The sequence below is a fragment of the Catharus ustulatus genome, chromosome 5, assembly GCF_009819885.2.
Source record: "Catharus ustulatus isolate bCatUst1 chromosome 5, bCatUst1.pri.v2, whole genome shotgun sequence".
NCBI lineage: Eukaryota > Metazoa > Chordata > Aves > Passeriformes > Turdidae > Catharus > Catharus ustulatus.
Genome location: NC_046225.1, coordinates 36,871,731 through 38,025,163, shown reverse-complemented (window position 1 = coordinate 38,025,163; position 1,153,433 = coordinate 36,871,731). Strand labels below are relative to the sequence as shown.

At 40.1% G+C, this 1,153,433-nt stretch overlaps 6 protein-coding genes, 1 long non-coding RNA gene and 3 pseudogenes across 12 annotated transcripts; 6 read left to right on the top strand and 4 right to left on the bottom strand.

Moving 5' to 3' along the window:
- The first annotated feature begins 141,631 nt into the window (after positions 1 to 141,631).
- HAND2 (heart and neural crest derivatives expressed 2) lies at positions 141,632 to 143,616 on the top strand. Its single transcript, XM_033060901.2, has 2 exons — positions 141,632 to 142,193; positions 143,136 to 143,616. Exons 1-2 carry the CDS (start codon positions 141,639 to 141,641, stop codon positions 143,232 to 143,234), a joined length of 654 nt encoding a protein of 217 aa, XP_032916792.1. The 5' UTR covers positions 141,632 to 141,638; the 3' UTR covers positions 143,235 to 143,616.
- A 77,361-nt stretch (positions 143,617 to 220,977) lies between these two features.
- On the top strand, positions 220,978 to 228,649 carry SCRG1 (stimulator of chondrogenesis 1). Its single transcript, XM_033060053.1, has 3 exons — positions 220,978 to 221,081; positions 225,570 to 225,835; positions 227,375 to 228,649. The coding sequence occupies exons 2-3, from the start codon at positions 225,597 to 225,599 to the stop codon at positions 227,427 to 227,429; spliced, it is 294 nt and encodes a 97-aa protein (XP_032915944.1). The 5' UTR covers positions 220,978 to 221,081; positions 225,570 to 225,596; the 3' UTR covers positions 227,430 to 228,649.
- Positions 228,650 to 230,486: 1,837 nt separating this feature from the next.
- SAP30 (Sin3A associated protein 30) lies at positions 230,487 to 237,287 on the bottom strand. The gene is made up of 4 exons (XM_033060052.1): positions 236,970 to 237,287; positions 235,697 to 235,819; positions 232,994 to 233,092; positions 230,487 to 230,965 (listed from the first exon to the last, which is right to left on the bottom strand). Exons 1-4 carry the CDS (start codon positions 237,270 to 237,272, stop codon positions 230,843 to 230,845), a joined length of 648 nt encoding a protein of 215 aa, XP_032915943.1. The 5' UTR covers positions 237,273 to 237,287; the 3' UTR covers positions 230,487 to 230,842.
- A 7,765-nt stretch (positions 237,288 to 245,052) lies between these two features.
- LOC116997043 lies at positions 245,053 to 249,471 on the bottom strand. The gene is made up of 2 exons (XR_004418058.1): positions 248,751 to 249,471; positions 245,053 to 247,518 (listed from the first exon to the last, which is right to left on the bottom strand). It is a non-coding gene; the product is annotated as an uncharacterized LOC116997043 (long non-coding RNA).
- A 370-nt stretch (positions 249,472 to 249,841) lies between these two features.
- HMGB2 (high mobility group box 2) lies at positions 249,842 to 252,262 on the top strand. Of its 3 annotated transcripts, none has more exons than XM_033061255.2 (5): positions 249,842 to 250,003; positions 250,517 to 250,687; positions 250,855 to 251,000; positions 251,094 to 251,268; positions 251,721 to 252,262. In XM_033061255.2, the coding sequence occupies exons 1-5, from the start codon at positions 249,923 to 249,925 to the stop codon at positions 251,874 to 251,876; spliced, it is 729 nt and encodes a 242-aa protein (XP_032917146.1). In that variant the 5' UTR covers positions 249,842 to 249,922; the 3' UTR covers positions 251,877 to 252,262. The 3 variants fall into 3 exon arrangements, with proteins under 3 accessions (XP_032917146.1, XP_032917145.1, XP_032917147.1); XM_033061254.1 differs by having other exon boundaries at positions 249,947 to 250,081; XM_033061256.1 differs by lacking the exon at positions 249,842 to 250,003 and adding an exon at positions 250,058 to 250,104.
- A 9,713-nt stretch (positions 252,263 to 261,975) lies between these two features.
- On the bottom strand, positions 261,976 to 363,096 carry GALNT7 (polypeptide N-acetylgalactosaminyltransferase 7). 3 transcript variants are annotated; one of them, XM_033061072.1, is made up of 13 exons: positions 358,405 to 363,096; positions 347,934 to 348,065; positions 302,395 to 302,849; positions 286,606 to 286,772; positions 280,685 to 280,815; positions 280,374 to 280,453; positions 278,338 to 278,520; positions 275,005 to 275,122; positions 272,986 to 273,108; positions 270,868 to 271,086; positions 268,674 to 268,772; positions 267,272 to 267,400; positions 261,976 to 264,219 (listed from the first exon to the last, which is right to left on the bottom strand). In XM_033061072.1, exons 2-13 carry the CDS (start codon positions 348,027 to 348,029, stop codon positions 264,082 to 264,084), a joined length of 1,938 nt encoding a protein of 645 aa, XP_032916963.1. In that variant the 5' UTR covers positions 348,030 to 348,065; positions 358,405 to 363,096; the 3' UTR covers positions 261,976 to 264,081. The 3 variants fall into 3 exon arrangements, with proteins under 3 accessions (XP_032916963.1, XP_032916961.1, XP_032916962.1); XM_033061070.1 differs by lacking the exons at positions 347,934 to 348,065; positions 358,405 to 363,096 and adding an exon at positions 341,534 to 341,667; XM_033061071.1 differs by lacking the exons at positions 278,338 to 278,520; positions 347,934 to 348,065; positions 358,405 to 363,096 and adding exons at positions 278,051 to 278,233; positions 341,534 to 341,667.
- Positions 363,097 to 363,113: 17 nt separating this feature from the next.
- GALNTL6 (polypeptide N-acetylgalactosaminyltransferase like 6) lies at positions 363,114 to 859,876 on the bottom strand. The gene is made up of 12 exons (XM_033061069.2): positions 859,610 to 859,876; positions 673,922 to 674,030; positions 647,963 to 648,101; positions 627,765 to 627,931; positions 453,733 to 453,918; positions 447,453 to 447,636; positions 414,723 to 414,840; positions 406,532 to 406,639; positions 390,102 to 390,323; positions 382,709 to 382,825; positions 376,466 to 376,615; positions 363,114 to 370,707 (listed from the first exon to the last, which is right to left on the bottom strand). Exons 1-12 carry the CDS (start codon positions 859,745 to 859,747, stop codon positions 370,540 to 370,542), a joined length of 1,806 nt encoding a protein of 601 aa, XP_032916960.1. The 5' UTR covers positions 859,748 to 859,876; the 3' UTR covers positions 363,114 to 370,539.
- Positions 859,877 to 1,030,688: 170,812 nt separating this feature from the next.
- LOC116996958 lies at positions 1,030,689 to 1,031,373 on the top strand (annotated as a pseudogene).
- A 916-nt stretch (positions 1,031,374 to 1,032,289) lies between these two features.
- LOC116996957 lies at positions 1,032,290 to 1,038,408 on the top strand (annotated as a pseudogene). The gene has a single exon (XR_004418046.2). The product of XR_004418046.2 is annotated as a cytochrome c oxidase subunit 3-like (transcript).
- LOC116996956 lies at positions 1,037,266 to 1,038,408 on the top strand (annotated as a pseudogene).
- Positions 1,038,409 to 1,153,433: the final 115,025 nt, after the last annotated feature.

The following is a 1,153,433-nucleotide window of genomic DNA, read 5'->3' as shown; positions in this document are numbered from 1 at the left end:
AATTGTGCATGGGAGGCACACAGTTCCTGACATTTGTGTCCTTCAATTTCATAATAGGTTTTTTTGCTGAAATGACTGGAAAGATATTAAAAGATCAAATTTTTTATGCTCAGATATTAAACTTTCAGTCCATATTCTTGAGATTTTCAATTTGGTGGGACTTGTACCAACATTTCATAGGGAACTTCTTCATTTGCTTGTGTTTCCACACTTTGCACCTTTTGTAACCAAGCAATCCAACAGAGATCTGCTTCATTTTGTATCTCTGCTCTGGCCGACCCAAATAGGAATAGAACTCTACACAGAAAAAGAAATTTAATTTGGCCCTTGTCAAAAACCATTCTTTCTATCCCACCACTACAATTAAACACTTGGTCAATATAAAGAGAAGCATGAACCTTCTCCATCTGCTTAATTTGCAGAAATAAAAGCGATGGTGGATTCTGTCAGGTGATGTAAATCAGCACAATTTGCCCTGAGGTATTAGAGCCTCACCAAGGTGACATTAGTAGCAGACAAAGAGCTGGTCCCTGCATTTGCAAGATAGTTTTCAGATTAAATCCACTGGATATAAAAATCTGCATTATCTTTTCTGTTCTTGACTTAATAATTTTCCTGCCATCTGACCACTCCAGCACTGTCAATATGGAAATGTCCCTGCTGGAAACACTGAGAACAAAGGATGTGCTAATTCCAAAAGCTGTCTGTTACCAGAATGTCAAGATGCTTTGTTCTACAATTGCAGCTCTAGGTGGCTGAATCTCTGAAGTCTTTCCAAGAACCCTAAGTTTCTATTTCCATTAATGGAATCAATTGACATGTACCTGAGCTCTCACAGGTAGCTTAGTGTCTCTGTTCATAGCTAAAACAAAAGGCATGTTTTGAACAAAAGGTCTTTCATTGCTATTTACTCACACTGAAACTTGTAGAAAATGTCAGAGTTACTGAGTGAGGTTGGGCAGAATTTCCTTTTCTTTCTAGATTCAACCCCTACAAGGAAAGCTGTTAGAAACAATAGCAGGGGAACTATGCAAAGGATGCATATATCTGTTAACTGTACTTAATTTTATACAAATTCATTTATCTTTATGGATTTATTTCTAGAACACTATGCCAAATATTTTAAGTCATATTTTTAAGAGGAAACTCCTTCAGATTAAATATACCTACTTCATAAGGATTCTCAGCTGACTTAATTTTGGGTTCTATCTAAAAAATTCTTATTTTGTTGGGGATGTGTAAAAGCACCTATTAATTGATTCATGCATCAAAAAATGGAAATTCTGCCTAATTTACAATCACAGAATACAAGCATATCCTGAGTTAGAAAGGACATGTTAGGATCACCAAAGCCCAGCTTCTGGCTCTGCACAGGACTGCCCCAAGAAGCACAGCTTGTGCCTGACAATGCTGATCAAATGTTGCTTAGTGCTGTCGGCCACTTCCCTGGGAATAGAATATTTGTGAGAAAATTCCAAAATTACAGCAGATCCAATGCACCAAAATCCTATTTTAGGTATAAGTGTCCTTTTATGTTTTGCTCCTTATAATAACATTGTTTCATTTTCTAATGTTGCAAGACTTTCTATGTATAGGTTGCATGAAAATTCTGTTCCATGAAAATATTTTAACCTTGAAATAAAGCTAACAAAGTTAAAGTATAGTTTTGTGCATTCTACAAGTGTTTTTATTATAGTTCAGATTACTTGGTTGTAGGTGCTGAATATATGTAAATACATTATTTGTCTAAATTGTTGTAGTTATAACTGCATAAAAATTTTAACTGATGCAAAACCACGTCAAATATCATCTAGACATCTATCCTTGAGAAATCACCATAGATTTCTGTTCTACTGGCAAGAAAAGCCTAGCAATACCACATTTAAGACAGCTACAAGAGGTATGAGATGGATAGTTTTGTAGATCAAGACTTTGATGTTTCTTTAGATTTCCAGTAAAAAGTGGTGGACTTCTGCCTGTAATTATATGAACTTCTGAATGACTTCACATTAGATAAATGCAGAGTTTAGATTCATGATGTACCATTTACATCCTTTATGGATTCAGTTTGTGATCCCTAAGCTCATCTTCAACTGTCCATCCCTTCATAAACATCAGTCTTCAAAGGACTCTCTTTTGAAATGAGGATTATCTGAATTTGGGTTCTGCTTCTGTTCAAGTGAGGGGTCATACTTCGACCTTGCCTACATTTTAGTGAAACTAATTTTCTGGTCTTTCTGAAGAGATAATAATCACATCCTGCTAAGAACAGATCATTTTTTTAGCTTGAAGTAAATAACATGATAATACTGTTTCACTTGGTACAGTCTTCTCTTTCTTTCATTTTAACTCCCATTTATCAATGTCTCGAAGTACTGCAATTCAGTTTATTTGTGTTGTTAGGACTCCTTGCATGTAGATTAGGATAATAAATTTTAGATGATCTGTTTTCAGAAGCAGACATATTGCTGCCTAAATCTAACAGGGAGGAGAGCCCTTGTAAAAAAGAGAAATTTTTGTTTTAAAAAGTCCTTTGTTTTAAGTGCTGGCATAGTTATTAAAAAGGTTGAATTTATGTTCTTTGGATTTCCTTAGATATATTAAAACTTTATAAATTAAGTTCAATGTATTTCCAGGCATTCATCTGTTTGTTTGTTGAGATTATTGTATATCATTCAGCAAAGAAAACATCATTTCTTTCTTAGATGTTAATATGCTTCTGATTTCAGAATTCACAGATTTTAAACTGGTTTGTTTTTACTTTTTTATTATCATTTTAGGCAAGATTAATGTGTGTGCATGCTACAATAATAGTTATTGTATTAATTCTATAGTTGTTAAAACTCTTATTGCCTCATACAGTAGGATATTAGAATACACTTAATACACTTATAGCCACTGTGAGATTTGTGTTTAATTAAATCAAGCTTTGTGTCCTTGAAAAATAATCCTGTAACAGATTTTTTGAGAAAAAAGTTTGCATGGAAAAAAATGTACAAAGGAGATTGTTTGTTCTCTTAACTAATCATCATCTTTCTAAAGAGGAAAACAGTCTCTTCAGCCGAATTTTGAGGAGTGGAAAACTGTTTCTGACCTTTCTCTGACTCTCTTTTAGGTACAAGAAAAGTCTGCTCCTCTGCTGCTCCTCTACCATGGTGGATAAAATGAAGGTAAAGGAACCAAAATAGTTCACTAGTTCTCAGCAAGAAAATTGGAGGTTGTGATGCTCCTGATGGTGGGACAGTGTGTGAGGTACATGTGGTATACATACACATAAAACAGAAAGTCTTCAACTTTCCCTGTCTGAGATAGTTTATATCTACTGATTCCTTTTCCTTTCCAAGGAGCAAAGGCAAGCTGATGTTCCTATGGAACATAAGATCAGAGTACATCCTTTAACCAGAATGTTTTCTCAGCCTTTGGAAATCAAGAAGCTTAATCCAGTTTTTAAATAATTTTCATAAAGTAGCTCTCCCACACAAACTTTTCTTTAGATTTACATCAGTGCTGCATTCATTATGATTAAAATTAAATAGTAATCAGAGGTAGGGCCTTTATCAAGCTTCACACTCTAGCCAAACATATATGCATATTAAATTTCCTCTTCAAGACCCATGGAGACGTTTCCTTATCTGTACTCTCTTCCTGCCATCTTTGTATTCTGTTAGAAATTAATGGATTACCTTGACAACAGCCACCTGAACAGACAAGCTTTTCCTTCTGATTTTTTCTTTTTTTGGTTCAGAATTACAGGTTAGGGTCAAGCCATTCTGAGACCAGAGTAGACTGTAAAGAACATCCCCAATGGATTAGTCCTAATTTATTTGACCCAGGTGTTCCTGTAATTGTGACACACTGAAAAAATTCACAGTGCTTTAATGGCCCTTAAACTTATATTTCCACCTGCTCTTTCTGGCAGTGTGCTATTGCTCACACTCCTTATGCTCCTTTGTTTATTTAGGTGTTTTTCTTTGTTTCTGTATCTAATTTAGCACATTTTAAAGAAGAGGGAATAGTAAAATTTAAAAGGCTGGTAGTGAGAGTTTCTCACATTACCACCACATGCACTACTAACACACAGGTGTTCACCAGAAGAACAGGTAAAGTACAGTGTGAATGATATTCATAATGAATGTTTCCCCAGATACAATTAAACATCTGTTATATATGCTATGTAGCTCATTTCTTTCCTGCATCACTATTAGAATAGGTTAAAACAGCACCCCACAGGGAGTTCCCCAAAATTTGTGTCTATCCACCCATGTCTCTTTTGATGGGGTGAAGGATAGCCTCATTTCACTGAACAACTTTAAATCTGTGAACTTTAGCAGTAAGATCTTTCTAAATCTGATGCTAGAACCTGTGATCTGTGGTCCAGAAGACACTGGTTCTGCCACATTTTGAGGACTGTTTGAGCAGTTCATAATGAGATTGATGTGAACAATGACACTTCTGCCAGGAAAGCACACAAAAAAAACAGACATGAAGAAATTCAGGAAAAGAAGAGGGAAGATGAGGCCTAAAACATTCACATTAGAATGCTTTTCCATAATAGCTAAGAACCAAAGGACCTGGAAGAATCTGCTGGTCAGTGCCTTACTGAATAATGCTGCAAAAAATGTTGCCATGTAGTCCAACAACAGTTTGCAGCTCAAAAATGCTAAAATCTGCTTATTTTTAATGCTCTGTACCTGTAGTTTTCCCAAAATAGTAAAAAAACCAGGAAGAATCAAATACACATCAACTTATCTACTGAATTCGTTATATCTTATCTACTGAATTCGTTATATCTTTTAATCTTCTGTCAGGTCTTTGGGGTGTCATTTTGCTGGTCCTTCTCATTGAGGTCAATTTCTTCCATTAAACCCAATTTTGATATTGTATAATAAACCCTGATCTGACCAGTGCTTGATCCTTCCTTCAAACTGACCTTGGCTGCACTTGTATGTGGTCGTCTTTTGCATTTTATCCTCTCAGTTTTCAGCAGTAGATACTGCCCATGGCATTCTTTCCAGGTGTAACCAGTACTAAACATTGACTTTTAAATCAAATCATACCATTTTGCATCTTTCCTTTTGTGAAAACTGCTTTCCTTCTTCCTTCAGCTGTCTCCAATTCAGCTGCTCACAGTTCCTGAGGAGTGGTTGGCACTCAATGTTGTTATATGTGTGTAAGACTTCACTTACAGCCCCACCACAGCTGCATTTCAACACTGTAACAATTTATTGCTTCACTGATTTTCATCTGCTTTGTCATCTTGGCATTTATGAGTCTGAATTGACCGATGTCCAGTGTAATAAAAGTACCAAGCATGGGTCAAGCATGTGTGACACTTGTACGTTGTTATCAGTGGGCTAAGGAGTTTAGCTCTCGATCATCCAAAGTCATGTCTTCCAATTCATCTAAACTTCTTAGTATCCAGCTCAAGACAACATAGAAAAGTGACCATGATTGCCTTCTTATTTCATACTAAACACTGACCTGAAGCTTTTGTTTAATTTCTGTCACTGTTTGCCATACAGTACACATAACTTCTACTGATGTTATTGTTCCCTGGGTGTTATTGCTGTATGTTTTTTCCTGTTATCCATCATGGGCTCCTCCTAAAGAAGACTCTAAAATTAATGAAAATGTCTTCTAGTCCTATTTCCTTTCTTCTCTCTCTTCCCCTCCACCCTCCCACCCACACCCCCCAGCCCCCCCAATCAGTTTTTGCTGAAGTTCACATTCTGGCTTGTGGCCAGAAATTGTGTTTTTTTCCAACAAGCTCATACCAGTTTGGTCTTTTGATCTTGTAGCTTTCTGAAAGATGTAGTGGAAAAAAACACAGAACGAGACAAAACACATGTATAGATATACAAGATAGATAGACAGATATATAGATATATATATATATATATAAAAATATTCATTTTGGAATTCCTTGCTTATGGTGACTTCCTGTTAACATAACCTCTACCATCACCTACATTTTTATGAATGGAAGTGCAGAAGAGCAGAATCCATCTGGCTAAAAGATGAAATACCAACAGCAGTTGGGCACACCACAGCACAAGGTACAGGCCCAAACTTCTCTTAGCACAAGGATTGGATTGAGGTTTTTTCTCTGGTTTTGCAGTGAGCCAGCATGCACTTATGTGATAGACAGTAAAAGATACTAAGATAGTCATCACATAGCAGGGAGCATGCTGTCTTCAAATTGCACACCTGCTGACCATCCCACAATTTTTTTATGTCAAGGAAGATATGCTGGCAGGAGGGAAGTCTGTGAAAACTACAAGACTGCCTTAAACACCAGTTCTGTTCTCTGTTTTGGAGGACAACTTTAGAGGGGCAGAGACAGGAGATGAGTTTAGGACATATCACCTGGATAGGACTTATGTCCCCTTTTAAGAGATTGAATTTGAGTAGCTTAGCAAGTAACACAACACTGTTGGAGCAAATTTGTAGAGAACAAAAATTGTTACTGAGTGTTTAATGCAACTAATATATGCATTTCAGGATTTTCTACTACTTTATGAAGCTCAGAGCTGATGCCCTTCTCTGCCTACCCCTTTGAAGCAAGGGTGTCTTCCAGAATTCATTTTATCTGAAAGGAACCTAGCTCATGCTGTTCTGAGACCCCTTGCAGACCCTCTGGAAAGTTATGCCGAAATACCCCCTTAATCCACTTTCATACATCAGCAGGGACACCTCCAGGGAAAAGTTAAAGACCCGTCATACAAATCAAAAGAGAAAAGCAAAATATAAAGGCATTAAAGATGGGCAAAAGGAGGATTAGACTGACCAAGGGTCTAGGAATTTATGTATTCCAGATAGTCTAAATTCACAAGGGTCTTTGGTTCACTGGTTGTTCTTTTTTTAGAGGAAATAATTAGATGTCTTGTGAAAGCTCCTTATCTCCTTCTTCTATTTTTATAAGAGAATACATAAACTATGCAGCAGACATGGAAGTGAAAAATCACTTTTAACAGTGGTAATTTCCCCTTTCATTAAAACCTTTCTATATTTCCTCTTGTGAGTCTATTTTTGAGGATGATGGGAAAGAAAGAGAAGAAAATAGAAGGCAGACAAATAAAGATACAGATTTATTTTGAGTTGGGGAAAAAGGAGAGCAAAACAATTTTCTTTAGAAAGAAACAAAGATTTTTTTTTTTCCTTTTAAAATGTTAGCTACTGTCCCTATGTTGAAAAAACTGCTTTCGTATTTTCACCAGTTTAAATGCCTCCAGTTTTTAGACTCCTCCAGTTTTTAGGCTGAGTGTGTTTGCTTGCAGGTGGGTGATGAGAGAAGGGTAAATTATATTTTGCCATTTGTCACAAGTTAATATATTTTTAATTTTTAATATATTTTTATATTTTTGTATTTTTGTGTAAGACAGTACTCAGTGAGCTTACTTTCTATTTAACAGAAAATATTTTTTATTAATAAATTACATGCTGGAAACATTAATTAATTTCAATTATAGCTTCAGCAGTGCTTCAGTACCCTTGGGCATTTTTATTTTTTGTGTAAATATTTTATATTTTTAAAATATTTTCACAATCAGGCTTGCATGTTTTGCTATGCTTAATACCTCAGATTTTTACCCTTTAAAGAGTACAGCCTTCTCTGCCATATCATATCCCATTATTTAAGAGTGTAGGAACCATTTGTTGTCTCATATTTTCAAGGGACAGAGTTAAACAATTTTAGTGTTGAATTCATAAACTTCTGTGTTATAGTGTTTAACACTATAATCACCCTGACAATCCATTTGCTTTTGCTTTAGAATAGCTACATATTCTCACACATAGATAAGTCGGTATCACCTTGTACTCACCTTGTCTCTCTTCTATCTCTGCTGTATTTGCCATCTCTCTGTTAAACGTTGGGGCTGAAGGGATTGAATAATTTCAGAAAAAAATTAACCCCTTGAAAATTTGAATTTTATCTTCTTATCTATGATTTTCTATTCTCAAAATTATACTTTCTTAATGCTCAGGTAGCCAACATTCAGTCCCAGACTAGGAAGCTATTAAATTCAGATAGCTCACAATACTATCAAATTGGAAACGAGGACTTCGTGGGGAAAATAAACCTCATTCTCACAACTCCCAAGGACCACTAGCTCTCCTAGAGCTTTAAATAATTATGTTATTAAGCATAAACAAGTTATCTAAGGTCACTTTTGCAATGTGTCAAAAGTTCTCCCTGCATTATCCTCACGCATGCTGCTGAATGAGTCTGACTTTAGGAATGAGGCAGTAAGGAAAAGGGTTCCTATTTTTAAAAGAAAGGGAATTAATCTATTGCAGTTCTAAAGTTTTGGTATTGTTTCACAAGATCCTCTTTTATATTCTATGAACTTGTATGATATAGTTTTAGCATCGCCAATTTCCAGTTTAGACCAAAGAGCTTCATCCCCTCACAAATTATTATCCATATCTATAATTTGCTTGTACTTGTATCTGGGAGAGATATTATGATATGTGCTTTTTACTTTACAACTCAAAGAAAGAAAAGAGAAGCTCACAGTCCATGCACACAGTTGCAGAGCTTGGCAGAAATTGCCATTATCCCGCGCCATGTATAAAGCTTTCACTAAGAGCTCCCTTCATCCAGTAAATGAAGATGAATGCTTATTAGGAAAAAAGGGCTTGCTGTGATCAACTTCCCAAAAATAATCAGAGTGAGGCACGCAACCTGAACATTAGGGCTCTTAATGGCTTCTTTGGAGTGAACTGAGGAAGGCTAAAGATCCTTGGCTGCTTGCACTGAGTCATAACTTTTTAAACAAGGCTCTAAGTCAGAGCTATCAGTCCTGTAGTGCTGTTTTCCTGGCTCAAGATAAGCCTGTCTCTTTCTATCCCAGGCTAGGGCCTGTGATTTAACATAGCAATGACAGCAATTGCTAGCCCCAAAAACATCCTTAGCCACTCCCATCTAATACAAATCACTTATTCTTTGTGAAAGATGAGTGAGTCATGCAAGTAACAGACGGCACATTAAGAGTACATTGTTAAAGTGTGCTTTAATTAGTTATGTGGCGTATAATGATGTGGGGTCAAATAATAATTTAATTTTTGTACACTATCCTTTTTTTGTACATTACCAGTGGACCACCCTCCATGATGAAGGAACTCTCAATAACATACACAACACTTAACAGGATGCTTACTAGAGAACATGAGGAAATTCTTTATTCTTTAGCCACAATAGCTCTTTCCGTGTTTTTAAAGTGCTTTTCACGTTATATAAGTAGCTTTGAAAGCTGTGGCACAAAATTTTGTAAAATATCTTTGGGAAAAAGAAAACAGATGCAAACCTCATGCCATAAAATTAAATGAGCTTTTTAGACAAAGTATAACATACCACTTAGCTAATAACTTTTACTTCTGCATCATAAAAGCCTAAAGCCAACTCTTTATATATCTCTAGGCATACTGAAGTTGGTTTCTGGAAGAAAAATCTTTGTGGTTTTTTTTTTTTTTTTTTTTCTTTACATTAAATAATGAAATAACACACCGATTAAAAAAATAAACCACACCACCAACAAAAAAAAAACACTGAAGTGGCTCCATGTATAAGATGGATTTACTTTAAATGGTTAGTACAGGAGCACATAAGAAAAGAATTTTTCAAAAAATGAAAATAGTTCATTCATAAAATAAACCAGCAAGTAGAAAAATAAGTAATAAACTCTAAGGTTTTGCTCTTCAGACTTTGAGCTGAAATCCTCTCCATGAACATGGGGTTATTACTTTATAATCAGATCAGAATTATGTATTGGCCCACTGAAATCAGGGGATTCTTTGATGCCAACAACATTAGATCTTCATTTATACTCCTGTTCACATTCACTTTATTCACAACATTTTAACATTTACTAAAGAGCAATGACACAAGAACTTGGAGATAAACCTGCATATATGTTGATTTCAGCTACCATATAAGACAAATTTAAAGGTACAAGCACACATGTACACACCCATGCACTTTGCAGAGTACTGCTTCAGCCCTTACTAGACAGCCATACAGGTGCCATCCCTGTGACCCTAGGGACAAATTGAGACTCAAGCAGAACGCTGCAGAGATGCAAGTAGTCACTCCATGTAGCACCAATTACAGGAACAGGGTCCTGTGAGAAAAGGACAAATCATCATTATTATGTCTCCTTAGGAAGTGAAATCTCACTTTGGTTGTTCTTGCCCGTGGCCACCAGTGGTAGTGGTGGGACTGTGCAGAGATTGGCAAGGTGTCCTCACAAGAGTTCTAATAGATGGAAATTAAGAAATTATAGCAATTCCATGACATGGGGAGCTCTCTTCCCCCAAAGACTATGGCTTCTTTCCAATGCAGTTTTTATTAATCACTTTTCTTTTTCATCTCATTCAATCCTCGAGTTGTCTCTGACCAAAGAAAACATGACTACATTTCAAACTCTCTCTGACATTCATACCCAGGATAGTCATAGTGAAAAGATGGATACTGGCACTGTCAACGTGGAAATCCAACTCCTGCCAGAGAAACCTCACATGTATTTCTCTCATGTACAAAGTTTGCAATTGTCTTCTACACTCTTATCATCCTACTGGACTAGCAGTATAGAGTTGAACATTTTACGAATTATCTTGTATCCTCAAACTGTCACCCTATGTATTTTATTATGTGAAACCAATAAAGAAGCTTCTTACCTCCTACACACTATTCTGTAATTGTTGCCACTGTGCCAACAGATCCATTTTAGAGCATTAATCTTGACACATGGACCACTTCATAACCTAAAATGAAATTATTTGATTGATTTCTCCTTATGTTTCTCCCTAAATGTGATCCTATCAGGATAAAAATTTTCTCTTGATAAGAACTATGAACTCAGGACCAAGACTTTCACATGCTGAACAGTCCTTTTTTAATTCCCACAGTAGTCACTGAGGCAGTTCATTCTCTTTCAAAGACCCAGAAAGAGGATTCTAACACATCTACCTGGTGCCAGCTTAACAAAACTGATTTTTTTTCATTAAAAACTAAGAATTATAATATCATGAAGGTTTCTGAAAAAATTAGTTGACATACAGCTGAGGCTTGAGGGTCAACAATGTTATTTTGTAGCAAGCACAATACTTGAGTAAGAACTTTAAAAGTTCAGTGTTCCAGCATCATCATTAATATTTTTTATCATTGCTGACATGAACTAATGAAGTACTAAACTAGACTTGTACTAATTCATATTCATCAAATTGTCAGTTTGGACTGCTTATCCTCTCTCCCATTTGATTTATAGATCTCATGATTTTCTTCATTCACAAATTAAGACCTATCAGTAGCATATTAAAACAGAGCGAAAAGTCAGTTGGATAAATTCTTTAAAGTATTCTTAGTCATGATGTATTTTGCAATTTTAGTTAAGGAAAAGCCATCTTGAAAGTTTCACTCTGAGCAGTCAAAATTGAGAAATCAGTTTGAATGTTAAGATGGCATTAAGGAGGTTTAGTCCATCCTTCATCCACATATTCCCTCGCTGGTATTAGGAACAAACACCCAGCCTCCCCATCCCTAGAGGCTTGTAGTATAGTCGTGCAGGTCCATTATTGAAAAGTAAATATCATTTAAATCTTCTGATTATTTTATATGACATACATAACAAATAACACCCAAGTAAAGGTTAAGGTTGATATTCATACTAATAACTAGAAATGGCTAATAAGCCTCCATTTTGTCTACAGATGGATATAATATTTTTCCAGATAGTCATTCAAAGCAGAATCCTTGTTTATTGATCCACAGTTAAATAAATATGGAATGAGAATAACTCTGTCCACTGAGTACAAGAGAGGCTGGATTCTTGAACCACACATCTAAAGACAGAATATCTGTTATGTGAAATACTACATAGAGAAAAATAATATCATGGAGAATAAGATCACTTACAAATGGTAGGGGTAAAACTCCTATGAAGTTTGAATTCATGGATGAATGTAGACTCTGGTTTCTCAGTTGAGTATGTTGTAGCTTTGCTATTAATAAATAATTCATTAGTATGTTCCAAACACAGTATTGGTTCTCAACAAGGCTTTTCTAAGTACATTTCCAAAGCATGCAGTCCCAGTGGCACAATTTCAAGTCAATACATCACTCAGGAGTAGTGAAAGAGACCTCTTATTCTATTATTACTCTCAAATTACTCTACTCCAAAAGTTAGTTAATTAGCAGCCAAGTATGACAGTTTCATCCTGTGATGGTTTCCTGTCTGTGAAAGGATATCAGTTTAAGTACGGTTGCTAAGATTTAGTATTGTATATCACAGACGTGGGCTTCAAGGCACTTGCAGATTGTCTTCTGGAGAACTCTAAGTGTTTTGCTGAATGTGTTCCAAAGAGCCTGAGTTTTCAAAAAATGGGAATACTTAACACACACGGCCTTAACACATGCAGTAGTTTTTGTTGCTTCATGATAATTATTTATATTGGTAATAGAAAAGATGGAATACTAAGATCAATATAAAATAAGACTGACACAAGCACAAGACACAAGTAAAATCCAAGGTAGTCTGCTCTTTTTTAGACTGGGAATTCCATCTGTATGTACTGACGGAGAAAGAGCAAGGGAAGGTATAATGAAAGAAGATTTCAGAGAAACAGGCAGAAAAAATAGATTAAATTATTGTAAGGAAAGTAGTAGTTGTGTGACAGAAATGGAAATTAGGTGGCAAGAGATACAGCTTAGGAAAGACAGTGGTAAGGGAGGGTAAATATTTCAGGAAGTTTCTAAATGAAAGTGTAGAATGCTTTTGCCTGCCTGGCTTTGTTGCAAAAATGGCTGCACCGTCATTTGATAGTGAGCCGTAGGTTTTGCACATTGTTAACAATCTAAACAAATACAGTAATTTCACGATTATAAGTCACACCTGATTATAAAACACACTTTCGGGTGTCGGCAACTTTTCATTCTTTGTCCATATATAAGCCGCACCTGATTATAAGCCGCACATTACAATACAGAGTGTGATAAAAGATATCTATCCTATCACCAACTGTTGAGGGTGGCAGCAGTGATCCTTATCTCAACAGCAGATATTCTGCTAACGGGTCATGCATTGAAACCAGGCGGAACATTGTTCTTTACCTTTTCATAACCCATCCTTCCTCCAGCGAGTCATTTTCTGCTAATGGCCCATTGAGTCCCACTGTGGGACTGATAAAATTACTGCATCCCATTGGAAGTTGCTCCAGCCAGGGAGAAGACCCCAACACTTCTTACCAAGAAAAAAACAGAGGTTTTGGGACACTAAGGGAGCCCCTTTCTCCACTGGACTCCAGAGGAAAACCGGATTTCTCCACATCACCACTGGACCTCTGGAGGGAAACTGCACCTTCTACAGGAGCACTGCTTCAACTGAATCACATCTGTCACTGCAGGAGGATGCAGCCACCATTTAATGGGACTGCTACCAACACCCTGCCTGACGGGGTGTCAGGTTGTACTCTGACTCTGTCAGGGTTTGGAGTTTGTTTCTTTGTAGTACTGTATTTCTATATTAATTTCCCTAGAAAAGAACTGTTATTCCTAATTCCCATATCTTTGCCTGAGAGCCCCTTGGTTTCAAAATTATAATAATTTGGAGGGAGGGGGTTTACATTTTCCATTTCAAAGAGAAGTTCCTGCCTTTCTCAGCAGACACCTGTCCTCCAAACTAAAACAGCAACTTTTCATTCTTTGTGCATATATAAGCTGCACCTGATTATAAGTCGCACTTCGGGTTCAGACCAAAATTTTAGTCAAAATGGTTCAGCTTATAATCGTTAAATTACTGTACATATGTATTTTTAACAACGCGAACAAATATATTTTTACATGAATCACTGCTAGATATAGAAGGTCACTAAAAATAAACCGATTGTACTTTGAATAAAACCTTATCAACTACTTCAAATAATAACACTGAGTATTGATTGAGTTTAAGAACCATCACCAAATTCTTTTTGACAGTAAATTTGGAAATTGGAATTATCTTTTAAATAAAGACTAGCTGAACATAAATGATATCTCTTCCCTGCTGTCATCACATTACTACAGGTAGTACAGGTAACACTTCCCGTGTTTTGTTTATTCAATTATGCAATTTACATTTGCAGAAAATTTCGTCCAAAATTCATTGGCTGCATAATAAATTAACTTTCATAGGAGTAATTTAAGCATGACCATTTTTTGCTGCACATTTTACAATATGCAGGTTATAAAGTGTTCTTTTTTTTTTTAAATGATTAACTTAATATAGTTGAAGATGTCTCTTATGTCAGGTTTGTGAATCCTGATAGCTAGAGTTTTATGTACATTCCTGGACAAATAATTTCTTTTTACTTTACTTCTTTTGGTTTCTAAACTGGCTTAGAACCAAAAGTGAAGCTTTGCCAGTGTTATCAATTTCCTTCCAACTTTGACTCAAAGCCGCTAAATACAATTTCCCTATAATCCCATATCCCATAACTTTTAGTAGATTTAGTTTATTTTTCTGGTAATCTCAATTTTTTTGTTTTAACATTGCTAAACTTATTATCATATATTAGATAAAAGAGACTGTATGAATCAGTCTAATTAGAAATGGCTTAAACCACGAGATTTTGAAATCTTTGCAAGGTCTCTTCAGAGTTTTATAATTTGTTTTGCAACAGTCCATCCTCAATTTAGCATCAGTGACCATAAAACAGAAAATCTAAAAAGGTAGACATGAACATGATACTGAAAATGTGGAGTTTTCCCTGTTTACAGGAGAATACTAAAAACAACTTACAGAGTTTGCAAGAATTCACACATTTGTGAAACCTGTTTATTTTTTCGATTTTTTTTTTATAAATAGTGCTAATCTATAGGCACCTGACTGGGTAGATATCAGAGCTGGAAAGTCTGTTTATGCCCTTTTTATCACATGATTGTACTAAATTTTGTTCCTGTTTTTTCAATGGTTGCTCTCAAATCCTAATTTTGATAAAGCTGATTTGATATGTGATTTCGTAACAACTATCATTTAATACCATAACATACTAGCATGTGTCCTACCTCTTCCATTAAGGTAACTTTTACAAAAATCATCAATCTGCTAGGAAGAAGAAAAGGTTTGACAAATACTGGTTGCCCACAATCCTTTGAGTAGGTTTAGCTGTGATCAAATATCCAAGTACAATTATTTTCAATGTAAGCAGATGGGAGCTGAGCTGCGCAACACAAGTGAGTGGGACTGAGCACTGATGTCCTGTTGTGCAGTCAGACCCAAAGGCAAGGGTTGACTCAAAAACCATAAGCCTGATGTGCTCAAGTTGCACACAGCAGTTTTTCACTTTGAATTCACAGATGAATTATGCAGCTGCCTCCATCTTTACCTAGGAGAGTTGAATATCTGAAAGGACATCCAACTCCACTTTTATGATTTATTCTAATGAAGATTACCTAATTAATACTCTTTACCTTTATAACCTTTGGCCTTCATTCAAACTAGTATTTAAGAATACTTGAATCCAGTAGGAACCAGCTGACATTCTGACTGAGAACAGTTTTTCGCTGCCTGGAGTTTTAGACTACTTTGAGACCACAGTATAATAATAAATATAAGTAATAAAATATCATTATTATTTCATCAATCAGTAGCAGCCTGAAGAGCAAACCACTAAAATCTGTTATTCCTGACACCTCTAATTTTTTGTTTCAGTTACAGTTTTTTTAAATATGTCATTCGTCAAGCTACTGGATATTTCCCATTAAAGAAGCAGTCAAATAAGCTAAAAAACTTGTTAGCTAATGTCTGACAATCAGCCGTATGCAAAACCTTACCAAAAGCAAGTGACTTTCATTATTTCCAGTAGAGACTGAAAGTTACAGGATTAGAGAAATTGATTCCATTTATTTAGGATCCCATTCCAAGCACATATAATAAATCAAAGCATGAGTGACATTGGTCTCACTAAAATATAGCAATCGCACCTTTACCGCTAGAGAATATGTGCTTTGCTATTGGCCATTTCTTTTTTGAGGAGGAATTTCAGATAGATGATGGAATTTCAGCTACTTGTAGAAAGTCCTGGCACGTGGTCATAAATAGAATTTTGTGGTGTGTAAACTTCGGATGACTAAGATTTGGTTATAAAATACCATAACACTCTATATTGGGAAATCTTTCTAAAGTTGAGTCGTTCCTTTTATTCTCTATATATCAGCTTCCTAATGGCTTTTCAACAGTTTGAACCATTTTCTAAAATTACCACAGCTGCTTCACATTAGTTATGGGGTTTTGCTGCTAAGAGACCTTCTGCTTGCTAAGTCTCCCTAGATTCCTAAACTAGATGTTTTTGTTGTTGATTGCATATTCACAGCAAACACTAACATTAAACAAGAGTTGGTAAAACTTTTCCTCCCAAACTGGTTCAAAGGGTGCAGAGACTTTCAAACTGCTAATACCAGAGTTGTCTTAGGGAATGCTGCCTCTGCCTATCGACTAAGCAAGTCACTGGTCTGAAGACTTCAGTATGCTCTGTACTTCTTTGGTTTTTTGTTGCATGTTTCACAGAGCTGAATTTTGCATCTGTTTTACTGTTTTGACAATAATCATGTTTTCATTAATAAGGATATTTAAAAGTTCATGTACAGTAATTTCACAACCATAAGGTGCACCGGACTATAAGGCACACCCCGCCCGGGAGTTGGCAAAATTCACAACTTTGTAGATCAGATAAGGCGCACCCGACTATAAGGAGCACTTCCGGGTTCCGGGGAAAATTTTAGTCAAAAGGGTGCGCCTCATAGTCGTGAAATTACTGTATTTCACCAGTTTACAAGGAATGTAAGTAACTTCTACAGGAAGGAAGCAGCACATATCTGAAAACAGAAAGGGCTGCTGGACTCAGTTCACCAATGTTCTGCTCACTGAGCAGTCACTTCCATCCAAGTGGTGAATACAACACATTCTGTGCTACCATTTGGGTCTGACCACTATTCCATTGCTTGAAACATGAGGAAACAAGGTAAAAATCAACAGCAACAAGGACCCAGAAGGAGTAATTAAACAGAATTAACTAGAATAAACATCATGGAAAGTGAAGAGAGAGAAGTGTGCGATGGAAGGAAGTGGATAAGGACTGACAGGAATACTTGCATCAGAAATGTAACCAGGACAGAAATACAGGCTGGAGCAGACCAGTCATGAAAGAGGGAGTGAATCACAATATGTACCTGAGAAACATCCAAATCACCCAAATGATGAACGAGTATTTTCTTTCATGGCAACTCAGACCTCCACCTCAACTGGACAGGATGGTGACTTCCAGCTGAAAAATCAGAAGGTGTGTGACAGCTCTCAGTTCTGTGTGATGGAGAGCAGAGAAGGGTGATCTATGGATGTGTCTGGAGAATTGCTCTCAGGACCGGGAAAGAAACAACTCATGGGGCTTCTCTGGATAACACTTCCCAGAATGAGGAATGGGTTGACAGAATTAGGAATGGTAGGGGCGGGGTTTTATTTCTGGTTTTGAGATCATATCACTGATGTGATTATGGTTGTGGTTCCAGAGACAAAGCACAAAACCATTTCCTTTCCATGTTCCCTTTCTCCTTGACTAAATGACTAGTAACAAGAAATCCATTGTCAGGTAGATGGGGAGCAGTAACATCATCAGCGTACTTGAGAGGAAGGTCCTGATACCTGTCAATAAAGTGGAATAAAAAAGTTAATGTAATGTGGAATAATTTTGTATAGGAAAAATTTGAGGTAATATTTTTATTAGGAAATAAGGTGTTTAGAAATTAAGTACAAAAAGGGAACATCAGTGGTTATTGTGATAAGCAAATTAAGCAGGTCGAACTCTCATACCCATATTTTCAGTTCTGTCCAACAACGTATACCAAAGAATGAGAGATAAAACATTTTTCATATGCAGTTTTAAGATTCCAGAGAGCTGAATCAGCTAGAATTTGACTGTTTTATTTCTAGCTGCTGAAACCTTGTTCTTGGGTAAAAAATTTCAAAGGTTTGGCATGACTGGAAAAGGGAAAAAATAGAGTGTGAAAACAGAATATAATTACTAAAATTTAAAAACAAAGGAAAGAGTTTGGTTAGATATAAAAGAAGACTGTCTGGTGGTAAAGACTATGAAGCATATTCCATAGAGGTGGAGAAGTCTCCACTATTTGAGTTTTCTCAGAATGAGTTTGACAAAAACATGTTGGTGACAGTGGTGCAGTAGATCCTGCCGTACAGGGGAGGAATAGTGTTCTTCAACAACACATGACACTCTTTCAATCCCCTGACAAAATTCCTTACAGTCCAGGAAGAGAAACACTTAGAAGAGACTCTGAAATCGATAGGATTTTTCAGTTCTTACTTACCTGGAAAGGGTGTCACTGCTGGGCTAATCTCAGATGTCACTGTAGAGGTAAACTGTGTGTGTAAGCATAGGAACATGCATGGTAATCAACTTCAGGTACCATGAGCAACTGGATACAGTGGAGGAGGAATTATCAATGTCATTATGTCAGAGCTTATCACAGCCCTTGTGAAAATGGAAGGAGGTATTTGACATCAAGTAGAACTTTTCTGTTTCAATGCTGTATTCATTATGTTAATGGGAAGGAAATTATATAATCTTAATTGCTTACTTGAAAAAAAAATAACTGTGCTGGTTTCAGCGGTAAATAGGGATTCGTGGATTCCTGATTCCTGGATGAATTACATAGTATTTGGCTATGCTATGACATGTAATGTTGAAATATGAACTCAAGATTGGACTAGCCTGGAATAATGTTTCAACCACTAGGGAACATGATACTTTTGTAAAAATAGGCTTGCAATTCAGATAATGATATTTCCACTGTATTATTTATTTGTTATGTCTGACAGTGAGCTTGACCCTTTAGAAGAAAAGCTAAAAACCTTTTCTGCCATGGGACTACACAGTCTTAGGTCCCAGTCTTAGAAAGATTTATGTTTGCATAAGTTGAGCAATCTCACTGGGATTCAAACATAATATTGAATTTACAAAATTGGTGCACATGGCCAATGAGTGGGATTACAGTCCAGAACGTGGAAAGAAGAATGTAACATGGCGTTAGTAGTTTGACCCACATTTTCAGAGTTGTGTGGAGCAAAATGAAAAGTTTGTAGCTCTGCTGCAAGGAACTTGTTTTCAAGACAAATAACCTGGAAGACAAAAAAACAGGGATCACAGTAGAATGACCACTAAAAGAAACTTTGATTTTAACCTTACCAATCATCAGTTAAAATCTCTTAAAACAATGAATGCTTTTATTTATGATCATGTGCCACTCAAGTTCCACGCATGACTGAACTGACTGGTTAGCTCATCGGTCTGGGTGGTGTGAAACTAACTTCTTTGGAGGTTTTTAAGAATTCATGTCCTATTGTATTGCCACAGATTGCCTAAACTGAATATTATCTATCTAGACTTGTCTATAGAAAAAATGTCTGAACTTTCTTTGAACATTGTCAGCATAATAGCAAAATGTTCAACTATACCATGTACATCCAAAAGAGAGTACAAAATACCAGAAATGACACCTTTTTTAAACTTTTATTACTCTTGTCTAACTGAACTTGAAAACTTTTTCTTTTTCATTGATTCTTATGAAAAAAGACTTTTAAAAACTGCATATTATTACTCAAAATATCATTAACCAAAGTAAAATTTTAAAAATTATAAATGAAAAATAATGGTAGCAACCATATTCACATGTATTTGAATTCTGAAGATTTCCTTCATGGTAAACAACACGCACAGCTTAAATGTAATATAAAAGGACTGAAGAGACTTTTTCCACAAACTATTTTATTTCTTCTTCTGGTACCCAGCAGGTGACTGACAATATTGAAATACATCCTTGAAATATTTAGCAGTTAAGATCTGAAATTCCTCTTTTGCAGAACCTGGGTCTCTTTGCTACCAATCAGATCTCCTCAAAACATAAAATTTTGCCTATTATATTTAACAAATTGCTTCAGCAACAAATATTTTCTTTTCCCAGAAGAATTCAGGCACATAGATTGATGCTGGAAATAGTGTCTTCAACCATAATAGGGAAGTTTATTCTTTTCTGTTAGATAAATTTTAAGTCGCTTACACTATTACTATGGACAGAAAAAAAATATAAATGTTCAACGATAAAAATTTCTTAGTAACAGTCTTGTTGTTAGTAAGCAGATAAATTATGCTATTTCTGCATGTGTCTATGGTCTAAATCTCTAACTGCAAAATAAATTTTAAAATTTTTGAAGTTCCTTGTTCCTTTAGTTACAGAAATTACTGTAAGGCATTCAAAGTAAGAGAACCTATTGTCTCATAATTTGTAATGTTTTTGCCTCTATAAAAGGTCAGAGCAAAACTGTTTGTAAATTATTTTGTCCTTCTAGCAATCTTATCTTTCCTTCTTCCTCAAAACTGACATGAACAGCTTTCATTTTTGCACATTTGAGACTGCAGAGAGTTAACAGTACTTCTAACAAAACTGCAATCATTTAGGACTAGGGAATTTTTTGTTTTACAGAAGAATAAAGGAGTGTGAAAGCTCGAAATTGAGAAAGAATTTTTTCCACTCTACAGTAAGTTCTAAACACCAGGAAAACCCCTTGTATAAATTTGAGAATTGATAGAACAAACTTATTTATGGTAAGTCATGCCTACTCACCTTCTAATACTCCATTCACAAAATGTCTTTCTTACCCTGGTTAGTTGAGAAACTGAAGGTTTATAAAGTGAAATTTTTGATCATCTTTTTCAGACAATAGTAAGTATGGTGGCTGGAACTGAAAAGATGGCAAATAATCATAGTAGGTTTTATTATGTGTCGCTGGCTTCCTAAAGACAGGACACAGATTTCACTGTCAGCAGGAGCAGAGTGGGTTTGCCACTTTCTCCAAGGGAGATCTGGAGAGCATCATGAGGATATTTTCACTGTTATGCAATGTAAGCAAGCTTCATTCCCTGTTAGGTTTCAAAGTAAGAAAATTACATGAAATAAATAAAACAAGGATGGAAATGCTGAATTACTAAGCAGCAGTTGTCTTGAAGTAGGAAATTGAGATAAAATATAAGTCAAAATATGTAAAGAGATATCTTTTCATATCTTTATTGCATTCTTGTCCATTTGTCCCTATAAAGACTAAAACTTTCATTTTTGCCAGTGGCATTAAGGGAAAATTAAAAACAGAGTTGTAAAAGCTAAAATTGCAGCCAGATATTTTTAATAGTACCCTTACTATTGTTGTTTACATAGTTTAAGAACTTTCAGCTATTTGCATTCTATTTTAATTGGAGAGAAATCAGAGCAAATCCTGTTTGAGTAGCTTTCATTCTGCATAGAAAGTAACAAGTTAGAATTTTTTTCTAATATGTCATAGTACAGAAACATATATAGTCTCATACAATATTACAGCTGAATGACAAAATAAACCAGAAAAATGTGGATCATATATATTTAGGTTCTTCAGTTTTTAAAAAACCACAAAACTTTCCCTGAGGTTTTGTTTTTGTTTTGAAAGTTAAGTGTCTACAGCAGTATTTCTTTATGTAAATTACTTCTAACCATCACAAAGTTAGTGTTTTCAGACTTTGTGCATTGGTATTTGATAGCAGTACCCAAACATGCCTTCACAGGGCCTTCACAGGGAAGCACTTCCACATGCAGAAAAATGTTTTCTCTTTCCAGTCTGGGTTAATGGACATAAGAGGAGAAGAGATGTATTTTATGCAGAAAGAAAATAGTACAATAACATTGTGTTCTTGGTTTTTCTGTGTAGATCACAAGCACCCAGAATTAACAGGTCTGAAAATAGTGTTACCAACTTTCTCCCTATTCTCCACGTCAAATGGCAATTGGCTTGTAAAAAGGTGGTTCATAGGCTAAAAGCAGGAAAGCTCCTGCTTCCGTACATTTGGCTGGTGAAAGTGATACATGTGTGAGCAGAAGTTTCTTATTTCAAGGAAGCTGAGATTTAACTAGGTTCTCTAGTAAATAGTTCACTACAGCTGGGTTCAGATGAAGGAAAATAACAAAATGGCTCACCCTGAGTTATCAGTACCACAAAATATTTTTACCTCAAAACAAAACCTCAGGAAAAGGTCTTTATCTTATCATAAAACACGAACAGTTTATTGTTCTGATTTGTGTTGTATCTGTAGCAAGATAAGTCTGTATAAAACTAGAACCTTGCCTCTACAATGTGGACCCTGTAAAGCTGGAACAGACAAGAGATATAGCATTTTATTTGAGGGGTTTTTTTCTTCTCTAAATACTATTTTGAGACAACCATTTTTAAATTATTTTCTGGATATGGCATAAAATTATAAGTAAGTATTTATGCAAGACTTAATGATAAAGATGAGCTATGTAAGTAGAATAATTAAGACTGCAAAATTACCAATGAACTCCTCAGAAATATTCTCAAGAGCTGATGGTGGAGGACACTCACCCCACAACAAATTATATTTTGTTGACAGGTAAAAGAGAGATGAACTTGCTTAATAATCCCTCTAAACCTATGACCATGAATCAAGGTCATATTTGAAATCAAAATGATGAAACAATAAAACAAATATAAAATCTTCACAGCACTGTCTTTCCCAAGCAGTCAAAAATATGAACTGAAAGATTTTGGAAGATAATATGAAAATGAAGATGAAGAAGTGGTAGAGAGAAAAATAGTTCAAAATCTGAGAAAATAAATTTTAAGGAATTTCTGCTAAAGACAAGGTAATAAAAATGTTCATTGAATGGTCATTCTACATTCTATGGTTTTTAAATAAACTTCATAATGCAAAGGTGTTAAAGGAGAAAAGTAGGAGATACTTTGGAGGACCCTGAGAAAGTGCTTTCTGTGAGAGACACAAATTGATTACCTGAAAATCTAGCCTACCTTAAAATTAGCCTACTTAAAACCATTTTCTTTCATTCATAAACAGCAGCATATTTAGATTTACAAGATTTTACATATATCTGATCCTTAAATATTACATTTCCCCCCTGTACAATGATCACATCAGTGCACAGTATTTTTTTAGTGCATAGTATTGGTTTTTTTGCAATATTAAATACATATAAGCACTAATGAGTTTTTGAAGAGATTTAGAAGTGTTTGTTTAACTTCTCAGGACTTTTGTACTCCTGAAATGCTTGGGATCCTTTTAAAATGGTACTTAGACTCCTGAGAAGTCTGGACCACAACATTCTTGCTAAGTTGCAAAGAGGTTATAGGGAAAAAATATACCTTTTCTGCGACAGAAATGTTTGTAAAAAAAAGTAGAAAAAATAAAATTATGATCAATCTCCTGTATTTCCTGTTTCATAGAACACTAGAATTTTTTTTTTTTACTTATATTATGATTTGTCAAAGGAAACAGGGAACTTTTTTCTTTAACTTCCAAATCATAATATGATCGCACTAAAGTGGATAGAATGATTCCACCTGAACCTAGCACTGCATCAGGGCTAAAATGATTGAAGGCATTTATGAATCACAATGGTAGAAAAAATAAGGTAAATGGCTGTGACCCCTCAGCTCTCAGACTGTCTTGGACTCATCTGAGATCAGAGCAATCTGTCAGTAGAACTCTCACTAGGCTGTAGAGGGTGGCCAATGCACAAATACTTATTTTTCAGTTATTTGAGATTAATTTGCAACAGAATTAAATCGTTTGAATTAATTTGATAATTGCCATGTAACTTTCAGACACTCATCAGATAAAAATAAACTGTATTTTCAAACTCTGTTTGCAGTAGCTAGTGTCATTAGATGATCTAAGGGAATCAGTAACACTATTGGGTTGGTTGTAAAAGGTTTGACTGAAAGATAATGACAATATTCTGGTCACTTAATAATTCAATTGAACACAAAATTTAGTCATGAAACACAAGAAATTACAAGTTGGGGTTCAACTGTAATGATTAAAGAGTGTTTCATAAATGAATAAGCATGGTGAAAAATATATCATAGTTGCATAATAATCGTATTTCACTGGTGACAAACCCAATATTATAGTTCATTATTATATTCATTATAGTAATAGCTGCAAGTCAACTACCTATTCTTAAAGCCATTTATGGGGAAAAAAATATAGTAATTTCACAATTATAAGCCACACTGAGTATAAGCCGCACTTCTGGGTTTCAGCAACTTTTCATTCTTTGTCCATATATAAGCCGCACCTGATTATAAGCCGCACATTACAATACAGAGTGTGATAAAAGGTATCTATTCTATCATCATCTGTTGAGGATGGCAGCAGTGATCCTCATCTCCGTGGGAGATATTCTGCTAATGAGCCATGCATTGAAATCAGGCAGGGCATTGTTCTTTATCTTTTCACAATCCATCCTTCATGCAGCGAGTCATTTTCTGCTAATGGCCCATTGAGTCCCACTGTGGGACTGATAAAATTACTGCATCCCATTGGAAGTTGCTCCAGCCAGGGAGAAGACCCCAACATTTCTTACCAAGATAAAAACAGAGGTTTTGGGACACTAAGGGAGTCCCTTTCTCCACCGGACTCCAGAGGAAAAACGGATTTCTCCACATCACCACTGGACCTCTGGAGGGAAACTGCACCTTCTGCAGGGCAACTGCGTCAACTGAATCACATCTGTCACTGCAGGAGGATGCAGCCACCATTTAATGGGACTGCTACCAACACCCTGCCTGACGGAGTGTCAGGTTGTACTCTGACTTTGTCAGGGTTTGGAGTTTGTTTCTTTGTAGTACTGTATTTCTATATTAATTTCCCTAGAAAAGAACTGTTATTCCTAATTCCCATATCTTTGCCTGAGAGCCCCTTGGTTTCAAAATTATAATAATTTGGAGGGAGGGGGTTTACATTTTCCATTTCAAAGAGAAGTTCCTGCCTTTCTCAGCAGACACCTGTCCTCCAAACTAAAACAGCAACTTTTTGTTCTTTGTCCGTATATAAGTCACACCTGATTATTAGCCGCACTTTGGGTTTGGACCAAAATTTTAGTCAAAATGGTGTGGTTTATAATGATGAAATCACTGTAAGCAAAAAAAAAAAATAAGGACTGATCTGCCTCCTCAGAGTTGCTCATGGGTGAGATAATAGGTGATGCCAAATATTTTTAGAAACGTGACTAATGGATAACCCAAATCCTTACCCTCGAAACAGTCTGATAGTCTCGAAAAAGTGTTGAATACCCACGTACTAAAAATCACGTTTCTCTGATAAATCTGGTTTATCCTTATCATTTCTTTTTTGAAATTTTAGAATGCTAGAGGCAAAGCAAGTGCGGTATCTTTGAGATAAGACTACCAGTCTCCCTTTAATTCAAGGGTCCAAATGCTGATAGGCCAATTGCAACCTACAGAAGCCAGAAGTGCAAACAATTATATGATTTGTTAAATACTTGCCGTACTCTTTATTTTGTTATTGTACACATCTACCTCTTGACTGCAGCAAGTAAAATTTTTCCATAGCTCTCCTTGCAAATAAAATTGGCAGATCTGCCAGAATGTCATGATTTCCCTAATAATTCATTACCCTAGGATTTAGCTTGAAGTCACGTACAAAATCTTCAATTTCTCCTGTTGAGTGCAGGCATAAATGTTTAAGACTCCCCAAGGATGGTGAGAGACACTGGAAGGAAACACAATCACTATGAAGATGAAGAAAATATTGAAGATCAGCCAACATAGATAATAAATAACATAAAAGAAAGACCCTGTTTTCTAATGTTCCCTGAGAGCTATTCTAAGCACTATTTATGTCAACCAATTGGCTGGGTAGTGGAAAGAGGATTCACATTGGCTGGATGCACCAAGTAAATAAATATTTTCATCCAGGACAGCTACCTTTTCATTGTCATGTTCTGTAGGGAAATTTAATTTCATAACATCCTGATCTCCTCACATTTTGCTTTGGTGCATTTGTAAGCATAAATTAAGCCCCTTTTTTTTCCACTTTCCCTAGCAGCTGCTCTAATATGAAGTACAGGTGGATCTGGCATCTTCAGCTTTAGCAGTCGGCTGGCTAGTAGAGGGCAGGAAAAGCCCGAAGAGACAGGTTGTGGCCATGCTCAGTGAAAGGCAGCTGAGCTTCCAGGCTTCTCCCACCACATTAGACAGAGCAGAATTCAGGCAGAGCAGCAGCAGGGAAATCGAGTCATTCATAAGTCACCAGGGATTGATGTGAATTCTTTCACCCCAAGTATAATGTAGCAAAATAGTTCTCTTTTAATCAATAAGAAAATTCTTATTGAAAGAACATTTTAACATTGGCTTTACTGATTTACAAATATCCTGAGATCTGTTTACTGGTTATTACAGTACATGGGAAGACTTCTACTGTTAAAACAAAAGAGTGTGGAAATTTTAAAAAAATAAATAAATAAAAATTTTAAAAATCCCCACCTAAATTTCACACAAGTTTAAATAAGTCTTCATTGCTTGTGGAAACTGCATTCCTAGTTCTTATATTAATAAAAGAGGGACATGCAAAATTCAAGTTTTTTCTTACAAAATTAATTTCTCTAGAGTGCAGAATCATGAACAAAAGGTATTTTAGCATCCTAAGGAACAGAATCAGCTGACATTTATTCTAGTGACTTTTTAAACAGATCTCTTTAATGAGCAAGTTAAAACTTTGTTTTCCTTGGAAAGCCCGCCTTAATAAAGGTACCTTAACAAACTGCATTTACTTTCATGTTATTCGATTTAGACAATAATATCTTAGCTTTTTTCTTAACTAGCTGACATGATTGCTACTTTGAGAGGGTACACACTAGGGACATACAGAAGTCCCAGATTTTGAGAAAAGGTGAAATGTGTTGGATATGAATAATTTCTGTCAAATTTCTTGCCCCTTGAACATCTCTTAATACTGGTTTACAAGGTCCTGTCTGGGATTGGGTTGACTTGAACTCACATCTACAAAAAGTTCCTTTCGAAAGGACAGTTTAACAGTCTGAATCTCTGTGTGAATGTAGAGATGTGACACTGAGGAATGGTTTGTGCTGTTGGGGTCTCAATGTCCACTGTTACTCAGTGTGACACAATAAATCACACAAGATAAAACACACAAGTTACAGAGTTGTTTTAACACCTTAAAATACCTTTAGCGAAACTTAATTATCTGATTGAGTTTCTGCATGTTCTTTAAACATACAAAGAGAAAGAGAATTGCAGTAATTTCACGATTATAAGCCGCACCATTTTGACTAAAATTTTGGTCCGAACCCAAAGTGCGGCTTATAATCAGGTGCGGCTTATATATGGACAAAGAACAAAAAGTTGCTGTTTAATTTGGAGGACAGGTGTCTGCTAAGAAAGGCAGGAACTTCTCTTTGAAATGGAAAATGTAAACCTCCTCCCTCCAAATTATTATAATTTTGAAACCAAGGGGCTCTCAGGCAAAGATATGGGAATTAGGAATAACAGTTCTTTTCTAGGGAAATTAAAATTGAAATACAGTACTACAAAGAAACAAACTCCAAACCCTGACAAAGCCAGAGTACAACCTGACACCCCGTCAGGCAGTGTCCCAAAACCTCTGTTTTTATCTTGGTAAGAAATGTTGGGGTCTTCTCCCTGGCTGGAGCAACTTCCAATGGGATGCAGTAATTTTATCAGTCCCACAGTGGGACTCAATGGGCCATTAGCAGAAAATGACTCGCTGCATGAAGGATGGATTGTGAAAAGATAAAGAACAATGCCCTGCCTGGTTTCAATGGATGGCCCATTAGCAGAATATCTGCTGTTGAGATAAGGATCACTGCTGCCACCCTCAACAGATGGTGATAGAATAGATACCTTTTATCACACTCTGTATTGTAATGTGCGGCTTATAATCAGGTGCGGCTTATATATGGACAAAGAATGAAAAGTTGCCGACACCCGGAAGTGCGGCTTATAATCAGGTGCGGCTTATAATTGTGAAATTACTGTAGTCAAATTACTTTCTTAAAAATAGGGAGAAAAACTTTTTCATGGAAACTTCATAATTGTTCTGGAGAAGCTTTTTTGTGTGAGGTACTGTGGATTTGTATTTGCTGTGCACCAACCTGTTGTCCCACTGCAGAGTGCCAGATGGGGAAAGAGAAGGTCTTCTGCAGTCACTGATATCTACAGCTCAAACCCCAACCTTACACAAAGTCTTGAGAAAGAATCTGTTAGTGCCAGTTCTATGTTTGTTTATGATATTTATAACTTGAGAAAAAAGTGTATTGTAATTAAAGGTACTAGGGAGAAGGGAAACAAAGAAAGTCTAAGAAGATGAGACCTTTGGAGGCAAGACTATCAAAATATAGCACTCTACAATTTATAGGAAAATAGCCTGAAGGGGAGTATGATTTGGATTCACCAAGTCATTTATGTATTGTGATCTAAGCAGAGAACTGTTATTCAGCTGGTCATTCTGGATAAGAATCAGCAACATCCATGAAACCGGTATAAAGTTGACTTAAAACAGGCAAAAAAAGTTATTATTTTCTCAGCAGGTCAGGAAGTTTTGGAGCCTATTGTCCAAAGGCATTGTGGAGGAAGGCAGTAGAAGATGTTCAATATATTTATTAGAAAAAAACAGGTGTCTGAATGGATTCCAAGATGACTGGGAAGGATGTTCCCTCTAATATCCCAAACGCATCACTCATGAATGCTGGAGAAGACAAGTTAAAAGACTTGCATGAAGTAGTCAGCCTTGCAATCTCTTCTTAAATACCCCCTAATGCTATTTTTGAGGTAGAATACAATGCTGGTTGCACCAGTAGCCTAACACAGTAGAGCACTTCCTACATTCAATGGTCTTTGGGCATGACTGAAAGGGAACAAGTGGTGTGACAAGGGTTTTAAAACTGAACTAAAAGTGGAAAGTAGTTCAGTTTCATAAATAATGTGAAAAGCATTATTTCCAACAATGACAGGGAACTGTTTCTGGAACTGCTTGCCCCTAATCATGGTGTGATTCTTGGTGTATCTCTCCACAGCCCAGGAGCTGGACTCCATGATCTTTCATAGATTGTCCACTGAATCTGTTACTTCTAAAGTAAAATTTTTAGACATGCATATCTTCAATGATTGCTAAACTGTTCAAGAACTTTACATCTTGAGGATTTAAAATCACTAAAAAAAAACCAGCAATACCGAAACAAAAAAAGTGAAAACAAACAAACAAAAAAACCTAAAAACCCACTATGGGATCACTTTGCGGTGGTGAAGGAAGCCTAAAGTTGGCCAGAAGATTTGCATTCCCTGGAGATATTTCATTTTGACAGTTTAGATTTTCACAGAAAATTTCCTGAGACTGTCTGAAAAATGGAAAGAATGTTTATCCATTTCAAGTAATCTTTTTCAGAGAGCTATCTAAGCAAAAACTATGATAAAGCTTGTCTATAGGTGGGATTAGACCGAAGGACTTTCCCAGTTTCAGACCCACATCCATTTCACAAATCTGTGTGTGCAGTTTTGCACTACAGGGAGCAAAAAACTGCTTGCCCCTACAGCATACTGGTGTGGTAAAAACAGCAGAGAAGTATTTCTAATCCCTTTTAAGTTTTAAATATGCTTTTTTCCAAGATAAGGAACATAAGGTTCACAAGTAGTGTAAGACTTTCCAGGCAGGCGCCCTCAGTGTTGGAGCCGAGCAGGATCCTGCCAGGGAGCACAGCTATGCCCAGACCTCCCCTCGTGCTGGATGGATGCTTTGCTCACCCTGAGTATGAAACATGAGAATTAACAGCACCTCTGAGCTTGCAGTTGGACCTGGGCTTGGATGCCAGCATGTATCTGTCGCTGAGGTCTGCAAAACTGTGGCAGACATAGCAACAATACAAATTGTTGCACACAACAAATTATCTAAATGGAATAAGTCTGCAGGATTTTCATGAGCACAGAGCATTTTTAGTCTCTATAATAATTCCACTATTTCTGGAAACAGATGCAGATTTTGCCCAAACTGTACCACTCCAGTTGAATCTCTGAGTTTTCCCCTCAAAACTCTTATTAAAATATTAGGGGTGCCATTCTATTGGGGTTTTGTTTATTTTACATTCATCGTAACATCAGTCAATTAAAGAAACTTAGATAACTTTATCACCAATTCAAAATTCCCTTTACATTCTCCTTTGTGGAACCACTTAGCCTGTGTCTCCAGTATTGTTTCTCTCTGTTCAGCTGGCTTATCCAATCTTGGCTGTTTCCTCTGGTATAATCTTCCATGCTTGTGACTCTTGGGGGAATTGCCTTTCATTTTTACTACCCCACCCACTGGAAAATTCTTTACTCTTTATTTTATTTTAAAGTTTTAAATTTTCAATGGTCTGACTTATTTCCTCTCCATCTCTCAAGTGTTGTGAAAGCAAAAAAATAAGAGAAATCTGTGAAAGAAAGGGTAGTGTATTTATACTGATACTCATGAATTTAGGTCTGCATGGCAAAGAGTTCTGAGCTCCACAATGTACAGAATAAAGGTCTATGGAAAAAGTAATCCACTCCTTTCTTCATCATGGAAATATCAAGTCACTGTACATTCACAAATGGGTTTTACTTCAAAGTTGCATGTCATACAAAATAATGAGTTATTGGCTGTGACATTTAAGAAAAGGATTACTGTGAACTTATTTTAAAAGGTAATCTTATTTCTCTTACTCATGGTGACTCATTGGTTATGACATTTGATTTAGAAACATACCATAAAGAGATAACTGCTCAGGATGTTATTCGTAATCAGTGTCTGACAAACACTGAGTAGCAGGAAACCAAGACAACAGAGGTTGTCTGTTGCGTTTGCTTTGAGGGCACAGGACGAGCGTGCTTGGTTTTAATCTCTGACCGTTCGGTAAAGGATTATGGAACAGGCAACCAGATAAATATTACTTTGGAGCAAAGTTAATAAAAAAAATAGGTTTGGTCTTCCATCAGTAAAGAAATGTTCATACTTAAACCTGTGTGAATTATAGGTTCATTTTGTTTCACAGTAGAAAAAAAATGAGACTTAAAATTTCATGGAAGTCTATCAGACATTTAGTATTTAGAAGAAGGATGATCTTTTTTTTTTAATACTGCCAACTTCTAAACTAATAACTAACTTATAACTCACAACACAATATTTTCTATTTAACTAAAAACTACTACTTAAAACTAAAAAACAAAGAAAAACAAACAAGCAAAAAAACACACTACCCTAAAACATCCATTTTATTCCATACCTATTACTATATTCTAAAACACCAAATTCCAAACTTTTCCCCATATAATATTATGCACTTTTATTCAAACTACACATTAATAATTCCAAATCCATTACTCAATTTTATAAACCTTTTCCAAAGCCTCAAATCAAAACGAATACTCTTAAAAATCAATACCAAAAAAACCAAAAAAATTCAAAATTCCAACAAAAATAGACATGGAGGAGAAAAGAAATAGTCAGTACATGAAGATTAATTTTGTGGGATATGATCTGGGGGAGAAAGACCAGTGCTTCGCTGCATAAAAATGCAATAACTACTAAATGCAAGCTGCTTGTGAGATGTCAAAGGACATCATCCTGATCAACATCACTGAACGTTATGAAGCCTGCATGTGAGTCTTGCAGCAATGTTGTGAAATAGCCAAGGAACAGAGTTATAACAGCAATAATTTGTCAAATGTTTTGGGGTTTTTAATTAACAGGTATATTGTGCTTTCCCACAGAGATATTAGCAACATTTTTGAGCTCAAAGAGGCCTGGCTTGACTAGCCAGATCTCTCTGGACCCTCTCATTAATTCAAATTGAAGTATTGAGAGAAATAAGTTGATCAATCTATCTATATATTTTAAATATATATATATGGCAAACTGCATATTGTGGACATTTAGGCTCAGGAGGAAAGGAAGAAATGCTCCAGACTCTACTAAAACAGAGTAAATTTCTGAGTAAAAAATTGAAGCTCAAGTTTGTCACAACAGTGAGGATGCAGCAGTCCTTCATTTGGACATCAGATAGTACAACAAATGCATCTGAAACACATACTGTGTGGCCAAAAAAACGTTTCTTTCTTTCTTGTGTCAATGCAAATGGAATAAACATTTTTCCATAGTTTTCTAACATCATTGGATTAGAATAGATCTAACTGAAACTATGTATTTTTGTATACGTAAAGAAAAAAGTGATGAATATAAAAATGCTCAATAAGGTATAGTTGTGGCTTCCCTTTTTGGTATCACACTGACTTTTTTGGCTTATAAAATCCTGAATGCATTTTATTATGTCAAAATTTGACAAGTGAATGATGAAATTTTAAGGGCACTGTTTACATGCATTTTAGCTGGAACATATATTTCACTTTTGCTGTGAATTTTCCTTCTTAAGTGCTTACCTATAAAGCTTAAACTAAAGCATAGAGGAACACTATGTTCCATCCATATGTGCCTGTAACATCCACTTGAGGTAAAGCACTGTTTATTTTAGGATCCATTTGCCATTAAACTGTGGAGAGAATGCAATACACTTCTAGACTGAGAAGGGCAGGTGATAATGAACTGTTTATCATCTTTCTTTAATATTTTAGCAAAAGGAAAAATAGACTTTGGAGGTTTCTTATGTGAAATGTCCCTATAAAATATTAGATTGGATGTTATCTGTTATGATAATATTGCTTTCTGGAGCCTCTTTTCAGACAAACAGCAGGAGCATTTTGGCAAAATAATTAACAAAATATTTGACTAAAGATATTAACCCATTTACCAGACATTTGTTATGCCATTTAACATAATAAAAGGGAGACAGTATTTATGGTTTGCTAAGAAAACTCTTTCTAAAACACTTTTATCTAGCAAATAGAGAACACCTACTGATGTCCCCATGGGTTTACGCAGAAAGGAGAACAACCTATTCCATCAAGTGTCCTGAAACAGGGTTACACAATGCAAAGTTTTCTGACCAGGTTACTTGAACATGAAAAGAGAAAGAAACACATTTGGGGTAGCCAAGAGAATGTGTCTTAACTAACCACTTGGTCAACCAGAAAGCACTTTCTCCTCTTAGCCTGCCAGTTTGGACTAGCAGGTTTTTTATAGGTATTCAGACACATATGTGTAGGTATATATAGACCTTATTAGCCTGTAGAGAAGGCAGCCCTGAGCCAGTCCATAGTTGTCATCACAAGCATACTCTGCTCCATTTCGGATAATGAGACCTTCTGTATTTGGAGAGATAAGGAACAAACCACAGATATACATGGATGTGTCTGCCAGGGAAAGCTGTGGCCCAGTACAAACAGTACCAAGAAGGACCTGATAACCCCAAAGGACCTGACTCCCCATGATCAGTTACAGCAGCCCCCATAATATCAAACTCTGCCTCTGCTGCCTATGTTTTCTGCCTATATTGACCTGGGTAATGAAGAATTAATATTGTAATTATCCTCTCATTTTAGGCCGATTACCAATAGAAAAATGTCTTAATGGTAACATTCTAAGGACCTAAAGAATAGATGCAATAACTTCAAAGATTTTCAGTAGCCTGCAAAGCTATGTTAAATAAGCTAAAAACACTTCATAGAGTAAACAAGCTGAACAGGGGCATCTGAGCTTGTGCTACAGGTTTATTGGTCAAGATTCCATGATGACACCTGTACTGTGGAAATGAATAAAGCAGAAAATATAGAAGAGACTGGCATTTGTGAGACCCATCATGTTATCGGTAATATATTTTCTAATGAATTCCGATTCTATCTTCAACTTGAAGAAAATAATTCCAAAATATAATATAATATAATATAATATAATATAATGTAATGTCATGTAATGTAATGTAATGTAATGTAATGTAATGTAATATAATATAATATAATATAATATAATATAAAATGTTATATTATATTATATTATATTATATTATATTATATTATATTATATTATATTATATTATATTATGTAATATAATTAATATAATATAGTATAATATAATATAATGTAATGTAATATAATATAATGTAATGTAATGTAACATAATATAATATACAGTAATTTCACGAATACAAGCCCCACCAATTTGACTAAGATTTTGCTCCTAAACCGGAAATGCGGCTAATAATCAGGAGCGGCTAATACAACCTCAGAAGTGCCTGCCAGAGTGCCGAGCCAAGCAGCTGCAAAGTCGGCATTTTGCGATTGTTACAAATCGCTACTCTGTTGCACCGCGGGTGGAGCCTGGCTCCCTGTAGGCAGCACGGGGGGCGGGGAGAGAGGCGGGAGAGCTCTCTTTCCTCCTCTGCCACAGCCCAGGGGAGAGACGGCGGGGGGGGGGGGCACCGCCATTGCTGCAGCTTGGGGAGGAGGGGGGGACCTGGGCCGCCCCTACCGCGGCCTGGGGAGCGGGGGGGAAGCCCGCGCCGCCATTGCTGCGGCCCGGGGAGGGGGGGGGAAGCGCGCGCCGCCATTGCTGCGGCCCGGGGAGGGGGGGAGAAGCCCGCGCCGCCATTGCTGCAGCCCAGGGAGGGGGGGGGAAGCGCGCGCCGCTATTGCTGCAGCTCGGGGAGCCGACAGGAGCTCCACGCAAGCCATTGCTGTGGCCCAGGGAGCCGACGGGAGCCCCGCGCCGCCATTGCCGTGGCCCGGGGAGGGGGGGAAGCGCGCGCCACCATTGCTGCAGCTCGGGGAGCCGACGGGAGCCCCGCGCTGCCATTGCCGTGGCTCGGGGAGCCGACGGGGTGCTTTGTCCCCGCCCGCCGCCGCCGCGGCAGGAGCGGGGAAACTCCGTCCCTGCCCGCCGCCGGCGCCACGGGCGCGGGAAAACTCCGTCCCCGCCCGCCGCCGCTGCCGTAGGAGCAGGGGAAGCTCCGTCCCTGCCTGCCACCGCAGGGCAGCGCCGACCCGGGGTGACCGAGCCCAGTGGCAGCGGCGGCCGGCCCCGAGCTGCAGCACCGTGCTGGCCCACCTGGCCCCGTCAGCGGCCCCTAGCGGGCCGAGCCTGCACAGCCTTAGCTCAGCCAGTAAACCCCGCCCTCCCGCGGTTCTGTTACTAATTGCACGCGGGTCCTCGCTGCGAACGACAGAGCGGCTTATATTCGTGTGCGGCTTATCTATGGACAAAAACCGAAATATTTACCAAGACCCAGAGATGCGGCTTATAATCAGTGCGGCTTGTATTCATGAATTTACTGTAATATAAACAGCTACAAATTTTCTTTCTTATTTATTGTACCTCCTACAAATATAATTCTATGGAGATTATCAATACTGGGTAACATGTGAGCAACTGGGTAACAGTTGAGCAATTTTGAAGAAGGAATCATCTCATTTCCAGAAGACAGATCAAGCAGTGCTGGCCATGTGGTGGAAAATAGAGACAATCTGGCTGGATGTATTATGTCTATTTAAAGACACAACTGGAAACTAAATGGGAAGTTTGACACTTTCATGCGTCACAAGTGAGAAGGCATAATACTGCCTTATAATACATAAAATTGGGGTCATGGTACTTAGAACTATGGGCAGTATTCTCTCATTACTTGTGCACATTACAGGTATGAGTTGGATCATGTAATTCAACAGATTAGCTGTTCCCTCCCTTTCCTGTGTGCTCAAGAAGTTGGCATGCATTTCATTAACATCTCTAGCCTCTAAATATAACAAGAGTATTCAAGTAAAATGTTTTAATTGTGTGGTAAAAAAGTTATGAAAGAATGAAATATTTTGTTGCACCAGTGTTTGCACTATTCTTCACTTTCAGCTAGCTGAAAAGTTTCAATATGCTACATGTGGTACCTTTCAAAACAAAAGACCAATTAAAAATAACTAAGTGGAATACTGAGAAATTCATGTTCCATGGAACAGCAAATTGTTTCAAAGCGGTGGTACAGAACCGAATTGGCAACATTACAGTTATTAACGCTGCTTTCTCAGTTAATCAGGAGAAACCTCTCCTGGCAGCTTTCTGTGTGTATTTTCATCACTTTTTGTGACACATATATACAATACAGAATATAAAATGTATTAACATGGATATGAAGCAAAGGTGTGAAAACATGTACTTTTTATGAACCACAAGTATTTTCTAAATGCTGAGATTCATTGTGGTCTACAATAATTCCTGTTTTTAATTTGTATTGTAATTTGTTCTTTTCTTCATGTACTTCTAGTGTTTTGACTTTTTTCCCTATGTACAAACTTGGAAAACCTTAATTTGCAAATTTCTGTATTATTTATACCTGTTCAGAACACATGTAGGCTACAGAAACAGTGGAGATGGATACATATTGTGATGGAAAGTGGTGCATGGCTCTACCATACAAAAGTATGCTACTTTGTTACATGACAGCCCAATTTGTACTTTACATGTTTCCAACTCTAACTTAGAAGTTTACTCTAGTGATTTTTGGAAAATCTGTTCGTGTTGTGGTTTGCTCAATATGATTCCAGCATAAAGTCTTCTTTGCAAGAAGTAGAACTTGTCCTAGCTGCTCATAAAATTTTCCCCAGAAGTGTTTATAAAAACTAATAAAAAAGAAAGTGCTCATTATTTTTGATAAGCAGTGAAGGATATGAAATACATATTTCAATAACAGAGCTAAAGCTATTTGGGAGTAGGGAAGGATATATATGCATTTTTAAACTGATAAGTGTTTCTTAAAAACATGAATTTTCATTAGTCACTTACCTCAGAGTTGAAAACTTTAGCTATGGTTAAGTGGAGGGAAAATACACCAAGTCCCAGCCAAGGTCGAATCCAGCTTTAAAATATTGGGATTTAAGGGATGTATAATACTAATAAGTCTAAAACTATTAGGGCTTCCTAGTGAGAATATACAGGACTGGTTTATGTAGTTTTTGACAGAGGACTTAAATTAGCCCTGCAACATGGATGGTGTAACTTTTCCTGCTGCCTGGGAAAGAAATGCTGTCAAGCTCTAAGCTGTGGTGATGGCACTTAGTCTGTATGAGTCTAATAAAAGGGTAGAGTGTACGCATGTTTCTCCAATTTTAGATTTTTTTTCTCTTGGTCAGAACTTTGAAGTCTTTTTAAAGCTTTGTTCTCTTCCTCTTTTCCAGGCTAATAAAAAGAATTATTATTACTACCACATTTGTGTCTCTTGGATTTTATTTTGGCTAATGCAAGCATTTTTACAACATGATCTTGGACAAAGGAGCAATTAGAATTAAGGAGCCTTATCCAACAATTACAGCACTTATTGCAATTATAATAGTAACTTAGTAAGTTGATGACTTACTGAGTTACCCAAATGATAAATTTTTATTTTGTTTTTAAAGTCAGCAAAAGCTTAATGCTAGAGTTTTGTAATGAGCCTGTGGTAACCAGATTTGTAGTCTGAAGCCTTCGTCTGCCACACTGTTAGCCATCAAAAGAGCCCTGTCCTACCAAGCTTTCTATTTTCACAACAGGATATCTGGTTTCTTTTATGAGGATACAGCTATGTTAATTTGGTTTAGTGGTTTGTTGGAGGTAAGCATGCTCTTCGCAGCACAAACACCAAAATCCCCTTAAAGCAGTTCCTTGTTAATAGCTGAGGTCTGATTGGCAGCATTGCATTGTAAAGTGTGATTTGGTTGGATAAATATGTTTAGTCTAGTAAGCACTTTAGTGATTGAGTGTCTGTTAATGGATAAAGGTGGATTATGGCGAAACCTCTACAGGCTGTCATTGAGCACTTAGAGTTGTGAGATGTCATGGGCGGAATGGAAAACAAACAGGCGGAAAAACTCACCAACTATAAAACATTTTAAATATTTGGTGCCATTTCAGTATCTAGGCTTAAAATCATATTTCACTTGAGGAAAACAAAGCAGAGTAGACTGTCCAACTCATTGCCTTTTTGTTTGGCCTTAAAGAAAGCAGACTCATTACATGCATCTGGGCATATTCTGAGAGAGATTTTTGAGGCTCATGACAGTCAAAAACCCGCCAGGTAGTTGGAGGGTAAGTGCAGAGTAGCGATAATTTTTCTTAGGTGTGTACTGTAAATATTTTAATCCATCAAGACGCAATGCAGTTTTATAAAATGGTATGTTTACTTGCAGCTGAACAAACCCATTTCTTTCTTTAACACCTTCTCCAAAACAAGATTTTTGCAATGCCACCCTTCCTCCTTCTCCTTCTAAACACTTAGAGGAAGATCTTTCTTGCTTTTAAAAAAGGTAATCTGATCCTCCATACAAACCACCAACAAATGTCACTTTTTTCCTCTGCTCAGGTGTACACAGCTTTTTTATGAGGTGTTAAATATCAACTTACTTGAGGACTTGAAATGGCCTTAAGGCCAAGTGGCAGATATTCAGGCACATACGTAGAAAGTCTCCATTTCTTGTGGATTTTAAAACATGTGTGTCCATGGTATAGTGATTTGCTAAGTTTGATTATCATACTGCAAAGTATAGCCTAAAGTAGGGGGGGAATCATGCACCCAGACTATTTTAGTGTTAGGTAGACTTTGGACAGAGCTTTGGAATGTCTTTTTAAACTGTTAAGCTAAAAATTTCCTTAGGTTCTTGTGGGAATTTTTTTGGGTGAGCTTGTTATCAAGGAAAAGCCTTGGAATCTTCCTTCTCTCTTCTGGTCTCTTTTATTCTTTTCTTATCAGAGATATCAGACCCATGCCTTGCAGATAATAGATACCATGTGTTAGTATATATTCAAGACCACAAAATTTTTAAAAACTCGAGAAATTTAAAAGCAGAAAACTTATTTCCATTTAGTTTTGGGAGGATTGTCACAGCTTCACTGCAAACCAAAATGTTTCACACACTTTGTTCATCTGGTTAAGACTACCTGCACAGGAGGTTTACCTTTTGGTCAAGTCCAGGTTAGCTGGGAGGTAGGGGCTTTTCCACCAGTTACAATCTTTACTGTAGGTGCTATTCTAAAAGATATATAAAGTCTCAAATGTATTTCATGGACTTGAAAGGAACTTCATGATTAAGTCAGTTTTTTCTATTATGCTTTCCTAAAGAATGGTCTAGATGGTTATAAAAGTTATTTCTGGCTGAGTGGCATCCTGGAGACGAAATCCCTCACTAGGATCCATGCAGCCGCTCCCATACTGCAGAAATTTAACATGGAGAAAAACAGAATAGTAGGAAATCTTTTCCTGTGCTTCTTATCACAACTCCTCTTTTTTGAATGAGATAATAAACCACCATTGTAATAATTGGTTTCATATAGCAAAATTGCCTCAAGTCAGAGAAATTTTGCTCTTGACTGTTAATTGCCACAAAAATAAGATAGAAAAAGGGAAGGACTTTTTAAAATTAATATGTAAAGATACGTCTTATTGGATACATTTCTCTTGATTTAAATACTGCCTATAGCTTATTTGCAATACAGTTTTGAAATTATCAGCAATTTTTACATTTTTAAACTCCAGACTGACAAGACACGAATGAGTCAGGCGATAATAGAGGAGTAATTTAAAGGTAAAAGGAAGGATGGAGAAAGTGAAGAAAAAAGTAAGGTATCTGAAGGAAAAGTACAGTAATTTCACAATTATAAGCTGCACTGAGTATAAGCCGCATTTCCAGGTGCCAGCAACTTTCATTCTTTGTCCATATATAAGCCGCACCTGATTATAAGCCGCACATTACAATACAGAGTGTGATAAAAGGTATCTATTCTATCACCATCTGTTGAGGGTGGCAGCAGTGATCCTTATCTCAACAGTAGATATTCTGCTAATGGGCCATCCATTGAAACCAGGCAGGGCATTGTTCTTTATCTTTTCACAATCCATCCTTCATGCAGCGAGTCATTTTCTGCTAATGGCCCATTGAGTCCCACTGTGGGACTGATAAAATTACTGCATCCCATTGGAAGTTGCCCCAGCCAGGGAGAAGACCCCAACATTTCTTACCAAGATAAAAACAGAGGTTTTGGGACACTAAGGGAGCCCCTTTCTCCACTGGACTCCAGAGGAAAACTGGATTTCTCCACATCACCACTGGACCTCCGGAGGGAAACTGCACATTCTGCAGGAGCACTGCTTCAACTGAATCACATCTGTCTCTCCAAGGGGACTGCAGCCACCATTTAATGGGACTGTTACCAACACCCTGCCTGACAGGGTTGTACCCCGACTTTGTCAGGGTTTGGAATTTGTTTCTTTGTCGTACTGTATTTCTATTTTAATTTCCCTAGTAAAGAACTGTTATTCCTAATTCCCATATTTTTGCCTGAAAGCCCCTTGATTTCCAAATTATAATAATTTGGAGGGAGGGGGGTTTACATTCTCCATTTCAAAGAGAAGCTCCTGCCTTTCTCAGCAGACACCTGTCCTCCAAACTAAAACAGCAACTTTTTGTTCTTTTTCCGTATATAAGCTGCACCTGATTGTAAGTTGCACTTTGGGTTCAGCCTAAAATTTTAGTCAAAATGGTGTGGCTTATAATCGTGAAATTACTGTAATAAGCAAAAGATTCAGTGAGACACAAGAAAAAGCATACTACAGATGTCTTATCAGACAAAGCAAGCATTAAGAAAGCACTGATTCTAGAAACAATCAAATATTTTGCAGTAAATCTTTTTGATTTTGTGTAATGGAGCTGGGAATTAGATAATATATATAACCTCAGGGAGCATTACTTCTATACCATGGATGAGCAATTTACTTTAGAATGTTTTAAAAGAAAATTCAGAAATGTTGGCTGGATGATAAATGTTTAATAATGTTATTAGTCCAATGAGAAATATGAATGTGATTCATGAATTTAGGAATTTTGGGGTCAGTATCTTAAAGCCAATGCCAATGACTATTAGACTAACAAAGCTCTTTTTCTAGAAGTTAGACATAGCTGCAGACTCAGGCTATCTTGGACTTCTTTTGCTAGCATTTCCAGTTTTACTCTTGCATGTTTATTTTTCTGTAAAATTAATCATTTTGATGTTTAAAAGTGTTTTTCTCTCCTAAGGTGCTGCATAGGGCTTTCACGTTAAAGACAGGATGAAAAAACAGACTGACTAAACAGGGGAAACAGTAAAAACTGAACATAGGGAAGTGCTCTAGGTGCATGAACTGATCAAACAAGGGAAAGCAGGCTTTAAAGAGCAGGTAAGGAAGTAATTTAAACTGCTGTAATTTTAAGTAGTAGCATAGCTAAACTGGACATAAAATTTTTGAGCATAAATGGCCCCTTAATATTAAATAAACACATACATCCACAAAATACATACAAAAAATACTAGCTGGGGTTTTTAGTTGGGCAAGTGGGTTTTTAGTTTTGGTCCAAAATCTTGGCAGTAGTTCTCATATCTTGCTCCAGTGTAGTTTTTCTGCTTTGGTTGGCCCAAACCACAACACTATACCTCTGTTCCTGACTTGCAGGTGAAATATGTTCAGGTTTTGCAACCCTTTTTCACAAATACCCAGCAGGCATCCAAACACTTCCAAGCAATAAATAAGACCCCACAAACAAAAGTAAATTAAACCTTCCACTTCTATTCATAAAAATATATATGCAGCTTTATTTAACCAATCAGATGGCTATTTGTGACACATGAAATAACTTGGAGGTCTCAGCCCAACTGCAACTGGACAGCTGTTTGGAACATAAAATTCTCTGCCATAATTGGCTTTAACCAGCATCCTTGTTGATGAAATAGCCAAGTTTTCTGGGGCCACAGAGATTTCCTCATAGCCTAGAGGTGGTTCATCTAGATTAAGCATGTGGGTGGCCTGCTGATAGTTAAAATAAATAAAAAAAAACCAACTTTGTACTGTTGGAACTTTTTTGTACTATGTCTTTAAATTTTTTTTTTACAGCTCAGGATATAATTCTACTCCTGAGATTCTCCTAAATGTTAAATTTATAAAATTTAATGTATATTAATATTGAAAGGTGGTTTTGAAACTGTGAAATAAGTTGTCTTTTGGCAGCCAATAACAAAATTATATAATGATATCAGAATTTAATTCAATACTTAAAGTAATACCTTGTTTTTTCCTTAAACAAGAGAAAGAGAAAGAGAGAGAGAGAGGGAGACAGGGAATTTAGAACCAGACTGGTTTATATTAGTGGAAAAGGAAGTGCTACAATTGCCACCTAGTTAAACCCAGATCTCCAAATTTATCCTGTGCTGGGAACAAATAAATTGTGGAATTGGAATGAAACTCTAGCTAAACATCTGAATAATTAGTGAAGTACTCTAAAAGAAATTTTAGAAATTCTGATCTCAAAACAGAAACTAATGAAGAAGAACATACCTCACCCAGATTGAGAAACTGTTCAGAAACGTTATGGCTAACACCAGCCTGGAATAAACATTGCCTTTTCCTTGACTGATAGAACTATCATGCATAACATACCTCAGAAATATAAATTTATATAAGCCCAAACACAAAATGCCATAGAAAGTATCTGAGATAGCTCCAAACACCGTGAAATGAGAAGAGTGAAATGTATAAATTATTACAAAAACAAGCACCAAATTCTCTAATTCCCTGTAGCATGTGCAATACCTTGGCACCACATATAACATACAACCTGTCTGAAACAGCAAAGATTTACACTCACTTTGCACTAATGTAAATGCCTGTGCAAGGCAGTGGATATCTTGGCCTATAATGTGGGATTGTTTAAGTGGTACAAGGGAAATGTTACTGGAGTATTCGTTTTTGAGAGTCTCCCTACTTTTTTTCTTTCCTTGTTACTGCTTTGTTAAAGAAATGCATGTTTTATTTGCCTTTTATGTTCTGTCTTATGTATGAGCCCTTTTCAAGCTGAGGGGAGAATGCAGATTTCATAACATGCTGTGGGGAAAAAAAGAGATGTTGGATGGAGTTTTTTCATATTAAAAAAAATACAAAAAAAAACCTTAAATCAGATGGGCCCATGCTTTGTAGTGCTCCCAAGGCCTATCAGAAGAGCACTGTACAAAAACAAAGCTTGGTGAAGAGGAAGCAGCTGCAGAAGTGATATAGAGCTCTTTCTTATAAACAAAGAGCACCAACAAATCTGTTTGAGCATGAATATTAGATTTGCTGACTTTTGCTGACTTTTGCTGACATCACCAAGGGAGATAAACATATTACAAGGAGTGGAACATCTTGTTGCTTGAGAGGTTGCCAGATGTGATAAGTGAATGGCAAAGTGGCAAATGAAGACAGGGTGCCCATCCTGACAGTCTCAGCCGAAGCTGAGAGCTGTGACTTGGTGAAGTGTTGCAGTGAGGGTTACTAGGCTGGAACAAGTGGATAAAAATGAACTATGAACCTCCTTTTTTCTAATGGCGAAGAGCTAACAGCTGCTTCCATCTGGGAACTGTGTGAAACTGCCTTACAGCTGTACAATAATAAACAGCTAAAAACTCTGCACAGCCCACTGCTCCATTTACATTCTTTCCCAATCTTTTCCCTCATTAAACAGTAATCTTCCTCCTAATTATATTTCATCAATCTGTTGTTTATGGAACTCTAGATTAAATGGCAAACATATTGAAACAAAAATAAACTTATAATTAGTTGTCTTCTACTCACCCCTCCTGCCTTTGTATTAGCAAGTGCATCATTATCAGGCCCTGGGGGTTTGGTGAGGCAATCAGTTTACATGGTGCACTTTTGGCAGCAAAGAATAAAAAAACATTTGTAGCTGCATAATATGATTTACCAGCCCTAGGGCTCCAGGGTCTACACTTCCATAAATATAAGTGACAAATTATCAATAAATCATTCCCTGGTCTACCATATTGCATAATGTTTATTGAAACCCAGTTCTAATAAATATAAAAGTCACCTTTTTTATCCAAAGCACGAGAAACAAAAATGACAGCGATTACAAACAGAAATGAAAAATGAGAAATAAGTCCCTTCACAAGCAAGAAGTCCTGTATTCCCTAGCATCCTTAGTGCCTGAGTGGTGTTGGCCTCTAAAAACTGCCTTGGAGCAGATACAACTTTCAAATGGTGATTTTACTCTTTGATTATGATAAACATTGTTTTTCCAGGGTTGTTTGTTATGCTTATCATTCTCACATCTGGTTCCCAATCTCTGAAGAAATCAGTCAAGTGCACTCGCAGGACACTGATCAGAAGCGCAACTATAATTGGTAAAGTTCTCCCAATTAGGCCAGTTGTAACAAGTTCAGCACACCCAGGCCTGTGCCCTGGAACTGAGTTTGTTTGGTTCATTGCAAGAAGTTATTTGAAAAGTGAAATAAAATGAATAAGAAAATATTTGCAGGTTAATTGTTTTCCTTCTTCATCTCTGTAAACTGAAAACCACAACTCTAAAGAGTTATACTTGGTTTAGGGGGGGCTTTTACTCTACTTTGTGATGACAAGAACTAGACTAAGTATTGTAAAAGACCCTAAAGAATACCGTTTCAAGAAAATTGCTCATTAAAAAAAATAGATTTTATTACATTTCCCCTCCATGTTAAAAAAAAAAAAAAAGTCATATATTTGCATTTCTTGAAACAAATTTTGGTGATATCTCACCTGCTACAGGTGTTGATTAAACCATGGGATTATTTTATCCTACCACTTTCAAGCAGATCAGCATCTGGAAGTAATTTATACAGAGTAGTCATTAGACTTCTGTAATACTTTAAAAAGTCCACTAAAATCTTAACTGGAATTCTCTGTCCATTTGTATTCTGTAAGACAAACATCAGACACCCAAGTTAAGCTTAACCAGTATGTCATCTTCAGAAAGATTTCATTTTCCACTAATCTTCTGATTTTCTTTTTCACATGAAATCAGAGCTTTGTATAAAAAAAAAAATTCCCCTTACTTAAATTTCTGATAGGTATATTCTGCCCAGTAGGATGTAGGATGAGCCTGATGGCATGATATATATATATAACCTACATGTTCAGAGGCACATTTTCGCTGCTCTAAAGAAGCATGTCCATTTGGGAAAAGATGTTTTTTTCCTTGTAACTTTGATGGAAGTTTTGTTTGTTGAGCCCCGTAGGACTGGACCCAGTAGTTTCCTTTCCAGATTAAGACTGTATTTATTGTGCAGGCTTTCCTCTGCTGCATGATTTTTATTGGTGTCCTTCCATGTATGTCTTGAAAACAACACAGGTCCATGCAGTGGTGTGGCTGTTAGTGGAATATGATGGGGTGAATATGTCTTTCTCAGAAGTTCTTACAGAGTTTTGGAGGAAATTATTAATTTCTTATGATTTGAAGGTCTTATTTTGTTGATCCACTGAAATAATCCTAGAAAATTCATTTGCTCTCTTTCAGTATAGAAGGGTTTACGCATGAGAACCTTAAAAAAAAATTTAAAATAAAGAACACTCCTGACACTTGTAGAACATCAAACAAAACTCCTGTTTTAGAAATGGTTCCTCCTCTGGTATTAATCAGCATGATACATACCAAGCTGGCAGCATCCAGCAGTGTTTATAGCCAGTGTGGCTGCTTGTTACCCTGGCAAACCAATCTAAAATTCTCGCCCATAGGAATCTTCATCCATGGGATCCAGTGAGTCCAACTACACTCTTCTCCCCACTTCATTCATCCATCTCAGCAGTGGTAGCATGTCCTCAAGCTCTGCTGGGGAAGGAGAAGGGGTTCAGCCACTCAGCCTACTGGAGCAGCAGCAGCCTGGATCCATGGCTGAGCAGCCATGAGTTAGAGACTTAATGCCAGCTCAACACCTCACATTCAGTGGTGAGTGAGGAAGTGGAAGAAATTGAGACCACTGAGCTATTTCCATTCACAGAAATGGGATGTAAAGAGAGACCTCAGAAATCTGGGCTTTTAAACAAAGTCAAAATATAAACTGACGTGTAAATCCTGACGTAAAAAATTACATCTGTGAGAGAGTTTGAGCAATCTGCATGAGAGCATCAGACTAACAGATGATTTTCATAGATTTGCATGCCAGAGTTATTGCTCAACATTCATATCTCTCTGATTTCCTATGATATACCCGAATGAGGTCATAGCCTGGTACTAAGTGTAAAAAAAAGGAATTATACTTCAGACTGATCATAATTCCAAATGAATCTGGCTAAAAGCTAGTGTTTCCACAGGGAAAAGTAGACTTGCCTAACCTGTAATAAAGATATTGCAATATCTTGACACAGGTATTCTGCTTCTGCCTTTCAAGGAAAGCCCTGGAAACATTGTTAAAATGCTAAAAGAAGAAAAAAAATAGAACAATTAATCTACCTCTTAGAAGGCCATCTTGCTATAAGTGAAAGAACCCATAAAACACCTGGGCCCTGAGAGTTTTTCAGGTGATTAAATGACTATAGTAGATATGACAGGTGTTTATTTTCTTTCATGGATACCTCAGGTACATTTCCTGACATTTTTCTTTTCTATCATAAGCAAAACTGAACAATACATATTGATGGTTTTTATTGCAAAGGTAAAATTAGAGCTCATACAAAACTCCAAAACTCTTTACATACTAAATTATGAATTAAAGAAAACTCATGCCTAGCAGAGATCTAAGCTGACCCATGTACTATTTGTATTATCCACCACTTCATCATATTTTGCTGGGTTTTTGATGGATTGAACTACATTTAACCCAGAGACTTTGCAGTTTACTGAAGCAGTGGCATTATCTCCTGCTTTTGTGCAATGATCTCAGAGCTGTTACAGAAGTCACCCTATAAAAGTCATTCACTTGATTCTAATATGCTGCACCCTTTCTGATAAGTTATGTGTTAGCTTTAGTAAGACAGCTAACAGATGAATTGTGAATTTCAGAACCAAAAAAGTAAAAGCTATCAAAAAAGATGCATGAAAACAGCATAAAAAATAATTAATCCTCAACTGAAGGCCTAAATCCACTGAAAATTTTCACGAGGAGTTTCATCCCTGCTACCTGATTGGTGGCTTACAGCCCATAAAATCATACTAGGCTTGTTCTGGGTGCTCAGTAATTCATCAAGGGGCTACGTGCAATGGTTACATTTCTAACAATTCCTTTCCCGATTGCACACTGAGATCTCTTTCTCCATTTGGAGCTAATGCCAGGGTATTGTTTACCATTCAGTTGATCATACTGATATGGCACATCTCTTTTAATACTGTCTGTATGTGTATTGATAGCAAGTGCTAGCCCGCCAAGAAACAATTAGGCACCCTGTAGTGTAAGTACCCCAGTCCCATTAACCTCAGTGGATGACATTTGTGTCAGAATGGAAGGAGAGACTTTGGCCCTGAACTTATCAGACAGTTGGAGCGTATTTTTGTCTTTTTTCCACAGTGTCAGTAGACATAACATAGGTTTTGTATGGGGTTGCATAAATCCAGTTGGAAATGAGCACATTACTCTCTACACATAATTTTTTTCCCACATTTTTGGCAACAGAACTACTTTGCAAAAGCAGTGTTCAACTGATATAAGCTGAGAAAGATTTTCAGATTTAGCAGTGCTCCAGACAGGCCTATAGGCACAGGTGGATTCAGCTTGCATACCATGTCTGTTGTCCAGACATGATACCCAGGACAGCAGGAAGCTCTAGATTTGCACAGAGCTCATGGACTCATCCACCATTCATGAACATCACTAATAAACTTTCATGAGGGGAAGGATTGTTGCTAATATGAGAAAAAATTATAACTAGCTCAAACTGATATAGAGGCAGCAAAATATACCTATCCCTGTGATAAACCACATGAAAGCCAGACACAGTATTGAATAATGAATACTTGATAGGATGCAAACTGCCCTTGAATGTACTATAGTCTTGTATTTGAATGCAAATTGTAAAAACAATTTTAAGAGTTCAATCGTTAATGGAAGATTCTTCCCTTTGTCACATTTTGTTGCACTGCAGGTGCCAAAAGTGAAAACTTGTAGGATTGGTTGTTATGGATTTTTACTTCCACTGGTGGCATTGCACTCAGTGAGAGGTGTGAGAAAGGGACTGGAAACTGAGATCTCAGGATGGAGCACCTATTTCCAGGCAGTGGAAAACTTCTGGCAGCTTGACATTTTTTGTTGGAATTTTATTTTCAGATTAAATTCTTTTCTGTATCCATGAGCAGAATTTTTATTGACCCCCAAGACCTAATAGATGATTGTATACATTTGGTCTCAATAATAGTTGGTGAGTATCTTTTTTCCTAACACGTTCTTCATAAATTAGCACAATTTTCCATTGTTATTATTTAGTTATCTCGCTGCTTAAGAACATTAAGCTTAGCCCGCTAGTCTTCTATGCTTTTCTGAAGAAGTAAATAGATGCATATAAATTTTTATTGCATTTTTAAGAGTTACCAGGGAGTTGCATTTATGTTAAAAGATGTGTTTTTAATCAAATCTCCCTTGAAAATAGAGATTCCATGCATGAGGGAAATATGTCAGAAAACTCACAAGATCCATGTTAATTGCCAAGGTATTTAACTCAATTTTCCTGTGTTCACATAGCAACGTTTCCAAGAAAACAAGATGCCTTTCAGATCACTTTATTCCTTGCTTCTTAATGATCTTAAGAAGTTATCTGCTTAAGCACTTTTATTAGATTCATATATGTTTTCCCTCCTATTTATCCTATTGTAACATCTGCATTGAATACAGCCTATGAAAGAACAAAATATATGTTCTTTTTTAAGAAAAACAAAAATATCCTGTATTCCTGTTTAAACTGCTCCAGATACCTGGTTTTATCTGCTGTATGCCAACATTTCAGGGGCACTGCTGAAATAATGATTATCCTGCAGTAATTCTGTTGTCTCAGAGCTCTTAAAATAGAGGATTCACACCTATGACCAAATTGTTGCACCTTAAAGAACTGAACCATATCACAGAAATTAAACATGTGTATATTTATTTAAATTCTGGCAAATACAAGGTAGTCCTGTGCCTACTAGTCCCACTAGGTCTACTGTCCTAAAATAATTCCATGTCACACTTGTTCTTGGCCATCATCCTAACCATTTTAGCAGTGAAGGGATCAACACAGAGCCCTGAGGGAAAATATTCTTAACATTCCTCATGGCAAAAAGATGACCACTTATTCTTACCCTTTGTTTCTTATCATTTGAGCAGTTGTCACTCAGTTGCCACTTCATGACAAGTCCTTCCCTTTTGCTCTGTAAGGGCACAGGAAGTGAAAGTCCAGCTACACTGTACAAACTGGATTTCCCCTTATTCACACGGTATTTCATCATTGTTTCAAAGAACCTAATTGCTCTTGCAAATCATTTCTACATCTACCAAACTTACTAACTCTTCCCCAAAGCCTCATATCCAAGTATCATATCCCAATATGTTCTCTATTAATTTAGCTAACTTTTTTGTTTATGCATCTATGCTTTTTTGTTTAGCATCTGATGGAGTAGCGAAGGTTTGTGTCATAATCTCTTACTATCTGCTCTGGTTCTGCCCGGACAGAGATAATTTTTTTACAGTAGCCAGGTGCAGTGGCACACACCTCTATTCCCAGTGGCCAGGGAGGCTGAGCAGGTCGCTTACACCCAGAGGTTCTGAGCTGCAATGGCTGTGCCAAGTGGGTGTGACCAAGACTTGACTGCTGTTTGATACTGAAACTGGGGGAAAGGGGCTCTCATTTCTCATAAAGGTTTTCCTTTTTCTAGTCAGGACAAAACATGGTGTGATGGTGAAGAGTCAGTTAATGTATGTCCTGGGATTTCTTTATACATAGTTCTTTTGTCTTGTGCCTTTTGTTATTGATATTGTTGCTGCTACTATTCATTTTCTTAACTCACTGCTGTTCCTAGTAAATTATTCTTATCTCAACCTATAATTTTTACCCTTTTGTGCTTTCAATTCTCAGAGCAAGAAAGGGGCAAAGAGGGGGAGACTGGGCAGCATCTGACTTTGGGTCAGTCAGGGAGAGGGACAGCTTTAAATTGAGGAGTGCCATTCCTAAACCCCCGAGGTACAGGATTTTCCTATCTTTGACACTCTCAGAAATACCACTTAGGTACTGAAAAATTTTTCTTCCTTAATTTATCAGAACAGACTTCTCCAATTCGTGCTTCAGCTGGACATAGTTCTTCAGACTCTTCTACAGTAAAGAACAATTTTTGGATATGGTGTTTTGTGTAATGACTACTAGTGCAAGGAATTCACTTTGGTTCTCACAGTGATCAGGATTTTCCTTTTATATCAAGATCATTTGATAGTCCCAGCTTCTTTCTGAAAAGCTTTTTTCTCTGAATTCACTGAAAGGAGTTTTTTATTATTAGCATCTTTTGTTGCAGCTAGTTGCTTAACAATTTTTGGCCTGTCTAATATGGTGTCTAAATGTGGTTTTACATGTAAGACTCTGATTTTACTTTAAAGAGACTAAGAGAAAATATTTGCACATGAAGTTTCTGAAACTGTATATATTTCCATATCAGAAGGGTCAATTTTTATTTCATTTAAGCATGAATTAAGGGAATTTAAAAACTGTGTTAAAATAAGAATTTTTACTTGTCTAGCACATCCGTCTACAGTGTTGGGCATTATAGAAGCATAAGAAATTTGCTGTGTATTTGGAAAGGGATAAAGACACTTGAGATGCAATTGTCAGAACTCACTCAGCCTTGAGGTTTAGACATCTGGAATACAGCCACTCTTCTTCTGGAATAAAGCTGCTCAAGGATGTAATTTGTGTGTCTGTCCTCAGCCTTTCCTGCTTGCTGTGCTTTGAGAAGTTGCACATAAATTCAACCTGTGCATTTATGTCCATTTTCTTTCACTTACACAAAGATGTAGGTTAGTACCTCAATGTGGATTCTGAATTCTGCTTCAAAAATCTTTAAAACATGAAGTTGTAGGTCCTTTTGTCTTTACTAGGTAATTTAATGCTGACAGGTTCTCTCAAAAATAAAAAAAAATATGATTAGACTTTTTCTATTATTGTTCTGACAAAATATTTTTTCTAGGTGATTCTACATACTTTAAAAATAAAGGTTGATCCATAAAACTATTTATTTATGCTTTGTTTAATTATATAAAGAATCAGAATATTACAGGCAACATAAATTGAATTTAAATTTATCTTTTACCTCCATATTTTCTGTACACTCATATCCCTTAAATTTCATTTTGTTAAGTCTTTGTCCTTTAGTAAAAACAAGTGTGTCTTATTCTTTCTCTTGATTTTAATTTATATAAAGTAAATTTCTTTCTAAATCAGTTTTGTTTTTCAGATGGTTTTATTTATGGGTGGGGGTTATGTAGCATCTTGTAACAGCTCTCCTCTCTCAGAGAAAGAGGCATTTTACATTAAAGAATAGTTTCTAATTTATTTATTGTGTAAAGACTTGCAAATGCTTTGGAAGAGGTGGACAGAATCAGCTACTTGCATGGATATTTTCAGCTCTGACTGAGTGGTAGTGGCTGCTGAGGGAAGAACAGCTCAAAAATATAGGCTATTTGAAAGTAAAGAGGAGGTGTCATTTGCATAAGTAGAGAGAGTGGGCTGCACAAAATCAAAGCAGATTTTCAACAGCAAAATTTTCAACAGCACTGTGCCAAAATTCAGCTTTAATTATAAACATTAACTTGGACATAGAACTTCAGTGTTGGCTGTATTTTGCATTCTAATCCCCTTACTACCACTTGCAACACCACTACCAGTCCACTTTAGTTTTCCAAGCAAAAGAAATGGCGGTAATAATATTTAATAATGTCCAGATATTAAGTGGATTAAACACATTTCCTGAGCTCTTCTAGGCTTCTCCAGTGTGCTGCATAAAGAATGGTTTTACAACAGATACAAAGTCTGCTCTAAGATTCAGCCAGAGCTGAGCTTCTTCAGGCAATCCTTAGAGTGAGCAGCCAGATACAGAAGATGTTTCTGACCTCTGTCAGCATCTGCCATATCACTGCACAGCAACAGCTCAATAACAACCACTTTACCAGTAGACCTCTGGAATAAGATCTCCTTTCATCTTAATTTAGTTACTTTCTTGGAAATACTCATAGGTGAATCACCAGCCTTCAGTCACAGTGTCTACAAGTGAATGTCAGAGTTTGCAAGATATTGTACTCTTGCACGATCCAATTATTTTACCTCATAGTACTTGTTTATTTTAAGGCACTAAGTTCTGCAATTACATGGAAAGAGCAAATCTCAGCTTTTTTTTTCCGTCTCTGGGAACAAAACCAAAAATAACAAAGACAGTTGATTTGGGGTTTTTTGCTAGCCCTCTCCCACACTGAAAACCTTAAAATGCAATGCTTAATGTTTCCAAATGGCGCTTCCTACTTTTAAAATGTGGTGCTTTTTTAAACTTGTGATAAAGGAGATGAGGAGAGAGCTTTAATCACAAGTCTTCAATCCTTGGGGTTAGCAGTACGATGTAGCATTTCAACTTTCATTCACTGAAATTCATTGCAAGCACTCTATCAATTTTGGCGCAAGACTGGGGTCAGAGAGAGACACTTTCCTTTACACCTGCCATGGCAGAAGACAGCCCGAGTAAAACTTCTCAACTGATGTCTGATCTTGCTAAAACCGCAAACCTAACTTGATTTTGGCATGAACCAAAGGAATTGCTCACTTCCATTGCTTTCTGTCCCATGTATGTTTTATCTTCTTTATCTAATGCTAACTTGCTTTTTTTCCCCCCAGGTTGAGAGTTAGCTTCACTTGCCATATTTGTTTAACCTCTCTGGTCCATTGTATTTTCTCTGGCTTTACTTTTGGCAAGATCTTTCAGTGCAACATCAACATCAAATCTAGTTAATATGATCTTTATTCCATTTTCCAAACCACTAAGATGTTAATTAAAAACAGTTCTTTCACTGATCCTTCCATTTGCTTGGACAGTCAGATGTTTTGCCACTTAACATTATCCTGTTTTCTAATCTCTCTGGCTCCATTTACATAAAAGGTTGAATTATGTTTTCAAATTATGGACCATGAGATTTTACTAAGTACTTGAGCTAAGATAATGTATGTTAAGCTACTTTATTCCATTTTTCCATTAATTTTGAAATTGTCCTAAAGAGTATTAAAATGTATTGTCAACATTTATTTTTATTCACTCAATATTGCATACTCCGTGTGGGTTTAGGAATAATTTCTATTTAATTTGTCTTTCTTTTCCCCTTTTTTACTTAATATATTTTTTAAAAGCATTAATGATCTTCATATCACACTAAGATGAGTATTTTATCCTGTCCTATAAGTATTGAGGAGGAAATATTCAGTGAATTATCCAAGGGTAGAAGCCAAGACTGGGATGCAGAGGATAGCAGGGATCAGTGGTCATATTACTCGTAATGTATTATAATAGTACTCCTAGGGGCAAATTCACTATTTCATCCTTGGCTTTTTTTTATGTGTTTAATTTTTTTTTATTTAACTTAGAGTTGAAATTAATTGCCAGGTTTTTGCAGCTAGAATCAGCTGTTTTGTTTAAGACACATCAATTTCATTGAGATTGTAGTATTTCTGAAGTTAGGTTATGTGTACCAAAACACATTGCCAGTTTTTGTTCCCAGCATTGTACTGCAAAGTTCTGAGTGTCCAGCTATTAGATCACAAGTTAAAATAAAAAAAGTCTTTCTGAGATTTGTACACCTATAAAAATGGCATTTTGTGTCTGCCTGTCAGGTTCAGTCAATATTGCAAGGAGTCAAGCAGCCAATAACAATTATCCTATAATAGATTCCCTTTCAGGAACAGCCTCTAATGGATACTGTGGAATACATCTTAGGATAGAGTGTCCCACGGGACATGAAGAAAGAGAGGAATGGAGAAATAATTCAAAAAGAAGTGCTCAGTCTTTTCCTCACAGAATTTGCATGAATGGATCTGTTCTTCACAGCTGTTTTCTTTCATCTGCCTTTCTGATGGACTGTGATGTGAAGTGAGCACCTCCTTCCTGACAGTGCTTCCGCTTGGGCTTGCCTTTTTATCCCTCATACGGCTGTTCTCGTGGCAGCAGCTGTGCAAAGAAGCTGTTGATACCATGCAGTCATTAAAATCCTGCCAGTGAATTTCTTGCGCCAGAATTGCGTCACTTCTTGGCACTACGGGCAGCAGTGGTGGGCAGGGTGTTGCTTCCATTACAGTTTCTACTGTTAGGACCAGAGCTGAAATATTATAGGCCGGAACTGCATGTCTGTCTTGTAAGTGAGTGTTTTGCAGAAAACAAGCTTCACTAGCATTAGTAGGGAATTTGTCTACCTATTTTTTTAATTCAGTTTATTAAATTATTTGGAGCTTTTACAACTTTCAAAGATTGGAAATGTATTTCAAGTCTCTTGAAAATTCTCCAGTGGAGAATTGAGCTATATGCATTAGAAGTTAAGGCAGAGCACCAGGTTTTATATGGCTAAATTTGCCATAGTATGTGCTCAACTTACTCGGATACTGGGCAAAATCCAAACTATGTGATTTCCTAACAGTAATGAGATTTTTTAAAGGGAAGAGGGCAAAATAGGAAAAAAATTACAAGAGTTTTCCTTCAGAAGTAGACACTTGAGGCAGTAATAGTGCTCTTAATTTCTTACCCAGGGTGGTCTTAAATATATGTTTGTATTTGGGTACGGTAGTGGGCAAGTAGTACAAGTGACCTCCCAGCAAGGGAGAGAGCAAGGAGCTCACCTTTCCTGTTCTCACCAGCACCGCCTGATGTGGTCCTGCCACAGCTCCACCAGACAAAAGTCCAGTTAATAAAAGTGGCTTCAGTGGGTCACATACATGTTGTTGTGAGTTAGGAACAAATTTAACATCAGGAACTGCTCTGACCTAGTGTACAAAAGAAGCATATCCCTCTCTTTGCTGTAGATTTGTTTAAAAGCATGGAAAAATTTATTTTTAGATAGCTGTCTACAAACTGGACATAGGTAGTGTCAACAAGCTGGATGACATTAAATGGGTTTTTAATTATTAATAAAAAAATGCATACTCAAAATGCGTTAAAACTTTATTAAAAGAACAGGCAAAATACAATACATTTCAAACTGACTGCTAGAATCTTTTATTCCCTTATATTCAATATATTTCTTGTGCTGCTAACCTAGAAAGCATGCATTTGTCTTCTGAAAGAAAAATCACCATAATCAAGAAGCTTAGACTAGGAAAAATAAGGTATTTTTCATATGAGGCCAAAAAGGTGACCTCCAAACACTGTAGTCTAAAGCAAAAGATTACACATTTTAAAAGTCCAAAGTTAAAGAGGGCACATAATTTGCAAATCAGCTGCAATGCTTGTCCTTGACTATCTCCAGATATGCAGTATCTTCATTTCAGTCAAGAGGTCTGTCTATCAGTAAGACCTCCAAGAGCCAATTAGGAAAAATATCCTGACAGTAAGTACAGTAATTTCACAATTATAAGCCGCACCATTTTGACTAAAATTTTTGATCCCAACCCGGAAATGCGGCTTACACTCAGGAGCGGTTAATACATGAAAGAAGTTCTGAAATTTCCAAACCCAGAAGTGCAAGCTGAGGTGCCGAGCCGAGTACCTGCCTGTAAAACCCGGGATTGCACAATTGTTACAAACTGGTTACTCTGTTGCACGGTGGGTGCTGGTGGGGTCCATCCCCGCCTGCCATCACGGGGCAGTGCCGGGCCAGGGTGAGCGAGCCCGGCAGGGGCGGCAGCAGCGGCCGACCCCGAGCAACCCCGCCAAGTGGCAGCGTCGAGCTGGGCCACCTGGCCCCATCGGCAGCCCCAAGCGGGCCGAGCCCACACGGCCCCGAGCTGAGCCAGTAAACCCCACAATCCTGCGATTCTGTCACTAATTGGCAACATTGTTGCACGCGGGTCCTCGCTGCAAATGACAGTGCGGTTTATAATCAGGTGCGGCTTATATATGAACAAAGACCTAAAGGTTGCCGACACCCGGAGCTGCAGCTTATAATCAGGTGCAGCTTGTCATTGTGAAATTACTGTACTTTGGAATATGGTGAAAAGTAAAGAAAAAGCCCCTTAGTTCACCTATGTAACCTAACTACACAGCAGTGTAGATAGTCCTCACAGGGCTCCCTTTTACCATCAACTTTCTGTTAAATGACATTACTTTGCTATGATTTTACTTAAAATGTGACCACAGTGACTGAAACAAGAGTGAGATTCTCGGAGTAGAGAGCCTAGGATTTATACTGAGGGTTGCTATGCTGCTACCATGTCATTATCTTCTATTGTCATTTTTTTCTTTTTTCTGATTCCTCTTACCAGTATGTACTTGCCTATATTTTATCTTTCTATTATGGCAGCAGAAACGGAGCATTTATAAATGTGTGCTTTTTTGCTAGTGGACCAAACTAGTGGTCATTCAATTGTCAATAAATTCAGTGTGTATTGGTGTATTTCAAGGCTTGGTGTACCCATAAACCTGAATAAAAATAAGCTTATCATTTAGATTGTTTGTCAGTTTTTGTTTTCTGGATACATGCACAGTTTAACTAAGATGCTATACTGTAAAACAGATCTTGCATACTCATAGGAGGTGACTATCTCAAGATAGAGACCTCTTTAGGAAATAATTTTATGTGCAATAATTAGGATAGATTAGTAAAAAATGCTTTCATCTTAGCTTCTTGCCTATGTTGCATTTTAAAATAATTAAGAATCCAGATTGTTTCTGTTTTTCACCTTCATTTACTGGCACCCAGCAAAGAGGTCCACACTTTGATTTTAATCATGGCCAGACAGTATAAGACCTTGGTCTTAAAGGTAAGCAGAGCAACAAGCTGAAACCCTGCTGTGTAATTTCAAAGCAATGTACTTCATGCTGCTAACCCTACAGTATGATTTCTGTTCTGCAAATGGCTCCAATAGTAGACAACTTCCAATTTGCACCTCTTGCATAAATCCACATACTGCCAGTAGGTTTAGAAGAAAACCACAAGCTGCCCAGTTCAGCAGTCAGAGCTCTGTTAACAGATCTTTAACTATGATCTATTGTGTAGGAAAGTCTGAAATTATGGATGCAGAGTTTCACTTTATAGAGCTCTCACTTGGCTATGCAGGTTTTCTTGAGATAATTATAAGTGTTTATTTTGGCTTTTAACAAGTTTAATCACATTATTTAGCATGTTCTAATTTTGTCACTGAGGCAACCATTACTCTTGCACACAAGGTTTGCTTAATTGGCAGCAAGACGAGAAAATGGAGTTTAAAGCAACTAATTGCCCTAGACCTCACAGATACCATGATGTAGCTCTTTTAATTAAAACTTTTTACAAGACAGTTTACAAATGTAAAAACACTGTCTCTTGTAGGTACCTAATACAGCATCCTGCTTTCAGTTTTACTGATTAAATATTAAATTTACTGATTAAATATTCTGGAAGTTCAACTAAAGGTCGACTGAAAAAGTATTTCAAAGAACAGAAAACAGAGATTGGGAGTATAAAAGCACAGAGTTCAGTTACGTCCTTCCTCCTTAGTTATCCGAATTCCAATTTATAAATAACCTTGGCTACCCATAGAGAGTAATTCAGTCTGTAAATTTCAGGCCACCATTTAAGTATCATGCTGTGCCAAATTGCATTTGATGGCTTTATAATGGTATGACTACAATATACTAAAATGAGATCTATAAAGGTACCTTCCAGCGGGAATTTCAACCCAGATATCCAGTGGTAAAAATGACATTCATATTTAGCAGATCTTTCCACTGCATCACAGGTATCTCTTACTAATCCATGGTACATAAAACATACATTTTACATTGAAGTTTAGTTTGTGGCTCGTAATTTAAATGGGCTTATAATTTCTAATACATGTTAATTTTTTATTTTTTTTTTTAAATCACAGACTATGCTTCTTGAGGCACTTCATCTTCCTTTTAATCTCTGAAGCAAGGACTACAACTCTATCAAAAGTGACTGAACAAGTAGCATCTGATGGATAATTGTTTCCCCAAAGGGAATATTTCTTGATCTTTGGCATAAAATAACATAGGTAAATGGCACAAAGGTAAATGCTTGCATCAGGATATTGTCTCACAAAAGATTTCTCTGGTCACAGTGGCATTTTCCAGTAAGCAGGACATCTTCACCCCTCCTCCAGTGACCCAACGAAGCTGAATGCCTTTTGGAAGGTTAAGCTCTGTACACAGGGGTCATGGGACAGGGCTGAATCTGGGGGCCTGCTTAATTTCTCCATGTGTTGAACTGTGACGTTCTCTGGGTGTGAACGCAGCTTTCTAGCCTTTGCAAATGATTCCAAGGAAAAGACCTTGCTGTCTAAGATGGGTTTGTTGCTGAACCATTCCAAAAATTCACATCTCTCCAGATGATGCATAGCAACCAAAGAGAATACTCATTTAAACACTGAATTGTGTTTTAAACTCTAGCAATCAGAAGCAAAGCCTTTACTGAAGTAATGGTGCAATTACTCAGATACTTTTTCAAACATATCTTGGGAGGGAAAACCACTCAGAATGTATCCCTCTAGCATCAGCAAGCACCACAGTACTGCAAAGACTTTTCCTTTGTCTGCTCTAATGCCCTGAATTAAACCATGCAAAACAAAGTACCAGGAATGTTTTAAATGTCCTGGCTTATGTCATGATTCCTACATATTGAAACAGTCACACTATGCCTAACTGCTTGGAAGGAGGAGTGTTTTTGTAAAAATTTTAGCTATGTCTTTATTTCTGATTTAACCATTTTTGAGTCCATGTAGGTTAAAATTATCCACAGATTTTAAGTATCAGACAATATAAGTGAGTATCTTCACTTTTAGGAGTCCAGACATGAAGTATCCACATTGAATAGATATTCTCACTCAGTTTCTTCCTTAGACAATTTTGAGGATCTTGGCATATCGTATTTTTATCTCCTTCCAACTCCAAGATATATCCAGTGTATGATTTCAACGCCTTTTTTTTTCTTCTCAAAATCTTCCTGTAAACCAGGGGTTTCTGGACAAATTGTGAGTTTCTGCACTAGGTTAGTGCACCAGATAAGTGTGCAACTTATCTTTACGAAAAGCTTAAAAGTTAGCCTGTGATGTATCCACTTATTTCAGCAGTGATTTAGTTTAGGGTTTTTCCCTGCTTATTTCCCTAGAGAGAAATATTGACTCACATGTGACAACACGCTGTGCCTGAAACTAGATTGAGTTACTTCTGGTTTCAGGTCAGAAAATGTCTTCAAGAAGAGTGTACATCTTCTCCTACAAGTCTGACAGTGTAATATGTCTATCTTTTTTAGTAGTCATAATATTTACAATGTATTATTAATAATGAATTTCATCGTTCTTCTGTTGCTGACCAGACAGTGAACTTAAATAAATCATCAAATGCATATTTTGATAGCTGCAGGAAAATGAGGCATTATAGCATAATGGCCAGCTCCATAGTATTTTGTCAGACTTTTTAATGTTAGACATTGGATTGTACTATATGCATTTCTTCATGGAACTAGTCAGGCTCTTGACTAATTTATGGCACTTGTGTTTGAGTACTAATTAAAATATACCATTAAGGGAAATTTAATAATGTAAAGACATTCAAGACTAATTTAAAAGTTAATTATAAATATTATGAATATTTCATGGCAAGAAAACACAGTGGTGTAAAACTTACTGCAATACCTTTATATTAAGTAGCCTTAGAAAATAAAGATTTTATTTGGATTTTTCCTTGTCTAAGATACACACTTTAGAAAAACATTGTGGAACAAGTGAAGGAGATTCACTGTAAAACAACAAACCACTTTTTCCCACCTCTATTTCACCTGAATTACCTAAAATTTTTGTGTGTCTTACAAAGCTAATGAGAATGTGAACTTGTTCTCTGGTAAGTATCAACATCAAGCCTAAGTATTGACACAGTTCTTCTTTTAGAAATTGCAAAAAAAGACACATAAACTAAGCTGGCATTTCTAGTGTAGAGTTTTTCCCATAAGAACTTGAAAGATCATAATCATTCTAACAATTATGTTAATTTTTGGATAAGATCCATCCATCTGGATAAGTGTCCAGAGTTCATTTCCAGTTATTTGGGGCATCTTGGACATTTAGCATTTTTGTGAGATGTGGAGCATTCAGTGTACCAACCCTGCTAAGGCCAGGAAATCTCATTTGAAAATTTCAGTTGCTTGTTCTTGTAAGGAATTGTTGTCTTTAAGAATAAATTGTTTTTCAAGGGTGACTGAAGTAATTATTTTTTTATAACTCACATATCATTGGAATTTTTCATGTTATGTTAGAGTCTTCTGGAGCAAAACGGGAACTTGAAATAAGTAAAAGGAACCAATTTCATTTCTCTGTTGGTGCCTTCGAATGTGCAAATATTCTCATAATATTTTGGTCCAAATAAATAAATTTTAAAATTCCATCATCATCATCAACCCTATAAGTAAACAAAGTTATATTTGAAAAATCATTTGTATACATATGAGCCTTCCATGGCATGCAGCAATGAGGTGCACATAGCCAAAACTGCAGTATTACATCCTAACAACCTCTTGGAACACACCTGCTAGCACTGAGTTCAAGTAATGGCTGTGGATTTGAATTATTTGTGTTAAACTGACAAAAAGCAAGACATCTGCTGTGTCGGGAGCAAACCATATGTCAGCATACTCATTATCTGTCTTTTTTAAAACTAGCAATAGTCAGACATTTTTAAGATCCATACAGACAGGTTTGGCAGCATGTAAGTGCTCTACCTGAATGAGGAAAAATATCATGGCTTATTAAGCTTTTAGGAAGACATTTGAATACCATGAGCACGAGAGGGTGTTTTCTGGTCTACCTGTCTGTGGCACAGAGAAGGAACAGAAAAACCTAAGCTGCCATTTCTACAAGTTCTGTAAGGTCCTGCAGACTTTGGGTAACTGAAGATTAATGCAGAACTGACTTTTAAAAAGAAATGAGGGGGGGTTTTTTCATCATAATAAACTATTTTACTTTAAACGAAATCTTACCCAACACTGGATATTAAATTTTGATTTTACAAGTAGGAATGTATCTAAACGGCATCCTAAATTTACTTTTGAAAAGTTTCTATTTTGCAGAAGGTGTTTTATTTCCATCCAATTATTCTGACAACAGAACAAAATTTTGACAAACAGAACCAACCAGGTTTTAAGTTAAAAGGAGATTATATTTGTTACAGATATTTCTCATGCTTCTTCCGACCTCATTCTGTTTGTTAGTTGGTTTGTTTTATTTCTTACTTCTTGCCTTAGAAAATGGCCATTCAATAAATAATTGCATAAGGAAAGTTATTGATATTGCATGTGACTATTGCTCAAAGACCAAACCTAATCTTGACCTCCTGAACACAGAGACAGAAGGGACCAGGACTGGCTGAAGGGCTGTGACTGGGACAGGTAATGCAAGGGCAACCAGGGGAAAAGTGGCCACAGTGCAATCCAACTGCAAAACTCCCAGCAACTACAAGACTAAGTCCTCTGTTAAACAGCAGGGTTGAAATGTCCAAAATTTTCAGACAGCATTCTTTCTTGAACTGAGTCAATCCGGAATTAGTGGAATAATTAAGAGAAATAGTGTGAAACAATAAAAATAAACCTGCAGGGGGAAAACGAAAGATAAAAAGAAAACAATGTAGACAATAAAATGCTTTTCCACTGAGTAAATTATTTAGACTGTCTTTATTGGAATGCAAATATTTATTCTTTTGATATTGTATTTTTAGAAAATTAACACTTTGCAAATACAGGAAAAGCCTCACTTAACAATTTTTGACACACCTATTGTAAATAGTCAAAAATGAGAAAGCATTGCAATTCACGAAAAGTCATCACAATCTACTCCCGCTTTCAAACCCCTCATATTTCTAGTTGGTCTGTTATATAAAAGCAATATGCAAAGTCAAAAGAAATTTTATATCCTCGATTTTCTGTCTCAGGTACCTTTTTTTTACTGCAGAAAAAAAATAGATTCTTCATATGGTTTAAAATACGGTTTATCCCCCCCTATTAGCATCAACTGGAGTAGAGCCAGCATTTACTTAATAACTATTTAAAATGTTATAGACAGAAGTGCTCGAGCTGTTTCTATTCACATTATTTGGGAGAGTTCTGAAGCAAAGTTGCAGAAATTTAATAGCTTATTCCAAATTATGGCTGAAAGCAATGACATTTCTCTCAGTAGCAAGCAAGCACACAAAGCTGAAAAAACAGGATTAAAAGTAGTCTCTAGACTATAACTATAAACTAAACATGGGAAAATTTGGGGTGGCTGTGTAATTATGATCAATGTATAACTTTTTCTTAGTGGATTTTCATTTTTCCACAAAAGCACAGGTTGTATGAAGCATACGAAAAAGGGCACCCCGACCCCTTAACGTTCTGCTGTCAATCTCATAAGGATCTTGTCCTTAACAGCTGATGATTGCATAGTATAATTATAGAAACAAGGACAATTGCAACATGCATAGGCAGTAGGGAATCTGCTATTCACCAATAAGGACCTGAGCATGATGGCTCTGCTGACTTCAGCTCTCCATTGATTTCCAAAAGAGTCAAAATTTAGCAGTAGCATTTAAGATAAACCTTTCAACAAGCAGGTGAGATGATACTATAAATTTGACAACCAAATAATTTTGCTTCCACATATCCCTTTGCATTCTGTTTTTTTCACCTCAGCCTCTACTCCAAGTAAGGAATATGTTATGATTTGAACAGGCACATGTAATACAAAAAGACTCGATGTTATGATTGGAACAAAATGTTGAATGAATAAATATGTATGAATAAGTTAAATGCCCATGGTCTTGAAAGAGTTTTATCCACTCTTCTGGGGCTACATATCAAATAAATTAAATAGTCAGCCACATCTGTTCTGTGTTGGGAAAATTGGGCCAAAAAAGAAACTACTAGTATCAAAATGACCAAGGTATCAAAATGAGAAAGTGGTCATACCTGGTGTTAGGGCTTTATTTGATTATAATTAAGAGTGCAATGCATCCAAAATAGCAAAGCACACAAACGAGATGCTGAGGCTCTCATCAGTAACAGCGCCTCTGTCCTGACAGGAGCAGATGTGGAGGGAGACAGAGATGCTGCTCAACAAGCGTCACTCTGGATAGTGTTAGCCTAATTCTGGGACCAAATCCCTGCCAGCTGCTGAAGGTCAGTCATCAGGACTCCTAGGGTGCATCTTCCTGTTTCCAGTTTTACTCCCAGACTACTCCAGAGTGTAAACTGAAGTCCTGTTGAGAGGGGATAAATTTGATTCAAAAGTACACTCCTGATCCAAACTGGATGACAGGTACTTTTGAATAGTGTGCCAAAATAGTCAAATCCTCCTAAAAGTTAGGAAAACGTAACTATCCAAGTCTTTGGAGTGGTCTTGCAAGTGTTATATGGATTTGCCCATAATAGCTTCTCTGTATTAGAATAGTAAATGTGCCTCAATAGCATTTTAAATGATTTTTTACTGTGTGTGTTCAATACTCAGTTGTCCATGCAATTTTGTGTTTCCATAGCGATCCACTATGTTTGGATGAAAAGCCTGTCAGGAGTTAATCTGATTAATGATAGTAAAATTATTTAAACTGAGAAAAGTTTAAATGTTCTTTCCTGTGAAAGCAACTCTTTATCTCACCTGGATGTGGAATAAGTAGGAGAGACTCTGGCATGCATTTAGGGGAGTGCGAGATACAAATCTGAAAGGCATCCAACCTTGAGGAAAGTCTAAAGATAGACTCAGCTGATGTTACCATGAGCACTCTCAGTAAAGCCAGGCCTCAAGAGTAGATGTGTCGTCTTAGAGTCGAAGCAAATAGGGAAGGTCACTGAGGAACATTTAAGGAATCTAATCCTGGAAGAGATAGTCCATCATTTCAGCAGATCCTGACTAACACGTAGTAAAATGTTCAGCAGTAAGAAAGAAAAGAGGAAGCAAGATAGAGCAGAGGGAACAAATACATTGAAGATCTGGTGTAGAACCAACCAAGTGGCTCTTCAGGGTTTTACGCTGAGAGTGGTTCTGACTGGGAGCCAGAGGAAAATGCCTGAATGGCAATGAGGCCATGAAAGTAGAAGTAAATATGCATCAGATGGGAAAAAATCTTGGGGAGAGTAAGTGCTGGAAACTTCATTTTATCAGAAAGGGGAAAGCCAGAGGAAGAATATTATTTTGCTGAAGGTGTATAATTACAATAATACTTTGTGAATATTAATCATTAACAAATTTTGGCTTTCTGCTAAGCGGTTTGCAGCAGAAAAGGGTTACTGTCCAATTAGGTCTAGTAGAAGCAAAAACTAAATAATTTTAAGATCAAGCACATTAATTCATGGAAGAAAAAAAATACAGTATGATTACTGTGATAGCAATCAGCCTGAAATGAAAATTCAGGCCAGTATTTCCATATTCATTAACCTAATGAACTATTAAAATCACCTTAGCTTCCTTTACAAGAGCAGACCAGCTCTTGTCTAAACCAAAACCAAAACTTTAAATGAGCTGATTTGTTCCTGTGGTTATATTGTGTCTCTCAATAAAAACTTCTTTATTTTTAAATTCAAATGAAATTATATATATTTGAATTTAATATCAAATATATTCAAATTTTCTCATTGACTTTTGAAAGAGCCTTTTTCACATTCTAGTAATTCAGAAAACTGTTTTTATCCACTTCTCCTTATGTATGTGAACTAATTCTCATTACATTTTAAACTGAAAAAAATTTAGCAGGGAAAGGATTGGATACAATAGACAGATATGATCGACTTCCAATTATTTTGTTGTTTTGTATAAGCTATTTTTTCCTCACTGGGAACAAAAAATATCCCACAGGCAAAACCAGTATTTCAATATAATTTTCCTTAGAAAAGGAACAAAAAGTTGAAATATCACCATTTTTTTCAAAATGAAATATTGCAAAATAATTCAATTTGGAAATGTCTATGTTTAGTTTTGACTTACTAAATCAAAATGTTTTATTTTCTTGAATTGAACCCAAACACTGTGTTTCAAGTCAATTCAGCATTAAGCTGTTTCATCCTATTGTGCCTCATGGGAATCTGAGCAGTATCCCCCGTTCCAGCAGTTCCCAGGCTTTCATATGGGCCAGGCTTCTTGGCAAACTCTCTCCCATTGCACCACAGCATGTGAGTCTAATGATGAGCCATGTGGCTCGGACAGAGGGGAGCTCATGGTGCACAATGGGACACACACTTTAGGAGAAAGACACTGCATTTTCCCTTAAAAAGCATTTGATGCGATTCCCAGCCCACTTTCTTCAAAAGCCACATTGCTAGAAAGGTTGGAAAACGAGGAGCTGGTTTGAAGGTATACTGCTGAAAATCTTGTGCACATGAAAAGACATGGAGTTCCAAGAGTTAAGAAACAGGACTGCTTTCATGTCTGTTATAACTCCTTTTAGATGGGGAGGAAAGTGGCCCCTACATATCTTGACAACACAGTAGAGAGGACTGCAATCTACAGAAGACAAGGGGAAAAAATGTGATAATAGAACAGATGGGGAATGTGTTCCTATGGTGACTAGATACACTATATTTTCTGTTAAGATATACAAATGAAAAGTAACATGAACTGCAGCAAGGGAAGACTAAACACTGATTTTTCCTAGGTTATAACTATAATTGGGGTGCTGCTAACAGTGGTAGCCATTGTTAAAAGCTATACATCCATTTCTTGTTTAATATGCAGTATACTATGATTACAAAAATCTATGCAAGCAAAATGTTACAGCTTTAACTGCAAAAGTTTTCACTGGATAAACCTTGTCAAATTATGTCTTCCTTGGAAACATCTATTCTGACACTGACAAAATCTAAAAAGCCTTTGGATGAGATCATGCTGCTTTTTCAAAAGATACAAGATCTCTTTTTCATGGATACAGGGTGGCATCTCTGCTTCTCAGGCTTTATTTCAGAAGAGAGAGGGTCGTTCTGTCCTGCTTTGGCATGCACATGCAAAACTAGTTGCACTGAAATTGGTCAGCTAAGGTTCAAGGCTCTCTGAAGAACTGGGTTGCCTTTTCATGTGTATTACATGACTAGTCTTGGCATTGTCTTAATGGCATTAGTGATGTTTTGATATATGATATGCAGTGATATACTTCCCATATAGTAGAAATAATAATGATGATATAATGAAGTGGGGAAAGATCTGTTTGGCAAGTGAAGCTAACTAAAACAATCTTACAATCATTAAGGAGCCTCTGCAGGGTTATAGTGGAAACATGAATAAAATTAAAAGACACACTCAGTGATATTTTCCTGGATGAGTCACTGAGAATGTGTGTGAATAGTAAGGGACTGGGATTATTGGGGGATATCCAGCTATTCATTTTGCCATGAGTCTGAGACAACTCACTTAATGCAAATGAAAGGCATGTTTGCCTCTGTGATGGGCTGTAACTGGCTTGACTTGCAAAAAGTACTATAAATTATGTTGAAGAATGCCAAATGTATAGCTCTGTGATTTCAGTGGTATATGAGGGAAAGAAAGGCAATTTAAAAAAAAAAAAAGCCCTTTTTTTCTGCTTTCAGTGAGACAAGTACAGATGTAGTACACTCTTAAATTCTTCTACTCAGAAATGCAAACTACTTTATCTGACTGCCAAGGAAGGTTCCAATTATCAAGTCAGATTGAAAAAGTCACATTTGCTCTCCCACAACCCCTTATGTTTGCTTTTCTCTAAACCTACCTCAGCTGCACTTGCTGGGTAGTAGTAAAGAAGCTTGTCTGTAATTACAAAGGTGTTAATTTCAGCATTGCGTGTACTTTTTCCTTTTACTAGATTGGCATGAACATTTCACACTCTAATGCGCGCTGTAATTGGAACAAACTGTAACACCTACTACTAAAATGCGAGCTCTTTGTAGCCATTGCTTGTGCCTTCCATTTAAAATTCCCTAGCCACACTTTTGCCTCCCAAGCTGCCTTTGAAGGCAGATTTATGTGTTTTAAGTACAATTCAAGCATATTGCAGGCACAGCAGGAGATTGTAAACAATCAGAAACTGAATTCAGGGAAGTCCTCAGAATCTCAGTGTGGCAGAATCTTAAAAACACCCACAGCTTAAGTGTTTGCAGGTATGTTATGGATGATTCAGCATTGCCAGTAGGTGTTACTGAGGAGCATCAGGCAAAACACAGAGAACAGTATAAGCAGCTGATATGGATGCTCTCCATGTACATGAAACGTCGTTGTTGAACACAGGGCTTGACCAGCTCCCAAAAGATTCATCCACTTCTTTATTATCACCTTTGTTTGGTATGACTGACTTCACAAGAGGATATCTCCAGGTAGCAGGGGAAACCAAACTCTGATTGGATCTAAAATTCAATAATTACATATGTATCTAGAAGGACTCCCACTTGTTAATTCACTATTAAACATCTGTTAGAAAATTACTGGGTATATGTATTATACAAGGCTCATCTCTCTTGGAGTATCAGGTTCAAAATTATACACAGTATGTAACCAGAGACAGGAAAAATATTACCTTTTTCTCACCTCTTTCTGTGCAAAAAGATTGTTTTGTCCTTCTGCATATATCTAGGACCACCCTCCTACTTGAAGAGGACACACTGATGCAAGATCTGGATATATTCTCAGTGTTAGTCGTTGTCTAGACTGAGCACTGTGGACTTCGAACAGCAATAGCCTCAGCAGCATTTACATCTATTTTCCCTTTCACAAATTTTCTTGAGTAATAACACTCTTTAAAGACAAGGACCACTGTCATCAGGTAGCTCCCATTTCAGTGATATGTCCTAAGTATTTGCTCTTCATTTGCTTTCTAATTTATTGCATCTTTGATACAATTCTGCACCAGGCATATGCAATTTTTTTTTGACACTGCAGGCATGACTTTCCCTTTCTCTTGACAGGTGGAAGTCTGGATGTCTTGGACTGGGCAAGGGAGCTGAAATCAAGCCTCCCTCTTCCTGGGAAAGTGCTTTAATCACTAACAGTCACTAATCATGCAAACAGTGAAAGGTTACTCTTTCTGAAATTATTTTACTTAGTGAAAGTGTCTCTGGTGCTCTGCTTTGTGCTGATCCTGCTGCTGCTGACAAAGTGTTTTAGGATTCCTCTGCCAGTGTGTAAGACACCAGGGCTCTCAAGGGACTTCCAAATATCCTAAACTGTTTTAGAGATAGGCTCAATCTGACTAAGGTTATGATCCATGTAGACATGAATAATAGGAAAATGTAGGATGCGTAATGATTAAGGTTGGTTGTTTTGGACATGGAAACCTAATCTCTGCCTAAATTGCATGCTAGACTCAAATACTTTTCATACTCGTAAAGTGAGTTTTTGGCAAATGACTACAACACTATTATTTACAGGGAAACACTGCTGAAGAAAGTCCTGTTTTCACTGAAGTAGCAGAGGGACCCTCATTCAAGACTTGAGGCAGCTGATTAAGCCAGGGGTAAAGTTCCTAATAAGGATTTTTCACCCAAGACAATGCTTCTGTCTGATGGATAGGTCCTTCAGGCTTAACCTAGGCTCATTTTGTAGACCCCGATTTATACGACTGCGATTTTGTCTTTTCCAAATACATGGGTAGATGCAGACTTCCCATCTAGAAACCCAGAGCTAAGGAACAGAATCACTATAACAACTGCTGCTACAGCTGGGTAAGTTTGAGGAGATGAGCCTTTAAATTGCATACATCCCAAGGAAATACAAAGTGCTAAAATCAACCTGGTTTATTTTAAATAATTTTGCCTTAAGAATCATTCAAGAAACAAGACAGCTGATGTCATTCTTGGAGACTTCTAAAAGCTGAACTGTGAAACACAACATTCACGTTTTTAAACAGGGTGTTGCAGAAGTGAACTTGCTCTGTTTATCCTTCCAAATGCCTAGTTGTATCCTCTGAAATCCTTCTGGAAAGCCTGTAGAGAATATCAGGAAATATTGGCTATGCCTGAAACCCTTCTAAAATTCTGCACTATTCCTCTAAATGTTTATCTGGGGCTGTGAGCCTCAGGAAGGTTACTTTAAGTGGTTGAAAATGTATAGTTTCTACAGAAGAGGAAAAACACAGTTTTTCAGCTTGTATATCTCAGAAATGAAACATGTAGAAGATGTGATAGAATGGTCATTAGTCTAAAAGAACTTTTTAAAAAATAAAATAAATTAAATCCAAATATAAATTTAAAGAAAACAAAAATATGTAACAAGAAAAAATTTATTTGTCCTGGATGGCTTAAAAATAGTTCCATATTTCAAGGAGATTAACGAAAATTTGCAAATCTTCTTCAAAAACCTTTGACCCCATTTTAACACTCTACTCCCTAGCAGAAAATATTTGCAAAGTTGAAATTTTCTCTATTATCAAGTCTAATTTTGAAAAGTTACTGCTGGCTTAACTGTTATTTTTCTTCAGAGGCTGAAGGATTGTGTCTTAACGGCAATGAGATTCCTCTCTCTCTGCAGTGGTGGTGTTTCAGAAGGAGCTTTGACACCAGTATTTACATACATCACTGAATGGCAAAGGCTGTGTGCCTTGCAAATGGAAGAAGTTGCTTTATGGCCATTCATAAATGACCTATATGACTGATGTACGTGACAAGCAATAATTGACAGCAGTTTGCTGTTGATATATTTTTCCTGGTTTAACTTTGTTTTAATTTTTCCTCATGATTAAAATTAGATTATGCCAAGCTCACATTCCCATTTAAGATAAAAGGAACCAACAAGAAAAGGGTTTTGTTTTTCCTCCTTAAACTCCCTTAAATCTCATAGGTTAAGTCATGGAAACCTATAAAGCTCTTTTAGTGAAAACATACACACATTGCATGTTGCTGGATTTGTTGAGGTCATTTGATATGATCTATGTTCTGCAATGTGTGACTAGATCTCATATGAAGCTTTCAAACAGTAGGCTCAAATGAACATTTTAAACATTTTAAATGAATGTTTTAAAACATATTAGGCTCCAGAAGCATATATTTATTGCAATCTTTGCCGTTCCAGTTGATATAAGGAACGGATTTTGAGAAAAAGTTAATGTCAAATACTCTGTTCATAACTTCACCATTTATTCCACCTTCATTTTTTACCATTGTGTGGAATTTTGTCATAAAAACACAAGGAAAATCTAGTTTGCTGTATATGTGAGCTAATTAGGTAAATAATAGACAAAATTAGAAGGAATATTTAGCTATACAGAATTGAAAAATAGGGTGAATGCGAATGCTGTCTGGTACTAAATTACCCTCATCATTTAAAAAACACCTGGATGGGTTCAAAAAGTAAAGTAAGGCTGGGCAAAATATGAATTAATGAATAACACATTTCCATGATAGAATGTTTTTGACTACTATATAGACCTATAAATAAAACATGCTATGTGCATAGTTGGCACCCACCAATTGGCTAATGTTAATGTAAGTAGACACAGATTTTTAAAGTCTTTTTATATAAAATGTGGCTAGTTTCTGCTTTCTATGCTATGTTAATGAATGCCAGGGAGACTATCGGCTGTATTTTAACTTTTTGTTTACTTCTTCAGACTCATGCTGAGAGAGCAGTAAGTGCCATTCCCATAGCATAGGGCTTGCCACATGTACTTAAAAGGTCCATACTTACACAATTAATCACATTTTAAAAATTATTTGTTTTCCCACATTGAACACAATAGGCCTTTATTACATTTAACACACAAAAGAAACGCACTAGCTGCTGAAATACTATGATCGCATAGGATTGACTACAGTAAATCGCTCATTTTTAATATGTCTGGACTGCTACAGGCTCCTGATTATCTAAGATGTTAGAGGATAATTTCCTGGAAGAAGAAAGTAGGCATTCTAGCAGCTTATTTTGTGTGGAAAGCTGCTGAGACACTAATCATTGGCAATTGAGAGAACATTATCTCAAATGTTTCAGTATCATCAATAGAAAAATCCTCCACCAAATTAAAACGGCAAAACAATGACAAAAAGCAAGTGGACTGAATTAAGATGTAGAATAGGTCATGTATAGTATCCTGGTTTGGAGGACAGATGTCAGCTAAGAAAGGCAGGAGCCTCTGATTGAAATTGAGATGTAAACCCCCTCCCTCCAAATTATTATAATTTTGAAATTAAGGGGCTTTCAGGCAAAGATATGGGAATAGGAATAACAGTCCTTTACTAGGGAAATTAAAATAGAAATACAGTATTACAAAGAACAAACCACAAACACTGACAGAGTCAGAGTACAACCTGACACCCTGTCAGGCAGGGTGTTGGTAGCAGTCCCATTAAATGGTGGCTGCAGTCCTCTTGCAGTGACAGATGTGATTCAGTTGAAGCAGTGCTCCTGTAGAAGGTGCAGTTTCCCTCCAGAGGTCCAGTGGTGATGTGGAAAGGTTTCCTCTGGGATCCAGGGGAAAAGGCTGACCTGATGTTCCAAATCTCAGTTTTTATCTAGGTAGGAAAGACTTGGCTCCTCCCCCTGGCTGGAGCATCTCCCAGTGGGATGATGTAATTTTATCAGTCATATAGTGGGACTCACTGGCCCATTAGCAGACGATATCCTCCTGGAGGAAGGGTTGTGGAAAAGATGAAGATCACTGCCCCACCTATCAGCAGATGGTGATGGAATACATACTTTTGGTCACATCCTGTATTGTAACCTTAGACACATGGCAATAAATAAATGACAGTTTATCCAGAAGTTTAGGAGTGGATCTGGGATAGAGAACCTGAAGGGGTTTCTGTGCTTGCTAGCATTCAATAGCAGAAGATTAGGACAAGCCTAGGCATTTCCATATTGGTGAAAAGAAGGATCATCCATACCTCTCTTGTTCAAAAGGTAGAGAAGCAGAAGATCATTGCACTATTTCCAGTGTAAGAGAAATGACATTGAGAGAACAAGTAACGTGGTGGAAACAGTAGCTGACATTCTGCACCTGTCTGCCTTTGCTTAGAATAGCAATAAACACTAAAGGTACTCTTCACAAAGCAGCTCCTCTGTGCTTAGCCGAGCCTAGGGAAAGGTTACAATGGAAGAAATTTGATTAAAAGAGTGATAGGTTAGTGAGAAGCTCATAGTAAAATGGTACCACTACAGTAATTTCACGACCATAAGGCGCACCAGACTATAAGGCGCACGTTTTTTTTGCCGCGAAGATCCGTGCCGAGCACAACAAAGTAATGAATTAGTAATGGAATCCCGTGATCATGGAGTTTACTGGCATGTGCTCAAATTGGAAACATTTTAACAGATTGGTATAGCCTTTAAACGCAGCCCCAAGCACCGTCCCCGTGAGTGGGGCCCGGTACTTCCTCCCGCCCCCGGCTGGCGAGGCGAGGCTCACGGCTGCCGCGGTTCAGGGTGGCCACGGCTCACACCTCAGGGTTGCTGCGGTTCAGGGTGGCACTGCCCACTCCCTCTCTCCCTGTGCGGCTCCTACTGGCCGGGGGGTGCCTGCTCCCTCTCTCCCTGTGCGGCTGCCGCTCAGCCCGCGCGGCCGGCAGGGACTGTGAGCAGGGGCTGGACGGTCCCTCTCAGCCTGCACAGCCGGTTGGGACTATGAGCAGGGGCTGGGCAGTCCCTCTCAACCCGTGCGGCCGGCGGGGACTGTGAGCAGGGGCTGGGCGCTCCCTCTCAACCCGTGTAGCCGGTGGGGGCTGGGACGGGGGGCGGGGGGTGCCTCCCAGCCCGCGCAGCCCCACTGGCCAGGGGCTGGCCGCTCACGGCTCGCACTTTTTTTTGCAGCAAGGAGGTGAGCCGTGTGCAAAACGTAATGAATTTCTGGCAGTTTGCAAACATTTTTCACAGACTGGTGTAGCCTTTAAACGCAGCCCCAGGTGCCCTCCTCTTGCCGTGGGCCCCCGCGCTCCTGCCCGTCCCCGGCAGGTGCTGCTCGCATCTCCTGGCTACCACCACACGGTCGCAGGTCCCAGCTTCCCCTGCCCGGCAGCCGCAGCTGCCACGGACCCAGGCACTCCTGCCTGGTGCTGGTTGGCGCAGCTCCTCCTCTGCACCACTCGCGCCGTGCTGGCAGCGATGGCTGCTCTGTGCCTCATTCTCCACACCACCCGCACCGTGCTGGCGGTGGCAGCTGCTCCCTGCCTCCTCCTCTGCAGCGCCCACACCAGGCCAGCGGCGGCGGCTCCCTCCTTCCCCGTGCAGTGGCTGGGGCTGGCTCCCTCCCTCCCAGCTCGGTGCTCCCGCGGCACTGCCCCCCCACTGCGGTTCACACTTCCGGGGTGGCAAATGTAGCAACTTTGTCCATCAGATAAGGTGCACCGGACTATAAGACGCACTTCCGGGTTCGGGCTGAAATTTTAGTCAAAAGGGTGCACCTTATAGTCGTGAAATTACTGTAATCACAAGAAAGAACTCTATGAACCCTCAGAAAAAAAGTCCAGCTATACATAGCAACATGGAGAGAATTTGATTTGCATTCCTGACAAAACATGTTTGTCCTTTTAGATCAAGTATTGGCCCTCTATTAGTGTATACTTTTAATATTATTGTGGAGCTTGTTTTTTCAGATGTTACAGAGGAGTAAGGACATAACTTAATGCAGCAGCTGCTGCTGGATGCTGGAACCTGCTTTTGCCCACTAGAGCTGATATGAGTACAGCATATTCAGTTGTCAGGGCAGACAGCAAAAACGTTGCTATCCAAAGTGTTAAAGTTCCATGTTAATTACGTGAGATATGTGCATGGTTAAAGGAACTTCTGAGATGTCAACTTTAAACTGACCACTGTACTTATTGCTCCAATTTGGAAAAATGTAGGACATTATCACTGATTACTCAAGTATGTTCTTCTAATGTCTTATGTTTTTTGTCAGAACCTATGACAGCAATGTCCCATATAATCAATCCTAGATTTTCAAACAAAAAGGAATGTAATTTCCAGGCTAACAGCCTGTACACAATCTATATCTATGACTGAAATCTTGGGCATGTTCTACTACTAAGCATGTGAAAAGCCAGTCAGATAACACTGCAACTACTCAATTTACCATGGTTGCATAATGTCTGAGCAAAATGAGGGCAGGAATTAGAGATTCCTAAATTGGATTGACAGCAGTTAGTTTTCCCTACAAATAAAAAAATGCTCCAACCTTTTCTCAAAATTTCTATTAACAGATTTGGGTGACCTTCCACATTAGATGAGAATGAGGGAGAATTTGAGCTTAGCTGTTGAGAAAAAGAGAAACAGTAAGGCAGAAGGCAGAGGGCAGACACTACAAGGACTATCAAGGAATACTGGATTAAATTGAATGCAAACTCCTAACCCAACCTGACAGAAAAGTTGTTTTCTGCCTTCTCAAAGTGGCAAGCAATCCATCACACATATTTGGAATCCTGTATAAGAAGATGTGGTGAATATTTGGGTTTGCCTAGGTTTTCTGCTCTGTGTGAGAGGTAAGACTGAACTGCAAAGCAGTGATCTTTGAAGGGTTCCTGTGAATTTACTGTGAAAGCACACTCCAAAGGGTTATGAGAACTTTGGGATCCATTGCAGCATTGTTCACAATGACCCTTTCCATTATTTTATGGAACATATGGACCTCGTTGTCAATTTTAATAGGGACGACGACTTTGTTTAACACAGAAATGTATCTTTAATGGCCAAACCTGTAGCTGTGAGCCTTCTGTAAAAGTTACAGTCAAAGACATTTTTGGAAACACACTTGAATTAAGTTCAAATCCTGGGAAGGATTGAATGTCAAGCAAATTTTAAAATTTATAAACTACCCATGTGCCCACGGATTATAAGATTTCCTGACACCATGAAACAATGGAGTCATAAGAAAGCACAAATGGATTTGGCCAGTATCTGCCAGGAGAAGGCTTTTTTCGCTTTATTTTACTGATTGAAGGATGGGATCAGGAAGCAGGACTTAGTGAATTCTATTTTCAGCTCTGCTGCTCGTGAATTGTGTGACTGCACGAGCCACAGCCAGGTTACTGAGACTCAGTTTTCTCTAGCTGTATTCAATGTAGACCTATGGTAGCACTCTGAAAAGGCTGTGGTCCTGGTACAGCCCAGGAATCAAATGAGCAGATTCAGACTCTGTAGCCAAGCTGGTTCATTCTCCATCCAGCATTCTGTGGTCACCAGGGGAAATATTGCTCTTGGAGTCACAAGAAGCTTCTGTAACTGCAGGTCCCCAGTGGCTTATGGAGTTTTTCTTTTTTAATTTAGTGTGGTCTGGCAGTCATGGAGGCTTCATTCACCTGGGTCAAGCCCTTAATGATGCTGGGAGTAGTACTGGACTGATTAGAAGCCATCGCCCAGAATTCACACCCAGTTTATTGGCAGTGGTGAAGTCCTCAGAGAGTAGTAAACCCGAAGTCTAGTGTGCTGTTTAGGTTCCCCACCAGCTGCATGAAATAGGTCATCAAATTAGTTTGATTTTTTTCCCCCCATCATTTTACAGTGTTTACTTCCCGGAAGGCATTATCTTCAACCGGGTCTACACTAACTATTTTAGATGAGTTTTCATATTTGTTACTTACTGCTCACAGATCCATTTGCATTTAACAGAGAACCACCAATAGGATTTATTAACAGTTCAATAATGTGGGATCAGTATTTTAGTTTACTTTGTTTGTTGTGTGTTTGATTCCTTTATTACACTTTGGTAGTGCTGCAATAAAGAAAGCATCCTGGTGCTTTTTCCATTTGTTTTATTAAATCTCTTTGCTGCAGGGTATTTGGCAGTTGTCATATAAGTTGCCTTTTAATATACCAGCCGTACTTTATGCTTATTCATTTCCTCTATCCTTAACGTTCCTCAATAAACTAGCAAACTACTTATTAGTAGTAACTTAAAATGTAAAATTTGTATGCTCCCTTCAGTGCATTGGAAGCTGCTATAGTTTGGTCTTCTTTCCGATGACAAAATCCCACATTTTAGAAACACTGTAAATGAGTTTTTCAAAACATCAAAATGTACATTGTTACGTATGCAAGTACAGCAGCTACACTTGCTTTTTTGGAGCAGATAGACTAAAATATTTGGCAGTCCTTCACTGGACTGTTCTTTCCTTAATTTCAGCATCATTTACATGTGTTAACTATCAGCATGGCTTCTACATGAATAAGTGTGTATTAAACAGTGTTGAATAGACTTGGATAAATAATTTTTCTCTTGAATTTATTTTCTAGTTGGTGAAAGCTCCTTCTATATGAAACAATTTAGAGTCTACATATCATTTATAATAAAATTATATTTATCCTGAAAATAAATGCAGAATTCCTGTGGTGCAAATTAGTCTGGTCTTTATGTTTGCTCTTTACACAGTACACAAATAGAGTTATTAGGTGGATAAGATACTTGTGAAAATAAAGTAATAATTCCCATTATAATAGTATTTCCTTAATATTTGAGGCCTGTTCTATGAAAGTCTGCCCTCTGCAGAGGCTGAGCTTTAGGCCATAAATACACTGCTGAGGGCCACCTAAGCACCTGCCTCTCCTGTTGAAGTGCACTGAGGTCCCACCTAGAAGCCCTGTGTGCCAACTTTGAACTTCCCCAAATATACTCCCATGGACACTATATAAAGATTCCCCTATTTATTCTAAAAGTCCTTGAAACACTCTGAAAGGCAAGTTGTTTGGTAGTCCTAACAAATACAACCCACAGTTATTTACAAGGAGCATGGCCTGTCTTAAGCTATTTTTGCCATTACCTTCTAACACCTTCTAATAGGATAAGACTTTCCTAAGTCTTTGCCTAAGTCAGCCTGCAACCACTCTGAAGTTGCCCAAAGCACTGGACAAGGTAGCTTTCAAAACTGGTCCCTGGCTCTCAAACTTTTTCATGAAACTCTGCCACCCTAAACTCTTTAAACAAAACAGGAGTGCTCTGATGACTATTCCCACAGGTTAGTTCACTCACTGTTCACCCACCTGACAACAGTTCCAGTTCCTCCATGTTTCATTGCCTTTAGAATACCACTTAAGACCATCCCAAAAACTTCACTATCGTAAATCTATGTATCTACTGCTTGTTCTATTCAATGCCATTAGCAGAAAGAATCAGATTCATATTTCTTGACAGTATTTATTCTTGACAAATCCTTACAAGTTACAGTAATTTCACGAATACAAGCCGCAGCAATTTGACAAAAATTTTGGTGGAAACCCGGAAGTGCGGCTAATAGTCGGGTGCGGCTAATATATTAATAATTTTCTGACATTTACAACCCCAGACGTGCCAACCAGAGTGCCGAGCCAAGCACCGGCCAGTAAAAGCCGGCATTTCGCAATTGTTACAGTGTTACCATGTTGCCCTGGCTCCCTGCAGGCAGCACGGGGGGCGGGGAGAGAGGCGGGAGAGCTCTCTTTCCTCCTCTGCGGCAGCCCAGGGGAGGAGGGGGGGCCGCGCCGCCATTGCCGCAGCCCGGGGAGCCGACGGGGGGGGGCGCCGCCATTGCCGCGGCTCCGGGAGCCGACGGGAGCCCTGCGCAGCCATTGCCGCGGCCCGGGGAGGGGAGGGGAAGTGCGCGCCGCCATTGCCGCGTCCCGGGGAGCCGGCGGGAGCCCCGCGCCGCCATTGCCGCGGCCCGGGGGGGGAAGCGGGGTGCTTTGTCCGCGCCCGCCACCGGCGCCACGGGCGCGGGAAAGCTCTGTCCCCGCCCACCGTTGCTGCCGTGGGAGCGGGGGGGGCTCCGTCCCTGCCTGCCACTGCGGGGCAGCGCCGACCCGGGGTGACCGAGCCCAGGGGCAGCGGCGGCCGGCCCCGAGCGGCAGCACCGGGCTGGGCCACCTGGCCCCGTCAGCGGCCCCTAGCGGGTCGAGCCTGCACAGCCTTAGCTCAGCCAGTAAACCCCGCCCTCCTGCGGTTCTGTTACTAATTGCATGCGGGTCCTCGCTGCGAATGACAGAGCGGCTTATATTCGTGTGCGGCTTATCTATGGACAAAAACCGAAATATTTGCCAACACCCAGAGATGCGGCTTATAATCAGTGCGGCTTGTATTCGTGAATTTACTGTACTTGTTATAATCTTGTACTTTTATTTCTGCTTACAGACATTGTTGAGTCTGGTATTTTCAGGAAATGGAAGTCAGGTTGATTGGTCTATAAGTACATAAAGCCTTATACTTAGAAATTAAAATTAGAAATTAAAAAAGGTAACATTGTGGACATAGGCTCAGTCATTGCAGTGAGCTTCAGTATCCATGAAGACTTGAGATGGACACAGAGTCCTGACACCATAACCCACTGCTGTGATCAAAACCAAGTCTTTTCTCCTCAACCCTCCCCATTCAGCCATACAGACATTCCCTGTGCCTGTTTGCTCCCTCCCCTTTTGACTTCCTCTGCCCTACTCAGAATTCCCCTAAACCTGTTTTAGAGAACATTTATGTAGGATGGTTGAAGGCATTATACAGTCTCCATCCTCCTCAGAAGATTTATTTTTACTTATTAGTTTTTCCCTTCCCTTCCCTTCCCTTCCCTTCCCTTCCCTTCCCTTCCCTTCCCTTCCCTTCCCTTCCCTTCCCTTCCCTTCCCTTCCCTTCCCCTTTTCTCAATTCCTTTTGCTTTGTGGAAGACCAGGATCAGAGAAAGTAGTATTTACATATGAACTGAAAATAATGATTCCCCATGTTGCTCTTCCTTCCTGGAAAAAGGAATTTTGTTGTCTCAGGCAGTCTGCCAGGAAAGACCAAGCTCCACTCTATTGAAAACATCACTATGGATAGAGAAAGCTCAACTGCTGCAGAACTGAGAGGGAGAGCATCAAGGAGAGGCTGCTGCTTTGAGAGGCAAGGTGGCCTCTCCAGCACTTTGGATCCATTTCCTCAAATTATAAAGAAAGAGGGTGACTTTAAATGTTCAGCTGTGTGCCAATGTTCAACTGTGTGCCAATGAAGAAAACTGAAAACTAGGGTGATGTTTGCTACTATCTCTTTTGGTGAGTGGGAAACAGAGGAAAGAGGGAGGCATGGGATTAGGCTGCTGCTGTGCTGGTCACTGTTCATTCTGTGGCCTTGTTTAGGATCTTTTCTTAGGGGAAACTGAAACGCATTTGTTATAAGTATTTACAACTAAGAAGTTGTGGAACAATAATTAATATCCCTGTATATTCATGTTATTAAAAACTAGTATATTTTTTGTTTAACCTCATTGCTCCTCAGTTGCTTCTAGACAGAAACAGGGAACAATGATCAATGAGTTACTTTGCTAATCATTTAATAAACATCCTTAACCTAACCTTAAATGAATAAATGACTAGTGAAATGACTGGAGCAAATGTCATCAATCAATCTCATATACTCAATATGTAAGCTGTTTCAATGGAGAAAAACATATGGTTGTAGTTTAAAAAGAAAATCCTTTGCAAAACTTCATACAACGTTGCTTAAATCGAAGCTAATCTTTGACATAATCCAATATGAAGAGAGTGAGAAAGATTTGTTTCCTTCCAATGTGATTAGAGAGTCTAGCTTTGAAAGAGATACTTTCCAAGTGCTTTGTAAGTCACAGTAAGGTACTTTGGTGGGGAAAATAAGTAACGGGAAAAAAAGTTTAAATAATATGTAACAATTAGAATGGTTAAGAAAATTAATGTGATTGAAAAATTACCTCCTAAGAATAAAGAGCCCATAATATCTGCTATCTAGAGTGTTTGAGGTCTAGGAATACCAGTTATCACTAAAAATATAGACCATCACAATGCAGGGAGTTATATAAAGTTGTGTGGGAAGAATTACCCTGTAGCCTGGGCTGCAGCAGCAGCAGGGAGGCTGACATCAAGACTTTCCATGTCATCACTGCCAGGACAGCAATAGGAATATGTATAAAATACTTTTCACTCTCTCCAAAACTGCTTGTCACCCAGGCAAAGAGAGTCAAGTGCAGCATACTGCACTTACTGGAAAAGACAAGAAAACCATTGGGAGAACACAATTACAAGACCCACACTGGCTTATGAGACAAAACTGGAATAGCATTTTTCCAGGTAGATCATGGTTTTTTCATGCAAAAAAACACTTAATTTTACTTAAAATATTAAGTGAAAGCATCAGTGTAGGGCTTTCCTCAGTTGTGCAGTGGAAAGTATTTTTCATGAGCATCTGAACTCATTTCTGCTCCCTTCTACTCTCAAACTTCATAGCCCAGAAGAGCGATATGTGGGAAACAGTTTTAAATGTAAGTATTTCTTTTGTCTTTGTTTGGAAGTGAAAGGAGACCAAATTAGAAATGAAATATGTAAAAAATGGATATGAAAACTGCAGTTGTATGATTTATGATGTGCTTTGAAAATGACCAATATTTATATGTGCTCTACTGAGAATTATGCATCAAAGTTGATGAGGAAATTTCCTTTACTATCAAAGGGAATGCCTTTTAGGATACAATCTCATAAACTGACTCATGCTTTCTTTTTAAACTGCTATGCTTAATTTTATTATAACATTTCTTGAGTATTTTCCCATCTATATATATCCTATATACTGATAATCTAAACAGCAGACCAATTTAAGTAGTGTAAATAAAAACTTTATTTATAAGAACAGGACATAAGAATTCTACATAATTTAATCACTTCTCTGAAACTATGAAAGCAAAGGTATTTCAACCAAAAATTCCTCTGTGGTGCTCCTGCTTCAAGTCCTCATCTTGCTGTTGACAATGTGTGGTGAATTAAACAGAAAACGGAAAGTTGTCACCAGTGTTAGTTCTGCAAGATTTAGTGCTGCAGTGAAACAAACAGCAAAGCTGATTTGACTAAAAGCAAATGTCACTTCATCATACCAGATAAGTGAAGTCCTAAACAAAAAAATACGAGGTTTAAATCTTAACATTATTACAGGCCAAAGTTTGTTAATTTCCTGCTAAAACTGATTTACCTCCTAAGTAATTTGAAAATAAGATAGTCACATACCTAGACCACTCAGGCTTTATTTATCAAAATCAATCAACATCACTTTTAAAAAATACCTAATTAATTTTTAATCTGGTATTACCTGTCTGGAAAAGTGCCCCATTGTCTCTGCCTTCAAATAGTAAGAAAAAGTAATAGTTTTATTTTAAATAAATCAAACATTCATCATTAGAGCAAACAGACAACTAACATTATAGCAAACAGACAGTTCTTTTAAATAGAGCTACTTTTAAATGTGCAAATTTGAGAAACACAAAATTTAAAAGAAAGATGAAAAAGAAAATGGTCTGTTGCTTCTAAACTCATACAACTGTGAAAAGCAATATAATTCATGTGTTAATTTACAGGTTTCCTTCCTGTCTCACATTGAGCTTGAGACACAAATTCTCAGTTGCTTAGTGTTTCAGATTATAACTTTTCACACAGAAATAGGATTTATAGCTTTCTTACAAACAAGAATAACATGCAAATTGGATTGCTTTAGTGGAATACAAATACTTGTGAAAGTCCTAAATGCTTGAACTTCTTTGGTGAACTTTGGAAAGCTCTGGAAATCATGATTAATGTCTTATCAGAGTCATTGAAAAGGGAAAACTGAAACCCACAGGTTCTATTCAGAACTTTCTGGCATTCCCAAGGTTGGGAATGCCATCGTAATTGTTTCTTGCCTAAGTGAAGAACCTTCTCAGGAGTGTTTGGGAGCAGGGCTGTCTGCCACAGCTAATAACTCACTCAGTATCTACCCCTGCAGAATGGTAATGCTGCGGCCCCAACCGCGCGCCTGCTCTGTATGACAAAGGGGCTGATGAATGGTACGAGCGGGCAGAAAAGGTAATGAGCCCTGGGATCTGGGGGGACACTACCCACCTTATGTGTTGGAAGAATTTATGAAGATAACATGACATACTAATATATTTTTACAGCCCAAACAAGATATTTTATGCCAGCTGTGGGATCCACACATAGTTTATCAATATAACTTCCAAGACCTTTCCCCTTTTTTCCTCTGTGCTTGAATATTATGTTATTATCAAAGCAGGTAAAAACAAGTTGCTAAATAGAAAACTTGCTAGCATTTTGCTTCTTTTTTTTTCTATTTTTTATATCCATTTTGAACAGTCATATAGAAAGTACAATTCTTTTCATGCATAAAAGCCCTTCCTTGTAATTATACTCTCTTTATCCCATATTTCTCTTCTGGTACATTGGTGTGTGCAAAATATTCTGTACAATCATGTTATTCTATGTTGCACAGACTATTCAGCAACTTTTTAAAAATAAACACCATCAGATTCGATTTTTGCTATAAAATTGGCACTGCTAACCAACCTGAAATGCTGTTTGCAAAACTGTAATGCTAATATTAAATTCTTGACAGTCCTTTGCTGCCAATATACCAGCCAACTATCTGAGGACTGTGTGAGACACAACATATTTAATTTAATTTATGCTGATCAATGAGCTCATTTTCAAGTAGCTGACTTCCTGTGTTAATGGTTTACCAGATGTAATAATTTTTTTTAAATAATATTTTTTAAATGCAGAAAAACTATTTGACTACCAGGCATTGAAGTACATAAAAAGTAGTCTGACATTTCTGTAGATTGTTTTCTCTAATTCACAAAACACAGAAGCTATAACTGTGTGACAGTAAGGAATTCCAGATTTCAGAATAATCATCTAGTAACAATGACATAAAAATCCACATCATACTTTAAAATACGGGTTTATTCCAAAACCACGTGCATGCCAAATTTAAAGTCTTCCTAACTCCCTCTTCCCAAACCCCTGATCATTCCACACCTCTGAGACAGACTCAAGGAACTGGGTTACACTGTGTAGGTCAGGGTTTTTTTGGTGTGTTTTGTAGACTTGAGCTCTGGGCAGGAGTCTTCATATTTAAATGTTACACAATCAAATAAAAAGAAAGGGGCTGAGTATAAGAAAAACCCTTCCAAATCTGGTTAATATACTAAATTTATTTAAATATTTATTTCCCTTTTCCTTTCCATTTCCCTTTTCTTCTATCTTCTTTTCTTTTCTATGAGAAAAGAGATAGTAATAAAAAGAGAAAAGAAAACAGAAGTTAATGTTGTTTTTCAGATGGATGACAGTAAACACACAGACTCTTTGTTTGAGTTAGATAGAAAGGACCCAAGATTTTAAAACAAAGGAAATTAGTAATTCAACATGACCAGGAAAAAGGAAACTTTGATACATACCTAATTTTGTTTTTTGGTGCTTTATAATGCATAATCAAATTCCACAACAGTAAAGGTGGATTAAGTCAATGGTGAAAACAGATTGTTAATGAAAATATAATAGGTTTATGCTCATTTCTCATGAGATTACTCCTTCACTGTACAACAGGTTATAAATTTATAGTGATCTAAAGTGAAATTATATTTCTTGGAATTTTCAAAGCCAACAGTGGTATTCAACCCCATATTTAAAGGAAACCATTAGTCATGGTTTGTCATGTGCATCAAGGTTTAGAAGGCAGTGCACTGTTACATCACTGAAGCCCTGCCAGATATCCCAAAAAGAAAGCTGAAGAGCCATACATCTGGCCTGCAACTTTGTCAGATACACTGTCCTGTCTGCAGCCAGGGCAGATATGGTAAAAGGCACACTTGGAACACCTTCACTCACACCCAGGGGTGAGGATGTGATGGCAGAATTATACCAGGGCTCCTACAAATTTCTTCTGGGAAGAATTTCAATTGTAACTGACCATGGCCATGACCTGAATCCCACATCAAGGCTTTACCAGTGCTCAGGAGTGAGGTTACACATTTCTTAGTGTGGGATTAGAGTCCAAATACAAATTGAAATTTGCCCTGTCTTCCTCCATAACCCATATGTTTGAACCATATTGTCAGCATCTGTTTAGACGAATCTAGTGAGTCAGGAATGTTCCAATGTAACCTTGTTTTACTAGAAAGACAGCAATTTATCAAAATTGAAATTTTGTGGCACTGTGCCAGGTTTTGTCGAAGAGCTTTCAGGTCCTTGATTGCTTTGAGATAAAGAACCTGCAGACCTGAAATCTATTCCATGTCACCATATTTACTGTAAACTAGGTTATCATACAACTTTTACTTGGTGGACAAAATCTTCTTTTTAGTTTACAAATTTTATTTAATTGAAGAAGAGTTTGTCTGTTTCTTTGTACATTCTAGACATCTGGTATACTAAAAAAAAAGGGCTCAATAATTCAACTGGGCTGTTGAACATATGAAAATTGTGAGCAAATGACCACTATATGTGAACAAATGAGCTGCTTGAACAGAGATTTCTACCAAAGCATTCCCACAGAAATTTGTGATGCCCAGCGCTGTATGGCAGCATCTAGTATCCATACTCAAATGTGTTGGATTTGGTATCTCTATGCATTGCCTTATTAAACTATAACACTCTTCTCAGAGTAAAGCAACTGCACTTGGATGGATTGAAAAACATATCTTGTTCTCCTCGATACCTGAGACTACCTTATGGGTGCCCCATCCACATCAATGTTTCCAACCTGCAAATTCTGAGGAGCACTTTCCAGGCAATTTTGTGGGAGATGTCTACTGTGAGCATTGCCACAAGGCACACCTGTGAGTTAGGCACACCTACAGTTCTCCTGTATTCACAGCTTATCAAACCTGCTAAGTTCACCCTGCCCTGCTTTCAGCCATAAATACCTACAAACATAATTAATTTCCCTGATGTGGCAAAAGTTCCAAGAGGAAAATATTTTCAACTCCTTCTAGTTAATTCTTTGGCGCAAGAATTATCCATTATGTTCAGCACTGCCAACAACAACAGTCTATAAATTAATAATAAAATAATAACACACAAAATTAAAAAAAAAACTTGAGTCTTATTTCTATAATAAACCACTTAGTAATTTAATATAAACACTAATGAAAGTCTCTAATATCTCAAAAATCTTGAAGTGGGTCCCACTGTGGGATAACTATTTGCGTGAATGAAGATCACTCATTCCTGTTGACCTGTGTTTGGGTTTTTAGTGGTATAAGCTTGTGGGAAAAACAGGTCTCCCAGAAATGGGGAAGTTCACAGATCTGGAGTAGCCTCTTTCTATCTACCAATCCCTGCTAAATCTCTGGCACGTCCAGTTAAGTCCACACAGGTGCGTTGCAATAATATTTTATTGACAAATTTCCAAAGGTGCTGGAGCCCATACTGCCATAAACATCATTCCTGCATTTCCCTGTCGAAATTCCTCAGTGTATCAACAGCTTTAAATAGATATGTGGATTACATCTCTCAGGCAGACAGGAGGAGTGTGTTGCACAGTCATGCCATATGCAATCTCCATTTATTTGCTTCAAAGTTTCTAGTTGAACAAATATTCATATTTCTTCCTAAATGCCTCTTTGATAACTTTGTAATCTAGTTAGCTTTTAGTAATTTTGTGATACTTATTCTACTGAGACCACTGAGTTACTAATATTTCTAAGTTTTAAAATAATAATAATATTATATGCAGATTTTATGTATGCAAGTGTGAGTGAGGGCACTTTAGATCTTTTGTTAGACTGTATGTAGGGGAAAAATGCTGTAGGATGAATAATTATGTGGGAATCAGTTGATAATTGCATGAGGAACTGAGGAATTAGCAAAATTTACCTTCCTGTGATGAACAAGCTTTAGCAGTAAGGATTGGTATGGACCACCGCTAAGAATGTCAAGGCTGACTGACATTATTTATTAAATAACAAGAAAGCACTGTGCTCTAACAGACAATGCAGAGAATTACAAGAGGAGTGTGTAAGATATGGATTCACAGCCTTGATAAGTAGCAGTTAAGTACGGTGGAGTTTTTCTCACAGTATCTCCTCAAATTCAAGAGTCACACCCCCTAGAAACGTGTAGACCACAATGCAGAATATTTTCAAGAAATTTGTAGTGGTGGCACTGTATTAAACACAGTAGAAAATTTATTTTTGTCAGATCCAGATAGGTTTTGCCTTCAGCCTGGACGTGAAATGTGGAAGTCTGTATTATCAGTGTCAGAGAGTGCTCTAGTAGTACTGTCTATTTTTCATGCTTCTTTCACTCTGATCAAAATAAATTTTTGAGCTTTTGAGGCTCCAGTGTTTCTCTGGGTTGGATTGGTGTGGGTTGGATTGTGTGTGTTTCTCTCCCTGGCACTTGGTTTCTGTAGTCTGATTGTGCAATTTCTTGTAGTACTGTGCTTCATTGAAGGGCAGAGACTTCAGTGTAGTGTTGGCACTAAGAGTGCCGTAAAGCCAGGACTGTTTCAAAGGAAATAGTTCTGTGTATATAAATTCTCCACAAAATTGATAACTGGCCATTCAATGAAAAAGTAAAACTGTATTCTAAAGATTTTCAATAATATTGAGATATATTCAAGACAGTTAAGATATCCCATTTGTAGTCCTAGGCCAAGATTTTCAAAGGTCAAGATAATAAAAAAATCACTGCTATCAAAATTGGATATATGTACCATTTTCAAATTTGAGAGGCAGAAATAAATGATTTCTGCAAAGCACCATTTGGGACAAATATCCTTTAACTGGTGCTTTTGAAAGAAATAACTGCTTGTTTTAGTCATTGTTTTCCTAGCATAATATGAGAATGATCTTTCAGGTAATTGTGTCTTTCTCATACAATTCTGGTATATATAGAAATCTTCTGGTCAAATTTATAAACATCTAGGGCCCATGGATCCTATACCTGTCAAAAATTCAATTGTCACATTATTTATTGTGATATTATAATTATTTTACAGTATAATATTAATATTGTATCTTCTCATAGCAATAAATGACAAGTTCTAGTCGTATATATCCACAAAAAAAGTAAAATATAAAACACATACACAAGAAACTTCAAAGGAATAATTCAAGGAAAGTGAAGCACCAGAAGAGAGGAATCATTATAATTCAATTGCCCTATAAAAAATTTTTTTTTGCCTTTTTTATTTTGCCTTTTTTTTGGCTTGTGTATTATTGAATAATTTTAATTATACAGTAAAAACAAAGATTTTCTTCGCAGTATCAGCTCCCAGTGCTGCCCTCTGCACCTTTGCAGTCTATTACACCCAGATGGGTTCTCCTTTTCATTACAGTGAATTTCTTCCTTTTTCTTTATACTGCCTAAGTATGAACGGAAAGAAAATGAGTGAGGTAGTCTCTGCTTCCAGTCCCCATACTCACATTGTCCCACAACAGCCAGATTTTGCAGTTTCAGGGAAAACTGTCACCCTGCCAGCTCTGGCCTGGAGTATACTCAGCTCCAATGAAATACTCAGCAAATTAACTGCTAAACTCTAAGGGGGGATCCCAGCAGATAGAGTTTTTTGATGCTGTTGCTGAAGTGGAAGGTGTTGAATGTGCTTGGCTTGGCCAAGTTTAGGCATATCATTAGAAACCCAGTAAAAGGTACTTTCTTAGCAGCAGATGCAATATTTTTCTTTTCCAAATTTTAAGGCTGCATGGGTTGGAGAGATTTTCAATAAGCTTTTTTTCTTTATTTTCTTTTTTTCTTTTTTTCCCTTTGTTTTTTTTTCTTTGTTTTTTTCTTTTTTTTTTTTTTTAAGAGCTAACTCTCTAAAGAGGTATATTCCACCAGAGATGAAAAATAAACAAAACAAACCAGCAACAAAGAAGAATTCTGTGTGATTAGCTTGGCAAGATCATATTGAAAACAGAATATTCTGTGATTTTACAGTAAAAGAGGAATGAAAATGGAGCTACAGACAGCATTGCCTGTTCTGTTGACAATATTCATGGAGTTAGTTAGGTTTCTACCTCCTGAACTATAACTTTTGAGAGCTTTTGTCGTCCAGTCTCTCATGAAGAAAGTTTTAAGTTCCCTTTGGGATAGTGTATATATATGATCCCAACTGATGTATTTTCAGTCTTGAGGAATGCATAGCCTTTTCTGGTAGCTAAAAATACCTTTATGAAATGAGTTGTTTAAGTTGTGACAGGATCATAAAATCCCCAAAAGCAAATAAAATTTATCTTGAAACAAAAGACACTCATGTTAACACTTTTTAGTTGGATGGATACAGCCAGGTGCCTCTGAATAAAAGAGTAATCTTCGACACCAAAAATTCAAAAATAAAGAAATGTTCCATATGCTGCATGTTAGGAGCTGACTTACTGAGGAAACGTCTACAACAGGATACAACTGCAAAACTGAGTGAAGGAATGTTGGTCAGCACAAGTGCAGAAGGCTGCAAATATGAGAATGAATCACTTTTTCAGAGTGATAAGGCCAAGTTGTCTCATTGACTCCTTCTAGAAGGGTTTGGACTTGGGTTTCTAGCACAGGCTGAGGGCTCAGGTGGCTGCTGGACACTCTTCCAGCGCTTTGCTCTCTCTGCACAAGTGTGCAACCACACTGGCAGCAGTCAGGCTGGCAGTCCTGTGCTCCTCCTCACTCCCGTTCCACAGACAGATTAAGATCAGCACCACCCTGAGGGTGAGGGGTCTACTCCCAGCTGTTTCCCTTTATTTAGGGAAGTAGAAATAAATTACCTCCAAATAGTTCCCAGCTCCTCTGGTACCTCTTAATTCTTCCTCAACAATTATGGAGGTTCATGCATCCTGTCAAATTTCCAGAAGGTAGAAAACACTGAAGGCTAAAAAAACACCCATTGCAGATGAAACTTTTCAGACAATACCAATGTGTATCTCAACGATCTTTTTTTACCTCTGGCATTAGAGACAGGCTCTGCTGCTACCCAGGTCATGGTACCACTAGCCACACAACAAATGAGAGTGAACAGGAGTAGGAAAAGGCTTTGCCTGCCATTGTGTAGCCAGGTCAGGAGTTCACCAGATGTGAATGTACAGCACAGTAAGATGGTGCTGCTCATGTGAGTCCAGCCTGCCAATAACTGGTAGTACATGGCATCCTCTTCATGCTGATCACCAGAAGATGGAAACCCAAGAAAGCTGCCAAACCTTGCTGAAAGTCCTACATGCAGTCTGAACCTGTCTGCTCTCCAACCATTCCACCTTGCTACAGCTAATCAGGCAGAGGTTCAGACTGAAAGCAAAAGTCTTCCAGTGGATGCAGCTTTATGCGCCAATGAGAGCAAAAGAAAAAAGTATTCTGGCACTTGCAACAAGTGCTGATCCCTTGTTCACAATTTGTAAGAATGACTCCACACTGAGACATTCAAAGGCATTAAATTCCATTAAAGTATTCCAGTGCTAAGGGACATTCTGCCAATACTCCTGCAATCTATTGGTGGTTTTCCATAATTTTCAATTGTTAAAATCTAGAAAACAGGTAAAGACTTCCAGAAGACAAAAATAGACATTGGCTCTCTAGCATGAAATGCATGCATTAAAAGTGGCAGGCTCCATTCAAATCCTTTGGGAATAGGACATGCCAAGTTTCATCTGGCACTCAACCACACTTGTCTATTTAGAAAACTGGTGTCAGGGGTTCCTAACCATGGCCTCAACCATGGGTTTTGACACAAATCCATTTATACTACATAAATCATGAATTCATTCCTTCAAATACCAAAGTCAATTTTGAAATCTTATGTTTACAACGGTTCATCTATATTCATCAGTACTATCACCTTAAAAAAAAAAATTAACATTTCCAGTAAGAGTAATTGGAACAGAACACGAGATTTTATTTTTTTTTAAGCTACAAATCTGAAGTGGAAGTGAATGTTAAACGTATGCCTTATACTAAAACTTCATGAAAAATGAAATGCACAAAAAGCTGGATCCTTGCCATGACACCCATTATGGTGAAGTCTGAGACTCTGACCCTTCGTGTTATACTTATTGTGTTTTTGACACATTTAGTCAATTAAAATGGGTGAAGTGTAATTTGTTTTTCTTAAGTTTAATACAGCATGTCAATAGAAGCTAACCAAAATTTATAGTAGGAACACTAAAACTGCCACTTGCACTTAAACAAATGAACACAATTTATCATGGTTGAAATAAAAGGAACATCATGTGCATTTGACTTTATACTTCACATGAGCATGTTGCCAAATATAGGAAAGCATGTTACAGCTGACACTTCCAATGGAAAAGACATTTTACTTCACATTAAATATTGGTGTGAGAAACTTGGACCTTGTCCAATCCTAAGAAGTGTTAACGTTGGCACTTCCACTGTATACTTTTACTGTAAATTGTTGTAACATTTATTTGACATGGAATACCCAAAGGATTGATGAGTAAAGAAAGGAAGACTTTTTATTGTGCCACGTTCCCTTTTTCAGTCATGCATACTAAGCCTTTACATCTTCAGAGTTTAAACAAGTCACCACCTGTACTCAATCGGTGAAAGTTATTTTTCATGCAACTGGAGTTTGCCTTTTTTATAAACCTATAAAAGCACACATTTTCCATTTTATTGGTCAGCAAAGCAATGGTTGATTTAACCATAAAACTTACAAATGTTGTTTCTTTATGGAGATCTATGTTTTTTTAGCCTTTTATAATTCCTTGGAATATAAGCCTCCTTCATTTCGTTTGTTGTCAGAGAGTGAAAACACAAAACAAAGTGGAGTATTTTTTCTTTTCATTAAAAAATTCACCTAACACTACTACCACTTATATTGTTACCCACAGACTACTAAAGATTTAGGAGGAACAAAGTACTGCTGCGTAAAAATTTATCCGCTTCAATTAAGTACCTGCACAAGAATTCTGTGTTCGTATTATGTGAACTATAACTACATTTATCAGCAGTAATGAAGCACTGTAAAATGTTGGCAAAGTGTTGAGGGGCACTTCATATGATTTACTGAACTGATCTCTAGGTTAAGAAAGCAGGCCTAAGACAAGGGAATTACTCTTTTCATCCATATTTTCCAAATTAAGAAAATCCATAGCCTTTTGAATTATAAAATTAAAGTTTAGAGACACAAACATGAAAATGATTGGGGTATTTTAACAATCTTAAATACCCAGTCCAAGACCTTGAGTTTTGATCTATTTAAATACAACACTTCAAGCTTTCTGCATTCAATTACAATTAAAAGAGAAATTTATACATACAAATACTGGGAAAAGAGATATTTTTCAAACTAGACAAGCAATACAGATGTCCTGTACCAGGGAGAAACCTCAACAACCATGGGAAGCAATGAAACAGGAGAATGTAAATAGCAGAGGGCAGGAGCTGGTGCCTAGGGTTACATCTACTGGCACACAGAACATCAGGTATTGGCACCCTCAGACCACTTCTGCAGAGAGGAATAGGTTTATTATTTAAATTTTTTAAGTTCTGAAGTTAATACCTAGCCATTAAATTGGGGGGGGGGGGGGGGGGGGGGGCGGGGAATCTACCGCTTGTGTGTTTTTCAGGCCTACAACTAAAGGTGTGAAAACCAAATCTAAGTGAATGGAAAATCCTGAGAGGGACTTTGAAGAGATGATCCATGTATCAGAAACACACCAAGCCCACCTTCTCCTTTGCTATTTCTAAAATGCAAACATGCCCTTTAGAAAAGAGAAAGGATAGAAGAAATACAGGAGGGTAGAAAGGCTTGGAGTAGAGATAAAATACAATGTTTGGTAGATTTTACAGTACTAACAACTCAGTCAAAAAAGGAATGTCAGCAAAAACAAAGCTAGCTCAGTCTTCTCTCAGCCAGGTATGATCAAGCCTTGTTGCTTCAACATCATCCTCAGTCTTATGAAACTATTTCCTTATGACAATCTCATCACTCTGATTAGCAGTAGGGAAGTCAAAGAGATCACTCCTATCTCCTAACTCATAGTATAAAAAAAAGCCACCCAAAATTACTCCACTGGCCACAGGCAGTCATGTGGTAGGAACATGTTTCCAAAGAGATTGTACAGGCTCCATTCTTGAGTGTTTTCAAGACTCAGCTGGATATAGCCAGAGTAACCTGGCCTGATCTCATGGATGGCACTGCTTTTTCTCCCCATTCTTTCTGCATGAGACTACATTGTATACCTCATCACATTCCTGCCTAACCTATGATGGTAACATTAAATTCCTTGTCTCAACTGAGACAACATGACTTAAAAGATAAATTTTGAAGACAAAACAAGAAAATAAACAGCCATCTATTTGATTGCTAAAGAGTAATATATTATAAAAAGTATTTGTTGTGATGTTCCCAACACAATAGAACCACAATTTCTGCTAGCATGCAGATAAAATATAGGTGGATACTTGTATGAAAGTTTTCTTATTTGGATCTGGTTTCAGGAAAAGAACAACTACAGGTATTTTTTTTTCATACAAAATAGTTATCTTTTCCTTTTGTGTGGATGTAATGTCAAATCTGGACAAAAGGAGGTTGAGTTTGTGCTATTCCAATTTCTAGCTGGAGTTAATGATGAGTGTGCGGGAGGAATACTCCATTTTAAAGTAGCACTACCTTTCCTCCCATGTCATGCTATCATCTTTAATGGCAGCAATAATTCACTTAAGCCAGGAAGACATTTTTTCTGCTTTATCTATAGATCATTAGAGCAGTCTGCCTGCTGCATTAATGCCTGCTAAAATGCCATGCCGCTTCCCACTTTATGGCTCTATGTCAAAAATGTCTCTGATAGCTGGTTACTCACTCCACTTTGTCGGTGTTAAACAACCCATTCCTTATTGGACGAGCCATACTATCATGTGGCAGTTACTTGACTTCCATAATATCCTCTATAGGTGTCAGGTCTCTGGAGAACTCTACGTCCTCAACTCCCACTGAAAGCAAAGGTGGATAGCACCTTACAGATCAGATGTTGTGACTTTCTGAAGAGCTGCTTAAGCTTTTCAGTTAAAACTCAACAGCTGTGCAAAATGCGGGCATTATTTTTAGCCATACATTGCATCTCTCCATTTGTGATAATTTACTACCATGCAAAATATGTTGCTATGATATTGCTCAAGAGATAACAGCAAGGGAGAATTAGTACAAGTATGTAACGAACCAGGGCCAAACACTTCTAAGGACACAGTCCAGGTTTCCTACACTGACTCAGAGTGTTGAGAAATGGGGTTTTATATTCTTTAAGCCTTTGTTTCTATGCAGTATAAATGATATTACAAAGAGTCAGGAAAAGTGTCTTATGGCATTTGGCTTAATCAATTTCAAATTTGTTTGTTCACTTTTATTTGTATACACTTTGGAGGTTGTTCACCCAGAATGGTTACATTTTACACAAATACAGAAGGAGAAAGAAAGAGAGGTAGAAGAAAAATATTAAAAAGTAATGACATAAATTAATGACAGATTGTTATATATACACTGGTGAAATGAAGAAATCTGTTTGCACAAGTACATACAAATGGAACATAGGAGGTTGACGGTTGACGCACTTATAGACTTGGAATACAGTAGATAAATCATCATTCATCATTCTGTTTGGATGCCATAATATTTTACAGATTTTGTTAAGTAATATAATGCACCTAAAGCTTTGCGCAAAAATAGAGACTCTTTATGAATTATATCCAACATATAGATAGATATTTATAAACAAATATAATCTCTTATTGGTCGTCTGTGATCTGCATGAATGAGTCTGCACAAACAGTTGTCTTCTCTGCAAATGTAAGACTCAAAGATCCCATCTCATGCAGACTCCCTAAAAGAGCTTTTAACCATGAGTCTTCCAAAAAACTTTTCTGAAACCAAAATTATAACTTATGCTTTGATTACTCCCCATCTAAGAGGCTTAGAGTGTGCATGGCTTACCTGAGGAACCTGACCTGGTCATGTGCTCCAGTTCTAAGTGTGTTGAGCATAGTACAAACATAAAACAAAGCACCTGATTACTACCTAATTCACTAGCGTGCATTGTACTCGATGCACACAAACAACACTACTCTGAGTAAGACATTGTCACTCAGTTTGTACTCAAGACAGTGATTCTGGATACCATATATGAAAGATCTTGGGTCGTTTTGACAAAGATGAAGAAATTTTGCCCCTTTGCAAGCCAAAATTTTCTTTTTGTTTCTCCAAAATCAGCATCATACAAGGTAGTATTTAGCTGATTGCTTATTGCAGCCGCCTTGGCAATGGCAAATACTTGGTGTGCTATTTTACAGCTCTTTGTAATTTTGGACCTGCCATGAATGAAAAATGTTGACAAATACTCCAAAGCCACCCTTTAGAACCAAAAACATGAGGACTCAGGGGCCTCTCATGCTGAGCACTCTGTATTCCTGAATCTCTTTGTCATTGTTATTATAGTTAGCTTATGGGCCACATTATTCCTTATAATAATCAGGGAGGATAATGCTGATGAAAATGAGAAGTTTACAGTGAATCATACTAAGTCAGTGCTGCCTCTAAGGTTGCAAGCACTTGGGAAACAGTTTGAGGCTTCTCTTTTCAAGTTAGAGGATAGGCCGTTACCTCCCACTTGGACAGGAATGTCTTGGCTCCATTTTGATGTTATATCTGTTAGGTGCAGAGTGATGAGTCTATCTTACTGCTGATTCACACCGGCTGTTCCAGCGGCAACATGTGACTGCGATTCCTCTGTGGCCCAGAGGATATTTTCCATCAGTGGTAACAGATGTTACTAATTCAGAAGGCCAAAAGAAAGAATAAAATTATAAGCACATAATACATATAAACATTTCAGTCATATTATTTTTAACAATAGGACCAATAAATGCAAAAGTTAAAAAGAAATGAATGTTGCTGCTGTTGATATTTTTGTAAGACCTGGATGGTCAGGAAAGAGTCCTGCTGAATGAGGACTGAATGTAGTAAGTTAAATTGCTGATGGAAAGTAGAAAATAAATTGCAATCCTGCTTTTCTGAAGGCCTCAATAGAAATAAATGTAAATCACCTGAAAGAATATATATAAGGAGATGTTATGGTGAGGTGGTGGCAAATCATCTTATTTCTCAGCATACTGGGTGGGAAATAGAAGTGTGTTCCTTGAGGCAGTGATTTCAATGTAATTCTAACAATTTAATGCAAGTCATTAAATTGCAACTAGTGTGTTGCCAATGTAAGACCAATACGATCATAAATTTGCTGATATTCCATCCATTCAAAATAGCACGCACACTGGTGAACTTCTCTAGCAGAAACTACTGGTAGAGATCTCATCCTTTCTCAGTCTTTGACAGTAATTCTGTCACTTCCTGGGGGATCACACCCCATTTAAATACCATTTTCAGCTGGACATTTATTAGTGAAAATTATCCTGCCAAAGTAATCATTATACTTCATGTAATCTATTGATCTACAATGTTTAAAGAAAAAAAAACCCAGCTGTTCAGCTCTACTTCATACCTTTTTCATAATCAGTCACCACTATAGATCATTCCACAGTTGAACTGTGTTGTTTTTGTTCTTGGTAGAAATTATTTGCTCAAAAACAAAAACCTTTTTTTTTTCTTTTTATTTTGTCAGGGGATGTTGGGTTTGGGGGGCTTTTTTTGTTTTGGTAGAGCAATGAATTCTATATAAAAATAAGCTTACATTTTGTGGATTAATCAAAAGAAAATAGCAATCCATTTAGGCAAGGGGAACAAATCACCTCTTTTCATTATACGAACAGGGACTTTGTAAATTTTTCAGGACAAGGATCATGTCTTATTCACTGGATAAACTTTGTCATTATATACACCTATGTTATTTCAAGAAATATGGGTTAAATAAGAAAAAAAGAGTGATCATTTGGAACCAAGCCTGAAACTCACTGAAGTCAATGAAAATATTTCCATTAGCTCCAGTATGAGCTGGACCAGATTCAAGAAGTCCTGTGAACAAAAACATCCATGATAATATAATAAAGACTTCATCACTCAAGAGGACCAACTTAAGATCACGCAGATGACCTAAACTGTTGTATTTCCTCATGGGTTTGAGCACTTGATTTTGCTCCCTTAAAACTTTTAACATAGCTGTTTTGTCTATGTTACTGGTAGTGTCATGTTACACTGCAATGCAAATCAGCAGATGTCTTGCTTTTGAGTTTTTTATCTTTTCCTTTTTTTTTTTCAACAGGCAATAGCCTTTTCTGCAAGTCACAATACAGAGTTATTTTTTTAACAATAAAAGCATTATAGACACATGAAGCAAAGTTCTTCAAAGTCAGATACAATTATCCCTTCTATGAGGTACTTTATGTAATATTTATTTCCATTAATCTTGGAATCTATGTGTATTGTTTATTGAAAAAATGAATGCTATGTCAAATACAGACCTGCAGAGGGGACTACATTGGAATTCTGGAAATTTTCAAACTAATTCAACATTTTTGCCATACATTTATTAGGAACAATCCCAGGTGTAAAACCTAATGTCACTGATGTAAAACTGTCTTCTAAAAGTTTGAAAGTCTGTCATCTTTCTCCATATACTCACTTCATTAAATAGTTTACAGCTTGCAAGGGGATCACAATGTTGGAGTAAGAAAATGACTGTCCTGACAGATTCAGACAATAAAACAACCAGATTGTTATATGAATGTTTTCTCAGAGACTGTTGCTGCAACACATAATAAATACAAATATTGAAACACCTGCATGATAAACATAATACTTTTAACAGATGTTAATCCCCCCTGAATGCGACCAGTGGATTTAGATCACATAAATGCAACTTGCCCCATTCAGGTCTCCCTGGAAAATTGCCAATCATATGGTTGCTTTCTGACCAACTGCTGAAATCTACACGCATGGATTTGCTTCTCAGTTCTCCTAACATGCGCATTTTCAAAACAATACATAAATACAGCAATATACGCACATGACACTGAAGTTCATCTATAATTTAGGTTGCTTGTCTGCTGTCAGCATGAATTGGTTATATTATTTTGAGAAAAAATGTTCCAAGTTAAAAACAAACCTATTTTCTCAAAATCCTGACATTCTGGCAAGCAGGGCAGAATGTTTTTCTCCCTTTGGTGGGACTTGCTCTACCTCAATACTCTCTGATCATATTCAGCTTCTGTTTACTTCAACAAATTTAGTGGAGGTTCAGCATATTTGAAAATTATCTATTAACCCTATCAAAACACAAATGAGGTTTTGATACCCCTAGGGGAGAAGCACACGCTTGCAACCTGTTGGCTTAAGTACCTGCTTATGCACTCTGTTGGAAAAGATCCTGATTTTACAAATGTCTTTTCACCTCCAGAATGTATTTGAATGCCTGTTGTGGCATTCAAATCCAGTTTATACAAAGAGCTCTGCACCCATATGGCCATCTCTGTGTTACCAAAGATGACATTGTGCACTTGTATGGCATTGAGTGGCATTACTCACTGGTGAGCTATCCAGACAGCAGGGTCTGACCTCCTGACGTGTGTGTAACTGAAAATAAGCATCACTGGGAGCAGAAAATAACTGGCAAGTGATTATTCATGGAAACTGAATGGCAAAGGAAAACCTGCACTCGTCATTTCATGCCTCCAATGGCTGCATTAATTCAGAGAAACTGACACAAACAGAGGCACAACAAAGAGAAGTGTAACAGAAAAATATGAATTCTTCATAAAAAAGCAAAATTTTACTCTCAAAATTGATGAGTACACAAAGGAAAAAAAAACATAATTTGTATCAAAATTAACACTATCTCCATTATATTGCCATATCGCCATGCACCACCTAGGAAACCAGAGTTTAAAAAAAAAAGTGGGATGAGTATATCAAAAGATAGAACCTCACCAGGTTTGCCTGGTAAAGAAGTTCCCCAGAGTAGTTTGTGGCTGTAGGTCAGGAGAAACAGATGCAGCTGAATGGGAAGCAATAGAAGTGTTTACCAAATGGCTCTGGTGAATGTCCGAAGTTTCTCTTGGTGACAAAGGAAAACACAATTCTATCTCAGATGCATGTTAAAGAAGAGTAACAACCATAATCAAAAATGAAGACTCAGTTTAATTAAGTTCGGTTGTACTGTTGCTGAAATAACTTGCAGAAAAAAAGATTGTGGTTAGTCATAATTATTAAGAAAAAACACCAAGAAGATGCATTGCTTGGGATATGAGATCTGCTCTAAGACAGACATAGACCAACAAAAGTCTCCAAAATGCTATTATTCAAACATGAATTAATTGATCTATTTGCTTAATAGGCAAAGAACTGCATTTTCCCAACTTCATCTAGTTGATTCTGCAATTAATTGCAATAAGTTGAGGACAAAGAACACAGGAGAAACCTTTTCATTGATTCTAAAGTGAAAAATTCAACTGATTCTTCCACTTTTTAGGACTATTAGCTCATCAAAATTAAAAGAGAAAAAGATGGTATTGCATAAAAATTGTTCCAGCTGAGTCAATGTGATCAAAAAAGTGAATACCCTGCTTGGATTGATGCAGGGTTAGAAGAGAACATGGACTTTCTGAGATAACAATATTCATGATTATGATTGTGGTGTTCAGTGACGGTAGTAACCTGAACAGCCATGTTCAAAACCTTTTTAAAGACTCTTGAAGAACCAGAATGGTTTCATTGACAATTCTAAGTGCTACTATTTGCAAGAAAACTCTCATATAATGAGGAACTGGCAAGATGTTTTGGTTATTAAAATGTAGTAGGTAAATGCTGAAAAAAAATCAATAAGATTAACTAAAAAGATGTTTTGGTCTTGTCTTAAATGATATAATAGCTAGAGAAGGTTCAGTGAAAACAAAAAGTAGCAAATTCGAAGTTGAGGAAGGGATTGCTCTTTTATTCACCCCATACTTAAGACTGAGAAGTAATTCTAAAATTCAAAAATCATTTGGTTTCTTCTATGGTTCACAAGAGTTTCAAGAACTGTTTATAAAGCCCATTGTTTTTCAAAGAAATTTTGCATTCTTTGTTCTTTTATTTTATTTTAATTTTGTTTTTCAGAGTCAGCAGAATAAACTTTCTTCAGTGTGGCTTGTTCTAACCATTTTAAAGAGTTCATCAGATGCGATAATTATTTCCCCTGGCTTCAAAACTAACTTCTGGTTGGCTATGCCTATACCAGACATTTTCATGCTTCTGTATGGTGGTGTCTTGTCCCATGACTGACTTTGCTGCTGTTATCAAAATGCAGAGAATAGAGGAGAAGTCTGGATGCACACATCTCAATTTTTCCAGGACTGTCTCTTCTATATATTATAATGTTACACATTTTACCTGTGAAACTCTGAGCATATTCCAATTTATAGCTACATGAAAATTTTTCAATAAATTAAGAGAAATTCATAGCAATTAAATATTTTTCACAACTGCCTAGTTATAAAGTATTTCTCTTCCTTGTCCCCCTGTATATTTCCTCTTACACATTACGAGCCCAAGCTCCAACCTAATCTGAGCTTGAGGTGCAAGGCAACAAGGCATTAGCATCAAAGTCAGGGGTGGTGGAGGAGTTTTGCCACTGCCATGCCACAGTTTGCCATTGCAGGGAGAGACAGGCATAACCACAACAGGGAGGGGGATAGCTTTGAGGGCTTTCAAAACCAGATCCCATGAGAGGGATATTCCCACTCCCCACAAAAGTTGATCAGAGTAAACTGAATGCAGAACACCTGAGTATTTCAGAGCCCTAAAAATTGCTGACACAAAGATGTCCTGGGTTTGTGCTTTGAAAAATAAATCCTTCTGCCATACACATAGATTTGCTGTAGCTTCTGTTGCTGCAAATCATGCCTTAAGCAGTTTGGGGGGGGTCTCTGCTTAGGGCTGTGCATGGGCTCAGCCCAGTTCGCCTTCTTCCTCCTCTACATTTCACAGCAGCTAAAATATTTACCTGAGGAGATTACAAGTGACCAATATAGGCCAAACAAAAAGCGTCAAACCCTCTGCCCTCAATGGTGGACGATAAATTGCTTAGGCCTTCAATTCTTTGTGTAAGCTCATAAGTAACTGGTCCTTGGGGCTCCTGCTTGCCCAAGGTACTAAGGTTCCCTGAGCCTCTTTAAACACTTGCATTTTAAAATTAAAGCCTTGAAGTCTTTCTAGTGCAGCTCCTCACCCCTGGCAGGATTTCCCTGTTCTCACCTATGTTCTCAGTCTTCTCAATGGTGATTGCAAACTTCATCCCCTTCCACATCCAGGCTCTTCTGGCTGGACATGTGCATTTATCTATTTCCCATCATCTCCTGCACAGGGGTAAAAGCTTTCAGATGCCACTTGAGAGGAAGTGTGCTAGGGCACTCCACTGTGCAACAATGCTCCCAGACAATGTGATTGGAGTAAAACACAACTACTATTAACAACAAGCAAACAGCATGTTAAAAACAACCTTAATGATTCTCATTCTTAAACCTTCTTTTCCCATGATGTTTATGTGCTAAGGTTTCAGCTGAACTTTGGTTATTTAGGCATTTTCTGAAAAGTCTACATTTTAATGGGTTCAAATGACTAAGATGAAAATGAAATTTCAGTAATTAAAGTTCATGTAAGGGGAGGTGTTTCATTTAGTTTTTTGTTTGTTTGCTTTCATCTATAGGCCTCCAGTGTTTTCGTATCTATTCTATAAACAGGATAACATAAAATCATCTAGTTACAGAAGAAATGAAAAGTTGAATGATTCGTTATATTTATATGACCTTAAAACATGTTGCAGAATTGCATTTATTACACACACAAAAAAAAACCAAAACAATAAAACATCTTATTGAGTAGTTGATTATATGGTATTACAAAAATCTGCCTTCCAGTGGAATCCTTTGGCCTGCATATGTACAACACTATAAATCTTGATAAATATTTGTTTCAGAAATTGTCCAGAAGGATGAACAGATTGATTTTCCAGACCTAAATCACTTCAACACCAAATAGTACTCTGGAGAAAACTGTGTTTCTCTTCTTGTTGTTTGCAGACACATTAAGATCACACAGTGAGCTGCAGCAGCTCAGCTTTCTGGTGCTTTTGCTGTTTCATAGCACCAAGATGGAAAAGGCACAGCTTTGAAACTGCCTAAATACAAGGAGTTAATGAAATTCACAGTAAAATTAAGGAATTGTTGAATGCATTTCATTAATTCTGAACTTAGTAACAGACTATATTTCTAGCCTATGAATTTGCATGAATTTGAAAGCTTGAAGAAGTGGATATAGGACTTATTCTCAAAATAGTTTGTAAAGATTTTGGGTTTTTTACAACATACCTTCCTACCTTTTTACAAAAAGTCAGCAAAACATTTATTTTTAGTTAAACTTGTTGAACTGCCAGGTCAATATTATACAAAGGAAAATTTTTCCCTTTGTTTTACATACAGAAAATTTTGACTTGTAAGTTGTTTATAACTTAATACCTCTATTTAATGATGTTATGATTAATTTCCCCAAAGAATTTGCTGTTCCAATTTAAGCTCACTGTTTCAATTTGTATTCCATAGTTGTATTTTTTTAAATGTTCTAAAATGCATTTCCTCAAATAAAAAGAATGTTTTTTCCAAATATGAAGAAGGATATTCCACATCATATACCTTCCTGTAAAAGGCATGTGACCTTAATTAATTAATACTGTGTCTTTAATTTGCTGTGGAAAGCCTGGTGCCATCCTTCTCCATTTGTACTGCAGGTTCCTGCCTGAAACACCATGCTTGCCAAAGACAGTCACAGACCTTTGGTTGTTTTTTTTTTTAATGTGGATATCATCAAAGCCCATCAAAGACTGAAAAGTAAGGAGTGCTTTTTCTCACATATTTTCTAGATATTTACATCCCTTTAAAGCATGCAGCCAGCTAAACTACTTAGTAAAGGGCATTAATGTCTGTTTATATATGGCATTGCTTAGTATAAAGAAATTTCGGTGTGAAACATCTTTTTCTTTACAGAGAAAAAGAAACCTGTGCCTTCACCTGGCAAATAATTTCTCTGTATTCAGTATGTTTTGGGGGTTGTTGGGCTTGGGTTAAGGGAATATTGGTAATAAATGCCTCATTAGAAGTCTCCCTTCAAGCACAGCGTAGAACTGTGAAACCTGTAGAAAACGGAAGAGAGAAATTTCCCAAACACAACCAGAAAAGTCTCGTTTACACTCTAAGCCTTTTTGGATTGCAAAAGACTCCTGCATTTAGTGCCTAATTCTGAAAAAGAATTGAAACATTTCAAAAGATCCTGAAAGCCATGTGGAAAGGTAGACTTTATGTATCTTTTAAAAAAAAGCCTAACACCTATTTGTCAAAACTCTCATTTCCTATTAAGTAAATGAAATTGAACTGGTGTTTAGTGGTGTGGTGAGTTTTTCCTCTGCTAAATGAACACAACCTGCTGAATCCAGCAAATTAATTAAAAATGTACTTTTACAGGATAGAGGGCTTTAAGAGCTGCACAAACCCATCAGACTTTATGAGTTTTCAGACCAGTTCTATGCACAGGGTGCAAGTGAATATTTCCCAATTCCCAGAGAGCCTGCCTTCACAAACAAAAAGAACAGAGGTAACCTGTAAGACATGCAAGGTGAGCATAAAATATAATTAAAACATACTTCCATTTTCAGTCTATTGCAGCTGCTAACCTTACTGATTAGTAGTTCTTCCATCTATGAGTCATCTCAGAGATATTCACAGGGAGTCTGAGACTGAAATCACTCTTGTTTCAAAGGATGACAATGAGCAAATATTCAGATGTAATTCCATGTAGATTGAAGACCAGTAGATCTACAATATGAAGCGATAAGACAAGTGCCACTTAAAAGCTATTATGTTAATTAAATCATTTGCGTATGATGATTACATTACATATACACTCTCTGGGTCAGCAGTGACATTCTTTTCCATGCAGAGGATTCGAAAACTGAGACAAGCAAAACAGGCTGCTAAGCACAGGTTTTCTCCACCTAATATCTGTAAGATACTCCTTGAGGCCAGATTTAGAACATAAAAACCCTGTAAATTCTGTGTGATCACTAATATTGGACAGCTCATCATAATTTTCCTTTCCATCCCAGTTTGCACAAGTGTTAAATATAAGTCCAGCTGGTATTTTATGAACTTTACTCGTAATGATTACAGATTGCGCTGAAACCAAGTCCTCTGTTTGACTCTTCTTTACGCTGCTTTACTTGTACTTCTGAGTTATACATTTGTAGGAAAAGCATGACAAGGTGAAAAACATACCAGGGTAAAAAAGCTCCTAGCCAGAAAATCATAGAAAACATGTGTTTCAATATTCCAAGGATGAACTGAACAAATAGTACAAGATGCTCCTGAATGCTCAAGTTGTTTTCCCACATTTTAACCTGACTTTTCTATATGTATGTACTGTACGAATCTATTGTCCCACATCAAGTCTACCTAAGTGCAGCAGATCCCCAGCCAGTTCCAGGAAAGCTCTTCAAGAATCACTGCCCAAATTGCCCATACCACATGATGATGGGTTCGACAACAGTCACCTCCTTCCACACATTTACCCCACCATCCCAAAATGATAGGCTCTTTCGTCTCTGCTTATGGAGATCTGTAGCAACTGGTCCCCTTCATGTCCTCAGGGTGAGTGTCTCCCATCCTTAGAGAAATGCATCTAGGAAAAAGTTCCTACTCAGCATTGTGAAAGGAGGGGTCACTGACAGAGTTTTCCCCTCTAGAACCATATTTGATGTTTCTTATGTTAAATTGCTGCAAGTCTAAAGCTGTTCTGCGCTTCTTTATGGGCCAGCTCTCGGGGGCAATTGCAGTAAATGCCTAATACAAATGCAACTATATGGGAAATATCATCCACAGGAGTTTGGCTTGTAGTTGGGATCACCTGCTGTTTTGACCTGTCTTGTTTGGAGGAGACAGACTCTCTCTGAAGGATTTTGTGCTGGTGCAGTGTCCTGCCTCCCCAGCAGTTGTGTAGATGCCACATCCCACCACACTGCTATCCAAGGCTACCACCTGCACTTTTCATGCAATAGTCGTCTGGTGACATGGGCATAGCTTTCCCCATGTCTATCCCCAGCTGAAAGACTCTCTGATGGCCTGCCACCCACACTTTCCAGGGATGAGAGATGGGTACAGCTAAGATAGGCACTTCTGTGACAGATTTCTGTGTGGTTTCAAGAAATTTCATCCCAAGTCTTTCTCAGATTGTAAGTATATTTCAGAGGCTCAAAACCTCACAGAAAAGAGAATGTATACAGCCACCAGTCAAGTTAAATAAATGCCAAATGCAGAGCTCTGCACAGGTATTTCTGGGTACTTGTATTTATTTCTTCATGCCAAGAAATGTTGTGCATTCCCAACTCTGCAAGCCATGCCCAGCTATTTGTACGCATAGATATGGTCATGAGGGTCTCCACAACATAAACATTTCTAAAAGGGGCCTTGGACAGTAAAAATTTTTATAGGTGATATCTTCTCTGTCATAAGCTATTTAAGATTTTAAAGTTCATTACTAATTTCTAAATTTTTAACTACTGTATGAATGACTTTACCACTGTAGCAAATGTTTCCAATATTTTTTCAAGCACAAATCCACTAAGCAATCTTTGTATTTAGTATGTTTTCCCTTAATGCATAAATCAAAAGACAGTAACAAGCCTAGTGTCAAAGAAAAATTTTGACACTTCATACATTAAATAAAAGCAACCGATAAACAGTTTAGATGAAATTATGGTTTGAAATGTAGTTCCCAAGAGGAATGCGGTTCATAAATTGATTTTATACTACCTCTGTCGTTGTTGATTTGAGGTATGCACAAGACACCCACAGTCATTACCAGTGCTACCATTACTTTGCCTGCCTTTGCTCTGACTGATATTCAGACACATGGAGACGACTAGCCATCTATTTCTGTGAAAAATGCGTTGTTTGGTTGTCATCACATGTGTAGCATGTTGCCTCCTATTTGAAAGCTTGATGCATAATAAAAAATTTGGAAGAAAATCAACCTTTAAATTTTGACCATGCCTGAATCCCAGAAACTTCTATAGTTACTTTAGGTATTCAAGGGGGAAGTGTCTTCCAATCAGAAAAAATTAGGCAGCATTCAATTGGTAATTGACCTAATGCCATTGAGTCCCAAGGTAAACTATTTCAAGCTCATGAGTTCTTTATTGTAGCCCACCTTTAAAGTCTCCTTGAAAAAGATGCTTCCTTTTTCCTTTTGCACTTCATCTTTTTCTGTAGGTAGATAAACATTACCACAGAAATTACTACTTCAAAGATTCTAGTGTATTAATTGCCAGAATATTTATAATTATTTGGAAATTAATACACCAGTGTTCATTTTAAACATGGGAAATGTGAGATTAATTTGTGTGGAGCAAGCATGTAATATCTCATTCACTTCTGTTGGAAGAAAGTGGTTTTCAAAACATTTGAGATTATGTAATATTGCCTTTCACATTAAGGTCTTGATTTTCAAAATTACGCTCTCCGTTCAAACATTTTCCTCTCATAGGAACAGAACAATTTATTGAGCTGTGCTCTTTCTTATTCACCAATGAGTACTTCAAAACAGAGTTAGTTAAGGGAGAGCTAAGAGTTAACTTAAGGATTCATTGTAGAAATGTTCTAATAACAATGAATTATAAATAAAACAACCATGGATGGACTCATCTAGCAAATGATGTATTTATTAAGTGTACCACTTGGGTTTTTTATAGGTCAAGGTACCCCACCTCTACAGCAAAGGTGGTAAGCTTCTCAAAGTGCCCTTAATCATTATGCTAACTATGTGACGGCACATTTGCTGAAAGTTATACAAATGGAGCATTGTACCTAAATGGCAAATATATGCTTTCAGCACAAACAAAACTAATAGATTTTAAGAGTGACTTTATGCCTTCACTAGCAACTAGTCTTTAAAGAGTACACATCCTTAGCACAAATCCTGATGATAAAGTATGTGCAAGCAGAGCTCTTAAAAAGAGCACATTTGAAAGAGAGTCTACACAGCCCAGCAGATTTCCCATTTGCTGTGCTTTCAGTTTACTCCTCTAACACCTCTACAAAGAGATTTCACAGCAATATGCATTCACTTGAAGAAAAAAGTGGGTCTATACAAAATAAACCATAAATATATTTCCACTGTTCTACTTATGACATTTGTTGCCATTGTTTTGTAGGGAATGGTATAGCTGATTGATGGCACTATTTTTTTCCTCCTGACAATTTTTACTAGTATGTGCCACTGACATTTCAGAAAACCCATAGAAACTGACAGGCAGCTGGTAGGTTAGATTTGTAAAGTGAACCTTAGGCAATGTGTACACACAGTGCTGTGTGTTAAACTGGGAAGTACAAACACCTATTAAGCTCATACAAGACATGAATTTTTCAACAGGGAGAGTCACAAGAAATTGAGTGCATAGGCATAATACATACAATTAACTTATAAAAAAAATTAACCATAATTTAAAAACTCCTAACCTGTGCTATTCATCAGTGAAGGTTAATGCTGCCTTTCTTTTTGTTTGCTTTATTTCCTTATTTAAGTATAATGGAAAGGCTACTGCTTTACTTTCAATGTCATTAAAGCCTGTAATTCATTCCCCTGAAACCACAATGTTTTCCCCTTTTTGTTTTTTTTTTTTTTTCTGAGGGTGTAGATGTAAAACTAATCATCCAGTGAAGGCTTTATCCTTATATAGTACGAGGAGCTGAGCTCACCTTTGGGCTGTGTCCAAAGAAAAAGTCTATGGGGTAGAATGTATTCCTGAGAGGCCATTAAGCTTGCACTAGGCATTAACATTGATAGTATGTTGATATAGCTTCTGTCATCTCTACTGTCCTCGTTAAAGTGACTAAAAACCTTTCCTTCATCTAATCCCACTCCTTTTTACTGAAATCCCTGCTACCTTCAAGATGTGGGAACAAACTCTGATTCTTGAAACTGTGAGCTTCCTGAAACTTCCTTCACTTTTATCCCTCATGGGTGAGTAATAAGCCTTTCCTCACTTTCTCCTCTTTTTTTGCAAAAACAAAAATCAGAGACCAGGTACCAGCCTTTTCCTTCTCAAGAAATCCTCAGCATAAGCACAGGAGTAGAAGAGACATCTGAATGAAACCAATAGCTCTGAGCCACTCTGCTCCTGACCTCTCCAATGTCCCTGTCCTGCCCTGAACTTTCAGGACTGGTTACACTGACCAGGCTGTGCTGTTCCCCCTGACCCCTGCACACTGGCACTGACCTGTCTGGCAATGGCACAGAGATATCCCAGGGGGAGAAAGGATGGCTCTGCATGCACCCAGACAGAATGGAGTTGGCCAGGCTGCTACGTGGCTGCTGGAAAAGCAACAGGAGCTAATCATGGGCAGAGCAGTTCATGGGATCAAGTTAGATGTGGGTGCCATGGGACACCCTTCTCTTGCTTCCAACAAAACTGGACATGTTCCGTCTCTATATTCTTCCCTTAGCTTTGTCATTTTTCTTGCATATTCTGTTACATCCTCAGTGACTTATCCCCCATTTTCTTTCTCTTGTATGGCTTTCTCGGGCAAATCCCAGCTCAAAACTCAAGTCAAATCTTCCCATCTTTCCATGTCACTACCTGAGGTTTTCTCCAAACTTCCAGACCTCATCTCCCTTCACTTTAAAGCAATTCACACTGAAAGTTATTGCCATTGCCCTATCTGATATTCAGCTTGTCCAGGTTGTCCAGGTTGACCAGCATGGCATTTTCTAGGCTGGGTTTCTGAGATCAGGCAAAATAAGCAGAGGATAACCCTGTGCAGGAGTGGAGCTGAACTCCTGCAGCTGACATCATCCTATCATAGATTAGAGCACAGTTTCTCAGCAACAGGAAAAAGGCCTGTAGCAGCCCAGTTGGCTCTTGACTCAAGGTTACAATTCAGTTGTTAAGATGCCTGCTCTGCACACTTAAGGATTAATTATTGCCAATGGGCTAAAATAATATTAGCAACAGAAGAGGTATTCTAGATTGTTTTCTTTTGATGTCAGTTAGTGATTTAATCTTTTCGAGGGCTTATGAGAAATGGACTGCTTATTCTGGAACAGGTATATAAAGTGACTTACTTATATGTGTAACACACAAAAAGAAAAGACTTTTCATACAGTCCAAGTGTGCCTGACCTTCATCTGATGCCCCTCCTGCCTGTTCTTCCTGTGTAAGACTTAGTGTGGCATTACCTACTTTTACTTTTAAGGTTTTGGGGTTTTTAGTAAGAAGAGCAGCTGAGGGATGTAGACACATTCGCAACTAAAAAAAACTCTTTTTATTCTTGACTACTTTAATCCTATCCTCTGAGAGCAGTCCCTTTAGCCAAGGTTTATAGTCAATCACCAAAAAAAGTGGGGGGTCCATTACCTTCCCCTCTTAATTGTAGGGCAGGGGCCTTTAACTTTCTATGAGGCTTTACTAAAATTTCTTTTGGGCAGAATTTCCTTGAACCTGGTAATTAAGACCACAGGATATGTGTTAATTGTCTTTGACATGCAGAATTATCTGCATTTACCCAAACTAATAACATCACGTCAGACATGCTGGTTTTTAAACACTCGCTTTAAAATAATCTATAAATTTAATTACTCTTCACATAATGCAAAGATTGACAAATACTAGAAAAGCTGAAAGAAATTAAGGGAAATGCACAACTAGATCCTTGATTCACTCTGTTCGAATTCCATTTTCTGAAAGACTAATAAGGCTTGGGAAAACACTCCTTTTTACAGTTTCTGTTCTGTTAAGGTACATTTGCACTGGTCAAACATCAGGTTACAGTCTTAATTTTGAATGGGCTTGCGGGCTAAGATCAATAATCTTAATAAAAATAACATTTTAATTACCCTGTACACATTTTTTTCTTATACAAAATGTCAGAAAGGAAAAAAACATAAAAGAAACTCTTTGTAGAAAAGTAAAGGTAGAAATGATTGCGCATAGACGTTCAGAATAAAAGCATCTGCAAGCATCTTAGAGTTTTAATAATTCTTAAGTGTTTGTATTACTTCTACTTTGAAAGAATATCAAAGCTGATAAATCTTAACTAGATGAGAGTAAGTAATAGGTGAAAATAATTTGACACAATTCACTTTAATCTTTTAAATTAATCCACAAAATAGATGTGATTGATTTAAAGAATATTCATTGGTCAAAAATACTTGATTAATATTACAGTAATTTCATTATTACAAGCCGCGCTGTTGTTTGCAGCGAGGACCCGCGTACAACAAAGTAATAAATTAGTAACGGAATCGCAGGATCACGGGGTTTACTGGCTCGGCTCGGGGCCAGGTGGGCTCAGCCCGCTCGGGGCTGCCGACGGGGCCAGGTGGTCCAGCTTGGTGCTGCCATTGCTGCCACAACCGGGCTCACTCACCCTGGCCCAGCGCTGCCCTGCAGTGGCAGGCAGGGACGGAGTCTCCTGCCTCCCCACCGGGTCACGGGGCCAGCAGGAGGGAACCCCCTGCCTCCGCCCGCCGCCCTGGCAGCACAGAGCCCGCCTCCACCCACTGCGCAACAGAGTAACCGATTGGTAACAATCACGCAATCCCGGGTTTTACTGGAAGGTGCTCGGCTCGGCACCCTGGTTGGTACTTCCGGGTTTTGAAATTTCGGATGTTTTTTCATATATTGGTCGCTCCTGAGTGTAAGCCTCATTTCCGGGGTGGGATCAAAATTTTAGTCAAAATGATGCAGCTTATAATCGTGAAATTAATTAATTTTATTTACCAATTACTTAGCTGGTTTTCCACATGTAACATGTAAAACACAAGACTGGAAGTTAGTGTGGTTATGCACCAACCATATTTTTCTGACCAAGCTGTATGATTTTATAAGACTAACAAATCTTGATTTTCTGATTTATTTTAATTTTTTTGCTTAAGATACCTATTTGTCTTTGCTTCATCTTCTCATTCCCTTGCAAACTTTGTCTTGTCTTACACTATTCTTGTGATATGGAGGCATGAATTTTCCATATTTTATACAGGAAAAAAGAGTTCATTTAGCAGCACTACTGTGTTTTATTTGTTCAATAGTAATAATGTGACTTGATAAGGTGATTACAATTTTCTGAATTAATTTATCATGACAGAATTCCATATTCAGTTCTAAAAAGTTGTGAATATTGAATAATTTTCACCTTTAAAAACCACTTTTCAGGAAAAAGCCGCCTTTGTTAGAAAGTCCCCTGGAAAACGGTAATTCAGAGTGGAGGCTGTGTGATGGGTCTGTGTGGAACCATAGCTTCCATGTAATTAAAATTGTGATTTTAAATTTCAGAATTAAAAGTGTGAGGTTTCTTCATGTAAACATCAAAGCAAATAATCATGAAGGGAAAAAATACAATAATTGTTAAACTTTGATAATAATTATGGTGCTGCACTGCCCTATCCAGTGTCTTTTCTCCTGCTCTAAATCAACTGGACAAAGGACAGTACACACTGGCATTTTCTTTCCTGCAGTAATTCTGTGCCTACCATACTGAGTTGTGCCATTTTCTGTGGCAGAAGCTGAAAGCCCAATGAATAACTTTCCAATGTGCAATGAAGATGATTGTATGAAGATGACTGAATACTGTGAAGCTGAATATAACAGGACCATGAATTAAAGCAAAAACAAAGGTTTAGAAGTGAAGTAATTTTTCTGTGATACCTTTTTAATCAGCAAATTCTATTTCTTGCTAAAAATAAGTGGATTGCTAGGTAAGAATGTGAATAGGTTTGGGCACAAAATTTGAGCTTACATAAGAAAGTATGTAAAGTCTTCTAAATATTCTGCTGGGGTTCTGCCCTTGGGTTAATCAGCCTCAGCAGAAGCTGATTTGGCTGGAAATCCATAAGCCCTGGTATGGATGGGTGGCCTATCCTGCCCCATGAGCTTTACATTTGTAGTTCTGTTCTGTGTTCCGATCCTTCCTTGCGTTTAATTCATAACAAAAGCAGACAGAATGCCTTGACATGCCTGCCAGTGTCATTGGTAGAGCCTGCTGGGAAAGAAGAGCGGTGGGAACGGGAACGAGTATGGCCTGACACACTCTGCCCTTGGTCTTCTTCCCTCAATTTTTTTCTTCCTCTTCCATGATGGACCTGCCTAACCTGACAGCTCCACACTTCACAGCCTTCAGATGTCTCTAAACTTTCCTTTGAAGCTGTGAAAATCATGCCATGAATCACCGCAGCAATGAGACATGAGTGCAGACAGACAGAACCAGAAGTCTGATTGCCAGTCCTCTGTAACAAAAGACCCTCCCAGGTCAAAGAGGTGGATATGCTTTTCAGCAATGTAAAACTAATAGGTGAAACCTTCAATTAAAAGCAGAGATAGTCCTTTGGATCACAGTGCTTAGGGTAGTAATCATCTCTCACAGTACTGGCCCCCCTGTCTCCAAAAATTTAGATTTTGGTGTCTAAAGCGACCTCAGCAGAAGGTGACAGTCTTCATTCACTGACAGAAACACAGACTTTACTGCTTTTGTTTTATTCAACTTTCCCTTCAGCTATAATCCTGGGGTTTTATCTATCCTTAAATTTAGAGAATGCAATTAAAAAGTTGTTTTTAAAATGGTCACAAAATCATCTGCATCTTGAAGCTTTTGTTATCTCAGCACACGACCTTGAAAGGGCTGGGTGGGGAGGCCAGGTTTACTGTACCTGAAACCTGCTTGGTTTTATGTACAGTAGGGTATGATTCTGCACTCTGATGAGTAGTAATAAATAGGCAAGTGAATATCCTAAAGACAGTGGAAACAGGGGAACAGGCATTTGCAGAATATATTTCTACACACTAAGTATAGTTTGGGGAACGCACTTCAAACTGCAATTTCCAATATCAATTAGTGGTCTTCATTTGTATCATAAAGTTCAAGGATAAAGCAACTGGAAATAAACCAAGCAATGTTTACATTTTGCCAGAGTTTTATAATCAATTAAACATCTTTGCTGCTATTTACATAGTTGAATGGCCCTACATTTACACCATGCAATTTTGTGTTATTTCTATGTAAATATTTATTTAATGCCAGATGTAAGTTCAGATTAGTTGTGAAAGAAACACTAAAATAAAATAAACTTCCATTTGGGGCTGATCACAAATTACTCTAAAACTGAAGAGCAAGCTTGTTAAAATGCAAAGTGAAAAGCAAACGATATTAAAACAAGCTGAATAAACGAGGAAAAATAACACACAAGGATGCCTTTAAAAAAGTTTGCCTTATTGCAATTGATTTTGAGGATAACAGGTAAATTAAAATTTGATAGAAGTTTTAATTTAAGCAACATGAAATTACACAGGAGTTTAAAATAAAAGGTTGTTGTATACCTATACAAGGTCTGAAATTCCCACTAAAACAACTAAAAGCAGAATTTAGTTCTTCTTCCTCTAATTCTAGTTAAATTGTAAATGGTAATTTCATTCTTCCATCCTGTTTCCTCCTTGAAATCCGCTGCCAAAGCACACACTCCCTCAGAGAAAACCCTGCCAAGTTCTACATCATTTAAAAGCAAACTGTAAAAGAAAGAATGGAAAATTACAATCTCAAAATAACCAACTCACAATCTTCTTTTCCTCCTGTTTGTCTGACATCATGTATCTCTCTCAGATGCAATCTTGTACCTAATTTAGACTGAAAAATCCCCAACAGTAACCACAGGTTTATACCAACTGCATATTTTTCCATTCCACAAATGATGTTACGTACAAATAATTAGCCAAATCTTCCAAGCTCCGTGCAAGTCCTGGGGAACTGCAGGGCTGAGGAATAAAAACTGAGCATGAAAAATCTTCTTCGGTTTGAGCTTTTTACAGAGCATGTCTTCAAACCACTTAATCTGGAAGTTTTCATTAATCATGTGGTAGATGGATGTACATTTCCCTGCATTCCTGACTTTTACATTTCAGTAGCTGGAAAATGGCATCCACAGAATTGTTATCAATAGTTTATTTTGCAAACAGAAAGGTGGATCAAGTGGAATTCTGAAGAGATTAATCCAGGAATTTATTCTTGTCTGTCTTTTATGAATTATCTAAATTGTAAACTGAAGAATATACATACACTTCATGCATGTATTTTACACACAGAAGGTGACATCAAGCTACCAAAAACTCAATGTAGATGGAAGGGCAAGACTGGAATTCAAAATTATCTTGGTAAAGTGAAGACGTGGTTGGGGGAAAAATAGAAAGCAATTACACTTTTCAGAGTAATCAATTGCATACTAAGGTGATACCCCAGACTGGGAAAACCTCTTAGGGAATGATTTACCGGTTATTGGGGAACACAGGCTGAACACAAACCATCACTATCAAATTAATATTTTAAAAAAAGAGCTAGTAGATATTAACAAATATGCAGGCTATAAGACAGTTGAGGTAAAACTCCAGCTCTGGTCAGTGCAAGAGAGGTCTGGTTGCCCTACTGTGTCTAGTCTTAGCTACACTATTTCAAGAAATAAAAGTACAGCTTGGGGTCAGAAAAGCACACTAGACCTTTAAGAAGTGTAATAATAACAATTTTTTTAAAATAAAACATTCATTTTCCTGTGTGCTAATGTAGAGAAAAGAATGCTAAGGAGAAACATGCTAATCAAAAATGTAGAAGGCAAACATAGAGAAGAAAATAGCTAACCATGCTCCATGTTGACAGTAACTAGAACACAAAATGAGCTTCAGTCACAGCAGTGCAAAACTCAGTGAAGATTTGGAAGCAACTATTCCAAGAAAGAAATAAATACTGAAGTAAATGCCCCTAAATACTGAAATAAATGTTCTGTAGAAGAGAGGAATAATTTCTGAAAATTCTGTAAAAATACAAGCTACTGCTAGGAATGCTGTTTTTGACAGATGAAAATATCTTGCAGCAAAAGGTGAAATACTTGTCTCTTCAGATACCATCCAGTCTTCTGTTTTCCCTGACTGCTTTTAGGCTTTACAGTGTAAGCTGAAATGTCTTGTCAAATCTTCTTTAGTATTGGCAACTTTGGAGTCTAATCCTTCTTTCTGAAAATATTTTAGCTTTGTTTCTTTAAAAATAGAAGAGAAGGACTATTTTGTCATGTTGATAGCATAGTCAACATTTTCATAGTAAAGGAAACTAAGTTAGTCATCATTTTCTGACCATACATCCAACACACTTCCTCAGCTACCTTTCAGTCCCTTTATTGGTATGAATTCTGAACAGTCTCTCTGCACAGGATCATCCCCAGCTCAGATGAAATTTCTCCAGCAATAGAAATCACTTGATTTCATTTTATTACTAAGGTACACTCTCACGAAGGTGAGGGGTTAATGACACAGACCAAATTATACAGAAATTTCTTCAAGGAAGAGATTCATCTTAGACCAACAGCTACAGAAAAGAACAACAATGATTGATCTTCTCACCACTCAGCAGCATCGGCAAAGCTACAAACATATATTGTTTTTACTCCTATGGGAGTTATTTATTGAGCAAAGGGAGGGTGAATAGCACTTCCTTTGAAGTCAAACATCTTGCTTGGATAAGGAGATATGTTGCATGAAACGAAAGTAATAAAAAGACAAAATGCTTTATTAAATCTTCTTTATCACAATATTGTGTTCCAATAACATGATCTAATTAAAGACGTATATGAACCTCTTTTCATCTGAAGATTAGTTCAGAGGTCTTAATTTATTCTGAAAAAAACACGCTGTTGAAATGTTTCCAAGATTTCCAGTGATGTATTCTGTCCATTTTCTGTAACAGGTGTTGATGCTTTAACTACCTCTTCAAGATTTGTTGTACAGGGGAAAAAAAGAGACAGCGCTTTTTGAAAGGAAGAGACAAATTATTTCTTTATTATCAAAGCAGCATTGTTTAATCATTTAATACAGAAAAGCTTCATAAATTGAATAGATCTAACAGACGATAGCTCTGAGAGAGGATCTCATTGTTTGCAAGTTCACTTCAGTTCTTTTCTTCATATGCAAGTGATGAAATATCAGATGTTTTAAAGACATCTCACACAAAATGTCTTTTGGAACATTGGGTTCCTGTGGAATTCCCTTAAGATCAGCATGTCTCACAAATAAGATGAATGAAGGACAACATTAATTTCCCTTAGAATGGTACTAGCACAAAATATTTTGCAGGCTACAGCCATTACCTTTGTCTTGAAGCACTCTACTAATTTTCCCTTAAAACTTGCAGCTGGCTTAGCCCTGCAATAATACCTGCATTGAAAAGGTCTTGTTTTACTTACAAAATCAATTTCAATGAAGTTTGTTTCCATTTCACAGTAGTTGGTGTTCTGCCATGTTTGTTATAAAACAAGAAGATAAATCTGATATATCATATTCAACAAAAGATACTTGTAGGAACACTACAAAATATTGCTTAGGGGGAGTATATTTCAAGTCTCTAATAGTAAAAAATTGAATGACAAATAAATACACCCATTGCTACATAGAATTGTACCTACATCTCAGTAATTTTTATGCTATGGAACTATAAAATGTTCATGAGACGCCTGAGTATGTATTCTGTGGTAACAGCTTTGCAAAGTGTTTTAAACATTTGAAAAATGTTCTGTATTGTTCAGAATTTCATTGAACTAGACCTAGACAAAGTTATTCCCTAAGTCAAAACAAATATTTAGTCTCTTTTTTCTTCATTTGTCTTTTTCTCCCCTAAAATATTCTTTTCCATATTGCATACATTGTTCCTCTTAATCAGGAGTTGCTCTTTTTTTGGTTTCTACATTCAGCAGTCGTTTATATTTATGCCTATGAGGGTTCTTCACTGAGAAAATAACTTTGGTGCAGTTTTTGTTTACTTATAGTCACAAGTATAGTCCCAGTTCCCCTTTTAGCCCTTACCAACTGTCATTAATCCTGCCTTAATTCCTTTACTCTTCCTTTGTAATCATGTAGAAAATAACCACAGGGAAAAAAAAAAAAAAAAAAACCTTGTCCTACACAAGCACTTTTATTTTTGTTGATATTAAATATCCATGACCTCTGTTCCTCCCACTAAGCCCTCTCAGTGAATTCCTTATTACTGTACATTCTACTCCTTCTTATAGTCAAACAGAGATCAGATTTTACACACTTAGGATCTCATCCAAGACCATCTGTTCTATCGGGTCTTTTATCCAACCTTGTTAAGTCATTATTTTAAAACAGAAAATGGGGAGGTATTATTAACTTCTGTAGTAGTCTGGAGGAAGACAAAAACATTTTCTGCTTGAAGTGGTATAACATACCCATGTGCTAAGGCAATTGGAGTTACTGTAAACAGCTTTTACATAACACAAATTAAAGCTTACCTACAGAATGTGTGAAGCAAAACAATTTTGAAGAAAAACAGACTAAATGGACATTAGAAGTCAAAGGAAATTGTATATTTTTGGAATGGTGAGTTGGTTATTTGTATTTCAAAAGTGGATTTTGTACTTGTAATAAATAAATAGGCTATGTATTACATTTTTGGGGAGAATTAACTGCAAATAATATCTACATTAGGCTAAGAAATAAGATAATTCTACAAAGGAAAAATAGAAGTATGAGAAGAATAGGTCTTGAATTGTATTTTATGTAGTTCTGCGTATTGCGGAATACAGTAATTTCACGAATACAAGCCGCAGCAATTTGACAAAAATTTTGGTGGAAACCCAGAAGTGCGGCTAATAGTCGGGGGCGGCTAATATGTGAATAATTTTCTGACATTTACAACCCCAGACATGCCAGCCAGGGCGCTGAGCCAAGCACCTGCCAGTAAAATCTGGCATTCCACGATTGTTACAGTGTTACTTTGTTGCCCTGGTTCCCTGCAGCAGCACGGGGGGCGGGGAGAGAGGCGGGAGAGCTCTCTTTCCTGCTCTGCCACGGTTCGGGGAGGACGGGGCGGGGGGGTGCGCCGCCATTGCCGCGGCCCGGGGAGGATGGGGGGGGGGCGCGCCGCCATTGTCGCGGCCCGGGGGGGTGGGGAAGTGCGTGCAGCCATTGCCGCGGCTCGGGGAGGAGGCGGGGTGCTTTGTCCGCGCCCGCCGCCGGCGCCACGGGCGCAGGAAAGCTCCGTCCCTGCCCGCCGCCACTGCCGTAGGAGCGGGGGAAGCTCCGTCCCTGCCTGCCACTGCGGGGCAGCGCTGACCCGGGGTGACTGAGCCCAGTGGCAGCGGCGGCCGGCCCCGAGCGGTAGCACCGGGCTGGGCCACCTGGCCCCGTCAGCGGTCCCTAGCGGGCCGAGCCTGCACAGCCTTAGCTCAGCCAGTAAACCCCACCCTCCCGCGGTTCTGTTACTAATTGCACGCGGGTCCTCGCTGCGAACGACAGAGTGGCTTATATTCGGGTGCGGCTTATTTATGGACAAAAACCGAAATATTTACCAACACCCAGAGATGCGGCTTATACTCAGTGCGGCTTGTATTCGTGAATTTACTGTAACTGCGAAAAAATAAAGCCCAGAAATATTTAGAGTAGTACTGAAACAAATGGCAGATTTATCCATTTAGAGAGCAGAAAGTTACAGAAGTAGCAATTTCACACTCTTAACATTTAAGCAGGTGAAATTACAATAAATCATTTTAAGAACCGGGAGATAGATCCTGAATTATGCACCAAGGTTAGTCTCCAAACTTCTACAGAAGGCTGTTTTCAGGTATTTCATTAATATACTGATTCTTGGTCATCAAGATATGCCATGTAGTCAAACACTGGACAGGTACAGTCATCACTGGGTTAGAAACTGGCTGGATGGCCCAGCCCAGAGAGTGGTGATGAATGGATTCACATCCAGTTGGTGGCCAGTCAGAAGTGTCCTGTTTAATATCTTATTGAGGTTCTTTTTATCTTATTGAGGTTCAATGAGGAAAAATGCCAAGTCCTGCACTTCAGTCACAGCAATCCCAGACACAGTCACAGACTGGGGCAAGAGTGGCACAGCAGAACAGAACCTGGGGGTGCTGGCCAGCAGCTGTCTGAACATCAGCCGGTGTGTGCCCAGGTTGCCAAGAAAACCAATGGCATCCTGACCTGTGTCAGCAATTGTGTGGTCAGCAGGACCAGGGCAGTGATTTTCCCCCTGCACTTGGCACTGGTGAAACCACAGCTTGAATCCTGTGTCCAGTTCTGGGCCCCCCACTGCAAAAAAGACACTGAGGGGCTGGAGTGAGTCCAGAGAAGGACCAAATGAGCTGGTGAAGGGTCTAGAGAGTAAGCCACATGAGGAGCAGTTGAGAGAGCTGGAGTTGCTTAGCCTGGAGAAAAGGAAGCTTAGCGAAGACTTTATCACTCTACAACTCTCTGAAAGGAGGTTTACCAGGTGGGCATTGGACTCTTCTCCCAAGAAACAAGCAACAGGACAAGATGAAACAACCTTGGGCTGTGCTAGAGGATGTTCGGTTTGGACATCAGGAAGAATTTCCTCAGTTAGGTGATCAGACATTGGAACAGACTTCCCAGGGAGGTGGTGAAGTTACCATCCCAGGAAGTGTTCAAGAAATGACTGAACATGACACTTAGTGCCATGGTTTTGCTGGCATATTGGTGATCAGTCAAAGGTTGGGCTCGATGACCTTTGGAGGTCTTTTCCAGCCTTAATGATGTGATTAAAGGACGCTGTACCACATACAGCAATCCTGTCACTTCCTACCAAACTGACATGACTTCACCCAGCTGGCCTGATGAGCCATCTGGATTTTAATAGAATTGTCAATTTATTTCTGAAAATATTTTACTGTTTTCTAATATTAAAACACTGTAAATCTCAGTCAGTGAAACATTAAACAATTACTACCACAGATAAAAGAATTCCCAAATAGTACTGATACACATCAGAATGGCAGGTTCAAAGACATAGGAGAATCTCAGTAACATTTGATCTGTCATATGAGAATAGTACTTCCAGGAAAAATCATCCTAGTAGAATATCATACATTTAGTACAGCCAGTGCCAAATTTACATTGCATTTTACAGATACATGAAGAAAAGCAGTTATTGTCCCAAAGCTGTTCCAACTGTAGAGAAGCAGAGAAATATCTTTCGTCAGGGAAAAAGAAAAGAGAATGACCTAGTCCCAAGGACAGCATAATAACAGACACAAAACTGGCAGCAGATTGAGCACTGGATTAACAAGTTCTGAGCTAAAATGAATGTTGAAAAGAGATTCCTTTGAGTACTTTAAAGACCTCACCAGCATCTACAACAAACCAGGGTAACTCAGATAGTGATTAAAACTCAGGAAAAGTAAATAACCAGTCTATTTGTTGGTAGATAAACATAGCCTAATAACTTCTCATCAGATTTTCATCACTGGGTTCACAAGAGGAGAAGGACAATGGAGAGAACTCAGGTTTATAACTAGCTTAGGAAAAATAAACATAAGCATTTGTGTATGTCTTTGTGTGCTCAGGTCTCAACACATACCTGAAACTCCACTGATATATATGGAAAAAATGGGAAATTTGTATAGACACAAATTCATCACATTTCTAAAAGTTGAAGAAATTAAAGAATTTTCATCATACCACATGAAAAAGACAGTGCACGTTCTCCAAGATCTTCAATTATTTTGAAGAAAATTATTTCCATCAAGACTCTATAAAATGTTCATTTCTCTTTCAGTGAAGGGATGGTTGGTCATCTTACCCAAGAACAGACTAATCTTGTAGCACACCATGTCCTGATGTCTCTTCTTGCTCTCTGGGTGCTGCTGTTTTTCCAGCAGTAAGATGGATGCTGGTCAGTCTGCCTTTACCAAGCTTTCAGATAGTCCACCAGCCCGCTTGCATGCTCTCTTCCCCAGAAACTAGCAGTCAGGAGAGCATAAAAGCAGGGCAACTTCCCAGCCTTTTGGAAAGCAAAGGGAAAACAGCCTTGAACTTCCAGGGAACCCCATTCAAAATGCTTGATGTCACCTTCTGGTCATTAGTGGTTGTTGGAGCAGGTTCAAAGGGCCTTAGAAACTGAAGTGACAGAATCCTACTTCTACGAAAATACAAGCCTAATATAAAACAACTTCCACAGAAAAAGAAAAGGGTTTTTTAAAAGTCCTATTGCAAATTCTGTCCCCTCTTCACCTTAAAACCAAACTTCATGTTAACAAATGAGCTTTTGCTTTACAGAAATTTTCTCATTTAAATGGTTATTTCCTGCATCATTTATTGTGTTCTTTGATCTTGGGCTGCACCTTTAAATCTATGTCATTTTCTTGGGCTGTTTAGATAAATGTAGCTTAATAACTTCACAGTTTTATCTCTAAACACAGATAACTATCACACAGTCAGTTTGCTCTTCAGTTGTGAACAACCACAAGATACTATTTTTAAAACTTCATAAAAGCCCTGCAAACAGCTGAAAGCACTAGCAGGATAATACTAGTGGCTACCACCGCGATTGTGAAAACGATCTATAAACCAATGGGAGACATCCTTTATTCTTTCAAAATCAGATATCAAATAAAACATCATTACTTCATAATGTCTGAGATATTATAACTTAGCATTTCTTGTGCATTCAAATCTCAGATTTTATTAGTCAGACTTCAAGTGACAAATTAGGTCCTTCTGGTATTTATATATATATGTATGACTTCTAAAAACATCTTGACCTGTAAATCTCTTTACAAACAGTAACAAATATCTAAACAGAAGAACTAGTATATAGCCAGGTAATTTTAAAATAATGATGCATTAAGCATTAACTTGAATTGTTTATTTTATAGAAAACAAGTTAGAGAGGTTATAAGTAAACTAAGAGTGAAGATGAAGCACCAGTAGTCTTATACTAGAGATAGGATTTCACAAAGAGGAAAATGTTGGTGGCTTTATTACCTAAAATTTTCTGACATTAATGCACTCCATAAATGTATAAGAATTGAAAAAGAAAGATTAATCAATGCTTAGGTGCTAAACTACAGGTTGGAATATTCTGCTCAGTGTGGTTTTCACACATTCAGTGCCTTACACAAAGCTCTCCCATGCAGACAGGAAAAAGGTTTATTATTTTATCAGTTTGGGTTTTGTTCTGAGCTATTTAAAAATCATGTCTGTGAATGAACAGATTCAGTTAGTTCCAATTAAACAGGGTTAAGGTCATACTTTCCCTAGCATCATTAATCATTCTTCCTGCTACAAATAAGGCTAAATATACCAATCCTGAAATAGATGGTCTCGAGTGACAGCTTAGTTTTGGGTATATATCTGCTGTACTTATACATCATGAGAGATGCCTATTATACAGCATGAGAGATGCCTACACTACCTAGATAATAGGTGTCCTTTCTGACAAAATTAAGGAGGGCTCAATGGTCTCTTCTATATTGTCTGATATTCACAAAATAGCAATCAGCAAGTTGAGTCTACTTTCATTCAGAGTGAAGGATGTTCAGCTGCAGTAAGTAGCAGTACTAGCTGTAAAGCAAAATAAAAACTGAACAGAAATACAAGGCTCCCACCACTTTGTGAGATACTCTTCTTATGTTGCAAGAGTTGAAAGCTGGCATTATGAAGATGAATGATTTTTTGTTTACCTTGGTCACAACAATCATGTAACAAACTGAATGATGATGGTGTTTCCTGGCACCCTCTAAGTTACGTTCTGGGTTCTGGGCGAGAGTGTGCTGGGTAGATCAGCAGCTGAGCAATCAGCAGAAGCACAGGGCAGGTGAAAGAAGAAAAAACATCTCTCAAATTAGCTTAGCCTGATCATTGTATTCAAATTCAATGTATTTCAAGCTGGTGAATCTTACCAGTGAGCATTCAGAAATGAACAGGAGAAGGCAGTACATAGAGAAATAACACGGCCAATGAACATACATCTGTCCAGCAAAGGCCACAAACAGCAAACTGTTTCTCAAACAGGACTGAAGCACAGGATGTTCTGGATGTTGTGGGAAAAAAAGATGATAAGAAGAGAGTTAAACAGTGGGATATGTTGAGCAAAGAGGATGTGCAGTCTATTCTCAAGAGCTTTCAGGTCCAAGTGGACAAAGCCCTGAGCAACCTGTTCTGCCCCCATAGTCCTGCTTTGGGACAGAGCTTGGGCTGCAGACCTCCATTAGTTTTTCAGCCTTGACTATTCAATGATTGCAGATGACTGCAGATAGTAGCAATCAGTAGCATACAGTGATCATGAAGAAATCTCAAGTCATTTCAGACAATTTATAAACTCACTCACATGAGAAGCTAGGAAACAAGTCAGATGTTTCACAGATTTTCCATCACATACCAGCAGCTCACTTGTACATGCAGGAAGAAACAATAATACCCTGAAAAAAAAATTTGGCCCTGAGAGTATTTGTCTCGTTGTTGGCATACTATTCCTTCTGCAATGACTCTACAATTTATTTACTTTCCACAAGACACTAAAATTCCAATTTTTAAAGCATAAACTAGCAGATGTTAGGAGTGCTGTTTGATTTTTAAGTGGAGAATAAGCAAAGGATGAGAAAAGACAGTTAGAAATTATTTTTTTATTGTTACTACTGATAAATGTTTGGCTGCAAAAAGAGGCATTGCACAATGAAAAAAGATTTCAGAAATCCATCAGTCTGTAGTGAAAAAGTCATTTCTCAGTTCTTCTTTTAGCCTCAGCTTTATGGTAGTCATTGTCATATTTCCATTTGCAAGACTGCATCAAAACTACTGGTATGTTTTTCATATCCAAGGGGGAGAATAAATAAAAAGTAAACAGTATCATTTATTTTGGTTAACCAAATGTGAATTTTAAATTTTGCTAATCCTTCACTGAGATTAAGGAATGCTTCTTGACAATCTTTTAGAAAGTTCAAAATATATGGCAATGGAAATATTCCATAATAAATAAATGCATATATGGACACATTATTTTCCATTTGCACACAGATATTTTCCATCATTTTATCATCTTGATAAATAAATAAATCCCTCTGTCTTACTTAAACTATGTTTACTGTTATGAAAAGTGATACTTCTGTATGAGATGCAGATAAGGCCCTTGGTTATGGCTTGCATAACACACAAAATGAGTTTTCAAAGAGTCCATATTAAGTCAGAAATCTATCCCCCCGAGAGCCAATGGAGCTTGGTCACTTGCTACATAGGATTTTTTGAGAACTTGACTCTGTCTGATTAGACATGCAGAAAAGCAGCAGAACTATCAGCTAAACTTACCCCTTGTCTTTAATTTTTTCTCTTGTGTCTAAATCTGAATCTAGGTGGTTTTGCACTCACAAACACACACACACACATATAGGTAGAAATCAGTTAAACTGCGTATTTGAATAGACTCATTTGCTCCACTCACACTGAAAAACCACTGTGGTTATTTTACAGCTTCCAGAAAAGTCACATATCAGGTGTCTGCACACTAATTAATATATTTGTCTCCCTTCCCAGTGTTACTAATTGTTCCTTGGGCTTAACCTTAGACAGTGACTTAGTTAAACGCTATATTGAATTTCACCATTTCCATTTGAACTACCTTTCTGGTAGTTCACTGAAGGGTTTATAGTTATCATGAGTGACCAAAGTACTTGGATGTGCCTACTTAGGTCAGTGTATAGGCCTATACATGTGGGATGGGGGTGAAATCTTTTAAAATAAAACAGCTGCAGAAGAAATGGTCAAGCCATTGAAGGCAATATGATAGCTGCTATTAAATCCCACTTTGAGAAACTTCCTTTAGCTTTGATGATTTTTTTCTTCTCAAAAGTTGCTATCAATTTTTCACTGACCTCAGCTCAACCTCAAAGAATCAACCTAACTTGTAGTCTGCTCACATTTTTCTTATGTGGACACAAAAATAGTAAAACAAAAATAGTAAAATATATTGAAACTGAAAGCGATCAAAATTTGGGATGGTTTGGGTTTTAAAAAATTTCATTAATTTTATTTTTCTTTTGTAAAACAAATACCCTGAGATAGGTCACATCAGGATCCCCTTTTGTCTGAAGGTCAGGAAGGTAAGAATTAGCAGTTTGAGACTTTCTCTTTAATTGTAACCAAACACCACCTTATAAGGGATTGAGGATTCCCATAAAGGTGTTCTCAGCTTTTCAGGAGTTGTTGATACTCTTGAAATAAAAATAATTTGTGTAGTGCCTAATCAGTATAAAATCTGAACGACTCCCAGTCTTTATGTATGTTAGCAGCATTTTTATTAGGCATCCTTGTTATTGTCATGAACCAATATATTCCTATTCAGATGGGAAATTTACCCATAAATGGATCAATGCCAGAGAGCGACACAAATTCTGTATGTCCTATGGCTGCAATGCCTGCCTGGTAGAGGAATCTGCCAGTCTGACTCAGGCACTGAACATTCTTTTCTCAGTGCACATGAAGCACCTTGCAACCAGGTCGACAGAAGCACCGTGAGAGGCAGTGAATTCCTTATGGCACTCGTGCACAGCAGATCTTAAAATATTGGCCCTCATCAAGACTTGAGTGTTTGGCCAGTATAGAAATCCCATATTTCAGCCTGAGAAATCTGTGCAGCGTATGTGCACTCCACCCCATACTTCAGGAAGCAACACGTCCTGTTGCACAGGCAGCATTTCATTGCTGTGCATATTCACAGTAAATCTGACTTACAGAGGCTTTTCTCTGCGTGTTCCCAGGGACTGGGCAGCACATGGGCAGTAGGTCCATTAGACAATCCCCAGAAGTGTAAGTCTTACTGTGCAGGCATGCGGTGACCTCATCACATGTGCATAATAAATATGATGCTCTCTTAAAGTGTTGGTCTGACTATGAGGGTTCTTGCAGTCTTGTGGTTATCACCAGGCTGTGTACAACCTGCTGCAGAGCATCCTGGGCAGAGAACCTGACCTGCCGCAGCTTCCAAACAGCTTGAAATTATAACAAATGTATAAATTTATCAACATCTGCCCAGACAATGTTTCTGGGCTGAAAAAGAGAATGTGTTCAGGAAATCCAACCATTTGGTAGCCTTCAGACTACAAAGGCTGAATTTACTAAGTTGTCCCTGAAGTTCACAGTCTCCTCTTGAGCACTTGCACCTGCACCTCTTTCTTCAGCCTGGGATAAGTGACCCTCTAACTCCATCTCCATGGTTCAAAAACCACCTCAGGTAGTGAAGGAAACTGGCTTTTTTCCTAGTTTGGATGACATTTCTGAAAAAGTTGTGATTTTACAACATCAGTGGAAGGACTGGCAACCATTGCATTCAAATAAATACCTACAGCACTTGTTCAGAGCTCCGACTAATTATAAACAAAGTCTGATTTCCAGGTTGATAAATATTGGCTTGAGGATTTAGGCACTTGTATTTTGGCTTTCCCAAAGTGACACACTTTCCCCAAAATGGCAGAGAGCCTCTGGACCAGAGCTGGAGTGTCCCAAGCTAACAATTTTGTTGCCCCAAAAGACCAAGTCATTTTCATCCTGTTTCCTGTGTGCATTAAACTTTTCACCAGGAGATTTTTAATGCTATTTTGTTTCTAAGGCTACATTTATTAAGGGGTTGTATCAGAAGGAGAATAAAAAGAAGAAAATTGTGTATGTTAGAGCTGGTGAGTTCACCTTTCTGGTGTATTTGTAACTGTGGAACGTTACAAAACTGAAAAACTCACAGGAGTCTCCCGCCTAAGAAAACTCTGCTTCCTCCACAGATTAACTTTCTCATCTTGACAAAAATTATCATCTCAGGTGAAGGACTGAACTTGCTTGGAAGACTGTCTGTGCTGGACTTACAGTCAGTGGTTTTCGCAGTGTCCAGAGTTCTTTGACCATCACTGTGCCCAGGAAGCCAGCGAAGATTGCGTATGGTGTGTAGGAGGCACTGGAGGAGAGACCGCTGGTACTGTTTTATTTCATGTGGGAGATAGCCAGCTCTGTGTAGTTGAAGTGGGACCACTTTCCACAAGATCAGGCAACCAGAAGAAATGTTAAATGCTTACATTGGGCACATTTTTAATAGCTCTGGGACTACTCTGAGCCAACAGCACCAGATATAGTGGATTAACCAAGGACTGAGGAGTTATACCACTGGGATTGGAAAGGGGGTCCACAGAAGGAGCAGCAGTGGTGATTTTTGTGTTTCATCACTGACACTAGTTTCATGGCATCATCAAAAAACCAAAGCTAGACTGTGGATGTGTGGTTCTCAAGTTGGGAATTGCCTTTGGTCACAGTGGTGACTTTATTAGAGCAACCGTAGAAATGATAGAATTTACAGCAAGGGCCAACCAGGTTTCAAATAGGAAAAGCTGCAAAGTAGCTACCATTGAGCTGGAACACAAGTATTCAGGTGGACACAGAGACCGGGGTGTCAGTGCCCTGTGGCAGGCACTGATGTGACCAGGCTTCCCCAAAACATTCCTACTGGGCACGTCCCATGTGGGAGCAGCTTAAGCCTTAGCTTCAGCTCTTCAGTCACTTCCACTACTTCTTCCAGCTTTAACACCATGTCCTCTTCCCATGTTTCAGATCTTATCTAAATTTTTCTTGTCCTTTCCCTGCAGTACTTTTACCTTTCTTCACTCTTCTGTCTTTGTTCTTTTGTCTCTTTATATTTATTTCTTTTTCCTTTTTTTGACTCAGTTTCTGTCTTTGACTCTCTCTTCAAAGTCTTTAATCTCACTACCACTCAACTAATCTATTCTTTCCTGCTCCTTTCAGGTTACACTTTAATTATAAGCTTAGTTTTCACCAAAATTCTTAATCTCTCTCTTTTATATCCTCAGGTCACATTTTTAAAATTCTAAACCGTCACAGTGTACCCAGTCCCAAATGTCACCTTCTTCTCTACCGCCATGGTGTCTGGTCATCTGATGATGCCTCACTCACAACCTGCTCTGCTACTCCATCCCCTCAGTTCTTAAAGTAAAAGAAACAGTATACCATGATAAATTTCTACAAAAAGCTTCAAAGTTGTTATCAAATCTTCTGCAGTTCTCTTCTGTACCTTCCCCACCAGGAAAAATGTATTTGTTGCCTACACTTTCTAATTTGTTGGTAAGCAAGAACTCTTATTACTCAAGAAGTCTAAGACAAGGCAATCTTGTCATGGAAGGGGTTTGATTATCACAGGTATTTTCCACTAGAAATGTACTGGAATAATCATTCTGTTGAAAAATTAACAGTAGACATAGAAGGGGCAATACCGGTATTATTCTGACCAGATTGTATAAACTTAGGAAAACAAAACTTTGAACTATAAATGTGCTTACAAGAAATTATCTATGAACAAATTTCAAGCCTGCAGCATCTCAATTGCATGTCTTTCCATGGAGGATAAGGAAAAACACCTGTTCATACACCTGGTGCTTTGGAGTCCCTCCTCAGAGATGTCATGTAGAGTGCTGATTCTTACACTTCAGTCTATCTGCTGGTTACAACACGACATGCCTCCATGGAAATGTTGCAAGAAACCAAGTATTTGACTCCTCATCCTGATAGAATGTTGAGTGCAATCCTTGATTTCTAAAAATCATTCAATAGATCAGATGTTTTTGACAGTCTTCTGCAAAGCCCTTAAGGAATACCCTTTATCAAGTCTTGTGGGTGAAAAATGTTTATCTGCCTATGTCATGCTCAACCAAAAAACCTTGCCCTTTCTCTGCTCCTTCTCTCTGATATCAAATAATTACCTTGGGCTGCCACACATCTTCTCTAAAACTAGAAATAAGGTTAAAAAAACACTCATCTTTCCTAGATTTCTTGCAATTTGACAAGGAATTATTAGATATGTAAGGACGCCCTTAATCCTTGCTGATTTTTTTTTTTTTTTTTTTTTTGGTGAAAGAAAACTTCAGCAGAGTGTAATTTCTGCAATTCTTGCAAAACAAAGCCTGACCAAGAATTTAAATTCACATTTCTTTTTGAAAAAAATGTTGCCATTTTTGTGCATTCAGACTACTTGTTAGAAATACAAGGACTAGATTTGTCCAGATAGAAGATACACCTGCTTATAGGGGAATGTGAATTTGATGTTTACTTATGCTGCATAAAAATAGCATAATTAGCAATGTAAATATGAATTATACTTTTCTGGCTTGAGTATATAGAGGGTAAAATGAAAACTATATAGTAGGTGAAAGTGTAATTGGATTATGGTTTCAGTGACCATAAGGATGCATTTTATCTAAAAATGTGTGTCAGAAATAACTGCAGAAGCTGCTTACATTATGAGGATTAAGAAAATGCTGGAGTATCAAGAAGGTATTTGCCTATTTGCAGACCAAAAACCAATCATGAGTTACAAATAACAGTTCTCTGCTTGTAAGTGTCTTTCTTCTCTTTCTTTTCCATGCAACCACAAACAGAGTGTGCTCAGGGAATAGCAGGACTGAAAATCGAGGAAGAATGGGGAGAGGTTAGTATTAGGTTGGGATGCATATCCAAGTCTTCTGCTGTTTGCCAGATGGATTTTTCAGGATAGGTCCTTCAGCAAAGAGGAAGACTGGACTCATTGGCACAGACTTCGCTTCCTGCTCAAGAAGCCTGTACACATGCTGTTACAGCAAATCCACCAAACAGACTTGACATAGGATGGTGGGGACTTGGACTAGCAACACAAATGAAAGGCTTCATTGTCTATTCATGGTCTCATAAACTATTAGCTCTCACTTGAATTGTTCCATTAGATTCCATTAGATCTTCAGCTTTATTTTGGTCTTTTCCCTTCGTTTCATCTGATTTTTTGTGCAGGATAGCATTTTAGACATGTAGTATTTTAACCTTAAATGTCTCTTCCACTGGAAATTCAAATAGATTGTACTGTAGGAAAATATCTCACAGCATGCATGTGTTGCCTGCTACAGGGAGTGCAGTGTCTGTCTGAGCCCAAATCATTACTAAAGATTTGTATGGAGCCTAAATACCAGAAAAAATATTTAGGAAAACATTTCTTAGTTCTTATAACATTGATTCTTTGGTAGGCAACTTTCTTACTTTATGAAGTAATTTAGCAAAGTACTCTGTTGTAAATTACAAAGTACAGTACATAACACTCAGGGTAAGGGCAGTTTTGTTATTATGACTGCCCAAGATCTGATAAACTATTATATCAGACTTTATAAACACTTTATTAAATATCACACTATCACAAACCCAGGAACGTTGTATAAAAGCAACTGGAGCAATTTGACATCCACTTTTTGTCATAAAAAAAGAAATATTCTCTTGATTAGTTTCTATGAAGCTTAATATCTGTAAAATAAACAAGATAATCCTTGTGTATACAGCACAGGGTACATAGAGCACAAAAATAGATAGAGGCACAAAGAATTCTTGGCTCTAAAGCCTGAAAGCAAATTTCCTCTTCATTTAATCTAGTTTAATGATAGTTTTAATTGTAGTATTTTCAAGTAATGAAAAAAAACCAAAACTTTTCTAACTTTTTTTTAAATTGTATCTACATTTGGGTTTTTTTTAATTGGATCTATCCTCCTAGGTAGCAACCCCATGACTGCAATGAATCTGTGTGTTCATATGCTACTTTAGACCTGTCCCTAGATTTCAACAGTGGTGTTTTGCCTGGCAACTCTTGTTCTGTTCTTCATATATCAAGGAAGCAAAATGTGAATCACCCATCCTCAGAGTAAGTCTCTAGCTTACAGTTCACTGGCAACACCTCTTAGTCCAGACAAGAAAAGCACACAGTGTGCATAGACATAAATAAAATAAATACTTTTGTCTTATATTCAGCTATTCCCCTTCCATAAGCATTTCCTTCAAGTCAGATACAGCATATGGATTTTACTTTTTTTTTCCTCATTATTGTAATCTACAGTTTTGAAGGCACAAGTAATTTAGATCTCTACAGTGACTGATACATTAAATACTCCATGCAAATATTTCTCAGTGAAACTCCATGAGGCCAGATGGAACAAAGACACTTGCCTCCACAAAACCAATGATCCATGGGAATCCCAAGGAAGCAGAATCAGATGTCTTTCAAGAGCTGTATGGTTTGCAAATATTGCTAATCCTGCCAGATCCCAACATGTCTTTTGAACTAGAACACTGGTTAAGATGTAAATACTGAAAGGAAATGTTTACATCCTGGTTTGGGTTTTCTTCAGATTCCTACATATATGTATGCATGTATGTTTTTGTGTGTTTATCAGCTTGTATAGGATGGAAACAATATTTAAATCCTGGTTTCTTCTTTTAAATGAATAGCATCCACCCTACAAACAGCAGATTTCCTCCTGACAGCAGCCATGGGATTGACAGTCAGGATTTTAAATGGTCTGGAAGGTCTTCCAGACCACTGGAAAAGAACCTGCCTCCATACTCTCTTACACAATATCTAAAGGAAGAAACAATACTTCACAAGGCACAAAAGTATTTGAATCCTTTTTTTAAAGATAGATAGGCATTGAGGTATTTGGGGTCTTTTATGTATTTTATATAACAGATGTTTTATCGAAGTCTCCACTTCCACATAATTTCTGATACACCCAGATTTACCCAGTGGAAGATTTTTAAGGAATCTGAGTAAGAAAAGGACATTATCGGCTATTATTCTGGGTAGCACCATGAACATTCCTATGTCACACAATGCTTTCCTGGTCATGTACCACCTCCATGTAATTTAGGGAGATGTCCTCCCCTGGATTTTCTTCCATTTTTCTTTATTCCCATGTCAATAGAATCGATACTTCCCATTTGCAATCCCCCATTTGGTGTTTTTTCTCTATTTAGAGTCAGCCTGACTAGCAAAAGTGACAAAACACCTCATGGAAATACCACAGTACTTGGTGCAACTCCACCTTTGATATTGGTGGCACTCGCGTCTTTAGCACAGCAATCAATGCTCTGTGTGGTAGCCAATACACATCACTACTCACTCTTAAACAAGCATGCTCATTTCAGCATCGGTGTGAGAAAAGCTGACACAAGTATCGCAAATATTCCCAGTGACTTTTAAGGGGCGTACAAAAGGGAGGAGATTTCTCTCACGTGGCTTTGCAGAGGAATTTCTAACCCACGGTGCCTTTAATCAGGATTAGGCGATAGCATCTGAAACACAGGCAGCTGGGGCTCCATTCTCTGCTCTCCTCAGCTGCAAAACTGTGTCGGTGAACTGATAACAGTCAAGCACTTAAAAACCTATTGCAAGCACAAACTCCTCTCTTCAGGAGCTGTCTTTGGCGAGTTGAGGGTGAACCTTGCCCAGTATGCAGGGCAAGAGAACTCCCATTACCTACAGAGGTATTAGAAAAGTGTTCCCAGATGAAAGCCTTTATCCAATTTCAATTGTCCACTGAACAACAACAACAACATTAAGAGCAACATTGTTCCATTTGCTTCTGTGTCAAACAATACGACGACTGTTTAGCATTACATTTTGTTTCTCTGAGTAGCTGAAACTACTGTGGGAGTTGAGAAGTATTTACATCCAGAAAATCTGCATTCCTCAAAGCAGATGTTTTTAATTTTAATAACATCAGCCTAAAGAAATGAGTATCTGAAATATTCTGGTCACTGAGTGCATGTTGCTGTTTAGGAGTAATGCTCCATCGTAGTGGTTTGCAAAAAACACCAGGAGCAACCGGGAGAAATAAACTGCTACTAACTGAGCTACCCAGAGCAATTCTGCATTTCTTTTTTCTTTGAAAGCCACTCTAAACGTCCTCCTGTGCAGAAGAATGACATTTTCTGCACAGTAGATGTGCTATATTATAGACTCATACTTGGAAAATTGCACATGTAAATTTTTTTGTAGTGTGTGCCTTTACATTTCCACACATGTGGCCCAGATGTGTGCATGCACATATCACACAAAATGGGCATGTACTGTTTTTACAATCTAGGACATATCTTTATGAATAGTGCTCAAATGGAGTGAGGGGAAACCCTTTGTGGACTCCAGGGCATGCAGGGCAGAGTCTCTGTACTCCAGGTAAAAAAAGCTGCATGCTTGTGCAGTACTCACTTTTCCCACTACTCTACTGCATTGCAGGCTAGTGTAGCCGTCCTTGAAGTGACTGCAAAAAAGTGCTTGCAGTCCTTTAGTGCAAAAGAATGGAGCTCAGTCCAGGCTGCTTTTCTCCGTGAAAAACAGTAAAACCAGCCTGCACTGTTCTCTGCCTCCCTTGGTAAGACTGATAATAGTGGATAAGCTAGCTTCACTATGTACATTTTTTTTCCGCCAACAGCAGACACATGCAAATCTTCAATTCATACAAATAGGTGCCACTCTGATTAAAAGTTGGCTTAAGCAGAAACACTTGTACTGATGAGATTTGTATTTGTGAGTTTTTGTGATCTTTTTGGCATGGATGCCTTTTGTAGATGTTGTTACACACGTTATTTGGATTGACATATCTGTACTGATTGCTCTACAGCCTTTCTTAATAAAATCAGGGCTGTGAATCCACTTGCCTGTTTAATCAAAAAAAAGAAAAACAACACACACAGAGGGAAAAAAAGCAATGTGACTTTCATTTAGCTGCATGTGAGGAAAAAAAAATCAACCAAAAGGACTGATTTGAAAAGAATATGTGTAACTGCATATGCTACATGTGCATTCTACTTTCATAGCTGTCAGACTTCTAGCGACCAGTCTCTTAGAGTGCCATACTGCGTGCATGTGTGCAAGCTGAGATAGGAAAAGCTCGGCATTGTGCGATATGAAAAGCAAGACTTCAAAATCTACACTTCCAAGTCACTGCAGCCCAGCAGCAGACCACTGGACATACCAACTATTTCTTGATCTCTAGGTGACTTAACCTGGATCTAGGTGCTCAGGGTAAGCAATATCAGGACTTGGTCATAAGAAAAAAACAAAACAAGGCGTGGAGACAGATAAAAAATATGCTGAGCACCTTAGATGCAAATATGTTTGCATTATACAAAACAGTTTGAGGATGTATGAATGTTTTTGGGGTGGAATATGACTCCGAAAAAACACATTTGATTTAAATCCTCAAAGTGCAGAACCTGCACTTACTTCAGGGAACATTAGACTCTTTACCACTTGGAAATCCTCCCCCTGAAGTACCTATCTTTATTTTATCATGTGAATCATTCCTAAAAAATAATAAATCCCTAGTTTATCTCTATGGATGCATAAATTATCTCAAACTTTAATAGTATTACAGTAACTAGAAAAAAAAAAAGCCTAATGTGCTCTTTCTGAGATGGAAGGAGGAACATTACTCCTGACGAGAAGTTTTGTGTATCAGAAAACTATGAAAGGGTAATGCCAGGGACACCATAAATAATCAAAGCATATCTATGCAGAGGTCAGATTCTTGCGCCAGCATTGCTCCCATGAAAATCTTAGGGAATTTTGCCATTGAACTGAGGGGTACAGGCTTGGATTTCTGTGTTGGAAGGGGGACTGGGAGGGGAAATATGGGTTATTCTTTCTATGTAGGTGTCTTTAGATGTACCTGTATAATACTTGAGTCATAAAACCGTTGAATCCTTGTGTTTTGCTGCTAAAGAGAATCCATAAAAAGAGATTTATTGTCATATTTCCTTTTTGTGCTGCACCTTTCCACTCCATCATAAAATATTCTCGTCGGTTTATAGCAAAGCAAATATAGCAGCTTAGTTCATAAACGCCAAATTCTTCTCTGTTGCACTCCATCTTTCAGACATAATCGAATTAGCTGCGATCTCCGCTGCTGCCGCCGTCCCGAGCCGCAGTGACGAGGCTTGTCGGGAGCTGGTGGGTGCAGAGGGGTCGGCGCGCAGTGCCCGGGGCGGACCCGCACCAGCCCGTCCAAGCAGTCCCAGCTTCTGTTCTTCCTGAAGATTTAAAGCGCCTCTGTACAACAGTCAAACAAGAATAATCAACTGTGGAAAATACAAAAAATCATAAGAGCAGTTTAACAGAGAGAGAGGGAGCGAGTGCCGCAGATCAAACCAAGCTCTCGGACAGCCCTGCTTGGGGACAGGCGGGTCGCCTGCCTTGTCTCTGACCCCGTCATGAAAGGGCAAGGCGTCGTTCGGGGAAATTCCCTTCTGCTGGAAAGTTCGCGGCTTCAGAAAAGACGTTGCAAAAAACGCCAAAAAAAAAAGAAAAAAAAAAAAAAATAAAAGGTCAGGATTTAGCCGGGGAGACTCCGTGTGCAATTTTTTAGTTTTGCTCGAGATCACTCGCTCGGTGGCTCTCTCGGGCGGTCCCGCTCAATTCCCAGCCCAGGGAAAGGTGTCCGCGGGACTGTACGGCAGAGGCGGGAGGGGAGGGCGGCCGGGGGTGGCAGCGGGAACTCGCCCCAGTGTGCAGGTAGCCACAAGCCAGGCTGTAATTACAGAGCAAACAAGGGTGAAATATTGAATCGGCCTCGCCCGTGACAAGATCTGCGCTTTTTGCCGCCAATTTGTTTGTGGAGCTCTATTTAAAGGCGCTTGATTGAGGAAACGTTGAAAATAGCAGCTAGGGTTTCCCTAATGAGACCTCTAGAGGAAAGCAGCGGCATTCAGGGGGCTACAGCAGGAGGAGGGGAAGCGCTTAACCCTTTCCAGCCGCCCCCAGCCCGGCGGGGCTGCTCAGGGGCCGCCCCCGTGAGGTGCGATGGGCAGGGGGCCAGCCCGCCGCTCCCCCCGGCCTTTGGCATTTCCAGCAGCGGCGGGAGGGCTGCCAGCGGCCCCGCCCGGGCAGTGCCGGGGCAGGGCTGAGATTGCCGGCGGCTCCCAGAGGGACGGCCCGTGTCCCCGAGCGTGCGCCCCGACAGGAGAGCAGAGCAGCGCGGGGCTCCAACCCCCCCCTTTGATGTACTGGGTCGGATCGCCGTGTGGCTACGGGCTGATGCTTCAACCCAGTAGCCCAAAAGCGGGAGGAGGAAGGGGGAAAAAAATCTAAACGACCTTTAGGAATCCCGAAAAGGCGCGGAAAATATTGAACTATCAACAAGATGTACCACACCATTAAGCGCTGCGCGGGGGCCTGTGACACTCCTTTCCTCGCATCCACCGCTCCCATTTCTGTTGCTGGGTTAGCCTGTCCCGACACTCGTTCTCGCAACCTCGCGCACGCTACGAGCTCAATTAGCGCCTGTCTGAGCCCCGCGTTACACACGAGTAAGACCTCCGGTAAAAACGTCGACAATATTTTGAAAGGCGCTAATGCCTGTGAGGGAATGTGGATGACAGTCCTCTTCTGCAGGCTGCTTTCTCAAAGTACTAACACTTGAACAATATTGATATCTCCCCGTTCTCGATTTTATAAATCAATTTTATCTCCGAACAACCGGGCTTGACTTTGCAATGAGTTGACTGCAGCGTGTAGGGCCCTGGGATCTCACCTAGAGCATCTGATCGCCCCTCTTCCCGGTCACCGCACCAGCCTGTGCTCACATATGAACCTCAGCCTGTTGATTGTGTGTACATATATATATATATATATATATATATATATGTATATTTACCTGGACGGGGACCAAAATGAACTTTTAGGCAATACCTAATAAAAAGTGAGCATTGTCTCTCCCTAGAGGAAAGAAAAGGTGAGCTGCAGAAAAACACAGTGTTGACTTAGTAAAATAAGTTCTGCAGGGTGATATAAAGTATTTATTTTTGTTGTCGCATTTACACCCACTCGTTTTGGCGGCGGCTCCGTTTCCCTACAGGTCTGGGAAGGTATATGACACTCATTTCTCCACTTTCCGATTTCTTAACTTTCCTGAAAAGAAGAACAAAGACATTTTTTGTCAGTCTAAAGCAAATAAACATTCTGTGTATCCACAAATACGTTGTATCATCTGTACGAATAAATTACGGTACGTGGTCGTGCGTTTCTAGTAAAATCTCCTGTATTCTGTTTACATTATGCCATTTCTGTTTGTAATTATTTTATTTTAATTTTATGTCACTTTTAACACAAGCCAGACCGGTTTTCCCCCCGTGTTTTGTACACAATGCTCTCTTTCTCGATAAGATGTTCTGTCCTATCTTTTCCCTTTTTTTCTTTTAAAAAATGTTTATAGTTCCCCACGAGCAATTCTCCAATATTTCACTCTTGCATTTTAAGGACTTGTCCCTGTCTTGCTTTATTTGTTTGTGTGAAATTTAGTTTGAAAGGAGATCAGAGAGAGCAGGAGGGTTTTGTAATAAGAGAATGACCAAGTGACCTAAAGGCTGATTATATGTCATTAACTGGAGACTTGGTGTATCCAAATTACCAAAAAGACCTCACTCAGCCAGATCAATTACACTGAGATACGCACATAGGAATTACGGTACGGGCTGATGCTTACAACAAGTGTGCAGCCGACGTTGGTAAGACTCAGCTGCTGAATTTTCGGACGAGACCGGGTGCTGCAGCCGACCCCAGACAGGGGGGAGCTGGGCACAGTGCAGCAGGTATACGGCACAGCGGACACCGGCAGGACGACACCGACATTTTGGGGCGTGTAGTTAGGGCCAAATTGCAGCTAATTTTCACTGCTCCAGAGGGATTTTCTCTTAAGCCAAGCGAGGTTACCTTTGATCTATGAAGGCTTCTTAAACCCCAACCTCGTTAAATGGAGACTTTTCATGAAGAATGACAATAGAAGTGTTGATTTTTGTTAACCTAAACACTAAACGATGCCAGTCTAGTCTTCTTCTTCCTCCACCGCCAGAACTTCAGATGTTGGAGGACAAAATATTCGTTAATGAAGACAATTACATTAGCGAGCTATTTCATCAGCGTCGAGCTCAAGAGCAACTTAAGATGTTCTTTCCCGAGAATACAAACAAATATTATGTGGAAAAACAGTGTGTTTGTCTTGTGTTTATACATGGGTGCCTGTATAGGAGATGCATATAACAATTCCAATAAATAGAGACACACTGTTCACTGCAGGATTTTGTAAGGTCTTTATTACCATTTTTCTGACAAAGAAGGGCTTTTGGTTGGAATTCGTTATGTTTTACTTTTTTTCCCCTGATTCGTGTCCAGGGTCTAAATGCAACTCTGGATGCTCAGTCACAAATATAAGCAATCCTCGAATAATTGCTTGCACATGCAGTGGTAAAATGCGTAGGGTCCCGCGCTTACTGCCAATCATTGAGATTTACGAAATGGTCAGTGTCTTGGGTTTTTCTCGTCCCTGATTTTTTTTTCTTTTTTCTTTTTTTTCTTTTTTTCTTTTTTTCTTTTTTTTCTTTTTTCTTTTTTTCTTTTTTTTCTTTTTTTTTTTTTTTTCTTTGTATACACAACGACTGCGAGATTATCATGCCTGAAATATGTGGGGGTTCACTACCGATAATAGTAACGTAAACCAGGGTTCCTCCACCTCCAAGGGCAGCGATTAATTCGGGCCTGCTGGGGCTGGGCCCGATCCCGCCCTCTGCCCTGGGCGTTGAAATACAGGTTGTGTGAGCACAAGAGAGGGTGCTAGCCAGGCCCATTAGGCACAAGTCCTTTTCATTAACCCACACTGACAGGTTGACCTCCAAATCATATTTCTCCGTGCCTCTTTTCAAAAATCCTTTTTCTTGCGTATTTATGCTCTTTTCACGAACTCTTGAGCGATGGCCGAATACAGTATGCATTTCATCCCTGGGACACGGGATGCTCCAGCATCCCCAAATCCATCCGAGAATGGTACCCCTTTCTGATACGTTTGGTGCGGGTCAATGACATCATGCACTCTATAAATCCAAACCCGTCTCGGCTTTTCAAGCCGTGCACCAAGCGGTGGAAAGATGTGGTGCGAGCCGGGAGAAAGGAGAGGGAATCGGTACCCCGGTACTTAGGGAACTGCGGGAAGGAGAGAAGCCCAGGGGGCTGCCTCGAAAGCAAAAGGCGGGGTGTCTTTGGGGTGCTTTCGTGTGTCTGATTATTTCTTTGCTTTAATGAAAATTATGGAGGGAGATCCTGGTGCTTCTGCACGGAGCAGGGATGGGTATGTTTGGCGTCGGTACCGGGCACCTCAGTGGTGACTGCGGCTCCCGCCGCTGCCCTGTCCCTATGATGGTCCCACCGATTTCGGACGCTCCTCAAAAGGAAGGTGCGGTAAAGGAGCAAATGAGCGGGCTGGCTGCCCAGGCACCCGTGAGGCGCCTCTCTGCCCCTGGCCTGTTCCTCACAGGGCCTGGTCCAGCGCAGTGCTCCCAGTCAGCCAGCCCTGGAGACCCCAGCAGATGTGGCTTTCCGACCACCCAGCGTCGGCATCTCTTCCCCGTTTCCATAGGGTTTTCCCCGACTGATTCGGAGAAATTAGCTTAATTTGAAATTGAGCTTAATTCACACAAGCCCGGGGGGAGGAGGGGGGAGCACAGCTCTGTTGTTCTGTTATCCCAACTCCCACCCTACTGCTGGCCCGCAGGAGAGGTGACCTGGCGATAAGAGGCCCGGCGGCGACTGAGCGCCGGGCCAGGGCAGCGGGTGGCCCCGGCGGCGCTGAGCGGGCGCCCGACCCGCCGCCCCCCGCCGCGGGCTCCGGCCCCGCTCCTCGGGCACCCACCGGGGGGCAAAGGCAGCCCCTTTCTCCTGCTCGGACCCGCGGAGAGCTGCGGGGCTGGAGGGGCAGCAACCGCAGGGCACAACCTAGTGATACAGCCCCACACACCGGTTCCCGAAAAAACGAAATAAATTTTAAAAAGTGGGTAGAGGAAGAGAGAAAACCAGCCTCGGCACAGTCTCCAACAAAATTTCTGTATTATAGCAAGCTAGGAGAGTCCTGTTTGGCAGCAGAATCCAGATAAATCGCCGCCTAACATGCAACTCTTTTGGCAGGGAAATAAAGTGACATAAGACTGGGATTTCTTTTTATTTTCTGTTTTTTTCTTCTTTTTTTTTTCCACCATATGATTTGTGCACCAAAAAAAAAAAATTGTAATCAAATCAGTAAGTGTAAGATTGGCAAAATGGTGGTGCTTTTTAGCCGGCTTTGAGCATAGTATTGGGAAAGGTTTGAGCTGCATTGTTTTTCAGTGCGTGGATCAAACAGAAAAGGCTACAACCCATGATCGGAAATCCTGAGTATTTAAGAGCTGAGGGAGGACAAGACAGTTGCATTTGCTCTAAAACTGGCTTTATAAACCCATAAATAACTGCTGGAATAAGAGGAGGGGGGGAAACGTACATATATATATGTATATATGTGTATGTGTGTATATATATGTGTATATATGTGTGTTCGTGTATATATGTGTATATATGTATATATGTGTGTGTGTGTAAATATATATATATAAGATCCTTCTGGGTGCTTTATCTAGAGATCCCCTTTCTCCAAAGTTAATTAAGCAATCATGATGCTAGCTTTGGAGACTGGTGTCCTGATCGATATCTCCTGTATATTTTATTACTTTTTCTCTGTCTCATGTTTTCCGTTTCCTTCATCATTGGCGATGTTATCAGAGGAGCCGTAGTGTCTTGTCACAGACACTATCCCAGTTGCAGTCTCACCTGCAGTGCTGTCGGAAAGCTCGTACACAAGCAGGAGAGCGTGAAGAAACACACGCCCGTTTGAAAACCAATATAACTTTCCGGCTTTGAGAATGTCCACTTCTTCCCATCAAGAATATATCGCAGCAAAACAAAGCTGACGAACCGCTATAGAAACTGGGTGGATTTCCAGGCTGCAGACATCTCATGCCGAGCAGCGGGGGCACGCTGCATGACTGCTCCAGGGCTCTGCCTGCACGGTCTGCCCACGGCCTTCCTTACATTTAAAAATCTACACTGCAGACACACTCTTTCCTTGGGATAACGAAATATATGCACGTCTGCTTGTGCATATATAGATACAGATATCCATCAGCTGGTTACAAGCTTGTGTGTGTACGTATAAGACATATGTGTATACACATCAATTCTACATCTGGACTAGTTTTTCACTTTCGTACTCAGTTTACACCCAGACACTCGCGCATATGTGTATATGCTTATAAAACCCTACGCCTGCATGTCTGTGCTCCGTGCACGTCTCCTCCCCAGATCCGACTGAACACTCCCCGTCCTGCCGAACCGCGGGACCGGCACTCTCCTTCGCCTTTAGTATTACCCGGACGAAGCCAGCTCCCGGCTACTGCAGCAGGCTGCTCCTTGGCGGGCGGCCTCATGCGCGGAGACCGTCCCCTCCCTGCAGGGTATTCCCCGCCGGGAGCCGGCAGACCCACTCGCAAAACCCGCGGGTCCCAGTAAGCAGCCGATATCGTCGGCAGCCGTCTCCACACCGGGACCGCCCGAGCTCAGCCTGCCTCTTCTCCCCGGGCACTGAGCTGATTTTCGTCCTCTTCCCACCACCCAGCGCTTCCCCCGAGGTACTCCCACCGCCTCTGCAGAGGGGCCGAAGCGCGCATTAAGCTGCTGCAGAAATTGGACCACAGTTCTTGCTGTCTTCTTTTGCAGACTCCTCCATGTCTATCTTTCTCTTTCTTTAATTTATGACCTCTCAGTTCCTGCTGACACAGTTTTCCACACTGCCTATATTGTAGAATTGCATTGCAATATACGCCGAATCAGCTTAGGCGTCAGCCAGCACAAATAAGGGTGGTTGTTTGGTATTTCGCAGCTATTTAGTAATGCTCGGCTCCGTTTGAGGATGACAGCAAATGCACCTCTCCTCCGAGTTATCCATGAGTTACAGTCTGAAATCCATTTTTCTTTTGTAATATATTCAGTCTTAATAAAGCAAAGCATCTAAATAGCAATAGGAAATTTCCTCCTTGGCCTGGCCGTTAAGCAAACATTTAACAACTCCCTTTCGATAACTAAACCAGCTTTCCACAGATGCTGGTCTTTTTTTATTGCAGGAGCAGGAATGTTGAGAATTATTTATATATTTGTTAGTAAAAGCTAGAAAATTAGTTCGGAACATGCTGTAAAAAATATTCTGTTACTTACCGATCATACCAGTTCAAGAAGCATGAAACCGATTTCAGGCGCGTGAGTCACTCGGGTGTGCGCTGGTGGAGGTGCATAGGCGCAGGCAGTAAGCTGGAAAAGAACCAGTTAAAGTCGAACTTATTGTTAATGTCTCAAAACAATTCTTTCCAAACCATCCCCGTCCAAGCCCCGAGCGCTCTTCTCCCTCGGTCGGTCAAGCGGGGTGCGCAGCCGGAGCCAGCCCAGGCTAACCTGGGTCGCAAGCCGGGTGACAGGCAAGGCAAGGCAAGCTTCGCCTCCCTCCTCACGGATACTAGTGATCTCGTGGTGTGTATTAACCAGCAATACGAGTACAAGCCGGAGCAATGCTGGGGCATGCCTGGTTCAATCGGGCGTCGATGAAGTGCCCCCCGAAGCCGGTTTTATTTGCTCCTCCACCGGACTGGTACAAAGCATTTTGCCAAAGCAACCTCAGAGCCTATCAAGCTCTCACATACACTTTTGCCAAGAAACTTCTTGGATCCATACTGTACCTGATTTGAGATTATCCGATATTTAAGTTTTAATGAGTTTGTAGGGGAGTTTTTGTTGTTTGGGTTTTTAATTTTTTTTTTTTAATGCAGATTTTACTGTAAGGCATCTGCTAAACACTTGCATTAACCTCTGCCTCCATGATAATTTTTCCCCCCTTGTTTGAATTACATTAGGGATGCGGAGGGGCAGCCAATCCAAAAAGAGGAGCTCGGCAATTAGCAGAGCGAACATCAAAAAGTTTTATTGCGGAGGGCGGCGGACTCCGCCCCCGCCCCGGCCATTGGCGGCCGCCGCTTCTGACGACATATATTAACCCGAGCGGCCCTAAACATGTAGCTGTACATGGAGATCGGGCCGGGGAGCCCTGCCAGTGCCCCGCGCCGCGCCGAGCCCCACCGCCGCCTGCTGCCGCGCCCGGCCGAGCGGCGCGGATGCCGCAGAAGAGCTCAGGGGCGCTGAGCAGCGCGGCGCGGCGGGCAGCGATGCGAGCGCCCGCCCAGCACTGACGGCCCCGCCACCACGCAGGGCAGAGCCAGCGCCGCCCGCCCGCCCGCCCTGAGCAGGGGTTACATGGAGGGGGGCCGCGTGTAAGTACCACCCGGCCGGGCCGCGGCGGACTTGACGAGAGCGGAGGGAAGCAAGAGGCGAGGAAGATCCCAGGCTGGGAAGCCAAGCCATTTTGTTTTGGTCGACATCTCTCCATAGATTTTTTTTTTTTTTTTTTCCCCTCTGTGCGCGCTTCCTCGAAGACCCGGCCCCGGGCGAGGAGGAGAGGAGGTGGAGGCACAACGCATGAGCGACGGCGGCGGCGCCCGGGGAGGGGGGATTGCTCGGGCATCCGCGGGGACTTTGCAGCAGCGCCCTATGGAAAGGCAGCGGGCAGCGGGGCAGTGCTGAGGGGTGAGCGGCGGGCAGCATCTCCCGCCGCTGCGACGGGGGTGGGGGGCGGGCGGGGAGGGGAAACCTTTGTTTTGGGGCCCGGGGGGGCGGGGTGGGGTGCTCTAGGGAGCAGGGATGAGTCTAGTGGGCGGCTTCCCCCACCACCCGGTGGTGCACCATGAGGGCTACCCTTTCGCTGCCGCCGCCGCTGCCGCCGCCGCCGCCGCCACCCGCTGTGGCCACGAGGAGAACCCCTACTTCCACGGCTGGCTCATCAGCAGCCACCCAGAGATGTCCCCCCCCGACTACAGCATGGCTCTGTCCTACAGCCCTGAGTACGCCAACGGGGCGCCGGGCATGGACCACTCCCATTACGGGGGGGTGCCGCCCGGGAACGGCCCGCCCGGGCTCGGGGGGCCCCGGCCGGTGAAACGCAGGGGCACGGCGAACCGCAAGGAGCGGCGCAGGACTCAGAGCATCAACAGCGCCTTCGCGGAGCTGAGGGAGTGCATCCCCAACGTGCCCGCCGACACCAAGCTCTCCAAGATCAAAACCCTCCGTCTGGCCACCAGCTACATCGCCTACCTCATGGACCTGCTGGCGAAGGACGACCAGAACGGGGAGGCGGAGGCTTTCAAGGCAGAGATCAAGAAGACAGACGTGAAGGAAGAGAAGAGGAAGAAAGAGCTGGTCAGTGCTTCGGAACGGGACGGGGTGGGACGGGGCGGGGGAGGCTCGCTGGCGCTGGGCAGAGCCGCCGGGGCATGTCCGTCGGGGACACCGCTCTCTCACCGGTCCCTGGCCGTAGCTGCGGGCCAAAAGCAGGACCGTGCACAGCCACCAGCGGCCGTCAGCGTCCGGATCCGGCCCGGCGGCTGAGAGCAGCCGCGGGGATCAGACTGCCACATTAGGGCCCCCCGGGGAGGTTATTCCCGAGCTGCTGCTTGTCCCGTATCCCAAACCGTGATCTCGCAGGAGCGAACCTCTGCTCTCTTAAACGAAAATCTGGAGGCATGATTACCTGCTAAGCCCAGCCCAGCTTTAAGCCCTCGGCAAGTACGAGATTCGCAGCGAGAGGCTTTCTTTCCTCTGCACTCGGCGCTTCAACTTTTTAGATTTTTAACGGGAGAGTCGGTTTAGGCGAGGCAGCGCAAGCCCGATTTCGTGTAGGCCCCATGGCGTGCTCGCGTGTGATTGATTCCCGCATATGTTAGTGGCCCAGGTCCCATGTTTTGCCCCGGTACGTACCGATGCCTAGTTTCTCCCCACAATCAGGGAGGGGATGGTTTAGGGGGGGACCTTATCGTAATCCCTGCGGATGGCTGGCGCCTCTCAGCCTCGAGCCCCGCGCTCCGGCTGCGGCAGAGCAGGGGGGTGGCACGGAGCGGGAATCGCCTCCGCCGGCGCCCACGGGCGGTCGCGCAAGACGCGAGGCTGCTGCCACGGGCGGCGGCTTCGTCCCCGGCGAGATCCCGTGGTGGTCCCCATTATGTCTCTTGACCGCAGGCCTCGATGAGCTCGGGTCTCATCGTACTTTTCGATCTCGAAGCAGAGCAGATGCGACTTAGGAAGGGGAGGAATATATCTAACCTTTTTTTCTCTCCTCTCTCCCCTCGCATCCTGTCTCCCCAGAACGAAATCTTGAAAAGCACAGTTAGCAGCAACGATAAGAAAACCAAAGGGAGGACTGGCTGGCCGCAGCATGTCTGGGCTTTGGAGCTCAAGCAGTGAGCACGGCAGGACTGGAGGAGCCGTCCTCTTAGTCTCGGTAGTGAGCTCTCCTCTGAGGACTCTTTGTATTTGGAATCATCCAGTTTATTTATGTGCAATTTCTCCCCCAACCCCCCAAAATGTGGATATTTGAAGGAGAGGGAAAAAGCATTCCATATATGAAGAGGAAACTCCAGCTTGGTAAGGGGTAATGTCTCTAAATGTTTTGTGAATGTTATTTGCTCTGTATAGAACACGTGGGAAAAACAGAACCATAGAAAAGGAAAAAAAAAATCCCTCCCTGGCATTAGTGTGTATGTGAAGTGTATCTTTAATACTTGGCCTTTTGGATATAAATATTCATGGGATTATAAAGCTATATTTCAACAGAAGCAGTTGCACCAATGTTTCGATTGACTCGGTATTTAGTGTTGTAATTTTGTCGTGGTCGTTAGATATTTGAAGATGTTTTCAACAGTTATTGGTTATGTGCACTTCTGTCCATAAGGGAAAAAGTGGAATCTAATTAATATTGAAGGTGTAAACGTTGTAAGTACTCAATAAACCACTGTGTGTGTTTTTTACAAAACGAAAGGAAAAAAAAAGAAAAAGGAAAAAAAAAAAAGAAAATCCAAATCTTTTTATGTTTTATACCTCAAAATGTTTTGAATAACAGCGTTGTTTATGGCCTTTTTTTTTCCATAATATTTAAAATATTCGGAAGTAAACTAAATTATAAAGATGGCTCCTAATTTTATTTTTAAACAAGTGACTGAATGAAAGGAGGGGTAGAAGGAGAGATCTCTCAGCCCCCATGAGTGTTGAACAGATACCGGTAGTTCATCTGAATAGGAATTCCTTGTGGTGGTGTTCTCCAGGCAGGAGACCTACTGCGAACGGGAAATGGACAAGGGTGCAAACCCGGCCAGGTCGGGAGCAGCAGAGATGCGCGGTTTTCGTGCCGCCAGAGCCCGGGCGGCGGCGGTGCCAGGCGTGGGCCCGGAGCGGGGGCGGCTTCCCGGAGAGGGGCAGGAGGCGGGCGGGGGAAGCTGGTGAGCTTTGCTCGCAGTGATTATGTAGCAGGTCATTTTATGCCAAGGACGAAAGAGTGAACAAGGCAAGGGATTTGCGGGGGTCTTGAGGGGGGCGAGGGGGGGTGGGGAGGGTGTGCTGTAGGGAATATGTAAGATTTACAATGAGCTACGGTGAACTTAATATTAACTTTGTGGTTCCTAAAACTCTCATGGGTTGCACTTTTCCATCACGCCACAGCGAGTATAATTATTTTTAACCTTTTTTATCCAGCTGCAAACTGCAGCAGCCCACGCTCTGGCTTTCTTTAGTACGTTCATTGCTTCCCCAACAGGATCTCTCTTCCCTTAAACATTTCGCCCCGTCTATCGACTCCTTTACAAGGGTTCTGGTGCTAGTCTGGTAACTCTTCTGCTCCCCAGTACCAGGGCGAGCTACAGAGTTCAATGCCGGGAAACGGGTGGCGTCCTTCTGTATCGTAGGCATGCAAGAAAAAAACATAAGATTTAAAAGGTTTTCACTAAAGTAAGCTGGTCTAGGCATTTTTTATCCATTCCTGATTTAGGGTGATGTTTTCCCCCTTTTCCATAATAAAATTAGGGCTCATATTCTAAACTTTTACATATATCACCTGAACTTAAATCAAGCTGGCTCTTTCTTCAGGTCCAGGGCTGCATACCTGCCGGCCTTCCCGTGCCACAGCGCCTAAGGAAGTGGTTCCCAACGAGACCCAGCAGTAAGTGTAGGTAGATGTGCAATTGCCCATAAAAAGATAAGGGAGCCCCTGCGCCGTTTCGCCGCCCCTCCTGACAGTGGGGAGGTTGCGGGGTTACAACAACCAGACAAAAGTGATGTGCCCTCCCTCCCGTCGGGTCAGGCAGCCCGGCTCTGCTCTCCGGCGTGGGTCTGTGTTTATAACACTTGGAGAAGAAGAATCTGCCCCCTTGTTTGCTTTTCCTTGCGTATTAGTTGCCCAGCTGATGAACTGGAGCTTCTTGCGCTCTGCGTCCCCTGCTCAAACAATTTGAGGTTGTTTTTATAATTTTTTTTTTGTAGTAGCACAGGTAAAAATAGAGGGGATGAGGGGCGGCTGCGGATGCTGCCGTGGGGCACATCATGGGCAGTCTCTCAGCAGTTACTGTCTCCCCTTGACCGAGTAACCGAGCTGGAACTCCCCTGGGGGATGTGCGGTAGGGCTCGCGAGCGGCTCCGATATCCGAACTCCAAATAGCCTGTCCGATATTTGCCCATGAATAATATTCCGGTTTTGTAACGTCAGTTTATCAGAACTGGGAGCCCCTGTGAAACGGCTGAGGAGGATCTCTTTTAATTGCTCACTAACGAGGATGTTGCTATTTTCTTAGGAGCAGCCATTCCCGCAGCTAAATCACAGGAGCCCTAGACAGACCGGAGCCGACAAAAATGTAGGTTTTGACGTTAAAAGCTAAATGGGGAAGCAGAAGGTAAATTGATGGTAGATGGGGATGTCAATGCCTTGGCCTCAGCTCTCCGCCGGCGGAGCCAAGACCTGATAACAGCGGAGCGCTCCGCTCTGCATCCTACCCGTACCCCGGGGCATCGCCATCCCCTCGGTCTGTCCGGTAATTCTTCGAGGCCCAAGACATTTTTAGGAGCTTTTGCCGAGGTTAAAGGCACGTAAGAAGAGGGATAGCAGCTTTTCCCATTCTGCAACTTTTCTCTGTGGGTGCAGGGAGGAAGAGGGAAGGGAGGGCAGGGTGGTGAGCAGACAGATGACTGAAGCCCTGTCCCCTCAGATTGACTCACGGATCCGTGTTTTAGGCTTTTAGCCTCGTTTCGAGAGCTAAGGGAGCGACACCCTCCGCTCCCTCTCCAGAGAGTTTTAATGTTTTTCTCCCGTTGAAAAAGAAAAGCGACAAACCTGCACCGGGTGAGTCCCGCCTCCCCTTCCCTCCCAGGGAGCGGCCCCTCGGCTCCCCGGGGTGCGGGCCCGGCTGCAAGCCCGAAACAGCGCGGTCACCCCCTCGCAGGGAGGCGAGGACCTCCCCAGCGGCTGCGTGTCCCCTGGGGACCCCGAGGCAGACAGCAGCGTGGATTTTTAGAGCTCGCCCGGGTTTTGGAAAGCAGGGTCGCAGCGAGGGGCCGGCTCTCTGCTCCGCTGCTGGCAGCAAGCCTATCAGCCGCAGGCAGAACTGAGTTTTGGAGGACTCTGCAACATGGTGGGACGTCGTGACTATCGGATGTGTATACCATGCCCGCACTCCGGCAAGCAAAAGAGAAAAAAATGTGGCAGGGCATTTTTTTTTCCTTCGTCTTGCTTTTTGTTGTGGTCTGGGGATTTTTTTTTTCCCACACACACACTCCCCCTCTCCCCCGTGGTTCCCAGGAGCTCTTCTTTGCCTCAAAAGATTATTGCAATAATTATTTCTCGTTTGATATCGTTGTCTAAGAGGTGCAACGGGGCCTCTCGGCCAAGCCAGAGCCACCCCCAGAACAAGTGCCGGGAAATACACGGGGTATAAACAGGGCTAGGGAATGCTGTGGAGACCGCATGAACTCGAAAGGTGGGCAGGGAGATGAGAAGGTTAATAATAAAACCTCTAAGCAAAATATCCTCCTTTTGCGCTTGGAAACCTAACCTTAATCCTCCTTTTTCACACGTACTTGCCCAGCGACTCACAAATACCCCCAGAAGTAATCTCCAAGTAGCGATGGGAAGGAAACGCATTCTGCACGCCTACAGACATAATCCCCTCTGCTGTAACGAGGGGCTTATCAATGCTTTATATATTTTTAATTTGGGATTTTTTTTTTTCTGCGGGTCATGAAATATGCGCCTTTGCAAACCAGTTCCGAGCTCTTCTATTTCTAATTGACCAATTACTATTCAGCCGTTTCAGCTTGTCACATACAATGGACAGTAAAGCAGAGTTGTTATCTGAATTATATATTCACATAAATTCTAGCAAAGCCGGGTGACGCGCGAGGCCAGTGGATTTCTCTGAGGTTCCCTGTGCCTCCCTCTTCCCCTTCCAACCCAGCGTGGTGTGTGTCTCCCTCTTCCTCAGATTTCCCTCCCCCCAACCCCGTTTTCCTTTAGAAATACCATTGCTTTGATGATGCGATTTTAGAGCATTGATTACAAATTTATTCTCAGACACTATATAAGTCTTTATATCTGCTATTAGAGACATCTGGGAGTGATTAGAGCTGTCCCTCCCCCGGCTCTGCTCCCTCTATCTTGCAGCTAGGAGCTAGAGACATGTTGACGTCAGATCAGACGGCTCGGAGCCATCCTGCTCTCCACTTGGGTGTAATCACGGCGACGCTTTCCAAGCGCCGGCCCGGCCGCGGCCGCCAGCTGGGATGCGGGTGCCGTGGGACGCGGCACTTCAGCCCCGAGGCTCCTCGGTACAGCCCGGGTTTGAACCCCGAAAGCTCAGGCTCTTCTGAGCTCGCCGCCGAGGTCGTTTGTTTATTTTGTCTGTTTGGGACTTCGAGAAAGCAAAAGTGGTGCATTCTGCGGGCGGGGTTACTCCTCCACCCATCCACTTCCCCCTAGACCCCGGCCCAGAGTTCTCTTTATCTCGGCCCGATTTCTCCCGGCTCATTCGCTGGCAGAGCTGTCTTCCAAAATAAATATCGAGCCAGGCAGATTTCCACCTTATGTTTTGGCAGGGAGAAATGAGCCAAACAAAGTGGAGCGCTTACGTGCGAGCAGTCGCAGGCGCGCCGACACCCCGTTATCCAAAGTGGTAGTCAGGTTGGACGAGCCGGGAGAGTTGGAGGCTGCTGTAAAACAAGACGATTCCCTACCCAAACGGCAGTGCTGCTGGCAAGGAGATGGCTTTGCACCTGCTATTAAATCCTAATGAATTGCCTCTAATTGAGAGTGGGGGCTGGCTGGCGGTAATGCTGAACAGTCAGCGTGGAAGCCTTGGCTCAGCGGCCCTCAAGACCACGTTAGATGCGCTTATTTTGACAAACTTTTTACTTTACTGTTTTTTTATGTTTCGTGTCACTCGATTTTTTCCCCCAAGGAGATAAAAAACCAATAATTGAATAAATACAACTTAAGCCTTCGCTGGCTGTTCACGGTCTTGGACGGCTGACACTTGTCCAACTGTACATTACAATCTGTGCTACTACCAAGAAGGAGAGGCGGGGGAGTGGATGAGAATGCAGTTGATCTCATCTCCAGAGGAAAAAGATAATGTTAGACAATTTATCTGAAGGATTAAATCCTCGCGGTAAAATGCTCTTGCCAGGAGGAGGGAGAAAAGCAAAACAAAGACCTGTGTGACCCTAAAAATAAATTTCAAAATACTTCAATTTCTTTGTTCCAGCAGAATAAAATAAAATAAACCCCCAAAGATACCGCAACCCTCCTCTGTGTCTATCTGTAATCTCGAAAGGAAAAGGAACATTTCCTTTCTGAATCAGTGCAAACGGTATGCTGCGAGCTCGGCTTCCCACCACAGCCACCAACCCAGGGGGTCCGGCGGGAGTAAGTGAATTTTTTAAAAAAAGTTAAAGCATAGAGGGGGAGGAAAAAAAGCTACGAAATAAGCCATAACCAAAAAAAAAAAAATCCCAGCAAAATCCAATTTTTGTCCTTTATGGGAGACCACTGACTGGTGACGGCTCTGTGGCAGGGCTGAGGCTGTCGTCCCGGCACCTCTCCCCGGGGACTCCTGAGGCTGGAGCCGTCTCCCCGCCGACCGAGGATCCTGGCGGAGAGCGGGCCGGGTCCTACGGGCCTGCCTGGGCAGGGCGCGGGCACTGCAAGCGTCGGGCTGGGGGTGAGCTGCGGCTGCCGCCCGGAGCGCCCTTCTGGGAACAGCAGTAATGTGTTAGCGAAACAATGGAGATCAGCGGGCCCGCAGCTCCGAGCCCTTCATTTGCTAACCGTGGAGGCTGTTCAAAGCCTCCGAAACAAGCCCCTCCGTTGCTCAAAGGACTCGAGAGAAAAATGTGCAATTCTATTTTAATGCAGAGCAGTTTCACCGTGCATTGAGCAAACATGTGGGGGTAATAGAAACGCCGACTCTCCTATAGGGGTCTCTATTTGCATGCCGTATGTGGCTATAGGCTGCAACAGCTGCTTATAATGAACTTCTTAAAAAAGATAAATACGTGTGCAAACCCAGAGAAGTTTTTTAAAACTGGCCTAAAAGACAATGAAATATCCTGCCAGAAAATACAGGAGGCGGAAGAGATTAAAAATAACAATAATAATAATAATATGAGGTGATCCCCCCACAAGCCTTCGCAGAGCTGCTGGCAGGGCTGCCCGAAGGAGGACCCCGGCAGCTGGTGGGGGGCAGTGCGGGAGGCCGGGGACTCCCGGGGGTCGGGTGGCGAAGGGGGGAGGTGGTGTCTGGAGCGGTCTGGCAGGGGCCAGCCGAGGCACACGGCTCGGCCTTGACTGCCTCTCTCCCAAATCTGGTTTTCATAGAGACGCGCAGTAATTACCTAAAGCCATAACTGTCTCCGAAATTATTCATTAAAGTCATTCCCGGGAATCTAGCGGTGCGAGAGCCTACATTTATGGCCTTTGCGCCCTCCGAGTATGACATCGTCTCTCGCCTTGCGTCCTCAGCGGCCGAGTGCTCAGCATCGCGGAGAGAAAAGGGGAGGCGGGGTTGCTCTCTCTTGCCTTCCCCTCGGTGTATTCGTTTGCGGGGGCTCAGGTTGCTTTCCCCCTTTTGGCAAAGGAGCGCGATGCAACCCGGCAGATACCTTGGGAGCGAGGAGGGTATTTTGGGGAGTTGCAGTGTTGTGCGGAAGATCATGTCTGTGCCCTGTGGTGCTGTCAGCGGTGACAGATCCCAGATGCAGTCGCTACTGTATGGCAGATTGAGTTTCTCAGCAGAAAACTCTCTCCCTCCCTCCCAAACGTCTTCAAAAACCTTCTCCAGATACTGCGGGTCACTTCGGCTCAAATAGGCAGAGAAAGGGGGGGAAAAAAGGCTTTTCCTCTCTCCTCCCTCTCTCTTCCTCCCACCGGATCTCTCTGGGGTGCGCGAGGGGCCATGACCGGGCCCTTGTGCACCCGGGGGACTGAGACGTCCCCCCTCACCCTCGTCCTGCTGAGAGCCGGCCGCCGAGCGCGGGGACCGTCGTGCAGGTAAGCGGGGGGCATGGGGAGCGGGGCCGGCGGCCGAAGCGATCCCAGAGCCCGTCCCTCCTCCCCCGGTCGGATCTCGCCGCCTGAAAGGAGTTACCCTAAGCTGGGTGGCTAAGATGTCCCCTTGTCGCAGACGAGGGGATGGAGTGGGAATGGGGGGACAAGGCAAGACCCCTCGCTGTGTCCCGCCCGCCGCGGTGGGAGGCAGCAGCCGGGACCCGGTTCCGCCTAAAGCCCCCGGCCCGGGGGTCTCGGTCTGCCGGGGGCGGTAAGGAGGCGGTGTGACTGGGGACTGTAAGCGGCGAGCCGGAGGAAGAGCGGGAGGAGTTGGGAAAGGCTGACTGGCAGGCGCTGGGAGCACACCCGGCCGGCTCGCCGGGAGCCAGGAGGACGGGCTGGCTGCGAATCCACAGGGGCCGGCAGCCGTCTGTCCCGGTAAGCGGAGGAGGTCGGGATATCAGCCCCTCTTCCCTCCTCCCTGCTTTTTTTTCATCTCTTCACGTAAATGCAAGGGACTCGTGTTTTTACAGCTCTGTCTCTCCGATACATATAATGTGTTTCAACATTTCTGTCCTTCCACCTCCGTAAAATATCGATGCCCCCCGAGTGCCCAAATCAGAGACCGATTGGCTGTAGTGTCTCCTGGAGTTCTTCTCCCCCTCCTGCAAAAGGGTCATGCTTGAGGGCTCGCTGTGGACCTTGATTGTGTAGCTCTCTCCTCCCTACCTACCGAGGAGGAAAGCCTGTGCAATGTATGGCACCAGGGAGGACTCCCGTCCGCGGATGAGCCTTCAAAACACTTCTCAGGATCCCGGGGAAGGCCCACTGCTCCCGATGGGCGATTTGGTGTAGCAGTCCTGGAGTCGGAGTAACCCCTCACGAAGCGCCCCGGACCCCATTCCCCCTAATTTCCCTCTGGATGGAAGCAACCTCATTTTGTTCGTGCCTGTTGGAAACGGTTTCAACTAATCCCGCTCTCAGTCCTTCCTTCCCCAAATGAATTGAAAGGTTTTTAATCAACCGTTCGCACACCCCCTCCCCCTCTTTCTTTTTTTTTTTTTTTTTTTTTTTTTTTTTTTTTTTTTTTTTTTTCTGTAGGCAACTCTTGCCTTCAGCAGAAGTATAATTGTGACCCTGCCTGATCCTGATCCACAGAGCCTCCTGTTGGGAGCAGTTAGCTGTGGTTGCATTAGGCCAAAAGACCTCCCAAGTGGCGGTGGCCTGGGTGTCATAGGAAGGGACTCTGCACATTGTCCATTCTTTCCCATCAAAGTCCCAGGCACCGTGGAGCCAACAGTTTGGTGAAGAAGGAAAATAGTAAACAAGCCTTTCCCCTCCCTTCCCAATCCAGCAGCCCCGAGATCTTCCTGGGACGCGGAAAAGGGAACAAACTTTTTCCTAACTTCAGCTCTACGGTGTGATTTACATTTCCGGCTGCTCTGTCAGAGTGGCAGTAATTTACAGCCTGATAAAAAACACTTTTACAACACCAGAACATGTTCAAGTGGTGGCTTACTATACAATTTTTTTTCAATAGGACACAGGCAAGAAAACAAAAAAGTTTTGTTTCCTGCCTTTTTCCACCACGGCCTTCTGAAGAGTAAAATGGGTCGAAGTTGCAGTGTAGGCAAACAAACGACAACAACAACAAAAAAAAAAAACCCAAAAACAAAAACAAAATAACCACACACGAAAAAAAGAAAAGTAAAAGCAGGCTGAAGAAAACAGGCATGAAGTAAATCCTGGGTGTTTGTTTATATGCTGATATGCTGTGTATTATACGTCTACGTCTTTCCTATTTCTCTAAGATTTTCGTTTTACCGATACTTCCATTATTGCGCTCTCGGGTCAAACCCTGCTAGTCTTACCCCAGGGATTGCTTTCATTTGGCCAAGTAGCTATTGTGTTTAGACAATTTCTTTCCTTTAATAACTCATTTCTTCTCCGGAGTCTAAAACCGAGTGGGTCTGGTAGCGTTTATGAAAGGGGAAGCATCTTTTTTTCAGTCCTCAAACTTGGGTATTTGTATTATCCCTTCTTGAGGAGCATCCAGCCTATACCGGGGCAGGGCAGGACGGGTCTGGAAACTAATGTACAACATCCCTATCCTGGTAGGAACGATAAAGTTTAGTAAATTACAAATATGTGAATTTGGCAGACAGTTAGGGATGAAAATGATCAAACGGAAAAAAAAAAAAAAAAGGCAAGCAATGAATAAACCACATGTAGCAGTTGCCGCTTTCATGACTTTGGTAATTATTTACACCTGAATCATAGTTTACTCCAGCCACGGTTTCAAAAGTAAACCTTTAGAGAATTTAATTATTTCCAGTTTTCCACAATAGAGATGAAAAAAAAAAAAAAAGAAAAAGAAAAAAGGAAAAGAAAAAAAAAAACAACCAAAAAGTAGGTTAGTGAGCAACTGCTGTCTCCCGAGCTCTCATAAAAGGCTTTATGTGCATTTCCATCCCAAAGACACAAGCAGCCCTTCTACGTCCTCTCCTGCCATCCATACAGGAGCGCTCACTGTCATCTGTGCGCGTATTTACGGCCTAATGGGAGAGTCCTGAGGGTCGCATGGGACGGTGCCGCTGTGCATATGTATGTATATATATATATATATATATATATATATATACACACACACACACGCACATACATTTGCCTATGTGTGTGCGTTCAGTCAAGACAAAGTATTGAAACACGTGTGGGTGAACTCCCTGGCTCCTTCCTTCAGCTCTATAATAGCTCTGTTATTTTTACTAAACGATCAGGATGGCTCTACATGACCCTTCGTCATTTAAAACCATTTTCGATCATTGCACGTGTGCCGGGGGTGTAGGGGGATGGATGAGGAGGGGGAGGAATCGACAGGTCACTGAGAATAACCGGGAAAGCCTGTGATGCATAGCACGTTTTATCTTTATTTAGGCAACACGTCGTTCGCGGATGGGCTGAGTTTCCATGCGCGACAAGGGCATGAAGCACATCCATCCTCGGGGAAGTGAGGGCAGGCTCTGGGAGCTGCTCTGGCCGGGGGATGTCTGGGCGACCCCAAGGGCAGGGAACCCTCTCGCTCCCCCGCTGCCCTTTCCTGCGTGTGAATTCCACACTTTCCGGGGAAATTGAAAAAAAAAAAAAAAAAAAAAAAAAAAAAAAAAAAAAAAAAAAAAAGAGGCTGTGAGGCTGTTCTCCGTTGCCGGAGCTCCTCTGCCACACTGGCTTGGGCGTGTGCGGCAGCAGGCAGCAACCCAAGAGCTTGGGGTGCAGGCAGCAACCCAAGAGCTGGGACCTCCTGTGACCGCCGAAGCCCCTCCTGCCGTGGGTAGTGCGGTGAGTTGCCAGCTGCGAGTACTTTCAGTATTTCACTGCTCCCCTTCCTCTAATCCACCGCACTTTACGGGTCGGGGCTGCCTTGGCATCCTTCGTACAGCATCCTCGTGTGCACCGTATCCCGGGGCCGGGCTGGGATTTAAAGGGCTCTGAAGAAGGCATTTTGCTTTTAGGAAACCGGTTCTGGCTTGACTCTGGTGGGAGTCCCGCGGCTAAAAGGGAGGAGAAGCAAACCCGTGGTTTGGAGCGCTGGCTTCTGCAGGCGGGGCTGTGCCCCTTCCCTGCACCGGGGCAGGGAGTGCCGGACGGTGTTCTGGCTGGAGCTCCTCGGGCACATCCCATGCACATCCTCCGGCGGGACGAGGCGGTGGCCGGGGATCCCGCGGCTGCCTCCGAGCCCCTTCCCTCTGCACTGCCCGTACCTGGCGCGGCGGCCGTCTGTCCTCACCGAGCTGGGGATGCTAGCGGAATGGAGAAATTATCCCCACACACAGTTTTTAAACTTCCTAGAGCTTCCCAAAACAAGCGGCAACCTCAAATCAATAGATCTGTGAGGATTTTATACGCACTCCCTCACCCAGAGTAACACGCTGCTGGTGCATTAAGCACTAGCTGTAGGAATATGTGGACATAAGCGTATATATGGGGGCATGGATTAAAAATCTGCATCACCTTGGGTTAAGGGCTCACTCCTCAGGGTTTTTTCTGGTCACTGGCTCCTCCTCTGTAAAACAGCTGTTAGAAAATGTGTTCCCCGAAGGACAACGAGTTCGTTGTGTTTTTGGTTGGTTTTTTTTTTTGTTTCCCCTTAATTTATTTCTCCCCCTGCTCTTGGCTGAGAGAAGATAATATCGTACTGGATACAGGGAGGCGAGAAAGGACAGTAACTAACTGTAACTCATTTTCTAGAGGTATATCACCTCAAGCATGTGCTTCATCATGCTTTTTTATTTGTGATGGCCGATCATGGTAATATACGTGCATAATTTTATGTAATTCGCAACGCTATTATTCGCGCGTTTTTCTCATTTTTGAAAACAAAGGTATTTTTTACTTTTCCAACCCCAAGAAGACGTACCCAAACCTAACAATAAAAACGTACATCGTATTAAAGATGGGCGGTGATGGTTGCCACTACGGCATCTCATTAAAACCGACAAGAAAATAGAGATTGAAATATGGTAAGACCATATAATATATTTTGAGTGTAAGATGTATAAGCGTAGAAGGTGTTTAAAACGGTAACATTTTTATTTTGTCTTTTTTATCCCTTTTTTGTTTAAAGCAAAGTGGTTATTTTATTTAATGGTCTATAAATATATCTAGATAGTTGTATGTATTCTTCTCTTGAAGAGAGCTCTGACACCTGTTGCAAGCCCTAAAACAGAAGATCACACCCTAAATTCTTCCTGTGATTTTTTTTTTTTTTTTAATGATAAGCACTCTTCTGGGACAAAACAGCTACGAGAAAACTTTTTTAAGTAAACGTCGAAAATATCTTCGAGGTTGAATTGATTTTATGTTGGCATGAAAGACGTGCCGGTTCGGCCCGTGTTTCCCAAGAAGGACAACTCCGAGGTCAACCTTTCGTTATCTTATTAAAGTCTATGGAAACTAGATACTGAATATGCTTTTTTATGCTGACCTGCTGAGCAGTAGGACGAAAAGCATGTTAAAATTAAAACAGCTCGCAGGGAGAGTCAGAAAAAGTACCATTTTCTCCCTCGCCTAGCTGGGGGCTCTTTCCTGGGGTTATCTGCACGCAGAGCACCGAGTGGCCGCCTGCTGCCTCGCGGCGCTGCCGTGGCACCCGGGTTTGCCCGCGGAGCCCCGCTCACCTCCCGCCCACCCGGCGGCACCCAGGGGACGGGGGCAAGCCGCCGTAATTATTTTCGCCCCAGATGTTGTCTTGGCATTTAAAGGGCTAAATCTCAACTTCCAGGCACGCAGTTGGGGTATGTTGTATCCTATCAATTCATAACAAGGAGGCATTTTGGAAAGACTCGTAAGGATATTTATTTTAAAATGTGTGCTGAAAAGATATATGCTGGGGGGAGGAGGGACAGGGTTGGGCGTCTCGAGTTTTGTTTCTAAGCCAAAAACGGCACAGTTCGAGCTGTGAACAAATGGTTTCCAGAGAATAGTTCTTTTCTCTTTCTTTTCCCTGCAAGAAGTTTGTTTGAAGTTCCCGGAGTTTTTAATGCTAAATAATATTAATACCAAAATGAATAGTTCGGGGCTTCTTGTTTTAATTTTGAAAATCTGGCATGTGTGGGTTTCTTTCTTTTTCTTTCTTTCTTTCTTTCTTTCTTTCTTTCTTTCTTGAATTCTTGCTTTCTCTTGCTTTCTTGTTTTCTTTAAATTTCTTGCTTTCTTCTAAATCTCCCTCTTTATCTCTCGCTTTCTCTCTGTCTTGCTTTCCCACCCTCTTCCTCTCTTCCCTCTCCTTGCTTCTCTTTCTTACTGGCCCTCTCTCCCCCGCCCTAGTTTTCCCCTTGTTTTTGATAACTTCTTCTTTCAACCGGACTGTGTTCGGGATATTCTTGCTGGTAAAAGAAATAAATAACCCAATAAATAAAGCAGGCTCCTGTTATGACAAGTTCCAAGCCAGAGCAACATTTTATGAGTTAAAATAGCCCTTGAGGAAAACCAAACAAAAATAAATAGAGACAAAAGCGTTTAACAGCGGGTGAATTTGTCATTTGCGGAGGCGTGGGACGGGGTGCAGGGCGCACCTCGCCCCCAGCCCCACTGCGGCGCAGCAGTCCGGAATGGGCACCGGGAATGGGCAGCTCGGCAGGGCGCTGTGGTTCCCTCCTCGCCGCCTCTCTTTCTTTCATCTCTGCCAGCGTGTTAAGGCTATTGCGAAAATAGCGAGGGATCACGTCAGTTCTTTGTGGAGGCTGAACGCTGCCTGATCACCTTCCACTCAGCCGGGTGCTGTTCCAGCGGCTCCTGCCGCCCGCCCCTTGGCTGCTGCCTGGGTGGGCAGCGGCGGGAGCCTGGGACCCGTGTCCACCGGGAGCCCTTGTTACCCCGGGCCGGCATCTCTCAACGCGGGGCCAGCGTGCGAACAGCGTCATCCCGCTGGGCACATTCTTCTTTAGAAATGGAGAGGAAAAACAAAGAATTGTTGGTAGGGGGATTGTAGAGAGTCAAAGTCTGGGGCCGGTTTGGTCCCCTGCAGATACTGGGAGGGTTTTCACTCCGGCCGCGGGGAGCCATCCCCAGCAGGGAGTGGAGTGGGTCAGCCTGTCCGGAGAGGGCCGGAGGAAGGGGTTGACAGCCGCGCTAGGAGAGGTCCCTCCCCGGCTAGCGAGAACCCTTCTCCCTTCTAATCGCTTGCATGTTCCTGCTCCCTGAGCAGCCCCGCTCCGAGCAGCGGCAAATACCGTAACAACTCGCGTGTCGTAAATTACAGAGACCTCACCCTGGGGCAGGGAGATGCCGGGGAGGCGTCCGGTTTGTCTGCAGCTCTGGAAGGCGCGGGAGGAACCGGCCTTGCTGCTTCCCTCACTTCCCTTTTCCATCTCTCCCCCTCAGCCGACTCCTTCACCGACGGTGATATCGCAATGACTCATTAGCACGTTTCGGTGTTACGGAGACTTTTTTGTCTCTCACCCCCCCACCCTTTTTTTTTTTTTTTTTGAGTTGTTAACTCCGGTTTGTGATCGAAATGACACTCTCTTCGTTTTGTTTCGTTCTGGCTGCCATTGGTTGGTCTGGGTTTAATCAGAAGGAAAAAAATGCTCGCCACAAATGTAGCTATTGTTTGGCTGGAAAGACAGGGGCCGGAGGAGGAAAGCAGAGAGAACGGGAGACCATGAATGACAGTGACGGTGGGACCAGCCATCCGCCTCATGGAGTCCTGGTCCTGCGCTCAACCCTTCCGAAAAAAGAGCTCCCTCTTTCCCCAGCTTGCCCGCAGCAGTACGCAGGGGAGCCGGGGGCATGTTATCTCAGGAACATAAAGCTAATAAATGTGCTCAGATGTTGGACATTCCCCTTGCCGGTTTTATAGGGTTTCGCTGGTGGTGCTTAATGGGCTGGGTCACCGGGACTGATGCTAGCAAGGTTATTAGGATTAAGTAACCTAATGAATCGTATGACCATTAGCGGGCTTTGAAAGAAGGTAGTTTTCCCTGTAACCTGGTCTCCTGTCTCTTAACAGAGGCAATTATTTTTAACTGTCTCAATCACCGGTAGGAGGGGGGCTTTTTTTCCCTCCAGTTTATTTGTTTAAAACCTTTCTGTGATGCTTAGAAATTGATTTCTCCACAGAAGGAGCCTGTCATTTTATTTCGGGGTTTCTCGGAACCGCTGAGCTAGCCGGACGCTGCGGCCGCTCCCGCTCTGCTCGGGAGGGAACAGCCGCCGCCGGTGGTGCCTTTTCCCTCCGCTGGCCAAGTGCGTCACTCGGGACGCGGCCCCGGGAGTACTTGAGGAGGATTTGCACTTATCTTTCCCAGAGAAAGGTTTTTCATGCTGTGCCTTTTCCCTAAGTCAGGTAAGCGATGCGACGCTCGGTTCCCCCTCCAGCGACTCGCCCCGCACCGCTCCCTCCGGGGAGCTCTTGCAGGTTCCACCGCCCCGCACTCGGTACCGCCACCGGGACCTGCCGTCCCCCACCCGAGGGGCGGCGCTGGGCGAGCGGGGAGGCCGGGCGGCGACAGAGGCAGGCTGGCAGCACCGGAGCCTGCAGCTGCCTTCGCTCCCTGGGGCAGCCGTGGCCAGGGCGAGCGCAGGTTATCAGAAGCTATAGTCTTCTATGGAGAGGAAAAAACAGCCGTTATTATTGCTATTATTATCATCATCATCAATATGATGATAATGATAATTATTATCATTATTCCTTTTTTTATTGCCCCGAGAGTTTAAGATTTTTTTCCCAAACTTCCATGTTTTCACCCCTACCTCCCCACACCGCGAGAAGGTAGAGTTTGAATGTAGACACAGGTTATATCGTAATGCTCCTTCGGGGAGACCGGGCCAGCGGTGTGAATATCCGCTTTAATTAGAGCAAGTGTTAACGGCTGATTCAAATTGATCAGGTCTGAAATACCGTGGTCATTTTCCGGATATTTCACACTTAAAAAAACCCCGGATGTGCTGGTGAAAAATTTCGAAAGGGGATAAAAACCGACTAGAAGTTGCTGGGAGGACAGTCCTTTTGTCCGGGTGCCTCTGAGAGCCCGGGTCTGTCTATGCCGCTGAGCCGCTTGGGATGAAAGAGCGCAGGGGGTTGGGGCCGCGGCGGCTGGAGGAAGAGCAGGGCCCAGCCTCTGCTTCCGGAGCAAAAGAAGATGGGAAGACCTTGCCTGGTGAGGCCAGAGCCCCTTCTGAAGAGCCATCGCCGAGCGGCATTTCCCGCGCCCAGCGACATGGCGCTAGGAGGGTGACAGGGGTGAGCGAGCAGGTTGGTGGCAAAACGCGATGCCGCGTTTTCCACCTATGAAAGCTCACGGTCAAGCTGCGAGAGGCATCGCACCTGCCGGGCTGTCTGGCTCGCAGCCGTCGGGAAGGGGCTGCTCCTCGGGGGCCCCTGCGGCAGGAGCAGCGCAAGGCGTCCGCCAGTAGAGTAGAGGAAAGCTCCAGCTCTCCTGACTTGGAAAGAATCCACTTTCCCACAGCTTTTTCAATCCCCAATACTTTTCACACCCTGTTAGGAGTTAATACCGCCGAAACCGCTAAACGCTTCCATGCCTGAAGGTACGCCCCGCCAGGGGCTGCGCCTGGCGGGCCCCGGGCAGGACGGGCGGCAGCGCAGGGAGCGCCGCCAGCCCGCGGAAAGGGCTCGCTTCCCCGGTGGAAATTCCTCGGATGCTTCGTACTTAGGCTAACACATCGGGCTGACTTTCTTTGACTTTCTTTCTTCGGCGGGCAAGGGAGGGGAAGGATTCCTCAGATACCTTTTGGGCAAGAGCGGGGCGATACTGCCGGAGCAGCTCCAGCTCCCTGGGTAACTTTTCAGATGCCAGTCTCTCGGCGTGGAGAGCTGGCTGCGGGTCAGCTATGCGGCCTGGGCTCTGCAACCAGCACTCCGGGCGGTAGGGAAGCCACACGGGGCTGGGGAGGACGGCTGGGACAGAGGATAGATCTTACCTGTAGGTTTTTTTTGTTTGTTTGGGTTGGTTTTTTTTTTTGGCGTGGGGTAGTTATTTTTCGGGTTTGGTTTCGCCTCGCACCTTTCAGCCACCACCCGCCACGGTCACTGGCAGCCGGTACCGCCCGAGGAGGACCGAAGGAAGCGGCCGCTCCGCTCTGGCGGTAGCTGAGCTCGCCCCAGCGCCTCCGCTCACCCCGCAAGGCCAAGGGCAGGGAGAGGGCCTCATTTTCCCTGAGCTCACAGGGACCATGCGATAACCGAACGCGCACCGCAGGAAAGAGCCGATCGAGGGAGCACTTCCCGTCCTATTTTTCCACTGAAGTAATCCCTGCAAAATGCCGGGTGAGATTTCTTGCCACTCCTTTCCAAACCTGCAAACACCGTTCTCAGGAAAATGGCTCGGCTGGGGTGTCCCCAGCTCTCAGCAAGAGCACTTGTCTCCGAGAAGCACAAAATTCACCCCGAAAACCTAACTGTTAGGTAATGTTAGCGGTCAGGCCAGCTGTGCCCGGTCTTCCAATCAGTGGGACATGTAGGCTGTCATTCAGAGCATGAAGGGATTTATCCGGTGTGTCTGTCTTCACAAAACAAAGGACTTGGCCCCTGAGTAAAGTGAGAGTATCTGTGGAGTCCAGAGTTGCCGTGCTCCCCTCCAACCCTCCAGGCACTGGAGGGCTCTTCTTGCACCCCTCAGCTCATAATGAACCTTTAATTTGCAGTAATACTGGGGAGGGTTGGGACACCAGCTCGGTGGGCACCACGTGTGCAGGATGTGCCTTTAGCTATACCATCCCCAGCCCCCGGCGAACACTCTCAGCCTTGTAAGGCTACCAGCATCCCTCAGCTTCGCGTTTGCTCTCCGTTCAAAACCGTTAAAATCTTGCGGAGGGAAAGGGAAATCCATCGCTAATGTGCACTTGGCGGGACACTGCGCAACTCTGGTTAGGCTTTTTCCCTCACCGCCGGAAAATGCCCGGCGAGCTGGCTGCGGAGTGTTCCGCGCGGGGAGAAACTACGGTGCCACGACTACTCCCGGGGCACAGACTGATTTCCAGGCGGCAGCGAGAGGCTGATTGCCAGGCGGGGGACGCGATTTCCCCGGCTGTCCTATCCCTGCCCGGGACACGCACAACCCCTCAGGCACATCCTGGCCGGCTGCAGCCTCTCCCCGCCGATCCTGGGGCCGGTGGGGCCCTCACCTGGGTTACATCTCCAGGGTTGTGCTCGGCCAGTGGCAGCTCTCCCGCCTCTCCTTGCTTTCCCCCATTGCCCGCTGGTCCCGGTTCTTCCCCGTGTCCACCCTGCCCGATCCAACACTCCACGCTCTCTGCCATCTCAGTAGGGCAGACGTCCGTATAGGATGGGGGAAGCTCCTTCGTCACGCTACTCAGGCCTCGGCAGGCCTCTAAGTCCTGCCAAAACTGAGGGACCAAGCCATGAAGACACCCTCACCACTCAGGTGTAACCACCAAGGATCTCTTCTCCCGGCCTGGGATAGGTGTAAGCTACCCCGACGATGAGTGCGTTTCATCTCGGCGGTACCATTTATTTAAATAATGGACATGGATTCCCAAGCCGAGAGCTGGAAGGACCTTCGGGGAAAGGATGCTCTTTGCAGACAAGGTTGAGAGCATTGGGACCCGAGCACGACAGCGGCGGACACGACAGCCGGGCGGCCAGGAGGGCCTTCCCAGCAGCTGTGACCCGCGGGGAGCTGTCACCGCTCGCCGCCCGCGGCTGCCGACTCCCCGCCCTAGGCGGGCAGGGGGCGGGCGGCCCCAGAGGGATGCAGGCTCCGCATGCCCCGGGTGCCTCCACAGCCCTCGCCCGCAGGGCACATTCCCTTTTCTGTTCCCCTTCCCCGGAGCGGGGTGGGCAGTGTGCTGCCCCCGCACCGCAGAGGCGCAGGCAGGACGGGGAGGAACCGAGCTCGTGTTAAAAGCCGGGCATCGCACCCGAGCAGCAGGGTTGGATCAAACACATCGCTGTCCCCACTCCCTGCTCCAGGTGCTTCCCTGGGCGGAGCGGCTCCTCCCCGCCTGTGCGTACAAGCACATGTATGATTAATCCATGATAAATTATCACAGTCGAATGTATACTAGATGGTTTTAGTTACCTTTCTAAAGAACAGCGAGCTAGTCCCCCATTTTCCCTTCATTTGTTTAATGAGCTTGCGGATCTACAAGCAGCACAAAGTGCGGACTATTTCAATATACGTTTTCAATATACATTTTACATATTAAAAACATAAAATCACACACATACAACAATAACGTAACCACATATCAACATGTATGCATAAATGCAGGTGGGAACTTTGCAGGCATGCTCCGGTTTGCTGATACGGCGGGGTGGGACAAGCGATATGGGGTGACGTGGTGTGATAAGAGTGTCCTTTGGATGTGGAGCTCACGGAGGGGTCTGCCAGGCTCCCCCTCCCAGGGCTGAGCCGTGCACCGCCCTCCGCCCCTGATCCCATGGGAAAGGGACAGGATTTCCCTAGCGCTGCCCCCTGCTCGGGCAAGGTGGGGCAGTGAGACGAGAGTGCCTGGTTTGACAGGCAGCACGGTGTCTCCTCCGGTGCTTCTCGGCAGAAAGCTATCACATTTATCAGAAGATGCAAGAGCTGCCTGGAGTTACGAGCAGATACCAACCCCCACCTCAGGCCCCAAGGAAAAATAAAGAAAAAAAGTTTGAAGGAGCTCCCAGCTGACAGAAGGCAAACAGAATGAGATCTCCCCTCGGTGCACTGTGTAGAGGCGAGGCTGGTTTTCCCTCGTGTTCTTTTTGCAGAACTTACTCAAGTGCCTTAAATTCGTTTTCAAAATTCTCGTGGCACAGCTTTCCAAAACCTTCTTATGAAAGAATAGCCGTTTGCCGAGTTTTTTTCGCTTCTCCTATAGCTGTACATTGCGGTGTATAAAAATCATGGATAAATGCACACGTCCACCCCTCCTTTAATAATATTCAATGAAGTCACTGTGTAGTATATCAGAACAATGATTTCAGACGTGGCTCATCCACTTAATTAAAAGAAAGGATAAAAATGAGGAGGGGAGGGGAGGAGAGGAGAGGAACCCCCACCGTTTTGATTATTAGTATTTTCCCGTCGGTGTCTGCACGAAGAGCCGAGAGCGGACGCAGAGCAAGGCAGAGGGAGCTGCCGAGCCCCTGCAGCCGGGGAGCTGGAAGCTCAGAGCTGGTGAGCAGCGCTTCCTTTCCGCAGGAAGGTGGGGATTGCTTTTCAGCCAGGTGCGAGTAGGTACGAGGCCAGGCAGCGGCCAGGCCGGCTTTCCGCCGGGAATGTCCCCTGGGAAGACAGCAATTTGAGATAGTGCTTCATTCTGGGAGGAAAGAACCGCATTCGCAGCAAGAAACACAGCAAACTCCTAGTCATTAGGAAAAGAAAAAAAAAAAACAAAAGAAAAAGGGAAAAAAATCCCCAAAATTATTAAAAAAAAAAAAAAAAAACAGAAGAAAGAAGATAAAAAGAAGAATAGAAGAAAAAAGAAAAATACAAGAAGGAGGGGGGGAAATGCTAAAAGAAGAAAAATTTAAAAGTGAAATAAAAATAAAAGACAAAAAAAGGAATGAGAAAAAGGGTAAGAAAAAGGAAGAAGAAAACGTAAAAGGCTGCCTTGTGTGCTGGGGGCGGGTCGGATCCTCACCTGGGGCTGTACGGTGCCATCTGTCGTTGCGATGGGTGTGTGGGGCTGGCACCTCCCTTCCCGGGGTAAGGATCGGGCCTCACGCCTTCCCACGAGCCAAACCCGACATCAAAGGGCACGCGATAGACAATGTGGAGCACACATGGGAGGCTCCCAAGGCTTTTCTGTCAAAACGTGTTTCCTGGCGCTTTTCTACCCTATCAGACCTGGCTCCCCAGCACCCTCACGGGACCATAGAGAAGCAGCAGGGACTTATATACATGAGCTGTGAATACATACAGCACACATACAGCTTCTCAAAGTGAGCCCGAAGAGCTGCCAATTTCCTTTTTTTCCTCCATGGGGATGCAGTGACTTGCAGCAAATTAGTAGCCATTGTCATTCAGGGATGGTTTTAATTATCTTTTTGGGTCTCTGCAAATTTAATGAACTTTCTTGTACAAATTAGGTGTCAACCCAAAGTACATTTCCAAACTCATCTCTTGCAATCAATATCTCACCTTCTTTGCATCTACATCCCTCCAGCCAAGATCTAGTTCAGCCAAACACAGCAAATATCTCTACTTCAAGTCCAAGAACCTGATGGATATTCCTTTATCCTTGCTTAATGACTGAATGTGACTTATCCTATGATCAACCAGGGTCTGGAGTCACCCGACATTGCTCGTAATGGGAAATGGAGAAGGACAAAAAAGAAAGAGCAATCTGTTTGTGAGTATTAATTAATATACTACAATATATGCTACATATGTATCTGTGTACTCATTTCTCACTGCCACAACAAATCTAGGGTAAAGCTTTCAGTTTTTGCAGAGATTCCAAGACATAGCATTTAGGAAGAGTCACTGCAATCCTTCATACCGTCTACACCTAGGAAGCTCCTATTACTTAACTGGGACACAAGCCCAGCTCACAAACAGAACAGCACTGGGGATTGGGTGGCAATCTGGTGTTTAAATTTAGACTATCTTTTTCATATCATCATGTCTTTACCAAGTAACTCCCCCGGCACCAGGGAAGCCACAAAGGTGCCTCAAGTTCTGCTCCACACATGCACTGAAGCCTTTTGGTCTTGACAGGGCTAAGTGTGTATCTCGCACCTAATCCCATCAGGATTCACAGACAAAGCGTTGTCTCCTCCCTGAAGGAGCCTGTTCTGGCAGTACACATGTAATCCATGCTCACACAAACAGGGATCTGCATGAAACACAGCGGCACCAGCAGTCCCATTTCTCAGAGCAGGTTGTGAGTCATGCAGGTGTTGAAGGAGCTAGCTGTGTCCATCTTCTTAATCTCTTTGCTTTGGGGAATTCACAGCCACATTTCCCATAACCACAGTGTGTAGCTTACATCGTATCAGGCATCTAAAGGACAGGGATAAGAAATAGTCATCTTTCTCTTGACGCTGCACTAGTTTCCATATCATGATGGATGATTCAGTCCCTCTTCCCTTCTCCTGTGGCAGCACCAGAACATCTACCTAGACATCAGTTACAGAGAGAGAGAAATAGAAGTTTAACACTCCAAAGGAACTGAATAAGGTCCCTAGAGCCTCATATCTATATATTAAAAAAGTACTTTTCTGTTTCTGATTTAAAAGACTTATTTTCCACCACCTCAACGCAAGAGAAGACTAAAAGCCATTGAACTGCACAGACATTCCTGACAGATCTAGGCAATGCTGAGATGTTTGCAGGAAAGCGATGAAAGATTTTGTTCCCAAGGGAAAAAAGAAGGGAGGGTTTTTAAGCCTCTGATATGTCAGTCTGAAGCAGTCAATACTTTGGAAAAGGTCCAAACTGGACTGCTTGATTTGGGTTGCATAAAGTGGCAATGGACTTTGTGGTCCTGGGTAAGGACAGTGCATAGCTGTGCCCATGTGGCTGGAAATGCATATCCTCAAAAGCACCAGAGCAGGATGCCACTTATGGAGGCATCGCTGGCACGAGTTAACTGCAGCTGGAGCGGCCAGGGAGTGCACACACCTGTCCTCAAGGACAAATCCTGCAGGCTCTGTGCAGCCATCTCCTCTGCCATCAACAGATGTTGCTATGTCCTCGCTGTGGCTCCTCATCCTCACTAGGTTCCTTCTTCAGAGCTCATGTTGCCCTTAACATGTGAAAAAAAAAAAAAAGTAGTTTAGTCTGGCCTCCTGTACAGTCCTTGTGGAGCCAGGACAAACTCAGCACAGGTGAGGGGGGCCTTTGAATGTGCATCTGCACTGCTTGGAATGAAGGAACTTGGAGCCCCAAATCCACACACCTAATACCTGTTGAGGCTGCTTGAATAGAGAGTAGAGGATAAGGTCCAAAAAGCAGAACTTTTGAGACATTTGAACCAAATCTTTGAGCCAATCAAATTGAAACCAAATCTTCCTTCTGAACCAAATCCTTCCTTCTGTCACTAAAGCCTGTCAAAAACATTTATTCCAATAAATACTTTTAGAACTCAGGGTTGATTCTAAAACAGAAAATTAAGTGCCTTACACTGCCAATCAAAGCTAGAATTCACATAGCTGATAATGAGGGGAAGTTTTGGGAAGTATGATTTCTGGTAAGGAAAGGAAGCGGAGGAAGGAGGGTTCATGTGCCCAAGGCCTTAATCACCCCCTACCCCACCCCCATAAAAATAACCACATAATTTATAATCATTCATAGCAGTTGGAATTGTCCTGACTTTTAAAATACTTTTTTCATTAGACAATCCTTTATTCCTTGTAAAGCATATTATTGATCTTAATATGCAGAAAATGCCATAGCTAGCAACACAGAATGTCAGTGCCATTTTTACTAAACAATGAGAATTGATGAGGTTTGGCAAGACATTAAAATATTTAACACTATAACTTTGAGAAGTCTTTTATGTGTTTGTACTAATAGGAAAATCTTTTAACAGGAAAAACGTTTTTCTCTGCTCCACTAAAAAGCTCCAGTGAGGGTTGATTCTGTTTGCATTAAACCCAATGGGAGGCTTGTTACTGACTTCAAAGCCAGTTCCAAGAGAAATTCCAGTTTAGAAAATCATGACTAGAAAAAAAAAATCATAGACTTTTAGTTACATGACTAATGCCATTTAAATTAGCACTTAATTACGTGCCCTAACACTTCAGGGTGTCTGGGGAGAGCACATTTGGTCTAGCCCAGAAAAGCTGCACATTACCAGCCTGGATACAGTGGATAGCCCAACTCTTGCAGCATCGTGTCATCTGAGGCATGGGACCAGGACCAGGTGTGGTTCCCAGGGAAGTTACAGGCCTGTATCACTTAGCACTGAATTGACATTCGCCACACGCTTTTCTTTTTTAAAATTATTTTAACTGTCCAGATCTTTTTTCCTATAGAAACCTGGTTTGCACATTTCTGGTTCCTTGGCTGATTTGCTGTCTTCACATCTTTATGTGTACAGTGCAGAGTTTGGGTGAAATAGTACAGGAGGCATCAGGGTCTTTGTATCTAAGATGAAGGAGTAAAATTATTTAGGCTAACTAGACAGTATAAATGAAATTTGTGATGAAAAGGAGATTGTAAACTTCATGCCTATCTTCATCTTTCAGTACTGAGCTTGTGCAAGCGTGTTCTGATCTTGAGCACAAAAATTGTTCTTTCCTGCATTTCTTCTAAAAGCTCTAAGGGCAGAGCTCAGGGTCCTGTTGAGACCTCTTGGACATTTACAAAAAGGCTGATACACTTCATTTTAACCATGAAGCTGATCATCAGGTTTTCCTGAGGTGGGCAATTAAATTATGAGCATCATGTTATTTGCAAAGATCAGAATTTCTTTTGTTCATTTGCAATATTTCATTTAACCCCAGAATGCAACACCTCTTGTAAATGCCATTAGGAAAAGAACAAAATGTAAAATTGGTATCCTGTAATCATATTTATTCTTATACACAACAAGCTAAAATGCTGGGATCTTTTAATAGCTTTTTCCATATTGGACTCTTTGTTTGGATGTGGTTTTCCTGATGTATCCTAGTAACATGTTTAGTTAATTTACATTGTGTCTATGTGTAGACAGATATACACACATCCATATGTATGCACACACATAGTCCTCATTAAGTAAGTGTTAAACCTCCCACAGCAGAGTTGGGTTTGGAGGGCAGTGGGGCTGTGAGTCTACTCCCTCTGCAGAGGGGTAGCACAGACCCTGCTCCAAGGAGGCACACACAGCCCCCACAGGGGTCTGGAGCCCCCGTGCCTCTGCTGTGGAGCTTGCTCTGGCTTGTGCACCCCAGGCAGCACTGGAATCCTTATTTCTCCCTGGGAGCAGAGCTCCATGCTTACAAGCCGTCCCGGGAGGGTGGGCACATCATCCCCACCGTGTCTCACTTGCAGAGGCTGAGTACCTGGCCAGCCCCTTGGTAGCAGAGGGATTGCTGCACTTTCCTTGGTGGTGTGGGGACTCAATCCTGAAATTGTCAGAGTATCTGAGCTGTTGCAAGACAAACTCCAAATGCAAAAACATTTGGCAGATGATGAAGAAAAGAGGGATTCCACATATTGCAGAGTAAAACACAAATATAACCTATTTCTCTGGTGTTAGAAGACTCATCCTTCAAGGATTCAGTCCTGGCCATACCTACCTTTCCTAAAACAAGCAAGTGCTGGTTCCAAGGCTTACAGTATCTACTCTTGGAAAAGCCACACACCCCTTATTCTCTTTCCTTTTTTTTTATTCCAGGCCCACAGGTGGATCAAACCAGTCCTCCGCTGTTGTATTTAGTCTATAGCAAAACTTCCTTTGAGGAAGATTCTGCAGACTTAAGGACTGAGGAGTTAGGACTGGGAGCTAGGGAAAGGACATGAATAACTTCCTTCATAGCTGGTTTTAAAAGGCCAGCTGCTTTCCACAATCAAGCCAAAACTAAATGGAAATGGTCTGAGGTTAAGAAATAAGCAGGAAAATTTTCACACCAAATGTGAAAAATGAGAAATTATTTTAACATATTGTAACTTGTCATAAAGATACATGTTCCTTTCCAGCTTTAAAAGAAGCTTTATAAACTCTACTTTTTTTGATTTGTTAAACCAATTTTTATAGTGATTTTTTAATTCATATGTTCTTAAGAAAGCATAATGAAACACCTGATGTTTCTATTTTCTTGATTAGTGCTTCATTGTATAACGATTTGGTTATTGAAACATATACTAAATATTGCACTGTAAATTTGTATTGTGACTTATTCAATACCTTTTGGAATTAACTGAAAAAATCAGGATTGCAAAAACGATATTTATTTTATTTTGTTTAATAAAGAACTCACTTTACTGCACATTTCTTTGCTTTATTTTCTCATTTATTGTGCATGTATTTGATGAAAAATATCTGTGTCTGTTGCATATCATCTATCTAACTCAAGAAACTGCTGCTGTTCTTAATAAGTTACTGAGAAAAATGAACTAGTTTGCACTTTGATTTCTATCACTCCTGGTGAGTGATTCTTCTGGAATAAACATAGCTCTAACACATGTAAACAACACAGGAAATTAATAACAAAATTCTTTGGATTTCTTTCAGATGCCACATACTTTATGTAAATATATGTGGCTTTCAATTTCAATGATTTTCCAGAAAGTAATAAACTTTGTTCATTAAGCATTCTCTTAAACTAAACATTTATTACTTTATAAGTGTTATTTCAACTAAATCAAGTGGATGTCCATGGTAAATTGATGCAATAGATCTGTTCAACCATAGAAGCAGGATGGCTTCTTTTGAGTTTGGAAAACTGAGTTCCTATTTAAACTTCAAGGGAATGAGATGTAGTATAATATTTTGATTTTTAATGTGAAAAAATGTTGATAACATCTTTTGACTATTAATCTACCTTTACCTCATAATCTCTGTGGTAAAACACGGGAAATATCCCATCAGTTGGATAAAGTTATATATCTGCTCCATGAATCTTGGGTTAGTAGTTTTGCACAGAACTGGGATGCTGGGTTTTTTCACTACCAGCTGTGATTAGTCATTATTTGCCTGGAGGGATGAGGCAGGTATCTTTTCTGAAAACATAGCTATTTTTAGTGTAAAATTTTAAGATCATAAAGACAAAAACATTTTATGTTTTCTGTACCAACAGGGAAAAAAAAATATTAAGAAATACTCTCACGATTGTCATATTGTGTTTGAATTGTCAAGAAGTTGTTGGCACTGGTCTTTTTGGAGACTTTGCACGTTTGGAAAACGCACTCCCAGGAGTCTGGGTGTGCAGCTCCTGATGTGAAAAAGCCCTACCACAAAAAAAAAAAAGTCTGGGTGTGGGATGCAACAGCATCTTCATTGCTCTTCCTTACTTGAGGAATTAGGAGAGGGCTCCTTGGGGGATCAGCTGGGGGGACTGTGGGAAGCAGCCTGTGCTCAACCCAAGCCTCTTGCGCTGGGGCTGGGCTCGGAGCAGCCCCTGTGCCACTGCTGGGTGCCCTCTGCTCACACGGGCATTTGGCTGAGCCAGCTCCTCTTCCAGAGGGGCTGGGAGGAGTGGGCAGTGCATGGCACAGGCACCTCTGCCCCAGGGGTCACCAGCCCACACAAGAGGCTGTGGCTCTGGGGCCCTTGGGAGAGATTTTGGTGCTCTGCCTGTGTCAGATATCAGTGCACAGCCTTGTATTTAACATGAGTGCTTGGCTTCTGGACTTTATCTCTTAATAAGGCACAGGCTAGCCTTGGCGGACACTGGATCAGCACGTTTCCTGAGTGCTAGCTTGCAACCAGCAGCACTTGCCGTTGGGAATGCATTGGGCAGGAGTCTGCATGGGGTGACACTAGCTCTGGCCAGAGCAATCAAACATTAAAACCTCAGATACAGCAGGTTTAGAGTTCTTTTGGTTCTGTTTGGTTGGATTGGATTTGGTTCAGATGTGACTCATTGCCATTTTCTGCATCTCCATGATGGCTCCTTCAGCTGTGGAGCGTGGCTTGCACCTACTTCAAGTGTAATGCATTTTTTATACTGAGGCTTCATCAGAATTAAACATGGCAGGCCTGAGGATATGCAGTACACATCCTTGTTTCTCTTAGTAGACTGAAAAGAGAACTACAAAGAAAAAAATAAAAAGGGAGGAGGAAAAAAAAAAAAAGGAGATAAAAATTTTTAAAACCCACTGGATATATGAAGGAATAAGTTAAATTCCAAAACCTCACAGGAAGCCAAATTTTCCAGGCACAAGAGAAGTGACATTATCCAAACAAAACCCTAAAACAACATGGAAATGTGATGAAGAGTAAGGCTGGTATTTTCAGTAAAGCTATAGACATACATGTAAATACAATGAAATTGGGAACACATTCTAGGGATTAAAGAGATCTGTGTAGCACTAGAAGAAAGGAGCAGCAGATGTAACTGCTAACAACAAAAGAAGGGATTTCTGGCCAAAGTTCAAGATTTTCTTGCATCCAAGATTCATTGTTGCAAATGAATCTGGACGCAGTAAATAATTTGTAGTGACTTGTAGATCCAACTCCTTTTTGTTGTTATTTGTGAGCTAGCTACCATTTACCAACATGCTGACTTTTATAAATGAGCTTCTTCAGAGCTGTTCAGCAAACACGACACAGATGGATTCCCATCTAGGCAGTGTCACTGCTCTCTTAAACTGATCAGCTGCTGTGGCTGTGAGATGGGCAGTGACCAATAAGCATTGATGACTGAAGATGTGCAAGAAGATCTATGTTCTGAACAACAGATTATCAGCAGAAGAGAGGCATGAACTCCCCTGAAGTTGATGTTCAAACTTCAGAGAGGTCCTAGGCATCATGATTTGTAAGCCTGTCTTGATGAAGGAGGGAGGTACATGATAGGAAGGTACATTTAGTGAAGCAATGGTTTGGGAAACAAGACCCTTCAGGATAATCAAAACCTGATTTAAATTTCTTGATATCTGTAGTGAGAGGTGTCTGTACATCTCAACAGTAGGTATTAAGCAAGCTATTGAAATTGGACTGTATAGTTAGATTTTGCCAGGTCAAAGATAGCCACTAAATAAATTGCCTCAATTTCCACACATACATGAGATCATTTTGAACAAGAAGAGTGCTCAGCCAAAATTAAACTGGAAATAAGACCCATTGTGACAAATCTCTTACTTCTACTGGTCATCTGAAAAATATCAACAGTATAAGATTATTAATTTAACACCCCTGCCTGTTAGTTGTGCAGACATGAATTCCCCATGATTTGGGGAATCCCATAGAAATGTTGTATTCAGTGTCCACATATACCTGGCAGATTCTCACAGCAAAGGATGCAGTTTGACAACTTAGAAGTAGATAAATATTAGGAAAGTAAATGCAGATGACAGAACCTTTCTGCCTGAAACAAGAGGATCTTTGTCTTATGTTATTCAGTGGTGCGGTGGAAGACAGAAAGGGCTGCCATGTGGTTCCAGCGGGAGACAAAGAAACAAGCGTCTTCTGACCATTATTACTTTTAAGGGACTGGCAGCAGCAGATCTTCTAGATCTGTGAGGAAAGGAGCTATGAGGTGGTGACAAAGTGGAATTTCTCTGGTTCCCAAGATGTCCCATGCTGCTGCTGTAACCAAGCAAAGCCATGCGCAGGGCCTGCCCTGTGCTGGGTGTCACCGGCAGCCTGGCCACTCTGTGCTGCCCCAGCCCCACGAGGTCACCACCATGAGGACCTGGGTCTGCCACGCCATGGCTGCCATCCCATGGCACTAGGTAACTACTCTGCTCTCTCTTGCTTGCTCTAAGCCACTGTGCCATCTCATACTGAGCCTACACCACAAGCCCAAGCTCTTATCATCTTAACATTGGGCATGGCAGTAGATTAAACAATGAAAAAGTAAGATTAATTTTTCTATTTATTATTCAGACTCAATAATAAACGGACACACAATACCTTTATTTTTGCAAGATCCTGTTCTGTCAAACAAAACAGAAGCAGATAAAATTACTTTATATTATAAATTTACACCGCTTTTCTTTTAAAGTCTTAAAGACTGCATTCAAGCATTGCTATTGATGATCCAGCACACTAAACACTTTTTTACATCTTATTGCAAGAGCTTTTCAGCTTACTTTTAAAAAAATGAAAATCTGGTTTAATATAAGAAGCCTGTAAAATTGCCAACTATAAAAGAACATCATACGCTCTATTTTTTTTTAAATTATTTGAAATGCTTCTGAATTCCCAACATACTTATTGAGATCCAAGATTATGATCTAAGAGAAAAGATATGTTCATTTAATTAAAGAAGCCTTTTACATATTTTAAAAAGTTACTTTTGAAACATTCATATTGCCATTTATGAGCTTTGGGAGTCCCAGAGGCTCTGGGGAATGCTAATGACATACAGATAGCCATGTGTTGCTCTCACCTCCGCTGTTTGCCTGGGACTGATTCTTCGCTGTTTGTGCCATGTGCAAAGTAGTAATAACCTATGTCTGTTTTATGAAGCTTCTCAATCTTTGAAAAGATCATTGCAAAGATCTTTTCAATCTTTGCAAAGCATTTAATGTTACATTGCAGATGGGAAACGGAGGCACAAAAGATGAGCTGATTCATCCTACGGATTACACCGCAGACTAGTGGCAAAGCTTCATTTGAGCAATACCCTCCCAAGTGACCTGTGGAGGGTGTAAAAGCCTATAATCTAAAATTGCTGATTCCTGCACAGCCCATTGCTACTGCAAATGCCAAGGATGAGAAACACGTTCATTGATTTCAGTGATTTCTACTGCATCAAAAAGAAAGTCAGCCCCAGTGCACAGTCAGCATAATTAAAAGAGAGCAATGAGACACCAACTGGTATTTAGTAAGAGATCAGATTGGCAATTTCATCTCAGCTTCAAATAGACAAGTGTCTTCAGAGCAATGTTCTGGTTACTCTTAGGGAACTGTGTAAATGCAGCCACAGCTTGCCAGCCAGCCAGCCAACCCCATCAACACTGATTGCTCTTCTCTGGAATTCCATTTTATACCTACTACATCATCAGAGTAAATGGAAAGCTGAAAAAAAAATCCTGAACTGCACAATAAAATGAAGAAATTCATACAAAAGAATCTCTGGCTTTCGCCAGATAGATGGTGAACCAGTATGATTTTCTTCTCTGCCTCAAAAGTTAAACCATGCTGACCTCCCTCAGAGCCACAGATGTACTTACGAGGTCTAGCTCCATGCCTAATTGCCAGAATACTGTCTATGATGGAGTCTATTTTTAAATAACTTCCCTTCCATCTTTGAAATCAAAGAGGGAATATGTGATGTAAAGAACAGCCTAGGTTGAGATAAAGTTTTAAAACTTATAGGAAGGAAGTAAAGCACGAGCAAAGGAAGAGAAGAATGGCCTAGCAGCCAAGGTAAGGCTCATAAATTCCCCAGGCTTAAGGGCAGAGGAGTTGTCAGAGTGTCATTCTTGCTCATACTCTGGGTCATTACATTTTGCCCTGTCAGGATGCATTGAACTCAGACTGACTATGGCATAATTGGGATTGGTCCTCATTTTATTTTTTCTCAGCTGCAGTGAAAAACTAGCCAAATCCTCATTGTGTTGAAAGAAATTTTTTAGGACTGGGGGTGGAAATAGAGTGAAAGTTAACAAGAAAAGCTTTCATTGGAGCAGTCTGGGATGAGAAGCACATCAGGGTCAAAGCTGGAGGATCAAACATTGTGTCTGTGGTGCCTTGCTCACTAGATCAAGCGGTGTGACAGCTGGAGCAAACATGCCCTCCCCAGCAGTGCAGGGACACTGGCACACCTGGGCCATGCAGGCAGCATGGATGGAGCGAATGCAGGCTCCCCATGCAGAGGGAGCAAGGTGCAGGCTGTGGGCAGTGTGTGCACAACCACAGGCACAGAGCTGCCTTTACTCCTCACACCTGAACTGCATCGCCACCCCAGGAAGTGGCACTCCTCCAAAAAGCCTGGGTCTGTACCAGAATAATCTTTTTGTCTGTGGGGCACCCCAAATTTCACGTCTTCAGATGCCAGGAGCTCTCTTTGTGCTTCCATGCTCTGCTAAGACACGGCGCTGGGAAGAAAAAGCAAAACCAAGGCAGAGGCCTTCCACAATCCATTACTCTGTGAATGTTATCATTGCAACAGTTTGCAGGGAAAAAGCAAGGAATGTATCAGATGGAGGCCAAGCATCAAGGTTAGACTGAAAAGTTAAGACACCTTTTGACTGTGAACTGGTTTGCTTTCTCTCCACAGGCTCTCTCCTATTCTAAGTACAGCACCTGGTGCAAGCCTGGCGTGCAGATGGCCCTGCCACGGTGCACACAGTGCTCAGTCCTCCCAATCTGGCACACAGCTGTTTCACTTTCTTTTTGCCAGGCAGCCAGTTCAGGATTGATTTTACTTTTCTTTCCCCTTTTCTGCTCCCTCTGTACTCAGCCTTCCCCTCTGCAGTGTAAATTGGAAGAGCAGATGTATAATCTGGGAAATTTTCCACATCCATCTTTTAAATAGGAAGGTGGATAAGCTAACTCAGCTCTTTAAGGCCCCATTTCGGAAAAAGCACTTTAGGCACATGCTTAAGTCCTGTTGATTTAGGAAAGGCAAAAAAGGCTGGTGATTTCATAGGTCTTAAACACATGCTTATGTGTCCTTCCTGAAGAGCAATATGCACCTGAACAGTGGCCCAATTATGCCAGTGCAGAAGGCACAAAAACAAGTAATCACTGTAAAATACACAAGCCAAGTAATGTCCTAGTTTAGGTCTTTACAATGGTAACAGTTCCATTGATTTTTTGAGGTCAAAGAAATGTGCTGACCCTAGAGCCTTGTTAGTTTTGAGGAGCTTGGTCAAAAGAAAGTATTTAAATCCTGGTCACCCCCAAATCCTTCAAACCTCTCCTATGCCAATAAACTCTTGCCGCCCTTATCCCTCAATAAAACTTTGACAGCATTACTGGACCAGGCACATTCAGATTTTAGGAAGGAGAAAATGAAAGTCGCAGAAGATTCCTCACTAGGTATGCTTTCCATCAGATGCTGAGATGAAATCTTTTCCTCAGCTGCTGCAATACCAGAGAGATATGTGGTACAGCACAGGCAATTTCACTAGTCAGACAACTGGACTTGGAGACGGGCAGCAAACTGGTGTGAGCTGTGGGAGGACTGAGTAAGCTGCATGCAAAGCAATGGTTGTCCTCTCCAAAAATGTATTTTTGCACATTGTTTTTCCTCCCTCCCACCCCCACATAGAGCCTTGCAATCTGCCCCCAGCAAGACCGTTCTCACTGCTCCTCTGCATTAACAGAGGAGAAGACCCTTTTTCTTTGGGGGACACCCTGAGAGGCTGGGCTCACCTTTCTGCCCCCAGCTACCTGTGCTCACAGCTTCTTGTCCTGTTATCAATGGCTCAGAGCCCCTTGCAGGCTGGGCTGTCTGGAAACACCTTTCATGTCCCACTGGGAAGGACAGGTGGGGAAGCTGTCCCAGCCCAAGGCCCTTCCACCATGGTTCCCACAGCCCTGACACTGGCTGCATCCTTTGGGCTGTCACCCACTGAGCTCCAGGCTCTGTGGCACAGTGTGAGCCCTGCTCTGCACCAGCTGCTGTTAACAAAGCAGGCAGAAATCTCACCTGGGTATTCCTGACGTGGTCTCACCAAATGCGCATCAAACAAAGGAAAGAGGTGAAGCAGCTTCACAGGAGCCAGCTCCTGGGCAATCACCACTGCCATTCAGGGTCCACTCTCCAGGGAAGCAGACTCCCACCCTTCATGAGTGCTGTGCCACAGATCAACAAGCAGAGAGATACAAGTAAAGGGATTTGGCTTTTGTCAGAAGCCTGTTGGCTCATGATTTCTGCCAAGAGATTGCTGTGCAGGTCTCAAGGTATTTGACTTTTGCTTGTTTTCTACTGTCTTTCAGGAAGATCTGAGGAGAGCGGAGAGCCAAGGCTCTCCTGCACGGTCCTGATGCAGTAGGCACAAGTCAAAACAAGGTAGGAAGAAGAAATTTGGCTGCAGAAATTAGTTCAGAGGCAATTTTACTTTGTTTTTTTCCCTTAATCATAGCCTGTGGCAGAGTATTAGAGATCAGCTTACACTGCAGCTGCCTATACTGTACTTGACCTATGCAGTAGGAATTTGGTCCCCAAGCTTGGAAGTCAGGCACCCTTGCCTAGCTCTGATTTCTCTTAAACAATTTTAATTAAACAAGGAAAGAAAAAAAGTGAACTGACAGTTATGAATAATGAAGTGGAAATGGGTTATAAACACAATAAGAACTAATTAAACAGTGAGGGTAAGAACATGTTCATTTTTTTTTTGTCAGACTCTTAAATGAAATACATGTGCATTAAGGAGACATTTAAATCTGTTACACACACTTTCCTTTACAGCACAGCTCATGACAGCTGTTAGTCACATCACTTAATGCACTACTGCATCAGACTTCAGACACCAGTGATCAGTGCAGGGTAGGAACCTGTATGGGACACCATAGGAAGAGATGCTGGAGAAGTTTTATCTTCTGTTAGAGATGTGCTTGCACACGTGTACACTGAACCTGTACAGCAAGTACCATAAAGCCAAATCATTCCCAAATGCTAAGATGCTTCAGCCTGTTCTAATAAAAATATCTGTATTTCCCCAGCATGTTACTACTGAAGATGTGCAAATAACAATAGCAATATATTGCACCGCAACAAAAATGAAATCACCGGCAAGGGACCATCCCACAGACCACCTGCAGATTATATATCATTTCTTTTCAGAGAAGTTGGAGCAGAGGGGAAAGGGGATTATTTTATTCCACAGAAACTGATGGCAGCAAGCTGAAAATGATACAGGCAATATTCATTCCTCATTCCCAAAGGGGGGACCCAGGGCCAGCTCAGAAAATTAAAAGGCTTTACTGAAGATTTTCCTGGAAGATTTCCTCCACAGGCTCCTTACTGCTGGTTTTGAGGCAAAGAACAGCAGGAGCACAGAAAGAAGTGGCTGAGACAGTAGCTGACCAAGGAGCCTCTGCCTCCCCTTGCCCAGCACTGTGAATTCCATCCTGCGTGAGTCTGCACTCATAGACACCCCCTCACATGTGCATGGATGGCTGAGCATCGCCCAAATATTACTGAGGACTGGCTGCCTGCCTCCAAACTTGAGACTGACTCCAGCCTAACCAGATTCTTCAAAGCATCCCTCCAATTCCCTCACCCTGTGCTTGCTGCTTGTCCACACTGTGCTTGAGTTTATAATCTCCAGCAGAAAACTAGCTAGAAAGTCTGGTAACACCCAAACAAGCCCATCTTTTTCCAATTGTCTTATGGAGTGGATTGTGTGATGTGGTTGCTGTGGAGACTGTCAGAGGCCCAGCAGTATATCTGAGAACTAATCACTTCATACATTCCTTGCTTCTTACACATTTCCCTAAATAAGTGCCAAGGACACAGGAGGCAGAAGTAGGGGGATCTGTGACCTGAGCCACCATGATGAGAGCAGTGGACTACACCTCATCCTTGGAAAGTGCCTTTGAGCCTGTGCTCCAGTCTTCTCCCCATACCTTTGCTCAGAGGGACTCATATCCATGAAGAAACCTTGAAAGGCCCTTTGATAACCTGCATTCAGAGTGCCACAAAATAGTTCGGCCCATCTATGCAAAAAATGTCTTTTTCCTCAAAATGGAAGGGCTGTATTTTCATGGAGCTCACTTGTGCACAGAAAGTCTCATTTATGAATCTACTATATGCAGTGAAAATGTGCCCTTTTTGTGAATAAAGCTCCAACTGTCTGCTAACAGTGCTAACACACTGACATCATTCTGCAAACATTTTCACGTAATACAGTCTCTGACAAGCTTTGTTTCCACTCGGGTCAAATTACTTGGAAAAATCACACTTTTCCCATTAAAGAATCATTTTCTTTTAAAGCAGTTCCCAGTGTACTCCACCCCACCAACTTCCAGTTGGAGCAGGCTCACTTTTCTTGGCCCACTTTTTCAATGTCCAGAGCCCACGCAGCTCCCAGTGCCAGGTCAGGTGGGAACCAGGCAGATGCACTCAGTTCAAATATTAATCAAGATTACAGTTGTTTAAGCAATTTCAGCTCTGACCACAGTCTCCAGCCAACAGAGGTTAGAAAGCTCTGCACCTTGCTGAACAAGTAATTTGTGGAGCAAATTTACAAAGCAACACTTTTACTCCCTACATTTACCCAGAGATTTAAAGTCAGATGAGTCTTGCACAAGGGTTATTTGAACAAGTAAAAGCATCCTAAGCTACCAAGTAAGGCCCATCTTTGCTGGTACACTCTGGGTGCTTTATATTTTCTAACAGCGTAAACCCAGTTCACAGAGACGAGTTTGTGACACAAATTGAGAGGAACAATTTTGCTTACAGTAGAAAGTTGTCACAAATATAAATGGACTAGCAGTGGAGGCTTGATGAGTGCTTTGAAGATGAAGAGTGAAGCTTAACTCGTTGCCACCTAAATTATCCATTGGCATATTTTCAGAAGGAGTGAAAGTTCTTTTTATGGCTGTGTGTTGAACTGCACACTAGGCTGCAAAATGGAGCTACAGGAACAAATCAGCTTCTTTCTTCAGTGTATGTCTACTTGAGAGTAGCTGGAAATTCAGAGTTGGAAATCAGGTTCAATTCTCATTTGAGCAAGGCTGTCCAAATTTTGGGAATGCAACTTAACCAAAAACATCTCTGCTCAAAAAAGTTCTGTGGGTAAGAAATTATTCCTTGTGCATCATATTCTCTGCAGGAAAAAAACCTCAATTTCAAGAATTTTGGCACAATTATTTTTGGTGTGGCTAATGACCTCTGCATCGCTTCCTCCATGAAATTTTCACTCTGACACCTTTATACTTAATTCACTTCCTGAATTACTGAATAATGCTAAAGATTTTTGTAAGTGAAAAGGCAAAGTTAAAGCACTGTCTGCATGCAAATTCGTGTCTTCCAAAAAGCTGTAAATGTGAACTCTTCAGTTTCACAAAGATGTATTTTGCTCCTAGAAATAATTTGCTTCTATTAGCTGCTATAATTGGAAGGCTTTTTTTTTTTTAACACCAAAATACAGTAAGTATTTTCATAGGGTCTTTGCCAGCCTTTAAAATTTATTTATTTTTATTACTTTTGTAGAAAGCAAGTACTTTTGTTATGCCCACTCTCCAGATGGGAAAATGTAGCACAGATACTGTGAAGGCACTGGACTGATGGTGAAGCAGGGAGAGAACATATGCCTTCAGAAGCTCAGCACAGTGCTTCAACAAAAACTGAGCTAAGTTGTTCTGCCCAATATTTTTATAGGTCTGATGACAATGTGAGTGGAGTTGAGATCCCTTATGAAGTAATTTCTGTAGTCCATGCATCTATGAAGTGGAAAGAAATATCAACTCGGTATAAAATTCTTCAAGCAAGAAAAATAGCGCTGTAGCAAGAGCTGTAGGCAATTCAAACAATTTATTTATTTTTTAATTTTTTAATTTTTTTTTTACTTTGTCTCCATTCCGTGTCTCCATGCACGTTATTTGCATTTGCATTGCTAGTCACATATCATTCTTCTAAATATCCTCTTAGGGAAAAGGTATGTACTTTCTCTGTTCCTTTTTATGTTACCAATGTGTTCCTTTACCTAAAAATTATTGTTATAGGATTCCTTATATTCAAAAGTTGCTACTATGCTGCAATGTGTTTTATTTCAATAAAAATTGTCTACAAAGATGGATGCAAAGGTTGCTGCATAGGCACATAACTTGCTTCCCTTCAGGAAAAACTGAAGTCATACAGCAGGGATGAATGACATAGATACTGCACAGAACCTCAGGGGAAAGAACCAGACCCATCCTTTATTTATTTTTAATGAAAAAATCAATATATTGTTTTTAATTATTTGAGTCACTTAGAGGCAGTCAGGTGGGAAGAGAAGAAAGAGAGTTGTGAGAGAATAAGGGAAGAAAGTGGGAAGGGAGGAAAGAGGGAAGGAGGAAGGGGAGAGGGCAATAGTTAAAAGTTAGCCACTAAATTGGATCAAGGGACTGGCTTTCTAGGATGCACAGCAGAGATCTAAGGAGACATGAGGAATGTGACTTTGCTGTGGTGTTAAATGGCTTCCAGAACTGACCCTTGTCAAGCAACTACAAGCATGGGCAGAGCAGGCGTGCAACTTCCTGCACACATCCATGGAAACAGGCAGTAAGAATTCTGTACTTGAAGTGAAAAGTTCCTTTGGGTTGTCTAGCTGACTTGTCATTGATGGGCATTTGATCTTGCATTTTCAGCCTATATCCAGGTTTGCACTGAATAATCACATTGCTTTACAGACAATCACAGATTTTCACATGGTGCTTTGCCAGCACACATTGGGAAGTCTTTAGTTAAGCAGCCCTATTAAACTGAGCAACTGCTTCAGGAATAAATTCCCCATGGATTTCATACCCCTCAATGTTATCATCAGCATTTATGTTCAGCACAGCAAGTCAGGAAAAAAAACACATATACAGATATAAGGTAATCAATTAAAGGTCCTTCCTCCTTGGATGCAAACCTCTGTCATCCATTTGTTTGAGTCCTTTTGAGAGAAATAAACTACAGTAATTTCACGACTGTAAGGCGCACCGGATTATAAGGCGCACCCCTGGGAGGGGGCAAATTTAGCAACTTTGTACATTATATAAGGCGCACCGGACTATAAGACGCACTTTTTTTTTTGCAGTGAGGATCTGTGCCGCACGTAACAAAGTAACAAAGTAGTAACGCCTCCCTGCCCACGCTGCTCTCAGTGCCTGGGTCCGCCCGTGGCCGCCCCCCCCATCACTACTCGGCACTCCCATGGCACCGCCCCCGCCTCGCGGCTCTCACTTCCGGGCTGGCAAACTTTGTAACTGTGTACATTATATAAGGCACACCGGACTATAGGGCACACTTCCGGCTTCAGGCCAAAATTTTAGTCAAAAGGGTGCGCCTTATAGTCATGAAATTACTGTACTCCTTAAAAGTGTATATTTCTTTCAAATTGCTCTAAAGTGATTCTAAAAGGATAATTCAGATTTAGAAATTTACATTATAGATGTCTATTGCTGAATGAGAGTCTTAACAGAAGTAGCAAACGTTGTGCTGATAATATCCTTTCTTGATCTGGCTGAGGAGATGTTGGTTAATATTTTGAAGGTCCTGGCTCCTTAAGCTTACCCTCAGCATGCTTATCATCCCCCAGCAGCAGGGAATTGAGCCCAGAAGCTCAGAAGTGTTTGCAGCAGATTGTTTTTTCCTAATGTTCTGCTCAGAGCATGGGGTCTGGAACAGGGCAGTACAGAACCTGGTCTGCCTGCAGCCTGACAGGACTCACCCTCTTACAAGGATCCCAAAACCACCAGGCTAATGGGACACTCACAGCTCTCAGCTAAAACTTGGCAGTTCTGCAGTTTGGGACACCAAACTTCTGCCTAAATTGACAGGAGTGTGCTGGCATCATCAGGATGGTAACCAAGGGGAAAGACAGGTTCCTGTCTGATGTAAAATGAATCCATATACACCACCACAGGGGGAAGGAGTAAGTTTCCTGTCTTCACCAGCTCACAGTTGGACTGAAAAACTTGGCCTCCATTTACCTTTTCTCCCCACTCCTCCTTGATGTGCTTGACATGCTTGGCTGCCCCACCTTTTCTGGCTTGAATTCTTTGCCCAAAGGCAGACACCACAGAGTCCCCTGGGATGTGTCATGCTCAGGAGGTCCACTTCTAGTGAGGCTACACCCCAAATTCACTAAGTTCAGGCAGCCCCAGATTGTACTGTGCTCAGGAATATGAGTCTTGCCTGAGTTTGCCCTCAGTAGACACCAGAGTTAAAGGCATCCTCTCACCTCTCTACTATAACTCTTTCAATATTTTAAGAAGAAACAGAAATCCTTTCTCGGTAAAGAGCTGCAAAAACGTGAGCAACATGATACAGTCCCATGTGAGCAGAATTTCCTGCCTGACATCTGAACATTGCTTAAGAATTGTTTAGCCTTATTTTTCCTTCTGCCATGTAGCATGAAGTTTTCCATTTGTTACTACTCAACAAACAAGTATCATGCCTAATTTGACAAATAACTCCAGCTTGAATACCTCTGCTGGAATTTTTCTTTAAAAACTACATAATTCTGGACTAGCTGTTGGAGAAGGAGAAACAACCTCCTTGACAACAGATAGAAAGGAGCTCTCAGTTCTCATTAGGAATTAAATAGATTTCTTCTATACCTGTATCATGCTTTAATCCTGGCTAGCAACACAGCCACTTGCCCACTCACTGCTGCTGGAATGGGGGAGAGGTGAGAAGGATAAAAGTGAGAAAACTTGTGCACTGAGATAAAGACAGTTTAATAAATAAAGCAAAAGCTGTGCAGACAAGCAAAGCCAAACAAGGAATTTATTCACTCCTTCCCATGGGCAGGCAAGTGTTCAGCCCTCTCCTGCAAAGCTGGGCCCCATCACATGTAAGAGTGATTTGGGAAGACAAATGCCATCATTGCAAATGTCCCTCCCTTCCTCCTTCTTGCCACAGCTTTATCTGCTGAGACACCACATGGTCTGGAATGTCCTCTGGTCAGTGCAGGTCAGCTGTCCTGGCTGCATCCCTTCCCAGTCCTTGTGCACCCCCAACCTCCTCACTGTCACAGCAGGCTGAGGAGCAGAAAAGGCCTTGACTGTGCAAGACCTGCTCAACAATAACTAGCACATCACTGTGTTATTAACACTCTTTCCAGAAAAAAATCCAAAACACAGCTTCCATGAAGAAAATTGACTGTGTCCCAGCCAAAATCAGCACAACCCGTGCCCCTAAAGTTGGCTATACACATGGATGAAATTTTGTCCCCACAGATCACAGAGATCAGTGGGAATTCTAGTTGCCAAAGTGAAAAGGTTGAGAATCAAACTGAGATGAAAATTACGTTTTTCCAGGGGACTTATAAATTATCAATGGAAGAAAGCAAGCCTGAGATTTGTCTTTGAACAGAGACTTTCCTGAAGAATATCCTCTTAATTTTCCTCTAACTATGTATATCAATAATGAATACAAGACTAGCAGTCTAGTCCCATGATACTGAATAAATTACTACCCACTGGACCATAAATCAAGTGTTTGCATAATTTGGCTATTTACAAATCAAGTCTCAGTCCAGAAACCGCTTTTTCCCAATGCAGTCATTGTAGTTAAGCGAATACTTGGAAAACACACAAGATCTCATCTATTTATCAGTTTCTTTTCAAACAGCTGTTCATATCTACAGTAAAACGGAAGATGCAAAATGTTCTTGGACTGTATTCAAAATATGAAAATTATCATAGTAACAGTGGGAACAGCAAAAACCTCATGAAGGGGAACCAGCTTTCTTTTCACTGGCTCTCAGGACACAGATGCCATTGAAATCGGGTCTCTGACGAGGATGCTTTGGTAGCACAAAGCCAGAGTACCTTTTCCTGGCCAAGGGATGGCTGCGTATGAAGCAGCCAGCACATCTGATGGCTCCATATGAAGCAGCCAGCACATCTGATGGCTCGTGCCCAGCTCTGCCCTTACCTCCAAAAAACAGTCCTGGAAGTTGCTCTCCACTTCTGGGAGGGCACTACCAACATATGCTGCTTCCCTCAAATGCAAGTATAATGAAGGGTTTTGCTGCTGCAAAAAACTGTGCTGAGGGATTTAGGGAAACGGGGACAGGACTACTCCAAAGCCAGCACTGACCAGAACTCCCCCAAATGTACCTGTCAGAGGACAGGTGGTGACTCTGGAGAGTTTCTATCTTTCCTTACACTCTGCACAGGAGTTTCACTCTGCTCAGATGTCCAGTTATGGGCCAGAGCCTGCTCAAACTGGGCGTGCACTCCATAGCCAGAGAGTTGCAGTATGCTGCTTTTGCACTCATGTAAATGGCAGGGTAGGGACCAAAGCAAAGAGTCAGCTTGCTTGGAAACCATGCCTCCAACCTCATTCCAAACAGATATGGAGAACCATAATATTGTACTTAGAAATACATCTGAGTTTCCGTGGCCATTTTTAGATGAATAAACTAAAGACAGCCATGAAAGCTGGAACTGGCCACTGTTCTAATTTCCAAGATAAACATCTGAAAATACGTTATGAACAAAATAAAGCAGACCAAGTTGCTAGTAAGGTTTCCAAGTGTAGGTGGCTTGTTTTGAAGGTCTATTAATGTTTTTAAATTTGTTTTGGTGCCAGCCTGCAAACCAAAAATATTCCAAGAGATAACATAAAGGTACATAGTCAAAGAAAGAATAAACCCATTATTCATCTACTTCAAGGCATTTGGCCACAATGAAGTAAGAGATGGAGAATGGAAAGTTGTTGACGTGTCCAGAAGATGGAGATTATTTTGTGGAATGTAGCACAAAGTTTAGTGCTATCTATAAAAAAAAAGAGAGAAAAGATTGCTGGGTTGTGGGAGAAGAAAACCAACTACCCAGAAGACAGAGGAAGCCCCACAGTCACAGCAATGTCATCCTGGGTTAATTTATCCAAATTAACCAGTGAGCAGCCATGCCCTTGGGCAGGATACACAAGATATTTATTTTCTCACACCTGCAAACCTCTTTCTATCTCCTCTGGAACAACCATAAAACCCCCAGTAGAAAAAGAACATACTACAACTGTAAGATACTAGAGGATGAGAATATTCTAATTCTTTAAAAATTCTGTGCGTCAGCAGGCAATCTTCAGCCTAGGAAGTGACCCACAACTTGCACTAACATCAGCAATCCATTAAAACTAACTGAGGAGGAAAAAGAACTGCAAAGCTAAGGCTCAAAATGAAACATGTGAACAGGTTATAGGAGTCCCATTGAGAAAAATACAGCATTACAAAGCTCCTGGGAAAAGAGCAGCTGTCAGTACTTGAATAATACAGCTACTATTTGCAATTCTTACATTCAGCTTTTCTTTAATTTTATTTTTTTTCAAGAATAAAGAATTAACCTACTTAACAAGGAATTTAAATCCAGAATTGCTGGATTATTGACTTATATTTTATAAGTTTTCACAGAAATAAAGAGAACAGAATGTCCGGCTCTTTGGAATCAAATGAGGGCAAAGACATAAAGAAGGGAAAGTTCAAATTTTGTTGAATTGTATCTTGTTTTCCTTAATTATATATATATATATATAAAATAAAATAAATTACATATATGTGTGATTTGTCTATAGCTAAGTCAGCATACTTTATAGCAACATCTAAGAAAAGACTTCTATTCATTAAACTTCTTTCTAATGCTAGTGTTATGAAAAACCACGTTCACTAATTGTGTCAGTCCTGCATGAGTGCCTCACTGAAAAACACACTCTATTATTCTGGCTCACATGTATGGTATTAGACACAATAAACTGACAAATTAAATAATAGCTAACAAGATTTGTCCAAATCTGATTTCACGTTCTGTTTTTGATACTGCTAATTCCCAGCAGCAGCTCCAGCAGAACAGCATTACAGCTGAAGTAGGTGAGAATGCACTCTCAGTTTGCTGGGGAAGCACATCTCCAGTCCCTCCAGAGGTGTTTGCTGGCTCTTGCTGCCTGTTGGGAACAGGCAGACTGCCAAAGGAACCCTTCCACCCACAGACCCTGCAGGGAATACCTGGAGGAAAACAAAAGGAGGGCTCAAGAAGGGGTGTGAAACTCTGACATTTATGCTGAAATGAGTCTGGGAAAAGTCTTCTGATGATAGTAAGTCCTAAACTTTGGCCAACTATAACAAAGCTGAAGGCTCCCTGACTTAAAGCCTGTGCTCTTAGGGAAGCAAAGACTGCTCCAGTGCAGCTACACTGCCTCCCATGAGGTGTACTGCACCACTGCAGTACAATGTAGCAGCTCTCCACAGACTTTCCATCCCCAAAATGTAGTTTAATAAGATAATTTTCAGCTATGTCCTGACAGTGATATGACCCTACATCTAAAACTGCTGAGCATCAGGTGTTAGAAAGAGTTCTAATTTTTGAAACAGTTATTGCTTAACAGTGTTGATAAATAAAATTGTCATGTTAACACAACATTTGGCTGCTGACTCATGAGGTCATAACCCCTCACCTGTGTCTCAGGACTGTCCAATCCATCCAGCTTTCTATGGCTTTGGGGCTGTAGTGCTGGATCCTGGAGGCAGCACCAGATGTATTATCAGATGATGCCTTTCTGCTAACTTTCACTGCCTGAGTCATTTATCATTCTGGGAAGCAGGTCTGAGAGGTTTGTTTTACAGACATGGTGGAAAGCACAGCAGTAGGAGAAGGGACAGCCGGATTTTCAGAGGTTGTTGTTCTGGAGCTGAGAAAGTGCACGAAAGGGCCCAAAAGTGGCACTAAAGATTTAGACTAATCCCTTTGCCCTCCAGTGCCCTGAATGGACCTGCATTTGTCTGTACAGCATGCCTACCAAATTCTCAATTAATTATATATTTGTATTATTAAAATAGTAACACAGATGCTAAAATGACCAGTGAATGTTAATTTCCAAGAACATTTTTTGAGGTGGATCAGTTTATGACTTCCAGTGCATTGTGCTATAAATCCCAATACCTAGCTGAGTTATTGCTGGTTTACACCAGTGTAGCAGAGCAGATTTTGGTTTTGGTCTGGATATAGCCTCATGAGCAGTAATCACATCCTTCTGCTCACATACCACAGACCTCATCACTCCAGCTAAAGGAAAATCTTCATTCATTTTGATTAATGTACGATCCTTGCTCAGGACTAATTTAGACCATGCAATGCTGAAAAGGTTCTAACCTGACCTTTCAAACACACCTAGGGGAAGGCTTTTGGAGAGGAGCAATTTATTTTGTCTGTAGTTAGCACAATTCCAATTTTGTGTAAATTTTGTGTCCTCTAACATACAGTTGAACAGAAAATAAGAATTGGAAAAATGAGGTTTTAGAGGGACTTACCCTAGAAATAGTTCAGCATTTCAAGTTCCCTACCTGAATAGTTTATATCTGCCATGAATGTGTGTTTTAGCATACAGAGAATTATATTTCAAACCTGAACCACAAATTTATCTCCAGTAATCATCAATCTTTGGTAAACTCAAATCTGAACTTCCATCTCATTAAAAAAAAACTGAGCCCAGGTGGAGTTTTGCTTGGTTTTATGTTTCATTGTAAAAACATTGCATGCCCATACTCAGAAATACTCAGTAAACCAGCCTTTAGCGGGCAAGGCTTTTTTCTAGAGGTCAGGGAAATAAATTTCAGCTCAGCAAGGATGACAACTGCACTGGTTTCTTTCCTTCTTCAAAATAATTATCTAAAAAACAGTAAGACTACCAATATTTATTGTTAAAACCAGAATTTTTTACTTATCCTAACAGCTGAAGATATTGTGGTTTCTAAGGTGATACTTGGCTTACAGGTTTTCTCCATCATTTTCTAGATCACGCTTGCAGCTGATAGGCAGGATTTGAGTGCTTGATTCCACTGATCTGCATCTGGTATCTCTGCAGCATAACTGCATTTTCAAAATTCTCTCAGGGTGAGGGTCTTACTATTTGCCTCTGGTACCTTCAGATTCTTCCTAACAAAAATTGCCAGCAATATACTCTGGCACAAGTTAAAAACATTGACACCCTCCCAAGCATAGATACTTGATTTTTCTTACTTCTGCACAAGAAACAGCATTTTGGTTTGTTGGTTTCCATGCAAAAGCTGGGATTTAAAAATTGCTGTCATAATTTTTATTTGAAAGGCCAAAGAAGAGAATTTTCAAAATATTTTAGGATGTTCGGGCATGTATTTTCTTTAATTAATCCAGTTAATTTGGATTGGTGAAAGGTGTTTAAACCAAAGTGGAATATTTGACAGGCTTTGGAATCACAGTCAAAAGTGTGCCCCTCTTCAGTACCAGCTCAGAAGCAAGTTAGAGCAGCAAAATCTGCCTTTGCATTTTAAACACACCGAGAGGTATCCAGACCATACCACTGAAAAAGCAGAAGGATCTATGAAGAGTAAGGCTATATCCTGTGCCCTACATATCTCTTTATATGGTTGTCCATAAGAAGATGCTTCAGGACTTATTATGCTTGTTAATGTGGATTTTCACTGATGCAAAAGTGGAATTTGTCTTCGGCAAAGGGCATGACACTGTCATCTACCTTCTGAGACTGAAGAAGAGAGACAACTAGCTCTTCTCGGAAGAGTTTTCCTTAAGAACAATTACCCAATATCAAATCTCTTGCAGGAGTGACTTTTGCAGTGCTTTCTAGTCTGTGGTATGGCTCTACCCCTCCATATCACAGGCAGTCCATATAATACAGGAAATTTAGTTCTAAATAAGGGCATTATTCAATTAGCTACAGGTTATCAGTGTGTCATTAATGCCAGTGCTATAAACCTGACATCCCACAAAAAGAAACTTCAGTCCTGCTCAGGTTTAAAGGTGTTTTCTGGACTTGCTGTCTGTTTCCTGAAACTGTGGTACACAACTTTTGCTCATGAAGAACAAGATGGAATGAAGAACATTCATGGAATATCTGAACCATTGGCCCAATAATAAGTTTTCTTTGAAAATACTATGTTTGTAACAGTGGTATAGGTTTCATTCTCCGACATTTCACTGGGGCTGTAGCTGCAGCTTTGGCAAACTGATGGTTGTTATTGTTCTGCTCATTGTGCTGGGCCTGTATGGCAGTGAAGTGATGCACAGAGGACACTTCCAACATTTCCCTCCACACTTTAATGTTAAAATTAGATAATTGTGGGCAATGTCAACATAAAGATGTATTAATTATCCTCCCCCCCAAAAAAAGTATTCACTAAAATGCCTTATACTATGGTAGTCCAATTTAAAAGTAGATGATTTAACAAGAAAACACCAATCTACCAAGGCAATTTTTTATCTGTTCTGTACTTACATCGACATTTATTTCCTTTCTTGTTGTCTTAAGAAAAAAACTTCTTTTCTCCAAAGCACAAAGTGTGCTCCAAAAAAAACCTCCAAACTCACTGCAATGAAGAAGTAGCAGTCAGAAAAACACTATAGACCAGATTTGTGGTTTGTACATATTAGTGGGAATGATGAATGGGACCAAGAAGTTCCAAATGACTCAGATGGCCAGAGAGATCTCTCCAGTGCTCTGCCCACCGACTCATAAATATGCAACCCAGTTGCCACAGTGCAGAGATCCAGTATTAGTATGTGGGCCTTATTTATTCACACTGAGGCCTGGGGTTGTGTAAGAAGACAAGCAGCAGTGTTCAGGTGCTTCACTCAGATCACTGATAATACCTTTTGCTTTATCACTCTGAGTGGTAGCACAGTAGCCCAGTTTCCTGAGAGCAGCAGAATCAGGGTGCTCCAGTTTTGCACCCTGGGAGGGTCTGAGTTTCTTCACACTGATATTTTGGGTAAGGCAGCTGAGTGGTTCCACAGCTGCCTCACAGGTAGCACCAAGCTGCCACCTCACAAGGCAAGGAATAGAAAGGGAAATCTGACTGATATCTCAATTTCATCAGACATTGACAACACTGATCCTCGATTAAAAAAAGTAAATCTATGCTTCACAGCCCTTCATAACAAGACAACAGAAATTTCATGACCTCCTGAAAACAACTGATTTTCCATGTTGTACATACCCAGAGCACATGGAGATTTTGTGACAGTAGCATATGACAGAACTGACTCATCATGAATAAATAATTCTGCACCCACCTTCCCATAGTTCCTAAAGCTTCCAATGTGCGAAAGTTTCACTATTCTTAGAGCTTTAGGACAAACTTATCTTCTATTTAATTTTAAATTTCTGTATTTTAGACCATTTACCAAAGAAAAATATTTGAAACTTGTGTGGCTGATAATAGTCTTTGGCTAGGGAGTTTTGGCCATTGTTGCTGACTTCCAGGTCTGACTGCTGAAATCTGGTTTGAGGGGAGGAAAGAAAAGAGGAGACAAAACACGGCAAAAAAAGCCTGGCAAGCATAAATTTTGCTTTCCAGAATGTCTGTGCTTGCAATCAGCAGCCTAAAAAGTTCTGCTATGATCATCAAGAGATGATGTCTATCAATCAGTCTTTAAACACTGCCCATTAGGTTCGCTTGTTGAGGATGTAACTGAATCTGCAATTCCCTGAAGGCTGTTTTCAGTCCATTTTACAGCCAAAGGAGAAATAAGGGAAGTTCTTCTGCTTTCCAATACATTAAATGGTGTGGATCAAAGAGATTAGTAACATGGCCTAAAAAGTTATTTCTTAGAGCTATAATAGAATCTATACTGCTACTTTTTTTCCCCCTACAGAATAGTTTAAGACATAAATCAAGTCACATAGTATTGATCATAGAATATATTTGCAGATGTCACCCCTTAGTATAAAGACTCAATTTCTAAGTGTTTTATTTTCTGGTACTGTAGGATTTTATACATTCATGCAAAATGCATTATATTATTCTCTGAGTTTAGATTTTTTCCAGATGACAGGTGTTACTTTTATGATGCCCTGAATGGAATGACAGAGTAAACTGCCCTGATTTATACTCCACTACAACCAGTGATACTGCTGTCACGACTGCTGCTCTTTCTCACTACACAGCGTCACCCACTCCCTTGCCTAGCAATGAAATAAGTTGCAGCGTTCCCAAATGCCAACCACACGAGTCGATTCCCTTCGTGCTTGCTCATTCACCCTGGGAACTTTTCCATTTCAGACCTTGGTCTACGGCTCCTCTTACGGATGGTTTCCACTCCGTTGCCTTATCTGGGGTATACACGGTATCTCATTCTTCATTTTAGATGTACTGTTTGGAGACAAGCACCAAAACAATAAATCATGGGGCTAGGTTATTTTTAGGCCACATTTCTGAATCAACGTTGAGACTTTTTCTGAAGAACCTGCACAAGGAACTTATTGTGTGCATACACAAATAAATGACACAATTCAATGGTTTAATACTATCTGCCAAGTTAAACTACTGCAGAGCAGCTGTGTACATTTAAAATGATCCCTGGCACTTCTGAAGAGTTCATAAATCAGCAGCAACATACTTTCTTCCAATTAAGAGAGTTAAAGGACAAAAATCAGAAATTAATGTGTCTAGGACATAAATGACATCTCTACACACTTGTGAATGTGAATCTGAAGAAAAAAGAAAGAGGAAAGCACTGCTCTTGGCATTACTAGGATTATAATAATTTTTAAATGCTCATTTTTGTAAGTGTTTCAGTTGTTGTCAGAAGCATTATTTTAAAGAGTCTTGCTTGAAGCAAGTCAGTGATAATAACCCAAATCTATTGAAGAAATGAATGACAGTCATCAACCAAGTCACAGAAGTACTACACCAATGCCTCAAAAGGAGACTCCTTCCAATAAGAGTAATGCAAGAAATACACCCTGTATGGGCAGTCACAAGTAATCTTTCAGAACTCACTCTGAAAGCAATTACTAAAATACTACTTATTGCTCTAAAGAATCACATTGTCTAGTTCCACTATCTAAACTTTCCTGACAACCTGCTGGCATCATTTGAATGTCCAAAGGTGAAGGGCCTTGAGGGGAAGCTGTGTGAGGAGCAGCTGAGGTCACTTGGTCTGTTCAACCTGGAGAAGAGGAGACTGAGGAGAGACCTCATGGCAGTTATGACTTCCTAAGGAAGAGGAGGGACAGACACTGATCTCTGCTCTGTGGTGACCAGTGATAGAACTTGAGGGAATGGCCTGAAGTTGTGTCAGGGGAGATTTTGGCTGGATGTCAGGAAAAGGTTCTTCACCTAGAGGGTGTTTGGGCACTGGAACAGGCTCCCCAGGGAAGAAGTCACAGCACCAGCCTGACAGAGTTCAAGAAGCATTTGGACAAGGTTCTTGGGCACATGGTATAACTCTAGGGGCCGTTTTGTTCAGGGCCAGGAGATGGATTCAATGACCCTTGTGAGTCCTTTCCGACTCAGGATACTCTGTGATTCTGTGGTCAACAGCAACCCCCACGCATTTGCTCAGTGACCATGCCATTGGCTCTTGTGCTCTGCTATAGTAAACACTCTAGAAATGCAAAGGTGATAACAAGCATCACTGGGTCTTTTCCATCTGTGGCAGTGTCTTCTATTTGCACTTCTTACAACTTCTTGCCGTCTCACCATGTTCCTGTCTCTTTTCACAACAGTTACTTGACCTCTTGCTGCAGCTGGATCTTATTCCCAACAGTATTTGACATAGTTCATTTGTCTCTGTGACTACATGCATTAAAAATATATGTTTAGTTCTAGTTTAGACCTCACTAAAGGAGGCAGAAGGAAGAATAAGTGCATCAATAAAAATATTTTTAAAAATTTTTAAACCCTTCCCAAAATGACAATGTTATGCAGAAACCAACACCTATCTGACTAAGTCACCTCCCCTTCCTCTCCAGCACATTGTTCAGGTATATTCCAGAAAACTCCACTTAAAGCAACCTTGCTTCCTCCCTTTCTTCACTGAATGGTGTCAGCAACACACTCCTATTGCTACAGTGCTGCAGGACACACAGCTCTTGCACAGAGGCAATTTGAGGAACACATAGATTGGAAGGGACTTCAGGGGTTCACCTAGAACATTCTACTCAAAGAAGGTTTTTAGAGCAGGTAGTCAACATCATGTCCAACCAGGTTCTCAATATCTCCAAAGACAGGGATTGTACAACCTGCTCCAGGGTCCAACAATTCCTTGTACTGAGTTGGGATTTCCTGTTTTCCAGTTTGTGTCTGTTGCCTGCTGTCCTGTTCTGTACACCCAAGAAGAGGACTCTGTCTTTATAATTTTCTGTTAGGAAGTGATTCCCAGCAGTGGGAATCACAGAAATGAATTTCATTATTACAGTTAATTTACTCAAAACCTAGTATTTCCATTTAAATACTTCCTAGGATTCATAATTGGCTCTCTCCATACTCCAGAGAAGGATATCTCCTTTCACTCAGTGCTCTGGAAGAATCGAGAACTAATATCTGCCGAATTGCCAGAGTGTCTGTAGCAGGCTTGAATCTGCTTCCTGTTAACTAAATCATCATTGCACATTTGAACTACAGAATTGATGTAAAAGTGTGTCTTCTTGTTTTAAGCTTACAGCAATGCAGACCATTTTTGTGGTAAACCAAGTGTGGAATGGATAAGGTTTGGAGGACTGGGAGACTAGTCTGGGTCAGTGCTGCTGCATATTGCCATAATGACTTGTAATATCATTTAGCTGTAACTCTTCAACCAGTGCATAAAAATTTCAGCATAATATGATGCTAATTTAATAAGAAATAAAAGACTGGCTTTAATACAGATTTGTAAAAGGTTTTGCAAAAATGTTGTATCATTTGATTTTTCACGGCATTATTTCCTGTGCCAGCTGTCTCTGGTGACAATGATATGTTTGACAATTCAGAGGAGGCTTTAGGTCTGGAAAACTCTAGGAACTGAACTATGAGACATTTCCAGCTAACAGCATAACCCTCTGGAAAGCTGACAGCCATTCAGGACTGCTATAATACACTTTGCAGGTTATTCACAGCTCACATTCATTTGACAACAAGGAATTCCCATTCTTCAGGTGAAAGTTGATTTATGTATATAACTTGTGGATGTTATGTGGATACACTTCAGGGGGCGAGTCAGGTGAATCACACCCATCAGCTGGGAACATGCCAACACATCAATGTCTCCCTCAGGGCTTCTGTGGAGAGGATGTTGCACATTAAAATAAATCGTTTTCGTGACTAAGGCTCTCTCCCATTGCTGTACTCTTTTCCAGCCTCTGCAGGAGCAGTCAGAGAATTTGTCTCTTCCATGGCTGTGGGGACAGACCAGTCATGATGTACACTACAAGGGATATGAAAATGATTGCTATAATCTTCATGTTTCCCCACCACCTTGAATCTAGCCAACAGAAGATTCCAGAGGGAGCGTCCTGTGACCAGCAAACCAAAATGATGTGAAAGCTAAGGTAGTTGGTAAATTCCACGTCCAGAGAAGAGGAAAGACTCAGCGTATCGCTTGTACAAAAGTAGTACAGACCTGAGACAAGAAATGGGCTTAGACACTTCAGTCACTACTTAAATCTTGTTCTCATCTTCATCTTGCCCAGAAAGCAATACATTAGTACCCTGGTACCCCTACAATTTACCAGGCCAGATCTGAACAACATTGAACTGCTTTGCCTTGCCACAGATAAGCAGGTTTTTACTCAGCTGAGCCTAGCCCCTCCTTAATTCTAGCCAAAATGTCACTGCAATCAGTGGGTAGGTAAGGAAATAGCATGTAAAGTTCAGGTGATACATTGCTATTTATATACAAAACTGTGGTTCTCCAACCTTTGCTGAAGTAAAGGGCTGAGCCCTCTACCATCAAGCTCAACTGTCTTCCTGCTTTTTAAAAATTTTTTACGATTCTCTGGCAGCTACATCTGCCAGAATTGCAGGAGGACTCAGCTGTCTTGTCAGCCAGACAGAGAAACTAGCATCCAGAGAAATTAGTGCCTGGAGAAGATGCCGGTTTTTTGTGTGCAGAAAACACAACCTACTCTGTTGCCAGGCTTTAATTCCTCAAAAGCAACAGTGCAAACTGTCAGATGGTGCTTTCTAGTGCCTCCACAATTACCCACCAGGAGAGTGTTCCTTGGTGTCTTGGGTAGAAAAGAGACTTTTCACTCTTACTGTTGGAGATGTCCCCTGAAGTACCTGTGGGTACCACACAGAGGGGAGCCTCTCCTGCAGCACTGCAGGAGGGAAAATGTTTAGGTGCTCTGTGCCTGGATAGTTCTGTGTAACTCTGACTGTAGGGGCTTCTCTCCTAGGGCAACCCAGCTTTCTCTGTGCACAGCCTGGGAAGATGGAGAGAATGGCAATTGTTCCAGAGAGCAGGCACCTCAAACTCCACCAGCTAGGTCCTCTTCTGGCCCTAAAGCTGAGGAATCAAATTCCCCTTCGGGAACAAAGAAAAAGAACCACCTACAGTTTAATGCAATAAAATGTTTCATACTTTCCAGTAAGTAAATTAGTAGGAAAAGGAAAAATTTCCATTCTGGAAAGTTAAGCAATTGTTATTTGTAAATGCAAGTAATGCCACAGAGTTTAAATTTCTGAGGAAGTCTGTGTTTATCTTGGGGAAGATAGTAGAGCTGATCTGTTTTCTAGATTTTCATTGCCCTGATGAAGTAATATTTTGCAAATGCTGTTTACAGTTTCTGTCTCACAAAGCCATATTATGTATATATGTACGTGTTCCTATATCTCCTTAACTAGACATTCTACAAGGAATTCAAATAGCATGTGAAAAGCTAAAAATGCTTTTGCAGAATATGCATCTTACTTTTCCAGTTAGTATCTGACAGAGATAACAGATTTGTACTATTATTTTTATGGTTATGTTTTTACTTTACTGTCACAGGCACCAGGTTTAAAAGACAAAATTTTAGTTAAAGCACAAAATATGCAGACTTCCACATAAAGTGTAGTATGACAAAACAAAATTCTTTCAAATGATCATAATTTTGCCCAATTTAAAAAAAGGACACACTTCATAGTTGTAAAGCAGCACATGGCTAGATGGAAAGAAAATTCCACCAAGTATTTTATCAGCTGGCTGCCACTCTCTGTATGTGAGCCAATAAAAATGGAGAATTTTATTGAGAAGCAATAATTTTCTCTATATCAACTCTTGCAAGCTCTATTACATCAAACCCCAAATGTGCTCACAGAAACAAAACACCCTTTTAAATGTTTTCCCAAGATATGAGGTAGCCATTCCATCTATCATTTGGACCCCATTTTAAGCAAACGTGCTCATATTGAGCACGCGGAGGTCTAAACTGCAGATAGCACAGCTATGCAAAAGGACTACAAGCTTCATAAGGTTTTCCATAATGTGTTTGTTTGTTTGTTTTTAATTTTGAAGTTCAACATAGTGAGCTATTTTGGATATGCTGTAACACAGCTCTAAAAGGTAATGGCAGGAAGAGCATAATTTTATTGAATAGCTCTTGTTACACAGGGAAGGGATGTGAAAAGCTTTTCAACACAGGAAGCCATAGTCACTCCCTTGACCAGAAGCAACACTTCAAACCAAATTAAACACAAGTTAGCTGACTAGAAGAGCACCTGCATATTCCCAGAACCACTGAGCTATTGGTCTCTGGGATCTGACCATGTGAACCAAAATGGAAGTAAAATAATTTTTGATAACCTCGGAAGGCATTAGAGCTAGCTCACAACCATTTATGCCTTTACTGCAAAGCTTTGCTAATGTGCTGAATTTAAATAATCTCGCATTTTGCAGTTAGCTGAGATGGGTAAGAGGCTGTCTCTTTGACTTTGGTCTCAGCTGGCTGTAATAAATAAATCCACACTTTGTTTATATACATATATATATACATATATTCCATAAAAAACTGCACTAACTCTGCAGGCACTCAAAGGCCTCTGAGACCCTAGTTGAGGAGTTTGGCGGAGGACAAAGCCTGTGCTCACTGGAGCTGACTGAACCCATGGAAACCATGCAATGACCCAAGTCAGTTCAGTGCCTCACAAATGTCCTCTCACCTGAAAAACCTCATTCAGCTCTTGTTCTTGTTCCAACTGTTTACCACCAAACTACACATCAGGAAACAGCCCCAAACCCTGGTTGGGTCCTGGAACTACGTGCCAGTAGCTGCTCAACAGCCAAGGTGGTAGGAAGTCACCCTATATCCTAATAGGAATGTGCTTAGGAAAGAACATTAGGCAATTTACTGCTCCTAAGCTCAAGAATTTACACATTTTGATTAATCAAAGAGTAAACCCTCAGTCAGCATTCTTTCTTTAAAGTCCATAGAGGCAAGGACACAACCTTTTTACAATATTTGTGGCCAAATATCTATCTCCATCAGAAAAAAAACCTCAGACATGGGAAAATATGTAGCAGGAAAATACTGTCCTTCTCTGCCTTTTGGTCAAAAGCTTTAAATGCAGTTGAATCAGGCACCAACAAGTGAACACTGATCATACCAGGAGAAAGAAAACAGCTGTGGACACCAATATGAGCAGCCCTGCTGTGTCACCTCATTTAATGATCCACTGCTTTTGCACTCGATATTTACCACTTTGAATCTGAGTCTCATCCCCAGTGATGCATCTTCCTTTCTTCTTCTTGCAGACTCGATATACATGATAAGATTCATTAGTTAAAGCAAAGTTTTCTCCAGTTCGTCTGCAGCTGACATTCCTATATAACGTGAAATGAAATAAACCATACAGTGGTCCCAAAAGTAAGATTCCAGCAGCACATAAGCAGAATATTTAGTTTTCTCAAGGGTACCTAGCCTGGTAATGGGGACAGGGGCATGAAGCCCTATCACTGAATCCCTGATCTGCCTTTACAAAGGTCCCCAGTGAGGTGATTTTAAGGGGTGCTGGCTATGTTTTAGCTTGACTTTGAGACTCTATTTCGTGATGAAATGGGTGTCAAGGAGCACTGGCAGCCACAGTGCTGTCTCTGCACTGATCATTGTAGGTAACTGCAGTGCCACTGGCAAGAGAGGGCAGAGGGAGTGAGAGGAGCTGCCATCCCATTCTGCCTGAGAAGAGAGAGACAAGAGGAGGAGATGCTCCAAACACTGGACTTGGGTGTTGCTTTCTCTTCCCTTCACTAAATTTAGCCAGATTTAGACACACAGAGCTCTGAAGGAAAAAAGTTAAAAAATCAAAAATTAAAAATGAAAGGAGTTTCTATAGAAAAAAAAGTTGTAATTAAATATTCTGGCTTTTCAAATGTTTTCTTCATGTTCTTGACTGAAAACATTGCTAGGAATTTAACCTAAATCCTCAGATAGTTTCAGTCAATCCAAACCTGCATTTCAGGGAATAGAGATACCTAACATATGTCAGTGCAAGGCTGCTGACCATTTTTCCCAACAGAATACTGGAGCTCTCATATGTCACAGAGAGCTTAGAGTATAACAAATTTCTTTTTGTTTTTAGCAATTTCCTTTCGTGCTCAGTGAATTACCCTGTCACACATTCAACAACTTGTTTTCATATTGCTACAAGGAATTCTGCAGGATGAAATTAATGTAGTAAAGTGTATTCTCAGTTTTTATTAAGCTTGCTTGGCTGAGGAAATATCAATATTTAGTAGGAAGATGGAATGTAAGCACAAAGGCTTCACTTTTCTCTCTTGTATCTAAAAAAATTTAAAATTAAAATAGTTTCATGAATGACAGGTCAATTCAGAAAACTGGTCACATTCTGCTGAGTACCAGTTGCAATCACAAAAATTTCAGGCTTCTTATTCTTTAAAATTAACAGAGCTGACACTACCAGTACTATAAAAAGAGGCAAATAACCTGAAAGAAATGTAAAGGCCAAAAATACTTTTTAATGATGTGACTTTGGAGATGCCTGTGTGAGCAAAGTAATTAAAGCCCAGGCAGAGGCAGCAGGGAGAACAGGAAGAAAACTGAGAAGCAGTAATTAATTTAAAATATTATGATGCTTCTCACTCCAAATTCTGTAGTTTTCACATCACAGCAGAAGCTCAAAGTAGTGCCTTGTCCCTTCAGGATACTGATTTCTGCAGGATATAGACACCTACCCAGTAAAGTATATATAATAGATGAATAAAAGAAACAATTGTTTCTACTTCAGCATGATGGTGTGATGGTGAACTTTGATGGCATCCTAGTAAAACACATAACATTTATTGCTGTGATAAACTGCTCTTGAGGGAGTGATTTCCCTGCCCTCCCAGCTGGAGCTGTCGTACTGCAATGACAGAGTGGGTAAGGAAGGGACGGAACAATAGAGAAGTCAAGGAGCTGGAGCCTGACCTTAACAGAGTGGGTGGTATTTGCTGCAGTCCAGAAAAGCAAATAACTCACTCAAAGGTGATAGATTTTACTGGGGAGTGGAAATAACAAAGCTGAGAAATAAAGTAGAGCAAACATGGTATGAAGGCATATTAAAGTAATTGAAGGAGGGGATTTACTTTTCAATAGATTCAGCTATTCAGGGGAGAGAGAGAGAGGGAAAATGAAAAGAGGGGAACAGAAAAAGGAAAAAAACAGAAAAAAGAAAAGGAAAAAAAGGAGAAGAATAAAAAAGAGGGGAAATGGAAAAAAGAAAAAAAAAAACAAAACCAAGGCTCACAACTGCAAGGTGTTTTTGATTAAATGCATCACTCAGTGACATGTCCAAAACACACCAACCCACTTCATGGAACACCTCGCCTGACAGCAAGGGTGTAATTGAGTAGTTGGTACTGGGAAATTTGTTTCTGTTTTCCCTTTTTGAGACTAGGGACTGCAGGGACCTATGGCCTACAGGACCAACATCCTTCGTGGTCTCTATCTCAGTCAAGAACATGCAGGAGCAAACCTAGGTTTTGAAAGCAGAGAGAAATTGTTTGAAGCTTTTTTTTTTTGCACATAAGTGTGTGTAGAGCAATTACCTGTTTGTTTTATTCATTCTTTCCCATTGCTCTCTTTTCCTGAGCATGAGAAAGGCCAGAGTTCTCACTGATCTAAAAAATTAGGAGTTGCTGTGGTACTAGTGACTTCAATCCAGTTGCATTTGCTGTGTACAGACAAAACAAGATATGGGTTGCAATATAAATGTTGGGAACTTGAAAAGGTGTCCGTTTTACAAAGCTGAAATAAATCAGTGGCTTGACTGACTAAAGAGTGGTATAGGAAAAAGTGATGTGACTGAAAGGAGACATGGAAGTTCCAATAAATTGTAGATATGCAAAGAGAATGAAAGAAAGAAAAAAAGCATCAATGTAGTGAAGTTACAAATTTATCTCGCATAACTGATTTCAAAAGGAAGGTAGGAAAATTGATAAAGTATCCACGTCTATTCTGCAGGGGCTTTTTTCTTAAAATGTGTATAATAAAAGATTCTTTCACTCAATTTGAGGTACTTTATGGCTCCTGTTCATATTGCATTAAAGTGCTTCAAAACAGAAAGGCATTTAATTTTACAATGTACTTTGAGAAGCAGATGTCTCTTTTGCCTCCATCTTACAGAGAGGGGAAAACTCAGAGAAATATCCTGAGTTGATGTCAGATGGGATACATATACTGATAAAGCACGATGAATCTGGATATTTCTGGATAAGAATGTGATTTGCTGGTCATCCTTTCTCCAAGAACAAAAGCAATTGCCTGTTTGAATCCTTTAGTAATTATTACTATTACTACTACTATTACTATTATTTCTACTATTATTATTACTATACAAAGGTGTTGCTGGAGACTACAGATATCCAAATGTCTTTAAACCAGCAGACAGGAAAGAGCTGATGCATGAGACATTGATAAGGCAGCTTATATACTAAGACATATTCATTTCCTAGAGGATAAGGACCATGAAGCAGCTGCTGGCCCCTGCAGAGGCTGTGTAGATTCCAGTGCTTTGCGGCATGGATCAAACCTAAAGATGGACTTGACTGAAGAGAATTAGAAGTAGTGTTACACACTGTGACTGGCAAATTGTCATCATCTTCAGACTGTTCTTTACTTGGGGTGATGAAAACCAGGGGCTGTACTGAAGGGGTCATCAGATTAAAGGTTTCTAAGCACATCAAAAAGTTATGACTTCTTTCTGTCTCTTCTAGACAGAATGGCAGGCTAGGAGAATTACTCATTTAGTCACATAATTAATTATAAGGATATTACCATATACCTCTGGCCGTATACCTCAAACATTTCCATGATCATTATTTCTTCTTAAAGCAGTGTCTCTCAAAAAGCTCAGTGGAAACCAGCAGCTTTTTCATCTCATATGTTGCTCCATGGTCTCCTCTTCCTCTCCAGGCTCTGAGGCATGTAGGGAGAACCCAGTCACCAGGATGCTCTGGAACAGGCTGCAGCACCCCCACCACCAGACCATACCACTGTCTCCATTCCCAGGGGTGGGCTCCCCTTCCCCAGCAGGAAATATCCTGTCTTTAAAGGAGAGAGGGTTGATGTTACTTGGGAAACCGAGTGAAAGCCAAGGCAAACACACCAGAGGTGCTGTTCTGCAGGGCGCCCAGAGGCTCATGGCAAAACTTCTCTCACCCTTGTCTCCATGCTCCTTTTCCCTTACCTGCCAACTCTGAGAATCCCACTTCTCAGAATACTATCCTACCTTTTTTATTGCAATTACCCTGCAGGTCAGCAGCAGGCTCCTTGTCCTCCACTCGAAAACATAGCATGGTATGAACAACCTCTTCTGGAGAAGGAAAAAGAGGAGAGATGATCACAGCAGCACAGAGACATAGATGGGATGTTCAGTTCTGTACACATCTAAGAGGATCATGTTTTCCAGCTGCAGCAAGACAGCATTTGTTTCTGCATCTCTAGATTATATTAATGCATCTTGTGCTGCAGAGGCTGTGCTAGAAAGTTGTGCATTCATTTGTGCAAACTACAGACACTCACCAGGCACAGAGCTCCTGCCAGACTTCTTCCCCTTTGATCCCAACCTCAAATGTGTGCTGCAGTATACTGCATAGCTCTCTAAACAGCACCACTCAGATCTGCACTTTTTCTGCCCAATTAATATAATTTTTTCACACTCTGTTTTAAAAATATATGTGCTAACATATATATATGTATTTATTTATCAGACTAGTTTTAATTAATGAATACAGTAATTTCACGATATAAGCTGCACTGTTTTGACCAAAATTTTGCTCCCATACTGGGAATGCGGCTAATATTCAGGTGCGGCCAATATGTGAATAATTTTCTGACATTTTCAACCCTGGGAGTGCAAACCAAGTCAGTGCAAACTGCAAAGTCGAGCTCCTGCCAGTAAAACCCGGCATTTACGCGGTTGTTACAGATTGGTTACTCTGTTGCGCGGCGGGTGGAGCTGCTCCGTGTAGGCAGCACAGGGGGTGGGGAAGGTGGGGCAGCTCCCTCCTGCTTGGCCCCGCGGCTCGGGGGAAGCAGGGGCTCCCTCCTGCTTGGCCCCGCAGCTCGGGGGAAGCAGGGGCTCTCTCCTGCTTAGCCCTGCAGCTCGGGGGGAAGGCGGGGCAGCTCTCTCCTGCTTAGCCCTGCAGCTCGGGGGAAGCAGGGGCTCTCTCCTGCTGGCCCTGCAGCTCGGGGGAAGCAGGGGCTCTCTCCTGCTTGGCCCCGCGGCTCGGGGTGCTCCCGTCCCCGCGTGCCGCCGCCGCCGCAGGTGCTGGCGGGCTCTGTGGTCCCCCTGCCACCGAGCGGCAGCGCCGAGCTGGGCCACCCAGCCCTGTCGGCAGCCCCGAGTCCTCACAGCCCAAGCCGAGCCAGTAAACCCTGCCCTGCCGCAGTTCTGTTACTATTTGGCAACTTTGTTGCACGCGGGTCCTCGCTGCGAACACAGAGCGGCTTCTACTCGGGTGCGGCTTATTTATGGACAAAAACCAAAATGTTTGCAAACACCCGGCCATGCGGCTTATACTCAGTGCGGCTTGTATTCGTGAATTTACTGTACTTTATGTCTTAAAACTCCCGCAGAGCTGATAATTTGCTAGAAAAATTATAATGGAGGTATCCCATGGAATGCTTTAAAACCAATTTACAATTTGGTTTTTGTCTTTGTGCACAGTCATACAAAGGCTTTGAGTGTGCCAGTTGTTTGAACCAAGTTATTTTCATCTTTTCATCTGTACCAGAACCAAATCTGCACCCAGCCTGAGCTGCACCAATAGCTGTGACCACTTTGGTAAGTCATATAATACCATCTTCTCCAGCAAAAGAAGCACTTCTCTGTGGCAGAGAGACATAAATCTCCCCTGAGAGTGAATTTCAAACCTCTGGCCTGCTGGGTTGCCTGAATGCTTGCTGAAAGCAGACATAAAATAAAGAGTCTGCATTTAGGAATGGCACGGATAGTTAAAGCATTTCCTTCTCCCCTCCCGCTCAGCTTACCCCAGGTATTGTTCAGCCTTGCACACACTGACTATCTTGGGAAACTTGTCCTCTCTGATCTGGGCTGGCAAAGTTGTTCTGGCCTCTGGTCCCTCAGCAGGACCCCCTGGAGCAGAGGGTGCTGCAGGTGAGGTTTCAGTAAGACACAACCCCTCTTTTTCAGCCAGCAACCCACCTGTCTTGCAGGGGAAGGCTCTCCACGGCCAGGGAGTTTTCCCTTCATGGTGGAAAGTGGACACATTTCTCTGTCAGAGCCACTACACTGCAGCCAATTCACTTTTAATATTATTTGTGTGCACATGTTCACCGGTCCCTGTGAATGCCACAGTGAGACTGTGATAGAAAGTATGTATAAACCAAAATACGCAAAATAAGTAATTTTTCATAATTCAATATGACATCCTTCCTTTAATTTAAACCTAATCAGGGAATAAGAAACTAAAACAGCTGTAAGCATTCACATTACATCTCTCCAGGGAAACGTACATAAAGTTAGGATTTGTTTTCTCCCAATGGAAATTTTGTGATTTCACACAGCCACTCTTTTTGTTTAAGCTGCTTCTTTATTACATTTTCCATAACAGAATTTACAGTCTCCACAAAATAAAAAGCAATTCCACAGCATTCTCCTTGCCTTACCTTCTCCCACTCAAAACATGAAAAGATTAAACACAAGTGTTTCTAGTAATCTGGCTACCTCTGCAATAAATTCAACAGGCAGGAAAGATTTTTTTTTTTATCAGTAAGATGTGCCTTGAAACTGTGCATGGCCCAGCATGATGCACACCTTTTTTTTGTTTGTTTGTTTTTTAACAATTCATATGGTAAATAAGCTTTAGGAAACCACATCCAAAGGCGTTTCCAAGCTCTCTTCTCCCACATACACCAATCCTGGCTAGCAGCACAGAATTAAAATGCATAGTGAGCTCAGAAGCTAACACTTCCAAAGCTTAAAATGTTCCACCAAGCATTCCAGTAGGGAGAGCACAAGGGAATGTGAGCCCTCCCAGCACAAAAGGACACAGCCCCCAGACCCTGGCCATCCAACAATTCCTCAGCTGTTGAAGGGGGCAGAGAACAAGCAGAAGCCTGTATCCTCTGCATCCAGCAGGAAGCAATAATCTGATTACAGCCCTCAGTCCCTCTGGAAGTTGGTCACTAATGGAAGTTTTAAGAAAAGTGCCCTGCTGCTGAAGCTCGTTCAAATAAAGTGCACAGTATTTGGGAACAGCGATGTCTCATGAGTCCAAAGTTAATGCCAGCAATAGCCTCTTAACTGTACTCAATAATCAGGCAGAGTGAAAGGCTGACCCAAGGCAAAGTTTAATGATCAAGGCTGGCAATTAGAGCAATTGGTAACAATTAGTTTTTCTGCAAATATGCTTTCCATGGTGGGAAATGCAACTATTAAATTTCCAGACATTTTTAACTACATTTTTAAAAAGGTGGGATTATCATCTATAAATACTGCATGAGACCATTACCTGAAGTTAAATGCAGGAGTAGTGGCGAGATCTTGCAGAAAAAGGTGAGGAAGCAGTTGTGACATTTGGCTACAATCACATAAAACACGAGTGTTTTCTTCTTCACGTATGGGAGGAATTTAGGGGAAAAAAATTTCCCTTACAACAAAAGACTTTGAACATGACCTTGTAGAGGAAGGAAATCCCAATGTTACAAATTGGCATCACCTGAGAGCTGGTTGCCAAGAGTGGTACTGTCCAGGTTTAGCAGAGGACAAACACAGGTCTTGCCAGACTAATCCCCCAAACAAATACCTGCTGAAGTTAAAACAAGCACACAAACAGGGCCCATGTGTTGTACTTTGAAGTGTGGGAGCCCAGGAGCATGACTTCCAATGTCTTTGGTACAAGGCAGGGGGAATTTTACAACCACTTTCAGGGGAGCATCAAACGTGGCTGGGTGCTTCTCTCCATGCCTGGAGGCACTGGCTCCTCAGGGCTTCAGCCAGATTATACCAAGGCTTTGAATTTCTGCCACACTCAAGGGACAGAGTGAGGGATGAAGATGTCCCTTGCACTTGGCAGGACTAACAGCAACCCACTGTCCTATGTCAGCATGATGAAACCCTCCTGGCAGCCACAGGAGCAGCACCGTGTGCCTCTTACTATACACCTGTAATAGTAATGTTGAAACTGAAGTGTTGACATGCTTGTTGGTTGGAGTACAAGAGCCCTTTTTATTTTTTTTAATTTTTTTTTTTACAGTCAGGAATTACATATTTGCTTCTAAAGGAAAATGAAAAGGAAAGAGAAATATGAAATGTTGGCACTCTAAAGCATATTTTCCAAGACCATTAATATATGCCTGATGTATACAGAATAGCAAATTTGGACTTGAGGCAAGAATTCGTGGCCTCCTAAAATACATATTATCATGTCTTAAAGATGTAGTCTGGAAGACTTAGACTTCTAGTCAGCAAAGACAAAGGCATTTTAAAAATTCAGATAGCACAAATGCATTTTTATATGGTAGTGCATAAGCTGGAAAATACCTCTGATCTATATAATCAAATTAAATTATTCTTAAATTAATTTGGAATCAATCTAGGTTCCAGAATTGTTCTTAAGAAAAATATGTACACTAGTACATATGTATAAGATAGGCATATTCTTGTTTATGATATACAAACATTTATAATGCTTTTTAACCACTACTGATAAATCAAAGTAGCTTTTCTCAAAAATGCTAATATCCATGTACCCCATGTAGTTCAAATCAGGACAAGCCAAATCAAACACAGGTACATGCAATTCTTAAAACTAGTTTTATCTATTATTCAGAGATTCCCTCTTGTGTGGGTGATTGTTTTCTCTGTTTGTGTTTTCTCTTTTTTGCCTCTATTTTTTTTTTTTTTAAGCCTGGAAACTGCCACAGAGAAGTCTGGCAGCTATAACCTCCAGCTAACTACTAGCAAATGCTAACATGCTGTAAAGTGGAACATTTATACAAGATCCATCTGGTGCATACAAGTAGGAATCCAAGATTTAAAGCCATTACATTGTGCATGTGCATTTACACCTTCACCAAAGTTGGCAAAAGGAGTAGATTTTACCCCATGACTCCAGTAGTAAAAGGAGTGGTGTGAAACATGTGCTGACCTACACTCCTCCATCCAATTGTAGTTATTATATACTGCTCTTTGGCATGTTACATCCCAGGCTTCATGCCAGGAGTAAATTAGTTCAGTCCTGAACTTGCCTATCAGAAATTAAATAGTACAAGAGTGAAACATGCCTATAAAGGATTAGAGTAGCTGAGCGTTTTCTTTTGATCAGCCTTACAGATTTAAAAAGGCAGCCCAGTGGGTCTGGTAAACCCAGCAATACTCCCATCAAAAGGACGCCTCACTTGACCGTTTTTGCCATAACCCAACAGTAAGGAGGGAAAAAGCTTTGAGCTTTTTGCTGTTCTTTGTGAAGCTCCGACTCCCTCAACCATCCGCCTGAGCTTTTGGTCTTTTCCAGTCGGTACATTCCCATCCTCTCAGGCAGAACAGACCTGGGTTCGTCAGCAATATTTTGCTTCATATTTAAACAAGAGGTATATAAAAGAAATATGCAGAAATTAAAACAAAGCATGCAGAAATCAATGACAAACATAACCATCATCATGCCAAAAGAGAGAGGGGAGAAAGTTTGAAGGGAAAGGCTGCATTTACACTACCAGAGAAACCCAGACTCCCGTGGGAAGCAAGCGCCGATGCTTAAGGCATTCACTCATGCCCTCTGCCGTCTGTCCCGGCGAATTCCGGCGAATTCCAGCGCAAGCTGACCGCCTCTCGGGCAGGAAAGCAAACAAAAGCTCTCGAAGCTCTCTGGGTTCAGCGAGAGTCCTCGTTCCGCATCTCCCCCGGCAGCGCATCCCGCTGGAGCCGCATCCCGGTGTCCTGCCCGGCCCTGCCCCGGTGCGCGCCCGCACCGCGAACCCGCGGGAGCTCCGGCACGGCCACCCTGGCCCGGGCACTTCAACACCAGGTGGCACCAAACAACAAGTTTCGACACTGTGGCCTTTTTTTTTTTGTTTGTTTGTTTGTTGGTTTTTTTGTTTGTTTTAATTGGTGAAAAGGTCCCACAGCATAAAGTACACACACACCAAAAAAAAAAAAAAAAAAAAAAAAAAAAAAAAAAAAAAAAAGCTAAGAGACAAATAAACACCTCCAAGCAAGCAGGCAAACCCAAACCAAACCAAAAATCTAACAAACACAATACCCTAACAAACCTCAGAATGAATCTGAGGTGAGTTCAGGATTGCTCCCCTTTGCAGGATGCAAAGGGGAGCAATCAGAATTTAAATATTCACATATTCCAAAGGACAGAGGCTGCTCATAAATTCATCAGCAGAGACTTAACCCTGAAGCTTTTCCAGGTTCTGACAGCAAAAGAAACTCAAGATGCTGTTAGAGACTTCCAACAGATGAAGCCTGGATATCCCAGCTGAGGGCTGCTCTCCCTCACAATGAAAACACAACCTGTAGTCACCAGCTCTCACAGGATACACATCCCCAGTGCCTCAGGGCAGACCAACAGGCAGGGCTGGGCAGTGGGAGGCAGAATAAAATACACATTATCTCTAAAAATATGGGTGTTAGTACTGTACACAGACCCCATGTATGGCCACTGTGCTATCAGACTAACCCAATGGGCAGATTTACATTTATCCCAATCTAAGTTCTCCAGGAACTTGAAGGTTTAGGTGTGATAATCACTGTCAGAACAAGCAGAGAACCAGCACAAATCACACATGAGCCACCTGTCTGATCAGTGAAAAGGGTTGTGTTCAAGTTAGGCTTTAACTAATAAATATAGTTTTAAAGGGGAATTAATTTTGAATGAAGTCAAACAGCCTGGTTAAAAATGTCAGTAGGGAAAGCCAGATCTAGATTTTAATACTTACCACTGCATTTTGAAGATGAATTTGTTCAAAGTTGATTATATAAACCTCATTCACTGCCTTCTCATGTAGTAATGAGGTACAATTTCTGCAATGTGCTTCCTGTGGTGCCACCTCTTTCCTTTCTTATTTACACTGCTGGGATACAATTTAAATCACACCTATCAGAATCTCTGCAAGCTAGATGTCTTCAGAACATCACCTAGGCCATGAACTTTAATTTTTTTTTTTAAATCTTAATGAGTAATCAGGCAGGAGTCTTGAATTTTGTGTTCTTAAGTGGCAGAACTGGCATCCTTCCCAAATTCAGTAGCATTAGGGGTGTTCTCTCTCTCCACCACTGAAGAGACAAAGTGCCCTGCTGTAACTTCCTTCCTTTAAGCAGAGGTTCAGGAAGGATGGAAGGAATTATGCAATTCTGAAAACTTCAGGCTTAATACCTGCAGGTCAGGGTCGCTGTTCAGGGTGATATTGATGGGTGTAAGAAAATTAACACCAGCCTCACTAAATGATAACTTTTTCTCCTGTGGCAGTTATATCTTTCTGCAGTGGTCATTAATATCTAAAGCAAATCATCATTTAGGTTATATTTTTACTTTTCACAGGGTGAAAAAGTTTAAAGAATCTGTTTTCCTTACTAGCCCAATCTCCCAGTTTCCTACTTTGAAACTGCCTGGCTCACCAACAAACAAATTCTGCTCTTCCTCTGTCCACACATAGTTCCATAAAAGACAAATTAAAATAACTAAACATTGCTTATATGAGTAAAAGGTGGCAAGATTGGACACCAATTGCACAATATGGAGAATTTCGGATCAGATTCCTCTGATAAAAGATCAAGAGCATATCCCTACAAAGCCTGAATTAAAAGTTCAAGCAAATCAAATAAAGAACTTTTCTCAGAGACCTACTAGCATGAATGTGACACGACCACATTCTTGCATATTATGTGAACCTAGATACTTTCAATGACAATGACATTGTGTTTGCCTCCTAGAATAAAAAATTATATTTTACAGAATCTTGCTAAAACTTCTGATTTTTCTTTGTAACCAAACCCAACTAATTTTCAAGAGACAGATGCTTAGTAACATATGCACAAAACTATCTCTGAGAGCCCTGAAAACTCCTGCTATATTTAACCCATAAGATCTCACATGATGGATACAGACTTTATATCTTCCTGAACTGCATAGTTTTTCTTTACCTTTTAATCTTGTGTAGGAACAGTTTCTCCATCATCAAGCAACTGCATTAGACTTTACACTTTATGGACTAATCTTTATTCACAATCCCTTTTTGTTAGAAATCTCATTTCTTCAAGAAAGTTAGCAAGGAAGAAAGTTCCTTAGCATTCTGACCTTCCCTCCTGTGCACGTCTAACATACTTTTAACTGATAACAGGGGCAGACAGTTCCAGGGAGCTGGTATGAGGAAGCATTATCCCCCTCATCCATTAGCCAATCCAAGCAGCACCAAGCCCTGGGGTTTAAATTTAAGACAAATCCCAGTTGCTGGGCAGCCAGTGCCACAACAACCTCTAAATGACACGTATCCTCTTCAAAGCATAAACTGGGAAAATAAAAGCCCAAAGGAGTATGTGATGCCTACCAAAGTGACTTTTTAGAAAAATCATTACCTGCCTAATGATTAAGAGTCACCAGCTAGGGATAAGTTGTGGTCACTCCAATGCTGATTTATTCCTCCTCAGAATGCACCTTTGGTGTGCTGTGTGCTGTGTGATGTTAACAGCCTTCATATTTTTACATTTCGAATGCCTTGGGGGTCTAGGTGCTGTTGTCTGAGCTTTACATGTGATAGGACAGTGATACAGCTGGAATAGTAAATAAAGATAAAAAAATAAGCAAATCAGCTGTGCTTAGATTTGTTTTCTACATTTTTACTACGTTAAATTAGGCTCATCAACAAGTAATATGAGAGCAGAAATGAATCCAACAGGAGAACTTATGAAGTCATTAATTAGGTTAGATCTACCATGTAGAATTTAAGCAAAGAAAGGAGCATTGCAGAAAACACTGCAGGAGTATCCCAACAACTAGAGTCTCCACACTTTTCATCAAATCCAGCTTCATAGAATACAATTAACAACAAATTACTTTCTTATTGGATAACTAAAAACCGTCTAGAACTGGCAGAATGAGGACTAGGATTTAAGTAAGCCTTCCTATGTTTATTAAGTTGGTGAGAAAGCAAACCCAAGAAATTTAATGCAAAGAGCTTTCTAATCATGAATTTCTCATGATGACTTTATAAACACTGAATATTCATCAGCTAGAAGTCAATTTACCACTTTGCACGCCAGTTATTTTTAGGGAGAGGTTTGTCAAACCATACAAGCTCTTTTAGTGACAGTTCATATTTCAAGGTACAAAAACAGTCCCTGAATTGTACATGCTAATGTGCTGGTACTGACAAAAGCAATCTGGTAACACTACTCAAAATTACACAAGTTCAACAGCATTGTCAAGAGGGGTTAAAAGGAAGTATAACTCAAATAATCATTTTCACTTGAGTTGTGAATCCCAGGGAGACAGTCCCATTACAGCACAACAAAACCAATAAAAATATGTAGGAAACAGGAACTGGGTAACCTTTTGAACCTGTTTACCAGCTCTCTCCCTAACAAGCATGCCTCAAGAAATGTGAAGAATGCTCACGCTTGGGTTGTCACCCTATGGACGGGAAGGCTTCTCTGCAATTTTTTTGAGCTATTAAACTAGAAACCATGAACCAAAAAGAGCCACAAATTGTTAATCATCTACTGGGAAATCTGCTGCAAATGTATGTCATACAGGCAATTAAATTTTTATACTAAGATACATACACAAAAGCCAGATGAAACTGTTTCTATAGTTTACTCCCATAGAGATGTCTTACAAACATCATGATGAGATATTTTAAGGAGAAAGGCAATGTGCTCTTGGATGACCCTTCTTGGGCAGGAAAGTTGGACCAGATGAGCCACTGTGGTACCTTTCACCCTCACCCATTCTGTAATCCTCTGTAAAAAATCCTGATTAATTTGATGGTGAACAGGTTTATGGCAATATACAGAAAATGTTAATTTTATATAAACATTTACAGTAATTTCACGACCATAAGGCACACCAGACTATAAGGCGCAGCCCCCGGGAGTCGGCAAAATTCGCAACTTTGTAGATCAGATAAGGTGCACCGGACTATAAGGCGCACTCGTTTTTTTGCAGTGAGGCTCCGCCCCCAGCTCCCTCAGCATGGTTGCTGGATGAGGCCCCGCCTCAACCCGGCAGCCATTGGCCCCCGGGCCCGCCTGTACCCGGCAGGGGCGGTGCCTTGGGCCCCCAGGCCCGCCTGTATCCGGCGGGGCCGGAGCATGGCCGCCACCCCTCCGTGCCGCCTCTCTGGGACCAAGGGGTGCCAGTGTAGGGGCCGTGCCGCCTCCACGGGGCCGAGGGGTGCCTCTGGAGGGGTGGCTCCGCCTCCACAGGGCCGGGGCGTGCCCGCCGCTGCTCCGCCCCGCCTCCACCTGGCAGCCATGGCCCTGCTGGCTCCCCCTGTGGCTCGCAGCTCTCACTTCCGGGTAGGCAAATTTTTTGAACTTTGTCCATCAGATAAGGTGCACCGGACTATAAGGCACACTTCCAGGTTCCGGGGAAAATTTTAGTCAAAAGGGTGCGCCTTATAGTCGTGAAATTACTGTACATAAATACACCCATATCAAATTATTATTTTATTTTCCATGTGTTGGGTATATCTTAAGCTTAATGAGTGCCAAGGTTGCTGAAGACAACAGTAAATTGCTTAATTGCTTTTGCTTTATGCAAAGTTATTCTTTTTCTTGGGCAATGTACTGTCAAAACATGCTGAACTCTTCTAGTTCTGTTTTGAAGAGTTGAAAAATGTTTACCTAACACTCTACTGTTAGTCAATACAATCAATACAGTACAATCAAGAGGCTGTGCAAAGATTATAAAGTAATAACTCAGTTTTAGATATTCTGAACATGATGTGTTTAAGTCTCTGTTGAAGCAGGGAGAGTCTAGAAAGTATTTTTGACAATGCTTTGGATTAAAACCTCAGTCATTCCAGCGACCAAGACTGCATAAGCAGCAGCTGAGGACCTGTAGATAAACATATATTACATACTGCATAAAAGCTACCTTGTAAAGATGTGTATTATTTTCAAACCTTGCAAAATAGAGAACTACTGTAAGATGATGTACACATTTAAATGCAAAGTTAAAAGCTCTGCAAACTATTTACAGTGATAACAAGGAAGATACAACAATGAAGTAGTCACCTAAGTACCTTTGAAGGAGCTACCAAGACTGTTGCCCTTGGAAACCAAAATATACTCTTAATTGACTTGAGGATCACCAAAAGAAGCATATAAAGACTTCATTTATGACTTGTTTTCTTATTGAATTAGCATATATAAATATTGAAAAATAAAATAATATCGTAAAAGTAATACACTTAGCCATAGTGATCAAGGGAAACAATGTAAAAACTATTCATCGCAAGTAGTATAACCCAGTGAGAGAATAATTATAGCCCTGCTCAGCTTCTGCTCAGAAATAAAGATTTATTAGATGAAATTCATTTTTCCACAAATAATATTCTTTGTGGATTTTTCTGGATTATGATGATAGTAAACTACAGCAGTAAGTGGTCTCCTTTAGTAGTTAAAGCTGACTAAAAATCAGCTGCGCTGACATATGTTACAAATAAGACCGTGTTATTTGTCTCTGTTAAGTGTCAAGTCTAATATAATTCAAAAAACGGTTTCATCTGTGATTTGCAGTTCTGTTACCCAAAAGTTTAGGAAGCACTCTTTCTCAATGTCAGTTATGATTGCAATCTGTAGTTTGTGCACATAGAACACTGAAGTTTTATCTTGTTTTGACTGCAGAACAAAAGTTTGAATTTAAAAGTCGTTCCAGTAAAATTCCTCTTCATTCATTACGTTAAAGAAACAGAGTATTTTGCCTAGGGCCCACAGCATACTTAACCCAACACTTCCAGCTGCAAAGCATGCTGTCTCACTTTGGTGAAGAATGCTGCAGACTGTGGAGATGCTCCTCTCTTCATTTCCCTCATCTGATAGAGCCATGTCTGCCTGAGAGCCAAAGATCTATATTTTAAAATATGTTTCAAAGGGCTGCAGAATGCAGTGCCTGCCAGCAGCAGTAATGTTTGGGTGAAACCTCCAAACTCCTTGTGTGGGGCTTCATTTGGGGTACATAATTAATAAGTCTCTAGAATCTCCATCTCATGAGATATGAAATATCACAGATACCATTAGCTCTACTAACACCAGTGGATTTCCTGGCTTTTCTGTATCATCCCCAAAGCTGGTAGCATTTACTATCAGTAGCTGTAGGACTCATAAAGAACTGAAAAAAAAAATAGCTGCAGCTCTGCTTGGGAGCTACAGCCCTTCACAGGTACAAAACCTTTGTAAATCAATTTGAAGCTATCTAGGGACCATGTAATGGAAGCTAAAGCTAATAATTCCTTGGATGAAAGAGCCCAGAGGGACAACTTAACAAAACCAAGGCAAATACTTAAGAAGTGCAACTATTATTCTCTGTTAGTTATTAGACAAACAAATCCTTTTCCTATCAATAAACATCTAAAATGACCTCATTATTACCTACCAACAGATGAAGAGGCTCTGATGAGATTCAAAGGCAAAAGACCTTACAACTTTTATACCCCAAAACTACTCCCAGCAGGTAAAGCAGGTAGAAAAACTTCACTGTGAGATGAACTGTCACTAAGAGCAAAGAGACATTCAACTTCTATCAAAGTATCTGCAGTTTCAGAAAGCTTTTGGCAAAAATCCCTTATCAGGGGCTCCTCAGGAAACTAAATTTTCTATTCATCCTTAATGTTCAGAAACAAACAGTGGCATACACAATCACTTGCCACAACACAGGGAAGTTGCTTTTCTTCCAGGGCATCTGGGCTGTGACCTGACAAAAAGCAATAGGGTCAGATAGCGAGTCTGCAAACAAAAGATTTGCTTTGTAAAACCACAATTACACAAGCTCACTCAAGATGGTGCACTCCTACAGGTGATTACAGTTCAGAGCCTATGCTGCACTGCCAGCTGATTTTCATTTGAATGAGGGGCTGAAATAACAGAGTAGATGAGGTTGCAAGAGAGCTCTGGAGACTGAGCAGTCTAACTGTCCTGCAAGCAGGGTCAGCTACAGCATTTTGGTCTAGCCTGTATTCAGCTGGGGTTTGAGATCACTGAGGAGATCTCGGCAGTCTCTGTGATCACTGTTTTACCTTCCTCACAGGAAAAAGTTACAGTAGTTTCACGAATACAAGCCGCACGGATTATAAGCCGCACCCCCGGTGCCTCGACAATGTTGCTGTCTTTGTCAATAGATAAGCCGCACCCCGAATATTAGCCGCACTTTCGTTCGTCGCGAGAATCCATGCGCAGCTTTCACAAATTGGCCAATTAGTAACAGGATCGCGGCATAGCGGGCTTTACTGGCTCGGGGCGGGGCCAGGAAGGCTCGGCCCGCTCATGGTTGCCGACGGGGCCGGGTGGCCCAGCTCAGCGCCACGGCTCGGCGGGGCTGGCCGGGTGGTGCTGCCGCCGCCGCCGCCGGGCTCGCTGGCCCCCCTCTCCCGTCAGCACCGCCCCGCTGCCGCGTTCGCTCGCCCGGCTGGCAGGGCTGCCGCCGCCGGGCTCGCCGCCCGCCCCGCTGCCGCTTTCGCTCGCCCTGCGCCGCGCCTCGCGAGCGCCGCGCCCGCCCTGCGCCGCTTTCGCGAGCGGCGGCGGCTCGCGGCGGCGGCTCGCGGCGGCGGCTCGCGGCGGCGCTTTCGCGAGCGCCGCTTTCGCGAGCGCCGCTTTCGCTTGCCCCGCCGGCAGGGCTGCCGCCGCCGCCACCAGGCTCGCCGGCCGCCCCCTCCCGTCTGCACCGCCGCCGCGTTTCCTCGCCCTGGCCGGCACTGCAGGCCCCCGCACCGCCGGGCTCCCCCACGCTGCTGGCCCCGATTCTGCTGGGCTTCCCCCGCTGCCAGACAGCCCCACCCGCCGGCCTTCCTGCTTCTGCCATGCTCCCCTGCACTGCTAGCCCCAGTTCTCCCGGGCTCCCCCGCCATGCTGGCTCAGGCTCTGCCGCCCGCCCCCACACTGCTGGCCCCGCCTCTGCCAGGCTTTCCCACCTCTGCCAGGGCCGGCCGGGCTCCAGCTTGGCTTGGGGCTGCCGCGGGCTCTCACTTCCGTGTTGGCAGCTTTTAGAATTTTGTTAATAGATTAGCCGCCCCGGAATATTAGCCGCACTTCCGGGTTTCCACCAAAATTTTGGTCAAATTGGTGCGGCTTGTATTCGTGAAATTACTGTATTTAGATTTTGAAGTGGCATCTCCTGTGTCCTGGCACTGGGCAGGTGCCTCTAAGAAAAGTCTGGCTCCTTCTTTTTTGCCCAACCCACAGCAGTATTTTTAGATAGAGATATACATATGAGATCTCTTCTTGGCTTCCTTTCTCCAGGCTGAAGACTCCCAGCTCTTCCAGACTCTTTGTACAATAAATGCACCAGTCCCTTAACCACCTTTGTGGCCTTTCACTGGTTTCACTCCAGTTCACCCACATCCCTTTCACACTAGTTCACTCAGATCTGGACCCAGCATTCCATGTGTGCCTGACGAGTGAAGAGAAGGATCACCACTCCAGCTTGCTGACAACATTCCTCCTCATGCAGGTCAGGATACTGTTGGCCTTTTTTTCTGCAAGGGTCCACTGCTGGCTCACCAGAACCCTCAGATGCTATTCTCCAAAGTTGTGCTCCAACCAGAGCCTAGTGCATAGGGTCATTCTTCCTCAATACAGGACTTTTTGCCTGCTTTTGTTGAGCAGCATGGTGTTCCTGCCTATTTCTCCAGGCCCTTTAAGTGGTAGCCTGCTGTGCATTAGCTGCACAGTGTCCTCTCTCTACTCCTGATCCTTCTGCAAGTTTCCCAAGGTTACGGCGGCTTCCTCACTCAGTTGTGGGCTGGCACCTTCTTCCTGTCTTGTTCCTTTTCAAAGCTGTCCTTGCTAGGTTGGCCAACCTGGGTGAAGATGCTTTGCCTTACATAGTCACACTTGTAACCTTTCAGGGCTCTGCTGGCTGTACAGTTGGGGTGAAAGTCTGAAGGCTGGACAAGCCTTTATGGTATCACTGCAGCACCCCAGAGTTGAGCACCCAGCAAGCAGCCTTGTGTAGAGTCACAGCTGCCCTGGGACAGGCAAAAGGCGGCAGTGTGGTCAAGGACTTCAAAAGTCACTGCAGCAACCATAATGCTTTTGGTGGTGGTGATTAAAGAAAACTAAGTCAAATCTTATAATCAAGCTTGCAGGTTTTGATTTTGTTTTTTTTTTTTTTAACTAGACAGAAACTAGCAGAGGTGATACAGCCAGAGGTATTTCTTGGTTTTCTCTCAGCCTCCTGGCACCAGGCAACTTCAGCAGCTGCAGGATACTCCACACCCTTGAGGCCAAGTGCCAGGTATTAAGTGTCAATAGCTAATTCCTAGCTAAACAGTAAAAAACCAGGCCTGAACAAAACCCAATAACATCCTGAATCATTAGAGAATCAGAGCAGGCATGGATTTCTAGGTATCAGACAAGCAATATCTGTGATGGCTGGGCACAGTTTCTCAATTTTAAATAATTTTTCAATAATACATTTAGACTCATTTTCTACCTTGAGACACCAAACTTTAAACACACTTAAAACATTGACTCATTTGGCTTGTCTGGAACTGATAGTTCATAACATCAGCACGTTCTGAGTATACTGCATCCTCTCTGCCTTCAGAGAAAAGCCAGCAACAGCCTGAGCATGCCAACAGGCTGTTGATCTGAGGAAATACACTGAAAGATGCCTTTGATTAGCTCACTACTTTGGGTTGCCTATTTTAACCAAGCACAGATTGCAACCTGCAGAAAAAATGAAAACTGACAGTAAAACCAATAAGTCAAAAATCAGAGAGAGGAAACAAAGGGGTTCTGCAGAAAACAGCAGTTGGAAGTAAAGCAGTGCCCAAAAACAAAGGCAAGAAATAGAGGAAATGTTGGATGAACAAGAACTGCTGTAGTGAACAAACAATGAACAGTGTTCCAGAAAACTCAGATTAATCCCCCAGGCTAATACAAGTCCAAGGTATAAAGCAAATTATCAATGCAAAAATTGCAGTAGAGTATTTAACAACACATTTTCTCTAAAAAAGGAAGAAAAATCAAGATAACAAATGAAAAAATTAAAATTGCACAAAATAAAAGCTCAAAAACTGTTTCCAAATACTTTTTTCTGATATCATAAAATATGATGATGAAAAATGTGACACAAGGGGTATAACATAAGATACATTTGTTTTACACTTATGTATATTTGTAAAATAAACACGAGACTTTTATCTTTGCTTAAAAGTCCATTGTGCTGATGACTGAATCCAAGGTCCCTTACCCCACTGTGGTCCCGCAACAAATGATGGCAGCAGCTAATATCTTAGCTCTGCTGGCACTGTCATTACTACCGGCATTATGTCTCCAAGGTCTTTATGCATCCCTACAATACTTACATTCATTTATAATCCTCAAGTACAGCCTTAGACTGCATCATCTGCCAAAATCAGGTTCTGAGGCTCCTTACAGATCTCCTCATAAGAGCTCTACGTATGAATGAGCCAGTTAACTCAAAGGTAAAGTGGTATCTTTTAAAGAGATTTACTGTGAGCAGAGATGCATTGCTATTTCTCACTGTCAGCCTGCAAAGAGCTTAGTGTTGGTATCAAGGATACAAATAAGATGCAAAGTGGTTTTTGTTGAAAGCAAACAGCTAAACCTGTGTGGCTCATGTTAAAAATGCAAAGCACATTTTAGAGTGCACTGGGTACTTAAAAAAAAAAAAAAGAAAAAAAAAGAAAAAATCATTTTCCCAAGGTACATGACACAAATTTAGAATAGAATAATGCTCTATGTCAGAGGCAGTCATGCTTTTGCAGCTGAATTTTAATGCTGCCTTGTCTTTCTTCCGTCTCACCCTACCAGGGGCCATTCTCCTTTGAAAATTACTTCTCTCTTACAGATTGCTGCTGCTACCTTGTCACACCCCCTCCTGCCTCCATCTGCCACTGTCTCCTCATGGGCCATCACTTCTCGCTGACTTCAGCCTGGGGAAGAGGAAAAAAAGCCCCAAAGGAGCTCTACTTTGCATCTTACCTCTCATAATGCCATACCTCTTCAGACAGAAACAGGGATGTGTGTACATCTAAAAGAGTGTCCCTAAATAAAATGAATCAAATGCAGTTCAGGACTAGTCTCTCTACACAGATGAAGTAGAGTGAAAAAGCAAGATTTCCTTATGGTTCTCCTGTAGATCCCAGATGCCACAGTAGGGAACAAAAAGTCTCCTGCAATTTTCAATAGCCCTCTGTCACAGATGGCACCCTGCCAGCCTGTGCCAGACACCGGCTGCTGAGCCCACTGGGGATGTGATGCTGGAGCAGAAAGGCTCAAGGAAACCTAAAATGAAGAAAGGGCCATCAGGGCTGGAGACAAAGAGTGAGACAGTCAGTAGGGAAACAGATATTCAGGGCAGTGAGTCAGGGGCAAAGGAGAAAGGGAAAAGAAAGTGAGATCTGGAAGTACTGCTATGCACTTTGCTTTCTCCCAGTGCAGGCTCCCCAGTGCTTCAATGTCTTTTCCATACCTCACTTTTAACTCCTTAAAGAGTTGTTTTACAGCAGTCTTAGAACTTCTTGTTGGGTTGCATTTCACTGATGAAATTCCTTGAAACTTTTGCTTCTTCCCAATCCCACTTTGCTTTTCCATCTCTTCTCCGTAGCAGCATCACAAGGGAGAAAACTTCATCTTGTTCCTGAAAGTTTTCAGCGACTGAAGACCATCACACATGGAACTCTGAAGAAGAGCAAAAAAAATTCACCAGCCAAACACCATCTTTGTCAGAACTGTCTTTTCTCAAAATGCAGCAAGACATCTCCTGAAGAAAACTATCCCTCACACAGTTTACTCTATATACAGAACTATCAGCTCACTGGACTGCTGTGCAGACAGGGCTCTGAAAATACATATATTCCCTGGAAAACACAAGAAAACTTACACTGAAAGCAAAGGAATAATTGTAATACACTTTTATTTAACCTCCTGATAAAAGCTTGTTCAGACCGAAATTTATTTGCAAGTATCTAAAAAGGCATTCAAATCCAGAGTTTCAGCACACTGTGCTCTCGCTCCCTTCTCCAAGTTTTATCCCTGGTTATATACAGCCAGTCTCTGCTGCAGCACCTCCACAGCAGGCTCACAGCCTGCTCCCTCCTGCCAGGGAGGAGGCTGTCCTGGAACACCGTGTACTCCCAGAGGCATCACCATAATCTCATTTAAGGCACGGAACGCTGTGGGCATGCTCTACACCAGGAAAGAATTTCGCTAGCAAGGCAGAGGGAGCAGCAGGCATTCTGTCACCCTGAAAAGGCAGGGCTGTCCTGTTCTGACAGCCGCTGCCTGCAGCTATCTCCTCCCTCCCCTTTTAAGTTGCTGTGTGTGTGTAACCACATCGGCAGGAAATGTCCTTCCTCACGTTTCTCACCAGGATTAGAGGCATAGGTACAGCCATGCACGCTGTTCCCTCCATCCCAGCTGCCCACCTCCAGCAGGCAGCGGGGAGCACCCTGCTGGATGGGACCAGCGTGAGTAGGCAGGCTCAGTTTCCAGAGGTTTGCTTCTAAGTAACTGTGCCATTTACCCTCTCTCTTTGCTGAGGCAGCAGAACATGGGATATGCACTTTTTACAGAGCTCGCTTCTGGCATACGATAAATCAAACTGAACAAACACCAAGACATCAAATTGTAAACTTGAACCAGCTGAGAAGGGGAACCTTTTTGTACTCCTAACAAATGTCTGTACTGAAAACAGCCCAACAGATAGAGAAAACAAAACTCTTGCAGTTCAACATCAGAATCAAAACAAGGCACACAAGAAAAATATAAGAGTTACAGCTCAATAATTATCCCTCCCTGTTTCCACCATAAAATAGGTCCAGAACTGCCACAGTAGAACAAGAGTCAAATTGCGCAGAAATATGAGGACACATGCTTCACCCTCAAGACTATTTTTCTCATTAGTACATAATTTTTCAATTCCATTAAAGATCTTTGTTTTGTGTTTTTATGGTACCAGATTGTTCGATTAATCTGGAATTAGTCTAAAATAAGCTCCTCTGAAATACTGTTTAATGTAATGCTTTACCTTTTGATTAAAGAGTGTTCAGTAAAGAACTTGATGCTTGGCATCATTGAGCACTAGAAATCTGGTTAAAATAATTACAGATTTTTTTTTATTATGTCAGTTTCAGAAAACTTGAAAGGATCCTAAAGTCAAAAATTAAAGTACTGCATGAGATAGTTGAGTAGGCCTGCTCTTGCCCACCAAATGCAAAATAAGGCACCTGTTTAGAAACCACGTTTTCCTGGCCGTGCAACCCCAGAGAACTGCTCCTTCCCATTTCCCCCAGTCTGCTCACACTCCACAAGCAAGACTCAATTATTCCACAGGACCTTTCCTCCTCTATTTTTCTGGATGTTGCGCTTTGAGGAGACACCTTTGCACCAGATCCTGGATTAGCTAATTGCTTCCTGCAGGAAGGGAATTGTTAAATTTTTGCCCCAAGATGAGGTTGGCAGTGGCTGCAAGAGGAGGCTCCTGAAGCCCATCCTCTGCCCCGCTGCTGGAGAGCAGTGATCGTCACTCACAGGCAGAAGTGAGGACAAACAAAGGGCTGCTTGTACAGCATCTCCATCAGCCCTCCCTCCCTCCTCTCATCCCCACTAGCTCCAGTCTCTCAGGGTACATCTACAAAGATACAGCTGCCAAGAAAGTGGAAAGGAGTGAACCAGAAGATAAAGGTATGTTTTGCTGCTGAAATTATCCTTATATACCTGTTCCTTCTAGTTAGAGGGTACAGAATTAGAAATATATATGGGAATATGCAGAAGAAGATTTGGGAGAAGCTGTTATATTGCAGGCAAGAGGTATTATTCAAGACAGTTGCATGGCTGGGATCCAGATCAAAATAATTCTTTTACTATCTTGGTTTTATTCAAAGTTGGACACTACATATGAACATCTGAAGTCACTAAATATAGTATATTGCCTTCCAGTGCTCAATATAATAGGGAGAGGTGTCTTCACAATGAATTGCTGTATTAAAGAAAACAAAATGGGGTTTAATGGCAACTCAGTTTCTGGAAAGAATCATGGTATTGATGACAATTACAAAGCAGTAATTCACTGAATTTGTCCTCAGTGGAATAGCTACTCTCCTTACAGTGTTCAATCAATATATATATATATATAGGATTTTTTTTAAATGGAAAAAATTCTTCACAATATTATCAGTTATGCAGTTCTTGTATCATGATTTTTAAGTAATGCACTAATAAACCTAACTATCAAGCCCAAAACCACCTAAATACTCAGCATCTTACGGGTGTTTGTGAAAGGCAAACTTGACAAATAAATAAACACAAAAATACATTTCGAGTAAGTGAAACAATTTTAATAAATTTTTGCTTTTTAAGCGCAACTTGCTAACCTGGCACATGCCACTGGACAGACTGGTAAAGAACATACACCAAAAGTGTACCGATTAATGTATTTCTTGTTTCCAACATTAGGCAACTAGAAATATATCCTACTTAAGGGGAAAAGAAGAGTATATTTAATGAAGGATTGATATTTTTAATGGTTGATAGACCAACTTACAAATATTTCTGTTTTCCCAACCATGCGGGATCTCTAGAAGTGTCAAAATACACATTTTGTGCCATTTCTCAGTCTTCTCTATTTCTAACACCTGAGCTCCTACTTGATACTGTGTGACCTTTAAACGACATCACTTCTCATGAACCATTACCCTGTTCTTCTTGGACAAGGAGGCTGAGACTTGGGGTTCTCTCTTCAGTCTGACTACCTCTGCATCTAGCAAATCCAAAGACTAGATGCTGCCAAATTGCCTGGCAAGATAATTCAAACACTCTCTGCTGAACAAGCAGAGACAGCACTAATTCCTGACTCATCATGCATATTCCCAGACTAACCATTTTCCTTTCAGGAAATGCTCCAAACTATTTCAAAGCACTTGTATTCCCAGGTGCATTTGGTCTTAAACCTTACCTACACCACGTCAAAATAATCAATGTAATTAACTGAACAGAACTTACACAAATGCAAGGAGCTCATTTTCGGTATTTGTAGATGGCTTTACTCCTGCTAGAATTTGAAATTATAAAATCTTGATTGAGCAAGCTGGTCAGGCTTAGCATGCCTGGCATTGCTATCTTTTCAGAAGGTTTTATAAAATAAAGAAATATAAGAGGATGCTTGCTGGCAATTAATGAGTTTTTGAGCCACATCAGTGGTGGGATTTGTTCATCTCATTTTCCTGATTTTCTTTGTGAGAAAAGCCTATCTTCTCTGCTATGTAAAAGCAGACAATGCCTTTGACGCTCATTTTGAAATAAAAATGCATATACTAGCTCTTTTCTTTACCGAGGCAATCAGTGACACTCCAACATCTGTTCAACTGCACTCAGGATAAGAAGCTGCAGCAGCTTGTCAGAGATGCTGCATCTGAAAGGTGTGCTGAGTTTACCCACATCGATGCTGTGCAGGGAGCTGATGAAACACTTCAGCTCCTTGGCAATCTTGCATTTGCTAATTGGGACTGTTCTCTCTCCCCCAGGAAAGAAATACCAGTTTGAAGAAAGGTCTTTTGACAAAAAGTTTCTGTCTGGCTTTGATCTGCAAAAAAAGCCCAGAGGAAATATTTAGGTAGAAACAAAATTATAATATTTTTTTCTGAATAATAACAATGTTTATCATTGGTAAGATGCATAGCTGGGCAGAGCAGCTGTCTATCCATAGCTCTCCAGCATGTTGACTTTGCTAATACTGATTTTGGCACTCACCCACAGAAACCCACCTGATGATACATTACAGTAATATCCTATTATTTTTCAAGGCAAGTAGTGAACTACAGAAACACCTTAAAAACTGATTTTCAAATCTCGCATTTTGACAGTGTATAGAGAATGTGTCTCTTTTCAGGACAAATGTGTTTATTTTCCAGGAAGTGAATTCCTACAAATTTTGATGAGATAGGTAGCTGGCGACAGATTCAAACAAGCATTTCAGTTGAACTCCAGGAAGGGAAAGATCACTTAATTATTAAAAATTATTAAAAATTTTAAAAAAGAAAAAAGTTCACAAGAGCAAGGTATCATGAATGTCTCATCCTCAGTAGAACACAGAATAATCTAATCATAGGAAACAAAGGCATAAACGTCCCTGCTTCCTAATTTTCTGTTTCATGGAATTTTTCCTCTATTAAATACTTAATTAAGCTCAACTATTTGAACAGAAAATTAAATTGTAATCCCTGACACTAGCATTTATCTAGGTATAGTATAAACAATTTTCTTCTCTTTAAGCATTAGACTTCTCTGAGCAGAACCCTCATAACTAAAGTGTTTATACTCCTACAAAATAAAACCATAAATATAATAACACAGATTCTTCACTCAAGTCTAAAAAAACCAGGCAAGGTTAGAACAATGTTTACTTTATTTGAGTAGTAGTTTTGAGGTCTAAAACTAATAAAGACAATATGTTATTCAATACTGCACTCTGAGGTAATTAAAAATAGATCCCCAAGGCTCCATTACTAGTAGTTTATAGGAGTCTTCTACTCAAAAGTTCCCATACAAGTTCATGGAAACTAAAAGAAATTATTCAATGAATTTTGCTTCTACAACAGAAGCCAAAAAAACCACAGAAGAACTTATTCTCACTTTACTCATGTTCTTTAATATATTGGCCACTTTTTAATATTTGGCTACTGATGTTAAAAAATCCTCAAGTTTAAATATAAAAATAAATAGCTAAAAAGCTGTGAGGTGTTGTATTTTATCCCTAATATGAATCTAAATTTCCAGATTTTCTTACATGGCATTTTATTCATTGGCTGAAGAAATGGAAGATGAGATAGCTACAGTGGCAAGAAAACTCCCTGAGAAAATTGACTAAAAAAATACTGTAGATTTATATATTAAAGGTTTACTGTTTGTTTTTCAAGGGTGATCTCAAGAATTTTACAAAGTAAGCCATATTATAGTCACATCTACAGATGGCATACCTTACTTTTTTTCCTCATTTAGATAATAGCTCTACCATCTTAACTTCACCTTTGATAGTCTTTGATTAGACATTGCCTTACATCTTGTTTTCATTGGGTTAGCCTATTCTAATCTTCGGCCCCGCATGGAAGATCAGGGCTGGCTCATAACGTCCTGTCAGGGCAGCAATTCCCAAGTGTCAGCAAGATGAAGGACAGCAAAGTCTTCCTTAAGTCTTACACAAGCAAAATATTGAGCACACAGGGAGAGTGCTGGGCAGAGCTGGTCATTCTTTAGGTTCATTTTCGGAGCAGAATTCCTATTTAAATTCAGTTAAGATAAGAGATCCATTTTGTTTGAGCACGAGGAAAGGTAAAAAACCCGCTCTCCTAATACCAATAAAAGCTCAGTCCAAACGTTGTTCAACAGCCTAATTTAATAAGTGAATGCAAGTTCAAGGATCCAAAGCCTTGTGGCAAGGTCAGACTGTGCAAAGCAGCACAGAACAGCAGAGCTCATGTTAAACAAAACCATGGAAAGCCTAGTGGCCAGCAGGAGAGTTCTGCAAGGGATAATTTATCCCACCTTTTTAAAAAACATTTAAACCATAAGGACATCCAGTAGCACGACTTAACTAAGCAGTCTGCAGTACTAAACAAAGCAAATAAAGAAGACTCTCCATAATGCTGTATCATACCAGAGCCCAGGACAGCAGCCCCTGGCAGCACTGCCTCAGTTTCTCACACAGCTCATGACACAGGATTCAATCAGCAAGCAGTTTTCCCACAACTTTGATGGGGACGGATACTATTTTTTTTATGTGACTTTTGTTTTGACAGGCAAAGTGGTCAGGAAGGCAAGAGCACACACCCAGACATTTCCCCCTGGTTTGGTAGCAATTGATACAATCACTTACACCACCAAAAAACACAGCCAGCTCAAAGCAATTTTCTCAAGGTGAGAGGCCACAGAAAAAACAAAATTGCCAGCATCAGAAGCCTCAATTCCCAATGAAAGGATTCTCAAGGTTGTACAGAAAGTAATGAATATCAATTCTGCTGCAATATTATTTACCTCCTAGGAGAGAACACTCTCCAGCACTCAGGCTCAACTGACCAAAGCTTCACAGGAAAGAAAAATGCAAGGCAGAAAGCAAATCAGGGAACGAGGTCTGTTCACAGCAGCAATAGCTGTGTCACATACCTCATTTCTCTTTAGTACCCTGCTGTGGGAAGCTTGGCAAGAATGAAGATGGTCTCGGTGCTGCTGCTGCTGCTGAGCACCCTCCTGGGTATCCCTGCGCTGCCTTCCCAGCGCCCTGCTTGTTACAAGAGGGCCCTCCAGGACCACAGCTGTCACACCATCCCCAAAAACACGGAGAACCTCCGGCACATCGACGATGGGCTGCAAGATCACTTCTGGGAAGGGAAGGGCTGTGAGGTGATCTGTTACTGCAACTTGAATGAACTGCTCTGCTGCCCAAAGTAAGATCTCACTCATTTCATGTGAACTTGTTTAGTTCTTCACAACTGCTCACTGTATTTCCTTCATTTTACCGTTTCCACATGCAGAATGAGCTATCATTTTAAAGAAATCCATCACTTCAGATGATTTGAAATTATATCAAGATATAGCAATTTTTCTGTTACTGTCAGTTTTGAGGATTTGTTTTTCATGGGCTCACCTAAGACTTGCCAAGTATATTTTATAAATCTCCCTGTCCTATTAACACGGCCTTCAGCATTTGAATCACCCAAGTTTTGACTCCTCTGTTTGATCCAAACTAACTACATCAATGTGTCTTCACAGCATTTTGCAATGAAGATATTCTCAGGACCACAAAAAAAAAAAAGCCCATTTGATTTCTGTTCCATAGAAGAGAACTGAATTGCTATTCCAAAGTGCATGCACATATGTCAGTTGAACAAGGAATTCTGTAAACATAGCTGTTAAAACCAGAAAAGCAAAGGAGGGGCACAGGGGTTCACACATACTTGTGTAAGGTGAAGCAAAGATTGAGCACAAGAACGTCAACACCTCCCTGGCTTGCTCACACTGCTGACAAAGTTACAGTGGAATTCTCACTGAACACAGGGTTTTTGTTGCTGTTACATAGAAAGAACATAACTGAGTTAAATAAACACCATCAGCCCATACTGGTTTTAGGTAATAAAATATATTAAGGAGTATTATTTCATTCAGCTTTTCAGCAACATCTTTTCTTCAGTAAATTTGGATTAGAAATATCAACCATTCAAAACTTACTAATATTTCAGAGGCACCAAAATATGATGGCTTTATATCGTCAAGCAAAAATGATTTTTTCATATGTGCTCCTCTTAACACTCATTTCTCAAGTCTGCTAAAATACAATAAAGGAAACTTTTCAGCACTTCTGTAGGGAACTCAAGTTGAATCAAGTGGGCAGGACTTCTAAAAGCTAAAAATCTCATATTCAAACTGAGAGCAGGGTTTAAGTAAGATTTTCATCTTTCACTTTCCCTAAAACCACATATGGTGTCCTCATCCTGAAGCACACTTTGGTTCTCTAGCTTCAACCTTTGAGCAGCATAGTAAAAACTCTTCCTCTGGTACAAATACAAAAGAAAATATTCCTTCCACCATCCTGAGGTACACAGGACCCACTTTGCATCTCTGCTCTCAGGACAAACTCAACTAAAACACTATGTGTGCACATGCCAAAGTCCTTTATTTTGATAATATAATCTATTTGGTTAAGTTTATTTTCTCAAAGTTAAAATACCAGGGTGGAGTTCTGCAACCTGGTCAGCCATTGGAAGTTTTACCATTGCTCTCACAGCAAGTCAGCAGAGGTAGAATCTTCATCCTGCAGTTGCATTTGCATTTGCATTGCATTGCTAGAAGAACATCGCACAAAAACAGTTAATCCCACATATATCATGACACATGCCAAAAAACATCCACAGTGGGAAATGCATGTCATGTTAAAGCTCTAATAAATCAATGATCTAACTGTTTGAATATGTGATCCTATTTTTCAGGGATATTTTCTTTGGACAAAAGATATCATTTGTGATCCCCTGCAACCGTCAATGATTCAAGTCTGCAAGTGAAGATAACAGACATCATTCTATGATCCTGTAACAATGTTTTCAAGTGGAAAAACTACCACCAACAAAAAACCCCCTCCTTTCTAACCACAAGTCACTGCCTCACTTTACACTGTAGAAAGAACTTCCTTTCTATACCTTTATGGAATATCAAATACGTAAGACCTTTTCTTTTTGAATTTGGTAGCTAATTTCCATAAAAACCATTTCCATGGTTTAACAGACTGTAGAAGCTCTTAATGTATCCCAATATACATGTCCCAGCAAAAAGCATAACTTTTCTTACTCAGCACACTAGTGTGGACAAAGAAACTTCAAGCCTAAGCCTTCATGTTGTTAGGAACACGACTCTCAGAGCAACTTACGGCAGTGCAGCTTCCTATTCCATTATTGCCATCACACTTTTAATGCTATTTTAAGTTGAAGCCTGGCACTTCTGAAGAGAGGCTCCCATGTTCTGTTTAGGCATTTTAGAATACATGCACATACAAAAGGCATGCATTTCCATATTTGAAAGGAATAAAAATAATAGTAAAAATTGACATTAACAGTACTAAAGCACACTTATGTCTAACTAGTCACCTGCTTTGACTATGCAATCTTTAACCCTTAAATTGCTTAATCTTAGCATTCAGTATTTAAAAAGATTAGAACAACAGATTTTAAATCAAGCTCTATTTGAAATACAGTACCCCAAAATTAATTTAAAATGCTGGCTTTTTTAGGCTAGTCCTGTAAGGCAATAGCTACAGAAAAAAGAGATAATCATCTTAATACTCAAGAGGTATTGTGACATGAGACAGATACAGAGACATAAATTTTTGAACATTTTTCTGTTATATGGCAATCTATATTGGCAGATGTTGAGAGGTGACCACATAATTTTAAGCAGTAACCTGAACAAGCCATTCTTACAGGCAGCAAACCTGACTTGCTGCCTTACACATATAAACTCTTCAGCTATCAAGTCAGTCACATGGAAAGTGTGCAGTACTGAAGGAGCTGTGCAGTCTTATCAAAAAAAAAAGCATTGTTCACTTAATAATCTTGCACATTGGCTCAAACTGCTGCAACCAGTTTGCTATACCTACTTCATGTGTCACTATGAAATATCACCACGACTGTTTTTCTTCTTGTTAATAAACTGGTTGGATACTGGGTGAGTGGGATGATTACACACAGCCAATAATAAATGTCTCAAGTAAATCTGTGTGCACTATTTTTGCCCTACTGACTGTTAAACAGCTTGTGTCACCAGGCTTTTTTTTGTTTGTGGAATTATTCAAGCAGAGTACTTTGGGATTCCTACCAAATAATCAATTGATAGTAAAATAAGCCCCATAAATCTGGCAACCCAGTGAAAATATCCAAAGTCAGCATCTGCAAACAAAAACTTATGGTATGTGCTCTTGAGTAAAGTCCTCTACAAGCTTCTAGAGCATGTTAACTTCTGTTGTTTGTGCCATCTAGTTTCTACAAGAATGACGTTGCATATGCCTGGCATTCACAGCTTTGCAAAGCAGCCATAGCAAAAAAATTTAAGGCAGATACAAAGGTGGGTACTAAAGTTGGTGGCTTTCAGTTACCTTTCTTCTGTGACTCCTGGAAAATCTACAATTCACTGGAGCAAAAAACTTTGCTGCTTTCCACATGCAGCAAGATAGGGTCACTTAAGCTACTACTTAAAGAGTGACTTTCCACAGAAACTTGCTTTTGTTTCTTTCCCCACTCTCCTTCCCTCACACAGCTTCTTCTACAGGTCCTGCCAGGCCTAGGTGAGAACATTCACACACTCAGGAAAAAAAATAAACACCTCTTTACTCTTTGGATGTTCTATCCATTACTAGGTTCCTTGGCTTTTTATGCAACTCACAGTTTGAAGGCAAGAAGCTTGAATGTGTGCAAAGGACATTTAGTAAACAAATTGGCAGTCCCTGTAGTTAAATGGGCATGAAAACATACCTTCAAAGGAACGCCAATTTTAGCTGTCACTAGCTAGATATCACTGTCTTGAACTTAGGCCAGCACTGCAGAACTGTATTGTGGAAATATATAAAGCGGTACAAGTGAAAGAAATCATGCCACTGAGAGATACTGGAAAGGCAGCCAGTTTGAGGTTAGGGTTTATCATCATTCAGTTCTATGCAAGCATCACAGGTCAAAGTGAAGCATCTTCGTTGTAGTGATGCCAGCAGAGCAGTAACTTTCAAAAAAACTTGAAAGATTAACATCAAGCAGCTTAGATCACAGACACACTGCTTTCTCATTTTTTCCAAATTAAGAAAAAGCTTATCAACATCTGATAAATTTAGGAGTTGCAATGAATGCTAACTGAACAAGCTGAAGCCATGTAGACTGGCACAATAGCTGACAATACAAGTAATTCATAATATCATCATAATAACATCAGAATTTTCTAAGACAATCAATGAAAAGCCTAAGTATTGTTGGATATTATTTTCCATAAGTTACCATAAGTTTGGGGTTTATTGAGAGGGGGTTGTTCTTTTAAACAGGCCTGAGCTATTCCATGCAATGAAAAAGAAACAGCGTGCCTGTTAGAAGAGACTGTATTGACCCCACACAGGCACAACTTCTATTCTCCAATTAAGTTCTTAGCAGCAGTCCATGCAGACAAATGGAGAAGTCAGCAGGTAAAGGATTTCTTACCGAGTTGACAGATTTCTCAGCACAGTAAGCTGCAGTAGTCTCTTCATCTGCACTTACAGCTTTGAAATTCAAGAGCCACATTTTTTTCCATTTTAATATAGGAGCAGGAAGGCCTCAGTGCTTGGGAAGCACGTATCTCAGCAATGACAAAATGAATAAACAAATCAGAAAATCCTCCAATTCTTGTTTCCAAAGGGAAAAAAAAAAAAAGCGCGTTATCCATTTCTGCCCAGCTAAGAACAGAACTGACACTTAAAGCCTTTTACCTTAGGAAAAGGAAGCTATTACCAAGTCTGCTACAGCTTTTTTTTTTTTTAAAAGCCATTGCAACTGAGCACTTGAGGTACATTTATAAATATATCCTTGACACATATTAATTGAAAAATATTTTAATATTATTACATAGTTCATCAAAGTTTAACTATTAGGTACAAGTATTATAGAATCACAGAATATACTGAGCTGGATAGGACCTGTCAGGATCTGGTCCAACCCATTAAAATTACAGACACACCCATTTGAGCAACAATATCAGTGATATTTATTTAAAATACTTTTGCTGAGGCAATTTGTTTCATAAGAGATGGTTTTCAAACAAATCAGCAAGGTTGTGAAAAATAAAACAGACAAACTCTCTCAGGAGAAAAAGTTACAAAGAAAACTTTTGCATATCAACAAAATCTCAGTCTTTTGATTTACAGTCTGAGTCTCAGTCCCAACATTTTCTGCCTAATGAACCCCACTATCCATCTTTAGATCTGGTTTGTTCTTGTCATTCTTCACGGAATAGATGAAGTATGTTAAGGTGTCCTTTTCATTCACTGGAATTGTCCTAAAATGGCAGCCAATTATCTACAAAGGAAGAATGCAAGAAAATTAAATCATCACTAACACGCAAAAACTTAAGATTTAAATTTAAATATACTACATTAAAGCTTAAAAGACAGATTAAGAAGCTTACAAAAAAAGGAAATGTTGCCTCTCTTCAGAAGTCTTTAGTAGTCATAGAACAGTAAATAGGAACCATTTTACTGATAACTGTGAACTAAATGTAGCAGATTGTACCCCTAATTTCCAAATTAAAAAGTTGACCAATTTTTCAGGGAAAAAACCCTTTGAAGGTACCAGAACAATCAGGGGACTATACTTACATCTGTCTAGTTAAAGTTTGAATATAACATGTAATGACTACAGAATATCAACAGTAACAGCACAGTTACGAGAGGCTACTGCTCTCCACTCAGCTTGGGAGGTGGAGTGTGCATCAAATCACATACAGAAACATCTAAGACAACACAAACATTATCAGAGAACTATAACTGAACATTCAGCTCTTCAGAACAGAGCTATCAATAAAAGTTCACCATGCTGTAACCATTGAAATATGACAATCTGTAAGCAGTTTATTGAATCACTTGTCATTTCAGCAGTCTTTCCCTTCACCAAAATGAACACCAGCTTTAAAAGAAAGTTGCAAAATACTGTAACTGAGTCTGCTCCCTGGCTTTTTGCCAGATTGGTAGATCAAAGTTACGAAGTGAAAAATATGGGACTACTCACTTAAGCTCCACAGGATATAAGAATAAATGTTTAGCCTAACTAAAAAGTGAGGAAGATTTCTAAACCCTACCCCAAAAACATTCACAGACAGAAGCAGTTTGACACAGTAATTTGAAGTGAACTTCCAATAACAGCTAGAGCAGTGTCCATGGTATGTTAGGACAGATTACAAGGGATCAAATGTACTGTATATTAAGGAAGCTCTGTGGCTATGGCTCACAAACACCTGCAGGTCAGTCAAATCAAGCATGTGGTAGAAGCAGCTTAGCCCATGCACACCATGCAACATTGGAATAACCTAGTGCAAGTACCATATCCTTTAGGTATCCATGTACCTAAAGTAGACCCTTCAAAACATCAGTTTTGCATAACAAAAACTGCTTGTACTTTTTCAAATCACAGTCCTGCTAATTCAAGAGCTAACCTACATATAAAAAAATGGAAGACTGATTTTGCATTCTTACAGTTAGTGGCAGCAGGACTAATCTTTTACAGCTCAGCCTTGAGATCACCCATACCTTTAAGAGTCTTAAATTCACATACATTAAGGAGAGATGAAAACAGTGTCTGCACTTAAATACAGCTGAATGTATCACTGCACAAAAGTGAAAAATAAGTAGCTATACCTTCCTGCTAAGATCACCAGCTCTTCCACTTATGTACATCAATATGCTGTGACTGCACCTTTGCAGCTTCTAAAGAATTCCTTTAAAATTGCACTCATGTGAAGATGCTAACATACAGCTGTACTGACATGCAGCTTCAGCACTTTTCGAAACAGTAAATTCCACAAAATTACAGTTTTCTGACAGCAGATTCCTGTGGTTTTAACAGATTTGATTACCAACAGAAGTATGTTTTTTCATGTTTCTGTACTTTACATATACAGAAACCTATGGCAGCAGTAACTAGCTTTTTAAAGCAAAGTCTGAACCTTACCAGAAGTTCACTTTCACCTCTCAGTTTCTACTTCTTTTCAGCAGGACATTTCAGGTGAAGCTGTGATTGATGCACAGACAGAATAAATCCATGATTCTAGGATATTCAGGGGCATGGAGATATTACTATTCCAGCTAAATACTACATTTTTAGCAGCACACACTCCTTTTTGAAGTTAAGAGTCCCTCCTCTGGAAAGAGCTTTTACTTTTGATTCACTTGGCTCAGGAGCTGTGGCGAATGAAGGAAGCTAGATAAGCAGCTCCCTTTTGTTCTCCTAAAATCCAGATTATATAGGCACTTTATGCAAGGATCACAGTGCATAGAAAACCACATGCCACAGCAAGTTGCATTTTCTATTATGGGAAACACTCATACATACTTCAACAAGCTGCGCTTTGTTAAGTCCCGGTCTGGTCTGTAGCTTGAAGTGTCTTTTGTACCTTCGAAGTGTGTTTACTTGTAACTGATATAAATCAACCTAGAAGAAAAGAGGGGGAAGGGGAAGAAAATAATCTAATACAAGTGAAAAAAAATTCAGTCATTAATAGTTCACCTCGCAAAAACATTTTGGAGACTGACAGATACACAAGTGTAAACAGTCAGCTCAGCAGATGTCATTTTGACAAAAAACAAACCTTCCAGCAGAAAGGAAAATAGCCCAGCTCAGTTTAAGAGTGTTTTTTGTTCCTGAGCATGCCTCTGCCTCCTTTTAGCTGTGGACAGTGTTTCAAACTCGCTATTGTACTTTCATCCATTCTGGGTTTTTTGTTTGCTTCCCAGTTCCAGTACAATAACACAAAGCTCAATAGCAACTTTCATAAAACATCTATGAAGATGCTGATTCAAAGGAGGTCCCTATATTGTGATTTCAGCCATTGAATCTTATGCAGATTACATACAAGACATAGCACATTTGCACCAGGAAAGAGCACATACTAGAATCAGGACAAAGTCTAGAGCACAAGCGTTCTTGGCTTGAGGTGAGAAAACAACTGCTCTTGCTCTCCACATGCATTCCTGGTACACAAGCAAAATGCAGGAGTTATGTGCATGGCATAAATGCCCAAGAACCGTTCTCAGTGTCAGTCAACAGTTGAGAGAATTACACCAAGTCCTCTCAGGGATACAAATACACAGCCTTAATCCAGTACTCTGTCAGTTTTGAATCCTATGTACTCTGATCAGTCACTTCTCCCAGCAACAGCTTACCCTCCCATCCTCCCTGACAACCTAAGAGAGCTTAATCAGATGACTGAGTGGGAGAGCAAGCTCAGAAAGTAGGCTGAATGAGAAATTCTATTAGGTCAGTTCAATTACAATAGTATTCTCCAAACTCACTGCGTTAAAGATTGATGAAGGCATTCACTTTTGCTTTAAATTCATTTAACAGCCTCACTGCAGAACACTTAAAACAGCAGTGCTACTGCACACTTGGTAATCTGGCCAGACTTGAAGTGAGGCCAGCTTGCATGATAAAGGATGGTATCCTTTGGTGTTTCTAAAGTTTACATGGCATTAAATTCCACTTCCCAAGTCACAGCGGGGATGCCATCCTTGCAGCATCATGCAAAGGAGGAGCAGCAGCTTTTCACCAAGCCCCAGAAACCATCAGTACTGCAGGAGTTTCTTTTCCTCCCGTAGGAATCATTTCCAACCAGTAAAGATGGTTACGACTGAGATGGAAGCAGGAGAGCCTTACAACTCTTTAGAAGAATGATACTTTTTTTCCTTAGCAAACTGAGTAATAATTGAAAACAAAGGTGGTCAAGGGCAAACAAAGTATCTAAGGCATACAGTAATTACAAGGAATGAATGTACTGCCCTTGTCCTAACAGCCAGCTGACACTCCTCAAAAACAGTTCCCAGTTTTCTTTTTCAAAATAATACTGTTAAGGAAAAAAAGCTTGTTTTCTTGTTCTGGAGATACCCATCAGTTGCGACATGTTTTATAATCCTGGCATAAGAAAACAAAACAGTCTTCCAGGAGAGCTGCAATTACACAATGTCAGAGAGCTATCTGAAGTCACTCACAGCACTAGCTTTAGACAGAACTTTCCAAGAAACAATCACAGATATTTAACAGACAGACAACACCACCCAGCATCCAACTACTTTCAATCTCCTAAAATCCTCTTAGCCAGAGCCTTCAGACTGGAGCCTCGTGCCTAAAGGGAGATTCCTGCACAAAGTTTCCTCACTTACTTGCTGTTATCTGCAGATGCTAACCATAAGGATGCCATTAAATTAACACTTACAGAGCAATTTCTGAAGAATGTTTTAACAATCCTTCTCAGAAGGGACCGAAGGCATAACAGCCTCTGCTCAAAATTAACACACTACAGAGCACCTGCTAAGCAACGCTGTAGCAGAAATAACCCAGAGCACGTGTAAGAAAAAGAGAGCCTTATGTTCAAGACCAACCTATTACACTACGAAAAAAAGTTGAACGATGTAGCTCCCTTATTTTAATGGGTCAGATTTCACTGGTGTGTAGTGGAGAAAACAAGTTGAAAAGACAGCATATTTCTCTCCACTCCCTCATAGCAGAGCTCCCCAAATGGCTCTTCCCTCCCCCCCCCACCCCGCCCCAGTGGGGCAGAAACAAAGCTACCATCATTAAATTTTCAGTGTTTAAAGTGACTTAAGTCAATGGATTAATTGCCAAGAGCCATCTGCAATACAAAAAGAAAGGTGTGGAAAGACAGGACAGAGAAGCATTTCTATCCCAAGCACTATGTGCAATTCCTTTCAGGTTGTCAGCTCCTGCAAAAGATAAGAGTTCGATGGTATGTGGCAAAGCACTAAGGAGGAGAGGAAGCTGAAAACAGCAGATTTCTGAGAGAACCATCAGACACTTAAAACCAGAGACTCTTGTTCATTGTACTCAGCACCATTTAATCAGAATACATGCCACAAAATTCAGTTAAATTCTGTTATATTAAGAACAATGCAAATCAAGAATCTTCCCCTACACACATGTAAGGCAAGCTGTAAAAGTGGGAGAGTGGTGTTGGGGCAAACTCGGTATCATTAAGAAGCTTAACACAACAACTCGGAAAAAAAAAATCAACTGCTTAGCTACCTCTGGAGTGTCGATGTCTTGCACTGGTGAGTCACCATCATCATCGCTGCCTTTCCTCTTTCTTCTATTTCTCACACTCTGAATTAAATTTTTGTGGAAGTCACAAATGTACAGATGTCTTGCCTAGAAGAATAAAACGGCGTGTTTCAATCAAACCCACGTAGTGTACCACACAGACTAAAGTGCACGTAGACAGACAACCCTTAAGCGCTCACAGCCACATCAACTGCGTTGAGGAAGCTTTTCTCCTGGCTTCTGAACGGAGAGTGTGCTGCGCTGCAGCTGCGTGCCAGGGACCGGGACCCGGGCTCGCCGAAACGCTCTAAGGGGCTGGTGCAGCAGTGCCAGGCTGCGGGGCCACGCACACAGGCCGCCCTCCCTCCCTCGGCCGCGCCGCACCGGGGCGGCCAGCACGCCAGCAAAACAAGCTGCCAGTTGTTCTCCGCAGGGCTAAGAGACGGCTCTCATTTCCCCAGCTATATCCTCCCCTCCTTGTTTTACTTCCGCTACCCGGCGTGGTCACGCAACACACTTATTTTTACTTTCTTTCTAACAAGTTTCCCTTTCGTGGGGATCTGCGCGCTTTGGGAGATCTCGGCGCGTTCCAGCCCGGAATGCCCAGCTCCGCGTGCTTTGAGGGCAGTCGAGAGCCCGGGGCAGCGTCAGGGCTGCAGAGCCCGGCCGGGGTCCCTGGGGTCTCCGCCGGCAGCCCGCCTTGCCCTCCGCGGGGTGGGGCGCTCTCCCGGCCCCCGCCCTGCTCGGCCGTGCCGAGCCGCGCCGCACGGGGCCCGATGGCTGCCGAGCGGAAGATAAAGCGGCACGGGAGACGTGCGGCGCTGCAACACGAGGCGGGGCGGCGAGCGCGGCCCTCGCTAGCAACACACACAAACTAGCGCGCCGGGAGCCATGCAGGCTCCGCTCCGGCGAGCAGCGGCGCTCCCCAGCCGCGCTCACCCGCTCCGGCTGCAGGGTGCACACGCAGTCGATGCCCAGGCTCTCGGGGCTAGAGGGGACCCCAGGAGCCGGCAGGAAAGGCGGGCGCTGCCCCCCGCCCGCAGGGACTCTCAGGCAGCGCTCCTGCCGCGCCAGCCAAATTCGGCCGTGCTACGGAAAGGAGGTGGGAAGGGGGAACGAACATTTCCCCGCCACCAAACACCCCTCCTCCCCCACTAAACTTGATTAAAAGTCCCCCAAGCAACTAAGACACAGATGCAGCGTCCGACCGGCCGCTTTTGTCCGCCCGCCCCGCCGCGTCCTCCCCTAGCGGACTTACACTCTTGTCCAGCTCGATCTTCACCTTCTTCTGCGAAATGCTCTTCTGGATGCGCTTGCTGAAGCTGGCGTTGCCGGCGGCGCGGCCGCAGCGCTCGCCCTCCTCCCGCAGGCAGCACAGCTGCCCGGCCCCGGGGCCGCCCGCGCACCCGCCGCCCGCCGAGCCCGCGGCGGCGGCCGGACCCAGCCCCGGCGGCGCTGGCGGCGGCGGCACCTCCACGGCGGAGCCCGCGCTGCCCACCACCGGCGTGGCGGCGGGGTCTGCCCCGCGCTGGGGCACCTCCTCGGGGGCGAAGCCGTTCATTCCCGGCGCCACCGCCGCGGCCAGCGGGATCCCGCCCCGCACCAAACTTCCCCGGCGAGGCGCCGCGGCCCGGCGGGGGGCTCCCCCGCTGCCTGCCCGCCTCCCTTCAGCGGCGGCACCGGGGTGCAAGTCCGCCCTCGAGTGCGGTCAGCCCACGCACTGTGGAAAGGACTCTCCCCGCAGCCGAACCCTGCGACTACCGGAGCAGCGGCGGAGCCCCGCGGGCCACCCCGCTTCCTCCTTCCCCCCCTGTCATGTGGAGACTCTTCAGCTGTTTCCTATGTAACAACAGCAACCTGCCCTGCCGCCCCGCCCCGCCCCGCCCGCCGCGCATGCCGGCTGCCGCGCGCGGCCCCACGGGAAGTGCAGTTCCTGCCGCGGCCGCAGCGCCCGGGGCACCGCGCGGCGGTAGGAGCGCGGCCGAGGCTGCGGGAGGCGTTGCGGGAGTCGCTTCTTTTTTTCGCCCCGCGCTCCGCTCCCTTTCCCTCCCGCTTGGAGGCCGGGCCCGTTCTGCGGGAGCAGCGGCTCAGCCCACCTTTAAAAAGCCCCGTGCGTCAGCCTCTCTTTTCCCCCCTTCCCGCGCCTCCCCGGCGGCTCCGGCGTCGGATGTAAAAGGGCGGCCGCGGAGGGTGTCGTGGGTCGGATCTGCCGCTGCACGGCCGAGCGCGTACCCGGCCGCCCCCGCCCGGCTCTCAGCCGCGCTTCAGTATGCCGCAGCAGCTCCCCCTGTTCACTCGTTCTCGCTCCGGTGTTTTAGCCGAAGCCGGCACTGCTCGGGCTGCTCGTTCCGGATAGTCTTATCTCCTGCCTTCCGTCTTGGCCTCTCCCCTCCCTGCCTCGGTGCCTCCTTTCTTTTCCGCTCGCTGTCGGCCATGGCTGGCCGCGGTCCGGGCTGGCTCGGTGCGGGCGCTGCTGCCGCTCCGCCTGCGGGAGGGAGCTCCCCGGGAGCCGCAGCGCAGCCGCCGGCTCTGCGTCTCTCGGCAGAAAACAAACGAGGCTATGGCCTTTGTTAGAGCTGCTCGTACAACACACGTAGTCCTGGCTCTGTCCTGCGTTCCTGTGGCAGAGCCCTCTGAAGACAAAGGCGATTTAACAGTGCGAGTTTTCAGTTTTGTCATTTAAAAGGACTTTTTATTAGTAAAGGTGGCTGTAACAACAGAAAAGACGAGAACGCAGAATTATTTTTGTTGATGATGTACCAAGACCTTGCTGTGCACACGACTAGGTAAAATAGATAGTCTGAAAATACTTGACAAACGCAGGTATTTTTAGTTTTGAGGCTTTACAAAGCTATATAAGAGATGCGTTAGCATTAAATCATTTAACAATTCAGCTGTTGACAGTAGAGTGGCAAAAGCAACAAGCTCTGATCTACTGTCCTTTCAAGCACATTCAAAGGAGCGCAAAGAAGGGAGAGGTTTTGCTTTCCCTTTGAACTACCGCAAGTATTCCTTTAAATCTCAGAAACGGCATCTGAGCTGAGCGTGCTCAAAGCGCAATGATTTAATCGCTGAAATATTTGACCGTATCGCTTGCTGTGCGCTTCCAGCTTGAAGAAGGAGAGGAGTAGCAGGGCGGCTGGTGAATAATTCAAGGAGACACAGATCCTGCGTAAGCCCAAATTCTGCGTGAGCCGAGAACACGATTATAGAGCAGTTTGTGCTGCAGATGGCTCCTTAATCTGATTGCGTAACCTTGCATTAGAGACTAAGGGTAGGTCCCACTGTCGCAATTGAATGAAGGATACAGTAACTGCAGCTGAACTGAGCATAAAGTCAATGCAGTTATCCACGGGGCACGTTTTAGTGATAAGTGAGAGGAATAGGAGTGTTGGAAAAAATACCGAACTCGGCTTTGTTATCAGCCACACCGAAGACTGTGTAATGCTTGTAATGCTAGGTTTAAATCCATGCTCTGCTGATGAGCAATCTCAGGAAGCAAAGGTTTAACTCACTTTTTGAGTTTCTTGTGATTTCAAATTTTAGAAAGCTGTAATCACGTTAAGATAAAAAAGAACAATAAACCCAATAACAATCATAGCAGACCTCAAAATTTGAGAATATAGGAAGCATGATCTGGGAAAAGTGGGACAAGGGTGAGTTCCAGGAATTCTTCAGTGGAAATCTGGGTCATGAATAGCAATTTCTGGACTCTTGGACTATGTCTTTTGAGGTCCCTTTGGGTTTTTTTTCAGATGGATTTGACCTTACTGTGAGCATAAAATATGTCAATCTGGGTCTGGCTGCTGTTTGGTTTGATGGAAAGATCACTTGTGCATTTTAAATGTTTCTGATCCTCTTTGTTTGGGAGCACTTTAAGAGCAGTTAAAAGCCTGATTATGTTACCCAGCCGTGCTTGCCAAGATGCTAATTTGTAAGCGTAATTTCAAGTAAAGCAGTATCATAGTTTCATGATTAGGTCACGATAAGAGAGTCGTGGGACTTAGATAGTTCTGCTTCTGCTGTAAGCTGCTCATTTTCACACCTGTGCCCTGTGCTTCTTCGTGCCCATAAAACATTTCTGTGGCTGCACAGCAAACTCTATCGGGTTACAACTAGACTAGCAAAAAGGAAAATAATTTAGATTTAATCCTGATCTGCATTACCGCTCAGCGCACAGGACCATGTGACTCGGCATGACCACCTCATTTGGTATGAAGGCCTGCTTACAGTAACAAAGAAATCATGTCACTTTTCATCTTGCATCACAAGTGGGATGAAAAATACAAAGAGCTTGCAGCTACATGGGCTTATCAGACAGTATGAAGCTTACTTACTACAAAATAGATCTGCAAACTTTCATAAAGCTTGGGCTACATGAAATAAAAGGAAAAAACATTGTGGAGTATGTTGTCTAAAGTTAAGATTTTTTAACATAAACTCTAGTACTGGCTACCGTAGCATGTATGGGGACATATTTTAAATAAACGTAAAAACATGCAGCACTGCAACCATATATGGAATTAACTTCAAAAATTAAATCAGATCAAAGGAAACAGCAGCTCCAACTACCTTGTACATGACACGTCACTAGTACTCACAGCAGAGCTGAGTAGTACAGAAGGCAGCAGTTATCTATATCCCTTGGGGTGCCAAGAACACAGCATGGATGTCTTGAAAGTGACACGCAGAAAGAGTAGGAACTACAGCATCCCGAAAATTCTGAATTCACAGTTCCCAGGCTCTGAAGTCAGTGGGACTCAGTGTCCCCTCCTGGCACTGAGGCATGCCAGGCACAGGTGGGAACCCAGCAGCTTGTACTTCTCCGAGATGCCATATGTCCCAGCTCCTGTTAGCTTTTGATTGACGTGTTTTGTAATTTGAGAGAGAAGAATGATAATCAGATACATCACCTTGGATGTATTGCAAGCACATTGCAAACCCATTACTAGTAATCAATCCTGGAAGATAAATGTGGCTTGCAACTTCGTATGCATTTCCATGGCATAAAGTTCAGCTGGGGAGGACAATTCCCTTCCCCAGCAGGTACCATTCACTTGAAGTCCAAGGGTACATTTGTGCACTTGTGTTCAGCACCTGAAATTATCCTGTTAGCAAAAGGAATAATAAGGACAACTATTGGTATACATTTTTCTCAGCAAGTACACATTTTGTTATGTATTGTAACTACTTCAGTGAAAAAAGATTCCTTTAAAACACTTAAAAAATTCTGCAAATTCCACCACACACCCTGGTGCTTTTAATAAAAAACCAACTTACTCGATAAGCATTCATGGGCCATGATAAAGAAGAGTGACCAAATCTCTCCTTCCTTACCAGAAACAAGTGCTATTATTTTTATTTTTCCTGATTTTTTTAATATTTCATTTTCCTTTCCCACTCCAGCACTACCTAACCTGCTACTGCCTGTTGCTCTGCTTCCAATTTATTGTCCAGATTTGTTAAAGCATAGACTCAATGCATAGGAATATTGCATACAGACATAGGAACTTGCATACAGACTGCATTTTTTTTACTTCTTTTCATGTTTTAGGCTAGGATAGTTAAAATATAATTTCAGATAATTAATTGTATAACAAAACCTAATCTGTATTAATACACATAGAGCTTATTGTATATGGTTCAAAAAGTGCAGTAATAGGAAAAAAAAAGTAATTTTAACCACAATTATTTCCAGGTCTGAATCCAGCTGAAGCCAGTCTTTCTTTTTTAAGTATTCGGCCTTGTACAATGGAAACTCAAGATGAATGAAAGATTGTATATAACAGAGGCTTTTATTAAAAGATTTAAAGCAGTAAAGAAGGTCCAAAACTACACATTATATATTAAGAATAATTTTGGTTTAAAACTGATAAACCCATGTACTGTAAAATCTTTAATTTTTGTAATACAATCCCTTTAATGGTTTGTGCAAATTTTCTTTCACAATAAGCCATTAGTTACAGGAAGCATCAAAGGGTCTTCTGGTAGAAGGCATCGTTATAATGTGCAAAAATTATGTTGTGTTCTTTGTTAAATGTCCTTGGCAAATTGTTCGTTGCTGGACTTAAACAATGAAGGAGTTAGGAGAGAGAGCTCAAACACAATGACCACACAAAACCAGAGAAGCCAACCTCCAGTTTTGCCTTAGGTACCCCTCAGTTTCAACACCCCTCCACCTCCTCCTCAGAAGCCTCCACTCAGCCCAAGTGTACCTCTATCTGCTTGTTTCACAGTCACTGGTCTCTTGTTCATCCAGGTTGCTTTGATTAACATTTTGTTTCACATTATATGAGATCACACAGTTAGAAAGAGACCCCACTAAATCATCACTTATCTTCAGAAATGTAAAGCAGTTATCTGGAACATATTATGGAAAAGTATCACCCCCAGAGGTTTTGTGTAATGCAATAAAAATTCAACTACTAGTAAAAAGACAAATGTAGTATATTGCTTAAGAATTATTTTTCAATCCATTGAAATTAAATAAAAAACGTGCTCAGATTTTTTTCCCTGTAAGATAAACTGTCATATCTTTTCAGTAAATTTTGCTGGTCTCTAATGCACTCTTGAGACCACAAAAAGCACTGTATACTCTGTGTTACAGTCTTGCATTTTGCAAGTCACCGTTTTCTTGTTACAGAAATTGAGATTTGACAATGGCTTTAACCATTTGCTTTGTATAACACATACTACACCATCTTCACGGTTTTGTCAGAGGATCCTGGAAACTACAGGGCTCTGTTACACCATCATGTCCCCTTCTGATACAGATTAGTTTTACAGAAAGGAAAATAGTAAAGTTCTGTATCCCTAATGCCTCTTTGAGTGCCCTTGTCTTTGCAGTACAATTATAACCATCTCTAGGTCTGACTTAGCTCTTGTTGAAGTTGACAGCAGGTGTAAGTGCCTCTTGGGAGCAGGTGAACACTTCTACCAAACCATCAGTTAGATACTTGGATTCCCTTAGTAAAAACAAAATAGTCTGATAGTAATGCAGACACTTCTATAAAAATAAAATTAATAAGGTTAAACATGCATTTGGGGTTTAAGTGCTTTCCTGACCTCCTGCAGAGCTCCTTCTGGGTAAAAGATACAGATATACTCCAACAAACTCAAGCATAGCAATAGTTCTGAACTGCAGCTGGCTTTTGCTGATATTACTTGACAATAAACGCTTAACTGAGAAATATTATGGGAAGAGGATCAGCTAAAATGTTTTGTAGTTTGTCACACAAATGGCCACCACGTAGAATGTACTATGTTCCTACAGTATCTACTGCTATTATTCACATTCAATACACAATACAGCTGACCAATAGCATTGCTTCTTTATTAGATATTGCTGTTCATCTTAAATGCTCTCAAACCTCAACTTCTTTACTTGAAAGATAATATTAATCTCAGCTTTCATAATGATAAAGCTTCTAGCCCTTACCTTGTGAAGGTATGTCTGACTCTGCTGAAAGACATACCCTAAACTGCAGAACGCTAAAAAGAGACCCTCACCCTCCAGTTTCAACGTTAAAGGTTTTAAACAAATACCACCTTAGAAATCGGTGTTTTGTTTTTTTTCTTTATCCATGTATTTGGTTGTTAATATTTATTTACTTTATAAACACCACAAATGAGACCCAACCTTGCTATTACAGCTATTCACAGGCACTAAAATTACCCCTATCTCTCTCCAGAAGTGACTGCTGGAGCAGGATTTTACATCATCTTGTGAACTATGTTACCTCATAACTTTCACCTCTTTGTTGTTTGATTAACTAATTCTAATTCTAATTCCATCATGAAAACCTGTTCAAAAATGAATCTTATCTTTACAAAGCAAACCTTAACTACTAGAAAATGAGAATAAGTTTTCTGCTTTTAGTATTTGCACATATTACAAGAATTTAAGATCGTATAAATGCAAATTAGTAGTATAAAGTGTAGCAACATAAAAATTTCACAATATGCTCAAGCCTTAGAACTGGAGTCTGTTCATCAAGGTGGATTTTCAAAGACTTACCCTGAAATTGAGAGTTTACAGATACTGATGCTTTTGTTTTTCAACTTTTAAAAACTGGAAGATACATATTTTGGGCTGCTATTTAGTTTCTTCGTAGTTTTGAATAAGCAAACCTATATTTGACAGGGACAACTTGAAATTTCTGTGTTTATTTCTTCAAATGCAGAACTGTGCCACTCCCTGATTCTTTTCCATTTGCAGAAGGCGCTTATCCCTGCCAGTACTTAGGGAGAGCTTCTACTTAACTTCACACACAGCCACACTAAATGATGAGGATTAACCATTGGCCCACAGGTTTATTATCAAACTTCAAGTTTTTGTTTTGGTGGTGTTTTTAATTTTTTTCCTTTTTTTCACAAGAATTGGGGCTCTGGAGTAGGAGCATTAGCTTTTGACTGGTATTACATAAAGACACGTTTTCTAGTAGTATAATAGCTGTGAAACAACCTCCCCTGTTACTGTAAAGTACTTTAGCAGTATAGAGTAGGGTATACAACAGGGTGCTGTAAGGAAACAATACATTTTTATCACCAGTTGCTGGAAAATCCCGTGGGAACCATGACTAAAAATGAGACCGATGATTCAATCAACAATTTCAAAACTTCATGAGCATTTTCTTTCTACTCTCAGATAACCTATGTATCCTGTGGTCATTTGTGACACATCACTAGCTGCCAGAAGTAACAGAATAAATTATTCCCCCAACAATGTCTACATTAACAACGGCACAGGATGCATGCCACACGACCAACACGTGAGACCCATTTAAGGTTAATGAGACCCATTGAAATTAATTTGAGCTTTTCCACTACCTGGATGCAAGACAAAGACCTGTGTGTTGATGAAGATCACAGTGCTTACAGGTACCTGGTTGTTACCAGCCAGACCTGCTTATCTCTGCTGGCTACTTCCTCCTGCAGCCCATGACACAGAGCCTTGTCAACTCCCACTATTCTTTCTCTTTCCCAGGAGACTTTAGAGCTGCAGTGACCTAGGAAACAGATTCTACTATCAGGTTCAGCCTCATTTTAAGTTTCTAGCCCACATGACCACAGAAGGAAACAGTCCCTCAGACTGGACAGAAGCACAAACAAAGCATTCTTTGTTCTGTAGAAATGTTACCAGTATTTGTAAGTCACCACGGGTTGACATGCACTTCATTTTGGCAGCAGCAAGCACCAGCAGCTAGTGTCAAACATGACTATGCAGAAGTTGGACTGTGACTACAGCCTCTTTGGATCTCCTTACTGGATGTCACACCACTAGGGCCAGAGGTAGTCCAGCCCTTTGTCTTACAGCTTAGAAGGAGAAAAAAAGTTTTCAATTCACAAAAGACAGAACAATTTTATTGGCAGTTAAATTCCATTTCTTAAGAGTAAATTGTGTATATGTTTCAGGCAAAGTACCAACGTTCACCAACAGTGGAAGAGTTTAGGAGTGGGGAGAGAAGAACAAACTTTTTTTACCCATTTAAACCATATTCTTACTGTAAATAAGGGCTAGCTGCATTTTAGAGCTCCTCAATGCTGACTGTGAAACTATTTAATACATAAAGATAAACTGCTTTTTTCTCAAAGCTGTAAAAAGGATTAGCAGTATAACGAAACAAAGAAAATTTTAAAATATCTTGAGGGTAAAATGTTGCATGAGTATTATTTTGAATGTAAACAAGAAAGTGAGTGAAAGCCAGGTGAACAGAAAAGCAAAAGTTTTTTAAAAAAAAGTATAAAGCTTATAAATTCAATGCAAAAAATGTTACTGTCAAATTAAGACTGAAAAAGTTCAGGTAAGAATTATTGTGATCAGGAATTGCTATTGTTCCTAATATTATCTGTGTTAGTACCAGAAGAGATTTGTTGTATCTATTTCTTGACATAAGACCACTGCAGTTTCAGCCTTTGCTCTGCAGCTGTCCCAGATAGTGTCTCATGCAGGCTGCCTTTGTTTTAGGTATTGGGTACACAGCACAAAGTCAAATTAAGCTCCTGAGCTTTCAGACTAAACTAGACTGGTGTAACTAACACAGTTGCATTTGCCTATGAGCTGCTTAACTGGTTATGCAGGCTTTACAATGGCCTGCATAATAAACCTCTAATGTTTGAAGGGTAAATATATTTCCTTTTCACAACATACGTATTATTTACATATTATACAACACCAGAAAAACTGGGGAAGTTCTAATACATTATATTAAGTGCAACTCTTTAAGATATTGACAGAAATACGTGTTTTGTAAACTTTTAGGCAGCAGCAGCAGCTATATATGTTTTTATCAAAGTACAAAGAAAAGAACTGCTTATAACTGGAACACCACAACAAAACAAGTTTTGTGTTGAATTTAGGTAAGCAGTAGTTTAAATAGTTTTGATTTTTGCTTTTCATCCTAAAGCTCCCACCATATATCTAGTGAGAGATGCTCACAAAAAATAGGCTTAAAACACTTGCTATCTGTAGACTCTGTAATTCACATTAAAAAGGTTTTCAAAGCAGTGACCTACTTAAATGCCTTTTGTGTCTTGAATTTTAATCTTTTTTTCTGTAACAAAAGGAACTACTAGTTAAAGCTAAATTTGCTTGCTTTCAACATCTTCCATTCCTATTAGCGAAGTTTGGTTTGATTAAAACCAAGAGCAGTTTTACCTCACTTTCATTATTCATCCACTGACTTTTCAGGTCCAGAAGAAGAAATTGCCTATCAATTCAAAAGTAATAACCTTCCAAAGCTGAATTTTACTGCCATTAGGCTACATTAAGGCATATTCCATACAGGATTTTGGCTAGTAGGAGATTTTCTGGAAAGTGACAATACAGGTTCCTCATCCAACTGACTGAATTAAAACTGACAGCATCACTACATAAATACACTTAGACCAGAATGAAAGTCTGGTCAGAGTTAAGGTCATGCAACCGTGTTTGCAATCTCCTCAGCTGATCAGTATCTGTTGTAACAGATCCACTGGTGATTTAATTCAAATAAAAGGCCTTTGTTCCTTTCTTCCCTTGCTTTGTCCACGCTGACAGCACTATCCAGAAAAGCTTTAGAAACAGCCCACAGAAGCCAAGAGATACAGTATGACAGAAAGCAGTATCACTCCCATCACACATTTTTGTTGTCCGTGACATACTTTTCTTTAAATCCATTTCTTGGCTCCATCTGGTCTTTTCTCTACCTTCTATCCAGCATTTCTGGCCTCATTGCTTCTCTCTCTTCACTTGCAGTTTACTGAAGATTATAAACAGAGTTAACAATAGCACCCCAAATTGTGGAGCAGATTAGAAACTCAAAAGGGCTCAAAGCCAGAGAGCTATAAAAACTAAGAGTCATTTCATGAGCAGAATTATTCACACTGAAGTAAACTCCAGGTCCTGAAGTTTATGCTTCTTCCCCACAACTGTCATGCACATGTGGTTAATAAATTAACCACGCATACCGACCAAAGTCAATACTGCATAGATCACTGCTTCAGAAGAGTAACAGTGACTGAATCTCTGGAGACAGAAGTTGTGTTTTTGTCTGAAAAGGAACCGTGTGACTCAATGAAAAACAGTGACAGTTTATTGTGGAAGCAGAGAAGCACTTTTCCAGGCACGAGGGTGCTGGGAGGAAGGCACAGCTTTGGGAACAACAAGTTCCTAACATCAGCATTCTTGTGTGGGGCTTTCAGCATTGGCACTGCTGTGGGAAGCTTCCAGTATCACGTTCAAGCATGGAAAATTCTCAATACTGCCTTCCTTGTTGGAGGACAGACAGATGTTAAGGAGTCCAACTCTTTGGTTTATCTTATGTGCCCTGTGTTGTATGAGATAGCATGATGTAACACTCTATGGATCTAGTAAAATGTACAAAAACAAAATTTCTTTAATTTCTTTCTTAAAACATTTTATTAAATAATTTGAAAGGGAGATCTCATTTTTTCCCATAACAATAATTATACTTTCTCATCCCACCTGCTTTTCTGCAATAATTTTCTTTATATTGTTACAGCAGATAGAAAAACAGATGCAACAGCAGAAGCCTTACTGCAATTACATCATAAAACTTCCAAAGACTGTTCCAAAGTAATTTTTTTTCCATGAACGTGCTATATTAATGTTAAGAGCGAAAAATGTTAATAAACTTACTTAAAGCTTCCCCCACCCCAATAACTGAGAGAGGTCAGTCTAGCAAGCAGGGAAAGCTTTTACACCACAGATACCAGTGGTTGTACTACAATTCACTCAGTACACACCAGTTTTATAAAGTTCTACCATCTTTTACAAAACTGCTTTATTAACTAGAAAATACTTCACAAGAAGCTGTGTTACAGAGGTGATTTATCACAAAGTAAATGAGTGGCCCATCCAGTGGCTTAACTCATCAAACAAAATAACGCTTTCCATGTAAAATATGAAGTAGAGCTGTTTTTAAAGTCGCATGACAAAACAACTCTCTGCCAAGTAGATACACAGACATACACAGAACTCAGTACCACAGAACTGAGAACATTAATTTGCTATGGAGAAGCAGTGGAATACAGTAATAACAAGCCCCAACTGGAACATGAAACATTCCCCATGGAAATGTTTATTTTGGAAGGCAAAGTAGGCTTATGCTTTGTATGCTAAACACTATCAAGAGTAATAGCCACCTAAGTGAACTGATACAACATTTTGGATAACTGGCTTGTGAAGGCATTGACATATGCAGAGTGAATGTATATATGTGGGTTACTCTGTCAATTTACCTCCCAATTACCCTCTTCTGTACTGGATTTTGGCTTTTAGGGTTGCACTTTGGGTAAACAGACAAAGCTTAAAATGAAATAGGGATAAAGCAGATTTACTACCACATTAGTGAATTGCTCCATGTGAACCTGTACTTGTCAGAAGGGAAAGAAGAAAGGCTTGAAGAACTGTACTTGGGAAGTTGTTCTTATACTGAACAACTCTGAATGGGGGAGACTGGAGATCAAAACATTGACCACACTCACACCTGCAACTACTCAGTGCTCTCACATAGCTTAGGGATTTGTTTTTTCTTACCATTGAGGAAGGTTAATATGATTAAAGCTCTACTGAAGGCATCACATCTTCAGTAAACAAAGCTTTTCACCAGGGCTATGGACTACACCTGAAAAAACATGAGTGTTGAGAACTAGAGAATTGGATGAAAATAATTAGACAGAAGAAAACCAACGTCAGCAAAACCAGTATCACGTAGTCTGGGGTCACATCGCAGTGTAAGTGATTATAGAAATTTCAGTTTTCTCCCCAAACCCAAAGGGACAGATTTGCTGCTAGCGGAACACTCGAAAACATTAATGCAAACCGCAGGTATGGTTTGCATTAAAACCTCAGTTCGACCGAGACTGGGTCGCAGCTTTCTTTCCACTGCTGCAGCTGGCACTTTACAGAGAGCGCCAAGCTCGGAGATCCGACACCTTTCCTCCTCAGGGCCGATGCCTGTGTCCCAGGCTGGCTGCGGGACCCCCCTCTCACAGGCAGCCCTGGGCACTTCCAAACCCCTCCAGCCAGGGAGAGGAGCAGGAGCTCTCTCTGCCCAGGGATCGCGACAAACCAGGCACGTCCTTCCGCGGGGCACCCCACACTGGAGACGGGCGCGGGCACCACCGCAGCCCCTTCCCCCGCGGCGGGGCGGGCCGGGCCAGCTCGGCGTACCCAGGAACGGGGCTCGCTTGGGCGCCAAAACCCAACTTTCAGCTCAGTTTTACACCAGTGGCTGCTGCCCGCCAGGCCCCCGCCCCACAGAAGGAAGGACGGAGGGAGAGGGCGGCGCTGCAGCCCCGGCCGCCCCCGAGCTGGGGCAGGCAGAGCCGAGCTGCCCGCCGCACTCCCAGCACACGCTGCCGAGCGCGCCGCCCACCCCGCGCCCTTTGTATTTTTAAACCACGCTGCTGCCCCCGCGCTCCGCCCAATCAGATCGGCCGCAGCCCCGCCGGCCAATGGCGGGCGCCCCCGCGGTTTTTTAAACAGTCCCTCTCCCCCAATCGCCGCCCAGCGCGCTCCGCCCAGCCCCGCCCCCCGCTCTCCTCACCACAACCGGTTCCAACGGGTATGAGCGCCAACGACCCCCTCGCGCTCGACCTAGCCCGGGAGTAGCTTGGCTGTGACGTCAGAGCGGCAGACGGCCAATCCCGTTCGGCCTCTGCGCCAGGGGGCGGAGCTCCGGGCAGTTTGAACCGGCGCGGCAGCCAATGAGGTGCGGCAGGGGGCGGGTTCTCGGCTGCCGCGGGTCGGGTTGCTGTGGCGGGCAGTGCCGCGGAAAACAAGAAGCGGTAAGTGCGCGGCCGGGCATCATTCGGCAGCAGCACCCGAGGGAGCAGAGCCCCGCGCCGCCCGCTCCGCTCAGCCAGGCAAGGCCGCGCTCCCGTGGAGTGTGAGCGCCCCGGGAGGGACGGAGGGAGAGCGGGAAGGAGCGGACGCCAGCGGTGGTCCTGCGCGCAGAGGCAGCGAGGGGCTCCCGCGGCGGGCGGCGCGCCCGGGGCTGAGGGGAGGATTCCTGGCGGGCGGGTGGGGCCGGGAGGGCGGCGGCGGCTCCGGTCCCGGCGAGGATGGCTGGGGCACGGGCGGCGGGGCCGGGCGGGCTGCCCGGCGCAGCCGCCGGGGGGGCGGGGAGAGGCGCTGGAAGGTGCCGCGGCCCCGGCGGGGGGGGCGCGGGCTGAGGGGCTGCGGCGGGGCGGGGCCGGGGCCGGCGCGCTGGGGCGGGAAGGCGCCGGCGGGCGAGAGGCGGGAACCGCCTGAGGGCACGGCCCCGCCTCACGCCGCCTCCCCACCCACCTCCCCCGCAGGGACCCGCCGCCGACCTCACCATGGGCAAAGGCGACCCCAACAAGCCGCGGGGCAAGATGTCCTCGTACGCCTACTTCGTGCAGACGTGCCGCGAGGAGCACAAGAAGAAGCACCCGGACTCGTCCGTCAACTTCGCTGAGTTCTCGCGGAAGTGCTCGGAGCGGTGGAAGGTGAGCGGGGCCGGGCCGAGCCATGCTGAGCCCTTGCCGGGCCAGCCCCCGCCCCTGCTCCGGGCTGCTGGGAAAAGATCCCCGGTAGCAGCTGCTGCTTAGGCGTTAGTGGGTCAGTAGCTGCTTTATCTCATCCAGACTCTTCTTTCTCCTCCGTCTGTCCACAGACAATGTCAAGCAAGGAAAAAGGAAAGTTTGAAGAAATGGCTAAAGGAGACAAAGCTCGTTATGACAGGGAGATGAAAAACTATGTTCCTCCCAAAGGCGAGAAGAAGGGAAAGAAAAAGGATCCCAACGCTCCTAAAAGACCACCGTGAGTGTTTCCATGACTCCCTCCTCCCACACAGAAAAAAGTATTAGTTCTAATAGCTTGATACTTACCTTTAATCACTGTCTCTCAATGTAGATCTGCGTTCTTCCTTTTCTGTTCTGAACATCGTCCGAAAATCAAAAATGATCACCCTGGCTTGTCTATTGGAGATACAGCAAAGAAATTAGGTGAAATGTGGTCCGAACAGTCGGCCAAAGATAAACAGCCATATGAACAGAAGGCTGCAAAACTAAAGGAGAAATATGAAAAGGTACAGTAAAAGTGATGAAGTTGTGGCACTCACTGTAAATATCTGACTTTGGGTGTCTTGCATCTGAACTACATGGGGCTTATAATTCTTAGTGCTTATGTCAAGGTATGGTGGGGCAGGTATCTGGAGCTCTTACAGTGAACCTGGATGTGGGTTTTGCATGTCTAGAGATTTTAGCAGTGAGATGCCTTACTACCAGAAAGCAGGTCACCTGCTTGCTAAAATAAATGTCGTCAGACTCCAAATCACAGTGGTCATACAGTTCTTAAAACTGTCTGCAATGCATGTTCTTTTGCTTAAAGATTAAAGCATGAAAATCCCAAGGTGGAAATTCTGCTTTTCTGCATGCACTGTATCTGATCTGTGCAGTACAGTAGTATTGAAATACCAAAGCACTACAAATTTGTCTTCAGAGTTCTGTTGCTAGCAACTTAACAGTATTTTTCTTGCAGGATATTGCAGCATATCGTGCCAAGAGCAAGAGTGATGTAGGGAAAAAGGGCCCAGGTAGGCCTGCAGGATCTAAGAAGAAAGCAGAACCAGAGGAGGAGGAGGAAGAAGAGGAGGAGGAGGAGGAAGAGGAGGAAGAAGATGAGGATGAAGAATAAATGAATGTCCTGCTGTAAAGATTTATGCTCAGAATCCAATATTTTGCTAAGAATGTGAACTCAAGTGCAGCTCATTGTTAGCTTCAGTATAAAAATCTGTACAGAATTGTGTATAAGTAATGTGGTTCTTTGTAGGGAGCCTTCAGTTTATAATGTAAGTGGTAGCCAAGGGCTGCTACAGTTCGGTTTGGAAAAAAGCAATTGTTGAATGTTTCTACTGTTTCTGCATATTTAATGGTTATATTGAAATTCAGTGACTGATAGCCAGGTGTTTCTTTTTAGCTAAGTAAAACAAAGGTAGCTTAATAGCTGATCCTTACATTTTGTAGTATTTTGTTGCATTGTATTACTTTTTTAACAGTTTTGTAATAAAATGTTGTACATGATTCTTTTTGTATTCATGATGTTTCTGAGAGGCTGGGCACCCGCAGAATGCTGGAATCCTGTGTGGGAACGTGCAGTGTTCTTGAGCTTTTGCTGTTACTGCAAAACTGGCAAGTCCCTTAGGCATTGGCTCCTGGAGCTTTTGCTGCCACTTTAACTCCTTTAACTGATTTCCTCTCCCACATCCACCACCGTAAGTTAAAATTGATGCTTTCCTTGCAGTAGCACTTGCCTGTGTAACCTTGTGGGTGAAAAAACCCTCTTAAGTATTGAAGTTCTTGGGACATTACTCCTGGATTATCTTCTTTCCCTAGACTGCTGAAGCACAGGTCCTTGTTTTGGCATAGTAGCTGATAACGAGTGAATGTTTGGAACCTTCTCTTCCAGAGCTCAATGTCACTGACCTTGGCTATTAGACAGATGTGGTTAGAGACATGTCTTCCCCGATGTTGCTACTCCTTCCCTCTCCCCCTGGCTCCAGTATTAGTGGCTTCTCATAAAATACGCAGCTTGCAGAACAGCATGAAAAATGTTGGAATGTTATCCCCACACATGCCAGTAGATTCCTGCAGAAAGGGAAGGCATTTGTAAAGAGCAAGTGCTCCTGATACATTCCTGTTGTAACAGTGTCAGTTATACTTTTTCCTGGCTTTCACTTTTTATTTTACTTTAGTATATGTAATGGCTTAAATTGTTAGATACCTAACAATATTTTCAATGGGGGAATTTGAGATCCTACAGCTAAACTAAATATCTTAATTTGTTGAGCTAAATACCAGGAAATAACTTTTATTAGCCCTTGAAAGCCCAGCCCTGAAATGTGTAATGTCTAAAAAATTAAGTAATATAATGGGCAGGCTTCCAAGATTTTGTTTAAAATGCCTCCCTATTGTCCATTAGCTTATGAAGTAAGTTTGTGTCCCATCATTGTACTATGTGCAAGATAAAAAGTGTTTTCAGGACTTTACTATGGTAAATGTCACTGGGTAGGTCAAAGATAACACAGCACTTTCTGAAACGAGGCTTAAGAAAAACATTTTGTATATTCTTGTAAGCATGGAAATTAAGTAACTGTAAAGGCAATTCAAACATTTTCATACTGGAGTAAATGTTCTTCTTTGAGATGAAACCCAGAGTTGCTTTTTCCTCCCCACTGTACCCCTGAGATACTTAAGTATCATCAGAAGGATTAGCTGCTGTTTTACAAGTTGGACCTGCCAGAGATAACTTGGCAAAGGTGAGATCAATGGCTCCATTTTCCTGGCTCAGATTTCATGAAGCCACAGGCATAAACTAGAAGTGAGAGGCAGTGGTTCTGTGCACAGCACCTCCAGTGCCCAAGAACATTTTTTGCTGTAGAATTTGCAGTCCTACAGCACCTGTATCCTTAACTCAAAAATTCTTCCATCTAGAGGCAATTCCCTGTTATAGTGTGTACATGCTGAATCTTGTTACCACATCCTATTGAGACTTCCCTGTAGAAATGCACCATCACATCCTCTCACTTCTAACATTCCCTAGGCAGAACAGTGATGCTTTATGAAGTCTTTCTGATGAGATTATTTAAATTTTCTGCACTGGAGGAGTAAAGTCAGAGTAAATTGACTAATTTGATGATTTGAAATACTTGGGTTTTTTTTAAATTGAAACAAAATATAACCCTTCAGGTGTCCTTACAAGTTGCCTGCTGCATCAGGCTGATCTATCAACTGAGAATGATATCATGACTAAAGATAGTTAGCATTTAAAAAAACCTCAAACATATTTTGCCATTTTGCTAAGAAGGATGTTCAATATAAAGGTAAATGGAAAAGAATAAATGAAAATTACTGCTTTCAAATTAAGCTTTTAAAAAGTATGATGTGTCAGGTCAAGGAATTCAAGTAATGCCCATCTATGAGCACTTGCTGGAAAGGACTAATAAGTTATCAAAGTGTAAGGGGGATATTCAGTAAACATAAGGTCATAGAAGAAAAGCTAAATTAGTTTGTCACGTCAGTGTTCAATATGGACAGACTTATGAAATAACTCACTGGAGGTGAACTGGGAGGCCTAAAACCAAAACTAAAAGGGATACCCCAAATGTTTGCAGGCACTGGGGAGAACACTCACACTGCACTAGACGTCCAGCATAAAGACACCCCACACAGCAAAGCAGACCAAAAGACCACCAAAAATAAGTCTGAGGTGGATAAAAACAAAGAATGAGAATAACAAATGTAGGAAAGCAGTTTTTAGAAAGTTCAAGTTATTTCTAAACCAGTAAGCCAAAAAAAAATGGCCGCATATCAACAGGCCAGACACTGCAACATGTAGCAAAGCAAAAGAGTATCAGAGAAACATGAGAAAACAGACTAACAGACTTTCAAACACATCTGTTGTGGTTGAACTCCAACCGGCAACCAAGCCCCACGCAGCTACTCGCTCCCCCCAAACTGTGGGATGGGGGAGAGAATTGAAATGGTGAAAGTAAGTAAACTCATGAAGCAGCTTCAGAACTGAAATAAAGTAATAATAAATGAATAAATTATACTAAAATGGAAAATAACAAAAAGAGAAATAAAGGAAATGATGCAAATGAAAAGCAATGAAGCAATGCCCAGTTTCCAAAGAGTGTCGTTCAGCCAGCTTTCACCCTAGTTACATGCTGACTCTTACGGTATTGAATATCCCTTTAATCACCTGACCAAGCTGTGTCCTCGTCCAGCTTCTTGTGCACCCCCAGCCTCCTCACTGTTAGGGCAGCATGAGAAGCTGAAGAGTCCTTGACTAAGTGTAAACACTGCCTGGTGACAATTAAATCATCAGTGTGTTACCAGCATTATCCTCCCCCTAAATCCAGTACCCAGCACTGTACCAGTTACTAGGAAGAAAATTAACTCACCCAAGGCCTGTGCATTCACAGAAACAAGATGGCTGCAAAACTGTCCTAGGGACAACGGATGCTCAAGATACAGTAGCAATGCCTAGAAAAAAACCCAACCTTTTTTAACCTTGTAGAGGAGTTTCAGACAGTTTTCATGACAAAATTTTTTAATGGAAGAGGCATGGTGAAGCATCTGTCTCAAATCCAAGTGTAAAAGAACTTGAAACAGAATGTCAGGACAGATGGCATTCATCCAAGAGTTCTAAGGAAATTCAAGTGATGAAATGGCTGAACTTTGAACTGTACTTTATATTTTTTTCACTTAAAAGTGTCTTAAGTGCTAGATGAAAGGAAGGTCACAAATACAACACTAATTTTTAGAAAACATTCTGTGGAAACGCAGAGAGCCTCAGATCAGTAATGTCCACCTGACAAGTTGGTAGGAGCCATGGCACAGCTGAGAGTTGCTGGACAAATGGCTAAATACAACTTGTGATTTCACAAGAGGATATCCTGTTCCACAGAGCTGTAAATATTCCTTATAAATATTCTTTGAAGAAATCTTAAGGTAAAGGAGATTGGGTAGTTTTGGTCTACTTGAGCTTTTCTGGTCTACTTCTCATGAAAGAAGTAAGTCACTATGGATCTTGCATGAATAACAAGAGCTAACAGTGAAGATGTGCAAAGCCAGCCTGCAGCCTGAAGTGACAGAATAGTGAAATGTGGTGTTAGTACAAATTGTATTATACATTAATATGTGCTGCCCTATCATATGTGAAGGGGAAAAAGAAGGCCTAATGTTCAAGTTATGGGTAATATGGGGTACAATTACATTAGTCTGGAGGAGATACTGGAGCTGTAACAGACAATTCAGTGAAGACATAATGAATGTTTGCTAGAAAAGCAAATAGCATGTTAGGCATTATCAGGTAAAAGAGTTACAAACAAAACACATAATTCAGTATTGTCTTATTTTCCTAGAGGAAGAGGAATATAAGGTTTCCTTTTTCTTAGGTCATTGAAGAACAAAGCCTATTAATAAAGCTGGCCTTATTTTTCCAAAGCTAAACCTGTGGTACGGAAAATTGTTAATATGCATGTGTGTGTGTGTCTTGATTAGAACAGCCACAGACCTGGGAACTGACTTCAGTATAGATAGGCTTTAAGACTCCTAGAACACTAATAAAGTTGCAAATGTTTGTGGAGAGAAAGTCAGACAAGAAATGAAATACAGTAATTTCATGGCTATAAGGTGCACCCTTTTGACTAAAATTTTCCCCCGAACCTGGAAGTGCGCCTTATAGTCCAGTGAGCCTTATCTGATGCACAAAGTTCAGAAATTTGCCTACCCGGAAGTTAGAGCTGTGAGCTGCGGGGGAAGCCGGCAGGGCCGCGGCTGCCAGGTGGAGGCTGGGCAGAGCGGCGGCAGGCATGCCCCGGCCCCATGCAGGTGGAGCAGTGGCGGGCACGCCCCGGCCCTGTGCAGGGGGGACGCCCCCCCCACAGGCACGCCCCGGCCCCGTGCAGGCAGGGCAGCCCCTCTACAGGCACGCCCCGGCCCCGTGGAGGGGGCATGGAGGGGCGGCGGCCATAGCTCGGCCCTGGAGAGGCGGCACGGAGCAGCAGCGGGCATGCCCCGGCCCCGGAGAGGCGGCACGGAGCAGTGGCGGGCCTGGGGGCCCACGGCACTGCCCCTGCCGGGTACAGGCAGGCCCGGGGGCCCATGGCTGCCAGGTTGAGGTGGGGCCTCGGCCAGCAACCGCATGGGGGGAGCTGGAGGCGGAGCCTCACTGCAAAAAAAATAGTGTGCCCTATAGTCCGGTGTGCCTTATCTGATCTACAAAGTTGTGAATTTTGCCGACTCCCCGGGGGTGCGCCTTATGGTCGTGAAATTACTGTAGTTTTACCTTTGATTAGCCAATGATGTATTGAACTTTTTCAAAACAGTGTATCATAGGCATCTGGTCTATAACACTGGTACATAATCTAGTACATATTGTTCAGTGATGGATTATTTGCTGTGGTGGTGACGGTTGCAGATCCCACTTCAATTGCCTTTGAATATATTTATTTTTCTGTCTGCTTTCCCATTTTGGCTTCTATTTCTTTACACATCCTGAAATATCTTAGTGCTTGGCCAGCAAGCTCTGCATTTCCAAAAATTGCTGGGCCTCTTGTATGAGCTGCATCACGACCCATCTGCTTTTCCATGATCCTATTTGAATCCAGTGTCAAGAATCCCATAACAGAGCCCAGATGCTGAGCTCACTGCTGCGTTCTCCAACGCACACAGCCCTTCAGGGATGCATTAAGTCTCCTAACTGTGTAATAACATAAGATTGAGATCCACCTGATAAAAAAGACAACTCTCTACACAAATTCCTCAAATTACTTAGTTGTCACAGGCCAGCACTAATTAGTAAGTGAACCTGTACACTGCTCTGATTATCCTGACACCCTGAAATCAACTATCTCCCTTAACCTCAGTGCTGGAGAGGCTCATGATGCTCCAGGACTGAATATGAAGTCAATCACCAGAAAAAATCTTTATACCTAGCAGATCCAGTGTTCCACCTGTAAATTGTAGGAAAACCTATTGTCAGTATTTCCTGGCCCAAATATCTAAAGCTAAAGCTTGTACCCATAAATCATTTCTTCAGCAGAGCTGGAGGGATGATGTTTGCATGGACAAGACCACAATATTCTGAAAGGCCCTTTGGAAAATGAGCGGTTGATGATGTTATTGTCAGTGCTGCTACCTTGAAACCAGCTCCTGGCTGGCTGAACTCTGCACTGACCTAGGACTGACTTCTCTTTCAGGAATTAAGACCTTTAACAAGCCTTCATAATTCACCTATATGTCACTGATTAGTCACAGCAGAGGAGTGCACTGCAGAGCCAGCATGCCTCTTCAGAAACCTTAACATTTTTTGCATAAACTAGATGACACGTGACTAAAGCCTGCCTAGATTGAAGAAGCAGTTGGGGAAATTCTATACTATTAAATAGAAATGCCATCTCTAGTCAGGAAGTGCTTGAGTTATATAATGCCAGAAGCAGAGACAAGGTTAGACAAGTATCCTTGCAGCATCCTTTCCCTCTGCCCTGCACTCTTTGACCACACTGATCCTTCTGACCTATGAGTGAAATAGGCTGCTGTGCTACCTGGACTTTTGATCTGAACTCGCATGTGCTTAATGTTTTAATGTTACATTCAGTTCTTATCCTAATTCAAAATATTTTTCAGCTTGCCATGATAATTCTGGAACATGGACTCAATTTTTCTCATAATGACTTGGAAGATAATGGCATAATGTCACAGGGAAAACAACTGTAAATGGCCCATTCAATATTACTTTATCCTCAATAGCTTTTTATAAATAGTAACCAGACCCCACTCTGCTACAGGGTTACAGAATTGTTTTCCTCAGCAACATCCCACACCATCTTACCTTCTGTCCCAGACGACAGGACAGACAGCTTTCCTTTCCATTGCCAGGTTGATTAGCTGTATCTCTAGAGGTTCTTTGGCATCTTCAGGACAGGCAGGACTTCACAGCATTCCTCAGTGCAATCGAAAGAGCAGTGTGGCTAGAAGCCCTTCCAGAGCTGGGCATGCTTTTTCTCCTGGTCAGCTTTTCCCAAATCTCCACTTCTTATGAACTCACAAGAAACATCCAGAAGGCTTCTATTTTCATCCAGTTCTACTTTCTTCCAGTTTCTGCTGTCTCAGAAATAAAAACACAAAAACTGCATTTGTAGCTGTCTGTTGGGCAATTGTGATGGCCTTGAGGGCTCTGGCAAGGTGCTGCAGTCATCCCACACGCTCAGGCTGGCAAAGCTTGCAGTGCCAGGCAGGACTTGGGGTCTCTGTGCAGAATGACGCAGTGGGACAAAGTCCCTGGCCGTTTGGAGGGGTATTTTCATCACTTGCAGTGGGGTGTTTTCAGCACCAGCCCTCAGAAATGCCACTACCAGTCCCTATGGCTCTGGCCCAGCTGTTTCCCAAAAGTGCTAATGCTGTCTCCTGTGGCAGATCTGACTCAGGGAACATGCACCCCCCCCACAAAGATGATTCAGAAGACATTGTACCCAGAGACCTACTCCTGTCTAATGTCAGGGCTTCTAGAAGGATACTGCCCTACCTTATTTTCCTGGGGAAATCCTCCCACAAATTTCAAGGGGAAAGGCTGTAATTTGATTCCTATTTCCACCTCAGTGCCTTCACGTAGTTCAGAAAGCCCATTCCAAGCTGTGCTTCTTCATCTGAAAGCTGTAGTTTAACAGCAGTCTGGGCATGCTGCCTTCTCTAGTTGACACACACTGCCACCAGCAGCCCTTTCCAGGGAAGTAAAATATCATCTCTCCATTCATTTTCCCTTTCCAAGGGACGTTCAACCAGAAGGCTGTTATTGCCATCATGCTCATCTCAGCCATTAGTTTGTTTTTTTATTATGAGTTAGAGGTGTGCTTTTTCTCCCACCTTTCTGTTTCTTCTTTTTTGCGCAGGAGACATTACTCTTGCACAAGAAACATCATGGGGTTGTTTGAATGTTGGATCACTGCAGGCAGATCCACTTTCACACTGAACTGCATTCATGAGAGCTGCTGTACACAACCAGCCCTCAACCCTGCTTTAGCTGCACTCCAGAGAGGACACTGTTCTTGTCACTAAAACAATTTTGTTTCTTCTCTGTGAAGCAGATTAGTAAGAAAAAATAAGGCTCTAACAGGTAAGCAAACCTTTTCACCTTGGTGTTCAGCAGCTTTAACTCCTCCTTACAGACTTGGATGCTTGTCACCTTCATTGCTGTTGACTGAAGGAACACACATTTTTTATCAGTTAGTTGAGATGTATCAGCCACCACAGATCACGACTTTGCTGGAGAGTCCAGAAAAGCCACAGAGCAGTGCAATGAGGTAAAAATCCCAAGAGTTGTGCAGACACAGGCCCCATGTTACCCCATGTTATGTGGTCATGGAGAACAATTCATTAGTTCTTCCAAATAGAGAACGGGTTAGATTTTTAAGACTTTAAAAAACAAAGGTTACTAACCATTACCTGGGTTACTGGGACGTAAAATCCACATGAACACTTCTTCCCACGTTTCTGGGCTCCACAGCTGAGGGTGAGATGAGGGGGAAAGCTCACACCAGTGCACACAGCTGAGGCAGCAGTGAGTGAGGCTCCCCATCACAGGAGGGCCAAACTGGTTTCAGACCTCAGGGCTCAATTATAGTTTATGTTTCAAGTTTTACGCAAAACCCAAGGGAGCCAAAATCACCTACATTTTTTGATAGCCTATCACCTTTTCTAACTAGATTCATTCTACGTAGAGAGTCCTTTTATATAGTGCCAGCCAAGTGACACAATTTACTATTCCAACACTGCAGGAGTTCAGAGTAGGCTTGCAGGCTAAGTAAAGTCAACAGCCAGAGGACCAAATGCTGGCAAACACTTCTGATGTTCCCTGAAAGTACGTATTACCCTGGAAGATAACCACTGACACTTCTCAGAGTCTCATAAAAGTAAGTGGGATAAGATTTCAGAACACAGCAAGACCTAGTATTCTCATGCCTTTCACAGCAGTGAGAACAACCAGAAACAGAAACATTGCCAATTTGCTTTCCCTTGAGTTACTTCTTTTCACCTATTACAATTGATGGATCTAAGCTCACCAGCAGGGAACAAACAATAAATGCTTTTACAGAAACAAAGTTTGTGTTCAATAGCGTAGATAATTCCTTCTTCATGTTTTTAAACTCCCTTTATTACTTTACCTCCATAGATTCTAGCACAGTTTGATGTTTTTTAAAGTAAAAGGAAAATTGTGCTTTATATACAGCAAAATCTACCAAAGCACCTTTTGTGTTTTTATAGGTAGTGGTATGTTTAGCTCTTTCTTGCAAGAAGGCTCACAGATGAAGAGTTAAGCATAAAATTTTAACATCTCTGGCATGGTGTAATAGATTTCAAGTTTCTTGATATAGTTTTAGAGCAGTAAGTTGATGAGTTTTGGCTTTAGGGACTGCAATTTGGAGGTAAATGGTAAGGACGAAGCAGACAGTAGTAGAGGAGATGGACTAGCATTAGGAAAAGAGAATGCACTGATTCTGGGATGCCATCAGTGGGGACAATGTTTTTGATACTGTTCTAAGTGTGATGTAGGTTCTCCTGGTGCCAGCATCTCCAGTAATAAAGCAAGATGTCCCCTCCTTCCTATCGGTCCCTGTTTCCATACATAAAAGGGTATTGCCTACATGAATAGTCTCTGCTATAATTCCAGAGTTTTGTCAAAAGAGCCTTTTGAAACCTGAATACTCAAAAGTGCACTGACAGATATGGGTGGGAAGCAAGAATCCCATTTGTAAAAAAAGTCCTGTAGATTTCAGCACCTAGGTTTGCTCTTAGAACTTGTGTCTTTCATGCCCTGATTTAATTGCATCCTCCTTTTCTAAGGAACCTCAGGAAAAAATAAAGTTTGATTGAAACATGCTTTTTGGTGGAAACATAAATGAAGTAAGACAAGACACAGAAAAAACCACTACAAATTAGACCTGACCTTTGGTTCTATTTTCGAGTTCATTTTCTATGAGCATATTAAATCTACCTAATTATATCATGGCAGGTGATATAAAAATCCAAATATGTCCACAGTTCTCAGTGGGAATTTAAGTTTTCATTTCACTGGAAAAAACCTGAGTTTCCACTGATGCAACGAAAGATACCTAGATAAAACTTAAATTAAACGACATTCAATATTTGTAAGTTTGCAACATTGAGGTTGTCTAGATTTTGAGATATGGGGGTTTCTATAAAGATAATAATCCATTTTTACTCTGTAAAAGTATAGTAAAACGAAAAATTCAAATATTTTATTTACTTCACCTAAAAAACAAGCAACCCGTGAGTAAGATATACATAGGTTTCCCAGATTTATCCCTAATAAATTTTTTAAAGATTTATACAATTTCTACAGAAACATACAGTGTATCAAAATCTGCATAAATCAAATTTATAAAATATGTAGAAATGCATAGTGATATTATCATCAACTTACAAAGCAAGAATATGGGAATTATTTTTTTCCAAGCCGGCTATAGTAGGAAAAAAGTAATTACAGCAACAGCTTCTTATGATTTCATGGTTTGTAAGGTTTCAGTCTCACATACAGATTCATATTCACATACAGCATCAGCTTTCAATGAATTGCACATAATACCCATTTAAAATGCACACCTGCACAATTTATGTGCCACCATTCTTTCTCTTATGCATAGTTGTATGATTAAATTAATCTACCCAACACACAAATGGAGTCAGTTTTCACACGCACAAGGAACAAGTACCGGCACAAAACCTTATTTTCCTTTTTTGTTTGTTTTTTTTCCAGTTTCTCCCTCCTTTATTTTCTATTTTTCATAGCTCTGAAAGGATAGATGAGAAGTTTAAAGAAACTAGGAAAGATCCCAAACTAACAGATCAGTGCTGACAGCCCTATAAAGATCGAACTCTGTCACAAATATGATACATTACCCTTGTTAACATCAATGGAAGCTGCATGCAATGCTATTCTGGACTTCAGGGAAGTATTTAGTCATACTTAATTGCATGATGTGTTAGAGGGATAACAGTTATGGAATCAATACACTGATGTCAACATTTAAATCACAAAATCTGGACAAAGGAAGTGAGGATAAGTCATTTCCCCTCCACCTCTCTATTCGTTCAGGGTAAATATTTATACTCCTAAGGGAGTTCACATCAACTCCTTTCCAGAACATTTTTAAAAACAACTTCTTCACATTCTACTCTGTACACTATAGCACCAAGCAGTTGGTTTTTTGTGTTTGTAATCCCTCTGGAGAAGTTGCAAATGACAGAAATAACAAGAAAATTAGTACAAACAAGTGTGATTTCAGGATTTCCATTTCTCTTTTTGAATCTAAATCTGGCATTCAAACTGGCTGACAGATGTCCTTGTGACAAATTACGCGGATGTGTTAAGTAGCTGGATGTTTTTTCATAATTAAAAGTTTTAGTCCACCTGTAAGTGATTTCCATTCAAAATAGCAGTATAAATTAAGTATTTGATTCTTTACAAGTTTTACATAATTGTGCAGCTTGGTTGTTGTTGTTGATTTTAATTATTTTTATGTAAGGCATGGTTTAAACAAGCAAATTAGTGCTTATAAATTCTTAACTGGATTCATGAGGGTGCTTACCTCCATCATATTGTACCACATTAGCACTAAACTTGACAGTCGTCCTTCCACCATACCAAGCATTGAGTCGAAGCAGAGCAGCCAAACTCGCAATAGAAATTTGTCTTCGTTAGCACAGTAATTACTTAGGGTGGTATGGTTGGTCCCTACCCCTGGTGACACCTCAGAACAACCCATTCTATATTTCCAACAAATGCTTTCCTTGTGAAAGAGAGAAATGAAAGAGGCACTAAATGTGTTGAAATTCATCTTCCAAAAAAGCAGCATGACTGTGAGAGAAGGCCACCCTGGCTAATAACCTGTGGCAGTGCTTAGTAAGATGTAAAATTAAATAAAAATATACAACAGGTTGATAATCACCAAGTTCTATGAAAATCTGATTACTCCAACCTTTTCAAGCGTGTGTAAAAAAACTGCCTTCAGACCCCTGAGTGTAATCCCAAAGAAGACGACAACGCTTTTAACTATGTTCCTATGAACCATAGCTAACAGCACATTAATTTACCAACATCTTGAAACAAAAAGATGTAAACATCTACAGAGTTTAAGGTAAAGCAGTTTTGTAAACATTAACTGCGGATGATAATGTTATTGTAATAATCACAGTTCCTCTATGTCCTTCATCCAAGCCAGGAGGCTCACAGCTGTACAAAGTTAATAACTGCAGCAGTTTTCAGGCTATTTTCAGTCCTGTACAAATGAATGCATCAGTAGGTAGGTTTTGTCTGTCTACACACTAAGGATGTTGTTAATTTCCCATTTTTGTGTTGCTTTACTGGAGTCACACTCTGAAATGAAAACTTGATGAAGGACTTCGGAGCGATCCAAGCACTTCCCTGATGGAATGTGAGTAAATCTGTGCAGATTCTGAAAGACAAAACCACCAGGAAAATGTGTTGGGTTTTTGTGTTGGGTTTATTTTTGTTTGTTTGGGTTTTTTAAAAACATTTTCTTTACATCTGCAATATAGTTATTTACAAAACCAGGTTTCAGCACCCCAAAACAGATCAGTTCTATATTCATTTTACTATTTGTTAAATCTAGTACTTTGCACGCCGTCATTGCCGCGGCCCAGGGAGCCGACGGGGGCCCTGCGCTGCCATTGCTGCGGCCTGCGGAGGAGAGGGGGGGGCCGCGCCGCCATTGCCGCGGCTCGGGGAGCTGATGGGGGCCCTGCGCCGCCATTGCCGCGGCTCGGGGAGGACCGGGGTGGGGGGGCGCGCCGCCATTGCCGCGGCCTGGGGAGGACGGGGGGGTGCTCTGCCCCCGCCCTCCGCCGCCATGGCGGGAGCAGGGGGTGCTCCGTGCCCGGCCGGCGTCATGGCGTGAGCGGGGCGCTCTCTCCGTGCCCAGCCAGCGCCGCGGCGGGAGCAGGGCCAGGGCGAGCGAACCCAGAGGTGGCGGCCAGCCCCAAGCGGCAGCCCCGGGTTGGGCTACCTGGCCCCGTCAGCAGCCCCTAGCGGGCCGAGCCTGCACAGCCTTAGTTGAGCCAGTAAACCCCCTGCCATGCCGCGGTTCTGTTAGTATTTGGCAACTTTGTTGCATGCGGGTCCTCGCTGCAAACGACAGAGCGGCTTATATTCAGGTGCGGCTTATTTATGGACAAAAAACGAAATATTTGCCAACACCCAGAGATGCAGCTTATACTCAGTGCGGCTTGTATTCGTGAATTTACTGTACTAACCTGGTTCCCTGTTTGGCTGGCGGAAGGAAGAGTAAAGAGAATGAGAGTTAAGTCTGGATTCTGGAGCAACAGGAGGCTGCCTGAAGAAGTGCAAAGCTATTGTTCCAGGCACATTCAGATTGACTCTTGCCATCTCCTTCCACACCCACCATGCTCCCATGCTCGAGTATCCTGCCTGTGGCTCCTGTCCTGTTTGCTGACCCTGTGTATCAGAGACAGCCCTAACCCTGACTGGCTGCATCCAGTGTGGAGGGGAAGGAGCCAGAAGCAAGCCCATGGCACTGCAGCTGGGCTGGGCTCTGCAGCCCTGTCCTGTGCATACAGATACCCCCAGCATGGGGACCCTCTCCATCACCCCATACATGTGCACAGCCAAATGTGGGTTCAGATCAATACTTGGCTCCTGCTGTGTGGCCAGATATGGAGATCCTCTAGTTAGAGAGAAAAATGGATGTCTAAACAAAAGCAACAGGCAAACCACCACCAGCCCTGGTCTTCATGTTTGCTTACAGGCACTGAAGCCCTGCTACTGCTTAGTGCTCAAGCAGCACCTGTTAGACTCAGCAAACTGGCACACTGCTTGTTTCAGGGACAGCCAACTGACCAACCTCCTTGCAGCCTTAATTTACACAAGGCCACAACATCTTTCAGCAGCCTGCAAGCGTCTCATTCCTTACGCCTTTGCCATTAGAAGAAACAGTTATACCCTCAGTACTGCACAGCAGTGTGCCCAATTCCTACCATTTGGTTACACACCCTTGGTGGTCCTTTCATCCTCACTGTCCTTTTTTTCCTTCTAGAAGCCAATCAGTGCTTTGTTCTACAGCCCAGACTGTGTTTACTAGGCTTCCTTATAACTTGTGGTAATAAGCAAACAATTATACAACTGGTGCTAGTGTAGAGGAAATGAATCTTGCATAAATGAAATTCTCAGAGAGAAGCCGAGGAACATGCTGGGACATGCTAGAATGGCTGGCTGGAGAGTTAAAAACTGCTACATATTTTCCTGCTGAAATATTAACGCTGAAGTTGGCACCTACCTGCCACTGCTTATTGATTTTTACATTTCAGGTTTAAAGAAATTGGTCTGTCAATCCAGCACAAGGAAGCTGAACTGGATGGAAGTGCCATTATGGTGTCTGATATTTCCTAGCTCTATGCAAACATCAGGAAATGTGGAGTGGCTTAAAGGATAACAAATAGACTTCATTGCACTTAACTGCGCCTGCATCTTTCAGAAAAACAATAAAGAATCCAGGTAATCAGCTAATGAATTATTAAATATGCAATATGCTAGCTATATAAGCTGAAGAAAAATTGACATGTGATAGTTTATTAGATATAGAAACAAGTTATATACAGCTATATCCAAGGATAACATCACCCCTAGACTACTCAGTCTCACTTTTTAAAGAGACAAACAGACATTTTAAAGAGCCAAACTTAAACTTTTTTAAAGTAACACTAACAAAACTTATATGAATAGAGGACTTACAGATGTAAAGACTAAATAGACTGTAGCAGCCCTCACATGTGTATCAGCCAACATTCCAAGTCCTTATTAAAAATTTATAGATTTTGCAATAGCATAATAACAGCACCACACCCAGGATTAAGAACAGAGCATGTTATTGTTACTAGAGCACGGGTAATGAACAGGAAGTGAAAAACTGAAGACAACACAAAAAGGCAGAGTAATCTTATGTTTATCTGCTTCTGTGTAGGCTTAAAAATATCTTCAGTATTTAAACATTTCATTTTAGACTGCCCAAAATGAGACCTAATACTGACCCAAGCTTCTAAATGCATTCCAGCATTTAAGCCATCTTCTCACAGTATATGGGATAAAGAGACTTGATATAAAGCAGAGAGGATGATGGCACTAAAGCTTTTATAAAGTCTGTCACTAGTAGTGGGTATGCTCTTTGCTTCCTCTGAGACACCTCTGCTAGCTAACTCCTAATATTGCTGTGGCAACAAAGGTAGCCTCATGGAGTATTCCTTAAAGGCTTTGCTACAGAAGACAGCAACTAGAACCACCAAATAAAAGGATCTTTCACTAGAGTAAGTTTTCTAGCAAGCATGTATTTCTGAGAATGTGCCATTAACAATTTACTCGATCCCGTTAACCTTGTCACAGATCTTTAATTTCAGATATACGTAAAACAATTTTCAAAGGCGCAAAAAAACCAGTATGAAATCTAAAAATTAATTTTCTTTCACGTATCTGCATACCTTGAAGAATTGCCACTCCTTGAATTCATTCTGATTACAGTGTGTAATCATAATTTTGGATCCATCCGGTCCTTTAGTTAAGCACTGATCGTACTGCATGAGTTGATTGGCTTCGTTGATTCGGAAAAGCTAATGGAAAAGAAAAAGCCATTTTTGTAACAGTGGACTCAACGGGCATTTTAGAAACACTGAAAATAGAATGAAATTGCAACATTCAAAACATTTTCTGCTTTTATTACACCTGTATTTCAAGAGGGTTCTTTATTTTTGCATAACGCACTTTTACCATCGCAATACTAAATTTCATGGTTAACTTTCCTGTAGGACTTAGAAGGCCAAGAAACTTAACCAGAAAGACAAAAATGGTAAAGGATTCCTATTTGGGACACTTCTGAAAGTGTTTGATTAAAAATCTTTGTATGATTTGATGACCAAACAACCCATTACCTTTTAAAAGCCTGGCAGCAAATCCTTGATCCTGGACAGTAACTTCATGAGAAGACATTAAAACTTTGGCATTTTACCCACGGAGGAAATAAATCTAATTCATCCAGATACAAAACGATTATGCTAGGTACTTCTTACAGAATAATTGCTACAAGGTGTTTTGGGTAGCATATGCAGAAAAAGTAGTTTAGGGAACCTTTTCATTAAATATCAGAATAAAAGAGACATTTCCAGGGGCTACTAAGAGCTAATCCATATAGAATTTCTAAAAACATCATCCTAAATACAATTTTATGATTGCCATGACAAAACTGCCTGGTTTAAGTTTACATGAGCTTAAATAAGGACTTAAAATTCTGAAAAATTTTCCAACCAGAGAAGAAGATATAAAGACAGAACAGCCTGTTGTGTGGTAGTTGGCTAGGTTTGTGAAGATATAGGTCAAACACAATAAAAGCTTGGATTGCAACCATCTAATAGTAATTATGTTCTGTCAATTAATTTGTAAATGAAGCAGAGACAAATTTCTGTTAATTTTCTTCTCTCATGTGGTGGAAGATGAGTTACCACACAAAAGTATTTTATTACTTAGACCAAAACAACTTTCTTACATAATTGAGTCAAAATGAGTAAGTTTTTTTTTCCTGAAGGATTAATTATTAAGTAAAGGTAAGTGGTGAATCAGGAGCAATGCTAAGAGCTGAAGCAGTGATACTGTTGCTTCTTCATTTCTGTTTTTCTCTGAAGAACGGATTATGAATTTGCCCTCAATTTCATACCATTTATGTTTGAAATGGTATTTTCAGACTTCTGTATTTTAGTGATGTCAGTATGATTGCAGAAAACCCTAACTTTGTAGCTGGCAACTATTTAATGTACAAGCTTAACAGAAAACCTGCCTGTTATCAATCTACAGAAAGCAATTCTCCTTCAGACTTGCCTCCAAGCTCCTTACCTGATTTCCTCCCATTCTGTGGCATGGTCCAAGCTCAACAAAGCCACCATTGGTGTGCCCCATGCTGTCGATGCAGTAAGAGGTTTCAAAGCCTCTAATCTGCAAAAGAGGTTTTGCACTCCAAGTTAGTCTCAAGGGAAAAGTAAGTGCTAAGGAGTTCAGAAAATTCTCACTTATCTCTCAAACCAGTAAGAGGTATCTGACAGAGAGATTAGACAAAATTGTGTATGAAATTTAAATGCTGGTGTTAACTGTGCCAGGAGATGGAGCTTCAACCTGCTGGTTTGCAGGCTCTTCCATGAGTCAGAGTATGCTGATAAAGCAATTGAGTTGTAATGCTCAATTCCAAATTAATAACACCAAAATATAGGACTTTCAAGTATTTTAATTTATTTAATCTCCTATCAGAGCATGTTCCATCTCCCAGATCTTCATAAATAAGCTCAGGAACTCATGTAAGCTGCTGTCATGTTGTGGATGAAGAGAAACAAGATGCAGAGAAGTTGTGCACAGCAGCAACTACCCACAGCCAGGCACAGCCCACTGACCCAGTTGCTCAGATGGACCTTCTGCAGCAGCAATTACACAGGGAAAAAAAAAAGAAAAATAGGAAGAAATTGATGAGGGGCAGGTACAGGGATAAAGAACAGAAGTCCTGTCACAAAACACGCTCAACTGCTGATTATCTCACTCCCTTCTCAGAAGGGCCATCAAGCAGCCTTACAAAGACTTTACGACACAAATAACAATTTTTACAGACCAATTTTCTCTCCCAGAGCCTCTTTCCTCTTTGTAATAGTATAAAGTCTGGAAGACTTAGACTCTTCCAGGGACTGTTAGGGAAGATTAACCCCATACTTTCATACCCTAGAGTTTGGAAATGCAGTCAGTGTGATGTTACAAATGGGGGGAGGGGGGACAGGATTTCTCAGACATAGGATAACTAACAGCCTGCAAAGAAGAGAAAAACTTCAGAGAAAACTTCAGAGAAGTCTCAACTTCGAATCTTCCTGTTACTCCACCAGGCCCTGCTTTTATCAGGGATGATTTCCTGCAAGGTCACCAGTATTATTTTATGCTCTTCAGATGCTTTCACCTTGGTGAACAGTAATATTTAGTGTACCTTCTAACCCTTTTATGAAGATTCCAGAGGAGCTCCAAGGCTCATATAGTAGCTGATGCTTTGTGCTAGCTTTTAGGTAAGAAATCAAGGTGGCATTGTTCATCTGGTCCCTCAGATAAAAGATTATTTGTACCCCCTTTCACTAAGCACATGCTCTGTATCACTAATTCTAACATTAAGAAATTAGAGGTGACACTTGGTGACAGGAGACAGCACAGATCTCTATTTTCTAATGTGCTTTTGAAGTCACAAAACCATGTATCATATTCATCATATCTTGGGAAAGAAGGTTGCTAAATTTGGTGGGACACAGCTATCAAGAAGATTTGCTGATTTTCCCTCAACAATCTGCAAAAGTGAAATAAATAGGAGAGATGGGGCAAAGATGTAATCAGTAGCAGAGGAGGAAAAAAAATCTGAAAGCTGGCAGGAGACCTGCAGTAAGTGCTCACCAAGGTGTGGGCAAAATGCCAGAATGAGACAGGCAGAGCTTGGTGGGAAGTCCTGCACTCACCTGTGATATGCCAACTCTGTCAACCACTTTAAAGTAACCACATCCTTAATTTAGTGAAGTCATAATTGTACACACTAATGCTGGAAATGATGGTTACAGAATCATATCAAATTATTACATGCAGGTAAGGGACTTGCTGGGGCTGTAAATGTACGAGTACATCCCAGTCTAGCAAACACAGGCAGAACAAACTCCACCTGGATTTCATGATCTCTTCTCTTGGCCTTCATGCAAAAGATATTTTCACCTATTTATCATCATCAGTACTCCTACATGCAGGATTCACATCTTTTCTTTTGAGAAAACTTAAACTCCAATTATGGAAAAAGTTATCCTTCAAGGACCTGTGGAACGAATTTAAAAAAAATCACACCTGCAAAGGTAAATATATTTTTTTCCTGGGCTACATCTTTATAGCTCTCTGGTTAGCATCATATAGTTTAGTATCGAAGTAACAGAATAGCCTGTTCACATGTCAGCTAACAATTGCTTCTTTTTGTATTCACAGTTTCAAAAAAAAGCTCCTAAAATACATAGGTATTATGTGCTGTACCTACCTCTCCCCACTCCACATTTTTGGGTGGTAAGGGATAATATGAAGTTATATCATATGCTATTTCTTCCATAAACCACTTAAAACTTTTGCAGTTGTGATCTTCACGGAATTTTTTCAGCTCAGATATATCTCCATAGGGCAGCGCTTTTGTCTCCGGCCGGCTGGCATAGAAGTAATCCTTGTATTCGTCCCACCACACTTCTACAACTCTGACATAGTTCTGTGAAGGATAGAAACACTGCTGTGACCTCAAAGCACACACAAACAGGCCAGAAGCAACACTCTGTTAATACCAGAAATTTAAGGATTTATTCTCTTAAAAAGTGACAGCACAGTGTTATTATATAGCAGTAACCTTTTGTCACTATCAGTAGACTACACATGAATATTATTTTCAAGGGATAGTTTAGGACTAAAGCTAACAAATTAAGCTGGGCTGTTTAATGAGAGTACAAAGTCTTTTTCTAAGATTAGAGATTGTTTATTTGAAAATAAAGACTTTTCAGTTATGGGTGCAATAAAACGTTGCATTCATCTGCTGCTGTCAGAAGTGCAATTCACGGTTTCCATTCAACTCCTACAATTTTTTAATGAAGAGAATTATACACATTAGTCCACTAACAGGGAAAAAAAAAATCAGTCTTAAATGGGTCAGCTACTGGGAGAAGGGGGAAGATTGGATAGCTCACTTGGCAACAAGCCTTTCCCTCACATCTCTCTTCTCATTCTCTTTGATGGCTCCTGTCTCTATATTACCTGTACACATTCTAGATGCACACCTCACTTCGTCCAATTCTTCTAGTGTTAATGACCTGGTGTTAGAAACAGTCTTTAAAGATCTGACTAAAGGCACAAATTATTGTGACATTTACTTTAATCCATATGTAGAATAAACTGAACAAAGCTATAAAAAAAGGACATTTACTATGAGAATAGGAGGGTGCCTGAAGAGGGGAATAAGCTGTTTCTACATCCTGCATTGTACAGAGAAGCAACTTAGTATTTAAGAACATTCAGCAGTGCTTTTTGTATTTAGTAGGCAGGCCAGCAGACTCATGAAGGTCTTAAGATTATGCAGTAAATATTTTTGATCATCTTTCAAGAAGACTGAAACGATTTTTATCACTTCAGACAAGGCATCTTGCCTGCACTGAGCAACAGACTTACTGTTTGCTATCCTGTTGCCCATTACTCTGTCTCTACCCCCAGATATGTTCCCCTGGGCTCCCTTGTACTGGTCCTAGTCCTTTTCATAAAATGTTAATCAATTCACATTACTAACACAGGACTTTTTTGTGGGGGGGTTGGGGGTGTGGGGGTGTGTATGACTGGAATTTGTAAAGAGCTGGGTCTTTGGGAATGGGACTTACTGATGCCAGAACAGTGCACAAGAGAAAGCTTAAACTGGGCAATAGAAAAACTTAGCAGGAGGGATGTCTCTCTTCCTGCTGGTAGATGAAAACTGATATAAAGAGGGTTTTTTAAAATTTGAATTCTCTCTTCAGATATAGAGCTGGCTCATTTGTTTCTTGGAATTTACGTCTAATTTTAATCTCAGGTCTTGAGTAACACTTCTAGAACCTGCAGTGTACCTGAAGGGTTGCCAACTCTTATGATGTAGGGCAGAGCAAGCTATCTTCTCAGGTATCATTTATTGCTTCTTAACTAACTAACAAATGAAGACACAAAAATCTGAGATGCTACTCTCCAGAATTCTCTAACTTGGCCTAGAATCATACTCATCTTTATCAAGATGAAGGGGGATTTCAAGCCCATGATCTTCATCTCCAGGAGTGCGCTATAGTTACTAGAATTGTTCATACATACTTGGGCACAGAGCAGCAAAGGCTGGAGGTGTAGACATTAGGTAATAGGAAGTGCATTTGTACCTCAAAGATAGTGGAGGAAGGCTTTAGAGCAAGAACATGGGTTCTAGGATTCTCTACTCTTAATAACAGTGGGACCAATACAAAGATTTCTCTCCTGTGGGCATGATTAGCTACTAAATAGCTTTGGATGAAGTGCTCTCTAAATTGTTACTAATAATTTAAACAAATTTATCTAAAACTGTTCTTATCTGAAATCAAAAACCACCTTCAGGGTTGCGTCAAAACTGTACCTTTAATGTAGGAGAAGACCCAACGTACACAGGGGGTGGATTTCCTTGCCAGCCCTGGAGACGATAGATGTGTCCAACACGAGAACAGGGAACAAACAGCAGTTTTCCCCCACACTGCCAGATCTTCAAGATAAAACAAAGGTATTATTAATATATATACACAGGCATTTAAGACAGACAAATAGATAATAAATTATGGAAGAAATGTCAGCTACATTTTTACCATACTATCGTATATTTACATATTTTTTGCTTCAGATGTAAGCATAAAGAAAATAGGTCTTTGAAATGAAAGGTACACTGAATACACTTTCAACTCAGCCAAAAAGTTACTCAACTATAACAATATTTTAAAAAGCTTTCTAAAAAGTTGAGGATCTCATTCCATAACTATTTTAGAACAACAGTAATGAATGAGTGCACAAAATCAGGAACTGGGTAATTTTTTATTATGACAGAATTAATGATATTTTGATTTTATTACAGTAATTCACATCCCATCACTAAGATGGGTTATGGTTAGATGCCCATTCACATGTAAGTTTTTCTTAAATAATGAAGATTGGTAGGAGATAAGGATGTGTTAGGTAACCCGTTGCTCCAAGTAGAAACATATTTATTTGACTATAGTAGCTGAAAATAAAAAAATGGGTAGAATTTATTACCATTCTGAAATGCCCTCACTCCCACATATCTTTGGATAATCCCTTAATGGGGAAAAAAACCCATACTTAAATCAGAATTTAGTTGTTCATAGTTTGGAGAAGTTTAATTGTAGCACCAAACCCTAATTCAAGCTAACTTTGTGAATGTTTCAAATTGATATAAATTCCAGATTAAAAATATGATTTACCAGTATTAGAAAAGATGGATAAAATATCTTACTTTCTTTATTGGATTATGATATTGATTTTCCTAAGTTTCATCAAAAAACCTCCTCATGTATGTGAGGCCATTAATTTTATTAGCTGTCTAGGAGTCAGCACATAAGGCTGATAAATGTTTAGTTCTTCTGAAGATTGGTTGTGATCAACATGAAACCAATTTGGAGGGCTCTACATAATGAGCATTTTAATTACAGAATTACTGTAAGTAATTTCAATCACGATTTTGATCTAAGCAAGATGGAGAATTATATGGATAAAGACCCTGTGTGTAACATCCATAAATACCCTTTGCATATGGATTTACAGCTGAGCAAGTGCACTCAGAGTTTTCCTCTAACTCATGAAGAGCAAGAGCGACTCGGGGAGCTCTGAATGTACTTGTTGTAAAATTCAGCTATGATTTCACAGATTGCTGCTGAGGATATAAGACATTTTCACTTTTGTCTGTTAACTGGGACCAATTCCTGCTGTCTATATTTGTGTCATTACAAATACTGAAGTTACAAGAAGCTAATGATGATCATCTTATGCTTCCTGCAAACTGAAGACATGCATATGCCTAGGACTGAAAATAAAATACTCCTTAGTGATGATGAATTATGCAGTTAGTATTCAATTATGAAGACTTCTCTTGTAAAGAAGTTATTGAAATTCTGAAAAGTATATGAAGTAATTTTTCACTCACAAAAATGGCAGGGAGGAAGCAGATAACTTTGTGTTGCACCATTATATACTTTCCAAGCACACACTCGTAAATTGAGGACTATGAGGACTACTCGAGTCTACAATTGCTTTCATTAGAAACAACATTTTTGTATAATGACTATGAGAACATTCGGTTTGCTGTCTGGAATTGTTTCATATTGGATATTTGGGCACTTAGGGGTGCAATCCCAAACAGTTCACAAAAGCTAGATTATGCATAATTTGGGTTTCAGCATGAAGCCACTTCCCTGAACACTTTTGTTCCAAAGTCCACAAGGACTTGTGTGGAGAGACACATCTCTGTCACATCTCTTCACAACAAAACCTGGGCTTCATGAGGAAGAGGTAGGTCTGTCTAAACTCCAAACAGAAGTATTTACAGCAAAAAAAAAATCTAACTGAATTAGTTTTCAAATATTGATGTTACCTTGTAAGAAATTTCAAAATTTTCACCACCCCAGATTTGAAGCCCTGGATCATAGAGACCCAGTTCAAAGAAGAAATCGCGTTCAATGGCAAACAATCCACCAGCCATTGCAGGGGACCTGAAAGAAGAAGACAGTGTAACTCGTTCTGCCAAAAGGATGCAATAGCAGCCAGAGAAAGCTTTAGCAAAGAAAGCAATTCAGTTTACATAAAGATCAGGTAAATGGCAATACACTGAAAAATCATAAAGCTTTGTCATCAGCTTGCAGCAATTTTCTGAAGAGGTATCTATATAATTTTTAGTGAGGTCACAGTTTTTTATTATGTTGTGGGTTTTCTTCTACAATTAATTTATTTAATTAATGAATTTCATGATAGAAAATCTTGGTCTGAATTTTCCATTCAGCCAGTCAACATCCTTCTATTAAAATAAAACAAGATGAGAATCAGTGTGATGAGATGCTTCTCTCTTAAAAATTTTTCTAGTTTTGAGATAACATGAGACTGCAAACAGGTTTATGTTCTGAGGAGTTGCCACATTGAAACACATTGTCTATTAAACAAATAACAGAGTTTCTCCAGCTTTCTAATCTTCTAGCTCTTTTTGTCTTATTATGAGACTTTACATTACACTCAGTGAAATTTTAAAGAAGGCCTAGATAAAGTAGTACAAAGTTTCCATTTTGGTTTAGTCTTTTTTTTGTTACCCTTTTTCTTTTAACGACTTTGTAAATCCCTTCCCATATGCCATGATTCAATTAGCAAGTTTTAATGCATCAAAAGATGCTGCGTCTGGATTACAGCTTGTACTGGTTTTGGCTGGGGTGGAGATAATTTTCGTCACAGTGGCTGGTATGGGGCTGTTCTGGTTTTGTGCTGAACTCAGGGTTGATAATGGGGAGATGTTTTTGTTATTGCTGAGCAGGGGTTGCAGAAACCCAAGGCCATTTCTGCTTCTCCTAATGCCAGGCTGGGGAGGAGACTGGGCATGCATGGGAGGCTGGGAGGAGACACAACCAGGACACGTGTATCAGACTCAAGCTGACCAAAGGGATATTCCAGACCCTGTGACATTGTGCTCAACATACGAAAATTGCAGGAAGAAGGGGGAATGTTTGGAGTGATGGTGCTTGTCTTCCCAAGTAACCATTACCTGTGATGGGGCCCTGCTCTCCTGGAGATGGCTGAACACCTGCCTGCCCATGTGAATTCATTTCTTGTTTTGCTCTGCCTGTGTGAGTGTGCTGAGTCTAAGCATAATAATTATCAGTTTAGTTACTGTGCAGATCAGGTGATCACATGCCAAGGTACTGCAAGATATCCCTTTCTACTTGCTGCCTACTGTATTGTCCTCCAATGCTGCTGTTGCATCCTGGGGGCTCAAAGGTTAAGGAGCCAGAAGACACAGCAGGGGGAAGCACTTTGCATAGCACAGCTCCGTGGCTTGCCTACACCTTTGGTTTTCCTCAGCACCATAAAGACTTGGCAAGTGTAGAAGTCTCATACTGCAGTTTCAGGCTTGGCCTCCAAGATGCTGTCAAGTGTGTTAACACAGTAAGCTCATAAGCTCAGTAGTTCACTTCAGAGGATACAAAGAGGTAATAGCTGTTACTGAAAGAAGGATTCAGTCCTGGGGCAATTCTGACATTACAAAAATGTTGCCTCGGTGCTTTAAGCTGGTGAGGATCTTTTTGTTTTCTTTTTAAGCTAAGCAATCCTGGCTATGGTTCCAGCAAGACTTTTACTTGGTCTTACTTGCCTTGGTATTGCTGCAAGAAAACGCATGCAGCTCGGACACATTCAGATGCAGGGCATGTCTCTTTTTAAAGGAAGCATTGTAAATCTGAAGGTATTATTAAAAATTAAGTCATCTTTTGAAACATTCTGAGAACATGTGTTCTGTGTTTCTGGGAACAGTTTAAACGATTTTAAGACCTGTTTGGATGGTAAACACAGAACACTACAGCGATGTTTGAAATAGTTTATCCCCCTCTAAGTGAATATTAAAGTTCCAATGTGGACAGCCTCATCAGAAAATGGTATTATTTAAACTGTATACATAACAGATCAAAGCTTCATAACTTGCTTGCATGTGTTGCCATTTTAGCAAAGAACAATCATGGGTGGGGATAGGGAATTACCAACATCAGTTCTTACAATGTTTAAATCATATATACAAGCAATAGAAGACATTAGATTCTGAAGACGTGAAGATTGCTTTCAAATGTAGTTACATGATTAGTTAAGTGTGAAGGGGAAAGTAATAAAAATCCAGCAGAACCACAGTCTCCCAGTATTGAAAAGCCATCCAGAAACCGTAGTTTCTAAGCTAGGGTTTCTAGGCAGTTTTTGTTTTCTGGGAAGAAAACACACCCCACTACAAAGCATAATAAAAAGGCAGAAATTCTGTGAAAATTATTGGAGTTTTCCTACAATAATGCTGTTTTTATCTTCCTTTTTTTTTAATGTTATGTGTATTAAAGTAAAATTCTTAGAAAATATCTAGCCAAGACTCTTAAACAGTATGCTTCTTTGTCAGATGTGACCCATTGTGAAGCAAGTGGGAGAAATACAACAAAAGCAAATTTTTTTTGATACACATGCATAATCCTCCAGCTGTATGCATGCAGCAGGCGGCAGGTTTTATTCATTACCCTCTAATAGAAATACTTCCAGCATGCTCGTTATTTCAAACCAAATGGGTAAAGAAGCACTGTCGTTTCCAACTTCCAGTACTTAAAAAAAAATATCATGGCTAATTAAAGTATTCCTTGGCAATAAAGTTGTACAATATTTTATTTTGCCAAACAGAACCCAGAAATTCTAATGTGCACCCTATTAACCACGTGAGCAGGAATGGAGAGGCAACACAAGGCAGCAAAGATATTTTGAGCAAATAGTCAGTTGTGGTAAACAGGTGTGACTAAACAAAGCAGCTAGTGTGATAGAAACGTGAGGGTGTTCAGGCTAGAAATACATGCAAGATTTAGTGGATCAATATTGACTTCAGAAAAAAAAAAGAAAGGGGTAAGTGATTTAGTGATTACCGATACGGTTCAGTTTTTGTCTTTCTGCTTTCCTTCTCTCTCTTGGTCAAGGGAACCCTCTTCCATAGCATACTCCAATCCCACGCTCCTCTAGCAAACCCATCTTCGTCACCACCCCCTTGTGGCACAATCTTAAAAGTGTTGCCATCTATGACATCTATAAGCGGCACAGTGCATGTGGTTCTGCGGGCCCGCGGGGCGCAGGGGGAGAGAGGGGTGGAGGGAAAAACGACAGGGTTTAGACAATCATTCGTTACGATTCACAGGATGTAAACAGCTCTCTTTACCGATAAGGCTCAGTTTTATGTTTTCGTTTGGACTTTTCCTTGTGGCTTAACGGAATTCGTTTCCATAGCAAACTCCAGTCCCAGGCCCCTCTGGCAAAACCATCTTCATCCCCACCTTGTTGTGGCTCAATGGAATAATCATTCCCATCTATGTAATCTATTAGAGGTACAGTACATGTAGTTCTGAAACATTTATAGAAGGGAAAGAAAGAGCAAAATACAATTTCAGAAGAGTAATCTGTCTAATCTGAAATTTACACCATTAATTAAGTTTATAGAGCAGTGTATACAAAAAGTCGCTTGTAAACATACTATTAAAAAAATGAATCCTCATTAGAAGAGAAAAGAGATGGCCTTTACATTGTTTTAAGACATTCTAAAACCAGAAAAGGTAGGCCTGAGATGCTAATATATAAATTGGTTTATCAGTACATTTTCCTTTATGCGGATTTCTTGATATTAGTCTTCTAATAAAGAACTGCTGCAGGCAACAGAGGAGTCCTCAGAGGGCCAGGGTTCTCACAGTATTATTATTTCCTGTGATTTCTATTCATATCGGGTCTTAGCTGTCAACAAGTATGATAAACAATTAGCTTTTATTAGTGCTAACACGGATTTTCATTATACTGTCCTATTCAAATGCCCTGAAAATCCACCAAGCTCTAAGGATAAAAAAACATTACTAGCGTCTCCGAGAAGCAGCTTTCAGTAGAATTCTTCCTGTTTGATTTACAATACACTCCTCATTGTGATCTATCACACACAGTATTCACCAAGGAAAATACATTATCTTCTTTTTCCCCTCACATTTTTCAAATGAAGTTTCCCAGTGACCCAGGTTGGAGCAATTCCACCTTTTTAAACAAAGCTCCAAGAGACAGAAGAGGCTGGGGGGAAGAGACATGACAACACCATGCTGTTCTTTGAGGCTGAAGCAGCAGCACCCCAGGTACCAGGGCATGGAAGGAGGCTGCCAAGGACTGCCTGCTGCCACCATGTGCCTCAGCACCTCTGGTCCTCCAGCAGCCTTCACCTCTGTGGGTAATGCTGGAGGATGCCTCTAAAACCCCCTCTTCTCACCAGTCTTTCTTGTGTAAAATAGTAACAGACAATCAATGGGAGCACACAAGCATTTCCATCTTCTTTCTAGTATCCTGGCCCAAATAGAGTCTTGGTTGAGTTACAGCCCTCAAAACACACAAAACACAATTCTTCAAGAAAATTCTGGTAGCACAGCAGGTTAACAAATAGTTTTTTAGGATTAAGCAGCTATTTTATGGGATTAAAGAGTTTAAACATGCACATGATTTCCTAAACCACATACCACTGACCGCATAAGCTCACAGTGTGGCACCACACAGCAAAAACAGCATTTCAACAGCTGGAAGAAATGAAAGCCCTGGGGATCTCTCTCCTCTGCCACAGATCACAGAGCTCACAGATCCCCGCTCACAGTGCAGGCAGTTCCACCACAGACTCCCAGCAAGTGCCTGGGGCTGTGGCACAGTCAGGCTCAAGCCTGGCCTTGCTTTGCTACAGACAATGCTCCAAAGCACTTCAGGGGAAACAAATAACACCATACATCAAGACCAAAGATGAGCAAGTTATAAATTCTTGAGATCATGGAGGCTTTAAACTCCCATTAAAGCAAAACATTTATTGCTACTTTTTTCTACCAAAAGCCAAAGGTTTTTTAGTTATTTTGTTCAATCGTGTTCCTTGTCCAGCTAGAATGGAACATTTCTATATTAGTGCCTCAAATCCTTGTAGAAGACAAGAGTTATATCTAATCTACTCTAGACAAAATATTCAGTACGCCTATTAAAATAAACTACCTGGAGATTAATTTCCCTGACTATATTCCTTCCACATTATGTATCTTTTATGCTGCAAGATAATATAATCATCATACGGAAAATATTGATATAGTATGATATAGATATAAAAATATTGACTGTAGTTTGAAAAGTGAAGATTATTACTGTGACTTTTACTTTCTAAAAGGCCAGACACAGGAAATAAGAGGGGAACATTACCTGTCCTTAGATATAGGAGCTATAAGTGGTGCATACCAATTAATTCCCACCTCACAATGGGCATCAAGGTAAACCAAAACCTTTGAAAGAAAAAAAAAAAGTAACTTATATTTCTATCTACAAAATCATTACTCAATTAAGCTTATTTACATTGAGATACATATTATAAACAAGAAAATGAAGATTAAATTAGCAAAATGAATCTCTTCTTAAAACATTATCAATGATTTCAACATGTCTATTGAAGCCACCACAAGCTTTCTCTCCCACAAAAGATAAAAAGACAGACTTGTGAGTGTACTGGCTCCTACCTGTCCAAGTTTAGCCTTCTGGGCTCCAATGCTTCTAGCTTGGATCAAACCTTCTCTCCTCTCATTTCGAAATACCTTTACAAGGCCATTCCACTGCTTTATATAGTCATCCAGCCTCTCTTGTAAGTGTGCTACCAGATAACAAAGAAAAAAGTTGGTGAGGTTTAATAACGAAGAATTTTGTGCTCTTAATGTAAGCCAAACATATCTACAGACATTTACAAGAACCTTTAATTCAACCACTCACAAACACTAAAACTGAGGAGATGAGGACAACTGACCTCATGGCACAGGTTTGTGTCTGGCACATCTGAAGAAATGGCAGCTGAAGTGGTTGGCCACACCACAGGGAGCTGGGTAGACAGCTCACAGTCACTTCAACATACCACACAGTGGCTTGCAGGTCTTTGTCTGTATTCCAAGCAGCCAGAGAAGTTCCTACACTTCAGCACACAGTCTTTACTCATCAGATATGTCACATGTACAGCTGAAGGCACCACTTTTCAGTTAAACATTTCCCTTCACTCACTTTCTGCCTCACAAAATTTTCTGTCAGTCTATTAATAATCTAGAAACCCGAGGCAGAATCTCACCATGCTCAAATTATTGCCCTCCTTCATGAAGACCTGTTCCCTCTTGTGGAGGTCTTACTATAGTCTTCTAATGAAATTAATGAGAATAACTGGAGGGCCAGAAGTGGTCATACTGAGGAGAAAACAAACCTTTAGCCAAACGGACTTCTATCAGAAAAGGACGAGTGACCACACAAGAATCAAGATGAGCTATGCTTCAATGGTTTCAGATGTGTATTAGCAGATCTGTATTTGTCTTGGCCAAACTTCTCTGGAAACCACATTCCTACCACACAATTTGAGAAAAGGATCCTAATGTTGCTTAACATTTTTGCCCAGATGACTCTTTTGAGAAAACTCACAAGGGCAGAAAGGCTTGTAATCAGGCACCTGCTGTTTGTGGCTGTGCTGACTTAGCTATTGGTGCTTGTTTAAAATACATTTTTGTACTCAAAAGCTCAAAAGAATTGCCTACAACTTCAGTTTCTCTCAGTCAGGAACCAAAATAAGCCACCTAACCTACAGCAGAGGCATCCATGCACTGGTTTGCTTTGCAGCAGCTCTGAGGGGCTGATAGATGCCATGCCAGTGCTAAACTAACAGGAGGGGAGACATGCACAGGTGGAAGCAGGAGGATGTCCCTTTCAGCAGCAACATGCCATCAGGCTACTTCAGCAGAAACATTTTCTGCAACCTGAATGAAAATGAAAGAAGTCTGGAAACTTCTGCAACTTATGTTTGGGTATGTTTTATATTCTTGTCAGCAGTATTAAAAAAAAAAAGTTTGAACAGAAGCTACATGTAATTGAAAAGGAAATGGTGTTTCTTGGAAACGACATTTCCAATATTCAAAATTCAGCAATTCTACCAAAGAACAATCTTTTGAAATCACTATCTTTTGATACTCTTATTATCCTTCCTTTCCACCTTTACAAAGGAAAAAGTTTTCTCAACCAAGTTTTATATATTCTCCTTCCCACGCACATTTAAAATTTCTTTAGAAATCCTTGTGCATTAGGAAAACTTCAAGGATACACAAATGTCAAACTAGAAAAAGAACAAATTCATCACATATCCTGTATAGAAGAACATGCCTTGTAATAAATAGAGAATATATGATTTGATAGCTGTGATATAAATTTTTATAGGATAAAATCAACAGAGTTTTGAGGTCATACTGAAGTGGTACTAAGAGAATCTTTATACCACACCATTATTTATACTGCAGATTCCAAGTATGTGTTACAGAAGGACTGTCAGGAATGTTTTACAGATTTAAAACCTGAAGTTATTTCCAGCTCTCCTGCCTATGAGGCCAAATGTTTTACTTATCAAATGTTCAACTATGTAAGGCTCACAGGGAGCTGTAAAAACCTGTCATATTGATTGTGTAAAGCTTTTCTACAGTACAAGGCTCAGGACTTCACAGTCTATTAGCTGAAATCATGCCAGGGTTAGCAGCAAGTGCTATTTCCCACAGGAAAGCTGAACCTTTTCCTCCTTCCCATTCTACAAAGCCTGCATGACAGTAGTGTAAAAAATCCTGGTATTTTTACAGTCAAAAATATTGTCTGGCCAGCATTAAATTTTATTCATGTAGAATATGTATTTATGACATCTCTCAACAGCCTTACAGCAATCTGGTTTTTGTTCAAAAATGTGTATTTTACCTTACAAAATATTATAATCACCAATCTGGCCCTCCCCTGTTTGAGTTCCTCTCTCCTGTCTAAGTGCATGATTAGACCATGAATCAGTGTCTTTTAAAAACACATGGTTTCTCCAAAGGATCTTGGGCACTGCGGATTACAAAGGGGGAGAAGGAGGAAAGCAGCTGTTTTTTACCCCTCCAACTCATGGACAGCAGTCTGAGAACTAGAAAAATGATATCAGGAGTGCTTCCTAGAGCAGCTGCCTCCTGCCTGCAAGCACCCTGCACTTTAATACTGTTAAAGGTGGGGCTCTCAGCTCCAACACAAGCACTGATTACTGCTTCAATTTCTCCATGGCAAGCACCATTACACAGGTTAATAAAAAATAACCTGTGCTGCCTGCCTGTGCTCATTACTTCCCCTTTGGTTATCTCATGGGATGCTGCATCAGTTGGAAGTACAGGTAACAATAAAGAACACATAAGTAAACATAAAAGGTAGACAAAGCCTGTAAATGCTGCTAGGAACACTGGTATTTTTTACCTCACAGCCACCCTTTACAGGTGCACAGCCTACAAAAGCAGTTCCAGAACTTCTGAATGCTTCAGAAAACAAGCAAGCTGGTGCCCAAATACATAGCAAGTACTGGAGACCTAAACACACAACTGTAATTGTAGGAAGTTTTAGAAAATACAGTTTTATGAATTCTCATTGCCCTTCCAGAACAGCTGTTTCCTTCACACAGCTAGCATTCACAGAAGAATAAACTGCTTCTATTGAGAACAGAAGAAAAACTGGTGAGGGGGTGGTGTGTGTGTGAAACCCCCATGTGTAACAGCCTGGCCTCGTTGACACTGCAGTAGAAATTGCTGCAACATTTCTTGGACTCTAGCATGAATTAATACAGAGGTCTCCATAGAAAATGGAGATAGAATCATTCAATTAGCTTGGCAATCTTCTTGTTACTGTTCTCTTTGTGCTCTGACAAAAAAACGCCAGAGTAGAAATCAGCACATATCTCTGCACAGTTCTCCATAGCAAAAGCCTGCTGTTTACCAGAGAGATTAAGAGACTGTCATTCAGCAAAAGTACTGCTCTCAATCGACTTTATACTAGGAATTATAATAAAAAGACATTTTCCAAGCACTGCAACTGTTCCTCCCTGTAAGATATAACGTATAAGCTTCTATGTAGTTGTAACTCCCTTCTGATGAAAGAAGATTTCTCATAAGGGGCTTTTAGGAGCCAGCCTTTAGAAGTGTTTGCAACTGCTGTGCTCCATTTTAATTTCATATCACTCTACAGGATGGCAGCTAAGAAATAAGGACAGTCATACTGAACACGAGCAAACATCTCCCCAGTCCAGCATGTGTCACTCCACCAGGCTCCAAGAGCATAAGGTGCTCTGCTGGGTGGAAAGGCAGACATGAAGTGTTCAGCCTAAATGTAGGTGGGGAAGAAGAAAATCTTGTATCTGGGCTGTCAGCATGACTTTTCTTCGGGCTGAAAAAGAAAAAAGCTACCAGCAGCTCTGCTGTGATTAAGAGTGTTTGTGTTTTGCAGCTCTCCTAACAACTGGAGAGCTCTTCAGACAGCTTGGCACACTTTGGAGTCCATGCTAGGTCATCCTTCTCGCCAGGGAGAAAGAAGTAGAGCAAGATTCTGCTCTCTTGGCCATTTTTAATCTAGAATATAATTTAAATTAATGAAATTAAGTTAATTATATTTACCAAGTAATAGCCTAAAGTAATTTGAAGAATTATTATAGTAAACTAGTGCAACTGTAGCAAGGTGTTTAGAGTAATTCCAGTCCATGTTTGTCTTATCAGTCACCCATACCTGAGAAAACTGCACCTTGATCTTTCTTTACTGAATTTTCTGATTTAAGAAAGTTATCTGGGAAATTAAAGTGTGAGAAATATAGAGTGAAGGATCTGCTGGATCTCAGGCTCACTGTGTCTGCTAGCCATTAATTTATGAGCAGAAAGCAAAAAAAGTTCTGCATTTAACAAAAATCTTTTAAAATACTGCTTTTGTTTAACAAATGTTACGTATTGGAAAAACAGTACAAGTTGTTACGCCAGACAAACTCATTCCATGAACTACATATACATGGCATAGAGTCAGCTACAAGTCATGTGAAACCCAAATATTGAGACCTATCATTAGTAAAAAGTCTGGTAAGTATTCTAGACACAATCAGTGTCACAGTTACTTTATACAGCTAAGTCAGTCCTTGAACAGCTCTGAAGGAAAGCTATGATCCTAGCAGAAAAGAAAAAACACAGCATGTGTCTGCTGACTGAATTATTAAAATGATATCCCTTAGGAGAGAAGATATTTTTGGTTTATAGCATGTATGTATATCTAAGCCAAATTCTCAACAGCTGTTAAAGGATACAGAAGACTATAACTTAGCATTCAGTATCTTTATTAGACTAAGCCAAATGTAGTCAAGTTTATAATATAGGTAACTTGCCCTCTCCTGTTATACCAAACAGAAAATGATACCTACTTATCTACAGGTATGATGCAAAAAATAACACACAACAACTATTTTTAATACTGGCTTATATTCAAAAAAGGCTACCTCAACTATGAGATGAGTTAATTTTTAAAATTTGTAGTGAACACACCCATAGAAAACAACTACCATAAGACTGGAACTGGGAGAAGCCCAGACCACTTAATAGAAAGGAGAGTTTCAGAACAGCCATCTGTTTTCTATGCCACTACACAATGCAGCTATTATGAAAACAAAGATGAGTGTATCCTGTGCCGCTCACCAAACTTGCATTTGCTCAAAACCATCATCAACATTGGCTAGAAGAGACTGTCATCTCACACAGCCAAATTTATGTTTTTATTTTTGTCTTTTTCTCTGTCAACATCTATTCAAGAAACATGCTGCAACAAAATCTTGCAGAACGCGCAGTTTTGATGCACTACTTTGAAATTTGTTTAAAGTTTAAAAACAGTGTGTTTTCCTCTGTCTCAATCACCTTATATCTCTAGGAGACCACTTTTAGTTCCTCTCTGCATTCAGCCTTGTATTGCATTAACACTGACGACACCACCAAAGGAAAAAAAAACCTAACAATGCATGCTTACATTTATCTGACAAGTACAAGTACATGCATTCTGACTATATACCAAGACCAGAATGTTCATTACAAAGGAAGAAGAAAATCTCTGGACTTATGCTGGTACGCAAGACTCAAAGAAAGGCAGAAATTAAAACATATTTAAATTCTTAAAAGCTTCCCCCTTCAATAAGAAATAATAACCAGCTTAAAGTGATGTTTAATTAAAAAAGGATGTTAGAAACGAAAATGATATTGAAAATTAATTAGAATAATTTTATAGCCTAGGTAGATTTTTATTATATCTATTTAAAAAAATAGAACTCTTTATTCCTATATGCAATAAAGGAAGCTTGTTACTCCTAACAGGCTTAACCCCTTGAGACTCTTCAACCTACTTGTTTCCACAAGAGCTAAGAAAGATATTAGCTATCCCACCTTTCTTCTGCATACTATTCAAAAACTGTGGTAGAGAACTCAAAGGACCGTGAAGAAGCAATTTTTTCTCTCATAGTCAACTCAAACCATGGCAGACAATAAATCAAAAGAAAACTATTTCAGGAAAATAAAAAAAATTTCTTTTCTACAAGGAGTGTGTTGTATTCCAAATGTACCTTTGTTGCTAAAATCATCAATCAGAACAATTTCTGCCAAGTATTTTCTTGGTGTTCTCTTGATGACACTGTGGACTGTCCTCATGAGTGTGGACCACCCTTCATTATGGAAGACGATGACAACGCTGGAGGTGAGCAGGTTGTCGTCATAATGCCAGTATTTGCACCTACGAAAAGAGTTGCTTTTGTTAGTTTTCACACTGTGATTTACAGAACTGCTTAACAGCATCCTTGTGCAAATGGAATCTTCCTTGACAGCTACCCTTCAGATTTAAGAGACAGGATATAGAAGGTAATGCAGCTTAAGTGCATCACAGATGCAGATACAAATAAAAATATCAAGAAAAGTAGACTGTCAAGCACAAGTTTCAGACCTGGTGCAATTTCAGGGGGCTCCTCCCTTGAAAGATATGGCATATGGAGAAAAAAATAAATATAAGAAAAGAGAGAGAGATAAAAAACCAAACAAAAATAGTGCAGACAACTCAGGTCTTTTTTTCTGAGCGGCTAGAGATGAATTAGAAACAAGCAATGTGAATATTTCCAATACCTTCCCCACTTTCCAATACCTCTAAATCACATTTATCAACAATGGATTTAATTTGAAATTGTAATTTCCCTAATTGCATCCCTAAGTGAGACTATTCACAATCCCCATACAACCAGTCCAAGTATTTCCTAAACTGGAAGTTTCCCTACCTGATCACTAGCCCCTTTTCCAACTATAATAATATAGCTCCTATCACCAAACATAAAGACAGAGCACTTTTGATTCCAATGGGAAAAATCCTTCAGTTTTTCATTTTTCAGCAAATGAAATCTCTACTAGGAAGATTCTGACTTTTCAAAGACAGCTCTCGTATGAAGAAATTATTAGTGACAAATAAAAACTTCTAAACTTACAGATGCACAAACTTCCCTAGTTATAGTTGTCTTTATACAACAAAAAGTTTATGTGCACAGAAACATTGCTGCTTTTGAAAAGAATTACCTCAACCATCAGAGAGCACTAGAGTTTTTGAAACTACATTCAGTTAAACATGGAAAGAACTCACCTAACAGATCCATAGGTATTTAAAGAGTTTCTCTAATGAAGGATGCATCTAATTTCCCAATACACACTTCTCACTTCACGGAAAAGAAAAGACATTGCTAGAAATATACCATTAATTTTGTTCCCGTGGGAGAAGAAAATTACAGAATCAAAACAGATGCTAGCAAGATTTTATCTAATAAGGCATTTAGCTTCCTAGGCATGCTGTAAACAACCTCTGAAACAGCACAATCTCCAAAACTACAAATTACTAACTAAAACCCCTCAGCTCCATAGTTTTTATGCCTGAAGTAGCTGCAGCTAATCATAGTTACCAAAAAAATACCAGACTGGCTGTTTAAAAGGTTCAGGCCATGAATGCCTTCCTTCCACAGATCCCTCTCAAAGATTCCCACTGATTACAGATTGCAGTACCTTCATTTGTAGCACAAGCGTTTACGCTGTCAACAACATACTCAGCCATCTGCAGAGATAAAATGAACACCCTACCTAGGTGTGTCAAGTAGGCTGCGTAGAAGGAAGATTTAATATGTTTAATAACAGATTTATAACAGAATGGTGTTGCTTCACCCATATATTCCCAGTACTAATTTTGGTGATATGGTTACGTTAAATGTGGAAAACAGGGCGTTACACTTTCAAACAAACCAGCACACCAGCTGAATGCCATTCAAGAGCTCTGTGTAAAAGGCAGCAGAACAGCACCTTTTGTCTCAAAGGAGAAGGCAGGAGCTGATGCAGCTTGCACTGTGTTCCTGACCTGCATTGCTAGGAAATCTTTTTGCTTATTTCTGAATACAAAGAGAGGGACATCTACAACGTTTCAGACTGCCTTCAAGGACAAAAACAAAAAAACCTTGAAAAAGAACTCAAATCTTTTGGTCGCTTATTTCTCCCACTTCCTGCAGTATATAGGTTAGTCATATTTAGGAACCAAATTCTGAAGAGCATAAGAATGAAGGAGAGTAAGTCACTTTGCATAATTTAAAAAAGTCAAACCTATTACAAAAGTCTGAATTGAACAATACATCTACCAACAACTTATAAGCATTTTTTGATCTGTATTTAATACATTTTTGAAACATAAATCCAGAGGTCTAGACAGACTTTTTGCTACACAGTCAACTTAAATCTCCTCAAATCGGGTGCTGCTAAATGTGCCATTTGCAAGCAGTGTTGCACTACACTAATATCTCTAGTAAGATCATGCTTCCAGCTTTTTCCAGACACTTTATTTCACTTATTAGACAGCCCACAGACCGACTCATTAAGCCCATAAACTCCGACAGACTGCAGTAACTTCTGTGCACAGTCTTTTTTCTCATCTTGAATTGAGAATTAGAGGTTTGAAATATAGTAGTTGTTTTAGATATGTGCAATTAATACATGTTTTAATCTCTGTGGCAGGTTTTTTTTTTTTCAATAAATGTGAATGTTGCTCAGATATTTGGGTGACAAAAGCCAGTAGCCTCAGCTCTCATTGGCTTCACATCTACAGGGAAGGAAGCAGGGAAAGCTTTCCTCAGTGGAGCTTTTCCTCAGTGGAGCAGCACTGACATCCAGTGGTTGGCAAACCACACACCAAGAAAAGATAAACGCACTTTCCTTATGTTTGAAGCTGGATTTTACAGTACGGGTTTTCCTGTAGATTTTAGGCACCAAAAAAAAGGCAAAAAATGTGCCTGAATTTCCAGGAATGCTCTACGTTTTTAAAAGACAGGGTAAGGTAGATATGAATACCTTGCAGCTTAGGCAAAAGCTGCAAACTGTTGAAAACACACTGGCACATATTCACAGTACAGAAGGGTCTGTGACAAAGAGGATTTAAATGTTTCAGCCTCTACCTTCATCCCCTGGGTGCTTCACCCCCTGCCCACATTCTAGCACAGTGTCCTTTCAGGTGTAGCCTGCAGGCCAGCTGTGGCAATACACTATGCGCCAAGTTGGTAAACAAAATCACTTAAGAAAGGTATTTTAAATTCTTATTGATAGAGCTGAGAGATGGTACATTGCAGCAGATATGCAGGAATGACAATGCAGCATCCTTAAGCCAGGCTTGTCTCTAGACATTTCACATCACTTTTCCCGAGCCCTGTAAAGAGTTATTGCATGGGGAAAGAGGAACAAGCGTGCACAGATTTACGAAGGGCTGGCAACACCTTCCCCGGGCAGTGCTGCAGGGAAGAGCTGCTCTGTTTATGCTCCCTTTCCTTGGGGATTTCATGGGTGAAAGGAAACAACACCTTCAGATCAGTCCATGAATAAAAACTTTCCATTCCACAATCAGTACTGGTGCTACTGGGGAAAAACAGGACTGACTCATCACTGAAGCAAGATGAAACCCTTCAGAAGGCACAGTTGTGATCTAATTGAGTGAGTAATGTTTTTTCTGTCTATTAGCTTGCATACTTAGGATGTGAATTAGTTCTACTCCCTCTCCACCCTTGGAGGGAACAGCTCTGCTGGAGGCTGTGCCACAACAAGGTCCCTTATCCCTCAATCACAAAGCTGTGCACCAGCCACAGCAGAGAGGAGTGCTTTTACAGGAGACTGTCTGCACAAGAAGCTGAGCATCTTGCCTGGAGTGCTCCTTGGCTTGGGGAAACTTGTGATCTTACAGCTCTGCACTGTATTCATTGGCTTGCTCTTAGGATGTCCTGGTGGCCCACAGTGGTGATTGTGGGTACATGGTCCAAGGCTGGGATGCCTATAAAGACTCCCTGTTAGCTACCACCAAAGATGCAGTTATAGAATCAAATTTCCTCAGGCTGAAAAAAAGCCAGAAGTGGAGTCTGCTTTTCCTGGAAGAGGAACCCAACCACCAAACAAAATGCAACAGCTGAAAAAGGAGAGCACCTCGACAGCAATTTACGGATGAGCCTCATCAGATAGATACCTAGAGGGCAATTTAAGATCTTGAGCCAACAGAAGTGTTTCTCCTGCCATGCTGAACCCCTGACTTTGCCAGCATATCAGCACCTAAGCTTCAGAAGAAGTAAGAAATACCATGACTGTGTATATCACGACTCTCCATCCTCATACTATTTTCCTCTGACTTGCACCTGCACATACCAGGGACACATTGGTACATCAGGACACATCAGTGGATTTTAAAGCACTGTACTTGTGTGCTAAGACCAAAATATACCAGCACAGATTCCTCCAAGAGGGCAGGCAGCTGCCATCACATTTGTGTAATCACTCCAGTAGCCAAAGAAGCTCCTAAAAAGCCGATTAGCTATTGCAAGACGAGGGACCTGAATCAGTACAAAGCTCAAGGTCTCAATTTATTATTTATCCTGAAATCCTAACCAACATAAAAAAATTGAATTTCTCTTCTCCATTAATATAGAACTGTTCACAATTTTAAATTGCATTTTAAACTTTATTTCACGTTTAAAGTGGTATGAAATTCATAGTTGTGTTATCACCTAGTATAACTGCTTTATAGTGCACGCATTTTCTCAACTCTTTAGAAGAGTTCAGCACAAGCAAATCCCAAAAACAAGTTAGGAGATCTGTTTTCATTTCTAGTTTCCTTTTCTATTAAGTCTCCTTGTTCTTATCTTACAAGGAGACAGACATCTAGCTGACAGCATGCTGTGTACATATTTTTAATACTGAATTCAGGGGTCCTTGTTATTTTAGAACACCAATTTATTATGACTACTGCAGTGAACTGAATCTAACCCCTAGGAAGATGGATGGTAATTTTTTCACAAAACATCTTCAAATGTTTGCTCATCTGTATGGTTGACATTACCAAGGTCATAGCTGAGACAAGCTGCTTAACACCTGAGAGTCAGAGGGATCATTGCTAAGTCTAGAGTAGACAGAATAGACAGAAATGGATCACAGTACTGGGAATTTCTTTGTTAGGATACAACTTGGTACATCTAATGCTAATAGTGGATTTGTTACCTGTGAAGTCTTGCAGGGCATTTTTGTGCACCAGCAACATCAAAATGAGATTACAGTAGTGGACTTACAAAACAGGGTTTCTGGAAGAGAAGCAAACAGACAACCCAAGAAGGACAGACTGACCAGCTGAATAATTTTTTTCCCTTCAGCAGACAGCAAAACTTCTATTACACATTACCAAACAGCTTAAACCTATGATGAAACAGCATTTGCTATTTTAAAAATAGCTACAAGCCTTGCTCATTTCCATTCCTGAAGTAACTTGCCAAGCTATGTGACTACATTTTATTATTAGTGCCCTTGGAAGCAAAAGCTATATATCTACTGTACCTCTGAAAGCACCACAAACCAAATCCAGGGCAAGGTTTGCATAGAAACCAAATATTAGGGATAACAAGAGAATGAAAGGAATAACCTTTGCAATTTTTCTAATTACACAATTCTTGCCCATACTATCATTTATCCAACACTGAAAAATTTGAACCAATAAACACCATAGAGTAGGAAAGCTGGGGTACCTAGGTGGCTAAAACAAAATCTTTTCCTTAGGGAAGGAGAAACTCCCATACAGGGAGACGGAGCAAAAGCCCTCTGCTTTCCTGTTTTGGTTTGAAGGGAAGAAGACTCACAGTTCTTGAAGCCTTCTGCAGTCCGGTGACACACTGTGGGTATCGCAGGGAGGCTGTGCCTAATTTTGGATTTATCAAATTTTTACAGGCTTTGCCTAATATAATAGGTAGAAAGAAGCTTGAGGCAGTGAGCTCGGTCCCACAGAAATACTGTATTTCCACCATGCCTCGCTCATCAGATATTGAACCTTGAATTTCCTACCCATGCTCATCTGGACTGCATTATATCTTGTTATCATGCACATTTATTTGAATGCTTTAGCACAGTACAGTCTGGCTAATAGGAACAAGACAGAGCATAAGAAGTGCATTTCATTTTTAGTTACACATTCAGATTATGACTCATTTGATACGATGATTCCTCCATGTGCCCCAGAATTTCTAAGCTGCCAGGTTGGCACCTGGAGGGTTACACGAATAGCTGCAGGAAATCACTCACACTCTTCTCTGCCCTTCCATTGAAGTCAAGGTTTAAGCCAGAATTTAAATATCTATATATATATGTTTTTGTTGAGTAAGAGGTCATGTTCAGAGCTTGGTCATCTCATTTCAGATGACATACAGAAAGGTAAGTAAATCCAGCCACAGGTAACACACCTGGTGCCTGTGTCAACCTCTTGGTACTCTTTAGGTGAATTATTTCTCCCTCAGAACTTAACATTTGCAACACTAAAGGGACAAAGGATCCATTTTCTCTGTAGTTTTCATTACTGGGACCTGAAATGCTAACAGAAAATGCTGGGTTTCACCTTAAGGTGAATGCCTGGAATTTAAATCTTTCCTGACTACATGAGATGCTCTCACAATGCATGCCTAATTACAATTTAAACACTATTTTTTTCCCCTCCAGGAGTCTTGCCAGCAGTAAGGTAGCTGATAGTCTGCAGTGGAGAGCTAGCTTTCCTGATTTAGTGTGACCACTATAATTCACCTGAATCTCAGCTTCAGCACTCACTGAGATGCACAAAAATTTATGTGCACATTATAAAACTACAGTAATTTCACGACTATAAGGCGCACCATTTTGACTAAAATTTTCCCTGGAACCCGGAAGTGCGCCTTATAGTCCGGTGCGCCTTATCTGATCTACAAAGTTCAAAAAAATTGCCTACCCGGAAGTGCGAGCTGCGAGCCACGGGGGGAGCCGGCAGGGCCATGGCTGCCAGGTGGAGGTGGGGCGGAGCAGGGGTGGGCACGCCCCGGGCCTGTGCAGGCAGAGCCGCCCCTCCAGAGGCACGCCCCGGCCCTGTGGAGGCGGAGCCGTCCCTACACAGGCACGCCCCAGCCCCGTGCAGGCGGGATGGCCCCTCTAGAAGCACCCTCCGGCCCCGTGGAGGTGGAGCCGCCCCTCCACAGGCACCCCCCGGCCCCGTGGAGGCGGAGCCGCCCCTCCACAGGCACCCACCGGCCCCGTGGAGGCGGAGCCGCCCCTCCACAGGCACCCCCCGGCCCCGTGGAGGTGGAGCCGCCCCTCCACAGGCACCCCCCGGCCCCGTGCAAGCGGGATGGCCCCTCCACAAGCACCCCCCGGCCCCGTGGAAGTGGAGCCGCTCCTCCACAGGCACCCTCCACCCACCGTGGAGGCGGAGCCGCCCCTACACAGGCACCCACCGGCCCCGTGCAAGCGGGACGGCCCCTCCACAAGCACCCCCCGGCCCCGTGGAGGTGGAGCCGCCCCTCCACAGGCACCCCCCGGCCCCGTGCAAGCGGGACGGCCCCTCCACAAGCACCCCCCGGCCCCGTGGAGGTGGAGCCGCCCCTCCACAGGCACCCCCCGGCCCCGTGCAAGCGGGACGGCCCCTCCACAAGCACCCCCCGGCCCCGTGGAGGTGGAGCCGCCCCTCCACAGGCACCCACCGGCCCCGTGCAAGCGGGACGACCCCTCCACAAGCAGCCCCCGGCCCTGTGGAGGTGGAGCCGCCCCTCCACAGGCACCCCCTGGCCCCGTGGAGGCGGCACGGCCCCTACAGAGACACGCCTGGGCCTCGTGGAGGCAGAGCCGCCCCTCCACAGGCACCCTCCAGCCCCGTGGAGGCGGAGCCGCCCCTCCACAGGCACCCACCGGCCCCGTGGAGGCGGAGCCGCCCCTCCACAGGCACCCCCTGGCCCCGTGGAGGCGGCGCCGCCCCTCCACAGGCACCCACCGGCCCCGTGCAGGCAGCACGGAGGGGCGGCGGCCATAGCCCAGCCCCGGAGAGGCAGCGCGGAGGGGCGGCGGCCATAGCTCGGCCCCGGAGAGGCAGCACGGAGGGGTGGCGGCCATGCCCCGGCCCTGCCGGATGCAGGCGGGCCTGGGGCCCCGCGGCACCGCCCCTGCCAGGTATAGGCGGGCCCGGGGGCCAATGACTGCCGGGTTGAGGCGGGGCCCGGCCAGCAACCGTGCGGAGGGAGCTGGGGGCGGAGCCTCGCTGCAAAAAAAAAGTGCGCCCTATAGTCCGGTGCGCCTTATCTGATCTACAAAGTTGCGAATTTTGCCAACTGCCGGCGGGTGTGCCTTTATAGTCCGGTGCGCCTTATGGTTGTGAAATTACTGTAGTTTTCTTTGTTACAGAACAGTTCCAGTGTATTATGCGGCATTGGAATAAAGGATTTTCCCAAGGTAACATGTGAAATGAAACCAAGTCCCTAATGTTGAGTTTCCAATGATATAGATACCAAAAGTAATTACTGAAATCCTTTTTCTTGTAACAGTATCAAATATGTAATTTGTAAAGTGCTATAATTATGGAACTAATCACACTCCTGAAGAAAGCAGGCTCCACTCCAGAGCCTTTGTATTCAATCTTCTTAGCTACAACAAGATTGACTGCACAAGTAACTACTTACTGTAAGAGAACATATTAAATTCATGTTATTTGCCCAGAGTAATAAGACTGTCCATTTCTAATGAGCAGCCAAGACTCATATGGCTTACTTCATACCCTGAGTAATTAGTTAAAGCTAAAGATTTTGGGATTTTTTTACTCTGGTTTAGCACTAACAATTTTCTATACAATTCAGTATTTTTAATAGCATTTGGACCATAAAAAGCATCCAAGCTGGTACCATCAAACTATGATAGGAAAAGTACCTTTACTAACAGCTCTGCCTTACTATCACATAGCTCTGTATGTATGTATTCTTAGTAAAGTTAGGAGTTTATTCTTGGCAAGAATTCCCTCCATTGTTTATACCAAAAATAGTTGAAAAAACAAACACCCTTCAAAACTACATGTGCAATTTTTACAAACAAGCCAATTCTCATTCCCTTTTGTTCTATAAATGAGCTGCAAAAACAGTTGTCCAAAAATACATTTCTGTATGCATATAACATTGTACTCAAGTAAGGAAGAGCTACCTTTTCAGGTTTTTCAACAAAAGCTCATTGCCAGTTGCTCTGTTTGAAGTCAAAGGTGACCTGTGGCAACAGATCCAATTATTCAAGTACAAATTTGTATGGCCCAGGGGCTATGCCCTGCAATAGCAATAATGTCTTTATAAAGGAAATCCACAGAAGGAAAAAACATTTAAAAATATTTATTCTGCCGCAATCATACTGACAGATGTGTGTGGGTGATGCAGCTGAAATTCTAGCTCACTCTGATGAGTAGACAGCAGCTATTTATTGTCATACCGAAAAAAAAAATCCAGCAAGAGATTAATTTGTCTCATGCCATAAACATTAATGATGCTTCCTTTCCCAGTCAAACTATTTGATAAAATTCCTTCAAAACTTATCAATAGAAGCTGTCAAAAAAAATCTAGCTTAAATAAAGTCATAAGACTAAAACCCTCTGGGTCAGCAAGAATAATTTGTAAGCAAGTCTTCAATGGGTTGGATAACAACAGCATATCAAGCCTGAGCAAAGCATGTTGAGCTCTAATCCTTTCTTTCAGCCAACACAGTTAATTACCCCGGCATGAAATCTGATGAACACTAGAATATCCCTGGCTTAAGGGCTCTACAGGAGTGCAAGTTTGTTAATAGGTGAAACCAGGAGTTTCACACTGCATCACTCAAAATATACCGTAAGAGAATGCTTCTTCACTTCAAAAGTGCAATAAGCATGTCTCAAACCCAGTAAGATATAGCAATGAAAATGGCAGGTGTGGACTGGAGTGTTCTACTGTGAAAGTATACTTCAAAAAGGAAAACCTACATTGATTCTTAGTGCTTCTGAGCTACAAGTATAAAAAGAGGCTACTGCAACTAATGCATCATAGATAAGTATATTTTAGAAATACTGAATAGAGATTCCTTGGAACATCTTGCACTTGCTTTGGTGTTGTGTAACCAAGCGTAGCTCCTGTGAGCCATACACTAACCAGCCTCAGAGCTCTACATCTGTGGTTTTGTCCATCAGACAGCTTTCTCTTTTTGACTCTTCCATGCATTATTTACATGTCTCCTTATATCTGTCATAAGAAGTTAATGGTTTTGGGTGCTAAAACTGTCAAAAAAGGCCCAGGAATGGCATCTTTGAGGACAAGCTCCCCAAAACACAGGAGCCATCCACTCCCACAAGCAGTAGGTCAAACAGGCATGGCAAACAGGCATGGCTGCACTAAGAACTCCGGAACGTAGAGTAGGAAAGGTAGAGGCATGGACTGGCTACCTAGGAGGAGTACAGAAATATTGCCTGAGCCCATTAAGAGAGCACTAAAGGCAAAGCTTTGCAGAGTTGAAATCCATAAGATGGAAAGAGCAACGAGCAGAACTTGTAGACTACAGATAGACTAAAGAAAACATGAGTTTACTGATAAAAGAGATTAAATTTTGTGTAAATGAACAAATAAAAGACCAAGACACTCAACATCTGGTTTGCTGGACTGTTTACCTGCAAAGTTTGCTGTCACACCCCTCAAGTCCCTGAGTCTAGGGGCAGCCTGCAGAAGAGAAAGAATATCCACCATAGAGGTGAGTCAGGGACAGCACCTCTGGATGGAAGAATTGTGATGTGTAGGGAAGAATCAGAGCACCTGACAGGACAGAAGACACAGGCAGGAGACACCTGCTTTTGAAAAGGGGAACTGTGAAGAAGGGAAAGACAGCATGATTAGAAACCAGATGATGTTAGCAGTAAGACATACATTCTTTAAATGCACAGGGTGGTGTCCAAACGAGGGAAACAGAAACGAGCATTACTTGAAGCTAAGTGCATGCAAGTAGTAAAAAAAAAAAACAAAACAAAAAACCTCAAACCCCAAGTTTGAGAAATAGTTTGCTGAAGTATGAAAGCTGCTATTGAAATATTTTTTTCAAACACCAGAAGTAGGATGCCTGCCACAAAGTCTGTTGGGCTGATACATGATCAAAATGAAAACAGATCACTGCAGAAGCAGGAAAGCTAAATGTATTTCTGTTGAACTCCTAGAAGAGAATAAAAATAAGGGCAAGTACACAGTGATACTTCTTGCAAAATAGTCCTATCTTCAGATAATCTGCATGATAGGTTGTTTCTACTGGAATTTTCTGCCATGAATAGCCTCACTGCCTTTTTTTAAAAATAAACTCAGTATTTCCTAAACAATGCAACATGAACTGACAACTGATTGTAGTGCACTGCTGACTCTGGTCTTGTTATCAAATAGAGGAACACACAACACCATTTTTTATCACAGGGTTCTGGGGTTCTAAAGAATTGCAGACCACTAAGTCTGACTCCTGTGTTGAACAGAAGCTAGTAATAAATAACAAAATCAGTAACCACAGACACAACTTTTGCGGAAATGAAGTCATGCCACAGAAAAAATATTATCATCTTTTGAAGAAATCAAAAATCATGTGGACATGAGTGAGGCTATATTTCCAAAACATTTGATGAGGTTCTTTGGTTTCTTTACAGGCACAGTTTTTCATCAAAGTATGGCAGATCTCTTAGGCTGAAGTCCATTCATTCCAAATTTTAAGCAAGTTTTGACTTAGGCAGCATAAACGACTGTGCTGGGAGCTAAGCAGTCCACCTCCTTTTCCAGGTCATTCCTGAACAATAGGAAAGTTCTTGGTAGCTGCAATTAAAATGACTATAAACAGCTGCAGAAAAATTCAAGAACACTATCAAGGAAATGAGCCAGCAGGAGAGCTCAGTACAAGTGCAAATGATTGTGTATGGAGTGTTAGATCAGTCAGTGCTTGTACTCAGTGACAGATCCTAAAGCCTGCTTACCACTGGGGAAAAAACCAAAAAGTTAAAAACATCTTGGAGTCGAATGTGGATAGGTCTTTCAGAATTTTAGTTCAGAGTTAATGAAAAGGGAAATAAAATAGAGGAATAATAAGGATGGAACATGAAACATTTATATAGACACCTCATGGAGCTATCTCTGATATTCCCACATCACAGAGCAGCAGAGTCACAGAGGCACATAACAGTATCTATATCTGGGAGAAGGGGTTAAACAAGCACCACATTCTGCAGTCACTGACTCAGGATGTAATTAATTTCAAGACTATAAACGCATTCAAAAGACAAGTCTGTGCACAGAAAGAGGTCTCTGAAGCATGACAACCCTGTTGCAATTTTTGGCTCCAGTGTCCCAGTGCACTGGTTGCCAGAAATGATGCTTATCCATTCTTGTATGTTTTCTCATCAGCATATGTTTTTGGCCAGAGCCAAAATTGTGAAGAGAAACAATCACTGATCAGACCCAGTACAGATGCATTTTTAAAAATTAAATTTTATTTTAAAATACTCTGAGCAAGTGGATCATTATACTAGTTAAACAATTAAATTCTTGTTATTCCTAGCAGCAATTCTCCACAGTTATCTCTTGACTTTTTTTTTTTTTTTCTGAGAGGACACCTCCTTGTTACCTGACAGCACTCACTCTCAAACCTCGGTCCCTTTTTTATTTCCTTAGTATGGTGTATTTACCTTGGATCCAAACTAATCCAGAAAATGTATCCTATTTTTACTTCAGCTGTACCTCTGTGTAGACTCTTGAATACAAAAAAAATTTAGAATTCAGGGAGCAATTAAATTAATATAATTCTTCCCAAAGGCTAAGATCAATTTTATTGCAGGTCTGCTAGGAAGAAAGGATAATGTCTAAAACATAAATGACTGCTCTTAAGGGGCTGCCATCTATCAGGATGATAAAAATAGATCAAAAAAGGGTAAAAATCACCAAGTTTAAAGAAAAAAATTTCTTCCAGCTACTGTACATAGGTTTAGGCAGGGCCAGTTCCACTTCTTTGCTGTTAGAAATATGGATGCAAACAGGTATTTCTCTACCACAATCCAGTTTATGTTCCCCCTAGCCCTCTTGCAGAGTCTTTCCCTCCTGAAAGACTGCAGTGAGAAGAGCCATCTTCTAAATTTTGTATGCTGACTTTTACACATCCCCATACATTCTTGATTTTTTAAATCAAACTTATGACTTGCTGTATGTCAACACAAGTGCTGGGCATCAACACTGACATATACTGGTTAAAATCCATAAGCCAAGAGTATGTGATACTGGCAAAACAGAAATATTCTAATGTACCTGACAAAAAACTTCAACACATGATCCAGAGTCATTCCTCTCTATGGGATACAGCAAGAATTAAGGCTTTTTACAGCAGCTGAGACTGCACAGAATCACCAGCAAAGTTCCTACTGAATCAATAAAGGTAGCTGGCAAATCATCCTGGCAACATGTCAGACTACAAAGTCAAATCCAAACACAGCAGAATTGAATCTCCCTTTACTGGCATTTCTTTCCTCTCCTCTCTCCAGCAGGGACAAGCCCTGAGGCTACATGGCTTTTAAGCTGAGAGAGACAGTTCTTGCAGCACTGTTTCACTCCTGCTAGCACAGCCTGGGAAAGCATTTGGCATACTTCACTGAACAAACCTGACTGCACAGGGTAACGCCTCAAAATTCTGATGCTTGAAGAAAGAGAGGGCAGAAGGGAGGTCTAGCTATCTAAGAACAAATAATTCAGACTTTACCAGAAAGATCCTCCTCAATTAGCAATGCCAAGATACTATTAACAACAACAACAACAACAAAAGTTGCTCTATATTGCTCTTTCATAGGATTAAAGTGAATGTTGAGTAGCCTTACCAGCCATAAATGTCTTTTTAAACAGACCAATGGGAGGAAAATAAATGGTGCATCCAATGGATAATCTGCTACCTTGTGCTGCCATTCTCTCTGCCATTGGGGAGTGAGCAGGAAAGTGAGCATGTTGGAGCCTGAAAGCATATAGCAGTATCAGCCAATCTCACACTGCTTCCCCTCTCTTCTGTTCCCAGGAGACAGGCAACCTACTTAGGCAATTGCAAGCACCCCAAGTATTCAGTACATAAAATAAGGGATGTAATGTTGTCTGAAAGATACCTTTTATTTGTATTGTTTTTTATGCTGTTTTGTTCGGTTGCTTAGAAGATTAACCATTAAATACCTAACTGATTTGAGCTGCTAGTTTTGACCTCCACAAAGGAAACAGTTTCTAAAATTCATCTTCTCATGGCTGTCCCTCCTCTTACTCAAAGTATTTTATAATTTTTGGGAATATCTATTTATTAATGTCCTTCAGAACAGAAGACAAATTCTGAGATTACGCCAAAAAATACTTCAATTCCACTTACAGGTGTGGAACTATCTGAGAGATACTGTATGCTCTCTGACGCCCTTCACCTTGAGTAAAAATGAAGGGGAGGTAGTACTTGAGTTCTGCTGCCAAAGATATGGCAACTCACGTGGGCAGAGGCAGCCCAGTCCCACCTGCATGTGACACGTTGCCACCTCTGCTTTGCTGTCCTTACAGAGTGAAGAAATGCTTCAGCAGAACACCATTGTCTTGGGAATAACCTCCTAAAAAGAAACTGCTGACCTAGACAGGTTACCCAGAACATTTCTTCCCTTTCAGAAAAATCTCTTTAGTATGAAGGAGTGACTTATGAGCACAGCAAAGAAAGAAAAAGTGAACCCCCAGGACAGGTGGCACTTGCTTGCCACCAACAGCAGACAGACATGGTCCTCTCCTCTGACTGCCAGCAAGTGGAAACCTTTAGTAAGTCACCTGAGGAACACAGCACGAAGAATGAAATGCTGCATTTGTGTGCTTCATGTGCTTTCAGTGAGCGCACACCACATAGTAAATTCAAGCAGCTGCACATGCATGGGTATGAGTCAGACCCACAGCTGGCCAGTTCTCTCCTACATTGCAAAATGAAAAAAACACCCACCATAAAAGCCCAGAGCAGAGCCCCAGTAACCAGTCAATGAACCACCAACAGATTATTTACCACAGCTGGAAACATACAGCCCAGAGATTGGCACCCAGTCCAGTATCAGCATAGCTCCATTGCTGGGGATAAGGACGAAGTGAAATCTGTGAAGTACTTAACATCGTATCTAACTTCATACACTGCCCACAAAACCCCAACCAAAACACTGACTAAAAAATACCCTACCATTAAATCAGCTTGCTCAGAAACCTGTTCCTAGCTGATATTTAATAAGCAAAATTATATAAAATGCAGGTTAACCTGAGAGCAAAACTGGCTTCCACATATATCAGAAGTCAGAATAGACTGTGTAAACCTGCTAGTAATTATTGGGCAAATGTTAGTAACCTTCCAGAATTTTCAAAAACAAACTAGACACCCTTTCAGCAAATAAATGTTTTTTTCTAAGCTTGCTTTCCTCTTTAGGGCAAATGCTGTGAGAAACTGTTGGAAAACTATTCCAATAATTGCTATGGCAGATCCATACTTCCGTTACTGCAGAAAATTAGGCAGTGTTATTTAAAGAGAACAGTATTTCTTTGTTTCTGTTCTCTATGCTCCATTTTAAAGGCACCAGGGTAAATCAAAACTGAATAAACTAACTAGCATAGGGATGTGTCTAGTAAAGACACTTCTTCCTGAAGACAAATCTTAAGAAGTTATGGATCAAGAAAAGATATGGCAATGAAGACTATGGCTAGACACAGAACATGCAAATACATGCAATTAGACACTAAAACACACGACTTCAGAGATAAATCACTACAGCTTAAGTATTCATGGAAGGAATCATTGCAACAGCATTAAGAAGAATATAGGGAAACATGGTATAGTACAGCACTCATGCCTTCAGCACAAGAAGTCTTAAGTGGCCTAATAAATATTACTTTAAGAATCAATTCAGATATATGGAAAACAAATAACTGGGAAAGCAAATAACTGAATCCCATAAAAACAGAACTAAAAGAAACAGAAAATTTGCTTACTCTTCTTGACGCAAGTCATTAACGCTCCGATCTAGTGAGATCATATCACTTGCCACCATATTAAACCCGAACTCTTTAATGCTGGCTTGAACAGATTCTTTGTAATCTGGTCCCAAAACATATGGCTTTGCTTCCTCTCCAGGGCCACCAACAACACCATGAGGCTCAGGCTCTTTGGGTTCAAAATTGCCAAGGACTCCAGGTCGTAACACAGGATCTGGGTATACAAATGCCTGAGGTTTAAATGTGAGATACTGCCTCTGGATGATGTTTTGCTGCTTGTTATCAACACCATGATGATTTAGTTCATTTTTGGCCTTATTTTTCCTTCGAATGGATTCCAAGTCCACTTCCACACCTTCAACATGAGGCCAAGGTACCACAGGTTTGAACTTCTCATTTCCTAATCCATGGTCTCCTTTGTTTGGCAGGAGTCTGTTAGCTTCTTTGTCATCCTATATACACACACAGAGAAACAGTAGACCATATAAATTGATAATCCTTTATTTACATCCAGTAGCATAATGCACTATACACACACAGAGAAACAGTAGACCATATAAATTGATAATCCTTTATTTATTTACATCCAGTAGCATAATGCACTAAGAGTTGGTACTAAATATATGTTGAGCAAGTATGGAGAAGTCTCTGTTGAGGGGCTCTATGAACACTTTTTATTAAAGCTACTGACTGCTGAAGAATTTCACCAGCTGTTGTCTGCACTTACCTTGGTGAGATGGAAACGACTGAATGCCCAAAGCATTCCCAAAGACCAAATACCTACACAGGACATGTTCATCTCAATATAGTTTGAGCTGTAGTTCAAACTGATGTGCAAGGAGCACTGACAGTGTTTTATGAAGGAGAAGGTGACATGGAAGCAAACAGTGCCACAGACCACATCATGGCATCCTTGGTCCCACTGTCAGACAAGGAGTGTTCCTGAGGTTTCTATGGCTCAGACCTCTGCAGGCTCTCAGTGGTGACTGAAAACAGCCTCAGCTGGGAAAGAGTGCTGTATCTGTGAGTAATGGGACGCTCACCTGCGGCAGCTGAAAGCCACATATTATCCATGCCCTCCACACACCTCCCCATCCCCCCAACTCACGCCCACCAAGCTCCTCCCTCTGCTGCAACAGCTTATTTGCAGCTGGGGGTGACACTGATGGCATCGGGGACAGCAGGCAGAAATGAGATCAGCTGCATGGACACAGGCAGACCTGCCTGGGGAGGCAGTGCTGGGGCTGAAGAGAACTGCCACTGGCACCTCCTGCAGCCTAATTCAAAACAATTTTACTGCACTCCTCCCTCTCTCCACACCAAGAGATTTGAAGTTCTCACTGTGAAGAAAGGCTGGCATTTTGAAAACTGCTCAACATTTTCAGTTATCAGTGAGGTTATGGGGCTGGAACAAGGGTTGGTGATTTTGGAAGACGCTAGGCAGAAAGGCTTTGAAGTGTCTGAGTGTGAAATCTCCAGAACACAACAGCACCACCCATGAAAGCACTCCAAAACACACAGTCACAACTTTTTCCAATACTAGTATCCAAGAGTATGACAGGGAAATGTTGCTGAAGGTTCAGATACCCCGCTAAATTTGTTTATTTGTAAGCAGGACAAATGTTAGATCATTCAGAAATCTGCAGGAAACAACACGCATTTTAGCAATGTCTCAGAATCAAACAAAATTTCGAGATTAGGAGGATGTCACCCATTCAAACCTGCTGAAGGCAGGTTCACAGTGAGATGGAGTTTCTCAGAGGCTTGTCCAGTCACACCCCTTTGTTCTTGGGACAACCTGCTCCAATTGCTTGACCCAGGGAAGGTTTTCTCACTCACACCTCAGTAGAAGTTTCTCACATTGCATCTTGTCCTTTCAGTCTGCAACCCTCAGAAGATTTTCTTTCCATTTGCTCTGCAACTTCCCTTTTTAGGGCGAAAATATGCAATTAGATTTTTTCCAGCCAAACCCAGCTTCCCTAGCAGGTCTTTGCTAGGTCCTCTGCATATGTGAACATCTCTCCTGTGTTGGGCAGTGTGGGAGGAGAAACCACACAGAGTGCCAGACAGCTAAGTTCCTTCTAGGGCATCCACCCATTACGCACTCTGCCTTTACTGCAACAAGCGTACAATGCTGACTCATGCACATGTTCAATTAAATCACATAATATAATACTTCCTACTATATCACACTATTTTCCTCACATCATTCTGCATAAAAAACTTCAGAAATTAAGAAAAACACAGTATATAATATTTCTAGGTTAACATGGAAATTATTAATGGAATTGGCTCTAATTCCAAATAAGGAGTTTGTTCAAGAAACTTTCTGAGTTCTCTGTTTGTTATAGTTTGAACAGGGAGGACATACAACATACAGAAATGTTACATTATTCTGTTCTGCCATCATCATTTTTTCAGGACTTTTTTCAAAAGTCAGTGTTAGAAAAGGGAAGTCCAAGGGCATGTGAAAAGGCATATTTTGCAAGAAAGTTGAAGGCTGTCATGGATCTAAATAAAGCCCTGAGAGGGCTTTTGAAGAGAGCATCATCTCACACTTACCCTAGAAATCAAAAGGAAGGCTTTGCCACTAGACTGTCAGAATTGCTGAGCTCTCAGTTCACATCTAATTCCTGCTCTGAGTGCGGAGGCAGCTATAAAAGCCAACAAAACAGTCAGCATCATCAGGAAGGATGCTTAAAGAGAGCATAATTTTGACTACAGTAGTTTCACGAATACAAGCCGCACGGATTATAAGCCGCACCCCCGGTGCCTCGACAATGTTGCTGTCTTTGTCAATAGACAAGCCGCACCCCGAATATTAGCCGCACTTTCGTTCGTCGCGAGAATCCGTGCGCAGCTTTCACAAATTGGCCAATTAGTAACAGGATCGCGGCATAGCGGGCTTTACTGGCTCGGGGCGGGGCCAGGCAGGCTCGGCCCGCTCATGGTTGCTGACGGGGCCGGCCGGGTGGTGCTGCAGCCGCCGCCGGGCTCACTGGCCCCCCTCTCCCGTCAGCACCGCCCCGCCGCTGCGTTCACGTACTCGCCCTGCCGGCGGGCCAGGCGCTGCCGCCGCTGGCAGGCATGCCGGCCGCGTCGCCGCTGCGTTCACGTACTCGCCCTGCCGGCGGGCCAGGCGCTGCCGCCGCTGGTAGGCATGCCGGCCGCGTCGCCGCTGCGTTCACGTACTCGCCCTGCCGGCGGGCCAGCCGCTGCCGCTGCTGCCAGGCTCGCCGGCCGCCCCCTCCCATCTGCACCGCCGCCGCGTTTCCTCGCCCTGGCCGGCACTGCAGGCCCCCGCACCGCCGGGCTCCCCCACGCTGCTGGCCCCGATTCTGCTGGGCTTCCCCCGCTGCCAGGCAGCCCCACCCATCGGCCTTCCTGCTTCTGCCATGCTCCCCTGCACTGCTAGCCCCAGTTCTCCCGGGCTCCCCCGCCCTGCTGGCCCGGGCTCTGCCGCCCCCCTGCCCCGCCCTGCTGGCTCAGGCTCTGCCGCCCGCCCCCCACACTGCTGGCCCCACCTCTGCCAGGCTTTCCCACCTCTGCCGGGGCCGGCCGGGCTCCAGCTTGGCTTGGGGCTGCCGCGGGCTCTCACTTCCGTGTTGGCAGCTTTTAGAATTTTGTTAATGTATTAGTCGCCCCGGAATATTGGCCGCACTTCCGGGTTTCCACCAAAATTTTGGTCAAATTGGTGCGGCTTGTATTCGTGAAATTACTGTACATAAAATTTGATGCATTCATATATTCAGTAATATTATTTCTGGTCTCCACATCTCAAAATGAGTCAGAGAAAGTGCAGAGCAGGGTAACCAAAATCAAGGAGAAGGTAAAGAGGTATCTTGAGATGAAAGAACATAGAGGCCACTCATCTTTCATTTCCAAGACTCTGCAGTTTGGAGATATGATGGCTGAGGGGTATGCAACTGAAATTAAAAAATCATGAAAGTCATGGACAAACCCAATGGAAACCCACTTTTTACTGTGATGGATGGCAGGCCCAGAGGGGGACTGTAAAAGGGCTGTGAGAAACCTTCTGAAAATTTGAATTAAACAGCTCTAGATGCTGAAAGAGTCCAAAGGGAAGGCAGCATAGAAAGCAGCCAGGTTTACTCACTGCCACATGCAGTCACCACCCCGGATCATCGGTCTCAATCAGACAGGAATTTCTTATTCCCCAGGCTTGTGTGGAATTAAATAACCTTTCATCCCACTTCCATTACCTACAAAACAGTTATGAGCTTCCACTTTGCCAATTCTTCAGCTGAAGCATAACTCTTCTGAAACAAATCTGTTTATTTTGCTGCTGTCAGAACTATGACTTATCCTTTATTGCATTTAGCCTCATTATAACTGTTATGCTTAATTTGCATTATAATGCATTTATCTGTAGCTCCCTTCTACATGCCAAATATATTCCATATTTGCTGGCCTGGAAAATATTTCATAAAACAAGGAAATTATACACAAACACACAGACACACTCATTGACCCCACTCCTCCAATATCTATGCACAGAGGAGAAACAAGATAGAAAGAATTTGTTGTGGGTTAACCCCTGCAAACAGCTCAGCATGACACAGCTGCTCAAGGCTTCCTCCCTAACCCTGGGCACAAATCTAAAACACAGCAATTATATGGGATGCTATGAAGAACATTAACTTAATCTCAGCATTTTATGGACATTAAAAATAAAAATAGAAGAGGAACTAGCAGTGTTTAAGTGCATGGTCATTTCTCCACAGATGAATGAGACAAGGATTTTCCAGATACTGTATGGAAAAAAAGCAAAGTCAAACCACAATCAAAGAACTACTTCTATATAAAACACAATGCCTTAGTCAGGAACCTCTATGACTTCCTCTCTCTTATTAATTATGACCCACACCCCATTTAAAGAAAAAAATTAATGACATGCCAAAAATCTGAAAGAATTTTTAATCATTGTTCCTCACTGATTACAAGTTTGGCTCAGGTAAAAGTAGTCACACAACAACAGTTGAACTGGAAGGTATGTGTATAAAAAAAGATAAACCACAACAACCTTTCTAAAGTGGCAAAATAAAACGGTCTGAAAATTATTTTAAAAGCTTTCAAAGAGATGGTAACAGCAATGTGAAGGGAGGGCTCAGAAGAAGTGAGCACAACATACATCTGAATACAGCACTTCCAGGTTGTCCAAAAATGCGGGGAGAGAAGCAAAAACTGCAAATTCTCTCACATTTGAAGACAAATAACAAAACCAACAAAATCTCGTTACATCTTTATAAAAAGGACACAAGACAGAAAAACATTTTTTCCACATACCATTATTTTTTATCATAAGGTTGGACCTAGGATTTCCTGCCAGCTTTCTAGATCCACTTTGGTACGTGCTTCTTTAATTTTTAAATTTTTTTTTCACTCCTTAGGGAAATATGTATGAGTAACTGCAATGAGTGTTTCCGAAATGGTGACGTGATATAAATACACTCACTACCTTATTTGTAAATAAAAAAGGGAGTTATTCACAGTCATTTTACTTCACAAATGAGGTGCCTTATTGCAGAAGTAAGGAATGCAGTTGAAAGTATAGAAAATATAATTGTTTCCCCTTGAAAACATGCCTATAAATTACACAAAGTATAAGGAACGACTGTGAGAGGTCTTAATAAGGCTGCAAGATCAGTCATCTGGTAGGAGGGCTGGAGTTGTAACTGGCAATAAAACTGCCAGTGTTAAAGTTGCATAATCTGCTTTTCTTCAGCAACTAGTTCAAGACTGGTAACTCCCTAAAACCCTCTGTGAAATAATGTCTGAAAAAAACCTGACTTTAGAAAAGTAGATTTCTTCAGAATTTTCATTTGAGAACTTCAGAACAAATAAAATAAGCAACGGTTCCCTCAACACAGTTGTCTGACTCTCAAAGGGTTCCATCCCATAAGACTTCACAGCTCCCAGCCCCACCATGGTACCCTCCATTTGAGCAATTAGAAATTATACCTACTGCAGGACCAGCTGCAGACCAAGGGCCCACACAAATGGAAGAACACCCAGCTTCTCAAACAAGGACGAAGATCTACAGCACTTCTGCTATCACTTAAAAAAATAAATAAAAATAAATCCTTTTCAATCACTACAATTTTTTGCACAAAAATGTCTGTTTTAAGCTCCACATGCAGCACTGCTTCTAAATCATATTTTGCTAAACCTTCCATTAAACAATTTTGTCACAAGATGACCCTGTTGATTCAAATCAAGGCAAGCTGGACCATGAGAGTTCTTGTGAAAGATATGAGCAATGACATTTAAGCCATCTGGCTTGAAAGGGCCATTTGCTGTCACAGTGCCTGGGCAAAACAGCCTCTATCCTGCTATGACTCCTCTCAGTGTATTTCAGAGGCACTCCAAAGGTGATGGAATGCATACTTACATGCTCAGCAGCTCCTACAGTGACTTTTAAAATGTGAAAATTAGAACAGATCATTTATGAGAATTGCAGAAACACAGAGAAAAACACAATTTGACACTAAGTTAGAGAAAACTTTAAAAATCAACATTGTTTGTAAAACTATCAGATTGCTAAATCCCTCTACTGCATGCTTTGTGCAACCCAAGTGAGAAACCATGCTGTTGATGGTGTTCTAGGAAAATATAAATCTGTAAGTTATATTTTTATGTTCACAGTTGCCCTCAATTTGGACACATACTGACAATATGAAAGTCTATTATGCAGTAAGTGCTACCTCTCCGTAGTAGATTTCTGCCCCCTTAGATATCCTAGGGGAAACAGAACAATTTTAAACAAGACCAATTCTTATCTACCATTCTGGAATAAATTTTGGTACACAGAACTACTACAACTGTACAGCTTTGTACCACAAACACATTGCTGTGATGGCGTCTCCAAAGAGCAAGTAATCTAATCCTACAAGACAACAACTATATATGTTATTTTTTGGAGTCTTTATCATGAAACTTGGTCAGAAGCCACTTATGAATCACAAACAACTAAAAAGAATTTTGATGATATAAACAAAGCAAGCATTACACCCTATGCATCTATATACATATATATATATATACATATATATATAAATACATACATACACGTATATATAAGTGTTCTACTCACTAAAAAACACTGAAGTGTACATGAAGTGCAAGGGCCACAAGCAGCTTTGGGGAAATAAGTGTTGAGCAGTACAGTAATTTCACGACCATAAGGCGCACCGGACTATAAGGCTCACCCCTCGGGAGTCGGTAAAATTCGCAACTTTGTAGATCAGATAAGGCGCACCGGACTATAAGGTGCACTTTTTTTTTGCGAGGCTCCGCCCCCAGCTCCCCCCACGCGGTTGCTGGCTGAGGCCCCGCCTCAACCTGGCAACCATTGGCCCCCGGGTCCGCCTCCACCCGGCAGGGGCAGCGCCGCGAGCCACTGGGCCCCCCTGGACCCGGCGTCCATGGGCCCCCAGAACTGCCTGGACCTGGGAGGGGGGTGCCACGGGCCCCCTGGCCCGCCTCCACCCGAGAGGGGCGGTGCCACGGGCCCCTGGGTCCGCCTCCACCCAGCTCCCGTGGCACTGCCAGCTCCTCCCACGGCTCACAGCTCACACTTCCGGTTTGGCAAATTCCGCAACTTTGTACATCAGATAAGGCGCACCGGACTATAAGGCGCACTTCTGGGTTCGAGGGAAAATTTTAGTCAAAAGGGTGCACCTTATAGTCGTGAAATTACTGTACTTTTATATTGATGTGTTTTGTACTCCCACCTATATCTGAGGAATGGCAAATAAAACCTTGTGGGTTGGTTTTTATTTCTTCTGTTTTTGAAATATAATTTTTAAAAAAGCAGGGTAACTTCCTCCTTCACCTGTTTCCTAGATTTCACAGCCTCTATCAAGCTGATTGACATGTGATACAATCCTCATTGACCTGCACCATCTTTTATCCAACTGGTTCTTTTTCTTTTAGATCCCAAGTAGCTCTTTGAGAGGAAACAGTTTTGCCAGGAATAGATACCTGTAATAAAACTGCTAGTCATCAGCATTGAGTGAAATTCCTTTCCCACTCACTCCTTATGTCCTGTGTGATAAGGCAAAACAGGACAATCACTGGCACATATACTTCTACAGTACAGAAGTTACTGAGTTTTCAGTAGGTATCAGCAGACCACAGCCATTAATATTGACTCAGCCCATTGAGAGAATAATAAAGTAGCAGTACTTTTGAGACCTCAGATTACCTGTGCTAGACAAGGTGAAACAATTTAGTGGGGAGTCAGATCAACAATTTTATTCTATTTTAACTGACATTTCTGAGATAGGAGATCATTGCTTGTGGAAAAGTGTCATGTCCAAAAATAAGAAGGGCACATAGTAAAGGAGAGGAATTGTTTGTAGAGATACGAGTTTGCTAACAGCTAAATGTTCTGCTATAATGAAGGAGTTTGACAGAATTTAGCATTCGAGTTCTGAGTGACTTGCATTAATGTACATGAACCACTGTATCACTAATTCCAATTAATGGATAAAAACAACCTCTTGTTATCTAGTAATGAATCTAAAAACTAATTCACTAACATCTGAGGTCACCTCTGCTGGTGCTTGAACCTGTGAGCTCAAGAAAGACACTGAGGAAGATAAGGCTTACTTCATCAACTTTATTTCATTTTTTTAATGGTTGTTCCAAGAGTTCCCTGGGCAAAAAGATGAACTAGCTCTTCCTGTCTTCTTGAATACTATCTACTTTGTCATGCCAGAAGCATTCATCTAGGATAGTGACTTCAGGCTAATGTTGCACACTGCCACAGTCTGCAGCAAGCATTTCACAAGGTCACTCTCAAGGGATAGAAACTGCATTAAGCTATGGCAGTCCTCAGATAACAAATCCTATGGAAGAAGGACAAATACTTATTTTCAGAGAAAACAACCTGATTCCCTGGTTATTTGCCTAACAGAAGGGAATATAATCAATCCCGAGTTTCACCTGTTTACTTCAGAACACCTTGTTTAAAGACATATCCAAACTCGGATGTCAGTATGACACCCATCTAAGCATCCCATTTAAATGAAATTGTTCTGTTGTGATATTATCTCTCACTTGCATGGGGAGCTAATAATACTTCTGTCATCCCCTCTGGTCTTGCTGTGTACATATCATTTAAAACTCATGCAAAGTAATGCAATCCTGCCACAATTGCTCTTTCAAGTTGCACCGCTTTACCCCCCGTCCCTGCTCCTCACTCCCCACTCCCTCTTCCAATGACACTAGAACTTACTGCTGGATATGTCTCTCCTGGAGTCTGGATTTTCTACAAATGCAATTGTCACATTCATATGCTTCTGATTCAGACTGAGAAGTTCTTTTACTTTGGGAAGTTCAGATAACTTCACTGAAAGCAGAGACTACCCGGAGACCTGGTCAGAGTGCTTTGTGCCAGATTCAGTCTCTTACAAGGGATGCCATTGGCCACCCAAAACCTGCAAACTTCACTCTCTCACCTTCAGAGAGATTTAAGAGTACAAAAATGACAGATAGAACATGGCCTGTACCGTACCTATTTTACATGATGCCGCCTTAGGAAAGATGCAAGTACATTCCTCAAATTCCTGTGCGACAAGCAGTTTCACAATTAGACTCTGCCTGACTGAAAGCAAGTAAAAATAAAGACACTGAGTGCTTCAGAACAAATTACTGTAAAAAACAGCAGTCATAATGTCCTCCTTTTCACTAGCACTCAGTGTTTGGGGAATACTCAGCCAGCTCTTGAACCAATCAATCTCCTTCCTCCTCGCTTGAGATCCAAGTCTTACTCAGCTTTTACACATCCCATCCTGCCATTTCTGGTCCTGCCCCACTAACTCTGGTCTCACCTGTAGTTCAACAGTCACAGTGTGTTAAAGAAGCTTTCACAGAGATCCATTTCACTCAAAGTCCCCACTTACGCCCAAGAACTTTGCAGAGTTAACCACAAGCAGTCATAGACTTATAGAATTGTTTGTGTTGAAAGAGGACCTTGAAGACCACCTAGTTCCAATCCCCCTGACATGGGTAGGGGCACTTTCCACTAGACCAGGTTGCCTGGAACTACATCCAACCTGGCCTTGAATACCTCCAGGGATGGGGTGTCCACAACTTCCCTGGACAACCTGTTCCAGTGTCTTACCACCTTCACAGGAAAGATTTTTTTCCTAATATCTGACCTAAACCTACTCTCTTTGTACCTCTCTTTGTACCTCTCCTTGTGGCTATGGAGAATACCATGTAATCTGGATAGTAATTAATGAGATCTAAAATAGAAAGTCTCAGATAAATACCTGAATAAACTGATATCAAATAAATCTGTCCTTGATTTTGTAACTTAAGACTAGTTTTGAAGGAAGCAGAATAGTCTCTTATCATTAAGATTACAATTACTTCCAAGTAACAGCAATATTCTTAAACTGAATTGTAAATGAAGCTGCTGCATTACCTAAGGGGATGTATTTGAGTCTCTCCCCTGCTCTAGAAATGAAAACATGTTGGCACTAGTAACCTGTGCAATAAAAGAACACAAAACTCTATCTGTAGCAGCTTGCTGCAGAGTAACAAAAAAGTTGTTAGAGGACCCTTGACAAGACAGAAGCATGATCCAAAGCTTCTTAAATCCTCTCCTTACAGACAGCACACTAAAGATGACAGAAAAACTTTAAACTCAGAATAGCAAGAATTTATTGCAAGTTTATTACAACTAGACCAATCAACATTTTAGCAGAAGAAAGCTGAATTAATCGTGGAAACACAGAATGGCTTGTGTTGGAAGGAACCTTAAAGATCTCTCATTTCCAACTAGATCAGGTTGCTCAAAGCCCCATCCAGCCTAGCCCTTATCAAGTAGGACAGAACGTAAAGAAGCATAAAAGCAAGTATCTCCCTACATACTGCATGTTTTCAGGTGTGTTTTTTGCTCCTTGCTAATTAAATGGCTTGTTTCGTTGCATACAAGTGCAATTTGTCTGGTCCTCAAGGAACCAGAGACCACAAGAGACCTGCCTGCACTGATCCTGGCCCTCCTCTTGACACAAATTGAGGAAAGATAAATACTGTACATCACACAAGGCAAGTCAGTCTAGGTTAAGCACTTGAGACTGATCTAATAAACCCAGCTGACACAGTGACTGTAGAAAGCCTGCCACCAACAGCTTTTCAAGCATCCATAACCTTCCTTCTTTCTCTGTCCAAAAGATAAATGCATTTCTGCATACTGCAGCCTACTTTGTCATTACCATGTATTTAGCATGGTATTTCAACTTTGAACTTCTGTAGAGTATCACCCACATTAATTCATTCCTAAACAGGGACTGCAGTGACTCAGAGTTCCAAGCCAACAAAAAAGCCCCTGTTAGTTATATTTACCATATGGTAAATATACCATATGGGTTACTACACCACAGATGAGACTCCACACAAATTAAAAAAAAAAAAACCAAACTAATTTGTATGCAAGTTGACTTATCTCATGCTAAATCCAGCCATTTGGCATTTTATTGTATTTTAGTTGTTCAGAATGTTGTTATGGCAACAGCCAAGTCCCATGAAGAGGTCGAAGAGCAGGACAGCACCAAGCACTGGGGTAGAGTTCTTCTACTGCAGCACCAGAGAGAAAATCTGTTCCAGGTAAGCAAAGCCCATCAGACTCTGACCCATATTTCCAAGATAAAGGCTAGTTTCTTGTCTAGTCTTGACAGCAGAGACACTACAGACCCAACCAATTTCAGTTTTCCTTCTTTTCCTGAAGCCACTCTCTACGTCAAGTCTTAGGAGATGTCAAGTTGCATCTATGCACAGAAAGGTCAACATTTATTGCCTAAAAAGTTAAACCTTTTTTTCACTTAAAAAATGTAATGCAAATAATTGCTTTTCAGCTTCTCAACCTGGAGGCTGCCTTGCTGCACAAGAGGATCAGCAAGGTGACTTGCTCCTGAAGCTGATGTGCCAGATGCTGTAGGTATCACAGGGGGAGTAAAGCAGTAGATGAACTATGCATTTCTGAAAAAAAGGTGCATGAAACTGGCTTCTAGGGACACAGCCAACTCCAAAACAATGTTTAAGCAGATGAAGGCTATGGGAAATCTCCATATACAGTAATTTCACGACCATAAAGTGTACTGGATTATAAGGCGCACCTCCAGGAGTTGGCAAAATTTCAATCTTTTCCCATATAAAAGGCACACCGGACTATAAGGCACACTTTTTTTTGCAGCGAGGATCCGTGCCATGTGCAACAAAGTAACAAATTAGTAACGGAGTCACGCAATGGCGGGGTTTACTGGCAGGTGCTTAATTTGCAAACATTTTTCACAGATTGGCGTAGCCTTTAAACGCAGCCCCAAGTGTCCTCCCCGTGCACGGGCTCCGGAACTCCTGCCTGTCCCCGGCTGGTGAGGTGTGGCTTGTAGCGACCGCGGCTCGGGGCCGCTGTGGCACGGCCGCAGTTCGCACTTCTGGGTTGGCTCAGGGCTGCCGCAGCTCGCGCCTTCTGCGGCAGCCCGCTCCCTCCCTCCCTGCGCCGCCCTGGCACTCCGGCAGCTCTGTGAGCTCCGGGAGCCCCATGCCCCCCCGGGCTTTTCCCCTGCACCGGCTCAGCCCCGATGCTGGCGGGCTCACGCCGTGCCAGTGCAGCCCCAATGCCGGCAGGCTCACGCCATGCCAGCGCAGCCCCGACGCTGGCGAGCTCGCCCCGTGCTGGTGCTGCCCCGATGCTGGTGGGCTCGCGCTGTGCCGGCACAGCCCAGATGCTGTAGGCTTTCCCCTGCTGCCCGGGCTGTGCCACCGGTCATTACCCCCCATGCCTGGGCTGCTCTGCCGCCGCCAGGCTCGCCCTGCGCCGGTGCTGCCCCAATGCCGCCGGGCTCGCCCTGTGCCAGCGCTGCCCCGATGCCACTGGGCTCACCCCGCCCCAGCGCTGCCCCGATGCCACCACCGGGCTCGCTCTGCTCGGCACTGTTGTGGGCTCACACCTCCAGGTTGGCAAATTTCCGAACTTTGTCCATATATAAGGCGCACCGGACTATAAGGCGCACTTACGCGTTTGGACCAAAATTTTAGTCAAAAGGGTGCACCTTATACGTGTGAAATTACTGTACTCAGAATTCTGGTGGTCCTAACCAGTATCATCACCACTCATTTCTGTAAACATTTACTGCTATGTACTTAGTTCAAATGCCACCTTCTGTTCTCCTTTTAATTTCTCTCAAATTTCCAGTTTTGTTTACAACATTTTGACGAAGATGATGCCATTACTTACCCTATTTGAGAAGGGCAGAAGGTGAAGGCAAGAAATTTTTCCAACTCTTTCTTCTAGGCATAAGATAAATATCAGGAAATCTCTTCTGAAAAATGGACTGCAGAAATGATGGCACAAAATGCAGGATGTCTTTATCCTGTCTCCCTCCTCCAAGTGATTAAGAGTATCACATTTGCACAGGGCTATGTGGCTTGGAGCAATACAATCAGATTTTGAAAACAATCAGAAGCATACTTGAGCTATAGCAAATTACTTCCCAATACTTTGAATAACTAACACATTTCTGACCTATAATGCAAGTAAAAAAAGGAAACATACCATAATTAGACAACTGTCCACAAGTTTTCTTTATTAAATGGATTTTATGAATGCTTAACTGGAAAAATTATGAGTATTAAGAACAAAATGGAGAGACATCATCTCTATGCTGAGCTGACTGTAAGATATAAAAGGGCCTCTGGATTTCAGGTCTTCATGACTCGTGTAGTATTTCTTATCCTCTTCATTAAAAAAATGCATTGAATTTTTTCACTGTCTTTGCACTGTAATAAGAGGCTAGCAGAAGAGGAGTTTTTTTAGTAATGCAGATATGCAACTTTTCTGATTAATAAAAATTAGGAGGAAAAATAGCCTCAATACCTGAAAATAGTGTTGTATTGATGTCTTAGCAATGTAGTATATGCTGATCCATTTAGTCTAATTCTTTCTACAGTATTATTCTACTACTGCCACATATATACACTGTCAATTGTTGGCAAACAATTCCTGAAGATTTTGCAATCAAATGGAGGGAAGACAAAGCAGACATGAGAACATGAGTTTGCTGCAATATTGACACAATTCAGAACACTAATACCTCTATCACTGGGACGTTTTCTCTGGTAATTTCTCATTTCTCAATTACTCCTGCACTCTGTATCTTCAGCTCCACCACCTCTGTCGTCTGTGCCCAGCAGCCAGTCTCAGCGCTTACCTTACACTCAGTGTTACTGAGTTATACTTACACTTTGCTACAATTTCTAAGAACTTTATTCCACAGCCCTTAATAGCTCAGCAATAACAAACATCTCCTTCCCATCCCAAAAACTTTCTTCATCCTTTTTTTCTTGGTAAGCTGTGCCCTCCAAGGTTAAAAGGCTTAAAACACAGCATCACTCAAGAGTTTCAATACAAGATCTGTTCTCATCACTACATTTCAACATTAAAAGAAGCTTGCGACCTTTCTAGTTGAGTCATTGTTCCTTCCACGTTCTCTTTCACTCTAGGAATATCCTTCACTTTATGCATATGTTTCAATGAGATCTTAAAAATAGAACTCATGTTTATTCATATGGATGTCAGGAATTGTTCAGAACTTCTAAGATGTCCTCTGTCCAGCTTGATTTCCTTACAAAAAGGAAAAATTATTCTCACTTTCCTGCACAGCATTATTACACAACAGACTAGGAAGCAGCAAGGCTTTTAGTTTCACCAACACCAAGTCCATTTTAAGAATGTTCTCTATAAATTGAATAAAGAAATAGAGAAAAAGTGTTTCTTTTAGATAGAAACTATCAAAATTTAAGTAATTCAGTTTTAAGCCATAGAGATAAGCAGGTAAAAACAAGTACAGTAATTTCACGAATACAAGCCGCACCAATTTGACTAAAATTTTGCTCCCACACCGGAAATGCGGCTTATACTCAGGAGCGGCTAATATGTGAATAATTTTCTGACATTTACAACCTCAGAAGTGCCAGTCAGAGTGCCGAGCTGAGCTGCTGCAAAGTCGGCATTTTGCGATTGTTACAAATTGCTACTCTGTTGCACTGCAGGTGGAGCCTGGCTGCCTGCAGGCAGCACGGGGGGCGGGGAGAGAGGCGGGAGAGCTCTTTCCATTCCTCCTCTACCACAGTCCGGGGGAGAGACGGGGGGGCCCTGCGCCGCCCCTGCCGCGGCTTGGGGAGGCGGCGGGGGACCCGGGCTGCCCCGTCACGGCTCGGGGAGGCGGCGGGGGACCCGGGCCAGCCCTGCCGCGGCTCGGGGAGGGGGACCCGCGCGGCCACTGCCGTGGCTCGGGGAGGTGGTAGGGGGACCCGAGCCGCCACTGCTGCGGCTCGGGGAGGCGGCGGGGGGCTCCGTCCCTGCCTGCCGCCGCGGGAGCGGGGGAAGCTCCATCCCTGCCTGCCACCACAGGGCAACGCCGGGCCGTGGTGACCGAGCCCAGTGGCAGCGGCGGCTGGCCCCCAGTGGCCCCGCCGAGCGGCAGCGCCGGGCTGTGCTTCCTGGCCCCGTCAGCAGCCCCTAGCGGGCCGAGTCTGCACAGCCTTAGCTGAGCCAGTAAACCCCGCCCTGCCGCCGCTCTGTTACTATTTGGCAACTTTGTTGCACGCGGGTCCTTGCTGCGAACGACAGAGCGGCTTATATTCAGGTGCGGCTTATTTATGGAAAAAAATGAAATATTTGCCAACACCCAGAGATGCGGTTTATACTCAGTGCGGCTTGTATTCGTGAATTTACTGTAGTTTTCTGACTTTTACCGATCTGATCCTCTCCCTGATCCCACTGGTGGGGGAGTGGGTGAGTGGCTGTGTGGGGTTTGGCTGCTGGCTGGGCACAAACATTCACTTTGAATTAAAAGAGTTACAATTACAATCCATAACTTTACCATAGATAAAATCCAACTTCTATTGCTTTTCAGAAAAAGCCTCAGAAAGGAACAAAACTATAATCAATCATCATGTTCTAAGTGGCTGGCTCTCCAGGCATCAGTTATGAACACTGCCCTGGTTCAAACCTGCAGAGGACCTTCATTCTTGTTTCTCAATCATCTGGGACAGATGGGTGTTTAAGAACCATGCACTTATTTTACATAATGCAGCAAGTTAATGACATTTACAATACAATAAATCCATCACTAATGGACACGCTTGATCACGGGATAAAGTTTTCTGTGCTATATCTTGTCTGCCTCAATTTTTAAAGACAGATATGTCAATCTCATTTCATATTTCTTGCTATTAAGGAGCAAAGTGCATTATTAGATTTTCATTTATCATGAAATATTGTCATTATTCTCAAGTTTTACCAGTCTATTTCTGTGTTCTTTTTTAAATTGCTTTTTAGAAATTTGATCAACCCTACCATTTGGAAAGTTTCTTCAATGGAACAGCCAGCTAAAGCCAAAAACTGCATTTTATGCAAATTATATATACAGTCTAAAACCCGCTTCTGCAAGTTTCATCTGAACTCCCAAAAGATTTCAAAAACTCAAGAGTATTTATGTAATTACCTTGTGTACTGCTTGACTAGACAAGAGAAGGGAAATAACTTGTGATCAATTGTGTTCTCTGTGATTCCTGGTCTTTCCTACACAGGAGAATGTGTGTGGTACTTGCCAATAAATTAGTTACAGTCTACTGAACCATTGAGGTCAGATAAGTTCTTATCTGCACCAAACACTTAAAAAAACCCAAAAAATCAACACAGTACATGCATTTGGAGCATAAAAAGGAAAAGCATAATCTACAGCAACACTAAACTAATAAAAACCAATTTATTGAACAGATAAATCAATCCTGGTAAATAGACTACTCTTTCTGTGACACATACAGCTAGTGATATTGTTTGTTTTGCTGTGGATTATGAATATAAAAATCTATCTTATAGCTTTGCTTTAAAAGCCACATCATGGGTTAGCACAGCTGGGGTATCTGCATCTTTTAGACAGCCAGCAAGAATGCTTGATATAACCCACAAACTTCCTTACATGGGCTCCACTAAACCAACCTGTTCTCCACTGTGCTTGCAGCTTGGCACACTTCTCTGCACTTGCCATGCATCATCTTTTATTTGGAGCACGGAAGCCAGTGTGGGCACCTTGAGACCATGGGGCCAATCAGAAAGGCAGACGCGCTGCACTAGAACTTCAAGTAATGCACCGCCCTGACATTTACTTTGTTAGTGCAGATGATCCATGGTGGTGCCACAACACAAACTTGAAGCTGTATAAGACTAATGATTAAAACATTACTCTCAAAGTCAACACGGGGAACCGACACCCCACTGTTATCTCTTAACATGGCACCAAGGATTAACTTCTAGCCCTGAACATCCTTTCAGGGACCTCCCTACATCTGGCAGATCCTGAAGAGACTTTTAACATGAACTTGTGCTTCCAGTTCAGGTACATTATTGCCCAGATTTCTGACCACACATCTGGGAAGATGCAAGTGAAAACGGCATTCTCCCATCTGCACTGACTCCTCAGCAATGGGACTGGAGCATTCTACTGTTCAAATTAATGGGTGTACAACATACACACAAAAGACACGTGAGGTTCCTTCTTGCTTGGAAAAATGGAAGTCAGTTTTATCAGCACGGTACCTCTGTCTGCAGGATACTCTCACCATCCAGCCAGCACAGCAAAAGGCATTTCTTTCAAGCAGCACAATCTTTTCAACAAATGTTCACTTCTTGTTAGCACTTTTGTTATGAAATCTGAAGTTCTGTCAATTCAGACTCTCCATGTAAATACTGAGAATGGAACATCGGCTAAAAATTGATCTCAAAATGACAGCAGACCTTTCCTCAGGGTATAATCACCCCAGTAATGCTGTTTCCATCTGGAGTGACTTCCACAAGCCCTAGGCATGTGCACCACTTGTGGGTTTCAAACAGGGCTGCTAATAACTGGATTTATGAAAACTTCACTTATTGCATTCTAACATAGAAGAGACATTACAAAGTCTACTTATGGTCCATCCAGTTCATTAAATGGGCATTTAAATTGAAACATAGCTCACTGAATCAAGACCTTTATGTGCTAACCTTGCAATTTAACTTCTAACAAAGACAATTTCATTAAAGCCTGTCAGAAAACTCAATTCAAAAGCCCTCTGCAGTCCTTGGGAAAGAGCAAAATCTGGGCTGCAGTTGGAAAATAAAGAGTCAGTAAGGCAGTTCATACTTTAGTCTGCTGGGGAGTGAGACAGTGCCTCCCAGGAGGAAGAACTGCAAAAGAAGAAAACTGTCAGCATTTCAATCTCCAATATAAGAGAGAAGCTACATATATCAGACATCAAATACCTCAGAAGGATGAACTGGCAAATGTACCAGGACAGGACAGCAAACAATATAGAATTGTTTACTGTACATCAAAACAGAATCAGCAAAAGAAACCAAAATCCACAAGGATGATACTCAATTCAAAATACGCAACACACACAAAAAATCCACTGTGTTTTGCTACTTCAATAACCTGCTAAACTCTTATATTGAAAATGATAAGGAAAAGCAATATAAAAGAGCTTCTTCTCTAAGAGATCCTGCATTCCCATGGTTGTCACCCATGCCAATATTATTGCTGTCAATAATCAGATGCCTTTTGGGATGACGTGCATTCTTTTGAGAAGTTCTTACACACAAATGACAACAGCACAACATAAGAGGTAAATGCCCTGTTTAAAACTGTCATATGCAAGTTATCCAAATCAATATTTTCTCAATACATTACTTTTTATCCCATATAGACTTGGACAAATATTGTAAGTTAAGATGGACAAAACCAGATTGATTCACTGTTGCACTGAACATTTCCAGTAAATGATATAAATAGAGAAAAACAAACAAACAGTGCAAAAATTCCACCAAAACCTGGAATTTTTCACTTTTAATTTCAATTAAAAAAAAAAACAAAACAGCTTATTTTAAGCTACTAGGCTGCTTTCCATTTTTAATAATTTAAACAGAACATGAACAGGATAACTCTAGGCATTTGCTGTTGCCTCAGACACAGTGTTTCACCTGGAAATAGCATATTTTCCTTTTGTTTAGTATAGCACTTCCAGTCCTATAATTCCTGACAGTATGACAACTGCAAATTTGTAAAGGATGTCAGATTTATGTAAGATATGGCAAAGAAAAAAAAAAATATCGCCCATTTTTCCTGCAGAGTGAAGAGACTCAAAGCTAACTTTCCCACTTGATTTAAAAAGAAAAGTTTGGAAGGCTTCTGAATGCCAACACTGATGCATTACAGGGATGTTTATCTTCTCATCACTGCAGATATACTGCAAAACCTGAAGTGGATCTTTTACATTTCTGATGCAATGAGAACTGTGGAACAGCAGAAATATGAATTAGTTCTTGCAGAAGATTTATGAAAACTGTATTTTTTAGCTGCTGCAGATGACTTGCCTTTAAATTTTTGTTTTTGCTAATTTGTTTTGGATTTAAACCTCTGTCTGACAGATGCTGGATATTTCAGGCTGATGTTATGGAGTGGGATGGCTACATTTTTGCAGTCAGTTTACTTCTACACCATGTATTTTTGTTCTGTCTGCATACCAACATGAGCACCTTTACAGCCACACGCTGAGTTGGATCAGGGACTCCCCACAGACAGCTGCATGAGCAAGCCAAATGAATTGGCATCCATAAGCAGGATGGAAACTTCTTATGGGTTAACATAAGGTAAACACCAGTGCTGAGCTAGCTCAAAACATGAGAGGGACAGAGGGGAAGCTGCTGGAAGCGGGGGGTGGTTGAAAAACAGAGTGCCTGGGAGTAGCAAAACACAGAGAACACTGCTGCCTCCCCAGCTGTCTACAACCATCACTTGTGCCCAGGCACACAGAGGGCTCAAGAGCTGCCCTTTCTCAGAGCTCTCAGCACCTCTGAGGGATACCAGGGAGAACAAGGATGTGCAGAATGGCAGAACAGCAGCTGCCTGGCTTCAGAGGATTGGCTTCTTTTGTGCCTTCAAAACAAGACTACACAACTCAACTACAGCACTACACTGAGCCCAGAGGAGGGCCAGAGGGATGGAGCATCTCTCCTATGAAGGCAAGCTGAGACACTTGGGATTGTTCAGCTTGGAAAAGAGAAAGCCTTGGGATGGCCTTAGAGCAGCCTTCCAGTACCTAAAGGAGCATACAGGAGACAGGGAGAGGGACTTATAAGGACAAGGGAATGGGAATTAATTCTTTACTGTGAGGATGGTGAGGCACTGGAACAGGTTGCACAGAGAAGCTGTGGATGCCCCATTTCTGGAAGAGCTGAAGGCCAGGTTGGACAGGGCTTTAACCAAACTGGTCCTGTGCAAGGTGTCCCTTCCCACGGCAGGGAGGTTGGTGCCAGATGATTTTTAAAGTCACTTCAAATCCAAACCATTCTATGGTTCTTGTGAACAAAAACACCAACAAACCTTCCCCACCACGTTCTTCTTAAACATGTCATCTCATTTGGAGGAGACCCACTTGCTGTGCTGAGAAAGCAGAGGCACAAAAGGCAGCACACTTATGTCCCTAATGCATTTAGGGTCAGATACTCATGGTGTATTATAAGCATCAGAAAAAAAGAGACTTGCTCAGTTGTATGGTTTACTGAGCCACCATACCCAGATCCTGTATCAGAAATAATCCAAGTGGAAATAATCCCACTAGGAGAAGGCCACAAGAATAAAACAGATTATTTTGAGTGGTCTGGGTGAGGGGTACTGTTCATCTTCCCCATGAGCCCACGACTGCTCTCCCAGGGATTCCTGTGTTATTATAGTAATGCAGGAACACCATTATGCTCTACACAACAAAGTATGTTCCTGTTAAATATTCTAGGCACTATGAATCCCCCTTTCTTCTTTCAAATCAAATCTACAAAGAATTATAGTAATTTCGCGTGCATAAGGCACACCCTTTTGACTAGAATTTTGGTCCCAACCCGGAAGTGCGCCTTATACTCTGGAGCATCTTACATATGGAAAAAGTTCGGAAATTTGCCAACCTGGAAATGTGAGCTGTGGGCCGAGCCGAGTTCATGAATTGAACACCTGCCAGTAAAAGCCGCGATCATGTGAATGTTACAAATTGGTTACTTTGTTGTGAGAGCATCCTCACTGCGAACGAAAGTGCGCCTTATACACCGGAGCGCCTTATACTCGTGAAATTACTGTATTTTCTTTCTTACTACAGTACTAAGGAGAGAGCTGCATGTTCTTGTATTGATGGAGGAGAGGGAAGATGTGCATAACCAGCAGTTGCCCTCCACCAGGAGAGGGCCCTTCTTGCTTTTCTGGGAAGTTCGGAGAGACAAATAATTTTCACAGCATGGTGATTTGAATACATATTTCTAGGTGTCCAAAGCTACCCTTTCCTTAGAAAGTGCACCCAAATATCAGACAGAGCTCCCTTCCATGTACAGTAATTTCACGACCATAAGGCGCACCGGACTATAAGGCTCACCCCCCGGGAGTCGGCAAAATTTGCAACTTTGTAGATCAGATAAGGCGCACCGGACTATAGGGGGCGCTTTTTTTTTGCAGTGAGGCTCTGCCCCCAGCTCCCCCCGTGCAGTTGCTGGCCGAGGCCCTCCCTCAACCCAGCAGCCATTGGCCCCCAGGCCCGCCTCCACCCAGCAGGGGCAGTGCTGTGAGCCACGGGCCCCTGGGTCTGCCTGGACCCCGGAGGGGCGGCACCGCGGGCCCCCTGGCCCGCATTCACCTGGTAGCCATGTGCCCCCAGGACTGCCTGGACCCGGGAGAGGGGGTGCTGCGGGCCCCCTGGCCCACATTCACCTGGCAGTCATGCGCCCCCGGGACTGCCGGGACCCGGGAGAGGGGGTGCCGCGGGCGGGCCCCCTGGCACGCATTCACCCGGCAGCTATGGGCCCCCGGGACCATCTGGACCCGGGAAGGGCGGCACCACGGGCCCCTGGGCCCGCCTTCACCCGGCAGCCATGGGCCCCCAGGCCTGCCTCCACCTGGCAGGGGAGGTGCCGCGGGCCCCTGGGCCCGCCTCCAACCGGCTGCCGTGGCACTGCCGGCTCCTCCCACGGCTCATGGCTCGCACTTCCGGTTTGGTAAATTGCTCAACTTTGTACAACAGATAAGGCGCACTGGACTATAAGGCGCACTTCCAGGTTCAAGGGAAAATTTTAGTCAAAAGGGTGCGCCTTATAGTTGTGAAATTACTGTACTTTCTCACTCTTGTATCCCATCTTTTATGCCACTACAGCTAGATAAGAAAGGGTATTAAGGAATGTGTCAGCCTAGAGCTGGCATGTCTTCAGTCTGCAGACAAAATAAGTTAAGAAACCAAAACTTTAAAGCAAACACATTAAGGTAAAGGAACATCATGGAGGTTAAACACGCACTGGGATCAAATCAGCACCAGTTATAAAACACTTGAGTTGCCAAAACTGGTCTTTTTAATGTAGTTTAAAGTTTCTTTGAATGCTATAGACCAACCATACAGTATAAAATCAGTTAAGGAACACTGAGGCGTGACAGAATTAATAAATGCATGTAGGGTAGAAAATGGACTTCCTGCAGGAAAGTTGTTGGGGTTTGGTGTTACGCTATGAATAGATCTACTAAATATACACTGCTGAAAAGTTTCCACATGTAAAGCCAAAGTGACTTTCAGAATATCAGAAATCTTAACCTCCTCATCAGTAATACTCAGTTTTAAAATATACGTCCATGCATTTTTGCAAATATATAAAAAATACAATGCTCTGCAATAAAGAAATCTCAGCTTGGAGAGTAAAACAAGTTAAAAACCAAATACAGTAATTTCACGACTATAAGGCACACCCTTTTGACTAAAATTTCCTACCGAACCCAGAAGTGCGCCTTATAGTCCAGTGCGCCTTATCTGATGTACAAAGTTGTGACATTTGCCACCCCGGACGTGTGAGTTGCAATGGGGGGGCGGTGCCGCGGGAGCGCTGAGTCACAAGGCGGGGCGGGAGTGGGTGGCCACAGCCGGCAGGAGCTGCGCAAGGAGGGAGGGAGCTGCCACCGGCCCCAGCGCGGGGAGAACAAGGAGCCACCGGCCGCGGGGGTAGTGAAGAACCGGCGGGCGCCACTGGCCGCGGGGGGAGCGAAGCGCCGCCGGCTGCGGGAAAGCGGTAGCGCAGCCCCTGCGGTTGCGGGAAAGCAGCGGCGGTGCAGCCCCTGCAGCCGCTGCAGGAAAGGGGCAAGAAGCAGCGGCGCCACTGCTGACCGTGGGGAAGGGGCGAGAAGCGGCAGTGCCGCCGAGGCGAGCGGGGAACGGGCGGAGGTGCCGCCGATGCGAGCGGAGGACGAGCGGAGGAGCCACCGAGCCACAAGGGGGACGGGGGAAGGAGCCGCCAAGCTGCAAGGGGGACGGGCGGAGGAGCTGCCGAGCTGCAAGGGGGACGGGCGGAGGAGCTGCCAAGGCGAGTGGGGGACGGGCAGAGGTGCCGCTGATGCGAGCGGGGGACGGGGGAAGGAGCCGCCGAGCCGCAAGGGGGACGGGCAGAGGAGCCGCTGAGCTGTAAGGGGGACAGGCGGAGGTTCCGCAAAGCTGCAAGGGGGATGGGCGGAGGTGCCGCCGAGGCGAGCGGGGGATGGGGGCAGGAGCCGCCGAGCCGAGCCGGGGAACTGCATGGCGGCTCCATGGAGCCGTGATGGGGAAAAGCACCACAGCAGCACGGAGCCGCAAGGGGGAGGCGGCACTGGGGGCAGGTGGGAGTGCCAGGGCCCACTGCACAGGGAGGGCGCTCTGTGTCGTGGCGAGCCCTGACCGCTCTGTGACGCAGTGAGCCCCGACCGCTCTGTGACGCAGTGCGCCGCGCCTGCTTCGTGTTGCGGTGAGCCACATCTGCTCCATGCCGCAGCGAGCCACAACCGCTCCGTGCCACGGCGAGCCACAACCGCTCCGTGCCGCGCCTGCTCCATGCCATGGCGATCCCTGACCGCTCCATGCGGCAAGCCCCGACCGCCCCGAACCGCTCCGAACCACCGCCGCCCCGAGCCCCGCCTCGGCAGCTGGCGCCGGGGGTGCGTAGGAGTGTCGGGCCCCACGCACGGGGAGGGCGCTTGGGACTGCGTTTAAAGGCTACACCAATCTGTTAAAATGTTTCCAATTTGAGCACATGCCAGTAAACTCCACAATTGCAGGATCCCGTTACTGATTTGTTACTTTGTTGCGCGCGGCACGGATCCTCGCTGCAAAAAAAAGGTGCACCTTATAGTCCGGTGTGCCTTATCTGATCTACAAAGTTGCAAAATGTGCCGGTTCCCGAGGGGTGCGCCTTATAGTGCGGTGCACCTTATGGTCATGAAATTACTGTAATTATTTCTGACAGGCAAAAGCATTCTTATTGATGAACATTTTAAGGCATCTGAGCCAAGATTGTTTTGTTATGCTAATAAAATATATTTTTAAAGCATCAACCTAAAAATTATAATTAATTCTGCTTGCAACATCATGCCTTTGGTGACATTAAATAGTACATTATGGTTGGTAGATAAATCAAATTACAGATAAAAGTTCTGTCTGTTTCATAAAAATTAACAGCTGTGAAGCCATTCCTGGAAAATTATGCTTGCTGGGATTAGATTGCAAACAGTATTTTGACAAGCTATCAGTACAGAATAAATTCTTGCAAATATCATACAAGATAAAACCCGTTCAAAAATCTGTTCAATCTGCCCATCCTTTGCAGCAATGCTAACTGGCCAAGTCTACTAGTAAAAATTTTGGTGCTTAATGTTTAAGGCTGTGAAGTCTTCTTTAATCAAAGACATGAATTGTAGAGTTTAAAATGAAAACTTACTTTTCACACAAAACCCTTAGCATGCTATCCTGTGACAAACCCGTTGGAAGATATATTGCCCAAACTATTATAAAGTCAAGAGGAGAAGTCTGACCATTTATCTTTCTTCCTTACTTCCAGATATCTATCACTTAATACCTTAGTGCAAACAAGAAAATTTTTAAGCTGTTGAACAGGGGGTCGTGAGAATAAGCCTATTAACTCCCTAAATTCCCACAAAGAATGAATGATGATAAAAACCAAAATGAGTAGGAGGAAAAGAAATAGAGTAAATGAGGTATTCATCCTTTAGCTGAGGATGAGATTGGAGTAAAAACATGAAACAACCAAGATGCAAGATCAATGCATGTCACTACACTAACATGAGCTTGTGCTGGCTGCAGTCAATCCATGATCACCATCAAGGCTCCTTGCAAGGATCCAACCATACCTTTGTCACCTGATGCAAGTGTGCAGGATTATTTTTTAAAGTTTATTTTAAAGAAGAAAACCACATCATTGTTTCCAGTAAATATAAATGTTAAGAACTGAGAACCAGTGTATCACACACCTCACTGTAAGTCAAGCAGCCTCTCTGTTCTCGGCTTAAGAGCAAAAGCATAACTGGGTACCTCTGATTACCTGCAGTCCCTGTGTGCATTTCATCACACACGTACATGCTAGTCAGCTTTGATTTAGAAATTATGCACCCTTGGGAAATATTATCAAAACAAATGCCTCCCAAAGAGGCACAGGGCATTTCTCAGCCACAAGATCTAGGCATATGGGAATCAGAGAAAAGGGGACATAGGACAGATGAAGTGTGCTCAAGGACAACAAATTTCAAAGAATTCTAATTATTTTTAAAGTAGGCCAACCCCTAGGACATATCCATTTCATCCACAAAAATTAATCCAGCCTGCTCCCTGCCATCCTCTTTTCCCAAGGCCCCTCAGGCATACACAAAGATTAAAAGCTACATGAACTATCCTGGCAGTCTGCTCCCTTTTATCACAACAGCTTGACAACTCCCCTGTCATCACCAGTCGTGGTAGAAGATAATAATGGGAGCAAAACTTGTTAACTCCCTGAGAGGTGACTGATGTGCCTATTCATGCAAAAGGTAAGCCTGCTCTCTAAGACAGAAACTCTGCATCTTGCAGAGATTTCTCCCCCACTGTTTCTCTACACAAAATAATGGTGATGACTTAGACACTTCGGACATCTACTCACTGCTCTGTCAATAAGCACTCAAGGGTCTCACCACTCACTGCCAAAGCTGGGCCAGAGTAACCATTCGCCCCAAGTTTGGCATCAAAGTCTTGTCCCAGACTTGATTCCAGCATCATGGACAGTTGCTTTTCTTGAGGATGGTTTTCAGATGACCCTGAAGGATGACATTATACCTCGACCTGCTCAAAGAACTTCAGCCTCACTGTCAGGTTAACACTTCTTGGCCTTTCTTAGCCCAAACTTTCCTGTAATGTTCACATAAACAAAAAAAAAAAGGCAATTATTTAAGTAAACACAATGAGGGACAGAAGACTCACCAAGATCACGCATATGTATCCAAGAAACTAAATCACAGTTTTGCTTCATACCCCAGGGCTGGAATACCTCTACAGAGAGTACTTGACACCTCTTCACTAACTTGGTAAATCTCATGCTGTAGGAGTACCATACTGAAATCAACTGAAATATCAGAATTCGGAGCTGAAGATCTCCAAAATGCTATCCAAAAGGCAGTAGGAGATTCTTACCACTCACCAACAAGAGCTAAGGCACAGGAAACCCATGAAGCATCCTTCTGTATTTGAGGGCTCTTGGTTAAGAACTCTGCGATTAGAAGTGGGTGATGCATTTACCATGGCTAGAATCTCATATTCCATCAAGAGAAGCAAACAATAAAACCCCACATACTGCACTTTTCTATCTCTGATGTTTACTGAGATACTCTCCTCATGCCATCACTACTGAAGGCCTTGTCTCTGTAGAAGCAGAGGTCCTCATAGAGGGGAGTGAAATAAAGGTAGAAAACATGGAAAAGGTGATTAAAAAACCAATATATTTCATAGCTGTGGTTTAAGACTTCTCATAGACTTTGAAATGATAGAATAACACTGTGGGTGATGGAATAGCAGAGCCAGAGCAGGGGAAGCAGTCCAATAAAAGCAATAAATTACAAGCCTTGAAGAGCTGACTTCAAGGTCTCATTTAACTGAGAGTGTAGGAAAACTTATTTCAAGACTAAAGCATACAGAGAACAATTAATTTTCTCTGAAGAGCCCATTATCTTAATACTGTCTTTCTTGATCCTCTTTCCTCCATAGGAAAAAAAGAGAACTTTTTAAAAGAGGTAGCTTGGTTACTTTTCTAAGGTTTTACTTCAAAATGTTATTACAGACGAGACATTTTCTACAGCAAATTTAAAATGGTAAATACTTTCTCTGCCATAGTCGAATTGTTACTAAATAACTCAAAAGAAAGACAATGTCTCAACATCTCAAAACCATAAAGGCAGAGACTGAGAAATAAAATGGGATGTTATGCCTTGGCCCTTTGTTCATTTATTAATGCTTAAAAAGATAGTGTTTTACTGCAGTGTAAAACCAAAGCAAATTTTAATCCCCAAACTGTGGCAAACATGCTTGATAAAGACTATATTTGATTTCATTTAAAATATTGTACAGTAAATTCACGAATACAAGCCGCACTGAGTATAAGCCGCATCTCTGGGTGTTGGCAAATATTTCGGTTTTTGTCCATAAACAAGCCGCATCCGAATATAAGCCGCTCTGTCATTCGCAGCGAGGACCCGCGTGCAATTAGTAACAGAACCGCGGGAGGGCGGGGTTTACTGGCTGAGCTAAGGCTGTGCAGGCTCGGCCCGCTAGGGGCTGCCGACGGGGCCAGGTGGCCCAGCCCGGCGCTGCCGCTCGGGGCCGGCCGCCGCTCCCACTGGGCTCGGTCACCCCGGGTCGGTGCTGCCCGCGGTGGCAGGCAGGGACGGAGCTTCCCCCGCTCCAACGGCAGCGGCGGCGGGCGGGGACGGAGCTTTCCCGCGCCTGTGGCGCCGGCGGCGGGCGGGGACGGAGCTTTCCTGCGCCCGTGGCGCCGGGCGCGGACAAAGCACCCCGCCTCCTCCCCAAGCTGCGGCAATGGCTGCGCGGGGCTCCTGTCGGCTCCCCGAGCCGCGGTAATGGCGGCGTGCACCTCCCCCCCCCTCCCCGGGCCGCGGCAATGGCGGCACACACTTCCCCCACCCTCCCCAGGCCGCGGCAATGGCGGCGCAGGGCCCCCGTCGGCTCCCCGAGCCGCGGCAACGGCGGCGCTCCCCACCCCGTCCTCCCCGAACCGCAGCAATGGCGGCGCACCCCCCCACCCGTCCTCCCCTGGGCTGCGGCAGAGGAGGAAAGAGAGCTCTCCCGCCTCTCTCCCCGCCCCCCGTGCTGCCTGCAGGGAGCCAGGGCAACACGGTAACACTGTAACAATCGCTGAATGCCGGCTTTTACTGGCAGGTGCTTGGCTCGGCGCCCTGGCTGGCACTTCTGGGGTTGTAAATGTCAGAAAATTATTCACATATTAGCCGCCCCCGACTATTAGCCGCACTTCCGGGTTTCCACCAAAATTTTTGTCAAATTGCTGCGGCTTGTATTTGTGAAATTACTGTATTTTTTTTTTCTAAAACAGTGTTTAAAGTAATACCTTTCTGCCTTATTAAAAAGATAAGTCAGAACAGTTCTTGCTGAGCCATTTTCATTGCCAATTTCTTAAAAGACAACAAAAATAAGTACAAAACTTTGTGGGTTGAGCACCATCTGCTCATGCTGTAATTTCACTAACAATTATATTTTGAGACTGTCACCTGTAAAGCAAGTTTTCCACATGTAAACAGCATGTAAACTAGCATACTGTTTTTACCTTTTACCTTACTTCAATTCTCTCCTGCTGCTCAAAGGTTCACACATCAACGCTGACTGCTGCTATCTGCAACTGAAGGTTCCAGAAGGAAATCAAAGGAAAATACACTGTAGCCTAGGAAAGCAAGAGCAATACTAAAAAATGTTACCACATTCAAGGATTAGAATGAGGGATTCAAGAAGACACAGTAAGAAAAATGTAAAAGAAGTATATGCTACCATAGAGTAGCAAGCAATTAGTTTATTATAATAGAGAGAAAAAATAAAAGAGCAATTTGTTCTCTTGCAAAGAGGTATGCTTATGCAGGGAGAAGCATGCTTAATTCCTGATTAATACAATTCTTTTTAAAGCATCATCTCTTAATTACAAAAGCAGTCATTTTTGTTTCAGGAATAATATCTTTATGCAGCCTGGTAAGAAAAATATTCTATTCCTACATGGAAAATCCATGGGTTTTCAGAAGATAGGAATTTTGTACTAAAAAATGCACCTGGAAGGAAAGCACCAGCCTATCTCAAAAACAGCTCACACTGTTTGGGGTTTTTTCAAATTTCAGACCTGCTAATTCAAATTATATTCCAATAACTAAGCAAATATTTCAGAATTATTTGATCCCAAGCAAGGGGAACACAGTAAGGATGCTTATTTGAAAACCAAAGGTAGAATACAAGTTTCAGCTTTCTCCTCCATATCTTTGTACAGCTGTTAACAACAAAATACTCTTTTTCCACAAAAGCACATATCTTCCCAACAATCTCCTTCACAGAGGAGGAGTCTACAATTAAACTGATAAATCCTAATCTGCCATAAAGCACAATCTTAAACCGTTTAAGTTGATAGAAACCCACTGAGTTTAATTTCTTCACCTACAACCTGTATTAAGTGAAAAGCCAGAAAATCCCTAAATCCGAACCTGAACAGTAGCACAGGTTGTGAGAACATGCATGCTGCTGGCTGCTACCTACTCCCTTTTGTTGAGGACATCCTCCTTCCTCAACACAGTATCTGAGCAATGCACTCAGTAACGGGGTGAACCTCACTCATCAAAACTGTGGCTAACCTAATTCACTGTGAGGCAGAGGTGGACGGCTAAAGACAGATTCAAGCAATATACATTCCCTTTGACTCACAAAAATATTGAAGAAAAGTGATGGGGGAGGTGGCCTTTTGACCAGCATGAGCTCGGTTGGAGTTGAAGTTGATCAGAACTGTGGGGGACAATAAAATTATCTCTTTAAAATACATTGTCAAAAGCCAGTGCAGAAATGACATCAGCCAGTTACAGGATGAGGATGATCACCTCACAGTCAGGGATACCGACAAGGTGGAGATGATTAATGCTTTCTTTGCCTCTGTCTTCAACACTGATGATGGACTACCCTGGCTGTGAAAATGCTAAACTCCCAGCAGATACTGAAGTTCTGAGGAATCTGCTGCTCCAGTTGGATCCATAAAAATTGATGGGGCCTGATGGGATTCATCCAAGAATAACTGAAGACCTGGCTATGTCATCTCAAGGCCTCTCTGGGTGACTTTTGAAAGGTGTTTGGAATCTGCAGATAGCCCACTTGACTGAAAGTTGGTTAACAAAGTTCCAATTTTCAAAAAGGGCAGAAAGGAGGACCCTACAAACTACAGGTCTGTCAGTCTCATTTCAGTGATGGATAAAGTTGTGGAGATTATTCTGGGAGCATTGAAAATGCGTGAAAGACAACACAGTCATTGGTCACAGCCAACACGACTTCATGAGGGCAAACTCTGCTCGCCAAATCTGACTTCCTTTCACGACAAGGTAACGCAAGTAGTTGATTAAGCGAAGCCACTCAATGTACAGTAATTTCACGCATATAAGGCGCACCCTTTTGACTAAAATTTTGGTCCGAACCTGGAAGTGTGCCTTATATCCCGGAGCACCTTATATATAGGCAAAGTTTGGAAATTTGCCAACCCGGAAGGGCGAGCCCGCAGCAGCCCTGAGCCGAACTGAGCCCACCTGGCCCCGGCAGCAGCGCCGAGTTGGGCTGAGCCCGTCCAGCCCCGAGCTGAGCCAGTAAACCCCGCGATCACACGATTGTTACAACAGTAATTTCACAACTATAAGGCGCACCCTTTTGACTAAAATTTTCGCCCAAACCCGGAAGTGTGCCTTACAGTCCAGTGTGCCTTATATAATGTACAAAGTTCGGAAATTTGCCAACACGGAAGTGTGAGCCGTGAGCTGTGGGGGGAGCCAGCATGGCCGTGGCAGCCAGGTGAAGGCGGGGCCGCCGGGGCGTGGTAGCTGAGTGGAGGCAGGCCCGCAGGGCCAGGTTGCCACGGCTGCCGGGTGGAGGCAGGGCCTCGGCCAGCAACCGCGTAGGGGGAGCTGGGGGCGGATCCTCGCTGCAAAAAAAAAGTGCGCCGTATACTCTGGTGCACCTTATACTCATGCAATCACTGTAATCTTTTAGGATTTCACTAAAGCTTTTGATACGATCTCTCAGTGTCCATCTGGACAGAAATTCTATCACACAGCTGGAAAAGCACCTGGGTGGGGCACACCTTGATGTGCCTCCCAGTGTCCGGTCACCTTTTCCCTGGGCTCTTTGTTATACACAGGATCCAAGTTCACAGCCTCTTGCCTCGGGTACCTCTGCCACCCAGAGCCCAATCTGCAGCTCCAACTGCAGCAGCACAGAGCTCCCTGCACCCTATTTATTCCCTAACACTGTCCTGGGGAGCATCAGGCACACCAAGGGCTAGGGAGGGCTCTGCTCTGCGGTGGCCTCACCTTGAATATGGTGTCCAGTTTTGGGCACTGAAACACAAGAAAGATACTAAACTACTAGAGAAAATACAAAGGACAGCCCTAAAGGGTCTTGAGGGGAAGCCGCAAAAGGAGTAGCTGAGGTCACTTGGTCTGTTCAGCCTGGAGGAGACTGAGGGGAGACCTCATTGCAGTTGCAGCTTCCTTGTAAGGGGAAGAGGAGGGGCAGCCACTGATCTCTGCTCTGTGGTGACCAGCGACAAGAACTAAGAGGATGGCCTGATACTGTGCCAGGGGAGATTTTGGTTGGATATCAGGAAAAGGTTCTTCCCCCAGAGGGTGGCTGGGCACTGGAACAGGCTCCCCAGGGAAGAGGTCACAGCACCAACCCGACAGAGTTCAAGAAGAGTTTGGACAATGCTCTCAGGCACATGGTGCGACTGTCAGGGACAGTGCTGCAAGACTCAATCATCCTTGTGTGTCCCTTCCAACTCAGAATACTCTGTGATTCTATGTTGCTAATTTTAAACTAATAGTCCAGAGCAGACATTTGTTTTCCATACTTACAGAGTAAATCTAGTAATTAAATGTAAGTGTTGCCAGACTCAGATGATATGGCCTAGTTACTGTAAAAAGCATCCTCCCAGCCCCCCCAAGGTAGAAGTCAAACCTCTTAATGTTACAGCTTATCGTGCCCTATTTCCACTTAGCAGTCTCCCGTAATGCTGATTTAATATCTGACAAAAATAGGACAAAGATGCTGTCATTTTTCATTAGAGAACGACAGCTCAATACAAGCAATTTTAACTCTGCTGAGCTTGGGTTAGGGAAGGTGAATGCTGCTTGGCGATGTGGAGAAAAACCTACTAATGTATGTCTGGATAACGCTGTCCTCCTGGTGACCCAATGAATCCTTTGCAATAACAAAATTTACTAGCATCAGAATTTCTACTATTTCAGCTTAGCCATCCATATTCGCCAGTTTTATAACCGAGAGTTAACTATTACCTAGAATTTTATTTAAAAGAGGAATTTATTACATGCTATTTTCAATGCCCACTATTTGGCTCCCAAGCAGCACAAATTACCACTTCTGTTTTGTTTTTTTCCCCCAAAACCACAAATTACAGCCTACCCAGACCATGGTGTTGATCCCAATTTCTGTGGTGTTACTCACAAGTTTATTCATTAGGTACTGCAACAGATTAATAGTTTTACCTGTGCGATCTCCAAAACAGACACAACTGCTACGTTTTTGTTGCATTATCTTACCTAAGTGTGTAGAGTGACCTTTCATCCTATGCTGAGGATCCTGCCAAATGTTCCCTGGATAGTCTAGATCACTCTTCTCCTGCAATGGGATTCTTGAAAAGCAAATGGCAGTCTTAGCTTAAGATCTTTGATTTTTCAGCTGTTCAGTTCTTTTACATTATTCACAAATGGCAACACCTGGGGCTAAAATAGGACAAAATGAATCTTGTCACATACATAAAAATGGTGCAAAACTGCCCCTTAAAGAAGAGTAGACTTGAGATAATGAGTTCTTTACCTAACTTGATACAAGACTTTTTGAATGATAAGAGAGTTCAAGAAATTTTTAATATAATGTATGTATATATACTAAATTGCAAGTATCATATAGGCTTTCTTTTTTTCCCCTTTTCTTCACATTATCTGCTCTGTGGTCATTGATTCTGCAATATAACTGGAAGCACTTGTCAAACAATTTCCCTTTTAATATGACAGGGATTGGGGTTTTTATACTCTCCCAAGGGTGATAGATTTTTACAAGCTTTTTCAAAGTAAATTTGGATAAAAGCACATATTAAAAATTTACAGTAATTTCACGATTATAAGCCGCACGTCCGGGAATCAGCAACGTTTAGGTCTTTGTCCATATGTAAGCCGCACCCGATTATAAGCCGCACTTTCATTCGCAGCGAGGATGCTTGCACAACTTTCACAGAGTTGCCAATTAGTAACAGAATCGCAGGATCGCGGAGTTTACTGGCTCGGATCGGGGCCGGGTGGGCTCGGATCGGCCCTGCTTTTCCCCCGCTGGGGCCGGGCGGGCTCTGGCTCGCGGCCATTCAGGCTCGCACTTCCAGGTTGGCAAATTTCTGAACCACATCAATATATTGGCCGCACCTGATTATAAGACGCACTTCCGGGTTCAGACCAAAATTTTAGTCAAAATGGTGTGGCTTATAATCGTGAAATTACTGTACCATTTAATATCTCAAAACATTTTGCTTATTTTTGTTGCTAGCAGCACAAAAGATTACTGTAAGAAGTGATGGTTATTTTCTACAACAGCAATACTTTGGCTATAGCAAGCTCATTATCTCACTGCACACAGTCTTCAAACTTGTTGAGCACAAAAAGTTTGGCAAGGTGTTAATTTCTGGTGAATATCACACTAGCACTTATTTCAGCTCATTGTGTAAGACAGTGTGGCTATGTTTAGCCCTGCACCTGTACAGAGTTTTTCAAACCCAGGTGATGAATGATTGTGTTCAGCCTTCAGATAGTGCCAGAGTAGCAGTGCCCTTTGTCTGGGTGTCACTCAATTACAGAAAGGCAAACCAGTTTAAAAAGTGACCAATGTATAGATAACTATAGAGAGCAATTGGAGAGCAATTTTGTCATTTAATCACTTATGTACCATTGTGCATCACATTTTTAGCAAGTTCAGAAAACTCAAATCCCTCCACTACTGAACATCACTGTCCCTTTTACAGCAGATTTTTTATCTTATTTCAATTCCAGCCTTTCTTCCAGTAATGATATCAACAGTAAATTCCCATGTCTCAGTTTTTGTTCCAAGTACACTTGCTCCTTAAGGGAAAGTGAACAATTTCCTCTGGGATTTCCACACAAAGAATCTAATTTAAACCACAATAACACTTCAAGCTAAGTTTGCAACTTGTCATTAAGATCTCATGGACAATCAAGCCAAAGTATACAGGATATTAGCAGTTCCTAAAGTGAGGGAGAAGGGGTGTCACCAGAAAGCTCTGAAAATGTCCATTCAGCTTTTATTTCTTCTTTTTTTTTTCTAAAGCTTCTGCCTCCACATCGTAAACTCTCCACCTTCTATTGGCCATGTGGGAATTGTAATGTTTAAACTTGGCAGTTGGTGGAGGCCCACAGACCCAGTTGCAAGATCATCATCTGGTTTCCTGAACCAGAGGGATGTGCTAGAATTGTCACTTGACCAGGGCACTCAGCAAAGCCTCCTCTCCCTATCCAAGGGCAACCACTTATCCCTCACTCTGGCACAGCTGCCATGGCATCTGGCAGCAAGGACAGCCAGCTGTCATGGCAGGGAGATGGGAGTATAAATATCTAAGGGTAGGAGACTGACCTCACAAGCTCCTGTTAAGCACATCTGGTACCTGAGACATGCACACTTTCAGAGTTGGTAGGAGGAAAGGGACAGTTGTTGTCCAACTACTCGTGTACACTTTGAAAAAACCCTTGCAACAAAGTCTAGAAGTCTGAGAACTACTGATAAACAAATGAGACCTCAACAATATCCGAGTAAAATCACGTCACTTACAGACACAGAAAATTAAAAAGCTTTCAATATATGGCAAGTCCATTGGTGGCTCAGGTGTAGTAGTGGCTATGAAAAATGCTGAATTTATTGTAATGCTTCAAATCTGAAGAATGAGGTTCCCAGATAAACGAGGCCAGTCTGTGCCAAATTTTCAGGAAGTTCTCCTCACTACACCTGTGAACAGGATAGACTATGGAATTTATTTTTTGGATTTAGCAACCTCATCCCTACATTTCTGCCTTATGCAAGGTCAGGCACACAGTTCCAGCAAATCTTTTACTACCTTACTAAACTCCCTCGGAACCCTAGGAACACACTCTTCCTTACTGTTCTTCAGGAATACAAACAAATGGGGTAACTTGTAATCAGTCAGATTTGGAGAGTTAAAGTTGACCCACAGTACGTTTACTCCTTTAAATAAGCTTTCAACTTTTCAGTAACGAATCTTTCTTTACTGTTTCAGCCCATTGGTTCTGCCTGCTGTACTACCTACTCCTTGACAACAGCAGCTTTAAGGCTGTATCCTCTGAGGCTGATCATTAGCAACACATCTCGCTGGAGAACAACAAATACTGTAGCTGGGATCCCTACAGCAATCTTGTTAGGATGAATGGCCTCAGTGGTGTGATTGGCCCATGGTGTGACTCCTGAGATGTCCTGCGCAGGGCTGGGAGCTGGAATCCATTATCTCGATGGGTCCCTTACAACTCAGCATATTCTATGATTCTATGATTCTCACTCATTTCCTTCTGGCTCCAGAACTGTGACCCCTTGATCCAGAAGACCAGAAGATATCAGAAAACCTCCAAAAGACACAACATGGTAAACAAATCAATGATTCTACCTAATTTTTTCTCACAGCCATAAGCAGAGTCCCCGCCTAAATATTTGGTAGTTTTGCAATCCTTACTATCAAATAACAGGTATCTTTACTTACACAAAAGATGTGCACTTAAGACTGAGAGCAGACCTTAATATGTTTTCCTTGTTGTAATTTGCTTTAGATTGGAAACTGAAACTTCTTAAAGATCAGAGTTATTGTCTTTAGATATTCCTGATAATGCAAATGAATACTTAATCTCTCACTCCAAATTCCACAAGCACTTTTTCCTCAAATGGAGGAAGTCCCAAGTGAGGTTACCCAGAGAACAGCTCTGTGCTCCCAACTTCTGCATATGTGTCAGTCAGAGTCTTCTATTGGAAAGAAAGGCGTTTTCTCCAACTATGTGTGTTACTGCTATTACCACTTTGTTCTCATTTCCTTCCTAAACAGCCACTTCTCCACTTTCATTTTTGTTTTGAAAACTCTCTGTACATTAATCATTTTTACTTTCCTAAAGACCTCTGAAATCTTTTAAATCAGGAAATAAAAGAGGTAACACAATATTTGAAAGGTTATTTTTTTAAAGGTACATATTTATAACACTAAAAAATCTTCTGTATTACCTATTGTCTGCTGCTGTGAGCAGGAAAACATTGAAAGTTATAAACTAAAAAATAATAGCACAGCAAATCTTTTCATCTTTGCATTCTTAATGCTTTGGTATTATTAAGAAGTGCCCAGGGTTATAATAGAGAGAGGAAAAGGGTACTGCCTGAAGCTAGCTAAAAAAAGCTGAATTCTATTTTAAGCTGGTACTCTTTGACAAGGAATTTCATATTTGCTGGTTAGAGCTTTTAGCATGAGAAAAGGGAGGAGGGTGTTGTACAGGAAGATTTATTTATCTGTCATCTTCATCTTAACAAACTTTTGGGCAACTGACAACAGAGAGAACACACACATTTCTATGACTGAACAAAGTGCACACCACTGCATTTCTGAGAAGCAGTTGAGATTAAACTCCTACTTCCCTTATGCTGAAGCTGTACCAAGGCACACACTGTTCCCAGGTGTTGCAGGGAGCACACTCCAAGACACATGCTCAGCTCAGGAGGTCAGCTCTGCCTCTCCTAACACAATGCAGGGTATGCAGGTCCTAACCTCTGGACATATTCCTGGACTCTGACAGCTTCCCAGTAATATGCCAGAGCAATGCTAGTAGGAAACACAGTCATTACTGTTTCATAATTCATATCCCTTACCTGAGCAGCTTCTGAGGTGGAAAGCACTCCAATCCAAAACAAGAATTTTGTAATAACGTTTCTGAGAAAATGATGAAGCAGCATGTGTTACTCTCACATATATCACAAAGGCAAGTAAACAGCTGATGTAGCTAATGAATCAGACACTGTTTAGATTTCATCTTTGACAGTGTTTACTTAATATAATTGTATTTGTTCTCAACAAAGACTGAATTACTTCCTGAGATGGCTGTCATGGATATTTCCTCCTCAGGTCAAGACCAGGTAACCAAGACAGAATGCTGCTTTATCAGGGACAGGACTGTAAAAACTCTTGCAATTCCTTTGCTGGTACACAAACGAGCTAAAAAAGACTTCTGAATTAGACCTCACATGTGAATAAAAACGGACACAAGGGCTCAAAACTCTCTGAAGCAAAAGCCTTTAGGCTCATGAGAAAGGACAGCAAGATGCATTACAGCACTTGAGTAAATTGATACAGCACACGCATGCCAGGGCTACCATACTTCAGTGGTCATCCCAGAATAAGCATCTGAAGATGGTCACTGCCCTACACAGCAATGCAACCACAATTTTTTTTCCCTGAGATTGTCACTTCAAATGTTTGTTCACAGTCCTTTCGTAAGCAGGAAAAGTAATTTGACCAGTTTTGATGCAAAATGTCTACTGCCTGACATTTTGTTCAGAGGTATACAAATACATTCCTGAAGATTTTTCCACACACAGAAAATACACGTTGTGTCTAGAAAAACAGATTACAGAAACTTCACAACTTAATAAACTGCTTATCTTTAAAAAAAAAAAAAAAGCTATAGCCTATTATCTCAGCAGTAACTGCCAAGATACAGCAAACTGTAACAGCTTCAGAAGACAGAGCATCTGCTGAAGGAGTCCAAAGTCATTTCCAGTTTTCAAAAACAAGAGTTCTGTCAACTCACTTGCCTTACACAATTATCCAAAGTAGCTCACTAGAGAGGTCCAAGATCATTAATGAACACATAATAAAAGATCCCTTTCTAAGATAATCACTAGAAAATTTTATGACTTTACCAAGATTATTTTAATCTTGGCTAATCTTACTTCAAGCAGATCTCCTTAAGTCCAGTTATGTCCCTGAGCTCTAAAACATCTGGGGAAAACGGAAGAATTACTTTGACTCCTTCTAAGACCCTGGTGTCAAAGGGTCAGATTATTTTCACCTGACTAATACAAGGCCACGGCAAGACTCATACCATGGATTTGTTCGTCTGACCTCCTGAAGCATCTCTGGGAGTTAGCTGAAGCGCTGCCCACCTCGCGAGTCACCTGTGCTCCCACCATGTCGGCATGGGAAACCTGCACCACCAGCTGGGTGAATCCAGCGCCTTTTGGCTTTCCGCGCGCTGCTCTTAAATTACCTGATCTGCTGCTTCTCCTTGGCCAAACCTGCCCTTGGGCTAGCAAAGCGCCGGGAAGCCGACCCGGGCAGCTAGGTGAGTCGGCGAGGGAACACCTGCACCCTTTGTTGAAGCTCTGGGGGACCTTTGCAGGACACTCAGGCAGGGGAGACCGGCGCGATTATTTAAGGGATGGAAAAGCCCCGAAAGGAAGACAATCCCACACGTTTCGGGTGCCCAGGGCAGGGCGGCGGGGAGGTCCCGGGGCGGGCAGGGCCCCGGCGGGACGCTGCCCGCAGCACCGCGCCGCTGGCGGATACCGGCGGGCGGGGGGGGGGCTGCGGCGGCTCCGAGACGGGCGGGGCGGCGCGGACCGGACCTCGGCCGGGCTCGGCCGCCCGGGCCCCCTCGGAACGCGGCGCCCCCGGGCCCCGCCGCCCGGGCAGGGACGCCGGTTCCGGGGGCCGGATGGGGCCGGCCCCACCGCTCCGCACTCTCCTCTCGGGCCTGCAAGGCTCCGCAGGCCGCAGCCCGGGCAGCCGCCCCCCGCCCGCCCGCAGCCGGTCACATCCCGGGCGGCGGCCCCGCCACCCGCTCCGTCGCGCCCGCCCCAGCGCCCGGCGCGGCCGCGCACTCACCCGCGTCCGTCCCGGGAGATCCGGCTCCTCGGCGCGGGTCGACAGCGAGGACCAGAGCAGCAGCAGCCCCAAGAAGCTGCCCGCCAGCAGCACGGCGCGCAGCAGGAAACCCAGCTTCAGCCGCATCCTCCCGCCCGCCCTCTGCCTCCCGCCGCCGCGCACGCAGCGCCCGGCCCCGCGCACCGGCCGCCTTCCGCCCCCCGCGGCACCGCACGGCGCGGCCCCGTCGCCGCTCCCCCGCCTCCCCCGGCCGCCGCTGCTCTCCAGCAGCCGCCCGCCTGTGGAGGCTGTCCTCTCGCCACCGCCGCACGTACAAACTTTCTTTTTTTCCCTTTTTTTTCCTCCCCCCCTCTTTTTTCCTCTCTTCCCGCGCCGCCCCGGTAGGCTGCGGGCTGCGCGCCTGCCTCCCCGCCGGGCGCAGCGGCCGGGGCGATGCGGAGCAGGAAGTGGCCGCTGCGGGAGCCGCGCGGTTCCACGTGGCCGCCCCGCACCGGGGCGGGAGCGCCTCGCCCCGGGCCGCCGCTCGCCCCTGCCCCCGCCCCGACACCGCGCCGGGCGGGCGCTCCCGTGCACCTGCTCCGCCCGGACCGCGCCTGCGGCCAGCTCCTCCGGGAACGGGGGGAGCAGGAGGACACCCGCCGGCGGGGTCTGCGCTTTCCCAGCTGGGTGGGCAGCGCTCCTTGGGCACCGTTTTGTAAAAATTAAGGTGCAAACGTTTAACTTCAGGGGTTGTCATGTAGGAGCAGGGTAACGCAGGCCCATGAATTTCTACTGGAAAGTCAACAGATTTTTCTTGGGGATAGCAGATTAAGTACAAGATTACAGAGATGCTATCAGCCCCACAGCTTGTGTGCTGTTACTAATTTTCTGCGCTAAAAGTTAGGCATCCTATTTCCTTCTTTGAAGGAATGTCACATGCACACACATACACACACGGAGAAATTGACAATGTAAGCTCTCCAAAAAAACAGTGCATCACTTCCAATATAATAGTACTTTTGTCTTTTCTGTGTATTCAGTACTATCCCCTTGCTCCCATGTTTTTAATTCTATTTCTTGTGTGCACTGGGAGGGTTTCAGATCCATGGATCTTGAACATTAACTTTCAATGATAAGGACTGCAGAAACGAAACAGGATATTACACCTTGAACAGGATAACTTTGGAGGAAAAAACCACCCACACCTAAGTGACCTTTGTAGTTGGACACACCTAGACACAAAAGTCTTTGTTTATTTGTATACCTTATGCTATAGAACTGTGTGATGTCTTTTTTTTTTTCTTCCTCATTCTGTAAGATCAAGGTAGGAGATGTAGACAAATGCAGTGTTTAAGGCATGAGCAACAGCTGTAATCCTTACAAGTGTTTGCACAGCCCTGTGACTTCCACAGGAGCACAGAAATGTTTTCCCCAAAGCCCCCTCCTCGTCTGCAGTTGCAGCAATCACACAAATATCCCAACACAAAGATTGAGGTCACTGTTTTCAGGTAGATAACAACATCTGCACAAGGCTGGGAAGGACTGTTAGGGTTTTTTTGGATGGGAAACACAGAGTTGAGGTGCCTAGCCCTGAACAGATCCCCTGGCTTGCTAAGCCCAGAAGGAAAAGGCAAGTTGAGGCTGTAAACTGTGAAGATCAGTAGACTGTCAAAGTATAGAAGCATCTCCCCAACTCTTCCTTCACTCCTTAGTGGAGATCTTACTACAGCAAGCAGTGCTCTTTTCTTATGTTGTTTCATTCTTCATTTTTGGCATCCCTTTTTAATGTCCTGTTCTGTTGCTCTCAGCACACTCAAGAAAAGTGAGAAGGAAAAGAAGTTACTTATAGCACTACATGGATGGGACAGCCATGGGATGTGACACTGCTCTGCTACTGCTCTTCTGAGCTGAGAGTGGTGGGGACAGAGCCCTTGCATGCAAGTTGGTAGGATGAGAACTCATATTTGTAAGGCTGCCTGCCAAAAGCAGATTTGGGGATTTTTTTCATATGGAGGTGTATGTTCTGCACGAAGCCATAGGCAAAGGTAAACCATGCATCCATCCGTGATTTCATAGAGAGCTATACCCTTGGAAGATGATCGAGAGCTTTGTCGTTTTGGTTTTAGATACCTGAAGTCTTGTTTCGAGTGAACTCCGCAATTAGCTATCCCAGGACACTGGCTTCTGTATCAGTTGCAACCCCCTGCGTTTTATCCCGGAAGAGAAGTAGCTGATGCCCACTGGGAGGCAGTACGGGCCAGTGGACAGGGTGTTCATGCCAGCCAGCCCCTCTCTCTGCCGGAACCACCAAGGACAGCACATGGAAGAAGGCGTCAGGTTTGTGCTTGACCATTATACCTGCCTGCCCTGATTCCTCAACAGCGAGCATCATCTACCTTTTTTCTTCTCACACACAGTCCAACTCCAGAAGTATTAGGCTAATACTGACCTTGGAAGTAGTCTTATTTCAGTTGTATCCTCATTAAGGATGTGCTCAAGTTTCAAATTCTGCACTTACAGTTCCTCCTATGTAGTAAAGTGTCTAAAAGACCTACAGAACATATTTTCACTATTGTTGAGTTTGTATCACCTAAGACAGAAAATTCAAATTAAATTTGGCTTTGGATTGTCTCCAGTACTATTAAAAACCACTTTTCAAAGCCTGGAGAGAAGAAGAGGGAGGGTTAAACACAGGATTTAGTCTCACTCAGTTACAAAACGTAAGTAAATCTACATTTATGTATAAAATATAAATATATATAAAAGTAAAATAAATACAGAGTATATGAATGTATAAATATATATATAAACCATGAGGCTTTTACTGTACAGGCAGTATTAAAACACAATTCTGTTATTAGGGAATCAATCTCTGTTAGGCTGATATTCAGTCATTCAAATCTTTCAAACAGGCTGGCAACTGTCACAATGTTTATATCTGTGTGTGGACATCTACTGCTTGTCACACAGAAATCATACATTCACTTCTCCAGGTATGACTCCAAATAAATATGCAATGGCATTTAAGTCATTAGAAAGCCTTGCTGCTCTTGAACCAGAGACCTATGATGACCTGGAGGTGAGGAATCCAATTACCAATCCCGTAAGCCATGCAGTTGCCTTATTGCTGGGGATTTGGGGGATGGTGTCTGGAGCAGAGTCACTAACCAATGTCAAAACCTCACACTGTTCCTTGCATGGGAGAAGCGTCTGGATGTGGATCTACCCCTTAACTCTTGTCCTGAATATCTGGCCACAAAAAAACACTCTGTTTGTTCAGAACACAATGTCTGAAAAGAAATTCTTACAGACTTGTACCTCTCAAGGTGAAAGTCATGTTATAAAGTTCCATAAACCAACAAGCTGCTATAAAGGCTTCACTCTACATAAAACCTCACATTTTGGTCATTTGAGGGTTTTCTTCCGTCAACACACAATCTTTGTAAAATCTGCAGTTCAGAAACCAAATTTTCTTTCTAGTTAGTGCAGAGAGCACAAAACGCAACTGTGGTTTTTTTTTTTTTGTCATGTTTGAAATTAAATTTTGAAATTTGTTATGGTGTGCTGGTTTTGACTGGGGTAGAATTTATCTTCACAGTAGCTGGTATGGGGCTACATTTTGGGTTTGTGCTGGAAAGGATAACACCAGGATGTTTTGGTTGTTGCTGCACAGGGCTTGCCTCGCCCCATCCCATCAGACAGGAGGCTGGGGGTACACAAGGAATTGGGAGAGGACACAGCTGGGGCAGGTGTCTCCTACTGACCAAAGGGATATTCCAGACCATATGGCACCATGCTCAGTATATGAAGCTGGGGAAAGAAGGAGGAAGGGGATGACATTTGGAGTGATGTTGTTTGTCTTCCCAAGTCATCATTAGGCATGATGGAGCCCAGCTTTCCCAGACATGGCTGAGCACCTGCTTGCCCATAGGAAGGGGTGAATGAGTTCTTTTTTTTTGCTTTGCTTGTATGCATGGCTTTTCCTTTACTTATTTAAATGTCTTTGTCTCAACCCAAAAGTTTTCTCACTTTTATCCTTCCAGTTCTCACCCACATCCTGCTGGGGTGAGTGTGAGAGGTGGTATGTTGCTTAGTTGCCAGCTGGGGTTAAACCATGACAAATAGATTCTAGACCTCAAACAGTTACACTTTCCTTAGATGTCTGCAGACATAACTACCAGCACTTCATTAAATGCAATATTTCCCTACACAATATACTCTAGGCTTTATGTAACAGCAAACTTGGTCATGCTTTGATTAAAGAAAATGCTGGAAAATGCCAGCTGGCAGAAAGTAACTTGCCTTCCTAAATGGAATACTCTCAACACCTTTGCTCTGCTGAAACCTTCCAGCTCCGTTCCCATCCTGACTTTGCACTTAGCCCTCTCTGAACAAAGACTTTGTTGTTTTCTGTGCTGTTACTTTGGATCTAAGGCGAGGTGGCCATTGACACTAATGGAAAGCTCGTGCAGTGTCTTAGTCCTACAGCAGATTTATTCATATTGCATATCAGATACCTGGGGTGTCCTGGTGGAATCCAAGACACACCTTCCCTAGTTTTCATCTGAGAAGGTGGGAACTCAATGAGTGGCTGAAGATACCTGGCCAGGTCTCCCTTACTTTATGTTAAGCTCATATTCCCTTCTGGCACCATCCCCAGCATTGAAGGATTTGAAGAAAGATTCTGGATTAATGAGGTGGTCACTTGTAGCAATAATCCAAAGGGCACAGTTTGGCATACATTATGATGAATAAAAGTTATGCCCTAAATATTTACAATGTGTGTATATTTATCCTCAGAGTTGAGAGAAAGGAACTGAAACACAGGATTTAAAATTCTTCTTAATTTCTGAGATTGTTTTAAAACTACAGTAATTTCATGAATACAAGCCGCACCATTTTGACTAAAATTTTGCTCCCACACCGGAAATGCGGCTTATACTCAGGAGCGACTAATATGTGAATAATTTTCTGACATTTACAACCTCAGAAGTGCCAGCCAGGGTCCCGAGCCGAGCACCTGCCAGTAAAAGCTGGCATTTCGCGATTGTTACAAATTGTTCATCTGTTGCGCTGCGGGTGGAGCCTGGCTCCCTGCAGGCAGCACGGGGGGCAGGGAGAGAGGAGGGAGAGCTCTCTCCTTCCCTCCTCTGCTGCAGCCCGGGGGAGAGACGGGGGGGCCCCGTGCCGCCATTGCCGCAGCCCGGGGGGAAGGCGGGGGCCCCGTGCCGCCATCGCCGCAGCTCGGGGAGGAGGCGGGGTGCTCCGTCCCCTCCCACCTCTGCTGCCACAGGAGCAGGGGGGGCTCCGTCTCTGCCTGCCACCACGGGGCAGCGCTGGGCCAGGGTGAGCGAGCCCAGAGGCGACAGCCGGCCCCGAGCGGCCCTGCCGAGCGGCAGCGCCGGGCTGGGCCACCTGGCCCCGTCGGCAGCCCCAAGTGGGCCAAGCCTGCACAGCCCGAGCCGAGCCAGTAAACCCTGCCGTGCAGCGGTTCTGTTACTAATTGGCAACTTTGTTGCACACAGGTCCTCGCTGCGAATGACAGAGTGGCTTATACTCAGGTGCGGCTTATTTATGGACAAAAAGCAAAATGTTTGCCAACACCCAGAGATGCGGCTTATAGTCCGTGCGGCTTGTATTCGTGAAATTATTGTACTTTAATCAAATAAGTGCCTCTAGGGAATACCAAATGTATGCTTTTGCAACTTAGACTATGATTGCTTAATCTTCACTGTTTTGTGGTCAAGACCTCCAGTCTTTAGTACCATCCTTCCCGTAATTCTCAATTATCCTTCTTTTTTTTTAAGCCAGTAGTTTAGCCATGCATGTCCTACCAAAAATTATCCTTCAGCATTTCAGCATTTGAATAGATGCTTTTGGCAGAGTGCTGTTAGCCTCCTTTGCTTTTCCTGTCACTCTTACGAAGAATGTGTTATGAAGTTCCTGTCATTACATTTAGCCCCCATACTCCTGTCATGCCTACTTAGTCTGTTTTATTCTTGCAGTATCACCTCTAGCTCCTCTTCTCTTTTCCCACACAGCAACAGTAAGCAGGGCTCATTATTTTGTACTGGTCTGGATTCTACCAATGTCCTGAAGATTGGAATGTAAAATGATTTTTTTCCAGCTGCCCTTTCTGATAATGAGTACCAGTCAATATTTATGAACTATGTCGTATTATTAATACTTCTTTTGTCTAAAAAAATTAATTTTTCTTGCACCTACAAGTCCTCAGAATATTCATGCTGATGAGTGTTGACAATCTTTGACAGATTTAGATCTCATTAAAATAGTGGATGGGATAGTCTGTTACGTGGGTGTTTCATTTAAGTATGAGAAGAATTGGAATGATTCTGAGCATGGTTTTGCCATTTAAAAAGTAAAATATATATTTTAAAATACTTTTCAAAGAAACTCTTACCTTTATTTTGAGCAAGACAAAAGTATGAGTAGTGATATACTCAGACCAGTCCGGTCTGGGAAATTTCCTTTTCCAAGGTGCCATATTTCTGAGCATTTCAAACAGAAATTAACTTTGCATCATTTCCTGAATCTAGGGCAGAGAAAATTGAAATAGGTTGCTGCAATTTCTGTTATGCTGAAAAAATGAATGTTGTAAACACCCACAATTCTAGATGCTGAGTTATTTTTCTAAAAGACTTTTCAAGTATAGTAAATTAGTGGAGTTAATTTGATGAAATTGTCAGTCTGAACAAGAACCAGAGTGCCTTTGAAAGAAAAAATGGAAAATTTTACAACTGTAAATTTATTAGATTTCTGTATTTCTTAGGAATTTTGTTATTTAGTGATAAACTGTTGACATCTTAGCTTATAAATGGCAATTTGAGTATTATCAATTCAATATCATTTATCAGCTATAAACCTTCAATATATATGACACAATTCTTTTCAGGATATATTCTGCCATGTTGTTCAAAATTAAACAAAACCTAACTGCTGAAGACATGAAGCATTTGTAAAGCATTAGAAAAGTTAAATAAAGCCAACATGTCAAATCTGCACAAGATAAAGCCTTATGAAGTTTCACAGACAAATAAAGAAAGACACTCAAAATTGGTTACATGGGAAAGTGTGGATGTACAGCAGTTACTAGATGGTAAAAAAAGGATATGTTTTTTGTTCCTTAGCTTAATCACCATTTCAAAAAGAGTGGCCTGTCTCATCTTACATAAATGCATAAAATGTCCATGAATAATTACTGGAAAAGACCAATCAAGTAGACAGATTGATAGACTGCAGAGTTCTGCCATACTCCAATTTTCAAACTGGGGTCTTAGGGAATGCTGTCTGCAACACAGAATGACAGCAAGACTACAGTTGTTAGCCATATAAAGTTTACCACAAATATATCACAAATTGTTAACTGGAAGTTAAGGGTCCTAGTAGCAGTGAATCACAAAAGCATTGCTAGGCAGCTCTGAGCCCTCTTAATTTGCAAGTTTCAAAACTGTAAGCTCAATGTTATTGGTGGTTGGAAACAAACACCACAAAGCTGAGCAGCCTCTTTTCTTAGTAAACTGCCATTTGGAGAGAAATTCTCAAACAGGAGATTATTTCTATTATGTATTGTCTGACACCAAGTCGTATTGATTAGTAATTCAGTGAAATGATTCCCTTATAAGAGGCATGTTTTGTGGGAATTGCAGGCAATAGAAGCTGTTGTATCATAACATTGCACACATTCAAGTCTTCTACTAAATATAACCATAATGAAATAGATTTCATAAGGGCTTTAGTACATCATGTAGATGCAGAATCCTGTGACAGTTTTTCCCTTTTCTCAGGTCCAAAGCTACAGACAGCTGTCCCTACTTGGTACGAATTAAATGGTTTCTAACTTTTATAGCTTTAGCTCAGGTACCAATATAGATAATTCTTTCAATTTTTCTTAGTATGTTTTCCATCTTCTTCACAAGCTGAGAGCTCAACAAAAAACCAGAACAAAACAAAAAAAACCCCACAAACAAACAAAAAAAGCCTACCAAAAAACTCGCAACAAAACCGAACAAACCAAACAAAAAATCCCAAGCAAACCCATCTCTCCAAAAAACCCCAAACCCAACCCACTTAAGAGTAAAAATCATAAGACGTAAAAAAACATTGAAATGAAAGTTATGAATTGTAATAAAGTCATCATCTTGGCAAGCCAAACTCCACTGCTTTTCAGTCACCTGTGACAAGTAAGAGTGATAATGGCAGGATTTCATCCATCTTCAAATACTGCAGGTTTCCAGATCTCTCAGCTCATTGCCACTCATCCCCCTCTTTTTCTAATATTTAACAGTGTGCTGGTTTTAACTGGGGTGGAATTCATCTTCATCGCAGTGGCTGGTATGGGGCTGTTTTGGATTTGTGCTGAACTCAGGGTTGATAATGGGGAGATGTTTTTGTTGTTGCTGAGGAGGGGTTGCTCAGAGCCAGGGCCTTTTGCGCTTTTCTTATGGCCCGGCTGGGGAGGAGACTGGAGGTGCATGGAAAGCTGGGGGGAGACACAACCAGGACAGGGACCCAGACTGACCTCCATTCCATATGACATCACGCTCAGTGTATAAAGTGGGGGAAGAGGGAAAAAGGGAGGCACATTTGGAGTGATGGAGTTTGTCTTCCGAAATCACCATTACCTGTGATGGAGCCCTGCTCTTCTGGAGAAGGCTGAACACCTGCCTGCCGTGGGAAGCAGTGAATTCATTCCTTGTTTTGCTTTGCTTGAGTGCTTGGCTTTTTTCCCTCCCTTAACCAGTTTCTATCTTTTTATTGTTTTGTCCATGAGTTCTCTGGCTTTTACGATTCTGATTCTCTTCCTGATCCCACTGGTGGGGAAGTGAGTGAACAGCTGTGTAGGACTTGGCTGCTGGCTGGGGTAAATCCATGACAAAGTGCAATGACTTAAAAACTAGTTGGCTGAGTAGTTGAATTAAAAACTTTTCTAAATTCCCGGGTGTGTACAATTAGCAAGAAGCAGATCTCTAGACTGTACTCCTATTTTTATTCTGGCTTAAATAAATCTTTGTTCTGAGTAGTTTGATCAAATCAGGGATATCCCTTAGGTTTAGATGATAGAGTTTACAGAATAAGTGGGAAAAGGTTGATTTACAGTTTTGTCCTTAAAAAAAACCCAAAACACTTGTTTCAACTTGAAAAGCATATTTATAGAGCAGAAGACTAATCCAATTAACATTATTTCAAATTAAACTGAAGAATCACTGATTTACCCCTATTCCCATTTACTGATCCTTTGAGTAATGAAAGCTTGTCCTGTAAACCTTAGGTGGAAATGACGTTTATTTCATTCTTGATATACTGTAACAACTCTGACACTTGTATATACCCCAAAATGAACACAGCATCTGTGTAATTGATTGTTTTTTCTTCTTGCCTGCAAATGGTGCTTTGGGAGAAAGCAGAAATGACAGGAAAACTTCATATTCAATTAAAGCATGGTGATTTAGCACAGGACTTCTGTAGAGTGTTGGCCAACTGCTTGAAAAACCTGGATGACTTCTTACTAACCTCCAAGACACAGGAAGTGAACATGTCCTGAAAACATTTTAGATTTAAATGAGCAGACTTATAATATGACTGAAAATGAGTGCAACAATTTGCCTCTCTTTCAGGTTTATATCCAAACAGTCTCTCCAAACTTGCCCTGCTAAGTCTTTGGTGTCAGGGCTGATTAAAAGAAAGCAGGAGATAGAGGCCCTGTTCCTCCCAACATTTAGGTCAGCTCTGATACTCTCTTGTGTGTATCTAGGCCACATCTAATTAATCCCAGAATATTCCATCACTGCTGGATTACCTCTGTCAGCTTGTGCCTCAGAAACCTGGCAGCAAAGATTTTACCTTAGGTGAAGATTTTCCCCTGTCTAAAGGCAAATGGGAGTGGTTTTCTTCATTGTCTAACTATGTGATGTTTATGCAACAACTCACAGAGCCCTTAGGATGTAAAATATTTCGGAGAGGTGAATTCACTTGAAATCGCTGGAATGTTGCCAGATTTAAACGGAGCCAAGATTTCACTCCCAATTGTTTTAAGTATGAAATGACCAGCTTTCTCATTTCAAAGTTTGACGCTGCTATTCAAAAGAATCACATACTTCTTATTTTTCTAAGCCAAATATGAATACAAAGTGCTTAATCAAGCTAAGATCAGGAAAGACAAAAGATCTAAGAAACACAATAAAAATTCCACTTAAAGCCTGCTGGAGATCAGCAATAGTTGAGGAATTAAATTGTATTTTTGTGCTTTAAGTTGCAGCCTGCAATCCACCATGGTCATTACTAGACTTACATAAACAGTTTGCAAAGACATGTAACAGCTCCAGGAGGTGCTTAAAAAGACAAACCAACACTGTGGAGCAGTAGATATGCAACTGGTGGCTGCTGAAAAATAACCCAGAGCATTTGCTGAACTAAGAACACACTGCATCTGTGTTCTGTGCATCATGACAGTGAAGCACAGAATCACACCTCTAAAAACAGACCATTAATTAGCAATGCAAAATTTATGTGCAATTATGCAAGGTGCTGGCTGTCTCAAGCAGTACCACATTTTTATCCCAAGGGTGAAGTACCGTGACTTTTGGAATCAATGCTCTGTAAACATGCATTCATCTATGCAAAAAGGATTTTTAATTATACCTGATGATAAAGTACTACATGACAAGACAACTTACTACTTGCAGAACAAGAAGTACCTGTTATTGGAGATCTATTAATATGCACTTTCAAGCACAGGCAAAAAACAGCCCAGACATTTTTGCAGTGGGTGAGGTATGTTCTTTAACTTCACCCTCCACTTCTCAAATTATGTCCTTGCAATCTCCTTCAGTTAAACATCAAAAAGCTTTCATCACTATTTTTGCCCAATCATTCTTAAGGTCCACAGGCCAGATGCTGAGTATGTATAAATCATGCATGTCAAAATACATCAAAGAAACTATATTCATTTGTCCCAAGATTTGGCTTCTTACTTCTAGTTTTACCAGGCTTTTCTTTAAATAATCTTGTGAATGCCTTAACCACATCCACTTCCTACTGTATTCCTCTCAATCCCTTTCAGTTACCTCCTTCTTCACTTATAACACCCCCTCTTCCAATTATTTCCTTGTAAATCCTTTTAAATCCTAATTTTTCTTCTCCTTTCCTTTTTTTTTTAATTGTGTAATTGTTGGAAGCATTTGTAACTCTTTGAAATTGTACTTCTGAATGCATTTTGGTATGTTGACTCTAAGGCCTAAAGTTTCTAAGCAGCTTTCAGAATAATGAGATTTGTAGGCATGACTCCTTTGCACTGCTATAAAGATTTACTCTTTAGAGTTAAAAGATTTTTAAAAAATTAGTTTCTTTGTGCTGCTAGCTTGTAAACACTGTGCTTTGAGCATAGATCCTTTACAGCAGAGTTAGCCTTTTCTCTTTCAAGTTACTTTCTGTGCTTGAGGATTGAGAACGTCTACCCTTAACTTTATAACCCAAGGGTGTGTCATCCTTAGCAGCAAGTGATACAGGCTGCAGTTTTTGTCCAATTTACCTCCACTCTCCACTTAGCATTTGTGTGCGTACAATATTTGCACGACACATTTCTTTAACAGGCAACCCGTTCTCTTTCTTTGCCTGACCACATTTCCACTGATAAGTGGCAGTAACTTGCAGATATCTTATGGAAAGTCTCAGTCCAAAAATGGCAGACTCATGGGCCACATTTCTCGGGTTAGCAATGCTCAAAATGTTAATCTAAAATGCTTGGTTTTTACAGACAATTGTTCCTGACATTTCATAGTCCCTTATGCTTTCTGTTATTATTTCCCATCAAGTTTCATGACAAGTAAGCCTACCTCACATGTAACTATTGCCTGCAGTATGCCTGACCTGGTGATTTGGGCTGGGCTTGCTTTCGGGTACCTTTGTTTGCCTTAGCAGTGATGCTGTAGCACAGGTGTATCAGCGTGCCAAACAGGGTGAGGTGGCTTCACTGATTGCACCGGCTGGTACTCGAGTGTTTGCATTGCCTGAGGCCAGCCCGGCACTCCCCCACCACACCCGCTGCTCTGTGTGCTCTCCTTGGGTGCTGTGGGACATTTGTCAACTTGAAATCCAACTTCCTGATGCAATCCAGGATGCAGCCACGTATTACCACTTTTTTCCCCTTCCTTCACCTCCCCTGGCACAATGAAACCACATCTCATCCTGCTGTTTTCTTCTGGGCTAGTAAAGCATGTGGTGAAGCCCCCTGCATACCAAAAAAAAATTGCATCTTGTGCTACTGCTTCCTCAAGACATCACCAGATTTTGGGTGTCCCATCAGCAGCTTTTTGCTTAGTGGATACTGTTAATAATCAGCGATGGAAGACATAATTACAAAGAATTGGAGAATAAGAATGCAATGCAAGTCTCATGGAAGGGATGGAAGGAGAAAAAAAAAGCTATCTAATATATGTATATGTTTTCACACATGGTCTCATTTGCCTTCCACTTTCCTCAGGAATTATGTGATAGTCACTTTAGGATGACCCTGTTATAAAGTTATACATATGCTACATATGCCTAAGTAATTTGATAACCAAGGTACTAAGTCTTGTCTGTCATGCTGCCAAAAGCTGCATAAGTATATTGACTTTTCCATAATTAAAATGGCAATATCCATTCATTAGAATTAACTGTTTGCTGAAGAAAAACATAACCAGAAGTGTTAGCTGCAGACTTTTACAGACCCTGGAAAATGTTAAACTTACAAGAATAACAAGCATGGACATGAAAAGCTGAAAGACAGGTAGAAAGGTAAATAATTTAAAAAAGAATTTTAAAAAATTACAAGAATTGTTGAGTATTTCCACACTTTAAAGTGTTTAGAAGGCTTCATTCTTACCTATTTCTTGTACTAGCTGTGGGTTTATACTTATTTTTAAAATCTTTTACCAAGGTATTACTAAGGTAGGTAGGTATCTCAAAATGTTTTCATTTGAAAGAAAGAAGTCTCCTGTATTCAGAATCACCTCCTTGCTTAGCATGCACTAGGAGTAGAGAAGGTTGCAGTACCAAGGATGTATCTGAATCCACAATACATATTCCCATCCATCACGTTTTAGCTTATCCCCTTTAAATACAGGAGATTTGGGGAGAGGTATCGTGGTGGCATTTTTTTTTTTCACTTCGTTTTGCTGCCCAGTGATGTGACTTGGCATGGCTGCTTTAGAGGAGGCAAAGGAAAGGTGATCGGAATCAGGCTTTTGTTGCTTGGCCAGCACAATGTTTCAGGTCAGTGAGCCAGGTTGCCTTTGCTGCTGTGCTTTCACCTTCTTTCCTGTATGAACCACAGTAGCCTTAATACACCTTTTCTTGGGGGAAAAAAAAAAGCTTTTCTTCCCAAAGTATAGTAATTTCATGAATACAAGCTGCACTGAATATAAGCCGCATCTCTGGGTGTTGGCAAATATTTCGTTCTTTGTCCATAAATAAGCCGCACCTGAGTATAAGCCGCTCTGTCGTTCGCAGCGAGGACCCGCGTGCAACAAAGTTGCCAATTAGTAACAGAACCGCGGCAGGGCGGAGTTTACTGGCTCGGCTTGGGCTGTGCAGGCTCGGCCCGCTAGGGGCTGCCGACGGGGCCAGGTGGCCCAGCCTGGCGCTGCCACTCGGCAGGGCTGCTCGGGGCTGGCTGCTGCCTCTGGGCTCGCTCGCCCTGGCCCGGCGCTGCCCCATGGTGGCAGGCAGGGACAGAGCCCCCCCTTCTCCCGCAGAGGCGGGGGGGGACGGAGCACCCCGCCTCCTCCCCGGGCTGCGGCAATGGCAGCACGGGGCTCCTCCGTCTCTCCCCCGGGCTGCAGCAGAGGAGGGAAGGAGAGAGCTCTCCCTCCTCTCTCCCTGCCCCCCGTGCTGCCTGCAGGGAGCCAGGCTCCACCCGCGGCGCAACAGAGTAACAATTTGTAACAATCGCGAAATGCCAGCTTTTACTGGCAGGTGCTCGGCTCGGCACCCTGGCTGGCACTTCTGAGGTTGTAAATGTCAGAAAATTATTCACATATTAGCCGCTCCTGAGTATAAGCCGCATTTCCGGTGTGGGAGCAAAATTTTAGTCAAAATGGTGCGGCTTGTATTCGTGAAATTACTGTAGTTGTTTTCAGGTATAGTTTTTACAGATGAAGCATCATCCAAATGCTTTAAGCATACAAGAGTCAACTCCTAGAATCATACATAGCCTTAAACATGAAAGGATGCTTCAAGAATTGTAACTTTTTAAAAAGCTTTCCACTTACAAGGTGATCCAGCCTGGATCTAGTAAATTGATCCAACTGTTCCTACAAGTCTAGGATGTCACAAGTGGTGGGACCAAGTTGCAGTATCCAGATTAGTACTGTAACAAGCACTCCCTAAAGCAGCATGCTGTGTTTTGTATCTGCTCTGCCAAGTGCTGGACTGGGACAGTGCAGAAAAGAAGCCAAAGGTAATATATTTTCTCCTTTTTGTGCCAGCTCTTGCAACTCCAGGGCTTTTTCCATAAGGCCTCAGTCCTAATAGCTTTGTAAATAAACTCTAGCTGTGGCAACTGAAAAAACCCACAATCTTCCCAGCCTTGTTCCCCAAGCTGTGTCACCCTTCAATCCCACCTAAAACCATGCAGAATGCTGAAATAGCCCTAAAGGCAAAAAAACACATTAAAATATGCTTTATGAGATAAACTGGAAATTTTGTGTGTTCACCATTAACAAACTATTTTGTCTTTTCGGCTTCAGACTTGTGCCTCTTCCTCCTTGAGGATAAAGAGTTTCCCAGGGTTTCTAAAGGACTCTGATGACCTTTTCTGGACTCAGCTGGCTTTTTCAGCAGGCAGCACTTCCGTTGCCATGGCACTGGGAGCCAGGGCCCCAGCTCTAGTCAAAAGGGTTGGGGGATTTCTTCTGAGGCATCACTGCCACAAATAATAGAGCAATTAGGTGAGGATATATAGATGCTGCCTGGGTTATCTGACATGGTGTATTTTGCTACAGATAGGTAGCTATGCCATTTATGGAGCAAATCACTGCTTTCTGAATTTCGTCATGCAAAAGTCCACTTAGGGACCTCTTCTATACTTAACTTCACTGTGGCCTGAGAACATGTGCTTCAAAACAGTGAGTGGTGGTGTACTCTCTAAGGGAAATTACAGCAGCTCTTTCTGTGGAGAAGCCAAGTGCCAATAGGCATTCTCCTTGTAAACCATATTTCATTAACAACTAGGAGACTTCTTGCCCCCTCCACATGAGCAGCTGCTGTTCACAGTCTGAGACACAAACCATCCACAGCCAAGCCATGCAGAACCACAGAACTCCCACTGGGGTTTGGCTTTGAAGATGGGAACATCTCCATGCAAGTAGCTCACATTTGACCCTTGCACACAGCTGTCACCATTACAATCAATAAAGCTTAGAGAGGGGTCTGCAATACAGTTTTGTCACCAGATGCACTCTAAGGACAGCAATACAAAATTCCCTTTTGCCAGCTCACTCAGATCACAGGACACAGAAGGATCAAGGGTCTGCCCCAGGGCTATGCACTGACTGGGCTCTTCCTAGCCATTCTTTGCTCCCTGTTGATATCTCCCCTCACTTCTCCATAATCTTTGGAAAAATAGGTGCTCTGTGGAGGTATTTTCTGATTCTTTTTTTCCCCTCAGGTCAGCTGATGACAGCACATGTTTGGGTTTTTTTGGTGTTGTTGTTGTTTTGGGTTTTTTTCAAGGGAACCAGAGAAAAGAGAAGGGACCAAGATCCATTCTCAGTGAAAATGTTGTTCTTTGCTGAGTATTAACAAATGGTGTAAGACCACTAAACTAACAAAGAGGTCAGGTTTTGTACATTGTTTAAAAGCAGAACACTTATGAGCTTATGTTGGTTCTCCCCAGAAAAAGCAAATAAAGACTATGATCTATTTTAAAACAATTCTAAAAAACATCCACAAGACGCTAAACACATTTTACATGCCATATACTATAAAACTCAGACCTAAAACACTACTGCTTCTCACAGAATATAAATTCAAAGATGCCAGACAAGGTCTAATCATTTTACTCACAGAAAACTACTTATCACACAAATAAAAACTTTTGTTAAAAAGAAAGGTGTAATCTTTAAATGCATACACAAACTGCTGTTAAATAGTTTGTAGTTTGCTGTTCTTCTGGGCAGAGTAAATATTTTGTGATATACTGTTGTCTCTTCATCTGAAATGCAAATTGTTTTCTGTATTACTGATATAATAAAGCTTTTAAAAAAGATGAGCTGCAATATTTATGTATGTCACCACTCAGACAGTGCTCAGATACCAAGTAAAGAATATTCTAGCAGGCAAATAATAGAAAAATATGTAGTTCCCCTTCATCAAACGTGCTTTAGAAGGAAAGTAGTTTTACTTGATGGAAGCTCTCAGGGGAACTGGAAACAGAGATCGTATTCATGACTAGACTTTCCTTAATTTCATCACATATGCATTGACAAGACAGTTCTGAGAATCACCACCGCCCCAGCCTTTAGCTGTAGTCTATCAGAAGATTATCTCAGTAATGGGTCAGGTGAAGACCTAATGCAAGGGAAAGGTTTCTTCCAATGGAACAGAAGTTCAGCAATATTCCCTATACCAAAAGTAGGTAGCATACAGAACATGAAATTTATTGTTGTTGCTTTTCACTTACTGGAAATTAGGATGTGGCAGCTCCTAAACCAACATACACATTTCTTAGCAGAAAAGCTGTGCCTCCCTACCTTCTTCTCCCACAAGCTGCAATCTCAGAAAGAGTTAAACACACAGTTTTTGGTGTCAGGACTACAACTACAAATGACTTCATGAGTTCCCTTCTGATACTGACACTTGACTTGCCAACATCAAGAAGTTTAATCACTGACCTGATTTTTGGCTGGTGTGGTCTCATGTCAGTTGTGTGTCCCAGTCCTTGAAGGGTCAGGGTCATACCTTCTTTAAGAGCTGCAAATGCAGGTTTCTTGTCATGAAAATGGAGAAGGCTCAGCTGGTTGCTAAGGAGGAAGTAAAAACAAGACCCGAGGTCAAACAGCTGAAAAAAACCAACCCTGAGCATGTACTTGTAAAGGCTTTATATAAATCTTTGTCATGGCCTGTGGCTTAGTGGGATTGATGAGGAGATGGCAGTTCCTGCCCCTGATTGTAGTCTCCTGTGCTGGTGGTACCAGAATGGACCCTCCTGGGTTACCTAAAGCACGTGGGGTGGCCTAAGGAGGCACTTCAGGGGAATGTCCAATGATGACTGGTTTCCTGCTCTCCATTGGAGTTCTGGGAAGCACCAAGGAGGTGACAATAACCAAGTAATCCATCTTCTCCTCTAGTTCAGGCAGTAGCTACAGAGCCAACCTCTGTGGCAAAGGGCTGTGAGAGATTAGTTTGCAGGTGCTGCTACTGGGGTTCTTCTGCCTTAGCTGCACTTTCTGAATTCTTCCCACTTCTCTGTTAGGAGACACTATCCTTCTACTTACCAGTTTGCTTCCCCTTGCCAAATAAAAGTTTGTGCTGGAATTTCCTTGAAGTTGAGCTTATCAATTCTAAATTGGGAGGTATGTTTAATTAAAACAGCGGTGAATGTCACTTGAGAATCACTTAGGCAGAAGAAAAAAATATTATTAAAAACTCCTGTGTTTTTTCCCTCATCTTAAAAAAAAACCACTAAAAAAAACCCCCCAAAACAAACAAACCAGCTAGTTAGAGCAATTATCCAAATACAAGCATGCCACCAGACACTCTCTTATGCATCTACTCACTAAGGCTTTCACCTGAAGAAGTCACTACAATTTCCCTTCAAAAACCAGACAACAGATACTGGTGCTGACCAGAAGTGCAGACACATCTCCTTCCCACCTGGCTGGGGCAGCTTGTTGTCCAGACTTCAAATTCTCACTGTGGAGACAGGCAACACTCCTACAACTGGTGTGGGGAATTATCAGTCAGAAAAGCAGGGATGCAAGCACCGCTGCTGAGCAGCTAATGTTCAGAGCTATTGCCCAAGCCGGTGGTACACAGACTTTTCATGGAGGGCATCAAGGGCAGCTGCCCCATACAAGCCCTACGATGTGTCTGTAGGCCGAGCTCTTGTCGCTGACCTCCTGTGTCAGAGAGCTCTGCTACCGCTGCAAGGAGCTGCCCAGGCAGCAGGATCACAAAGTGCACTCACCCTTCCCCATCCACAGACATTGCAGAGGAAGGAGGGAGGCCAGGAGGTAGGAGCCTTGGATTCTCTTCTCGACTAGCTGGAATACATGGCAGCATCTCAGCCTGGAAGCAAGAGTCAAAGCAGAAACTCGCCTAGTCTCCCTGTCACTCTTCCCAAGCTGAGAAGCTGCATTTGGAGATGATAAACATACTCCAGTAAACCTTTTGTAACTAGTGTCTCTCACATTCTTGCAAATAGGGAGAGAACATTCATTTCAATACAAGGTACAGTTCTTTCTCTTCTCCCTACAAGTCTTATTACTCGCCTAATACACTCATACCTGCAAGAGCTCTTTAAGCTTTTTCCTTGAAGGTTTGCACCTGATGTTATCAAGGTAATTAGATAATTGACACACAATTCACAGAAGGCTCTCTGGTTTCTTTATATACAGTATTTTCCTCGGGCTGTGAACTTTAAATGATGCAAATGGGGAAAATTCTCTGTTGTTTTACAGCTTTTAACTTTAGGCTATATTAAAACTAATGCCTAATTGATCTTGATGTATCTAAACCACTTCATTTTTCTTTTAGTAATAATTCTTTGTTCCTAGTTGTTCTCTTGCCAAGGGTCATGCCTGTAATATTAATGTCTCCAGTCTCTTTAGGGACTTGATATTTGTCAAAGCCCCCTGACTTAAAATTAGTTTTGTTGTTATAATCACCATTTCAGTAGGAAGATATTTACCAAGGTTTGTTCAATAGAACTGCCTGTAATAAATTGCTCCCAAACAGTTTAAGTGGAAAGGTTAGATAGAAAATCACATTCTTTTTCCTGATTGAGCTGTCTTCAGTTTGCATTTGACTATGGTATCCTTTACACTCTCTAGACAAGCAGCAGTCACACTTTCAATGCATGTTTATAGTTCTCTCAGTTTTGCTAGTTTTGATGTTCAGAGGTCTTTGGAATCAATGTCAGAAACAAATAAAATTAGATTGTGTCCACTTAAATCCTACCACAACTCTGCCATATGCAGTAGATGTCAGGGATGGATTTAATTAACAATTTTCAATTGGAAGATTTTAGGATAGGTGTACAGCACCAAAGAACTGAAGTGTATGGGCATGCATAAAATTAAGTTATAGGACTTAAAGAGACATAATTTTAAAAAAAACAAAAATAGATCCTTTAAAGATAATAATATGTAATAATCAACTCTTTCTTCCCTAGTCTTTGAAGATGATTGATTGACTAATACTGTTCTTCTATGTAACTTAAACTTTTGCAATTAATCCTCTTTTTGAAGATTATGTTTTTTATGTCTTACCAGTTGTAGGTAGAAGGACTAGCAGTGCTGGGAATTTCTAGGATTTTTTTTCTTGTTGCTTTGTTGGTGTTTTTTGTTTTGGTGTGGAAGTAGGACAAATAAATCTTGACTTACATGACTTTTTACTGGAATCAAGTCCTTACAAACTTTTTCAATGCTTCCTTACTTGTCACTTGAGGACTATTATGTGTATACAACTATTTTGTCCTCACTTCTTTATTTCTCTATTTAGGTGGCCATTCAAGACATGATTTTCAGTATTGTCAGAGCTTACAGTGCTCTTTGTTAAAGGAGAGGACTTTGTTTTCTCCTTCTGGTGATATTACAAGTCTGCCATGGCTGGAGCTGCGGGAACGGGAGCAGCAATACGGCCCTGGGCAACCCTGCAGCTGCTTGGGCTTGCCCAATTCTTCACCCACCTGACACAGCTGATTATTTTAGCAGCAGGAGATGTACAACAAACTGAAAAATTTATGCTGTAGCTTCCGAGAGGTATTTATTCATTCAGATCATGGTAATTTCTTGAAACTGCTGTTCAACAATCCTTTACTTTTTATCCTGTAATGTAATACATCCAAATATAAAATAGGACAGGTGTACAATTTTTATTCCATAGTTCAGCTTCTTAATTACAGTCCAGAAATGTACAGGCATGTGGTCTCTGTAAATCCTTTAAGCATGTCCTGAAAACATTATTTTAATGCACCAGTAAGTTGGTCAGTTTCTACAGCTGTTGTTTAATAACATCTAAGCCAACTATCTCAGACTAGTCAGCACAGAAGAGTATGTTTTCATTTTACTTATTCTAATGTATATATTACCAATTGTAATCTATTGTATAATACTTCAAATGCACACATCTGAAAACATTTCCCCCATTTTTCAGAGAGCTATATTTCCTAAATCACAATAACCAAATATTTTGACCTTGTTTCACAGAAAATTAGACAACTCCATCTTACTTTTAATTGATCTCTACTATAGCTGCCTATCAGCCCAACTCATTTCTGTCTGTCTTGCCTACTGGGACATTGGACAGGGGTTACACAAAGTAGTCTCCAATTCTTCTTGGCCCTTTATATAGTTTATAATAGTAGAATTGCCAGGAAATGTTTTTTCCTGAATGTTGTTTAACAGCAAGTGAAGGCTGTATTTCCAGACTCTCAGAAAAGTGAGAGAAATGGATATTTTGCAGGATACCTGCAGGAAAGTGTGTTTATTCACAGAGATGCCTGAAAAACACTCTGACCATCAGAAAGACTAGTTGATAAGTAGAAGTATCTCAGAGGCTCAGAAGAGACCACATATTTCTATTTTGCTACCTAGCACTTCTTAACCATATGTGCGCGTGTGTGTGTGTGTGTGTGGACTGGACTGCTGTAAGGTGTTGAGAGATGTGCAATGAACCACATTACCTGGAGAGCTGGACAATATCAAGCTACTTCAGCCTACAGTCTGAGGTGGAAAACTGCAGGTCAGGCCAAAGTTGGAAGGAATGTACCCCTTGCCAGAGTAACAACTGTGCAGAACAATCTTCAACCCCAAAGAACAGGTTTATGTAGCCATGCTGCAGATTTGTATGAAAAACTGGCAGCAGAGGCCTGATGCATCAGTGTCCTTCCAGGTGTAGATTACCATGATATGTTTTGATATAGAGCAGTAGCTGCAATTTGGAGGCTATGACAGGAATAAAGGAGAAAAAACTTTAGAATCATAGAGTGGTCTGTGTTTGGAAGGGACCTTGAAGATCATCTCGTTCCAACCCCCTTGCCATGGGCAGGGACACCTTCCATTAGACTAGATTGTTCAAAGCCCCATTCACCTGGCCTTGAACACTTTCAGGGATGGGGCATCCACAGCTTCTCTGGGCAACCAATTCTAGTACTTCGATAGTAAGAATTTAGCCCTCTCTTTTCCAGGCTGGACAATCCCAATTCTCGCAGCCTTTCCTCACGGGAGAGGTGATCCATTCCTCTAATTAAATTGGTGACCCTGCTCTGCACTCGCTCCAACAAGACCATGTCCTTCCTGTGCTGATGACCCCAGAGCTGGATGCAAGCCCCGTAGGTGGGGTCTCACCAGAGCAGAGCAGAGGGGCAGAAATCCCCTCCCTGGCCCTGCTTGACCATGCTGCTTTTGGTGCAGCCCAGGACACGTTTGGCTTTCTGGGCTGTGAGTGCACATGGCAGGTCATGTCCATTTGGGTCTTATTTTTCTTTGTATGAAACCCCTGTTCCTTGGCTGACAATCCTTTGGACAGTGCATTTGTACAGGCTTTACACTGGTACTCCAGTTTCCTAGGAACTTGTTTAGTGAAAGGACAGGTATAACTTTTATCCGTATGTTCTGGTTACAAATAAACTCTCGAGGTGCATAAAGACCTACAGGAAACCAGAGAAAGGATTCTCTTCTAGTAGGAAGGAAAAGGTGATGTTTTACTGTCATGTCTGCAATTGTTGCTTTGACAATGGGAATCATTATACATACTAGATTTGTTGACATGCCGGGGAATAAACTAGAGCCCTGTACATCTTTAAGCAAAGGCTGCTGCACATTGGGCATTCTCTCTCTTGTTATAAATAAAGCCCCTCTGAGTCTCTGCAGCTTGACTAGAGGTTAACCCGTGTCATGTACCCATCACAGACTACACATCCACTTCAGATTTGGAATAATGACTTCAGTTAAAGTTATTATAACCCCTTGGTGGCTTATAAAAAAAACACTTAAAAATAATTCTACTCAGTTTTCTTGTATCCATATTAGCTCAATAAGGATAATCAGAAATTAAAAACTTGAAGACAAGAAGTTCAGCTGCTTCTAAACATTTGTACAAAGTACAATTAAACATTAAACAAAGTATAAAAATTAAACAAAGTATATCCACTGAATAAGATACTTCCGATACTTCTTGTTCTTACATACTCCCCTCTCTGGGCAGCACTGAATTTCAAAAATGGATGAGAAAGTAGATCACCAACGCAATTTTTTTCCCCTCAAAGAAATATAGCTCCTGTCTGTGCTAGGAGCTATAACTCTTCCACTGGCAATATCTGTAGTGAGACTGACCCATAACAACAGAACTTCTCCCATCTCCTCAGGTGTCTTTCTCCTCCCCATCCCTCTGCTAGAACAAGCTAGGTACCTCGAGGCAGAAGGGCTTGAAGCTCTGCCAAGTCAAGATCAAAGCACCTTTAGTTGCTCTTATCTTGAGGAGGGATCTGCAGCAGCAGAAACACAGAGCAGAAAGGTGGGAAGAAAGAGGGACCAGGACTCTGGCAGATAGTGAGTCGGCAGAAGGGAAGAAACACAAAATAGAAAAAAAAAATCCATAAAATAACTGAAATGCATAGAGGAGGTGAATGCTGCAAGGAGCCATGAAGGCAGAGCCACAAGATTCTTTTTTTTTAAGAGCTGTATGAAATGTCTGAAGAGGAAAATTTATCTTGATCCACAAAGGGAGTAGGCAGAGCTACTTCACACTGATCCAAGTTGACATTTTCTAGGGAAATTGAGTTAAACACTTTTCTTCTTTCAAAAATGCCTGAGATAGAGAGAAATATTAAACTAAGTAAAAAGTGGACCATAATGTTCTGCTTCTATGTACTATCTATAAAGTATCCTCAAGAACATACACACATACCTTTGGTGGAAAACTCAGAACAAACTCAGGGTCCTGCAAAGCTTTTCTCTGTTGTGACCATGTATTTCACAATCAATATATTTCAGATTAGGCAGTTCTCCTTATTCTAAATTTAATTCCTTGCAAAAGGGCTTGATTGCCTCTCAGTTCCTGAATATTTGTGATGGAAATAAACATTCAAGTCCTGCTATGAAGAGGTATCCAAAATTATCAGTGGCTGACCCTTGTGGGACATACTTCCTTCGTATATGGAATTAAGCCTGATTCCTACTTTTTCCCTTTTACCACCTATTTCCTCCTCCTTCCTCTCTCAATTAAACTGCCAACTCCTAATCTCAGCATTTGGCCTTTCACCTCCTTGAAAGCTCACAATTCTTGATCTTCTTAATCCAGGATCATTACCATCAATCACTCCTTTAGGCAAATAAAACCTTTTTTTCATAGAGGGATGCCAGAGGCCTAAAGATATTTTGGGCTGATAATATTGTTTTAGTTCTGGTGCCAGTTGGGGTTTTTGACTGAACTGTACCTAATGGTATCTTTTGCTGATAGATGCTCCAGAGTGATCAGCAGAATTTTGCTTGGACTGTGGTCCCTTCCAGGTTGAGTCATTTAGTGGGGAGATCAAGGATTAACTTAATTTAATCAACTAATACTTTGATAGTCTTAGGGAATCCTGCTAAGATTAATGAGGACCAAGTTTTCCTTTCCTATGTCTTAGTATATTTAAGATATTACCACTCACCAGACTTGCCTCACTGCAGCTCCCCTTACATTACGTGCACTGTCCATGATACCAATCTCATCTTATTCATTTGCTTCTCTAAAATGGATCATTCTGAGGTTTTCTACATCTTTTACTGAGTACAAGCTTTTCTGCTGACCCACTTTGTGAGGCTCCTTCTCATTCATTGATTCCCTGAAGCACCTACCAAAGTGGCTGCACAAAATAAACTTATTTTTGTATATAATCAACCTACTGGACAGTGCTATGGTAAATCCACCTTTAGGTAATCACAAATTATTATTGTTTTAACCCATATCCTCTTTGTTCCCCTGTTGCCTGCATTGTTTTCATAAGGCCCACTGAAGCACCTCCTGCACTGTAAGGTCCTGTAAAAAAAAAAAACCTACTAAGGTAACAGAAACCTTAGAAAACAAGGAAAATCTTAAGGCATACCAGATTGCAGTGTTTGAAATGAAATCTTTGCTGAAGCTCTAGGTTTTTTCCCCCTTCTGGCACCATGTTGTCCAAATGCTAGTAACACCAGTTTCAGAAGTCCTGTCCCAGGAGTAGTACCACTGATATTAATGATACACTGAAAGAACAGAAACCACTTCACAGAGCAAATGTATTTTCTGAATGCTGCTGAAGCTTTGGAAATGTGATACATTTCTCTGAATTTCACTAGCTAAACTTTCTCATTATTTGTTTTTACATATGTTTCTTACCTTTCAGAGATTTTTTTCATATGTTTGCATTTTCTTAAATCCAGTGCATTCAGAATTATAACAAGGAAATATGAGGAGAGAAATGTTTCAGGAGACCTAAGACAGATTTATGTATTATGTGGGGTTAAAAAAAACCAAACCTGTCAGCAACGACCACACAAATACACTACATTATTAAAATTAAAAAATCTTAAATAAAAAGCACTACACACTAAAGAGTTAATAACTCTATTACTTATTAATCTAAAATTTTTACAGTTGAAAGATACTATCTTAGCAAACTTTTAACAACGTCTCTTGGTACACTAGACATAATAGGTAGTTTTCTTAGGTTTTTATGTTACCTTTTGGTTTACATTTCCTAATTTTTTTTAAGACTTTTCAAAATTTTCAGACAGGGCAAGATCCTGAAATGTTATGTAAAAGCAACTCTTGAACCCATGTGCTCTTTTAGGAGAATATGGAACATATTTGGGAGGGGGTTAAACAAATGAATAAATTAACATCACTATAAAAAACATTACTTTTGATCACTTTGTGTTGTTTTCAAGGCTTTGAAATTATTTCCCTAACAACCTTGATGGATTAAAAAAGAAAAATCAAACCATTATCATATTCCTTCTTTTTAACATACATGCTGTGTTCTCTTGAAAGGCACTGGGTTATCAACATTACAGATGCTCTTTAAATAGCAAATGGATGCACCCCTGGTGTCAGCCACACTGAAAACTTGCCAGTACTGCCTTCCTAAAATGCTCCATCTCCAATCCATCCAGATAGGCTAAAAGGATCTCCCTCACTCAGTCCCTTGCAGAAGTTATCAGTAAAAATGCAAATGAATTGTGATTATGAATTTTTTTAAACAAAGGTAACACCCACTCCTGCAGAAGTGCCTCCTATCTAATCAGTTTGGTCAAGCTATTTATACACATTTATTCTATGTGGCATAAGATTTCACTAAGGCCACTGGAGACACTGATGCCTGGTAAATCGCCAGTAATCAAAGGTTGTTAAGTGCTTGTCAGCTTCATTTCAAGCTTAGTCTATCTTCATCATGAGACAGACTTAGTTCAGCAGCTATTCATAAATGGATCACACCCAGGAATATCCATACTGCTGCAGAAACATTTGTTCTAAAGCAATCTCATTTTTCTGAAATAAGACTGCGGCCAATGAAAAGTGAAGTCTTGTCATGTCTCCGCAACAAGGCTACTCTCCCATATTTGAAAGACTTTGTTTCCCAGCTCCTCCTCTCTCCTTTGAGCCCTGTCCCCCAAGGCCTCTTTTTAGTTTAGATCCTGGAATATATTCAGGGGAAGATGTCTTGTTTCAGAGTTTTAGTTGCACTTGGAGTTTATTTCAGTTTTTCCAGTTGCTCTCTCCAGTTGTAGCAGTTTGCTGGCCACAAAAAAAAGGTCAGTTAATACTAAATGGAAAACATTTAGGGTAGATGAACTCTTACAGATACAAAGATCTTCTTTTCAGATCTCTTGATTAAAGCCATAAAATAATCAATTGAAAAAAACAGAAGCAAGTAAATAGTTGAGGAAATCAGTATAGCTCCCCTGAAATGATAAGCCCACATTAGTTAATGCCACCTATGTGCTATATTTAAAATGTGTTCAGAACTACCTGGTATTTAAAAAAAATTCTACGAAGAAATTCCATAGTCTTTTGAAGAAACACACGTTAAAGTTAAATACTCCGGGAGAAATATGAGAGGAAGATACAACTCTCCAACCTAAAAAATTGTTCAGAAGTTTATTGGCTGGAAAAGATATGGTTGCAGGAAGAATTAAAGAAATTCTGCATGGCAAATTGGTAATGAAATACTCTTATCAGTGGAAACCTTTGGAGAATACCCAAGACAGACTTGAACTGAAAAGCAGCAATGATCATTTATTATTAATAAAACTTTTGTTGAAGGAGTCCTGTGCAAGGACTGTTCTCTTTCCCCACAATATCTGACTATTAGTCACATAGATTGCTTTCTGGACAAGGACTGCAAGAGTTTACAATTTGTGATCAGCTACAAGTAAGTACAAGGCTTCCTTTGGCAGTGTAAGGTGCTGTGCAATAAGACTCAACAAGGGCTGTAAAAGGCATAGATTTTCTTTGCCCTAGGAGCAGCCTAGTTCCCATTAGACATCTCAAAATCAGACCATTGAGATGCAGTCAGACACTGAATGACATAACCCTACCAATCTGTTCTGGCTTAGCAATCCTCCTTTGCTTCTCTATTTCAGACATACAGTGTCGCTTCCAGGACTGACAGTTTGGGGCCAGTTACAACCAGCAGCTTAAGGGCTGCACTTATATTTGAGGCAGCCATTTTCTTCTTTTCCCAAACCCTCTTTCCTCATGATCAGGCTGCAAATAAATGATGCTGTGACAGCTAAACAAAGTATCCTGGTCATCAATGATGTATCCTCATACTGGAACCTTCTTCTGTTCCTGAGCACACCATATCTTCAAATTAAATTCAAACAATACCTAAACAAGCTCACTTATTTTAAAATCATAAAATGACAACTCTATGGACACATTCCTTTAAATTATTAGAAAGATCTCTCCAATAACTTGCAGCAATTGCTCAATATATTGGAAATTTCACAATTTCCCAAGTGCATGTATCCCTGAAGGCTACAGGACCTCATTCCCCTTTTAAAACTCTCATATGACCTGCAACTACAAAATATTCCTATATAATAGCATATTGGTACTAGAACCATTCTCAATGCAATCAATGCTCTTTGTGCATAAACAGAGTTTAAGGAGAAATAAACAAATGAAGTCACTCCACTCCCTTAAAACAGATTAGATTGCCCATTAGTATTTTGGTTAGTCAGTCACCTCACCAGCAATCACAATTAGCAACTTAATTACAAATGTTATTTTTGGAACCTGAAAGGAGTTACAGCACAGAGGATGTGATCTATCTGAATTTATGATGCTTTCATCTGTAAATTCATCTTTCAAGCAAAAGCTAGGTATTTACCTGATATAAATCTATACTCGTTCTTTCCTTGAACAATCTCAAAGTTATCAGTCATGTTCCACATATCAGTATGAACTGAGAAGAATCATAGACACCCTTTCAAAATGTTTTAGAGGCCTCTCTCTCCAACAGCTTGATACGTCTGAGGGACCCATCGTGATCATCACTGTGATGGAAGTCTGTGTTACCCTGAATAGTGCCTGTGTCTAAAGTACCAAAATACTGCAATGTGTGACTTGCTTGCACTTCTTGTTTCCTCCCTCATGAGGTATCTACAATACCATTCACTTGCTCGCTGTGGAAAGTTCACGATTTCCATCACAGATTTCAAAAACTCTGAAACCACCCAACTGATTTCCTGTCAATTTTTCTCTCCACTCCTCTGTGTCAAGAGCACTGCAAGATCTTTTAAGCTGCACTGCAGGGAGTCAACATGCTTTTAGGTGATGGCAGCATACCAGTATTAATTTGACTAACCTAGTTTAGCATGCAGTATGCAATTATTTTCCACTCTCCTCTGGATTTTTTTCCCCAGCCTATTTTCAATTTAATTTATATGTTGGTAAAGATTCTACCTTTAAAAAAGACAGATAGTCCACAAGCCTTCTGTTATGCTGCAGCTACTGCTGTTATATTTGTCACTAAAAAAAAAATCTCACCTTGTATGACAATGGGATTTGAATCACAACTGCTAAATATATCATATATTTAAATTTGATTGCTTTGCTTTATTTTTCCTGAAGGGAGGAAAATGTGAGGGCAAAACCATACAGTTTATTTCATGCTTCACTATAGTGTAATTCTAGACCCTAAGGTTTCTACCATTCCTATTTTGGTAATGAATGGAATGTAAAAGGGAGGTATTTTAAATTAATTGCAGCAGTTCTGAGGGTTAAACCTGCTTAACCCAACCTTTTATTAAGAGAATGTCAACAGAGCATATATCTTGTCTAGGGAATGCTGGGATATCATTACTCTTCTACCAGCATGTTTAATTCTAAAACCTGGGATTTCTTCAGGTCCCTGTAGGTGTCATGCACTCCATAAACCCATCCCAAATCATAGCATCTGTTCTGAGCTACTCACTATAGCAGGATTTGACCTGAGAAACTCTAGAGTTTTGTTTTACTTTATTAACTTGGAGTACTTTTAAACAGTTTTTAAACAAAGTTTTTCCCTTGACCAGCAAGGGAATTTTCAGCCTGAAGTTCTCAGCAGCATCCGGTGAGGCTCTTGGCCAAGTCCTCCAGATACTGTATATCCACAAGGACAGCCTGCTGGCTCTTGCTGTGGCATTTTCTTAATCCTCAGAACAGATTTCCTGGATCTAGGAAGTTTAATTCCTGACTCCTTTGACCCAGATGCTGGCAAAAATGTAGTCTGCAGTCTGTACGTAAATAGGCGTAAATAGGTGCGTTCATTTTTTCTTTTTTTTTTTTTTTTCCTTCTAGGAACTGGCTTTGCTGTTAAATTTTTCTAAAACAGTCATATTAATGTGTTCAAAAATCCACTGTTGCGTTTCAGATAAAGGATCACATCTGTTCATGAAAATCTTCTTCTCAGCTGGGTTGCAATCTATGCAGCTGCTGCTTACCGGATGGAACAAAGTTTTGTCCTACAGGAATGAAAAAAAAAATAGAATTAAGTAGCAAATGCCAAATCATTGGAAGTATTCTAATTTTACAGAACATGGATTAAAACAGTCCTGTTTGAAATGATTTTGTGGTCTCTGTGCACTAACCCCGTGTAATAACAACAGCTATTATTAGAAAGCTGTACAGAATGAAGTAGTTTCTTCCCTTGGGCTATTATCTTTTACTAAAGTGGAGTTAAGAAAGAGAGAGACATCATTTGGTCTTCGACTAACAATTGCATAATATAATGAAAAAATAGAATGTCTTAATAACTTTGCATACCATGCATTTCCTTGGAGCCCATTTAAATGTCTGAACCTGAAAAATGGATTTGTTTGGGGTTTTTTTAGAGAAGTCTTGTTCTTGACAGTGTTGTGTTTCTTGGCAGGGGGAGCTGTAAAATCTTCAACTTAGTGAAGATGTTAAAAATGAATTATTAACTGAAGTGGTGGACAGGATTGATGTTCTCATCCCATTCAACACCTGTGGCCTCCCAAAGACTAGCCACTGAAATATGCTCTCTCTCCTAATAAGATGGAAATCCTAACACTGATTTAGCTCCATATGGAGATTTTGGGAGGTAAGCATGGATTAAGTTGCTTTAAAAAGCATATTTATGATGACTAGTTTTATTAATTTTGGTTCAAAAAACTGGCATGAATATTAAGTAACCTGATGTGAATCTTTGTGAAAGCAGTCAGTTGAGCAGGTGGCGAGTTGGTAGCTTCAATGTATTTAGTTCATGTGGGCAACTGTTTTGAGAAAGACAGATGTGGGAGTCATTAGATGGTTTGAAAATTTCCAGGGACTATACTGCATCTGTTGAAATAAATTTCAGATTACTCTTGGTAAACCACATTCAGGCTTTTCCCCTCTATGCCAATGACGACCTGACAGTATAATCCAGGATGTGCCTGCATGCCCAGTTTGTGAGAGGGGAAAAAAATCTGCTTGTCAAATTGCGATTAAAAGCTCACACAAGTACTCTGGGTGCTAAGCAGCAATAATAGAAACTTCTCTTTAAAAATACCCCATATTAAAAAGAAAAAAAGTATGAAGACAAACAGAAACAGCAGCTATTTAAAACCACTTTGAATTTTTTTTTTTAATTTAGGAAAGATTAATTGTTTTGTGGTTTGTGAAAAAATAGTAAAGTACAAAGGCTCTTTTAAAAATTAATATATGCAATAAAGAACCAAGCTCTGGTTGAGGGGGATGGTGTTACATCTGCCTTTCACACTGTTTTACCTTCAGCACCAGCCCTTCCCCAACACCAGTGGAAGAACATCCCACCATACCACACTGAAATTCAGAGGGATACCATCAAAGCTGACAGGACCAAAACAAGTAAGTAGAGGCCTTTCTCTCGTGTTCTAAAAGGAACACAGGCAGGATACTCCAGCTTGCAAGAAGGGGGTAACTGTACTGTATACAAAGGGCTACTATGTCCCTCTAGGATGAGGTGGGCCTGCAAGAACTGCCAGGCACCCTATGGGTGGTGCAGGCACACACCTGCACCTTGGCAGCTCCTCCTGTACTAATAACAGCTTGATGGAGTGACATTGCCTGAAATCAGGACACAAAGACAGTGCCATGGCCCCCAGCCTGCTGTGGGACCTTGAAGGAAAGGGACATATGGTTTTCCTTGCAGTATAGCTGGGCATGAGAGCCAGCCAAGCTATTAAGAAGCCAAAGTTAGAATACTAGAAGCTTTAATAAGATAGCTGGTACAAGAAGATAGGAAAAAGCTTCAGCACAAAAAGTTTGCTACAAAAACACTCCAGCCTTTCCAGAAAACTGGCGGTCTTTCTTATAGAAATATCACAGGCAGGCAATTTTTGAATGAAGCATTATTGGTGCTTTTATTTATAGAGTCTGGTTATTAGGAAACAAGCACGTCTTTTAACAATAGGGACAGAGTTACCACTCTGGAAAAACTTCTGGCTGACTTAGCTATATATAAACGTCTATTAATTTATCATCTCAAGCTTATGCTGACTTAAGATCAAAGCCTGGTGGTCTTATCTTCCACTGGATTTCAGTGGAAACAGGTTCAGGACTTCAAGGGGTAACACTTGTATGCATCCCAGAGAAGAACTTTACAAGAGAAATATCTAAATTCCCCTTTACACCACTATTGGGAAAAACAGCAGAGTATCTTTTTTTTCTTTCTGTATGAAGGCAAGCCTGAAGATTATTTGCAGAAGGAGAAACTCCTCCATACAATAATTGGTCTCGACAGCTCATGGGGGATGGTAATGACACACAGAGTCTTTAATTTCTTATAGGTCACTGCTGTAACTATGGCCAATGTCAAGAGCAACTGGAAGTCATTATCAGCTGGTAGCTGCAGTAGTTTATCTGAAACTAGTTGGTAGCTCCAGTGCAGTTTCAGCAGGACTGATGTCCACATGATAAAAGCCACTATCACTATGACATGTCTTCATCTGTCTGAGGGAATAATCTACACATCTCCCACGTGACAAGTCAGCTGAGTCTTACATTTTGTCCCTGCAGCTGTCAGGAGACTATGAGCAAATCCCTGTCTTTTGGGCACAGTTTTTGATGCTGTCAGTCTAGCATTTATCATAATCACTAGGCTCACGGTAGAATTACCATATAACGAAATTGATTTTGCACAATTTCTTTTTAGAGACCTACTAAATCAGCCCTCTCTTGGATACTTCTGCTCTACAAATAGCAGTAGTGGGCCTGTGGCACATAAATTGAATCATACTTTATCAGAATCAGTGCACTATCTCTCAGCCCAGAATGATGCTACACTGAAAACCACACGCATATTCCTTCGTTATGAGGAACAGAAATTTGTAGGCACTGGTATTGGCTCTGGCGTGCTTAGGAATATCAAACAGAGCCAAAGAAATTACTTTAGCTTGGGAAGCTAAAGCCATTCTCCCAAATATCTAATAATTACAGGTTATTTACTTTTATCTATCTAATATCTTACATAGTTCCAATATGGTGCCAATATTTTTTTGTCCTGGCATTACTCACATTTTTCTATTTACGATCCACAGCAATATTTGCAGTACTGCTTGGATTTATTCTGCTCCATTGCTTCTAACAGGGTTTTCTCAAAGGTATACTTGGCTGCAGACCAGCATTTCAGATTGGTCCTAAGAAAATTGATTACTTAATATTGCAGACTTATGAGACTTTCAAATAGCGACCCAGATGTAGTTTAAGCAGTATGGGAATAAGAACAGTTTTTTTGACACATGTTTATTAGTGGTATTTTTGGCTTCATTCATCTGAAAAGAATGTGGCTTGCAAGCTCTGAGGCTGTAATTTTTTTCCAGAGGAGTACTCCTCACCCAAAGTAAAATATTCATGCATTCTACTTGCCACTAAAATATTTAAGCTGTTTTTATTTGCCAGGATCCAAAACCAGGTTGTTACAATTTCTATGCTATAAGAATATGGAATCTGAAAATAGTACCTTGCTTCAAATTGCATTTGCAGCATTTTGTAATCACTTCACAACCAAAACTTTTTATCAGTTGCTCAAGGATGCAAATGATTATAAAAAGAGACTCATCTTTAAATGAATAAAAGTCGCTTATCTTCTAGTTTTATAGAAATAATACGACAGAATGATAAGAAATGCTTCATATTAGGCATCTTACAAGATATTGACAAGCAAGGTCATTTCTCCTAAAGCACGAGAAGAATTTTTGGCAGGATGGATACATGATCATTAGGAAGCTACAGTATCTGTAAGTGGTGCAGAGAACAGAAGAGAATGGCTGACCTCTGCTTTTTAAAAGGAAATACTTATTTCTTAACCACATTATTATTCTTATTTATTTAGGGTGCAGATTCAGTAGCATACTATTCCCTGGGTAAAAGGCTCTAGCACAGATCAGTTTTTGTTTTGTAGGGGGGGGAAAACACTTCAAGTTCTATTGCCAAGATGCTTTCAAAGCTGGAAAAGGATTATATCATATATAAGGTTATTGGAGGTGTAGTTATACTACCAGAAATCTCTAATATAAATCTGCCCTTTATCTGAGGAAAAAGACTATAGGAAACATTAAAAAATACTTACTGTGTAGCAAACTAAAAGTAAACTTAAAGAAAACCATATACATATAGCTCTATTATTCCAATGCAGTTTCTTAACTTGAAGGTTTATGCAAATTGACCAACTTGCTGTCAGGTTGGGATTACAGTTAAGAATGTGTCAGTACTTCCATCATAACAAAACTTTGTGGTGTTTCTTGCTGAGATGGAAATACTTGTCTTGCATTGAGAATTTTTATAGGAGCCCTGTCAGCCTTCTGGAAATTAAAAATGAAGCTGTGCAGAGAATTTAATAAAACTTACACTATGTATTTTTTCCAAATGCCATTTCTTTTGGTACCTGCTATATTCTGTCCTCATCAAAAGTGATGAGCCTTACAGAGGGTAGCTCCAGACCTGCATTTTGTCTTATTGAACAGGCTATATTAAGCAACAATGAAGTGCTAATGCTATGAAAGTTTTTTGATTTGCAGCTTGGGTAGGCAAAAAGATAAATCGGAAGGGTTTTGAAGCAAGAAGGGATTATTATGGCATTATAAAGTCAGATAGGCAGCAATACAACTATCACAATTTATATCCTCTGAATATCTGCCCCATACATTCTAACTTTCTTACCAACAATACCGCAGCTTCAAAGGGATTACATTTCTGGAAAATCTTATGATGGACCTTGATTTGCAACATAAATAAGGTAAAAAGGCACAAGCTAATAAATAGGCACTCAGAAAAAAGCATCAGGAGGAACCTATTTTTAATGGTTCTGAATTAGTTTTGTACTATATATACATATATATATTTTAAACTAGAAAACAGTATTGAGGTTTATCTGGCAAAGAGCAGTTCCTGGTACTTTGGCCTCAGCTTAAACAAGGTGAAGGACAAGGCACAGTGGTCAAAGAAAACTGAAGCATGTGTGAGAGAAATCCTCAGTGCTTCAGAGAAATCCTCATCCTGAATGGAATACAGAGTTTATAAATGAAATCTTTAATCAAGACAACTTGCTGATAAACTATTAAAAAACCCTAACAACAACAACAACAAAAAATCAATAGCATTACCAGGACTTTTTACTGTAACTGAAGCTCTGGCAGTTTCTAGCTTGACCTCCTATTTCCAGTGATTTATAAAAATGGGCTGAAATTCAGCAGATCAAAGTAGTGTCTAAGCTGCTTATTTTTAGTTTATAAACTCCTACCTCCTTTGGGCTTACAGCAGTGCTTTTAATGTTGGATGGGGTTTTTTTTGGTTTTATTGTTTTTTTTGTTTGTTTGTTTTGTTTTTTTTGAGGGAGATTTTTCTGCCACATATAATCTTTAAAATGTAGCAAAGTACTTTAACTCATGAGCAGCATGTCTTGCTGCTGTCACATTGGATGAAAATATTTCCAACAGTTCCTCTGTTAAAATGACACAAGCATCTTGAAGTGCCAGAATGGTAAAACACCTTTCAGGGAACAGATCCAATACAGACACCCTCTGAGCTGGATCAGATCCATTTTCATTTAAATTTGACCTAAATATCTGAATGCTCAAAAGGAACATATTCTAGAGAGATTACCACAGAATTACATTGGAATAGGATGCGTTGGATTTTAAAACAGAGCTTGGGAAAAGATGGGAAACCACAAGCCTGTGCTAAACTGAATACAGGCTCAAGATAGTCTGAACCTCTGAGATGCCCCACAGTGACTCTGACCTTCCTATAGCTCCAGTGCTGGTTCCCCTTCATCCCGTGACAGTCATACAGTGTGACAGGACTACTGTGTGAGATGGCATCAAAGCAGAACTTCCTGGTGTGAAGTGGCTCCCCAGGGCGGATGTCTTCTCTCCAACCAAAGGTGAAGAGCTGGGAAAACAATCAGGCAATACAATGATATATTGTTACTGAAAAATGTTTAAAATAACACACAAGAGCTTAATGCAGGGTTCCCTTTTCACATACCCCAGACACTGGTTGAACAAGGTCCTGCCTGTGTACAACTCAGTGAGGCAACTGCCTTAATTAAAGTGCATCAGTGGCCATGTAGAATATACCCCAGGAAGGCACAATCCTGATGTCAGGGAAGGAAAAAGTCTCCAGTGACACAGTACTGCAGAGAGGAGAGGGGCTATGCTGCACTAAAGCCTTTAGTTACCCCAGTTAAAGCAGCACCTGTATGCAGTAGGATTTCAGCTCCCCAGGACTCAGAAAGCCTATGTCAGTGATGTTCTTTTAGTTCTCATTTGGGTCTGAACAAGCTTCCCAGAGAGCTCTTTCCATCACAGCCTCTTTCCTATGTTTAATGAGCAGTTTCCTTCTGTTTATGGGGGACACTGTTACCATAGCCTCTCTCAACTGTCTTTTTTCCCCAAACAACACATGTTAAATGATCTTCATCTTTCTACTTTGAAATCTGTGAGCTACAGGCAGCTTGTCAAAGCCCTTTTTCTCACTGCCTGAGAGGAGTCATGGAGGGTCACAGTTAATAGAGGAATCCTTCTCAATTAGACACCAGCTGTCTGAAGTGATGCTGTGACACTGCAGTCTTTCAATCATCAGATGAAGGTGACAGGTCTGACAGCATCAAATTTAAAGACGTGGAGTGCGCTTTCCTTTCCATGGAGCAATCCTTGCAGAAAAGAGGTTGCAGGTTGTAAATTACTACCTAGAAGCTCTGACAAGAGCTGTGAGGTTATTTTCTTCTCTTTCTATTTCTTTCTTTTTTTTTTTTTTTTTTTTTTGTGACTGTTATTCAGCTTTCTGCATGACTTTTGATTTACCATAGGAAAAAAAAAAGAAACGTAACACTGAGAAAGTGAAGCTCTCTTTAAATGAGCAAACTTTGCCAGTAGCCACTGTTCAGATGAAATGGTTCATGTGGAACTGCACGCAGGCTCATTATCCAGAGAAGTAGCTCCATGTACTGAGTTCAGCTCCACATACTGAGTTCAGCCCCCCATACTGAATTCAGACTGTCTCCAACGCCTCATCACAGCTTCCTTCTGGCCCTTATCTAGCACCCTGCTCCTCTGTGTACATTCCCTGATAAAACCAGCTATAAATTGAAGCTTAATAAATATCACGTGGGTGTGATCCCGAACAATTATGTAGTGGCTCTCAGTAACCTTTTCATTGCTATAGTCATCATCTTTCCATGGTCTTCCTGAAAAAAACCCTACCTCTTAAAAATACTGCATCTTCAGTGCTGTACCATCCTCTAAATACCATTTGAAAAATGTTACTGTCTCTTTTGGCTTATAGGCCCTAAATACAAAGATATATCTGAATACTTACTTTTTTTTTTACTGTGTCTTATTGTAAGCCCTTGTTCTCTCTCTTAGCTGCTGTTACTCCCTATTTATATCTGCATTATAGGTTTTCTTGAGAGTGTTTTCTTAATCTGTCTCTGTGTCCTGCTTATTTCTTCCATCTCCCAGAGTGCATTTTACATTTATCTGCAGTAAAATGCAGTGGACAGTTTTAACCTCGTTTTCAAAGCAATTTCCGCTTTTCAAAAGGTTAAATCTTTTTCTACTTTTCTTCATGTTTCTTTGAAGCATCATCATGGACTCCCTACAAGAACTTATCGTGTCACCAGCAAAGACAAAACTAAGATTTGGTACAGAAAAATATTGCACTGCTCTTTCTTCAGGAAAAGAGAAGCCTGAGAGAATTTTTCTTTAACAAAAAGCCAACAAAAGCCATTTTCTTTCTCTTATCCTTTACCTTTCTACGGACACATAATAAATCTAGAGTTCAAAGTGATGAATAACAAATACCTAGAGGAATGGTGTGGAACGGTGCTTCTGTGATATTCTCACTCTCATTACTACTACTGCAGAGAGAGATTCTATTTTGGGACCAGCCTCATCTCTCCTAGTGGGTGGCTCACCAAATTTCTCATTCTGTTCATGAGTGGTGAGCTGAGGGGCCAATTCTTGCTGCTCTCTGGACCTTCGCCTGAGGACTATTATGCTACTGAATGCATCAGTACACCTGAAAGAGCTCAAGGCAGCCTTTAAATCAGATCATACTGATCCAGACTATTCCTTTGCTCTTTCCACTCCTGTGTGGATTCTGAAGACTGCCAGGGCTGTGTCCTGTTTGCAAGACAAGACATGGTAACAGCAAGGGGGTTTTATTTCCTTCCAGTGAAAACAAGGATCTATGCAATACTAGATCTCAATGTTTAGACTAGCTTAGATTCTTTTTTCCTTCTTCTTTATCTTCCCATTTCTTAAAAACAGTTTTATTATTAAATCTACAAGTATGTCTTCTTGCTAGTGATACTACTATAAAACCAACCTTTTTAGGGACAGGAACTCAGTTTTAGGACTAAGAGAGAGAAGAGAAAAAAATATCAGAAAAAAGTATACTTCTCTATGCACTCAATTAAGATCTTGTAATTACAGACACAACATGAAGGTGTACAATATTCCCAATCTCATAATTCTAAGATTTCCTCTTTTAAACAGAAATTTTCCTCTAGTTGACACTAAATCTGGCCAATATAAATATTATCTCCCCACTGCACAATGTCCAACAATGCTACATGTTATTAACTGGAGCCTAGAGTATATAATGTTCTGCTTTGTTACCACTTGTCACTTTGGATTTTGTTGTTCCTTTGTTAGGAACAAACTGTCAGATTTTACAAGAAATGGCTGAGCCTTTTTGTACCCTTTTTGTACTTCATTCATTTCTGACTGCATGTTGATTTGAAACAAGGCTGCACGAAATTCCCAGACTCATTATTAACAAACAGTAGGCTGACTCTTCACCTGCAACACATGGGGTTCCTGTTCACTGTTCCCTGCTGGACCCAAGAAACCCTCTGTCCTGGCTCAGTGGATGCTCATTCTCCTCTTTCGCCTTCTCTCATAACAGAGTCTGTAAAACACAGCTCCATCCTCTTCATTTGCAATCAAGCAACCCCTCAGTCCTCATGCTTTGCCTTTTCATGTAGCCAAGCCCTGTCACACAGTAACTGGGAAATACAGCTTTCCAGCTTCATTTATAATTGGCACAGGGCCTGAAGAATGATTGCTTGATAGAGCCATTGGCCTGTGACTGTCTATAGGACAAAGGCCCTTTTGATGCCATTAATGCTTTCCAGCCTGGCAACATCACTCAATTATTCGCTGTCTGGCTGGGGTCTGTCAGCTAGTGCTGTGCTTTGACTGTGCCATTACATATGAGGGGACAACATGTGTCCCCATCCAAAGATGAAATGCCATGTTTCAGAGCTGCACTCTGGCTTGAACTATACCTCCAAGTAGAGAAGAAAGAGCTGGGCACTTGCTGAGCCATGTTAGAGGTGGTGCCTGTCCACCCATTCCCTGGCAAGGCTGGGGAACTTGGTAAGGGACAGTGATACCTGTCATTTTCCTTTACTTTATTTTCATTTACCAACAGTTATCTGTCCAGCATAGACTCAGTTTCCCCCGCAGCTAAAAGCTAGCTTTGGGAAGACAGAGATGGAAGAATGCGTTACCATGACATGTCCTCCTGGCCCTTTTCTTCCCCTCTGGCTCTTAACTTTGGGTAAATTTCTAGAAACCACAGTGACACATCCTCACTCTCTCTTTTCTTTCCAGAAAGCCTGCAAGCGCTCCACAAACCTTTTGACAGCTGCTTGCCCAGTGGGGCTTGCACAGCCCTAAGGTGGAAGGTCATCTTCCTCTCCTGGGGTCTGCTAAAGGGCTGTGCCCCTGGCATGGTGCCTGAGACTGTCAGCTTTTAATTCCTGCCCTGGTAATATGCCATGAATCAAGTGGCACAAAGGATCATCTCTGTCTGGCACTGATGCCTGTTGCACTGGTCACATTAAGCTACTGCAGCTTGCTGGACTCTGTAAATTTATACCAGAAAGCCAGCTCAGTGCCAATCCGTACTATTTGAAACAAGATAATAAAATACTTGATACTTTCACTAATACTGCTAGTTTCTACTGTGTTTGCAGAACTCATGGATACAACAAATTATGTGAGACATAAAGAAGGAAGAGGAGCTCCGTGAGGCTGGCTCGGGGTTTGACACCCCACAGACCAGTGTGACAGCAGCACAGGGCTGGTCCTGAGGGATACTGGCCGTGAGCGGACATGTCCGTTAAGGGGCGCCGGCCCTGAGGGGCGCTGTCTGTGAGGGGCGCTGGCCGTGAGGGGCCCTGAGGGGCGCTGGCCGTGAGGGGCCCTGAGGGGCCCTGAGGGGCGCTGGCCGTGAGGGGTGCTGGCCATGAGGGGCGCCGGCCCTGAGGGGCGCTGTCTGTGAGGGGCGCCGGCCCTGAGGGCGGCTGGATGGTCCCGCGGCGGGCCCGTTCCGCTGGGCCGCGCTGCCCCCTGCCGCCCGCCTGCCGCACCGCACCGCTGCAAGGATGAGGTGCTCCCGGGGAATTTGCCACACTCCCCGGCAATGCCAGAGTATGCGCTGTTCCCCACCAGCCTGGCGGAGACGATTCGTGCTGTCCCTGAGGCACGCACTGTCGAGCACCGAAGTGCTTGAGGCTTCCCAGATCTCGTTCTGGGATCTTAGGAGCTGGCTGGTTGATCTCCCTTCGTGCTAGCTTCACCTACTGATTCTAATGAAGTCAGTTTGTGTCCTTAGCAGAAAGTAAGACCTTCAGATACAGTCTGATCCCAAATGTTGCAGCACCCTGGAGTACACTAAAACGTGGATTCCTCCCTAACATCCTTCTCCTTTCGTGTCATTTCCCGTTTGTTCCAGCCTTTACTCTTTCAAGGATATTTCGTCTCCCTTTTCTCTGCAAACATTGTTTTCCTCTCTCACCTCTTCATCCTTTTTCCTCCTTTCTCGTATCTAGCCACCTCAGCATTCCCCCCTTCTCTTCTTGAGAAGGGTTTTTAGCTTTGCGGATTTAAAACCCAGCGAACACTGTGATGGGTCCAGTCTGGACCATACATCTTCCTTCAATTAACTCCTTGAGTTACTGTATGCCTTTCAGAAACAAAACAGAATAATATTTTGTAGTCTTGGCACCCTATCCCCATGCAGTATCTTTGGTAGCTATCTGAAGAAGTCTTCCTTCAGCAACTTCCTTTTTTCATGTTGGCACTTACCTAAATTGAGATAATTCTTCAGCTTCTCGCTGTCATGCACTTGGCAGCTCTCCTCCTGCATTTCTCAGTATCCTCAGAGCATGCTTTTTTGACCTCAGCACTTCAAATACCCCTCAGAACTCCTCTCTACTGAGTTTTTAAGTTTTTACAAAGTATCATGTGGGACCGCCAGGTCTATTTTTCTCCTCAGCATTAAGAACCTTTTACTAATCTGGGACCTTTTCCTGTGAAAGAGTCGCTCACCAAATTTGCTAATACACAGGTAGGTTGTAATTTTCATCTGGATTCTGCTCACATTGGAAAGACCCACGGCCTGTAAATCATGATCCCTTTCCTATGGCACTCACAATGAGTGAAAATTAGGGCTCTTTTCCTCCATACTCTTGAGAACTAATATTTTTCTACCTAACCAAAAGCTTTTTTTTGAGTCTTTATAACTTCTTGTCTTTTGAAATGCTTTTTTGCTCGCTTTTACCCATTTATCTCACTTATGCCTCAGATTTGTTTAAAATATAACTGCTTGTTGAGATAAAAGCATTAAAACAGACAATGACTGGAGCTGTAAAAGGCCTGGTACTATAGTTAAAATATTTTCAGGTAACTCAACCAAAATCAACATGTTTTCATGACACAATGGGGAGAATAGGGCCTCAAAAAGCTCCCTGGGCATTACGATTGCTTTTGGAAATAGAGACAGTCCAGCTGTTAGAATTTCTGAGTTTATATTAAAGAGTACTTTGTAAAAGCAATTAAGGTCTGTAATAATTCAAAAATTATTTCTGCACTTTGTTTTATCTTAAGAAAAGGGGAAGCCCTCTAAATAAAAGCTGGGAAAGGGAAGCAACAATGTTACCCTGATTTTCACTTTGTACCATTAAAATACCTGTTCATGTGACCATGTTCGTTCTGAGCCGTCCTTCACACAGATGTCCAACCTCAGCTCAGTTCCCGTGGCTCCGTGTTTGCTGTCCACACAGAGGTTGGCTGCCACATTTCGAATCTGCAAGACCAGGTAGCAACATTTCAGATTAAACTGAGCTGCAGAACTGAGCTTTCAGTGTCAGGGGCTCAGGAGTTTAGCTCTGAAGGATTTGAGACTGACCATCAGTTACATAAAACTGATAAGAATTACTTTTTAGAGAGTAGAGAGCTGTGTCCTGGAATGAACTACTCTTTTTAGGAGCAGCTTCAGAAGAAGCAAAGTTTGAAATAGTCTGCTTAACAGACCAAAAAAACCCAAACCTTAATGCAAAAAAAACTAAGAGAAAAAAAGTCTGAGAAGTTCAAAGCTTGTCTGACTGCTTCCTCCATCCTATTACAGCAAGCGAGATCAACAGTATTAGAAAGAACTGGTTTATGTATGAGTCTTTTCCAGGCATGGGAGCAGTAAGTATGCATTAAAAATTCAGGCATGCCCTGTTCCAATCCATGCTCTTACTTTGACACAATAACACCATTGTAGATAAGGTCACACATTACAGTAGTTTCACGAATACAAGCCGCACGGACTATAAGCCGCACCCCCGGTGCCTCGACAATGTTGCTGTCTTTGTCAATAGATAAGCCGCACCCTGAATATTAGCCGCACTTTCGTTCGTAGCGAGAATCCGTGCGCAGCTTTCACAAATTGGCCAATTAGTAACAGGATCGCGGCATAGCGGGATTTACTGGCTCGGGGCGGGGCCAGGAAGGCTCGGCCCATTCATGGTTGCCGACGGGGCTGGGTGGCCCAGCTCAGCGCCACGGCTCGGCGGGGCTGGCCGGGTGGTGCTGCAGCCGCCGCCGGGCTCACTGGCCCCCCTCTCCCGTCAGCACTGCCTCGCTGCCGCGTTTGCTCATCCTGCTGGCGGGCCGGCCCCCGCCGCCGCTGCGAGGCACGCCGGCCGCCCCGCGCCATGTTTGCTCGCCCGGCCGGCAGGGCTGCCGCCGCTGCCAGGCTCTGCTGGCGGGGCGGCCGCCGCCAGGCTCGCCGGCCGCCCCCTCCCGTCTGCACCACCGCCGCGTTTGCTCGCCCTGGCCGGCACTGTAGGCCCCCGCACCGCCGGGCACCCCCACACTGCTGGCCCCGATTCTGCTGGGCTTCCCCCGCTGCCAGACAGCCCCACCCGCCCAGCTTCCTGCTTCTGCCATGCTCCCCTGCACTGCTAGCCCCAGTTCTCCCGGGCTCCCCCGCCCTGCTGGCCCGGGCTCTGCCGCCCCCCCTGCCCCGCCCTGCTGGCTCAGGCTCAGCCGCCCGCCCCCCGAAATGCCTCTGCCAGGCTTTCCCACCTCAGCCGGGGCCGGCCGGGCTCCAGCTTGGCTTGGGGCTGCCGCGGGCTCTCACTTCCGTGTTGGCAGCTTTTAGAATTTTTTTAATGTATTAGCCGCCCTCGAATATTAGCCGCACTTCCGGGTTTCCACCAAACTTTTGGTCAAATTGGTGCGGCTTGTATTCGTGAAATTACTGTACTTCCTGAAGTGCATAAAATTAAAAAGTACTTAACAAATCTGCACTGAAACTTAGGCTTTTAAAAAGTACTTAACAAATCTGTACTGAAACCTAAGGTTACCCATGGAGGTTCCTCCTGCATGCCTGCTGCAAATATTGCACGTAACTTGTTCTTAAAAGGAAAATCTTGCTCTTTAGGCTGAAGCAACTGAGTAATAATTAACTTGTGATTATCAATCATACCAGTTATGTACTACCACTAGCACATAAATTTTCTTTAAAACATTAGGTTGAAAAGTAGATTTGCCCATTGCCACCAAAAAGAGCAAAATCCTAACTTCATGTTGCAAATCCATGCACATTTCTCCTTGAGTACCTTAGATGGGTTAGTTAAAAATCCTTTAGACACGTCCATAATGAAAAGGATTTCTTAAAAAAACTTACTCTCTCAATTAAATAACAGAAACTGAGTAATCAAAGTGCATGGAAACACAAATTCTAAATGTATAATACATAGAAAGCAAGTCCATATTTTGACAGTCTCAATGCTACTTTGATCCTTTTTTAAAAGAAAGCTAGATGCTGGATGGAGATACAACTGAGTAGTCATTTGTGCTTTTTTTATGAAAAATACTTCAGAAGTCACTGCTGTTGCCATAATATGCCAGACAAATGTACACATTGACATTGCATACCTCACACATATCCTAAGGATGGAAAACTTCTCAGCATTGCACAAATACATTGAGAGGAAGGGAGATCCTTGTGCATGCAAGACACATGCCAGAGCTACTCTGCTCTTCTTTTGATTGTGGAGGAGTGGGATTTACACAGATGGGAAAGCAAGAGGTAGTGAGAAAATATAAAAACTGTTGTGCTCAGGAAAGGTTTCAGGGGGTGCATTTGTTTAGCTTAGAAAATTGCAGACTTGGCAAAAGATGGGGGAGCATCAGTTTGAACAACTGCCTTCAGGAACCTTTGATCCTTCACCAGAGCTCAGAGAGGCATTTAAAAAAAATTTTGGACCAGCCCAGTCCTGGGATATTTTTTTCTTTTTTCAATACAATAAAAGTCGCTAAAGATGAGGTAAAATGCTAGCTATTCACACACACAGCCAGATACAGAAATCCAGCACTGGGCAGTTCCACAGTGAAAAAGATGAAAGGTAATTAGTTCTCAACAACCTTCATTTTCATATCACCCAGCAAAAGAGGCATGAAAGAATAATGAAGGGAATAGAATTTAATGTCATATTTTTAAAGTTTCATGTAAAATACCTTCTCCAAGTATAATTTTTTTGGAAAATGTTCAATCATTTCTCAGTGCACTTAAATTTCCATTGTATAGATTAAGATTTCTGGTTTAATAGAAAATTAAATGATACATCAGTTCAGTTCTTACAGCATGCAAGTTAATTAAAATGGAACTGTTAACAATTGCCATTAATAATTGGGTATATTTGTGTGATTCAGAATTGTAAAATGACAGTGAATACACTCCTCATCCAATTAATCCTTATTGCATTAAAAGGCTTGTGTAATTTTGTCTTGATGGCATTGCTCCATCCCAATCTCTGTCATTTGTACTGTGCAGTAAATGTGTTCAGTCCATTTCTGGAAAAGGTTTGAGCTGAAATTAAATTAGTTCCTTCACTGCTGGAATCTGTCTTTTTTTCCTCCCCTCTTCCCTTTGCTCTTGAAAGGTTTGCTTGAGTTAGTTTTTCATCTGTTTTTTTGCAGCTTACATGTTAGCTTGTCCTTTTTTTGTTTCATCCTTTCAGCTGCAGAGGGGTCATGGTTTGTTTTTTTATTTTCTTTTTGTAATATGGCATTTCAGTCAAGTCTGTACTTTTGTTTTCTGGCACTTCTGTGTGGCCTTGGCAGTTGCTAGAAACTGAACTGAGACATCATGCCAGAGTCAGAGCCATGGGGAACATTCTGCCAAGCATCAGCACCACACAGCCTGCAAACCCCCAAGATGCTTCCATAGACAAAGGAAGGAAAGCAGAAGAACAGGGCTTTTTTTTTTTTCCTCATTTATACACCAATATGGTTTTGAACTGCCTTGTCTCCAGTCACAGAGCACAATGGATTTAGGATTTTTGAGGTTATGAGTTACAACTACAAAACAAATAGCTAGTGATCCTAAATATTTCCAACAGTCCTATTTGTGTAATTGTAAGACCAGGGATGAAAAGGAGACAGATTTTATCAGCCATGCAGGTAGGGCATTGAGTTGCTACATACAAAACTTCTTTTGCTCAGCCTTAAATGCCATCATCTGTACATACAGATAAGCATATAGGAAATCATGCTTCCAAAGACTTTGGTGTATGGACTGACAAGGATGGTTAGTGGTGATATTAAAGGCTGTTTTGGAATTAAACAAATTCTGACAAAAGCACAGAACGCTACCTGTAAGTCGTTATACATACTCAGTTCTTGAAATGCCATCCTAACTCACTATGGGCAGTGTAGTCCTTAAAGAAAGCAGATGAGGTGTAGAAGCATAGAGAATACAGCATCCTAGAGCCCAGCAGTTATAATGACCAATATTCTTTGATAATTCTAAAACTCCTCCACTTTTCCCAGGCAAATGAGTTCCTGCAAGACTTGCTGCTGAGGCAGTAGCTGATGTCCTTGCTCCTGCAGCCTTGCCCCACCTGCACTGCAGCCAGACTGTACACTTCAGCCTTCATGGAGCCAGGGAGGGGTGAGCTGGAGTGGGAGAGCCAAACTCCCACGGGTTTTGGGAACAGCCCTGCATGCTCACCATGACATGAAACTGTCTGTGCCAAAAGCAGAAAGAGGGGCAGTGTAGCAATCTGAAGACAACTGTATGTTTAATATGGTAATCTGTGAACGATAACTGTGGAGATGGTGTCAGGACAATCCTTAGGAATAATGCAACAACAGAAACACCTTGTGCTATCAGTTTATATAATGCTCTCCCTATATCTGATTTAATGCCTTAAATATGAAAATGGCTTTAACTCTTAGAAGACATTAGCAATATTAATTTATGTTACTTTTTTTTTATTTTTATTTTATTTTTATTTTTTTTTGTGTATGAGCAGCACTTAGAGCCAGCCAGTTTTAGTGCACTGCTTACATCTTCTGATAACACTAGGGCCATCAATGTCTATGGATCAAAATATGGAAAAATGAGCCACTGCTCCTCTCAACTGATATACAGTAATTTTAGAAGTATTCATCCTTTGTGTGAGCCATAAAACAGAAAAAGTCAAAGGTAAAGAAGTCAAGCACTGCCAAAAACCTCACTGAAGAAACATGGGACTCTTATTCAGTGTGACATTGATCCTGATAAAAGAATTTGAACAGTCCAACTGTGTAGCACTCCGTCAGTGCAGGGTGGGGTTATATTGCTTTTGTACAACAGATGTGTGACACTTGCTGGGCTCAGATTGACACATTAAGGGTAAGAGGATGACACATTTAAAAAAAAGAACAAAAGAGAAATTACTGAGTTTTTAGGCATTCTTCTTTTTTCAAATGTGCCACTTGACTTTATGTGTGACATTTTCATGTCAGTGCTGTAAAGCAGTTCTGAAAAATCCATGAATTTGGGGCTGAGAAAGGAGTACTCTCAGGTTCTACAGCTTAGCACTGCTGCAGTGACTGAGACACTTCCTCATTAAATTATTGAAGTTCATGTAACAGCAAGTGAAACAAAGATTAAATAGTTCCCTTTGAGTAAGTAAAACAACTTCTTTTTGCACCACATTGACTACTGAACTAATGAAATCTAAAATAAAGGCAATGCCTGATATTATATGATTGATTCAATGTAAAACGTTTTCAAAGATACTGGAAGCTTTGATATCTACACAACGTATTCATGCTGGGTCACAGCTTGTAGATTCATGAGTACTTCCTCAGAAAACATCTCATGTCCCATTCACACCTATTGTTTTAGGTAGTAGGACTTCAAATACATATTACAAATATATCAGTCTTAGAGCATGTATTACTGTTTTCAATGGGTATCAGACTTCTCAGTATATTCAAAAGAGTAAGAACAAAACCCAATTGAAAACTTTTCTCTTTTCCACAGTGGAAAAGAGTACAGTTACCTCACTCAAACACAGAACTGACAGTCTCACTAACCTAATCTGTCTGGATTTGCTGTAACATTGCTCTGCTGCACATATTTCAGATGTTACAAGGCAGAACAGATTATCAAGGGTATGTACACCCTGCCAGCTACAAGGACAAAAGGCACAAATACACATAAGAGATAAGACCATGACAAGTGTAGGAAAAAAGATTGCTTTTTGTTTTCCAAATGTCCTTCTTTTCTATTATAAACAGATTATTTCAAGAAATGTAAGAGTCAGATTTTAAATAAATGTGTCTGCAAAAAAAGAGGAGCTGAGCAGAGGCTGTTTATGAGACGTGGGCTTTCACACCACATGTTTTTACTAGCTAGGTATCAAATTCCTTACCTCTCAGTACACATTAATCTCATAAAGAGTGGGTAGCAGGGTCAAAAAGAAGAAACTTTAAAAACAAAGGAATTCATTACTGTCAAAAAGTAGCAAACAGATATAAACTGTTCATATACAAGACATATAAATTGGAGTTTTTTGGAACATCTGTAACTGATAGCTTATAAAGAAGAATTAAGGATTGCTAGTACCAGAGAAAGTTATTTGTAAAATTTCACTATGTGGTAATTTGCCTTTCTAAACAGAAATTCTGGAGAATAGTAGAGGTACTTATGTTTAGAAATCTATAGTCCAGTCTTGAACACTGGAAATATGCAGATTTGTGCCTGATCTTACCAAAAGTTTCAGCTTCATCCTCTGGTTTCAAATATGAAAGTTAATCTCCTGACAGCCCCAAGAACACCTCCCAGAAAATCAGAGAAGGCTGGAACTCACAGTATAGATATTCCTATGTTGTTTCTTTTTAAAGTAGCACAATACACTGGAAGAGTGAAGCCTTCATTATATATCTTAATGAACTGAGAGGAAAAAGCCCTCTCTGCACGCAACCTATCCATGGAGAGAAGCTGCTGTAGTTCTTGGGGGCAAAGGCCACAGCAATTTTTCAGTGCAAGTAAGCAAGTAATTTCCTCTCCTGGCACTCCTTATGTTTTCATTTCTTCTGCACAAAACAAACTGTCAAAGTAAGGTTTGCTACAGCTCTGCTCTTCAGAGAGGTCTGAATGCAGAACATCTTTGATCACAGGTGGAGATTTGCTGTTTGCTCAGCCCCTGCTCTGGAGTGATGCTCAGATATTGGCTTCTTTTGTGTTCTCTCCCTCCCCTCATCCATCAGTGGAGAAATTGTATTTGTCTACTACTGGTACTCAGTGATGACAGCACCTGCTGAATGTAGAGAACAGCTGAGCAAAGTCAGTCGTTTTAAAAGCAAAGTATCCAGATCTTGCTTGCTTGTCACATTTCACGTGTGAGCAACCCTAACTCCAGCTGCACACAATTGTCCTTATAGGGACAGGAGGAGGTATACCAGTAGATATGCAAAAAATCCCTAGCAGTGACTTGAGACCTTTTTACTAAGGTGATTCTCTGAATCTAAAATCTTCTGTGACATGCAGTAATGAGCGCTACATACTTTTTTCTTCATTCTTGTCATTGTGCATACACCCCGTACACACAAAATTGTAATGAGTTGCAAAAGCAACAGTGATAGTTCCAAGACATGACAGTTTCTCATTTTAATGGATAGTTCAGGGGTTGTTTCAGCCACTGGGAACTTCCTTAATAATAACACTACTTATCATTGAGTTGACTATGATTTAATAATTTAATGATTTTTTAATCTAAAATGTTAGATTCATTTAAATTTGATCAATTCCTCACCTCCCCCCAGGCAGCAGGTGGAGGTTCCACAGGAGGGTAATATTTGGGGACATCCCAAGCCACTGCAGCCATGAACCACTTGAAATCTTTACACTTGAGGTGCTTGCGCAGCTCCTTCTGGGCAGAGATATCACCAGTTGAGAGATGCCTATACTCAGGCCGTCGCTGGTAAATGTACTCTGCAAACTCATCCATCCACGTCTCAGCCACTCGCTTCAGGTTCTGCGTGGCACAAAAAAGAGTAAACGTTAATTTCTTCACATTTTGAGTGAATGATATTCATAACAGGGAACCTTTTAAACAAAACAAGACAAAAAATCAGCATTCCACACAATTTTTAAGCTTAGTTGGTCTCATTTCTCAGTTATAAAACCTGGAAAAGCTCCAGTAACCATATACTATCTTCATTACAGTGTTGAGCAAACACTACATAGTATTAAGTACCCTGTTTTCCTGCTGGCTCTGTGAGAGACAGTCTTCTGTCTGTTGAACATCTTACTTTCCTTCACATTCTTTATGCATATTCTTCATATGGGTTTTTGATTAACGATAGATGTTGAACACAAATTTCCTTTCAGCTGCTTACATTGGTTCCTGCTTTTTCCCTGGTAGTTCAGGCCTGCTAATGTGGAAGAATGGTTCAAATTCTTCCTTCTGATGTATTTCACTTTGCGTTTTAAAGGCATTTGAATTTCACTCTGCCATGATACTGCCTAGTCACCAAGCAATTCCTATCTAAATTTTAGGGTCAGGTCTTAAAAGTGAATGTTTGGGGTCAAGCAGCCCTGAAGGGGAGTTGCTCTAAGGAAGAAGACCTCCTGGGATAGGAGCCACAACAACCTGTGGCTTTCTGCACTCACTCATCCTATGAACATATCTAAGACTATTTAAGTTCCATGAAGCCCAGTTCTGGCTGTGTTCCACAAACTTTATTTTTGTTGGTGTTTTATAGGAAATTACCTATTTTGCTACATAAAAATTTATTCAAATTATAATTAATTAAATGAGCTGCCTTAAATGATAAAATAAATACCATTGCAAAGAAAAATTCTGGGTAGAATGAAGAGATCTATTTTATTGTTATCTATCACCAAGGAGGGGGAATTTTTTTTGGTATTTTTGTTCGTTTTAAAAATTCCTCCTGCAACTGAATCCACACAAATTTATATGCAGATGTTGTAGTGGAACATGGGCTTGGTCTATTCTGCCACAGCTGCCCAATAACCTTTTATCCCATCAACAGAGCAACATCTCTCTGGACAACATTGAGACACTAGGGCCTTCTTATTGCTTTGTTTGGAAAAACGAGATAATAGATTTGTATAATATTCTTTTTATGGAATGTTAGCCACAAAATGCTGAGATTCACTCTGTAATAAGTTGGAGGACAACATACATCTGATTATCATCAACACAAGGTAATGTTTCTTTTCAGAATGTTCTCTGCATCTAAGTAAGCCGGATTCATACTCTGACTTGCCTTCAAGATTAACTAGAAAATTATTTTCCTGAATTTTATTAATCCACATAAACTAAATGTCTCTGAACTAGTAGGGCTTATATGAATACAAAGACAGCAATACACAGAGCAAAGGAAGTACTTTTAGCTGACACTGCAAGATAAGTTTCTATGTGCTTTCTCTCTGTGAAGCAAATATGTTGAACCTGCAGGGACAAAGCAAGTAACATTAAAGCAGTGTAAGAATTCACAACACTTATACCCTTATTCAAAAATGGCATGTGCCCCACATAAGTTTGACTTATGTTGTAATTTCATGAAGACCTAAATAACTTTACAAGAAATTAGAATTCAAGAATAGGATCTGGGTAGAACACAGAAAAACAGAAAAAAATCAAGAACCTAATCTAAATGACAATCTCACCTTTCTGGCAAAAAACTGTAACACGGAAATTTCCTGACAAGTAAAAATACTATGTGATGACATTTTGTACAAGAGGCAAAAAAAAAAAAAAAAAAAAAAAAAAAAAAAAAAGAAATTATTAGGAACATTAAACAAAAAGCCAAAATAATGAAAATATGTGTGATTTCTAGCATATCTTTCACTGCATACCTCATTTGCTACAATGGAAATGCAGTTTAGGACTGTTCTATAAAATAGCTTTTTGCAATCACTTCATCTGATAGGCTATTTTCATATTTAAAAACCATACTACAAAAAAGAGCCATACAGTAAAAGTACAGTAAAAAAAATTCTCTTAGGAAAAAAAAAATTCTAGTTAAGTCTTGCACCACCCCACCAATATTAACAGTAGTCTCTGAAGGACTTTTTCTTCAGTTACTTGGCTGCACTTTGCTTTAGATGATTGTTACTGATAAAATGCAAATTCAACAAAAATCTTGATATTACACCTGGTCACTAGCTCAAAATTCTAATTCACCAGTCAAAACCTTTTTGTTTTTCAATAACACCTTTAACTGTTTGGGTTTTGTGTGTGTAAACCCACCAAACACTGTATTAAAAAAAAGAGTCAGTTCTTCCCACCATTCCCCAAGTATCAGGTAGGGCACTTTGGACAAATCTATTTGAAACTTTGCTTCCCTGCTCTTCCAAAACCGTTCTTCTTATCATATGTTAAAAATTGCCATAATGAACTTGTATATTATCCTTACTATGTTTATACATTGATGTCATAAGCCAAACTCTTATGAGGCATCCCTTTGAACAGGTTTGTTTTTAAAAATACAATCTCTTGATTTGCTAGGTCTAAATCTCCATACTACTTATGAACATGACCAAAAGCAACACTGTGTTCTGGAGTAGTGACAAGCTGTTTCTGCATCAAGCAAGCACTCAGCATCTAAACAATTTAGTTTTAAAGAGGTTTGTTGACCTCAGTTAGCCTTGGTTAGCATTTCTTATCCTTATTACCACTACACAAGCTCAGAAATCACCCTACTTCATTTTTACATAGATGTGTCCAGACTAGGAACTCCCCATACTTGAATTGAATTTAATGCAGTCAGGAAGAGCTGCTGTACTGAAAGCTGGTTTGGTGCAACTTTGCACACAAAAGGCAATCATTTACATTCTTATTTAGAATGTGCTAACCCAGCACGTTCCTAGAGCAAAAATACAGGCTGTCCAAGATGAGATAGGTGAACTTGTAAGCTGAAAATCCCCATTCTGTGGCTGTCTAGCAGTACGATAAATTGCAGAGAACCTCTTAGGATCATAACTCTTCTCTGCAAATTATGGCAGGGAGCTGCTGGGCTTTTACTCATCCAACCTGAAGAGCACAACCAAAGCAAGAGCCCTCATCTCTGAGCACTTTAGGCCTACCAATCAAATTACAGTAATTTCACGAATACAAGCCGCAGCAATTTGACAAAAATTTTGGTGGAAACTTGGAAGTGCGGCTAATAGTCGGGGGCGGCTAATCTGTGAATAATTTTCTGACATTTACAACCCCAGACGTGCCAGCCAGGGCGCCGAGCCAAGCACCTGCCAGTAAAAGCCAGCATTCCGCGATTGTTACAGTGTTACTGTGTTGCCCTGGCTCCCTGCAGGCAGCACGGGGGGCGGGGAGAGAGGCGGGAGAGCTCTCTTCTTCCCTCCTCTGCCACAGCCCAGGGGAGGACGGGTGGGGGGCGCGCCACCATTGCCGCGGCTCGGGGAGCCGACGGGGGCCCTGCGCCGCCATTGCCGTGGCTCGGGGAGGAGAGGGGGGGGCCGCGCCGTCATTGCCGCGGCCCGGGGAGGACGGGGGGTGGGCGCGTCACCATTGCCGCGGCCCGGGGAGGTGGGTGGAAGCATGCGCCGCCATTGTCGCGTCTCGGGGAGCCAACAGGAGCCCTGCACAGCCATTGCTGCGGCTCGGAGAGGAGGCAGGGTGCTTTGTCCGCGCCCGCTGCCAGCGCCACGGGCGTGGGAAAGCTCCCACTGCCGCCGTTGCCATAGGAGCGGGGGAAGCTCTGTCCCTGCCTGCCACCGTGGGGTAGCACCGACCCGGGGTGACTGAGCCCAGTGGCAGCGACGGGTGGCCCCGAGCCCAGTGGCAGCGGCGGCCGGCCCCGAGCGGCAGCACCGGGCTGGGCCACCTGGCCCCGTCGGCAGCCCCTAGTGGGCCGAGCCTGCACAACCTTAGCTCAGCCAGTAAACCCCGCCCTCCTGCGGTTCTATTACTAATTGCACGCGGGTCCTCGCTGCGAACGACAGAGCGGCTTATATTCGGGTGCGGCTTATTTATGGACAAAAACCGAAATATTTGCCAACACCCAGAGATGCGGCTTATACTCAGTGCGGTTTGTATTCGTGAATTTACTGTACTTACTGCAAGGTAAGGATGTGATTTCAGCTCCTTTTTACAAGTCTTCCAGAGTTTCCATCCCATAATCTGGCTGGACATCAGACATAGTGGATGGAGGAAAGGGAATGGTCACTTCCTCCTTGCCTGACCCTTAGGTGAGGCTAGATATGATCTGAGTATGTCATATAAGCCCCACAAGTGGGAATGGTTTTGAACAGCTACCCAATCTTGGTAGACTCTAGCTGTAAAAAAGGCTTTAAGCAGTTTGACTTTGATATGATTTTACTCTGTCCATGTACATTGCCACAGAAATTGCATGTAAAAGAACTTCAAGAGCTTACCACATTAGGTTGCATTTGGTGAATGTCTTACAGTATCATTTAATCACTCATTTAATTTCCATCATCATAAGACAGTTATGTTTCACAGCAAAAATAATCTTCAAATAATTTAGAGTCAACAGGAATTAGATTTGAATCTTCTTGATTTCTGTCTCCTGTTACTATTTATGTAATCTTCTACAGAAAACACCTTTAAATGCCAAATGGCATGATATATCACTATAGAAAGAACCAATTTTGGCATGTCTTTGTGGCAGATCGCTCTTGTGATCTTGTGCTATATCATTCAATCTGAAAATCTCATGTAAATGCATGTGGAAAGGAAAAAATGAAAAATAGAATCATAGAATCATTAGATTCGAACTGACCTCAAAGATCATTGAGTCCAACTGTTAACCCAGCACTGCCAAGTCCACCACTAAACCATGTCCCTAAGTGCCACATCTACATGTCTTTTAAATACCTCCAGGGACGGTGACTCAACCACTTCCCCGGGCAGCCTGTTCCAATGCTTGACAACATGTTTCTACAGCTGAAAATGGCGTACCTTAGCTTGGTTGACAAATTCATTGCAAGGCTACAGATGTCCAGATTGGTTACTCTTAATAGGAAAAAAAAAAAAAGGAAAAAAAATTAAATAAAAACAATTAAATGAAGATCAATTAATTATTAATTAGTTACATGAATTGACACACAAAATAAAGAAGTCATAGGGACTCTAAGTGGACATCTGAGGAGTTTCTCAGGACCTATCCAAGAAGACCAATGGCAATTTGTTCTCTCTTATGTAATTTTCAGTGAAAATTTTCTGTATGAGAATAAGTAAGGCCCAGTGGTATTTCAGTAGATGTGTATTTCTATATGTTAGGCTGTAACAGCTGTCACAAAGAAACTGTGAGATGAATACAACAGTGACAGCAACCACACTGAGTCATCAGCTGTCATCAGTTGCTCATTTACGCATTCTTGATATAATTTTAATCACTGTTACAATTTTACTCTCTGGTAAATTCTTTACCACTGGGCTTACATTTAGACAACTTTATATAAGTTTATATGAACTCACACATTTAAGTCTGTGATTTTGCTTTGTATTTTTACTCAACAATAGTCTATAAGACAGTAAGTTACAATGTCACTGATACATGGATGTCAGGGTTTAACCTCAGCTGACAAGTAAGCAAGCATCACATAGTCACTTACTCAGTCCCCCTTAATGGGCTGGGAGAGAGAATCTGAAGAGTGAAAGTGAGAGAACTCAAGAGCTGAGATAACAGGAAAAGGACAAACTGTGCACACAAACAAAGCCATTCACCTCTTCCCATGGGCAGGCAGGTGTTCAGCCATCTCCTGGAAAGCAGGGCTCCATCACACCTAATGATGACTTGGGAGGACAAACACCAGCACTCTAAACACCCCCACTTCCTCTTCTTCCTCAGCTTTATATACTGAGCCTGATGCCACACGGTCTGGAATATCCCTGTGGTCAGCTGGGATCAGCTGTCCTGCCTGTGTCTCTTCCCAGCTCCTCACCCTGCTTGCTGGGGGGGTGGTGGAGCAGAAAAGGCCTTGACCCAGTGCAAGCCCTGCTCAGTAACAAGGAAAATATCTCTACATTAATAACAGTTTCCAGCACTAATCCAAATCACAGCCCCATACTAACTACTCTCAAGAAAATTAACTCTATCCTAGCCAAAGCCAGCATAGTAGACTTTAATAAAATAATTTAAATCAACTTGACTGAAAAAAGAGAGAGACAAATGAGGACTTCTGCATTTGAAAAAAGAAAATTTTTAATGGGCCATTTTGTTCAGCGATTAGGGTAGATACATCTCTCTAATCAAATGACTGTCCCTTTTTTAAGTGTGTAAGATCACCTGTCATTTTCAAGAGACGTGATATTACTCTGTGAGAAGAAAGCAGACACTGGCCATGAGAATGGAACAGCAGGGTGAGACAGGGACATGGCAAAGGACAGGTCCACAAATGTTAGCTTTAAGCCAAGTTTAACTGGATTAGTCCTAATGTGAGAAGGGGTAGTTCCTCATTTTGTCACTGTGGCTAGCGTGCTGGCTTGAGATGACAGCACTTGTAGGAGAGCTTCTGAGCTATACTGAGAGCTAGCACAGCTCCATTCTCTAGGTCCATCTTCTCCAATTAACATTTTAGATGCAGCAGTTGGGCTAATATAAAAATGCAATTCCTGTTCTTAGTTTCTCCAGATGTTCTAAAGATTTTTATTAGGTGTCCCTAAAGGAGTACAATGGTTCTATTGTTTGTTTCATTTCACCTGCATAACCTGTTTTTGCTGCCTTTGTGTCTATCTCACTGCATGAAACTGACCCTGACCTCAATCAATCAACTTTACTTTTGTCAATATTAAACTGGAACATTTGAAACCTGTGATGAGATCCTATTGTCCTGCATTTAATCTGAACATTTTCCAGGAAGCAGGATGTCACTAGCTGCTATTTGTCACACAAGTGTGGTCTTCAAAACCACTTTCAATTATGCTAATAAAATACGAATCACCACAGCATGGCTGTGGCCTGACTGTATTTTGGTTGTGAAATGTAAGAGGGAATATTACTATTTACTTGCCAAGAATAACAAAACAATCTTGGCAACAACTGACATATTAATCTTTTTCTTCCTAGTAAAATTCTAGTGGGATTATTTTCGCCTCACTTACATCATCTTACTAATTTAAATTTTTGTATTTTTGTTTTGTGAAGCACAGTATTGTTGCTACTCCAAAATGAGTACCCTGTTTACCCGCAAAAGCACATGTATTTCACTTGGCTGAAAATAATATAATACACAGTTTGTTTTACAAAAAATGTATTTAAAAAGTGCATTGGGATCTATCCAGTCAAGACAACTCTATAGAATATGGAACCCTCTGGAATATGGGTAGCATAATGTTACAATGAATCATCGCAGAGAAGAGAACGAAGTAGGACTAGAGGAGCTCATCCAACAAGTATGGATTAATACACCAGAAGCAACAGGCTACAAAACTCCACTTTTCACATGGAGAAAAACAATACCCTCAGTTTTGTGCAAAGGTCCTTCTATCAGTATCATAATACAACATTTACACTTCTGTGTATTTCTACAGCAGAAAAACAATAAAACATCTCCTGGACACAAACCACAGTCTTGTGAGGTTCAGGTTTCAATGCTGTAACCTGCCCACATTAGTTAAAGCTCAGGGGGAGTTTCACACTTTTCCTTTCTCCCCTAATTCCCTTTTAATTTACACAATGCTGCTGTTTGTCAATATTTCCCCTTCTTGGGTATCTTATTTTGGTTCTTTACACATAACTGCATTTAAAATTTAACTGGATTTCATATCAGAAATATTTATATAAAAAGCCCCAAGAACCAGTAAAACCCAACCAAATAAAGAGAGGTCTGCAGGCATTTCTTTTATGCCTGGAAGACAGTATTCTAACTAGGTGACAAAGCTGGTGCAGTATATAAATAAATCTTCTACAAGTTAGCACAGCTGGCAGAGAGGCAAGAGCCTATTTATTTTCAGCCAATAGTCTGCAAATACCTAGAACTGAAATTCCACAGACGTCATCTGAAAACAAACAGGATTTAATTCTCCCTTTAAAAGTTTGCACCTCCACCAGGTACACAAAAATAAAAGTTTAAGATCTATGCATTGGAAAATCTATACTTCCTGCTCACATGACGCCAATCTGCAGAGTTTGGGGGCAGGGATGTTTCTGGTCCCAGTGAGGACACTGCCTGCTCTCAGCTCTGTGGCTGTGAGGGAGCTGTGGAACACAGAATGGCACTACAAGAACATCTCCACAAATCTGCTGGCTGCTGTCATGCTTGTGTTACAGACCCCTAGAGACCATAGCCCATCTCTGCAGCTGAGCTTGGAAGAGTTCGGGGGTTTAACTCCACACAGTTTTATTTAGCCTTGTAACTTGGGTTCCAGTGCTAGCCTATGGAGTAAATCCTGACAAGTAGATACCACCACTTTGATGTACAGTAATTTCACAATTACAAGCCACACCTGATTATAAACTGCACCTCCGGGTGTAGGCAACCTTTAGGTCTTTGCCCATATGTAAGCCGCACCTGATTATAAGCCGTACTGTTGTTCGCAGCGAGGACCCGCGTGCAACAAAGTTGCCAATTAGTAACAGAATCATGGGATTGCGGGGTTTACTGGCTTGACTCGGGGCCAGGCGGGCTCGGCCTGCTTGGGGCTGCCGACGGGGCCAGGTGGCCCAGCCCAGCGCTGCCATTCAGCGGGCCGCTCGGGGCCGGCTGCCGCTGCAGCCGCCGCTGCCAGACTCGCTCACCCCGGCCCCACACTGCCCCGTCACGGCAGGCGCACACGGAGCCCCTGCCTCTCCCCTGGGCCATGGGGTCGGCAGGAGGGAGCCCTCTGTCTACCCCCCTGCGCTGCTGGCACGGAGCCCGCCTCTGCCCACCGCACAACAGAGTAACCGATTTGTAACAATTGCGCAATCCTGGGTTTTACTGGCAGGTGCTGGGCTCGGCACCTCGGCTTGCACTTCCAGGTTTGGAAATTTCAGAAATTTTTTCACATATTAGCTGCTCCTGAGTAAGCCGCATTTCCGGGATGGGATCAAAATTTCAGTCAAAATGGTGCAGCTTATAATCATGAAATTACTGTGCTTATTGTGCAAGAATATCTAGTTCTCTACCTTCTTTTTGATCTTTTTGGATCTTTGGAGCTAAGATCTCTATCTCATTGTATTCATTAGCTTAAAAACAAAACTTCTCTTCAGATGGACGAAAACAACAAAAAAAACCCACAAAAAATTGCTTTGCCTTTTTGTGTATTCAAGGATTAGAAGATCAAAGAATCACAGAATGGGTAATGATGGCAGGGACCACAGTGGATCATCTGGTCCAGCCACCCTGCTACATCAGGGTCATCCTAGAGCACATGGCACAGGATCTCCAGTAAGGGAGAATTTACAACCTCCCTGGACAATCTGTTCTGGTGCTTAGTCACCCACACAGTAAAGAAGTTCTTCCTCAAGTTCAGGAAGAACTTTCTGTGCATCAATTTCTGCCCATTGCCTCTTGTCCTATTGCTTGGCACTGAGCAGAACCTGGCTCCATCCTCTTGACACCTCCCATCAGATACTGACAGACATGGATGGTCACCTCTCAGTTGTCCCTTCTCAAGGCTGAACAGGCCCAGCTCCCTCAGCCTTTCCTCATGAGAGAGATGCTCCAATTCCTTAATCATCTTTACTGCTCTCTCCAGGAGCTCCATGTCTCTCTTGTCCTGAGGAGCCCAGAATTGTACACCGCACTGCAGATGTGTCTTCCCCAGTGCAGAGTAGAAGAGCAGGATCACATTCCTTGACCTGCTGGAATGTTCTTCCTGATGCACCCCAGGTCACCATTGGCCTCTTGGCCACAAGGTCACACTGCTGGCTCATAGACAGCTTGGTGTCCACCAGGATTCCCATGTCCGTCTCCACAAGCTGCTTCCCAGCAGATTAGTCCCAGCCTGTCTGGTGCCTGGGGTTTTTCCCTCCCCAGCTGCAGGACGCTGCAGTTGCCTTTGCTGAATTTCAGCTGGTTCCTCTGTGCCCATCTCTCCAACCTCTTGAGGTCCCTCTGAAGGGCTGCACAGCCCTCTGGGGTATTGGCCACTCTTCCCAGCTTTGTGCCATCAGTCAATTGCTGAGGAGGCCTTTGGCCCTTCATTCAAGTAATTTTGAATAAATGAATAAGTTTAATAATACTGGGCCCAGTAACAGTGACAGGCCTCCAACTAGACCCTGTGCTACTGATTACAACCCTCTGGGATCTGTCATTCTTCCTTAGACTGTCCACCCATCTAATCAACTCTTCTTAAGTTTGCCGATGAGGATATCGTGAGAGTGTCAAAAGCCTTGTAAAAGCCAAGGATAATACAGCAATTTGATGACTATAAGGTGCACTGGATTATAAGGTGCTCCTCTGGGTGTTGGCAAACTTCAGAACTTTGTCCATATGTAAGGTGCACCAGACTATGAGGCGCGCTTTTTTTTTTCAGCAAGGATCCACGCGCAACAAAGTAACTAATTAGTAACGGAATTGCACAATCGCGGGGTTTACTGGCAGGTGCTCAATTTGCAAACATTTTTCACAGATTGGCGTAACCTTTAAACGCAGCCCCAGGTGCCCTCCCTGTGCCGTGGGCCCCGGCAATCCCTCCCAGTGCTGGCTGGTGCAGTTCAGCTTGCGGCTTGGTCACTACCTTTCCCCTTGCGCCTGGGCCGCCACCGGGCTTGCCCTGGCCTGGTGCTGTCCCGCCACCGCTGGGCGGGCTCAGCTCAGGGCTACTGTGGGCTCACACTTCTGGGCTGGCAAATTTCCGAACTTTGTGCATATATAAGGCGCACTGGACTATAAGGCGCACTTCCGGGCTCAGACCAAAATTTTAGTAAAAAGGGTGCGCCTTATAGTCGTGAAATTAATGTAATTTAAATATCTTCTTTAAATATTATCTCTGCTTGAGATAATAATTAATTTTTAATGATTAATTTATAAATCTCTCATTGAAAAATATTGCAATGGAAACATAACAGCTATATTGTGTAATAATCACAGTTATCATATATTATAGCAGTGCTGTTCTAAGAAGGTGATTCTTGCTTGAATCCTAAATAATGTGCCTGTTATAAACTGACATTGCACCTGCTTACTGTGGTGGCTAAATCATAACTGACTTTGCTACAGTCTTCTGTGCTACAGAGGCGATTGCAAAAGTGCCAGCAGTGTTCCCTGAACAGCATGCCACACCTATACATTCGCACACCAGTCACAAGAAAATGTAGCCATCACCTAACTGATTGTCCTGATTCTTTTATCTGCCTAGAAAAAGAATATAAAATGTTCATGGACTACTTTAAGAAACTCCCAAATATTGTTTGCAGTTTGCAGGAAAGAAGTAGACCAAACTGTCATTATATTAAAGGAAGCTCTGAAAAAACTGCAAATGTGGCCAGAGCACCAGATGAGACAGTTACAATAATTTTCTTCGAAGATCTCTTTTGGATCCACACAAAAAGGCTGAGACAATAGTTCAGATGGGAATCTGAGCCCACCTTTACCAGCTGAATTCCTGAACCCAAACTCATGCAAGTTCCAATTCAGTGACACCGAGTAATGAGAGAAATGTCACTGGGCTTGTGCCTGATGTGTCAGACGATCACTGTGCTGTGGGATCCTATGTCCTAGCAGCTAGGGAGGAATTCAGCTTAAGGTTATGAATCACTATCCTGCTGGGTTAGCATTCAATTTGAATTTCAGTGGGATTGCCCTTCCTTTCAAAAAGGCCCAATGTGCTAACATTCTGTGGTTAATGCTAAAATGTTGAGTAAAATACCTGCAAGAAAAAGAAATTCTGTAGATGTATTTTGTATTGAGATACACCTAGAATAGAATGCTAAGAATATTTTGAAGTCTAATTTCATAGGTAATTGGCTAAAAGTAAATAATTTAGCTAGAATTGTTTGAAGGGAAGCAACAATCAGAAATACAAAAAGCAACTAAAATAATCCAGTAAAACAATTCAGCAGTTTTTAGGATCTGGGGGTTTGCTTTCTAAACATGCCTTACCTAAAACAAACAGGCCAAATTAGTTATTATTTACTGCAGTTTTGTGCAGAGATTGACAGGTTTCGAATGAATGGTTTTGTGGTGCTTCCAGATTATAAAGTGGAATCAGTGTTGACATCTACATGCCTATTAATATTTCTTTACATGCAATTGCCTGTAAATTTAACACTTATTACTCTTGGCAAGCAGTAATATCTTAAGACATCTTCAGGCAAAAAAATATGTACAGTAGTTTCACGAATACAAGCCGCACGGATTATAAGCCGCACCCCCGGTGCCTCGACAATGTTGCTGTCTTTGTCAATAGATAAGCCGCACCCCGAATATTAGCCGCACTTTCGTTCGTCGCGAGAATCCGTGCGCAGCTTTCACAAATTGGTCAATTAGTAACAGGATCGCGGCATAGCGGGCTTTACTGGCTCGGGGCGGGGCCAGGCAGGCTCGGCCCGCTCATGGTTGCTGACGGGGCCGGCCGGGTGGTGCTGCAGCCGCCGCCGGGCTCACTGGTCCCCCTCTCCCGTCAGCACCGCCCCGCCGCTGCGTTTACGTACTCGCCCTGCCGGCGGGCCAGCCGCTGCCGCCGCTGGCAGGCATGCCGGCCGCGTCGCCGCTGCGTTAACGTAGTCGCCCTGCCGGCGGGCCAGCCTCTGCCGCCGCTGGCAGGCATGCCGGCCGCGTCGCCGCTGCGTTAACGTAGTCGCCCTGCCGGCGGGCCAGCCGCTGCCGCCGCTGGCAGGCATGCCGGCCGCGTCGCCGCTGCATTCACGTACTCGCCCTGCCGGCGGGCCAGGCACTGCCGCCGCTGGCAGGCATGCCGGCTGCGTCGCCGCTGCGTTCACGTACTCGCCCTGCCGGCGGGCCAGCCGCTGCCGCCGCTGCCAGGCTCGCCGGCCGCCCCCTCCCATCTGCACTGCCGCCGCGTTTGCTCGCCCTGGCCGGCACTGCAGGCCCCCGCACCGCCGGGCTCCCCCACGCTGCTGGCCCCGATTCTGCTGGGCTTCCCCCGCTGCCAGGCAGCCCCACCCGCCGGCCTTCCTGCTTCTGCCATGCTCCCCTGCACTGCTAGCCCCAGTTCTCCCGGGCTCCCCCGCCCTGCTGGCCCGGGCTCTGCCGCCCCCCCTGCCCCGCCCTGCTGGCTCAGGCTCTGCCGCCCGCCCCCCACACTGCTGGCCCCGCCTCTGCCAGGCTTTCCCACCTCAGCCGGGGCCGACCGGGCTCCAGCTTGGCTTGGGGCTGCCGCGGGCTCTCACTTCCATGTTGGCAGCTTTTAGAATTTTGTTAATGTATTAGCCGCCCCGGAATATTGGCCGCACTTCCGGGTTTCCACCAAAATTTTGGTCAAATTGGTGCGGCTTGTATTCGTGAAATTACTGTAGTCTTTTTATCTACATTTGATTGTCAGAATCTGTTTATAAATGTACTATGCATGTTTACAGCTTCCTATAATTTTGCTCTGCAGTACCAAACAATATTACTGTTTTATAAGTGTATGCTTTTAAATTTATGTGGGATGTGGCAGCAACCAATATGCATAAGCTTTCCAGATCTTGAGTGACAGATAAGATAGAAAATTTATGTCATGATCCATACTATTGTGTGTGGTACAGTAATGGTTGTAGAGTGGTGGGGAGGTGCAACAAAGTTTTTGACAGGTCCCTGATTGCTTAAAGCATACCTGATCCTCATGCCAGGTTGAGGTTACAGCTCTCAAAACAGATACTAGGATTGGCCAAGTGTTACATAGCTGGTTGAAACTTTGTGTTGAGACTCACTGCTAAAAGATAGAGGTGAAATCCCAAGGAAAGGTGAAATGCTCACTTGAAAAATTATATTTTAAGGGTAAGCATTAGTTGAAACAGCTTGAAAGAAAACCCAGGCCATGATTTGGGCTATGTCTGAATTTGCCTGGAAGCCCTGTTCTCTTCCTGATTCCAGCCCCCAAATCCCTTGTGCTGGTGCTGGGGAATAGGATGGGAAATTTTTTCAATCTTTTATGCAGTATCTGTGCAAGGGGAAATTCCCCCTTGATTAACAAAAGCCTCTTGCAGTCATTTATAGAGGTAGAATTGGGCTTTCTAGGGCTCATTCCTTTGTGAACTGCATCTCTGGCATGCTCCTTTAAACAGCAGAAGGTGGAAAAGGATTTAGTAAAAACTTTTGTGGAAACTTAGTAGTGAAAAGTACTGCTTTTGGGGATAATATTTCCAGATATTCTTGAGTGTGTTATTCATTATATATTTGAACTAGAAGGAAGTTTTAGACAAAAAACTTGTAAGGCTTAGATTATAATCTTTGGATAATATAACATTTGGAGGATAATGCAAAGACAGTTGAAATATCCAGGTCACTCCTGTGCATAGTTGCCTAATATTATTTTGGCCAACAGCTCAATTTGGGGCTGACACACTGAAGATTAATTTGTCCTTGATTTTCTTTTTCTGGTGAGGATGAGCAAAATATTTTTAGATTTAAAATTACACAGAACATGATAGTTCTTCCTTGGCTAGTTATCAAAATAGCCCAAACAGAGGCTCTTGTGTTCTTGTTAGCCTTGATGCAATGCAAAGAATACTGAACTGGAAAGAAGCTGTGAATCTGAGAATTCAAAGTTTCTTTTAGTGGTAACTGGATGTCAGAAATTTACCTAAGCATCATGTTTTGGACTGCCACAACACAGAAAAAGCTATGCAGTTTTTGAATGGAAGGATAAGAACCACCGCTAGATCTTTTCTCACAGGTTAGAGGGTAATCAGTCTGTGCATGGGCAGAGACATCTGTTTTATAACTGGAAATATTTTTCAGTAATATTTCACGAGTGATTCATTGAAATCAAAGCATAAGTAAATAGTACAGGGAGGCTGCAGGCTGTGGCTACCTGATGGTTGTAGGCATTCCCAGTGCCATCATGAAAGCCAGTTCAGTTCTGAATGGTGCAAGATGCCAGTAGTACAAATAGAAATTACTATATTTGGCTCCTACAGATAGTGCATGAGACAGCCTATTGTCTAATGAGATACTATGTGATGCAACAGAAGAAAACAGAGACTGAGGTTTGAATTTCTTATTTCCAGTCATGTGTTATTTTTTTGCAGAGAATATCATAAATGAAGCTGTTTCATTCAGGCAAAAATCTGGATGGGGTAACTGACAGGATGCAGAGCTATGCTTGGGAAAGATATTAATCTCACAATTTAGTCAATAGAGTTTCTGCCCCCACCACTAATCTCATTACTGAATTGTGTGTCACAGTGTCTGCACTGATGCCCTGCTAAGGCAAATTCTTCTTTCTGTCTAGCCAGCTGTCAGGCAGGCAGTCTCGTTTTTCTGCTGCAGTTAATACAGCAAGCCTTGTCCTGTGGTGCTGAAACCAAGGATATCTCCCCCTTAAAGCAAGAAATTCATTCTTTTATTCATACCGCATTTTCATTATTAAGAAAAAACTATGATTCATAAAGTATTACCCTATGGCAATATGCAGACTTTAATATTAATGCCATTTTATATTAAAAAAATCCTATAAACCAGAAAAGATTAAACTCAAGCATGAATAAATACTGGTATCTTCCTGGAAGCTACATTTGTGTCCTTCATCTCCCATCTTTTGACATCCTGTGAACATCTCCAGAAAGTTACAGAACATTTTCTCTTGAGCAAAAAGCCCCCCATGGATATGAATGTGTTCTGTAGTCTTTGAGAAATATCTAGAGCTCTTGTAATTTCTCACTCTCACAGCTCCAAGCTGGCTGTATTCCACAACCAGATTTTACACAATAATCAGACAGTCACCCAAATAATTGTTTCTCAGTCTTTTTGCCTCAGAAAACATCCCTTCCATGAGATTCTGCCTATTCTGCTGACTGATGAGAAAATGTGCATTTAAATTCATCCTGCTTATAAAAACTATGACTGACAACACTGTGCAATTTGAGAACAACAAGCCTTAGGTTATTCCTAGGTTCTTTTGAATCAGCATGAAACATGCTTCTGTGCTGAGATGTCCAACCCTGTAATTTTAAGCTTCCATTTTATTCTTGGCAATCTTATCTCTGAAAGGCAGAATAACTGCAGTAATTGCACATCTCATTTCAGAAAAATAAAGAAACATTCATTTTCCATTTTAATAGTTTACCGGAAACTGGTTCACAAGGAATGAAGAGACTGATAATGAATGAAAATGAAAAACAGCAAGACCCAATTACTCACCCGTGCCAGGCTGGTTCCAGAAGGGACTTTATATGGAACATACTTTCTGTAGATATGTCCAACTCGAGAGCATGGAACATCATACATGCCACCCCCACACATCCACACCTGGAAAGCAGACAGAAAGCAAGTGAAAGAATGACTCCTGGAAACAAATGAGGCAAAAAAGTGCATTTTAACTAATGTGCATGTGAAAATAACATCATTCTGTGCTGACCTCTCCCACAGTTGTGGTGGCCTTCTTGGCATGCTGGTAACTGGGATATGGTAACGTGGCAGACATTCCCACCCAGAATCTCACTGTGCAAAAGCAGAGTATGTTCAAAACAAAACTATAAAAGAAATAGAAATGAATAGTTTGGGTTGGAAGGGAGTTTAAGTTTGGTCACTTTCATTGTGCTTGCCTGTTTGTGTTATAGTGGGTACACCTGCCTGGTCCTGGAACTCAGCCCCTGACTGACAGTCCTCCCCAGGGAGGAAGTTTACTGGTGGATTAGGAATGGAGACTGAAATGAATGCTCTGCCTCCATGCCAAAACAGCTTATTACCACCCAGACCAATATTTCACATAGTCCCGCCATGCAGACATGAGGATGAGTTTCTTTAAAAAAAACATTTTGCAAAATCTGCCTCTAAAATAAACCTTGAAATACTCAAATACTCACCTGTTTCATCTCACTGGAAAACATGCATAAACATAGTAAAATATAAAGGCGAGAGTGTTAAAATAATGTTACTCCCTTTTCTAACAATATTTCCTTTGTATGCTACATCATTTGTTCTGGTTTTAAGTGGAAATTTCCTCTCTATGGCTGTCTTCAAACAATCCAGTGCACCAATTAAAGTGTAGATCTGTGTTTACTATTTGTTCTTGTTTTTTAAACAGAGGTGCCCATACAAACTATTACAATGATTAATCAAGGCTTCTTAGCCTCTGAAGAATGAACAACATACCAGCGTGACTCAAATGTCAGCCCCAGTACAAATTTAAAAGACAAGAAAACAGAAATTATGTATATATATAGAGACCACTTTAACTGAGGCAATGAGAGCTGCAGTAGACATATATTGCATTTCCTCCAAAGCAGTAGGATAACAGTTAAAAAAAACCAAAACAAAACCCCAGTCAGATACGCTGAGGCAATAACAAGTGGGAGGAAATAACACTGTGTTAGGCTTATATTTGATAGATATAAAACCTGAAAATGCTGTGCTGCACCTGAGGTATGCTGTGCAGGGTGATTGAAATGAATCTTGGGCTGCCTCGAAGGACATTTAGCAGCTGTTCCTGTTTATCTTTCAGCTTCAGAATGGTATTGAAAGCATTTTTTATATTTTCTTGAGAAGATCAAGTCTAGCAACTTTGTCTTTAAAATGTGCATTTTTATGTCACATGCACTAAATACAAGAAATTGGAGAATGACTTCTGTGTTAAGTATTACAGACCTCCAGTATACGATCAAAGAAACTCAGGTGGTGTGGGACATTTGGCAAAATTATATCAGAAGCAATGAAACTCTCAGGATCGTTAATGTCCCCTTCTTGCAAAAGCAATGAATCTGGTCTGCAGCTGAGGTATAAAAAACAAAGATGAAATCAAAACAATGCAATTCCAGCTTGGAAAGATCAAAAGAGTAGTTTATGTGTCAACAAGAGACTATCTCACAATTTATCTTTATGTGGCTCCTTCCAACACAATGTTGCAAAACACTTTATAGAGATGATTGAAAGCAAAAAGCAGACATTAACACAAGCTTTAAAAGAAATTAAGCTGTGGTTATGCGGCTTTGTTCCTGAGTGGAGTTTAGATGCCACAGATGTATTTTTTGGCTCTGTTCTACAGCTCCCGTGGGATTTTAGGTGAATCACTCTCCTTTCACATTACTTCTTTGTCTTTTAAATTGAATTCTGCCTTCTCTTGTGGTTTCCCCACCTTATCTCTTTGGTTTATGAGTGATCCAGCCTGAAAACTACCTGGAAAATGTAAATACTGTGCATGCAAGACTGAGACTCCAACCCATATGCTACACTGCAGCCATAATTACTGTAGTAAGTCTCATGATTTTTGAGCACTGGAGGATGTGTTGCTGGGAAAAAGTAACATAAACTTACAGCAAATGATGCCAAGGATTTAGAGGGTACTGAATGGATTTTGGATTAGGATTCAAAACTAATTGAGAAATAGACTGCTGCTGAGAGTCAGTAACAAGACAGACAACAGTGAGAGACATTGAAATGAAGGGAAAATGCAAACAGTAACCTGGTGGAAGAGGAATATAATCATGCAAAGGAAACAACTTGGTGCTCTTCATATTGTGCAAGAGGGATGGATTACAAACAGGAGAAATGTATTACACCAGTGGGGTTAAAAAATTGTAGAAAGTAAGAATATAATAATTTTATGGGATTTTCCAGTCACTCTTGTTGAAATATAAGCCAAAAGAACAGATTTGGCAGTTGTAGAAAAGGAGAAAGAATAATATTTTCCTGTGAATTTTTACATGCAGTGAGAATGTTCTTCTAAATGAAAAAAAAATAATTGAAAAATAGGATCACTGACTGCAAATCTACAGTAAATGGGTTCACAAATTGCAAAACCATTTACTGGAGGTGCAGTGGGATTTCCTGTCAGGAAATATTAAAACTGTACCATGTAAACTGGGAACTGATGACTGTGGGTATTTCAACCATACTCACCAGCACCTCTAAAATCCTGAGAAAACTGGAAATATTCCATATTTGTCAATCCTTCATATAGATTACAACTGCATTGACAAGTGGTAATGTTCCTCCACTCCCTATCTCCTGCCAAGATTGACAGCTGTGGAGGTAATTAATGCTTATGATGATAATCATGAAAAAGAAAGGGATTAATGAACTTGGAGGTATGTTTTGGAAAACAGCAGTAAAGAGAATTTGGAAGATGTACTGGCATGGATAAGGATGAAACAACTGTAGATACAGATGACTACCTTCAAGAGGCTAGGGAATCACCATTAGAATTTTTTTTAAGGTATGGTTTACAATATCTAAGGGATGTCAAGTGCAAAGCATTGCATTGGGTTTGCATGGCCAGGCTTTGGTAGCAGGGGTGGCTTCTGTGAGAAGTTGCCAGAAGCTTCCCTGAGGTTCAATAGGCAATGGCAGCTGGCTCCAGGATGGACATAACCCTGTCCAAGGTCATCAGCAATGGCAGTGGTGCCTCTGGGATAACAGATTTAAGAGGGAAAAGTTACTGTGCAACTTTGGCCAGAGAGAGGAGTGAGAGCACCAGCTCTGCAGACATCAAGGTCAGGGAAGAAGAAGGGGGAGGAGGTGCCCCAGATGCTAGAGCAGAGATTCCCTTGCAGCCTGTGGTGAAAACTGTGGTGAGGCAGCTGTGTCCATGCAGCCCCTGAAAGGGTCACGGTGGAGCAGAGATCACAGAGATCCACCTGCTGCCCCTGGAGGACCTCATGCTGGAGCAGTTGAAGTGTGTGAGGAGTCCTCTCCCTGAGGAGGAATGAGCAGCAGAGACAACATATGATGGACTGACTAGCCCCCATTTCCCATTCACCTGAGAGTGAAGAGGAGGAGAAAATAGTGAATGAAGTTGAGCTTGAGAAGAAGGGAGGGGTGGGGAGGAAGATGTTTTAAAATTTGGATTTATTTCTCGTTGCTCTACTCTGATTTGATTGGTAATAAAATATTTTTTCTTCTGGTCAGTTCAGCTTTGCCCATGGTGACTGGTGAGTGATCTCTCCCTCTTCTTCTCTTGATCCATGAGCCTTTTGTTGTATTTCCTTTCCCTCACTCACATGAGGAGGGGGTGTTAGAGCAGTTTTGGTGGGTACCAGGCATACTGCCAGGTCAATCACAAGGGTCTTCAGGAAACACAGGACATTAGTATCTTTTGCTCTGTGTTGTAGTGATTACTACATAAACTGTGCCTGTCTAACAGATTTAAATGTAGGATTTTCCAAATAGTAGCTTTTCTTGTTATTGTGAAGAGATGCTATTAATCAGGTGAGTGCCAGTGCTTTGCCACCTTTCACAAGTCTAGCACACACCGAAGTGTACTGCCAGCAAGACATCATACACCTTTCTAATTAAAAAAAAAAGATCCTGATGTTGCCAAAAAATAAAATCTTGAACACTTTTTTACATAAAAATTAACCTAAGAAACTCTTTAATGAACAGGTCATATTTTGAGACAGTTTGTAGCTGCATCACCATCCAGAGTACTCAGAATAATTGTTTGCCAAGCAAATTAGTGTAAGATGTGGCATCAACACAGTGCAACCATCTGACAACACTTCTAAAGGTCATAGATATGGATGCTCTAAGAAAGACTAAATAGTCATCTCTAGATTCACTCAAATGAAGCCAAGGGAGCTGAACCAGTCTGGTTGTCTGGCTTTATCACTGACTTTGGAACAGTTTGCAAGTCCAATATCTTACCAAGTTTTGTGAACAGATCTGCTAAATTAAACTAAACTGTCTGGCTAACTTGTCCTCATTTATATAAGTTTTAAGATGACTGAATCTATAGCTACAGTAGAATCTGCTGAAGCAGAAAACTTTTCCAAGCTGATAGTGGTGATTCTGACATCATAAACCCCAGTTCTTCCTGTTTCTCTCTTCCACCTGTGTGATTTTTTTCTAATTTTTTGTTATTCCAAACCAAACAGCAATCTTTTTTTTTTTTTTAAATGTACACCTCCTAAATTCTTCGAATAGGAATTTGGCAGTAATTTCTAAAGACTACTTTTTTCTTCTTTTAACACTAGTAAGAAAGGACAAGGATCCTAAGGTCATTATGTACTAATGAGATAGATGCAGAGATATGACTGCAATAAGACCCAATGTGGCACAGCTGTCTCCAAGAAAAACCCTCTAACTTGAACAAAACACACTGGGACAATCTGGTATCTCAATTTCCAGTTGTGTTACCACGGTTTCTATACAAAATCTGGAGAGAACAACAAATACATTCATTGTGAAGATGAATAAAAGGAATATTTGAAATACGATAATAAAATCATGGGTGATCTTTCAGAGACCATTGTGACAGCTACAAATAACTATTTATATTTGCCTCTGAAACAATCTAAATGGACAGCAGGAAAATCAATATATTCTAAACATATGGTCCAGCTATTGAGTTTCCCCCGCCTTGCTGTTTTATTTTGCTGAGGTATAAAAATGATTTGGAGAAACATGAGAGTTAGCCAGTTAATGCAAAACATTTTGCAGTTCTTGGAACTCCTGTAAAGAAAGCTTGGAAAAGCAGGGCTGGTTAATACTGTACATTTAATTCAATAAAATGGCCTCAGCTCTGTTTCAATTGCAGCTGAAACTGAGATTCAGCAAGATATCTGATATTAGTCATGGCTGACACGCTAAATTTATTTAAAGAGCTTTACAGTGACAGAGTTAGGAAGTAGTCTGGAAAGATCCTGGAGCTAAATTTGAATTGTAATTTCAGTTCGAAGCTTTATCCAAGTATGTGTGACTCAAAATATCTAAGTCATGAAACTCTATCAAGTCCTTGAAAAACTCTGCAAGTAGATGCAAAGGCTTTGCAGGAGGTAAAATTTTTATATCCTTGGATATACTTGAAAGTAAATTCAGTTTTCAAAATTGGACATGTTAGTCCTCAGCAGACTACAGTAATTTCACGACTATAAGGTGCGCCCTTTTGACTAAAATTTTGGTCCAAACATGGAAGTGCACCTTATACTCCGGAGTGCCTTATATATGGACAAAGTTCGGAAGTTTGCCAACCCAGAAGTGCAAGCTGTGAGCCGAACCGCGCGGGTCCGCGGGGCTCAGCACGTGTCCTGGTTTGGAGGACAGGTGTCTGCTAAGAAAGGCAGGAGTCTCTCTTTGAAATGGAGAATGTAAACCCCCTCCCTCCAAATTATTATAATTTTGAAATTAAGGAGCTCTCAGGTAAATATATGGGAATTAGGAATAACAGTTCTTTACTAGGATAATTAAGATAGAAATAAAGTACTACAAAGAAACAAACCCCCAAACACTGACATAGTGTCTTTGGTTACAATACAGGATATGATCAAAGTATCTATTCTATCACCATCTGTTGTGACCAGACGGGGTAGTTATCCTTATCTCTGTGGGAAATATTCTGCTAATGGGAAATCCATTGAAACCAGTAGAGCATTGTTCTTTATCTTTGCACCCCCATTCTTCCTCCAGGGAGTTATCTTCTGCTAATGGCCTATTGAGTCCCACTGTGTGACTGATAAAATTACTTTATCCCATTAAGAGTTGCTCCAGCCAGGGGGAAGAGCCAAGCCTTTCTTACCTAGATAAAAACTGAAATTCTAAGACACCAAGTAGCACTTTCTCTACTGGACTCTAGAAAAAAATTGAGATTTCTCCACATCACTACTAGACCTCTGGAAGGAAACTGCACCTTCTACAAGATCACTGCTTCAACTAAACCACATCTGTCACTGCAAGAAGACTGCAGCCACTATTTAATCAAACTGCTACCAATACCCTTCCTGTAGGGGTGTCAGGTTGTACTGTGACTTTGTCAGGGTTTGGAGTTTGTTTCTTTATAGTACTGTATTTCTATTTTCATTTCCCTAGTAAAGAGCTGTTATTCCTAATTTCCGTATCTTTACCTGAGAGCCTCTTGATTTTAAAATTATAATAATTTGGAGGGAGGGGTTTACATTCTCCATTTCAAAGAGAGGCTCCTGCCATTCTCAGCAGACACCTGTCCTCCAAACTAAGATACAAAGTCAGAGCACAACCTGACACCCCATCAGGATGACACCCGTCAGTCAGGGTGTTGGCAGCAGTCCCATTAAATGGTGGCTACAGTCCTCCTGCAGTGACAGATGTTCAGTTGAAGCAGTGGTCTTATAGAAGGTGCAGCCTCCCTCCAAAGGTCCAGCGATGATATGGAAAAAAAGTCTGGTTTTCCTCTAGAGACCCGGGAAAAGAGGGCAACTTGGTGTCCCAGAATTTCAGTTTTTATCTAGGTAGGAAAGGCGGGGCTCTCCCCTCTGGCTGGAGCAACTCTCAATGGGGTAAAGTAATTTTATCAGTCACACAGTGGGACTCAATGGGCCGTTAGCAGAAGATATCTCCCTGGAGGAAGCATGGTGGGGGGGGGAAGATAAAGAACAATGCCCTACTGGTTTCAGTGGATGGCCCATTAGCAGAGTATCTCCCATGGAGATAAGGATCACTGCCCCATCTGGTCACAACAGAGAGTGATACAATAGAAACTTTGATCATATCCTGTACTGTAACCCAAAACAGTATATCTGGTGTGACTGTTACTAATTCATTACTTTATTGTACATGGATCCTTGCTGCAAAAAAAAAATGTGCCTTATAGTCCAGTGTGCCTTATACACAGCCAAAGTCTGGAAATTTGCCAACTCCTGGAGGTGCGCCTTATAATCTAATGTGCCTTATAATCGTGAAAGTGCAGTAATACAAATGCCTGTTTTACACGTAGAAAGTAACAAGACTTTCTGCTCTATATGTAACTGATTTCAATACAGATGTCCACATACAGGATATGAGTATACTCATACTATAACATGGTATACTGTAATATGGCTGGTTGTGCATAACCTAAGCACTTGCAAACTCCCCATATGTCATTACAAAAATTTAAATGCAATTTTAAAATATCTGCTTTGGAGCAGCTGGCTTGCAGATACCAGCTGAGCTGCTGTAGTGATCCACTGCTATTGAAAGGAGTCTTTCTTCCTAAGACTTTCTCTATTTCCACCCATTTTCTTGAGTTGACTCCGGGGGATCCTATCCCCGGAGATGATTAAACTTGTTGATCTGGACAGAAAAAATTATTCCATTTTCTTTTTTGCTGGATTAGTTCTCTGTTGGCTTGTTGAACTGAGTGCAACATTTGAGCACTAACACAGCATCTGAGCTAAGGTAAGTAGAGAAGTCTTGATAAAAGGAAAAAGGTGGAACTTCATTCTTTGACAGTGGCAAGCTACCACGTTTTCAGAGTGAGCTGCACTTAGTGTGATTTTTGTATACCTTCTGGAACAATTTTTTATGGCACTGTGGAAATTCCTAATGAAAATAAGTATTGTATTAAATTAATTTTAGTTAAAAAAGACAGAAGCCCAGATGAATGAAAGCATAGTGATAATGCCAGCAAGGAAGTATTCTATGAAGTGGTTTGAAGACTTACCTTAAAGGAGATTTCATACTGCTCTCCTCCCCATATTTCTAATCCTGGATCATAGCCTCCTAGCTCCCAAAACCATCTCCGGTTAACAGCAAATAGACCTCCAGCCATTACAGGAGACCTGAAGGATGAATAAAGCAACACAAACAATGATGAAGATGTTTGGATTGTGTGTGTGTGCCTCTGGGTGTGCTTGTATGGGTGTTGTTTGGATTGCAAACTATGAAAGGCATAGATGAACAGCAGTGTAACTAAACAATATTTACCCTTTATTCATCCAAAAAGGGGCTCTAGATGAGAAACAGGAAATGTAGTAGATACAGAGAATGGCAGACAGTCATGTACAAACTCCTTTTTAAAGAAAAGTCCCAACAAAACCAAGCCCAAAAAAACAATAGCTCCCCAAAAGGTCTGCTTGTGCTAAGTAACAATGAAAGAAATGGACTCTGGAAACCTGCCAAAGTACTTAATGAATTTCAGTACTCCATGTGAAGTAATGTGCTTTTGAAAGTGAGCAAAAGTTTTCAATTCATTTCAGTCTCATAGGTGCTGGCTAGAGAAAGGCAGAAAGGTGAAAGAGGATGGGTGAAGAGAAGTTGTTGGGAGTTAAACATCTGCTTTCGTAAGCATTTAAAATTCCTCAAATGTGTCTCATGGTGGTAATGTGATTTATAAGCAAACAATTTGCTATGCTTCCCATGTTTCATTAATATGTGGAATTTTCTTCAATTAACTCAGTCTTTTTCACAGACAACAGAGAAAACAAATGAGATATTTAAAGTTATTGTTAGAGAATAATGACAAAAACATATTTTAAATTTATAAGCAGGATATTTGTACAGGAAAACATGTATTTTCTCTTTTTATTTTCTTTCAGTACCAAGAAGACCATGTTTCTAATGCAGTAAATACATTGACAGCTCTCAGGATTCAAATGTTGCTCTTCAACTGATTCCTTGAAGTTGTGGTGAAAGTGCAATGCAAAGGCATCTGGGAAACAACACACTTAAGAAAGTCCAACCCAACTATGCAATTCCATCAATGCTGATCAAGACTAGCCTTATGAGTTTCAGAGCAAGAGGCCAGAAGGAAACACATTCATGCCGACGGCTGGTCAGAGGGAGAAGAAAACACAAAGCCATAGGAGACCTGGATGGCTTCCAGGCAATGTTTCCTTATCAGAGAGCTGACATGAAACTGGGTCCTATGCCCCGTGTCTTGTAACAGTGAAGCCCCAAGGGAAAATTATTCCATCCTGGGACATTTTTGTTTTGAATTACTGCTGGTACTTTGTTTGGGGCTATGGAAGCAGATGGTATCATCTGGAAGTCATGACTGGAAAATAAAAACTTCCCCCTTTGCCACTGACTTAGGATTTGGCAGTGAACTTGGGACTGGTAAATATTTCAGGAAACCATGCATAAATTAGAAGTTTATTGGAAAGGACATCTTGTTAATGGAACATTCTGCCATATTCTCTTTGTCTTAACACTTTTTAATTCTGCTGTCTTTTATCCAAAACAGTAGAGATGATAAAACAGCAAGCAAACAGTTGAGTGGTCTCTGCCACCATCAAGCAGCTAGTGAATCCCCATGTCTGAATGTTAGAAAATTATCCCCTCATTTGCATTCATGGTAATGAGAAACATTATGGATAATTTTCCTTTCACTTCTATATGGTAGCTTAAAAAAAATTAAATTACCCATTTTCATGACTCTTAAAGACTAATTTCATTTTTCTTTAGAGATTACATTTTTAGAAGCACACAGAAGCTTTGAGAAACAAAGCTTTGTGAAAAAAAATCCAAACTGGCAAGGCTGTGCAGTGTAACATACACTGAATGCTAATACTTTTTTACTTTTAATGACATTTCGTATTTCAAGATTGACTATATTTCCACGTATGAATAAATTCAACAGAGATTTTATTAGAAACCTTCCCCTGAGAATTTTGACTACTACAATACATTTTCAATTCCTTACAAAGCAAATCTAATTACAACATGTCCTTTTTGACTTCATGTTTTAAATAACCAAAACAAAATGTCATTTTATAAAGAAGGACTTACATAGAGAGTGCTTATAACTAAACTGCTACTGACAGAAGAAATGTAGTCCCAGAAATCACTGGGAAAATGCAGGATTTCTCTAAATCTCATAGATACAGTATCTTTCCTAAGCATTTCTCTCAGTACAGTGAATAGCCTATAAAAAAGGCAATTGCCAAAGGTAAATCAGATGGAAGATAAAAAACCCAGAGACTTAATATTCCAAAATAATTGGCAACTACTTATAAATTATATTTCAATCCACAGATTTTTCCAGTGATAAATAATGAGTAACAAAACCCCTTGTTCTTTAGATGTGAAAGTTCGAACATTTACTGCAATTAACAAAACTACCTAAAGACTGGAACAGCAGCAAATTGATATTGTTTGCATTTCCTTAAAAAATAAGAGAAGAAATTGAATGTAATGTTGCCCCATTAATTCCTATTCCACAAGATGTTCTGACATTTGTTGTTTTGTAGAAAGAGCAATGGAGAGGAAAAGCAGGATGGCCTTTTGGTTTTCATTAGAGTGGAATTAGTAATAAACTGTGTGAAACTGAGTGCTTGGCACAGCATGAATTCCACTCCACACCACAAGCAGCTACTGCTGAACAGGCCTTAAATTGTCTCAAAATTATGAAGACAAGACTCCAGTCTTGCAACCATGGCTGATATGAAAAGTCCTTATGTATCAATAGGATCACTTACACAGACAAAAGTATTGCACTGAGCCCAAAGGAGAAGAATTAATCTCTTGTTTAGTGGCTTCTGTATAGAAATGTCAAGTACAAAGCAAGTAATTTCTTCATGCAATGTCCTACTCAGATGCTTAAACAATCAGACTTGAGTTGTTATAGCATAATACCATGTGATTAATTACAGTGGAAAGCTGTCAAGTGTTTATGGTCAAAACATTAAAAAGGACAAATACTCCTAAAACATCAGAAAAGCTGGAAGTGCTCAACTTGAAAACATTTGTAAAAATCCTTCCACATGAGAAGTACTGCACAGAATCATTGAATATACATGAAAGAGCAATATCGGAAGTAAAAGCTAGCTGATTGAAAAATAGCCCAAATGGTCAAAGATTGCTGTCTTGAGACAGAAAAAGAATTTGATTAAGTTACAGTGTAAAACCCAGCCCCTAAACCCCACAAAACTTGCTTCACAAATAAAGACAGACTGAGAAAAAGGCAGGCAAATGCTTCATGTGAAAAGACAGCCTTACAAATACAAAACTGCACTAAAAGAAGTGTAGCAGTAGCTCAAACTGCAGCCAGCAAAGACTTTTGTAACTGCTTGCAATTAGCATGCAGAGGAAGGAAAGATAATCTCACCTATTACTTTTCAAGGTAAGAGAAAAATGACATGAACTTCAAAGGAGTGAGAAGCTACTTGCACTAGAAACAAATGTGGTATGTTGCAAACAAGTGAACTGCATAGCAGGGTTTAGAATCATTACATTGCAAGAGTGATACACACAGTGGAACTAAAGGATTTGTGAAAAGGGAAGAGAAGCTTTGACAGCCTGCAGAATGGAAATGAGAGTAATGAAAATGGGAAAGCACTTGTGCTGGATGATGTGCACAGCAGGTACACTGATAGGAACCACCTGCCCGAAACAGCTGAAATGTGGCCATTACAATGGAATCTGTGTATGACCCAGACTGATTAAAGCTCTGTGCTGAACTACTGAAGGCTGGAGAGAGGAGTCCATCTCATGCAGGATACATCAGACAAACTGAACTTCAGTGCCAAACCTGCTGGCACATTACACAAAAACAAGGCAAACAGCCTGCAACACAAATCAGGACTAGGTCCTACTGACCTCGTGGCATCATGGATGTAATGGAAAAGGAGGAAAGGGGCCATTCTGCTGCTGGCACAGCAGCAGTCCCAGAAATGACTGGTGACCTACTGAATGCAGCTTTGCGACAGGCTTCTGCATTTTTTATAAAATTTCAATGTCTTGTTAAGCAAGAAGTGTTCCTTCACTCTAGTGATACCACATGAAGGCACCTCAGGACGGGGAATAAATTCATTTAGCTTGTTTCACTGGTGACTGCTCCAGGTCCTCTCTGCAGTGATTCCTGATAGTGTATGAAAGATTCTTAAAGCAAATAGCAGAAGCTGACACTAATCCTAGATAAAAGTTCTAAATAACCTGAAAATTAAATTTATGTATGCGTAATGTAAGTGACAGACTTGGCTACTCAGAGGAAGTGAATGCAGAAGTAAACCAAACTGAAATTAAGATGAGTTGATCAGATGGCAAGAAAGTGATGTAGGTTAAGAAAATAAATGACAAAAATAAAAATTTAGTGGTTGCTCCACCTAAAGACAATTTCTATACTGTGCATAGGAAAAGATATCAAAGTAGCTGAAATGAATAAATCTTCCTGAATTTCTCAAGAAGTTAAAAAAAAAGTGGAATATTTTATGTACTTAATTCTCTAATCAAATATAATTAAAATGTACTAAAATGTATTTTTAAATGTACCAGCTCTTTTACACTTAATATTTCCGTAAGGCATTGTTTTATCTTTTATCTATTCTAACAATGACTCATTTCAATGTTTATAAAATCATCATTATTCAGAAAGTAAAACCTCTGTCTGTGACATTACCCTATGACAGTTACTCCTTTCTAACTTTTATTTTTTAACTGTCCCTTTTTTCTGAACAGCTTTTACCCTAGAAAAATGTATGTAAACTACCAGTTCAAATGAGCAGTGTGCTGAAACGTGTAGCAGCCAAGTTGTATTAAACTTAACTACAAGTCTCTCTATCACATTCAATTTTTAAACTTCACTTTTGTTTGGGAAATATTAAGATAAATGCCCTTTCTTCAAATGGTGAGCCAGAAAGCTGTGGAGAGTCAGCTACAAAGAAACCTCTAAAAGTGCTTGACTTTCAGTTTATAGAAGTTTCCACTGTAATTTCATCACACATTCTTATTTTTCTTACCACATGCCTAAACTTCATTAAAAAAATTGCATTGTAAGAAAGCAATGAGTCCTTATGTGGGTGATGAGCCCTTTTAGCTTTTTGTCTCATATTTAGAAAATTAATGAAAAAGAGGTGAGCTGGGTAGAGATGGAAGGCTCTGAAGAAAAGGTTTCCCCTTCTCATAATTACCTCTCATAATCCAAGGGAAATCTGTCTGAATTATTGCTAGAGGAGATCTACAGCATTCAAACTAAGCAGGTGGGTCAGCACAAATGAGCATCCTGAAGCAAAAAGTAAGTGAAAGCTTCTGGAAATGTCCTGCAGGCAATGGTGTTCAGAAGGATTAAACCGAGGAGCAAATTAACAGCTGTAAGTCATACTAAAGAGGCAAATCTAATACACAGTCTCACAAGATTGAGGCCTGAGTGCTGCAAAAGCAAGAAAGCAGAGCTGAGAGCAGCTGAGCCACATTCATGTCACAAGGAGGGATGGATCTTGGAGGTCAACAGCAGAAAAAAAATCCCTCAATCTATTAGAAGGAAGTAAGAACTGCTGGAGAAAACAAAATCAACCTCTAAACACAATTTGAAACAGCTCTGTCAGTTTAGCACCTTTTCATATTAATGGGTATTATCTGCATTCATAGTTTTCCCTTGAAAAGATAAGCTTTGAAAATTAAATGTAGAAATAAAGATAGATTGGACGCAAAATAATATCAACTGTCCCTAAAATAGGAATTTTAGGTTTCCTGGCTTTTGCTGAGCTTTGATTTGATTCTATGTTTCTATGAATAACAACAGTTCATTAAATCACATCACTATCTTTGAGGAAGCTCTCTCAGAACATATGGGGGCAGTATCTGAACAGAATTTCCACCCAATGTTTTCTTCCCCTCTTTGGACAGAGAGATATAAACCAGAGAATTATCTTCCAGGGCTTACTTTTGCTTTATTGAATTAATTAAGCCCAGTATAGCACCACAAGCAAAGTTTAAACTCAAGGAGAAATTTTCAATTTCATTAAAGATAATAAATGATTCCTTTTGCATCATAACCACTGGCTGGAAAATAGGTTGTTTTCAAAAGTCCTTTAATTCAGACTTTGTCCTTCCAAGGCAGATTCCTAGATTACAAATCCAATCAGTTAGGGGTCTGCTGTTAAAAGTTACAGGTGATTTTGACTAAGTTATTTGGATTACTATAGCTATATGTTCTCTGAAACGATATAACATTATGTACTTATTGCAGATTAAAGTAGATTTAAAGACATCACAGCCCACCCAAAATAGCTTTGTACATAAGGTGTACACTCAGAAGCTTGGCTGGTTTTAGGAATGACAGGTGAGGAAAAGAAGCCCTTCTGATGAATATACCATGTGCTAGTGTATATAGCACCATGTGCATATTTGTAGCAGCTGGGAACTATGAAAAAAGACCAACAAGGCAGCTGAATTGCAATCACCACCATAAACTCCACACAAAAGTGAAGCCTTTTCTTGTTCTGGATCTCCTGCAGTATTTCATACAATCTGGTGTCTTGTGCGACCCCAAATTGATTCAGGTGAGCAAATGAGAAGTGTTAGCATTAAAGCACTGCAAGGAAATGGCACCTGGAGTTTCAAAGGTTTTTCTTTTCTGTTCCTTCCACTGTTCACACACTAGATCAGACTCAATAGTTAGTGAAGGTAATTTCCAGAACATTTCTGAGTTGCAAAGATTTTGAGTACAGTAATTTCACGACTATAAGGCGCACCCTTTTGACTAAAATTTTTCCCGAACCCGGACGTGCGCCTTATAGTCCGGTGCGCCTTATAGGATGTACGAAATTCTGACATTTGCCACCCTGGAAGTGAGAGCTGCGATGGGGGGCGGCGCCGCGGGAGCACTGAGTAGTGATGGCGGGGCAGCCGCGGGAAGCCCCAGGCACTGGGAGCAGCGCAGGCAGGAAGGCAGGGGACCGCCCCAGGCACCAGGAGCAGGCGCGGGACTGCGGTCAGCACAGGCCACCAGGGCCACAGCCGATAGGGGCAGGAGGGGCCGCGGTGCGCTGAGCTGAGCAAGGGATGGGCGGCAGGGTGCCTGGGCTGCTGAGCCGAGCGAGGGACACGCGGCAGGGTGGCTGTGCAGCCGAGCCGAGTGAGGGGTGGGTGGCAGGGCTGCTCCGCAGAGCCGTGAGGGGAACAGCATGGCGGCATAACGAAGCCATGAGGGGGAACGGCACAGCAGGAGCGCTGAGCCGAGTGAGGGAATGGCATGGCGGCTCCGCAGAGCCGCGAGGGGGAACAGCACCACAGCAGCACGGAGCCACAAGGGGGAGGCGGCCCCGCAGCTGCGCCGAGCCACGCCTGCCGGCACCGGGGGCGGGCGGGAGTGCCAGGGCCCACTGCACAGGGAGGGCGCCTGGGGCTGCCTTTAAAAGCCTACGCCGATCTGTGCAAAAGGTTTCCAAATTGAGCCCCTGCCAGTAAACTCCATGATCGCGGGTTTCCGTTACTAATTTGTTACTTTGTTGCACGCGGCACGGATCTCTGCGGCAAAAAAAAAGTGCGCCTTATAGTCCGGTGCGCCTTATCTGATCTACAAAGTTGCAAATTTTGCCGACTCCCGGGGAGTGCGCCTTATAGTCCGGTGTGCCTTATGGTCGTGAAATTACTGTAAGTGGAAGTATGGTTACAATAACCTCCTGATTTTTTAGCAAAGTCTCTAAAAATGCTGCTGCCTAGTGTTCTGATGGCATTGGCTTTTCTTCAGGGTCTCACAAATCACCCTTGGTGACTTTGACTCAAGCAGACAGAACTGTCACACTAGGCTAATCAGATGAGACATACAGTTAATGATATGGCTGTGATCTGCCATGGAGCTGAGGATGTTATTCCTTTGATTAGTTCTTCCACAGGACTGTTAGCAAGTGCCCTCACTCTACCCTTATGCACAAGCACTGTTTCAAACACCAGCAAGAAGTGGGGACAAAAGGTAATTTTAATATTTCATTTATATCTGTCGTTGGGGATTAATTCAGAAGCCTGAAAAGATTCCATGCTGACAGGGAGGGAGGCTGGAGCTTGTGTAGCTACAAAAGGTGGCTCATCCATTTGCCAGTGGTCAAAGATTTCCTGAACATTAAGTTTTAAGAGGACAAAAAAATTATGCCTGAAGAGGCTAATATGCAGCCAAAGGTATTCTGGGATCCTGGAAATGTTCTCTTAGATGCATCATTGCCATTTATTAAAGCTCTATCATTTGCTGTGTTACTGTATTATGGAGGGTAATGGGGAGCCAGGTATTAGATTTCTCCCAGTCTGCACCAGAGGTACAAGAATATTTTCTTGTAAAAACTGTGAAGCAGTGAAAACAGTTTTTCAAGTACAGAACAGACAGAAAAAACACTGGAAAGTACTTCTCAATGGTGCATGAAGGAGCTGAAAACTAATGAGGTCGAGCACTTGATTGTCCCATGATAGCATCTACTTCTAATTTCATGTTGTAAAGATGGACAGCTGTGGGAAAAAAAGAGAAAGTTGTGATGATTATTTTAAGAAACATCTCAAGATTTGAAAAAATTGGTTTGGGCAATCAATAATGCCCAAATCATTAAAAAATGTGCTAGAGATAGTCCTATCACTACAGAATCACATTAGAAAACACATTAAAAAGGTGTATCAAATCCTGAACTGGCAGGAAGCTAAACTGAACAGTAATAAGAATTCTTGTAAGTGGTGAGAAGGTCACAGAATCTTCTGGGTTGTAAGGGATCCACAAGTAAATGGCCTGTACAGGGATCAAACCTACAACTTTGGCACTATTTAGCAACATGCTCTAACCAACTGACCTAATATAACCTAGACAGGGTTTATTGCTAAAAGGTTACAAAAAAAACACCCCCAAAACCACCAAAAACCACCACAAAAAACACAACAGAAAAAACAAATACTTAATCATGAACAACTGGAAAAATCTTTGTCAGAAATGGCAGCTACTGACCCCACTGAAACTGTAATTTCACATTGTTGGCCACATTCATCACCTCAAACAAATGGGGTCTATATAATCCAGACAATTACTGGCAGAGAAACTCATTAAGTAGGTGGTATTCATAGGAGGAATTGGTAATACTGTTATCAGTTTAGAGACTACACAAAGAGTGCTCAGTGCTTCTGAGTCAATGGGTTTTGTAGCTCTTCTGAAAAATACAGTAATTTCATGACTATAAGGCGCACCCTTTTGACTAAAATTTTCCCCCAAACCCAGAAGTGTACCTTATAGTCTGGTGCGCCTTATACGATGGACAAAGTTCGGAAATTTGCAAGCCCAGAAGCGAGAACTGCGAGCTGCGGGGGGAACCGGCAAGGCCACGGCTGCTGGGTGGAGGCGGGGCCAAGGGGCTGCGGCTGCCGGATGGAGGCGAGGCTGTGGGGCTGGGGCTGCCAGGTGCCTGCAGGGCTGGGACTGCCGGGTGCCTGTGGGGCCGGGACTGCTGGCTGGAGGCAAGGCCGGAGCTGCTGGCTGGAGGCGGGACCGGGGCTGCCGGCTGCCTGTGGGACCAGGGCTGCTGGGTGCCTGCAGGGCCGGGGCTTCCAGGTGCCTGCGGGACCGGGGCTGCTGGGTGCCTGCAGGATTGAGGCTTCCAAGTGCCTGTGGGGCCGCGGGACTGGGGCTGCTGGGTGCCTGCGGGACTGGGGCTGCTGGGTCCCTGCAGGACCAGGGCTCCTGGCTGGAGGGTCGGGGCTGCCGGGTGGAGGCGGGGCCATGGTGCCACGGCAGCCGGGTTGAGGTGGGGCCTCAGCCAGCAAACGCGCGGGGGGAGCTGGGGGCGGATCCTCGCTGCAAAAAAAAGTGCGCCTTATAGTCCGGTGCGCCTTATATGATCTACAAAGTTGCAGAATTTGCCGACTCCCGGCAGTGCGCCTTATAGTCCGGTGCGCCTTATGGTCGTGAATTTACTATAATTCAAATGCAGATTCAAAGATAACTGAGGGTCCTCTTTAACACCTTGAGCCCTCACTTTTCTCCAGCTTCTCAGTCTCAAAGGTGGAGGCTGTCCTTGGGGTTGCACATTGAATCCCAGTGAGAGGCTGAGGTGCTGCTGTCAACCCTGACTTAGTGTCAGCGCACAGATGGGCTTCAGGCCTCAGATCACCTATTTCCCCTGAGGAGACAAACTGCTCCATCTGTCCAAAAGCTTCTCACCACAGGACATTACTTCAGCCCCACTGATACTTACATTACCTTTGATTATGCTGCAGAAATCTGCCCTTAATCTTTGAGATTATTATCTTTTTTTGGTGGCCAGGGTCAGCACAGATTATGCTGATTAAAATCTGTACACCTCCAAAGGACATAAATATTTTGATTATGTGTGCCTATACTGTCACTATAAACCTTCTTTCTTTTTAATCTCTTGATCTGAGTCTCCTGAATACTTGGCTTTGACACTGTCCCATAGCTCATTCCCCAACTCCCTGCCTAGGAAACTTGGCCAGGTTCCCTGAAACTCTCAGGGGATGCTTCTCTCTGCAGCTGTTGTGAACTGGAGAGCATAGATCTCACCAGCAGGTTTCACCCCTGCCATCTACTTTTGTAAATTAAAATAATCCCTCACTACCAGCTAAACAGAAAGAACTATGTGCCATAAAGACTAAGATAATAAATCTGAATATTTTCCTAGAGAAAACATTTTCAAACCACTCATCTCCAGTTAGCAGAAAATAAGAGAGCCTATAGAAAGTGTAGAGAAGATCAGTAGTTAGGTCGGTCTGACATTTGTTGTCCTGTATTTGTGAAAATATTTTTCTAAAAACTTCAGTGGTACAACAACACAGAACCAAATGTAATACACACAGTAAATTGCTGGCTATCATTACCAGCAATAAGACAGAAGAGTTATGGCAGTACAGCAGCTGCTGTAGCATTTGTAGCATTCAGCCATGTTCTGCTGGCAAGAACAAAACCCAAAAACTAATGAAAGATTTAAAGGAAAAATGTTATGCATGAACCTCCTTAGACATGCAATTAAATACAAATTGCAAAACACAAATAAGTAGATTAGGAAACAGAACTGCAGGTCAAAGATTGAAATCATTAGCATTGATGGAATTGCATTTAAAGCTTTCATTCTGAAGCTATACAAGGGATGCTATCTTCTAAATGCTACGCTTATAAATTAAGATGAAATGAAACAGAACACTGTGAACATTTTCTCCTCATAACTATACTTTAAAAGCAGAACCACACTTCCACCATAATTACACAGGATGTTATTCCATTAACAATTACTATTAGGAGCAAGTGGGAAAGCCAAACAAGCCAAAGGAAAAAAATCTGCTTTCAAGTATTGCTAAAATAACTCCATTCATAACTTAGTTTTTTTTATTAGTGGTGAGGCTTAATCTCTCTGTAGAGGCTGAAAAGTGATATGGCCACAACTAAACGGTGCTCTGGGCTTAGCTGAAGTGGATTCCTGACAACATCTTTCAATCACTTGCAGGTGCAACTATTCCTGGAGGCCAAAACCTGCTCTACCTGGAAGGTACAATTACTTGACAAAGAATAATAGCAAGAAAGAAAGACTAAGTGCATTTTCTTACAAGAAGAATGAGCTTCATAGAGGTCAGCATTTTGTCTTCATTTCTACTCCTTCCAGAACAGGCAGAACAGATTCAAGCAAATCTGACACAGCATGCTCTGCATTAGCAGTTTTCTTCCTCCATACATCACCTTGTCTGTACCAATACCCTTTAGATACTGTCCCATTAATCTAGGAGTGGTTTATATACCTGTGTTTTCCAAGGAGAAAACTCAGCTCCAAATCCCCATGCAGAAGCAACAAACAAAGCAACCTTCCTCTTCCTGCATCACAGGGGAGGGATTCACCTTGAGACTTGATTTCACTTCCTGGGATTTAATTAGTCAGAGAGAAACGGATGCAAGGGATGTACCACCTGTTTGAGTTTTAAAAATTTTTAAAGACACACCCTGTCTGCTGTAGCACACAGACTCTAATTACAGAAAGAATTACAATTACAATTAAAATTAATTAGAATTGCATTCTAATTGCCATCTGAAGTGATGACTAAGAAGAAAATTAGAAGACAGTGAAAAAAGTTTTCCTATTTTTGTTTCAGCAAATTGAACAACTCTGAAATTACACAGCAGATGGGAGCACAAAGTCCATGCATGCATTACTGGTAGTCCTTCAAGATCATCACATTATTTGCTGTGCACTAATAACAAAGATGGGTGCCAGGCAAAACTCCAAATGAATAATGTCATTCTTCACAAACTCCCATTCCCATGAGCAACGGTGTCCACATGATGAACACTGTGCAACCGAGCCAATATTCCTTCACCTCTCTGTGGAATAATGAAGTTCACTCCACTGTCAGGATCCATTCAGAGCATGTGTGTATGCATTTCATTATCAAGACAAAAGCCAACAGCCAAGTATGCAGCAAGAAATATGTATCATATTCTTGACAAATAATGTATGTAATAAAAAGCTTCTGTTTCAGAGAAAGCAATATAATCATGAACATTTTTCTCCTTGCATGAAAGATTTTGAGTTCGCTTTTCCAGCTATGCTTCTATTGATGAAGCACAGCTAATTTGTACTCTAGGTGAAGACTAATGCAAGATCTTTTAAATATATTTTCTAATAAGAAGTCAGCATACAATCTATTGCAGTAAGTAGAAAAACACAGAAATAATCCATTTTCAGGAAGTGCATGGCTAGTCTCCTGATGTAAATAATCCTTTGAAACATCAATTCTTGCAAAAAAGATGTTTGTGTAGAAACTGATACATGAGGAGGGCTTTCCTCAGCCACTAAAACACTCTAGCTGGGCCTCCATACTGACCTATAACACTGAATAAAATATTTTTGGGGCTATTATAAAGGAAGCTACACTTAAAACAATGAATTGAAATATTATTTCACACATGCTCCAAATGTTAACTTTGAATATATTATTTGCGTTTTTCTTTGAATTGCTCTACAGTATTAGAAATCTTGAAATAAAACTTTTCCAAGTTAAATATTCCCTGTTATTGTAAGCCTTGCAAACTGACTTTATCACAAAAGGTTTCATTATTATGTTATGTTTCCCTCTTAGGAAACAAACACATAAATGAAGTACATCAGTGAATTACCAACCTCCTCCCTCCATCTCAGTTACTAAATTAAGTCCCTTGACTGAGCTGGACAGTTCAACAATTACTAAGCACTTTTCTTTGTCTGTGGAAAAGCAATTTTCATAGCAAAAAATTAACTATACACAAGTGAACCACCACTGCTACCAAAGTTTTATACAATCCTCTGTAAAATATTAAGGGTTGATGAACTTCAGCCAAAGTTTTCTCCTTGATCATGTCACAGACTGCCTCTGCCTGATGCAAACTTCAGCAAATAAAAACTGTGAAAAACCTGCCCCAGTCTCTATTGGAACAACTCAACACTCTCCTCTATTTAATGAATTTTTCCATATCAGAAAGATACATTGTCCTCCTTCTCTCAGTCCTCGCTGTTCTGAAGCTCATCTCCAACTTCCAGCAGTCTCCAAATAACTATTCCATGGTTCCCAGACATGGTGGTCAAATCTGGACATGGTGATGTGTCCGTGACAGATCTGCAGACTGGAATAACTGCCTGCAACTTGTATGGATATTAGCACATCACAAGATGAAAATGGAACTTTATTTAACAATATAACACTTTCATCCCTTCCTGTCACAGTGCTGTCTAACTAGCTATTTGCATTCTGCCTTAAATTTCTCTCAGCTGTGGCACTCTTTGCTTTATAGTGCTGAATTTCATGTTATTTCCTTCTAATTATTTCTTCAATTTGCCGGGAGAAACCAATACTGCATTTTGACTATTTTCTCAAAGACTTGTAAGCCCCTGCCAATGCCAGGTTTTAAATATTTATTGTTCAGATAATTAATGAAGACACTCAACTAAGATGTGTGGTTCTTTACAGCCATTTCCCTCAGGGACCTGCATCAATATTTGAGACAATCTCATAGTTCAACATCAAACCATTCAGAGCTACTCTTTGACAGCAACTTCTTCTCAGCCTGTCATGTGGTCATCTGATGAAAAATAAAGACGATAAAGGTGTAGCCACACTCTACCAACTTTAGGAGAAATCAATACTGGCAATACCAAAAGCCTTGGATGGGAGATGAAAATCACTCCCTCCCTATTCTTTTAAATACCAAATTCCTAATACAGCTTAAGGTACCTAATGTCTTGCTGCCCCCAAAGGGAGAGAACTCCCTGCTCATTCCTGTAACACTCCCTGCTATAGTCTGCAGGTGTATGGTCTCATCCCCATGGAACAACAGTTTTATTTTCTTCAAACTGCTAAATTCACTCAAACACTAGAAAACTAGACAATTTTCCTGAGTGTAGCAGGTTTTCTTGAGTTTACATGGCTCCTGGTAGTGGGTATTGTAAAGCATGGGGGGCAGCGCCAAGGCACCAGTGTGACACTGTCCCACAGCAGGGGTATCCTCTCTCTGACTCAGTGGCAGGGAGCTCATTTTATCTCTGTCTAATGGCACCACATCTCCATCAAAGAAGGAAATCACAGTTCTATGACAGGGTCACTCCCTGACAAGCCCATATTAATATTTTTTTATTACATTTTGGATAACTGGAAGTACATTATTTAGTATTTTTTACAAATTTTTGAATCATGATCAAAGAGAGCCTTATTCACTTATTTATGATTACAAAATCACAGAGTCATCAAGTCTGGAAGACATCGTGTAGTCTAACCATTAACCCAATGCCATCATAACTACCCCCTGAATTAGGTGGTTTAAACACAGATTAAGTATTCTATCAATACCATCATAATTTTCTTTTCTCTTCTTCCCTCATCCAGAGTGAGTCAATAAACTTGTCTCTTGCCTGTCCCAAAACTTCTTAGCAAGTGTACATATTCTTGCACACCACGCAAATCCTGCTCCTCACACTAGGTCAGATTTACAAACCACTGGGGTAATCCCTGCATCTGCTGTACCTGGTAGAGTGCTCCTGAGAGCATTCTGGATTTTAGGCTGCTTCTGAGACCCAGAAGAATATGCCCACCCCTTCCAGTCACACTGTACCTAGCAGTATCATTGGCACCTGCAGTGATGCCCCAGATCTGCAGCTTTCTGGGTGCTTGAAATCAGAGCCACACAATCACTCCAGATCAGGCAGAATCTGGAGAAGCCACAGACAGCACAGCCTTCATCTCAAACAACTTTTCCCTGGCTCACCTCCTCTGCTTGTTGTTGCTATCAGAGTGTTACCCTACCTTCAGGGCAGGAAAGCATGTCTGCGAGGTGCACTCAGACTGATGACACACAGTATTTCATGTGGAGAACACCAGCTGGAGTGTCCCTGGAGTGAGCTCTGACATCACTCCTGCACATAACTAATATGGATGGATGGCTAATTTGGCTTTAAGCCTGCCCTCCAGGATGTTGTGCTGAGGCATCAAGCTTACTTCTGACAGTGATAAAACATAAGAACTCCAACAAAACATTTGGCCTTATACTAGCATTTCTGATTCTTCTCATTTATTTGTAATATCACTGACATTTAAATTCAGAAATCTCAAATTCAAAACACTTTCCTAGTTGAAATCAGCTTATTCCTTAGGCTTATAAAATATTTGCATGCACTTTTCTCTAAGCATCTGTGCTACTCAAAATTATGTAATTGATAATATTTTGAAATTTATCTTCAGGGATCAGAAGTTTCATATTTGAACTGTTTTTGTTGTGAGCTTCAGTGTAAATATCCTGTTGGCCATTTCCTGTGAGGAAAAATTCCCATTGGTTTTCCTGTAAGGACCATACACAGAAACCTGAAATGTATTTTCTACCTGTTTGTAGGATAATAAAACTCTGTATCCATCAGCTGAAGACCAAGAGAGATTCTAGTTACCATTAAATATTGGTGAAATTTATTTTTGCGTCGGTCACTTAAATTAGTACACGACAACTACAGTAATTTCACGATTACAAGCCGCACCTGATTATAAACCGCACATCCGGGTGTCGGCAATGTTTAGGTCTTCGTCCATATATAAACCACACCAGATTATAAACTGCACTGTTGTTTGCAGCGAGGATGCTTGCACAACTTTCACAAAGTTGCCAATTAGTAACAGAATTGCGGGATTGTGGAGTTTACTGGCTTGGTTTGGGGCCGTGCCGGCTTGGATTGGCCCCACTTTTCCCCCACCAGGGCCCTGCGGGCTCGGATTGGCCCTGCTTTTTCCCCACTGGAGCTGTGCAGGCTTGGATCAGCCCTGTTGCCCCTCTGCCAGGGCCATGCAAGCTCGGATCGGCCCCGTCGCCTCCCCGCCGGGGCCGTGTGGGCTCGGCTCAGGGCTGGGCAGGCTTGGATTGGCCCCACTTTTCCCCCACAGGGGCCGTGCAGGCTCAGATCGGCCCTGCCTTCTCGCCACTGGGGCTGGGCGGGCTCTGGCTCAGCTCGGGGCCATGCGGGCTTGCACTTTCGGGTTGGCAAATTTCTGAACCTCATCAATATATTGGCCGCACCTGATTATAAGCTGCACTTCTGGGTTCAGACCAAAATTTCAGTCAAAAATTGTGCGGCTTATAATCATGAAATTACTGTATATGTCCAAAAATATTTTAGGAAATGCTTGATTAAAAAAAAAAAAACAAAACAATTTTTTCTGCCAAAGACCTAATGAACTAGTTAATTTAAATTTAGTGAGTTATAAAGCAAGCTAACAGGTGGAGAAAATGGAGGAAGAAGGCATAAGGTAGGGTAGCAAAATTTGGCCTCAAGAGTGTCCTCTGTGGATACTCCTGTTGGAAGGCTCTAGGGTAAGTGGCTTATTCTTTGCTTCATCTATAAAATTCAGTATTAATATCTTCCTACTTCAGTAGGATGCTTTCATAACACTCAAACTTGTGATGCAAATAAAAGCTTTTAAGGAAGACCCTCTTTAAAAGCTCCTTGTGAAAGGTCAAAGAAACAAGAAGTAATTTCTTTTAATTAAGTGCACATGGAATTAAAAAATAATTTTCTCACCTAATTTCTTAAAATTGTGTTTCAATCCCCTTGGCACTGACCAAGGACCAGAAAGCCTATTTCTTCCACATGCCTAAGTCATGGCAAAGACAGAGGTTATGTATTCCCATAGCAACAGTTGCCACACATTAGAGAGTCACAATCATTCTCAAGAAAGACTGTGCTCTCCAAACTAAACCAGCCACTTTTTGTTGAAATGAAAACAACTTGGAATACTCTGAGTAACCATGAGAAAAACATTAAATCACCTAGACACTTAATCAAAAACTTATGAAGTTCCCAACTCTGAAACATCATTCCTTTTTTAGAAAAACATAGCTCCAGCAGTAAAACTAGTAGATCAAACACTAGCCAAATAGTCTCATTATTATCTTGGTAAAAACTAATTTACAGTAATTTCACGACTATAAGGCGCACCGAATTATAAGGTGCACTTCTGGGAGTCAGCAAATTTTGCAACTTTGTACATTATATAAGGCGCACCGGACTATAAGGTGCACTTTTTTTTTTGCAGCGAAGATCTGTGCTGTGCGCAACAAAGTAACAAATTAGTAATGGAGTCCTGCGATCGTGGAGTTTAGTGGCAAGTGTTCAATTTGCAAATATTTTTCACAGATTGGTGTAGCCTTTAAATGCAGCCCCAAGCGTCCTCCCCATGCACAGGCCCTGGCACTCCCGCCCGCCCCTGGCTGGCGAGGTGGGGTTCGGAGCGGCTGCGGCTCGGGGCAGCGTGGGGGCTGCCCGCTCCCTCCCTCCCCATGTGGCTCCTGCTGGCCAGGGGCTGCCCGGTCCCGTCCACTCCGCGCAGCTCCTGCCAGCCGGGAGCTGCCCGCTCCCAACCCCCCCCTCACAGCTTGATGCTCCCATGGCACTGCCCCCCCTCATGGCTTGGCTCATGGCTCGCACTTTCGGGTTGGCAAATTTCACAACTTTGTACATTATATAAGGCGCACGGGACTACAAGGTGCACTTCCAGGTTCGGACCAAAATTTTAGTCAAAAGGGCGCGCCTTATAGTTGTGAAATTACTGTAATTTCAATTTCCAAAAAAGGTAAGGCATGGAAAAAGAACAACCAAAGCATTTAACACATGAAGAAAGGAAGGGATTTTACTTCTGTTTCTCTTAAAATGAGGGAGATGTAGGATAGGCATCAGCATTAGTTTGTGTCTGTCTGTTTCTACATGTCTTGAAAGGTTTAACTTTTGCACTGCTTCATATCATAGGAGTTTTTGCATTAATTTGACTGAGACTAGGGTCTCTTTTACAGAATTTTCCAGCCCTGGCTTGCAGGTCCCTGTGAGCTATAGTTGGCATTTTAAACTGCTATTCAAGTACTCACAAAACAATGAATATATAATTGGGACATTCTTTTTTCCTGTTTTTACCCATTTCTTAGTTAATTATGCTCCAGAGACATTCTCTGGCTAAGCAGCAGCAAGCTGAATAATTCAGAAATAAGGAATATCAATGTGCAGAAAGGCAAGTTGTCATGAAAATCCCCAAGGATCTGTTTTAGCTAACAAATCTGACAGCATGTCAGTGACCAGCCCTGCCTCTGGCACTGTGATGAGCCTCTACTGCTCCAGTTATTGTTTTCATCTACAGATTTTCTGTGTCCCAACAGGTGACTCTCCAAAACACTGTATTTTTCAGACTAAATTACTAACTTTGAAAAATGGATTAAGGACACCTAAGTTTACCTTTCACATTACTATTACATCTCTGCAATGTATAGTGTTAACATTACTCTTACAGGGACAAAACCCAGAGAGACACAAAAAGGCTCAGAAAGGTAGAATTGTCCAACATAAATATTAACAGACACTGCCTTATAGCTAACACCAACTTTATTTACACAAACAGAAAATGTACAAGACACCAGAAATCTCAAGGTGCATTTTGAACATCAAAATGCTAGTCATCCCTGTCAGACTCCCTTGCTAAATTTGCTTGCTAAAATCTTGCTCACCAATAGCATATGCTCATCTATGGGTTTCAGAAATTTCAGAATAATCAGCTGCTAGAGTTTTTCCCTTAAAATGTAGGGTTTTGTCATGCTATTACACATGCAAATCACAATACGAAAATTAATTCCCAAAAGAAAATCAGTGCACTTACATTAGTTTTTTAATAAAAGAGGATCTCTGTTAGGGTAAGGAGATGACACCAAGGACCTCAAATTAGGTTTCAACTAAGATTCACATGGACTGTCTCTCCCGCAGACAAACTAGTTTAGATGTAGAGATGTTAAGTGTTATATTGGGATAGACCAAATAACTCAAAAGGTTCCTCTTCCCAACATACAAGATCTATCAAAAATACTTTGGACTTCTGCCTCCAGCTTTACAATAACTATTCCTAGTGCTATTCCTAGCTACTACTATCAATGATATTGTTGAAAATAAGAAAGGAAACTAAAAAGCTCTGTTAATTTCAGGCTTCATTAGAAATGGAAGTGAAAAAAAAAAGACAATGCTTATTGAATGCAAATGGCTTCAAGTCTTAGAAAAGCAACATTGAAGTTCTCAGGGAATCGTTCAAGTAGATCTCATCTTGCTGCTCTTCCCTACACTTTGAGTCCATTACCACATCAGAGCCACGACTGGATCAATTGAACATTTGCAAGAATAGCTGCCCCAGGTATCCGAGATATGCAAGGTCGGATTGTTCAGGGATGGAGGAAACAAGCAGCAGATACGCTTTGGAAAGGGCAAACACAACTTTAAGATCTATCAGTAAAGATTGTTCCAGCAGATATAGCTTGGGTGCTGAGTATGCAGTATGATGCTGCATGCAAATCTGGCCTGCACTTTTCAAAATGGAGATGTGAAAATAAACTTAGAGCTGTGCCAGAACCACCAGAGTAATACGGAGTCCGTATTTTATGAGGAGCCTGCAAAAGGCCAAGGAAGTGAAAATTGGAACAGGATGTGAGTTCTCTTTAGCAACAGACCAGGAATTATCTGACAGATTAAATATTTTTACACAACCTGACTACTCAGGTATGTTCAATTAATTTCCAAAAAGACCAGCATCATCTCTGCTGCTGTCAAGTTGCAGGAAGCCCTCTAGTCCTGCTGGTGTTCCTGTTTTATGGGTTGAACTCCACATCTTTGTGTTTTGACGCCTTCTCTTGGGGTATTTTCTGGTTTTCTATTATGTCTGGAATGTCAAAACATGCAGAAACTCAGAAATTCATTTAAGTTTCATAATTAATTATTCTATTTAAGTCAAATGAAAGCATTCAAAAATCAGCTATCTTATGAACTACAAAGATTGTCTCACTAGGTAATTAAGGTTTCTGCTGGTGACTATTGTTTACAGATACAAAGCCAAGTGCCTTTCAATTTTCTTCCAGTTATCTCCCACATTTTTGGAAAATTTCTGTTTCACATGGGTAAAATAGCTACTTTTCCATTCAGGACGTGCTCCTATTTTGTGTTATTATTGAAACTATTTGAATAAATTACTCAGAAAAAAAAATTCAAAAGAAACCTTCATCATTTAGCATCTGAATTCTAACACTGCTGTCCTGGTTTACACAAACTTCTGCAGAAAAATATATTTAATTCTAAGTGGTTCATTCTTGTAGACGCACCTGATGTGGTATCTAGATCTAAACAGATCTCCATAAAATTAATGAGATGTGTGTGTGAGTTACTGTTACTCTGCTGCCCAAGCAGCAGATTTCCAGTTTCATCGTGTACTGTACTGTATTTGTTTTTTATATGACTACTAGGAAGATTACGCACTTAAAGCTCCTCACAACAGTTAAGATTTTACCAATGTATTTTTAGTAGGAAGCTTTCTGAAGCCAGATACTTGTTAATTAAATGGAAATTAAGTAGAAATGCCAGTCAAAAGATTTTAAGGTGGTGGTAGAACAGGACATCAGCTTTCACAGGCGAATGCCCCATTACAAGGAATAAGAAAGCAAAATCTTTGGAGGTAACTAAAGCATGAAAGAACATCCTGTGCCCCAATTTTATGTCTATTTAATGTTCTCACCCTCTCCCTCTGGAAATGTGGATGAAGTCGTAGTGTCTCAAAGACAAGAGAAGAATAAACAGAACCCATCTGAGGGTGTGAGATATTATCCTGACTTGTGAGAAAAAGGAGTAAGGTCAGCTGGAATTTGGAAATATTTTGTAACCAGGACCAAAGGCTACAGGCAAAATAAGTTCCAGGGATGCATTTGTCCTTTTCAGCTGTTATCATAGTGGAGAGTCATTGTTATCTACGATCATCAGCTTCTACAAATAGCTTTTCTCTTCCTCTACTGCTACCAATGCATGACACAACTCTGAAAGAAATTCTCATTGCCAGTCCACATTGACTTTGAATTTTTTGTTACCAAATTTCAGCCTGTTCTTTTTTCAAACTTCTAAACTGACACCGGGATTTTTTTCTTTGCCTTCTTTTTCCTTCTGGATGCAGAACTAATACTGATAATCACCTGATGGGTCATCTGAGTGCCCTGCTACAAGACATTTTTCTGTTTGTCTTTTAAAAGATTATTTCTCTTCTGCTATCATTCTTGTTATGATATTAACCTTTATTGAGTTACACAGGAATAACATTCTACAGGTGTGCTGTGTATTTGGCTATTGGATGTACTCATGCATTCCCTCTGAAAGACAGATAGATAGATAGATAGATAGAGATATGTTTTCCAGATTTAAAAATTCCGTCATATTTTCATTATTAAGACTGAAGCTAATACTCATAGGTCAACAAGTTGAAAATCAGTGGCTTCATTGTATAGGTGGCCAAACAACTTTGAACACACCTCACCTGAAAATTGTGGATATAATTTTATAAGAAAAGCTTTTAAGGCAAAAATACTACTTGGATGTCATTTCAACTAATATTTTAAAGGGACTTTGTCGTATCAGCCAGTAGGTGGAGATGTAAGTCCAGTAAAAGCAGAAAACAACTATTTGGCAGACCTTGATACAATTGAAGGTTTGTATAATACAACTTAACCGAGGTTAGATTTCTTAATAAGTATTAGATTAGACAGATGGAATCTGTCTGCAGTTAAAGCCTATCTATCAGCCTTCCTTGTCTTATAGCCTAGGGCCAGCTATTCCTGCAGAGCTTAGGAAACTTTCATATCCAACAAACTATTAATGAAAGTAATCAGGCAAAAAGCTAAATAGGTGACGAAAAACCACAATTTTAATACACAAATATGTATATTCAAATATTTTTAAAAACTTGGTAAGGATCCTGTTATACCACATTAAAAAAAACATGACAGTATGTTTATACAAAAATAGTCTCAGGCATTCAAATACTTACATCTTGATAAGTTTTGAGTCCTTTTATGCCTACAGAACTAATGTTATTACCTTCCAGTACATATACAAATGTTTTTAAAGTATTACAACTTCCATTAAGACAGTCACAATACTCTGTCTTGGCATTAAAAGTTTATTAATCTATTAAATTAGCATTATAGGAACTTATACGGGAAATTGGTTGCAATAGCAATAATATCTTATGATTTACAAAAATCACAATCACATCTCTTAACATCACTTAATATCACTTAATATCCCTATAGGTAGCAGAAATGGAAATGCAAGCAAATGCAGTAAGATAAGTGTAAAAATTAGGCAATATAGTTTATATTAATAATAATAATATTTTCTTTGTTTTGGTTATGCTATTTGGGTTAAAGTCAAATGAAAACACCCCTGAAATAACAGGGCCCATATGATTAAGGTGTATTGACTAATCACATCTATATGACTGACAAAGGACTATTCGTCTCTCCTGAATGCCCTTTGAACAAGTCAGGAACAGAGATTGTGCTTTGAACAATTTTGCTGTTTAAAGTGTCATTCTATCAAAAAAATCGCTACATGACAGGCTAGGCATTAAAACCTCCTGCAAAGCAAAGAGCTGGGGACTTGAAACATTTCCTTTGGACCAAGACCTTAGGGTTTGTTCTCCTTCAGGGTCCTCTGAGAGTCTGTTCCAAATCAATGCCCTGTGCTCCCCAGACACTGGTCTGAAAACACTCCTCATAACTACTTTCTTCCCTGCTGTTTACCTTTCCCCTGGGTATTTTGAGAGGTCCTTCGCATGCTTGCAGTGCTTTGAAAAGGAAAATTATTGTTACTGTTCTCCCACTGTGCTCTTCCTGACTTGTCACCATGTCTCCACTCCCAGTTCATTGCATGCCCACATGTCATTTGTACTCATTGGAAAACAGAGCGGTTGTTTGCCCTAGCAAGAAAATGTCAGGGAAGTTCTGCAGCATCAGCTAAACTTTCTGCTGGAGAACAAGGAGAGTGGAGGGCAATGGGATCTCCTCTCTCCTTGCAGGCATCTCATTCTCTGTAGGAGGCAAATGGACTTCTGTAATTTCATATCTACAGTGCCTCTCCAGCACTGAAAATAACACTGATCCACCATCTTAAAACCAGAAAACATCACAGGGGTTGATTTTCCAAATAATTCACTTGAAGAGACATTTCTGTGCTGTTTCCCCACAAACAAAAAAGGTATTTTTCGAAATGAATAAAGCATATACAAGAATACTGTTCCCTTACCAAGGATACTGTCTTTGGCAGTTTATCAAAGAACTAAAGTCAACTCTTCTGAGTCGCATTTGTTCCTGGTCTATCAAGAGACACGCACAGTATTTTATAAATAAGTAACACAGCAAATTTCAGAGCGTTTATCTTAATTTTCACTTCACAGGTTGCAGGAGGTATTTACCTCTGTTTCTTGACAAAAGCTTTTCTTTCAGCTATAATAATGATATTTTGGTTATTTACATGAAAATGAAACAGATTCTGTTTCTAGTCTGGGGACAATTCAGAATAAGGTGCTCATCAGGTCAATACCAATACTGAACTCTTCTAAGACTGTAAACAAAATATGTATTCACTTTTCTCAATCAAGTCTGAGATAAATAATCTGAATCACAGATAAACTGCCAGGGTTAAAAACTGCAGAAATATGGAAAGTACATAATTGTTGCCACAGAGATGCAAAATCTGCTGATATCTTATAATCCAAAACCAAAATGGAAATTGCCTTGAGATCATCTGCAGACATTGCCCTGTATCTGATTCAGTTCAATGTTGCATTAAAATATGCATGGTGCAATTCAGCAGCTCCATGGAGTGGAGAGCTTTGTGCATAACTGGATCAGATTGGATCATGTGCCCATGAAGTCCTGGGTCTTGATCTCGAGGCTGGAAATGGACCTGAAGTGCAAGTGCTATTGTGCTGTAAATCAGATGCCATCTACGGGATGTGGAGGAACTCTTTGGTACCATTTTATAAAGGTCTGCTTAGCAGGAAGCTGACAAATTTTTAAGGGCCACAGAGCATTTCTTGGAAAGCTAGGGACTTTGTATGTCTCAGTTTCTGGCATGGGCCAAGCAGACATTATTAAAATCAGGATTTGGAACAGAATTTGCCATTTGCACAAACCTCAAGTGAAGCTCAAGTAACATTGCAGTAGGCTGTAAACAACTGGAGGGTTAAGCAGAATAAAAATCTTAGCAAATTGGAGAAGTGAAGTGAAGAAAGGAAAAAAAAAAGATAAAATTCCAAATGTGCAGATACAAAATATCACACTGATCTATGGCTAATGAAGACAGATCACTCTTTTGGACACAGAACTTGAAAGAGATATGAATATAAATGCCTTGCCTTTACACATGTAAAATCTGAATTACAAGAGGAGGATGATGAATACTTGGCTAGATACCACTTCTGCAGAAAATGATGTTGAGGTTATACCAGAGCACAAGCCTGGCATGAATCAACACTGTCAAGGAAATATAAACAGGAACAGAGTCTCTGAGAAAGGCAAAGGTAAGACTTTGACTGGTGCTGTACACTCTCAGGATGGAAACAGTCTGCAGAGGGGCAAAGATAATCATCAGAGATCTAGGAAACATTATTTATTAAGAGAGGCTGAAGGAAAGAATATAATTTATTTGAAAATGAACAATAAACTTATCTGATATGAGTCCTTAATAACTTAAAAGCTCTGCTCTCACTGTACAGCATATGTGATTTAAAATTTGAAGGGGTTAAAGCCGTGGCAGGAAAGCTGCTGATTGGATATTGTAAGAATAGTACTGAAACACTGGCTATATACAAATTTCTTTCCCATCTCCTCCTTTTTCATGCTTCCAGCACACATTACTTTGGCAGTCTAAATTTTTTCCAGAGTGGAAGCTAGAAAAATCTCATTAGCTCAGGGCCACACCAAGATAGCTGAACAGGCAGAATAATTCCACGCAGAGTCAAAAGAATCAGAAGGTATATATTGGCAAGTGAAGCTGCTTCTATGTCATGCTTAGCTGATCATTGCCTCTGAACAAAGAGCCATGGGCATTGAAGGAAGCACTGTGACACTGTGGAGTATCTGAAGACTTCACAGAGCAAGCAGATGACACACATTCCACCCACAGATGCTAAAGACTATTAATATACATGGGCCAATGAGCATGTATGGAACTTGCATCAACGTACAGATCTGAAACAGATTTGGCACAGAGCAATCCCATAAAATTAATTGGCTCAGCCTCTGCGCTTTCTTTTGTTGGAAGCAACTGCAGCAGTAGATTGAGGTTTTAGACAGCAGTAGATCATTCTTTAAATAAACCACAACAATCAAGTAGATGCAGAGGTCGCTCTCAAATTTCTGCTGATAAACACTATAAGATGCAAGAGAAGGGTGTCAGTTTTCCTCTTTCTTAGAACCAATAGAGGTCATCAAATTCTTCATGAAAGTTCTAGAGAAAATGGCTTAATATATATATAAATAAGAATGGAAATAATTGCTTTAAAAAGGTGACTTATTTTTCTTTATGGAAAACTGTTCAGACATGATTTTGCAATTTTGAAAGTGAAGCCATCTGTATCAACAGTATGGTGATAGTTTTAAATAGCTCACCTATACACACTGACCAACATAATTCTGTCTTCTTCTTGGCCACCATCCTAGTCTCTTTTATGTAAAGACTTTTTAAAATCATGCCCAGAAGCTACTTAATTTTCTAATTACTGGTAGTATTCCTGACCCATTCTATGAATCTGCCCCAGCATATCGGCATATAGACTGTCAAGCTCCAAAGTTAATACTTGTGTGAAGTAGCAGGCTAACACCTCTAGAAGCATTATACTCAAGATATTTACATTTTTATGCTAATTATGATGCCCCAAGTATGAAAGAAAATTGGAAAGATGAGTTTAGGCATTAGAAACAAAATTAGTACTCTTTTGTCTTGGGTGGCATTAGTCACTGTTTCAGTCAAAGGCTGTGTATCAAATCTGAATCTACCCAATTCAACTAGCATGTAGAACTTGATTAGTGATTGATTTCCTTGATTGAAAATTAAAATTAAACCAGTAGCAGCTTTTTATCCTTGATTTCTAAATTTTTTTCATTCTGACAGATTACACTCTCTGTAGAGTGCTTTCCTCTGTAGTGGTCCTCATAAAATGTACTGGTTGTACAGAACCCCTACACTGAAATTCTATCAAAGGCAGGAGAAAATGATTCAATATGAGCATATGCATACTCACAAATTCTGTATTAGTGTCAGTATGTCTCACTGAAAAAAATCCTGAGATTTCAAGGGGCCATGGGTAGATGACAGTTTGCAAAAGCTATTTTTATATCCATTATTGTTATCCCCACTAGCAGTCTTTTACAGACCATAGCTTGTCAAAACAATAAATCAAGACTGTAACTTACACAAATTCACACTGGTTGGAGACTGCTTCACTGTAGAATAATGCCCTTGCATAAAACATTCTATTGCACAGTTCAAAACAGTAGATTTTACTCAGGCTTTAAAAAAATAGATGATTGTTTCTGGTTGTGAGAGGTTTTATGAATATGTTTATAGGCAGAAATCAGCCATAAAAGACATAGGCTATAAAGCACTGGGAGATAGAACAGAAATCATTGTCCAAAGCACTTTCTGAACTTCAGGAAACAATAATAAAATTGGAAAAGTACTTGTCAGATTCAAAATGCAGTCTTAGCAAATACTTTCTTTGCACCAACATGTTGTAAAAAATATGTATTTAAATATTGAAAGTAAGGAGATGCAGAAAAAGAGTATTTGAGTGTGTATCAAATTCAAATAAAAGAGCATCCAGATGACACTTTGCAAAATAATAATCTGATTTTAGGTACGCAATTCAACAGAAAATGACAAGTAACCTTCCAATCTTACACATAAATAGCTACATTAGGGTCATAAATTACATTCAAGGTTGAGAGCCTGTCATGCAGGGGGAAAGAAAAATGCACTGATTCACTCGATTTTATCCCTTGAGCATGTCCAAAATTTTACCCAAAAGTACATCCATTAAACTTAAGTGGCTCCTATTACTGTGAGAGCCTTGTGATGGTGGAGTGATTCTATTTCTATATTATAAACAGGAAATTCAGTACAGGAACTAAAATGCTAGATGTTACAAAGTTGCTTCTACTTGCTTGAATAGCTCAAGTATTTGCAAAACCACTGTCCTAGTTCTTTGCTAGAGTTACATGACTCTTCAGCTTGGTGTCCCTTCAGGGAGGTCTGGAGATCACAGCTCTACACTGGAAGGCAAAGAACTCTTGGAGAGTAGGGAGTGGCCACACACCAAAACAATTCTAACTTCCTCAGATAGGTGCTAGGAGTCTTGGCACCCAGTAAGTAGCACAACACTTCTCTCATTGGTTGAATTTTCCATCTTGAGCTGCAATTCAACAGCAATGTTTTTAGGTCTCACTTGCACCTTTCTCTCCTTTTTGCATCATTAAGTTACACCACCATAAGACTGCTCCAAAGAGCTCTGCAGCCTCTTCCAAATAGGTTTTTGAGTTGATGTTTTCTTGTCTGGTTAAAAGTATGTTGCAGCTGGCATGAAACTGACACCAGTTTTAAGATCAGGTATGTGATAACATGAATTGATGTAATGTATGTGCTGCCAGGAAATAAAGAGCAGTCATCCCCAGCAGGCCTGAGCATATCAAACTTCCACTCTGAACTTCCACGGAGCTTTTAGCTCAGACAGGCTATTAAATCATATAAACTGACATGCTGTATATCACAGTCCATTATAGTAACAAGGTTATCCTATTAGTTTAAGTGGCAATTGCTTGGGTTAGGCAAACTCTGCTGGAGACCAGAGTGCCCCATGGAAAGGAACAGCCCAGAGGAGCATGCTCCTATGTCCCAAACCTATGTGTCCTGTAAGAGCAAGCTCTCAAACCTCTGCTGTTACAGAGGAATGAACCAGCAGGAGATAAGCCAGGATGACCCTTGCCACAAAGCAGATAAACATCTGTGATCCTCCCTGTTTATAGCTTAGAATTAAACCTCCCAAATGATCTCCAATTCTACTGAATGACCACTGATGCTGGGATCAAGACAGCGAGCATGATCATGACATGACCATGATTCCACAATTGCCTGACAATTTCCCACCAAGCATCAGAATAACAATTTGAGTTGTTTGCACAACCCCAGATGCAGCAGAGGAAAAGAGCATGAAGCACCCTTCAGAGTATATTCAGGTATTTGTACACAAATTGCAAGACAAAAATCACTACAGTCACTGTGATGATCTGCAACTGGGACAGATCAGTTGAATGGAATATAAACCCTCTGTTGTTTCTGTGGCACATGAAAAAGGGAAATCAAGGTGTTCACAGACTTAGTGTCTGGATGAGGGGACAATCTTATTAGAGAAGTCCAGCTTCCATGGTTACAAGGATTCAGTATATCCTGAAAAATAGTCACACAGTTCTTTCAAAAAAAAATTGCTAATGTTAAAAGCTACATGATATCCATTTATGGAATAGCTGTTAAACTTTCCTATATGCTACAATGAGCATAGAAAAATATCCAATAACTCACATGGGAACTTTTGACTGAAAATACATTTTATATGGCTGCAGTTTGGTTCAGCGAAACCTGTGGGAAATTTGGCATGGCGAATGACAAACTATATGTGAACCAAACTAATAAAATTTGCGCATGAATGCTGCCTGATCCAAGTGCACTTACAAATTTGTCATATTTGTCCCATGTTGGTGCTAGTACATCATCTGTACCTCAATTTGGCACTGGAAGCTTTTGAGAGTATTTTACAGTCTTAAAGTCATAAAAATCAAGCCAAATCTTGATGTAAAGCTACTGGTTGTGAAGACCTGCAGAGGGTCTGACGATAGGCGAGAGTGTACATCAGACAAAGCTGAGAGCTGCAGTGAAGCTACAAGTTCTGTCCTAGCAAAGGATGGAGATGTCACCCCAAGTTGCACTGCAGATATAGGAACAATAAATCATGACTACACTCACACCACAAATGGAAGAGAATGTCTCCTCTTCACAAGAGGGATTTTGACCTGGAAGACCCCGTTGAGATAGATGGCATCCAATGGGAAAGCACGTAGTAAAACTGACCACAGTGGAATACAATTTAAAAAAATTAAAACATGGTAAAATATTAATTCCAGAACACTAGCTGAGCTGGCATTGGAGCTTAGTAAGATTCATGCTCCTGTCATACCAAGAGCCTACCTGTCAGCACTTCAACTGGTTGTGTCAGCTGCAAACACACTGCTGGTGTCTGCTGCAGCAGTGCTTTGATAATGTGCAGACGGAAAGCAAATGTACCATGCAGATAATACAACAACTGCTCTTAAGTCTTGTGTAGTTTGATCTGGTTTTATGTACATTATTTCTTAGGCTGATGTGACCTTTTCTGCTTCATGCATATACTGTGTTGGCATTTTAAGTGAGGGGAAAAACTCATCAGCACACTTTTTGGATCTCCTATACATTATGTGCTGGTGTTTTACTAAAAATGTTGGCAATTTTCCAGTTCATTAGGGACCATCTCAGATCTGACTCTGCTGGCAAGAAATAGAACTATTACGATGCCAACAGTAAAATATTTAACCTAAAAAAAAAATCCCTTACAAAATAGTAACATAATAATTATGGTGCTGGTTGTAGCAATTTTTAGTTTTACTGCACATGTACCTAAAGGAAAACTGTTCTATATATTTTATTCCATGGAAGCTGTCTTGGTCAATTAAGTTACTGATAGGTAAAATGATTTGCAATGTTTACTGTATTTGTTGTAAGCAAGGTATTAAAAACTTGAGGACTCAGCAGAAAAGGCCCTAGGAGAGAAGCAGTACTGACTTCATATCAGAAAATAATCTTTCCCCTAAGCAAAATTCATACTGATTATTTAAAACATATCTATTCCCACTTGCCATTTTAGGCAGAGCATGCTTTTAAGACAGGATATGGTCCTAGCTCAGCCAGCCTTCAGTCCTGCTGGCATGTGTGGGGACAGACATGATGGCTCCTTCTGCAGTGCTACTTTTCCAGCTGCATTGTTCTGGTGCACATCCTGTTAGGGGAAAACAAAGGAAGACTCTCACTGATTTGTGTAAGAACTGGGAAGCCTTTCCACCTGACAACCACTCAGACTACAAGAGATTTATAGGCTGCATTGCACTATATGTTGTTCCTTGAGAAGCCATTAATCTGCCTGTGTCTTACGCTGGCAGGGCAAGATGGGTATCAAGTGCTGCCATGCTGAGTGGAACAGTTCATCAGCCACCACATCTACTCTGCACTGCACAAAACCTCGTCTTACTAGAAAGGTTCCTATCAGAGCTTCCTCTTCAGTCCTCTCTTGTCTTTGCAACAAGGTTCCACAAGATGCGTACTACAAACAGCAAATGTGAAACAGCTGATAAGCAACCCTGCAGCTATGCTGGCAATAGAGAGTTTTACTTATGCAAACTTGGAATGCTGAACCAAATTATACAGTGGTTACTTTCAGTGAGTGCCAAGAAACTACAACTGCTCAGAGGACCAAGAAGACTTAGAGCAATGGAAGATCTAGTAGCTCTGGAGTGTTCTGTGATTGCACTAGCTGCATCCATGTTGTGGAGCAGTGTGGCAGGGCATCTCGCCCCTCAGAAGAGCTTATCTGTGTCTTGTTAGTTGGTGAAATAACTCAGGGTGTCTCACCCTTCATAAGAGCTTGCTAATTGGTGAAATAATCAAAACAACTTGTTTTTGACACCATGAAAAAAAAATGCTTCCAGCTGTCAATAGATACCTTGATGTGGAAGTGAGATCTGTGAAGACAAGCTGGAATTTCTGACTGACAGTTCACTTTATAAAAGCTGCACTAGACTTTCACAAAGCAAAAATCTTCTGCATGTTCCTCGGAAAACTGTGGGACTTTCTCCCCACAGTTGGGATGCCTACTTTATGGTTACTGTGAAAGCACTTGGTCTGCTATCATTATTTTGGTGGTAAATTACATTGACTCCTAATCTATACTAGTTCTTTGCTACCTTTAATATAGACACCCTGATATTGTGCACTGTTTTATGTAATCTACTAGTTCTCTTTGTTCTATACTGTTAATAAAAAGCTCTGTTTAAAGCCTTTTGTCTGCTATCACCTATCTATTCAATAAATAACTCATTTTATAATACCCCTGATCTGCCATCCCTAGAACTTGCAGGCTGGAGCGATTTTAGGTGTGGGCCATACTAAATTTAAACTGCTGCCAAAAATCTGAGGCTTGCCTGAGTCTTCCACCCCATCTGTAACAAGTGGTCACATTGGCACCTAACGTAAAGTATTCATGGGCACTTATGCTAATGCAAGATGAAGACTGAAGGGCATGGATGGAGGTAAGTATAAAGGAACAAGTAGACTAATGAAAATGAGCCCACAAATGTCACACTTACCTACTCCTCCCTGCTGGTCATTCCCTGGATATTAGGGTCAGATACACAGTTCTTCTATTGCTATTGTTTCCAGGTTTTGCTTTGGGAAGGGAAGTGTGCTGCGGTTTTAAACTGCCATAACCTACAGTGCGGAGGTTCAGCCAGGGCTAATGAGTGTCAGAGCCTGCCCCATAGGCACCCCTGCTGGGATGTGCCTGTGTGAGAGACCTGGAGACTTTCTCACATTTGAATCATGGCTGTCTGTCTGTCCTTTCTCTTTTGATAAGGATTAATCCAAGCTGATCCTTACGTAAGAATAATTATACGAAAAGATAAGAAAAAAAGATGTAACTTTGTGAAAAGAAAATAATTTCTGTGAATGAGCTGATCTCTACAATACTGGGATCAGAGGCTGTCTTATCTAAAACTATTTACAAATTATCTTGACACTCTTCAGGTTTGACAACTCTGTATTTAAGTTACATCTCTGCATATACAGCAGCCATATCACCACTTATAAACAAAGTATCTGCTGGTATAACGTGGACTCAACTGCCGATGCATCTATTGCATCAGCCTCCAGCAAATACAACATTACATAAAGTTTCTGAGAAATAAACAAAATACCTGTCATTGCAATCATTTCTTGTCTGATGCCAATACTTAACTATAAGTATGTGCCTGTCTCTTACGTACAGTCACTGAGCCAGGTTGTGTTTCCAGGCACAGCTTGTGAATTCTGCAAATTGTTGCCTTGATATTTTTTCTAGCTTTCAGGTTTTATAAACCTATACAAAGGTTGTTTTCTTGTACTACCTTTCATTAGCAGAAAGCAGTCTACATGGAAATGTCTGGGCTTGGATTCTGCCGCAGTTACATCTTTTGCTTGCCCTTCTTCATGTTCCCCCTCTTCCCTTTATGGTTACTTACTCAAAGGGGTCGCTGGGATCAGCTCTCTGGAGCTCCGGAGGAATTGGGATTCTTTTGTAGTACATTTCCCAGTCAAAAGCTCCTCGCATGGCATCCCCTGCCTGTGCCTCGTAGCCAAAGTGATTGTGGTCAATGACATCGATCATAGGACACACGATGGTTTTGTGGTTAAGTGCAATCTGGTCTGAAAAATGAAAGTAGAAAATAGGAAACAGCATATCCAGTCAAGTCATCTATCTGCAAAGTGAATCCCACAGGATTCTCGTGTTTGAAGATTGTTTGCTTTGTGCCCTGTGGCCCCCCAATAATTTCATTTTTCAAATCTGTATCAAACCTTTATTTAAAGCAGAATTAATGCATTTGGGCAACGATTTGAAGTATTTATGGTTCTTTAAAGGGAAGCACATGCCTGTGAGATTCACAAGAGTCCAGTCATCTGTATCTCTCACATTGCTACTCTGAGCTGTCCTCAATCTGTCAGCTATGGAGCAAGCCAGCAAGCAAATGGTAAAAATACTCCTTCATCTGTGGAGTGCATGTGTGTATGGGAAGCCCCTGCAAGAGAGATTTATTCCTAAATGTGAACCTTGGTTCTTGTAACCGTTCAGTCACTGTTCCTGTGGCTGTAGTGTGCATCAGCTTAGAAATCAAATGCTCCAAATTAAAGGCAAACTCTAACACAAAGAGCAAAGCAGGGCTTGTGTCCTTTTTTTGTGCCAATCTTTGAGCTATAAAGAAGGCTCTACAGTATTATTCTTACCTGCTTTCTGAAGGAGTTTAGTTTTGCTTTAAAAAAAATTAGAACTGTGAGACTAAATCAAATTCTCATCTCTAGCATAAGGTCAGCTGGGCCTGAGTCTGCTTTGGTGAATCCTATTGCTTAATCCTATAGAGCTCCTCTGAAAAGAAAGACAAGTAAAGAAGATAGGCCAACATCAAGAGCTAGGCAGAAGAATAAAGGTTTGAAATGAGGAAGTACAGAGAAAACCTATAGCTGTGTTGACATGAAAGGACAGTAAAAAACTTCCTATGAACCCTCATAAAACCTCTAAAATCTTAAAATTCTAAGTTTAATAAAGCTTTTTCTCTGAATGGCAGCTTAGACCCTTTACATTATTTAGTACATTTCAGGGCCTATGTGGAAAACATTTTTTTAATTATTTTGTTCTGTTGTTTAGATTTCACAGATGCTTGATAATACCCTAACAATAGTCAGAGGGCTGAGTATGGATTGAACACTGAGATAGGAAGGCAGGTAATATTGGTATAATGATTAATAATACAGATTCTACTTCCATGCTTCTGAGGGACTGAAGTTAAGAAAAAAAGATTATTTTCACGAAACATCTGGGTCTTTATATTTATTCTTAGAGGTTTAAGTTTAAAAACACCATCCCGATCAGGGATCAATGCTGCTAGTCAGAAATTACTGTGACTGGAAGTTCAGCAAGTTTTTTACATCCTTATCCTTTAATAGTGAAATTAATTTAGAGCACAGGTTCTCACAAAATTCTAGGAAACTCATCTCAGAGATAATGGCTGCATTACTGTTGCTATTGCCAAATATAATTACATTCACTGGCACACTGTATAGTGTTATCTGTGGTCATTATATAAAGTCACTTTTACATAATCTCTTTCCTGTGATGGCCCTCCTAATAGTTATAGAGCTTATAACAATCTGTCTCTGATCCCCCCTTCTAAATTGATTGGAATAGAGAAACTAAATGGGATTGATTTGTCTGGAGCAGGTCAAAGGTAGACTCATAATGCTCTAGCATCCTTCTCTTCATCTTTAAAAGCTGCTGTCTTTAAATACACCAAAGGATTTGAGTCTCCAAGTCACATGCAGAGATAGTCAGGGAGAAATTCATTTCAGCAATGCTCAAGCTCAATCCCAGTCTTCATTTCTGCAACTCTCTCAAGTATGATTATACTTGCCTGTCTGTTTTAATGTGTTTCTGCAGAACTTACTTCTCAGCCTCCAAAATATTTTAGCGATAAGGAGCCACAGGAAAATCTTTACTTTTTATGAAACCAGGATATTTGTAGTTGTGCACACCAAAAGACAAAGTAACTGAACTTGCAACCTCAATGTTTCCTTCAGTATGCTGAAGGAAACTGAAAGAAAAGTCTGTAGGGCTAACTTACATTTCACAAGTGTGGTACCACAGATCTAGATAGGCAAATATGCTGCTGCCTTTATTAGCCACCGCTCTTTCCTCCCCCTGCTCCTAATGCCAGACACTGAAAGCCACAGCTGAAATGCTTTACAGTTCCTCTTCCATTGCCTCTACTCCTCATCCCCTTACAGATTCCTATTGGTCTGAAAGTATCCATGCATTATTTCACTGCATATATGCTTCAATTAAAGAGAAGAACAAACAGATAAGCGTCACTGTACATGCAAAAATCTTGAACAAGAGGGGACATTGCTCAGAGCTCTCTTCCAAGAAATTTTAACCAATATATACATATATATTTGAATTCAGCACTTTTAGGATCAAGCAGAGTAAGCATATATGCCAACAAACAGAAGTTTTCAATTTTGAATGAGTCACTACCTCAGAAATTTAAGTTTTATCTCTATGAGAAACAGGTCCCCTTTTAATTTCAAGTGCATGTTTCAAATTGGGCTGGATAAACTAACAATGCCAAATTTCAAATAGTCTTATTTTTGCAATTTTTCAATGCAAATATTTTTATTGTCCTACTTAAATACTTTATTACAGATAGCAATAACATTTGAGTGACTCAGTAACTGGGTTGCCATAAGTAGTTGTACCCTCAGTTTCTCCACTGCCAATCAGTACATCATATATATGTTGTGAAGATGGATAGCAAACAGGTGTTTTGATAACTTGCTAAGCATGATATAATTTTAATTCCTGGTCAGGAAAGGAATCTGTTTTAACAAACCTACTTCTGTGTCACCACTGATCTACTGTCCATCTCTCCTCTTACTGCTCCTGCAGTAACATCAGCAGAAGGAAATACATGCCTGCACATTTCTGGTGTGCCACTCAAGTTTCTTACCTGTAATAACTGTGACTTCACACTGCACTAAACTGTCAGCTGCTGGAGCCCAAGTCACATCTTTCCTTCTGCTGAGGAGTGACAACAAACAGCGCTGTTTGCCAGCCTTTTTACATCACTGCCTACTTAGTGATCATCAGTTAAAACTCTCATATCTCAGTGTCTTACCTAAGCTTAAGAGCCCATTTAAGTAAAGAAATAAACTAAATAAAGCTTAAAGAAATTAAAGGCATTTTGTACCCCTTTTTTAAGAAAATAAAACAAAGGACTGCAACTGAAAACAACTGTGGCTCAGCTCCACAAAGCCATTTAGATATCCTAAAAGTACTGAAATAACTCAGTCTTCCTTTGGTCTAAAAGTTGATAGTTGATTCTGAGAATGTAAGTTAGATACTTGAATAGCTCTCAGAACCATCTTTAAGTGATGACTCTTGGTTCCTCATCCCCTTCCCCAGTCTCTAACTTTCAAGGTCTCATTTGGAACAAAACCTGGTTTGGAACAGTGGCAAACGCCGCTCCTCTTAGCAAAGACTGCCAGTCCAGAGCAGAGCTGAACCGTGTATTTGTTGAGGATTTTTCACTACACATGCCAGACACAGTCAGAGATAAACCAGGGCAGCTTCAAAGCAATAAACACCCAACATGTCCTCTGTTGTGGTTTCCCTGAATGATTTTTAGTCACATGCAGTGCTGAGTGAATCACAAAATGTAACTTCTGATAAACACTTGAAAACATACATTAGCTTTACTATTATTAGCAGCCAGGTGTCATCTGATTTCAGTATAGTAAATATTTGCCATCTAAAGATTATAAGAACATTCTCTCATTCCTTCAGAAAAACAGGGCACAGGGAAAATATACTAGATGTGTGTTCATTTTCTATTTGTCTTTTATGTAATGCTCTACTTTTTCATTCAAAATAAAATAGATTTGATTCTGGGCTTCAGTATTCCTCAAGACTCATTTCTAGGTTCTCTGTCTGGTTGGTTATCTACAGGTATTCTACTACCTGTGGAATGAGGAAGATCTCATTCCTCTTGAGAACTGAGGGGCACTGATGCAGTTGCTCTCATCTTTCCAGTTTTCTGATTTGAGGCTGAGGGTTCAATACCCAACTGGAGCCTGGCTGCAATTATGAATCCTTTGTGGCCATTCTATTTATTTTTTGGTTTTCACAAGTTGAAATCCAGCTAGAGATATGGAACAGATTATATCTCTCCTGTGAGATCACACAGGCTAGGGGATCAGGCCCAGCCAGAATGGTTTATGAAAGTCTGGTCCAGCCTAACATGACCTTCTATAAGCAGGTAACCTGCCTAGTGGATGTAGGGAAAGGCTATGGATATTGTCTACACGGACTTCAGTAAAGCCTTTGGTACTGTCCCTCACAGCATCCTCCTGAAGAAGCTGGCAGCTTAGAAAAGTGCACTCTTCACTGGATAAAAAAGTGGCTGGATGGCCAGCCCAGAGAGTGGGGGTGAATGAAGTTAAATGCAGCTGATGGAAGACTGGAAGTGTTGTTCCCCAGGGAGGCAGTACTTTTTAACACCTTTATCAATGATCTAGACAAGGGGATCAAGTGCACCCTCAGTCAGGATGCAGATGACACAGTTGGATGGGAGTGTCAATTGGCTGGAGGGCAGGAAGGATCTGCAGAGGGATCTGGACAGGCTGGATCAAGAACTGAGTCGCTTGGGTTATAACAACCCCATGCAGCACTACAAGCCTACAGATGCACATCTGGGAAGCTGCCCAGAGGAAAAGAGCCTGGGAGTGCTGATTGACAGTGGCTGAACATGAGCCAGCAGTGCCCAGGTGGCCAAGAAGGCCAATGGCATCCTGGCCTGGATCTGCAATACTGTGGGCAGCAGGAGCAGGACAGGGATTGTCTCTCTGTACTCAGCACTGGTGAGACTGCTCATCAAGTGCTGTGTTCAGTTCTGGGCCCCTCAAAACAGGAAGGACATTAGGGTGCTGGAGCATGTCCAGAGAAGGGCAATGGAGCTGGGAAAGGGTCTGGAGCACAAGTACTGTGAAGAGGAACTGAGGGAGCTGGGGTTGTTCAGCCTGGAGAAAAAGAGGCTTATGGAAGACCTTATTGCCCCCTGCAACTACCTAAAAGGAGGTTGTGGTGAGGTGGGGGTCAGTATCCTCTCCTAGTGATAGGACAAGGGGAACTGGCCTCAACTTGGATTTCTCTCTGCTCCTTTATGACATTTGTGCTTCACATGAAGACAAGGAGGTTATTTATAAAAATGCAGATGTTGTGATTGAGGGTAAGGGGGTAACAACGGGAACAACTGTATGCATGATTCAATATGGAAGCTAGGAAGGATAAAAATTTGGAATTTTGTGCATTATCTTATTACTGATCTGAAAAGAAATCAGTTAATAGTATTTTTCTTGGTCTCTACTGATACCTCATTAGAAGCATAGTACATGTTGCTGCAAATGCTTTATCAGCTTACTGTGTGGCCCAAGAGTCCTAACAACAGAATTCAAGGAACAATAACCATTAATTAGTGAATCCATAACCTTCTATGTACTTACAGCATACTTTTTTAATGAATACAAATTTCTTCATTAGGCAACTCAGAAATTTTCTTTGTTTATAGTAGCAAAAAGCACTCACTTTGCAAAGCATATATACTTTGCATGTAATCAGTTGTGTAGAAAAGAGAACATTATTTCCTGAAGTGAAATCCTAGACTACAACAATTGATTCTTTCCATTCCTTTAACTAATGGAGCTTTGCTGGATGCAGCTGGAATCCAGCAAAGCAGTCAATAGCAAATCATTCTTTCTGAGGTTCCTGTTGTGAATACTATTGCTATCGGATTTAACACTGAGGATATATTTACAGTAAAACTGTTTTAATGCAATGTGTAAAACTAGGAAGGAGTACAATACCTTCATAACAAAACTTTTCAGGTGTATAGTAAGGACATGGCATTATACTAGATATAGCAGTGTATTTAGTAGTAGTAATAATAAAATAAATTGTAACTATTATAAGCTAAAGCAATACTGCAAGATTTTACAAATTCTTCAGTCTCAGGAAACAAAATGCAGCTGCTCACATTTCTTCGAGTGCTTTCTCATACTGACACTTCAGACAGATCAGAATTGCAGCAGAACCCCCAACACTTTGATATAGTGTATGTCCTGCTTTCTGTGGGACATCACTTCAGTTGTGGGTTGTATGTTCTGATTTTCATATCTGATGAATGCTCATTCACTTACTAAGCAAGGGTGGCAGCCAATTCACGTTGACTTCGCAGTGGGAATCCAGAAATGTCAAGACTTCTCCTCTAGCCAGCGAGGCTCCCAGCAACCTGGTCCGAATGAGCCCTTCTCGTTTCTTGGTGCGCACAATCCTCACCTTGGCAAAACGCACCATGTACTCCTCCAGCTTCTCTTTTAAATGTTCTAGAAAGAAGGGCAAAAAAAGAGTCAGTGGAGCCAGGCCTGGAGGAGCCAACAGAAGGACAGGTTGCTGTACAACCTGGAAGTTGCTTATCTACTTCCATCTCTAGTCACATCAAGTCCTCCAAACTCTGCCACGAATCCTCCTGAGATGGTTCAGAAAGTGGAAATATTCTCTGTTTTATCACACAGAGGAAGACACTGACACTGCTGCAGTTGCTACTGGCAACGTGCCACCCACAATATAATGGCCAAAACAGCTGCAGGATATTCATCCGTGTCTGGCTACTGCAGCCCAGGGCCATATAAACATTCTGGCTGTGACATTTTATAAACAGCGTTCTTTTCAAGTCACTTTCCCATATTAACTGATTATGAAGAATTAACTGATTATGCATGGAAATAAATTTAAAAAATAAAACTAGCACAATGATGTTGTTTTTGTAATGGGAAGGGAAACAGAAATGAAGAAAGATCTTAATAGTTAGATACCAGCATGAAGCACATAGACAGCTGACTTCCTGATAAAATTAGGCTGCAAATGTAGAGTAATTCATAGGTTCTCTGATCTGCAAAATCTGGTTCTGTTTGTATTGCAAAACACCATTTTTGTGAACATTTTTTTTTCTGACAAGAAGCACACACTCAGAATCATAAAAAAACCCAACAACAAAAAAACACCCTACAGTTTTGCCTCTTCCTAAATACATCTAAAACACAAGTCCTGACCTTTTGTCTTTGCTATAACACCTCTGCTTGCCACTCGTTACTTTGCAAAAAAAAGATACAGTAATTTCACAATTATAAGCCGCACCATTTTGACTAAAATTTTGGTCTGAACCCAAAGTGCGGCTTATAATCAGGTGTGGCTTATATATGGACAAAGAACAAAAAGTTGCTGTTTTAGTTTGGAGGACAGGTGTCTGCGGAGAAAGGCAGGAGCTTCTCTTTGAAATGGAGAATGTAAACCCCCTCCCTCCAAATTATAATTTGGAAATCAAGGGGCTTTCAGGCAAAAATATGGGAATTAGCAATAACAGTTCTTTTCTAGGGAAATTAAAATAGAAATACAGTACTACAAAGAAACAAACTCCAAACCCTGACAAAGTCAGAGTCCAACCTGACACCCCCATCAGGCAGGGTGTTGGTAGCAGTCCCATTAAATGGTGGCTGCATCCTCCTGCAGTGACAGATGTGATTCAGTTGAAGCAGTGCTCCTGCAGAAGGTGCAGTTTCCCTCCGGAGGTCCAGTGGTGATGTCGAGAAATCCAGTTTTCCTCTGGAGTCCAGTGGAGAAAGGGGCTACCTTAGTGTCCCAAAACCTCTGTTTTCATCTTGGTAAGAAATGTTGGGGTCTTCCTCCTGGCTGGAGCAACTCTCAATGGGATGAAGTAATTTTATCAGTCCCACAGTGGGACTCAATGGACCATTAGCAGAAAATGACTCTCTGGAGGTAGGATGGGTTGTGAAAAGATAAAGAACAATGCCCTACTGGCTTCAATGGATGACCCATTAGCAGAATATCTCCCGTGGAGATAAAGATCACTGCCCCCACCCTCAACAGATGGTGATAGAATAGATACTTTTTATCACACTCTGTATTGTAATGTGTGGCTTATAATCAGGTGCAGCTTATATATGGACAAAAAACGAAAAGTTGCTGGCATCCGGAAGTGCAGCTTATACTCAGTGTGGCTTATAATCGTGAAATGACTGTAATTTCATTCATCAGGGGAAAAGGGAGAGAAAACCTTAGTCTCGGATAATTAAAACTGTTGATAAGCTACATTTCGTGATGCTAAGGATTGAAAGCTAAGTTTCATGGAAATGATTTTGTCATGTTGTGCTTGTTTCTGATATTAGCTACTAATTCTTTGGACTTTTATGGACAACCCAGGCCTTGTTCCTGTTCTTACATCATTACAAATTACAAGAAGTTTGCTGTGGACTAGCCCAGAAGATTTCCATTTATCAGTTTCTTGGAGTATATAATGCTGACACACAAATTTAAGGCAATGAGCAAACAAGTCACAGCACAGACAATACAGGATCGTGTGCAAAAATAAAATTAAGCTGCAGTGAAATAGAGTTCCCTCCACATGTTTATTTTCACCTTGTTTTTTTCCTAGCTGACAAACACATATGACTTTCCAAAGCCACCTGCAGATTAGGAAGAAGTAGAACACTGATGTGTATTTAGTGGAAGAGTACTACATAGGATGGTCCTCCATACTGAGGAATCCTGATGCACACTGGCACAGAAGAGGGACCGGGAACATCACACTGCAATGATTACAAAACAGGTTGGGGCTTCTGGGAGGAAAAACTCAAGACTCTGGATACATCCTGTGTCAAGGGAGAGGTTTGTGCTCCTAGTATTGCCTGGGAGAAGTATTAGATCAAGTGAGGAAAGCCAAGTCTGACACAAAAATAACAAAATAACCCCCAAAAAGGGAATGATATTCAGATAAATACAGAAGTTTTTTGTCTTCTACTCTGTGGCTAACGTAGAATACACATCTAAATTCCCAAATTAGAAGGAAAGAAGTATCCCTTTTTCCATCCTGTTTCATTGTAACATACTCAATAAAATCAAACAGTAACATCAAGAGATGTTCTATGTCTTGAATGGTGGATTTTGTATGACCAATCATATTCACAGGGCAAGGTCTGTGTGCTACTCTGACTCATTTTAGCTACCAGCTGCAATTCAGTTTTGTGACTGAACTGAGGTTTATTCAAGTCCTGGATCATTTTGTGCCCACAGGCAAGACTGTTTAAAGTGTTTATTTATTGAACTGTTTTTCTGTTTTTATGAGCTCCATAGAGACTATTCCCATAGCACAGGAATATAGAAGAAGGGAAATAGACCTTAAAAACAAAGATACAAAGACCTTGCAGGTAATATAAGAAAGTCTGTTAGGGCTGTCAGTCTGGATTTTTTTCTGTATTGTAAATTGTATCATCTAATAGCCATGAAAAATGAAAAAGCTCCAAAGTGACAGGTTATTACATATTTCCAAAGTAAGTCAAATCTGATCAGTTAGGTACCATAGGTTCTGTTAGTCCTCAGACACCAGAAATTTCCTGTAGTTCTGGAAGGTCACCTAACCCTTCTCCTTTTCCATCCACAAGTCTTCAGTTTGTTTGCACTGAATAGTGAACAGGGACCCAGCATCAAGAGCAAGACCACATTTCTGCACATTGTTCAGATAAGCACTAAAAACGAATTGGGTTGCTCAGCCAGAACACACCTCTGCAGCCCTGGAAACAAGCCCTAAATGCCTTGGCTATAGTACAAATCCCCATCACCACCTGCCTACCCTCAGAGGTGGATTCATAGATGAGACTCCAGTTGACCAGAGGAGTTGACCAGCTACTGCATAGCTCTGAATCGCATTACATGTCAGACAATTGCATTACTCTCCCCTGCTTCTAGGCAGTTTTCCTCTTTGTAGGTAAAGGCAGCTACCAAGAAAGCGCCTAAATACTCTAAAATGGAGAGAAGCAAGAGCCTTACTTGGACAATCCAAATTGTTTGTGGTGTTGGTAGGCTTTCTGGTGCCTGTAGGCACATGTGAGTTGGCCCTTCACTGGCTGGGTGTCACAAGGGTGAGGGTAAGGCCCTTACAGCAGGCAGTTTGAATATGTCACCACTGATGGTTAAATGAACCAATACAAATGCACTCTTTTTGTGCATTCTGATTGTTATCCCTTGTCTGGAGCCAAATTAATTCACTGAAATTCAGTCTCATACAAAGGAATTAATTTCACTCCTTCCACATCTCTCAGTGAGCAAATTCTGAAAGCTGAGTGCCTATCTTCTCGGGAAAACACTTCAGGGAGAGATGATGTAAACTATCAAATTATGATACATTCTTTTCTGTTCATATATCCATTGCTAAATAACAATAGAGTTGAATAAGATGATTTGTCATTAGTTCTATTGGAGCTTGAAATCTATTAAATCAATTGTAGATCATACTGTTCTTTCACTGCTTCAGATTCCTTACAAACTCAGGAAAAAGGTACAGAAAATTTAAAATATTTTTTTTTCTTTGGCAAGGATAATATTTGAAATTCTGTGGAACAAATAAAAGCTCTGCACCAACTTTCTCCCTCTCTCAGACTGCTCTTCACACATTTAAACAGCATGTCACCTGATTTGTGAAGAACTGCATTAAAACATCCAGCTCATCTTTTGATGCCAGGATAACATACCCCAAAATTATTTTCATCTACTTAATTAGTGTCATGACCAAATGACTTAATTATTTTCTCCTTGTTGCTTAAGGTACAAGTCGCAAAAAAGCAAAAACACACAAATACAATTTACACATCTTGTTTACACAGAATTCTAAATGCATCCTCATTTAGACATATCTGGAAATACTAAAGAAGAAAACAAAAATAATAACTCATGAATTTTATAGAGCTTAGTTAGACAAGTGACATTAAAAGATCAAGTTTACATACAAAACAAAGTATATGCATTAGTAGAGGTACATAAAGTATTTAAATTTAATAAAGCAGTTACATGCTAGTACTAACCAAACAGTAAGTCACAACATAGGCAAATAGAAGCCTGCAACAATACCTACTGTATCTTTAGTTTTGAGACATGGCAAGGAAGGTAGTTTGGGAATTCATTTGGGAAAAAATTCTCAATAACTACAAATAACTATAAAAACATCACAAAGTATTTAAGTTTAACGACCAACTCCAATATAGTTGTGAGAATAAAAATATCTTAAGGTGAAGGAAACAAATTCCCCTTTGGATCAATAAATAACGATTTTTTAAACCTTAAATCATTACAAAAGTGCTCTCAATGCTCTAATTTGTCCTGCAATGACTTGTGGCACTATTTAAAATTTTACCAATCTCTAACAGCAAAAATGAACACAGAGTAACACCAGAGACAGTAGAACAGTAGTAGTTTTAAAGAAAATTGTAGTATTTTCTACTATTTCTATAAATAGTAAAAAACATACCTTTCATTTTCAACCACATTTTTGATTACCAAAAAAATCTCAGCGTTCATGACTACTAACAAATTTAGATTTTTAAATTACAGTAATTTCACGAATACAAGCCGCACGGACTATAAGCCGCATCTCTGGGTGTTGGCAAACATTTCGTTCTTTGTCCATAAATAAGCCACACCTGAGTATAAGCCGCTCTGTAGTTCGCAGTGAGGACCTGCATGCAACAAAGTTGCCAAATAGTAACAGAATCGCGGCAGGGTGGGGCGTTTACTGACTCGGCTTGGGCTGTGCAGGCTCGGCCTGCTAGGGGCTGCTGACGGGGCCAGGTGGTCCAGCTCGGTGCTGCCGCTCGGCAGGGCCGCTCGGGGCCAGCTGCTGTCTCTGGGCTCACTCGCCCTGGCCCGGCGCTGCCCTGTGGTGGCAGGCAGGGACGGAGCCCCCCACCGCTCCTGCGGCGGCGGGCAGGGACGGAGCCTGCCTGCTCCTGCCGCGGCAGGCGGGGACAGGAGCCCCCCGCTTACCCCACGGGCCGTGGGGATGGCAGCACGGAGCCCCCGCCTCCTCCCTGGGCCGCAGGGATGGCGGCACGGGGCTCTGGCCTCCTCCCTGAGCCACGGGGATGGCGGCATGGGGCCCCCGCCTTCCCCCCAGGCCGCGGGGATGGCGGCACGGGGTCCCCCCCGTCTCTTCCCCGGGCTGCGGCAGAGGAGGGAAGGAGAGAGCCCTCCCGCCTCTCTCCCCACCCCCCGTGCTGCCTGCAGGGAGCCAGGCTCCACCCGTGGCACAACACAGTAACAATTTGTAACAATCGTGAAATGCTGGCTTTTACTGGTAGGTGCTTGGCTCGGCACCCTGGCTGGCACTTCTGGGGTTGTAAATGTCAGAAAATTATTCACATATTAGCCGCTCCTGAGTATTAGCCGCATTTCAGGTGTGGGAGCAAAATTTTAGTCAAAGTGGTGCGGCTTGTATTCGTGAAATTACTGTATTTTAAAATTTTACCAAAACTCTTAGAATAAACTTTCCCCCTTTACAGAACTCCATAAATTTTCCTCACAGAAAAGAACACCAAATATTGTATTTCCTATGGTACAGCTGTATTTTCTCACAAATCCCATCTATTTTGTTGCTAATATTATCTCCAGAAGAAGCATCTTACACACAAAACCTGTATGCTACACATATACATTTATGGCTAAGGAAACTCAAATGCACAAGTAAACATGCATGAATCACTGTCAGCACAAAACTGTAATTGTAGAGAAATTATTTGAAAGAAATGATAATTCAGTGTAAATATTATCTATTTAGTAAAGCAGAAAGCAATCTGTAATAAAAAAGACATTTAAATGTCCAGAGGACAACACATTCTGCCCATTCACTACCAAAGGAAATTGTTTGAACAGATTTACCATGACAATAGAAGAGGGAGGTAGGGTGGTTTAAGTCATATTCTCTAGTATTATATAAATTCTGCTTTCAGAATTGGGCATGAAAGAGAAGCCAGTATTTCAATTCAACAGTAAACTATAAATGGTACAGTAATTTCACGATTATAAGCTGCACTGAGTATAAGCTGCACTTCCGGGTGCCAGTAACTTTTTGCTCTTTGTCCATATATAAGCTGCACCTGATTATAAGCCGCACATTACAATACAGAGTGTGATAAAAGGTATCTGTTCTATCACCATCTGTTGAGGGTGGGGGCAGTGATCCTTATCTCAACGGCAGATATTCTGCTAATGGGCCATCCACTGAAACCAGGCAGGGCATTGTTCTTTATCTTTTCACAACCCATCCTTCCTCCAGAGAGTAATTTTCTGCTAATGTTCCATTGAGTCCCACTGTGGGACTGATAAAATTACTTCATCCCATTGGAAGTTGCTCCAGCCAGGGAGAAGACCCCAACATTTCATACCAAGATGAAAACAGAGGTTTTGGGACACTAAGGTAGCCCCTTTCTCCACTGGACTCCAGAGGAAAACTGGATTTCTCGACATCACCACTGGACCTCCGGAGGGAAACTGCACCTTCTGCAGGAGCACTGCTTCAACTGAATCACATCTGTCACTGCAGGAGGATGCAGCCACCATTTAATGGGACTGTTACCAACACCCTGCCTGACGGGGGTGTCAGGTTGGACTCTGACTTTGTCAGGGTTTGGAGTTTGTTTCTTTGTAGTACTGTATTTCTATTTTAATTTCCCTAGAAAAGAACTGTTATTCCTAATTAACATATTATTGCCTGAAAGCCCCTTGATTTCCAAATTATAATAATTTGGAGGGAGGGGGTTTACATTCTCCATTTCAAAGAGAAGCTCCTGACTTTCTCAGCAGACACCTGTCCTCCAAACTAAAACAGCAACTTTTCATTCTCTGTCCATATATAAGCCACACCTGATCATAAGCCGCACTTTGGGTTCGGAGCAAAATTTTAGTCAAAATGGTGCGGCTTATAATTGTGAAATTACTGTAATTTTTGCATATAAAGAAGCCAAAGCCCCTTTCATTAGATATGGGTAGCAAATATCTAATTTGCAATCTAAAAGAGAATATATAATACTTTTCTTTACAGTGCTGATCAAATGAATCCCTGAGTCATAAGTTTGACACATGCCAGGCACCTGCTAGGGCAAGAGGTGGTAGTGACAAATAAAGAATAATGCATGGGCTGGCTGTTTATGGGCTGTCACTGCTCTGACAAGTGATGATAAAGGGAAGCATTATGTTTCTTCTAGCGACTGCCTGTAAACAAATTTTCCATTGTAGTTGCTCTGTATGGGCCTCGTCTGTCTTAATTTAAAGTCTGGAAAAGTATTTCTAAAATAATAGCAGAGTAAAAACTGCTTGGTTATAATAATTAAAGATCTACTCAAGTAGAGTAGCCATTGACCTAATTTAGTGCCCAGAAATAAATTGGGAAACCAGGCTTCTGTCTTTGTCAGGAAAAAAATTGGGTGGTAGTAAAAAACAGAACTGAAATTCTTCTCTCATGTTGGGATGCATACAGGGAGTATTTCATTATCACATTAGTATCCATGTTACTATGTCACAAGAAATGTTCCTCCAAGGTTATTGAGAATGTGTTAAGGGAGATTTAAAAGATTACATGAAAGCTAGAGCTGGTCTTCAGGATGTGCTTGACTGCATTACGGACCATGAAAAAGGAAGAAAAATACAAACAAAAGAAAGCATTTTGTTAAGCCTGCTTCTGTCTGACCAGGCAAGTCCACCCAAATCTTTGCCTGCAACAGAGCCCTTCTCCACATCTGTAGCACTTCCAACTTCTGTTCAAAAGTAATAACAATTATGTTAAGGATCACTGACCAGCAAATTATCAAATAATTAAGAACAGCAACAGTCTGGTAAATGCCTGGATAAACAATTTGAACTAAATCTGTTTATTTCTAACCTGAATTGACTGAGAGGTATGTAATTCCATTCCATGCTCTGCCATTCCCAAGGTGAACCATATGAAAATAGTCCAAAAAAACCTTACAGTAATAGAAACAGTATACTGGCCTCTCCTGTTATCGCAGCACAGGCGTATGGAAGGAAGTAACGTGGCCAAAACTATAGTAGTCTGTGGCCTTAGGTCAGTAAAAGAATACACAAACCACTACTTGTCTTGGCGAAAAATTAAAGCAGTAGAATGGCTATTTTGCCTTGAAACAGCACAATGCCAGCTTCTTTGAGGCCAGCTCAAGAAGATTTTTCTCTATCTTTTTTAGTCTCTGGCCAGCAACAAAGAGCTTTGTGCCAATGTGCACAGACAAACCTGCAAGCACACTTTTGCACCCTCCATGGCTCTCATAGTGAGAAGAACCTCCATCACCTTATTAGGTCCCTTTATGCAAGATGGGATTATATTCCCAGGTAAAATTAGCAAGGATATCCTTCTTTCATTTCCTGAAGCCTTGAGCATACCTTTTTCCCACAACAGCTTAATCTTTTGATGACTACCTTGAGCTTGACACAAAATGCATAAAGGAAATGGAGTGGCCTCTGGTTATCCAGTTATTCCAGTTTTCTGCTGCAAGTAACAAAATAGCCCTCTCCAGTGCATTGTCATTCTTTTTACTTTCACTGCCTGTTTGTCTGCTACCATAAATGCCAATCAGTCTGAATAGAGACTACAAGGTGGGTCTGTGAATTTGGGTACATCATACTCCTTTCTTTTAGTTTCCCTATAAGTTTCTTATTTGAAGAATGTTGGTTGGAAGTGCTGGTTGAGCACAAAATAGTTGCACAGTCTATACAAAGTCAGCTGCCACTTTTCACAGCCGAGTCAAAGTCTAGAAGAAGGACAAGTCCCCTGGTTATAACTCTGGGCAAACTAATTCACTTCTGTACTACCCTTCTTGTGAATAAGACTTCTGTAAAGTCCAAACTGAATCCTCCAAGCTGCATCCTGGGGTTGTTTCTTCTTATTGTACCATCTGCCAGTATCAGGATGAATTTAGTATTGTGATCTCTGCAATTCTCATACCAGTTAGTGTGGGCAGATGTTAGATCACCATTTAGCTGCTGCTTTGCCAGACTACACAAGCCAGGCTTGTCAGTCTCTTATCAAAGGTCACATACTTTTGGCCCATGACAATTCTGGTAGACCTCAGCTAAGCTGACTCCAGCTGTAGTTCTTCAGTTACAGAGCCCAAAATTGGATGCAGGCTTACAGCTTTGTGCAGAATCAATATTGTAAAAAGCATAATTTAGTTTTATCTGCTTACTCTCATCCTAGGATAGCCCAATCCAGCTTGCCTTCCTGGTGATACAAGGTTAACTCTTTCTCCTATTCACTTGGCATCCACTATGACCTTTGCAGGTCCTTACATCACACCAGCCAGCCAGTTTGAATCTTTACTTGTACATGGAGTTATTCACCTAGGTGCAGAGCCTATCATTCCTTGTTGAACTTAATGAGATTTCTTTTGCCTGATCCTTGAGCTTCCTGTATTATTTGATATGTCAATCACTCTCTCCATTTTTGTATCATACACATATTTGCTGAGGGCACACTGTCTCATCAAGCAAGTTACCAGTGACTAACATTGACCTCAGTATTTACCCAAGCTATTCTGCCCATTAGTCCTTACTGAGGAAATCTGGAGGAAGGATGAGGAAGTTTTCTGCCAGACAGATTTTAGCAGATCTGATCCATAGTCATTCAAGACAAGAAGTTCCAGAAGCAGACAGGTACTGTGGAAACTATTGAGGATGGTAAGTTCTCATACAGACTGATAAATAAGATAAAAATTCATAGCTATTTAATAGCAGTTAGCTAAGAGCCATCTTATTTTAGCACTAGATAACCCATTCTTTCCAAAAAGTTTTGCACACCAAAGACTAAGATCACTTGAGATCACCATGTACTTACTGCTGATCTGGAAGTAGCACTGCTTACAGACACACTTGTGCCAAACAATTGGAAACTTGTTTTGGCTGTGATATTAGGGTTAACTGGCTTGAGTCAAGCTAAAATGCAATCTCTTTTTTCTGATATTAATAATGAGTCAAGCTAAAATGCGGTTTCTTTTTCTCATGTTGATTATGACTCAAAAGCCTTGCATGATATACTACAAGGCCATGGAGAGTGTCCTGAATGTGCAATGGTTCTGTTCATTCCTTGCACTTCAGTGAATATGAACTCCCAGACGGCACCCTCATTTTGATGTTCAATTTCAACTAGAGCCTGTTAAAGTAGAAAGAATCTCCAAACTCCACAGTAAATGCACATTCTCTTGCCACAGCCTGAGAAGGTCAGCATTTCTAAGAGCAATAGGCTGAACAGAGCTGATGTATACAGCTTGATTTCATTCAGGAGAGACTTAAGGTAAACTTCTCTGAACAAATCTGTTTTGTTGTGCATGGGCTTTCATATAGTCATGAAAGGAGTGTCGGGGACTGTAGAATCTGTGAGGCAAGCTGGATTTGCTGAGACTTCTCCAGCTATAGCTCCGTTCAATAGAGACATGCAGAGATCCTGGCACCACTTTGTTCCACTCTCTTGAGCCCAGATAATTGTGACTTACCAGTCATTCTGTCACCAGCAGAGAAGTGCCTTTGTCAACAAGATGAGTCTTCAGGTAATTGAACACCTAGATATTAGGTGTGGTGACTGCTTACACAGATGTCACTGACACATCATTAAACTCTTGAGGTACTTTTTCATTCTAGATTTTTGAACAGGAAAAAGCATGAAACACTTCATTTTTAGGTTGCAGTAATGCAGCACAGTAAGTCAAACCACCTCAATAAGCAGTTAGGGCTGGCTTGATTGTTGGAAGTACTGACACAGCTCAAAGTTTTCCTTCCTTATAAAGAAACAGTGAAAGACTTTTTAATGGATTTATTCCAACTGCAAATTGTATGAGGTGGTTCTGGAAACTTTCAGTGGCATTGTAGTATGGTAGCATATCTTTCCTACAGATGATAGCAGGCTCCTTCATTTGCAGAACAGTTTGCTCCCTGGAATTGCTTTATCTCAAGACCAGCATGGATGATGGAATAACCTTCAACCAAACTGGGAAGAATTTCTTCCCAGTATCATCTTGGTAGCTCTGAACGTCATGTGACCATACAAGTGTACTCAGGGACACACTGCCCACCCAGGGGATAAGAAGGAAGGCAGAGAAGGTTGCAAAAGCTTTTTAAATGGACAATTTCCTTACAACAGAGATTTTACTGTGGATGCACACACTTGTTTTGGCACTTTCTTACACCCCTAATTCAATGAGTGTTACTGTGGCTACAGCTCAAACAAGAATGTGGACAACTGGATTACCTATTAGGGAAACTATTTCAGTATACAGTAAGATAATGCAGAAATTTACAGCTGCCTTTATAGGTCATTCTCTGTACACAATTACATAGCACAGACCTGCCAAAAGAGTGACCTTGCTGCATTAAAATTTGTAACAGGCCCGTTACTACAGAGGTTACTACAGAGGTAACTTGTCCCAAAGGGAAGTATATTGACAGGTTTCTTCCAGGTTGCAAGGCCAATTAGAAGGTTATTTGAAAGTGAATCCATGAAAGAGAAACTTTACTTGAGATCAATAAATTACTCACAATTGCTATCCTCTTTCTCTCACAGCCACAATTTTGCATCCTGACAATATTGATTCTTAAAAATTGTAAATGATGACCTGTCAAGCAGCACTTCCTTTTGTAATGTATTTTTAACACTGAAAACAGTCTTGCAGATTTTGAGACCTGTCTTTAGACTGACATTTTCTCTGTTTTGCCTGAAACTATCTTTGACATACTTTTAGTTCTTCCTCCAAACTATAGCACGGACTTTTGCAGTAGATGCTGTCTCCAGAGAACAGTTTTCTCTCATTCCACTCTTCTTAACCTCTCAAATGCCAAGGACAGATTGTATTGCAGAACTGGTGAAACACCACTGTGAGGTTGGCACTGACATTATATTTGCAGAGGACCATAACACTGGTCCTTGGGAGGACTGGAAACGGGAGTCACAGAACACATGTAATTACTTTTTAAGTAGCACCAGATTCTGGTTCAGCTCCCTACATTGAACGTTTATTTCCCAGAGTAATTCCACTGACATTCTAATGTGTTGCAAACCTCAGGCTTGACTAACCTAAAGGTATTGGGATATGGCCATTTACTCACAGAATCTATGAATAACCTCCTGACTAACTGAAAGTGCTGTACTTCTTTAGCTCTTTTCCATTCTATGTGCTAACCATCACAGGTTGATCAGGCTCTAAATAGAGCTTGAATTTAGTCTTTTTCCTCAAGAATTCAATGAGGTTTTTTTCCCCCTGGGGCACAGGACTTTTGAGGTGAAAAAGAGAAGCCCTTGAAATATACTTTGAAACTCAGATTTCAAAACACAAAATAGATCATGGGCAATACCTTATTTATTGTCTTTGAAATTTGGTAATATATCAAGAAGTTGATCTTGTCTTCCAACTCCTGTGTATTATTTTTCTTTCTAAAAATGATCCTCTCTGACAGAGGAACTGGAGTTCTGAGGTAAAGGATCTTTTCTGTGGAGTGATAAATTTACCTATGCTCTACATAGTGCAACAGGATAAAACCTGTAAATGCTCAATGAAGTTTCTCTGACTACTGAAAGAAGCTTCAAATTCCTAGCAGTGCAAATGCTAGAAGTATGGAGCCATAGACTTCTAATTATTCTTCATATCTCCTGAATTTTATTTCCCATAACAAAGCACCTGGTAATGTTAGACTTTTTTTACAGGTGGAATGCAGGGCTTCATAAGCTTCAAGAACACTTATTGATGAAGCATGTATCCATGCTCCTTCTCTCAATTGCTGCATTGCATCATCCAAACATTTTCTTATCTTAGCTGTTATATCAAGATTTTTTTCCTTTTCCAGTTTTGTCCAGAGTGGAAATACAATCCTTCTTCTGATACTTTGAAACAAAAAAGTTTCTGGTTTTTACCAAGCTAGAACTGTAGTTTTCAAAACCGTTTCAATCATTTAACTGTAGAAGTTAGCCCTGTTAGTTGTATAACCTTTGCACTCGCTGCTATGTCAAGGAGCACAGTGAAAGAACATGGAGTTATTATTACTGAAGAGGTTTTCAGAAAGCTGCAGTTCATGGAAATTCTCTGACAACCTACTAGCAAAGGAAAGCAATCAATTTAAGTCATGTGTTTTAGATTAGGTCAGGTACCTTGTTTACCCCATTTCATTATTTGCAACAGTTTGCTTCCGAAATTAGGTCTATTGAAATCTTACAGTGAGAGTTGTTTGGGTTACATACTTTGAAGCATGAGAATTAATTATCAAAGAGGAAACCATTCTCTGTTCACAGACTATCTGCTATGATGATGTTCCTCTACATAACGAGGCAAACACTGATGCATAATTAGGCATCTTCTAACAACACTGTGAGCTATTAATCAAAGAAGAACACCATGTTTTATCATGGATATAGGATCCGCTTTTCACTTTTCATTAAATACAAGAAAAAGAATAAATAAATGAGCCACTACATAAATCAAGCTTTGGAAAGGGAGACATTGAGTTCTTTCCTTTCTTTGTTATGTTTTTCTCTCTTTGTTTTAAACATTGAATCAACCTGTCTTTTCCTATCTCCCTCAGTTGTCACAACTGTTCTCCAGTATCACTAATGCTCTTCACATTCTCTTTAGTCTGGCAGGTTGCCTCATTAAGGGTAAGAAAGACATTGAATATTAAGTGAACACCTAAGACCTAAAGTTTAACTAACTAACTAACTAACTAACTAACTAACTAACTAACTAACTAACTAACTAACTAAGTATTATATTGAATATTAACTAGCAGATCCAAGCTCCAGGCAGCTTTCATATAGTAACAGACTGATTAGGCTCAGACTATGCCCATACAATGCTATACATCTTATTTTGAATATTCCTCCACCACTTCCCCTCATCCAAACAGCTGTCTGTCTTGCCATGTCAAAAGACAGAGAACATAACCTAGTATTTTTTATTTTACATGCAACAAAGTTTATGGTAATATAGTCACTTGTAGGTACAAGGAATAAGGATGGCATAGACTGTTCTTAATCTCTCTGGAAAACTGAGCATTAGGCTTGTTCCATCTTTTATAGACAGCCACACGAGTCCAGATTCGAACACAAGGCTTGTTACATCGGGCTGTACATTTTACTTGTATAAACACAGTACTGTCCTAGTGATCTTTTCAAATCTTTCATAAGTAAAGAATCAGCGGACTGGCCGGTATCAAGTGAGAAATAAATCACTGCCATGAACATGTCTTCTTGCTCTTAGAAACTGCAAAGCTATTTCAAAATGGAATGGTTATACCTGCTTTACAGCATTTTACCCATCCTTAAAGATGGACAAAGTGCTGTAATTCTGAACACAATTTTCACACCCTTATTACTGTTATTACTGTGGATTATGGATTTAATAGAAGACATAACCTTTGTATTTCATATTTCCTTGACATATAAAGAATTACCATTTAAATATACAATAGAAATATCTGAATTTAAGAAATATCTTAATAGAAAAACAAAAGATTGTATAATTTTCGTTTTAAATCACTTTTTACTGAGTATTCAGTAGACTGTCAATATCTTGACTGATCCAAATTCCACTGGTCCTGACCAGAACTATAGGAATCTTCCCCTCACCACCAACTTTTCAATGAACTGGAAGTGTGGTTCACACACTGTGTGTCACTTACACTTCTCCCCAGTTTTGTGCCAGTGTGAGGTTTCTCACTTTTAGCAGATCAAGGTTTTGTTTCTTAAAAAAAAGGAGTAACAAAAGGAATGGGAAATACTGCCTTTCCCTGAACACCTTTTCTAAAAATCTATGTGTCCTTTGCACTCTGAACAGTTGAAAACCAGCCATGCGAAGATTTACTGTGGTAAGCATGCTAAGTGTAATGCAAAAATAAATCGGGGCAGAAAATTTCTCCCTGGAAAAATTTTTCATTGTGTGAATCACATTTCAAGAGATGTACTGTGCTACCGACAGATAACCTCCTCCATCTACTCAGAATTACACAAGCAGCAGTATCTTCCCAAAAATCAACTTACTCATCTCCATGGCAGCTCTAGCAAGGGCTCTCCTGGTAAAAACACAAAACCACATTTTTGCATTTAACTGTAATTTGATTTGTAGAGTTGGTAGGTTTTTCCTATGCAAATGTTGCAATCACATCTCTTTTTTTTTCAGGCTTTGTTTAATTTTTTATAACTTATTACCCAAGTGTTTTCTGCTTCCTGTGAGGGCATAGCTTAGGCCCAAGTAGAACAATTAGGAAATAAGTGGAATAGGTATCAGCAAAAGCACAGACAAGAAAACAGAGAAACTGCCACCATTGATCCATGTACTGGTTTTGTAACTATTCTCATGAATATTTTAGAAATTCATGAAAAATTGGAAAAAAAAAAAAGAAATTTGCCTAAAATTTCTGATTACCTAAGATCTTCCCAGATATATTTATCATCATTTGGAGTGGTAGATGCTTATCAGACTCTGGAATGTGAACTGTGACAGCACTTTTACACCAAGAATTGTATTTAGCTTAATTTTAAAGCTACCTGAGAGCTGGAGCTCTGAATTCTTTCTAGAGTAATGTTTGTGTTCATATTTTCTTGGAAGTAGCTGAAAGGAAGTAAGAGCAACAGAAAAATAACAGGGGAGTTAATAAAACTTACAGTGGGCAAAGCTGAATACAGGAATACTATAAAACACTAACCAGCAGATAACACATAAATAAAAGGTAAAATAAAAATAGCTACCAATATTCTGATATGGATATGACTTCTATTCATACCAGACTATGATTCTGCTGTAGGGTTGGGCTTTTAGCTCTGCTGTAAAGATCACACTGTATTCTAGCAGTACATCTTGTAATTTGGTTCACTTTGCAGCTCGAAGTCAAAGGGGAAATACTTAAAACTCAGACAAAAAAACCCAATTTCCAAAAGAGCAGCTGGAAATGTTCAGAAGAAGGATCCAACATGCTACCTGGTTTCTTTAGCTCAGGTTGCCGTGAGGAAATTCTCTGTAGGATAAGAGAGATAAATTCCCTTAACAGGAAATTTCCCTTGGTATGAAAGTGATGTACTTCATTTATCAAGATTACCAGATAACTTTTTTAAAGCAAGAGTTTTACACAAATGAAAATTTCAGTTCCGAGGGAATTAAGGATTGAAGGACTCATTTATATTGTAGTTCTGTGGACCACTCAGTGTGGCATGGTCAAGTGCTAGCAGTAGACCTCAGTTTTTATTAAAAAAAAAAAATTAAACACATCAGGACATGGGACTTGTGCTGTGTTTTGAAGTTATTCTATCTTGATTTGCAGTATCTGTAAAAATACATAAGTAAGGAACATAGACTATACCTGCAATTTGCTTAAAGAGTTCATGATTATTGCCCAGCTTGCCCTAGTTGTAATACTACAATTACTGGTGGGAAATTGGCTGCGGCTCATTCTGTGTTTCTAAGCTTTAGTTACACTATCAGGTTTATTTATTTATTTTTTTTTTTAGCTGTGTGTAGTTGCATGGTTCTCTCTCTAAAAGGAAATCATAGCATCTACAGGGAAGGATTAAAGAACCTGACTAATCAGCCCTGTGAGGAAGAAACCCTCATCCCCTACTTTGTGCTCCTGATGGCAAAAACTCAACTCAGTGGAGCAACACATAAGGAGGGTGAGCATATCACCATAGAAAAGGGTAGATAATAAGATGCTGGCTAAAACTACTTTAGTAGCATCATTAATAGCAACAAGGAATAATTAGATAATTTACATAAGTGTAAATAGAATTTAAATTGCACTAAGTTAGCTGTGATATCTTGATTAGGCAATTAAAGAATTAGATCAAGAGTACATTTTAATTCTTGGATACAAATGTGTGCTCTTTTGTCTACCAAAATTGTATATAAATTGTATATATGATATAACAGCACACTTACACTATGCTTTTGGAAGAATCTCAGAGAATGTGAGAAAATCAAAAATACTTCAGTTTCCTTTGAACATGTCCTAGAAACTTCTCATAAGATCTTGTTTCAATAACCCTACTGTGTGTTTCGTTTAGCAACCACTCCAGCAAAACTCTGCAGAATACCTTGAAAGCAACTAAGTCAGCAAGGCCAGTATTTCATCTATTCGTCAATGTCAATATTGTTTTTACTTTTAAGGTCCTTTGCAGCCACCAAACACCAGAGCTATCTGTTTCATCAGACAACAGTTTACCATGGGACTTAGGGCTTGTTAATGTAATGAGCCAGTATCTGCCATAAGACTGAGGAAGCTTTACACGCACAAGCAATTGCTTTATACATTTATCATGTTTATGAAAATGCACTTTGTTTTAAGCCAAGATCTTTTGAAAAGGAATTTCATATAACACAATCTGTGAACTGTACAGGGAAAACTTCAGCATATACAAAAGATAAGGAGGTAGATAGAAAACTATAAAGCCATCCCCATATTTGATGGCTCAGATGAGCTTCACTAACCTCAGCCAGCCATGTACAAACTCTGACAGCTGCTGCTCACCAGAGCTGCTTAAGGTACTGTGGGACCCCAGCTGAATCCCTGTCTCATCTCACTTTTCCTGGATCTCATTTTTGGGGAGTGTGAAGGGCTCAAGGTGACTACCAAAAACATCTTTAAGAATTTCTGACAAAGCAGGGAAATTTCTGACTCCAATGAGCCAGGGCAGCCTAAGGACTGCACGGGGCATCACAAAATCTTTAAGACATTGTCCCCAGGTAGCAATACAGACATTCTACCTGTGGGTATATACACATGAGGATGGGAGGTGACAGCAGACAGGAGGTGACAGCTTCACTGTCCGTGAAGCTCCCGTCTCACTCCGGTGACTGGTCAGACAACAAAAGTGAACAAATTTCCATCTCAGGTGGCTAAAGCACAGAACAAATACTTCAGCTCAAACTTAGGGCTATTTATTTTGTAGGAGCCAGTTTAACACTGTGACTGAGTATTTCTGTTCACTTTGGAGTTTTCACGAAGTTAATTGTTAGGCTACAGAAATTTTAATTTGTGTTTTCAGTGAAGCAAAATTTGATTGTTTTTCCCACACTTCACCTATGTTTTGAAGATGTCTTTAGAGAGAGAATAACTGGAACTCTGAATCTATTGTATGCTTCTGATTAATTTAGTCTTGTTCTTTCTATAGGTTTCACATTTCTTCATAGTCACTCTTCCTGAGCAAAAAATGGATTGATTGAAAAAAAAAATAATAGAGAGGCGGATTTTAGATTCAATTAAATACATATTCATACATTGTCATACACTCTACATTAGTGCCATTATAGCTACATTTACATGAAATTGAAGAATAAAATTGGACTGTGGGCATTGTTTTAGGGGAAAAGACAGACAACACTTGTTATTTTTTATTAATATAAGCTACAAGTAATTTAATTTTCATATTTCTGAGTGAAAAGGTGTTTGCCTTAGTGAAAATGGGAGAATGGTGACTATTGGTTACTTTGTGAAACACTTAGTTATTCAGTACTGGAATGACATAATGTATTTCATGTCATGTAAGACTTACTAAAGTGCCTAAACCATAAAGACACTCCAGGACTTTTTTTCCCTTTTAATATTTTACAGTACTGCCACATGCACTTTTAAACACCCAATTAATTTTTATGAGTGCTCTGATTTTTTTCTGAAAACAAACCCAAGGTGAATATATGCATTTTAAAAAATGGTATCTTGCACTGAATTTCTCCTGGAAAACTTCAGCTAATACAGCAAAACACAAATATTCATCTGGTTCACAGCATCATTTCTCTCAGATGTTTCGATCAGTCGTGAAAATTCAGTATAAAGAATGACTTCTTTATTTGTTTTCTTTCTGTTATACATCCCAATTTGAAACAACACAGCATATGGCCAATCATAAATACACGTGTCTAGGCTTTGGATTTTTTTTTCTTTTTATTTAATTTTTTCTGTATCACTGATCCATATTTCCTCATTTTTCATGCCATTTAAATGACTTGCCTTCTACCTGGTTGCTGCATTTTCCCCTGTAATTGCCACAGGAACACCTGCTCTTGAATGCGACCTTTCTGCAGGACAATGTACAGCTGGAAAACTGTGACTGCTGGTACCACAGATCAGTGCTTATAGGAAGCATGGAATGGTATACCCTGTGGCAGCAATTAAATTACTGCCATTTAGAACTGAAAATTTCTCCCCAAGTATAATCTAGATCCTATAAATGTTCCTGTTGAGGGAAAACTGTGAAGACTGCTTTCAAAAAGACCTCACTGAAATATTCATGTTCTTTTTACTTTGCACAATTCATCTGTGCAAGGATAAGTTATGAAGATACGCTTTAGCAACAATTCCTCACATTAAAACCCTCAGACAGCTATGAATTGCACACATTAGGCAGAAAGATTTTTCTACATAATGTAAAATTTTCACAGTTCAGCCACGTGTTTCAGAGCACTAGGAAAAGAGCTGCCATTTATTTAATCTCTAAAGATACCTCTGTCTCTTTATCTGAAGTGAGAGGAATTAATAGTAGTCAGTCAGATGCTTTTAGAAGTTTCATTGCTTACATTTTAAGTCCTCATTAAAAAAAAATACAGCTAAACTAAATGCAGGAAATCTTTTAACAAACAATAACCATGTCAGAGAAACTAATTGTTAAGTAATGGCTAGAATCCTAAAGCTCCTCAAGCATTGAGTGGTCCTTGGTAACAATGAGAGATAAGTATTTAAATACTTCTAAAACTCTCATTAATAACAGAAAAAGTGTAAGAGGTAAGACTATTCTGACCTTACTTCCTGCTATTTTTCTTCAGCAAGTTCATTTGTAAGAGCTACCTGAAAAATGGAATTGGTTATAATTAGAGAGCAGTATTTATCACTGTACAATGGCTTAAAATCAGTATATGAGTACTGACTAACCAAAGCACTGTAATTCAGATAAGGAGGAAAATGGTGAGCAAACCCAGAAGTTTGAGTATTGCTATTAATTTGATTGCCTTATGACATTCTGAATCATCTATGCTTTAGAATTATCTTCCTTTATGAATGAAACATTTTGGTCATTGGTAGTTACTAAAAATCTCATGTTCCTGCACATGCAAACTGTTTTGCAGGTTTGTTTAACTACTTTGTAGATAACAAGTAGAAATAAAGTTTGCACACACATAGCTTCAGGCTATAAAGACCGTGAGGATATATTACCGTCAGAAATGTTCAGTATGTTCAGAAAAGGGCTTTCTAATTTTTCAAGTAAGTTTGCAAATGTTACTGGATAATACAACCCAGTAATACTAATAATATGGAAGCAGTTCATCACAAAAAATAAAAAAAGAGAAATGATCCATGATCTTCACAGATCTTGAAAGAAGAATGTTAATCTGCACATCCCAAACAAAATCTTAAACGACGCTCTTCATTAGAAGTGATAATTATCACTTCATGACTCATGACATTCAGAATTTATCATCAGCTTCCAAGCTAGCTGCATATGTTACTGAGATTATTATCACTCCAACTGACACTGTGATCTTCCTCTGGAACTGTTTACAGATTGTTAAAATACAGCCAGTAAAGCATATTTAGTTGGCACTTATTCAGTGGCAAAAACAGGGGGAAAGAGGTAGAAAATTAACAGAAATACTTCCTTTTTTCTCTTGCTGACCATAACCAAGTTGTTGTGAATAAAAACTATTCAGCAAGTTTTGAGACAAATTTCCACAAAATGGTTATAGCTGCATTTCATATGCCACAGAAAGGATATTTTTATTGCCTCTGATACTTAAAGTGCAGGACTAAACATTTTACCTCTGCTTTAACACATCTTACTGTTAAACTACACATTGTTACATCTACTGAAGAAACTCTCTGATCAGGAATAAGTGTACTGTAAGCAAAGTTGTCTCAATATCTGCACAAATTAACAACCTGATCCAACAGCTTTAACTCTGACAAAGTTCCTATTGATGCACCTAATGTTGTACAAGGCAGTTTAAGCAGCAAAATGACTTCTTGTCATTAGGTACTATTAGAATTGAAAAAGCAGTAAGTTCTACTGGCCAATTTAGCCTTAGCAATTACTGTGTATATCAGCATTTGCGGCTTACTGATACTCAGATTGCTGATAGTCAGATTGTGTGGAGGATGACTCCAGTTCTGGTCTAGCCTACCCTCCTCCCTATTTTGAAGCAGCCTTCTGCAGCTCCTACCTCGGTAGGTGGAAACCAGAGCCCAGACAACAGGAGTTACATGTCCAGGCAGTGAAATCAGGATACAGTCAGCCATGCACTCACGTCTTTATGAGCCTAGGGATGCCTGGAACTCTGAAATGTTTGACACTGGCTGGCTGTGAAGGCTGAGTATAAGATCATACCAAATCTAGCACATTAAACTAGTTTTAGCTAATAAGAAATCCAATGGTTATTACTTCTGAACATGGGTCCAGGAAGAATTCTAAATATCATTATGAATTTGAATTTTTCTTTTCTCATGCTGGGAAAAACAAGTAAACAAATAAAGCAGTACTCTGAGCTTGAACTGGACTAAGCTTAATCAACATATAATCTGTTTCCCTATATGACAGTTTGGATTGGTTTTCCAAATTACTGAAGTTTATTAATGAAAACTTGTGAGTCTAATGAATTGAGGCATGACCTTCACTATCATATTATGCCTTATGCATTAGGAAGTCACTTTTGGAAAAAATAATCGGAATAAGAAAAAAAAAAGTGAAATAAGGATAAATCTTGGCACATGTAACAGAGGGATTTAAAATACAGTCCTTACCCATTAAAAATTCAATCATGATACAGCTATTTAAGCACTAGCATGATAGGTACTTAAGAATTGTGGGCCCAAATTTGATTGTGCAAAACCTTCTTTGCTATATAAGGCTCTTTTGGGTGTGATTTGGAGCTTACTTCAGCCCAAGTCTGCTAAGTTTTCTAGAGAGACTCACTTTTTTCCTCCCACTCCTCCCCATACCTTTAGTTCCATAATTAAATATTTCCCTGTCCACATTTGCCAAATTAGACTAGTTTGTGGAGTGAACAAATGGAGTTAATAACTTCAGTCATGATATGGGTCTGAAAGGAGAAGACTTAGACCCTAGAGGACAGAGATCTGTGATGTTTGAGCTGGATAAAGGAGAAGAAAATGCTGATAATGATGATAATACAGGATGATAATTGTAATGGTGTTTATAATGAACATAAATTCTCACACACTCTCTAATAATAGCAGAAGCTATTAATTATTTCAGGGAATATTACATTTATCCCAGCAGCAATCCCTTGCATGGAGTTAAAATGCCCAAATCACACATCCTTCAAAGTTTGAAAAATATCTTAAATAGCTTGTATGCATCATGCATAGCATCCACAAAATTGAGATTGTGTGAACTAGAAGTTTTAGTAGCACATTAACTTGGGATTCACAGAAAGTTTGGTGGTTTTCTCTTGCTAATTTCAACTTTTACACTTTACACCCATCATCATATTTGCACTCCATGCTTTGCATCTGACACAATTATCTACACACTCATTTCTATGCTAGAACATTTCAGTTTATGTCCAACTACACCTAACAATCACTTATGAGGGATTTATAAAATGTTTGCTTCCAAGAAAGACAGACTATATGAAGCATCTTCCATTACCACAATACTTGGAAAATCTGGTGTCATCTTGCAGGCTCATCTATGTTGAGGTAACCATGAAAAGCCTTAATGCTGTAGACATTTATGTTCAGTCTTTGCTTTAGTAATCAGGGTAGTCTCTGTTAAGTTGGACTTTATTGTTTAAAGTTAAAATGCTTTTTATAAGCTTATAGTCAGTGATAAGACTAAGAAAGCAAACAAAAATAAAACCAAATGTTAAGCTTTCAGAGATATTTTTTAAACATTCTTACTCAAGTTAGCTGAAGAATTTCATCATCTACTGCTCAGGTGAGTGATCAGAGAATAGGCTGCATCATATATTGATTGAATGTTATGAGAAATCAATTCTGAGAAGTTCTTTCAGTATATTTATAGAAGTATAGGTAATTTAAAATACGTAGCACACATAATGTTAGGAACTATTAATGCTATTCCAAAATAACAGAGATCCAGGTTAATTTCTAATTTAAGAAAAGAAGACTCCAGAGAAGATGAGAGCAAGTTTCACCAAGTTCCTACCAACCATTATTTTATGCTATGGCAGGAGTCTAAAAATATGAAAGTCAAAGGATACAAGATAAAACCTCAAAACAAGAAAGAGGAAGAAAATGGTTAAAGCTGTTGTTGCTGGTAGTTTCCTTTCTTTTCACTCTTTGTGTAAATTCTTTTTAAATAGTACACAGATAATTTAGTTACAGTAATCTCACGACTATAAGGTGCACCCTTTTGACTAAAATTTTCCCTTGAACCCCGAAGAGCGCCTAATAGTCTGGTGCGCCTTATCTGATGTACAAAGTTGCGAAATTTGCCAAACCGGAAATGTGAGCTGTGAGCCGTGGGGGGAGCCGGAAGTGCCATGGCAGCCGGCTGGGGCCGGGCCCGGAGGCCCACAGCGCCGCCCCTGCCGGGTGGAGGCGGGGCAGGGGGCCCGCGACACCATCCCTTCCCGGGTCCAGGCAGTCCCGGGAGCCCATGGCTGCCGGGTGAATGCCGCCCAGGGGGCCCGCGGCACCCCCCTTCCTGGGTCCAGGCAGTCCCGGGGGCCCATGGCCGCCGGGTCCAGGGGGGCCCAGTGGCTTGAGGCACCGCCCCTGCCAGGTGGAGGCGGGCCCGGGGGCCCATGGCTGCCGGGTTGAGGCGCGGCCTCGACCAGCAACTGCGCGGGGTGAGCTGGGGGCAGAGCCTCGCTGCAAAAAAAAAGTCTTATAGTCCGGTGCGCCTTATCTGATCTACAAAGTTGCGAATTTTGCCGACTCCGGGGGGGTGCGCCTTATAGTCCGGTGCGCCTTATGGTCGTGAAATTACTGTACCTAATGTCACTCATGGCAAGAGGGTCTCTCATGCTTTAGGAAAATTATGTTTACATAAGAATTTCAAACATCGGTGTTAGGAACCTGTGACAGTCAAAGAGTACAGGGGAAACAGGTTTGCACTATAGATCAGGTCTTTCGTTAAAGTAGGTGATATGTAAAATACAGCTTTTTTCAATTAGGTCATCAGGTCTAACAGAAGATATTACATAAATAAAATACATATTAATAAAACATAATCTCACTTTAAGGAAGTGAGTAGGATGAATTCAAGCTAGCAGTCTGTAATTTAAAGTGATATATGTCCAAGGCATTTAGCAACATATACTTGCAAAAAAACCCCTCCTAGGTATTAAAGATATCAAAACAGTGTATTTTTAATTTCTTAGGTAACACAGTGCTGAAGTGGCCTGTAGAAGATAGCTCATGACTCTTGTATTTAAAAAATGTAATCCTTTCCTTACACTCTGAAAATAGAAAAATAATAAAGAGAAATTCAGTGCTTGCTAAATCACAATGTCTCAAACATTTATAGACAGGAAAGACTTTGCACGAATATTGCTGTGAATAATTTAAGCAGCACACAAAAATTTCAAGGATTGAATATGGACCTATTAGATTAAAAGAGCTTTTGCTACCAATGTTAGCAAGAGAAGTTCCATCCTTGAGTAAGATAAAAAAAACAGAAACAGAAATATGCAGAAGAAAAAACAGTCTTTGAACAGATTGTGGGTGATCCAAGTTTATGAGCAATCTGCTATAGACATTGGGTTAGCAGTATTTTACAGACAAAATAAATACCGTGCAAATTTGTTCCAAGGATGGTTGTAAAGCACATAATGAACACAAAGAACACAATTACTACTTGATACAGCCAGCTCCCAAGAAGGAACTATCCACAAATATTGATGCCTCTTCTTCCATACCTTTGAGGCAGCACATCTAAGCTTTCTCTGCCCTTGTCATTGTAACAGCATTTCACAGTTATTCCACCTGTCAACTAACTGGAAATAAAAGAAATTCAGCATCTTGCTCTATAAACCATGTCTTATATGATTGTTTACACATTTTACAAGCTCTTGAAATCACTACTTAAATCCTACCCTCACAGCATATTTTAAAGAAATAAGAAAAAATACAAGGAAATGTCATAATTACAAAAAAAAAAGAAGGAAAAAGGCACGAGTTTGCCTCAAAGCTTAGAGTAATTGGATGTTATCAAATGTACTTAAAATGCAAATTGATTTGAAAACCAAATAAGAAGGTGGCTTTTGGGATTCACTCTGAATGCTTAAGATTCACCCATGTGTGAAACTGAGTTTTAGTCCTCCAGCAATGAACCTCTCATAGGAAACGTGAAGTTTCAACAATTTCAATGGACCTCTCATACAAAACTTAAAGTTTCACCAATTTAGTACAAGAATCAAAATGTTTAGTAATTAAGGTTTTTTTTCTAAAACTGTAAAATTATGAAAATTCAATCATAACTGAATTCTTGGTAAGGCAGGAAGGCCTGGAATAATTCTGATAATGCCTATTCTACAAAAATAAATGTCTTTTCTTTGCTTCACTAGCACTAGCTTCTTTATAACAATTATTTTTGACTGACCTTTAGGAAAAAGTAAACATTCAGAGCCTTTACTGCAGGTACCAACAATTTGGACTTCCCAGAAATGCTGAAGTAACTCAGCAGTTTTGAAAAGTTTTGCCTGTTACAGAAAGACAGTTAACATTCAAGATCAATACTTCCTACACTTTGCTGTTGTAAGTAATGCAGTGTGTCTTGAAAGACAATAATCTAAAGTTTGCTTTGTTTCCCATTGAATTTTTTACTATGAATAGATATTTTATGGTTAGAAACAAAATGGAAATAAATAATATTATTTAAAATAGCATCACAAATAACTACAATTCAAAAGTGAACTGTTCATAACCTCCCAAAAATTTATATTTAGATTTCTAGCATAATTCAGCACATGCTTTATTAGTCAGCAGTAGTCAGAAAGAGTGAATGCTGCTCTCAAAATATTGACTGCTCATTAAAAGTATATGTACTATTAGAATACCTCAGGGTTTAGATTATCATGTTTTCTGGCAGTCGTAATTCTGTGATTAAGAGAGCAACTCCACCCTTACCAGATACTATAATAAGTGGAATAAGTTATTATCAGCCTGTTGATCTGCAGGAGGGCAGAAAGGCTCTACAGAGAGATCTGTACAGGTTAGAGTGTGTCCACAGAAGGGCAATGGAGCTGGTGAAGGGTCTGCAGCACAAGTCCTGTGAGGTCCAGCTGAGGGAGCTGGGGATGTTTAACAAGTCAGGGAGGATCCTGCTGCTCTCTACCAAAGGAGGTTGTAATGAGGTGAGGTTCTCTTCTGCCATGTCTCAAGAGAAAGGACAAGAGGAAATGGCCTTAAGTTGCACCAGGGGAGTTTCAGATTAGGTATCAGAAAAAAAGTGTTCACTGAAACAGTGGTTTGGCACTGGAATAAGCTGCTCGGGAGATGGTGGAGTCACAGTCTCTGGGGAGTTCAGAGCTGGGCAGCAAGGTGGGGTAGCCCCCTAATACGCATTGAAAATTACAGGTGGTCACAAAGTCTGTTTATTGACAAAAGGTTCAAACAAATACATATTCATAATATCAGTCCCTCAGATCCCCTGCTTCCTATGGTAATTGGCTTGAATAGCTATTAGGCATAAGTGGTTGGCATCTTGAATTAAATCTGGGGTCGTTTCTGTGGGGAGGGGTCTTAAAAGGAGGAAGTAAGGTGAGTCTTCCTTGCCCTGAACTCTCGACCTTTTCTATTAATGACAATACAAATGGCTTTTGGGGCAACTCCAGTTTTGCAAAGAATGAGTTTCTGGTTGCAATTGTTTGTGTTCTTTGGACCCAACTACTAGTTTCATCCTTTCCTATTGTAAGCACAGCTAAGCAAACATAAATTGACAGGCAATCAATTATTTAAGTTTCAGGTAACTATCTCAAGCCCAGTTTCTTCTAACTTTTAACTAAAATCCTTATTTCTTTAAGGTTAGTGTTTCAGTTGGCCTCAATGATCTTGAAGACCTCTTTCAGCTTTGATGATTCTGTAATTCTAAGGCTTCTGAAAGAACTCAAAAATATGTTTCTCTAAACTACTTTGGGATGAGTAGCAACAGCAAATGATTCAGACATGCTTCTGGCCCAAAAAGAACAGCACACGCTGAAAATGACCTCTAGCCCAGTCATTTATAATGGAAAAACTCACAAATAACATCCACTACAAGTTTTTCATAACACTATTTATGTGGGGAAAATTGCCTGAAACTCTCAAATCCCTAGTAAAGTAATTTTACCGAGCTGAACAGCAAACCTCCTACAATTCAAGACAAAGATTTCTACCTCTTTATTCACATTTCAGATCTTTTACACAAAGATACCCTGCAATAACTCTTATGGGTCAAGGGGGTATATACCCTACCCTTGGCCATTCCATTAAGTACAGAAGTCAGTATTACAATTCAGAAATTGATTTTGTATCATAAGGCCAAAGCTGTAAAAAATTGCACACTAACTCATACACATAATAGGCTAGTAGTATTCTAAAAAAATATTATTCTTATCATGTAAATAATTATTTTATTCTGTTGAAATTAGTACTGCCTGCTCTAGTCTCTTACTGAAGCACTGTCCTGGGCTCTTCTGAACAAAACTGCTGCTGAAGTGCAACAGCATATTTTTGAGGTTTTACTGGTTTGTAAAAATCCTCTCCCATTATACGAACAAAGAAGTAGAAAAATCCATTTGTACAAAGCTACAAACTCCTGTGCCTACTCTGTATGCAGCATGAAGAACCCAAGGACAAATAAATGTGGTCTCACCATACATGGATGTTCTTATGATACAGAAAGTTACACATATGCATTTGCTCTATCATGTTCTCATGCTCTACAGATCTCTCTTGCCAGAATTCACATCAATTAGATGGTCTCCTGCCTAGCCTAAGAAAATACCAGCAGAAATTTTTAAAACTGTACTTTGAGTTCCCTACCGGGAAAAAAAAAAACCCTACAAATAAAATTAAAAAAAATTTTGCTCTGAAACAAAATCCTATTTGCCACTTACTTTGAGATCTTAATGAAAAAATACAAAAATACCATTTTGAGCCAAGTGGCTTTTTCATTTCTTATTTACTGCAGATTCAAAAACCTAAACATGGTGTCTTGTCAAAACTGAGCAGCAACATTAATCATGAGCTATAAATATGAATACCTGACTAAAAATTCCATTTTTTCCCCACACAACCTATTTGCAGTATTTTTGTTACTAAGCAACAAAATGAACAAAATTCTTCTATTATCTGAAACACTTGCATTATTGCCAGGGTCGCCTTAACACAACTTTATTATCTCAATTGCTTCACTTGCTGAGCATGTGGAGCAGCAGATTATGGATAATTAGACAAGGAATGAATGAAACTCCAGTGCAGTCACATCCTGAGACACAAATTAAGTATTGATTTTGGTGATTCTACTAACATCCATTTAATATGCATAGCTGCTAAACATTTGAATTGATATGACTTCATTCTCAATATGTTGTTAAATGTATTCTGGGTTCTGGCCGAGCAAACTATGCTCAGCCTTTATGACATTGCATAGCATTCATGGTTATTAAACACAATTAAGCAATGCAGAAAAATGCACACCCATACGTGGCACGTAGCATTTCTCAAAATATTTTCTAGTGTAAATCATGTACATGTTTTAATATGGGGGAAGCAAATAGTGCGCAAGCTAGGGAAAATCCGTGATGTCCCTATCAGAGCATTGGATAACATGATTATGTGCCAACAACTGTGTATAAAATAGTGTTCTGAGAGAGGTTAAAATTGACTTCCAAAAATGTTTCAGGAACCTTTTTGCCTTTGGTCATATCATTACAGTGCAGTTAACAGAAAATAGCAAAGTTAACCAAGATTTATATTCATGTAACTCAGTGTTGAATTTTCTTCTTAAACTCCAGAGGAACTGCTTCTCAAGATTAAGAACTGGTTTTCTCAAGCAGCTTAAGAAATATTTCACAGCACATTACTCAAGGGAGAGGTACAGAGGAGAATGGGAAAACTGCTACATATAATTGAGAGTACAGACATTTCTACCAAAATTCACATGAATTCAAATATTCCCAAGTTAGTAAGGCCAATGCCTGTAATTTTTTGACTCTTAAATAAAAAAGATCAGATTTTCATACACTGTACTCTAACATAAATCTAGATAAATCACAGTGCCCAAAGTCCTGCCTTCTAATAACGTCTTTGAATCAAAGCCAGAAAATACAGTAGTATAAATGAGATCATATTCCATTCTGCTAAAAGGTCAAGACCTTATTGCTCCTCCAAAAAACTCAAGAGTAAAACCAAGAAAAATAATGTACTGAGAATCAACAGTAGAGAGCCTGGATCATCCTCATTCTGGTGGACAGACTTCAAGACCAGCTACTGGAAGTTAACCCAAAAGGCCTAAAAATACAGTGGCTTTTTAAACTGAGATTCACTCAGAAGGTTTATGTGAGTACACGGGAGACTTGGTGTGCATTTGCTTAGACCACTGTGCAAACAGGCCTTACAATATCTAGCTCCAAAACAGACACCATTTCTGCACAACAGAATTGTGCTTGTGTGGAGTTGATGCTATGACTGCAATTGCTGCACAGCTTCTGGCTCACATTGGAGGTACCTGGCCTGCTGAAACCCAAGTGTCTTAAGCATACACCTCAAACCACTGCAGAGCTCAGAAACACCAGAACTCCTCTGCTCTTTAAGCATTATGAGTTTATGTATTTCTAGATGAGCATTGAGCCTTAGTTGCTTTACAGGCGAAAGAGGAGATGTCAGCCCACTGCATTACTGGCACACTCTGGTCTCTCTCAGGCACTTTGCCTTTCAGCACAAAAGGATGCTCAGTGCGCGTCATGAGTAGGATTTTGGTCTATGACAGAGGAGTGAACTCAAGGCAGTAGAGGCCCTAGGGAACTTTCTGATACCCCATCACTATGGATATGTTTCAGACTTATAGTATGTCCTGCAACAGATTTATCAATGGTGTCAAGGAGAGAACACATGTTCTTTCTGCCACCAACATCCTCAGAAGTAGCAATGAGAAAGAGTTGTTCAGGTTTGAGAGTGCAGGGGCTAGTGACAGCTGGGGTGATAGGCTTATTTTGATTCTGACAGAAACAAAGTCAGGAAGAGAAGCAGAAAAAAGATGCAAAGCAAGGTTTTGATATTTTAGGGAATGAAGGACTTGCAGGGCAGAAAACTGAGGACAAGTGCCTTTGGTACAGAGTAACAGGAAGCATGCCACAGATCTGTTTGTGTGTGTATCTGAAGAAGGTTGGAACAGAGAGGTTCTTCGTATGTTAGTTGGGATTGGGCATTTTAGACTTAGGGCAGTATCAGGTAAGATTGAGCTCAGTCACTGAAACATAGTTCATAGCATGTGAGACCTGCACTGGAGAGCCAAAGTCAGCACTATTCTGGCTGGTGTATATTTCCAGTGATGGGCAGGCAGGTGACACAAGCTGTGGTAAATGAAGCAGAGTCAACTGTGGGCTCCTCTGGCGACCCCCTGATACCATCAGTGGTGTGAGAAGAAGGGGTTGGTATGGTAGGGGAAGTAGTCTGACAGCAGTTAATACCCAGGAATATTTTTAGCTGGCTAAGGAAATAGCAAGCAGATTTTACTAATTTTCTGTGAAATTATTTGGTATTTTAAAATAAGGCAAACGTCACCAACACAGCTCATCATAATTTGAACTGAAATAACTAGTTTGAGTTAAGACAAGGATCTTCTAAAATTTCCTGTGTTGACACTACAAAAATGCTAGGTAAAGACTTAGCATCATTTTGAGTTACACTAGGGAAACAATTATCAACTTGCTGGGAAGACAGGAAACATTGAACCCTCCTTGTGAAGTCTCCTGAGGGAGCTGCCCAGCACAGAAGTAAAGGTAAGGTTGCAGTTTCCTGTAAAGAATTCAGTTGCTGATAATTAGGAGATATTTGAGTTATGAACCTAAGAGCAAAGAATCAGGATTTCAAAAAAGAAAAAAAAACTCAAAAAGTTCAGGTGCCCTCTGGGTGGTGGAGAAGATTTGGTGTTCAATACTCCTGACTTCAAGAGTAGTGAGATGATCTTCACCAGTACAAGCTTCAGACTAACACCTTGAACAGCATAAAGTCACCTTCCCATAAATAAATGTATAACTGTTGAAAACCATAGACAACAACATTTTGGCTCTAAACTAATGTCATACCTAACACCTCAGTCCAACAAATCCACTTCAGTTAGCTTTCAAAGCTGTAAACCACTCTAGGTCATAAGTTATATTTATAGAATGTTCAAGAAATTCACCAGGCTCATGCCAAGCGGTCTTTCAAAGGGAAAAATATTGTATTATATCCATTTTGATACTGTGAGACTAGTGTTTTTGAAAAAAAAAGTAAGTTTTTTAACTCATTGCTTTTACAATAGTGATTTGAATTTTATAATGATTTAACTGCACAGAAATAATCCTTAAAAAGTACTTATTGAAGAGAAAATTAATTTTGATAGTTTGGGTCACAATATTACTTGAGAATGAAAAACTGGATGATAGAATTAAAAAGATATCATATGCATTGCTGTCAGACTATGCATACTGAAATTATGGACACTTCTCAAATATTTCTGTAACAACATACAAATAGTTAAATGAACAAGCCTCCATCATTTTTAGACAACCGATGTACAAAAAGATCTTTGGTCTTGATGTATAAAAACAAATATTAAGAGGAGACTGACAAAAACTTCTCTGTAAAGTATGTGTATCTCTGTCTAAGGCTGCAGTCCATAGAATCTATATAAATATTTGCAGCACCTAAGTAGGCAGTAACAGATTTTAGAAGGCTCCCAGCACTGTGCTATCTGTGTGCATGTGTGTGAGCTTGCACATGCTATATCCAGTTACATGGCAAAGATCCTCTTTGCCTGATAAAGGGTTTCTGTTTCAGACCCTGCTGCCAATATTGCATAATAAACATCCATTGTATAAAATATGCAACCAGTCTGTGGAATAAAAACTTTCACTTCCACAGGGAAAAAACACACTAATACTCACTAAATTCCCCCTCCTCTGGCAATTATAATGGCATCATTTTCACTCCCACATTTACCATACTTTAAAAAAATGGTCTTGGCCTTTCCTATTGTTTGCAAGAAAGCATGTAACTCCAGGAGACAGATCAGAGCAGTTCTTGCCAAAGGCATGCAAACAGGCACTTGTAGCCTGCCCAAGATAATGAAGGGATATTACATAAATCCCTTAAATACAAGTTTCCTGCCAGAAGCAGAGGGCTGTACACTGGTGCTTTGGAATGCCCCTTAGCAGCAGTAGCCCCTAACTGTGCAGACATGCATAGGTGTAAACACTGCAGTCATTAAATGCCTCAACAGGGACAGAGAAAGCACTCTCCAAGTATCTAAAAAGGATGCTGACAGAGTCTTTGTGTCTCCATCTATCTGAAAGGCTTTACCCTCAGGAGGGATAATTCTGCCATATTGTATGTTTAAAAATTATCATAATCGCCCCTGGAGAGATTATTTCCTACAATATGGAATACCTTACATTTTCATCCTGGTTTAGCCCCCTCTCCCCCCAGTATATTATTTATTAATGCATTCTGCATTCTGCAGATATGAGCCAAAGAATCTCTACCAACTTATTTGCTGGGCTGGCTTTGTTTTGAGAAGCAATTCTGCTGAATTGCAATACAACAAACACTGTTCAATCATTCCTAGCTGCCTTGGCTTTTCACAGCTAGCAAGAATGAACAGGCAAAAGCACCAGCTATGTGACTACACACAAGAAAGGAGTCTTACAGTTCTAGTTTTAGACTACAATGATATTTTTTTCTGAATTATTTCACTGATTAGACTACACTGTGACAAGAAATAACAGTACATTAACTGGTTATTCTATTAGCCATTTACACTCATTGGTCCATTAAGTCCATTTAATTACAGCAGTAATTAAAAGTTTATCATGGTGTTTTCAACACCTTGAGTCGAAAACAAGCAAATAATTAGCTTGGATAATGTTTCTGGTAGCCCTTTTCCCTGTTTTATTGCTTTTAGCTAAAAATCTGACTTTTCTGTAACAGTAAAGTCTGTGCTTTCAACAAAACTTTGAGATGCAAAAGGAACATTGTGGAAATTATCAAGTGGCAGCAGCTCAGAATGTTGGTATAAAGACAACAGGAAATACTGAGTCAGCTCAGGCTTAACATAACATTTTATTTTGCTAGCCATTCACTTTGGTTCAAAGTTTTCATCTGTAATACACCACTCTACAAAAAAGTACTTTGCGCTACTGATGCAAGACCAGCAATAGAGAACAAAACAAAATAAGAAAACGATAGTTCTGTAGTACTGTCAAACATATTTTCTGGACATCACTCCCTTAAAATACTCTTCCTGATTCTTCCTGCAAAATGTACAGACACAAAACCTATTAAAGGAACTGGCTGTGCAAATTCTCACAAAAGCTAATAGCATAGACATTGTGACCCTATGAAGTTTATGCAAATAAATCCAAACCCATGAGAAAGTCACTCGCTTTAGCTCATAACTCTTATGTGAAAATCTTTAAAAGGAATTTATTGAAATTCATTAGTGGATTGATATGATTTATACAAAGATGAAAAATACCTGAAAGCTAGCAACTTTGAAGTCTATGTTTTCAATTTTGTACTCTCCCCATGAACTCCAGAGCTCAGACCCTTGGGGTCTGAATGATTACATTGAAAAAATAATCTATGGCAAAATTTCTCATAAGTCCAAGAAGAATATATTCCTCTTCTCAGAGTAAAACACAGTGCAAACTAAAATTAAGCAATAAGTAGATATTCAGGCTCAGCTAGAGAGATTTGCAATATCTAATGCAACTAACGCAAAAATGTCACTTTGGTGGAATAAAACAGATGATGAGTTAGGTGATGAGTACAATGCATGAATGCTAATTATTTAATCTCAGAAGCCAGACAGCAACAGTGGCCAATGGCAAAGAACGGCTTAAGCTACATCTTGGCCATTTCAGAACCAGAGAATCACAGAATCGGTAATGCTGGCAGGGACCACAGTGGTCATCTGGTCCAGCCACCCTGCTCCAGCAGGGTCACCCCAAAGCATGTGGCACAGGATTACATCCAGATGGTCTCTGAATATCTCCAGTAAGGGAGACTTCACAACCTCCCTGGACAATCTGTTCTGGTGCTCAGTCATCCACACAGTAAAGAATTTCTTCCTCATGTTCAGGTGGAATTTCCTGTGCATTTTCTGGCAGTTTCTGCCCATTGCCACTTGTCCTCTTGCTTGGCACCAATGAGCAGAGCCTGACTCCATCCTCTTGACACTTCCCATCAGATACTGACAGACATGGATGGTCACCTCTCAGTTGTCCCTTCTCAAGGCTGAACAGGCCCAGCTCCCTCAGCCCTTCCTCATGAGAGAGATGCTCCTGCATCCTGTCTTTGTTGCCTTCCACTGGACCCTCTCCAGGAGCTCCATGTCCCTCTTGTCCTGAGCAGCCCAGAACTGCACACAGCACTCCAGATATGTCCTCACCAGGGCAGAGTAGAAGAGCAGGATCACATTCCTCAACCTGCTGGAATGTTCTTCCTAATGCATCCCAGGTCACCACTGGCCTTGGTCACAAGGTCACACTGCTGGTTCATGGACAGCTTGGTGTACACCAGGATCCCCATGTCCTTCTCCACAAGCTGCTTTCCAGCAGATCAGCCCCCAGCCTGAACTGGTGCCTGGGGTCATACCTTCCTGGGTACAGGACCCCACATTTGTCTTTGTTGAATTCCAGACTGTTCTCTGCCCACGTCCCTGTGGGATATTTTTGTTTGCTTTGTTTTTATGGAGTTTTTTTTTTTGGGGGGGGGAGTTGTTTTTTGTTGTTGTTGTTTTATTTTTGTTTTTCTAACTTTCAGCATGTTTCACAGTGCACATTTAATCTACAACAAACCTGATACCTCATCCTTAAAATCATCCTAGTCTGTGTGAGAAGGCATCTCATGTTCCTGCTCCATTCAGGAGAAAAGAGACATCAAGTAAACAGCCAGCTTCTTAAGCTGACTGACTGATTACTGAGCTAATTTCAAAAGATATGCTCTTCATAAAAGTCTGTCAGTAAAGCCAAGAGCAAAACAAACAATATCATAGTAACTGAAGACAGAAAGCATGAAAAAGCTCCATAATCTATTGAAGCCATCATACTTTTGTAAGCAATTCTTACAACAGAATTGAACCAAGAAAATGTAATTAACTCACAAATGATACCAGTGGGTGGTAGCTGGGCATGGGGACAGAAGTGGCATATCAGGTGATTCATAGTGGGAATTCAGGTTTGCATTGTTATTGAAAAACATCAGAATTAGTAACATAACATACAATATCCGTACTGAAGAAGACTGGTGTCTCTACTTCTGCCACCACTTGCGTGTCTTGGACTTGCTTCCAAGTGTTCTGTTTTCAAAGCAGAATTTCATTCAAATAGTGGCGCTGAAGTAGAAACTGGTTGCTAGAATACAGTTCAAAATCACAGTTTTTACTCAAAATTATTCCTCCCCCCCATAAAAAACCCCACAAACCCTTAAAAATATTTCAAATTAAAGTGAACCTCTAAATTGCATTTCAAATGCCATCACATCATGAAATTGCCACCAAGACTCTGGAATTAACTTTTCCCATATGTATCATGTAGACAGATTAACTGCAGCAAACATTGATTGGTTGCACTTTAAATTTTGCTCATTTTGCTTGTAAACATTACAAGTTTAATCTCAATTTTTGATACAGCTCACTTTCCTCTGATGCGTATTACAGCATAAATCAAAGTGAAAATATTCCTCAAATCAAAGTGAAAACTCAAAGTTGTCTGGCAATTTTACAAAAGTCTCATCCATAAAGTCTCCTAGAGACTTGCTTGTCAAAGGAGTGATGCATGCAGTGTTGTGTGAAATGCAGGATTTTTTCCATTCAGTTCTCTCCAAGTCTTTATTTTTAAAATTTTTTTTGTATTATCTTTAGCTTGGAGTTGTTTGAGGACAAAATTAGAGACTCACAGACTGCTGTCAATTCTGCCCCAGCTGGTTCTATCATCTGTAAAGATTCTTCAACTATTTGTAACAATTTTTTGCTGAAGAGTAAAGATTTTTCTCTGTTGTTGCAGCAAGCTGAAGGTTCACGCCTCTGCTTGTGCAACTTTGCAAAAGTACAGAAACTTAATGACAGTGCAGTATTAAAGGGGAAACCATGTCTATTTTCATAGAACATAAAGGAAACTCTTATTTGTTATGATTTGTGCTCAAATGAGACTATAACATTGCCATTGCTGTTTCCAAAGTTTTTAGCTCTTTCTGATAATTTAGGTCTCAAGGAGAGGTTCAAACACAGGCAAGGAATCTTCAGTGTTATTGAATGCTCAAAGTCCTTTAGTACTCCAATAAGCTAGAGTTATCATTCAGAACTTCAACATTGTTGGATGAAAATAAAGAGAGATCTTGTAAAACTTCATATGTCCGAAGAAAAGTGAGATATACTTCTGGTTGGAAAGGCATTCTAGGAATGCAGGAAATTTTTCTTGATGATATTTTGAAATATTATATTTTCCTTAAAATTAAATATTTCACACTGTATTTTTCCAGATGAATTCCTTCTGGAAAAGGGTTGATAAACCCACAGATGCTAAAGTTGGAAATCATCTTCTTAACGGATATTGGCCTGGAACAGAAGAGTGTGCTTGCACATAGAAAAGATTGAGATTCAGCACCCAATATGTGCAAGTCCTTTCATGGTTCAATAGTTCATAAAAGAAATGATGCAAGAGCTATTCAAATGGAAGGCTTTATCATTCATAGGTACATTATGGTAGTGTGAGGGGAAAGTGAAACACTGGGAAGAGTGAACTCCAAGCACAAAAATGTATGAGAAGTTGTTCACTGGTCGCCAACAGAGTTGAGCTAGAAGTCCTTCCCGAATTTGGCAACGTTTCAGATGTGTGAAGATTGTTTGAAGAGGTAATGAGTTGCCTTAGACACCTGCACAGAAGGGAGTGACAAGGCTCTAGGTACATAAAAAGCTGTTTGTAAAGGAGAAGACATCCCAAACTCATGGTAGACAAGACAGAACAAAATGGGCCTAGCTCCTTGCAGCAATTTAGATTAACATTAAACTGCAACAAAAAGTTTGTCACATAAAGGACTGGAATAGATGGCTAAGGAAAGTGAAGACATTTTCTACATAAAACCACATGAGACAAAAATACATCATGAATCATGTCTGTATAGGTATCCAACAACTTCTCCCACGTGAGTGATTTGCTTTGTGCTTGATCAGCCTAAAAAATCTGTAAGGTTTCCAGACTTAAAATTTAAAGCTGCTTAACTTCCCAGAAGGCTGCATAAGAAATTTCACAACTATTGTGATTTGATCTAACTGAAAGCAAAAAACAAGCCTTTTAAAGTCGCCTGTGAAAAAACAGCTCCCATTTCTTCCAGTTTACAGTGGAAAAACACACCAGGATAGCAAGTGGTGCTGCAGGAGCCTCTACATGCTCTTTTCATGAGCTCAGTGGGACAGAATAAACCCCTTGGTCTGTAATCTCCTGACTCTTCCCAGTTTTAGGAGACCTTTCTTTGGGCAAGTTTTTGCATTAGAAAACTAATTTGCAGATCAGAAGAGTAATCCTCTGTAATCCCCATGAGCCACTATGTTAAACACAAATCCTTCCTGTCATACACAAGTCCTCACTGGCTCCTCTGCAGCTGGAAAAGTTGTGCAGGCTTTGTCCGGCACAGCTGCTTCCATGTCCTTCCACTGGATTTAAATGGAATCTCTCCACAGCTGACTGAATGCAGGTGAAAAGTATGTGGTGCAGGGAAAACAGAAGCAGGATATCCAACATCTCCGAGTGCCATTTTATATTTATCTCTATGTATAAATTTCAAAAGGCATTTTAACCTACTATTAATGTCAGTTATTCATGGTAATTTTTTTAGATATATGCTAAAACAGCAATCAGATAAAGCAATCAGTGAGTATACTCACAGCTCTATTTATGGGTATAAAAATATATAGTTGCTGTCTTTACAAAGAAAACCAAGGGTTTCTTTATTTGCAAGCTTGTGAATACGTGACAGAATTTGTTGTCCTCAGATGCTTCCTCACAGCCTAAAGAAATGAACAAAATTTGACATTCTTTGGCATGCAGTTAGCTGCTAGGCAAAGAAAGAAGTCTCCCCACTCTCTCAAGCAGTTTGTCTAGCCTGCAGGAGGAATCACAGCTATGAATTCAACAAGTCTATCAGAAGAATGATTAAACTTCTCTCTTCCTATCTCAGGTTGAACAGGTACCAACAGTACATAATTAGCTTTGGTGGTAACGGAGTCTTGGGCTAAAGGAACAAATACTTTAGGAGTTCTTTAGCTTTTTATCATGTTAAAACATGCATCAGGGTTATTAAACTTTGGTTCCCCATGGTATAATTTGCTTGTTTTCAATATGAGAAATTCACAAGGTCTTCCTTTGACCAAAATTGACTCCAGGATAATACTGGAACATCCTAAAAAATGCTTAGCAGGGGAAATTAGACTTTCACTTGACTGATTAATGAAACACTGCCTTTATCCTATCCAAGCTCCTCTGTGCAACTTTGAAGTTTTCAGATGACTTCGTGGTCTGTACATGGTTCCTGATTCTAGATACCAGAAAGAAGTCCCACTACCTTCTTACTCCTCCTTCTTCCAGTTTTCAGTATACTAGTTCTATAGGTCTCAGAAAGGAACGGTAATGAGATATTTAAAAAATACAATTGTCCTATCAGGAAGGAATGACATACTCAGGCTATATATGAACACTTAACTAACAAATATTGAATTTCAGAGCCAGATACTTGTCATTCATTCCTATCACACCTTTCAAATTCATATAGAACAGTTTAAGTTAAAGGAGGTTAAATGAACTGAACTTGAAACACACACCTTTTACTAATGTGTATATCACTTTGCATACTTTTTTTCAGCCACTGAAAATTATACATATATAACTTCATTTTTTTTTTCTTAACTGCCAATCATTCACTTTCTAAACTATAAAGAGGTATCATATGTGGATTTGACACAATCGTCCTGAATTTGTTCTATTTTTTTCCATTAAGATCTGAGAAAGATCGTACTGTTTATTCAAAAGTATATCAGATAGGTTTTACATGACAGGGACCTAAAATGCTAAAAATATATGTAACCATGAGCTTAGAATTCAAAATTATCTGGTCAAACTGGAGACATGACCTGAAGAAAAAGGGATTTCACTCAACAAAAGAAAGCCTCCAACACTGAGGGGCAACTAGTTGTACGAAGACTGGACAGGAAATATTTTCCTTCATCTAGTAGTTCCTTAAAGCAATTCCCTGATTCCTAGTAGATCAGAAACTGAATATAAGCAAAACAGATTATTAAAGACAACATTATAGAGGTGAAAAAAATATAAGCATATAAGACTTGTATAAACGTTTGTCTTCAAAATAGGAAGAAGAAATCCATAAGCTGCCTTCAGCATTGACAGAATCTGAGGTAAATACTGTGCTCACTCTTAGGCACCACTCATTGTGACCAATATCAGCCAACTGGAGTAGCTCCAGAAAACATAAATGAGAACAATTAGGGACCTAGAAAACAAGAGGAAAGATTATAATAGTTAAAACTGAAATTGGAACAGAATGCTCTTTCTTTTTACCCATGGTGCATGAGAGAAGAAGGAATGTGTTTAAAGTGCAATAGAGTGAATTCAGTCTAGAAGTAGTGAGTGGGAAATGGGAAATATTGAAATGGGAAGCAAGTAGACAATAGGCAAGCATAAGCAATTCTGGGAGAATGACACTGGCAAGCTAACCTAACATCTCAGCAGGGACAAGCACACAAGCAACCTGTCTTGAAGTGGGAGACAGACAAACTGGTTTCATGAGGAACCTTCCAATCCTGCTATCCATGATTTGCTATGGGTTTGTACACTAAAGTCTGAGAGAACAGACACACCCCTGTATTTGATTGCAACAAACCATCACACCAGACATATTATAGTAAGAAACTGAGGTCTTTGTATTTGTAACTGCTACAAAAAGTTCAGCTGACTTCCAGTTGCAATGACAGCTGCAATCTTATTAAACACTAATAATCCTTCTGGAATAGAAAGTTGATTTACAATATATGTGTATTTGTGTATCTGTCTACCGCACCTCACAATACTTTGTGCTGGTCTCTGCTTTACTTGGGCAGATTCTGTTGCTTTCAATAAATCATGTGATCTCTGCTGCTAAATTCCTTCTCTTGAAATCCAAATTGTTCATATTTAATTCTATTTGATTAGGATGATGGGTGAATGCATTGATTAATAACTATGACATGTTAGTGCATCATAGTGAAGGGACTGCAGAAAAGTTTGCATTCAGGGGAATAAAAGAATGGTTTTAGGATCAGAAGAGAAAGTTCCTACCATTTAACGAAACACTTTACATAATACAGATCACAAAATTTTACTCAGGGATTTCCTTTTCCATGTCTAAAACGGTAGGAATGTTCCACTTCCAGGGCAAACTGAACTTGGATATCAAATGTCTATATTCTGCTATGCATACGATCAGAATTGTGCTGATTCTAACGCTATTCAGCTGCAAAATTCAGCTGCATTTGAGTTCATGGCAATGGACTGACAGAACCAAAAAAGAACAAGATGGAGTCATGGAAGTTTGTATGCATTACGCCATTGATGCACAGACTATGGCTAACACCCTTCCTGTTTGAGTTTTTCCTTCATCCTCCCCAGCTGGTTTTTAGTTATTGCCAGAGTTGCCATGACTGCAGAAATCTGGAATGGGTAGGTAGTCCCAGTAGACTGCACCTGAGGTGTGACAAAATTACGAGCAGATCCAAGTCTGCCTTCACTTGCAAGTTGAAAGTGGGGCCTTAGGTGGAGCTTCAAGGACCTGAGGACATCTGTTGGTTTAGCATGGCACTGGTGTGTTGTAGAGGAGCTTAGGGTACGGGTAGGTAAAATGAGATAGCCTGTGAAACAAGGTTCAGTGTGACATACAGCTCATAGTCTGGGTCTATGCTAATGAAACGCTGCCAAATTTTGCCATGGTCAGCTAAGAATTGGTAGCAACTGTATTCTTAAATTCTTTGAACCTCTCAAACCATCACAAAGACTCTCAAACTGCATAACAGGAATAGCCTTGGTCCTGGGTACCTCCCAAACCATGTCTGGGAACTGTTTCATATTGTTGGTTATCTCAGCCTAAAGCTATAATGGGAACCCTTCTACAAATTTAAAGTGTTTATCCATCTGGATCACTGAATTGTAATATTCATACAAGCACTGTTCGGTTCACAGTTACATCTCTTGCCACAAATAGTTCAGATAGCACTTAAAAAAATAAATGGAAACAGCCACGTACACCAATAGATCTTTTGACATTATTCCCAGTTATGTTGGATTTTCTGCTGTGCTTAATACAGAGTGTTATCAATTCCAGAATCTATAGGAGAAAAATCCATTTTTTTCCACATGTAATCAAGCTGAGATTACATGTAATCAAGCTTGGAGTTAGTAAGTGGAACACTGTTACCTGCACGTGTTGCAATAAAATCTTCCTTGATCTTCTGAATGTACCTACCCATTAACAAAAACAATAAGTTAATTTCATTAATTATATTTATTCTCCTTCTCTTTCAAAATCCAAGGATTAGACTAGTTACAGTTTCTTCAGCAATGATATATTTTCTCTTAAGGGAGAATGTAACTATTTTGCCAGTAACTGCCAACAAAAGTAGACATAAACTCCCCCTCCAAAACAGTAAACAAAGTGATATTAGTTTTTCTCTTCATAAAAAGAAAGTACTGCACACATTCTGTACAAAATGGTATAGGAAAAGCAATATATCCTAATGTAGTCTGGAAGCAAAGCAAACCCATTATGCATATTTATACGTCCCATTTTCAGACTACAGAAATACAAAATACTTGAGAGCTTTTGTAAGGCACCCCAGTGTGTAAATATTGCAAAGCAAAGCACTTACGCCTTGTCAGATCATGTTCAGATCTGCCACAGAATTCAGAACAAGGTAAGGTGCACCTCATATTCTGACTTTCCATGCAGCTCTCAAATGTGGAGAGCTGGATTCCTGTCTGAAAGATTTCCTAAATCCCTCTCAGCTTAGCTGCTACCACTACAGCATGAATAACACATTGCAGCTGTCTTAACTGAACAGCAACAGCTCTCCAGCTTCTCAACACCCAGCTTGCCACACCTTAACACACTGCAGTGGGACAGCTAAAACACAGTTCTTCATACTGGGATCTCTGCAAAAGAGACTCGGCACCCAAAGGATTTCGCTTGGAATGGTTTAAAAGCAAAGATGGATCTCCACTCCATTTTGATTCAGGTGACAGAGACAGAAGAAAGTGTGCAATAACAGAACAAGTTAATGTGAAAGGTCAATAACTTAATAAAGAAATACTAGTTAAAATAACTTCTAAATGCCTAATTAAATCCCTTTTGAATTATTTGTTCCTTCTAAATATTTTTACAGGAAATTTGCAGTTGTGTTTACTTGTGTATTTCTTTTCTTTGTGAATGAACTATTATTATACTACTATTTTAATGGTATTGCATGCTGTCAATAAAGTGACACAGTTAAAGAATTAATTGCATAAAGCTATCTCCAGCCTTCCTTCACAGTAACTACTGAACTTTGCTATAGGAGTGACAACCTGCAGGGACATCAGTCCTGGAAAGGGTGTTATTTTCAAACGATGACAGAACAGGTCAGACTGTATAAAAATGATCTGAAGCAATTCTCTAAAATCACTGACATGATAAGCCTGGAAAGATTTACCAAGATACATAATTCTTACACTTGATTGTCATTGTTGTTTCTGTCAAAGTAATGTTTCATGGATTGAATACCTGACCACACAGATTGCAGGATCTTCACAATTAGAAATACTCAATTACCTTTCGATTCTGAGAAAAGTTAAAAAAAAAAAAGGAAAAAAACCAAAACAAAACAAAAAACACTTCCAAGTCTGGGAATCGATAGGTACAGTAAATTCACGAATACAAGCCGCACGGAGTATAAGCCGCATATCCGGTGTGTTGGCAACATTGATGTCTTTGTCAATAAATAAGCCGCACCTGGAATATTAGCCGCACTTTAGTTTGCGGCGAACTTTCACAAAGTTGTCATTTAGTAACACAATTGTGGGATCGCCGGGGCTTACTGGCTTACTGCCGACCTCGGAAACATTGTTTCCAAGTGAAAAAAGACACACCCTTTATTTACAAGCCGAAAAAGACAGGAACAATAGTGTGGTCATTTTGCGAGCATTCCCAATGGATCCATGTTGCCTTTAAACAGCCACTCAGCCACGCGGGCAGGCAGCTGAGCTCCGAGCGGAGCCACATCTCTGTGCTGGCACAGGAGCGGCCGCTCTGGCCCTCGCAGCCCCGCGGGGGGAGCGGCCATTGTAGCCCTCGCGGCCCGCGGGGCGAGCGGCCGTTGTAGCCCTCGCAGCCCCGCGGGGGGAGCGGCCGTTTTAGCCCTCGCAGCCCCGCGGGGCGAGAGGCCGTTGTAGCCCTCTCCCTGTGAGCCGAGTGGCCGTTCTACCCCTCTCCCTGAGGGCTGAGTGGCTCCCCCAGCCCTCTCCCTGCGAGCCCAGCCAGCCCCGTAGCCGCACAAGACTGAAAACACTTTAAAAAGTACAGAGAAATATCACACACTTTTATCGAACTGCCGAGGTAACTCACCCCGATAACAACCCCCGCCCCTCAGTAACGCCGCCATCCACAGGCAGGCAATAAGCTGTTCTCTGATTGGTTCATCGTCGGAACAATGGGAAACCATGGATTTCAAACTGTTTCGGCTCGGGACTGGACTGGTATGATACTAGGTAAGGGCAGATATCACATTTTTGTTCATAGATTAGCCGCACCCAAATATTAGCCGCACTTCTGGGTTTCCACCAAAATTTTTGTCTAATTACTGCGGCTTGTATTTGTGAAATTACTGTACTTGTGAAGAGTTTGTGTACTATTAAGCATATTAGCATATTTAAGCTTGAGTTGTATGGCTGTGATGGGAAATAGCTGAAGCAATTATATTTTTTCAGGTGAGTTAAAACCTTGTTTGATTTGAAGTCATGGTAAGCTTTCCTTTTCACTACTCATGTATGATTAAAACATACTGCAACTCCTCTTTGTGTATACAGGGGCCCTAAGATCCATTAGAGATGATGTTTCATAAACAAAGCTGGTAGCTCCAAAAGAAGCAATTTGCACACCCTTTCACCCGACCACTTTCTAGCACTAGCATTTATGCAGCTGTGTTGCAAATCAGATTAGGGAAATCCCAGTCAGAACGATCTTGTTTATTTATTTATTTTTATGCCATTTTGCTTTTATAAGCATTAGAGAATTACTCCTGATGGCATGGCTGGAGATCAGGGAAGCTGATGATTTTCTAGTTAAGGAACAGGGATGATGTACAGACAATCAGAAATGTGCCAAAATCAGGCATGAGAGCTGTTATAGTCAATAATTTAATCAGCTGCCCAAATGTCCTCTCTTTAAGTAGTATTTTCTTCACAGGAAACTGTAATTAATTCAGTTATCCATTAATTGAATTATTTATTTACAGAATTTAAATGGTTTTCTGCTTAAGAATTGCCAGTATATGAATTAAATTGTACAACGTGCTTTTCAGAAGAACATATTAATACAGTAATTTCACATGTATAAGGAGCACCCTTTTGACTAAAATTTTGGTCCGAACTGGGAAGTGCGCCTTATATGCTGGGGTGCCTTATATATGGACAAAGTTTGGAAATTTGCCAACCTGGAAGTGCAAGCCTGCAGCAGCCCTGAGCTGAGCTGAGCCTGTCCGGACCCAGGTGGGAGCGCCGAGCTGGGTGGGGGCTGGCCAGCTGGCTGCGGGCGGGAGTGCTGGGCGGGGGCTGCCTGGCCCCGGGCGGCAGCCCCTAGTGGGGCTGAGCCCGCCTGGCCCCGAGCCGAGTGAGTAAACCCCGTGATCGTGAGATTCTGTTACTAATTCCTTACTTTGTTGCATGTAGATCCTTGCTGAAAAAAAAAGTGCGCCTTATATGCCGGTGCACCTTATACATGGACAAAGTTCAGAAATTTGCTGACACCCGGAAGTGCGCCTTATACTCTGTGCACCTTATACCCGTGAAATTACTGTACTTTCAGACAAAAATATGCTTTACTTTGTCTTAATAATTAAAAATGAATGGATTTATTATTTTTTTTTTTTACAGAGGTCAGGTTTTCTCTTTAATGCTGACAAATATTTATTTAAGCCTGAAGGACAATATATAATTAGATTGATCTCAGTTGATTTTTTTAAACACAAAGAAGTAAACCCACCTGACAATGGTAAGAACGTGCAAGTTACAATAAGCAGATATGTAACAGATGCTATTAGTGAGTTCACAAAATCCTTGCACTTCCCTCTTTTTCAAAAAAGAAATAAAATTCTTGTAGTTCTAAATCCTTTGAGGAGATTTTATCAAATATCAATTATTTCTGATTTCCATACAAAATCAATTACTTGCTTTGCAGCCTGTAACTGGAAGAGTCCCAAGAAAGTAAACATCTCTAACATGACAACAGAATCCCAGGACTTAATGGTTGGGATCACCCCATGTATGGAATTTCCCTCTGGCTAGTGTCTTCAGTGTAGTGGCTTTGTATCCAAATGCTTTCCAAGTGTGACTACATGTGTGCACAAAAAGACACGTTTCTCTTAATGGGGGGCAGCAGTCCCATATCATTACACCATTGTTTTGATGTCTTGAAAACTTATTGTGAATCTTCCACAGACTCACCAAGCCCAGTTTATTTAGTGGACTTCCCTCTCATATAGTATAGCATAAAAGTTGAGTGCTTCCCTAAGTAATCATCAAGTTTACTTTGAGTTAATGGAAAACTCATTAAAAACCATTTGGACTCCTGATTACAGACTCTTCTCTGGCACTTGCCTGTGCTTTTTGTGCACCTACCTCACTTAATGTCCCTAAGAGTCTTCAATTAATTATTTGATTCTAAAGCCATTTGTACGTATTTGGTTTAAGTGTACTGGATCATGCCATAATTTTAGCTTCAAATGAACCTGCTGGACAAAGGCTAATTAAACTAACTTCTGGGTCATATCATACACAGTACCACTAAAAACATTATTTTAAATGGCAAACAGTCTAACATGCTCTTACAGGTTGCAGAAAAAGTTATATGCGCAGTACTAGTATTTCTCAGAAGAGAGACAACTTATGCTGAGCTCTGACTGCCCAAAGGACAAATGTCCATTGTAATTAATTCTGTGAAAACTGAGGGAAATGGAAACCATTTAATTTGCTAGTTATATCATGGTTTAACTCCAGACTAGTAGTGTGCCCACGTGGCCAAGAAGGTCAATGGCATCCTGGCCTGTATCAGCTACAGTGTAGCCAGCAGGAGCAGGGAAGAGATTGTCCCTCTGTACTTGGCACTGCTGAGGCACAGTTCAAATCCTGTTTCCAGTTTTAGGTTTCTCACTAAAAGAAGGAAATTGGGGGGCTGGAGTGTATCCAAAGAAGGGCAATGGAGCTGGGGCATGAGTCTTATGAGGAGTGGCTGAGGGAGCTGGGGTTGTTTTCTGGAGAAAAGGAGGCTCAGGGAAGACCTTATTGCTCTCTACAACTGCCTGAAAGGAGAGTGTAGCCAGGTGGGGGTTGGCCTCTTCTAAGTAACAAGAGACGGGACAAGAAGAAATGGCCCCAAGTAATGCCAGGAGAGGTGTACAGTGGATATTCAAAAGAAGTTCTTCATGGAAAGGTGGTCAGTGTTGTAACAGGCGGCCCAGGGGAGCATTTGAGTCACCATGCCTGAAGGTAAAGATATGAAGATGTGGCACTTAGGGACATAGTTTAGTGGTGGATTTAGCAGTGCTGGGTTAAGGGCTGGACTCAATGACCTTAAAGGTTCTTCCAAACTAAGGAATCCTATGACTCTATATAGCTAGGACTTTGATACGACTTGAAAACATTACCATCACCAGCTCCCACATTTTAGGCTTTCAGGAATAAATCTAGTAAGTGTTATCTAATAAGTATTAGTTTTTGTCTGTTTTTCTTTCTTTTTCCTCTTTTTTTTCTTTCATAGATTTTAAGTAGCCGTTGAAATAGAGTTACATCTGAAACGATACTTGGCCCTATACTTTTTATTGATATTTATAAGAAAAGTATTTTCTGCCTAAGGAAAAACTGAGGTTCTAGAGACATGTTACCATTTCAATCATGTTTTTACAGGACAATCAATACAACAATCTTCCTTAACCTTCCCAGATGGCAGTGTCACATGCAATCATGACTCCTCCATATTATTTCTGAAGAAACAGAAAATCCTGGCAGATAATGAACATACTCCTAACTGTCCCCAGAATAACATCCACAGGTTTGTCAATTTGCTGGGAAAGTTTGATAAGAATGAAAGAAACATGGCATAAATGTAAATACTACTGTCAGAAAATTTCCCAAATGGGGGCAAGCTGTAGAAAACATGAACAGTTCTTTCTTCCCTGAATAATTTGATTTTCTTTGTGCTGGAAACATGATTCCCTTTCCAAGTTTGTTGCTAAAATAGGTGTCCAATACACCTTTATGGGGAAAAAAAAGAAACAACCTCAATTTCTCTCAAGTTCGACTGTACTATTGCAACTTTGAAATCTTCAGAAATTATGTGGAGCATATTCTCCTTGGAAGAAATAAAGAAGACAGGAGCTAAGTCAAATGGCCCTTTTTAACCTTTGATCTCCACCTCATTCTTCCTAAATTCTTGGGAATTGACTTGAAGATCAGAAGCTGGCTCTTAACCAATTCTTAGCCTGTTTCATATACCAAATTTTATGCTCAAATCCTAGAAACTCTGTAGGGTAAGGAAAAGAAGCAGTAATTTTAAGTTTTCAAATCTTTCTGTCCTTGTCTACAAAAGGTGTTCATCACAATGTTCTTCCTACAATTAATATCACTGCCACTTTTCTCAACCCAAAGGATGAAGAAAATTCCTTATAATTTTTCTGCCTGCAATGCAGTTTCTAGAAACACACAGTATTTCTGCCTTTGGGTTCTGCAGTGGTCACAGGAGGTGTTCTGTTCAAACTAGTTTCCTTTTGATCCAACTCAAAAGGATTTTGTTTGCTCTCCTTTAGACCACCCCACCAAGTAAAACTTACTGAAGTTTGGAAACCATCCTTAAGAGCCAAAACATTCTGGGGACCTGCGAAACTAGATGTTCACCTGACTACCCCTCTTGCTGGACACATGTGACTCAATTTCTTCATGCCTCATTGCTGCAGCAATTTGTTAGTCCCTTTCTGCCCCTCTGACAAGTGTCTGGCTATAACACCCTTCTCACTTATAACCATATCCTCACCTTAGACATCAATAAATCCAGCATCATCTCTTTCAACCACACAAAAACATATGGACATGGTTCTTAATAAAAAAATTAACGTATACAGAACTTACATGGATCACAGGTTTGATAGCACTGATTTACAGCAGGTACTGCAGTGAAAAGAACCTCACATGTAAATGACACAGCAATACCTTTAAAAACTGACACTGTGGACATAATGAGTGAGAAATGCTAAGCAGGAGGATGCAACAAGTATTAGGCCTTTCTGCTACACCCAAAGAACATGTTTATCCATTGCAAATACAGCTGAAAATTTTGTTTTTATGGGTTATTTTATACTGATCTGTCATTTGTGCTAATACTTTTATCACAGAGGTAGGCAGCACTCCAGGAACTTAGGAGAATTTAGAACTTTGTGGGGTCAAAATTTATAAAGCCTTACTAACACATTCTCTACCTCTAATCTTTATGCTTAGTGTCATCATACAAAAGCCTACAGAAACTTGCTGGAGTTTTTACAAAACTAATTTTAACAGCACAGCAAAAACCGTTGGTCTCAAAACATTGAGACTGTTGACTTTATAATATTTTAATGATAACGGCTATGCCAACTCATACATGTTTAAACTTAGCATTTAATTAGCATCACTCTGTTTGCCAGTTTAGAGTGTACTGACTTCCATTAATGCAGCTTCATGCAGGTCAGTCTGACACATTTTAAGTTCTGTTGCTTTATGGTTGCCTGTGATAGAGTCAGTTCTCATCATCTGCTCAAGTACTGAAATACATGATGGTGACTTCACAATGCAACCAGATGAAGGGTCAGGAAACAATCGTCTTGGGTGGCATCTGCATCCCTCAAACTATGGCAATTACAGTAATTTCATGACCATAAGGCACACCAGACTATAAGGCGCACCCCCCGGGAGTCGGCAAAATTTGCAACTTTGTAGATCATATAAGGCGCACCGGACTACAAGGCGCACTTTTTTTGGCTGCAAAGATCCGTGCCACTCCCAACAAAATAATGAATTAGTAATGGAAACCTGCGATCGTGGAGTTTACTGGCAGGTGCACAATTTGGAAACATTTTTCACAGATCAGCGTAGGCTTTCAAAGGTAGCCCCAGGCGTCCTCCCCGTGCAGTGGGCCCTGGCACTCCCGCCCGCCCCCGGTGCCAGTAGGCACGGCTCGGTGCTGCCACGATGCTGGTCCCCCTTGCCACTTCGCGGAGCCGCTGTGCCGTTCCCTCGCTCGGCTCAGCGCTCCTGCCGTGCCGGTCCCCCTTATGGCTCTGTTGTGCCGCCATGCTGTTCCCCCTGGCGGCTCCGCGGAGCCACCCTGCTGCCCGTCCCTTGCTCAGCTAAGTGGCACCGCCGCTTCTCGCCCCTTCCCTGTGGTCGGTGGCGCTTTGTTCCCCCCGTGGTTGGCAGCGTCTGGCAGCTCTTCACTCCCCCCGCAGCCGGCGGCTCCTCATTGCCCCCGTGCCAGGGCTGGTGCTGGCTCCCTCCCTCCCCGCACAGCTCCTGTCGGCCATGGCCACCCACTCCTGCCCCTCCTTGTGACTCGGCGCTCCTGCGGCACCGCCCCCCCCCCCCCCCCCCCCCCCTTGCAGCTCACTCTTCCGGGGGGGCAAATGTCGCAACTTTGTACATCATATAAGGTGCACCGGACTATAAGGTGCACTTCCGGGTTTGAGGGAAAATTTTAGTCAAAAGGGTGCGCCTTATAATTGTAAAATTACTGTATTTTAATGTTTTCGCCCAAAAGCTTGTAACCAGCACACATAGGAATTTGAAAGAAGTTTCATCAATCTGTAAAACTCTTATAAATAAGCCAGACAGCCTCTGATACTTGTGCCAAGTGCTGCTGCTTCTAAATATATATCCTGTATTTCATCTTAGAAAACTTACCCATTTCCTTGCTCTTTTAAAACAGTAAGGCAAATAGAATTACTCTTTTAAAATACTTGAGAGCCACTATTATTTTTCTTACTGTGGTCCTAATGACTTAAATGAAGACACAAGCCAAGACAGAGATGAGACCAGAGAAAAGAAGCTCCATCTTAGATGGTTGTAGGTTTGTGAAAAGATACAATGGAAAGACTGATTGTATGGAGAAGTGGATTGGTGTTTTGGGTAAAGCAAAGGAAAATGCAAAACCATGCAGTATAGCAGTTGCAAGTCATGTAAGATCTCAGTATTTTACACAATAGTTTCAGAGACCATTTCTGCTTTGCAGTTCCTTTTTTTTTAAACAGATATCTTTCCCTTAATTAAAATGCATCATGGTCTTGCAATTTTTAAAGCTGTCCTTAGAGCATAACCACTTGTGACAGCATTAAGTGCTAGTCAGTGATGTTTTTACTTGTGCATTTTAATTTTTATCACACATTTAATTTCATACTATTTTTCATGGTTTAAAAAAAGAATGAAGTCAGTAGATATGAAGGCACTACTTTATTATTTACCTCATTTTTATGTCAGGACAGGAAAATAATCTAACCATATTATACAATTCCCACTGAAGAGAACAAACAAATAAGGTGTTGCTTTTTGCCTCTTCTTTTTTTTTTCCTTTCTCTTGCTTTACTTTTACTGTTTGCTTTTTGTTTTATTTTAAAGGCTGCCAGCAAGTAAACTCAGACCACTGGGTTAGTCATTTGACATGGTTATAAGAAGTACAATGACAATTCTGACAATGTTTTAATGAGTATCAGGGCTTTTATAATTGTAAAGGAAAACTGAAATTTTATGAAAAATAAAAACCCAAATCTGAAAACATTTTTGTTGTAGTATAAAAAAAAAAGAAAGGAATTTCAGGAGATGATGATAATACTTCAGATATAGACAAAATATTACTTAATAGAAAAAAAGACCTAAAATATGATAATTTCAGGATGAGTTGTACTCCTATCTTCATTCAATACATTTAATGTTATAATACAATGCTAGAGGAAGATGAGCATATCAGGAAACAGGTTGACATAAAAGCTTAGGCAGAAGTGGCACTAAACTGTAAAAAACACTGGTTTGTTCAGAAGCTGTGAAAAGCAACTGAGAAGTAATGGAATAACAAACTACTGGGAGAGATTTCTTCCTTGAGTTCTTTCTGTGAAGTTTAGGACAGAGGAAAAAAAAAGACAGAGAACCTATCTCAGCTCTTATCACTAAAAATAACCATCTTTCCATGCACAGATGCTTACTATGTATGATGACAAAACCATGTGCATCACTGAAGTTTACAATATTAAAAGTTTTTACAACGAATTCCAGATGTGTGTGTCCTCATCAGAGCAAATCCAGATTTTACTTCCCCCTGTTGGCTGCTGTATTGTTTCACAGATCTTCCTGCTGACTGAGCAGTGCTTTTGATCAGATTAAGATCTCAGGCTATATGATAGAGTCTTACTTTTCTGGTAAAGGGTAAAACAGGCACCTTTCTTTAACCTTTCATTCTCTTGATGACAAATCTTTAATTAGGGTCTTTTATGTGCTAAAGAATTTTCATGGATAATTCTTCTATTTTTGCTATGGGTGCCTAAATAACAGCAAAATCAAGAAAAATTAATTTTTGGAATTGTCAAAGATGAGCTTTATCTTGCCACACTTAACAGACCACGAAACAAACACAGAGACCACTGGACAAAATTCGCTCTTTTCTCATGGTAAGACAACAATATCTCTGAAAAGGTTCTAGTTCATCAAAAGAATTACTATTTAATGTAGAATATATCAGTATTACAGAAATCTTATTAATAACCAAGATAGATTTCAAGCACTTAGATTCTGAGTAAAATAGCTTGAGAACAGTTGTAACAGAAAGGTAAAGAAGCTTCCCAAACAGGAAATGACACTCTGGTGTAGTGTTCTAAAATTATAAAAGATTTCAGTGGAACAGAAAAGAGAGGATTAATAATACAGAGAATAATACAGTTGTCACTCAAAACAGAGACAGAAAGGGTCACATACATTGTGTGAATTTTGACACTTAAAGGGGAGATTTAAACAATAATGAAATGATGAACAGGGCTTTTCATTCAATAAAATACATTATACAAAATATTTATGTCAGAAATTGACTAAGAAGCAGAGTAGACAATCCTTGTAAATGATACTGTGTTAATAATGAACATACATTGAATTTTGTCCTAAAGCAATACTAAGATGCTGATGTGTTTTTATGTACAGTAAATTCACGAATACAAGCCGCACTGAGTATAAGCCGCATCTCTGGGTGTTGGCAAATATTTCGGTTTTTGTCCATAGATAAGCCGCACCCGAATATAAGCCGCTCTGTCGTTCGCAGCGAGGACCCGCGTGCAATTAGTAACAGAACCGCGGGAGGGCGGGGTTTACTGGCTGAGCTAAGGCTGTGCAGGCTCGGCCCGCTAGGGGCCGCTGACGGGGCCAGGTGCTCCAGCCCGGCGCTGCCGCTCGGGGCCAGCCGCCGCCGCTGCCACTGGGCTTGGGGCTGGCTGCCGCTCAGCGCCGGTCGCCGCTGCCACTGGGCTCGGTCACCCCGGGTTGGCGCTGCCCCGCGGTGGCAGGCAGGGACGGAGCTTCCCCCGCTCCTACGGCAGCGGCGGCGGGCGGGGACGGAGCTTTCCCGCGCCCATGGCGCCAGCGGCGGGCGCGGACAAAGCACCCCGCCTCCTCCCCGAGCCGCGGCAATGGCGGCGCGCACTTTCCGCCCCCCCCCGGGCCGCGGCAATGGTGGCGCGGGGCTCCCGCTGGCTCCCCGAGATGCGGCAATGGCGGCGCGCACTTCCCCCCCCCTCCCCGGGCCGCGGCAATGGCGGCGCGGCCCCCCCGAGCTGCGGCAATGGCGGTGCCCCCCCCCGTCGGCTTCCCGGGCCGCGGCAATGGCGGCGCGGCCCCCCCGCGTCCTCCCCGAGCCGCGGCAATGGCGGCGCTTCCCCCCCGTCGGCTCCCCGGGCCGCAGCAATGGCGGCGCCCCCCCCCCCCCCCGCCCCGTCGGCTCCCCGGGCCGCGGCAATGGCGGCGCCCCCCCCCCGTCGGCTCCCCGGGCCGCGGCAATGGCGGCGCTTCCCCCCCGTCGGCTCCCCGGGCCGCAGCAATGGCGGCGCCCCCCCCCCCCCCCCGTCGGCTCCCCGGGCCGCGGCAATGGCGGCGCCCCCCCCCGTCGGCTCCCCGGGCCGCGGCAATGGCGGCGCCCCCCCCCCCCCCACCCCCGGGCTGCGGCAGAGGAGGGAAGAAGAGAGCTCTCCCGCCTCTCTCCCCGCCCCCCGTGCTGCCTGCAGGGAGCCAGGGCAACACGGTAACACTGTAACAATTGCGAAATGCCGGCTTTTACTGGCCGGTGCTTGGCTCGGCACTCTGGCTGGCACGTCTGGGGTTGTAAATGTCAGAAAATTATTAATATATTAGCCGCACCCGACTATTAGCCGCACTTCCGGGTTTCCACCAAAATTTTTGTCAAATTGCTGCGGCTTGTATTCGTGAAATTACTGTAAATAGATCAAAATATAATATAATGACATAATAACATTTTCAAAGAGAAGCTGTAAGATGGTACTGTCAAGTGCCAAAAATGAATGCTGGCTTCTCCCCTTCTTTTTTCTCTGAATATCCATAAACCTTTATTATTGCAGATAAGCAACCTGCTCTCCTCCACTACGGACAGTGTGGCTGAGGGATTCTATCCTTATGGAAACTCTGGGCTACAATGCCTATGGAAACACTCATAGCCAGTACTAGGCAAGCCCAAGGAACAAGCCTAAAAGCATTTTATGCTTTTCAATGGTTTTCATAGAATGACCTATAGCCAAGATACCAAATCCTTAGAAGCAAGAACATTTTCAATGAACCTGAGTGGAGATGCCTTGGCAGACCATCAGTTATCTCCAAATATACTGCCAAAGCAAGATCACAAATACTCATGTTATTTTATGGTATTTTTTGCTGATCTTATGGGGGTTACTTTATGTCTGTCTTAACTATAGCAACAACACCTTTCTACCTTGCACAAATTTCTCTCTCTTTACCTGGTGCCAAAACTAATATATCTGGTTTCTAATTTATCATGTGTTTAACTCCTCTTACATGTACTTGATGGAAACATAAAAAATAACACCCCAGAGTGTTAAAAGTGAAATCCTTAAACGTGCAATTTTTTCTACTATTATTATCACTTCCATGGATGATTTAATCAAATCCCACAGAAGAGTTTAAGAGACAAAATAGGAAGATTGATTGGTAAACAGGAGTTACCAGCTATGGGCTCATTATTTTTTATATTACAACCCTGAACTGGCCTTTAAAAGACAAATTTCTACTCTACTGTGTAGTTTCTGCACCATGGTCCCATGATTAATTATCAGGCGCCACATGCAAAATCCACTATGATGGATTGTCTGCCCACATCAGCATAATTACTAACCACAGTCATTGACAGTCCTTGCTACTGGAGCAACCAACCAGTAGATTGAGAGGTGAATGAAAATACTTTGTAAGAAAGGGCAAAGAAATGCAATTAGATAAAGGAAGACATACCAAAGTATGGCATAATCCCTCAGTTTTAGGGAACAACTGATCGCTGACAGCAGAGTGAATAATTCACAAGAAATCATTTAGGAAAGGCTGCTTATTTAGATGCTGAGTTTGTACACTTAGATTCCAATACTTAGCATTTGACTGTTGCTTAATAATTTCTAAAAATCATGTCCCTTTTTATGACTCTTGATGGAATGAATTACGGTTGTAATTGTAAACACACTTGAAAACTTGGAAACTTAGAAACTTTTATAGTGATCATGGCTGTTTCTTCTTAGGATGACAAAGAAAAACTGGATTCTGAACTATGATGCATTGTAAATTTTCTGAGCATTACTTTATATTTAGGCTGAAGCTTCATTCTCAGAATTTAAAACTGAAATTTTTGATGGGCTTAGACACTATTTACTATTTCACCCTTCAGTAGTCTAGAACAAATTCAATCACACAAAGGAGGGTTCTCCTATGTCTGACGTCTAAAGGGAATGCTTTATGGAAGAGACAGCCAGGAGCATTCAGCTCTACTATCTGCTCTAACCAAAAAACAAAAGTAGGCATATTTGTTTTCACCTAATGAATTGGCCCTTTGAAACATCACCTTTTATTCTCCAGAAGTGAGAGGAGAATTGTTTTTTAATGGAATTATGAATAATTAAGGAAAACCGAAAATGCTGGGGTTCTAGAAGAAAAATTCTGCTGCAGGGAAAGCTGTATATAGATGTGCTCTTATGATATATAATAGTACAGTCTTAAGTCATAAATCAAAACTTAATCACATGTGAGTAGCAGGCTAAAATGAGAAAGATTTTAAAGAAAAAGAAAAAAAGATCTCTTCAGGCAGTTTTCTTGTAGCATTAAGAACAACTTGTGCTTGGTTCAAAAAGGGGACCTGCCATTCAGCGACCCAACTGCTCTCAACTGGTTCAATCAGGAGTAACAACTCTAAGTGCTCCCTACTTAGATAAGTGCTCCCGACATCACAGGCGACATCTTTAGTAGCTGTACTATATTCTTGCACTTTTTCACTAATAACTTCAGATGTAAAATTACAAAAGGGGATTAAGCATATGGAAATTCACACCATTTCCTCTAAGGTGTTTAGTTGCAATCTAATGAACTCGGTAAAAGGAATAAAAAGGGGTTTATAATTGCTTGTTGCTGTTTTATAAACTAAAGATGCTTTATTGAAGAGTTTTCCATTTTCTATAAAATAAATATCAGCACTGAGTAGTGAATCAGCATGATAAAACACAAAGACAGGGTCAGCTTGAAACTGCTCAGAACCATTCTGAATATTTCATTGCAAAAAGCATACATCCCATCCATTCTTAATAAAATTATACTGTGAAACGTTACTCTGAACCCCTACCTTTTTCTTATCAATGTGTACTCAACAGGCACATACTCAGCCAGGAAAAAACTCATAATTACTATACCTACAGTTAAGATGACGAGGTTGTGCAAGTTCTAAACCAGAACGCTACACTGACAGAAACATGCCAGTATTTCTGCAAAACCTTTGGAATGAGGTCTCAATATCAGTCATGGGTTCACCTCACAAGAAATGTTAAACTGCAGTTATTAAATAAGCTCTCTTCTAATGACTGAAACTTCTCTCTTAATTAATACATCGTGTATAAAAATTCTCTTTTGAAAGTAATTTGACATGTTTTATGAAGAATATCTTTGACTTTTAGAGGACTGAATCTGATGCATTTTTCTATTCCAAGACTACAAGTTCAGTTTCACAGCCATCAGGCATTGGAGGAAAAATTCCAGAGAAACATGACAGCACCTTAAAGAAGTGAGTGAGCTGTAAGCATCTTTTAATACAAATCTAATCAAACTTCAAACCCACTGACTGAGGTCCTATAAACATATTCTCCTAAAGATACACTGTCCATACCCTTCGTTCTTATTGTGGAATCCTTCATAAATGTGCCACAGAATACACTGTTGAAGACATAACTGTACAAGAAATATGGCATACTCTTTTTATATATTATTGCCAATATATTTCACACTATTCTAGTCTATTTAGGAAAGGAAGCAATTTAGGTTTCAAAACAAACAAAAAAAAATGGACCCAACAGTCTTTTCTTTATAAGCTTAGACACATCAGAGCAAGAAATTCACTAGAACTTATAAAATTAAAAGTGGTGCAATTATTAGTATTTCAATTAAAAATGTTACATTTTTTAATATTTAAATTATCGCTAGTTGAGTTACTGCTCTAATAACATTATAACCCTATATGGTCAGATAATTTTAAAAGCAACCATTACCATGAAGGGAGATTTAATTAATGATGTCAGACTACAGAAGTTTTGTGAGCTTAAGAAGAGCAGTAATCATTTGTGGTATGCTCTAGTACAAGCTAACTATGCAGAAAACCACAAACAGCTACAATTTAAATTTCTATTTTTAACAATGGTTTACAGAGTAAGACTCTATGCTAATTGTCTTTAATTTTCCATTTTTCTGTGTCTGTCCCCTTTCTTTTTACAAATGGATAGAAATACAGATTTCTTCTGTGTATACAAGATTCTCTAAAGATCTTAAAAAAGTTTCATATTAATATATAAACCAAAAAATTTTACGTATATGATTTCCCATTGAAGTTGTACACCAGCAGGGGGGAAATTCCTAATTATATTTCTAGGCTAAGTGAAAAGGCCAGAAACAACATCCAAAGTTAACTGCTTTGTTTGCAGACTGCAACACCTTTAAGACTCTTAGAGACTGATTTAAGTCAATAAAAACATCTTTAAGCACAAGCATCAAATCAGAATTTTTTAAACAATATATGATCATACTACCTTACACAGCAGAAATGTCACACAGTTTTATCTTAAAAATTATATTCTTATTAAAATTGAGCCTTAATCCACTTGAAGTGTAAAATTTAATTTTTTTACTCTAAATTGTAGCACTTCAATTATCAGTTTTAAATTACAAGTGGAATGGCCATAAAGCTGCACAGGCTTTACCTGTAGTACGAGGACTTTGTACATTAAAAAGTACCTGCATCCATGTCGAGGAATAAAAACCTTAAAATAAATTTTTAACATAATGACATGGAAACATGCCTTTATATTCAGGCTCAGAGGAGACACATGCAATCCATTAGCTTAATTTATATGATGTCAAGGAAAGCACCTATCCCTGCAACCACCTGGAAACAATTTTCCATGTAAATGTAGTCAGGAGCCAATTTAGGAACAAAGCACCATCTGATGGACAGCCCAGACTAAACAAGAGGTTTTAAGCCAGCATTTGACTTCAGGGAGAGCAGTGGAGAAGCTGTTTATTCCTAGACTGGAAGAACTGCGCAGCAGTATTTTAACTTCCACCTACATTTGTAGCTGTGAAAACTATTTTAATAATAATGATCATATCTCACATTTCAGTGTGTAAAATGATTACAGTAATTTCACAACCATAAGGTGCACTGGACTATAAGGCGCACCCCCCGGGAGTCAGCAAAATTAGCAACTTTGTAGATCATATAAGGCACACCGGACTGTAAGGCGCACTTTTTTTTTTGCAGTGAGGCTCCGCCCCCAGCTCCCCCCACGCGGTTGCTGGCCGAGGGCCCACCTCAACCTGGCAGCCATTGGCCCCCAGGCCCGACTACACCCGCCAGGGGCGGTGCTGTGAGCCACCGGGCCCGCCTTCACCCGGCAGCCATGGGACCCCAGGACTGCCTGGACCCGGGAAGGGGGGTGCCGCGGACCCCCTGGCCCGCCTTCACCCGGCAGCCATGGGCCCCCTGGCCCGCCTCCAGCCGGCTGCCATGGCACTGCCGGCTCCCCCCATGGCTCACAGCTCACACTTCCGGTTTGGCAAATTTCGCAACTTTGTACATCAGATAAGGCGCACTGGATTATAAGGCGCGCTTCTGGGTTCGAGGGAAAATTTTAGTCAAAAGGGTGCGCCTTACAGTCGTGAAATTACTGTACTTAATGGCCAGAAATAATTCCTCTCTCAATCATTCTAAAAATGGACTAAAGGAATGTCTTACAGGACTTGACAGTATTTCTCCTCTATAATTTCAAATAATCTATTTTTAAAACAGTTATTATTTTTGATCACAGATAATTCAGATGGGCTTAGAAAAGTAAAGTGTATGATCCTCTGCATTTTTGCTATACCTGAAATCCTGTGGCTTCATATGTATGTCCAAATTTTTGAACTTATATGCAGCAGCTGAACACTGTGAGATTTCTCAGTTTAGTTCAATTAATTTCCTTATTTGATACTACAGAAAGATTTTGATGAATACCCTAAAACTAGAAGGAATTTGGTATTTTAGAAATATAAAGGAAATCAATGATGACTTTTTCCTCTGACCCCATTATTTTTGCCCCTGTTTTTTTCCCCCTCTCTCATTTCATATTTTCTCCAAAGTTAATCTATGGATAGTAAAAAGTGAAAGAAATGTGTCTGCAAAGACGGTAGATTGTTATGAGAAAAAGAATGCATGGGGATATGAATTAAAATCTCTTTAAAAACAAATTTTATCAGTTTGACATGGATAGCACTTACAATAGCAGTTACTCCATACTGTTTCCTTTAAAATAAAGAAAAAAAAGTGTTTCACAATTCCTACAAATCTTCCTGTAATTACAGGATAGGGATTAAGGGAAAAAAAGAAACAGAAACTCTGTGCTGTGGCATTAAAAGTTGCTTAAAGGCTTTCAAAGTTATATTTATCTATGTCTCTCTGTATAGATATAGGTAGTCGTTTCCTTATTTTTACAGTATTAGATTAGCATTATTATTATATAACATCCAAAAATGGAGTAGAGAGAGCTGTTGCAGTTTGCATGAAGTAGATGATGAACGTGTGGATAATAGAAGCAATGTGCTTTCTAATTAGGTACTACAAAGAATTATTATGGTAATTCTCTATCTGTGACTTGACCTTCACTTGGCAATAAAGTGATAAAAAGAATTTGGCAGTCAGAGGCACTGCATTCCATATCAGCAGTAAGGGGAAAAGACACATAGGAAGAAATGGAACAAGTAAGACATTAAACCAAATTTAGCTCTCTGGTGTGGCAGATTTTTTTTTCTGTGGTCCCTAATTTTCAGGGTCTCAGAAGGTCTCAGATTTAGCCTTTATACTTGCATGGGTCAACATTCAAAAACCCATCATAATAAAAAAATTGCTTTTTTGGTCTATTACATGGCAAGAAAAACTTACTGTCCTATAAGTTTAAAAAAGCATGCACATTCAAATGTAAATGCACAGCCACAAATATATCCCTTTATGTAGGTTTGGTTATATACTATATAATATAATATACACTTATACTCCACATACAATTATGTAATATACATGTATACTTTTATATATGAGTGTGTGTGTATACAATCACCCATAGAGCCTGCAGCAAGGCTAATAAATGCGTGCACATAGGTCATCCTAAAAGGAGGTGTTCAAGGATTTATACAGTTTTGTTTTATTGAAAAGACCTATTTTTTGCCCCACTAAAGCCTCAGACCAGCACAAGTACACTATTAGTTCTGCTTGTAAGGAAAGCTATGAAAGCTGCCTACCTTGTGGAAAACAAAGGCTTTAAAACTCTGTCCATCTTCAGACTCACTTATTCAGCTACAAATTTGCAGAGAAGACTTCAAAGAACACCTTGGGAATTACAGGCTTCAGTAACAAATTATGAGAATGTACAGCTGAAGGACACTTCAGCAGGATAATTACAGAAAAAGTAAGCATGACTCCAGCAAAAGGAAATACTGCCCTGCCAAAATTTCAGACTTCTTTGCACTGAGCTAATAGAGCCCACTTGGACTTCCACATTATTTTTGAGGAATTTAGTAAGCCACAATCTAATATGAAAAACCTGACATATATAAACATGCTGTGACTGAAATACATCCTGTTGAGGAGAAAAAACAACCTTATTTCTTACAGGAGATTGCCAGTGAAGTTTTCCAATTTGTGAATCCTAGAACGTATACCATTCCATATATTAAAAAATAACCTGAAAACCAAGGGTAAAATGCACGGTGACATTAGTTTGTTGATGATAAAGCGAATGGCTAGCCATGAAGAATCCCAGAAGAATCTGTAAGAGGAGTTTGGGCAGTACTTGGGCCAATGAACCATCACCAATCTGCTGCAGCAAAAGTCTGAAAACCAGTGTTATATATATTTGAAAAATATATTTTTTAAAAGTGTCAATGAAAAACCTATAATTTTTTCTCCTGTAATATTATTCTCCCAGAAATAAATTTAAATGCTCTTTTCTCTGAGGTGGTAGTGGGAAAATGGCCGTTTTGCCCCATCTGATTCTCCCTGCATTCCAAGAAAAATACTAGAAGTCATGGTGACTTAAGTTTATAGTAATTTAGATACTAAATTATTAGTATCTAAATGTAAGTCAGTAATACAATTCAGCTGCAAAAAAAAGATTTCTCATATCCATTCGATTAAGACCTGATGGCTGCTCATGATTATATCTAGGGTTTTCCCTTTGGAGGCACTCAATCTACATTCTGTTTTTGTAAATCTGACTGCACAATAACTCAATGTCTGCACATGTCAGTGTCCATAATACATCCACAGTCTTTGTCAATATGTCCATAATAACTGAACAACTCTGGGAAATCCTGCATTGACTGAACAAAATCCCTACACTCAGCTTCAAATAGTTTCTTGCACATCTTCTACACTGATGTGACTATGTTTAAGAGAAAATATATTACTGCTTTTGTTTCATAAGCAGCAGCTGGAGTTGGAAATGGAAGATTTTGTGAAGTATATCAATAATAGAAACAGTTGTGGTAAACATATATAATTACATTGAATTTTGTTTGTTAATGAAAAATAAACTAATTTGTTTGGGGGCAACCAAGACAAATGCAGAAAAATTAACTCAGTAATAAGTTATTTTTATTAAAGAATTTAGTACAGATCTTGAAGATACAAACAAGCACATGCTGATTGAGTAATACAAGCTCTGAAAAGATGAAAACTAACTTAAACTTTACAGGTAAAGCGTTTGATGCAACTCAAAATTTTGTAAACAAAAATTGCATTAAAAAAGCAAAACTGGGTCTTTTACAAGACAAAAACATGCCTTTGGAGCATAATAAGCAGAAAATGACTTGTTATTATTTAAAGAAAATGATACCAAAGTTCCAGATTAAGATCTGGCTACTGCAAACCTGCTACATGTGTTGGCAGCTTTTTTAGGACAGCAGTAATTTAGAAGATGAAAAGGAAGTTTTAATAAGAAAATTAAGTCATATTCTATCTCCAGGGACTCACTGCCACCATCAGAAAAGTGAGAGTTATGGATTGGATTTATGAGACACAGACATGCTCTATATAGATCATAAAACTAATTGTGAATTGCACAGAAATAAAGACAATGAAACTCATTGCTTTCATTTCATGGGAACTAAGTAGACAGAAACAGCATCTTTAAGCCATAAAACACACTTGATCTGCACAAACCAATGGACCTGAAGAGGAAAATAAGAGCAACAGAAAAAAAAAGAGCCACTGATAAGCAACCTATATTGTTACATATGTCTATGTAATTTCTACTTTGCATCATTGCTTGAAATGAATGAGCTGTTTGATAAATTTTGAAAAAGAAGAGCAAGGGGAGTAGAAAAACATGGAGATTGTTAACAGTTAAAATATGTTTTTATTTCCACTCTTTGTAAACCACTCACATCACCATTTGTAAAAACCAGCCCATAGCTTCTTCTCTGGCACACAATAAAGGCATGCACTTAGATAATGGAATGTGAATCAACTGGATTATTTTCTGGCTGAAATTATGCAAATACAAAATAAAGTCTACAAAACACAAAACAAAGTCTACACCATCATCTCCAGAGCAAAAAAAGACCATCAGAAAGACATGCACTTTCCTGTCTTTTCCTAGGTTAAAGAACCTGTGTCGTACACTATATTCCTAGAACTGTCATTTAAGTTTATGATTCCTTAACCCGGATACTATTGGTACAAACTTTAACATACTACTTTTAAAGAGCGCAGTGTAGCATTAAATAGACAAGACTAAGCTCTTGCAGGCTATCATTATGATAAAAGCCAATTAAATTATTCTAAATCAAAAGAGAAAAGGCACTTTCCCTCATTTGTAATTTGGAAAGTGGAAAGCCCACTGGGATACACATTTTTCATAATTTCAGATCACGCTTGACCTCACCTCTTTTGTTTAACCAAGCCTATTAATCAAATACATCCCAGAGGTGACTAATGATCTTTCAGAATTCTAATAGAAGCAGAAAGTCAAGGACAGAACAAATTGATCCACATCACCCACCTTATTAAGTTTACAATGCTGACAATGCTTCCCCCATTTTACTCAGAATTGTAGCCCATATGGTTATTTTAAGACTACTGCTTAAGATTAAAAGAATTTGACACAGTACCCCTCAGAAGACCAGATCATAGATTTTTGTCTCAGTGCAATATATCCTTTAAAATCTATATTGAAGATTCTTTCATTCAGATACAAAGTTAAGGGGCAGCTAAAGTTACTTTGATAAACTTCCCTGAAACACATAAGCAGCTTTACATTAAATGACCACTGCAGACTATAATCTCAACATACTTTTTAGAAATAGTGTACATCAACTTTTGCACATACTTTTGTTCAAACAAATGAAGGCAAAGTGAAATCTAAATCCTATTCAGTTCTCATTCTTCAAAAGTTTAAGGGGAATTTTTTTCTCATAGGATCAATGTGTTTAAAAGACATGCTAAAAAGTGCAGCCTACAAAAAATATAAAAATAATAAAAAAAAAAGCCAAAGAGGACACAGTAATAAACAGCATTTATGTTCTTCACAGGCCTCAGAAAACAGCAGAGAGATTTTTTCATAAAAGAGAAAAATTGGAAATAATATTTTGCATATGGGGTTTACCCAATGTTTTGCAGATCTCTGACTAAGAGGATTAGAATATCATTTGTTGACATAGATGGGTCAAACCAAACCTAACAACTCAATTTCCACCCAACAGAAACAGTGATAGGAGATGGAAGTTCCACCTTGGGGCATCAGTGCTTAAAGAACATACTGCTATCTTACAGAAGAAATTTGAAGGAAGAGAAAGCATCGCCCTTTGGCATCAAGGGACAAATACCATGACATCACAGAAATTACATAAACTGTTCCATTAGTCACAGAAATTGGGGGTGATTCTGCTATTAGAATATATAGAGAGCATTTCTTTTACCACTGAACACATTGGTCATACATCAGCACAATTTTCTGATTCAGGAATCTATGAGCATATCTGCTCCTAAGGATTGTATCACATCTGGCAGAAAGATGATACCATGAACATCAAAAAATGGAAGACTCAATTCAATAGGTACTGAAAACCTGTTGTGGAGAAAGATCCATCATTATCCGTGTTTTAGATAGCAAGCAGAAGAACGAAAAAAACAATAAAACAGAGAACTCTAAAATTCTGTGATTTTTCAGAAAAAAAAAATGAGAAAGAAGAGAGAACAATTAAAGATTTACTGCATGCTTTACTGGTTTTGTGGAAAAAAAATTAACAGAGGACAGAAAACTACAAAGAGTACATAAAAATGAGTGAGAATAATATTGCTAAAAGAAAATTACTTTCAAATTATTTCTTTCCAAATTATGCCTTTATCTAAATTGAAGACATGAAAAGTAGTATGAAAGAAAACCTCAAGAACATTATGACTGCATCAAAGCTTAAAGAAAAGTGAGAGATGATCTTTGTTCAGAGCCCCATTAACCAAAAGCTTCTGATGTCTGGGTATGAATTTCCTTCTTAGCTCCCATTGCTTCTGGCAAGGGCCTTAATGCCTATATATGTATAGCACATAATCCCATATTACAGGTGAGAGACTGCTTTGCTAAACACTTAAGAGAATAGTCATAGTTCTACTCCTTGGCCTCCCTCTGCTGAAATCAGAATAGAAATTAGAGCATCAGAGGATGTTCTTATCCATCTTTCAAAAATAAACCGAAACATATTAAAATTTTGTCTACAAAATAGTTTAATTCTTTACCACACCATGGATACATCTTTCAAATAGAAAAGCTCACTGGTCTAAATTGAAATTCAGAACCACTTCATGACCAGAATGTCTGAAAACTATTGCTCAAGTACACAGAAGTTATCAAAATTGTGAGTAGTAAAAAATTATTTTTAATTTTACTGTAAGGAAAAATAAAATTATAATTCTTCTAATCAGACATCAGGTGTCTGAAAACTGTTATGACAGAGAAAAAGAATTGTTGAAATGATGCATAAAACATTATCAAATAACCCATTATAGCTGACTATGATCTGAAAAATAATTTTGCTCATCTCGAAGATGAGTTGATTTGAGACAGCCCGGATGGCTACACCAAGGGCAAGTCTGCCTGACCAACTTAGTGGCCTTCTGGGTTGGTGTGACTCCATCAGTGCACATGGGAAGGGCTGCAGATGGCATTGATATGAACTTCTGTAAAGCCATCTGTAGCCTCTACCATCCTTCTCTCTAAATCTGAGAGAGAAGAATTTGATGGGTGGGATGTTAGATGGATAAGGAGTTGGTTGGACAGTTGCATCCACAGAGTAGTGCTCAACAGAGTCATAATGGACACCAATGATAAGGGATGTCTCTCCAGGCGCAAACTGGGACCAGTGTTAATTAGAATCTTCATTAATGAAATAAATGTAGGACTCCAATTTCACTTCATAATTACGAGACTACTTTTGCCATAGAACTGGTTACTTATTGAAACTTTTTCCTTTATATACTTCTATCTATTTTGCCACCTTCTGTTCTCCAGTTTTACCTCACACTGATTAGCTATTTGGAGTCACCAGCTTTGGAGCTATTTCAAAACTGTCTGACAGTCTTGGGCAACTTATTCTACTTGTACCTGCCTCATTTTGGACAAGATGATCTCCAGAGGTCCCTCCCAACCTCCACCATTCTTTGAGTCTGTGATGGCTTTGCAGAGAGCCAGGCTGCAAATGTAAAATGATTCAGAATAGAAACAGTTCATTAAGTGAGCCAAACCATGGTCAAATGGGATGACAGGGAGCTTTTTCTTTAAAAGTGCATGCCTGCTTCATTTTAAACAGTATTGAAGAAGCTTCCACAGCATTAAAATGTAGAAAATGAGTTGATATTTGGTGAGTTGTGGCTCATATTTTTCTGTGATTAGCAGATGGGTATGGCATTTTGCATTACTCTGCAAACTGCCAGATTTTCCACCTGCATTGAATAGAAATGTTTGTAGTCTAAATATAGGAGAAAAATTTATAGAGCCAGGGCAGATAAAACTAACCACTATGGTCTGAAAAAAATTAAAACTGAATTAAAGTTAATTTCATTACATTTCAGGAGTATGCTCACCATGCTTATAAGAGGGCTAGGGTGCTTGCCTGCCTCAGGACACTGTGAAAAGAACATAAAGATGTCTAGACAATGATCCAGGCAAAGAGCTCAGAACTATGATTTACCTTAGAGAAAATGACTTAGCTGTCAAGTTATGCATAGGATAAACCACCTGTAGAACTAATCACTCTGCAAGCAATAATAATCTGCCCTAAAATGTTCCAAGTGGACCTGGCTGAAACTGACTGTGAAAGGCAGTGGGGTTCAGAAAGGTCCCATTGGTTTGTGCTGTGCAGCAGCACGGGGACATCCACCAGACTCTGGGCTGGTCTGTAACACTTCTGTTAGCAACTAAGTTACTGTCACAGCCTGAAGTAAAATTCTACCTACTAAAGGTTTTATGAAGTGTAAAAACTTCAACAGATACGGAATGCATTCACTGGAAAGTGTTATATGCCTCTATCTTTGCTATCAGTACAATAAGTAAAAATCAATGCTGTGTCCAGCTCAGAGCTGATCAAATTAAGGTGTATAAATAATCAAATCATTACACATTACAGCAATTATTCCTATGCCAAGTAAGCAACTAAGGAGAAACTTGCAAACTAAGTAAAATCCATTTAAAAATATTTTCCATAATTAAAAAAAAAAAAATCTGGTTCCCCCAACATAATAATGCAGTTATTTCTACATTATTCGAAGCACAGGTAACCCCCATTTAATGATGACAGCCCAGCAGTCCTGGGCTGTTAGTGATTCCTGAAGCATTCCTTCAGAGAATAATGAAATCCAGCATGATTAAGGATTTAAATTAACCCAAGCATACCGATAACAAGTATTTTAATTTTTGAGAAAATGATGTCAGAAGCTAAGCTATGGTAATTTGCTATAATGCAGTTTTTAGAATCAAATGAAAAGTAATCAAGTTACAATAAAGATGACTGAATAGGAATGTGTACAGCACTAAAGTAGTGCCACCCCTAATTAATGTCCCCTGGTAGCAAATCTATTAGTTTAGTAACTGGGATTCAGGAGGATGCAAATGAATAAGACTCTCGGAACAATAACTACAACTGGCAATATTTATATAGCTAGTTTTTTCATTTATATTACTGAAAAACAAAGATGCATTAGCAATTCCATTTGGCATCTTTATGAAAGCCTACAAAAAAAGCATCAAGCAAATTTTGCCGCACATCATCAGTGAAAGTTAGTATGAAATAGTATGAAACTAACATGAAGAGTTTACATGTCTTTATCAGGACATCACGGGCTGTCTCCATAAAATATTCTAACCTGCCAATAATGATCCCTTTACCACTACCAAGCAACACACCCAGCCATTTCAGCCTCCATGGTCTCCATGAAACCTAACTGAAGTTAACCATGTGAATTTTTTCCTGACGCTGTTTTTTTAACTGTCAAATATTTTTATTGTCTGTGTACCTACTGAAAAAAAGAAAACAACCTTCTTCCTACATCACTTTCCTTGTGTATCCTTACATTGTGGGTTTTTTGGAGGGGGTTTGGATGTAAAAAGTAAAATTGGCCTGACCTAAATGCTTGGGGTTTTTTTTAGGTTACCTTCCCTAACAGAGGTGGATTCATTACAAAAATCCCATTCAAATCCACTGGAATCTATTGAAAAATCCACTGCTCCAACAGCTATGTAATAAAGTCCCAGATTTTTCTTCCCAATAGGCTAAATCACAGATCATGTTGTAACAGGGTGACATTTTGGTGTTCAAAACACATAGAAGACTTCGGAACTGACAAATGCTTTTCATCTTGTGCGATCAAATAATCCCTTTATCCTCCATCATATTTTCTCAGCAGTAGAATTTAGCGCTATTAACCCTAAACAAAGGTTTAAGAAGCAAAAGAGGAACAAAATACGAAGTTAATCTGAGGAATTTCTATTCTAAATGAAAAAAACTGTCAAAAGTAAAGGGAAATTGTACAAGTTCTCTCTAAAAGTAAGGAAATAATTTTGTTGTTTAGGTATAGAAAAAAATAAATGAGTCCATGTGTGTAATTCCCAAATGTCAACACATTCACTCTATCAGCAGCAATAACGACTTTATGAAACAACTGAAAAAGGTAGATTTTATTTTACCAGAAAAATGTTGACAATCATGATTGTGCATGCATTCAGAATTGTGCATTCTGCATTCAGAATGAGCTCTGCCCTTCCAAAATAAACTATGGGGCTCACATGTAATAAGTGCAGGTTGCACAGCTCAAGTCTTACTGCTTTAGCACCGACATCTTGTGGGCAAACAGGTCAACACAGACACAATTTCAGATTACAATAGTTCAACATTTTCTGTAAAAATATGATGATGATGCTTGCATTGAAAATCTATTAAGCAGTGTCATTGCTGGAATGAGGCTAATATTTTTTCACATGGTTATTGTTATTGCTAGGAGGATCACACATCATATCTATGTATGACCAACTCAGATGTTTGTTCTCCTAACCAAAACACGCCTACATTTAACTGTGTAGAAAGAACACAATAAGAAATGTTCATTAAATGTAAGAAAATGCACATGATGTCAAGTTTTTCTTGCTTTTAACCACAAAGTTTAACTACAATTACAAAATCCTAATCCAATGTTGTATGTAGTGAGCAAGTTTAGCTCTAAGTATGGGAGACCATTTAATTCCTCTCTGAATCTGGCTGCTGGATGTAGTCTAAGTTCCTGACAATGAAATCTCTAAAATCACTGTTATGGTACTGTATTTTAGTACTGAATTGTCGGAGGTCGCTAATGATCACTACCAGCCTCTACCTGATAACAGAGAAAAGGAAAAAGCGTGAAATAATTTTCATGAAGGAGTAAAGCTTTTTAAAAATAAATCCATACTTTAGAAAGGTTAAAGTATCATTCAATTTCTTATTAATCCTGCCTTAACTTGCATAGCGTGTGTTTCTGACCTAGAGCTGGAGGCTTGTTCTGGGAGCTCAACACGTGCTCAGTCACAAACTGTCCTGCTCATTCTAACCTTTACTCTCCCTGCACATTTAAGAATTGTTTGCTCCCAGCAAGACTGATACTTGTCAAAATTTTGCTACTCATATAACACATCAATCCATTAAATGCCACTTATGATTTTAGAATTCACAGAAGTTATTATTACATCTCATTGTGAGAATATGACTGAATTTTCCTGAGATTGAATGAGTTTTGTAAGTCATAATTTGTCTTTCAGAGGCCTCACTTTAGCGTACCTAATGTACATAAATAAACATTCAGCTTTTAAGTCTACACAGTGTGGTTTAAAATTTGAACAACTACATTTCCCCATTACAGAATTTTAAAATATATTTTAATATTCTTAGTCAGTGGAGTTGATCCAAAAATTTGTTTGGTTGCAAAGAATCTTATCTAAAAGTGTAGTCCTAAAAATCCCAGACAACTTAATTTTCATTCGGTCCTTTTTAAAGGGGTTGGTATAGATTTAATTAATTTATAAAAGTAATACAAGTATTAAGGCTCAGACACAGCACTTAATGAGGTGTCTTGAGAGGTCCCTTCCAACCCCAACCACTTTGTGATTCCATAATCACAACTTTTCAGTGATAATGGAATATGTGAATAAAGGATTGGATCACTTTTATGTTATATGCTTCACGTTCAAACAAGTCACTGCACAGATCTAGCCCATCAATGTTGCATACTTTGCAAATTTAGGCAAATATGTCCCCAAGCTGTTTTGGAACAGACTTCTTTGACATGTTATTGACCTTTTGCAATCTTTTTCTGGTGGGAAATGAATCTTGATATCAAAGGCTCATGAAACAATAACAGTAGGGCTGTGTCTTGGTTATTTCAATGGTATGCTGTCAACAGGAGGGTTTATGAGCCTGATAAATGTGTGTTCATGCAGAACAGGGAAAAGGCCACATTTGCATTAAAATTCAATTTTAATTGTCCTTATTCTTTATTGATGCTTGGTGAATTGGATCTATAAAGAACGATTTTTAAGCAGAATGAAATTTGACAAATAATATAGCTGTGTAAACAATTTCAGTAATTATGACAGCAATTATTCTCTGTTTTATCTCTTGGTAGCTTTAAAGACAAGAGGAAAAAAATGATGAGAGCTTTAGAAATCCTGCAGAGATTTCAGCATTACAAAAGTCAGAGCAGCCAGATATAAAAAAATTTATGCAACATGGGTTTAACACAAGAAGATAAACATTGTCCGCTCCCGATTTTCAGACAGGAAAACTTTTCTTAGAGAAATCAATAGGCTGAAATTAAACAATCACATAGAAAAAATGCCAGCTACACAAGAACTTTAAACAAGAGTGTACAAAGTTATGCAGTCAAAAAATGTAATATGTCACCATATTAATTACACAGCTACTAGAAATCATACTGGCATTATTCTCTCTCTAAACTCTTAGAAAAATTAATCACTGCTCTGGATGATAACGAGAACACACAGTCAGAGATTAACTCTTCAGATAAATTTTGCTCTCTTCTGTAGAGGTCTGGTTACACAACAAGTCTCTTAGTCTGAAGCTGACATTTTCAGTGCAGGGGGAGAGGAAATGTATCCTAGCTACACCAGTGCTGCTGAGAGCATGACTGCTAAAAACCACAGGTATACTGCATACAAGTATACAACAGAGATCAGATTATTATAATATTCATTTCTAGACCCAAATCTCATTAATCATCTGGGATCCAAAGTGTAATAACTGTGTCCCAACAGAGCACTACTTGCCAGTTTCTCATTTCACACTGCCTACAAGCAGAGTCACTGGGAATATTGTCTTACACTGGCTGTGGAAAGCATAGAGACCAGAGCACTGCAGTGAATTCCTCCTGAGAACAGAAAGGTTTAAAACAGTTGGAAACAGTACAAAATGGCAACCATTTACTTTAGGAGTTTAAAATACAATGTAAAAGACACACAGAGAAAAATCTAGACAATAAAACAACAGAAAGAACCCTGCAAGGAAAAAGGGAAGCCTATGAATTCAGGAAAAAAACCCAGCTTAAACAGAGGAATAGCAACAGAATCTTTACGACTAGAAAAGAAAATACTAACACCCTGCGGAATACATTACTGATGAGAAGCTAAACTCATTTACAAGTTTCTTGGTCCTCCAGCTTTTGTTTTCCTGAAACTCTGAACTGAAACTCTGAAACTTAGGAAATGCAGAGAAAGAAGAAATATTTTCATTATCTGTGCAGGAGAACTGGAGAGGTGCTAGACACAGAGAATGATATGTCACCTAGCAAATAATACATAAATAATCCAATTATTCTTAAACAAAACCTGAAGCAGATTTTTTTACTGCAATAATCCACTGCCCATGGTCTCATACAAAATACTGGAATTTACGTGGTATTTCTCAAAAAGAATGAGTATAAAGATATGTGGCCTTCTGCCCTTTGATAGATTAGAGCCAGATTGGAGAACTCTGTCCAAGAGAGTGCATCATGTTTAAGAGCTTTGCTAAGGGAAGCAGAGATTACACTTACTTTTCTAAATATCAACCTTGTTATACATTTCTACCCTTCAACATATTCTAAAAGCAGAGAAAGGAAGCAAAATGTATGCAAAAACCATGAATCTATAGGTAGAGTTTCACTGAGACTCAGATCTAGAAGCACCAGCAAGCATTAGTCACTGCCACACAAAGTGCACAATAATGCAGCTTACGGATAAGACGAAAAGGCAACAAAAGAATAATAAGAATGATAGAAACACAGAAATGTTTAACTTGGAAAAAAACTCCAAGATCACAGTTAAAGTGTGAACCCAGCACTGCCAAGACCACCATTAAACAATGGCCCTAAGTGCAATATCTACACATCTTTCAAGCACCTCCAAAGACAGTGGCTCAAACACTCCCCTGGGTAACCTGTTTGGATGCTTGACCACCCTTTCAAATGAAATTTATCCTAATATCCAGTCTGAACCTCTCCTGGCACAATTTGAGACCATTTTCCTCTTGTCCTGCCACTTGTTACCTGGGGAAAAGATGCTGACCCCTTTCAGGCAGTTGTAGAGAGCAAAAAGGTCTCCCCCGAGCTTCCTTTTTTCCAGGCTAAACAGCCCCAGCACCCTCAGTTGTTCCTCACAGGACTTGTGCTCCAGACCCTTCACCTCCCTTGTCCTTCTCTGGACATACTCCAGCCCTTCAAGGTTATTCTTGTAGTGAGATGCCCAGAGCTGGGCACAGGAATTGAGGTGTGGCCTCACCATTGCTGAGTTCAGGGTGACAATCACTACCCTGGTCCTACTGGCCACACTATTGCTGATACAGGCCAGGATGCCACTGGCTTTCTTGGCCACTTGGGCACAGCTGGCTTATAAAAATAGCATGCCTAGTCTGACCAATCAAGTGATCAATGTTACTGGTAGAAGAAAGTCAGGTATTTAGTAGAGATCCCAGCATAGTCTGCTATTTCAGAAGAGATTCACAGCACTAACAGCTGAAGAGTCAGAGGTGATCCATCCCCATAGCAGATCCTCGTAGCAAGTAATTAGTTAGCTCCTGACAGGATACAGCATCAAATACACAGCTTTGCAAACCCTGATCTAACTCACCAAGAAACATAAGACTCCCAGTATTTAGCATCAGACAGCTGACAACCCCATTGCCTTTCTATATGCTGAAGACTCAATTTTTTCCATTTCTAAAATCTAGAGTGCAGCAGCCTTGCTCTTACTTCGTGAGTCGAGAGCTGCCCTCTGTCAGAGGCACCATCACTGCCTCAGCCAATCCATCAGTGGCAGCTGTCCATTAACCAGTTGTTGCCTCCATCCTCTATGTGCAACCCCTTCTTGTGTATACAGTTCAAAGAATAACTTATTTTATTGTGTCAATATTATCATTAATTACCTGTCTGGATTAGCAGTGAAGATGTGTTTTATTAGACCACACAAGTATGGAGTACTGCATGACTAAAATATAATTAATCTGTTACAGCTTTGGAGAGCTGATATATAGGGTAGTCTTATGCTAGAAAATTAACCTTACTGAAGCATTGCTAAGCATATGAGAATGCTAATGTTATCAGAGAATAACAATCAGATTTTAATATTGAAAATATTAGTCTAATCACTATGATTTTGCTTTTCTGGTACCAATCAGAAATTTAATCCTATCTTCTCATCCTAGCATAAATAATTGGATTTCATTATGCAGCTTTTATTTTGAGGGATGAAGAACTGTGCTTCTTATTCACGCCGACATTTTATTTCTCAGCATTTCATTACAATTGACCTGTTTACTATGAATGCCTTTTGCTTCCCCTCCAAATCCTACAGCATACTGTGAATCAGTTCATTTAAAGACATGAACAGAATTACCCTCATCTCTGATTCTCCCAAAACATGTTTTATTTTATTGTCTTCTGAGGAATACCTTGCTGGTGAGGCCCAAGTTCTAAAATCAAGATAGCATTCCAGATATGCTGTTTAAAAATTGTATTCCTTTCACGATTCCTCTGGTTATCGAATATATTCATGGTAAGCTGCTGACATGTACATTCTTAAATGTGCAAAACATTACAGTAATTTCATCTATAAGGCGCACCCTTTTGACTAAAATTTTCCCCCGAACCTGGAAGTGCGCCTTATAATCCGGTGCACCTTATATGATGTACAAAGTTGCGACGTTTGCCACCCCAGAAGTGTGAGCTGTGAGCCGTGGGGGGAGCCGGCAGTGCCATGGCAGCTGGGTGGAGGCAGGCCTGGGGGCCCATGGCTGCCGGGTGAAGGAGGGCCAGGGGGCCTGCGGCGCCGCCCCTCCCGGGTCCAGGTGGAACCAGTGGCTCGCAGCACCGCCCCTGGCGGGTGGAGGTGTGCCCGGGGGCCCATGGTTGCCCGGTTGAGGCGGGGCCTCTGTAAGCAACCACGCAGGGGGAGCTGGGGGCGGAGCCTCACTGCAAAAAAAAAGTGCAGCCTATAGTCCGGTGCGCCTTATATGATCTACAAAGTTGGGAATTTTGCTGACTCCCGGGGGGTGCACCTTATAGTCCGGTGCGCCTTATGGTCGCGAAATTACTGTACACACAACCAAGAACTACAAACCAAAAAAGATGAACAGAAGAGGACTGCTGATAGAATTGAAGTCTTCCCAGCCTCTGGGGGTATCTACACCTTATTTGTACCCAAGAATTTCAACTGCTGAGTAACTGAGTAATGAGGTAACATCGCATCAAGCAGTATTTCTAAAATTAGCAAGTTTGGACTAAAGTTCAGTAGAGATTGTTGGTGAAAGCAACAATGTGGTATGTGTGTGGTTTGGCTGCATGGTTGAGTTAAAGGATTGATTCATCACAGTTGGAGTTGTTTGGATTCTGCATATAAAAATTAAGGATAGAACATTTTGTACTACCAATAAATAAATGGGGAGAAACTGTAGGGAATGATAGATGATTAGTATTTGAGATGCCAGCAAGATTTGTCAGGTGCTATAACCAGGTCACAACACTAGTTTTTGTCCTTAAAACACAAAATTGTCCTTTTGTCCTTTTTTGTAATTTGGATGACATTCTGTACCTAAAAAACCTTCATATAATCACTTTCAGCGTGCTATAAGGTAATCAGATGATTAAAATCTGTAGAACTGAACTACAGACATAGAACAATTATAAAAAGGATCAGAAATATCTGACAGCACTGTGGCCCAAAATAAGGAGATTGAATCCTTGCAGAGGTGAGTCTGACAGAAATTTGTGTTTTGCTTGCCCCATAGAAGCAACCTGAGAGCTCTCTAGATAAATAAGGAATTCTGCATAAAAAAGGATGAAGACTTTTAAGACAATTGGAGAACTAAGTCTTTGGTGTTTTCAACAAAACTGAAGTTATGACAGATATCTGGTTAACAGTCTTCTAAAGATGGAAAAAAAAAAAAAAACCCAGTTGTTTTTGCATATCACAAAATAATATATACTAAATTGTTATATATTGTACCACATCAATTATTCTCAAATAGAATAGTTTGAGAGCACAAAAAATGTCTGGTCACATGAAAACATGCTTTATACAGGAAAAGGCCATGTTAAATAATAATGACTGGAAATCACTAGTATTATAATCAAACAGGTCCTAACAAACATTCTCTAGAAAAAAAAGTTTTTTTTCTTTTATATATACAGCTTTAGAGATAGATTGCCGAAGAAAAGATGCAAGATTCAGATCTAGACTGCTTGTTCAAAAAGGAAAAGGATGTAAGTACACCTGTCTGACATCACATGAAAAGTCGAGACTGCTTAGACATATAATAATTTCTGTCATTAGCTGATCAATAGAAATCAAGATCTGAGACTTCCTATCGCTTCTTGAAACTTATGGTATATGTCTGTAACAAGAAACAACACTCACTTTCTGACATAAGACAGGCTTACAAACGTTCAAGGTTGCCACACTGACATAGACACTAAATATTCTCTCTCCAGGGAGAGGAATACTTAATTTCTAGATTCAGAAATGTGATCCAGAGCCTTGTCATCCTAAATAAACTATTAGCATAGTAACATTCTTTCTGTTTGGAACATTGTAATATTTCTAGTAAATGAGTCTTCCCTCCCCTGCTACCAACTACAACAAATTCCCATTGACTGCTTTTTTACAAATGCATTTGCTACCAAAACAACAGACTCACATTTTAAAACAAACTTTAAGAATTACAACAGTAGTGGAGCTCAAATATTTGAAAGAAAAAATATAATACAGTCCTATCCAGTTTGTTGAGGTGCACTTCTTATGCTGCTTTTTAGTCTGAGTGCCAGGCACTAATTTGAAAGTGGGATCCTTATACAATTTTCTCAGTAGCTGCCAGAACCATTTCAACATTCCTCAGTTCCATGTGCAGAAAAGAATTTTCTGTTATGGGGATGAGTAGTCCTAGGTCATTTTTCACAAATAAAAGGTTTCAGGAAACTGGAAGAGGGCTGGAGAGACAGCTTGGACAGTGAGATTCTGCTCATACTTCTTTAACAAATACTCTTCATCCTTGAAACTACCCTACTGGAATCAGCCTGACACTGTTATGTATTCCCACCCATTTTTCCCATCAACTAGTATTTCTGACACTGTTCTAATGCCTTTTTAAAAAAAAATTTCCTCTGCTTTCAGCAGGTTGTAGCTGCAACATCACATTGCATCAAATTTTCTGCAGCAAATATAACTACTACCACACCTCTGAGAAATAATATGAAAAAAATTTATAGAAGCAGGACAGATTCCCAATTTCTTGAAATATCAGATTCTAACAAATCCTATACAGATCAATAAGATTAAGTCAAAGACCATGCACAGAAGCCCTATATTACTGAAGCCATTGGAAACACGTAGGATCAAAAGGAATTTATTATTACTAATACACGCACAAAAAACCCCTGAACTACTACAACAAAATATAACACTTTGATTTATTTTACTTAATAGTCAGACACCAGGCAATTCTACTAGACATCTTAAAATATATCCTTAAAATCTAATACTGTTAAATTTCTTTTCACTTTCTAATATATTCAATATTTCATATTCATAGTCTTCTTCTGGGGTAGATAAGCACCATTTTCCTGAAACAAGTATGAAACCTCCCTGGGGTTTGTTTTCTTTCCCCAAGGCCACTGATACAACTCTATATGTAGACCATTAGAGGCTGCTATAATAATTATCACCGTCAAAAATTATTTCTTTTTCCCCTTGTATTCTCCTCATTTACATCTTTGTTTCGTCACATGGAAATTCGTATCAAACCGGGTTTCTGTGGGCTTAGACATAAGCAAGTATTCAGAACACAATGCATTTTGACTGCAGAAATTTCATAAGCTGCCCTGCATATACAAAAATTGCAAAGCAATGGCCCTTTTTTCTTTTGGGCATGTGAACAAATAAGTGCCTTTTTGATGCATCTCAGCTATTCAACTTTTCAATCTTTTAAAGATTGACTTTTACTTTTAAATTAAAAAAAATATTTCAAGCTTTGAAAAGATTGTCAAATGTAAAAGTTTTGTATAGCAATAATTAGAATAAATAATTTTTGCTTTTGTTCTATTACTCTACCTCTATAAAAACATCTTTTACTGCCCATTATGAAATAAAACAGAGTGCATATCCAGACTTTAGAGAACCTTAGGGTCTTTGATTCTTGTTGGTTTTGAATAACCTAGCAATATTTCTTTCCAGAGAATTGTAATTAAGCACATTTATACAGGTCTAATGTCAAAAATTAAAAAAAAAATTAATATACTATATTATACGTATTCATATATATTAATACATATGAGACATGTAATCTATTGAGAAATTCCTACTGTGTCACTTCTGAATTTACTACTTTTGAACAATTTATTTTTCTTAATTTTTATGTATGGAATTAGATGTGCAATTCTAGCATTTATCTTGTAAATTGATTCAGTGTTTATACACAACAGCTTATGTACTGGAGCTGCAGTGATGTTACACCATGAGCTTGTCTGCAACACAAGCATTATGAGGTATATTTTTTTCCCTTCACCAGAAACACTGAAATTTCAAGTCAAAGTTCCTTGCAATATTTATTCTCTTTTTCTTTCTGACCCAACATTTACTATGGTTACTGGCAGTGCCTGACCTTGAAGGAAGCATGCACCTCACTCCCTCTGTTACATTGTATAATTAGACTGGGCATGACAAGTTATCTTCAGCATTTTTCTTTCCTTTTCAGCTCACTTCTAGTTACTTAAATGTATCAAAAGATATTGAGAGCATCCAGCTACAAATCGGCTTAACAATTATTGGCAGGACAGACAGTAACTGCTGGTACTAGACCCTTCTTATTAGCCAAGTTTCAATAACAGCAATTCTCTTGATTAAGCAGTGCTGTCAGTGGAAGATTTAGGTAGAAAAACAAGCAAGGCCCATTTCAGAAGGAATTTGGACTAAATAATCAGTGATGAAAATGCCTAAACCATTTTGCAGAGTCAGAACACTGACTTCCAGATGACTTTGATTACTCAACAGTGGCACTGTACACATGAAAAAGTAAAGAGAAAAAAAGGAACAGAGACTGTTTTCTTCCTTTCATAAAAACAATATGAGGTTTTCTACTTTTTAACAAAGAACAAAGCTGCACACATTCTTGTGCTGAGGAGTACCCTACTCTATTCTCCATCACAGGAAAATCCTTTGCAATAAGAACACAATATTATATATGCCCTACCTATTGAAGGACTTAACAAAATAGAATTTATGAGTTTTACCATCTTGTCTGATTGCAGATTAATCCTTAACATTCTTAAACCATGCAAATCAAAAGGGAAAAAAGTTTATTTGCCAGGTCTCCTGTGTTTAGGGTTTAGTTCTTTGTTAAAACATAATTTTGGAGATCTTAATAAATTACTAGGAAAATACAGTCCTGAAATGTTTTTGTATTAAAAAAAAAAATAACACAAATGAAGTCATTCTCCAGGTAAGACTGGACTCATCTCAAAACACTAATAGCTTGTATAATGTGAATAAATGCATACTTGATAATAAGAGGACATTTCAAATAAACATACATAATAATTAAAAGGTTTTTATCTTATTTTGCACCCCTTGAAAAATCATCTACACTGTAAAAGCGTGATCCATCATCGACAAAGCATTTTGTGTCATCTTCATTGGAAGCTTTAATTTCAGAAAATTCAGTCTATGACTCTAGGAAATTTGGATCCTGTATTTCATGAATATTGGGGCAGGATGTAAAAGAAAACAACTATTAATTCCAAAAGCAAGGCTAACTAGTAAACAACATTAAGACTTGACATCGAAGAAGAATTTGACATTAAACATCAGCTGCCCAAATACAACTCAAATTATTGCAGCATTTTTGCTTACTTAGTGGCATTGAAAAACATGAGGAAAATAACAGGAGACTGGAATAAAAGCCAGTGAAAAAAGCAATTTCATACATCTGACTTGAATGTTAATTGTACATTGAAATTGTAATACTCCTTAATGAGTCGGTTTATGTTGTAAGTAGCCTTTAAACACTTTTAAAACACCTATGCAATGTATTTGAGTTATGTGAGCCAAAGAGTCTTTCAGTGTTTAAAACAGCCACTAATAATGTATCAAACTCACAGGAAGATGAAAAGGGATAAGATCAGAGATCTTATCCCCAATTAATTAGCATGGAATACTCAGCAGAAGTGCCTATGCCCTTACACATGCAGGACTTTAGGTTACAGTAATTACTATGAACTGCAGGAGACTTCAGAGTCACCTCCACGGTTTTTCTTCTTTTCACCAATGAATTCATTTATTAAGTACTTTGTTTTTATCAAAGCACCATTTACATGGTGCATGGCAAGAGAGAGCGATATATAATAATATTGATACATTCTGACTATTAAAACAAAGTAAGAATATGCAGCAAAGAAAATATTTGAACTGGAACTAAAGATGATCTAACTTAAATATTCTGTAGCTGTTCAAGTTTAAGAGTACTAATAGGTATAAAATTAGTTTTTAGAATCTGTCTTGCAATGCAACCACCACTTGGCCATTAAAAACTGGTCACTAGTTGTTTTGAATCGTTTGCAAGAGTGGATTCTGCATTTGATTCACAATCACAAATTTACAGGAATGACTGTAATCTTCCTGTAATCTTCCTGCTAGATGTACTAGTTAATAAACAGCAATTAAAATCCTGGAAACCTGTAGTTCTTTGTTTCTTCCAAGAATGAAGATGAAAAATGAAAACAGAAATAATTAGGGAAAAAAAGTGCTTTATCTTTTTTTTCCTGTTTGTTGTTCAGAAGACATTTTAGCCTCTACTTTAGAAAAAAAAAAAAAAGAAAAATATAATTTTGTTAAATCTGCTTTCAACTTTCGTTCATTAAAAACATTAAAAATTATGACAGCAGATATCCTTGCTTCATAATGTGAGAAATGAGTCTCACTTTTAAAGTTTCAAAGGTTTATTAAACCTTAACAAAGGACTGAATAAGGAAAAAGGCATGATGCTGGGAGCTTGTCTATGGAATGGTTGCTCCCCTTTTATACCCCTGGGATTGCACCAGCCAACCCTGGTCCTCCCAAAGTCTGTCTGCCAACTCTCCTTCGCTGTCCACTGGTGGAGATCTCTCTCTTGGAGGAGATCACCTTGCTTGGAGGGCCAGTGCTGTCCCAGTAACAGGCCTGGCTCCTCCTGGATGACCCATGCCAGAGGTACAGGCACATGCTCCCCTTTCCACACATGTCCTGACTGCTAAGGCTGTGCAGTGGTACCCATACAAGAGGGAGGGGAAAGGGGACTGTGGGGAGAACAAATCACAATAACATAACTACACATCAAAAAAACTTCTCTTAACGTACACATAACATTCATCCCTTAATTGCAAGAGCCAGCCATCACGTTACCCAGTACAACAACAACAATGGATGCCTCTGAAAAGATCAGTGGTATCTTGTCATCAGCGAGAGGCGCTTATAACCAGAATGATAAATAACACAGGACTGACTGACTTTCATGAGAGAAGGTCTGGGTATTAGCCTGTTTGCAAATCTCATGATTTACAGTGTCCAAATTAGACTTTTTCTTAGATTATATATCAGACATCTCACTGCCAGCCTTTAGAATTCTTAACTCTATGCATTTTGGACAATTTGGTAGTAATAACCAAAATCTATAGATGTTGAGTAACTCAGGTCAAAGAAACATTCCCCATCTATGGTGCCGAGTAACTGGAAACAAGAGAAATCCAGCAAGGGGAAGCCAAATACATGCCCTAGAACAGCAGACCCCTTTACAGACCCAGATTCCACTCGATGTGTCATTTTTGGGAATATCTGCTAATTAGCAATTTCTAAAACTATCTTCTGATGAAGAAGATAAGACAGAATAATGTTAAACTCCTGGGTTTGTAGTCTTTGATTTAATTGGAGGTGCTAGACATCAGGAGCAGAGTAGAAGGGAAAGGGGATGTTACTTCTTATCTTGACAATGCGTAAGGAATTAAAGAAAGGCAGATATTTTCAAGCACAATCTGCTGGGTGCAGGTAAAGCAAAGATGTGACACAGACATTTTATTCACCTGACTATGTATATTCACAGACAAAACCCCTAAAAAACCCTAGCAAACAAAACAAAACAAAAACTCCAGAGAGATACAAGAGAGAAAAGTTGTGAGCAATGTTTTTCTGATATGTTATTTCTTTCAAATCGGTTAAATCAATTCTTGTGTGTAAAATGTTAACATAAAAAATTTGGAATTATAGCTTGGTTTGTAACTTAATTACAGAATATTATATGCAGACTGTAAGAGGAGAGCATTGAACAATCTACACTCATTTTCAGGAGGAAAATTGGAATTTGAATCTTCCTGCCAAAAAATTAGAAGCTAAAAGAATTGTTCCAATAATTCTTGATTACATTAATTATCTGTTGCATGAAGGAAGGAGCAAAAGGCCACAACAAGTTTTTGTTTTCGGTATAAGTGAAATAACTATGGTTTTATCTCCTTTATTAAAATGTGTTTAGTTCACTTTGGATTTTGTACATTAATGAACACCTTTCATCTTAATTTTATTTGTGTTAAGTAAAATCCCAATGAATAATATCAGGACATTTCATCACACTGGCAAATTGTAAATCCTGGATACTAGGGTGCTATGCATTTCACTAGCAATTACTTTTGCGGAATATTGAGAAAATATCAAACTGTTAATTCCCCTTAATATGGTTAAGATGGCAGTTATAGAGCCTTTGAAGGCCATCTTTGAGAGACAGAAAAATGTCTTAATATGTGGCAGATTAAAGAGGTACTAAGATAGCAGTTAAAATTGCTTTTGCTTAATTTAGAGAAAAGGAAATTGCTGTCCCTAATCAACTTTATCAACCCTGCCAAAAGAATCATTATAGTTCAGAAAGCAGCAAGGTACAAATAAAGTAGCAGAATCATTGTATTTAGTGCTCTTTGCAATGCCCATAATTAGCCAATAATGACGTAGCTGTTTTTTGTCTCATATACTGAAGTTACAGAAACAGTTTAATAACATCCTTTAGGGAACAGCTTCTCTTTCACCTCTCTAAGGAGTCTGAGCCTCTGGAACAATACCTAGCCATTGTGTATATTATAATGGTTCAATCTTACACACTTGCAAGTCGAAGAGGAATTTACTGGAACAGAACCACAGCTGGAATTAATCCATATGAACAGGCTGAAATAAACAGAATGGTTCTTATTTATGTAAAGTGAGAATTTAATCTATGATTTAATACAGGTCAGGGTATCAGTACACAACAAAGAATAATGACTATATCTTTCTAGTTCCTGCATGGCAGTACTTCAGCTCACCTTAGAAACTGAAATGATTTTGCTCAAAGTATTCTGTCAAGTTTCAGAATTAGCTCAGAGCTTCAAAGATGACAGTTAATAACATAATTTTAGCCTAAATATATTCAACAAAATTAAGAACAAGAACTATAGAATTGCTTAACCATGCACTAGGTAATGCTGCACAGGTGCATAAGTTATTACACACACACACATATATATATATATAAAAGCATTACTGAACAGATATATATATATATATATGTCTGGTTCAGGGTCTGGTACAAAGAAATGAAGTGTTCAGGATAAGTCAGTTCCCTGCAAATTGTAAAGGAGAGCTAATTCTGTAAAGAAATAAACTGCACAACAAAAGCACAACAGACATCAAAAGAACGCAGAGATTTACAAAGTAACGCTCTCTAGACACAGTAGGGAACAAGTATCAAGGAGAAGAGCAAGGGAAGAGAGACAATTTACTGCACGGTTAAATGAAAGCAAGTCTTTTCACCAAGAAATTACAGACTAGCAAGACCTTTAGGAAAATAAATGTGGAGTATTTTAAAAATATGTTTTTCTTCTTAAAAGGCATAAAAATACTGCTATTTCAAAAGTGCTGTCTGATTGTTGCAGGTGCTCCCACCCTCTGCCAAGAAAAGCATCACATACACCGACAGAGCTGCTAAACAAAAATGGTTTCTACATCACAGTATTGTCTCAGGTCAGAACTATGATATGAGAAATAAAGGTTCATGTCTAAAATAACTCTACAGAAGCATTCAGAGATATGCAGAAGGAAAAAAGAACAGGTAAACTGTGACTGGTAAAATCTTACATAGCAGGAAACACAATCCTATTACAACAAACCTAAAAACCTAGTAATGGTGAAGACTTTCACAAACTTAAAAAAATGCAGTTAAGTGACATGGAAATGGCATTTTTTAATAATTTCCATATAAAAATATTTATGAATAAACATTTACCCTTTTGATTTCATACAGCACAACTTATGACTCCTCACTCTTTAATGTCTTTCAACATATCCAACTAAAGCTAAAAAAACCCAAAAACACTGAAGAGAATAAAGAAGCTGCTTAGCTCCAAGATTTTAAACTCTCCTCCAAATGCACTATCTGGCAACCATCTCAACTAAACAGATAACTTGGTAAGACTTCTTCATTGCACAGTTGGCTAAATAAAGAGGTAATGAGATGTTTTGGTCTGAATGCAGCAATGAAAGGAAGAAGGAGGAACAAGTCTAGAACTTCAAGGGAGCTTCTCTCAAGTCTCTTAAGTCTTTACTTAAGACAGCCCATGGGGATTGCTTTAAAACTGGCACAGGTACTTTTACCAAGTCTCATGGCTTTTTGCTGGTGTGAAGGATGCATTAGACAAGGATGATCACAATAAGTAGTTTTGTTATGCAAAATTTAAAACCCTGACTGAAGCATGATAGACATTTGACAAACTTACCAAGAGCCTGCAGCTCTTCAAATCAACACAGGACTGACAACCTTGATAACTACTGACACCTGAACAGCTTTGTGCTACAAACTGGAAAAGGCACTCCTATGCATTATCTTCAGAGTTAGCAATATACATATTTTATCAGAGCAAAAATTCAGAGTAATCACCTTTTCCCTTCTAAAGTCCTGCAGAGAAACCTTCAAAAAGCAAATAATTAGCCCTGTAAAACACCAGTATTGCTGCCATTTATCCTTCCATGTTGGGTTTGGTTCTTTACATTCAAAAAGATAATGCACTCAACTCTACCGTCTTAATTATTTAATGGGGTTTATCCATATGCAGTGCTCAGAGATGACAGAATCCTTGTCTTTATAGGGCCAGATGATTTTTAAGACCCTGAGGTTAACTAGTTTCATCATCCTGATGATCATATTTTGGGGACTAAGTTATACCTAAACAGTAACAGATATTGCTTTAGTGGTTAATACAAATACACATCCTTGATTTAGCTCTTCTTAAGTAAATAGTGGAGAACTAGTATTAGAATAAAACCTTTAATATGTCACAGCTCATCACCATACAGTTGGAAGAGTCATGTTTCATATGAGACTCATTGTAACTACCATTACCTCCCTTGTTTTTTGGGAAAGACCAAAGAAAAAGGCACTTCAAAACTTGGTATTTCACAAAATTATCAGAATGTTACTAATTTTTACTCTTCTAGTCTTAAAATTCCTGGGAAATATATCAAGGCATTTTTTAGAAACCCATGAGAAAAGAGTCACTAAAGAACTGTGGGTAATGGGAACAATAATGCCTGCATTAAAAATTCCTCTGCCTTTCAAAAGGAAGATCAAAGAAAAATATTAAACAAAATGAAAAGGTTTTTTTTTATTTTCTTTTTTTAAAATTCTTTTATATATAGCATGATCCAAGGTTTGAGTTAGGTATTTTCATTTAAAATTAAGACTGCTCATGAATAGTTATTCTGAAGTAATTTAACTTTTTTTCTCATTATTTTCCTCCTCTGACACTAGAGATTGCATGTTGTTTTCTAAATAGAATGAGATCCCATAGAAATAAAATCTTATTTTGCATTTGTAAATGAATAAATGTATGTGAAATGTCATGGAAAAACAGTGTTCAAGAAAATTGATTCTTTACATCATCATGACTGAACAGGTAAGTCAAAGTACAAGGAATCAAAAACAATTGCCTCTTCTACTGGCTATTTTTACATAGTCCCTTTGTAGGTAAACCAACAAATTATGCATTTCACAAATTCTCTACCTTTAAAAAGAAAAGGTATCATACTGATCCATAGTGGGTCTACTACACTTCCGCTAAAAAATGGTCAGTGCACACTGGAGGTGATTTGCAATTATTTCATACCAAGAAAATTGTAATGAAGATGATGATGATGAAAATGTTGATTGAAAATCAACGATTCCTTGTTATAAGTCTGTTTTCACTATGTCAGCCTTACAAAAACTAAATTATTAGTACTGGAATTGTCCATGTCATGGTCTTAATGAAAATTTAGTTTCATTTTATGATCAGAGTAACTTCAGAAAATGGCTCGACAGCTTCTGAGTAGCTAGAAAAAATAATATTTCTTTGCTGAAAAACAATTCTCAGCATTTTTGTTTTGGACAAAAATCCTGTTGAGAAACTTTGTTTTCACAACAGACAAATGAAATTTGACAGATGGGGGTGTAGCTTGTGCAGAAGTTTGGGTTTTGTCATTCTTATGGCAGTCTTTTCAACAAACTTTGCATATATTCCCTAGAGATGTAGATTTTAGCTGCTAAATTCCTTGGAGTTTCCCTTCACGTTCTCTTCTTTATATTCCTTGTGATCACAGTTTTAGTGAATATTCATAAAACCCTTTCTCAAGACAAGCATTTTACAAATGCAGTAGAAGTTTAGTCTGCAGCAGACATTGTGCCATGTTACAGTTACTAAAACAAAGAATAATATTTGGGTTAACCCGTACAGAAGATCACACTTGGATTATTACCATATTGGTTGCACTCATCCTTGAGAATTTCTGAAGTGCAAAACCAGTGTCAGGACTCATCTGGATTAGGAGTTTTCAGAGAAGATGTTGCACATACCAGATATGTACATGTGTTGTCTCCATGACTCTCCTTCTTAGGCAAACCCTTCCCAAGGAACTCAGTGACAGCTACATACACATGTCCAGAGATTTATTGCCCCACCACACATAAATATGTTCTCCATAAACACACATTTATTAGGGAAAGAAAATACGAACAGGAAAAGAGAAAGAGAAAACAGACAAATAACCATTCCGAATTTTAAGTAGCTAAAACCAGGTTTTGATTTTTTAATCTTACTATAAGTAATCTTACAGTGAAGATAATGTTTCTATGAAGAACCTTTATCTACCTGTATTTCAGATATTGCAACAGAAAAATTAGTGAGGGCTCTTTTCTAATTTTAAACATTTCTTTATAAAGTACTATTACTTAAAACTCCTCTAATGGAATACTTTTCTTTCTACTTTTGCTTATGCACATAACAGTACAGGACTCATTTGAGTGTTATAAATTCTTCATAATAACTGCAATTTTTCACATACTATCATGGCTGAAGGCATAACAGGCTCACACAGAGGTATGAATTAAAAGCTTAAAAAGGCCAGTTACTGAGATTGTTCTGCCAAAGACTACTACAATTTATACATGTATGTATCTGCACTGATATGATGCAAAAATAAACAATACACCAGTCATCATCTTAGCAAGTCCTTCATTATCATTATCGAGTACAGTAATTTCACAAATACAAGCCGCAGCAAGAATACTAAAATTTTGGTGGAAACCCGGAAATGCGGCCAATATTCCGGTGCGGCTAATCTATGGACAAAAATGTGATATCTGCCCTTACCTAGTATCATGCTGGTCCAGTCCCGAGCCAAAACTGTCTGAAATCCATGGTTTCCCGGTGTTCCGACGATGAACCAATCAGAGAACAGTTTATTGTCTGCCTGTGGATGACGGCATTACTGGGGGACGGGGGGGTATTTAGCAGGATGAGTTCCCACGCCTCGTTCTTTTTCGGCGTGCTCTGCCCTCAGCGTGTTCTCTTCTCGGCTCGTTCTCCCCTCAGCGACTTCTTCCCTCGGCATGGCTGCGGAGAAGAGAGTAGCGTACGACGCGGAGTTTAAAGTGAAAGCGATTAGCTATGCAAAAGAACATGGGAATAGACCTGCAGCTAGAGCGTTCCACATTAATGAATGCATGGTACGTAGGTGGAGACAGCAAGAGGACGAACTTCGTCTCGCAAGGAAGACAAAGAAAAGTTTCCGTCGCCGCAGAGCACAATGGCCAGAGCTGGAAGAAAGACTTTATCAGTGGATTTCTGAGTGAAGGGCAGCTGGCCGAAGTGTATCTACTGTTGCCATTCAGATACAAGCCAAAGCAATTGCAAAGCAATTGCATATAGAAGAATTTCAAGCAGGAGCGTCTTGGTGCTTCCGCTTTATGAGGCGACAGAAGCTCTCTGTCCGTACACGGACCACGGTGTGTCAGCGGTTGCCGGCGGACTACAAAGAAAAGGTAGCCAGGTTCCGGAGTTACTGCAAAAACAAGATCTCTGAACGTAGTATACAGCCGCATTGTATTATTAACATGGACGAAGTACCCCTCACATTCGATATGCCGCTGACGAGGACCGTGGAGCACAGCGGAACACCGACGGTGCCGGTAAGAACCACGGGGAATGAAAAGACATCGTTCACAGTCGTCCTCGGCGTTTCGCTAGCTGGGCAGAAATTACACCCCATGGTCATTTTTAAAAGAAAAACCCTCCCTAAAGACAGATTTCCAAAGGGAATAAAGGTTCATGTTAATTCAAAAGGCTGGATGGATGAAAAAGCAATGAATATTTGGCTAACGGAAGTTTACGGTGGCACATTGCATAGGTTCTTTAATCAGTTACCGGGACTGCTAATTTTGGATTCCATGCGTGCCCATACGACGGAAACCGTGAAAGAAATCGTGAGAATAAAGAAGACGAAGCTTGCTGTAATACCGGGTGGCTTGAACAAAGAACTGCAGTCGCTGGACATAGGTATTATTCGTTCCTTCAAGGTTAAAGTGCGATCTCTGTGGGAAGAGTGGATGTTGGAAGGCGAACACTCCTATACCAACACCGGGAGGCTGCGCAGGGCAAGTTACGCTACAGTGTGCCAGTGGATACTGGATGCCTGGGGTAAAGTAACTACCCGAACTATCAGCCGAGGGTTCGCCAAAGCCGACATCATTCCTGGACTGACCAGCAATGCCATCGGGAGTACCGAAAGTGATAACTCTGATGGTGAAGGTGCAGGTGAAACCGCCTCACGTTCGCTGGATCCCACCATTGTCCAACTGCTGGTTTCCGATACGGAGGACGAAGACTTCGACGGTTTCACGGAAGATGAAGCCGCTGATGAAGCGGCTGATGAATGAAAAATGAAACTGTTTAAAAGTTTAATAAAAGTGTGATATTTTTCTGTATTTTTTTAAGTGTTTTCAGTTTTCTGCGGCTGCACGGTTGGCCGCCCTTGTGCGGCTGCGCGGGTAGCTGGGCTCACGCGGAGGAGGGGGTGGGCGGCTGAGCGGGCGGGGGGGGGCGGCTGAACGGGCGGGGGCATGGCGGTTGAGTGGGTAGGGGGCGTGCGGCTGAGTGGGTGGGGGGGTGTGGCTGAGTGGGCGGGGGGCGTGCGGCTGAGCGGGCGGGGGCGGGGCTCGCTGAGCTCACAGGACAGGCACATTCGCGCCGATGCGTGTGACGGGGAAAGAGCTGAGTTCGGGGACCTTGGCCGCTCGCCCGCGGGGTTGAGCGGGTGGCTGTGCCGGCGCGGAGATGTGGCTCCGCTCGGTGCTTGGCTGCCCACCCGCGCGGCTCAGCGGCTGTTTAAAGGCAACGCGGATCCGTTGGGAATGCTCGCAAAATGACCACACTATTGTTCGTGTCTTTTTTGGCTTGTAAATAAAGCTTGCAGGGAACGTGCCGCAGCTATTGTCTGTGTCTTTTTTCACTTGGAAACAATGTTTCCGAGGTCGGCAGTAAGCCAGTAAACCCCGGCAATCCGCGATTGTGTTACTAAATGACGACTTTGTGAAAGTTTGCTGCGAACTAAAGTGCGGCTAATATTCCGGGTGTGGCTTATCTATTAACAAAGGCAACAATGTTGCCAACACACCAGCAGTGCGGCTTATATTCCGTGCGGCTTGTATTCGTGAATTTACTGTAATTTTGTGGCAACACACAGGAACAGATGGGGAAATGTATGACTTGAACTATCAGATCCCTATCCTGCTGGTAGCAGCCATTTATTTAAGCAGTAATAAAAAAAAATTATTATTTTGCTCTTATCTTTTATAGAAGTCTGGGGTCACACTATCAACTACCTGTTCTTTGGAAGAAATAATATACAGATTGAAACTATATATGTCTCTATATGAAAGTCTTCCGCTCCATTCCCTGAATATTTGGCTACCAGTCACCAAAATAACAGTGGTTTGATGCATTTATTCTACATATTTGGCATCCTTGGGGGAGTAAAAAGTATTATTTGAATTCCTAGGAGCTTTAATATGAGTAAGTCTGAAAGTATTTCAAACAAATTTATATCTGTAGTTGATACTGAATCACATATGTGAAATTAATAAGCTTAAACTAGGACTTTTAATATTAAACTGAATATGCATTTGCATAATTCATGTTCAGATACCCAGTTGCAATTTGCACTTTGAAAAAATAAACAGTAAATTAATCATATAATTTTAGAATAAATTGAAATGCAAAACCACAATTTACAGAATAAAAATGAATGTTACAGCAATACAGAAATACATTAATTGGTAACTTCAATAAAATTAACTTTTACTAGAGTTAGAAGGACAACAAACTTTTATGAATTAAATTGAGATGCACATCAGTTAAAAAAGCCCACCAAAAGTGTACATTGAAATCAGCAAAAAGTCTGTGAAGCATGATTTTCACAAGGGATGTAGTATAGTTCAAAAGGTAATGAATGCAACATCAATTTTGAAGTTACATCAAAACCACCTATCCTGCTTCTAAATTTTTCCTCCCCTTGATTTCTCAACATACTAGATTCTCAAATTACAAGAGAGAGTTAAGATAGCTGTGTGTTTGGGCCTGGATAACAAAATTGTTTTCTGTTCTGACCTTCATTTAGGTCACAACTACAGAAGGACACTTGCAAGAAGCAGTGCAAGAAACTTTCTTTTGAACACAGATACATCAGTCAACAGTTGAGACAACAGCAAAGAAAATCAGCTCCAAGTGCCTCTCCTTTGCATTCCATTCAAAAATTTTCTTTTTCAAAATAAATAACATCATAGAAAACCTGTCTTTTTTTTTTGGTAGAGTACAAGGTTATGGGCCAGAGCAGGGGAAATGTAGAAGCCTTTCTGTTCAGAGATTTTAGTGAGTCATTTGGCTGTTGACCTTCAAGAAGCTGCTTTCCACAAGAATATGGTCTAACTTGGCATAAAGCTTTAGCTTGGCATAAAACATGAGTTTATCTTTAAAATACAATGTGTTGTTCTGAGATGGATTTTGTTCCACCCAGACACACTATTCCTCTACCTCAGAGTGCAGGGTAATATATAATAAGTACTAAAGAATAAACCCCAAAACAACCCAAAACCCTGCCCCACTTTATGCTGGAACTGGTACACTTCTTGTTACAGCCAATTATACAGAAAACAATTGTTATGCTCAGTCTTTAAAGTCCTTAACATTTCATATGCTGGGAAGGAAGCAAAGTCCATCTCAATGCTGAGCCACCATGCTGTACTACTAATACACCTCAGACCCCAAGTTTCTAAAACTGCCTTTTCAGTGAGTGTTGAAATGCCATTAACCACAAGTCCCCTAAGTGAATGGAAATACAAATCTAATTTTCTACCAGGTCCAAATTATAGAATAAAAGTTGCCATGTTACTATGTTATTGCTTTAAAATGACACTTCTCATAAAGAATGCTTAAGGGTCAATTCATTGTGAGGAGTTTCCTCTATTATATGTTTTCTAGATGGCATCTGACATTACCAGTGCCAAAGCTGTAAAATCAGAGCTAAAGGAAACATTTTCAAAATTTATGTTGCCATGCCTTCCAGACAGCATGTCACAGTGCAGGTTGACCTTCAGTGCATTCTGTAACACGGATTCTGTGAATCCGCACTGCTTCCTGCAAAGTACCTGCTCATTCAGGATCAGCATGCCTGGGTGGCCCAAGGACAAGCCTGCCACTCTGCAAGCAGGGGAGACTTGGAGTGAGGACACAGCATACTTCTTCTTTCCCCCTTGGTGTGCTACAAGACTCCTTTGAATTGGAGAATCTCAAGAAAAAACCCTATGCCTCTACTTTGAAAGTAACCCAAAATACTACAATAAAAAATACTTGATGAGTACCATTAGCCACTATAATTAAGTAACAGCTTGAAAAGACCCAATGTGAAATGTGAAAATGCAACAGAGGATGGATATAGGCTTCAGGAAAAATATTTTTGGTCATTCTCATTCCTTTTTAGCAATTAACATATGACCATCCATTATCTTTTTGTCACTTTCCTTCATTATAAGGACTTAAAAATCACATTTAAGAACATCATGAGCTAATCTCAGTTTGTCTTAGGAGTTTGTGTGTCTGAGCCTGTCATCTCTTAACAGTAAAAACTTTCTGACTTAGATTGATTTGAAAAAAACGAAGGGTTTGGAAATTATTGTATTTGTTTTGAAATATTTCAAAGTTTTTGTTGTAAAAAAGAAAAGGATTTAGATCTTCTTTCATTGAACATGTATTCTTTTACAGATCAGAACTGCAGCCTCCAGGCACCTGATACTTCATGTGTGAAATCTGTAACCTCTTGTCTAGTCGATGCCACCTCTTTTTTATATTCAAGTAATAACAGCAATTAAGTACTGATTCTTGCCAGTACTTTCTGAATTAATGCAATTAAGTGGGAGTCTTAAGCTAGCCACAAAGGCTCAATGTGATGCCTTCTCATGAGGCTGTAATGAATAAAATCAAACAGCAGGAATTCCACAGGAAACAATGAATAGTAGCAATCTACTTCATCTTATATTACACTGACTGCTTCATATAATTTCATTTCATTTCTACATAAAACAGAGAATTCTATTGTCTGCTCTGCTGCCATTTCTTTTGATGTTTGGAATATATTTAATTATACAAGGTCACATCTGAAGAGATAAAGCTCTCTGGAGAGAACACAATTGAACTTTTCCATATCAGATCACTTCTCTCTACAGAAATGAATTCTTTATTACCCCAAAATTACATGGTATTATCCTGAAATGACATGATATGTCTTATTTCTTATATAGCACATTCCTGGAATTAGGCTTGAATATAAAAGAAAACTAATGGTTCTGAGAAGTGGTTGCTCCAAAGGCTTCACTCTTTCATTACTCACTCTTGATAATAGGCAGTCTGCAGTAGAAGCAGGAAGAAATATGCCAGTTGCATTTAGAGATGGGAGTTATGGCCTTTTCTTTATGATGTTGCATAAAAAATTATGGCAAATTATGACAGCTGTTACGGATGTGCTAAACCCGCCAAAAGTCTGTTTGTGCTAAAAGATTGCTTCCCCTCTCCAAATTCTAAATGTGGAGTTCTTCAGTCCTTCAAAGGCTCAAGAAACATTTGCAATAGGGTGAAAGAAATAGAAAAAGTGTAATTAATGTGAAGGCAAATGCCACCTAAGGTAAAGAGAGATTAAAAAATTTCGCAAACTCTTTTTATCCCCATATAAAGTACATTTGAGAACAGAGACACATCACATAGTCCTTAATACAAATTTTGAATTTTCTGAATCTGTGTCTAGTACTCTAACGTGCAAATAACGTGTAATAACTGTATCTAATACTAATACTCAAAATGTGTAAATAAAACTAAACATCTATTCCATTTTTTCTCTAGATTTGTTTAACTTGCTTACTATGGTTTTATAAGATAGCAACTGCTTTACAAGTGAAAAGGGAGCTGCATAGCTTTTGGGGTTTGACACCAGGTGGGTGAGCTTTAACTGAGCCCTTGGTTACATCCTGCATCTTGAGGCATTTATAGGCTTTTAGGAGGCAACCTCAGGACAGCTTGCATTATTCTTCATAAAGTACTGCTTTTGTTGTAAATAGTTCAACATTTTTAGATCTGCTATGGGTTTAAAATAAACTGCGAACTCTGAGCAACCTCTGCAGAAACATGCATTTGCAGATTCAAGGTGCTACAAATAAATTGCATGCACAGAGCAACCAAGAGACTGCAAGCAAAAGCAGAACAGTTTTTGCAGTCTGGCCACAAGATTACAATGCTCTCATTTCAAACTGCCCATGCTTTTCAAAGATATACAAAATCAAAAGAAAGTTTTATGAAAGCTGTGAGAACAGGCTTGCAAAGGTCATGTTCTGCCAATGAATTCACAATTGCATGGATGTCACAGCACACACAGCAAAACACTTATTAAACTTTGCTACATTTATTAAACTTTAATTAGACTTTATTTAAACCTAGACTTTAATAAATAGTTCAAACTCATGTTTCCATTGACATATTGTTAAACACCCCCAGATTTCCCAAGTTTTAAAATAAAACAATGGGGCTACTCTTTGATATGTCTTTGTTACAGTTTTCAAGGCATTATGCTGTGTACAAGTGTTTGTTCAGATGCTTCATAATTTATTACTTTCCTATTTATATTTGCTTGTTTAGCAAAGCTAAGCAAAGCAACAACAAAAAAACCACCCCAGAAATGTAGACATAATTACAGACTGAATTCTTTGAACAACTTCAAAACTGTTTATCAAAACTAAAAAAATTAAGAATATCTGCAATTCTGAAATCTGAGAACAGCTCAGAATGATTTTCATGTCCAAGAGTATATTATGATGCAAGGGAAATTGAAAATGAAAATGGTTTTGAATTCACTTTGAATTAAAAATTAATTTGAATTAATTTTGAATTTAAAAAAAAATTAAAATTATTTTTATTTTTTATTTTCTATTGTTACACTGTGGAAGTGTTTAATGGAAGCTATGATTCACAGAACAAATTAGCGACTTTCAGAAAACCTTATTTTTCCAAGGGGAAACATTTAACTAAAAAAATTATGAAGACCTTTTCTGGTATTTTTGAAACAGAAATAATTTTCCTTCCCTTGACTAACAAACATCAAAAATTAAATTAGCTGCTTTGCTGCAGAATCTGTGTCAGTCAAGTCATGATCTCAAAGACAAACAGAAAACTCCTGAGGCAGGAAGAGTCTTTCTGTTTCTATAATGATTAACACATTCTGCACACAACTACAACATAAACTAAAAAGGGGCAATAAAAAAAAGACAGTTGGTCTCAACATTTAACCCTGGCATTGGGGAAATCATGTGGGCTTTGAAGCAGACCCTGGACCAAAAGGAAAAATTACCATGACAATACTGCTAATTTCACATGAGTAGGACATATCCTACATTTTGTGGAACTGGAAAGGGACCAGGCTTCTGAAGACTAACTTGTCCATGATTTCTGCTGTGGAAATAAAGGGAGAAGGTGGTAATAAAAGATTGAGACTCAATCATATGAACACACTACATATGAAATTTTTCATCTTTTAAAGAATAGGTTATTATTTTCGTTACTTGGGTATACTTTTTTCCTTGGGAAAAAGAGAGGGTAAAAAGTGGACCTTGATTACCTTGGAGCATACCTTCAATAATTTGAGACAAATCTCCAGATTTCTATTTGTAAGCAGCAGAATTCAGTCCCAAATAATTAAATGAAAGAGTTCTCATAAAGAGTTAGTATGATGGTCATTTAACAGTCAATCTTCATCATGATATCAAAAGCACAGTAGAAAAACATAAAAACAGCTTTCTGTTAAAATTAATCCCTTTCACTTTCTTAAAACAACAGCATCTCTTTTCCCATAAATATTCCTCTCCCATTAAATATTTATTGATCCATATTCTGTCTACTCAGACCATAACTTTAAAAATTATTTTCCTTGGAAAAGTAAAGTGTTAAATAACTTCGCAGTTGTAAACTTGGGACAATTTTCAGAGAGACTATGTAAGTGCTCTAAGGCAGGGTTACATGCCCAGCCTAACACAGCTGTGTGAAAATGTCTAAACTTGGATTTTATTTCATATCATTCATGTTTTATTTTATTGCAAAAGGAATTTTAATGTGTGTAATTTATCAGCTGCACTTTAATCTTGAATCAGTTCAAGAGTAGAAGTCCTTTGTGGGTTTACTTCTGAGAGATTGATAGGAGGTAATTTCTATAAAGCACATGAGAGCAGATGAATTTGTCATTATATCTTCCCATGTCTCTCTCTGCTTCTACAAGTATGAACCTCTGTGTCCTGAGGCCTGCCTACATATTTATAAAACCTCAATGAATTTGCCTTAATTTTTTCCAGTCTTGCAAATCAATACAAACATTTAGCATCCGTGACACTTGCAGGAAAGCAATTTCGTATCATTAGACATTCCCAATACTCTTCTACAAAACTATCCTTATTCAGCACTGCCACTCTTGAACTGAGAGCATCCCACACAGGACTCAACTTGCAGTTGGATCAAAGCTATATTAATGGTATAACAAGGTCTCCATTTTGTTTGCTTGACTTCTTTCCTAATTTACTTTTATGGCCACTATTACAGAGTTAACCCTTCAGTCAATATTTCCTGCTTTCAGCTATATTGCTAAGCTGGAATCAGTGCATTAAACAACATGGAAGAGGAAAAAAAATTAAATCCATAAACTATGATGTTATGACTCAAGGAATTGAGGGAAATGCCATCCTTATGGTAAATACTATGTAGATATTACGACTACATCAGAATTTTACACATGCACTAAAACTCTAGGCACTCTGCAAAGGACTAATATTAGCGTAGTTTCATCTTTTATTCAGCAAAACATCAGAAGGTTTTTAAAGTGCTTCTTATTTTCTGGAGCTAGTTCATTTTTTTGTATCTAAGAAATAACTATAGTCTCTTTTTGAAGAAGTCACCAAAATGAGAGATGACAAAGAGCGTTCATTAGATCTTTGACTACTGTACAGCACCAGTTTCCTAAATAACATTTTAATTCCCTCCTCCCTCTCTCCCTTCCCCTTTGAGAAGAGTAATGGAACTTTTCAAAGCTTTGCAGAAATTTACTGAGATAACTTTCCCTTTAAGAAACCTTTCATTTCTGGAAGTGTCAGCAAATCTCATCCACCAACGTAGCTGAAATTATTTGCCTCAATCACTGGTAATACAGCTTGAGGTGCTGCATCCTTCACATCACCCAGACATCAGCAATTCTCTTGTCCCTTCACTGTCCAGTGCCTGAGCTAACACACAGCTTGAGAAACTATCATAACCCTTCAGCTGACTTCCAGTTAGTTTTTCTGTTAATGAACGTTGTAATTCAGTTTCTATGAACTCCCTGGATTCTCTGTAAGGAGACCTGCATCCCCTTTGACAAACTTTCCTCACCTTCAGAGTAAAAGCAGCACATACTCAGTCATCAGGCCCAGTGCATATGCCAGCAGTACAAAATAAAAGAAAAATGCCCACAAAAATCTTTTCATCTTGCAGTTATCATATTCCACAGCTATTCTAGACATGAAGCAGTATTATTGTCTTCATGGTCGCTGGCAAAACAGTCGAGTTACTTCCACCAATGTCCTTAAAACAGTAATAATGCATCTAGAGGTCATATATGCATAAGGCTAGAACAACAAGTAAATAAAAAAGGAAAGTTGAATCAGGTGGTAGCGTGAGATATGGTATGACCATTGTTACCACCACCAAGACAGAATGATGAAATGATGGAAACGACAACAAAGAGCCTGAAGGAAGAATACAGAGTGGTGCACCTGAAACCTGAACCTGGTGACTCCCAACAGAACTTCAGGGGGATACATCCCAAGAAAATCCTACCAGAGGTATCTCAGCCTTGGTTACCCATTTAATAAATAAGAACATTTTACACTGAATACCCTTTCAAAAGGAAGGAGGGAAAATACTCTGAATGCTAGAAGATCACATTTCTACAATGCTCCTGGGATCTCATGACAATCAGTGGCAAAGAGTTGGAATTTGTTGAAAATTATCAGACAGGTATGGCACAGCAAATACCTAAGCTTTGCAACAGAGGGCAGGACCAGCATATGGAATCAGAAAGAACTAATGCCACACTGTGTTAGACTGTGGGAAAAAAAAAAAAAAAAAAAAAAAGGTAATTTCTTTATCAAAGGAGCCTGTAGGTTATCTCTGGTGAAAAAGAAATTTTCCTTCGGTAACCACTCTAATCACTCTGCTTAAATACTGTACCAAAAATAAGGAGAGAACTGTGCAATTGCATGAAACATCACAGTTCACCTCCTGGGAAATGGTTGAGCAGTCACAATGCTGCATTCATGTAACGAAGAATAAATCGGACAAAGGAGTTGGTTTGCTGGAAAGATGACAGCTTTTGACTAAACATCTTTTGGCATAACAATTGGCAGAAAAGAAAAAATAATTTAATAGATATTTTTAATAAAATACTACATTTTCTAAACATTGTATGATTATGGAGTACAATCACACATATACTACCATATGGCAGCTGAAGCTGTTGTCTCTTTAAGATGCTAAACTAACTTTAAAAAGCTAGAAACCTTAACGGTGTAAAACTGCATCATACTTCATAAAAGAATTAATCTGTTATTAAAAATTTGCTGAATAATTTTTTCAAGCAACCAGTCATTTCAAATAGAACATAGCAGTTGATGCTTTGAAAAGCAAAGATATGATTCTTAGTTCTACCTTATGTTCACCACAAAAGATGAAAAAATAGGATTAAAGAATCATTTAAGTTGGAAAAGAGCTCTATGATCATTGAATACAACCCAGTAATGCTAAGTTCACCAGTAACCCATGTCTGAAAGTGCCGCATCAAAATGGCTTTTCAGTTCTTCCAGTGATGGTGACTCAACTACTTCTTTGGACAACCTTGTCCTTGGCAACCTTTTCAGCAGAAAATTAATTCTTCTTATCTAATCTAAATTGTGATTTATATACACATACATGTAAATACAAATTCTTTTACTCAAAAATTCCTATTGCATGCATAACTGAAAAAAGAACTTAATCATGCAGTTCTTTTTTAAAAGACCCAAACAACATCCATTGAGATTAGTATTTACAGACTGACTTTGCATTTTAAACTTTTAGCATTAGAGATTGCTCAAAAGTAGTCCTAAAAGACTCAAACAGTTTAGAGAGGGATTTGAGAAAGTGATCTTTTTGAAATGTGAGCATGTGTGACATGTTGAAGAAATGTTGAGAAATACCAGAGGAAGCAAGTTTTTAATGTTTTGTGAAACTTTCAAAGGAGGTATCCAGGCTGAAGCTGAAAGGAGATGAAAATCAGAGTCTTGACAGCTCTGCTTATCACTACAGGCTGCTGAGAAAGCAAGCTCTCCAGAGGCTGAGAGCCAGAACATGAAACAAACATCTCTCAACTTAGTGGGATACACCAAATCATGTTTCCCTAAAAAAAAACGAAAACATTAATTTCTCCAGTATTTATACCTACTTTTTCCAAACGGGTATATTAGTAAAGCTGTTTAATTTGAAAATCAAGAAGCAGTTTTTCTCATTTTCAATGCTATGAAATCTAAAACTGAAATCAAATTACATTTCTTCAATTTTTCCTCCTACTCTTAGAAAAACTTTTGCTTTTGTAACTTAACTAATAGTTTTATTAGTTGAGTCAAGTACAGCTTCAGAGAAAAAAAACTTGATAAAGTACAATTTTTTGCAAAATGTAGAAAACACGTTTCAATTATGCAGAAACTGAGAGACAACAAAACAATCACATTTGACAAATTAGAATAAGAATTATGTTGAATTGATAGTTTCTCAAGTTTATCTGATACTAAAAAGAGCATATGAAGTTGCAGAGGCAAAGCTTACATCTCTTATATTCAACTGCTGTGCAAAGTTGGTGTAAGCCAGTTTTCACAGATGGAAGGGCAGGGAGCAGACACGCTAAACTTTTGTCTCCTATCCCCAGGAATTGCAATGGAACCGTAAAAGTGCCAGGGTAAGTAGAAACAAAGGCATTCAAAATGATGTACTGTATCTTTTTATTGTATACTTTTATTTTGGTGCATGCATTTGCATTCCCACATGTAGCTGAATCCAGAGATGTAACTATATTACAGCAAAGAGTGGAAGGATTCATTCCAGCAGCTTAGGAGGCTTATGCCTTATGCCTTGAGTGATCAAACATGCCTTATTACTGACTGTTTTTACACACTTCTCATTTTATGGACTTGCTATGCTGAGCCCACAAAGCTTTCATCTTTCTATTAAGTTGCTCAGAAGAAAAGTGGCGTGTTCGGCCGCAATCTCTGAGGTTGACCAATGGAATGTCTTAAGTACAATCCTCCCTGAGAGGGAGTGCAAAGTCCCTGCATGCAGGCAGCAGAAAGCAGCAGCTCCCCCACTCCTGGGCTGATCCAACCCAGTACTCTGCCTAGACACTGAATAGCGATTATTTAATGAGTACCATTTTCTTTCTCTCTGTATTCCTTCATAGCATCCATAGAAGCCAAAATGCTCCTAAGTGTTGTATTGCTTTGTAGCAGCATCACTCAAGATTGCAGGCTCAGGAGTGACATCACAGAGACAGTTTATATCTGAATCATATACTTCTGTGCTCTCAGGGATTTCAGTTCACCTGCATGTTCTGGAAGCATATTAGAAGTTACCAAGATATGCTATTTTCACATAAAGCAAGTTTTGATTGCTCTAAAGCCTTCAGTTTTCTCAGTTATAATAAAAATCAACAAAACACAACCCAGCACCATCAAGCACTCCCAAAATTCCCTCCTCAACTTTTTTTTATTCCCTCATAGCGACAACTGTCTTAACTGGCTCTGTAATGACTTTGTTGGTCCATTCATTTTTCCTGAGTAATCTTAGACATCCTGGCCAGTTCTTAATGGTTTCCACAGCTCAGATGTCAACCAATATTGGACACTCAGAACTTAGAGCTGAGGAAGAGACAGGATGAAAAAAAAAACCCAACAAATCAGGGTCTGACCTATACCCTTTAGGTCATCTTTGTAATGGAAGTATGAATTTAAAAAAAAAGCAATAATTTTTTGAGGTGAGACCTGGAAGCCTTTTTACTTTTTCACCATTTTTCAGTACTCTCCTCCAACAAATACCATCATTTCCACCCCTGCTACTCTATGCAGTCTAAATTATTTTGCACTTTTTTGCTGTGACCAACCAAACTTTTTTCCTGCCTTTTAAACTCTACCAGTAAACTTGGAAGCACAAAATTTAGCCCTATATATTACACATCAAGGTCAATCACCTTGAGGCAGTTTCCACAAATAAACAGTAGCTCAGTGCACCAAGGATGACCAGACCAAGAATGATTTGGTCCCACTCAGATTGGATACAATGTTCATGACTGAAAACAGAGGCTGCAAATTAAAACAAGGAACTGAGGAGAGATGAAGTGCTTTTCCAAAAATTGTCAGAATCAGAGTACCAGCCCTAGAGAGCGATGATGCACATGAACAACTCAGGTCTATTCAAGTAAGTATACAGCTTTTGGAACAGTCAAAGCCAAGGGACTGTCGTAATCTCATTAAAGTGCAATTTAAACTCTGTAATATTAGCCAGGTTCAGTTCAGCCTAATACTTAGTTCTGGTAGTTACTTTTGTTTCTCTTTACAACCTGGGTAGTTTCTCATGGAAAAGAGCAGGATAATTTGCATAGCTTCAATACAGTTTGGTATGTAATCTGACATAACTATACCCTGATTTTCATTGTGGCTCTAGCATTCCACTGTATGCCAATAATTATTTTATTAATAATATAGCACTTGTAATTAGTTTGGAGTGAAATCTGAATTTATTTTCCTGGAGCTCTAAATATCAAATTATCAACATAACATATAGCTTCCAAATATATCCTGATCCTTTCCTCCCAGAACATGATTCTACTGTTACCTTTTTCCCTTCAATTTTGATTTCATGTAGGATATTTTGGTGCCATGATCAAACTTGCAAATGCTTCAGTTTATATCTTCACATATGAGAAAAGACTGAGGGAGCTGGTCCTGTTGAGCCTGGAGACAACTCAAATGTCTGTATCTGATGGGAGGGTGCCAAGAGGATGGAGCCAGGCAGTGTTTGGTAGCATGAAGCAATAGGAGAGACAGTGGGCAGAAACTGATGCACAGGAAGTTCCACCTGAACCTGAGGAAGAACTTTTTTACTATGAGGTAACTGAGCACCAGAATAGAATGTCCAGAGAGGTTGTGGAGTCTCCCTCACTGGAGATATTTGAAACCATTTGGACACAATCTTGTGCTCTAGGATGACGCTGCCTGAGCAGAGAGACTGGACCAGATGACCTCCAGTGGTCCCTTCCAACCTGACCCATTCTGTGATTCTGTGATTCAGTTGCATATTCTGCTGAATAGTTATGTTGAAGTTGGTAGGAATATTTGTCTCATGAAGATTACTACCACAGCTAGAAATTCAGGCCACTTAACATTCAAATTTACCGAAAATATCTGCGGAAGTGCTAACTAAAACAATCGTAGTACCAAAGATGATACTGGGAGTTTCTCTGGTTGGTTGATTTGGGGCTCTTTTTGTTGTTTTTAATAAAAACTACTTTCCCACTTGTTTTCTTCTGCATAGGTCTCAGTAGTGTTCTTCAGATAATGTATTCTTCAAATGTAAAGTGCCTATTTAGTGAATTTTGACTGGTATCTGTATTGAAACAAATCAGTAGAGAAGAATTTCTATTATAATTAAAGAAAAATTTCTTCTCAGATCTAAATATCTCCAGTCAGATTTTTCATTTCCTTTTCGAATGTATTCTGCTTTCAAGTGAATTTAAACAGAGGATAGAGATAAGAATTTTGAAGGGTGTATTATGTTGAAAGAGGGTTTTAAATAGTAGTGGTTATGCTATTTTGCTAGTTTTTAGTTGTAAAAAGTAAACTAAACCAGACAATAATAGGTAAGATAAAATCTGATTATAGTTTGAGTAAAACAATGCTGAACCTGTGCTACAAAATGAATGATGCATATAGTAATTTCCACTGCTTTTTCAAAAGGAAATTTTGTTCTTGAAGTAATTGCATAAGCATTATGGCGTTTTGCTAAGGCTTTCAAATAGATGTGTACTAAAATTAGAAAAAGCAAGATTCCAAAATGATAAAGGCTAAAAAGAAAAAAGAATCAGAATTCATGTAACTAATACACAATATTCGACTTTGCATGTAAAAGTAAAACTGCTTCATTTTAAATCCTGTACTACTTCATTTTCAGTTCCACTCTTAAAAGGCTTATTTCCTTCTGATACTGCTCCAGTTGCTCTCTGTGGGAAACTATAGAGTTTATATATTATTCATGCAACTAAAAACCCTGAGGCAGGACCCCTATGGAGACTCTTCAGTAATTGGTCTCCAGATACTGGTGATATGCAGTGCTCTAAAAGTCCTTAAACATCATGAGAACACAATTCCATCTGCTTTTCAAGCTGTGTACATTTAAAGGAAAAACACAGGCTGCTCACCCACATTTTCAGGCATCTCCTACAGTACCTAATTATTCACAAACTCATGTGCATCAAGCCACAATTTATGTGTCTAACATAACAGCATAAAAATTATCAAATTAAATAATCACTGTATTATTTAATAAATATCTGATGCAGCTGAACAACCTATCCATAAAAACAGTGCACAGCAGTAAAATTACCGATTGCTTTGATGTTTCCAGAATATGCATAAACAGAAGGTGGAGAGTGAAAAGCTTAGCAGTAATCATTCTGTATTATGCCCTGATAAGATGCAGATATGTGCAGTGAAAGTTCATTTAGCATTAGAATTCATATCCTGAGACAGTAAAATTATAACAATGCTTAAATCTAATTTCAGTATGACTCTGACATGGACATTTATGCAATTCACTCAAATAGAGCCTCGAAGCAGTCCTATAATTATTTTGTTCTCAACTTGAATGGTCAATCCCTGCATTTTCTTGGAACCTGCAAACTGGGAATAATAAACATTTTAATATTTCTTTTTCCAAGAATGTTAACACACAAGTTTTCAGGACATCTCAATGCGAACATAATTTAAATTCTCAGTGTGCAAGTTATTAATGATAACTTAGGTCTGCAAGGGTGCTGACATCAGTTACTTATCAGCCCCTTCTCCCTTCTGTCTTATTTTTACGATTTTCAGGGTTCCCTACTTCACCTTGTATAGTTTAATTGCTCTTTTTTCTAAGTCTCACCCAATATCTTCTGTTTCCCCCAACTGTCATATTGTGCAGGCTTGAAAGGCAGCAGTTCAAGGCTGACAAACTAGGTAAGCTCACCACAGGTATAAAAAGATGTGGCCTTTAGACAAGCAAAAAATATACCTGTGTTTGTACCCATGTGCACATTTAACATTTGTAAGAAGTTTTCTCTTTTGCAGAATTTTTATGACTCTGGAAATCATGATTCAGAGTTTTTACAAAGAGTTGGGTAAAGAATCCTTCATATGCATATGATGAAAAAACTGAGTGCATATAAACTATAAATACTGTAATTAAACAATTGAGGTAAGCACCTTAAAGGTATTCATCTAGTATCTAATGAAGTATATGCAGCAGAATAAGTATACATTTTCAGCCTATTTCTCTTTTGAAATTAAAGAAAGGTGTGCAACACAACTGTACTTTTCATTAAAATTTAGAATATCCTCTGATGCAGTGAGCATCTCTCTTACTTTTCCTACATCTATATTACTGAGTTACATGGTCCAAAATGCTATCCACAAAGTTACTGAGTTTATATTTATGAGGTTCTATCAGCAGGTTACATAGACCTGAGCCCTTCTGACACACAATACCTCACACTCAGTATTTTAAGTTTAAATTACAAAGCTAGTGTTTGAATATTTCTCGTAAACAGGGCAGCATTCTGTGATTGTTGTACTGCAAGTCTTAAAAATATTTATTATTTGCACTTATTATTACTCTATGCCATCCACTGGGAAAATGACACTTCACTGTGAGATGACTTCCACATGGAGTAACTAGGGAAATGCATCTATAATGTTTGGAAAGCAAAACAGCAGTTCAGGGAATTATGGTTCACAGCTGAGAATTTTGAAGAGATTATATTAATTTTCTTAGAGTAAATCACCATAGTAGAATAATCAAATTTGTGACTCTGAGAAATGCACAAGCAAAATAATCTCAGGAGGATTAGGAACACGAAACAATTACAGTAAAAGGTAACTTTATGGATTTCTATTTACTGTAGTTGTGTCCCAAACCCCTTTGAACAAGGTCTATTTCTGAACAGATTTGTTGAGAGAAAACAACATCAAAGCACATGGAATAAATATATAGTATACACATTTGTATACGCAATTGGCTAAAAAACACCAACCTGGGATAGACTTTTCATGTGGACTTAGAATACATCTGGAAGGCAAGACTAAAGCATTTCTTTCCATAATTAATATATCTGGAAATCAACACTATGAGAAAATAAAACCAATTACATTAACCTAATAAACATCATGAGACTAATATTTTTCCTACATGACATCAAAGGATAAAAAATTTACCATCAGTTGGGATATTACAGTAATTTCACAAATACAAGCCGCAGCAATTTGACAAAAATTTTGGTGGAAACCCGGAAGTGCGGCTAATAGTCGGGGGCGGCTAATCTGTGAATAATTTTCTGACATTTACAACCCCAGATGTGCCAGCCAGGGTGCCGAGCCAAGCACCTGCCAGTAAAAGCCAGCATTCCGCGATTGTTACAGTGTTACTGTGTTGCCCTGGCTCCCTGCAGGCAGCATGGGGGGCGGGGAGAGAGGCGGGAGAGCTCTCTTCTTCCCTCCTCTGCCGCAGCCCAGGGGAGGACGGGTGGGGGGGCGCGCCGCCATTGCCGCGGCCTGGGGAGGCGGGGGGAAGTGCGAGCAGCCATTGCCACGGCTCGGGGAGGAGGCAGGGTGCTTTGTCCGCGCCCGCCGCCGGCACCACGGGCGCGGGAAAGCTCCGTCCCCGCCCGCCACCGCTGCTGTAGGAGCGGGGGAAGCTCCGTCCCTGCCTGCCACCGCGGGGCAGCGCCGACCCGGGGTGACCGAGCCCAGTGGCAGCGGCGGCCGGCCCCGAGCGGCAGCGCCGGGCTGGGCCACCTGGCCCCGTCAGCAGCCCCTAGCGGGCCGAGCCTGCACAGCCTTAGCTCAGCCAGTAAACCCCGCCCTCTCGCGGTTCTGTTACTAATTGCACGTGGGTCCTCGCTGCGAACGACAGAGCGGCTTATATTCAGGTGCGGCTTATTTATGGACAAAAACCGAAATATTTGCCAACACCCAGAGATGCGGCTTATACTCAGTGCGGCTTGTATTCGTGAATTTACTCGGCGCTGCCCCGCGGTGGCAGGCAGGGATGGAGCTTCCCCCGCTCCTACGGCAGCGGCGGCGGGCGGGGAGGGAGCTTTCCCGCGCCCGTGGTGCCGGCAGCGGGCGTGGACAAAGCACCCCGCCTCCTCCCCGAGCCGCGGCAATGGCTGCGCGCACTTCCCCCCGCCTCCCCGGGCCGCAGCAATGGTGGCGTCCCCCCCCCCCCCCCCCCGTGTCCTCCCTGGGCTGCGGCAATGGATGCACGGGGCTCCCGTCGGCTCCTGGAGCCACGGCAATGGCAGTGCCCCCCCCCCTCCCCGTCCTCCCTGAGCTGCGGCAATGGCAGCGCGCCCCCCCACCCGTCCTCCCCTGGGCTGCGGCAGAGGAGGGAAGAAGAGAGCTCTCCCGCCTCTCTCCCCGCCCCCCGTGCTGCCTGCAGGGAGCCAGGGCAGCACAGTAACACTGTAACAATCGCTGAATGCCGGCTTTTACTGGCAGGTGCTTGGCTCGGTGCCCTGGCTGGCACGTCTGGGGTTGTAAATGTCAGAAAATTATTCACAGATTAGCCGCCCCCGACTATTAGCCGCACTTCCGGGTTTCCACCAAAATTTTTGTCATATTGCTGCGGCTTGTATTCGTGAAATTACTGTACATTCTATAGTTTGTGGTCAGCTTGCCTGATGGAATAGACCCTGCTTACATCACTGTAATATCATTATAGGTTATAGTAAGTAAGTTTATATATTCTAATGGCATTATTGATTATGAGAAGTTACTGTAGCTATACAATATTGACGTCTTTTTGTCCTTTAATTGGGAAAAATGTTTATGAGAAATGACAGTGGAATTATAATCAAAGTTAAGGGTCTTCCTGAACAGAGTCAAAGAATAATAGTTGTAAGACTGCAGTGGTGAAATATCTTACCCATCTTCTGTAGGAAATACTTTTAGAACTAAAGAATTCTAAACATATTAAGATAATGTTTTGAAGGCAGCATGACTTCAGCATCAACATACTGTGTTTGCCCTCTTTGAGGCATTAATGTTTTATTTAATCCAAAAGAAGACTATGCTTTTCTTCCTTCAGCATGCAAAAGCTCTTTTGCACTGTAATAAATACTAGAGTATGTACAATGTCACCACTAACAACTGTACATTAATTGGGCAGTGGGGGTGGAGGGAAAGCAATAAAAACATTCTATAGGTCTATTAGGACACATTTAAAGTATGGAAAACCGTTATACGCCTATAACAAAACACTTTAAATTTTTTGTCTATTACATGTACAACAACACGCACCCCATGTATATTGAAGTTGCCTTTGCAAAATTTCAGTGGAGGTGTAAATGAAGCAGTAGCTATTCATACAAGACCTCTTAAAAGTAGGACAGAATCATTTCACAGCAAAAATACATTCACTTACATGTTTACCCTTTCTAAACACCAAAGAGATCAGTAAACAAATTATCAGTTTGCTGGAATGTAATACTTTAATCTCAACTCCTCTGAATTCAGAAGATAAAAACTGGTGCTACCCAAGCAGACAGATCATCGATACCATAAAAATGGTTCCTGTTAGGAACCTGTAAATAAATTTGAATTGTTTCTGTCACATAGCAAATGGATGAATTCGGGTAGAAATGCGTTACAAACTGACTTTAGAGCTTGGTGTTTCCAAGCCTTTCAGGAGAGTCCAAGAGCTGCCTGACTGCAGTGCTGCAATGCCAATCCCCAATCCTCAGATGGGTGTGGTCATCTACCAGGGACCAGACCTGGCTCACTTTAATCCAGGTTTCACTGAAGGCAAAACTACTCCAACCAATCATTATGGTGCAGTCCCACGCTTCCATTGTTCAGTAGCAGAGTATCAGAAAGAAACAGCTGGGTATAGACTAATCCCTCCACAGTAATGCTTTCATAGTTGAGGAGGAACCATAGGCAAAATTGCACCTGGAATGTAATTTTTTTCAGTAATCAATACATCTGATCTGTATGACCTCACCTAATGACATTTTTTGCACATCCATAGTATTTTGAATGAATGAATTTGATGTTGTAATTCTACTTCATAGGATGATGTGCATTTTTTCCCTTTTATGCCCTCAACCTAAAACTTCTTAAAACTATCTCTATTCTTATATCAAGACAATGAGAAATATCATTAACATTTTTTCACTGTTCTTTTGTACACACCTAGTGTAAACCAGGACTAGTTTGGTAGTTTTTAATTCTTCACTGTGAGGGCAACGAGACACTATAACAGGTTGCATAGAGAAGTTGTGGGTGCCCCATCCCTGGCAGTGTTCATGCCAAGTTGGATGAGGCATTCACCAACGTGGTATAGTGGGAGATACCCCTATCCATAGCAGGGAGTTTGTAACTAGATGATCTTTAAGGTCCCTTCCAACCCAAACCAGCCCTCAGTAACTCCTTCTAATAATAGCAGTGCAGATTTTGGCTCACCAGCACCTACTGTTTCCTTCTGCACACCATTTTCTGCAGCACTGCATTATGTGCTGCAGACTCAGATTGTTCCACTGTGTGGGGATTCATTCAAGTATCACCAGAGGCAAAAGCACAGCACTGCAGACAGCATCAGGAGGAACACCGTGGCACAGTTTTACAAAACAGGGTTGCTGAGAAAAACATGAAAGTTGCTAGAAAGGGAAATTCCTGAAAAACTAACTCAATGTGGTAGTGAGACACTGTGGTATCAGGGCCATAATGCAACTGCCTTAAGAAGACCTTCATGACTCAAAAGACAGTATTTGTGAGAACAATAAATTATGTAGTACTACTATTCAACCAGATTAATCATAAGGACAGGAGGCCCAGACCTGCCCAGGGCAGTGGATGAAACTCACCCTACACAAAGTACGCACCTGAAGCAATCTCTACACCAATATCGAGAACTGAAGGAGCATGGGAATCCCAGAGGGCTGGAAGAGGGCAGACATAGTATACTCATCTTCATAAAATGCAAGAACAATTGACAACCTGAGAATTTACAGACTAGGTCAAATAGATTTGATCTCTAAAAAAAATTTAGAGCAAATTAAAATAAGCACCAAACCAGAAAGAAGAGAGAAAAAAATAGGCACCTATAAAAGAGGATGAGAAACAACCACAAGTTTTCCAATAGCAAAGTACTGCAAACAATTCAGTTTTGTTCTTAAACAGATTAACTGCCAACTGGATGAGACACTGTGGAAAAAGTGAATTTTAGCAAAGTTATTAGACATGATGTCCTAGGATTTCTTGTAATGAGCATTACCTGATATCCACAATCCTTTCAGAACAATAAAGCCTTATGTGGTAGAAGTAACCTCAGTTCTTGCTTTCTTTCTATATGAAGGGAGACAAATACATATATAAATATATTTAAACAAAAAACAAGCACACTGCTGTAGCAACATGAAATTAAGAATAAGGGGATTGAGATTCATTCATAGTCAAGGAAGACCAGGTCCATCACAGTTGTTTCTGAGTAACAGCACCATAAGATTTATAAGCATCACAGAAAGATTTGAAGACAATTGTGAAGTACAAAGTCCCAGATCTGAGTGAGGCTTACTAAGATTCTGCAGCAGGGAATTGGCCAGAATAAAGTGTGGATATGAAAACAAACAAAATAGCCATAAGCAAAGATTTGTGTTGAGTATGAGAAAAAGAGAAAAGAAAAATACAAAATAAGGACACAATCACAATAAAAGCATTTTAAAAAAAGCTTAATTTCATATGTCAATATTTTAAAGGATTTCACAGGCCCTCCTAAAGGTATGTGCATAATCGGAGGCCATGTTTGAGAAGTCATTTTTAGTAAATACAACATGGTGTCTGGTGCAAATTGTAGTACACGTAAGAAAACATCAAACATGCAAATACACACCTTAAAGTTTACTTGCACCCATAGATTTGATAATACTGTAGCAATCATTTGACTCACTTCCCCCTGCCCGCCCCCCCAAATATTAGCACTCAAGAGCAGAGGAAAATACTCGCAGATTCTGCTAGACACTGATATTTGATCTCACCTTTGGTTTCACGTAAGAATATAGTTATAGTGAAGGCTGAAATACTAAAAATACAAGAAAAAGGTTTTAATTATCATAGAAAAGGGATAAAGAACCAACAAAGATAAAAAATTCAGGAAAGCATGCACTAGCTTAGAAGCAAGAAGGGGAGGAAAAAATCTGTAAAGGAATCAGAACCCCCCAATAAACACACACAAATACTACAGCAAATCTACTACAACACATATAAAAAGGTTCTTACCAAAAAAATTAGTAAAGATACTGTAATGAGGTATGAAATGTAGATTGGGGCTCTTGGTGAGTAACCTTACAAGATTTATGCAGAGTATTAACAAAGAGTGGTTTAGATCTGGTTGGAAAAGAGAAAAGGGCTAAAGCTGCTTACTTTTTGTTTTATGTACACTTCAGAAAACGAAGCAGGATCAAGCTGCAGGCAATTAAAAGTGAAAACCAAAACCCATTAGAAATAGGGGAATATCACCTCCTGGAACATTATACTTGTGAAGATGGAAATCCCATGGGAAAGGTGCTGTGGAGAACAGACGACCTTCTTTTGCAGTAGGCAGAGTTAGTCTGAACAGAACATCATCAGAAGCGAAGACAATATAGGGTAATATGGTAATAGAGTCCCAGAGGGAGAGCCATGTGTCTGTTCTGCTTTAGGAGGACATGCGCGCTCACTCCAGGGAGGAGGCAACCCAGGAAAACAGCAGCACAAGCTGTCAGCTCTGACTCCAGTGGGGCACAGGAGGATCTTCTGCTCCACAGAACGGATGGTATTTTCTCATTTTCTGTAACAGAAGCTGAAAATGGGCCTACCCTAGATGGCCTGTGGGGAAATGCAAACTATATGGAATCTGACACACAGGTTTATTTGTGGTTTTCTACTTTTCCTCTTTCTGCTGCTGAATGTTCAGATACTAGAGGCTGGCTTTCAGGGGAAGGGAAACAGCTAAAAGCTCCTGGACTGGGATAGTTTAACACAGCAGTGCACATTAACAGCACAAATAAACATCCTAATTTTATACAGAATTTTTTTCCCCCGCCTATAAGATTAAGAAGTTACCAGATTTTTATTTTTGCTTTAGGATTTTTTTTTCTTTTATCTTTGTAAATTTTCTTTTAGCTTCTTTGAAGAGCCTTCTTTCACAGCTGGCATGGTTTTCTAGATTTTTTGTGCTATGAGCAGTGCTGAGTTTCCAAAGGGAGGTTTGCTGTTGCTGCTTTCTGTTTGACTGCTCAAAAATCTCCTGCAAAGGAGAAGCCACTGAGGGAGGCAGCAAACAAGCGCTGCCCAAGCACAGAACATGTAAGACTCTCTTCAAACACATTGGTAAACACACTTGTCTAATTTGTAAATAGTTCTTCAATTCCAAGTGTGTGAGTCTGATTTGATTCCACTTACTCTCCCATAGGTGGTTTTCTTCAGACCCATCCCTACAACCTTATAAGCATTGAAGCAAAGCTATTGAACCAAACACAATAATCTAAGGTGGTTTGTTTTTTCAATCAAGAAACTGAAGTCAATATTTATATTAAAAAGTTTTTACCTCTTTCACTGACCTACTTTATTTATTTTTAAGGACTTCTCTATATTCACAACCATGTTACTATCTTAATTAACTGTAGGTTGTTTTCTTGTGTGTGTTAGAATTACAGTAATTTCATTATTATAAGCCACACCATTTTGACTAAAATTTTGGTCCCAACCCGGAAGTGTGGCTTACACTCAGGAGCGGCCAATATATGAACAAAGTTCGGAAAATTGCCAATCTGCAAGTGCGAGCTGCAGGCCAAGTCAAGTTCGCAAATTGAGCACCTGCCAGTAAAACCTGCGATCGCGTGATTGTTACAAATTGGTTAATCTGTTCTGCGGTGGGAGGAGGCGGGTTCCCACTGGCAGTGCAGGGGAAGGCAGAGGTTCCTGCTGGCACCGTGGGGGGAGCAGAGCTCGCGAATTGAGCACCTGCCAGTAAAATCCGCAATCATGTGATTGTTACAAATTGGTTACTTTGCTGCGAATGAAAGTGCAGATTACAATCCAGTGCAGCTCATATATGGACAAAGAACAAAACGTTGCCGACACCAGGAAATGCGGCTTACAATCAGGTGCAGCTTATAATCGTGAAATTACTGTACTTTCATAAAAAGGACAGAAGAGAAATTCTATACCTCAATTATAAAATCTCTGGAAAAAGTATATTTTCCTGTTGAGTCTTAGTGAGAAAGAAGTCAAGGTATTTCACTCACAGTTAACAGAGAATTGGCCCCAATAATTAAAAAAATAATGAAAAAATGCATTTTTGTTTGGACACCCACAATAAAAAGATTGAACCCTGTTCTCAATTGCAATATACTAAATATAGATGAACAATCAATTATGAAATAATTCTAATAAAAAATGGGGACAAGACATCAGAAACACCTTCTCTTGGAAAAGAGGAACATAGTGATTCAAGGCAGGCCTGAACAGCAAAATATATCAAAATAGATCCTTATTCCCAATATTGCTTAAAAATTTCTGTGAACTTACTGGATATTTATAAAGTATCAGCTATAGTATAACCATGACTTCAAAAAAATATTTAATACCTGTAAATGTTTTAGGACTGTGATACTGACCACAAGCTGACCGCAAAGAAAGATAAATGGAACAATGGTATAGAAATTCTCAGGAAAGGAAGAAGAGTCATTTTATAATTTTTAAAAAACTGATCTATAAGTACTGCTGTAACTTCGCTGACTCATCAGAATTAAGTGGTGTATCATCTGCCCCCAGAAGTGCTAAATATGGTGTCATATCTGATGAATTTCACCCAGAAACTAGATTGTAAAACTCTATCCAATACCTTCCCAGAAAAGCAAAATTAACTGAGAATTCAGTGGAAACAATTTAATTCATATTTGAAAAGTACTTTAAATTAGTATAGACACATGCAAACACACACAAACACAGACTTGTCAAAAGAGAACACTGACAATTCACTCACAACATGCAATCACTGGGTAGGATTTTTTTTTACTGCTTTGCATATGAAGATAAGACTGCCTTTGGCAACATATCTGTTTATGCATTGTGGATAAACATTTTAATATAAAAATGTGAATTTGCAGAGATGCACTATCAACAGTTGGAAATAAAATTCCACCTTCCACATTCTGCTCTCCCTCATCTGAACTGTATTTATTTTCACCAAGTCTTGCACATCAGGAGTAATATCAAGAGAGGAGGAGAAAGTTAGATGTAGGGAAATTAGATATGTTGTTGTGCTCATTTTTGAGCTACTTTTCTATCCTGAGCCCCTGTCATAGACTGCAGAGATGTACAGGCATGGACATTTCAATTCATAAAGACTGGGTCTTCTGTAAGCTAGTCAGACCACAAAGCAGAAGAAAAAATTTCCTCTTCATTATTTTTACATCTTTCTCTTTCCCTCCCTACAGCTATCATGTAATTCCTCAGTACCAGAGTTGAAAAATGGAACAAATTAAAGCATGCTCACCCTGCATTAACTATGCCCCCAATTACTGCAAACACACAATAAGAGCACCCAAATTCTGCTGTTTAAACTAAGTGAACTGACAGTACACATGTGAAAGGAATTCCTCACCTTACCTTTGAACGTATGTAAAAGATTAAATCAACAAAATTGTTGAAATGTTTAAAAGACATGCAAAACGCCCCATTTCCCTGTTGAAATGTCACTGTTTTAGTCCATTAGTCCACTGTTTAGTTCATTCCACAGAACCCCAGGGATGTGCACTGCAGGACGGGCAAAGCAGCTCACCTCCTGATAGCAGACAATGAATGTGCTGAAGGACCAAATACAGAAACACGATAACTGCAGTCATTATCTAGTGTAGCAGATATATAATTTTTGATGAGACAAACAGGTAACATTTGGGGTGTTGACCTGACCAGACACCACCAGGATTCCTGAATCACACGTCCCTGTCCCCTTATAAGCATATGCACTATGCAGAATTTAACTGGCATTATTTCATAGGAATCAAGATAATTCACTGAGGTTATCTTCTGCTTGACAATACTCTTAAAATCCTAACCTTTAAGACAATGCTGACCGAATAGTTTTCACTGCCATCTAAATCAGGCTTATCAGGTGCAAAGGAAATCAAAGCTGAAAATGAAGAACCTGGTTGTGACTATGATGATGCAAAGAAGTCCTGAACAGACCTGCTCACGACAAAGGTGTCTGAAAAAGTGGCTGAGCAACCAGCATACCCCTAGGGATTGAAATCTCTAGGCTGGTACAAGCTGAACAAGTCGGGCCAGCCTGCACCCCAACAACTATGTATCTCAGAGGTAACTAACTCAAAGCATCAAGAAAGAAAAGATTTTAATGGTGACCATTTGAGGTACTAGCATTATTATTACCTGATGGTTTAAAAGCTATAGAAATTACATGCAAGTTTATATAAATGCTGTAACAATAATTTTTGCCTTATTCAATTCAAAACTTACTTGAGTTAAAACCAAAGATCTCACTTGACTGACTTTTAATTATATTGATTCCATTACATGAACAGTATTAATTATTAAAACATGAGAAACTAAAAGAGCATTTCTACTGTTCTGCTTTTCTGTGGTACACAGGCTGAATCATTAACCCAGAATTAAAAGGAAAAAAAAAAAGGAATGGAATCACAGTGATTCACAAAGCACCCAAAAAGCCAAACCAACCAACAAAAAAATATATCAAACCCAAACAATAGGAAGCAAATTAATTTGGAAAGAGAAGTAGAAGCAAAAATATAAAACAAGAACATTTATTGAGAAGAGGTATTTACTCCTTCCATTAATTCTTCAAAGTTTTGTGACTGTTAAATAGAAAATATTTACTGATTTATTTTTTCCACAGGGAACTGCAAGCAGTAAAACTGACAAAATGCACCATAATGTTCAGTACCCCAAATATCAACTCACCCAATAAAGGAAAAAGAACAGCCAACCTATTCAGCCAGTTCCATTAGTCTAGAGATACTGATGGTGTCATTTTTTCAGGATGCTTTCACATAAATGACGAAAGTAAAGGTTTTTCACAGTTTTTACCCCCTACACAATTATGTTTGAGCCAAAAATGTTTACCAGTAGTATCGTTTGTTCTGAACACTGTGTCAAAAATTGCAAAGCAGTTTTTGCTCAGGTCAGTCCATCAGTTACGCTTCTACACATTTTTCACTGAACAGGAGTTTCAGCAGTGAACTGCCTCTCACCCCTCAGCATACCAGATGGAAAATCCAGTAAGTAAAGACTTTACAAATCTCGGGTATTAGTCCAATAAGATAATATTTCTATTCCAGCTTTGGAAGCATTGTCATGTGTAGTAACAATGTGTTCCCGGTCCTGCCAGCATTTTCACACTAACTGGATTTTTGTTTTGGTCCCTAAGATTACACATGCAACTAATAACTGATGAATTCTCACTGTGCAAAACTGAGATATTTGTGCATGAAGTCAGTGAACTCTTTCCATCTTGTCAAGTGAGAATAGTTTCCAATTGTTTAGCACACACACAGAAATTACAATGCAGAATGTTTAATGGAAAGAAAAACCCAAACTTTGGAATTTTGAATGCTTGCTGCCTGGTTCTCAGTGTCTCATATTCTCCTGTGCAGAACAGTTTAATGGTTTTCTTGCTTTAAGGAAGACAACATACTTTCCAAGGACAATAAAGGGGCTAAGAAGGCTGCACTTAATTGGAAGACTAAATTTGCTCAAACTGTCTCTGGATGTCTGACAGATTCTTTTCAGTGACACTCCAATCTTTAAGAACTAAAACACAAGTAAATGCCAGTGAACCTCCCAAAATATTAAATGCAACATAATCACATTTAATACATGGAAACAAATCAGTACATTGAAAAGATATTGAGAAAGAAAAAAAAGGGAGCTGAGGGACTTTCTTAAAAAAGCCCTTTTTTACCATTGCCTGACGCTTCACTGTTTTCTGTTATAGTTCTATAATATAAGAAAAGTGTTTCTTATGACATCAAAACATTAAAATATAGTCAAATACAAAAATAAGCCTGCTTCAAATACAAACACAATTTTAAGTGAAGCCTAGGATATTTACATATATGTATAAAACTTTTGACATTTAAGTTTTAAACAGTCTTTCAGTCACTATATTTAAACAAAGAATAAATACATACTAAACACCAGACTGGAGTCGCACTCATATCTCAATTCCAAAACAGATTCAATTTTGAGTCAGATGTGGTACTGTGACAAGTTTTTGTGACACTGCTTGCAGTCACTATGACTTATGAATTCACCACTTTGTCATCTCATGGAAAAAAAAAATCAACAATAAAAGCAAAAATATATCAATAGACAAAATAAGTGCATATGGCCTTGTAGGTAACAGATCTCATCTCCTTTCTCCCTCAAAGAGTATGTTTGCACAATGTCACAATTTACAGAAGTGCTGAAATAATACCATGAATATCTGGGTTATTTGCATTTTAAACAACATAGTGTTTATATTTTAGAATTAGAAGATGTCTAAGTTAGATATTTTTTTTGCAACCATTATGCATTCAGAAAAAGGGTTTTCAAAGACATTAGTTTCTCCAGAAGCAGAACTTGATGGACACTGATAGCTATTTTTCTTGCACTATAAGCTTCTCAATGCCATTTTGTCATCTCTGTCTCCATTATCGGTTTCAGTAAAATGATTTACACTAGGTTCTAGTGAATGGAAGGAAAACAGAGAAAAAGAAATAATAATGAAATCTTTGATCATTTCATTGACCCAGAAATCCTTTAAACACAGATGCAATTTCAGGCATGTGAATAGTACTATGACTCCAATGGAAATTGCTCCTGGAAGAGTAAGAGTAGAAGGCTTTGTCTAGAATAAAGATTAAAAATCTCAAGCATTAAGCAAACTGTAAGGATTTCACAGATTTTAAATAAAAGTAAGTCCTCCATTTCTTCTCGTATACTTTTAATGCACTTTATAAATTTTTTTTTTAGCCATAAAAGTCTACAGCGTCTAACTTTCACTTAGAAAAGTTGCATTGAAGGCAGAATAAAGTGTTACAAAAAGTTATACCAACGAGGACTTAAACATCCAAACAAGTGTAAGGAAATTATACATTAATTTGCATATGGCCTAATATTAAATACACTTCAGACTAGGAAAAAAACCGAAACACAGAAACCCAGCCAACAACCAAAACCCATATTCCAAACCCTAAATCATTCCTTCAGTTTGGAGTGGAACTCCATTGGTCATGTTGGGTTGCTGTAGTTAATCTGAAAATGAAAAATCACCCTGGATATATGCATAAATGGAACAAATAACCTCTCATTTAAACCTCTCTCCTGCCTATTTGGGTGGAGGTCAAATAAACTTGTGACATTAACAACTTCATCCAGTAAAATCACCTGAGGATTCACTAAAATGGCCCTCACATGAAGGTGCCCAAGAAATTTTAATCTGCAGAGGATAATATATGCTTAAAGCATGTAACAAGGCATAAAGATGGACAACTGTTTACACCAAATAAAATGAAGAAAAATGTTTCAAATTGGATAAAAGTGGCATTGAAATACCCTCTTGAGAATTCATCTGTCAGTCTTTTAGAATACAATCCATGCTTCAACACAGTCTCAAGAAAGGACAATGTAATCAATAAAAACCTTCATATGTTAGTGGATGCCAGTAATTCTTAGAATTCTAGCTATTCAGATATCAATATCTAAGATATTCAGACATCTTAGAATCCTGGCCATTCAGCACTACACATGTTGAGCATGTACTAACCAGATCAAGTAATATGTGCTTTTTAAATTTTAATAATGGAAAAATTATACAGTTACAATATACAGGGCTCAAGAAATTGCCCTGCATTGAGTTTTTTTCTTGCAATTTATTAATTAGTCTAAAACATATTTTGTATACAACCACTGACTTCATAAAGCTGCCTCTTACATTTATTACTTTTAGTAGAATATATTCTTTAATGGTGCATCTCAATATAATTCAACTAACAAAATAGTTCAGATTTCATCTTGAGGCTCATTACATTGCTAATCTCTAAGATGAAAGATGGTAGCAGTTAATTCTTATGTTTTAAGCTTTTAATATTTGTTTTCTGCGAAAAAAAAACCAAACAACTGAAACCTCCCAAAAAAAGCAAGGTGTTTTAACAACATGCAGTTTCCTATTTCTTTACAGAGTTATTAAAACTTGAAGCAAACCTTACTCCTTTACTTTTGAACCAACCCTATAATTGGTGAATTCTTCCCACCTTGCAGAACACGGCTACAGAAAATACTTTTCCCCCAAAGATGGACATACTACCATGTTTTAAGTATTTATTAAAACACTCGATTTAGCCAAGGCTTCCTCCCAAATAAAACTTTTCAAAATCTTACCTTTGACTCAACTGTACTTTGCTACTTAACATATTTGCATGAAAAACACAAATGTATTTTATAATGACAGTAGTTTTAGAAAAAGAAATGCTCCCTCAACTAAAAAAGATTGATGCTTACATTTTTCTAAAGCCTATTGGGCTATTACTTGAATGTAGAAAATCTGAGATAGACTAGTCTTTGGCTTCCTAGCCACATCACCGCCACATTTAAAAAGAAAGAACAAGATGAAGAAAGTACAGATAATTTCTACCTAAAAGTAAAATAGTTATGCACAAAAAGTTTCAAACAGAACATCACAGTCTATAAGGAAAAATGTGTCACTTCGAGTACAAGAATATAAGGAAAAATTGTTTAGCTGATAAAATGCTTTGAAGGAATGTCTTTGCTATAGTACTTCCAGAGCTGGCACACAGTGTTTTCTTTTGAGACTCACCCTTCCCAGTGTTAGGCAGGATTTTGATTTAGATAATACATGAAAAAAACCCCTAACCTGTCTGAACTGAGAAAAGGGTGGGCAACCATCACCAAAAAAATTTCACAAAAGGAACAGGTACACTGGAAAAACTTTCCATTCTTATAAAGGACAGCTACAAATATTGTTAGGAGGCTGAAGAATCTCTCTTATAAGGAAAAGCTGACAGAGCTGGCCCTGTTTGCCTGGAGAGGAGGAGATCTTACCAGTGCACACAAGTATCTTAAGAATGGGTGTGAAGAGGATGGGTTGGACTTTTTCAGTGCTGCCCAGCAACAGGATAAGGGGTATGTGCACAGAGGGAAACATAGGAAGTTCTATCTCAATATCAGGAAAACTTCTTTACTTTGAGGGTGACAGAGCACTGGAACAGGCTGCCCAGAGATCCTAGGCAATATGTTCTAGATAAACCTGCTTTAGCAGGGGTTTGTACCAGATGACCTCCAGAGGTCCCTTTCAATCCCAATATTCCGTGAGTCTGTGATTTCGCTACCATAAATAAATAAAACATTTCTTGATTTGGTAAATATATAATCACAGTATTAAGCAATTATACCTATTAATCTTTCACACTGCAAATAACACACTTGGCACAAAACAGGCTTCCACATATGGAATGTCACTTGCAGCTATCATTGATAACTGGAGAATTTTAAGGTACTCAAATAACTACAATAATTACAGTAATTTCAAGACTATAAGGTGCACCCTTTTGACTAAAATTTTGGCCCGAACCTGGAAGTGGGCTTTACAGTCCGGTGCACCTTATATAATGTACAAATATGTGAAATTTGCCAACCCAGAAGTGCGAGCTGTGAACCCAGCTGCGAGGGGGGGGCGGTGCCATGGGAGCGCTGAACCACTAGCTGGGGGGGAGTGGGCAGCCGCGGGTAGCCCCTGGCCAGCAGGAGCCGCGCAGGGTGGACGGGACCGGGCAGCCCCCAGCTAGCAGGAGCCACGCAGGGAGGGAGGGAGCAGGCAGTCCCCACACCACCCCAAGCTGCGGGCGGCCCCCAGCCCCAAGCCGCGGCGGCCCTGAGCCGCCCTGAACAGCAGTAAGCCCGAGGTGTGAGTCGTGGCCGCCCCGAACTGCAGCAGCCACGAGCCGCAGCTGCCCCGAGCCCCACCTCACCAGCCAGGGGCAGGTGGGAGTCCTGGGGTCCGTGCACAGGGAGGACACTTGGGGCTGCGTTTAAAGGCTACACCAATCTGTGAAAAATGTTTGCAACTTGAGCACCTGCCAGTAAACTCCACAATTGTGGGATTCCATTACTAATTCATTACTTTGTTACGTGCAGCACGGATCTTCGCTGCAAAAAAAAAAAAAAAAAAAAAAAAATGCGCTCCTTATAGTCCTGTGCGTCTTATATAATGTACAAAGTTGCGAAATTTGCCGACTCCCAGAGGTGCACCTTATAATCTGGTGCGCCTTATAGTCGTGAAATTACTGTAATTTACTTTCTCATTTTAAAATCTTTCTCAAACAGATGAGTATGTGGTAATACTCAGATGTTTGAATATATACCTCTGGTACAAATAATCATTACAAAGGGAACAGATCTACTGAAATGCATGGCTCAGCCTTAAGTGCTAGAAGGACTCAGCAACAAGCGCATGCTGGGCTGCCTTGCTTGTAGTCCCCCCAGATTAATGGGCGTAGAGGGAGAAGGATTTGTGGAAAACTACTCACAGCTTCAGCACTGTGGCCAAGTGCTCAGCTGTTAAAGGCTCTGTTAAGCCAGCAGGGAACCTTCAATTTGAATGGATGAAAGGGTAATTTCTGTGCCAAACCAAGGGCTCAAATTAAGAGTCTGGTGCATCTCTAATTCTATTTGACATGAAACACTCTCTCAGAAGGGTTAGGCTGAATAAGTATATTATACTGAGCTCAATTTACTAGATTACATGCAAGAAATTGGAAACACAGACCCTGTATTAATAAAAAGAAAAAAAAAATCTTTACTCCCAAAGGACTGTGAAACAAAGAATTTCCAAAATTTAGCATTCAGGAAATTTGATTCAAATGGACCAATTATTTGTTAACAGATATGCACAGATCCAAAAACAAGGATTCAGATGGTGGTGTGTCTAAACAAAAGTGTATCAGATTTTTAGTCCAGAATATGGCCCTCTATGACAATTAAAGAGAATCTGGTAAATACAATGCTCAGCTAGCACATAAAAGTAATGCTATAAACATCTGCACTGTCTCAGCAAGTGACTAACAAGAAATGCAATAGGGCACAGCACACTTGTGGAAGTTTTCACTAAATCACTGAAGAACCTCCTAGCATGGAAGAAATAAAGAAGCAGAATACATACTAGACTAAATACTAGCCACACAAATGGCTTTCTTAATGGCTTTTATTAGAAAGTAAAGCCCTCACTTCTTGATAAGACCACAAGTATTCCTCTTGCAATCTTCCTTCATTTGCCTATGGAGTGCACTTCTAGTATGTAGAAGGAAACCTAAGAGTATCAATTCACATAAATAATCAACTAATCCAAACAGATACGCAAAGACTTGTGCGTGTTGCAAAGTTTGACATAGAATCAAAATGAAACACATGATTACTATTTTTTTTTATTTTAACTTTCCGTTTGCTCTCTGTAGGAACTATCAATCTTCTAAGCTATCCAGGGCTGGAAGTTTCCTTTGCATGAAGCAGCAAAAGGCTGTCACGCAGATCTCCTACTCAAAGCATTTAGAGAGACAACTTAGCAGCTTCTGGTTGCAATTTGTTACCAACAGTGAAACAGTAGTAATAGTTGAGGCTTCCCAGCCACCAGACTTATAAAATTCATTATATGGTTGACTGACATGGCAAAGGGTCAAACAAATGTTCACCTTTACAGATTTACTATAAGAAATATACTATTATACCCTTTTCTCTATGGAATGCTCTTTTGTCTCCTTTCCCCCCAGCTTGTCACAACCCAGCACTTCTGTCACTTTCTCTTCTGAGCTGTGTGTCATTCAAAAGACCCTAGAATGCAGAACAAATCCAAACTTTTAAGTCTACTCATGCCCTGCGATTTTTGCCATTCTCTAGCCCAGACCTAGAGAAGACAATGCCAACAGAGCCTTTTTCAACTGAAGCAGTGTGAGGCAACTAAGCCCCACTCTGACTCCTGGCTGCAGTAATTAGCAGAAACAGCCTTGGGTGCATCACCAACCTGAAAAGCGGGATAATGCCTTCCTCTGCTTTCCAGCCACTCACTTGATGTGTGGTGACTCTCAAAGAAGCTGCTGAAGCACATTAGAGAGACAGCAAATGATTAAGAGATGAAGCTACTGCTTCCTTCTTCCCAGGAAATACTTGGATGTTATACAGCTCCTTACTTCTTTCTAAACCTTACTGCTAAATCTGCAATAGGAAAAGCTCATTAAAGATTTCCTCGAGCTCAGCAAAAGCACTAGGTGTGAAAGCACTGTGAGTGTTGGGTGTGTATCTGCAGAGGGACCTTGGTCCCATCTCAGGTGATATGAGAGTGACTGACAAGTGAATCCTAGATGGCCAGACAAGGAAGTTTCTTTAATACGTTACAAAGGAAAGAAATGGTTATTCAAAAAATGATGTTGTTTCTTTTTTCCCAGGGGCCACTAAAGCCAAAATAATAAAGAGAAGGAATTTTTTGAAGAACATTTACAGATACAGAAAAACACTAGGCGACAGTTTTTCAAGGTCAATAAGCAGCCTGCTGGTACTACTTATTCTACAGCAGAAAAATCAGAATACATACTTCAATAGAAGGTGAATTTGTGAGACCTGAAAGGTGCAGCAAAATTGCCTCTCCAAGCCAGAAAGAAGGCATATGAACTAGAACATAGAAACAATACCATGCTGACAGACAGAATGCTTTCTGGTAAAATTCTCAGCTCTTTACAATTTTTTATTTATTTCAGAGCTTAGTAAGAGAGACCCTGTAATTGGGCATAAAACTCTTCGTTTTTAGCATTGCAAGGTGAGATCTGCCTGAAACAAAGAGCAAATCTGGGCAGATCAGGTTACCAAGGCATTTTGGCTACCAAAGCAGGAGGTTAGCTACTTTTGTCCTCCTACACAAATCTGTGTGATGCACAGTGATCTCACTCCAGGTCTGCTACTACAGTTGTTGATTCCCTTTCTTTTCCACTGGATGCCTCAGCTGTGCACAAACAGGGACTCTGTGAAATTCCCAGAATGTAAGTTTGCCTGATGGACTTTTACCCACTGAAAAATAATCACTGAAAGATCTACTAGTAACAATTGCACAGCATATTTGGTCAAAGATCCATAAGGCCATGAAACTTTGTGCTAACTGAAAGGTTGTTGGTAAGTTATTTTTGGGAGCCAGCTATTACACACATAGATCAAAAGTCAATATGAAACAAGGAGAGAGTTTTTCTTCATTAAGTTTAGTCACACATGAGATAAAAATCCCCTAAATTAAATTCTTGCTTACCTGGCCCTGCCATTTTCCCAATATGATATATTCTTTATTTAATAGTTTAAGTCAGTCATAATGAAATTAGATTTTGCACTTCACCCAAATAGAGGGAAACCTCACATTTTTATTTTCTTGCTCTATAAAAGCATGCTTATGACAGGTAACAGGTTATTTCTTGCAGTTCATTGCTGACTCATATGCCAAACAGAATAATTAGATGAAATTGTTTATGAAGAGGTTGAATTTTGAGTAGTATATTACAACTGTAAATATAAGCCAATGACTCATGCTATGTAATTCACTACAAATCTGCTAGGCAATCAAAATTCAATAAGATTTAATCCACTGATGTCCAATAAACATATCAAAATAATGTTTATAACAAATAACTAGAAATCACCATCCTTTGTCTACCAATGCAGATACTTATTTAAGGTGAATTTAAATAAGTATCTTCAAAAACCAAGAACCCACTATACAAGTCACACAATCATTTTGACTAATTTGAGGACTCAATTTGAATTCAATTTTTAAATCTGGAAACTCTTTAATTAGTTTTCATTAGCATCAGCAACTTTTCTGACTAGGATGCTTTATAAATGATGACTTTTCAATAGGTACTGGCATAATTACAATTCACATAACTGTTCAAGTGAGATTTGAATAGTCTTATTTGAAGAAGGCTTAAACCTGTGTCCAGAATCATTCAATACAGCTGCAAAGAAAGTACTTAAGTGGTATAATCACTTCAAGTTCCATGTTCCATGTCATGTTTTCAATTAATGTTTAAATGTGGTGGAATAGATGTTTAAATTGTAAGTGAATTTGTTGGTATTGACAAAAACCACTTATGAAATCTGAAAAATCTTAATTAACTCACCACATTCAAACAAACAAAATTTTAGAGAAATCATTAAATTTATACCAAAAAAAAAAAAAAAAGAGAGAGAAAAAAAAGAGAAACAAGAACAACTTAGTTAAATAAAAAAATGTAGTAACTACTTGACTTTAATGAGAGAATATCATTATCTTAGAGGTGGTAAAAAAATGTGGCGACGATCTTTCTATAGCACTGCCAGTGAGAACAGATTCTGCAGAGACCTTTATCTGCTATATTGTACTGAAGTACTTCAAATAAACTCAGACAACCTGGCTATTGACTACACTGAAGTTCAGAGTGGGTCAACATAACACAGAGTACCCTGACATTTATTAACACTGTTGCTAAAAAAACAGTAAATAGCGTATTAACTGAGAAGTCTGGGAATATATAATCTCGCTATATCCCACTTGGTTCTGCAACAAATTTCATGTTAGACTTTACTCCATAATTAAACAATTATTTGTGGTCTTTGCATAAGCAGAGATAAGCAGAAGCATAGATGCTGATCTTGAAAGTGTTCATTTGGCCTCAAATTTCAGTCAGACTGTGCAACTTCTAGGGTTACTGGCAACTCTCTCCCTTTGCAGATGCTTGGGAATGAGCTGGGCAGAGGAAAGAGATTATATGATAGAAGTCATGTGCAAACAGGGGAAGGAAGGAATTAGCAAAATTGAGTAATGTCAGTGATATCACTCATTGTAACAGTGATGTAGTTTATGGACAGGCTTCCCTCAAGCAGCCAGGTCAAAATCCAAATGTACATGTCAGATTTTATAAATTTATATACTAGAAATCCAACACATGGAAGCAAGCATGTAGAAAGCTTCAGCCTTCCCTTTAGAATTATGTGGTTTTTTGGTTTTTTTTTTTTTTTTTTTTTGTTCTTAAGAGATTCCTGAACAACTCTGGTTTGAGAGCATCTGCAGGTCTGACAAAAGCAGACTCACCCCTACAGGACATGAGCAGTTTGTCAGTCCTACAGCTTGCATAACTCTCAATTGAAGGCCCAGATAAAATAATTTAAGAAGAAGTAATTAATTAAGCAGGTATATCCAGTAATTTGCTACTGCAATTACACATACAAAATTAGAACTGTTAATAAGAACATATTATCAATAGAGTAACTGGCATTGGCAAGATACAGTATAAACAATTTTTATATCCTAACTGTGGAATAGGCAAATTAGTGTATAGCTTGTGATATGACAAGGGTATATTATTAACTATTCTATTTTTTATTTTCCTCTTTCAAGCTACACATAGTAGATAGTAGCCGTTAACATGTCAGCGCTCATAACTAAATCAGATTAAACACCACATCTCAAAAAAATTTAGAAATTTATTTCTTTGCTGAATGATATATTTTGGTTAAACAGAAATTATTGTGAAATTTAGTGAATTGTTCTGATTAAACAAACAAAAATTTAAGTCAACACTTCTATTTAAAATACTTCAAATGAAACAGTTATCTTGATTCGGAGTTTTCTTTTGTTATTAGAACAGTAAAAATGAGTATTTTCCTTTCCAGGAAATTAAATGTTTTATGTAAAGAAGCCTATTTTACATAATGTTTTACTCATATTTTCAAATAAAGAAAGTTTTCAAGCTGGTTTTCCAACTCAAATAAAATTCAAGTTGTAAGATTTGAATATGTGAAGAAGATATGAATAGTGGTAAGGCAGTGTACCTTCTATCCTTTGATAAGTTGTCTACATAACTGACTCTAGGTCCAGTGTTTCTCCAGGCCATCAGATCCTAAATTACATGTTTAGGTAATACAACATAAAACATTTGCCTGAAGCAGTTGTCTTAAAATTTTTTGTTGGGACCCTGTTGAAGCTTGTTCTGGCACCAAGTGGCTATTGCAAGAAAAAAGCCTTTCTCACTGAAATTCAATACAATTGACTCTGATGTTGAATCTCTTTTTAAATAATCAAAGCAGTTCTTAAAATTTTATCTATGTTTTACCTATTTTATATTCCAGAAAGTATTACCCTTTTAAAAGGGTATAAAATCATCAAATGCTTCCTTTCATCATCACTTTCAGAACAATGTTATATTCTCACAGCAAGCACAGGAAGGATTAAAATTTTTCTTCAAATTACCTCAGATTTGTATTACTCAGAAGGGTACTTTCTTTTCCTAATAGCTGTATCAGTTATTCCATAAGGTTCATTGTACTCATGAAGCCTGAGCACACTTTACAACTACAATCACAGTGTAAATCATAAGAATAATGAAAATGTAGGCTGTTGAAATCTCATAGGCAAGAAAAGAAAAATATAGGTGCACAAACACATTATTTTGCAGTTAAAAAATATTTTACATATTAATCTTCTGCTGGACTTAAAGGTGTATCTGCCATTCTACAACTAAAAAGAAAATAATTTTAGTTACTTTTAATTAGTCTATTTAAAGGTTTTGACCTTTATGCTTTACTAGAGAGCCAGGAATAACCTTCTGGACTGCATTAAAAGTTTATTCAGGTAAAATTCAGATATATACTATACCCTACAAGTGAGATATATTGTGTAAGCATTTCAAATTTTATTTGTACATTTTTTACACATGCCTAACAAACGTTACAAGAACCTTGATTTTCTAATTAACTTCCTTTTAATACAGCCCTTCCATTCATATAAAAATAAAATACTGAAATTTTACAGGCATTTTTGGTGCAAAGAGCCTTTTAAAAATACTTCAGAATGTGAATAAATCTAGAGAGCAATGAAGAAGGCAACAGTTTACTTTCAAAAAGAAACTCAGCTATGGTTCATGGTGCAGTGTGTATAGAATTAATCAACACGTTGACTTAACTATCTTGTTTGCAAAAGCCATAAAGAAATGTCCGGGGAAAAGTAAAGAAAAAAATAGGACAAACATACACAATACTCCTCTCAGTGTTTTTTGAGTCTAAACATTTTTGTTAAAGGTAGTTTGAATGAATTTTCCAGTTGTACCCTGAAGCCACATTTACATTGCACCAAACACAGAATTGCTCATTACATTATGTATATAACTGCAAGACTTGTATTTCATAAAAAAACTTTGGTTTACTTAGAAACCAACTTCTACCAGATTCAACTGATATTCTCTAACAATATTTAAATAAATAATTTTTTTTAAAGAATGGGTACTAAATATGTTCACCTCATACATTCATGTGAGGATGTGCAAGTACATTTAATCACTGGCTGGCAAGTTTGGACTTTGTGACACCTACTTATCTTCAAGACATGCTTATAACAGCACACTTGAAATAGAAAAATACTGAATTTTATTTCAGTATGTTAAAAAAAGAAGCATAAGAAATTACAGTTAGAATAAGGAATAGCAGAGCGGTTGCTCTGAAGGAGAATTCTATGCAAACATGTTGTCACGGTTTAGGAATGGCACTCCCTAATTCAGTGCCCTCACTGAGACTCTTCCAAATTACGTTCTGTTCTCTTGCTTCCCCTTCCTGCTGGGCAGGATGGATTTAAGAACTGGAGGATCTAAAGGTGACCATGGGTTGAGATAAGAACAACTTACAGGAAAGAGCAAAGAATTAAGAAAACAGTAATAGCAACAACATCAATGACAAAGGAATTATTTCCACAGAAAGCCCGCACAATAACAAACACTGACTGGGAACCCTTTTTTCCCAGAAGAGAGACCAAAACATGAGGTGATGTAGAGTAATATCAGCGCCTCAGCCAGGCTTCTCCCAGCTACTGCAAAAAATTAATCCTGTCCCGGCAGAAACCAGGGTACATCATTCTGAAATGCAGGATATACAGTAATTTCACGACCATAAGGCGCACCAGACTATAAGGCGCACCCCCCAGGAGTCGGCAAATTTCACAACTTTGTAGATCAGATAAGGCGCACCAGACTATAAGGCGCACTTTTTTCTTGCCGTGAAGATCCGTGCCGAGCGCAACAAAGTAGCTACTTAGTAACGGAATCTCACGATCATGGAGTTTACTGGCATGTGCTCAAATTGGAAACATTTTGACAGATTGGTGTAGCCTTTAAACGCAGCCCCAAGTGCCGTCCCTGTGCGTGGGACCTGGCACTCCTGCCCGCCCCCGGCTGGTGAGGCGAGGTTTGCGGCTGCCGCGGTTCAGGGCGGCCACGGCTCACACCTTGGGGTTGCTGCGGTTCAGGGTGGCACTGCCCGCTCCCTCTCTCCCTGTGCGGTTGCTGCTCAGCCCGCGAGGCCAACAAGGACTATGAGCAGGGGTTGGGCAGTCCCTCTCAGCCTGCGCAGCCAGCGGGGACTGTGAGCAGGGGCTGGGCGGTCCCTCTCAGCCCGTGTATCCAGCGGGGACTGGGACGGGGGGTGCCACGCGGCCCCGCTGGTCGCTCCTGCCCTCCTCGCGGTTGGGCTCATGGCTCGCACTTTTTTTTGCAGCGAGGTGAGTCGCATGCAAAAAGTAATGAATTACTGGCAGTTTGCAAACATTTTTCACAGACTGGCGTAGCCTTTAAATACAGCCCCAGGTGACCTCCCCGTGCCGCGGGCCCCCGCACTCCCGCCCGTCCCCGGCAGGCGCTGCTCGCAGCTCCTGGCTACCACTGCATGGCTGAGGGTCCCGGCTTCCCCTGCCCGGTAGGCGCAGCTGCCATGGACCCAGGCACTCCCGACCAGTGTTGGTTGGCGCAGCTCCTGCTCTGCACCACCCGCGCCATGCTGGCGGTGATGGCTGCTCTGTGCCTCATTCTCTGCACTGCCCACGCCGTGCTGGCGGTGGTGGCTGCTCTCTGCCTCATTCTCCACACCGCCAGCACCTTGCTGGCAGCGGCGGTTGCTCTGTGCCTCATTCTCCGCACTGCCCACACTGTGCCAGTGGCAGCGGTGGCTGCTCTCTCCCTCCTCCTCCGCGTCGCCCACGCCGTGCTGGCAGTGGCGGCTGCTCCCTGCCTCCTCCTCCGCACCGCCTGTGCCGTGCTGGCAGTGGCAGTTGCTCCCTGCCTCCTCCTCTGCACTGCCTGCACCAGGTCAGTGGTGGCGGCTCCCTCCTTCCCTGCACAGTGGCTGGGGCCAGCTCCCTCCCTCCCAGCGCGTCTCCTGCCGGCTGAGCCGCCTGCTCCCCTTGTGACTCGGTGCTCCCGCGGCACCGCTCCCCCACTGCGGCTCCTACTTCCGGGGTGGCAAATGTCGCAACTTTGCTCATCAGATAAGGTGCACCAGACTATAAGGCGCACTTCCGGGTTCAGGCCGAAATTTTAGTCAAAAGGGTGTGCCTTATAGTCGTGAAATTACTGTACTTTAAAAGCTTAAGTGATTTGAACAATTAAGACAAATACCAAAATTAATTGACACAATTTTGAGTATATTCTTTAAAAAAAAAAAAAAAATCTTGCTGCTTTTGAAAAATGCCACAACCCTTTCTTAAAGTGTTGCTGCAGGAAAATAACCCTGTGAGGCTGAAGTACAAGTCTGAGTCATCATCATCTATGATTACAGTTCTATAATAACAGTTATGGCCTTTGTACATGCTTGGTCAATTAAATTAAAAATTAGGACTAAAACCTTGAAAAATGAAATAAAAAGAAGAATAAATCTCAGAAACTCATTTCATAAAAGGAAAGTGTGAAAATGTTTATAAATATAGCAAAAACTTTAAAATTTGAATATTTGATTTTTTTTTGCATTAATTTAACACAGCTATGAACGGATACCACTAAATTATCTACCTCCAAAGTACATAGTTATAATAAGAGTAGGTTTTTTGGCACACGTGATTGTGACAATTATGAGGGGTGTCTGGCCAGCTCTGCTGTCCAAGAGAGATGCCATTGAATTGCCAGGGAAGCTTGCCATTGAAAGTGAGACAGAAATTAAGTACAGTAATTTCACGATTATAAGCCGCACTGAGTATAAGCTGCACTTCCAAGTGCCAGCAACTTTTCGTTCTTTGTCCATACATAAGCCACACCTGATTATAAGCCGCACATTACAATAAGAGTGTGATAAATGGTATCTATTCTATCACCATCTGTTGAGGGTGGGGGCAGTGATCCTTATCTCAACGGCAGATATTCTGCTAATGGGCCATCCATTGAAACCAGGCAGGGCATTGTTCTTTATCTTTTCACAACCCATCCTTCCTCCAGCCAGTCATTTTCTGCTAATGGGCCATTGAGTCCCACTGTGGGACTGATAAAATTACTACATCCCATTGGAAGTTGCTCCAGACAGGGGAAAGAACCCAACATTTCTTACCAAGATAAAAACAGAGGTTTTGGGGCACTAAGGGAGCCTCTTTCTCTACTGGACTCCAGAGGAAAACTGGATTTCTCGACATCACCACTGGACCTCCGGAGAGAAACTGCATCTTCTACAGGAGCACTGCTCCAACTGAACCACATCTGTCACTGCAGGAGGATGCAGCCACCATTTAATGGGACTGGTACCAACACCCTGCCTGACAGGGTGTCAGGTTGTACTCTGACTTTGTCAGGGTTTGGAGTTTGTTTCTTTGTAGTACTGTATTTCTATTTTAATTTCCCTAGTAAAGAACTGTTATTCCTAATTCCCATATTTTTGCCTGAAAGCCCCTTGGTTTCAAAATTATAATAATTTGGAGGGAGGGAGGTTTACAGTCTCCATTTCAAAGAGAAGTTCCTGCCTTTCTCAGCAGACACCTGTCCTCCAAACTAAAACAGCAACTTTTCGTTCTTTGTCCATATATAAGCTGCATCTGATTATAAGCTGCACTTCGGGTTCGGACCAAAATTTTAGTCAAAATGGTGTGGCTTATAATCGTGAAATTATAAGAGGCTTCAGAGGCTTCAATCAAAATACAGGGAAAATGCCCATAGTGTTCAGCCACCTCTCTTTTAAAGAATTTAGAGCAAATATAATTCTTAATTTTGCAACACAAAAGCTGTCATTTATGCTGGAAAATCAGTGATATGAAAGATCCTCCATATGGTTTCCCTTCAAAAAGAAAAAGAAATCCAATACACAATCGGAGATTTTCTAATACATATGGCTGTGTCCAGAGGAATGCTTTTATATTTTTTTCTCAATTGTTACAAGTTAGAACTACGTGGAGGAAAAAGTAATTTGCATCTGTTTTTATACTATACTTTTTTCTTTTTTGAGTCATTCTCTGCTTTAGTTTCTCTCTATGTCTCACATATACACGTAGGTGACACCTACTTAAGATACCCACACACATTTTTTGAGGCTTACATATAAGCAAGATTTCCTTATCCTACATGGATTAAGTTGAATATATTTGTTAAAAGAAACAGGAATGTAGCTGTCCTTTGTGAACTGCCTTGTTGCAAATAATTTTTTCCCATTCATTTCTCCAAATAGTCATGATGTTTAAAAACTGAAGTTGTGCAACCAAACTGGTTTAGGTTCCCTCACAGTTTTTAACTGTCACCAGATTCAACAGGCACATGCTCTATTCCATCTCCCAACAGCAAAAATACATAATGTTATCAGAGCTAGAGCACAAGCACATGAAGTTGCACATATTGAATAGTAGTCCCTGAGAATCACTGTAAGCACAGTTGTACATACAAGAGTAGCTTCACCTATGAGTTCCTAATTGATGCAACTATCATTTATGGGTTTTCAACAGAAAACTATATCTTGATACTCTCAGCCAAAGTGGAGAAGATTCCTATCTAAAACTCTACTAAAGTGTAGCAACATGAACAGTGAAATGATCTCAGCTTCAGAAATATTTAGACCAGGAATAGACTTGTTTCAACCTTAAACTCATTTCTAAGGTCTAAATATTGCAACATTATTCCATGATGGAGGGGAAGGAACAATAGCCTACACCATCAGACATGCTGATGATATAAGTTAGTGATACAGTAGGATGCATATACTGGGTGACATTTTTCCACCCACAACCCTGAATTTCCTGAAAAATTATATTCGTAAAAAATAGAGGTTTGGTACTTAAAGGCACTTAACACACACAAATTTCTGCTAAATTTGCTTCCTGTTGGTGCATTTCTTCCTTCAGATATTCTATTTGTAGCTAAGTTACTCACTACTGGATCAGGCATTTGCCCTCCTGTTATTACTAGCCTATGTACACAGGCAAGTCACTTAATTGCACTTCCAAAATAACCCAAATGAAAAGTAGAACCATGAAAGAAAATTGATTGAAGAAAAGGACACCCCAAACAGCCAGAATGCTCTGCAGGCTGGCACCAGTTAACATCTCACTTTTTTGTTTCTTTAAACATGACCTTTCTTTTTTTTGTTTCTTTGGGAGATCATCCCTGTCCTAGCATATTGTCTTGTCAGAGCCTGAAAGCCTGAAGTGCAGATGATCTGTATCCCAATGAAATTTGCATGTGATAAATTCCCAGATCTGTAAGACTGATGCAATTTTTTAATGATTTTAATAATAATAATGCAACTTTATTGGTTTGTACATTTGTGAGAAAACTAATTAACTTTTAAATGTAGTGTCTCCTTGAAGGAAAATAAATGTATTAGAAACTGAAAAAGAATTATTGTTCAGAGCTGCCAACCACAATGGAGTGGTGATGAAACTAATGAGAGGGAAGACAAACTGAAGCAACATTAAGTGAAATTTGGCTTTAATTCTGATCTGTACTTAGAGACTCAGAGTCACTCTTAAGCCTGTGAAAGACTAGTCCTTTTTGAAAAGGAAAAATGCTTTTTTAACAGGACTAGATTGAAGACTCTACTAAATAGAATGTGGATAGAGCCACATGCATGGACAATATACCAAACAACACTCTAAAGAAAAAAAAAGACAAACCCAAATTTAAATATCAGTTTTCATCACGTTTCATTCATTACATATTTAGTAACACTTAGGTGTTCAAATATTTATTATACTCGTACCACAAACTACTAAAAATTTAGTTATACATTTAAAAATAGAAGTCAGATTTCCAACATACATGTAATATCAGTATGAAGAAAGAACAGAAACACTGTTTCATAAAATTAATTCTCTAAACTTAAATCCTTGAAAAATGTGGTACCAACATTGGAGAGTAATAAAACTAACAACAGGAAAAAAAATCAGACTTATAAAACTTTTTTGGTGGATGTAGGAGTAAGGAGGGTCCATTTTAGCAACATATAAGGTGGAGCTAATGAAGTAGAAATAAAGTAGAATAAAGTAGGCACTGTACAAACAGTCCCTGCCCATTAACATACAATTTAATCCAAAAGAATGGCTACTGAAGAGGTAAAACTTTGCCACCAAAATATACACAGCAGCTCAGCAGCAAAAGTCACAACTGCTCAGAGCTGCTCAAATTCAAACTCGTGCTGTTTGCAGGGGCACCCTCCTTGAACATCAAATGCTGCTCCAAGAACCAGTCCACAAAAACCTCCACATTTAGACTTCTTTTATGCTTGTGTTTCACCAGCAACTAAAATTTCTGCACTAGTCACTGGCTCTCTCTAAAGCAGATTTGCACCAATCCTACTTGCTATATTCAAGAAACATAAATTGTTCTTGTAACTGAGGACAAATAAAACAATTTAGTCCTAAAAAATGAAGACAATACCTTAACTACATATCAATGCAGAGATGTTCTGCTATTGTTGCTGATATTCCACAGATGGTACAGATTATGCCCCTGCAGTTTGTCACCTAGTAGTTCTGTTTATATTGCACCATAATCATGTTTTCTGCTGAAAAATAAGAGCAGAACTTGCAACACCCATACAAATACCTCCCAGCTATGACAAGAAAATTTGGGATCATCAGTATAGTCAAGGTAGAAATGTTCATTCATTTTTATATTGTAAATTTTCGTTACTCAAAACTGAACCAGTTTGGAAGAGATAACATTTTTCTGTCCAAGATAAAAATGAATTTATCTCTCACTCAGATTTATGACTAAGTTGCACAAGTTGGATTTGAATTATTCTACCAGTCCCTTCATTTTGTGAGTTAGATCATTCTCTTCAGGATAATGAAGTTAGAAAAATTAATCTTTTTTTTTTTTTCTGGTTACTCAGCCATGGTAAAATGTGTATATGCAGTGGGGAGTAGTAAGAATGTAAGACAATTATTTATAAAATCTTATATTCTTTTACTATAGAGAAGAAAAAAAAAAAAAAGGAAGTAGAACTCTAACATAAGACTGAAGATGTTACTGCTGCACAGAGAATCTATCAATTCAAATGGCAATCTTAAGAGTAACTCCACCTAAGACAATTCCTGGTTAAAAACTTGTATGAATTTTTATCAAGGTTCTAAAGAGGGAATTACTATCAAAAACTTTCTGATGAGTTCTGACAAAATATGCTCAAAAGTATAGATAGGGCTGATCAAACATATGCTATTCATGGAAGCACAATTTCCAAATATTAACCACATCTAGTGTGGGGTTTTGCCAATTTAAAAAAAATATATATCTGTAAGACAAAAACTTTTTCATAGGCTCCTATGTGATGACAATTCAATGTTTTACATATACCTTGTTAATAAGTTTGTCCACCGAAATGCACTGAAAATGACAGCAGATGACACTAAGTAAAGCTTTGAGAGATGTTAAAAGGAGCCAGGTACTTAAAGGGGGAAAAAAAAGTGTTAACAAAACACAAAGCAGAATATTTCATTTTATCTATTAGATATTTTCCAAAGGCTACAACTTTCCTGTGCTGAATTGAGCCTAATTAAGCTGGCTATAATACAGATGACTAAGCATCATCAAAAATGGCAAATCTGTAGTATCTCCTTTCATCTAACTTCAACACCAAAATCCAACAATGACAATGTGTGGGAGGAAGTACTGTTTTAATTTCCAGTTATCAATGTCTGTAAAAAAATTTTGAAATCTGTGACCCGCTCTTTAATTTCCTAATGCGCTCTGGAATTAGACTAATAATACAGAATGTCTACTAAAGTTTTGTATGTTATTTTTCTGACGAATTCTGTAGTTCAAGGTCACTCCTACAATTATATTTGCCTTGTCGGCAGGCACTGGTGCCTAGCTTCACAGTTCAGAAATATCATCTTTTTCTGGCCTGTTAGTGTCAACAAGTATCACAAAGTGTAAAGAGATGCTTGGCAAAGCCATTACAATGCATGACCTTTCTGTAGCTGAGACAGCATTTGCAGTATTGCCATCTAAGAACGTGTTTATTTGGCACCTATTAGAAATGGGCTACGTGCCATCTTCTCAGATGGCTCCAAGTATTCACCACTAAACTATCATGTAGCTTTAGAAACGTGAGAGTCAAGGACAGAATTTCTCATATGAGAACATTCACATGTTGTCACATTTAAGTTATCTGCCATTGTAATTCTGTTGTGAGCTAAATTAACCTTCGAAGTGTGAAGCCACATTTTGCAGACAGGTACAGGAATACTTGTTAGAGTCACCTACAAGGAAAGAACATGAAATGCCTTGAGGATTTCCTTCTTATTGCTCACTTTCCCTCCAAGAGCTTCAAAAGTCAACACCATCCTGCTGTACATGTAAAAAAAAAAAAGAAAAAAAAAAAAAAAAGAGATTTCAAAAGATATAATGCAATCTAGGATGAGTCTTTAAAAGACGTGATACTGACACCCAGTACTGTTTAGCTCCTGTTCTAAACAAAAAAATTTTCTGTGTCCAGCTGACTTGCATACAAGTTGGATGCTGTAAAGAATTGGAACTCTGCATGTTTCCAACAACTGCTTGCCAAATCAAGTCTGTTTGCAGAATATGTTTTTTCCTGAGACTTTTAAATGCAAATTTCCTAAAGCTCCAATGAACAGAGTTGCATGATGACAGGCACTAAATAAGACTGGCCAAATGGAAAAACATCTTGCTTAAGACAAATACATGTACAGTAATTTCACAACTATAAGGTGCACCCTTTTGACTAAAATTTTCCCGCAAACCCGGAAGCACGCCTTATAGTCCGATGCACCTTATCTGATGGACAAAGTTCAGAAATTTGCCTACCCGGAAGTGAGAGCTGCGAGCCGCAGGGGGAGCCGACAGGGCCACAGCTGCCAGGTGGAGGCAGGGTGGAGCGGCAGCGGGCGTGCCCCGGCCCCGTGGAGGCGGGACGGCCCCTCCACAGACACGCCCTGGCCCTGTGGAGGCGGGACAGCCGCCCCACAGGCGCCCCCCGGCCCCATGCAGGCGGGACGGCCCCTCTAGAGGCATAGCCCGGCCCTGTGGAGGCGGGATGGCCCCTCCAGAGGCACTCCCCGGCCCTGTGGAGGGGGCACGGAGGGGTGGCAGCCATAGCCTGGCCCCAGAGAGGCGGCACGGAGCAGTGGCAGGCATGCTCCAGCCCCACCGGGTACAGGCAGGCCCGGGGGCCCGAGGCACCCCTCCTGCTGGGTGTAGGCGGGCCCGGGGGCCAATGGCTGCCGGGTTGAGGCGGGGCCTCATCCAGGAACTGCGCGGGGGAAGCTGGGGGCAGAGCCTTGTTGCAAAAAAAAAGTGCGCCTTATAGTCTGGTGCACCTTATATGATCTACAAAGTTGAATTTTGCTGACTCCCGGGGGTGCGCCTTATAGTCCGGTGTGCCTTATGGTCGTGAAATTACTGTATATTAAAATAAAGGGGCATTTGAGTTTCATCTGGATATAAAGGCCAATTTAATTGTAATGCTAAAGAAAGTATTAAATCATGTTCACTAATGGTAAAATTTTAAATGAGAAATTTTACTTTTTTTTAAACATAATACTGTATCAGAAGAAAGAAAAGGAAGATACGGAGGTCTGTTATTTGTAGGAAGAGTTTGCCTGTGCTGTAGAATGAGATATCAAGACTTTGAAGCCAGCAAATGGCCATTAGAGGACTCAAAACAAAGCAATTTGTGAAACAGGACTGGACATTTTTTGTAAGTTTCAAGAACTAGGAGATTCAGGCTTCTATTCTTTTTCCTGTTGCTGATATTTAGCAATCTCAGACAAACTGTGACTGTGCCTCTAGCCTTAGTCTGTAGAATTCAGGTAACGCTGGCATTCCTTCCATGCTGGCATGGAAGTGCCTCCCACCAGCAGTTTGAAGTGCACTGTGTTAGAGACAAGTATCAGAAGTGCACCATGAAAAGCGGGTGCAAATGCAAACCAGTACTGGGATCTCTTTGACCAACACCACTGCCAACAAGAGAAAAATAGAAAATCAATTTCCGTTTCAGCAGTGGGTACCATTTCTTTTAATGCACTTACTTTAAAATAAACATTTAGGTAGTACTGTATTGAATTCCTGTTGAATTTGTGTTTGCCAGAAAAAGTTTTTTGCCCATGATCTGATCCTGTGTTCCTTGATGAAAAAATAATACATAGTGGTATAAAGTTAGACTTCAAGGTTATACTGAACGACTGAAGATACTAGAGGACAACCAATATGTTTTAAAATACTGGCCACTGAATTTTAGAACATTTGACAGCAATCTCTCTGTAATTAAGAAATGCAGTACTTTTGCATGGCTAGAGATACTATTTAATACTTTTTACATATACTTTTTAGCCACCAAACTAACATCAAAAATGTTCTGAAACGCTACTATTGGTCTGTAATTTCCCTCAAGTATGTTCATGCAGTATTTGTAAACTAATCAAGACTCCCATGTGTGACTTTCTAATAGCAATGGGCCAATTAACTTAGAAATTTCTGTTTGATAATGGGTTCATTTAAATACTCAAAGTCAAAAATAATAACCTTCAAATCTGTAATAGTGCAAGCTTATAGTTTCCCCAAAACTTATAGTTAATGATACTTTTAAAAAAGAGAAATCAAGCTAATTAAAAAAAAAAAGTAAAAAACTTACTAGAAAATACATGAAAAGCACACTCAAAATAGACTTGGTATGATTCAGACAGTTTGTTATTGAAGTTTAAATATGTTTTAGTATTTACGCTCTGGAGCCAGCATTGTGAAAACACTGTAACAGCAAAATTGCATCAGATATTTAACAACATGAAATTGCAGCTAAAGAGTATCATCTTTGTAACACTTGAAACCCGTTGTACTGTTTGTCATAGCAGTGACAAGTACTTGATACAAATCCCATAATAAATTATCATTCAATTTAAAAAATGCAAACCAGCACCTTCTATCTGATATTTTTCTACGTGTATACCATAATTTCGATTGCAATTCATATATTCCAAGAGAATATGATAGTTTGACAAAAACCACCTTTTTCCTTTTGTCAGACATTAGGAATCTGATATATATGACCTGTGGACATGACTACATAATTTTTATCCATGCTTCAGAAAAGCAGCATATTTGCATGTCACCAGTCTATATGTATTATTTTAAAAGCTTTTGTGACATTCATGCACAGAATGTCTCATTGGCAACTCGATTTTTTTTTTTTTTAATATAATGCTTATATGTTCCCATTGACTATTATGCAATTTTCAGTTTTAGTTCCTGAAGGGTGAACTGACAGTTCACCCAAAAGTTCTGGGCCCCTTTGCCCCAAGTTCTATCCTTATGATAATACCATTCTGCTACAGGGATAATACCATAAAAACTTGAAACTGACACAGACAAGCGGGAGCTTCTGGGCCTTACTTGAATTCTGCTCAGAAATATCATATTTCCTTGGAGAACTCATTTCACTTCAGCTGCAACAAAAACTGATAATGAAGAACTTAATTATCTCCTTTCTTCTCTTTGTCAGTACTAGTTATCACTAACTATGAAATCCTAAGTTTCCTAAACTGTGCAAATCAGACGCTTTCAGACTGTTTTCAGCTGCTCATTTCACTGATCGTTTTCAGCTGAGAAACTTTGATGTGATCCATTACTATTTCTGGAATGGGAAGAAAGGTTTAATACAACTACGGTACACATTTCATGAAAAAAAAAACCCACCAACTGCAAATGAGTATCAAAATATCAAGACACATGCAATGGGCTTGTTTTATGGAGTTGATGTATTATTTTTATACTTAAATACTTATATCTGATAATGTCAAAACCCTCTCTTTTTTCACATTAGGAAGAAAAACAAGTCTTAGATTCTAGGCAAAAGAAGAGCCTTTACAATGGACATTTCTATCATTTTCAACCAGACATTGGCAAAAATACAAATAATTTTCTCTTCTAAGAAGTTGTATGAACACAGTAACATTTCCAATTATTCTTAACATCCATCTATAGAGTTGTAGACTGAGGAAATATATGGACAGTTTTAAAGAAATGAGGATGAGAAATGCTAGTTGTCAGGCTATTGCCGGTATCTGCGAGGGATGGGGGCATGTGGAACAAAATCCAGTCACTGTTTTTTTGAAGATGACAACTTGAACTGAGTGACAAACTATTAGTACTTCAATAACATCAAAAGATGAGCTAGTAGCAAGCATATTTGCAATACCACCAAAAAGTCTCAAAGCAAAGCAGCTTCTCAAATAAAGTGAAGTTTCCTCACCTTCAAGGGAGACCAGTACAGGTTTTGGTGGATAAAACAGGTAAACGAGTCAAGTTTTTTAATGACAAACTCAATACATTAGATCACTGATTCTAAGAGGTTTCAGTTAGGTTCTAAAACTTCAGAACTGGCTGAATTAAGTTGATTTTGAAGAGCTGGTACTGCATGTTAAAATGTTTGCTTTAACACAACTATTGGAACTGTTTCCTCTTGTCCTTAATTTTCACTGCCTACAACCTCAATGAATAGCTGCCCTCTACCACTTCAGGCGGTGTTTGAAACATGATTGTAAAAGGTTTCAAGAGAACTGCTGCACAAGTGTAAAATACTGCTACAAAATATTTGGCTGAATTCAGATTTGCTGAACAGGGACTACTATTTTATTAAGAATTCCCAGAAAATTGATTCAGCTAACAATAAGGAATAGCTGTAAGTACTGTCAAAACAGGACACTAGTAGCATGAAGCAAGTGTAAATGGGATGATTTGGATAGAATTAAGTGGGTTTAATGAGGCAATAAACTGAAATAAATTGTATCAGTTATCACATGCACAATTAAAGGACACACATAGACTTGAAAACATGTAGCTAACACTCAAGTACAGGTGGCTTCAGGAGAGCTCAAACCAAACAGTCCCACAAAAGGATCATGAGTACAAGATGACTTCAGTCAGAATGATTAGCAATCTGTTAACTAAAAGGAGAAACTTCTTCAAGTGAAAATCACTAAGCAAGACACCTACTTAATTCTTATAAAGACAGTTGGAATTAAATGGTATTGTTCAATCTAGAATATGTGTCATACAAATGCATGCATCATCTGCAAATAGTCACGTCCACATGCAAACCATACCTAAACATAAAAACTTCTACAATCAGAGTAGAAGTCATATCTTCTTATGTCTCAAATACGCTTCAAAAACTCTTGGAAAATATTTTTCATGTTATTTCAATAAACAAAAAACAAACAAAAAAAATTTCCCTGGCAGTAAACATCAGAAATAACTGAATCTGTGAAGTGCTGCAACAACAACAAAAAAATAGTAGCAGCATTCCTAAAAGAAAATCTGTAACCATCCGTAATCTACATCAATACTTTTAAAACTGTAGAGTTGCCCTAGAAAAATGCATAAATAATTCTGCAGCTTACATCTGTTCATCATGTCCAGTCAACTGAATCACTATGACTTTGGAATAAATGAATCTTGCTCTGTGGGCCAAATCATTAATCAACCTTGCAATGTCATTCCATTTTTCCTTCAGTAGCAAACCTAACTTCAGACACCATATTTGTAAAGTACACACAGGAAAGTATCATAAACATAAAAATTTAGGACTTTTTAAAACTGAGCAATACAAAATAGCAAAGTAAGATATGGTACGGATAAGGCATATGGAAACTAGGGTACCATAATAATAATTCTGAATCTCAACAATATATTCGTCCTAATGTCTGCAAGATCAAATTTATCTGAGCTGGTACACATGAGAGCTTCATAATTAAAGTTATTTCTGGTTTTTCCCTATATAAAACCATCTTAACCTATTTAATGATACTTCACACAGTTCTTAAAGATACAGGCTCCTGTTTCAATTTGTTTTACATTTGCTCTAACTCACACCAGTTTTTACTAAATTTACATAGGCAACAAACTTCTGTTTGTTGTGGGGATGCAATTTTTTTGTGTGTATCTGTTTTTTGTGGTTTGAGTTTGGCTTTGTGGCTTTTTTTGGTTTTTGGGTTTGGGTTTTTTTTTTTGTTTGTTTGGGTTGTTTTTTTGGGTGTGGGGTGTTTTGCTTTAAAAAGCAAAACAAAAACAAAAACAAAGCCCCAACGAAAACCAAAGGGAAGTAAAAAAAAAAGAATATGACAGAGAGATAACTGTTCTTCTAATTTTCCAAAACCAGAAAACTCCAAGATTCTTTCCTCAGAGGAAATATGATCTAGAGTTCATATAACACAATAACAAAAAGTGATAAATGTAAATACCAGAGGGAACAAAGTGATGATACTTTTTTTTAATGAGAAACAAGAAAAAAATACATGCCAGTTTCCTCAGGCATTAGCCCATTTTGAGCTACTTCTGTTCCATTCTCCTTCTCCACTCAAAGGAATAATTTGTTTTGAACCTATCTTTAAAATTCATATTAATGGGAAATCAAAGTAAGAATAATTTATGGAAGGTCTCTCTCTAACATAAATCTTGTTCAGGAAGATCAAGGGAAGAAATAGAGAAATACTCTTTGCTCTTTTTGCTCTTACTCTGTGCTCTTTGAAAGTGTGGATAAGGAGACTAACCTGCAAATCCAAAAGCAAAAGAGAAAACTGGAAGCCACCTCTATGTCAGAGACCACTCTTCATCCAAAAAGCACACTTCCCTCAGTATGACAGGGTTCTGTTAAAATTATTTTGTGTATTAGTCTGAAAACTGGGAAAAAAATTGTGGAAAATAATTTTTGCTAAATCTTTTTCACCTTCCTTTCTCCTATTCTCTACAAACCAAACAATTAAGGAAATACAAAATTTTATTCTCTATTGCTATATTTTGGCTATGTCTCATGAAAAATAAAAACATGGTTCCTTTGATAGTCTAACACCTAATAATATATTAGCTTTGGTGCAGAAGGTCTGGCTAGTGAAACAGATTTTATGTTAGAATATGGTGCCAAAAAATTGTATATAATATCTCATTGAGAATATATACTTCAAAAGAATGAAGCAAACCATCATTTTCAAAAAAATCAGCATTTAAAAAGTGTTCCCCACGCCTAATAAATGTACAGTTAGATGAGATTTGCAAGTATTCATTTTCTTACTGGAATTTCAAAATATGCATACCCATATCAACAACTACCAGTGACTAGGTGTATTACTCCTACTAGCTTTTTTATAATTTCTCCACAAATTCTCTACTGATGAAAAGGTGTTGATCTAGAAATTTAGTCTGGGCTGTCTTCATGTTACATACAAACTCCCAAACCAGCCAAAACTCAAAGTCATCAGAGCAAATAGCCACTTTGGTGCTTGTGGGGGAAAAAATACAAACCATCACTACTTTGGACTTGAATATGAAATATTTTTCAAGGAAGATTGCTTCCTATAAACTCAAGTCCATTGCTGTTGATCTAATAAATCCATATTTCTGTATTTGGGATGGTTGTCCAATTCAAACCATTCATTAAGGGTCACCTGTAACTAAACAGAATTAGAGAAGAAATAAAATGAGCCCACAACTTCATTTTTCTGTATTACAGAAGAAAGAAGACAGATGGAGATATAGAGGACAAAATTTATCCTGTGCTATTCTGCCAGGAGAAAAAAGTAATTCAGATAATTTCATAGGAAATCAGTCCCAGTGCACCATTTAATAGATTAGAAGCCTTTGTGTAAAACAGCATTCAATCTACTGTGGGTGTCAGGCTTAAAATCGAACAGGCAATTACACACCTCTAATTCAAAAATAAATTATCCCAATTGCTTGAAAGTACCTATAAGAATGCATGCTTCATGGAATTCAAAGAAATTAATAAAACTCAAAAGATTAATGGAAACTTCAGAGAGACTAGAGAAGTTATAGTGTGCTGTGAATTTTTACAGTGACCAGCTCATCTTTCCATTTGAGTTGGCTAATCTACAGTAAACATAATTTAGAATTAAACAAAATAAGATTTATCAGGCCACTGCTAATTATAACTTAAACAGAAAAAAATATTAAATTGAAGAAATCTAAAAATCTTTATTATTTAAAAAAATCTTTAATCACAGGGTCAACACAAAAATAATTATCCCTCAGAAATTTTCTTGCAGCCTTGCACCTGACAAGACAATCCTTAACTTCATGCAGTAAATGTACAAGGCAAGAGAAATTGCAAAAGCACAAATCAGGCCTCCACTTGTCACTGATGCACAGGCTCTAGCCAAATAACATTATCCAAGTCTATATGCCTTTAATGCTAGAAAAAAATATTTCCAAGTCGTTCTGTCTTATGGTAGACTTTTCTAGAAGTACTATATAATTCCTTTCAAGAAGGAGTGACAACAGTGTGGTGCTTTTGTTTGTTCTTCAAAGTAGTAACAATGGAAGGGAGAGAGTTAATCACTCTCATCTCCTGAAATAGGGAACAGTTGCTGTGCTTTGGGCAGAATTCCACTGTTACTTTTGTAAATGTACTAATGAGCCATTGTTGTAGTGGTGCCAACCTGGCATTAGCAGTCACCATAAATTTACTGCAAGAACACTGCTGTTTGTAATTAGCTCTTCATTACACAATCAGGCTGATTTAGAGAAGCTCTGGTATGATTTGCTCAGCAAATGAAGCAATATAATTACACCTCAATTGAAATCAACAAATTAGACTGCTGTTTGCAATTGGCTGTATTATATGCTGTTAGCATGCTACCAATTGCAGGCCTGCTGTGGCCTTTAGCACTTAAATAAACTAAGCATAATTAAAGTACTGAATATTTTTGAATTTGCAAGATCAGCTCCATAATAGTCATAATTCTTTGCAATTAAAAAAGGACCCAAGATTTATATGCCTCAAAACCTCCATAAGCTTAAGCCTCCATGTTGATAACACCTAATGATACATATAACAATCCCTTAAAATTACAGTGAGGATACAGTCAAGAGGGCTACCCTTTGCTTCATCATGATTCAGTCAGCACTGAAGACTTAAGTCTATTCAGTTCAAAAGTAACAGGGAGATATTAACTAAGTTTTTGTTTTTGCACAGCATTAATAAAAGTAAACAATTTTTTCTTCATATATTTTAATAAAAAATTCTAGAAACTTCTCCTTTCCAGGTACATGACTTCATGTCAATCTCTTGGATGAGTAAAAGCAACAGAAAATGAATTCAACAGTTTCCATACTAATTCAACTGTTTAAATGTCACAACAATGCCTTCAATGTAGTGGTTAATCAACAAGTTCTTCCGTACCATGATCACTTGGGGCTAAGCTGTAACAGGATACAGGAAAATGCAGTGTTCAGCTTACATTCAGTTGTTTATAAGATACACACTAACATGAAGAAGCAAAACCATTCAATAAACATTAGAAACACAGAGAGATGAAAATGTGTGGAAAACCCCTCTTGAATACAGCACGCTTAGGAAGAAAGGTCTGGTGTAATTAGAGTAATTTCACGAATACAAGCCGCAGCAATTTGACAAAAATTTTGATGGAAACCCGGAAGTGCGGCTAATAGTCGGGGGTGGCTAATATGTGAATAATTTTCTGACATTTACAACCCCAGACGTGCCAGCCAGGGTGCAGAGCCAAGCACCGGCCAGTAAAAGCCGGCATTCCGCGATTGTTACAGTGTTGCTCTGTTGCCCTGGCTCCCTGCAGGCAGCACGGGAGGCAGGGAGAGAGGCGGGAGAGCTCTCTTCCCTCCTCTGCCACAGCCCAGGGGAGAGACGGGGGGACCCCGCGCCACCATTGCCGCGGCCCAGGGAGCAGGGGGGAGCCTGCGCCGCCATTGCCGCAGCCTGGGGGGGGGGGGGAGCCCGCGCCGCCATTGCCGTGGCTCAGGGAGGAGGGAGGGGGGGCTCTGCCCCCGCCCTCCGCCGCCATGGCGGGAGCAGGGGGTGCTCCGTTCCCGGCCGGCGCCGCGCTGCAAGCGGGGCCGGGGCGAGTGAACCCAGAGGCAGCGGCCAGCCCCGAGTGGCAGCGCCGAGCTGGGCCACCTGGTCCCGTCAGCAGCCCTTAGCGGGCCGAGCCTGCACAGCCTTAGTTGAGCCAGTAAACCCCCCGCCATGCCGCGGTACTGTTAGTATTTGGCAACTTTGTTGCGCGCGGGTCCTTGCTGCGAACCACAGAGTGGCTTATATTCAGATGCGGCTTATTTATGGACAAAGAACGAAATATTTGCCAATACCCAGAGATGCAGCTTATACTCAGTGCGGCTTGTATTCGTGAATTTACTGTATTTGTATTACACTACACTAATGGATCAGCTGGAAATTGGAATGTCTGGAAGGTATTATATTGACAGGCACTAAGGAGCCAAACCCCATAACAAGTCCAGTATCTGTTATTATGAACCACCTTGATATATTCACTGCAGCAATGAGGGATACTCAACTTCTCCACTTCATTTTGGCAAAACTTTACCAGCTACCCTCCTTCACATGGCAGGGCTACTACATTCTATGGGGATTTGGGATTGTGTTGTCTTGCCAGAAGAGATGTGAAGTAGCTTGGTATTTACAGTAAATATGCATAAAGATCCTACTGAAAAAAGAAAAAAATCCTAAACCATATTACATTGATCATCAACAATTTGAGCTGTTGAGCATCACTAAAGCATTTGTTTTTCATTAATATTAAAGGTGACTTCAATGATTAACATACTAATGGATATTAAAATACTTGTGAGTAGGAAACTACTAAATCAGCAATGACTTCATTAGCAATGCTAATTATATATTTGACCTGATCTTTATATATTAATATGTATTTTATATATTTATATAAAGCTAATTAATGATAACAAAAAATACATTAGCACACACTACATGAAGAAAACTCAATTTTCACTTTATCATGAGCAATATTCAATGTTTGAGTAATTTAATGCAACTTTCAAGCAGATTTTGAAGTTTCCTGTATTCTATATTTTTGCTTAGGATTTCAGTAAGACAGACAAATAAGAATTACATCAACATAAAAATGTTCAGTAAAGAGAACGTTAAGAGGAGCATCTGAAAGGACAAAAAGCATCCCTGAAGAATTGAGGATTTTTGGGTTTAGCAGTCTTTGCATTGTTTGAAATTATCTACACTTGTCTCCAAGCAACAAATGCACAACAATTTAGAAAAAGAGACAATGAAAGAAGTTCACCTGATCAAACAGCATTACATCAAAGCCTATTTAAAATATGGTTATACTCTAAGTCAAATCTAAATGATTCAGAAAACCCTCATAACTAACAAATCAAGTGTCCTACCTCACATAGGTAGGATAAAAAAGAAAAAAAAAGACGCTATGGAACTGCTTTCAAAAGTGTATGTCCCTAATAATTTGTCTGCCAAAGAGTGAAGCTTGCCAAAAAGTGAGGCTACTGTACAAAACCAATCAGACATGAAAAGAGCAGAAATCTTTGCATACTCAGTGGCATCTGCATGCACTGTAAAAAAGTTTGTGGTGATTTTCACATTACAACTTCTACCTAGCAGAGATATGGTGGAAGATCTGTCTCAAAATTAATCACTAGTAGAGGAAGCTATAGAACAGTCATAATACAATCAATTTCATAATTTCAGAAGCTGAGACTAACCCACCTGGAGTTTAAGGGAACACTAACATGAAATGGCTGAATTGTAACTCCAGCCACAACTATCGATCAGCATTTGGACACTAGAAAAAGAAATTAGGTAGCAAATATAGCCTCAGTATTTCAAAAGAGTGTGTTTGCAGGATCTGAGAAACTACAGCTCCTAGTCTGACAACAGTATCAAGAAAACTGACATAAAGTAGAACAAAAACCAGTATCAATGCACATATGGACAATATATCATATTATAGTAGCTATACATTGTTTTTACCAAACATAAAAATAGAAAGCAATTTGAGATGTCAGGGAGAGAAAATTCATTTCATGAAAGAATTATTGCCTAATCACAAGACGAATGATAGGCAAATGCTAGTTTTCACATCAGAGCAAAGACAACACCAATTCCACTGCTTTTCAACTTACACATATATGATTCAGAAAGGAGCTAACAGTGAAATGATAATCCTTTTCCTGACAAAAAGCCTCATAAAAAAGACTAAATTCTTTCATCAATAACTGGATGGCAGATGGATTTCAATGCAGATCAACGCAAACTTCAGATTTGTACTGGACTGAGCTGAAAACTACTGTACAGAAAAAAAATTGACAATAGATATAAATAAACATCTCCGTGGAAAAAAAATTTTAATGTTCACTAAGAATGAAAATAAGAATCAGAATGCAAAGAATATATGAATCCACTCAAATCTGCTTTGAGTCTGAATATTTAGTAGTATCTACAGCACTTTCTCTACTGCCACCCAAGATATAAGACAAAAAAAAAAAAGCCAAAAACCAGCAGAAGGAAAAAAAGCAGTGTTAGAAATAAGTATTTCTGAAACTAGGAATGATAGGAAGGATAAGCAGACCAACACTCCTCAGTGTAGAAAAGAGATGACTGAAGACTGAAGGCAAGCCTTATGTGTGAAAACATGAATGACAAACAAAAGGTAGAGTGATAACCCTGCTTTTGTTCACTGATTCTCATTTTGCAAGAACTGGCAAGTAGGAAAGCAAAAGCAACTGAACTAAACAGGTACTTGTTTTATACCACATGCATTTAAAAAACAGAACTCAGTGCTACAAAGCACTGTTCAAAATAATGACACAAATTTCTAGAAGAAAAAGGTACCAAGTACTAAATTTAAAGAAATTAGTACTTCAGTCTCAAAAAGTTACTAAGCTACAGATTGTTGAACAAGCATTTAATTTAAACATTGTTCCTTTTTTGACTTGTCCTACTCTCTCAAGAATGTCCTATCAGCCTTGTGGGAAGGGATGCAGAGCATTGCTCTGCTGGTAACACCTATATTCCATCACAATTAACTGTGCCCCAGATATCCAGTACCACTTTAATTATAAATTACTGTTAATTTTGGCTAATGATATCCAGACACATCTCAAGAGCAAAAACAGGAAAAGAAACTGTATGAAGATTGCTGATTTTCCGTGGATATACAAAAGGGGAAAGCATAGCTTTTTTTGTTTTCCAGTTACTTCAGAATAACAATGATCTTCTACAAACAATAGTAGTATACTTTTTGCTACCTATAAATCTGGCCAGTAATCTTGTTTTATTAACTTTTAGATTAGATAATCACAATAAAGTCAAATTGAACATTGCATCTAGCACTGAAGAGAACCTCATTTATCATGATGCTGTACTGTAAAGGATAGAAGCAAGTGGAAAAGTGAAGTGACCAATTGTTTTAATGTGTTTATTTAAGGTCTGATGTGCATTGTAACCTGTTTTGAGCAAAATTCAAGTTCTGAGTATACTGTTCATATGAGTACAAAATATACGGAACAGCTGATCTTGAGAGTGTGATAAAAAGACCGCTTTTGTGGGGACAAATATTCTACAAAATTCAAGAATAATAATGATGATAACAATATAAGCTTACACTGTTAATTTTAAACTGGCTGATGATTATAAAATTATTGAAAAAATCTCTCATGAGCATTTAGACATTTGATTCTAGATAATTTTAAAATACTAATTTTTTTTACGAGGTGATTTATATGACTTAAAAATCTGTATTTGCATTTGCCATTTTTGTGCGTTTGTCACAAATATTACAGCTCTTGATAAATCCATTCACTACAAGAAGCTGTTATAGCATTTCACAGGCAAGAAGTAAACAATTCCAGAACCTTTTAAAAGTCCAGTATGAAAAAGAATCAACTTCACAACTTTTTAAGAGTATGCTTTCTTTAAAATCCATCTGTACTAATACTGAGTTTCAGAAAAAACTCATCTTAAGAAGATCCTAAACATTTCATACAAGCAATGGGTTACAAAAGTTGTTTTGTAGAAGTACAGTCTAGAGAGTTTTGTAATCAAATTCGTTAATTAAGCTAGTAATACATCAGAATATTCACAGTGGTAAATATTCAGTTGTGTGTAGGAAATTCAACCAGACGTGGTAGATCTTAAATTTGCATAATCAAGATTTACATAAGATAAAAAATTACAAGGGGGCTGTGTAGGGCAAAGGGGTTGTTTATTTTGCTTTCCACTAGAACCTAATGCACGTGGATTATCAGGGAGGATAAAGTACTTGAAAATCAATTAATGTGCGATAATAAGCTTATTTAATGTACCCAAAGACACATATAAATTACACAAATAAAATAATTATGAATACAAATAAAGACATTGCTACTTTCACAATCAAAAACACTTTTAAAAACAAGAAAAAATGTATCTCAGCAATCCTAATATATCTATTAAAAGAGAATATTTTGTTGCCCACAGATTTAGTTTATGTCTCAATAAACAAGAGGTCAAGTAGAAATACAAATACTTCTAAGTGGACCACAAAAGGCTGAGAAAAATGTTACAGACCTAAGAGCTTTATATAATAAAAAATGTGTGTATATTGTGTGCTTACAATGAAAATTCTGTATATGCAAGGACAGATGTAAAAAGTAGTAGAAAACAGGTTACAATTCTGATTTTATTTTATACTGTATTCTTTATCAAATAAAACAGATACTAAGTTGTAACTATATTTCCTAGCATTTTTTTTTTTTCTTTTAATGAAATTATAGTTCAGTTTTGCAGAGAGCTGGCAGCCTTCTTCCAATTTTTCCTTTCTGGGTAAGCTCACCCAGAAGGTTTAAGCTGCTTCTATTTTTCAAGCATACAGAATTTTCTCTGAGGTCTCTTGCAAAATGTCACCAATGCGATACTATGTTTTCAATGTTTATCTCTCACAGTTTCATGTCAGAAATAAAGTAATTCCCAGTTTCATATCATAAAGAAAGTAATTTGCATTAGCACTTTTGGTTTCCATCTTCACAGTGCAAACCAAACTGCTAACTTGGGAGGTGGCATGATGCTTTGATATACACTACCGATTTTCACTGCCAAAAATTACAGTAATTTCACTACTATAAGGTGTACTGGATTATAAGGTACACTTCTGGGCGTTGGCACATTTCCGAACTTTGTCCATATATAAGGCGCACCAGACTATAAGGCACACTTTTTTTTTTCAGCGAGGATCCACATGCAACAAAGTAATGAATTAGTAACAGACACACCAGTTGTGCTGTCTTGGGTTACAATACAGGATATGATTAAAGTATCTCTTCTATCACTACCTGTTGTGACCAAGTGAGGCAGTGATCCTTATCTCTGTGGGAAATATTCTGCTAATGGGCCATCCATTGAAACCAGTAGGGCATTGTTCTTCATCTTTGCACCCCCATCCTTCCTCCAGGGAGTTATCTACTACTAATGGCCCATAGAGTCGGACTGTGTGACTGATAAAATTACTTTATCCCTTTGAGAGTTGCTCCAGACAGTGGGAAGAGCCCCGCCTTTCCTACCTAGATAAAAACTGAAATTCTGGGACACGAAGTCGCCCTCTTTTCCCTGGACTCTAGAGGAAAACCAGACTTTTTTTCCATATCATCGCTGGACCTCCGGAGGGAGGCTGCACCTTTCTACAAGACCACTGCTTCAACTGAACATCTGTCACTGCAGGAGGACTGTAGCCACCATTTAATAGGACTGCTACCAACACCCTGACGGATGGGTGTCACCCTGATGGGGTGTCAGGTTGTGCTCTGACTTTGTGTCTTAGTTTGGAGGACAGGTGTCTGCTAAGAAAGGCAGGAGCCTCTCTTTGAAATGGAGAATGCAAACCCCCTCTCTCCAAATTATTAGAATTTTGAAATCAAGGGGCTTTCAGGTAAAGATAGGGGAATTAGGAATAACAGCTCTTTACTAGGGAAATTAAAATAGAAATACAGGACTACAAAGAAACAAACTCCAAACCCTGACAATGTCACAGTACAACCTGACACCCTGTCAGGCAGGGTGTTGGTAGCAGTTTGATTGAACAGTGGCTGCAGTCTTCTTGCAGTGACAGATGTGGTTTAGTTGAAGCAGTGGTCTTGAAGAAGGTGCAGCTTCCTTCCACAGGTCTAGTAGTGATGTGGAGAGATCTCATTTTTTTCTATAGTCCAGTAGAGAAAGGGGCTACTCGGCGTCCTAGTATTTCAGTTTTTACCTAGGTAAGAAAGGCTTGGCTCTCCCCACTGGCTGGAGCAACTCTCAAAGGGATAAAGTAATTTTATCAGTCACACAGTGGGACTCAATGGGCCATTAGCAGAAGATAACTCCCTGGAGGAAGGATGGGGGTGCAAACATAAAGAACAATGCCCTACTGGTTTCAATGGATGGCCCATTAGCAGAGTATCTCCCACAGAGATAAGGATCACTGCCCCCACCTGGTCATAACAGGTAGTGATAGAATAGAGACTTTGATCATATCCTGTATTGTAACCCAAGACACTTTGTCAGTGTTTGGGATTTGTTTCGGTTGCAGTTCGGCTCACCGCTCGCACTTCTGGGTTGGTAAATTTCCGAACTTTGTCCATCTATAAGGTGTTCTAGAGTATAAGGCGCACTTCTGGGTTCGGACCAAAATTTTAGTCAAAAGGGTGCACCTTATAGTAGTGAAATTACTTAAGTTTGACTCATGTTTCATAACTGGAATAAATTTTGTTGCCTAGGTCATGACGATTTATCCGAGGAAACGACAAGACAAAATGAGTAAAACTCACTAATCTAAGTAGTCTAGGAATTCATGTCTGTACATAGCTGAATGGGGAATTAATTTAAATTAAAGTTTAAATTTAAGTTTCCAAACCATGATCCCATTCTAAAAGAAGTGCTCTAAGAAGTACTGAGACTGATGGATACACATTGACATTCATGCTCTAGAAGCAAACTTTAGGAACCCACACAAAACCGTGGGATTAATATTGCACACTGGCATAAAACAGGAACAGTTTACTGTTTTAAGTGCTCATTTCCTACTTGGAACACCATAGTTTTGGGAATACATAGTGTTAGAAAATTTTCAATCTACTTCCACAGAAAACTATAAGGATTTCCAACAAGGTACCACCTGGTACACAAAATGAGAAAGGAAATAAAAAATTCATGAAGAGAAAAGCATACCTGCCTCTCATAATAGCAACCTTAATTCAGACTCAGGCATTGTTTAATATTTGAGGTATTGCTACTAGTTACCTTTAAAAGACACAATTAATATTAATTGTTTATGAGGCAATTCATATTTTTATTATTTTCAATGTGCTTTGTAGTAATTCCTACATGCATCAGTTGAGGCAGGAACCATACTAGACATATACAGAAGCACATCTCAAAATAATTCTTGCTTCAGAGAGCCTGCAGCTGACTGCAAAATCATGAGACAGGATAAAATGATAACTGAAGAAACTCAGCCCTAAAGGCGCCATTGGCATTTCTTTCTTTTATTTTACCTTGCTGCCGCAGGATGTGCATCTGTTCACTTGCTAGGTTGAATGCATCTAAAAATATTTTGAGGAAATACTTGAAATTTAATCTTAGCAACAGTTTAACAGTATGTTTAAAAAAAAATGTCTTCCTTGTGTCACAATTCCATAATTTCTGCCATTTTCTGAGGAACTGAGAGGATTTTGCTGCTGTTATTAATGGGTAGTTAAAAACTACCTGTAACACAAAATGTCTCTAAAAATTTAAGATGAATACAGAATCAAAGACTGCTCTACCTTTCAGTAGATAATTTCTTTAAAAACTTTAAAAGCCAAATTTTATTTAATGACTAGAATAAGAATAAATTCCGAGATACAAGAGCAATTAGGCTTAACTAAGTCAGAGGGTAGACAACTGTGCCCATATATCTGGTGAATACAGACTTCTGCTAAAATTATCTGTTTTAATTTTGCCTACACACCCTGCACCTATGCAAACACAAGTTAAAGACTGCCTCAATCTCTACCATTATTGTAGCAGTGGTTAAGGAGAAAAAAGGAGTGGAAAGGAATAAAACCTGTTATTTTATTCAAAAAACTACTTTCTTCTTCTGTAACTTGGTCAGGTCAGAGCCCTTGGCACTCCATTTCCACATGAACCATTGTAATATCATGACAGATTAAATTAAAAATGAACAATCCCAACCAAAAAACAAAATCAAGATATTCTTGGAAATAAGGACAAAGCTTTTGAAGAAACTGCAGAGAGAACGTATCTTACAAGAAAAGAAGGCATAACAGGTTAACAGCAAAAGTCTTCGGTGTCTGAACAGCTAAAATCAACATGGGTTGTTCAATGCCATAGCAGCATACTCCAGATGTGTGACCACATTCAAAGCAGAAATTATACTTGATCTGCATCTTAGAAATCTGGTAGATGCTGTAGAGTTTCTTGTTCAGTGTTCAAAAGAGTAGCACATTACATATTACAGTATAATATGAAAATTACAATATAATATGAATATAAAATATACCATGTCATCCATTAAATATAACTAATTGATATAAAAGTATGTGCTTTAAAAGTTAAGAAGATGTTTCAAGTAACCATAATGGTCTGATAGGAAAGTTAAGCAATGTCAAGAATTCTTTATGCCTTTTTCTCCTTTACTTTTTCACTTCCTTGCTTCAGTCATAACATATAGTCAGTTTAAATCACCCCTGAAAATACTGAGGAAAGGCTGCAAAATTAGGAATTAGGATTAGAAACACTGAAAACACACAAATAATTTATTGTCACCTTGGGAACAATTTGTACCCAATATTAAAAAAAATTGTAGAGTCCATCACAACAAAAGACAGTCCCAGACTGACTGCCAGCATCAAGAAACAAAACTGGGGAAGCAATGGCAAGAAGCGGAGAAATAAACAGAGTCTCTGCTAAAGCCTTTATTGGGGAATTGGGAACTAGGAGAGCATCCTGAATAATCGGTTCCCTTTTTATTACCACAGATAACTTCTTCCTGTTAACCTCCACCATATGCATTTTACATTCTAGCTGCAATGCACAACTTTTTAGGGAAAAAACCAAACAAGAGTTAAAGGGATTTTCATAGTGAGAAAACATTGAAAAAGTTATGACTGGGTTTAATGCTGAAGTGCACCAAATAGGAATTCTCTTATTTACTTACTTTCTTTATAATCTAATTTATGCTATGATGCAATACTGGTATACTGACCAGTATTGTCAGTGTGTCCTGAAGCATCACTCTTGGTAGCACCCTTCAATTCATGAAAAGATTAAGTAGTTGAATAATATAGTTAAATAATTCTATTAAAACCAAATCAAGTGCTCAGCTATAGCTCTGTGACCAAAATAACTATCATTTTAACTTTTCAGACATAGTCTACTATTTTAATGATTTATCAAATTCTTTTCAAGTCTAACTTTTATGCTGAGGTTAGACATAATCTAAAATAAATCACTAATATAATGCCAATAAGGGCAGCCAAGTTAGGGAAGCAAGGTGTTCTACAGAGTTGCTCACCTTCCACTTCATATTAGGATTGCTGACCTTCCATTGATTCACCCTTGTGCTTATCTTGCATTAAACGGTTAAGGAAAGCCATTTAGAAGATTGTTTCCCTTTGGTGTGGGCAGTTTTATCAGTATAAAAGCATTTATACTGTTAACGTTTTTCCAAAACATGGGACTTACATAGCTACTGTAACAGCAGTACAGTGATTGTTAAGGTATTATAAACTGCAGGGAAAACATCTCTAAATGCCTTAATTGTGCTCAGTGTAGGTTTAAGAAAAATGCATGTCTTGGCTTAGTTCCTGTAGTGACCTACTTGAGACATGTCCACCCAAAATACTTCTGTTACAGCTTGCAACATCCACATAACAGAGCTTCAAACAGAAGTTAAGATTGCAGTGGCCATTAAAACATAGGGAACAGAAGAATACTTGGTCATCTACACTTAAGAGCTGTATTCCCAAGACAGTGGGTATTCAACAGTAATAGAATACAAGAATAAGGGGAAGACACTAAATTTCTATACCAAATTGTGCAAAAACAATTTAAACTTTGCTCATTATTCATTGTTTGTGTTGCACCACTAGAGTATACCTCACTTGACACACATCTTGTTTTCCTTGCATACCACAGTCAACATTTGTCTTACTGTTCAAACATTGGAGTCGTTAACATGTGCTTTGAGACACCACAAATTGCATGTATTCAATTGCTGTGTGATAATCTGCTGGCAAGGCAAGAGATCCAATCAGAGCACCAGGGAACCACATACAAGTTTAAAACACAAAACAAGCATAAACGTATGCAAATCTTGAGGCCCACCTGAGAATGTTTCCACAGCAAATCTCTTTTCCCTGCTCATATTATGTTAACAATAAGATATTAACATAAGATGCTCTGTGCCTATGGAATATTGCTGGATACCAACAGCAGCGATACTCGCCTAGCATGAAGTTTCTCAAATGCATAATCTTATCTGCTGGGTTAGCATTTCAGGTGGCTAGAGGTACTACTCAGCAAACTAGTGAATGAGATAGTCTCATACCAAAAAAAGTGTCATATAAATCAACAGGAATTTTAAGGAGGCTAGGTTCATTCTGCTCAATTAGATAAGATATTGTTGGCTTCCTGGTTGAAAAACGATTTGAAAACAGACAAAATAAAGTTAGTTTATTATACCGGAAAATTTACTGTATGAAATCAAAATACCATACAGAAAAGAATGATTTTTGAATTAAATATGCTCACAGATGTCCAATATCAAGAGGTGAAAATCAAGACAGATCCTAGAGACAAATAAAAAAGCTTGAAACAGGATTAAGGTATAAAAATCCTCTCTCCCTCTAAGACATGACCCAATTAAAAATAAATTTCTTATCCCAGATTGCTCAACAGAAAAGGGAGAGTTTCTAATTCTGTACCCCAGAAATCAACTACATTTAATTTTTTCTTCTACTTCACTTTTGCTCAATTCTATCATTCCTAAGCCAGCAGAAGCCACAGTGCTTAGCTACACTAATCAGACAGCAAATAGAACTTATAAAAAGCAGCCATCACTCACTAGCTTTCAGCATAAAATTAAGATGCTTTTTCTAACAGAAGCCCAAGAAGCAATGAAATCAACATAGGAATCAATGAGATGTGTTATTGCAGTGGCTTAGAAACCACCACAATTATTCTCTACATTTTTGTTCAAACACAACGTTTTTATTTTTCTTTTTTTTAGCCCCCAAACGCTTTTCGGAACACAGCCAGCTAGCCCTGTGAACTCAAAGAACACAGGATGAAAATCATTATGCCACATTAGTTGCCTTTGCGTATATGAAGGATATAATCCATATAAATTATGAAACTAGAATTAAAGTGGTAAAGTGGTGGTTGTGCATTTACACAACTTGAAAGTAACAATACCATCTTGATGCTTTTTTTCTAGATGCCATCTTATCTAATAGTTTTCTCTACAAGTTGCCCAACAGAAGACAGACAAGCATTAGATAGTTCAATATATAGCTGGAAATATTTTCTTATTGCAATGATTACAAAGACAGTTTATTTCTTCTTGTTTCCACACAATAAATTCCTTACTTATGTTTCACCCTAAGGTTATTTGCTTTTCATTATCATCACTTGCACAGATTTTTTTGTTCGATTTAAGAAAGAAACTGTCTAGATAAATACTATACTTTCTTGACTAATTCTTCTAGTTTATTCTTTCACATACATAATCAATCTACTCTAAGCCTTTCCCTGTAAAACAGGCAATATACCATGGAACAACACACCTTCTGGGATGAAGATTACATCACTGACTTTTTACCTTAACACATCAATCACTCCACTTCAATTCTCCTTGACAACTATTAGTCCCCCAAAGTCACGCAGAACAACAGTGAAGAACAGAATTTTATATCATCTCAGAGCTGCTTCATCAGAGACCCAGAAATGAGCTGCTTTGCATCTCTTTGATTTCTCATGGCTTAATCTAAGTATTTTAATTAGTCCCTGCCTTTTCTGAGTCTTACACAAAGAAGAAAAATCAGATTTCCAGGTCATTATTATGAATTGCATTCCTCTATTTTCTTCTGCATTCACTACTTGCTTGGCTACTTCTGGGTGCCAGCCAGGCAACCATCACTTTTGTGACACATGGTAAGGCAGCTGCTAAACTCCTTGTCAGAGATACTGTCCTTGGTCCTGAAGCAACTCAGTTCTATTTGAACAACAGTGGGTTGACCCTGGTTGGACACCAGGTGCCCATCAAAGCCTCTCTGTCACTTCCCTCCTCAGCTGAAAACATAATGAAAAACTTATGGGTAAAGGTAAGGAGCAGGAGAAATCACTCACCAATTACTGTCATGAGGAAAACTCATTCAATTTGAAGAAATTAGTTTCATTTATTACCAAGCAAACCACAGTAGGATAATGAGAAAAAAAAGCCAAATCTTAAAACACCTTCTCCCCTCTTCTCCCTTTCCAGACTCAAGTTCAGTCCAGATTTTCTCTACCTCCTCCCCACAAATGGCACAGGGAGACAGGGAACTGAGGTTGTACAATTATCTTTGGCTCAGCCACTCACTCCTTCCTGCTCATGGGGAGGACTTCTCATACTCTTCCCCTGTTCCCTGTGGGGTCCCTCCCAGGAGAGACACTCCTCTACCAACTTCTCCAGCCTGAGTCCTTCTCATAGACGTCAGCTCTTCAGAACTACTCTTCCATGGGATGCAGCTCTTCAGGAACACACTGCATCAGTGTGGGTCCCCCACAGGGTCACAAGTCCTGCCAGAAAACCGGCCCCAGTGTGAGTTCCTCTCTCCATGGGTCCTGACAGGATCATGCTCCCCACTGTGTTACAGTACCCTTTGCCATTCCCCTGCTTTATGGTGGGGCTCCCACATGGATCCCCATGGGTTGCAGGGGCAGAGCTGCCTCACCATGATCTGCACCATGAGCTGCAGGGGAATCTCACCTCTAGCACCTGGAGCACCCCCTGACCTTGATGTCTGCAGAACTGTTTCTCTCACATATTCTCAGTTCTCTTTTCTCTGGCTGAAATTGCTCTTGCAGTTACTTAAATCTGCTAATCCCAGGGGCCTACCACCAAAACTGATGGACTAGGCCTTGGCCAGTGGCATGTCCATCTTGGAGATGGCTGGCATTGGCTCTGTCAAACCTGGGGGAAACTTCTGGCAGCTTCTCTCAGAAGATACCCATTTAGCCACTCCCACTACGAAAATCTTGCCACTCAAACCCAAATGCAAATATCAAAGAGAACACCAAATGCCTGATTCATTACTCTTCAGCAATATTTCTCATGAAGGTAGAGAAAAACTGAAGCAGTTGGGCCTGTTCAGCCTTGAGAAGGGACAGCTGAGGGGGCACCTCATCCATGTCTGTCAATATCTGATGAGAGGTGCCAAAAGGATGGAGCCAGGCTCTGCTCGGTGTTGCCAAGGAATAGGACAAGAGGGCAGAAACCAATGCACTGGAAAGTCCTTCTGAGCATGAGGAAAAACAACTTCACTGTGTGGGTGACCAAGTACTGGAACAGATTGGCCAGAGAAGTTGTGGACTCTCCCCTCGTTGCAAATATTTGAGAGCTGTCTGGATGCAATCCTGTGCCATGTGCTCTGGGATGGCCCTACTTGAGCAGGGAGCTTGGATCAGATGACCCATCGTGGTCCCATCCCATTTTAAGATTCTGTGAATTGTGTTGCTCAAAGCCTTAATGTGTTTCTTCAGAGAGTGCATTTCTGTAACTTATTTAAAGGAGAGAACTGGTGTGCCACAGAAGAGGCATGCTCATTTTAGCAATTTTAGAACAATTCATTCTCTCAAAAAGCACATGCGTTAAACATCCTATTTTATACACTGACAAACCAAAGAAAGAGTAATTGAATTCAAGATAGATGTTGAAAAAACTAATATTGCTTATTTCCTGGTGTAATAACTATAAAAGTAACAGAGATACATAGCACATATATCTGACAGCAATCCACAAAGTTGGATTTGAATATTCAATAACAATATTTTAATGGCAAGAATGATTCAAAAAGCATTATATAATACTTTTCACAAAATGGCTTGAATAAACCATATAACCAATAACCAAGCATGCTACTGTCAGGGCAACCAACAGTTCTCAAAATTCTGGACTTGTTTTTCTGAAATATCATTCTAATTGGGAATACTAAAGTTACTACATTGTTTATATCTAATCCTTATATAACTCCATTTACACTCATTACATATGCATTTCTAATAATATGTTAGAAATATTGTATCAACAACATACTAATCAACACATACTATCAACACATCATACTAATTAGAAAACTAGGATAACCATTTCATTCCAAAGTTCTGTCCAGCTATCTAAACCGGACAAGAAGAACTCCAGTTAAACATTGTATTTGTATATAAATATACTCAGAAAAACTGCTTTTACCTTTACAGTAGGTGAGAACTTGCTTTTAGATGTGTGATTGATACTTGATAATAGAATGGTTTGGGCTGGAAGGCACCTTAAAGATGATTCAGTCCCAACCCTCCTACCATGGACAGGGACACCTTCCACTAGACCAGGTTGCTCCAAGCCCCATCCAACCTGGCCTTCAACACTTCCAGACTTGGGCATTCTCAACTTTTGGGCAGCATGTTCCAGTGCCTTATCACCCTCACAGCTAATAAAACATCTAACCCTGCCCTCTTCCAGTTTAAAGTCATTGCCCTTTGTCCTATCACCTGCCCAGGTAAAACATCCATCTGTAACTCTCTTCTAGGCCCTCTGTAGGTAGTGGAAGGCTGAGTCTAAGGTGTTCCCAGAGCCTTCCATTCTACAAGCTGAACAACCCCTCTAAGACTGTCTTCATAAGAGAGGTGTACCAGCTCTCTCATTCTACAGTGAGAAATTAAGAAAAATACTGCTGATTCATCTTAAAACACAACCTTAAGCAGCAAGATAAAAAAAATCGAGAAGCAAAGGCACCCCAAAGTTTAAAATAAATGTATCAGTTATGTTTCTGGTCTCAATTTTTTTCTGTCAATCATCCTTTTCTGCTATGATCCCCCTCTGTATTTCCTGCAAAACAAATTCTCATTCTTGTCCCTCAGCTCCCCTGCAGATCGCACTGATCAAGATCCCATCAACAGACATTTTTCCAAGAATAACTTCACCATCATCCCTACTCTTTTTTCTCAGCTACTGAAACCCAGAATCATTCAGGTTCCCTGGGATTTGGTATCACATTCCATAGTTGTGAAGGGGTTTACAGCTTCAGGGACACTGTGTTTTGGAAATAAATCATGATGTTAAGAACACAGCCTGAAGGAAGAGAGTGAGAACAGCGAACAGAAAAACTTTAATTTTGCTCCAATACTTGTCTCTTGTATACAAGCAGGAATGTAAATCTGCTTACAGGATTCTGCTATCTCTTTTGTATTTACCTTTTAACAACAAGAATGCATATGCATTTAAGCAGCCTTACAGAAACACTGCGAGGATGCATTACCAAAAATCCAGGTGTGCATCTGCAGTACAACTTATAATAGCAAGATAGAGTTGAAAATTTTTTTAATATCAAATAGTGCACAGTTAAATCGTACCTTGACTTGCCTCACAGCTCATGCTGCTGCTTCAGTAATGCAGGAATGCCAAGCAAGTTACAATTCCCACACCACAGAGCAACTACTTTGAAGCAGCCGATATGGTGGAATAGAATGCAACTCTACCCTGAAATAAAATATCATTTGCCCAAAGAGAAATTGATTGGAGAATGAACTGAAAGTGAAACGACTGTCCCACATCTTTTCAAAGATTTCATGGTATGGAATGCAAATCTTTGGGTTGAGGTGGGGAACAGGTGGGTTTGCTGTGGGGGGCAATTGTATATGCCAAATAAAAGACATAAGCAACCTAATCACAGATCTTTTTCTGCCAACATAATTGATTTACACTAGGATATCCCTCCTACCACATGAACTCCAAAAGTACCCAATGACAAACAAAGCCCACTACAGCATGGCAAAATGCAAATGATTGAACATATGAAAAATGAAGATGACCATGACCAACAAGTGTGCTAGAACAATTTACCATTTAATAATTCCATATACAGTAATTTCACGACTATAAGGCACACCATTTTGACTAAAATTTTGATGGAAACCCAGAAGCATGACTTATAAGCCGGTGCGCCTTATATATGGACAAAGTTGGGAAATTTGCCAACCCAAAAGTGCAAGTCATGGCCGCGCCCACCCCAAGCCACAAGCTGTGGTCATGCCACGACAGCCCCATGCCACAGGAACCACAGCAGTCCTGAGCCGCCAGCCACAGCCATGCCACAGCAGCCCCAAGCTGCGGTGCAAGCCGCACCTCACCAGCCATGCCAGCCAGTGCCGGGGGCAGGGGGAAGGGTCAGGGCCCACGTACGGGGAGGGCACCTGGGGCTACATTTAAAGGCTATGCCAATCTGTGAAAAATGTTTGCAAATTGAGCACCTGCCAGTAAACCCCGCAATCGCAAGATTCCGTTACTAATTCGTTACTTTGTTGCATGTGGATCCTCGTTAAAAAAAAAAAAGTGCGCCTTATAGTCTGGTGCGCCTTATACATGGACAAAGTTTGGAAATTTGCTGACACCCGGAAGTGTGCCTTCTAATCCAGTGTGCGTTATAGTAGTGAAATTACTGTACTTTCCAGAATTTCAGACTTTGAAAAGTTCCCAAACTCTAATGCATTGAAATAAAGGAAAGTTGCCTTTAATTGAATTTTTATAATGATTATATAAACTATTATATATATTTATAACCATTTTATTACTATTATTTCATTCATAATGAAGGTATAGCATTTAAAAAAATGTGTGTTAAGTACAGCTTAACTTTATGCCCACCCCATGAAGGAAATCAAGTTGAAATAGATAGCACATCAAAAAACTATAGTCAACAGGGGTCATGAGAAAGAATAAAAGGAATTAGGTCACAGTTCTTGTTGAAGCTCTAAATTCAGTTAAATTACCTGAACTAGCAACACTTGCAAGACTCTACAGAAATAATCAATTCTGTTCAGAAGTAATAATCATCAATTATCTTCAAAATTTAATCACCTCTACTTCAGGAGTACACACAAAAAAAGGGCTCCAGCCTAATTGGCACCATCAACCTATGTTAAACTTCAAACCCTTACATTCACAGCTGGCCCACAGATTGTCACTCACTAAGAATGTGTTTAACTTTCCTTCAAAGAAAACACAACCAGGAACTATGCTTGAAAAGGATATATAAGATCCTGTAAATAACACACTGACTAGATGCCTGGATCTGAATTTGGCCCATTGTACACTTCATGCATTCATGTATTATTATAGTTTGCAGCACAAACCTTGTTTCTTATCATTAATACTGGACTGGCAAAAAAAACCCATGAGAATGAGATTTGCAGATAAGAAGCAAGTACTTCAACTAGTGTTTTCAAACACAGTAAAGAGCTGCTATAGTTTTAGACTCAGATGTAGTAAGAATTATTTTTAGTTTTTCCATTCATTAGCATAATCTGGCATTGCTTTCTAATGTTAAAAACCGCAATAGGTAAACCACTCAAGAACAAGACTAACATCTGTTCTGTATTGCTTTGCAGTGTTAAAGGATACTGATTTCAAAAAAATATTACATTTGCTTGTACACAGTATGTCTTTCACAGCAGGAACTGCTTTATGCAAAACTATGGGAGTAGGTCCCTAAATTTTTTTTTTCAAATTCTCATAAATGAATCAGTTATACTTGAAATATATTTTAAAGCATCATCACTTCTCACTAGAATTTTAGAACATTTTTAACAAGAAACTTTATAAAGTTAGAATATTTACAAACATGAGTGGATTTCTTTGTTGACTAGAAATAGTGCATCACAAATAGTGTGTCTCTTCTGTGATTACAGTAATTTCACGAATACAAGCCAAACTGTTTTGACCAAAATTTTGCTCCCATACCGGGAATGCAGCTAATACTCAGGAGCAGCCAATATGTGAATAATTTTTTGACATTTTCAACCTCGGGAGTGCAAACCGAGTCAGTGCAAACTGCAAAGTTGAGCACCTGCCAGTAAAACCCTGCATTTACACGGTTGTTACAAATTGGTTACTCTGTTGCGCAGCAGGTGGAGTTTCTCCGTGCAGGCAGCACAGCGGGTGGGGAAGGGGGGGGCAGCTCCCTCCTGCTGGCCCCGCGGCCCGGGAGGGAGGCAGGGGCTCTCTCCTGCTGGCCCCGCGGCCCGGGAGGGAGGCAGGGGCTCTCTCCTGCTGGCCCCGCAGCTCAGGGAGGTTCCTGTCCCCACATGCTGCCGCCACAGGAGCGGGGCGGCTCCATTCCCGCCTCCCACTGCCGTCGCAGGTGCCGGCGGGCTCTGTGCCCCTCCTGCTGCTGCGGGGCAGCGCTGGGTCAGGGCGAGCGATCCCAGAGGCAGCGGTGGCCGGCCCCGAGCGGCCCCGCCGAGCGGCAGCATCGAGCTGGGCCACCCAGCCCCGTCAGCAGCCCTGAGTCAAGCCAGTAAACCCCCCGCCATGCCGCGGTTCTGTTACTATTTGGCAACTTTGTTGCACACGGGTCCTTGCTGCGAATGACAGAGCGGTTTACACTCAGGTGCGGCTTATTTATGGACAAAGAACGAAATGTTTGCCAACACCCGGCAATGCGGCTTATACTCAGTGCAGCTTGTATTCGTGAAATTACTGTAAATGAGGCAGGGATGGAGTAAGACAGGTAACTCATGTTTATCCTGCTAAATCTAAAGCAGTATGTTTTCTATTTTGACAGATGTGCATAAACATCACTCTTTACAAAGAATGTCAATTCTATTTTCTAAATTCAGTATGTTACCCTTCAAATGAAGGAGAAGAGACCTTAGGCAGAAATCATCTACATTTGTTGAGAGATTTCTACCTATTAAAGACTTACTAGGTCCCTACTAAAAGAAATAACGATAGAAGATATTGTGGAAAAATATCCTGATCTAACAATAGGAGAAATTAGATTACTTGTGTTAAAAAACCCAAACAAACAAAATCAAAATTCTCCAACACACCCCCCCTGACAAGAACAACACTCAACTTTGAAAGCCAGAAGTTTGCACAGACTGGAAAGCCCTCATCCCTGAATGCCATGCACATGTTTGCAGTACATTTTACCAGCCTAATTAGAAAGATTTTTTATATCATATAAAGCAAAATAATCTGTTCCAAATAGCTAGGATTTTCCATATTGTGCAGTGCATGTTGCTTTCATGAAGCACTTTTCCATTTACTCTAATGTATACTTTCTTGAGTTTGTGAGGAGGGCAGATATGAGGGTTACTAAAGCAGATGAACAAAGGTTGCTAAGTCCTTGACCATAAATGAAATAAAAATATTTGTTTGCCTCTATGTGCTGTGTCTCAGTTATGCAGTAGTCCTGCAAAGCCACAAAACCCAAAGTGTGTACTTGCTCTCATAATGGATAAACATACAACTGGATAAAAGGGAGAAAAAATATCACCACTCCAAGTAAAATGAGTTTATACCTGTAAGTTGAGAAAGCAAAGAAGAATGCTAAAAGCTCTTTGCATGTAGCAAATCATGCTTTGCTTTTGTCATTCTTCCTCAACAAAATTTTCCACTGCATATGGAACTTATTTTAATTTAGAAAACATGGTTTGACCCAGTCCTAATAAAACAAATCCTTTATAATTTCTCAATACAAGTTATTAATACTTTTTCACAACTCAGGAGCATTTAAAAAACAAACTGCACATGACAGTTTAGAAAAAGCTTTCAGCCATTTATAAGCTTCATAAAATTGCTCGTCTGTCTGAAAGATGCATGAGCTCAATTTGGGAAATCAGTGCACACAGAAAAGCACCCAAAGTTGACTGAATGTCTGGATAGTGATTTTTGAGATCAACAACATTCCTTTTGAAGTTAATCAAAATTATGATTGAATTTCTGTACAAAAAGGTTTGTAACTAGACAATTCCATATGGTACAAATACTTCCTGTGAGACACTGAAGATGAAAATAGCAAAAACCAAACATGCATAAGTACACTTTAGATTTTTGACTGCACAAAACAAAAATCTGCATAAACGTATACAACATTAAACAAATACATGCTTTTGGCATCAGGGCCTCCATTTTTTTAGAATAAATAAATAAAAGAAATAAAAATTATGAGGGGACTGCTTGCCATTATCCAGGAAAGAATCATCAAAACCAAATGCTGTTAAATTACATACTGGATTATGTCGAAAGAAAAGCATCGAGATTTAATTAATATAGATGAATTTCAGTTCTCAATACTCTAAGAAAATATTCTGTAGGCTTTTTTTTGTTGTTTTCTATTCAATTGCTTTCACAAAAAATAGAATATACCAGAACTTCAATGGAAATTATTAACGGTTTTACTCCATCAGCAAAGCAAGGTCAGAATACCTATTAGAACTCTTTAAGCATGTCTGATTTTGTCAGGGATACCAAAAATAATAGGGCAGGACAAACCTTTGTTCTTCATGCATAAACCTTTGAAGGCATTAATCTGCTAACCTCATTACAGGAAATTTCTTTCTTTAGGATGTGTTAAGTTTAGAAACTAAACACTTGCTAGTCATCCTACATATAAGAATCAGTCTAGAAAAGACAAAGGCAAGTAGTTTAGGGGGAAAAAAAAAGCAACAAAACAAAACAACAAAAAAGCATTTAATTAGCAACCAAATATTCTCCCACACATCTCCCAGGGAAATTATTAGAAACTATTTATATTTCATATCTGACTGCAAGGACTTTTACAGATCTTTTAGTAAAACACTACCAAAATTCTGTGTTTGAAACTCTCTTACAAGTGACAACCATAATTTCCTGCTTTGATAATTTCTCAGCTTTCCTTATGCCACCCACATTCTTTTTCCCTCTTACTTTACGTAAAGCTAAGTACCAGTGAATGAACAGCAAAACAGTTCCTTCTATGTTATTGATAATATATTTGGAATACTAGCAAGTTTCAGGCTCACACATAATTTGCAAACAGGAAAAAAGAACAAAATACATTTATAATACAGCAAGATTAACTAAAAGGTTTTCTGAAATTATTTTCTTTGAGATGCATAAAATGTAGTTAGGGATAATAGTATTGTCTATTCTTTAAGGATGTTATTTTGCTTGGTGATTACAAACTTACTTGAAATCCTACATTCACGAAAGGTGAACTACATTTTTGAATTCTAGATGAACTCAAATGTAGCAAAGGCAACCTTGACTGTAACAAACTATCATTTTTGGAAAGACTACTAGGATATCAATTCAATAGCTTGTCACACTTTATTAAACTGCAAAGAACTTTGAAAACAAAGTTGCTATCTCTTTCTGTGTACAATGAGAAGATAATGAGTTTTTTTAAAGATAACACAAACAACAGTCATACATGAAAAGCATCATGAATAAACTTCAATTTTAAATAAAAGGAAATTTTCTAAATAACGGACAGCTACTATTTGACAAGAATCCTTCCTCTTGACACTACAGAAAACCCTAGGTGATTAGTATATGAAAAACAAAACTTTATAAGATCCCAGGTCTGTTCTCCTGATTCCTAATAACAAAGAACCATCCAGAAAAAAAAAAAAAAATTGATCAGTTTGGATTTGATCAGATGGAGTGGTTGCAAAACATCCAAAGCAACAGACTTCAGCTTTCATACTACATCACCTGTCTGTAGGTTTTAATAGTGAATATTCAGAGGATACATCATTTGAAGATGTAAAAATTAGTTAACATCTCCATTGCAATACTCAGTAAAGTTGTGGAAGTAATACATTTGGAATACTAGTTATAAATTCCCCAACGCAAATCAGACAAAAAAAAAATCTTAAAGTTTATAAAGAGAAATAAAAAGTTAAGAAGAAACTTAGACAAGAAATGTAGGGAAATGTGTAAGAACATCTTTTCAAATTTTCCAAAAACTAATGCGCATCTTTTTTATAGTTCATTAACTGAAGCTAAAGAATATAATTGTGAGCTAATTGTTCAAATCTCTTGTCAAGTTGTTTAGCCTATTACTGCAATGTAATAATGCTTTTCCAAGTGGAAAGTAAACAGCTCATGTTTCAGACAAAAGGAGATGTAGAAACCAATGTTTATGTAGAGTTAGAAATTTTCCTTCCTGTTTACAAGATCAAACTTAAGTATTCCACATGAGGAATTTTAAAATAATGTAATGCCATCCATAATTCAATTTAACCCTAAGGAAAGGTAAATCAAAGCTGAGATGCACAGAATAAAAAATTGCCACACGAATAAATGTGTTTCTATTATTTCAAAATTACTCAGAGTAACTTTACTGTTTTAAATCCAGATTTACTTCAGGAATCTCATGAACCACACTCAACCAAGCATGATGTAACTTTTTACAGAAGAACACAGAACACAGAAGAACTCAGAGAACACAGTCTTGCTAAGTACAGGCTGCTCATTGGTTCCCATCTCAAGAATTCCTCATGTGCTCACACACAAAAGGGATGCAGCGTGGAGGCAAGATGCACATCCAGGAAGCATTTCATACAGTGGGTGACTAAAGACAGACTGCCTGATATAGAGCATGTGGAAACAAAAGCTTTGTATTCTGATTCCATACCTACTCAAAAGTGAAATTATTTATCTATTATATCAATTTCATCAACTATGAAAAGAATTTGTTTTCATATTAATATTTCATCCCTGGAGTTTTCATTTTTACAGCCAAGTTGCATTTGGGTTCCCTGAGTGCAGGCAGCACTGTGATGTGGGTGATACTTCTAAATTTATCCCGATTCTGTATAGGTAAAGTGTAAAACTTCAGTTATTTGAAACTCTTCCCACCTCTCACTTTCTCACAACATGACAATACTTCTACTCCAACAAATGAAATGCATTTTGAGATGAGCTGCAGATGCCTTCAAAATGATCATTATTCTTCTAGCTGAACTCTCACCAACCTCAGGTCAACCCTTTCTTTTACCACTGGTAAAGCCATTCTGTCAAGTCAAAATTTCTGCAGTAATGAAACTGAACGTGCTATAGCATGGTAGATCAAGAAGCCGAAGGTAAAATCTTATACTCTGTAATTTCAGAAGAAAAATGCCACAACAGAATTTATAATGTTAAATTATAAAAATTGAGAATGTAGAGTGAAGAAAAGAAAACTTTGTATTACAGATTCAAATCAATTTATTCCAACGTATGCACAGATATCTTTTAAGTTTTAAAGTTTGTACTTTGTACAGTGATAGTATTTTGACTAGAAGCAAGACCAAGTCTCATGAAATTCAAGTAACTGTGTGCATTGTAAAGGAAAAAGGCATTTTATAGCTCAATATCACAAGTATAAAAATGTAAACCCTGCATTTAGTTAGATCTCCAGTCACTATAGACATCACGAAATGGAATTTGTTTAATTTTCTATTTGGTTTTTTCCTTTTTATAAATTGTTTTAAAATATGAGACTGACCTTCATATAGGGTTAAAAGTTAAGGGGTTTTTTTTGCTGATGTAGCACACGTGATGCAGTCATATGTTAATATTAAGGTCAACATTACTTGAAAACTTTGCTGTATTAAACTCTGCTCCAGGAAAGTTTTATTTATGCCATCAGTGGCATGAACAGCTCAAGTTGCTGGGATCACTCTGGGTTCCAGGATGCTGCATTAAGCAAGTGCAAAGCCATTACAAAGTCTATAGTAAGCAGAAAACATCTCTTTACCTTTGTATAATTACTTGACTGCAGCAACAGGCTTCCCAGCCAGTAAGACTGTGTGTTTCAGGTGTAACTATTTGTCTACAGACTTAACAGATTTATACGTAGATTTACCCTTATTTTCTCACAAATGTCTTACATGAGCTATGCCTAACACTGCAATATTTGGAGACGAGATTTCACCACACTGAGACTCTTTACAGCAGAGCTTTCCTATGACAAGACAGTCAGTCATACAATATAATTTTCATTTCATGAAAAGTTACATCTAGCCATGATCTGAAGCCAAGCATCCATACATTTGAATTTCAATCATATATGTTACATAAACTGTCTACAAACAAAATACAGGGAATTTCAACTACATGCAATAGCATGTATTCCTTCAGTGGAAAGTGGTGCAATCTGATAGTCAGATAGAGTTGCTTTGCTTTTAGCACAAACTTTCTTCCCTTACTCTACCATTATTTTATAATACGGCCAACGTAGTTTACAGAACTACAGTTTAGAAACATCCAGTTATCCATCAGGTCATCTTTTATGTTCACATTAAAAAAACATTACTGGCACTGAAGTTCACTGACCAACTACAGCTCTGATGTAGCAGTCACAGGTTGTTTTTGCACACTGACTTCCATGTTATTAATCTGGGCTATTTAGAGGTTTGACATAAACCACATGACACCTGATAGGGGACACCATGATACTCTCAAATGAATGATGCAGGAGAAAGACCTAAGCAATGGGACAGATACAGGAGAATGTAACAGAATCAGGTACTGGATTGGCAACCCCAAATCCATCATAAAATCAGATACACTTTGCACACTTAAGTATGTAAAACTATGTACATGATTAAAATGTACCCTTATCGTATCCACAGCTTTCTAAGGCAATCTAAGTAGAAGACTATTATTTTCCCTTCTTTCATAGTGTTTGTTAAGTGACAATGTAGTTATTTTATATTTGTTAGAGCACCTAAGAACTCTAGATTCAGTCCCCTTTCATCTCACCAGTACACCAACATTTGGCCATTTGTGTTTACAGTACAAATCAAAGCTGCTATAATTGCTGAAATGGAGTTCCACAAAATCAGACATTTTTCTCCTACCTGTTTCTTCATCATTTTTAAATACAAACACTCTCTATAAATTATATTAATAAAGAAATCTTGCAACTGTGTACCTATATTTAAATCTACATTTCCTTCTGTCACAGATAACTTCTAATACATACGTAGTCTTTTTATATTAAATCTGTCTATAACCAAATATTGCACTTTCATGTCTCATAACATTTGCATACCTCCCTCATGACACTAAGCCTTTAGTCTGCATTATATTGATATTTAAAGATGTGCAGCTGTCCTTTTACTTTCATAACATCTAAATGTCATAATTCATGCTGAACATTTTGCATGAACTATCTAAAGATTTTGGTTTTGATTATAAATGCCTAAGGAGTGTATATGAATAAAATAAAGGTGTACAGACCAGTAAACTCCTGATATCTAGTTGTTCACAAAAACATTTTCATCTGTTATCAAAAGTTTTTTCCAGTGCATTTCAGTATTTATATTTGCATTAGTTAAAAAGAAGGAAAAATGCTGGAGCCTTTTTTAAAAAACCTTTTACACAGCTTTCAAATTTCTTCTTTTTCTAATTTATTGCTTCTAATAGGAACTGACTTGTCATAACTTCCTAGATGTTTGTAAAATGGAACAGCAGGATTAATAAAAAACTTTTCTCTAAAGTGTTTGTCACTAAAGTGTCTCGAGTGTTTAATCACTACTTTTGAAATATCTCTTTTCAATTTTGGTTAACTACACATAATGGTTAGATTGCTAACAGGAATCTCTCCCTATAATATGAAATTATGGAATAAGAATAGCATACTCTGTACAAGAATGCATGCACTGTAATAGCATATAACTGATTTCACAAAGTAATAGCCATTTGTCACCTCTATGGCATATGCAGATTCATAAAGAAATTATACAATAAGGAAAAGGGATATGAATTTATCACTAATCACTATACTGCTTCAACACAGTAGTAAACTTTGCTTGCAATGATTCTATGAGTTTTGAGAACATCTGAACACAAAAACTTAATTTTTTGCCTAATGTGGCTTCAATATCTTTTATGCTGTTTTACTCCTCTCAGTCTCAAAAAGGCCACTAAAGGGTGAAAGCATCGACCACTTCTTAAAAACAGCTTATTTTATGAACTGGGAAGGGACAGAGGTAGATAACAGTCAGCATTTTATTAACATAAAAAAATCCATCTCTATTATGTGTAACCACCTCACAAAATAGAAAAAAGAGCACAAGAAAACACAATATTGAGTAAGTTTAGAGGATCAAAAATACAAGAATTAAACCAACTTCAGGTGCACCAAAATGATTCATCCGACATCTATGTTACTGAATTCAGAGTAGAGACTGCAACAGATTTTCCTTGTGTTATCTCTCTTCTTAAAACATATAGTACCAAATATGTTCAAAACTGGCAACAACTCACAAGCACATTTCTGAACTTTATTTTAATAAAATAAATCATTTTATTGGTATTGCACTTCTAGGTCCAGCTTCATAAAAGTCTGCTTTGTAGAATTATTTTAATTTTTCAAACTTTTGTTAAATGTTTCTATGCTATATGAACCACTTCTTCCAGCTGCAAACTGTTCCACTGAAAAGTCAGATAGCTTTATGTAACTGGAAATTAAGAAGAATATGGAGATTTTTATAGTGTTATAGCAATAATATTACTTTCAGCAATCAGCAGAAACTAAGAGCATACAAGGAAGAGCAAGACCTTGTTTACTGCCATTAATTCTTTTGCTAATAACCTGGCAGTATATAAGCTTTGCAAAACACTAACATATTTTAAAACACATCAGTAATAGCAATTATGTTCTTAATTAAAAAAATGTCACAGTATTACCATATTGAGCAAGCATGGCCTCAATAGCTGCCATTTCATTTAAAAAAAAAAAAAGGAACTACGAAAGACAGCCTTTTTGCTTGTCAGATATCTCATAAAACCAAGTTACAGACTTCCCCTTGAGTTGTTTACTGCTAGGAAATTGTTAGCCTGCAGAAACAGCCTGGGTGTGCTGTTTTACAGGTCTGATTTCAAACACTTTCATCTGTGGTCTAAATTTTATAAACATAGAATAGTCAGAACTGTATTCACTTGACAATTTCACTTAAATTGCATTACAGATCGAGAGGCCATTCATCAAAGGACATAGTGCAAGTAAACCAGCAGATATGAGAGGGCAAGATAGATGTGTGCAGCATTTATCTTTCTAAACCCTGAAATATCAAGTTAAAACTCTTACGAAAATGGTTCTGCTACTGCAGCGCTCTACTAATATTTCTCTCACTCACCCAGGGGCTTCTTAAAACAGTAGGTCAGAAATCTGCTCCTCGAAACTCCTAGCTGAGGCATAGGTTTTAAGTAAATCATTAATAAAAGGTACAATTCTCTCTTTTGCTATCAGTCTACTCAGAACAAAGCTCACATACAGCTCAGTACAGCAACTGATGTTTCAGTAGAAACAGAAAATCCACCCTGTAAAACACTGACGTCAGACGTCTTCATGCTTAAACTTCTAAGGGATGAACTGAAATTTGAAAAAAACCCACACTACTTCCTAGTTCCATATCCCTATCATGGAGGAAGTTTATTTAAAGAATCGCTAAAATTAATTTAAGGAACTCTAGGCACTCCTGTTTTTTTCTGCATTCAAGAAGTAATGGTAGCAAAAGACATTAAGTAATTGAAGTTTTCTTAATTGTCCTATATATAAATTACAGTAATTTCATGATTACAAGCCTCACTGAGTATAAGCTGCACTTCTGGGGTGTCGGTAACGTTGAGGTCTTTGTCCATATATAAGACGCACCAGACTGTATGCCACACTTTCGTTCGCAGCGAGGATCCGTGTGCAACTTTCACAAAGTTGCCAAATAGTAATAGAATCGCAGGATCGCGGAGTTTACTGGCTCGGCCCTGCTCGGTGCGGCTGCCAGGGAGCAGCCCCAGCCCCGCTTGCCACAGTTGCCAGGAAGCGGGAAAGAGGCGTGCCCGGCTGCCACTGCCGCCCTGCTTGTCGGCGGCTGGGCGGCGCCGCCCCGCTTGTCGGCTCTCACTTCCAGGTTTGGAAATTTCCTAAATTTGTTAATATATTAGCCACTCCTGAGTGTATGCCGCACTTCCGGGTTGGGAGCTAAATTTTGGTCAAAATGATGCGGTTTGTAATCGTGAAATTACTGTATGTAAATTTTGATCAACTATTCCAAAGCACCTTTTTTTTTTCCGCATTCCATTCAAAAGAGCTTCATTTCTCAGTATGGCTATTTTGTGCTAGTATGGGAATCCACCTAGCTCAATAAAATTCCAGGATCAAAAGCTAATGAGTTGCATCCAAAATGGTCAAAGTTGACATATTTTCAGAGTAAGATAAAAGTGTAGGGAAAAGATGAGGAAAAACTAAAATTTGGAGTATTTCAGTAATAACATTCAAAATACAACATTAATAGAGGCTAATTAACAGTTGACAGTCTCTCTTCACTTTGACATGAATTTCAATACTTGTGCCAAGTAAAACAAAAACATCTTATAAATGTTTACTCCTGTTAACAATCAAACAGTACTTCAAGGGTGTGTTTGGCACCCTTTTAGTTTCTCTCTGGACCACACTGCATTATCAATTCCAAGTAAAACCAAACCAGCTGGGCCTTACCTCTGTCACTGAAGTCATCCACCAGGATGATCTCTGCGATCAGGCTGTCTGGAGTGCGGTTGATGATGCTGTGGATCGTGCGCAAGAGCGAAGTCCAGCCCTCGTTATGGAATGGGATGATGATGCTGGTGTTTGGTAGTGTTTCCAAGTACACCTTGTGCTTACAGCTGCAGAGGCAATGAAACAATTGTATAAGCATACTGAAGATCTGAGTTGGCAAATCCTGTCACACATTTTGGCCGTTGAAACAACATGGTTTCTGGTATAAAATTCAATACTGCAATCAAGCAGTACTTTCATGTGAAAATAGTTGGATTGTTTAAAACACATTGCTTACAACAGTGAATAAACTGGAACAATGACAAAATTTAAGTGGAATGAGTAAAAAATAGTCCAACTGGCTGGAATTATTTTCCTTCACTGAAAACCTTTTCCTGCAATATGACAGATGACGTATCTTCTATGACATTTCAAAAAATAAAATCCTCTTATCAAAAATAATTCTGAAGCATAATATGAGGCTAACCTGAAATGATTGGTTGGTCTACAAAGAGATAAACTCTAGAAAACAATTCAGTATGATCCTGGGTGATACGTGCTTACAATATGAAAAACAACAACATCTACAACTCCAGCTTCACATCTACAGATCCAAAATGATTGCTCCTATTAAGTATAGAGATAAAACAACCTACAATTCTGGAAATGCAGACTTATAAACAAGGAAATGTTAACAAGCTTTCATCTTGGAAAAAAAAGCAGCACACCCCCAACATCTTAATTGCATAGCAGCTATGGAATATCAGTGCGTTAACCTGACTCTTTTCAATATTGAGTTGTTTGGGCATTTCAGAAAAAACCCCCCAAAAACCACTCAAAAACAAATAACGGCCATGCAAATCAGTGTTTCCTAATATCCAAAAATATTTTATCACAAATGTTTAGATTACTGCAACTGAGAGGATTGCATCTTTCGTTTTTTTGAAAAAAAGAAAAAAGGGACACATTCCTCTGTTGCTAACAAAGCCTGGCATTTTCACCTCTGGGGACAAAGTAACTGAATGATTTCTCATTCCTCAAAGGAGAGTCACATCCTGATAAAGGTATCCCTAGAGCAGAAACCTGTCAGCTTTGCAATAAACAAACAAAATTAAAAGTTAAGCCCTACAAATTTTAAGTTTTAAAAAAACTATTGATATTTTTTCTCCTTGACAGAAAGCATAACTACACTATAAAAAACTGCTACAGGATATAATTTTGATTTACATATATTTGCAGCTTAGTTTGCATTTCCTCTTTATAAATGTCACTTAGAAATCAATATTTACCAATATACCATACAGCTACCATACTGATGAAATGTTTCAAAGAAATAATAAAAAATTATAGCTGCTACAGTTGCACTTGCAAAATGTTAACTATTATGTAGTCATAAATAAACTAGCTCATTTTTAGATACTTTACCAAAAAAAAGAGTTTAATTTTTAGTTCAGACTTTTTCCTACAGAATTAATTTAACGACAAGCCATTTTCTGAAATAATCATTGCGGAAACGTTTTATTAAGCAGCTTGCTGGTAAAACATATGCACAGTGGAAAAAGGACAGATGTTTTGCAATAATGGAGAAAACAGTGCTCATTATCCAGTGACAGAAAAGTCTAAGCATGTATATTTAAATATTCTGTGAGAAAATCTACTGCAGCAAAAGAATTTAGTAGAAATTCTTTTTCTTATCTGTAGGAAGAAGTACAGAAAATGAAGCCCATTATTAACAGATAGCTGTTTCAGTTGGCAAATTAAGAAAGCCACCTACCAAAACCAACACCTACTGTTGCCAGTTGTTTGTCAACAGTGATGCTTCAACTAACAGATGTACATGGAACTCCCACACTATTTTTGAAAGCAAAAGTTTTTCCTTCAGCATTTTTGACTCCCAGTAAATATTATTTCAAAACTGGTAAGTTTCTGCCTTCATAAAAACCCAAGACCAAAAAAAAAACCCAACAGGCAAAAGAACCTCACATACGTCATAGTAACAATTTCTAAAAGGTAAGAGGAAAAAACACCCAAAACACCCAAACACATCAGAATGCCATTTCTTTTTAAAAAAGTCACCTCTCCACTATAACAAGATACCTTTTCAAAGCAGTTGTACTGAAACACGCATGGTTCATATTGTAAACTTATGCATGTAAGGATGGGGTAGATCATTGGATTTGGATATTCCCATTGACAGTTTCAGAGTAATTGCATGTGCTAAAGTGCTGGAAGGAGAAGTAACATTGATGGATTTAGTTTACAACTATTCCATTCTTCCTGCTGAAGAGATTGATCTAAAACAGAGCCACACTTAGAGGAGAAAAGCATCTTACACTTTCTTAACATTTCTTCATCATTCACTTTGACCCTTAATCCTCATGTGTATTTACTTTCGATTGCCATTGCAAATGTATTGGACTATATGTGAATTGACTTCTAGTAAGAGCCACAAACCATCAAAATGTCCTTTTTCTGCTTTTAGCAAAAAAAAAAAGTCCAGATTTCAAATTTCAAATTCATATAAATGAAACCTTAAATTTAATCATTTTCTGATGGGTTTCATAGTAGTGCTTTACTTGCCTTTTTTATTTTGCTCATTTTTAGCCCCTTGTTCTCTTGACATGAGGCTCTAACTGCAAGAGAAGATCACTTTTTTAAAGAACATAACATGAAATCCATTTTATTTTAAGTCCTGTTCCACATTGTCTGTAGCAGAGGGCAGCTAGCTCTGTGCTGTGATGGGTTGCAAGACAGACCTGATGAACAGCTGTAATGCTCAGGAAAGGCCCATGAACTGCAACAAAGAGTTAGACCCCACAGCTGAGACACTGGATGTAGCATGAGAATAAACATACATAATGCATGCACCATTTGTTCCAAGTCCATGAACATTCTTCTTTATATCCTGAGTTTTAGAAGTGATGCCAAGTACCCTGGCTGCAAAAGGGCTACTTAGAAGCTACAGAAGCTTCTTGTTTTAAAAGGGAAATTCTTGAGTCTTCAAAGAAATGAGAAATTGTGATTTGGATTCTTTGATATTTCCTGAAGAATGCAATCTTACCAAAATTTACTAAAATAAAAAATAAAGCAAGGTTTGCTGTTGAAAGGAAAAATGCTAATTATAAAATATTACCATAACCTCATACACATTAGGTAAAAAAGTCTAAATTATGGTATGCATGTGAAATGCAACTGAACTGACTGCTTACAGAAATACTTAAAATACTACTGAGCAAAATAATATTTTTTTCCAGAGCCTAAAATTTTCAGAGGAAAATTTGGTCAAACTTGTAGCAATTTAGTAAACTATAGTATTCAAACACATCAACTCCAATTGTCATCCTCCAAATAAAGACACTGCCAATTACTTGCAAACTAAGTGAATGCGGACAGTAAGTATTAGTCAGGTAGTCTGAATGGCAGAATAAAGTGTCCAAAGAGCACACTGACTTTCATTGAAGTTTGAAATAGAAGAAAATCCATAGAGGCCTGGAAATAAATCCTAAAATCAATACTCAGAAAAGATTATTAGATTTAAGATGGACAGATAGGCAGGTCAGCCAGTTTCAGTGAAGTAAGGGTTTGCTCCAACATGTAACTCAGCATAGAAAAGATTGCCGTGTAGCTGATGTCAATCAACATTATTTTAAGCTCTCCTCTTAATTATGAAATCATAGTTCAACTGATAAAGGCAAGTATATTACTTATAGAGCTTTAGTGTAACATCATATTCTGATTGAGGAATTAAAGAAAAAAATAGTGGGGAATTGAAAAATGGATACTAGGTCTTTCAAAATAATTTTAATAGGAGTGTATTATTTGCTATTTTTAGCTTGTTTCTATCAGGAGTAGTTTTTGTCTTAGTGACACTTTTAACTGGATTAAATTTAAAATAACATATGAGAACTCTGCACTAACAAGGCTGACTTAAATGGTAAATGAAGATCAAGACAGGTTATTTTGACTCTGTTAATTCATTCTATATATATTATAAAGTGGCTTGTTTGAATGAGATATATATTAGCATAAACACAAAGTTTCAGAGGAAAAACTTGCCATGATATTTTATAATTTTGGGATTGAGGGTAGAAAAAACCAAATCAGTCTACCTGAAATTAGTACACCAAACTGATTTTTCACTTTGGCTTTGATCACTATAATTTCCATGAAAGTGCTTTCTGTAATCAGCCCTGGCTATGTATGTATGCTCATCATTCCCGTACTGATAGTTAAGAGGATAGTTAAGGATGCTAAGAGCGCATTATTTGACTAGTCTTCCACTGTTTTAATTATATTTGTCCTCACTTTTATCCTTACCTCCATACTTGTGTTTCTTCAGATAACCAAACAGCTCAGTCCAGCAGTATTTTTAATGTTTAGTCTTTGAGGCATCACTCCTTCACTTTGCTGAGAAACCTCACACTATCTTCCTCAGCTTACCTTGTTCAGCTACAGGACTAATGCAGTCTCCTCATTCATGGCTGGTAAGTGATCATTTACGGAACTGGAGGCTTAAGTGTTCAAGGTTTGATGCTGTCTTTCACAAATTATCCCAAGAAATCCTGATCAGTCAGCTTAGCTCCCATTTATGCTTGTACCTCTAGGCATGTGCCATGCTACGCTAGCAGCACCCAGTGCAGTGTAGCAGTAAACATCTGCACATCCAGTGGCTCATCCTAACTGAACAGACCCAGGCCTCCAGTCTTCTCCAGAGGTTAAATTTGGTATTGATCCTAGCTCTTTGGACTGGGTTGGTGAATTTAAAAAGTTTGCCCATTTCACATCCAGGACTGGAATCCAGCAACACATGGGCACGTTATCTCTCTTGTCCTTTCATCACATAGTCTCATCATATGCAAGTAACTTGCCAACTTTTCTCCTAAGAGCTTTAAAAGGCAGTGGCCTTCAGTGTTTAGGACTATGCTGCCTGTACTACTGATCATCACTTAAGGAATCCCTTATCAATACTTTCCTTATTGGAGACTGTGAATCCATTTTATTGCCAAGTTCCACAGTGACACATTTGACCACACAGAACAAGGGACAAAATTAGCTCATCATTATTTTACACAGCAAGTTAACCATTAAACCAAAATACAGTAATTTCACGAATACAAGCCGCAGCAAGAAGACTAAAATTTTGGTGGAAACCCGGAAATGCGGTCAATATTCCGGTGCGGCTAATCTATGGACAAAAACGTGATATCTGCCCTTACCTAGTATCATGCTGGTCCAGTCCCGAGCCAAAACAGTCTGAAATCCATGGTTTCCCATTGTTCCGATGATGAACCAATCAGAGAACCGCTTATTGCCTGCCTGTGGATGGCGGCATTACTGAGGGGCGAGGGTTGTTATCGGGGTGAGTTACCTCGGCAGTTCGATAAAAGTGTGTGATATTTCTCTGTACTTTTTAAAGTGTTTTCAGTCTTGTGGGGCTATGGGGCTGGCTGGGCTCGCAGGGAGAGGGTTGGGGGAGCCTCTCTCCCCGCAGGGAGAGGGATGAAGCGGGCAATCGGCTCGCAGGGAGAGGGTTGGGGGAGCCGCTCAGCCCGCAGGGAGAGGGGTAGAACGGCCACTCGGCTCGCAGGGAGAGGGCTACAACGGCCGCTCCCCCCGTGGGGCTGCTAGGGCTACAACGGCCGCTCGCCCCGCGGGGCCGCGAGGGCTACAACGGCCGCTCCCCCCGCGGGGCTGCGAGGGCCAGGGCAGCGCTCGCCCCGCGGGGCTGCGAGGGCTACAACGGTCGCTCCCCCCTCGGGCCGCGAGGGCTACAGCGGCCGCTCCCCCCTCGGGCTGCGAAGGCTACAACGGCCGCTCCCCCCGTGGGGCTGCGAGGGCCAGAGCGGCGCTTGCCCCACGGGCCGCGAGGGCTACAACGGCCACTCCTGTGCCAGCACGGAGATGTGGTTCCGCTCGGAGCTCAGCTGCCTGCCCGCGCGGCTGAGCAGCTGTTTAAAGGCAACGCGGATCCATTGGGAATGCTCGCAAAATGACCACACTATTGTTCCTGTCTTTCTCGGCTTGTAAATAAAGGGTGTGTCTTTTTTCACTTGGAAACAATGTTTCCACGGTCGGCAGTAAGCCAGTAAGCCCCGGCGATCCCGTGATTGTGTTACTAAATGACGATTTTGTGAAAGTTCGCGGCGAATTAAAGTGCGGCTAATATTCCGGGTGCGGCTTATCTATTGACAAAGACATCAATGTTGCCAACACACCGGATATGCGGCTTATACTCCGTGCGGTTTGTATTCGTGAATTTACTGTAATTTCCTTCTGTAGTCTAATCCTACTGCATGCTGGTCTTGTTATACTGGTAAGAGTATCCTTTGTGCTCTCTAGGTGAACTCTTTTCTAATTTAAAAAAAGTGCAAAGTTTAAATTTTTGTATTTTTACACAATGTACTCATCCTAGAGTGCACATTTAGAAATGCAGAACTCGCCAGAAAGAGTTCAGCCAAGCAACTGCTCACATTTTGGTTGTACTTTTCAAAACAAATAAATGGCTGCCACCAAAAGATACTATTTTATGCCCTTTTGAAAGCAAGACGATTTATTTCTAGAGGGCAGTATCCAAATGTCTGAACCAACAAGTTGAGGAGTGATAAGGGGATGAAGAAACAACAATGTATCTCTAGGACTCAGGGCAGGAACACTGTTCAAGGCGGGGGAAGAATCTGAAAATTGAAACTAGAAAAGTGTTCCTATTCAGTAGAAGTCTTTTCTGCTTAACCTAACAGAACATTACAGTAATTTCACAATTATAAGCCGCACGTGCGGGTGTCGGCAACTTTTCGTTCTTTGTACATACATAAGCCGCACTGGATTGTAAGCCGCACTTCCATTCACAGCGAGGATCCACATGCAACTTTCACAAAGTTGCCAATTAGTAACAGAATCGTGGGATTGCGGGGTTTATTGGCTCGGTGCTGCCCCATCGCAGCTGGGGGCGGCCCCGGCCCCACTTAGGGTGGAGCGGGCTTGGTTCAGCACTGCCCGGCCACCGCCAGGGCCGTGCGGGCTCCAGCTCGGGGCTGCTGCAGGCTCGCAATTCCGGGTTGGCAAATTTCTGAACCTCATCCATATATTGGCGCTCTGGAGTACAAGCCACACTTCCGGGTTGGGACCAAAATTTTAGTCAAAATGGTGCAGTTTATAATTGTGAAATTACTGTAACTACAGATTGGCCTTAGTAACATACAACAGAAGCTTTCCTGAAGATGCCTTTTTTATTGCACTTAAACATAACATTTTAGTGCAGCACACTAGCACATACTCATGAAACAACGCTGAATACAGTAATTTCACGAATACAAGCCGCACCATTTTGACTAAGATTTTGCTCCCAAACCGGAAATGCGGCTAATACTCAGGAGCGGCTAATATGTGAATAATTTTCTGACATTTACAACCTCAGAAGTGCCAGCCAGAGTGTCGAGCCGAGTAGCTGCAAAGTCGGCATTTCGCGATTGTTACAAATTGTTACTCTGTTGCGCCGCGGGTGGAGCCTGGCTCCCTGCAGGTAGCACGGGGGGCAGGGAGAGAGGTGGGAGAGCTCTCTCCTTCCCTCCTCTGCCGCAGCCTGGGGGAGAGACGGGGGGCCCCGTGCCGCCATTGCCGCAGCTCAGGGAGGCGGCGGGGGCCCTGTGCTGCCATTGCCGCGGTTCGGGGAGGAGGCGGGGTGCTCCGTCCCCACCTGCCGCCGCGGGAGCGGGGGTGGCTCCATCCCTGCCTGCCACCACGGGGCAGCGCTGGGCCGTGGTGACCAAGCCCAGTGGCAGTGGTAGCTGGCCCCGAGCGGCAGCGCCGGGCTGGGCCACCTGGTCCCATCAGCAGCCCTGAGCGGGCCGAGCCTGCACAGCCCGAGCCAAGGCAGTAAACCCTGCCCTGCCATGGTTCTGTTACTATTTGGCAACTTTGTTGCACGTGGGTCCTCACTGCGAACGACAAAGCGGCTTATACTCAGGTGCAGCTTATTTATGGACAAAGAACGAAATATTTGCCAACAACCAGAGATGCGGCTTATAGTCAGTGCGGCTTGTATTTGTGAAATTACAGGTTCAGCACCCAAGGTTGAAAAATAGAAAATTTCTTGGCATAAATAATAGATTTCTTCAAGCTTATTTACTGAAGTCTTAAGTCTCAGAATAACATCAGCGTTACATCTGAAATGTGTTGGTAGATCTCAGCAAGAAAATAACCATGATAAGCAATAGTTATCCTGCTAATTAAATAGCTCACACCTGCATCTTTTTACTGAAGTTATGACATTACCATTCAGAACAATGGAATTTTAGAAGAGGGGGCATTATGCATTGTCACTACACAAATACTTAGAATTCTTAAATAACACTAGCAATGTTGACTTTGCCAAAAAATATTTTATAATTGCCAACATTTGTGTAAAAAAAACAAACCCCAAACAACCAAAAACTGACATCAAATGATGAACAGACTTATGTGTCAGATACAATGTCATTTTCAATTTTATAATGAATCAAAGTTATGAACCTTGAATCATGCTTTCAAATATTGCTCTACTCAATCAATTTAGTTTCTCTTTCCATGTTATTTCAGAACTTAATATCCAGTATTTCCTATCAAAGAATATGCCTACATCATTAAATTAGTCTCAGAGACTTCTGGATGAGATTTTTACAAACAGAGGCGCAATTTACCAGTCCACAAGCTGTTTCCACATTGTGAAGTAGTACTTACTGCTTTGAAAAATCAATCATTGTTCAAAGAAACTCCTTCCTCTCTCTCTTCTATTAGAAACATAATTAAGCACTAATCATATGTATGATTCAATTTTGTAAATGATTACTGTTTTTAAAAACTGAACTCAGAAAGCTACATAGTACTGTTTATTATGCAGTTTATTATCTGCCACAGATTCACCAGAAGATGGCTACTTAAGAAACCAAATTTCTCTTAAAAAAAACCAAGTAGAATTTATTTGAAAATAATTTCTATAGTAAAAAAAATTAAATACACATAATTGACAAAGTAGAACTTTTCACCAGTTTTGCATGCTGCTCCTATAGTTTGGTTATGGAGCTGGGCACTTGGTTCCAGGAGTTCAAGGCTTATTCATAGAAGCTACATACAGTCACACCCTTTAACTTGCTTCGATACAGTCAATATTGACTTAATTTTTCCTTTGAGATACAGAATTTTTCTGCAAGGTTGAAACAAGAATCAAAACCAAGTTTCTGAACAAAACAATTTTAGAGTTGGCTTCAAAGGTGCAGGGAGACTTTTAGGAGGTTAAGAAAATAGCAAGAGTTTCCTCTATTCTTGAAATATTAACCTGCCTGAGGAAGAAAAAAAACTGTCCCAGAAACACCAGGAAGCTATTTGCAGCAGGCACCTTTAAAATATAACCTGAAAAGATAACTATTCATAAAAAGATTAGTGAAAAGGAATTATAATTATACTTATTTCTTATTCACTACTAAGAATCCTAAGACTATTATGATTTCATTTTGTAGGTTAGACTACTCTGCTAGGCACAAATAACAGCATTTTTCTACTTCAAGGAATAAGAGAAGTTGAGTTTGCTTCCCTGATAGCCTCATATTTGAGGTGGGAAAAATGTCCTCATCACACAAGCTTAAGAAAATATGTTGAACTCCCAAATCCTCCCTCTTCACAGCTTCACAGTCAACAGAAACACACAGAAATATACTGCCTCTATAGAAGACAAAATGAAAGAATAGAGGCTTCTAAAATGATGAGAAAGGAGAGCAGTGCTGGCATCATTTCAGCCACTTGACAGCAAAAGCCGATTCATTAAAGCAGCAATTTGCTTGACCCTGCAGACATATCAACAGTGGTTTATGCACGTTAAGGGATGCCACCAGCAATGCTGTGGGCAGTTACCAGGCTCTGTGCCTTCCAAACACATCAACAACCTTGAAAATTGCCCTGATAGATAATAACATAGAAGTTCAGTGTCTCACAGATATCCCTTTGCTGGATTTAGGAAACAAGACTGCAGCCTGCTACTGCAGTTTCTGGATCATAAAAGTAGCCCATCCATAATTTTCTCCTCTTATAGAAAGTGCTGAAGAAAGTTAAAGCAAAACAAAGATTTTCAACCTTTTTCCCCCACTGGCTTTGTCAGCTCTCGCTCTCTTAACAAAGTTGCATTTTCAGATCTGACCTTTTCTTTCCCTTTATTAAAAGAAACTACAGCACCCACTGGGCCCTCAGGTACCGACAAGACCTCTATAAGCTACCAGAACAAAACATTTCCCAGTGCAATTTACATAGTAATTGTCTTAGCACATCAAAGTATTCAATTTACAGCAACAAGCTTCAGTCACACCATGTTTCTGTTCCAATCCAGTCTTGTCAGCTGAGCCTGATTAAGTAGTGATAACTAGTAATTTCTCCTGCTATTTGACAAGGCTGTAAAATTAGCTTGGGTGTGAGTTGATGGCAGGGAAAGTAATCTTTATTTTCACAGTGACTCACAGCTGGGAAGCAAGCAGGCATTACTGGGTTTGGGCCTCAATAAATGTCACAACAATTTACTAGAACAAATAAACCTTCTGCAAAGCATTAGTACTATTTTCATGAAAAAAAAGTACAGTAGAAATTGTTTGTGAAATTGCTATTAAATGCATTATCAACATGCCTTGGGAATTAAGGAGGCAAAGTCCTGTGCTCCATTGTAGACTTCCCTCAGCATGGAATTCATCAGAACTGATGGAGCTGAATTAGGTGCTTGTTACTTTATGTCAAATTGCCTCATTTTGGCCTGTCATGTACAGTCTCCTCAGTTGCATTCTCTGTCTCTGAAGAAATCAGTCTGAGTTTGCCTTGCTTTGTCCTTCAAACCAAAAAGTTCCTCTAGCCAAGGGAAGAGTCTGAGTCAGATAAACCATATTGACATGAAGTACTTTTATGTTTACAAAGTTTTGTTTTACAATACAGTGACTTATAAAATCATCATTATAAGTTTAAAAGAAATTAATATCTTTTATGAAACTTATCTACTCACCCCTACTCACCCATATGTATTGCATCTAGGCGGCTTGGGAAATAATACATGTAGTCATTTTATACTATCTCAAAATTCCTCATTAGCAACTGCACATAAGAAGGTATCCTAGTACTCTAATTATAGTTTAGCTTAAACCTTGCACTTTGTTACCTATGAATTCAAAAACAGCATCAGACCAATTTATTTAATACATAAACAAACACCTTCAACACACTTTTTTTTTTAAAGAGAGGATCAGAGAAACAACAATCTAGTTAAAATTCATTATTCAGCCCTAGCAAACTTATCTGATTGTCTCTCAAGTAGGGCAAACCTCACCATGATCAATAAAAAGCCTCTATTTTGAGTCTAAGGTAATTTTCCTGGCTGAAGAAGAAACAGGATTAGAATTCAGTTTTTTGTCACATCAAAATGCATTTTAAAGCACACTACTTCAGGAACAAATGAACCTGCAACATTCAATAACCTTTGACTTCTGTTTCAGAAATCTTAGTTACGTTATTGCTACTTGCCCTTATATTCCAAGGGTACCCCATAGACTTCTAGGAACCCTCTAGAAGCTCAGCCATTCGTCCCAGTTTTGCATTAGCCCTTAGGTATTTCTCTCAATTGCTGTGATCATTCAAAGACCATTGAGAGGAGCCTCAAAGAGACATCAGTTCCCTCATGGGTACATCCCATCAGGCCCATGGAGACTTACTACATCCAGTTTGCTTACACATAAAATACTTAATTTTCAAAACCAGTCTGTGATCTGCCTAAATCTTTTCCCCTCTCCTTTTCTATGCAATATGTGGTCAGGCTTACATCTCAACACCATCACCTGTACACAATAAAAGAGATAACAGGCAAGATACTACTAGATCTGACCAGTGTTTATAATACTGAAATCACAGCTGGTAAACAAGGGAGCAAATGCTGTGAAAAAGCTGTGGGGTCTCATGGACCACATAGACCAACATGATCAGTAAATTCTCATGCCTACTACCACATCCTGTGGCCAACACAACCTTCAGAAAATTGGAACTCGAGAAGCTTACTCACAATCAAATCAGGCAAAATAGAAGTTGTTTTTCTATTCCAGCGCTGCTGCACATCTGCTGTCCTTACTACATGAGGTGTAACAGCTAATTTTGTTGCCATTGAGAATCTACTGCTGAGAATGTACTGCCTTACTGAGGTAAGGTATATTGAGACTCTTCATAAAACTACCGTATTAACAATATACATCACTTTCACCTATGAACTTCAAAGATAAAAAAACCCAGAACGTCCCACATTCCACACAAATCTCAGCAAAGCTGGATGTACTTTCCAATTTCACTATTGTATTATTTGACTGCTAAAAGTTCAAGCTTTAGCCATTGCCAAATGCTAATAGACTTGGTTATCCCAGATGTACAGAACTGGCTGGAGGGTAAATATTCTTCAGAATTCCTGTTCCCATTAAGTTTAGATTTCACAGTTATGTTTACTGCGGCTTGCTATTTTCTCAGCAGTGCGGGAGGATTTACTGGAGTCTAAGTAACATGCAAGGCATCTAAACACACAAGAACTACATTTCTCCACATGTATAAACAGACTATTTCTTTTACCAAATAATTTTCAATGAACAGAAACAGACCCATCATCAGCCTTGGACTCTCTTCACTGGCCTATTTAACATTGTGGCCTATTTCTCAATAAAAGGAGGGAAGAGGAATCATCAATCTTCAGCCACATTTTTGCTGTTGCTGCCCTATAAAAAAAGACACACAAGCACCCAGAAAGCACTTGGGAATTATTCCATGTTATTTGTTCCTATCAATATATATCTTGCAGAGAAAGTGACAGCAGGCATGACAGAGACAGAAAGTCATAAGTTTTCTTGGGTATAAAATATTCCTGATCCTATTTTGAGGAGCTGCACTTCAAATGGGATGCCCTAAAGCAATTGCAGAGAACAATCTGGTCAGGCTTGGAAATGGGGACATTGCCTATCGTGTTTTGGACCACAAGAATTTTCACTTTCACTACATTATTTAGCAACTACACAAAACAATTTGAAAAGCACAGTAATAATCTCCAGCTTTTCCACTACCCACTAAATGCAAACCTTGAGTTTAAACAGGTTGCTCAGTGGTCAGATAAATTAAGCTAATACTAGTAATCAGCACAATGAAGCAATGAAATGTGTATGTATGTCTGAAGACATTTCCAATTCCCCCAAACGATTAAGAACTAGAAAAAGCCTTCTACTGTCTGTTTCTTTCACCATACAATCAAAAGTTCAACAGAAGAACAATACGAACAACTAATTACTTCTGTAAGAGACTTAAGTACAGTAATTTCACGAATACAAGCCGCAGCAATTTGACAAAAATTTTGGTGGAAACCCGGAAGTGCGGCTAATACTCGGGGGCGGCTAATATGTGAATAATTTTCTGACATTTACAACCCCAGACGTGCCAGCCAGGGCGCCGAGCCAAGCACCTGCCAGTAAAAGCCGGCATTTCGTGATTGTTACAAAGTGTTACTCTGTTGCCCTTGTTCCCTGCAGGCAGCACGGGGGGTGGGGAGAGAGGCAGGAGAGCTCTCTTCTTCCCTTCTCTGCAACAGCCCGTGGGAGAGACAGGGGGACCCCGCGCCGCCATTGCCGCGGCTCGGGGAGGAGGAGGGGAGCCCGTGCCACCATTGCTGCGGCTCGGGGAGGAGGGGGGGGGCTCTGCCCCCGCCCTCCGCCACTGCGGCAGGAGCAGGGCACGCTCCCCGTGCCCGGCCGGCGCCGCGGCGGGAGCGGGGCAGGGGCGAGCGAACCCAGAGGCGGTGGCCAGCCCCAAGCGGCACCACCGAGCTGGGCCACCTGGCCCCATCAGCAGCCCCTAGCGGGCTGAACCTGCACAGCCTTAGTTGAGCCAGTAAACCCCCCGCCATGCCGCGGTTCTGTTAGTATTTGGCAACTTTGTTGCACGCGGGTCCTCGCTGTGAACGACAGAGCGGCTTATATTCAGGTGTGGCTTATTTATGGACAAAGAACGAAATATTTGCCAACACCCAGAGATGCGGTTTATACTCAGTGCGGCTTGTATTCGTGAATTTACTGTATTTCTAAGTTCAGCACAGTTATATAATTTTGTCTAATTCTTTTTTTGTTGTTTTTTGCAAGGCAGGACAACAAGATCACAGATTTCAGAGGGAATTAATTGGAATTTATCTTGGAAAATTGGATTAAAGACAAATTTTTAAATTTTAGCTTTAGGGACAATATACATAGGTGAAACAGCACCCTGTGGGCCTGGCCTGCTCCCCAAATACCCTGCAGGGCCGGCCTGGGATGCTGTTTCATGTAGAACAGAAAGATATTAGAGGCTCTTTATCCCAGGGTTGGTATCCTGTTTTATTCTTAGGCTTCCATGTGGTCAGAGCGGGAGATGAGGATAAAGAGAGCGAGTCCACACGTGGGCTCAGGGTTTTCTATGGGTCAGGAAAGGGGAGGGGTCAGCCTTGGCTTCAGGCCAATCCCTTTGCAGGGGTCAATCCATTGGTCTTGTAGGGGTTACAGGGTTAAAGGGATGTACCATTCTTAAAGCAGTAGGGTATTGGGTTACAACACATAGGCTAGATTGTGACAAGTGCACTGTATTCATAAAAGAAAACTAAATACAATGCGATAACTACTTTTTAGGGGATTCAAATACGTACTACTACTTGCCTATGTATCTAACTATATCCATTTCCCATTAATTTAGTAATACTAGCATTTTTGCAAAGTGTACTTAAACATAGAGATTAAGAGCAACTCCAACTCTGTTACTGGTACAACTACTCCAAAAAAACCACAAAAATTAAGTCTATCAAAAAACATACTGTCCAGAGAATTCCCATTACACTTCAATTTTGCCTCTTTGGAAAAAAAACAATGGAGAGCAACCACACTGCATACAAATGTTTTGAGAGAGAACCATTCAGGCATTCTTTTTAGCTTCCGAAAAGCAGAGTTTCAGTTATGCAGAACCCACTGAATGAAATTTGGGTTTTAGAAAGAAATAAAATCTCATTAATGTTCAGGACACAGAAGATGCAACTAGCCCTTAGCTAAACACTCTTATTTTTTTGGTTATGAAAATTGATTTCTTCTGAGGTTTGTGAAAAATTTAATGTCTAAGAAAAATAAGCATAGTTCAGACTTCTAAAAAGGAATATTGCTGGGAGTGACAGTGAAGGGCCAGCACTTCACACATTAACAGCAAGACCAGCAGAAAAGGATTGGAAACACTAAGTCCAGCCCATACAGGCTAAAAACCAAATGTTACAAGAATCAGGTTGGACATTTTTAATGAAAAACAAAAACTCTAAGGATTTCATTACCAAATGAATCTGTCTATGTCCAGGAAAACCTTTAAAGGATGAGATTTCTTGTGATAGATTATTCAAGCAAGCCGGGGAGTATTTGCACATCAGATCTAAGATTAACCAGTACATAGAATAATATAATAGCTTGAGCTGGAAGAGATTCACAAGGATTGAGACCCCGCACAGGACAACTCCAAGAATCACACCATTTGTCTTAGGGCATTTTCCAAACATTTCTTGAACTCTGTCAGGCTTGGTGCTGTGACCACTTTCCTGGGGAGACTGGTCCAGTGCTCAGTCACCCTCTGAGTGAAAAACACCTTTGGTCTAATATCCAACCTAAACCTCCCCTGATGTAGCTTCATGCCATTGCTTAGAGTCCTCTCACTGGAAACCACAGAAGAGAGATCAGTGTCTGCCCTTCCTCTTTCCCTGATGAGGCAGACTGCAGTGAGGTCTCCCCTCAGTCTCCTCCAGGCCGACCAGACCAAGTGACCTCAGCCACTCCTCATATAGCTTCCCCTCTAGATCCTTCATCTTCATAGCATCCCTCTGGATGCTCTCCAATAACTTTTTCATGCCTCCTACATTGTGGTGCCCAAAATCGTACTCAAAGTGAGGTTGGACCAGCACAGAGCTCTCTGGCCTGGCTTGCAGTGCTGCACCTGATGCACACCCAGATACCATTATCAGCAATGACTCTACAGATTTTAGATAAAAGGAGACCTGTTGCTGAAACTAAGATATACAAACATACAAACCAAAATATTTGAAAGCTTGCAAATATGTTGGTATCAGGGACAAACATGAATTCCCTGATTCGGTAATGAAAAGCTTAAAAAATGGATTGTCTATTGCAAAAACACTAAGGAGATTGAAACAAGATAGGTCAAAATTTATATTCACTGTTCAGACTAGATAACTGCAATTCTTCCTCCAAGCCTCATTAAAATAACATTTAGAACACTATTCAAAATGCAAGTCAGATTCTGTTTTGTTTGTTTGAACAAAGCTAGTATGAATAGCAGAATATTTGATAATGTGGAGAAGATAAGAATTAATTTCAACTGGTACATTCAGTATTAGAATAAGTAGCAGTTCTCTTCCTGCAACAGAAAAAAAATACTGCCAACTTTTACCCTAGTATTAGCAGGCTTGTTGTATTCTAGGCTACACAAAGTAGCACAAAGCAGGTGAGAAGTGAATGAAAACACTCTTCTTGTGGGTTTTGAAATATTTCTTACATTGGTACTGAATTTCTGACCCCTAAATATTAATTCTATTGCTTTCTTCCAATACTAACTAAAACTCAATGTTGCCTTTTGCTTTGGGTGACCAGAACCCCTGTATTCACTAAATCAGTCCTGAAACCAAACTGAGGTGATAAGCCTCTTTCAGACTGTTATTTAGAATTAGGAGGGAGGGAAAAAGAAGTTGTTTTCTTTGATTGTTTCTTTGTTTAAAGACATGGGTGATTGTGGGCACAGAACAGAGAATTAGCTAATGCAGCTTGGCACCCACTGTGCCAAGGTTTTCACACAAGAGTGGAGCAGAAACAAGACATCAAAGACCACTCAGAAATGGAAAAAATATTATTTGAGCACAGCTATGAGAGACAACAAAAAGCATGGGAGATACTAGAGGGATGCAATAAAAACATAGTAAAGATGTAGGAAATGTCAAGTCAGCCTTAAAATAGAAGTTAACTGCTTCATTTTGCAACAGCACACACATTCTGCTGTGTTAAAAAGGAAAGAAGAATCAATCATAACATCTTGTTGAAGTGTTTTAAATATCACGGGAAAAACAAAAGAGTATTATTAAACGGATTTGAAATCCTGAATTTTTCAGAGCTCAATCATCTAAGCATTTGCTTAGTTCTACCCATCCCCCTGCAGAAGGTGTTATCTGCAAATCCTGAGCCCAATTTCCAAAGAAACTCAGAAAAAGAAAGTTTATTTGGATTAAAGAGAACAAGTTTTTTCTGCTGTCTTTGCATACTTCCCAGAAAACCAAACACTTGGAAGTGGTTCTTAAAGTTTCTTTGGTTCAACTTCGGAATAAAATATTTTTGAAGTTACTTTAGAAGAATGTAGAAACTACTGCAGCTGTTGCTTAAAGTAAGCTTTTACTCAAATTTACACTCTGTTTTGTTGCATTTGAAGGTTAATTTTTTGCATTTTCTTTACTAATGGCAATACAACCTTACTATTTGGTTTTCTAAAACATATCATAGACTGTATTTTCAGTCTGAAATCAGTCTTCAGCAGAAGACAATCATTCTCCCTTTGCAAATGGCATACACTAAATAGAGACAGAGGATCAAAACTCAAAGTTTACAACATCAGTATCTCTCACAGATTTGCATAAGATGGTAGCTAAAGGCTTCAAAGCAGTTCAAAGCTCCACAAAGCCAAACTCTTCATAACATTCAAAAGCTGGCCAAACTAAACCTGCCTGCTATACCACACCTGATTTATCTACTATAATGTTACTGAATAGCACCCTTTTCTCAAATAGAAATTACATAATTTTCTAATATTTTGTCTGAAAACAACGCTATTAGTGCCATGGTTTAGCCCCAGCCTCTAGCACAAATTACACACAAATTGGTAAAGAAAATTAACTCTACTCCAGGGAAAATCAGCAGAATGACATGGTAACTATTTGATATTTTACACACTCTTCTGAAGAGAGCAGATATTTCCAAAAGTGAAGTGCAGTTTTAGACTGGCTGTACTTAACACACAGCAACCAAGAGATGTGTTTGTTTCTAATGGTAGGTCAGAAAGCATTGTCAGACTTCTGCTCTCTTGGTAGTTCAACAAACAGCCTTGCCAGAAGTACTGAGCCCAGCTTTGTCACCTTAATTGACACCACACTTTGTAGGCAATTCTAGCACAAGAACATTTTTTCTCTTTACCTTTCGATGGTAAGTGATACAGTCGATTAATTAATGGTCTACTTGTATGATGAGCGTTGAAGCCATGACTCAAGTCAGTTCAGCCAGGACACTACTGAAACATGCACCATACGTGACTGCACTGAGTGCCACCAGAACCTAGCTGAACTGGAAAATGGAAACAACACAGACACCTAAGCATACAAACTTCCCAAATGAGATGCTCATGTGCAAGTCAGAAAAAGATGGCAGAGAAAGTCTGGTGTGACACTGACTCGTTCCTAATACGTCGCTTCTGACAACACATCACTTCTGGGGACAAACATGGGAATGTCAGGGACTGTGAAGAAAGCAGCAGGTGAGAAAGAAGTTGCCAAAAGAACAATTTAAAAAACCACAAAAGGATGATAAACCTGACAGTTTCCTTTTGTGTCTAGTCATAATTCTCTCCAGTTTTGCTAACAGAGGAAGTTGCTTGATGAACATATTTATTATACTGACAATGTAACCTACCACAGCTTCAATGCTATACAGCTTTACATTAGAACTCAAACTTCTTGGAAGGACTCATTATATAACTTCAGGTAAGTTGTGAAAACATAAAGTTTGTTATAAAAGCGTATTTTTTTTTACTTAATCCTATGCAAAGAATACCAATATATTGTTCACAAATTAAGAAACAGCTTTTTTTTCCTCAAAACAATGCAAGAATTAAATTAGACAATTAAAAATTAAATTAGAAACATCTCTAACAAAAGGTAAATTCCTCTGCTGTGAATTTCTTTTTTTAAACTCTTACTATGCAAGTATTCATATACTATTCATTCTTTGAAAAAGACAGTTACAAATTTGACAGAAAAATGTGTTAGTTGCCTTGATGTTTCTCTTCTCCCTGCACTGAGAACTTCTGTCAAGTTCTGCAGTTCAGCTCTGTTCTCTGACAACTTTTCATATCAAAATAAGTGGGACAATATCTTTACATTAATCTTCATATAATATAATTATATCTGGAGGAAAATACATAGTCATGGCGATCATTAGTTTTGTCTCACTCTTGCACCTTTCCCCCATAAACTAGTTGCACAACATCTAATTAAAAGAGGGGGAAAATGTCAGGTAGGGAGAAAAATCAAATCAGCTTCCTCTTCAGAGTTCAGATACAGAATTACTCTAGGGGACAAGAGCCTGAAGCCTAGAAAAGCAAAAGCATTCCTTTTCCTGTCACAGATAGGAAATTCTACTCTTTGTATAAAGGAGCCAAAAAATTAAAAAATATGAAAAGCAAGTAAGGTTTGCTGTATGATGATTTTTAGCTCAGTGATTGTTTTCCAGCATAACCTTCATCTCATTTCTCTGTGTTATAGTAATACTTTAGGGACCAATACCATCATCCAGTGCACCCAAATTTTGCCTGTGCATCATGCACATTCTAGTTTTACACAATTCTATATTGCATAAATCAGCTGAAGCATCAGCACTTAAGCAGCTCTTGGATTGTTTTAACTTTTTATGTAAAAAAACAGGAGAAACACTTTGCAATCACAGCCAAAAACTATATACAAGTTGTCACTCTGCTCCCCAGCTCAAAGATCTGGAGCTATTAACCAAATGAAAATATGAGAAACTATGGAAATGCATTTTAACCCAATTCACTACACAGAAATTTAATAAAACTCATTCTGTAATGAAAAGAGGCCTTTTATAGTCTTAATGTACAACTAATCAGATGAGAAGTCACTTTAAAAGACAGAGCAAATGATTTAACAACAGTGGTAATTTTTCCACTTCCTATAAAATGAAATTATTGGGTTTTGTTGACTGTTTATGCTTTACCTTCCTGGAAAACAATTTATTTAAAGCTATACAAAGATAAAATCCTCAAAAAAAAAATAGTCCAGGAAACAGTTTACATACTTAGGATGCCGGATGTCTGGCAGGGATCGTTCCAGTGCTATGTTGTTGCTAACAAATATGTTGAAGCCGTTTTCCCTATAAGCAGAATCATCATGGTCTTCCTCTGTAAGAGGGTATGGTTTCCCATGTTCACCTTTCCCTACAACAAAACAAAACAATTATTTGCCTCAAACTGACAGCAAAAAGTGTACTACAAAGACAAAAAGAAGTTATACTGAACTTCAATTTGGTACACTGTGCCTGGAACATCTCAAAGAAATTTCTTGCAATGTCTTTAGCAATATGCCTATTGTTTCCAATACGGAAACAGAAAGTAGGTACAACAACAAGATTCAAAAGCCCCTCTGAATTCACCCAATTCATCTAACTTCCCTCTATCCAGACCTACAATCAGGTTAAAGCCATTTTATATAGAAAAATTTAAATTGTAATTTAAGCCAAGACCTTTATTTTCCATATCAAAATTATGAACAAACGGATCAGTTCTAGCAACATGCCTTCCAATCACTATGAGGAACCTGATTACTGAGTTACTTTATAGTACAGCACCCCAACACCCACTCATGCCTTCAGAATGCAACTTGAGCACTGATGTTTAGGGTGTCCAACTTTCCAGAGGAAACAACAAGGAAACCAGATGTTTTGCTCTAGGTTCCTTGAACACCCTTGCACTCCTAGGGACAAGACAGATGTACTCAGTGTTTCTAACATCACAGCACTGTGGAGTTGGTTTCAGAAACCGGTCACTTTTTGCTTCCCCAAAGAAATTATCTGCTTGTCCCCGAGCAAAGCACAGACTTCCTATTCCAGCTTTTTATTCCCAAGTTAGCTCTCATCATCAGTCACTTGGCTTGCTTAGTACCTACCTCAGGCTACTACACTTCTATCTCTTCCAGTAAGACAGTAGAGAACAAATAAAAGCACTTGAAAGAAAATCAGCAAATGAAAGCCTTCAGTTCTTTTCAACTACTTTTATTCTTCCCATTCTTGCAGAGGATGTACTTTTTAGAGCTTCAAAATCCCTTCAAGCCTACTCAGGTTCTCAAGATCATATGCTTTCCATATGAAAGCATACAGAAAAGAACATCTCATTGATCAGATTATAACCCCCTGTCTACTACTAAGCTCCTGCTAAAGAAAACACCACCTTTTACCTGGCCTCTTATAGAGGATTTAATTAGCTGGATTCAATAAGTGATCAAGGGCTTGTGATCCTCAGCTAATGAGGACCAGTTGCATGAGTGGATGAAGAGGAAAGCAACCAGAAGCTAAGAGAAGCATCCAGAGGTATTCTTAAAGCTTCTAAGCCTCTGTCAGTGCCCTATTTCACACTGTACAAGCACAAGACATTAAAAACACAGAATATGCAGTTAAAGGTGATGTAGTGACTCAATTTTAACTTTTTTTCTGCTAAGATAGTATTTTTTAATTCTAAAATTTGTGCACATATTTACAATTTCATTTAAATTCTTAATGGAAACAATTACTGTTACTTACAAGGGGGAGAAATTAATTCCTATTATGAAACCCTTTCTCTTATGCTATTTAATTACTAACAGGTATTTCGTCAATTTTATCCCCAAATGTATGCAACACACTAACATAATACAAAATCTGAGACTAAGTTTCTATGTAAATCTTTATGATTTCATACTATTAATGGGGAGGAACTAAAAAAACTGCTAATGAGGCAAAGCACTACTCCAAATTCAATTGTATCAAATATGATTCATAATAGAGTAACATAAGCTAATGTCATTTGACCTAGGACAGAAATTTTGGCATCTCTCAGTATATATTCTACATAGACCAAAAGTAAATTTTTTAACTAGCTATTAATAAGAGATTTATCCACTTACCTAGTTATCTATTTATTATATCTATATATAGATATATATCTATCCATTTATCTAGTTATACTGTGAACATTCTGAAACAAATGACGCGTATGATTCAAATATACTATTGCAAATGTTTTGTACTATACAATTTCCTGTGTATTCCAGCTATTCACTCTCTATAAAGAGAGATGGATTCTTGCTTTGCTTTTCATAAATGAGTCCACTTGGCTCTTCAGGAGATGAATATTTGTCCTAAGAGTTTTTTTTGCAATGTTTCTTGCCAGCAAAACTGAAGACAAGCATGTTTAAAACAGTCTTTTATTCTTTCACATCAAATATGGAGTAAAATCACTGTGCATAAGCCAAAAGTAGAGATATCATGGCTGTTATTACAGCAGCTTGGGAATGCGCAGAACATTCCCCATCATGCTGTGTAAGTACATGACCAAATTGCTTTTGCACTTATGCAGTATAGCTCAGCCATGAGGTGCACTAGAAGGTATGAAACATGACTCTTTCCCAACACTTCATTAAAACACACATGTAGAGCATAAACAGAGGCTTATCCACTTTTTTGAATGTTATGACTATTTCTCCCATCTTTTTGTTTGCTTGCTCTCTCACCCTGCATCTCCTCCTGATTAGCTAAGGATCATTAGCTAGGGGAGCCATCTACCAGATCCAGCTGGAAGCAGTTTGCTAATTTCTCTCAAAGAGCTTTGGTAAAAGAGACCATTCGTTATGACTGGTCATGGAAGAAGAGAAAGAGAGCTCAGAAGATAAGCATTAAAAAAATTAAATACAACTTTTGGGTGATCATTAGGCTTGAAGGATTTCCTTTGTAGAGAAAAGTGCCATGTATGAGTATACTTAGCATTAAAAAAAACCACTCATAAGCACAGAAAACTCTCCTGTCAATGATTCATCCTCCTAGAAGACTAACAATAATTTCTGTCACTGCACAATGGTTTAGAGGTGGATCTATATGCCAGAATAACAAGGGGAAATTTCACAATATAAGAAGAGTAAAATTCTGGAAAAAGGATTAAGTTTAACTTTAAGTATAATTACTGGCTACAAGAAGACTTCTTTAAATCTATTGACAAAGAGATGTAAGCCCTCTTATACTGTCTCTTCTGTCTGAAGGCAAAACAGCAACACAGAAAGCTCAACAAGGCTACAAAGTACTGTAGAAACTGAAAATAAAAAACCCAATGGTCAATCTTTTGCCTCTTTATACCCAAAAGGAGACTCATCCAAATGTGATGTATAAAACCAACCCAGCACTAAGACTCTCTGAGGCTCGTTTACAATTGCAGTAAGAATAACCTTATAAACTAAGGACAATCAGAAGTTTTAGTTCAGGGTTTTGATTTGTCAAGGAAGGGAGAAACCCAATAGCACAAGAATGACACATATATTCAACCAGGGCCCAAAAATACTATCAGAATGGTCCACTGCATGGGAAGCCTTACAGCAATATTTAATCCATACAGCATCTTACCCTTGTGATTACAGAATTATTAGTCTGATTTTTGACTCAGTAATCAACATAAGCAGTATGAAAATATGCAGGGCTTTCCTCTAAAAAAAAAACAACGTAAAGTGAGATATTGAAGGCATCAAGACAAAGTACTGGCTTGGTCAAGTATTGGGTCCTCTATAGGACTTTTTTAGCCCAGCTCAGGGATGTTACAGTCTCCTAGGAAACCCTACACTGTATACCTAGCCCTAAAAATTTTCAGCTCTATGCCTGACAGGTTATGATAACTGATAGCTCAAGGACACCTCAGGTATCTTCTGCTTATATATAATGCAGACACAGCAGGAGGAGAATAAGCCCTCTTGTCCAACAGATGGTTCAAAGGGAAAACGATTAAGGTGAAACAAGAAAATAAAAAAACATTCTGTATACTCAATTAGACAAAAGTCTACTTGCAGAATAATGTATCAACCACAGTGATATAGTTTCCAGATACTATAATTATAAAGTGAATCGGGATATTGTTGGCAAAATACATCAACTAAATCAGTTTGAAAATGCAACAGGAGTTCTGCGCTACTTCCATATGCAATAGATAGGGGACCTTGCTTAAAACCATAAACAATAAATCAAATGGCAACAGGTTCTCATTTCAGGATCTTTTGGATTTTCTTTTGGGATTTTGTTTCTATAATTCAGATGAACATTATTTATAATTCAGCAGGCAAGGTAAAAAAAGATTGGCTTTGTAAGTTCAAGAAGTTAAGCAACTGCTTGACAACACGGGAAGCCAAGTGGATAAAGAACATAAGTCTGTGGGGAAGAACTGTGTACAAATCTGAATCATTTACTGTTTATACTCACTGCTATTAGTTTACTCAGGCATGACTGCACAGCCATAGCAAGTCAAGATTATAATTTACACAAGTATTTAAGTACAGACTTTAATTCAAGCATTCGAGCATCCTTTAACCTCAAACCATTAATAGGGAAAAAGAATTCTCCATGTGCTAAATGCTTTAGTACATATAAGAATTTTATTTTAATATGTAAACTAACAAATACTTAAGTGTTCTTACTATAGTGCATTTTATTACTTTTGGAAGGTTAATTCTGCAATTATTTAAAATACATATTAGGAATTATTTCTAAATATTCCACCAAGAATCTAACACACACAAACTCCCACACACAAACTCCAAGCTTATCCTCTTCCATGGAAGTTCTCACAGTGAGAACAGACATCTAATCTTATTCTAGAGCAATCTTTCAATACAGAACTGAAGACCCATGAGGAGAGAGTGATTGTATTTCTTAGCAAAGGCAGACAGAGAAACACAAATTCCAAATAAATGCAGTCACGTATCAGCCTCAAAGAAAGAGTGTGAGAACCAAAATGGGAAATAAAGATCAGTAGCAGAAAAAAAAATTGAGTGAGAGTTTTGACACATAGATTTTCACAAAACAACCTTTTTGATCCCTGATATGGCAACTGGCCAAGTCAGAGGGCAAAAACTCTGTTTGAAGCACTCTGTGGTATATTTTACACAATTTCTGAAGTTTTCCTAGCACACAGTTATATACAAGTCCTCATTTTTCACTGCAGAGATCAATTTCATATTATTTAGATAAGTAAAACAGATTAGCAACTCAAGCTGCCAGCACATTCTGCTTTTTTGCAAGTGAATTTCCATTTGAGTTCAAACAAAATAATTCCATATTTTTCCTCACAGACAGGGGACTGGGGGCAGAAACCACCTTCTTCTTTCATACTAGAAAAGGAATTGCTTGCTTTTTTGAGCAAATGCCTTTTTTGCTTTTGCACATTTATGTTAATTTCCAATAAAATGAACGCAAATTTTTATTTAATAAATGCATGAATGATCTTTGACAATTTGTTACAGAGACAGAAAATTAAAACTGCATGTCTCACATTAAATTCCCTTCATATCAAATGGAACCAACCAAGTTACAAACAATGTGCAGGTGTATATTTATATTACATAAAATGGCTTTTCAGATTGATTTTTCTAACTGTATGAGCAGTAAAACAATGGAATAGACAATCCAGGGAACCATGGGATCCATGTTTAGGTATGCAAGAAATGACAACGTGCTTCAGGGAGATAATTGATACAACTCTGGTCATCTATTAAGGTGGATCCCAACCTTAAATTTCTATGAATGCTAAGAGAAATAGGAGAACTGACGATAGGTTTCCTCAGAGTCCATAAAACTAGCATCAGAAACTGAAGTATATTTATCTCATGTTTATTCTAATTTTTCTAAACTTCTCAGAGTATCTCACTCAGTTGTACAATTTCATTAACCTAATTTATATTACAGGGAAAGGAATTTAATTGATTTTAAGCCAGTGGAAATAGGATCAAAAGATCTTTTAAGAATTATTTATCACTACTGTACCTCGTAGCAGCTTAAAAAGGCTCTACAATAAGATTTACAACACTTCAAATTATTTATTACATAACTCTGTCAAGGCCTGAGGCAATATAAAAGGCTTTTTCTTAGCATTACAGAAGTAATAAAATCTTATGCAAAAATCTTGTCAAGGAAATCCCAAACAATAATTTTTCAAGCAAGAATAAATTATTTATTTGTAAATATATAATAAAATGTATTTATTACATTTATCGAACTATTACAGAAAACAATCAAGAATTCACTCAGTTTTCTGTTAGAAAGCATTTAAGCCCTACTATTTTATCTATCTTCAGATGACAGTAGTACATACAGGTTTTCTTTTCCAAGGATCATGGTGTCCTTGGTAAGTGGTATAGAGATGTTATCGAGAGCAAATATGAGGTTTTGTCCTCTCTGGATGGCTGCTACAGTAATATGATGTCAGCAGGAGAAATATGAACTAAATTGCTTCTCTCTTCAGGAATAGCTTTATACAAAGAGCACAGGAAAAGGAAGAAAAAAAGTTGAAGAAAAAGGGAGAAAAAAACATATAACTTTACATTTTGTTATTTTAATGCCTGCTCACATCCAGAACTAAACAAAACCCAATCAAACCACAAGAACAAAAAAACAAGAAAACCTCCAATCAACCAACCAAAAAAACCCACAAACCAACAGAGAAGAACATGTTCCTTAAAAAAATTTAGAAGATTAAATTCAAATTCTACTGCAGTTGGATCTAGAGTATTGTTTGCTTATCATTCACATAAGATAAAAATGAAAAGAACCTGTTACTAACACAAAATTAAATCCCTACTTACAGTAGTGACGTGTTCTGCCATTCCTCAGCCCAGAGTGGGTAGGAAGTAGGAAAAGGAAGAGCATTTCCTGGAGAGGAAATGTGAAGCAGAAATAGGAACCTCTCAAATATGCTTATTTTACAGATGTTTCAGAAGCATTTCTATAACAAGAATATCCAAGTGGAAAAAAAGAAAAAAGTAAATTGCAGCTTTTTAACTGTATTAAATATAATTTCCAGATTTCCACAGACTTAACAGGCATAGGCCAACTCTTCATGTTAATTTAAGATCATAACCTTTGTGTCAGACTGCAGGGAAAAAATGGGACAAGAGGTTTTTTTTAATATTTCATGAAACAGGAGAAGATAATTACCAATATTCTGTATACATTAGGACATGTTAACATTTTATATGCATTTATTTAAAGTGGTAACAAGAGAAATTGATCCAAAATGACAGTGGATCAGGCTGAGCCGCACAAAAATGAGAAACAGTAGTGGCAGTAAGCAGAAGAATGAATGAGTGTACCAAGTGAAGCAAGAAACAGCAACATCTGGCAGAGTGTCAAAAGCCCCAGGTCACAGCACAGAGCCTGGAAACTTCAGCTGGGGCTTGTTGCCTCACAGGACTCCACAGTCCCATGAGTAAGGCAGGCTTTGGATCAGGCATGGGGAACAATCAGCTGGCCTAGCTCTTTCCTCGACAAAGTGGGTTGAAAAATTATTATTGTTATACTTTAGGAATTAGCTTATATGTTACCTGTTTATCTGTAATAAAATATTGTTTGCTGAGTTAATTAATTTGGAAGAAGAAAAAACTAGCTCAATGCTCTTGAGATTATTTCTTGCAGGTATCTAGACATTTTACTAGATGTCACTTTGAAATGCAACCTGGCTTTTACTGTTAGCAAGTGGTGTCGTAGCAGAAAAAGGGCATTATGCAGGTAACCATTGAAAAAATCCAACTCTGTATCTCTCAAATAACCAACATTAAATTATTGATATAGAAACAAGAGATTGTGGTTTATCTTTAATATGTGCATTTTTTCAATTAGTAATTTTCAATTAATAATTAATCTCTAAATCTTACAGCCTGTGCTTTATGGAATATAAAATACCCCTCCCCTTTTTCATTCATTTGAAGCATTAGAAATGTAGACTCTAAATTTACAACATACACAATGCAGGGTACAAATGCAGAGTGTGTCTATGTGTCTGAGGGAAGTGATTGCTTTAAAATCATGAGGTAAACTGGTGGGATTGTTTTGTTTTAGCAGAAGAATGACTGCATATGAACCCTGAAAAGTTAACTGTCCAAAGGCTTGAATAAACATTTTACAAAAATAAGCAATATAATTGTCCTTTGAAGATATACCTTTTAAAACTTTCTGCAAGTACTACAATGGCTTGCTGGGTGAAAGACTCATTCTAACCCCTTATTTCCTCTTTAATAAATCTAGCAAAAATAAAAGAAAAAAATAGGCCATACTACTTGGTTTGTCCAGTGTATTTAGAATGCCACAGTGTACAATGCAAGATAAGCAGCACATGCTGCCTCAATATGAGTTGCTCTATCATGGCAGCAGAGAAGCAATATCCTCAGTAGTATTCTGCAGGCTGAGCTGAATCTAATCATAACTCTGTAGCCAAGGGATGCACAGAAGATCTTCTATTTAGTCTAACTACTTATCACCAAGTGCCACAGCCACCAGAATGTTTTTTTCATTTAACATTAGAACAGACTGGCTGTAGACCATTAATCAGAGCCAAACACTGAATAATCAAGCATGAGAGAAACAGAATTCAGCCACAAAAAAGGCTTCACAGTTTCATGTAGTAACTGAAGAACCTTCTAGGATAAAAAGTATCTACTATGGAACACGATCTGAAAAAAAAATCTACTAATAATGGTAAGGTGTTGGTTTCAGGACCTATATTAATTAATTAATACAAAATGCCTCAAAAATGGTATTCTAATAGTCTCTAATACCAGAAAGTCTTATTTAATTGAGGTGTATGGTCAAGCTGATATCACTCAAACTAAAGTGTCCAAACATGGTTAGGTACAGGAACCAAACAGATCCACAAAATTAATGCATAATTACAGTTGCACAGTTAGTGTTTCAGAAAACCCTGAAATACAAAATGATAGGGTCATAACAGCTGTAGTTAATATAAGAGTTTTTCTTGTTCCTCTATTATTTGTCATTCTAAGACATATTATAACCATGTGCTCTTTGTCATATATTATCACAGGAAAACAAATAGGATGTTCCATGAAACAAATTTCTTAATGTGGAATATTTTTTTTTTTCATGAATTCAAGCTAAACTAGCTCCAGAAGCTGGCTTTGCAGATGCTACATGAAGAAGATGGAATAATCTGTAAAAAATGAGTGTGAGTCAAGGGTGTACAACAATGTAGTCACTCTTGTTCGTAAAGCATTATTCCATGATGTATATCCACCAGAGAGCACACGAGTTGTCACAGCTCCCAATAAATTTGGGTTTAACCTATGACCCCTACAAAAAAAACCCAAAACAAAAGAAACCATGAACAACCCCACAAAAACCAGCAACAACAAATATATGAATTTATAAAAATCTATAAAACATATATAAAAATACATAAATATACATATATAAAATAGATATAAATATATAAAAATATATAAAAATGTATATAATAACCATTCTTACATATGGAGACAGTAAATATTCACAGGTAAAGTTTGAGGGAGACCCAAGAAGCAGGACTAAGCCATCAGATTCCCCACACGGTGACTCAGTGACAAGGACAAACTTACTCTTTGTGTAAATCTGAGAAGAATGTCAATGAGCAAGCAGCATTTGCTCACTTGGGGCAAATTCTCAGGTAGTACAGAAATGGTCTATTGCTTTTTCAGGTCTGTATAGATTTATACATTATAAGCTGAGTATGAAAATAATTCCCAGGGATAATATAAAAAGAGGCACCCCTAGAAATTCAGAGATACAAGAATTATCAAGGCAAGCAATATAAACCCAGATGAACAACTGAGACAGTAATGCCATGTTCCTGGGACTGGCCTGTGTAAGCCCTTCTGCCTTACTCAGAATAAAATGCATTTTGTTCTATCACATCCAAAGTAACACTTTGAATCTCAATGCTCTTATCTTTTTCATGTTTTCTTTTGGCAAATCAGATACATTACTCTTGTGAAAACTTTCAATACTACATATACTGCTCCATACACTCCCTGTCACTGCACTTCCCAGCCACTGCCATTCCTTATGAAAGATACTAATGCTGCAGTCATTAGTATTGCCTTTTATTACTCATTTTAAATGGTCTAAAATGCATTATTTTAAAGAGCCTTACAACTTCCTGGCATTCCTGTGGTAAGGAGAGCTAAACTTAATGCTTGACCTGCTCTGAGCACAGCATAGCTCTCCACAGCCCTTTTCCTCCCTTGCCATTGATTCACATCTTTCTGAAAAATACAAGTCTAATTAATGCCAACTATTTTTAAAATGACTGCCAGAAATTTGAGCAGATTTCCTGTATTAAAGTCTACTGAAATTTCCAGTCAATATATGCTGTCAAATCAGGCAGAGGTAGAAGTGAAGGCTTCATGAGCCCCCTTCAGCCAGGATCTGAACAGATTTTCGACTAATTACAGTAATTTCACAATTATAAGCTGCACCATTTTGACTAAAATTTTGCTCCCATCCCAGAAATTCGGATTACACTCAGGAGCAGCTAATATATGAAAAAAGTTTGGAAATTTCCAACCCCGGAAGTGCAGCCAAGGTGCCGAGCCGAGCACCTGCCAGTAAAACCCGGGATTGCGCCATTGTTACAAATTGGTTACTCTGTTGCGCGGCAGGTGGAGGAGAGCTCCGTGCCGGCAGTGCAGAGGGGGGAGGCGGGGGGCTCCCTCCTGCTGGCCCCGCGGCTTGGGGGGGAGGCGGGGGACTTCCGCCCCCGCCTGCTGCCGCGAGAGCAGGCAGGCTTCGTCCCCGCCTGCCGCCACCGCCGTGGGTGCCAGCAGGCTCCATCCCTGCCTGCCACCATGGGGCAGTGCTGGGCCGAGGTGAATGAGCCCGGCGCCAGCGGTGGCCGGCCCCAAGTGGCCCTGCCGAGCAGTAGCGCCGAGCTGGGCCACTGGGCCCCGTCAGCAGCCCTGAGCAGGCCAAGCCCGCACGGCCCGAGTCGAGCCAGTAAACCCCGTGATCCCGTGATTCTGTTACTACTTGGCAACTTTGTTGCACGCGGGTCCTCGCTGCAAACGAGAGCAGCTTATCATTGGGTGCGGCTTATGTATGGACAAAGAACAAAATGTTGCCGACACCCAGAGATGCGGCTTATAATCAGTGCGGCTTGTAATCGTGAAATTACTGTAGTTTAAAATTAGTAATTTCACAATTATAAGCCGCACCCTTTTGACTAAAATTTTGGTCCCACCCCGGAAGTGCGACTTACACTCAGGAGCGGCCAATATATGGATGAAGTTATGAATTTTGCCAACCCGGAAGTGGGAGACCACAGCAGCCCCGAGCCGAGTCAAGCCCGCACAGCCCTGGAGGCGGCAGGGCAGTGCTGAACCAAACCCGCATGGCCCCGAGCCAAGCCAGTAAACCCCGCAATCCCACGATTCTGTAACTAATTGGCAACTTGGTGAAAGTTGCATGCGGATCCTCACTGCGAATGAAAGTGTGGCTTATAATCAGGTGCAGCTTATATATGGACAAAGAACGAAAAGTTGCTGACACCCGGAAGTGAGGCTTATAATCAGGTGTGACTTATAATCATGAAATTACTGTTTCTATTCAAAAGGACAACTCATCACTTACAAAAAACAACTGAACATCTATCCCAAGGCCACATCTATGCATTACTCAGCTGTAATCCAATATGTCCACCGGGAACTCCCTTGAAAAAGTTAATTTACTGAAAACTCATGTCTGGTGCCTGGATTCAATGCCAAAATTTAAATTTTTTTTCCAAATTCTTACATAAATGACTGAATTTAACCAATATTAATAAAAGATAAACATTCAAATTAAAAATTTTTGTTTTGAACCAAAACAATACTTTCTAATTCTATCATATACAGAAAAAAGTGTCAAGTACCAGCCCAAAGCCTTATATGTACATAGCTTGAAATTTCACATATATATAAAGAAAATCCCTAAAAATTTATTTTCACTGTGAAAATTTTTTAAAAAGAAGTTAAATTCCATTATGTAGATGTATTTGTGCAGCACACAGTAGCTCTGAATTCTACTTATGCCATAAGATCAATAACCCCTCAATAAATCTATTCTTTGGGGAGAAAGATCTTTAGCAACCATGTTCAGAGAGCAAGCATACAAGCCCTCCATAACCACACATAACAGAGGGATAGGATGTAAATCAGAGACTTGAATTGTAGGTTTTGTTTTAAATGCATTACCAGAAATTCCACCATTTAATTTGTCAAGTATATTTAAAACTAGAAAAGCAGAATGAAAAAATCACCACACCTCACATTTTCCAGAGAGGAAAAATTCCCTTAGTTTGTCGGTTTTCTAACTATTAATTCATCTTTGCATGCCATATGATTTAACTTAGAGAAAGTGGTTCTGTATATATTTAATTTAATTTTTCCGGTACTTGCTTAAATAGTAAACCAACATCTTTACAATAGTGAGAGAAATTATGACAAAGGGCTTGGACTGGATTAAGAACTGATGTTCTACTGTGGTGATTTGTGGCTGGATGCCAGGTGCTCTTCAAAGCAACTCCACCACTCCCCTCCTCACCTGGACAGGGCAAAAAAAATATAATAAAAAGCTTGTGTGTTGAGATGAGGGCAGAGAGAGATCACTCATGGGCAAAACACACTCAAATTGGGGAAACATTAACTTATACCCAAGAAATACTCAGTGTCTCAAAACTCTTATGTATGATTTCAGAAGTCTCCATAAAAAAGAAGAAAAAAAAAATGAAAGCATGATCTTCATCACAGTTTATTACAGATTTTAAAAAATTGTTCATTGTATAAACTGGGGAAAAAGTAATTTCAATACCAGGCCGAAGTGGCAGTATGTGCTTAACTTACTCATTAACAGCAGCTAATTAAAAAGTCAACCCTCCAAAACTACACACAGCTTTCACTCTTTTTGTGAAGCATATGAAGTTTGGATTTCTTTCCAGTATCACCATTTTAGTGAAAGCTGAGAACAAAATATATAGAAAAAAAAATCCAGTGTTATTTATTTAGAGGTTTCTTTTCTTTTTGTGTGGCAATATTAGAAATCAATTAGTCTCTCTATGGAAAAATTCTTGAAGTCTTTAATAACCAGAGTTGCTCAGAAAGGAGATCTGGGAGGACAACAGAATCAGTATCCTTTTAGAAAGTCTGCAACTTGCCCTCTGCAGACTACAGTAATTTCACCATTATAAGACGCACCTGATTATAAACTGCATTTCCGTGTGTTGGCAACTTTTTGTTCTTTTCCATATATAAGCCGCACCTGATTATAAGCCGCACCTTACAATACAGGATGTGATAAAAGACACCTATTCTATCACCATCTGCTGAGGGTGGGGGCAGTGATCCTTATGTCCGTAAGAGATATTCTGCTAATGGGCCATCCATTGAAACCAGCAGGGCATTGTTCTTTATCTTTTCACAACCTATCCTTCCTCCAACGAGTCATTTTCTGCTAATGGCCCATTGAGTCCCACTGTGTGACTGATAAAATTATAGTTATTTCATGAATACAAGCCACATCATTTTGACTAAAATTTGGCTCCCACACCAGAAATGTGGCTAATACTCAGGAGTGGCTAATATGTGAATAATTTTCTGACATTTCCACCCCCAGAAGTGGAAACTGAGGTGCCGAGTCGAGCAACTTGCCAGTAAAAGCCGGCATTTCGCGATTGTTACAAATTGTTACTCTGTTGTGCCGCGGGTGGAGCCTGGCTCCCTGCAGGCAGCATGGGGGGCGGGGAGAGAGGCGGGAGAGCTCTCTCCTTCTCTCCTCTCCCGCAGCCCGGGGGAGAGACGGAGGAGCCCTGTGCTGCCTTCCCCGCGGTCTGGGGGGAAGGCGGGGGCCTCGTGCTGCCATCCCTGCGGCCCGTGGGGTAAGCGGGGGGCTCCGTCCCTGCCCGCTGTGGCAGGAGCAGGGAGGCTCCATTCCCGCCCGCCGCCGCGGAAGCGGGGTGCTCCGTCCCCGCTTGCCGCTGCCGCCGCGGGAGCGGGGGGTGCTCCGTACCTGCCTGCCACCACGGAGCAGCGCTGGGCCGGGGTGATCAAGCCCAGTGGCAGCGGCGACCGGCCCCGAGCGGCCCCACCGAGCGGCAGCACCGAGCTGGGCCACCTGGCCCTGCCAGCAGCCCCAAGTGGGCTGAGCCTGCACAGCCTTAGCTGAGACAGTAAACCCCGCCCAGCCGTGGTTTTGTTACTATTTGGCAACTTTGTTGCACGTGGGTCCTCGCTGCGAACGACAGAGCGGCTTATACTCAGGTGCGGCTTATTTATGGACAAAGAACGAAATATTTGCCAACACCCAGAGATGCGGCTTATGCTCTGTGTGGCTTGTATTCGTGAAATTACTGTACTTCATCCCATTGGAAGTTGCTCCAGCCAGGGGAAAGAGCCCAACATTTCCTACCAAGATAAAACAGGTTTTGAGACACTAAGGGAGCCCTTTCCTCCGCTGGACTCCAGAGGAAAACTCAATTTCTGCACATCACCACTGGACCTCCGGAGGGGAAACCGCACCTTCGACAGGACCATTGCTTCAACTGAATCACATTGGTCACTGCAGGAGGACTGCAACCACCATTTAATGGGACTGCTACCAACACCCTGCCTGATGGGGTGTCAGGTTGTACTCTGACTTTGTCAGGGTTTGGAGTTTGTTTCTTTGTAGCACTCTATTTCTATTTTAATTTCCCTAGTAAAGAACTATTATTCCTAATTCCCATATCTTTGCCTGAAATTCCCTTGATTTCAAAATTATAATAATTTGGAGGAAGGGCATTTACATTCTCCATTTCAAAGAGAAGCTCCTGCCTTTCTTAGCAGACACCTGTCCTCCAAACTAAAACAGCAACTTTTTGTTCTTTGTCCATATAAAAGCCGCACGTGATTATAAGCCACACTTTGGGTTTGGACCAAAATTTTAGTCAAAATTGTGCGGCTTATAATCATGAAATTACTGTACTCCTTCCCCACTTTACACATGTCTGGGGTTACAATACAGGATGTGATAAATGGTATCTATTCTATCACCATCTGTTGAGGGTGGGGGCGGTGATCCTTATCTCCGTGGGAGATGTTCTGCTAATGGGCCATCCATTGAAACCAGGTGGGGCATTGCTCTTTATCTTTTCACAACTCACCCTTCCTCCAAGGAGGTATCTTCTGCTAATGGGCCATTGAGTCCCATCCTGTGACTGATAAAATTACTTCATCCCATTGGAAGTTGCTCCAGCCAGGGGGAAGAGCCCAATATTTCTTACCAAGATAAAACAGAGGTTTTGGGACACTAAGGGAGCCCCTTTCTCCACTGGACTCCAGAGGGAAACCGGATTTCTCCATATCACCACTGGACCTCCGGAAGGAAACTGCACCTTCTACAGGACAACTGCTTCAACTGAATCACATCTGTAACTACAAAAGGACTACACCCACCATTTAATGGGACTGCTACCAACACCCTGCCTGACAGGGTGTCAGGTTGTACTCTGACTTTGTCAGGGCTTGGTGTTTGTTTCTTTGTAGTACTGTATTTCTATTTTAATTTCCCTAGTAAAGAACTACTACTCTTAATTCCCATATCTTTGCCTGAGAGCCCCTTAATTTCAAAATTATAATAATTTGGAGGGAGGGGACTTCCATTCTCCATTTCAAAGAGAAACTCCTGCCTTTCTTAGCAGACACCTGTCCTCCAAACTAGGACAACACACCAGTACTCACTGTGTTTCAGATCAGTTGTAAACTGGCATGGAATAAAACTGCAAGAAGCAAGTACCAGTAACCTCATATACATTAACAGTAGTTTCAAAAACACATAAAAGCTATCTAATTACTTAGCATGTAAAATAGAAGTAATTGTCAGGGTAACCTGGAATTATTTCAGCTATCTTTTAAAAATTTAAAGCATTTCTTGAGAAATTTTAGGAGAAAGACTGTTTCTATGTTTTAAGAATACCTATAATTAAACTTAAATATACATCTTGATTTTTTTAAAAAATCTGAGCATTTTTCCACTGAAATTCCTGAATAGTAAAACTGGCAACATTGCCTGCAACTTTTAATCAAGATTTCCTATTTAAAAAAGTAAAAAACTTTATTTCTGCCTTGTAGCCAGCAGACCTATCACACAGGTTGGCAGAACAAAAAGTCACTCCTAGAAATGTAGTTTCTTTTTCTACTTTCTTTATATTAGGAAGACAGATTCCCCCAGACAACATTTCACTGCAAGCATGCAGGGCCAACAACTCTGTGTTACACAATGCCATCCAAAAGGTAGCTCTGTTCCTTGAGAAGCAGTGATTACAGGGCATATTTTGATGAGCTAGTGTCTATAAAGCAAATTATAGCAAAACAATCATATATCTCTACCTTTTCACATATATTCACTGGATGTCAGACAAATGGTTCCACCAGTCCAATAATTTTCCTCTGTCAGCTTATTTAATGAAAATAGGAAGGAAAAGAAAGTCACCTTACACATATTTCAGTCATAAATTGCATTGAGATAACTAAAAGAGACTTTTTTACTAGCAAACTTAATTAATATCTTCAAAAGAAAGAAGCTATGACAGGAAAGTAGGCACTATTTACTGGGTTTTGTGTTTTTTTTAGGAATCCAAGCATCTTGTTGGCTTTTTCAAGACCAAAAGGCTAAAACAATATTCCAGAAATGGTTTTGTGAATGTAATAGTGTCCCCTGCTTCTCTCCTTCTCTGTATTTGAGTTTTCACAGCAAACTAAGCCACTTTTCTTTGTTCCAATGAGTAAAGCAACAATTGCCCTGAACTGAAAAACTTGATCATTTTTACATCCATCACAAGAGTCAATAAGATCAATTTAGGTGGTCTATAGAGCTCTCCTCCTTACACATAGACAGATCTAGCCTAAAGCTCCTAAGCTGTTTGGTTGTTCCAAAGTGTCTCTGCAAATGAGCCCCGTGTTTTTGAAGACTACATAGATAAAATCCTTTTTCCAGAATTCCTACAGAACATCTGTCTTTAAAATAAAAAATGAACAAAAAACCAAACCAGCCAAGTATCTACAAAGAACTCCTAGTAAATATTAGTTCGACAGTCCTGAAAATGTTTAAGCACAAAGGGAAAGATGCCTAGCAGAGGCAAAAACTGAACCTTCAATTTAGAGTGCAAATGCCAAATTAAAAGATCCATTTTAGCTGACATGTCCTCTCATACTCCCACCTCCCAATAAAACCCCAAACATAAACCTTCTGAAGTCAATTTCTTCTTTTATTAGACAACAACGCTATTAAATCCCCAAGTATTACCTGTTAAATACATTCAGCAATATCAGCTCTTGATCACTAACACTGATGTAAGTCCACGAAGACAGGTCTTCACTGCTCTACAGAAGAGGTAAATACTGTACTTGGGACTATCACAAACAGATGGCATCTGCTTCTTATTGGTTTGGGGTTTTTTGTTTTGTTTAGTTTTTTTGTAGTTTTTTTTTTTGTTTGTTTTTTTTTTTACTTTATTTTTGCTTTAGCTTCTTTCTTTTTAAAATTGTGTGAGCACTCAAATCAACATTCAAATACAGTGGGACAAGGTACTAGAGAGTAAACTTTGGTTTGTTAAGGATTTGAAACCACATATCCCCACACAGATGAAAATATAGAGAAAGATGAAAACCTAGCAACTTTAATAATCTTTCTAGGAGAGTACTTCTTGAATTTTGGAGACTAATTTCACTCAAGAATATGTACCACTGACACAGTGAGAGTCAATAGATATTTCTTGCCAAGTTTTTGGAAACACAATTTTTCTTCCTGCCTATCAAGGTAAAAATCAACATGCCAATTCTCAGCACAGAAAAGCATGCAGAAGATAATTTTCAGTGTTCTGAAAAACAGGAGTCATATTATGAACTCTGCTTCTCCCTCCTTGGTCACCCTGGTAACTCTTAAACATTTGTTTTCCAATTACATTTAAATGGTTTAACTGATGAGTTTCCAAAATGCATGGAGGGAAGAACAGGGAAAGAATCACATTTACAGTAATTTCACGAATACAAGCCGCACCAATTTGACCAAAATTTTGGTGGAAACCCGGAAGTGCGGCTAATATTCCGGGGCGGCTAATCTATTAACAAAATTCTAAAAGCTGCCAACACGGAAGTGAGAGCCCGCGGCAGCCCCAAGCCAAGCTGGAGCCCGGCCGGCCCCGGCAGAGGTGGGAAAGCCTGGCAGAGGCGGGGCCAGCAGTGTCGGGGGCGGGCGGCAGAGCCTGAGCCAGTAGGGCGGGGGAGCCCGGGAGAACTGGGGCTAGCAGTGCAGGGGAGCATGGCAGAAGCAGGAAGGCCGGCGGGTGGGGCTGCCTGGCAGCGGGGGAAGCCCAGCATAATCGGGGCCAGCAGCGTGGGGGAGCCCGGCGGTGCGGGGGCCTGCAGTGCCGGCCAGGGCGAGGAAACGCGGCGGCGGTGCAGACGGGAGGGGGCGGCCGGCGAGCGTGGTGGCGGCGGCGGCAGCCCTGCCGGCGGGGCGAGCGAAAGCGGCGCTCGCGAAAGCGCCGCTCGGCGAGCGAAAGCGCCGCCGCTCGCGAAAGCGCCGCCGCTCGCCGCGAACCGCGAGCCGCGAAAGCGCCGCCGCGAGCCGCGAACCGCGAGCCGCGAAAGCGCCGCCGCGAGCCGCGAGCCGCGAGCCGCGAAAGCGCCGCCGCGAGCCGCGAGCCGCGAACCGCGAGCCGCGAACCGCGAGCCGCGAGCCACGAGCCGCGAGCCGCGAGCCGCGAAAGCGCCGCTCGCGAAAGCGCCGCCGCGAGCCGCGAACCGCGAGCCGCGAACCGCGAGCCGCGAGCCGCGAACCGCGAGCCGCGAACCGCGAACCGCGAGCCGCGAACCGCGAGCCGCGAAAGCGCCGCCGCGAGCCGCGAACCGCGAGCCGCGAAAGCGCCGCCGCGAACCGCGAACCGCGAGCCGCGAAAGCGCCGCCGCGAGCCGCGAAAGCGCCGCGGGGCGGGCGCGGCGCTCGCGAGGCGCGGCGCGGGGCGAGCGAAAGCGGCAGCGGGGCGGACGGCGAGCCCGGCGGCGGCAGCCCTGCCAGCCGGGCGAGCGAACGCGGCAGCGGGGCGGTGCTGACGGGAGAGGGGGGCCAGCGAGTCCGGCGGCGGCGGCAGCAGCACCACCCGGCCAGCCCCGCCGAGCCGTGGTGCTGAGCTGGGCCACCCGGCCCCGTCGGCAACCATGAGCGGGCCGAGCCTGCCTGGCCCCGCCCCGAGCCAGTAAAGCCCGCTATGCCGCGATCCTGTTACTAATTGGCCGATTTGTGAAAGCTGCGCACGGATTCTCGCGACGAACGAAAGTGCGGCTAATATTCGGGGTGCGGCTTATCTATTGACAAAGACAGCAACATTGTCGAGGCACCGGGGGTGCGGCTTATAATCCGTGCGGCTTGTATTCGTGAAACTACTGTACTTCAACCACAGAAAGGGCCTCATATCTGGCCAAGGTAACAGAGGCATTTTGCTTTAAATTCGAAGCTCGGCTCTGACTTACTGCCAACCATAAACTGCTTTTATGCATAGATTTAAGTTGCAAGAGCTAGTTCTATCATGACAGAGTTTTCTGACAGAGACAAATTCTATACAGTTGCCACTTTATACTTCCTAGCTTCTTCTGCAGCAGTGTAATATAAAGCTGTAACTTGAGATCCAATGAAAATATATACCCAAGCTACTGCTTCAATAATACTGTGATATGCCATTTCACAATCTGAGTCCACAGTTACCCACAGAAAACAAGGCCTTGTGATGAAAAACCAAAACCCCAAACCATATTTCCTAGCTATCAGGGTTTAAACTTCTAAAGAAGGCACCACTGAAAAAAAAAAAAAAATCTCTTTCCAAATCAGCATTTAAGAGTATAATAGTTTAATTGTGCTTGGCACTCAGCTCCAGGCTGATCTCACTGCTTTCAATAGAACATCCAGAGCATTGAGTAGTAGAATCAGATCACAGTCTGCAGCACTTTATTTACGGAGCAAATGCATTTCAATATGTGAAACACTTTATGTAACTGCATCTATCTTTCATATTACACATCCTTTATGTGCTGTCTCCTTGACAAGCCATGATTAACATTAATGTTTAGAATTTTTTAATTATGTTGGATTTGCATTAAGACAAACTGACAAACATTTTTCTCTTTTACAAACAATACATTGTAAACTGCATGGAGCATATTCATGATTAATGCTATGAACAATTACATTATGACTGTTTATTGAGACCTTGGCTACCACTACAGTTCCAATTACACTGCACATCCTCAAATTCTTTCTAAAGGAATTGCAAGTTCAAAGACTTAAGTTAAATTTAGAAAACTTGTTTAATATATAAGGCTGACAAAACCCCCAGGGCATAATTCCATATGAAATATGGTGTAAGTAAATCAGTATTTTAGTGTATACTTTTTTCCTGCACAATTTTTTATTACATTTATCTGTATAAATATCACTGAGATAATTTTTTTTCATGGTCAATAGGGAATTACAAATAATGCTGCTTTCTGTATCATGTTGTTTCATATCTTCTAGAAACACTCTGGCACTAGCTTGACAAGTTCTTCTGAATTTAAGAATGAGCACTATTCAAAATTATTATAAGGATTAACAAAATATTTGAGCAGAAGTGATGTGAAAGGATCACCAGTGTACAATTTCTTTAAGTGACACAAATTTCAGCTGTTCGCCACTTGCTATTGCTCGTGTCCTTTGCCTTCTTTTTGACATTCTACCCCAGGAATACAGAGCTCTAATCTATTTCCACTATCATCACAAACATGCACAGGTCGCTTATTTTTCAATATCTCTGCTTAGTTTGTTTATAAAACTAATCTGTATGAATGTTTGTCTGTAGAACTATAGAGCATACTGTCTGTTTATAGAACTAATCTCTATGAAATGCCTGCACTGAGGCATGTAAAGGTCAAGATCTTTAAAATCCCCTTTTCCCAGTCAAGGTAACATTTTGAAGAAGCAGAAAGGTAAAGACAATACTGAATACAGGAAAGAATTACAACCTTCATCCTTCCCATAAGGCTTAAACATACAAATAGGAGGAATGAAGACTGCAAATGGCTCAGTAACTGCTGGAATAGACACTAGGTGTTACGACACATTCGAAAACGTTTTTCCTTTGAGATCTTATTAGCAGACAAGACCAAAATGCCTCAACAGTCAAACATAAAAGTATTGACAGCCATATCCCTGAAGTCACTTATACTATTCCTTAGCCAATTTCTTTTGAAGACAAAGCGTTTTGTACATTTATATTAACACAGCTTCTTATATTTTATCATTCCCTCAGTAATTAGTTTATTGCACTAAATTTTTAATCCACCTATTAGAATGTATTCATTTCAGGACACACATACAATCAGACAAAAATACATCCAAAGCCTTATAAAGGAAAAAATAAAAGACTGTATTTAAAGAATAAAAATGGAAAACAAAAATACTTGCAGTAGATAGTCTTTCTATGTGTATCTTATCAGTTATTAATATCACTGATGGAATTGATTACACACTTTCAGGAATAGAACCTTATTTTTTCCCTTTTCCTATTCAATCTGTTACCCTTTTGCAGTTAGTATTTTACATTGGAAAAGCTATCACTTGTAGTTAGAAATATGCTGTCATGATCAGAAACAGCGTCATATTTGAATATAAATAGCCAATCTGCTCTTCTTTAAAAGCCCAGGAATCACACTCATGAATCCTTCCTCTTGTCTGAGAAGGGCTGTAATTCATCATTACTGCTGTTATTCATAGTTGATGATAAAGCTGAGAATTTCTTGAGTGAAATAGATAAAATAACTTCCAGAAATGAAGGAACAGTGACATTGACTGATTCTTGAGAACTTTTAGTCTCACAACCCAGGACACAAACAGAGGTGAAAACAACATGATATCTTCTCATGGATGCTTCTGAATTACTAACTTAGGCTTTCATGGCTCTCTCCTGTGAATCTCATCCGTCATGGGAGCACTCAGACTCCTAGTTCTGCACAGAAGCCATGGAAAACCAGTGCTATCAGAGCCACAGAAACAGCCATGCCCCTGGAATGAACGTCTTGGTAGAGATGTCCCCGGAGTCCTCCCTGTACAGCTGAAGTAGGGAAGTATCTGATAAAACAAAGAAATGGCAACTACAATAACTGATTCATGGCAAAGCCAGGGGCCTCAGCATCCAGGATCTCTACTCTCTGTAGGGATACAGGTAGATTTACAGTGCCCTGACACAACAAGCATTGCTGTAGCTGGGCTAATACACACACCAGGAGCTGCCTGGGTCATTGCTACGCAGGCTGCAATCATGTAGGGTGCACCCACCACTCTGAACACAAGAGCACTCTTCTGATATACAGAAGACATTGTTTATTACTTACCAAAACAAAAACTGACAGATGTAGGATTTGCATTTGTTTACAGTTCTCATATTTTTAATGCAAATTAAGCATATTATTCATCAAGGCATGTCATCAGTTGTATTCCCAAAGGAAAAGAAATTAATAGAAACAGGTCTTATTTTAAATTCTGATTTCTTGTCAAAAAGCTGGCACGACTTATAAACTCCAATAAAGTCAGTTTCTCTGATTAGCTTATTTTGTTCCCTCCCAATCCATTGTAATATCTGATTGACTTAATGGTTCACTTTAGAAAATGGAAGCAATTAAACTTCATTTTTTTTTTCTCCTTCCTTTTAAAGTATCTATCACAACTATTTAGTTAAGAATTACTTTTTTTTTTTTTTTTAAGGTTAGCTTTTGCTTTCCTTTTCCTGTATTTTGGTCACTGGTTTTGAGCTAATGACAGAGTAATATTCAGAGAACAGTGGAAGTGATTTGGTTGACTGAATAACTGAATCTTAATTTCACTACATCTACTCTGTACTGATAAGAAGTATATTTAAGTAATTATATATTCCTTTCTGACACTGCAAAAATCAGGGCTTGGTTAACTAGGAACTAAATGGGTAACTTCCCTGTTCCACCAACAGTATAAGAACTAGTACTTATGCACCCCAACAGCACTTCCCTGTCTTCTTGAATTCTTCTATCAAAATTAACCAACTAATATTATTAGAACTGGTTTGAAAGTCTTTACAAGTGCTTTTAAATTTAGTTCTGGCTACTTGTAAAGCCTTGCCTCTTCATCCTTCACTTCAAGTATCTTCTCAAGTAGCACCACCATGCTAACAAAATGTGAACTAACAATAGAAGCATCATAAACACACATTTCAACCTCAGGTGTTCCAACAAGGCCCGGCAAAACCAAAAGCAACATAAGCTCATTTCAGGATTTATACGCAAGACCATTTTAATTTTAGAGACAAAAACAGATGGGCTAAAAGACTTAAAATAAATAGAAATTATACTTTTTCCTCTGCATGTCATACAAAAGGCCATACTTTCGATTTCAAGAGGATAGACCACTCAAATTCAGAAACATAGGTTTTAATTGGTGGAATGAAAAACAATCATAATATTTGGCCATGGAACAGTAGAGGTTGTGAGGAAACTAGTAGGTACCTCTCCATAACTAGAAATTATGAAATTCACATTCTCAGTGCTTAGGAAATCTTAAACTTTACAGATAAACAGCCAGACTGAATTAAAAAAACCCCAACAAAACAACTTCACTCCTTTCTTCTTTTCTGCACAGTAGGCATTGGCTGCCTTTCCTGAAATGTCCCGAGAAGCCCTTTAAACATCATGCTTTCAGATAGATTTTTAACTAATAATGTTTTTCAGGTAATGTTATTAGGAAGAGAAATTATATATAGCATGGCCCAAAAGAGTGCATTGAGATGTTCTAGTTTTGCATTTGTATTATCATATTTTGAGTTTCAATGAGCATTAAAAAGTATTTTAATCTATTGAATAATAACAACAAATATAAATTAATTAAAAGATAACTCTAAAACATCAAACTCAGCAAATGGCAAAATAAAAATAAAAAAAAGGTTCATAAAAAATGTAAATAAGTCAGAATATCTCAATATTCACATGCTACTACAGTTACGACGTTAGGTTTAAGACTGGGAAGTACAAAGCTGCATAACATTTTTCAGTTTCTCAGCCGACTCCATGCAATGGTTTGTATTTCATTGGCAATGCTTTAAGCTATCTATCAGACAATCATAAGTATTACTGTTATTGTCAGAAATATATGGGATCCACATTGCATACTTAGAAACTAAAAGTACATTGCCAAAGAATCCATGCACATCCATTCCAACCACCAAGCATGATATTCCCCACATATTATGCAAGTTTCTGCATACATGCTGCTCTTACTTTGTACATTTTCTCTTACATATTTGTCATTTTACATTTAGCAATTTAGAACACAGCAATTATTGATCTGACAACTACCAAATTGCATAGAATCATTTCCTTCCCCTCCCTACCTTTTTTACCTCCTAAGCACATGTGGGAGGAAAGGATAATTTCTTTAGTTAGTGATCGAGATTCAAAAGAGAAAAGGAAAAATAGCTTACAAAATTAACATACACTCGCAATATTTTATGAGTTCAGGCTCCTGCAAAATTAAGTACTTACCAAGTCCTATGACTCTCTCAACGAGATTCAGTTATAGAGATATTCTGGGGGAGGTTTTGGCTGTCTCAAGACAGTGGGATCAAGACAGCATAATTTGTTTTACAATAGTAGATTGGCCTTTGTAGAATAATGACTTTCAAACACTGATTAAGGTGTACAGTAATTTCACGAATACAAGCCGCACCATTTTGACCAAAATTTTGCTCCCATACCAGAAATGCGGCTAATATTCAGGTGCGGCCAATATGTGAATAATTTTCTGACATTTTCAACCCTGGGAGTGCAAACCAAGTCAGTGTAAACTGCACAGTCGAGCTCCTGCCAGTAAAACCCTGCATTTACGCGGTTGTTACAAATTGTTACTCTGTTGCGTGACGGGTCGAGCTGCTCTGTGCAGGCAGCACAGGGGGTGGGGAAGGTGGGGCAGCTCTCTCCTGCTGGCCCCGCGGCTCGGGGGGCTCCCGTCCCCGCGTGCCGCTGCCACAGGAGCAGGCAGGCTGCATCCCCGGCTCCCATGGCCGCCGCAGGTGCCGGTGGGCTCTGTGCTCCCCCTGCCGCCGCGGGGCAGTGCCGGGCCGGGGTGACCGAGCCCAGCGGTGGTGGCGGCCGGCCCCGAGCGGCCCCGCCGAGCGGCAGCACCGAGCTGGGCCACCCAGCCCTGTCGGCAGCCCCGAGCCCTCATGGCCCGACCCGAGCCAGTAAACCCTGCCATGCCGCGATTCTGTTACTATTTGGCAACTTTGTTGCACGTGGGTCCTCGCTGCGAACACAGAGCGGCTTATACTCGGGTGTGGCTTATTTATGGACAAAAACCAAAATGTTTGCCAACACCCAGTGATGCGGCTTATATTCAGTGCGGCTTGTATTCGTGAATTTACTGTAATTCAACTGCTGTTTCTCTTCCTTCCTTCTGGTTTAATTCATCGCATGTTGAGCAGTTGTACATTATGTTGTAAAAGAAGAATTCAAATCTGAACATGGTCTGATGACAGAAAGAGGAATACAAACCATTCTCTCTGCATGTATGGGATGCAGCATGTGAAGGTACATTAAAATTATATTATTCACTATAACAGTGTCCTTCAATCTATTTGCAAACACAATTTTCTCTCATTTTCAAATAACTGTAAACTGAAAATGAGATGAAGCTGCTTTAGCAAGACTAAAGGATCAGAGTTTGACAATGGTAAAAGTGTCAAAGGTTCTTTGCAGCTATGGGCATCAAACTCAGGTTTTGTTCATTGATTTAGGGACAATTTGGCTTAATTTGTAGCATAAGTCCTTTTGCAAACCAACACTCTCTTTGGTCACAGTCTGACAACTGACTCCAACACAAAAAGTAATTTGCTGATAACATTTCTGCTGATTGTACAATCATTATATAGTTACTAGCAAGAAATACATTGTCACTCAGCTGCTTTCAAAGATAAGCTATTTGTGCTCGGTTTGACCTCTCAATTCAGAGTATGATGACCTTGTGACATTGCTGCAATCAAAAAAATGCTGATAGGAATGCCTCCTAAAGGACTCAAAATAACATACAATCACAGAGAGAAAGAATGAGTAAACAAACCACTTTAATTTGTTCTGAACTCATCTATACCTGAACGCATAGCATCTTTTTGAATGCTTTCATAATCATGCCAGTCCTTCCTTTTCAGGCCATCAGTCCAGGTAAAGAGCTGTCCATCTCCCAGCCCCAAAGGAAGTGTCTGTGAAAACAGTAAATTAAAAAACAAATAAATATATACATACATATGTGATTCATATTATTACAGAGGAACCCTCCTAATGTGGCAGTAGCCATATTCAGTTTATTCAATGCAAATATTGAAACTTTACAGTGGTAAATGAAGCTATTTTTCGAAATACTGTGAGAAAATGGTGAATTTAGCTCTTGACAAACAATTATTTGAAGCATATCAAACATCTGGAGTTTAACATTTCTCTTTTCAGCAGTGTTCCAATATGACTGCTTGGCAAGAAGCTCATGGAGATTAAACAGACCACTTAAACTGAACAGGTTTCAAAAATGCCTTCTCCTTCAACCCATGAAGGACTTTGATTTTTTCCTCAAAGTATCACTTGTGCAAAATTGGAGTTATAGTTACTCTGCATTTTGCTATGTTCCCCTTTAATTTTTACCGTAAGTTTTTTTTTTAATAGCTGCTACTAAGTTATTCACACAAGGTTAAAGAATTGCATCAAAAGAAATTCTAAAAGCACTTTCAAATCCTGTATATCTTCGTGATAAGCGATAAGAGGAAAAATACCCAAAACCACACCAATCCCACCCCCATAGAATACCCAGAAAAGTCACTCCAAATTTCTGGGTAAAGGTAAAAACTGCTTTTTGTTTCTAAGCAAGATTATCTTCCTTTCCCACACCCCCCCCCGATTCTTTCTGCCAAATGCTAGTATTTTTTTGAAAATTTAGAATCAAAAAGTACCATTAGATGTACACGAAATGTACATTCATTGCTAATAGCAATAACATGAAAACTCTAGCTCTGCCACTTGTAGGTTTAAATCAGTAAGTTGTCCAGAACAAAAGGCATATATGAAATGCATGCTAGAAATGTTTTCAAAGTTATGAGAAAACACACTCAAAGAGCAGTTCCAGGGACACAACATCTGATGAGCCTTCTACTAGGAAACACTGAAAGCCCTCCAAAAACCTCATGCCTGTGTAACAGTGAAGTTTTGCACTTCATGTTTGAAGTTTGTAAATCCAATGAACACTGGGCTCCCCAATACCTCTTACTGATTTTACACTAATGGCTGCACTGACTCCCAGTGAAATTGTCCCAGCATGTTCAGTTAGGATTTCTTTTTTCTAGGACAGATAAATATTTGCCAAGCTACATGATGCAGATCTGGTTGCTAAGCCATACTTAAAACTGGGTTTCAAAGGCTTTTGGATTTGTAAGCAAGAAGTGACCAATGCCAGGCATGATTGGTTACCTTCAAGCAAAGGATGCCAGAAATCCTGGTTGACAAAGTCTTATGCTGAAAATATCTGTTTTGGGTCAGCTGAGAATGCTGGATACTCAGGGAAAAATGTCGCAAGCTCAGTGCTCTCCAGCAAATCCCTGAAATACTGAGGAAAATCCATCACACTCTGCTAACATTTCTACAAGTTTTAGTATTAAAGGTAACTTATGTTACATAATGCCAAATTACAGTCTAGTTAGTTTATTATTATATTACCACTTTTGTAGACGTATTCCAAGAAAACATGATTGTCAAATTTTAATATGATAAAAGTCAGAGGTTCACATGTAAAAGAACTGAAGAACTTAATACATCCTGATAAAAATATGTCAGGCTATCAAAATATCTAACCTTTCATGTCATTAAAATGATCTAATTAATTTCAATAATTCTTAAGTTCAAACAAGGTTAATGTTCTAATAGTAATATGAAATTGCTTGGGTTTTAAAGTCAGAAGCATAAGGTAGAATTCAAGCTGCAACAGCATTAATCATGATTCTTAAGCACAAATTTCTAAAATACTCTACTCTAAAGCAGTAATTGGTTCTTTAAAAGTCAGACCCAGACAGATTTACTTCAATTAAACTTGTGCCCTTCTCAGTATGGGTACAGCTGGTGTGAACCACTTGGCTCCAAAAATGCGAGACTATTGAAACTATCAAAAGCAGGATAAAGTTAATTTTTGCAACCTTTTATTCCTGTGCTGGCTTTTTTCTCTAAAAGTAGTTATTTAAACGGCGAGTTTGCAGGACACTGAAAGAAAACTGAGTATAGAGTTTACAGCTGGTTTCCTGTTACCTATTTGCATTTTGATACCATTAGTCTTTAAAAATATTAATTACATGTAGTTACTTTTACTGATAGCATTTACAAGTCTAATGTACCAGGGGACTCTCTTGCAAGCATAATATAGTTAAAAAAATATATCCACTAAAATTAATCTTGAGAAAGGATAAATATATATCCAAATATCACATGATCAACAAAAACTAATGTAAGTCTTGCTGTGGTTCATATTTTGGAACAGCAACATTGCCCTAAGAGGAAATAGGAAACAAACTGTTGTATTGGTGCCATTAGAAGTTCCTGTTTAACAGCTGTTTGGATTGTTGGGATTTCTTTTTAATAAATCCTTTAACTCCCTCACATTGTACCATGGCAATTTTTCAGCTGAAACATTCTTTCAATGCAAGGGGAATTCAATAGAACACTCTTGCATGCCACTTTGTAAGACCAGCATTCAGACAGCACCACCTCAATGCTGACTGAGCACTACAGGGACTGGACTTCACAAGATTCACTCTGTGTACACGCTGGTTTCACCTGTGCGGTCAGCATGAAGCAGGGCTTACAAAGGGATGCTGAGCTGCACAGACAAACTCTGGGAAGAGCAAGATTTGCAGTGCACGTTCTTTAGCTCTGAAATCTGAACCACCTTCAGTCCCTCAACTAAATATCTCTCTTGTCAGCAAATGAAAGATGTTTACTTTTTCTTCTTTTTCAAGTTGCTATATTGTTTAACAAGATACAAAAACACTTGAGAAAATGAGTTTCTCCATTTCACTTCTTCCTAAGCGTAAACAAATTGCATTTTGAAAGACCTTAAACCAGTTTCTAGAATTTTTTAAAACTGCTAAAAGGCTCCACAGTAAAACCCAAAGTATGCTTACATGCCTCTTTTATGCAGATGATAAGGACTGGAAGATATCCCATTTCTAGTTATGGAAGAAGAAAAAAACCAAGAAAAATAATACAGTATTCCTATTCTAGCATTTGTCTTCTCCCTACATAGTTTTCTTGCTCAGTTCTCCATCTTTTTTGCTATATTGACAATTTAAACTGTTTTACATCAAACTAGAAGCAGCTCTGATTTAGCTATACACAGGTTGACCCTCTGCAATGGCTGGATAATAACAACCACCAAGTGTTTCTACTTCTAAGTACATACAAAAATGCCCATGCAACTCCACATCCCGTCTCAGAATGACAATCACAAAATGGAGTGTGCTAATGAATCTGGATTCTGGATTTTTGCTGAACATATTTAACCATAAACTGAAGAACTCAAGTGAAATAAAATTAATCACAACATGTAAGTAAAGATGCTAAAGGCAACAAAAGAAATTCTTCAGTCTAGGGGTACAGTAATTTCACGAATACAAGCCGCACCATTTTGACTAAGATTTTGCTCCCAAACCGGAAATGTGGCTTATACTCAGGAGCGGCTAATATGTGAATAATTTTTTGACATTTACAACCTCAGAAGTGCCAGCCAGGGTGCCAAGCCGAGCACCCGCTAGTAAAAGCCGGCATTTCGCGATTGTTACAAATTGTTACTCTGTTGCGCTGTGGGTGGAGTCTGGCTCCCTGCAGGCAGCATGGGGGGCGAGGAGAGAGGCAGGAGAGCTCTCTCCTTCCCTTCGTTCCCGCAGCCCAGGGGAGATATGGCGGGGGCCCGTGCCGCTATTGCCGCGGCTTGGGGAGGCAGCGGGGTGCTCTGTCCCCGCCCGCCTCTGCGGCTGTGGGGGGATCTTCGTCCCTGCCTGCCACCACGGGGCAGCGCCTGGCCAGGGCGAGTGAGCCCAGAGGCAGCGGCCGGCCCCGAGCGCCCCCGCCAAGTGGCAGCGCCGAGCTGGGCCACCTGGCCCCATCGGCAGCCCCGAGCAGGCTGAGCCTGCACAGCCCAAGCCGTGCCAGTAAACCCCGCCCTGCCGCGGTTCTGTTACTAATTGGCAACTTTGTTGCACGCGGGTCCTCGCTGCTAAGGACAGAGCGGCTTATACTCAGGTGCGGCTTATTTATGGACAAAGAACGAAATGTTTGCCAACACCCAGAGATGCGGCTTATACTCAGTGCATCTTGTATTCATGAAATTACTGTAATATATAAACTGCCAGACCAAAATTATGAAATTTATGCTATAAAATGCATAATGAATTCAGCCCAAATGTGGGTTTAGGTGTTTAAACAAATAACCAAATAAGGTTGGATTCCAATCCATAAAAGAAAAAATTTATTAAGAATTATTAATATCTGTGCAAACAAATTACTGAACCATACATCACAGGAGACATGGTATTCTAGAAATACACACTTGCTATTTGCACATCCTGGATTTTTATGTACAGTAAATTCACGAATACAAGCCGCACTGAGTATAAGCCGCATCTCTGGGTGTTGGCAAATATTTCGGTTTTTGTCCATAAATAAGCCGTACCTGAATATAAGCCGCTCTGTGTTCGCAGCGAGGACCCGCGTGCAATTAGTAACAGAACCGCGGGAGGGTGGGGTTTACTGGCTGAGCTAAGGCTGTGCAGGCTCGGCCTGCTCGGGGCTACCGACGGGGCCAGGTGGCCCAGCCCGGTGCTGCCGCTCGGGGCCGGTCGCCGCTGCCACTGGGCTCGGTCATCCCGGGTCGGCGCTGCCCCACGGTGGCAGGCAGGGACGGAACTTCCCCCGCTCCTACGTCAGCGGCGGCGGGCGGGGGCGGAGCTTTCCCGCACCCGTGGCGCCGGCGGCGGGCAGGGACGGAGCTTTCCCGTGCCCGTGGCGCCGGCTGCGGACGCGGACAAAGCACCCCGCCTCCTCCCCAGGCCGCGGCAATGGCTGCGCGGGGCTCCCGTCGGCTCCTGAGCCGCGGCAATGGCGGTGTGCACTTCCCCCCCCCTCCCCAGGCCGCGGCAATGGTGGCGCAGGGCCCCTGTCGGCTCCCCGAGCCGCGGCAATGGCGGCGCACCCTCCCCCCCCGTCCTCCCCTGGGCTGTGGCAGAGGAGGGAAGAAGAGAGCTCTCCCGCCTCTCTCCCCGCCCCCCGTGCTGCCTGCAGGGAGCCAGGGCAACACAGTAACACTGTAACAATCGCGAAATGCCGGCTTTTACTGGCAGGTGCTTGGCTCGGCACCCTGACTGGCATGTCTGGGGTTGTAAACGTCAGAAAATTATTCACAGATTAGCCACCCCCGACTATTAACCGCACTTCCGGGTTTCCACCAAAATTTTTGTCAAATTGCTGCGGTTTGTATTCGTGAAATTACTGTACTTAAATGGTAGAAACACTCCAGGGATAGCGTGAAGTGTTAGTTCCATGTATGCCTGTAAGAGCAATAGTAGTCTTTTGGTGTATGTAAAGGCCTTAGAAATGGAAAGTATGACTTCAGAACCTTATGGCTCCTTCCAACATTTGAAGTAAGGTTTCTTTCTGGTGGAAACCAAGATATGAGAAAAGAGAATACTCAGGCACACCTGCTCCTGCTTCCCCCCAGTATCTCTTCCTAACACAGAAGCAAAACTTATATGTATTCTTTACTGACACATCAACACATATGGGTGAGAAAACAGCTCAGCAGAGTAGCTGAAACATACTCAGGGTTTTCCCCTACAAAACATTTCTGGAAGTCACCCACAAATAGTGAGTCTGCCCCTACAGCCCTTAGCCTCAAACTCATGAACCATTTTCATCATTGCAGAATGATTACAATAACTTTGCATACAAAGTGTTGGATTTTGACTGACTGTCAAAAAAATCCTACAACAATTTATCATCCAACCATTTGTTACATGTAGTATGTGCCTCTGAGTTACACATTTTTAAGTGTATCAGTCCAAAAGGAATCACCCACCTACAGGAACATTACATATAATATCTGCCTTACTATTTCATTTTCACATTAACCTCAAATCTTTTGGGATGCAAGACTGATACAGTATTACATAAACCGAGAAGACTCTTCTCCTCCAGAGAAGACGTAACATCTGGTTCAATTACAGAGAATATGACAAGCACAAAAAATAGTGCAATTGCCAAAAACTCACTCACAGACTATTAGATCCCTCAGAGAGGAAAAAAAAAAAAGCTTCTCTACTTTGGCATTTGAAAGCTTGAACTAAGAAACAAGTGCCTTCATTGAATAATCCATTTATTTTTAATTTCACTCTGCGGAGGTAGACAATTAGAGGGGACTCAGGCAAGGGAAGAGGCTATATCAATGGAAATGCACCTTTTAAAAAAATTACAGAAATTAAAGATTTATTTTGAGCCTGAAGATTTGCTCACTGCCTCTGGGGACATTTTGCTAAACACCAATATATACTTGAATATTGCACTAACAAAAAATTATATAATGATCAGCATAACCACTTCCAACTGTTTAACAAATTTTATGAAATAATCCTATTTAGACATGAGCACTTGTTGACACTCGGGAAAAGTTACACATGGGAAATAAAGGCTGTGAAGAAGTACTTAGACACCTTTGGGGTTATTTCAGGAGAAGCATAAAAATAACCACTGTTTGATTCCTCTTTGTTCTAGGAATAAAACTTCCATATAGTGTTTGTAAACAGCGTTGCGTAAAACACATAATTCACTACGTTTTTGTATCTTTCTAACACAGATCATTCTCAGGTGTCTAAGCTCTGACCAACTACTGTGATCAACAAAGTCAATAACAAAAGAATCCGAACTCATCAAGCAATTAAATTCATTCCTTTATCAAAATAAATTTAAGGGTGACTTTTTAAAGAATGATGTCACTGGGTACAATACCATATATTCATTATAAATCCGCTGCAAAGTCACAATATGTTCATTTATCAAATTTTTGTTGCAGTATAATCAAAAGTACAGTAAATTCACGAATACAAACCGCACGGAATATAAGCCGCACTGCTGGTGTGTTGGCAACATTATTGCCTTTGTTAATAGATAAACCGCACCCGGAATATTAGCCGCACTTTAGTTTGCAGCGAACTTTCACAAAGTCGTCATTTAGTAACACAATCGCGTATTGCCGGGGTTTACTGGCTTACTGCCGACCTCGGAAACATTGTTTCCAAGTGAAAAAAGACACAGACGATAGCTGCGGCACCGTTCCCTGCAAGTTTTATTTACAAGCCGAAAAAGACAGGAACAATAGTGTGGTCATTTTGCGAGCATTCCCAACGGATCCAGGTTGCCTTTAAACAGCCGCTGAGCCGCGCAGGCGGGCAGCCAAGCACCGAGCGGAGCCACATCTCCGCGCTGGCACGGCCACCCGCTCAGCCCCTCGGGCGAGTGGCTGAGGTCCCCGAGCTCAGCTCTTTCCCTACCACACGCATCGGCGCGAATGCGCCTGTCCTGTGAGCTCAGCGAGTGCCGCTCTGCCCCCGCCCGCTCAGCTGCACCCCCCCTGCCCCCTAAACCGCCCCGCCCCCGCCCGCTCAGCCGTACGCCCCCGCCCGCTCAGCCACCCCGCCCCCGCCCGCTCAGCCGTACGCCCCCGCCCGCTCAGCCACTCTGCCCCCGCCCGCTCAGCCGTATGCCCCCGCCCGCTCAGCCGCCCCGCCCCCGCCCGCTCAGCCACCCCGCCCCCGCCCGCTCAGCCGTACGCCCCCGCCCGCTCAGCCACCCCGCCCCTGCCCGCTCAGCCACCCCGCCCCCTCCTCCGCGTGAGCCCAGCTACCCGCGCAGCCGCACAAGGGCGGCCAACCGCGCAGCCGCAGAAAACTGAAAACACTTAAAAAATACAGAAAAATATCACACTTTTATTAAACTTTTAAACAGTTTCATTTTTCATTCATCAGCTGCTTCATCAGCGGTTTCATCTTCCGTGAAACTGTCGAAGTCTTCGTCCTCCGTATCGGAAACCAGCAGTTGGGCAATGGTGGGATCCAGCGAACGTGAGGCGGTTTCGCCGGCACCTTCACCATCAGAGTTATCACCTTCGGTACTCCCGATGGCATTGCTGGTCAGTCCAGGAATGATGTCGGCTTTGGCGAACCCTCGGCTGATAGTTCGGGTAGTTACTTTACCCCAGGCATCCAGTATCCACTGGCACACTGTAGCGTAACTTGCCCTGCGCAGCCTCCCGGTGTTGGTATAGGAGTGTTCGCCTTCCAACATCCACTCTTCCCACAGAGATCGCACTTTAGACTTGAAGGAACGAATAATACCTATGTCCAGTGGCTGCAGTTCTTTGGTCAAGCCACCCGGTATTACAACAAGCTCCGTCTTCTTTATCCTCACGATTTCTTTCACGTCGTATGGGCACGTATGGAATCCAAAATTAGCAGTCCCGGTAACTGATTAAAGAACCTATGCAATGTGCCACCGTAAACTTCCGTTAGCCAAATCTGCATTGCGTCCTCATCCATCCAGCCTTTTGAATTAACATGAACCTTTATTCCCTTTGGAAATCTGTCTTTAGGGAGGGTTTTTCTTTTAAAAATGACCATGGGGCGTAATTTCTGCCCAGCTAGCGAAACGCCGAGGACGACCGTAAACGATGTCTTTTCATTCCCCGTGGTTCTTACCGGCACCGTCGGTGTTCCGCTGTGCTCCACGGTCCTCGTCAGCGGCATATCGAATGTGAGGGGTACCTCGTCCATGTTTATAATACAGTGCGGCTGTATACTATGTTCAGAGATCTTGTTTTTGCAGTAACTCCGGAACCTGGCTACCTTTTCTTTGTAGTCCGCCGGCAACCGCTGACACACCGTGGTCCGTGTACGGACAGAGAGCTTCTGTCGCTTCATAAAGCGGAAGCACCAAGACGCTCCTGCTTGAAATTCTTCTATATGCAATTGCTTTGCAATTGCTTTGGCTTGTATCCGAATGGCAACAGTAGATACACTTCGGCCAGCTGCCCTTCGCTCAGAAATCCACTGATAAAGTCTTTCTTCCAGCTCTGGTCATTGTGCTCTGCGGCGACGGAAACTTTTCTTTGTCTTCCTTGCGAGACGAAGTTCGTCCTCTTGCTGTCTCCACCTACGTACCATGCATTCATTAACGTGGAACGCTCTAGCTGCAGGTCTGTTCCCATGTTCTTTTGCATAGCTAATCGCTTTCAATTTAAACTCTGCGTCGTATGCTACTCTCTTCTCCGCAGTCATGCCGAGGAAAGAAGTTGCCGAGGGGAGAACGAGCCGAGAAGAGAACACGCTGAGGGCAGAGCACGCCGAAAAAGAACGAGGCGTGGGAACTCATCCTGCTAAATACCCCCCCGTCCCCCAGTAATGCCGTCATCCACAGGCAGACAATAAGCTGTTCTCTGATTGGTTCATCGTCGGAACAACGGGAAACCATGGATTTCAGACTGTTTTGGCTCAGGACTGGACCAGCATGATACTAGGTAAGGGTAGATATCACATTTTTGTCAATAGATTAGCCGCACCAGAATATTGGCCGCATTTCCGGGTTTCCATCAAAATTTTAGTCTTCTCGCTGCGGCTTGTATTCGTGAAATTACTGTATACAGAGACAGACATTCTCATGAAGGTTCATTCCCAGCAGTTGGAAGAGCCATAAAAACCACTTTATTTTGAAAGTTTTCTCCTTTTTCTGATTATGGTACATTTTAGCACAAGACCATGAAACTGAAATCCTAGCACATGGCAGCCAAATCTGAAGTCAAGGGCCCAAGCAAAATCCATTCCGGTGCAGTGACTGGGTGAGGATATTAAAGATGAAAACCAAAATATTTTTTCCTCTAATGATGTGCTCCATGTAAGGCAGCCTGATCTATGGAAAAGGTAAAAAACCCAAGCATCACACTATCTCATCTCTACATCTTTGTGCTTAAGCTCTGAACACTGCTTGTGTGGCTCTTCTTTCCTGTATATCTTCACTGTTAGGTTAAAAAACAAAAAAGGCCCCGTATCTGAATTGAGATGTGCGAATAAGTACAGGGAACAGGTTCAATACAGCCCTTTAGAGCCTGTGAAGCTCCCATCACCATAAAATGAAAGTATTACATGCAGCAATTTGGATCCACCATGAATATTCCCTAAAGATACAGGGGCAGGCATTGCATGGCCTAAAAATAGCAGCTGATAATTTTGAAGCTCCAGGTTATGTTTCTTGTCTGGGTCCTTCTCTGGGATTCCATCCTTTCAGGTGGGGAGCAGAGGCTGCAGGACATGCACTGACAGATTTTGGGGTGGGCAGTAGCTGCCCTGCACAAGGGGGAACCCACATCTCGTTCCCATTGGTCCTGCACCCCTGCTGGGCAGCCACTGCCTGCCAAAATTGCTGCCCTTCAGAAAGGCACTGATGATGGAGCCAAGGTTGGCCAGTAAAATGCAGAGAACTACTATTCGCTATCAAGAGAAGGTGGTAAAGGTACTAAATGTAGAATATTTCAAAAAGAATTTAAAAATCAAAATACAGTAATTTCACGACTATAAGGCGCACCCTTTTGACTAAAATTTTCCCCCGAACCCGGAAGTGTGCCTTATAGTCCGGTGCGCCTTATCTGATGTGCAAAGTTCGGAAATTTGCGAACCCGGAAGTGCAATCTGCAAGCTGAGCCGGCACCCACAGGAGCTGCGGCCGTGCAGGGGAAGTCAGGAACCGTGGGAGTCGCTGCCGCCGTGTGGAGGAAACTGGAAACCGGCTCGGCCGCTGGGCAGGGAGAAGCGAGGGGAAGCGGCGCAGCCGCGGGGAAGCGCCAAGAAGCGCCGCAGGAAAACGTCAAGAAGCAGTGAAGAAGCGCCCTGGGAAAGTGCTGAGAAGTGGCAAAAAAGCGCCCTGGGAAAGCACCAAGATGTGGTGAAAAAACGCCATGGGAAAGCACTGAAAAGCAGTGAGAAAGAGCCACGGAAAAGCACCGAAAAGTGGCGAAAAAGTGCCCTGGGAAAGCATCGAGAAGTGGCGAAAAAGTGCCCTGGGAAAACATCGAGAAGTGGCGAAAAAGTGCCGTGAAAAAGCACCGTGGGAAAGTGGTGAAAAAGCGTTGCAGGAAAGCACTGAAAAGTAGCGAAAAAGCGCCGTGGAAAAGCGCCGAGAAAGCGCCGCGGGAAAGTGCCGAAAAAGCGCCCCAGGAAAGCGGCGCAAAAGAGCCCTGGGAAAGCACTGAAAAGCGGTGAAAAAGTGACAAAAAGGTGCTGTGGAAAAGTGGCAAAAAAGCGGCGAAAAAGCGCTACAGGAAAGCGTGGAAAAGCAGCGCCAACTGTCGGCCGGGGGGAAGCCGGGATGCAGCGCGGCAGCGCGGTGGGAGCCAGGACCCTTGAAGAGTGCCAGCCGGCGCCGGGGGCGGGCGGGAGTGCCAGGGCCTGCTGCACGGGGAGGGCGCCTGGGGCTGCGTTTAAAGGCTACACCGATCTTTGAAAAATGTTGGCAAATTGAGCACCTGCCAGTAATTCGTTACTTTGTTGCACACCACGCGGCTCCTTGCTGCAAAATTATAGTGCGCCTTATAGTCCGGTGTGCCTTATGGTCGTGAAATTGCTGTACATTGAGATATAGATACTGCCTTTTATTTTTACTCAATTTCACGGACTTTTAAAGCACTTTTAAAAATGTGACTCTGAATTGTTTTTTTTTTTAAAATACTTTTAAAAATGTGAATCTGAATTGTTTTCCATATACTTGGCTTGGAGACTTTAGGACATGATGAATTCCTTCATATGCTCAGATTTCCTGTGCCACTTATTTGCTATGCCACAGTAAGTATGTGTTCATTGCACTGACATTTACATTAGTAGAAATAATTAGCCCAGCACATCAAAAAAAGGGCATCACTTGATTTAGTCTGAGACATCTGAATGACTCAAGGTTATTTCATTTTCAAAACACTTATATCACACTTTTTGTGCTTGTAGATTCTAGATTATCATGGACAACCCACTAACATCATGTCATCAATTCCAAATCAAAGCTGTTAATAATGTTATTTAGAAAATACCAAGCTCCTCAAGCATTTCATTACAGAGACTTTTATAGACAGGTATAAAAAGCTGTTATTGCTGCACTATGGTTATATATTTCAGGTCACAAACTGCAGTAAAAAAGATTACAGTAATTTCACGACTATAAGGCACACCAGATTATAAGGAGCACCTCCGGGAGTCGGCAAATTTTGCAACTTTGTACATTATATAAGGCACACCGGACTATAAGGCGCACTTTTTTTTTTGCAGCGAAGATCCGTGCCGTGCGCAACAAAGCAACGAATTAGTAACAGAATCCCATGATCGTGGAGTTTACTGGTAGGTGCTCAATTTGCAAACATTTTTCACAGATTGATGTAGCCTTTAAATGCAGCCCCAAGCGTCCCCGCCGCGCGCAGGCCCCGGCACTCCCGCCCGTCCCCGGTTGGCTCGGCTCGGCTCAGGGCTGCCGTGGCTCGGGGCGGCCATGGCTCACACCTTGGGATTGCTGCGGTTCAGGGTGGCTCAGGGCCGCCATGGCTTACGGTGGCTCAGGGCTGCCTGTGGTTATGTGTGGTGTGGGGCTGCACATGGCTCGGGGTAGGACGGGACCGCCTACAGTTCAGGGAAGTGTGGGGCTGCCCGTGGCTTGGGGTGGTGCAGGACAGTCCACTCTCTCCCTCCCTGTGCGGCTCCTGCTGGCCGGGGACTGCCTGTGGCTGCCTGGTTCCGCCCACCCCGCGTGGCTCCTGCTGACCGTGGCCGTCCGCTCCCACCCCCCCCCACGACTCGGCACTGTCCCCCCTCATGGCTCGGCTCATGGCTCACACTTCTGGTTTGGCAAATTCCGTGACTTTGTCCATTATATAAGGTGCACTGGACTATAAGGCGCACCTCCGGGTTCGGACCAAAATTTTAGTCAAAAGGGTGCACCTTATCGTGAAATTACTGTAAGTTAAAACATGAGCACGGAACTCCAGAGGAGTTTGTACTTCATATCTGTTGAATGTGAAGCATCATGAATTGCCAAAGGTGACCTGCAAAGTCTGGCTATGAACCCTGGCTTTCCAAATGACACAATTTGAACTGACTGTAGGACAGGAGGTAGAGTCTAGACTTAAGGATTACTGAAAAAAAAAAAAAATTTCATCGGCTCATGCAACTCCCATCTCTTTCTATCTGCTTACCTAAGCTGTGATAGATTTGCTCAATAACTAAAACATTTAAGCCTATATTTTCTTGGTTTATTTTCACTCATCTCATTTCCAATTCAAGGATAGTGCTTTTTCTTAATAGACTCTTCATATACATATTTTTCCTAAAGTTAAGAAAAATGTCTCTAGATTTTTACTATGTTAAGTGTCCTGCTGTTTTGCATTGGGTACAGCACTAACGCAAAAAGTACTTTTGCAGGATACAAGTGTCGTGTGTTTTAGGCAGGAATACATTTCTTGTTTCATCTGTTCAGTGGTGTTTAAAAATCTTACTTTCTTATGATAACTTCTGATGTAATTTGCCTTTGCATTTCCTATATAAGAAGAGCATTCTGTCTCAGGAGACAGATTTTATAAACAGTAAAGAATGTTCAATACAGTTAGGTAGTTCAAAAAGAAAAGCACTAGATTTTTAAACAAGTTTTTTAATGAGATTCAAATTATAATCTGTGCAGTTACATCACCGTACAATGAAACAGCCTACAGCTGAAATACAGTGACTTTTTATTTTATGCAGTTGTCTGCACATTTTTAGTAACAGTAGAGGGAAAATATGGATTTGTTTGAATAGTATTTTTAAAGGTTCTTGCTGACCTATGCCACAACAAAATTCATGTTCCATGGGCACGTATTTGCAGAATACTCAAGCTTTTGGCATTAACAACCGATTTTGTAATTTGCAGTTTATGTTACACTGGATTGAAGAAAACAATGTTCAGTTAACTAAAGTAATGGACCCATGTTGGAAAAGAATTATCATCTTGCACTTTAAGGAAGACCTTAAACTAATCTGCCCAAATGAGAGAAAACACTCTTATCAGCAGGCTTCTGATGCTGCAGCATATGCATTATTACTCAATCTCTCAGAATTACTTTCCTATGTGGGCACTGGATAGTAATTTCCATTGTCTAAGAGATTTTCAAACAAAGTACACAGGCTGCTGCAGAAAACAAGCAGATTAAACATGACTGACAGGTTTACATTCTTGTTCAGTCATCTTAACACGAAGCTGATAAGGAGACCTCTTGCAAGGTCTTTGGAAGCATGACAATTTCTGTGCTTTGCGTGAACTCAATGCATATTTACTGGGACTAAAGACAGTCTTCCTACTCCACCCAGCAGAATGAAGTTTGCTACTAAAGGAACTAAAATTCTTTGTGGTTGTACATGTTCACAGATGATCACAGAAACCTGAGACTCCTCTGCTTAAGAAAGTTCCTAAGCTTTCAGCTAAAGACGTTTCACTTCCCTATGTAAAATCATATACTGAGTTTTTTTTTCCAGCCTGCACCATAACTCTTTTTACTACTATTAATAGTTTGTAGCTTTTTTGGGATTTTAATTTTATTTTTTGCTTAAGTCTAATCATGCTTTCTCAATCTGACTTAGCTCCATACTTATTTCATACTCAGTACCCCAATTACCCTTCCTATAAGAGTTTTTAAGTCAAGCTATTCCCACACTTATTCCTTTTTTATAGGTAACTCTCTAAAAAGTAAGTAAATTGAGGGAGATTTTACAAAATAGCACTGCTTAATATACTCCTTTATTGAGAGAAAAACTTTTGAAATCTTACTTTCTAGCAATGTAACAATAACAAAATGATATAAGAAATATCTTAACATTAAACCAGATTAGATTTGGCTCACCTATAAATTAATAACACCAAAATAAATCCACTACTACAGAAAATTTAAAGGATTTTTTTTTTTGTGTGAAATTCAACAATCAGTTGCAGAATCATAAAAATATATCTGGAAGTTCCTTTGAGGTATAATCTTACACCACCTCAAATCTGGACTGGGCATGCCTCAATCACATCTGCCCTTGCCGATTTTCAACAGCAGAGACTGCACAAGCACTCAAGGCAATTTCCTTCAATACTTCATTATTCTTGCAATTAGGAAATTTCCCCTTTCATCTAACCTGCACTACTTGCCATAATTAAAGCCTTCCTTTTCTTTGTTCTTTTCACCAGGGATTGGAATAACGTATTTCCTTTCTAGCAGCTACATTTTCATGGACATGAAAATTATTTTCTCTCCTAGATTAAATGTTCTTATTTATTCAACTTCTTAGCTCTTGTTGTTAACCCTGAAATACATGAAACTTTGAGAACAGAATTACTTTGTTATTAATTGGAAAAGGCTAAGAATAGCAAGCATGAAATGCTTATTAAAAGCCCCCCAATAAACCAACAAGAAACATGATTACTAAATGGACAAAGAACTGAGTCAAGTACCAGGAGGCTACATTTCCTAAAAATAAGCAAGATTAAGTTACTTACTGTAACATGCTTTTCCCTATCTGATAATGAAATACCCATATCATGCTTCATGAATACTTCATACTTCTAATCCAACCTAACACTATTTTATGAAGCAGCAGTGAATTCTCTTAATTAAAGTGGACAAATGACTGAAATGTTTATAAATAATTAAAATAGCCAAGATTAAATTATGTTATAAACCTAAAAAGGCACTGAAGTTCAATAGGACTAATACATTTAAAATTATCAAACTACTAACAATTTTGATCAAACACCTCTTGTACTTCTGGCTGTGTCTGGATCAATGCTGAGTTTTCCCCAAGCAGCGAGAGCATACTTAAAGAATTCACAGATGCAAAGAAATCCATCCCCATGTGGGAAAATAAAAACAAGAGTGGAAGGAGAGAAGACTTCTGAGAGGTTCAAATTCAAACAATTACCTCTTTTTTTTTTTTTTCTGATCAAAAAAGTTTTGATATTGGACAAACTGACGATCTCCTCTGTCTAATGCAATTGCAGATTACCTTTCCATTTTATGCCAATAGCTTTCAATTAAAAAACCAATCACAGTATATTTCACTAAAAGGAGCACTCTGATTAGTTAAATCTAATTTTATCAACAGTCAGAATGTGAAAAGCATATTAAATTAAGGTGAACAGCTTTGATTGATATACTGAGGTTTAATTTCTAATTCCTCATCTCTCACTCTTTTGGTAGGAAATGGTTACACATCATTGAGCAGGGTAAGCTACTGTAACTCAAATGTAGCTTCAAAGATTTGATCTTCAATTTTTCTCACTTTTTTCCCACCCTGTACTATATAGACACAAAATAATAGGTCAGGAGCTATGAGCAAAGTTTTTAAACTTAAAATCTTTTTTTTTTAAAAATCCAAAACGACAAATGAAGTTGAGCATTAAATGTAATTATCACAGTCCTTTTGAAAAAATAATTTATATACACTTTTGCTATGGACTATTTTTATAGATTTTGAAAAAGTGTTCCTTAAAATGCAAAATAATTCACTTCCTGAGTTGAGACATCCAGTTTTCTAGAACTAGCACCCATCCCATTTCCGAAGCTAGGTATTTAAATTTGTGTTTACATAAATTAATATAGTCATTCTAATTTTCATTGATACACACAACTCCTGCAGATGTCACCTTTTAAGTTTGAGAATGCTAATGTTGGTTATTATATCTAAACATCTTGTACTTCAGACCATCCTGTGGCATTGCAGTGAGGAATTAATGCAAAGTCTGTGCTCAAGAGCCATTAAATGCTGCAAAAAGCCATGGCAGCCAAGGTTACTACACTCTCCTCTTGAGAACAGGCGCAGCAAGGTGTGAAAGACCCTTCCAGTGACCCCCTCCCTGTCTGAGGGCCAGTTTCCAGTCAACTCCAGGTAGTAGCTCCTCCTGCAGCCTCCTGCAGGGTCACAGCTGTGGTACCCGTTAACCCTGGCCCTGCAGAATCTTTCATCGCAGCAGGCTCACGTCTTCCTGCAGGCTGTCTTTCACCAGGCCTGGCTGAGAGCTTAGCAGAGTCTCCCTTCTGTCTTTGCAAAGTCTCTATACATAAACATAAAACACTTTTATTCCCCTCACACTACCTTGGTTGAACTCAGTGTCCTTATGTTCCCCAGCTGAGCAGATATCCTACTATGCTTCAGTGGCTCTAAGGCAAATTCCAGGGCTCCCTAAAAGAACAATTCTCTCTACAAGCAAGGCTATTATTACCATGTAGACACAGAGGAAAAATTATATTATGACAGCTACCACCATGAAGTACCTGTTCTTTAAAAACTGACTTTTTAGTGATGACTGTTACAATTACAAGGATTAATATTATTAGTCCCCCTTTTCTCTTAGATTGATATCTCAATATTCAAAACATCTGAACTTTAAAATTCCTCAGATCTGGAGAGGAGTAAAAAAGGAAACACATTAAATCATCAGTTTAATATATATTAGAATCCATGGAGACAATAAATTTTACTTTTCATCTATGAATATTAAACATTAATGAGGTTTCAGGTACAGAGATATTAAAGTGAAACATCAGAGAGCTATGACTTAGCTCAGATACAAAAAAAGAAAGTTCACAAGGGAAGCTAATGAAGGTCAAAATCACAGAACTACCATAAACCAGAACATACAATAGAAGAAAATAGTAATTTAGGCAAACCTGATTTTAAAGGGGCTATAAATAACTGTATACACATTTTCACAAGCAGAATTTTCATGTAAAACACAAAGAAATGGGAAGTAATTAAATACATAGTTCTACTCATGCATAATATTCAAACTGAGAGACAACAAATATTTCTTGAGTGACTTGAGAACAACTTGTGGAGGAAGATGACTAACCTTAAACTGAAGAATTCCTAAGCACAAACAAAATCATGGTAATATCTGCATCTGGATCTCCCTTCTTTCTCCCATGACCCCTGTTCTCTCGACATCAATGTCTATAGATATAAATATAACAATGCAAAAACCCAAACACACAGGGATTACACAGAAAGGCTAAGTAATATGCCCTGATTGCATGACAGCACACAAAAGGAAAGAAATATCTAAGAATAAACAGGAAAGCAAAAGATCATAAGTCAACCAAGTGACAGCTTATTTTCTGTACATTTATAATTTCTCTTTCTTCCTCTATCATTTATTCATACATACAATCCCTCTCTAAAGGCGTAAAAGCAGATATTCATTTCCTCCACCTTGAATATAACAATTTCTAGTTACAAAACAAAAAACAACCTGGGAAATACTTAGAAGCATTATGTAGCACATTTGACAGAAATATAGTGAGGCAAAGTTCACCACTAGATATTCCATAGACAAAAAACCAAACCCAAAAGTCACATATCTCCTTAAATTTATACAGCAACTAGAATGATTTCCAAGTTGTATTCACAGATGTAATTCTGTAAAATTAGTTACAAGTATATGATGCCTAGCAGAGCACATTCTGAAGGCTATCAATTGTATCAATTTAACTGAAAATTTTCACTTCTAAATGTTCTATTATCAGTCTGACAGAAATATTTTTTATTATCACTCTGATACACAGTGTCTTGGCACACAAACCATACAATAAAATAAGAACAGCTCAATAGTAATTCGTAAAATATCTCAGAATTATATTTAGAGATAGATGTATAACAAGGTATTTTTATTGTATTACAGTATCTATCAGTACCAATATACGTACTTTAAAATATAGGTATTGGTAGCTGTACCTTTGGATCATAGATAAAGCCATTTGAAGAAGCCCATCACTTATGTAAAATTGACCATGAGCCCTAGATGAAACAAAGTCGGACAGAATTTTTCTCCGAGTAATTTTCTGAGCAGTAAAGTCTGAGCCCCCAGGAAAACCTGTGCAGAGTCATGTGCCTCCCTGAGTTTAGACTGGTGAAGCCTGTTAAACATCTTACTGAAGGTGAATTATCAAACCCAGTCAAGGTGAAGGAGAAGGAATAAACCGAAATTGTGCTCTTAACTGTGCCCAGCATGAACCATGTTAACAGAAGGAAAACAAAAGGATTTACTTCTGTTACTAAATTAAACACCATCACCCCTGCAATCATACTAACTGCAAATCTACTGAATAAAATACTGAAGATTTCTTTTCAAACAGAATTTCACAGTGCAAGCAAATCTTATTAAGCTTTTACCATGATCAAACTGTCAAAAGTATCATCAACAACAGTTCCAATTGAAGTTTTATTGTAGATACTTCACTAGGATGGTGTCTAACATCCCTAGTTAAGAATCAGAAGCCTACAGTGCTCAGCAGCAAAATCTAGTTTTTGCCCAGATGTGTCTACAATTGAAGCAAATGAGGAGAGAAATATAAGCAATGAGACAATATTATTCACCATGAAAAACTATGTTTTCAGTGTCCTATGAACCTAACTACTGCTAAATTCAATAATCCATCATCACAAAAAAGGATTTCCTTTTTAATTTAGGAGTAGTTATGTTATTTCATAAACTGTACTTTCTGCTCCTCTGTGGCAACACAAAAGGAAGACCAGGGTTTAGACTGAGATCCATTGACTAATGAGAATTTGTATTTGAAGATCTAATAAAAGAGTTGAGGTAATCTCCAAACCACTTGGGGATTAAAATCAAGAAGAGAATGTTTAATGTTTTATATTAGGGACAAAAATGAAACATAGTCAAGCCAGTAGTCTTTTCCATGTTCTTTGTCTAAGTTCTAAGGAGAAAGAGACAACAGGGATTGGGATGCTAATTCTTGAACAAATACTCAGCTCTATGGATCAATAGAAGAGATTGTATATCCTTGAAAATATCAGAAAAAAAATTAAGTTTTTGCTTTGTCTGCAAACAAGATATCATACACTATCCTTAAATCAGAAATAACTCTTTAGCTTGCTGATTTTTCTTGTAATTGGTCCGGAAACCTTTTAAGACACAATTTTCTTCATCTAAGTCATTAAGCATGCCTCTTGGTTTTATGCAGACAACTAGACCCATGGATTCCTACTCCCCCAGTACCTCTTTATCTCACTCATATGGACATGGTCTTGATGACAAAGGTGATTACACCAAACTACACTGTCAGAAAAGGCATCATGCCACTCTGCCTTTCCTGGAGATGATGCACGTGCTACAACCCTTTGTCAAGTCTGTATTTCACTGATTGCCCATATCAAGCCCATACTGCACGTGCAAACCCAGCAGAAAGTGCATCACTTGGGCACTGCAACATCTTCCCCACGATATGGAGAATTCTCCACATATTCCTTTTTGGAATGTGAACATGCACCCATCCTGCGCTCACAGTTGCATTTGCATATGCTGCTCTGTATTCACTACCTTTCATTACTGATTAAGGCAGTACTTGCCATTCATCTATGCTCAGGTATTCATCTGTCAGATGGTCTGTGTATAGTACCACATATAAATAATTTAAGAACAGTCTCTTTTAATGTTTCTGCCACCCAATTCCAGTTCAACACACAATTCTCACTAAGAGTGAGAATGGTTCTCCTTACACTGACCTGAAGAGGAATTAAGAGCTTTAGGAGAAGCTATAACCTAGTCCTTCTCAAACCACAGGAAGCAAAACGCCCTGAAGTTATTGCCAACAGTTTCTTCTGAGAGGAAAAATAATCACTATCTAATATCAGTCTTTGCAGCAAGTCCAACTTAAAGAATTCCTTCAATGAGAAATTCAAATAAAGTAATTCATTCAACTGAAGACTCATTAAATTTCTGCAGCAACTGGCTATAACTTGTTTTTCATCGAATTATGTTTTCTACATCTCTTTAAAGGATGAGATCATCCTTTGATTGATCACCAGGTTCCTGTAGCTAATGCATATGTGGAAAGGGAAAACTCACTGCAGAAAAACCTTTTGGAAGATTTTAATCTGAATTTTTATTTAGATACAGTTTTTATCTTTTTCAGTGAATTTATACTATCTGAAAAACTGTGATTCTCAAAACAGAAATCAGACAACCATATTGTGATTGTTATGAATGCTATATTGAAATATTTTTCACAAACTCTGTATCTTAGTTACTATGATTGCAAATAATTACATTACAGTCATTTTTAAACGTTTAACAGTTAGAATTAATTGATATATTAGAAAACTGCACAATGTAAGGTACTTTTAATACTGAATAATTTTGTCAGACTGTCACATCTTCCCCTGTAGGGTCTTGTTAGGGAGACCCAGACCTTATCCAAGTGATCACTATGGCCAAACCAGGCTCATCCACAGGCCTGGGCCCAGTTCCCAACCCACAGGCAGCCTGCTCATCCCTGTGTTCCCGCCTGGCCATCCATCCTACCTCTCACCCTGGCTCTCCTCTGATCTTGACCCTCACCCTCTGTGCTGGTGGCCTGGCTTGGCCTTGCCACCAGGACCCCAAAGAGTGCCCTGTGCCTACAGCTGGGCATTTGCTGCTCCTGACCATTCCTACATCAACAGCATCGCTCGCCTTCCCAAATTCAAAAGAGCACCTTTGAAAATACATCACTCACCAGCAAGCTGGAGGTACATTAACCACAGAAATAGACATCACAAAGTGGGTTGTTATATAATGGTAATTAATACCATTAATTAAAGTAGCACAGTAATTACTGAATTAATACATTGTTAGCTAATGCGAAGTAAAGTCAGCTAAGAAGTTAACACCTGTGGCCACCCAACCACCACCACAGCATCACCCTAGTGACTGGAATCTCAGGAAGGTCACAAGTTCTCTCCAGAAATCTGTTCTTGAGGCCTGGGAGCCATCCATCCACATGGGGCTCTGTGGGATAATCCCAGCATGCAGCAGGGCCCACAACAGACCATCTGCTAGAGCGGCTTGTCCAGCCTTACCTCAGGAATGAATTAACTAAGCCTGGCCTAAACTAACGCAGGGGAACAACAGATGGAGGTCCATTTTCTGTGGCTGTGAGGTACCTGAGTTTATGGTGACCCAAGAGGCTCCCTCAAAGCAGCTCTGGTGAAACTGCACAGGCAGCTGACTTCCAGACCCAAAATGAGTCGTTCACAAGAGAAACACCACACTGCTCAGGCATAATGCACTAGATTAAATTAATGTACCTGAAAAGAAATGCCATAAACAGCAGTCTTTCTTTGAGGTTACACTCAAGCATCGCTATGTACTAAAAACCAAAAGAAAGATCACACATCAGAAAATAAGCTTGCCATAACACATCTCAATCATAAAAAGGTGAAAAAAAGTATAAAAAAAAAAACAATAAGGGAAAATCATGAAGAAAAATCATTTGCACCACATATAAGTCTGAAAATCAGTACTGAAACAAACCCTGTCATCTATCAGAAAGGTCCAGATAACAGAGATATTAATAAATGAGGCACTACATGAAAGCACTGATAAACGATGTAATTTGATGCTTTTAAAAGGGTAATAGTCTGACAGAGTGGATTGCAGATAATAACAGGTGACAGGCTATACCTGCAGTAACACTTTTAAAAGTGCCTGGGAGTACTTTTGGGCAAAGGAACACGGCCTTTTATAACAGAGAACCATTAGAACAATCCCTGTCATGCTTTTGTCTCTTAACAGCTAGCCCACATACATTTCTGCAGCAATTATATTTTAATTATCAATACACATCTAATGTTTTCCATCCAGATGTCTTGTTCTGGAAGCCAGAACTGTACAGTTAGGATGCTGGCTACTCTGTGACAGTTGGTCACGATTCATGGAAGTGTCAATAATTTGGGGTATTACATGCAATAAAAGCAGTGCTTGGACAAAGTGTTAATGCAAATCAGTCAAACATCAGCTATCAAAGTGCATCATCCAATTTCTCTATTCCAAAATTTACATGTTAGAAAAAAACCTAAAAAAATAGAAAGATATAAAACTCTTTTATATCTGCAAAATACAGTTGACTGACTTAATGAAAAAAATTCTAAATACATTACCTGTAACTCTCCTAAGTTTAATTTTGAGTCTCAAAATCAAGCCTTCAAACTGCCTGCTGAAGAGACTAGAGGTATTATTGTAGTGCATAGCAGAGCACTGAGCAGCACACAAACAAATTTTCATTACTGCAGTTAGTTCACGAGGTTTAAACCATCAGTTGGTATATTTCAATTCTGGTACAGTAAATACACATAAGAGACACAGCAATATTATCTAAAATGGTAAAAGAATTAAATCTATAAAACAGTCTTTGCAGACATAGGAATAAAGCCTTCATTGTCTATCACTTGTACATAACTACATAGCTTGGATGCTTATTCATTGAAAGTAGAGAGAATTTCATTAAAGTGCTGTAGGTGTTTCCTATACCTTCCTCTCACTTGCCATACCCAATACCAGCACTACAAATATGACAACACTTCAATCACAAATACAGAAGTACTACAGCTACTATACAATCAAAAACGTATGCAGACAGAATAAAATCTTCATGGTCTCTACCAGATTCTAAATATCATCTTATTGTTTTCTGCTTAATTCTCACAGCTTAAGTGTAATAGATGCGTCTGTACACATTTGTATCAAAGCTGTGACCTTAATTTGATATTACAGTTGCTTTTGGAAAAATGTGACTTATGTTTCCAGAACATATAACCCGTGAGTAGCTGCCACAGGTAAGGTGTTGACAGATTATTGGAATGCATGTCACCTTCTTGGATAGCTTACACAAGTGTCAACAGCAGTGAATGTCATCTCAACATAAGGACTTGACCCTTAGAAGGAGGTTTTGCTAAAGAGCATTTCTGAAGTGATGCCGAGTAGTGAGTGTCATAAGAACCAAGAAAAATTTATTAAACAGAGGTTTTTTTTCTTGCTTAACCATAATTATCAAAGAGGATCTGTACCTGCAAGAATGCCTTTGAGGGCATCCTGTCTAAGGACGTGAGGACAGAGGACAGACAGAACACCTTGCTATGTGTTCTCACTTCTCATGATGGTCTAAAACTTTTCTATGCCCCAAGCCCCTGATCTCCTTTTGCAAAACCTATGTTCCTTATTTTATTTTGTAGAAAAATAAAGCCATCTGCTCTAAAAAAAAAAGTGGAAGTTTATTCCACTGAAAAAGTGCATTTTTTTCTACAGAAGAAAATATATATTTGTTAATGTTTTGAATTTAACATAATACTTAAGCCAAACTTAAGCCAAGATGTAAATGTTTATCTTAGGTTTTCTTACAGCAACTGTGAAGTTGTTCTAAGTCTTCTCTTGACAACAGTAGTACTGGAACACAGGTACTGATGACTCACATACTCATGAAATTTTTTTCATGTTTCCTTTGTGGCTTCTCTAAATAGCAAATTTCAATCAAGTTTCATAGCAAAACTCTCACAGAAACTTCAACTGCACCCAAGGGACGAATGTTACGTCTGTGATACCACCCACATCCTTTCCTTATGCATTTGTTCCTGTGACTTTTGACTCTACCCTTGTTCAACAAGCTGAAAATAACCCTTTTGATCACAAATCTTTCTTGAAACTAATTACTGCTTGGTGAATACTGCATTTTCTGAGACTGCAAATATTTTTAAAGTCAAATTGCAAGGGGTGGATTTTTTATTTTTAGAACAGTTGTCATTTTTTCCAGAGCAGATACATAATTTAAAAGCAAAACTAAGGAAAATTATGACCACAAACATAGGCACAGCATTTAGGCAGATATTAAGAAATTTCAAATGCATCCAGAAAGATAAATTCTCATGGCCAGAATGAAGCCTGATTATAAGCTCTCAGAACTCCATTATTTTTCTTTTATGCTGAGCATCTAATAAACTCACATAACAGTGCTTGCTAACTTACACCGCAGAAAAGTACCATACTCAAGGAATGTTACTAATCCAGAATGTGGAGCCCACAGCATGAAATGTAGAGCCACTGACTCCATCTGTTCCCTAGAGCAGTACATTTCTTTGCACAGATGGGATGAGTGGGACTAAGGAGAGTGGAATTTCCAGCTGAACTCATGGAAACAGATTCCTTTTAAAAGGAGAGGATGTTTTCTACTGACACCATATGTCATGTATTGATGTCACATATTGAAAAATAATGGGCAAAGAGTCACCTCTGCCCAATCCAAACATTCAGCTTGAACTGTAAGGGTATTTTTAAGTATCTTTCTCCAATTGGCTCTTGCTATAAGGTTTCTCTGCTGTGCTGACATAGTTTGCTATCTGTTGTATCCATGAATGCGTTAAGCTTGGTGCCTGAGTGCTCTCAAATGCTGAGGGAATGTCTGGATGAGTGACAATGGGGCAGAGATACTGGGAGACCCAAGCCATGTATTTCAGAGTTTAAACATGCTAGTCAGATTGTTCCAAGGAAAGATGTTGAACCAGAGTCCTGAGACTGCAAGAGTGGCCAGAAACTCTGAGCAGAAACAGTTAATGCTTCTCTCTTTAGGTTGAGGATTTTGGAGCAGTTCAGACCAACAGCCCTGTGATCACACAGTTGCAGGTTGGGCTTTAACACGTATGGATTTGTTTCGAACAATGAATTTCAAACTGCCATATATTATTGCTGCTTCCTTCCCATAGCTTCTGGATTTCTGATCAAAGTTTGATTTTTATCACTTTTCTCCTTCCTCAAGTCAGGTTATGTTTCACCTATGACAGTAGTATGTATCTTTTACTTAAAATTGGGCAACACTATGTCACATCATATTGCAAAGTTTTCTCTTTCTGTTTGAGTGAAATTAGACTAACAAGAATTAATCTACAGCTACTTTTCAGAAGTGCAAAGAAAGTAAACGAGTTATAGAGTGGATTTGGATCTTTTAAACAGGACCCATGTAAATTGCTTAGCTACTAATACCACTTTGGGCTGTAACAATCATAATTGTCAGATCTCAACCTCTCCACCTGTTCTTTCTTGTCTTGAACACCCAAGTGTCCTACAGAAGCACAGGGTTCCTGTGCAGGTATCAGGACAGCTAAGCTTGTGCTCTCATTTCCACATGTGAGACAAAGAGCAGAATTCAGAGAATGTGCACTGAAACATGACAGTTATAATCAAAACCTTTATTTGACATGACCACTGTGGCTTTTCTTAAAACATCTTTTTACTTCAGAAAATTGTGTTAATTATGTAACAGACTTATATTACCCTAATGTAACAAATTATTTCAGATTGTTGCATAGATATATTATACACATGTGTAATATACCTATGTAAGACGTATATACTGCATATATAATTTTTTTCAAGTTATGTCTGACCTTTGCTTATGGTGAATTACTTTATAATAAAGTATCACATTGCATCTTGGTAGATTTTATTAAAGGGGTGCATATTTTACTGTAAACAACAAAACTCTACACATGCTCAATGCTTATTGAACTATAAAATACAGTTCTGCAAGAACAGATGATGAACCACTGCATTTTAAAACTGAAGCAGGGCAGCTTTCTTTTGTTACTAAAAATCTTACACTGTGACAAGTACATGACCTTTCAAAGACCATAGGATATTTTGGGCTGGAAAAGATTTAAACACCATCTCCTCCCAACTCCCCTGCCATGGACAGGGACACATTCCATTAGGCCAGGTTGTTCAAAGTCTCCTCCAATCTGGCCTTCAACCCTTCCAGGGATGACGCAACCCCAACTTCTCTGGGCAACTGATTCCAGTACCTCACCACCCTCACAAGAAGAAATTTCTTCCTAAAATCTTATCAAAACCTACCCTCTGTCACTGTAAAGTCATTACACCTTCCTGTCATTACAAGCCCTTGCAAAGGGTCTTGGAGTGGAAAGATAATAAAGTGTAATTATTGCTGATGTAAAGAATGTGCATTTCTAGAATAGCAGGCAATCATGAATCTACCCTTCGGGTATAATATACAGTAATTTCACGACTATAAGGCGCACCCTTTTGACTAAAATTTTCCCCCGAACCTGGAAGTGCACCTCATAGTCTGGTGTGCCTTATATAATGGACAAAGTTGTGAAATTTGCCAACCTGGAAGTGTGATCCACAATGGGGGGGCGGTGCCACGGGAGCTCCAAGTCGTGAGGGGGGGCGGGAGCAGGCGGTCGCAGTCGGCAGGAGCTGAGTGGGGAGGGAGGGAGCTGCCGCCGGCCCCGGCAGCCGCGTGGGGAGGGAGGAAGCCAGCACCAGCCCTGGTGGCTGCATGGGGAGGGAGGGAGCTGCTGCCGGCCCCGGCCCCAGCCCGGGGGGAAGAAGAAGCTGGCGCCGGCCCCAGTCCGGGTGCGGGGAATAGAAGAAGCTACCGCTGGCCCCAGCCCGGACATGGGGGGAAGAAGAAGCCGGTGCCAGCCCCAGCCTGGCACGAGCCGAGCAGGGAAGGAGGGAGGGAGCCGCCGCCGGCCCTGGCCCGGCCTGAGCCATGTGTGGAGGGAGGGAGTCACTGGCCCTGAACCGTTGTGAGCTGCGGTCGCCCCGAGCTGCGCCTCGCCAGTCGGTGCCGGAGGCGGGCAGGAGTGCCGAGGCCCACAGCACAGGGAGGGCGCCTAGGGCTGCATTTAAAGGCTACGCCAATCTCTGAAAAATGTTTGCAAATGGAGTACCTGCCAGTAATTCGTTATTTGCGTGCAGCGCAGCTCCTCGCTGCAAAAAAAAGTGCGCCTTATAGTCCGGTGAGCCTTATATAATGTACAAAGTTGCGAAATTTGCCGACTCCCGGAGGTGTGCCTTATAATCCGGTGCGCCTTATAGTCGTGAAATTACTGCATATCAATTGCACTACCAGTTTCCATACCCATCCATATTGAATTTCTGTGTATGTGCTTTTCTAAACAGACAGGTTAAGAAACATTGTGTCAGATTTTTAATTTTAATTTGATATAGTGTCAAGAGGACACAGCGAAGTATTTTTGCCAGCGTGGCACAATCATGCAGCAGAATGCAGCTCACTGGACATGCCCAGGTCTCAGGACTGACAGCTGTCAGATTCTCAGCCACATTAGGACCTAGCAGCTAACTGTGTCACAGAAAGTGGAGGGATACCTTCAGCAATTCCCCACGTGCTCACAAGCATTATTAACTCCTGAAATACAGTGATAAGAGTAGTGAGCAGATCAGGTTCCAGAGTGAAGTCCAAATGTAGTGGATGCTCCGGAAATCAAAATAGAAATAAAAGTGAGAAAAAGGAAAAAAAAAAAAGGGATATGATCTACACACATTGACAATAGAAAAGAGAGAACAAATGAAAATGTTATTTCCAATTTAAATTTTTCTGTAATTGACCTAGAAACTGTTATTCCTACTCCTGCCATCATCCTTAGGAATATTTCAACTAATGTGTGAAAATCCATGACCATGCATGCAGACATGGTGATCATTTTATCCTTTGTTCAATGTCCAAAACAACATAAAAGAGATTCCAGATTGCTTGAAATGGAAAAAAAACCCAAAATCACAAAACACTTTGAGGTCATGAGTGTAAAAATGAACCATTTTAACCTTTCAAAACCAATTTTGTTTAGCTCTGTTCTGATGCTGTACCTCACACCGCTTACATTGCAATCCGAAACATAAAATTGAAATATATTTAATCAAGGCGACTCTAGACTTGAAACAGTAATTCAAAATGTCTTAATTTAATTCATATGATCCCCGGATAAGACCTGGATGTCACGATCCTATCTGTTCTTGACTAAATTCCTATGAGCTTATACCTAAGAAGATAAATAAATAACAAGAGAAATACATGATGTCTGGTTGGTAAAATTTCACCTGCCTGAAACAACCTCTAGCATATTTTAAACTGAAAACTTACCAGCTTCATGTATCATAATACTGATATTATTATTATTTGCATGTCCATTAATGGAGATAATATGTACTAGCAGTTGTAACAAGAACTGTAGACAGAGCAAACACAAATGAGTGAGTCATTAGTGTCGGGGCAGTAATTTTTCTTTTTTCATAGTGTCTGAAGAATTACAGGAGGAGATAAACTGCATTGGAGTGTTTTTGGTTTAGGTCTTTCGGTCGTAATCATTGCACCAGAAACTCAGTGATGTTGAGACTGAAGCACATGATATAGAGTACATCCATAATCCTCAAAAAAAAAAGAATTCCTGAAAGATAGAGAACTGAATAGGCTGTACAGCACATAGGTCAACCTTTCAATAATGAGTTCAGCTGCTTTAGTGGCTGTTGAGATAGATTAGACAAGCTTTTTCCACAGACTTAAAATCATCAATATATACCACTTTCTTTATCAGAATTCTGCAGGTGCCTTATTTCCTTCTCTGATAGCATTACTATATTCTCATGAGAAAATACTTCTAGTCTTAGCTGTCAAATTTCTGAATGACCCACCCCATTCCATCTAATACAGATTTTATTTAATGAACACAAAGAATGCCTTTCCATACTTATTGTGGAAGATCTACATTTAACATTTTGGAGTCTTTTGATTTAAAAATTTCATTTGTTTATCTCCAAGTGATTTTACGATCATCAAGACGTTTTTCACATTTTTATCTAAAAAACTTTTTATTAAAATTCAGCCTAGTCTGAAATGTTACATTTGTTAGAATGAAAACAACGAGAATTGCCAAATGTATCAAGACTTCCATATTGAGAAAGAATTCCCTATACTAATATTAGAAGTTCATTATAGATTCTTTCACTAGGTATTTTCCCTGATCTTTTCAGCCCTGTCCAAGACAGTGGATAAAACACTAGTTTAAACTCTAATACTTAATTCCTACTAACATTAGCAGCATGAAGCAGTTACTAAACTCAGAAAAAAAAGAAAAAATTTTAGGGATTGTATGCTAAATAAAACTTAAGACAGTGATAGCATAAAGCTACTGAAAATGGATACTAGATTAGGTTTTCTGTGAGGCACAGGTTTCAAATATTTCCTTAATTGTAAAGTTTGTTTACAGGGACTACTGGTCCTGTAATTTACTGGTGCAGTTCTTTAAACCTTTCAAAGTAAGGCTCAATTCTAAAAATCTCTCATGCTACAACATCAGCTTCTGACAACAAAACATACCTTTTGGATTATAATTAGAACTGTAATTACTTATTGAAATAGTGATAATTATAACTTCCAAGAACACTACTTGCAAGGTCTTATGAACAATAAAGTATTTGTGTTTTCTGCAGAAATTAAAAAAAAAACCAACTTAAAATCAGTTATTAATCCCTTGATTAACAACTGAGAATTGGTAAAAACAGTTCCTCATGATAGACAACAAGAAGAAAATAGGATAGCATCAGTATTAGAAATGTTTTAGCATGTGTAGTGAAGTTGGTGCAACAGAATGCAAGAGCTGCCCTTCAAGTCTCCATTACTCTACCTGCAACATAAAGTTAAAAAAAAATCAAACAAAATATGACAGAAACTACTTTGCCAAGGACACCCATTTATCTTAATTCTAAAAACTTAATTGCCTATATCCAAAGAAGCAAAATCTTCATGGGAGTTTTCAAGATACCCTGTCTCAAGTTAAGAATTTGATTTTAATACATGAGAGCTATTTATGATCACAACCCTCTCTGTAAATTATAGTACCAATCTTGTATCAGAAACCTGACTGCCACCAGCCATTCTCTGTCTGGGAACCTGTGACAAGAATCAAGAGCTTTCTACATTTAATAGTTTCACTGTACAGGAGTAGTATGTTTCCTACCAGCATGGCCACTAACTCTGAACATCCTGAACATTTTCTCAGGAACTGGTGATAGGGAACTGGGTAAATGTCAGCAGCAGAGCAGCAACAGGAACATGTCCCATTTTCCTTTCTGAATGGTGTGTTTCTTTGCAGAATGGAGCCAAAATGGACCACCAGGAGCACAACAAGACCAATAAGGCCAGAAGACAGTGCAAAAAGCGATCAAATGCAAGGACTGAGGTGTAGAGAGATAAACCTGCCGTTATGGTGAAGCCTGACATTCAAAAGATGGATTTCAAGGTTCTTGAAACACAACATCTGTAGATGACAGTCCAAAAGACCTCTAAAAGACAGAGTTTCAGCTTCTATTCAGTATTCTTATTTCAAATTAAAAAAAGCAAAATTCACAACAGAATAAAATGTTTCTCAGTAGAATACTCAATCACTAAGTCTGTGCTCGGCTTTGCTTCATTAACATGGAACTTTAAAGAATGCAAGTAGTTCACAGCTGTGGACACAGATAAGAATACAGGTATTGCACAAATAGTAGCACAGTCTCCAGTGACAAAGTAATTTACTTGTGAAATGTGCATAATATCTATTACATGTGACTCCACCAAAAGGCTATCTTCAAAGGTAGATCAGAAATACTTGTGATGAAAACAGAAAAAGGAGATATGAGGCACTTGGTAGGTGAACTCTGTGCAACTACGCTCTGGTAAATGTCAAGAGCAGTAGTGATCCTCATAATTTTGATACCCATTATAAGGTTTTATTTTAATGTTCATTGTAAATTAGTGAGTTACATTATCTTATCAAAGAAAAGGTATATACTGCTGGATGAACATTCCTTATAGGTGATTTTATTCTTCAGACTTACTTTTCACTTTACACCATTTTCATATTTACAGCTTGGAGGCTATACATAAAAAAAATCTGTGATGAAGCTGCACTGCTATTGTGTATACATAAAAGTAATATAAAAAGGAGTTTTATCTCAGGACTGCTTCTCTGTCTCCCACAGCCTGATTCCCCATAGGACAATCTGCATCTCTCAATAGTAATTTTGCTATTACTCATCCTATTTCCACTACCATAAAAACCTGTCTTGCTTTTCATCCTCCCCTGCTTCTGACATTGATTAGGAGAGGACTGTCTGTATGTGTAGGCTTACGTAAGTGTGGGGTTTATGTCTACTAAAAGTATAGTAACTGCATTATCTTATTTATGTACTCTCAGTGATCACTGATACAGGAAATTTATTTTAAATTATAAAGCAAAGAAATTATTTTCACAAAATTATTTTCACAGGTTTTTCGGTTTTTTTACTTAATAGAAAACTGTGAATAGCCAGAATTACCTGAAGGTGGATGAATTATTACTGCCACTTTGCAGTTAGTCTTTTCTCCAAATCTAGTAGTAGAGTAATAATTAAAGCTATCTGGAATGGATTTCACTTCAGTGACCTCTTTGTAGGCATTATTTTGCTGCAACATAAATGAAGCTTACCTGGGGAAGATATTTCACACCAGCAATTCCCAGAGATTTCTGTAACCTAGTTAGGCAAAGAAGACACTTAATAAGTTTTTCTCAGGGACCTTTTAGCTCTTCATTTTGCATGACATTGACTTTCTTTTTTCAATACTCAACAATTGCAACCTTCTCACACACTGAGGACATAAAAAGAAATGAACAAACCCTTGAAGAAAATTAAGAACACACCTTTTTTCAGATCTTCAATGACTGAATCACAAATACCATACAATATGAGCTGCAACTTAACTAAAAAAAAATCTGAGAGTTTACCTTAAATAATCCTTACTTAATTCCTACACACTAAATTCAAAATGTGCATAATCATATAGCTGGATAATAGAAGTCAGGAGACAGACTACTAGATGGAGAAGTGGATTAATGCTTCTTGCTATGCTGCTATAGACTCAAACGGTTATAATTCACTTGAGCTCTGGGGATAGAGACTTACATGTTTTGGCAGGTATGTGTGATTCCTTCCTTCTATCCCCAAAACGTTGAACATATCACGGGTACTGTATTTATTACATAAACATAAGCCTTTTTCAGTGAAGACTTAGAGGCAACCTGCACAGAGAGAAGTGCTCTGGAGCTGAGAATCCCACCAGGGGAGGGAGGAGACCTCTCTTAGCCAGCAAGACCTCGATACTATAACAGAGAGAGGCCCACATCCTTGTCCTTGAGCCAGCAGTGGGGAAGCTGTGCCTCAGAGGCTGTTCTGACCAGCAGCATGGGTGCTGCCAGCAGGGACAACATCTACCCTCACTGGGAGGTAAGTCACTCCCATGGAGTGTGAGCAACCAGGAGTAGGCAATTCACACATGCAGAATATTCAGGATAATCTACCCACTCCAGAGCTCAATTGGTGTCATTGCCCTCTGTGGAGGAGCTCTGGTATGGCACCTATTTAGCGGGGAGCCAAGTCATCTCTGCTCACCTAAAAGGATGTGCTGCCCCAGCCAGAGTTCCCAAAAACACGTGTGGCCATCCTAGTGTCAGGTTGCAGGGAGTGCTGGTTTTTTTCACTGGGTTGTACCAGAGAGAGCAGTGCCAGTGACCAAGTGGATTGACCTGCTCACCCTGGTAGCAGAGCTATGGGATGAGCTGGAAAAGTTAAAGAGTACTAGAGAATAAGAAGGGGAGATAGAGTACTGCAACCAAGCTCTAGCCTACCTGAGACAGAAGCAGCTACTAGAAATCAAGGGGCTCCTCTATGCATCCCTCAGCAAGGAAAAGGCAGCAGCTGATCCATGCTCAGAGTGGCAAGTGCAATCCTTCACCCACCTTGCTTTGCACAGATGCCTATACACAATAATTAGGAGGCTTTGCTTGTCATGACTGAGTAGGGAACTGCTGGTCAAATTGAAGGGAAAGGAGTAAACACTCAGGCAGACCTCACATGCACAGGAGACCTGGAAATAGTACATAGATGAAGTTTGGTTGTTTAGGGGTGAGGAAGGCCAAGGAGAAGCTAGAACTGAACCTGGCAAGGGACACAAAGAATAACAAGAATGGCTTCTATAGGTTTGTTAGCCAGAAAAGGAAGGTCAAAGACGGATTAACCCCTCAAAAAACAAAGATGATAAACTCATAGCAGCGGATGAAGAGAAGACTGAGGTAATCAACAACGTTTTTGCCTCAGTCTTCAATGGCAACCTCTCTTCCCACACACCTCCTGAGAGCAGAAAGGAGTCTGGGGGAGCAAAGTGCTTCACCCTGTAAGTAAGAATGAGTTGCATGACCACCCGAGGGACTGGAATGTATGTAATCTGTGGGACATGATGACATTCATCCCAGAGCCCTGAGGGAACTGGCTGACATAGTTGCAAAGCCACAGTCCATGATGTAGGCGTAAATGTTATCATTGAGGGTGAGGAGAAATACGTAATGAAGGAGCTTACACTAACCCTTGAATAAATTATCTTCCTGCAAAGTCCAAAACAATGCAGTTATATTGTTTGGAGAGTACATATTTGCGGAATCAGCAGCTCAGAGTTAAAAAAATATTTCATACTTATCATATGTAAGAGAAGATATAAATATTCTGAAAGGTCGCAAGATAAGTTGCAATTACCAATTAATTTGATGAATAATATATTGCAATAAAGTCCCCTCCATTAAATCAAGTGTTTATTATGTCTGCATGGCTCTTATAGCTCCTAAACCCATCTATGTGTTTCTTAAGATACAAAGGTGAGTACTGAAATTAGCACAGCAGACTTGTCCAAACCAAGATGAAAGCATAAGCTGAAGAATGAATGGCTCCATCACAAGCTGAGGAATGAAGTGACAGGTGATATTTGGTTATAGGAGAAGAAAGTTATACTATCTGGAGAGGAGAATAAATTATTTAGTATTTTTATGAGCTTTTAAACACAATTTTTCAAACTCAAAACCCCCAAGGTTTTTAATTTCTTACCCAAAATGAACAAACTAAATGCAAAATGAGTTTCCATGAATATTTACAGTAATTTCATGAATACAAGCTGCACCATTTTGACTAAGATTTTGCTCTCAAACCGGAAATGAGGCTAATACTCAGGAGCGGCTAATATGTGAATAATTTTCTGACATTTACAACCTCAGAACTGCCAGCCAGGGTGCCGAGCTCAGCAGTTGCCAGTAAAAGCAGCTACCAGTAAAAGTCAGCATTTCACGATTGCTACAAATTGTTACTCTGTTGTGCCACGGGTGGAGCCTGGCTCCCTACAGGTAGCGTGGGGGGTGGGGAGAGAGGAGGGAGAGGTCTCTCCTTCCCTCCTCTCCCGCCGCCCGGGGCAGAGATGGGGGGCCCCATGCCGCCATTGCCGCGGCTCGGGGGGGCGGCGGGGGCCCCGTGCCGCCATTGCTGCGGCTCGGGGAGGCAGCGGGGGGCTCCGTCCCCACCCGCCTCCACCACTGCGGGAGTGGGGGGGGTTCCGTCCCTGCCTGCCACCACGGGGCAGCGCCGGGCCAGGGTGTGCGAACCCAGAGGTGGCGGCCAGCCCCGAGTGGCCCCACCGAGCTGGACCACCTGGCCCCATCGGCAGCCCCGAGCAGGCCGAGCCTGCACAGCCTGAGCCGACCCAGTAAACCCCACCCTGCCGCGGTTCTGTTACTAATTGGCAACTTTGTTGCACGCAGGTCCTCGCTGCGAACAACAGAGTGGTTTATACTCAGGTGCGGCTTATTTATGGACAAAGAACGAAATATTTGCCAACACCCGGCGATGCGGCTTATACTCAGTGTGGCTTGTATTTGTGAATTTACTGTAGTTTAAAAACAACCATTCTTCATACATTTATGTTCCAATCTAAAATAAAAACTATCTACTCATAACTTGTAAGTTATAGTCTTTCACTGCTATAAATGTTTAAAAAATGTCACCATTTTATTTTGTAGAATGGCTGGTAGCAGGAAAGCAGTACAAGCTGGTACGTTAGACCCTGGCAAGTAAAAATTAAATTGATACATTCTCTGTTGATGAATTATTAGATGGTGTGGGAGAAGTCATGGAGATTTGATCCAGTAACCTGCTACAGTTATGCCTCACATCAGCCTTCACAGTATGTATTATTTCATTAGCCTCATAGTACATACGGAAGAATTCTTTTTTTTAACAAATATCAAAATTCTAAGGAAAATCATGCTTATTCACTCCCTGTAATTAAGAAATGTTTCCATCCTTTTTTTTTGACTTTTACTAATTCAAGGGTTTGCGAACTCAAAATTTTTGACAGGATCTAATTATTAAAAATAAAAATTAAAACCTCCAAAAATCTTTGAAAGAGTAGAAGAAAAAGCAGAAAAGTGCAGCTTTGTGTATGTAATTAAACACTGTTACCAACAGTTGCAACTACAGTAAATTCACGAATACAAGCCGCACTGAGTATAAACCGCATCTCTGGGTGTTGGCAAATATTTCGTTTTTTGTCCATAAATAAGCCGCACCTGAATATAAGCCGCTCTGTGTTCGCAGCGAGGACCGTGTGCAACAAAGTTGCCAAATAGTAACAGAACGGCGGCAGGGCGGGGTTTACTGGCTCAGCTAAGGCTGTGCAGGCTCGGCCCGCTAGGGGCTGCTGATGGGGCCAGGAAGCTCAGCCCGGCGCTGCCGCTCGGCGGGGCCACTGGGGGCCAGCTGCCACTGCCACTGGGCTCAGTCACCACGGCCCGGCGCTGCCCTGTGGAGGCAGGCAGGGACGGAGCCCCCCCGCTCCCGCGGTGGCAGGCAGGGACGGATCCCCCCCCTCCTCCCCATGCTGCGGTAATGGCGGCGCGGGTCCCCCGCCGCCTCCCAGAGCCGCGGCAGTGGCAGCACAGGTCCCCCCCCCTCCTACCCAGGCCGCGGCAATGGCGGCGCAGGGCCCCCCCGTCTCTCCCCTGGGTTGCGGCAGAGGAGGGAATCAGAGAGCTCTCCCTCCTCTCTCTCCGCCCCCCGTGCTGCCTGCAGGCAGCCAGGCTCCACCCGCGGTGCAACAGAGTATCAATTTGTAACAATCGCAAAATGCCGACTTTGCAACTGCTCGGCTCGGCACTCTGGCTGGCACTTCTGAGGTTGTAAATGTCAGAAAATTATTCACATATTAGCCGCTCCTGAGTATTAGCCGCATTTCTGGTTTAGGAGCAAAATCTTAGTCAAATTGGTGCGGCTTGTATTCGTGAAATTACTGTAAATTGTTTCAAAGTGAATTGATTTGTTATAGGAGAAAAAAAAATGAAGATAAGGCATGATTAAAAATTATATGTATTTGCTTAAAATTAGTAACACACACATTTCCAAAAACAAACAAATCCCATAAACAACTAATTTGGCGGCCCTGAAGCAAACACCTTTATATAGATACAGCAACAGGCAGCATCAAAATATGTTACACATGCAACTCTTCTCTCAAACAGACCAAGTGTAAAAGTTCTTGATCTTTCTCTGGAAACTGTCAGAAAAAGCTGATATTTCCTGAAGTACTGAAATTGAAACTCTGTTGAGTGGACTGAGAACAGTCTAATTTCACAAACCTATTCAGTGACCCACATGAATGCCAAAAAAGCTCTGATCACTAATCATGGTGACCTTATTTACATTGGTCATTTCATGGTGATAGATTATACATCACATTACCATTCTCTTGATAATAAAATAAATAAATTGTAAAGTAAATCAGATCTTTTTTTAAATAATGCCAAGGTCTGGCTACAGCTGCGTTTGTTTCACTTGCAGGGCACTGAGAAAATCAAGATTAATCAGAGTAGAGAGATTAATTCCTGATGTGGAATTAGATTCACCTGTGCTCTGAACTCTTGCAAAAGGAAATATAAGCCATGAATATTGGTTAAGTAGGATCATTAAAAATAAACAAAATTAAACGTGGTTGGTTTTTATACCTGTTGTTTTCACTTCCAAGGACCTTATCCAGTTAAAAATGCAGCATCTAAGCAATACAAGCTTACCACAGGGTTATCACAGATTCACAGAAGGGCTAATGTTGGAAGGGACCTCTGGAGCTTATCTGGTCCAAACCCCTGCTCAAGAAGGATCACCAAGAGCAGGGTGCCCAGGATGATGTCCAAAGAGCTTTTCAGTATCTCCAGAGGTAGGTATTTTACAGTCTCCCTGGGAAACCTGTAATTTTTCCAGTTTTCTTTCAAAAACTCAATTTTTCTCATCCTTAGTATAATTTTTCCGTACATTGTCTTCCAGGACTTGAATTAATGTCCACTGATATACTGACACATCTTTATTGATTTATGCTGCAATAATCTCTTTAATTTTATCTCTTAAAAAACCCTATCACTTTTAAAAAAATTGTGTCAACTGTGAAATGCTTCTTTCACACTAAAAAAAAATAAAATTCTACCTCATTTTCAAAAGCTCATTTATAAAATGTTTCTAGTTTTCAGGACTCAAACATAATGCAGAAGAAGAGAATCCATCTAAACCTGTAAATTGCAAACTAAAGCATTATTACAATTCCTAATGATGAAGTAATTGAAAATTAGCAGTTTAGGATAATTTATCCTTGCAATAAATAGATATTATGTTACAATGCAAAAGGCAACAAATTTGGCCTAATTTTCTACACATGTAAAATTAATATATTCCAATGACTTACAGAGAATGGACAGAAACAATGAAAAGAAACCATTTGTAGCTCTTCTATGGAAAAGAAAATTCTATGGAAACAAAAAAACCCTTTTCCTAACTAAGAAACAAGACTATAAACTAAACATTCAAAGGTGGTTGTGATGTCTTAGCAAGAAACATTATTTAGGGTATTGTAACAAGTCAATAGTGCTAATTATCAATCATGGCTAAAGCCTCCTCATTAACAACTAGGTTTTTATGAAAATATATTTAGCACCTTTCTTTTTGTACAATATGCACTATTTGTAATGTACAAAGCTTATTAGCTTCAGATACACGACAGATAAAAACAGCTTGACCTTTTGAGCTTGGAGGAGGAGGTGATGAGAGGGCAAGTGGCCCAATTCATACACACCTCTTCATAGCAAGGGAACCTGCAGTTTTGCTTCCAGGTGATGGCCGTATGGGTTTATCAAGGTATTGCTTACCCCCTATCAGGTAAAAGTCATGGGAATGAGCATTCTCAAGTGAAGAGGAAAGATGCACTCACTCACCCTCTAAATTGTGCATTTCAAGGAAATCTTACAGAACTACAGTCCCTAAGTTTGAAATATGTAGATTAGATGTGAAATTGGATGTCAAAGCCTTCACTAGATTTAATGACAATGAATAATTATTATTGATTGACATGGAATTTTGCTAGAACTTATTGCTGGAATCAGGCAAGGAAAAGAGATGGTTGCCTCTTCTGGGAAATCATAGACAGTGACAGATGTTATTTCCTATTTTAAACTACTTTGAGATTCCCATAGCATTAACATTCCAAATAATCAATTTCAAGCGTGTATCTCTACTCCAAACTCAAATAAGAAAATAGACATTTTATGTCTATGAAATTAAAATTCATGATGAAAGGACTATACCTTGTAGCCATTACCTCTGCCATACAAATACATTTACAGCCTCATCTGCAATCAAGTAAGCCATCAGTCAACAAGGTACCATCCACACATTTTATTATATACCCAATATTAATGGTCCCCAGCTGCTCCAGAGACAACAGCAGGACTGACAGGACTGATGATAAATTTCATCAAGTTAAAGTAATTTCCCTTCTATCTTTTCCTTTCCATGTCTACTGTTGATTGCTTATGAGGCGTTATTTTTAAAATTAAAACATGTTTTTTCATATTGTCTGGAAGGCAAATGATCTTCAGTGCCTAATGAGTGTTTTTGGGATCATGTCTTGTAAGGAAGAAAAAAAGTAGTTAACTCACAATACCTTCCAAATGTAATCTCCAGTAATGTAGGTGAAATCAAGACTCCATGAAGTCATTTGCCTTATTTCTATACTAAATCCTGCTTCTACTGTTCTGTTTCCAAAATACCTCACCTAGCTCAGTGATCACCACCAGATCAAACTGTACAGATTCTCTTCCCACTCTTTGTTCTGTTGCCTTCCCTTCGTAAAACCAGTTCTAGATTCTTTGCCCCATACTCATCTCCTACTCTTATACGATTTTCTACCCAATTTTCTCCCTTCCTTTTCCCATGTGACTTACGACACAGACTTTGTATGCCACATATTTGATTTTAAGCTTGCCTCTGCAGACACCATATGTTTCCAACCTACTAATCCACAGAATCCTGCTCTGATATTCCATACAATGGCCAAGGTTAATAATGCAAAGTGACAAGCACATCTAGTTACCTAGGAAGAACTGAAACATTTTCATTGGTAATGCAAAAAATAAAAGTGGTATTACCGGAAGTTTTAAAACTTGTCCAACTTTGGGCCTATGAAGCAGACAATTAGGATGGATTTGAAAAAATCCCCTTCTCTGAGTAATTTCACTTTCCTGCTTCAAAGGAGGAGAATAAGAGTATTTAAAGCAAAATACAGTAATTTCACGAATACAAGCCGCACCAATTTGACCAAAATTTTGGTGGAAACCCGGAAGTGCGGCCAATATTCTGGGGCGGCTAATACATTAACAAAATTCTAAAAGCTGCCAACACGAAAGTGAGAGCCCGCGGCAGCCCCAAGCCAAGCTGGAGCCCGGGCGGCCCCGGCAGAGGTGGGAAAGCCTGGCAGAGGCGGGGCCAGCAGTGTGGGGGGCGGGCGGCAGAGCCTGAGCCAGTAGGGCGGGGCAGGGGGGCGGCAGAGCCCGGGCCAGCAGGGCGGGGGAGCGTGGGAGAACTGGGGCTAGCAGTGCAGGGGAGCATGGCAGAAGCAGGAAGGCCGGCAGGTGGGGCTGCCTGGCAGCGGGGGAAGCCCAGCAGAATCGGGGCCAGCAGCGTGGGGGAGCCCGGCGGTGCGGGGGCCTGCAGTGCCAGCCAGGGCGAGGAAACGCGGCGGCGGTGCAGACGGGAGGGGGCGGCCGGCGAGCCCGGCGGTGGCGGCGGCAGCCCTGCCGGCAGGGCTAGCAAACGCGGCGCGGGGTGGCCGGCGAGCCCGGCGGCGGGGCAAGCAAACGCGGCAGCGGGGCGGTGCTGACGGGAGAGGGGGGCCAGCGAGTCCGGCGGCGGCGGTAGCACCACCCGGCCAGCCCCGCCGAGCCGTGGCGCTGAGCTGGGCCACCCGGCCCCGTCGGCAACCATGAGCGGGCCGAGCCTTCCTGGCCCCGCCCCGAGCCAGTAAAGCCCGCTATGCCGTGATCCTGTTACTAATTGGCCAATTTGTGAAAGCTGCGCACGGATTCTCGCGACGAACGAAAGTGCGGCTAATATTCGGGGTGCGGCTTATCTATTGACAAAGACAGCAACATTGTCGAGGCACCGGAAGTGCGGCTTATAATCCGTGCGGCTTGTATTCGTGAAACTACTGTAATATGTATAAATAAGCAAAATACTGTTTTCTCTACTTGAGGTTTCTGAAATATGTATTTTGCCTTAAAATCTCCAAATATTCAACCTGATGCAGGTATTTTACATTAGGAATTCCAACCATTATGCTTTATGCTCAACAGTGCTATAAGCTACTTTAAATCAAAAATTCTATTGAGAAATACTGAACAAACCTAATAGACATTTCATCAGTTCTACATACAGTAATTGAGTGCAAAATTCTACAGCGTATTAGAATATAAACTATTTGACTTAAATGATGGAAGTTCCTAGATTGCTCTATTAAAATATTAATTGTCAAAGCTGACAAAAGGAACCTTTTGTCAAAAATACTAAAAATCAAGTAGAGATTTAAAAGTATTTGGCACAAGAACTGCAATTATTTTAACAAAGTAGCGCACACTTATGCCATACAAATCACTTTCAATTATCATTATTTCACTTAACTAATTTGCTGGTTTTAATGATAGAGAAAACTACATAAAAGGGTTTTCGGTGTTTTGGTTTTTTTTTCAATGTGGTGTTTCAAAACTTGAATTTATGTAGAAATAATGCATACTTTTTCTTCCAAAAATGCATAATTTTTCTTCAGAATGCAATATTATACCTCTGTTTTTAGAGAAGGATACAAATTTATGCATATATATATATATATATGAAGTCTGCCTAGGAAAGTAGTTTATCACAGTCAGAATACTCAGCATAGAGCTAGTCTCTACAAAAGGCTGTCAAGAAAGCTGAGTTCTTTCCCTTTCACAGGCAGCTCACTTCTGCCACAAAGCAGCAGATATTCCCCTTATTTGTAACTCTGAAATTTTCATAAAGAGGGTCCTGGGCTTCCTTCTGAAAACTAAGCAGCCTCGATTCTTTCAAAACACGTTTGACAGAGTGCTGTTTTACCCGGTCACTCTGGTTACAATGCACATAGATAACAGAAAGCAGAGGTTCAAAACCCCTTCAAATAAAGGGTTGTCTGTTCTGATGCCCACTTGATCCCCACTTTCAGAAGACTGACACAGCCAGCTTGTGATAACAGACTCTACACTCATCCTCATGCTCCCTTGCACACCTCCCTCACACAACAAGAAATCCCAAAATTCCCCCGGATTACAGTGAGCACTTCGGAATTGCCATAGTTCCATGATTATCTTATTCATTTGGGAGGATGAAGGACTGAGTTCAAGACCCTGCTATTATGAATGCTTAATTTAGAATATTTAAATGTTCATTGTTGTGGAATCTGAAAGGCTGCTTTCTCATCCCAAAGGGCTGCCTTAATCCCTAGGTTACAGAGTTATTCTCTCTGGCTTAAAAGACATTTAAATACTTAATTCTAAATATAACAGCTCCATCATGAAAGTCCCTGAAAGGACTAGTCAATTGTTTAACACAAAAACCTGAGTGTAAAACCCTTGGAAAAAGGGAAGAAGCATGACTCCAGTCTCTTAAATTTTTCAGCACAGTATTTAAAAACCATTTTACACCATCTTTTCTGGAAGCTCATCAGTGCATTTTAGGACATCATTTGCATATCACCATGGAAAATGAGTTGAGAGCATCCATGCTGCATACCCATTGTTTTCACAAATAAGGCCACTGGTGCAAAGGTTCCTTGCAGCTCAACTCACTGGTCACATTTTGTAAGCCATGAAAATGCTGAGGAGCAGCAAATTATCAGCTTATACATATACGGAATTTGAAACTAAAAATCGAAAGGAGTTTTCTTCTCAGTACTTGACAGGTGAGGTATGAATACATTGACATTTAAATGCTTGATTTATATGCCTGCAGGGACATTTAGGCACCAGCATCCCTCTTGCAAATTTGTCTCTTAAACACTTTCAGATTTGCAGACAAACAATACTTGTAATAATGAATTTGAAGAGTTTAATAATAATGTCATCAACTAATCTGCTTAAATTATCTCAGTTCCTTCAGCTAAACTGAATAAAAATGTTGCTTTCAATTTTCAAAGAATCACAGAATCATAGAATGCTATGGGATTGGAATGTACCTTACAGATCATGTAGTCCCAACCCCCTGCAATGAGTAGGGACACCTCCCACTAGACCAGGTTGATCAAAGCCTTATCCAACTTGCCCTTGTACACTGCAACCTGTTTTAGTGCCTTCCTTACCCATTGTCTAAGTAAAAGTTTTTTTCCTAGTATCTAACTTAAATTTCCCTTCTTTCAATTTGTACGCATTACTCCTTGTCCTGCCACTGCAGTTCTTGATGAAGAGTCTCTCTCTGGCTTCCCTCAGACGCTGGGAGGTTGCTATGAGGTCTCCACCCAACCTTCTCTTCTCCAGGCTGAGCAGCCCCAAATCTCCCAGCCTGTCTTCATAGTGAAGGTGCTCCAGTTCTCTTACCAACTTTGTGGCCCTCCTCTGGATTTGCTCCAACAGCTCCAAGTCCTTCTTTTGTTGGGGACCCCAGAGGTGGACACAGTACTCCAGGTGGGGTCCCACAAGAGCAGAGCAGAGGGGAAGAATCCCCTCCTTCGACTTGTTGATCACACTGTTTTGGATGCAGCCCAGGATACAGGGGCAACAAAATCCCAAAATTCTCACCTTAAAAATCTGATGAAGATCACAAAGAGCCATAAATGTTCCTGCTATATCATTCAGAAATTCACAGTAAAGAGAGAAAATAATTCACTAAGTCTATCACGTCTTATACTACTTGAATACAATAAACAAGAAAACAATTTTGCAAAGTATAAGCAATTGCTTTTTTTTTGTCACAAGTAAGATTTACTACCTTTCATTTCAGCCTGGAGTTATATAATAAATAATGTAATAGCACACTGCAAGCACACATGCTTTTTAATGTAGAAAACAAAAGAAAAGAAACCCAGCCCCCCAAAAAAACCAACTTCAAAGAAGAAAAAGAACCCTAAAGAAGTCCCCATGTAAGGTGTTCTGACAGAGCTGAGAACAATGTCTGCTTGAGTGACTGGGCAAACTTCAAAGGTTTCAGCAGCTTCTAGTGATTACTGCTAATGCTCCGCGAGTAAAGTTTTAATAAAAGCTTTATTAATGATTTCCATTCTATTTTTCATAGATTTTTAGGAACAAAAAAGCTCACACTGCATTAAAGTGAAGCACTCAACTTTCCAGCCCAATACTGGTGGATGAGTTTTAGGAGTAAAAATATAAGTATCAATGTCTTGTCCCTACAAGAGCACTGTAGTAGTCACATACTGGGATTCAGAGTCACTCTGCTTCCTTAATAAGAAACTACAAATAGCACTCATCTATAACATTTCATTTAAGAAGCTGAGGGGAAATTAAAAGAGTGTGGTTTAACTAGTAAATTATTCCACCATTTCTCATATTACAAGCAAAGACTAACTTCAAGAAATATTTTGTTTGGATGCCATGCTTGGAACTCCAACTTCTTAGCAAAAAATAATCAGTTGACTGTTGAAAGGAGTAAGAATAAGCTGTTTCTTTAAGTCTTTCCCTATTTCACTCCTGTAACATTTCATGTAATTAAATAACCACTTCTTTGCATTTCTTCAGGGTGAGAATTTATGCAACATTCTCACTGCTGTATGCATTTTCACAATACATGGAAGTAAACAGCTTAACTGTTCCTCTATTCATGTTCATGATTCATGTGACTTTTGGAGAAGAGACATCACTAAAAGGCTTGAAAAATCCTGTACATCCTTCTTATAATGGATTTTATGTAAACCTTTGATTTGCATTACATGGTACATATGTTTTAAGCACACAGGCTGGAACTTATGAACGTAAAAAGAAAAATCACAAGGTGTAGGGATTTCAGCATAAGGACCTTACTCCCAATATTGGGAACTCACATCAGGTCACTGAACAAGCAGCAGAATCTTTGGAGATCAGCACACTGACAAATAAATGGCAGTCAGGATCATTGTGTGAGGCAACTATTAATAAATTACAGAAACAACAAAAAAATGGCCTTTATGTGATATGTAATTACATTTCTTATATACTTGTTTGCACTTATTTGTTATTCATATTTTTAAAGTAAATAACTATTAATGGAAAATAATCACACATAGTGCAGAAGATAAATCTTTTATGTAGATTTAAGCACTGTCATCTTATGGAAAGCAGAGGACTTGGATGAAATTACTGTAAGAAATAATTAAAAGTATGACACAATTTTAAGAAATTGGACAGGACACTAAAAGGCATTTCATAACACTTAGGTTAATTAAATTGTAATATAATCTTCCAAAGGAAGTGATGATATTTTAATAAAACACCAAGAAAAGGAAGGAAGGAAAATGCGGTGGCCTATGTCTATACCCACAAAGTATTCCTCTGCTTGGGCTTCTAGGTAACATCTGTACAGATTTTGGGAAGAAATAGGAACTAATTGCCCAGAACTCATAGAACTGAGTTTTCCCAGGTCTTCTCCTGGCTTCACAGCTACTCCATGGGAGCAGTCTAGAGCTACTCCATCCTCTGGCACTGGGCACTGGGTGCTCAGCAGCATCTACTGTGCAACCAACACTGTTTGGTGGTGTCAGCTTAGCCACCAATGGCCACCCATAAAGGCCAAAACTAAAACATGGTATTCATCAGCTGGCATTCAGCGCTCTGCAAATACAGCCAAAGAGTTTTCAGTTATTCTCAGCAGCAGCAAAGTCATTGGCATCAGTGTAAATGATTGACAGAGTCAGCTCACATTGATCTGCGAAAGGTTACTGTGGTTTCTTTCAACAGAGTTAGAGCTGTCGGCTCTAAAAGGTGCCCTGGGCTTTCCCAGTTACGGTTCCTCATCCCCAGACAGCCTTCCCTGGCTGTGGTGCTGTGGCATGACATGGCATATTAAAGAGACAGTAAACCCAAAGCAGGCACAGCCTCAAAGCAGTTCAGTCACTCCAGCACAGCACTCAAGAGTGGCTGGTAAGCTCTGTCAGCCTCCACAGTTCTATGTTATCCAATTTATGGAAATCTTCAAGGATGGCTGTGAACACATTCACACTGCAAACCAGTATTATAGCACCTGAAATAAGAAGCTTACTTAAGTTTTGAACTCAGCATTTGTAACAAACTTCACTAGAATATAAAGAATAGAATACCCTATGCTTCACACTACTTTACTGTATTCACATCTATTTCAAAGCAGTTTGGAGGGAATCCAAAGAGCTACCAGATGCTGTTTGCTGTTCCCCGAAGAGAACCACAGATTATATCATAATAACAGACTGCAAATTAGAATTAGAAGTGATACATCATAAATCTCTTTCTTTGGTTCTACTCTGTGCTTTGAGGCTTCTAAATATGATTTTTGTATTTTTTAATAAGTGCTTATATTTTCTTTTGTTTTCTACAGCTGGTTTCTTTGGCTACCATTCATGCTGTCCTAATTGCAAACAGATATTATTCCACATATTGGCCTGTGCAGTACTGCTTGCTGAGAGCATATTTTAATTTAGATTTTCAATACTGGCACAGAGAATTGTGCAAGGTTTCTTGCATTCATACTATGGAAGGTGCCAATAAGCACCCCTAGGATTAGACACATACAGGCCTAGCACAAATCAAAATGAAGACAATCTCAGTCCCACCCCAAAAGAGACAAGGAACTCATCTATCTGATCTACAGACAACCATGTTTTGAGTAGGACAAATGTTCTGACCACAGCAGGAGAAAATCCTAAACATTGAGAGATCCATTATTAGATCTACTAATGCCACAAGGTAACACCTGGTGATACTATATTGGAAATATTTTTTCCATTCATCATATATTTTTTCATCACTGGAGATTCAAAAACTTACACATATTTTATATTTTCCCATCAATGGAGAAATATACTAAAACTTCCCAAATTTCTGTCTACTTCCCAAATGATACAGAAGTGCTAAAATGATTCTTTTTATAATACTCACATGACCCAAACGACTCTTTTCTCTCAATACATATTTCTCCTCACTATGCTTCCTAGGTAAATATACAGAAGCTCTGAAATCATATCCAATACCATATTATTCACCAAAAGCATCAGACAGCACCTTTGATGCAGATACATTTGAAAAACATCCAAAACAGCCTTTGAAGCTAGAGGGTCACTTTGCCTCTTTTCTGAAATAACAGAAATAATGTTCCTTATCATTAAAGGACAATTTGTTATTTAAGAAGATCTTTTTTGCTATTTGAATTGTGACCCACTGTTCACCTCAAACCCACGATACAAGTAGCCCATGCCATTTATCATTTCTGGTTTTATTCAGTATTTTTGTTCACAGAAGAGAAGGTACATAATTAGCAAATAGCACAACTTCTGCACCTCACCCATCAGGAGGGCTGTGATGTTTCACTCCTACCATTATTTCAAATACCAGCTTCTGTAAGGCTGATGTGATAATAACACACTTTCAATTCACCAGCAGTAGCAGAAGCACTGAATCCTTTGTACAGCAAAATCGCAAATGCAACAAAGGAAAACTATGAATGTATTAAGATTAGAGAAGACTCAGATTTAACTTAAATGTCATGGTTTGTTTTTTTTTTTTCCCCTAAATGTTAATACTGGAAGACAATACATAATAATAGCTGTTCTGCCACCCACAGATTAAATGCAGATACATCAGAGAAGTACTGAACTTTTAATAAACCAGCCTATTAAGTACTCAGGAACTCTTCTGTATTTATGTTACAGCTTTCTTTCCACTTTGCATCCGAGAACACATGGAAGACTTGTATTTAAATTTATCAGTTAAATGCAAAGCTGACAAAAAATTAAGAGTAAAGCACAAAAATTCTTTCAAGATGACAATTTCAAAATTGCCTCCCTTAGTCATTCTATTTTATTACTACTTTACTACCATTTGCTACTGCATAATACTCTACCCCCTATATTATGTCTTCTCCATATTCTGCATAAAAACTATTTGGCCTTCATATTCAAAGTTTTCTATGGCACCAAATAGGGCTTCATTCCAGTGGCCAATTAACTCCTGCTGTGAAATCTCCCTAAAAGCTTGTTTTCAGATCTAGTGTTTCAGAATACCTTTATATCTTGCTTTGGAGAGACAGGATGACAGGGGGTTGGATGGGTTTTTTCAGGGCGATGGAGGTGGTGTGGTCCTTACCTGCTATTATTGCAATTTTACACTTCATCATCATATGCTGCATTAAACCAAATATTCCCATTTGCTACAAATATTTCCAGCATATTCATTAAATAACAAAAACAAAAATCCCACAAAAAAAACCCCAACCCCCCACACTAGAATCAAGAGATTTGAATGTTTAATTTGTTAGTTCAAGTGAAATACACAGACTACTCTCAAATTTGTTAACCTGTCATTTTCAAAGTATCAGAACATGTTTCTTCCAAAATGGTATGTTTTATGATTTCAATGAATGATTCATAAGTAGTTAAATGTGTCTTTTGCACAAGTGCATCATATATTTTAGGAAAACAATGAGCCAGATCTGAGGTTAAGACAGAGGACTACTATTATTGGAATACTGATATAGGAAGAGATTAGTGATAGGATGACAGACTTGCTCTTTATAACAATAAATGTGAGATGATATTTGCTAATTGAAATTTCCATAGTATGCTAAAAAAATCATAGTACAAATCCTTTTGCTTTATCACAAATGCAGTAATATTGTGACAGGAAAAGTCTATGACAGATTTCTAGCAAAAATAACCCATTAGCTCCTTATGGCTGGTTACTTTTTTCAGCATTTGCCTTCAAATATGTTACTAGGGCTGCCAATTGTCATGACATATTATTTATGAGGCATATGCCTTTTGTTAAGCACTGCTCTTTTTTACAATTTCTTGACAGGTTTTACTTATTGCCAGATAATATACTAGAACATTTTACTGGCATTGGTCATGTTAGAACTGTAAATTTAAGCATTGTGATACGGAACTGGAGCTCATGAACTCAAATTGTTACTTAGACAACAGGAAAGTTGTGGTATTTGATTTATAGGAAAGTACAACTTCCTGCATTACAAAACACAGCTGACTATTTCAGGCAATACATACCAAAATAATAATGACAAAATGATTCATCTGCATCAAGAAGAGTATCTTTTTGTAAAACAATGTAGGATGGCACTAATTATATAATTATTATACAATTTTTTGTTGCATTGCTCCCAACACTTGATTTTTAAGTTTCAATTCACTTAACACTAAGAACTTATATTAACCTAGAGATATCAAAGAGGGAAATTTTATTTAATCTTTTCTGCTTTATCTAATTATCAACACTACAAGCAGAGTGATGTATACCCAGGTGGAGTACTGTGTCAGCTGCTAACTTGCAGCTGTATGCAATTATCTTGTGCTGTCTGAAAGTAGTTCAGCGAGCTTCAGTATCTCTGCTTTGTTGTGTTACACAAACCTAAACAAATATTATACAAGAAACTTCTCATTTTTCAGAGTGTGAACAGGACATGCTATTAACACATTAAATATCTGTTAGAAATCTCTAGAACAAATCAACATACAAGCAATTAATCAATGGAGGTTTTATCTAATTACTTCACTGATACATGAGTGGTATCATAGGAATATGAAGAGCAATATCAGTGAATACACGCGAATTGATATACAAGGTCTTATAAAGACTGTATAATTCATGTAGAAATCTGAAGAGTCATGACATCAACAATGATTCAGGTCAGCTCAATTCAAGGCAGAACAGGTGAGCCTAACTAATCTGCTAGTCATACGCTCTGACTGCAGTACAGTTATACCCACAACAGTCAGGAAAATCTAGGTGATATTTTTAATGTTTTCATAAAGCTATCCCCTTCTCACTCACTGAAAAAACCCACAAAATAAAAAGGTAGACTTCTCTAGTATTGTATTATTATTCCATTTACTTTTTAATTTTCTTTCTTTTTTCTAAATCTTTTTGAGTCTGGTGGATATAATTAGGATGGAATTGAAGATGGAAGAAGATGGAAGAACTGAAGGGCTAATAAATCTCTTCACAGTTCTAGTGCAATTACTCCAAATATGGGAAACAGTCTAAGCAGAAGGTTGAGTTCGCTCAAATTCAATCAAATTCAATTTAGGAGGTCCTACAAGGCCATAAACTGGCTCAATCTCAAGACACTTGTTCTGGCTTTTGGAAGCTCAGTACTGCTTAAAAGCTTTTCTCAGCCTGGAAACTGTGCTCACCTCAGAGGTTTCTCTGATGAGTTCTTTGCTCATATATATATATATGTTGTATGTAAATGAATTTGCATATACTCAGCAAACTAACACCTACCAAGCAGAAGCCTATAATTAATACATCAATTTAAAGACTTTATGAAAACATTTAATTTCAGTTAATGCAACCATCATGCAATTTCAAGGCAAATCAACAAAACCCCCACACCAACACAGCTAGCTACAAGGCAACAGCTGTGCAAGTCTCCAGATGAGTTCTCTGACCACAGCTTGGCAGCTGCTATTTATGGGGTCTCAGGAAAGACACTTTCCTTCAGGAACGCAGTATTTATGTCTCTGTTGCTGCCTCTGCATCTCTTGCAGAGTCTGCCTTTTTTCAGGGAGGGGATGGCATGCCTCTCAGGCTTTGCAAGATACACCTTGGTAACACCCAGGAATTTGTAGATTGATGAGTTCTTTTAAACAGTCTCTTCCAATCTGCTTCTGGTCTTCCTCCGTGCATTTAGTCTAACATCTATGTGAAATTCTCTTGTGATTTCCTGATGTGAGGCCTGTTTTCATACCTTGTATTTTGGTAAAAGTAATTGTAAGCACTTGTTTTCCTGCTCCTCAACAAGAAGTCTGGAGTTACAGAAAAAGTGAGACCAAAGTGAGACATTTTGCCTAAAATTACAGACCTTCCCAAACTGGTCAATTTTTCGTACACATTCTGATTTCCTATTTTGATACCTACCTTAGTATGATGATAAATAATTAGTAGTTATTAACCAAGCTCCTGGTTTATTCAAAGGAGAGCAATAAACTCCTCCAGAGGACAGTTCAGCACCTTAAATTAGGCTTTTGCTAAAAAAATTGCTCTCTGGAGAAGCCATGTTCTCTCATACACTTTGAAGAGATTCTAGGGAGAGTAGTGAGGTAATTTAGCCTGCTAAATTAGATACTAACAGTCATGCCATATTGATATCTTCTCCTAAGTCTGAATAGAGTGCCAACTCCGCTTACATATTTCAAAAGCGAGTAGGTTGTGTTGCTCATCTGCATTTAAACTGTTCTCCAAGGCAAATAAAATTGTACACACATTACCTTTACAGGGACATCTTGTTAAACATAATGATTACCATTAGAATATTTCACAATATTGATACTTTTAAAATGGCTCATAGCTCCATAGTAATCTCATATATCATGCTTAGTGACATACTCAGTGATTCAAATTTTTAGGACTCAAAAAAAAGATAAAAGATTTGAACAAATATTTTGTTTAATACTCATTTGACCGATTCACAGCTACAGAATTAAAGAGAAGAAAGGCTTTTCTCAAAAATGAAAAAATAAAAGTTTCCTAAAGCAAAAAATTTGATTTTTGGTCAGAGTAGCTAAATCTAAAGATAACCTGTAATGTCATATAAGAACTTGAACCTCAAAAGAGATGGAGGAAAGAGAAAGAAAAGCTAACAACCATATGAGAAGGAAACTACTTGGTCAATCAAGGACACAAAAACAATTAGCAAAAATGAGTTGGGTAATTTGAACTAAAGTATTTTTTATTTACTGCCTGCAGCTTCTTGGTAAACTACAAATCCATAATTTGTTAATAAAAATATTTCTATAATAAATGCTACTCCTTAAGACATGTGACTCCAGGTTTGCACTTTCCCTGTCCCAGACAAGAACACAGGAAATAAACTGAAGTCACTTTCTAAGGCCTCACTCTTGCAATGTTAAAAATCATGAGAGAAGCAGAGGTGCAATTACCTCAGAAAATGAGTCTGCCTCTTTATCCTTGGCCATCTCTCTCCTGCTGCAGCTGTATCATTATACTAAAATGGTATGTCAGTTTTTCAATTTACATCCTGATCTTGGCCATAAAATGTTTCAAAGCCCATCTAAGGATGCATATGATTTATTGGCCTACTGTAATCTATGTCACATTAAATTAAGTAGTAATATAATTCATTACATTTTTAAGACTAAATACTTTTTCATATATTATTCTATTGGAAATAACAGGAGTAATTGAATCCTTGACATAAACATGAATATGGGGATTTTGCATCTATATTCTTTACACTTAGCAAATTACAGAGAGAGACCTACTTTTATATTTACTTCTGTGTTGTACAGTGTGTGACCCATCATATGTGATAGGACAAGGGTGAACAGTTTTAAACTAAAAGAAGGGAGATTTAGATTAGATATTAGGAAGAAATTATTTACTCAGATGGTAGTGGGGCAATGAAATAATTTCTCCAGACAAGCTTTGGGTGCTTCACCCCTGGAATTGATCAGGCTGGGTTGGATGGAGCACCAGCCAATCTGATCTAATGGGTGGCACCCCTGACCATGGAACTAGATGATTTTTAAGGCTGTGTCCAATCCAAACCATTTTATGATGACTCTATGGTGTAATCATCCAAGGACAGCTGTTACCTTCTCAAATTTTAAAAAAGAAAAAAGTTTACTAAAATAGTCAGTTAGAGATCAATTGTGCATTGATAATGCACTATAATAACAAAATGCTTTATTTTTATTTAGAAGATAAATATTCTGAAGTTTTTCAGCAATTTATCTTTTCTTCTTCAAGTTGCAATATCATAACTGTCAATTAATGGTCCAAGCAAAAATATCTAATACAACAAAAATACAGAAATTGGGTCCTCTGCATACCCCCTTGAAATGTTTTACAATACAATGAATCTCTTATTGGCATAATCTTACACGATTATTCAGTTTTGTATCTCTCAATCACTATTTTGCTATCTTGCTGACTTCAGCTGGGATATATTGGGTTCTTCTCAGTGGCTGTTGTAAAACTGTGCATTTGTGTTAGTAAGGCTGAGAAAAAGATTAAGCACTGAATGTGTATAGAATAGAATAGCACTTCCTACCATGCCCAGTGATGATACTATAGCAGCAGACATTATGTTAATGGATTTATGATTATGGTAATGGACTTCCATTTCCTCCTTAGGAAGATAAACAACTCTGTTTCTACTGTATTTACAATTGAAATATGACACTGATTATTAGCAAGAGAATCCAAATTATATTCTTAAACAGACTCAAGAGCTCTCTTACATTGTACTGAAGAGTTGCTGAAGAAACAAACAGAGTGACATGAAAAACGTAGCAACACTGCCAGACATCCAACCCAGCTCTGATGCACGGTACAGCTGAAGAGAAGAGCACACAGAAAGCAAAGCTGATTCAATGTCAAGTGTCAAAGCAGAGTGAAAGCAGGAGATCTTATTTAAATGTTCAGCCCACAAAATCACTGCAGCTTGGAACTCCTCTGCATGTGCTGAGCTGCTTACACCCTTACCCTAATTAGATTGGCTACTTCAGGATTCCAGCAGCTGCATTCCTTCCTTCCCCCCTACAGTAAGTGTTTCTATTAATAGGAAAGTTTATGAAGGCATTATAGAGATAAAACATATTGCAAATCCATACTCAGTGCTCTGTGTCTTAGTAAGACCCTAAGAAGTGCTTGTATAACCAAAACCATAGCCACAGAAATCCACAATTGCTAAATTTATGGCAATATTTTTAGCCATGATCGCATGTCACACAGCCAGAGGAAGCATTTGAAAAATAGTAAAAAAGAACATCTGAAAAATGTGCAGGACTATGGTAGAAGTGATAAAAAGCATGACTGCACCTTAACCAGTGCTCTGTCAAATACGGTGGAGTAAGCAAGGGTAAGGTAAAATCAAAATTTTTTCAAGAATTATGAAAACACTTTAAAGTGGTTAACAGGTTGACTAAAGACAAAGTATTACTGTATAAATGGTACAATCATGTGAGTGAGACTTTATTGAGATACACTTAGAGAGCAAAAGCTCTACAGGACCACATATAAACCACAGAAATACTGACTAGGGAATAGTATTGCAGGAAAATAGACAAGAAATAAAATATATACTGAATGTGCACCAAGTCACAAAACTAGCACTTTATGCTAGAGATTGTACACGGAGAGGCTGTACCTGCAGTTTTAGTGGGGCAATTAACTTTCTGATGTATTGATACAGATAAACACAGAATACTGTAAATATGCTGCTAATCTGTATTGTTGAATTAGTGTGATAGCAAGAACGCAGAACAGTGAAGAGTCTGTAATGCAAGAGTAAGAAGCAGGATCAAAATTAGAATGAGTTAATATACACTAGAATAAAAATACTATTGAAAGAATATAGTAATTTTTTATAAGTACATAAGGAGACCTAATGAAAACAATGAAAAGTAGTTACTGTCAGTACATGAAGAAATGGTCCTTGAAGTATGAAAAGAAAAACATGCCTAAATAAATGCAAGCACATTTAGTGAGGCTAATTGGGTTGTTTTGCTGAAAGAAAGGCAACCAGGTCACCGTCTTGGAAAATGTTCACAAAAGACCTGGAGAGAGGCAGGGGGTAGTCTAACGAATATTCTGTAGAAAGTTATAAATAACTTCAAAGCCATTGGAACAGTCATTCAACGAGACCTTCCTTCGAGCCCTATCATCCACACATGCAAGTACTGAATTATGGAGGATGCTATTGTTTAGAAAAAAAGAGCTCTTCCAAGACACTTGAAGTTGGAAACACGGGGGAAAAACAAAACATGGAAAAGAACAAAATCCAGTGCATTATGCAGGGTCAGTCCTGTTTCTATGGAGGACAGCAGCATGACAAAATGACACACAGTAACATTAATCATGCAACTGGTTTCCTTAATGTGAAATGAAATAACAATCTCTAGCTAGAAATAAATACAAAGACTCATGTTGATTCTTTTAACTGAATTAGAGTACTTTTCACAGCCAAATGTATGTGACTGTTTAAAGTAAACAAGGCATTGCTTAGGAGGTTAGCTGGACTCTTCATCTGGCCTTGATCAATTTTCTGACACTGGTCATAATTTGACTAGGAATTTCAGGGTCAGAGTTCCATTCAGGTGACTAAAGAAGAAAATACGCTTTTAAAAATCTTTGAGGATCTGGTCCCTCCTCCAGCTCTTTTTGCTCCAACTTAAAATTAGCAATATGGAAAATGGTGTCATGGATCCACAGTCATCATGACTCCACCTCATGTCAGCACAAGCTGACTTGCATACATGTTTTGGGGAAACAGACACTATCGCATAGTTATTAATCTCATCTTGCAGCTTTTTACACAATACAGAGATCAAGTATCATAGGGGATATTCCATGCATCCTGTGCCGTAATTCTTGTTTTCATGAAAAAAAGAAATTCAAGAACCCTAAACCCATAAAGAAGAAATTGGGAACTCTATCAAAAAATTTAAGCCATATAAGAATGATAAAAAAGAACTTAAAGACCACTTACAAAATGAAAGGGAAAAAAAGAGCCCCGCACATTTTTTTGTACTGATCATACAAATACCAACAACAAAAAGCCTATCTCTCTGTAGTTTAAATAACTCAAAAACAAGGAATGGAAATAGCCTTATAAAAACTACTGAGGCATTCAAGGCAATGCTCTAGCTAAAGAATATTTAAGGATTTTCTTAGTTACATTTACCAATTGTCACAAACTTACAGTAGTTTCACGAATACAAGCTGCACGGAGTATAAGCCGCACTTCCGGTGCGTCGACAATGTTGCTGTCTTTGTCAATAAATAAGCCGCACCCCGAATATTAGCCGCACTTTCGTTCATAACGAGAATCCGTGCGCAGCTTTCACAAATTTGCCAATTAGTAACAGGATCGCGGCATAGCGGGGTTTACTGGCTCGGGGCGGGGCCAGGCAGGCTCAGCCCGCTCATGGTTGCCGACGGAGCCAGGTGGCCCAGCTCGGCGCTACAGCTCAGCTGGGCTGGCCGACTGGTGCTGCAGCCGCTGCCGCCGCTGCCGGGCTCGCTGGGCCCCCGCTCCCGCCGGCACCGCCGCTGCCGTGTTTGCTCGCCCTGGCCGGCACTGCAGGCCCCCCAACGCCGGGCTCCCCCCCGCTGCTGGGCAGCCCCGCCCGCCGGGCTTCCTGCTTCTGCTATCCTCCCCTGCGCAGCCGGGCCCCCGTGCACTGCCAGCCCCGCTTCTGCCGGGCTCCCCCGCGCTGCTGGCCCGGGCTCTGCCGTCCCCCCTGCCCCACCCTGCTGGCCTGGGCTCAGCCGCCCGCTCCCCGCACTGCTGGCCCCGCCTCTGCCAGGCTTTCCCACCTCTTCCGGGGCCGGCCGGGCGCCAGCTTGGCTTGGGGCTGCCGCGGGCTCTCACTTCCGTGTTGGCAGCTTTTAGAATATTCTTCATATATTAGCTGCCCCCCCAAGTATTAGCCGCACTTCCGGGTTTCCACCAAAACTTTTGTCAAATTGTTGCGGTTTGTATTTGTGAAATTACTGTACATGTTAAAATCTGAAATGAATCAGTTTGCCAATCAAGACAAGTGGTTTTGGAGTGGACTTATAAGGCAGAAGTGCATGAAACGGCTGCATTGACAGAGCATGAATCACAAAGAAACTGCATCTCTCAGTTTATTACAGAATGTGTTGTCATTGCTACTTCAGTCTGACTTAGCAAACTTACAGTGCAGTTACCATTCCAGTGGTGGAAAAAATATAAACTCTTGTTTTTTTTGTTTCTTTTGAATAACTTTCACAGTCCATGCACTCCGAACATTTTCTAAAACACTAAGTCAGATCATAGGAAGATAATCACTTTTATAAATAACATAAAACAAAAGGTTTATATCACATCCAGCCTCTAGAATTTCAGCCCATCTCCTTGAGACAAACTGCTCACAAAACTAAGAAACTATAATTACCCCTGAAAACATCTTAGAAGCACAACTAGGAACTTAAGTACAGTAATTTCACGAATACAAGCCACATGGACTATAAGCCGCATCTCCGGGTGTTGGCAAACATTTCGTTCTTTGTCCATAAATAAGCCGCACCTGATTATAAGCCGCTCTGTCGTTCGCAGCAAGGACCCGCGTGCAACAAAGTTGCCAAATAGTAATAGAATCGCAGCATGGCGGGGTTTACTGGCTCGGCTCGGGCTGTGCAGGCTCGGCCTGCTCGGGGCTGCCGAAGGGGCCAGGTGGCCCAGCTCGGTGGGGCCGCTTGGCGGGGCCACTCGGGGCTGGCCGCCGCTGCCACTGGGCTCATTCACCCCGGCCCGGCGCTGCTCCGTGGTGGCAGGCAGGGACGGAGCCCCCCCGCACCCACGGTGGCAGTGGCGGGCAGGGATGGAGCCTGCTGGCACCTGCGGCGGTGGCGGGCAGGGACAGAGCTCCCCTGCTCCCGCAGCGGCGAAGGCAGGAGGCAAAGGAGCACTCCCGTTCCCGCTGTGGCGGCGGCAGGTGGGGGCGGTGCCTGCCTGCTCCTGCCGCGGCAGGCGGGGATGGCAGCACAGAGCCCCCCGCCTCTCCCCCGCCTGAAGGAGGGAGCTCCCCTGCCTCCCTCCCCCCACCACGCTGCCGGCACTGAGCTAGCCCCACCCGTCACGCAACACAGTAACCAATTTGTAACAGTCGCGAAATCCTGGGTTTTACTAGCAGGTGCTCGGCTCGGCACCCTGGCTGGCACTTCCGGGGTTGTAAATGTCAGAAAATTATTCACATATTAGCCGCTCCTGAGTGTAAGCCGCATTTCTGGTGTGGGAGAAAAATTTTAGTCAAAATGGTGCGGCTTGTATTAGTGAAATTACTGTAATTACCGCACAGATAACATTAGTGGTAATTTTCTTTTTTTCCTCAACTACTGTTTTAACTTTTCAATAGAAACTTTTCAAGCCATAATTAAAACGTCTTTGTGAAAGTCAATTTGATATATAACCTACAGCACTACAGAATTATCTGGTAAAAATCATGTATACTAAAGTATTTTTATGATCCTTAATCATCAGAACTTGAAAAGTAATTTTTTAAAACCCTCTTTGCAACGTCAAGTAGTAACATCAGAATCCGCTTTTTAAAATTCCCATTTATACAGTTTTACCAACTTCAGAATTGTAATCTAGGCTTAGTTACTATTCTTGTTCACCTCTCAGAGCTCCTCTTCTAGTCACAAAATATCAGCAATTGCTTAATATTTTGAAGACTCTCCCACTTGGTGGGACAGAAATCCAATGCAAAACAACAGCAACCAATTTTTAAAAAATCACCAACCCTAATGGTGATAATCATTTATCTATGATTACTTGAATAATAAGAAAAGAACAAGAAAATAACAAGGACACTTGGTATAGAAAATAAACTTGGTGTTTAGTGCAAAGGTGATGTGCGGGGTGAAAATGGTATTGTTTCCTCTTGCATTTGGAATAAAGTTGACAGAGAGACATTTCCAGATTTCTATGCTTACAACAAGTTTCTATTCAAAATGCAGAGTTAATTTATAACTTTAAAAAAAAAAGTGTCAGAATATAATTGTGACATGGGTCTTGTTCTTTATAGAGTGTTTTTCATTTTGATATTTATTTATATGTATTATTTTTTTCAACTCCACTGAGTAATACATTAATGTATTTTCTTAGTTCTCTAACCAAAAAAGAATGTTTTCTATTTAGTCATTAAGATTTCAGTTGAATAAAAATGTTCTCTCAGTTTTCAGAATTATAGTAAATTTCTTGCATAAGGATTTTGCTTTGTTTTGTTTGTTAATTATTAGTCTAACTTGATGTCAACAACACTAAATCTACGTACCAGTTTTCAAGGATTCATCAAAGAAAGGGAAGGGCACCAAGGAATTTATAATATCAAGCTCAGCAGCTTTCAGTTCTGCACAAAACAAATAAAAATTAATGTCTCCTTAAATTTGCTGGGAGTCAGTTATGTGTGTAACTCAGCTGGCAACTAAGCCCCATACAGCCACTCACTCGCTCCTCTTGCTCAGTGGGATGGGGGAGAGAATCAAAGGGCAGAAGGGAGAAAATGCATGCATTGAAATAAGAACAGTTTAACAGCTGAAAGAAGGATAACAGTAATTGTACATGGTGATGATAGCAAATTATGATGATTATGATGGTGATAATAAAAATTCAAATGAAAAGGAAAATAGCAGGGGAAAGAAAAATAAATGGAGGGAGATAAAAACCAAGACAGACACATGATATAAACGAAAGACAACTGTATGCTACCAACTGACCAATGCAGGATATGCCATATGGTATGGACTCTCCCTCTGGCCAGCTGGGGTCAGTTGTCCCAGCTGAGTCCCAAATCCATGTGCACGCCCAGTCTTCTCGCTGGTAGCATGGGGTGAGGACCAGAAGAGGCCTTGATTCTGTTTAAGCCCTGCTCAGCAATAAATAAAACATGCCTGAATTATTAACACTGTTTCCAGCACAAATACAAAACACTAGCTACTAAGAAGAAAATTATCCCAACCCAATCTGGAAAATATACTTTTCAAAACTATGTAAATATCTTTTCCTCTATTTCCCTTTTGCAACTAATTAAACTGCTTATACTATGACCAGAAAAAAATAATAAAAAAAAAAAAGATACCTTTTTATCTATGGTTAAAAGGTAAAAAATTTGATAAAACAACTGACTGACAAGTATAAGAGAAATATTCAATACAGTTGAATTCATGCATATTTCTTTTGTATATCTAAGCCATCCACACATAATTAATTCAGAAACCTGACATTTGCCATTTGCACAAACCCATCAGATAACTGAATTCACAAACCAGACATGAAAGAAAAATAACAGTTTTCTAAAAAGCAATATTGCTGATCCTACACATCAAGAAGTAATCATTTGCCTCTCTATTCAATCACAGATATGGTAAAGAAATATTACTTTCTGAAATAAACAAACAAAAATTTGATTTATATTTTCTTTTTATTTGAAATATCATTTCAAATGAATGCTTTTTTGTCTTTGTGGATCACAAGCTTTGTTTGCTCCTCTCATTAAGCTAAAAACACAGATTCCCAAGTGAGAACAGAAAAATGTCTTTCCTTCTCTCCCACTTTACTCCAGCTCTTTCCTACAGAAGCGTATGGAAGCTTCCCATAAGCATGCTAAATAGGAAAGCATTTCAAAAGCACTACAAGAGCTGCCATTACCAAAAGTATTACCACTTTAGAGGGATATTCACAAAAGAAGATTTCTATTGGGGCAGTGAAACATTTAGCAGATATTATAGCTCTGGTACAGTCTGTACTGTACATTGGCTCTGTACATTGCCTTACATGCCCCACTGCCTCTTTAAAAGTAAAGAAACTGCAGAAGAAACAGAGGTTTTCTACTTTCAAAAATAAACTAGTTCTTTACTATCAAAAATAGACTATAATTGCACAGAAGTAAGAAAACAGAACAGAATGTGTAGCTTTTCTCCTGTGCAAAAGCTAACTTTTAAAGAAGCCTTCTTCAGATTGACACAATTCTCATATATGTGATTTTTTTGAGGAGTGGATATGCCAGAGCTGAATGGTTCCATCTAATCATTATGTTGGTGAGATTTTCTAATTTGCCAAAACAAAGAGAGAAAAGTGATTGTAATATTTACTTTAAAACAATAAACAAACTCAATTTCTTTCTCCTTCTTTCAAAAGATAATTTTTGAAAAAACTTGAATGAATGCTACAAATTTTAAAAGAAGGATTTCTGTCTCTTTTTTCCAACATGATCAGCATTCAAAACAAAGATTAAAACTTGCTCAAAAACTTCAAGTCGTATCCTTGGTTTTGGGCAAGTGATTGAAGGTACAGAGGGATACCAAAGATATGATTAATATATGTGCCTTAACTCCTACCAGTGAATGTGAGTAGAGAACATTATTTCTTACATTCTGTATTTTTAATATGCATGAATATTTTAGTCTTTGTAGTGTCAGATGTCAGTGCCTCCACTCAATAGTCACTTAGTGTAAAATATTATATCTAACTGCCAGAAAGACTTTAAGTTGGAGTTGAGAGATGCATTTTTCTCTTTCTTTTCAGACTTCTGAATCTTATGGACAAGTAAATAGCTCAGCTTTCAGACATGCCCAGGAACAAGAAACAGAGCAAAGCATAAATTCCAGCTCTGTGCAAATGTGAAGAAAAGTTATTGATACGTAAATTTCTAAGTGATCATGTAATGTAGTAAGTGAATAAAGCATATTAATTTCTGAATTAAAAAGAACATATTATTCTAATATGTGCTTTTTTTTCTGATCCGCAACAAGTACACATACTTTTCCTCTTGATGCTTTAACCTGTTATCCCTTCTCTTCTACTGAGACATCATAGTTAGCAACACCTTTGTACTAATTATACTATATTAATACTATATTGATACAATATAACCTAATTCAAATTAATATACTGATTAATGCTACTGCATAATTTAAAGTATTTCTAAATTCATTCTAACCTTCTAGTATTTAAAATATTTAATGTCATAACATCAAGTCTGGAACATTGCCAAAATGAGTTTCCAGTGCTGTCACTAGCAGTGAAGCATGAAGCACTCCAAGTATCTTGGTGTAAGTTTTCTGACTATAACTCTTCAGAATAAAATTCAGCTGTGATTGATAATTTTCATTTACAAAATTGGAAAACAGGGCAAATGCTACTGCAGTTCAGTCTAAGGAGAAAGGATAAGGAGATTTCAGTTTTCAAATTTAATCAGGATTTAACTTTGAATGATCTTTTCTCCTGCTGATAATGGAGATGGTGCCTTATAGGTATGTATGTTGGATATAGGCACATACATTGGTGAGCAGTTTTCACAGAGGACCCGGCTACATTTCAGAACCTGAAACTTTACCTTTGACCCTCTAAAGAACTCTACCTCCAAAAAAGGGATATTCAGGAATAAATATGTAATCGAAGACCCTCTTTTTGGTTTTAAAATCAGGAATAATGTCCATCCTTGTTTTCAGCTTCAGAAAACACACTGAGGCTAGAATACTATGGATTACACATTTTAAATGCAGTAGTTTGCTGTATGTAATGACTTGAGAATGTTGTAAAAAGCATGTAGCAAGAAATGAATAAAAGGGAATGCTCCTTAGCACTAATTATCTTCTAATTTTTAGAATGTAATTATGGCAAAAAAAGATTATAGTACTTATAATTACATATTTTTCACCCAGAACAAATTTAAAACCAATGCTTCTTCTAAACTTTCCCATTATTTTCATTAATCTTTTCATATTCATTTCACACTTACACTTATCACACTGAATTGCTTTCTAGCTGTAAGCAGTATACACTTCAGACATCAGGGCTTTTTTCTCGGTTGAGCCACTATTTCAAAAATAGCCAATTTTTCAATATTTTCACATGCAGTGGATACTAGGGAGTCTCCAGTCAAAAGAATATTGCAAATGTTTAACCTGCACTTTGAATCTCAAGAGGAGTAGCTTTAAAATCACTCTGCAAAAAAAAAAGAAGCAGCTTTGTGTGTTACTATTTGCAAAAAAAATTTCTGAAATGAAAATCCAAAGTCCAAGCTTCCTGCTCTTACAATCAGCAGAGTATACAGATGTAGTTTTTGCTGCCATGCATTAATTGTTTTCCAAGAGGTTGGTTAAAAAATGGGGGCTGATAAATCTGGCAGGGAAACAAGATACTCAGTGGAATCTTAGCAACACAGCAAGGATTGACTACCACACATATATGATGCTAATATTTAAAATATAGATTGTATCTCCATTTCCAGCAGCTAGCAGCGTGTTGTGCAGCAGCTGGAGGGCAGGACCAGAGATCTTCCTTCCACCACCAGCAGCAAAGAGGATGAAAGAAGATTATTTTGTAACATCCTAATTCTTTCGGATTTTGATTTTTACCTTCCACATATTCAGAAACAGGCTACTGGGAAAAATAGATGGGGTTGCAATTAATCGATGTGGAACTCTGTAAGAGAATTTATTTGAGCATCATTTACCCAAGGCCATGTCTAACTCTCCTGTGGCAACCTGCCACTGAGGGTAAGATTGCTTTACCAGACAGACCATGGAGCAGTAAGGGTGTCAAGGGGTTAAAAGGGAAAATACATGGCTAGTACGATCAGGGAGACTGAAGTTGCAAGTGCTCCTGGGACTGGAACTCAGACGAGGCTGGGAGTGCAAAAAGCCCAGATTTCACTCTGCCAGTGAGCTGGTATTTATATCCACTAAACAGCCCACAGCACCCACTGCTGATGACTAAACAGGCTTTAAACTCATGATAACATAATAGTGGCTTAGTTTACAAGCCTTGAAGCACAAAAAACCCCCCAAACAAAATACAAAACAAAACAAACAAATAAACTGAAAAAGGATAATCATCATCTGTTAGTATTCTGTTCCTCTCTCCATCCAATCTACTACATTTTAAATTAGCATGACATGTGACTTTTTAGAATCAAAACAGAATTCATAGCAGGCAGTGCATAATTGAGAGAGAAGGAATTCTTTGGCTTAGAATCACTCCCAATGCCAATGGGACAATCTTGTCATACTCTCTCTTGTTAACAAAAACTCTTGGCTAGATTCCATCCCTCTATTCAAACAAATACTTTAGTTGCTGCATTTTGTTCTGTTCATTTATTTTGAAATATTACAGGCAGCATGTAGTTTTAGAGTTTCAGATAAAATAATTCTGTCCTGTTCCTCAGAGTTTTATGCTTGAGAAAGACTGAACTGTTTGACAGGTTTCATAAACTTGTATCTTCGAAACAATCAAGTGTTTTACATACAGGTACTCTACTAATTTTAGATTACTACTTGCTTTTATATGCAATTATATTACTATTGCACCCTATACACACATGAAAAACTCAGCCCAGGCACCAATAAATAATATTTCTGTAGGCAGATCTAAAAGCAAACTGATGACAGCATAAAAGCTGTCAGCAGTAATGTGATGCTGTCACAATTCTCCTGTCCTTTTCCATGCCATGTTCTCTCCAAATGTCTCTACTAAACCTAGTTGAATGTATCCTGATTTAACTTAATTTGGGTTGCCCTCCATCAGCAACTCTACTGCCCTGCTCACTCTCTATTGATCTAAAGGCCGAGATACACAACTGATTTCACACCGGGAGATAAGTTGCAATGCTGGTTTGAGAGATCATGTGCTCCAATCTTGACTAGAATAAAGTGCATGTGAGATGGCAGAGGAAGGAAGGTTTTCTACAGATTTGCACTTTCTCAAATCTTTAGTAAAAAAAAATTGATGTGGACTGATGAGCAACAAAGTCTTACACACATGCAAACTGGACATATCTAACTCTGAATTCCTTCTTGATCTAGGTAAGTAGAGGTGCTAGACACCTGTGAATGGAGATGATTACAGAGACAAAACTAGCCATGCACTTTACCATTCCATGTACAGATGAAGAGAGGTGAATCACTTAACTAATAAAATTAAATCCAACTGTTCAAAACATTTTTCTTTCCTGAAAATATACTATTAGAACTTCCTTTACCAAGGAATTTACAAATTAATGAAAAATATAATTTCATTTTTGGTTATAAAAGCATCAGGTTACAATCTAAAAATGAACAAAAATCGATCAACTTATTCTTATGAAAACAATATATAGGTTTTTTTTTATTTAATTCATTAAACAAACCATCCATGCTTTGCTTTGGAGATTTGAAATTTCTTTTCCAGGTTATGGGGTTAAAAAAAAACCCAAGCTGAATAAAATTCCACTAATACACTTTTTTGACACATTTGTTATGTACTCTGTGGCATGTACCTTCCTATTATTTATATAATAAATATACACTCTATATGAATTTTAATTTTAATGAATGTTGTAAGCCACCATAATTGTTTAATATATTTTTATATATATATATATCCCTTGAGAGAGAATACCACAGACTCATCCTGTTTAAACAGAAAAATTTAAATAAATTGAAAGCAATGTCCAAAACTTAAAGGACCAAGTTACCTTCAAGCACAGCTGTCTCAATGAACTTTTTCTAACCAGAAAATCAATAGAGAGCTGCAGGGAACACAGTAACTGAGGAAGAGCAGCTGATGGGTCAGTCAATTAAACAATGACAGGGGGCAGCAGAGGAGGGCAGCAGGCACCCTTTCCATGCTTAAGCTCAGTGAAATGATGTTGTGAAACAGTGTTCCCAGTAAGGGTTTTACAATCACACAAAACCTGAGAGCCATCCTCCCCTCCAAAATTTCCTGAGGACATTTTCTATTGCAGCTGTTAAAAAACATGGACTGCCTTCTGCCACTATGGAAAAACAACAGCCCTGACGAAGACTGAGAGACCAAAATATGGGAGATGAGTTTAGTATGCACATTAGTAAAGCCCTGACATTTAATAGCATATGTGATGAGGCAAAGAGAATATGAAAGTATTGACAACTCCATTTAATTCTTCAGCATAATGACAAGATCTGGGATTTATGATAAATTTCTAAATTATATCCCTACTCCTAACTCAGCTCTTTGCATATCTTTTTGTTTGTTACTTATATGCTTAACTTTTGCCCTGCTAACAAGTACAGCCACTTAAAGTAATTTCACAACTATAAGGTGCACCCTTTTGACTAAAATTTTGGCCCGAACCTGGAAGTGCGCCTTATAGTCCGGTGCGCCTTATAGTCCGGTGCACCTTATATATGGACAAAGTTCGGAAATTTGCCAACCCAGAAGTGTGAGCTGCGGGGGAAGCTGGTAGGGCCGCGGCTGCCCAGTGCAGGCGAACCTAGGGGCCCGCGGTACCGCAGGTGCCGGGTGGAGGCAGGGCCTCGGCCAGCAACTGCGCGGGGGGAGCCGGCAGTGGATTCCTCGCTGCAAAAAAAAAATGCGCCTTATAGTCCGGTGCACCTTATATATTGGCAAAAGTTCGGAAATTTGCCGACACCCGGAAGTGTGCCTTATAGTCCGGTGTGCCTTATAGTCGTGAAATTACTGTAATTATCATCAACAGTCTAGTTGAATTAACAGAAAATACAAAGATAAGTAGGTAGATATATAGTGGGCTTTTCTGGAGATTTACTGTTCAACTAGCTACAATGTTAGGACACAACCTAAAAGAAGTAAACTGAGCCAGAACATACGAGAAACTTTTCATACTGCAGTAATTAAAAAACAATCATGCAGGTATGGCAAGAAAGAAGAGACGCTGTAAGATAACAGCTTATTGCTTTGCGTTTTTTTTCTATTTTCTACTTGCTGATTGCTCTGATTTAATTTGGTGACAGCCACATAAAAAACATCTCTGCATGTAGGCAACAGAGAGTGTCCTAGCAGATAGTGATGATACATGTGCAGCAATGGGGATGTCCCAACAGTTTTCAGGGCAATCTGAAATAGCTACAAAAGGCCAATGCACATTTTGGGGGAACTAAGGTTAGAAGAGAGGGAGAAGCTGGTAGTCTGCTTTGGATGACTGTGCCAGAGACCAACAGCAATTAATGGGCATTAGTTAATAATAAAAAAAAGCAATCAATAATCAAAGAGGAGGCTCTGTAGTGATGGAGGACATCAGAGAGAGGGTGCAATGCAGACCAGAGATGGCTGTTGTTGAGATAAGGACTGCAGAGTAGATGAAGTAAGAGCCAAGAGATCCAGCTTTGAGCGTCCATCAAGACTGAGGACCTCAATAAATAACTGAAATGGTATAGTATTTTAGAGTCACAGCACATATAAGCCTGTACCACATCTTTGTAAAGAATGATAGGCACATACTTCAGATGTGGAGAAATTACTGCATAGGCAAAGTATATACAATCAATATCATCTATTATTTAAACACCTTATTTGGAATTCAAAATTCTCTGCTGAGTCTTCAGCACAGCCTTCTCAAACATCATAAACTGAAACCTCATTATTTTTGTGCAGTTCTGTTGAGTTTCTCATCACAATTCATACATTGTCAAATAAAAGGTATTGGCTCGGATTTACATGTTCAGCCCACTTCGTAAAGTCCAACTCCTCATCTTCATAGACTTCATACCTACTAACATTTTAGATAATTTCCAAGAATCCCTCCTGATGCTGCCAAGGAATAGAGAAGGTACACATGCAAACTGCAATTTTCCCTTTGTAAGGTCAAATTCCTGCAGTTTTAAGAAACTCATCATTATATAAAAGGTCAAAACCAGCCCCTGATGCAGGCTGTACCTGATGATTTGTCTCACTGTAATGCTAGTGCTCCATGCAATAGCATGACTCATTATCTATCATTGCTTGCTAATATTCAAATTAATACATTCAAACAAATGTCTTTTTCCTTAGTAATATGGAAGGTTCTTAATCAAATGGACTAATAATATGGAAAAGGATCTGTCTTTGATATATGTTCCTAAAATTTCATGTTTCATTGTCTTATTCTTAACTAAAATTAATAACAACATAATTATACAATTTTATATATATATATATCTGTAAAAGTAGGTATTCTTAGCTATACAAAACAACACAACAACCCAAAACCAGCTACACACAAATTAAGCCTGTCATTGAAAAAATCAAATCCCCTCCTTCCATGCATTCTACTTCACTATAAAAAAGGCTAAAATTTAAGATCTGCTCAAAATCCTAAAATACCAAACTTGACCAAGTATATGATGCAGTAGTATAAAGAAAAACAGAAGTTTGATAGAAAATTACAGAGCCATAAGGATAATGTACATCACTGAAAATGTTACTGCTGTGATCAGCTGCTCTCAAATTACAGCTTTTTGATATTTTTGTTTCAGAGCTAACTGGTGTAGCCTTTTTTCCCCCTTTAATTCATGACTATTGTAACTGATCATTGTTATACTAAAATTAGCAAGTGAAAATGAGTGAAAGCCCAGTGCATTTTACACTTTCATAACTTTTTAGTGTATACCCCACATAACAGCAGCAAGTTCCATCTTTCTTCCAGTCTTGTGCTGTTTTCTGAACATATACTAAGTACTGCGTGCTCTAAATAGAACATGCTAGATTGTAATTTAAACTTCAAGAGTTTCCACTGATGTATACTACTTCTTTTAACAAAATCACTTGTAAATTCACAAAAAATTCCCACAGTTTGCTAATTTTTTTCACAAGGGAAGCAAATAAGATTACAGTAATTTCACAATTATAAGCCACACCATTTTGACTTAAATTTTGGTCCCAACTCGGAAATGCAGCTTACACTCAGGAGCAGCCAATATATGAACAAAGTTCGGAAATTTCCCAAACAGATGTGTGAGCTGTGGGCGGAGCCAAGCTTGCGAATTGAATGCCTGCCAGTAAAATCCACGATCGCGTGATTGTTACAAATTGGTTACTCTGTTGCGCGGCGGGGGGAGGCGGGCTCCCGCCAGCTGCGGGTTGGGCTCCCCCTCCCGCTGGCTGGGGGCCAGGCTCCCTCTCCCACTGGCTGTGGGGTGGGCTCCCTCTCTCTCCAGCACCGCGGGGGGAGCAGAGCTCGTGAATTGAGCACCTGCCAGTAAAACCCGCGATCATGTGATTGTTACAAATTGGTTACTTCACTGCAAACAAAAGTGCAGCTTACAATCCAGTGCAGCTTATATATGTACAAAGAACGAAATGTTGCCAACACCTGGACGTGCGGCTTACAATCAGGTGCAGCTTATAATCATGAAATTAGTGTAATTACATCAAGGATAATATGTGTCAACAGGATGCGGATTTTTTCAGCATATGTTATTGTAATTTACATTTAATATTATTTTTGATGAAAAACCAAATTATTGCTGTTCTGAAGGCCAGAGGTGAAATAATCTGCAGCTCAATCAATGAATACAATGAAGGATTTCTGGACTGACACCTGAGAAAAGGGGTCTTTACTGATGTAACTGACAGACTGATGGCAGATTTACTCTCTGTGCTGGAATACAGTAAATTTGACTATGGTTATGGGCAAATCATGTTATGAAATACTGCCATGTCAAAGAATTTCTCAGAGATGCCCCTGTTGTATAATGGCATGTCACCCGAGAATGTTATATTCTCTAGTGACCTATTCCTCATCCAGATGATGAAAGACATCAATTAGTATTCCTAATTTAAAAGTCCCACAGCACTGAAAAATGTCTTGATTATCTCACATCAGACAACAGCAACTATAGAATTCCAATATATAAAAAAAATGTTACTCTGGAATATGAGATATTACTTATGTAACATAATGCTGCGTAACATGAAAAAGGCAGGGTATTTGTGTACTTGGGATGTCTAGATAAACACCTCAGTATCTGTATAACCTCCTGAATTCCCATCTCTGTGTGTGGCAAAGCTTTCCTTGAATACTGCTAATTCTGACTGATTAAATACAAATTTTTATAATCATCAAATCTAAAAACTTAAAAGGAAAAAAATCCGGTGACGTAAATCACTTCAGTATCACGGAAATCTATGGCTTTATTTCAGCTAATGCCAGGTGGAAGTTAATTCTCTGGTTTCTATCTAGAATATTAATAATCTGAAATGCCACTTCTGCAAAGCTTATGAATATATAATTTTATGAGAACTCTTATGAAGTTATTGGAAGTTCATTTGAATTTATATACACATGAACAAAAGTATATAGAGGATCATTATTTAAGTCCAGAAAAAGTCAATAACTATTGATGAATGGAAACAGTAAATCAGTATAGTAACACTTCATGGCCACCCTCATCATTATTTATCAAACTTCCTGTTAATTTCTTAATAAAAACAATTAATCCCCTCCTGTCCTTCTCTCTCCAGATGCATTTAAGTACAAGTTCTCTAATGGTAAAAGAAATGCAACAAATCAAATGTCTTTCTTCAAAAAGCCATTTTTACAGGGATTAAGCATAATAAAAAGCCAAAATATTCCCAGAAGCTACAAAAACACATATTTGATTGCTAAAGTAACTAAAAAGGAAATTAATTATCATGGAGCAAACCAGATAACCCTGAATTACTGCACAGAGTAATGTCCACTGCCACAGATTTCACCGCTGATATAAGGAAAAATATCAGACTTTTGTTTGGCAGATTTTCCCACTGAAGAGAAAGTTCATTGTTGATTCTCTCTCATATCAAACCTAAATTTTGTGTTCAGAATTCAAGACTTAATTCAGATGCCATACCTTTTCATGGACTACTAAGAAAGCTGGGTGTTTTAAATAATTTTTAAGTGCTTCCTTGACTACAGATGGATTTGAAGAAGATACTCTTTATTTTTCAGAAATGAGTCTTGCATAAAGTTAGCTCTACTAAGCTCTCAGTGTGGCAAGGCAATTACTCACAAGCTTGTGTAACTCCACTGCTCAGGACCTATAATCAAATAAAAATACTTACACAGCGGTAAATTACAAGAAATTAAGAAGAATTCTCTATATAATAAAAAAATTTCATTGTGAATTTAGTGCAGAAAATATTTTTGGTCAAGAACTGATAAGGATGTCCCCATTTTGCAATCTGCCTACAGTATACATTATCTGCAAGTTATATACACGATTTCACAGAATTCCTTAAGTGGGAATCTACAAGTGATATGAGGACAAATTAAGCACTGAATAAAATGCAGGGAGAAAAAACCACCTCTGTACAGCACACTATTAGAGGCACCAGTGAAACAGAATCACAACCTGGGTTGAGAACAACTTTAAAATGTTGTTCTCATTATGCAATTTGGACCACAAAATCAGCACTGCCTTGTGATCTTAATTCTTATTGAGACCTAAAGCTGCAAAAACATTCTTCTAACTTGTGGTTCAGACATAGGGAAGAAATTTCATTAATTGCAACAATTTAAAGTAGTTAGCTGTTGGTTCAAGCTAGACAGTGGAACTCATTAAATTCTAGTGATAAATCTCTAAATCCTGTTCATGTTTGAATCTAACCTGGTAATTAAAACTAAGATCTAATTTAAAAAAACAAAACAAAACAAAAACAAAAACAGCTTTTTCACTTTGCCTGAGCTTTTCCAGTTTGCCTAAAGTTTTGATAGAACCAGAGCTCCAAGTGCAAGAAAATCCATATAGAATTCAAACATGGAATTTTTGTTTCACTGAAAGAGAGTTAAGTTAATGGTAGTTAAAAAGAGCTATCTAATGATAGACTATGCTTTTCCATCTGGCTATATACCTTTAAATAAAGTTATATGAGAGACCCTAAAGTCTTGTCATTCTACTTACACTCCCAAGAAACTCAGGATCCTTTTAAAAATATTTTTTGACAGCACTAAAAGAGAGCTTCCTGGGGTTATTTATAGCGTTGTTTACAAAATACACTATTTCTGACTTTATCTGATCACTTAAAGTTTTCCTTGAAGATGCTTAGATTCTTAACTTCCTACATTTCCATGTTTAATTTATATCAGGTATTTCTAGTCCAAACGATGCATTTTCTTTAACACAAATGTTCACACCTCACTTTGAGTGAGTACTTGACAAACTAGAAGGAGTTGATATTATAGATACTTTCCAAGTTTTCATACTGACAGTCTTTTTCTTATTCTTGAAGGTGTGTGTAATGTTATAAAAAATCCAAACTGTTCAGGGCTTCATCCACTAGGATAAGTCTTAGGTCCACCCTGTTTCCTCCTCTAAGAACATGATATACATTTCATTTTTCTTGCATACTAGTCCAATTAATGTCTAAACTTTTGTTTAGTTTATGCTTTCCTGCTGTTAGCAATACAGTATGAACATGATCACCCACCAGAACTTCTATTGTTTCAAAACACTCTTGCTTTCTCTTTAATCTCTTCAAAAATCTGTTTCTTACACAAATAACTCAGCTATATGGAAAATGACTGCCTATAGTTTAGCTTTCTATTTTCTTCTTTGATAACGTAATGATAACTCTACTTTAGTCATATTTACAATATCAAATCATCAGTTTCAGTGCTGATCAGGATTTTTACCCTCTGAACTAGAGTATATTTTCCTCTAAGGTATTCCAGCAATTATAACAAATGAAAATTCATTTCCAATCAACATAGTCAAGTGTGATAGGAAAAGAACACTCTCATTTGTGAACTGTAAATTTTCTGTGGAAGACAAACGTGGTGCTATATGTTGCATGTTTGTGTATGTGGCTAAGCATGAAGAGGAAATCGCAAGTCATACTCCTCTTAATTAAGCCATTTTTCTAGCTGACAACTGTCAAAGCCATCCCAGAAATCCATGAATATTAAAGTACTGTTCACAGGTACATTTGGCATTTTGAAGCTGGGCAAATAAAAGTCATTAAATATGAAAGGAGTGCCCCATGTCATTTCATAGAAAATGTTGCCATTAAGATGATGTATGGGAAAATTCACACCTTCATCTTCTGGGAGTACTATACAATATTTTCTGTATTACTTCGCTTCAAAAGCATTACTAGTGGCTTACAGACTTCCACCTTTGACAGAAGGAAATTTATGAAACATATTAAAGTCAAGATTTTAAATGCCTGTTAATATTGATATATATACTCACCTAAGCCAAGTGCATATTTTTATTTATAATGTAATTCTCTGCTGAGAGAGCATTCTAGTGCAGTTCTTTTTAATATCTTCTCACCATGACACTTAGTCATTAAATTAGTTCTGAAAAAATCTACTTTTTTTTACAATTAAAATCCATTATAGAATACAACAGGAGGAGGGAACTTTTTAATTTATAGTTCAGACTCTTCAAAACTTTATCTATGTTTTGGTTCTCTCACTTTGGATGAGCAAAATTCTCAGAGAATTCAATTCTCATCACAGAATATAGTTGCTGGCCTCAATCTCTGGCAAAGTATCTCAGAAATACTAGACTCTCCCCCAAATTTAATAATATAAAAAATATATTAATTGCGTCTGTCTGGTTTATGTACCTGAACAAATAACCTAATTTATATTAGTAGTTAAATACAATAACAGGACCTGTAATACAGTTATGTGGTCTATATACCAGCCTGCAATTCGCTAACAATCTAGATGCCTGCTCTGTCACTCACACATTTAATACATTTTAAATCCCTGTGAAACTCACATTCAGAAATTTGAAATGCATGTGCCTGGCCCTGAAAGCAGCAGTGCCCCACTCAGCAGCCCAGCAGCTTGTGTGACCTAAATTTACTTGCTTAAACCTGAAATACTAAGACTGACATTATTCTCTGGACTTCACACATGCCTGGAAGCACCCTGGAAAAAAAAACCTTCCAAGAGTCCTCAGACCATCCCACCAAGGGCCCAAGAGTAGGCTCCAAATACCATCTCTAATCATTGTCACCATCTTAGTGCTATTGTTTATTGTTTTGGATATCTTCATCATTAACTTATTCTCAAACCCAAACTAATGCTCTCATATATGAAAAAAGCTGAGTTGCAGTTCAAGAGCCATTCTAAAACCTGTAAAGGAAAAACATATCTAATGAAAAGGTCAAGAAGAAATAGCCTTAAATTGCTGCAAGATGCATGCCCATGAGAAAAAAATGTAATAAAGCTCTGGAATAGACTACACACTGTTGCAAGCTCTCAAAGTTAGCACATTTAGCCTCCTTTGAAAGAGGGTCTCCTAAACTAATACTATGTGAGAAATTAAAGTTCTCTAATGTTCTTTTGTTTTTTCCTTCAGAAAAACAGCATTCCCATGTTTCATCCAACACTGTATACTGTCCTCATTTAGCAAAAGGATTCACTGAAAGCCTGTAAAAACTGTAAAAGCTAAAACATTGAACAAATGTAAAAATACAGTTTAAAATATTACAGATGTATAAAATCATTATAATCTCCTCTCAATGTCTGCAATGTTTCATTTCAGCCCTCTTTCTAGATAAAAATAAATTTATTTTCCTGATTTTTCTTCTCAGAGGAAGGTATAGAATAATTTAAATCATGTTTATCCATAAGAGAGTTTAGCAGCTAATCTGGCAATGCTTAATTGGGTTTTCAGATTAAGGGAAAATCTGCAAGTTATTGTATGCAATATAAGTATCTGTTTACATCACCTTATGTATAAATTATCACCTTGAAAAGAAAAAGCAGTTTTTCACTTGATCCATGGAGAAAAAAACCACATGCTGTTCTTGAAAGCAAGTTTTACATTAGTAGAAATATTACAGAGAAATAAGCTTTGATTTCACACTGACAACATGAAAAAGAAAATCCTTCCTAAATTAGGCAAATACTGAGAGTAAAGGCACCTTAAAAAAGGGAACTGAACTTATTAGAGTCACTGCACACAACAAACTTTTCAAACTCAAGTTCTACTCTGGCACAAAGAAAGCAAAGAGCATCTATGTCTTAGCAGCTACTGTACTGCTAAGTACTATGAATATTCTAATACTGTCTTTTCACAGTTCATTTCAGTGATGAGATACCTTCTCACTTGCAATTCTCTTATAGGCCCAAGCACTGAATTTCAGATGGATGAATAAAGCTGGTAACTGTGGCACAAAAATTTTTAAAACTTAATTTGCCACGCTACAAGAGTACATCATGGTAGTATCTCTGTCTGTCAGGTCACATCATTGGTGCGTCCCTGTATAAACATAATCTGCAAGTCACTATGCAATTAATTGTTTAGCATATATGGTAAGTTTAAAACCTTTCTGGTTTGACACTGACAGAAAGGGCATTACATACATGTTTTGGGGAACATTTGCATCCCCAGACTGATAAGGATTGACTAATAAAAATAGCATCTCATTGTAGAACTGATGGTATTCAACCACGATTGAAGAACAGATAGTAATAATATAACATATACCTATCTATATGTTTTTATGCACATATAAATCTAGAATGTCACCCATAGGCCATCTGATCATGTCCAATGGGTGCACAAGAGAATGATGTAGTTAGCACTTGCACTCATTTACCTGTTCACTCTTCAAGCTCAAACAAACAGAAACACTTTGAGTGGTGATGGGTTTCAAAGTTTCTCCAGTCTTATCTGTAGGAATCAATTCATGTCTGTGGTTCCAATCTGTTCTGGAATTTTCTGAAGAAACCTATTTTCTCTCTGCCCCACAATGTACTTTTGCTCAAGTCTAATTCAGAAGGACCTGAGACTGAGTAGGCAAATATTCCTCTTTGGATACACACAAAACCAGCTGGTGTTTCACAGGAACCCCTGTTAGTCAGTCTCAAATAACAATGCTCTATTCTGAATGGCAACAGTCATTGGATGCATCAATTAGTATTTCCTGTAAATATGTAATTCTGCAAATTTCCTGGAAATTCTTAATTGGTGCATCCTAGTATAGCATCCAGCATTCTCATGAATACCTTTCCCACAAAAATCCTATCCACCTGATCAGTGACTTGGGCAGGCATCATTAAGGGGCCACAGTTTGACTGCCTCAGCAGTTCTTCACTATCAGTATTTATCTGTCATATAAATGATGTATTTCTTACGACTGCTGATTATACTTTTTTATTTTTTCTTCTGGTTGTGGTTCAACTAATTAAACCAAACAGAAAGAGAAAAATGAACTTTTTGGGGAAGTAATATTGCTATTTGATTTTCATTTTGTTTTAAAAAAGTAATTTTATCATTTGAACTTAAAACCTCAAGATCCTGGCATGTCTGTGAGCTATAAATCAATACATCATTCCATCAATGATGATTTAATTAAGATAAAAAGGCAGCCAAGTATTTGTTCCTTTATCTAACAAATAGCCCTTAGGAGATTGGGGTGACATTCCCTATGCTTCCAAAAATGCAGAGGAAGAGAAGAACTGCTTAAATATGCAAGGAGTTTCAGATGACATGGATTGGCATAAAGGACCCTGAAGATACTTTTGTGAATGAATACTAATATTAAGCAATTGAATTGGTATATCAAATCCTCCTTTAATAGCAGATTGATTTTAAGCTGATGTATTCTAAAAGCACTAAGTTAGAAGCTTTACTGTAAATGAAGACAGGAAAAACATGCCTTTTGCTGTAGTCCATACAAATGGTTCCTGCCCTTCTGACTTGATAAAATGATCTGCAATAAACATTCCTCGTGTTCCTATATCTTTAATAACTCACTTGGAAAAGGTAACAATAGCTGCAGGCACAGTCTGTTATGATTAATGGCAAAAGCAGTGGCCTTTGTGTAACAAAACCCTACTGGTTCTAGAAGTTTTCAAGGTCAAAATTTCATCTAGAAAAGTTCTACTTATATACTTAAAAAATTTTCATGTGTATTATCTTACAGGAAGGATGATGGAAAAAGTATACCATGAAACTTCAGATTAATGAAATTCACATGCACTTCAAGGAAAACTGCAGTAGGAAGGCAAAGCTTTTGTCACCTCTCTCTCAATATGTGGTGGAAATACAATCCACAGCTCAGATAATTTTTCCACGTTATCTTTTTTTTGCCACACTAATGACCTCCACATAAGGTTGAAGCTAGATAAACTACCCTTACCATAGGTCTGTTCATAAAATGAAATACTAATAAAATAATCATGCTGTGAAACTTCAGATGTCATTATAAAGAAAGACTTATTTTTCAGGCTGCCTTAACAAATAGTTGTACCAGCAGAGAATGACAGCTTTTGATGCAAAAGTTTTGCTCTTAGCCTTTATAAAACCTGAGAAATTTATCACTTAGAAATTGCTGCCACTTACATCCTGAAACATTCATCACACAGTATGAAAGATAATTATCACCAAACTTTTTGCGATAAATATATATTCCTAGTAGTTTATGTTACCATATTATTTTTAATAGTCATGGCCATACATTAAAATAATTTACTACACTTAAGAGGATGTCTTCAAAAACTTAGAGGGAACAATAAAATTCAATACAATATTACAGTAATTTCACGATTATAAGCCGCACTGAGTATAAGCCGCACTTCTGGGTTTCAGCAACTTTTTGGTTTTTTGTCCATATATAAGCCGCACCTGATTATAAGCCGCATGTTACAATACAGAGTGTGATAAAAGGTATCTGTTCTATCACCATCTGTTGAAGGTGGGGACAGTGACCCTTATCTCAATGGCAGATATTCTGCTAATGGGCCATCCATTGAAACCAGGCAGGGCATTGTTCTTTATCTTTTCACACCCCATCCTTCCTCCAGCCAGTCATTTTCTGCTCATGGCCATTGAGTCCCACTGTGGGACTGATAAAATTACTGCATCCCATTGAAAGTTGCTCCAGCCAGGGGGAAGAGCCCAACATTTCTTACCAAAATAAAAACAGAGGCTTTGGGACACTAAGGTAGCCCCTTTCTCCACTGGACTCCAGTGGAAAACCGGATTTCTCCACATCACCACTGGACCTCCAGAGGGAAACTGCACCTTGTACAGGAGCACTGCTTCAACTGAGCCACATCTGTCACTGCAGGAGGATGCAGCCACCATTGAATGGGACTGCTGCCAACACCCTGCCTGACAGGGTGTCAGGTTGTACTCTGACTTTGTCAGGCTTTGGAGTTTGTTTCTTTGTAGTACTGTATTTCTATTTTGATTTCCCTAGAAAAGAACTGTTATTCCTAATTCCCATATTTTTGCCTGAAAGCCCCTTGATTTCCAAATTATAATAATTTGGAGAGAGGGGGTTTACATTCTCCATTTCAAAGAGAAGCTCCTGCCTTTCTCAGCAGACACCTGTCCTCCAAACTAAAACAGCAACTTTTCGTTCTTTGTCCATATATAAGCCGCACCTGATTATAAGCCGCACTTTGGGTTCGGACCAAAATTTTAGTCAAAATGGTGCGGCTTATAATCGTGAAATTACTGTACATCTTTCACAGAGAACATATGCTAAAATACTTAATAAAAGTAAAGTTTATAGCAGTGTTCAAAGGAATATAAAGAAATGTAGAAGATAATGTAACAAATAAATCCCCTTTTATATTGTAAAATGAAGAAAAGTATGACTACACATAAATAGCTAGGATTAAGTTTAATACAGAAAAAAAACTTCTCAAAATAAAAGAAGCTACATGTAGACTCCACCAGAAGTGATGGAAAAGGTTCATAAAAAAGGAAATGGCATAGAAAATTACTAAAATACCGACAATTCCTATTTCCAAGAAATGCAATAGAATTTTTCTATTAATCTCTTGCTCCTACAATCAAAATTTTATGAAAAAAACTACCTTTCTAAAACTTACTTTGCTAAATACATTTATAATTTTTTGACATTTCTTAAAAAAAAAACAAACAAAAACCTACAAAACTGTGATCTATGGAAAACTGGAAATTTTAAACTCTGCTTGTACGTGGTTTGGAAGAGAACACATTATTTTCACTATCTCAGGAAACTGCGAGGAAAAGATCCTCAGTGCAACAAAGTTATATACAGTAAAAAATCCCAAATTTTATGCAATTTAGAGATAAAAAAGGACTTACAACTGTATTTGGGAAAACGATTTTTTTTTGGAAAATTGTAATGACATTTTGATCAGTATAGTACACAAAGAGCCTCAGAATAGCAGGGGGTAAAGCAGGAAAAGCAGGAAAGGGCACAGAGTCAGGATTTCATATCGGTCCTCAATATGCTACAGTACCTGGTACTTACGGTACTGGTACAGCCTCAGCGCACAAATTTGCACAAATCCATCTTTGTCTGCTTAATTTAGGCTAACTGTCATGCAGCAAAAAGTAATTTGTGTTCTTCCAACAATAAACTATTGCTGTGTTTTGCTCACAGTACTGTTATGGGTCTGGATGACAGAGAAGCTAGTACAGAATCATTGCTTGTCAGCAGAACTGATATCTTTATTCAACTGTAGCCAGACACTTATTTAAACAACTTAGATCAACAGAGTCTAGACAGAAAAAAAAAAAAAAAAAAATTAAAAATCACATTTCAGTCATCCAAGAGCGAGATAGAATTGAAGTAAGAAATCATAAAAGCAGAGTTTGTAATCTTATGGTAAGATGAGCTTTAAACTTGACATTTCAGTCAAAATAAAAATGTGCAATTACAAAACCACGCCACTTAGAGGCATTAAAAAAAAAAAAAGGAATAAATGCACATTTTATAGCAGTAAAAATAAACTCCAACTAGCAGAACCAAGCCTGGCTCATGACCTGGTCTATTAAAATCAGGCAGTACATCATTCTGGATTAGTGCAAAAAACCTGAAAGATACAGTCCTTGTCATATAGTTCAGTGTTATAAAATAAATTGTAAAGCATCAGCTAATGACAAGGTGCAATATAAAGGTCTACAAGTGAAATAAAAATGTACAAGTAATAGTTGACTATGATTGCTTAAAAGAAACAAGATGTTTAAAAGTGTTCAAAGGTGAGCACATCCATAAGACATATTGACAGACAAGAGGATGTAAAATGTTACAAAGCACATGACAATGAATTTAATCACATTTCAAGTATATTTTGGTACATTAAAACTACATATACTGTGGGTAATATTTAGTTAGGACATCAAGATGTAATAGCAACTGATCTGAAATACCAAATGTACCATGGCATATGTACCTTGTATACTCTGTAGCACAACTACTAAGCACACTGTGTATGTCCATACAGACTGTTTATAATTCAACTCCCATAAAATTTTACGCTCCTATTTACTTTGGTTAAAAGAAAAAAACCATATTAGCTCTCTGGCTGTACATTTTTACACCTGTTGGATTTTTGTACACAAATGCAACATAAGAAAGGAGAGCTGTGAATGTTAAATTTGCTTTCATGTATTGAAGGATGGGGGCTCCTAGTCCCCAAAGACCAGGACACTCATTCGGTAATGTTTCTATTTGTTCATGAAAAATATCTAATGTGACCTTAAATAGGTCAATGACTGATACCACATTATGCATCTTCCCCATTTTTAACAGTCTAAACACAAAAAGTTTTAATTAATAACTTCCATATAAGAAAAAAACCCCAATATTCAAATTATTAATTTTCCAGTGTAAGTCCTCATGGATATCAGTTGGAGCCATTACAGCTTTGTAAAAATAGTTCAAGATTGGTTTGCAATATACATCTCAAAAAAAAAAAAAAGTTGTTACTTTCCTGTGTCAGTAAAGGGAGTTGTAAAACTGACACTGTGTAAATTGTGTTCTTTGTACTTAAAACCTGCTATGTGTGGAATGATGGGCAGGGACAGAGTGCCTGTACACACAGGAGCCGTGCAGACAGAAGACTGAATACTTCTGTCACCTTTAAGAGGCACAGGGGAAGATGGGGCACTGAAGTTGATGATTTATTTGTATTACAAATTCAGTGATTTTTTTCAAGCAATTTAGTAAGGGTAACACTGAGTCCATGTCCTACTGGTGACCATTGTGAAAATAGAACCTTCAAAATGGTTTCACTGGCGTAAAGCGACACTTAAAATGTAGATGATCATGAGTCCAACTTCTATTTCCCACCCCTATGAACGTTGATGAACAGGGCCTGTTTAGAAATATCGCAGCATATGCATACAATGAATGATGAACTGAAATTTACTCAAGAGAAATGAATGAAGATCACTCCAAGTTTTGTAATACATTTTACAGTGGCAAAGACCCACTGCTAACTGTTTACTAGCTGCTGTTAGCTTCGATGCTCCATTTCTGCTTGACACGTTTGTGCTTGTCCCAGCACCAGGTGACACCTAGGAAATTAATTAGATCAAGTTCCTCTCTTCCCATCCAGGACAAGTGGCGATCATGCTGATAACCTTCTGTTATCAGGAACCTGTACTTCAGCAGTGAGGAAACATGTTCATTACTGCAGAGGCTTCTGTGGCCAGGGCAGAATGCAGAGAGGGAGGGTGGTAATCTTTTCTTTCATATTAGTTCCCCACTATCTTAAGTATGTCAGTGGCATATCTTAAGTATGCCAGGACTGATAACATACTGTTTTCTTTTATAGACTGTCTTTTTCTTCTCCATTTTCTTTGCTCAAGACATGAAAGTATTCAAAGTTTTAATGCTGCTTTTAATATTAAGTATTTTTTTAACCTCTACTAGTAGAAATATGGGCAGATGGAGGTGCAAGAGGGAAGTCCACAACTCCAGAGAACTTTAAAAAAAAATTAAGTTAAAAACCAATCTAACAAAAACCACACTAGTTAACTAATTTATATTTTTAAACAATATAACATTCATTTTAAATTAATTTATTTGCCTTTAAAAAACAACCTAGATGACTAAACAGTATCTTGCAGATTCAAAATCTGAATATAGGAAAACAGAAATTCCCAAAGACAAGAGGCAGAACTCAATCAAGAGCTGAGATTGCTCTTGTAAATAAGAAAAGGACAACCCACAGCAGCAAAGACATCTGGAAAAGAATTAACAAAACCAGAAAATTAACTTCCAGTGTGCCTTCTCATCAGGAGAAAGAAAATATGCACTAACTGTAGATGAGTGAAAGTAAAGAAAGTAACAGCTAAAAATTTGTGGAACAGACAAAAAAAGGTTGAGCACACTTCTGCCAGAAAAGTTTTCTGTATTATAGCATAACAATTCATCATCAGTAAAAATATTTTATAAAATGAAAGGAACACTGCTATTCATATCTCATAGAATATGAAGCTGTTAAGATAATTCGGTAATCTATATTTAAAACACCTAGAATAAAGGTTTCACCAGGTCAATATTTCATTGGCATTTTAATTAAATAATTGGTCTAAATTCTAAACTGGGAAGTGAATTTATGATCTTATTTAAACAGAATAACTGAGGTTGTCAGATGACTTTTAATTAAATTGTTAATTGATTTTTTCTTTTATTCTTTGGCATGATTGAGGGCCACACACTTAGTTGCTACTTTTGTTAATTACCACGAGTCAATTCCATGCAGTGCACTTTAGTACTACTGCTCTAGTAATTTCTGTATTATAAAAATAATTTCATAGTTTTGCTATACCATTTTGCATTACTCATGAATCCTTCCTGAGGTAGTTTATTTTTTAAAAAATGGTAAGTTAGATCAATCATTTGCATAGGATGTAGTTTACAAAATTAACCTCCAGGTGAATTAGTTGTCCAATCAATTTTTTCTAGCAAATCCTGCACCAGTTGACTGAATAATCTTTCTTATGACTTCCTTATGTTCATTTTTTTTTAAATTATGCAAAACAAGCTACCTTAAACTTGCTTTAACAGTTGGTGTGGAGATGGCAATTTTTTTCTCATTTTCTCTGGCTTCATTTACAGAGTTCTGTAATCCCCTTAGAACAGACCTTCTGTGATTATGCACTAAATAAAGATCTAGCGAAATGACAGCTTGTTTTCACACCTAAGTACTGCTATCTGTCCTTAGTTTGTCAACAGCTTAATTCCTATTACCACCAGCAGTGCAAAAAGTAGCGTTACTGCTTCTCCTTTTTTCAACGTAAGATCTGAATTTAAATTTTCGGTTGAGATAAGCAATTATTGCATTTCATAACACATAGGAATAAATAAATAGTCTTTTTTCTTAACAAATTCTATATTCATGAGAATATAAAAGAAAATATGAGAAAATACTATAAAATATAAATATAAAAGAAAGATATGAGCTTCCTAATAAGCCTTTCTGAAGATGTATCTAAACAATTTATCAGTAGTAGTCCTTTCATTTACAAAGTTGATAAAAAAAACCCAAACCAAACCCAACCAAAAATAACCCCAACCACAAAAACAAGTGAGTCATTCACAACTGACTGTCTCAGACTCTCAGTCTATCTCAGTAAAAAGATCATCATTTCACTATTTCATGACCATCAGGGAAGGCAGAAAATTATAATTCATATTTTTAACACTAATACTAAAAAATTTGCAAAGGCTGTATGGAGAATAGAGATTACTATCTTTCTGGTATACAGTAATTTCACGAATACAAGCCGCACCAATTTGACCAAAATTTTGGTGGAAACCCGCAAGTGCGGCTAATATTCCAGGGCGGCTAATCTATTAACAAAATTCTAAAAGCTGCCAACACGGAAGTGAGAGCCCGCGGCAGCCCCAAGCCAAGCTGGAGCCCGGCCGGCCCCGGCAGAGGTGGGAAAGCCTGGCAGAGGCGGGGCCAGCAGTGTGGGGGCGGGCGGCAGAGCCTGAGCCAGCAGGGCGGGGCAGGGAGGGCGGCAGAGCCTGAGCCAGCATGGCGGGGGAGCCCGGGAGAACTGGGGCTAGCAGTGCAGGGGAGCATGGCAGAAGCAGGAAGGCCGGCGGGTGGGGCTGCCTGGCAGCGGGGGAAGCACAGCAGAATCGGGGCCAGCAGCGTGGGGGAGCCCGGCGGTGCGGGGGCCTGCAGTGCCGGCCAGGGCGAGCAAACGCGGCGGCGGTGCAGACGGGAGGGGGCAGCCGGCGAGCCTGGTGGCGGCGGCGGCAGCCCTGCCGGTGGGGCGAGCGAAAGCGCCGCTCGCGAAAGCGCCGCCGCGAGCCGCCGCCGCGAGCCGCCGCCGCGAGCCGCCGCCGCTCGCGAAAGCGCCGCCGCGAGCCGCCGCCGCGAGCCGCCACCGCGAGCCGCTGCCGCTCGCGAAAGCGCCGCGGGGCGGGCACGGCGCTCGCGAGGCGCGGCGCAGGGCGAGCGAAAGCGGCAGCGGGGCGAGCGAAAGCGGCAGCGGGGCGGGCGGCGAGCCCGGCGGCGGCAGCCCTGCCAGCTGGGCGAGCGAACGCGGCAGCGGGGCGGTGCTGACGGGAGAGGGGGGCCAGCGAGCCCGGCGGCGGCGGCGGCAGCACCACCCGGCCAGCCCCGCCGAGCCGTGGCGCTGAGCTGGGCCACCCGGCCCCGTCGGCAACCATGAGCGGGCCGAGCCTTCCTGGCCCCGCCCCGAGCCAGTAAAGCCCGCTATGCCGCGATCCTGTTACTAATTGGCCAATTTGTGAAAGCTGCGCACGGATTCTCGCGACGAACGAAAGTGCGGCTAATATTCGGGGTGCGGCTTATCTATTGACAAAGACAGCAACATTGTCGAGGCACCGGGGGTGCGGCTTATAATCCGTGCGGCTTGTATTCGTGAAACTACTGTACTCAAGAACCAAACAGAAATTACAAGATCCATTCTGTTATTTTTACTTGTGATTAATGTGCCAAAGACAAATACTAGACATCCACCACCATGCAGGAAACACTTTGTGTTCAGAAAAAATGCAACTGGTTAGGCCAAAAGTTAAAAAAACTAATAGTTTCAAAGTAGAGATGAATTTAGATCTGGAAAAACACAATTAGGACCAAGTTAAAAAAACCCCAAACAAATGAAAAAAACCAAAGCAGAGACAAATGCATAGGAAACCTATTTTCTACAGAGTTCATTTTGACCACAATTACTTTCTTATTGATTTCGTTGGTGTTTTTTGCTGAAAGGCAGAAAGTTTCATTTCTCTTATCAAGTGATTATTAACACTCTGATGAAGTCCAGTGTTTTACTCAAGTCTCCATTTCTTCAGAAGTAATTCTTTCCAGTTTATCCACTGTGTTTGAGCAGATGAATGGTTAGCACCTGTCTCTACTTTGGACTTCATTTAATGTTAAGGTTTGCTAAACCAAGATGTTTAAATGAGATGGAGTTTTAAATCAGGCATTCCATCTGCAGCACATATAATTCTAGGTTTTCTTTTATAAAAATAAATGTCTTCTGTTGTTCCAGCATATCCAAGAAATTTTAAAATCAGCAATAAATTGATAAAAAGAAAAGTTCTGGAAAGAAGAAACGCAAAAAAAAAACCAGGACAGCAGGAGATGCAAGCAAAAGTTTTCTTCTTTTTAAACTTTGACACAAGCATGGGTATTTTTTGCTTCATGTGGGCAAGAAAGGGGAAGAAATTGAAACCTTAGAATTATTTTCTGGGTGCAAACAAGCCTTCAGGAGCCAGCAGAGAAATCACAGAGACCACTCAAAATTCTATTTGAGAAGAAAATCTTATTATACGTCAAAGGAATGTGAGAAAAAATTGAATAAAACAGAATAAGATTCAGTGTACTGGATTTAAAAATGTGACTTCATGAAAAGTTTTTGCTTCCACATTTCATCAGTCTTCAAATAAGTCTGCTTATGAAGAGGGTGGCCATTATTCCTGCAAGTAGAACTTCCTAAGAACCGAAAATAGCCAGCCTTTATGAAAATATCTTCAGACTTGCTATACTTGTGTTAGTGAAATAGATCCTCTTTCCGTATTTTCTACATTAGTAGTCCATTTACAGAGGAACTAATTAAAGACACACAGTTTGTCTTCTTACAATGATTTTCAGCATTACCATTTACTCCTTTATGCAAATGAGCATTTGAGCAAAATGTTCTAAATTCTTAAAAGAGATATAAAACACAGAATCTCCTCTTTTTAAAGCTCTTTCAGGATAGCTAAGCTTGGAGGTTACCATGGACAGGATGACACAATCCTATCCTAACATTTATACAGCATGGGAAGCAAAATGTATTCTTTTTCTTTCCTTTTTTTACCTTCCTACTTAAAATTATGAAACAAAGAAGGCAATGGAAGCAGCACCACAGCTTACAGGCAGAGGTTAGGAACTCATGTAGGGCACCTAGAAACCCTAGGGTTTTGAAACACAGGGTTTTGCACAGAAACTACACATTCCTTCAGATTGTTGTGCTTCTATCTTCCTTTCAGTTCTTTCTTTTTTTGGCCTCTATTTATCTTTGTGTTACCTGAACACTTACACAAAAGTCTGATTTCTACCACCCAAGGAAAGTTTTAACTACAAATTATGAATTGGGGGGGATGAGGGGTTTTCCCATTTGCATTCCTGCTTAGCCAGAGGTAGCAATTAACTCTTACAAACTGTTTTACAGCATGGATCATGTCTTCCTATTTTATATTATGCTGTCAGCACTTCAAAAATTATCCTAATAGCCATGTGCATTTCACACACCACTTTTTGACCCTTCGGGTAAAAAATCTTACTCCAGGTATTTTCACTGCTATTCAAAAAACTGTATTCAATCTCAAAAAACCAAAACCGGATAGATGGAATAATGAGATAAAAATCCTTATATTGGATAACAATGAAAAATAGAAAATTATGAAGATGACTGCAGGTAAAATTTTCAGGAAGTAATGCCTGGGAAGGATGCAAATGAATTAGCCTATGTTACCTACAGAATTATATTTTAAATACAGTGCCACATTCCACATTCTGATCCCTATGCTCTGTAATTGCTATTTACTATTTTAAGTCCAAAAGTAACTTATTTATGGTATATTGTGGGATGATCATTACAACTTACCAGCAAAGATACGCCACATGAAAAATTCATACTTCTAGATTTTGGTGTCAAGATTATTTAGGGTTTTCTGTTAGTGAAACACTGTCCTTGACAAAAGTGCTCTTGGCTTTAAGTAATTGCAAAATCAAATGTCATCTATTTCTGTCAAATGAAAGAAAAGGAAAAATATTAAGAAGCTCCTCTTGCTAAATTCCCCTTTGCACACCAACTATGGACATGCTAATGGACCCTGTCCTCAGGTCATCTGTTCAAATTAAAGAAACTGCCTTCACAGTAAGAAATCTGCATAGATTGCCAATTGTTCTAGTTCATTACCTGTTAGCAAATATGAAGAGCCAAAGCCAATTCTGACATCTATGTGTAATGAATTCGTTATAATGCCTGGCACATTTAGCTTTGGGAGAAAAAACTAAGGACAACAAAAAGGAACAATGCAGGTTAGATTTTTATTAAGAACATTTGCGGAAGGAATAGTTGCTGGAATAAATTCTGAAAATCTTATTTCAGCCTTTTCTGAAGTCTCATTTTTTAGTAGTTTATTACATAACTTGTTTCAGTTTTAAGATACACATATATAATATTTATAGCAACCTGGGTTAAATAAAATAATGTCTTATCATCAAACTAAAATGTGGCTTTCCATTTAACAGACTATTCTAATATACGACTTCCGATCCTCCTGAATTTCAGGAAACATGACTGTTACTTAAGCATCACCACTACAGTACAGGTTTAATATGTAGTCTTACAAAGAAATAAAAAGCATTAGATAAAAGTTTCATTTGGGGATAATTTAAAGACAAAAACTGGGATTTTTTCTAACTCACTCAGTATTTTGTCTCCAGCTGGAACCATCTTTAAATATTCAGAATTTTAGTTATTATACTTTCAACAAACTAGTGTTTTTAAAATACACAATCTCCAAAGAGCATATAAACTCAAAAATGACAACAATCAGAAAAATAAACTTTGCCTGTCCTGCATGTTACATGCTCGTTTTTTCTGTCAAGGCAATTTAATTATCCATATAATAAGTAGATACATTTAATTCATAATAAGTTTCTAATTTTGGATCATCTACAAAGGCAGTATGGGTGAGAGCTTCGTTTGACATGATTAAACAGAAACATGCAAAATTCCAGACTTAGTGTGAATGGGAAGCTTCAGTTCCCCAAGTATATGTTCGATAAGGGACACAGCTGAAAATAGCTGCCCAGCAAGCCTTGAGATGTGTTGGAAATAACCTTTAGAAACGAGGTAGGCAATTAATTAACAAAATCTTTCATGTATTATGCAGTGTGGGAACTCATTGCAAACAGCTCCTTACAAAATACAACGGAATGTTATTCAGTGCTTTTATTTATGACTCATTAAAACTTGCAGGCGACTTCAAGGCACTTATAGGGGAGCAGTGCCTTGTGATCCAACAGAAGAATATAGAGTATTTTTAAAGAAATCAAGAAAATTAATTAGCTGGGACATTAGATCAGTAATGACAACTGCAAGATTTTTCAGGAGCCTTTACTTTCCAATAAGTGGGAGAAGGACTACCTTGGCAGTGGTACTTAGCTTCCTACTCCACTTTGTAAACTATTTCTTCAGCTTGAGAGCTGAGTTCCTGAACTGAAACACAATGTATGACCTATCATAAAGTATTAAAATCAACTGACCCTTGGTGTTTCCTGCACAAGGTGTTCTGAAATATCTTTGCCTGGAGCATCCCAAGTATCTCAGCATTTGCATCAGGCTGACAAGCAATGCACACTACATCTGTGTTCTTCAAACCCTCTTGCACATGTAGATTTTTTGATTTTTGTAGCATGGTCATCTCTATGCTGCAGTATCAGAGTGCCTGTCCCCACAGGGGCTGCTTGTCTCTCTGATAAAGGAATCCCACACTGTCGAAAAAGCACCATGGGCAGCCAGTCAAATCCTAACAAAAACCTTCATGGTCACTGGAGTGCTACCCATGTGCACCAGCATGACACCCACGTCCACCCTCATGAAAATTCATAGGCAAAGGGGTTGTTGATGCAGCTTTTCAAAAGGATTGAGCTGTTACTTGATTTCAGTCTTTCAGTTGTACCATTAACAACAGTTGGAAAAAAGGGAGGGCGAGAGGGAGGGAGAGAGGGAGGGAGAACTATGACTGTACATCATTATTTAACCAGATTATTTAACTGTAGTGTTTTTCTTTTTTTTTTTTTTAATTAAACATAATGGTATCTCTTAGCTTGAAGAATACAATAACAAAATTTTAGTAACTTTAGCTCAACTTCTGACATAATTAAAGTAAAATACGGTCTAACTGAACAAGCCAGCATTACTGTCCTGTTACAGACTATATCTCTCTTCACATAAAAGAAGGAAAATCAGACCTCTGTACATGTGCACGGTCTACCAAAGTAAGGAAACATCAAATTTCACAGTTCTAAGATTAAAAAGCACCTTGAAAGCTTTTTTGTATCTACTCTGGGGTAGATTTTAAAACTCCTTTGACTCAACTTGTGGTGTAAGTCACTGAGTTTAATGTGTGTTGCACTGAAATGACTACAAATGTTCTCTACTTTAGGAATGCAAGTGACAGTCTGTTAGTGAAATAAATTAAAAGTTAATGCCAAAATATAATAGCCCCCATATTAAAAAAAATAGTACACATTTTTCCATTTTCAACAGCTGTATGAGACAGAAATTTAATCAGGTGATAAAGGGTTAACAAAATCCCTGCAGAAAAACTACAGTCACTGACTAATTGGTTTTCACTTTTGTTTAGCTATATCATTTTGATAAGCTTATATCCCCTGGTAAAGCCAAAATGATGCTGCTGTTCTTATCATTACATTTGATCAATCTTCCCTGCTTCTGAGGGGGAATCCTGTAAACCTTCTCTTTTCAGCACATCCATCAGGCAGACAAAACAAAAGGTAAACATGGCAAATACTGGTTGCTCAAGGTAAGCATTAATCTTAATAGCTGGCTGTAATTAGGAACAAGGTGTACAAACTAACAAAAAGCAATAACTAACTTGAAACCAGAAACGTGGTAAGATTTAAACACAAAGACTGCACTTGGGTTTAATCTAGCTTAGTCATTTTGCTGGTATTCCTCCATGTAGTAGCATTTAAGTCAAAATAAGTCTAGAACAATTAATATATAGAGCTTTAATGTTTCACATCACCAGTTACTGAGAAGTCAGCTCAGGATTTCACATGCTGCAGTGCACAGTGCCCCTGCTCATTCAGTAAGCCATCTCTAGACCTTCAAGATCTATCTATCACCTACAGAGACCCCGACTACACCTGAAATCCCTTTCTCAGGATCCTGCTCACCATTCCAGGCTCCTCTCTTACTTTTCTCTCCCACATCTTTGGTTACAGTAAGAACTTCCAGCACATTTAATATAGTTTCTGTGCATGAAGTATCTTACTCATTACCACTCCCAAAATAAATGGATCATTATCTAAACAGCTTGAGAACTTCCCTTAGTATACAAGGCATCATATGAAGAACTGCAGACAGGCAAATCAAAACTGATCAGAACATTTGCACACATCCCACAAGTAGAAATGTTTGTTAAAAGGTGATTGCATCACAAGAAACCAAAAAGCCTAAGACATTGCAAGATTCAGTGAAAAACTTTTTTAAATCAAAACTGCTGCCAAAATAAACAGTTATGTTCTGTGCTGTTTCCTAGATAAAATGGAAATAGGCATTAATGTGCTTTCTTTTAGTCCATTCCTGTTGATCAAGGAGAAAGATAAAGCAATTTTCTCAGCCATACACCAGCATAACCAGAAACACCAAAAAGATTTGCCACAGTGTGACTGCTACTATGCTTTTGAATCACCATATCCAGGTTCTCTTCAATCAGAAAGCAAAGGCTGACTTCATTCCAAAACATGGAAGTCCGTTCCCTTTGTGACAGATAATAAATAGCACCAGTAGCATACAAAGGCTTCCCAGACTTACCATGTTCACTGTGTAACTCAAAAATCAATTTCCTGAGAACACATTGCCCTGAGACAAAGCATTAATTGTGATACATGTTTTTGAAACACCTGTTGCCAGCTAATGGAATCAAAATGGTGTAAGTTAAAAAAAAGAATTAGTCATTACATTTAAATGTTATTCTAGAAAATAAATTCACTTAAGAAAAAGCTAGTTAGAACATATAAGGTCACTGTTAAGAGAAAAAAAACATCCTTTCTTTTGACAGTATGATATGGGTTAGTTACAAATATTATTAAGGCTTTATATTTTTAAAACAAATCTCTTATACACTCCCCATACTATTTCAGACAGGTATTATAAAACAGTTATGAATGCAGTTTACCTAAATGTTTCCAACTTTCATGTCTTCAGGCTTAACTGACCTTGATAGTATAAGCAATTCTATCACAAACATAAAGTCTTCCTAACAAATTCATGAATAAATACCTTAACCAACATTACTGCAAAGTAACAAGGGATACACAGCATTTTTGTTGTTGTTTGTTTGTCTTCTTTGGAGAAATGTCAGCATAGTCAGAATAAACAAAGCACACAGTTTAAAAACCCACAAACCTAATAGGGTTTTTTTATTGATTTTTAAATAAATGTAATATAAAGTCAACAAAATAATTCAGCTACTGCTTATGTGATGAAAAAACAGGACAGCAGAATTAAATGCTGTCAGCTGTGGCATACTCCAGCAACTAAACCACAATTTACATTTATTCTTTAAAATAAGTCAGGTAATTAAATCAAATTAAATAACAGGAATGGTTCTTTTTCTTCAGGCAGCACAGTAAAAATATCAAATATAATGGTTGTCATAAAAACGTAGGAATGCAGAATCATCAAAGAATCATTTAGGCTGGAAAAGACCTCCAAGATCATCAAGTCCAAGCCTTAATAATAAATAATCACCACCCTGTCAACTAGACCATATCTGGTCGTTTCTTGAATGCTTTCAGGGATAGTGACTCCACCACCTCTCTGGGCAGCCCATTCCAATGCTTAACAACCCCTTTGCACATAGAAATTCTTCCTGATGTCCAGCCTGAACCTCCCCTGGCTCTGCTTCAGCCATATCATCTCATCATGTCGCTGGTTGCTTGGGAGAAGAGGCTGACCCTCACCTGGCTCAGCCTCCTTTCAGGCAGCTGTAGAGGGTGATAAGGTCTCCCCTGAGCCTCCTTTTCTCCAGGCTGAACAACCCCAGCTCCCTCAGCTGCTCCTCACAGGGCTTGTGCTTCAGACCCTTCACCAGCTCCATTGCCCTTATCTATGAGATAACATAATCTACCTCAACTAAAGTATAAGTGCAAATATAAATGGGAAACTGCACCCACAGAGCTGTGCCATGGGCAATCTATTTGTCTATGCCATGGATGAGTAAAGTTTTCATACAAAACATCTAATGTCCAAAAGAAGTTAGGAGTGGCTATTTACTGAACTCGTAAACCTAAGTTTACATCCAGAATTGAGTGCTCTTTCATGTGATGGAGAACCTATTGCAATGAAAAAACATTCTGGGAACTAGGGAAACAGATTAGTATATATTACAGATCAAAAAGAAAGGTTACTAACATTTTTTGTTATTTACTGTGTTTATATTCAATGGTGTACACTTCACAATGTCACCCTCAGCAAAAGAAAAAAGCTTCCTATGATGGACAAATACAGTTTTTCAAGTGGATCTAAGAATGACCACATGCTTAGGGACATAGAAAAGCATCACAATTACCTTGAAAAGAACACCTATTACCTGCAGGCCAGACAAAAAAAACCCCTTATCTTCATCCATTCTAAACTGTTGAAAATTATTTTGTGACTTTCCATGAGACAGAACACTTCAGACACAGGAGGAGGGAGATCCACTATTTGATCTTGCTTATGAATGCTGAACAGAAATGTTCTAGCCACTTTCAGTACATAAAGTATCAAGCATCACAGACCAATAAAGTCAGTAAAGAGTATTTTTATGCACAAAGACAACTAAAACCAGCTGTATAGGGTGCAGAACTGCTAAATCATGGCCAAACTGAAGACAGAAAAATAGTAAAAACCCCATTACTTGGATCCCTATACAAAAAACAAATAATCTCTACATAAAACAAAATTCATAAAATATTTCATATCATTAAGAAAGGCATGAAAACAAAAAATGCTTCCATATATTTAAGTTTATTCAGCCCATATAGTGATGCTGTTCTAGAAAATTATATACCTTTTAATATAAATAACTTTTCCTCATGTTACTAATGAAATGAAAAGAACATAAACTGGATGGTGCTGTCTACATATTGAAGCTACAGAAATTTAAACATTAATCTCAATAACATATATGGAACATAGGCTTTCCTGTACAACTAATTCTAATGTATGCTACATGAAATAAAAATATATACACTGTAGCAATCAAAAATTATAATTTTAATTGACTGTGAAAAATACCAGTGCTTTGGTGTACCTATTTTTCCCTAAGTAAAAGTATTTTTAACTAAGCTAACTCCTTCCATGTTTCTTTTAAATATTTGTACACTTACTCAAGAATAGTAATACTTAAATATTCAGTGATTACTGTTAATAATAATAATGACTTAAAACTGTTGTTCTACATATGAAAAGCGAATACAAAGCTAATTAGTTTTGGCTATGCAATGCAGAATTTTTTTCTCAGAGGTGAAGAAAACAAAGTGGGATTTAATCTAAACTGAAAACATGATATTTCCAGCTCCAAGAGACACTAAAAATTGGTTCTTTTGTTAAAACTGGTCAAATGAGTGTTACTACTGCATTACTATGAGTATTCGAAAAAATTAGTTCCATCTTTTGTTTCAAGAAATAAGCTTATGTATACAACTACATGGAAGAGCAACACTTTACTTTGACAGCAGCAAACAGGAATCTGACGCCTAGGGTGGAAAACTTCCTAGGATATGGATTTGATGCTGTTTTCCAATCTGAGGTTATTTGTTACTGTAATGTCAAAGAGGAACAGATTTCAGAGGTACAAGAAAAGATCTTGTTTTCAGCCTTTTAAGTAGAGACAAAAATTCATGAACAGCAACAACAAACAGATGATCTGTTAGATAAACATAATCTGGATTTGTGGAAGATCTCTCTCCCTATCTATACCTAAGGATGTTGTTTAAAGACGAAAAAGAAGTGCCAAGGGTGACAAGACCAGAGGCAGTCAAAGAAAAAACTACGGCAAAGCAAAGATGCAATTCATAGGGCAATATTTTGCACTAGGAAAAAAATCCCAATGTGTAGACATTTACGAATGAACATCTATAAATTACAATAATGCATATGCACAGATAGGTAGACACTCAGGAAAAAAAATCCAAAACACAGAAGATGGGATCCAATGATCTTATTAAAGAAAAAGAAAAGATCCCATCAGTGTACAAGAATTTAGAAAGCACATTCTCTATATTCAAAGGAAAGCAATACCCACTTGAGAAGCCAGAGACAACTGTGCCTCTGTGATGAATGAGTAGATATTCCCTTTATAGCAAAGAATAAGAATTAGAAGAGAATGAAGAGACTGAATATTCACCAGCACTGGGAAAGCACTGAACCGGAAAGAAAGATAACAAATATATCTAGAAAAGAAGCCAAACATGGAGAAATTATAAATATGGGCAGGTGGTATCAAATCAAACTAAGAGACAAACAACAAAGAATAATTAGTTTGAATCATTCTCATTTTTGCAGAAGGCAATCCTGAATGAGCAGTCCTTTCAGAAATGTAATTCCAGTAACATAAGCTCCATGGGTGAAGACTGAGAGAGGAATATTTGTGCTATTACATTACCCATGATAGCAGGACAGATATGTAGATTTATGGGAAACACATCATTGCCAGGACTAAAATCAGACAGCCTTTTCAGTATGGTACACAGAGGTGAACACCATCAGAGAAGGAAGAACAACAGCTATTTAATGCCCCTGTGTAGAGATACTGACTCCAAAATCAATCAACTGGGTTGCACAAGCATTTCTACCAACTGAGGACACCTCTACAGAAAAGTCATGACTAGTGAGATCCATCACAAATATAGTAAATTTGCCTCCCTAAAGTCTGTACAGACCATTCAACTGCTGTGCTAATTTGTTAGTGGAAGAGCAAACTTTACTGTTTACCATCCAGGCATTCCAATTTCTAAGACCTTTAGGAAAATGTGATGAAACTGAAATAAGCTCTTGAGAAAGCACATGCTCCTCAGGAAAGCAGACTCTGCAACCTGCTCTCTTCCAAGGGACTGCAATGATCAGCTCTAACCATTGCAGTGACCTTTGTATTGCCAGTCTCGAAAAACATATATTCAGAACTTGACTTCATACATTATCAATTCTGATCACTGCAGATTGAGAAGATAATTAATCAATTAGTAGCTGAGATATATAGACTATATTTCTCAATAAAGTGATATGAAACCCTATGTGGCATTTGTAAAAGTGAGTAAAGAGGAGCAGGATACAAAAACATTTCATTGATGGGAAAGAAAATCTAAAGATCCATTTTTCATTTTAGAAATTCACATCCTTTTTAACATATCAAAAGTCACTGAATGTCATCTAAGCATTTACTGAATTTCACTTTGTTTTGAAAGCATCTCCAAATTTCTGAGAAACTGACATATGTAAAGATGGAAAAAGGGGTACACATTTAAAGCAACCCAGCCAACAGGCATAACAATCACAAGCAACACACTACAATTACAGCAGCAGACTTGCTGCTCATTTCAAGTGTCTAAGCCTTCAGCCAGGTCCTCAGTGCTTCAGGCTTATATCACCATTTCTAAAACAAAAGTGTTGATAACACACTCAGTTTTCAGTATAAAAACATTGATCTCCTCTGGAAGTGGAGTACATGGAATTGATCTGAGCACTCGTGATAGACAGCAAGTGGTGACTGATAAAAGGCATTGTTCTTAAATGCTCTTGACAAGACTAAGAAAGCAGATGCAAGGTGACAGAAATTAGAATGGATTGACAGTTGGTGTATATTTTGAGGTAGTTGGCTCAAGAATTAGAAAACAATTTTGTACAGACTGCCTGATTTTTGCCTCATTCACTTGCTTCTGAGAGAGAACAGCATGAAATTACCTAGATAGACACTGGAACTTTTAAGTTCTTAAAACTATGCATCACTGAGCATTCTGTTTCCACTGGCTATCAAAAACCTGCTACGTTTAAATGTGAAAACAGATTATTTCCCCCAGCAGCCAGCTGTGGATGAGAGAGGTCAGTGGATTTTTTTGCTGTCATGAGATTATACATAGTAAAGGTTTGGTAATCCAAAATGGACTGTAAGCATCAGCTGGTTTTGCTTGAGCCTCACAGATGTTACTCCTTGGTTGTGGTTGAGCCATCCAGCACTAGAAGAGAATTTCACTCAGACAATGATGGTGGTAAACTGCTCTAGAATAAAATAAATAAATTAAATACAATTCATCACTAAATCTAACAAAATACCCAGGAGAAGAAAGTCCTCAATACCCTGGGCATCATTTTTACTCATGTAGTCTAGAACACAGGAATGTTGAGCCAAAAAAAATAGCATTCAATAGAGCATAGATCCAGCTTCCCAAGGGTAAAGATACCATCTTTCTCTAGCCTGCACCACCCTTCACTCCCTTTCTCTGGAGAGCAAGAACACAGAGCTTTGTGTTGTTTTTGGAGGAACGAAACTGACAAGCACTGGATTATAGAAATAAGTTAATTTCTTTCGAACAAAAAGATATGAAAAAATAAAAGAAAATGCTTGTTTGCTATTACTTTGGCATTGCAAAAAGAGTTGATCCATCACCGTAAGTTCAGCAGATCTGCACTCCTTTAGCTATTTCAAAATAATTGATTTCCAGAACACTCAATAGTTTGAGAAAATTAAGACAATTATACTGACAGTGGAGATGAAAAAATAGCAATTCAGCTGCCTGCTTTCATAATAATTTCATATTTCTAATAAATAAAAAAACCATAAGTTTTAGGTGGAAGGCATTGTTTGATTTTTTAGCCCACTGATTTGTCCCATTCAAAATTTTCCAAGATTCTTCCAAGTTTCTAATCAAAAAAGGCATTACTGAAGAAAATCAGTGTTATTGATGTTTGACAAGCCAGCAGATAAAACTCATTCTCAATACACAATAGATTATCTCAATACCAACATTCATCAGATCTCTCAAAACACATGATCTCAGTTTTAAAAACCTTCCAAGTAAACATCATCATCTAAGTCCTCTAACAGTCAGCTGGAAGATGAAGACAAAACATACAGTAGAGAACTGGAAATGTAAGATCTAAGCTTAGGTTTTCCTTTTCTTCACAAGGCTGCCTGAAGATATTCTTCACTTACATCTTCATAGGAATGCATGTTCTCAGTCTGCAAACTAAATATAAATGTGTGCATAAACTTGGAAGACAACATAACACTCTGTGCTTTACCTTGAAATTAAAGTGCAACAACTAAAACTTGCAATTTGGGGGAACAAAGTTTATGCAATCAGAGGGCAAAATTTTTAAATGCTCCAAGCAATAAATGTTTATCTCTATTTGCCTCTTTACAGTACCTTAGCACTATATTGCTTCCAGTACACTTCTTTCACAAAAAGATGTATGTATTTAGAAACTTACCCAATAGCAAGTTACAAATATTGAACTTATTTAGAAGGAAAGACTGAATAATTAGAAAAATCACTAAGAGTGCTTATGTGCTTAAAAATACACAAGTTTTTGAAAGTGTTGCCCTGAACTCTTACAGTACAGACACTAAGTGAAAAATTGTCATTGATTGAGAACTGTTATCTCATAATCACTAATGTTGATTAACAAGACTGCTCGTCTCTTGACAACCACAATCATATAATTCACTAAGAACAATAGAGAAAAAAAAATCTAAATTATAATTGCTTTTTACAGATTGAAAACAACTCAAAGAACAGAGATGCCATCCCCATCTCACGAATGTTTAGATCCCCGCATCTAGAGTCATCTAGATCACCACAGAACTTGTTGTCTATATGAGACAGCTGGGCCTTAAATGGAGAAGAGCAAAATGACATGATGGGGCATAAAAGTAACAACACTGCTGTATGACAATTGGTTTTCTGTATTACAGGGGTTTGTCAGAAAGGGGAGAAGCAAATACTTCACATCTTTATTTCTCTCTACCCAAAGGATTATGAACCAGAAATCAAATCAGTACTTGTCTGGGTGTTTTTGGGTTTGTGAGGCAAAGTTTTGGTAGCGGGGGGGGGGGCTACAGGAGTGGCTTCTTTGAGAAGCTGCCAGAAACTTCCCCAGGTCTGACAGAGCCAATGCCAGCTTGATCCAAGATGGACCTGCTGTGGTCCAAGGCCATCAGCGATGGTGATAGCACCTCTGGGATAACAGATGTGACAATGGGGAAAAGTTACTGTCCAATTGTAGCCAGAGTGGAGTGAGAAAATCTGAGAGCAAGAGCCCTGCAGACACCAAGGTAAGTAAAGAAGGAGGTGGAGCAGTGCTCCAGGTACAGGAGCAGGCATTCCCTCTCAGCCTGTGGTGAAGATCACAGTGAGGCAGCTGTTCCCCTGCAGCCCATGAAGTCTGTGGCAGAACAGGTTTCCACCTGCAGCCCATTGAGGAATCCAGGCCAGAGCAGGATTCATCTGCTCTGCCCAAAGGAGGCTGTGACTCCACGGTCAGCCTGTGCTTGAACAGGCTTCTGGCAAGGGCTGTGGTCCCACAGACAGAGGATCCCATACTTGAGCCTGTGGGAGGGTTTATTTTAGTAATAAAGTAATTTCTCCAAGCTGAGCCTGGTTTGCTCATCAGGGTAACTGGTGAGTGATTTCCCCCTGCTTTATCTTGACCCTTGGGTCTTTCACTGCATTTTCTCTCCCCTGTGCAGATGAGGAGGAAGTTGACAGATCAGCTTGAGTGGCTACCTTATATTGTACCAGGGTCAACCTGTCACACTAGGTCAAACAATTTTTGGGGCTATTTCAACACAAAGTATTCCCTCAGTGCACTGGTTGGAAGTGCTTGCTAATACTGCATCTCAGACTTCAACTACTGAATTCCTTCAACTCCTCAGAACAACCCCTTTGGAAGCAACCAACCTCCTGTCCTGCTCTGAAGAAGTTTCATTTAACTTGATAAAAAAATGACTGACTTTTTATAGTTACAGTCTACAAAGTGATTGGATTTTGGTATTCTAAGTTTGATAAAACTATTAATAAAGCCCCTTTGCACAGATAAACTGTATACAAAATAAATCTTATGGATTATTGAAGTCTCAAATCCAATCTGGTAGATTTTGCCTTAAACCTTTTCACGAAAGCAATGACCCATGTAGCAAGGGCGATTTATAAGCTTCAGATACCGCTCTTATTTTGTCAATAGCTGGGGTGAGATGATACTGAACAATATCAGATTGGATGCTAGCCTTGGTAACAAATCTCTAAAAGCCAGGCAGAAAGTCCAGATATGTATAGATACTTTTCCCCTGTCCATTTCACATTTTTGATCTTTGTTTAGTAACAATCAGATGAGCAGTCCAGAAGGCACTCATTATTCTCAGCCTGTTATACCTTTGAGATTCTTTACATCTCTTTTACAGCTGATCAAGGGTTTAGATGCACCTGAAAGCACTACAGTTCATCTATACAACCCTAAGGGGCAAATTTTGACTTTTGCTATCACTTTGACTGTCTAAGATTTTGCCACTTCACCTGATAGGTAAAGACCATGATACTGTGTAAAGGCTCAAACAATATAATTGAAAAAAAATAACAGTGATAACTTTTGGAAGGCACATCTGGAGCTACATACACCTGGTAAAGACCTTTAAGGGTCTTTCAATGCATCTGAAAACATGCACATCAAGAAAGGCCATTGAATTACTCTTTTATTTTTTTGAAAAGGGGAAATATTCTAACATTCTTCTTCCTCAACTCAGTTACTCACTTCAAACACATGAAACTGTGCTCAATATCTAGGTATCATATAAACGGCACAAAAATACTTCAGTCTTGGTGTTTTTGGTTTTTTTTTCCAATAAAAATGTTTGCAGTTCTATAAAAGGTATCAGCTAGAGACATATTAGCTACAAAACTAAGAAGATAATGGACATCTTTCCAAGTTTAATGCATTTGATTCAGTTTTCATATATACAAAAAGTTATCAACAATATGAATTGCCATGACAAAAAAATGTCATAACCTGAATAAAAACTTTTGTAATCTTGATGGGTTTGATACTATGCAAATTATATATCCATTTACTTTATTAATAAAAATCATTGTATTACATAGAGACACATTTTGCACTTGTGTTTCTGAGCTATTTTTAAATTAGGTTAGATTTGACAAGGGACTATTTGTGGTAATGTGGTAATTAAGATTTGAACAGATGTCAGCATTAATAAGGGATTCAAATGAGGTGTAGGGAGATAAATGTACTCTTTTAGCTGCGCTGGCACACCAGGCATCACTGAGAGGAGATGACAGCATGGATTCAGCAGTTCTTTTTTCACTAGAGTTTCTGGAAAATTGTCCAGTAACTCAGTTTTTCTGATACTCATTCATTCTGCATAATCTCTCGGAATGTCTTGATTTTAAAATAAATTACTGTTCTATCAATATTTATGACATTAAATTTGATTGATATCTTATAATTGCAACAATCTTTCATAATACAAATTATCTTTTGTGTTATTGCTCATCACTTTAAAAAATAATCTATACCTAGATTTTCTTAGGTTGTCACAATAGGTTGATTTAGAACATAATGCTGTGAGCAACATCTTTCAGAAATTACAAGGTAAATTCAGAGACAGGTCCAAGTTTTAAATTCAGTTCAAAGAAATCAGTATTTCCACTGTGTACACTAAACTAGAAGTACAGTAGTTTCACGAATACAAGCCGCACGGATTATAAGCCGCACCCCCGGTGCCTCGACAATGTTGCTGTCTTTGTCAATAGATAAGCCGCACCCCGAATATTAGCCGCACTTTCGTTCGTCGCGAGAATCCGTGCGCAGCTTTCACAAATTGGCCAATTAGTAACAGGATCGCGGCATAGCGGGCTTTACTGGCTCGGGGCGGGGCCAGGAAGGCTCGGCCCGCTCATGGTTGCCGACGGGGCCGGGTGGCCCAGCTCAGCGCCACGGCTCGGCGGGGCTGGCCGGCTGGTGCTGCCGCCACCGCCGGGCTCGCTGGCCCCCCTCTCCCGTCAGCACCGCCCCGCTGCCGCGTTCGCTCGCCCGGCTGGCAGGGCTGCCGCCGCCGGGCTCGCCGCCCGCCCCGCGGCGACGGCGCTTCGCGAGCGGCGGCGGCGTTTCCGCGAGCGGCGGCGGCGCTCCGCGAGCGGCGGCGCTTCGCTCGCGGCGGCGGCGCTTCCGCGAGCGGCGGCGGCGCTTCGCTCGCGGCGGCGGCGCTTCCGCGAGCGGCGGCGGCGCTCCGCGAGCGGCGGCGCTTCGCTCGCGGCGGCGGCGCTTCGCTCGCGGCGGCGGCGCTTCTGCTCGCGGCGGCGGCGCTTCGCGAGCGGCGGCGGCGCTTCCGCGAGCGGCGGCGGCGCTTCGCTCGCGGCGGCGGCGCTTCCGCGAGCGGCGGCGGCGCTTCGCGAGCGGCGGCGGCGCTTCGCGAGCGGCGGCGGCGCTTCCGCGAGCGGCGGCGGCGCTTCGCTCGCGGCGGCGGCGCTTCCGCGAGCGGCGGCGGCGCTTCCGCGAGCGGCGGCGGCGCTTCGCTCGCGGCGGCGGCGCTCCGCGAGCGGCGGCGCTTCGCTCGCGGCGGCGGCGCTTCGCTCGCGGCGGCGGCGCTTCTGCTCGCGGCGGCGGCGCTTCGCGAGCGGCGGCGGCGCTTCCGCGAGCGGCGGCGGCGCTTCGCTCGCGGCGGCGGCGCTTCGCTCGCGGCGGCGGTGCTTCTGCTCGCGGCGGCGGCGCTTCGCGAGCGGCGGCGGCGCTTCCGCGAGCGGCGGCGGCGCTTCGCTCGCGGCGGCGGCGCTTCCGCGAGCGGCGGCGGCGCTTCGCTCGCGGCGGCGGCGCTTCGCGAGCGGCGGCGGCGCTTCCGCGAGCGGCGGCGGCGCTTCGCTCGCGGCGGCGGCGCTTCCGCGAGCGGCGGCGCTTCGCGAGCGGCGGCGGCGCTTCGCGAGCGCCGTTTTCGCTTGCCCCGCCGGCAGGGCTGCCGCCGCCGCCACCAGGCTCGCCGGCCGCCCCCTCCCGTCTGCACCGCCGCCGCGTTTCCTCGCCCTGGCCGGCACTGCAGGCCCCCGCACCGCTGGGCTCCCCCACGCTGCTGGCCCCGATTATGCTGGGCTTCCCCCGCTGCCAGGCAGCCCCACCCGCCGGCCTTCCTGCTTCTGCCATGCTCCCCTGCACTGCTAGCCCCAGTTCTCCCGGGCTCCCCCGCCATGCTGGCTCAGGCTCTGCCGCCCTCCCTGCCCCGCCCTGCTGGCTCAGGCTCTGCCGCCCGCCCCCACACTGCTGGCCCCGCCTCTGCCAGGCTTTCCCACCTCTGCCGGGGCCGGCCGGGCTCCAGCTTGGCTTGGGGCTGCCGCGGGCTCTCACTTCCGTGTTGGCAGCTTTTAGAATTTTGTTAATAGATTAGCCGCCCCGGAATATTAGCCGCACTTCCGGGTTTCCACCAAAATTTTGGTCAAATTGGTGCGGCTTGTATTCGTGAAATTACTGTACATCTATTCACCATTAGCTAATAAAAGTGAATAAAGTTGAGCTGATTATCTGATTTACAGTCCCTCATTTAACCTGTATTTACACTGGTAAGTAAACTTGGTGAGACATCATTCTCTGCCCCCAAAACTAACCGATACACCCGGTGCCAAACTCTCCAAACCCTCAAATCCATATAGCCATTTCCAAATAAATTTGGCAGTTGTGACCAGCCATTTGAAGCCCTGAATCTTGTTGATGCACTAGTAGCTGACATAACCAACATCACATTCCAGATGCCAGCCCTCTAAGCCATGCCTTGGCCTGTTCTTTATATTAAGTCACCAAATCCATCTGTCTATTGACTGAAATATTGTAGATGTCTTCCCTGTCTCACATCAAAAGCTAATAACATTTTTATTTATGAAAAAAGAAGAAAAAATAATAAAATTCCCACCTCATTTCTCCATTGCTGATCTTTTTCCAAAGGTGACTTAAATGGAGTTTGGATTGAGTAAGAGAAGACACAAGGAAGGTGGGTTGGTTGTTTTCAAAAATCTCTTATTACAGAAAAACTGTATTGTTCTGTTTTTGTTCCATTTTTCATAACAAATTGCACAGCTACATTCATAGCATCATATTAAGATCCTCTTTCCTTTAAAAAGTCTCATTAGAATTTGCATGTCTCATTACAAACTCAGAAAGAGGAAGATCCATGAATTTGACCCATAACAGTTCATGCAAATGCATTTCAACCTATCAAGCATTCATTATACTTTTAAAATAGAAAAATAACAGATTAACATACAACAACAAATTGCCTCATAACCATGCAAAAACCGGTGTGTGTCTAAGCAGCAACCTCTCTGCAAACTAAAACAATTTATATTTCTGACCCTGTGATCACTTATACTCAGAATATAAGGCTAGAACAGTACTATTACAAGGCTTGGGACGTTTCAGCTAGTTGTTGGAACTGGTTACAGCTAGTTGTTGGAACTGGTTACTGTCTTATGCAGAAATCATGATACACAGTAAGATTATGGGCACTACTTAGTCAATCTGCATGACTCTATGCAATTTCTGGAAATAGACAGAAATCTGAAAAAGTGTTCAATAAGAACATTAAGTAAAACTGTCTCTGAAAGAACAGAAATTTCTTGGGAAAAAAAAAAGCAAATTCACATAGCATTTCAAGTTATCATAGGGAAGTAGTAAAAAGATAATGCTTCTCAATGAACATAGAACTGATTCATATGCAATTTTTTCTTTTTTTTTTTTTTTTTTTTTTATTAATGGGCAATAAGGTATCAGTTAACTTGAAAGTAACATGTTAAGTAGGTGTCAATTTCAGCAATACTGTCATCTGTCTAAAAATCCTCCAGACTACCAAGTACAGTAATTTCACGATTACAAGCCGCACTGACTATAAGCCGCATCTCTGGGAGTTGGCAAACATTTCGTTCTTTGTCCATACACAAGTTGCACCCAATTATAAGCCGTTCTGTCGTTTGAAGGGAAGACCTGCGTGCCACAAAGTTGCCAAATGGTAACAGAATCGCGGGATGGCGAGGTTTACTGGCTCAGCCCAGGCCGTGAGGGCTCGGGGCTGCCGACGCGGCCAGGTGGCCCAGCTCGGCGCTGCCGCTCGGCAGGGCCACTCGGGGCCGGCCGCCACCGCTGCTGGGCTCACTCGCCCAGGCCTGGTGCTGCGCTGTGGTGGCAGGGGGGCACCGAGCCCGCCGGCACCCGTGGCAGTGGTGGGAGGCGGGGATGGAGCCCCCCCACTCCCACGGCGGTGGCAGGTGGGGACGGGAGCCCCCCGCCTCCCCCCAAGCTGCGGGGTCAGCAGGAGGGAGCTCCCCGCCTCCCCCGGGCTGCGCTGCCTGAAGGAGGGAGCTCCCCTGCCTCTCCCGGGCTGCGCTGCCTGAAGGAGGGAGCTCCCCCGCCTTCCCCCCTCCCCCCGCGCTGCTGGCATGGAGCCCGGCTCCACCCACCGTGCAACAGGGTAACCAATTTGTAACAATTGCTTAATGCCAGCTTTTACTGGCAGGTGCTTGACTCGGCACCTCGGTTTGCACTTCCAGGGTGGGAAATGTCAGGAAATTATATTAGCCTCTCCTGAGTGTAAGCTGCATAATCTTATAAGCAACCTGAGACCCAATGAGATGAGATAAGGCTATGGGTAAAATGTTTATAGGATTTGTTAAAAACTCTGTTCTGAAGTAATAGCATACAAATAGGCAAAGCCTGAAACTGTGTCTGCAAGATCACACAAAAACACAATCTACATTACATTCCTTTGCAACAGTTTACAGCCACTAGTTTTTGTTTAATGTGGATGAAGAAGTTGACAGAAACCTCACAGTACTATGGGCAATACTATGGACATATAATGCAAAGTACTACAAGAAATATTCCTAAGAAAGGAAAGTAAATAGGATTGATAATCAACATTTAAACGAAAAAGACACAAAACTCAGCTCATGTATATCAAGCAACACGAACCGCAGCAAGGGAAACAAATCTAAGCATATAAGCAGTGCTCAGATTTGGAAGAAAGTGCAAACAATGGCAATATGTTCTCATCTTTGCAAGGATCAAAAATTGAATGTGAAAACACAGCAAAGCAAGTATGGCATTAGCAAAAAGGATCCAAAAAGTACCATTAGTCCAATGAAGTTCTTCACAGAGGACTGGACAAATATTGCAACAGAAAACAATCAGTTTATCAGTGTGAACAGATATGAAGACTTTATTATTTTCTGGTTAGACTGACACAGAGGCCCATATGTGCCAGGTGCAGTAATATTAGGAGTGAAGAGCCATAGGCAAGCAGAAGTGCTAACAACTGATAATAATCTTACTGATATAGTGTTTGTTCCAGTACTGTCTCCAGACCTGACACAATAACGAAATTATTTCAGAGTAAAATTTTAAGTTTTTCTTAATTTCTGCATCAGAAGTTAGTTGTCCTGGTTACAAAGTACTAAAATCTCAAGTGGTCACCAGAGAAAAAAATCTCTGAAATTCTCAAAATAAAAATGCCCCTTCACAATCTGCTGGTTGGGTCTTTTTCCTTATTTACAGGTGTAATCTAAAGTATCACACATTGATATGTCAAATCCTGAAACTTGTTCACCTGTTAATATCCAACACAGCACTCTCTGTTGGGGTCATTTAGATAAACTAGTGACTCATTATCAAATTGAAATACACCTTATACAGAAGATATTGTACTGCTAAATTTTGGCAGCACTTGAGAAAATAACTGAGAAATCTGTGTGCGGTTCCTTAGTGAGTGCTGCAATACAATTACAGTTTTTTCTCAGTCATTTCCAATGGATTATTGCTCACACTCTAACAAGTTTCTGGACTACCAACAGATTACTGCTATAACATCTGTTTCCTCAGTGTTCATTTCACTGCCCTTTGCAAGGTAATTACTCCACCAATCACTCTGTTTTCAGCAAGATAAAAAACATTTTTACATAATTCTTGTTTTTCTGGCCTCCACTGCACACAGACAACCTATCTCATGTGGGAAAGGTGGCATTTATACACAATTATATCTTTTTATTCTCTTTCACAGTTCAATTCAGGCAGGCAGATTTCCATCTTGTACCATTTGAGCTGCCAAAAACTGCCAGCACACTGTATCCCATGCTAATCTGCTTGTCCTGCTTCCTCCATGTGTTTTTCCCAGTCACATTATTTTATTTCCTGTTAATGATTAGCAGCAAGAGTACCCATCTCCCTTCTATTACTATTCCAAGTGGCTTCAAGGACCATCGATTATGAATATCTTAGTTTCTTGCAAAGGCGGAAAAGCACCCCACAAAGCAAAAACTGTACTATATTTGCAGAAACATTTAAAGCATACATATTTAAAATGCCAGTACAGTCAAGATATCCCTAATGCAGAAGTTCATTTCTCATATGGCATTACATTAGCGAGTTCACAAACAAACTTTCTCCATTATCTAAGACATAAAAAACCCCACCACACAAGAAACAAAAAGTCCACGAAACACATCCTCAACCCCTACACTCAATCATACAAAAAAAAACCAACAAAAAAAAAACCAAAACAAAAAACCCCCACTCCAGGTCCTTTAACACACAATAATTTAAAAATCATAATTTAAAAAAAAATTGGTTTTGTTTTCCCTGGACACAGGTTTAGTGTAACATTTTAGAAAATTTCCTCAGCGTTGTGATTTTAAGGAAGTTTGCCAACATCAGCAAAATGTTCCAAAATTCTCACACAAAATGTTAAAACTGCTATGTCTCTCAGAAACATAAAGGAACTTTCTTTGCTTTCCCAAATTTGTCTTGATTTGCTAATCTTCCCAAAGACAGTGTGATCTACTTTGCCCTCAAGATTTCTGCTCAGTGCCTGAATTTCTGTACACATCACACTAATGTGAACCTGGAGATTTCCAGGATCACCATAAGCAGGATTTTCTGACTCATCACTTAGTATCTAGGATCCTGAAGCAACATCCATACAGTGTGGGCTAGGAAAAACAACATCAGATAACAACTTTACTGTCCCTCTGTATATCCCCAGGTATCATTTGACCTAATAAATACTGTCTCATACAATGAGCAACAAAAAGTGAAAAGCCCTGTGTGAACAAAAGTAAAATGCACAGAAGTTAATTAACGGATTTCCAGCTAGTAATGATATATGTGTGACATAGTTTCATGCAACATTTTTTTAATTAAGTCAAAAACCAAAAGCTATAAAGAGAACAAATGCTTTTAGCAGTGAAAAATGCTGAACTAGAACAATGGCACTAAAATGAGCCTGCAGCTTTAATTACATGTTACTATGTTTATAAAGAAAATCAGAAATTCAGTGTCTATGTGACATTTCCAAAGGCTATTTTAAGAACTCTATATACAATGGTTCCAGATATTTTAGGATGAGCAATATTTTTATGAATTACAAGATTAAAGATGATTCTCACAAATTCTGGCAAACACAGACAATTTCTCTGCTTTGACATACAAGGCACAGTGCTTCACTCTCAATCTTGCTACAGCTACCTGAACAAGTTAGGAAGCCTGCCTTAATCTGCTATCCAAATACGGCACAGTCTGTCTATAGTTTTGACAAAATGTGGCGCTAAGTGATTAAAATGTCAGGCCATCTGTATGTAGAACACTCTCTCAACAAACACATTATATATGAAAATTATTTGTTCTGATCTCCATATTTATGGTATTTATGGTAGGATAATAATTTAAATTATACATTTTCAAATATATCCACTAAATAGTCTTTTCTGTGAAGCTGTCTTTAGCTGTAAGATGCCAGATAAAGCAGGAATGCAATGAAACAGGAAATGCACCTGCTTTATGTTATATGAATGTTTGGTGCCAAAGAACAGTAATGAGCTACAGAAATTGTAAGCTTCACGCTATGTCTTTAGTCACACTGATTTAGAGCTTCTGTTAAAACAAAAAAAAAGCACTGAGACAAGAGAAAGCTATGCTGAGCACCTCAGATGGACAAAAAATTTAAAAAACCTAGAAAAAATATTGTTATCCTATTTACTAATAAAGAAATAGAAAATATTTTCCTGTTAAAGGATGATGACAATCTAGTTTTCAATTATTCACAGCATTACTTTAATATTATTGAGAAGAAGATATTACTGTTTTATTAGGTTAAAGGAATTTATTCCTGCTGACAAATCTAACTATGAGACTGACAATTCATTATTTAAAATCTGTTAAATGTTTTCATGTCTTAAAAACCATTTTTGTATCATTCACATCCTGTGGAGGGTTTTGTTGTAATGACTGATTATAACCACTGTCCTTTAACACCTAATAATATAACAAATATATAGACCCAACTGATTTTAAAGTTATTTTAGCAACATCACAACATCATCCCCTTCTCAGAAACCTGTGACTAAACTAAAATTAAGTTGAAACCTTGTACAAAGGAAGGGAAAAAACAGTGATGAAATACATGAAAAGCTGCTGAGAACAGCTTCAAGATTCTTCTGCTTAGTGGGCTACAGAAATCATGAATCTAATAAAAAAAACTAATGAGCTATTTATTGTTTCTCATAATGCAAATTATAGGAGAGTTAAGGCTGCTCAGAAGATTTAAGATCTAAGGACTAACCTTACATTACTGGCCTGAGTTTCTATCTCCTTTTATCACCTCGCACACCGACCAATTTAGTAAACTCTAATTTTTATTTAAGGACAAAATTGCACCTAAATATTTAATTGAAAATATGGAGATACTTGAATAGCTTGCTGAACCTGAGATAGGGCTGAATGCCACTGAAGTGGCAGACATCATGCAAACAGCAAGCATTCACAACAATGACAGCTCTTGGGGTTCTGGTTCTGACAGTAACTCACAAAAAAAAAACCAAACCAAAAAACAAAAAAAGCAAAGCTTTCAAAGGGAAAAGCAGTTTACAGAGAAGTCAAACCGGTTTCTAGTCTACAAGTGTGGGAGAGAAGAATCTTGCAGCTCCAGACACACATTTTGAAATGAGTTCTGCTCACAAATTGGATAACTGCTCCCTAGATGCAAAGGAACACACATGCACATATACACACGCAGGCTTTAATCACTGCTGATACTCCACTGAGGCAAGCACATTTAGAAACTGAGCATATTTTTTTAAAAGATGCATTCCAAAACTAATATTCTCATGCATTCTTCCATGCAAAGGAAAGTCTTGGGCATTCTGAATTGATATTATCAGTAAATTTAAATGAATTAATATGTTTTAAAACTCTTTTATTCGAAGAAAAAAAAGTCTGTGTTAGCAAACATTTTAAAGAGTCTAACCATTGCTAAACATACCACACATTTTTTGATCTCAGTTATAACTTTTCAATATTTCAGTACTAAATCCACTGGCATACACTTCTTATTTTAGTTTCAAATTGAAGAATTCTGCAATGCCAGAATAAATAAAAAGACTTTATTGCACATGTTTTATTTCTGAAGACAAGTACCACAAACCGACTCAAAGCAACATTTTTTTTTTGTTTATGTCTCCTATTGGTTCAACATAAATAAAATATCTTTCTATTTTACTGTCACTTTAACAGGAAATTATATTTCGTTCTTCCCCTTACTTTCCTTGTAATGTCTTCATAAACTAGATGAGGAAAAGGAAATACTCTAACTCTTCAGTTTCCAGTGGAGAAACTTCTCCCCCCACCTTAAAAAAGAACATCACGAAATAAAATCTGATATCTTCCCTCAACCACACACAAAAAGAAGAAAAAACCAATGGTACTTCAAAATCAATGTGAATGATGAGACTCAAATCTGGCTACATAGTTTCATAAAGGTTTCAGATATGCTGTTTTTTAACTGTTCACGAAGTTTCTGCATTTGTACTGGCCATATCTAAATCACAACCTCTACAAACACTAAGAATGGCTGAAGCATTGGTTTTTTCAGTATAAAAGGAACTGTTCTGTAATCCTATTGAGCTGTGTTGTGTTGGCCAGCACCAATAAAAGTAAACCATGTTTCATTCGAACCTTTCTCTGCCCAACAAAAGAACTGACTTATCTTGACACTGAAATACAAAGCATCTGGGAGATAATAGGCAGCTGAGTAGTGAAAGCTCCATCTCATCCAAGAGGAACCATGTGGGTGGTACTTTGCTGTCAGATACCTAGAAACAAAGGGGAGCAGGGGAAAAAGGAGTGGTATTTTTGTCATTTCTGGAGACCTTTTTATGGCATATGTGGTAAGAAAGCTGCTACAACCCAAATGGCACTACTTCTAAAAAACCTGAGCTTACATCATGAAAAGAGGTATCTGGGCTAACAGAATGAACCAGAGTTTAGATACCCATCCAGCTGGCACAGCAGCAAAGGTCAAGAACAAAAATCAACAGGAATTATATGAGGAAATCTCGTCTGCAGCCACAAACTGTCACTAATAATGAAAAAGACCCTTATTTGTCATTTGGAAACCACATACCACAGGATTCTGGGGCATGGGAAGGTGTGAGGAATAAGGGAAACTGATTTCATTTGCTCTCACAGACCATACTGAAATATTTACAAGAAAGCATTTTCAGTTACTCAGTATCAAGGCACAAAGGTTCCTCTGCAGTTGTAGGCACATGGGGATTAAGCCTTCTCAGTTCTTGGTGAGAGTATGCCTGCAATGTAACATTTGTTCTGTTAATGATAACTGAATTTCTAGACATGAAAAAGGCAGCTCTCTTGAGACTATTTACTAATGTGAGAATAAAACTGTCAGGTTGAAGCCAACAAAATTTTTAGAGTATTCAGTGTGCAGCAGTCACTAATGCTTAGGTAATCAATACAGAATTATGAGACTGGTATTTTTCTTTCATGGACATCTTTGTAATCAGTTCCCTGGCATTCTATCCAACCCTCTGCAAAATGCTTTAGAGGAAAGACTCTTTACGGAGTAATTAAAGGAAAAGAAACCTACCTGTTCATTAATTCAAAACTGGAAATTTTTTTCTTGTGCAGAATTGCCAGATGAGACAGGGAAAAAACTTTTTAAAACAAAATGTGACATAGTTGGAATCCACAAGAGGTAATAGAGGACTTAGTGACCAGCTAACTGCTTTTGAAAAAATTGTGTAATTCTTTTAATTTAGCAATTTTATGAAAAAGAAAAAAAATCAGCATAGCTTAAATCTAGGTTGAAATCTGCATGTATTGTGATTTATATGTCTACCAGATTCTTCACTTTAATGTTTTAGAGTGTGCAGATGGCACTGTATTTTGGAGTTTACTTGCTCCTAAATCACTTTCTAAAGTATACATGAGATTTTAATGAATACACACATTTACACTTTGACTCCAAGTTGGGATTTGTTAACAGCTCAGCATCACACAGGAGTCTTGCTCCTGTCTCTGTCTTCTCTGCCAGATGAGACCATAGGCAAGACAAAAGCAGATTTTGGGACTCAGAGTTGCTAATAATGACTTGCATCACCTTGTGTAAACTGTTTTGCAATAAGGAGCTAATGGTTATGGTAAAAAGATACTGTCATCATGATTTGGAAACCAGAATACTACAAGGTCTAGAGAAATGAAAAATATTAATAATTCCAATGCTCAAAGATTATTGTCTTTGTCAAATGCGCAGCATTTCACCAGGAAAAACATTACATTTGAAGTTAAAACTTCTTTTTTCTACAAATTATTTCAAGAACAGTAAATTAAGGAATCTTCTGAGGACAGAAAGACATGTTATAGCCTAGGATGCATATATATGGAACAACATAGCTTTTCTCATTTAAGGATTAAAAACTAAATATCAGAGTATATGAAGTTATTTTTATATATTTCTACAGCTGGTACTGCTCCTCTTAAACTGTTAATGAACTGCATGGAATCATAAAAACACTATAGGGAGAGCAGAGAGAGCAATAACCATTCATAAAACACAGAACACATCATGTTTAAAAGAGTGCAGCAAACATAAGCACAGAACTCAGCCAAAGTTACACAAACTTGTTTCCAGAAACTTTATATACAGTAATTCATGATTATAAGCCACACCGGATTATAAGACGCACTTTCGTTCGCAGCAAGGATCCGCGTGCAACTTTCACAAAGTTGCCAATTAGCAACAGAATCATGGGATTGCGGGGTTTACTGGCTCGGCTCGGGGCCGTGCGGACTCGGCTCACCGCTGCCTCGCTGCCGGAGCCGGGGAGTGCCATTGCTGCCCCGCTGCCAGGGCTGGACAGGCTCCAGTTCAGCTCAGGGCTGCTGCGGGCTCGCACTTCCGGATGGGTAAATTTCTGAATTTCATCCATATATTGGCCGCATCTGATTATAAGCCGCACTTCCAGGTTTGGACCAAAATGTTAGTCAAAATGGTGTGGTTTATAATCTTGAAATTACTGTAATTATAAATGCAACCTCAACCATTTACAGGCATTACGTGGGAAAATTATTGAATTTTTAAATTAACATTTAATTTTTTCGTGACTACAGTGAACATTTCTGATTATAAGAACATTTTTTTGTAAAAAATTTAAGATATGTCAGTTTCAGAACATAATGACTTCTAATACCTATGAGGGTTTTTTTATGTTCAAGTGAACACTTCAAAATCTGTTCACAGATGTAACACATTTATTGGTTCATTGCTGTAGGTTAGTAAATTGCTCAAAAGCTATTCCTTAAAAAATACAAACAAAATTTCCTGCTGTGATTATACATAAATATTGTCAGTATAGACGTTTATAGTACACAGTATTTTTTCCACCCATGCCTTTTTATATCAGCATTTTGATGATTTCTTAGTCAATGACTTGTACATAGAGGCTAAAAAAAGCCAGCTGCTTGAAGAGAAACATATTGGGGAATACATATTTGCATATGTAGTTACAAAAGAACAAGAAGGTACTTAGCCTAAGGTGTTCTACACAACTTCTATTCTGACAGAGTCCATTTTGATGAAAAGTTCTACATCCATCTGTTTTATTACTCCTACACATGGCATGTTCATTTATATATAACAGTGTGATGGAGCTCCCTGAGACAAATAAAAAAACCAAAAACCAAAAAACCTCAACAACATCTCTTAATAACTGTGAGCCACATCTCAGCTACTTTGCTTCAATGATACAAAATCTTCCCAAAGAGGAAGGCTGATCTTACAGCTGTTCTTTGTTAAAATTTTCACTTGCTACGAAGAAAGTTTACTGCATGGAGATGTCACATGGAATATAACAGAAATTTCTAACCTAGTTAGGTAGAAGTTTTAACATTCAGAAAAAGAACAGGCAGAGGAAGAGACTATATTTTAGCTAGTCCAAATGGTTCAATTCAGATTTTGGTTAAGCAAAGTAAAAAAAACCCAAAATGTTTGGGAGCATAAAGGTAAAAGGAGATACCACTTCTTCCCTTTAAAAGAATATTTACAATCACTACACCAATATTATTGGATTTTCCCAGTATACATGTAGCATTTATTTGTATCATATTTGCAATTTTATAACACAAAAACCACACAAGAGCCATATGCATAAAAAGACAGAAGTTGCAAAGTACATATATTGCCTACTGCATATTGTCGAGTATCCTCTTTTTTCTTCTAATTCACTGCTTTTGTGGAAAAATTATTTGTTCAGAAAACCTCTTTTTTTGTGTGTTTCAGAATAAAAAGACTCTGAAATAAACCTATCTACCCAGACAGGTTGGAGCAGTAAAAAGAAAAAAAGTCTTATTTTCTTAGGAAAGACAAACCAATTTCAGTCAAAGATTAGCTCTAGATTTGATTCTGCAAGTAACAGAGACTGAAGTGGTAGGGAAATGGAAAAGAGAAAAAAAAGTAAGCAAGAAAACCAAAAAATCTACAGCTCAAATTTTTTCAGCAGGATCTCTACATTTGGGAAGGAAAAAAAAACACTAATAACCAACAAAAACTACACCTTTCATTATAACATTGAAGCTAACCAGAATTATACACTTGGCTCTGCAAAAATATCAATGCAGTGAACAGAGAAAGCACTGCAGTTAGAGGTCCAAGAAATAATGGGGAATTGATGTGTGTATACATAAAATACATAAGTGCATATGTTTCATAAAATAACTTACTTGAGTGAACAAGCTATGAAAATGTAGCAGTCCAAATTTTCCTGAGAATAAATACAGTAATTTCACGACTATAAGGCGCACCCTTTTGACTAAAATTTTCCCCCGAACCCGGAAGTGCGCCTCATAGTCCGGTGCACCTTATAAGATGTACAAAGTTGCAACATTTGCCACCCCGGAAGTGTGAGCCGTAAGGGGGGAACGGTGCCACGGGAGCTCCGAGTCGTGAGGAGGGGCGGGAGCGGGCGGCCACGGTCGGCAGGAGCTGCGCGGGGAGGGAGGCAGCCAGCGCCGGCCCCGGTATGGGGAGAACGAGGAGCCACTGGCCGCGGGGGGAGCAAAGCGCTGCCGGCTGCGGGGGGAGCGAAGAGCCGCTGGGCGCCGCCGGCTGTGGGGAGAGCGAAGCGCGGCCAGGCGCGAGGGGAGAAAAGTGCCGCTGGCCACAGGAAAGCGGCGGCGGCGGCGCAGCTCCTGTGGCTGCAGGAAAGCAGCGGCAGTGCAGCCCATGCGGCCACCAGAAAGGGGCGAGAAGCGGCGGCGCCACTGAGCCGAGCGAGGACGGATGGCAGGGCAGCCGTGCCGCTGAGCCGAGTCGCTGAGCCGAGTGAGGACGGCGGCAGGGCGGCCACGCCGCTGAGCCAAGCGAGGGACAGGCGGCAGGCCGGCTCCGCGGAGCCGCGAGGGGGAACAGCATGGCGGCACAATGGAGCCGCGAGGGGGGCACGGCACGGCAGGAGCGCCGAGCCGAGTAAGGGAACGGCACGGCGGCTCCACAGAGCCGTGAGGGGGAACAGCATTGCAGTAGCATGGAGCCACAAGGGGGTGGCGGCCCCACGGCACTGCCGAGCTGCGCCTGCTGGCACCAGGGGTGGGCAGGAGTGCCAGGGCCCACTGCAAGGGTAGGGCGCCTGGGGCTGCCTTTGGAAGTCTATGCCAATCTGTGAAAAATGTTTCCAAATTGTGCACCTGCCAGTAAACTCCACGATCGCGGGTTTCCATTACTAATTCGTTACTTTGTTTTGCGCGGAATGGATCTTCGCGGCAAAAAAAAAAGTGCGCCTTATAGTCCGGTGTGCCTTATATGATCTACAAAGCTGCGGATTTTGCCGACTCCCAGGGGGTGCGCCTTATAGTCCGGTGTGCCTTATGGTCGTGAAATTACTGTAATGGAAAAGTCTCACGATTCCTTCCTGAACTGTTTGTGAACATACATGTTTTTTCAAAGAGAAGAAGTATCATGACTTACCTAACCACCAGGGGTCAAGATAAAACTGAGGCTAATACTGGAAACACCAAATGACTTTATTATAAGTATAATAATTTAATATATCCAGTTGTTCCACACATTTATTTAGCATTCTCTTTTTCCTTTTGAAACAACATAGTTATCAATATTGTTGCCATCTGTCATGGAACTACTTGGAAGATAAAGGAAGAGTATTTTGCACCCTTACCACTGGTATAAATAACAGTCTCTTATCCCTAAAACCTCTGTGTGACAAAATATAATAAGCTTTTCTGATCTCCCTGGGGAGACAACAGTCCTCAAATGTGTAATAATGACACTATTGTACATTATATAGTCTATATCTCTCACTTTCTCTGTGTTTATTATTGTGTTTACAGTTATGGTGAGATAGGGATTATAGATCTACAAAACTATGCAGCTCACTAAGTATTGCTGTAATAAATGAGATTCACTTAATTATTTTTAAATAGCTATGCTTTATTATGCATTTAAGAAACATCAAATCATATTTCACATATTACCTTTACAGATCTATTAATAGTAAAATATTCCTTAAATCTCCTTTTGTTTAATATTTATTTCATTTTCTTCAGCTTTTCATGAATTTTAACCCACAAACAGTGCCAAAAAATTCTCCATGACCATTCTGCCTCCAAAGCATTTCCCTTTCTTTGAAAAACTATATAACAGGAGATCTTCATACATACAAGGCATTCCATTTATCAGCTGTTTCCCATGCAGGACAGATTTTGCCTTTGAAAGGTTTTAATAAGCCTGCTGGCTTTGGGCTGCCTTGTTCAGCTGCTCTCCATTGATCATGAACCTTCCCAGGGTGCTCTCTACCTGCTACTAGTTATTGTGGGGTTGCCACACCAAGAGAAAAGCAAATCCTCTTGTAGAATCTCCAATTATATGACTCTTAGCCAAAGCTTCTTTATGAAAGCCGTCACCAGCTGAGAGCACAGACCAAGCATCTTTTTGTGGAACAAACCCACTAAAGCAACAAGAACAAAAGAAGTGAATTTAAATTCCATATTTGTTCCTGTTTTCTTTTTTTTTATTTTTTTACCTCTAAGCATAGCCAGTGACTTTGATGAGAAAGACCAGCTCCTATATGCAAGCTGCTGAAGAAAAAGATTAAAAAGATTTGTTCTTATTTATTTGTGTAGATTTCCTGTGCATTATGATAGGTCTAATATGAATCCAAGAGAGTGACTGGAAGATCCAAATGTAAACACCAAATGTCTACATTAAAACTGTTCAGAAAAACACTTAGGCATATCTCACAAAGACTAGAAAACTATCTTCAGAGTTACCAACACTGTCTATTTTGTAATAACAGCAGCTGCTGATTCACAGCGATTGTCCTTCTGCAGCAGATTTATTTGGAAACAAGTATTCAATAGAAAAATAAAAGCATATGACCAATACTCACTGAGGATGTATCAATAATCCTTTATTGTTAGGAACACTATGAGGCAGACAATATATTGTAATAGCCAAAAAAGATAATGGGAGATTAATAAGGTGAAAAACTCATCATTCCCTTTCCATTTATAGTCAATCATCCAAAAGTATTGACAAAGCTCAAATATTGCACATTGCTATATCATTGGTATTGAAGTATAGGAACAGAGTTGGAATAAATTAGGACCAAAGTGAGATTAGGCAATTTCTAATTAACACAGTACTTTAGGCACATGTTTCAAAATATTCCATCTTTATTCATATTCTCTGTCTTTGCTTCCATGCCATCAATTCATTGCATTTCTCTGGTTATTAAACATACTTTAATTTTTATAAAAATTTACTCTGCTGATCTTACAGCAAAGATTACACAGACACTGGCATAAAACTCCCTTTCATTTCTACATGGAGATCAAAGATCTTTACTGGGGATTACCAGGAAAAGATCCCATGCACCTTTGGAAGGCAAGGCATGTTTGTTTTCCTGCTACTCTTCCATCAACATACATGTAATCTTGTAGCATCCACTACATATGGACCTAGAATTACAGATTATTCCTTGTAAAAAATACAGTAACTCATTTTTATAGGTTCTTTATTTCCCCAGGTTAGAAAGAAACATTCTGTAAGGTGAAGCAGGAAATAAAATTATATTCTAATACTATTACTACTGGTTTAGAGCACCACAGTTTTAAAAATAACTGTATGAAAACCTTTCATTCATTGGAATCTCTGGAACAGATTCTGGTATACTTTGTCACATTTGACACATGATAACAAAAATACTTTTTTTTTAATGCCAGCAGTTTAATGGAGATAAAGACAGTATTTACTGCAAGTGTATAAGGAAAAAAAAAGGTACTTTTTTGTTTTACCTTTATTCAGTCAAGAAAAATCTGCTCCTATCCACTACAACATAAAGAGAAATTAAATACTAGTGCAGAACTGATTTATGCTTGGCTCTCCTGTAAGGATGTAAGAGGAGGGGCAGGAAAAACTCAATTTCTCCAGTGCTCCTTTTTCATCTGTCAGGTGATGTGAGACATCACCATCATTTCTCTTTCAAAGGTTATTCCATAGGGGCATTTTCACTGACTGAGCCTGTGGAAAAGGACATAGATAAACTACTGAAACAAAGGGATAGGCACAGAGACTTTATAGTTGAAAAAGATACCACATGGAGTTCTGTTTTATAGGAGTATGGAGAGGGGAAAAAAAAAGAGAAATTACCACAGAATCACAGAATTGACAAGGTTGGGAGGAACCTGTGGAGATCATTCAGTCCAACCCCCCCCGCCAAGGCAGGGTTACCTGTGGCAGGAAACAAAGGAACTCATCCAGGAGGGGTTTGGATGTCTCCAGGCAGGGAAGCACCACAATCTCCTTAGGCAGCCTGTTACAGTACTCTGCCACCCTCAATGTAAAGTAGCTCTTCCTCAAGCTGAGATGAAATGCCTTGTGGTTTAGTTTATGGTCAGCTCATCCTGTCACTGGGCACCACCAAAAAAAAGCCTGGCATCATTCTCTCAGTATTTCTATACATGTCTACTATCATATTATCATAGTATCACATGATAGTCTACTTCCAACTCACTGAGCTTAACCAAGTCTTCTTCCTGGCTGATTCAGGCTCTAAAGTTGATTGGTGCAAAATTCTGAACCAAATAAATTGTTTTCAGACAAAAAGATCTAAGAAAGATGTTACTTTTTGCAACAGAATTATCTGCATCAGCAATACGAAATGAGACCAAAGCAAAGTTGTAACCTTTCTGGCTTTTCCAGAGCATCCTCTGACAGGTAATAAAAACCACTGCAAGTATACTATCTCAGGGGAGAGAGAAAAAAAATACTGGGAGGCATCTACACCAAAGTTAAATACTAAACCATTTTAATGACAAATAACACAAATGAGCAAAAAATGAGCGAAAACTGTCGTCTATTTCAGTTATATTTTAATTGACAGGTAAAAGAGACAAAGGGAAGTGTATCTATTCTGTGATTATGAGTTTTTTAACCGTAGAAGTTCTCACGGGTAAAATAATAGTAACAAAAAATAGATGGCATTGCAATTAAATACTGAATTTAAAAGAAGTTTGGAAATTGTGTATTCTGCCTTCAGTCTTTTTTTCATTTGCCCACTGAGAGATCACAGAATTGTTTATAACAAAATATTTGGATGGTGGCTTTTTCCCCCGAATAGTATATTCCTGGTGCAAAAGCCAAAGACTGCATACTCCTTTCAAAAGATCACTGTAAATTAAAATATAAAACAGAATAAGAACTCATCTGCTATTTTCAAGAGAGAATTCACAGTCATGACTATGCAAAATGAATAAGAATTCTTTTGCAGGTTATCACAAAATTCTCCAAAAAAGAATACATTAAGGGATAATAAAAGTGATCTGTAGACAGATTAGATATCTCAAGTTTCCCTATTAAATGTGCTGTCTGTTTGGGGCACAGCTTCTGTATTCTCTCAGTGATATTTATTTACCAAAAAAAAGTCATGAGAGTGGATGAAAGCAGAATTTTCCCTACTTACTACAAGTTTAGCATTGAGCTATTTAAGGAAAACCCAAAGCTTCAGGATAAAAACCTCTCTTTTAAAAACTGAAGACACTAATGCATTTTTAAAGGGTGAAATTCACTTGTATGTGGAACATCAGTTAGAGGACACAAACACCAACTGGTGTATGCAATGAATCTCATTTCATCTTGAGGACAAAAGCTCAGGTTCAGATGGTCTGAATTCTATTTATGCTCCCAAGATCTTTGGTTCTGGAGACTTAGAGGCAGTCAATAAAGATAAAAAGATGAAGGGCAGATCTGGGTAGAATTTAGGTCAGCTGGATTTACATGTAACATCCCACCTCTGCAAGCTGTTGTGACCTTGCTGACTTTGAGAGCTCTGACTGAACAGAACAAGCTCAAGGACAAGACTATTTAATGTGTAAACAAGTGATCTACCACTTCCCTAATCAAATATTTTGATTAATCTCTGGAGAAAGAACACTTGACTGTGTGGTAAAGTTAATTTTTTTACACTACCTGCCTCTCTTTACAACCAGTGCCTCTCAAAGATTACTTAAAGATATAGCCATATTTCATCTAAAATAGCCCAACATCTGCCACACAATCTGTAAGTAGCTTTGACAGGAACTTTGGGAGTTTTAAGTCTCCAATTTTTATATAATTTATATAATATGCTTTTAAGGTTAAGGCTTATACCACGGTGTTTCATAGAACTTCCTCTTTTTTTTTTTTAATTGCACAATACAACACCAGTCTTTTCAAACCTTAAAAAAGGCATATGTCTCATTTTTAGCCTGGGGCCTAAAGAAACTACTAACCTAGGAATAAAGACTTCTAACTCTAAATCAAAATGCAACATTGAGGAAATAAATTCCCTGTATAACAAAGAAAACCTTCTTGATATATGTACAGTAATTTCACGACCATAAGGCGCACCGGACTATAAGGCGCACCCGCCGGGAGTTGGCAAAATTCGCAACTTTGTAGATCAGATAAGGCGCACCGGACTATAGCGCGCACTTTTTTTTTGCAGCGAGGCTCCACCCCCAGCTCCCTCCGCGCGGTTGTTGGCCGAGGCCCCGCCTCAACCCGGCAGTCATTGGCCCCCGGGTCCGCCTGTACCTGGCAGGGACGGTGCCGCGGGGCCCCAGGCCCGCCTGCATCCAGCGGGGCCAAGGCATGGCCGCCACCCCTCCGTGCTGCCTGCAAGGGGCCGGTGGGTGCCTGTGGAGGGGCGGCTCCGCCTCCACGGGGCCGGTGGGTGCCTGTGGAGGGGCGGCTCCGCCTCCACGGGGCCGGGCGTGCCTGTGGAGGGGTATCTCCGCCTCCACGGGGCCGGTGGGTGCTTGTGGAGGGGCGGCTCCGCCTCCACGGGGCTGGAGGGTGCCTGTGGAGGGGCGGCTCCGCCTCCACGAGGCCCGGGCGTGCCTCTGTAGGGGCTGTGCCGCCTCCACGGGGCCAGGGGGTGCCTGTGGAGGGGCGGCTCCGCCTGCACGGGGCCGGTGGGTGCCTGTGGAGGGGCGGCTCCACCTGCACGGGGCCGGTGGGTGCCTGTGGAGGGGCGGCTCCGCCTCCACGGGGCTGGTGGGTGCCCGTGGAGGGGCGGCTCCGCCTGCACGGGGCCCGGGCGTGCCTCTGGAGGGACGGCTCCGCCTGCACGGGGCCCGGGCGTGCCTCTGGAGGGACGGCTCCGCCTCCACGGGGCCCAGGCGTGCCTCTGGAGGGGCGGCTCCGCCTGCACGGGGCCCGGGCGTGCCTCTGGAGGGGCGGCTCCGCCTCCACGGGGCCGGTGGGTGCCTGTGGAGGGGTGGCTAGGCCTCCACGGGGCTGGAGGGTGCCTGTGGAGGGGTGGCTCCGCCTCCACGGGGCCGGTGGGTGCCTGTGGAGGGGCGGCTCTGCCTCCACGGGGCCGGTGGGTGCCTGTGGAGGGGCGGCTCCGCCTCCACGGGGCCGGTGGGTGCCTGTGGAGGGGCGGCTCCGCCTCCACGGGGCTGGAGGGTGCCTGTGGAGGGGCGGCTCCGCCTCCACGAGGCCCGGGCGTGCCTCTGTAGGGGCCGTGCCGCCTCCACGGGGCCAGGGGGTGCCTGTGGAGGGGCGGCTCCGCCTCCACGGGGCCGGTGGGTGCCTGTGGAGGGGCGGTTCCGCCTCCACGGGGCCGGTGGGTGCCCGTGGAGGGGCGGCTCTGCCTCCACGGGGCCCGGGCGTGCCTCTGGAGGGACGGCTCCGCCTGCACGGGGCCCAGGCGTGCCTGTGGAGGGGCGGCTCCGCCTCCACGGGGCTGGAGGGTGCCTGTGGAGGGGCGGCTCCGCCTCCACGAGGCCCGGGCGTGCCTCTGTAGGGGCCGTGCCGCCTCCACGGGGCCAGGGGGTGCCTGTGGAGGGGCGGCTCCGCCTCCACGGGGCCGGTGGGTGTCTGTGGAGGGGCGGTTCCGCCTCCACGGGGCCGGTGGGTGCCCGTGGAGGGGCGGCTCTGCCTCCACGGGGCCCGGGTGTGCCTCTGGAGGGACGGCTCCGCCTGCACGGGGCCTGGGCGTGCCTCTGGAGGGACGGCTCCGCCTCCACGGGGCCCAGGCGTGCCTCTGGAGGGGCGGCTCCGCCTGCACGGGGCCCAGGCGTGCCTCTGGAGGGACGGCTCCGCCTCCACGGGGCCGGGGGGTGCTTCTAGAGGGGCTGTCCCGCCTGCACGGCGCCCGGGCGTGCCTCTGGGGGGGCGGCTCCGCCTGCACGGGGCCAGGGCGTGCCTGTGTAGGGGCCGTCCCGCCTGCATGGGGCCGGGGTGTGCCTCTGGAGGGACGGTTCCGCCTGCACGGGGCTGGGGCGTGCCTGTGTAGGGGCGGCTCCGCCTGCACGGGGCCCGGGCGTGCCTCTGGAGGGGCGGCTCCGCCTGCACAGGGCCGGGGCGTGCCCGCCGCTGCTCCGCCCCACCTCCACCTGGCAGCCATGGCCCTGCCGGCTCCCCCCGTGGCTCGCAGCTCGCACTTCCGGGTAGGCAATTTTTTTGAACTTTGTCCATCAGATAAGGAGCACCGGACTATAAGGCGCACTTCCGGGTTCCAGGGAAAATTTTAGTCAAAAGGGTGCGCCTTATAGTCGTGAAATTATTGTACTTACATATTTATGTTGAAACAGAATTACTGTCCAGCACTTAACTGGTCAGGACATTGGTATAGTCTTGATGGATGTAGTTCTTCAGATATTGGGCAAGGAAGGAGAGAAAAAGAAAACTATTTTTTTGCATAACAATTTAATACATTGACATCCATTTAATTAACAAACAAAACACAGACACGACACAAAGGGAACTCTGAGATATATATTCACAAAGATGGGCAGGAGTCCTTGGTCAGAAGAAGTTAGATCAGGCAGAAGGAACCTTGGGTTCTTCTTGGCAACTGTGGGGCTTCAAAAGGCTGTTGCCTTCAGCTCAGTTGTGCTTCCAAAGGAAAAGTAGTGAGGCACATCTCCTTTGAAGCTACAAATCACCTTAAGAGAACTGGGTCAGCACCACATTCTTCTGAATCCCCACAAGCACTTCAAAAGCTAGAGTGGAAGTTTTTAGTACCATCTCTGGCTGCCTCCAGCAAGATGAAAGAAACTACCTTAAGCTATACTGAAAATATCAAAAATTCTAATTTTTTGACCCATTCTTCTAGAGATGCAAGAGTGGGACTTCATCAGGTTTAGGAGCTCTGCTCACCAAGTCATTATTTAAGTCTGGAAGAGATCCTGACATTTTAATCCTATGCTTTCTCAGATTTTCTATTTGTGAATTAGAAAGGAATGCTTGAAAATGATAATAAAGAATTACAGTAATTTCACAATTACAAGTCGCACCTGATTATAAGCCACACATCTGGGTGTCGGCAACATTTAGGTCTTCATCCATATATAAGCCGCACCAAATTATAAGCTGCACTTTCATTTGCAGCGAGGATGTTTGCACAACTTTCAAAAAGTTGCCAATTAGTAACAGAATCACAGGATCACAGAGTTGACTGGCTCGGATCGGGGCCGTGCGGACTCGGAATCGCCCCACATTTCCGCCGCCAGAGCCGTGCAGGCTCGGATCAGGGCTGGGCGGGCTTGGATCAGCCCTGCCTTTCCCCTGCTGGGGCCGTGCAGGCTCGGATTGGCCCCGTCTTTCCCCCGCTGGGGCCAGGTGGGCTCCGGTTCGGCTCGGGGCTGTGCAGGCTTGCACTTCCGGGTTGGCAAATTTCTGAACCTCATCAATATATTGGCCACACCTGATTATAAGCCGCACTTCCGGGTTCAGACCAAAATTTTAGTCAAAATGGTGTGGCTTATAATCGTGAAATTACTGTACTTACGGTATCAGAAATGGCCACAATTTCAACCCTTTTCAGAAACAGAATGATACAACTGTTCTGCTCCAGGGAATACCATCTGAGGATACACAGCACAACCACAGATACAGCAAGTCAAGCACAAACTATTCCCCTGTTCAGTGCCCCTCAGAGATGACATTTAAAATTATGAGATGTCAAATTCTAAAAACATTCCAGTGGCTGTCAACTCTCACTAGAACCTAATTTTCTTTAAGGATACACATTTTTGTGTAGTACAGTGATGCTGATATGAGTTATCACATGACTAATGAAATCATATCAGATTCACAGTTTAAATAAAACTAACTATAGAGCTTAACTTTATAAAATATTAATTATTTATCAGAATTAATTATCAGAAATTCCCATCCAGATTTCTCAGCTCCATAATCAGTCCCCACTGAACTTACTAGAGGGGAATCAATTATTGCACACAGCTATTTCATTTTTTTTTCCTCTGACATCTGAATAGGACCAAAGAACAAGAGTATATCTCCCCTTCAGCTTTTTTTTACATCCCATCCCACAAACAACTTTGGGTTTATAACATTCTCGTCTTTCACTGTAATGACATTCAGCTGTATCACTTTTGTGACCATCTCCTTTCAAATATATGCCCAGTTCTGGAAAATTCAAATAATTGGGCCCTTTAATTCTTTGTGTATTAATGCTTCATAAAAATAAATTTTAAAACAAACAAACAAACAAACAAAAACCTATGCCTAAGTCATTCAAAGATAATTTTCTTATGCTGTTTCTGTTTTGCAATCTACTTGGAAATAAAGATATGAGCTAATCTAGAGACAGCATGAGAAACGTTTTCCTCTTATGGGAAAATTCTTTACACATCAAAAATATTCATTGTCCTAGACTACCAATTAATCCTTGAAGCCATAAACAATTCAACCACATTTTGACATGAGTGAAGATTGAAATAGTCCAGAATTTCGCTTTGAAAGGTTTGGGGGTTGATCTTTTGGGGTGCCCCGGAGAGCTGAGGCATTGGCCCATAGGGATGTAAAAGCACCCATTTCTTCTGTGCTAAAGAGACAGGAGGGCCCCTTCTCTGTAACTGATTAATTAATTTGAGGGTAATACAGTGCTACCACGCTGCTGGAATATGATGTGAGGGTGCTTGGAACCACTTTCCTCCATGTAGCCATTGAGCAAAAACATCCTCTGGGTCTTTAGAGACCTTACCACTTTTCAGATTGCTATAGATGACTTCCAGTACTGTTGATTCTCTCAAGTACTGCATACCATCATCTACAGTGGTCCATTTCCTTAGGGAGTTCACAAGAGCTTCCTAAAATAGGTGTCTTGCCTTCTCCAGAGACTGCAAACTGCTTCTTTTTTGATTCCTCTTTTAATTCCCAATCTCTAGCAAGGGATCCCAGCTGTTGGGCTCCATGACCTTCTAACTGCTGACTGTCGGTCCTGTTATGCCAGCACCGAAACAGCCAGACAGAAATCCACCCACCTGGTGAGTGGCTGTTTTCACAAGTTTTGAAGTTCTGATAATGTCAAGGACCAGGTAACTGGTTTCCTGTTTGATTTGTTTCACTCCTTTTTATCTCTTTGTTAAAGGAACAGCTTCCTGATCTAACCCCTCTTCTCCTTGTTTCCCTGATTCTTGCTCTTCTTCGTCTATTTCTAATGGATGATATGGACATGCAGCTTGCCATTGCTGGTTTTTTTTTTTGGTCTACTACTGGGGTAATTACTGTAGTAGTTGTTGCCATAGTGTCCTCAACTGTAGTTTGGGTTCCTGCCCTGTGGCCGGTGGTATCTCTGGAACCTGAGCCAACCACCTGTGTATGTTTTAGAGTCTCTATGTTCCAGCCCGAGCACCAGAGAAAGAGTCAGCAGATGTCTTCTGTTGTTTCCAGAGGTGGTTTATTTTATCTAATCTAAAAGTTCTTTCCCTGACTAGCAGAGGTCCGTTCAGCAAGTCAGCCCCAGGTACACTGCCCGCCCTTGGGGCAGCATTATCTTTTTATACTATAAACTACATAAATATTATTTACATTTATCTTCCAATACCTATCACTTATATTGTACAGTCTGGTTCTTCTCTAAGCCAATCTAAAAATGCCAACATCACCCAAAAGATGGATGCTAGGAAGAAGGAGGAAGAAGGACCGAACACGCCCAGATTCCTCAATCTTGACCCCAGACCCTTATTATAAACAATCTTAAAAAACCTACAGTAATTTCACAACTAAGGCGCATACTTTTGACTAAAATTTTGATTGAAACACGGAAGTGTGCCTTATAATCCCGTGTGCCTTATATGTGGACAAAGTTTGGAAATTTGCCAACCTGGAAGCGTGAGCCGAGCCACGAGGGGCAGCGGCCCCGCAGGAGCCCCGAGCTGTGAGCCGCGGGAGTGCCACGGGAGCCCTGAGCCGCAGCAGCACCACAGGGGCCAAGTTGCGAGCCGCGGCAGCGCCATGAGAGCCAAGCCGTGCCAGCTGGTGCTGGGGGTGGGCAGGAGTGCCAGGGCCCGCAGCATGGGGAGGGCGCCCGGGGCTGCATTTAAAGGCTACTCCAATCTGTGAAAAATGTTTGTAAATCGAGCACCTGCCAGTAAACCCCGCAATCCCGTTACTAATTCGTTACTTTGTTGCGCACGGATCCTCGCTGCAAAAAAACAGTGCACCTTATACGCTGGAGCGCCTTATATATGGACAAAGTTTGCAGATTTGCTGACACCCGGAAGTGTGCCTTATAATCTGGTGCGCCTTACAGTCGTGAAATTACTCTACTTTTTCACCTTATAATAATCTAATTTACACTCTACTTATTTTTTGTGACTTGCAATTCTTCATGTAAGGGTGGTTATTTTTCCCAGGGAGAGAAATCAAAGGCACAGGGGTTTTGGGCTCTATGCCAAGACTTCTGAGCCCCCTGCCAGGGTCTCAAACCATCCAGGGAAGCCATAGGAATGTCTTGGATTCCCACACTACCCCAACTAATTATTGAGGCAACTACTGCCTCAACAGCTCAGTGCTCTACAGAGTACTACAGCCCTCAGAGAATACTGAACTGTGACTTGAGGCACAGCTGAGGGCCCAGTACAGGGTGAAAATCTGCTTGTTTTCGTTGGGATAGGTAAGACAGCCCTCTATCAGGTCATGCCTCAGTGTGCCAGGGTTGGTTACCTATTCAAGTGTAAGATAACAGAAGGTGATAACCACTCTGTGAACCTGCCCAAATCCTTCCACACACCCTGCCCGCCAAGAACTGCATGCCTCTGGGCAGATTTCAGTATCTCCTCACCTAAAATTTGTTTTCTCTTACACCAGGGTGACACCAGATCTCACAAACCCCATAGTGTGCCAACAGTATTAGTATTACTAAAAGTATTAAACAGCACACATAAGGATGAGTAATGACTATGGGATCCTGCATTATAAAAGCATTCACATCAATCTCAGCCAGAGAAGAGGTCTATTCCCTCCCTGTCCACAGAAGATAGCTCCCCTCATATAACTAGGCTGACAGTGTCAGGGCAAAGCACAGAGCCATTGTTTGTGTTAACATGTTCTCAAACTCAGCAAAAAAAGAGATAAGCAGAACATCTGACAAACTCCATGTCCCACACAGGAGATAGATAACTTTTGCTAGATAACTTTTGTTCTCCCCTCCCAGGATCTTGCCCACCCCCAGCCCCTTGATAGAATATTGAGAGATAGCTCTGATGCTCTGCCAGCCCTGTCCAGCAGCACCCAAAACACTGGGCTGTTATCAACACCTTTCCAGCTCAGCCAGACTCAACACAGGAGTTCACGACAAGCCATCTCAACTGTCCTTTGATATTCTGCAAATATTAAATCAAATATCATTCTACCAGATCCTTTCTGCGAAAAAAGGAGCCTTTTGTTCACAATACAAAAAGGTATGCAACCACTCAAAGGGTATAAAGTCAGAACTGTAACATGCAGTCTGCTTTTATTCCCCTCAGAAATTTGTCCAGAGTAAAGGAAATAAAGCTACAACTTACAGAAACCTAAGCACATGACTAGGTGTGTGCTAAGAGAGTCCAAACATATCCAAAATGAGTTCACTGTGCAGTAAAATTGACACCTGAAAAGTAAATCTAACGCTATCACAAATCCTTGGACTTTCTAGGCTCAAGCTGCAAACCCAGACCACACATGAGCTAACACACTCACAATAAACTAGGGACATCAGGTTCACTGTACAAATGCTGCACTGATTAGAAATGGGAGAATCCTATGGCAGATTAAGAAATACATGAAAACCAATAGGCACAGCAAGGATTGAGGCAGATTCACACTTCACAGCCCAAATTTGCATCCTGTTTTTTAATAGTTCAAGGAGTAGAAACTCCATCCCTGTTTGCCCCTCTAAAGTTTTTAAGAGTCTTGCAACAAGTACCAAACATAAGTAACTGCTAGATCCTCTGGCTGTGGGGATCATGGACAACACTTCAGTAGAAATTAGTGAGATAAAATGAACACTGCTTATCAGTCAGGGCTCCTCAAATTTAAATATATTCTTAAAAATATGAACACCTATCATTCTCACAGAAAAGAGAAAATTCATCACAGGGCATTCCATTAAAGAAATAGTGTATGAAAAGAGACATTGCTGAAAACAAAAAGCTACATAAATATACTTTGAAACAGCAGAAAACATTAATTCTTTACACAGAAATTCTGAGTTTACCCTCTCAATTACAAATAACTGGAATGACATGCTTGCTTGAAAACTGACAGTATGCAATAGCCCAGCCTCCTGTTAAAACTCTCATCATATACACTGTGCTCAAACCAAATAATGAAGAGGATCACAATTTCTCCTATAATGACATTTAGCTTCCTGTGCCCCAGATGGCTTTAAGCATTACATTTAAGACCCTCTGCTAGGGTAATCTGGCACTTGAGATCTTTGGACTTTTCTCTTTTAGGAGTATCCACCAAACTATATCCATGTGGCCTCTATGCTGCCATTCTCACAATGTCATTCTCTTTGACTTTACTGAAACTGCAGTCTGAACATGCAAAACTGACTTTGAACCTGAGAATCTTTTGTTTGCATTTATTTTACTTATTCATTTTCTACCAGACAATAAAATAGGTAACAACTATAGCTGTACCAGCTAAAGGTAAGGATATCACAGGATAAAATGTGCAGTTATTCTAATTTATAAACTCTGTCATTTTGATACATACATATACGTAATTATGAACACATAACCAAATTACAAATACAGTAATTTCACGTGTATAAGGCACACCCTTTTGACTAAAATTTTGGTCCGAACCTGGAAGTGCGCCTTATACCCGGGAGCACCTTATATGTGGACAAATTTTGGAAATTTGCCAACCCGGAAGTGCAAGCCTGCAGCAGCCCCAAGCCGAGCCAAGCCCACCTGACCCCAAGCCAAGCCAGTAAACCCCGCAATCACGTGATTCCATTACTGATTCATTACTTTGTTGCATGTGGATACTCGCTACAAAAAAAAAAAGCGCACCTTATACACCGGTGCACCTTATATATGGACACAGTTCGGAAATTTGCTGACACCTGGAAGTGCACCTTATACTCCGGTGCGTCTTATACTCATGAAATTACTGTAACTAAAATGGCTATTTTTTTCACCCCATAATTACTATTACTGAAAATTGAGAGAACTGGAAATGAGAGACCAGCATCTGAACCCAGAATAGAAAACCCTTCTCTATTTGTTGTCTCTATCTAGTGAAGATTTTGCCACTTATGCCACCAAATGTCACCTTTAATTTAAGCCACTGTCAACTAAAATTGAACACAATATTCTACAGCTGGAAATGAATGGCAACACTGATGATGCCCTCATTGTATCTTAGGCCTCATTTAGCAATGGTATTTCCTGGATAACAGATCTTGGGCACCTGCATGTAAGGTAAGAGCCATGACAATCTTGTCACAGTGATAAAAGTTGCCAGCTGTATGAAATCTTTATCACAGTTATTTTTCTGCTAATCAAATAGAAAACCAATAAGAGACATCATAATGCAATTTCCCCGTTATTTTTCTTAACAATAGGCAACTTTGGGAATCCTCCAATTTTAAAACAGTCCACTTTGTCATATTCCTTTAAAACAAAGGGACTGGGCAATATAAAAATTTAAGCAGAGATAACTTGCAAGAAGGAGCATCAGTACTCTGGAAGAACAGCTGCTTCAAGTGGCATTTAAGGCTCCTAAGAAATTTATTGCCAGAAGCCAGTAATTTGAGAAAATTAAAAATGTAAGAAATATATGGTTATAAAAATAATTTCAGCAATAATTTGTAATCAACTGATGAAATTCATAATTTAAACTCTCACACTGCAAATTGCATGGTTCAGTTTTACACAGCTAGAAGAGAATGATGAGATCTTATACATACTGTATTAACCATTATAAGCAAGAACTGCATAAAAAATTTCATATTAAATGACTTACCAGGACTACAGATTTGAAAAGGTATATTTATTAGCTACCAAACATATTCAGTCTTTCAGTGAATTCTAAGAAAAATATTTATAAATACAAATGGAAGGACTTAAAATGATAAGTCCTACTTATTTACATATAATGTTGTTTTGCATTATTCAGACAGAATTAGGCTCCCAAACTGAATTTAAAAATCAAGATTTAGTTCTCTAAGGATGTGGATCTTATATGTTTAAATCACCTATGAATCACGGAATATATATTACTTCCATTTAAGGATAGTTTTTTAAACATCTTGTGCTCCTAAGTAATACATTGATGCAACGACTACTTTTAATTCCAGTTTCAGAACATATTAAAAAACAGTATTTTTACCACTGAATCTATATAGAGATACATGCGTATATAGAAGAGGATGATTCACAAAAACTTTTTTTAAAACTTTGCCAGAATTGTGTTTTCTCTATAGCTGATAATAAACAGTAACTATTAAGAATAATTTTAAAGCCTATATTAGAAAGGACTGTAAAGATTCTTGCTTTGTACACTGATCTGTCTCTGGTGTTTCAAAGCTGATGTTCTCAGTGCCTCATTTTAGGAGGATGGTTGACATGCATATGCAAGAATTTTTACAACAAAAACACTGAAGTCCATCAATGTTACCTAGTCATAAAAATGACAGATCTAAGAAATGACGAAGACAACTCTACGTCAGAAGAGGAAATTTTCTTATGAATAAATCTTGTTTTAAGACATACAGTGTATCCTATTTAAACAGAGGATTTTAACTGCAGTAGCATTCACTAGTGATTCGATATGGGTTTTTCCACACCATATTTTTCCACTACAATGAATTAAATAAATTTATTAAGAAATAATTTGTTGATATAATTTCCATTAGCTGAACTGATGAATTAATTAAACAGTGGTTTAAAAGGGTGGAACAATGATTTCCAAAGTTTATTCTGGAATGCTGTAAGACTGTGACAATACTTTCTTGTTAGAAATCTGTCTTTTGCACTTTGTATTTCAACAGCACAGTCATGAAACAAACATCTGTGAGGGTCTGAAATGCATCTACACCGAAGGTCACCACCTACGGTGCGAACAGCTGTGCACATCCATCTGGGTAAACCCTGGCCATTTGGCATGAAGACACACAGCATCATCAGCAACATCAGAGAGATACTGGAAACCCTAGGAAAATTTGGGTTTATATTTCTAAAATTTTACTAGATAATTGTGGTGTGTACCTCTGAAATATATTTTCATTTGTCTAGACAAAATGCCTTATGCCAACAATTACTTCATCTGATTAGATCAGATTATTCGATGCTACTTTAGAACCAAAATATTGTCATCAGACTTTGCCCAATTACTTTTTTTTTCTTTTAAAATACACATATGCCAGGGAATTATTGTTCTTTTGAGAAAAAAAAAAACCAACACTCACATTATATATTTGACATGCAAATCCTCCCATACATGAGTAACTGTTTTGTTATCTCCACTGGCTCCAATTAAAAAGGAATTCTAATTGTCACTTTAGAGCAGTTGGATACATGATTCCAGTGTTGGAAGAGTAACCTCATTATCATACAAAGACTGCAACTCCATTTATGGAAAACATTCATCCCACTCAGTGGCACCCAGCAAGTGTTTCCACTATCACACATCCTCTGTTAAGGAGTTCTTTCTCTCCAGCCACCTTGGAAACCATACAGAATCTATAAATCCTAAAATGAGATTACAGACTTACAGTCATGCTGCCTTATGTAACTGCTTGGTTTTGTGCCTGAAATAATGCTCTCTGTCCTTAAGATCTGTGATCATGGATTTTCACCTGGGTTAGACTTTGGTCTTTGCTGTTCCCACTCATGTGAGGTTTATACAGTATAGGCCTAAAATACCAGAGTTAGAGCCAAATGAACTGGTGGCTCCAAACAACACCATAAACAAGGAACGTAGATGCAATTTCAAACTGAGAAGTAGTTTCTGTTGCACATCATTACTAATCTCCAATCATAGTTACTGGTGTCAGTTATATTTAGTTACTTGGGCAGTATCAACTCAAGTATCTGACAATTTAGGAGGCTTGCTGAGGGAAATAATTCTTATTTTAATCAAGTAGGACATTGCTTTGGACTTGTTCAAGTTGTAACGTTTCTGTGCTACAGATTTGCCCTTATCACTAGGTTAAAATGAAAACATTGGAGAAACGCTTGGCATTTTACAAACAACACGCATAACTTTTTGTTTTCTTTGCAATGCATAGCTAATACAATTTTGGATCCCTCTCAGCTGCAGCAATGGTGCATTGCTCATATCCAGACCACTGCTCTGGAAGGAACCTCTTTCAGAACCTGAATAGTAGGTAAATTCTTCATTCCCACCTCCCCCCCCCTTTTTTTTTTAATAAACTTAGAACTTCTCACACTTAGTTTTATCAAAATTGACACACTGTCTTATTTTGAAAGCATTGGATTAAAACCCTGTGCTTAGAGGTAAGTAGGCTTTGAAATGCTTCATCTGATATGAATCTCATAGAGCTCCTGCTGCCAAATGGCACATACACGGACCAGCTGTATGCTAGTGCATCTCATTCGGATTTTTTTCAAGTGAGAAAAGTATGCACATCTAGAGAACCTTATTATGAAGGAAAAGCCTATCGCCACCAGTCCAAGTCTCTGCAGCTACTAATATTTTAAGAAGTTAAGATCTAGCATTCCTAATTATGATGACAAATACAAACTTTGAAACATCACATTTGACAAAACTTCTTCAGGTGTTCCCTGCTGCTTTTACCAGTGGCTCTAGCTACAGCTTCTCGCTTCTATTTTTAAAATCTCCTTTCAAAGTATTCAGGAAAGAGCAGAATTTCATCACAATTTGCTTTAAGACAAATTGCTGATGACTAGATTATAAACTGTGTGTCACACTTGCTAAATCTTAATGCACAGAAAACATACTTTTTCAAATTTTAAATGCAGTATTTAATTAACAAATTTAGATAAGCCAAATATGTGGAATGCACTTCAATAATGCTAGACATCACTGTACTGATAGTGTTGCATTAGCATGCATAGTTAATGCATTCACAGCATGCAAATCTCTTACACTCTTTTGGGATAAAAATTATGGTTTGCAGAGATTTGATTTTTCCTTCTCTCTCCAAACATGAAATTTGGATTTTTAACTTTAAGTGGAAGCACTGTGCAATTGCATCTCTGCTAAAACCTATAAAATGGTAGCCACTAGAAATAAGGAATACAATTCTTATTGGGATTCCCATCCAAATCTCTCTCATTGACCCTCAAATGAAGCTAGAAGTTTTTAAGACATTTTCTACAATGAGCAGGTCAAACGTATGGATTAGAGTTTCAGCACTCTATTCCTTTGCTATAACCACGTAGGCCAGGCGCTGCCTGGCTTGGGGCTCTTTGTTTGTTTTTGCAATCTGTTTGTTTGTGCAACAACGTAGCTTCATATTCTCACAGAACTGCAACAGTATCTGTACACAAAAAACTCCCACATCCTTCTGTGTCTCCCTGTGAATGAGGTGCAGAAAGCACAGCCCATTTCAAACTGAAAAATAAACCTTCACTTAACCAAAAAAAAAAAAAAAAAAAGTACAGTAATTTCACGAATATAAGCCGCAGCAATTTGACAAAAATTTTGGTGGAAACCCGGAAGTGCGGCTAATAGTCAGGGGCGGCTAATCTGTGAATAATTTTCTGACATTTGCAACCCCAGACGTGCCAGCCAGGGCGTCGAGCCAAGCACCTGCCAGTAAAAGCCGGCATTCCGCGATTGTTACAGTGTTACTGTGTTGCCCTGGCTCCCTGCAGGCAGCACGGGGGGCGGGGAGAGAGGCGGGAGAGCTCTCTTCTTCCCTCCTCTGCCGCAGCCCAGGGGAGGACGGGTGGGGGTGCGTGCCACCATTGCCGCGGTTCGGGGAGCGGGGGGAAGTGCACGCCGCCATTGCCGCGGCTCGGGGAGGAGGCGGGGTGCTTTGTCCACGCCCGCCGCCGGCGCCACGGGCGTGGGAAAGCTCCGTCCCCGCCCGCTGCCGCTGCCGTAGGAGCGGGGGAAGTTCCGTCCCTGCCTGCCACCGTGGGGCAGCGCCGACCCGGGGTGACCGAGCCCAGTGGCAGCGGCAGCCGGCCCCAAGCGGCAGCACCGGGCTGGGCCACCTGGCCCCGTCAGCAGCCCCTAGCGGGCCGAGCCTGCACAGCCTTAGCTCAGCCAGTAAACCCCGCCCTCCCGCGGTTCTGTTACTAATTGCACGCGGGTCCTCGTTGCGAACGACAGAGTGGCTTATATTCGGGTGCGGCTTATTTATGGACAAAACCCGAAATATTTGCCAACACCCAGAGATGCGGCTTATACTCAGTGCGGCTTGTATTCGTGAATTTACTGTAACCTCTAGTTACTGAGTAGGCTTCAGTAAAGTATTCCATTGGGGGTGGGAGGGGAAGGTGGAGAAGAAGAAAATCACACAACAAAAATACCTAAATATTAAGTGTTAATCTTCCAATACTTGTATCTTTGTTAATGACAAGTTTCATTACACCAGATGTCTGTCCCCCCCAGCTGTCCTTCTACACTCTGAAAGAAGTGACATGACCATGAAAAGGTCAGGAAAAAGAGTCAGGATACTACCAATTGCACAAAACTGCAGGGATGATATTCAAAATTAAACTACTAAGGCATCCCAGTTGATGTCTTCATAAAACCAACAATTAAACCCTTACTTACTGTCCTTGAAAGTAGTGAGTGCAGCCCCAATTAAAAGTCCTACATATGTGCAATGGTGAGCTAACAATTCTCTTTGCCATTCTCTCTCCTTCAGAGCTCATTAATGCACTGCTGTTACTCCCCCTCCTGCAGATCATCTTTTATTTTCACAGCATCCAAAATAAATTCCTTGTCTGCAAAGTTGGGATTTTTTTTGTTTTGCTTTATTTCTGACTATTTCTTTAAACAGTTTACAAGATTTTACTAGGAATTTCTTCACTCAATTCTAAGTGTCTATATGTAACATGCTTAATTCCTCATTGGAGTTCCTATGGAATCCAAATCACAGAGAACAAATGTAGTAACATGCTTATTTTCTCCTTTCCTCTATTGACTATCAGACCTAATCATTCTTAGGATAAAAATAAATCAGTCTAAAAGCTCCTGGGACTATATTGCTTAGACACTCACTATAAAACTATAAAGATGTCAAAACTGCATGAAAAACACTTCATGGATGCATAAAAAATTTTGTGTTTCTGTTGGACATTCTATCTGAGTGTTTTCACTTGTAAATGTACTTTATTTAATTTTTCTATGAAAGAAAAAGCCCACTTTATTCTTACTGATGTAGTCCATTTTCCAGCCTGTAAACTGTGCATTTCACTGACCATTTTTAGGGTCTCTACTTTGTTTACCAAGTCTTCCACATTCAGCATCTTATACCCCACAGCATCTCTGGCTAATGCTAATTGGATCTGCTTTCAGTGTAGGAGGATTCACACAAAGTATTCCCATGCATCAAACAGTTTTGCTCTAAGTCCAAAAATTCTCCTGTTTGTCTCTTTGCAAGGGTGCAGTCAGCATCACGTATGTCAGTTATTGGAATTTCAGGGGGAAAAAAAAAGGAAGTTTTATCATGGTATTCATGCTAGGGATTTGATTCAGTGATAGGATTTATAAAAATAGCTTTTTTAATATGGTGCATCAAAAATTATATTGCAACAGCACATGAATCTTTAAAGAAGCTGCTACTGAAAGACTAAACACTGAAGTATTCCTCCTCCTAGGAAGGTTCACCATAACCTGCTCAGTGTCTCCTTAAGCAGTTTCAGAAGTCCTTTTGAGTTTTAAAATACCATGTTTTTTCTCTTATATAAACTCCATCAATAAACATTTTTGTTCATGAACAGGATGTTAAATGTCAATTACTGTAAACATTCATTTGAATATTTTTTCCACTAGAGCTTTTGCATTTTCTTCCAGGGTTTTATTTAAATTCAGGTAGAATTTAACAGCAATTTTCCCTGACCTCAGCTAGCATGATAAATTATTGAAGATTCAGAGAGATAAGTTTCTCAACACATTAGAACTAATCCTGAAGTCAGTAAAATTACAGCACTTTATACCACTTAAAATCTAATACAGGTGTTTTAAGTGTTTGTCTGCAATTTTGCATCTCTCTGGAATATTTTTAATTGAAAGTGAATTGTGTAAACTGTTAGGGTTGTCATAATCTTTTATATAGCTGGAACTTGCAATTCTGCAACCAAACTACAATGAGTAGATTATTACAGTATATTAAAAAAAAAAAAGAATTCAAGATCAGATAATTTAATAGAATGCTTCCTATTAGCACTTTTCTTTCTGTCTCTTAGCAAAAATAAAATTTATTTATAAACAAAATAATTACTAGATTTATATACACCAATATTAATATCTAACACAGACATCTTATACATTAAATGTTTCTATCTTTTGAGTTTCAGTTTTTGACACATAGAATTATCCCAATCTCATTCCTACCCCGTGGAATTAAATATCATGGACTGTCTTGGTTGGGATGTTACCATCACAGCTGAACATAATCATACCTAGCACATAAATACAAAATCTACCACGGTTTTCTATAGAAAGATAAATGGAGAAAAAGGAAGGAGAAATGGGGACCAAAAAGGGAATGAAACACTGCAGTTACTTCTCAATATAAACTGGCAAATGCTGGAAGTACCACTCTGAGATTTCAGATACACTATTAGAATCTAACAAAACAATAAATTTTCAACAATTAGAAAGAATGCCAATAACAAAAGTATGAATTTGATTGCATAACAAATGTAATTATAAGCCTGGGTCTTGAAAATACACAATACTGCTCTTTCACACAGGCAAATATTTTCTCTCTGATATTACTTGTAGTTAGTTTCCCAGTAAGATGTGTCCCTGAATGCACATTTGTATACTTTATTTTCCTACAAAAACTGACTCTTATTTCCTGTCAGTTTTCAGTTCTCCTCTGTTTTGCAAAATGTCAAATTGTTTTAACATACACTGTCTGCAGCACTTCTCTGAGCTGGATAGGAGTAGATGAAGAAAGAAGCTCATCCAGACAGGCACTGCTATCAGCCGAGACACAGCAGACGTTTCACTTGGACTCTGCTGTGCTGGTAGTTTCCAACTCCATGTTGAACAGCAGCTGATGGCTTTGAGAACCATCCTCTGCTCTGTCTCAGTGTAAAATCAAACAGATAACATCACAGATTTTTCCGACATGTATCTACCTCATCACATATTTTCACACTTGGCAACAATCTCTAGGGGTGGAACTAAGCGGCTTTCCAGGCCAGGGTGGCTCACACGCACACTGCTCCCAGAAGGACCTTCCTGGCTGCTGCTTGGCCCCAGCTGGGAGCCTTCTATGGCACAAGACATAATTGTGCTTTTTGATTCAATATACAATAATTTCATGACTACAAGGCGCACCCTTTTGACTAAAATTTTCCCCTCAACCCAGAAGTGTGCCTCATAGTCCGGTGTGCCTTATATATGGACAAAGTTGCGAAATTTGCCAACCCGGAAGTGCGAGCCAGCAACAGTCCTGAGCAGAGCCCGCCCGGCAGCGGCATCAGGGCAGCGCCGGGCCAGGCTGAACCTGGCGGCATCGGGGCAGCGCCAGTGCTGGGGGGAAAGCTGGTGGCAGCAGCGCAGCCCAGGCAGGAAGGAGAAGCCGATGGCATCGGGGCAGTGGCGGTGCGGGGGGAAAAGCGCGGGGGAGTGCAGAGTTCCCAGGGTGGCATGGGGCGCCCAGAGCGCCGGGGCAGCACGGGGCTCCCAGAGCTGCATGGGGCTGCCGGAGCGCCAGGGCAGCATGGGGAGGGAGGGAGCGGGCTGCTGCAGAAGCCACGAGCCCCGGTCGCTCCCAGCCGTGCCCGCTCCGAGTCGCGGCTGTTTCGAGCCGCGCCTGCTTCGAGCCGCGCCTGCTCCAAGCCACCACGAGCCGCATCTGCTCCGAGTCGCACCCACTCTGAGCCACCATGAGTCGCGCCCACTCCGTGCTGCCGCGAGCCGCGCCCACTCTGAGGCGCTGCCGCCCCGAGCCCCGTCTCGCCAGCCGGCGCTGGGGGCGGGCGGGAGTGTCAGGCCCCACACCCGGGGAGGGCGCTGGGGGCTGAGTTTAAGGGCTATGCCAATCTGTGAAAAATGTTTGCAAATTGTGCACCTGCCAGTAAACTCCACGATCGCGGGATTCTGTTACTAATTCGTTACTTTGTTGCGCACGGCAGGGATCTTCGCAGCAAAAAAATAGTGCGCCTTATAGTCCGGTGCGCCTCATATGATCTACAAAGTTGCAAAATTTGCCGACTCCCAGAGGTGCGCCTTATAGTCTGGTGCACCTCATGGTTGTGAAATTACTGTACTTGAAGCACTGGGAAAGCTGTGGTGCAACTTGTCCGTGCATTTATAACACAGTGCCGAAGACTTCCATTGCATGCCACAGGAGGATGCAATGAACTTTTAGGAAAAAGAGGTTTACTTGGATAAGACTGAAAGACCAGAACACAAAAACAAGTTGAATTTGAGAGTACAGAAGCACAGTTTCATCCCACCTAATACCAGATTTACCAACATTTACCAATTTTTATTCCCTACAAATCACTACCATTATGCTGTTTCCTACTAAAATAAACACATGAATAATGCAGACCCTTTCCTTTTCTCATCTATCTTTACACTGTACAAACTTAAATGCCTTCAAATTCCCTATAGTTAACCACATATGAAACAGCTCTAAGCTATATCGTTATATAGAGCAATAAGATATTCACAGTATGTCTACTCTAAATTAAGTAATTATATGCAAACGTTGTTGCAAATGTCCCTATAATTTATGAATAATCTCAAGATATTTTAGGAAACACTGCGCACTCTAGTTTACTTAAACTGAGGTTAAGTAAAAGTTATCAATGTGTGATATAATCAATGTAAATAAACTACCTTGGAAATTATGCATGCTTCAATATACTTTGCAAAAATATTTTGTTCGTCAATTTTTAAATGGCTATTTCTTCTATCACCTTCCCAACCTGGCTTGGGAAAAACGTATCACAGAAACCTACCTCTCAATTTTTGTTTGTTTTAACAATAATTGTAACAGTACAATCAGTGTATATAGTGTGTATTTTAAAACACTAAACAGACATAAGTAAAACAACTCTGAGAGCAAACTCCTTCACCTTCCTTTTGCTTCCCTCTTCTTTGACTTTATCCTGTGATGAAGGTCCTGTAAACTCCTTTGCAGCAGAAAACTCAAAGGCAACACGATTTTCTTTTTTTTACACTCATCTTCAGTTCCAGACACCTTTAGCTTTTCACTGGGAGTAAACATTCTCCTTTTTAAAGAAAGATTCTCTCCTGCTACTGTCACATCACCTTTCTTCCGAAGTCTCCTGCCCCACTCCCTTCCCACTGCCTCTTTTCTGTTTCTAATCCACTCTAACTGCATTAAAAATGAGTTAAAATCATACCAGTAAATCACAACAGATAACCAGATTATTTTGTATATAAACATACAAACCACACACAGTCTTATGGAAAGCATGGAGTCCAGCTCCAAGCAGTTAATCCTTACCAGTTCTCAGATCTTTGAAGAAAGGCAGAGATAAAGGAATGGAGACACCCATTTTGTCTCCATCTAGTTTCAACTAGATTAACCTTTAATATCTCCTATATTTTATTTTTGTAAGTACAGTACTAAATCTAAGTCTACAAATATCTCTCTCTCTATGCCGCACACAAAACAGGTAAATAAATCAGTCCCTTTCCTTGGCTTGCTAGCAGCTCCTCTATCCATAACTTAAGACAAACTACAAGATTTCCCTTTTCTCTATCATGCTTGCTATCCATATTCTTCTTTTGCACATTGTGATATTAGCACTGCAAAGATATCATTAGGTACCTTGAAAAAACAATGCACACTCAGGTAATGTCTCTCCTATAACCTGTCTTATATTGGACAATAACAAAGACATATGTAATGCATAAATCAATCACACAATGCAATCACTTTAGATAGACACAAAAGAGGTTTTCCATAATAATGACCTATGCCATAGAGAAAAAGAAAGGAGGGTACAAATCAAGATAAGTGCAGGTCACTCACTAACTGAAGCAGAGAAAATCCAAAAGTCTGGCTACCTTTCAAGTCACATCTCTAAAAATCAGCAACATCAAACTTAGCTCCTGCGCTCTCAACAGTAATTAATAGCTCTTCAAAGGTGGTCTTATCTACTTTCTTTTTAGTAAAAAATATATATTTTCTAATAGCAAAACTGGGGAAGAAGAGTTATTAATCGACCCAGCTTTTCAGTATAAAGCTCTCACTTTACAAAGCTTTCCCTCCATCTGGATTTATACCTCAATTACTTTAATTTGATCACCCAGAAAACACCAAATGGGCACTGTTCAGGTTCTGTTAAGCATCTTTTCAATGTATTTATTAGGTCCTCAGCATACAAAAACGAATCTTATGAGAATTCAGAGGTGGAGGGCATGGGGAGAGGAAGAAAACCTTGAAAATCAGTAGCTTCTAAAACTTCAAAGGATGCAGAAGATTAGGGTTTTTCTAGTTGGCCAGGTCAGAGAAGTGTTTTCCTTCTTCACTGTGACGGAGTGCATAGCCCTCCTAATAGAGGCATGTCAGTGTAAAATAAACACCTCTTGCTCCAGTCTTATCATTGTTCTGCTCTCTGACTTTTGTATAGCAAAGACCAAAGATGATTCAGCTTTCAGCTCTGAAGTCAATCCTGTTATTGACTCCACTAACAGCAGGAGTAGAACAGAAGTAAATTTCTGCAAGAAGGAAAATTCACTCTATGCTGCTTTTATTTCTGGTTTACAGTGATCTGGAGCAGACAACACCAAGGCACATACCACGTTATGTGTGCCAAGCACTAAACCTTCAGCATGAGAAATTAGGAAATGAAGCTACTACACTTGAGCTCTACCAAAATATTAATAATTGCCTTCTTGAAATTGATAATCTTGCCTTCTCACTACCATTCTTTTTCTTGAGGACAAGGCATTTGTCTAACAAGATCTTATAAGTCACAGTGTATATTTAGGGTTGAATTAATATTCCATGGGGGAAAAAACTGCCGTGTAATTCCTTCCAAATTAGTCTATTTCTTTCAGTAGCTTTGAGGACACTTTATTAAGGCACTAAGGCTACCACTGGTGAGTAAGAATAATGGGAATAACCCATCAAGAAGAAAATGTTCTTGAAAATACCACTGGGTGCTAGACCTGTCTTCTTGTTACATATATTTTGTACAGTAACAGCTGGCACTCGAGACCAAGTCACAGTAATGCCAAATCACTCTTGTCATACAAAGCATTACACCTTTTGCTAAAACTGACACCACTTGCTCAGACTCTTATTTAAAAAAAAATGGTGGGGAAACTAACTTCTGTAAACTGCGAAAAACACTTCTTTCCTTGCAGTCTCTTGTGAGTTTGTGAGCTTAGAGTAAGCGGGTCACAGTGTGCCCCCAGAGCTCCTACTCACCAGTTTACTCTGCTGCTGTGTGTTTGTATATGGATATCCACTGTGATTAGTCACTGTGAAAGGCAGTTAATGCACTTAGAATGTGGAACTAGTGTTACCTTTTCAAATTTGTCTGTAACTGTTTGGATGATATTGATCTGTTATATCATCATCTTTCTTGAAGAGAATCTAAAGGGACCTAAGGAGAAAAATCTCTGTAACTGTGGATTAAAGAATTGACTGTTATGAGTCTCTCACAATAATGCAAGTTAACATTGTTAATGCATGAACATTTCTCATATTGCCAGGACAATGAGAAGTTCACTCAGCTACTTCCAATAACTGGAGCAAAACAAGTTTACAGTAAGGTAAACCTCACTCTATTCCTGTTCATATAGTTTCCCTAGAAATTGCTAACTGTTAATGAGGAGAATGAATTACCCATTTAACTCATTGTATAAGAGTCTTTTTCTCTCAACAAAAATCCCATCATCATTACAGCTTCACACTTATTTTCTGTAATAGTACTCTCTCACTGGAAAGAAGACAAGAAAACATGAAAGTGCCCCAAACCAAGAGTGAATGATATCCCAAAATACTAATGCAGTGTATACTTGATATTGCTGATGATTTTTAAGGGCCTTTTTTTTCCTAATTCAAATGGTGTTGTGTTTCACTTAACTTACCTTTGTTGAGTTATATTTAGCAATATTTAACAGGACTTCTTCCTCATGGTTTTCATTTTCTGAAATTCCAAAGCTTCCAATTTAAGACAATGACTAAGGAAAATATGAAATTACCAGAGTCACCTTCCTCTTACTATTTAAAGAAAAAAAAAAGAAAACAACAACTTAACTAAGCATTTTTTTAATAAAAACAGTTACCAATCTATGTGTCTTACCCAAGTATTTTTTCTGTGTGGAAATTTTCACTATTGTATTGCTTAACATGTTAGAAAACAAACAAACAAAAAATATGAATCATTGTTTCAATACCTGGCAGCAACTATCTTTCAATCCTTGCTAAAACATGGGAAATTAATTCATTCTTTACTGAAAGCACTGTCTTACTCCACTGGGGCTGTTTGTCAGTTCCTCCAGGGTAACACTAAATCAAGTTGCAAAGTACTGTAATGTAAATCACAGCCTAATTTACTTGTCACTGTGTTGTGACACTTGGTTAAAAATGCTTTTTAATTGCAAAGATAAATTATACATTAACAATTCCTGGTGGCAGTTTCAATACTGCATCAGATTATTTCACTCTAGAGAAAGGAGTCGAACAACTGCACAACCACAAGCTATGACAGAATATTTTTAAATTGTCAAGTTGTTCAGATTGATGGTGTTGGTAGTGTTGTGATGATGAGTTCTGTCCTCCACAAAAACAAAAGACATAATCAGTCTTTTATATTCAGTAACTCATGAAGAAAAAGTACTCTGTTCTCTTGAGTCTTTCAGATCCCACCAGCTTCTCCCTTACAAATTAGTCACACTCCCTATAGTAATATGAACTGGTTCTCAGTCATGCTGAAAAATAAGCCTCTCTCTATTCCATAATCTAGGACAGGAAAATGATTAAAAATAGAAAAAAGTATGGTTAGAAAAAAAAATAAGGAAGTCGTTAAGTAATCTTTAGTGATTTTGAGTTTCTTCACCTTTGGAATTGTAGTTCCTTCCACACAAACTAGGTTTTTCTTGCTGGAAGCTAGACTCGATCTGGCACCTCCCTGCAGTTAGTAGCCAGAAAGCAGTGAACAGCAGTCAATGCCCTAAAGGTAAAAGGTTCCACATTGCAGTTACTAGTACTGGACCAGAACAAAGCACTCTGCACAATGTGCAAGTCAATCTTACGGCTCACCTGTATCTATTGCATTTTGTGCAGGCTATTCCTCAGTCATGCAGTTCCCATTTACATCTATTATAGTCTCCTATAGGGTAGGTTGCTCTAACAGATGTGTCTGTGCCCCCCACAATCACAGAACCAGAGAATCACAGAATGGGTAATGCTGGCAGGGACCACGGTGATCATCTGGTCCAGCCACCCTGCTCCAGCAGGGTCACTCCAAAGCATGTGGCACAGGATTACATCCAGATGGTCCCTGAATATCTCCAGTAAGGGAGACTTCACAACCTCCCTGGACAATCTGTTCTGGTGCTCAGTTACCCACACAGTAAAGAAGCCCTTCCTCAAGTTCAAGTAGAACTTCCTGTGCATCAATTTCTGCCCATTGCCTCTTGTCCTATTGCTTGGCACTGAGCAGAGCCTGGTTCCATCCTTTTGGCACCTCCCATCAGATACTGACAGACATGTCAGTTGTCCCTTCTCAAGGCTGAACAGGCCCAGTTCCCTCAGCCTTTCCTCATGAGAGAAATGCTCCAACCCCTCAATGATCTTTGTCACCCTGCACTGGATGTGCTCCATAAACTCCATGTCTCTTTTGTCCTGAGGAACCCAGAACTGGACACAGAGGTGCAGCATCACCTCCTTTGACCTGCTGGAATGCTCTTCCTAATGCACCCCAGGTCACCTCTTGGCCACAAGGTCACACTGCTGGTTCATGGACAGCTTGGTGTCCACCAGGATTTCCATGTCCTTCTCCACAAGCTGCTTTCCAGCAGATCAGCCCCAGCCTGAACTGGCACATGGGGTTATTACTCCATAGCTGCAGGACCCTGCATTTGCCTCTGTTGAATTTCAGACTTCCTTTGCTACTCTGCAACCCAGGGCTTAAAATAAACAGAAATCTGCCAAATACAACTTAAAATACATGAGCTAAGGCTATTCTGTAGGTAAGGTGCAACATGGAAGACCTTACAGAAACACGACACTATCAGTGAAGAAACATTAAACATTCACTTTCAGATCATAAAAGAAATGTCTAAAAAAAAAACCACTTCAAAACCTATTCTCTGATTCTACTGAACTGATGGTCACCTCAATTTTGATGGTCTCAACACACAAGGGCAAAACAAACAGACAGAATAGAGCCCAACCAGAAGGGGAGAGAGAGTCAAGAGGTAGATCACACTATCTTGTCCTTACGTCAGACATTTGATTTTGCAAAAATACTGCCACCCCTGGGCCTGCACCACCTGCTGCAAGATGCTTACCAGGGGTTTCTTTCCCAGGGCACAAAAACTGCCTCACCTCCTTGGCTTGACTAATGTCCTTTAACAAAAGCAGCTTTTCCTAGATCTCCAGGGTGCTCTTATTGCCCATCAGCAGGGCACTGGGTCTTCCTATGCTCATGCTTTCAAAGCCTTTGCTGTTCCCCCAGCCCCCAGGTTGTACATCATCCTCACAGCAAGTGGCACCACGACACTGTCTGCACAGCAAGTCATCATAATTAGTTGATAATGAGCCTAATAAAAGGCCAAGGCTGAGCCGTGCACTGCTAGCAGAATGCCCCTTCTCACAGGGCACAGTTATCAGCAATGACAACCAATGACAATTGGGTACAAAAATGTTTCAACCATTACAGTACACAAGGGTATATCAATGTCTAGGATCATCTGAGCCTCGCTGGCACTGCAATGTCCACACCAGAATGAAGCCTTCAAGGCCACTGCTCAGGCTTTGTTGTGGCTTCCCCTATGTACACACACCAGAAACAGCAACTTTGGATGCGGCACACTCTGAAAGACTTGAAACTTGTATAAGGTATCCTTTCACATAGTACATGTGGAAACATTTTAATGAGGAATTTCTATTAGAATGACATTGCAATCTTCAGAAAACATGCTGAATCTTTGATGACAAAAAAAATCTAGACTATTTCTTATAAATTAATTTCCAAGATTTAGACTGCTAGCAAATTGCCCTCCGCTTTTCTGACTCTTCTTAACGACAATAGATTTAAAAATCAGGAGGTAGATTTCCTGTAATAATTAAGTATTTAAACAGTATGTAGGAGCTTAGAAGACTTCTTAAAAAAGTACATAACCATCACTGAAATATGCAAGTGCTGATACCTAACTCACTAGCTGTGTCCTGAAACACAGTTGGTTGGTATTAGGTTGTAAATTATTGTTCCCAGAACAGATAGTAAATCTGCTTATTAAAATTCACTTTCTGAATATTTATGCTAAGTCTGCAACCCCCTATGCATAGGAGACCTGTATTATCACACAGAATAACTTGGCAGTTTCAAAGAAACCTAACATAATTAAATCAAGTCAAATCAGAAATGAAAGAAAGTACAACCAAGCAAGATACTGACACCCTGAACTTCCACAACACTGCAGAATCAGAAGCATCCAGAGCATTACAAAACAAAGCTCCAAACCAATGATTTAGAAAATCATTTAAAAATATAACTCGTTTCTATTTTGAGCTGTTGTCCAACTCAAATCTTTAACATTAGCCCTTTAGAGTCTGTAGTCTCTCTACTTTTTGGAGTTATTTTCAGTGTGTTTTCAATAAAACTGAGTATTTTTTAGGTGAGAAACCCTGAAGACACTGACTCCTGCAGCCTATTACTTCAAAAACTGCTTAGCCTATTTCAGAAACCAGTCAAACAGTCTTCAAGGATTCTTCCCCCCTTCATTATTGCTCTGACAAACTATTTCTGCATGATGTTTATATTTAAGGACCACCTTCACATTTTCAACTTGATCTGCTCCTGAGCAATTTTTAATGTTTTGGAGTCTGCAATTCTGCTGGATGTTTGCAGGTGAGTTGTGGTTTTTTGCTGTGGTTCTTTTTTTCATTTTCCTGAATAACAAAACACAAGAGGATCTTTTAATTTCCTCACGCAGGCTCCATCTCCCCTCCTCTGGTCACCCAGGAGGTCTCTCAGTACATATGTTTATGCTTATCATTCAGAAATAGTATCCTCAGCAATGTGTAGGGTTGTGGAAGCACTTCCATTACCCTTTCCTTATAAAATTGCAGTCACACATGCCTGTTTCCTACAGAATCCCATCAGTCGATTGCAATTATTTAATAATCTCATGAGACTAGGTTTGCCTTTTTTTAACTGACAGTTCCAGGCAATGAGCTCCTTTCTGAAAGAATTCTTAAGCTAGAGATAAAACACCTTATGTATCTTTGTAGAATATGATATAATTTCAATTTCTAGTCCCTTACTTTACAAGAAAATTAACTTCTTCATAGTTATGAAGAATCACAACTTTGCAATGAAATCATTAGTACGATACAGGTCTGGCAGTTTATCAGTGTCACGAATAAAAAATTTGTGCATGCAATTTTCAGATGTGCTTTAATATTATCAATTTTTTGAAATATTTGTGATTACAATGTAACGATGCCGTGGAGCTTGTGCTGTGGGACTGTAGGAAAAACAAAAGGTGGAAAATTAGAACAGCATTGTGAAAATTAATAGTATTTACAGAAAGCAGGTAACTCTCCCTTCCCTCAATATTTCTTATGCCAAAACAAAATCTACACTATAATCAGAATAAGCTACAGATAAGCTCTACACACAAATAAAAGTAACTCAATATCAATTTGACAGTGTTAAAAGAGTTTAAAAATGGCTGCATATCATTAATGGCTTTGTAAAGATGCATAATGAAACAGATACTAAAAAGAATAACTTTAAATGGGAGTTTTCAAAATGCTTTTCAAGAAGTAATTTTTTTTCCTTTAAGGGAGAATTTTATGTTGATTTTGTAGAAACCAGAAAATCTACTTGCTTTTTTTTCTAAACAACTGTTTTGAGCTCAAACCCAAGTATTTCAAACCACAAAGTAACCCGGAATACAGTAATGTCACAATTACAAGCTGCACTGAGTATAAGCCACACTTCCGGGGTGTCAGCAACGTTGAGGTCTTTGTCCATATATAAGACACACCGGACTGTAAGCCGCACTTTCGTTCGCAGCGAGGATCCGTGTGCAAATTTCACAAATAGTAATAGAATCGCAGGATCGCAGGGTTTACTGGCTCGGCCCTGTTCGGGCAGCTGCCAGGGAGCGGCCCCGGCCCCACTCGCCGCAGTTGCCAGGAAGCGGGAGAGCGGTGTGCCTGGCCGCCACTGCCGCCGCGCTTGTCGGGGCTGGGTAGTGCCGCTGTGCTTGTGGGGAACGAGCAGCGCTGCCATGCTTGTCAGGGGCGAGTGGCACTACTGTGCTTGCAGAGGGTGAGCGGTGCTGCTGCGCTTGCAGAGGGCGAGCAGCGCTGCCGCGCTTGCGGGGGGGCAAGAAGTGCTGCTACACTTATCGGGGGTGGGCAGCGCCACTGCACACGTCGGGGGTGGGCAGCGCCGCTGCACTTGCAGGTTCTCACTTCCGGGTTTGGAAATTTCCTAAATTTTTTAATATATTAGCCGCTTCGGAGTGTACGCCACACTTCCGGGTTGGGAGCTAAATTTTGGTCAAAATGGTGCGGCTTGTAATCTTGAAATTACTGTACTTTGTTTGAAGTCACAGCAACTTTAGTCTTTTTCTTGCAAGTCTTAGAATATTGCCAGATGCCAAGATCATTAGCTGGCGCTTTAAACCCACTTTTTTGGATTTTCTCCATTTTGAATTTAAAAAGTGTAATTTTTCCGATTAAAAAATTTTGTGAAAATTTTAAGTACATTATTAAGTATTGTTGCCAATCTGCTGCTGCTTCTTTATTTCTCTCCCTCCCACCCCCTGCCTTTTTCTTCTCTTGATTTTGAAAGCTTCAGTTCTCAAGGGCACATGTAAAACTTTGTATGCAGTAGTTCTTGTGTTCTGGTAAGAATTTAGTAAGAATTTATAACACAGCCTTGTATCTTTACTCGAAAACATCTCTTTCTGCATATATATGGACATATTATTTACAAATACATTTTGATAGTTTTAAGTTCGCAAATGCAAACCACGCAATTTGGCTAAAATGCTGCAGTTAGATGATGTAACTGAATTCAGTGTGAGGGAGAAAGAGGCAGAGAACATACGTGTGTGTGTGCGTGTGCGTACATCAAAAACCACAGACAAATTATTTTGATTTCATGGCTGATGTGCCTAAATACATTTTTTTTTTCTGAAATGCTCATCACATTCAGAATTCCCACTGAATAGTTTTTACTTGTTTAGTACCAAAAATCAACTTACACTGTTCTTATTCCTGGATGCTGAAATGCCATATCTACAGAATTTAATGCTGTGAATGTACTTGAAAAAAATTAAGGAGTTTTTCAGCCAGTATAAACTTTTGCAGCTACATTAGCTTGGAATTACAAACTACAGTAACTGAAGATAGTCACAGCATGGTTTTGGCTTTTTGTATTTTGGTTCTTATTCTCAAGCAAAATTCTTCTAACACTAGCAATCTACCAGTAATATAATGTTGTTAAATCTCTTAAACTTGAAATTAGCAAAAATTTTCCAGTGTTAACAGCCATTATTAAAAAGAAAATGAATATTGGCTGCCACAAACCATGCATCCAGTGCCTGCTGGCCTTAAATGACTGCTGAGTTGAGAGTTGATATCCCCAACACAGAGAGAACTTTCTGTGGTTTTGTGTGAATTGATTCATATGATCTACCACAGAGCAGAGCTCTGTAAGGACCCACATGACATCAAAGAAAAGATAATCTTTCTAGCCATGCTGCCACAAGTAGGGTCAGGTCACAACGATCCAAAGATCAGGTGTATTTGAGTTCCTGAGTGCTCTTCCAAGCCACCCAGGTTGTCCCAGTATTTCTCCCTTACAAGCACCTTCTTATGATTCAGAGGAAGAAACAAAAACTTCCCCCAGACCTGCTGTGAAAAGTCAAAGGAATGGGAAGGTGGGAAAACCCTAAAGCTGTCTTGGCTCACACTAACACTGTTTGTGCAAGGAGCATTTGTCACCTCCTGGTGTACCAGCTCCGTTGTGTTGTATACTCCCATCTTACACAGAGGGCACATGTTAAGGACTCACTACACTACTTTGAAAACAATGACAAAGATTCATTACGTACAAGAAACTTTTAGCAGGAGGTGTGCTGGTAGTATCTGCCTAGTTCAGTAAAGTTTAAAGTTTAGAACTGGCCTGATGTATATATCAGTCTTCTAAACACTCCCATCACAGCAATCTCTAATTAATTATCTGAGATTTTATATTTATTTATTGATATTCAAACTCTGTTATACCAGTCAATTAATTGCAGTATTTTACTCAAATTCCATGCTTTGCATTTTTACCTGTCTGAAACTGCCAGTGCACTAATACATTCTCTTCAGTAATTGCCAGATCTGCAAATCATGTGTGCCAGGCGAAAATGAAGTACATTCTACAGAGACTGCTCAGCAGGTATTCAGGAACGCAGAATGTCAAGAATTTCTAGAAAGGTAACAAACTTACTGCTGTGTAAATCCAGGTCTAACTACATTTTGAAGGACGCACGGAATTTCATGAACTATAGTGGTATTGGGAACAGATGATCACAAATACACAACTTTCCTTCTTAAAAGCCAAGATAAGATTGACTGGGATTCTCCAATTTGGAAAAATAATGACAGGAGAAAATATACAGATGCTGAAAATCTCAAAAAATAATTAATGATACAGAGTAAGAGAAGGGCACAGGATTATTCACTGTTTCAAAACTCATTTAAATGCCTACTTTTTCAGTTGCTAACAAACTGTAAAGGATATGCTTTCTAGAAAGCCCTCAATACAGTAAATTCCAGTACAATAAAATCAATCTCACTAGCTGAGAGAAATGAAGAGTACAGAGAAGTCCTCCCACTGTTCCATGGCAAACAGGGATCCAAAGCAAAAGAGGCTTTAAAAAGCAGAAATTCAGATTGGCTTTATGTAACAAAAATGAAAATATAAGAGATAGTGACAATGGAGGCCAAAGACAGCGTACTTTCTGATCAGGATGATTATGATCAGCCTATGAAGGAACAGCATCACCAAGACTTGCTCGTGTGGCTAATCTTTTTTTTCTTTCTATTTTCCTAAATATCCTTTCTATTAGCTCCAGAGCATCCTCGAGAGAAGTGACAATAGGAAGAGGAGCAGTTGTAACAAGGCCAAAGCACACAGAGGGAACCAGGGGCAAAGAAATGACCCCAGAACAATCAAGAGCAAGACAGAGACAGCATTTCCAATGTCACTTCAGCTTTCAGAGGAGATGATGATGATGGTTTTGGTGACAGGGGGAGAAAGAGAAAGACAACAGTACTTCAGATAGAATTGAAGGGCTAACAAAGACCCCTAGGGGAGAGAAGTAAAGAAAGAATTTTTCCATGATTCAGAGAAATGCCATGGAAGTTCTGAAATTGGTAAAACACATAAGGGCACCGAAGCAGGGGATAAGTTCAGTAGAGGAGAAAATGAGACCCTGAGCTGTCAGGCAAAGCAATCTAGGGGGAATAGGGAAAGAAAATAAAGGCTAGAGGGAAGATGGCAACAAAAATCATATGTACTTTAATTAAGCATCACAAATGCTTTATTTAAGCTGGAGGTGGAGGTGAGATGAATCAGAGCTGTCTTGAAAGAAATAAACCCAGTCTCCCACAGCTTCAGTTCTTGCAAGGAGAACAAAGGAAATTGAATAAGATGTAAATTTGCACTAGCTGTGCAAATCCTTACACAAGCTCACTGCAAAACACATGAAATAAAAGCATATTCTCCGATCTATTTGTTGTTTTCTTGGAGTAATGACCAGCAATGCCTATGCTTCCTTCCTCGCCAACTTCATTTGTATCAGAGTATTCAGATAACTTTCTCCTTATTTCCCAATGTCCCCTTCCAATCCAAACACTGAATATTTCAAACAGGCACACAGCCTTAAGTTTAGTTCTTAATTAGAAAATACAATGATTCTGTCTTATTCCTAAGTGAACAGGAATACCTATTAGTCTGACAATTAAATTTTGACAGGTTAATTAAATCTGCTTAAACACAGCTTGCCCTTTAAGCTATAGTTAGAAAAAAAAAAAGTCATATTTCTGAGTCACAAGAGTTAAATGAGTTCATTAGTCAGGATTTGAGTCAAATTCTGAATTGATGTGTAAAGGCACAGGCAGCACTGATGCTACTGTGTACACAATTAAAGAACTGACTCATTATTCTACCCCAATTGCATTTGCATCTTCAAATTTAAGTGCATTATTCTGTTGGCAATGATTAAACCACTACAACTCTCCAGCGAGGGCCATGCCAGTGATGAGCTCTTAAGTACTAATGTAGAATCACAGCAAAAAAAATTGCATGGGTCCAATTAAGACAATTAAAAAATTTCTTTGTAGTGCCAGGATGATTTCATGCTATACAGGCAGAGTTGAAGACTTGAGTCCCCAACATTGAGCAATTTTCAGGAAAAAGATTTTGTTTAAAAAGTAAAGGAGCAGTGACAGTACACTTATAACTGTACAAAATGTATTCAGTGCTGTCACCTACAAAGGAGAAACCTGTAAGAACTGCAAATTTAACCCACTCAGGACTCATTTAACGAAATGCTTCTGTGCAAATATTGTCTTGCAACAGAAGTGCACTTACAGACTAACTCAAGCTCCCGAATTCTAGAAAGATCTTGTTTTATTTGAAATGGGGTTTATGTATCACCAACTACTGTATTGCCTGCAGAAAAGCAATTCACATGTTGCTGATTATCGAAGCCAGTGTTGATACTTCATACCTGATTTAAATGACTTTGGTAGGTGTGTGTGCCTAAATTCAGATGTTTCTCTTGCTTGGCACACCACTGCACATAATCCAAACACCTTCATGGATAGCATCAGGTAGAAATCCTGCTTTCCACAGTTTCATGCTTGATGACATGCTGTGCGTTAACACCCCCAAACACCTCTGCTCCTTGTCACCTCAGCCAGCTGGTAGAGAATAACAAGGAGGACACAAGACACACACACCTGCTCCTCCAGGAGCTGGTCAACAGCCACAAGTTATTGAGTCAGCACTTTCTCATCAAAGCCATGTTCCTGACAGCTGACTTTCTGCTTGTAAAAGAGAACTTTTCTGTTTTCAGGACAGCCCATAACTATAGGATTGAGTTGGGCTTGCACTGAAACACTGTCATCACAATTATTTTCATTAGAACAGTATAGGAAATTATCCAAAGCCAGGGTAATACCTAACAAGATTAACACTTAAAAATACCAGTGATTACACTGAGCTGTCAGATGCCAAATTAATTAATTCCCAGCTAAATACCAGAAGCTTAGACTATTAAATCTAGGATTCAACACTGGCAAATAATTTTGTTAAAAGATGGAAAAATATAAAATAAAGGGATTGTTGAAATGGTGTAGGGATACATCTGTTCAGATCCTATGAAACTCGTGTTTCATGAACTCAGTAAAACATCATCACAAAAGTCAATCAAAAGTATTTTAGATTGTGAAGCATCCTGAATCATGATTTAACAATGTCTTTTGCCACCTGCCCAATACACCTGCAACAGGAAACAATTTTATTTTGAGGCAAGTAGAATGCATCAAAACATGGACAACTGCAGAAAAATCTAACATTCAAAAGTAAAGCAATAAAAAACCTGTATAAATTATATAAATCAGTAACTGACTTTAATCAATTCATCATTTTATCAGCATATTTTCAAAGTATTATTTACCCAGAATTTTAAGTACAGCCACAAGTCTGCAGCCTCATAATCAGTAAAATCCCCAAAATGTGCAATATAGAATAAGCAAACTGTAGTTCACATAGGTTAATTTCAAATTGCCCCATGGAGACCTTTCCCAAATGCTTTTCATGTTTCATGGGGCTTTAATGAGCAGTGAGCCAAGTTGAGCAAACAGAACTCGAGTTCAGAAATTTGGTCTAGATTTAAGGGAAGGATAGAGACATCTAAATTGCTTTATTATTATGATTGCTATTATTATTGTTTTAAACTCTGAGAAAATGTGAAACAATGTCTCCGAATAGTTGTGTCGGAAATTACATTCAGGAAGGTTTACAAGCCTTTATACTCCTTTTGATCAAATTTTCACTCAAGTCATAAATTCCAACACAAGTCCTTTATACGGATCATATGGAAACCCACATATTTGCTTAAGTGTTTGTAGATTCACTGAATTCCATTTCAACAGGTACTTATCTATATGTCACGTGCATGTGCACGTGTTTCTGTGTATCAACCCAGGCTGGGGATGAAAAGATGGAGAGCAGCCCTGCCCAGAAGGACTTGGGGTGCTGGTGGGTGAGAGGCTGGACATGACCTGACAATGTGCACTTAAATCCCAGAGAGCCAACCTGTCCTGGGCTGCATCCAAAGCAGCATGGGCAGCAGGGCCAGGGAGGGGATTCTGCCCCTCTGCTCACACCCCACCTGCAGTGCTGCATCCAGCTCCAGGGTCATCAGCACAGCAAGGTCATGGACCTGCTGGAGAGTCTAGAGACCACCAAGATGATCACAGAGCTGGAGCACCTCTCCTGTGGGGAAAGGCTGAGAGAATTGGCATTGTTCAAATTGGAAAAAAAAAATGGCTTCCAGGTGACCTAATTCCAGCCTTCCTTCAGTATCTAAAAGGAATCTACAAGAAAGCTGAAGAGTGACTTTTCACAAGGGTACATAGCAATAGGACAAGGGAGAACGGTGTAACTTTCTCTAAAGGTATCAAGTTCATTAAAAAATTAGAAGATGGGAAAAAAACACAAAAAAAAAAGTACAGAAGATCACTAAGGATTAAGCAAAACTTTAGTTACTAACTTCAGTTGTATAAATTCTGACTTTATATTAAAACATGAAATTATAAAACAAGCCAAACTTATGTGTGTGAGTTTTTATTTAATGTTACTAGCTCAAAAAAGAATGACTTGTATTTCACATGAGAATCCAGTATAATAAGCTGCTTTGGCAACACAGAATTACATTAGAAAATACATTCCAAATAGGTAAATGCAGGTCTTGGACTTTCCTCAGAACTATTTTGATTAATTTATTGTCATTCATTATGTGGTAATACAAAAAGCCTGAAATAATGAATTTTCTGTATCCTTTCTATTATTTTTAGTCAATCAGCAATAGCAATGGTTTCAATCCACTTTGGTTTCCTGAAACATATGATTTTGTTTGCACTTTCTAGATGTCATGGACTTGTATACAGCTCAGAAGCTGACCTCCAAAGCAGAAATGGATTATTATATTTTGCTCTAAAAGGACTATTGGATCATAGATTTATTTTTTTAATACAAGGAGTATATTTGGCTGTAGGCAGAGGTGGCATTCCTCTCATCCTTTATTTTTGTTGCAAACTACTGACTGACATGTTAAGGACCAAAATTAAAATCTACTCACATCTACTCTTAGTAGGAGTCTGCTCTTAGGGGAGTTACATCCCCTCCTCTTCTGTGCTCTTCTCCACCAGACAGGTTTCTTTATCAGGTAGATTTTTTCATTTCACATTAATTTGGTAATTATACTTAATCCAACTTGCTACTTTGTTTCCTTTTAACTCCAATACCTGAATAACCTCTTACAGATGGGTATAGAGGGATTACTGCTACAAAGAGATGACACACCAGAGCAGAAAACTCATGGATTAGCAAATCCATCTGAAAGCAAGAGGCACAATACCTCAATATGGCAAGAGACTTTCATAACCCGTAGGAAAGAAGAAAATACCAGCTGTTGTCTTCCAAAAGGTAACACCATTAGTAACATTTCAGGGTTAGTCTGTCTAGCTAGTCAGATACTACAGGAAGATAAATACTCCCATATTATTCTTACAAGAGTATTAAGAGGATTAAGAAAATGAAAACAAACACTATTGTATTAGGTTCTAACAGCCATATCCGAATTCATCAAATTCGATAAAATTCCTGGCTGATCAGTCTATTCTTGATCTTTTTTCTCTGGTTTTGTCAGCACACAGTGCAAACAGAACAAATATCTATATATCAAACATGGCATAGAAATGAAGTGCTGATTGTGTGCATTTCCACGTCATGTTTATTTCATTACAATAACAAACAAGAGAAACGCAGCCTAGATCAGACTGGATTTTATTTATTTTTAAAATATGTGAATTTTCATGGGAGCAAAAGCAAAGGCCTACACTATGATGATAAACAAGTTAACACTCATCTGGCAACTCCCTGCAGCACTAAACAGAAAAATATTTTAAGTTGCTCTACTTCCTGTTAAAAAAGAAAACAATTCTGGTGAAGAATGAGAATAAGACCATACTTTGTACTCTATGTTGAGATTTATACCTTCTGAACCAGGCTCAAAGGAGATGTGAAACACTGCTTTTCTATTCTGATAGCATTTTATTCCCACTTTAAAAGCACAAAAGTGACAACACAAGGTTAAAAACCAAACCAAACCAAAATCCAAACAACATATAGAAAAACTGGTCCCTTATGTTTAAAATGCAGATTAAAGCAAAAATGAAACAACAAAAAAAAACCTCAAAAAAAAACCTCACAGCGCATGAATATAGAATCCTTTAGTCCCTGAAAAATAGGTAGAAAAGTTTCAATAATGCAAAATCACCTTGAAAACTGAACTTGAAAGCACTAAAAAACTCCCCAAATCAATCACTTTCTCCATACTATGCTCACCTCCCTTTGCTGGATTAATCTTATATTTCACTGTTTTACATTATTTACCAAACAACTACATTGTTTTATTGCATGTTATTCAGATTCTAAACAGAAAATAGTACAGTAATTTCACGACTATAAGGTGTACCCTTTTGACTAAAATTTTCCCTCGAACCCGGAAGTGCACCTTATAGTCCGGTGCGCCTTATCTGATGTACAAAGTTGCGAAATTTGACAAACCGGAAGTGTGAGTTGTGAGCCGTGGAGGGAGCCGGAAGCGCCATGGCAGCCGGCTGGGGGCGGGACCGGAGGCCCGCAGCACCGCCCCTGCTGGGTGGAGGAGGGCCATGGGGCCAATGGCACCGCCCCTCTCGGGTCCAGGCAGTCCCGGGAGCCCATTGTAGGTTAATGGCACAAGAATAGCAGCAAGACACAGGGTACTGCTCAGAGATTAATTGGCCTCTGATGGGAGAGGCAACTCAACTTGCAACTCAGACAGTGGTCACCATCCCCACCAAACCGTGCAGCCCCTCTGAGCCTCCTTTTCTCCAGGTTAAACAACCCCAGCTCCCTCAGGCACTCCTCATTAGACTTGTGCTCCAGATCCTTCACCAGCTCCTTTTCTATATACAGTAATTTCATGCGTATAAGGTGCACCTTTTTGACTGAAATTTTGATCCAAACCTGGAAGTGCACATTATACACCAGTGTGCCTAATATATGGACAAAGTTTGGAAATTTGCCAACCCAGAAGTGCGAATCCGCGGCAGCCGCCTCGGCACAGGGAGAGCTCCTGAGGCTGCATTTAAAGGCTACACTGATCTTTGAAAACGGTTTGCAAATTGAGTACCTGACAGCAAACTCCACACACAATTCTGTTACTAATTCGTTACTTTGTTGCGCATGGATCCTCGCTTCAAAAAAAAGTACGCCTTATAGTCCGGTGCACCTTACATATGGACAAAGTATGGAAAATTGCCAACAACTCGGAAGTGCGCCTTATACTCTGGAGCGCCTTATACGCATTAAATTACTGTACATTCCAGCACCTTAGGATCTCTTTTTTGTAGTGAGGGGACCAAAACTGAACCCAGCATTGGAGGAGTGGTCTTCATCACCACTCTTCCAACTTTCTCTCTGAATATCCTCACAACAGTCTCAATGGGATTCTAGTTGCCAAGGCTTTAGGGGTCATCAGGGTCCTGTTACTGGCCCAGTGCAAGGGGAGCACACCTCATACAAACAGGAGGCAGCAGATTCTACACAGTTCAGACATCCTGGTAGCATTAAAATAGCTGAGTTACAGAGCTGCATGCTTTTAACTGCCCCACATTATGCTCTTTACTTCTTTAAGGGACTTTACACATACAAAATAGAGCCTTCCAAGTTTTAAAGACCTTGAAGTCCTAAAAAAATCAGCTTCCATTTTCATGCAACAACCCTGGGCATTTATATATAAAGTTCAACTTGTCTTCCTTTAACATGGGTGCCTATTGACCTCAGGGAATATTTTTTTCTTTGTACCTTTAAAATATCTATGTATTAAAAAATGTAAGGACTACATTACAATTTTGTCTAATAATTTAACATCAGACTCAGCTCTTCCCTTTCCCTTATAAACATTTCAGCTATTTCTAACTTAATAAAACACACTTTTCCAATTTTTGAGCTTCAGTGTTAGTGACAGATGTGTACACCAAAAAAGCCCAAAGCCCAAGTTAGTTATCTCCAAAGTCTTATCGTGGCCACATGAGTTCTGCCAGTTGTCATGTCCCCAGGAATAAAAATTTTTTAAAAAAAAGGATAAAAAAGAAAAGCTGCATTCTTAAATCAACCAAAACAAATTTACATATTTAATGATGAAAAAAAACATTTCTGTAATAATTCTCTGCATATGACTTATGGTTTTATGTTTTTTGGATCAAGTTATTCTTCTTAGCTATAGTGGCATGCCTCTGTTAGCATTAGCAGGGATTACACAGATGAAACAAAGACCAAATTTGGCTAATGATGCTACTCTGCTGGCAGAACACACTAGACAATCACAAAGACTGACTAATCTTCAAATAAATTACTAAACTTATTCCTTTTCTAAACCATGATGACAAGATTTAACAGGTCATTTTTTTTGCCAATGAATGGGTCTAAAAATGTATCTGAAAAAACACATACTGCAAGAAAGTGGTAACCCGGAACTTTTGCATGAGATGTCTTAGCAGAAGACCGTGAGGGTGTTTCAGGACAGGCTTTGTTGACACTATTTCACAAAAGCCTGAGGAAAAGCTAAATTTTTTCTTGCCAACCTAAGCGATTTGATACTGTATTTCCAGAACTGATGTGAAATAGTCTGACCTCATCTGCAGGCTTCCTTAGCTCAGAAACCCATCTACTTCTGGACTGCTCAGGAGCTAACCCAGCTACAGTGAACCTCACACTCCCACATCCAGTGTGGAAATTGATCAGTAGCCCCTGTTTCTTCAACCAGGTTGGGTAATATGCATACTGAGAGAACTGAAAGTTAAGCCACTTGAGAGACAAGACAATGAAATAACAAACTGCCTCTGGGTGATAATCAGCAAATCGTGAATTCTCTTCATGTGTGCACACAGAAGGGAGAACAGTGAGCATTCTTACCTTAAAATTGCCTACAAATTGATAGTTTCTATCTCCAGAGAGATGAAAACTGACCCTCAGCTCCCTTCAGGCAAAGGAGAGAACTGAACCTGAATCCACACATGCTCTCATTGCTATATTAATGCATGAGAGAAAAATGCTAAGGAAAAAAAAAGACAAACCCTGCCACTACATCTCCTTTAGACAAGGATACTGTTCTAGCATCACCACTGAGCAAAGCTGTCAACATCTCCCCTCACTTGGCTTCTTAGAAAGGATGCCACAAAGGAATCACATCCTAAGCAGCCTTGAGCAGCACTTTTTGCAGCTACTTGCATGCAGGCTCATTCCCCCACTCTTTAAGTCATGTGGGTCACAAGTAAGTATATGATCAAGACATTTAATCCAGAGGGTGAGACAGGCTTCTGGACCACTTCGAGCTTGCCTTAAATGTTGAAAAACCCAGCACTCTGAACATTCAAGCCGTAAGTCAAACAAATCAAGGGACAAACTCACAAATTCCAAAGGTGGATTTCATAGAATGATCATCATAGGTTTCTATGGCATTAAGAGAGCCAAGATACCACCCTGGGGTTCCCATCTGGTTAAAACTCAAGCAAGGTTGCAAAGCTGACTTTTGTACCTTGAAGTTCCATGTCCTACTTGAGAAGTAATTTGAATACTCTATGCATTGTCCCTGCTTACCTCCTTAGATTTTGGGGGCATTAAAAAAAAACAAACCTAATTATTCTACAGAGCAGCCCATATGCTCTCTATATTATTCCAGGGCTATTAACAGGGTTGGTATCACAGGAATTACTGTATCCTTCTATAACAGATTACTACAGCAAATTTTATTTTGCATTCAAGTTCTGTAAAATAAAGAAAGAGTGAAAGAAATAATATAGACCGAGAGCTCCATGGAAATTTGAGACCTGACAAACCAAAAAAAAAAAAAAAATTTCTGACGCTTTAATTCTGATTAATTCAGTCAGATGCGGAGATTGAGCGGGAGTGGGGGAAAAAGCAAGAAAGACAGACCCACTGTTTTTTCCATGAAAGCATAATTTTGCAACACATCTCCTTTTCTTAGTAGCTATGAACACAGTTTTCCAAGGCATGTTTTCAAACCATTAACAGGTTTCCAACAACAATCCAAAAATACCCAAAATCAGGAAATTTCACAGACAGCAATTCTTTCTAGATATCGCACTGAATCATCTTTATTTTTTCATTGACAAATTCAATCTTGTTAACAGGTGTTAATCACAAGTTCATCAGTATGCAGAGTGTATTCTATTGTGTGGATGTTCATTACAGGTAATTTGGCAGCTGTTTTAATGTGTTATCTGTTTCAGCAATGTAGAATTTATAACGACAGCTTTACTTTCTGAATTTTTATTTAGTCACGAATCTCTTTTCCCTACAAATATTCATTTCAAGTGAAAGCAACACATGATGCTCTGGTATTAGCAGGAAAGAGGAGAAGCCTGGTGTGTTTTACAGGTAAGTAGGATGATGTGTTCTGTGTCATCTGACCAAAAGTCAGTCTTGAGGACTGAAATGAAAGGATTGCAAATGTAAAGTCACAACCCTGTAGTCCATTTAATGTCTACTGTACGGGATAAACCTACAAGGAACCTGAAAGAAGAAATAAGGCCACTGCAGTAACTAGTGTATTTTTAAATAAGTATTTTTTCTTTGCAAATGAACTAGTTATCAAACATTGAGGAGGACAAAGAAACTCAGGGAAGAACACAGATTCCCTGAATCTGTTTACCAATTTGAAAAATACAGGAAACTTGTTTACAATTTGTCTGGTTGTACCATATCCTTTTCCCAGTGTATGCTCTAATTGAAACTGTATTTTAGCAATGGTCTATGATAAAACCAAAATAATTTGTCCTTTTCTTATGTGCTTATATAAATTCCTTAAAGAAGAAATGAAGACATTTTTCAATTAATTTAACCCTGAAAGGATATTTGCCTTTTCCTGAAAGGATATTTGCATTTTCAACTGTGTGATTACCACAGAATCTTGGAAGAGCTGGGTTGGAATGGACTCTAAAGATCATCCCATTCCAACTCCACGGCTATGAGCAGGGATGTCTCCCACTAGACCAGGTTGCCCAAAGCCTCATCCAGTCTGGCCTTAAACATCTCCAGGGAGATGGGCAACTTCTCTGGGCAATCTGTTACAGAGTCTCACCATCCTGACAGGGAAGAGCCTAATGTCTAATATAATCTAACCTTCAGCTTGAAGGCATTCCCCCTTGGTCTGTCACTACAGACTCTCTTCCTTCACCAGGCTTAGCAGCTCAAATTCTCTCATCCAGTCATCCTAAGAGAGGTGTCCTCTGATCAAATTAGTGGCCTCCTCTGGTCTTGTGCTGACAGGCCAACATCTTTTTTGTGTAACACAATGTTAGTTTTGCATAAACTCTGTACATGAGGAGGATATTGAGTAGCAGAGTAGGCCAACTTTGGGGTAAAAAATAAACTAACTGAAAGTAGTTTGCTTTTTAAGCACTTCAAAGGAAATTATTAAAATAAGTGTGACATGCTGAAGGTCTCACTTATAAATGTTATTATGCTCTTGAGAAAAGGTACACAGGTTTTCAATCTGTATGCCCTAAAGTAGCCTCTGATTCTCTTATATTTTGCAGGTTTTTTTCCATGCCAAAGTCAAACTTATTTAAAAGAGATATTTCATTAAATAACCCCTCACTACAACAAAAAGATGCAATGTCTTGCTTCTGTAAATTTCTGTTCAAAAGTATTACTGCTTTCCTCAAGTTGTAGAGCAGATTTAAAGAGAACAATAGTCTCTAAAAATAAACATAATATATAACAGTCTTTCAGGCAATGTCAAATGCAATAGGAAAAGAGTGATGAGAGTTCTCCAACATGAGTTTTAATGAATGTTTTTTCTCTCCTGTGTCAGTACAAGTATCATTTATTTTTAAAGCAGTCGGTCACAATTTTCTGTTAGAATGATGGCCTCTTGACTGATTTTGTCCAAGTGCAGACAATAAAGAATAATAACATTGCCAAACTAGGAGTCAGTAATGAACAAAATTTGAAGTCAACTGAAATGAAGTACTGCATGAACAAGAATATGGGCTATAACTCTTCAAACTACAGGAAATAAGCCAACCACTAACTGACAAGGATTAGGAAGAAATAATTTTCCCTGTAAGGATGATATTCCATAACTATCCATCACAGGAACCAAAAAGAATAAAAATAATTTTTCTGACACCTCTTACTAGACAGGACTGGAGAGGAGCTGATGTTGATGGGACAAATGAAAAAAAAAACAACAATTTGCCCAAAACAAGTTCTATTTTGTAAATGTACTGTGATTGTTCACTATAAATTAAGTGAAAAGGGGAAAAAATACAAAAAAATATCTAACAGTTACAAACAAAAGATAATCCATATTTATTTAAAAGTTTACATGGTAAAATGAAGAAGTAGTTATTTTTACCTAGTTCCTAATACTGCCCAGATTTTTCAAGTGACCTTTTAAAAAGTGGGGAACTTTCCTTGGGGAACCTCTGCTTCAGAGGACTTCTAAGGCAGTACATTACTAAACTACAAGAAGCAGCTCATTCAGCTCTAGATATGTTCCCCCATTATCACATGCCTTTTCACAATTCCCTGATGACTACATGTATAATTGATTACCATATCTTAGAAGGTGTTTGAAATCAGCTGCTTTTGCAGGAAGAGTGATTCATGGTTCTTAACTGCTCAGAGCCTGGGATAAAATCACGGAATTTTGCCCCCAAATAAGTGTACTGAAAGCCCCCATACTGATAAAATGCACTTCAAGAGATCACTCAGAGACATACAACAAAGTCTGAAGCAACAACAAATCTTTCAGTTGCATGTAGAAAACTCCCATGTGCTGCTTTATTACAATTTCAAGCAGCATTTTAAGCACAAACCTTTGACCACCTGGAAAGAGAACCTGATAATAGATGTGCTCCTTCTGTATGGGTTATGACATCACAAGCTCACAGGCCACTTAAATGAGGGCAGTCCCCAGCCTAGGGAATTTGACTCAGGAGAGGGAGGCAGTGGGGTGACAACAGGACAGTGGTTGTTTCAGAGACTTTAATTTTTTCCCCTTTTCAGCTAACAATGCTTGAATTGAAACAGAAAAATTCCAAGACAGACACAAAAAAAAAAAAAAAAAAAAAGTCAAATTAGGACCTTCTGGTTCTTAGGAGTTTTGCCTTGAAAAATATGAGTATGGTAACTTGTCAGAGCTGCTGAAAGCTGATATACTGCAGCCAGATTTTTCATGCTTGCTCCCACCTACTATTGTTCCACAGAAAGACACCTCAAGTAAATGTGGTGACAAAGTTCAAATGATATGTTTTCCCCCCATAGCTACTTGTCTACTTAAAAGGAAAAGGAAAACGAAGGAAACAGACAGTTTTCCATAGCAGAAATAGTTCATATTGATTGCTTGGGTAACCTTGAAAATTTAATGTAAGACTGAAAAATACTTCAGTGTGTCACTAATCTGGATGAAAAACCTCTCTAAGTTTTCTGTCAGACTGGTATCTTCACTTTCCTCTAAAGGAGGTGCAGTTGAAGAATAACACCATACATGTGAAGATGAAAAATAAACACAACTATCCTATCCTAGGATAAAAAAAAAAGCTTGTATATAACCAGCTCTGTGCAATATCTACCAGAGAGGAAATAGCCTTCAAGAAATCATTGTAAGCTGAAGCTCAGCAGTAACATCAGTCACACAATAATCACTGGTCATCTGGTTCTTATGTGACATTCTCATCTGCAATTAAGAACTGCTTTCCAGAGGAAGATTTCCTAGATGGATCTTAAAAATAAGGGAAGCTAATCACACAAAGATGAAATAAGCTAGACATCACAAACACAGGGACTGCAGAGTCATGAAGACAGTCTCAGTCATCAGAGAACACAACAATATTCGGACATCCACACTATTTCTCAGCAAGAAACGGATTTCATATTTGGAAAAAGGAAGTTATCTTATGACAGCTTAGCTTCTCAGAAAGAATACTACTTATTCTCATTTCAAACACTTAAACAAATAGGAGTATCTACAGATACTGTGTGTCAATTTTTAATCAGACTGCAATCTAGTTATACTTTTCTAACACAGTATTCTATTATTAACTTTTATGCAAAATAATCATGATGAGTAAATACAGCACAGTAAGGTGTTGGCAAGGTTGATCCTGTAAAATCTATTTGAATTATCCATTACATAATTGTCTGCTGGCACATTTTCTCACCTTTGAAATAGCCAGGGTAACTCCTCTGAGAATGAACACAATATGAACACATCAATTGATTTGTTTCTACTTGTAGACTACACACAGATAGACCACAATGTGAAAGACTTTGGTGGGTGTTTTTTTAGAGATATAGATAGATAAATATATACACACACTAAAAAAGGCTACTGCTATAAAAGCAACTGCTTCTTCTATCTCTTTGAAACTCTAAATCATCCTTGCTGACAGATCAAATCAAATTCATAAACCAAGAAGAGCACACTCAAACTCCGTTTGAAAAATCACAACCCTGAAGCCACCTGAAAGAAAGACTGCTGTCTATATACGCAGACATCTCCCCCATGCATGAATAATACACATTAATTACACTTATAATTCTTTAATGAAACCACATGGTAACTACTGTTCTTTATTTTATTAAGAAGATGCATCCCTTTTGTAATTATTATTTCTAATATATTCTTTTGTTTTCTGTCTCAAACTGAAAGGCTTGGGGTTCACACTTTGTATTCCATTTGCTTATGAAGTGCCAAATAAATTGTTGGCATTTAACTATGTCAGGGTGAAAACACTGTGTGCACAGGACTGTTAGCAACCATTAGATCAAAACTGTTATTTTTAAGACTTCATAGATCTGGTTTTACTGAGTAAAAGTCTTTCAAAAACAGTTATACTATTAGATTAATGGTACTTGATCTTATTTTTAAACCTATAAGAGTTGGTGCTTTTGTAAGCTATTATTAGGTTAACTGTCATACTAAGCGATTTCTTTTATCCACAGCAAAGACTCAAAGTAATCAGTGGTTCAAACTTCTCCCTCAGCCACTGCTTTGAAATATCACTCGCAGGGATGAAAAAAGGGTTTGGGATCAACACCTTCTAAGCCGGAGCCTCCTAACACATTTTCTTTAGATGATTGTGATGCTGCCCAGGGTTTGGTAATAGACATTATTGCTAGGGTACTTCATTGTGTTCACTGGTGTTCAAAAACATATTTTGAAAACAGCAGGGAGAATGAGGATTTGAGAAGTAGCTTGGAGCACAAAAGAGAACATGAAAGAAGGTATAAAGGTTGATACTGGAAACAAGTCAGAAGAACTGACTAACAGATGGCATCCCAGAAAATTCGGACTCCCTCTATGGCAAAATTGTGTCAGTCCAGATGGTGACTGACAGCACTGATTATAAAACTCAGCTCCCATTGAAGGCAACAGAAGCTTTGCTCTGGCAATAGGGATTATGCCAGTGAAGTTTTTTTGGTTTTTTTTCTCAAAACCCTGTTGATCTTTATTAAATACTCTACAAGAACTTATATAGATCTTAAATTCAAGCCCAAACTCCTGGTCAACAGTATAGTTGACTGGATCATATTGCAACTTGTATGTAAGAGCTGGGACTATGTATCAGGCATGTACAGTAAATTCACGAATACAAGCCGCACTGAATATAAGCCGCATCACTGGGTGTTGGCAAACATTTTGGTTTTTGTCCATAGATAAGCCGCACCCGAATATAAGCCGCTTTGTCGTTCGCAGCGAGGACCTGCGTGCAATTAGTAACAGAACCGCGGGAGGGCGGGGTTTACTGGCTGAGCTAAGGCTGTGCAGGCTCGGCCCGCTAGGGGCCGCTGACGGGGCCAGGTGGCCCAGCCCGGTGCTGCAGCTCGGGGCCGGCCGCCGCTGCCCCTGGGCTCGGTCACCCCGGGTCGGCGCTGCCCCGCGGTGGCAGGCAGGGACGGAGCTTCCCCCGCTCCTACGGCAGCGGCGGCGGGCGGGGACGGAGCTTTCCCGCGCCCGTGGCGCCGGCGGCGGGCAGGGACGGAGTTTCCCCGCTCCTGCTGCGGCGGCGGCGGGCGGGGACAAAGCACCCCGTCGGCTCCCCAAGCCGCGGCAATGGCTGCGCGGGGCTCCCGTCGGCTCCCCGGGCCACAGCAATGGCGGCGCGCGCTTCCCCCCCCTCCCTGGGCCGCAGCAATGGCGGCGCGGGCTTCCCCCCCCCTCACCGGGCCGCGGTAGGGGCAGCCCGGGTCCCCCCTCTCCTCCCCGGGCCGCAGCAATGGCGGCGTCGGGCCCCCCCCCGTCTCTCCCCTGGGCAGTGGCAGAGGAGGAAAGAGAGCTCTCCCGCCTCTCTCCCCGCCCCCCGTGCTGCCTACAGGGAACCAGGCTCCACCCGCAGTGCAACAGAGTAGCGATTTGTAACAATCGCAAAATGCCGACTTTGCAGCTGCTCGGCTCAGCACTCTGGCAGGCACTTCTGAGGTTGTATTAGCCGCTCCTGATTATTAGCCGCATTTCCGGTTTAGGAGCAAAATCTTAGTCAAATTGGTGCGGCTTGTATTCGTGAAATTACTGTACTTAAGAAAGACAGAAATTAAACCAACTTCTACACCATATATAAAAGTGCAGTCTAGAAGCAGACTTTAGCAAGTAAGTATGCAATGGTTCTGGACTTGTGCAAAGCATTTCACACTGTCCTGCATGAAATTCTTGTCTCTAAACTGAAGAGAGATGGATTTTATGGATAGACCACTGAGTGGATAAAGAACTTCATGGAGAAGGATTTGGAGATGATGGTTGACCAGAAGCTTGCCATGAGCCAGCAATATGTGCCTATAGTGCAGAACGCCAACCAAATTCTAGGATACATCACTTCAATATCTATCTGTACTCAAGAGTTCAGGTTATAGGGGAATGAATGTACAGATCTGTAGGCATTCCTCAGAGTAATTTGAATATTTTAAGGTCATAATCTCCTCCTGCAATATATATATTTAAGAAAATATTTCCCTTCAATATTAAACAAAAAGACAGAAATCAAAACCTACAACCCCTCCAAGATGCTTCACACATACTGAACAATACCAAGATCTCAGACTGAAGATGCTCCTTACAACACTTTACCATATTCAACGTGCCCATATTCAACATTCAACCCAAGGAGGAAAAATTTAACATGATTTCAAATAGAGAAAAGTTGCATTAAAATTAAAAGCAAACTAACTACACAGAACATTCCAGGATCTTACTGCTAGCAAGCAACATAGAATGGAGGTAAGTGCCCCCGTAAATATCCATTAGAGTTTCAAATCTTGAAATTGTGTCTTTAGTCTCCCTCAAATATTAACTCATACACCAAGGCATGCATTTATAATAGGAGAATACAGTAAATTCACGAATACAAGCCGCACTGAGTATAAGCCGCATCTCTGGGTGTTGGCAAACATTTCGGTTTTTGTCCATAGATAAGCCACACCCGAATATAAGCCGCTTTGTCGTTCGCAGCGAGGACCTGCGTGCAATTAGTAACAGAACCGCGGGAGGGCGGGGTTTACTGGCTGAGCTAAGGCTGTGCAGGCTCGGCCCGCTAGGGGCCGCTGACAGGGCCAGATGGCCCAGCCCGGCGCTGCCGCTCGGGGCCGGCCGCCGCTGCCCCTGGGCTCGGTCACCCCGGGTCGGCGCTGCCCTGCGGTGGCAGGCAGGGACGGAGCTTCCCCTGCTCCTACGGCAGCGGCGGCGGGCGGGGACGGAGCTTTCCCGCGCCCGTGGCACCAGCGGCGGGCAGGGACGGAGTTTCCCCGCTCCTGCCGCGGCGGCGGCAGGCGGGGACAAAGCACCCCGTCGGCTCCCCGAGCCGCGGCAATGGCTGCGCGGGGCTCCCGTCGGCTCCCCGAGCCGCAGCAATGGCTGCGCACGCTTCCCCCCCCCCCTCCCCGGGCCACGGCAATGGCGGTGCGCGCTTCCCACCCCCCGCCCCGGGCCGCAGCAATGGCGGCGCCGGCTTCCCCCCCCTCCCCGGGCCGCAGCAATGGCGGCGCCGGCTTCCCCCCCTTCCCCGGGCCGCAGCAATGGCGGCGCCGGCTTCCCCCCACCTCCCCGGGCCACGGCAATGGCGGTGCGCGCTTCCCCCCCCCCTCCCCGGGCCGCAGCAATGGCGGCGCCGGCTTCCCCCCCCTCCCCGGGCCGCAGCAATGGCGGCGCCGGCTTCCCCCCCCCCCCTCCCCGGGCCGCGGCAATGGCGGTGCGGGCTTCCCCCCCCCTCCCCGGGCCGCGGTAGGGGCGGCCCGGGTCCCCCCTCTCCTCCCCGGGCTGCGGCAATGGCGGCGCCGGGCCCTCCCCGTCTCTCCCCTGGGCTGTGGCAGAGGAGGAAAGAGAGCTCTCCCGCCTCTCTCCCCGCCCCCCGTGCTGCCTACAGGGAGCCAGGCTCCACCCGCGGTGCAACAGAGTAGCGATTTGTAACAATCGCAAAATGCCGACTTTGCAGCTGCTCGGCTCAGCACTCTGGCAGGCACTTCTGAGGTTGTATTAGCCGCTCCTGATTATTAGCCGCATTTCCGGTTTAGGAGCAAAATCTTAGTCAAATTGGTGCGGCTTGTATTCGTGAAATTACTGTACATATTATTACAGTTATACTTAATCTAGGGTGTGTACTTTCTTGGTGTACTGTTCCTTAAATTCACTGTGGAGCAGCAACATTGAACCTATCTAGCCATACTACTCTTTCTGGCCTACCATAACATTCTGTTGTCAAGAAACTCATTCAAAATTATCTGTTCCGTGACTTGATTTCCCATCAGCAGCTCCCACGGACAACTTTAACTTACACATTATTAGTTTAAGAATGACTTTTGTAAGTTATACAAACAGGTCCATCCAGCTAATTATCTGTTTCTGAGAGCAAACAACAGCAAATCCTACAGAAAGATATAAATACACGACAAACAAACAACTTCACTTCCCTGAAATAGCCTTCCAGACTACAGCAACTGATGGTTCAAGGACATGGCAAGTCAGAGGCACTGCCTTTATCCTTAATGTATTCTTCCTCCATGAATGTATTCAATTGTTTCTTGAAGCCATGTAAGCTTTTAATATCCACAATCCCTGGTTCAGAAAGCTCCATAGCTTAATAATCTATTGTACACAAACCTGCACCTGCCATTTGTTTTGATACCAGTACAGTACTTAATTTGATGCTATTATCTCTATAGAAAGAAAGAATCAATAAAGTGATGCCTGCATATCTTTTCCATGTTACTCTTTTCTCAGGTACCTCTATCATTCTCAGACCTCTCATCAGACAACAATGAAACCTTTACTTAATTTTGTCTCCCTTAATAGGTTATCTTTTCTATCCTATCTGTGATGATTATAATTGAAGAAGAATTGTACAACATTTCAGAGTACACAACGAATTTATGCAGTAGTCATAACAATGTTATTCTCTACGAAATGAAAGCAAACATTTTCATAAAACTAATATAAGCATCAAGAGCTCCTTCCTGAGTAGCAATTACTGTGTCAAAAGTTATTGCTGCATATGTAAACCTAGGATTATTTACTTCCCCATAAACGTTATTCTATAATTTATCCACATTTTTCTTTAGAGGGTTAGACAAAGAAAGAAGATTATATGGAGAGATTCTGAAATACAGAAGCAAAATTCTGCCTATATTCTACCCTGAACTTCCCACTTCCTTATTTTCTCCCTATTCTATTACATAAATCCTTCTCACTATAATGTATATTCCAAACACTGGCCATTAGAATGCACAGATCATTGTTTTATGCCTCTGTCTCCTAGACACCTTAGTTTTCAAGGACCTGGGAATTACCTTAGCCAAACAACAACCCTGAACCATAAAAAGGTTTTACCTTGCTTCCTGTGATTCTTCAGAATCAATTGGAATTAATCTTTTTGGTCTTGTTTCACCTCATTTCAACTCAATTACAAAGCAGAACACAGCAAGTAACACTTTACACTTCCAAAAAGGAAAAGTAGCCTTGCAATAATTAAGGATGTGAATTTTAGAAGAAAAATGTTAATGTACTGCTTTTACAAATGGAGTTTTGGGAAATAGCCAGTATCACAGAATTCTGCCACTGCACCAGCTGTAACATCCTTCAGGTTGCAGAGAAAGGGCGAGTACAGGTGTAGTAGTATGGGTCTGTGTAAATTTGGGGGGTATAGAAGGGGCGATTTGCAGTTGTGACTAATATGCCCTAAGCAGCATGCACATCTCACTATGCCTTGCCTTTATATCAAAAAGATGTAAGTGTCCTGTATCTCAGAGCATTTGCACAAAAACGCGATCCCATCTACAACCAAAAAATACAAGATAGAATCGCTTCTCAAGGAGAGTTAGTTTGCCCCATGCAAATGCAAAGCATGCTTTATTCACATTTCCAGTTCACTGTAACATTAAAAGCCCACAGGTCATGTTTGTACAATGCAGTTAACATAAAACTAAGAGCTCACTGCAATCAAAATAAAATATTCCTCACTGGCATTACTTCAATAATTGACCTAGCCCAGGGTCATTTTAAAACAGTTTAAATGCATCATTAATCCAGGGTATTCCACAGCAGCTTTACTTATATTCTATAATAAATTAAAACAGAAGCAAGGTTGCAGTCCATATGCATTTTAAAAAATAATAATATGTCAAAATATGCCAGACATGCAAATTAAACACGAAACAGAAGGCAAAGGAAACACAACAGCAATACAACTTAGAAGATCAAGAAATATATTGGATGGGATATATTTTCCTTATTATTTTCCTTGGTGTAGATTTTCATTACTTACATATTCCCTTCCCATCACTTCCATTCTAACATTATGGTAGCTTCTCCACTTTTAATAAAAGATAGTAGCTGATCTCTCAAATAACCAGATCAGTAAACTGGAGATTAATCTGTGATATGAAGAAGGTTACTAAATGGAAGAGAAGGTTAGTTGTTTGATTTTTGATCCCACATACCAGGAGACCAGCAAAATGTATTATAAGGACAGCAACCTTGGGCAAGTATTTCTGAACAATCTTGTTTATGGTTTCCTAAATACACATACACATAAAAAATCTGTACGTGAGTCCATTGACTAAAGAACGGACATGACTAACAGGAAAGACTGGTAATAATCAAGCGCATAAATTAAATGAGCCACCATCATTATTTACTACAGATTTCAAGTCTTCTCAAACAGAGGAGGAAGAAACACTCAATGGATTATTGAAAGTTATGGTTGTTCAAAAACTGAACATAAAGTCAGCCCACGTGCAATCTGTTTTTAAAAAGGGATGAGAGACAAAAACAAAAACCGCCAAATTTATTAAAAAAACCTCCAACTTAAAAATGCCAAAGACACTGTAGATTGTGCCCAATTTATACTCATTAACATATGCTTCTCCATGTACTCGCATAGTGTTTTTCACAAAATTGTTCCTTTCCACTCAAGATTGTTGGCATGTTACACTAAGAAAAATATATTCTCTCTCCCTGTAGGAAGCAAAGATGGTCTCTTCACCTTCTGCCCATAAACAAACATACACCAGTGCATATATATATATATAAGTAAAAGGAAAAACTTAAAATCCGCACTAACAGCCATCTCTGAATAATCTATTCTACTAACAATTACTTTAAAATGCATTGAAGAAGAGTTTCAAGTCTCCCTGAATTTTAGTTTTAAACTTAATTCAGAAAGCATTTACTCTTACAAATCATAGAACAAACATTTCCACAACACAAAGAAGTGGCAAGTTTTTCCAAAATCTGTGTCTTTGAAGGGGTTACGAAGTGCACAGTCCTGGCCTTGTTCTCTGTTGTGGTCTAACCCTAGCCAATAGCCAAGCCCCATGCAGCCACTCACTCCCCCACCAGTAGGATCAGGTAGAGACTTGGAAGGATTAAAAATAGAGAACTCATGGATTGAGATAAAGACTGTTCATATAGAACACGAAAGTCATGCACACAAGCAAAGCAAAACAAGGAATGAATTCACGGTTTCGCATGGCAGGCAGGTGTTCAGCTATCTCCAGGAGAGCAGGGTTTCAACACAGGTAATGGTTACTTGGGAAGACAAACACCATAACTACAAAATGTTGCTCCTCTTTCTCTTTCTTCCCTTCCAGAGCATGTTGCCACATGGTCTGGAATATCCCTTTGGTCAGTTGGGGTCACCTGTCCTGGCTATGTCTCCTCCCACCAAGGCCATATGAGAACCAGAAAAGGCCTTGGCTCTGAGCAAGCCCTGCTCAGCAATAACTAAAACATCTCTATATGATCAATCTTGTGTTCCAAATCCAAAACACAGCCCCATACCAGGAACTATGAAGAATATTACTCTAAATGGTCTCAGCTGAAACCAGCAGAATCTCCCATGTTCATTTGTCATTCACTTCCATTCCAGATGCAGAAGCAGGCTGCTGCTTAGCATGATGCCATCTCCATTTCCTTGTTCCCAATATAAAATGCATTTTTTTATTCATTGCTTTTGAAGGAGACATCTGTTGTGAGTCTTGAGCATCTGAAGAAGAATGTCTCTCTCACATTCATACTGAAGTCACCTCAAAGAAGACACCTCTATCTTCAGCAACTGCACTATTGTGGGGTCTGCACATGCACTATGTCACTTAGAATTCTGCTGAGAAACCACCTCAGTTTTACAGAAAGTCTCACATTAATAACTCTGTCAAATAGTTTCTCTCAACATTTTTTGTAAGAATGGTTTAAACACTATCTCGGCATCCTTACTGCTCTTGTTGCACCCTCTCCTCAGGGAGCAAGAAGACAGGGAAGATGGAGAAAGATTACAGAAAGCAATGGACCTTGTTTCTAGTCAAATTTATTTCCCATCCCTCTGCAGCTTTGCTGCTTTTTCTGATGGAATTCCGGAAGCTTCCTGTCCTCCTCTGAAGCACTTTCTGCTCACATGGCATGTCTGTCCCTACTGCTCAAAATGGCAAATTTCAAAATCCATTAGAATAAGTGGTTGGTGGACGTGAACACAACTTCACTTTCATATTAGCAAAGCATAGGCTAATATATATGTTCTGGCTGCACTTACATTGGGCTTGCATTTCTGAAACGGATTACTTTAGGAAAAACAGAGATATAAAACCACACTCCTGTCAATATAGTTCAAGCAGTATCACTCAAAATAAAATCTCACCTCTGTGGAAGAGCATCTCCATGTGCTTGGATAAATTTCCACTGCTTCACCATTACTGGAAATTATGTTAAGGACGCCCAAGGTTGCTGGAAAAGATTTACAGTAATTTCACGATTACAAGCCGCACCGATTATAAGCCGCACTTCCGGGGTGTCAGCAACGTTTTGTTTTTCCTCCATATATAAGCCGCACCGGATTGTAAGCCACACTTTCATTTGCAGCAAGGATCCGTGTGCAACTTTCACAAAGTTGCCAATTAGTAACAGAATCGCGGGATCACGGGGTTTACTGGCTTGGGTCTGCTTAGGGTGGCCGCCAGGGAGCAGTCCCAGCCCCGCTCGCTGCTGCCGCTGGGAGGCAGGGGAGTGGTGTCCCTGGCTGCTGCCGCCGGGAGGAGGGAGAGGGGAGTCCCTGGCTGCTGCCGCCGGGAGGAGGGAGAGGGGAGTCCCTGGCTGCTGCTGCCAGGAGGAGAGAGAGGGGCGTACCCAGTCGGTGCCGCCGGGAAGAGGGAGAGGGGCGTGCCCAGCCAGTGCCGCCGCCGTCGCGCCCCCCAGGCCCAGGCAGCACCACCGCTGCGCCACCTCGGCTTGGGACTGCTGCTGGCTCAGACTTTCAGGTTGGGAAATTTCCAAAATTTGTTCATATATAAGCTGCTCCTGAATGTAAGCTGCACTTCTGGTTTGGGAGCAAAATTTTAGTCCAAATGGTGCAGCTTATAATCGTGAAATTACTGTAATCTGATGTGAAACACAATTACATATACTGCAAGTATATTTTGCTGTGAGACTTTTGTATGTACAGTAATTTCACGACTATAAGGCGCACCCTTTTGACTAAAATTTTCCGTCGAACCCGGAAGTGCGCCTTATAGTCCAGTGCGTCTTATCTGATGTACAAAGCGGCGAAATTTGCCAAACCGGAAGTGTGAGCTGAGAGCCGTGGGGGGAGCCGGAAGTGCCGCGGCAGCCGGCTGGGGGCGGGCCTGGAGGCCCGCGGCACTGCCCCTGCCGGGTGGAGGCGGGCCAGGGGGCCCGAGGCACCGCCCCTCTCCGGTCCAGGCAGTCCTGGGGCCCCATGGCTGCCGCGTGAATGTGGGCTAGGGAGGCCGCGGCACCCGCCTTCCCGGGTGGAAGCAGTCCCGGGGCCCCATGGCTGCTGCGTGAATGCGGGCTAGGGGCCCCGCGGCACCCCCGCTCCTGGGTCCAGGCAGTCCTGGGGAGCCATGGCTGCCGCGTGAATGCGGGCTAGGGGGTCTGCGGCACCCCCGCTCCTGGGTCCAGGCAGTCCCAGGGAGCCATGGCTGCTGCGTGAATGCGGGCTAGGGGGGCCGCGGCACCCCCGCTCCTGGGTCCAGGCAGCCCCGGGAGCCCACGGCTGCCGTGTGAATGTGGGCTAGGGAGGCCGCGGCACCCGCCTTCCCGGATGGAAGCAGTCCCGGGGAGCCATGGCTGCCGCGTGAATGTGGGCTAGGGGGTCCGCGGCACCCCCGCTCCTGGGTCCAGGCAGCCCTGGGAGCCCACGGCTGCCGTGTGAATGCGGGCTAGGGAGGCCGCGGCACCCGCCTTCCCGGATGGAAGCAGTCCCGGGGAGCCATGGCTGCCGGATGAAGGCAGGCTAGGGGGCCGGCAGCAACCCTGCTCCTGGGTCCAGGTAGTCCCGGGGAGCCATGGCTGCCATGTGAATGCGGGCTAGGGGGGCCGCGGCACCCGCCTTCCCAGGTGGAAACAGTCCCGTGGCCCCATGGCTGCCGCATGAATGCGGGCTAGGGGCCCCGCAGCACCCCTGCTCCTAGGTCCAGGCAGTCCCGGGGACCCACGGCTGCCGTGTGAATGCGGGCTAGGGGGGCCGCGGCACCCCTGCTCCTGGGTCCAGGCAGTCCCGGGGAGCCATGGCTGCCGCGTGAATGCGGGCTAGGGAGGCCGCGGCACCCCTGCTCCTGGGTCCAGGCAGTCCCGGGGAGCCATGACTGCCGCGCGAATGCGGGCTAGGGGGGCCGCGGCACCCGCTTTCCCGGATGGAAGCAGTCCCGTGGCCCCATGGCTGCCGCATGAATGCGGGCTAGGGGGGCCGCGGCACCCCCGCTCCCAGGAAGCCATGGTTGCCGTGTGAATGTGGGCTAGTGGGGCCGCGGCACCCCCGCTCCTGGGTCCAGGCAGCCCCGGGAGCCCACGGCTGCCGTGTGAATGCGGGCTAGGGGGGCCGCGGCACCCGCCTTCCCAGGTGGAAGCAGTCCCGTGGCCCCATGGCTGCCGCATGAATGTGGGCTAGGGGCCCCGCGGCACCCCTGCTCCTGGGTCCAGGCAGTCCCGGGGACCCACGGCTGCCGTGTGAATGCGGGCTAGGGGGCCGGCAGCACCCCCGCTCGTGGGTCCAGGCGGTCCCGGGGAGCCATGGCTGCCACGTGAATGTGGGCTAGGGGGGCCGACGGCACCCGCCTTCCCGGGTGGAAGCAGTCCCAGGAGCCCACGGCTGCCGAATGAAGGCAGGCTAGGGGGCCGGCGGCAACCCCGCTCCTGGGTCCAGGCAGTCCCGGGGAGCCATGGCTGCCGCGTGAATGTGGGCTAGGGGCCCCGCGGCACCCCTGCTCCTGGGTCCAGGCAGTCCCGGGGAGCCATGGCTGCCGGATGAATGCGGGCTAGGGGGCCGACGGCACCCCCACTCCTGGGTCCAGGCAGTCCCGGGGGCCCATGGCTGCCGGGTCCAGGTTGGTTCGGTGGCTCGCGGCACCGCCCCTACCGGGTGGAGGCGGGCCCGGGGGTCAATGGTTGCCGGGTTGAGGCGGGGCCTCGGCCAGCAACCACAGGGGGTGAGCTGGGGGCGGGGCCTCGCTGCAAAAAAAAAGTGCGCCTTATAGACCGGTGCGCCTTATCTGATCTACAAAGTTGCGAATTTTGCCGAATCCGGGGGGGTGCGCCTTATAGTCCGGTGCGCCTTATAGTCGTGAAATGACTGTAATTTTTTAGTTTCCCCACTAATTTTTAGAGCCATCATGAATATTTTTTTATCCTTGTCTGCGTTGTGTCGTTAATGATTCTGTAACTTTAGAGAAGAATTTGTTGCTCAATGTCATAAAAGTTCTGAATTTACATTTTTATATTGGCATTATAAAAGTAAAATTTGATCAGCAATTTGAATGTCACTTCAGTTTATATTGAGCAATTTTACAAAAACAACATCAATTCAAGTCAGTCGTTCATTTTGTACCCATAACAAATGCAACTCAAAATGTAGTCATTTATCAGAGTCTAAGAAAAAGATAAATATACTGCCTGTTGAATGGCCTTAATGTGTCTTTTAAGTGCATTCTCCATGCTAATGTGAAACTACTACTCTATAGAAAAAGCAATCTAAAAATTTCCACAACTCAGTCCAATATAGTAATTCACCCAGGAACTAAGTGGGATATCAAAAACATTAAATAATCTAAAATGTGGAGGGTTTCCCTCCAAGAAAAAGCAAATTAAAAAAGAGAAAAAGCAGCAAGAGACGGAAGTGTGCTGCTATATTGAAAATAAAAGCTGAAAAACCACACTAGGCATTGTGCTCACATATTAAAAAACTCAACTATTGCACTAAACCATGTATTAATTCTGTCCAAGACCGAAAGTTTTGCCAAGGGTGGAGGTGATCTGCACAGAAGGTATTTCAGTTGTCGGTGTCTGCTATCTCTTGTGGGTGGGAGCATGGCAAACCTCACTAGACCAAGTGCACTGTTTGACTTTGACCCCTTGGACATAACCAAAAAGTTTCAGCAAAGTTACACAAAGTTAATTCAAAAGTTACATTTACAACCACAAATTTTAGCCCAGGGAATGGATGGCAAAACAGAAAGATGAACTACCCGCGACAGAAAATTGTTTCGTCTAATGCAAAATTGGGAGATTTTATTCATGGTGAGGCAAAAATACATGGGATAAAATACTTATCTCACAGTAGAGAAGTTGTTAACACTGCAGGGCCTGTGTTTCCCAGGCATTGGCTCTGAACAGAGACACAAGGAGTCCTTCCTCTGCCCTATCTTTATTCATAAACAGAACTTGCCACAGGCTGCTATGTAATGCTCCTACTCGTCCTAAATATTTGTTTACCTTCTCCTAGTACTTAAATGACAGAAAACTATAGAGAGCAAAAAATAAGTAAACAGTCTAAAATTTTCTACATAAATGCATCTGTTATTTTAAGTACAAGTATGAAAAATTATGCTTCTTTAGGCAAATGAGCACCTTAAGTTAGTCTGATAAATCTACACTTACACACTTCAGTAAGCAATCCAATTTCTAAGTACCTTGTACTAATACTGGTGTCCTGACAAAATTCCAGTTTAGATAATTACTCTGCCTAGCTAAATCTCTTAGCAGTATTGCATGCTGTCATAAACCACTGCCTAGCAAAGAAGAAAACTGTTCAATTGCCTTTGCTTCTTAAGCACAGAGTCAACGGTTTATCACTGAAACATTTCATATCAATGAAACATTTAAGTCGTACAGGCCAGATTTTCTAGTCTACAATATCCAATTTGCACTGTAAACTTCACATTACAGAGGAACAAACAAAAAACAACTGGCAACACAGAGGAAACTGCACTCGACATGGTAGCTCTCAGGTGAAACAAACACAGCAAGCTTCAGGGCACTGCCCATCCATGGTACTGCCAATGGCACCTATCTCCAAACTTCTTGCTGCTGCAGTTACCATGGCGGTGACTGTTCACACAGCTCTGAAGATGACACAAAAATATTCTTCAGCTTCTTCAGAGGAAAGTCTGCCAGATAGGCTTATACCGTTCTGGAGGTGGTTTCAGATGATCCAATGAAGCATCTGTCAAATACCATTGTGCACTGTCATCAGGGATTTGGCTGAAAACTTCTGGCATGGGAAAGTAACCAACAGCCGGAGGTGATGGTGGGGAAAGAGATGCTGTAGTTATCTGTTAAATCCACTTGTGATGAGAAAGCCTCATATTTCAGCTAGTGACTCCTTCCTAAGGGCAGAGGTGTTCAATAAACAGGATTTGATCAAAGATAAAATAGGAAATTCCTTCAATAGAATCAGCCAAGAGATCTTAAAATGACAGCATAAGGAAACATTGTCCCCGTGAAACATGACCTTGAACAGAAACATGACAGCTCTGACCCTGTGGAGCACAAGCATCCAGAAGAGAGTAGGATATTGTGGCTTACATACTTCTACATTAGCTGGACATACACATTATCATTTTTGTTCTTGAAATTCTCTTTGTTATTAGTTTGGTGATTGAATAGCTGACTTGAATCACTGGATGTTTGCATAGACTTCTAGCCATGTCATAGAAAAATGTGTGAAAATAATAGAAATGAAGGTAAAGAATTTGTAAAATAAGCATGAAGTCCTGTTAAATAGCTGCAATAGATTTTCTTCCTCTTCTTTACCTCTTGAGAAAACCATCACAAGCAGGTCTCTCCCAGGGTGTTTTTATAAAGAAGAGGGAAAGGATTTTTCTGTTGAAGACATATTTTGAATAAGACTACCCAAACAAGTGTATCACACAGTGAAACCCTTCCAAATGTGACAATTGTCAAAATCAGGTTGAAATCAATGAACCATTACAGAGCTTGACCTCAAAACCCTGTTTACATTATATGCTGATTGTAGATGGGATAAAATTAATTCTCCTCACGGCCGCCGGTCGGCGGCCATATTTTGGATTTGTGCTGGAAACAGTGCTGATAACACAGCAATGTTTTGGTTGTTGTTGAGGGGGCTTACACAACATCAGTCTTTTCTGGTTCTTGTACTGCCTGGACAATGAGGAGGCTGGGGCTGTACAAGAAGCTGGGAGAAGATACAGGTGAAAACAATTAACCAATGAGATATGCTATACCATACGGTATCGGAGTCACAATAAAACTGAAGGAAGAGGTGACAACAGGAGTGACAGCATTTGTCTTCACAAGTAGTAATTTCAGGATTATAAGCCGCACCATTTTGACTAAAATTTTGGTCCGAACCCAAAGTGTGGCTTATAATCAGGTGCGGCTTATATACGGACAAAGAACAAAAAGTTGCTGTTTTAGTTTGGAGGACAGGTGTCTGCTGAGAAAGGCAGGAACTTCTCTTTGAAATGGAGAATGTAAATCCTCTCCCTACAAATTATTATAAATTTGAAACCAAGGGGCTTTCAGGCAAAGATAAGGGAATTAGGAATAACAGTTCTTTACTAGGGAAATTAAAATAGAAATACAGTACTACAAAGAAACAAACTCCAAACCCTGACAAAGTCAGAGTACAACCTGACACCCTGACAGGCAGGGTGTTGGTAGCAGTCCCATTAAATGGTGACTGCATCCTCCTGCAAAGACAGATGTGATTCAGTTGAAGCAGTGTTCCTGTAGAAGGTGCAGTTCCCCTCCGGAGGTCCAGTGGTGATGTGGAGAAATCCGGTTTTCCTCTGGAGTCCAGTGGAGAAAGGGGTTCCCTTAGTGTCCCAAAACCTCTGTTTTATCTTGGTAAGAAATGTTGGGCTCTTCCCCCTGGCTGGAGCAACTTCCAATGGGATGCAGTAATTTTATCAGTCACACAGTGGGACTCAATGGGCCATTAGCAGAAAATGACTCGCTGGAGGTAGGATGGGTTGTGAAAAGATAAAGAACAATGCCCTACTGGTTTCAATGGATGCTCATTAGCAGAATATCTCCCACGGAGATAAGGATCACCGCCCCCACCCTCAACAGATGGTGATAGAATAAGATACCTTTTATCACACTCTGTATTGTAACCTGTGGCTTATAATCAGGTGTGGCTTATATTCGGACAAAGAACGAAAAGTTGCTGTCACCCAGAAGTGTGGCTTATACTCAGTGCGGCTTATAATCGTGAAATTACTGTAACTGTTATGCATAATGGAGCCTGACTTCCCTGGAAAAGGCTGAACACCTGCCTGCCCAGGGGAAATGGTGAATTGATTCTGCATTTTTTGCTTGCGTGTGGGGTTTTTGCTTTAGCTATTAAACTCAACCCATGACTTTTCTCACTTTCACCCTTTGGATTCTCTCCTCCATCCCACTGAGACAGGAGTGGGAGCACAGTCATGTGGTGCTTACTTGCCTGCCAAGGTTAAAACATAACACACTAAAATTCTCAGGAAGACGGTTCAGAAGGTTGCCATATCCTAATGAAGCCTTTTCACATTTTAAAGAAATCATTAGGAGAATGGGACTGCTAAATCTTTCAGTCAGCACAATTTGGTCTTTTGACCACGAGGAACATTTACAATACACGTAGAATTTTCAGTCTAGGATTCCTGCATTGCATTGCATTTAACTTGTTGATCTCTGAATTATTTTTTTCGGACTAATTTATAGTAGCCAAGACATCTGCTCCTGGCCCAAATCCATCAAAATAGTTAGTACACACACAGTTTTGCTGCAGTCAATTGCTACGAATGTATGCATCAGCATATTGTTAAACAAAGACCATAAGTTATCTGCCTGAGCATTAAAAACAAGAGAAAAGATGAATTGTTCTTTCTTCTATATGTGAACAGACACCTGCCTAGACACACAGCACACACAGTGCAGTCTGGCTCCTGACCAGGATACATCTATAGTACCACTGCAATCCTTCACAGCCAGACACAAGAGAAATTCCCTGCACAGGGAGATGAGGAAGTTTAGGAAAGAGCTGAGCATCACAGCCCAGTGAGGAGACAAAACATAGTTTGGGTATCCCCACTAATAATTGTGCAATTTTGCACCACTCTGCTTCAATATGGCCATGGAATCCCCTTCATCACAGTAGTCTTTCTACAAGCCTAAGTGCCAGCATGCACTGAGGTTTCTTGATCTTGTGTTTTGATTTGGATTAAGCCAAAATGACTACGCATGATAAATTAGCTTTAATACTTTACAAATGCTGAGTTAAATGGAAAGAAAATTAAATATAGAAACCAGCCTATTTTATCCTGTAAGATATACTCTATTTAGTAACACTCCTAAAAATTGATAGGTATTAAATTAACCACAGGAGGGCTCCCTCTGGTATACTGAATACAACAGAAGCATACTGTTTTAAGATACAATACTATTTAAGGCAATAAAGTAACAAAGGTTTTAGAACTCAAATTGTATTTTCCTCAGTAGGCTCCAATATGAACAAGAGAATGAAATTATACACAAACAATTTAGATAAAAGAACTGAATTACATAAGTGTCAACTATGTGACTTAAAACATCTAAAAGGTAAACTCAGGCTGCCAATGCTCTGCATTTTAAGGCACTAAGCTCTGTTTTGTCATGCCAGGTACAGGGAATCTTGGAGCTGACACCCCAGCAATCAGCACAGCAATTAACACAGTCATAGAATAAAAGAGTACTGAACACACCAGGTCCCAGCTGCTGCTCTGAGGAGAGAAATGATGACTTGCTTGGAACAGCACATGCATAGAAACTGAGCAGAGAAAGTATCAGTATTTCTTATGGTCTGACAGGTACTGTCCCAAAATAGCAGAAATAAATGTCAGCAGCAGTCAAGCAGCTACTTTTGTAGACTTGAGCCTGTTTGTCACTCTACACTTTATTTACTCCTCTGCTAAAGAGAAACAAAACTCTCTTGCCTCATAAGTTTGTGGTGAAAGCAAAGGTAAATAATTGAGACAGTGGAACTAAATACATAAGTAACTGACAGTGTCCTACCAGTGTGATAACAGAAAACAGGTGCATATTTATATCTTAACCAAACCATATTTTGTACAAGATTTTGCAACTGTTGAAATCAACCAGAAAGGCAAGGGAAATTCCGCCTGGGGGTGGGGGGGAAAGAAAGTGGTGCTCTCAAGATGCTGCTTTTATGCACCAGAAACAGAATTCACCAGGCAAGCTTTGTACTTCACTGCCATCAATAGTGAGTTGACAAGGTTAACTGTCCTGGAAAATTTATGAGTATTAGAATCTGTGTGATAAACAGTAGGAAACATTGCATTCTGGGGTAAATTTAAATTTTCGCTTCTTTTACAGACTTCATTGCAAGACAGAATTTAGCCTGAAGTTGCTTTCTGGATTCAGAAGACAAAATCAGTACTTTTACAACCACCAGGCTTAGTAAGTCGATTTTGTGCCTGTTTGCCAACTACGAAAGAGGCCTAGGATTTGTAAGGACTAAGTTCTACTTATCCTAAGGAGTTCATTGAAATCCATACCTCACTGTCTCATGAGAAAGGTGTAATCTTGGGGCTAACCAGATGGAAGCACAGGCTTCACAGGACAATGGAAAGAGAGTTCCATGACTATTCCATGGAACTATGTTTTCCCCTTTACAGGACAGCTTTTGCTCTTTATTTTGGACACCCTGCATGCATGAAAATAAAAAAGGCCAACGTCATCACTGGTTTCTTCAGTAGAAGTGCCTCAGTCAGGAGGCTAAAGTAGCACCCTTCACCGCATCAGAGCATATGTGAAATGAAGTCAGAAATCTACCTTCTTTCCTGACTTTGCACATCATAAAGCATTTCAGTAATACACCTACAAGTATTACAGAACATCTGTGACCAAGAGACGCTGCTATTCAAAACAATTTTAAGTGAGCAGATTTGACACCAGGAAGTAGGGATGTGACGAATAAAAAAAATACAAAATGAAGTTAAAATATATTAGGGGTTACTTCACTAGATTGCTCTCCTTTCAGTCACCAGCCACACTGGCCTCCCATATGAATAGAAAGAAACATGTACCACAATACCTACATCATAGACACTGGAAAACTGCTGCAAGAAATTTGGTACTTTTGCATGAAGTTATGCTTCATACACTGACAGTATACGAACAGACAAGGGTAAAGCCTTACTGTAGCCAACCAAAGTAGAACTAACTTTAGATAGCATGAGATAACAGAGTTTGGACCAGGATTACATCCTACTGAACACACTAAATTGTTTCTTTTCTTCCATAGAAAACAAAACCGAAATTAAAAGTTTTACCGGCATAAACACCCTGGTCTTGGAATTTTATCAAATGATCAGACAAGACACTTATATCACATACATAAAACCTCAATGACAAAACAAAAACAAACAAACTCCCCTTCCAAAGTTAAAGCAATTGTACAAACTGTAATCAAAACCAAAGGACATCATAATGTTTTAAGGAATTTTTGTCTTCTTTTTTAAAAGGGCAATAAAAATATGCTATTCAATTTCCCTTATTCCCACAGTATAGCAAGAAAGGCAGTCTTTGAAAGATTAAACTAGAAATAAACTATTTTTTCCCTCGTGTCTACCATTTATGTCAAACTGTATTTTACGGAAATCTTGTTGCACCATGTAACTCAGAACCTTTACATGTACATTTACTCTTGAAGCTCCACTTTAAATATGACAAAACAGAAATAAATAACAATACCCAAAATATAAAAATCAAGCCTGTCAAGTTCTCAAGTGAAAACATAACAGCTTTAAAACGTTTATATGAACTAAAGGTTCACAGAGATTAACAATGTTTATAGAATTAATGTAAAGTGACCAAAATCATTAACGTTGTCTGAAATCATAATTTCATCATTTTCTCATTTTTCCCTAAAGAAGAGCTTCTCTGCTCAGAAACAGAATTTGCACAATGAAAAACAATTCTTATGTAACTTATTGCAGCACTATTTTAATGGAAAAAAGTCAACTTAGTATATATCATATTAGAATTTCTAGATAGCAGTAAAGAATACAAGTGCCTCTTCTAGGCACTGGAAATGACACAGTCCCCAGGGGACACTGTTCTACCATTGATAGAAACAGACTATTTTCGTACTGTGGGCTGCTTTTGAGCAGCTTCTCTGCTTACTGCTGCCAGGATGTCAATACCTCCTCCATCAGACTGCCATCCTTCCCTCACTCCAGTGCTGTGGCAAGCAGCTGAGGTGGTGGCAGATGCTGACAGAGCCCTCATTGACACAGAAGTTTAAGGATGATTGTTTCAGCAATGAATGGAAAAGTTTAATTTATAAGTAGTCAAAACATCATTTTACCATGCCATCTCCTCAAAACCACCTGATGATCTGCAACATGAATTTAATTGTTCTTAAAATAAGACAGCACATTTACAAACACCACTGTCAAGGTCAGAATACCAACTAGACTCTTATTTTAACCACAAAGGCAAAACCAGTTCAGCCTGTAACTAAATTATTGAAGTCACAGATAGCTCTGCCTCTCTCCCATTGTAAGGGCACACCACAACAGTCCAACTGTACATCACTAGCATGATTGCTGACTCTACACACACATACCTTTGTCCCCTAACATGATCTTAGAATACATAAGAAAAGTCTGCTTCAGTTTCAGTAGAACTGACCTCTAAACTTGTGTTAAGTCACACTAAGTATCAAGAAATTAAATATCTCAAGGGCAAATGCTGAGTGTCTGAATTCTTTCATCTGCTACTAACTTAACAAGGAAAAAAAAGTTACATTTCTACTAGGATACTATTTCTAATGCAGTCTTTCCGGCCTGACCTCATTTTTAGGGTACTCGCAAAGAGGTCTTACAATTTTCTTTGTATTTCAGGGAGTTGAACTCAAACTCATATTTCAATCCCCGTTCCTTGTAAGTATTTTGGGTTATAATGTGCACATCAAAAGACATAAGTAACCTAATTGCATTACTTGTCTGTACTTCAACCTCCCATCCTCACCGGGTAATGATATTGCCAACATGATCTCAATACTTACGGAATTACATTAGAGTCAGCTGTAAGGTTCAAAATTTCACTGCTCATTTTTATTGTTTTTCCATTAAACAGCCCCATTACTGCTGAATTAGTATTCACACTGGGAGAAAACTGAAGAGGAAAAAAAAGGGGGAGAAAAAAAGGAAGCTAGTAAAAGGACCTTTTCAGAAAACTTAGGAGGTAAAATTTTTTGGAGTCTCATTAGCAAGCCTCACTAGTCCTTGACATATGCTTAGCTGTTTATTTCTTACACCACTTTATCCAGAAACCCTTTTTTTAAAATTAAATATAAAAGCTCCCTTTCAGTGTTATCAAATCATGTTCTACTTAGAGCGCACTCTTGAACATTAGAAATTTTGTCAAGGCATATGTTTCTAAAGAGCCATGCAACACACATGGAAATCAATATTTGCATTGAAAACCCTAGTTTTCCTAAGTCACAAAGTAAATTAGAAACTGCAAAGACTGCAGTGTGTACCTTGTAAACTAATGACAGACACTTATGATCACGTATAATTTTCTTTCAGCAGAAATTACTTCCAACTAAATTTTAGCACCTGACACCTACTGCGTTTTAAAACCCATGGAAGTATAAAGTAAGCTTCAAATTAAGAAGCTATCCTTAACTTCCTGCTCTAGTAATATTCAGCATATTTCATTAAGCAAAGTTATGATAGTTTGGAGGGCTAACTCCTGTGATAGATACCTTTACTAAGAAAGAATCCAATATATTATTGTCCAATTGAAGTCATTGACCATACATGGGTGATCACCCTTGAAATGAAGGCTACTAGGTACACTAAAATTATAAATGAATACACTCTAATGTGAAGGCTAAGTGGTAAACAAGTTAAAAGATCATACAATCCCATAATTTCTTACCAACGATCTATGAAACATTCATGTTATGTTCAAATTACACTGACAATTACAGTGTAGGAGCATTGTACTGTTGAACAGAACAAACACAAGCTTTGGTAAATTACAGGTAGGGTTATAAAGAAGTGCATACAATAACTCCCTAAAACTAAACTTCACTTAGTGCAGGTCATACTGTGATTTATGAGCCATCAAGCTGAAGAATAACGCAGGAAACAGCTTTTGTCAATGGCTCCTATTATTAACAGTGATCGAGAAAACTGTAAACTGAAAATATTTGGAAGTTCTTTGTCAGACATCAGTCTGACAAGCAGTTAAACACAGCATCGCTGCATCAGGACACAATGGTAATATTCAGAAGAGAAAAAAACAGTCACTTCTGTCGAATTTACAACAGAAGAGGAAACAAAAAAAATCTCGGTGCTAAGACATCTATGCGGATCCCAAGCAATTTCAGCGGACCTATAACCACACAACAGTTCGAGAAGTATTGCAGAGAAGCGGGCAAACAAAAGTTGCAGTAAAACCCCCACTTCTTGTAATGAAAATCAGAATCCAGCATCACCCTCAACTCACCAACGCAGCACACAAAATACCACGTTCTCCTAATTTCAGAGGCAGGTTCTGTGCCTGCTCACCCCTTGCCCCTCCCGGGGAAGCCCAGCCCGGCAGACGGAGATGCTCTCACAACTTTCTCTCTGCGGCAGGACAAGCACAGCGCTGCCGCCCCGCTCCGCGGACCCCGCGGGGGCAGAGCCGGAGCCGTGCCCCGAGGGGCGGCTGCCGCCGGCAGGGGCTGTGCTCCGGGCGGCTTCGCACCTACCTGCGGCTCCGCGGCTTCGGGCGGCTTCACCAGGTGCTTCTCCTTGTACAGAGACCAGAGGCCGATGTCAGGCAGGAAAATCAGAGCCGCGGTGAAGAGCAGCGTCATTTGCAGAAACCTTTTCTGTTTCCTCTTCATGGCCAAAGCCGGGCTGCTCTGCTGGCGGCGGCGGTGTCAGCTCTCCCAGCACCGCGGGGACAGGCTCTTCCCCGCCCGCAGTCCCTCGGAGGGGCCCGGCGCCGCGGAGTAACTTCGCCCGCCTCACTCACGCCTGCCCAGCCGGAGCCCGGGCGGGGCCGCCCCCCGCAGCGGCGGCGGGGCCGAACCTGGCGGCCGCTCCCCCCGCCCCGGCGCGGCGCTGCGAGGCGGCGGTGCCGCTCCTGGGGGAGTTCATGGATCCACCTGCGAACAGAGCGGCGAACAGCCCGCCACGAAGCGGGACAGGGGCGATAAATATGTATATATATACATACGCATATATATATTAAAGACAAAAAACAAAAGGGCGGGGAAAGCCTCACAACCCGAGTCCAGCAAACAGCGTGGGACCGAGAGCTCGCCCTCCTCCTGGCCGCGCAGAGCCCCCGCCGCTGGCCGCGCCCGCCCGCCTCACGTTCCCCTGCCTGCCCCAGCCCGGGCGGGGGGGCGCGGCATCATGAGCTCATCACGCGCAATTTGCTAAGCAAGAGTTCAAAAAAAAAAAACCAAAAAACCCCAAAACCCAAAAATGAGGAGAAGCGGGCTGCTGCCGGCACAGCGCGCCTCTCCGCGCCGGGGAGGAGAGCAGGGAGGGGCGGCCCGCGCCCCCCGCCACCACGTGCGCCGGTCGGGCCAGGGACGGGCGGTGTCGGGCCCGCCCCACCGCACCCCTCATTCCGGCCGCCCCGTGTGCGCTTCCGCGCTCCGCGCCGTTCCCCCGGCGGGCGAGGCGGGGAGCGACAGCCCGGTGCGGGGCCCGCGGGCCGGAGCCGGGCCATGCTGCTGCTACTGCTGCTGCTGCTGCTGCTGGTTCTGCCGCCGCCGCGCATCGGGGACGGGGCTTGCAATTCCCGTTCCGGTCCGTCCTCCTCGGCGCTACGTGAAATGCGGGGGAAACGGCGCGGAGAGCCCGCGGGCGGCTCCGTGGCCGGGGGCCCGGCCCGCTGCGCCGGGCGGTGCTGGGGCGCTCACCTGCCGGGCTCTCCCCGCGCTCCCCCCGCAGCGCCGCCTTGCCGGAGCCCGCCCGGCCGCCACCTGAGCGGCTCCAGCCTTCCCCGAGCCGCGGGGGGCTGAGGGCACCCCCCGCTTCGGTAGCAGCACCGAGGGAAGAAGATGCTCAGAGCGATGTCGGTTTGTACCCAGCGTGTTGCAGTCGGACCCGTTTGGGCTGAGTTCAGCTGCTCGTTTTGACCATGCAGTGTAATTACCTTGTCTTCCCAAACTAACTCCTCTCAGCAAAAAAGGAGGGCACTTGGGTTAAGCTTGCTAGGACCTACTGCCCTTTCAGCTTTGTCGCATTAAACAGTGGGAAAATGCGTATCAGACTCTCAACATTGACGTATCCAGAACGAATTTTGAAAAATAAAGCTACCTCTAACTTCCTTTCTTTCTGCCCTGCATGTAGAAAGCTGTCACTTCAGCTACAGGTCATATTGATGGCTAAAATATTTCTGAATCTTTCTATAACCACAGTACATAACTATGAATGTGAGAAGTAGTCCTATTCTTTTCCATGGATGAGATCAGGCTGGTCTGTCCACAGAACAGTCTCGTTCAGGAAGCATCTCTTACGTATGCATAAAATAGTAAAAGAGGCAGTAGAAAGGTTATTTTTTAGGAGAGTAGGTGGAGATAAGGGAAAACTTGAAGGAACCCTGAACGATGAAGGTGGGATGGGAGGAAAGAGCATAAAGCTCTTTACATAAAAGTAGGACTGGAAGAGACTTTGCAAGGTCAGCTCCTCCGTGGCTCTGCCCCAAGGCATAATCGACTACATCTATGTGTCATTCTTGACAAGTGTTTGTCTAACCCATTCTGAAGTCCTCCAGCAATAGCACCGCTCCATCCTCCTCAGGCAATCTGTTTTGACTTGCCATTGCAAACTGTTCCTTAATGTACAACCTGAACCTCTCTTGCTGTGATTTCAGAGTATTACATTAGCTACCAAAGGGACAGCGAGCAGAGTATTCCCCTCAGTCTTTACACAGGTAAAACCCACTTCCAGAAACTGTTCTTAGGCACTCAAGAACATCTCAAGAGCTGATGTATCCTTCTGCTTTCATCAGGACTGTCTTCAACTGATTTGTACCTTATTTGAAGTCCAAAGATGGAGCTAATAAGCTATGTGGGATCTTGTAACTGTTTATAAGAAAAGAAGGATAATCATGCACATATCACAGTATGTACTCTTTTTCCATGCATTCCTTATGGAATGCAAGCCTTGGTTGTGACAGCATTATCACTTGGTGATAAAATTTAAGCTCTGGTTGCTTTTGTTTCCCTCAAGATCACCTAATCCATTGTTCATATTTCTGTGGCTGAATGTTTGTTCTTTCTGTGCTGTCTCTATTGAAAATACCTTTTTTTTTCCCAAATATTTATCCAATTTGTCAAAAACACTTTGAATTCAAGCCTGTCTTCCACCATCATATACAAATGTAATAAATTTGTTCAATTCTGCAATCCAGACTGTTAGCAAGAACTTTAGTTCCTCACAGAGCTCTGCAAAATGTAAGTTCCTACATTTAAGAGAATGCCATTGATACTTTACTCTCTCTGTAGTTTCCAGACAATTTGAAATATTTAAGTGAACTAATCTTGCTTAGAAGATTGTCATGTGCAAGACTTGTTCTATTGCCTTGGTGATAAAAGATGTACTTCACTGATGCCTTTTCACCCCTGCCATCACAGAAGATCACCAAAAAGGCTATGCAAGCATTTACACCTTTTTATTGTTGCAGCTAACCAGGAAGTTATTCAGTTTAACTGAATTTTAAAAATTTGGGTTTGTATTGAAGACATTCATCTATCCAAAGATTAAAGTACTCAGAAAACCAAAGGGTGCTGATGTTGTCAGAAATTCCACTTACTTTTTTAGTTCATCATCCAGAGTTAGGAAATTTACCAAGCATATTGGAAATTTTGATTCAGCTACCTTTTTGTCTGAAGACATTCAGCCTTGATGTTCTTCCACTCAGTGTAAAAAGAATAACAACTAAAACCATCCTAAGTATAGAAATGATTGCTATGAGATCATGTAATAATTGTGTAAAAAAAGTAGGACCACTGGCAGGAAAGATTTAGGAGATGTTGCATCTGGAATTCCACAGCTTGCCAGTGGTGTCTGCCTCTGGAAGTTGAAGTGAATGCAGATATTGACTCTCAAGAGATGAAATTCAATTTAATTTCCCGAATCCTGAGAATGATTTTGTAGTAAGGGTCATAGGCCACGACTGGCAAGATAATGTCTGCTTTGTAAAGAATTAAAGGCATATTTTTCAGCAAATATTTTTTTCATGTAGTCTTAAGCCACCCAGCCCTATTAGGCAGTGCTGAATTTTTAAAGCATTAGGCTAGTTTAAAGGAAGGAAAAAGAAAACATCACTATCATGTGAGTTAAAAGCTGCAAATATACAAGACACGCAGCAATAACTTATGCTTGTCCTAGAAGAACTTGCAGTGGAGCTGCAGAACATACAATTTCTTCAGTGGGAATATGTTCAAACCTTCAAACCTAGATATATGATGTTTGAAACCTCAAGTCATACATGATAAATAATGAAAGAGCAGCATCCTGAAACCATTCACATGTTGGCACCACAATTTAATGTATTTGGAACATATTTCTTTTATTTCCACTCCTCCATGTTTGTCCGAGACAAGACTTCCACTATGATTTCTGATATGACCTAGGACACAAGAGTGTAAAACAGCCTGGCAGGGATAAGAACTACAAGGCAAGATGACCATGGGAAGCTGTTCAGCCATGCATTTCCAGCCAAGAAGCTGAAGTCCTCTAAGGTAAATTTTCTGAGATTATGGCTTTATGTATAGCATTACTCAAAAGGGACCCCAGGTCATGGCTAATCAATTCTCCTCATGCAGGGAATCCACTATTCAGTGGGTTTATTGCAGAAGCAAAACTCTGCCCTCACATGAAAGACAAAGTACCCACCATCACATTCATTGTTACAAACATAAGAGGTTGATATGCTCTAAGCAGAGGATGAATCTAGTAAAATGATGATTAACCATCTGTAATATTGCTGTATAAAAGAGTATATAAAGGTAATGGAATGGGTGTTTGCTTTGATTATAGTATTTACCTCTGGGTGATGCAGGATGTAAAATGACCAGGTTTGTTCCTATGATTTTTTCAATCTGCACTCTCAAAGGCAGGGAGAAGGGCAGTAGGTACTTTCTTTTCACTGATCTGAAAAAGAGCTGCAAACAATTGGTGATTCTGGTATTTAGGGGATTGATATGCTTTTTCACTCCTGGTTTTCATCCTCAGACATCCAAGCGTCTCTCAAAGCACCTCACATCCTCTCAGTCGCTTCTCTTAAAATCACTTAAACCTCAAGAGAAAGATACGATGCTGGTAACATAGTAGAAATGGAAATTTGATGTGAAACAAAAAGTGTTCTTTTACGCAAGTTCTAAATTCATGATCCTCCAAACTCCCACAGAGAACCTTTATTTTCAATACCTTCTGCGTATGAGAAGAGTTTCAACATATTCACCTCAAAAACTGGAATGGTTGTTTCTATGTAGACTCTGGCTATAAATAACAAGATATATGTAGTGGTTTTTTTAATTAACTTACTAATTCATTGGTCCTCCTCTGTCTCCAGTGTTCTCATCAAGTTTCAAATTCATCATCACATATTTGTACTGCTGCTGTAGGAATATGTCTTTTATATCTTATTTGTTGGGGTTTTCTTGGAATCAACCCTTGTTCTCAAGTTTAACTGAGAAATTCAGCTGAAAGGGAAAGCTAGGAGTCCATCTATGCGTATAGGAAATCAAGAAATTCAGTTCCCAGAGCAAACTCAAGAGAAGTTCCTTTTATCAAGGTTTTTGGAATTTGGCTTCTATTTTTTAAGTTACTAGGTTTGTCAATATTGCATAGATCCAGAAAATTTACTTGAGAAGTATACCAAAAACATTTATTAAAATTGAAGCATTTGTAAATCTGAAGACATCTTCTTTTTAGCTAGTGTAAGTTTTCTAGCCAAAGTACTCTTAAAGGTACATTACCTTAAAAAAAAAAAAAAAGTTTTATAAAAATGGAAAAACCTAAATCATATGAAAATATTATTGGGGAAGTTGTGTGTCCCATCCCACATCCCATCCCCAAACATTCGGCATTTAGAAAACAGCATCACTTCTATCCCAGAATTATAGTTTGATTAAAATTCAGGAAAAAAAAACTCCAGAAAAGTCACATAAAACTTGAGTGAGTAATGATAACACCATGAATTATTTCCACTTTCAGAACTTTGTTCTCTTTGACTAGCTGGATGATGGATGATTGCTTCTTCATTGTTGCTGTGCCACTACAAACTCAAGAAAGCAAACAAAAATGCTGATGGATCAGACTTTTTGCCAGTTACCTCACAAGCTGCAGATTCACTACTGCACAAAAGAAATCACTGAAATATAAGGGTAATCAGAAAAGTTTATTTTGAGAGAAAAAATCAGTACAATGTCAAATATTTCTTAATAGCTCAGTAATCATAAAACACTGATGTCAGGAAAAATACTTGCTCATTCTTCCTTTCACACAAATCCACAGTAATTTGGGCCTAAATTTGGTACAGGAACATGGCATTTGTAGAAATTTGGATGAAAAACTTATCTTCTTTTAGATCATCTTCTTCAACAAACAGAAGCATTTGCTTTGCAAGAACAGAAAACTCAGCTCTACGATAGTTAGGGAAAGCATCTGGTTTTTTTGAAGATCAGCCCTCATTTTCAGTCTTCTTGCTGTCCCATTTCAGAAACCTTGCTATACATTTTCCAAGTATCTAGTAAGGCCTCACATCAGCATTACTATTTTCACATGCAAGAGACTCCTTTGTCTGATAATGCACAGAGCCTTCACACTTTTATCACACAATCTCATCCAGGTTGGATCTAAAATAACATCGTATTACTGGAAATAAAACAGTACATTCTGCAAAGCTTCCTTAACAAGATTGAAAGTCTCATCTCACCAAACTTGTCAAATGTGCTGAATATATCAAAAGGTAGCAGATGTCACCTTCAGTTCTGATTTTTCACTAGAGGCATCGCCAGCAAACTTCAGAGATATCTACACTGATAAATAGGAGAGCAGAATGGGCTAGAGGGGGCTCCACACTTCTTAGTTGCTCATTTGCCTTCTGTTTTGTTTTGGACTCATATTGGACTGGACTAAACCTCTGTCCTGCACTGGGAATCATTTATTTCAGTTAAAAATTTAAAGGGGTGAATGGGTGAGATGGCACCAGGTTGTTCATACCTCTGTTGTCCTCATGCACACCCAGTCTGCTGAGCATCACGTACCCCAAAGCCTTGTCATGTTTCTGCCTTTCCCTAGGGTACATTACACAGCTTTGAGGTCTGAAAAAAATCTCTTTAGTGGCTTGCACAGAGACCTCATGTCACCTTGAACACTGTAATGGCCTGCATCTTTTTCTCTCTCTGTTCTGTCAGAGCTCAAGACAGAACTCGACAGCTTGAGAAGTGGGCACACTAAAATGTTGCTTTGCTACTTAGAGTTCAAAATGACGCATAGTGTTTCCCCAGCTTGCCAATGGTTGCCAATTTCTGTGGCAGCCTAAGACAATGAATGCTGTATAAATACTTTCTGCATTTGTAGATGAAGAAATTGTCAGAGAGAATTTAAATGAAGATCATAATGCTGACAGCTCCAGTTCCATCACTGCAAATTTCTAGTATACATGTATATGAAAACATGAAGCAAATAAGAAGCTGCACATTTCTGTAACATTAGTTCATTCAATTCCATCGTGTACTGTAGAAAGGCATAACAGATGCCACAGAAAGAAGGATGATGGTCTTTTATTTTGGGTGCAACCCAGCAATTACATAACCTGTGTTCTAATGACTGCACAGTGCTCCATCATTAAGGAGAAAATTTCATTTTATTTAAAATTATAATCACCAAATCCAGTGATTTCTGATGAGCAGTGTGAATGTGATTTACAATATTAATTCTACCATATTCAAGTAAGAAAATTAATGCTGAAAGAAACAATGCTCAAGATAAGTATATTAGAAAGTATTTTTGTAAGGGATATTAGTAAGCTTTTTCTGCTTTTTTATGATTAATATCTTTGACATTTTACATGCAAATGCTGAAGAGCAGAGATAAGCCAAGGTAGAACATAAGAGGACCAGAATGCCACGCAGAAAAAATGCTTACCAGTATCTTCATTACCAATAGCTGCTGTCAGGTTGAGATACAGTCTTACTAACCATATATTTTGTATTTCCCATGGAAGTTTTATTTATATTACAAAGTAGCCTTCATAAGAACTTGAAGAATTTTTTAGATATTGCAATTCAGATATTGGAAGCTGTCTTTTCAGTGTCAGACTCCATTCAGGCTCATTGGACATTCCACTGTAGTAGAACTCAGAATATGTTAAAGTCTCAAACAGGAGATGTACAGTCATCACCAAATATTATGAAGGAAATAAGGTGAAACTAACCAGAGTTCCATCAAAAGCTAATAGCAAAATTTTAACTGAAATGTTTAATTTTAGTGAGTTTCATCCTAGCACAAAGGTGAGAAAATAAAGTATTAATGATTATCAGATGTAAAAAATGTTACATGTTAAGTGGCCCTACATTTTAAGAATATGGGGTGGGGGTAATTTTTGTTGTTGTTGTTGTTGTTGTTGTTGTTTTGTGGTTTTTTTGGTGGGGAGAATGTTCTCATACTCCGAATAAAAGACTAGCTAATAACTGTCAAGAGGGCAAAGAAAAATTTTGACCCCAGAAGATCAGAAGCCGCACCAGCTGCTGGAACTGCAGCAACTTTACTTGATAGCTGATAGTCCATAGGCGATGCTGAGATGTACATGGGGAAAGCCAATAACATCCTCTACTGCTGCAATGTAAATCAATAAGCATTTTGTCCTGTCCTATCACTTCAGAGTTAGAGCTCTTGAACACATTCATATGGCTTGAGGTTTTTACTAAAAGTGACAGGAGGAACCCCTTCATTTTATCAACAGCTACAAAACTAAATGAAAGGTGAATCAGGCTAAAGGTAAAAAACCAGTAATTGTTTGTGCAGCTTGGCAAACTTATTTTTTTAAAAAGCTACTTTCTGAAAGAGAAATATTTTCCATAGTATTTTCCAATCCTAATAAATGTAATTCAGAAAATTCCCCACTTCATTATTTAGAGGAAACATTTTTTTATAACTAGGATACTGAAGACCCTTCATACCTCAGGGAGCTAATTTTAGTTCTTTAGTATAATATCGAGATAATCATTAGATGTTCAAGGCTAAAAAATAGCTAAGAATAGAGCCAAATGGATTTTCAAAAAACATTCATCCTGAAGTTAATGATAAATTTAAGAATAGATAATGTTAAGAGCTCTTTGTAAAGTGATTAATGAAGTCTGTCAAGTAGTAAATCCCAAAATCTCTAGAACATTTTCCAAGTACATGCATCTGCAATTTCATACGTAGTAGAGGTGAAATAAAAAAATAGGAAGAGGCTTTCTTCTGTAATTATAGATTCTGCTCAGTGGGGGAAAAAAATCTGAATTTGAATTGATGTGGAAGTAAATGGATTGGTTAAAAACCAAAACAACCAAAACCCCACCCTCACCAAACTGGGGGGGGGGGGGGGGGGAAGGTAAAATATGAACATTGTAAAGAAACTTCTAAGATTTGAAATAGCAAAAAACTTATGACTTTTTTAAACAAAGTTCAAAGAAAGTACTCCGTGTCAAAGTTAAGTACTCCATTTCTATGTATATGAGCACTTTTGCTTAGCCCAAAATGAATTTTCTTTTTCAGTTTTCCCTTTCAGCCATCATCCTCCTTCTCCTGCCTACCTGTTCCCACACACTTGTGCTTAGTTGAGCTCTGACTTATGTCCTTCCCATGCTTTAAATGACCTTGCCTTGAGGACCTTGACACATCATGAATGTACATGTATAATATTGGAGTGCATTGCCCTGCTTCACATTTTTGACCTGAAGAGTATATAATAAGCATTGGAAAACATATCGTACTAAGAAAGATAAAGAGTCACTACAGTTTGAACACTTCAGCAATAGGTAGGACTTTTGATGTTTCTTGTGAAATCTTCATCTTCTCAAGGTTTCATTCTTGAATTTATACTTTCCAGCTTTTGGGGAAGCCACTAAAGCAGCTTGCATTAATGATATTACACCTAATATAAATATTGCAATCTTTTTAAGACCATTTGGCATCTAAGACTAAGAAGGCAGCAGCAGCTTACATACATAGGAGTTAATATGACAGGTCAGGCTACTTCACAATGAAAGACCTCTCGTCAGATGACGTCTGTGTATAAGAACAAGTTAAATTGTAGTCTCTTCTCTCTTTTAGGACTCATACTGTGGCATTCTGCTGGCACTAGAACTTCCTTGCCAAGAAAGCAGGCCCCATCTGTCATACACCCTTGTGTTTCTCAGCAGAGTTAAAATGCCTGACAGTTTCCATGAATAACAATGACGCATACTCTTCTGTCTTGCAAAGAGACACAAATTTTATTGATGAAAATGGTGGGGAGGGAGTGGGAATCCCTCAGTGTTTAAAGAGTTTTCTGAGCATTGCTTATGTCTGGTTTTGAGTGAAGATGGAACTTCCATTGTGTGTGTCAATGAACCTGCTTATTGCTGTTACCAGGTAATTGCTGGCCTAGGCTCTGCAACTAATGACCTGTTTTCACACAAGTCTGTTTTGTAACCAACACCCCATGCTTTCACAAGAAAGATTCTTCTGTATCTGAGCTGTAGCGGCTTTTAATACATAGCTCTTGGCTATGCAGGTGTATCTGCACTTAAAAAGCTACTTAAGCACACCTTGAAAAGTATCCAAAAATCAGCAGTGAGGTATGTTTTGGGGGAGATGCTCACAGACATCATGCAGAAAAAGTGCTTTTGCTGCTATCAGTGATTTTCTTGGTAGGTTTAACAAACGTAATTGCATAAATATAGTTATAGAGGCACATCAATAATACCTAATTTTCAGAAAGACTACACCTACTTGTTTGACAATAAGTTTTTTTCATCAGTGCAGAAGACAATGGGAAAAAAATTCCAAGAAAGGAAAGCTTACCCCAAACTTATCTAGCTTTTGTTATTAATAATGCAACATTGTTATTAATAATGCAACACTGTCAGTCATTGGTCAGTCTGGTGTTGGTCAATGGTTTTTAAGCTCACCCATATCCTTTATGAAATGATTTTATGAAATAAAAGGGTTGCCAGTCTGCATATAGACCTCTATTTAGATGCACTTTTTTTTATTGGCATGAGTTATTCGGTATTTTTTTCCCTTCATCTCTATTCTTGAACTTCTGATGTATTCTATCAAGTTAACTGAGAAATATACTTACATCTTACATCTATCTATTTCAGATTAAAATTTAGATAAACTTTTTTTTTCCATAAATCTATCTTTACTGTGTAAAATTCAGCTCTTGTAGAGGCTGATCAAAGATGTATATGCAAATGACATTTTGAGAGCCATCACCAATAAAGGAGAAGCTGAGGAATACAGGAAAAGATATTTCCTATATCCTGAACCTTGGGGACTAGAATAACAAAAGTGAAACTGAGTTGAGTATAGTTTGGGACAATATCATATATATAAGGTCCAGAAAAAAAATAATGAGAATTTGGAATTAAATTTTGGGTAGTAGACTAAAATTTCATCAAGAATTAGAGGAAAGCAACTTAATGTTTTTTAAACTTGTTGCATCTATTTGACTAATGCTACTCCTATCTCCGTCTGAAGCTCTCAAAATTCTGTATTACCCTTCTAGTCAAGAGCCTTTCTTACCTAGTTTTCCAATTGTTCTCATAAAAATTAGTATTTGTAAACTGGATCCTTTAGAAAATACTTCCAATTGAAGGTTGTGATGGCTTAATCCCTTTGACAAATCAGCTGCTAAATGCAAAGAAAGGGAAGCAGATGTAACACATAAAGAAATACTTTTTCTGCCCATCTTAAATGCTATTGAAACCAAGGGTCAAAGTGCCTTTTCAGGGAAGCAGCAATGCTGCTTCTTCCTATCAGGTCACTCACTATGTACTGAGTCCCACAAGTTTACTATTTTATCTAGCTGATTCAGGTCTTGATAAGCTGGAAAGTGTCAAAGTTCCTCAGTGTATATCATGATAATTTCAAACATGAAAATTCTATTTTAGGTGGGAATTTGCCTCATAAAGTTCCCAGTCTAACAAGGTCTCAAATACTGTCTTTTTTTTGTGGCTGGAATGTCAGGTATTTTGCATGACCAAAGCCCTGCTGAAGGTCAGGAAAACATTACTTGCCAGTAAGTTTCAGAAAATTCTCTCAGAAAGCCTACTTTAGAAAGAGGATGCCTGAAGTAAGGTGGAACTAGATTTTGCACACTTTTAATTTATTCGTATGGCATAGTTACGAAATGCTTAAAATTCTTAAAAATTTAACTTCATAAAAGTGACTCATGAATGAGTTGCCAATATTTTGGAGCAGAATCTGTTTTGAAATATGGTCTATCACAGGCAGGCTTGGTTAGTAATAATCCTTGGCTAGTAAATACCCAAATCTGTATCAGGTAGAACTGATAAATCCTTCCCATACACACAAAGCATGTCCTAAAGCTAACAACTCCTGTTTCATCTGCCTGTGTCTAAAATACAGTGAGCCTAAAAATGTGAACTGTTTTATGTCCTCATTTAAAGGGAATACTAGGAGATGAGTAATATACGACATGTCAGTGTGTGCAATCATTTTGTTGTATTTCAAACTGCATTAAAGGTTATTTTTAAAGGTGTTTTTCTTAAAGGCATGGGAGGAAGGAGTTAGCCCCTTTCTGGAGGACAGCAAGAGAATTTAATAGCTGTGACTAGTGTGGAAATGACACGGTACGAAACATGAAATTCATGGTACATTACAGGTGGAATCAAGAAAAAAAAGCTTCACCAAAACAGACTACAATTCTGCAGTTTTGATATATATCCTGAGATAGATCCGTGAGAAAATATGTTTTTATGACTAGCAATCCATAAACATAGCAAAGTGATGATGAGGTTAAAGAACTTTAGAAAGTTAGAGTTGTTTGATGAATAGAAATGTAATAAAAGAGCTTCTTCACTGATCACGTGAAAGATTTTTTTGTTCATATTTCTAAATAATGTCTCAAAAATGCATTAATTTCCAAACTTGGCTTTTGATAGCTTAGCAGCTTTTCAACTCTTAGTAAGTATTTCTGGAAAAAAAATCATGTTCTTTTAAGATCCTGTGACTCTGAAGTTATACTACACACAGGTAGGGTAGAGATAGTAATATCAAGACATTTAAGTTTAGGATTCAAGTAGTATGATGGGTATCAACAGTGCAGTTGCAGTTACAATTGGTAGCTCCATGGTGGAGCCAAAAGCATGAGCTTTACACTTACTGCTGAGAGAGAATCAGAAACATAATACGAGAGAGCATCCAGCTTCCTACAGAGTAACTTAGTTGCAGCATACCCTACAGAGCAGTGATTTCTTAAACTAAGCTGCAGCTGAAGTGTGTCAGGAAATCTGTTTCATTACCTGAAATAGCTAGTTTTTCTTGTAGTATGTCAGTCATCAAGTTTCATTGCTGCTGGATCTAGATTATATCATGTCACAGCAAGGGGGAAATTTCCATTTCATAAAGGAAATCATAGAAACAAAATCAGTTTAAAAAGGGTTCAGATTATAATCAAGTGTCCTGGGGACAATCATCATTTTTGATTTTAGATAAATACTTTCATATGCCGAAGAAAAGCATAATTCAGTGTAGCATCTTAATTGAGATTAAGTGCATAAATCGTTCATTTGCTAAAGTATGATACCAAAATTAGCTTCATACAGCAAAGGGTATTTTTACCTATTCACAAGCATATTTTAAAATATAAAAAACCATATACACCAGTTTTTAGTGAAGCATTGATCTCATTTCCAGAACTGAAAGCTTCTTTGTTCTTTGAAATTATTACTTTTTAAGCGCTATAAACTTTAATGTTAAGATACACATTAAAATAATATGAACAAAAATAAAATTAAATCTAGGTTATTTTTGTACTAGCAATATACAGTTCTTTTATGAAAAATAAAAGAGCATCAAAGCTAAAGTCATGAGTGAAGCTTGAATATGCTTCCCATGCCAGGGATCTTATATATGCTTCCCAGTTCAGGATAGATAATCCTTAGAAGGAGAATAGGTGGTTCCTAATGCATTTCTTCTTGTCGCACTGGGGATACCCAAAAGAAAATGCACTACCAGTTTACTACATTGCTTGTGAATTTGTGGAAACAGAGTTCAGATGGAAAATTATTAATCTGAATCAACCACTGAGTGTCACAGACAGTTCAGCCGATTTGTTGCAGGTGTAGGAGAACAGTCTCTTAAACCAATCAAAAGTGTTTGAGGGAGAGGGCTGCTTGTCGAACAATACAGTCTTATGGCTTTATGAACCTTCACGAAGGTTCTTCTTCTTTGAAGAAATCACTTTTGTCTGATTACAGTGGTTTACTGCTTGTTGTAAAGCAAGCAAGGAGCCCAGATTTCAAATTCTAGCCACATTCTGGAGAAGATTCCTTTGGCATTGTCCAATTTTTGCCTGACCGATTTAAAAAAATGTTTCTCTAATCGTGTCCTCGCTGGTAATTAACACTCTAGCAACGACATTTATTTCTCTTTTGAGTGTAGTAACAATGTATCATTTCCACAACTTTCTGGACAAATTTCAGGGCTGTGACCTTTAAAAATGCTTATAAAAGCAAATGAACTATGGAAATGGGTTGTGTTTGTTTGTATGTGTGATAGTATACCAGCAGTCGGGGAGAATATCCAGTTTTAGGTTGCATGTGCAACAGTCATGCACATCCTCTACTCATTTTGGAAGGGGTACTTCCTGTTCAGGGGTAGGTACTGAGTGCTAACAGAGTACATTTTTATATATAGCTGTTGATCTATCATACCCAGTCCACCTTCATTCATAGAAAACATTAATTCAAACACTAGATATTGAAACATACCTTGTGAGTTGGTAGTGAATTTCCATTTGTCTTAGTGTTAGAGGTTAAGTAAGCTCTGAAGTATGATCAATCCTGAGAAGTACTGTTTGAACTAAAATACACCCTTCTAATTTGTAAACTCTTCAGTTAAGAGATGTATCTACTTAGGCAATATTTCAGAGATGGGAGATAAGAAGCTGGAAGCATTACTATAGCTGGTGAGAGTGAAGGCTCGTGGGAAAAAGTGCATGATACTGTGTTAATTGCCTGGAGCAAAAGTAAAAATGCAGCACTAAAATTGCATGAAATTCTAACGTTTTATGCTGCCTCTAATAACATACTTTTGCCAGAGTCCACTTCAATAGCAGATTTTAGGATATTAGCAAAGTTTTTATTGAAACATGATTTCTTATTGTGAGTGCTACAGACATGCTACTGTTTGCACAGCTGATGCAAAGAGTAGGATCTGTTTTTGCAGAAAGAGTGTACCACATCCCTGTAAAGGAGGAGACTAGACAGTGAGATCAAGCTGCATTTCCACTGATTATGATCATCAACTAGTGGTCTCAGAGAGTAGCTGGATGTGGAGGAGGTTGTTGTATTAGCAGCAGGGAGAAAAGGGGGCTGAAATGCAAACATCTACTCAGCATGTTGCAAACAAGTTCAGCCGAGCTGACAAGAACATAAAACTGCCTGCGCAACCAATGCCGGTTGTTTTGCTGAGGAAAAGAATTGTTAGAGCAAAGGAGTTGCCTGAAATCTGTGAGAAAGTTCAGACTAGTGTGATGCTAAAAAGTCACCAATATGCTGCTAACCAAGATAAAAAAGGTGGTATTAAAAAAAGAAAAAAAAAAGAAAAAAAAAGAAGAAATCACTTTCTCTACATGAAAAATCTCAATGTGTAAATGTAAAATCTTAATGCATATGAAGACATAGGGTTTTACAAAACATATATAGGAAACTCTGGTAGTTAAGAAAGGCGATAAAAATAACCGAAAACAGTTATCTAAAAGAAAACATTACCAGCCTAAGGTAATTCTTAACTGCTTTTCCTAAGATACATTAAGAAAAATTGCATTTTAGGAAGCAAAAATTAAAGCATATAGGATGCCAAACAGGGGAATTATAGCAATGCTAAATAAAAAGGTAACATTCAAGTTCAAAAGACATTGTATTTACTTCAATTTTATTTTAATTTGGACATCATTATGTTCACTAAAGATTAATAATAACAGAAGGGGATATTGTTTCCAACTCTACAGACCAGTAGCAGTAATGCCCACCTAGTTCTCCACAAAGAAAAAGAATAAAGTCCTAGACACTAAGAATTGTGTTAATGCACAGACATCCAAAGGAGTGATTTCCTCCAAAACAAGGTCATCGTAAGTCAAATGGGATAGAGAAAAATATTTACAGAGAAAGATGTCAAAAGAAATTTGGAAATTCTTTTGAAAAAAATAGCTGCTAGACAGCAAAAAACATGTGGTAACAATATCAATGTAAGAATGACATCCAAAGGGTGTCCTGGTTCAGCACAATATGAGGACACTACTTAACAGTATAAGAAACATATATTTTATACATATATACAATACTTGTATAATTATTCTATTCTATTCTATTCTATTCTATTCTATTCTATTCTATTCTATTCTAATATATTATTATTATTTTATATATTATATATATTATATATTATACTTAACAGTATAGGAAAACAGTGAGAAGGAAAAGGAAAATAAATCAATAGAAACTTAACACATACATGTTAGAGATATCTGATAAAGGAATTTAAAGGCATTGTGAAAAATGCATTGTAGGATTGGCTTAACTAATCTTAGTAAGAAGATTTAAATGTTACCGCATCAAACTGGTGAGTAATTAAGTGTATATTCTAGTGGACATGGCAAACTAACATCTTGCAGTGAGCGACCTTGCAAGGGCTGGTGTTTTCCCATCTGCCTCCCTCCCTCCCCACCACCAGCAGGGGTAATTCAAGTAGTGCCTAAGTATCTTCACAGGGAGAAAAGACTGCATGAAACTTAAAAAGGACAAGATTAAGAGACAGGCACTAGAAATCTAAAATCACAGACATTCGTATGAGAAAATGTATGTTTTTTAAACAATGAGAGGGATTAAGCATTGCCATGCTTTAATGAATAGGATGGGTGAACCCACCTGCTGTTTTTCTGGAAGGCTTGCTTTATTCAGGAATATGTTTCCATTAAATACAGAGTATCCTGGCAAAAAAGAAGGACCCGTTACTGCAAAGTTCAGGCCAAATGTTCCAATAATACCTGCATTCAGTGAAATATATCATTGCAATAGCCCCTTCTCATGTCTTACTTATTAGAGGAGATATATCCCTGGCTGTATGCCCTAGGTCTGCTTCATGTTGTTAATCACTTTTTAATTTCCCTTAGAGAATATGTTGACTAAATTGCCTCAGTCTCAGAATATTCCTTTACCCCTTTGTATCTCTGTGAAACATCTATAGCTTTTCTCTGTGCTGAGAAAAATAACTTTTCTCCTTTTAATATTTCAAGGTTTTGGACAGTTTTCTCAGTTTTCTCAAATCTGAAAGAGCAGACATATCCTTTGGAGAGAAATTCCAAATTTGTGTGAGGCTTCTAAAACTCTTCCTCTACAGTACAGTAATTTCACAAATACAAGCCACACCATTGTGACTAAAATTTTGCTCCTACACCAGAAATGCGGCTTATACTCAGGAGCGGCTAATATGTGAATAATTTTCTGACTTTTACAACCTCAGAAATGCCAGCCAGGGTGCCGAGCCGAGCACCTGCTAGTAAAAGCCGGCATTTCGCGATTGTTACAAATTGTTACTCTGTTGCGCCGCGGGTGGAACCTGGCTCCCTGCAGGCAGCACGGGGGGTGGGGAGAGAGGCGGGAGAGCTCTCTCCTTCCCTCCTCTGCTGCAGCTCGGGGGAGAGACGGGGGGGCCCCGTGCCACCATGGCCGCGGCTCGGGGAGGAGGCGGGGGGCTCCGTCCCCCCCACCTCTGCCACCACGGGAGCGGGGGTGCTCCGTCCCTGCCTGCCACCACGGGGCAGCGCCGGGCCAGGGTGAGCGAACCCAGAGGCAGCAGCCGGCCTCGAGCGGCCCCGCTGAGTGGTAGCGCCGGGCTGGGCCACCTGGCCCCGTCGGCAGCCCTGAGCGGGCCGAGCCTGCACAGCCCGAGCCGAGCCAGTAAACCCCACCCTGCCGTGATTCTGTTACTATTTGGCAACTTTGTTGCACGCAGGTCCTCGCTGCGAACGACAGAGTGGCTTATACTCGGGTGCAGCTTATTTATGGACAAAGAACGAAATATTTGCCAACTCCCAGAGATGCGGCTTATAGTCCGTGCGGCTTGTGTTCGTGAAATTACTGTAACTTGGAAACTGCTTCCTGGAATTTCATCTCCTTCCAATTCTTTCTTCACCTCTAATGAAACTTTAGAGAAAGTTACCTCTATGAAAAATAACTTAATAGAAAAAGGAAATTTCCTTTTTCTGCTGTAAGTGCCTCAGTAACCTTTCTAGTTTGACCCGTTGAAAAAAACCCCACATTATTTTAATGCCGTTTTATCTGTGCTGTTGAATAAAGAAAAAAAGCAGGACACAAATAATATTTAAAAATTTACAGCTTGCATCTGAAACATGATATTTCTCTCTGGAATACTGTGTCAGAAGCTTATAATGTTAAAATTGAATTAAGGGACAAATCTTGATAAGAAAGCCTAAGGCAAAAATTTTATACTTTGCTGATAATCTGGTGTGAAGCTGGGATAACCAATCCCAATTGAAGGCCATTATGATGAGGGTCACCTGCATCAATATATTTTGAACTTCAAAGAACATGCGTTGATGATCTTTCACAATGTGGAAGCCTTACCAAGGATTTATACGATGAATCAAGGTAGAAAAAACTTAAACTGGAAATTATAGAAACAGAAAATGTAATCACCATTCTTCCTTATTGTAAATTTATGTTTAAAGACCAGAATCCACAGTTCCCAAGAGGGGAACTCTTAGGAATGGTGACCACTAAGGATGCTCCCAGGAAAGAACACTTCACATCACAGTGCATATAAGTGCCTCCATTTACTGCTAGGGTGCTGAAAAAGTCTATGGTGTCAGGTTTGCTGGCATTCCCTTTGTCAGCTAAGCAGAAGGCTAACCTATAAAACTATGCAAAGAATATACAAATCTATGCTAGTTACTACCTTATGCAATACTAAAAAATTCTATCTAGTGCTTCAAGGCACAAAACATTTGTTTTATTTTTCTTTGGACATAACGCAAATTCAAACTCTCCTTCAGGGCTATCAGATGAGCTGCCCAGAAGAAGCTTAATAGAGCTTGAGCCATAGCAGGTGCTGAATGGATGTGCTCCCTTGCCAGTTGCTGTAGCATGCAGCAAACTCGCCTTTCTTGGCTTCCAAGGCAGTGAATCTGCCCTAGTTTTTCATTACACCCCCCAGGCATGCTGCTGATCATTTAGATTCAAGCTTATTGGAAGTTCTAAATGCCTCTCACTTCAGCTACCTGTAGCTTTTCAAAAAGCTGCAGCTGGCAAGTTGACTCAGAAATCTGCCTCAAACTTTATCTCAATAAATTGCATTTAATCTGCCTACTGTTTGATAACAAAAGATTTTCTTCGTTAAAAATACATTCACTGGCTTTGAAGCAGAATGCGGATGAACAATTGATGAACAAGCGGCTGCTTGTAAAAAATATTGATTTTCTGTAGACAATAAAGTACCTAATTATTTAGAATATATTACTATTTTATATAACCTTAGGAAATAAGATACTACAGGTTTATCATTCAAGCCAAGAAATTTAGTCCCAGGATGTTAAGGTATTTCTCTCAAAGCATTTTGGGGTTTGTTCTTTCTCATAATACCCTAGAGATAGGTAATTATATTTCTTTGTGCGACAGATTAAATAGATACTGTAAAATGCACCCAGTTACTCTACTGTTTTGCATATATGGAACTTTATATAGACAGTAATCTTTTGTAAGGGCTGTTTCAGTTTGTCCTATATTTATACCATCCACCTCAAGAGCTAAATGAAAACTCTAAAATTACCTTTAACTTGACTGTATTTGCTTTCAATGGAAAACCAAGTAACTTCAAACACTCCCAGCAACTAATTTTTTATAAATATCTAGTAATTTACCCCTATCTGAAATAATAATCCAAAGGGTGACCAAGATCAATAGTTGTAATTTGAAAACAGTGACCTAAGCTGCTTTGTAATTTGCTCCTAAAAGTGAGAATTTCAGAAATAGATGGTGTAAAGTTTAATATATGATGATTCATGTCTTTGAATTTCAGGATTGATAGGGCTATTCCTAAGAGTAAACTTTAATTGCAAATAAATATAATAAAATTTATTCATAAACTAGATGGATTTACACGGAGCATTGGGAAGCAAAATAAAAGGAAGATACACACCAGAAAAATAGATCAATTAGTCCAATACTGAAGATTCTTGCAGAGTCCTATCTCACGTTTAGAAAAGAAAGTTGTTAGTATTCAAAAGTCATTGGCTCAATAAATTTTGATGAAGTTTGAGCTTTTTAACTTATTTTACTTATAGGAATAGTTTTGCTGATGGAATTTACATTCCTTTAATTCTCTGACTTTATATGCCAGTGCACAGATGGGCCTAGGGGAGCAACTGAAATATAAAACTGGTAAAGACCAGATAGGCTTCAGAAACAAGCCTAGTCTGTCTTACTGACAGGGGTCATTTCCATTAATATCATAGCTTAATAACTGTGCCCTTAGACTGGCACAGAGCCCTGCACATTAGCTTTTCTCATGAACCCTAGGATTGAAAGTTGTTTATAAAATGTATAAAAGCATGACACATGGTTATAAAAAGGCGTACTTCATCTATTAAGATTGATCTTTCACTTCAGTACACATACTTCTGAAACATCCCTATTCCTTTAGGCTCAAGGTGAAGAATAATTATATCTTGACCAAAATTCACAATTAAACTATTTCTCAATGATTTCCAGAGCAGCTCTCTCTGGTAGGTGATGATTATCAAGACTAGTATATTTTAAAAGTGTATACCATCAACTCTCACTGTTCTATTCTCGTGTTCTATTCTCTGGTTCTATTCTTGTGTTGCAATGACCCCAGTAAATAGAAATATGCATGTCTGCAGAATGCTGTTACAGCTACCTGGCCCTAAAGCAATTCTTACCACCTAACAAATACTACGATTCAAAGCCTCTGAGGTGGGAACTTGTATTTTACTTTCACAATTGTTGGACATTATGTAATAATCATGAATCACTTTAGCTATTTCTACTGACTGTGAGAAATAGTTAAGTATAATTGACTGCTTGTCCAGAAAATACCTATATGTTTAACTTGTGTAAATAATCCAAATTAGTTCATCTGGTTCCTGTTGCAGGACAGAATAGCAAATGGGCTCATGTGATTAAAGATGTGTGTTTGGTTTTCAGGCATGCAACAGGAACCAAATAAAGTGATTGGAATTACTAATGTAAATTAAGTGTTACTCTGTAAGTGACACTGCTAAGGTGAGTAGAGATTAATATCCTGTTTTTAAAACCAGAAAGGGAATAATTTTTACAACTTAAGCTTTAGTTTATCTGTAACAGGAAATAAGTTTTTTAAAAAGAAAGGGAAACAAAACAGTGAATGATGCAGACCACCAAATGCAGAGATTTCTATGTGAAAATTGACACATCTGTTTAATTTTGCTTGCAGAAGAATAATGGAAATGGCAGAGAAAAACATTAAGATGGTGGGGAATGAATGATGAGTTGGAGCACACATTCCGGTTCTAAGACAAATGTTTTGTTCTAGCTAGCATTATAACTGGAAGTACTCATTTTTCAATATTTTTATATTTGAAGAGAATGTTGCTATTTCAAGAATTTTTGAGAATCTTTGCCTTAGCTCTGACCCTGCAAAATAGGTCAAGGCACCTTGGATTCTTAAATCCTTCTAAATATATCAAAACCTAGAATAGCCCCATCTGTTCCAGTTTTCATCTGTTTAATTTCTTCTATTGCAGTTAACCGTTGTTAAATGTCTTGTAACGCTCTTATGGGGAAAAAATTGGCAAAATATACTTTGAGTATGCCTAGGTTGTTCAATCTTGAATCTGGTTGTTAGAGCAATTATTTCACTAGACTGTGAGATATCTATGAGAGAAATATTTCTCATACCTTGGAATTGTGTGTCAAGGATGTTAAGCAAGAAAATCTTACTGCTGTTTTCTAAATACATTTCTTTCCTGAACTCTGAAGCATTTTTGAGTTAGACAATGGTGACTTGTTTGTACCCTGATGCTGATACTACTATTTGAATGGCAACTTTTAAATTGCATCAAGTTATGGCATGGCATTGAATTCTATAATCAAATATTTTCTATCAACCATCTTTATTACCATTACTTCTAAATGGATATTTTCAAAATAAACAATTTCATCCATAAACAAAGAAAAATCCAACTACTTTTGCTGTTATGTGAAATTAATGGAATATGATTCCGTTAAAGCAGTTATTTATTCTACTTTGCAGCAAATCACTTGGGAATGTTTGCTGCTTTTAATTTGCCAGGGTTTTCTCTTCTACAAATCAAATTAGTAACTGAGCCTCTTGTTAGGCAGAATTGTATTGAAACTGGAGTTCATAAGCAGTTAGGCAGAGCTGCCCTAAGCCTTTGTTTCTTCTGGGGTCTACTGCTTGCTAACAAGCTGCCATCATAGGACAAGACTGCCTAAGGCTTCTGATACGACACAAGAGAGAATTACTGGGGCTACAAAGCTCACTGAGCATCCAAACTCTGTGCTTTATGAGCTATATTTGAATCTCAGCCGCGCAGTTTTATTCTTCTGACCGTTTCTGGTTATGCAGCTGTACTAAAATATCAGCAGTGTTGAAATCTTCCTCTGGTATGGATCATAAAGCACCCGTACTTGTCTTTCATACTTGTTGTATTATGATTGTCAGGATTTCTGGAGAAAAACTTGCTTTTTTTCTCTCTCACAATGATCCTGTAAATTTTTTTTTTAATTCAATGTAAACACTTGAGTAGCCCTCAAAGTCTGAGGCTGACTAGTGTATGGAGCAGCTATAAGGTCTGACAGCAGCTTTACAAGAGACCCCTTTTCTGATGGAGCATCTTGGTTATTGTCTTTGGAGGGGTGGGGTTATGGCATGCATATGTTACATGTGACACTGCCCTGAGCATGGCATCAAAAGAGTTCTGAGCTACAAGTCTATCATTAAAAGAGAGGCCCCAATGTAACCATTTCACTTTGCAGTTTTTTCATATAAAATATGCAATTGTGCTATGTAGTAAATCAGAATGACATTATACACTTTCCATTTCTTCCCTGTTCAGTAGTACCCTGCTATTTCCCAGACTTCAGCTATTCATTCTAGGATTGTCTGTCAAAGAGGGAGGCTATTTTATCTGAACAGCTACAGGAACATTTTTTTCTTGCAGTCTTGGAGATCTGGTCTGCAAGGATAAGATGCTGAAATCCTCTCTTCACCTGAAGCATTAGGAAATTTTCCCAGAATGAATAAATGCAAGTGCAGAGATGCACTTCTTGAGATACAGCAAAAAACCTTTGATATGGCACAGTCTGTTTCCTTTTATGGATTATTGAAAGTAATTTACAGATTACATGGAGATGCAATTTCAGAGTGAGTACTTTGGTTTACCATTTCATTTACAATGGCATTTTGTGTGGAGTACCCTGTGTACGTTTGCCATTTTAGAGAGGAAATACTAGAGTCTGGTACAAATCTAATTTGCTGCAACTGCATAGACTCAGCACAAAAGAGACATACCTTAGTAATGTGGGAAAATAGTTACAGTAATTTCACGATTACAAGCCGCACCATTTTGACCAAAATTTAGCTCCCAACCCAGAAGTGCGGCGTACACTCCGGAGCAGCTAATATATTAACAAATTTAGGAAATTTCCAAACCCAGAAGTGAGAGCCTGCAAGCGCAGCGGTGCTGCCCAGCCCTCTCGCAAGCACGGCAGCGCTGCTCGTTCCCCACAAGCGCAGCAGCGCTACCCAGCCCCGACAAGCGCAGCAGTAGCGGCGGCCGGGCATGCCGCTCTCCCGCTTCCTGGCAGCTGCGACGAGCGGAGCCAGGGCCGCTCCCTGGCAGCTGCCCGAGCAGGGCCGAGCCAGTAAACCCCGCGATCCTGCAATTCTATTACTATTTGTGAAAGTTACACACGGATCCTTGCTGCGAACAAAAGTGCGGCTTACAGTCCTGTGCGTCTTATATATGGACAAAGACCTCAACATTGCCGACACCCTGGAAGTGCGGCTTATACTCCGTACGGCTTGTAATCGTGAAATTACTGTACTTCTTTTATTTATCTTGAAACCGTGTCACATGAAATTACAGAATATACTACATGGCAAAAGTCTAAATTGAAGCAAATTTTTAGCATATATTTCTCCCCATAAAGCAATTATATGTCCTGCAGTCTGGGGACAAAGGGAAGATTTTGAGTCTTGTGTAACCTAGTAAGTTTTTCAATATTCACCATGACTCTCTGTGGGAGCTTTATTTCACTCTCACAGAGCTCTGCAGTTCTTCTGGGCGCTATCCCCATGTCTGCTCTTTGGTGAAATTTCCTTTAAATGTCTCTTAGAATCACAGAATCACAGAATCACAGAATATGCTGAATAGGAGGGGACCCATCAGGATCATTGAGTCCAACTCTTAGCCCTACACAGGACGCCCCCAGAATCACACCATGGGCCTGAAAGCATTGTCTTGATATCAGATTCTTCACTCTATGGAAGAAATTTCTTCTCTCCCTATTTAAAAATCAGTTTCTTCTCATTTTTTATCTGAGGACTAGATTTGACATGTCCCTTTTGAAGTTAAGGTAATTTAGAAGTAATTCTGGGATGCATTTCAGTAATAACTACCGTTCACTGCGTATTAGTAAACAGGATTAGAAGTTTGATCGATCTATTTTTAGTTCAGAAGAAAGCCTCAGTTAGACTTCTTAATGTATGTCTTATTCTAAATGGTCAATAAAACCATAAATGAAAACATAATCTGAAGTGGATAAATGTCAGATAGTATATAATTTAAAGCACATTTTTGATGTCATATATGACTGCTGCTTACAGCAACTGTTTTTAGAACTAGTAAAAAGAGAGAAAAACCACCTTGACTTAGTTCTGGGTCAAGGGCAGGATTTGGTTCAAAATACTGTTATCAAATAGTGACTTTGTGAAAGTCACCTATATTCTTACAGAAATATGAGAAAGAATATCAACTACTCATGGTTTCTTGCCTTCAATTAGCAGCGATATATAAAAATGTGAAGCTTGATAAAAAAAAGGAAATTAAAAAGAGCAGCTGACAGAGTAAAATAGATCATGGAAAATAGATAAAGGCACCCCACTAGCCAATCAGAATAAAAATAACATTATAGCGAAAGCCTATCTAAAAGCCCCCTCTGTGAAAAAAGGGGTCATTTACAATGAAAGAGAAGGATCTTACAGCAAAAATAAATCAGAGATGGGAAAGTTACAAATAAATCAGACCAGGAGAATCATTACCTTTCATAACATTAATTTGAATCTATTAACAATGCAAGACAAAAAAAAAAATATTTGAGGAATGTTTTGGTAAATAGTCCAAAGCAATGAATAATTTTACAGACTCATCATAAGCATAGAATCTTCCCAATAGCTATATGGCCTTACAATCCTGTGCCAAATATCTATGATTTTAGGGTGTATAGATCTGTAGGTACAGAAATGAAGGCTATGGGAAAAAAATTTGAGCATTTCAACACAGAGAAGCTAAGGGAAGCTTGTACACAGACCATTCTTTTCAGGAGATAAGTCTGAGGAATTATTTCAGTCAGACATGCTAATAAATCATTTTCAATAAGAGATCAATATATTGAATATTAATAAATCACAGAGATCATGTGATATTTGCTCAATATTTCAATGTGAAATTGCTAGCCTGTTAAGTAGATTACTTATACTTTCAATCAGCTTTACTGCCAGCGGAAAGGAAGATCACTGCTGGAATTTCATCTTCCTAGAGGAATTTAGGTTATTTTGTAACAATGCACAAAAAAAATTGATAAATTCTGTTACACACACTTCAATTCGCAATTAAAAAAAATTAAAACCCTCTAGACATCAAACAAAGGGTGATGATGCGAACCATTGAGTAGCTTCCATATAAAAATATATAGGCAGCTATGTACTATCCACTTTGAAAAAGGGATGACTTGGAGAGAATCTGATAGAGAGCACTGTGAGCTTATAAGGGCTCTGAATTAAGTGGAAAAAAAAATCTGTTCACTTTCTAATGCTGAAACATCTGAACTATCTGATGCCCTTAAACTATCAAGCAACAGATTTAAAGCAAGTGAAAGAAAACAGCAATTGTAAATCATATGACTTTGTCATGGCATTTAGCAGCAACCACAATGGGATAGGAAATGATTAAAGAAGTAAAAAAAGAACATCCATCAAAAACTAGTGTATATGAAATGGGAGAAAAAATTGTAATGAAACATAAATTATTGACTTTTGGAGAAAATACTGAAGGATCATGCCTTTACTCTAGATATATGTTCAGTGTGTTTTCCCTATGCCCCTGTGACTGGCCCCAGCCCAAGGCAGGATTCAGCAGTAAAGAACTGTTGCTCTGACATGCAGGACCATCAGTAACTGTATTGTTACTTTTCTAATGCTACAGCACTTAGGCTGAAGAGGATGCTAAGGCAATCAAATCATGCTCAAATAAAGGACACCTAAGAGCTCATATTTTATATTTGCATTTGGATTTTGAAGGTGGAAGGTGTTTATCAATAACTGCAATCATTCAGTTAATATTTTTAATAAATCTAGTCATGGCTATATTTTTTATTATGTGGAAGGTGGGTTTTTATTCTGTGGGGGAGAGAGAATTAGCTTTTTAAAAAAAAAACAAAACAAACACCTGGTATGCACATAATTTAAATTTATGTTTATGTTCATTTTATCATGAACATTTTACAATTAAAGCCCAGAGTAATGCAAACAACTTTGGCTAAATCTGAGGGAAAGATTACACAACATTCAGACAAGGTACAGGGTTCATGGCACAGTTACTCAATAGCATAATTCAGATATGAATTTGAACATGATAATCACTACATGTTTTGACATTTGCCAGCACCATGCCTGACTGTTACTTACTTAAAAGGCTAGTTTTATGTAATTTTTATTCTCATAATGTATATCTTCTGACATTCCTTTGCCTTTAGTCTTGATGCTATACATTCAAGTATGATAATCATAGAACATTCAAACATTTTATAAAAGCACACTAAAATAGTACATGACAGTATGTGTGTAACTATCAAAATATAAAGTGTTATTAATTCTTTCTTTAAAAATATTGTTCCTGACATTTATATGTAAGACCCTAGATGTCTCCTTCAGAAATACATTCTCAAGAAAATAAATGGGACTGGAAAGAAATATTTTTTACAATGTGCTGTCACCACATCTGCTCTATACAAAATCTATAGTTAAAGTTCCAGCCAATACTTCTACTACTTATCCGTGTCCCTTACTTTAAAGGAGATAGAAATTTTTTTGTTTGTTTGTTTGGGTGAGAAAGCTGCAGAAATTCTCTTTAAACTGCTGAAGTTTTTCATAGCGGCAGATACACTTTCAAACAGTTTTAAAGACATGCAATAGGTTATAAGCCCCTCTTTTTTTGTATGGCGTTTGGTCTGAATGCCATTGTACCACACTGAATATCACACACCTTCTAAAATGTTGGAATGCAAATGTATTACCTCTGCAACAGAGACTGCTGCCCTTTAAGAAAACACTTTTCCTTTGATAGTATTTTGAGATATGTCCTGCTGCTGTTCCTTTTAGAGTGCTGCTTTATCTTACTTTCTTGATGCCCTCCTGTAGAGGTAGGCTTCCTTCCCATCAAATCATGCAGCGTGGAGCACAACAGGCTCTGCAGAGTTCCTTAAATATTTGGTTGAAGGTCAGTTCTGCCATCCAGAAGAGAACAAAAACAGTTTTATGCTTTGCTACACTTGAAGAAACTTGGAATGATAATAAAAAAAGAATACAGGAATCACTTTCCCAGTATGATGGTGTTAATTTGTAACCCTGCACCTCTATAACTTGTGCAAGTGGAGGCTTGCCAGCAGTAACAGCTGGATGCTCAGGTGTGCATATTGCTCTTATTTCACAAAGCAGTAGAAAGCAAAGATACAGGCAAGTCATATGTGAAGAAAAGGCTGGGGTTTTTCTGCTGCTGACACTGCGCCATTGAATTATGGACAGTGGTTTGGTGAGAAGCCTTATCCCATTAACAATGCAAAACTCCTGCTGTTATCACCTCATCTGGGTAAATGTGGAGTATTTGGGAACAAATGAGGGAAACCTAGAGTTTTAGAGAAGCAAAACTTTTCTTGCACTTTGGTTCTCTTTATGCCACAAGCCTGAGCATGGATAGAAAACACTGCTTTAGGCAGATTATTTGGAATTGCAGAAGGAAACAGAGTAGGACTTCAGTGCCACTATTTACCTAGAAATAACATGTATATACACACAACAGGTATGTCATTTACTTAGAAACACCCTTTAGGAAGTTTTCTAGGAACATTTGACAAAACTATGGTATAAAATTGTAATAGCTTCAAACAACTACAGTGTTTGAAAGAAAGCACTTTGCTTTCACACAGGGAATTTTCTCTCCAAGAAACAATCCTAAACTAATAATATTAGGGAACTATTTGGCACTTGATATTTCACTGAACCTAGAATTGGAATCCTAAGAAGTCTAAGTCCCCAAAAGCATAAGAAGCCTCTCTTTTATAACCTATAAAGAGGCAGGAAACTTTGGGTTATTACAGTAAGATTGAAGATTTTCATAGAACCACCAGAGTCATTGAATGGCCTGGGTTAGGACATCTCTTAAAGATCATGTAGTTCCAATGCCCTTGACATGGGCATCAATTTCAGAGATTTCTAAAGTATATTTCTTGTATATTTTGCCTCACATACTGAGCACTGAGTCTTTATGACCGAGAATAGGTATTAATAATAAAAAAAATGGTGGTACTATTCTAAACATTTTTTTCTGTAAAATATATAACAACCAGACAGTATGCATTGCCAAAGTATGACAAATTGTTTCTTGACCACAACGGGAAGGCTTTATGTAATTCCTGCTTTTAAGTTGATTTTGCAAGTCAGTCTTTTTTAATTATCTATAAAACTCTTCATGGTTTGTCATCACAACACTGTTTCACTTACATTCTGTGCTTGTCTTTGCTTCGTGTACATCATCCTTCCAGGTTTTTTCTGCCTTCATTTAATTTTCTTTGTCTCTACAAGCAAATACATTTTTCTTTTTCTTCAAGTGATAAAGTGATTTTTAATGATTCGTTAGGCTCATAAGTCACTGTTACCATAGCACCTGAGACCTTCTTTATGATCTTTATGATCTTATACACATGAAGACCAACACAACAATAAGGTGGAGAAAAGTTCTTATTTTCTACATGGAAAACAGAGAAGCCACTCTGTAAAGCGTAAAGAAGCACTGGGCTGGCTTTTCCAGTTATAAAACTCCCTTTCTGTCATGAGTTTTTCAGTGATATAGAATCACTGAGGTTGGAAAAAACCGCTGAGATCATTGAGTACAATCATTAACTTAGCATAACTTAACCTAAACATTTATTTTCACATCTGCATCAAGGTGCATAGATTGAACTTGTGCTAAGCAAGCAGAACTATTATTAGAAGCTTATTATACGCAGAAATGAATTTTAATTCCATTTATATTAGTTTTTACCTCAATCTCAATTATATATACATCACTTTTATTAATTTAATAAGCATTCTTTGCTTGTAATTTCAATGTTAATGAAAGACAACTTAATTGCATTTAGAAATTTACTGTTACTGTATTTTCTGTGGATTATCAAGTGAATATTATATACATCAATCATTGTTTTAGTGTTGAAAAAATTTCATTTACAAGAATAATTCACATTTTAATAACACTAAATGGTGTTTCAATAGGTGAGAGTCCATTGTCAAGACACATCATACTCAGATTTCCTTTCATTTAATAACAGACCAATGAAGAGAAGAAAAAAAGAGATATAACTTTAGTAACTTCATTTCTGTTAAATATCACACTGGGTATGGTTCACATTCATCAATTTGAGTATGCAGCAGTTATGGGCTGCTTTTGTGTATGTAATTTCTTTTATAATTTTCCCACAAATCAAATAATATGAGAAGAAAAGGGGGAAATAAAGATAATAGTTGCAGAAATATATTAAGGACAAATCCAAAACTGCATCATGCATCATTGGTATATTAATTTCTTTTCTCTCTCCTTCATCTGGAGAGTGAGAAATCAGAAATTTTCACGTAACTTTACTTTTTTTCTCAAAATAAATCAAGCAATGATTTAAATGGTTTCCAAGCTTGTTTTCATATGCTTCCTTGCTGAATTGCATAAGAAATAAAAATTAAGGCATTGGTTTTGGGGATTCTTACAAAAATATATTATTAAGTCTTCCAAAATAATGCAGGCTTTGTCCCCTGAATGAGGAGGTGCTGTTTTGGGGCCTGGACACCACAGAGTCTGGGAGGGGAGGAAGGTGAAAAACTATTCCATGAAATACTGAATCTTAGTGCTGGTGGCAAGTGGCCAGGAACAGCAACTTTCTAGCCCCAGAAGCTGTGTTCCAAGTTTTAGTCTGACCAAGATGAATACCCCACCCCTTGGAGAGCCTAAGAGAAGCAGTTGTGTCCTTCTCCCAGTAAAAGGTACACATAATCTGCTGAGGTTTCCTCAGCAGTTTCCCTCTCCCTCACTGCTCAATGAAGTCAGCCTGCACAGTTCTTCCTGCCCTATTTGGGGATCTGGATTACTTTGGACAACCCAACCTCACCTGGCAGTAGTGAACTAACCCCAACGAGACCCAAACTGTGAATTGCTCAGGTGCTGAATATCAGCATCTTCTCCACCTGTGTGTTTATATAACACATAGGTATGTAAAGATCTAATAACCATACCAGCAGCTATGCTTTGTGCAGCTAGGAAATATCTGGCAAGATCTTAAACCTGATTACAAAATGTGGTTGAGAAAAATGAGCTTGCCAGATGTCAGGTTTCGTACCTTTTTAAATATAGGTAGCTGAAGCCTGATTTCAGAAAGGAGGACAGTTGTACACCTCTGAGCAGAATTACCCAATGTCTTTTTGCTTCAAACTGTGCCATGAAACTACTGGTACATGATAAATTAATTTCATCATTGACTGCTTTGTCAATCAGCATAAGAAGATATTAAATCACAATAGAAAAGACATTGTTATACAGTGATTATTCTCCTGGGATATCCTAAAACTGGAAGAGCAGTCAATAGTTTCGTAAAGCACAGGACAGTAATTATCTCATGACAAGTATGGTCCCTGGAGATCACTTCAAAGCTATTTTAAAGGTATTGTAGAGAATAGTGTGTCTATATGTTGTAGTAGAAGATGACAGAGATGGCACTTTACAGTCACAAAAATGAATTCTAGCTGGCTGTGAGGTACACACTGATTAATTTAAAGTGTTAACAGTCAATTGAACACTTCTTCAATTGAAGCCTATTTATTACACAGTGTAACAACCAGTTAATCACACTTTGAAGCTGTGGCATAAGAGAGAATTTGGAAATCAACCATCTTCTCTTTTTTCAGTCCTTTATTTAGCTTGATATAAAGCACTTTCTTTTTGTTTTTGCCTCTTAAAACTACTTTAAAAATGCAAGGGCATTTTTCCTTTTTAAAAAAAATTATTAAACTATACACCATTTTTGAGACAAATACAGAATATTGCTAAAGAAGGATTGTTGAAGCTATGGTTTGAGTTCTGGGGAATGTCAATAACTGACCTAAAGTGAAATCAGTTTATAACTCCTGCAATAAGATATTCAACCACTTGGCCATATGCCTTACTCCTATCTTGCAATTCACATTTGCTTACACAGTTCTAACACTAGGCTATTTTAATAGCTGTGGAAAACTGCATATGGTTACTGTTTCTCATCCTAATGCAAGGACAACTGAAGTATTTTTTATTTAGCCTAAATATTTCCATTTCACTCAATACAATTGATTTTTGTTTTTATCAGAATTAATTGTGTCATAAATGTAGTATTTGTGCTTGAGTGTGTGTATATATGTGTAGGAGTTATTTTCTGAAATATCTGCTTGCCTTGAAAATGTGATTTCCATGAAGCATACAGAGAATTGAATATGCATAAAAACTTCCATACACACTTACTGTGTGAAAAAAAAAACCCTTTAAAAATTACTTCCACAGTTGAAAAAGACTGCAAATTATTAAATTATAATATAAAAGTATTGATAGGTCAGTGCTAAGCAGACTGTAAAACTGAATTCTGTAACTTGATGTTTTGAAAATGATTACTGTAAAATACATCCCCATTTCCTGATTTAAGACAGGATATTCTTGGTTTTATCAAGAATCATATGAAGACAATCTTAGTAAACAGGATGCAATATGCATTCTCCATGCATAATTAAGTCAGGGGATCAAAAAACTAGAGTGCTGCAATATTGATTACTTTTTTGCATAGCATGGAAACAAAAAAAGTGGTCATATTTCCAATTTTTATAAGGTCCCCTGGGGCATATGCTGATCTTAAAATGGAAAAAAGAAAGAGGGATATGATTTTGAGGATTTTATATACAAATAATATTTATGAAGTGCCAGTGAATTTGTATTTCCTTCTTTTTCCTTTTCTGCAAGTAGTCTCACTAAGATAAAAGAATAGAAAAGACATTACTTTGCTGCCAGTTTTCTTGTCACATTTTTAATAAAGGACTAAAATATGTATTACAGTAATTTCATGAATACAAACCGCACCGTTTTGGCCAAAATTTTGCTCCCATACCGGAAATGCGGCTAATACTCAGGAGCGGCCAATATGTGAATAATTTTCTGACATTTTCAACCCTGGGAGTGCAAACCAAGTCAGTGCAAACTGCAAAGTCGAGCTCCTGCCAGTAAAACCCTGCATTTATGCGGTTGTTACAAATTGGTTACTCTGTTGCGCAATGGGTGGAGCTGCTCTGTGCAGGCAGCACAGGGGGTGGGGAAGGCGAGGTAGCTCTCTCCTGCTGGCCCGGTGGCTTGGGGGAAGGCAGGACAGCTCTCTCCTGCTTAGCCCTGCAGCTCGGGGGAAGCAGGGGCTCTCTCCTGCTTGGCCCCGCGGCTCGGGGGAAGCAGGGGCAGCTCTCTCCTGCTTAACCCTGCAGCTCAGGGGAAGCAGGGGCTCTCTCCTGCTTGGCCCTGCGACTCGGGGGACTCCCATCCCCGCGTGCCGCCGCCACAGGAGCAGGCAGGCTACATCCCCGCCTCCCATCGCCACCGCAGGTGCCGGCGGGCTCTGTGCCCCCCCTGCCGCCGCGGGGCAGCACCGGGCCGGGGTGACCGAGCCCAGCGGTGGTGGCGGCGGCCGGCCCCAAGCGACCCCACTGAGTGGCAGCGCCGAGCTGGGCCACCCAGCCCTGTCGGCAGCCCCGAGCCCTCATGGCCCGAGCCGAGCCAGTAAACCCCACCCTGCCACGGTTCTGTTACTATTTGGCAACTTTGTTGCACGCGGGTCCTCGCTGTGAACGACAGAGCGGCTTATAGTCAGGTACGGCTTATTTATGGACAAAAAACGTTTGCCAACACGTGGCAATGCGGCTTATACTCAGTGCGGCTTGTATTCGTGAATTTACTGTAATTTCTAAGGAGCATATAGAAATACAGGAGTTTTCACAAAGGAAGAAATCTGAAATGCATGCCAAAAAAGGGTAACATTCATCCTTAGAAAAGGACCAGTGCACAGTCCATATCCCATCAAATTTTACTATAACAACTTCATTGAGTCTCATGTAATGTTCTGCCAATGCCTGCTCCCAGGATGGATTTCACACAGGGTAATGGAATTCAGAACAAAGGCCAAAGAAAGCATTAAGAGCTGTAATGTTTACAGGACATATATAAAATATTTTCTGCTGAGGCATAAATAAAGTTTGAAGCATCAGTAGATGCAGATGCAGGTTCAGGTTCCGAATGAGCCAACTCGTTTTTTCCCATGTCCTAAACTTTTCTGAAGAGGAGGCACTTGCTCTACCCATGCTATTCTCCTAACACTTATTACGCCCTCTGGTATTTTCTTCTTCAGGTCTTCAGTACAACAGATCAGGCATTATAACCTATCCCCCCTACAACACACCCCCTGTGTCTTTGCAAAATAAAGCCCTGCTTACAAAAGGCTAAAGATCACCTCCAACAAACAACTCAGGATCACTTGAATTTCAACTGCTACATAGTTTAACCTTTAGTTAAAAACAACCTGTGAGAAGAAGGATTACTGTTTTCCCCAAATCCCATGGATAGTTGCTGAAGGCAAATTCCAGTGTTCAGGTGTAAGTAGAAAACAACAACCAGAAAATGCTAGTTTTAGGAAACAGAATATTTTCTATATTTTTTAACAGGATTGAAGGTATAAGCTATTTAAAAAGTAGCACCAAAAAAAAAAAAATTGTGTTAATAAATCTGATATGTTCACAATCCATATATCTTAATTTAAATTAATTTTTTTGTAGCTGAGTGGGACGAAACTTTTAAAAGCTTCCCAGTTTTACCAGTGGTGGTGGTTCATTTTACCGCTATTTGTAATTATCTACTTACACTAACATAACAAATGTGGTGCCTCCAGCAAAAAGCTAAAGGTTTATGAGAAAGAGAATGAAAAAGCACCTAAATGTTAGACTAGTCAGCAAAATTTTCAAGTTTGTTAAAATTAATACAAGCTATCATTAGAGTACTCTACAGTTCAGTGCTTCATAAATAGGAAAAACAAAGCAGTAATGTTTTTTGTAGCTTTCAGCTTGACTTTTATGGGGTTTCATCTTCCTCTAACAAATCAGGATGCAGAACAACTCATAAAGCTTCCAGTATTTGCCAAGGGTATAATAATTCACTGTGTGCTTCCAGAGCCACTTAAAACTTGAATGCATCTGGAATGATTGAAAAAATATATCCTAATCACATAAAATACAACAGCCAAGAACAAAGCATTATCTCTCTCTGCTCTAGGGTGAAGGTGGATAGCTCTTTGATACTTTGCCTGCTTCATTGACTGACCCAGTCTCAGCAGAGCAAAATAAAAAAGTTTCTTCACTTCTGTCTGCTGAGTGCCACATGCTGAAGAACAGTAGGGTTCCTTCCAACCAGTGATTGATATTATCTAAAATGAAATAAAACATCAAAGTATAACTTAATAATTTATGCAGCAAAAAGTGTGGCAAATTGGTTCAGACTAAGTACTGAGGCCACTTCAGAAAATGACATTGTGGGAGAATCAGTGCCAACTAACTTCAAATTTTGAAAGTTTATTCAAAATGAATGAGTGCATTACTTAACATATGATTTTATCAGGATAGAAGGTAATTCCCACAATGTTTTAAGTCATCCACAACCTTGATCACTCACAGTGAAGCTTTCTGGATGTGCCAAGAAACCAAAAGACTTGGGAATATCAAAGAGGATGAAAGAATGCTTTGGCAATACACTGAGTTACTCAAATATTTTTTAAAAAATGTTTGAAATTCTGAATTATTCATTTATTCAGAGAATCATAGAGTATTTCTTAATAAAGGTTCTGTGCAGAAAGCATACACCTCTTACTCAGATGCATATAGTACAATCATACCTTATTACACTAATAAATACTTGACTGACATCTCTCAAAAATATGCAAAAATAATCATGGAAAATTAAGCAAAAATAAATATCGGGCTACAATCTCAGTGGCAAATCTAAACTATGTCTTTGTATATAAACACTTATCAAGAGCTATTAAAATTCCCTGATCCAACTAGGGAGTGTTGAACAGAAAAGGAAAACATTTGGCCTACATAGATCCAAAAGTACAGTAGTTTCACGAATACAAGCCGCACGGATTATAAGCCGCACTTCCGGTGCCTCGACAATGTTGCTGTCTTTGTCAATAGATAAGCCGCACCCCGAATATTAGCCGCACTTTCGTTCGTCGCGAGAATCCGTGCGCAGCTTTCACAAATTGGCCAATTAGTAACAGGATCGCGGCATAGCGGGCTTTACTGGCTCGGGGTGGGGCCAGGCAGGCTCGGCCCACTCATGGTTGCCGACGGGGCCGGGTGGCCCAGCTCAGCGCCACGGCTCGGCGGGGCTGGCCGGGTGGTGCTGCCACCGCTGCCGGGCTCGCTGGCCCCCCTCTCCCATCAGCACCACCCCGCTGCCGCGTTCGCTCGCCCGGCTGCCGGGCTGCTGCCGCCGCCGCTGCTGCCGCCGGGCTCGCTGGCCGCCCTGCGCCGTGTTCGCTCGCCCGGCCGGTGGGCTGCCGCCGCCGAGCTCGCCGGCCGCCCCGCGCCGCGTTTGCTAGCCCTGCCGGCAGGGCTGCTGCCGCCGCCAGGCTCGCCGGCCGCCCCCTCCCGTCTGCACCGCCGCCGCGTTTCCTCGCCCTGGCCGGCACTGCAGGCCCCCGCACTGCCGGGCTCCCCCACGCTGCTGGCCCCGATTCTGCTGGGCTTCCCCCGCTGCCAGGCAGCCCCACCCGTCGGCCTTCCTGCTTCTGCCATGCTCCCCTGCACTGCTAGCCCCAGTTCTCCCGGTCTCCCCCGCCCTGCTGGCCCGGGCTCTGCCGCCCCCCTGCCCCGCCCTGCTGGCTCAGGCTCTGCCGCCCGCCCCCCCACACTACTGGCCCCGCCTCTGCCAGGCTTTCTCACCTCTGCCGGGACCGGCCGGGCTCCAGCTTGGCTTGGGGCTGCCGCGGGCTCTCACTTCCGTGTTGGCAGCTTTTAGAATTTTGTTAATGTATTAGCCGCCCCGGAATATTGGCCGCACTTCTGGGTTTCCACCAAAATTTTGGTCAAATTGGTGCGGCTTGTATTCGTGAAATTACTGTATTTTAGGTTCTTCAGTGATGCAACAGTTTGATGAAGAAATATATATACATAAAAACCAAAAGCATAATTCTAAAAATTGACATAATAGTTTTAAAACCCACATAATGTTTGGATAACAAGACTTCTTTTTTTGAATGAAAGGTGCCAGATTCTAAAACAAAGCAAGAGCGATGTTCTTGGGTTTTTCTGAAGTGCTAGAAGTAGCTAGAAAAATGAGTGCCATCACCTTTTTATGCATAAAATGAAATATTTAGATGGAGAAAAAGCATCAGATCAATCCAAAATTGGATTTTTCAGTGACAATCTGAGAATTCCCGTACAAGTCAGCAGCACTTCTCTGCTCTGGACCTGCAACACTAGATCAGGACTTTTACCATGTTCAAAACCATTGTTTCTGAAAAGCATAAATGAAAATAGAGACTCTTTCTTTTCTTTTCGGTGTGAAATGCATGTTTGAGTAACCGCAAACATGAAGTGAAAATTCAGCTTGCTTTTACTGGCATTTTACAAAGTTGCAACACAAAAAGATCAGGACCTAATCTTTCTCTTTTTGGGGAGAAAAAAAATAGTCCTCATTATGCAGAGCTTTTCCAAGTGGGATCTTTTTCTCCTTTTCCATTACTTGAAATTTTGCCACATGCTTTATGCATGTATTTTTATCCCCACAAATATTCAGAGGCTATCTGGAAACAGAATCAATCTCAGAAGAACAGAGGCATCAAACAGAGTAACCAAAGTCCAGGTAAGTGTTCCTTACTGGTAAATGTTTCACCCTGCGTCAGTCAGTGACTCAAAATTTATGCCACCTCCTGCTCAGCTGTGTGTTATAATGTAACTATCCATCAAGGAGGAAATCCATAAATTCATGAAATATCTACAGAAAAGAATTTTAATAACAGATTATAAGAATGGTGAGAGATTCTGCCAGCATATTCCTGTAAATATTTATAGTTCTCTGACAACAACTATGACTGAGATTCAAGGGTGCAACCTGTAAGAAAAAGTCTTGTCTCCCTGGCTGAGGATGATGGTTGCGCCAGGGAGTTTAACTTGATACTCAATTTGGATTTATTAGTATGGAATTCTTTCTTATCTAGCCTGTGGAACAAAGAAAAGTGGCAGAAAGAAATCTATGAGGCACAAATTTAACAGTGGTACAAAAAAAAAAAAAAAAGTATGCTATTTCCACTGTAATGAAGTCCATTTGGCATCAGCTTTAGAAGCAAGCTATTTTAGTCTCTCTAGTGATGCAAGGATTTAGCAGACAGTGATATATATATTAAAAAACTGAAAGCAAATATGTGTAAAAATGTCCATAACATTTCATTTATCTATATGCTTTAATCCTGGTGAAGATTATGGAAAGGATTTACAATTTAAAATTTAATATCACATTGCCTTATAAAAACCCTGATTTTTGCCTTGGTTTATATAAGTAATTCTACAAAACCTCACAACAGCAATCACTCCCAAGTTTTCTGATTTTATATCAAAATAAACTGGAAGCTTCTGCTTGACCTCAAACTGCCTCATCAATGGTTTCTCAGGGTCTGCTCTCTGCACTGCTGCTCCCTGATGACAGCCTGCTAGGAGGCTCCTGCCACCACAGTCGCATCTGAACCAGGAGTGTCCATCTCCTCCACAGGCACAGCAAGGAGAAAACCTTGTCCAGACACCTGTCCTGGGCTGTTCCTTTGACCTCTGCTTGGTCACAGTACCTGAAAGGCTACTCTTGTTTTGACAGGATGCTGGAATTGGTGTGAAAACATGCCCTGGTAGTGGTTTGAAGGTTAAAGAAGCTGAAGCATTTCTTCCAGCACAGAAATACCAAGTACTTCATGAAGGGAAGACAATAGCTAACAGGAGTTTTTGTGGAGTTCCATCTTCTTGAGCTGTCAGGCAGTACCTTTAGTCACAAATCTGTAAATCTCTAAGAATGCTGCAGGCAAAAATCCTTCCCCTGGTGCATCTCCAGCATCTTCTCCTCAGGAGCTTTAAAACCTAGGCCTTACAGTCTTTTATCATGAATTTTGAACAGCAGAGCATGCAGGGAGAATTCAGTTTGCCTATCTTGTCACTGTCCAATAAATTCACAGAAAAAACATCTCAGAGCCCAAACAACAAAGTGTTGCAATCTGACTTTTCTTTCATTTGGGAAGATGTGGTTATCTGTGAATAAAGACCTCATATCCCCAGTAGTGATTAGTTTCACAAAATTTTTGTGCCAGTTTTACTGAATTTGAATATGCCGTAAACTTAGTATAAAATGCTGCCTCAACTTCGTCTGACATCATTTCAGCTTTAATGAATCTGACCCTCTAATTCTCAGCTCCCAAAGCCACCAGCTCTGGTGCAATGAACTGACACATTGTTTAGCATACATTTTTTAAATCTCATTTAATTTTATAGTGGATTTTTTTGTTTTAAAACCTTACACTTTTATTGAGCAATTAAGCTGTGTTCTCACTCAGGGGGAAGAAATGCTCATAAAATAGAAATAAGCTGCACAGTAATTTCTAGACAGAAGTTGCATTTTTATTTCCTCCATCATAGTAGGAACAAGTATTCGCTTTGTAAAATAAGATGCAGAGTCTTCTAAAGAGCTGAAAATGACCATTGATTTGTTTAATTTCTTTTTTCCTTAAGTGAGATGAAGGTTAGAGTTCTTGGAATAAAAACCACTTCTGGCATACTGGTCTTATCAGATCAGTCAAATAAAGTGAACAACAGTTGTTGGATTTTTTTTCTACGACCATTTTGCTGACTGATGGCTGTTTCCAATGCATCACATGCTGATTTTTTTTTCCCAAAAAGCATGTTTGTTTTAACACAAAAGATTTAAAGGTAACCTTGTTGCTGCGATCAAACTAGTAAAATCCTGTATCTGCTGTAAACAGCTCTGATTTTAAAGCAAGATCACTGGAGACCTCTTTGTGATGGTTCAATGACTACCCGTGAATTTTTGCATGAGGTTTAAAAGCATAAAATGTTATGTGCAGTACCTGAGTATATCTTCAATGATAATAATTACAAAATTAGGTTTTAACAAATGTGAATTTGAAGGAGATTGCTGGATGGCTATTTGTAAGATAGCATCAGTGTTTTTCATTTTGTGTCCATTCTTATTAAGTTGCTCTGGTAGCTTGTAAATTATGTTTCTATCTACCATGAATAAAAAAGGAAAAATGTACTCTTAATATAATCACACAAAACTGCCTAAAATATCACCCCCAAGCACCCCCACCAATAAGTATTTCATTTGAAGAAAATAGAAAATATTACAGTAGTTTCACGAATACAAGCCGCACGGATTATAAGCCGCACCCCCGGTGCCTCGACAATGTTGCTGTCTTTGTCAATAGATAAGCCGCACCCCGAATATTAGCCGCACTTTCGTTCGTCGCGAGAATCTGTGCGCAGCTTTCACAAATTGGCCAATTAGTAACAGGATCGCGGCATAGCGGGCTTTACTGGCTCGGGGCGGGGCCAGGAAGGCTCGGCCCGCTCATGGTTGCCGACGGGGCCGGGTGGCCCAGCTCAGCGCCACGGCTCGGCGGGGCTGGCCGGGTGGTGCTGCCGCCGCCGCCGGGCTCGCTGGCCCCCCTCTCCCGTCAGCACCGCCCTGCTGCCGCGTTCGCTCGCCCGGCTGGCAGGGCTGCCGCCGCCGGGCTCGCCGCCCGCCCCGCTGCCGCTTTCGCTCGCCCCGCTGCCGCTTTCGCTCGCCCTGCGCCGCGTCTCGCGAGCGCCGCGCCTCGCGAGCGCCGCGCCCGCCCCGCCGAGCGGCGCTTTCGCGAGCGGCGCTTTCGCTCGCCGAGCGCCGCTTTCGCTCGCCGAGCGGCGCTTTCGCGAGCGGCGCTTTCGCTCGCCCCGTCGGCAGGGCTGCCGCCGCCGCCACCAGGCTCGCCGGCCGCCCCCTCCCGTCTGCACCGCCGCCGCGTTTCCTCGCCCTGGCCGGCACTGCAGGCCCCCGCACTGCCGGGCTCCCCCACGCTGCTGGCCCCGATTCTGCTGGGCTTCCCCCGCTGCCAGGCAGCCCCACCCGTCGGCCTTCCTGCTTCTGCCATGCTCCCCTGCACTGCTAGCCCCAGTTCTCCCGGGCTCCCCCGCCCTGCTGGCTCAGGCTCTGCCGCCCTCCCTGCCCCGCCCTGCTGGCTCAGGCTCTGCCGCCCGCCCCCACACTGCTGGCCCCGCCTCTGCCAGGCTTTCCCACCTCTGCCGGGGCCGGCCGGGCTCCAGCTTGGCTTGGGGCTGCCGCGGGCTCTCACTTCCGTGTTGGCAGCTTTTAGAATTTTGTTAATAGATTAGCCGTCCCGGAATATTAGCCGCACTTCCGGGTTTCCACCAAAATTTTGGTCAAATTGGTGCGGCTTGTATTCGTGAAATTACTGTAAACCACAAAACCACTGCTAATCTATGGAGAGATTCTTTCTTGTTTCACTGTTAACTGAATTTCACTGAACAAGTAAAACAATTCAACAATACATCTTCTAGAAGACATTAATAACCTTGTTAAAATATATCTATGTCCAAATCTATGTTATGGATACCTACCCACTTAAGTTACATACTCAATGAATGCAAATACCTTAAAAATAATTTGGATAAAGAAGACATCCATGCAGCAGTAGAGTAAGCAGAAATATATGACAAGCTGTTGTAAGATGCAACAACTAACAGCTTTACATACAGTTCTGGTGTCCCCAACATAAGAAGGACATGGAACAGTTGGAGCAAGTCCAGGAGAAGCAGTGAAGTTGATAAAAGGATTAGAACAGCTTTGCTATGAAGATGGACTGAGAGAGTTGGGGCTGTTCAGTCTGGAGAAAAGGTTTGGTGGAGATCTCATAGCAATCTTCTAGTGTCTGAAGGAAGCCAGAAAGAGACTCTTCACAAGGAACTGTACTGATGGGACAAGAAGGAACGAGATCAAACTGAAACACAGGAAGATTAAGTCAGATATACAGAAGAAACTCTTTACTGTGAGGGTGGTGCAACACTGGAACAGGTTGCCCAGGGAGCTTGTGGTGATACCAATATCAGCCAGATAGAAACTTTCCAACAAAGTTTTGAGTTTTAGAAAGCAGGTGTTCTTTATTACAGCATGCTGGCTATTTGAGTACCACAAGCATTGGGACAGAGTTTTTATCATACACACTGATTACATATTCAATAGCTGCTCCACTTCCTTGACTTTATTTATGACAGAAGTCTGACCTGTAAGTGAGAAGTCCTTCCTTATATGGTTCTTTGGGGGTCTGTCTTCAATGTCGGGTGTCCTGTTTAGGTGGCTGTTCCTTGACCCCCTGCTTCTGAGTGATTGCAATATCATCATTCTGCATAACTTCAGCTTTGTCAGCCTTGCAGAGCTGAGCTGGTATTCTGCTTACATTTTGTATATTTCTGTTTGTATACTTTATTTATTTCTCCAAAGCTGTGCTGTTCTGTTCTACTGTCCTTGATAAGAGTAAATGTTACTCTGTTTTCTACTGTCCTTACTAAGTGAGTAAACCACTGTTGTGTTCTGCTGTCCTTATCAGTGGATGCCCCATCCCTGGAAGTGTTCAAGGCCAGGTTGGATGGGCCTCTGAGTAACCTGGTATAGTGGGAAGTGTCCCTACCCATGGCAACAAGGTTGTAGCTTGATGAGCTTCAAGGTCCTTTCCAACATGAACTGTTCTATGACTTTACAATGAAAATTGTTTGAGGCCTGAATGCAGCAGGGGTGTGCTTTAGCATCCAGAAGAATCCTGGCACCAATAGCATAAAATAATAGTATGTCAAGCTCTTTAATTTTTATATGCATGTTATAATACATTAATTATTATTTCAATAATGCAATTTTCTATGGGATTATAATCATAGGCCTTTCTAAAGGAAGAATCCTGATTTCAATCCCTATCTGAAAAGCTAGGCCACACCCAGTTGCTGCACCACTTGAAAGACATTCCATTATATAAATTCTTCTGAAGCATGAGTGGAAGTTACAAGAAGGTGCTTTTATTCATTGTTATACTCTAGTTTACAGATGGAAAATTTTCTGACTACCTGAACAGTTTATAACAACAGATATTGATTTTATTAAATCAAATCATATCAGCAAAATCTATTGATCTCACTACCCTATATGAAAAAAGTTATCAAGAAGTTTCTTTGAAATATAGTATATAATGTGAATAATTATCATTATTATTATAGTATAATTTAAATTAATATTACATTAAATCATTAAATAAGAATATTTTACTATACCATACTAAATAGGAGTGCAATATAATTGCAACAATGTTATTGTTTGAAGCCGCACCATTTTGACTAAAATTTTTTTCTGAACCCGGATGTGCGGCTTATAATCAGGTGTGGCCAATATATTGACGAGGTTCAGAAATTTGCCAACCCAGAAGTGCTAGCCCACCCGGCCCCAGCGGGGGAAAGGCGGAGCTGATCCAAGCCTGCACGGCCCTGGTGGAGGAAAAGCGGGGCTGAACCAAGCCTGCATGGCCCCAACAGGGGGGCAGTGGGGCCAATTCAAGCCTGCACGGCCCTTGCAGGGAGGCGGCGGGGCCAAACTGGAGCCCACCCAGCCCTGAAGGGGGAAAAGCAGGGCCGATCCAAGCCCACCCGGCCCTGATCCAAGCCTGCATGGCCCCAGTGGGGGAAAAGTGGGGACGATCTGAGCCCGCATGGCTCCGCTGGGGGAAGAGCGGGGCCGATCCAAGCCTGCATGGCCCCGAGCCAAGCCAGTAAATTCCACGATCCCACGATTCTGTTACTAATTGGCAACTTTGTGAAAGTTGTGCAAGCATCCTCGCTGCGAATGAAAGTGCAGCTTATAATCAGGTGCGGCTTATATATGGATGAAGACCTAAACATTGCTGACACCCGGACGGGCAGCTTATAATCAGGTGCAGCTTATAATTGAGAAATTACTGTACTTAAATCTCAAGAACAGGTTTTTTTCCAGTATATACTGGCTATTTGTCCTGGGGTGACCCCAAACCAGGACAATACCCTGCACTAATAATATTGTAAGGATCATCTTGAATATCTTTCCAAAGATATTTTGGCTGCATGTTCCAACTTAGGGGAAAAAAATAAAAATCACTATACTTATTTCTGATGAAATAAACATTCCAAATTTTTACCAGTCTCAACTGGATTCTGCTCCATCTCATGCTTCATCCCTTTTACAGTACACTGTATGGAAAACTGAAAAGTTATATCACTGAACTCTAATGACTCTTAGATCAATAAAGCACTGCGACATGCTGTAATCCCAGGCGAAGGGAAAATTGAGCTGGCAATTGACATCTTGGATCTGCCGGTTCCTTACATTCACAGAGACATTATTATTTAGTCTGGTTGAAAGCAATATTCTAATATAATCAAAGGTCAGGGTTGAGTAATAAATCTGAAGCTAGAGTCAGTTTATCATAATACTGTCATGTAAAAGTCACAATGTGTAAGTAAAGGTCAATTTTGGCAAGTCATATTCAAGTGTTTTTCCTGTGGGGTATGGTAAAAAGATCCCCTTCTGTGTTATGTGGTAAGTAAATACTGAAAGGTATAACAGTCACTAAATAACATATTAAAATTATTTAATTTTAATCCCGTTGTGTATCAGATTTTCAGATTGCATCATCATTCCAGTCTATTCTTTTCGTTTTCAGCACACCCACAAGTTCACCTTTATCATACATTCTCCTCAGCTGATAACCAGACAGAATATTAGCTCATTCTTCCGGTGTTTCTGCAGACTTCCAAGGTTTCCTTGTTTTTTTGTTTCACTGAAGGCATTGAGAGATTGCCACACTATTTAGGAAGAGCTTGACTTAGGAAGCAAGCTAAATAAATACTATGTGCCTTACTGTGATTATTTTTGTAAACTTTTATGCTGTGATTGTTTTTGTAAACCTTTATGTTGTGCTTTTCTATCAGTAATGGTCTAAAGGCAGTACTCCAGTCAGGCAGCTGAAAATGTGAAAGCAAAGTGCTGTTTCTCCTTAGGACTGCACATTTCAGCTGGAAATCTCTCCTGTGAACCAAGATTTGCTATCCAAACATGTGGTCTTCATAAAACAACATCAATGTGGGAGCTGTTTTACACTGAAAAATAGTGTGTGTTACTGTTTGAATATTACGTCTTGATGAGAACTAAAAATAAGATCACATAACAAGCAGTAAAACAATGTAGCCTCATACTCTCTAATAGGATGTGATTGAAGCATTTTAGCTACTGGGTCAAGAAGTAGGTGACACCTGTGAGTAATTAGCATGCAAACTACTAAAGTAATCATGGATGGTTTAAAAAAATTGAAAAAAGAAAAGAAAAAAAACAAAAAAACAAACCCTTGTAGGACATAGATTATAGTCAATGTCCATTCTGGACTCCTTGCTAATTACATTTTCTATCAGAGGTCCACTGAAATTTTCCATTTTTGTAGATATTTGTATCATAATTGCCATTTTCAAAGCTTTTAGGAAGGTTTGCCAAACATCATTACTGTTCACCAGCTTTTTTCCTGCCCTCTTCCTATGCCTTACCAGTGTTTACTATAAAGATGGTGGATATCAAAAGAATTCAATTTACGTAGATTATGTGCACTTCAATCTTTTATTTCAGGAGTGAAGAAGTTGTGCAAAATTTATATTTTTTATCATGGCACATTTTGTTACACAGAACAAATTTCCAGAACTGTCTTTTCACTTTCATTAATCTAGTCATAGCTGCATTTTCTTCCAAGTCTAATCATATAAGACTGCTACACTATTTGTGATTACAGTAATTTCATGACTATAAGGCACACCCTTTTGACTAAAATTTTCCCCCGAACCCGTAAGTGCGCCTTATATAATGGACAAAGTTGCGAAATTTGCAAACCCAGAAGTGTGAGCTGCAATGGGGGGGACGTTGCCGAGTCTCAAGCAGGAGTGGGAGTGGGCAGCCGCAGCTGGCAGAAGCTGCACGGGGAGGGAGGGAGGGAGCTGCCCCTGGCCCCGGTGCAGGGGGAACAAGGAGCCACCGGGTGGCACTGGGCGTGAGGGGAACAAGGAGCCACCGGGCAGCGCCAGGCATGGGGGGCACGAGGAGCCGCTGGGCGGCGCTGGCCGCAGCCCGGGCCCGGGAGGAATAAGAAGCTGCTGGGCAGGGGTGGTACCGGCCACGGCCTGGGCGTGGGGAGAACGAGGAGCCACCGGGCAGTGCCGGGCATGTGGGGAACGAGGAGCCGACGGCGGTCACAGCCCGGGCGTGGGGGAAGGCGCCACCAGCGGCCGTGGCGGCCAAGCTGCAAGCTGAGCTGCTCCGGCCAGTGCCGGGTGGGAGTGCCTGGGCCCGCCACAGCTGTGGCCACTGGGCAGGGGAAGCTGGGACCCGTGGCTGCGTGGTGGTAGCCAGGAGCTGCGAGCCGTGCCAGTCGGTGCCGGGGGCAGGCGGGAGTGCAGGGGCTCGTGGCATGGGGAGGGCACCTGGGGCTGTGTTTAAAGGCTACGCCAGTCTGTGAAAAATGTTTGCAAACTGCCAGTAATTCGTTACTTTGTTGCACGCGGCTCAGCTCCTCGCTACAAAAACTAAGTGTGAGCCGCGAGCCCAGCCACGAGGGGGGGGCAGGAGTGGCCTGCCCACGGCCAGCGGTGGCCAGGTGGGCTGAGAGGGACCGCCCAGCCCCTGGCCAGTGGCAGCCGCACAGGGAGAGAGGGGGCGGGCAGCACCGCACCGCCCTGAGCTGCTGACAGTCCCGAGCCATCCTGAACCGCAGCAACCCCGATGTGTGAGCCATGGCTGCCCTGAACCGCAGAAGCCGCGAGCCCCGCCTCACCAGCCGGGGGCAGGCGGGAGTGCCAGGCCTCACGCACGGGGAGGGCGCTTGGGGCTGCGTTTAAAGGCTACACCAATCTGTTAAAATGTTTCCAATTTAAGCACAAGCCAGGAAACTCCATGATCGTGGGATTCAGTTACTAATTAGTTACTTTGTTGCATGCAGCACAGATCTTCACAGCAAAAAAAAAAGTGCGCCTTATAGTCCAGTGCGCCTTATATGATCTACAAAGTTGCGAAATTTGCCGACTCCCGGGGTGCGCCTTATAGTCTGGTGCGCCTTATGGTCGTGAAATTACTGTATTTAATTATTTAAACTGAGCTGCATACATCTACCAAGACTCCTAACTTTTTCATGCAACATCCATTAAAGGTACTCATAAAACCAAGAAATAGTAAATACCATCTGTTGTCTTTGCTTCCCTCCCCATCTCACCATCAGGTATTTGTACACGTGGATAAGCCTGAGCCTTTTTTTTTCCAGGCTGGAAAGTCCCAGCTCTGTCAGCATTTCCTCATATGAATAGTGCTGCAAGCCCTTAATCATCTTCATGTGCTTTGCTAGACTGGCTTCAGCTTGTCCTAGTGAGGAGCTCAGACCTAGACAGAGCATTCCAGACATGTCTCACCAGTAGAGGGGAGAGGAATCATCTATGTTTCCAAGATTAATTTTACCCATAAAAACTAGGAAAACCTTTTTCAAAAGGAATTTTCTTTTTTATATATTTCCAGTATACTGATATTAGTGTATAACATACTGTTTTGCACTTCTTGGCAGTTTACTCAAGACCCGTTATTAAAGAACTATTGCTTAGAAAGAAGCTAGTTCCCCTTGGAATTTCTAGAATTAGCAAAGAATTTTCTCAAACAAAATTTCTTGTCCCTACAATTTGTAAGATGCTTTACCTCCCACGATATCTGTGTTTTACTTACTACGTCCTGGTTTTGCAGAGGATGTTTTCCTTGTTCTATTTCCTCACATACATGTGGTACTTGGAAATCTGTTGCATGAAGTAAATATTTTTCACAGTTAGAATTACTTTTCAATTATTAAGATAGTCTCAGGGATGAATAGTAGTAAAAGAAAAAAGATTAACATAAGCTTTATAACAAGTTGTTATAATCTGTATTTTAACCATAACTCTTGGATGAAACATGCTAAACATTTGCATATCATAACACCATATTTGTATTCCTTTACAATTCCCGCTTTCCGTATCATCCTTACAATTCTTGGTGACATAATCAGGACCAATTTAGATATAGACATAGTGGGGAAAAATCAAACGTTAATGGGGAAATAAAAGTTATCCCCCACTAATCAAAGAAAATACAAATATGAAGAAAATTTAGAGTTACACTTGATGCTCTCTGGTGTATTTGGGTTTTGTATTTCTTATAGTTAAACAAGAAACAGCTATTCAGAAAGCTCTAAATATCCTGTGCAGTAATCTCAGAATTTATGGGTACCTGCTGGTTACAGTTACATAGTATTTTGAATATAATGGCTTAGCTTTAGCTTATTGCCATGCTAACCACTGCAGGCTCCATTACCTTTCAAGTACCTATCATAAATGCTGCCATTAACCATAGCCTTCCTTATGCCATACTGTTCCTAATTTTTCCACATTTAATAATTATACCACTGTTCTTCAGGATTTCACCTGTCTCATCTAATGAAAAGGTGCCTTTGATTCTAACTAGATCAGGTTAATTTTGGTCTTGCTTTCATTCCACTTTCTTTTGTAACTACATTGCTTTTGGTTCATGTTTTGACAGAACTCAACTAGAATGCCAAATTCTACATTTCTTTGAAGTGAAGGGCATTGAATCAGTTTAAATGGGGAAATACAAGCTTCCTAATTATATATGTTGCCAGTCTGCAGAACCATTAATCTTTTAAAAATAACACACTTGTGCTTCAGAAGGCACTGAATGGGTTGTTGGCTCTCAACAGAAAACATGAACCGTAATGCAAATGCACAATCACTGTTGCAGGGGGAGCTTTGGAATGATTTGGGCTTCAAGCTTTCTCAATTGTGAGCAAGACCCAGCTACTACTGCTGAAGAGCATGAAATTGAGTTGCCATTACTTACTCATTATATTTTATAGAGCTAGGAATCATTAGGAATCAAGGATGTGAGTAATGAAAAATGGACAGTTTATTTGTATCAAATTCTTACTGTTGTATCTCTCTTTCCAATTTAGTATTATTCAAATTTGTCCAAAATTATTAAAGTATATTTTATTTTTATGAGTTCTTCCTTGCATGTCAATATCATGAAAGTAATTTTCACCCTATTCCCTTCTCACAATGATCAACCTCTAAGGCATTCATTAAAATCTAATTTATCTTATTCTTAACAAATCTTTTAAGACTGTTCACCTATTCCAAATATCCACTGCCATCAGAAATCAATGACAAGATTATGCTGTTTGAGATTAAGCCCTTAAAGGATTGCTTTGGATGGCTACAGGTCTTCTATAACTGCTAAATCATAAAGGATTTAGCAGTTCTCCTCCATCATTTTAGCTTCAGATAATCTTTAGCCAGCCACCTATGGGAAAACTGAATTTTCTAAATTCAGCAAGGTGATTCTAGAAGTGTTATTTTAAATTGACTAAATCTGGATAAACATACTGGAAAGAAAAAAATTAGTAAGTTATTAAATTAGTACATACTGTAGACTTTGAGATACACTTCTTAATTGCAAAAAGGGATAAACTTGACCATATTGTGCACTAGTTAATATTGGTATAAGAAAGAGTAGCTAAAGTGACATGACTAATTTAAAAAGAATTATTGTGAAATACACAAAAGCAGAATTGGAGTGTAATTAATTTAACATTCAAGGATGTTATCTTTAAAAACAGGAGAAAAGGAGGGATTAAATACCTCCAACATGAAGGCAGTTTGAGAGAATTTGGGTTCTGCCTGGGGAAGAGAGCTGGAGAGGGACTTTTGACATGGGTAGGAAGTAATAGGACAAGGAGAAATGACTTTAAACTGACAGAGGACAGGTTTAGATTGGATATTAGGAAAAAATTCTATACTGTTAGGTGGTGAGGTTCTAGAACAACTTGCCCAGAGAAGTGGGTGCCCCATCCTTGCCAGTGTTCCAAGGCCAGGTTGGATGGGGCTTTGAGCAACCTGGCCTAGTGGGAAGTGTCCCTGTCCATGTTGGGGGCATTGGAACAAGATGATCTTTACGGTCTCTTCCAATCCAAACCTTTCTATGAAAAGATGACTCTTACAGTAGCTTGGATAATAAATTATGGAGTGTCTTCATTGCAATTTTAATTCAACAAGGTAAAAATAAATCCAAAATAGAGTACCATACCAACTACTAGAAAGAAAATGAACTCTCTCTTGGATCCACCCAGGATGCATGTGGTTGTGACACCAGTGACTCTAGACTCTCACAAGTGTAATATTTGTGATGTGGTGGGACATTTTCTTCTCATCCACAGACCGCCTGGACAAGTGGTAGGTCTTTCTGAGGAGTGTGGAATCACCCACTGCCTTTACACTACAGATTCTGATATTAAGGTTTGAATAGTAACGTGCTGTATTTTTAAATTCAGAAGTGGAATTTAATGGCACTACGTTTAATGCTCTGAGTCTCTAGTTCCACTAGCACTGCAAGATAAAGCATCATTTTCAGAACTTGAAATTTGGGACTCATTTTAGATGTAATAATTTAGTTCTATTTGTAGAAAAATTCTATGATTACTTATAAAGCCCAACATACTCACATATTCTCCCTTCATGCTCTAAATGTAGTGAATACAGCCTTACTTACAAGTAGGTTTTTCATTGAAACCTGTAAATGGACATGTTAAGAGAGCAAAACAAGATCCAAAAAATTACCTGACTGTATTTAGGAACTTCATAACAAAAAATAATTTCCAAACTGACCCGTAAAATACAAGTTAATTCTTAGTGCACCTATTTGACAAGTAGTGCATGACTGCTCTGGCAGGCTTACAGAATGCTTACAAATGAAGGGGAAGGTGGGACTGGAAAGAAAGCTCATTAATTAGCATCTTTAGTATTTCAGATGCAAAGGACAGCACAGACTTGTAAACAGCATTACTACAGTGTCCCTAGTGTAAAACAAGATGTGGAAGAATATGAGGGAACCTTGAAGATTCCTTCCACGCAAAATTTGTTAAGGGAATAAGTAGATGATAGTACTCAAAAATCAAGTCAATCTACTGTCTCTTAGGAATGCTCACCCCATTTATTACGCATGGACATTCAGGAGTCATGCATGTTAAAAAACAGATTGCAGCATAGCATTTGCCCTAAGCCCTGCTCCAGACACCTACATTAGTAGCAGAATGACATCTAGCTTCATCCAGAGAAACCACACTGTTCCACCTGAGCACAGGCTGACTTATGGATCTTGCCTCCCTTTGCAAACCCACCACTGGAACCCCTCCAAGGTTTCAGATTTTCTGCATGACATTGATCATTTGATGTCTCTCCAGGGACAGAATAAATATACAGTGGAAAGCTGGGGCAAGTTACACCTCTGCCTGGCTCCTACAAGCAAGAGTGCTTTTTGACTCCTGCACACACATTTTCTCTCACAGCACTGCAAGCACAATTTTGTATTCCAACAGCTTGGGCACAGGACAAAAGTGGAAGTAACATACAGTTCAGTACAGACTTCACACTAGTATCAGAGTTTGATCTTATAGAGTTGACTTGATTTTTCCCACAATTCATTAGGTAAATTAGTTTTTGGTGTTGTAAGAACTCTCTCGTTGTTTCCAATAACAAAAATGAAATATTTCTGGATATGAATAACTGACACTGAATATGATCCAGGCCCTTTCAAGGCATAAAAATATATTACAAATATACACTACTTAACCCTTGTTGAGTGTAGCATACCCCATAATTTAAATGTTAAAACTAAAGGCTTAATACCTCTCTTACAGTAACTTATCAGAAAAGATAGTAGAGTAGCTACTGTTGAACTTTTGCTCTCAAGGTGTAAAAGATGAATTTTCACATTATTAAAACTAAGACCTGTCGGTGTAACTGTTTCAGAGTGTCTGTGTTGTGACCATAAATTTGCTTCTGTGGTTTATCTATGCTCCAGGAGTTTATCTCCAATGTTATACCGAAGTAGAACATTTGGGTGTTGTGTCCACTATGAATTTCTAGACCTATAACTAATAATGTGTTATGCACATATTGCCAGTGTCTATAGAGTAGATATATGTTTATAGAGATAAATACTATGAATAAAAATGGCCTCATATCTACTTGAAAGCTCCCACTCTGTCCTAAAGACCTATTACATAGTGTCAAACTAGGCAGCAATGAGAAATGAGATATTAATGGTAAGATGAAAATGAAAAATAGCAAAAGTCAGTACTGGAAGTCCTTTTGATGTTTTATCAATGCAATTATTGAAAGTGTGAATATTTTTTAAATGACTGTACAGAATGAAAAAGAATTGCTGAATGTGTGAACAGAAAATAACTGAACATATTTTGGAAATCCTTTATAATATGTATACCTTATAGGCCTTCTTTCTAGAAAATGAACACTCTTGTAAGGTTTTGCAATGATGGCATTAAAATGCACTCAAAAATTACCTCCAGCATTCTTCACATTGTTACATATGCATAGGTCGATACATTCATAATAAGAGAAGAGGAAATTTGCTCAGATAAAGAGAGTCTGATGAATGACTGTGGTCTTCCACACAAAATCCAAGGAAAGTGCTGCATATGAACAAGAAATAAATGAACAAACTTAGTGGCTTCATTATGGTGGTTACAATTTTGGCTACACTGGAACAGCAAATGTCATCTAAAACAGATATTCAGTAAACTTCAATATTGTGATACTGGACTTGTTAAATACTGTTTACACCAGAGCACACATATCCTGCAGTCTCTACATGATGTCACAGAAAAAATTTACCAGCAATTCTAACCTTTCTGCAGTTAATAATCCTCAACATTAGGAAGGAAGACTTCTGAATCAGGACTTGTCTGAGCTTTCCAGCAGTTCAACTACAAAATTCCAAATTGTCCTAAATTCCATCTTATAATATAGTTTAATTACACAGCCTTCTAAGGGAGCTTTTGATCTTGACTTTTCTATCCAGAGGTCTGTGCATGATCACAGTGTTATAGCAGATCCACAGTGCTGCAGCAGACAGCACCGAACTCTCCCCCTTTGGGGAGGTACTTGGGCATTCCCACATAAACATGAACTTAACCCATTTGACTCCATCTTTTGTGAGCTTTCCCCTACCCTCAACCAAATTGCTCTAAAATAAAACAACACACACATCTATCTATATCTGTATAATCTATATCTATCTATATAATCTATATCTATCTATCTATATCTAGCTATATAGAGATATATTTACAAACACTGGTCATTCATTGTTGTTTCACTCTAATCTGCCCCAGAGGATCTATTAATATGACCTGAGTTACCCTTCGGTGGGGGCAGTAACACAAGGAAACATGTGCTGTTCTCTCCTCACCTCTGAGGACAACACATTCAAAATAAGTGACCCTCAAGCAGGACACACCTGTAGGGAAAACATGAGTCCAACAATAGGTATCAGAAATACAATCAGCCCTGATGAAATTAAAATATCTAATTTGTGTTATCGACCTCCTGATACAATTTTCTTTTTAATAAGCACTGGAATTCTGATGGAGTTTATATATAAATTATTCAAAATAACTTGCTTAAAAATAGCATCTCTGAAAACTTCAGTTCTATTGTTTCAGATGGTTTTTTATGGTTTTTGCTTGTTTTTTTGAAAAACAGCTTGCTCTATGGAATCAAACTTATAAACTGCTTTGATTTATCTGACAAGGCTCTCTCTAGAATACAGTTTTCTACCCTTGGAGACCTAGGGGGAGAGCTGGAAATAAGCCTCTCATTATACAGAAAAAACAAGACAAAATTTCACGAAGGGAAAAAAAATTAGGAAGCTGCAATGGGAGAAGTAAAGAGAACCTGGTAGAAAAATATAATATACTTACAATACAGTGCTTGGATACAGAAAATTTAGAGTTTTCTCCCAGAATCTATAGAAGTTGCATAAAAAAGGGAAAATTGTAAATATTTATAAATTACATATGATATGAAATAATATATATTATGCATATTAAATTAATACATTACTATTTTACTATAGTGGAGGTTTGATTTTTAAATTAAATATATTTTTAAACCCTCGCCCTTTTTGATTCTTAGCTTCTTACATATATAAAAATAAATGATCAGCTTTTAATAACACTTTTCACTCTTATAAAGGTGAGAAGAGAAACACGTGAGAAAGTAAAAAATAGCATTTAAAACTATCTTTACATTTTCTGTTTTTCATAAGACAAAAAAATAAGGGAGTAAAAAAATAAATTTATAGGGAAATAGCAAAGACCTCACAAGGCAAGTATGCAAATTTTCATTTCTTTCTTAGGAGAAGCTTTTTAGTTTTTTCAAAATAGAAATCAAACTATTTTTTTTTCCAAAATTCTCCCTTGCATATACTGTCCTACAAAACTGTGAAATACATTTCAGAAAATGTTTCAAATACAGTAATTTCACGACTATAAGGCGCACCCTTTTCGCCCGAACCTGGAAGAGTGCCTTATAGTCCGGCGTGCCTTATATATGGGCAAAAGTTCGGAAATTTACCAACCCAGAAGTGCGAGCTACGAGCCGGGGGGGGAACTGGCAGGGCCGCAGCTGCCGGGTGGAGGCAGGGCCATGAGGCCGCAGCTGCCAGGTGCAGGGGGGCCTGGGAGCCTGCGGCACCCCTCCAGTCGTGTACAGGCGGGCCCGGGGACCCATGGCGCCCCAGTAGGCCCTGGGGAGGCGGGGCCGAGCAACGGCGGGTATAGCCTGGCCCCGGGGAGGCGGCACTGAGCAGCGGCAGGCAGAGTCCTGCCCTGGGGTGGTGGTACGGAGCGGTAGCGGGCATAGCCCGGCCCTGGGGAGGTGGGGGTCGAGCAGCAGCAGGCATAGCCTGGCCCCAGGGAGGCGGCACAGAGTGGCGGCCGGCATGCCCCAGCCCCACCGGGTACAGGGGGGCCCAGGGGCCAATGGCTACTGGGTTGAGGCAGGGCCTTGGACAGCAACCATGCAGGGGGAGCTGGGGGCGGATCCTCACTGCAAAAAAAATGTGCGCCTTATAGTCCAGTGCGCCTTATATAATGTACAAAGTTGCAAAATTTGCTGACTCCTGGAGGTGCGCCTTATAGTCCGGTTCGCCTTATGGTCATGAAATTACTGTAATCTTAATTTTGGAGATGAAGATGCTTATGAAAATACTTTGCATACAAAAAAATACTGTGTTTCATAATAAAAGAATATTACTATAGTGACAGATCAAGTTGTTATGATAACAGGGTCTGTGAAAAGGGCAAATGGGTTTATAAAATGTTTCAGTATTTTTCTTTTCAGAATTTTTTATATTCAGTTTTCCCATTAAAATTCTTTTGAACTGATTCTGAGGTTAAAACATGGAACTATAAAGAGGTAAAAGAACTATAAAGAGGTAAAGTAATCATTAATGTTCTGAAACATAAACACGTATTTTGTTTACACTCTTTATATGTTAACAGATTTAATATTTGTATACAAAAAAAGGAGAACAAGCTCAATAAGATACCCTATTAACAAGATGCCCATGTTATTCTAATTTGAAAATTTGCCTTAAAAAAAAAAAAAAAAGAAAAAAAGCCAGTCACATTAAGGCAGTTGAAATAGTGCTTTGGCTAACAACAGCTTTTATGGCTCACCAGAATTAACAACTATGTTGAATCATATTGATCTGCAAGCTAGATGTATGGTTGTGCACACACAGGAGACAATGTCTGGAACAAGTGGAGTTCACATCTGCCCAGTGCTGTCATTCTTTTCCAGGCTGGCTGCCTGTGTTTGCCCACACTGAGCCTGGGTGGATCCACTCCTGTAGGGCTGCCAGAATGGTGTGGAAGCACCAGAAGGAAGAGAGAGAGAAGTTGTGGACTTCTGGACCACACAGGAGTGAGGTTCAGAGCAGTGTGAGTGCTGTCTTTAGTCACTGTCTCAACAAAGAGAGAGCAGCTGCAAGACGAGACATTGATGCTTTTGATTCACTGACTGATTTGTGGTCCTAACCTGATCTTCTGTGTGCTGACCGATGTGAAATTGGCTTTATTAATGTTGAAAATATAGTGGTCTGCCAAAAAGAGCAACACTATTCCTTACCTTGTTGATTCTCAGCAATAGTTCAATTGGTTTTTTGAGCTTCCCAGGAAATAATTTCCATGCTGAGAGTCAATCTGCCAGATATCAAGTGGAAATAAATCATGCTTATGATAGTGAAGCAATAAAACTTTCTGTGACTGTCCACAAATGCATGAGAAAAGAGAAGTGATAGAAATATTCTGGTTTACACACAGCAGATTTTCAATAAATGGTCACATATTTTGACCTAAGATCATAATTTACTCTGACTAATATCATGATTTCACCTATGTGGGGCACTTTCAGAGTAGGGTATTTGATCAAAACGTGGAAGAGCAAAAGATTATTTTGCTGAAGATATATATTATATTTTCCTTCTCTTATTTTATTATTATATCAATTTTTTTCAAAGTACTTTTCTAATTTAGTTTCTAATTTAAATGTTCTGAAGAAACAGACAATCACTTCTAATTATTGGGCTACAACTGAGATCTAGGACATTTTTATGCAAGCAATTTATATTGAAAAAAACAGCCACTCCAGAAATCAGAGTTTTTGATCAAGAATTCAAAAACTGGGTATGAGCTGTATTTGCAGATCTGGAGAAAGCTATATATATATATATATATGTATATATTCTGGCACCTCATCTGAAGTTTAATAAATTACAGACTAAATGCACTCCTTATGAAAACCCAGGACCTTAGCTCCATGAGGTAACTTCATTTGGGACTAGAGACTACTGTGAGATGGCACAGCTTCTCTGTAATTAGTACAGTGTTTGACCTATACCAGACACCTCAACTGGTAGGTCATTAATAAATTGGAAAACGTCCCTTAATTTGGAGACTCTACCAGAATAACAGACACCAAACATAATTTCTGGATGCACAAAGTGGGAATTCAGTACACTCATGCATCCAGAATTGATGCACCTACAATGGGTGTTCCCAGTAGAAAGCAACCTGAATGCCATCGCTTGAAACACTAGCAATTCGAAACAACAACAAAAAAGACCCTTATTTTTTTAAAAAAGTGTAGCAAATTGGTAGGAAAAAAGGATACAAAATAATCTAACGCATTATGTCTTTCCCATTTCTAGTGTTCACAATTCTGTCCGGTTGCTATGTGAAGTGTTTAAACAGTAAACTCTATTTAAACATTCAAAAGTAAAATATTATATGTAAGACTCCTTTCATAGAATAGCAGAAAGTTTCATTATATAATATCTCAGCTATTGAGTATTTGACTCTATGTGGCAAGAAATGCAGTTATTTATAAAACCTGTAAAAATACTTCATAATTAATAGTACAAATAACTAATTTTACTTTTCTGTTTGTAAAGTGTGTGCAGTTAGGGGGGTCTGCAGAGACAGAGGCTTTAAAGACCATTTATAGTTTTCTGTAAACAGAACAGTCTCAGAAAATAAGTGCCTGGTATTGTTGAATAAATTTTTGACAGGTGGAATATTTTGAAAGGTGGAAAAGGAAAGCAGTATGTACATCCCTTATGCATGGAAAAATACAGTAAATTCACGAATATAAGCCGCACTGAGTATAAGCCGCATATCTGGGAGTTGGCAAATATTTCGTTTTTTGTCCATAAATAAGCCGCACCTGAATATAAGCCTCTCTGTCGTTCGCAGCGAGGACCTGCGTGCAACAAAGTTGCCAAATAGTAACAGAGTGGCAGCAGGGCGGGGTTTACTGGCTCAGCTAAGGCTGTGCAGGCTCGGCCCACTAGGGGCTGCTGACAGGGCCAGGAAGCCCAGCCCGACGCTGCCGCTCGGCGCGGCCACTGGGGGCCAGCCGCTGCTGCCACTGGGCTCGGTCACCACGGTCCGGCGCTGCCCTGTGGTGGCAGGCAGGGACGGAGCCCCCCGCCGCCTCCCCGAGCCGCGGCAATGGCGGCCCGGGTCCCCCCTCTCCTCCCGGAGCCGCGGCAATGGTGGCGCGGGGCCCCCCCGTCTCTCCCCCGGGCTGTGGTAGAGGAGGGAAGGAGGGAGCTCTCCCACCTCTCTCCCCGCCCCCCGTGCTGCCTGCAGGCAGCCAGGCTCCACCCATGGTGCAACAGAGTAGCAATTTGTAACAATCGCAAAATGCCGACTTTGCAGCAGCTCGGCTCGGCACTCTGGCTGGCACTTCTGAGGTTGTAAATGTCAGAAAATTATTCACATATTAGCCGCTCCTGAGTATTAGCCACTTTTCCAGTTTAGGAGCAAAATTTTAGTCGAATTGGTGCAGCTTGTATTCGTGAAATTACTGTAAGTACGTTCAGTTATAGATCAAAAAAGGTAGCAGTTATAGGTCTGAATTTGCTGTAGTTTAATACCCAAATGCTCCTTAAGATAAATTTGCTGTATACACTGAATTTAACAAAAAAGTTTTAGAGATTAAACAGTATTCAAATCACCCAGAAGTGCATGGCTAAAGCCCTTACATATTTCTCTTCTTCAAGAAGACTGTATCAAGTATTCCTTCACTGGAGTGAAGCTGCTCCAGTGCAGTGCTTCTAAGACCATTTGTCATAAACCAAAGCTCATTCACCCCTGTGGAAAATATTTCAGTATCTTTTGGAGAGACTTAAAATCAGAAAGCTAAACTTTGGGAGTATGAAGCTGTGGAACAGCATAAACTCTCCCACATGATACAAAAATGTCAAGAATTTTGTCTAGGAAGAATTGTGGCAATATTCATTGGAGTACCACTTTCTGCATAAGCAAAACCATGAAATTAAATTCAGGGGTTTTCTTGGACACATCTTTTTTTAATTTTTTTTCTTTTTTTTTTTTTTTATTTTTTTTATTTATTGACCAAATTTAAAAAAATGCTACCAAAAAGTAGTCATAGGGAACCAGATCAGGAAACATTCTTTTTCTATTAACAAAAACGGTAAATGATACCTCTCTTTTAATTCTGTTATTCATTACTTTCTAAAAATATTCTTCATATTGTATATTTTATTCTCCTATGTGATAGGACATTGTAAACTGTTCAGCAAATTGCATACTCCACTGATTAACATTTAGTATATTTGAACCAAATCACAGCTATGATATAGCTCTCCTGATAAAACCATATATATGTGTAAATAAGGCAAAGACCCCCATCTGCACGAGAATCAAAGGCTTTTTATGTAAAGAACTTAGATATACGTAAGATTATATGCCATTTTCTTCAGCTCCTGAAATAATCTATGAACTAGTCTGCTATGTGCTGTGCAGCTAAATATTCAGATTATTTAGGATCTCTATTATTCCTTTCCTGGTCTATTTTTATGTATACACAGAGTATTTTGTCTCAAAAGTGCAAATATATGCAGTGCTATTTTACTGTTCTGAAACCTCTGTTTATATATTCCAAGCTAGCTGGAACTTTTTCAAAGACCTTCATTATCTCAGACATTTTGAGAATATTTTGAAAGCTTGACTAAATTGCCTAACCACCAAATGCCTAGGGCAGCTAGGCAGTGTCTGAAGACTTAGTGAATTGAGTGACTCTTAAATTAGACACTTGCATGGTTGTTTTTAATTAATCACCATATAAAGTGTAATTAGCATGCACCACTTATCATTTGAATAGCAGTTGGCAATTTTTTTATTTTGTAAATTCTTCATAGAGCACAGAGTTCAGGAGGAAAGAGGGAATCCCAGAGGCTGATGTCAGGAATAATCAGGGGTGATTTTGTTGGCTCTTGTCCAGGATATAACATCCAGTTTATTCCACTTTTTATTGGTCAGGGTTTTTAACACAGACATACAAATCTGTCCACACTTGTCATGTCTTCCCTTTTTTTTTTTTGGAACAGTAACTTTCTTGCTAAAAAATAACTGTAAGACTTGCAGAGAGCCTCATTCTCAAGTGCTGTGGAGTTGGATGCTGACAGTAAAGGCATCAGATACTACAGGTGAAGGGCCCCTACTGCAAATGAACAAAAAACCGAACATTTGTTTGGGCTGGTATGAATGAAAATTCCTAATGCTGCTTTAAAGTGGATTGAAGAGCACACAAGAAGAGCTGTAAGGCAGGGAGCATCCTTAGATGAACACTGGTGAGCCAATTTCTTCCTGTCTGGAGGCAGCCAGCCCTTAGCTAGGATTCAGAGGTACAGTTCCTTCCTGACAAAGAAAGCAGACATCAAAAGCTGGTGCACACTCCCAGCATCTCCTAAGACAGCAGCTCTCACTGCCATGGTGCCCAGAGCCAGTAAGCACTTTCAGAATCACACAGATGCACTTTCAAAGGCCACCCAGAGTACATTATCTGTGCGTGCCTGAACAAGCCCAGCCCCTACAGTTACAAGACACTGGTTGTGTATTCCTGCAGCACTGATTGTCTGGGTTCATTAATATCTGTTCCTGATGGCATGTCTCAAAAAGGCACTTTATATTTTTTCTGGGACTGGTAAAGTTTGGAATAATGCAAACTGGTTTCTGAGCGACTGTGTTTTCATTCTAGCTACCTCTGTAGACATAGATAGGACTACACCTAATATTACAGCTCAGTCTAATACTCTGGCCAAGACAGATTACTGCTACTGAATAAAGTGAAAAATGTCTTGGGGTTTTGCTTTCTTTCAGCCAAGTACCCAAATCTGTTAAAGGTGACTTGGGCACTAATTTTAAGCTGATCATGATTCCAGAAGAGCAGCTAAATGCAAATTTTAAAAAAAGCTGGATAAGCTGACAGCATCCCCTTGCACTGAGAACCTTTTCCCCTGTGAGTCACACGGCAGCATATGGACTGCATCCTTCATGCCATGCATCACCAGTGTGCACTGCACTCAAGAGGGTGCTCCTGAAATTTCATTTCCAAAAGAAAGAATTTTATCTTTAGAAAAGATTTGAAGAACCACCTAATTTGAGGATGGATTAATTGCTGCACTGCATTTGAACACATGCCAAATTCTAGAAATAAGCTGAAAAAGCTTTCTGAAACCCTTTTTAAACCCAACTCTCAGTATATTCTTCACTGCACCCAAGCAATACAGAATTATTACTCTTTTGGATTTATACCACTCCTACTTAAGCTTTAGTAGCCTGATTTAAAAATAGGACTTCAGCATCTGAAGCACAAGTTAGACAGAAGATGAAGATTTAAGTCAGAATTTATAGTTCTAAAAGTGCCTGTTTATCTACTTCAGCACACTTAGAACACTTAAAATTGTCATTGCTGCTGCTTCTTCTTTATCCCAATAGATTCTTAGGAGCAGAAAGTTTTTCTTCAGTGTATTTCCTCAAAAACCTCAGTCCTGATACCGCTGAGCAGACAGACCATATAACCTCCCTCCTAAACCTAACACCATATAAAAAATTGTTTCTTTTTTTCCCCTGCCCATGTGATTCTTACTACCTGAAAATGTTCATATAATGCCTTCAGAATAAAGCTACCCATAACGTCATACTAGGGCTCTCCTAATTCTTCTAAATATTGCATGGAAAAATAGCAACTCAATTGTTGAGCATCTAAAAATAGAATATATATAACAATAGCAAAAAAAGAAAAAAGAACTTACCTGTGAAGGGAGGCTCTAGGTGCCGAGACTATTTATACACTTTCATGAACTATTAACTGGGTAAGATATGTAAAATACCAGACTTCTCACGGTAATCAGCTATAATTGATATCACAGAATTGCAATTACTGGCTTGTTTGGTTCCCTCCCCCTTTCCCTGTCTTTAATGTTTCTTTTTAAAAGAGAATTGTCAACAAAATGCTCTACATCAAAGTTCCAAAGTAGAGAAAATTAAAATTATGAGCCTACTCTAGTAGATAGTCTGATAGGTATGCTCTAGAGAAGGAATTAATATAATATACATCTCTAAACTGAAAAGCTCCTCACAGTTTTTGGTTTCCACTCAGGAGATCAATGACTCAAAAGCAAGACACTAGCAGTATTTTGTAACAATACATAACTCTCTCTCTTTTTTTTTTTTTTTTTTTTTTGTTTAGCCCTAGTAGTTTAAAGGTTTGTTTTATTCACAAGCACACAAATCAAAAATAAAATCCTTCCATAATAATATCTAGCTAAATCAAGCCGAATAAACCAAATAGTCTGATCTTGGAAACTGCTTGCTCCTAATTACTGTTTTCCCCGGGAGACTTTTTTCCCTATTGGCACCCTTTAACATATCATTTGTTTTAAGCTGCCTATATGCTTGTAAACAGCAAAGATTGCTGTAAATTGATCCACCTGACTTCATTCTTTATGGTGTGGATAGTCAGGATAAAGAGAAGGCCAGGTTAATTACAAAGAAGATGTGTTAATTAGGTAATTAACACATCACACTTCTCTGTATCAGGTAGAAAGGAGGAGAAAGATGATGGGGGAATTGAGTGGAGTTATAGAAGAGATTGGTTTGTGTAGCACGGGGAGCAGGGGCTGGCTTTGATGAGACACCACAGCTGTGTGTAATGCACTCTGTCAAAACCTAAACCTCTAACTTAGCTCATTCATCTGTCTTCTTGAGAATGTGAGGAGCAGAAGTCATAGTAACTTAGTAAGGAATTTGTCTCAGTTTCTATAAGCCTGGGTGACTCTGGCCCTTTCCTGAACGGCAGAGCAGAAGACCTCGCTGCAGTCTACATAGAAGAAAGTTCTGCTTTAAATCCTCACTATCTACATCTTATAGTGGTCAGGAATGTAGGAAGGAATAACCTAAAATAAACTTGATTGCTTACCCTCCAGAGAGATGAATGCTTTGCTGCTGTCATATGGGGTTTTTGCTTTTATAATGGTTTAGTAAGGTCTTGTATCTCATATATTACGATATTTGAGTAGAAAATCAGTTTGGATCCCACATACTTTTAAGAAATGTACCTGTTAACAGATGATTAGTTTTGACCAATACTCTCCAAACCACCCATGAGTTTTTGTGGCTTCAAGCTCACATTCCCACTGAATGAATACATTAATGCCATTTAACCTCTGAAATGCATAATGCTGTCTGTCACTCATACTTACTGCTGTCAAGAGATGCAAAATCACTTTCAGGCAGTGAGGGTGAGGGGCTTAGCTGTCTTTCAAGGCAAGCTCAGAAGCACTGACCTTTTCTGAAATAGGGAGGGGAAATAAAAGCTGCATTTTAAAATCCGCCACTGTAAAACAATAGTTTACCTTTTTGGTAATTCATCCACTCTCTTCTTCCTAGTCTTCTAACTAAATGACTTGTGATTCAACATGGGTTTTTTTCCTGTTACAGGAATTACTTCACTAATCAATTTCAAAGTGACTACTTTGTTTCATACCCCTACCAAAAAAAATTCCGTTGTTGGAATTCCTATTCCAATTGATAGGGTTGTCACTAAGCAAAAGCAAATGCAGGGAATTTTTTTCTTCTCCAGCCTTGGTCCTAATGTGTCTATAATTTCTCAGCATCTATTACAGGCATTGAAATTCCCAGTTTGCAATAAAAATTTCTGTAAGCATTGAAACATACATTTGGTTACTGTTGCCCTATAAATTAGCAATGTCAAATTCAACTCACTCTGATGATACAACTTTGTCCAATCATTCTTTTTTTACTTTGAGTCTTTTTTCACTGTTGTGACGGTAGAACAACCATGCTTGTCTGCAAACCACTTAATCTCAAGCCTGTCGCAATGTTCTACGTTCTGAGCTTATGCAACCAGAAGTAGGAAAGAAATTGTAAGATCTCAGTACATAAAAAAAATGATTAAAATTTTTGAAATATAAAAAATTGCATTTATATGTGCAGTGCCATACTTCTCAAACTTTTGCAGCATATGTTTATACTTGGTCTCTTTCATGAGACTTAAAAATATTAAGTACATAAAGTGTACCAAAATCCATTTGATCTCTTTTATGTAGAAGACTCTTGACCTGTGCATACTGAAGATATGTTGTAGTTTATGGGGTTTTTTTCTTCCCTATTTCTTTATTTTACCTCTAATGAATTTTTTTCCCTATTATCTTCCTTCACTCAAGTTACTTTCTTAGTGTTTCCATACTGCTGTCTCCGTGTAATGCTCAGGACTCACGGCTTATCATCTTCATTCCAGCAAAGTAGTTCCAGTGCCTCTCTAAAACTTAACATGGATTTATCCAGAGCTCTTTTTCATATTTTAAATCTTTGAAGCTAAAGCTATTAGATACTCAGTTTTGTATTCCACAATTCTAAACAAGGTCATAAATCTAGACCTGAATAAAACAAAAATAATGTTATTTCTGCTACTGGATAGATATGGTTTAAATCTGTGGTCATGATTTAAAATACGTAAATCTATTTTCCCCCTAACTTCCCTACACAAAGATATTAAATGATGAACTGAGCAACATAAATAATTATCCTTCTGTGCTGGCCTTGAAGAGTGTTACTTTCACTTAGCTGTTTAAAATTTATGTCAATTTTTCTAGGTTTATGTCTAGTTTATTTCTAGTTTTCATGATCATAACTTTTCCGGGACAAAATCTATGGCTTATCTTCAAGACTGTTTAGCAGCTCCAGGAATAATTAAATCCATGGATTTTCACAGCTCTATTACTATCTGGATGCCTACTTAGTTAAAGAAACAGCAAGGTACTTCCTGCTGTTTTACTTCACATTTTTAGGTTTAACTATCTAACTACATCTTGTTTGTTAGTTTGTCTTCATTATTGAAGATATGGATAACACACAGATTTGGAAGTAAAGCCTCTGGGACCTGCCAATTAAATAACAGTTTGTTAAGTACATTAGATAAAGAATTGTCTTACATAAATTAAGCCAAAAAATCTCAGTGTTGTAATTACATCATGATCTATTAATATTGCAAATATGCACTAATCTATCTTCATGCTAAGTATTCATACAGCAAGATATAGTGTAGTAGTTTTTAATCCAAAGCATTATTAACATCGAATATTTCAACAGAAACTCAGCAAAAATGCTACAGTAGAAAGCTGAAAGCAGGTGAGAAGCAGCAGCAAAAAAAGACTGAGAAGGACAGAAGTCACATGAGAGCAGAAAGAAGTGGAAGCAATCAAGGAATAGCATTTTATAAAAGATTTTATGAAAGGTGAAATGAAATGGGTCCAGTTGTCGTATCCAATGGACATTCTTTTCTCTGTGTAAAGGTAATGTACTAAATTTTTTTTGCTACATTTACTGATTAGTAGAGGCTCAAAATTCTTTCAAAGAATAGATGAGTTTTAAAAAATGAGATATAGCCTTAATTGTAGACTTTATGAAGTAGATGGGAATAGTTGAATACATTGCCAACTTCAGAAGACACATTAACTGCAGCAAATATGGGAAATGTTATCCGAAATGGCGAAATTTGCAAGAACAGAAATCAGGCAAATGAAACTACAGAAAACTGGTCTGGGTTGTTCAGTGCTTTTAAAAAATTGGCTTTCAAAATCAGAATTTTCTTATAGAGACAACATAAATAGTATTGAACCGTTTTCTTAATTTTCACCAAAGCAGCATTGTCATAATGAACCATAGAATCACAGAATATACTGAGTTGGAAAGGAGTCTCAAGGATCATCGAGTCCAACTCCTGGTCCTGCATGGGAGCACCCTAAGAATCACAACATATTCCTGAGAGCATTGTCCAAACACTCCTTGAGCTCTGCCAGGCTGGTGCTGCGACCATTTTCCTAGGGAGCCTGTTCCAGTGCCCAAACACCCTCTGGGTGAAGAAAATTTTCCTGATATCCAACCCAAACCTCCCCTGACTCATCATCTCAGCGTTTCCTTGGGTCCTGTCACTGGTCATCACAGAGCAGAGATCAGTGCCTGCCCTTCCTCTTCCTCTCATGAGGAAGTTGTAACGGCAATAAGATCCCCTCTCAGTCTCCTCTTCTCCAGGCTGAACAGACCAAATAAACTCAGTTGCTGCTTCTGCAACTTCACCTCTAGACCCTTCTCCATCCTCATTGTCCACTCTGAACTCTAATAGTTTGTCTTTCTTATATTGTGGCATACAGGACTCAAGGTGAGGCTGTGCCAGCACAGAGCACAGCAGGAACATCATCTCCATCGACCAGCAGGCAATGCTGTGCCAGATGCATTCTAAGTTTCACAGTGGTTTGCTGATATTATTGTTATTTACACAGAGACTCAGATTATTTTGGAAAATTCTTTTGCAACGGTTTTTGCAGATGTTGACTTCCCTTTGCCAGAAAAGTATTTCACATTTCTTGAAGTAAGGTCATTTGTGTAACAGATGTTTATTCAGAAAAGACAGAATCATATCATCTCACTGTACATATGTTTTATTTGTATTTTACATAGAGTAAACAAAGAATAAAAGCAAGAAAATAATAACAGTCTCATTTTGCAGGGAAAACCTCTGAAGAACAATCTAGGTTCAAACTCTCTAAATAATTACCCTTTATTAGCCAAAGATTCTTCCAGTATTTGAATACTAAGGTATGTTCATGGTAATGGAGAGAGTTATGGCACCTTGCTGTGGGAAATGTCCCAGTACTTTAATTAAGAACCTTGCTTCTACGAACAATCATGTGTTTTGATTTGTTTTTCTAAATATGCTTTAATTATAAGCTATTAGGTTCACTGACAACAATCAGAAGCCCAATAAAAAGATCTTGAAGAGCAGGTATGCAGGGACATTTTGTTACTGACACTTTGATTGCTCTGTGTGTTATTTGCTGCAGGATATTTTAAAATAGAGAATAATAAACTGTAATTTGTCTTCACTGGTATTGTCTGTAATAAAAAAAAAAGTGCTTTTGAAGTGAAGTGATGGGCACAATCCTGCTTTCACTGAATTCAGAGGTGGTTCCTCTCCCGTACCATCTCTCACCATATACTGCTCTAAAACATGATAAATGTCTTTTAAGCTGTGGTGCCAAAAAAGCTTTTGGCCTACATCTCAAGTGTGTCTCTACTAGGCAAAACTAGTGATACTGTGCAAAATTTTCCCTTCTGTGTTTCAGTCTCACAGCTGCCAAGAAGGTCTGCTTTTTGATAGTTCAGTGATGCTCATGTTTCTGCTTTCTCTAGCCTCATTGAGCAGTGATGACTTAATGGATTCCATTGGGGTTATATGAAGGACAGTGCACACATGGAAAGTGAATGCCATGTCCTAGATTTTGAGAAGTTTACTAACTTGTCTCATCTTGTTTGTGCACATTTTCTGCAGTATAAGGGCATTGGTTAGATACCGTGAAATAGGGAAAATAAGCTTTTGTTGACGCTCCTGTGGAAAAGCATATACACTAATTTCACATCTATAAGGCGCACCAGATTATAAGGCGCACCTTTTTGTTGCAGCGAGCATCTGTGCACAACAAAGTAACCAATAAGAAACGGAATCGCACGAGCCCCACCAAGTCGCATGGTCCCGCCAAGTCGCACGGCCCTGCCCCGGACCAGCCAAGCTGCACGACCTGCCCCAGCAGCCCCTCTGAGCTGTGTGGCCCCACCCTGGCCAAGCTACGCAGTACCCCTCCGGCCCCACCGAGTCATGCCGCTCCCCCCCGGCCCCGCCAAGCCATACAGGCCCACTCTGGCCCCCCTCAGCCTCGCCAAGCTATGTGGCCCTTCCCCCCCAGCCCCGCTGAGCCGCTTGGTCCTGCCCCGGCCGAGCCGCATGGCCCTGGCCCCGTCCTACCCCCGCTGAGCCGCGTGGCCCCACCCCGACCCCGCCGAGCCGCGCGGCCCCACTCAGCTCAGTTCACTGCTCAGACTTCCGGGTTGGCAAATTTCTGAACACTGTCCACATATAAGGCACTCCAGATTATAAGGTGCACTTCCGGGTTTAGACCAAAATTTTAGGCTTTAAGGTGCGCCTTATAGTCATGAAATTACTGTAATTTTATATGTATTTAAAATTTGGATTAATAAATGTCTTTATTGTGACTTGCGATTACCTAACTAAGGATAGCAATGCACCAAGTTAACTGCTGGTTTAATGTCTATTGACTTCATAACAGGTAGATTTATAGACACATTTCATTTCCATCCAGTCAAAAGCTGTAATAGTGCACCAATCATCAACTGACATTTCAGTTCTGCCTGAGGACATGGGATTTGCAAAAGTGGGCATAGGTCAGTGTATAATATCTTGTATATTAGACCAGTGGCACATGAACCCACCTTAAATGAAAGATTTTAACATACAAGCACTTTTCACTTAATTATGCATGCTCTTTGTGGTAATTTCTATAGTTTTTCTTATTTGTATTGAAAAAACCCCAAATAAACAAAAGAAAATGAAAAATCAGTAAGTATGGTTGGAGGATGATAAAAATATCTCAAATAAAACTTTGAAAGCCTTCAGGGAGATGGTAGCTCAAAATAATCACTAACAGCACAATAATTACTGTATATAAGTCACATAAAACCAACTATTGGAAAAAAAATTAAAATCAATATATTAATGATAATTATTCGATTGTTTAATTACTGTGCAATATTGCAGTAATCTTTTCTCATCAAATAGAAAATATATGTGATGAATTCAAGGTTTTTAAAATTATAATCAGTATCTGCTTTTGACTGAATTCCTAAATCCTTTCAGGACCTCTGACAGTTTTATCACTGGCAGTTGCACAGACACCTGTTTTTGTATGGAATGTTAGAAATTTAGGAACTCTGATTTTTGATTTTTAGAGTTTTCATTTTTGTTTTGACGCTCAAAGGACTCCAAGCCTGAGATTTAAAAAAAACAAATACAAATAAGTCAAGCCATTCCTTTTCCCTTTAGAGAGTGTATAAAATATATTTATCTCTTGGGAAGAGTATAAAAGCACATGTGAAGCTATAGAAAATCCCCGGTGATTAGTTATTTTCCAGAAGTTTCCAACAATATTTTGCAAACCTGTGGAGAATCATTCCTCTAGGACATTTTTGCTATCCTAGTCAGTTAGGATTAATTCTCCAAAACGATGGTAATTTTAATTTCTTCAACAGATACTGAAATGTATTTTTCCAGAGAATGTGAAAAGCTATTTGGAAGTATTAGTGGCTAGGCAGTAAGTTATTCAGCTCTTTCAGTATTAACAGATATGGATGTTTTAAAAATTTGTGCAGAATAGTTGTGATAATGTAAATATATTTGTATTTGGTGTTACAATGCTGATATATAAGAAGCAATTTTCACTCCATTAACAGAAGTTGTAGTAACAGTTTTTCAGTTTTGTCTCTCTTCTGGAACTATCTATTGTCTAAAAACAAACTAAGTGTCTGTATTAAAGAGCTAGCTGAATGAACACAGCTGAATTTAGACTTCCTAACAGATTTTAGTTCTTTGTGATTGTAATTTTCTCCTCAAGGTAGGCATGGCATCTATGTGCTATTGAACACAACACTAAGCACTTGATTAACACATGAGATTTTTTAAAGCCATCTATGAACTTTACCTTTCAAAATGAAGTTTTCCTGACTGGATTTCTGGTCTAAGTGACCAGCCTTTCCAGGAAGACGCACAAAGAATTTTGACCTTAGTGATAGAACACCTGAACTACATGGAAGTGAAATAAAGAGGGAAATGTCAAACTTGGACACCATCAAAACTATCTGCACTAGACAGGTGGGATGTGTAGTGGTTTATTTCAGGCTCCTGCCCCCCGGGATGCTCCCACTGACAGTGGAGTCACACTTTGGGATCCGTTTCTTTCAACAAGAATATCATAAGTGAGTGAAACCACTCATGTCCCACCACCTGGAGGAGAGGAATGCAGCCAAGAGGTCACTTGCACTAGAGAACTTGTAGATTTGAAATGTTTTTTCCTGTTCCTCACAAGTGTTAGCATGGTCTGAAAGAGGCTCTTCCTCTGCTCAAACCTCTTTAAAAGAATGCTTAAGTCAGGTTTCACAGTAGCAACAAGGAATTTAGAAAAATCACCAGTCTTTCATGTATATATATCTGGATTTTCTGGTAGATTACAGTAGAATTATGGAGTTGATGTTTCAGTTCAGGCCCCAATTCGGTATTAGGTGTCCGCTAGCATAACATGGACCTGTTTTTATGTAAAGAAGGGCTGCTTTTAGTTGACATATTCAGTGCTTACATATGCAAAAGAAATACAGCCACAATCCTGTGCAAGACATAGCTGATTAGTCATTTTACGGTAGATGATGACAGGACTTGGTTCAGTTGTGATACTAAAATAGAGTGAAAGAGAAATATGAGAGATGAGAGTGACCATATAAATTATGATTTCTGGAAGATTCTTTGCCTAAATGTAATAATTTCCAACCAACAAAAAGCATGAGGCAATAAAAGGAAATGCTCAGAAAAAAATTTATCCGAAACCTCCCAGCAAGCAGTCCACATCCTGTTATGCTAAATTTGCCTGTATTTTTTCATGGCCTATATAATGTTAATAAAAAGAATTTCTGTATTTTGATGTTGCACTGAAAAATGGAGTTTGAAATGATGTAAGTAGATATATGTTATTAGAGGGAGTTCTAAAGAATTTAAGGATTGTGCTGTGATCTATGAAGAGTTATAGGCTAATATTTTATTCCATAATTCCTTCTCCATCCTCACAAATGGCTGTGAAGGATCTGATGATAAAATATATTTGTGCTAACACTGCTTCTCACATAATGGTTTTCTGAGGCTTAGAAATTGACAGAGACTCATGAATTTGTTGTGAAAAGTAATGGCCAAATATTTTTGCTCAATGGAAGTCAAATTTTAAACCCAAACTACAAGAAGCACTTAATTAAGTTACCAGCCTACATTCCATGAATCCTTCAACAGAAAATAAGTGCAACTACCACTCTTCAGAAAGACCTCAGCTAAGAAAAACACATGCAGCATTTTCTTGGGGATAAAATACTTGGGCAAGAGATTCCATTGCCTTTCTAAGATTTGCAAAAAACTTTCTAGAGTTTGGGTTTCAGTCCCCAAATATTTGCCTGCATATGCGAAGTCTTTAATATTGCAGTATAAAAAAACCCCTTGAAATTAATTTTATATTGTTATTATAGCAAATGACCCCATGCCAGGTCAGTGCAAATAAGGAGAAGTTTTGCTGGTCTTGGTGAAGGAAAATATAAAGTATGTCAAATGGATGTCTCTCAAGTGTGTGATAAAAATGCATCTTTGGTCCCTGCAGCAGTATGGTATCTGACCTAAGAGCAATAGAGAAGAGAGACCATATTGAATGCTTTCACTTCCCCATGAATCACTGATTGTGATAGTTCAGACATGCCAGATGGAAGTAGTAGTGATAAATGGTGTTGATGCCTCAGGAGAAATGAGCTAGTAAAGTTATATTATGTTCAGTTGGGATTTTAAGCATGTAATATATTTAAAACAGTTATTCTCCTGCAAAATCATACTCCTAATACCTCAGTGCCATATCCTATATGGGAGGAAAACTTCCTGTCACCGTTTAATACTATGAAAGGCAGATTTTCCACATCACAATTAAACGTCTGTACACACAGCACACAAGTTACTTTTTAATACATATAAATTAAAATGAATGACAAGTATAAGAAAATCCAAAAATGTTATTCCTCCTTTATTCCTTATGTATAGCAATATATATCCGAGAACAGTGAGATAACACAATTCTAAATGAGATAACCTCACATTTCTAATAGGTCCTTTGTTCCTTTCAAAAATTAATTAGGAATTCTGCACTAAACTCTGTCACTTGTGATAGGGGGTACAAGACTGGTTTTAATTCCCAATTTAATCTGGATAGCATTTTAATTCCAACTAGAAGATGTTATAAGAAATTTTACTTATCTGGATATAATTTATGCCTTCTCCAGAGATAACTCTATGGAATTTTATCTTTCAATGTCAGAGAATTTTAGAAGGAGAAGGTAGATATTCTGTACTCTAAATGTCAGTCTGTTTCAACAAAACCTAAGGACTCAGAAGGCTGCAGGTAATTTGCCAAAGCATCCCATTCACTAGTTGTATTCCAAGAATTTAGATCACTTTACTAGTGATATTCTGCATCCATGGCTTTTTAATAAATTGCCTTCTACAAGCAGCATTCTCTTAGTCTTCAATCATAAAGAGTTGAAACACCACAGAAAAGAAAGAAAGTTAAAGCCAGCAGAGTTGTTAACAGAGGTATTGTTCAGTTGTTTATTTAAGACTGATAGTCAGTAACATCTTTTCCTAAACATCACCTTTTCCTTTTGTTCACATCTGGAGCTACCATTTTTTTTTTCATGTGTCTGGGTTAAGAATGTGCTTCAAAAGTACATGACTGATTTGTGATTGGAGATGAGGCAGAGTCCTTATAGGGAGACTGTTCTATCCAAGTCAGTGAGGACCAACCACACCTTTCTAGAAATCAGTGTTGTTGATGGAAAGGAGAAAACATATGCAGACAATACATACTTGAAAATACCAGGCATGCTAACTATTCATTCTAAAACAGAAAGAAATGAACAGAATTTGTAAACTATATTATCTGTAAATCCTTGAAGAACAGAGGTGCAAGAAGAACTCTGATTTGCCATGCTTTTTGTGTATATTGCTCCAACTTTTTTGTCCTTTGGCAACTTGAAATTTAATTTCCTTTGTCGAACTCCTCTTATTTAATTTTATTAATTAAAAGGCAGTCAAATTTAGAAGAAGAAATATTACAGAGGTATATAAGAAATAAGACAGTGAAAAAGTCTATCACGTAAAGATTAATTTGTCCAATTTCAAAATGTATATTGCAATATTTTATAGCTGACAGGTGATCATGGGCAGAAAGTCATTACAATTTATCACAGCAGGAAGTTGTTAAGATGACAATATGGGCAGGTATAAAATTATATGAAGAAGTTGTAGAAGATAATTTTGAAACTCTAGCAAACTTGTCCTTTTAAAGTTTCAATCACCAAAAGAGCATGATGCAAAATTTAATTCAAATTTTAAAAGACAGAATTGGAGTCAGAATTTCCTCTTGGGGGGATGGAAAATGATGCAGGAAAATTTCCATTGTAATTTCCTGCTATTAATCAAAATTCATGCTTTGTTACACAGGAATTGTGCAAAAGTTTTTTGCTGCTCCTTGTTTTGAATTTATTGGCTGCTATTTCAAGAAACAGGGAATGGTTTTCCAACCCCAATTTATAATTTTGCAAATTTCTCTGTCTCCACTTTTGCAACCCTATCATTTATCAGCAGCAGTTACATGTTATTTTTGAGTGGAAAAGGAATGTTCTTTGGCACTGATCAGCCTTGAGTGAAGTTTTATAACAGTCTTATAAATTTCTCAATAGCAGGGCTTATAATGAAATTGCATAAAGTCATCTGACCTAGTCTGCTAGTTGGCACACTGGGCACTGCTGAATGTGGTCCTTGTTATGAACTAGCAAGAGGAGCTTGACATTTTTCTTCCCTATTGCTGTTAGCACTGCTTATTGCTTTTACAATTCTGCAAAGTTCCATGAGTGTGGATATTATGGGCTTTTCTTTGGGTTTTTCTGTGCTCCATTTGGTTACTGGGATTCTTTGCAAGAGCAGACCCTTAGATTGTAAGATCATAAGCTGCTGGAGGAAAGATTGTATTGTATGATGGGGTACAATGTCTAGCACAGAGAAGCCACTTATCAGACACCCCAGAGAGATACTGTTGCAATAGAAACACTAACAGACGGTTGAAATATCAGTTTTATGCTTTATGGTATGCCGAGTTAGCAGGGATATTAAGATCTTTCTGATATCTTCTAATTTTTAAATTTTTTTTCTCTGCCTTTCAAGACCGAAAAAGTCTGTCCTAAGGGAGACATATTCATAGAAACCTAATGAAAAAACTGCTTCTGTCAGGATCACTTTAATAATGGAATGCTGAAAGGAGAGAGAAAGTGCAACAAATGTTCTAACCTTTGCTTTATTTTATTGTCAGAGTTTTAAAATTATCTCTATGATCTGCAGCTTTGAAGCTTAACCAACCATTCAGGCAGATGATGCTGGGTTTGGAGCACCACTACTTCATAAGCAAATGCTCCGTTTAATATTTTGTTTATATTTTAGTCTTCCATATAATCAATACAGAAGCCCTTCCAACCCTCACTTAAATTAAAGTGAGATAAAGTGAACCATGTCTACTGACCACACTATAAAGCATTTCTTTAAGTTCAAGTAGAAATTATTCTCTGTCTCTGGATAAGGAGAGGACTAGTCTCACAGCAAAGCACAGTTCATTATCAAGAAAGCTACAATCTAATTGTATTTAGCTAAGCTTTCAAATTAGCCTGTTAGAGGAGATTGTTGCATGCTATGTATGCAGAAACACAAAAATAACCTTATCAATTGTAAAACAAAATGCCTCAAGACAACGCAGTCTTCAGTTAAAAAGTATTATCAATTTACATGCATCTTAGAACAAAACCTGTTTTGGCATGCATGTTAGTGTTTCTTAACATTTCTTCTCAGGTGCTAGCTGGTAGGTACTGAGATTCACACTAAGTAGCACCACTGACGTTAAAGCCATATGAGAGACAAGGCAGGGATTCATGTGAATCCCAAGGGAAATTTCCAGATAGGAGGGACCACTCATCCAGGTAAGGGGAGCTGGACTGAATCTCAAAAGAGAGGTGAGTCCATCTGTGTTTGAAATGGATTCCAAAACACAGCCACAATATTATAAAATTCCTGTTACCTAAATATATTCACTCAATCCTTCTTAAAGCATGATTTAGTTTCTGGAACCCAGAATGTCATTATGATGTTTAACACCGATGGGGTGAAATTTGTTTGAGTACATATCTGGAGAAAGTTCTCTAATACCTTATAGTAAGCAACCTGTTGAGAAAATAAGTGGAATATCTACAATACTCTGCACTTCATGGGGAAAAATTCTGGTTTCTGCTGAAGACAATGGCAAACCTATCTCCTTTGGCAAACCTATCTCCTTTCAATGAAGAGGTACCTCACCAGTGAGAGAAAATACAGAGTGCATTTGCAAACCCTTAAGCAAGGATTAAGTAAATATAGAGTAGTTTATAATCTTTATGCAATGAATGGATTTTGTCTTTTTTCCTCCATTTTCTGAAACCCCCACATTTCACTCACTGATAATGACATAGTAGGAGTATAAATATTTTAAGTTTTTAAACTTTACTACTGTAATGTGTTTTTTAAAATTTAACATTTTGTTACTCATTGCACCATTTGCATACTCACAAAGTCTAATTATAAATATGCAGTGGAACATAAAATAAAATGCCATGTGAAATAAGCAAGAGAAATTGATTTAATGTATTTTTAGCATATCTTGCTCACCCCTGTTCTACAGAATATAAAAGGGAAAGCATTTTCAACTTTATTTGTCCAATTATAACACATTGCAAAAGCATAATTACTGTTCAGAAACTTCCAATTTTGTCTACATGAAATTGAATGTCTCTTACAACAATGTAGGCTCATATCTATGTAGGAGGTCTTGATTTATTCATCTATTGTTATGAATAATAAGGTTTTAATTGTCTACTCAGGACTATGGTCATGCTATGCAGGCATTGAAAATCATGGATGTCTAGTTCAGAGGCAGAAGTTACCTGGATGAATATTCATGGACTTAACTAAAATTCCTGTTAAAATTCAATTGCATTGCTTTATTATTACTATCTGTTTATATTTAAAGTACTTCTGAGAACAATTTCAAACATTATTATCTCAGAAAGATGATTAAGTAGCTTTTTATGTCCAAAATGTTAATGCATGACTGTAACATCCATATGTATAAGTTTAATACATTTCCTTCTATCACTTTCATACATTATTTAACTGAACAAAATTCAATAAAACACAGATTCCATAGTTCACTTGTCAACATCAACCACATTTTGCACAGGCTTTTCCAGCTAATCCATCTGAATGTAGTCCTTCTTTTGCATTTCTTGAGTCAACTTATTGCATCACAGTTTACCCAAATAGGCCAAAGAGTTTAAACATGAAAAACATGAATTTCACATATGTTTGCAAATTTTGTGTTTATTGCTTACAAGACCTAATAGCCTGAACTAATTCTATGCAATCTCATCCAGTCAGTGCAGTGCTGTCTTTCCTTTTGACCTCTCCAAGCTCCAAGAAAAAACATTTTCTATTCTTATTTCCTAAAAAAGTGAAGGAAAACAAGGAATTGGCAGTACAAAACTAAGTTACTGAGTAAAATGAAAGTCAAGAATACCCCAAAAGTTTTTTGTCTGTTGTTATAGAAGGGACATGGTGGACGCAAGTTGTATCATCTTAATTTTGCAGTATTACTATCAGAAAATCTGAGCAAATCTCAAAAGTCGTAGCCAGGCTACCATGACTGACACATGCAAAACATGTCAAGGACTGCAGATGCTTAAGGACTGCCCATTTATTTCCAAAAATCTGGTTTTGTTACACTGAATAATTTTGATTTTTGATTGAAGATGACATCAAGGAAAAGTAGTACAAAGAAAATTCTGAGTACCAAAAGGATTTTTTCCATGTGGTCAAATTAGAAGATGAGAGTATTTGCATAATATCATTTTTGGAGTTCAGAGAAGATAAAGACAATCTAGCTGTGTTGTCCCACAAAGTACTTCACAATGATCAGCCTCTCCTTTGGAGATATGGTATATTTTGCAAAACTACATGAAGATATGCACAAAGGAGAAGGGAAAATACCTACTTACCCTTATTTCCTAGGCCTTTATACCTTTTGAAAAAAAAAGAAAAAATACAGACTGTAATGGCAAGGTATAAAAATAGAAATCAACATATGTTTTAAATGAAATATAAAACCCCGCAATATGTAGACCTTGGTACTTTTTTGCCTCCTTTTTTCCCCCTCCCTTTGTAGCTGTACTTGTTAGCCAGTTTTCTCCTAAGTCCTTTTGTGCAGAACAGATATGCCTGCTCTGATTGCTTGGGGGTTTAATGTTTCCAGTTTAGCAAGGGGAAATGGCATTGTGAGTCCTGAAGCAGGTATTTAAATGTCTGATCAAAACATTCAGATGTCTAGTAATTTCACGCGTATAAGGCGCACACTTCTGACTAAAATTTTGGTCCGAACCTGGAAGTGCGCCTTATACCCCAGAACACCTTATATATGGACAAAGTTCAGAAATTTGCCAACCCAGAAGTGCGAGCCCACAGCAGCCCTGAGCCGAGCCAAGCCTGCCCGGCCCTGGCGGCAGCGCCGAGAGGAGCCGAGCCCGCCCAGCCCCGAGCCGAACCAGTAAACCCCCCCAATTGCACGATTCCATTACTAATTTGTTACTTTGTTGCGCGCGGATCCTCACTTAAAAAAAAAAAAAAAAAAAGCTCCTATACGCTTGTGTGCCTTATATATGGACAAAGTTCAGAAATTTGCCGACACCCGGAAGCGCCCCTTATACTCCAGCGCGCCTTTTACTCATGAAATTACTGTAATTAAATAGGTTCTAATTCTACTTATATGATTCACCATAAAGGAAGGATCTCTATTGCTTAGTGTTTTGGTCATTGCTTGGAGAAGTGATCTTAATTTATTGTAATTTCCAGCTGGAAGATTACCAAATTGATTTGGATTTAAGTAGCTCTGTGGTTGCAAGAGATATTTACTGCCAGATTACATGAAGCACTCTGATCACTTCCAATTATAAAAAAACTTACTTTTATTAATAAATAAGTTTACAGTTATTAATAAATAGGTCCTACAGTTTCACTATTCTATTAGAATCATCTCTGTTTTGTTCAGGTCCACCAAACCTTAATCGTTCACCAAATAGCTAATCAAAATATATTTACAAATGAAAATACAAGTTATATAGTGTATATATAAAGGTATAATTTTGTGTACTATATGAACTTAGCCAAAAGAATGTAGAGGTTTGTGTGACTGGGCTGAATTTTGCACAGGATAGCCACACTTATGCATCTAATTTTAAAAGAAATTTTGTAAAGTCTTTAATGACAGTATGTTAAAAAAATAAATTAGGTTTTATTACTCATCTTACTTTAAAGAAGACCATGCAGACAGTTCACACTCCCAGCCATCAGCCAGTGTATCACAGTTTCAAATGTTCATTAAAATTTTCCAACTTCAAGAGAACCTTCTGGTTACAGTTACTTTATATGAAAAAGGCAGGAAGGAAAGGCACAAGTAAAAAGGCAGGGTTTAATATTACAGTGAAGAAGCAACAGTGAATCAAAATAAGAGCTCTACCTCAGATTCAAGCCATGGAATATCACCTGCATATCATGTGAAAAAAAGTTTTGCTGTCAGAAAATATCTCTAGATTTCACCATGTTACACTGAACTCAATTTTTCAGACTAGTTCTGCTTGGTCTACAGAGATGGTACAGCAAATACCTTTATGACCACCTGACAAAACACAATATTGGTCAGGAGCCCCATGAAAAGTTTTTACTGGAGAGAGACCCAAAGCAGTTAAAATTTTTGGAAAGGAGAAAAGGTACATGTAGGTGTACATGTGCATGTGTCTGTCTATTTGTAGGTTAAAATCCTTTATCCCAGAGAATTTTAATTGGATACTTTTTCTGTTCTTTATTAAAATATGGACCTGCTGATATTTCATATATTTTTCATAATGAATACAGTTATGAAATTAGAAGTCCAAAGGCAATGCCTGGAAAGGGATCTTTAACATTCAGATAGGATTCCTGCTCAAATGGGAGCATTTGTCATGCTTATTGTGGTGATATCATAATCTGTGCACAAAATAACTAAATCTCATTCAGGGATCAGTGCAGTACACTCCTACAAAACTAAATGTGGTTCAAAGCCAGCTTAAACTTCCACTGTGGTCCAAATACCTATTGGGTTTCTTGCCACTTCTCTTTGTTTTTATACAAAATACCTACAAGAAATTTATATCTGTCACAAATAATTGCATCCTGATCCATCATTGGAGCCAACTGAAACCAATCCCACCCCAGGTTAATGCAGTATGGGTTCTTTCTCTGTGTATACATAAGGAAAAATTAAATTTTCCTTTAGGATTGTTTCTTTTTTCACTGATAATACGATTTTATTTTTTTACTATGTTTTCCAAAGTGCCTGCACTGAAAGTAACTTTTCTTTCTCAAAAATCCCTTGTCAGGCTCTAGAGTTCCTTTTCTCAGGAGCTGCATCAACTTGGATTCTGCTGTGGGTGCACACATCACTCACTGCCCTTTCTGGAGATAATGATTGTCTGACCCCCAGAAGCATTTTTTGAGCTTTGTCTTACAGCCATTGCTTTCCTGATTCAAAGCAATGGAAGAAAAGCAGAACAACTTGTTCATCCAAACTGACTCCACTGCCTTGCTGCAGATGAATGTATGTCACTTCAATCTTTGGCAGCTGATCACCAGCCAAGAAAGTGACATGACTAATAATGAGTTAAAATTTATGGAACAGGTCACTTTTCACAAAACCAGGTGTTTACCACAGAATATTTTTAGGTATACTCACCTGCCAAAATCCACTCTCCTGAGGAAGGTAATATGAGATAATGAACTGTGCCTATGCACTGATTCTCATTGGTGATAAGTGAGAGTTTATGTGCACAGAAGTCAGCATGGAAATGTTGTGAAATTGATAGCATACTCTTTTCAGTAAAACTACAGGCATAACAGTGAACCATTTTTATTTCACTTAGTTGGCAGCTCAAGTACTCCTTTCTTAATTTCAGTCTAAAACACCTGGTACAATGTTTTTCTGCATAATTTCTGAATTAAAATCAGCAATTAAAAGATCACTTTTACCCATTCAGGACTCACAGTCTAATCACACTGCTGCAACACTGCTGAGTTCATACTATGTGAAGTTTCCTAGAATGCTTTCTGAACTGGGGACAGGAGAAGGTATGTGACGTGCATGAGGATCTCAGAAAGGTTTGCACATCAAATCCTTAGACATCTACCTTAGCACACAGTGCAGTATATTGTGTAAGCAGCATCATCCTTTATTGTTCAAATTTTAATGCAAGACATCATGAGATAATCCAGTCTAACCTGAAAGCAAGTGAAAAAAAATAGACATTTCTATTAGGCTCTAGGTCTACCTGGATACTTCAAATAAAAGTGTATTTAAGACAACTAGGTGGCAAACAAAAATAAAAGCAATATTTCTGAAGGTTTTATTTCCACAGAGGGAAAAAAAGGCTGTGACAGAAACTTTTGTATGTGTTGTGTACAGAGTTGAAAAGAAAGAGTAACAAGCCTGAAGCTCTTTGGAGGATTTTTCTCAGACACTCTGGGGAAATTTTTTAAAAATCATGCAGAAAAGAAAGGCTTTCATTTCTACCGAAAAAACCCCACTCAAAATATAAATGCCAACCTGCCCAGCACCTGAAGTTCAACAGGACAGTAGAAACACTGTAGGACTTCTGAAATCCTGAAGAAAGTTTTTATTTCAAGGACAAGTGAAGTAAGAGGCTTATTGAAAGCCTGAGAGTAGAAGGTATGACTGAGCTCAGAAAAGAAAGAAATAAATTCCTGAGAAGAAGTTAACACAGGTGTGGTTAGACAGGGAAGCCGATCGGAAGATTTCGCGATGTACGGGAAGACAGGGCCCCATCCTCTCCAATGACATTGACCAATAGCATTGTAACCAGTGACATTACAGCAGTGACGCAAGCGCATCGCGGTTATATAAGGAGGCGCACACAGAAAATAAATGCATTTTGCCATCCACCACATTGGTGTCGTGAGTGACTTGCCCGATCAGTCTATACGTTTACCGATGTGTCTCTCTCAAACCAGGTCACCCTGCCTCTATCCGAGGCAACACCCAGGGAAGAAATGCACAAGAGCAAAGATCTGAGCTGTACTATATCAACCAGGAAATTATATCAGTCAAACTTTTAAATTTAACTATTGCCACAAGAAACATCATACCAAGAAGCACCCTGTGACCTCTTCATTAGCTGTGTTCTTTTTGAGCCAGCAGTGGGTGCAAAGGCATCCTCTAACCTGCTACTGTTAGCCGGCCAGGTAGAGAGGCATTTGTATTCATAAGCTGAATTCTGCCAGAAAAGATAGTGACAATCTAGCTTAAAATATTCCTTGCCCATACTGAAAGAATGTGATGAATGTTTGCAAATGCTTCAAGCACTGTTTTATTGTAAGATTAAATGGTTCTTATTTGGATGCTTACTCTTTTTGAGAGTCATATCTGCTCACACTTAACAAAATTATTCCTGTCAAGTCCAAGAGTTCCATTTTCTGTTGGACTTCTCTGATCTCATCAGCACCTCTTAAGCAAACTGCATTTCTTTTTGTTTTTATGCACTCCAAAGGTTCATTTTCAAAATTACTTCCTTATACACAACTATTCATTAGGATTTCTGAATTACTTACAGTGATCAACCTTTCAGGAATAAAAGTATTCACCTATTAGAGAGGCATTTATTAGCACCCTAAGCAGCAGCAGATTATAAAATTTACCATCATGTAACAACATAAAGGATCCAGAACACTCTCTCTAAGTGGTGCTGTCTCAAGGACTTTTAAAAAATGGTGTCTCTGAAACCCACAAAAACACTCCATATAATCAGTGGGTCTTGGCTTTGGCACGAAGTTAAATGCAAATGGAAAAAGGAAGGAAGGAAGGAAGCAAGGAAGGAAGGAAGGAAGGAAGGAATTCTTATGGATAAAACATAACAAGGAAAGAAAAAAAATATTATTTCACAAGGTTCTCATCTGTTCCTGAGACACATATATGTATATAAAATGCACAGATGGGTGAGAAAAAAAAATTCAATCTTTTTTTGAAACAAAAAAGCTCAGGGACAGCTGTTGTTTCTGTGCTTAGAGACCATTTCTCATCTCTGCACAGATAGTTGGCTCCATGCACTTACTGGAATAGCCTTTACCACCCTCTTGCTCAAACAAGAGATCAGAGATAAGGCCATGGCCCTTGGACTCTTGCTCTATTTAATGCTTTGAAATCTTTCAGACATCCAACTTAGAGCACTGAGTTTGGGATTGCACTGGTGAATGTTTTGTCCACAATGTTAAAGGGATGAGCATCTTTGGGCTGTGGTAATTTTTAATAATTTGCTAAAGCAAACACTGGTCTAATAAGAAAGTCAAGAGCTACAAGATGCCTTTTCAAAACTTCAAAACACTTCATTTACCATTCATTTTCCCCATTACCCTGGCAACAAGCTCTCTTACTGGATGTGTATTACTTGATACCCAACCTTTGGTATAATTCTACATTTCCTTTTCATTGAAAGTTGGATTTCCCATAAATTACACACCAAAAGTCTCCAAGGATGAACACTTAAAGCAGAACAGGGGAATATTTGTCACAGTATAGTATTTTCACAATTATAAGCTGCACCATTTTGACTAAAATTTTGGTCCAAACCCGGAAGTGTGGCTTATAATCAGGTGCGGCTTATAATCGTGAGATTACTGTAATTTGTTGTCCTGATGACATTTTATCATGTAAAAAGTTAATTTCCATTTGGTGAAAGAGGTACAAGTGCCCAAAAATAACCCGGAAGGGTTTCATTACCAAATCCAGTTTGTTACAGGAAAACATAGAGAAGAGATATTTTGAGGCCACTGCCATTCAGAAGATATAGCTTTGTATTGTTTTTGTATCTAATAACTGCTGAAACACATGGTTCTAAAGTGAATGGAAAGTACATGCAGTTTCCTGTACTTTGAATCCTATCATTTGATTAGATATTTTGCAGGAACTTTTAATGTCCTTTGGTACCATTAAAAGGATTTTTAAATTATAAGTAGTTTTTAAATCTGTCTTTGGACAGGGTAAACATTCTTTTTTCTATGAACAAGATCACATCTAATTTGTTTACTGTGTGTGTTCACTTTATTTTTCTCTATAATTAATCCTGTACCTATTTTTTTTCATATCAACACATTTCAGTGTTAAGCTGCTATTTATAATGAGTTTGAATCATGTCTTGATTTAGTTCCTTCCATTTATATGTGCACTCCATATTAACAAAAATATTATGGCAATTCCAATTTTTGTTCTAATTTCTGGCACTGCTTCAAACCAACAATTTATAAAACACTAAATGAATTACACATTTTGAACTTAGGTAAATGATATTAAGGAAATACAATTATAAATGCCAGGTGTCCATTTGCTTGTATAAAAAATCCACTACAGCATCCATCACTGATGGAAATACCTCTTCCAAAGAGAAATCCTGCCCTTACTTGAAGACAGTTGGAGTTTTCAGCATGTGCCAAGCTAGCAATTTCTGACAGGCAGTTCTTTGCCTCTTCCACTAAAGTGGTAAATCCCCCACAAAGCTAGCAGAACAAGACATAGAATTTTGCATTGACAAATTTAGTGTGAGTTTAATCTTCTCCAAAATACTTTCACTCGGATTCAGAAGCTGGTTTGATAGTATGTTACAAAAATTTCTGTATATTTTGCTTTCTTTTATTTTTTTCCTAAATCAGGCTGGCAAGACAATATAAAGATGATGAGCAGGAATTATATGACATGGTCAGTAGAAAAGAAAAACAAGAGGTTCAAATGTACTGTACACATTCTGTACTTAGAATATGTAGTGCCTATGTTTTGTCCTGAATTTGCAAAAATAACTGCTGGATGTTTTCCTGTCTCAAGTAAAATGAAAGTTTTACTCTCAAGTATGCTGGAATCAGAAACCTCAACCTTTGCTTTACTATTCCAGATCTTACATTCAGCACAAAACAGGTATTTAAAATTAAACTCCCTGAAAGGTGTTTGTAGTCAGGTGGGGGTTGGTCTCTTTCTGCAGGCAGCAACTGACAGAACCAGAGGGCACAGTCTTAAGCTGTGTCACAGGAGATATAGATTGGATATTAGGAAAAGGTTTTTATGGAAAGAATAATAAAGTCCTGGAATGATCTGACCAGGGAGGTGGTGGAGTCACCATCTCTGGATGTGTTTAAGAAAAAACTGGATGTGGCACTCAGTGCCATGGTTTAGTTGAGATGTTATGGCATTGGATGGACTTGATGATCTTGGAGGTCTCTTCCAACCTCATGATTTCATGATTGTGTGAATCACATCACCAAATGTCATGCCAGCATCTGATAACTCATGATTACTAGACAGTTGTCATTCATGATTTCGCTCTACCTTCTGCAGCTTCAGCTTCAACCACATTGGCTTTCATTCTGTGTGATCTTTCAAGTCTCCTTTGTTTTCTCTGTATGTGACAAACCCCTTGGTTCTTATAGCTTCAACTAAATTCTGAAATCAATATAATTTACAGTTCCTTAATTTTCTCATAAGTATAATTATTAATATTAAACACAAATGTAATGGGACCTGGGATCTAAGAATCATCATTTACTTTTACTTGAATTTATTTTCTTGCTCACACAGAAACATGACAACCAGCAGTTATTCTTAATGCCACATTTACAAAACCTGTCCTGCACACTTCCAGTGAAAGCAGTGGTTAAGTCAGGCTGTTGTACACCAGTGATCAGTTCCTTTTGTCATTATGAAGCACTATTTCAGTGCTGAAAGTAGATAATTTGATATCATAAAAGGTAAAATCTCTGATCTTTGAATAAGCTTAGATCTACACTTCCTAGATGTCTTCTTTATTGATTTAGAAAGAGAGTTTTTGTGATTCTAAATCATAACTCATAGTCTTGTTTGAAGGAGACCTACTATTTTTGGGGAGTACAATAACACTCTGACTGACATGCTAATATATGGTTTTACATGTTGGCTCCCTTGTCCACTGTTTAAGATAAGCCAACACCTGCTAAGGTTTTTTTTCTGTTCTCAGCAGATTGTAAATAAATCCAGAATGAATGCTAAAAGGAAACTGCTTGTTTTATTAAGGTTTGAAATATAGAAGCAAACACATGGACTTTACATTTTAATAAACTTGCCCTAGAATCACGTTTATCAGGATTTATTTAAATACTTTATATACTTTTTTGAATGTATTCTGAAAAGCAAGAAATCTGGTATTGAATACCTGATGTTAATATAATCAAACCATATTTACTTAAGTAATTTTTTATTACATTAAAAAAACTGAAATGCACATTAAAAAAATACCCTCCCCCCCAAAATGCAAGCTTAATCTCATTACAATTTAGAGCTTTAATTTCTGTCCTGATGAGACCTAAAACTTGGACAGAGAAGTGGATAGGCACATTCAAAAGCAGAGGTAAAAGCAATTTCTTTGCCTTGCCTGGGTAATCCATGATGGCTGATATAATCCAGTGGACACCAGCAGCAACATCCCAGTGAACTCTGCCTAGTATGGATCACTGTCCCACTTGTATGCTGTCATTTAAATGCCTCAGCCCTCCTACTCCTTCTGCCCCCCACTCCCAATTTCATCTTTTGTACTTGACACACAACCTTGGAAAATTTGTAGTCTACACTGATCTTCCCCGATGTAATGAAAATAAGCAGTATTTTTCTCCACTTAGACCAAACTGTACTCTGATATCTAAAGAAAATAAGGATAGACAATCTTTAACAAGCATGGGAGATACTGTGACTTTGTATTTCATGGCCATTAAGCTGCTCACATAAAATAGGAGAGGAGTACTGGTCAAAGATAATATGTTTAAGGTTTATCTGGAAATGGTTACCCTGAATATGGGCAGCTTGCTATCAGGAATTCTGAAGAGAGATCACTATTTCTATGTCTGACTAATTATTAAAATTTATTTTAGATTAGATGAGAGATTTAGGCTTTCCTGATATGAAAATCCTCATGTTTATACACTGCAGGGAGAAGGAGGTCGAAATACAATATTATTTCCCTATTAATTTTAAAATTCCCCGCTAGATTTGTCAAATGGTTTCACTGTCACTAACACTGACATTAATTTCAGTAAATATTCTTCTAGAGCAATGCTACATGATAAGCAACTTATTTGCACTAACTCACTGATCATTATTACATCTGTCAGGTGATGCTGAAATTATAACAACACCAAAGATGTTGCCAAAAGTCTCCTAATCTGGTATTTTAACTCCTACTACATAAAATGTGTCTTCATCATTTTGAACCTACCATAGTATAAAATTCTGATCACTAAAAAAATTTTGACCATTGGTCTCATTCCACTAGAAATGATGGAGTGAAGAATTCAAAATTTCTGATGAATTTTTCCAAGTTGTTTGGTCTTCAACCAAAAATGACGACAGTCCTTTGATTGCACATGCCTTTGCCTGTCTGACATAAAAGGCATCATTTTAGAAAACTTCAAAGTCAACTTTCTTTTGAACATCCAAGCAACCATAACAGGACAGAGAATGTCATCACCAGTGAAACTGAAGGTACTACCAGGTTTTGTTTGGCTGTCGAAATACAACATAACCTGCATAACTTTTTGTAATACAGCCATGCTATATACTTGTTGGAGTTTGAATCAGGTGAGCAAGGTGGAAAATTAGTAGCTTGGGACTCAGAGACAATAAATTTCATCAACATGTCTGATAGGCATCCTGGAAGGACAAGGTATTTTAATAAAAAAACTAGACCCTCGGATAGAATACAAGACAAGACATGAGCATTTACTACTCTGATTCACATTTCTTTTCTGAACTTATTCATATTCCCTCAAAAAACCCCAATCCAAAACAAATCCAAAACAAAACAAAACAAAAAAACCGCAAAAAAACCCAAAACAAAACAAATAAACCCTTCAACCCTGAAGCTCAGAAACACAGGAAATAAGTAGAGACAGGAGCTGTTTAGCTGGAAAGATCAAGTTTAGGTGCCTCCAAAATTACCTGTTGCAAGTGCACCTGTCAGACAATTCCTGTCATTAGAAGTCAAGTCAGAAGGTAAGGATTAACTGAATTGGCCATTAGCAAGAAACAGGGAAATAACAAATAGTTACAGAAGTGTTGTAAGACCTTAAAGGGCACAGTTACTGGTCTCAAGCACTGTCAAGGCTACAGAAGGAACATGATGTAAGATAAGCTCACACAGTGACAACTTGAGAAAAGCACAGGAGGGAGGAATTTGAGACAGGAAGATATTAATTCCAGCCTTGGCAGAAATGAGATTTGGTAAGAACGTTCTGGTTAACATATCCAGTCAAGAATTCCCATGCTGGCAACTGCTCATACACATATCACTGATCAAGCAAAGATCACCTCAAGTTATGGGAATACATCTCCATGGATACCTGGAGCTTGGACTGTGTAAAGATGGTACCTCCAGAAGCACAACTCTGAGACCCCCACCTCAAAGCAGCCCAGGATTAAGAAGAACCAACAGGACACTGTTATCTCCTGATATCTTGATTTCTCTCTCTCCCTCTGTCCTTCTCTCCCTCTCTTCACTGCCCTCCCTCCCTTTCCCTCTCTCCCTTTCTCTGTCCTCTGCCTCCTTCCTCTCTCCCTCTTTATCTCTCCTTCTCTCTCTTCCTCCCTCACTTTTATTTCTTTCTTCTTTCTCTTTGATTTCCTTCTCTCTGCCTCACATTTACTGTTAAATAAAACCCATATTCCTGACTTCAGCATATGGTCTTGTTTGCACCTTAATCTGGGCAGAGGAATCTCTCACTAATTGGATCTTAACTGGTGGCTGAGAATTGAATGATTACATATTGCAGTACTTGTCAATCAGCAATAACATCACATTAAAGTGCAACATGGATTTAATTTATTTACCCTTTGAGCTCTGACTGACCTGTGTGATGCATAAAATTAATCTTTGTAAAAACCCCAAATCTTGTTACAGTGAGCTATAGCAAGACTTACTACAAGGCACCCAAAATATAATTTTTCTACAATTGAAACACCTACTATACATTCTGAGAGTTGTGTCATAATTATGAAAGTTGAGATATGCTTATATACATTACTGTATGTATAACCTCTGACAAAATGGTTGGCCTGTGAGATTGCCAGATAGAGGCAAGCATTATTGCTGGATTTTTATCCTCTATGCTGAGCTTCAATCTTTGGCATTGCTAAATGACAAATTTTTTGGATATGAATGAATTAGTAACTGAATTATTGGCATTTCTCTTATGTTATATAACAAAAATAGTCGGAGTTTTTGTTGACAAAGTGTTAAAGAAAAATGTCAAAAACACAACTGAATACAGACAATACTTTCTGTCCACCATACTGGCCATACCCAACCACTGTAGCTACAGATTGCTTCTAAAAGTGATGAGTTGGTTCTGGCACACACTGCAGTGACCTAACATGTTATGTGTTACTCTGCAAATATCCTACTAAACCATAGACAATATATTAATATGAAAAGATTGCTACACTGAAGATTCTTCTCTGTCCTAAAAAATACACTTTATGTGTTCCATTTAAGGTATGTCTCAAAGTGCAAAAGAAAAAGTGTAAGTTTTGGTCTGGGATTTTATTACATTTGCTAATTCAAGCCATAGATTTCCCTCAGAAATAACAATTTCTAATTAAGCTTTGAAAATTATTTCTGCAGAAGTGGCATTTATCTCATGTTATGGGTCTTTATTTTATAGTTGTGAGGTTCCTCTGAGCTATTAATTTATATAAATGAGTTGCACTTTTTTTCCAAATGATCGTTGCTAACTGCTATTCCAGTATGAAATAATGTTTTTGCAAAAATATAATTTCAAAGTTTAGTGCATTTTAAAATAATTCTCACATGAAAATATGCAGCTGAAAGTAAAATGAGAAAAAGTAATGTATAATTTATTTTCTCATCTTCATTTTTAAACTTTTTATTTTAAATGCTTGCAAAATAAGGTAGCCATCAAAAATATGGAATAATATTTTTCTTTCAAAAGCAGGGATTTTTACAAAAAAAAACCTGGAAAGACATCTGTCCCTTACTTACTTGTTACTAGGTCCTCAGAGACCTTTCCAATCCAAATAAATTTGAAGCTTCCCTTTTTGTAGCCGATAAGTGAAAAGAAGCTGAAAAGAATAACTGAAAAGAGCTGCTTATATTTCTTTTTTAGTATAATCAAAGTGAGTCGTTTACTATTTAAGGTTTGTTACTTAATGTAGCATAAGAAGTAGGAAAATTTTTTTCTAAGAAAATTTTGAGCAAAATTTTGAAACTTCCCATTTGGAAAGAATTCTGAATATTTTGGCATGATTTACTCATTTAAAAATAGCTTTTAAGAAGAAGAGATAAAAATGTTTGAACTACTTCAAATCACTGACAACATTTTTGCAGCCACTTCTTAACATGAGGAGGTTGCTGATTCCAAGAACAGGTTCATTCCATGTGCTTACTAGAACACTATGGTAAAAATACTCTGCGCCCTTCTTTTCTCCCTAACACTCTCCAGATGAGCTAATGCTACAATAATGTTTAGAGTTCTTACCAATTTCCTCACAAGTTTTCTCTGTTAAACAGTGAGAAAGATGATAATTTCTTTCTATTTCTCCAAGAAAAATCAAATTGAGTTGATGGTTAAGACTTTAAAATAAATACAGCAAACATCTATACAGAGTGATAACTGCCTTCCTGAAATGAGCCTATATTTTTTTGAAATGTGACAAATGAAAATTCTATTTGACACATATGATAATAACATATGATATAAAGATAAATTTTCTTGCCTGCAGTATGCAATATATATCAAAATACAGTACATTTCAATAAATTGCAACATATCTGCATGCATTCTTCTTTTAGTGTATGATGAAATGCTACATTTTTTCAACTTGGTTCAATTTTCTTTAGGTTGCTACTACCAATAAATTTATCAAATACGCATCTACACTTTAAATGAAATAGTGCTACTATATTCAGTGTTGTTTTGTGATGGAAAACAATTTGTTTTACTTCCATTTTTTCAAACCCAGATCAGTATGCAATACAATATTTAGGCTGTCAGTAAAAAATCGTTGAAGTGCATGTTAGAGAGTTTTCAATGTAATCTTAGATATAAGATATCAATTTTGTTAGTCTTTCTGCAGGTTTTGGATAGCTGAATTAAAAGTATTAGTTAAATATAAATAACATTTAAACATGACTTCTCTTTCTGAGCCATAAACAAAACTCAGTTTGCTTCAACATTAAACTAAACAATAACAGCATGTTGTATTTACCATGTAACGGCATGCAACATCTATAATAATGAGACTAATTCTGACTAGAGCCTCTAAATGCTACTGAATAGGAAAAAAACCAATAATGAGTATATTAATTTTCTTTTTAATAATCCATGAACCCAGTAATGCAACCAGCTGGCATTCTTACTTCACATATCAGCAAAAAGTGAATAAGCAGAGAGTTATAACGAGATCTCATGATATTAAAACATCATTTGAGTTATGGGAGTTACTGTTACGGGTATGCTGTAAAATAAAACATTTCAAAAGCAAATTATGAACTAAACAATGCTCTGTAAGATTACAGAGTAAACCAATTTATGTGATGCATTGATCAGATAGTACAGTAAATTCACAAATACAAGCCGCACTGAGTATAAACCGCATCTCTGGGTGTTGGTAAATATTTCAGTTTTTGTCCATAAATAAGCCGCACCTGAATATAAGCCGCTCTGTCGTTCGCAGCGAGGATCTGCGTGCAACAAAGTTGCCAAATACTAACAGAACCACAGCATGGTGGGGGTTTACTGGCTCAACTAAGGCTGTGCAGGCTCGGGTTGCTAGGGGCTGCTGACGGGGCCAGGTGGCCCAGCCTGGCGCTGCCACTTGGGGCTGGCCGCTGCCTCTGGGTTCGCTCGCCCTGGCCCCGCTCCCACCGCGGCGCCGGCCGGGCATGGAGAGAGCACCCCGCTCCTGCCGCGGTGCCAGCCAGGCACGGAGAGCACACCCCGCTCACGCCGCGGCACTGGCCGGGCACGGAGAGAGAGCGGCCCACTCATACCGCGGCGGCAGAGGGCGGGGGCAGAGCACCCCCCCTCCTCCCCGGGCCACAGTAATGGCAGCGCACCCCGCCCCCCGTCCTCCCCGAGCTGCGGCAATGGTGGCGCAGGGCCCCCATCGGCTCCTCGAGCCGTGGCAATGGCGGCGCCTCCCCCCCCGTCCTCCCCGGGCCGCGGCAATGACGGGGCAGGGCCCCCATCGGCTCCCGGGGCCGAGGCAATGGCGGCGCGCCCCCCCCCCCGCTGTCCTCCCTGGGCCGCGGCAATGGTGGTGCGCCCCCCCCCTCCTCCCCGGGCCGTGGCAATGGCGGCGCAGGGCCCCCCTGTCTCTCCCCTGGGCTGCGGCAGAGGAGGGAAGAAGAGAGCTCTCCCGCCTCTCTCCCCGCCCCCCATGCTGCCTGCAGGGAGCCAGGGCAACAGAGTAACACTGTAACAATCGCGGAATGCCGGCTTTTACTGGCAGGTGCTTGGCTCGGCGCCCTGGCTGGCACATCTGGGGTTGTAAATGTCAGAAAATTATTCACAGATTAGCCGCCCCCGACTATTAGCCGCACTTCCGGGTTTCCACCAAAATTTTTGTCAAATTGCTGAGGCTTGTATTCGTGAAATTACTGTAGTTGTTTTACTCAGAGGCTAGGAATCATTCTGACATAAAGGGCACCTTAGGCAACTTTGAAGACTCCATAGCTTTTCTCCTCCCTTTTTCCTTTTTTTTTTTCTATGTGCTCAGGTTGCCTCCAGAAGGCCAGGGCAAGTTATCCTCACTTTTACTGCTGGGATATGAATAGCAAATATGATTTTACCACACTACTCCATTACTATGGAACACTGGGCTTGGTATATCATCGTACAGTCTGATCATACAGCATGATTAAAAGGGCTCCACAGTTTTTTGCTTTTTCATCCCAGAATGCAAACATTCTACAGTAACATTCTACATTCTACCGTACTGCACTACAGTAAAAGATCATTTTCCCCAGTCATTTATATATTTTATATTCCTGTATATTTTATATTTCTGTAATGTAGAAAATCTAAGTGCTACTTTTGCTGAGCTGCTGAACATTTGATCAAACATGATCAAATCACAGGGAATTTTAACATCAAACACTTCCCTCTGTGTTTTTATCTGATTTCTTATGGGGCTTTTTTCAGAAACCCCGTTTGTAAGCTTATTCTTCACATTTTCAGTAAGGGAATTTTTGTGTCCAGATTTTTTTTCCTTTGTGTTTGAGGCCTGGGAGGTAAGTGCCTTCAGGCAGCAAACAAATAGTTTCATCTCAGCCTGCATGTTTTTTCTTCATCTTCCCAACTTGCCATCAAACTCCAAGTAATGCCCAAATGTGGCATACTGTTAATGCAAGTTAAATATCTCAAGTCTAGTAAACATGACTCCTATGACTGCCCCTTCAACTTAGGATGGAGATACTTGTAAGATTCAAAATTTTGCAATTACACATAGACACAGACAAATATAAAGTTAAAAGCGCTGCAAGGGGAAAAAGAAATATCCTGATGAACAGTATTTGGTTCCAGTGTCCTCTCAACATTTAACATTCGAGTGCCCTCAGCAGCTATGTTAAAGCATCCTCATCCTTCAGCTAATCATGAATTACATTAGAGGTCATGAATTCACCATCTGTCAAGGTGACTGGGAGGTGGTTTGAGTGGGGAGGGTAGAGAAGAACAAATGGGCAGGCTGCTATTTTCTCGAGTTGCCACAGTATAATTTACAGAATTCTCAAGCACAGAGAAAGTGAATGCATTTGTGACTAAGTTTAGGACTTCAGGGACATGGTAAAAACTGTGAGAAAAATTAGATAACATCTTCCATCTTTCATTGCTCTCCTTTTGCTTTAATCCTGCATTTCAGTTTGTTGCTGGATATACCAGCTTCTTGCTGATGATAGAAGAATGATTACTGGATACATTAAAGAATGATGGCAGAGTAGATAAGATTAAACATCCAACTAGCAGATCAGAAAGTTAGTATCTTACTAGACCTTATACAAGATAAACTATGAATATTTTTTTCTCTCTTAGGAGCCCCAAATCCTCTTCCCTATTGAATTTTTTTTCTCTATAGGATGGAAATATTTGGTGTTTCTATATAAAATATTTCAGAGAGTATGGCTATCACATAATTCTTCCTGAAACATGACTACCAGAAATCAAATAGGAATTTCTTTACCTTAAATCATGAAAAATTTGTAGTAACAGATAAGGATCAATTAAAAAAACCCCAAAACTTAGAATCCACAGGAACCATGGAAGCTCCAGATTACCTGATGTCTCTTTTTAAGTATAATCTGTACTTCTGAACATGATCCTGGGCTGTACCTTTTTTTCCCACCCAGCAGAGGTGGATACTAGTGTGGGTAGAAATGTTGCATTACATGTCCTCGGCCCCAGCATTACACCTGAGAAAACAGAGAACAACAATATTTGTTTCCACTAGACACATCTAATTATTCATCATTGAGAAAGGATCTTGGGCATTCCGACTGTACCCACTTTCCAGATGGGAAAGAATGCTGGCACAGCAATTCTGCAGTGTTGGGTTGATAAGCAAAAGTATGCAAATAGCTTTACAATCCAGAGCTGGTCAAGGTTTTTGAGTCTTACTTCATCATTTTGTCAAGAATGAATATGGTACTTCTTGTTGGAAACATTGAGAAAACAGTGTAAAAAAATGTTCCTTCTTCGTTTCAACTTGACTGGAAACTTTGGCTATATAAAAAGAGAAAACTCGTCCTTTCTTGCATTAATATTTTAGGTGTGTCTTACAATGGGTTTTTATTCTTGAGTATCATATTTTCTGTAAAACTGCAGAAAATTTAGAGCATGCACAAAGACCTCTGGTGCTTATTACACTGACCAGTACTGTCTCCTAACCTTATGCTTCCTCTGTGCATATGCATCTACCTTGTCTATCCTTTGGAGTGTTTCGGTTCTGTGTTTAAAGAACAACACCCCCAACCCAGCATGTCCCAGTGTCCTATGCCAGAACAAATGAAAATCAATATGCAGACTATGATGGGGTCCATTACTTTCTCACAAACACTGGGAATTAAAGCCTGGATGACCTGGCATTGGTAAAACATTTATCACTTACTGATGACAGAATAGAATCTCAGTGTTTTGCTATTTCAATAACAGAACAGGGATGTAAAGCAAATAAAATATATATAAGAGACTATCTGAAGAAACACCACTAAGAGCATCATTATGAAACACAAATATTAATTCAAAAATATATCCTATATTGGGAAATTTAACTCATACCCATAAACCTAAATTCTGCTAAATTCTTCTTAATTATGCATCTAGTCCCACTTTAAAAAGCCTCAGACTATATGCAAAAATGAAAGATAATACATGTAAGCAAAGCTTGTCAGAATTGGAAGCACTAGCTAATATAGCCTTTTAGTCTGCAGCAGCAACAATTTAAGAAGGATCCTTAATTGGCCTCCCTGGCCCTTATCTGAAATTCAATATGTATTTTCCATGGCTAGAGTAGAATCATGCAATGAAGAAGTCACAGGAAATCCTGTTAGGCTCTTCTGGTTTTTGAAGGACAAATTTTAACATAGAAATTCTGTTCAAATTCCTGAATGGCATCTATTCCCTGGTCTCACCCAGGGCAGAAGCCAACTACTAGTGCTCTGTGAGCCTTACTTCATGATCATTAATTTGACACAGCCCTTCTCTGAGTTCTATTTCAACTCAAAACTTTTACTAGGCAAGTTTGTGCTCAGTGGAGTGAGGATCATAGTTAACTTTAGATTATTTATATCATATCCAGTGAAAAATGTTAATAGCATTATCTTGGATCACTCATGATTTTTTTTTTTCCAGAGATGTTTCATTTTGAAGAGGTTTAATAAAAATGAGACTGACACATTTATACAAGCAGTATTGAATGTCAGAGCATCCCTGATTAAACGTTTAGGGTGGCCTGTCAAATTCTTGGCAAAGCCTAGAATCACTCCAATTTTCCAGAAGGGATTGGCATATACATAATGTCACCATTTATCACAGATCTGCTGAGCTGCATTTTTAATGAAAAAGAAATCTTTTACCCAGTTATTCTACACTGTGTATGTTTACATTGTATTTAAATATAGACTAAATTTTAAGGTGAACCATAAATTGTGAAAAATGTAAGTCTTAGAGTCCTATTTAGCATTAAATTTAATGTGCTAATCCTATAAAATCAAGAACTCAAAAACATTAAGAAAGCTTATCATGTATAGATCCAAGAACTAAGGATTCAAGAATCTTTCATACATTTTTCTTTACAACTGAATCGGGGAAAGTAGCGACAACCAGAGTAGAGATAGCATAATTTCTTCCATTCAACCCTTGACATCACCAATAGCCTTCCAAAATTTTTCTCTCATGGATTCCTGTTTTTATATGAAAAATAAAAATCAGAAATTGGCTTTAAAAAAATAGATGAGCAAAAGTAAAAACATTAACAACATTTTAAAGGAAAATCTTCATACTTTTTAATCATACAATCAGTGAACTTACATTGACCATAAAAATAAATAGCTTGCAGAGCCATGTTCATCACTGAATCAAATTCTTCAGTAGTTAGACAGTGTTTCTGGTTCAAACAAATATTCAGGCAATTCAGGCAGGTATCTTTTTGACTCTTGCCATTGTTAATTGTTTTTATCCAAAGGCCAATGATTTTGTTTTATTCATTTGGATGCCTAACAATAAAAATTATTTCATCTTGCTTTAAGGCAGAGAGAATAAAGGTACCTACGGACAGTGTGGGCTCTAAAATACTATACTTAAAGACGCAATGTAAAGTGAAACAGTCTATATTAGCAACTTTCAATAACATATGGCGAAACTTTCTCACCAATGACATGAATTCGTAATTACTTCTCTGAATAATATTTAAAATGTCACTATGAAAAATTGTGTACAACATAATCTTTCAACAGCATTGAATTGCTTGTCTTTCTTACTTGGACCTGGTCATACTCTGGCTTCAAAACACAGTGACTGCTTTACTCAATATTACACCATCAATTATTATAATTTATTAATCTATGGAGTTTATAGAAACAGTGCTTTGGAAAGCATTAGTAGAGGATACACATGCAGGAGACATACACGCTTGCATGCATTTCAATGGTTCTGGTGTATTCTGGTCTTCAAAACTGTGTTTCTTTGAACTATTTTTTCACCATTCGACTGATGTAAATGTAAAGCAGGGTAAAAGGAACATCAAAATGCATCTACCATTTTTAAACTGAATGGAGCATCAGAAATGCACTTGAGATTAACAAGTTTGGTAGAATATATCTAGATGGCAGAATGCATCTGCTGTACAGAGCAGTTGATCTAAGAGGATGTAAGAGGAAAGCCCACCTTTAGACTACAGGAACTACATTTCCAGCTATTACATGAAAATTCCCAGAGGAGATAGCATCTTTCTATCTGTTCTCCCTTCCTCCAACAGTGTATTTTGTTTCTATCACCTATAAATGCATGGTGCCAAAGACTCCAATAAGATGCATTTTTCCTCTGCTAACTGTTTCAAAGAAAGGACATGATTTTCATGAAAGATTGAAAATAAAAATGGTAATAACAAAAATATCCCAGTTATTTCAAATGTCCTGCTCTGCTTTAAATACTTGGAGGCTATGGAAATATCTGTAGACACTTTGGAAAAAAAAATCTTAGAAATGGAATCTCAATTGAGAGAAAAAATTTCATTCTAAAGGAGTTTCTAGTGTTTGCTGAAGCAATTTCTTTAATGGATCTTGAAATGGAAATTTGACTGGTTTTTTTGAATACTGATGAGGCTGTGGCAAGCAAAATCTGTTCTATAGAAAAGGGAAAAAGTCACATTTATTTCCACCTGGAATCACATTAATGCTGGTTTGTAAAGGACTCACTTTTCCTTGTGGTTGATATTTCTGTGTCTGAGAACTTGAAGGTTTTGAATTTCAGGATAGGACTCCGGAAGATTTATGGTTAAAATAAGGGGAAATAAGGACAAACAACATTGGAAACGATTTTTCTGGATGAGATGGTCAAAGAGCTGAAGTGGTAATACCAATTTTATTCTTTCTATCAGTCTTTCAGTGGTATTCCTAATGGAAAGTGACCTGGATAGCCCCACTTGCTTTGTTTCTCTCCTAAGAGCAATTTGACATCCAAGGTGGAAAAAAGAGTACAAATTAGAAAACAGGGAACCACCCCAGTACAAATCTACCATATTCATAGCCTAGGGATCTGCACTGCATATACCAATCACAGAATATTAATTTGTGCATTCCCTTGGGCTGTTGGAGAGTCTCTTAGTCAATGCTTTCCAGGTGTTTCACACTCGCTGTTCTTCTCTAAAGTTTAGGTTGATGTCCTATCTTGCCACAGAGTCTTACTAAATTATTTCTGTGCTTTCCAAAAGTTGGATCTCTGTGGAACATGAAAGAAAAGACTGATTTTCTGGAAAGGAGTGGTCCCATTGAAAACAGTAGAATAAAGTTCATAAAAGATTCTGCCTAATTATGAAGCATAGCCACACAAATGTTTCAATTGGAAAGTTTGGTGTTGTTTCAACAATTGCAATATTTACAATTCCCCAGAAAAAGTAAAATCTCAGATTTTGGTACTCTCTAAAATAATATTTGTAATTTTATATTTAGCAGATGAACTTCTATTCAAGTAATTGAAAACAGAACTTTTACTTCAGAAACTGCATTTTACCATCACTCTGCAAGAAATCTCCACTGTCAAAACTAAAAAGAATCCTATCAGCAATTTCATCCCAACTGTATTCCCTCTCTATTTTATTTTATAGTATGTGTAGAGGCTATTCAGTGCAATATACCAGAAAGAGAAATGAGGCCTAATGCTGTTCCACCATGGAGATAGCTTATGTGTCAAAAACAGGAAAAGTTTAACTATAATGTTGCCTAGCTGCTAGAATAATATTTTATCCATCAGAAATGATATCCACAATGATGGTCTACTGAAGTTCAATACTATAAATAAGAAAATAATTAATACCAGAAAGTTCATAAATTTTCATTTTCTCCTATAAGAAGATTGCAGCATAAAAAAACAAAATCTGTGCTATGAAATTACTCACTTTTCAGCACTATTAATTCATTTTACTCCTGCATGAATACTGATGCTTTATAGAGCACACCATATCTGAGACCAATTATTTCAAGGGTGAATACAGGAGGGATTTCTTTTATTAGATTTCTCCTGTTTCCTTTCATATCTCTTTTGGTAGGGAGGATCATTTAGGCTTTGTTTCAGATCAGGGCTTTTTACTCTTAGTCTTCATTAGTGACGAAAATCTGGAGACCTACTACATATTCATTTAATATAGAATAGAATTATTCATGCCTGAGACAGTAAAGTGAAAAGAAAAAATGAGAAAGCAAACCTCCCTGCTAAAAAAAGACATTAGTCATTTCTCCCTGTCATTTTTTGGCAGCTGATGTTCTATGTTTTCTAAACCATTCCATCTAAAACAACTGAAGCTGTAAAACTAATGTAGCAGGTCAAGAAAAACAGCCAAAGCCAGGTCAGAGAATGTTAACCTATGTCACCAGTCTAGTCAGTCTTCTGTCACATCACTTACACTTCATTTGTCCATGCTAATTTATCAATACCATTGCTTCTAAGGACCACTATCCTCTACAAGCTTTCAGAGGCCATTGCTGCAGATCTATAAGGACTGGAAGTTTTGGATACAAAAGGAGTAAGGAATTTTCTCAAAGGCATTTTTAGAAAGAGTTTGTAATAAGAGGATATAATAGAACTACTCTTCATGTCACAGGAAGCGAGAAGAGTAGCAATGAAAAGCAAACGAGTAATGCAAAGCAAGGGAGATAAAGGACAAGAGGCAGTTATTAGTTTAAATATGTGAGGCAAGACCCATTATTAAAAATATTGCAAAAGGTTTGAATTTGATTCTGTAAGAGATGAAGGCAAAACCCTCAGAGTTGAGCGGAGAGAGATAAGTGTAGAAGATGACGTACCAAGTATTCACATTTTACTTAGAAAGAAAGAAGGGAAAAATTGCCCACAAGGACATGAAAAGAGAGGATGAAAGGGTGGATTTTGATAATGAAATGGTAAGAAGGTTTACTGAGCTAAAAAAAGAAAAAAGTAGAAAAGAGGCAAGAATGGCACAGGGTGGATTAGCCAGAGCAAAGAAAACAGTAAAACTAATGTATAAAAAATATTACACATTGATCTATTCCTACTGTACACCTTTTGTCATCTTTCAACCACAACACCAGAACAGCAGCTGTGCTACTTTCAAATGCAAAAATGTTACCACTGATTTCTTGAATTTATGCTGGCACACATTGAAAAACGTGCTGTTCACACTGTCTTTAGAGCTCTTTAGAGAACAGAAATGTCACATTTTCTGTAAGAGCAGCTAAGGACTGATGAATGCAACACGAAAATTTTATGGATTGACCTCCATCTCACTAACATGAAAATACTTAATAAAGATGACTTTCTCCAAACATACAGAATATTTATATAAACATCTCATAATTAAATACTTCTTGAGCAGTCTTACCATGAAACAATTTCTGTGATTCATGGATTTTGTTTGTAATGCATTACCTAGTCTTAAATGTAATCCAGAATGAAAGAAAAATACCATCCTAAAGGCCAACTATCTGACCTAAAAAGAAGATTGTTAGAGATGGGAATTAAAACCAGACATATTAAAAAACCCTTTTGACACTATTTATTTATACATGGAAACTACATACAGCAAAGAAAGCTTGGTCAAATTGTGAGTGAGCTTTAAGAAATATTAAAGAAGGGTTTATTAAAATAACCAGAAAAAAAAAAATCTTTTGTACATGAGACTACAAACCCATTTACTTCTAAAACCATTAGAAAATTTAGGAGTGTTTCTGACTAAATGATTCAATTTATAGGCACTTTACATTGCATGATTTTCCAATTTCACGATTATAAGCTGCACCATTTTGACTAAAATTTTGGTCTGAACCCGGAAGTGCAGCTTATAATCAGGTGCGGCTTATATATGGACAAAGAACGAAAAGTTGCTGTTTTACTTTGGAGGACAGGTGTCTACTAATAAAGGCAGGAGCTTCTCTTTTAAATGGAGAATGTAAACCCCCTCCATCCAAATTATTATAATTTTGAAATGAAGGGGATCTCAGGCAAAGACATGGGAATTAGGAATAACAGTTCTTTACTAGGGAAATTAAAATAGAAATACAGTACTACAAAGAAACAAACTCAAAACCCTGACAAAGTCAGAGTACAGCCTGACACCCCGTCAGGCAGGGTGTTGGTAGCAGTCTCGTTAAATGGTGGCTGCATCCTCCTGCAGTGACAGATGTGATTCAGTTGAAGCAGTTGTCCTGTAGAAAGTGAAGTTTCCCTCTGGAGGTCCAGTGGTGATGTGGAGAAATCCGGTTTTCCTCTGGAGTCCAGTGGAGAAAGGGGCTCCCTTAGTGTCCCAAAACCTCTGTTTTTATCTTGGTTAAGAAACGTTGGGCTCTTCTCCCTGGCTGGAGCATCTCCCGATGGGATGAAGAAATTTTATCAGTCACACAGTAGGACTCAATGGGCCATTAGCAGAAATTGACTTGCTGGAGGAAGGATGGGTTGTGAAAAGATAAAGAACAATGCCCCGCCTTGTTTCAATGGATGGCTCATTAGCAGAATTTCTCCTGTGGAGATAAGGATCACTGCCCCCACCCTCAACAGATGGTGATAGAATAGATACCTTTTATCACTCTCGGTATTGTAACCTGCGGCTTATAATCAGGTGTGGCTTATATATGGACAAAGAATGAAAAATTGCTGGCACCTGGAAGTGCGGCTTATAATCAGGTGCGGCTTATAATCATGAAATTAATGTACTTTTTTTTCACATATAACATTCACATACTCATTTTTGTTACTAACCACTAAGATGTAAAAATAGGGAGCTCCTAACAGCCAGCTAGTAGCTCTCAGTTGGATCGACATGTCTGAAAAATGCTTTTCCTTCAAACAAGATGAAATAATTAACCTTGTGTTTTCCAAACAGTTTCTATTTGTGTTTCCTGTGAAGCATCTGATTCTCTCATGAGATGCATCACTCCTCAGGGTGACATTAAGTTCAGCTGTAGGTTCAGCCAAAAACTGTTCCTGAACGTGAGCACTGACATAAGACTAAAGTGCTATCTACTTCTACACTGTGGAAGTATAATCAACACAGTGATCTATTTCAGCACAAGTTTCCACTTTTGAAGTAACACGTTAAGAGTAATTCTTCAGGACATTTCTGAAATAGGATTCTCTTGCTCACAGATGTAGAAGCTGAACTTGTACCCCCAGAAAAAGCAGTCTATATGCAGCAATGAAAGGGAAATGACCAAATCCTAGCTGGACTGATATTCTTTATCATTTACTCACATTCTGTTAGATGATCAAACTTTTGAACGGAAAATACGAACGGGTCCCTTGCTCGATAGACCACAATCTCCTATGCATCAGTGCGAAGCAGAGCATTTATGGATTCATCAGTTTTAAAAGATGAGATAATTACTTTTCATTTAAAATGAACATAAAAAGTGAACAGTGAAGGTGAAGCTCTACAGATGTTAATTTTATTTCTGTGTCCATGTTTCATCTCTTTAAAGTTCAAAATAATTTATTATATTCTAGGTTTTGGTTGTCCAGGCAAGATCCTGAGAACCCTTAGTTGTGGTTTATAGCTTTACTTTAAATAAACATAGCAAGGGACTTCTAGAAATGTCCAAATTTGTGAGTTTTCCTAAAGTCTCTTGTCTTACGCAGATGTCTTATCAGTTCCTAACATTAATTTTAGGCAAGTAAGAAAAGATGCCTTTGTGTTTGGGGAAACATTTTGGTACTTTGCTGCAAATTTTAAAAGAAGACAGCATTGCATGCAGTGAAGAGACTTAAAGCTTCAAGAATCTCACTAGACACTATGGACATCTACTGTGCAAAGTAAAAACTGGCAGATAATGACACATGGTAGAATTTAGTAATGAATAATACATTTTCCTTGTAATTTTTGACCATTTAATAAAAGACAAAAATCCTTATGAAATTCTAAAGTGAGATTAAAAACGGGAAAAAATAGCCTTTGCAATTTTCTGGGAAACTTAAGGGATTTACTAATTAAGATATGAAAATATAATACTAGATAAACAAAGAGTCTTCCAAAAGCATAATAGCATCAGAATATGATTTCTTAAAAGCTGGAGTAATATAATCATCAAAGTACAGTAATTTCACGACTATAAGGCGCACCCTTATGACTAAAATTTTTCCCTAAACCCGGAAGTACGCCTTATAGTCCGGTGTGCCTTATCTGATCTACAAAGTTGCAAAATTTACCAACTCCCGGGGGGTGCACCTTATAGTCCGGTGCGCCTTATGGTCGTGAAATTACTGTACTTCATTCCTAGCTGCATCTTCTCTCTGGAAGCTAAATGTCTAAGCATACCTGATAGACATTTCCTTAATGTGTCCTATCAGTCTGTCTCATAATTGACATGCTTCTTTCCCTTTAAATTAAACCAGATTTATTCAGTGATGTCAAAGCCTCCTACCTTTCTGTCAATATATCTCTGCATACAGGAATAGTGAAGTTAAGGGTTTCCAGTCTGGTTTGTTGTGAGTAGATACAACAGAGTGACAGGTTTTTTTCTCGAACATAAAATTCAAGCCCTGTATAACTGGGTTCTTTTTGGTGTTTATCTCTCTTTATATGTGTATGTGCCTTTTATAAATATATATATAGGGGAGTCTACACGTGAAAATATGTATATATGAATGTGCCAAATATTCAGTTAAAGGAACAGTGGAGAATGATCAGTGTTTTTAACAAACAGAAATATGAAATGAGCACTTGTGAGATGGGACCTCCAACAACCCATCTGCTGAGACTCTATCATGATTTGGAGGACAGGTCTGTTGAGAAAGGCAGGAGCCTCTCTTTGAAATGGAGAATGCAAACCCCCTCCATCCAAATTATTATAATTTTGAAATGAAGGGGATCTCAGGCAAAGACATGGGAATTAGGAATAACAGTTCTTTACTAGGGAAATTAAAATAGAAATACAGTACTACAAAGAAACAAACTCCAAACCCTGACAAAGTCAGAGTACAACCTGACACCCTGACAGGCAGGGTGTTGGTAGCAGTCCCATTAAATGGTGGTTGCAGTCCACTTGCAGTGACAGATGTGATCCAGTTGAAGCAGTGGTCCTGTAGAAGGTGAAGTTTCCCTCCAGAGGTCCAGTGGTGATGTGGAGAAATCCGGTTTTCCTCTGGAGTCCAGTGGAGAAAGGGGCTCCCGTTAGTGTCCCAAAACCTCTGTTTTTATCTTGGTAAGAAATGTCGGGCTCTTCTCCCTGGCTGGAGCAACTTCCAATGGGATGAAGTAATTTTATCAGTCACACCATGGGACTAAATGGGCCATTAGCAGAAATTGACTTGCTGGAGGAAGGATGGGTTGTGAAAAGATAAAGAACAATACCCTGCCTGGTTTCAATGGATGACCCAACGCATAGAGAATGAAAAATGTTGTGATGAGAAATTTTTTATATTGTGGCTCCAATATGGGCTGTGTTTAAAGCCCTTTTACAACTAGGGGCAGTTTCAGTTCACTTCAGGCTTTCACAGAACAATATATTTAGTTGAAAGAGGAGAGATAGAAAATAATTCCTGTTTTAATTTTTGTCATTAAATATCAGATGTGTAACTGTACCAACTTCAGTGTTTACACTCTAATATTTTAAGGTAATGATTCTAATTATCTATAATTTTGACAAAAAAGAATCATTAAAGACGAAATTTTCTATGTAAGGTTACTTTAATTTGTTTTACCAGGATTTTTGCAAAAAAAAACGATTTAGAGAAAATTGGTTTTTCCCTGATATTAAAATAAATTCTTATTGATGATAATTTCTCTTCAGCTATTAATTGGAAAGCTGTAGAAATCCTGTGCTTTCAAAGCAAGTATTTTAAATATAACAGGGATTGTTCTCATAGAAATCATGAGGTAGTTTGCCCAAATTGTCTGCTTTTAAAAACATGTTTAGAAAAGTGTTTATGTGTTTCTAAAAGACAGTTTTACTGTAGCTGATAAATTACAGTGGTACTACGAATGGTTTAGACAGAGGCCAATGGATATTTTCTTAGCAGCATCTGAGGATCATGTGTGATGGAAGTCTGCTTGTTAACACTGATAATAGGAGTCAATCTCTGGCTCAGTTCCTCCTTCTTCCTTTCCTCCTCAGTCTCAGTTTCCTTAGAATAAACCTGGGGTTATAGCAGCAACTCAAAACCACACTCAAAATTAAAGCAGCTGAATGGAAACCTGTAGAATGAAGTATTTTTCCCTTAGCTACTGAAATCCTATGTGCTAATGAGAAAGTTATTTGAAGTAGATTTCTCATGGATGGCTATTAATATAATCAATAAAGATCATATAATTAGTGATCACCTGATTTCTGACCTGTGGTGATGATACGCAGACCTACTAGATAGTAGATGCTGCAGCAGAAAGTCAGCAGGGGCTTTGCTTTAAGCTACTGTCCCATTGAGTTGTTTGGAATGCTAAGTAGCCTGGAAAGCAGGTCATGGTCATTTTGTCGACTCAGCTGAGTGGGACTTTGACCTTAATCTCCATGTATGACAGCATATGACAGCATGTCACCTTCTCATCTTGCAAGGTGATCTGAAAGTAAATATTTTCAAAACAAACAAAACAGGGATGTTTGCAGTAGGAAGGCAACACAAGGCAATGTTGGAAATTGAATTGAAACAGGTTGCAGTACAATACAAATGGAAGTACAGAAAAGAAAAAATTAAATTTACAACTTTATCTGTTGACTCCAATCCTGCTTTAACTCTTTGAGTCTCTCCAAGTAAAGCAAATTTTAAAAACAGAGGAAAAAAAGTGACCTGGGCATTAGCATAATGTGAAGATGTACTGAATGATTAAAAAACTATATGTTATTTCCTTCTTGAAGATCATAATTAATGCAAGACACATCGATGGACTAATCAAAAGACAGGAAAAAAAATTGCAATTCAACTCACTCTCTTCTAGGATTTTCTAGTACATAGAAGAAGAATTTACTTTTTTCTTCTACCTCTTCTCCAGAAAATAACATCTGGAAGAGTTCTAGTCTTTATTCAATTGCCTTTTATTCACTCATATTTTAATTTACTATAGAAGACTGATGCAAATATGGAAATTTAGTTAACTTTCTTACTTTGTTAGCTAATTTAGCTTATAGTTGTGGTTATAGAAGTTAAATGCATCAGATTCAATATGAATAAGATTCAATATGTTACTTGAAATGACATTTTCATTTCTAGAGTAATGAAAATGAATTAAATATATGTTCCCTCAATAATAATTATGATCATCTTTTCAGTCTAGGCTCAGAGAAAATTTATTACATGTGCATAAACTGCTTTCCTTTCCTCCAAAAGGAAAACTAAATTTTGTTTTTCATGATGCTTTTACCCTTTCTTTTTGCTGTACTCAAAATTAGCATCATGATACCCAAGATCCCTTATTTTCAGGGAATTGAGAAACACAGACTGTCATTAAATATTATTTAATGACTCACCTTGTTGAGCTAACTGTAAAGTTACCTGTTGCTCTTCAGCTGGCAGTTTTTTGAAACTGTGAGAATCTGAGCAGGATCATTTTTTTCACTGTTTGAGCTTCTAAACTTGAAAAACCTACATATTCAACATGAAGTTTGGTTAAAATCAACAATTCTTGCCCATTCTTATAAAAAATATAAGCTATTAATTCTTTTCAAAGACTTTTGACAAAGCAGATTAATCCAAACATTGATCCGTTAAGAAATCTTAGATTACAGGAAGCAGCAGAGTATTGGATTTCACAAGAACAAATAGGAAACATTTCAGTTGAGGCAGATGATGGTATTTATGTGATGTGTGTAAACCACTACTCTTTGCTCATGCTGTGAATTTACTTCAAAAAAGGATGCATAAAAGGGAAATACATAATTGGCAAGACTACAAGTCAAATTTAATCAGGTCATTAGTTCAAAAACCCAATGGAGAGATTAATTAGATATGAGTTATCTAATAATTGTGATTCTCTCTGAGGTACATTTGTTTGGACATTTATTACTGAGGGTCCCTATCATTGTTCTAACCTTACAGCTAAACTAAGGAACAACCCCTTTGAGTCCTACATTGACTTCCAGCTATCTACATATTATACAAAATTATTAATGCAAATGTCAACAGACATGAGTTCTTCGTAAAAATTCTGACAAATTTTTAGTGGTTGTATTTCCTGTTTTCATGTATGCTTGGCTTGAGCAACTTTGATACTCCATGTTTGGATGTCTTGCGATCTCAGATACTCACTGGTGTCCCTGGCTAATTTGGCTTTTCACTGTACCTGAGATAAAACCCTTGACTATCTATGCTAAACACACCCAGGCATAACACAGTTCCACCTAGCTTTTCACCAACATTTCTGTTTCTGATATAAAATCTATCCTTAAACCTAGAACACTATCAAATTTCAACACAGTGGTATGAGCAAAAAATTATAAAATATGTGCCACAGTTTTTTATAGTCAGCTAATATATTTCTCTAGATTTATCTTATCCAGTATCCATATGGGTCAGTACAAGAAGAACACACAGTTATCCTTCTAGGAAGAGTAAGCAATACAGTCATGCTCTGCATTTAGATTTAAAAATTACTTGTAGAACTAAAGGTAGAAATCTATTCCCATATTTATGGTAAGCATCAAAATAAATGCCTGATACTCTACACTCAAAATTGCTATGTCAGGAAAATATGCTTGTGATATTTACTGTTAAATATAGACTTGAGAACTAAAGTGAATATTTGTAAACATTAAATGCAGTATGTTTCTTTCTACAAGTACCAAGAAATATAATTAAATTTTTCCCAAAAGACATATTTATGAGTAAATTAGAAAAACACTGGTCACTGTAGCAAGTAAGTGTGAAAAATCTTCCAGGATCTTCAACAACAATAATTTTCTCTCTTTCTTATTTTACATATGTCTTACTCAGAAAATTTAGTCTCTGTTTCATCTTCAAGACAGTTACTGTATTGTAATGAAGTAATCACCTCAGAGAAGGTGAACAGAAAATTTCTCATGGTCTGGGAAGCAAGGTGGACAGAGGGATCAAAGGCCTGTCTTAGTTCAACAACTTCTAGTTACTGCACTGAAAATTAAAAGGACAAAAAATTGGGACTGAAAGGAAAAACAATAAGACAGTTTTGCTTAAACTCAGATAAGATGTTATGAAGAAATAATCAAGCTGAAACATATTTGAACTTCTCTGATTAAATCAATACAGGAGTATTCTCTCTTTGTAGATAAGATGGGAAGATTCAGCCTTTCCATTAGACTCAAGACAAAAGTCATAGGTCAAAGTGTAATGAAAAATTATCCCCTAGCTCTTGATAGCTTTTTTTTCTTATTTCCCCCACTCATAGAGGTGAATCATTAACTGATGGTCTCAGAGCCTCAGATTATCTGTCAGAGAGAGAAAAGCTGTCTCAAGCAGTGAGGCCCTCTAATCAAATATTGACAGATAAGATGTTCTGCATGATAAAAACAGATTTAAAATCCAAAGTGGTATTTTTTTTTTATTAGAATCATGGCCTAACTGTTAAAGTTGTGATATAAGATAAATTATATAGACTAGGTCAGCCAATCAATTTGTTTGCTTTCCTAAATAGAATGAATATAAGTTTCTTGCTTAAACTGAGGTTAAAAACCCACAGATTAACAAAATTCTTCATATTTTCCTCCAGATTGATAAAAATACATTTCTTCATAAAATAAACAACTTCTGCCTGATTTGAAAAACTTTCAAGTTTCAAAGTTATATAGAAAAATAGGAAATACTGACAGAAATGACCATACTCTACATTTAACTAGTACATCATTCTAACAGCCCAGTGTGGTATTTAACAGCTCATTTAAAGTGAGTGTTATAACTAGAAAGCACTATTCAGCTTCAGTTAAGGCTTATCTTAAATTTATGCATTAAATTATGCACTCGGTAGAATTATGCTATGTAGTAGAGAAGAAAACACACGTTGACAAGAATTAAATTGTCCCCAACTACACACTGAGAAATATAAAGTTTTAATATAAATCCAGCTTGAATTGATAGGTAGACAATTCACAATTCACGGCACAATCCTACTAGAAAATGCTATTGGTTGAGGGAGAGAAGAGAAAAGCATGTCTTCAAGCCGACACTCTGTAGGAGTTCAGTATTGAATCAAAGTAGAGTAATTTCATGATTATAAGCTGCACCTGATTATAAGCCGCACTCCAGGTGTTGGCAACTTTTCATTCTTTGTCCATATATAAGCCGCACCTGATTATAAGCCACATGTTACAATACAGTGTGTGATAAAAGGTATCTATTCTATCACCATCTGTTGAGGGTGGGGCAGTGATCCTTATCTCCACGGGAGACATTCTGCTACTGGGCCATCCACTGAAATCTGGCAGGGCATTGTTCTTTATCTTTTCACAACCCATCCTTCCTCCAGAGAGGCATTTTCTGCTAATGGCCCATTGAGTCCCACTGTGTGACTGATAAAATTTCTTCATCCCATTGGAAGTTGCTCCAGCCAGGGAGAAGAGCCCAACATTTCTTAACCAAGATAAAAACAGAGGTTTTGGGACACTAACGGGAGCCCCTTTCTCCACTGGACTCCAGAGGAAAACTAGATTTCTCCACATCACCACTGGACCTCTGGAGGGAAACTTCACCTTCTACAGGACCACTGCTTCAACTGAATCACATCTGTCACTGCAAGTGGACTGCAACCACCATTTAATGGGACTGCTACCAACACCCTGCCTGTCAGGGTGTCAGGCTGTACTCTGACTTTGTCAGGGTTTTGAGTTTGTTTCTTTGTAGTACCGTGTTTCTATTTTAATTTCCCTAGTAAAGAACTGTTATTCCTAATTCCCATGTCTTTGCCTGAGATCCCCTTCATTTCAAAATTACAATAATTTGGATGGAGGGGGTTTACATTCTCCATTTCAAAGAGAGGCTCCTGTCTTTCTCAACAGACACCTGTCCTCCAAACTAAAACAGCAACTTTTCGTTCTTTGTCCATACATAAGCCGCACCTGATTATAAGCTGCACTTCCGGGTTCAGACCAAAATTTTAGTCAAAATGGTGCAGCTTATAATCATGACATTACTGTAATTTAAATTGACATAAAAATATTACCCGTATGGTGATGATGACCTTGACACTGCTTTGTTAGACCATTCAAGCCTGTGCAATATTTATTTTCCAAAAATCACAGGACACTTTAAAAGAATGGAAAAAATTCCAAATAACAACAACAAAAAATAATATATCTGTTTTTCTTAAGTTTAGCTTTTGATTCCAGAGGACAAGAGCCACTATCAAAGGGGAGTTCATAAAATCTACTTCAATGTAGGAGAAAAGGAGAGATAGGATAGGAAAGCTATCATTTTTGTACAGATACATCACATATATGCACACAGGGTTTCAGCCCAGGAAACATCCTTCCAGCAGGATGATGAGAAAAAGTCTGAATGATGCAATATCAGACAAGGTTAACACAAAGTGCTGTAGAGGGAGAGAGCTAGTTCTGAAGGAAGTGGGTGGGTTATGGTTGGAATGGTCAAACTGTGGTGCAGAGAGCCAAAACCACAAATAAGCAGAGTGTTTACAATAGATGTGTAGTAATGACCATCAAATAAGAGATGTAAGACATAACACACACACCACAATGTCTTGAGTGCTATTTGATGTATCTCAAATACCAGACTACTACCAGAGCAGGGAAATGAAAACTGCACATACTTTTGTGAATGAGTTTGAAAGTATTACTAGATAAAAAGAGCACAAAACAACAAGACAAATGAATGAAGATGTTGTCTGCACTCATGTCACAAAATTCAATGTAGATCAGTATCTTGAGGCCATATTTACCTGGCCACTGGTAAGACTAAATTACAGCTATAATTCGGAATAGCTTTTATAAAACATTTTGGGTTTATAGAAAAACTGTATTATAGAACACTTGGAAATGTAAAATAGAACTTTCTTTTGGATTACTGAAGTATTTTCAAAGTGCTGTGGTCACGTAATCTAATTCACAAGACAATTTGACTCACTGTCACTTGAGAGCACGACTAGTTGTATGCTAACTTTCCTCTAACTGTTACAATTACATGCAAAAGACATCTACATTTTTCATGCAATGATATGTTAGGTCAAATTCATTCCTGTTAAGGTAGGATTCAATAAAGTACACATGATGTTTTCAATTCTATTAAAAAATATTTTGTGTAAATACTGTAAAAGCAATCAACAAATTTAATGTTCTGAGCAATTATTAGGTAGTTTACATCAAATGTATATACCCATATTGCATAGGTATAGAAATTGAGGTTATAGCTACAAAAGTAAAAATGCAAATGAAGTATTCTTTCACATATCAATATTCAATCAAAACACGATAATGAAAACCATCAGAGCTAAACTAATAATAGCAACAATAGCAATAATAACAACAACAAAACCAATCCTATTATGAGATTCCAGCCTGTGCCAGTGTTTAACAATTGTCAGGAGAAATACATTCACTCCAGTCTGCTTAAAACATCCAAATAAAACCTTATGAAGGTAAAGAAAGCTTCCCAACACAAGCACAGAGGATATTTCCCTATAGTCTCACTACATTGCTCAAGAAGATTTTTTAAACTATCAAAATAATTCTGGCAAAGCATGACTTGTAATTTACTGCATATCCAAAATTTAACTAAACCTGTGCCTCTTCCCTTGTAATACAAGATTTTATCACCTTTGACTGTTTCTAGGCTTTGTTGATAAAAGAACCTCTTTATAAGCAAAGAACACCAACTAATTAAGTCTCAGAACATCCATTTTAAGCAGAAAAATGACATCTCCTTTATAGATAGGGTAACTTTCATGAGTTCACAGAAATCAAAACAAGGTCTTATATGGTCAGCTGTGAAGCCACTGAATCAAAGGTTAATCTCAAACTGTGGCAAAGCTCATGTTAAATTGAGAGGAAGCAAATTTTTCTTCGGTTTCCAGATTCACAGTACCAGGCACTAACTTATAATTACAAGGATTTTGAATTAACACTGGTTTTTTTCTCCCAATGTAGATAATTTCCATGTTCTTCAAAGTTTTCTCTCTTTTTCAGATAAATTATCCCCAAACATTTGGTTAATCAGTGGTTACCTGCTCTGGCTCTGTCTGCAAAGAAATGAACTGTCAAATAAAGTGCATAATTGCTGCTTCCTGATCCTAACACTGTTATGCTCTATTTCTAATTTTGATAGATTTCCTTCAGCACCTTACATTTATAGTCCAAGGTGCACCATTTATAAAATGATTTATTGTTTAAGCAGGAATGTGCTTAATTTTCACCCGAAAGCACAAACTTTTCTGGATACATTCAGATTCCAAAGGCAATTGTATCACTGATTTCAATTCACTCAACAGTTTTGATATTTAACTCAAATTCTGTTTATATTAACAGATATTTTTGCAGCCTTATTTTGTGTTTTTTCCCAAACCACATTTGTTATCTATTTAATTAACAGGTTGCATTTACTAAGACTTGTATCTTCAGGTAAATGCTAACAATGTAAATTCCTCTCACATGTAGAAATTGTCATTTCACTGAACAAAACCCAGATTTTATTTATGGATAGTTTTGTAAGGTTTTAAGACATGAGAATGGTTTGGAATGCTCTTTAGTGATAACCCCACAAGGGCAGATTTATTTAATTCCAAACAGCACTAATTCTCCATCTCCCAGCTTTACATTATTAGTATACCACACACACACAAGTAAGTGCCAATGTTTCATTATGTTCACTTGCATGATATGCTATGGCTCCTCACTGCACAGTGTACAGAGGTGATGGACAGCCAATCTGACACCTGTCCTAGCACTGGATGACTATTCTCTCCTTATTGACATTATCTGAGCCCCCAACTGCAGGTTTCTGCTGGAAAGAAATGTTTAAACTCTTACATTCTCCTACAAGTAAGTGAACCTATAACCTAGCTCCTTTGTGTAGATGGTAACATTGAGGTGTGTACTCCAGTAGAGTGCCTAGTTAATTGTGCAGTGAAAACATGCTACTAAACACCAATATCAAAGACACCTACAAATCCCAATTTAATTTTTCTTAGTGCAGCTAAAGGAACTAGGATTGTTTAACTTAGATCCTGACAGACAGCTGTGAGGAGTAAGTAAACAAACAGAAGTAGGTTTTAGCTTTCTTTTAAAACAGAAATAAACAAAACGAGCTTTTCAGACTTTAACATCTTCCACTAACAGAAAAAAAAATTAGGTGCTATCTAAATTGACATACATAAATAGTGGAAAATATTGCAAGTGCATTTACTTAATTAAAAATAAGGCTTACTTTATAAACCAGACTTCAATTCAGCTCAAGCGCATCCAAACTAATTAGAACTGGTGCATTTCCTACATTATATAAGACCCTGGATTCATCTGAAAAAATCCTTACTTATGATCTCTGCACATGATGTATTATTACATGATACAGCTATTTGCCATGTTGTTTTGACAAATTTTAAGCAGAATACTCCCTTAACCATTATAAAATGTTCTTCTAAGGAAAAAAGAATGATTCCATATGACCAGACCTTTGAAGAAGACTTGGAGATAATTTTTATTTATTCTCCTTGAGCAACTCCTTATTCTCAACAGCAGCTCATGATATCTTTGGCCTCAGTTTATCAATTTCTGCTAGACAGTGCTATTTTCTGTCTCACCTTCATACACTACTTACTTGAAGGAAGCAGAAAATGTATGAATGGTGGCACAGGCATGGTTTAACCTTTCTCAAGTTAATATGGCTCTTGGGTTAAACTTTTCTCTGTGTAAGTGAAGTTGTACAACCTTATTACTCTTCTATGAGCTACTTAAGCTCTTTTTCTTTACACTGGCAATCAAATTTTTTCTTCCTGTTTTTTAAAGAGTAATGTTAAGTTGACAAAAGTCAGAAGTAAGTTCAACAAAGACAATAACAAAATGAGGTTTTCCCATAGTTTGTTAACATTTGAAAATTCCATTCTCACGAATGCAGCATGTGTTACAGCACCAGGGCACCCAGAGCTCTGATTGGCTTACAATGATTTATTATAAGCAATAATTCTGTATCCTAGCAGTTGCTGGAGCAAGGCTGTGCTTGAGGCCTATGCACACACATATTGGAATTAATGAAGCAGCAGTTTATGCTGTTGCAAACAGCTGGAGGTGCTTAACTTGTTTTTCTCTACAGAATTTTTGGATTTTATTTGTTTCTGGCAGTTATGGAATGCAATAAAAGGAAGAATGGTGACAGAAGAGAAATGGAACTATGTAAAACAGCAAAATCCAGACCTAGATCAACAAAATATGCCTCTCTGATAATACAGATAGATTTGTTTTTTATGTTTCATGTTGTTTTATCAGTTTTACTTTCCCCCCAAAATGCTGTATTTGATATCAGTAAGATTAAAGATAGCTGCACATACATCTGCAAAATACACCATGCAACATGACACAGACCTTGCCCCCTGTGCTGATCAAGTCTGCCTCAGAACAAAAAGGAAAATAAAAATAGGATTTTAACTGGGATAGCAAGTTCTTTATAAGGCTCTATTGTTTCTAAACCCGTGCTATTACTGTGCCCAAGGCTCTTAAAAAGCTTGGAAATGCCCAGTGCTGTGAGGATATGACCCCTCTGGGTTACACCTTATCTAGAATTTCTTTCCTCCTGAAGCCACTGTTATACATATATTGTACTCCCAAAAGGAATTTGTGATAGTTACTGTGGACAGCCCCATAGCTCCAGTATATTCTTAGTGGTTGGTATATTCTCATTTTTAAATGAGAAATAGCAAAATAAAATTTAAAAGAAATAACGGGGCAATAAATATAAAACAGTGCACCTGAGGATGGATTTTAGTATCCAATTGCTGAAGAACATCCAAACAGTTCTGAACTGCTGCTGCAGAGCACTCATTAGGATCAGAAAGAGGGAAGCAAAGAAGAGAGTTTCAGTAGCTGAAGAGAGGTTGAAGGGCAGCTGCAGAAACTGGAACATATGTGATGCCTCATGCAGGGACTGTGGGATGTGCAGCTGTTTAATTCTTTATGGAACATTCCTTTTCTCATGAATATTCCTTTATTCACTGTATCTCCTCCAAAGGGTTTGGCAGTGCCATATCACAGGATCCTGTCTAGTACTCTTCAGAGTCTAACTTGCTATTGCTTTTTAAGTCAGCTAAAGCTCTGAAATGATTGCTTATAGCTGGGGCATGTTTTGATTGCTCTCCTGTCTTCCTTAGGCTATTCAAATGAAGGCAGCAGCTGCATTTTGCTATTCACAGTCATTTATGCCTAAAGGCTCATGTTTCCTGTCAAAAGCTGGAACCGGTGATTGTATATGATTTTTGTTCTTTAGTTTAATCGTACATCACCAATGTGTTCTCATAGCATTTTCCATCAAGTAATGAGTTTATTGATCCACTCTTCAGTCTTTCATCTTTTCATGCATCTAAGCACATTGAAACAAAACTTCCACTGATCATTTTGTATCTTAAATTACACATAAATACATATTATAGAGCTATCCAATAATCCCTCAGTATCAACAGGCTTACTATACAAGGGCCCAAGACAACCAAACAACTGTTAACTGTCACTGGAAATAATAACAGCTAAAAAAGAACATAATCAGGTTGCTACCATCTGTTTGGTCTATTTCCCATTGCAGATTCAAAATGAAAAAAAGAAAGAAATTAGAAATAATAAGCAAACATGAAAGGAAAAGAAGCCTATGATTAAAACAACAAACCATGAAAAAACTAACTTTCCTTTTCCTTAAAAACAATACTAATTCATGTGCAGCGGTTTTAACCTTTAAGTTAATTTAGTTAAAAACATATTTTATGCCAATTAATCCTGATCATGATAAAATGTAGTATCTAAAGACACTTACTTTACTCTGATATTCTGTTTTCTTTTTGTCTCATGGTTTTCCAAAGAATCTAGTATATGTGTGTTGAAATTAAATCTTCTTCCACTGCATACATGCTTACAGTTTCTATCACATCCTTTTGCCTCACACCCACAGTGCTATATTCCTAATATTGCTAATATCACGTCCATAGCAACACACTAAGATATCATAAACTTGGCATTACAGCTTCATTCCTAGATTAGGTCTAAGGTGGAGCTAATTTCAAAAAGCAGCTTTTATTAAAGCATACACATACTTAATAATCAGAAGTAATTGTCATTGGGATAAGGATAATGGCTTTCACTGTACTGCAAATCAGTTTCACAAAAAAAGTTGTCCCTTTTCAACTCTGACCAAGAAAAACAAACTTGTTTTATTTGTAATGTTTAGAATACATTTCGCCAGCCATCCTTAAGGAGAGGCCCATATAATCACAGGGATACAATTACTGAGAAAAATAGTGTTAATAATGTTCTTCATATGCTGGATCCAGTCTGTTGCACAGTGGGTACAGCACAATATAAAATGAAGGCAAAATCTAGGTTCATCCTTTAGTTGCATTTCTCAAGAATGCACAAATGAATGCACAGAATGAATAAGTGAATGAGAAGGAATTCAACTTCAAATCCTGCCAAAATAATTTTATGAATAAATCTCTTTACTTTTAAGCACAAAATGTAATACATTAGGAAGAACACATATCATTTGGTCAGCATTCTGGCATGTCTTATGACGTATAATGACTAGGGAGGACAAATGGGCTACACTTGTTACTTCCTGGTTGGAATTCTAAGTAAAATTTTAAGAATATAATGTAAGAAACCATATACAGTCTCTGTACTGCCACATGCCTTGCAAATGGGTGAATATCTCAGAAATGAAGGATATTATTTTAGGAGTAACTAAATGAACGATGGTTTTGTTCTCTACACTTTTCATTGTCATGATCACAGAGGAAAATACAATTGAAACTCTATTGGTCTCAACATGGGTTTTCTTTGATGTTCATCAAGAAAACAAACCATCCATATCTCTTGACTGAAATAGCAAATGGAAAAGAAAAAGCCACTTGTCTATAAGATATTCAAGAAGGTTCCTCTTTACAGCTCTAGATAATAGGGAAGGTTCTGTAAGGATGAATTCAAAGTGAAAAACAGCAGTAAAAGGAATGAACAGTTTTGAGCAGAGAATACCTCAGGATTTGTTTTAGTCATAGCTTTGTTTAGTATATCCACAACTTGTCGGAGAAGGTGAAGAATCAAGTTTCACCTCAAGGTTATTGAGGATAGTGAGGAAGGAGCCAAATGTGCATGACTTCAGGGAGGAAGAAAGACTGAACAATTATAACATAAAACAGCAGTGGAAATACATGTAGAAAGACAGTGATGAACATGGAAAAAAAAAATCTGAATTTCACATACAAAACAATTAATGCTATGTTTTCTCAGGAGTGATTTTCACTACTTTTACTCAAAGCTCAGGAGCAATGAAGAAAAAAAGGAGTTGAATTGAAGAAACAATAGGGAAAAGAACAAAGTGGAATGCATTGTTATGCTGTCATTGAAATGCCTCATGCACTGGTGTCTTGAATACTGCATGCAGTGGTATTTCATCTCAGTAAATTTATGTATTAACTGGGAAAAGTCCAGAGAAAAGTGATTGGTACGACTTAAAACTAGAATTCTTCAGTCTGGAAAAGAGACAGCTTACAGGACGATGAACACCTACATATTATTAAAAAAAAAAAAAAAAAAAGAGGAGCGAGGCAAGAGGAAAACAATAATTAACAGCCTTTTTCAAGAAGTATGGAGGATCAAATTAAACAAGAATACAAATAAAGCCATGATGGTGGGTTGTGGCTAATTTTTGTTGTTTGTTTCACTTTTTTTGGTTTAATTTGTTTGTTTTCTGGGTTTTGGTTTAGTTGTTTTGTTCGTATTTTTTTTTAATATCTGCATGGTCACATGTTTAATTATCCTGTGGAACTTGCTATAAGATCTTAAATGCAGTAAAATGAGGACACTAAAACCTTATGTGGGTTAAACCTCCCTAGAACTGAACAATGCAAGGACTGCTGAAAAGCTGAGAAAATAACATGGCTTAATGATTGTCTGAGGCACAAAGCGTGGTCTGGAAGAAGCATGCTTGGGAGTTCAGGCTAACATCATGCCCTTGTCAATCTTTGCTTTTATAGCACACTACTGCCAGTGGGCAGCATGGCTGGCATTTCCAAAGAGATCTAATATATTTTCCCAGAGGTCACTGGATGTCTTTCTTGGCTCCTGTGAAATTTTAAAGTGCTTCACATATGTAACTTTTTTTTTTTTTTGAGAGCAGCATACCTCTTTACAGTGTTAGAGCTACTTGTATCAAGCTCATGTATTCAGGAACAGTATCAGGCCCTGGCCAGTAGCCTGCACTTTTTCCTAAGGTACAGGGTTAAGCAAATACAAAACTGGAGAAATACAACAGTTTGTGCTGCCAGTACTGCAGAGTGGGAGAAAGCACACTTAGGCTGCATGCTACCCAAGAAGGGAGTTCTTGGCCACAAAACCTAAAATTTAATTCAGCCTTACAAATTTTAACCGGAGGAATAATTCAGTAGGCAACACAGAACCAAATCACAGTTTCACATTTATTTAGTCTATAATTAGTCCTTCTTCCAACATGGATTAAAAGAACTGACAACTCTTCACTTCTTTCAGGAAAGAGAAACAGCAATTTTTCGCTGTCAGGAATAGCGTATTAATTATTTATGAATTAAAACATGACAAACAAGGACTTTAAAGTTAGAAACCTTTAGTTTAATATCTGAGTATCAGACACATGTATATATTGAAACTCAGTTAAAAAAGTATAACCTAGAAAATGCCCTGGAAAAGGGAATTTCCACTTATGCATGTTATTAGTCTCAACTGCCTTGGTTTGCAGTTATTATTTTATGGGGGGGAAGTGTTGGGTGGTTTTTTTGGTCACTGTCCTCTCACAATAAATATTTTTGAATAAAAAAGTGAAAATGTGAATTATTGAACAGGATAAAAGATTCTTATCCTCAGTTTCTCATTTCTGCATCTGTGATATTCAACTATTTTTTTGCTTTTCTATGCTTACAATTAAATATGTTGGTTATAACTTAGATTTGCATTTACAGACATGCAAATGTTTGAGCAGTATGGTAAAGGTAATCTTTGAATTTCAGATGCTACATGAAAAAAGACTTAGAGTTGACTTCATTATACATCTTCATTTCAAAATGAAATCTTAAAAGATTTTTTCTAGCTGCGTGGATTAACTTGTTTCTGCAACTGACAGTATGAAGGTATTCAGACTAGATGAAAAAATAACACTTCTAGGGTTGAACTTCATTCTCCACTGAGACACTATGCCTGATCTTGGTTGTGCTCCAAGGGAATTCTACTTTTTCTTGCTTGGGGAACAACAAGACCAAAACCTGATGTACTGAGCACACTGATTTGCCCAGCTGCTCCAAAATCATATCACTCCAATTTAAGAACAAGATTATATGGCTGAATATGATACAATTTCAGAATTTGATAAAAAACAAATCTGTCAAGACTCCCAGCAAGGTACTGAGATCCAGAACTAAAACTTCTCAAAGGTTTACCACTGATTACTGCTTCCATCAGGCGCCCAGTAAAACTACTTTCCTAGGCATATGTTCCTCTGCAGAAGCCAAAAAAAAAAAAAACCCAGTCATGTAACTTTAGTTTTGGGGTTCATTTTCCAGAACCATTGTAAAAGACTATAGTGTTTTTGAGATACTACTGTACTTACTGTATCTCCTTCATCTACTGTAAGCTCAGTATTATCCTAAAATAGGCAGGGTTTTTCTTCTAAAAACCAAGTAAAGAGGGCAGAAGATCACACATGTGGTTTGCAATTCTATTTCACATTCAAGAAGTTCTTTTCCTGCTTAAGATGTTAAACACTGTGTGTCATTTGTCATTACTTTTTCAGCATATTTAGTTTTGTGGATAAGAGCTTTACTTTTGCATATAAAACCATGGTTCTGCTATGCTACTGAAAGGAGTTTTAAAATATAGATACATACTTTGCATGGTTGTCATATAGTTACTTTCAGACCAATCTTCTGAATTTCACAGAAATCTATGAACTGTTGTCTCTTGTCCTCCAATAGAAGTTAACTACTATAGGACAGTAATAGGCTCAATGCCACACAAGTTACCGTTTCAGATTGCCATTTAAAACATTTGTTTAACGTTTTAATTAACCAAGACTTGTTTAAAACATGAAGAAAGTCAGTTTGATTTTTTCTTTTGCTATTTTTTAAACTAATCTGTATTCTCAGGGACATAATATGTTCTTTGTCTTTACCTTTTGTCTTTAATTGCTATTCATTGCTTCTGCAATATTCAAGTGATAAAAGCATGTTTCCTGGATTTACTCACATTATTTCACCTAAAATGCTCATGGCACTCCTTTGATTAGCAGTTGTGAAGTCCACTACAATAACTTATTTATTGTGGTGTTTTCCACTGATAATGAGACAGTGTCGTAAAACCTGATGCACCTGAGACTTTCATTCATTTTCCTGAAGAGATGATTTCCCCCTCAAATAGCTCAATACCTATTTCCACTTGGTGACAAAGTGAATGAGAAAATAGGTGAGTAGCTGAAATAAAATATCCTTCAAATGAAAAGTATCCTGATGGAACAGCTCATTTAAACACCACAAGCAGATTTCAAAGCATTGGCTTTAAAAACAGGCTCAAACAGGATGAATGAGTTAAATATTTCAACTCTCGAAATTTAGATTTGTTTTAAATATTTTGACAGAGTTTTTAGTTTAGAATGATTCTTCTCTATTTCTGTGATAATGGAAATTGTAATGAAATATTTTACCTATCTTAGTGAGAAGGCTCATCTTGTCTGACTGGCTTTTTACAAATAGCAGGAGCACAGAATGGAAAAAAATTGAACTAACTAATAGATAAACCTATTGCTAGCTGAAATCTGGTACAAATCTTATAACTAGAAGCTCTCATTGATACAGTAGTCAAAATATCAGGTCATTGAAAAAGTTTCCAATTCTCTTTGGTCAGAACAGTAATTTTTGGATATCTTATAAAAATTTTTTTTCATTTTAACCTAGTAATCCCATAAACCCAGACTCCAATGATATTTTCTAACTCAGGTACAGAGTCAACAGATGAAGATAAATTGCTCATTTAGATGAATATAAACTTAAAATTTGTTTTCTTCCTTATACTGAGCTATAAAAGACACCTCTTTGCCAGACTGGATGAAAAAGAATCACTTTCTATTTCAACTATTGTGGTCAGTAGTAAACTTGTAAGATAGCAATACATTTTAGATATAGTGTGTTTCATATTCCTATGTGTGATATTCATGTCTTAAAATATCTGTGGTATAGTTTTCTTCAGTGGTTTGCATTTTTGTGATAAATACATTCTTTCTACTAAGCACATTTTATATGCAGCTTAAATATTACAAAAAACTACAAGACTCTAATTAAGCTCATTTAGTCATAAAATGAGTAATTTCATGAGTATAAGGCCCACCGGAGTATAAGGTGCACTTCCGGGTGTCGGCAAACTTCCAAACTTTGTCCATATGTAAGGTGCACTAGACTATAAGGCACACTTCCGGGGTCAGACCAAAATTTTAGTCAAAAGGGTGCACCTTATACGTGTGAAATTACTGTAGATGTTTTGATGAATGTAAGAAAGCATGGTGTGAGGAGGATAGAATAGGAAACAGCCAGCTTTCTTCATCACTACTAACTTTTTTCTTTTTTCACATAGTCCTCTTTCCAATATCAAGGTCCAGGAGAGAACTCATAGAATGCCAGTATGTCAAAGGATAGCGGTTGGGGATGCTTATTATAGAGTTCAATTCTTCAAAACTGACAGGTCTGATCCCATAATAGCTCCACAGAAACATGGAGGGCTTGTTGTTCAAACAGATATGACTAAGCAAGTAAAATTCAAAAAATTTGCCTTATTTTTTTAAATATTTGATACTAACATTGTCATACCTCTCTAGAAATGGGATATTGGATACAGTATTTATTTTTAAATTAGAGTAAGTTGTAAGTACGAAGTAACTACTCTGCCTACTATGCTATGTAGTGTGTTAACATGTTCCAATCTGAACAAAATAATTTTAAAATTTTCTGTGCTACCTCTGCCTTTTTTACTGATCCTTATGAAACAGGTGTGGCACACAGCACAACAATTCTGAAAAACTGGATTAAACTGAAAAAATAGTAGACAGATCTTTCAGTCTTTTAAATAAATTCCTACTTTTCCTAAACATAGGGAGGCATATATATAAAACTTTAGTTTACATATATATATATATATATATATATATGTATTCTATTTCTAGTTATAAAATACAAAGGTTGCTCAATTGTTATTAAATATTCTTATATCGTACTCATAAACCAATCCCAAAGCTAAATAGGAAAATTGTTCTAAATGAGTTTGCAACCTCTTGGAATACAACCATAAAAACCTTCCAAAGTCCTGCCCAAAGAGGATAAAAAAATACCTAAATGAAATTGCTTATGTTGCTTTATTCTATTAATAAATAACATAAGAACTGAAGGCTTCATAAAATTGTCTTTGATACAAAAAATTAAAACTGCTGCTCTTCTCGACTAATTTTCTACTTTTCTAATACAGCTACATAAATAAAAGAAGTTTCAGTGCTACATATAATATATGGTAGATGACTCAATATATATCTTTGATGTAATAATATTAATACCTTTGTTTTCAGATTCATTCAATCATCTCCCTGATGAAAGAGTCTGCATGCTAATTTATAATCTGTCAAGAAGATTTATTGATTAAACTAGATTTGTTGCCTTTCTGTTGCCTGTTTAGAAAAAAAAATTTGCTCTCAGGGGAAAACCTTGCGGCTATTTTATCATTAGTCATAGCTAGATGTCTTCTACACAGGAAATACACTAACAGTTCCTTGTGCTGCATATGGAATTTTGTTAATGTCACTAGCTGGAATAGCTAAGACATATTTAACTCTGAAATATTTACTACTATTGTTTGGGTTTTTTTCAGAACTTCCATCATCTGTATTTTTATCTGTTAAAAATAGTAATGACTATGAGAAAAGTAGAAAGGATAAGAAAATAAGATTCTTCAACTCCAACACAGAAAAGGTCTGATTAATTCCCATATATGTTTTCATGTGTCATTGAATATCTTTACTTAGAAAAATAAATAACAGTAAGAAACCACTAAAGAATGGTCTATACTCACTGTAATTTTCATTTGGACAGAAACATTTTGCCATGAATGCTTGCCAGAACACGCATTCTTGTAAAACTTCTTTAACAGTTTGTCAATGTAAGTAGTTTCACAATGTTAATATCAGAGAACCACCATGGTGTTGGTAACTTTAGATAAAATTCCATGGAAAAGGAGGGACTTAGGACACTTCCAAAAAGCAGTTGCAAATCTACAGGGCTATTCAGTAAATACCATATAGCACCATGTTTAGACATGGGAAAATTTACCATGAGACTTATTTACCGTGAGACTTCCTTATGTAAAGCTAAAAGCTATATAATCAATGGTTCCTACTATTTCAGTAATATGTGCATGACCATGCAAGTCAGTGCCTGGTAAAAATAGAAAGGTTCTGGCTGTGAAACAGAGAACACTGTTTGTTTCGTCTTTTTTAACCAGAAGAATGTGCCCCAGCACAAAAAAAAAAAAAAAAAAAAAAAGAGAGAGAGAAAGAAATTAAGTAGTGAAAATTAACTCATTGAATCAAATATACAAAGACATTTAGCTCAATATAATAAACAAAAATTGTCAATGACAAAATTATCTATACTGCGAATTATTTTATTTGAATCTAAACAGACTGTCTTAGTTATACAAGTTCTTAAACAAATATTTAGAAAATTAGAACTGCTCTTTTCTCACCCAAAATTTTAGCCCAAAAGACCATCTGCTCTAGAGAGTATGAAAGTCTGAATATCAACATACTAACTTAATTTAAAATTATTCTAAATTTTTTAGGGATTGGGAAAAACAAAGTACAAAACTCATTTATTTAGCAGTAGAATGACTTTCTTCATGATGACTTATTCACTGATGAGCTCAAAATCTTTCTGGTCAATGAAATAGAACCGTAACTTAGAGTTATTCTAGGCAAAACAATTTTAACTTTGATCTCCCTGAACTTCAGTTGATACCAAAAGTTTATTGATTATTTGATCTGGTTCCAACAAAAATAAAGAAGGCTTAAATTTGTTTTATTTAAATTGAATTTGATTGAATTTTATGATCATGGTAATTTCAAGGCAGTGACTACAACACAGCCTTAATTCAGTGTATACTCACTTGGAAGGCCATATAGAAAATATAGGTTCTATAAAGTACATTAATACAGAAATTTGAAATATATAACAAGTCCTGTAGATGTGCTTCTCCTCTTAGATTTTGTGTTGGGACACTGGAAGGTCTTTTAGGCTATTTTACCATGTGTCTGTATTTCACTAGCCATGAACTACTTCAGGGAGTTTAAGAGCACCTGAGTAAATGCCTGCATGTTTCTCCTTTATTGTCTTTCCAAGTGTCTTCTTGATATAGATGAACATATCTATTTCTCTACCTATTTTGCTACAAATATGTCCTTCCTCTAGACCCAGAGAAGGCTTGGCTCTTTTTTATTCCTGAATGACAAGTCATCAATGTAACTTGCATCGTCTCGATTTAATAAGTGGGGTCACATGAAGTACATTATATCCCCCAGGCAGCAAAAATTTAACAGCTCCATAAAAGTGTCAAGATGACAAAAACCTCATAAAGTTGTTATAAATTTAATATGAGTGACCAGTATTCTAGATTTTCCCGCAGGTATCAGTAATATTACTTTTTTCTTTCCTTTTTTTTTTGCCTTTCTTTTTATTAACAGCTTCCTGAGTTACCACACAGAAGAATGCCTAAATTATAGTACAGTGCATTCCCATTTTAGAAAGCATTTTAAATAAATTTATATCCATATCCTGTAAAGCATGCTGTTGGCAGCCTTCTTTGTTTTGTTCAGCAGCTAAGGTAGAAATTTTAAATGATCAGAGCAATATTTCACAGGATATGGATAAAAAAGGTTATTTATTTAGTTACTGAAAAAAAAAAACAATAAAAAAGTTATATCTTTCAGAGCTCAATATTGTCTTTTCAACTCCACCTGTCCCCCAAGAAAAAAAAGTCAATATTAGAGAAGAATACTCATAAAATTAGGTTAGACTTGAATTCCAAAGCACTTAGTCACAGCAAATGCCTACGTGTGAAAGACACAAATCTGGTTACTTTCTACATTTGTCTTGAACATTTTTTTGGTGAATTTTAAGGATTACTGTTAAAAAGAAATTGGGTAACCTGATAACACTGTAGAATACAAGGTGCCAGAAAACAACCTAAGATCTTTATTAAAATCAAGAACTAGCATGATAGGCAACATTGTTTTCAGTTCCACACCAAATCACAGATTAATAAATACCAGTGAGAGGTACTTTTACTTTTTGCCTGTGTCTTTCTACTTTTTCTTGGAATACACCCCATGTTGTGAAGAATTGTGACAGTAAGAAAGAATTTTACCATGTTTGTTCTCTTGGCCTTGTATTTTCAGAATCAAAACTATCCAGTGACATTATAATAGAATCACAGAATATCCTGAGTTGGAAGGAAACCACAAGTATTATCAAGTCCAAATCCTGACCCTGCACAGAACAACCTCAAGCATCACACCATGCGCCTGAGACACCTTTGCCTTGTCCAAATACTTCTGGAACTCTAGCATGGCCACTTTCATGGGGAGCCTGTTCCAGTGCCCAGTCATTCTCTTGGTGAAGAACTTCTGTGTGAAGAAACTTTTCCTTTCCCTGCTGGTAATTCTGTGCCTGATGCACCCCAGGACATCACTTGCCCTTTTGACTGCCAGATCACTGCTGATTCCTATTCAACTTGCCATTAACCAGGACCCGCAGGTCCCTGTTTGTGGTGCTGCTCTTCAATCTTTCATTCCCGTCTCCATCTGTACATTCAGGGTTGCCCTATGCCACACAGAAACTGGCACTTGCCCTAGTAATTTTTATTAAAAAAATCTGACCATATTATAATTCCGTCATCCTCAAATACACTTCATGAAACCTTAACTGATTGGACCAAACCTAGATTCCCTTTGATGTTAGTAGAACCATGATTTTACCTGTCTGGTTTTTTGTACAACTGTAATTTTTCTTTTGATGGTATTTAGTTACTATTTTATTTCTAAGCTCCTTTTGCTTCTCTAGTCAATAGGATTGACAAAATCAACACAAACTCTAATTTTGCCATTTTGATGGATTTGGTGAAAAGAATCTTGCCACCTGAGTTACCTATACAGAAATACTTATTTCATACAAAGATAGACATTATAGACATTATTTTTTTTTAAATTGCCTAAATTTGTAGCTGCTATTGCACTCCATTAATGCCCCCATTAACACAGATTGCCCATTATTATTGCTGTTATGTTAACTACTTTTTCCTGCCAGACCAAAATATACCAATTTCAATTTACACAATAGATTTGCTGTTCGTAGTAAAAACAATATCAAGTTTCTCACAGAAAAATAATGAATACTTCCCACAGGATTACCTGAGTCTTGACAAAACTGTTAACAGGAAAATAATTCAAGTGTAGTATATTGCTTTGAATTAATAGCATCCATCTGAATTGTAAATGTATAAGGTAAGATTCTGCTGCACCTGTTTCACACTAGCTCCTGGATCATTCACATTTCTAAGGGCTCCCTACCTTTCCCAAATTTGTGTCTTCCACCACAGGCAAGGTCTTCATCTGTCAGCTACTCATTAGCTAGGATTTATTGAAGGGGTTGCAGAAGCTAATCCTTTTTTTTTTGCCATTGCAATGAGTTATGATTAGAGTGTTATCATATGCCCCCTGAATGGAAGTAATTTCTTAAATTTGTACAGAAGATGACTGCAATCCTGCAAATACACCTTCATGCAGATACAAAACATTACATGTGTTATCCAAATTAGACCCAGTAACTAAAGTGACTGAAGTTATTAAATACAACTATTATGTGAAATTCACTAAATATGGACTATATTACTCTAATTATAGAAATATTTTGCTAAGGTTTATGATTAAAGCAAAAGTAAACAAAGCCATGGTTTTCCCTCTATAAAACTATATCTAGACTGAAGCAAAGTCATTACAGTAATTTCACAACCATAAGGCGCACCGGACTATAAGGCGCACCCCCAGGAGTCGGCAAAATTTGCAACTTTGTAGATCAGATAAGGTTCGCCGGACTACAGGGTGCACTTTTTTTTTTGCAGCGAGGCTCCGCCCCCAGCTCCCCTGCATGTTTGCTGGCCGAGGCCCCGCCTCCACCCGGCAGCCCCGACCCCGCCTCCAGCCAGGAGCCCCGGCCTCGCAGCCCCGCAGGCACCCAGTGGCCCGGGTCCTGCAGGCACCCAGCGGCCGCAGCCCTGCGGGCACCCAGCAGCCCCGTTCCTGCGGGCACTCGGAAGGCCCAGCCCCGCCTCCAGCCAGCAGCCCCAGTCCCACGAACTGCCAGTGGCCCCAGCCCCGCGGGCACCCGGAAGCCCCGGCCCTGCCTCCACCAAGCAACCCATGTCCCGTGGCACCGCGGGCACCCAGCAGCCCCGGTCCCGCAGGCATCTGGAAGCCCCGGTCCCACAGCCCCGCGGGCACCCAGCAGCCACGGTCGGGCAGGCACCCAGCAGCCCCGGTGTGCGGCCCCGTGGGAACCCAGCAGCCCTGGTCCCCCAGGCACCCAGCAGCCCCAGTCCTGCAGGCACCCAGCAGTCCTGGTCCCACGGCCCCGCGGGCACCTGGAAACCCCGTCCCGCGGGCACCCAGCAGCCCCGGTCGGGTAGGCACCCAGCAGCCCCAGTCCTGCAGGCACCCAGCAGCCCCAGTCCTGTAGGCACCCAGCAGCCCTGGTCCCGTGGCCCCGCAGGCATCTGGAAGCCCCGGTCCCGCAGGCACCCAGAAGCCCCGGTTCTGCAGGCACCCAGCAGCCCCTGTCCCGTGGCCCCGCGGGCACCCAGCAGCCTCGGTCCCGTGGCCCCGCAGGCACCCGGAAGCCCCGGTGTGCGGCAGTCCTGGCCCCATGGGCACCCGGCAGTCCCGGCCCTTCGGCCCCGCCTCCTCCCAGCAGCTGCAGCCCCGTGTCCCCGCCTCCACCCAGCAGCCGCGGCCCTGCCAGCTCGCCCCGCGGCTCGCAGCTCTCACTTCCGGGTTTGCAAATTTCCGAACTTAGTCCATCAGATAAGGCGCACTGGACTATAAGGCGCACTTCCGGGTTCGGGGGAAAATTTTAGTCAAAAGGGTGTGCCTTATAGTTGTGAAATTACTGTACTCCTCCATTACTCCAAAAGACAATCGACAGAAAAGCAAACAGTACTGCCACCTAACTCAGTCAGTAGTGACATGGGTCCTGACATAAATACCTGCGTGAATTAACTGAAAGTTAAATAATGTACCTAGTCAACATCTCATTTAAATAATTGGGGAAAAATCCCTAATAGCAAACTAAACCCCTAAAACTAAACTAAATACTAAATGGATATTTCATACTAGTCATTTAAATAGAAATTATAAGAATAAAGATGTCAAAGAAAGTAGCATTTGATTTTTAAAAATAAGTTTCTGAATTCTACACATGTGAGAAAGCAGATAATCTAAACTCATCTCTGATGACATGTAAAATATTTTTTTTAATATTGTTTCTTCACAGATTTTTTCATTTGCCTCCCTGGTTTTATACGTTCAGCCTCTCAATTTCTTTCCAGAGTGTGTTCTTACAATGAAATATGTATGCAATCCCTCTTCAATTACAGTGATACATTTAAAAGAATTGGGGAAATAAAATGCTCCCAGTTTTAGTATTGAAAGAGATAAAAAATGGTAGAGGCATTACAACATGAATGATAATTTCAGGGGATGATTCCAAGTAGAAGCATAGTGTTAAACTGAATACCTAGGTTCCAAACTAGCCACTTCAGATGGTATATAAGCTCAATATTTAAATGTTAAGTAACCCTGACACAGCAATTGAATACCAGATATTGCACATGCAATGGTAATGGATACAATAATAATAATAATAATAAAAGAATAAGTAGAAGATTCGATTTTAAACTATGGATAACACTTTTTTTAGCCTTTTCAAATGTATTATGACAATTTTCAGTATCTACTAATATTAATGTGTTGCTAAGTATATTCTGCAGCTGGTTAATCAGCCTCTCAACCTCTACCTTTTTGCCACTACAGTAATTTCACGATTACAAGCTGCACTGATTATAAGTCACATGTCTGGATGTCAGCAACATTTCATTTTTTGTCCATAAATAAGTTGCACTGGATTATTAGCCGCACTTTCATTCGCAGCGAGGATCCCCGTGCAACTTTCACAAAGTTGCCAATTAGTAGCAGAATCGCGGGATCACGGGATTTATGGCTCGGCTTGGGGCAGGCTCAGCCCGCTTGTGGCTGCTGACGGGGCCGAGTGAGCCAGCTCAGTGCTGCCGCTCAGCGGGGCCGCTCGGGTGGGCTGGCCCTGGCCTGCCACTGCTGATCCTGCTGCTGCTCTGCATTTGCTCCCCCCGACCTGGGGCCTGGCGCTGCTGGCCCCGCCCCCGCTGGGCAGGCTGACCCTGGCCCAGCGCCGGTCCCGCCACCACTGCTTTTGCTCCGCCCAGCCCCCGCTGCTTTCGCTTCCCCCAGCCCGGGGCTGCCCGCCCGGCCCCCATCGCGTTCGCTCCCCCCGCTTGGGCCGGGTGGGCATGGCTCAGGGCTGCTGCCAGGTTGCATTTCCAGTTGGCAAATTTCAGAATTTTTTATCACATATTAGCCACTCCGGATTACAAGCCGCACTCCGGGTTCGGACCAAAACTTTAGTCAAAATGGTGCGGCTTATAATCGTGAAGTTACTGTAATTTGGTGAAACAACATAACTAGCTTGTATTCCAATCAGAAAAAACTGCTGGCCTGGTGTCTCAGCTTTGCTCAACTCCTGTAAGCAACTTGAACTCCAAATCCCTGAAATTTAGTTCTCCTCTAGCCCCTCATCGGTTGAAATTAGACCCTGAGCTTTTTTTTTAAGCAGGATTGTAATGTACACATTTTCTTCCTTTCCTTAAATGCCATGATATCAAGAGAAAATACAAGGAATACTACAATAAGGACAATACTATAATAAGGACAAAGTCAAGATTGCATGCAAACCATCATGCTTATATCAGTGCTCGTTTAATAAGTAACCTGTTTACATGAAGCATGTGTGCTTATCAACTCTTCAGACAGAAGTAGCCTACTTCAATCTAAAGAAGCCCATTCCAGTCTACTTTTGCTTACCTACTGCAATGATTGTGAAGTTCAAGATAATAATGCAGCCCTGCCACCAGGTTGTCTTAAGACATATAATAGTTAATCTCTGAAGATAAAGGTGAAACTTTAAGAGGCACAGTAATTTCACGATTATAAGCCGCACTGACTATAAGCCGCACTTCCAGGTGCCAGCAATTTTTCATTCTTTGTCCATATATAAGCCACACCTGATTATAAGCCGCAGGTTACAATACCGAGAGTGATAAAAGATATCTATTCTATCACCATCTGTTGAGGGTGGGGGCAGTGATCCTTATGTCAACAGCAGATATTCTGCTAATGGGCCATCCATTGAAACGAGGAGGGGTATTGTTCTTTATCTTTTCACAACCATCCCTCCTCCAGAGAGGCATTTTCTGCTAATGGCCCATTGAGTCCCACAGTGTGACTGATAAAATTTCTTCATCCCATTGGAAGTTGCTCCAGCCAGGGAGAAGAGCCCAACATTTCTGACCAAGATAAAAACAGAGGTTTTGGGACACTAAGGGAGCCCCTTTCTCCACTGGACTCCAGAGGAAAACCGGATTTCTCCACATCACCACTGGACCTCCAGAGGGAAACTTCACTTTCTACAGGACAACTGCTTCAACTGAATCACATCTGTCACTGCAGGAGGATGCAGCCACCATTTAACGAGACTGCTACCAACACCCTGCCTGACGGGGTGTCAGGCTGTACTCTGACTTTGTCAGGGTTTTGAGTTTGTTTCTTTGTACTGTATTTCTATTTTAATTTCCCTAGAAAAGAACTGTTATTCCTAATTCCCATGTCTTTGCCTGAGATCCCCTTCATTTCAAAATTATAATAATTTGGAGGGAGGGGGTTTACATTCTCCATTTCAAAGAGAAGTTCCTGCCTTTTTCAGCAGACACCTGTCCTCCAAACTAAAACAGTAACTTTTTGTCCTCTGTCCGTATATAAGCTGCATCTGATTATAAGCCGCACTTCGGGTTCGGACCAAAATTTTAGTCAAAATGGTGCGGTTTATAATAATGAAATTACTGTGCTTCAAATAGAGTTTCCTTACTTGCAACCACAACTTGCATTCAAGAATTTATGGAATTTGACCCCTATGACCATTTCTCTTATTGCCCTTTAATTATCAGAAGTACAGGAAATTTAAAACAATCAGTATTAAAATTAAAATGAAAATTAGTAACTTATTTTTTATTTATACTAGATATTTTCCTAAATAATTAGTCAGCTGATGGGAATTTTTATTCACTCTATCACAATAAGTGAAATGAAAGAAGGCAAAAAAATTAAATATTAAGAACAAGAAGAAAGTAGTCAAAACACAACCTTGAAGACAAGAACTAAAGAATAATGTAAAATACTAAATAAACATGTAAAAGAGAGTATAGTAGAGAGTTAGTAGTTGAACTAATTATAATATTTTAATTCTCCATAGCAATGCATTGAGGTTTTTCATCTAGGAATTTTAGTTTGAGATGTTCAAAAAACATCTCAAAAATGAAGGACCACTCTCTTGCATGCAAAAAATACATATGAGAATTTAAAAACAATTTTGGTAGGATTTTCACACATTGTCAAGGGGTTAAAAAATAAGAACGGCAGCTGATGAGATTTGTCTGTTTTACATGAGCTGAGAATATGAAAACTGAAAAATACTTACTTGCATATATTGACTGATTAACAAGAATAAAAGTGATGCAACATTGTTGAGATTTAAATAATAACTATGGTAAACACATATGAATTTTAACCAATGAATTAATGAAGTATGTCGACTTAGTTTCTAGGACCAAACTCCTCAAGCTGGATGATTCCGAAGTTCATTCATGTTTTTCAGGATCCGAACCCAGAACTTCATTTGTAAGTTAGACGTCTCTATATCCTGTAGCAAAGTCACTGTTTTTAATCAGGTTTAATCTCTTTTAATAAAGAATCGAATTCTGGAAGGTAATTTCTGGAGACTGGAATTCACTCTCATTCAATTAAACACTGCAACACTTATCTGTCTGTTAAGCCTAGCAGATGGCCCTTAGCACTTGGCTTGGAATGACCTACAGTCCATGCTCACCAGCAGGTGCTAGAAAAAAATAGAAGAAAGAGGAAAATACTGTGCAGAGTGAGGGAGAGTTAGTGTTTTTAAAAAACAAAAGCAAGATAAATGGAAACACAATGCAAAAGTACAGAGAAATTAAGCATCCATTTCATTTGGATGGTATCCACCAATAATGTTAAATCCTAAAACAACTCACTTGCCTGTATTCACAATAAGTAAATTTAGTTTGCCTAAACCTTGAAAAATGGAGTATGCAAAAGGCAAAAGAAAAACCAATTCCAAACAACTTCCTCACCATGACTTAAAAACCCAGCTCTGACCGGGGCAGTGAACAATTTTTTGGATGCAGAAATCTGTCATTAAATAAAAACTGGGCTCTCACAAGCTAAATTTTCTGTCCCATATCATTCAACAAAGGGACTATACTCTCTTAAGTTTAGGTTTTTTTTAACTTGGGAGAGATTAGATCATTATATATTTGCAAAATGTACTGAGCATCTTGTTCAGTTTTTTAATCATAAGAAAACATAATAACAATAATAATAACAATTTTAGTAGACGACAATGATAGTGGATGATAATGCCAACGTCTTTGAAACACAGGCATTCAACAAGAAGGAAGACAAAACAAAAAAAAAGAGGTCAGATCAGCAGTTTTCAATTGTAATTTGTGGAGTTGGGCCAATGTAAGAACTATGAATTATTTTGTTCCTATTTTAAGGTCATAAAATTGGTATTTCCCAGCACAAAGTAGAACAGAGAGTTTTTTATCTATCTTCAAATTATTTTTATCTATCTTCAATCTATTTTTCTCATTCTTTGAGAATACTCTAATAGAGTGAGGTTCACACCTTCTGTTATTGAGGCAATCTTAACTATACTTCCTTTCATCTACAAATGCATCATGTAATCCATTGCAATCAATACAGTTGATTACATCAACATTAAACTGACAGGAGCTGTATAAAATAAATGCCATGTCTTATATCAAGAAAAAAGTGCAAACACATAAGCTTCAAAAATAATTTACACTGTATTTGCAAAATTAAAACCAATTTAGTATTAGCAATTGTATTTTACCAAAAAAAATTATAAAATCCTTTCAACATTTAAAAAATCAGAGTTTGGTTTATATTCCTATTATAGTGATTGAACTAGGAGGGTACATGCAGTACTACACAGCTGTTGCAAAGCTTTCTCTTTCAGTGAACATTTTTGCCTTTTTGGTAGGTAACTAAGTGATTACATAACCCAAAGAGACCAACTAATGCTTCCTGTGTAGTTTTTTACTTTCTGCACAGTCTAACCAGCAGACCACAGAGGCCCAAAATACCACGAGACCTAAGCAGGAGCTTGTTTAGGCCAGTATTTAATTGACTGGAACTCAGAAGCTAATTACAGATTTGCATGAAACTTCATTAAAAAAATCAAGCTTTAATGAAAGACTGTTTGCTGGAAAAGTAAGGGAAGGCTTTTTTTCACATGTACCAGAGAAAATTATTTGCTACTAAGAGTGTAAGAGCAAATAGAATCTCCTCGTATGGCTTCCTCTCAAGACTCTTCACCATCTTTCAGCTCTCCTTTAGAAGCTCTCTAACAGCTTTACAGCCCTCTTGAATTGTAGCACCAAAACCTGCACAAAGGAATTGAGGTGAGGCAATATCAGCATAGAGTGTGACAATCACAACACTTGAGTGACTAGCAATTCATCTCTTTAAAATCAGCAAGGACAAGTTTCGTGGCCATAGCTAGATTATTTTACTCAATATACAAAAAATTTAGGATGTTTATTGCAATTTGTTTCCTATTTCATTTGACAGAATCACTATTTTCCCTTATCTTCTGTGTCACAAAAATCTGTCGCTCAGCAGTTCCCAAGTGCAAACGCCTTAAAAAGCAAGAGTATTATGGGGAGTGCAGGAACCTTATTCAAAACTCACCTGGTACCTCTGTAAACAATCACTTTGGCTGTATTTGAATTGGTGGCATGCCTAGAAATAATTGATCAGTACACAGATATGGGGAGTGTAATAATGATTTGTTCCATGTATGGGTTATTTTAAATGTTAACAAGGAAGTAGCCATTTATCAAAAAATGTAGAACCTCTTTTAAGCATTAAGAAAAAGGTTGCAAAGAATTTTAGGCAGGAGGAATCTAAAGTAAAAAACAAGGAAGTAATTTGCAGTTGAGGAATGGAATCTTTGGAAACGAACACTTCTGTAAAGAGGATATGTACAGATATTTTCCACTGGAAGAGGATGACATAGAATTGAGAAGGAAATTAAATGTGTGGCTGATGATAATTGCTGACCATTAGTTCAAAATCTTAATAATATAAAGATGGGTTTTTTCTTTTGTTAGTGACCTATGTTTGCATGTGTTTATTTTTACTATGTATAATTTGTGATGATCCAGTAAGAAGAAAAGAGCCAGCAGCCAACCTTTAATGTAGTTAAAAGATTACCAGTATTAAGTTTCATCTGAAAATCTATGGCTAGAGAAATGAATTTAAATGATAGTAGCCTACAGTTAGGACTTTCAGATAAGATAAACTCCAATATTCCTTCAACGAACTTTACAAATCAAAGAGAAGTGCTATCACTTGGTATTTGAAATTAATTAACAGATAGTATTTTTGCTGCTGAAAAAATATTTTTTACTTCATTATAAATTTTCATTTTATTTCAGTACATTATTACATATACATTACCGTACAATTATGTGGAATATCAGGAAAAATGCACTAAGGAAGTAAGCTAAAGTAATAATATAAAGCACTGATTTTGTTTAAGAACTGATACTGGGTTTTTATTAGTTTTGCTACAAATAAAAACAGATAAAGCAGATCATATATAAACTCTAGGTGGATTTTTCAGTCCTAGTTTTAAAAATTGCTGCTTTCTAGAAGTTATATATGCATAGATGCTATACAATAGCCTAAAAATAATCAAATCAATGCTTCTAAGAAATTGAAATAATGTTCTAAAAATATCTGCCAATATTGTGATCAGATATCTCTAAAATCAAATAGAATCTAACATTCATTGAGAGCTATCACAGATAACTTTATGAATATACTGCATTTATGAGCAGTTATTACCATTTTGTTGAGTTTCATAGCTACTGTGTTTAGTATCTAGGCGCCCAAAAGAATCTGTCAGGCAGTGCTATTATTTGAATATTCCTAGACGTGCCTAACGTGTGTTTTCCCTCACAGGGCTGTGCTTTGGACAGCAGCTGGAAAGGTGCTGCTAACAGCCCAGTGCCTTGGGTGCTGCTGGGCAGGGCTGGCAGAGCATCAGTGCTGTCTCCCAACATTCCGCCATTGAGGGTTGGGGGTGGGCAAGATCCTGGGAGGGGACACAACTAGGCCAGCTGACACAAAATATCCAGAAGAGTATCCCATAGCATGTGACATCAGCTCAGATACAAAAGCTAAAAAAACAGAGGTGCAATGGTGGGTATTTGTTATTTGTAATGTTTGTCTTTAGCAGCAACCCCTCCACATGCTGAGGTTCTGCTTCCCAGGAAGTGTCTGAACATCTCTCATGGATGGCAAGTAGAGAACAAAACCTTTTTCTTTCTTTGTCTTTGTGCATGCACAACCTTTTTCTTTTGCTCTAGTAAACCATCGTATCTCAAGCTACAGGTTCTTTCCCATCTTATTTCTCTCTCCAGGTCAACTGAGAAGGGGGAGTGACAGAGCAGCTTGGTAGGTACTTGGCATTAAATGCCAACCCACCAGACCCATTCACATTTTAACCAAAATGTATCGACACTGTTCCACAAGTGGTCACAAAAAGACCCATTTCAAACAAAAGGCTGTGATTGGCTGTTCCAGGAAACAGTATATGGAAAAATATTTAAGGTGTCAGTCTCCTCTTCTTCTTCCCTGATTAGAAAACAGTAACGGTGTCTACAAAGAAAATTCCCCTGGGAAAGTACTCCTTTCAAGTTAGACTGCTTAAGAAAAAATGAGTCTCCTTTTCCATTGAATTGATAGTCAGTTTCCCATATTATAATTTGTTCCAATTCTTTGAGCCAACCCATGACTTAATGTCATAATAAGACTTCTACAGCATGGAAAGAGCCACCTTCTTATTAAAATCTTCATAGTATGCATATTTTGCTGCAGAGCTAACAGCTTTTATGAAAGAAAAAAAAAAAAAAGAAGGAACAAGAATTCATAAAACTTACCTCTTGTCAGAAAAAAAGGTACAAAATTCAGGAGAACAGTTCCTGTTCCACAAAGGCTAAGCAAATCTTTGTCATTTCTTATAACTCCCTTAGCCATCTAGTATGTGGTGTTTCCTCTTACTATTCATCACTAGTAATCTCTTTACCAAAATTACTAATCTTCTTCTAGTAGTTTTGCAACAGTAAATTCTAAAAGTGCTTTTATGAATTTTAATTAATCTTCAGCATAAATAATCCTAGACAGGCAGGTATTAGTCTCAATTTACAAATGAGAGAGACAGCATGTAGAGAAGTGACCTTGCACCAAAAAAAATCTGAACAGAAGCCAAGTTTACATCTCAGGAGTTTCTTTCAAAGTCTAGCAGCCATACTTCCTTTGTTTCATAAATTTCTTGCATGTGTTTTCCAAACTCACCAACAATTTGTGCAAATTTCTTTTCAAAACCATATCAATTTCTGGGCTAGTAGAGAGTAGTACTTGCTACTCTATATTCAGTAAAAGTTGTTTGGGTTGCATTTCCATCTCATCTCTCTAAAGATGTAAATATTTATTTTCTTAATCATTTCTTTGGATCCTCTGAGCTTGTGCATAAAGGGAAAATATCAGATTGTAGTTTCTGCTAACTGATGAAGCCATTTTTCTGTGCTGGATTTGTCCATGCAACCTGTTGTTGCAATGTTGCTTTCTAAACAATTGGGTTCAGGAATTTATCCAACATACCTAATGTGTTAACTCGCTGACATCAGGTAAGTTTAGATTTTCTAATTCAACAGTGAAAGCATCATAAGCAAGTCAGTAGATTTTGAGCTAGTTTTGAGAGAAGAACATATTTCCTCCTCTATTATAGTGGTCTGCTGGGCATTTACTGTTTTAGCAGTCAATACATTCTTCAAAATTATATTCTGTGTAGTGACAGTCACCCACCTTGCTCTCTGTCTCCATATTTTCACATGTCAATTTCTGAAAAACAGATCAAATAATGTGCTAATAGCACAAATAATGAAAACATTATTCCTACAAAAATTCCATCAAATTGTGACATATATTTCAGGTACAGTAGTCATAAAGATGCATTCATGAGCATTCTGTTATCCAGTTTGGGAAATTCTTCTATCAGGTCTAGGGCCAAATGATCTTTTTTCAGAAACTCTGTTTTCCTCTTTGTTTCTATGATTAAATCAAATTTTTTCAGGTAGCATAAGGAAAATAATCACCAAAAATACATCAGGACTCCCCTCAAATCCACAAGAAAACCACTTGGTGAAGTGAGGTGAAGAGAAAAAACAATTAGAGAGAAAGAGAGAGAGAAAATGATGCTTAATGCTCTGAACATCAAGGTGATGTTCGTTTCAGAAAGTGTCTCTCTGAAACTTTCCTCTCCTCCTTTCTTGCATACAAAATCACTTCCCCATTTCCACTATCACCTTGTCACAGCAGGCAAACCAGGAACAGACAAATCTGAAAGAGGGCACCACCAGATGTATCACTCCAGAATTGAATGAATGTTACAGTCCTAAGCATGTTTAGTCAAGGTCTATCTCAGAGCCTGTAAAACACATTCCAACATATTGGAACAACTCTCTTATACAAAGGATAAAAAACCAACCAACAGAACTACTGTCATTGTAAGGGAGAGTAACTCCCATATTTCCAAAATGCAGTAAAGTCTTCAAGTATTTGTGCCATTTAGGACATATCAGAGTGGACCATCCCCAGGTTCAGAACTCATGTGTGGAGACGCAACCAGAAAAAAACAGACTAAACATATTTAATTTAGGTCTCCAAATCTAAAAGTTTCTTATGCAGCTTCAAAAAAAGGTAGCATATATAGTTCATCAAAACCTTTATTATGATACAGATTTGCAAGCACATTTTTTAAATCAATATATAATTTTAAAAAATAAAATCAACACAATATTTTTTCTTGCTTGTGTCAGAGTATCTGGTACTGTATTCTAGAACCTACTGCTAATGATATTTTTCAGCTCAATTCTCTAATTCATTTCCTCAAGCGCCCTGATAGAATCCATTCTTGCTGTAATAGTTTACTGACATTAGTCTTTAACCAAATTCTAATTTTGACATACCATCAGCAATACAGAGAAAATGAAAGCAGACTGCTGAAGGTCGTAAATTATCTGTGGGTCTACCTGCACAAGGCATTTTGTCATTTCGCCCAGACCAGAGAAGTCTGAGACATGTATCAGTTGTAATTCAAGGTGACCTCCATCCCTGCACTGTGTTATCCCCCACTCATGTAAAAATTAGATGTTCCATTCTCATCTTCATGTCATAACTATTGCCTATGAATATTATACTTACTTGAAAAATTTCATCGATTCCCAGGGGACAAACATGGACATTAACATTCCTGTCAAAGAGATTATTGGATTTTCAATCTACTAAATACAGAAAGAAACCTCAAGCAGATTGGTTTTGCCTCAGGTATGTATTCTTGTCATGAAGGTCATTTTTTTTTATGCCTTGCGTTTGATTACTGCAATATATCTTAGAATATACACCAAAAAGGAAAAAAAAAATATAAGTCTGAAGTTACGCAAACATCCGGTAACACATCATATACATATAACTTTTGGGTGTTTGGGATTTACTTTACATTTTAAAATGCTCAAGTGAACTAAGGTTATGTTTTTACTGTAGGCAATACCATAACTACAATCTTTGTAGACATACCCAAGTTACTCTAAAATTAGCTGACTCCTGTATGCTACCATTGTTGCCATAGCAGCCTAGAGCTCAGGATTTGTTATCAATGCCTCAACATAGTTTTTCAGCCACAGGGACACCTATGCATGTAAAGTGAGCATAAAGCCAAGTATTTTGAACAAAGGTTTGTCCACATCACATAATTAAATATAATATTATCATTTTTAAATAGTTTAGGGTCATTCCTAACTGAATTCCTGTCTGGATTCAGTTCTCACAGCAACATGGCCTAATGAATAATTTTATAAACTATTCTGAATACCAAGAGTTCACTATTTTAGCCTGAGTTTTCAATTAAAATAAAAATTTGGTCACCTCCATCATTTTTTTCTTTTATAGACTGACTATAAAAGATGATTAAGTCATAGTTTGTAGTCAACACAAAGAAAGCTTTACTGATTTAAGGTCAGGTAAATATAGTAGAACATTCATTCTAATTATAATTAAATAGATTATTCCAGCTGTAGTAGAGAGAGTAGAACTATTAAATTTTTAAATTATTTTTATTTCCCAGTTTCTAAGAGTCATTACTCTTGGGATAACTTGGTTTGCTTTGCCTAGGAAATTGAAGTACCTTATCATTGACTAATGTTGCATTGTAAGGAGTTTCCGATATGCCCTTGATAGAAACATGATAGTTTGGGGGTTTTTTTGTATCATTTCAAGAAAGGAAGCTCCAATACAACCTTGCTGAAATATTCTTAGTAGTATGAAATCAGGAATGCATAACTAGAATTAATATAAAATCAGGAATATATAAATAAAATTTTAAATATTTCCTGATGATTTCAGGAAGTATTTAATACTGCTATTTCAGCTTAAAAAGGTCAGTTTGGGAGAAAAAGTTGCAGCTGATTTTCAGTAAGCAGAGACAGTAAGATGAATTTTGGCTATAGCAATTAAGTGGTGTTGCCTTATGTAGTAACTACTCTTTCTTCTTCCCTTAACCATGCAATTAGTGCTATTGCACAGACAACTTTGTAGCAATAAAGCTCTAAAAATTTTGAATCATATGGTAGGAATAAAAAATGTTAAAGAGTAACATTTAAAAAACGTTAAAGAGTAAGAAAACTACATATGCATCTCAGACTGTATCCTGGAATCTCAGGTCTAGGAAGACATTTAGAAACCTGAAGTTATCTGAAAGATTCACAGATTCCTGAAGAATAATTTTACACATTGTAGGAATGAATCTGAGCTCCCCAAGGAATCTTATAACTTGCACCTACATTTTTCTTTGCAGATCTATTTCCTCTGAATTTTAGTCTGAGATACATCCATCTCCCCCTGAAAAGAAAAAGCACTTTGATTTTCCATCTAGCAATAGAGACCTTCATACAAAGACACCATCCTTCACGGGGCAAGTGGAATACCTAGTGGAGTTGTAGACAAAAAATTGATATGGAGAAGAAAAGAGATTGTACTTCTATTTCAAGTATTTCCTCCTCTATTACAGAAAAACTCCTGTAATATGGTAAAATCTAAGATAACCTACAAGTCAAAAGGTTTTCCCTGTGCCCTCTGTATTCTAGCTGTACTAGAAGTTCAAGCAGCATTAAAAGACATCACAAACACAAAGATGCAATAAAGATGGAGAACTTGAAGAATGGCATTTGAAAATATAAACAACCTTTTGATATATTTATTAATTCAAAAATAAAGATTGGATTCTTTTTACTTTTACAAAATTCATTTTTAAAGTTTCAGGTTACATTAAATGAGTTTCATTTATATGATATGAAATACCTTGCTTGTGTTATCCCTCTTTCATATCCTGTTTTCCCAAAAGTATCTTCTCTCATATGTAACAACAATCATTCACTTCTCTCAGGTATTCTATCCAATATTAATTCATTCCTATGGCTTTATCATGGCATCAGCTTTATCTGACATCCTCTGCTTTGGATTAAAAGAGTTCCTGAAAAAGTTTTTATTGTGTTTTCTTTCCCTTGTTCTTTGTATTAAAAAAAATTGTTTTAATAAATTCCAGTTTGAGTCAGATAACAGCATTTTGTATTATGATTTTTATTTATTGATATTATTAATTATCTAGCAAGGATTAATCTGATAAGAGTAATTAATGTAGATAACCATAACATTGATTATTGAACTACACAAAACATCTAATGCAACCAATATTAAGCATGTGGTTGGATATCTCCTTTAGTCTTTACTGAACATTTGATCTATGCCCTAAAGAGCAGTTTTGTACAACTAATAAATAAGTTGACAATGTTGAATCAATTAGAAAAAAAAATAGCAGGCGAGGACAGTAATTTTGGCCATCTTTTACTCCTAACTTTGTGTTTCTCCCTTCAAATGAAAAGGAAATTTTAGGCTTTTAATCAGCCAGACATTCATTCCTCTCATTGTGTACAGTACAGTTCTTTTTCTTTTTGTCAAAGTGCAGCACCAAATCTTCCATCCTTGACAAAAGCTTTCCTTTAGGGGAAAAGGAAGGACTAAGACATATATATGGATCTCTTTCCTACGTGGCATCAGATCTTTTGTGGGTAGTTTCTTATGATTTATTTTCAGTACAGATGAGACATGAGAGTTTGATTCAGAGATTTTTTAGGTTTTTTTTTTTTTAATACAACATAGTGAGGCCACTAAGTTTTGCTATAACATATATAGTGGTTATGGTACTGCAATATACTCCAGTAGCAATAATCTAGGATGGTTTGCCCTTTATATCAGTGTAATTCTCTTTTGGTGAGGATAAAATGAAAGAGTCAAATAGACTGAACAAAGATGCTGAACTTTCTGACAGTTTTCTAAGAATGCTGACATTCTCCATCTCTTTCTTTATGTCGTGCTTACTATTTACAATATGACTGCATACTTTCTGTGTACTTTGAGAACAAAAAAAAATGCAGTTCATTATTTCAATTATTTCTTTTTTTTTTTTTTTAAGCAGACTTTAAGCAAAGTTTTAAAGGAGACAGAGTTCTCATATAATCACTAAGACTAGGTAGCTGTCTGATAAGAATAAACTTTTAGGTAATTACAAGGGTCGTGTTTGGTGCCCTCATCATATTCCAACTTCTGAATATCCACCTGTGCCTAAATGCAGAAAAACTTAGACATTAGACATTTTGATGTGTGCTTGGAGGAGAAGCAGGAGTGTGCATCCTCCAACAGCAATGATAAGCCAGAAATCAAGAGCTGCCATAGAACAGACATGTCATGAACGAGGTCACTGTCCCAATATATCCAAACAGGCTGAAATGGGGCATCTATTCAGGGAGTTCAGCCACAAATAGCATAAGACAAAAACAGGATTGAAGGCAAAGCATTCTACAATGTAATGTATGGCTCTTTCAGGAAAATCAGTCAGCAAACTGAGCCAGATTTAACACAGCTCAGAAAATATCTCCATGCCCAGGAAATAAATGAACCTCCTACAGGATGTAGAGGTGGATACCTCACTTGAAGCTAGTCAAGATGGTTAAGATCTAGTAACACACTCAATACCCTGACACAATGACACTCACACTGGCAATATCATTGCAAACATTTCAAGAAGCTTGATTTGCATTTTCATATGTTAATTTGTATGACAGCAGAAACTGATATGGATTTAAAGTTGAAAAAAAGTGTCTTCAGTTTAAGGTTATGGGAGTGAAAATAATATGAAAGAAACCTGTGAAGAGTCCTTCTTTGGTAAGGTTTTATTTTTATGGAAGCAGATGTCTAAAACTGTGTCCATAAAGAGAGCTTTAGGGATTTTCCTAATGCAGTTCCTTGAGTGAAGAGGTCAGCCCAGCAATACAGGCTGTGTAACATCTCACTAGGCTAATGCCTGTGACATCAAAAGTCTATGAGAATTAAGTTAGCTTAACCCAGGATGGTATCTTCCATGTCAATCTGAGAATTGGAACAGTATATGAGCACAATAGATATGATAAGATATATGCACAGCTGCCAATGCATTTCTTGGCTGACCAGAATTACTGCTTCTTGCATAAGAATATTGATTTGTTTTTATTTATATGTACTTAGACAACCTTATGCACCCATCAGAAACAGGATTTCTCCTTTGAGACCCAAGGAACTGATGAAATAAAAACAAGTCGAGGTGTCTCATTACAATTGGTTAGGTTGCTGTTTTGAGCCTGAGAGGAAACTGTTTTGCCATTTAGTCAATCTTGTTAATTCATTATTCATTTGCAGATTTCTAAATTAAGTACTCCTGGAAGAGTCACTGAAGATTTTAATTGTTTTATTTTTGTTATTTTATGTTCTGTCCAATAAACATTTGTTGTCTAGCAGAGGAAAGAAATGATAGATGTGAAAACAAGATCTCTGGAAGAACTTAAGGCTCATCACTTGCAGAGTGGATTAAGGCGGTTTTGAGGACGTCTCAGATCAATTGAAGTTGCTGTTTGAAGGGTAACTGACATGAAAATAAGGTATTCTGTTACCTGATCATCTTGCCTTGGGCTCTAAAGGTTACCAACTGCTAAAAGCTTTCTGTGAAGAGGGGAATATTTTCCATGTTTTTTTTCAATCCTTCTGTAGATGAAACCATCATATCAAATAGTATTTGCAATGGTTTCAATAGCAGAGATTTTGTAGCCCTCTTCACCTTTCCTCACGTTTATTAAGGAGACAGGTAAGAATTTGTATAGTGGATTTTAAGACTGCCTTCAAATTATTTCAGATGTTGACCAATATTCATCCACATGAAAGATTCTGTTCAGTTCCCCTTCAATTAAAAACACAGGATTCCACTCTGCTAGTTCCCAGGTTCCAGTTACTCTCTCCTACCTTAACACAGGCAACATGTCTGGTTTATTAAGGAAATAGATGTTCATATTAAACATTTGGGACAAACATGGTTCTCTGAGAGTCATAATGGAGGCTGAATGCAAGGCAGAACATTCTGTTTCAAGCAAGAACATGTATATATTTTTCTTCTGCGTCACAAACTCCATTCTAATTATACTCGGGCATAAACACAGTAACAGCAAAAGTTGGAGTTCCTGACTTATCTGAACTTTTTAGTAGGCAATATTCTCTAAGAAAAACATCCTCAAAAAAACCCCAAACCATAAAGGCTTAATTTTCATTAGAATCAGACTAGAGGGAGAGAAAACAACAGAATAAGAGATTTTGCTGTCTGACAAAGAAGTTTGTACCTGTAGAATAAAAATAGGCTGACTACTGTGCAGACAGTTCAGACATGCCAGTTTGGTCAGCGTGATGCACCCTATGCCACTCAGGAGAACAGCAGGGGACTCCTGAATTTTCACTGCCTTCCCGAAGTGCCCATCTCAGCTAGACTATTAAATCTATTTTAACCATAATCTCACCATTAACTATCCACCCACACACCGTCTACAGGTTCTCATGTGAGATGCACATGGATGAAATGTAGCAATGCACTTTGCAAGAACAGCTGCTTCTATCAGTTTTCATTTCCAACAGAGGGTATTTCTCAGAGTGTTTCTAAACATAGTAGCAGAAAATGTATATACGGTGAAGGAATAATAAGGCACTAAATATTCTATACATCTTTAAATCATGCAGCAACACTTCTAACTTACACTTAGATTACCATGTATGATTTAAACACTTCAAAAATAGTAGCCACTATGTACATGTCTGTGTTTTACATTCTTAAAGTATTGTTTATGCATTCTGTATTTAAACGTTGCATATCCTGGAGCAGTTTCTCCCTGAGCTCCTGGAATTGATAGATGACAGGGTCAGTGAGATCTTTTGGAAGTTTTATTATGTTCTTGGAGAAGCCAAATCTAATTCTGGTAAAAATTCTAACCTCAGGTCTACATATACATCTGCCTGCCTGTCTGAAAAATACAAGAACACTACAAATTACATCCCCGCATATAAAGATATACATTAAAGATGAATGATAAGCAGAGTATCCAAATCAAACAGACATAATTTCTCACTCCAGCAAATTCACCTGTTTCCACTCCTCTGTCCCCATTTTCTCTTTTTTCTCCTCCATTTTCCCGTTCTCCATTCCATTTTTCCTTCTCCAACTTTTATCCCCTTTTGACCGAAGCTTTTGTCACTCCAGGCTTCCAAAGCCACCGCCTGCTGCTCTTTCTCATACCGAAAGTTCATTCAAGGTGTTTGATTTTTCTGTTGCCTCAGTTATCAGCAGAGGAAACAAAGACTTCTGTCCTCCTTCCATCTACACTCCTGTCCAGTTCCTCAGTGGTAACAGAGCATGTCTGAAGTGGGAGCTGCAAGAGAACTAAGAGCAGTCACTCCCTACCAGTAATAGAACACCTTAATGTTTGTAGTTTCTAGGCAAAGCATACAGAATTTTTAGGCTTAGACACTTTTGAGTAGATTCCACACAAGCCAAAAGACTTATATTCACAGAAACCATTTCACTTTGAAGTTTGAAATTCTCACTTCAAATCCAAAGATGATGAAATTTGCTGCATAGAACAATAGGAAATAATCTAGCAAGAATAAAGTCTATTTTGCATATTAAATATGAACGAATAGAGACAGCGTCAGGATTTTTCTTGCAAAATAAGATATCTGCAACCTGGCCTTGCAAAGGTGACCCATGTTGGGTTACATTTTTATAAAATAGTTAAACTATAGGGTGGGTGCATGACATGAAAGCCATCAACCTTAATGTTTAGCATTTGGCCAAGTTACAAGAGAGAAAAGCCTCAGAGTGCTTTAACAAGAAATTAATGTTAATGGAGAATCACAGAGCCCACCCTTCCAGTAACACAGTTTTTATTCCTTGTTATCATTCCTAATTTACTTTAAAGGTTTGGGAAACAATTATGCATGAATTTCTGTCATCTTGGTTGCTGCTCATCAGTAAGTGGCAAAAGATCACATAGAGTTCATATTTGTAACTATGATTTCACCTGTCATAGTGAGAAGCTGCTAGCTATAAAAGGGCCCTTGTTCTCATGAGTTGTATATAAAAATATCTGAAACTAATTTAAATAGTTGTTGAAAAATTTACTACTTCATAATTTCTAATTTTATAAAATTTTTACTTTATATTAAATTACAGTAATTTCATGAATACAAGCCGCACCATTTTGACTAAGATTTGGCTCCCAAACTGGAAATGCGGCTAATACTCAGGAGTGGCTAATATGTGAATAATTTTCTGACATTTACAACCTCAGAAGTGCCAGCCAGAGTGCCGAGCCGAGCAGCTGCAAAGCCGGCATTTTGTGATTGTTACAAATTGTTACTCTGTTGCGCCGCAGGTGGAGCCTGGTTCCCTGCAGGCAGCATGGGGGACGGGGAGAGAGGAGGGACAGCTCTCTCCTTTCCTCCTCTGCCACAGTCCGGGGGAGAGACGGGGGGGCCCCGTCCTGCCATTGCTGCAGCCCGGGGAGGCGACGGTGGCCCCGTGCCACCATTGTCGCTGGAGCGGGGGGGGGTCAAGCCTGCACAGCCTTAGTTGAGCCAGTAACCCCCCGCCGTACAGCAGTTCTGTTACTAATTGGCAACTTTGTTGCACGCGGGTCCTCGCTGCAAACAGAGCGGCTTATACTCAGGTGCGGCTTATTTATGGACAAAAACCGAAATATTTGCCAACATCCAGAGATGCAGTTTATACTCAGTGCGGCTTGTATTCGTGAAATTACTGTATATTTTTCTAGAGATGTTATTTGAAGGATAAGATGGAAGAAGTGCATTGAATTAAGAAGAATTAGACACAATAAAAATACAGCCCACCCACAAAGCATAATCTCTACTTGATTTCAAACTGATTTTAAACTCAATTTTAAACTTGATTTCACATCTATATATTACGTGAGCAATAACATTTTAAAAGTGCTGATTTTTTAAGCAACACATATGATATGTAAGACAATGAATTATGTCACATATTATTTGCAACCATCATACAAGAAACCTCAAGATGTGGTTGAACAAAAATGGGAGATAATTTCAAGCATGCAATCCCTTCCCCTTACTCTCTTCCCAACACATCCTTGTGGAGAGAAATTAAGAGATGATGAAGGGAGAGCAAGAAAACAGAGTTGTAAAACAGAGGGTTTGGAAGTATAAAGGAACACAGTAAGAAACAGAAGATGGAAAAATCAAAGAAACTGTTTATTAGGAGATAAATTAATTACTTTGAAGATGAGGTTTAATATTACAAAACCAATAGGCTGGTAAAAGTAAAATGCAAAGGGATGGAAAGGGAGGACGAAAGAAAATTCTCATAAGCAGCATGTGCTCTGAAGGACTGTTGAGTGATGGGACTAAAACAGATATTAAAAGGCAAATACATAGTTCCCTTCACACTGTTAATAGTAAAGGGAAATGGTATTTCAAAATACATATTGGCAGTTACTTTGAAAATATACACATAATAAATCCTTGGAACATTTTTCTGTGTACCTATAAATTTACTCGATGAATACTTGTATTGCAAGTACATGGTTTTAAGTTCTCTCTATAGATAATTAAGACAGTAACTGCCACTGTATATATCTTAAATCTCAAGCTACACTTTGTCTTAACATTGTCTTTAAGTGAACCTAAAATAGCCTGTAAGAGGTGAGGGCATTTCACAGAAATGTCTTGTCCATATCCTATTTCACACTGTGTGTAAAATTAGTGGTCTGAATTCTGAGGAGTTAAAGGATTATCTTTATGAAGGCTAAATAGATTGGAATTTTCTTTCACCATCCATCAAAGGAGAAATACCTAGAAACAAACCCAGGAAAAGGGAAAAAAAAAAGGTTCTAAACATCAAAATGTGTCATTATCATATTCAGAGACTCCTTTTTGTGACACATATTTCAAACTGAAAATAATATATTGCATGTCATGGCACTCTTTGCAAAAGAATTTATCAAAACAAAGAGCTGTGGTGAGAAATTACCCAGAAAATCAAAGCAAACCAGCTTTGGTGAGACCTACCAAACTTACCGCATTATAACAACTGCGTTAAGCAAAGTAATACGATGATACACCAAAGAGTGTAAATCAACTCTCCACATTCAAGGGGAATTATACTTGTTTCTGGTTGAAAACCATTTTATTGTTTAAACACTTTTAAAAAGATAGTAAAATCTTGTTCATTCTTTCCATCAGTTAATTTCATGCAGGAGAATTAAATATGTTGACTCGCATGCATTAACACTACTTCAAAAAGAAGTTGAATTATTTTGAATCATTCACAAAGTATCTTTTCTCCCTCCAATTACAGGTCTTTAAGTAATTGATTTTGTCTGTAAATATATATGTATCAATCTGCTTTTCCATAATATCTGGAACAGCTACACTATTTCTGTTTACTCTCAGGGCCTGAAGTTTACACTCTTGCCTCCCAGGAGTACCATGGCCTGTGCTCAAGGACAGGTCTCTGACATGGTGCTACACCAAATTCACACTACTCTGAAGGAAGAGCTATTAAAGAAAGAACCTTAAGAGTCTTGTGGGGAGAGACCTGCCCCTGCTTCATTCAGGAGCTTCTTCAGGCCATGCCATTGACCCCTGCTTCTGTGCTTTGCCTTTTTCTGCCCACATACCTTTCTGATCCAGAGCTGACACTGCAGCCATGATGAGAGATCTCTGGGCTGTGTCTTATCCTTGCCTCTGTCACTGGACCGGCAATGAAGAAAGAGACACAAAACAATCAGACACAAAGCATGAACTCAATAGAGGTCAAATAAACAGTTATTGCCCATTTCTGAGTGTTATCTCTAGTGCCAAACTATGAACCTGAGCTGTAAGATTCTCTGCATTTCTTTCTGTCTGATGCCCTGTTCCTTGCACTGTCTTTGCCTGCCTGTTTGCTTTAAACAGAAGCTGCTACAAGAAATTGCCAATGGCCAACTCTCCCTTGCTTACTTCATGACAAATAGGCCGTGACACTCTTCCATGAAAACACCTCAGAACATCATGTGGATATTCTTCTAGGCCATTGGAAGGATTACACCCCTGGTGAGGAGAGAATGAGAGACACCTGAGAGATTGTAAGACTGAGGAACAGACAGGCAGAGAGTCTGCACAGCTGTCTCAGCAACTAATCAAAAACCAAATTCACCCACAAAAGAATAAGAGTGAAAAGTGGAATATTCTATGCAATTGGGATATTTACCACAGGTGGAAATAATATATTACAAGAGGCTTAAAGGACATGGCTTACCGTTCCTGTTTGTTCTGACCCTAGATTCATAGGAACACAACATATTAATCTCACATTATGCATGGGACCACACACACACCCATACACAATGGACCTGAGATTTTCATGGCAGTATTAGAACAGTTTCTTTGTAATTTTTTGCAGTAAAAATGGTGCCCTTTATTCTCTTTTCTTTCTGCATCACTGATGGATTATCAGTGACATAAAAGTCACTGCTTGATCAGGCAACTGAAGCTTCACTTTGTTGAAGTAGCAGAACACAACAGGAAAAGGGGTGACAATAATATAATGAATATACAAGATCTACTCCTCAATTTGTAACATGGATTTGAAGTTAATTTCTTAGTGTCACATATTTAGAAATTATGCACAAAATTAAACAATACAACAAAGGATAAACTAAGAATAGTAACACCATAACATAAAATCTGAAGGGTGAGAACTCATTAAATCCAAATTTATGGACGTAATTTAATGCTGTTAAGTTGATATCTGCCCCACAATATCTAACATTTTCCAAATGTTCCCAGTCCAATTGTTAACAACCTGCTGTACAAACAGTAATCTCAGTAGGCTGAGGAAGAAATAAAAAGCTGAAACTAAAATTTAAAGAACTTAATTAAATACCAATTTAGCCACAAATATGCTTGCTTAGCTTAAAATTGTCATTATCTACCTATTTATTTACACCTGAATTTATGAACTGAAAATACTGAATGGGAATAAAAAGTCCATCTTTGATGGAGCTAAGACTAAATTATTACCTCCTTCAAATACACTACACAAGAGACATGTTTTTACACTCTTTTTTTTAAAAAAAAAGGTGAGTCGTCAGGTTCCTGGGGCTCCAGGCACACAGGAATGGCAGCTTGCACCAAATACCCCTCCAAGCCAGGGCAGGATTTTCAACAAGGTCTGTAAGCCTCCATGAAAGAAAGAATAGGGATGTGTAACTGGCAGCACTTTTTGATTACCTTCCAGGCAGCAGCCAGTAGAAGGATTTCCTGAACCAGATGTATCTGTTAAAGTAAATAACCACCATTAAGGTTTATCTCCTCCAAAAACTCCAAACCCTGACAAAGTCAGAGTACAACCTGACACCCTGACAGGCAGGGTGTTGGTAGCAGTCCCATTAAATGGTGGTTGCAGTCCTCTTGCAATGACAGATGTGATTCAGCTGAAGCAGTGCTCCTGTAGAAGGTGCAGTTTCCTTCTGGAGGTCCAGAGGTGATGTGGAGAAATCCAGTTTTCCTCTGGAGTCCAGTGGAGAAAGGGGCTCCCTTAGTGTCCCAAAACCTAATTTTTTATCTTGGTCAGAAATGTTGGGCTCTTCCCCCTGGATGGAGCAACTTCCAATGGGATGAAGTAATTTTATCAGTCCTACAATGGGACTCAATGGGCCATTAGCCAAAAATGTCTCTCTGGAGGAAGGATGGGTTGTGAAAAGATAAAGAATAATGCCCTACCTGGTTTCAGTGGATGGCCCATTAGCAGAATATCTCCCGCCTTCAACAGATGGTGATAGAATAGATACCTTTTATCACACTCTGTATTATAATGTACAGCTTATAATCAGGTGCGGTTTATATATGGACAAAGAACGAAAGTTGATGACACCCAGAAGTGAGGCTTATAGTCATGAAATTACTGTAGTTTTCCTTTTCTTCTTCCCCATTTTATATAGAAAAATGTGCTGTAAATTACAGTAATTTCCCGCGTATAAGGCGTACCGTTTTGACTAAAATTTTGATCCAAACCTGGGAGTGCGCCTTATACTCTGGAGCTCCTTATATATGGACAAAGTTCAGAAATTTGCCAACCTGGAAGTGCGAGCCCACAGCAGCCCCGAGCCAAGCTGAGTCTGCCCGGCCCCAAGTGAGGCCGCTCCCCACCAGAGCCCCGAGCGGAGCCGGGCCTGCAGCAGCCCCGAGCAGGTCAAGCCAGCCCGGCCCCAAGCTGAGCCAATAAACCCCATGATCACGCAATTCCGTTACTAATTTGTTACTTTGTTGCACATAGATCCTCACCGCAAAAAAAAAAAAAATTGCACCTTATATGCTGGTGTGCCTTATACTACTGAAATTACTGTATATTACTTTTCTCTATTGTCTAAAAGATTTTTTTACTATCTTCATCTCTACTACCGGAAGTTTTGTCTTTCCTTTCTTTCCTTAATAAAAGGTCTTTCCCTCTCCCAAGAGACAAACCTTATCTGGTGATTCACTACTGATTTGACCATTTTATCCTTACCCAGAACATGTGCATCGTCTCTTTATGGACTTATTTGCCATGCAAAGCAATACATTCTCTCATTTTCCCCACCTTGCAGATATTTCTGGAGCAAATTAAATCCACTAATATTCTAATCATGTGAATTATCCCACTGAGTGTCTCATATGCCATTTGAGACACTGTTGTGATCATTAATTAAGATTTCAGCTCTTCCTGTTTATTTCCCTTCACAAATTAGTGCAGAAACAATTAAAATGTTTGGTGGATTGACATTCTGCTATTGTGTTTGTCCTTCTTATGACCTTCTTAAAATCATCCTTAAATTCAAAAATGTGTAAGTTGTCTTCCCACTAATTATTGTATCTTTGAATACTTGGAATTCTTTTGATCCAATTTAAACATTTTGTCATTAGTGAATGACCAAGACTGTGTCTCAAAATGTTCATGACACCAGAACTGTATTTTATGGGTCAATATTAATAAAGAAATTACAGCAGGTCACAGAATTATTTCATTGCTCAAAATAATTACAATATTAAGTCACTTTCCGGTTTCCTCTTCTTTCCTATGCATGCACATTCAAGTACAAATACAGGACAAAACTGCCAACTATTGATTTGGTAATATTTCCTGCATAAACATTACTTAATTTTTAGGAATTAAGAAATGAGACTTGGGAAACTCTTTATGTACTGACAACCCTGTGAGCAGATATCCCTCACTGGATACATCTGCTTGGACTAAATTCACTGTTACAGTGCATGTTATTAGTTCTCACACATGCACCTGACAATTTTTTGAAGTGGCAGGTTGCTCTTACTGAAGCTGAGAACTTTTAAACATGTTCCTCTATGAGAAGACTGGAAAGAAAACAACAGTAAGAGCAGCCTGAAAAGATAAGAGCAATTAAAATCACTGGAGCTGTTCCAGTTTCGTTCTGCTTATGGGACTTACATTGTGTGATGTTGCTTGCACAGTTTCTGCCCCAACACCAGGCAGATTGCATCTTGGTTCCAAAGGCAAAAATTCAAATCTGAGACTATGATTAGAGCTTACATTTCTACAGAAACACACCCAGAGAACCCAAGAAGTGTGCAGAGTACTCTTTGAGGTGATCAACAGGAATCAGTGCTGTGGAAAGAATTACCATGCATCAAGGCTTACTATTAGATTGCTACACTGTTCTGTAAACACTGTCACAACAATGCTAATATTAGACTGAAATTTCAGTTATATTTTCAGCAAAAAATTATTTATTTGTATAAAGGTCCCTCCTCAGACATGGCCTCAAATATCAGACATTAGTGTCAGTTAGCTATTTCATTCAATTCGCTCCAAAGAGCAAAGCTTTCAATTGTTGTCTCTGCCTAACATTAAGTACATCAATTACTCATTCCTAATCTTCAGCAATACTTCCGCAATTCTAAGGATATTTAACCAGTATACTGGAGAGTGTGTACTTGAGAATTTGTCCTAAAATGTACCGTCTTCTCAGTCATCTCCAAAGTGAACTCAAGTTCAACTAGCTGTATGGTGATAAGATAGTAATATGGACATTAGAAGATAGCAGGGAATGAATCTAAAGAAAAAAAAAACTACCTCAGGCCAGGGTCCTGAGATCTATGTTGCAAATATTTCAGCATGTTTTATTTTGACATAGCTCTAGCCTCCATTTCAACAGATTAAGCAGCCATTAAGTATTAGGTCATCTCATGCATGTTGCTATAGTGTTTTAGAATCTTTTGCTGTCATATAAACAAACCCCCACATTGTATCCTATAGGATCACCATTCAATACCAGGCTGGAAATCCAGGATGATCAGAATATTAACTCTAAAAGTTCATTTCTGATTTGAGGCAAAATATTAATAAAGATGAACCCATAAAGTTGATATATGGTTTGATACATGTACCACACGCTGGAAAAGTCGTAGAAATACCACTTTGTCTCCTTAAGGTGTTATATTCCAGATCAGATAAAGCTACAGTTTCCCATGTGCCTACTGAAGATGAATCAGTCTGCACTGGATAACTGGAGCTGTCTTGCCAGCTGTGCATCAGGCCCCTGGGTTCTAAGGTCATTTCTGAAGGAAAAGTAGAAAAAAAAGTGAAGCAAAGGGAAACTCCAGTTTCAAACCTGCCATGTAGCAGGAAGAGTAGGGACTTGAATCAGACACTTTGATATTTCTGACAGAGAGGCAATGTTTGGCAGTTACCTCAAATTTCAAATTTAAATCTAATGAAAACACTGAAGGATTGCACTTATTTCCCCTGATGAGTCAGAATCTTAAGATATCCACAACATTATTAAATTCCAGGTCAAATACAACCCAGAATGTTTCTATTTAATGTGAGAATGTGAAGGAGACCAGAGGGGCAGAGACATGCTTTTTAAACAATATTAAATAATCTTTCAGCACTGTCTCTTAAGGGGCATCTGATAAAATGCTGCAGATTAAGTTTAGATATAGATAAGAATCTGGGTTTTGGATCTAGTCTGAGTTACACTTATTCAATGTATTAACCACTTGTATAAGTACTATTAAAATTCATGGTGATATTAGGAGGTTAGAATACAGAAGTCTACAAAAGGATAGGATTCATTAGGAATATGGATAAAGCAAATTAAGCCATAAAATGTATATTGATAAAGATACCAAAGAATTCTGAAATAAATTTTATAAAAGACTAGGACAGTAGTCTTTTATATGCTAGAAATGAAGAGAAAATCAGATTCAAATGAACGGGTATGGAAACAAAGAGTGACTTACAAAGCAGAACTACCATGTCATTGAACAAGTCTGTACCAAACAACACTGGTGACATTAAAAGCGTATTTTCCATTTTAATTTCTTCTTACCAAAAAATAAATGACAGCATGTAGGAAGCAGTTGTCACAAGAGCATAAGAACAGCTTGTTTTAAGAAGAAAAAAAATTGCCATATGAAACTTAGAAGTAAACTTATCCTCTCTGTTTACTTGGAGAGGAGATTCCACCTGGAATGAAATGGTATTATCTCAAAAGTTTTCAACTAGTAAGACTTATTAGATTGAAAAACTATCCTGCAGTCCTTGAATTACTTGGGATAGATAAAAACGAGGCACAAAAATAAAGTATACACTAGGGATAAGTTCTTTGATGATAAAAAGAGAGATTAGGAAGTAGATTTTGCACCTGTGAGTGAAAACTGAATATGATCCAGCTGTTTTGCCTGGCTTGCTTTCTAAAGAATTTATTTATAAAGTACTTGGGAAAATAACTTTCAATCATGTGTACAGATTTTAGGTTTATATCTCCAAAATATAAGTGAAGTGTTTAGCAGAGGGAAGTGGTTATGAGCTTCTGCATTTAAGCAACCTGAATAGGAATTCAAATTAAATTCAACAGCTCAGAAAAATAAGTGGTTCACCTTTGTGCCAATTTGTCTGGCAGCTTATTCATTACTGGGTCATACTTTATGTGGCACACCCAATTTCTGCAAAGAGAAAAACCTCTAATTAGAAGAAAATACAAAGGATGGAAAATCTTTCTAAAGCTGGTAAGAAACTCAGTTTTGCAGTGCTTGTAGTGCTCCACTCTCCTTGCTGATAAGTGAAAAGACTTCCAAGCAAACAGTATGTGAGATACATAACCACAATTGTCATTTTCTCTGATAACACATTTAGCTTGTCTTACCTGACAGTTACATCTCATTATTATTTGAGGAAAAATGCTGATTTTTGCAAAAAAACTGGCAAGATTCCACAGGATGTCATTTAGTCATCAAACATCATTCCATAGCATGTCATGTCTCAGCATGTGGGGATTAGTTTTCAAGACATTTTTCATTTTACACAGATAGAGAATGAAGATTCCCCCCCTTTATGGATAGGGAGTGTTTTTGGTTTTTTTTTTCTTTTCTTTTTGGACAGTAAAGGTACATATTTTCATTAATAATTTGATTCTATTTTGTTTTGGCAGATGCAATTCTGAGATGTCTAAAAAGCTGCCCTGTCTGAAAATATAATCACTGAAAGATGCTTATTCTTCATAATTTGGAAAGCTGACTAAAAGGTCCTATATAAATCATCCATTTTAACAGCTCAAACTTCATTTATTGTAGTGTGTCATTTTGCATATGTATTTTATTACTTCCTCTGTGGTATACAGCATAAGCCTGATATGTGAAAGATTTTTTGGCTCTGTATCACTGTGGGAATGATTTTAAAAGAAATTATTAAAATATAGCGTTCAGATTATGTCCTCAGATATCTACTGTGCATTGATAGAAAAGCAGGTTTTTTAACATATTACCACTTTAATAAAACTCAATACTAGCAATTGGGGGGTTTTTTAAGCTTTATTTTACAGCAATTTCAAACACTAGGAGGTAGAATCCAGAGTGCCCTCTGCATGCATACAGTTTGTAGCTGAAACCTTACTGATGTTATCTATTATGATTTTCTTCACAGGATTCTGAAGGGTAAATTAACTATTGTTCATTAGATCCTGAGATGACATCTCAACTCCTTTACCTGGCTCTGCCACTCTTATGGAATTCCCATCAAATACACAAGTCCCCACAGATATCATATTCTTCCATCATCTTCCCTTCCCTTCTGCCTCTGTGGAATACCATTAATTCAAACCCCCACTTGCTGCAGTGTCTGTTATGCAGCACAACTGCCTGTGGGAGCTGTAGCATAAAAAGTCTGGAAAAACTGAGATTAGGACACTTGTGCCAGTTCCTCCCCGTCCGAGTCTTCACTATAAACAAGCAACTTTTACACACTTGTGAAGTGCAAAATCCCATTGGTTAAATAACGCTGTAAAACCAATGACTGTTTCCATTCCTTAGACTGCATTTAAGCATCAAGACTGCTACATTATTTAAAACTGTTCAGGTAGCTAGAGAACCATTGTCTACATTCAGCTGCTGTATAAAAATCAGTGAAGAATTTTAGGATTAGTGGCCATCTTTCAGTAGTATTCAAGTGCAACCAAACCTCTTTTAAATGTTAGTGGCACAAAATGCATACACATTCTCTCTTCACCTACTGCCCATGGAGATTAATGCCAATTTTTTTCTCTCTAGAAAAGTCTTCTACTTTTCTGCATTTTGGAAAGCACAGGCAGTGATAAGTGGTGCATGGAAAACCCATGCATTTCTAATCTTCTCTTCCCTGATGGCAAACCTCTAGAATGATGAGGCATTTGGTTACTAAATATATTAACTCCTCCTACTTTTATTATCTGCAAAAGTACAGTAGGACAAGTGCCAGGCCCAATTATAAAAACGGCAGAATTAAAAAAAAAAAAAGTCTACTCCTTAATACTCATAAATTCTAGTACCCTTGGTACCATTGAAATTCACTCTGAACAGATTTCAGGCAACTCTCTAATGTACTGATTTAAGCATAAATAAAATCTAATTTAAGCACCATTAAAGACTGGGTATAAGAGAAATCTTGGGGGTTTGTATGAGGAAAAACATCTTATATCAAGAAAAATATTCACTCTGATTGTTCCAAATCCAGCTGAAAACTTCTTATTCAGCATTCTATAGTCAAATTTTCCTATGTGAATAATATGTAAGCCCAGTTTTGACTACAGCCAAAAGACTGTGAGTAATGACAGTAACTCTTTTCCTTAATATAGCCTTCTTTCAGCCATCCCTCCAGTCCTGAGTTGGTTTAATTTTTGGCTATTTTTGACAGAGCTAGTATCTCAATCATCTTAATGCAGATCACAATTTTGCTCTTCATTTGTTATGAGTGACATTTTGTTTTTCATCTACTGCAGATGAAGAATGCTAGCACAGTGAATTCAGCCTTACACCTGCAATGACACTAAAATGTCTCACCAAATTACTTCTCGTGTCTAAATGCAGGTTGTTCTGGTTTAACTGCAGTTGGCAGCTAAGAACCACATAATGCTTGCTCACTCCCCCCTGGTGGGACTGGGGAGAGAACTGGAAGATTAAAACTTGTGGGTTGAATTCATCCCTTCCCATGGACAGGCAGGTGTTCAGCCATCCCCAGGAAAGCAGAGTCCCATCTTGTGTAACAGCAGTTTAGGAAGACAAACACCATGGCTTCAAACATCCTTCCTTCCTACTTCTTGCACCTTAGTTTATTGCACTAGCCATAATTCCACATAGTCTGGAATATCCTTTGGTCAATTGTTTTCAGCTATCCCATCTGTGTCCTCTCCCATCTCCAGCAACAGAAAAGCCAGCGAAAGAGAGTTCCCGGTACAAACAGGTAGGAAGGCCAATACAGCAATCTTAACAACTCTGTTAATCATAAATCTGCACCTTGACAATGAGATGTTCACAATGCGAATAGAGAATGGGGTTAATAAAGTAGACTTTTATTTTTTGGGTTTAATAAAGCAGAGGTCCAACACGAGGAAACATTTCCCACAAAAACATGCTTGAAGGTAATGTAAAGAAAAATGCTCTCCAAGTATTGCAGCAAAAGAACTTCTCAGAACTAAGAATTTTACCCTGTATGTTTTCAATATCATCAGCTCCCTTAATTTATTTCATGTTAGTGTCTATTTTGGAGTAGAACTTAATAACTTTATCTAGTCTATGCTTAACAGTAAATGCATATTACTTACTTACTATTGCGATTACTTACTACTGTAAGTATATTACACTACTGTTAGCAGCTCAGCTGCCCAATACATTCAGATAGTTGGAAACAAAAAAACTCTTCTTTTTCATTTAAAGAGACGGGAACCACTGCTTCTCCTAAGTGCAATCTCAATCATAAAACAACCATATCTTTGTCTTTTTGCAAACAGGCTAAAAAAAGCTACTCAGTGAAGCCACTTGGAGCAGGAAATAAGTGAAAAAATCAGTATTGCTTTACATACAGACTAGAGTGTCTATAAGTTATGTCAATCATGGAATTAATCCTGCTTCTTACAGCAGTAGCACCATAAAGAACTTAAAGTAGAAGCTGGTCCAGTCTAGTACCACTGTAATTATGACTTCTAAGTATAAAAGAGAAAGGATTACAAAGCTCAAGTGTATTTAAATTTAGTGATGGTACTAGTGATGGCACTTCAGTTGATGAGTGGTTTTTAATGTATTTTTATTTTACAACACTTATGATTGGAAAAGTAAACAAAAAATTACTAATAACTGGTAAATAATTATACTAATAAATCCAGATAAGTACTTTATGTACATTGTCCAGGCCAATATCTAGTTCTCTCAGTTTTGTTTCCTTGGACTCAGAGGGAGCAGAGGATTGTCTTCAAACGTGCAGTTATAGAAAAAATCCAGCCAAAATACATAGAATAGTTTTAAATACTAGAAATAAAAAAAACTTCTTTCCTCTCATTTACAGTAACCAAGAAGACTGTACATACTGTTTTATTTACAAAAGTATAAATTTTGTTGGAGTCCACACCACAAAAGCAATTTATCAGAATAAAATAATCCTTTAGTTTGAAAACAATCAATAGATACTTTTTAGATTTCTACACAGATCAGTATAGAGTTTTGCTACTATGGAAGTTTTTTTTAATCAATAAAGTTCAGCAGCAGATTAGAATTTTTGTGTGAGTTTTTCTGTATCATGGGACAGTGCTCATTTAATACAGTCCACAAGTAACATTTTGTTTGTTTCATTTGGATCAACCTTTGTGAAAAAAATTAAGGACTAAAACAGTTCTCAAAAGAGAGAGAACTCTAAAAATTCAGGCCAGTCAGGATTTCCATTTCCCAAACAAGAATCTTCTAAACATTAATACAAATAAGAACAACCAGCGCATAAGTTTGCTGTTCGCCAGGCTATCTTCTATTTAATTTTCAGACCTATAACAGATGAAAAGGATGCAGTTGAGAAAGTAGAAATTCCCCTTAGGCCAGGTAACATCCTTATGAATGATATACTGTAATTATTATTTGAAATAAGTTCTAAAATATTTCTAAGAAAAGAGAATGAAATAAAAGTGACATGAAAAAAATGTGAAAAGCAAAAGAGGAAGAAGAGAGTCTCTCTTCTAGCAGCTAAGGCATTCAGGTCTATTTATCTTCCAAACAATCACTGGCTTTCTTATTTTCCAGACAAATAGTCCACACAATAGTTTGATTCATGAAAATGTTATCCCATACCTTCCCCTGTAACAAAATCACCACTGCTGTATTTCCTGAGAAGTAAGACCTTGTCTATGCCAAAGAGGTGTAATAATTTGGCCTTCAAAAATTGGAGTGTCATCTAGTTATTGTATTCTGTTAGGGTTTAAGAAATGTTGAAACTACTGTCTCTATAGCCAAAGAAAAATATTAAAACTGATCAAGAAACCTTAAAATAGCCCTGAGCCACAGTATCAATACATTTAATATTTCTGAATAACAATTTTGGATTTGAAAGTCTCAATCCAACTTAAATCACCTAAATTCTTTACTAGCTTTGTCTCACCTGTTGCCAGTGAAATTTAGATTAAGTCAAACTCTGAAGGCCTGAATAAACACCTTTAAGAACAAGGAACTATACAACTTTTTAATGGACCATAAAAATGCAGTAGATCATATGTATGATGTTCCTTTCCTAATACAAAATATTTTGATATCCTCTTCACCATTTGACTGTCTTCACTGGTCTGGTGGGTCCATTTTTAAGTGGAAAGCTTTATTTCATTCATTCCTCCTTTCATCAACACAGGTTTGATTTGTAAACAATCAAAACCAGAAAAATCAGTGTATGCAACAAATGTTGTTTCTATGAACTTCTTTCCAACACTGCAAACAAACATGTTTGAGATCACTGTTTCACACACCAATTTACTTCAGATCTTGTGCCATTTAGATCACATCTTCCTTTTGTAAATGGAAAATGTTTACTTGCACTGTAAATATGTGTGCATACACATTCCAAACCAGAACGACGTGGCCCTTAACACAGTACATTGAGCTAGAAATGTACTAGAAATATCCTAAATTCTGCCGTTTGAAAGTGATACCTGTCCAATGTTAATGTGTGTCATCATTAATGTCCACAGAATTAATAAGGACAATGACGTGTATTCCCTGTCATTATTCCTTCCCAATCTTGACAGAACATTCAATAAAGGTCAAATTATGTCCTTGAACAGAGTCCAAGGAGTTACCTCTGTTCATATACAGTGGAGAATATTTAGCATTTAACTACTGTTTTCCTTGATGACAGTATAAGTACCAAGAACAATGGAAAAGACATGAACAGCATTACTAAAGGAAAGTCAATTATTTCAGGATCTGCCTCAGATTCACAGGCTGAATAATTTTAATGCTGATTCTTGCAATATTTTATTTCATTGTTTTGCTCCTAATGCATTTAGCAGGAAATAAAATAAAGTCAGCTCAACAAACTGAGGCACTAAAGTCTGGTTCCTTTATATTCTAGAGGGACAAGTTAACATTCCATCTCAGAAATAGTATTCACATGCCGAGGCTCTCATTTGCATCTTCATAGCCCAATTTCAAAATGCCACACCAAAAATACTCAATTTACTCATTTTGTAGAATACTACATCTGAAGAAGGAAAACTAAATTTAAATTAAGTGAAAGTTGAAGCTACTTCAGTTAACTAAACAGAATAAATGGTTTGCAAAGGAAGGCCACAGATAAAACAAACTCTGCATCTGAGATTTATCAAGGACTGAGAATACAGTCCTTGGAATGAGATTACAGTAATTTCATGATTATAAGCTGCACTGACTATAAGCCGCACTTCCAGGTGCCAGCAACTTTTCATTCTTTGTCCATATATAAGCCGCACCTGATTATAAGCCCCACTTTACAGTACAGAGTGTGATAAAAGGTATCTATTCTATCACCATCTGTTGAGGGTGGGGGCAGTGATCCTTATCTCAACGGCAGATATTCTGCTAATGAGCCATCCACTGAAACCAGGTAGGCCATTGTTCTTTATCTTTTCACAACCCATCCTTCCTCCAGAGAGGCATTTTATTCTAATGGCCCATTGAGTCCCACTGTGGGACTGATAAAATTGCTGCATCCCATTGGGAGATGCTCCAGCCAGGGAGAAGAGCCCGACATTTCTTAACCAAGATAAAAACAGAGGTTTTGGGACACTAAGGGAGCCCCTTTCTCCACTGGACTCCAGAGGAAAACTGGATTTCTCCACATCACCGGGGGAAACTGCACCTTCTACAGGAGCACTGCTCCAACTGAATCACATCTGTCACTGCAGGAGGATGCAGCCACCATTTAATGGGACTGCTACCAACACCCTGCCTGATGGGGTGTCAGGTTGTACTCCGACTTTGTCAGGGTTTGGAGTTTGTTTCTTTGTAGTACTGTATTTCTATTTTAATTTCCCTAGTAAAGAACTGTTATTCCTAATTCCCATGTCTTTGCCTGAGAGCCCCTTGATTTCAAATTATAATAATTTGGAAGGAGGGGGTTTACATTCTCCATTTCAAAGAGAAGTTTCTACCTTTCTCAGCAGACACCTGTCCTCCAAAGTAAAACAGCAACTTTTCGTTCTTTGTCCATATATAAGTTGCACCTGATTATAAGCCACACTTCGGGTTCGGACCAAAATTTTAGTCAAAATGGTGTGGCTTATAATCATGAAATTACTGTATATTGATTACTAAAAGGGACAAGATCCTGAAAAAAGTGCTGGAAAACCACAAAGGAACTAATAGTCAAAATATGGGGTCCAACTTTTCTTACCTTCTAAGGACCATCTAATGATCCTTAGCAAAGAATTTCTCTACTATTCATAAATTTCTTCCAGAGTAACATATTCTGAAATTTTTTCTGTGCCTTTTGGAGTGAAATATTAACTCTTAAGTAATTTTCTAAAACTGCACAAACCATGTCCAAAGACTAAAATTCAGAATTATTGTGAGAAAGACATTCTCCTGATAAGATCTGGTCTGGAGTCCTAAGGAAGCTGACAAAAATTCCATATTTTTTTTTGCTGTTTAACACCAGCCCAGTAAAGCAAAAGTAAGAGTTCTTTAGGAAATAAACTCGTAGCTGCACATGTGACCCGATGCAACTTTCTCATCACTAAAGTGGTTTGTACCTGCAATTGTTTTCTGTATTAACAAATGCTAGACATCCTTGCGTAGCCCAAGACAAAAACATTAAAAAAAAATTTAAAAAGGTGCTGTCATCAATCATTATGTAAAGTAATTAAGAGCAATTTACTTATCTTTCATAAAGAGAACAGGAAAAAAAATCAGTGAAAATGAAGGTGGAAAACCAAGCTAGTAAACACTGTGAAAGGACAGAATAAAGAAGGAAGTTCATTAAAATAAGGTATTACAAAAAACTGAGACCTGAACTTGACAGGGACACAATTTAATATTAATCTTAATCTCTTTAATCTCAATCTTTAAGAGATTTTCTGAGGGAAAAAAACCCCAACTTCACAAAGTATCTAAAGTTTCCAATCCATGCATCATCTCAACTTCTAGTCCCTTATTCTTTTTAATGTGGCTATTCTTCATTTTAGAACTCTGCTTTTATATATTTCACTTCAGGTTTGTACAGTTATAATCTCTGGACTGGCTGAGACTACACTTGAGATCACAGAAAAATTTCAAGCAGCCATAATCAAAGGGATACAGATTAGGAAGGAAAGGTGAAGGTATTCTCAACTGCTCCCTCTCCACCCTTACAATTCACAAGCTGCTACATATGGGTTCTAAGTTCAACAAAAGTTTTTATCCAGTAATTTTACCATATATTCTTCAGCAGGGGCTGTCCCAGCTTGTGTTGTCATACATGAAAGCAACAAGAGACACCAAAGGAATCATCACATTGATGCTAATGCAGAAGCTAGGAATTTGTTCAGTGCTTTGGCAATTGCAGGAAACACCATTTGAACCCAAGTTGTGTAAATAAGCATACTCACATATTGTTCTGGTTTCTGAACATAAATCTTTTAGCTACCCTTAATCAAGACTATTCAAGTTTTTCTCATGGTATTAACAAGTGAGATTTCTTTTGCTCCTTTTCTTTTAAATTCAGACAAAAATCCCTACCTGGTTTCTTCTCTCTTTCATATCTTCAGAGATTCTGCATGGTTGTGTAGTAGGTGTCAGACTTTAGGAGTTAGGATGAAAGATGCCAAAAAACCAGGACACTGTGCTTCACAGCACAAAGAGTGCTGAATCCTGCAGGACGCCATATGCTTCAGGATCCCATCAGCTCCCAAGGGTAGCACTTTACAAGTTTGAGCCTCAAAAGATTTTACTTCTTGCTCATACAAGAAGTGAAAGATCAAGTTTACAGAAGATAAGTGCTATATATAGTCCATTTTATGAAATTATATTTTTTAAAACAAGGTACAGTTCTTGACTGAGATTTATATAAGATGTCAACATGTTTCATTTATATAGCTTTTATGAAATACATCTTTCTTTAAATGGATGAATCTTTTGGGTACTTTCATATGCTGTCTTAGGTGATGTAAATTGTATTAGTCTCTTTGACAGTTCTTTCATGTCTCTCTCTGGAGACTACAAAATTCCCTGTGAAGGAAGAATAGTCTTGACTGAGAGTGTTTTTTAATACTTATGTTAAGAAAAATAATTTGCAATTGTGCTGTCATTTTAATTAGGATTATATTTTCATTTGGTTTTATTTTAATTCAGTAACTATCCAGTCTGAAAAACCTTTGTAAATAAATATTTTAAACACATATACTGTCTTTTGGAAACTAATACTGTCGCTAAAGTTTGATGTCAGCAGTCAATGTTTCAGTTGTGAGCAACAGATGAAGTGTATTTCCATGCTTACTTTTTCTTCAGACAAAAATACAATAAATTTATTTTAATAAGTATCATCTGCTGCGTGGTCAAATATTTATGTGGAATGTTTTGCTTACCTGAGTTTTATAAGGATACCATACGACTGATGTAATGTTTTATATAACCTTTGGTTATTCAATTCCATAAAAAATCATTCTATCTATACATATATAAATTACGAAATTTATGATGAGTCCATGAGAAAACAAGCTTTTCAGGTCACTTCACTTATAATTAGAACTAATTAAAATGTGCCAAAGAAAGGACAGAAATTTATCACTGCTCATTAAACCTGTAAAGACTGTGTTAATTAGATGTCAGACTCAGTAATTCACATAAATAATTGCTGCCAGTCTAAATTTAGTGAAAAAAATAAACACATTCATAGCCACTGCAACAAAAAGGAGGCAGATACTGTTGAACTGAAAGGGTTAAAAGCTTTTCATACTACATTCTGATTTTATCTTTTTTATCTTGAAAACAATACGTGAATTCTTCTGCTAAGTTTTTCCAAACTTAAATATTCTTTGATAAAAGTTTGTCCCACAAAATTTTTCTAACTTCCTGTTTTCAAATATTGCTTACATGAATAGTCACCCATTAATTTGCAAGAATTAATGGAAAATCAATATTTACGAACAGCTATTACACTATTGCATCACCTATGTTCTTACTGAAGAACATTATACGGTTTTATCACCTACTACAACCAGAAAAGGATTCCATTGTGTTCCCCAAAATTTATAACCAAAATCTTTAGTAGGTCAGCTGATCCTTTCCACAGGACATCTCAGAAGCCAAACCATTTTAATATAAGAAACTGAATGCATTGATCAATTTGAAAGCAAATCATTAATTCAAGACATAATGAAAAATCAGAATATAATAGCATAGATTGTGCTATTACAGATTAGCTGCATGTATCTCTTGTAGCTACAACTTCACCAGACTCTTCATAGAGTTGCTGGTCACTGAGGAGAGGAATGCATGTTGATAAAAATTGAGGATTTTCACTCGTGGATTTCTAGAGGAAAAAGTACCTCTCCCAGTCCTTTCACATTTGAATAATTCAGCTGCCAAAAGGGGATGTTTAGATAAGCACAACTCTCAGGATCAAGACCTAATGTACCTTGGTTAACCTCAAGTCTTCATAAAGCAAGGGAGCTACCACTAGTTTTAATTTCAGGTATTAACTTACAGTGTCATAGAGTCATTTACGTTGGACAATACCTCCAAGATCGAGTCCAGCAGTTAACCCACCACTACGTTCATCACTAAACCACGTCACTAAGTGTCACATTTATAAAAGTTTTAGATACCTCCAGGGATGGTAACTCAACCACTTTCCCGGGCAGCCCGTTCCAGTGTTGGACAACTCTTTTGGTGAGGAAATTTTTTCCTTATATCCAACCTAACCTTCCTCTGGTGCATCTTGAAGTAATTTTCTCTTGATTTGTTATTTGGATGGAGAGACTGACCCCCATCTTGCTGCAATCTCCTTTCAGGTAACTGTAAAGCACAAAAAGGTCTCCCTTAATTCAGTCATATTTTCTTCTGGCTATGGGTCCAATTAATACCCCAAAAATGTTCTCATCCTGGAAGAAGCTGATTTAGTTGCCTCCCTCCCCCCACCCTCCCCCAAAATCCCCACCTAATCAAAATACCCAAAACATTGTGGGTTCCTTGAAATATCAAGCTGCCACTTTTCAACAAACCAACAAACCAAAAACCACATAAAATTGTGAAGTAATGGTGTCATCAGGTTTAAATAACACATCTGTTCCACTCCCCAGCCACAAAGTATACTTTACTTATGTCTTCCCATCCTTTCCACAACTCTTCATCTGTGCTGTGACAGTGACAGATGCTTCTTTTTGAGTTGATTTTAGCTGATTGTTTGTGAGAGGCAAAGCATCCACAGATGTCAGCTGTTGTTCTATCAGACTTCCTGAGACAATCAGATAAATTTGGAATAGACAGTGAAAGCTAAACCATGAATACATTTAGAACAAGGCTAGAAATACCACAAAACTCTTCAACATGAACACGATATTTTATCACAGCAGCAACACAATCACATCACCAGTCAAAGACACATGAATACTCTCATTTTGTCTGTCATAGTCTCAGCTTTTGTAAATTAAATGACTGTTTGTATCAAAAACTGAACCCTAGTAAAACTGCTGCAGTGTGAAAGAATGAAAGCTGCCCTTGGTTTGATGATCACCCCTCAGAGCTCATGACAGCTGACAAAAGTATTAGCCAGACGTAACTTCCAGCACTTAACTGTGCAGAGACACTGATGAAGATACAGGTGATTTCTCATGGAATTTGCTCTCAAATGTCATTTGCATTACAGAAGTGAAAAGCAAGAGCAATAATATTTTGTTATGTTTTCCCCTACACCAAGCACAAAGAATTTTAGAGTCCTTTTCATTTGTTATATAATGTAAAGGTATAGCTTTTAAAATTATTTTATAGTTAATCCTCTACTAACGGATGCTGCCTTGTAAAAAATTATCACAGTAACATTAGTACGACATGCCATGAAGGCAAACATGAGCACTGGATAACATAAAAGTGTCCTGATAGAGAAGAATAAAACTTTAGTGTTCACTGTGAATCTGCAAAAAAGAGACTTTAAAAAAGAAATAGAAGAGGTATATGGATTGAATGATTACTACATTGCTTTAAAATCTATGAACAGTGGAGAATGCAAGTGCATAAAGGAGATTAAAATGCTGAAGACGGAATCATGGAGATTTTTTACATAACTGTGAACAAGAAAAATCTGCAAGGAATTGCCTGTTGATGATTTTCTTTTCAGAGAGAAAATAGGAGGACACATTTCTAGCAAAAGATGTAAATGAAAGGCAATTGACCTGAATCCAAAAGATACCTTCCAGGGGCCATGGCTTTGTCTAGGCCACTGTACATCTGTTATCCAAATTGCAGGTACTTATTTTAAAATCTTTAACATACTGAATGTTCACATACTGTGCATCTCTGAAATGATGATCTGTAAACTGATGTGCGCTGGAAAAGGGGAGAAAATCTTATGCACAAACAGCTTGCAAATACCTAGGTGAGCAGACAATTAGGGGATCATCACGGAGGACTCAGATGAACTTGATTGCTAAACGTCATGAAAAGGTAGCAGATCAAACATGTGCCAGAGGAGTAAAAGATAAAAAAATTTGCCATGAAAAAAACTCAAACAAGATGTCTAAAATATTAGAATTTTTTTCCAAAATACTTGGGGTTTTTTTTGTCCGTCTCTCACTTCTTCCCCTCTCCACCCCCCACTAAACCCATCAAATCCTATGACATGGTGGAATTTGAAAAACAAAATCAACCCTATTTTTTTTTCTTTTTTAGTCAACAGTCTCAAAGTAGTCAAAACTATCTTTAAACTTTCACCCTTCTATCAAAAGTGTTTTCTTTCAGGAAAATTGTTCCGATATTTCTTGCTTGCATTTCTTCATGATCTCTTTGCTTTTTAATTTTGTGCTTTACCACACAGACTGTCAAGGAAGACTAGAATCACCTTGCTCAGCCCTTTTATAAAAGAGATTGTATTGAGGTTTAATACACTTTGTGTAACAATGCAAAAACATGCTCTTTACCTTGGGAAGATTTCTTTAACTGAAGATGTTTCAGTCTCTGCATATCATGTTCTCCCACTGCCGAGAATGGGAGGGAAGCACTAACAAAATATGAGTTTAAAGCAATAAAATAAATAAATAAAAATAAATAAATATATATATAAAATAAAACTAAAACCAAGCTCTGGTCCTAGAAAACAAGCAAAGTGCAGATATTGCTTGAAACCTTAAAACTTTTAGTAATAATTCATTGTATTATTTCTGTTTTATTAAAACAGAACCAATAAATCAGGTGGGGGTTTTTTCAGTATTACCTGTATAATCATTTGCTCTTCTCAGTAAGAACAATAAATTTTCATTACCTCATAAGAATACTTGAAGTTTATGAAGTGATTTTTCATTATATGTTCCCAAATTGAATGACTTAACTATTTGCATTTTCATATGCCTCAGCTAATGCAAGGTAGCAGACTACAGCATTAAATAAACAAAGAAACAAAACCCCCACAACAGAAACCACAGCACATCAGTGCAACTGCAGGTAAAAAACACACATTTCATATCCAGATATAGCTGCAGTCTTTTGTACAACCTTCTAAGGTAAAACATAGGAAGTCCCAGCAGAATTTCTGGAATCATTCTTGCGTTAGCACCAGGTGAGCTTATAGCAGAGCTCAGTTAAGAGGGTGATACACAAACCCAGCCTTAGGTGTTAAAGGGTATCCTGCCTACTTTCTCCATCTATTCCATGAAATTGTGGGTGACCCATAATTGGATCATCATTTATTCCAGTCCCATGAAAATGTTTCTGGAGCTATAAATACTGTCTTCCACCAAGTTTTGTCTGGAAATTATGGCCTCATGATCCATAGAGTTTGTGCAGTGCTGCAAGGAGGCATGGGCTGCTTTGTACCTGCTGACTGTTATGCATATGAAGTGTACCTAGAACTACTGGAATAACAGATTTGACGGATTTAAGCCTTGCATACATAATATAAATACATGTACAGGTAATTCATCTGATGCTTTATAGTTATCTGTCTTGTTAGACAGACGTGGCTTTGCTAGACATGGCCATAATATATAGAACTTCCAGATAAACCCCATGAAGTTTATTAACACTACTAGATACACAGAAACCCCAGATAAATGTAAATCTTTCAAGGAATTCAAGACAACTTTTCAGGGTAGAAAAAAGAGAGAGAACATAAAAAAAATTTAATTACACAGTCCAGATACCAGAGGTCAGAGAAAGGGCATTGGAAGTAATTTTATTTTGTGTGCTTTTCTGAGTCCTTGACAGAACTAGAAAATGCAGCTGTTTTGAAATTTCTGCCTAAACCACATCCCTTGTAGAAATAGACCCTTTAAGATTAAGAGATTAAGCTTTACCTCACTGAAATAGTGAAACTGGTGCTCAAGGCTACAATCAAATATCAAATGCTACTCTGCACTAAAGATAAGAAAGTCACTGCAAGAAAGATGAAGGATGTTGGTATTTACTAGAGGTCAAGAAGCAAAAAGAGGTTTTAAATACTTTTTTTTACTTTAAATACTTTTTTTAAAGTACAGGATAGCTTGCCTGGAAGCTCTGTTGGAATCTGACGCACCTGCCCAAAATGTTCTGCCTCCATTATGTTGTATTTCTTATGAAAATTTTTATACATAAGCCTAGAAATGATAGAACAGCTAACTGGACCAGTACTTTTATCCATATATGCCTTACACTACTCAAAACTGTAGTTTAACAGAGAAAATATCCCAAGACCTACAAAATTATAAAATGATGCCCTTATAAACTAAGTCAAATAAAGATTCATACAGAATTGAAAGCTATTAGGGTTTTTTAGGTTTTCTGAAGTACAATCCCATTTGGTAGCTGAATCGTGTAGTGTAAATATTTAAAAGTATTCCAAATTAAGATAGTCTATAAAAATATTGCATTTCACAAGAAAAAGTGGTAAAATATAAATTGTTGGAATTTTGTCCTTCTTCTGTGTACAACTTGCAAAAATGATCTCTACTTCTCTACTAATACTTCAAGATAATAATGTTTCTTATTTTTCAAATGATATGATTTCTTTTTCTTACTGTTTTCTTTGGACATGAAACTTGCTTTTAACAGGACAACAATTCCTAGTAAATGGTATATAGTTAAACGCAAATCATAAAATACCCAGCTGTAGATTTTAATAAAATATACATTTTCTTACCATCCTAATGTCCATGCAACTTTTTGTTTAGCCCATAACATGCTTTCACAATCAAGTGAAAATATTTCATTACTCTATAACAAAACACTCTTTGACTATTTCTTCTTCAGGTCATTTCAAAAACTGTATTGAGAGTATTTTACAAGAGTTAGGTGTCACAGACAATTGTTTAATTCCTTCAAGATTATGGTAAAAATATAGCCTTTATAAAATCCTGTCTAGCCAAGATTATATGTATGAGGAAATGTAAAACCAAAGCCTTGCTGCCTTTTGTCTTTTCAGGGCACATTAACAAGAAGTTGGGAGAACTGTGTTATTTCTGAATAAAATCTGGAGTAAGGTGTGCAACCATATTGTTTGTTTACTCCTAATAACTTGTTTGTAGGACTACTCATATCAAAAAAAGATCAACATTAAAATTTAATACTTTTACTGTAGTAACAAGGCTTTAGATTTACAGAAACATTGAACAATTTCAATCATGTTGTCACAGTGAAAAAAGCAACTGGATTACTTTAGGATTACTTTAAACCGAAGGCCTTCAAAGCCTTAAACAAGAGTTAAACCCTCTTAGTTTCTGTTAAGATTCGCAGGATACTACCCTGCATCTCCTGAATGCAACCCAGATGCTTTAATTAAGCTAGAACCTTGTCACACTAGACAGATGGGCTTTGATCCCACGAAATATATGGTTAACAGCCATATGCCCAAACCAACGGGCTTCTGCCTAAGACTCCGGTGTATGTCAATACACATCGATGAGTTTGCAACCCACCATGAACTTCACTACAGAGCCGATAAGAAGAGGAATCAAACCTCTGTAAAAAGGACTACAGCCTAACGCTTAAACACTCAGCCATCTTACCTGTGACATTCATCAATCGATGATTATTCTCAACCAACCACAAAGACATCGGTACCCTCTACCTAATTTTCGGCGCATGAGCCGGAATGGTGGGTACTGCCCTAAGCCTTCTCATCCGAGCAGAACTAGGCCAACCAGGCGCACTACTAGGTGACGACCAAATCTACAATGTAGTTGTCACCGCCCATGCCTTCGTAATGATTTTCTTTATAGTTATGCCAATCATGATTGGGGGATTCGGAAACTGGCTAGTCCCATTAATAATCGGAGCCCCAGACATAGCATTCCCCCGAATAAACAACATAAGCTTCTGACTTCTCCCACCATCATTCCTCCTTCTCCTAGCCTCCTCCACAGTAGAAGCAGGAGCAGGAACAGGATGAACCGTCTATCCACCCCTCGCTGGCAACCTAGCACACGCAGGAGCTTCAGTCGACCTAGCTATTTTCTCCCTACACTTAGCAGGAATCTCCTCAATCCTAGGGGCCATCAATTTCATTACTACAGCAATCAACATAAAACCTCCCGCCCTCTCACAATACCAAACCCCCCTATTCGTGTGATCAGTACTAATCACTGCAGTGCTACTCCTCCTCTCCCTCCCTGTCCTTGCTGCTGGCATCACCATACTTCTCACCGACCGCAACCTAAACACTACCTTCTTCGACCCAGCAGGAGGAGGAGACCCAGTACTTTACCAACACCTCTTCTGATTTTTCGGCCACCCCGAAGTATACATCCTCATCCTACCAGGATTCGGCATTATCTCCCATGTCGTAGCCTACTATGCAGGAAAAAAAGAACCTTTCGGCTATATAGGAATAGTATGAGCAATACTATCCATCGGCTTCCTAGGATTCATCGTATGAGCCCACCACATATTCACAGTAGGCATAGATGTAGACACTCGAGCATACTTCACTTCCGCCACCATAATCATTGCCATCCCAACGGGAATTAAAGTCTTCAGCTGACTAGCAACACTGCACGGAGGCACAATTAAATGAGACCCCCCTATACTATGGGCCCTAGGGTTTATCTTCTTATTCACCATCGGAGGACTGACAGGGATCGTCCTAGCAAACTCTTCACTAGACATCGCCCTTCACGATACCTACTACGTAGTTGCCCACTTCCACTATGTACTATCCATAGGCGCAGTGTTCGCAATCTTAGCAGGATTCACCCACTGATTCCCTCTATTCACCGGATACACCCTCCACTCCACATGAGCCAAAGCCCATTTCGGTGTAATATTTGTTGGAGTCAACTTAACTTTCTTCCCCCAACACTTCCTAGGCCTAGCTGGCATGCCTCGACGATACTCAGACTACCCAGATGCCTACACACTATGAAACACCATCTCCTCAGTAGGCTCTCTAATCTCACTAACAGCCGTAATTATGTTAGTCTTCCTCATCTGAGAAGCCTTCGCATCAAAACGTAAAGCACTACAACCAGAGCTAACAAGCACAAACATTGAATGAATCCACGGCTGCCCACCCCCGTTCCACACCTTCGAAGAACCAGCCTTCGTCCAAGTCCAAGAAAGGAAGGAGTCGAACCCCCATATGTTGGTTTCAAGCCAACCGCATATAAACCACTTATGCTTCTTTCTCATTGAGGTGTTAGTAAAATACATTACATAGTCTTGTCAAGACTAAATTACAGGTGAAACCCCAGTACACCTCACCCCACAAACATGGCCAACCACTCACAATTCGGTTTCCAAGATGCTTCATCACCTATTATAGAAGAACTCATACAATTCCACGACCATGCCCTAATAGTCGCCCTAGCCATCTGCAGCCTAGTGCTATACCTTCTAGCTCTCATACTTTCAGAAAAACTCTCATCAAGCACTGTTGACGCCCAAGAAATCGAGCTCGTCTGAACCATCCTACCAGCCGCAGTCCTAATCATACTCGCTCTCCCCTCACTACGAATCCTATATATGATAGACGAAATTAACGAGCCAGACCTAACCCTAAAAGCCATCGGCCACCAATGATACTGGACTTACGAATACACTGACTTCAAAGACCTGACATTCGATTCGTACATAATCCCCACATCAGACCTCCCCCTAGGCCACTTCCGACTCCTAGAAGTCGACCATCGTGTTATCGTACCCACAAGCTCCAAAGTACGCGTCATTGTTACCGCCGACGACGTCCTACACTCGTGAGCCGTCCCCAGCCTAGGTGTGAAAACTGATGCAATCCCAGGACGCCTCAATCAAACCTCTTTCCTAGCCTCCCGGCCCGGAATCTACTACGGACAGTGCTCAGAAATCTGTGGAGCCAACCACAGCTTCATACCAATCGTAGTTGAATCAACACCCCTAGCCAATTTCGAGAACTGATCCTCCCTATTATCCTCCTAATCATTAAGAAGCTATGAAACAGCACTAGCCTTTTAAGCTAGAGACAGAGGACTAACACCTCCTTAATGATATGCCCCAGCTAAACCCAAACCCCTGATTTTTTATCATGCTTACTTCATGACTCACGCTAGCCCTAATCATTCAACCAAAACTTCTCTCCTTCATCACCATAAACCCCCCATCCAACAAAAAACCTGCCACCCCTAAAACAACCCCCTGATCCTGACCATGAACCTAAGCTTTTTCGACCAATTCTCCAGCCCATCCCTCCTAGGCATCCCCCTAATCCTCATCTCACTGACATTCCCAGCCCTCTTGCTCCCCTCCCTAGGAAACCGATGAGTCACTAACCGACTCTCAACTCTCCAGCTATGATTTATCAACTTAATCACAAAACAATTAATAATACCCCTGCATAAGAAAGGCCACAAATGAGCCCTAATCCTAACATCACTCATAATCTTCCTCTTACTAATTAACCTACTAGGCCTCCTACCCTACACATTCACACCAACCACCCAACTATCCATGAACCTAGCCCTAGCCTTCCCCCTATGACTGGCCACCCTCCTCACAGGATTACGTAACCAGCCCTCTGCTACACTAGGCCACCTACTACCAGAAGGGACCCCTACACCACTAATCCCCGCCCTCATCCTAATCGAAACTACCAGTCTCCTCATCCGCCCCCTAGCACTAGGAGTACGCCTAACAGCTAACCTAACAGCAGGCCACCTCCTAATCCAACTTATCTCTACCGCTACAACGGCACTATTCTCAACAATACCCGTAGTCTCCATGCTCACACTGCTAGTCCTCCTCCTACTAACCATCCTGGAAGTGGCAGTAGCCATGATCCAAGCCTACGTCTTCGTACTTCTCCTAAGCCTCTACCTACAAGAAAACATCTAACACTAATGGCACACCAAGCACATTCTTACCACATAGTAGACCCAAGCCCATGACCTATTTTTGGGGCCGCCGCCGCCCTCCTCACCACTTCAGGCCTAACAATGTGATTCCACTACCATGCCCCCCAACTCCTAATCATCGGCCTCATCTCAACCCTCCTAGTAATATTCCAATGATGACGAGATATTGTACGAGAAAGCACCTTCCAAGGACACCACACCCCCCTCGTTCAAAAAGGACTACGATATGGCATGGTCTTATTCATCACATCAGAGGCCTTCTTCTTCCTAGGCTTTTTCTGGGCATTCTTCCACTCAAGCCTAGCCCCCACCCCAGAACTAGGAGGACAATGACCTCCTGTCGGAATCAAGCCCCTAGACCCAATAGACGTACCCCTTCTAAACACTGCCATCCTCCTAGCCTCGGGTGTCACCGTTACATGAGCCCACCACAGCATCACAGAGGCAAACCGAAAGCAAGCAATCCAAGCCCTCGCCCTAACCGTCCTCCTAGGATTCTACTTCACCGCCCTCCAAGCTATAGAATACTACGAAGCCCCATTCTCCATTGCAGACGGCGTCTATGGCTCAACCTTCTTTGTCGCCACAGGATTCCACGGACTACATGTAATCATCGGCTCCACATTCCTCCTAGTATGCCTCCTACGCCTCATTAAATACCACTTTACCTCAAACCACCATTTCGGCTTCGAGGCAGCAGCATGATACTGACACTTCGTAGATGTTGTATGACTATTCCTCTACATCTCTATCTACTGATGAGGATCCTGCTCTTCTAGTATATCCATTACAATCGACTTCCAATCCTTAGAATCTGGTTAAACCCCAGAGAAGAGCAATGAATATAATCCTATTCATAATTATCCTATCTTTAACACTAAGCATGGCCCTAACCACCCTAAACTTCTGACTCGCCCAAATAAACCCAGACTCAGAAAAACTATCCCCATACGAATGCGGATTTGACCCACTAGGATCCGCCCGCCTTCCCTTCTCTATTCGATTCTTCCTAGTGGCCATCCTATTCTTACTCTTCGACCTTGAAATTGCCCTCCTACTCCCCCTGCCATGAGCAACCCAACTCCAATCCCCCACCACTACGCTAGCCTGAGCCTCAACCCTAATCCTCCTCCTCACACTAGGCCTAATCTACGAATGAACCCAAGGGGGCCTAGAGTGAGCAGAGTAACAGAAAGCTAGTCTAACCAAGACAGTTGATTTCGGCTCAACAAATTATAGTACACACCCTATAGCTTTCTTCATGTCTTACTTACACCTAAGCTTCTATGCAGCCTTTACACTCAGCAGCCTTGGCCTAGCCTTTCACCGAACCCATCTAATTTCAGCCCTATTATGTTTAGAAAGCATGATACTATCCATGTATGTCGCCCTAGCCATATGACCCATTCAAATACAAACACCATCCCACACCATTATTCCCATCCTCATATTAACATTCTCCGCCTGCGAAGCAGGCACAGGCCTAGCACTACTAGTCGCCTCCACCCGGACCCACGGATCCGACCACCTCCACAACTTCAACCTCCTACAATGCTAAAAATCATCGTACCAACAGTCATGCTCCTCCCCCTAACCTTCTTATCCCCATGCAAACACCTGTGAACTAACATTACAACCCACAGCCTACTAATCGCTACCATCAGCCTCCAATGACTAGTCCCAACATACTACCCAAACAAAACCTCCACCTTATGATCCTCTATCGATCAAATCTCCTCCCCCCTACTAGTTCTATCGTGCTGACTCCTACCCCTCATAATCCTAGCGAGTCAAAATCACCTGGAACAGGAACCCACCATCCGCAAACGAATCTTTGCCTCAACAATAATCCTAGCCCAACCATTCATCCTCCTCGCCTTCTCTGCCTCAGAACTCATATTATTCTACATCGCATTCGAAGCCACCCTAATCCCCACCCTGATCCTCATTACACGATGAGGGAGCCAACCAGAGCGACTAAATGCTGGCATCTACCTCCTCTTCTACACACTCGCCAGCTCCCTCCCCCTACTCATTGCCATCATTCACCTCCACAACCAAATCGGCACCCTATTCTTCCCCATACTCAAACTATCTCACCCCACAATCCTATCCTCCTGATCCGGCCTAATGTCAAGCCTGGCCCTGCTCATAGCCTTCATAGTCAAAGCCCCATTATATGGGTTACACCTATGACTGCCCAAAGCCCATGTAGAAGCCCCAATCGCAGGCTCAATACTACTAGCAGCCCTACTCCTAAAACTAGGAGGCTACGGCATTATACGAATCACCCTCCTGGTAAACCCCGCAACAAACAACCTACACTACCCCTTTATCACCCTAGCCCTATGAGGAGCGCTAATAACCAGTGCCATCTGCTTACGCCAAACAGACCTAAAATCACTGATCGCATACTCCTCTGTCAGCCACATAGGACTGGTTGTAGCCGCAACCATGATTCAAACTCAATGGGCCTTCTCAGGAGCAATAATTCTAATAATCTCACATGGCCTTACCTCCTCAATGCTATTCTGCCTAGCCAACACCAACTACGAACGTACTCACAGCCGAATCCTCATCCTAGCCCGAGGCCTCCAACCACTACTGCCTCTCATGGCCACCTGATGACTCCTAGCTAACCTAGCAAACATAGCCCTCCCCCCAACCATCAACCTAATAGCTGAACTAACCATTATCATCGCCCTCTTCAACTGATCCAATCTAACACTCATCCTCACAGGGGCCGCAATCCTACTAACCGCCTCATACACCCTGTACATACTTACAATAACACAACGAGGCACACTACCATCCCACATCACATCCATTCAAAACTCCTCTACACGAGAACACCTCCTCATAGCCCTCCACATAATTCCCATACTCCTCCTAATCCTAAAACCAGAACTAATTTCAGGCACCCCCATATGCAAGTATAGTTTCAACCCAAACATTAGACTGTGATTCTAAAAATAGAAGTTAGACCCTTCTTACTTGCCGAGGGGAGGTCAAACCAACGAGAACTGCTAATTCTTGTATCTGAGACTAAGCCCTCAGTCCCCTTACTTCCAAAGGATAACAGTAATCCAATGGTCTTAGGAACCACTCATCTTGGTGCAAATCCAAGTGGAAGTAATGGACCTATCATTAGTCCTAAACACATTTATACTACTTACCCTAGCAACCTTATCCACCCCTATCATCTTCCCTTTACTCTCAGACAACCTCAAAAACACCCCCACCATCATCACAAACACAGTTAAGACCGCCTTCATAACCAGCCTAGTCCCCATAACAATCCACCTACACTCAGGGACAGAAAGCCTAACATCCCTCTGAGAATGAAAATTCATCATAAACTTTAAAATCCCAATTAGCCTGAAGCTAGACCTATACTCCCTTACATTCTTCCCAATCGCCCTATTCGTCTCTTGATCCATCTTACAGTTCGCAACATGATACATAGCATCAGACCCTCACATCACAAAATTCTTCACCTACCTCCTACTCTTCCTAATCGCAATACTCATTCTAATCGTCGCTAATAACCTATTTGTCCTATTCATCGGCTGAGAAGGAGTAGGAATCATATCCTTCCTACTAATCAGCTGATGACACGGACGAGCAGAAGCCAACACCGCCGCCCTCCAAGCCGTGCTGTTCAACCGAGTCGGGGACATTGGCCTTATCCTCTGCATAGCATGACTTGCATCCACCATAAACACCTGAGAAATCCAACAAGCCACCATACCCCACCAAACCCCAACCCTACCACTCCTAGGCCTCATCCTAGCCGCAACAGGCAAATCCGCCCAATTCGGCCTACACCCATGACTCCCAGCAGCCATAGAAGGCCCAACCCCCGTATCCGCCCTACTCCACTCCAGCACAATAGTGGTCGCCGGAATTTTCCTACTCATCCGAACCCACCCACTACTCAGCAACAACCAAACTGCCCTGACCCTATGCCTATGCCTCGGCGCCCTATCTACACTATTTGCTGCCACATGTGCCCTCACACAAAATGACATTAAAAAAATCATTGCCTTCTCCACTTCAAGTCAACTAGGCCTCATAATAGTTACAATCGGACTAAACCTCCCCCAACTAGCCTTCCTCCACATCTCAACCCACGCATTCTTCAAAGCTATACTATTCCTATGTTCCGGATCCATCATCCACAGCCTAAATGGCGAACAAGACATTCGAAAAATGGGAGGCCTCCAAAAACTACTACCCACAACCACCTCATGTTTAACTATCGGCAACCTGGCCCTAATAGGAACACCTTTCCTAGCCGGCTTCTACTCAAAAGACCAAATCATTGAATGCCTCAACACATCCTACCTAAACTCCTGAGCCCTACTACTAACCCTCCTAGCTACATCCTTCACCGCAGTATACACAATCCGCATGACCATACTGGTACAAGCTGGCTTTGTACGAATCCCCCCTCTAGCCCCAATCAACGAAAACAACCCAGCAGTAATCTCCCCCATCACCCGCCTAGCACTAGGAAGCATCACAGCCGGGTTCATCATCACCTCCTTTATCCTTCCAACAAAAACCCCGCCCATAACCATACCCTTACACATCAAAATCACAGCCCTAATTGTCACAGCCCTAGGCGTCATCCTAGCCCTAGAAATCTCAAAAATAACCCAAACCCTAATCCTTACAAAACAAGGCCCCTTCTCAAACTTCTCCACATCACTAGGATACTTTAACCCCCTAATCCACCGATTCAACGTAACAACCATCCTAGCCGGGAGCCAAAACATTGCCTCCCACCTAATCGACCTATCCTGATACAAAATATTAGGCCCAGAGGGCTTAGCCTCCCTACAAGCAACAGCAGCCAAAACTGCCACCACCTTCCATTCCGGCCTAATCAAAGCCTACCTAGGGTCCTTTGCACTCTCCATCCTGATCATCCTCATATCCACATACAGAACCCCCAAATGGCCCTCAATCTTCGTAAAAACCACCCACTACTCAAAACCATCAACGATGCCCTAATCGACCTCCCCACACCATCAAACATTTCTACTTGATGAAATTTTGGATCTCTATTGGGCATCTGCCTTGTCACACAAATCGTCACCGGCCTGCTTCTAGCCACACACTACACAGCAGATACTTCCCTAGCCTTCAACTCAGTCGCCCACATGTGTCGAAATGTCCAATTCGGCTGATTAATCCGAAACCTACACGCAAACGGAGCCTCATTCTTCTTCATCTGCATCTACCTCCACATCGGCCGAGGATTCTACTACGGCTCGTACCTAAACAAAGAAACCTGAAACATCGGAGTTATCCTCCTCCTAGCCCTTATAGCAACCGCCTTCGTAGGCTACGTACTTCCCTGAGGACAAATATCATTCTGAGGAGCTACAGTAATTACCAACCTATTCTCAGCAATCCCCTATATTGGCCAAACACTAGTTGAATGAGCTTGAGGCGGGTTCTCAGTTGACAATCCCACGCTAACACGATTCTTCGCCCTCCACTTCCTCCTCCCATTCGTCATCGCAGGCCTAACACTAGTTCACCTCACCTTCCTACACGAAACAGGATCAAACAACCCATTAGGAATCCCTGCAGACTGCGATAAAATTCCCTTCCACCCATACTACTCCACAAAAGACATCCTAGGATTCGCACTAATACTTATCCTCCTCGCCTCCATAGCCCTATTCTCCCCTAACATACTAGGAGACCCAGAAAACTTCACCCCGGCCAATCCCCTAGCTACACCCCCACACATCAAACCCGAATGATACTTCCTATTCGCATATGCCATCCTACGATCCATCCCAAACAAACTAGGAGGAGTCCTAGCCCTAGCCGCCTCCGTCTTAGTCCTATTTTTAGTCCCATTACTCCACAAATCCAAACAACGCTCAATAACCTTTCGGCCCCTGTCCCAAATTCTCTTCTGAACCCTAGTTGCAAACCTCCTAATCCTCACTTGAGTAGGAAGCCAACCAGTCGAACATCCATTCATCATCATCGGCCAACTAGCTTCAATCTCCTACTTCACAATCATTCTAGTCCTATTCCCACTCGCAGCTGTACTAGAAAATAAAATGCTAAAATTATAACTCTAATAGTTTATAAAAACATTGGTCTTGTAAGCCAAAGATTGAAGACTCAACCTCTTCTTAGAGTTTCCCCACAAACACTCAGAAAGAAAGGAATCAAACCTTCCTCACCAACTCCCAAAGCTGGTATTTTCAACTAAACTACTTTCTGACCCCTAAACAGCCCGAATAGCCCCCCGAGATAACCCCCGCACAAGCTCCAGTACCACGAACAACGTCAACAACAACCCTCACCCACCAATTAAAAACAGCCCCGCCCCCCACGAATAGAACTCAGCCACCCCACTAAAATCCAACCGAACCGAAGACAAACCGCCAGAATCCACTGTACCCCCACCCACCAACAACTCAGGCCCCACCCCCAAAACAACCCCCACCAGAACAACCAAACACATACCCAAACCATAACCAACAACCCCCCAATCTGCCCACGCCTCAGGATAAGGATCCGCCGCCAGCGAAACCGAATAAACAAACACCACCAACATACCTCCAAGATAAACCATCACCAGCACCAAAGACACAAAAGAAACCCCCAAACTAACCAGTCAACCGCACCCAGCAACAGAAGCCAAAACCAACCCCACAACCCCATAATAAGGCGACGGGTTAGAAGCAACTGCCAACCCCCCCAAAACAAAGCATAACCCCAAAAATAAGACAAACTGCATCATAAATTCCCGCCCGGGCTTTCTCCAGGATCTGCGGCCTGAAAAGCCGCTGTTATAGAAATTTAACTACAAGAACTCCTTACACCCCCCCTTTTGCTTCATAGCAAAAGAAAATACCTTTTTCTGAAGAGTTTTTTTTTCCAAATTCGATAGTTTGCTAAGGAAACATATATACATATGGTAAGTGATGTCATAATCTACTTTTGAACAAAGACACTTTACTAAATCAAGCCCAAGATTAGATTGGATCTGTGTTTTGCAGACTACTTACCTTTTTATTGTTTTATTAAAAAGCAGCCTTGAAGACTGTGAGATATCAAAGGGCCTGTATACAAATTTTATTACATACATAAGTAGTTTGTCTAACCATATATTTGAAATACAAGATAATTGCTCATAAGAGGAGAAATGAACCTCCTTTGTAAAGATCGCAAGTAAGTCAGCAGTAGCAGAAAATGTGTTCATTGATCTGGCTGTATTCCAGGGTAATTTCTCATCACTCTGTGGATAGGAACAAATTCATGGCATCAGCCATACACAAGTAATTCAAACATCATTCCCATAGAAATGTAAAAAAGTTAGGCAACAGTCCTATCCATACCAGGGAGCTGCTCCATATTTTCTATTGTCTACCAGGGAGCTGCTCCATATTTTCATATGCTGTCAAATCATTCATGAGCATATGCTTGGAAAATCTGAGGCACCAAGCAAGTGGGAAGATGGAACTCAGGTGAACCACCCACAGACCAGAAAAAGGACAGGATTTTCTCTGTTACTGTGGAAGCTCAAAAAAAGTCCCATTTGGCTAAAAAATTGATGCATGTATAAAAATCTGCCAAGATTTGGGTCATAAAGATCCTCTTTGTCTTTTTTAAATTCAATCTAGATAATGCTTGGTTTAAAAACCAATAATAGTGTGCTATTTTAAATTACTCCCAGAAGTAACAGTTTAAAGCTGACATTAAGGAACTGGCTATTTTCCAGTGTGTCTGAGCACACAAGATCCAAACCTATCTGTGGATGTACAGACAAAATGGTACCTTTATGGATCATTCTTCCAGCTGATGTACTGCAAAGAAAGAAGAAATATCAAAGTTAAACAATGTATACATTTTGAGGCTTTTTTAACAGGACAATTTATCTTGATTTCTGAATGGACCATCTTTCCAAATACAGTAATTTCACGACCATAAGGCAAGTCGGACTATAAGGTGCACTCCCCCAGAGCCAGCAAAATTCACAACTTTGTAGATCAGATAAGGCGCACCGGACTATAAGGCACACTTTGTTTTTGCAGCGAGGCTCCGCCCCCAGCTCACCCCGCGTGGTTGCTGGCCAAGGCCCTGCCTCAACCCAGCAGCCATTGGCCCCCAGCACCGCCTCCACCCAGCAGGGGCGGTGCCGCGAGCCATTGGGCCCCCCTGGACCCGGCAGCCATAGGCTCCCAGGACTGCCTGGACCTGGGAAGGCGGGTGCCACAGACCCCCCCGGCCCGCCTTCATCCGGGAGCCATGGGCCCCCAGGACTGCCTGGACCCAGGAGCGGGGGTGCCGCAGGCCCCCTGGGCAGCATTCATCCGGCAGCCATGAACAGATACTGCTTGCATCCTTCTACGATAGCTGGGAAGATAATACAGCTTCATTATAGAGAAAAATCTGTATCGTGAAATTGCTTACTATTGTTTTCTAACAGGTGTACATGTTATCAGGACAGGTGGGCAACAACCCTGCGAAAATCTAATTTGTGCTTTCACTAAGAAAATGAAAATTTTTCATTACTTCTAACATTAATCTGAGAATACAAGTCTCACCATGGCAAACAGATGACTAAGCAGCCACCATTTATCTTAATTAAAGATTGTCTTAATCAAGGTACTGTCTGTGAGATAAAATACTACTTAAGACTAAGATTCTTAGCGTAGTTGCATGGTTCCCAGAGGGAATATATATCAAAATAAATGTATAACTACAGCTTAGTCCTGCTAAAAACATAAAGAAAGGAAACAAAGAAACGCAAAAATTAATGAAAGCAAACATAAGTAGTTTCTTACCCATTGCTTAACTCCTTCAAATAGCTACATTGCAAAGTCCTTTCTTTCCTCATTGATATATACATATTGTATATTTTCAAGGGCCTTTCCCAAATACGTATTCCTAATTTAAATGAAATTATTGATGAATCCTTCAAAGAATAAGGAACAGAATTTAATCTATCCTAAAGATTCTGGTAAAACTGTAATTTTAAAATTATTTTGAAACATTACTTCTCCGTTTATGTAGAAGTACATTCAAAAAGTAGGAAGCAAGATTATACTGAAAGAGAAGACATTTCACTTTCTAAAAAGTACTCCCTTTCATCTGCTCCACTTTGAATCTATAAATTACCTGGGTTTAACTTCAGACCTTATGAATCTTGTACCAAGAAAAGAGTTTTTAGATGAACAGTAGATCCTTTTTCAGAAGGATGAAAACCAGCTTCATTTGTTCAAGAATTTGTTCAAGTTTCAGAACATCAGCTGCTTACTAAGATAATAACAGGCAAGAGACAATTATTATTTTTTATTTACTTTTAATTTATTTTTCTTTTGCCTTTATTCCAGAAATCAATTTAAAACTCTGGTACAGCTTGCAAATTCACCCTTTTCAATGAACTATGTAGTTCTGCCTATAGAAAAGTGTCCTTGGCTGCATGAGTCTATGTCATGTACTTTGTGTGCATTCTTGAGAAGTATTCCTTTATCTTTATGAACTCTTTATGTTTATGGGAACAACGAAGAGAGGGTATGAGAGAAACATGTTTCTTCCTAGGGACAGGGATATTCAGCAATTCAACAACGAAGAGCTCACCAAACACCCTGCCTGATTCTCAAGAGTTAAAAATAAAATAAGCTGATGAGACTAGCGCAAGTAAACTCCCACAAAGGTCAAAACTATAAAAGAGAAAGAAAATAAGATAATCAGCTCAACACTGTGTATCTGTAAGCAGCAGACGTCAAAAGAAAGATGACAATCAGAAAGCACCTACACCTCCCATAGAACATTTGGGTGCTCTCAGTGGGTTTTGAACTTTTCATTAATTAAGAATAGGAAATCAATCTTAAAATTATTAGAGACAATTGGGGAAGATTAACATGAAAGACTACAGGAGCTGATACTGGGGTTACAGTCTAGAATTAAAAAAAAAATTAAAAAAAAATTAAAAACAAGCAGGTGACAGATTACTGGTGTGTACACAATTTCCCAGGACAAGGCAACTGCAATTCAATCTGAAAAAGAACTTTCTACCAGAAAGGAAGCAAAGAAAGTGTTGTAAGCTCTGGGCCTAAACAAAGATTATAACAAACATTACTAAAAATGCCAAAACAAAAGGAGACCTAAAGCTGAAAGAAGCGCAAAGGCAGATTAAAAGCAACCTTTGCAGCTACACCTGTTTGAATAAGTACAAGTTCATTCTAAATGCTAGCCTGTGACCTCTTGTCATTACTAGAATGTAGGGCTGCCCATTTTTTCTGCAATTTTCACTTTGTTACTGGTCTGGGGCTACAATAGCAAGCAAAGAATAATCAGATAAATCCGACCTAAGTTAACCTATTTTCTTTCCAAAACTGCTCCTCTTTGTAGATTGCACATATCTGGATTTACACTTAAAATTATATTTACTCAGACTTGGTCCCTGATTTCCAGAAAGCAGCTTACAGACTGATAACTTCAGCAATTACAAGGATTAGCAGTTACCATTGTTATTTCCAGTTACAATCCCCGTGTGGATTTCCGTTACAGCATTGACCCACTGCTGCAGACATAAAACCAGATCAATATTAAGTTCTGAAAGAATGGTATTCCTCCACTGCTTTTTCCCCCTTTTTCCTTCATTTAGACTTTACAGACACAGTAGAGAAAATAGTGTCTCCCACTGAACTAACTGTTATTTTAAAGATTTGAAAATGAAAGAAAGAGTAGCCACTGCCTGCTTAGGATGAGATGGCAGAAATCAATACTCAATTTTTGGCACTAGAAAATTTATTAGAGTGATTATTATTTCCTGGGCTTTCATTTCAAGAAGAACAGCTCTGAGAACTGCATATATTAAAATAAAAGTCTATATTACACTGACTAGCAACCATCCCTTTTTTCTGTGGGTCTGCATACAGAGAGGTAAATTTTATATACTATGAGGATCCTCAAAACTGACAAAAATTGCATTGTCACTAATTAATACAAATTAGTTAAAAGAGGTGAAAAGAGGTAATATTTTATTACTGGCTAAGGAGGTAAACCTCAAATTCACAGAGGTATGACTTAGAACATGAAAGTCATATCAAAAAAATTAATATTTTTATTGGACAAATTCTTAGTAAACTTTCTGGATTAGCTGTGCCAAGAACAAGACTGCATAGATACTTTTCTGCACTTCACCACATATTAAATAAATCATGACATTTTGGCAAGTTTAACTGATTGACTTATTAAAAGACATGCATCAGGTTTCCCTCATGAATTCCTAAAGGTTATTGTGCTCAATGAAAATACTAATTCAGAATTTTAATAAACACAGTTGGAGCACCAGTAATTTAAAATTGTCTTCTTTAAACGTAAAAATTAATTTTGTTTAATTTTATCTCATTGTTATAGAATGAGGAAGTTACTGTAGATGTAACTCAATAATATTGAAGCTTTAGGAAGTTGACAGGACCTGGATTTGTTGTGGGAAAAGCAGGCTTGGTGTTCAGCTCTGTGGTGCAAACTTAATTTTTGCAGCAGGTAAGTGTTGCTATTGCTATGGGGAAGCATAAATAAAAGAGTTTAAAAGTTACATGATTTACAATTCTTCTGAGACCACAGTGAATATTCAAATAGAGACAGATTTCAGCTTTTTTATTGTTGGAGATATTGTAGCACTGCTTAGTCTGTAACAACTTCAGCAACTTTCCCCACAGCGGAGACCATTCTATTACTCAATCTGACTCTCTCTACCACATCAGTATCACTGAACTTTAATACATGGTCTGTTGCCTTGGCAGGGACTCAGGAAGAATTCAAAGAGCTAGAAGCTAAATATTTTTTCCATGTTTAATATAGGTATTACTATGCAGTAATAGACAATAGCAATAAAAACTGTTATATCCCAAAAAAAAAGTTTATCAAGCATAGTCAGCAAGGCCTCACCCCCTTGAGATAAACTTTTACCTAGGAGTGAAATTTGCACCCATTAAACTATTGGTTGGTCCTTTATCCTCACCAGCCTGCATCAGAGGTGATAATCTGGAGTAGTGAATAGGATTTCTCTCTTTTTTCTGGGTGCTGTGGTGTCCTGCTAATGTAAACCAGTTCTAAGACAACAGCATCTCCACTTCGCATGGTGGAGACTGGCACAGGTAAAATACCATCATATCAGTCTCATTGTCTGGCAGTAAAACTGATTTGCTGCATTAAAATCTGGTGGAAGGATCCTGGACTCAGCAATTCCTAGGAAACTGTTTTTGCAATCAATCCCTTTGCTGCCTTTGTAGAGCAGAGGAGGTCTGATTTCTATAATGCACTTCCATACAATTAAGCCTTTGTTAATGCAGCTATGGGTATGCAAATATACAGACATGCAAACACACAAAAATCGCCAGAGTTCAGAAGACAGGATAGAAAACTTAACTGGATTTTAGGAATCCAGTTTCTTAAAACTGGCTTTCTGAGATTTCTTAAAATTTAATCATCACATTATACAATATCTACTAATTTATTATCCCTTGTTAAAACAGAACAATCACATTTGCATGGCAGTTCTCTTTTGATTAAAACTGTTTATACTTTCATTTCGTTTTCAAATACCTTTTAATGTGTAACCAGTCCTTTACTCCACCTCAGTGTTCTTTTCACAATTCTTCCAGCAGCAAAAGTGAGTCACAGAGAGTAGTAAATTCTAACCTTGTCTATAAGCTCAGTCCTTCATTCACGAGCCTCCAACAAATCCTTTAATTGTTGCCCCCACCTTATCCATATCAAAAGTGGTGCTGGAGTTGCTCGTGTTGTTTACCACAGAAAGGCTGTAATTAGACATCCTCTCCAAGTGCTTGAATCGATTTTTTATTGTATAGAAAAGGAAACGCACCAATCAGTGATCAAAATGATGCCTGCAGACATTACCTGGAACAGAGGCTGCGCAGTGTTAAAGGAATAAAGTAGGTATTTATTAAAAGGCCTTCAAAGGGTACACCTTGGGCAGTACAAGAGCCCAGCCATGGCTGTACCCAAGATGCATGGTGAGTCATGAGTTTTCACCCTTTTGTAAGTTTTGGTCCATTTACATATTGGTGCTAATTGTCCAATTACAGTTTCAGGTTAGGAAGTCCCATCCTCCCAGATTGCTTTCTTCAATTTGCTGTTGTTTAAACATTTTGGGCCTGAATCTGCAATGGTGTCCTTGGTTCTCAGGCTGGAAAAGGATTGTTTTGTCTAACTAAACTGTGAAGAAAACTTTCTAACACTTTATATAAAGTTCAGAGTCACACAGCAACACAGTACAGAATCTGAAAAATATAAAAGATAAAACTTAAGACATCAGAAAGTTAAAATAAGTGTGCTCATGGCCTTTGTGCAAGTTTTAGTAAAAGCTGTTTACAAGTACTGTAAAGAAGATCAAGCTGGGTTTCACAGGTACTTTTCCTGTAAACAGGTGAAACACTTGGTGATCTGAAGCTAGCTTGAAATTGTCACTCCCAAGGACTAAAAATCATGACCCTGTTTGTACAAAATCAGAGGAGTAAACAGAAAAAAAAGCAAATTCAAACTCAGATCATGTCCCTTCCCGACAGCTCCATTTTTGTTACAGATTAGTCTGTTTGTGAACACCAAACAATGTCCTCAATGCCTTTAGTACAGTATTACTTCATACTTTTAAACTTTTATGTGCAATATGTTAAGGCTGAGATTTCTTTTATTACATAACTGAATGCCAAGGATTTTCGTACAACAACATTTCAGCACCTGGAAAACATTAATTTTTAAAATCATTAATATTGCTGAAATCTGTTACGTTATCTCACCAAAGTGGATCTATACCTGTTTTCTAAACCATGTAGAAAGTACAGTAGTTTCACGAATACAAGCCGCACGGATTATAAGCCGCACCCCCGGTGCCTCGACAATGTTGCTGTCTTTGTCAATAGATAAGCCGCACCCCGAATATTAGCCGCACTTTCGTTCGTAGCGAGAATCCGTGCGCAGCTTTCACAAATTGGCCAATTAGTAACAGGATCGCGGCATAGCGGGGTTTACTGGCTCGGGGCGGGGCCAGGCAGGCTCGGCCCGCTCATGGTTGCCGATAGGGGTGGATGGCCCGGCTCGGCGCTACGGTTTGGCTGGGCCGGCCGGGCAGTGTTGCTGCCGCCGCCGCCGCCAGGCTCCCTGCTCCTGTCTGCACTGCCACTGCTGCGTTTGCTTGCCCTGCGGGCGGTGCTGCTGCCGCCGCCGCTGCCAGACTCCCTGGCTCCCCGCTCCCGTCTGCACCGCCGCTGCCATGTTGGCTCGCCCTGGCCGGCACTGCTGGCCGCCGCACCGCTGGGCTCCCCCACGCTGCTAGCCCCGGTTCCCCTGGGCTCCCGTGCACTGCCAGCCCTGCTTCTACGGGGCTTTTCCCCGCCGCCGGGCAGCCCCGCGCCGCCGGGCTTCCTGCTTCTGCTATCTTCCCCTATGCAGTCGGGCTCCCGTGCACTGCCAGCCCCGCTTCTGCCGACTCCCCCGCCATGCTGGCCCAGGCTCTGCCGCCCTCCCTGCCCCGCCCTGCTGGCTCAGGCTCAGCCGCCCGCCCCCCACACTGCTGGCCCCGCCTCTGCCAGGCTTTCCTACCTCTGCCGGGGCCGGCCGGGCTCCAGCTTGGCTTGGGGCTGCCGCGGGCTCTCACTTCCGTGTTGGCAGCTTTTAGAATTTTGTTAATGTATTAGCCGCCCCGGAATATTGGCCGCACTTCCGGGTTTCCACCAAAATTTTGGTCAAATTGGTGCGGCTTGTATTCGTGAAATTACTGTATTCCAGATCCCATTGGAGTCCTGGCTGCAGTGCCATGATGGCCTGGGGGGTAACATAGTAATTGCAGACCTGGGCAGTTTCAAGTCACAGATCTGGACTCAAGTACCAGAAGCAGCATCCAGCCAGCTATAACTGAGCTCCTGCTACACTGTGTAAATTTTGGCGGAAGTTCTGGGCTCTGTGGTGGTGTTTCTTAGAATATTCCACATGCAAAAGCCTCTTTCATAATTTATATTAATGTTTAAGGCACAGAATGGCAGCAGTGAATCTGATTAAAGAGAACTGAGACCATAGGAGGGTGAAAAGAGTGCACCTGGAAAACAGACAGGACACATAACTACGCAAAACCTGAAATCAAGTTTTAAAATTCTATGCAGAAATGGTCTACCTTGAAAATAGAACAGAAAATGAGCAGGAATTAATCTATTATTCTAATAGACCTTGGAAATATTTAATGGAAGCCATGGATAAACATTATTGTGAATCATGATGCACTAAAAAAGCAATAAAGTACAGTAATTTCACGAATACAAGCCGCACCAATTTGACTAAGATTTTGCTCCTAAACCGGAAATGCGGCTAATAATCAGGAGCGGCAAATACAACCTCAGAAGTGCCTGCCAGAGTGCTGAGCTGAGCAGCTGCAAAGTCGGCATTTTGCGATTGTTACAAATCGCTACTTTGTTGCACTGCGGGTGGAGCCTGGCTCCCTGTAGGCAGCACGGGGGGCGGGGAGAGAGGCGGGAGAGCTCTCTTTCCTCCTCTGCCACAGCCCAGGGGAGAGACGAGGGGGGCCCGGCGCCGCCATTGCCGCGGCCCGGGGAGGAGAGGGGGGACCCGGGCCGCCCCTACCGTGGTCCGGGGAGGGGGGGGGAAGCCCGCGCCGCCATTGCTGTGGCCCGGGGAGTCGATGGGAGCCCCGCGCAGCCATTGCCGCGGCTCGGGGAGCCGACGGGGTGCTTTGTCCCCGCCCGCCGTCGCCGCGGCAGGAGCGGGGAAACTCCGTCCCTGCCCGCCGCCGGCGCCACGGGCGTGGGAAAGCTCCGTCCCCGCCCGCCGCCGCTGCCGTAGGAGCAGGGGAAGCTCCGTCCCTGCCTGCCACCGCGGGGCAGCGCCGACCCGGAGTGACCGAGCCCAGTGGCAGCGGCAGCCGGCCCCGAGCTGCAGCACCGTGCTGGCCCACCTGGCCCCGTCAGCGGCCCCTAGCGGGCCGAGCCTGCACAGCCTTAGCTCAGCCAGTAAACCCCGCCCTCCCGCGGTTCTGTTACTAATTGCACGCGGGTCCTCGCTGCGAACGACAAAGCGGCTTATATTCGGGTGCGGCTTATCTATGGACAAAAAACCGAAATATTTGCCAACACCCAGAGATGCGGCTTATAGTCAGTGCGGCTTGTATTCGTGAATTTACTGTATTAGGACATGATAATGCATTTACAGCCAACCTTTTTGAGAGATTTTTCAATGTTATGAAACAGCATGATAATATTATCAAGCTCTCTTCTTTTTAGACATTTTAGGAATATTTAATATCTTTTTGTTCAAAATGAACAGTGATCTATTTAACCTTAGTTATTAAAAATGAATGTTAAATACGTTTTACATTGAATGTTTCCTAATTTTATATAGAAGATATATATAGGTAATGACATATACAAGAACTGTGAAAAAAAAAAAGAAATAAATTGTGTCGGATTAGATAAATTTGAAAAATCTGTGTTTTCAGCATGGAGTAGTAAATTTTGATCGCTGAAAATCCAAAATTAATGAAAAATTCTATTTTGTGTTTCTGTCTATTAATTTCACTGAATGCTCTTTTTCCTTCAGAAAGAACATGAGGATGGGCTTTTTTGTCTTTCCTGTTACTTGTCTCAGGCCTTGCCTGAAGAAGGAAGACAGGTAGATCACAGTGGAAGAGCCAAGAGGAGATCCAGCGCTAAAAGTTTGGCTGCTAAACTTCACTATCTTAAGGACAGTAGGCATTAGCTTTACAGATGCTAACCTTCCATTTGGATTGTGATAAAATTTGTTCAAAACCTGGATCACTATTTAAAACATTGTCTTTTATAAGAGGAGAGCAGGAAATCCTGCCTGATTCAATGAAAGTGTTAAAATATGAAAATTTAAAGCATGTTACTGTTAAAGAAAATTTAAAAAAAAACAACTTAAGAAAGTTGGAAAATTTTGTTCTGATTATATTTTAATAATTATCTATAAATGTTTTATTGTATTTCTTAGATGCATAGCTATGCCCTAAGAATTGGTTGGAGCACTGTCTTGTTACAACATGAATGAAGTAGGACATCTCCAAGATTTATAATAAATGTCTTAATGAGTATATCAAGTCATAGAACAGTACATCTAGTTCTTTCAAGATAAAGTTGTGTAACTCAGAAAGAAACTCCATAATAATCAGAAGTACCACTAGACTGTGAAATCAAAGAACCAACAGCTAGGCAGTAAAAAACTCCATTTGTTGCAGATATCGATCCATTTTACACTTATCAGGTCTACTTTAATGCTACTACTTTGCCAATAGTAGGCCTAGATCAGCAGAAGATGAAGCCGCTGGAAACTTTCCACTTTTGGAAGGAGAAAAAGAACAAAAGTGTCGCGTTGACCTAGATCACGTGTAGCAGATACAGCAAAGTAAATAAACATGGTTTAACATAATAAGCCAGAGGAAAAAAGAGATCAGAACCCTAATCACTCTCTCATCAAAATCATGTCCCTGCAGAGTCTATTGTAAACTGGATGAACAATTAAATACAACTCATCATGCTCTACTTACAGATTTGAAACCTTATTGAACGCTTACTTTGTTTTGGTTTTTATTTTTTATTTTTTTTTACATAGTATATATTTTGAGTTAAGAAGTAGATAGCTGCTGCAAATTGAATAGTTCAGCCACCCGAAAGTGAAAGTTGATTTTTATAAGGAGGGAGAAAGGAAAAAAGAAGAGAGGTGAAAAGAGGACTCATAACTAAAAAACTTTAGTAACCTGAGACCAGTGAAAAGACCCACTTCAGGGCATATTGACTTTACTGAGTGTACTGTGCTGGCAACATAAAAATGACAACTGTGTATTTACCAATTTATTTCCTACTAAAATCAAGCACCACCCTTAGCTTTCAAACTCAATCTACCTTAGAGTGTTCATGGAAATATTTCTGTCTGTTCATCCATTTCTTAACTCCCATCCCATAAATTCTGATATTTGGTTCATTTCAATCAATTTCAAAAGGAGGTAGCAGGAAGACACAAGCTATTGCAACGCATTTCATAATGGAGTAGAGAGGATTTAGGCTCATTTTTTCCCAGAAGGGGTTTGTTTTTTCCCCAGAAGGCATTTGATTTAGGTTCAATATTTTTATATTCTCTTGACCTTCCAGTTAGCCAGTCATAAAATGCACTGCTAATTATACTACATGTATTGTGGGGCTAGCCATGACATTCACTGCCACTTACCATGGCAGTACTCAAGGACCAAGAGAAATGCATGAGAGTATGATAACAGGGTTAAAGCTGAAATTATCTGGAAAGGTAACGTTATGGGAGGAGAGGTTTGTGAGAGACAGTTGTTCGCTGCAGTAGACAAATAGACACAGAGTATCTAAAACACTGTTTAAACAGAATACTGCACGGGCTAATGACACTAATACAGTATCCACACCAGCTTCCCTTTGAAATTTTTCCAGTTCACTTCAACATAGAAGATTTTATATATTTAACAGAAAATAGGAGAAATATTGGTTTCCTCTAAAATCTACCATAAATGTAACTGATTCTGAAAAAGCATAAACCCCAAATTGGTTATTGTCCACATCTGATTTTCTTCAGGGTTGACATTCTTTACCCATACCCAGTCATACAGGACTGGAAGTAAGCTTTTCTTATGCTTGTCAAGGGACAGAAGCTCCCAGCATCTAACCCTAAAAACTGCCATTTTATGGTAATCCCTCCCATCTGTGCCACAATGGTTGTAGTCCAGAATCAAAATGCAGTCATTACTTGTCCTTAAAAATGGATACTTAATAGAGCTGACTTTCATCAGACAAATATGAGAGAACAAAAGACATTTCCTGATAGAAACAAAATTAATCTTAAGGTCTCCAGCAATAACCATAACTCACATGTTATATAAAAAAAAATCCCTGCAACATACTCTTTGAAAATAATAAACTTTGCAGGCATTGCTTTCCCTTGTTTTCCCCTGTACCCTTGCCACAGCTTGCAAAGCTACTTCTCCACTATATTTAATGTGTTTGGGAGCATCCTTAGGCACTGTTCCTATCCTGGCACTAAACTACTTTCTCTGTAAGCTCTCTGATATTTTAAGGGGGTGTGACTATTTCCCAACTGCTTTTTGGAAGCAGCCACTGCCAATGCACACCCTCCTATGGCACCTGAGAACCATCTGCAAGCCTGTGGGTCAAAACTGTGGTAAGACTGTTCCAACAATTTATCAACATGACAGTAAAGTTCCAGTGCCTAAAACATTTCAGTATTTAATTTCCCCTTGTTTACGTAGCCTAAATTTTAAACAGCCAGGCTCAGGTCCACATTCTTTTAAAAAGACAACTTTTTTCCTAAATTGTTATGTTTAACAGTTAAACAAATGCCTTGAGAAATGCACTAAATAAATAAACTTGATGACAGTAGAAGTGTCATAAATCCATTTTATGTACTTGGGTTGCCACAGGGCCATGCCAGTCAGCATGCCCACGTAACCATGTCTGTGTCACCATGCCTGTATCATGCTGCAGGCAGGGACTGCCTGGTCCTCACTTTATCAGTAAATCAGGTTTCTATTCAATATGACAAACTCTGGCAGGGCTGGTTGGTGGCCCAAATCTTTAATCCAGTATGTAAGGTGTCTTCAGGAACTTCTCAGGCACAGGGTAAAGGCTGTTCCCAGCTGGCAATGCCACAGTGTCCTGGGAGCCATGGGCTGGGCAGTGGTGGCACCAGACCTCTTCCAGACGTGCCGCTTGCTCCTAGGAATGCTTCACTGCCATGGGCTGGGCTCCCCTTCCCACTTCCAGGCCTTTCCTGGCCATGAGCACCCTCAGGGCTGAGCCGGTCCTGCTGCCCTGAGGCGGGCGGGGCTGTGATAGCACAGAGGGGGTGACACTGGCATGAGGCTGAGTTGTGGTGTAGCCAGTGTCGTGGTCCCAGCACTGTGACATCACAGGGCCATCCCTATAAATACTGGGCCAGCCCCACAGCTGCCAGTGCAGTTGCAATGGCACATGCCGGAGCCATGAGCGACGTCAGTGTCCTGCTGGCTGCACTTGTCCTGTTGCTGGCCACCGTGGCTCTCTGGTGGGCCATTGGCCACCGGGCTCTGGGCGGGCAGCAGGCCAGGACTTAGAAGCTGCTCAAGCACCCCAGAGTCCCAGTAAGGGGCCCACGGAGGAGCCCAGGAGCCCCTGTGGCTCCCAGGGCCTCCAGGCCTCGTGTGACCCCTTGGAAATATCCAGATGTTCCCGCAAATTCCCTGAGCGTCCGTTGCAGCTGTGCCCCTGCCTGAGTACAGCCAAGGAGCTGCAGAGGCTGCTGCTGCTGCTCTGAGTTCCGTGTGGGACATCAGCTTCACTTTATTCCGGGATGAGGCAGGCGCTCTGGGTACAGCTACAGCAGCTGTGGAAGTGAGGCCACCTGCCCTGCTGTGCCTCAGCCTACTGCTGTGGGTGCCTCCATCCCTCCAAGAGCCTGCTCCCACTCAGACTGGCCATCCTTTGGACAGCCTCCAGCCCTCTGAGGAGTTTCCATCATGGACCAACCATCGCTCCAAGAAGCTCAGGCTGTCAGAGATCCAGCACTCCAGGATCCTCCCCTGCCTCTGACAACCGCCAAGGATGCAAGACCCTCCCTGATGTCGACTGCCTCCCTCCATCGGAGAACCCCCCCATCACTGAGACCCCACGTCCCTGTGAGCAGTTTCACACAGCCCCCATTCCTGCTGAGAGGCCCCAGTCCTTCAAGATTCTCTGCGTGGCAAGACCTGTCCTTCACTCCAAGTTCCCGCCTCCCTTCCAAAGTTTCACTCCTGGAGGCCTTGATCCCCCTCAGCCTCTTGGGAAGCCCTTCCAGTTTATGGACATGAGGAATGCTTGGACAGATTTTCCTGCTCCCTTCGAGATCAACAATATCCCATGGACATTGACAGCACCGACACAACCCAGAATGTTGACATGACCAGGGAAAACCGGGAAGCAGAAACAAGAGCCAAGCTGGAACCAGAAAAGCATTCCCAGGAGCAGGTGACAGAGCCACAAGTGTCCTGCAGCCACAAGTGTCCACCACAGGGCTCCCAGGATGCCGTGCCAGAGCCAGTTGGGGACAGCCCCAGCTTGGTGGCACAGACGGTGTCCAGGAAACCATGGAAGCTGCATGGTCTCCAGGAGGCTGGCCCAAGACAGCCCCCAGGCTCCAAGCTGGTGTTCACTGTCATGGAGAGCCCTTCTGTGACAGGTGGACATAAATTAGGACAGGTGTTAAATAAGTTACGATAGGCGTTAACTAAATTAGCATTCCTTGAAAGAACTGTCTGAGTGTTTCTGATTTTCTGCATTTGACTGGGAGAGAACTGCTTTTTTCTCAGGAACTGGTTGAGTGCTGGATTTGAGTTCTAGCTGGGAATGCTGTGGAATTCTGAACTACTTGATTTGATTAAAGTCCTGTTTCTCCTTAGGGCTGAGCAAGTATCGGTTTCAACCCTCAGAGGTATTTTTGTCATTTCCTAAGACATCATTCTGACAGAGATGCCCATGGGGCTGGCAAATGCACCCAGGTGCTTGGAGGCTTTGTAGGGGCAGAGTCACGGCCCTGCTCTGCTCCTAAAAATGCTCTGCTGCTGGTCCCTGTGAGGGCAGAGACAGGACATCCGTGTGGAGGTCTGCCTTTGCACCTGCCCAGGGTTACCCTGCTGCAAGAGCAGCCTCTCCAGTGCTCCAAAGCAGCCTCATGTCTGGCAGCAGGTAATGGGGAGGAAATTGCAGTCATTTCACTACTATAAGGTGCACCAGATTATAAGGCGCACCTCTGGTAATCAGCAAATTTCGGAACGTTATCCATATATAAGGCGCACCAGATTATAAGGCGCACCTCTGGTAATCAGCAAATTTCGGAACGTTATCCATATATAAGGCACACCAGACTATAAGGCGCACTTTTTTTTTTGCAGCGAGGATCTGTGTGCAACAAAGTAGTGAATTAGTAACAATCACACCAGCCGTGCTGTTTTGGGTACAATACAGGATGTGATCAAAGTATCTATTCTATCACTATCTGTTGTGACAAGATGTGGCAGTGATCCTTATCTCTGTGGGAAATATTCTGCTAATGGTCCATCCACTGAAACCAGTAGGGCATTGTTCTTTATCTTTGCACCCCCAGCCTTCCTCCAGGGACTTATCTTCTGCTCATGGCCCATTGAATCCCACTGTGTGACTGATAAAATTGCTTTATCCCATTGAGAGTTGCTCCAGACAGGGGGGACAGCCAAGCCTTTCTTACCTAGATAAAAACAAAAAATTCTGGGACACCAAGTCACCCTCTTTTCCCTGGACTCTAGAGGAAAATCGGACTTTTTTTCTATATCATCGCTGGACCTTCGGAGGGAGACTGCACCCTTCTACAAGACCACTGCTTCAATTGAACCACATCTGTCACTGCAGAAGGATTGTAGCCACCATTTAATGGGACTGTTACCAACACCCTGACTGACGAGTGTCTCCGTGATGGGGTGTCAAATTGTGTTCTGACTTTGTGATTTAGTTTAGAGGACAGGTGTCTGCTAAGAAAGACAGGAGCCTCTCTTTGAAATGGAGAATGTAAATCCCATCCCTCCAAATTATTATAATTTTGAAATCAAGGGCCTCTCAGGTAAAGATAGGGGAATTAGGAATAACAGCTCTTTACTAGGGAAATTAAAATAGAAATACAGGACTACAAAGAAACAAACTCCAAACCCTGACAAAGTCAGAGTACAACCTGACACCCTGTCAGGCAGGCTGTTGGTAGCAGTTTGATTAAACAGTGGCTGCAGTCTTCTTGCAATGACAGATGTGGTTTAGTTGAAGCAGTGGTCATGTAGAAAGTGCAGTTTCCTTCCAGAGGTCTAGTAGTGATGTGGAGAAATCTGTTTTTTTTCTAGAGTCCAGTAGAGAAAGGGCTACTTGGTGTCCTAGAATTTCAGTTTTTATCTAGGTAAGAAAGCCTTGGCTCTCCCCCCTGGCTGGAACAACTCTCAATGGGATAAAGTAATTTTATCAGTCACACAGTGGGACTCAATGGGCCATGAGCAGAAGATAACTCCCTGGAGGAAGGATGGGGGGGTGCAAAGATTAAGAGCAATGCCCTACTGGTTTCATGGATGGCCCATTAGCAGAGTATCTCCCACAGAGATAAGGATCACTGCCACACTTGGTCACAACAGACAGTGATAGGATAGAAACTTTGATCACATCTTGTATTGTAACCCAAGACACTTTGTCAGTGTTTGGGGTTTGTTTCGGCTGTGTTCCGGCTCACAGCTCACACTTCCGGGTTGGCAAATTTCCGAACTTTTTCCATCTATAAGGTGCTCCGCTTATAAGGTGCACTTCCGGGTTCGGACCAAAATTTTAGTCAAAAGGGTGCACCTTATAGTCGTGAAATTACTGTAAGTAAAAATCAATATACAAAGGGGAAATCTTTCATGTTGCCCTTTCATTTTCTCATATTGCCTTAGACTTATGCTCTATAATTTCATGAGAAATAATTTCTTTTACTGGGGCTCTCCACCATAGGCTTTATCCTACTGATGGCCTATTGATAGACTCCTGAATACACTGTTTTACTACTGTAATATCACGAATACAAACTGCACTGAGTATAAATCGCATCCCTGGGTGTTAGTAAATATTTCGGTTTTTGGCCATAAATAAGCCGCACCTGAGTATAAGCCGCTCTGTCATTTGCAGCGAGGACCCGCGTGCAACAAAGTTGTCAATTAGTAACAGAACCGCAGCAGGGCGGGGTTTACTGGCTCGGCTCGGGCTGTGGAGGCTCGGCCCGCTCGGGGCTGCCGACGGGGCCAGGTGGCCGAGCCTGGCACTGTCACTCGGCAGGGCCGCTCGGGGCCGGCCGCCGCTGCCACTGGGCTCCGTCACCACGGCACGGCACTGCCCTGCGGTGGTAGGCAGGGATGGAGCCCCCCCCTGCTCCCGCGGTGGCGGCGGTGGGTGGGGACGGAGCACCCCGCCTCCTCCGGGAGCCACGGCCATAGAGGCACGGGGCCCTTGCCGCCTCCCCGGGCCGCGGCAATGGCTGCATGGGGCCCCCACCGCCTCCCCGAGCCATGGCAATGGCAACACGGGGCCCCCCGTCTCTCCCCCGGGTTGCAGCAGAGGAGGGAAGGAGAGAGCTCTCCTGCCTCTCTCCCCGCCCCCCGTGCTGTCTGCAGGCAGCCAGGCTCCACCCGCGGCGCAGCAGAGTAACAATTTGTAACAATCACGAAATGTTGGCTCTGCAGCTGCTCGTCTCGGCACTCTGGCTGGAATTTCTGAGGTTGTAAATGTCAGAAAATTATTAATATATTAGCTGCTCCTGAGTATTAGCCGCATTTCCGGTTTGGGAGCAAAATATTAGTCAAAATGGTGCGGCTTGTATTCGTGAAATTACTGTAAATTTACTGAGTAATTTCAAGACTAACAACTATACTGCCATCTGCCAATGCAATTTTTGTAATTCAGTAGAGAAAATTTAGCAAATGAAAAATATAATTATTAAATCTAACTTTCCTACTGTGTGCTGGTGTACTAGCTTTAGAAAGTTGGAACATCAAAATGGTAGCAAAAGTTGAAAGTTATGCAGGACTTCAGTTAGACCTTTGGATAACTGACAAACTTATTTCCCATTCAATAGAAAAAAGGAAGACTGATAGTATATATGTTCCCTCCACTGTGGTTATGAAAATGAAAGAAACTATAGATACTAATGATCATCTATTCCATATAAAAATAATGTTGTGGGTTTTAGAAAGCTGCAATGTCAAAGTATTTTAATGTACAATATACACAACATAATTTTATTCTGAAAAAATAAAGATTCATTTTCCAAATGGGAAGATAGTCAAGATCTAAAGTAAAAAATTGATTTCAGTATTTTATATTTTTAATAATCCCCCCCAATTTATCAAAACCTCTCAGATTCTAAGCTATGAATATTGTTAATCTATCAAATGCCATATATCAATACAGTAGTAAAATATAAATAAAGATTTGAGAAAAGATATATGTTACTTTATACATAATCCAAGAGTGAAAAAAATTAAATAGATGACTGAATCCATGAACATAAAACTGCAGAAGAATAAGAAGTTCACTGGGCTTACAAATATGCAACTTGTATCTCTCATAAATACTAATACTCTAGTGAGAAAGCCATATCATACATAAAATATTACTCAAATTTTCTAGGTAATTATATAGGAACATATTCTAATTTGAAACAGTATATTCCACTAAGACAATTATAACAGTAGTTAGTCTCATCACATTCCCCAAATGTGCAACTTTTTATATCTTTATTGCTACTGATATTGGTTAACCCCAATACAAATTCACCTTACAAACACTTTTTTTCCTAGGAAATTGATATTCATCTCCTTAGGTGCAAAATCTGTTCATTCTCACGCAAGCCGTGGAACAATTCTTAACTGAAATAAATTAAGTTCATCCAGTGTGCAAAGCAGGATAATATGTATTTTTCAAGATTTCGGCAAAGTCTGTATCAATCTCCTTGGCTTAACCAGTCTTGTCACTGATTAAAGATTTGCTGGGGAGTCTTATATCTGCATCTTCTTGTATTTCTTAAACTTTAGAAATAATATTATAGATTTTCCTTTGTGTTATGTACATTGCAAGGCATAAACCATATCAGAGGTTTGCTTGGCTTGTACAGACTACTTACATGTTTAAACTGATATTTGTGAATTCATTTTCCTGAAACACAAGTCTCAACCAGACAACATTCTGCTTTTTTAGAATAAACCACATAATGCCGTACAGTTCTTTGATACAAACAACATTAACCACCAGGCTATACGTAAAGAGCACATTCTAGACCTGAGCATGTTTACTTTCTTTGGTATGGAAAAGTACACTACATAAGTGGGAAAGATGAAGCCCTCCACTCTGAATCCCAAAGTAAGTTTAAAAACCTGCAGATGTTCCTATGCCAACATGTCTGCAAATGCAATGTCTCTGTGACAAAGTCAAGATCACAGCTTAACCAAACACAAACTTCTTCTAGGAGACATCTGTTTGCATTGCATTTAGTGTCTACTTTGTGCTTCTTAATAAATGGGAAAAAGAAACAAAAAAATCCAACCTGAAGGCAAGAATAAGAGTATAAAATAATATAGAATAGTTTATATGGTATAATATATTTTGCATAGATATAAAAGAAACTAATTTTAAAATTAATTTGAATCTGCTAAAACATCTTTTTAACATAACTATGAAGACTACATTACAGAACCAGAGTTTTGGTTGTGAAAAAAGGACCAAAAAAAATCAACCCAAAACCCCAACATGACTGGAGTCATCAAATTTGAGCTTTTAAAACATTAAACAAATATTTAAAATATAGGCACTTTTCATAATCTGTTCTCATTTGACTCCAAGACAAAAAACCCTAAATTCTAAGACTGTTTTGAAAAAATGGAACTGTGACAAAAAAAATGCAGCCTATATAAAAAACTTCAGATTTGTGCTTAACATTTATTTTGCTTCTTTCTCTTGATACAGCCAGACTCCACAATGCATTTCAGAAATGTTCCCATAGAAAACCACTGAAATTCTATGCCCACTGTGAATTTCCACTATACCAAAATGATGCCTTTATGGTTAAGCATTTAATCAAATGTGTTTGAGATGGTTTCTAACAATTTTCAAAAACTATGCTACTCTATGAACATTTTATATACAACACCGGTATTCCATGAAATTTGGAGATGTAGTTGATTTCCTTACCGACAATAAAATAGCTATAACTATAGCTGGCAAGGACTCTATTCTTCCTATCATCTCACAGATAGAATCCTCAACCAAGTTGCAACGGTAGAATCTGTTATCACTAGCAATGTTGATAGATGGAACTGTGAGGCAGCATCAGCCTCAGATCCTTGCTGAATTTGATAAGTGAGAAAACAACCTGCAGATCTGAAATCTGAGAAAAAAACTAATGAAATTACTCACTTTTCCTCAGATACTCTTGAAACAGACTCTCTTCACAGAAGAAATTTGCAAATGTTACTTCAAGTCAGCACAGAATTGAAGACAATTACAAACCTGACATACACAAAGAATTACCTTTGAACTTGTATTTACTAAGTTAGACATTCTAGGGTTGTTTTTTGTTACAAAATTTTCAGTTTTTACATATTTTTCCATACAGCAAAGTAGAACAAGGTGTATAGAAGTGTAAGTTAATGCAAATCCTTCAGAAATTGTTATTGTTTCAGTGATCTTTCTTGCTGTGAAGCCCCTTGATATCAGCTTCAATTTCCTTCTCACATCAAGTATAAATATAGGAGTATGTTGTATCTATCAAGCACAATCTGAAATTGTGCCATTGATTTTAAAATGCCATACCAAAGCACCTTCTCCAGTGTAACATGAGAGTTATAGAAACCACACTGTTTCAGCAAAAGTTATGCCATTAAACCAACTGAAAGATAGAAAGGCAGTCCATACTGAGAGTTTTTTATCATCTGTCGATATCTTAAACACTTTTACAGGAGTTTGAGGCCAGTAATTATTGTTATATCAGCCCAAGTTATGAACGCACAGCTGGTCTTGAAACAGCATGTTCAAGAGAATCGCAGATTACTCTTGCATGACTGTAGCCTTGAAATGCATTACAAACTTATTTTTAAAAATGGGCTAGTATGACTTTCAGGGCCTTGACTGATATTTCTTTGCCATGCTAAGGTAACTTCCCTGTCCAACCATCCAGGATCTACTCTCGTAGTCACTCTCCTGAAATATCACATGAGATGGGATGGAAGTCACTCCATAGCAACACATTCCACACCCACAGAGTCACACCAGTGTCTTTACTGGCTCCATCCTAGGTTTTCCACAGCAGTCTCAGATGTCCAGATCCTTAAGAAACTTTACCCTTGGTCAAAATACTAATAGAATAATAGTTTGGGCTGTTACCTCCAAGGAGGGGCTCTGAACAAAGAGACCATCTGTGTGGTGGTGTGACCAACCTGGGTCTCTGCTTGATGCCCAAGGCACAATGGTACCAACTCTCTCAGGACTGTAAGTACAGTAATTTCATGATTACAAGCCACACCTGATTACAAGCCACACCTCTGGGTGTCGGCAACCTTTAGGTCTTTGCCCATATATGAGCCACACCTGATTATAAGCCACTCTGTCGTTTGCAGTGAGGACCCCCGTGCAACAAAGTTGCCAATTAGTAACAGAATCGCAGGATCGCGGAGTTTACTGGCTCAGCTTGGGGCTGGGCGGGCTCAGCCCGCTCGGGGCAGCCGACCGGGCCAGGTGGCCCGGCTCGGTGCTGCCGCTTGGCGGGGCCGCTCAGGGCCAGCCGCTGCTGCTGCTGGGCTCATACACCCCGACCCGGTGCTTCTCCGCTTTGGCAGGCAGGGATGGAGCCTGCCTGCTCCCGTGGCGCCAGCAGCAGGCAGGCACGGAGCCCCTGCCTCTCCCCCAGGCCGTGGGGACGGCAGGAGGGAGCCCCCTGCACTGCTGGCATGGAGCCCGCCTGCATCCACCGTGCAACCGAGTAACCAATTTGTAACAATCGCACAATCCGGGTTTTATTGGCACGTGCTCGGCTCGGCACCTCAGCTTGCACTTCCTGGGTAGGGAAATTTCAGAACTTTTTCACATATTAGTCGTTCCTGAGTGTAAGCCGCATTTCTGGGTTGGGATCAAAATTTTAGTCAAAATGGTGTGACTTATAATCGTGAAATTACTGTTAGCCTTCTAGTGCCAAGTACACATTGCTATCATAAATAGGGGTTTCTTGAAATTTTCCTCCATTCTTTTGATCCGCGATTCAAGAGTGTCTCAGAATCAGACCAAACACAAGTAAATGACTCTTTCTCCTCTTGTTCTAATTTATAACAGCTACTATAAAAACATTAGCCACTTTCAGAAGCATTCCAGACACCTAACTTCAATGTTCATGTTTTTGGGGCTCAGCATGTAGACTTCTTGCTTTATCTTTGACTCATAAATGTAGTTTCTTGTTGGCATTCTAAATCAAAGCATTCTCCTTCTTCATTGGTTATGCTTCTTTTGCTGATTTTATTTTTTTGTATAAAAATATGGTTCTTCTCTGCAGTATTAAATTGATCATAACCACTTTCTGTCTACTAGATGCAACCCAAAATTGACCTTTTCCCCTAGGTTTCGGGGCCTGATTAATATTTTGCTACCCTTTTACTCTTCAGCTTTCCTATTTCACAAAGGCAAAAAATACTGTTTCTTTATTACTGGATAGCTCCTTTCCCACAGATAGAAGATTCCTCTGTACCCCTAAATGTATCATTACTGAAAGAAGCCCAGAACACACTAAGCAATCCTCTGAAATATATAAAAATTAATAACATGTATGATGCATATATTGAACAAAGAAGGATAAAAATTCTTCATGTACTGTGTTTTAATCTTATAATATAATCTCTTTTTGGATCAAAAGCGAAGATGAAAGATGCACAAGGATGTTTCTCATTTGTGCTTGCACTGCAAAGCACAGAGAGGAGGAGCATGACTTTGACAATGAAGTAAGCATTTCAAATATACCTTGTTTGAAGTATATAGTGAAGGAGACATAACTCAAAAGGGTTGCAATCTTGCAGCTAAATAAAAATACAGTAAATTCACGAATACAAGCCGCACTGACTATAAGCCGCATCTCTGGGTGTTGGCAAATATTTCGGTTTTTGTCCATAGATAAGCCGCACACGAATATAAGCCGCTTTGTCGTTCGCAGCGAGGACCTGCGTGCAATTAGTAACAGAACCGCGGGAGGGCGGGGTTTACTGGCTGAGCTAAGGCTGTGCAGGCTCGGCCCGCTAGGGGCCGCTGACAGGGCCAGATGGCCCAGCCCGGCGCTGCCGCTCGGGGCCGGCCGCCGCTGCCCCTGGGCTCGGTCACCCCGGGTCGGCGCTGCCCCGCGGTGGCAGGCAGGGACGGAGCTTCCCCCGCTCCTACGGCAGCGGCGGCGGGTGGGGACGGAGCTTTCCCGCACCCGTGGCGCCGGCGGCGGGCAGGGACGGAGTTTCCCCGCTCCTGCCGCGGCGGCGGCGGGCGGGGACAAAGCACCCCGTCGGCTCCCCGAGCCGCGGCAATGGCTGCGCGGGGCTCCCGTCGGCTCCCCGGGCCACAGCAATGGCTTGCGCGGGGCTCCTGTCGGCTCCCCGAGCCGCAGCAATGGCGGCGCGCGCTTCCCCCCCCTCCCCGGGCCACGGCAATGGCTGCGCGGGGCTCCCGTCGGCTCCCTGAGCTGCAGCAATGGCGGCGCCGGCTTTCCCCCCCCTCCCCGGGCCGCAGCAATGGCGGCGCCGGCTTCCCCCCCCCTCCCCGGGCCGCAGCAATGGCGGCGCCAGCTTCCCCCCCCCCTCCCCGGGCCGCAGCAATGGCGGCGCCGGCTTTCCCCCCCCTCCCCGGGCCGCAGCAATGGCGGCGCCGGCTTCCCCCCCCCTCCCCGGGCCACAGCAATGGCGGCCCGGGTCCCCCCTCTCCTCCCCGGGCTGCGGCAATGGCGGCGCCGGGCCCCCCCCGTCTCTCCCCTGGGCTGTGGCAGAGGAGGAAAGAGAGCTCTCCCGCCTCTCTCCCCGCCCCCCGTGCTGCCTACAGGGAGCCAGGCTCCACCCGCGGTGCAACAAAGTAGCGATTTGTAACAATCGCAAAATGCCGACTTTGCAGCTGCTCGGCTCAGCACTCTGGCAGGCACTTCTGAGGTTGTATTAGCCACTCCTGATTATTAGCCGCATTTCCGGTTTAGGAGCAAAATCTTAGTCAAATTGGTGCGGCTTGTATTCGTGAAATTACTGTAATCACTCCTACAGCAGCTGTGAGATACTCAGAATCTGTTTTCCTTTCACAGGAGAATGGGACTATACTGATTTGTTCACCTTTAAAATAAAAAATAAGTAAATCATTAATTGTCTCAAAAATTTTTGGTAAATCACCCCCACCATCTCTTTTCACTGCTCACTGAGGGCCTCAAAAGCCTACTTGATGAAAATCTGTATTAAAGCCAATATGCTAACACATCAGCCCAAATAACATACTTTTTTGCCTGTTAAATGTGTTACCAAAAATGTTTGTGTAGCTGTGATCAAAAGTGTTCAGGCCCGTGAAATGTGTAAGACCTAAGATTCTAATCTAAGGCAGAATATAATCATTAAGTTCATTTACAGTAAAACAGAAAAAAATGCATAACTGATGGGTTTCAGTGACAGATGGATTTCCTACCACGCAAAAAGGCAGGAGTTTCACAAAAAATTGAAGTTTGTCATATGATTGCACATATGCTTGAGCCTGTGCTTAGACTAGCCTAACACTCACTGTTTGTATTTGCAGCCTCAACCAAAGGATAGTACCGAGGAGAACTAGAGTGGTTCAAAAACAACTGGATAGACAGACAAAGCACAGTCTGTTAAAGAGGAAGAAATTACCTTTGGTTCCATAATAGTATCTGCTATTAGCCGAAGGATACAGGCTAGATAATGATTTTTCTGAGTCGAAACTGTTGATCTTATGTTCTTATTTTTTGAGGTTTGTTTCCTGAAAGCTCAGCCATAAGCCAAGTCCTTAGAGACTATGTATGATATCCTTTGAATATAAACTGTTCTAAAAATTACAGTCTGGAAGCAGAAAATCCACGTAACCATCCCTGCTTTCAAAATTTAAAGCATTCACAGCACATATTCACTGTTCAAATCTTTTGATTCCATAAGTATTAATAGCATGCTTTAGAACATGTTTTATTATAAGATTGGAAATACTATTTAATGCCCAGGCCATGGGCATGGCAATGTTAGAAGATCGGAAAACTATTCAGTGTAAGAGTTGCTCTTTGGTGTTGTGTTAGCTTTTCCATGGAGAACCTAAGATTGGTTATAAGTATAGGGGAAAAAAAGGATACCTTGTTCTATTTTACATAAATAATTCAGAGAGGAGGAACTTCAGCATCCAAATGGCAGTACCTCAGGGTAGCAAAGCTGCCTATTTGACATGCTCTGGATAGGTGCTTAAAACTACAGAGAATGAAATAGTCAACTCTTAGGAGGAACTGGAAGAAAATACAGAAATAGAAAATGAAGTTCCTTCAGACATGGCAGAAAACCATGGGCAATAATGTGCTCCATGCCCTGGAATCAGAGATATGTGGGGAGGGGAGAGAAAATATCCAATACCAACCCAAATGTATAGACGACCAATTTGGCAGCATAAACTTATATCACTGTTTTAGTAAGTATTCTACAATCAATGCAGAAAAGCTCCTGGAGATTATGGGATATTGGTTCTGCGGTAAAGGAGGTCAGGAAAATAGTTGGGCTTGATGATCTTAAAGGTCATTTTCAAACTAACTGATTCTGTGTTTTAATAAAAGATATTATACAAAAAAAATAGAAACAAAAAAGAAAAATCTTCCTGCAAATGCAGAAGTTGTCCATAATATTTGACAGTATCAAAACCTCTCATCCAGAATGTTCACGGAAAATAAACAAAAAGCCCAAACACTTTCACTTCCTATTCTAATACTGAAGTTGTATTTCACAATTTTCTGTCATACCATTCCAATACATATTTTTTGAGGACAGAACCTTTTCTCCTTCTTTTCTCCCCATGCAAAGCTACTTAAGCACATTTCACTGAAATTGACAAAAATCCTGTAGGGAAGAAAATGACGTTTTCTGACAGTTCTTGAACACTGCAAAAGGTAAATATCATTAGTGAGACAGTGGAGGGGAACTCTGCACACAGTGAAAGGTACATTTCATAAAAAGGAAGTACCTTTCATAAAAATAAAATTACAGTAATTTCACGATTATAAGCCACACCATTTTTGACTAAAATTTTGGTCCAATCCTGGAAGTGCGACTTATAATCAGGTGCGGCCAATATATTGATGAGGTTCAGAAATTTACCAATCCGGAAGTGCGAGCCGGCTCGAGCAGGTACAGTGGCCTTAATATTTTTACTCATCAGGAACATCTGATAACACGACTTGAAACACTTTATTGGAAGATTCTTATCCAAATCTTGTCTCAGCATTTGTGAAAGTTAAGATATTTGAAATGCTGATAAAGGCTGATGAGGTCAATGTAAGATGAGGGCCTAGGAAAGATCTAGGTTAACATGAGACTAAAGATTCCAGACAGCTTGTGATAAATTAAAATTTACAGAGAAAATTTCTCTTTGATTTTACCTCTGTGAAGGTAAGAGTAAAGCAATGTTCTAAAGGAATTTTTCTAAGTGAACTTCAGCTTGAGAAGCCCATGCCTATACATTATGCTATTTAGAATGTACTGCTTGGCAACAGCTTTGAAAGTCCTTGTTTGTTTATATTATTGAATTTCATTTATATGGAGTATAAAGAACTAAAATGATGGTCACACATATCTCCAGTGTTTGGGAATTAGCTGTGAAACACTAGGATCTGGTGCTTCCTGTCAGTGCAATTGAAAGTAATCATTTTTGTGTTGGTCACATGATAATGTAATTTCACGATTATAAGCCGCACCATTTTGACTAAAACTTTGGTTCGAACCCGAAGTGCGGCTTCTAATCAGGTGCAACTTATATACGGACAAAGAACTAAAAGTTGCTGGTTTAGTTTGGAGGACAGGTGTCTGCTGAGAAAGGCAGGAGCCTCTCTTTGAAATGGAGAATGTAAACCCCCTCCTTCCAAATTATTATAATTTTGAAATCAAGGGGCTTTCAGGCAAAAATATGGGAATTAGGAATAACAGTTCTTTACTAGGGAAATTAAAATAGAAATACAGTACTACAAAGAAACAAACTCCAAGCACTGACAGAGTACAACCTGACACCCCATCAGGCAGGGTGTTGTTAGCAGTCCCATTAAATGGTGGCTGCATCCTCTTGCAGTGACAGATGTGATTCAGTTGAAGCAGTGCTCCTGCAGAAGGTGCAGTTTCCCTCCAGAGGTCCAGTGATGATGTGGAGAAATCTGATTTTCCTCTGGAGTCCAGTGGAGAAAGGGGCTCCCTTAGTGTCCCAAAACCTCTGTTTTTTTCTTGGTCAGAAATGTTGGACTCTTCCCCCTGGCTGCAGCATCTCCCAATGGGATGCAGTAATTTTATCAGTCACACTGTGGGACTCAATGGGCCATTAGAAGAAAATGCCTCTCTGGAGGAGGGATGGGTTGTGAAAAGATAAAGAACAATGCCCTATTTTGTTTCAGTGGATGCCCCATTAGCAGAATATCTGCCGTTGAGATAAGGATCACTGCCCCCACCCTCAACAGATGGTGATGGAATAGACACCTTTTATCACACTCTCTATTTTAAGGTTCGGCTTATAATCAGGTGCAGCTTATGTATGGACAAAGAACAAAAAGTTGCTGGTACCTGAAAGTGTGGCTTATACTCAGTGCGGCTTACAATCATGAAATTACTGTATTCGTTCTTCAGCAGTCTTTTTTCTTGTTACTGTCTTCAAATGTGTTCCTTTTCTTTTCATGGTAGCTTTTGGTATCTCCATTAGTTATTCTCTTTGTAATAAGGAAGATAAGCCACCAGGTGTTTACTATGTTCTCTGGACACTGGCAAAGTATTTTTGCAGTGGGGTAGCCTCAGCTCACAGTGCCTGTAGCCCTTAAGTGGGATCATTTGCATGCAAATCTCTTGAATACTTGATAATACATATATATGTTTGCAAACTGTTCTCATGTAAATTAGCTTGAGATAAAAATTGTGCTGATCACTAAAAAAACAAGGGCCAGATTCTGTAATTTTTACTAAATTGTCTTGTGAAATTATTATAATGATGACTAATTGCATCCACAGGCTTTGGGGAACTTGGTCTTAACAAAGTAAAAAAATCCTAATACATTTGATAAATATTTTATGGAGAATCTGAATGCCATCATGGTCCTCAAAATAGCACCTATGAGATAAAGAAAAAATTAATTATTTAGATAGCTCCCTTATTGATTTTCTGCTTTTCAAACTGTGGTCTATCTTTTCCCCATGAAATTGTAAAGGAGAATAAAATTTTTAAGTTCTCAACTCCAGTAAAATGTACAGAGCTACTTTATATTCCCAGATTTGACCTTCCAGTGTTCAACACTTTACCATATGCATTTGAAAACCAATGGGGAATGAAAGTGAAGCAAATTCCGTCATCAGAAGGTATATTGATTGCTCTGACTCAAATTGATTTTAATGTTGCTTTCAAGCAAGGTAGACTGATATTTCTCTTGCAGTGTTTCATGCGCTGGAGTTCCTTCTTCTCTAGACCCTTCACCAGCTTCATTGCTCTTTGAATGTGTTTTGGAAGGTCTTTTCCAAACTTTTCCAAACACTCCAGCACTTCAATGTCTGACTTGTAGAGAAGTGCCCAAACCCAGACTATTTGAGGGGCAGCCTCACCAGTGCTGAGGATGAAGAGAGCAGTGCTGACTGAACCCCCACCTCCACATCTGACAGAAGCCCTTAGGAAGCATTAGCAGCCAGGAGCATCACAAACAGGGTAGGCAAACAGATGGTAGGGTTGTTTGTGCAGCAGTTTGCTCAGCAGGGTGTTCAGGGACGACCTGGAGCTCTACCAGCCAGCCTGACCAGGAAAGAGTGGCCTTGATCCAGCAGAAAGTCATGACCTCTAAGTTCTGCACCCACCCTGGCTGACACAGATGCCAGCAGAAAGCTTTGGTGGGAACAAGCTGACAACCAGGTTCCAGGCTGTAGGGCAGCCCTTGCTCCAATACCAGTAGGGTTGCAGCAATAATTAGAGTTGTGGGAGTTGCCCCCAGGTAGATGAACTCCTCCACTTAGTGGCAGAGCTCCAGGAGGAGGTGACTAGACTAGGAAATAGGAAAGATAGTGAGAGAAAGAGACTATTGGAATCATGCCCTGTCTGCGCTAGGACAGGACCCACAGGCAGATGAGGTGCATGACACAGAGACTTCCCTCTCATCTCTCGACCCAACTGAGCACAGTGACTTTAGGGATGAGGGAAAATGGTAGTATTTACACTAAACACCTTCCTTTGTATGCTCTTCTGTAATTTCATGTACTCTATTTTCTCCTTGTATGTTCATGAGTCATTTGGCAATATTCACCTTAATGTTCATTAATCTCCTGAAAATAAATTAAGCAAGAGAAATGTAGTGAGAAAGGAAGAGGATAGTTTCAGCTATGCCAGGTCACTAGTATCTGCTTCCTTTAAAGTAACAAGCACATTTTCCTTGATCACCAGCTGTTTCCTGCTTTGTTGACAGTTCTTCACCAATGGAGAACTGTTCAGTGCTGCTATTTCTTCTCCACAGCAAATTCTCTGACGTGCATGCTTGAAAGTCACCTAGTTCCCGAATAAATGCCTTCTCTGCCCTTCTGGGCCTAAGGATTTTTATGTGGTAACCATCAGCTTGAGCAATATAGCATTTGCTTGTAACTCACAAAAATTAATTTACAGGGCTTTTTAAAAAAATTATCAGTTGTAATTTGTCTGTGAGCAGTTTTTCCTATGTATCCTTTAGATAAAATCTGATAAATGCATCCAGTTGTGTATCTTTTTTCCCTTATTGGATCTGAACAGATTTTTGGAAATAGAAATGGTGTTACATATATAAATGTAAATTTGAAATTCTCTTTTTGCTATCACTGTTTGATAAATATGGTGAATTTTCAGAGTTACAGCAGGAGGTCAGCCTGTTTTCTAGAAAGAGAGAATGTACGTCTTGTCCCAAGGCAGTTTTGCCTGTGCTTATTCACAGCTCAGAGCTGAAGGAGAAGTTGGAAAATCCCCAGAGAATATTCTTGGAAGGATATTTTATCTTCTGCTATTTTACTAGGATGAATGATCTTTGCAGGATAGGTTTTCCCTTCCATTTTCATTTAACAGTCTGTGTGTATTATTACAGTTTTTTTTAAAAAAAGCTGATGGTATTCTATTTAAAATAATAATAAAAAATCTTATAACTTGAAGCAGCAATACTTTCCCTGGAGAAATGCAAGCTTTTTACTTAAACCCTTAAACCAATGTTATATATATATTGTGCTGGAAATGATCCAGACAGGAGATTGGCTACTCAAAATAATTGCAGTCAAGTAGGACAGGCTTAATTAGGTTTTTCAACAAAATTTTGGACTGAGTGGAAGCATTTGAGCTTTATCTGCCTCCTATTTTTCCATTTTCAAGACAGTAGTCAGATTTTTCCACAATGAAATAACTGTACTTGAAGGACTTGGTAGTGATACTGTGCCCTGACCACATAGCAGAGGATTCTGAAAGCATATTAAGCAATTTGTCTCCCCTCAGTCTGACCACCCTCATCTATCATTTTTTACACTACTGAATATATTGCTTCTGAAAGCTCCTGGATCCTTCTCTTCCAATTGAAAACAACTGTAATTTCACTGTTCTCACAGAATATTTCTATGTTTTAAGAATTTTGTACAGCCAGAAACATATCATACTAAGACTGTGGAAAGCTAAGATTTCTTGGTATGCTTTAGATACAATGGGCTCTGCTACCTAAATTGAAATTTTTAAAAAAGGGTTTTTTGGGTTCCCCCCCAATAATTAATATCTTATATATTAGTAGATGTAAATTATTACAGTTTTACTGATTATATAGCACTCCACTAATTCACAAGAGCTGTGAAACTTCTTCAAAATATCAGGAATAGCAGAGGATATCCTGCATCGCATCTTAGAAATGGTAGCTCATTGTGACATATTACTTATGGTGAAATTAATTAAACCCATTAAATATTTTGGTGTGAATAAAAGTGGTAAAATGGTATTTAAATGTCTTCACAAAGACTTGCATTAATTAACATCTTAAAATGAGAGGGAAAAGGGATAGCATAAAAAAAGCAGTTATCTGATAGTTCACAAGATAGGATCCTAATTTAATGGCCAGAGCAGTGTAATCAAAAATATTGAATAAAGAAAAGACTTCTGTGAAAAATGAGAGTAAATAAGGGCATATTCTTGTCTGAGGAAGACTGAGTTGCACACACTTGTACAAAATCAAATATCTAATAGCTATGTGTTGGATTTTTTCTGTCTATAACTGAATTTTTGATCTGGCTATAATGTACTTTTTTTGCATTACTGCAGACACCTTTTTTGTCTAAAAGTAATTGCTCTTCAGGAGGAAGTTTTAAAGGACACATGAGTGGATAAAGTGAAATCAAGGCAAGGAAAGTGATAAACCCCATCTACCTATCAAACATTATCGAACACTGTGATATGCAGATGTTTGGAGTTTCTTTTTTTGCCTCCATCACTTCATATGTATAATTTTTTTTTGTCCCGATGTTCACACTTAACTTCATCGTTCTCATAATGCTGACTCATCTTTCTATGATTGAGGAAAAGCTCTGTGTGGGGATATGAGAATTCAGAGCTATTTCTGTTTATTATAAGGTTTTATAGACCTTGATAAAGATGAGTGGGAACAAAGTGCTTCAGTACACTGCAGTACTGATTAATAAGATTATTTAGATGCCTAAGCAAAATTGCAGGTACCTACAGCATTTCAGAACGTCTTAGTTCAGTAGTTTGGCAGCTAATTTGGCAAATAATTTTCCTGAAGTCTTGTTTGGATAATAAAACAAAACTGGAAGAGAGTAAAACAATAGAAACATTGGTGACTTAATTCTTTGGTGAAATTAATGGATATCTATCTGTAGGCAATAAAATATGTTTCAAAATCTTCCTGTCTCTTTCCTGTCTCCAGACCAACCTAAGCAGCAAGTATACTAATCTGAACTCTAGAAAGATCAAGAAGGATCTCTAAAAGCCATACAGATATCTTTTCTACTAGACTTGGTGTTCCATCACACTATTGAGCTGAACCCTCAAAAAATTGCAGTAATTTCACGATTACAAGCCACACCTGATTATAAGCCGCACCTCCGGGTGTCAGCAACATTTAGGTCTTTGCCCATATATGAGCCGCACATAATTATAAGCTGCTCTGTTGTTCACAGCAAGGACCCGCGTGCAACAAAGTTGCCAATTAGTAACCAGATTGCGGGGTTTACTGGCTCAGCTTGTGGCTGGGCAGGCTCGGCCCGCTCGGGGCTGCCGATGGGGCCAGGTGTCCTGGCTCGGTGCTGCCGCTTGGTGCCGCTGCCACCGCCACCGGGTTCACTCGCCCTGGCCCAGCGCTGCTCCACGTTGGCAGGTGGGGACAGAGCCCACAGGCACCCATGGAGGCAGGCGGACATGGAGCCACCTGCCTCTCCCCCGGGCTGCAGGGCCAGCAGGGCGGAGCCCCCCGCTTCCCCCCCCCCCCCCCACCCCCCCCCCACTCCTGGCATGGAGCCCACCTGCATCCACCGTGCAACTGAGTAACCAATTTGTAACAATCACGCAATCCCAGGTTTTGCTGGTACGTGCTCGGCTCAGCATCTTGGCTTACACTTCCTGGGTAGGGAAATTTTAGAACTTTTTTGATATATTGGCTACTCCTGAGTGTAAGCTGCATTTCCAGGGTGGGATCAAGATTTTAGTCAAAATGGTGCAGCATATAATCGTAAAATTACTGTACTCTTGGTTTCAGTGTTACATTCAAAATTTGAAGATCATTTCCCTCAGTAGTGAAAGTGCAAAAGAGAGATGTTACTTATTTAAAAGTCATGGTCTTTATACCTGAGATTTCCTGCTAAGTATTCCTGCTTCATAACTGGGTCTCTTAGCTCAGGGAGTTGTTTGTAATGAACCAGGTTAAGACTAAATGTATTTGTGTTCATTTACTGGTGCTGTCCTGACTAACTTGTTTTCTGTCTTTCATTTCTTCATTTTTAAAATTCTGCTTAATTTATCTTGCTTGTTTAGATTCAATTTGGAGATGACTATTATTTTACCCCCAAAAAAATTTTTTTTTCTGGATTTGGGCTTGACTCAGATCTTTACTGCCGCCAGTTTTTGAAATGATTTTTTTTTCCCTGCCATTGTTTTTTTTTCTGTTACAATGGATCTATGATAAACTATGTAATTTGGTTGAAATGAAACTGTTTCATTCTTACATTGCTTCAGATGATATATGTGAGGTCTAACTAGTATCAGTGTTACAGTGAGCAGAGATTAAGAATGCTTGACTGTTCTTAAGTGTTAAACCAAAATTGCAAACAATTTTCTGGTCCAGAATATTTCCTTGCAAATAATGATACTGTTATTATATGTTTGAAGAAGGCAGATGTCCTCTTTACTATTTCTTCATGGGGAAATGAAAATCAAAGGAGAATGTGTATTTAATTTATGAACTATGTTTGCAGCACTGGACATTCATCTTGCATAAAATTTTACATTAATGCTGCCTGAGCATTAAAGATATAGATCATTCATGCTGTGATTGCACTGAGCTCTCCAGAGTCATGGACTCTATTTTATCAGGTACAATATTCCTTGCCATTTTTCGCAGGGTACACATGTTCAGGATAAAGATAGCAATAGAATATTTATTAGGACTGCAAAGAGCACAGGCTGTGAATTACAGCAAAGGTAGCCAATTTACCTACAAAACTTTCAGTGAGGTGGCTCTAGTTTAAATCAATGCTCTCAAGTCAGAGTGTGTTCCTTGTAGCGAGGTGACAGACTGTAGGCCTTTTGTATTTAAGATCATTCTGCAAGGTCAGAGACAACCCTGGTAATACTCAGAACATTCGACCTGGAGTTTTTTTCAGTTGCTATGAGGGAAAATGTGGTCTGCAGCATACAGGCAAAAAATTATGTAGAAGAGCTCCAAGACTGTTTAATAAAAGTAAAAAATTATATGCAGATATTCCCTGTTGATAATGGGTTTTATTTTTCCATATTCTTCTTAGTAAGTGTAGGAATTGCCTACAGAGACTTCTACTTTGAAGATTACTGAATTCCTCCACCTATCTCCCAGAGAACATGACAGTGGCCCTTTCTTTTGTCAACTGCAGTTTGGTTTTAACAAAGAAAATATTTACATTGTTTTGATTTTTTGTTGAGGAGGGCATTTTATTCACCTTTGGAAAGCACGTAAATTATTAAAGCTACCCCTGATATTCTGCAACTGAATGGGACTTCTAATCCTTGTTTAAAAATATAAATTATTCATTGCAGTATTTAATTTGAAATTTGGCTGTGTGGTTCCTATGGTTGTTTACATTGCACTCTATTGAAATTGAAAGCACAAATTAATTCCACTAGGTTTTGTTAGAGACTTTCTGGCTTAGTATATCTGAAGGTTGTCTTTTATTTCTTTAAAAATATAATCCCTTTGTTTCTGCTTCCTGTATCAAAATAAAATATAGATAAAAGGAGAAAGTTACTAAGTGCCTTCAGCAGCAGCATTTCACTGAATGATGTCTTCCATTCACACTGGCCACACTTGGCTCTTGGATGAAGAACATCCAAGGAAAATTGGTATCTGAAGTTGTAACACTAATACTTCTACATACTACGTGCCACTGTGAGCAAGAAATAAACTGGTGTGCTCAAAACATGGTAATTTAAAGATAGTGAACAGTCTATACCATTTTTTGAAACAGGAGTAATTATGGGTTAGGGAAGAGCAATGGGCTAGGCCTGCATGAACTTTGCATAATTTTATTCAGTGTAAATACCCTTATCTCCTATCTCTATTCCATCTAGAGTCTTGGGAACATTATGATTATAGTTTTATTTACTGAAAGAAGTAAGCAGTGTATCTTCTCTTATGTCAGTGTTGAATGCTCTGGTGTTTTACAGAACCAGCTGTACAGATCTAATGCCCCCTCGCCAACATGTAAAAATGAACCTGAGCTATGCCACACATGAAACAATTTCCTAGTAACTCTTTGAGCATAAGAGAAAGGAGTTATGGAATTGCTGAGTGAGTTCTCTGTTTCCTTGTACTTCTCAAAAGCAAGAACTAGGGAAAAATGAGCTACAAAATCAAGGACAGAGCAAAAATAAATAATATAAAAGCACAGCATCCAAAACAGAAAATATACCATCATGTTAGCCTCATAGAAAATGAGTCAAAAAAGCAAGTAAATTAAAGAGAATATACTATATGAAATATCAACATTATTTCTGATTTCATTAAAATTCATAAATTATAATTTTTTATTGCAATTTTATTGTGTATCACTTGCTCTTGCAGTTTGTTTCTTCATTATTATCATTATTACTTTTTCTGAGTTATATGAAATTGTTCACATCTGCACCCATGAGATTTTTTCTGATTCTCCTCTCCATCCCACGGAGATGGGGTAGTTTGTGAAATGCTGCAGGGCATTTAACTGCTGTCTGGAGTTAAACTATGTTAAATACGTGGAATTATGAAGGAGAAAAAGGCTCCATACAGGTTTGGCTACAAACAAGTGTGACACAAGAATCAACTGTGGAAGTTGATTCATGACATTTTTGCGGGAATCTAGGGAAAAATTGGTCAACAGAGCCATTATTCTGTATTTAGTTGCATTTAGCTGAGATCAGAATGCATCGCACTGCTGTCTGGGTCTGTTTCCTCTGAGTTCATTCCTGTAGTGCTCTGTTTAAACTCATTCCTGTTGCTTTTCTGACACAAGTTCAAATGTATACTGGTTCTGTAGTGTGACGCTATAGCATGTTTTCTGGGGAAATGCTTAGTTTGTAATTCCTGCTTCCTTTTGATAAACCATACTCAACTGCATTTGTGTTTTTCTCGAAAGTGTAATCCACTAGCTGGCTGTTGCTCCTCAAGCAGATTTTGATACCCCAATCCTGCATGGTGCCCCCACTGCAGGCTGAGAGCAACCATATGCAGTCAGTTTTTGTATAACTGTCATTTCCCATCACATCAACATGTGCCTTTTTCTTTTTTTTTTTTAAAAAAACCCACTTTAGTAGAAAGTTTATTCAAAATGTTAGCTGAAACAATCAAAAATCTGTGTCTGAGGCTTTCGTGCAGGGAAAACTCTCAGATTATGGTGTGTGTCACCATTTCTTAGAACTAACTGAAACTATAGGGAGGTTTTTTAATGCTTTAGTAAAACAGAGAAGAAGTAACATCTCTTGAAAAATTTCAGGAACTTAGTGAATTTCTTGTGTCCTTTAAGAGATAATTTTATTAATAAATAAGACATTTACAGTAATTTCACGATTATAAGCCGCACCTGATTATAAGCCGCACTTTCGTTCGCAGCGCGGATGTTTGCACAACTAACACAAAGTTGCCAATTAGTAACAGAATCGCAGGATCGCGGAGCTTACTGGCTTGGTTCGCGGCCAAGTGGGCTCGGATCGGCCCCACTTTTCTCCCGCTGGGGCCGTGTGGGCTCGGATAGGCCCCGCTTTTCCCCCAAGATCCTAGAAGTTTGAACACTACTTGAAGCAATATGCACTCTGTATTTCCCACTCACTAAATCTTTTTAACATCCTAGGGAGGAAAAGCCACCAATTTCAGATCATTTATCTGAAAATAAAACTGAATGTTGCTGACTTGCTTATTATGTGTACATTTTCTCCCCCTAGTCAATCACTCCAAAAGTACTTATTTTTCTTGACAACTACTTTTGGAAAGGCATTTGACATCAACATGCATCTGAAATCCTCTAGGGAAAGGATATTGTTATAAATAAAATACATAGGTCAAGGAAGGAAGCATATGCAACAGCTGTGTTATACACCGGCTGCTCTGGAGATCAAATCTTTGATATTGAACTGACATAATAGAAATATAACTCAATGAAGACACACATGATTTAACTTAAAGCATAAGAGAATACCAAAAGGTTGGAAAACTAAAGACGTAATTCCAATTAGTTAAAATATAGTCTCTCAATGGAAAATTGCTTTTTAAATTACAGTAATTTCACGACTATAAGGCGCACCCTTTAGACCAAAATTTTCCCACGAACCCGGAATTGCGCCTTATAGTCCGGTGCGCCTTACATGATGTACAAAGTTGCGTCATTTGCCACCCTGGAAGTGTGAGCCGTGAGCCGTTGGGGGGAGCCGGCAGTGCCGCGGTAGCTGGGTAGAGGCGGGTCCAGGGGCCCATGGCTGCCAGGGGCGACACCACCCCTGCCGGGTGGAGGCGGGCCTGGGAGCCCACGGCACCGCCCCTCCCGGGTGCGGGTGGGCATGGGGGCCCATGGTTGCCGGGTGGAGGCTGGCCTAGGGGCCCATGGTACTGCCCCTCCCGGGGGGAGGCGGGCCCAGGGGCCAATGGCTATCAGGTTGAGGCGGGGCCTCAGCCAGCAACCACACGGGGGGAGCTGGGGGAGGAGCCTCACTGCAAAAAAAAGTGTGCCCTATAGTCCGGTGCGCCTTATATGATCTACAAAGTTGTGAATTTTGCCGACTCCCAGGGGTGCGTCTTATAATTCGGTGCGCCTTATGGTCATGAAATTACTGTACTTCTTTCTTTCTCATAATCAACACCCAACTCAGGAGTCCACTTTCTTTTCTTAATGTTAGCTTTTGGGAAGAACTTGTGTTTCTGATTTTGATTCTGTTACTCTTCTAAATTCTGTGATGCAAAACCTTTATCATGTAAGTAACACAAGTTGTTTTCTTAATCTGTCATTTTGAAACTCTTTCAAGTTTATCTGAATAAAACTTAAGAATAGACTTTAGGATTGTACCTATTGAATTTGTTCTACATTATTTTAAAAAAGAAAAGCATAAAAAAGTTCAATGCAAATATGGCTGTGAAAAATATTCTTTAAAAAACCTTCTCAAAAATTTTTCTCATATTTTCAAAACAAATGCAAGCAAAGGATGCAATTGAAATGACAGACTCCAAGACAAATCCTACATTTTGAATGTTTGTACAAATGCCTATGACTTCTATAACAGTGCTGCAGTGCCCTGATAGTCTTTGTTATATCCCATAAATGCCAAAATCTACCTATTTACGAGAGGTAAAGTATCACCTTACTGCTGATATTTATTCCTTGGCTATCACAATTTTAACGAGAACAGATGAATAAGAGCACAAAACCAGCCTGGCCAGAAAATGCCTGAGCAGAATTTTAAACCTTGGCATTCTTAACCCTGTTGTACAAACCACATACTCCACTGCTTAAAACTGGTAGCGAAAGTTCTCTTAGGATCCTAACAGTAAGTTCCCAGAACATCTCAGTTTGTTACAAAATGTTCTAGTTAATGATATCAGTAAACAAACTGTAGAAATGAGAATAAGTATTTGAATTCTATAGGTTGTCTGTCAAGGTGTACCACATGCATAAGCTATTCCTTTAGTTCTACCATAAGAAATAGTAAAATAGAGCAAAGTACTGAGATTCATCTATCTTGGAGGTATCTCCAAGGTTAAGTTGGCCTTTGCACTACATCAAAACTCTTCCATAAAGAAAGAAAATTGTGTCATTGTCATAGAGGACCTCTTTCTGATAGAAACCACTGTATGAGGACAAACAAAGCGGAGTGCCAAGTCTTGTACTTGAGTCACAAAAACCCCGTGATCTCTGGGGCAAAGCTGCCCAATGGAAAAATCCCTGGAAGTGCTGGTTGACAGCAGCAGAACATGTACCAGTGTGTGGCCAGCTGCCCAAGAAGGCCAATGGCATCCTGGCCTGTATCAGCAGCATTGTGGTCAGGGTAGTGATTGTCCCCCTGCCCTCAGCACTGGTGAGGCCCTGCCTTGAATCGTGAGTTCAGTTCTGGCCCCTGACTACAAGACAGACGCTGGGGTGCTGGAGCATATCCAGAGAAGGGCAATGGAGCTGGTGAAGGGTCTGCAGCACAGGTCTGATGAGGAGCATTTAAGGGAGCTGGGGTTGTGTAGCCTGGAGGAAATGAAGTTCAGGGGAGAACTCATCATTTCTATAACTGCCAGAAAGGAGGGTGTAGCCAGGTGGGAATTGGTCTCTTCTCTTAAGAAACAAGTGACAAGACTAGAGGAAATGGCCTCAGGTTGCACCAGGAAAGGCTGGATGTCAGGAAAAATTTCTCTATGGAAGGGACTGTCAAGTATGATAATAGGCTACCTGGGGGAATGGCTGAGTCACCCTCCCCTAAAACACATGCTGTTGTGGTGCATAGGAACATGGTTTAGAGGTGACCATGGTAGTGCTGAGTTGATTGTTGCACTTGAGGTCTTGTCCAATATAAATGATTCTACGACACTGTCTGACTTTCAGAAATGCACTCTTCAACATCTTAGCCCTAACTTGCAAAAAGGTGTTCATGGCTTTGACAATGCAACATTACTGCTAGCTGGGAAGAGTTTCAACCTTATTGTACGGCAGCAAGACATAGAATTTTTGAAGTACAGTAATTTCATTATCACAAGCCACACCGATTATAAGCCGCACTTTCGTTTGCAGCAAGGATCCGCGTGCTACTTTCACAAAGTTGCCAAATAGTAACAGAATCATGGGATCATGGGGTTTACTGGCTTGGCCCTGCTCGGGGCAGCTGCCAGGGAGCAGCCCCAGCCCCGCTCACCGCTGCCACCGGGAGGCAGGGGAGTGGCATGCCCGGCCAGTGCTGCCGGAAAGAGGGAGAGGGGCGTCCCCGGCTGCTGCTTCCAGGAAGAAGGAGAGGGGCGTCCCTGGCTGCTGCCGCCGGGAGGAGGCAGAGGCCATCCTTGACTGCTGCCACCGAGAGGAGGCAGAGGGGGCGTCCCTGACTGCTGCTGCCGGGAGGAGGCAGAGGGGCGTCCCTGACTGCTGCTACTGGGAGGAGGGAGAGGGGCGTCCCTGGCTGCTGCCACTGGGAGGAGGGAGAGGGGCTTGCCCGGCCATTGCCATCGGGAGGAGGGAAAGGGACTTACCTGACCAGTGCCGCCGGGAGGAGGAAAAGGGACTTGCCCGGCCATTGCCACCAGGAGGAGGGAGAGGGGCGTACCCGGCCAGTGCCGCCACCATGCCCCCCAAGGCCGGGCAGCGCTGCTGTTGTGCCGCCACTGCCCCGCTGCTGCCCGAGGCTGGGCGAGCTCCACCTTGGTTCAGGGTTGTTGCTGGCTCAGACTTCCTGGTGGGGAAATTTCCAAAACTTGTTCATATATAAGCCGCTCCAGAATGTAAGCCGCACTTCCGGTTCGGGAGCAAAATTTTAGTCAAAATGGTGCGGCTTATAATCGTGAAATTACTGTATATTGTTTTCCTGTAAATTACCTCAAAAACCTTCAAAGGTGTCATTCTAAGCAATAGTGAGTGCCAATGACCCAGTTCTGGCAGTACCTCTACAGTAACAATGCCTTCAGTCTGTTGCAATAGACAAAACAAACTCTGTGGCATAAAATATTTTTCTCAAATTTCCAAATTACATTGCAAGGGTTAACACGAAACAGGTATTATCCAGTTATGTTGTGAATAACTGATAATATTTTTATCAATGTTCTTTTAAGAAAAAGTAACAATTTTCTGAAAACAGTCAAATTTAGCTGAGCTCTCCCCTCAACTTACAAAAAAAAAAAATGTTTCTCAAAAGCATTTTTTCTCTGCAAAAGACAGTGTAGCACTATATATTTACAGTAATTTCACCATAAGGTGCACTGGACTATAAGGCGCACCCCCCGAGAGTTGGCAAATTTCGCAACTTTGTAAATCATATAAGGCACACAGGACTATAGGGCGCACTTTTTTTTTGCAGCGAGGAGCCGCGCGGCGTGCAACAAAGTAACGAATTACTGGCAGGTGCTCAATTTGCAAACATTTTTCAAAGATCGGTGTAGCCTTTAAACGCAACCCCAGGCAGCCTCCCCGTGCAGCGGACCCTGGCACTCCCGCCCACCCCCAGCGCTGGCTGGCACGGCTCTCGGCTCCCACCGCATGGTCGCGCTGCGTCCCGGCTTCATTGCCGCCACTTTGCTGTGGCTGCAGGGGCCGCACTGCTGCGACGCTTTCCCACAGCCACCTGGGCCACACTGCCACTCTCCGATGCAGCCGCCGGGCGGGCTCTGCTCGGGGTGGTTGCGGGCTCACATTTCTCATTTCCCCCATGCCCGGGTCAGGGGCACCTGGGTTCTCCTTTACCCCACGCCCGGGTCAGCACCGTCTGGCTTTTCGTTCCCCCCACCCCTGCACCCAGGGTGGCACCGCCTGGCTTCTTGTTCCATCCATGCTCGGGCTGGGGCCAGCAGCAGCTCCCTCCCTCCCCTCGTGGCTCCTGCTGGTCGTGGCCACCCTCTCCCACCCCCCCCTCACAACTCGGCGCTCCTGCAGCACCACCCCACCATTGCAGCTCACACTTCTGGTTTGGCAAATTTCACAACTTTGTCCATTATATAAGGCGCACCGGACTATAAGGTGCACTTCCAGGTTCAGGGGAAAAATTTAGTCAAAAGGGTGGGCCTTATAGTTGTGAAATTACTGTAATTCTTTCTTTAGAAAGTAAACTACTGCCATGTTATACTTAATTTTTTTATTTTAATCACAAGACTTCTATACATTTGCTTGCCTGTTACATGGATTACTCTCTCTCAAATTATGTTTATGTACTACAAGGCTTGGGAGGGGAAAGTTTCTTATCATAAATGGATTGCACAGATGGATTTCAACAGAAGTGGAGACTGTGAATATTTTACCAGTTTTGGTTTAGTACTGTCTCTCTTTCAGTTTCTAAGTGTGCTCTGAGAAAAGGAGGCTACAGCAGCTCAGGACTGGTATGGTCTCCAGACCACTCATTACCCTAAAAAACATCCAAATGGAAGGGCAGAATGCACTGTGGGGGTAATGTCCATCCAGCCTCCAACACACAGTCAGAAGGATGTTGCCTGTTGCATATCTAGGTCCCTGAGAATAAAGTCAATGACGCACAGAAATAGTAACTTATACAGAGATGAAAATGCTAAACATGGAGCTCACAAAAGAATTTCAATTTTCTACTAAATTCTGCCTAGAGGAAGAAAAATCTCACACTTTTTTTTCAGAATGGAGTATTAGCAGAGCTCCACTAGGAAAAGATTCAACCTGTGTGACTAATAGAGAAAGTTTGTAAAGTGGTTAACTAGTGAGCTGGAATATGGATATGATAACATAGCTTTCCTCTATAGTGGTGGGATAATATCAAAAGACAATACAAAACTGCAGTCAACATTCTTCTAAAAGAACATAAAAAACCTTCTTCTACATAAGATATTTAAATTACCACACAAACAGGGCTTTTTTTAGTAAGTGTACCTACCTCTCAGGAAGACTTATTGAGTATAAGACTTATTAGTATAGTTATAGAACTTATGGAGCTTCACATAGGGAAAAAAAACCAAACAGAAATGACAGCAGCAAAACTCTTTGAATAAAGGCAGAGGAAACAGGAACCAACGGCTGAAAGATAAAATAGGAAAAAATTAAAAGAATGGAAAAAATTTAAAAATGAAAAAGGTATGAAACTGTGTCAGGTAAAGTTCAGACTGGATGTTAGAAAACATCCTTCCCTGAGAGGGTGATGGGTCACCTCAATAGGGTACCCAAGTAAACAGTCATGACACCAAGTCTGTCAGAGCTCAAGGAGTGTCTGGATGATGCTTTAAGTCATACAGTCTTTTAGATAGTCCTCTGAGAAGCATGGGGGACAATCCTAATGGGTTTCTTCCATATCAAGATATTCATAATTCTATTAAATTAGGCAGGTATTTTTTAAATCTGAATTATTAGATTCTGATAAAAATAAGATAGTGTAGGCAGTGGAATAATCAGTCTTCTCTGTGTCTTCTCATTTAGGTGAGATACATACATAGAGAGTTTATGAACCACATAGAAGAAGTCAACAGAAATTATCACTATGAAGACAGCATTATACAGTGATTCTGGCACCTTTAAAGTTCTTGTTTTAAAAAATGACTCACAGTAGTGTAATGTTTATATACAGTAACTTCACGACCATAAGGTGCACCGGACTATAAGGCGCACCTCCCCGGAGTCAGCAAAATTCGCAACTTTGTAGATCAGATAAGGCAAACCGGACTATAAGGCGCACTTTGTTTTTGCAGCGAGGTTCCGCCCCCAGCTCACCCCGTGAGGTTGCTGGCCAAGGCCCCGCCTCAACCCGGTAGCCATTGGCCCCCGGGCCTGCCTCCACCCGGCAGGGGCGGTGCCGCGACCCACCGGGCCCCCCTGGACCCAGCAGCCATGGGCTCCCGGGACTACCTGGACCCGAGAAGGCGGGTGCCGCGGGTCCTCTGGGTGGCATTCACCTGGCAGCCATGAGCCCCCAGGACTGCCTGGACCCGGGAAGGGGCGGTGCCATGGGCCCTCTGACCCGCCTTCACCCGGTAGCCATGGGCCCCCGGGACTGCCTGGACCCGAGAGGGGTGGTTCCACGGGCCCCCTGGCCCGTCTGCACCCTGCGGGGGCGGTGTCACGGGCCTCTGGGCCCGCCCCCAGCCGGCTGCCATGGCACTTCCGGCTCCCCCCATGGCTCACAGCTCACACTTCCGGTTTGGCAAATTTCGTAACTTTGTACATCGGATAAGGCGCACCGGACTATAAGGCGCACTTCCGGTTTCGAGGGAAAATTTTAGTCAAAAGGGTGCGCCTTATAGTCATAAAATTACTGTACTCATTGCTCAGACACTGAACAATTCTTAAAATTTTCCCTCCTCAGATTTATAAATTAAATCACTCTTCTCTGGATTTATTACCTTCTCCATCTCAGCACAATCAGCAGAAAATTTATAACTTATGTTCTGGTCAGTCTTAGTTTTGAAATAGTTCAAAATAGCAAGAAAGATAGACTGTGTTTTATGATATTGTTTTAAAGGAAATTAATTCTTTCAACCCAGATCCCCAGTTACCAAGGTGGTGTGTATCAATTTAATATGATTGCTATCAGTTAGTTATACAAAAGAAGAACACTCAAATGAAATCAGGTAACTTCACAGAAATGTATATAAATAGCAACACAAATAAGCTCAACAGCATGTTTAATTTTCCACCAATTCTGACCACATGGAAGAACAGCAACCTTGAATGCGTGACATCAAGGGAACAACTTATAAATCAACGAAACCAGAGATTAACCTATCTGGCTTAAGATAATCCATTCCTCAAAAATGTTCGTTTCTTTCTAAACATGGAGGAGGAGGTTTCAATCCTCATTCTTTGTAGCTTGAGGGTTCAAACTCAGAGTGGTTTATTTCCATCTTCCTCCTTAGTAACAGCCACAGCTGTGAAAGCTTCCTTAACTACAATATCCACTAATATGCAGTGACACATTCAGTCCTTCCTACTAAAGTTATTCAAGTCCTTGAAGAAAACTTGACGATTATCTGAATCCGAGTAAGTACAGAAGACTACAAAAGTCTAACATCCTGCTCTGCTGATTCATCCTGTGCTGATCAGACATTCACGGGTGGAGGGAAGCTTGAGGCATCTGGATCAGATTTTATTACTTATTGATTTATTATTTATTACTTGTTAAGACCTGTTCAAAAAGACTTTTCTCCAGAAGCACTTTGTGCTAAGTGCCACAAAGTTTGTCATTATCTTTTGAGACAGAACAGGTCAAAAATGTCTCTCAGCAGCTCTTGACACGTTCCACCTAAGGCAGAGGTCTCTATGTAAGGTTGTAGCCTACCTCAGTGACTAAGCAGACATCCAGCAGATAATCTTTACCTTAATCTCCTCTATTTTAAATCTAACACTTACTATTTTACATTATATGTGCATATTTGCACAAAAAATTATGTGAAAAGTTAGTTTCTTAAAGAATCAGGGATTAGGCTGTTGGTGGAACTAAAAGCCCTAAATCAATAAAGTACCTCCCACATCTATAAAAACCAGAACTCAAATATCTGCTACAGTTGGCCCCAATCAGCTTCACATTTTCACTTATATTCAAAGACCTAATAGATTTTTTTTTTCCAAAGGAACTCTTATTTGTATTCCCAATCAGGAATTGATTTCTAATTGAATGACATATCCTGTGGATTTCATACCAGACATCTGCCTGCACAAAATGCAACAAAATACTGTCCATCACATTCAGCATTTCTTAGTTCACTCAATCTCTTCCATGAGTATCCAGTGCCAAAACAGAATTACTTTCACATGTTGCACAGAATTACTTTTACAACTCACATCCTTTTCATCGTAAACTCTAAAGATGATCAATGTCTAATATTTAATTATCAACATATTATTCAGAGATGAGCACAGTTTATCAAAATTACAGTGCATGCAACTCCCAGCTTAGAACTAGTCTAAGACTAGTCACAACTAGGTCACAGCTGATTATCTCACTAGGAAAGGAAATACCATTCTACATAAACTATATGGCCTTCACATTCCATAACATGTCTCAGTATCTTTTCCAAGTTCCAAAATTTCTCCCCCCTTTTGAAACTTTTATCAGTTTTTCATAAATATTTAACCATTTTTATCATTATTCAATGACTATAAACAAGCTTATCTATCCACCCAGTGTGTTAATCACGCAGTTCTTCACTGAGAACACAAATAAGTTGCATGAAAGTATAGCATGGCAGCATTGAAAAACATGCAATTATTAAATAAAAAGTACTAGCAAAGAGGCAGTCAACATAAGAGAGAACTGACTAGGGGGAAGCACAGAAATAAAAATGATAGAGGGGATGAAATAATGCACAAAAACTAGAGCACACTGATGTGAAATTGTCATGTTCTGCAAGTTTTGTCGGTGTATGCTAAAGGAAAAGTGGGAGAGGAGCAGACCAAGAGGTACATATTTGATATTTTTCACACATATTAGCTCCTTAAATTTCTTACTCGTTTTATGTGTTTTTTGATTGTGTTATTTTAAGTCTGTGGTCTTTTTTTACCTTTTATTGTATTAATTTAAATGTCTTCTTCATACAATAGAAGGAATAGGAGGACACACAGTTATAAAGCAGTGTATTAAAGTTTTGTTGGCCAGATTGCCCTCTGCCTGCCACACATCCATCTTTTTTTCCCACTTCTAAACAGTCAGCATATTAATAAATACAATCCCAACATACTATGAGGCTGAAGATACCTTTTCTTTATATAGCATGCCCCTTTGTACACATTTGTTGTTTAAACATGTATTTTACACAGTGTATTTAGAGTAACGTGAGAAAAAGAAGACAAAATATCATAAAATCTACAGCAAAACTGCAGAAGCCACTTTTACCTAGGAAATATTTTAAGGTACAGCAGGTTTATATGCTTTGACAACTTTCAACATTTACTGAAACAGCTTAGATGTGAGTGCAACTCTGGAAACCTTGTGAAAATTTCCGCACAAAACAGCCAGAAAGTAAAGAAAGTATTTGGTTGTGTAAGAGATGAGACTAACTAAACACATTGAAATTACATCATAAAAATTAATGAAATTGAAAATCTCTGAAAAATTTGTCCAGCTTGATTACCTGGTCTCTAAATGGTAAAAGCAGAAATAGAAGAGTTCCAAAGAGCATGGACAAGGTACAAGCAATGCTGCCAATACACACTGCAGCCCATCTGTGCTCTGCTGCCCACCCCAGGGTGAAATGGGAGCTGTTGGTGGTGCAGGGCAGGCTGGAAGCACCTGGCTTCCTGCTCCCTGCAGAGCTGCAGGTCCAGATGAATTGAATGCTCTGGTCATTAGTGAGAACAAGACTTGTTAGGACACCTCAGGACCAACTTAGCCCAAACCTATTATCTGCATAACAGGGAAAAGTTGAGTGATCCAGGTGACTGATGAACAGATTAGAAGAGATATTCAATTGTATCTATTTCTCATAAACAAGAAGTGCTGGATGATGTTAAGGTCAAGGGCAGCATTGGCACCAGAGATCAAAATACTGTGAAGTTTAAGATCTGAAGAATAGTGAGTGAGATTAACAAAAAATTTGGACTTCAGAAGAGCATCTTAGCTTTGCAAAAAGCTAAGCAAACACTGAAGACTAGCATTGATGAATGTGGAGCTCCTGATGACCTTAAACACAAAAAGGAAATATACAGGAGATAGAGGCAGGAATAGGCTACATTGGAGAAATAAGAAAACCCATCACATCAAGAAAAAAGCCAAAGCGCATATCAATCTGAAACTACCAAAAGAGATAAAGGGTAGTAAGCAAGATTTTTCTGAGTTTGCCAATAGCAGAAGGAAAGATAAGACAAGTGTGAACCCATTGCTCATTGGGGCAGGAAGTCTTACATGACAAGAGATAAAGCTGAGGTATTCACTGCCTTCTTCAGCTCAGTTTTCAATGGTAAATCTTGTTCTCAGTCATCCTCCAAGCAGAATCTGACAGAGCAAAGTTGTATCCATGGTAGAAGAAGAAAGAGTTATGGATTACTTAATCATCCTGTATATATACAAGTTTCTGGAATTGAGGTTTATGGAGCTGGTTGTGTCACTGTGAGACTGCTCTCTATCATTCTGGCAATCATCAGAGGTTCCTGATGGCTGGAAAAAAAAGACAAATGTCATCCATCTTCAAAAAGGGCAAGGAGGATTCAAGAACATACACATTGGTCATCCTTGCTTTATGCCCCAGAAAGGTCATGGAGCAACTTCCCCTAGAAGATATTTCTTAAAACAAGAGACAAGAATGTGACTAGGAGAAATGAGAACTATTTACCAAGGGAAAATCATGTCTGCCTGACTCCATTGCTATCTAAGATGAGATGGTTGGCAGTGTGTCTAGGAACAGGGTAGTCAATGCCATGTATCTTGATTTTTATCAAGTCCTTTGATACAGCCTCCTATAGTCCATTTATCACTAATACAGTGAGATATGAGAAGGATAAATAAACAAGGTAGGTGGAAACCTGAAATGCTAGACTGAAAAGTTATTGTCAGTGTTTCAAAACTCAGACTGTACCAGTATCTAGTTGGGTTTCTCAGGGATCAGTACAGAGACCAATGCTGTTTACTGTCATCAACCAGGATGCTGAGATGTCAGGTTTGAAGAAAGCACCAAATCAGGAAAGCACACAGTATGCTGAAGGGTAGAAGGCTTGCAGCTTGAAAGAACTTAGGAAAATCAGTGTCTCAGGGAAGAGATCATTCACCTCCATTTGTCACTTACTGATGCTTGCCCACTTAATCCTCATTGAAATCTTGAAATCAGAGAACAAAGTCTAACAAATTCTCTGGAAAGGAGAAATTACTTAAAAAAATGCAATTAAAAAAATGCAATTGAAAAAATCCAGAAAATTTGGAAATGGATTGGCTGCAACCAAATAGACAGAGATCAAATGTGGTGCAGTGAAATGAATTAAAACATTCCAAAATTATTCCCATTGAAATCCAAAAATCAGGGGAGAAATGTAAATAAAGAAACACGAGAGGAGATTGATGAAATCAAATGCAAATAAAAAAGAGTAAATTCTGAAATTCTAGGAAGTTTTGGTCCTTTTCACTGCACCGCATTTCATAGTAGTCCATTTGGTTGAAGTCACTCCATTTTCTGCATTTTAAATTGCAATTTATTTTATAATATCTCCCTTCTGGACTGTTGTGATATTTCCTCCTTCTGGAATCCTTCCAGAGGATTTGTGACACTTTCTTCTCTGTTTTCAAGGTTTCATTTCCCTTCATGAAGGAAATTCTTCATTACATTAAAGGGAATTAAACTTTGCAATTTTAATGAGGATTAATTCCTCAAGGTCTGGTCCATATCCTTGCACTTCATGTCATCCAATGCCATTTGACTGTTTCCCTTTCAGTATAGAATTTTTTTCTTTAAGCATTTCATTTAATCAATTTCTTTTCCTCTCTTTTTTTTTGACTTTGCTCCCAGATTTTGAGATTTCAGAAAAATTAATTTTGTTAAGTCTAGGTTCTTTTCAGTACACCTCCTCTCATCGCCATCCATTTTGTTGTAGTCATTGCATCTCCAAATTTTCTTTTATTTTCTTTTTTTTAAAAATTGCATTTCTTTTGTTCATATCTGCCTTCTAGAGTGTTTATGACACTTTCTTCTCTGATTTCAATATATAATTGCCTTTCATGAAAGAAAATTCTTCTTAGTACTGCCCCAACATTACTCCCTTCTCATCGATCTTCTTGGCACCATCCTTGGCCAAATGGTGTTCACCTGGTGTTAGGGACCATACTTATGGTTGGGGTCCAGAAATCCACAAATCCCAGAGTTCCAGGGACACTGTAACCCTAAAAGGCTGTAGAGAGTTAGGGACGTGCGTGCGGAAGACTTCGGGCTGTGACGGGCAGTTAGGGCCCCTTTCCTCTCTGCAGCCAAAGCTGGGTGCCCCTAACCCGGTATCCGGCCGCACCCAACCAGACTGCCCAAGTGATAAAAACCCCTGTGACCCTTCAATAAACGCCATTTGCTGTCCACCACGTTGGTGTCAGGAGCTTATGGGCCGAGTGGCCCGGGGTTAGGGCAACCGTGCTGGGCCTGAACCAGGTCGCCACGCCTTGAGAAAGCAACATCTGGTGCCGAAACCCGGGAAATTTCGCCCGGGATTCGGGGATCGCCTGGACGGGGAGCCGGCGGCTGCACAGCTGGTCTAGTGCAGCAGGGGGGACGCCTCTGGACCAGCGAGGAGCATGGAAGCTATCGCGAAGGTCGTAAGTCAGGTTCATGCGCAGTGGAATATTGAATGTAAACTTAAGGATTTTATTCTCGCGGTACCGAGACTGATTGAGCTAGGGGCTATAGAAAACCCAGTAGATATTCTCCATCCAGAGATATGGGATAAATGCACCAAGACTCTAGCTGAGGAAACCATGTCCTCAGGCTCAGGAAAAACCCTGAAATCGTGGGGCAGGGTTATCCAGGCTCTGCAAAAAGCTTGGCAGGAGCAGGAGACCTGGAAAGCTACGCGGACTTGTTTATTAGCCATGCCGCATTTGGGGATCGGGGTCGCAACGCAAACCGCGGAAGATTTTGACCCAGTCGAGCGTGGGGGCTCCTGGGCTCCGGAACCCGCTCAGCTACCCCGGGGGCAGGACTCACCACCATCAGAGGGCGGGGAACGCGCGCGGACGTTTTGGCAGGGGCTCGCGGAGGAGGCGCGGAATGCAGCCATAGTATCGGAGCCCGAAACGACCACGGAATTAAAGGAAAAACCTCTGCCATATGGGTTTGAAAGGACCGCGTGTCTATGACGCGGGGGACGGAAATGCCGGGAGTACGGTGAATGGTGCAAGCGTGAGCGAGTAGGGAGAAGGGGCGGCCCCTGAGAAGAAACTTAAGACCAATCACAGCGCTCATTTTAAATCAGGTCCTTATAGGGCAAGAACCTCCCCCAGCAGGAGGCGGGGGGAGCCCAGGGGGAGGGAACGGCCCGACCCCCGCAAGAAGGGGCGGGGTCGGAGCCCGAGAAAACGGCTGAGCTGTCCGGAAACGTCCAACCAGTCGACTTCCTGCTCGGACTCTGACTCGAGCTCGGACGGGCTCGAAAGGTGCTCAGAGGACGATTCCGACATCGACTTGGGATTAAACAAAAAGGGAGTGGCGGTATATAAGATCACTAGCTGCAATACTCCTGCGTGGGTTAAGGGGATATCAGAGAAAGATCAAACTCCACTTACAGACTGGCGGAAAATAAAAATAGCTTGCACGGAGTGGACTCTGTCTGCCAAGCTGGTGTTCCCAGTCCGTGTGGGGGGGGCGGACGGAAATCAAAGAACCTACTCACCGGTAAGCCCAAAAGACATGCAGGCAATTGTTAAAGCAGTTGCGGACAGGGGGATTAATTCTGCCATGGCTTCCACAGTCATTGATAGCATTTTTGGAGGCGATGGTATGCTTCCCTTTGATATCAAACAGACTTGCAGACTGATTTTCGATGGGGCGGGGATGATCGTTTTTAAACAAGAATGGGAGGACAATTGTGTAAAACAGCTAACCTTAGTAATGGGGGTAGACCATCCACTGCACGGCTCCAGCATACAGAGGCTAATGGGCACAGACCCCACTATGATAACCCCCCAGGCACAGGCAGAGGGCTTGCAGGCCCATGAGGTTATGACAACAACCCGTGTTGCCCGAGAAACCATCCGTGCTGCCTCTAAAGTAATAGCTAGACCATCACCATGGTCCACTATAAAGCAGAGTGAGAGTGAGAGCTTCACCCAGTTTGTGGACCGCCTTCAGGCAGCACTGGATTCCTCAGCATTACCCTCAGAGGCAAAGGGTCCTGTGCTAGCAGACTGCCTATGCCAGCAATGCAATTCAGCCACCAAGGACATTTTAAGATCACTGCCACCTGGGTCCAATGTCGCTGCCATGATCAGACATGTTGCAAAGGAAGAACACCTAGCTCCCATCCAAGCAGTAGTTCGCCCTGCTATAACCAGCATGATGGCATGCTTCAAGTGTGGCCAGGCAGGCCACATGGCAGTAAACTGCCCCCAGATGGGACACCCCCCGGTGAGGCATTACCCTGAGTCAGGTTACGGGCCAAGGCAAATGCTTTGACAATGCAACCTTGGCAAAGCAGATGGGCAATATCTGCCGGGAGTTCGTCAGACTTAAAGGGGGAAAGTTCCAGTGGGTGATCCCAGCCGCATCGGGAATGTGGGTCTGTCAACAATCCGGGGTAAGCCCATGCGTACTCCTTGATAAATTCAATCATTCTGCCGACTTTTGTGTCCAAGTTTTAATCGTCCCCAGAGTCCTGTATCACCAGGAAGAAGACGTGTACCGCTTGTTCAAGGAACCCGACCAGCTCCACAAGCAAGGAGTGATAACAGGCATCACCATCGCAATGTTCCTCGGTTTAGGAGCTACAGGCGCTACCACAGGCATCTCGACCCTCGCAACACAACATCAGGGACTGGTACAACTGCAGATGACCATCGACGACGACTTGCAAAGGATCGAGAGATCCATTTCTTCCCTAGAAAAATCCCTTTCCTCACTCTCAGAGGTCATCCTCCAAAACAGGCGAGGACTGGACCTTTTGTTCATGCAGCAAGGAGGCCTGTGTGCCGCCTTGAAAAAGGAATGCTGCTTCTATGCAGACCACACCGGAGTCGTTAGAGACTCCATGGCCAAACTGAGACCAACTGAACCTAAGAAAAATGGACAGAGAAGCCCAACAGGGTTGCTTCGAGTCATGGTTCAACCGGTCCCCATGGCTCACCACCCTAATTTCTACTCTAATAGGCCCACTCACCATAATCTTACTCACACTAATCTTCGGGCCTTGCATATTAAACAAATTTGTGCTATTCGTTAAGTAGCGTTTAGAAGCGGTTAACATTATGTTTGTCGAATGCCGACAATTACTTTGAGGCGTTCCTGTTACTAACACATTTACAATTTTGTACTAATCTTACTAACCCATGAAATTTTATAACATTTACATTTTTTACATTTTTACTAATCATGAGACAGGGGGGAAATGTAGAGAGTTAGGGACGTGCGTGCGGAAGACTTCGGGCTGTGACGGGCAGTTAGGGCCCCTTCCTCTCTGCTGTATGGGCAAAGAGGGCCCCTTTCCTCTCTGCAGCCAAAGCTGGGTGCCCCTAGCCCGGTATCTGGCCGCACCCAACCAGACTGCCCAAGTGATAAAAACCCCTGTGACCCTTCAATAAACGTCATTTGCTGTCCACCACATTGGTGTCAGGAGCTTATGGACCGAGTGGCCCGGGGTTAGGGCCACCGTGCTGGGCCTGAACCAGGTCGCCACGCCTTGAGAAAGCAACAAAGGCATGCCAAGGGGAGCATGGCACTGCCCCAACATTGCTCCCTCCTAGTGTTTCTATTTGGCACCAGCATTGGCCAAACGCTTTTTTTAAATCTCTGCCTAGGGTTAGGGTTCAGAAAAACACAAAACCTTGAGCTCCAGGGGCATTGCAGTCACAAAAGGCATGCCAATGGGAGCATGGCACTGCCTCAACATTGCACCTTCCACTCTTTTCTCCTTGGCACCAGCCTCGCAAAAATGCAGGTTTCACTGCTCTGCTGAGGATTAGGGTTGTGCTTAGGGTTAGGGTTTGACAAAAATTCTCAGCTCCAGGGAGGCTGCAACCATAGTGCTAAGTGCGCTCAAAGCAACCAAAGCCACATTCTATTATTCTCTAAGGTAGGGAGTGCTTAAATTTTTTTATTTTCTTTGGGATTTAAGTCGTTCCTCCTCCTCTTAGTCATTTTCCTTCATGATCCACTTGTCCCTACAGACATTCTGTATCACGCCAAAACCAGACTAAATATAGTGAAACACAACTCCCACCTCTGGAGATCTTCTAGTTTTGCAGCCACTTAGGCAAATTTTTTTTCTGACAATCAGCAATTTGAAAAAGGTTTTGTCCTAACAGCAACATTTAATCAGTTTCCCTGCATGTCCTGGTTGTTTAGAAATGAAAAAACAAAAACCAAAAAACCCTTGTTCCTAAAACCAGACTTCCACCCAAGTCCAGCTGGAGATGTGATGATTGCAAGGTACTCTAGCTCTCTAGCTGCATGTTTGTCTCATTCCAGACCTCTCATATTCCTCTTTACATAAATATGAATATTACACAATATTTAAAACTTCTATGAAAGTTTTTAATTATATGAAACACAGGACTACTTAGAATAGTGTTAATTCTATTGCATAGCTTCAGATTTTGACAGACCACCAAAAATTATACTGCTTGATTTGGGAAGATGCTGGAAGCCAAGAGTTAACTTCAAGTCCAATTATTCAAGAATATTGTTTCTATATAAATCAAAAAGTATCTGCATGCTATAGTAAAATTTAACCACATGATAAATAAGGAAGGTAGACTTTCCTTTTTAATGAATACAAAAATTTGGTCAGTACTGTTTTCCATTTTCAAATTTTGATATAGCCATCAATTTTCAATAGATTTACTTAATATTACCTCCCCAACATAAACAGATTGTATTTTAGACACAAATGGACTAGGAGAAGCCAAGATTTCAAATAAGGTATTGGTACATTCCTAACAGAAAAAAAAAAATTAAAAACACCTGAACAAGCATCCCACAATTTCTTAGACAGTTAAGAGAGAATTAAGAACTTGACCATGGCTGTGAACTTAATTTCCAAAAGAGATGAGGAAGACAGTCATCAGCTGAAAAAGCAGGTTACCATATTTCTTAATTTATATGAAGAGATAACAGTATATTAAAGAAATCTTATATATTACCTAACATTAATTTCCTTAGAAGAAATATTTGAATGAAAGAAAAAAATATCACTCAAAATGTCAAAGATAGGATAAACAGAAGTATATAGATGACAAACAATTTGAATTTAAAGTGATATTCTAAACAGAATTAAAAAATCAAAATATTTCAGCAAAACAATAAGCCTTTTATTGTTACCATTTAATTTTTCTTGTAAAGAAACACAACCATACAATACTCAAGACAGTTAAAGTAAATTGTGATTTTTCATAATTTTTCTGTTCTTTGAAGAAATAGCAGTGATTTCTTCCTCTGGAAGTTCTAACGATCCCAAATACTCCATTTCTGTTGAATTTTTGTGATGGTCAAACTCTATACTAGTGAAACTTAATGTGCTCTAGTAAAAGAGAGTTACTTTTTATTAGGAAAACAAGAAAAGCATATGCAAGGAGATACCATGAGTAGTATAAATGTAATTATTATAGTTGCTGAGTGTGAAAGGAAATGAGCATATTACATAAACTCAGTAGCAAAATGCAGATTATATAAAAAGCAATGGTGCATAAGGGTGCATCACATCTGACTAATGTCATGTCTATGTCACATATGAAAAAGCAATCTTCTCCACATCCAACTAATGCATAGAAGAAAAAGTTGATTTCCATTTCAAATACCTGGAACTCCTCTCCAGAATTTTCAACTCCCATTTGTCCATCTTTCAATGAGATAATTATAAAATTTGACAATTTGGGTGATGGTGGAGAATAAAGCAGCTATTCATAGTGATGGTGAGTGAGGACAAGTGATCTTTCTTTTCCTATTGTAATCACTCAGTGCTGGCTGGTTTATTGCTCTGCTCTTGTTAACTTGATTAATATTATTTACCTGTTTTACATTTGGTATCTTTTGTATTTTTTTTTTATCAGTACACTCATCTTGGGTTTTATTTTCCAATTTCTTGAAGATGCTTTTATGCTGTTCCAAGAAGTTGTTTATTTACTCTCCCTCACGTCTAGATCTGTTTGAACAGTTAATGCATTTGTCATGTAATTATTTTTTGAGGGTTTTTTTCCTATGTTTTCCTTACTTGCTGAATGTTTTAGTTCTGGACTGTATTTGAGACAAAGTTTACAGAACAAGTAAAGCACTTTGCACTGTAATTTTAATCTAGTTAAGTGTAAAATTACATCTACAGTAAAGCCAAAGGGGGGAATTATGATACTGGATTTCAGAATAACAGAGTTTAGGGGGAAAAATATTCAGCAGGTTGAGAGAAATCGAGTGTAATAAAATGGCAGAGGAAACAACAGAGAGAAACTGAAATGTGTATAATGAGATTAAAGTGTGCCCAAAGGATGTGGAATACATAACATACAGCAATAAAATCAGGAGTTTAAAAAGCCAATATGGCAAAAAGAGGGAAAGTAGGAAAAAAACAACGACGCACACAGTAAGGAAAAGCAATACAGATGGAACCTTACTGAAATTAGGTATGAAAAGATTTGTGTGGTCATCTTGGCCCACAGATTTTGATAATATTGAAAACATCAAGTACAGAGAAAGATTTGAACAAATAGAAGGAGAAGCTTTGAATACTAAACCAATTAAAAAACAATCCTGCAGTGTAAGACAGCTGTACCAAAAATAGATTAAGAAAACTGTTTCAAGGGACTGATGTAAGAAATTGGGAGGACCTTTTTTTTTCCTGCCTGCACATGTTCCTATTGCCCATTAAACTACATGAGCTGAGAAATTACAGATGTTCAGGGCAACAGCAATCAATGCAAGAGGCCTTAGACTTGAATTGGAAGTGGGAAAAAAAACCCCTTAATCTGTGAAAAACAGCAATTTCTGGCATTTTAAAAAGTACATTTTTTCAAAATTCTGATTTGGAGTGAGATAAAAAAGCATATATTTTGAGTGTATTTTTATAAGAGAGAGAATCCCAGTTAGGATATTTATTTTTAACTTGCAGATTAAAGGAAGTGGCAATGTTCAAATATATAATTTGTTCTTTGAACAGTTAGGATTTTTTTAATTTTAAGTTTTTCAACATCAAACATCCCTTTTTCATATTATCCACTGTACTGTGAAGACAGCTTTGCTTTTTATCTGCACCACCCAATGGGCTGATCCTCTTGTAGGTATCATGCAGAAGGTTGCTGAGGAAGTAATTTTCTCCTCTTAAGGGAGCTACAGTACTCAGAAAGACCAGAAAATATCATGGCAAATCTTGGTCTTCAAATTCTTACAGAGATTGACAGTTCAAATAAGTTTTGAAACTACATTTTACTAGATCTTTAAAATTTGTTATTTCTAATGAATTTTAAATTTTTTAAGGCTAGCAGAAATCAGCATAACATTTATTTTAGTTGTAGAAAGTAAAGTATTCTTCTGGGGAAAAAAATAAAATGTTCAATTTTATTGAAGATTGTTTTCTGTTATAAACCAATTCTGAAACAATAACTTCACAAATACAATCACAACTAAAAAGCACTCAACAAAACCCCCCTACCTCCCCCAAAAGTGTGCTTTCCATTCAAGAAATAGAGAGAACAGTCTGTCTGTTATACTATGTATTATTCATTACCTTCCTCTCCAGTTCTTTCACTTTACCTCTCCGGCTTTCTCAGCCTGCATTTAGTTCAAGTTCTTACACTACATGGGTGACTCACACAGATATTCTCACAAATTAAAGGCTACCACCTGATCCTGTAGCCTTTACAAGTAAGGATGGTGGGTTTCTGGAAAGGTAGTTCAGAAAATCTAAGTTGAGATCCATCAATGAATCATCTTTTGAGAACCTTATTCTTTATGAGACAGGAGGGAGGTTAAGGAGATTAACTCAATAAATCAGATTCATGAAGTTGAACAATTTAACAATGTTTTGTTTTCCTTGTGTAATCACCTACCAGACAACTTACCAGTAAACTTCCAGGACCAAATATTTTATGCTAGAAGGTATGCATCAAGCCATTAATATAGCTGTAAGTTACATATAATAGGCTGAGGCAGGATTAGTAGTCTTTTTCAAATAATAAAACAAGATCTTTTCACATGTAATAATAATCAAGTACTGAAAAAAGTGATTGGTAGTAAGAAAAGTTTGGGTTTAGTAGGATCCTGATTCATACAATTTTTCCTGACTGACTGCTGACAGACCGAGACTACTGAGCTACCTGACCCAAGAGGAAAGCTAAGAAGAAAAAAAACCAAAAACCACACACTATGAAATTAGAGCACAAGAAATAATGGACAAAATAGTTTGAGGGACGTACAGTTCAAGTGCCATTTAGATATAATATCTATTTCCGAGCATAATTTGTCGCTGTTGCTACCAACAAGAAACTTTACAACTATATCTGAGACGATACTTTTGAGGTTCTTGTAAAGCAACTCAGATAACTGCATAGACTCTGCCACTGTTTCTTGGCACTGTAATATCATTGTTTAGAAAGGGAACTGACCCTTAGCTATCTAGAACTATCATCCAGAATACTTCAGAGGTAATTTAACAAAATTAACCTGAAAAAATCTCCCCATGGGAGGAAAATAGGGGTTTCTTGTAATTTAAAACAAATTAGAAATATGATTCTAACAACACTGATTTGAAAAGGGGGCAGCTGACAAACAGAAAACAAGCTAAACTAAATTTTTAAAGCTTAGATTGAAACCAGGTTTTATTTTTTTTCAGGCATACTACTAATTCTCAAGTTTGTCCCTGCTACTTATCATTATTTAAATTAGGGTCTGGTTCAAGATGGAATTTCAAAGTTAGTTGATCATTATATAAACCTGGCTGTTACCCAAGTTGCTCTCCCACCTCCTCATATATCAGCAAACCCTCTCCAGACATTTAAACACAGGTTTCTATGAAGCAGAATGACCGAAAGGGAATTTTAAGGATATGACCACATACTTTGTTTTCCTGCTTCTATGCTATCAATTAGGTCATTAGAGCAGCAAGCTGATCCTTTTTGTTTTGATCAACTGGGATTTTGTATCATAAGGGAGCATAGAGAGACACTCCAAGCTGCAAACTGTCCATTTTGAAAGAGGAACAAGAATCCAGGTGATAAATGCATCTTTTACGAATTGTACACTGATAGTCTTCAGAGTATTATTTACCACAGCAAAAGACAGAATGACACCAAGATTCAAAGGCTGATCTCTTATGTAAGATGCCCTGACTAACCCATTTTTTTAATACTAACTCTATACAAAACATGTTATGGTAGTGGACAAAATCGATTGTGGTAAATCAAATAGAGTAATTTCACGACCACAAGGTGCACCGGACTATAAGGCGCACCCCCCGGGAGTCAGCAAATTTCGCAACTTTGTAAATCATATAAGGCGCACCGGACTATAAGGCTCACTTTTTTTTTGTAGCGAGGCTCCGCCCCCAGATCCCCCCGCATGGTTGCTGGCTGAGGCCCCGCCTCAACCTGGCAGCCATGGGCCCACGGGCCCACCGGTACCCAGTGGGGCTGGGCTATGCCTGCCACTACTCCGTGCGACGTCCCCGAGGCCGGACTATGTCCGCCGCCGCTCCGTGCAGCGTCCCCGGGGCCCTGCTGCTCCGGGAGTTCCCTGACGCTACGGGTGTCACACGCCACCATGACGCTCCGGGAACCCCGTGCTGCACGGACGCTCCAGGAGTCCCCTGGTACTCTGGTTGCCCCGATGTTGGCAGGCTCGCCCAGCGCCGCCACTGCCCTGATTCCGGCGGCGTCCCCGCCCCTGTGCGGCAACCGCCCTGATACCGGTGGGCCTGCCTTGCGAGGCCATCTCCCCGCTGCCAGCGGGCCCCTGCCGGGCCGCCGCTGCCCCGATGCCAGTGGCTTTGCCCCTCTGCCCAGGCAGTGCCGCCACGCTTTCCCACCCCCGTGCAGCCGCTGCCCCAATGCTGGCGGGACCGCCCCGTGGGGCCATCTCCCCGATGCTGGCGGGCCCACGCTGGGCCACCACTGCCCCGATGCAGGCGGCTTTGCCCTCTCGCCCGGGCTGCGCCACCGCGCTTTACCCCCACCCCACGCGGCCTGATGCCGCCGCCGGACGGGCTCTGCTCGGTTGGGGCCTGTTGCGGACTCGCGCTTCCAGGGTGGCAAATGTCACAACTTTGTACATCATATAAGGTGCACCAGATTACAAGGCGCACTTCCGGGTTCGGGGGAAAATTTTAGTCAAAAGGGTGCGCCTTATAGTCGTGAAATTATTGTACAATGATTAGCAATGACAAAAATATGCAGTCACTATAAACACTGCTTCTAATATGTAAGTAAGCTGATATATATGGACTTCAGTGATCATTGGCATGAATATTTCTCTTGTTTGGTTGTGCCACAGCCTAAAGAACTCTTGGCAACTGCTGCAGGCTTAAGCCCTCTTTAGTGCCAAATATTTCTGTGAAGGTCAGTATTCTTAAAGCACATACAAAATATACAGTAGGTTTTGAATATTTATCTGGAAGTTCTTTAGAAAGGGGAATAAAGCAAACTGAAATATCCTGAGAACTTTTCCACGAATGTTTGAATTCTATTCTGTTATTAGCACAGGATGAGATTATTCAAGGTCAAACATGTCTCCACTCCATGACTTGCTCAAGACCTGGGACCTGTCAGAGCTGCCTGATAATTTACTCTGATGGAGATTCTAGACATACTAAAGGCAATGGGAGAAATATGTCCGAGGCACAGACTTTATTATTCTGTTACTTTATTGCCTTTACTATTGAGTCTTTCATTAGTTCAGTGATATTCCTATACAAAACTAAACATGCTCAGAATTCACTTTCACTGCTATAGTGTAAAATTAAAAGTCATGACTTTTACTGTGACCCTTTCCTACCAAAAATGAGAGATGGTATTCTGCCCTCATGATTTAAAAACTTTTTGGAAACAAGAACTATTGAAAAAAAAAAAGAAAAAAGAAAAAAAACAACCACAATCAAAAACCCACCAAAAAACAAAACCATAAAAAAATCCAAAATAACAAAAAAAAACCCAAAAATAATTCCCTCCCCCCCTTAAAAAACCAAAAAAGCCCCACAAACCAAAAAATTCCAAATATTTCTTCTTAACAAAGAAAATAGTGATGAAGAGAGAAAATCAAATTGATGCCACAGAGACTAAAAAAACTTTTAGAATTTTTAGTACTGTCAAATCCTATATGTTCCTTTCCATTTCACTCAGTTGTGCTTCTATGTTGACCGAGATTCACTTTTACATCTGCCAGAGGTATTGCTATTGTAAGTTTATCTAGAACGTACTATGCCTATCCTAGTTGCCTGTCCTATACTTTCAATTCATGTTGCCTTAAGCAGAACACAAATCTGATTTCAGAATGACAAAGAATAAAAAATCCAAAGCAAGACCAGCAACAAAAAAACTTGCTTTGCTTTGATCCTTAGCTGCCAGTATTGCAACTTGAACTTTTGGCTGTGTATTCTTCCATTGCGAGACCAAACCACACAGATATCCATAAGTTCTGCACAGGAATTTGGAAGCACTGAGAAATAAAAAAAAACAAAAACAAAACAACTCTGAAACAGGGAATTTTGTTGCTTCCCTTTAATCCACAAACAAGAGATTTATTACTCCAAATTTATGTTGATTTGTGTTTGACTAAAGTCTTATTGCAGGTGGGAGGAAAATGTGAAAGCAGGCACCAGACTGGGACCAGATATACCTAGTACACATAGAAATACTCTGGGTCCTTGCATACAGAGACTTGATTTTAGGTATCTCACTTCTAGACATCCCATAAAGAAATGGCCAACAGATTTGTTAACTAAATCAATTAATACAAATAACTATGTTCGTCAGCTGAGTACACAATAATAATCTAAATTTAAGAGGAAGGTGTCAGAGTTTGGTTATGCAGTTCATATGAACTCTTAAGATTGGTGAGGTAGTTCAACAGTAGCTGGACAAGACTTCTACTCTTACTGAAGGCAAGCTGAAGAAGACATGAACAACAGTAGACATAGCTATTACAAAAATAAAAGGTAAAAAAACGAGATATGTACATATATAATGCGGACCTTGCCTAATATTACAATAAAAAGCCTAGTTAGAGAAATATTGGATGATATGGAAAGCTGAATTCCTGTTGGAGAATTGGGAAAACATGAGAAGAAGCATGGAATGTGTTAAATGAGTACAGGTATGCTTTTATTTCTGAGGAAAAAGATGTTCTGTTCTGTTAAGACTAGTTGCTCAAAAGTCCAGAAAAGGTAAGATTTCTATATTTTTCAGCACAATGATAGACAAAGCATTTACTCTAAACTTTTACATGGGAATATACTTTGGAAAGAAGAACTTAACCTACTTGTACACACAGAGGTGGCTAACTAATTCAGAACCTTTTCACAGGAGATTCAAACGACCATGTGAACACTATAAAGCGGTTGTTTAACCTGAATAGATTAAGATAGGTCTTCAGAACAATACTGAAAGTTATCCACAATATCTGAACTCAACATATCAACAGAAACCGGTCTACAAACTCACTTACTCATACCTATGTCCATCAGAGTTCACATCACAAAGAAAAAAATGCTACTCTTAGACTCAATGTTGAAATTGCACAATTTTCTATCTGTATGTTGAAGAACAGCTTTTGCCATTTGAACATAACAAGGACCAAGTCTACCAGAATAATAATTCTATGTCGTGTATCTATGGACTATTTCTCTGTTTTCTTCTCACTTATTTTTTTCCTTTTTTTTTTTTGTGTTTATGCGCTTGTGCTTGTGAAAAGAGCACTAAAGCAGATAACATTAATGTACATTGGAGTTTGTGTAATTTTTCTACATGTCAGTGTAAGCAACTGTGTCCACAAAGAACGCTTTGAAAGAATCACTGAAATAATTTATTTTTATGATTTATTGGGAGAGTTAAATTGTCTGTTATTAGGAACTGAATAACTGTGAATTTACTAGGCATACAGCAATTTAGTTTATGTAATTTTGTATAGTTTAAAAAGGCTGTCTTGTACTAAACCAGGGTTGGGTTTAGCATTCCATCAGACTTACTGCAGAATACAAAGATGACTTCCTGACTGGGAGACAAGGAGGAAGGAGAGGTGTGATATTTTCATTTGTCTGGACCCATGCAATCATGTCCAGTTATAAATCTGTTGTCAGTTCCACTGATCAATAATGGTTAGCAATAAGCACCACCAGTCTCCAACTTGACACTGATGAATGTTATAACCAAGAATGGGATAAATCTCCTGATAACAGAATCTAGATTCAAAGAAGTCATCCATCTTCTTTCTTTCTCCTGTCCTTCATCTCAAGAACTTATTGCTCTGAATGAGTACTACTCCCTTTTTTCCCTGTTTCAAGATATGCTTAGCCCTAATTTTGCTTCAGTGCTGTCTTATGCATATGCATCTTCCTATGCAACCAACTAATTATTCCATTATTCCACAGCAATTTCTAAAATTAAGAGCAAGAGCTTTAAGTATATAAGCATTTCTGTTTTATTGCAAAGAATTTCAGAAGAGAGAAACAATAAGAATCATTCATCATTTAGCAAAGGTATACCTTTCCATCTTTAAGGCTAGCTGTTGAAAAATTTATTTTATTTGTTCCGGGAAGAAGAGTCTTAGATTTCTACACATGTACATATATGTGACCATACATTTATTTTATGTATTTATTTAATTTCAAGTAGCTTTAGGTTCCCAAATCCACATGAACAACAGGGTTCACTACTGGTAGCATTAACTTATGTCAGTGTGACAAAGACAACTGAGTTTGGCCCTAACATTTATGTAGCACAGATGGAATCTATTCATCCTACACATTGTAGAACCATTTTGTTGAATTTATTTTCGTTTTAAAGCTATTATAGTTATTAGTGCACATCCCACTGGATTTTACAAAGGTGTTTCACAGAAAGAATTGAGGCACCTTGACAGTGGAAAATATTAATTCTGTCCAATTTCCTAGAATAATACTTAACAATAACCTTGAACAATACTTAAATTCTTCTTTATTTGTACAAACAATTTAAAGCCAGAAATTAAATAAAGCAGAATTCATGGGATTTGCAGAATTTGATGATGATATCCAGTTTTATTTGAATGGAGGTATATTTTTCTGTTCAAATGCAATTTTGTGCAAAGAAATGCCTTCTGCAGATTAAAGATTGAAGTCAGGTGTCTATAAAACTGAATGCCACATTCTTATCTGAGAAAAAAAGATTAATTTAAAACATTATTTTGTTCTCAGTATAATTTGCATTAAGTTTTCTTATTTGATCTTAATAGAATTCTTTTTAAAAAGCCTAGAATAATTTTTAGCCTTTTTATTAAAACTGGTGGTAGTTCAAAACAGAAAGCAGCTGAACATGTTGATGTACAATCACAGAATTTTCTTCAACTACAATAGGTTGGAAAACTGTATTCTCCAGATCACCTGAGGAGATGCCAGCTGACAAGGAAGGCAAAACACAAACACACTGGATTACTAAGGGACAAAGAATTACTACAAGTGTTTTAGGAGAAGGGTACCTGATACCTTTCATTGCTCACTTCTTAAGAAGTGAATAATGTAACCACAGAACAATTTCATGCCATCTCATCGACATCACAATGGCACTTTTTCATTTATCTCACATTTGTTGAATGCACAGGAAACCTGAATGACACACTCTGAAACTTCCCTTGATTATTGCTGTACTCAAAAATTCTTCACAAGTAGAATTATTGTATTCCCAAACGAACCTTGCAGGAAAGGAAAAATGTATTATAGAGGACAAGTCATATCATAATAGTTTGTTATTATGGGTAACAACTGCTTAAGTTAAGAACACTATCAACTCAAGCCTTCTGTCAGATTTAAAATGCACAATCATGCCCTAGATAAGCTTGCCTAATTTTAACATGACGGTACACATCTCAGTGCTCTTAACACACCAAGCAGCCCTTAAATTCTGTGGCTATACATACCACTCATACACAAATCATTTTGTGGCCAATCTGTATTTTTTATATCCTAATTATATATTCAACCAATGAAACAGCTGTCAATCAATTGCAGAGTAGACTAGATATGAAACTGGAGAGAAACAAAGCAAAAATTAGATTATGACAGGAGACATTCAACCAGAGATATTAAGTGTTCAGATAAGTCTTGCTGTCAATAGTCATGATGGCAATGAAAAGTGCAAAGATAACACTGAACCAGTGCAAAAATGCATGTATGTTTGTTGCTTTTACTTTCATTTACTTATTTATTTATTTTTAAAATTTTTGGTCTCTTCCCCACCTTATCTTTTTACATGACAAATTTGAAATACTAAATATCAAATCTATAACCATCCTTTAATACAACCAGGAAAAGTTTTAAGAATTAATTTGTTATCGGTATATTTTTCAGTAATCATTGTACTGCCATAAAATCATGCTTTCTAAATCCATTTTTAAAACAATGTTACACGTCGCCACCTTCCTTTAGTATTTTAGACAGCGTTCTGGTGCAATAGCAATTATTTCTCTAGTTTTCTCATCTTTATTCTCTAATTCTCAGGAGGATATCCTGCATTTCCTCTGGACAGTCATAGAGGAAATATGACAGCAAAAAGCAACATTTCTACATGCATTTTTCTTACCGTAACACTCAAACTATATGAGCACATTGATATATGGTCAAATTTAACTTGCTGTTTGATGTTAGAAGTCAGGTGATTAAAACCTTAAGAAGGTATATTACTATTATGCAAATAGATGCATCAGTATTATCTTGATTGCTATACAAAGTTGAAGAAAAACACTTTGGAGCCCTCTTTTCATTTTAAACACATCCTTATTTTGTATTCTTTATATTTATTTAATTTGTAGTAGTAATTAGTAGGAGAATTCAGCACTTTGGTAAAGGGATGTAAAGCCACTTTTTGTGGACATTGGGACTGTCATCCACTGGGTCAGGCAGGGACTGAGGAGCCTGAGAGGCACACAAGGGTGCCAGTTTTCCCAGAGCACTGCTTGTTGTGGCTGCTCCCTATTCTGTCCTGCAATGCTGACAGCATCCGCCTGGCAGATCTGTCTTTCAAAAGGCACCAGACCTGAGAAGAGCCCTAGGAGAGAAGCTGTTATCCAAACATTGACCAGAAACTCTTCAGAGCGTCCCTTTTCCAGTCCATGAGATGCTTGGTGTAACAAGGGAAGAGGCCAACTAATCCTATGGATGAGGTTCTGCAGGGCTCCCATCAAGATTCTTTGAGCTCCTCATCCCCTAGCCACCTCTCCAGAGACTGGGATCTTCTGTCAGTTCCCTGACATATTCTTTAGCCCAAATCAAGATTTCACACCTCAAGATGTCATGGCAGGGCAGGCTTCCCTCCCACTGGCATGGGCTGAATTCCAATGAAACTGCTCTGGGAAATCTGGAGCTTATCTAACCTATTGGGATCACATTGCTTTTTAGTTCATGGATGACGTTCCCTTCATTAGTGGGAGCTCAGGACGTGAGAGGATCTTGTTTGGAAACTGACCTCTTTCTCTCCATTGCAAAGCTTTGACCTTTGCCTTCTCCTGCCTGATATAGCCACTGCCATGTTATATGTGTCCTAGAGTCTCCAGTGTCTCCCTCACAGCTCCTGCTAGGGTGACACAGTACTAAAGAAACCACCAACACTTAGATCCTTAGTTTCTACACCACCGCATCAAAGCACAATTACACAGCTGATGAGTAAACTGAAATTAAGGTCAAAGTCTCCAATTTTTTGAGGTGGAGTCCTCATGTACCAAATAGTAGTCACCCTATTTCTCTTTCTTCAGTCCGTTGATGAACTGTGGCTGTATTATGTCTTCTCTTTTCCTCTTACTATAACCTTCAGCTTGAGCTCAACAGATATCTTCAAACTCATGCTGGTTTTTCCCTTAATCTCTCATTTCTTCTTTAATTTTTTAAACGAAATGTTACGGAAACATTTTAATGGAGTTCAAGATCTCAGGCTAATGAGCAGTTATGAACAATTCATAACTACTCTTCCTGAAGAAAAACCATAAAAGAAGGTTTTCATCACATTTTCAGTTTTGCTAGTGCCTGAGGATAGCAAAGGACAGTGGGGACAACTATAAAGGGAATTAAATGTATTCCCTATTATTATAATGTTTCTGCCTGTTAATTAAATTCACCCAGGTAAAGAGCTTTCAAAACCATTGCATCTTAAACTCTTCCATACATTGTGTAACCATGATGCATCTTGGAACCACAAATTCCTTCTTGTCTGTGCCAACACACCCTTGTACACTCATATACCTCCTGTGGATTTTATTGTCTGTTTGGAAAAAGTCTAGTCTAGAAAAAGATTAAAGCAAAAGGAATCTAGGTATCTATATAGCCTACTTACATTACAAAGCAGTGGTCCTTTGAAGTTTCTTAAAGCAGAGTTGGTTCCTACCCTAAATTCACTTTTAAAAGTAAAAATCAATTAAAACAAAATTCATTGTAAAAGATCTCATTTTCTACTCTCTGGATTGCTTTGCTTTTATATATCTAATATTTCTGATAACATTTAAAACCTAACAATTTTGAGTTCATTAAAAAGTTCATATAGCTGGTTTTCTCAGTAAGCAATGTCAGCTGAGTTACATAATAAAATGCAAGAGGAGAGTGGGATTTGTAAGAAAAAAAGAAAATTTTAAAAATGCTGGAGTAAAAGTTTTCCTTTAGTACTGTTTATTGGTATACCTGTATCAGATTATGGTCCAAGTAGATGCAATTCCCACCTCCTTTTGTCTGCAAAAAGAATTATAGTGTTGCATCTTTCCTCAATTAATATGGGAAAGAGCTCCTTTTAACCGAGCAGAATTTAGCCTTGAATAAAAGGGTCATACTGTCTTCTTAATTAACTGTTTCTTGAAAGCACTAAGTATAGATAACATTCAATCAGGCTTATGTCTCAAAAAATTATTGAAATTGCAATTATGCTACAGAAGAAAAGCATTTTTATTAAATACAAATTGGCTGAATATTATCAATAGTGAGTCTTCCATCTCCATTAAACTCTTCATGCTATCACAAGCACTGGTGTGAGTTCTTTCCTATCCATATTCCCTTCCACTACTGACATTACATTTTTCATTATACGAAACAGCTAGGAAAAGGACATATGGGGGGAGGGGGGTTATCAGTCACTATCTTTTCATTCAATTGAAGTGATGAGAAAAGAAAGACTATTTATCTCAATTAATGTTCATCTGAATGAAATTCCTGCCTCCTGAAAGTAAGGTTCTCCAACCTGAAGGAAGTTTTCTTTGCTTTGTTAAAGCATACATGCAAGGGATAGGAGACAATTATATATTTTATTAGCCGTATGCTCCTTGACATGGTGTTCTTAGACTCAGCTAAGACTGATAAGAAAAAAAAGATATCAAAAAAACAACAAGTTTAGAACACTAGGTTTAAGAAACTCAGTATTAAAATATATTGTTATATGACTATCATTAATTTTTATAGTAAAAGAACTAGAAAACATCTTCAGCACTCTGTTTTTTTCTGCAGCTGGGTAGGAAACTAGTAGAAACAGGCTCAGGACAGTACATACAATCCGTAGGATTTTTGTGAGGTAATTTTTGGCTTGAACTCAAGCTGTTGCTTCTTACTATTACATTAGTTGCACATCTTCATCACGTGCATCCAAGCTGTTCTTGTATCAATAACTCTGTAGACTTTTAATATCTTAGAATTTTCATATTATCTTCAAGCCTTTAAGCTCAGTCAACTGACTATTTTATTCAGGCTTATGCTTTTAGTATAGAAGTTTAGAGTTGAAGCCCATAAAGAGCATTCTGAAATATAATTACAGCTTTTTGATTTGTGATTTTCCTGCCTTCTCTTTCATCAGCAAACATGCAGATCAAAATGAAGTTAGATATTCATGCCAATGTGGGAAATTATATGCAGAAGTGCCAGGTATGACCAAAATTACCTTTTGATGTTTGTTGTTTTCTTGCTCCTTTACAATCCATTCTAAGAACTTATTGTTTTGTGCATTCTAGCTTCCCATATTACAGTAAGACTGACAATGAAATTAATACTGTAAATGAAATACTTATTTATGCTACTTCAGTAACCTTAAGAAATTCTGAAGTAACATGATAGCTACTGTGCTGCAGCATCTGAGATTTTTGGCAATCCCTGAATGGCAAAGCACCATACTTTATGAGTCATAGTGTGTATCATACTAAAGCAGATAAGTTTTTTACTATAGTCTGAAAAACAAGGACCAAGACGTTCAAATTCACTCCATCGTGCAACAGAGATACCAAACAATAAGTTTAAACATAGCCTTTAAAATGTCTTAACATAAATATTTTCCATCAATTTGTCCGTGAGATTCTACTTTTCTGTCAAAAAGAAAAAAACCCTCAACAATATAAAGACTAACATGACAATACAGAATGAGAAGAGCTCCCAAGCAAATAGGAATCTCTTCCTTCCAATGGTTTTAGAGTGAGAGGACAAGTTAGAACCAGAATAGCAAGGAATGCGAACATTTCACTAGGATAAGGTGAAAAGTCTTTCATATACCACATATCACAGTGCTTAAAATTCAAAACTGCTCAGATTGTATTCTATCCAATGTAATTCTTGATTGTATTTCTTGGGTATGTAATTTACAGTAATTTCAAGATTATAAGCCGCACTGAGTATAAGCCGCACTTCCAGATGCCAGCAACTTTTCGTTCTTTGTCCGTATATAAGCCGCACCTGATTATAAGCCCCACTTTACAATACAGAGTGTGATAAAAGGTATCTATTCTATCACCATCTGTTGAGGGTGGGGGTGGTGATCCTTATCTCAACGGCAGATATTCTGCTAATGGGCCATCCATTGAAACCAGGCAGGCCATTGTTCTTTATCTTTTCACAACCCATCCTTCCTCCAGAGAGACATTTGCTGCTAATGGCCCATTGAGTCCCACTGTGTGACTGATAAAATTACTTCATCCCGTTGGAAGTTGCTTCAACCAGGGAGAAGAGCCCAACATTTCTGACCAAGATAAAAACAGAGGTTTTGGGAAACTAACGGGAGCCCCTTTCTCCACTGGGCTCCAGAGGAAAACTGGATTTCTCCACATCACCACTGGACCTCCAGAGGGAAACTGCAACTTCTGCAGGAGCACTGCTTCAACTGAACCACATCTGTCACTGCAGGAGGATGCAACCACCATTTAATGGGACTGCTACCAACACCCTGCCTGACAGGGTGTCAGGTTGTACTCTGACTTTGTCAGGGTTTGGAGTTTGTTTCTTTGTAGTACTGTATTTCTATTTTAATTTCCCTAGAAAAGAACTGTTATTCCTAATTCCCATATTTTTGCCTGAAAGCCCCTTGATTTCAAAATTATAATAATTTGGAAGGTGGGGTTTTACATTCTCTGTTTCAAAGAGAAACTCTTGCTTTTCTCAGCAGACACCTGTCCTCCAAACTAAAACAGCAACTTTTTGTTCTTTGTCAGTATATAAGCCGCACCTGATTATAAACCACACTCTGGGTTCGGACCAAAATTTTAGTCAAAATGATGCGGCTTATAATTGTGAAATTACTGTACTTGACAGGCAGAGCTTAAATGCTTTAAAATTAACCATTGTACCGAGAACAGATGCAGTGTAGTAACAGAGCTTTAAGTTTTTCTGGACTTTTAAATGCAACCAGTTTGTTGGGGTGAAATCTTTAGAAATGAACCCTAAAATCTGTAAGTGAAAGAATCCATTTGCATTGCCTTTTTTTACCCCTTGCTGAAGTACTCAAACCTTTTCTGTTGATCATGGGTAGAGGGTCCTGTAACTTATCTGTAGTGTGGAAGACTTTACTTACTACTGTGACTCAGCACCTATGGCTAATCTAACTCTGGGGTGAGCGCTAATGAAAATCACAGTCAGCAAAAGATTCTGCTGAATACATCAAAAGAGACTAAAACATTACACTGTCTTTTTCTACCTGCTTATCCCATCCTCTATTCTTTCTTATATATTAGGTAATCTAAAATGTTTTGTGTTATGCTTATTTGTTGATGTTTTGATTTTTATTTCACAAGCACTTTAAAAATAACTCTGTATCCTCCAAACTCTGTGAGGAAGGTTGCCTCACTTAAACAAAAGTTGTATGAATACATTCTTAAAATGAAAGTTCGCACTACTCAAACATGGGACTGATTCTTTTAAGTCTGATAAATACCCTAAAACACATTACCAGTCTACAATTTCACATTGGAAAGGGCATATCCAATTCCACATTTCAAATATTCCAACAGGAAAAGTTATGCGAAAGTACTGATTATTAAAATAAACAGAGTATATTAATTCTGAGACTGCAAAGGAAAAATAAAAAGGGAAAATAGAGTCAAGGTGATGAAACTAAAAATTTCCATGACTATTTTGGTATCTCACAACAGAGACAGACAAGCAATAAGGATAAATATTGTCCTGGTTAAGTGGTTTAATTTTAGATACCAACTGGAAAAAAGATGGCAGTATCAATTAAATCTTAGATTTCTTTAATATATACTTCATCCTCTAAAATGTTTTCTTCTCCTTCTTGACTAGCTGAGAAAGGTTTTATAATTTTTTTTCTGTTTGTATTTCAATTGAGTTGACAATGGTTATCAACATTACCTATCTCTCTTCACTTGATTAAGAGTTTCTATTGATTAAGCAACCACTCAATTTTATTGCTAGATGAAATTGTGGGGTTTGCATGTTTGTTTTTTTTTTAATCTTAGAATCTTGGTATTTATAGACACCTTTTTTCTGAAAGCCTATGTAAGATCTAAAATCCTAAACAGAAATAACATGAAACAAATCAGTATTTTCAAGTAGCAACTAATAATTTATGAGGGAAGAGTCAGCTATTAATTTGTAACACAAACATGTGGAAGCCATGCAGGAAAGAACAAACAAAACTGATTATATGCAGAGGTTTCTGGTCTCTTGTGGGCAAGCCTCTGGATTAAATAAAAGACCACAGAGGCAGCCTGTGAGTGGAGAAGGTGAATGTGTTGATCAGTTCCCAACCCTCGTTCAAATGAGACAGGAAGGTTCTGCAAAAACTTCTAGTATTTTATGGAAACACTGGTGTAGATCAACTTTAACATTTAATTTCAGCAGGCACAATGCAAGTATAGAGTTTCATGAATACATTGAAAATATTGAGATGAAATCATTGCATGGAAAGAAAGATGATGTTATTTTAAACTAATAAAGCTTACTGCAACATGATCCTAATAGAGAAGCATTTTCTAGTAAGTATACTTTCTTGTGTAAAAGGTTGTGAGACCTATTATGAACTCTCGTTCTAAATCAGATGAATTAAATATTCTTTGCCAACAATTAATTCTTTGCCTTCTACTCACATGCTGTGGAAATCATCTAGAAACGAGTAAGAAAGAACACTGTTTTCTGGCAGATATCTAGAGTTAACCCTAGACATAATCCAAACTGTTAGTATCATATCTCTGTCCTTGCCTCCAGAACAGGCCAAAGGAACATGAAAGTGACAGCACCCTGCAATTTGCTGTTTAGGTCTAAAGAAGGGTAACTTGCATGTAAATATGTGCTAGGTAATCAAAGCAAAAATCCCCCAAGACGGAACAGGAAATTCCACTAACAAGCAAAGATATGTGCATATAATGGGGAAACCACGTTAATTAAAGTGGTAAGGTTTACATTGACCATATAAGACACAGCATACATGGCCAGGGACAGCAGTCAGAAAGAAACGAGCATATGACATTCCTTTCATGTACAGACAGGGATGACCAATCTTGAATGAAAAAATAAATATACTGAATTTGAAAAAATTGTTTCCTTTGGCTTCCACAGACTTTAGATCAGGGTCAGATAAAGGAAAATGGAGATCTTTTGTGAGAGGAAGAAACTAGAGTTTTTTAATTGATTTATCTGTACAACATAAGTCTGGATTAATTGCCTCCAATAGTACTAATGACTAGGGTTTTTTTCCTTTTACTTAAAAAAATCTTCAAATTTTAATTATTCAGCAAGTTCTACTGTAAACACTAATCTCTAGAATTTAAAACAGGAATTAATGTGTTCCCTAATAAAATCAAGGACATGCTCAGATCAAAATATTTAAAACTAGCTATGAATAGAGGAAAAAACCTGTTGGTTCTTAGACAAACATTTGAAAGAATGTTTCAGTAATATCAATATTGCTTTGCAGGAGGCATAAGAAACCTGAAAATTGTCACATCCCAGTCTCAAGCTGGAAATAGAACAAGACCTACAAGACCTGTTACTTTTTTTTTTTTTTTGTCCGTAATGGTGGTCTACAAGAGTTAAGCTATGCATAATTCATCTAATGGAAAAGGAGTTTTTCAAATTAACATGGTACACAGCTTTTTTGGGATACCACCCTTATATCCTAATTATTTTCCTTTAGCAGTATGAAGTACTAATCGGGTCTTTAATTAAGAAATACTCAGCTAAAAAAGGATACATGAAGGAGTCCCAGAGTCAATAAATATTTTATTTAAAAGAATTATATTTTTATTACCAGAGTTCAAATTTCTACAGAACTGATATATCAAAATGATTTGTAAAATGTGCTCACAAGATATATGCATACCTGTGCATTCACAATTCACTGCAGCACTACTCCACCTTATCACTGAATGTAACAGTGAAGTAAAATTTAGGGATTCTCCAAACTACTACCAGGTTGAGGAAGACTTGGCTTTTATCCAGCAGTAGTCTGAAGTACTGACATGCCTTTTCAAAACTATCTGTACTTTTAAACTTAAAATATGCATCTATATCTATCTGTATTACCTATCTATATATGGTCTATCTGTACAGATAACTAGCACATCCTCTCAGAGGACTTAAAGGCAGCTAATGTTGACTTCCAAAGAATGTTAGTGAGAAAAAACCTTGGTAAGTTCTGAATTCACTGCTGTGCCCATTTAGTTTGTTTTGCAAACTATGCAATTTTCTAACTTGAGAGAGCACAACTACTAGTCCATTCTGGGAGTGCTGATAGTTCCAAAACCAGTATCTGTAATGTCAAGGGAATTAGAAGTTTAGGATGTTGAGATCAATTTCAAATCTAACAAAGTCTAAACTTGATCCTGACTATCTTTCATAACATAACACAACCTAGGATTGTATCACTTTGCATATTTCTATGTCCCAGAAAAAGCTAAAGTTGGAAGGGACCCACAAATATCACTGATACCCAACTTTCTGTCCTGGACAGTGCCATCCCCAACAAGAGTTACAACACGTGCCCCAGAGTATTGTTCAAACCCTTCTGTCCTTCTCCTTCCCCCGAGGAGAGAAAAGCATATCCCCACCCCACAAGAGAGAAAGGCATTGGTTGATGCCGTATCAGCTAGAGAAAAAAGTGTACTGTTCACTTCAAATAAATTTAATAATCCTGTAATATCTTTTTCTTGTCTTCTCATCTCTTCCTCTCAAGGATCAAGTACAGTCAAAAAAACCCCAAAACACTTCAAAAAAAGACTTAGAGGGTTTGCTCTTTCACAGTTCATCAAACCAATCGAGAACTGAAGATTATTTACCTGTGATTAAGAATAAGATTTTAACAAGAAGAGAAATTAATAATGCACTTTCCATGCGGTCTTTGGACTAGTGTCCCCTGGTTGTTCTCAAATTCACTACTTCAGAAGAATTACTCAGAAGAGATTTCACATGACACAAAGAATTCTTTACACTTGTCAGAGAGTCAAGGTGGCCTTCTATCAACAATATGGCTTCAGGTTGATTTTCTTTCTCCTTTTCAGAGACCATTTTACTCTCCTGAATACTGATTAGGACCAAGACCTCCTGTGTTCCTGTGACTTTTAACAGAATCAAACAAATTAAACTTTATGAAGAAATTGACTAGAAACTATTGTAACCCCGTACCCAAAATATACTAAGAATGGTATGTCCCTTAATTCCTGTGACCCCTGTAAAATCTATGGATTGTCCCTGTATGCCCCTCTGTTATCCTATTGGCAGGAAGCCAAGATTTTCCCCTCCCCTTTCCTGACCCTAGAAAAGACCCCAGACTTTGGGAAACTTTCTCTTTGCCCCCTGGAAGCCATGAAGAAATAAACCGAGGAAAACCCTGGGAGAAAGAGCCTCTTTGTATCTTTTATCCTGTTCATGTTATCCATCCCAAGCTTGCCTTGCTACAGAATTGCCAGGGAGCAGGGAAGCTTCAGAATGAGGTAACAATCGGCGCCTAACACGGGGCTTTTTCATTAGAGAGCCCTCAAGAGTGACTGGAGTCCTATTACAAGGATTCACTAAGTCCACGGACAAGTGAATTATCCTGAAGGCAGAAGGCTGCTTTTACAGCTTACAGGGATGGAATTGAGACCTCGCCTAGCCCTGGGCGAGCAATTTCAAAACAGGGACCTCAGTCCACAGTTTTCACAGCCCCGGCACTCGCTAGTGAACTGTAAGTAACTCCAAGCAGTTCCCTCTGTGGGGGAGGGTTACGGGTGTTTGTGTAACAGCAGGGTGCTGAGGGGGAGCTCGGATTGCATGCACAGCCAGCCAGGGGCTTGGACGGTGCACAGAGCTCGGGAGACATGCAGGCGGGGGGGGTCTGTGAGACGCTCCAGAGCGAGTGCCCCATGTGGGAAGTTCAGCACGCCAGGATCGGTCTCAGAAGAGGTGGCACTGCCCCAGCAGCCAGCGTGGTCTCCAGCGGGGGGAGGGGAAAGTGAATGCCGGTAACCATCTCCCTCCTCCCTGCAACAAGCGGGAAAAACAAACAACAGCATTCTTCTGTGTTTTAACTGTGGATTAAGGGTAGATATTAGAGTAGATTGCTTTGGGGGGAAAAAAAAAATGGGCATGCAGCAATCTACTCTGCAAAAGAGCATGATTTCCCAGATTAGGGAAATCTTAAATTCTGGAGATGTTATAATCTCTAATAAAAGATTAGTACATTTTGCTAACTGGTTGTCTGTGGAAAAATCAAATCTTAATTTGGAAGATAAGAATTCGCTTCTAATTTTGAATGAAATTGGAGATTTATTAACATTAAAAGTGGAAAATGGAGATGAAAAAGTCTCTGTATTCCTCCCGATATTTTTTACAATTTAGGAAACTTATACTTCAAACAGTAAACAACAGACAGCAACAGCAAAGCACCTCAAATTCCCTTTCCCTTTCTCTAAAATCCTCTAACCTGGGGCTGGAGGAGACTCATGGGTCCCAGAGTCCTCCCCAGTATCCAGGATGTGATGATTTTTCAAAAATGGTCAACAGTTCTTCCTTCTCTCCCTATTGCATTCCCTTCAGAGCAGAGTTCAGACTCCCCTTCCCCTCAGGGCACTGGCCACATGGCTGATCCTGAGGAGCCCGGGGGCAAGGTCCAAGATGGCCACGGCCATATGGCTTGTCCCCGGGGGTCTGCAGATAATAGCAGTCTCATGTTATTCCCTCCATCCCATTATCCATTTCTCCCTCTACTCCCAGCCCTCAATCCTTTCTTGCCCTTGGTCTCCCTACCCCTATGCTGCAACTCTGTCCCCATGTGTAACACTGGTTCCCCTGGTTACCCCTTCCTGGCTCAGGTTACACATGCCTGCTCCCCAAGCTACCTGGGTAGTGGGGAGGAGAGAGAGGCCCCTGCAGAGCTCAGCCCCGGTGGGGAGTGGGGTGGCCAAGGCCCAGCGCACAGCTCCTGCGGGATAAACAGTGTCCATGCAGTGAGGGAAGGTAAGCAAACAACAGGACCTGGTGGGAGGGTATTGCCCAACCCTGAAAGTCAAAGCCTGAAAGAAAATTATATACCATTAGTAGCTCCAGTGTTTTATCTTGGTAGGAGAAATGGCAAAAGAAATTATCGACCTTTGTCCTATCAAAATAAAAAGGAAATTTGTAAGGTCCAAAGAGAGTTTGGCAGAAATAGTGACATTTTTAAAGGGTTTTAAAAAGACACATTTAGTTCAAATGAGATGGTACCCAATAATATTAAGGACTTGTTTAGATGTCTGTTAACTCCCTCAGAGTATGATCTATGGGAAAGCATGTGGAAAAGGTCTTTAAGAGTGCTTTTACAGGAACTTCAACAAAGCCCAAATAGTGCAAAAGATGAGGATAATAATGATATTACACAAGAACATCTGTGTGGAGAAGGTGAATGGCATTGCCCAGAAAAAACAAACATGGGTATTAACCAAGTTTGTTTTGGATAAGATCTGCCTGGTAACAGAAAAAGCCTTCAATCAATTACCTACTGTTGAAGTTAAAGGTAGTTATGTTAATATTAAACAGTTTCCTTCAGAAAATTTCTTGCAGTTTCTGGACCATCTTTGTGTGCAGGTGGAAAGACAGGTACCTGATCCAGTGGTGCAAGCTGAGTTAATAAAGGAGATGGCTCAGAGGAATGCTAATGAAGCCTGCTGCAGGGTCATTCTTAGCCTTCCCCTTGAGCCAGCACCTAGCCTAGCACAAATTATAGAAGCCTGCACCAAAAAAGCAGAACTGTTCAGTGCACCAGAGAGGAACCCAGGATCAGCACAACCAAGGTCTGCAGCAGCTGTAACACCAGGACCAAAGAAGCAACCGGTGCCACCACAACAGCTGCAGAATATCACTGTTTCCAGTGCAAGAAGACAGGACATTATGCAAGAGACTGCCCACACAATCAGAAACAGAAGAAGACCAGCAAACAAAAAAACTAGCTGTACAGAGCGTGCCCACCATAAATACAGTAACACGCAAAGATATAAATATAGCAGGTTCCATTGCTATAGAGGCGAACACCTCTCTCTTCAAAACAAAGTGGGGGGACAGGACAAATGGTGTGGAGATTCAAGATAACATAAATGTCAAATGTTCAATTAACAAGAGTTGGAAGCCTCTTGGTGGTTTCAACCTTATGACTACAAAAAGTTTTCATTTTAGGTCAACAGAGTGGATAATCATTACAGTGGACCTGTCTAACACTTCACTGGACGTGATGTTGTTGCATATGAAACTGCACTGTGAATATTTTGTTATGGGGGACACAGCACACACACCCCTGGAGACTGAGTTACTTCCCATGTCCTTGAAGGGAAGCATCTCCTGCCTAATTCTCCTAGCACGCTGCTCTCAACCACCATTTTACCTGGTCGAGGAGCAAATCCTCACCCAGGCCATTCCTGTTCCGAAGGAGATCGTAGCAAATGGAAAATCACCTGAAGTCTATTGGGTAGAAGTGGTGGGTGAGAACAAACGATCTCTGGCATGCAACCTGACCCATGGTTCAGACCATCTCCATGTGGAGGAGGTGCTGGACACAGGGGCAGATGTGACGATCATACCCAAGAAGATGTGGCCGTCACATTGAGAATTGCAACCCGTGGTAGGCAAAATCCAAGGTTTAGGAGGAGTCAAACTGGCAAAGATATCAAAAAGCATCATGCAAATTGAGGGACCGGATGGAAAATTGGCCAATATCCATCCGTTTGTTACAGACTATAAGTGACCCCTGTGGGGAAGAGATACCATGTCCCAGTGGGGAGTGTGAATAGTTATTCCCAAAACTCCCCAGGATTTTTGAAGGTGACCACTGAGGAGCGCCCTGCCCACAAACTGACATGGCTGGATGATTCTCCAAGACGGACAGCTCAGTGGTCAATGAGGAGAAACTCAAGGCACTGGAGGAGCTTGTAGCAGAGCACTTAGCAAAAAGTCACATAGAAGAAACTACAAGCCCTTGGAATTCCCCGGTGTTTGTAATTAAGAAACCAGGGAAAGATAAATGGAGGTTGTTACATGATCTCCGGGAAATAAAAAAAATTATAGCAGACAAGGGATCACTTCAACCAGGGATTCCCTCTCCAACAATGCTTCCTCAAAATTAGAAATTGGCAGTTTTAGATATTAAGGACTGTTTCTTTCAAATCCCTTTACACCCAGAAGATGCTCCACGGTTTGCCTTCTCTGTTCCTGCTATCAACAGAGAAGCCCCAATGAAGCGCTACCACTGGAAGGTGCTCCCTCAAGGGATGAAGTGTAGTCCTTTCATATGCCAGTGGTATGTGGCCTCATTGCTGTCTCCAGTGTGTGCTCAGAGAAAGGAAGCTATCATCTTGCATTATATGGATGATTTGCTTGTGTGTGCCCCCAATGACTCTGTACTCCAACACACACTTGACCTACTGGTTATGGTTTTAACCACTGCTGGATTTCAATTGCAGGATTATAAAGTCCAAAGGATGCCACCTTGGAAGTACCTGGGCTTGGAAATCACTACAAGGACCATTGTGCCTCAGAAACCGGACATTAATTGTAATCCAAAGACCTTAGCAGATCTCCATTCCTTGTGTGGGTCTTTGAATTGGTTAGGCCCTGGCTAGGCCTCACTAATGAGGACCTAGAGCCCCTTTTCAATTTATTGAAGGGGGAGAGAGAGCTGATTTCTCCCAGGGAACTGACCCCAGAGGCAAAAGCTGCAATCGAAAAGGTACAGAAAGCTCTGGCAGACAGGTAGGCTCATCGCTACAAGCCTGAACTGCCTTTCAAATTCATAATCCTGGGAAAACTGCCACACTTACGTGGTTTGATACTCCAATGGATCGAGGGGCAGAGAGATTCGCTCTTAATCATAGAGTGGGTCTTCCTCTCCCACCAAAGATCCAAGACCATCACAAAGCCACAAGAACTCATAGCTCAGCTGATTCGCAAGGCAAGGATGAGACTGTATGAGCTGGCAGGTTGTGACTTTACTTGTATCTACCTTCCAGTCAAACTCTCTAAGGAGGGAAGGAACTCTCCTGAGAGGCTGACAAAGGAGATGTTTGAGCACTTGCTCCAGAACAATGCCAGTCTCCAACTGCCTCTGGACAGCTACGGACAAATATCAGTCCATGCCCCATCTCACAAGCTGTTTAATGAGGAATTCCACCTCATTCCTTGTGAGGAGTCGGAGACCACTCAAAACTCTCACAGTGTTCACAGATGCTTCTGGGGCTTCTCACAAGTCGGTGATGACTTGGAGAAATCCTCAGACTCAGCATTGGGAAGCTGATGTTGAGTTTGTGGAGGGTTCGCCTCAGGTAGCTGAACTGGCTGCAGTGGTGAGAGCCTTTGAGAAGTTCTCAGAGCCAATCAACTTGGTAACAGATTCAGCTTACGTAGCAGGGGTAGTGTCCAGGGCAGAGCAGGTAGTGCTCAAAGAAGTCTACAATGAGCAGCTTTTCAGGTTACTGTCAAAACTAATCTATCTGATTTCTCATAGAGAACATCCATTCTATGTAATGCATATGAGGTCACACACCGATTTGCCAGGTGAGATCGCAAAAGGGAATCGTAAGGCAAACTCCCTTGCCACCCCAGTTGAACAAGCACGCCTCCCAGACATCTTCCAACAGGCAAAGCTGAGCCACCAGCAATACCATCAGAATGTACCAGGTCTGATCCATCAGTTCCAGCTAACACGGAGTCAGGCTCGAGCCATTGTGGCCACCTGTCCCAGCTGCCAGCTCCAGACCATGCCATCGCTAGGTGCAGGGGTTAACCCCCGAGGCCTTGGCAACTGTGAGGTGTGGCAGACAGACATCACACACATTCCCAGTTTTGGTCACCTCAAATACGTTCATGTAAGCATTGACACATATTCAGGTGCGGTTTATGCCTCTGCCCACACAGGAGAAAGAGCTGTGCATGTCAAACAACATCTAGTGCAAGCCTTTTCAGTATTGGGGATCCCTAAGGAAATTAAAACAAATAATGGCCCAGCCTATGTGTCCAAGGCATTCCTGGAATTTGTCCAGCAGTGGGGAGTGGAACATAAGACTGGCATCCCCCACGCTCCCACAGGCCAAACTGTGATTGAACGTGCATACCAGATGCTCAAGCAGGTTCTGGTTAGACAGTTCAACTGTGTGGATGTCTCCACAGCAGAAACTCTGTAAAACCCTGTTCACTATCAATTTTCTGAACTGTTCATTTGAAAACATCAATCCTCCTGTGGTTTGTCATTTTAACAGTGATAAACAGTTCAAGTTGTCTCAGCATCCACCAGTTTTGATTAGGGATCCAGAAACATGAGAAACCAAAGGTCCCTATGAGTTTGTAACCTGGGGACGTGGGTATGCGTGTGTATCCACTCCCTCAGGCCCTCGATGGATTCCCCAGAAATGGGTGAAACCTTTTGTCCCCAAACAGCCAGCTCCAGCTGAAGGGGAAGAGAAGCAAGTCACAGTTGCTTCAAAAAGGAGATGCTGCTGGAAAGAGGAAGGAAAACCTACATACAAGACAACCTTCTGGCAGATTCAGAGACTTTTAACATGTTTTAAAAATGTTTGTTTTCTTTTTGGAGAATACCTTCCTTCCATTCAAACCCATGATGAACCCCATCCAAGTTGTCATCTTGTTAATATTGAACAGTCTGATAGCTGCATGGATCGTCCCTCAGCTGCGTCAAAATGTGTAGGTGACCCTGGCAAAGACACTCCAACAGGAAAACATATGTCTTCCACAGCAGCAACAGAAAATCCTATGTCCACCTGCCTGGTAGGAGCTCCCTTGAAGGCTGGAGAATATTCAGACAGTTTTGAATTACAGATGCCAAATGAACTTCCCAAGTCACACACAATTTCATTATACAAACCTCGTAGGCAGCAAGCAGTAATGAGTAAAATCTTATAGAGGAACTACTGCCAAGTTTGCCAAAAGCAGCTCAGGAACCCCAGGAATTAGAGTTGTTAGGTTCCTATCCAGCACAATACTACATTCATTTTGTAATCTTTCCAAAACCTTCTGACACCAAAGAATTCCACAACATAAAGCAATACAGACAGGAATTCATGGTCAAAAGGTGGTGCAATATTCTGAGTCATATTACAGCAGACACCCCATTTCTAACAAGTCCCAAGAGCCTCCCTAAAGGGTTGTTCTTGATTTGTGGAGATCGGACATGGACAGGAATTCCTTCACGACTTTCAGGAGGTCCATGTACATTTGGACAGTTGTCCCTGTTGGCACACAACGAAACTTTAATTAGTGATTGGACTCATAAAATCCAAAAAAGAAGTGCAGACAATTTGGACAAAGATTGTGACTCTGAAATTTTTCATTGGGCCAAGTCAAAAAGAATTGCTGTATCCATGTTTCTTGCATGGGTTGCAACAGCCAAAGCTCTGGGTGAATTAGGCCACCTAGAGTGTTGGGTAGTCAAACAAGCAAATTTGACATCCACTGCCATCAGCTCCCTCCTAGAAGACGAGGAAGTCACCAGGCAGGCCACACTCCAAAACCGTACTGTCATAGATTTTCTCCTGCTACTACATGGACATGAGTGCCAGGAATTTGAAGGACTTTGCTGCATGAACCTGTCCTCGAAAGCTCCTAACATCCATGCTGCCCTCTGAAACATGAACAGCTTGATCGGACAAGTGATGCAAAAATCTGAAGATTGGTTCAACTAACTGTTCAAAGGCTAGGGGTTCACTGGGTGGTGGACTTCTATAGTTAAAACTATTTTGTTATTCTTTGTTATTCTTTTCCTTGTAATAATGGCATTCGGAATCCTTCGTCACTTAGTTCCCAAGGCCATTAATGGTCTCATTCCTTCTATCTCAGTAGTTAATCACATAGAGATGAAAACTCTAAAACAATCTAACTCTCCCACTAACTCCAAGTGGTGGAGAAAATCATAATTTGAATCCAGAATAACTTAATACCCTTCTTTCATCTTTTAAACAAAAAAACGGTGAGATGTTGTAACCCTGTACCCAAAATGTATTAAGAATGGTATGTCCCTTAATTCCTGTGACCCCTGTAAAATCTATGGATTGTCCCTGTATGCCCCTCTGTTATCCTATTGGCAGGAAGCCAAGATTTTCCCCTCCCCTTTCCTGACCCTAGAAAAGACCCCAGACTTTGGGAAACTTTCTCTTTGCCCCCGGGAAGCTATGAAGAAATAAACCGAGGAAAACCCTGGGAGAAAGAGCCTCTTTGTATCTTTTATCCTGTTCATGTTATCCATCCCAAGCTTGCCTTGCTACAGAATTGCCAGGGAGCAGGGAAGCCTCAGAATGAGGTAACAAGAAACTGTTTGAGGCAGGACCGTGTGAACTCTCTGAGACTGAAAGGACTTTCTACTTCCTCACATGCATTTTCACTGCACTGTTCCTCAAAATCTGAATGAATAAGAGGCATTTCTGTTCTTCCCTGAAATATTTTGTATGCAACATTTGTGACAAGAGCAAGAAGACATTGATTTTGTATTATAAAGCTCTTTTCTTATCATTGCAAAAAAATGGAAAGCAAAGTCAAAATAGTGTATCATGAAGCATAAATTGCAGATGTGAAATGAAATACTTTTAAAAAGTGAAGCTCTTGGACATGAAGACATACTGACATTTCAAAATATGCCCTTGACATGTTTCTGTATTGTTCCTGTGTGACCATCTGTTGCTTTTTCAGGAACGAAATATACTTTAGCAAGTATTTCTTCTCCTTATTTTTAAAAATATATTTCTGATACGGATCTTATACTTCATTTTCAGATCATTAACAAGGTTTTCTAGGAAACCAGAATTAGCTGTTTTCTTATCAAATGTGCACTGTTTTTCTCTAATCACTATCGGAATGATAACATTTAGGAGAGGCCATATTACCTTTATTTTCTATTTAGGACACCAGCAAGATTTGGGGTTAGAACACCTGGAGGAAAGGCAGGTTTTTCCTTCGGGAACAAAAGCTTTCCAATATTCCCATCATTGGCCCAACACAAGGAGGAAAGGAACACAGATATTTTATTTTTTATTTTCGCTCTGAGCATTGATTTAAGGGATTTACCTAGCATATCAAAAGAAATCCATGGCAGAAAAGACTTAACTAGGAAAGAACCCATCTGTCCTGGAGCAAGTATTTATTTTTTTTAAAAAACTGGAAATGCTCTTAACTCTTGGGAAAAATGAAGTCTAAATAGAGATGACTCTGTATTTAATAGGCACTAGAATATCTGATTGGGGAAAGAATCAGGAATCTGTTTGTAGAACAGAATGCTCCTTCTGTACTGAGATCTTGGTAGTATCAGAGACCTCACCCTGAAAAGCTAGCTACTGGAGAGTAACAAACACTTTTAAGGCATAACAGACCATGTTTCACTGATAATTTCATTATTAGGCAGGATTTCAGAATCATTTTGATTATTAAACAAGTACAATCCCACACTACAGCGAGACTGAATACACATTAGATGAGCCTTTTAAGGATAGTTTGGAGGAAATAACAGTATAAACAAAAATACCTGTACTCCTACACACATTTCATATAAGACCTTGAAATGAAAACAGCTAACACCCAATAAGAACAGACATTCATTATACTGAAAATCTGAAAAACAAAGCTGAATGTTACCAGAAATTACATAAGATCAGATTCACTCTACAAGTATTAAATTAAGGATAAATATTTTCAGAGATTTTCAATTTTCTGAACAGAAAAGAAAGTTTAATTCTAATAGTCAAATTATTGCAAGTTATGTTACTAAAGACAAATTCATACAGGCAATCACTTCTACCTCAAACTCCAATGGCACTTAGGATTAGCAATATGATACTGAATTAATATATCCTTCACTCTGATGACTTCTATCCATTTCTAAATTTATATAGAGAGGAAAAGACAACAATTGTGGAATACACAGAGGAAGTGGGTTATTAGTGCTAGATTTCTGAAGGACTATCAAAAAGTATAATTTTGCTATTTCTTCTCTGCACAAAATAAACACTTCCCTCTATCCCCAAGAGACAATTTTGCAGTGTCAGCAGCGAAGTGAGAAGCAGGATCTCTTTGCTCTCCTTCAGTAAGCCTGTGTTCTTTACTACACACTAGATTTTCCTAAAACAAAAATACTCTAACAAACGAACAAACCAACCCCCACAAAACCCAAACACAAACAAAAACCCCCAAAGAAAACAAAGTAAAAACAACAACAAAAAACAAACAAGCAAACAAATAGATTTTAAAACCAACAATAAAAAATAGACCTACTGAGACAAGCATTAAAATAAAATACCATGGTTTTCAAAATACCGTATATATAAAATGTATACAGTAATTTCACGAATACAAGCCGCACCAATTTGACTAAGATTTTGCTCCTAAACCGGAAATGCAGCTAATACTCAGGAGCGGCTAATATGTGAATAATTTTCTGACATTTACAACCTCAGAAGTGCCAGCCAGAGTGCCGAGCCGAGCAGCTGCAAAGTCGGCATTTCGCGATTGTTACAAATTGTTACTCTGTTGCACCACGGGTGGAGCCTGGTTGCCTGCAGACAGCACGGGGGGCGGGGAGAGAGGAGGGAGAGCTCTTTCCTTCCCTCCTCTGCCGCAGCCCGGGGGAGAGACGGGGGGGCCCCGCACCGCCACTGCCGTGGCTCTGGGAGGCGGTGGGGGACCTGGGCCGCCATTGCCTTGGCTCGGGGAGGTGGCGGGGGACCCGCGCAGCCATTGCCGCGGCCCGGGAAGGAGGGGGGGGACCCGGACCACCACTGCCGCGGCTCGGGGAGGCGTTGGGGGACCCGGACCACCACTGCCATGACTCTGGGAGGCGGCGGGGGACCCGCACCACCATTGCCGCGGCTCTGGGAGGCGACGGGGGGCTCCGTCCCTGCCTACCACCACAGGGCAGCGCCGGGCCGTGGTGACCGAGTCCAGTGGCAGCGGCGGCTGGCCCCCAGTGGCCCCGCCGAGTGGCAGCACCGGGCTGGGCCACCTGGCCCGGTCAGCAGCCCCGAGCGGGCCGATCCTGCACAGCCCGATCCGAGCCAGTAAATCCCGCCCTGCCACCGTTCTGTTACTATTTGGCAACTTTGTTGCACGCGGGTCCTCACTGCGAACGACAGAGCTGCTTATACTCGGGTGTGGCTTATTTATGGACAAAAAACGAAATATTTGCCAACACCCAGAGATGCGGCTTATACTCAGTGTGGCTTGTATTCGTGGATTTACTGTGCATAAGCATATGGGCATTTATTTCTTCCACAGCACTTTTTGAGAAGGCAATCAAAAGAAATCAACCCAGTTTTGCAATTCACAGAAACTGTTACTATGGAACAGTACAAATTAACTGTGCAGCTTCTTACACACTTCAACTAGCACATGTGAGTGGGAGCACATGTCAGCCTTTGAAATGGCATTGGTTAGATGGTGTTTGCTCCTCTAGTCCCTGAAGGACTACAGACCTATTTCTGCATCAGTAAATTCAGTACGAGCTTACTTACTGACACAAAAAATCTCAAATTGGGACGCTAGTGAGCACACTGTAGGCTACAGTGTGACTCTAGGCAGAGTTGTGAGACACAGATAGCATTTTACTAGTCAAGAAATATTTATACCAGGAGACATTCTAGTCTAGAAAGGCATGTCAATATCAACTGCTCTCTTGTTTTCTTTTTTCTTCAGGGTAGACTTTGTTGCTTGGTAATTGTAATGGTAATTTACCATTCACTCCACCCAAACTCAAGCCAATCTGGCCAGAAAGCAAAGCAAGAGGCAGAAAAAGAAGTATTAGAAAGGGGCCCAGGTTGGAACAATTCAAATTATGGTGTGATGTGGTGGGTTGAGGCATTGGCTACATGAGGACTGGGGAAGTTGATGTGAACCTGTGGTGGAGAAAGGCTACAGGAGCCACATTACGCTGGATGTATGGATGTGAATGTTGGGTAAACTCAGACTCTGTCCCCTGTATTTCATATCTCCAGGGATATCTCATGCTCTGAAGAAGTGCAACAACTACTCTGGTATCTTGTTTGCTTAGGATTTTTTCCTTATTTTTCTCCAGAGGAAGGTTAATTATATTCAAATGTACTATCATATAAAATGACCCAAATTAAGTAATTCAGCTACTGAGGAAAAAATTATCCAGCTGTAATGTAAATGGAAGAAACTCTGCTGTTGAGCAAAACAAGAAGGTTTTGTCTTATCTTCATGTTGATATCTAAAATTACCCCAGAAGTCACTCATCCTAAAGTAAAGTGCACTAGTTACGGAGTGGACATGTGATGTGAGATGATCTTCACCTGGGCTATCAAAACCAGAATCATGGGCTCACACCCTAGGAGAAAGCATGCAGGCAGTGCTTTGCTGCTCAATTACAGAGCATGGAGTACTACTTAAGGTGAAAGGTAAAGTTAATTTTACTGCAAGCAGAACATAAAGGCAGAATGAAACAACAGCTCTTATAGCTGTGAGGAGCTGGCCTTCAATCAGGCTCTGTTTTGTGTCAAAGTCTGTCTCTATCCTGTTGTTATTATTTTGTGTCATCCTCTTCAGTGCAGCTTTCACCTCTTGCTTCTCAGGCTGTGGAACAGAGGATTCAGCATAAGGACAATCAGGGTGTAGACTACAGTGGCCACTTTGTTTTCATCCCCTGAGAAATGGGATCTGGGATGAACATAAATAAGGACAATAGTCCTGAAGAACAAGCAGATCATGGTCATGTAGGAAGCACATGCACTGAAAACTTTCAGCCAGCTGTCAACAAAGAAGATGACAACCAGGTTGATTATCAGCAGTTGATGACTGTAAGTTTAGGAGATGACAATGATGGTGCTTACGATGTTGAGCACAAAAGACAGGGTAAAAAGCACTAGCTCCTGCTACTGAGACCCTAAGCAGGAGGAAAAGATCCCTGTGGGGATACTACAGAAGAAGTGGCAGATCATGTTGGTGGCATGCTCCCCAGGACTGCACTACCCATGAACACAGGGCTCCACTGAAAGCAGAGTCCCTTATCACCACTCCTAGGACTCTCTAATCTTGCTGCTCCTCCGAATGCTCCTGCCTGCATCACCAGTGCAAACAACAGAAGTGGTTAATGGTTACTTTTGGAAGTTTGAAGATTCTGCTTGAAAATAGCTTTTGAACTCAAACACTGAATTTACAGTAATTTCACAATTATAAACCACACCATTTTGACTAAAATTTTGGTCCAAACCCAAAGTGCAGCTTATAATCAGGTGTAGCTTGTATATGGACAAAGAACAAAAAGTTGCTGTTTTAGTTTGGAGGACAAGTGTCTGCTGAGAAAAGTAGGAGCTTCTCTTTGAAATGGAGAATGGAAACCCCCTCCTTCCAAATTATTATAATTTTGAAATCAAGGGGCTCTCAGGCAAAAATATGTTAATTAGGAATAACAGTTCTTTACTAGGGAAATTAAAATAGAAATACAGTACTATAAAGAAACAAACTCCAAACCCTGACAAAGTCGGAGTACAACCTGACACCCTGTCAGGCAGGGTGTTGATAGCAGTCCCATTAAATGGTGGCTGCATCCTCCTGCAGTGACAGATGTGATTCAGTTGAAGCAGTGCTCCTGTAGAAGGTGCAGTTTCCCTCCAGAGGTCCAGTGGTGATGTGGAGAAATCCAGTTTACCTCTGGAGTCCGGTGGAGAAAGGGGCTCCCGTTAGTGTCCCAAAATCTCTGTTTTTATTTTGCTAAGAAATGTCGGGCTCTTCTCCCTGGCTGGAGCAACTTCCAATGGGATGAAGTAATTTTATCAGTCACACAGTGGGACTCAATGGGCCATTAGCAGCAAATGACTGGCTGGAGGAAGGATGGGTTGTGAAAAGATAAAGAACAATGCGCTGCCTGGTTTCAATGGATGGCTCATTAGCAGAATATCTGCCGTTGAGATAAGGATCACTGCCCCCACCCTCAACAGATGGTGATAGAATAGGTACCTTTTATCATACTCTGTATTGTAAAGTGGGGCTTATAATCAGGTGTGGCTTATGTATGGACAAAGAACAAAAAGTTGCTGGCACCCGGAAGTGCGGCTTATACTCAGTGTGGCTTATACTCATTAAATTACTGTACTTTTTAAGCACTTCTCTGAACATGCAATTTTTCTTCAAAGTACCTGAAAAACGCCACAGCTGTTTTTCACTGCTATTAATGTGAATCACCCATTAGTGCTGTTAAGAAACTGACATTTTTTTGCATCCTTTGCTCAATGTTCTTTTCATCATTGTGAGGAGATGGGTAATCACAAAATAGTCAGAGGTTGCATCAGGGTCAGGGTCTTTGAGCATCCTGATCTAGTGGGAGGTGTCGCTGCCATGGCTAGGGCTTGAAACAAGATGATCTTAAAGATGATCTTTGTAATCCAAGCTGTTCTATGACTCTGAAAGCTTTTTGAAGAGTAATATGAGTAGTAACAACCTGAGTTAGGGAAGAACCTCCATCACAATTTTGTAATATTCATTTTCTAACAGATAAGTCATAGGATATACACTGTCTGCTATTAAACCGTGGTCAATCGAGCACCCCACTAAAAAGCACAGGGTAACTGTGAATTCATACAGCTAACAGTAGATTTTCACCAAATAAATTTAGTTTGAGGTTGTATTTTTTTGGAAGATGGCAAATATCTTCCTCTGGCAAACACAAGCAGAATATAAATATCTATGTTCACGATTTCTTCTTAAATATGCTTTTTTAAAATTCCTCACATGATTTTCTTATCTTTTATGTGTACATTAATAAAATGTAATTATTGTCTGGGAGATGTATAGAGTTATTCTGATGGATCACAGATAGGGTTAGTCAATCCCAGTCTCATCTGGAGTAAACACTGGCAAGACATGCAAAGGGCAATAAGAAAGGATTCTAGAAATATATAGACAGCCAACAGAAGGTCATGGAAAAGACTGAGATACTCAAAGCCTTATCAGCCTGTCTCTACTAGTAAAATCATCTTTCAGGAATCCCTGGCCCCAGAGACCAGAGGGAAAGTATAGAACATTCCATGAATATAATTTATGCCCAGAGAAACATGTCCCAAAGCATTGTGTGAGGAGAAGTCCTTTGAAAAACTCAATACCTTTTTGTTTTCACTCCAGGGATTTTGAAAGAATGAATCTAATGCCTCCCTTGTAACTTAATTATTAAATCAATTACAGTAATTTCATTATTATAAGCCGCACTTCCAGGCGTCAGCAATTTTTCATTTTTTGTCCATATATAAGCCGCACCTGATTATAAGGCGCACATTGCAAAACAGAGTATGATAAAAGGTACCTATTCTATCACCATCTGTTGAGGGTGGGGGCAGTGATCCTTATCTCAACGGCAGATATTCTGCTAATGAGCCATCCATTGAAACCAGGCAGCGCATTGTTCTTTATCTTTTCACAACCCATCCTTCCTCCAGCCAGTCATTTGCTGCTAATGGCCCATTGAGTCCCACTGTGTGACTGATAAAATTACTTCATCCCATTGAGATTGCTCCAGCCGGGGGGAAAGCCCAGCATTTCTGAACAAGATAAAAACAGAGGTTTTGGGACACTAATGGGAGCCCCTTTCTCCACCGGACTCCAGAGGTAAACCGGATTTCTCCACATCACCACTGGACCTCTGGAGGGAAACTGCACCTTCTGCAGGAGCACTGCTTCAACTGAACCACATCTGTCACTGCAGGAGGATGCAACCACCATTTAATGGGACTGCTACCAACACCCTGCCTGACAGGGTGTCAGGTTGTACTCTGACTTTGTCAGGGTTTGGAGTTTGTTTCTTTATAGTACTGTATTTCTATTTTAATTTCCCTAGTAAAGAACTGTTATTCCTAATTAACATATTTTTGCCTGAAAGCCCCTTGATTTCAAAATTTACAATAATTTGGAAGGAGGGGGATTACATTCTCCATTTCAAAGAGAAGCTCCTACTTTTCTCAGCAGACACCTGTCCTCCAAACTAAAACAGCAACTTTTTGTTCTTTGTCCGTATACAAGCCGCACTTGATTATAAGCCACACTTCGGGTTTGGACCAAAATTTTAGTCAAAATGGTGCGGCGTATAATTGTGAAATTACTGTAATTTAGAAGCTTATTTGTTACCTTACTCTTCACTAGTCAGGAAAACAATCCTCTTTGTCAGTAGGAAAAATATCTAGAAGTTTCTCTAGGTGGTTAATTGGAAGTTAAAAGAAAGGATACGTTTTATTAGAATGCTTTGTATTTAACTTAAGTAATCTGGAAATGGAGAAAAGTGAAATGTGAGTACTTCTGTCACAACTAGTGCATTCAGTACCATTGAAAAGCAGATTCAGACTGCTCAAGGAACTTCATAGGCCTCAGTTAAGAGACCTCTGTAAGACAGCATGGTCGGACATATACTGAGCCAAAAAGCAGTAATTGCAAAAAGCAGTAATACTCAAAAGTGTTAGAGATTTTATGTATAACAAAAACATCTATAGATGTGAGTTAAGATATATATACTGATCATTAGAGAAAACTCCTTGAAAGGAAAGGTTATGTCCTTGAAAAGTTAGTTATGTAATTCCCAGTATCAAATGAAATAATTTTCTCTGAAACAGTTACTACTCCTATTCTAAGCAAAGAAGCATATTCCTACACTCATTGTTGCTTATTCCCCTAATTGATAGGATTCATCTGGATTTATAGCTACAAGAGGGAAATAGCTTGTCTGGTGCAGAGAACAGAACTATAACTATGGATTTATCAATTTATGTAACTGAAAAGGATTATAAGTGCCAATATAACATAATGGTAGCCACTGTACCTTTTCTTTAAGTATCAGTCCTCTAAGTTATCTTACAAGTAAATCATATGTTAGTGAAAAATAACATCTGTGAGTGCTTTGTTAGCTTTAAAAGTTAATATTTACATTTACATTTGCACTTAGGGATGCCGCATCTGAAGAACAAAGGAAAAGCCTAAAGTTAGAAGCTTACCCATAGCATTTCCCTTAAGAATTCCTAAACCAATAATGTAGAAAATGAAGCATGGGTAAGTGTATATTAAATATTTCTTTTTTAGTTTCTCCTTTGTTTCTTCAGATGGAATGTTACACAATAGTCAGAGCCTATCCAAATACATTTTACCAAAGGGAATCCAGCAAGCTACATTTCTTAGCTGCAATATCAAAACACTTTGTGGAGGATAATCAAGCAGCAAGTTATTGCAGGGCACTGGCTGGATGGGCTGGAATTTCTGGTCCTTTCTGAAGAAGGAAGTCATGCAAAGGAAAAAAAAGTAAATTAAATCTAAGACTCAGCTGAAAAGTGTTTGGGCAATTTTGATTCACAGAAACATTCAAAAGCATTATTTTCATTCTGTGGTGGAATGAATAGTAATGGCAAGATTTTGCATGTTAACATGGATACATTCACTATCCTTACGCAGGCAGACAGAATTCAAAGCCCAGAGGAGCTTGGACTCGCCTCTCACATCCTTCTGTATCTCTGGTTCTGAAAGGGGAATGTGGGGGGGTATCCCTTACAGGAAAACACTGATTTACTAGATCATGTAAATCGTGTTTAAAAAAGAAAAGTGCCCAAAGTTGTTCATTTAAGTTCATAAATGAAGAAAAAAGTAACTATTACACAAAATTAAAGATTATTTGCATCTAATCACAGTAAATATATTTAAGTAGCTTCCATAGCTAATATAGAAACTACAGTAGTTTCACGAATACAAGCCGCACCATTTTGACTAAAATTTTGCTCCCACACCGGAAATGCGGCTTATACTCAGGAGTAGCTAATATGTGAATAATTTTCTGACATTTACAACTTCAGAAGTGCCAGCCAGGGTGCCAAGCCGAGCACCTGCTAGTAAAAGCTGGCATTTTGCGATTGTTACAAATTGTTACTCTGCTGCGCCGCGGGTGAAGCCTGGCTCCCTGCAGGCAGCATGGGGGGCGGGGAGAGAGGTGGGAGAGCTCTTTCCTTCCCTCCTCTACCACAGCCTGGGGGAGAGACAAGGATGCCCCGTGCTGCCATCGCCGTGGCTCGGGGAGGAGCTGGGGGCCCAGTGCCACCATCGCTGCGGCTCGGGGAGGAGGCGGGGTGCTCCATCCCTGTCTGCCTCCGCCGCTGCGGGAGCTGGGGGTGCTCCATCCGTGCCTGCCACCACGGGGCAGCGCCGGGCCAGGGCGAGCGAGCCCACAAGCGGCGGCCGGCCACGAGCGGCCCTGCCGAGCGGCAGTGCCGGGCTGGGCCACCTGGCCCTGTCGGCAGCCCCAAGCAGGCCAAGCCTGCACAGCCCGAGCTGAGCCAGTAAACCCCACCCTGCCGCGGTTCTGTTACCAATTGGCAACTTTGTTGCACGCGGGTCCTCGCTGCGAACGACAGAGCGGCTTATACTCAGGTGTGACTTATTTATGGACAAAAACCAAAATATTTGCCAACACCTGGAGATGCGGCTTATACTCAGTGCGGCTTGTATTCGTGAATTTACTGTATATGTTCTATAGGAACATATGAACTTTATCTAATAGCAGAGAAGTGTTAATAAAACAGAATGGATATTTTTTCCCTTTGAAGTGTGCTGTAAATAAGCAGCAGCATTCCCACAGCTGAGAGGAGAATTGAACATGAATTATTTATACTGCCTGGAATAGATTTAGATTCTTTCAGACATTCTGTGAGTTTTGTAGTCAAGATGAAATCTTTCAATAATTCAAATGTCATCAGAAGAGAATAAGAAGTCATGTTTGGAAGCATCATAATAAATAAGTTTGAAGTGTTGAAAATATACAATGCAAGGACAAAATAAAGTTATTGTTTATCTGGCATTTGAATTAAATTGTTTATATTATTAAGTTGACTATGAGCTACAAAATAAGATATTTTAAAATGATGTTGTCCTGTGGAGGAGCACGATGATCTCACAGCATTTATGAGTGCCAGATAGAGATGTCCTGAATGTAAATGTTAATACTGAGAGAATAAAACCAAGCAACATCACTGAATTTGTGCAGGTCACCTTTCTAATTTTAATTCTAACCAGTTCAGGAGACATTTTTTAGGTTAGATTTGTTTTTCAAAGCTCAGAAAGGTTAACTATTAAATAGTTACTGTAAAATCTGAGTACATGAAATTATTTACTGATTTTATCCAGTAAATAGAATTTTTTTTTTTTTTTTTTTTGCTAACACGGTAATTCCTGATCATACTTTCCTGTTTCCAGTAATTCTCAATCTTTATTCAACAAGTATGACTTTGAGGTAGAATTGTACCATATTTTCCTTAATAGGAGTTGAAACTACCTTAGGTGTTCTTACTCTCTAAAGATGACTCATGTCTCAGGGAAAGTGAAACAAGAGTCCTCTAAACAATGAAGATGACAACTCATTGATAAAGCAGATAAAAACGTCCTCTCTGTCCAGTATTGCCTAGGATCCTTTCTTCCAGTTCTGTTTTCTAGTGTTGGTACTTTCACTGGCTCTCATAGTTGAATTCCGAGTCTTCTTGAATCCTTATGAAAGTTTAATTTCTTCTGCTCTGTAGCAGCTTAGCTCTTGGTCTGCCCAGAAACCTGTTTCTCTGTCTACACTGCTCCGCTTTGCTCTATCCTCCTCTGCATGCTCAAATCCACACTTTGGGAATTTCCCAATCAGTACTGATAGCCAAGAGCCTCCTTCTAAAAGACCTAGAGTCAAAATAGGAGAAAAGCAAAAGCAGCTTCGTTCATTCTAAAGTTACAAAAACGCATGCAGTATCCAATTGAACAAGGTGACAAGTCATCCATTTGCTACACATGCACTTTTATAATCATATTTAATGACAATTGACCTTTATATATTTCTATAGCATATACATATATATATCAGTAGGAACTTTGGAAGGAACCAAATTGTACTGCTCCACAGAATAGTCCAACAAGGCATCACTCTCCATCCTCCCCTTCTAGTTAGCAGGGCCGGGGTCTTTGATCACTTCTAAAATAATGGTTAAGATCATATTGTATCTTCACAGAACAGAATAGGGAAGTTTGTCTTTTTATATTTGATCCATTTATATTTAAATTATATCCTTGTTTCCTTCACTCTTGTACTTCATTTAGGTGGCTTATGATGTAAAAAATTTTCCGTCTCAATGGTAATACAGTATTTCCAAGTAGCAGACAGAGAGGGCACATTACAGTGGTGGCTTTCACCTCTGCCTCAGGCAACATTAGCAGGAGTGAACATCTGCTGGTTCCAAAAATAGTAACTCTTATAAGCCCCTGTCTCTCACAAGACTACAGAATGTCTAAAAGGTTTTTAGAGAGATTCAGCTGACAGCACCAGTCACAGCAGAGTGTTTTATCTCATCAGAGACCCCTGATTTCTGTTCTGCTATACTGATAAGAGGTGGGAGGAGAACCTGATTCAAAACTAGCCTGCCAGCAGAACTGCTAGAAATGCCTCCAAGCAATGAGTTAGTTACACACACAAACACTTTCACAAATAAAGGCTATAAAACACAGTCCATTCCTCACCTAAACTGTTGGTCATGTCCATTTTTATCTCAGCTGAGAATATGCTAAAGCATGTTACTGAAGCGAGTCCTGAGCCAAAGGACTCTGAGTGCAACACAGAGCTGAATGTACAGGGAAGGGAGCTAAACTGTCGCATTGGAAAGAAGTACCTGCAGTGTCAGATGTGCTTGCTTTGCCTAATCTGTCTGTCCTCACACACCAAGGTCCTTTGAGCTTCATGTGTTTGCTTTTTTCCCCCAGTCTATTTTTTCCACCAAAAAATAAACTGGTTACCACTGATGTAACTGTAATAAGAGGAAACTTTACAAAACATATAGCAATTTCAACCCAATAGTTGCAGTTTTTTCCTTAACTGAGTAAAAGTAAATTGAAATATGTTAAAATAAATTATCACACAGTCCTCAGGTATAGGGAGTGCTGAATGGAAACATTAATTGAATGCTCACAGCTTGAAAAAATATTCATTACATGGTGTCACAACAGTTTCTGGAGCACAGCAGTGGAAAGATACATGCTAATAAATCCCAAGGTCCTTGTAATCTCCTGTTGGTACGGGGCAGATAAACAGATGTAGAGAGCAGTTATCAGGAGACTATGCCTTAATACAGAAATAACAGAGAAACACTTCTGGTTTTCTTCAGGAAAAATTTGGAGCAAAAACAGTCTGGAGCAAAAAAGAAATTACAGAAAGAATACAACTTCTTCAACATAGAGGAACAAATGACATCTCAAGTTTTGCCAGAATCAGCAGTTTCTTTCAACACCAAAACTTTATTGAGAAAAGTAATACAATCTGAGCAGTATGTGCAGTGTGCCTCTTTCTATCTGCTCACATGTTGTTATATACCACAGATCAACAGGTATACATTTCAGGTACTTAAATGCATTTTCGCCTATCAGAAAACCATCAGGATTTTGCCTAATATATAAGGCCCGCAAGAATGCACCACACAGCATTCTTTTAAGACAACCTCCAATTCTGATTTTTGCAAAGTCTAGCATTTTTAAACCTCACCACCTCCTCTGTCTGACCCAAATTTCAGGTTCTTTCAGCTTTTATGTTGGACTATGATCCTAAAGATATCTTTCTAACCTAAATGGTTTTTTTGTTTGTTTGTTTGTTTGTTGGGGATTTTTTTTGCCAAAATCTTAAATTTTACTGTTTTAATTTTCCCTCAAGGGAACAGATTTAGAAAAATCAAAGAAACAAGCAATAAACCCAAACAGTTATCTGATTTTTTTTTTCTGAATTAGGCACAGCTCTGTAAATATAAACTTTGAAGACCAAGTATTTGATGTTTGACACCTGTGTTTCTTAAAAAATGTTGGCATACAATTCCTTTCATTATTTCTGTGTGCTCAAGATATTCACAGAAAGGACAGAGCCATGATCACCCCAAAAATAACTTGGATAACTGTTAAGTGGGTAAAAGGCTTCCAGAAGCTCATTTATTTTAGCATTAGAAATGCTTCTCTCCTTTGTAATGAATTAATGCAGTTACTTCAATGTCCAATTTCATGAAAGAATGGGCACAATTTCATCCATTTTCATTTCTCCTAAAGAATGAGAGTAGCAAGGAAGTGGGGGAAAGACAAAACCATGTAATAGAAGGTAACAACAAAGATCAAGGCTGAGAGGCTGGGTTTGAAGGGTACTTCAAAATATTGAAATGCACAGTAAAAATTCCATTGTTACAAGTGCAAACATAAGCATTTCTGCAGCACTCACTGTAAGTACATTCCCATGTGTTGATCAAGAATATTAATCCCTTCGTCAAAAGCCTTTCTGAAGCTCTCTAGGCAGTTATTTAATTTTCAATAAAATTTGCTATGAGAAGCATTTCTGTATTTCTCATTTTTGTGCTTCTCACTTTTGTTCTGTTGGATATTAGCATGGAAACCAGTCCTTTTCATTAGAAGCTTACGCTTTACCTGGAGCCATAACATTTCCACTGAAAAATGACAATGATGTCACAGAGGCAAATCAAAACGTATTATTCTGTTTAAAAACTGGTGATTACAGGGTTGTTCTAAAAGTTAGAAATAGGAGGTATCTCAATTATTATTTCACAGTAGAGATTCCCATGTCCTAATTTTCTTTAAAATAAAAGACAGATTGGAATGTTAGAATTCTTTCCTTTGCTCTGTATGCGCACCTTACCTATAGTGTGCTGCATAACCTCTGTAATGCCTACAGGTTTATGAGGCAGGGAAGTCCACCGACTCCCTTTTATCAATGTCACTGAAAATAACCCTTTCTGAATAAAACTTCAACACCTTCTTGTAACAGGAACAAACTGAACAGCTATTGACCATTTTTTCAAGGGTACTCAGGACAAAAGGTTACCGAGTGGTGAGTAAAGAGAAACATAACTATCACTGCCATGTAAATTAGGCCAAATACTGAGACTAAACTGTATGATCATGACAAGTAATAAAGGAAATCACAGAGACAAAGAAAATAATATTGCTAGACTTTTGAAATTCCATTGATTTAGAACTATTTTGTTTCATAAGCCAGTGTTCATGAAATAACTATTAGAATAGGGAGGAATTATGCTGGAAGCCAGATTGTTTCACAATTACAGTAATTTCACTAATACAAGCCGCACCAGTTTGACTAAGATTTTGCTCCTAAACCGGAAATGCAGCTAATACTCAGGAGCAGCTAATATGTGAATAATTTTCTGACATTTACAACCTCAGAAGTGTCAGCCAGAGTGCCGAGCTGAGCTGCTGCAAAGTCGGCATTTTGCGATTGTTACAAATCGCTACTCTGTTGCGCTGCGGGTGGAGCCTGGCTGCCTGCAGGCAGCACGGGGGTGGGGAGAGAGGCGGGAGAGCTCTCTCCTTCCCTCCTCTACCACAGCCTGGGGGAGAGACAGGGGGGACCCGGGCCACCATTGCCGCGGCTCGGGGAGGAGAGGGGGGACCCGGGCCGCCACTGCCGCGGCTCGGGGAGGCGGCGGGGGACCCGGGCCACCCCTGACGCAGCTCTGGGATGCGGCGGGGGGCTCCGTCCCTGCCTGCCATCACAGGGCAGCGCCGGGCCGGGGTGACCGAGCCCAGTGGCAGCGGTGGCTGGCCCCCAGTGGCCCCGCTGAGCAGCTGCGCCGGGCTGGGCTACCTGGCCCCGTCGGCAGCCCCTAGCGGGCCAAGCCTGCACAGCCTTAGCTGAGCCAGTAAACCCCGCCCTGCCGCCATTCTGTTACTATTTGGCAACTTTGTTGCACGCGGGTCCTCGCTGCGAACGACAGAGCGGCTTATATTCAGGTGTGGCTTATTTATGGACAAAAAACGAAATATTTGCCAACATCCTGGGATGCGGCTTATACTCAGTGCGGCTTGTATTCGTGAATTTACTGTACTTTTTTTAGCCTCTCCAAAACAACAGTTGCAGTGGCCATATTCAATCAGGCTAAATAAGACAAGAACCAGTGAATAAAATAAAGGGAAACTATTGAGAACTGCTACATCAATAAAATTGCAATGATAGGCTTCTAGGACAAAGAAGGCTGAAAGAAGGATGCATTTGACTTCCACAGCATGAAGGATTTCATCTAGGTCAGAGGAAGAAAGCAAGCTTTGAGATATAAGCAGACACCTTAGAATCACTGAGGTTCAAATTATGATCTGTACTTTGTTCCACAAAAGTTGCATTGTGAGGCTCTGAAGAATTCCTTTTATGAACAAAACCTGGAGATCAAGTAGTGTTTTTAATCTTAGTACATCACATCCACCACAACATCAGGATAATAAAGGCACCTTGAATATATACAACAAAACAATTTGGCAAGTATAGCAAAAATTCAAAACTAAGTTTATTTTAGAGTCTATTCATATGTTTAAATCAAAGATGTGTCTTGGCATAGAAACAAACTCAGAAAAAATCATATCCAGAGGGTGCTGGAATATTTAAATTAATCTATCCCTCTGGCTATCTGGAAATATTCAGAGCAAAGAGAATCTTGGCAGGAAAATATGACGGAGAATTGCATCCTCTCTTCTGAAAGAGTCTTAGTCTTTTTGAAGTATTTCAAGATCATGATCCACCCCATCTCTTTCTTTTTCTTCTCCACATTCTTACAATAAGCCATTAGGCAATATTCCCTGCCACCACCCGCCCTCAACAAAACAAAACAAAAAACCCAACCAAGCAAAGAACCACAAAACAGAATTAGCCAAGATTTGGAAGTTATCTTGGTTAAGAGAAGGTGTGGAGCTGAGCACTGTGTGGGCATGACCAAGCTGTTGCTCTACACTATGCACCTTATCATCAGGAAGGGATGGTCTCAGGAAGAAAAGCTGACTGTCACGCTAGAATTATGAGATCTTACTTGGAGTTTAATTTCTGGCTGGTGTTAAAACCAGCACAGAAGTGAATCTCTCCTTTCCTCTGAATCCAATATATTTAAAATAGAACAACTTACCTTTCTAGTGACTCAGGTTTAATATGCAAAATAACAATCAAATCACAAATTTAAAGCATCAGGTATCTCTGAGCCTCTTCTCCAGTACCACCAAGCCATATTCAACCTTCCTATGTGAATGGTAACAGTCTCTACATCATCTAGATGTGGTCTTCATCTTCTTTCCAACAAGAATGCAGAATATAATACAATACCTTATCTTCATGGGCAGCTATGTCTGTATATAAGGGGAAAATATAGTAAGCAGTAACACAAAAGAGTTGTGAAAACATCACCTTCTAGTGCTTCTTATCGTACTGCAAGTTGTGAGTAGTGGATAAACAAGGACTAAATGGGATCCAATAACCCATTTCCTACACTGCAGAGAAGTTTGCAGGCAGCATAAGATAAATTCCCTTAGTCATAGGTCGTCTGTAATGTTTATAGAGCACTTTCCTTGTGAATGATCACAGAGTGAATCATGAATGTTATAAACAAATTACATTAACATGCACAGTGGCTTGCACTTGACAGAAATACCAATAAAATTAATTCAGTATGCAAGTAATACATACAGTTTCTTGGCTAAATAAGAATTTTGCTTTCATAGACTGAAAAAATACTTTACAAAATCATAAATAGCTAAAATGTTATCATTCTCTAGCATCTCAAACAGACGTTAGAATCAATCCAAAAGAGTCCCTGGCTCCTGGCCAGGAGTCACTATCTCTTTCCTTCCTAGCCTTCAGCAGAAGTTTGCTGTCCACTTTAATAACCAGATATAAATTGAATTACTACTTGAATTACTACTGTTCTTTAAACAACCCAGTTATTCGTACTAGAATTTTCAGCTAGTTACTACTAGCAAGATGAGTTTTGTGTTTTGCCATTTCATTTGTTATTTTGTGGTGCGGTGTGTTTTGTTGTGTGTCTTCCCTCTCAAACTTTTACCATAGAACTATTACAGAGGTACACCAGGCAATATTGATTTGGGGGTGTGGGGAGTGGTGGAGTGCATGACACAGTATAAGGCACACTCTTGGGAGAAATGCATTTACTTCCTATCCCTCTCTCCTGAAAATAAATTTTATAAACTTATAATCATTCTACTGGATTCTGATCAAGAAGTAACTGTAGATTGTTTACTAAACCAGGTTTAGCATGCTCCCATGTAAATTTCCACTGTCTTCTTTCATGCATTCTAGGAAATCCAGCCATGACAATTGAAGCTGTAGTCTGAATCATCCAATTTCCTGAAGGGTAGGTGTCTCAATGAGTCAGTCTGTATTTTCAAGCACAGACCCCCAAACCTGGTGATTCAAGCTAGTGGGTGTTATATTTTCATAGTACTCATACACTCAGCACCACTATGTCCAGCTACGTCTGTTGCCTTTTTCCCATCCCTAGTAATGCTCTGCTTCAAGATTTTTGCAGACTGACCATATAAAAACATGTGTCCAAGTTCAGGAATGAAATTCTACATTTTGTAAAAGCAGCTCTATTTCATGTTGCAGTTTGGATGCCACATTCTCATTGAAACCTATTTCTGTTACTGAAAGAGAGATTACTGTCACAAGAACACTTTTTGTTAGGAGAATTACTGTGGAAGAATGTAGTCTGGACTTTAAATCATGTAACTTCCAGCACAATTCCTGATTTTAGTACAACCACACAACAGAAGGGAAAACCAGAGTTTCAAATGTTCTCCAATGCCATTCCTCTCGGATGTATAAAGGACATGCTCTTGTTCAACAGCTTCACTTTATCCTAAGATAGTGCTAAATGTCATTCTACAAAACAGGCAGAAGTTAGTTTTAGCAGATTTTTTTCAGTTGCAGGCTTTGAGCCTATTGCTTAGAGAGATAAAAAAAAAAATAAAACCAAACAAAAAACACTACTGAAAAAAGCCAAAAATAGATTAAAAAAACAGGGACAAAAAAAAAAGAAGGGTGAAAAAAAGTTATTTCCATTTCTGCTTTTCACTATAAAATTTCAGACATTCAAATTTTGGATAATTTAAAAGAAGTAAATTGTAAAATAATATTACTGTTTACTTTGTGGAAGTTTTTGGCTTTTATATACTATGACATAAGCATCTTGCTTAGCGTTCCCATGTTCCTGGTCATTCAGAGCTCTCTCATGTTCTGAATACAACATTCAGTGCTTTTTCTTTTATTTTCCCCACCATTTCTGCTTCACGGATCTGGTTGCCTTAAAATAATCAACATTAGTCTAAAATAGCAATAAAAAATGTCAGAGATGAGAGAGGAAGTTGATACAAAACTCTATACATTTGTACTCCTCTGCCTTCAGTGCACAATGCATTAAGTTTTCATCCATATGAACACAGAATTGAAGCACTTTTCTTTACATAAACGTGACAAAAATAAAAGCAGAACTGATCAGTGCACATGAAATATTTTGAATTATCACTATCTTAAATTGTTATTTCCCTGTAGAAAAAAAAACACTCTAACTTAAACATAAAAAGCATAAAACAAAAACCAGCAAACAAAACAGCCTGTGTACCCTTAATGTAATACCTATGTTATTACTATACAAAATACTGATAGTCCAAGCAAAATTGTTTCTTAAAATTTCCAGTGTAAGTAAGTTTATTCAACATCTGCTATCATACTTACATCATCCAAAAAACCAAAACTGATACTAACTTGAAAAAAGTTAAAATATGCAGAGCTCAAAGCAACTCTGGGTGTTACAGGTATTTGACTTTCTGATTGCTCAGAAAAAGATGTAAAAAATGTTTTTCCATTTCTCAAATGAAGTACAAACACTTCTGAGTTCATTTTGCTAGGCAGTATCACTCACAAAAAAGAAACCTCTCCTAATTAATACATCTGGAGACTATAATTCTCCAGAATACCAATGAATACCAATGAATACCATAAAGTAATGCCAACAGTAACATTTTCTGATTTAAAAAACATTTAAACTGCAACAGCATGCCTATTTTATATCATTGCATATTACCTCTCCTCAAGGTTTCAAGTGAATAAAACATACAGAAAATCAATTTTTAAAACCCAAATCCACCACAAAAAATCTGAAAACAGCTATGTCTATGCCCAATCTGAAATTAATCACTTTTGCTTTTCATGAGAAACTAATCTGGTAGCACAGTCACTAGGAAAAAAAAAAAAAAAAAAAAAATCACTACATTACCTAACATTATATCTCCGGCAAGAAAAGGAAGTGTTCCAAAGTCAACACTGGAAGATCAATTACCAGGGCAGAACACATGGAGGGTAGGAACAGAGTCTAGATTCAGGAAAAACTTATAGCCAGCAAAAGGAACAAAGTAGCAATTAAATCCATAGTCAACAGAAGCGCTCTTTAAAACCTCAGCTTGCACTACAAGCTTCCCAACTAAAATATGTTCCCATCCTTGAAGAGAAACACTAAACCCAAAATTTGTGTTTGTTTTAAAGCAGACTAAAAAAGTAATCCCTAAAACCAATGCTAATCAAGTTAATTTTTTTTTACTATTCAGATGCCCATAGCAACAAAGCCAAATGTCCAGCAGGCCCTATGAAAGTATTCCAAAAAGCAATGAGTTTTTAGACAATGAAAATGAAAAACGAAAATACACAAGAACTCACTGAATTAACATAAGATGATGCAAAAGCAAAGAAAAAACAAACCCTACAGCAACAAGGCTATCAGCACACAAACATATATTAAACAAACAGTAGAACCCTCTTGCTTCTATTTATTACAGTTCTTTAATATTTTGAAGGTGCACTCCAAATTCTCATGAGCATTTAGGTCTAGTTTCTTCTGTGAGCCACAAAGGCACTCCTGTTAGATGCAGAACACTTTTTAATTTCTAATCTATTTTTCACTTTCTTTAAAGTTAATAGAAACCACCTTATTGTTAAGATATTTATTAATGAATTAGTTACTCAAAACCCGGAACTCAAAATAGTAAAACCAAAAAACACAAAGAAGCCCAAACAAAAAAAAAAAAATTAAGAAGAATAATAACATCCTACTGAGTACAAAAAAAAATCTTTCCTTTCACATCTCTAGGTCTTATCCCCCTAAAAAGGCAGAAAGTTAAAAGAAAGTATCCCTTTTTAAATCCCTATTTATATTGGCACATGAACCTAATTAAGTTCAAACACAAAAGAATTTCTGTAAGAAAAAGATAATTTAAGCAGTGGGTGACTCAAAAATGCTGTGTAACTTGTCAAATGTTTTATGGTTGCTCTAACAGTGCTAACCTTTACCCGACTCCAGACTGCGTCATCTGAGGTTATCAGAAGTTATTAGGAAAGCTGGTCAGCAGCTGATGCTAACAATTCAAAGATCAGTGGATCACTATTTTAAGACCCAGGGAATCAATTCATAACACCACCAATCCAGCAGATTAAAGGTCCCAGAAGTTTATTTTTTTAATTTTAACAAGGATCCAGAAACACCAACTTTTCTTAAGTATTTTAGGACACTCCTGTAAAAGATGAGTTTATTCATAGTTAGACCAATCCCTTTTTATTCTTTTGTAGATACATCAAAGGGAATTGAGATCTTAAAGTGAAATACAGTAAAACAGGGTAGGTAATTGTAGTGGTTTTGGTTCACCAATTTGAGGGTTCCCGGCCAATGCACCAATTAATGTAGTGGGTCTAGTGTTGGCCAGTGCACCCACTAGAATTACTTGCACATTCCCTGCTGTGAGATAGGATCAGGAGGAAGGCAAAGCAGGTTCATATTTTGAAAGGTATAAAGAAAACTTTATTTTAACAGAATTAAAAGAAAAATAAGAAAATCAGAATAAACCTTCAGAACACTTCTTCTCCCCACCACACTCTTTTTTCTTTCCCACTGACGACATAAAGAGACAAAATATAAAGAGACAAAAACGGTTTATCATCTCTAAAATCGTCTTTCTTCAGCTCACTTAGGGAGAGGGGTCTCTCTTACCATTCCGTGGAGACTTGTCCATAAGAAACAATTCTCCTGTGGCTTCAACGTCACAGCGAATCAGTTGCCTGGAAAAGGAAAATCTGTTTGCTGTGAAAGTCTCTACCCTTGACGTAAAGCTTTTCCCACAACGGTTTTCGAGGGCTCAATCTTTGGCTAATGGATGGCTAATTTTAAGGATGAGCTGTTCAGAAGCAAAGGCTCTCTTCATCTATCTCTGAGATCATCTCTGGGAACAGGTCTTTTTCCCTGGGGGAAAAGGGTCTTCATTATTCTTGTCTCTCTTTGTTCAAATTTCTCATGAGATCACAGCTACTTCAACATTTTCTTGCTTCAGCATGGATACTCTTGCTCATGTCTACAATTCAAGTACTCAATCCCTCCATGCTTTTTCATGAATTACAGGGATATTTCAGTGTAGCATAGTCCATCACCATGGCCTCACAACAGGATTTCAACCCAAGACAAAGGCATCTCCTCAATCTCCTCCCAGGATTTGACTCCTTCTTTACTGACCTTTTTGTCTCATGTTGCTCTCTCTATGTATCTTCATTCTTTCCTTTTTTTCCCACTTGATAGAGGGTTAATGTTTGCAAGTTTCATCTGTGCACTAGCTTACCTGGGCCTGTGGATGATTATGTGATCCATGCCAGGCAGCAGCCGGAGCAGACAGATTACAGTATTCCAGGCCAAGTTGGGCGGGAGTGCCAGGATCTCAGGGGCCTCGGCCAGAATGTCAACAGCTGCTCTGGCTGCATGGTTGGTCTCTGGCCCCAGCTTCATTCAGTTCCAGCTACTGGGCAACTCTCTGCACAGGCTGCGGAGCCACACCTGGTCCCAACCACATGATGTCCTGAGGTGCCAGGACAGCACCTTGGCAAGATGACTCAGTAGCTTGTGACTGGAGCTGCGTATGGTGGAGGATTCTTTGGCAGCCATACTGGGGTGGGGCGTGAGGCCAGGATCTCAGTAACTAGGCTAGGACTCGGAGTCAATGGCTTCCCCTCCCCGTGGCCAGCAGCCACTGGGGCCCAGCCCTGCCAGGCCGTGTGGGCCATGGCAGTGTGGGGTCTGGCCCAGCCCACGCCTAGTTACCTGTTAAGGGCCAGAAACATGAGACAGATTCCTGGAGTTTGTTCATTTTTTACATGTACTTTCACTGAGGCCTGTCTAGCTTTCTTAATGGTTTAACAATGTGCCAATTCTCAGAGCTAGCCAGCTATTGGTGTTGCCAGGCACGGAGGAAGCTGCTAGCAGCTCCTCACAGAGAATCACTTCCATAACTGATGGATTTTTCTCTTTAACTAAAAACTAAACTATGTCAAACCACAACAGCAATACATGTACTTTATCATTATGAAATAGATTGCTGAACTGCTGCAAGGTGTACTCTCTAAGCATTTCAGGCTAACAGCAAGGAAATCACATGTGTTGTCTATTTAGGGTTTCCAGAATCCACTTTCCATGACACTATTTGAAAACTAGAATACTAGAAGTAGCATTGATCATTATTGCCCTCAATAACAGTATTCTGAGTTTCCCATGTAGCTCAGTGGGTGGGATTTTAAGACCTTTTTTCTCTACTGTCAATGTCACAAGTGTACCCTGTAAACAGTGGACTGTTAAAAACAGCATTATCAGAAGGACTTTATGTAGTATAATAATTATGATATTAATATTTTTTCTATATGTATATAGCCATTAAATTACAAGGACAATAGAGCACAAATGTATGAGGATATTCATGAATATTCATATTCATTAAAAAAGCCCCATTGTTCCTACAGAAATCAGTATATCCAAGCATCTAAAAAAAATAAAGTTTTAAAAAGCAGAGTGAGCAAAAAATACCTTTGTTTTTTAAGTAATAATTAAGTTTAATTAATTAATTAATTAATTGCATTTAATTAAAAGGTTTGTTCTAAGAAAGATTGGTGACTTTTACCAAGTCACCTATGCAGGCTCAGCAAGCTAATAGAGCTTATTGACTAATTAAAGAATCAGGTTATTGATGTAGTCAAGGTTTTCCTGTATGATAGCAAAGCACAGCGATATTAGTTAAGGACAAATGACAAATTATAGCATAGGAAATAGTCAAACCTGATAGTTAAATGGGATAAAAGGCGTGGTTGATGCCAACTGCGTACCCAAAGGGATGCTTACCTGACAGTCATGGTGCCATTCACTGCTGCATGTAGAAAAAGCAGGATCTATCAACAGCATTACACTCTTTTTCCTTAGAAGAATTCCCTGAATAATGATTATTTTGGATGGCCAAACTTTGCTGAACTTATTGCTAAGCAGAAAGCAAATTCACATGGAACTTACTGGGGAAGTACAGTAGTTTCACGAATACAAGCCGCACGGATTATAAACCGCACTTCCGGTGCCTCGACAATGTTGCTGTCTTTGTCAATAGATAAGCCGCACCCCGAATATTAGCCGCACTTTCGTTCGTCGCGAGAATCCGTGCGCAGCTTTCACAAATTGGCCAATTAGTAACAGGATCGCGGCATAGCGGGCTTTACTGGCTCGGGGCGGGGCCAGGAAGGCTCGGCCCGCTCATGGTTGCCGACAGGGCCGGGTAGCCCAGCTCAGCGCCACGGCTCGGCGGGGCTGGCCGGGTGGTGCTGCCGCCGCCGCCGGGCTCGCTGGTCCCCCTCTCCCGTCAGCACCGCCCCGCTGCCGCGTTCGCTCGCCCGGTCGGCAGGGCTGCCGCCGCCGCCGCCCAGCTCGCCGGCCGCACTGCGCCGCGCCGCGTTCCCTAGCCCTGCTGGCGGGCTGCCGCCACCGCCGCCTGGCTCGCCGGCCGCGCCGCGTTCCCTAGCCCTGCCGGCGGGCTGCCGCCGCCGCTGCCAGGCTCGCCGGCCGCCCCCTCCCGTCTGCACCGCCGCCGCATTTCCTCACCCTGGCCGGCACTGCAGGCCCCCGCACCGCCGGGCTCCCCCACGCTGCTGGCCCCGATTCTGCTGGGCTTCCCCCGCTGCCAGGCAGCCCCACCTGTCGGCCTTCCTGCTTCTGCCATGCTCCCCTGCACTGCTAGCCCCAGTTCTCCCAGGCTCCCCCGCCCTACTGACCCGGCTCTGCTGCCCCCCTGCCCCGCCCTGCTGGCTCAGGCTCTGCCGCCTGCCCCCCACACTGCAGGCCCCGCCTCTGCCAGGCTTTCCTACCTCTGCCGGGGCTGGCCGGGCTCCAGCTTGGCTTGGGGCTGCCGCGGGCTCTCACTTCCGTGTTGGCAGCTTTTAGAATTTTGTTAATGTATTAGCCGCCCCGGAATATTGGCCGCACTTCCGGGTTTCCACCAAAATTTTGGTCAAATTGGTGCGGCTTGTATTCGTGAAATTACTGTAGTTTGGTTCAAAGCACCTCCCAGGAAAAGGATGCATTTCTACAAACTGAAAAGTCTGACAAAGGAAATTCAGGTCTTGAGGGATAAAGTAATAGTTGCTGTTTTCCAATATGACTGCAAGCACAGAAGAATTATGCCTATTAGATTTGTAAAGAAAAACTTCATCTCTCCAGGACAGGAAAGAGACCATATAATAGATAATGTTTGTATTACAGTGAATAGAACATTTGTCTTAATAAAATAGAGGCATGCAACTAAGACGTTTTGACTCTGGTACATATTTAAATAAAGGTTGTCTTCTCTTTTGTGAGCAAAACCGATTTTCACGGCAAAATAAAATGTCCTATGGATAAACAACAAGATCAGTGTACCCTGACAGTAATAAAACATGCACATGATGAAAGGCAAGCTTTTGTGCGAGCTGACCTACTCATGAGTACAAATACCTGTAAATCCTGTGTGATAGTTGAAAATGTATCAACTGCACAGCTCATAGCAACAAATAAAAATGAACTAAACGGATAATACTATGTGTCATGTCTTCTTTAAGCAAGACAAGTCCCAGGATATTTTAAGAAAAAAAGGCTTATTTTGGTCTACTTAGAAAGTAATATATAGACACAGAAAATCATGCTTCTGGAGCAGTACACAAAGAGCACAATTTTGATGTTCTAATTTTGAGAAAAAGGAATGCAAACTGCAACAAATTTGATCTTTTTTCAACCTGCTGTACGGATGGTTGGATTTGAAATCTTTGTTAACACCCTGTGTGATATAAGGAGGAAAAATGGTCATCCTGAGGGTTTGTTTTTTCATAATTTTTGGGTATATAGATATTTTGATTGCTTAACAATCTTATATCCATTTTTCTAATACAGTGGCATTAATTAGAAATGCCAGTATGCCTCTCCTTAAATGTAGGCACATGATAATGACCTATTCTTCTGGTTTGTGCTTCTTTTGGGAGTAGAGATTAATACAAAGATAGTTTCTCCAGCAGTAACAATACAAGGCACTTTGAAATGTTTTAAATTCAATTGATAATTAAGGACAGGAAAACCTTACACTGTTGAAAGAAAATCTTGAATCAGATAATGTTACTGTAATATTTACTTTAACCTTTAGTAATGTCAAATGCCTAAAAATCAGTTCTGTGAGGATCTAATAAAGGAAGAAGGCTGGTGTTCTCTGATGATGATTACTCTTCTGATAGTAACTACCTCAAAAACCATGAAAAAAAAAATTAAATTCCTGTGTTTTATTTGCATTGTGGGCAGTACACAGAATTCCTCTCATATTTATTCTCTGAGTCTAATCCATAAGCATTTTAGGAATTTTGTGACTTTAACAACCAGCAGTGTCTTTAATATAAAATGTTGCCGACCCATCATCTCTTATGCCCTTTCTTCCCCTGCACTTCATGAGAGGAACTCAAAACCACTGAAATAATTGGTAAACACTTTCCTGCAACAAAGGCACATATTTATATTTTCTTCATTTCTTGGACAGAGTAAAATGCCCTATGAGGTATATTGGCTTTATCATTGTAAAAATGTATTTGGTGTCTTAGCCAGAACAGTAAGAATGAGTAACATTATTATGGAAGGTACTACTACATAATTTATGAACTTCTCCCTCTTAAATGCAATCACATCTCAGAGAAAAAGTATCAGAAATTACATACATTTTCACAGTGAGCAGAGGACCCCACAATAGTGTTATATTTTTGAACACAGCTTTGGTATTGAGTAAAGCCAATTTTAAGTGTGAATGTTGTTTTACCACTTATATAAGAGCTAATAAATTCAGATTCCCTATATTAAACATACATATATTTCCTCAAAGTAGCTTAATTGCTCATTACAAAATGAGTTCTGCATGATGCCAGCTAAAGATTGGGAAAAGAGTGTTTTCATTAATAATATAACATTTCAGTTAACTACTAAGTTTTCCAGGAAGATATGCATAACAAAAATAGCCATTTTTCAAGGAAAAAAAAAATCTTAAACTTAGCAAAAGTAGTTACTGAGAAATGAAATTTGAAATTTTCTCTGTGAGAAACATTTTTTATTTTGCTGTAGTTTTTTCTTTAACATTTCTGCTAGCATTGAAGTATTTCCCATGCATAAGGATTCTAAATGTAAGACCTAATTCCTTTGTTCTTTGGCTCATCCAGGATGCCAGACAGCTAAATGTAAAGCAATCTGCAGGGTTTTTTCCCATTGTTTTTCATTTAGCAATTCTTCTTTTACAAGGGTCATGAAGGCAACAGTCTGTAAAATCTGTTTCAGGTTTTCTTGCTCAGTTGTACTAATCTTGTTGTTTTATTCTTTTTAGCAGAAGCTTGTGTCTTTCTCTTTTCAATTAGAATTCTCTGAATGATTCTTCATGATGTGGAAAGTCTTCATCTCTTCAAGGAATCTGATTCAGTTAACCTAAAGTGACCTCAATTTTGAACACAATAGAAATAATTTGTTTTCCTTACCTCTACTTTTTAACACAGTCATGCTTAGATGATCTTTCCTGGTAACCTCAGTGAGAACTTAAAAAGAGGATTTAGGTAAAACATTATGGGAAGAGAAAAGCTAATTGAAATTTCAATAAAAAATTAATTGCCACATCCCACTACAATAAAGAGGTCAAATCATCCTCTTACACTCATTGTGCACATTGTCAGAAATACTGTGTTTCAGAAAAAAGACCAGTAATGGTACCATTAATCTTGCATTCATTTGCAGTTGGGAGAAATGTAAAACAAAGCATTTATTAACCCTTTTCTCATCCCAGCCCTGTGAACTTACTCAGAAGTATATGGAATGTCCAGTTGTAAGCTATCAGAGCTACACTGTTCTGTATACATTTATAAAGTCATATAAAATGTAATTCTGGGATATGTCGCATAATGAATTTCTATCGGCTAAGTCAAGAATGGTCTGGAAAACTCCCTGGAAACTTTTCTTGTATTTCCATGTCTTTTAGACACAGTATGATGGCTCCTTTCTTCCTGGCTTTAGTTTCTCCTGCTAAAATAGATGTTTGTTCATTGCAGAGGTTACTTTTGGGAATACCTCCACAGTGTTTGCTGTTTTTCCTGACCTAAACTAATCCCATTCCCATGGTACTGTCATATCCTTGACACTGCTGTTGGCTTCTGCTGTCAGGATTTCCGATGGATCTTGATATATTTTTCATATAGCAAATATAGAGGTGTGATGTCTGTAATACTTATGGTCTTCTACTAGAACCTGAATGTAAAACATCTGGGACCCATTTCTCATAATTCAACCAGTTACCTTTATATTTTGTGCTAATAATAGAGTTCTATCTTTCATGCTTGATTAATCTGCTTTCAATAAATCACAACTGCTTAATCAGCAATTTTCATCCAAGAATAAACTTTTCTTGAATCCTAATGATATCAGATTTGCTGATGACAGATACAGTTCTTGTGAAATAAGTTTTCTTTAAGATCCTTTTTCTCCAAGGAATAATGTCTAGATAGAACTAAATGAAGTATATTAATTCATTTTCCAAAAATATTATAAGAATCCTCACATATAGACTTGTATTTCACCTGTGTTTCATCCATTGCAAAGATAAACTTCACTTTATTGTTAAATGGAAAAGAAAAATGTTTCCAAAGCTATACTCAAATTCTGACACTTTCTCTGAAGACATACTCCAATATATTAAAAAACCCCTATAAATACTGAATTAAAAAACATACCAACTTAATTCTATACTATTACTTTATTGCTTCATGTGACTTCATGCTGCATTAGTGTAGAATTAATTTGTTAAATGTTTGGGTTTAAAACGGCCATTTTGTTTTTCATTTTATTTAAATTAGTATGTAATGTTCCTCTAGAAATTTTTGTTCCATGATGTTAGAAAACATTTAAAATTGCAGTATCTGTAATTGGTTTTTTGAAGGCAATGTTTGAAAAGTACTGCCTAGTCACAAACATCATGAATGCATCATTGAATGGAGTCCTTGCACTAATGATTTCAATTTCCTTTTAGAATCTTACGGAACTGGCAAATACGAGTCTCATGCACAAAGAAAATAAATATGAACCATTAAAGTAACAGAAATTTATTCTGAATCTAACTGATGCTGAAAATTACAGTAAGGTTATATATTTAGTGCCTTAGAAATTTTGCCTAAGTACCTTTAGGAGCTGGACTGCATTTAGACTGTGGCATAAAGATGGTCTAGAAACATCCTCTTGAAAAATATTGTACAACTCTTGGAAGTATGGGGTTTTTTAAGCTGAGTACAGTAATTTCATGATTATAAGCGGCACCGGATTGTGAGCTACACTTTCATTCACAGTGAAGTAACCGATTTGTAACAATCACATGATCGCAGATTTTACTGGTAGGTGCTCAATTCGCGAGCTCCGCCCTCCCTGCCTCCCGGCCAGCCACGGGGCTCGCGGGAGCCCACCTCCTCCTGCGCTGCCAGCACAGACCCCACCTCCACCTGCTGCGCAACAGAGTAACCAATTTGTAACAATCGCACAATCCCAGTTTTACTGGCAGGTGCTCAATTCGCGAGCTTGTCACCTCGGCTCGAACTTCCAGGTTGGGAAATTTCTGAACTTTGTTCATATATTGGTTGCTCCTGAGTTTAAGCTGCATTTCTGGGTTGGGACCAAAAATTTAGTAAAAAATAATTGTGAAATTACTGTACTTTCAAACTCTATTATTTGGACAGTCAGTATTCATGCCATATACAGGAAATCACACGTAGTTCCTAAATCAGACTGAAAAGATCACAGGTCAGAGTGTCGTGGTTTAATGACAAAGGACCCTCTCAGGAGTCAAACAGAGCTAATTAAGAAAAATATTTTCTTTATTCTTATTCTTTATTTCTAATTGAAATTGTCATGTCATTTCCAGCTTGGCATCCAAGACTGAATCAGCAGCTAATTACCTGCTATACCAACACCTCATGGGGAGGCCAATACTGTGCTTTGTGGGTAAGAACTTTTCCAGAGATAAAGAAGAGGGGCAGAAGGCCAGCTATTGGAATTAACCCGTTTATCTCAGTAACAAAGGGAATAGGGAATAACAAGGTGATTTTGCTGTAATCACTGGAAACACACTTTCCTGCTCCTTTTTTCATCCATTGCCTTCCCTCACTTGAACAAAACCTGAAGACAGACATTTTCACCTCAGTCTGCATAAAAAAACATTATGAAGTACTGAAAATACAATGACTTGCTGCATTATCTCACATTTAGGGAAAAAAAAAAGTTTAGAACTCAAAAAAACCCAAAAAAACAACAAAACACCAAACAAAAAACCAAACTGAAAGAAACTCAGCACGTTTTCTTCCCAATTTGATAAAAGGAGTTAATCTTCAGTATTTTCAAGTTTCAAGCCACAATATCTTCCATAGTTAATAAGCACATTTCAAAGAAAGAAATGTGGAATTACACTCAAACTTTAATTTCACTTCCCAGAAGGAAAATCTGCCTACTGAATACAGAGTATTTTAATATCTTTACCAAGAGAGTCTTTATTAGATCTTTAATAAATTTCTAGATAGTGAGTGTATGAATACTAGGACATTGTTGACTTCACTGGGAGCAGCACTAGAAAAAGGTAGAAAATCATACAAAATTTCAGATTCAGGGAATCAGAGCAGCAATGTTAACAAAGACAAAGAAGGTGAGGAAAATAGAAAGAATATATTAGACTTTCTTTAAGTTTTTAATAACCTAAATCCATTTATAATCACATGATGACACAAATAAGGAATGGCTTTAAGAAAGTCAGTCTTATATTACACTGTTCTGAACAAAGAGACTTTGTGTCCTAACCATCGTATCGTCTAAGGCTACGCTGAAAAAATAAATCTATGTTATGATTTATCATGCAGCCAGGGCTGGCCAGTGACTTTCCAGATGTAAGCATTATTGCAAGGAAGATTATTCACCATGAGCAATAGAGTGAACTGATTCACTTTTCTATTGACTGATCATATTTAGAAAGCCAAAGAGGTATTAAGCAATTGTTTTATTTATACTTCTACATTCTTCAGAAGTGTTCTGCATGTCAATACTTACCCTTAAAGAATATATGTACAAAGTCAAATTATAAGCAAGGAGACAAAGTGAGAACATGAAATGTATGGCCAGTCCCTTTCTATTTAAAAACTAACCATTTTTTGCTAGTATCTTTGCCAGTTCAATGGAACAGTAGCATAATCAGCTATCAAGTGCAATCAATGGTATTTGCTGACATGATCATTTTAACTATGCATTACAGAAATATAGTCAATTCTGGAGAATTTTTATACTTGTATTCTCAACTCATAATTATTTCAACAGTTCCATATGTCATAATTTGATCAATTGAAGGGCACAGGAGGCCTTCATGTATACATTACAATGATATAGTATCTGTAATAAAAATGCAGCATGCAGCAATCTTCCTCACTGCTGCTTGCATCATTTGGCCTTTGATATTAGAACTGACGTTATCTACCTGGTGATAATGGTAGGCCCTGCCATCATTCCCTTGCAAGGACTAACAGAACATAATGACAAAGAAATAAAACTATGAGCTGTCTAGAAGTTCCAATGTTCCCAAAAAAAGATGTGCTACATGAAATTTCCTCAATTGCACAGCACTTGGATTTCCATGAAGGCATCCTGAAATCAACAGCACTTTTCACAGACAAAGGGTTTTTCCATCTTGACCGTTCAGCTTGAAACTTCCTGTGTAGCACAACTGAACCTTGACTATATATTTTTCAGGTTCTTCCATAGGAAATAAAAAACTGTCATTGTTCTTGCAGTACTGGCTCTATGTTTATCATCAAAAGCAGGGGAGGAGAGGTAATCTGCCACTCAAATCACATTTCACTGGAAATGTTCGGGGCTTTGGAGCATAAACATGAGTTTGCCGGCCTGAATTTGAGTTGGCAGCACCACAGCAGTGACAGAAAGCAGACTGACAGCGAAAGGTGAGGTGTGATGTGAAGATCTAGAAGGTGACAGTTCAGGAGTGGTATTTAGTGATACCATCTGTAAATGGGGGCAGATGAGGTGGCCTGAGGACAATCTGTAGCAGATAGAGGAGCAAGAATGAATCTCAGAGCTCTAATGGAAACTGAAAGTAGATAGAAGCTGAAAAGAAATGCTGCTTGGATAATAAGAATAGAAAGAAAGCTGTCAGGATATACAATACTAGTCCAGG

What these genes read in the sequence shown, in the direction of transcription:
- SAP30 (XM_033060052.1), bottom strand. Translation starts at nt 237,272, where the DNA reads ATGAACGGCTTCGCCCCCGAGGAGGTGCCCCAGCGCGGGGCAGACCCC. An exon ending in AGATCGAGCTGGACAAGAGT is followed by an intron (nt 235,820 to 236,969) that starts GTAAGTCCGCTA and finishes TTATTCTTCTAG; the next exon opens with GCAAGACATCTGTACATTTG. An exon ending in ACAAAGCGCAGCTTGTTGAA is followed by an intron (nt 230,966 to 232,993) that starts GTATGTATGAGT and finishes CTTCCTTTGTAG; the next exon opens with ATAATTGGCTGCCATTTTAG.
- GALNTL6 (XM_033061069.2), bottom strand. Translation starts at nt 859,747, where the DNA reads ATGAAGAGGAAACAGAAAAGGTTTCTGCAAATGACGCTGCTCTTCACC. An exon ending in CCGAAGCCGCGGAGCCGCAG is followed by an intron (nt 674,031 to 859,609) that starts GTAGGTGCGAAG and finishes CTGTTTTCACAG; the next exon opens with ACACTTCCTTTGGGGCTGGG. An exon ending in AGCACTGGAGCTATAGGAAG is followed by an intron (nt 370,708 to 376,465) that starts GTCAGAGTCACT and finishes TCATTCCTGTAG; the next exon opens with GACAAAACTTTGTTCCATCC.
- GALNT7 (XM_033061070.1), bottom strand. Translation starts at nt 341,659, where the DNA reads ATGCGGCTGAAGCTGGGTTTCCTGCTGCGCGCCGTGCTGCTGGCGGGC. An exon ending in AATGACTTGCGTCAAGAAGA is followed by an intron (nt 286,773 to 302,394) that starts GTAAGCAAATTT and finishes CTCTTTTCGTAG; the next exon opens with GTGCAAATACTGGCATTATG. An exon ending in ATTTTGAAATTTCTTACAAG is followed by an intron (nt 273,109 to 275,004) that starts GTAACATCAATA and finishes TTTATCTTGAAG; the next exon opens with ATCTGGCAGTGTGGGGGAAA.
- HMGB2 (XM_033061255.2), top strand. Translation starts at nt 249,923, where the DNA reads ATGAGGTGCGGCAGGGGGCGGGTTCTCGGCTGCCGCGGGTCGGGTTGC. An exon ending in GCCGCGGAAAACAAGAAGCG is followed by an intron (nt 250,004 to 250,516) that starts GTAAGTGCGCGG and finishes CCTCCCCCGCAG; the next exon opens with GGACCCGCCGCCGACCTCAC. An exon ending in AACGCTCCTAAAAGACCACC is followed by an intron (nt 251,001 to 251,093) that starts GTGAGTGTTTCC and finishes CTCTCAATGTAG; the next exon opens with ATCTGCGTTCTTCCTTTTCT.
- SCRG1 (XM_033060053.1), top strand. Translation starts at nt 225,597, where the DNA reads ATGAAGATGGTCTCGGTGCTGCTGCTGCTGCTGAGCACCCTCCTGGGT. An exon ending in GAACTGCTCTGCTGCCCAAA is followed by an intron (nt 225,836 to 227,374) that starts GTAAGATCTCAC and finishes CCTATTTTTCAG; the next exon opens with GGATATTTTCTTTGGACAAA.
- HAND2 (XM_033060901.2), top strand. Translation starts at nt 141,639, where the DNA reads ATGAGTCTAGTGGGCGGCTTCCCCCACCACCCGGTGGTGCACCATGAG. An exon ending in AGAAGAGGAAGAAAGAGCTG is followed by an intron (nt 142,194 to 143,135) that starts GTCAGTGCTTCG and finishes CTGTCTCCCCAG; the next exon opens with AACGAAATCTTGAAAAGCAC.